Here is a 1066181-nt window from a genome sequence, read left to right as displayed (position 1 = left end):
AGCCTAAGGAGCTTGGGGCTTAGCTGGTTACAAAGCCATATATTATGCCACATATATTAAAGAGCAGCAACGCCTCCCGCAGTATTTACAGCCCACGCGTGGCAGTCCCGTCCGCCCTGTCCCCGTTCTGTCCAGCCCGAGGCGGTGGCCTAGATGCTTGATGGGCACTGTCAGCCTGATCTTTGGTGGTCTTCCCGCTGTTCTCAGCCACTGATTCCAGGTCCCAGGAGTCGACTTTGGCTCGAGGAAGTCAGGCGCCTTAGGTGGGGCAGTTGACACTCGCGCAGCGCCTTGCTCACCTCGGTGCGCGGCGGCGCGCGGGTTTGGGCGGGGAGGGGGCCGGGCCTCGGGAAGGACGCGCGCGGCGGAGTTTGACCCCGGCGACGTTCCGTACCGTCGCGGATTTTGGCGGCGGAAACATGGCGGTCGCGGCCGGGCCGGTAACGGAGAAAGTTTCCACAAACACTGGCCTGTATTAGCGCGTATGTCCTCGGGCCCTCGTTCCCTAAGGCGTGCCGCCTCCCTGTTTTCAGTTGCAGGCTGAAGCCTTGTCTGCCCTCCTCCTTTTTGGTTTGGTTTTGGAACTGATTCCGAGGTTTGGGAGAGCGCGTTGGTGGCGACGGCCGAGTCAGGTAGGGAGAAATGGGTGGACGGCAGGGCGGCGAGATCTAGGTACAGACACCGCCAGGGCTCCGCGTGGTGGACCCCAAGCTCCGCCCAGCCGGCCTCCCAGGGCCGGGGTAGGATACTTGCCCCTGGAGGAGTTGACAGTGGTGGTTGGAGATTGGAGGGTGTGGGACCGCCTCTCCGCATCTTGCAAGGGTTCCCCCTCACTGGGCGCCACGTTGTGGTCGCGTTCTCCCGAGGTAGAGAATGGTGGAGAGCAGCCAAGCTCCTTGTCGGACCTCCCACATCTCGCTAAAAGGAGGCCGAAAGGGAGAGAAATTGCTGTTGCTGCTCTAGTGCCCAGGAGTTTAATATTCGAGATACCGTTTTCCTCGTATGAGATGGCTCAAATAGTTATCAGTAACTCAGAACCGAAGCACTGAAATTCCCTGGCCCTGTTTTTTCAGTGTAGTTGTTTTAGCCTTGACACTTCTAGATGGGACAGAAAGTTTCTGAGTGAACGATAATGCAAGTGATACGGCATGCCTCAAGTCATTCCCTAGAGGTAGGACATGGAAAGAGAATTGGTTTGGAAGAATTTGGGTGAATTAAGTAAAGACTGGTGGAAAGCTGAAAGAGAAACCAAACATTTATGGACTGTCCCTTAGTACTACCAGTTATTAGTTGTGAGATATTAGCTAAGTTCTGTATTCTCTTTATGCATTAATAAGTGTCCAATGGCGACCATTGTTGTTAAATGTAGTTATTTCTGTATTAGTCTTTATTTTTCAACAAGCCTTTATTGAATACCTTCTTGATGCCGAATTTTTGCTAGTCACTGGGTGTACAGTATTGAAGACAAACCCTCAGAGACCTTTTAATCTAGTGGGAAAAGCAGACATGAAATAAGTGATGGTATGTAACAGAGAAAGTACGGGGGTCATGTAATGGGGAGGGGGCAAGGATAATCTCTTAAGAAAATGTTTTATATGAGACCTGAAGAGTTGGAGTAAGCCAGGTGTGAGCACTGGGGTGGGGCCAGGAGGAGGAAAAGGAGTGTACCTGGCTTGGGAATAGCATTTGTGCAGTTTGTAATTGAAAGGTCAGTAAGTTTGGAAAACAAAGTGTGAGAGGAAGAGTGATAACAGATAAGGCAGGAGAGTTATTCAGGCCCAACACGGAGAGCCTTATAAGGCATTGAAGGAGTTTTGACTTTATTGTTAAGGCTGATGGGACGCCATTGGAGCATTTTACATAGTGGAGTGCTACATTTTGGTTTTAAAAAGTACACTTCTTAGAGAGGGCAAGAGTGGATACAGGGAAATGTTCAACATGATGGTGGCCAAAATCGGGATGGTGACCCTGGGGACGAGAAGTAGAAACACTTAAAAACTGTTTAGGAAGAATAGTAGACAGGACTTGGTGAGGGTTAAATGTAGATGATGGTGGAGAGGAGGGTTAGAGTAGTATGTAAGATTTTATTAAATAATCAGACTCTGGCAGTGATTAGTTAACTTTTCCCATATGCATATTGAATCTTCTATGTTCCATTTTAGTCTACCTCTGGAATAATTGTCCATTGAATCATTAATGATGGCAAACCAATTGAAAAAGATTGTAATGTTTTTCTATTATTCTCTAACTCAGGCTGTCTTTTGAAGAAGATCAGAATGGGGAAAGACTTTTGTAAATTACCATTTAAAAACAATCTGCCATGTTGATTTTGGTCCATCAGAAGGTAACTGCATATATTGCATTATATGGATGCACTGTACTTGACTGATTTTTTACATGTTTACATTTACTTTGTTTCCAGGTATTTACCTCTGTTAACAGTGCAGAACAGAGCTGGTGCTTCAATTTCTATAGTAGATTGATATTTGTGTGCACTTAAGTAGAGAGATAATAATTGAAGACATAGAAATAAATGACATTGCTTAGAGAAAGTATGTAGTGAGAGAAAAGCCTAGGTTTGGGGTTGAACATTACAAAGGATGGATTGAGAATGAAGAGCCTTCAAGGAGACCGAGGAGGGGAAACCAATGAATTAAGAAAAAAAATCTGGAGACTTAGTCTTTGGATGCCCACGAAAAGGAATGGTTTGGAAAGAGAGAGAAGTCAACAATGTAAGTTTGTTTAAAGAATATGCAGGACACAGCCAGGCGCAGTGGCTTACGCCTGTAATCCCAGCACTTCGGGAGGCCAAGGCTGGCAGATCACCTGAGGTTGGGAGTTCGAGAGCAGCCTGACCAACATGGAGAAACCCTGTCTCTACTAAAAATGCAAAATTAGCCGGGTGTGGTGGCACATGCCTGTAATCCCAGCTACTTGGGAGGCTGAGGCAGGAGAATCTCTTTAACCTGGGAGGCCGAGGTTGCGGTGAGACGAGATCGCTCCATTGTATTCCAGCCTGGGCAACAAGAGTGAAACTCCGTCTCAAAAAAAAAAAAAAAAAAAAAAAAAGGCCAGGTGCAGTAGCTTGTGCCTGTAATCCCAGAACTTTGGATGGCGAGGCCGGTAGATCACCTGACGTCAGGAGTTTGAGACCAGCCTGGCCAATATGGTGAAACCCTATCTCTACTAAAAATACAAAAATTAACTGGGCATGGTGATGGGCACCTGTAATCCCAGCTACTCTGGAGGCTGAGGCAGGAGAATTGCTTGAACCCCATAGTCAGAGGTTACAGAAGAATCGCCTGAACCCGATAGCCGGAGGTTGCAGCAAGCCGAGATCCTGCCACTGCACTCTGGCCTGGACAACAGATCGAGACTCCGTTCCCCCATCTCCCCCCAACCCCCCCCCCCAAAAAAGAGTGTGCAGGATACTGAGTGAAAAGTACCCATTGGATTTAGGAATTTACAGGTCACTTCAGCACTTAGCAGAGCAGTTGTGTAGTGGGAAACACCATTTAGTGGTTTGAAAAGTGAGTGGGTAAGAAGTAAAGCAACTACCTCCCAGCTGTCAAAAGGACACAAGATTGAGTTTCATACAGGATATGGGGATTAGCAAGGATTGTTTTTGTTTTGTTTCTTAACTTTTTTGGTATTGTTTTTAAAAGAAACAGGTTTATAAATGTTTAAATACTAATAGATAAAAGTGAGAGTTTGCAGAGAGGAGAGAGTCTGATGTTCTGGAAGAGGCAGAAGGAAAGATGCACATTATGGCTGAAAGATTTAACCTTAGAGAAGCAACAGCCTTCTTTCCTTATATTTGGAGATATAAGTAGAGATGGGTTTGTGGACTTGGGAACTCAAGTGAACTCCCTTTTGATGACTCTCTAGGAGGCAGAATCATCTGGTGAGCATGCAATAGGAAGAAGTAGGGTATCAGAGATTTGAAGAGAGGAAGTAGGGTTTTGAGTAGTCACAAGAATGGAGAAGAATGTTGACCAGGGAAGGATGCTCCATGGATTTAGAGTGGTACTATTTAGCCTAGTGTGTGATTTTTTTTTCCCCCTGTCCAGCAGTGTTCAGTAATCTGAGCCCAGATTGTACCATCAGCTCTTTGAGGATAAATATTCTAATGTATTTGTTGAATTATTTTATAACACACAATAGTGATGTTTTTAAAAAACCTCAGTGCATTCCAGATTTTGTCAGTTTCTCACACTCAAGTTAAAAAGATAAACCAAAATATACCAAAGGAAGACATTTTCTTTAACATTATGTGGTACCTTAAGACATAAGTGAATACAAATTTAATTAAGGCAAATCAGTTGGAATACTTAAATAGACTTAGTTGTAAAAATAAAAAAAATAACGCCTGTTGAACATATAAAAGCAAAGTAAGTAATAATAGTTGGAACTTCCCAGGGACCCTAAGGTTGCTTTAGTAACATTCCTCTCCAGCCAAATGAGTACTAAGAGTTGATTCTAGGTTCTCATATTTCTCTTGAGCCTTTTAATGTACAGCTATTAAGAAAGTACAAATAAACTAATCATAAACTAGTATTTTTTGTTTGTTTGTTTGTTTTTTGGAGGCAGTCTCGCTTTACCCCCCAGGCTGGAATCCAGTGGCGTAATCTCAGCTCACTGCAACCTCCGCCTCCTGGGTTCAAGCGATTCTCCTGCCTCAGCCTCTCGAGTAGCTGGGATTACAGATGCCTGCCACCACACCCAGCTAATTTTTGTATTTTTAGTAGAGACGGGGTTCTGTCATGTTGGCCAGGCTGGTCTCTAACTCCTGACCTCAAGTGATCCGCCTGCCTCGGCCTCCCAAAGTTCTGGGATTACAGGAGAGAGCCACCATGCCTGGCCCTAGTTTCTTTTTAAGTATCTGATTGAGTTCCCTTTAGATAGAGTTACCATGAACCATTGATCAGTTCTTTTGAAACAGTATACTAGGAAATTTTGAAGAATTATAATAGATGATTAAATCATTTTTTGACTACTATCACTTTTTAGGTGTGACTTGTGAAAGCTTTAATTTCCTGGGTCCTCTAACAAATATTTGTAGTAACATTTGTTTAAATAGAATTGAAAAGTTCATCATTTACTTTATAATGACTATTAGGGTGAGCATTTCAGGTTTTCATTTTTGACTCAGAATTGATCAGGAATTGGTTTCTATAGAGATAGTGTTTAGTAATTTAATAGAGATAAAAGTACAGGGAGAATTATGGCTCAACTTTAGGGACTGAGTAACTTTAATTCTAGTGAGTTTATTAGTTAAACAATGTAAAGACCTTGTGTAACATTCTAGAGCTGCCTTGTAAAAAGATGTAGGGGATATTTGGCAGGTAGTAATGGTTGCTGTTACTACTAGTATATACAAGTGCTTTTCAAATTAGAGGTAACAATGAAGTCCTTCATTTGCTTTAAGAACTAAGTAGCTTTATGTTGTACCAAAACCTGCTACAATCTAAGCTAAAGCTAACATATCACATTTCCTTGTTGTTGAAAAACCAGATATTTAAACCAGAATGGATTAGGTGAATTCTTCACCATCTCTGGAAGAACAATTCTATTCATGCAATCATAGCATATGATGAGAAGAAGGCACAGCCATGTCTGTTTGGATAAACTGCCAAGTTTTAAGCCAGAAACAGTAATCATTAAGATATTGCAAATCAGGTTGTAAACTGGATTTCAGTTTTTAAACTGGATTTTTTCACTTTTTATATGCATCTTTATATAAAATAATGAGTAAATTATATAAAATTAACTCTGAAATATTTTCTTCTTCTTTTTAGATCACTATAAACAAAATTTCCACGAGAGAAAATGTTGAAATAGGAGTTGCGGATACACTGGATATACTGGATGAAATACAAGCGGTTAATTTTTGTAACGTGAGGGAAAAGCCCACATTGCTGGTTACATGTGTAAATCACTGCGTTACTGCTTTAGTCATTGTCTCTATTTAGCAATGACAAGACTGGAAGAAGTAAATAGAGAAGTGAACATGCATTCTTCAGTGCGGTATCTTGGCTATTTAGCCAGAATCAATTTATTGGTTGCTATATGCTTAGGTCTATACGTAAGATGGGAAAAAACAGCAAATTCCTTAATTTTGGTAATTTTTATTCTTGGTCTTTTTGTTCTTGGAATCGCCAGCATACTCTATTATTATTTTTCAATGGAAGCAGCAAGTTTAAGTCTTTCCAATCTTTGGTTTGGATTCTTGCTTGGCCTCCTATGTTTTCTTGATAATTCATCCTTTAAAAATGATGTAAAAGAAGAATCAACCAAATATTTGCTTCTGACATCCATAGTATTAAGGATATTGTGCTCTCTGGTGGAGAGAATTTCTGGTTACGTCCGTCATCGACCCACTTTACTAACCACAATTGAATTTCTGGAGCTTGTTGGATTTGCCATTGCCAGCACAACTATGTTGGTGGAGAAGTCTCTGAGTGTCATTTTGCTTGTTGTTGCTCTGGCTATGCTGATTATTGATCTGAGAATGAAATCTTTCTTAGCTATTCCAAACTTAGTTATTTTTGCAGTTTTGTTATTTTTTTCCTCATTGGAAACTCCCAAAAATCCGATTGCTTTTGCATGTTTTTTTATTTGCCTGATAACTGATCCTTTCCTTGACATTTATTTTAGTGGACTTTCAGTAACTGAAAGATGGAAACCCTTTTTGTACCGTGGAAGAATTTGCAGAAGACTTTCAGTCGTTTTTGCTGGAATGATTGAGCTTACATTTTTTATTCTTTCAGCATTTAAACTTAGAGACACTCATCTCTGGTATTTTGTAATACCTGGCTTTTCAATTTTTGGAATTTTCTGGATGATTTGTCATATTATTTTTCTTTTAACTCTTTGGGGTTTCCATACCAAATTAAATGACTGCCATAAAGTATATTTTACCCACAGGACAGATTACAATAGCCTTGATAGAATCATGGCATCCAAAGGGATGCGCCATTTTTGCTTGATTTCAGAGCAGTTGGTGTTTTTTAGTCTTCTTGCAACAGCGATTTTGGGAGCAGTTTCCTGGCAGGTAAGCTTATTGTTTGTCCATCAACCCCAATGACATGTAATAAAATGCTAACTTCAATAATTGAAATTAAAGTTGTAAGGTCAAGTTCCTGATTTCAAAAGGATATTCATATTTGCTCTTATTTAATTTTGTTCATGGAATTGAAGCACTGAATGTGTTTCAAAAGGATAATTTGTTTGATCTCTAGCAAAGAAGTACCAAAATGTTATGAACATTCAGCATTGAGATGCCTCCCACTTCCTGACTGTTCATTAGTGAAACACTCATCGATTAAAGAGTCTTAGAAAACTAACGTTTGGAAAGTATTTAAAGATAGTATTCTGATCCTTTCATTATACCTATGAGGAAACTGAAAGCCAAAGAAGACACATCCAGAGTCACTAGTACTGGCAGGAACAAGGTTACTTAATTTCTGTCTATTCCCTGGACTCCTCACTGTAACGTTTCTTTTATGTAGCCATTTCTCTGAAGATTTTATATAAAAGGTGTTAGATATATAACTACATATCAGTTGCTTAATTATAGATTAGAGGTTATCCTAAGAAAGAAAACATGGGTTTCACAGTAACTTTGCTGCCCAGAAATGTTTTCTAAAAGGATCTTGTAGACAAAGACATTTGTGCAGTTGGAGTTTGCATCTGCAGTATTACCAAACCCAGTCTTCCATTAATTGAGCATGTATTGACTATGCACTATATGCCAGGCACTGTAGTGGGTGCGGAAGATCTCAGGATGTCTGTCAAAGGTGGCATAGTCTCCAATGGGAGGAGAAGGAGGCTGGCATGTAAACAATTATGATTACAGTGTGATAAATACTATAATCTGTGTACATCAGGCTGGGATGTGGGGCATAAAGGAAAGTCAGCTCTGCTTGGTGCAGCTCTCTGTAACAATTTGTTGCTGCTGAGTGATTTCTAGAGGAAAGTCAGCGCTGCTTGGTGCAGGTCTCTGCTTTGTAACAGTTTGTTGCTGCTGAGTGATTTCTAGAAGTATGTTTTGAAGAGGGAGATGTGGCGACTTGCCTGGACATGGTGCTTTCTAGTCAGCTGGGCTAGGGCAGGGATCCTGGTGGGAGTCAACCAATGGGAGTCAACCAAATGAGGAAGACATCTTGGGTGTGGCCTGAGGATATTGTCCTTACTTTGCTCTACTTGCTAGTATTGGGTACTATCAGAATTATGATGATGATGTTTAACACTCAAGCATGAGTTTTCCTCCCTCTTCCTTGCCTCTCTTCTTGCTAGCTCCTTTCCCAGCCCTAAATACTTTTTCTTTTCCAAGTCAACCTCATTCATGCTGGATGCCATTCCAGGCTGTCAAATTCTGTTAACCAAAATATTCATATTTTCTTGGTCTCCAAACTTTTTCTTATCTAGTGGTCTTCAGATATGATGTGTACCACTGGAGGTACACAAAAACTTTCCAAGGAGTCTGTCAGCAGAGATAATTTTAAGAGCATCAGTTTCCTGATTTTCACCTTCGATTCTGCTCTTTTTCTAAAGTTGATCTATTTGAGAATCCCTCGATTTAGATGTAGGGTGATAGCATTGTGGTTTTAATTTATGTCTCTAATGATTAATGATGTTGAGCATCTTTTTATGTGTGTATTAGCCATTTACTTTGTTGTTTAAATCTTTTGCTCATTTTAAAGCTGGGTTATTTTTCTTGATTGAGTTTTAAGAGTTCCCTATATATTCTGGATACAAGCCCTTTGTCAGATAAATGATTTGGAAGTGTTTACTCCCAGTCTGATTTCCGTTTTTATTTTCTGAATGACACTTTTTGAAGAGTTTTCAAGAGTAAAAGTTTTTGATTTTACAGAATCCAATTTATCCACTTTTTCTTTTATGGGCTCTGCTTTTAGTAGCTTATCTAAGAAGTCTTTGCTCAACACTAGGTCACAGTTCTTTCAAAAGCATTATTGTTTTAACTGTTACATTTAGGTATATGATCCATTTTGAGTTATAGTATGAGGTAAGGATCTAAGGTTTTTTTTTTGTTTTGTTTTTTTAATATATAGATGTCTCATTGTTCCCAGCACCATTTGTTGGAAAGATTAACATTTCCCCTATTGAATTGCCTTGGTGCCTTTGTTTAAAATCAATTAAACATAAATGTAAGGTGGTATTTTTGAGTTCTTTTGTTATACTGACCTGTATGTCTCTCGTTATGTTAGTACTATGCCACCTGGTGAGATGTTTTCTAATTTCCTTTGAAATTTCTTCTTTGACTCATGGGTTATTTATAAGTTTGTTGTGTGATATCCTAATATTTGGAAGTTTCTCACATTTCTTTCTGTTGATTTCTAATTCCATGTGGCTGGAGAACATTGTATGATTTTAGTCTTTTAGGCCACTTGCTTTGTGGCATGGCATGTTTTATTCCATGTTCACTTGAAAATAATGAGTCTTCTATTGTTGGGTACAGTGTACTATAAATATCAGCTAGATTAAGTTGGTTGGTAGTGTTATTCATATATCTATAGCCTTGTTAATTTTCTGTCTAGTTCTGTAATAGAGATTAAAATCTCTATTATAGTTCCTGAATTGTCTACTTCCTTTTTCAATTCTTTTTTTTTTTTTGCTTCATGTATTTTGAAGCACTGTTCCTAGATGTAAATGCATCTTTGTTATATCTTCTTACCATATTAACTCTTGTAATTATGGTAAACAGCATAGTTGAGTAGTTAAAACAGAGATTGCAATGACCTGCAAAAGAAAATATTAACTATCTGCGCCCCCCCCCCTTTTTTTTTTGACACGGAGTTTCACTCTTGTCAGCAAGGCTGCAGTGCAAAGGCGCCATTTCTGCTCACTGCAACCTCCGCCTCCTGGATTCAAGTAATTCTCCTGTCTCAGCCTCTCAAGTAGTTGGGATTACAGGCATCCGCCACTAGGCCTGGCTAATTTTTGTATTTTTGGTAGAGACAGGGTTTCGCCATGTTGGCCAGGCTGGTCTCTAACTCCTGCCCTCTGGTAATCCACCTGCCTCGGCCTCCCAAAGTGCTGGGATTACAGGTATGACACCTGGCCCCCTATCTGGCCCTTTTAAGAAGAAGTTTGCCAACCTTCTTTCTAGACCAGTGTTTCTCAGTCCTCAGTATGCATGTGAATCATGTAGGGATCTTGTTAAAATTCTGAAGATTGGAATTCAGTAATTTTGGGGAAGAGCATGAGACTCTGTGTCTCTAAAAATCTTCAACGTGATGCAAACACTTCCAGTCACCAGCGTACTCATTTAGTGGCAATATATTCATTTAGCTATTCAACACCAGTATGAATCTACATGAGTTGTGTCTGCATTCCCCAATTGGTTGCTATTTGGAAACTGCTGCCCATGGCATAGGCATTATGCCTTAAAGGTAACAAAATTTTTTCAACTTAATTTAACCAATCCTCTGTAGAAAGATTTCAAACTCTGCTCTGCCCAGTGTTCTGTGAGATGTTAGTGAGTGTACTCTGAGAAAAAAATGTTCAAAGTACAGAAAGAAAAACATTTCCAAACTAACTTGACCGTGAAGTCCTTGCTCTACCCTCATTACTTACATTACACACCTCCCCACACCCATACCTTTTAACCTCTATGTGAAACATAATTTGGGAAGTATCTGCTGAATTTATACATGTTCCAGACCTCCTGAATTATGAAAGAACCAGAAAATTATGTAGAAAGGCAAATAATTAAGAGCTTTGTTAGGACATGACTGTTTTGGGGATAATAACATCATCATTTAATGCAAATAAATTCTGAGGGCTATCTCAGATTATTTAAATTGGATTTTAATTGATTTTTAAAATTGAACTATTTTTACTTATTTCCTAAATGATATAAAGTTTTTAATATAATCTAAAACCATTTGTCAGATTTCTGTGAGAGTAATACTAAGGTACTAAACCAATTTTTCTCACTGTCCCATTAAAATATCCTTCAATCTATTTTCACTAGAAAAACTGTGCCACTGATTAGGTGAGGGCAGACCCAATGTGCCAAGAAAAAAATGAGGAACTAAAGAAGGCTTTGAGTAGATCAGTTTGCCAGCTATGACAGAATCTATGAAAGTAGACATAGACTGAAATCAAGAAGACTAGCCAGGAGCAAGAGATAAGGACTTGGACTAAGGTGATAGGGAAAATGGCTATGATAAGGGTAAAACTGAGAGTATTATCAGAGGAAAAACTAGTAGATTTTGTTGAGAAGTAAATTTAAAGCGAATTTTATATTAGTTGATAAAATGTAAAGTTGAAAGTTCAGATGTGGTAGATAGTCAAAATGTTAAAAAGATGTTGAGAAACTGAAGAGAGCAGATAAGAATGTAGGATGAGAGAAGACATGATAATGGATCTCACTGAGGTAATGACCTAGTGGACATTTGGAATTTATCAAATACCTTATAGGTTTCTTTATCTTTTAAAATATATTTTTAGGGACTCAAATGTACTTTTGTTTTACTATTAGAGAAGTAAAAACATGCAGATTAACATGCCTTATGGAGCATAGTTGTAATTTAGATCATAATTCCAGAAAATGGGTTTAGCCATTTTTTTTTAAGGTTTTGCATATGAAAACTTTTGGGTTTTGTTTTACTTAGCTTAACATAAAAATTTTTTTATTAAGGAAAAATTTACATATAGAAACATTCACCTTTTTTAGTGTGTAATTCTGTGATTTTGACAAACACATATATTTGTGTGACCACCACTACCACAGTCAATGTGTAGAGCAGTTAAATCACCACCAAAATTCCCTCTTGCTTCCTTGTAGTCAGTCCTTCTCCCAACCCCCAGGTACTTGGCAACCTGATTTGTTTTCCGTTCCTAGAAATTTTCCTTTTCCAGAATGTCATATTCATAAAATCATTTAACATTGTAGTCTTTTGAGCCTGACTTTTGTTTTTGAGACAGGGTTTTGCTCTGTAGTGTGGGCTAGAGTACAGTGGCACAATCATGGCTCACTGCAGCCTCGACCTCCTGGGCTCAAGCAGTCCTCCCTGCCTTGGCCTTCCAAAGTGCTGGGATTATAGGTGTGAGCCACTGCACCTGGCCCTAAGTCTGACTTCTTATTTACATCATTTGAGATTCATCTGTGTTACTGTATGCCATCAGTAAGTTAGTTACTTTTATTGTGAGCAATATCCCATTGTATGGATGTTCCAGTTTATCCTTTACCCAGTTGAGAGACACTGAAATTATTTGCAGTTTTTTGGTAATTATGAATAAAGCTGCTATAAACCTTTGTAGACAAGGTTTTGTGTTAACATAAGCTTTTATTTTAGTGTGATGTGGAATTGCTGGGTCATGTGCAAAGAATCTGTTTTAACTTTATACTGCCATACATATGTATTTCTAATCTACAGAATAAGCTCGTGACATAAATTATCTATGTATATATTCCAGAAATCAAGACTGAAAAGGTTAATTAACTTATTCATGCACACATAGCAAGTGGCTGAGCTGGGATTGAACCAAAGTCTAACTCCGAAGCTTGGGTCCTTTCCACTATACCCTACTTCTTCTGCATAAAGAAGTCATTTGACTTTAAAATTATACAGTAGTCTTCATAATGTTCTTACATTTCCTGAACCAAGCAGTTTTGAAAGTTGCCTGTGGTTTCTTAAAGCTAGATTTCTCACAGTCTCTCCATTTATATATTGCTGCATTTATGTATTCTATTTCTTAGTTGGGCTTTACTTTCTTTAGGCTTCTATGTATGTTTTCCAAATCTGGTTTGCATAAGGTGACTCATAAAAAAATACTTCTAAACAAACAAGCCGTATATGTTTATGTAAATGTTACATTTTTAAAACGGCATTGCATAAAGACATTTTGTTCCTGTTACCTGAAAAATTTTAGGATATGAAACATTGAATACTTTGACCGTGACTTGAAAGTCCAGCTGAATAGAGATCTAATAACTAGTAACAACTTTTATTCAAAGGGCATTACTTACAGGTTGTTTATTGGTCTTCTTTTGTGCTGAGTTTGTATCTGCTCTGAAATATGAGCCATGTCTTAAAATTTGATAGTGAGCTGAGGATAATTTGGAGAAGCAAAGGAGAAAAAGTACTTATAGGCTTTAATCAATTGATCTTATTTGTTACTTGGAATTAAGGTGTAAGGAGTACTCCAAAGTCACAAATGACTTCTAGATTGAAGCTATAGAGTAAAGGTTTGCAGGCCAATAAAATTGAAGCTCTCTGAAAGTGGCAAGTGGATAAAACATCCTAAATTTATTTTGGCTTCCCCTGGACATATTTGCCATCTGTTCAGTTAAAATTATGAATTTTTGTATTGCCAAAATATTAACTTGTGTGTGATCTTAATAGAATATTTAATACTGTTTTTCTAAGCTTGCTTTTTCAAAATAACCTAATAGAATGATTTTTTTATTTATTTAATGATTTTTTCCTGATAAATTTGCTTTTTAAAAATGTATGACAGGGCCAGGCACGATGACTCATGTTTGTAATTCCAACAGTTTGGGAGGCCTAGGCGGAAGGAATGCTTGAACCTAAGAGTTTGAGACCAGCTTGGGCAACATAGGGAGACCTCGTCTCTACAAAAATGAAAAAATTAGCCAGGCATGGTAGTGCATTCGCCTGTGGTCCCAAGCTACTTGGGCGGCTGAGGTGGCAGGATCACATGAGCCTGAGAGGTCGAGGCTGCAGTGAATCGTGATCATGCCACTGCACTCTAGCCTGGATGACAGAGTGAGACCCTGTCAATCAGCATAAAATTCTCAGTTTCTAAGATTTTTTAATATAAAAAGCAAGTAGTAACAGATCATCTGTTATTTATGAATTGTGATCAATAAACCCCCGAATATCTACTTATTTAGTCCTACTGTATCAAATATCATCATCAGTGTTACATAACCAACATTAGGGTATTAAATAACATCAATATCAATTAACATTTTAATTGGAATTTTGAATTATTAGGCTTTTCATTTAAGTCATCTACAAATTGATTGGCAATTGAACTTTATCATTTGCTTAGTTTGCTGCTAAATGAAACCATTCAATACTTTTTCTAATAGTAAAAACATACTGAAGATGAGAAGCACTGGTTTAGAAAAAAATATGTAAATATATAAAATGTAATAGCCTGGAAAGCAATCATCAGAAAATTGGAACTGATTCCATTTGTAAGAACAGAAACATAAAATAAGTTACAAACTTATCAAACTTTTATTTTAAAATTACTGTAAACCTCAATGTAGGTTATAAAGGAAGACTTGAATGAATGGAAAAACACACCATACTTCCTGGGATGAAAAGACTCGATGCTGGGCCTTGCAGACATTTGTATACATAGAGGAAACTGTTTTCAAAGTTGAGCTGCACTTTTGGCCCCCTCAAGAGTGGCAAAAATAAAAGCCAAGCCCAGGGTCTCCAGAAGTGAGATCTCTGGTAAATTACCTCCCATTTTACGCTTACACAGTGAAAGAAGAGGGTGGAGCCATGTGTGTTATAGCCCTCTCATGAACTTGCATTCTGCCCTTGTGTCCTGTTGGTGGTTCAACCTGGGATTAAGTGGTCAAACCCGGATTAAGATATGTAGACTCGTGATGTCCGCAGCTCTCCGGAAGAAACAGTTGTCCCTAGGACAAAGTGTCATTATCTAGGCCTAAAATTAATAGTAATATAATTTTTATATCCAGCGTTCAGCTTATAAATTTAACCAGGTACACACACACACAGCACCAGGAGCAAGCAGCAGCAAAATCAACAGACAACAGAAAAAAATCTTTAGGTATTGGAATTATCAAACAGAAAACCATCATGCTAAGTTGCAAAAATAAAAGGAGAGATCAGGACATAATGGTAGTATACTGGAAACTTTAAAAAATGACAAGGCAGATTTTAAAAAGAACTAAATAGAAATTTTAGGATCAGGAAATAAATTATTTCCGTGTTACAAACATAACATTAGACGAAGCTGAAGTGAGCATTAGTGAACTGGAAGATACAGTTCAGAAGAAGCTCTACAAGAAGCAGCATGAAAGAGGAGAAGTATGGAAAATAGTGAACAGAAGGAAAGGATAAGACTCAGAGGATATGTTAAGAAGATCTCATATTTGTTTGATTAGAGTCCCAAAAATAGAGGGAAGAAATGAAAGCCAAAGGACATATGTGAAAGGATAAAAAATAGATCAACAGAACAGAAGAAGAGAGACCAAAAACAGATCCGTGAATACTTATGACAAAAGTGGCACTGTAATGTGGAGTGGTTGATGTTTTCAGTAATTGCTGCTTGGACAATTGAGTGTTTCTGTAGAAGAAAAAATTGGGCCATTATCATAAAATCAATTATATTTGGACTATAGATTTAAATGTGAAAGGCAAAACAATAAAGCCTTTAGAGGATAATGTTAAAATATCTTCTATTAATAATGGTTGGATAGAGGGATTTTTTTTAACAAGGCATAAAGTGACTATATTATAATTAAGAACTCTTGTTAAGCAAAAAACAGCATTAAGGTAGTCACAGAGTCACCAGCAAAAGACTTTCATTTAAACTATGTTCAGAACCAAACAAAGCTAAATCAATGAAGAAAAGGTCAGCGCCATAGAAAGGTGGGCAAAATATTTAACACTTCATCACAGATGATACCCACGTGGTGAAAGGTACTTAACTTCATTAATAATCAGAACTTGATATTCTAGTTTTGGTATAATGGAAAACTGTAAGCAATTTAAATACCAATAATAGGATCCACCAATTAAAGTTTTATACGTATTATAGGAATGCCATTTGGTCTTTACAAGTGACTTAAGAGTTATGTAAGCTTAGATTAAAATGTTCACAGATTAGGTATCCCATTTCGGTAAAAAAAATACACATGAATATGTATTTGTGAAAAATACATTGCATGAAGTCTGGGAATATTTCAGAGTAGTTATGCGTATAGATGATGGTATTTGGAATGATTTTAATCACATATCTTTTTTACTTATTTGTATTTTATAGTGTTTCTAAATGGAGCATGTACTGTGTTATTTATGTCATTGACAAAATAGGATGTACCAAAATAGGGCAGTATATTCATTTTTCTATTGCAGGAATAAATTTTTTAATTAAATTTTGATCAAATGAACCACCCCTTAGTGTTAAAAGCATGTGTTCTTGCACCTAGTCATATAGTATGTGCAGTAGCAATACAGAAAGAATGTGATAGTTTAATATTCTAAAGGTATGTTCAAGTGACTATCCATTTTCTTTTCACTTAAATGAGTCTTCATTTTTTCTGCTTTTTCATTGCGGTTAATACCTGATTGCCTTCTCCTTATTTCTTCTGCCTCTCTACTTTCCATTCTGCTTTTACAAGGCTTATATGTCCTTAAATTTTCTTCTGTTAAAATTTTGATTGCACATCTAGAGAGTTCAGTGCTTTATAAGGTAAACTATATCATATAAACGGAATTCGTTTTTATAGCTTTAGGGTCTTAAATTTCCTTAAGAATTTATACAGAAAGAATGTAGAAATAATGTACTAGTTTAATATTCTAAAGATATGTTCAAGTGACTGTCATCCATTTTCTTTTCACTAAAAATGAGTATTAATTTTTTCTGCTTTTTCATTGCAATTGATGCCTGATTGCCTCCTCCTTATTTTTTCTGCCTCTCTACTTCCCATTCTGCTTTTACAATGCTTATGTGTCCTTAATATTTTCTTCTGTTAAAATTTTGAATTTGTACATCTAGACAGTTCAGTGCTTTATAAGGTAAACTATACCATATAAACGGAATTAGTTTTTAAGCTTTAGGGTCTTAAATTTCCTTAAGAATTTATTTTCATAGTGTCACAGGGAAAAAATGAGCCCTTTCTAAAGTACCCTTTTTGATAAAGTAAATAAATCTGTTATTTGAAAAATGACATAGGCACATGGGTTTTAACAAGATATTTGTTATCTGGCATTTTCTCTGTCATATCGAAGAGTGGTTTTGGTATGTTTTTTTTTTTCTAGTTTGGATAGGATGTTATTTGACAAATCTTTTTTAAAAATGATGTGCTGTGTTTTGCCACAACTTCCAAAAAAATTGAGAGATAAATTAGGGATTTATTGCACTAGTTAGCTCATCCATGTATACTTGCCTGCTTTAACTGAATATTGTTTTTAGATCATTAATTTTTCCTTTTATCCTTTTTGAAAGTAGAAGCTAAAAAATGTGAATCAATGTGCATGTATGTAAATATATACACATATGTACGTGTACTGTGTAAACATGTTTTGGATTTCTTTTAGCCAACAAATGGAATTTTCTTGAGCATGTTTCTAATTGTTTTGCCATTGGAATCCATGGCTCATGGACTCTTCCATGAATTGGGTAACTGTTTAGGAGGAACATCTGTTGGATATGCTATTGTGATTCCCACCAACTTCTGCAGGTACAGTAATCTAGTATAGTTAGTGGTAACTATTCAGTTCATAACATTTTCTTAATATTTATATGAATAAAATACAGCTCCTTTTCAAAACCGTATTTTCAAAATATAACTTTTGCGTTTCTTCCAGATTTTTAACAAACTTTATTCCAAGTGATAATATCTTCAGAGTTCAATTGAAATATTTTGATAAATATGATAAGCTTATATTTTAGCTAGAAACCAGAAAATATTCATGTATAACTTTTCTGAGGGAAGATCTTACCCTAAAGGGAATATTTTGTTTAAGAAAGTGTCCTCTGGCCAGGCGCGGTGGCTCACATCTGTAATCCCAGCACTATAGGAGGCTGAGGTGGGCGGATCACCTGAGGTCAGGAGTTTGAGACTAGCCTGGCCAACATGGTGAAACCTCATCTCTACTAAAAATACAAAAATTAGCCGGGCGTGGTGGCAGGCACCTGTAATCCCAGTTACTCGGGAGACTGAGGCAGGAGAATCACTTGAACCTGGGAGGCGGAGGTTGCAGTGAGCTAAGATCGCACCATTGCACTCCAGCCTGGGGGACAAGAGCAAGACTTCGTCTCAAAAAAAAAAAAAAAGTCCGAAACAACATAGTGAAATATACTAAAATGTGCATTGGGCCTGAGAGGCTGGAGGTTTAGTTTTGTGTTACCTTCGGTACATTATAACTCTGAACCTTATTATCTGTCTTTACCTAAAGACATCATTCCTGTTCATCTGACAGGAATGGTATGAAGAACTTAAAAAAAAAAAAAAAAAAAAAAAAAGTGAATGTAAAAACACTCTGCACACTGAAAAGTGCCATACAAATACTGGGAATTCAGAGGATTGGCAGTGAAGTTTAATAAATGTTTATTGCAGTTTTATTCCAAAATAAATTTTACCCACAAAGGTGGTGACAGCTGTATAAATCTGTGAATGTGCTACATTTTGATTTTTATTTTATAGCTAAATACCTTTAAAATAGTTATTTGCCATAAATGAATTCTGATGACAGTTTTCATCACACTTTCCCTGAGGGAGGGGAGAGTTGAAGTAAAGTTTTTTTTCTAATTTCAAGTATTTAACATAAAAATCTCCAAATAGACTATTTGTAGGAAATATTTTCCTTCATGTTAAAGACTTAATCAAAAGTTGAAGGTTCAAGAACTGAGGGAAACAGATTTGGAAATGTCCCATAAAGTGAGAAATGACAACCTTGTAGAAAGAAAGAATGTGTGGAAATAGTAATATGCACAGATAGATACTTATTACATTGTAATTTTTTTAAATGTAGTGCTTACTCTTTTGTGACTGTAATTTTAAAAGTTAGTAGAATACTATTGATGATACATGAAGCAAAATCTAAGGTTTTCAAAAATCCTGACAGAAATCCCTTTTCTGGATAGGAATGATGGTTTTTTCTTTCTCAATATTAATGGTATTTTGCTAGTTATAAGACTTGCTTTATCTACTAGAGTACCGTTTTATATTTGTTCCAGGAGCAAATCTAAGTCTTCAACTAGTGTTCAGTATAAAGCAATGGACCTAAATTTTAATAACTTTTTAAATGCCTATTAATAATTTCTTCTATTTATGTACCTTAAGTTAATGAAATTTGAACACAATTTTTATAGACTATTTTTTAATACAGAAGTATATAATTAAAATATTGCTTTTATATTTTGTGTGTTATAATATTTTTAAACAATAGTTTTTTTAATAGTTCCCACCCAGATATTCTTGAAACAGTGTAATCCTGCTTTTAAAAAGCCTTGTCCAATATCTGTCATGCAAGAAAATATGAATAAGGAACAAAGAGTAGTACTATCTACATTTGGAGGTATTATCCCAGCTTTTAATTTGATTATTGTTTTAATGATAGTGAGTATTTAGAAACCAGGTTTTGATTTTCTAAGCTTAATTCTTAGTACTATAGGAATTTTAGAAAGGATGATATTTTTTAAAAAGCCTGCCTCTTAGCAGCAACTATATTGTAACTGATTCTTATATAATCAGTTATAAATGACAGATGAGAATGAATACTTCTTAAACACCAAAATAATTGTTTCTTCTCTACTTCAGTCCTGATGGTCAGCCAACACTGCTTCCCCCAGAACATGTACAGGAGTTAAATTTGAGGTCTACTGGCATGCTCAATGCTATCCAAAGATTTTTTGCATATCATATGATTGAGACCTATGGATGTGACTATTCCACAAGTGGACTGTCATTTGATACGCTGCATTCCAAACTGAAAGCTTTCCTCGAACTTCGGACTGTGGATGGACCCAGACATGATACGTATATTTTGTATTACAGTGGGCACACCCATGGTACAGGAGAGTGGGCTCTAGCAGGTAAACTCACCTTTGGCAGTTTCACTATTGTAAAGATACACATGTATATGTAGAAATCTGTACTTCACACACAGTCATTAAATTTCCAGGATTCTTAGTTTACTGAACTGTACATATGACTTTAATTTGTTTTTCTTTGCTCTAGCATCCCTGTTTAGCCATCTCTAATGATAAGATTCAGAAATATGTCTTGTAGTGATTAGAAGGAAAAAATGCTTTGAGACTTATAGTTTCCCTGAAAATATTTTCAGAATTGCTAAATATATTTTTCAGAAGCTGATAAACTTCGTTGACTAGTATTTTTAAGTTTTGAAATGTTATGGATGCAGATTTCAGTAGTCCTTCACATCTGTAGTTTTATGTTTATAAAGCTCACCAAAATTTTAAACAGCAGATCATGTAGTATGGTGGGAGTAGCATTTAGGTCAGGAGACCTTGGTTCTGGTCCTAATTTGCCACAACTGTGTTATTTTAGGCAAGTTAGTTAACTTCTGTTGGCTTCAGTTTTCTCGCCTGTAAAATAAGGCGGTAATTTTAAATGATCATTGAATTTTATTCTAAGGTACAAAATTCTGTAGGGATTGTTTTGCATTTGAAAAATCATAAAATAACTTTGGTTTACATGCATTATGGGAAATAGAAAACTTCTTAGTTATTGCCAAGAGAGAAATGAGATCTCTTTATATAATATATAAATTTGTCAGGCTTTCCAACTATTAATAGAGAGTAAGTCAAGGGCTTTGTTTTATGAATTGTTACTTGCTTAGGACTTATAACAGAGCCCAATACATAGTAGAGGATCCTTAAGTAGCTGATAGATGAAATCATTGAATAAATCATTAAAAAAGAAAGGTAATTTTCTTGTTTTAGATTAGAAATAGTTATTTTAATTACATGATTTTTTTTCCATAAAAGAGTGTAGATGTTTTAAAACCAAGAATATATAAATAATAAAATAGTCATGAATAAATTGGAAACATTCAGGATGAAGAAAAAGATAAATAGAATTAGTATGGAAGGACAGAGGCAGAGTTGCCAATATAAGAACTCCAGAAAGAAACAAACAAAAGGTTAAGGTAGAGATGATTTTAAACCAGTGTGATCTCACTAATTTCATGCCAGATTTATAACTGGAGTTTTTATCATAAAGAGTAATTTTTTTTGAAATTTTTCTTTTTTGCAAATAAATATTGAATAACTCAGTGGCCTTCTAGTAGAAAGACGAGCTAATATTTATTGGGCACATTTTAAGCATCAGCTTACTATACTTAGTACCTTACACACATTGTTAATCTTTATGTGAAATCCTTTGAGATGGATACCACCACTTCTGTTATCTTCATTTTTGAAAGGATGAAATGGAAATTGTAAGTTGTTATGCAACTTATGATTTAAGACCAGATCTGCCCGGTTCCTAAAGTGTATTTTTCCCCCCACTGTACCATGTTGCCTCCAAGGGTGAAAGCCGTGATGATAAAGAAATGGCATGTTCTGGTTAAATGGATATTTTTGTTAGCATGGGTCACCCATTTCAAAAAATTAGAATGTACAAGACTAAAATATGTACTGAACATTAAAACTACTTGAATATAGTTTATAAAATCATTTACTTGACCTATAACTTTTTAATTACAATGTAGAAAACATCTTTTTAACCTTTATGGCTACTTCAGTTTCAGGTAAAGTATAACATTCTGTGTGTTCCAACTCAGAGCACAAGAGAGAGCTTTAGTCAATTAAAATAGTCTTTACAGAAATAGAATTTTAGATCTAAAAGTAGGGATTACTGAAAACTTACTATAATCCTTATGATAATAAACTCTACCCAGATCAAATGGAAAAAACAGGGCTAATTTTTGGTGGCCATGCATATATCCCTAGTTATTTTAAAGTGTTAAGAATAATTTTAGAAGTAAGTTTTTTGTGTGTGTTGATATGAAAGATTTATTACTTAATGGAAACATTTTTCAAAAAGTTTGCAGTTTTCTTAAGTAATTTAAAATTCATTAAGTATTTCTTAAAGATAGCTATGGAAATCAATTCTAGATGTTCATTTACTAATTCTTATATCAACGTTTTATTTTTCTAAGAAAATAAAAACACTAAGATACACACATATATATGTATCAGGTTTTCTAAATTTTCATTCATCATTAAGTTAGGAATAATTTTTGAAGACTTTAAGAACTCTAAAATAGAGTCGTATTTTAGGTAAATGTTTAGCAGTTACATTCTAGAATGATGTCTTTATAATTTTTTTGAAGTATGTTACCAGTAAATTGACCATTACAGAATTCATCTGTTAGCTAAGATTTGTTCTTGTGTAACTTTGAGAGCTTATTATAAGAAGTTTAAAAAAATAGAGCGAGAAAGCATACTGATCTTCCTTCCCTGAGAAAGGTAGATTTTATCTTATAATTCAGCAACTACATACTGTCAAGCGTGGCCTGAGGCATCTGGCATACTTGTGGGTAGTCATGTTGAACCAGGCCCAGAAAAGCCTGCTTTTCAGTTAGTTCATGCCCTGACCTGCTTTAGACATAACCCTCAAGGGCTGATTCTGCCTCACAAATAATATTGAATATCTCTGCTCTGAGGAAAATGCTTTAATCTATTCCAAATTACATGACAAAGAGCTTTAAGCTCTGCTAATTTATTAATAGTTGGGGTTTTTTTTTGGTTTTTTGTTGTTGTTGTTGTTGTTTTTTCAGCTGACTTTGAAATAGGAAACATCACAACTGGATTTTAGTTGGGTTAGCAAGTTGGTAGCAGACCCAGTATTAATATCACTGTGGGAAAGAGAATCTATAGTTGCCCTTTATCCCATATGTACTTAGAATATGTAGTCTTCTTATATTTATGGAGTTTCATGATATGGAACCTAATATTTTTGCCTCTGCTTGAGGATAGAAAACAATCATGGTAATTACAAGAGAGACAGAAATAAGTGGGAAAAATGTACATAATTTATAAAAGTAGTTTATTACAAATAAACCTTTAAAAAGCAGTCTCAATTACTTGAAATGCATCAGATGGCTGTTATCTTAGATAGATGTAAGTACTTGAATCTGGGCCAAAAGCCAAATGTAGCATAGAACCTATTCATAGGAGAAAGCAGAGCAAAAGAAGAGAAATCATTTAGAAAGCTTTAATGCTGCTTTAAGTCTCTTGATATCTAAAGAGCATTTATATAAGAGAATTAGGGTAGAATATGCTAAAGAGTATTTATTGAAATAGTTGTGGATGGCATGTTGGGCAATGATGTTTTATGGCAGATGGAATTTATATAATAGTTCTTGTAATCTGTGTCATCCTCTGATCTCTAGAGAAATTTAATAGAGCTGGCAATAATGGAGAGTTAACGTTTGGCCATTTTTGAAAAAGTATCTTTTGGAGGTATCAGTGGAGTAGCACATTAGTAATATGTGGAGACCATGTACTGAAATACTGTCTCTGAGATAATATGTGTGAGTGTTAGAGCGATTAATAAAACAAGTTTATTTTCATGTTCTTAAGCTATTATGGGCTGATTAATAAAACATTAATCAATTACACATAAAGAATATGATAGAATTCCAATTCTAAAGGATTCTCTCTCTGGTGGTGTCCATTTTTAACGGTGAAACCAAGAGGACAGCTGATTTGGGGGAAATATGTATTCTGGAGTTAGGTTGTTGGATCTTGTGCTGACAGATTGTAAAAGTAACTTATGCTCAATGTAAAAATTTCAGAAAAGTATTTTAAAAACCACCTGAAAGTGAAACACCTAGCAATAGCTGCTGTTGTAATTTTTGTAGATGCCTTGTCGTGCTTTTTCTAATACATTTGCTCATCAATAAATTTTCTTTATAAATATTTTGTTATAAGATTTCCTCGTAAGGTTTTAGGACATAGTTTATTTCCATTTCCCAAATGGGAAAGAAGTCTTTTTTGTAATTTTTTGTCCCTGTGTCTGTTCTTTTCTTAGGATAGATTCGTAGAATTGGAATGATCATTATCAGTGTACCATTGAGGCAGGGCCAAATGAGGTGAGGGTGGCAGTTGCCTCAGGCACAAAACATAAGGGAATGCCAAAAAACTCAATAATCAAAATGAACATTTTAATGTAGTACACTTAAAAATCAAAATTAATGCAAAAAAGATCCACAGTGAACTAGATGTAAAACCTGTAGTCAGAAGTTTATTTACTTTAGAACTTTCTGGGTATATATTTTTTTAATCCCTTGTTCTTCAGCTATAAAACTGATTTAAATATAAATCTGTTCTTAAATTCATTCTTGTACAGGTAGGAATAGGGTTTATTTTCATTCAGTAGGTACCTGCATATGAGGAAGAGAAGGAAACAATGATACAGAATGGGGGCAAAACTTTTTCTGTAAAGGGCCAGATATTTTTGGCTATGTGGGTTTAGATCCCTGTTGCAGCTATTCAGCTCTGCTACTTTAGAGCAATAGCAGCCATAGACTATGTAAATGAATGAATATAGTTGTGTTCCAATAAACTGTTATTTATGAAAATAATTATATGAAACTTAAATTGCATACAATTTTTACTGTCACAAAATATTCTGATTTTCTTTCAACCATGTAAAAATATAAAATCAACTCTTAGCTTTCAGGCCATACAGAAAGAGGTGGTAGGCTGGATCTGGCCCATGCGTTGTAGTTGCTGCCCCTGGTATAGAATGTTAACTTTTCTGTATAGTTGTTTTCGCTAAATATAAAGTATTTTCTTAATTTATACTAGCAGATTCCTTTTTATGTGATTAATAAGGATTTTTTTTTTAACCTGAAGTTGAAAATCTGTTGTAAAAAATATCTTTTCAAAAGATACTTTGAAAGTGTAATTTAAATACTTTATTTTTTGCTTATTTAATTCTAAGAACTTAAGGAAAATACATGTAAGATGAGTATGTTCCCACTACGAGAAAATTATTAAGAGAGTTTTCTTAATGAGAGGCTGCAGAAATTATTGCTGCATTGAATTTTCTCTTGTTCACAGGTGGAGATACACTACGCCTTGACACACTTTTAGAATGGTGGAGAGAAAAGAACGGTTCCTTCTGTTCCCGGCTTATTATCGTATTAGACAGTGAAAATTCAACCCCTTGGGTGAAAGAAGTGAGGAAAATTAATGACCAGTATATTGCAGTGCAAGGAGCAGAGTTGGTAAAAACAGTAGATATTGAAGAAGCTGACCCGCCACAGCTAGGTGACTTTACAAAAGACTGGGTAGAATATAACTGCAACTCCAGTAATAACATCTGCTGGACTGAAAAGGGACGCACAGTGAAAGCAGTATACGGTGTGTCAAAACGGTGGAGTGACTACACTCTGCATTTGCCAACGGGAAGCGATGTGGCCAAGCACTGGATGTTACACTTTCCTCGTATTACATATCCCCTAGTGCATTTGGCAAATTGGTTATGCGGTCTGAACCTTTTTTGGATCTGCAAAACTTGTTTTAGGTGCTTGAAAAGATTAAAAATGAGTTGGTTTCTTCCTACTGTGCTGGACACAGGACAAGGCTTCAAACTTGTCAAATCTTAATTTGGACCCCAAAGCGGAATATTAATAAGCACTCATACTACGAATTATCACTAACTTGCCATTTTTTGTATGCTGTATTTTTATTTGTGGAAAATACCTTGCTACTTCTGTAGCTGCTCTCACTTTGTCTTTTCTTAAGTAATTATGGTATATGTAAGGTGTTGGGAAAAAACATTTTATAATGAAAGTATGTAGGGAGTCAAATGCTGACTGTAAATGCATAAGAGATGTTAAAAATAACACTGCACTTTCAGGAATGTTTGCTTATGGTCCTGATTAGTAAGAAAACAGTTGTCTATGCTCTGCAACGGCCAATGATGAATTACTAATGCCTTATTTTCTAGGCATATAATAGTTTAGAGAATGTAGACCAGATAAATTTGTTTACTATTTTAAGAAAACTACCAGTTTACTTACAGAAGATTCTTTTTTCTAAACAGTAGGTTTCATCCAAGACCATTTGAAGAACTGCAAACTCTTTCTCTTAGAAAACAAAGAGGGCTGCCTAAAATAAACACAAAATTTGCTTCTACTCCATCACATTCAGATGTCTTGGTTGTGACCTATTGCCAGTGTAGCAGAGAACCCAAGTTACATTTTAGATCAAAACATTGTTTATGTAGGTATTGTTAAAAGGCTAGCGCCTACAAATTTCCCTTTCATGCTTTGGTCAGGGGGCCCTGAAAACACTGGTAATATTAAGAGTCTTTCTCAGGGTAACTTAATGTTTTCTTAATGAACAATGTTTCCAGCTACAAATTCTTCCAATAAACTGTCTTCCTTTTTGAAAAGTACTCTCATAGAAGAAATTTAGCAATTTCTCATTTACTGACTCAATCTAAGTATTCAGAAAAGATTTTGATCCCTATTGAGTTAATGCTCTGCCATGAAAATTATTTTTCTGATCCTTGTTAGTGATAACATTTTTTTTCTACTGAAGGTCAAAGGATAGGAAACAAGTCATTTCTCTTCTTGTATACATGTAATGTATTATGTAAAAAAGTATTCATATTGGCAATTTTAGTTAGGCATAATAGTGTGGTTGTAATTTTTAAAACTTAGTGTTTGTCTGATTAAAGCAGGCACTGATCAGGGTTATCTCCTAAGAGGTAATTCACTTCTAATTCCTTTCCAATAATTATTACATTCTAAATTTTCGTCTATGAGAAATAACAAGAAGGGAATAGAATTAAATTGGAGAATAATCTTCATTGTTTAAATGGTTTGACTTCTCACCATTGAAGCCATTTTTTCTAGCCTCAGAAAGAGGAAATAATGCCTCCACCATTTTCTACCTGGTGACTTGAAAATTGAACTTTTCAGTTAGGAAGAAGAGTCGGGGAACTTGTATACCACTATCTATGCAGCATTGTTATAGTCTGATTATTTCTGTGTGTTGAGTATGATTTTCCTAATGCTCTAAATAAAATTTTGTTAAAAATTAATTTTTCATTTAATGTGCAAATATTGAATAGTATATTAAAAGTGGTAGTCATTAAAAATGCCCATGTTTTAGAGTTCACATTTGAAAGTTTCCAATATAGGTTAAGGATTTATATTAGCATTGTCCAAACAGTATAGTTTTTTTTATTGTTCTGTTCAGCAGTAGTGTAGTAGAAAAGCCAAATGTTAAAATTGTGAGCTTTTAGCTTAAAAAAAGTTAATGGTAAGTAAAATCTCCTTTTAGATTTCTCAGCTCTTTGTGAGCAAGTTAGCTTTAACTAAAGCATTATCTCTTCACTGTAACAAAGTCAAATACAAAAGTATATTCTGCATTCTTTATAAGGTAGTATTAAGGTGGTACTAAAAATTACATTCTAAAAACAGCTGACAGTTTGACAGTCACAAACCTAACTTTTTGATATGTATTTTCTGTGAAAGTAAAACCAAAAATGGTCTTTGGGCCAAGAATGTGACTTGAGCCAATTCGTTAACCAAAAATTTATAGAATATCCACTTTGATGAATTCTCCTACCCAAACAAACAAAAAACTATAAATGACTTTTGGGGATGGTACCACAAAGCTGACATTTTAAAAACAATAATGAAGGTTGTAGAAAACAAATATTACAAGAAGGATAAAGTGATTGGTTACTTTCACCTAAAGATTAAAAAATAGATCTGACAATTAATGAGACTAATTTGTCCATGGCTGTCAAGTTTAAGAAAGAGTTGCTTGGAGTGAAAGGAATTCTTTTAGGGCGAAACTTTACCATTCTATTAAAAAGAAAGAGGTAACTTGGAGATATTTTTCAACATAATTTTAATATTTGTTTCCTCGTGTGATACCTTGCTAAAACCACAAAACCACTAGCCTCTAAAAACATCTTTTAAAATTGTGTACACACTGTTGCAAAATAAATAAGGAGCCAAGTTCTTTCTCTCCCCATGACTTTTCAGTTATACTGTCATTTTATTCAAAAATGTTTAGTTTGTTCCTACCTAAACTCTTCCCTAGACTACTTGGGGTTATATTTCCATAGAATTCCATCTTGCTCTTAATAAATTCAAAATTCTTTGGAAAAGATGCATTTCAGAAGATTATTCTTATGACCAGTTATGCTTTAAAAAATTACATTCTTAATTAAAATGCACTTATATTTAATGCATTAGTGGGTAGATTTTCGTTGTGAGTAAAATGTTCATTAGAATCTATTTGTAACTGGATATTTTGTAATTTTGGACTTAAACATATTTACTCTTGGGTACTGCTTTTTTATATGTATTCAAATTTATAGCTTAGTCTCTTTTAAAGTAATACTCTACATTACTTTCCCACAGGTGATGATAGTTAATATAATGTATGCCAGAAGAAAATGATTTAATTTTAAGAATGTGATTAGATATATTTGACAGTAAATGCTCAAAGGAGTTAGATCTGTCAGTACTTTTGAATGTCTCCTGTATTGGAAACTATTAGACTGTCACCTCTTTTTAGGCAAAGGCTTACACGTGTTGGTATTTCTGGTACACAGTTACTGAGAAGAGTGCCTTGTCCATAATGAGAAGCATTTAATAAATATTTTGGGCTGAGTGCATAAATTTAGAATCCTAAGGAGAAATTGGAATAACTTGATTGTAAATTACTACATTTTCTTTAGTTTTACATAAATGGATATTATTTCAAGATCTTCATTAAGCAAGTAATTTAGTAAAAACTTACAGAATCCGTAAAAGGAAAGCAAATCTCAAATTTGTAGTTAATAAATGTTAAGATTAGGGAAGGAAAAACTGTTTCAGAACTGGTTTGAATGAAAACATAGCTGATGTTGCCAAAAAATGGCTTTTTGTGGGTTGAGTCCATTTCCATCATGACTCTAATACCATTAAGATTGAATCATTCATTTCCTCACTATTATATCTAGACAGATTGAAATTTATCACAAATGTAAATTATTAAAAGAAAAAGTCTGATGAACAAAGAAGGAATTTGGCTATGCATATCAGTGACAACTAAATTGTAAGGTCAGTAAAACAGGCCTATAAACGTAAGCAAGGTAAGGACAAGCTAGGGAAACTACAAGTATCTCCTTTTTTATATTGTCTTAACCTATTCACTAATTACAACACATAGAAACAATATAAAACAATGAAGTTTAAGCAGTAATTGTTTGAGAAACCATTCTGTTGATAATTTACATTTATGATTATTAGGAAATACTGTTTTTATTACTTAGACCGAAGTTGATTTGAAAACTGTGGGCTACCGTAAGGTTTTTTGTTTTGAAATATTCAATACCTAAAAGCCATTCTGATTTTTAAAATTGAAGTTGACTAGTCATCTTGTATAATGACCTCATATTTTATAAGTTTGAACTTAAAATAGTTAGAAGTAGACAATTTTAGTAAGCTTTTGTTTTTATTTGGGCTAGCCTAAAAGACATTGATTTATCTCAAAGATTTTTAGCAGCGTGCAAGGGATAAATGAGTACGGCATAGCTTCCTAGACAAGCAGTGTTCACTCAATGCAAAGTAAACTTTTCTAAGTTTAAAAATATTTTTATATTAAAACATACCAATGTATTGATAAACAAAACTTGCATTAATTTTTAATATAAACTATAGACTTCAAAGCAATTTTAATCTTGCAATGGGTCATTTGATTCATCCTCCTCATCCCCAAACACTTTGGACCTAATATTGCATGTTAATGACACTCTAAACAAGTTTGTTTTTTTTTTTAAAAAAACCTTTTTCTTTTGACTTGGAATACAAATAGCACAATTAATTTTCACTAAACAAATACTTTTGTTTATACATAGAATTTCAGATAGATGCCATTTTAATGGGATTTTATAATATTTCTAGATTCTTCAAAGTCCTTATACATAATTTGTTCTACACACTTGGGTACTGGTAAGGAAAATACAGGATACGGATTTTAATTTGTAATCCACATCCATGTGTATTGATACACGTTCTCTCCTATTTCTCTCCTACCTAATTAGAAGAGGTATTTTTTACAACACCTAACCTTTGGATTTCTCTCTTCCCTTCCTCATGAAACAACTTGAAATGACAATAGCTATTACTTATTGTTCGCTAGGTTCTAGCACTGTGGTAAGCACTTCTGTATATTGATTTCATTGAATCCTCCCACCCACATTTTGTGGTAGATATACTTTTATGAATGAGGAAACTGAGGCATAACTTTACCAGAATGACAAAGCTATGTCTAAGAAATTGGGTATCAAACTCAGCTTTACCCCTGAACTCCTTAAAAAAAAAAAAAAAACTGCTTTGTAATCCTATCAATTTGGTTTCTTCAGGGTCTCTACTGGCACTTTTCCATCAGAATACAGTATGAACATTCTCAAGGCCTTTTAGTAGTAAAGAAATCCTCCCACAATTTTATATCAGATCTTTATTTTTTGCTTACAGTGAGGTTATTTGAAAGTGAGTATTCTGTACTCAGTCTCCAATTTCTCAGCTTCCATTTTATCTTGTATCCATAGCAGTCTGGTTCCACTCGGCACTCCCCTGACAGTGTTCTTACTAAATCACCAGTGACCTCCATATTGCCAAATAAAGAGACATCTGATCTCTAGAGCATTTATTAACTACTTCCTTTATTTTCTTTGTTTGCTTGTTTGTTTTGGCTTCTGTAAATACTATTCTTGATTTTTTCTGCTGTTTTTCTGGACATTCCTTAGTGTGTTTTGCCAGGTCTTCTTTCTCTACCCTATATTTTGGGTTTTCTCATATTCCTTCTCTGCTCATTCCATCACCTGCTTTCAATAATCTCATTCACACCTGGGATTTCAGCTATAACACGTTCCACTGATTACTCTCAAACATCTGTCTCCAACATAGACATCTCTGGCACTCCAGGCACATGTATTCAGTCAAGTACTAAACATCTCATTTCACAGGTTCCTCAAACTCAAATTCAAATCAGGTAGAGCCTCATCCAAATTGCTTAGTTCCCTCTATTCATGTACATGTGGATGGTACCATTCATGCTTTATTACTCAAACAAAAATTTGGGCTTTATCCTTGACTCTCCCTCTTCCTCGTTACCCACATCCCATTAGTCTCCAAGTCTTACTAATTCCACCTCCTACCTAGTATTTTATATAACCATCCCCTCATCTCCATTTCTACTGCCTTTACCCTATAAAGGCCTTCACCATTTTTCCCACTAGTTATTGTTATAGCTTGTTAACTGTTTTTATTCTCCTGTCTCAAGTCTCATTTTGCTCCAATATAACTTCCATAGTTTTGCCAAAACAACCTGTCTATACTCCCTATAACTTTCACCATAAAGGATACATTCCTTGTGTTAGCATATCAGGCCTGCCTTGTGATTAGCCTGTTTCCAGAATCTCTAACTGTTCGTCATCTCAGTCACCTTCATGTCATTTAGAACTGTTTGTAAATCTCTGAAAATGTTATGTTTTGTTTTTTTTTTAAAACCAGTTCCACGTGGGTTCAAAATACATGCTGGTCTCAAAACGTGTTAGTCACAAGTGAAGCAAGGCTCAGCAGGGAGAATAGATCGTGCTGGTGGCATAAATCTGGCATGAAAAATGTTTTCCCATGTTATTTATGAGTCAGGTTTGCATCCAGGAGAGATACTCGAGAGTAGAGAATCATGGACAGTGACTAATAAATATAACAGCTTAACTGACTTTTTATGTCATTGGTCCCCACCACAACATGTTGGAGATGGGAGGATCATGGCAGGTAGAGGGGAGAGCCTTACAGCTGGTAAGGAGGTAGGTCTAGATTGCAAGGCGTGGTCCACATAACTGTGTAGCATCACTAAGTCTCTCTTCAATCCAAAGGCAGGAGCTTGCTTGCCACTCTAGTTTTGCCAAAACATAGGAAAATGCTTATTACCCAGGCAGTGCAAAATAGGATCGGAGCTGTGAAGTCCAGGGGTGAAGTAAGCAGCCCCCTTGCAAACCATGCACCATTTTGTTTTGTGATTTTTCTTTTTTTGACCCATTGTAGGTAGTGCTGTTTCAGCACAGCTGGCAATGGAGCTGCATGGCCAACATCTGTGAAACACTAAGAGCAGTCCCCACATGGCCTTCTGTCCTCAGTGAGGCTTATCAATTCAGAAAGAGTAGGGATTCTGGAGCTATGCTAGTTAATATGCAGGACTCGTCTCATTCCATGTTATCCAGTAACTGGTAGAATAGATATGCTGCTTCATTATGAATGATAGTTTCACAGTCAGGGGGCACCACTCCCACCCCCTGAACCTTTGAAGAACTCCATCCTCAGACCTTGGTCATTCCACACAAAGTCCTGAGAAATGACCCAAACTCCACAGTGAAGGGAACCATGACCTACTCATACCATCCCCTTCATGGGGTCGTCAGTCAGCTCTTTCCCAGCAGAGCCACCAGACCCAAAGCTCAGCCCTAGAGGCTCAGGAAAAAAAAAAAATTTTTTTTGAGACACCTCTTTGTATCTTCTGCCAGAGTTCAGACTGGAAATGCTGTGTGTTCTGTTGCCTCCTTGAATTTGGTGCCTAAGATATCTAGAATTTCTGAATGAGAGTGCTTTGCAGGGTACCATGCTTCCTGTTTTATTTGGAGAGGCAGGCTCAGTAGCTTCAGAAGAGTAAAACGTTCTATTTACACCAGACCAGAGCTCAGATCTCAGCTCTGAAAGATACGGGCTGAAACAGCTACCTTGAAGTCACTTTTCAGTCAGAGGATGACGTTCTGGCAGTCTGCTGCACTCAAGGGCCCATACTTATATTTAGAAGTGACTACTAAAGCTGTAGGTGCAGCCAAGGATGGGATGTGGAGTGAGGGTCTTGGCTGACCTATTGACCACAAATAGATGGTAAAGCTCAGCAGTAAAACCCTGAAAGACATCAAGATGTCTGGTTTGGTCGTAGTGTCAGAATTGGAGAAAAGCTAAAAACTCCAAGGAACTAAACTACTGTCACTGTCCAAAAAAAAAAAAAAAAAAAAGTAATAACCCTCTTTTTTTTTTTTTGACAAGTTTATTTCATCCAGTGTGGTAGAAAAGGCACAATTCCAGTGTATCATTTACAATCGAATGTTGTTAACCTGGCATTGTTCTTTGGAAGAACAACCCTCTTGTTAGGGTTAGGTAATTACTCTCTTCCCTTACTCCTGGACAGTGACAGGGGTCTGACATTGGGATATGGTGTCCCAGGAGCTTAGCTGGTCAAGTGTGTGGAACCCAAAGGAGCAAAGAGCCAAGACAGCCCCTTGGAGAGAGACATAAATTAAAACCAAGCAAAGTGTTAAATTGAGTATCACTCAGGATTTAGGTAAAATGAAATAATTCAGCCTTGGGACAACGGGACAAAAACCAGATGAAAGCAATAGGGATTTTGAGATGACAAAGGGTACAGAGAAGTCACAAGAGCAAGGGAGAAAAGCTGTGCACTTTTTTTGTTTCCTGAAGTAGAGTAGTGCAACTGGTCTGATAAATAATCAGGACTTATGAAAAATTTGGTAGGTATGGTTGTTCTGGCAGGTTGACTGAAAATTCAAACTGTTTCTTCTTTTTTTTCCCCCAGGATATGTTTTGAAGATACAGTCTCATTATAGTAATGAGAATGGACCATTTCCATGTAAAGGGCAAAGATTCCAGCCTTGTCAAAATTACAGCTACTCTTAACTCCTCTAGCTGGAGAAGGAAATAGGGACAGCTGCTTCTTTCCTTCTCTTCCTTCTTCAGCTTGCAGTCTTTGACCCCTCAAGGGTTGGAAGAGAGGTGGAGGGGAGGAAAGAGACATAAGGAAGGCAGAAGAGTTTGAACTTGACTAGGACCGTGGTAACCTGGCTCTGGCAGACTACATCTTCTGATATTTACAGTGGCATCCTGCACTGATACTCCTGATACTGGGGATCTCCCACCTGTATGCAGTTGCTTCTTTGCCTTACTCTTTCCATGGCTTTTAGGAATTCATTTGATACCCTAGCTTCTCTCTACTGAGGTCGGTTTACTGTTCCAGGTGGCCCCCATGGGTAGGACCTCTCATGGCCATATACTGGCATTCTATTCATGGCCCTCTGTGGTCTGTGGGAAACCCTTTCACAACCTTTGCCCTTGCAAGTCTGGGCACCCATGCAGATCTACAGCTGCCTCTTGAATTCATTTCTCAGCACCTGGCCAACACTCTTCTGGTTTCATGGGCAAGAATCAACACTGGTGCACTGGACCTACCAACTGCAGGGCCATGTACCAGTCTCTCTGAGGGCCCAATTAAATCCCTTTCCACTAGGATTTGAGGCAAGGGGTAGTCACCCCATTACCCCCTCCCAGTGGGGGTACTCACAGCATTATAACAACTCTCTTTAAGGAATCCTCTTTATGAACCTGCCTTTCATCTCCAGCTCCTGAACTTTTTATAACTCCTATGTGGGTGAGGGATTTCAGTCATATGAGTGGTTCTTGACCCTCTTCTTTGGCATTTTTCTTCTTTGTCTGACTTACCAGTCTGTCAGTTACCCTTTTTTGCTGAGAGTCTCTCACTCTGCTTAAACATCCTTTTCACCACCCATAACTATTTGAAATATAATGGGAAAAAGATTTCTTCTACCAACAGAAATAGAGAATGTAAGATTAATCAGAAATATTTGGATCCTATAAGAAAAGCATAACTGCACTAAAATATAGAGAAGATTACTAAATACAGAGACAGCATTTTTTTTAGGGAATGAATAAATACTATAAATATCTCAGTTCTTAACAGGGTAGTAAAATAAGTTTAATACAATCATAAGTAAAATGTCAACAGTAGTTACCTATAGTCCAAGTTTTTTGAGTTTGTTCCCCTGTTTTCTGAAATTATGACTATAAATTTGTTTAATCTTATACCCTTAAGAATAAAGTTAAATACATCAAGGGAATCAAGTCATACTGAAGGAATCATAATGAAATGTAACAGTCCCCTATTCCAACATTTCTGACCCAAGTCCCACTCCCAAGGGGAAACCAATATTATTTCTTATGGTAATCAACTTCATGTCTGTAAATAATGTGTTATTTTATAATTTATAATGCTGTCTTTTCCTAAATTTATCAACTTTAGATATTATTAATGGCCCACTATGATAGATGAGGGCTTATTTCACTTACACAGTTTACTCATCCTTCCAAATGGTTCTATAAAATTATTATATTTTAATATACTCAAAACTCTATTTCTTATTTCCTCAGTTGTGGACACTCTTTCTTGACTCCCCTCCTTTTGTGATGAGGGAATTAGCACTTCTGGTCTTTCCTCACCTTTTACTTCCCCTACTACCACCAACTTGTGACTTTAGTCTCTTTGGTAGAATAACCACAGTCACATCTCCTGCTTTATTTAATGGTTGATTCTAAGAACTAACAATTCCATTAGTATGACTTCATTATATTGTTCATAGCATAGCCAAATGTGCTGTGACTACATTTCCTCTTTTGTGTAACCTTTTTGACCTGAAGTTTCTGATTGTCTACCTCATCCCACCTGAAGTCCTAATTTTTCTTATTTTCTTCCTGAATCCCCCATTAAATTATATAATGCATGGAATCTTGTTTTCCCCAAATTCTTTCTCTTGGATCCCACTCTGCCTCTTCTAGTCAGTACCATTTATTCTCTAGAGCTTCTGCAAGGCTGCCATCCTAGGACTTCCCTTGATTATTTTCCTATGTTGGATCTAATATTTCCTGGACCCCACATCTTTCTCTTTCATTTGCTCATTTTGATTGGAACACTTCATGAATCAAATTCTAAAGAAATGATGCATGGAATGTAAATGTTCTTAGACCATGTTTGTCCCACAGAGTTATTATTCTGTTCTCTGTCCTTGCTGGTATGACTGGATAGAGAACTCTAGTCCATAGAAACTTACAGGCTTTGCCCCCTATTGCTCCATTTTACCGGTGGTCAATATTCTAGTCTTTTTTTTCTCTACAGAAGCTTTTATGATATCCTCTTAAAATAACTTCTCTTTACCTTGGTTCTGAAATTATAACTGTTTGGGGCATGGGCATATATTGTAATCATTCTTAGCATTCCATAGCAAGCCCTTTTCATTTGAAGATGTGTATCTTCCTAGAGCTCTGAGAATTATCTTCCATTATTTTCTCTTTTCTCTATTTTCTGTGTGCTCACTTTATTAATATCCTACTACTGGGATGTAGGACTTAATTTGTTTGTTTGTTTGTTTGTTTGTTTGTTTTTTGCTGCTGTTCTGTATTTTGGAAGATTTTCTTGGGTTTGCTTTCCAATACTTCTGAGTTTTTTTTTTCCTCCAGCAATCATACATTTAATTTCCAAAAACTCTTTCTCATTCTTTATAATTCCCTTTTCATGATATGGATTTAGCATCTAAAAATGCTAATTAGAGATTTTTTTAAAAGACTATTGTAGCATTTTTAATAGCAAAGTTTTTTTAAAGAAGCAAAATAAATGTTTACAGGAAAATGGATAAACACATTTATACATCCATTTAAATGAAAAAATTAGAACTATACTAATATAGATAAATCTCAAAAACATACTTTTTTAAAAGTTGTAGATACATTAAGCATGATACCATTTATATAAAATTTTAAAACTTGGAAAGCAATGCTATATGTTGATTTTGGATACATATATAATGAAAGTAATATTTTAAGAGAGTAAGGGTAATGTAATATTTTATAAAAATATACATGGAAATGACACCTAAATTCAAATTAATGGTAAGAAGTTAGAGATTTAGAAGACAGTGAAGAAGACCTTGAACTACCTTTTTTTTTTTTTTAATTATACTTTTAAGTCCTGGGATACACATGCAGAACATGCAGGTTTGTTACATAGGTATACGCATGCCTTGGTGGTTTGCTGCACCCATCAACCCATCATCTACATTAGGTATGTTTTCACTCATAAGTGGGAGTTGAACAATGAGAACATATGGACACAGGGAGGGGAACATCACACACTGGGGCCTGTCGGTGGGTGGGGAGCTAGGGGACGGATAGCATTAGGAGAGATTTTTTAAAGTTCTCTTTGGATTTCTGAATTTCCTTTGCTTCCTTTGGCATTTGTTGACATGCATGTTAGTTTCCCTCAGTTTCTCTTTTAAATTCCAGGCTTTTCTCAAATAGCTGGAGATCTTTGGCTACCTATTCATGTTTAAGGAGGGAGCAATAAAAAGGCTGGTGTATGTGCTGCCTAAGTGAATACTAAAAAGACTGATTTAAATCTCTTTGTCCATAGTGGAAGCTGTCAACCAGAGGGCTTCATATTAAGTGAAAGGATGGGAAGCCAGCTTTTATATTATGGGGATTTTCCACATGCCAGAAAAAGGCAGGCTTTACTCTCAAGTATAAATACCTACATGCCCTTTAGAGAACTGTTTGAGTTTTTTGCCTGGAGAGTAAAACACTTGGCTATAAGCACATGAGCATAGGGGAGAAGGGCATTTGGTCGATAGAAAGATCTTCAATTATTAATTGCACAAATATCAGCCCCACTTCTTAACTCCTTCCTCAGTTTACCAGCAATCTCTGAGGCCTCTCCCGAGTTGTGCTCCATGAGGCTAGATAGGACATTTCAGAACCAAATGGAAGTTTTAGGACTGATAAATATATCTTAAATTTTAAAGTAAATTACTGGATGTCACTCATTGTGTGTTAGGGGAGGAAGGGTATCTGGCATAGGATATCAGAGCATGTAGAAGGAGTCCACAAAAAGGAATGGTCTGACATGGGCTGAGGAGGGCATCTATACCAGCAATAGACATGGGATGATGATGAGAGATTGTCTACATTTATAAAGGCAGACTTGTCAAGTAAGATCATGGGGAGCAGGTTCTTCTGATAAAGAAAGAAATTGCAATATGGAAATGGAGAAAACTAGAATGATCCCTAGGGTGCTGGATTGAAAGATGAAGTATCAGGTATATATAGAAATGAATGCAGATATAAATATATGTAACCGTGTGTGTGTATTTTTTCACACATATTTGATAGATCTGTCTACTAAAAGGGCCTGAGACTACCAGTCCCCAATAGCAATGAACATACCTATATCTCAGATCTTGGCTTCTGAATATTATTCCCCACCGAAAGGAATAAGGGCTTCTTGGAGAAATAACTGATTACATCTGAATACTTTCGCTGAGGCAGCAGAAATACAAGGTAAACTTGGAAAATGTTAGTTCTAGAAAGGAAAAAGTGTTCAAAGAATGATAAGAAACAAATTGAAAAAAAACAGTAGTTTGAAACAACTCCCATTAGGCAGAGATGGGGAAATTGAGTATCAAAACAAATAATTCCAGTAATGGACTATAGCCCATTGAGTAATATTAGAAATAATGTACCTATACTGATAAATAAATGTATAAATGAAAACTTCAAAGAACAGAATATTTACATTAAAACAAGAAGAGGCATAAAAGAAGAGAAGAAAACAGAATACTAAAGAAATAACTGGTTTGATCCAATAGGAGGCAAGAAGAACAAATGAACAAAGAACGGATAGGATGAGCAGAAAACAAATAGCAAATGCTAGGTTTACATTAAAGCACATTGATAACTATATTAAATGAAATTACACTAATGGCTTTAATTAAAAATCAGATTATCAAACTAGAGTTTCTCAGTCTCAGCACTGTTGACATTTTGGAACAGATAATTCTTTGATGCAGAGGCTGTTCTGTGCATTGCAAAATGTTTAACAGTATCCTTGACCTCTACCCACTAGATACCAGTAGTACTACTCTCCTCCCCTTCACTTGTGATAACTAAAATTATTTCTAGGTATCCCCTTTATGATACCGTCAGATCTTGTGAGACTTACACAATATCACAAGAACAGCATGGAAAAGAGCTGCCCCCGTGATTCAATTACTTCCCACTGGGTCCCTCCCACAACACGTGGGAATTCAAGATGAGATGTGGATGGGGACACCAAACCATATCATGCCCCATGGTCGGGGGAAAGAAATCACCCCTGATTGAGAAACACTTGACTAGATAAAAACCCAAATCCAATAATATGTTGTTTAAAAGAAATACATGTTAAATACAAAGATATGAATAGTTTTAAATAAAAGGATTAAAAAAGATATTCCATGCAAATATTAAAAATGAAATCGCTACCAGGCATGGTAGCTCAGCTACTTGGGAGGCTGAGGTGGGAGGATCACTTGTGCTAAGGAGTTTGAGGTTGCAGAGAGCTATGTCTATGCTACTACACTCCAGCTTGGGTAACAGGAGAACCTGTCTCTCAAAAAAAATTTTTTTTATTAATTTTTAGCTGATGGGGCTATGTTAATGTCAGACAAGGTAGATTTGAAGACAAAGAACATTACCAGAGATAGGTAGATCCTTTTATCATCATGAACCATCTCTGTCAAAGGGAACTAAATGTGCGAGTACCTGATAATAGAACTTCAAAATACACCAAGAATATATAGACATAAAGGAAAAACATAGACAACTCCATTATCATATTTGACAATTTAAACACTGCTCTTTCAGTATTGCTAGAGCAACTAGATGCAAATCAGTAAGATAACAGACTACTTGAACAATGCTATCAACCAACCTGACCTAAATGATACCTTCACAATATTACACTCAACAATTGCAGACTATACATTTATTTCAGTCACCCAGAATATTCACCAAGAAAGAGCATATGCTGGGCCAACAAACAAGTCTTATTAAATTACAAGTGACTACAACCAAACAAAATATTATTTTCTGACCACAACAGAAATAAATTAAAAATCAGTAATGAAAAGATAGCTAGAAAAATCCACAAGTATTTTATAGTAACATACTTCCAATAAAAGTAGAATCTTTTTTTAGATCGAAGACGTTTTTGTGACCCATAGGATTTTCTTTGGGCCAAAGAATCACAAGGGAAACTTAAAAATATTTTCAAATGATGTCAAAGTTCTTCGAAATAATTCGATTTTAAAGTATCCCTGATTTGCTGGTACTTTAAGCAAGTAAATAAAGCAAGCACTGATGCAGGATTATTTTCATGCCAGTATGTAGAATATAGAAATTCATTTTTTCACTATAGGTACAAGTTCAATAATAACTGAAAAAAGTTTGTCAATTAATGTATATGTAAAGGCATATTTTACTGTTGTCTTTTTACTTTTTAAAATCTTTCACAATATCTAACATCAAAAGACACTGGTTTAATTGATGTTTTCAAATAGTCTTACCAAAAATAATGCTAGTGGAATGAAAATAATTGTGTGTGAAAAATTTTCCATCAGATGACGCCTTTGGAAAAAAAAAGTTTTTCAGAACTTTCAAATGCTTTAAAGATACTGATGCAAGATAAATTTGCAAATCAACTCAATATTTTTTGATTTTGAACAACTGTCAAGACTGAGGTACAGTATTTTTAATAGGTGTGACAGTTTTCTTTCAGATGATAAAAATTATAAATTTTATAAGATATTTTATCTTGTTTTATTCTTTAAACAATTTTTTTGACTTTTTGAATATCTACTTAATATTAAAATTTTTTTTTTCTCCTCTCGACTTTTATTTTATGTTCAGAGGGTACCTGTGCAGATTTGTTACTTGAGTAAGTTGTGTGTAGCTAGGGTTTGGTATCTAATGATTTCATCATCCAGGTAGTGAGCATAGTACCCAATAGGTAGTGTTTCAATCCTCACCTTCCTCCCGCCCTCTACCCTCAAGTAGATCCCAGTATCTGTTGTTCCTTTCTTTATGTCCATGTGTACTCAGTGTTTAGCTCACACTTATAAGTAAGAATATGCAATATTTGGTTTTCTGTTCCTGCATTAATTCACTTAGGGTAATAGTCTCCAGCTGCATCCATGTTGCTGTAAAGGACATGATTTTATTATTTTTATGGCCATGTAATATTGTATAGTGTACATGTACCACATTTTCTTTATCCAGTCCACCATTGATGGGCATCTAGTTAAGCTCCATGTCTTTGCTATTGTGAATGAGAAGTGCTGCAATGAACATACACATGCATGTGTCTTTATGGTAGAACAATTTATATTCCTTTGGTTATATACCCAGTAATGGGATTGCTGGGTCGAATGGTAGTTCTGTTTTAAGTTCTTAGAGAAATCTCCAAACTACTTTCTGCAGTGGCCGAACTAATTTATATTCCTACCAACAGTATGTAAGTGTTCTCTTCTATCCACAACCTTGCCGACATCTGTTACTTTTTGACTCTTTGGTAATAGCCATTGTGACTGGTGTGAGATGGTATTTCATTGTGGTTTGATTGGCATTTCTCTAATGATGAATAATGTTGAGCATTTTTTTCATATGCTTTTCAGCTGTGTGTATGTCTTCTTTTGAGAAGTGTCTGTTTATGTCTAAAGGCATATTTAAGATAACAATCAAATCATAAGATTTTGCTAAGTATCAATATATAGTCATGTATTGCTTAATAATGGGGATACATTCTGAGAAATGCATCATTAGGTGGTTTCCTTGTTGTGTGAATATCAGAGTGTGCTTACATAAATCTAGATGGTATAGCCTGCTAAACACCTAAGCTATATGTTGTAGCCACCATCATTGATGTGCTTCATCCTTGACCAAAATGTTGTTATGCTGCACACGACTGCATTAAAAACCTGAAGCCATTTTTCAAATCCAGGGACCCTGGTGTCCCCCTTATGGAGCATTATAGAGTCACAGAGGATAAAACCTCCAAAAGAGAATGAACTCAGAACTTTCCTCACATGAAACCATTCTCTCTACTTTTTGTCAGAGGATGATGTTTCAATTGAGTGTCTAATCTGACTCTAGAAAGTGATTTTCATCCTTGAATACAATAACTGAAGTTTCTTGCCTGACTGTGATCATTTACTGTGGAGATACAGCTTAGCTTATTCTGACACTTCAAAATTAGACATTTCTACCATAGGCTGGTTTTGACAACTTTGCCCTGGATAGGATAAAAGTCTTCCCATTATAGAACTTCATCAAAATCTGTGACTGCCTGTGAGTATTTCCTCAACACCTGTAGTTCTCACTCAATTATTTTTATCCGGCTTATGCAAATTGCTGCCTAGAATCCCAAACAGAACTCCTATGTAGTACACATATTCACTTAACCCTGGGATCATACTTGCTACAATAGATTCTAAAACCCATTCTCAAGCCCAACTAGCTTTGGATGGCCAAAGAAAGAGTTCATCAAAACCATTTAAATGATTTCCTTGCATCCTTGGGCAGTCACTTACCCCTTCATTTTTAACCTCACACTTACAAGAATGGAAGGCTAAAGAAGGTTATAAATGTCATGTTAACATTCAGTTATTCGGAACAGAGAATAAAGAAATTCAATGTTATTTCATAAAGAATTCAATGTTATTTGATAAGTCCAGAAATTGTTGTTTTGAGCGTAGTCAGTGTTGGGATTGCAGAAAATTATGATTATAACTAGTATTTTGCATATAAGGCATTGCCAACTAGGAATGAGCTTATAACTTTAGCTGGCATGTGAAAAGGAATAATTTTAGTGATGGATCCTAATCAGGATAAAAAATTGTTAAGTCTGTACCTAGACATTTCACAGTGAAATTGCAGGGAAAAAAAAGAAAAAAATCTAAAACAAATAGATTTTTTATTATTTATTTATTTGTTTGTTTGTTTGTTTTTTGAGCCACAGTCTCTTTCTGTTGCCCAGGCTGGAGTGCAGTGGCATGATCTCAGCTCACTGCAGCTTCCACCTCCCAGGCTGAAGTGATACTCTCACCTCAGCCTCCCAAGTAGCTGAGACTACAGGCATGAGCCACTACGCCCAACTAATTTTTGTATTTTTTGTAGAGATGGGGTTTCTCCATGTTGCCCAGGCTGGCAAATAGATTTTTAAAGTAACAGATTGTCTTCAAAGAGGCAAAATGTACCCTGTCAGCTCTGGCTTAGCAGCAACAAGAAAAATCAAGGGACAACAATTATATAACCAATATACTAAAAGAAAATAATAACTAACATAGAATTCTATGCCCAGCAAAAATATCCTTCAGGAATGAAAATGAATAAAGACATTGTCAGTCAAAAATTGAGAGAATTTGCTACCAGCAGTCTTCCAGGAAGGAAATAGGGACGTTGGGCATAAGAAAAAGACCAGCTATGCCGGCAAGGAAGAATATGAAAAAAAGCCATAAATCAGTAGATAAATCTAAATGAACTTTGACGATGTAAAATAATAACAGTAAAGTTTTGTGGAGTTTAAAATATAGAGAGATTCAAAATAAAGATCATATGTCCAACAATAGTATATTAGTTGTATTTTCCTACTAGAGGGTTAAGGTACTAATTAATTTGTCATTAATGTAAATTAATTTGACATTTAATTGACATTAAATGTCATTTAATTTGTCATTTGTAAAAAAAATTGCATAGTTTTCAGACTAACAGGAAAAAATAAAATTGAAAAATCAATCACTTCGTAAGAAGGCAAGAAGAGAGAGAAAACAAAACATAGAATAAGCAGGACAAATAGCACAGTAAGAAGGTTGATTTAAACCTGCATTTACCACTTCAAGACTTTTGAGGATGACATATAGGAGTTTATTAGTCCTTTCTCTCATTGCTATACAGAAATACCTGAGACTGAGTAATTTATAAAGAAAAGAGGTTTAATTGGCTCATGGTTTGGCAAGTTGTACAGGAAGCATGATGCTGACATCTGCTTGGCTGCTGGGGAGGCCTCAGGAAACTTACAATTATGGTGGACGGTAAAGTGGGAGCAGGCATGTCACATGGCCAGAGCAGGAGGAACAGTGAGAGGAGGGAGATGCCACATACTTTTAAACAACCAGATCTCAGGAGGACTCACTCACTATCATGAGGACAGTACCAAGCAGATGGTGCTAAATCATTCATGAGAAACTGCACCCATGATCCAGTCACCTCCCAACAGGCCCAGCCTCCAACACTGGGGATTACAATTCTACATGAGATTTGGTGGGGACACAGATCCAAACCACATCAGGGAGTATGATAGAAAAGAATGTACCTGATTTAGTTAATTCAATTTGCCCTGCCCTAAGAACTTTTTAGTAAGTTCCCATGCACAGAAGTTTTAAAATGGTTACTTCTTGGATACTTTAGGTACCAAAAGAGCACCAACAAGGCCTCCTGCATCCGTCAGATCTCTTAGTCCTCACGATGAACTTTGAGGACCTAGAATTGTGTATCCCTAATTTAGAGGTAAGGATTGCCTAAAGTTGCTCAGATAGTAAGTGACAAAAACAGGATTCAAAACCAGGTCTAACTCATCCCAACTCCAACACACATCCCACTATGAGACTTAGGCATTTAACAGCATAAAGTTTAGTCATGATGTTCAAATATATCCTGAGTTCTTAATTATTCAGAAGAAACAGATGGACATTTTGCAACAAACCAACCTTCTTTAAAAAAATCCCGAGATCTATTAAGTTACAAAATAGGCCTTCAAAACAAATGTACTAAACTTAGCCTGTAGTTCTGTACACAGCTACTCATATTCAGGAATTTATGGAGGTGTTACACATCTTATATTTTCCCCATATTGTGGCCCACACTACATATGCATCTCAGGTCCTGCTTGGATCTCCATTTAATTCTGCTAAGAACATGCATTCATTTCTTCTGAAATGATTTATAATAGAAGACAATATAATTACATTAGAAGACATTTTAATTTGCAAATTCATTTCCAGCTAAGATTTGTGGAAAATAAAATCTAATTTATGCGAAAGAATATCAAACCTGCTGATCAATTCTCTTTTAATGACTTCCCAGGAAGAAACTGATGTTGGCTATAATTCTTCACACAGCAGTTATCTTTCAACCATATTGCTTTTGAAAAGCACCAGTCTGTTTTTATGCTGCTTCAGAAATGAAGATTGCATTACCTATTTACCTCAAAATGAGAACTTTGCCCAAACTATAAAAAAGGGAGGTTTTGGTTGTTTTCTTTCCAGTCATTTATTTCCAGGTACATTCACTTTTATTTCCTTCACATTTTTACTATTTGAATCCTGATGCCTTCTATACTGACTTGTTAACTGTATTCTAATATACACATGAAGTGACTGTAGCTTGTTCCAAGATCATTACAAGAGAATAAGTTGGAGAAAGAAAATTCATTGCTAGAAAAGATAAATGGATGACATATTGGCCCCTAAACCCTGTTTCTAATGGAAAATCCCATGCAAGAGATGAAACGTTACTAGAAAACATGAACTGCTTCATTAACTTTATGCCCAACTTCTATCAGCGATTGATTTTTAACGCCTGTGTTCATCATTTATGAGCTCTTAGTATTCTTTACATACATTTTAAATTAAGCTTTATAAAATGAACTAGTTATACTGTGACTCTCACTGTATCATCTATATAAAGCATCTCAAAGAATAATTCACAGAGGAGAAACAGAAAGCTTATGAGCCTGTGGTTTGGTGATGCAAATTACTAAATGTCAAATGTGGCAGCTATAAATGCCACTCTATTTGAAATGACCTTAAAAATTGCCAACATATTGTGAAGTATACTTTTGGAAAAATCAAGATTACATTGCTTTCTTTGATTATATTTCAATGGTATCTTTCAGTCAAGGTTCCTAGCAATATAACAGTGAGGCCATCTGCATCACAATATATTTATTATTGATAGAAAGATATGAATTTGGAAATTGCTGCAAGTCAAAGCAAAGTAGATTAAAGTGAGCCAAGCACACTAGTTATCAAGGTGGCTTCTAGAAATAACAATTCCACAGACACAGTAAACAATCCATTGAGATTCGTAGAGTTGTCTGGAATAATTCTTTTAAATAGGAATTTAAAAAGCAAATGCAGACCGGGCGCGGTGGCTCACACCTGTAATCCCAGAACTTTGGGAGGCTGAGGTGGGCAGATCACGAGGTCAGGAGTTCGAGACCAGCCTGGCCAACATGGTGAAACCCCATCTCTACTAAAAATACAAAACTTAGCTGGGCATGATGGTGGGTGCCTGTAATCCCAGCTACTTGGGAGGCTCAGGCAGGAGAATCGCTTGAAATCAGAAGGCGAAGGTTGCAGTGAGCTGAGATCATGCCACTGTACTCCAACCTGGGGAACAAGAGGAAACTCCATCTGTGTAGAAAATGAAGCTTTAAAACAGGGTTTTATAAGCCTGCTTTTAACCAGTGATGGGGCAAAACTGTTAAATATAGCTTTGTTGTTACTGGAACTAAGTTAAAAATAAATTACCAGAAGCTAGGTTGATTTAAGAGATGTTTTTGAACTTACCACTAGAGGATAGCTAACATTGGCTAACATAGCCAACTTCTGTTGTAAGCCCTTGACATATGTTAACTCATTTAATCTTTTTCACAATCCTTTCAAGGAGGTACTATTATTCTTATTTTAGGAATGAGAAAATGAGGCAGAGAGGTAAAATGAGGTAAAAATAATTCACCCGAGATCATCATGTAGGAGAGGGAGGGGTCCACTCTGGGTGATCTGGCTCTGAAGCCTGATTCTAACCACTTATGGTAAGCTGTCTTCAATTGAGTGTTCGAATCAAGTGGTAATGTCCTTTCATTAAAGGCACAGAAGTATATTCAGAAGAATTCTAGTATATGTGGGAGGCCTTAAAGAATCTTCAAAATTAAACCAATCATTAGTGGGAATATCAAACTTTCACTGGATTCTTCCCACTCTAACAAAAAGATTAACCCTGTAATCTGCAAGCATTCAACCCCTGACATTTAAATTCTTACTAAATACTCTGTTATCTCATTTAATCCTCATAACAACCCTATAGACTAGAGTGGATTTTATTTTCTCCATTTAAATTAACACATGACATGGACTTTTACAAAATGAGGGTGGACACCACAAATATAAATTCTGAAAATGCCAAGGGATTTATATATTACTATATCCTTTTTATAGGTTTATGAAAAAATTTTGCCTAAAAAATCTGAAACCACAAATATCAACATATCTGGTTCTATAAGAATTGCAATGGGAAGCACTACTATAGAAGAACAAACTAACATAATAAGTTAACATAAGAGATATATAGTAGGGTAATGATACTTGGGTAATGTGGAAGTTGGGTTAGTTCATAGACTGTTTTTTATAGTTAAGGACATTTAAAATTGTAGAATTACAAACCTCAGCAACAGGAAAAAAAAAAAAAAAGGACCTCAGCTGGGCTGGTAACATTCACCTTTTTAGCTGTATTCTAGGAAAATTAGAAAGAAGAGCTCTCTCCCCAGAGAATTGCTCCAGGCTGTAGCAGCTCAGTTCCAAACAGGTTTCACTACCTCCTATGCCCACTTAGAGGGAGACTCCACAGGCTCTAATCTCTGTGTTCTCTGGCCATGCTTGAGTGCCTACCAGCCCTCTCCTAATTAAATTTTGTCAATGCTTCTATTCTAGTTCTCTATTCAATCTAATATTCCCTGTAGTGAATTCTGATCACACTGAGCTGCCTGCCTTGACAGGCCCTTTTAATACCCAGGTACCTGTGGTGTTTTTTTTTTTTTTTTTTTTTTTTTTGGTGGTGGTTGTTAGTGCTCTGGTTATCATTAAGATGTTATTTTATTATTTATATTATAACATAAAAAATAATCATAAACATGGAAAATATTTTTATTAAAGGATAATATCTCTCCTGGCATTGCAATTCTCCATCCACCTCCATGTTTATTTTTTCCATTGGTCTTCACCTGGTTTGAGGTGGGGAGCAGATATCAAAGTCACTTACGAAAAGCTTTTAAATAATTTCTAACCTCCTACTCCCCTTCTGCAAGATTATGTTTTGTTGAAAACAACCAGTTTTTAAAAACCAAGCATAACCTACATTTCCCTAATTCCTCAAAATTCTTAAACAAAAGTTTCAAAATCCTTAGGAATTTATAGACCTTTTTATTTTTCTAAAGCAGGGAGGAAGGCTTTATGTTTAAATGCACTTATATAACAAGCTTTCCTGGCCATGAGTAAAACATCCTGTTTTATGTTAAGCACCATCACATAACAAGATATAACCACGTATGTATTCGCAGCAATTTTAAAGTTTCTTTCATTTCTAAATTGAAAAAGATACTATTAAATTTAAAATCTCAGTTAAAGGAAAAAAGATAATTGAAGACCCCTTTGTATGTTAAGGAACCATAGATTATTCAATAGTATTCTCTGAAGGTTCTCAAAATAAAATGATTTCCATCCTGATTTTAATTTAAGGGTTTCTTAACTAGCACTTTAACTGTGTACTTCCTCTGTTGTTCTCTCTTCTTTATTTCCCAAGTGGATTTTTTTTTTTATTGTACTTTATATTCTAGGGTACATGTGCACAACGTGCAGGTTTGTTACATATGTATACATGTGCCATGTTGGTGTGCTGCACCCAGTAACTCGTCATTTACATTAGGTATATCTCCTAATGCTATCCCTGCCCCCTTCCCCCACCCCACAACAGGCCCCAGTGTGTGATGTTCCCTTTCCTGTGTCCAAGTGTTCTCATTGTTCAATTCCCACCTATGAGTGAGAACATGCGGTGTTTGGTTTTCTGTTCTTGCGATAGTTTGCTGAGAATGATGGTTTCCAGCTGCATCCATGTCCCTACAATGGACATGAACTCATCCTTTTTTATGGCTGCATAGTATTCCATGGCATTTATGTGCCACATTTTCTTAATCCAGTCTGTCATTGATGGACATTTAGGTTGGTTCCAAGCCTTTGCTATTGTGAATAGTGCCGCAATAAACGTACGTGTGCATGTGTCTTTATAGCAGCATGATTTATAATCCTTTGGGTATATACCCAGTAATGGGATGGCTGGATCATATGGTATTTCTAGTTTTAGATCCTTGAAGAGTCACCACACTGTCTTCCACAGTGGTTGAACTAGTTTACAGTCCCACCAACAGTGTAAAAGTGTTCCCATTTCTCTACACCCTCTCCAGCACCTGTTGTTTCCTGACTTTTTAATGATTGCCATTTTAACTGGTGTGAGATGGAATCTCATTGTGGTTTTGATTTGCATTTATCTGATGGCTAGTGATGATGAGCATTTTTCCATGTGTCTGTTGGCTGCATAAATGTCTTCTTTTGAGAAGTGTCTGTTCATGTCCTTTGCCCACTTTTTGATGGGGTTGTTTTTTCCTTGTAAATTTGTTTGAGTTATTTGTAGGTTCTGGATATTAGCCCTTTGTCAGATGAGTAGATTGCAAAAATTTTCTCCCATTCCATAGGTTGCCTGTTCACTCTGATGGTAGTTTCTTTTGCTGTGCAGAAGCTCTTTAGTTTGATTAAATCCCATTTGTCAACTTTGGCTTTTGTTGCCATTGCTTTTGGTGCTTTAGACATGAAGTCCTTGCCCATGCCTATGTCCTGAATGGTATTGCCTAGGTTTTCTGCTAGGGTTTCTATTGTTTTAGGTATAACATTTAAGTCTCTAATCTATCTGGAATTAATTTTTGTATAAGGTGTAAGGAAGGGATCCAGTTTCAGCTTTCTACTTATGGCTAGCCAGTTTTCCCAGCACCATTTATTAAATAGGGAATCCTTTCCCCATTTCTTGTTTTTGTCAGGTTTGTCAAAGATCAGATGGTTGTAGATGTGTGGTATTATTTCTGAGGGCTCTGTTCTGTTCCATTGGTCTATATCTCTGTGTTGGTACCAGTACCATGCTGTTTTGGTTACTGTAGCCTTGTAGTATAGTTTGAAGTCAGGTAGCATGATGCCTCCAGCTTTGTTCTTTTGGCTTAGTATTGTCTTGGCAATGCGGGCTCTTTTTTGGTTCCATATGAACTTTAAAGTAGTTTTTTCCAATTCTGTGAGGAAAGTCATTGGTAGCTTAATGAGGATGGCATTGAATCTATAAATTACCTTGGGCAGTATGGCCATTTTCATGATATTGATTCTTCCTATCCATGAGCATGGAATGTTCTTCCATTTGTTTGTGTCCTCTTTTATTTCATTGAGCAGTGGTTTGTAGCTCTCCTTGAAAGAGGTCCTCCACATCCCTAGTAAGTTGGATTCCTAGGTATTTTATTCTCTTTGAAGCAATTGTGAATGAGAGTTCACTCATGATTTGGCTCTCTGTCTGTTATTGGTGTATAAGAATGCTTGTGATTTTTGCACATTGATTTTGTATCCTTAGACTTTGCTGAAGTTGCTTATCAGCTTAAGGAGATTTTGGGCTGAGACAATGGGGTTTTCTAAATATACAATCATGTCATCTGCAAACAGGGACAATTTGACTTCCTCTTTTCCTAATTGAATACCCTTTATTTCTTTCTCTTGTCTGATTGCCCTGGCCAAAACTTCCGACACTATGTTGAATAGGAGTGGTGAGAGAGGGCATCCCCGTCTTGTGTGAATTTTCAAGGGGAATGCTTCCATTTTTTGCCCATTCAGTATTATATTGGCTGTGGGTTTATCATAAGTATCTGTTATTATTTTGAGATATGTTCCATCAATACTGAATTTATTGAGAGTTTTTAGCATGAAGGGCTGTTGAATTTTGTCAAAGGCCTTTTCTGCATCTATTGAGATAATCACGTGGTTTTTGTCTTTGGTTCTGTTTATATGCTGGATTACATTTATTGATTTGCATATATTGAACCAACCTTGCATCCCAGGGATGAAGCTTACTTGATCATGGTGGATAAGCTTTTTGATGTGCTGCTGGATTTGGTTTGCCAGTATTTTATTGAAGATTTTTGCATTGATGTCCATCAGGGATACTGGTCTAACATTCTCTTTTTTTGTTGTGTCTCTGTCAGACTTTGGTATCAGGATGATGTTGGCTTCATAAAATGAGTTAGGGAGGATTCCCTCTTTGTCTATTGATTGGAATAGTTTCAAAAGGAATGGTACCAGCTCCTCCTTGTACCTCTGGTAGAATTTGACTGTGAATCCATCTGGTCCCGGATTTCTTTTTGTTGGTAGGCTATTAATTATTGCCTCAATTTCAGAGCCTGTTATTGGTCTCTTCAGGGACTCAACTTCTTCCTGGTTTAGTCTTGGGAGGGTGTATGTGTCCAGGAATTTATCCATTTCTTCTGGGTTTTCTAGTTTATTTGCGTAGAGGTGTTTATAGTATTCTTTGATGGTAGTTTGTATTTCTGTGGGGTCGGTGGTAATATCCCCTTTATCATTTTTTATTGTGTCTATTTGATTCTTCTCTCTTTTCTCCCTTATTAGTCTTGCTAGCAGTCTACCAATTTTGTTGATCTTTTCAAAAAACCAGCTCCTGGATTCATTGATTTTTTGGAGGGTTTTTTGTGTCTCTATCTCCTTCAGTTCTGCTCTGATCTTAGTTATTTCTTGCCTTCTGCTAGCTTTTGAATGTGATCTTGTTTCTCTGGTTCTTTTAATTGTGATGTTAGGGTGTCAATTTTAAATCTTTCCTGCTTTCTCTTGTAGGCATTTAGTGCTATAAATTTCCCTCTAGACACTGCTTTACATGTGTCCCAGAGATTCTGGTATGTTGTGTCTTTGTTCTCATTGGTTTCAAAGGACATCTTTATTTCTGCCTTCATTTTGTTATATACCCAGTAGTCATTCAGGAGCAGGTTGTTCAGTTTGCATTTAGTTGAGCAGTTTTGATTGAGTTTCTTAATCCTGAATTCTAGTTTGATTGCACTGTGGTCTGAGAGACAGTTTGTTATAATTTCTGTTCTTTTACATTTGCTGAGGAGTGCTTTACTTCCAACTATGTGTTCAATTTTGGAATAAGTTGCTGAGAAGAATGTATATTCTGTTGATTTGGGATGGAGAGTTCTGTAGATGTCTATTAGGTCCAGTTGGTGCAGAGCTGAGTTCAATTCCTGGATATCCTTGTTAACTTTCTGTCTCATCGATCTGTCTAATGTTGACAGTGGGGTGTTAAAGCCTCCAATTATTATTGTGTGGGAGTCTCAGTCTCTTTGTAAGTCCCTAAGTACTTGCTTTATGAATCTGGGTGCTCCCTGTATTGGGTGCATATATATTTAGGATAGTTAGCTCTTCCTGTTGAATTGATCCCTTTACCATTATGTAGTGGCCTTCTTTGTCTCTTTTGATCTTTGTTGGTTTAAAGTCTGTTTTATCAGAGACTAGGATTGCAACCCCTGCCTTTTTTTGTTTTCCATTTGCTTGGTAGATCTTCCTCCATCCCTTTATTTTGAGCCTATGTGTGTCTCTGAACGTGAGATGGGTCTCCTAAAATACAGCAAACTGATGGGTCTTCACTCTTTATCCAATTTGCCAATCTGTGTCTTTTAATTGGAGCATTTAGTCCATTTACATTTAAGGTTAATATAGTTATGTGTGAATGTGATCCTGTCATTATGATGTTAGCTGGTTATTTTGCTCATTAGTTGATGCAGTTTCTTCCTGGCATCAATGGTCTTTACATTTTGGCATGTTTTTGCAGTGGCTGGTACCAGTTGTTCCTTTCCATGTTTAATGCTTCCTTCAGGAGCTCTTGTAGGGCAGGCCTGATGGTGACAAAATCTCTCAGTATTTGCTTGTCTGTAAAGGATTTTATTTCTCCTTCACTTATGAAACTTAGTTTGGTTGGATATGAAATTCTGGGTTGAAAATTCTTTTAAGAATGTTGAATATTGGCCCTCACTCTCTTCTGACTTGTAGAATTTCTGCCAGGTGATCTGCTGTTAGTCTGATGGGCTTCCCTTTGTGGGTAACACGACCTTTCTCTCTGGCTGCCCTTAAGATTTTTTCCTTCATTTCAACTTTGGTGAATCTGACAATTATGTGTCTTGGAGTTGCTCTTCTTGAGGAGTATCTTTGTGGCATTCTCTGTATTTCCTGAATTTGAATGTTGGCCTGCCTTGCTAGGTTAGGGAAGTTCTCCTGGGTAATATCCTGCAGAGTGTTTTCCAACTTGGTTCCATTCTCCCTGTCATTTTCAGGTACACCAATCAGACATAGATTTGGTCTTTTCACATAGTTCCATGTTTCTTGGAGGCTTTGTTCATTTCTTTTTACTCTTTTTTCTCTAAACTTCTCACTTCATTTCATTCATTTGATCTTTAATCACTGATACCCTTTCTTCCAGTTGATCGAGTTGGTTACTGAAGCTTGTGCATTTGTCATGTAGTTCTCATGTCATGTTTTTCAGCTCTATCAGGTCATTTAAGGACTTCTCTACATTGGTTATTCTAGTTAGCCATTCGTCTAACCTTTTTTCAAGGTTTTTAGCTTCTTTGCGATGGGTTCAAACTTCCTCCTTTAGCTCAGAAAAGTTTGATCATCTGAAGCCTTCTTCTCTCAACTCGTCAAAGTCATTCTCCATCCAGCTTGGTTCTGTTGCTGGCGAGGAGCTGCGTTCCTTAGGAGGGGGAGAGGAACTCTGATTTTTAGAATTTTCAGCTTTTCTGCACTGCTTTTTCCCCATCTTTGTGGTTTTATCTACCTTTGGTCTTTGATGAAGGTGATGTACAGATGGGGCTTTGGTGTGGATGTCCTTTCTGTTTGTTAGTTTTCCTTCTAATAGTCAGGACCCTCAGCTGCAGGTCTATTGGAGTTTGCTGGAGGTCCACTCCAGAGCCTGTTTGCCTGGGTATCAGCAGCAGAGGCGGCAGAAAAGTGAATACTGCTGAACACCAAATGTTGCTGCCTGATCATTCCTCTGGAAGCTTCGTCTCCAAGGGGTACCTGGCCGTGTAAGGTGTGAGGTGTCAGTCTGCCCCTGGTGGGGGATATATCCAAGTTAGGCTACTCAGGCGTCAGGGACCCACTTGAGCAGACAGTCTGTCCATTCTCAGATCTCAACCTCTGTGCTGGGAGAACCACTACTCTCTTCAAAGCTGTCAGATAGGGACATTTAAATCTGCAGAGGTTTCTGCTGCCTTTTGTTTGGCTATGCCCTGTCCCCACAGGTGGAGTCTACAGAGGCAGGCAGGCCTCCTTGAGCTGCGGTGGGCTCCACCCAGTTCGAGCTTCTAGGGCACTTTGTTTACCTACTTAAGCCTCAGCAATGGCAGGCGCCCCTCCCCCAGCCTTGCTGTTGCCTTGCAGTTAGATCTCAGACTGCTGTGCTAGCAATGAGGGAGGCTCTGTGGGCATGGGACCCTCCGAGCCACGTGCGGGATATAATCTCCTGGTGTGCCGTTTGCTAAGACTCTTGGTAAAGCGCAGTATTAGGGTGGGAGTGACCAGATTTTCCAGGTGTTGTGTGTCACGGTTTCCCTTGGCTAGGAAAGGGAATTCCCTTCCCCCTTGTGCTTCCCAGGTGAGGCGATGCCTCCCCCTGCTTTGGCTGTCACTCAGTGGGCTGCACCCACTGTCTGACGTGCCCCAGTGAGATGAACTTGGTATCTCAGTTGGAAATGCAGAAATCACCCATCTTCTGTGTCGCTCACGCTGGGAGCTGGAGGCTGGAGCTGTTTCTATTCAGTCATCTTGCAACCACCCCTGCCCCTAGTGGCTTTTTCATCCAGAAATTGGAAGGCACTACACCTTTAGGCTGGTAGCCTTCGGGTGAATGAAAAACAGAGTTCAGACTGAAGAAGTGTTGTGTGTGTCTGCTCAGACTATCTTTCTTCCATCATCTCCTGCTACTAATTCTTCACCAGTAAAATTGTACATTCCCATCCCTACCCCAAGCTTAGATAATTGGGGAATTGTTGGGAGTCTCTTACTAGTTGGCACAGCTGAGTTTTATTTATTTATAATTTATACTCCATGTATCTCCAACATATTTGAGGTGGTCAACAATAAAAGTATTATGTCCGTTATAGAAATTAAAAGTAATCTTTCCCCTCTTCCCAACTAATCCCTGTGTACACCCCCCTCCCCCCCCAACAATAATAGAAAGAAGCAAAAGTTAACTTTGATTCAGCCTTGGTTAAAGTGATAGGAAAGCATAAGTTACAATAATATTCAATTATTTCATGTCAAAACATTCTGATCATCTCAAGAACATAGGAAACAAAGATATTGGATAGGTGGGGAAAACACTTTATTTAGAATTAAATGAATGTGCTCGTTACTAAGTTTTTGTATCTCAGCACCAAACTTATCCATTCTGTGCTACATGACGCTGGAACTGAGACTTTACAAACTACATTCCAGCTGGCTCCCTCTTAAGTTCTGCCAATTATGGTGATGACAGGAGGTTGTTTAGAAGGAGAGCACAAGGTGGAGACAGGAAGAAAGAACTACTTGCTCTTGCTTGCTTCCTCTTCCTGGAAGCATCAGTCCTACAGTGCTTTTTTGCCCTAAAAAGGCAATTCCGCTCCCCAGTGCTGCCTCACCCTGAGAGGGTAAGTCCTTCCCATCACAACTCTTATAGAACCAGCCTTTTTGAACCTCATCAAAGACACAACAACTACCTGTCTAAAGACCCCTCTTCAGAGATCTGAGTTTCAGAGCTTCTTGTCTCCAAGCTTCCAAGTTTTAATACAGATTGAACATCCCTAATTCAACAACCTGAAATTTTAAATGCTCCAAAATCTGAAACTTTGAGGGCTGACATGATGCCACAGGTGGAAATTTTCACAGTTGACCTTGTGATGGGTCACATCCAAAATACAGTCAAAACTTTGTTTTATCCACAAAATTATTTAAAATCTTATATAAAATTATCTTCAGGCTATATATATGTGTATGTAACATAAGTGAATTCCATGTTTAGACTTGGGTGCCATCCCCAAGGTATCTCATTATGTATATGCAAATATTCCAAAATCTGAAGAAAGCTGAAATCAAACACTTCTGGTCCTAAGCATTTTGGATAAGAAATACTCAAACCTGTATGTGCAACCTCTTCCCTTTGTTCTTCCAGCTCTAGGGGTGGTATCTGCTCCTGCAGTTGCTTTATGTTTCCTTTTTGCCTTTTTAGCCACATAATTAACAACTTTATACCTAATTAACAATTTCTTATGTTATATTTTCAGTTAAATAAGTAGTGTGACGGCTGTATCCTAACAGGATCTTAATGACTACAATGGATAGAGGCCATTTCTCTTATTATCTTCACTTATGGGAAGCAGCATGCCTCCTAAGATAGGCACACTCTCTTCCAGAGCTATTAATACAAAGATCTTCCCATGATAGTCAATTTTTGTTAAAGTTTCCCTAACCACACTGGAAGCAAGAAAAAAATATTTTTTAAAGTTTCTTTTAACAAGGAGGCATGTAAGACATTTTATTCCCTTTTTTATTTTTGGCAAAATATGTTGATTGTAAAAATTATAATTTGCTCCTTTTTATGGTATAAATGAACTTTGTTAGACCTATGACTGCATGTATTATATGTGGGTCAGAAAAGCCAGATTCTAGGTCTAATTTTTCTGTTTGTTAGCTTGGTAAATAAAATGAAGATGGTGGTGCTAGGAGCTTAAAAACTACACACAATGGGAAGTCTGGATTATTTAATGATTTGCTATTGGAAAATTAAAAATAAATTTAAAAGAATGGTAGAAAGATTGCTAGTTCTATAAAGAGGGAGATCACTGGGAAGCTGGCATTATATTCTCAAATGAAATTTTAACTTTCAGCTCTCTGGCAAGCCAAGGAAATAATCATTGCTTTTATGTACAAGTAAAGAAGTGACTTCATCAAAATGGCTGACTAGAGATGCTTGATACTCATCCCTCCCACAAGAAAGGACCAAGGCAACGAATAAACAGCTAAGATTTTACTGGGATGTTGAAGGGAGAGTGCTGGTGTTCAGCAAGGGAGTAGAGATGCACCTGTGGTGATTCATCAGAAACCCAGGAGGACGGCATGGAGGTACCCAGTGTCTGGAACCATCTCCCCTGCTCAGATTCAATCTGCCTGGAGTTAGGAGGAACTTCCCATTTCAGGGCAAAAGGTAGGCAAAAGATCCCCACCAGTTGCCATTGCCACCACAAACACCCACAGTTCTTACTACAGGAGAATCACATGCTCCTTGCAAGCCCTGAGCCCAGTTTGGAGAACTGCCAGGAATTCATGCAGCTGCATTGCCCCAGTTTAGGGGCATGACGTGTGTACTTTCCACCCACCACTCGCCCTCTGCAAGACAAGCTGGTGCTGCACAGCATCATGAGAACAGAGCTGCCTCTGTAGTACACCTTGTTCTGATGGCCGGTAGCCACTGTTCCTCTCCAATACTGGGGCTTCATCTTAATTTCACCAAGCCTACACAGGTGGCTAAATGTCACAACTCCATCTGCACAAAGCTCAGGCCCAGGGTAGGCTGTGACTCAGGTCTTCCACAGCAAGGTAACCCACCCATCCCTGCTGCCACACTTCCAGCTGAATGAACACTCTGGCAGTCCCACACAGGGTGAACTCAACCTTGAGCCAGTCCAACCACTGCATGCCCCCTTCAAAGTAGGAGAGGCATCCAAGTCTCTGAACAGCTAATACACACATCAGGCTGGTGGAGCAACTACACACTTCTGCTCAGGACCTGAAAAATAGCCCTGTCCCTGTAGTGTCCTTCCACTCCCCAGCAGACATGCCCCTAGCCTGCCCAATGGCCCTGCACCTGCAATCAAGATCTGAGACACAGTCCCACAGTCTGGCTTCTGGTGGGCACACCCCTAGGCCAACCAAGCAGCTTTGAGCCCATGACCCAGACCTGAGAAACAGTCCCAAAAGGCTACCCTAAGCTAGCTGAGCTGCCTAACACCCGTGTCCCAAAATTGAAAACACTCCGGTAGGTCCCCCTTCCCCAGAGCAGACATACCCTTAGGCCATCTGAGCAGCCTGGCACCCATGTCTCAGGCCTGAAAACAATACTGTGGGTTGTCCCTGGTAGATAGATATACTCCCAAGCCAGCTGACCAGCTATGTGCCTACATTCTGGGCCTGAGAATGTAGGCCCAGAACAATCCCACAAATTGTAGGAACAATCCCACAAATCTACTCCTGGGAGGCATGCCACAAGGCCAGCCAAGCAAATGTGTACCCATGCTCCCAGCCAGAGTAACAACCTCATGACCCCAATGCCAGTGAGCCAGACCCCAGGGTGACTGAACCACCATGTGCACACACACTCCCACAACCTAAGAAACAGCCTGGAGAACCCACTCCCAGCATAGCCACACCACTACCATCAAAATCTTAGCCTAGGCCACTGAGACACTCATAAATGTTACTAGTGTGGATTACAGCTGGAAAAAAAAAAAAAAAACACAACTACATGGAGACTACACTAGAGTGTCCACCTGGAACCAAGGCCAACAACACTCCAAGGCCCATTCACACAAATAAGCCTTTCCCTATGAAACCTACTTAACAAAATTGGAAGAGGCAACTTTTCTACCAGATACATAGAAATCAATGTAGGAACGGAACATGTTGAACATGAAAAAGAAAGGAAACATGACACCTCTAAAGGAAAAAAATGTCTTCAGTAATAGTCCCCAATCATAAGGAAATCTGTCAAATGCCAGAAAAAGAATTCTAAATAATAATATTAAGGAAACTCAGTGAGATATAAGAGAATACAGATAGACAATTCAATGAAATCAGGAAAGTAATTATTTGAATGAGAAATCCAACAAAGAGAGATATCATTAAAAAAAGAGCCAAACAGAAATCCTAGAGCTAAAGAATTCAATGAATGAAATGACAAAATACAGTCGAGAGCTTCAACAACAAACTAGACCAAGCAGAAGAAATAATTTCTGAACTTGAAGACAGGTATTTTGAAATATCACAGGTGAACAAAAGAAAGAAGTAAAGAAAGAAAGAAAAGAAAAGAAAAAAGCTTTTTAAAAATGAAGAAAGCCCAGAAGTGCAAAGCGTGCACTCCTGGCTGGAGCTGCAGCAGTGGGGCAAGGGTCTTGCAGCTGGGCATGGGGCTACTCCACAAACACTATGTGCCCAAAGGCTAGGCCGCTTCAGAGCTGGAGTAGCGGCCCTGTGGCCAGGGTGGGTAGGCAGGGGCAGCCTCAGAGCCAAGACCCATGTGGAAGGGTCAGCACCAGCTGGTCCCTGGTAGACTCCACCTTCAATGTCAAGCTGCAGGGCTACGCTTGGACCTGTTTAGTGAGCACTAGGGTCTTTTTGGATGTCCTGAGCTCAGTGCTGCAGAAAGATTTCATATTGCACAATAAAAAGCCTTGAGGAAGACAGAATTGCTTGTGGAACATGCATGTTCCACCCTACCTGGACCCCAGATTGTGTGCATGTTTGATGAGCTCTCAGATTCCTTGTGCAGAGTGGCTGACTTGGTTGAACACAAATATGGAATTATGTCAAAGTTTGCAAAAATTACTATCTGATTTAAAAAAAAAAAACTCATGGATTCCCTTGATCCAGAAACCAGGCAAGTGGCTGAACTGTTTATGTTTGATTTTGAAATTAGTGGAATCCATCTAGACAAAGAAAAGTGTAAAAGAGCAGTAGACCTCAATGTTAAAATCTTGGATTTGAGTAGTCCACATCTTATGGCAAACAACTTTCCCAACAAGACTGAGAAGCATCTCTTACCAGAACACATTCACCATAACTGTTATCTGATGGGGATCATATCATAATTGGTGGTCTCCATGCAGAAGCATGAGGTGACTTGGTGTGAGAAGTTGCTTACAAAATTTTTCTTTATCCCAATACTGGTCAATTAAAATGTTTAGAAGAATTGCTCAGCAACAGAGATCTTCTGGAAAAGTTGGTAGGTATTCTGTGTTTTCCCACAGGGCTCTCCAAGGAACAATAGTTAAAAATTCAGAGACTGTCGTCCAGTTCCTTGAGAAATTCTCTGACCAACTTTCTGAAAGAACTCTGAAGGATTTTGAGATGATATGAGGGATGAAAATGAAACAGAATTCTCAAAATTCCAAAGTAATGCCTTGGGACCCCTGCTACCACAGTGATGTGATTCATGAACATAGGTATAATATTGAGCCTGGCTTACATTGCCTGTTTTTCTCCCTTGAAGCATGCATGGAAGGCCTGAATATTTGGCTTAACAAACTGTTGGGGATTTCCTTATATGCAGAATAGCCTGCAAAAGGAGAGGTATGTGTGAAGATGTCCAAAAACTGGCCGTCATTCATGAATCTGAAGAATTGCTGGGGGTGCATTTAACTTTGATTTTCTTCAGCAAGCAGACAAACCACATCAGGATTGCCATTTTACAATCCATGGATGCAGATTAAAGGAAGACAGAGACAATCAACTCCCAGTCATAGTTCTTATGCTGAATCTTCCTCATTCCTCAAGGAGTTCACCAACTTTGCTAACTCCTGGAATAAGGGAAAATCTTGTCCATGAAATGGGACATGCTATGCATTGAATGCTAGGATGTACTTGTTACCAACATGTCACCAGAACCAGGCTGTCCCACTGATTTTGCAGAGGTTCTATTCTATTCTAATGGAGTACTTTACAAATGATTATTGAGCAACCAGTTTGCCAGACATAATTAGAATGAGCTACTGCCAAAAAAATATGGTGTCTCAGCTTTGTGAATCTAAAAAGGTTTGTGCTGCAGCCAATATGAAACTTCAGGTCTTTTATGCCACTCTGGATCAAATCTACCAGGGAAAGCATCCCTTGAAGAGTTCAACCACAGACATTCTCAAGGAAACACAAGAGACATTCTATGGCTTACCGTATGTTCCAAATACTGCCTGGAAGCTGCGGATCAGCTACCTCGTGGGCTATGGTGCCAAATACTGCTCTTACGTCATGTCTAGGGCAGCATTTCCATGGTTTGGAAGGAATGTTTTCTACAAAATCCTTTTAACAGGGCCACTAGGGAGTGCTATTGCAGGGAGATGCTGGCCCACAGTGGAGGCAAGGAGCCCATGCTCATGGTTGAAGGTATGCTTCAGAAGTGCCCTTCTATTGATTACTTTGTAAGTGCCCTTGTTTCTGACTTGGATCTGGACTTTGAAACTTTAGTCATGGATTCCGAATCATGGAAACACCCTGAATCTCTTAAATTAAGGTCATATAGATATTGACTTTGTTATAAATGCTACAGGTGTGAAAGTTTGTTTCTGATTTCAGTGTTGACTTCTGTAATAACTTCTGAAAAACTTTAAACTCATAGAACTTGAGATAAATCATTTGTTCTAATTACATAGAAATGAAGAAAGCCTACAGATGTATGAGACACCATTAAGTGAATAAATATTCATATTATGGGTGTTCTACAAGGAGAAGAGAAGGGCAAAGGAAAGGAAAACATATTTAATAAAATCACAGCAGAAAACTTCTCAAGTCTTGGGAGATAGATGGTCATCCAGATCCAGAAAACTCAAAGAATCCCAATTAGATTTAACCCAAGCAGGTCCTCTCTGAAGCATGTTGTAATCAAATTGTCAAAAGTCAAAGACAATGAATTTTAAAAACAGCAGGAGAAAAGCATTAAGTCATATATAAAGGAATCTTCATTAGATTAACAGTGAACTTCCAGCAAAACGTTACAGGCCAGCAAAGAACAGGATGATAGATTCAAAGTTCTGGGGGAAAAAAAAAAAAATCTGTCAGCCGAGAATATTAAACCCAGCAAAGCTATACTTTAGAAGTGAAGGAGAAATAAAATCTTTCACAGATAAACAAAAATTAAGGAAATTTACCACTAGACCAGCCTTACAAGAAATGCCCAAGGGAGTCTTACATCTGGAAGTGAAAAAATGGTAACCACCATGATGAAAACATGAGAAACTATAAAACTCACTGGTAAAGCCAATACACAAAGGAGAAAAAGAAAGGAATAAGCCTTATCACTACAGAAAACCACCCAGCTGCAACAACAAACAATCAGGAAGTAAAGAACAAAGATACAAAACAAACCAGGTGTAAATATACAAAACAACCAGAAAAACATCAATAAATAACAGGAGTAAGTCCTCATCTATCAGTAATAACCTCCAAAGTAAATGGATTAAATTCCTCATTTAAAATATATAGACTGACTGACTGAATTAATAAAAACAAGACCCAATAATATGCTGCCCTCAAGTAATTCACTTCACTGTAAACACAGACTGAAAGTGAAATGATGGAAAAGATATTTTATGCAAACAGAAGCCAAAAGTGAACAGGAGTAGCAATACAAACAGACTTTAAATCAAAAGCTGTAAAGAGACAAACAAAGACATTATATAATAAAGGGATCACTTTGGAAAGAAAATGTAACAATTGTAAATATATATATACCCAACACCAGAGTACCTAGATATATAAAGCAAATATTCTATCTAAAGAGATAGACTGCAATACAATAATAGTCAGGGAGTTAATTCAACACCCTACTCTCAGCATTGGATAGATTACCAAAACAGAAAAATCAACAAAGAAACATCAAATTTAAATTATGCCATAAAACAAATGGACCTAGCATATATTTAGAGAACATTTCACCCAACAGCTGCAGAATATATATTCTTTTCATCAGCATATGGAACATTGCCCAGGATTGACCATATATAAAAACATGAAATAAGCCCCCAAAATATTTTTTAAAATAAAAATTATATCAAGTATTTTATCTGACCAAAATGGAATAAAACTAGACATCATTAACAAGAGGAATATTTGAAACTATACAAGTACAAGAAAATTAAACATGCTCCTGAATGACGAATAGATGAGGAAAATGTTAAGAATAAACTAAAAAAAAAAAAAAAAAAAAAAAAAGACGATAGAAACACAGCAAACCAAAACCTATAAGACACAGCAAAAACAGTATTAAGTAATGTTTATAGCAAGACATGCCTACATCAAAAAGCTAGAAAAGGCCAGGCACAGTTGCCCATATCTTCAATTCCAGCATTTTGAGAGGCTGAGACAGGAGGATCACTTTAGGCCAAGAGTACAAGACCATCCTGGACAATGTAAGACCCTGTCAATCTATCAATCAGTAGACTAAGACAAGAGGATTGCTTGAAACTAGGGGTACAAGACAAGCCTGGGCAACATAGTGAGAACACCATCTCTTCAAATAATTTAACAAATAAACTTAAAATGAACCCAAATCTAAAAAAACTAGAAAGATTTTAAATAAACAATCTAGTAATGCATCTCAAGGAAGTAGAAAAGCAAAAACAAACCACACCTAAAATTAGTATAAAGAGCAGAGCAGAAATAAATTAAGTTGAGACTACAAAACAAAAACCACAAAAAATATCAATGAAACAAAAAGCTTATTTTTTTCCATTTTTAATTGTTATTATGGAATTTTTCAAAAATAAAAATTGACAAACCATTAGCTAGACTAAGAAAAAAAAGAGAAACAAATAAATAAGAAATGAGAAAGATTTAACAGATACCACAGAAATACAAAGGACTATGAGGCTCCCATGAACAACTCTATGCCAGTAATTTTGAAAACCTAAAGAAAACAGATAAATTCCTGGACACATACAATTTACTGAAATTGAACCAAGAAGAAATAGAAAATCTAAACAGACCAATGACAAGTAATGAGGTTGAATCAGTAATAAAAAGTCTCCCAACAAAGAAAATCCCAGGACAAAATGGCTTCACAGCTGAATTCTACTGAACCTTTAAAAAAGTATACCAGTTCTCCTGAAACTATTCCAAAAAAATTGAAAGAGAGGGAATTCTTTCTAAATCATTCTATGAAGCCAGCATAACTCTGATAACAAAACCAGATAAAGACACAAATGAAAAAACTATGGGCCAATAACACAGACAGAAAAATCCTCAACAAAATACTAGGAAACCAAATCTACCAACATTGGGGTACAAGTTTCTCTTTGATATACTTATTTCCTGCCCCTTGGGTAAATATTCAGTAGTGGGATTGCAGGATTGTACAGCAGTTCTATTTTTAGTTTTCGAGAAATCTCCATACTGTTCTCCATAGTGGCTGTAGTATTTTACATTTCCACCAACAATGTATAAGAGTTCCCTGTCCTCTGTATCCCTGTTAGCATTTGGTTTTAGTCTTTTTGGTCATAGCCATACTAACTGGGGTGAGATGATACCACATTGTGGCTTTGATTTGCATTCCCCTGATGATTGGTGATATTGAACATTTTTTCATATAATTGTTGGCCATAAGTGTGTCTTCTTTTGAGAAATATCTGTTCAGATTATTTGCCCATTTTTGAATTTGATTTTTTTCTCTTGAGATTTTGAGTTCCTTGTTCATCCTAGATATTAATCCCCTGTCAGATTAATAGTTTGCAAGTACTTTCTCCCATCCTATAGGCTGTCTTTTAACTCTGTTGATTGATTCTTTTGCTGTGCAAAAGCTTTTTAGTATTATATAATCCCATTTATTTTTGCTTTTGGTTGGCTGTGCCTTTGAGGTCTTATTCATAAAATCTTTTCTCAGACCACAAAGATACGGAATCATCCTAAGTGCCCATCAATGAATGAATGAATAAAGAAAATGTGGTATAAGTACACAATGAAATACTATTCAGCCACAAAAAATAATGAGATCCTGTCATTTGCAGCAACATAGATAAAACTGGAGGACATTGTGTTAAGTGAAATAAGCCAGGCACAGAAAGTTAAACACTACATGTCCTCCATCCATTTGTGGAAGATGAAAAAAAAAACCACCTTGATCTCATAGAAGTAAAAAGTAGAACAGAGTATAATAGAGGATAGGAAAGGTAGAGGGAAATAAGGGATAGGGAGAGATTTGTTAAAGGATACAAAATTACAACTAGATAAGAGGAACAAATTCTAGTGTTCTATACCACTGTAGGATGACTATTGTTAACCATAATGTATTGTATAGTTTCAAACAGCTAGAAGGAGGATATTGAATATTCTCACCACCAAGAAATGATAAATGTTTGAGATGGATATGCTAATTGCTCTGATCACTACACATTATATATATCAAAACATTACTGTGTACCCCCATAAATATGTACAACTATTGTGTGAATTAAAAAAATTAAATTAAATTAAATTTCACCTTTTCTTCCAAAGATTAATCCATTAGTAATGGGAAGGCACAATTACCAAGGCTCAAGGGTTTTCAGGACTAATAGGAAACATAGGGCCAAGAGAACCAACTATAGGACAATTAAAGAACCAAGATTATGAAACAGGAAAGACTTGGATTTTGAGTTCAAAAAGAAGGTAGAAGTTATATCTTTAGGATTATCTTCACAGTGGAGAGCAGAAAAACATGCAAAGTGCTAGAATTAAAAAAAAAAAAAAAAACTGTCTGATGTTAGTAGGTTGAAGGTTAAAAAAAAAAAAAAACAACTGTCAATCAATAATTTTATACCCAGCAAAGTTTGAGAGATCATAGATCATAGATCTGCCTAACAGAAATACTAAAGAAACACTAAAGAAAGTCTTCCTACCGAGAGGAAATAACATAGGATGGTCACTTGAATCCACAGAATGAAATGAAATGGTAAATATGTGGATAAGTATAAAAAATGTATACATATTCTAATTTCTTCTTTTAATTGCTTTAAGAGACATAAGATTATATAAAGCAGTAATTACAATCCTATATTGTTGGGTTTATATTATAAATTGTTATAATATGACAATAACAGCACAAAGTTATATTAGAGCAAAGTTATATTTTACTGTAATTAAGTCTGTATTAACCTGATATAGACATTTATAAATTATGAGGTATATAGTAATCCTTAGCAGAATTGCCAAGAAAATAACTCAAGCATACTTAAGAATTTGCAAGAGGAAATAAAATTATACACTAAAAGTGTTTTTTTCACACCAAAGAAGGCCATAAAAGAGGAATAGATAGAAAAATACATGACATATCTAAAAAACAAACAACAAAATGGCAGTCACATATCCAATGAAATAATTACAGTAAGTGTGCTAACAGTCTAATTGAAAGGCAGAGATTTTCAGACCAGATTTAAATAGCAGTATTCAACTATATGCTATCAAAAGAGACAATACAGAATCCAAGACACAACTGGATGCAAATAAAAGGATACTAATGTAGTTGGAGTGGCTATATTAATATAAGATAAAATGACACTATCAGAAATAAAAAGGAACATTTAATGAGTCAATTTTATTAAAATAAAACAAATTTTAACTTATAATCACCAAAGAGCCTCATATCAGAAGAAGTTAAAACAAAATTTAAAGGTGAAAGAGACTATTTAAAACTATAATTAGAAACTTCAATACTTTTAATACTAGGTAGAACTAACAGACATAAAATCAAAAAGGATATAGAAGAATTGAACAACACTAAGTCCATTGAACCTAACTGGTATATAATATGGTAAGATGCATATAACTACCTACATTCCACCCAATAGAGAAATGAATGTTTATCTCAAGTACACATGGAACATTCTCCAGGATAGACCATATGGCAAGCCATAAAACAATCATTCAAAGTATGTTATTTGACCACAATGGAATTTAATGAACAACTAATAGAGATAAATTTGAGAAATCTCTAAATATTTAAAAATTAAATAACACAGTTATGAATAACCCATAAGGACTAAGAAGAAATCACAAGGTAAATTAGAAATTTTTTTGGCCTGAATGAAAACAAAAACACAACATTACAAAAGATATAAGTTGCAGCTAATGCAGTGCTCAAAATATATAGCTTTAGAAAAAAATATTTGAAAAAAGAGAATCTTGAATCAATAACCTAAGCTTCACCTTAAGAAGAACAGAGCAAATTCAACCAAAACAAACAGAAGAAATAAAAATGACTAAGGAAAAGTCCCCAACTCGTTCTAAGAGGTTATTTATATTTTGATACTAAAGCCAGATAAGGACTTCACTAGTAAAGAGAAAACAGACCAAAATAAACATGGACACAAAAATCCAGAAAAAATATTAGAAATTGAATCCAGCAACATATGAAAAGAATTATATACCATGAACAAGTGGGATTTATCCCAGGAATGCACACTTGGTTAACAAATGAAAATCAATTAATGCATATTCATAGATTAGATCCAAGAATGACATGATTATCTCAGATTTTTTTAGAAAAACTGTTTAACAAAGTCTAACATCAATTCATGATTAAAAACAAACTACAACTAGATGTATACTTCTCAGCCTCATAAAGGGAGTCTACAAAATGTTTTTGTTGTCTCCTATTTACCCCACTGGTGAGGGAGGCATTCTTGTCTTAGGATTCTAGGGATAACCAGACACACAATACCTGACACTGGACAGATAAGATCAACAGCAGTCACATATACTCACAGCTTAGGGGAGGAGGACACCACATGCCATGTGGGGCCACTTGGGGGTTGCACTGGGAAATTGAACATCAGGGGACTATGTGAGGCAGGCTTTGTAATATCAAGAGTGTCAGCTGACCCCCGTCTGTGGGAGTTCTGTGGTGTCTATGGGAGGATGTGATTGGCTTGTTTGAGTAATTCCATGGGCTGGCAGGGAACTGAAACCCACTACTCAGAGATAAGCAGGAACTGCACCTGATCTGTTTGACAAAGGGAATTAACTATGTGATCTTAGCCATGGCAACAGAGCAGAGTGGGGAACTTGCTGTTAGGCCATTTGAGGACCTCCCGATTTTACCAAACGTCAAGGCAGCATGTAATTCTGAGCCTTAATTTTAGGCTTTATACTACACAACAAACAGTAGAGAAGAAACTCATACAGCTAACATAATACTGGTGAAAGAATAGAAGCTTTGTTCCTGAAACTGGGAAAGAGGCAAAGATGTCCACTCTTGCCACTTCTATCAACATTGTACCAGAAGTTTAGCCATCACAATAAGGCAAGAAGAGAAATTAGTTATGCAGATTAGAAAGGAAGACATAAAACTGTTTTATTTGCAGATGACATGTAGAAAATCCTAAAGAATCTAAAAAAAGCTACTAAAACTAATAAATAGGGTTAGCAAGCTTTAAGGACATAATATGAATACATAAAAATCAATTGTATTTTTATATACTAGCAATTAGCAATCTGAAAACAAAATTAAGATAATTTTCCTCATAATAGCATTGCTAAAAGGAACTAAAGAAGACCTCAATAAATGGAAAGACATAATTTGTTCATAGACTGGAAGATTCAATATCATTAAGATGGTAATTCTTCCCAAACTTATCTAGAGTCAATGTCATCCTGATTAAAATCTCAGCAAGGTTTTTATAGAAATGAATATATCAGTCCTAAACTCCATATGAAAATACAAATAACCTAGAATAGCCAAAACAATTTTGAAGAACAAAAGTGGAGACCTTCCACTTTTTTATTTTTAAACTTACCATAAAGCTACAGTAATCAAAACAGTATAGTATTGGCATAAGAATAGACATATAGATCAATATAACAGAAGAGAGACTCTAGAAATAAATCTTTACATTTATGGTGAACTGAGTTTTGACAATGGTTTTGTCAAGCAATTCAATGGGGAAAAGAAAAATCTTTTACGCAAATAATTCTAAGACAATTGGCTATCCACATGCAAAAAAAAAAAAAAAAAATTGAACTTAGACTGTTATTTCACACTGTAAAGAAAAAAAAAATCAAAAATGGATTATAGACCTAAACGTCAGAGCTAAAACTGTAAGACTTCTAGAAAAACATGAAAAATCTCTGCGACATTGGGTTAGAAAAGGTTTCTTAAATATGACACTACAAGCGTGTTCAATTTAAATAAAAAGTTGGTAAATTAGACTTTCAAAATTAAAAACATTTGCTCCTTAAAAAGCATCATCAAGGAAACAGAATAAGCCATAGACTAAGAAAAAAAATTTGCAAATCCTCTATTTGATAAAGAGATTTTTTATATCCAGAATATGTAAATAACTCTTAAAACTCAATCATAAGAACACAAGTAACCCAATTTAAAAAATGGGCAATGGGCTTGATCAGACATTTCACTGTAAACATATATGAATGGCTAATAAGCATATGAAAAGATGCTCAATATCATTAGTCATTAGAGAAATGCAAATTAAAACCACAGTGAGATATCATTCCACACCCATCAAAATGGGCATAAAGAAAAAGACAATACTAAATGTTAGTAACTCTGAAGCACGTGAAGTTTCTGGCACCCTCATGCATTGGTCATGAGAGTGTAAAATGGTACAGTCACTTTGAGAAACATTTTGGCAATTACTTCAAAAGTTAAACATTAACTTATTATTAAGAAGTTAATATTATATTATCATAGTTAACTTACTATTAACTAGCAATTTCACTCCTAGAGACCTGACAAAGAAAATGAAAACATGTCCATATAAAGACCTGTACATGAGTATTCATAGTAGCCAAAATTGGAAACAATTCAAATATCTATCATAGTAGTAGTAGTATTCATAGTAGCCAAAATTGGAAACAATTCAAATATCTATCAGCTAGTGAATGGAAAACAAAGATACAGAATATTTTCATCCCAACAAGGATCCCTGTGTTGTCCTTTTATAACCACACTCAACTCTACCCCACTTCACCTACCATCTCCCACTCTCAACCCACGGCAACCACTAATCAGCTCTGTTTTTAATAATTTTGTCATTTCAGAAATCTTGTATGATGGAGTCATATAGTTTTCAGTCTTTCAGGATTGACTTTTTTTTCCCCACTCAGCATAATTTCCTGGAGTCTCATCCAAATTGTTGCCTGCATAATTATCCACTTTGTTTTATTACTGAGTAGCAATCCATGGTGTGATGGTTAATATTAAGTGTCAATTTGATTGGATTGAAGGATGCAAAGTATTGTTCCTGGGTATGTCTGTGAGGGTGTTGCCAAAGGAGATTAACATTTGAGTCAGTGGACTGGGAGAGGCCCACCCACCCTCAATGTGCGTGGGCACCATCTGATCAACTGCTAGAATAAAGCAGACTTGACGAGTCTTCTGGCCTTCATTCACTGCTGGATGCTTCCTGCCCTCTAACATGCCCCTAACTCCAAGTTCTTCAGCTTTCGGACTTTTGGACTTAAACCAGTGGTTTGCCAAGGTCTCTTAGGCCTTTGGCCACAGACTGAAGGCTGCACTGTTGGCTTCCCTATTTTTGAGGTTTTGGGCTTCCTTGCTCCCCAGCTTGCAGATGGCCTGTTGTGGGACTTTACCTTGTGATTGTGTGAGTCAATTCTCCTTAATAATAAACTTCCTTTCATATACATACATCCATTAGTTCTGCCCCTCTAGAGAACCCTAATACACATGGTACATACCACACATACCGATTTGTTAACCATGAACCCAGTGAAGAACATTTAGGTTGTTTCCAGTCTTTGGCAATTACAAATAAAGCTTCTATGAACATTTACGTATCTTATGTGAACCTAGGTTGTTATTTCTCTGGGATAAACACCCAAGAGTGCAACTGCTGGATTGTCTGGTAGCTACATGTTTACTTGAAGAAATTGCCAAACTGTTTTCCAGAGTGGCTGGGAATTATCTTTTAAAAAGTAGTTCTGTATATTGTTAACCATGACCAGACAAAAAATAAAAAGAAACACATCTTTATTCAAGGTCTTTTATAGGAATAAGAAACTGGAAGTCTATTCAGACTCCCTTATCATAGTTTAATTGTGAAAAAAGGTGATAGTACATTATGGTCAAAGCATCTTTGAAAAAAGCAATTTATTACTAAAAGCAACTTAAAATTTCACAGATAATTTCAGTGTTGACCTAGCAGCTCAACAACAGTAGTACTTCCGTCGTGCATTGATGCAATATTTGGCATTAAGCAGAGTCTGAATGTTTTACTCAACATTTTGGGATGAAAATACAGGAAACATATGCCATATATCCATATATATATATACACACACATAATATGTGTGTGTATATATATATGTGCACACACCCACTTATCTTGGTTTATTTTTATTCAAGAACAAGCCTCAGAAATACAGAGACATTTTTTCTTTCCCAAACAAAATAAACCCAGTCCTTCAAGGTTGAAAAATAAATATTTCAGAGGATTTTTGCATAATTTAGAAGGTTCCAAACCTTGAGACATAATATGTCCATTATGAAATCATTACTACACATTTTTTGGAGGGGGCTACTCTGTTCTCTTGAAATCTGAAGTCAACAGGAGTTCTGTGCAAAAGACATTCATGTTCTGCCTGTGCAGGGCACCATCCCCAACCTTAAAGCTTTTCAGTTCATTACCTATGTATGCATATGCATCCTAAACCAGATTTAAAAGTCATCACAAGAATCTACCTGCATACGCACTATGTAGGATTTTCTTTCTGTATGTACTAGTCACCTGGGTTTCTGCCCATTCCAGTTTAGCATTTCGTGCTACCCTCTATACAACTCTACTCAGCCACATCTGAATACCTGTCTATAGGGAAATCATAGATCCAAAGGCTTTCAGTGCAGGACAAATCACCAGAAATCCTACTTACAATCATGAGTGTCTGCTGGTTCATTTTATACAAACGAAAGTCACTTTTCATCTTTGATGACATTTCTACCATCACTGTTGCCAGGTTGGAGCTGCTACATCTCTTTGTTCCTGTCACTCGTATTAACATTCATGTAGCCCTTAATAATGACTTTTTATCTCGTTAGCATAATACTGGCTTACTTGAAGGAGTTATAACCTTTCCCAATATTGAACAACTATAACACATATTTATATTCAACTATAACACGTATTCATTGAGTGTCTACAGTTTTCATTGTGATATTCTACTATTTCATTGGATATTCTGTGGCAATGGAGATATAGTTCCCTCCCCAATGGTGAAAACAGGTATTAAGCAGATCATCACACAGTCATTAAGTAACATGGTAATTACTTAATTAACATGTTAGAAAGCATAAGAAAGAAGTGTGTGTGTGTGTGTGTGTGAGAGAGAGAGAGAGAGACAGTGTGTGTGGGCTGTGTGTGTATATGTATGTATGCAGGTATGGGGAAATGTATGCATAAAGGAACTCAGTATAACCTGGCAAAAAATTGCAGGCAAGAAAAAGATGTTCAAGCTGAGATCTGAAAATGATTTGGAGTTGGTTCAACGGAAGAAGTGTCACTAGATGAGAATAATTTTGGCATAGTTAAGAGCACACTGAATGTCACTGTGGCTGGAACTCAGAGTTAAGCAAAAGAGGAGAGCTGGGGAGGTAGGCAGGAGTGAGACTGTGCCAGGTCTAATAGGCTCTGAATGTTATTCAAGTTGCATTTGAAGAATTTTTAAGCAGGGTTTAACCTAGTCATAATCAGATTTGCATTTTTAAAGGATCACTCTTGAAGAATGAAATAAGTAATCATTTTGGCTTAGATTGGAGGAGAACATGGAGGGAGGCCAATTAGAAGCCTTTTATAGAAGTTCAGGAGAGAAATGATGGATTTCTTGTATTATTGTGTTGGGACCAAATAATAAGAAAAACCTTAGAGGTAAAGCTAAGAAGACGTGGTTTCCAGTCAGAGCAACTGAGTAAATAGGGCATATTTAAGGAATATGAATTCAGTTTGGGACATACTGAGTAGATACCTAGAATGTAAGTTCTCCAAGGACACTTTTTGCCTGTTTTGTTCACTGCTGCATCCTAGGGTCTTAGGAGATAATCAAGCAGAGATGTTGAATAAGCAGTGAATTTACATGGATTCATAGTTCAGAGGAGAGGTTTGGGCTTGAATTAAAAATGTAGAAGTCAGCTGTATACAGATGCTATCAGAAGTTGGGACAATGACTAGCTCCTCATGAGGCTGGAGAGGGGGAAAAGACAAGATCCAGGGCTAGTGCCCACCTCAGTTGTTAACAGCTCTCTGTAACACCAAATGTGATGGCCAAATCACTTAATCATCATTCTCGCCATTCTGTGGGAAACCCTGTGTAGTGCATGCTCTGAAAGGGTCTTGAAGGTGTTCAGGTCCCAGCATTTCCATTGCAGCATTCATTTTGGATCTGTGCTATTGGAATACTAAGCCTCTCATCCATACGGTATCATTTCTCTTTCCCAACTCTTTTATTCAAGGGAAATGGGTGGAAAGAAATTAGGAAAATTGGTTACAGCCTAAAATGCAACATGATGCTGAAATGTCAATGGAAGATACAGATTTAATGCTTTACCCTTTCCAGCTATCATATAAAGATCCAAGTTGGACAAATAGGATACATTTTTAGTCAGGAAGGCAGTTTTTTATGACTCTACTACTTTCTCTACCTCTTATTCCTTCTTTCAGTCCTTCTGGAAGAAGTTCTCCTATTTCTCACTTTTCTGAATGCACCCAGAGCAGAAAGAGATTTGTCAATCTCCTGTATACACTTATCAGTGAACTAAATTTATTGTGAAAAAAGAAAACATTGCCTTTACATATTGTGTTATCCTTTTTACATAAACCTGGATGTCACCAGAATCTTTGATATATTACTAATCTAAGGAGCTTTGAATCTATATATTTCACACTTAATTTCTCCTTAATAAAATGAGATCCTTTCATAGTATGACAGTTACTAAAAGTACAAATACACTGATGAAACCAAATCATCTATCTTTATAAGAATTAATTCCAAAATGTAACTTCCTTATCCTATCCATGTCTCAATTTCTCTTTCTAAAAAAATTTGCTTATTATAAAGTAAACTGTCCTAAGTGGCCAATACAAATTGTCACCAAAACTGAGTAATCAGGAGTCACTGAGAGTTAAGTTTAAAACAAAACAAAACCCATAGGTCCCTCTGTTTTGTGTGTCTACAATAAAGATTATTTCTCTCATAATTAAGCAAAAGCCTTTTCAAAAGATGGAAATCACAGATACATTCTGCTTAAGATCTTTTTCTCTGTACGTGACCCCCAAAACTCTAATTAATGAAGTTCATTGAATAAATATGACTATGATTATAACTCATTCTATATCATTAGTTGAATTGATTTTAAATTTTATCTACATACGATTAACATACTTGTTATGTGACTTTTATAAAGAACTGTTAACCCAATGAAAACATTGTTAACCCAGTGAAATGTACCAAGATCACTCTATAAAATGGGAATAATGATGCCTGCCTCATAAGACTGTGGTGAGAAATAAATGAATTAATGTTTGGAATGCTGTCAGAAGAGTCTCTGGCACAAAGCAAGCCAAATTCATTTTGGCTGCTGCTGCTGTTGTTGCTGCTTTTGCTGCTGACAAACATAATTCCTGCTTATCTGCATTAGCGATGATCAGAGTGGGGATCACGGTTATATTGGAATTACAATCATTATTGTTTTAAAAATATCATACATGGGCTATTCAGTAGGAATTCTGTATAGATCAAGAAATTTCTAAAGCACTAGAAGAGCCACTATTCAAAAGACTTTTTAAAGCGCATAATCAATTTTTCAGGCAAGCCAAAGATTCCCATAAGAAAGCACATTTCCCTTCTGCTATCACACTCTGCTAGCAGGTGTTCCAGTTTGCCTCTGTGACAACCTGCTTGAGAATTGGTTCCAGCCTAGACTGGAAGGAAGTATGCTACAAGAGCTGAGATGGCAAGAGACCTTAGCTGATAAACCTTCACAATCTGAAAATCATTTATTTACTTTTCTTATTATCAGCCACTCTTACCTTTCCTGACATGGTCACATGCTGCTTCTCCAGCTCCTTTCTCACGCTTATGATCCTCCATGCCTACTCAGATCTGTCCTCCTGACCCTTAGCCAATGTTTGTCCTGATTCTTCTCAGCAGTTCCCAGAACATCAGATGTGGCTCACCACTGGGATATATCTCAGGACCATTCTGGTCTCCTCTCGATTCCACACTCTTCACTTAAACCCTATGACAACTTGTTTGGGCCTGGCTTCCTGTCTCTCTGCAGGCCTGAAGCTGGCTGTTACCCTAGCATGACAGACAGTTAAGGAAACTGCTATGGACTCACAGGTCTCCATGTGTGTGGGAAGAGTTACCAATCCTTCTGAACTCCTTTCTTACCTTTTGTTCTGTACCTTCTTCCTCCTACCTGAACATTTTATAAGAAATCTAAGGAATGATAAATATGTTCGTGAGAAGATAGTTGTAAGTCATTGTTTCAAAGCTGTGTTATCCCCTACTCCTCTGCCACCTTCCCCCACCACCCATTATACAACCTTCAGCAAAAAAGTTGGGTTAGTTTCCTTCTGGGCTCCTGTGATAAGGTTGGGAGGGACCCACGTGTGGCCAGAGTGAACTAAACAAGCTTTTGCACTTGGGTTTTTCAGAAAAAAATCAAGAAGAAAATCTAGCTTGTGTGGCAAAGTCCCCTATATACATGCTAGTGCAACCACTTAAGAACATAGAAATACATAGATTGAAAGCTCATTAGCCAGGTTCTATGCCTCAGTACAGACACAAACCTGGACAAGTTAGAGCCATAGTCCCATGAGAGCTCTGTTCACTCCAAGGGCATAAGCCAAATTAAGGATTACCTATGCTTCTGAATCCAAATAGGCCTATAGCTGTTGACATTAAGGAGCAAGTGGAGGCCTTTTCCATTCTTCCATTGCCCTCTACCCTGCACAATTGCTGGAGCCCACTCAACTGGAGAGAACCTACCACAAATGTTCTAAAGTCTAATAAACATTGGAACACCACGCAGCAAAAAAGAATGATTGACTGATACACATAACAACACGAACAAATCCCCAAATAATTATGCAGAGTGGAAGAAGCCAGATGAAATTAGAGTACATACTGTATGACTCTACTTATATAAAATTCTAGAAAATGTGAACTAATCTATAGTAACAGAAAGCATATCAGCGGTTGCATGACCATGGGGAGGGGCTCACAAAAAGAAAAAGGAGGGAAGGATTACAAAATAGCATGAAGAAACTTTTTGTGGTGATGTGTATGTTTATTTTCTTGCCTTTGGTGCTGGTTTCACAGGTGTGCATGTGTCAAAACTCATTCAATAGCTCATTTTAAATATGTGCTATTTATTTAGGTTATATTGCAATAGAGCTATTTAAAGGTATGCTCCCAGGCTGGGCACGGTGGCTCACTCCTGTAATCGCAGCACTTAGGGAGGCCGAGGCAGGCAGATCACGAGGTCAGGAGATCAAGACTATCCTGGCCAACATGGTGAAACTCCGTCTCTACTAAAAATACAAAAAATTAGCCAGGCGTGGTGGCGGATGCCTGTAGTCCCAGCTACTCTGGAGGCTGAGGCAGAAGAATGGCATGAACCCGGGAGGTAGAGCTTGCAGTGAGCCAAGATTGTGCCACAGCACCCCAGCCAGGGTGACAGAGCCAGACTCTGTCTCAAAAACAAACAAACAAACAAACAAAAAAACTTCTTAATATAGTATATATGATTAAATTTTCTGACATTAAACCAACTCTGCATTCCCTAGAATAAATCTTACTTTGTCAGGATTTATTATTTTCTTGACTTGGTATTGGATTCTGCTTGCTAATTATTTTGCTCTTTTTGCATTCTAGATATTTTTTTACTTTTAACTTTCCTTTCTTTAAATAGTTGCCTATATTCAATGTTGGAAAGTTCCATTATCTGAATTCTATGTGTTCGAAATCTAATGTTTGTTGTGGTTGCTGACTTTCAGTCATCGTGGTTTGTTTTCTTGTGTTTGGTAACTTTTCAATTAGGAATTTGTATTTGTTTTAATCTAATGTGTGAGAATCCTAGGAGTTCAGTTAGGTGCTGCTTCTCCATGACCTATGTTTGCTTATGCCAGGCACCAGGAAATACTACCCACCTGAACTACTTTACTTTCTCCAGTTTGGGATTTTCCTGGCTCAGTGGACAGTATTAATGTAAACTCCACAATCACAAGTGATTGGATAAGATTTAAAATTCTCTAGAGACACATATTGTTATTTTTATTGTTGTTGTTGTTTTCCACCCAGTGCAGCAACCCAGACAATTTCCTCTTAGCTGCCTTTTGCTGCTTTGTCAGATTTTTTTCTAACTCATTATTTCATTGAAGTCATAGTTCCATCAATAGGCCCTGACATTATATTTGCATCCCAGGCTCTATTTCCTTGTCTTGGATAGGCACAAGGCCTGCCCTTTAATTTTCTTAGTGAGTATAAAACCCAAAGCTCTCGATTCTAGGTATCAGCATCTGCCCTAGGGTAGGCCAGGCTTCTACGTTCACTTGCAGCCCTGACTTCAGCCCAGTTTTAAATTTTGGCTCTTAGGAATTTACTTTCTTGCAAACGCAGCCATTTTTAAAAATATATTTGTTGTTCAGGATCTATGTGTGTTTCAGCAGGATGGCTTTTCAGAGTATTGGATCCACAATACCACAGTGAGAAGTAGATCCTCACTGTCCTAAGCATGAGACCTTTCTCTTCATTAAATTGGACTTCTGTGTAACACATAATCTGGTCAGAAAGCAATCAGTAGATGAGTGGAAAACTTATTCACATTTCTTAGGCCATGCCCTTGGGCTTTTTAAGGCCCTAAAGAAATTTATACATACTCTTTCCGGGATTTTCCAGACTGCTGTTGATTGGGGCCAGTGTGGATGGCAGACAAAAATATCAGATGTTGATAATGCTCTATCATGTTACCAAGAACAAAGAGATGTGAATTTCTTACTTCTATGATTCTTCCCAGTAGGCTCCGAATGAAGACCTCTTGCTCAGATAGCCACTGTCATTAGGATTTGCATGCTTTATTAACTACTCATTCACTGCATCATGACCAGTGGCCACAATCACTACACCACTGAAATGACGAACTCTGTCCCATAGGACCACTGAAGTCCAACCAGCTTTCCCACAGCAAACCATGGCCTCTGCTTTAGCACCAGGACCACTTCAATGCACTCTGAACTATCCCCATGAGGCTGAGCCAGATAAATCAAGTCAAGCTAAATAGTTCTAATCAACCTGTCACAGGGCATGCAGATGTGTGAGAAGCAACCTCGTTCAAATGTCAATCAAGGCTTGCATTTTCTAACAGCAGTTTAAAAAATAGAAAAAAGAAAAAAGAAAAAAAATTCCAAGCCAGAAAGACAACCAAGACCAGCCCCGGTGTTTGGGATGGTGCTCACTGGGTACCACTACAAGAGCCACATCTGTTCTTAGTTACTAAATCCTGATTTTTTTAAAGCTATTCCCAATTAGCTTTCCTTCTGTGTTTCCAGGTGAATCTAGTCGCAGATGGAACATTCCTACCTGGAAAAGGGAAGAGTAAAAACAAGTAGAGAGTGTATAATGCATGGTAAGTGACGATCACCTGACTGTGCCATTGCCAACCCTTTCTCGGTGCTTCTGACTTACTCTCCCCCCTCCTTTTCAGCCTCATCATCTAGTGGTTCTCAAATTGTTGTATGCAGCAAAATCAAAGGTGAACTTAAAATGTTAAATGTCCTGGTTCCATTTTCAAACTAGTGAGTGAGAAAGCAAGCACAGGCCTGGAGTGTAGCAGGTTCCTCAGGTGATCACACGGGTGCTCCCAGCATGTTACCTTGAGAAACAGAATGTACTTACACAAACCTAGATGGTATGGTCTACTACACACCTAGGCTTTATAGTATGGCTTATTGCTCCTAGGCTACAAAGCTGTACAGCATGTTACTGTACTGAATACTGTAGGCAACTGGAACACAACGCTAAGTATTTGTGTATCTAAACATAGAAAAGATACAGTGGGGCCTGGTGGCACATGCCTGTAAGCCCAGCTACTCAGGAGGCTGAGGCAGGAGAATCGCTTGAATCGGGAGGCGGAGGCTGCAGTGAGCCAAGATCACCCCATTGCACTCCAGCCTGGGCAACAAGAGCGAAACTCTGTCTCAAAAAAAAAAAAAAAAAAGATACAGTCAAAATATAGTATAAAAGATAAAAGATGGTACACCTGTATAGGGCATTTACCATGAATGGATCTTGCAGGACTGGAAATTGCTCTAGTAAGTGAGTGCTGAGTGAGTGTGAAAGACTGGGATCTAACTGTACACTGCTGTAGACTTTATAAACACTGTACACTTAGGTTGCACTGAATTTATTTATTTATTTATTTATTTATTTATTTTGAGACACAGTCTCCCGCTGTTGCCGAGGCTGGAGTGCAATGGCGCAATCTCGGCTCATTGCAAGCTCTGCCTCCTGGGTTCACTCCATCCTCCTGCCTCAGCCTCCAGAGTAGCTGGGACTATAGGCGCCCGCCACCACGCTCGGCTAATTTTTTTTTGTATTTTTAGTAGAGACGGGATTTCACCGTGTTAGCCAGGATGGTCTCGATCTCCTCACCTCGAGATCTGCCCGCCTTGGCCTCCCAAAGTGCTGGGATTACAGGCGTGAGCCACCGCGCCTGGCCAGGCTGCACTGAATTTATAAAAAATATTTTCTTTTTCAAAAACAAATTAACCTTAGCTTGCTAGAACTTTTTAGTTTATAAACTTAGGTTTTTTTTAAAAACTTTTTGACTCTTTTGTAATAATACTTAGCTTAAAACACAAACACATTATACAGCTATACAAAAACATTTCCTTTATATCCTTATTCTGTTAAGCTTTTCTTCTACTTAAAAATTTTTTCAAAATTTTAAAAGCCTTTTTGTTAAAAACTAAGACAAAAACACACACATTGTCCTAGGCCTACCCAGGATTAGGGTCATCAGTGTGCCTGTCTTCCACTTCCACATCTTGTCCCACTGGAAGGTCTTCGGGGATAATAACACATGGAGCTGTCATCTCCTGTGATAACAATGCCTTCTTCTGGATACTTCCTGAAGGACCTGCCTGAGGCTGTTTTACAGCTAACTTCAAAAAAAAAAAAAAAATAAGTAGTAGGAGTACACTCTGAAATAATAATTAAAACTACACTATACTAAATAGTAAGCCAGTAACATATTCATTATCATGATCAGGTATTACGTACTGTACATAATTTGTATGTGCTATGGTTTTATACAACTGATTAGTGCCATTGGTTTGTTTACACCAGTATCCTCACAAACATGCAAGGAATGCACTGTGCTGCCACTTTATGATGACTCCAGCGTCACCAGGCAATAGGAATTTTTCAGGTTCATTATAATCTTGTGGGACCACTTGGGTATATGAAGTCCATTGTTAACCCAAACATCGTTATGCAATGCATCACTGTACTTTCCTACTCCTAGTCCTCCTTCCCATGCCAGGTCCATAAAACTTCAGGAGTCCTTTGTTCAGGGTTCCTTCAGCACTGAGACAATTCATCTGACCCTCAACCAACATACTATTCCAAGGGGGAAAAACGGAACTGAAGGTGATTGGAGCTTTCTCCCATCTTAGCCTCTTATGAACACTATGACAGTAAGTGATGAAAGACCTTGCTATCACTTCTGTTTGGGCTTGTTGTTTTAATCAGCTACTGACACCTCAGGTCCTCCAGCTTAGTTGAGCTCCTGACTCTTAGAAGACACACTGAGCCCAAACCATTTATTTTTAGAAACTATGTGAGACAGTAAGCAAGCTGCAAAGCTTGGGAATAATTGTTACACAGAATTAGATAGCTAATACTATATCTTTTTCACTTATCTTCTTTTGTACATATGGACTTTCAATCATTTCAAAGTGTTTTTCATATCTATTATCTCCCCTCTTCCCACATATAACAATAGCTAAAACTTACAATATCTGAGTAAACTGCTCCAATAATTTATAACAATAAATTTATAAATATGAATTCATAAGAGTATAAAATAACAGTCCTTTTATTACCTCTGCTTACAGGTAAGGAGACTGAGATGCTAGATGTTAATAACTTGCTAAAAATTACACAAACACTAGGAAGTGGAGTGAGGATTCAAACCCTTGTTCCTACCACTACACAGGAAAATAGAGCCCAGAGCAGAGCAGCTATTTGCTTAAGGCCACACAGCTGGTTCGTACTGATTTCGGGTCACCTGACTCCCCATCCAGGATTCTGAGATAGCCTAGGATTTATGAACAAACTTCAAAACCATTTGCAACTGCCAACCAGAAAGAGTGAGTTGCCCGGAGACTTGGTGGCAGAAACCCTACTCGGGTGTCAAAGTCTGATGCACCCCCTGTGTCTTTATCTGGGTACCGGGGATAATAATCTGACTGGTTGTGGAGTCCTTACATTCTGATGATCTGGATCAAGGCTTTTTCTCGCATCTCGAATACACCAGACAAAAGTCATGCAAGCGTGAAAGGAATGATGGCGGGGCATAGGCACACACAAGTGGAATTCAGCAGAGATTGTTCCAAAGACACTGTTCTCTGTGAGCAGGTGTGTTCAGAGGAGTATGATGGAATTGTAATGAAACAGAGACATTCAGGGAGATGATTTGCTGGAATTAAGAGTTAATTCAGATTTATTAAACTGGAATTCATGATAATTCTGAGAAACACTGAGTTACAGGTACACATTATGGCATACAAGAAGCTGTATTTATTCATATTTACATGATACTATTGGAAGAAAGGATGTTTAACTATTTGAGAGAACAAAGACTTCAAATCCTTAAATTCTTTGGAACACTTAAAGTGCTATCTGTGGCTGGGCATAGTGGCTCATGCCTGCAATCCAAGCACTTTGGGAGGTGAGGCAGGTGGATCATCTGAGGTCAGGAGTTTGAGACCAGCCTGGCCAACATGGTGAAACCGCATCTCTACTAAAAATATAAAAATTAACCTGGCGTAGTGGCATGCGCCTGGAATCCCAGCTACTTGGGAGTCTGAGGCAGGAAATAGCTTGAACCCTGGAGATGGAGGTTGCAGTGAGCTGAGACTGCGCCACTGCACTCCAGCCTGGGCGACAGAGCAAGACTCCCTCTCAAAAAGAAAAAAAAAGAAAAAAAAAATCCTCTCTGTGGAATAAATTGGACAGGGCTCTAAAGGGGAGGTCAGTCATCAATGTCAGTGGCTCTCTGCAGAGCTTGCAGAAAATGCAGATTCTCTGGCTTTTCTCTCAGGTCAGATTCCTTAGACCATTTGCAGTCCACCAGGTGATTCTAATGCTACTGATCCATGCACAGTTGTTAGGGGATCTCTGCTGATGTGCTAATTACACAACCATGCATCTTATCTATTTATTAAAACGCCCCCTAAGGACTTCTAGTCCCACAGTAACTAGAATTTAGAAATGCTTTTAGAAGCACTTTGTGAAACTTGGAACTGCTAGTTGTTCACACTGGAAATTTATCATTTACTGATTTATCACCACTGCGATTATATTGGATTAGTAAAATTTCATTAGCAATTTGGCTTCACCTACTCCCCCACAGACCTTATCGCAAGACAGTGTACCTTGGCCCCACTTTAGGCTCTCAAAACAGTCCTTAATCAGTAAAATTTAAGAAACAAATGATTTCACAACTGTACCTCATGTCTGGATGTCCTGGAAATGGCCCCAGTTTCAGCAGCAGAATCTTTGTACTCTAGTCCCAGCATAAGGGTCTTTCCTGGTTCCTTTTCAGTTTCATCACTGATCTTTTTGTGTTGTGGAATCCCAATGGCTGAAATTCCACCAATGAGTCAGCAGTGGGCCTTCTGAGCTTCCTGAATTGACCTCTGACCTTTGTGTGCTACAAGATTCCCTGAATGGTTCACCTGTGCACTGATTAGCTCATATCATCCATTGAGAGAACTTCCTTAATTACCTGCTACAGTCGGCTGGGTCTAACTATTCTCCATGGGCTGCCCCCAGCCCAGTTCAAGCTCTAATAGAGATTTTGTTTCTTAAAGCCTTGAATATTCCCAAGCATTAAGGGTTTTCTGAAACAATCTCTCTGGCATATTTAAAATACATTAAATCTTTTTGTTTGTCACCACATAAAAATCACTTATCATAGAAAAAAATACCTCCAAACCAACTTAAAAACTAAAATGAGCTACTAAAATCAAAACCTTCACATTTTTAAAAGAACTTTAATTTTCTGATTTTTTTCAAGAGCTCTTTGTATTTTCTTCAAAGTCATGAATAATGGATGACATTTCTTTTTAAGTGTCTCATTATGTTTGCAGCATACAAATATAAAGTTTCTTAAAATGGCCTCCTGTCAAATACATATGATTTCTATTTGTCTACTGTTAATGTAATTGACTAAACACTCGATTCTACTGATTATGCTTTCCCTTGTAAACCACTTACTTTATAGGCATAAGCAGCTGTGTTTATGCTTCTGTGATTTTCTGGTTTCATTATGAAGTTTTCAGCATGCAATTCAAGAGCCATAGGCAGTCTAAGCACCCAGGCACCAGCTGGCAAGATCTTTACTGAAAAAGGCAATATTCTGTCAACACTTGTAAATGTCATATAGAAGAATACACGTATGCATATATAAAATCACTGCAGCCACAATAATTGTGAACATGAACAAGAAGAAAACATTAACTTTTCTGAAAATAAGTGATCAACAGTCAAAGACCTGAATTTAACCAAGAGCACAAGTGCTTCATCTCCTGCCCTTCTCTCAAACCAAGAACTTAAACAAGTTGGGAGTTTGGTATAAATATTCACAGGCAGTGGAGTTAAGAGAGCCAGGCAGAGAGAAGGGAAAGGGAGAAAGACTGATAGAGAAAGCAGCTATTAAGAGGATAAAGAGGAAATCTATGCAGTGACATAGCAAGAAAAGAAAAAGGAAGGAACTTGGGAGGAAACTGACCAAGGTATAGAATTAGAGAGTGGCAAAGAGGCTCAAAATTATCACCCAGGAGGTATTTGCTATCAGTGCCTCCATAACACTTTATTAAACAACAACTCCTCACATCCCCCTCCACCCATCCCCTGGTAACCACTATTCCATTGACTACTTCCATGCCTTTGACTAGTTCAGTGGATATAAAGTTATACAAGTGAGTAAGCTCCAGATATCTGCTATACAACATGGTGCCTACGGTTAACAATGGAGTATTGTGCACTTAAACATTTGTTGAGAGTAGATCTCACGTTAAGTGTTCTTACCACAAAACAACATAATGAAACTCACAAAGGGACACAAGGAAACTTTTAGAGGTGATGGGTGTGTTTATTAACTGAACTGTGGTGATGGTAACATAAGTACATACATATGCCCAAACTCACTAAATTGTGTATGTGAATTATGTACATCTCTATTTGTACATTTATTATACTTGAATAAAGCTGGAAAAATTAATTAGACATTATGCCTTAAAAACACACTTTATTACACAATAAGTTTAATTATTCTTTATTTAATTATTCATATTTATTTAATTATTCATAAAGAATAATGCTGGAGAAAAAGCTGGCTTGAAATCTGCGTCTAACATCGGTGTGGCCACACAGCACTTCCATGACCTCTTCAGGTTTCAGTTTCCTCATATGTTAAATAAGAATGAGTAGTACTTGGCCAGATATTGGTAAGGACAAAACAAGATAACAAGGCAGTATTAATAGAAAGGCAGAGTGAGTTTGAATCTCACCTTCTAGCTGAGTGACCGAAAGCAAGTTACTAAGCTGTCTATGCTTGGTTTCTTTTCTTCAGGGCAGGGATAATAAAAAATAGTGCCTATGTACATGTGCCTGCTATAAGGATTAACTGGCAAATAAATGTTTTAAAACATGAAGAACAGTGTCTTGGTACTTCATGATTACTCAATAAAATGTTGGCTCCTAGGAATGAGATTAGGTGCTCAAGGGATGGGACTGATGGTGACATCTCCTTCACAAGAGGGTGGACACCATTTTTGTTTTTCGTGTTTTTTTTAATCCTGCTGTCTTGCTGGTAAGTACTGTAAGCCCTTGGCAAAAGTGTATTGTGCCATCAGAAATGATACGAAGCTTTTCTCTCACACCTTTATTTGTTGTGTACATTCCTGTATTAACAACACTTACCTTTGCCTTGTGTAATGCTGATTAGATGGTTATGTAGGTTTTTGACTGCTCTTTTCTTTGAAAAATATTTTTAATTGCATAAGAAATGTATGAATACCTCCTCTTGGTTTTAAAAAATGTATATAAGGCTAAAATCAACTTCTAAGTTGAAACTCTATTCTAGATTCTTCCCCAAGGGCAACCATTACATTGATTTTGATGATTATTCATTCATGCCTTATGTTTTACATATATATGAATTTACATGTAACTAGGTCATTAGGGTTCTACCAGATAAAAAGATTCTTTTCATGTCCATGTGATCAGTAATGATTACCCCCCCTTTCATATCTGATATTAGTAATTTGCGTTTTCTCTTTTGTCCTTGGTTTCTGGCTAGAGGTTTATCGATTGTATTAATCTTTTCAAATAACCAGCTTTCGGTTTTGTTGATTTTCTCTATTGATTTCCTGGTTTCAGGTAATTTCTGCTCCTATTATTTTCTTCTGCTTGCTTTGTGTTTATATTGCTTTTCTTCTAGTTTCTTGAGGTGGAAGCTTATATGATTGATTATAGATTTTTCTTCTTGTCTGCTACATGCATTCGATGCTAAAACATTCCCTCTAAGCACTGTTTTTGCTGCATTCTACAAATCTCGACAAGTTGTATTTTCATTTTTATTCATTTCAAAACATTAACAAATTTCTCTTAAGACTTAAATCCACATTTTATTTAGAAATCTATTGTTCAATCTCCAAATATTTTGGAATTTTCTAGTGTTCTTTCTGTTATCGATTTCCACTTTATTTCATGGTGGTGTAAGAGGATATAGGAATGATTTCTATTACTTTAAATTTGTTTACCTGTTTTTATGGCCCAGAATTCGGTCTGCCTTGGTGACTGTTCCATGTGAACTTGGGAATAATGTATATCCTGCTACTGTTGAATGAAACAATCTATAAATGTCAATTAGATCCAGTTCATTGATGGCTCTGTTCAGTTCAATTACATCCTTAACTGCTTTTCTGCCTGCTGAATCTGTCCATTTCTGATAGAGCTTCCTTTGGTCGGTGTAATATGGTATATTTTTCTCCATCTCTTTACTTTTAAAATGAGCCTTTTAACTTAGACTGAGTTTTCTATAGACAACAATATTGTAGGGTCTTGTTTGTTCTGACAGTCTTTGTCTTTTAATCAGTATAGTTAGACCATTGAAATTTAAAGTGATTATTGATATAGTTGGATTAATATCAACCATATTTGTTAGTGTTTTCTATTTGTTACCCTGTTCTTTGTTTTTCTATATCCCTGCTCTTTTTCCTGCCATCTTTGGTTTTAATTGAGCAATTTATATGATTCCCTTTTCTCTCCTCTTATAGAATATCAGTAGTACTTCTTTCAAAAAATGTTTAAGTGGTTGCCCTAGAGTATGCAATATACATATACAGTTAATCCAAGTTCACTTTAAAATAACACTATACTGCTCCATGGGTAGTGCAGATACCTTATTACATAGTATTCCCAATTTCCCCCTCTTGTCCTAACACTACTATCATCTATTTCACTTACCCATAAGCTATAATTACCAAATACATTGTTGCTATTACTATTTTGAACAAACTGTTTTTATAGCAATTAAAAATTTGAAAAATAAAAGATTTTATATTACTTTCATTTATACCTTCTTTAACACTCGTCCTTTCTTGTCGATCCATGTTTCTGAATTATATCATTTTCCTTCTTTCTAAAACCCTTCTTTTAGGGTTTCTTGCAAGGTAAGTCTACTGGCAACAAATTCCCTCAATTTTTGTTAGTCTGAGAAAGTCTTCATTTCTCCTTCACTTTTGAGGGATAATTTTAATAGACACAGAATTGTAGGTTGGTAGGGGCTCCTCCTTCCACACCCACCATGCCAACACTTTAAAATTTCACCTCACTCTATTCTTGCTTGCATGGTTTCTGATGATAAGTCTGTGTAATTCTATTTTTTTTCCTCTATAGGTAAGGTGTTTTCCCCTCTGGCTTCTTTCAAGATTTTCTCTTTGTGTTTAATATTCTACAGTTTTTATCAGATACCTAAGTATAGTTTTGGTTTGGTTTGGTTTCTGATTTTGTGGGGTCAGGGGAGTTGGCATTTATCCTGCTTGGTATTCTCTGAGCTTCCTAGAGCTATGATTTGGTGACTGTTATTAATTTTAGAAAATTCTCAGCCTTAATTACCCCAACTATTTCTTCTACTCTTTTCTCTTTCTATTACTTTTGGCATTCTCATTACATATATATTACAATTTTTGTAATTACTAGATTATTGTTCTCAAATATACTATTCTTTATTTTCATTCTTTTTTTTTCTCCTTGATTTTCAGTTTGAAAAGTTTCTGTGAACACATCTTCAAGCTTTCTTTGATTGATTTTCTTTCTGTGATTGATATCCAGTCTATTGATGAACCCATCAATGGCATCTTTATTTCTTTCATACTGTTTTCTATTTATAGCATTTTCTTTTGATTCTTTCTTAGTGCTTCCATCGCTCTGCTTATACTACCTATCTATTCTTACATATTGTGTACTTTTTTATACTTTTTCCATTAGATCCCTGATATGGGCAGTTTCCCCCATGCTGTTCTCATGATAGTGAATGAGTTCTCATGAGATATGATGCTTTTATAAAGGGACCTTCCCCCTTCATTACTCACTCTTTTCTGATGCCAGGCTCTTCTTCCCAGAGTTCTCTACTTCATGGTCCTTACCTTGGAGTCTGCTCTACTCTCCAAGGTGCTTTACCAACCAAGAGGAAGAAAACTCCTCTGCCCCTGCAGTGTTATTGTTTGTACCCTCAGTATTTAAAGTGTCTTATTTCTAAATTTTCAAGTAGTCAGAATAGAGTCCAATCAATACATGCATGTATGTTTGACATAAATAACTTACTACTTCTGGCATTCGAGGGTGGTAACCAACTAAAGTCATTAACATAAGGCAAGTATAGGGGGACAGGTTACAAAGTAATGTGGAATATCTTCTGCCTAGAAAATAGGTAGGAAAATGTGTGAGTATTTGTTTAAGCATCTGTTTAAGAAACTTGATATCCTAGTCCCTTTGTTTTTTGTTTGTTTGTTTGTTTGTTTGAGACAGAGTCTCATTCTGTTGCCCAGGCTAGAGTGCAGGGGCACAATCTCCACTCACTGCAAACTTCACCTCCCGGGTTCAAGAGATTCTCCTGCCTCAGCCTCCCAAGTAGCTGGGATTACAGGTGTCCACCATCACACCCGGCTAATTTTTGTATTTTTAGTAGAGACGAGTTTTCACCACATTGGCCAGGCTGGTCTCTAACTTCTGACCTCAAGTGATCTTCCCGTCTCAGCCTCCTAAAGTGCTGGGGGCATGAGTCACTGCACCCAGCCCCTTTGTTTTATAAGTAAATTTTGCTTCTTCTTTAACATGAAAGAATTTTAGTTCTATATAAATTAGGTAGCCTCCTTAGAATAATGCAACTTTAAAATAAATCTAAAGGTTGTATTAACTGTGATCTTTTTGACCTTGGTATATGGTTTCCTAGAAAATAATTTTTTAAAAAGATCTATGTAGTCATTTAAATACTTAGCACTGATGGGTAAGATGAGAGTTTATCATCCAGTGGGTATAGTTAGACTTTCTTCCTGAAAACTATGATTCTCTTTTCAAAATAAATTTTTATCTTTAGTTGAACCAAGATGGAAAATTTCCTTATCTCTTCCAATCTCTAAGAAAGAAAAAGAATTATAAAAGTAATACATTATTACCAACACTAGAAAATTTAAAAAAAAGGATAAGAACATTTGAGAAATACCTAAAAAGTAAAAAGCAGGCAGGATCAGATTTCTGGGAAAATATAGGAAACGACAGCCCAAAATAAGCCCCAAACAGTAGATTGCTGCAGCTAGAGTGATAGTTTCAGAGAAACTTCAAGTTCAGGATCATAGGATACAAAGAATGAAAGGAAATCATGGGGCTAATTTTAGAGTGGTCAAATGGGTCTCTGCAGGTGGAACACTGACCCCTCCTCTGCCTCCTCTTGCTGAACAGTGTGTGTGTCCTAGCTGGGGAAGTCTGTGTGGATTTTTCTGTTTTGTTTTAGAAACAGGGTTTTGTTCTGTCACCCAGGCTGGAGTACAGTCGTACAATCAAAGCTCACTACAGCCTCGAACTCCTGGGCTCAAGCAGTTCTCCCGCTTTCGCCTCCCAAAGTGCTGGGATTACAGGCATGAGTCACCGCACCTGACCCTGTTTGTTTTTTTTGAAGTTGATGAGTGATATCTTCCTATAGACTGAAATACAACTATCCCTCCAGTATCAGTGAGACAAGGCCGTGCCCCAGTAAGTTTAATGTTTTACTGATAGTATTACTGCCTATCACCCCTCTAGGAAATGAGTCTCACACCCAAAGATCAATTGTTTCACGCCCTTTTCAGCATTATGTCTTGCCGTTCCCCCACAATGACCAGAGGCAACCTAAATAGAATAGCCAGATTGTCAGGCTGAAAGGTGTGAGGAGGTAGCACTATTCACATTCCTCTTGATTACATGTGAAGTTACTTTGGCTAGACTAACATGGCCTCCTCTGTGCCACACCGCCCACATACTTTCCCCATGACTTACCCAATTGACTTAGTGTCTGTTTAACAGGAATTCCTATTCGCTTCTTGTTAATAGTATTTCTACACACCTTTTAAAACAAAATGATATCAATAAACTAAAGTCAGACTCAGTCAAGTACAGCATAAAGATGTTAAGAATAGCAGAGTTAAGCAATAGTTGTTTTTTGTCTCCTTTGAAAATGAGTTTGCTCAGGGGACATACAAATCTAAATTATTTTCAGTTTCTCTAACCATATCCAAGGGGTGTATCAATCTGTCTATTCATTACTCTTTATATATATCTGGAGGATAATATTCTGCTTTATCCAGCAGGCAACTAATCTGAGTGAGACAATTTACAAGATTTGGGATTCACTAGTCAAGAAAACACTTAAATATCTCTGGTGACACAGAGCTTTGCTAGACCCCTGTCTGACCAAGTGGTCTTCGTGCTCTCCTAGGGTAACCTTGGGAGTCAAAAAGACATGATATGCTCATGCAAGACTATGTTTGTCTTTCCATGGGGTCCCCAGGTTTCCGAGGCTAAGCTCTTCCCAGGGTTCTCTACTTCACGGTCCTTACCTGGGAGTCTGCCCTACTCTCCAAGGTGCTTTACCAACCAAGAGGAAGAGAACTTCTGTGCCCCTGCAGTGTTGTTTGTACCCTTAGTATTTAAAGTGTCTTATTTCTAAATTTCCAAGTAGTCAGTGTCCAATCGATAAATGTATGTGTATGTTTAACAATAAATAACCTTCTGCTTCTGGCATTCAAGGGTGCTCACCAACTAAAGTCTTCAGCATAAGGCAAGTATAGGGGAACAGGCCACCAAAGTGAAGTAGTTATGCATATTAAACATTTGATTATATGTTCGGCAGGGAGCCATAAAGATCCTATTGCAGTCTGGTTACCAATCTCAATTGGAATGTGTCCATGGACCAGAGGACAAATTCCATTTAAGACAAACATAAGATAACACAACCAAGATCCATTTCTTTTCAGTTTCTCTAATTCTGATTTCCTGCCTTTGCAGTTCAGCAAATTCTTTTTATCTTATTCAAGAGCACCTTTTAAGATAATCACACAAATGATAAATGCACATAATCACCTCACCCAAGCCACCATATCAATGCATTTGTGCAGTGCAATCAATTCTCCAAATGCTTCCCCTATCTTTGCTTTCATTCCTTATCAAATGATCCTTTCAAAAAAATGTAGCCTGAGGAGAGTAAGGAGACTAAGTGGAGGAAAACTGTGAACCTCAAGAATTAGGTTCACAGGAAGAAAATTAAAAGGTAGATGGCTAGATTTTAGGGATTACATGTTAGGATTAAACAATGCCCCCTAAAATGCTTGATAATAATCTGGTACATTTGAAAGACTCTAATGATAATTTGGTAAGCTCAAAAGAATGGCTTTTTTTTAAATTAGCTTTCCAAAATCTATTTTTACTTCTTAACAACACACTCATTTTTTATTTTTTTTCCACAGTTTTTATTAAACAAACACTTCCAGAAAGTGGTTCTGCTCCGATGACTTCTCTAGAGACAGCTACACTGACTTCAGAGAGGGCACTTCTTCAGTTTGAAGGGACAATTCTGTGCTCTCCACCAGAGTGGCACCTGAGGTCATGACTGCTTATGCTCCTGCAGTGGTCACTGATGGTAGGAGCCATATTTTGATGTCTGAAGGGTGAAGGTGACTTTCACAAAAGGGTTTTGGTATTAGTCTGCTAGGGTTGTCATAACAAAGTGCCACAGCTTGGGTAGTTTAAGCAACAGAAATTTACTTCCTCCTATCTGTGAAGCTTAACACTCCAAGATTAAGGTGTTGGCAGGGTTGGTTTCTTCGGAAGGCTTCTCGCCTTGACGAGATGCTCATTTTTCCTTGTGTCTCCACATGTCATCACTCTGTGCGTGCCTGTGTCCTAATCTCTTCTTCTTCTAGGGACATCCTTAATGTTGTATTAGGGCCCACCAAAATGACTTCATTTACCCTAATTACCTCTTTAAAGGCCCCGTCTTCACAAACAGTCACATTCTGAGGTATTGAGGGTCAGAACTTTAACATGAATTTGAGGGGGATGCAATTCAGCTCTACTCCAAATTTCTTTGTGCCTTTATCCATCCAGTCTTCTTTCCTTTCTTTCTTTTCTCTGAGGTCCTTCCATCTGCCCAAAGCCAGTTCCTCTATGTTTGTGTTTGCTTCTACGGCCAGTCACGCCCTCCAAAATTCTTTTCATTTAATGACTCTTTCCCATCTCAAGTCTCTCCCTCTTTATTGATTGTTTCCCCTCAGCTCACCAAAACAAGCTTTGAGTTCCAATTTATTGTTTTGGAGATGGAGTCTTGGCCTGTTGCCGAGGCTGGAATGCACTGCCATGATTTCAGTTCACTGCAACTTCCACCTCCTGGATTCAACCAATTCTCCAGCCTCAGTGTCCCAAATAGCTGGGACTACAGGTGCATGCCGCCGTGCCCGGCTAATTTTTGTTTTTTTAGTAGAGATGGAGTTTTACCATGCTGGCCAGGCTGGTCTTAAACTCCTGACCTCAGATGATGCATCCTCATCAGCCTCCCAAAGTACTGGGATTACTGGCATAAGCCACTGCGCCCAGCCAAGTTCCAATATTTTTAAAGTAAAACAAAACACAAATTTCTTAACTTGTGTCTTGTCCCTCTTTTTCACTACTAAAGTTTTCAGAGACTGGCAATTAGAGAAAGAGATAGGGGTAGAAAGTTTATTCAAACCAGCCGGGTGTGGTGGCTCCATGCTTGTAATCCCAGCACTTTGGGATGCCAAGGCAAGCAGATCACCTGAGATCAGGAGTTCAAGACCACCCTGGCCAACATGGGGAAATCCCATCTCTACTAAAAATACAAATATTAGCCAGCTGTGGTGGTGCACACCTGTAATCTCAGCAACTTGGGAGGCTGAGGCAGGAGAGTCACTTGAACCCAGGAGGCGGAGGTTGTGGTGAGCCAAGATTGTGCCATTGCACTCCTGCCTGGGCGACAGAGTAAGACTCTATCTCAAAAAGAAAAAAGAGAAAGTTTATTCAAAGGAATAATAACAGAGAACTCCCCAAACCTAAAGAAAGATATCGATATCCAAGTACAAGAAGGTTATATGACATCAAGCAGATTTAACCCAAAACAGACTACCTCAAGTCATTTAATAATCAAACTCCCAAAGGTCTCTTGCATGTTAAAGCAGCAAGAGAAAAGAAACAAATAACACATAATGAAGCTCTTATATGCCTGGCAACAGACTTTTCAGTGGAAACTTTATAGGCCAGGAGAGAATAGCATGATGTATTTAAAGTGCTGAAGGAAAAAAACTTTACCCTAGAATAGTATATCTGATGAAAATATTCTTCAAACATGAAGATGAAATAAAGATTTTCCCAAACAAAAGCTGGGGGATTTCATCAATATCAGACCTGCCCTATAAGAAATCCTAATGCGAGTACCTCAATCAGAAGGAAAGGAACATTAATGAGCAATAACTAATCACCTGAAACTATGAAACTCACCAGTAATGGTAAGTACACAGAAAAACACAGAATATTATAACACTGTAACTGTAGTGTGTAAACTTATAAGTAGAAAAACTAAAAAATGAACCAATCAAAAATAATAACTACAACTTTTCAAGACATAGTACAATACGATATAAATAGAAAAAACAGTTAAAAAGCTGGGGGGTTGGGATGAAGCTCAGGATAGAGTTTTTATAAGTTTTCCTTTTACTTGTTTGTTTATGTGAACAGTGTTAAGCTGTTATCGGGTTTAAATAATTGATTATAAGATAGTATTTGCAAGCCTCATGATAACCTCAAACCAAAAAACATACAATAGATGCACAAAAAGTAAAAGCAAAAAACTAAATCATATCATCAGGAAAATCACCTTCACTAAAGCAAGACAGGAATGAAAGAAAGAAGACCACAATACAATCAGAAAACAAATAGAAAAATGCCAGGAGTAAGTTCTTATTTATCAATAATCACATTGAATTTAAATGAACTAAACTCTCCAATCAAAAGGCTAAATGGATAAAAAAATAAGACTCATCATCTGTTTTCTACAAGAAACACACTTTACCCATAAGAACAAACAGACTGAAAATAAAGGGATAGGAAAAGATATTCCACGCCAATGTAAACCAAAAAAGAGCAAGAGTAGCTATATACTTACATCAAACAAAATAGATTTTAAGACAAAAACTGTAAGAGACAGAGAAGGTCACTATAGAATGATAAAGGTGTCAATTAAGCAAGAGGACATAACAGTTTTAAATATATATGCACCCAACACTGGAGCACCCAGATATATAAAGCAAATATTATTAGAGCTAAAAAGAGATGCCCCAATACAATAATAGCTGGAGACTTCAACACCCCACTTTCAACCTTGAAAAGATCAACCAGACAGAAATTCAACAACGAAACATCAGAGAAAATCTGCAATATAGACCAAATGGATCTACTGGATACATACAGAGCATTTCATCCAAGAACTGCAGAATGCACATTCTTTTCCTCAGCACACGGATCATTCTCAGGGATAGACTATAAGTTAGATCAGAAAACAAGTCTTAAAACATTAAAAAAAAAAAACTGAAATAATATCAAGCATCTTCTCTGACCACAATGGAATAAAACTAGAACTCAATAACCAGAAGGCTTTTGGGAACTATACAAATACCTGGAAATTAAATAATATGCTCCAGAATAACCAGTGGGTTAATGAAGGAATTAAAAAGGAAATTGAAAAAATTCCTTTTCATTTATCATTTAAATGATAATGGCAATATAACATACCAAAATCTATGGGATACAGTAAAAGCTGTACTAAGAGGGAATTTTATAGCTATAAGGGCCTACATTAAAAAAGAGGAAGTCAAATTGTCCCTGTTTGCAGATGACATGATTGTATATTTAGAAAACCCCATTGTCTCAGCCCAAAATCTCCTTAAGCTGATCAGCAACTTCAGCAAAGTCTCAGGATACAAAATTAATGTGCAAAAATCACAAGCATTCTTATACACCAGTGACAGTCAAACAGAGAGCCAAATCAGGAATGAACTTCCATTCACAATTGCTTCAAAGAGAATAAAATACCTAGGAATCCAACTTACAAGGGATGTAAAGGACCTCTTCAAGGAGAACTACAAACCACTGCTCAGTGAAATCAAAGAGGACACAAACAAATGGAAGAACATACCATGCTCATGGATAGGAAGAATCAATATCGTGAAAATGGCCATACTGCCCAAGGTAATTTATAGATTCAATGCCATCCCCATCAAGCTACCAATGAGCTTCTTCACAGAATTGGAAAAAACTGCTTTAAAGTTCATATGGAACCAAAAAAGAGCCCGCATCTCCAAGACAATCCTAAGTCAAAAGAACAAAGCTGGAGGCATCACGCTACCTGACTTCAAACTATACTACAAGGCTACAGTAACCAAAACAGCATGGTACTGGTACCAAAACAGAGATATAGACCAATGGAACAGAACAGAGTCCTCAGAAATAATACCACACATCTACAGCCATCTGATCTTTGACAAACCTGAGAGAAACAAGAAATGGGGAAAGGATTCCCTATTTAATAAATGGTGCTGGGAAAACTGGCTAGCCATAAGTAGAAAGCTGAAACTGGATCCTTTCCTTACTCCTTATACGAAAATTAATTCAAGATGGATTAGAGACTTAAATGTTAGACCTAATACCATAAAAATCCTAGAGGAAAACCTAGGTAGTACCATTCAGGACATAGGCATTGGCAAAGACTTCATGTCTAAAACACCAAAAGCAACGGCAGCAAAAGCCAAAATTGACAAATGGGATCTCATCAAACTAAAGAGCTTCTGCACAGCAAAAGAAACTACCATCAGAGTGAGCAGGCAACCTACAGAATGGGAGAAAATTTTTGCAATCTACTCATCTGACAAAGGGCTAATATCCAGAACCTACAAAGAACTCAAACAAATTTACAAGAAAAAAACAAACAACCCCATCAAAAAGTGGGCAAAGGATATGAACAGACATTTCTCAAAAGAAGACATTCATACAGCCAACAGACACATGAAAAAATGCTCATCATCACTGGCCATCAGAGAAATGCAAATCAAAACCACAATGAGATACCATCTCACACCAGTTAGAATGGCGATCATTAAAAAGTCAGGAAACAACAGGTGCTGGAGAGGATGTGGAGAAATAGGAACACTTTTACACTGTTGGTGGGATTGTAACCTAGTTCAACCATTATGGAAAACAGTATGGCGATTCCTCAAGGATCTAGAACTAGATGTACCATATGACCCAGCCATCCCATTACTGGGTATATACCCAAAGGATTATAAATTATGCTGCTATAAGGACACATGCACACGTATGTTTATTGCAGCACTATTCACAATAGCAAAGACTTGGAATCAACCCAAATATCCATCAGTGACAGATTGGATTAAGAAAATGTGGCACATATACACCATGGAATACTATGCAGCCATAAAAAAGGATGAGTTTGTGTCCTTTGTAGGGACATGGATGCAGCTGGAAACCATCATTCTTAGCAAACTATCACAAGAACAGAAAACCAAACACCGCATGTTCTCACTCGTAGGTGGGAACTGAACAATGAGATCACTTGGACTCGGGAAGGGGAACATCACACACCGGGGCCTATCATGGGGAGGGGGGAGGGGGGAGGGATTGCATTGGGAGTTATACCTGATGTAAATGACGAGTTGATGGGTGCAGCACACCAACATGGCACAAGTATACATATGTAGCAAACCTGCACGTTGTGCACATGTACCCTACAACTTGAAGTTTAATAATAATAAATAAATTTAAAAAAAAAAAAAAAAAAAAAAACAACTTCAAATGAACACCTAATGATACATCTTAAAGAACAAGAAAAGCAAGAGCAAACCAAACCCAAAATTAGTACAAAAAAGAAATAATAAAGATCAGAGAAGAAATAAATGAAATTGAAATAAAAATCAACAGATCAATGAAACAAAAAGTTGTTTTGAAAAGTTTAACAAAATTTACAAACTTTTAGCCAAACTAATTAAGAAAAAAAGAGAGATGACACAAATAAATGAAATCAGAAATGAAAAATGAGACATTACAGCTGATACCACAAAAATTCAAAGAATCATTAGTGGGCACTATATACAACTCTATGCTAATAAATTGGAAAATCTAGAAGAAATGGGCAAATTCCTAGATACATACAACCCACGAAAAGTGAACCGAGAAGAAATCCAAAACCTGAACAGACTGATAACAAGTAATGTGACTGAAACCACAATAAAAAGTCTCCCAGTAAAGAAAAGCCCAGGACCTGATGGCTCCTCTGCTAAATTCTACCAAACATTTAATGGAGAATTAATACCAATTCTACTCAAACGATTCTGAAAAATGATTTTTCAGAAAAATAGAGGAGGAGAAATACTTCCAAACTCACTCTTGAAGGCCAATATTACCCTGATACTAAAACCAGACAAAAACACATCAAAAAATAGGCCAATATCTCTGAAGAATATTGATGCAAAAATCATCAGCAAAATGCCAGAAAACTGAATTCAACAATACATTAGAAAGATCATTCATCATGACCAAGAGGGATTTATCCCTGAGAAGCAAGCATGGTTCAACCTAGGCAAATTAATCAATGTGTTACATTATATTAACAGAATGAAGAATAAAAACCATATGATCATTTCAACTGATGCTGAAAAAACATATGATAAAATTCAACACTCCTTCATAATAAACCCCATCCCCCCCAAAAAAAAAAACGAGATAGAAGGAAAATACCTCAATGTAATAAACTATATACAACAGACCCACAGATAATATCATACTGAATAGGGAAAAGCTGAAAGTGTTTCCTCTTAGATCTGGAACACGACATGGATGGCCACTGTCACCACTATTATTTAACATAGTACTGGAAGTCCTAACTAGAGCACTCAGACAAGAGAGGCATCCAAGTTGGAAAGGAAGAAGTCAAATTATCCTTGTTTGCAGATAATATGATCTTATTTTTGAAAAAATCTAAAGACTCCACAAGAAAACGATTAGAACTGATATATTCAGTAAAATTGCAGAGTACAAAATCAACATACAAAAATTAGTAGCATTTGTATATGCCAACAGCGAACAATGTGAAAAAGAAAAAAAAAAGTAACCCCATTTGCAGTAGCCACACATAAAATTAAATACCTGGGAATTAATCAAAGAAGTGAAAGATCACTATGAAACACTGATGAAAAAAATTGAAGAGGATACCAGAAAATGGAAAAATATTTCATGTTAATGGATTGGAAGAAAGAATATTTCTAAAATGTCCATACTACCCAAAGCAATCTACAGATTCAATGCAATTACTATCAAAATACCAATGACATTCTTCACAGAAATGGAAAAAACAATCCTAAAATGTATATACAAAAGACCCACAGTAGCCAAAGCTATCCTCAGCAAAAAAAGACTGGAGGAATCATGTTACCTGATTTGAAATTATACTGCAGACCTATGGTAACCAAAATAGCATTGTACTGGCATAAAAACAGGCACATAGACCAATGGAACAGAATAGAGAACCCAGAAACAAATCCACAAACCTACAGTGAACTCATGTTTGAAAAGGTGCCAAGAACATACACTGGAGAAAAGACAGTTTCTTCAATAAATGGTGCTGGGAAAACTGGATATCCATATGCAGAAGAATGAAACTAGACTCCTATCTCTTGCCATATACAAATATCAATCAAAATGAATTAAAAACTTAAATCTAAGACCTCAAACTATGAAACTACTACAAGAAAACATTGGGGAAAATCTCCGGGACACTGGTCTGGGCAAATAATTATTGAGCAATACCCACAAGCACAGGCAACCAAAGCAAAAATGGACAAATGGGATTACATCAAGCTAGAAAGCTTCTGCACAGCAAAGGAAACAGTCAACAAAATGAGGAGACAACTCGCAGAATGCAAGAAATATTTGCAAACTACCCATCTGACAAGGATTTAATAACCAGAATATATAAGGAGCTCAAACAACTCTATAGGAAAAAATATTTAATAATCTGATCAAAACATGGGCAAAAAATTTGGATATTTCTCAAAAGAAGACATAAATGGCAAGCAGGCATATGGAAAGGTGCTCAACATCATTGATCACAAAGACATGCAAATCAAAACTACAATAAGATTTCATCTCACCCCAGTTAAAATGGATTTTATCTGAAAGAGAGGCAATAACAAACGCTGGATAGGATGTGAAGAAAAAGGAACCCTTGCAAAATGTCAGTGGGGATGTAAATTAGTACAATGACTATGGAGAACAGTTTGGAGGTTCCTCAAAAACTAAAAATTGAGCTATCATATGATCCAGCAATCCCACTGCTTGGTGTATATCCAAAAGAAAGGAAATCAGTATATCAAAGAGATATCTGCACTCCCATTTGTGTCAGCACTGTCTACAATAGCTAAGATTTGGAAGCAACCTAAGTGTCCATCAACAGATGAAAGGATAAAGAAAACATGGTACATATACAAAATGGAGTACTATTCAGCCATAAAAAAGAATGAGATCCGGTCATTTGCAACAACATGGATGAAACGGGATCATTAAGTGAATTAAACCAGGCACAGAAATACAAAAATTGCATGTTCTCAATTATCTGTGGGATCTAAAAATCAAAACAATTGAACTCATGGACATAGAGAATAGAAGAATGGTTACCAGAGGCTGGGAAAGGTAGTGGGGAGTATGGAGGGAAGGTGGGGATGGTTAATGGGTACAAAAAGCAGAATGAGTAAGATCTACTATTTGATAGCACAAGAGGATGACAATAGTCAATAATAACTTAATTGTACATTGTTAAGTAACTTTAAGAGTGTTATTGGATTGTTTTTAACTCGAAAGATAGATGTTTGAGGGTATAGATACCCCATTCTCCATGAATAAAAAATAACAACAAAAAATAAAGACCGGCACTGTTGACATTTTCCTGAAGCAGTTCCCTCTCTTTGCTCTAGCCCTGCCTGTTCTTGGCTCTCCTCTCACAGCTCAGCTCTTGACCTACTCTTCGTCCTGTAGCCTCTCAATTGGTGACCTTAACTGCTCCAATGGCTTCAATAAAAACCTCTGTTCAAATATTTACCAAATCAATATAATTTGCTTTGACCTAAGCTGCTGACCCACGTTATCAACTGCTCCCTAAGTAGCTCCACTTGGGTGCATGACTGGCACCATCCACACACCATGAGCAACACCAAATTAATCATTTCTCCCTAATACCCACATATTTTCAACAAACAAATTGGAATTTTTAAAAAGCAAGAGGGAAATAAAAAGGAAACCTACAGATTCAAATAGATTTAAGAGACATATCAGCCTTGTAGATTACATGTTGAACATGATTCAAACAAGCTGGAAAAAATTACAATACAATCAGGAAAATTTGAATGCTACATAGAATTATAGTTAAATTTGTTTAGGTGTGATAACGGTATTAAGTTATGGTTTTTAAAAGTCCATTTTTCTTGAGGCACATGCTAAAATATTTATGGATGAAAGATGTGATGTCTGAGAGTTTTATTTACAGTAATATGGCAGGAAAGTGAGGGTTATAAATGCAGTAAGACTAGACATGAAGCTGGTAGTGCCTACCTACAGGTTCATGCACACACTTATTTCTACTTTGACATTTAAAGTTTTCCATAATAAAAAGGCTGAAAACTTTTTTAAAAAGGTCAAAAAGTACAATTGAATTTAAAAATCTATGTCTTCTCATTCTAATTTTGGCCGATTCTTCTTTTTCATCTGTGTTATTTCACTATTCTTTGCCTTCTCCCTACAACCCCAAACACATAGGAACTGTGTTAAGCCCAGTTTGTTTTCCTTCTGAAGCATACTTGGTTTCCTTCCTCCTTTTTAAATTTTTTCTAATCATTCCCTAGGTGCACAGGACCTCATTCTCCTTCATCTGTGGTAACTTCCTGTCTTCTAACCCTGTCTTTCCTAAGAGAATAGTTTATTCTAACCAGAATAAATATATTGTAATCAGAATAAAATAACAGTGTAATTCCACTTGTATTTCCAGGCCACTCCTTAGAACAGACTTATTTTGAAAAAATAGAATGATCTGTGGCAGGACTAAATACCTAGAATGAAGCATGAAATGACTCTGGCTTTGGAGTGGTCGGGGAGAGAATGAGGAAAGAGGTTTGGGACTTCATTTGCCATTTCATTCCAAACTTGGGTTATATTTTTCTGATAATTGTTAACTAGGCAGAGACAACTGAGTGCACTGGTTAAGAGCCAGACAGCCTCTTAGTTCCATGCCTCAGTTCCCTCCAAAGTAAAATGAAAAAATAATTGTACTTATCCTAAGGGTTATCATGAGGACTGAATGAGCTAATATTTATAAAGTGTTTAAAATAGTGCCTGGCACATAGTAAATGCTATATAAAGTTGATGAACTATAACTTCTTTGACAAATTAGTAAATCCTTCCCTTAACAGACAAAAATTGCCACACCACATTGGTTTTTAGAATATTGTCTTTTAAACATAACCCTCAGGTTGTGAGGTTTTTCCTAGGTCTTCAAAGATGGGTGCATTCCCAGGATGTGCATTAAGATGATTTGGGGGGAGGGTGTGCAGAAGAAAAAACATCTCTTCACATTTTTGTTCTTAAAAATAATACATTAGGCTTTTTGTGTTAATTATTCAGAGAGACACTGGAGCCCCCATTCTTTCTACATGTGAGTCTGTCAAAATGGAGGACAATGTCTTAAAGGAAGAGTAAGTGTTCTATAACGTGGTTGGGGAGCAGGGTGTAATAGTGGTGTTTATCCTCACTTATTTAGCTTTCAGTGTGTTGAATATATTACAGTTATGTGTGCTAGACAAGGGAGTTTACAGATTATATTTTATAATTTTAATGAAACTTACCTTTACAAAAGTAATAAACAGCTTTAAAAGACTTCTGCAAAGAAAACAGGAAATAGGAAAAATGACAGTTCAAGATGGCCGAATAGGAACATCTCTGGTCTGTAGCTCCCAGCAAGATCAATGCAGAAGGTGGGTGATTCCTGCATTATCAACTGAGGTACCCGGCTCATCTCACTGGGACTGGTTAGACAGTGGGTGTAGCCCACGAAGGGCGAGCTGAAGCAGAGTAAGGCACTGCCTCACCCGGGAAGTGCCAGGGGTCAGGAAACTCCCTCCCCTACCCAAGGGAAGCTGTGAGAGACCCTGCCGTGAGGAATGGTGTGTTCTGGCCCAGATACTATACTTTTCCCATGGTCTTCACGACCCACAGACCAGGAGATTCCCTTTGGTGCCTACACCACCAGGGACCTGGGTTTCAAGCACAAAACTGGGTGGTGATTTCAGCAGACACCAAGCTAGCTGCAGGAGTTTTTTTCATACCCCAGTGGCACCTGAAATGCCAATGAGACAGAACCATTCACTCCCCTGGAAAGGGGGCTGAAGCCAGGGAGCCAAGTGGTTTAGCTCAGCAAATCCAACCCCATGGAGCCATGCAAGCTAAAATTCACTGGCTTGAAATTCTTGCTGCCAGGAGAGCAGTCTGAAGTTGACTTGGGACACTGGAGCTTGGTGGAGGAAGGGGCAAGCCATTACTGAGACTTGAGTAGGCAATTTTCCCCTCACAGTGTAAACAAAGCCGCAGGGAAGTTTGGACTGGGCGGATCCCACTGCAGCTCCGCAAAGTTGCTGTAGCCAGACTGCCTCTCTAGATTCCTCCTCTCTGGGAAGGGCATCTCTGAAAGAAAGGCAGAAGCCCCAGTCAGGAGCTTATAGATAAAACTCCCATCTCCCTGGGACAGAGCACCTGGAGGAAGGGGCAGTTGTGGGCACAGCTTCAGCACACTTACACATTCCTGCCTGCAGGCTCTGAAGAGAGCAGCAGATCTCCCAGCACAGCAATTGAGCTCTGCTAAGGAACAGACTGCCTCCTTAAGTGGGTCACTGACTCCTGTGCCTCCTGACAGGGAGACACCTCCCAGCAGGGGTCAACACACACTTCATACAGCAGAGCTCTGGCTGGCATCTGGCGGGTGCCCCTCTGGGACGAAGCTTCCAGAGGAAGGAATGGGCAGCAATCATTGCTGTTCTGCAGCCTCTGCTGGTGATAGCCAGGCAAACAGGGTCTGGAGTGGACCTCCGGCAAACTCCAGCCAAACTGCAGCAAAGGGGCCTGACTGTTAGAATGAAAACTAACAAACAGAAAGGAATAGCATCAGCATCAACAAAAGGACATCCTCACAGAAACCCCATCTGCAGGTCACCAACATCAAAGACCATGGATAAATCCACGAAGATGAGGAAAAACCAGTGCAAAAAGGATGAAAATTCCAAAAACCAGGAGACTTCTCCTCCAAAGGATCACAATTCCTCACCAGCAAGGGAACAAAACTGGGCAGAGAATGAGTTTGATGAATTGGCAGAAGCAGGCTTCAGAAGATGGGTAATAACAAACTCTTCTGAGCTAAAGGAGCATGTTCTAACCCAATGCAAGGAAGCTAAGAACCTTGAAAAAAGGTTAGAGAAATTGCTAACTAAAATAACCAGTTTAGAGAATATAAATGACCTGAGGGAGCTGAAAACAAAGCAGGAAAATTCATGAAGCATACACAAGTATCAATCACCGACTCGATCAAGCAGAAGAAAGGATATCAGAGATTGAAGATCAACTCAGTGAAATAAAGTGAAAGGACAAGATTAGAGAAAAAAGAAGGAAAAGAAACAAACAAAGCCTCCAAGAGATATGGGAGTATGTGAAAAGACAAAACCTACATTTGATTGGTGTACCTGAAAGTAATAGGAAGAATGGAACCAACTTACACTCTTCAGGATATTATCCAGGAGAATTTCCCCCACCTGGTGAGACAAGCCAACATTCAAATTCAGGAAACACAGAGACCACCACAAAGATACTTCTCGAGAAGAGGAACCCCAAAACACATAATCATCAGATTTACCAAAGTTGAAATAAATGAAAAAATGTCAAGGGCAGCCAGAGAGAAAGGTCGGGTTACTCACAAAGGTCCATCAGACTAACAGCGGATCTCTCAGCAGAAACCCTACAAGCTAGAAGACAGTGGGGGCCAATATTCAAAATTCTTAAAGAAAAGACTCTTCAACCCAGAATTTCATATCCAGCCAAACTAAGCTTCATAAGTGAAGGAGAAACAAAATCCTTTACAGATAAGCAAATGCTGAGAGATTTTGCCACCACCAGGCCTGCCTTACAAGAGCTCCTGAAGGAAGCACTAGATGTGAAAAGGAAAAGCCAGTACCAGTTGCTGCAAAAACATACCAAGTTGGAAAGCCCATCAACACTATGAAAAAACTGCATCAACTAATGGGCAAAATAACCAGCTAGCATCATAATGACAGGATCAAATGCACACATAACAATATTAACCTTAAATGTAAAGGGACTAAGTGGTCCAATTAAAAGACACAGACTGGCAAATTGGGTAAAGAGTCAAGACCCATCAGTGTGCTGTATACAGGAGGCCCATCTCATGTGCAAAGACACACAAGGGTCAAAATAAAGGGATAGAGGAATATTTACCAAGCAAATAGAAAGCAAAAAAAAAAAAAAAAAAAAAAAAAGCAAGGGGTGCAATCCTAGCCTCTAGGAAGACTAGGAAGTCAAGTTGTCTGTTTGCAGATGACATGACTGTATATTTAGAAAACCCCATCATCTCAGCCCCAAATCTCCTTAAGCGGATAAGCAACTTTAGCAAAGTCTCAAGATACAAAATCAACAGATTTTAAACCAACAAAGATCAAAAAAGGCAAAGAAGGGCATTACATAATGGTAAAGGGATCAATGCAACAAGAAGAGCTAACTATCAGGAATATATATGCACCCAATACAGCAGCACCCAGATTCATAAAGCAAGTTCTTAGAGACCTACAAAGAAACTTAGACTCTCACACAAGAATAGTGGGAGACTTTAACATCCCACTGTCAATATTAGATCAACAAGACAGAAAATTAACAAGGATATTCGGTACTTGAACAAAGCTCTAGACCAAGCAGACGTAATAGACATCTACAGAACTCTCCACCCCAAATCAACAGACTACACATTCTTCTCAGCACCACATCGCACTTATTCCAAAATTGTCCACATAATTGGAAGTAAAACACTCCTCAGCAAATGCAAAAGAATAGAAATCATAACAGTCTCTCAGACCACAGTGCAATCAAATTAGAACTCAGGATTAAGAAACTCACTCAGAACCACACAACTACATGGATACTGAACAACCTGCTCCTGAATGACTACTGGGTAAATAACAAAATTAAGGCAGAAATAAATGCCCACAAGAATAAGCAGGAAAGATCTAAAATCGACACCCTAATACCACAATTGAAAGAACGAGAGAAGCAAGAGCAAACAAATTCAAAAGCTAGCAGAAGACAAGAAATAACTAAGATCAGAGCAGAACTGAAAGAGATAGAGACATGAAAACCCCTTCAAAAAATCAGTGAATTCAGAAGCTGGTTTTTTGAAAAGATTAAGAAAGTGAATAGACCACTAGCCAGACTAATGAAGAAGAAAAAAGAGAAGAATCAAATGGACACAGTAAAAAATGACAAAGGGGAGAGCACCACTGATGCCACAGAAATACAAACTACCATCAGAGAATACTATAAATACTTCTATGCAAATAAACTAGAAAATCTAGAAGAAATGGATAAATTCCTGGACACATATATCCTCTGAACACTAAACCAGGAAAAAGTTGAATCCCTGAACAGACCAATAACAAGTTCTGACATTGAGGCAGTAATTAATAGCCTACCAACCCAAAAAAAGCCCAGGACCAGATGAATTCACAGCTGAATTCTACCAGAGGTACAAAGAGGAGCTGGTAATATTCCTTCTGAAACTATTCCAAACAATATAAAAAGAGGGTATCCTCCCTAACTCATTTTATGAGGCCAGCATCATCCTGATACCAAAACCTGCCAGAGACACAGCAACAAAAAAAGAAATTTCAGGCCAGTATCCCTGATAAACATCCACGAGAAAATCTTCAGTAAAATACTGGCAAACTGAATACAGCAGCACATCAAAAAGCTTAGCTACCACCATCAAGTCAGCTTCATCCCTGGGATGCAAGGCTGGCTCAACATGCACAAATCAATAAACGTAATCCATCACATAAACAGAACCAATGACAAAAACCACATGATTATCTCACTAGAGGCAGAAAAGTCCTTTGATAAAATTCAACACCCCTTCATGCTAAAAACTCTCAATAAACTAGGTATCAATGAAATGTAGGTCAAAATAATAAGAGCTATTTATGACAAACACACAGCTAATAACATACTGAATGGGCAACAGCAGGAAACATTCTCTTTGAAAACCCGCACAAGACAAGGTTGCCCTCTCTCACCACTCCTATTCAACATAGTATTGGAAGTTCCGGTCAGAGCAATCAGGCAAGAGAAAGAAATAAAGGGTATTCAAATAGGAAGCAAGGAAGTCAAATTGTCTACATGCAGATGACATGATTGTATATTTAGAAAACCCCATCATCTCAGCCCAAAATCTCCTTAACCTGATAAGCAACATCACCAAAGTCTCAGGATACAAAATCAATGTGCAAAAATCACAAGCATTCCTATACATCAGTAATAGAGAGAGAGCCAAATCATGAGTGAACTCCCATTCACAATTGTTACAAAGAGAATAAAATAGCTAGGAATACAAGTTACAAAGTGATGTGAAGGACCTCTTCAAGGTGAACTACAAACCACTACTAAAGGAAATAAGAGAGGACACAAACAAATGGAAAAACATTCCATGCTCATGGATAGGAAGAATCAATGTTGTGACATACTGCCCAAAGTAATTTATAGATTTAATGCTATTCCCATCAAGCTACCAATGACTTTCTTCATGGAATTAGAAAAAAACTACTCTAAATTTCATATGGAACCAGAAAAGAGCCTGTATAGCCAAGACAATCCTAAGTGAAAAGAACAAAACTGGAGGCATCACGCCACCTGACTTCAAACTATACTACAAGGCTACAGTAACCAAAACAGCATGGTATTGGTACCAAAACAGACACATAGACCAATGCAACAGAACAGAGGCCTAAGAAATAACCCCACACATCTACAACCATCTGAATTTTGACAAACCTGACAAAAACAAGAAATGGGGAAAGGATTCCCTATTTAATAAATGGTATCAGGAAAACTGGTTAGCCATATGCAGAAAACTGAAACTGGACCTCTTCCTTACACCTTATACAAAAGTTAACTCAAGATGAATTAAAGACTTAAACTTAAGTCCTAAAACCATAAAAACTATAGAAGAAAACCTAGGCAATACCATTTAGGACACAGGCATGGGCAAAGACTTCACGACTAAAACACTAAAAGCAATGGCAACAAAAACCAAAATTGACAAATGCAATCTAATTAAACTAAAGAGCTTCTACACAGCAGAAGAAACTATCATCAGAGTGGACAGGCAACCTACAGAATGGGAGAAAATTTTTGCAATCTATCCATCTGACGAAGGGCTAATATCCAGAATCACAAAGAACTTAAATGTACAAGAGAAAAAAAAACCATCAAAGAGTTGGTGAAGGATATGAACAGACACTTCACAAAAGAAAACATTTATGTGGCCAAGAAACATGAAAAAAAGCTCATCATCACTGGTCATTAGAGAAATGCAAATCAAAACCACAATGAGATACCATCTCACACCAGTTAGAATGGCATTCATTAAAAAGTCAGGAAACAACAGATGCTGAAGAGGATGTGGAGAAATAAGAACACTTTTACACTTTGGTGGGAATGTAAATTAAATTAGTTCAACCATTGTGGAAGACAGTGTGGCGATTCCTCAAGGATCTAGAACCAGAAATACAATTTGACCCATCAATCCCATTACTGAGTATATACCCAAAGGATTATAAATCATTTTACTATAGAGACACATGCACACATATGTTTATTGCAGCACTGTTCACAATAGCAAAGACTTGGAACCAACCCAAATGCCCATCAATGATATACTGGATAAAGAAAATGTGGCACACATACATCATGGAATACTATGAAGCCATAAAAAAGGATGAGTCGTTTGCAGGGACGTGGATGAAGCTGGAAACTATCATTCTCAGCAAACTAACACAGGAACAGAAAGTCAAACACTACATGCTCTCACTCATAAGTGGGACTTGAACAATGAGAACACATGGACACAGGGAGGGGAACATAACACACCAGGGCCTGTCGGGGGCTGTGGGGCTAGGGGTGGGACAGCGCTAGGAGAAATACCTAATGCATATGACAGGTTGATGGGTGCAGCAAACCACCATGTCACGTGTATACCTATGTAACAAACTGGCACCTTCTGCACATGTATTTCAGAACTTAAAGTATAATTACAAAAAACAAACAAACAACAACAACAACAAAACAGAAAAAAAAAGAAAACAATAAATAGGCCTGGCACAGTGGTTCACGCCTATAATTCCAGCACTTTGGGAGCCTGAGGCAGGTGGATCACCTGAGGTGACGAGTTCGAGACCAGCCTGACCAATATGGTGAAACCCCGTCTCTACTAAAAATACAAAAATTAGCCAAGCACGGTGGTGTGCGCCTGTAGTCCCAGCTACTCAAGAGGCTGAGACTGAAGAATTGCTTGAACCTGGTGCAGAGGGGTTGCAGTGAGCCAAGATCGTGCTACTGCACTCCAGCCTGGGCAACAGAGCAAGACTCCATCTTTAAAAAAAAGAAAAAAGAAAACAGGAAATAAAAGTAGAAATGATGATAATGCAAATACAGGCAAACAGTAAGAAAATGGCAAATCTGTTACTTTGACTCCTGGTAAAAGCTCTTGGCAGCTACTTTACAAGGTAAAAAGAATGACAATGACATTAGATCTGACAAACAGTATTATGGACTGAATTGTGTCCTTCTAAAATTCATACGTTGAAGTCCTAACTTCCAATGTGATGGTCTTTGGGAGGTAATTGGGTTCAGATGACATCATGAGGGCTAGGCCCTTATGATGGGATCGGTGCCCTTGTAAGAAGAGACTCAGAGAGCTAGCTTCTTCTATCTGTCAGAATTAAGTACTGATACATACTACAACATGGATGTATCTTGAAGACATTATGCTAAGTGCAAGAAGCTAGTAACATAAGCCCACATATGATACGATGCCATTTATATGAAATGATCAGAATAGGCAAATGTATACAGACAATGTACATAAGTAGTTGCTAGGGGCTATGGAAATGGGGGGATAAGAAAATGATAATTAAAGAGTATGGAGTTTCATTTCGAGGTGATGAAAATGCTCTAAAATAGACTGGATGACGGTTGTTCATGTTCCCATGAATATAAATAAAAACGACTGAAGTGTACACTTTGGGTGAATTATATACGATGTGAACTGTATCTCAATAGAGGTATTTAAAAAAAAAATAGTGGGAATTATGGTTCATGAATTTTGTTGCTGGTGGCACACGATCAGAAAAAGTTTGAGACTACTTATTAGATGTTCTTGATGGATGGGTATATTCCAGACATATCTTAATTCTTGACATCTGTATCACTCTTACAAGTTATAAAGTAGTCTCATCTGTAACTATCGTTGTTCATGATGCCACACAAGGTCTGGTAAAGAAGGATGAAACTATTTCTAATTTTAATATATAGAAAAAATAGGCTGGGCTCACGCCTGTAATCTTAGCACTTTGAGAGGCTGAGATGGGCAGATCACTTGAGGTCAGGAGTTCAAGACCAGTCTGGCCAATGTGGCAAAACTCCATCTCTACTAAAAATATAAAAATTAGCTGGGCGTGGTGGCACACACCTATAATCCCAGCTACTCGGGAGGCTGAGACAGGAGAATAGCTTGAACCCGGGAGGCAGAGACTACAGTGAGTAGAGATCATGCCACTGCACTCTAGCCTGGGTAACAGAATGAGGCTCTGCCTCAAAACCAAACAGAAACTAAAACAAACTCTTCAGATACAGTCTAAGCAATAAGACACCTACTAACCTGCGTTCTAATTTTCTTCACTAAATTCCAATGTTTTTGGCCAGGCATTTATACAGCCCAATAAGATAGACTTGCCAACCATCTAATTTATTTATGTTATATGAATTAATAGCTGGACTTTTTTCTTTTCTTTTCTTTTCTTTTGTCCTTTCCTTAAGCTGGATACATAATCTGTGGACAAGACTATCTTGGAGCAGGAGTTGGCAAACTTTTTCTGTGAACAGCCAAATAGTAAACATTTTATGCTTCGCAGAGATACCATCTCTGCCTCAACCACTCAGCTCTGGTGTCATAGCACAAAAGCCGCCATAAACAATCCATTAGTGAATGAGCGTGGCTGTGTTCCAATAACTTCAGTGTGAACTCCGAAAACTGAATTTCATATAACTTTCACACGAAAATTATTCAGGGTAACTTTTTTGTTTTTAATCATTTCAAAATATAAAAGCATTCTTATAAAGTGATCTTATAAAAACAAATGGCTGACTGAATCTGATCCGAGGCCTTAATTTGTCAACTCCTGTCTTTGACTATAACTGAAGAGAGAGATAACTAAGGAAAACTCCTAAAATAATTATTATCCTTTAAAAACTTATTTCTGACCAGTTGTGATGTCTCCCATCAGTAATCCCAGCAATTTGGAAAGCCGAGGCAGGCAGATCACTTGAGGCCAGGAGTTCCAGACCAGCCTGGTCAACATGGTGAGACCCCCGTCTCTATTAAAAAAAAAAAAAAAGATGAAAACTTTATCTCTTTTTCTTGAATATAGGGCTCCCAGTGAGATTGGTGAGGTGGTAAAAGCTCAGAAAATTACCAAAAGCTTTGCATTTGTGGCTTTTACACTTAAAATCTCTCAAATCTCATTATATACAATTAAAGTTAATTCTATCATTGACTGAGAACATAAATACAAACAAACAATCCCCTAAGCTGCTTAGTAATCTGCTTGGCAAGCTTGTAAATTAAAAATTGATTTTCATCCTCCTCGGCTGAGTGAATTTTATAGTCACTATAATCTTGAAAAATAGATGCTAGGGGAAAAAGATCATCCAGCCATTTCCGGGGACCAACAAAAACTTTCTTCCTTTCTTTCTTTTCTCTTTTGTCTCTCTCTCTCTGATTGGTCATTCATAACCTTATACTTCTGATCACCGCGTTAATTTCCAACACACAGGTTGTAGCTAAGTAACACAAAAATAACCAGTTGAAGAAAAGTGAAAAGGTCAACCTACTAAATTATCATCTTCCACATTTACATAATAGTTTTACTGAATTTTCAAAAATGAACCAGTCAGCATTGCTCTTATACTTCGTTGGGGCCCAAATTTTGTGTGTGTGTGTGTGTGTGTGTGTGTGTGTGTGTGTGTGTGTGTGTGTGTGTCTGCCTATACTTCCAGTGGTTTTGCTTCTAGTTGGAAAAATATATTCCCTGTTTCTATTTAGTCGTCATAAGTATTAATGGTTTGAAAACCAATATGCATTTTCTAATTAACATCTATCCCCAACTTTAAGTATACATGCCTAGATTGAAAGATATAATTCTGAAATATGCCTTTCTGTTAGCTTTACCACTGTGATTGTGTGAGGGACATCCAGAGACCACAACAACCTAGAAGAAAGACATTTTTATTTATTTTTTATTTTTATTATTTTTTTTTTCGACCACTTCGCCATAACTCAACACAGTGCAGTTCTTCTTTTTTTTTTTTTATTATACTTTAAGTTCTAGGGTACATGTACATAGCATGCAGGTTTGTTACATACGTATACTTGTGACATTTTTAATAAACCAAATGTAACTGTTTTCTTCCTTTCTTCAACTTTTTTTTTTTTTTTTTTTTTTGGTTAAGATACAAACTTAAATACCAATCACAATAGGAAAAACGTATTAAAACTAGAAGAAATTTGCATCTTCTCCAAGCACAATTTAATATAGCAACAAGAAAGCAAATTATATTGATAAATCACACTGGGTGGCAATTGTGTTATGAATCACGCCCTATTTGATTCTACTGTGGGACATATGTATTTGCATTCATTTCAGTGAAAATTCCTATGCCTCTTTTCCAGAGGTTTACTGAAGTGTATTTTTATTTTCCTGGTATCATCATCCTTTTCTATCTTTCCTCATTTCTTTCTCTAGGCTTTTTGGACAAATTTAGAATGTGTTGTAACCATGGTGAGTCAGGCATATAATCAACATAAAATGAGTTATCAGGATGATTTTTTAAAAATATTTTTGATAATCCCTTCAGTACATTGTGACATCTTTATGAAAATGGTTAATAAAATTTTAAAGCTAAATGACCCTTGGTGGGAAGAAACACAAAACGAAAGTTTGAGGGGTAGCATATGAATTAGACTCCAACATTTTTGGGATTCAGAAAAACTAACAGGGAATACTGAATTATGAATTTCTTCCCTAGGCAAATAAAGCTCTAACTTTAGGAATTTCTGCAAGAAAACCACAGCTTTGCATTATTTTCAGTCTGAAGCCAAAATATTCTTCTGAATGTTGGCTTTCAAGCTTATATAATATTTGTAAAGTCATCAGATACCAAGCTTAGGGATATTGTACACATTTAATGTAGATATATTTTAAGTCCTCCAACACTGGCGAAGATGCAAATGCACATACATTTCTTTATATCTTTTTTTCCTTCTTTTTTTTAACATCAACAAAGCAAAGGCAAACAAATGGACATACGTTTAAGAAGTTAACTGAAGGCCAGGCGCAGTGGCTCATGTCTGTAATCCCAGCACTTTGGGAGGCTGAGGCAGGTAGATCACAAGGTCAGGAGTTTGAGACCAGTCTGGCCAACATAGTGAAACCCCATCTCTACTAAAAATACAAAAAATTAGCTGGGCATGGTGGCGGGCACCTGAATCCCAGTTACTTGGGAGGCTGAGGCAGGAAAATCGCTGAACCCAGGAGGCAGAGGTTGCAGTGAGCCGAGATCATGCCACTACACTCCAGCCCAGTGCGAGACTCCGTATCAAAAAAAAAAAAAAAAAGACAGAGAGAAGATGTTAATTGAAACAGAATCTCTAACTGTTCTAGTGATTAAGGAAAAAAACCCAGTTTTTGAGATATGGCCATCTAATATGGAAGTGCTTGAATAATCATGTTCTATATATGTTTTCTCTCAACCCATGTATTCAAGACATTTATGATTGACAGCTCTGGTATACAGTTCAAAGCTCTAATAGTAACTCAAGAGAAAAATAACCATTTGATGATGGTCTAAAATCATGATCAAGAGTTCTCAAACTTTTTTAAAAAGCCGAAAATCCTAATTTTAAACAAAATCATATACAGAATTCCCAGGATAGAAAGTATATTTTTTAAAATAAGAGCTTATTTCATAAAACACACAAGCAAGTAAGATGGATTATCGAAATCAGAGGTAACCTATTGAGACTAAAATGCCAAATCAGGCCCACCACCTGGTTTTAGACAGCCCATGAGTTAAGAATGGCTGTTACGTTTTCAACTTGTTGAAAACTATTAGAAAAAGAATACTTCTTCTTCACATGAAAGGTATATAAAATTCAGATTTCAGTGTCCATATGTAAAGTTTTATCAAAACATAGCTATAGTCATCTGTTTACCTATTATCTATGGCTGCTTTTGCATAAGCCACAGGTCAAACTTGAATAGTTGTGACAAAGAGGTTATGCTTTACAAAGCAAAAATATTTATTATCAGTCCCTTTACAGAAACAACCTGCCAACTTCTGCTGTAAACTAGGACATTTTAGCTCACTTCCCAAAAACACGTTTTACAACAATTTACTTTCTTGTAACCTTTGGGTATTCTATTACTCTGCCAGATGCACACATCATGAGTATTAGTCATCATGTCTACTCAAAGGTAGATTCCATCAATGGTCAGTTGCATATGCGCTTGCCCAGCTCTGTGCTTGGCCCTGTGGTGAGTTCTGAATGAATATAAGTTGTAACCTCTATACTCAAGTAGCTTAAAATCTAGCTCAAGAGAAAACAACGTGATTTTCTGCATTGAATCAAATGTGAAACTCAACTAACAAGAGCAAATCAAAGTGAAAATTGGAGACAATGGAGACCAGTAAAGAAAATAATTTCAAATTGAGTACTGAAGATCCCTGTTCTTACACCATTCCGCCTTGTTGCTTGACCCTTCCCTTTCTCCCCTCTCCTCTCTCATTCCCAGTTCTCTCCATCTCCATCTCTAACGCAGAGGACTTGGCTATTTTTCTTCCTTGGATGCCGCAACCCATGCCTTCAAGGTTCCAGCTTTCACTCCAAGCGCACTTTATCAAGATTTGTTCCCTAAACAAACATGATTCTTTCCCTAAGAGAAACTTTTATGCCACCTGTTATGATAATGCTTAAAAAACAACAAAATGCATTTCAACTGAGCAGGGGAGGGGAGAAGATAAGCACCCTTGGTGAGAGAAACATAAGCAAAGGTTTGGAGACAGAGGCATGGGGCAGTGAAGTAACAAGCTAAAAAAGAGTGGAGTTTCAATACTAGAGGTTAAAAGAGTTAAAAGAAAGAAAGGTCAGAGAAGCAAGTACGATACAGCCAAAGGGTCAGGCAATGAAGGTAAAACCTAGAGACGAAATCAAGAACCAAAGTACATTTTTGAGCATAGGAATGTCCTGATGAAAGTGGCACTTACTGAATATGAATATTGAGGCTGGATTCAAGGGGACACACATAAGGCCAAGAAGTCAGATGGGAGGATATCATAATAATCTAAATGTAATATGGAAAGATCCTGGACTACAGTGAGAACAATAGGGATGAAGGGGAAAATGGCTATACAAATTTTCTAGAGGAAAAAATCTATGTGACATAGCTTTCAGGAATGATGGGAAGGAAAAAGAGAGGATTTTAAGGTTTAAGCCTGAATGTCTTGAAAAATGGTAGACATGTTATCAAACATATTACTACCTTTTAAATAAATGTGTAATGTCTTTCCTGTTTCCATAAAAAAATTTGATCTTATAGGAAAGGCACATAGTCATATACACAGGGAAATAAAGTTAAGACAGAGATCTAAGTTAATACAGAAAAAGGAAACTGAGGGTGATGTAATTCTCTAAGTATTAAATTTAGCTCTGACATTCCTTGTAGGTGACGCAGATAGCTTCACAGCTGTGTAACTTATCTATACTGTTTTCTCCAGAGACTATCACTTGCCTAACTGTAACTCCTGGAACAAATGACAACAATCTTTACTATGCGGGGTAATGTAATAGATACGGTTTTAGTAGGGGTTGCGTAAAGATGTAGAAGATGCTCTTTATATGTCTGATCCATTGATCAACACCTCAGAAAACCTGGGACAATGGTGTTAAGTCAGTTTTGTAAACACTTTTCTAAAATAAATGAGGCTGATATGGATCAGGTAGGGTGAGAATTGAGCCTGGTGTTTGGATTCCTAATAATTAATTGTCTAGAATTTTGTCCTATTAATTTTGAGTAGAGTTGCATATTAACAATAGAGAATATTTGATATTATTGTTAATATCCAATCTCCTTCTATGTCCTCTACAGTTCTTCCCAAAGCAACAGAAAATTCTAGTATTTCATGGAAATCCCTATCTCTCTGTCCTACATCATAAAGAAAATTAAGACAATGTGGCATTTATCGAAGGCTTATCATGTGCTAGCTTCTGCCCTAAATACCTCATAAATATGATGTCATTTAAAACTCTCACCAACCCTATGAGGTATGTAGTTATCTTCATTTACAAAAGAAGAAAGAGGCAAAGAATGATTTTTAAAAGTGCCCAAGGATGAAGGCTACATGTATGCCTGTGTAGATTGTGCACTGCACAAGTCCAGGGTGTGCCATTCTAAACCCTACATTATATGTACCCTACAGCTGCCTGCCAACGTTACAGAGCTTGCCTTGCCTTGCACTGTCAAGGTCACACAGCAATTAGTACAGCTAGCTGCAGACCTACTTTTTAACTTTTTTTTTTTTTATTTTTAGAGACAAGGTATTGCTCCATCACCCAGTCAAGTGCAGTGGCAGTGAGAGGTGACAATATGCCAGCAGCCCTTGCTCGCTCTAGGTACCTCCTCAGCCTCGCGTCCTCTCTGGCTGCGCTTGAGGAGCCCTTCAGCCCACCGCTGCACTGTGGGAGCCCGTCTCTGGGCTGGCTGAGGCCGGAGCCGGCTCCCTCTATTTGCAGGGAGATGTGGACGGACAGGTGTGAGCGGGGAGCAGGGCTGAGCATGGCGGGAAGCTGGCCAGCGGGAGTTCCGGGCGGGCGCAGGCTCCGCGGGCCCGCACTCCGAGCGGCTGGCCGCTGCCTCAGGCCCTAGGCAGTGAGGGGCTCAGCACCCGGGCCAGCAGCTCTGGAGGGTGTGCCGGGTACCCCAGCACTGCACACCCGCGGGCACCATGCTCAAATTCTGGCAGGGCCTCAGCTGCTTCCCCGCAGAGCAGGGCTCCGGACCTGCAGCCCGCCATGCCCAAGGACCCCCACCATCGTGGGCTCCCGCACGGCCCAAGCCTCCCTGACAGGCACCGTCCCTGCTCTGTGGACCAAGATCCCATCGACCACCCAAGGGCTGAGGAGTGCAGGTACGCAGCAGGGGAGCTCCGCCAGCTCGGAGAAGCAGGATCCACTAGGCAAAGCCAGCTGGGCTCCTGAGTCTGGTGGGGACTTGGAGAAATTTTATGTCTAGCTGGAGGATTGTAAATGCACCAATCAGCACTCTGTGTCTAGCTCGGGGATTGGAAACACACCAATTAGCACCCTGTCAAAATGGACCAATCAGTTCTCTGTAAAATGAACCAATCAGCTCTCTGTAAAACGGACCAATCAGCTCTCTGTAAAATGGACCAATCAGCAGGATGTGGGTGGGGCCAGATAAGGGAATAAAAGAGGCTACAGCAGTCGTAACCCACTTCTGTCCTTTTCCACGTTGTGGGAGCTTTGTTGTTTCGCTCCTTGCAGTAACTCTTGCTGCTGATTCTGGGTCTGCACTAACTTTATGAGTTGTAGTACTCACTGTGGAGGTCTGCAGCTTCACTCTTGAAGCCAGTGAGACCACAAACCCACCAGAAAGAAGAAACTCTGAACATGTCCGAACATCAGAAGGAACAAATTCCAGACACACCATCTTTAAAGAACTGTGACACTCATTGTGAGGATTTGTGGCTTCTTACTTGAAGTCAGTGAGACCAAGAACCCACAAATTACACATACAGCAGGATCGTAGGATCATAGCTCATTGTAGCCTCAAACTCCTAGGCTCAAGCAAGCCTTATGCCTCAAGCTTCCCAAGTAGCTGGGACTACAGGCACACACCTCTACATCCAGTTCTGGTACAAGGAACTACTTCGCTAAAACTAGGCTAATTTTTAAACTTTTTGTAGAGACAGGGTCCCACTATGTTGTTCAGGCTGATCTCAAACTTCTTGCCTGAAGAAATCCTCCTGCTTCAGCTTCCAAATTTTTGGAATTACAGGCATGGGCCATCACACCTGGCCCTTACTTTTAATTATGATACTAATCCAAGAGTATTCCCTCCATTGGGTACGAATAAGTGTTATCATACCTAATCCAAGACAATGCCGTCCATCAGGTACTAATTAGTATTATCATATTAATCCTTGACTATTCCCTTTCACATAATTCAAACCCCCATGGCGGGAATAGTCTTGGATTAGTACGATAATACTAACCCCTCCATTCCTCATTAGGAACGTTAGGAATACCAGTCCCTCAAAGTTCACCATAGGTAAGTTCCCAATTCTGGCAAGGTATTTTAGTATTATTTGGGGACCACTCATCATCGGTATTATACTTCATTTAAAAACAACCTTCAAATAACAAGGACTGTGACCAGCCCATCACTGGTAGACATTGAGAAAATGAGAGGGCATTCTTTAACCTAAAGCAGAACTCCATCAAGTAAAGTAGTTGCTTTCCTTGTATATTTATAAAATGATTTTTTTATGCTAGGAGGATGTTTGAGATCTCCTTTTATCTCTTAATGCCAAGATAGCAGAGAATAAAACTGTAGGAGAAGATAAAGAAGAGGCTTATTAATAACATGTACTCATAACAGTAAATATACATTATATTGCACTTGTTCTTGGCCGAAAGTTTTTTATTGATACTTAAAGTGAACAAACAAAAACAATACGACTGACTTCAGCTGCTTCTGCCTTCAAATACAAGCAGAAGAATAGGGAGTTTAATTTCTAGAAGAGGAAGATGCACTCTTTAAATAGAAATCAGCAACTGAGCTAAGGAAGCAAAGCCTCAGCAGTGTTAACATTCAAAATATCCACACAAGAGTTCTTTTAGGGTGGAGACACCAGGTAGATGGTCTTTTGTTCAGAAAAACAGTTTATTGCAATAAATGGGGTTTGTCAGCCACAGCATTATTGACATTCTGGGCTGGATAATTCCTTTTTTGGGGTGGGGGACTGACTTGTGCATTGTAGGGTGTTCAGGAATATTCCTGGCCTCTCCCCAATGTGACAGTCAAAAATATCTCCAGACATTATCAAATGTCCCTTGGGGGGCAAAAATGACCCCAGTTGAGGATGCCTGGGATGGACAAAGGTAATTCAGAAATAGATCAGGATCAGAGTTGGATTGGCCCCATGTGGTGTTTCCAAAAGTCTAGTCCTTGGACCAGCAGGATTGCCAGTATCTGGGGGCTGTTGGAAAAGCAGAATCTCAGGCCCCACACCACACCCACTGCTACAGTTTGCATGTTTGTCCCTGCCCCCAAAAGTCATGTTGAAACGTATTCCCCATTGTAATAGTATTAAGAGGATGGGAAATGCAACCATGGTATTTAAGAAGCAGAACATTTGGGAGGTAATCAGGATTAGATAAGGTCGTAAGAGTGGGGCATGAGTGGGTTTTATAAAAGAGAGCAAATCCTGAGCTAGCAACTCAGCCCCCTTACGATGTGATGCCCTGAGCCACCTCGGAGTCTGCAGAGAGTCCCCAGCAGCTAGACAGCCCTCACCAGATGTGTTACCACAACCTTGGATTTCCCAGCCCTCGGAACTGTAAGAAATAAATTCTTTTTCTTCATAAATCATCCATCTTAACAATTCAGTTAGAGCAACAGAAAACAGACTAAGACCCACTGAATCAGAATCTATATTATAATACAATCTCCAGGTGATCCATATGCATATTAAGTTTGAGAAGTACTGCTCTATCTGTATTAAAACACAGTCATTTCTGAAACCCTGTATGTATAGAGAGAGAGAGTTAGCGGGATTTCAGGAAGCTCAAAGAAGTGGAGAATGACAAAGGACTGCAGAAAGAGTGAAGGGAAGAGGAATATAGTAGTGGGCAGACATTTTCTTTTTTTTTTTTTTTTTTTTTTTGAGATGGAGTCTCACTGTGTCACCCAGGCTGGAGTGGAGTGGCACAGTCTCGGCTCACTGCAACCTCCACCTCCCAGGTTCAAGCGATTCTCCTGCCTCAGTCTCCCGAGTAGCTGGGATTACAGGTGCATGCTCCACACTTGGCTAATGTTTTATACTTTTTGGTAGAAACGGGGTTTCACCAGTAGGCAGAAATTTTCTAAGGCAGGTAGCTGAAGACCTCTGGAAAAATAATGCTTAATGTTCAATTAAATTGTGTGCTGTGCTGTGATGCAATCCCTACTGCACTTTCCATTTCTGCAAACCTAGATTACTACTCTGCTGCATACATGAGCCTATATTTACGACTTTGTGGGATTAAAGATAAATGGGCTATTCCATGTTTGTGTTGATGTGGGAGGCACACACAGGAGATCAGCTACAGGAGGCAAGACACAAAGGAGATCAGGAGTACAGTGGAAGCAGGAATTTAAAGCAAGAGATGACTAGGAGAAACATGGGCTCCAAAATCTCTAATGATATGGGAAGGGGCAAGGAGGAGGCTGGAGAATGGGAGATGCTGGCTCTCTATGTGGAATGGGAGCTACAGCTATTTTCATGTTAAAGGAAGAATGACTTGCCCTCTCCTTTCTTGTTAAAGGTAGAAAACCCCATACAGAAAGGGGAGCTTGGTACTGGTATCTGTAAGTTTGTATCGAACTCTCTATGTCCTACAGCTGGGTTATCAAACTTGGTTACTTACTGATTCTAAGGAAATGTGTATGTACTTCCAGAAATAAATCTTTTTTTTAGGCCCCTGTTTTCAATTAATCTGTATTTGTAACTAAGTAATCTATATACATAACTAAATTCTCCATATAATGAAATTCCAAACATGGATATTTTAGTAATGATCTTTCCATTAACCTCAATATAAACAAGGGAAGATGCAGAACAAATGACTGACGTATTTGTGCCATAGCCTTTCAATGAAATGGATGCCTTCGATGAATAATGAGATGATATTTGGAACAATAGCATGAAATAGTTTGAAAAAAATCTATTGGTGCAAACTTTAGCATGTCAATCAAAAGTACTAAAATATTCATTAATTATTGTGAACAATCTCCCCGCTGCCTCTCACTCTGCCCCAGGAATCAACTGTTTTAAACAATGTAAGTCAAATTTTATGTTGAAGAAATGTTTGTTTTATAAACAATTTCCTTTACTCCTATTTTTGAAAACAGTCTGACAGTTTCTTAAAAAGTTAAACATATACTTACCATATGATCCAGCCATCCCACTCCTAAGTATTTACCTAAGATAAATGAAAACATATGTCCATATAAAGACTTGTACATAAATATTCCCAGCATTTGTAACAAGCCCAAAATGAAAGAAAAAGCACATTTCCATCAATAGGTTAATAGATAAACAAATTGTAGACTATTCATCCAATGGAATACCACTCGCAATAAAAAAGGAGAGTACTATTTACACATATTGAGAACATGGATGAATCTCAAGTTAATTGTGCTGAAAGAATTCAGACAAAAAAAAAGAGCACACACTGTATTAGTCTATTTATATAAAATTCTAAAAAATGTGAACTAATCTATAGAAAGCAGATGAGTAGCTACCTGGAGAATAGAGGAGTAGGAAGAGAATTACAGAGGAGCCTTAGAAATATTTTAGGGGTGTATTAGTCCATTTTCAACTGATATCAAGAAGTGTGCCTGAGAGTTCTCATGAGATCTGATGGTTTTATAAGGGGCTCTTCCACATTTCCTCCCCAGCCATGGTGAACTGTGATTCAATTAAATCTCTTTCCTTTATAAATTATCCAGTTTACTGAGAGTTGGATACAAATGTACAGTTTACTGGGTAATTTATAAAGGAAAGAGTTTTAATTGACTCACAGTTCACCATGGCTGGGAAGGCCTCAGGAAACTTAACAATCATGGCAGAAGGCAAAGGGGAAGCAAGGCACCTTCTTCACAGGGCGACAGGAAGGAGTAGTGCTGAATGAAGGGGCAAGAGCTCCTTATAAAACCATCAGATGTCATGAGAACTCACTCACTATCGCAGGGACAGAATGGGGGAAACTGTTCCTATGATTCAATTACCTCCACCTGGTCTCTCCCTTGACACCTGGGGATTATGGGAATTATGGAGATTACAACTCAAGATGAGATTTGGGTGGGGACACAAAGCCTAACCATATCAGGAAGTAATGGGTATGCTATTATCTTGATTATGGTAATTGTTTCATGAGTGTACATGTATACCAAAGCTCATCAAATTGTATACTGTAAATATATGCCATTTATTATATATCAATTAACCCTCAATACAGCTGTAAGAAAAACATTAAATCAAACTGTTTTAAATGATAATCAGCCATAAATTAATTACAAAAAGAAACATATGTGCTAAATATATTTAATATTTTTAAAGCAAAATTGAGCTGCACTTTTCTACTTTCTGTGAATCTTTTCAATTAATCTTAATCAGCAGTGGAGCTTGTTTTACTTTTCTGTGGTACTGTCTGATGCTCATTGGGTAGAGTACGGCAATTTTGGCTATTAACATGCTTTCTGTGTCTTTTGTATTAACTAAACCTATTGTTCATGTTGCAACTGATATTTGTCTACTTAAATTTTTTATTGAAATAGGGCTTGGTATAGAAATCAATACCTATGGTTATAAGAAAAGAGATACATACCCTCACTTAACTATAGCATTTTGTTTGCCAAAAGAGCTGGTTGCATGCATACAGCACTCACTTGTATATCTGTTTATCAAATGAGATAAATCTGTGAGAGCACTTTGTAAACTGTAAGATACTAGAGAGGTAGAAATTGTTACTGCTACTGCTCCACTGTGATTAATTAGTTCGGATGGGGAATGGTGATTATTAATTCATTTGCTAAATACAACCAGGTAATTTAGAAGGCTCTAACTCCAAAGTCAACCAATGCATTAATAACAAAGTTAGCATAAAGCTGATATATGAGCAGATGAGGTATATTTGTAATAGAAACACATCCAAGATGGATGCAACCTGCACTACTTTTTTCTTCTGTAACAGGATTGTAATATTATTATATTATAATAATTGTAATAATACATAACAATTGTAATACAATCACATAATTGTAATATAATATATATTGTATTACAATTTTGTTAGCAAGGAAATAGTAGTGCTGGTTGCACCCATCTTGGATGTGTTCCTACAAAGAACACACATACACACACACACACACACACACACAAACAGGTATATGTGCATACACATTTGGCAACCTCAGGATTATTAAGATTATAAAGAAATAATAAAATTTTAGGTGCAAACTAGGGATTTTGTGTGTCAAATAAAACTCTAGTCAATAAGTGTCATCAACACTTAACATGAAATCAAATAACCCTTAGAAATAATAAACTCTCTCCCAATTTCCCACACATTAGAGAGTACTATCTTGAAACAAAGATACCCCATAATCTTCTGTTCTATGGAATCCTCTGTAGCTTCCTTTTTACCACTTATATTCTACCTTCTTTTCTGTTTTGTTCCCTAACCCCCTTTATTTAATTCTCTTTAGTCTGCTGTGCTCTTGAACTACAAATCAAAAGTTCAATTTTTTCTTCCTCATTCTCTTCCCAGGCTTTTTCTTTCCTGTGAGAATTGATGTCAATCAAATGCTTATAAAACTCCTTTCACATAATTTGTTTTCAGAGCAATGCCACAGTTAAAAGCTTGCTAGGATTTGCAATGCAGTTTTTCTTGCTCATCCCGAGCACATGACAGACACAAGGATTATTGAGTGTTTGTGTATTCTCCCTTACACATTCTAAAGGATTTAAAATGAAAAAATATTTTCATGTCTCTCAGCTGAGGCCTTAAAAGCCTATCTTTTATTTCTGATGCTGAAGAAGGTCTGGATTATCTCTCTTGGGCCTGTATTTCCATTCTCAAAGTATCATATAATGGATTTTTTAAAAGACGATCTTTAGATTACTAATTTAATTAGTAGAAGACTAGACACTAAAATTTATGAACTGTATGTATTGGTCAGGGTCCTCCAGAGAAATTGAACCAATGGGAGATAGTGCATATATATAGGACGGAATTTATTAAGTTGTTGTTCAGGCATTATGGAGTCTGAGAAGGTTCACAGTCTGCAATCTATAAGCTAGAGACCCAGGAAAGCTGGTGATGTAGTTCCAAGGTCTAAGAGCCTGAGAGCCAACAGTATAGATTCCAGTCTGGGTCTAAAGACTTGAGAGCCAGGAGCACCAACAGAGGAAGACTGATGTCCCAGATCAAGCAGTTCAGCAGAGTCAGTTTAACTTTCCTTGGCCTTTTTGTTCTATTCAGGCCCTCAATGGACTGGATGATGCCCACTCATACTGGGGAGGGTCATGTGCTTTACTCAGTCTGCCCATTCAAATGCTAATGTTTTCAAGAAACATCCTCAGAGGCACAAAAGGATGAGAAATAATGGTCAGCCAGCAGCCCATGACACTCATGACCCAATCAAGTTGACATGTAGAATTAACTATCACAATGTAATATGATGACGTAAGTGTTGGTTTGGATTTTGAATAACATGGATATTGAGATGAGACAAAGAGTAGAATAACTGAGTCATCTGGTAGCAACTAGTAAGAACCACAATACTCCTGTTAGCCTCACAAAAAAAAGGACACCCTCTCCCATTATGGGTTTGGGATAGCAGTATTCTCTTTGGCTAGCTGTGGACACTTATCTCTCTGCTGAGATAGTGACTAAAGAGGCCACAGCCTCTGACTGAAAGAAGTATAACCCAGGATCCTGGCACCCTTCAGGCTGTTTAGACTGTAGCATGGACCAAATACCACCCAGCTAGAGAGACTGCAGGATGCACCTCTTCCTGAGGAACACTCCCACTCCCTCCCAGGGCCATAGGAGGAAATAACAAGACATGTTTTTAATGTGAACATATGTAAGTATGACTGCTCTGTTATAAGGCACAACCTAATAGGAAAACATCCAAAGTCATAGCCCCTGGCCACCATCAATACAATCCACAAGCCAATCTAGATCCTTCTGATTTTCCTTCAAAATAATAATTTCATTAATGCCCATTACTGTAACCAGCCCAGGCTATGGTTTTGTCATGTGTAGATTAAGTAACTATCATATCTTGAAGGCCTGCCACATGACAGGCACTTCACATACATCATTATTCTCAGTCACATTGAACTTAATAATAAAGCTATTTTATGGATGAGGAATACAGTGGAAAGCTGTTTTTGTTTGGCTGACACACCTTCCTTTCCCACATCTTCTTTTGGGGCTCCTGCTCTGCCCCATTCCTGTGATGCCAATGACAATGCTTTCATTCCTGCTCCCAGATATATTTAGGTCACCCTCTGGCCACAGAGATGTCCCGGGGTGAGACAGCAACAACAATCAGTCACACAATAACAACAGCTTTGTGCTGGCAACTATTCCAAACACTTTAAATATTTTAAGTCATTTACTCCTTACAACAACCCTATGATGTAAGTCCTATTGTTTTTCCCATTTATCAGAAGAGGAGACAGAGGCACAGAGATTCAAGAAACTTGCCTAATGTTGTAAGTTAGCCTTTTCTCAAAACTTAAGGACTTCAGTTGGGTGCGGTGGCTCATGCCTGTAATCTCAGCACTTTGGTAGGCCGAGGCGGGTGGATCATGAGATCAGGAGTTCAAGACCATCCTGGCCAACATGGTGAAACCCCCGTCTCTACTAAAATTAGCTGGGCATGGTGGCGGGTACCTATAATCCCAGCTACTCGGGAGGCTGAGGCAGGAGAATCACTTGAACCAGGGAGTCAGAAGTTGCAGTGAGCCAAGATTGCACCACTGCACTCCAGCCTGACAACAGAGCGAGACTCCATCTCAAAAAATTAAAATTAAATTAAAATTAAATTTAAAAAAAAAAAACTTAAAGACTTCAATTGTGGAAAGAGTCTTTTTCTCTTTGGCAATGAAGAAGAGGTGAGCACAAAGTTATGAATAGTCACATCCCTTATCCCACTGTGAAACTTTCCCCAACTTCCTTAGAGAAGAAAAGATAATTCTGACAGGTTTCAAATCTCTAGTTCAATTTCTTGAGTTCCCGCAGCTGTCTGCGTTCATGTTTTCCCAAAGCTTGGTTGTTCAGCTTTGTGAGGCCAGTCCAGTAATTATGCAAGAAATTTCTTCTTTTGTTAAATCTAGATTGAGTTGGAATTCAATTACTTGCCAGCAAAAGATTCCTGATTTATACAAGAAGTAGGCTCAGAGAGGCTAGGTGATAAAGCTAGCAGTACTACCAGGCTTTTCTGATTGGAAAGGCGCTCTCTACTCCATTTGACCACATCTTCTCCTTGGAAGCTTCCTCAGCTGGCCTGTTATCACAGGATCTTGCCATTTCATTTCCTTCTGTTTATCACTGCACAATTAGCCTTTCTTTTCTTTTCTTTTCTTTTTTGAGACAGTCTCACTCTTGTCACCCATGCTAGAGTGCAACAGCACGATCTCGGCTCACTGCAACCTCTGCCTCCCAGGTTCAAGTGATTCTCCTGCCTCAGCCTCCCAAGTACTGGGATTACACGCAAGCACCACCATGCCCGGCTAATTTTGTATTTTTAGTAGAAATGGGGTTTCACCATGTTGGTCAGGCTGGTCTCAAGCTCCGGACCTCAGGTGATCCGTCCACCTTGGCCTCCCAAAGTGCTGGGATTACCGGTGCAGGCCACCGCACCCAGCCACCTTTCTCAAACATTGCTTTTCAGCACTCTTAAACGTATCCAAAAGTTTTCAATATTTTCTGATGCATCAAACCCAAACCTCTCTGCCTAGTTTTCAACACATTCCAAATCAGGCCTTATGTAAATTTGAAAACTTTTTCACCATCTTCCACCCAACAAGAACCTAGACCAATCAATGTCATTCACATTTCTGTGATTTCTTTACTCAAATCCTTTCAAATGACAAAAAGTGAACGCATTTAAGACTCAGTTCAGGAAATCCTGACTACCCTAATTATCATTAATTTCTTTAAAAGTATCAGAACTACTTTGAAAACTAATTTACAAGGGTAAGTGGAACCAGAATATTTATCTTCACATCTACACATATGATATGGTTTGGCTCTGAGTCCCCACCCAAATTTCATCTTGTAGCTCCCATAATTCCCATGTGTTGTGGGAGGGACCCAGTGGGAGATGACTAAATCATGGGAGTGGGTCTTTCCTGTGCCGTTCTCATGACAGTGAAGGAGTCTCACAAGATCTGATGGTTTTAAAAATGGGAATTTCCCTGCACAAGCCCTTTCTGCCTGCTGCCATCCACGTAAGATGTAACTTGTTCCTCCTTGCCTTCCACCATGATTGTGAGGCCTCACCAGCCATGTGGAACTATGAGTGCAATTAAACCTCTTTCTTTTGTAAATTGCCGAGTTTCAGGTATGTCTTTATCAGCAGTGTGAAAACAGACTAATACAATATACTTTCATTTCATTTGTTAACTTTTCATGAAAGTATTGCTAATCAGGAAATGTAAAATAAAAGTTTGTAGGAAAAAAATCATAGAATCGATTCCATCTTGAGTAATTGTGAAGCTTATTTCCTTTGAAACTTTCATCTTTTAGTTAAGTGGCTCTTGTTTTATTTTCTGTTTGGTGACAAACACATCAGAATTCAGATAAAAATCCATCTGCATGGGAAAAAACAAGGACTGTGATTTTCTCCAAACATATATCTCTTAACTGAGATATACTGTCTTTCCTGCAAGAAGTTCAAAGGTTTTCCCCTGTGTGAAATCTGCTGCTCCCCAGTGGTGGTCTTCAGGGAAGCTGGGCTTGCATTCCTCCCATTCCAAAGCAATTCACTCTTGAGTACACTCAGGAGTTCTGCAATTCCATTAAGTGGAAAGTCACAAAGCACACTGATGACAGGCAGAACTCTACCTCCTGTTGTTTCTAAAAATGCTATTTCTACTTTATTTTTCCTGAATCTTGGAAGATATGTTGTAATTTTTGGTTAAAGTAAAAACTGTTTGAGTCTTTGACTTCATATGGAACTTAAAGATTCTCCACTTTTATGGGTTAATGCTCCTACAAGCCTTGTTTGGCTTTTTCTCTAACTCTCACAATGTCCAAATGTGATTTATAAAAGGAAAATTAATAAATATCTAGAAGACAATAAAATAAATAGTCTCATGCCTTCAGGATGAGAAATGAATTTCTGCAACAGGACACAGAAAAAGTACTAACAATTAAAAAAAACTGCTGAGTTTGACTTTTTTAAAATCTAAAACTTGCGTTCATCATATGATACAGTTAAGACAGTTAAAAACACACACACACATACACACACACACACACACACACACACACAAAACAGCCACAGACTGGGAGGAGATATTTTACATATATATCAACAAATTAATAAGAAAAAAATAATCTGTTTTTAAAATAATGAACAAAAGCCTTGAACCAGCACCACACAAAATAGAAAATCCAAATAAACATCAGCTTTGTGAAAGGTAATGAATTTCATTAGTAATCAAGGAAATGCAAATAAAGATGCAATATCAGTAATCGCCTATTTAAATAGCTAAAATTCAAAACTTGAAATACCATATTTGAAGAACTTGATCACTAGAATACATCACTGATGGAAGCATAAATCGTTACCACCATTTGGAGAAACTTCTTGGCATTATCTACAAAAGTCAAGAATATTCATCCTATGACAAAACAATCCACTTGTGAATATACAATTTAATAGAAATATGTGCACAAAAGTGTTCATAGAAGCATTATTCATAATAGCTCAAACCTAGCTATAAATGCAAATATCCATCAGCAGTAAAAGAGATAAATTATGATATGTTCTATGGTGGGATACTCTACAAAAACTAAAACAAATAGCTACACCTAACAACATAGAAGAATTTCAAAAATATTGGGTGGAGGAAAAGCCGACACACACACACACACACACACACACACACACACACAAGTACTATGTGATTATATTTATAGGATGCTAAAAAATTAGGCAAAACTAAACCATTAAGTTAAGATAGTGGTTGCCTTTAAGAAAGAGAATACATTGAGCTGTGCAGTTACAATTTGTGCATTTTCTTCTACATGTATATTAAACTTTGATTTAAATATATTAAAAAAATTATTGACACTGGCAATTAGAAAATCATCAGATTTCTCAGAAGATTTTCAATAGACTAATTTCACTAAAGGGCTGATTTAAAGTTTTTATATAAAATGGAAGTGAAAAAAATGGAGGCAGTTGGTATCCAAACATTGAAAAAATTGAAGCAATCAGTATCAGCTCACCCAAATATAAATTATAATAAGCATATTTGTTTATGTGTACATTAAACTTGCTTGCTCCTCAATGTTTAATTTAGCTTTAGTGCAAATCTCCACACAGATGGCTCCTATTGTTTAAATTAACCATAGTAATCCATAAACTCAATAATGAACATCCATACTCTATCTACAGAATTGAGAAGCAGTTTCAGTTTTGTGATACAAATGGCTAATCTTGGATGACTTTGTTGGTTTTGACTTTGAATTAATGGTATGTCTGGCTTGAAAATTTGTTTTTAAAATAATAAATATTGAAAGGTGAGTTTTAATTATCAATGCACATACAGTTTATCTCCAGTTCTAATAGCAATAGAGCTTCAGTATTCATACTCTATTTTTCACATTCTAAGGGAGATGATCCAGCAATACCTACTGTAATTTAAAAATTAATATAAGTATAAGAAATATACTCCATTGTAAAAATTAAAACAGGTAAATAGCACAAAATAAACTTTTATTCAAGAAAGTAATGAATAACTTTGCTATGTTTCTAAGTCTGATTTTCTTATTAGAATAACTATTCAGTCTTCCATTTTGGAACTTGCTTACTTTCCCTTTATATAACAAAAAGCTATTCTCATTTAATTAAAATCTTTGCATTAAATAGGTGACCTTTCACTTCATAAGACTTGGCACTAAGTTTGATTCAGATTCCAAGTCTAAAGCACTCTCAGCTGAAGGCAAAGAAATATTTGTGAGCCTGAGTTTCAGAGAGAGGTTCTACACCACTCTACATTAAGGTTCTCTGCCTTAATCAGTTGGGAGGGATTACTGCAACTCTAACTCACAAATTTGTTGAAGAGTGTTAAGTCCCATGGTCATAAAGCCATCAAATAAATATTTTAAAATACTAATTATGGTTTAAAATTCACAGAGTCATAATTTCTGAAGGTATTCTCAAAGTGAAACTGAAGGTTGAATGTATTTTGAAATTTACCAAAAATGTAAACTTAACAAATAAACTTTTTCACTGCTGTAGGATTAAGATTACTGGGTTAACAAAATTATAAAAACCCTGGAAGACAACCTAGGCAACACAATTCAGGACATAGGAATTGGCAAAGACTTCATGATGAAGATACCAAAAGTAATAGCAACAAAAGCAAAAATTGACAAATGGAATCTAATTAAATGAAAGAGCTTCTACACAGCAAGAAAACTATCAACAGAGTGAACAGACAACCTACAGAATGCAAACTGCAAAAATTTGACAAAAGTCTAATATCCAGCATCTTTAAGAAACTTAACCAAATTTACAAGAAACAAACAACCCCATTAAAAAGTGGGCAAAGGGCATGAACAGACACTTTTCAAAAGAAGACATACATGTGGCCAACAGCCATATGAAAAAAAGTTTCAGCAAGGATTGCTGGCAAGATGAATAGGAACAGCTCTGGTCTGCAGCTCCCAGTGAGATCGATGCAGAAGGTGCGTGATTTCTGCATAAGTTACCCGGTTCATCTTATTGGTACTGGTTGGACAGTGGGTGCAGCCCAAGGAGGGTGAGCTGAAGCAGGGCGGGGTATCGCCTTACCCAGGAAGCACAAGGAGTCAGGGAACTCCCTCTCCCAGCCAAGGGAAGCCATTAGGAACTGTACCATGTACTCCGGCCCAGATACAGTGCTTCCCCCATGGTCTTCACAACCCACACACCAGGAGATTCCTTCCTGTGCCTACACCACCAGGGCCCTGGGTTTCCAGCACAAAACAGGGTGGCCATTTGGGCAGACACTGAGCTAGCCACAGAAGTTTTTTTTTCCTACCCCAGTGGTGCCCAGAACACCAGCAAAACAGAACCGTTCACTCCCCTGGAAAGGGGGCTGAAGCCAGGGAGCCAAGTGGTCTGGCTCATTGGGTCCCACCCCCACAGAGCCCAGCAGGCTAAGATCCACTGGCTTGAAACCCTCACTGCTAGTACAGCAGTCTGAGCTCAACCTGGGATGCTCAACCTTGGTGGAGGAAGGGGCATCCACCATTGCTGAGACTGGAGTAGGCAGTTTTACTCTCACAGTGTAAACAAAGCCGCCAGGAAGTTCAAAGTAGACTGAGTCCACCACAGCTCAGTAAGGCCACTGCAGCCAGACAGCCTCTTCAGAGTCCCTCATCTTTGAGCAGGGCATCTCTGAACAAAAGGCACCAACCCCAGTCAGGGGCTTATAGATAAAACCCCTGCCTCCCTGGGACAGAGCACGTCGGGGAAGGGGTGGTTGGGGCACAGATTCAGCAGTACTAAATGTTCCTGCTTGGCAGCTCTGGAGAGAGTAGCAGATCTCCCAGCACAGCATTCGAGCTCTGTAAGGGAGAGACTGCCTCCTCAAGTGGGTCCCTGACTCCTACGTATCCTGACTAGGAGACACCTCCTGGTAGGGGCTGACAGACACCTCATACAGGAGAGCTCTGGCTGGCATCTGGCGGGTGCCCCTCTGGGACAAAGCTTCCAGAGGAAAGAACAGCCAGCAATCTTTGCTGTTCTGCAGCCCCACTGGTGATACCCAAGCAAACAGGGTCTGGAGTGGACCTCCAGCAAACTCCAGCAGACCTGCAGCAGAGGCGCCTGACTATTAGAAGGAAAACTAACAAACAGAAAGGAATAGCATCAACATCAACAAAAAGGATGTCCACTCAGAGATGCCAGCTGAAGGTCACCAATGTCAAAGACCAAAAGTAGATAAATCCACAAAGATGGGGAGAAACCAGCACAAAAAGTCTGAAAATTTAAAAAAACAGAACACCTCTTATCCTCCAAAGGATCACAAGTCCACACCAGCAAGGGAACAAAACAGGATGGAGAATGAGTTTGACAAATTGACAGAAGTAGGCTTCAGAAGGTGGGTAATAACAAACTCCTCCGAGCTAAAGGAGAATGTTCTAATCCAATCCAAGGAAGCTAAGAACCTTGAAAAAAGGTTAGATGAATTGCTAACTAGAATAACCAGTTTAGAGAAGAACATAAATGACCTCATTGAGCTGAACTTCGTGAAGCATACGCAAGTATCAATAGCTGAATCTATCTTCCACTTGAATCTATCAAGTGGAAGAAAGACTATCAGAGGTTGAAGATCAACTCAATGAAATAAAGTGGAGACAAGATTAAAGATAAAAGAGTGCAAAGAAAGGAACAAAACCTCCAAGAAATATGGGACTATATGAAAAGACCAAACTACATTTGATTGGTGTACCTGTGTAGCAGGACAAGCCACAGACAAAACCCCTCAGACACCAAGTTAAAGCAGGAAGCAGTTAATTTGGCCGGGAGCATCGGCAAGACTCCTGTCTCAAGAGCTGAGCTCACTGAGTGAGCAATTCCTGTCCCTTTTAAGGGCTCACAACTCTAAGGGGGTGCGCGTGAGAGGGTCGTGATTGATTGAGCAAGCAAGGGGTACGTGACGGGGGGCTGCATGCCCGGGTAATTAGATCAGAACAAAACAGGACAGGGATTTTCACAGTGCTTTTCTATATAATGTCTGTAATCTACAGATAACATAACCGATTAGGTCAGGAGTCAATCTTTAACTACCAGGCCCAGGGTGTGGCGCCGGGATGTCTGCTTGTGGATTTCATTTCTGCCTTTCAGTTTTTACTTCTTCTTTCTTTGGAGGCAGAAATTGGAAATAAGACAATATGAGGGGTGGTCTCCACCCTTACTTGAAAGTGATGGGGAGAATGAAACAAGCTGGAAAACACTCTTCAGGATATTATCCAGGAGAACTTCCCCAACCTAGCAAGGCAGGCCAACATTCAAATTCAGGAAATACAGAGAACACCACAAAGATGCTCCTTGAGAAGAGCAACTCCAAGACACATAATTGCCAGATTCACCAAAGTTGAAATGAAGGAAACAATGTTAAGGGCAGCCAGAGAGAAAGGTCAGGTTACCCACAAAGGGAAGCCCAACAGACTAACAGCAGATCTCTCAGCAGAAACCCTATAAGCCAGAAGAGAGTGGGGGCCAATATTCAACATTCTTAAAGAAAATAATTTTCAACCCAAAATTTCATATCCAGCCAAACTAAGCTTCATAAGTGAAGGAGAAATAAAATCCTTTACAGATAAGCAAATGCTGAGAGATTTTTGTCACCACCAGACCTACCTTACAAGAGCTCCTGAAGGAAGCACTAAACATGCGAAAGGAACAACCAGTACCAGCCGCTGCAAAAACATAACAAATTGTAAAGACCATTGATGCTATGAAGAAACTGCCTCAACTAATGGGAAAGATAACCAGCTAGCATCATAATGACAGGATCAAACTCACACATAACAATACTAAGCTTAAAAGTAAACAAGCTAAATGCCCCAATTAAAGGACACAGAGGGAAATCTGGATAAAAAGTCAAGAAACATCAGTGTGCTGTATTCAGGAGACCCATCTCGTGTGCAAAGACACACATAGGTTCAAAATAAAGAGATGAAGGACGATTTATCAAGCAAATGGTAAGCAAAATAAAGCAGGGGTTGCAATCCTAGTATCTTGATAAAACAGACTTTAAACCAACAAAGATCAAAAGAGACAAAGAAGGCCATTACATAATGGTAAAGGGATCAATGCAACAGGAAGAACTAACTATCCTAAATATATATGCTAAATATCAATGCAGGAACACCCAGAATCACAAAGCAAGTTACTAGAGACCTACAAAGACACTTAGACTCCCACACAATAATAGTAGGAGACTTTAACACCCCACTGTCAATATTAGACAGATCACAGAGACAGAAAATTAACAAGGATATCCAGGAATTGAACTCAGCTAACCTAATAGACATCTATAAAACTCTCCACCCCAAATCAACAAAATATACATTCTTCTCAGCATCACATTGCACTTACTCTAAAATTGACCACATAATTGGAAGTAAAACACTCCTCAGCAAATGTAAAAGAACAGAAATGATAACAAACAGTCTCTCAGACCACAGCGCAATCAAATTAGAATGCAGGATTAAGAAACTTACTCAAAACTGTGCAACTACATGGAAACTGAACAACCTGCTCCTGAATGACTACTGGGTGCATAAAGAAATGAAAGCAGAAATAAAGATGTTCTTTGAAACCAATGAGAACAAATACACAACATACCAGAATTTCTGGGACACATTTAAAGCAGTGTGTAGAGGGCAATTTATAGCACTAAATGCCGACAAGAGAAAGCAGGAAAGATCTAAAATCGACACCCTAACATTACATTTAAAGGAACTAGAGAAGCAGGAGCAAACAAATTTAAAAGAAGGCAAGAAATAAGATCCAAGCAGAACTGAAGGAGATAAAGTCACAAAAAAACCTTCAAAAAGTCAGTGGATCCAGGAACTGGTTTTTTGAAAAGATCAACAAAATAAATAGACCACTAGCAAGACCAATAAAGCAGAAAAGAGAGAAGAATCAAATAGATGCAATAAAAATGATAAAGGGGATATTACCACCCATCCCACAGAAATACAAACTACCATCAGAGAATACTATAAACACCTCTATGCAAATATGCTAGAAAATCTAGAAGAAATGAATAATTTCCTGGACACATACACCCTCCCAAGACTAAACCAGGAAGAAGTTGAATCCCCAAATAGACCAAAAATAAGTTCTAAAATTGAGGCAGCAATTAATAACCTACCAACCAAAAAAAGTCCAGGACCAGATGGATTCACAGCCGAATTATACCAGAGGTACAAAGAGGAGCTGGTAATATTCCTTCTGAAACTATTCCAAACAATAGAAAAAGAGAGAATCCTCCATAACTCATTTTATGAGGCCAGCATCATCCTAATATCAAAACCTAGCAGAGACACTACAAAAAAAGAAAATTTCAGTCCAATATCCCTGATGAATATTGATGTGAAAATCCTCAATAAAATACTGGCAAACTGAATCCAGCAGTAGATCAAAAAGCTTACCCACCACCATCAAGTCACTTCATCCTGGAAATGCAAGGCTGTTTCAACACACGCAAATCAATAAACGTAATCCATCACATAAACTGAACCAATGACCAAAACCACGATTATCTCAATAGATGCAGAGAAGGCCTTCGACGAAACTCAACAGCCTTTCATGCTAAAAACTCTCAATAAACTACATATTGATGGAACATATCAAAATAACAAGAGCTATTTATGACAAACCCACAGCCAATATCATACTGAATGGGCAAAAACTGGGTGCATTCCCTTGGAAAACTGGCACAAGACGAGGATGCCCTCTCTCACCATTCTTATTCAACATAGTATTGGAAGTTCTGGCCAAGGCAATCAGGCAAGAGAAAGAAATAAAAGGTATTCAATTAGGAAAAGAGGAAGTCAAATTGTCCCTGTTTGCAGATGACATGATTTTCTATTTAGAAAACCCCATTGTCTCAGCCTAAAATCTCCCTAAGTTGATAAGCAACTTCAGCAAAGTCTCAGGATACAAAATCAATGTGCAAAAATCACAAACATTACTATACACCAATAACAGAGAGCCAAATAATGAGTGAACTCTCATTCACAATTGTTACAAAGAGAATAAAATACCCAGGAATATCATTTACGAGGGATGTGAAGGACCTCTTCAAGGACAGCTACAAACCACAGTTCAAGAAAACAAGAGAGGACACAAACAAATGGAAAAACATTCCAGGTTCATGGATAGGAAGAATCAGTATCTTGAAAATGGCCATATTGCACAATGTAATTTATAGATTCAATGCTATCCCCATCAAGCTACCATTGACTTTCTTCACAGAATTGGAAAATACTACTTTAGAGTTCATATGGAACCATAGAAAAGCTTGCATAGCCAAGACAATCCTAAGCAAAAAGAACAAAGCTGGAGGCATTATGCTACCTGACTTCAAACTATGCTACAAGGCTACAGTAACCAAAATAGCATGGTACTGGTACCAAAACAGATATATAGACCAATGGACCGGAACAGCGGGTTCAGAAATAATGCCACACATCAACAACTATCTGATCTTTGATAAACCTGACAAAAACAAGCAATAGGGAAATTGTTCCCTATTTAATAAATAATTAAATTTAATAAATGGTTGGGAAAACTGGCTAGCCATATGCAGGAAGCTGAAGATGGATCCCTTCCTTACACCTTATACAAAAATTAACTCAAGATGAATTAAAGACTTAAACGTAAGACCTAAGACCATAAAAACACTGGAAGAAAACCTAGGAAATACCATTCAGGATATAGGCATGGGCAAAGACTTCATGACTAAAACACCCAAAGCAATGGCAACAAAAGCCAAAATTGACAAATGGGATCTAATTATACTAAAGAGCTTCTCCACAGCAAAAGAAGCTAGCATCAAAGTGAACAGGCAACCTACAGAATGGGAGAAAATTTTTGCAATCTATCTGGTGACAAAGGGCTAATATCCATAATCTACAAAGAACTTAAACAAATTTACAAGAAAAAAACAACCCCATCAAAAAGTGGGCAAAGGATATGAACAGACACTTCTCAAAAGAAGACATTTATGCAGCCAACAAACATATGAAAAACAGTTCATCAACGCTGGTCATTAGAGAAATGCAAATCAAAACCACATCGAGATACCACCTCACACCAGTTAGAATGGTGATCATTAAAAAGTCAAGAAACAACAGATGCTGGAGAGGATGTGGAGAAATTGGCATGCTTTTACACTGCTGGTGGGACAGCAAATTAGTTTGACCATGGTAGAAGACAGTGTGGCAATTCCTCAAGGATTGAGAACTAGAAATACCATTTAACGCAGCAATCCCATTACTGAGTATATACCCAAAGGATTATAAGTCATTCTATAAATACACATGTACACGTATGTTTATTGCAGCACTGTTCACAATGGCAAAGACTTGGAACCAACCCAAATGCCCATCAATGATAGAAATATGGAAACTGGATAAAGAAAATGTGGCATATATATACCATGTAATGCTATGCAGCCATGAAAAAGGATGAGTTCATGTCCTTTGCAGGGACATGGATGAAGCTCTAAACTATCATTCTTAGTGAACTACCACAAGAACAGAAAACCAAACACCACATGTTCTCACTCATAAGTAGGAGTTGAACAATGAGAACACATGGACACAGGGAGGGGAACATCACACACCAGGGCCTGTCAGGGAGTGAGAGGCTAGTGGAGGCATTAGGCATTAGGAGAAATACCTAATGTAGATGACGGGTTGATGGGTGCAGCAAAACCCCATGGTATGTGTATACCTATGTAACAAACCTGCATGTTCTGTACATGTACCTCAGAACTTAAAGTATAATAAAAAAAAGAAAAAAGAAAAAATCTCAGCATCACTGAGCATTAAAGAAATGCAAACTAAAACCACAATGAGTTACCATCTTAGACCAGTGAGAATGGCTACTATTAAAAAGTCAAAAAATAACAGATGCTGGCGAGGTTGTGGAGAAAAGGGAATGCTTACACACTGTTGGTGGGAGTGTAAGTTAGTTCAACCATTGTGGAAGACACTGTGGTGATTCCTCAAAGATCTAAAAGTGGAATTACCATTCAACCCAGCAATCCCATTACTGGGTATATATCCAAAGGAATATAAACCATTCTGTCATAAAGACACATGGATGCATATGTTCAATGTAGCACTCTTCACAGTAGTGGAATTAGCAGCCTATTTGAATGGAAAATGGAATATAATGGAAGTGGAATGGAAAAGTGCTTTTTTTAAAAACAACAATGCAGAATTTTAATTTTCTATTGCAAAAATCTTGACATTAGAAAAACAATCTTGAAAATATATTAGCTTAAAGTAAGCATAGCAATTTTTCCTGGTTTAATAAATATTAGTGTTAACTTCTTCCTTGGTACAACTAGGTAAAACACATTTTAACAACTCTAGATTATACCATTTATGCTTACATCTTAGTATAAATGCATCGTAATTTGCACATACAACATTCATTTTTAAAGAGCAAGGTGAAAATAAAATACTAGCTAAAAAGCAGAAAAGACCGTTGTTAAATTTAATGAGAGTATTGCATTAGAATAGTTGGTGTGAATCTTTCATTTTAAGTGCATACTAAGGAGGCATTAAAAGATTTCTAACCACACAATATTAGACACTTAGGTTGCCAAATATTTATGGTTTTTTCTCTTTCTGAAGGCCAAAATTTTATGCAAAATTTTCATTTGCATTTCAGGCAAAATTTCAAAAACATTTTGCTTTTAAAAGACAATCAGCAATCTGTTCCTCCAATCTGCAGGGGAATAAATGTAAAGAGTTCTCTGAAATTCCATCTCCATTATCAATAATCACCAAATTCTGCAGAATATATTGGCTATAGTTTTCATGTTTGTCTCACAAACCTTATGTTGAAATTTGATCCCCAATGTTGGAAGTGAATCCCTTTGGAAAGATGTTTGGGTCACTGGGGGCAAATCCCTCAGGAATGACTCAGTGCCTTCCTCATCATAAGGAGTGAGTTTTCATTCTATTAGTTCCTGCAAAAGATGGTTGTTAAAAAGAACCTGGCACCACCCCACGCTTCTTGCTTCCTCTTGCCATGTGATCTCCAAACATGCTGGCTCTTGTTTCCCTTCTGTCATAAGTGGAAGTAGCCTGAAGCCCTCACCAGAAACACATGCTGGCACCATGCTTCTTGTACAGCCTTCAGAACCATGAGCCAAGTAACCTCTTTTCTTCTCTGTGGCCCAGGTTGGAGTGCAGTGGTGTAATCAAAGCTCTCTACAACCTCGAACTCTTGGGCTGACATTATCCTCCCATCTCAGCCTTCTGAGTAGCTAGGACTACAGGCATGTGCTACCATGCCTATTATTTTTTCTTTTTAATGGAGATGAGGTCTCTGGGAAAACTATGCTAAGACTTGACAACACCCTGAGAATCCACTTTCTATAAAGAGATTGTTTTCTCTGCTGAAATTAACTCTCTCAAATATGCTATAAGCAAATTAATAGGAAATATGTTCTGCCTGTTCTCGGTTATACACTAGGCAAATGCAAAGTGACTATGGGCCAAAAGTCTGTAATATGTCTGGCTTATTTCACTTAGCATATCTGCCAGGTCCATCCATATTGTTGTAAATGACAGAATTTCCCTTTTTTGGAAGGAACAAAGGTTGAAGAGTTTTTCCTTTGTAAGTGTGTGTGTGTGTGTGTGTGCATGCGTGTGTATACAAATTTTCTTTGTCTATTCATCAGTGGATACTTAGGTTGATTCCATGTCTTGGCTACTGTGGATAATGCTACAATGAACATAGAGATGCAGATATCTCTTCCAGATACTAATTATATTTCCTTCAGATATATATCCAGAGATGGGATTGCTCAATCAAATGAATGATAGGTTTGTTTTTAAATTTTTGAGGAAACTTCATACTGTTTTTTATAATGGCTGCACTAATTTACATTCCCACCAACAGTGTACAAGGGTTCCCATTTCACCACATCCTCATAAACATCTGTTATCCCTTGTACTTTTTATAATGGCCACTCTAACAGGTCTGAGACAATAGCTCATTGTGGTTTGATTTGCATTTCCCTGATCATTAGTAATGCTGAGCACCTTTTCATATACCTATTGACCTCATTTGTATATCTTCAGGTCTTTTTCCCATTTTAAAATCGTATTGTTTGTGTTTGCTATTATATTGTATGAATTCCTTTTGTATTTTAGATATTAGCCCTTTATCAGATATATGGTTTGCAAATATTTTCTCCCATTCCCTAGGGTACCTTTTCATTTAGTTGATTGTTTCCTTTATCAAACAGAAGCTGTTTGGTTTGATGTAGATCTACTTGTTTATGTTTTCTCTTGAGGTCTGTGCTTTTGGTGTCATATCCAAACAACTCATTGCTAAGACCAAGGACAGAGAATGTTTTCCCTACGTTTTCTTCTAGAAGTTTTTGGTTTGGGTTTGATATTTAAGTCTTTAATTCATTTCAAGTTAATTTTATTGTGTGATATAAGACAGAGGTCAAGTTCATTTCTTTTTGCATATAGATATCTAGTTTTCCCAACATCATTTATTGAAGAGATTATTCTTTCTGCATCGTATGTTCTTGACACCCTTGTAAAATATTAGTTGACTACGTATAGGCATGGGTTCATTTCTGGTCTTTCTATTCTGTTCCATTGGTCAGCGTTTCTCATTTTATGCCAGTACCATACCATTTTTATTACTAAAGCTTTGTAAAATAACTTAAAATTAGAATGTCTGATGCCTTCAATTTGCTCTTCTTTCTCAAGATTGTTTTGGCTTTGTAGTTTCATATGAGTTTTAGGATTGTTTTTTCTATTTCTGTGAAAAGTGGCATTGGAATTTTGATAGGGGTTCTTCCAAATCATGGCATATTTTTCCATTTATTAGTGTCTTCTTCAATTTCTATCATCAATATCACATAGTTTTCAATATACAGATCTTTCACCCCTTGGTTAAATTTATTCATAAGGATTTTGTTGTTTTTGATGTTACTGTAAATGACATAATTTGGTTTATTTTGTTTTTTTTTTTTCAGATACTGTGTAGACATGTAACTGATTTTTATTGACTTTGTACCCTGTAGCTTTACTAAATTTCTTATTTCTATAGTTTTCTTTGGTGGAGTCATTAGGGTTTTATATAGATAAGATCATATCATCTGCAATCAGAGGCAGTTTAACTTTTCCCTATCTGATTTGGTTGCCTTTTATTTCTTTTTCTTGCCTCTTGCAATGGCTAGGACTTTCAGTACTATGTTGAATAGAAGTAGCAAGAGTGGGTATCCTGACTTGCCCCTAATCTTAGAGAAAAATTTTCAGTTATTCAACATTGAGTATGATGTTAGCTGTGGGCCTGTTATATATGGTCTTTGCCATGTTTAGGTATATTGCTTCTATACCCAGTTTTTAAAGTTTTTACAACGAAAGGATGTTGAATTTTATCAAATGCTTTTTTTTTTTTTTTTTGCACCTACTGAAATGATCACATGATTTTTATCCTCCATTTTGTTAAAGTGGTGTATCATACTTATTGATTTAGTATATCACACCACCCTTACATGCCTGGAATAAATTCCATTTGATCATGGTAGATGCTCCTTTTAATGTATTGTTGAATTTTGCTAGTATTTTGTTTGCTAGTAATTGAGAATTTTTATATCTATTTTCATCAGGGATATTGGCCTCTGATTTCCTTTCCTTGTAGTATCCATATCTGGCTTTGGTGTTGGGGTAATGCTGCCCTCATTGAACAGGTTTGGAAGTGTTTCCTCTTCAATTTTTTGGAAGTTTGAAAAGAATTGGCATTAATTGCTCATTAAATATTTGGTGGAATCCACCAGTGATACCATTGGTCCTGTTCTCTTCTTTATTGGGTAGTTTTTAATTAACAATTGAATCTCCTTACTTTTTACTGGTGTGTTCAGATTTTTGTATTTCCTTATGAGTCAGTCTTGGTAGGTTGCATATTTCTAGAAAATTACCTATTTTCTCTAGGTTATCCAATTTGTTGATATATAATTGTTCATAGTAATCTCTTATGACCCTTTGTGGTTGGATGATATCAGTTGTAATGCCTTCTCTTTCATTCACAATTTGATTTGAATCCTCTCTTTATTTCTTGGTTATCTAGCTAAATTTGCTGATTTTGTTTGACTTTTCAAAACGCAAAGTCTTCATTTTGTTAATCTTTTATATTGTCTTTCTAATCTGTATTTTACATATTTTCGCTCTCATCTTTATTACTTTCTTTATTCTGCTAAGTTTCCAATTTCTTCTTCTTCTTCCTTGAGGTTTAAAGTTAGGTTATTGAGATCTTTCATTTTTCTTGATATAGGCATTTATTACTATATTAAGAACTGGTTTTGCTGCATCCCATAAGTTTTAGTATGTTGTGTTTCCATTTTATTTGTCTCAAGATATTTTTAAAATTTCCTTTTGGTTTCTTCTTTTTCCCATTGGTTGTTCAGAAATGTGTTGCATAATTTCCACATATTTGTGAGTTTTCCATTTTTCTCCTGTCATTGATTTCTAGTTTTATACCATTGTGGTCAGAAAAGATACTCGATATGATTGCAATCTTCTTAAAAATTTTTAAGACTTGTTTTAAGTCCTAACATTTGATCTTTATTCTGGAGAATATGTAATCTGCTGCTGTTGGATAGAATGTTCTATATTTGTCTGTTAGAGCCACTTGGTCTACGACATTGTTTAATTCCTCTGTTACCTTATTGATTTTCTGTCATTGTGGAAGGTGGGTATTGAAGTCCCCTACCACTATTGTATTGCTATCTATTTCTCCTCCCTCCAATTCTGTTCATATTTCCTTTACATATTTAGGTATTCCAATATTGGGTATATATATATTTACAATTGTTATATCCTCTTGATGATATGACCCCCTTGTCATTGTATAATGGCTTTCTTTGTCTCTTATCACCGTTCTTGACTTAAAGTCTATTTTGTCTGACATAAGTAGCCACCCCAACTTTCTTTAGATTACCATATGCATGGGATATTATTTTCCATTCCTTCACTTCCAGTTTATATATGTCTTTTTTTATTTTTTAATTTTTATTTGCCAAATTATTTCTCACCTGAGACCTAAGGGTGTCTTTAAGCTGAAAGTGAGTCTCCTATATGCAGCATAGTTGGATCTTGGTTTTTAAAATCCATTTGGCCTCTCTCTGTTTCTTGATCAGATAACTTAATCCGCTTATGTTTAATTATCAACAGGTAAGGACTTACTATTGCCATTTTGTTGTTTTCTGTTTTGGAGTTCCTCTCTTCCTTTCTTCTTCTTTTGCTGTTTTCTGTGTGATTTTATGACTTTTTGTAGTGGTATACTTGGATTCCTTTATCTTAATTTTTTGTGTATCAACTACAGATATTTCCTTTGTGGCTATCATGAGGCTTATTTAAAATATTCTATAGTTATAACATTTTATTTTAAGCTCATAATAAGTTCAATCACATCAAAAAAATTCTATACTTTTAATTCTCCCCACCAACTCACATTTAAGGTTATTAATGTTACAATTTACATCTGTTTAACATTGTGTATTCATTAACAAATTACTGCAGTTAAAGTTACTTTTAATATTTGTCTTTAAACTTTTACACCAGAGTTGAAAGTGATTTACATAACACTATTTCAATATTAGAAAATTCTAGAATTTAACTATATACACTTGCCCCTCACTGTTTGTGGGGGATTGATTCCAGAACTTTCTGTGGATACCAAAATTTGCAGATGCTCAAATCCCTGATGTAAAGTGGCATAATATTTGCATATAACCTATGCACATTTTCACATGTTAAATCATCTTTAATTTACCTATACCTAATAAAATGTAAATACTATATTAATAGTTTTTACACTGTATTGTTTAGGGAAGAATGACAAGAAAAATGTCTGTACATCTTCAGTACTGATGTGATTTTTTTTTCTAATATTTTAAATCTGTGGTTAGTTGACTTCACAGATGTGGAACCCAAAGATACAGAGGGCTGACTGGATTTACCTTTCCCAGTGAGTTTTATACATTCATATGTTTTTACATTGTTAATTATAATCATTTCATTTCAGATTGAAAAAATCCCTTAACTCCCTTTAGCATTTCTTGTAAGGCAGGTCTGATAGTAACAAACTCCCTTGGCTTTTGTTTGGGAAAGTCTTTATCTTTCCTTCATTTCTCAAGGACAACTTTGCTGGGTATAGCATTCTTGGCAGTTTTACTGCTTTCAGTGTTTTTAGTATATAACCCTACTCTCTCCTGGCCTGCAAGGTTTCTGATGAGTAATCCAGTGATAGTCTGATGGAGGCTCCCTCATATGTGATGTCACTTTTCTCTTGCTACTTTCAAAATTCTCTCTTTGTCTTTGAATTCTGCCAATTTACTTGCTATATACCTCTTTGAGATCAACCTATTTGAGAATTTTTGGGTCTAATGAATCTCGATGTCCATTTCTCTCCCCAAATTTGAGGAGTTTACAGTCATTATTTCTTTAAATAGACTTTTTCCCCATTCTCTCTCCCATTCAAGGACTCCCATTATATGTATATTGCTTTGCTTATAGTGTCCCATAAACCCTATAGGGTTTCTTTACTCTTTTTCATTTTTTTGATTTTTTTACTCCTCTGGATAATTTCAAATGATGTCTTCAAGTTCACTGATTCTTTTTTCTGCTTGCCTGAGTCTATCAGCTCTTTATTGAACTTTTTAGTTGAATAATTCCACTCTTTAGCTGTCTCTGTTGAACATTTCATTTTGTTCATGTGTTGTTTTCCTAATTTTGTTTAGTTGCCTATCTGTGTCTTCTTGTAGTTACAAACTTCTTTAATAGAGTTATTCTGAATTATTTGCCAGTCAGTTTATAGATACTTATTTCTTTAGAGTCAGTTATTGAAGCTTTATTTGTTTTCTTTGGTAATGTCATGTTCCTCTGATTCTTCATGATGCTTGTATCCTTACATTGGTATCTATGCATTTGACTAAGCTGTTCCCTCTTCCAGCCTTTACAGGTTTATTTCATCAGGAAAAGACCTTCATGAGTCCTCCCAGCCCAGAGTGGGATAGGCCATCTGGTAGTATCCATGGATAGATGAGGCTTGCTGAGAGAGTTTCTGGTTGGGCAGGGCCAGTGCCTGTGTTATGAGGTCAAGTGGGGGTTATTGGCTGGGGTCCTTGGACAGGTGAGTCTATTAGTTATGCTCTATGGCCAAGCAGGGCCACTGGCTGGACTCTGCAATTGGGCATGGCCATAGTCTGTGCCTCAAAGTTGGGCAACATAACTGGTTGTGTCCCTTGCCTAGGTAGGGCTGCTAACTGTGTTCCATGGATAGGAAGGGTCACTGGCCAGGCTTCTTTGTCAGGCAGGGCTATAGGCTGTGCTCTGCTAGTTGGTGTGGTTATAGTCTGGGCTCTGTGGCTAGGCCAGACTACTAACTGGCAATCTCAACTGGGCAGAACTCTGACCATCCTTGTTGGCCAGTTGGGGCAGCTGGCTTAGTTCTGTGGGTTGATAGAGCCAGTGGCTGGTCTCTCTGGTTAGTCAAGGCTGCTGGCAGGGATCTAGTGCCAGCACTAAGATTTGTCAGCTGGTAGCTATAAGCTCTGCCTCCCTGCTTTTGTACCTAGCCGACCCCTTGAGTTTTAGCCATGCCAGTTCCCCCAGTGTTCCTCATGAAGTGAGATATAAGTGGTCTTCCTGGGAAGCACTCTGAAATGCTAGAGAAGCTGACTACCTCAGGCTCCCTTTTTCTCACTGGAGAAACCACAAGCCCCAAGGGACCCTCTTGGAGTGACACTGTGCCAGGCTGTGAGAGGGACAACATGGCCAAAATGAAGCCACATATCTTACCCTTGTAATGTGACTTTTCTCAGTTTTTGTACTCCAAGGGAGTGCTTCAGCTTCACCTCCCCTGTCCCTTCTCCCCACTATCTCTTGGGTTCTGGGATTTTTCACAAAGGCATTCTTGTCTGTGGATGGTTGCTAATCAGTATTTCTGTGAAAGAAACTAAATTCAGTGACCTTCTATTTTGTCATCTTGTTAACCCAGACAAAATTCTGAAAAAACGATCACCCTCATCTTGGTAGGAACAATCTGGGGTGTGGGGCAATCTGTGAGAAAAACAAAGAACACCCTAAGAGGAGCCCATCTTCCCTACGATAGGTGGACAAAGACTCAGCCTGAGCTGAAAGAATCATAGAGATCACGCCCTTTAAATATTTCTACCAGCAGAAGAAAACTGAAAATTACATTTAGGGGGTGGGGCCAATATGGCCTACTAGAAGCCACGGCATTTGGAGGCTCCCATTGAATAAAATCATAGCAAGCCTGTGAATCCTTCACTGGCAACCAAGGTATCCAAGTTCTTTCATCAAAATTGACTACTTTGGGAGGCCCAGGGGGGAAATCACAAGGTCAAGAGATTGAGACTATCCTGGCCAACATGGTTAAACCCCTTCTCTACTAAAAACACAAAAAAGCTGGGGATGGTGGCACGCGCCTGTAGCCCCAGCTAGGGGACGCCTCCGTGCCTGACTCCCAGCTCAGGAGGCGGAGGCAGGGGAATCGCTTGAACCCTGCAGGCAGAGGTTGCAGTGAGCTAAGATCGCGCCACTGCACTCCAGCCTAGCAACAGACCGAGACTTCGTCTTAAAAAAAAAAAAAAAAAATTACCAGAAGGCTAGCATGACCCACAAAGAGAAGGAAGAGCAGTGGCAGTGTAGGCCACATGGGGCCGGGGAACCCACACCCCAAGGCCAAGGGAGGCGATGAGTGATCACGGTACCTAACCGGGGAAACTGTGCTTTTTCCACGGAACTATGCAACCCATGGATTGGAAGATCCCACTTGTGGACCCACGCTACCAGGACCTAGCGTCCCAAGCCCAGACATGCAGATTCCTACAGCCTCTCAGCTGGAATCTGCTTAAGCCTACCAAACTCCTGGGGGATGGGTGACCAGTACCGGCTGTGGTTGTCTGCTGTCTAAGCCTTTTGAGCACCTCCGGGGAGGGGCAGCAGCCAGCACTGGGACTCAAGACTGCCTAACACGCTAAGCTCCATGGGAGGGGAAAGGGCAGTACCCATTTCTATAGCTCCAGGCTGCACTTTTCCCCTGCTGGAGCCAGGGAGGCTGGACGGCTTGGTCCCAAGACTTGTCCCCACAGCCGAACACACCAGCTGTGGCAGTCTGTGGCCAGAGGGCCTCTTAAAGCCTAACCCTGACCCATCCTTCCTCAGTGGGTGGGGCTTCCCTGTAGGATCTCTAATCACTCCAGCCAGAGACGAGGGACAGAATTCAAATCTCCCCGGGCCTAAGCCACAGTCTCTGTGGACCAGCAGACTTAGCCTCTACTGTTAGTTCTGAGGAATCCAGGCAGCCCAGATGAGTGGGTTTCCCCTGAGAAAACACACCTTCTCCACCAACGGAAAAAGTGCTTCATTAAATGGGTCCTGCTCCCCGTGCCACCCAACTGGCTGAGACCCTCCAGCAGGGGTTGTCAGACACTCTATACAGGAGTGATCCTCCTAGTATCATGTTGGTGCCCCTCAAGGTCAGAGGTCCCAGAAGAAGGAGGAGGCATCCATCTTTGCTGCTCTCCAGCCTCCGTGAGTGACATCTTCAGGCACAGGAGCAAATCAGATGAAAAGGCCTGAAGTGAACCCCCAGCAAATTGCAGCAGCCCTACAAAAAAAGGACCAGACTGGTGAAAGAAAAACAAACAAGCAGAAACCAACAACAACAGCACCACCACCAACAACAACAAAAAGGCCCCCACAAAATCCCCATCCAAGGGTCATCAGCCTTAAAGACTGAAACTAGACAAACCCCCAAAGATGAGAAAGAATCAATGAATAAATGCTGAAAACCCAAAAGGCTGGACTGCTGCTTCTCCTCCAAATGATAGCAATGTCTCTCCATCAGGGCACAGAATTGGATAGGAGATCAGATGGATGAATTGATAGAAGTAGGCTTCTGAAGATGGGTAATAAACAAACTACGATGAGCTAAAGGAGCATGTTCTAACCCAGTGCAAAAAAGCTAAGAAACTGATAAAAGGTTAAAGGAATTGCTAACTAGAAAAACCAGTTTAGAGAGGAACAAAAGTGACCTGATGGAGCTGAAAAATACAGCACAAGAACTTCGTGAAGCATACACAAGCATCAACAACCAAATCAACCATGCAAAAGAAAGGATATCCGAGTTTGAAGACCACCTTGTTGAAATAAGACATGCAGACAAGAATAGAGAAAAAAAGAATGAAAAGGGATAAACAAAGCCTCCAAGAAACATGAGACTTCATAAAAAGACTGAGCCTACAATTGATTGGAGTACCAGAAAGAGACAGGGAGAATGGAAACAAGCTGCAAAACACACTTCAGGATATTATGCAGGAGAACTTCCCCAACCTAGCAAGACAGGCCAACATGCAAATTCAGGAAATACAGAGAACACCATTAAGATATTACATAAGAAGATAAACCCCAAGGCAAATAATCATCAGACTCTCCAAGGTTGAAATGAAGGAAAAGCTGTGAAAGGCAGCCGGAAAGAAAGGCCAGGTCACCTACAAATGGAAGTCCATCAGAATAACAGTGGACCTCTCAGCCGAAACCCTGCAAGCTAGAAGAGACTGGAGGCCAATATTCAACATTCTTAAAGAATTTTCAACACAAAATTCCATATCCAGCCAAACTAAACTTCATAAGAGAAAGAGAAATAAAATCCTTTACAGATAAGCAAACACTGAGGGATTTTATTACCAGCAGGCCTGCCCTGCAAGAGCTCCCAAAAGAAGTACTAAATATGGAAAGGAAAAACCAGTACTAGCCCTGCAAAAAACACACCAAAATATAAAGACCAATGTCACTATGAAAAAACTGTATCAACTAGTGTGCAAAATAACCAGCTAGCATCATGATGACAGGATCAAATTCAAACATAACAATACTAACCTCAAATCTATATGGGCTAAATGCCCCAATTAAAAGACACAGACTGGCAAATTGAATAAGGAGTCAAGACCCATCACTGTGCTTTATTCAAGAGACCCATCTTATGTGCAAAGACACACACAGGCTCAAAATAAAGGAATGGAGGAAAATTTACCAAGCAAATGGAAAGCCAAAAAAAAGCACAGGTTGCAACCCTAGTCTCTGACAAAACAGACTTTAAACCAACAACGATCAAAAAAGACAAAGAAGGGCATTACACAATGGTAAAGGGTAAAATTTGACACAAGGAGCTAACTATTCTAAATATATATGCACCCAATACAGGAGCACCCAGATTCATAAAACAAGTTCTAGACACCTATAAAGAGACTTAGACTCACATACAATAATTGTGGAAGACTTTAGCAACCCACTGTCAATATTAGACACATCAATGAGACAGAACATTAACAAGGATATTCAGAACTTGAACTCACCTCTGGATCAAGTGGGCCTATTAAACGTCTACAGAACTCTCTACCCCAAATCAACAGAATATACATTGTTCTCAATGCCACATGGCACTTATTCTAAAATTGACCACATAATTGGAAGTAAAACACTCCACTCCTCAGAAAATACAAAAGAACTGAAATCATAACAGTCTCTCAGACCACAGTGCAATCAAATTAGAATTCAGGATTAAGAAACTCACTCAAAACCACACAATTACAAGGAAATTGAACAACTTGCTTCTGAATGACTCCTGGATAAAAAATTAAATTAAGGCAGACATCAAGTTCTTTGAAACCAGTGAGAACAAAGAGACAACATACCAGAATTCCTGGGACACAGCTAAAGCAGTGTTAAGAGGGAAATTTATAGCAATAAATACCCATATCAGAAAGCTAGAAAGATCTCATATTGACCTCCTAACATCACAATTAAAAGAGCTAGAGAGGCAAGAGCAAACTAATCCAAAAGCTAGCAGGAGACAAGAAATAACTAAGATCAGAGAAGAATTGAAGGAGATAGAGATACAAAAACCCTTCAAAAAGTACCTTCATATTAAAAATTCTCAATAACTAGGGATTGATGGAACATATCTCAAAATAATACGAGCTATCTATGACAAACCCACAGCCAAAATCATATTGAATGGGCAAAATCATATTGAATGGGCATTCCCCTTGAAAACTGGTACAAGACAAGAATGCCCTCTCTCACCACTCCAATTCAACATAGTATTGAAAGTTCTGGCCAGGGCAAGCAGACAAGAGAAAGAAATAAGGGGCATTGAAATAGGAAGAGAGGAAGTCAAGTTGTCTCTCTTTGCAGATGACATGATTGTCTGTTTAGAAAATCCCATCATCTCAGTCCAAAAACTTCTTGAACTGATAAGAAACTTCAGCAAAGTTTCAGGATACAAAATCAATGTGCAAAAATCACAAGCATTCCTTTACACCAAACATAGGCAAGCGGAAAGCCAAATCATGAGTGAACTCCCATTCACAATCACTATAAAGAAAATAAAAGACCTAGGAGTGCAGCTAACAAGGCATATAAAGGACTTCTTCAAGGAGGACTACAAATTCAAGGAAATAAGAGAGGACACAAACAAATAGAAAAACATTCCATGCTCATGAATAGGAAGAACTCATGTCATGAAAATGGCCATACTGCCAAAAGTGATTTATAGATTCAGTGCTATTCCCATCAAACTACCACTGACATTCTCCACAGAATTAGAAAAAACTATTTTAAATTTCATATGGGACCAAAAAGGAGCCTGCATAGCCTAGACAATCCTAAGCAAAAAGAACAAAGTTGGAGGCATCACATTACCTGACTTCAAACTATACTACAAGGCTACAGTAACCAAAACAGCATGGTACTTGTACCAAAACAGACATACAGACTAATGGAGCAGAACAAAGACCTCAGAAATAACACCACACATCTACAACCATCTGATCTTCGACAAACCTGCCAAAAACAAGCCATGGGGAAAGGCTCTCCTATTCAGTAAATGGTGCTGAGAAAACTGGCTAGCTATATGCAGAAAACAGAAAATGGACCCCTTCTTTACATCTTATACAAAAATTAACTCAAGATGGATTAAACACTTAAATGTAAAACCCAAAACCATATAAACCCTCGAAGAAAATCTAGGCAATACCATTCAGGACATAGGCATGGGCAAAGACTTCATGACAAAAATAGGAGAAGCAATTGTGACAAAAGCCAAAATTGAGAAATGAGATCTAATCAAACTAAAGAGTTTCTGCACAACAAAAGAAACTATCATCAGGATGAACAGGCAACCTACAGAATGGAAGAAAATTTTTGCAATCTACCCATCTGACAAAGATCTAATACCCAGAATCTACAAGGAACTTGAACATATTTACAAGAAAAAAAAAAAAAAACCATCAAAAAGTGGGCAAAGCATATGAACAGACACTTCTCAAAAGAAGACATTTACAGAGCCAAGAAGCATAAAAAAATGCCCAACATTGCTGATCATCAGAGAAATCAAAATCAAAATCACAATGAGATACCATCTCATGCCAGTCAGAATGGTGATTATTAAAAAGTCAGGAAACAATAGATGCTGGGGAGGCTGTGGAGAAACAGGAATGCTTTTACACTGTTGGTGGGAATGTAAATTAGTTCAACCATTGTGGAAGACAGTAATGTGAATCCTCAAGGATCTAGAACCAGAAATACCATTTGATCCAGCAATCCCATTACTGGGTATATACCCAAAGGAATATAAATCATTCTACTATAAAGACACATGAACACATATGTTTATTGCAGCATTATTTACAATACCAAAACATGGAAGCAACCCAAATGGCCATTGATGATAGACTGGATAACAGAAACGTGGTACATATGCACCATGGAATACTGTGCAGCCATAAAAAGGAATGAGATCATGTCCTTTACAGGGACATGGATGAAGCTGGAAGCCATTATACTCAGCAGACTACCACAGAAATAGAAAACCGAACATCACATGTTCTTACTGATAAGTGGGAGTTGAACATTGAGAACACATGGACGCAGAGAGGGGAACAACACACATCAGGGCTTTTGGGGGTTGGGGGTTGAAGGGAAGGAACTTAGAGGACAGGTCAGTAGGTGCAGCAAACCACCATGACACATGTATACTTATGTAACAAATCTGTACGTTCTGCACATGTATCCCTTTTTTTTAGAAAAAATAAATTTTTAAAAATCCCACAAAAATTGCATTTACCTTTTCATGATCTTTATTCTCATTAAACTGCTCATTTACATCTGTAATAGACTTGATGATGGCCCCTCTTGATATTATAAGTACAAATTGAGAAGGATTTAGTCTGAGACCATAATTCAAATCATAAATGGCTCTTTTGGTTACTTTGCATGAATTCCACACAAGAGTTCTAACAACACACATCCTGGAAAACACAAAGGTCATCCAAAAAAACGTAGCTAATCTTCAAGCTTCAAAGAAATAGAATGAAATCAAACAGGGTTGTACTAATTGTACAGCCATGCAGGTTGTGCACTGGAAACCCAGAGGAGCCATTCACATGATTTAAACTTAGACATAACTTTAACCAATCAGTTCCCTGGATTTTAGTGTCCTCATCTGCAAAATGAGAAAGTTGGAACAGATATCTTCCAGGCTTCTCCAGCTATAGAACTACAATTATCTTCTCCGCACATTTACAACTATTACCATTAGCTCTGCTTTTCTTTTCAGTAAACTGCACATATCATTTGATGGAAAGTCATTAATAATATTAATGCCAAATTTTATCAGCCTATTTTTCTGAAAGTGAAGTTCTTTTTTATAAGGCAAATTTTATGGAGATGATGTGCAGAAGTGAGTCAGCCATAGAATAAGGTTGTTGGTTACAAACATTCTTTAACTTGCTTAAGTCTTTCTAAATTTCATTTTGTATCCCATGATACACAATTCCTACTGACTTAAGAACTAGTCAGAGAGATATACCATGGCACAGACATACATACAAATAGGGATAAGTAATTACAATATGTAAAAAACAGCAAACATAATAATAAAGGAAAAAAATTATAGTCGCACACCATTATTTGTCACTTATTTTGCAATTAAAATGTATCAAACCTACCAGGTTCAGATTGTCCAAAGAAACAGCTTTGTTAGCATCTCTTATTGCTTCTTTCATCTGTCATAAATCAATGCAAAGAATGTCTAGGGTAAGCATAGTTTTTCCATAGTTTTCCTTTACATTTTATTTCCAAGGGTAAACTAGGTAACAAATGCATATAATATTCTGATTAATATTCACCTATGTGGCATGTTCAGAGATAGTTGGAATTCACTTAAAAGGTACCATATATAAAGTGAGAAAAGGTTTTTAAAAATAAAAATGAGCTATTGGGGTGATCTAAAAGCAGTTGATAATAGTAAGAGACATTTCACCTCAAACTAGACAAGGAGAGTTGGCTTTGGACATAGCTTATATTGGAGATAAAGATCAGCAGATATAAAAGGGCAAAAGAAAATAGAAGATTAATCTGTAAAACTGGCTTTAATAATTTTTTTACTTCTTCAAAGTAATAGAAAATTAATAAGATACTTGATAAGCCTTTGACAAAGCTTGATAAGATAAAATATAATTCTCTCCCACTTGAACAATATTTTAACTGTTTGCATAGATTGTTTGGAGATGAAAGTGGAGATTATCAGGGGTTTTTGCTTCCTGCTATTGTATCAGTTATCTATTGCTGAGTAACAAATTACTACAGCACAAAGACCCTGACCCGGGCTAGATTCTCATCCGGAAGCTCAACTAGGGAAGGATACATTTCCCTGCTGATGTTATTGGAAGCATTCATTTTCTCTTTCTTGTAGCTACAAGGTCCATGAAGGCTTACTTGTTTAAAAATAAAAAGGCAGAGAGAGAGACAGTATGCTAGTAAGACAGACTAACATGGCATAATGAAATCATAGGAATCATATTCCATCATCTTTGTAATATTTTATTGGTTAGAATCAAGTCAGGTTCTGCCTGCACTCAAATGGAGGTGATTACCGCAGGGAGGCTCAGTTAGGGTGGAATCTGCCTCCCTACTTGTCAGTGGTTGTTGGCAGCATTCAGCTTCTTGTGGCTACAGCATGCATCGCAACTTACTTCCTCAAAACCAGCAAGAGGAGAGAGGGAGTGAGTCTGCTACCAACATTGAGTATTGTAGAATGTAGTATAATCATAGGAGTAATGTAGCATCACCCTTCCATATTCTGTTCGTTAGAATGCAGTCACTGTTTTTGCCCACACTTACAGAGACAGAATTACATGTGAACACCAGGAGGCAAAACCGTGGGGGTCACCTTGGATCTTTCACTCTTTCCCAAAAGTCACTAATCGCTTCTATTGGTCCCTCACATCCTGTCTTCGCACCAAATGAAAGTATTGGAAATCCCCCAAACATGGTACCCACTTTCACATCTCTGAGCCTTTGTACATTCTGTTTCTTCTAACTGAAATGTCATTTGGTCCACTTCTAGTTGTCAATGCATGTATGTGTTTGTTAAGTTTCTTAATATTCAAGAACAAAAGCCAGCCCTGCCCTCAACCCAGCTACCTGTCAAAATACTGGGTTCTACTTCTATCAATAATACAGATTCTATTTTAGGTTCTTTGCAGAGCATGTAAATTTGGCCTATCTGCAGCAAGAAAAGCTATCTATGGGAGGTTCCAGGAAATATGAAACAGGGTCTGTGTTCCTCCAATCATATTTAATTATAATTTTGACTTAATCTTTAGTTCCTGATCTTGAATGCAGTCCCTACCATGTTCCCAGTTTAGCTCTCTTCTTTCTAGTTTTAGTTAGAACTGCTTGTGAACATTCAGAGCCCTGCTTCCAGGTCAAGCCTGGGCCAGGTCTACAGACTCACTCCTTCCCAGCATTTCCCCAGCCAAAACTATCCACCTATGAAAACCAAAGAGTCGTTTTTTTGGAGTGTCACATTAACTTAATCTGCACCCTACACTACTGGATTAAATTATTTACTCACTCAATTAATGTATCTCGAGTCTTTACCCTCTGCAGATGTTTGATATACAGTGATAAACAAGACACGGTCTCTGTTCTGAATGACTCATAATGCAGTAAGGGAGACATATATGAGCAGATAATGTTTCTGTGTTTTTCATGTACTACAGAAAATATTTTCATACAAAGGCATGGAATCAAGCAAAGGCCTCCTGGAATTAAGGAAAGAAAACAATGGGCTGTGTCTAGGTATGAAGTGCATGAGGAAGAGGTGAAAAATAGAAATACAAGAGTTAAAAAGTGGGTGACCACTTACCAATATATTTTTTTAAAAGATCAACTTTTGGGGAAACAGCAGTCACAAGATCCTCAGAGTGCGATAAAGAGTGCTATAGTTAAGCGACCCAGATTTCTTGGCAAGGCTTGGAAGAGTTCGTCCCAAACATGAGAAGAAATTTACCTTTAAGCACTAGATGAATTCTAAGATTAGATCAGATTACAACAGCTAACTGTTGAAGTTTGGCATCATTCACTTAAAGTGTATAGGTGATTTTAAAAGCTTTACAAAGGATGTTTATGAGTAGTAATTAGAGATAAATTTTTTTAAATTATAGTTCTGAAGAAAAATTGATTGTATTTCCTATCATCTCCATTTACACACAAGGTAAATACATACGTAGCTTGCTAAGTCACGGTTTAAGACATCATCTTTTATTTGGAAAAAAATATATGGATTACAGAAGCAATGACTAAGAAGAAATACTCAGGCACCCTTCAATTTCCAAACACATGAAGATATGCTAAATTTTGCAAAACTCAGACCACAGTTTAAATCTGAAAGAGTAATGCAAAAAGTAAACAATCATTTTTATGTTAAAAGTGTACAAAAGGGCAATAAAGAAACTTTATTCAAATAAAATACTATATCGTTCATGAAGCGGTATGAAAACCATGGCTATGATAGAAAAGGAGTACGTTTTGGAGTATGACAAGGATTTTTTGAATCATAATGTCTGTACTTAATAGCTATGTGATTTTAGACAAGTTACTGAACCATTTTTTAGAAGTTTACTTATTTTTTTCTCCAATGTTTTTATTGTAGTAAAATATACAGAACAAAATTTAGTTTCCTAACCATTTTTAAGTATAGAGTTCAGTGGTATTAAATACATTGATAATGTTGTAACAAAAAGAAAAAAAGAAAAAGAAAATTGGACCTTATCCTGCAGACAGTAAAGAGCCACAAAAGATTTTTTAATATAAAAGCTTAAAACTATATATATTATTTTTTGGAGATGGAGTCTCCCTCTGTCACCCGCTGGAGTGCAGCGATGTGATCTCAACTCACTGCAACCTCCACCTCCCAGGTTCAAGTGATTCTCCTACCTCACCCTCCCGAGTAGCTGGGATTACAGGCTCACACCACCACATCCGGCTAATTTTTGTACTTTTAGTGGAGATGGCGTTTCACCATGTTGGCAAGGTTGGTTTTGAACTCCTGACCTCAAGTAATCTGCCCACCTCAGCCTCCCAAAGTGCTGGGATTACAGGTGTGAGCCACCGCACCCAGCCAAAAGCTAAATATTTTAAAATATTGTTTGACGAAGATAACTCTGGAAGAAGCTATCAAAAAGCTAATACAATATCTCAGGTGTAGAAATAGAGAGTCAACTCAAGAAGTATTTTAGAGTTTCAGATGATTAAAGCTGACAGTCTCTGAATAAAGAAGAGAGAGGAGTCTGGAATAACTTCGAGGTGTTTCTCTTAGGAAAATGCCTGGAATACAGAACCATGAATCAAGATGTTTCATGTTGAAAAAGAGATGCAGGCTTAAGAAGAAAAGTTCAGAAATGTGGAATCTTGTATAAGATTGGATATAGTTTGAGCTCAAGCTATTTGCATTATTCTCTGCTTAACCTACAGAAGTGGATATCTCCCCAAGTTAGGTTTTAGAAAATCTAGGAGGTGAACGATAGAAAGTGATTTCCATCTATTTTTCAAGGCATGAAAGCCTTAGATTTAAGTACATCTCTCTTGGCACACATAACATGGCTTTCTTAAGTGGTGAAAAATCAGTGACCTTTCTTATAAACATGCATTCTGTATTTGAACCTCTGGGTTGAATTGTCTCCCAGGCATATGAAGATGCTGTCTCAGTGCATTTTTTAAATCCCAGTGCTTTAGTCAGGCTGATTGTTTGTGAGTTGTGAATGTATAAAAACTTCTGAGTATAGGAAGCATTTGCCATTTCAAAATAATAACTCTTTGTTAACTACTGCTTATGTATAGTAACAGTAAAGTCTTTAGTGGCAACTTACTTTCATGGAGGAACAGGTTTGTTAACTTGAAAATTATCAGCCCAGTTCAAAGACAAACGATGCAACTTACCACACACTGCATGTGAATATGCCATTCTTGAAAATACTGGTGTATGAAAGAAAATTTCATATTTATAGCCAACATTACAGCCATTCTAGAATTAAGGAAATAGCAATAATACCCTATCAATTACATTTTCATTGTTAAATCATTATAACAACATTGAAGAATATATATGGAAAGTAAAAAAAAAAAAAGTCTGTAATCCCACTGTCTTTAAAATAACTTACAAACCTTTGAAATGTTTCCTTTCAGTCTTCTCTACATAATTGTATATAATGACAATAGCCTGCATTCTATTTCCTATGCTCATTTTCCACTTAAGATTCTAATTAAGGCATTTCTATGTCGCTGTGATTTTTATTATTATCATTTCCATCAGTTGCATGATTTTCTACCACAGAGATCCACCCTAATTTACCTAATATGATTTTATCAATTTGTTAGATTTTTTTCTTCCAGTATTTTTCCTGTTGTAGACAATATTGCAATGAACATCTTTCCCAAAAGGGTTTTCCCTTATTTTACCTTGCTTTTAAAAAACAAATTTCTATAAATTGACTTACTAATTATAATAGCATAAGCCTTTTCACGGCTCTTGGTTCATATTGCCAGATTGCTTTTCAAGAGGGTTGCGTCAATTTGTCTTCTCACCTGCAAGATATAAAAGTACTATTTTCATGGCATTTTCTAAATCATATCCTTTAATTAATTTGAATGGAAAAATAAGTTATTTTGTCTTAATTTACATTCTATGATTACTAGCAACCACAAACATTTTTACTGTTTCCTTAATAGTTCTATTTTTTATTCTTTGAAGAAATTGTATTTATGTGTTTGCCAATTATACTGGGATACTACTTTTTTCCTTCTAACTAAATGTGCTTTTTGTCTGTAATCTTTAGTTCTGATTATATATACTAAAATCTTTTTCTTTGTCTGCTATTTTCTTAATGGTATAATTTTTAAAGTTGTTTAATAATTAACTTCAACTGTTATATATAAAAATTATTCCCAACAAATCTAACAATATTTTTATGCCATCATGGTATTTGCAAAATTGCTTCTTTATTCTCAGTCACCACCCTTATTTGTCTTGACAGGACTCTACAAGATTACTCCCAGGACTTTTGCTATTCCTTTAGGGCTGACTTATGCCATCATTCCAAATGTGTTTCCCATAATTGCACTCAGTTCTTAAAAAGAATATGAAAACCCAAGTGGCTGTAAAAGGAGCTGTAACATTAGTTACACATTAATGTACATTAATTCATATCCTTAGAGATTATAATTTTTAAAACACATTCAATAGACACAAAATTATATTGAACAGCAAATATACTCTCAAAACACAAATACATCAAATAGAAATGTTTATAAAAATGAAAAATTAGCATTTATTTCAGGTTTACCCACCAGCGGATGTATTTTCAACGTCTGTCCATTTGTACAAGTGTGATCAATACCCAGAGGAAACAACACAACTGCCAGGCAAAATGAGAAAATCACAGATCCTAGAATCAGAAAACCTGAGTTCAAATCCAAGCATTGCCAATTGGCAGCAACTGAGTGAACTTAACCCCATTAAACCACATCTGTTTTCTCATCTATAAAGTATAATAATAGCTTCATCTATGTTCAGCACAGGGAGCTCTGCATATTTCATTCCACATTCTTGCATTGTCATTATAAGGCAGGAATTACGCTTCCATTTTACAAGGAGAGCTCCGCTGACCTCATTATTTAAACAATCATCTCCCCCTATACACCCCACTTCCTTTCCCTCATATTTGTTGAATAAGTAAATAAACTATAGTAACTGTTGCTAATCTAGGTTTCTAATATCATTTTTCTAAGCTGTTTATAATTTCTTAAAAGTTATTTTTATGGGCAAACATATTCTAAGTGATGACAGACCTGTTTATTTTTTCATTTGTTATTTAATTGGTAAATGAGAGAAACTTTGATCAGGAAAACTTTAGCAATATGCTTGAATTCCTCCACATGTTTAAAAAAATGCTATCTCTTTTAAGCTAGACTGTCAAATCTACTCTTATTTTACATTGAGATTAAACGTTAAAATGTTGAGATATCAGATTATGCATTCAGTACAATCTTGAGGCATCATGCTGAGTCTCTGGTGAAATACCCTAAGCTGGACATTAGTCCAGATCAGCATGAATCTACAGATTCATTCATTCATTGAAAAAGCCTTTAAATCCAATTTGTCCATTGTCTTGTAAAAATTTACCAAAATGGGCAACACATTTTGATCTTATGAAGTCAAGTGGGGGAAAGAGATGTAAGAGAAAAATTTTCTCATGTGGTCAAGTAGAAATGACAGCTTTGGAAAGAGAGAAAGCAAAGTCATTTTTCTAGCTCCCCCACTTATCAGCTGTGTGACTTTTAATAAAATATTTAGTCCCACTAAGCCTCAGTTTCCTTCCACATTTGTAAGTGGCAATAATATTATTTACCTTGTGAGGCTGTGAGAATTGAACATGATCGGCATGTCAAGTGTCCAACACAATTACTTACCTAATGGAGAATCTCAATAAATTAGCTCCTTCCCTCCATTCCTTTTACAACTAAGGTAGTGTGATGATTTCAGAGGGCTGGAGTTGAATCCTGTCTCCCACAAGACCTTGGGCACATTATATAAGTACTCTGAGTCCACTAAATGATCGGTAATTAGTTACTGGGGATAGTGCCAGGTTCCTAGATTTTTCACTAAGTGAGAGCATTTATGTGCAGTTCTTAGCATTCTGCCTGACACATACTAAGTGCTCAGAGAGAAAGTTTATTATTAGTAATAATAACAACTATGTAAGTAAAATGACATTGAAGAACAGTTGGAAGGGCTAATTTCTCCCTAAGCTGATTCTGTTAGACACAAATGTAATGGCAAAGAAAAAGTAAAATTCAGTTTTTATCAAGAGTCTCTTTCATTTACATATTTGAGAGTGCTGTCATAGCTTTAGGAAATGCAGAAGGCACTGTGGGTAGTGAGATTTGTACTTCCTTTACTTTCCCTATTTTCAGCAATGAGTACATATGATCTCTACAGTCAGAAAAGGGTTAAAAAAGAAAAGCAGAAAGTAGCAAAAAATATTCAGGAAAAAAATGGGTTGTGGTAATGCCTGATATAAACCAAGCAATGCATTGTGTTTTCTAGGCTGGTGTGTTTACATGATATATGTAGTCATGCACTGCCCTGGAATCATCCTACCACTTGTACATTTCTGAAAATTCTAAGCAATAGCTCCCAGGTTTACCTTTATTACAGAAGCAATCCTTGCAACACTGGTTAATTGCTGTATGGCTTTCTTGTGAAGATTCAGGTTTTGGAGAGGTACTGCTAGATGAAAATGAGTTGCATAGAGCTGAAAAATAAAAACAATTTCAAAGTATTTAAGCTTTTTTTGATTTGTTTTTTGGCTTTTAAGTAACAAGCTTTTGGCTAAAGTTTAAACTCTAAAACAGAAGTTTTTTCTACCACTTTAGTAAGGCCGCTGATGAAGTTGAGTAAGTTGCCTTATTTCCCCACGGCCATTAAGAATAGACCGGTCCAAAGACACAGACTCTGTGATCTATGAGCACATGATCCTATGATCACACTCTATATATGGGTCCTTGTATAGGACAGTCCAAACTCCCACTAGTCTAGGTGTTTAGTAGTTTGAAATGGCAGGCACATGTTTTTATCTTACAAAAGAATACAGCTCACAGTTCCCTCTAGAAATGATGACACTTCTATGGGTTCCTGGATACAGCAAAATTTTCGGTTGGTCAGCTTACTTTCCAAAATACATTAGAGCAAATCTTCTGCCCGATGAATAAAAAAGATGTGTCAGCAGCCAAAAAGACAGGCAGCATAGGTAGAAAATCACAGATGTAACTCCAGCAGCCTATGCTATGGTAATACGTTAAACTGCACAGAAATTACAAAATTACAAAAAACAATTAAAATCCCAACCACCATTATTTTCAGTATTTTTCAATGTTCCGAGTTATATGTCACAATTTTAAAGTCTTTCAAGAAAAAAGTATGTATTTTGTTCTGACACCACTGATCCTAACTATGCCCCATTACATTTAAAAGAGGCATCAAGGCACCTAAAGTGTGGGACCAAACAAATTGGACACAGCTCAGTTTTCTGATTCAACAGTTAAGGATTTTTAAAAACTTCTTTACTGGTCCAGGATATCCCTCCATGATGCAGTATTGGACCCGCAAGTCGAGATATATGAAAGTCAGAAGGGAGCGTAAGTCTTTTAGTTGAATGTTACCTGCTGTTTCAAAGCCACAGTGAGATACATGAGAGCTGGGACCTGGTTTCAGATCAGACCTCCAGGCTCATCTCAAGAGCCTTCAGTATTAGAAGTCACTCAACCACTCTGAAACTCAGTTTCCCCATAAATAAAATGAAATAAACCAGGATGAACTCTTGAGGCCCTTCTCATTTTTAACGTTCCGTGTTTCTCTGACTTTGCCAGTACCTAAGTTCTGGCCAGATTTCTGGGATTTGGCCCAGAAATATTTGGATAAGCAATAACAATAATTTATTCCTTCTATCTACCAAAAACAAATAAATAATAAAACACCAGACATGAAAAAAATTATAAACAAGACAAAATAGAGTGTAGTACTATCTCCTGTTATTTATACTTAACATTTGTAATAGTTTGTGGTGGAGGTTGTCAATAACCACCTTTTCTCCAGATTGATTTCTTCTTGCTCATCACCCTCCTCCATTTCTCTGAAGGACACAACCCTTTTTGTTTTATGTTCATCTTTTGTGAAAGTCTTTTCTAGCTGGGATTTCAGCCCTTCTCTCATTCTCCTCCTACCTTTATGATTGTCTCTCTGACCTGAGCGTCTCTTCTTTTTCCCCCATCTTAACTTCATATTTACCATAAAGTTCAGTCCCATATTTTCTGCTTTTCTTTCTGTGTATTCACTTGCTTGGAGAAATCACACTTTCTCATCTAATAGCCAACCTTTTCTATGCCAAAGATTCTCCAACTCACATCCACAGTGCAAGTTTCTTTCCTAACATATATCCAACTATTAACTATTATATAAATATTTACATATCCTGACATCACATCATTCTAACATGTCCAAAACAAATTCATCATTTCCTTTCCTTCTCTGTTTGCCAAGAAAAATCCAGGCTAAGTCCTATCTCCAGTTCTTTCATTTCATTAATAACACTGATCTTCTCTCAAGAAACTAGCCTCAAAATCTTTGGACATTTCTTTGGATTTTGCTGTGGTCAGGGAGAAATAAAATTGCTTAGGTTCAAATATAAGTTAGTCATCTACTAGCTTTGTGATCTGGGCAACTTATTCAACCTCTCTGTGTCTCAGTTACATTTGCAAACTTGAGGGTGATAATGATACCTACCTTATAGGTGCAAATTGTTAATATACTGTAAAGTGTTTAGCACAGTGTTTGTCATAAGCTAAGTGTTGAGTAAGTAATAGCTAACCAAGTAAGCAAAACAAAACAAAACAAAAAACAAACAAACAAAAAAAACACCAAGGATGGTTAACTTCAGGAAAAGCAATAAGGAAATATAATAATGATACACTATGTGTGGTTCATAATAATTGTGTCATGATAATATAAACACTGAATATGGACTTAACCGAAAGTTGTGAAATAGCAGGATAAAAAGAATGGAGGAGGGGAAGCATCTATGCAGTTGGGAGTGTGTGTGTGTGTGTGTGTGTGTGTGTGTGTGTGTGTGATAGTCTGTGTCTGAGAGAGATGATATAAGAATGCTAAATCATCATCTTCCAGGATAGAAAGCCAATACGTAATACCTATAACAAAAAAGCCAGGAAGTAGCAATAAACATAAATTATTGAGAAATATAGGGGTAAGTACTAAGAGAAAACTGACTAGAAGCAGGAATCAGGGTTAGGATGGGGTATATCTGAGGGCTACTCTTCTTTCCTTGAAACACTATGTTTATGTATTACTCAAATAAAAAGAAAAGTTTAAAAAGTAATTCATTATATCATGGAATGTGGGTTTAGAGGTCACATAAATCCTAGGAAAAATGCTGATGCATAAAAAACCTATTATTTCTACATTTTAATTTCCTACACTATAACTTATAGTCCATGCTAAATGTATAAACTGATTTTTAAAATGCTTAGAGAAATTTGTGATAAATGTATAGCCAAGGCCTAAGAAAGGTAGGAATGTCTGAGTGACAGCTTAGTCTGGGGGTTATCATGAAATGCAACCATGACCTCTGAAAAATATTATTTATCACTGTCAGGAACAGAAAATCAGGTTGCAAGACTAAATCTGACCCACAATTTAACAAGTAGGGTTTCTTCAAGTGTGAATATTTATTCAAATGGTGGTCAGGCCCAAGATGGGTTTCATAATATTATTTAAAATAACTTTGGCTAACAATCTCTTCCATTAAAGCATAACACTTGCCATTTTTTCTGCCTTATATCTCCATCAGGTATCGGTGCCACCAACATAATTGGAACAGTACTTATAAGAACAAATTATTTGCAAAGTAAATTACATTTCACTAATTAAAACTATAGCTTCAGCACAGTTTAAAAAAAATCTTCTAAATATGTGCTGCTTCATAAATGTAGGTGGGTTTGTTATTCTTTCCTAAAAAAGTGAAATCAATCGAAGTGATGATATTTTATAAGGGTAAAGAAATTCAAAACCTCCAATTAATAACTATTAGTAATTAATGGTTTAGAAGATGATTTGTTAAAATTACTTAAACCCAATTTGATGGTAGTAGGAGCAGAAGAGTCTTAACTTGAGAATGCCTCAGGGCTAATTTCTGCTTTAAGGCCTAGTTGGTTCGGTGAGCTTTTGAATATCAGTCATATATCAGAACTATGAAAATCCCACTCTGCTGTGGAGCTCAGAATGGGTGGGGTGGCTTTTGTGAATCACTAAGATGCTAAGGGAAGTGCTGGTTGGTTAAACAAAGGGTATCATCACAGAAGATACTCAGGACCAGCTCTCAAAGTGTACATTTAAGCACTTGTAGCTTTGCTTCTATATCTGTCATATATTTAAGAGGAAAAAATAAGTTAATCAAGGAACCATAGCATCCTCATATGTGAATACATAAAAATTACTTGAACCAAAAAAAAAAAAAAAAAAAAAAAGTGAGTGCTTTTACAATCAATGCTCTAGTGCCTCCACAAGAAAGCCAACAGGCTACGGCAGGACTGCTTTTCAGGCTCAGGTTTCCAGGCATGCTGACAAGCATGTTTCTGGAGATTGCCACGAAAGAAATTTGTTTTCTCAGATGTTTCCTGCCCCCAGTCTAAGAAATTAGGCTATGAAGTATCACAGTCAATTAAGAAATGTTTACATATTGCTGTATTGTCTAAAAGTCACATCATCTTGGTTCCTCATTCTTGCCCTTCTCAGTCAGCGAAACAGTATTAAAAGAACTTCAAATTTGCTTCTGTGATCCCCACATTAAAATCTGCATTTGTTCAACCATTGTGGAAAGCAGTGTGGTGATACCTTAAAGAACTAAAAACAGAACTACCATTTGACCCAGTAATCCCTTTATTGGGTATATGCCCAAAGGAATATAAATCATTCTACCATAAAGACACATGGATGTGTATGTTCACTGCAGCACAATTCACAATAGCAAAGACATGGAATCAACCTAAATGTCCAACAGCAGTAGACTGAATAAAGAAAATATGGTACATATATACCATAGAATGCTATGCAGCCATAAAAAAGAAATGAGATTAGGTCATTTGCAGAAGCATGGATGGAGCTGGAGGCCATTATCCTTAGCAAACTAACACAGAAACAGAAAACCAAATACCACATATTTTCACTCATAAGTCAGAGCTAAATAATGAGAACACATGGACAGAAAGAAAGGAACAACAGACACTGGGACCTACTTGAGAGTGGAGGTGGGAGGAGGGAGAGGTTCTGATATGGTTTGGCTCTGTGTCTCCGCCCAAATCTCACCTTAAATTGTAATAATCCCCACATGTCAAGGGCAGGACCAGGTAGAGATAATTGAATCATGAGGGCAGTTTCCCCCATACAATTCTTGTGATAGTGAGTGAGTTCTCATGAGATCTGATGGTTTTATAAGGGGCTTCCCCTTTCCTTTGGTTCTCATTTCTCTCATCTGCCACTATGTAAGATATACCTGTTTCGCCTTCCACCATGATTATAAGTTTCCTGAGGCCTCCCTAGCCATGCAGAACTGTGAGTCAATTAAACTTCTTTTCTTTGTAAGTTACCCAGTCTTGGGTATGTCTTCATAGCAGCATAAAAATGGACTAATACAAGTTCAGGAAAAATAACTGTTGGGTACTATGCTTAGTATCTGGGTGAGAAAATAACCTGTACACTAGACCCCCAGGTCACAAGTTCACATATATAACAAACCTGTATATGTACCCCTGAATGTAAAATAAAAGTTAAAATATTTTTAAAATTAGGATAAAATCTGCATTTGTTTAAAACTCAGGCTCAGCTCTAAGGCTATCAAGGTTTAAAAGAAAGAAATTCATTAACAAAGTGATGCATTCATACTTAATTCTCCAACTTTACTGCTCACTGTAATCAACTGGGGAGCTTTTAAAAATGCACATTGTGGGCCAGGCACAGTGACTCACGCCTGTTATCCCAGCACACTGGGAGGCCAAGGTGGGCAGATCACCTGAGGTCAGGAGTTTGAGACCAGTCTGGCGAACATGGCGAAACCCCGTCTCTACTAAAAAATACAAAAATTAACTGGGTGTGGTGGCATGTGTCTGTAATCCCAGCTACTCAGGAGGCTGAGGCTGGAGAATCACTTGAACCCAGGAGGTGGAGGTTGCAGTGAGCTAAGATCACGCCACTGCACTCCAGTCTGGGTGATCACAATATGCACATTGTGTGTCATACCTCCAGAGATTCTGAAGTACAGCCTGGGCATCTGAACTTGTGTTGAGGTGAGTCTAATGTGCAGCCCCTGATGAGAAGTGCTGCTCTGGAGAACCAGTGCTCTCAACACTACAGAGTTGACTTCATGTTCACCATCTTCATAAGACTGTGTGCTCTTTGAGCAGAGTGGACTGGTTTATTTTCTGTCTACTTCTTTGGTTTCTATTTTGTTCAATTCTTTGCAAAGGTGAGTCCAAGAGAATAATGCTGCACAAATGATTTAAGGAATGCTAATTAAATAACCCATCTATTTCTGATCCTGTACCAGTGGTTTTCCTGAGTTACAGACAAAAGAACTCTACCTTATATCCACGAGAAAATATTTCTTAGGATAATAACTGTTGATAAAACTCAATATGAAAATCATTATACATTTTGTGCTTTTCATTCCAGAAACTCAACTGCATTTTAAGGATCACCTTTTTACTACCCATAATAAGTTTCTTTGGAAAGAAAGTTAAAAATTACCAATTGAGCTAAAAGAATGGTGGGGTCAGATATCTGGTGTATTTCTACTTGGTTTAGAATGTCCAGCAGTTTAGTATGGTATTTAACAACCTAAAGGAAGACATTTAACAAATTACCTGGCTTGGTCGTATTAATTTCTAGAATTTGATAGTCACCCTTATAATTACCATGGCAGAGCCTTATTTTAAGAGCTATGGGAGGTCACTAAGTAACTTTAGTATAGGAATGACATTGTTTCCTTATAGGAACTTGGAAGCAGACCAGATAGAAAAACCTAAGTTCAATTTTGGGCTACTGAATTTGAAATGTCTTTGAGACACCCAAGTAGAAGTATCAATTTAGTTACTTGGCTGTGCCCTGAGAGGAGAGGTAAATTTGCAAGTCTTTATAGACAGAAAATAACTGACGTTATGGGCAAGATGAAGGAGCTTCAGGAAAAAAAAAGAGAATGAGAAGAGTGAGGAACTACAACATATATGGTCATATACGAGAGAATTTCAACTAAAAGGGAAAAAATATAACAAATATACCTTAATCTCTTCCATATTTCTAATGACTTCTTGTATAATACTAGCAGTGGAATTATACCGTTTGTAACATATGTAATACATGTAGATAGATATAGCTCATACGGCTTATCTATATCACTGCATCTCTTCTGCCTAGTTATTGAAAAGAACTGAGTTTTTTATAGTAAAGGTGACATCTTTACTAATAAAATTATATCATTTAAAGAACTGATCCCATGGCTACCACTGGAGCCTTTCAAAGTTCTTTGTTCCCAGACTTGCACTACCATTGCAGCCATGATGCTACATATGAGACCATGTGACTAAAAAAGGTGATTTTTTACTAATTAAATCTATTTAGATGGTGAAAAAAATTAAGAGCATTTAAAGTATCCTGATTCATATTGATGTGATTTTAGAAACTGGCACTAAATATGATCTTTGTCAATTTGATCAGTAAAACATTATCCCATTATCTCAGGCAACTATATGAAATAATTTATATTATGGAAGCATAAACGGTATTGCTACGTAAGTGAGACCAAGAGATTCTCAAATACAGATTTGTGTTTAAACTGAGACCATGCAGAAAATACAGTGAATTTATCCAGTAAACTCTCTGAATTAAGTTGACATCAAAGTATGGCTACTTGTTTTCAGAGAACAAAGATTTTCAAAGAGCAAAGATTCCAATAACTGTTTCCTTGGCTGTGTGGGGAGGTCCCAAGACTGCTTAGCTAATTAGTTCTGGTAGAGTCTCTCAGAAATCTTTCAGCTGGCAGGGACTTCCAGGATGCAGCTCAGGGAGATGGGAACTCGAAAATGGTGATTTTTTTTCATTTTTTGTTTGCTTTTTAAGCTGAGAATTTCAAATCCATTTTATTAATGTTCTTAACATTGCTTGTAATATAAGCAAGCATTGTCTAACATATATTTTGGTCAACCAATTAGTATAAATTCACAGGTAAATATATTGACATGCACTCTATTTTCTGGTTTGTTAACCCCAAGAATAAAGCATCACACTACTGAATGTATCACAATTAAGTTCAAAGCCTTTTGGCATCGCTGTCTTATCTTAATGTGGTTAGATCCAGATTCATTCCAACTGATGTCTTTCTAATAGTAATGCACATACTTTTCTTAAAAGAATTGCAGTCTCTCACAAAACATCTGTATTTCTAACTGAGTCCATTGGAGATATAAACTGAAAGCATATTTGTAAATAGGGACTGTGTTTTAAAATTGGCTCTTGTTTTGTAAATTATCTTCAATTCCTGTTATTTCCTGCTCCCTACTGTCAGAGGCATTTGAACCAGAGCAACTCCATCTCTAATAGGGGTTGAGTAAAATAAAGCTGAGACCTACTGGGCTGCATTCCCAGGAGGTTAGGTATTCTTAGTTACAGGATGAGACAGGAGGTCAGCAGGACTAGAATCACAAGATACGAGTCACAAAGACCCTGCTGGTAAAACATGATGCAGTAAAGAAGCCAGTCAAAACCCACCAAAATCAAGATGGTGACCTCTGGTCGTCCTCACTGCTTATTATACGCCAATTATATGGCATTAGCTAAAAGACACTCCCACCAGCGCCATGACAGTTTACAAATGCCATGGCAACGTTCAAGAGTTATCCTATCTAAAAAGGGGACAGACCCTCAGTTCTGGAAACAGCCCATCCCTTTACCTGAAAATTCGTGAATAATACACACCTTATTTAGATATAATAAAGAAATAACCATAAAAATAGCCAACCAGCAGCCCTCAGTGCTGCTATGACTATGAAGTAACCATTATTTTATTTACTTACTCTCTTAATAAACTTGCTTTCACTTTATGAATTCGTCCCAAATTCTTTCTTGAGTGAGATCCAAGAAGTAAGTGGAAAGGGGTCAGGATCGGGACCCCTTTCCGGTAACACTACCACTTCACTTAAAAGGCAACACATCTACTTCTATGGAAATTAAAGAACTCCCAATTTTCATTCAGTCAAGCTTGTTGATATTGCCTGCTGTAAGCCTGCCCCAGCATTTGTCTTGATAGGTTGCCTCAAGTTTGTATCTGGTTGCTTTCTTACGTGCTTGGATTTGAATCCCAGCATCACCCTTTACAACCTGCATGATCCCAAGAAGGTTATTCAACCTCTCAGGTGCCACAGTTTCTTCATCAGTACGCAGGTGATACTAATAGTTCCTATCTCACATAGGCAATTAAGCGAGCACTGCAAGTGTTATGATAATCATTTTGCCTGGTTGTTTCTGTTATTGCTGTTGTTACTGGTTTTCATTTATTTGCTTGGGTTCACATATCCATAAACACATGAATTAAAATTCAGTCCCCCCGCTTCCACACACACACAAATAGATAAGCCATAGAATCATCTCTCTTCCCCTCTTCTTCTCACCCTCCACTTCACCCTCCTTCCTCCCCTCTTCCCTCTCTCCATCTCCCTGGTGGAAGCAAGGAGAATGAATCTGAGAGCAAGCCTGAGACTGGGAGAATTGGAAAACTAGACCAACCAGCCCTAGGTATTTGTGAGGGGAGGGATTACTGAGTACAGAAACAGGAAATGCATTTATAGCATGAAAAGCATCAATACTACAGTCTACGTTTTTCATGCACCTTTGCACCTTTTAAAAAGCACATGACGTTGGGACCGGGAACTGGGGCTACAATTTCCAGATCTAAAGGTCAGGGAGGGCTTTGTGGGAACTGGGATGGCCTCCTGGGAGCTGGGTCTCCTCCGCGCGGATTACCTTAGTCCGGAAGTGCGTGCGCTCACTGACCAGAGCCACGAGCAGCACCGCCAAGGCCGCTCCCTGCAGCTGGCTGTGCCTGGACCGCTTCGTCATCTGCCTCGAGCCAGGCGACCTGCTGGACAAGGACATCTGACTTCCTGGGGTTAGGTCCCAAGACGAGGAGCGGGAAGCCGCCTACTCTGGGGTGGAAAGGATTGGGGTAGGGGGTAGGAGCGAGTCATTGTCATATCTCCCTCCTAGGCGTTTTCATCAGCATCACAAAGGGACCCAGCTACCTGGGGAGGGACGGGACCCAGGGAAAGTACAACGCCCTTCTAACTGGCCACCTCGACCCCAAAGGCAGAGCCTACTGCTGCCACCCTGAATTCTTAAACAGGCAAACAAAACCTCTTCCTCTATGCTCATCAGTACGAATATTTCCGTTGATAAACCTTACTGCTGCTCCTCCATCCTCTTAATAATAATAAAAGACAAACCATTGGTTTTGACTTATGTTTTTCCCGTGCATTCTCTTGTGTTCTCCTTGCTGGTGTTCCCGGCTGTGGGCCTTCAGGTCGAGGAGTCAGTTGAAGCCTTTCTTCCCTTCATTGCTCCTGCCCCCGGTGCTTCCAGACCCCTCCTTCAGTGCCGGAGCCCCACCCTTACATTGTGAACTTCTTCCAATGTCTCATCAGTTTCCAGCCAGAATCCTGACTGATCCTCCTATATTTGCCTTAAATTCTTTAGTTATGTAGTCTGAAATTCACCTACCAGCAATAAGCTTCCTATTTAAAATGCAGGCCGGGCGCGGTGGCTCACGCCTGTAATCCCAGCACTTTGGGAGGCGGAGGCCGGTGAATCACCTGAGGCCAGGAGTTCCAGACCAGCCTGGCCAAGATGGTGAGACCCAAGATGGTGTGGCCAAGATGGGCGACAAGAGTGAAACTCCATCTCAAAAAAAAAAAAAAAAGAAAGAAAGAAAAAATAATACAGATACTACTGCATGGGTAGGCGGTCTTTTCTACCAAAATTAGAATTGTTCCATCATCCCATATTTTCCTAAAAATTTAACACAGTGGTTTCAGAGGGAAGCTAGCATAGTGGAATCAGGGAACTGTGGAGGAAAGGTACTGGGCTGCAGGTATCATAGGCATCATAGAAGCCAGGAACAATGGAAAGGAGTCCCAGGCTTCAAGAATCACTCTCCTACCTTTTCCGGTCTGGTCTGGGTGGAGTGTATTTGGCTTGTAAAGCTGGACAAAGTATTCACTTTAGTAATGCAAGTGCTAAAATGTTACAATCAAATATTTTAATGAAAAATAAAAATTTTAAAGCTAATTAAGTCTTTACCAAAATCTCTTGCAAAACACTGAGGGAAAACTCCATTTGTAATAGACAGTAAAACCTGATAATCTCTTTTCACATCTGCCCTTGTCAGTGTATGTCACACTATAATTGTCACCCCAGATTCTTCCCTCCCCTACTTCACACTTCCCAAAATTTTCCCCTATGATCCAAACAGGACAGCTATTCTGGTTTCTCAAGCATGTATTCTCTCATCTGCTGGAACTAAGAAAATGTTGGTTCTTGTTGTAATTCATCCTAAGCGTGAAAAGTTCCTTGATAAACTTTTGTCCAAACTGTCAATAAATAAATGTGTCACTAGAGAATAAAAGGAGAGAGAAAAGAAAGCAGACTTTATTTTTTAATAAGACAAGGAAATTGATCATCCTGTCTTCCTAATTTGCTATTTCTTCATGGTTAGTCAGTCGCTTTGCAATTTTTCCAAGACGCAAGACACATAGTTCAATCTCCTTCCCATGAGAGCAGTGTCTAGTTGTATTCTGAGAATTACACAATGTTTGATTTTTACAGTCCATGATACTAATGACTTCATAAGCACCTTCAGTTCCTAAAAATAAACAGATAGATGAACAAAAACAAGGATATACTTACTTGCAAGAGACTTCAAATATAAAGCTTTGTGGGAAAATATTGATGAGAATGGCCCATGGTAGCAAAATAGTTATTAATCAGATTAAAAAATATATTTCAGAAGGGACTGACAGGCTCTGCAGGTACACCTCACTTGGTGCAGAAAACAGTTGACCTGCCTTTGGACTACATAAGTCCAGCATTATTGGACAATCCCAAGAGAGATCCCCGTGCTGGGCTTTCTAGAAGATCAGTACTGAACATCATGCATGCTGGATATTCTGCCATTGCCGGCAGGTGAGGGCCACTGGGGCGTAAATCTTAGGCACAATTTCTCAGGAGGCAACCCATACCACCCCATTCCTATCTGAAATCCACGTCAAGGGCTTCTACTACCTTCCACTTTCAGTGAGTGACTTCACCCAGGGCCATTTTGGAAAATAACATCATCACTCTTGCGAATTACTTTTTTCTAAGATGATTTTCCTCTACCTGAATCATCTTACTAATTATTTCACTTTTAAAAAACCTGTGCATTGTATGTAATTTGTAAGCTTCCTTATATGTTCAGGAACAAGAAAAAAATCGAAAGGTAGAGGGGAGAAGAGTAAGGAGGGTGAGAAGAGAGAAGAGAAAAAAGGAAGAAAAGAGAGTGAATATTTTCTGTGTTGCCTTTGTCCTCCACTAATACAGACACTTATCACCACCATGTCCAGAACAGGCACAAGAGAAAGAGAAAGGAGACAGGGAGAATTGCCCTTGAGGTAGTAATTTATTCATATAATTTCATTGTCATCCTTTTTTGGAAGGATCCCACAATGTTTATCATCAGCCATGAGCTTCTTCCTACTCTCATATCTCTACTGCATTATTTCCAGTTAGATGTCTCCCTGTCACTTCAAGGTAACAATTTCTAAAATCATTTTCACTGGCTTCATCTCAATCAGCTCCCTTTCCCTGCGTTCACATTTCTATTAATGGCACCACAACTTTCTAAATCCCTCACAAATTCATTCTGTGTCATCATTGGCTCCTCCTCCCTCTTCTCTCCTTTATACCATCAATGTTTTTCATCTTCCTTACATTATCTCTCCACCATTCGTTTCTTTTTTTTTTGTGAGACGAACTCTCGCTCTGTCACCCAGGCTAGAGTATAGTAGCATGATCTCAAGTCACTGCAACCTCCACCTCCTGGGTTCAAGCGATTCTCCTGCCTCAGCCTCCTGAGTAGCTGGAATTACAGGCACGTGCCACCACGACTGGCTAATTTTTGTATTTTTAGTAGAGACAGGGTTTCACCATGTTGGTCAGGCTGGTCTGGAACTCCTGACCTCATGATCCACCCACCTTGGCCTCCCAAAGTGTTGCAATTACAGGCATGAGCCACTGTGCCCAGTCCACCATTCCTTTCTTTTGATTCTTATCCATCAGGCCCTTATCATTTTATGGTTTTAAAGGTGAATGCCAATAATTTCACAGTTTTTCTCCAGGCTCATCCTGCTTGAGGATATTCTAAACTGAAAGAAGAAATTACTGAAGAAGATAAACTAAAAAAAAAAAGTGAAAATAGTAATAATGATAATAATATTAGTTAACATTTCTTAAGCACTTTCTATTTGCCAAGTATTTCCTAAAATCCCTTGACACGAATTACCACATTTAACGTTCACAGCAAACTCACTATTTGTACCTTGCTTCGATCAGGCAGAGAAAGATGAGAGTGGATATTCCATTTTCATGGTGTTCTGGGAGTTAGAGGATCTGTACTCAAGCTCTCAAAATCATTATTTAACAAATGAGAGGGCAGAGGATATAATCTCTAAATTCCCTTTCTTGGAAATAACCTAAGTCTATCCCAGCGTTGAGATGAGAAATTTGGCATGAAATAGAAAGGGAATCATGGAATTCTTCAAATTTGATTATATTTTTTAGACTAGAAGGAGAAACTAATTCATCCATTAAAAAAATTCATCCAACAAATGTTCATTGAGCAGTTACTAATTAACACTGGCAATAGATGGTGATTTATGCCATTTCATGCTGGCTTCTCATTCACTCAAATGTTTCCTATTACTAAAGCCTTACCTGAGGTAGACAGCAGGCCAAGGAAGAAAAGAGCAGAGAAAAGGTAATGAATCTTCATGGCAAGGTAGCTCTGAAACAACAAAGTGTCTTAAAAAGGTAAACCAATATAAATGGAGATAACTTTAGAATCAGAGCTCCTGTATTTAGAAACTTTCATAGGTGAGCAGGACTTTACATGTCTTAGTTTCTCTCAGATTTCTGGGGAGCCAACTTCCCACGAGCCTTGTATACCTCCTATTTGTTTAGATCCCATTATGACATGTGCAGCCCTTATTACACCTTCAAAACACTCCTGGCTTATCCATTTCCCTCCACAGTGTCTCAGTGACCCTCTATCAGGGCTTAACCTCTGGGCCTCTTATCCCTTAAAAGATGTCTAACTTGATGGTCCTGTTGGAAGTGATACCTCTTCACCTGACCCCATTTTCACTCCCTCCACACAGGACCAATGCTGGCCCTTATTCTTTGTACTCCTTTCTTGGACTGCTCATCATGTTCACCAAGATCAAGGCTGCCCTTGTTAATACTGACATAAGGTCAGGAGCTGACTTGAATCTTCACAGCCCTCAACTCAACATCCTCTCCTCCTGTTCTAAGTCTGGCAAACATTGTTGAAAATCATCCTGTGACTATGCTAATGTTTCACTTTTATCTACTGTCAACTGGTTCTGTCCCTTGTAGCTGCTCTCCTACTAAGTGTGATTTCCATGACGAAAGGGATTGTATCTTCTCTGATCCTGTGCCTAGCGCAATGTCTTAACATGGTACATTTTCATCAGAGTTTCTGGAACTGTTGAATTGCCTTTCTCCACACTTCTGGGTTTTTTTTGTTGTCACTCTTTTTGATTCCTCTCACCCTACAGTGGCTGTTTATATCAAGACTAACCCACCTCTCTCCTTTATTCGCACTATTACTTAAAACCTTCTCGAAAATATTGAGCCATCACTTTTATATTCCTTCATTTCACCTTCTATTTACATTAAAATATCTGTCTTTACCTTCATTCATTCCTATCTTTTCTTTCAGAAGAGATGACACTTCGGCCTTCAAAAAACTGTCATCTTCCCAGGCTCTCTCTCTCTGATTCTTTTCTACCATTTCCCTCCATCCCAAACTTCAGAATCTCATTTTTCTCTCCAAGTTCATAATCATTAATTCTCACTGTGGTTGGAGAAAGAGAAAAAGAAAAGTCAATAAACAAAATGGAAAACAACCCGGGACCCTGCTTCCCCTCTGGATTCAGTCCAATTTCATGCCCATGTTACACTGACAAGCACTCAGAGGGAATGGTTTATGTTGCATTTCATTGACCACTACCTATTCTCTCCCAACCTTCTGCCATCTAGATTCTGCTCCCTCATTCTATCAAACTTACCCTCAGGATTCAGCAGTGAATAAACAAACCAAGGAGTTCGTAGTTATGCCCATTGATTAAGATGTCGTCGTTACTTTTGATACTACTAAGCCTGAGCTTTTGTAACTCCAGCTTCTACCCTGATTTTCTCCTACCCTTTGTCTCAGTCTCCTTTTCAAACTCCTCCTCTTCCTGGAGAGGTTACCCCAGGCTTTGGTTTCAGAGCTGTGCTCTTCTGTTTTTACCTCTCCCTAGACATCTCCTATGCTGACTGCTAACGCTATCACCTTTGGTGTAAACTCCAAAATCTTGCTTGTACATCTCCAGGCCTAATCACTTTTCCCAGGCGTCTGTCCCTTGGTTCCATCTGTTTATATCCCATAATCTTTTCCAGATCCATAGGATTGAATTTACACTCAATGGAACCTCAACAACTGATATATCTTAGATCACAATTGCTTCAAACATTCCTGCAGACGATGGAGAAGTTAGGTTTAATGTTGGACATAGATGTCAAAGGCAACACTTAATACAACATTAGAATCTCTAATGCAGGAAATTAATAATGCAGCCTTTAAATTATGATTATGTTTTATCATAGATTCTCCTAAAAAGAATTTAAGACAGCTTATTTAATAGATACACACGAGGTTAAAATGATATTATAAAATTGGGATAAAAAATAAGATAAAATCACAGGTAAGCTATAGATGAACCACAAATTTTGGTTGCATTTGTTGCAATAAAAATAGGAATGGACACTTAATAGTTACAGAAGTCACAGAGACATAGCATTAAAAACATTTCCATTACTAAGAACAAATACAACTCTTTTTTTTTTTGGCATGGAGATTTGAGAGAAATTTCTCCCAAGAGTTCTCTTTGAAAAGTCAGTTAGTGATATGGGACAATATATTTGCTTATGTTTTATATAGCTACTTATTATTGCATTCATCAATGTAAACAGATGGCATAATGTCAAAAAAGCATTTCAATAAAAGGCTATGTGATGTTAAATAATATGGTCCATGTTTGCAACTCACTGAGTATTTGGGTCAATCGAGATTGAAATATGGAAAACATTTAGCCTTTCATAAGGAGCAAGTAAGAAATCTAAGGGGTGAAAAGGCTGGCCAGAGCTGGGGAGTCGAACCTGAACTAAGAATCCAGAAAGCAAGGAATCAGAAGTGAGAACACTCCGTAAGACTGAGGACTAAGGCATGGCCATCAGTTAGCCCTCAGGATATCAGTTCAGACAGCCTATTATCACAACAGAAATAAAACTTTACAACCTGGCCCAGTGGCTCACATCTGTAATCCCAGCACTTCGGGGAGGCCAAGGTGGATGGATCACCTGAGGTCAGGAGTTTGAGACCAGCCTGAACAACATGGAGAAACACTGTCTTTACTAAAAATACAAAAATTAGCCAGTTGTGGTGGCACATGCCTGTAATCCAAGCTACTTGGGAGGCTGAGGCAGGAGAATCGCTTGAACCTGGGAGGCAGACATTGCAGTGAGCCAAGATCGCGCCATTGCACTCCAGCCTGAGCAACAAGAGCAAGATTCCGTCTCAAAAAAAAAAAAAAAAAAAAAAAAGACAAAAAAAACTCTACAAGCAAAGGAGTCACAAAGTCCTCTTACCTCTCCACCATCACTTTCTCCAAGTGGACTCTACAGTAGCCACAGGACACCAATAACTACTGTCCTTATTAATTAGAGAACCTTCCTATCCTACCCTTGTACTTCCTGCTAAGGAAGGAGCCAATTCCAGGGCACAACCATTCTGCAGCCTTGGAAACAGGTAGTGGACTGTGGTGAAAAGTCTATTGGAAGTTCAATCAGAACTACGAATGGTGATTTGCCAGGCACGGTGGTTCACACTGTAATCCCAGCACTGTGGGAAGCAAAGGTGGGTGGATCTCTTCAACCCAGGAGGTCGAGACCAGCCTGGGAACACAGTGAAACCCCATTTCTACAAAATAAAAATTAAAAATTAGCTAGGGATTGTGACACATGCCTATGGTCCCAGCTACCCAGGAGGCTAAGGAGGGAGGATCACTTAAGCCCGGGAAGCAGAGGTTGCAGTAAGCCAAGAATGCATCACTGCACTCCAGCCTGGGTGACAGAGCTGACCCTGTCTTAAAAAAAACCCTAAAGAAAAACAACAAAAAAAGGAAGGATTAATGGTGATTATACCATTAGTGGGGAGGGAGGAATGAGGGCAGATACATGGGTAAGTACTGCCATTAGGATAGGGTTAGCAAGTAGATTTGTGTCTACTTTTTCAGAAAAACTACTCCATAAAGTACTCCATGCAGCCTGGAAGCAAACTATAAAGGGCAGCATGGCAGCTCCATGATCACCAGGCTTCTTTGTCTTGTTGCTCCACTGCACACAATACATGGATACCACCTCATGGTCCTCAATGACTACTCAAGCTCCAACTATCTGCTTGCATTCCAGTCATCAGGAAGCAAGATGTGTGAGGAAGGACACACTCCTTTTTAGGGAAGCTTCCTGAGTTGCACATGACACTTTAACTTATATATAATTTTGACATGGAGACATTGCAGAATGCTTTTATGAAAGATTCGATGCCATGATGCAGGCAAACCATCTGCCTTAGGACAACCTTGTAGAATGGGGTCTCCTGTGAAACACCATGTAAAGTGCCAATTTCAAGGCCTTATTGTAGTTTCAAATGCCTTAAATCAGAAGAAGAGACATCCCCCGTTTTAAAATTGACATTTCTCTCCTAAGTAAAAATTCATCAGAAAATTTTTATACTAAAAAGGAAATAAAAGTATGCTGCATTAAAATTCAGAACTGGGAACATCAAGCTATTAGATATTTTAGTTCTGTACTGTATTTAATTAAGATGGAGTACAACAGATGAGAGAGAGGGAAAAAAAAGAAATCTAAGAAAAGAGGTGGATGAACATTCAGTATTCATCCTACTCTAAGGAACAGAGTTAAGCAGATTCACGAGTATTACTTCGTTATCCCTACACACAGAAAATTCAACTATTTTTGAAATGATTTTTAGTGTCCTAATTTTAAACTAAAAAAGAAACAGCCTTTACAAAATGTATGGCCCCTAAATGAAAAGCAAATTTTAATAATATTAATCGCATTATCTAAGTGGTTTCCACTTGGGTACCATAACAAAATTCTGAATAAACTTAATAAAGAACTCTGGACAAACAAATGGCAAAGATGACAGTTGATTTGCAAACATGATGGCAACTGAAGTTCTGCCTACACTCTGTAGCAGTGTCTGAACTCTCATATCACCTTCCTTCACTCGCTTTTCTGCTTTTTCTAGTATTATCCCAAATAATGGATTTTTCCCCTAGACTCATCAATACGATGATAAATCTTAAACATATAATGCATTAAGCAAAAACAACATCGATTAGCAAAAGGATGTGAAGAGTATCATCCAATTACACAAAGTTTTAAGACCTTATAAAGTCTATATTGCTTGTGGGCATACGTATATGCTAAATATAAAAACATGATGAATACCTAATTTTTTTTTATTTTTTATTATTTTACTTTAAGTTCCAGGGTACATGTACATAACGTGAAGGTTGGTTACATATGTATACCTGTACCATGTTGGCGTGCTGCACCCATCAACTCGTCAGCACCCAGCAACTCGTCATTTACATCAGGTATAACTCCCAATGCAATCCCTCCCCCCTCCTCCCTCCCCATGATACGCCCCGGTGTGTGATGTTCCCCTTCCCGAGTCCAAGTGATCTCATTGTTCAGTTCCCACCTATGAGTGAGAACATGTGATGTTTGGTTTTCTGTTCTTGTGATAGTTTGCTGAGAATGATGGTTTCCAGCTGCTTCCATGTCCCTACAAAGGACACAAACCCATCCTTTTTTATGGCTGCATAGTATTCCACGGTGTATATGTGCCACATTTTCTTAATCCAGTCTGTCACTGATGGACATTTGGGTTGATTCCAAGTCTTTGCTGTTGTGAATAGTGCCGCAATAAACATACGTGTGCATGTGTCTTTATAGCAGCATGATTTATAATCCTTTGGGTATATACCCAGTAATGGGATGGCTGGGTCATATGGTACTTCTAGTTCTAGATCTTTGAAGAATCGCCATACTGTTTTCCATAATGGTTGAACTAGTTTACAATCCCACCAACAGTGTAAAAGTGTTCCTATTTCTCCACATCCTCTCCAGCACCTGTTGTTTCCTAACTTTTTAATGATTGCCATTCTAACTGGTGTGAGATGGTGTCTCATTGTGGTTTTGATTTGCATTTCTCTGATGGCCAGTGATGATGAGCATTTTCTCATGTGTCTGTTGGCTGTATGCATGTCTTCTTTTGAGAACTGTCTGTTCATATCCTTTGCCCACTTTTTGATGGTGTTGTTTGTTTTTTTTCTTGTAAATTTGTTTGAGTTCTTTGTAGGTTCTGGATATTAGCCCTTTGTCAGATGAGTAGATTGCAAAAATTTTCTCCCATTCTGTAGGTTGCCTGTTCACTCTGATGGTAGTTTCTTTTGCTGTGCAGAAGCTCTTTAGTTTAATTAGATCCCATTTGTCAATTTTGGCTTTTGTTGCCACTGCTTTTGGTGTTTTAGACATGAAGTCCTTGCCTATGCCTATGTCCTGGATGGTATTCCCTAGGTTTTCTTCTAGGGTTTTTATGGTATTAGGTCTAACATTTAAGTCTCTAATCCATCTTGAATTAATTTTCGTATAAGGAGTAAGGAAAGGACCCAGTTTCAGCTTTCTACTTATGGCTAGCCAATTTTCCCAGCACCATTTATTAAATATGGAATCCTTTCCCCATTTCTTGTTTTTCTCAGGTTTGTCAAAGATCAGATGGCTGTAGATGTGTGGTATTATTTCTGAGGACTCTGTTCTGTTCCATTGGTCTATATCTCTGTTTTGGTACCAGTACCATGCTGTTTTGGTTACTGTAGCCTTGTAGTATAGTTTGAAGTCAGGTAGCGTGATGCCTCCAGCTTTGTTCTTTTGACTTAGGATTGTCTTGGCAATGCGGGCTCTTTTTTGTTTCCATATGAACTTTAAAGCAGTTTTTTCCAATTCTGTGAAGAAACTCATTGGTAGCTTGATGGGGATGGCATTGAATCTATAAATTACCTTGGGCAGTGTGGCCATTTTCATGATATTGATTCTTCCTATCCATGAGCATGGTATGTTCTTCCATTTGTTTGTGTCCTCTTTTATTTCACTGAGCAGTGGTTTGTAGTTCTACTTGAAGAGGTCCTTGTAAGTTGGATTCCTAGATATTTTATTCCCTTTGAAGCAATTGTGAATGGAAGTTCATTCCTTATTTGGCTCTCTGTTTGTCTGTTACTGGTGTATAAGAATGCTTGTGATTTTTGCACATTAATTTTGTATTCTGAGACTTTGCTGAAGTTTCTTATCAGCTTAAGGAGATTTTGGGCTGAGATGATGGGGTTTTCTAAATATACAATCGTGTCATCTGCAAAGAGGGACAATTTGACTTCTTCTATTCTTAACTGAATACCCTTTATTTCTTTCTCTTGCCTGATTGCCCTAGCCAGAACTTCCAACACTATGTTGAATAGGAGTGGTGAGAGAGGGCATCCCTGTCTTGTGCCAGTTTTCAAAGGGAATGCTTCCAGTTTTTGCCCATTCAGTATGATATTGGCTGTGGGTTTGTCATAAATAGCTCTTATTATTTTGAGATACATTCCATCAATACCAAATGTATTGAGCATTTTTAGCATGAACGCCTGTTGAATTTTGTCAAAGGACTTTTCTGCATCTATTCAGATAATCATGTGGTATTTGTCTTTGGTCCTGTTTATATGCTGGATTACATTTATTGATTTGCGTATGTTGAACCAGCCTTGCATCCCAGGGATGAAGCCCACTTGATCATGGTGGATAAGCTTTTTGATGTGCTGCTGAATCTGGTTTGCCAGTATTTTATTGAGGATTTTTGCATCGATGTTCATCAGGGATATTGGTCTAAAATTCTCTTTTTTTGTTGTGTCTCTGCCAGGCTTTGGTATCAAGATGATGTTGGCCTCATAAAATGAGTTAGGGAGGATTCCCTCTTTATCTATTGATTGGAATAGTTTCAGAAGGAATGGTACCAGTTCCTCCTTGTACCTCTGGTAGAATTCAGCTGTGAATCTGTCTAGTCCTGGACTTTTTTTGGTTGGTAGGCTATTAATTATTGCCTCAATTTCAGAGCCTGCTATTGGTCTATTCAGGGATTCAACTTCTTCCTGGTTTAGTCTTGGGAGAGTGTAAGTGTCCAGGAAATTATCCGTTTCTTCTAGATTTTCTAGTTTATTTGCATAGAGGTGTTTATAGTATTCTCTGATGGTAGTTTGTATTTCTGTGGGGTCGGTGGTGATATCCCCTTTATCATTTTTTATTGCGTCTATTTGATTCTTCTCTCTTTTATTCTTTATTAGTCTTGCTAGTGGTCTGTCAATTTTGTTGATCTTTTCAAAAAACCAACTCCTGGATTCATTGATTTTTTGGAGGGTATTTTGTGTCTCTATCTCCTTCAGTTCCACTTTGATCTTAGTTATTTCTTGCCTTCTGCTAGCTTTTGAATGTGTTTGCTCTTGCTTCTCTAGTTCTTTTAATTGTGATGTTAGAGTGTCAATTTTAGATCTTTCCAGCTTCCTCTTGTGGGCATTTTGTGCTATAAATTTCCCTCTACACACTGGTATGTTGTATCTTTGTTCTTATTGGTTTCAAAGAACATCTTTATTTCTGCCTTCATTTTGTTATGTACCCAGTAGTCATTCAGGAGCAGGTTATTCAGTTTCCATGTAGTTGAGTGGTTTTGATTGAGTTTCTTAGTCTTGAGTTCTAGTTTGATTGCACTGTGGTCTGAAAGACAGTTTGTTATAATTTCTGTTCTTGTACATTTGCTGAGGAGTGCTTTGCTTCCAATTATGTGGTCACTTTTGGAATAAGTGTGATCTGGTGCTGAGTAGAATGTACATTCTGTTGATTTGGGATGGAGAGTTCTGTAGATGTCTATTAGGTCTGCTTGCTGCAGAGATGAGTTCAATTCCTGGATATCCTTGTTAACTTTCTGTCTCGTTGATCTGTCTAATGTTGACAGTGGGGTGTTGAAGTCACCCATTATTATTGTGTGGGAGTCTAAGTCTCTTTGTAAGTCTCTAAGGACTTACTTTATGAATCTGGGTGTTCCTGTATTGGGTGCATATATATTTAGGATAGTTAGCTCTTCCTGTTGAATTGATCCCTTTACCATTATGTAATAGTCTTCTTTGTCTCTTTTGATCTTGGATGGTTTAAAGTCTGTTTTATCAGAGACTAGTATTGCAACCCCTGCTTTTTTTTTGTTCTCCATTTGCTTGGTAGATCTTTCTCCATCCCTTTATTTTGAGCCTATGTATGTCTCTGCGTGTGAGATGGGTCTCCTGAATACAGCAGACTGATGGGTCTTGACTCTTTATCCAGTTTGCCAGTCTGTGTCTTTTAATTGGAGCATTTAGTCCATTTACATTTAAGGTTAATATTGTTATGTGTGAACTTGATCCTGCCATTATGATATTAACTGGTTATTTTGCTCGTTAGTTGATGCAGTTTCTTCCTAGCCTCAATGGTCTTTACATTTTGGCATGTTTTTGCAATGGCTGGTACCGGTTGTTCCTTTCCATGTTTAGTGCTTCCTTCAGGGTCCCTTGTAAGGCAGGCCTGGTGGTGACAAAATCTCTAAGCATTTGCTTGTCTATAAAGGATTTTATTTCTCCTTCACTTATGAAACTTAGTTTGGCTGGACATGAAATTCTGGGTTTAAAATTCTTTTCTTTAAGAATGTTGAATATTGGCCCCCACTCTCTTCTGGCTTGAAGAGTTTCTGCCGAGAGATCTGCTGTTAGTCTGATGGGCTTCCCTTTGTGGGTAACCCAACCTTTCTCTCTGGCTGCCCTTAAGATTTTTTCCTTCATTTCAACTTTGGTGAATCTGGCAATTATGTGTCTTGGAGTTGCTCTTCTCGAGGAGTATCTTTGTGGCATTCTCTGTATTTCCTGAATTTGAATGTTGGCCTGCCCTACTAGGTTGGGGAAGTTCTCCTGGATGATATCCTGAAGAGTGTTTTCCAACTTGGTTCCATTTTCCCCCTCACTTTCAGGCACCCCAATCAGACGTAGATTTGGTCTTTTTACATAATCCCATACTTCTTGCAGGCTTTGTTCATTTCTTTTTCTTCTTTTTTCTTTAGGTTTCTCTTCTCACTTCATTTCATTCATTTGATCCTCAATCACTGATACTCTTTCTTCCAGTTACTCAAGTCGGTTACTGAAGCTTGTGCATTTGTCACGTATTTCTCGTGTCATGGTTTTCATCTCTGTCAATTTGTTTATGACCTTCTCTGCATTAATTATTCTAGTTATCAATTCTTCCACTCTTTATTCAAGATTTTTAGTTTCTTTGTGCTGGGTACGTAATTCCTCTTTTAGCTCTGAGAAGTTTGATGGACTGGAGCTTTCTTCTCTCATCTCGTCAAAGTCATTCTCCGTCCAGCTTTGATCCGTTGCTGGTGATGAGCTGCGTTCCTTTGCAGGGGGCGATGTGCTGTTATTTTTTGAATTTCCAGCTTTTCTGCCCTGCTTTTTCCCCATCTTGGTGGTTTTATCTGCCTCTGGTCTTTGATGATGGTGACGTACTGATGGGGTTTTGGTGTGGGTGTCCTTCCTGTTTGTTAGTTTTCCTTCTAACAGTCAGGACCCTCAGCTGTAGGTCTGTTGGAGATTGCTTGAGGTCTACTCCAGACCCTGTTTGCCTGGGTATCAGCAGCAGAGGCTGCAGAAGATAGAATATTGCTGAACAGCAAGTGTACCTGTCTGATTCTTGCTTTGGAATCTTCCTCTCAGGGGTGTACTCCACCGTGTGAGGTGTGGGGTGTTGGTCTGCCCCTAGTGGGGGATGTCTCCCAGTTAGGCTACTCAGGAGTCAGGGACCCACTTGAGCAGGCAGTCTGTCTGTTCTCAGATCTCAACCTCTGTGTTAGGAGATCCACTGCTCTCTTCAAAGCTGTCAGACAGAGTCATTTGCGTCTGCAGAGGTTTCAGCTGCTTTTTTTTGTTTTTATTGTTGTTGTTTAGCTGTGCCCTCTCCCCAGAGGTGGAGTCTACAGAGACAGGCAGGACTCCTTGAGCTGCTGTGAGCTCCACCTAGTTCGAGCTTCCCAGCCGCTTTGTTTATCTACTTAAGCCTCAGCAATGGTGGGCACCCCTCCCCCAGCCTCACTGCTGCCTTGCCATGAGATCGCAGACTGCTGTGCTAGCAATGAGGGAGGCTCCATGGGCGTGGGACCCTCCTGGCCAGGTGTGGGATATAATCTCCCGGTCTGCCCGTTTGCTAAGATCCTTGGTAGAGCGCAGTATTGAGGTGGGAGTTACCCGATTTTCCAGGTGTTGTGTGTCTCAGTTCCCCTGGCTAGGAAAAGGGATTCCCTTCCCCCTTGCACTTCCCAGGTGAGGCGATGCCTCGCCCTGCTTCAGCTCTTGCTGGTTGGGCTGCAGCAGCTGACCAGCACCGACTGTCCCGCACTCCCTAGTGAGATGAACCCAGTACCTCAGTTGAAAATGCAGAAATCACCTGTCTTCTGTGTCACTCGCGCTGGGAGTTTGAGACTGGAGCTGTTCCTATTTGCCCATCTTGCTCCGCCCCTCGAATACCTAATTTTGAATAGTAGTTATCTCTAGTGAAGGATACACCAGAGACTTGATACCAAAAATATCTTATTTCTTAAATAAATGAAGCAAATTGGGCAAATTATTAGTACTCATCCAAGTTGTGTGTGGGGAATACAGATATATCCCTCTCTATATTTCTGTTTGTGTGATGTAATTTATAATTTTAAGTAAATAAATTAAAGTGAATAAAATATTCTAATCAAGAAGCTAGAGAAACAATAACAAAATAATTTCAGGGAAAGAAGAAAAAGGAATTATAAAGATTTAAAAGGATGAAACAGAAGTCGAGAGATTCCAAGATGGCCAAATAGGAAGAGCTCCACTCTGCAACTCCCAGTGTGAGCAACGCAGAAGACAGGTGATTTCTGTATTTCCAACTGAGTTACCAGGTTCATCTCACTAGGGCTTGTCAGACAGTGGATGCAGTCCATGGAGCAGGGGGGGACATGGTCTCACCCAGGAAGTACAAGGTGTCCAGGAATTCCCTTTCCTAGCCAAGGGAATCCATGAGAGACAGTACCTGGAAAATCGAGACACTCCCACCCTAATACTGTGCTTTTCCAATGGCCTTAACAAATGGCACACCAGGAGATTATATCCCATGCCTGGCTCAAAAGGTCCCATGACCAGGGAGCCTCACTCACTGCTAGCACAGCAGTCTGAGATCGAACAGCAAGGTGGCAGCAAGGCTGGCAGGGAGGGCAGGCGTCCGCCATTGCTGAGGCTTGAGTAGGTAAACAGAGCAGCCAGGAAGCTCGAACAGGGTGGAGCCCACCGCAGCTCAAGGAGGCCTGCCTGCCACTGTAGACTCCACCTCTGGGGACAGGGCATAGCTGAACAAAAGGCAGAAACTTCTGCAAACTTAAATGTCCCTGTCTGACAGTTTGAAGAGAGTAGTGGTTCTCCCAGCGTGGAGTTTGAGATCTGAGAACGGACAGACTGTCTCCTCAAGTGGGTCCCTGACCCCTGAGCAGCCTAAATGGGAGAAACCTCCCAGTAGGGACTGACTGACACCTCATACAGTTGGGTGCCCCTCTGAGACGAAGCTTCCAGAGGAAGGATCAGGCAGCAACATCTGCCATTCTGTAATATTTGCTGTTCTGCAGCCTCCACTGGTGATACCCAGGCAAGTATGGTTTGGAATGGACCTCCACAAACTCCAACAGACCTTCAGCTGAGGGTCCTGACTGTTATAAGGAAAACTAACAAACTGAAAAGACATCCACACCAAAACTCCATCTGTACATCACCATCATCAAAGGCCAAAGGTAGATAAAACCACAAAGATGGGGAGAAACCAGAGCAGAAAAGCTGAAAATTCTAAAAATCAGAGCACCTCTTCTCCTCCAAAGGAACACAGCTCCTCACCAGCAATGGAACAAAGCTGGACAGACAATGACTATGACAAGTTGAGAGGAGAAGGCTTCAGATGATCTGTAATAATAAACTTCTCTGAACTAAAGGAGGATGTTTGAACCCATCACAAAGAAGCTAAAAATCTTGAAAAAAGAGTAGATGAATGGCTAACTAGAATAAACAGTGTAGAGAAGACCATAAATGACCTGATGGAGCTGAAAACCATGGCACGAGAACTACGTGACGAATGAACAAGCTCTGGTAGCCGATTTGATCAAGTGGAAGAAAGGGTATCAGTGATTGAAGATGAAATGAACAAAATGAAGCAAGAAGAGAAGTTTAGAGAAAAAGGAGTAAAAAGAAAAGAAACAAAACCTCCAAGAAATATGGGACTATGTGAAAAGACCAAATCTACATCTGATTGGTGTAACTGAAAGTGACAGGGAGAATGGAACCAAGTTGGAAAACACTCCGCAGGATATTATCCAGGAGAACTTCCCCAACCTAGTGAGGCAGGCCAATACTCAGGAAATACAGAGAGTGCCACAAAGATATTCCTCGAGAACAGCAACTCGAAGACAAATAATTGTCAGATTCACCAAAGTTGAAATGAAGGAAAAAAATGTTAAGGGCAGTCAGAGAGAAAGGTCCAGTTACCCACAAAGGGAAGCCCATTAGACCAACAGCAGATCTCTCAGCAGAAACGCTCCAAGCCAGAAGAGAGTGAGGGCCAATATTCAACTCTCTTAAGGAAAATAATTTTCAACCAAGAATTTCATATCCAGTCAAACTAAGCTTCATAACTGAAGGAGAAATAAAATCCTTTACCAACAAAAATATGCTGAGAGATTTTGTCACCACCAGACCTGCCTTACAAGAGCTCCTGAAGGAAGCACTAAAAGGAACAACCAGTACCAGCCACTGCAAGAACATGCCAAATTGTAAAGATCATTGATGCTAGGAAGAAATTACATCAACTAACAAGCAAAATAACCAGCTAACATCATAATGACAGGATCAAATTCACACATAACAATACTAACCTTAAATGTAAATGAGCTAAATGCTCCAATTAAAAGACACAGACTGGCAAATTGGATAAAGAGTTAAGACCCATCAGTGTGCTGTATTCAAGAGACCCATCTCATGTGCAGAGACACATATAGGCTCAAAATAAAGGGATGGAGGAAGATCTATTAAGCAAATGGAGAACAAAACAAAGCAGGGGTTGCAATCTTAGTCTCTGATAAAACAGACTTTAAACCAACAAAGATCAAAAGAGACAAAGAAGGCCATTACATAATGGTAAAGGGATCAATTCAACAAGAAGAGCTAACTATTCTAAATATATATACACCCAATACAGGAGCACCCAGATTCATAAAGCAAATCCTAAGAGACCTACAAAGAGACTTAGACTCCCACACAATAATAATGGGAGATTTTAACACCCCACTGTCAACATTAGACAGATCAATGAGACAGAAAGTTAACAATGATATCCAGGAATTGAACTCAGCTCTGCATCAAACAGCCGTAATAGACATCTACAGAACTCTCCACCCTAAATCAACAGAATATACATTCTTCTCAGCACCACATCACACTTATTCCAAAATTGAACACATAGTTGGAAGTAAAGCACTCCTCAGCAAATGTAAAAGAATAAAAATTATAACAAACTGTCTCTCAGACCACAGTGCAATCAAACTAGAACTCAGGATTAAGAAACTCACTCAAAACCACTCAACTACATGGAAACTGAATAACTTGCTCCTGAATGACTACTGGGTACATAACAAAATGAAGGCAGAAATAAAGATGTTCTTTGAAACCAATGAGAACTAAGACACAATATACCAGAATCTCTGGGACACATTTAAAGCAGTGTGTCGAGGGAAATTTATAGCACTAAATGCCCACAAGAGAGAGCAGGAAAGATCTAAAATTGACACCCTAGCATCACAATTAAAAGAACTAGAGAAGCAAGAGCAAACACATTCAAAAGCTAGCAGAAGGCAAGAAATAACTAAGATCAGAGCAGAATTGAAGGAGGTAGAGACACAAAAATCCTTTCAAAAAATCAGTGAATCCAGGAGCTGTTATTTTTTTGAAAAGATCAACAAAATTGATAGACCGCTAACAAGACTAATAAAAAATAAAAGAGAGAAGAATCAAATAGACGCAATAAAAAATGATAAAGGGGATATCACCACCGACCCCACAGAAATACAAACTACCATCAGAGAATACTATAAACACCTCTATGCAAATAAACTAGAAAATCTAGAAGAAACGGATAATTTCCTGGACACTTACACTCTCCCAAGACTAAACCAGGAAGAAGTTGAATCCCTGAATAGACCAATAGCAGGCTCTGAAATTGAGGCAATAATTAATAGCCTACCAACCAAAAAAAGTCCAGGACTAGACAGATTCACAGCTGAATTCTACCAGAGGTACAAGGAGGAACTGGTACCATTCCTTCTGAAACTATTCCAATCAATAGAAAAAGAGGGAATCCTCCCTAACTCATTTTACGAGGCCAACATCATCCTGATATGAAAGCCTGGCAGAGACACAACAAAAAAAGAGAATTTTAGATCAATATCCCTGATAAACATCAATGTAAAAATCCTCAATAAAATACTGGCAAACCAGATTCAGCAGCACATCAAAAAGCTTATCCACCATGATCAAGTGGGCTTCATCCCTGGGATGCAAGGCTGGCAACATACGCAAATCAATAAATGTAATCCAGCATATAAACAGGACCAAAGACAAATACCACATGATTATCTGAATAGATGCAGAAAAGTCCTTTGACAAAATTCAACAGCCCTTCATGCTAAAAATGCTCAATACATTTGGTATTGATGGAACGTATCTCAAAATAATAAGAGCTATTTATGACAAACCCACAGCCAATATCATACTGAATGGGCAAAAACTGGAAGCATTCCCTTTGAAAACTGGCACAAGACAGGGATGCCCTCTCTCACCACTCCTATTCAACATAGTGTTGGAAGTTCTGGCTAGGGCAATCAGGCAAGAGAAAGAAATAAAGGGTATTCAGTTAAGAATAGAAGAAGTCAAATTGTCCCTCTTTGCAGATGACACGATTGTATATTTAGAAAACCCCATCGTCTCAGCCCAAAATCTCCTTAACCTGATAGGCAACTTCAGCAAAGTCTCAGGATACAAAATTAATGTGTAAAAATCACAAGCATTCTTATACACCAGTAACAGACAAACAGAGAGCCAAATAAGGAATGAACTTCCATTCACAATTGCTTCAAAGGGAATAAAATATCTAGGAATCCAACTTACAAGGACCTCTTCAAGTAGAACTACAAACCACTGCTCAGTGAAATAAAAGAGGACACAAACAAATGGAAGAACATACCATGCTCATGGATAGGAAGAATCAATATCATGAAAATGGCCACACTGCCCAAGGTAATTTATAGATTCAATGCCATCCCCATCAAGCTACCAATGAGTTTCTTCACAGAATTGGAAAAAACTGCTTTAAAGTTCATATGGAAACAAAAAAGAGCCCGCATTGCCAAGACAATCCTAAGTCAAAAGAACAAAGCTGGAGGCATCACGCTACCTGACTTCAAACTATACTACAAGGCTACAGTAACCAAAACAGCATGGTACTGGTACCAAAACAGAGATATAGACCAATGGAACAGAACAGAGTCCTCAGAAATAATACCACACATCTACAGCCATCTGATCTTTGACAAACCTGAGAAAAACAAGAAATGGGGAAAGGATTCCATATTTAATAAATGGTGCTGGGAAAATTGGCTAGCCATAAGTAGAAAGCTGAAACTGGGTCCTTTCCTTACTCCTTATACGAAAATTAATTCAAGATGGATTAGAGACTTAAATGTTAGACCTAATACCATAAAAACCCTAGAAGAAAACCTAGGGAATACCATCCAGGACATAGGCATAGGCAAGGACTTCATGTCTAAAACACCAAAAGCAGTGGCAACAAAAGCCAAAATTGACAAATGGGATCTAATTAAACTAAAGAGCTTCTGCACAGCAAAAGAAACTACCATCAGAGTGAACAGGCAACCTACAGAATGGGAGAAAATTTTTGCAATCTACTCATCTGACAAAGGGCTAATATCCAGAACCTACAAAGAACTCAAACAAATTTACAAGAAAAAAAACAAACAACACCATCAAAAAGTGGGCAAAGGATATGAACAGACAGTTCTCAAAAGAAGACATGCATACAGCCAACAGACACATGAGAAAATGCTCATCATCACTGGCCATCAGAGAAATGCAAATCAAAACCACAATGAGACACCATCTCACACCAGTTAGAATGGCAATCATTAAAAAGTTAGGAAACAACAGGTGCTGGAGAGGATGTGGAGAAATAGGAACACTTTTACACTGTTGGTGGGATTGTAAACTAGTTCAACCATTATGGAAAACAGTATGGCGATTCCTCAAGGATCTAGAACTAGAAGTACCATATGACCCAGCCATCCCATTACTGGGTATATAGCCAAAGGATTATAAATCATGCTGCTATAAAGACACAAGGACACGTGTTCATTGCAGCACTATTCACAATAGCAAAGACTTGGAATCAACCCAAATGTCCATCAGTGACAGACTGGATTAAGAAAATGTGGCACATATACACCATGGAATACTATGCAGCCATAAAAAAGGATGAGTTCGTGTCCTTTGTAGGGACATGGATGCAGCTGGAAACCATCATTCTCAGCAAAGTATCGCAAGAACAGAAAACCAAACACTGCAAGTTCTCACTCATAGGTGGGAATTGAACAATGAGATCACTTGGACTCTGGAAGGGGAACATCACACACCGGGGCCTATCATGGGGAGGGGGGAGGGGGGAGGGATTGCATTGGGAGTTATACCTGATGTAAATGACGAGTTGATGGATGCAGCACACCAACATGGCACAAGTATACATATGGAACAAACCTGCACGTTGTGCACATGTACCCTAGAGCTTAAAGTATAATAAAAAAAATAAAAATTAAAAAAATTAAAAACTGAAAAAAGAAATTCCTGCAGCTAGCTTGGTGTGTGCCCAAATGTCTGCCCTGTTTTGTGCTTGAAACCCATGACCCTGGTGGTATAGGTACCCAAGGCATCTCCTGGTCTGCAAGTTGGGAAGATCGTGGGAAAAGTGTGATATCTGGGCAGTAATACATCCTTCATAATGGCACAGTCCCTCACAGCTTCCCTTGGCTAGGGAGGGAGTTCCCCAATTCCTTGCATTACCCGAGTGAGGTGACGCCCCACCCTGCTTCAGCTTACCTTCTATGGGCTTCACCCACTGTCTAACCAGTCCCACTGAGATGAGGGTACCTCAGATGGAAATGCAGAAATCACCCACCTTCTGCGTTGATCTCACTGGGAGCTGCAGACCAGAGCCCTTCCTACTTAGTCACCTTGCCAGCCGCTCTTGATAAAAATTTTTAACAGTTTAGTATAGAACAAAAGTTGCTCAACATAATAAAAGCCATCTATGGAAAACCCACAACTAATATAATCAAAAAAAATAAAAAAAATAAAAAAAAGCTTTTACATTAAGATATGGTACAAAGATTCCCACTCTCATCACTTTTATTAAGCATAGTACTGGTAGTACTAGCAAGAGCAATCAGACAAAAAAACTAAATAAAAGGTATCAAAAGAAGAAAGGAAGAAGTAAAATTATCTCTATTTGCAGATGACATAATGTTATATGCAGAAACCCCAAAGATTGCATGCACACCCACAAATGGTTTCAACTAATAAATGAATTCAGTAAAGCTACATACAGGATACAAAGGCAATATTAAAAAATCAGTAACATTTCTATACAAAAATAATGATCTAGATGAAAAAGAAATCAAGAAAACCATCCCATTTATGATAGCATCAAAAAAATAAAATACCTAGGAATAAATTTAGTTGAGGAGGTGAAAGAGTTGTACACTAAAATAATATTAAACATTAATGAAGGAAATTAAACAAAACATCAATAAATGCTAAGATATATCACTTTCATGGATGGAAAGAATTAATATTCTTAAAATGTCCATACTACCCAAAGCAACATAGATATTTAACACAATCCCCATCAAAATTCCAATGGCATTCTTCATAGAAATTTTTTAAATCCTAAAATTTGTATAAAATCATAAAAAAATTCCAAATAGCCAAAGCAATACTGAGAAAGAAAAGCAAAGTTGAAGGCATCACATTTCTTGATTTTAAATTATATTACAAAGCTATAGTAATTAAAACAGCATAGTACTGGCATAAAAACAAAAACATAGACCAATGGAACATAATATAGAGTACAGAAATAAACTTAAACATATAATGTGCTATGGTTTGAGTGTGTTCCCCAAAAGTTTCTATGTAACAAGCCTCATCTTCAATGTAGCTGTATTGTGATGTGAGGCCTACTGGGAGGTATTTATTTGGATAATGAGAGCAGATCCCTCATGGATAGACTAATGCCATATTTCAGGAGTGAGTGATTTATCATTCTTACAGAAATGGATTTGTGCCTGAGAGAGTAGATTTTGCTTGTTTGTTTGGTTTTTGTTTTTTTTTTTTTTGAGAAAGGATCTCTCTCTCTGTCTCCCAGGCTGGAGTGCAATGGCACAATCTCGGTTCACTGCAAACTCCACTTCCTGGGTTCAAGTGGTTCTCCTGCCTCAGCCTCCCGGAGAGTAGGTTGTTATAAAGCAAGGTTGTCTGTAGTATTTGGCCTCTTTTGGCATGCCTGCTTCCCCTTCTGTTTCTCTACCATGTTATGATGTGGCACAAGGCCCTCAACAGAAGTCAAGCAGATGCTGGCACCATATTCTTGGACTTTCCAGCCACCAGAATTGTGAGCTAAATAAACCTCTTTTCTTTGTAAATTAACAAGTCTCAGGTATTCTGTTACAGGAAAACTAAATGAACTAAGATATATGGACAACTAATTTTTAACAAGGGCATCAAGAACACACTATGGGGAAAGAACGCTGTCTTCAATAAATTGTGGTGGGAAAACCAAATTAAACTGGACTCTTATCTTATACCATACTTAAAAATCTACTTGAAATGGATAAAAGACCTAAATGTAAGACCTGAAACCATAAAACTCCTAGAAGAAAACTTAGGGGGGAAGCTCCTTGACACTGACCTGGCAATAATTTTTTGATCATCACATAAAAGCTTAAGCTACAGTCCGGGCACGGTGGCTCAAGCCTGTAATCCCAGCACTTTGGGAGGCCAAGATGGGTGGATCACGAGGTCAGGAGATCAAGACCATCCTGGCTAACATGGTGAAACCCCATCTCTACTAAAAAATACAAAAAACTAGCCAGGCGAGGTGGCGGGTGCCTGTAGTCCCAGCTACTCAGGAGGCTAAGGCAGGAGAATGGCAGGAACCTGGGAGGCGGAATTTGCAGTGAGCTGAGATCCGGCCACTGCACTCCAGCGCGGGCGACAGAGCAAGACTCCATCTCAAAAAAAAAAAAAACTTAAGCTACAAAATCAAAAATAAGTAAATGGGACTACATCAAGCTAAAAAAACGTCTGCACAGTAAAGAAAACAATCAACAAAATGAAAAGGCAACATTTGGATTGGGAAAAAATAATTGTAAACCACATATTTGATAATGGTTTAATATCTAAAATTTACAAAGAACTCTTATAACTCAAGAGCAGAAAAACAAATAACCCAGTGAAAATATGGGTAAAAGATCTAAACAATTCTCCAAAGATGACATAAAAATGGCCAACAGGTTTATGAAAAGGTGCCTAGTATCACTAATTATACAGAAAACACACATTAAAACCACTGTGAAATATTACCTCACAGTCATAAGGATGGCTATTATCTAAAAGACAAGAGATAACAAATGTTGGCAAGGGTCTCGAGAAAAGTGACACTTAATACATTGTTGGTGGGAATGTGGATTGGTACAGCCATTATGGAAAACAACACAGAGGTTCCTAAAGAAATTAAAAATAGAACTATCATATGACCCAGCAACCCTTCTTCTGGATATATACCCAAAGGAGGTGACATCACCACCTTGTAAAGATATCTGCACTCCCATGTTCATTGTAGTATCATTCACAATAGCCAAGATGTAGAAACAATATAAATGTCCACTGATGAACAAATGGTTAAAGAAAATGTGGCATGTGTATATACACACACACACACACACACACACACACACACACAGTGGAATATTATTCAACCTTAAAAAGAAGGCGATTCTGCCATTTGCCACAACATGCATGGACGTAAAGGACAAAATGCTGAGTGAAATAAGCCAGATACAGAAAGAAAAATATTGTATGATCTCACTCACCTGTGGAATATGTTTTTAAGAAGAGTTCAAATACATAGAGCCAGACAATGAAAAATGGATTACCATGGGTCGGGGGAGTGGCAGGAAATGGGGAGATGTAGGACAAAGGATACAAAGCAGCAGATATGTAGAATGAAAAAGCCTAAAGAGCTAATAAACAACACGAGGATTAAAGTTAATAAAATTGTATTGCCTTAGGGATTTTTGTTAAATAAGTAGATTTTGGCTATTCTTGTCACAAAAAGCAACTGTGTGAGATGACAGATACGCTAATCTGCCTCACTATAGTAACCATTTTACTATCTATATGTATCCCCAGATTGTCTCTTGGATAAGTTTCCAGGGGGGATTAGTTCCAGGACCTCCATGGATACCAAAATCTGCAGATGCTCAAGACCCTGATATAAATGGTGTATTATTTGAATATAACCTAAGCACATCCTCCTATATACTTTAAATCATCCCTAGATTATTTGTAATACATAATACCATGTAAATACTATGTAAATAGTTGCTATGCTGTGTTGGTTTTAAATTATTTTTATTGTTGTATTGCTATTTATTATTATTATTTTTCAATTTTTTTTATCAGCGGTTGGTTGAATCTGCAGATGTGAAACTCGAGAACGCAAAGGGCGAACTGTATACTCAATAAAAAATTTTTTAAATACAGGTTTTAAGAACCAGCTTGGGCGTTATCACAGGGTTGAGGAAACAAGAGCGACCTAGAGAACAACTGAGGCCCCATACCACTGCCAAGGGTCTGAGTCACAAGTCAAAGATGTTACAGAACCCAAGAAGGTATGGGTTTCTTCTAGAAGTTAGAAGATGGAACTGGGATCAAAGTCAAACAAAATTGAGTTCTGTTTGATCAGCATCCAGAAGCAACACAGGAGTTGGCTGACCAACCCTAGATGCACGCAGTTTGCTAGCTTCCTCAACAATGGGGCCAATAAAAGTCTCGCCCTCTGAGATGGGTCACTCTCATGATACAGGGTTTAGGTTGCCTGGAAGGATTGGGAAGAAGGAAGGAGTTTGCAGAAGATCACTTTTAAAAGACCAGAGTTATAAATTGTTTAAATTATTAATCTAGAAGTTTATTAGTTTGAATTTTTTCCCAATGTCATGCACTGGGAAAAAATTGGGATATAAAAAATGATGAATGCTAATAATAACTCGAAGCCACTACTTTAAATCATTTTAAATGTCATAAGCAAGTTTTCAGAATTAGTAAGTCAGAAACGTATGCATGTTTCCATCAAGAGTTAAATACATAGTTTGGAGTGAAAATGAACAGCTATGAGATGTTTAATTACAAAAACATTTTTTGTGTGAGAGGATTCACTTTTCGTCTTGAAATGTAAAATCTGGCATTTTTATTTTTAGTCTACTTGGTGTCCTTATGTGACCAGTGAGTTTACGTGTAAAAACAGTTACCATGGTGGCCAGAGACCTCCCTTTCTACGCAGATGAAATGTGAGTAGCAATGTTTTAGACCCATTGTTTTCAACTATGTTGCTTTTAAATGTGTCTTCCCTCTAATATTACAGCATAAAGATGATCCACAATGCACTTAAACTCTTTCCTTTTAATATCAAGATGACTCAGCCACCCTGTCCTGTAAATAATAAGGTTGCAACATTTACAGATTACTCCTGTCAAATAAAAAGTAGTTAAAGTGAAAATTACCCAGTTCTGGCAGACATTCATGTGACCTAAAGTTTGGTTTTTTTCTTAGGATTTATAACCTCGACAGTTAATTTTGCAGGCCTCTTTTAAAGCCTGTCATTTAGCACAAATTGACATTTAAGCAGCTTTTTAAAGCTCTAGTATAAAAATGTTAACACCATCTGGGTTTTTTCCTATTAACATCACCTATTATTTATTATCATAGTCAGAGAAATCGTTAATTTCGATTTAATTCGTTAAAAAATCGTTAATTTTCCCCTTTTCAACATTTTCTTGGGAATTGGAGGCAGTGGAGAAGACAGGACATCCTCAAATTTATTTCCTTCTTTAAAAAGAAAAAAATAAACTACTTAGGTTAACATTAAAATCTTTTGTAAAAAAAAAAAAAGACAATGCAAAATGAAGACAAGCCACCACTGGTAGTTGTAATACATTTAACAAAGGGCTAGTATTCAGAGTATAGGGATGTTAATATATACAACTACAAATTATTAAGGAAAAGGTAAACCGCCAGTATGAAAATGGGAAGCGATATGAACTAGCAACTTGCAAAAGAGAGAGTTTGAATGGCCATATGAAAAAGATGCTGAATCTTTCCAGTAATTAGAAAAAATCAGATTAACACAATGAAACGCCATTTTATGCTCATCAGACCGGCAAAGATGTAAATGTCTAAGGGAGGAGGATAGTGCTTTGAATTAGTTTTGTGTGCTCAATATTTGCTGGGCCCTCACTTCCAGTCCAACAACCACAATACTGTCCAGCCAAATGGCTCCTGGGCTTGAGCTCTGGCCAGTCCTGGAGGGAAGAGATGAGCCCAAGGAGCACCCACGAACCCAAGGAGAAAGTCCTAGGAAGAATAGCAGACCAGTAGCTGAGACTTCTAGGGAAAAATTGGCTTGTAGAGAGAGATCTGTGGTCCCTGGGTAAGGACTGCTATTCTTTCTGTCCTCTGAGGAACTTCAGAGGAGTCATGCAGGTACCCAAATCTTCCCTGTCCTAAAAGATGGAAGAATAACACCCTTAGCTGGATTTGTTTTGTTTTGTTTTGTTTATGGCTTGTATTAATTTTATTTTTTTAACTCTAAGAGCATAGTGTTTGGCTGATCTGAAGGAATGCACATTTATTACAAAGGGCCACAGAGGAATATTGCAGGGGGACATCAGTCACATCACCATAGAACCCCATCCATTTGGAAAGAAAAATGGTAAGACCTGGGTTGACAAATAGTGGGAAAGTAGACAGGAGCTCACTACACATGGTTCATACTATCTGTAGTCATACACAAAACATCATCAAAACTGGGGGACATCTTCCATTACAAGATGAAGTCCGTGTATCCTCACTTCCCCAACTATGTTATTATTTAGGAGAGTAGGTGTCTTGAAATCCAAAATTGGTCATGCACACACACACACACACACATGTGTGTGTGCAAATATATATATATATATATATATTCAGAAGTTTTGGATAAGACCAGGCCATTACTTGTTCAATATCTCAAGCCCAGAAAAATGAGTTAACTCTTGAAGGAAACAACTTTAAACTGTATTGAATTCAGCTGCTTCAATTCAACAAGCCCTGATAGTTAAGACCAAGGATATCAGAGAGGTTTTTAATAGTGTCTGTCTATAATAAAGGAACAGTTCAGCAGGCAGATGAATACCATCTGGGAGCTGCTCAGCTAAGGAAACAATGAGATGCTGAATGGTACTTAGGACCTATTTGTGGTATTTAAAGAACACAGTCAAATTCATCTATTGAAAAACAGATGTGAAGAGAAAGTAGAGGCATTTGAGACATTTAAAATCATTTTTCTAAGTAATCCTTGCATTAAAGGAGAAGTTACATCTAAAATTACTCATAAAAATGAGCATCAGTGAGAGGACTGCATTTCCTGTCTATGGCATGGGGTCAAAGCAATACTCAGTAGAAATGCACAGCCTTAAGTGTATTTTTTGGAAAACAAAACAGACAGAAAATGATGTGTTAAGCTTTCAACTAATGATGATAATAAAAACAGAACAAAAATTATAAATGAATTTTAAAAGATAAAAACACAGATAGATTAAACACAGAGTAACCCCTCAAATGTAGACTGGATTAATTAAGATAAAGTTAGTTCTTTTTTTTTTTTAAATTATACTTTAAGTTCTAGGGTACATGTGCATAACGTGCAGGTTTGTTACATATGTATACTTGTGCCATGTTGGTGTGCTGCACCAATCAACTCGTCAGCACCCATCAACTCGTCATTTACATCAGGTATAACTCCCAATGCAATCCATCCCCCCTCTCCCCTCCCTGTGATAGGCCCCAGTGTGTGATGTTCCCCTTCCCGAGTCCAAGTGATCTCACTGTTCAGTTCCCACCTATGAATGAGAACATGCAGTGTTTGGTTTTCTGTTCTTGTGATAGTTTGCTGAGAATGATGGTTTCCAGCTGCACCCATGTCCCTACAAAGGACACGAACTCATCCTTTTTTATGGCTGCATAGTATTCCATGGTGTATATGTACCACATTTTCTTAATCTAGTCTGTCACTGATGGACATTTGGGTTGATTCCAAGTCTTTGCTATTGTGAATAGTGCTGCAATAAACATACGTGTGCATGTGTCTTTATAGCAGCATGATTTATAATCCTTTGGGTATATACCCAGTAATGGGATGGCTGGGTCATATGGTACTTCTAGTTCTAGATCCTTGAGGAATCGCCATATTGTTTTCCATAATGGTTGAACTAGTTTACAATCCCACCAACAGTGTAAAAGTGTTCTTATTTCTCCACATTCTCTCCAGCACCTGTTGTTTCCTAACTTTTTAATGATTGCCATTCTAACTGGTGTGAGATGGTATCTCATTGTGGTTTTGATTTGCATTTCTCTGATGGCCAGTGATGATGAGCATTTTTCCATGTGTCTGTTGGCTGTATGAATGTCTTCTTTTGAGAAGTGTCTGTTCATATCCTTTGCCCATTTTTTGATGGGGTTGTTTGTTTTTTTCTTGTAAATTTGTTTGAGTTCTTTGTAGGTTCTGGATATTAGTCCTTTGTCAGATGAGTAGATTGCAAAAATTTTCTCCCATTCTGTAGGTTGCCTGTTCACTCTGATGGTAGTTTCTTTTGCTGTGCAGAAGCTCTTTAGTTTAATTAGATCCCATTTGTCAATTTTGGCTTTTGTTGCCATTGCTTTTGGTGTTTTAGACATGAAGTCCTTGCCCATGCCTATGTCCTGAATGGTACTACCTAGGTTTTCTTCTAGGGTTTTTATGGTATTAGGTCTAACATTTTTTAAAAAGCCCAATAAAACTCAGAAGCCTCTGGCAATTCTCTCCAGAGAGAGAAAGAAAGAGAGAGAGAAGACCAGAAATAAGAATGCAAACATAGCCAAGGATGCAAATAATACTTGTGAAACCACGAAAGAATATATCTAATACTTATATCAAGAAATCTAAAATTTTAGAGGAAAGAAGTGTTAGGGATGCATAGATTATTAAAGGAATATTAGAGAAAATGTACAACTGAATAGCCAAATAGCCATAGAAAAGGATTGAAAACTTAATTTTAAAAAGCTACTCTACAAAAAAAGGCATCAGTCCCAGACCATTGTGTGAGTGAGTTCTACAACCTTTAAAGCAAAGATTTTTTTTTCAAGTTTTACTGAATTCATTTCAGGGAATTGAATTGATAAAAAATTTCCTTATTTTTTCAATAAAGTTAGCACAACACCAAATTGAACAAAGACTATCCAAAATAACCTTTTTCTAAATCTCACATATGATTATAAAAGGGAAAGTCTTCTTAAAAGATTACAAATCAAAAGTAGCAACGTATTACCACAATAATATATCATAACCAAGTAGAACTTTTTATAAGAATGAAAGGGTGATTAAATGATTAAATAAGAAATGTATTCTTTTTTTCAATGTATTCATTTAATTTCTTATATAAATAAACGAAACCAGAAAATCTATTTGATTCATGCAATAATAGGTGCTGAAAAGGGAGTTGATAAAATCCCAAACTACTCCTGAAATAAACTCAGTATATTAGTCCGGGTTCTCTGGAGCAACAGGACTAATAGGACAGATGTATATATGAAAGGGAGCTTATTAAGGGGTATTGACTTACATGATCACAAAGTGAAGTCCCACAATAGGCTACTGCAAGGTGAGGAGCCAGGAAGCCACGTCAAGTCCCCCAAACCTCAAAAGCTGGGAAGCCAACAGTGCAGTCTTCAATCTGTGGCTGAAGGCCCAAGAGCCCCCAGCAAACCACTGGTGTAAGTCCGAGAGTCCAAAAGCCGAAGAACTTGGAGTCTGACGTTTGAGGGCAGGAAGCATCCAGCACAGGAGAAAGATGAATGCCAGAAGACTCACCCAGTCTAGTCCTTCCACGATCCTCTGTCTGCTTTTATCCTAGCCACACTGGCAGCTGATTAGACGGTACCCACCCAGATTGAGGGTGACTCTGCCTCTTCCAGCCCACTGACTCAAATGTTAATCTTCTTTGGCAACATCCTCAGAGACACACCCAGAAACAATACTTTGCATCCTTCAATCTAAACAAGTTGACCCTAAATATTAACCATCACACTCAATAATCTAGGAATAGCATGAGAATTTTTGCACATTGATTTTATATCCTGTGATTTTGCTGAAGTTGCTTATCAGCTTAAGAAGCTTTTAGGCTGGGCTTAAGAAGTTCATCCATTGACATAATGGGATTTTCTAGATATAGAATCCTGTCATCTGCAAACAAAGATAGTTTGACTTCCTCTCTTCCTATTTCAATGCACTTTATTTCTTTTTCTTGCCGATTGCCCTGGTCAGAACTTTCAATACTATATTGAATAAGAATGGTGAGAAAGGGCATCCTTGTCTTGTGCTTCTAGAAGGGAAGTGCTTCTAGCTTTTGCCCATTCAGTCTAGTGATATTGGCTGTAGGTTTGTCATATATGGTTCTTATTATTTTAAGGTATGTTCCTTCAATACCTAGTTTATTGAGAGATTTTAACATGAAGGGATGTTGAATTTTATCAAAGGCCTTTTCTGCCTCTGTTGAGATAATCATGCGGTTTTTGTCTTTAGTTCTGTTTATGAGATGAATCATATTTATTGATTTGCATATGTTGAACCAACCTTACATCCTGGGATGAAGCCTACTTGATTGTGGTGGATAAGGTTTTGATGTGCTGCTGGATTCAGCTTGCCAGTATTTTGTTGAGGGTTTTTGCGTTGATATTCATCAAGGATATTGGCCTGAAGTTTTCTTTCTTATTGTATCTCTGCCACGTTTTGGTATCAGGATGATGCTGGCCCCATAGAATGAGTTAGAGAGGAGTCCCTCTTCAATTGTTTGGAATAGTTTCAGTAGGAATGGTACCAGCTCTTCTTTGAACCTCTGGTAGAATTCAGCTGTGCATCCATCTGGACCTGGGCATTTTTTGGTTGGTAGACAATTTATTACTGCCTCAATTTCAGAACTCATTATTAGTCTATTCAGGGATTCAATTTCTTCCTGGTTCAGTGTTGGGAGGGTGTATGTGTCCAGGAATTTATCCATTTCTTCTAGATTTTCTACTTTATTTGCCTGGAGGTGTTTATAGTATTATTCTCTGGTGGTTGTATTTCTGTGGGGTCAGTGGTGATATCCTTCTTATCATTTCTAATTGTGTTTATTTGAGTCTTCTCTCTTTTCTTCTTTATTAGTCTAGCAGTTTATCTATTTTCTTAATTTTTTCAAAAAACCAGCTCGTAGTTTCACTGATTTTTTGAAAGGATTTTTTTGTGGCTCCATCTGCTTCAGTTCAGTTCTGATCTTGGTTATTTCTTGTCTTCTGCTAGCTTCGAGGTTTGTTTGCTCTTGGTTCTCTAGTTCTTTTAGTTGAGATTTTAGGTTGTTAACTTGAGGTCTCTCTAGCTTTTTGATGTAGGCATTTAGTACTATAAGTTTTGCTCTTAACACTGCTTTAGCTGCATCCCAGAGATTCTGGTATGTTGTATATTTGTTCCCATTAGTTTCAAAGAACTTGATTTCTGCCTTAACTTCATTATTTACCCAAAAGTCATTCAGGAGAAGACTGTTCAATTTCCATGCAGTTGTGTGGTTTGGAGTAAATTTTTTTTGTTGTTGTTTGTTTTTTGTTTTTTGAGACAGAGTCTTGCTCTGTCACCAGGCTGGAGTGCAGTGGCATGATCTTGGCTCACTGCGATCTCCACCTCAAGTGATTCTCTGGCCTCAGCCTCCCAAGTAGCTGGGACTACAGGCACGCATCACCACACTCAGCTAGTTTTTGTATTTTTAGTAGAGACAGGGTTTCACCATGTTGGCCAGGATGGTCCCGATCTCTTTTCTTTTTTTTTTTTTTTTTTTGAGACAGAGTCTCGCTCTGTCGCCCAGGCTGGTGTGCAGTGGCACGATCTCAGCTCACTGCAAGCTCCATCTCCCGGGTTCACACCATTCTCCTGCCTCAGCCTCCTGAGTAGCTGGGACTACAGGCACCCACCACCACGCCTGGCTAATTTTTTTTGTATTTTTAGTAGAGACGGGGTTTCACCATGTTAGCCAGGATGGTCTTGATCTCCTGACCTCATGATCTGCCCACCTCAGCCTCCCAAAGTGCTGGTATTACAGGCATGAGCCACCATGCCCAGCCAGTCTCCATCTCTTGACCTTGTGCTCTGCCCACCTTGGCCTGCCAAAGTGCTGAAATTACAGGTGTGAGCCACTGCACCCGGCCTGGAGTCAATTTCTTAATCTTGAGTTCTAATTTGATTATGCTGTGGTCTGAGAGACTGCTTATTTTGATTTCAGTTATTTTGCATTTGCTGAGGAGTGTTTTACTTCCAATTACGTGATCAATTTTAGAGTAAGTGCCATGTGTCAATGAGAAAAATGTACATTCTGTTGTTTAGGGATGGAGCATTCTATAGATATCTATCAGGTCCACTTGACCCTGAGCTGAGTTCAGGTCCTGAATATCTTTGTTAATTTTCTGTCTCTATGATCTGTATATTATCAATGGGGTGTTAAAGTCTCCCACTGTTATTGTGTGGGAGTCTAAGTCTCTTGAAGGTCTCTAAGAACTCGCTTTACGAATCCAGGTGCTCCCGTACTGGGTGCATATATATTTAGGATACTTAGTTATTCTTGTTTAATTAAACTCTTTACCATTATGGAATGCCCTTATTTGTCTTTTTTGTGGTTTCAGGTCTGTTTTGTCAGAAACTAGAATTGTAACCCCTGCTTTTTTCTGTTTTCCTTTTGCTTGGTAAATTTTCCTCCATCCCTTTATTTTGAGCCTATTTGTGTCTTTGCATGTGAGATGGGTCCCTTGAACACCACACACCTATGGCTCTTGTCTCTAACCAGCTTGACATTCTGTGTCTTTTAAATGGGACATTTAACCCATTTACATTTAAGGTTAATATTGTTTTGTGTGAATTTGATCTTGTCATCATAATGCTAGCTGGTTATTTTGCAGACTTGTTTATGTGGTTGCTTCACAGTGTCACTGGACTGTGCACTTCAGAGTGTTTTTGTAGTGACTGGTAGCAGTTTTTCCTTTCCATATTTAGTGCTTCCTTCAGGAGCTCTTGCAAGGTAGGCCTAGAGGTGATGAATTCTCTTAGCATTTGCTTGTCTGAAAAGGATTTTATTTCTCCTTCACTTTTGAAGCTTAGTTTGGCTGGATATGAAATTCTGGGTTAGAAATTCTTTTCTTTAAGAATGTTGAATATTGGTCCTCAATCTCTTCTGGCTTGTAGGGTTTCCACTGAGAGGTACACTGTTAGTCTGATGCACTTCCTTTTGTAAGTGACCTGGCCTTTCTGTCTGGCTGCCCTTAAGATTTTTTCTTTCATTTTGACTTTGGCGAATGTGATGATTATGTGTCTTGGGGATGGTCTTCTCATGGAGTATCTTATTGGGGTTCTATGCATTTCCTGAATTTGAATGTTGGTCTGTCTTACTAGGTTGGGGAAGTTCTGCTGGATGATATCCTGCAGTATGTTTTCCAACTTGGTTCCATTCTCCCCGTCTCTTTCAGGTACCCTAATCAGTTTTAAATTTGGTCTCTTTACATAATCCCCTATTTCTCGGAGGTTTTGTTCATTCCTTTTTGTTCTCTTTTCTCTATTTTTGTCTGCCTGTCTTAATTCAGAAAATTAGTCTTCAAGCTCTGAGAGGTTTTGCTGTGCTTGGTCTATTCTGCTGTTAATACTTGTGATTGCACTGTGATGTTCTTGTGTGTTTTTCAGCTCCAATGGGTCAAATTCCTTTATAAACTGGCTATTTTGCCTGTCAGCTCCTGTATTACTGCAATTCTTAGCTTCTTTGTGTTGGGTTACAACATGCTTCGTTAGCTCAGTGATGTTTGTTATTTCCACATTCTGAAGCTTACTTCTGTCATTTCAGCAATCTCAGCCTCAGCACAGTTCTGAGCCCTTGTTGGAGAGGTGTTGTGGTCATTTGGAGGAAAAAGGGCACTCTGGCTTTTTGAGTTTTCAGCATTTTTGCATTGATTCTTTCTCATCTTTGTGGCCTTATCTATCTTTGATCTTTGAGGTTGCTGACCTTTGGATTGGGTTTTTTATGGGGTTTATGTTGCTGATGATGTTTTCTGTTTGTTTGTTTTTCTTTTAATAGTCTGGCCACTCTTCCATAGTACTGCTGTGCATTTCTGGGGTTGGCTCCAGACCCTAGTTACCTAGGCTTTTCCCGTACCTGGAGGTATCAGCAGGGAAGACTGTGAAACAGCAAAGATGGCAGCCTGCCCCTTCTTCTAGAAGCTTTGTCCCGGGTGGTTCTGACCTATTGCTGGCCCAAACATGTCTATAGCAGGTAGCTGGAGACCCCAGTTGAAAGGTCTCACCCAGTGAGCAGGAACAGGATCAGGGACCTGCTTAAAGAAGCAGTCTGGCTGCTTTTTGTTAGAGCAGCTATGCTATGCTGGGGATCCCTTCACCCCCAGTCAGTTTGGGCTTTCCAAGGCCCACAGGCTGGACCAGTTGAGAAACCCAAAAAGCCAAGGTGGGGCCTGCCCCACTCAGGCAGTCCATCCTAGGGAGCAATTATAGCTCTGTCAGCCCCATAGAACACAGGTGGGGGTGAACCAGAGGCCATGGCTGGGAGGACCTACCCTGCAAGGAGGAGTGGATCAGGGTCCTGCTTAAAAGAAGTAGTCTGGCCATGCCTCAACAAAATAACTGTGTCATAGTGAGGAACCGCTTCTGCCCCCTTGGCTTGGACTCTCCAAAGTCCACAGACTGGAATGAATGAATCGTACAACCAACCCAGGTGGCGGCCCTCCCCTCTGCTGGGCACTCCATCCCAGGGAGAGATCAGAGCTCTGTCCATAATACATGTGGGTGTGTGTGACTGGAGGGCCCAACTGGGAGGTCCTGCCCAGTCAGGAGGAATGGATAGGGGTCCCGCTTAAAGAAGCAGTCTGGCCACAATCTAACAAAGCTGCTGTGCTGCGCTGCCTGGGGGACTCTTCCCTGTCCAGACCATCTGGACTCTCCAAAGTCAGCAGGCCAGAATGGCTGAGCTGACTAAACAGCAGAGATGGTGCCCACCTCTCCCCCTGGGGACTCTGTCCCTTTTCAGGCAGGCTCCATCCTGTTGCTGGTGGCTGGCTGAAATTCCAAGCCAGTGGGTCTTATCTTGTGAGGTGTTGTGAAAGTGGAGCCTACAGGATGACGCCACTTAGTTCCCTGGATTCTGCCCTCTTCCTGGGGTATGTGTGGACCTCCCACCTTGATTTCATTGCAGACGCATTTGTTAGGGTTCCTGGGGCTGGAGTATGCAAAGCTCCTGGGTCTCCGTGCATGCCTGAGCAGCTGCTTGCCAAGACTCCACACAGCTCTGTGTGTTGGACCTGAGGCCCTGGTGATGTGGGCTCACAAGGGAATCTCCTGATCCTAGGGGTGCAAATATCCATGGGAGAAGTGGGGTTTCCCAAGCCTTGGAATAAACATCATAAGAAATGTGTCAGACCTATGAAAAAAAATCAAAACTTTATTAAAAATGTTTAAAGACTTGGTTAAGTGGAACATCACATTATGCACAGTATGTTTCTGGATGCACTATTTTTTTCCAGTTGTATAAGTGGGGCAAATTATTTAACCTATGTCTTCTTTCCCTTGTCTGTGAAATGAAAAGGAAAACAGTATGTATTTCATTGGGTTGTTATATGGATTAAATGAATTAACTTATGTAAAGTATAATGTCATTGTCTGCTATTATCACTAATAAAAATATATCAAAAATAAAAGTATATAGTTAACTTATGTAAAGTATAATGTCATTGTTTGTTGTTATTAGTAGTAAAAACAAGTCTTCTCAATTTATAATTTCAATGCAGTTTTAAATAAAATGCCAAAAATATTTTAATGGATCATGAAAAATTAACTCTTTAGTTCATCTGCAAATATAAATGTTTAAAATTACCTATGAAAATGTATGAGTATGACAGGAAACTTGCCCTGCATCTATTTGAAAGCATACTGTGAAAAACTTTGGTAAGTCAAACAGTGCAGTATTTATTAAAACAATAAACATCATTAATGAATAAAGAATACAATAAAATAAAAAGTCTAAGCAGATTCCTTTATCTGTATATGTGGGACTTGGTGTAAGATAAATGTAACATTTCAAATCCATGGAAAAAGAATTGACTATTTAAAGAATTTTGTTGGAACTAATAACTATCCATTATATCTTTATCCAACACCAAATACAAAGATAAACTCCAGATGTAGTCTCTACTTAAATGAAAAACCACAACTATAAAAGTATTAGAAGAAAATACAGGGAAATAAGTATATAACTTTAAGAGGGAGGCATTGCAAAGTATCTTAGTCAGAGTTCACTTGAAGATAACAGAAATTATTCTACCTGGCTTAAGCAGAAAACAATTTAACACAGAGAGCCTAATACTGAGAAAATTAACAGAAGGGATTGAAGGAGCATGATTTAAGTAGAACTTTCAGAAAAGATTTCCAAATATCACTTCAGATCTGGCTACCAAAATAAACATAACTCTTCTGTGATCAGAAAACTCCAACAGCAGGAAGCTGGGGAATCCACTAACACTAAGACCACTCTACCTTAGCCCTTCCATATTAGCCAGATGAATTCCCATCTACCGGATTTCTTGATAGCCATGAAAGTAAAGATAGGAACTGGGACTTCTACTACTGCTGCCTCTGAAAATCTAATGCACCTCCCACTTTGCTTGCCTGTGGAAATAGCTAGAATAGCAAAGGCATAGACATACTCTTCACTTCCACCTTCTAAATGTTGGCAGGCAGGGAATTGTCTGCTAGATATTAGTTTACACGAAAAATCCAAGCTTTGATGGATTTTGTGAAATTTAGTTTTTATACATTGTAGTCTTTCTACTTTCTAGCCTCTAGTATGAAGCAAAGCATACTACAAGCCGGCTGGAAATTTACCAAGGGAGTCAGTTTGCAATTCCTTGTACAATAAGAAAGAAAACTCAGAAGCTATAAAAGGGAAGGTTGATGAATGAACTACATAAAATTTAAACTTTGATATAGTAAAATGAGTCATAAAAAAGTAAAATAAAGCAAAACAATAACAATACACAAGCAATATCCTAGGGGAAAACGTTTACAATATATAGAGCAGATAAACATCAATGCTCATAATGTATAAAGATGACTGCATCACTAAGAAAAAAACACAATAGAAGGATGAACAGAGTATCAGAACAACCAATGAATAGAAAAAGAAATATACACAAATGATAAACACATGAAAGGATTCTGAACCTAACCAGTTAAGAGTGAAATGCATATTAACACAAGGCAATATGATTTTGATCAATCAGATTAGACAAAAAATATTTAGTTGCTGACATACAGTGTTGATGGAAGTATTCATTAGTATTATCTTCTGGACAGCCATTTGTCAAAATTTCTGATATATGACAAAATTTTAAATGTACATGCCATTTAACTGAACAATTTCACTTCTAGGAATCAGATATCCAGAAATCTACTTAGTAAGGCATCATTTGTGATAGTGAAAAATGGAGACAACCTAAATGCTTTCATCAAAAGGAAATAGTGTTAAATAACTTAGGTACCGCCATTCTATGAAAATAATAAGTAATCAGCTTTTGATATCTACGTCTATTCATTCCTGGAAATAGACACAAGATTTCAGTACAGGGACAGATCAATTGTTACTTATAGTAATCACATCGGTTCCCCCTTGGCTCCAATTCTTTCCCTTTCTGAGATGGTATTATGAAAGTCAGATAGATATCATCATATATAGAATAGGGTCTGTACTGTAGGTGTGAGGAACTTCATAAATATGAATCTGGGAGTTTATACAGAAGAGGACAGCTAGTCCCCAAATTTTGTCCTGAGAAAAGAAAGGAAACCTTTGCTGCTCAATCTAAACAAATTCTCCTAGGAGCAGAAGGGAAAGAATCCTAGGTTCTTATCATTTGGAATATAGGTAAGTATGTCCGGGGGGAAATTAAGAGAAGCATCTCTCAGTTTACCACCTTTAGAATGTCTCCATAGTTTGAGGAAGATAGGTTTATTACTCTTTGAATGGAAGCAGATGGCTCCGGGTCTAATACGCTTGCACACGAGCAGCAAAGAGATCTGAGGAGATGGGGACATGCTCAAACATGTCAGTTTCCTTTGCTCAGGAAGCCAACCAAGCAGAAACATGAAATACTGTCTTCCCGACAGTAAGTAGATGAATAAATGTAGATTTGTGATAGTATCACCCAGAGTAATAAAAATATAGAACATTCGATGAAAAGCCAAGAAATAGAACAATATAGTAAGTATAATCTTACATATGTGAAATTAGAAAGCCAAAGATTAACATGACTAGCTCTTGGGAAAGGGAATGGATGTAGTAGTTTTTAAAAAGTAATTTTCACTTTAGCTATTTACACTTATTATTTGATTTGGGGTAGAACTAGGGGTGATTTTTAAATTTTCTTCTTTATTTTTCAGATTTCTTATAAGAAATATATATATTTGTTTTATAATTTCAACTTTTTGATAGTCAAAAACATTTCATTCATCAAATGTTTCTTACACTTCAAGATAGCCATGAGATTAATAAATTGTGTCTGTTATCATTTACTATGTAATTAGGTTTCTCACTTATTCCAAAAGATAATTGGTACATCATTGTTGATGGAACGAGCTTCTCTTCTGGCATCTGTTTATCAATGTTTGTTTGTTTCACAATAACTTTTTAAAACCTCATCCACTTAGCAATATTTATCAAGCATCTATTACATACTTGGGATTATAAATAGCACTGAGGTTACAAAAAAATGCAGTTGGTCCTTCCTAAAAAGCTCACAATCTACGGAGAGTAAACATCCTGTGCTAAAACATATAATTCCCTGACAAGCAATGGCATAGGACATAAGCATGGTGTGCGCCATGCACAGGGAGGCTAAAGAGAAATAGGAATTATTTCACAAACAGCTGTCATTTGAAATAGTTCCTGAAGATACCACTCACATCACATGGCAGCTGCAGGGAATCAGAACATCAGGCAGTTATCAATCCACTAAAGAATATTAAGAAGCAGCTTAATCTCTATTTGTTATCTGATTTTAAAACCAAATGAGATAAGACAAGTTTCCAGCATATCAGAGAAAGTTAGTTCATGAGGAGCTAGAATATGCATGTGATTGAAATGGGTAGGGTCTCTCAAACAGTTATTAAGTTGGGGTAGCTGTCTAGGTATATAATATTCTTAACTCTTAAGTAGTAAGTCCTGTGTAACATAGATGTGTTTTTTGGGTTTTGTTTTTGTTTTTGTGACAGTCTCGCAATGTCGCCCAGGCTGGAGTGCAGTGGCAAAATCTCTGCTCACTGCAACCTCCGCAAAGTTCAAGCGATTCTCCTGCCTCAGCCTCCAGAGTAGCTGGGATTACAGGCACCCAGCACCACGCCCGGCTAATGTTTGTATTTATAGTAGAGATGGGGTTTTACCGTATTGGTCAGGCTGGTCTTGAACTCCTGACCTCAAGTGATCTGCCCACCTTGGCCTCCCAAAGTGCTGGGATTACAGGCATGAGCCACCATGCCCGGCCAGATGTTCTTGACAAAATTAAAATAGAGAATAACTTGGTGGTTAAATTTTAAAGTTTAAGTTCCTTTGGTTCAGGGAAAAGAACTGGGCTACTGCTGTGTCTACTCTTCATTACCCCAACAGAGACTCAAGTGAGGGGGACCCAGTGAGAGCAGAGGAGTCAGAAGAGAGTGAAGCTTAACTAAGTCAGTAAATCTCAAAATGTGCTCCTCAGACCAATAGCCTCAGCATCACCTGGGAATGGTTGGCAATGCAAATTCTCAATCCCCACTCCGGACCTACTAAATCAGAATCTCTCAGGGCGGGGCCCATCCATCTGTGTTTTACCAAGCGCTTCAGTAGTTCTGCTGCCCACTGCACACTCAAGTTTGAGAATCACTGCACTAAAGTAAGAGCTCATTCATAAACATGCCAACAGTTACTGGCTTTAATTTCACCAGCTACCTTCAACTTATGTATTAGTAAGAAGGAAATATGGCAGACAGGAGAATTTAAGCAAGAAAATTTTTTTGCTATTTTTCTCAAATAAATGTATGCAAATATTTAATAGAGGGTACACAAGTAAAAATACTCTTTTCATTTTAAATAAAATAGACCTGCAAGTGGTGGGATGAATGTTTCAGTCCTATTGCCTCTTGGGCATCAGAGAATCAATGGAAGCTGCAGCAGGACCAGTCTTCGCAATGATAAAGCAAACAATCCTGGACTTGTCCTGACTTGAGAAAACCAGGGTGACGCTCCTTGCCCAAACACATGTCCACCATCCACAGGCCACATGATCAAAATTCCATCATGAAGACATTTTTTTTCCTGCTTAAACTAAGCATTCTCTGAGTATCTACACTTACATATGCAAATCCCTCCCCCATTCCGCCACCCAAAGAACACCTTAAATTGTCACCAGTTTGATTCAACCACGGATTCATCAATCATAACCTCTTCTTCTGAAATGAGAAATCCGGAAAGGAGTACACAGCCAGGTATATGGGGAGCAGAATAATGTAGCTAAGTGAGGTGGGGACATCAGTCACTGGAAATAAATTTCAACTTCTTCACCCGCATAAGACCCTGGATTCTTTGGAGTGTAATTCTGGCCTAGCTTTAAATAAGCCCTCCACCCCTTCAATGCCTCAAATTTCCAGCTGTCTAAAGTCTCTCAAGTTTAGGGTTTTAAAAATACTTGGTGGTCTTTGAATGTTAAGTAGGTAAAGAGGGAAAAATAAAACCCCTAAATTTAGAGTGTGTGGGAGCTGGGCATTCTGGCTAACTTCACTCATGACTCCTATTACCAGTGCCAGTCTAAAGACCATCTAGAGTCCTGGGTGAAGTCAGGGAAGTCATTTGTCCAGCACTCAGATATGATCTCCTGGTGACAGCTTATTTTACCACAGTGAAGGAAAAGGCTGACTAAATTGTAGTCAAATATTAATGGATGCTCAAAGCTTTGAATTATTTTTGTAAAAATAGAGATACAAATAGTCTCAATTTTTATAGAGACTAAACTGTGGGGAGGATGCAAGTGTTATTTCCAGTGACATTCACTACCTATCTTGTTTATTTTAGATACTTAGCCTCCTCATATGAAATATTCTGATAAGACAGGAAGAAAGAGTTCCTTACATTTTATTACAGAACTGAGTTAAGTGGTTAATTAATAACTTGGAGCTTTAAACCACTTCCCCCACTGCCTAATGAAGAAAAAGATGTCTCAAGGTTTTCTTTCTATTCCTGGTAGCTGAGTTCTGAAGAGATAAGCAACCAAAACTGCTAACATCAATCACTCTTGGGGAGATAAATTGCCTGACCTTTTGGGGAGCCATTTACACTTGTATAACACCAAAACCCGCGGAGCTTGAAACTCCTATTGGAGGTTATTGTGCATATACAATCTTTAAGTATTTACTGTTGCCACTCCTTAAGAAAGAAAATAAACACAAAGAGTTATACTTTCCTGAACCTACATACTGCAGCAGGGAGAGATCAAAGGAAGCCCGTACCCCACCCCACCCTACTTCCCCCCCACCGCCCCCCTGCAGCCTTCTCAGTCCTAGCTCCATCCAGTACTCTATCTCATTGCTGATTCCCCACATCCACCCACATACCCAGAACTCCTATTCCTCAGAAAATGGCACTACCATCCACCTGTTGCTCAGGCCTAAACCATAGGAATCTATCTTCCTGAATTCTTCTCTTTCCCTCCCCAACCCACCACCAAATCAATCAGATCAGCCAAGTCCTGCCTTGTATGATCCATGTATGAATGACCAATACGTACATGTCATACCCAACCACTTCTTGCCACTTCTATGACAGCCTCTTTCCCACCACCAACATCTCTCATGGGGACCCTGACAGGAGCCTCTTACCTGGCCCCTTAGGAACTGAGTCATCTTTTAAGATGTAAATCAGATTTTGTGACTACTCTGCTTCAAACTCTCCAGCAACTTCTGAGGATAATTAGAATAAATTTCAAATTTTCTATCATGGTCTGTAAGGCCCTGACTGTCTCTTCATCCTCACTGTGTTGTACTTGACTGTAGTGGTTCAGTCAGGCTGTTGGGGAAAATTTTAGTTGTAGAGAATATACACAAACCCTTTTGGAAAGCCTGGGGTTTTTACATATAGTACTTGGCTGAAGGCAGCCTTGTCCCCTTAGTTATGTGGGGAATTAATCTAACTAGCTTGTTTACTCACATGGTCCTAAGATTAACCTTTGATCTACCTCAGGTGCTTAATTGCTTTCTACTCATGAAGTCTGCAATGTCAATTACCCTCTAATGATGTTGACTCAAGCCTTTGTCAATTAATCTTTACTGAATAAATGCGAGTCTCACTGGCTGGTCAGGCCACGGTCGGTGGCAACTGTTTATAGCACTCTTCTGGGAGTCTGTAAGTGGCCCGGATGCTCTGCCAGACTGGCAAAGCAGAATATCTGTGTCAGCGTAATTTATTCATACATCGTTGGGTCAGGGTCTGTGGGACAGACCCCCGCACTTGTTCACTCTGTGCAGACTCTCCGGCTTCACCTGTCTTTTGGGGTTTTTGGTCCCTCAAACCCACCCGGCTTATTACCTTCTTAGGACCCATTCCCAGAAAGCTAGTTCCCCAGGTCTTTGCACAGCAGGCATCTTCCAATCATTCAGGTCCCAGCTTACGTGTCACGTTCTTAGAGAAGAATTTCCTGAAATGCCTTTCAAACCCCATCTACTGTTGCTCCCCTGACTCAACCACGTTAGAACCTTATTCTTTTCATTTTTCTTTGGATCACTTATCATACATGAAATTCTCCTATTTTTTTTAAATATCTGTCACAGTAGCAAAGATATGGAATCAACCTAAGTGTCCATACACAGATGAATGAATAAAGAAAATGTGGTACAAATACAAAAAGGCTATTCAGCCTTTAAAAAGAAGTATGTCCTGTCATTTGCGACAACATGGATGAACCTGGAGAACATTACATTAAGTTAAATAAGCCAGCACAGAAAGACAAGCCCTATAAAATCTCACTTATATGTGCAATCTAAAAATGTCAAACTCATAGAAGCAGAGAGCAGAATGGTGGTTACCAGAGGCTGGGCCTGGGGATAGGGTATTGGGGAGATGTTGGCCAAAAGATACAAAAGTTCAGTCAGATAGGAGAAATAAGTTCAAGAGATTATTGTACAACATAGTGATTATAGTTAATAACAGTGTATTACATACTGGAAAATCATTAAGAAAGTAGATTTTAAATGTTCTCATCATAAGAAAATGATAAATATGTGAGTGAATGCATTAATTAGCTTAACTTAGCCATCCTACAGTACATACATTTTAAAATATGTTGTATATCATATATATATGCAATTTATATTTGTTTAATTAAAAATAAAATTTTTAAATATATATAAATAAATATCTGTCTATCTATACTTGACTGTAAATTCCATAAACTCAAGGATCTTGTTGCTACACACCCTAATTCCTAGAGCAGGGCAAAGCATAGAATGGTCCTTGATAGATACTTGTTGAATTATTGAATAAATTAGAAAATTATTCTGACTAAACTCATACTATAGAAGTTTCCATCATATATGTAATACTAAGTACAGTCAATTCAATAAGTATTTTTATGTGTCTACCAAGAGCCAGGCATTATTCTAGGCATTTCATTGGGTTGGCCTGTATTGTCCAAGTTATGTTGATAGGACGTGTTTTTGATCACCGATATGCATTTTAAATGTTCCCTGAAGAAAAAACTCACTTCAGGTATACAGTCTGTGCCACTCACAAGTCTCAGCCTGGGCGTTGCTACTGGGGCTCCCAAAGGCACTATTAGAAAGCAAAATCTTACCCTCACTTCTGGAAAAATAAATCACAGAGAGCTTTCTGAAGATGGGGAAATGGCATTTTCAGGTATCCAAGAGTAAAGAGTCAAGTCCTGGGTCTGCCACTCACAATGCAAGTAAACTTGGATGAGTTACCTTATCCCTCTGTGCCTCAGTTATGCGTCATTTAAAAAGAAGAATATTAACATTTTTCCTGCCTACATTATAGAGTTATAGCAACTAAGAACACTGAATACATGTCATCTAATATTATAAACATGTGCATGCTCACACACATACAGAATGGATAACAATCAAATAGTAAATAATATATGGATTATGCTTACCATTTATAATCAATTAATTTATGTTCAATGCAAATGATTACTCCTCACTAGAAGTAAGAATAGTTAGATCTTTCCAAATCCATTTGTTTAAAAGGGATTTCCCAAACACAGCTTCCCATTCATTTCCTTGGATCATGTTTTGAGATGTCCATAGGTAGTAGCTATTCTCCTTCCTAAAAAGAAACTAAACTCAAAACACAGACTACTTAGGGCTGCAGTGACATGTTCAGTGGCCCCCAATTCCCAAATTATTTCTTTCTGTATCCACTGATGGTGATAGGAGTCAGGGAGAAAAACTAATACACTGGATCCCAAGTGTGAGTGCAATATGCAGACAGGTCAGGAGAGTCCACTCTGATGGAACAGTCTATGTGGATAATTCTCAGGCCTCTCTGGAGGTAGGGTAGATATATACAACCTATGGACTTCTCAACCCCCATAGTTTTTCCAGCTACAGATTTGACAAGGGGAAGAAGAGAAAGTGACGTTTTAGAACTCTAACTCTAGTAACTGATATAGTTTGGATGTGTGTTCTCACCCAAATGTCACATTAAAATGTAACACCCAATGTTGAAAGTGGGACCTGGTGGGAGGTTATTGGATCATAGGGGAAGATTTCTCATGAATGGTTTAGCACCATCCCCCTTGGTACTGTTCTCTCAATAGTGAGTGAGTTCTCCTGAGATCTGGTTGTTTAAAAGTGTATAGCACCCTCCCTGTTGACTCTCCTGGTCCTGCTTTCGCCATGTAATGTGCCCACTCACTTTTTGCCTTCCATCATGATTGCAAGCTTCCTGAGGCCTCCCCAAAAGCAGATGCCAGGACTCTGCTTCCTGTACAACCTGCAGAAACATGAACCAATTAAACCTCATTTCTTATAAATTGCCCAGCCTCAGGTATTTCTTTATAGCAATGTGAGAATGGAGTAATAAAATTTTTGACAAATATTCCTAGGCAAAATTCAAATAATATTTTCTAAATGCTGTCTCTTTACTATCTCACCTTGGAGGATAAAGCTCATGCCACTTCATCTTTCCAACTCAAAGTCATTTGTATTTCATCAATTATTAGGTATCTATTTCATTCAGCTCTTACTTGGGGCTCCTTCTTAATTATTTCACAACTCTGGAATATAAACTATATAAGCATATGTGAACATCAACTTAAAAAGTAGGCCTTTCAACAATTTTTGCACATGGGCAAGGTTAAGCGTTGTACTATAAAGGTGCCTGAAATGTGTAAGGATAACAAGAATCTTTAAAGGAAAAAATTAAAGATAATTCTATTAAGTACCTATTAGATTTGCTTGAGAATACAATCTAGATATTAGGATGTACCCTTCTTTCTGTCTTAAATACCCAAGTCAATCTTCTTTAAACTCACTTGTTAGACCACACAGGGTTACACCATGAGAATGGCTTCTGAGTGACCAGAGCATATGAAGAGGTTCTTGGTGGAAGAATGAAGATTTTTGGTGTCTGCTGCTGATTGCAGCCATAGGCTGGTTCTGCAGGTTGTTTCATATCTATCCTCTGAGTTCTTCGGGGTCTGCATCCAAATTCCAGAGCCTGTATTGGGTGGCTATTAAGCTAAACATCTATCAGAATCCCAATCCCTACATGCAGAATTAAATATAATATACTATGTGTGGTTTCTTGTGTGTGTGTTTCTGAGGAAGAAGGACAATAGATTTTATTAGAAGTTAAAAACCACTTGATATGGTTTGGGTCTGTGTTCCCACTGCATGTTGAATTGTAATCCCCAGTATTGAGGAAGGGTCCTGGTGTGAGGTGATTGGATTATGGGGGCAGATTTCCCCCTTGCTTTTCTGGTAATAGTGAGTGAGTTCTCACGAGATCTGGTTGTTTGAAAGTGTGTAGCACTTCCTCCTTCCCTCTCTCTCTCTCTCTTTCCTGCCAGCCATGTGAATATGTGCCTGCTTCCCCTTTGCCTTTGCCTTCTGCCATGATTGTAAGTTTCCTAAGGCCTCCTCAGAAGCAGAAGCCTGTGCAGCCACAGAACCATGAGACAATTAAAAATGTTTTCTTTATAAGTTTCCCAGTTTCAGGTTGTTCCTTATAGCAATGCAAGAATGAACTAATATACCACTAATTTCCATTATCTGTGCTATCCTAGTTACTGAATTCTCTCTGGTTTAATCCATCACTTTGCTTTAACTCAGGCTTCAGGGTTCACCCATATTTAGAAGGACAACCTCTCTGGCGTGTCTGAACAGCTCATCTCATTCCAGCTCTTTAGTTTAGCCATCATCTCTGGGCACTTTCCTGTCTCACTCCCTTCCTGTGCCTCCCCTCTTCTTTGTACACATTGCTATAAGTATTTATCCTTGGTCCCACCCAATGTCAATATGCAAATCCCTATTTCAACTAAATGTGCTGATCTTTAACCCAGTTCTTATGACTCTACTTATTATAAAACTGTTTTCTCTCACTGATTTTAAGTATACTATCCTAAATGGATCATATTCACTTGCCACTCAATGCTATTGAAGAAAAAGAGAGAGAGAGTGTGTGTGTGTGTGTGTGTGTGTGTGTGTGTGTAATAAGAACTTTAAGTACTTCAATACAATACATTGTAGTTGGCTTGTAGAATTGATCAGAAAAGGACTTCTTTTTACTAAACGTTTGTGCTTTTAAACATAACATAAGCCAACCAGGAAGCAGGTTTTGTAACTGCAGTCACATTCTGTAAATGAATTCTTGACACTGGGCAACAGATTTAGGAAAATATGGTCCCTCAGGCATAGCAGGTAACTACTAGGAAAATTCTACTAAATTTCAGTATTGGAATAAGCATGTAGATGACCTGAAAAGGCCCTATCTGCAGAAACTAGCTATTTTGTTCCAAACTCAAGAGAAAGTGTACCTTTAAATTCAGTAAAGGTCATACATAGTTGTCTCTCATTTCTGGCCTATGTATAATACACCAGTGACATTCTATGTTGCCACAACGCATATTTTTCCCAAAGATAGAAGCCATATGATCAGATGACTAAAATGGAATATAAGTATATATATTCACAAATTATAATAATTATCTTATCGTTTTAAATAATGTCTTTGTTTTACGTAGAATTCTAAGATAGACCCCCAAGATTCCTATCCTCTAGTTATTCAACCAAATACTATCCAGTTGCTGCTGTAAAGAGATTTTGAAGATGTAAAGTTCCAAATTGGTTGACCTTAAGCTACAGAGAATCACATGAGCCCTCTAAAAGCAACATTTTCTCTGGCTGCTAGCAGAGGATGAAATCAGACAGACTTGAGCCTGAGAATAATTTGATGCACAATTGCTGACTCTTAAGACAGAAGGGGTCACATGCAAGGACCCAAGAGCAACTTCTAAAAGCTAAGAGAGACTCCCAGCGAACAGCCAGCAAGGAAACGGTGGCCTCAGTCTCACAATGGCAAGTAATTAAAGTCTACTAACAACCTGAATGAGCCCCCCAAGGCCAACACCTTGATTTCCACCTTTTGAGACCCTAAACAGTGAACTCAGTCAAGCCATGTCAAATTTCTGACCTACAGAACTGTTACTTGATAAATTCATGTTGTTCAAGCCACTAACTTTGTGGTAAATTGTTGCACAGCAATAGATAACTAATACACTATCCCGATGCGCCATGCTTCTTTTGTCTCTAATATTTTCATGCAGCTTTGTACAAAGATTCAAAATCTGACTCACAAAGGGAAACAGTGAGGCCACCAGGTGACCATCAGAAGAGCTCTTCTGAAGATCATTTGTTGGGTTATGATGATCTGTGTAGGAAAATGACTCACTCAACTTTAATAACAAGCCAAAATAGAAGAATCAGTAGAACCATCTAACTAAAATGACTAACAATCATTTTCTAAATGGAAATGCATATTAGGAAGTTTTAACATAGGTCTCTGATGAAGTTAAATGCTTATTTTTATAGTACAAGATTTTGCAATAAAAGCAAGTGATTATAAAAACAAAGAGACAGAACTACACTGGATGATTCTGTGAAAACCTAAGAGTGAATTCATACCTACGGGCATGCAAATTTGGTTTAACCACTGCTGCCTAGAACATCTCAACATTACTTGGCTGGGCTTACCTTTATCCGGATTTCTGCCTCCCTCTCAACAGAACAAATATAATTGGAGGATGAGAAAACTGGTAGTCCATGGGGACCACAGAGAAAGCATATTAATGAGAATTCCACTGGGAAAGCAGTACAAAGCTGTCTCTACTCATAGTCTGGAAATAGCATGATTCTCCAATTAAAAATTAATCAAGTGAATAAGACCCTGCAACACAAAACAGCGAAAGAAAATTAAACATCTCCCTAGGGGAAAGCCTACAAGTCATAAAAAATTAAAAAATAAAACTGAATATTTGCAAATATCATTTACAAAGTTAAGGTTGTTGATGACTCACTCCCATAGCAAGATCACAAGCCCCGTATGCACCAAAACCACCACCCGGGGGGATGGAGGGGGCAGATAACAAAACACAGACTCTGAGAACCCATCCCTCACGGAGGGTGCTGACTCAGAAGGCCTGGGATTCAGAAGGTCTGGTTTCAGTAATTAGGACTAGTAACTTGAAAGGATTCTGATGGGCATCTGATATGAGAAGCTCTAGTAGCAACCAGTTTCCTCACAATTGTCTAGCAAGTTAGGTGCTCTCTCAGTACAACACATTGCTTATTGTACTGCTTATTCAAGAGCTGAACTTGCATTTGTGAATTATTCAGACACTTTCCAGTTTTCTTATCCAGTTACAAATGAGATCATCCTAAGCAGAGCTAACCTTAGGATAAACACTGGTGAATAAAACTTTTCCTGTTGTTATTTCCTTCATTTACTAATGAATTCAACAGATAATGAGAAGCTATTATGTGCCAGGCACCAGACAAAGTCCTGAGGATTCAATGACAAGAAGTAAAAATAGCCCCTGCTCTCATGGCATTCACAACCTAGAGTCTTTAATAAGCAAATATTATAAAATATAATAAGTGGCAGGTTGAGAAAAATACGAGGAGAAAGTGTTCCTGGCAGTGGAACAGCTTGTGTAGAACCTAGAGTTAACAAGGAAGTTTAGTATGGTGGAGAGGAGTGCATCTGTCTGTGAGTGTATGTCTGTGTGTGCGAATGTGCACAAAGGTGTTGGGGAGAATAGTAAAAGATGAAATCAGAGAGGAAAGCAGGGGCCAAATTATGTCCCCGTAAAGGTAATCTCGCTGTGGCAAAGTGTGTTGGTAAACTTTCTCAGGGCTGTTATTCAAAGGGCTCTGACCATATCAAGACAAAAATAATAAGGCTGGCTACTATGACAAGGTGTGTTTTAAAGACATCAAGATTTTCTAACAGCTTAACACTTCTTGATACAGCAGTTCCCATGTAAATTCAGAAAAATATATGACTCTTTGTTTTCTCTCTTTTCCCATATAACATGAAAGAACCCATTTCTCTGGTCACTTTCAGGTGAGACTGGTACAGCAGATAGTGGTCCATAAAGACAGCTACTGTGTACCTCGGCATATTGCCAATATTGTCAGGCTTCCAACTCACAATATTTATAGACTTTAAAAGTCATGGTTCAGTGTTCACCCAGGGCAACAATCTCTTGTAAGTTTTACATATTCTTTTGTGGGGCAGCATCAGATAGAACCTCAACTTCCCATTAGATGGCTTACTCCAAATTTAATAAGCCAAGCTCATCCAGTTCAAGGTGGAGATTTTCCGGGCTGAAGGTCTGAGCTATAGTTCTAGAAATTAATAATTTAGTGTGGGAAAAAGAAATGGAAGAGATCATCCAAGATATACAATAAAAGGAAAGTTTGAAAGTGACAGAAATATTTGATTTGTCAATAAGGAAGTAACAGGTGACATTCAAGGGAAGGAGTAATGTCAATATCTAGACCAATAAAAGTTAATTAACCCCTGGTGAATTGAGGGATTATATAGATATCAGTCTTAGCCTGGACAGTGGATGTATTTCACTTGCTCTTCCAGAACAAATTTATTCTCCACCCTGCTCTTCTCTGCTCTGTGCCTAGGGACTGGCTTGTTGATGAATTGCATCGTGAGCTGTGTTGCCCTCTGGCTTACAGCTGAGTTCAGCCAATGGGAGGCACTAATAGATCAAAGTGAGGGAGAGGAGGTGAGACTAGGGTATCTTTTTCTCTGGCTATTGTTTGGCCCTTTTCTTCTACCAAAAGCCACAACCCCCATCAGATCAACTCTGCTATAGCCTCTCTCTCTCTCTGTCTGTGTGTGTGTGTGTGTGTGTGTGTGTGTGTGTGTGTGTGTCTTCCATCTCTTATATATGTATATATCAGTTCTACTTCCTTCTCTTGCTGCCTCAGATCTAGGAGGTAATGACTCCCTTCTGTTGCTAGCTTTATCATTCCTTACCGGTTACTTTTGACCTTGCCTACCCTACCTACATCTTTGTAAATGGTCCTTTCATTGAACTCTTTCTGTTACTCGGTTTAAGTGGGCCATTTATTTCCTGTCTGGATCCTAACTGATACAGCCTGCCACTGACTGCATGCTTCTTACATTAGCATTGGAGAGTTAGCCTGACTTTCAGAGGTAGTTAAGACAATAACAATTGTTACTAAAAGTTAGATAGAAACTACAGTTCACTAAATGTATTCAGATGTTATCTCACTTCTCATTCTTTATCCATCACAATTAAAATGCAGATCTCACCTGCTCTAATGGAATAATAATTATAGATGATAAATGTAAATATGGATATTTACTAATCGATCCAAGTCTAAATCATATTCTTAAGAATTCAAGGCTGGGCATGGTGGCTCAGGCATGTAATGCCAGCACTTTGGGAGGCCAAGGCAGGTGGATCATCTGAGGTCGGGAGTTCAAGACCAGCATGGCCAACATGGTGAAACCCCATCTCTACTAAAAATACAACATTAGCCAGGTGTGGTGGTGTATGCCTGTAATCCCAGCTATTTGGGAGGCTGAGGCAGGAGAATTGCTTGAACACAGGAGGTGGAGGTTGCAGTGAGCTGAGATCACACCACTGCACTCCAACCTGGGCAACAAGAGTGAAACTGTGTCTCAAAAATAAAAAAGAATTTAGGAACCCAAATTTTGTATAGTCTTAAAGCTGAATGAATTAGAACTTCATTATATGAATTGGCTCTATTTCCTTCATCTGGACTCCAGATTTTTCAATTTCACTGATACTTATTTTTGAAACTTCATTTCTGTTAGCAGACTTCTAAAGGCAGGAAAGGTGGGGTTTTGAGTCAGAAATTAGTTATGGTCAGGTAAATATTAAGACCATATTTTATAATGATAATTGAATCAATGAAGAGTAGAAATCTGCCAAACCAATTGTTTAGTGGCATATAGATAAATCAACCACCATAATGACTATTTTCCCTCTTTTTAACAACTTATTTCTTTTTTATGTAGACATAACACAAATATCCTTATTGTGTAAGTAAGCAAAACATATGGGAAAATATTTTTAAACTTTTGTAATTCTAAACAAAAAACAGCAAAGATAAAATATTTCTATAATAAACTTGATAACGAATTTCATAGGATACTCAATTCCCAAAATAAGTAACTCCATGATGAGTGTACACAAAATAGAGTTGATAAATATGTGAAAATATAAATACAAAATATCTGAGCAGTTTGTGCCTTTATATGGTAAGGATGTTGTTGAAGGCCCAGAAGAAAGATTTCTTTGTTAAAATTCAGGGAGTTTGGTGGTCTTCCCTTTAAGGTAAGAGAAGGTGGAACTGAAAAAGTTAGAATGCAACTTAGATTACTTCCGACACAGTGGGTTTCTTCCCTCATACCCAGAGAGCCAAAGGGCTTGAATCAGTGAATATCAAAAAGTGAAATATTCAGTGATTAAATGAGAAAATCCAGGTCTCCTTCTGGTATATGTGTATCAAACAAAAAAATTACCCCCAAATAAATCACACACAATAAAGATCCTATCTCCTTTTAGGAGAGAAACTCACCATTGGAAGATATATTTCAGATGTAAAATAATGAAATATATGACCTGCAGATATAACAGCATCAAAAGAACCTCAATTTCCCATTGAGTGGCTTGCCCCAAATTTAGGAAGCTCTTTCAATTCAACATAAAGCTTTCCTGACCAAACTCATTCAGTTTGAAATAAAGCTTTTCTGAACTGGAATGATACTTTGAGCTATAGTTCTAGAAAGAAATAATTTGAAGGTGGGAAAAGGAGGTGGAGAAGATCATTCAATATGTATAGTCCAATAGAAAGAAGGGAAAGTGTGAGGGTAAAAGAAACATTGTCAATAAGGAAGTAATAGGTAACATTCAAGGGTGTAGGTTTAGTAGTGGGGGAAGGCGTGTCCCAAACTATCCTAATGAGTGGACAGAAATAAAATGAAGATGGTAATCACAGTCTACAGAATGGAAAAATAAGTGGTTGAAAGAAGGAAAACAAGCATCATGTTTGATCTATATCAGCAGTCCCCAACCTTTTTAGCATCAGGGACCAGTTTCATGGAAAACAAAAATCCTTGAAATATTCTTTCAGGTATTTCATTTTTCATGGCCCTAGTTTGTATTGGGGGAAGGGGTGGGTGAAGGTTTGGGGATGAGACTGTCGCATTTCAGATCATCAGGCATGAGTTAGATTCTCATAAGGAGCATGCAACCTAGATCCTTCACATGCACACTTCGCAATAGGGCTCACGCTTCTGTGAGAATCTAAGACTCTAATGCTGCCACTGATCTGACAGGAGGTGGAGTTCCGGTAGTAATGCTTGCTCACCCATTGCTCAGCTCCTGCTGTGTGGCCCGGTTCCTAACAGGCCACGGACCAGTACCTTGCTGGAGCCATGGGTTGAGAACCCCTGATCTATATGGCACTTTAAACAACTGATTTGGCAGATTTCTACTTTTTTTTTTTCTTTTTCTTGAGACACAGTCTCTCCGGAGTACAGTGGCACAATCACAGCTCACTGAAGCCTCAACCTCCTGGGCCCAAGTAATCCTCCTGCCTCAGCCTCCAGAGTAACTGGGACTACAGACACATGCCACAATACCCATATATATGTGTGTGTGTGTGTGTGTGTGTGTGTGTGTGTGTGTGTGTAGTAGACATGGGGTTTCACCACGTTGGCCATGCTGGTCTTGAACTCCCGACCTCAGATGATCCACCTGCCTTGGCCTCCCAAAGTGCTGGCATTACAGGCCTGAGCCACCATGCCCAGCCTTGAATTCTTAAGAATATGATTTAGACTTGGATCTGGTAGTAAATATCCATATTTACATTTATCATCTATAATTATTATTCCATTAGAGCAGGTGAGATCTGCATTTTAATCATGATTGATAAAGAATATATAGATATATAATACATATTATATCTACATATTATATATAATCTATATATTATCTATATAATCTATATAATATATATTCTATATGTTATATGCATTATATAGATATTATTTAAAAAAGAGAAGAAATGGAATCAAACCCAATATAATAATATATTATATAGATTATATAGATATTATCTATATAACATATTATCTATATAATATATAGATATTACATATAATCTATATAATCTATAATATCTATATTATATATAATCTATATAATATCTATATAATCTATATAATAAATTATATATCTATATAATATCTATATAATCTATATAATATATTATGTATATATAATATCTATATAATCTATATATTATATATTATCTATATAATCTATATTACATATTATCTATATAATATCTATATAATCTATATAATCTATTATATATTATCTATATAATATCTATATAATCTATATAATATATTATATATTATCTATATATCTATATAATCTATATATTATATATTATCTATATAATATCTATATAATCTACATATATATTTTATATGTAGATAGATATATATAATATCTATATTATATATAATATCTATATTATATATATAGATATAGAGAGAGAGTTTCACCATTTCACCCAGGCTGGTTTCAAACTCCTGGGCTCAAGCCATCCTCCCACCACAGCCTCCCAAAGTGCTGGGATTACAAGTGTGAGCCATCATGCCCAGCCAATTTCTGCCCTTCATTGATTCAATTATTTTTAAATATGACCTTAGATATCTACCTGCTCATGATTAATTTCCAATCATTCAGAAAGTTTGCTTGTAAAAAGGAAAAATCCCTATTTTGTGCTCCTTTACACTTCTGGGACCTAATAGCTAATGCCTGGCAAACGGACTCTCAGACCTTGTCTATCCAGTCAGTACTAATTCAACCAATGATAGAAAGGGCTTAAGATCGGGGAAGGTTTTTTTCATGTGAGGGAGGAACTGTGTATGTTTGAAGGCAAAGAGAAGGAAGCCGGTAGAGAGAAGAAATTGATCATATTAAAAGAAAGACCTTGATTTAGAGGGAAACATGGGCAAAGGTCACCAGAGGCAATGGTCGAGGATGGCGGAAGAGCCTTCATAGGGCCTCTCCCCATTATTTCTAGAAATCCTTCTTCATTCCCATCAATCCCCTTTCCTCATTCCCATCAATCTTTCTTTCCCCTCAACTTTGCAGTCTTGTCATTTCTTCTATTTCCTCTCTCCCTCACTTCACTTCTCTCCCTCCTATGCAGCCACAATATACATGTGAAATATAAATAAATATTAACTTTTATAAAATTACGTTAAGTTTTATGACTGTTCTTAAGCTAAAATCAGGTGAATTGAATGTTCTATATTTACATCTAAAATGTTTTAACGTGGCTCTGGAATAAATATGTTTCCTTTGGTTAAAAGGCAATATTCTTAAATCTTCACCCCAATGTAGACTCTCGGAAAAAGAATTTTTTTTTGGTATTGAAGGGAGTCCTTTGTAGCAGAAAGTATTATGTTTTAATCTATAGCACAGGCTGCAGAGTCAAGCCGACCTGAGATAAATTACAAATCCACCTCTGGCTGGCTGGGGGACTTTGGCAAGTTTCCCCATCTCTGAAATAGTGCTATCATCTTCCTCTATAGAGTGGCTCTAAGTTTTAAAAGAGGGAATGAGGGGAGGGGCGGAGCAAGATGGCGGAATAGGAACAGCTCCAGTCTCCAACTCCCAGCGCGAGCGACACAGAAGACCGGCGATTTCTGCATTTTCAACTGAGCCTCTGCTGCTGATACCCAGGCAAACAGGGTCTGGAGTGGACCTCAAGCAATCTCCTACAGCTACAACCTACAGCTGAGGATCCTGACTGTTAGAAGGAAAGCTATCAAACAGGAAGGACACCTACACCAAAACCCCATCAGTATATCACCATCATCAAAGACCAGAGGCAGATAAAACCACAAAGATGGGGAAAAAGCAGGGCAGAAAAGCTGGAAATTCAAAAAATAAAAGCGCATCTCCCCCGGCAAAGGAGCGCAGCTCATCGCCAGCAACGGATCAAAGCTGGACGGAGAATGACTTCGACGAGATGAGAGAAGAAGGCTTCAGTCCATCAAATTTCTCAGAGCTAAAGGAGGAATTACGTACCCAGCGCAAAGAAACTAAAAATCTTGAAAAAAAAGTGGAAGAATTGATGGCTAGAGTAATTAATGCAGAGAAGCTCACAAACGAAATGAAAGAGACGAAAACCATGGCACAAGAAATACGTGACAAATGCACAAGCTTCAGTAACCGTCTCGATCAACTGGAAGAAAGAATGTCAGCGATGGAGGATCAAATGAATGAAATGAAGCGAGAAGAGAAACCAAAAGAAAAAAGAAGAAAAAGAAATGAACAAAGCCTGCAAGAAGTATGGGATTATGTAAAAAGACCAAATCTACGTCTGATTGGGGTGCCTGAAAGTGAGGGGGAAAATGGAACCAAGTTGGAAAACACTCTTCAGGATATCATCCAGGAGAACTTCCCCAACCTAGTAGGGCAGGCCAACATTCAAATCCAGGAAATACAGAGAACGCCACAAAGATACTCCTCGAGAAGAGCAACTCCAAGACACATAATTGCCAGATTCACCAAAGTTGAAATGAAGGAAAAAATCTTAAGGGCAGCCAGAGAGAAAGGTCGGGTTACCCACAAAGGGAAGCCCATCAGACTAACAGCAGATCTCTCGGCAGAAACTCTTCAAGCCAGAAGAGAGTGGGGGCCAATATTCAACATTCTTAAAGAAAAGAATTTTAAACCCAGAATTTTATATCCAGCCAAACTAAGTTTCATAAGTGAAGGAGAAATAAAATCCTTTACAGATAAGCAAATGCTTAGAGATTTTGTCACCACTAGGCCTGCCTTACAAGAGACCCTGAAGGAAGCACTAAACATGGAAAGGAACAACCGGTACCAGCCATTGCACAAACATGCCAAAATGTAAAGACCATCAAGGCTAGGAAGAAACTGCATCAACTAACGAGCAAAATAACCAGTTAATATCATAATGGCAGGATCAAGTTCACACATAACAATCTTAACCTTAAATGTAAATGGACTAAATGCTCCAATTAAAAGACACAGACTGGCAAACTGGATAAAGAGTCAAGACCCATCAGTCTGCTGTATTCAGGAGACCCATCTCACACGCAGAGACATACATAGGCTCAAAATAAAGGGATGGAGGAAGATTTACCAATCAAATGGAGAACACAAAAAAGCGGGGGTTGCAATACTAGTCTCTGATAAAACAGACTTTAAACCATCAAAGATCAAAAGAGACAAAGAAGGCCATTACATAATGGTAAAGGGATCAATTCAACAGGAAGAGCTAACTATCCTAAATATATATGCACCCAATACAGGAGCACCCAGATTCATAAAGCAAGTCCTTAGAGACTTACAAAGAGACTTAGACTCCCATACAATAATAATGGGAGACTTCAACACTCCACTGTCAACATTAGACAGATCAACGAGACAGAAAGTTAACAAGGATATCCAGGAATTGAACTCATCTCTGCAGCAAGCAGACCTAATAGACATCTATAGAACTCTCCACCCCAAATCAACAGAATATACATTCTTCTCAGCACCACATCGTACTTACTCCAAAATTGACCACGTAATTGGAAGTAAAGCACTCCTCAGCAAATGTACAAGAACAGAAATTATAACAAACTGTCTCTCAGACCACAGTGCAATCAAATTAGAACTCAGGACTAAGAAACTCAATCAAAACCGCTCAACTACATGGAAACTGAACAACCTGCTCCTGAATGACTACTGGGTACATAACGAAATGAAGGCAGAAATAAAGATGTTCTTTGAAACCAATGAGAACAAAGATACAACATACCAGAATCTCTGGGACACATTTAAAGCAGTGTGTAGAGGGAAATTTATAGCACTAAATGCCCACAAGAGAAAGCAGGAAAGATCTAAAATTGACACTCTAACATCGCAATTAAAAGAACTAGAGAAGCAAGAGCAAACACATTCGAAAGCTAGCAGAAGGCAAGAAATAACTAAGATCAGAGCAGAACTGAAGGAGATAGAGACACAAAAAACCCTCCAAAAAATCAATGAATCCAGGAGTTGGTTTTTTGAAAAGATCAACAAAATTGACAGACCACTAGCAAGACTAATAAAGAAGAAAAGAGAGAAGAATCAAATCGACGCAATTAAAAATGATAAAGGGGATATCACCACCGACCCCACAGAAATACAAACTACCATCAGAGAATACTATAAACACCTCTACGCAAATAAACTGGAAAATCTAGAAGAAATGGATAATTTCCTGGACACTTACACTCTTCCAAGACTAAACCAGGAAGAAGTTGAATCCCTGAATAGACCAATAGTAGGCTCTGAAATTGAGGCAATAATTAATAGCCTACCAACCAAAAAAAGTCCAGGACCAGATGGATTCACAGCTGAATTCTACCAGAGGTACAAGGAGGAGCTGGTACCATTCCTTCTGAAACTATTCCAATCAATAGAAAAAGAGGGAATCCTCCCTAACTCATTTTATGAGGCCAACATCATCCTGATACCAAAGCCTGGCAGAGACACAACAAAAAAAGAGAATTTTAGACCAATATCCCTGATGAACATCGATGCAAAAATCCTCAATAAAATACTGGCAAACCGGATTCAGCAGCACATCAAAAAGCTTATCCACCATGATCAAGTGGGCTTCATCCCTGGGATGCAAGGCTGGTTCAACATTCGCAAATCAATAAACATAATCCAGCATATAAACAGAACCAAAGACAAGAACCACATCATTATCTCAATAGATGCAGAAAAGGCTTTTGACAAAATTCAACAGCCCTTCATGCTAAAAACGCTCAATAAATTCGGTATTGATGGAACGTACCTCAAAATCATAAGAGCTATTTATGACAAACCCACAGCCAATATCATACTGAATGGGCAAAAACTGGAAAAATTCCCTTTGAAAACTGGCACAAGACAGGGATGCCCTCTCTCACCACTCCTATTCAACATAGTGTTGGAAGTTCTGGCTAGGGCAATCAGGCAAGAGAAAGAAATCAAGGGGATTCAGTTAGGAAAAGAAGAAGTCAAATTGTCCCTGTTTGCAGACGACATGATTGTATATTTAGAAAACCCCATTGTCTCAGCCCAAAATCTCCTTAAGCTGATCAGCAACTTCAGCAAAGTCTCAGGATACAAAATTAATGTGCAAAAATCGCAAGCATTCTTATACACCAGTGACAGTCAAACAGAGAGCCAAATCAGGAATGAACTTCCATTCACAATTGCTTCAAAGAGAATAAAATACCTAGGAATCCAACTTACAAGGGATGTAAAGGACCTCTTCAAGGAGAACTACAAACCACTGCTCAGTGAAATCAAAGAGGACACAAACAAATGGAAGAACATACCATGCTCATGGATAGGAAGAATCAATATCGTGAAAATGGCCATACTGCCCAAGGTAATTTATAGATTCAATGCCATCCCCATCAAGCTACCAATGAGCTTCTTCACAGAATTGGAAAAAACTGCTTTGAAGTTCATATGGAACCAAAAAAGAGCCCGCATCTCCAAGACAATCCTAAGTCAAAAGAACAAAGCTGGAGGCATCACGCTACCTGACTTCAAACTATACTACAAGGCTACAGTAACCAAAACAGCATGGTACTGGTACCAAAACAGAGATATAGACCAATGGAACAGAACAGAGTCCTCAGAAATAATACCACACATCTACAGCCATCTGATCTTTGACAAACCTGAGAGAAACAAGAAATGGGGAAAGGATTCCCTATTTAATAAATGGTGCTGGGAAAACTGGCTAGCCATAAGTAGAAAGCTGAAACTGGATCCTTTCCTTACTCCTTATACGAAAATTAATTCAAGATGGATTAGAGACTTAAATGTTAGACCTAATACCATAAAAATCCTAGAGGAAAACCTAGGTAGTACCATTCAGGACATAGGCATGGGCAAAGACTTCATGTCTAAAACACCAAAAGCAACGGCAGCAAAAGCCAAAATTGACAAATGGGATCTCATCAAACTAAAGAGCTTCTGCACAGCAAAAGAAACTACCATCAGAGTGAGCAGGCAACCTACAGAATGGGAGAAAATTTTTGCAATCTACTCATCTGACAAAGGGCTAATATCCAGAACCTACAAAGAACTCAAACAAATTTACAAGAAAAAAACAAACAACCCCATCCATAAGTGGGCAAAGGATATGAACAGACATTTCTCAAAAGAAGACATTCATACAGCCAACAGACACATGAAAAAATGCTCATCATCACTGGCCATCAGAGAAATGCAAATCAAAACCACAATGAGATACCATCTCACACCAGTTAGAATGGCGATCATTAAAAAGTCAGGAAACAACAGGTGCTGGAGAGGATGTGGAGAAATAGGAACACTTTTACACTGTTGGTGGGAGTGTAAACTAGTTCAACCATTATGGAAAACAGTATGGCGATTCCTCAAGGATCTAGAACTAGATGTACCATATGACCCAGCCATCCCATTACTGGGTATATACCCAAAGGATTATAAATTATGCTGCTATAAGGACACATGCACACGTATGTTTATTGCAGCACTATTCACAATAGCAAAGACTTGGAATCAACCCAAATGTCCATCAGTGACAGATTGGATTAAGAAAATGTGGCACATATACACCATGGAATACTATGCAGCCATAAAAAAGGATGAGTTTGTGTCCTTTGTAGGGACATGGATGCAGCTGGAAACCATCATTCTTAGCAAACTATCACAAGAACAGAAAACTAAACACCGCATGTTCTCACTCATAGGTGGGAACTGAACAATGAGATCACTTGGACTCGGGAAGGGGAACATCACACACCAGGGCCTATCATGGGGAGGGGGGAGGGGGGGAGGGGGGAGGGATTGCATTGGGAGTTATACCTGATGTAAATGACGAGTTGATGGGTGCAGCACACCAACATGGCACAAGTATACATATGTAGCAAACCTGCACGTTGTGCACATGTACCCTACAACTTGAAGTTTAATAATAATAAATAAATTAAAAAAATAAAATAAAATAAAATAAAATAAAATTAAATTAAATTAAAAAAAAAAAAATAATAAAAAAAAAAAAAAAAAAAAAAAAAAAAAAAAAAAGAGGGAATGAGGGAACTTTAGCCTAGTACCCTGCACAGAGTAAACACTCAATAAATAGCAACCATTGCCATTATTAGCTGCTATATCCTGAACTCCCTGAAAAACATCAATAAATTTTTTATTAAAGATAAATTAAACCAAGAAAACATTCTTTCAGACATTTAGTTTTTTATGGCCCTAGTTTGTGTTGATAAATTTACCATTACTTTTATTCTCGTTATTCTCATTTAGAATGAAAAAAAGAGAAGAAATGGAATCAAACCCAGTCTCCTGCTAATACACACAGTTAACTGCCAATTGCAGCCGGCTGCCCCCAAGATGTAGCAGGGCTGAGAAAGTGAAAGGTGTCTGTGTTGACGTGACAGCTCAAGTGATAAATAAGCGTATCACTTTTAATTTAACTTCCCAAGCACTCGAGCTGTCACTCAAGATCATTGTTATGCCAATTGTCTGGCATTAAATATTGTTATGATTTCTGACATCAAATCCATAATAGAACATTGTTTTAGAGTGACAGTTCAGTGGAAAATTCCCAGTAATTTCCCCCTGGCAATCTGGTCTGGTGAGGTTTAATTAAAACGGCCAAATTACAAGCTGCCTCAGAAGGTTTTATAATGAAATTGCTGGCTGGCCTTTAGTGATAATGGTGCTACAGAACATTGCTTATTGTCACATGAGCTTACTTGGATATGAAAGGATTGGTCATTGATTCAGTAATGGAAGCCAAGACTTTTTATTGCTGTCATTTCTGCTGCTTTTACTGGCAGTGAAAGTAGGAGATTTAAAGTTTCGTTTGTCCTCATAAATATGCCCAATCATGGAACAGCAAGGCAAAGGACTGGAACTTTAAAGGTCATCCACTTGAAAATCTATTGAAGGCTAGATAATGTAAAATCCTAAGGACATCAAATAATATTCCAAACACTAATAGAAAAAGACAGCTTGGTCTAGGCTCAAGCAAGTCATTTCAGAGCCCTCCTGTCCAGTTTGCCAGCTGCTCAGTCCCCAACTGCTTATATTACAGAAGAAGGAAAGAGGCCAGCCAGAGCTTCAGTTCTGTTATGAGTGAGGTTGTAAATGGGGCATCAGGCTTCTTGCTTCAGCAACCTTTTGTTTCTCAGGGACTGCTCTGAAATTTCAGAGCTGGAAAAGCCTATCTAAGATGATGATTACTCCTTTCATCCTAGTGACATTTACTCAACGTCTTGCTAATGTAACATATATTCTTCCATGCCTTGCTTTACTCTCTTTCACGCACCTTTACTGAAGTCTTTGGACGCTTCAATCTGCTTTTTCAAAATAGTCTCAATCTTCTCTTCTCTCTTAATCTACTCAAATTGGCTACCTAGACATCAACCAAATAGTCCAACACCACCCTTCTTCATTTCTGTAGTCATAATGCTAGTATGTTATTCATAGTTTTGAAACTACATATCTTGATAGATTAAATGAATACACAATCTCAGATTCAGGTCAGAGTGTGAAAAATAAGCACATAATCAGACTTTAAACTTTGTATTATAGTAAATGGATTTAATATAACTCCTTTGAAAATATATCTGAATACTTTTCCTCCCATTATATAATTCTTCTTACATTATATATTTACATTATATATAAAATATATAATTATATAATAAAAACTGTAATGTATAATGTACTATAATTCTTCTTACATTATATAATGTCCCTTAGACATTACTTCTCAGGAATGACATTGAGCACACATGGAGATAAACGCAGGAACCACAGATACTATGGACTAGTGGAGGGGGAAGGTATGGAAAGAGGTGTAGGTTGAAAAACTACCAATTGGGTACTATGCTCACTGCTTGGATGCAAAATACCCATGTAACAAACCTGCACATGTATCTAAAGTAAAAGTTGAATTTTAAAAATATATGTGTATGATATACTAGAAGTATGCCTGGCACCAAGCAAGTACCTTCTCAGGAATGTCTAAGATGGCATTATATCCTTCAATGTACTCTTTATTGGGAGCAAAGAGTAAATCTAAATCCTTAGAATTAAACTGAAAGAAAAATATATAGGCAAACTGTATTATCATACTTGCTTTAGAAAATGCAATCACGACAGTGAGAATTGTCATAGTGGAGTATAAAGAGAAAATTTAGTCTGAGAACCTTATCTACTGGCACCAAAACTTTTACTTGAAATCTAGTGAGAGTCACTCAATTATTTAAGCAATACATGTGAAAAGAGCTTTGATTGACAATGGACACTAAATTACTCTAAACCTTTTACTCATCAATAAAATAGTTGCCCATTTGTAGTTCCATCATCAAACTTTGTTCCAATTTCACTTTCTCTCATAGTCATAAACACATCATAGAGACAACTCTGCAACTGTATTTACCTAGGTTTGAACCCATCAACTTTTATTTACTGTGTGACTTTGGGCAAGTACCTTAACCTCCCTGAGCTTCAGATTCCTTATCCATAAAATTGGGATGGGTAAAAACAGCACTTACTACACAGAGCTCTTGTGAAGATGAAATGAGTTAATATGGGTGATATTACCAATCAGAAGGGCTATTATTAAAAAGTCAAAAAAACAACAGATACTGGTGAAGCTGCAGAGAAAAGGGAATGCTTATACATTGTTGGTGGAAATGTAAATTGGTTCAGCCACTGTGGAAAGCAGTTTGAAGATTTCTCAAATAATTTAACACAGAGTCACCATTCAACCCAAAATAGTTCAATATGTCAAAAAAGACACATGTGCTCATATTTTCATTGCCATGCTGTTTACAATAGGAAAAACATGGACTCAACCTAGGTATCCACCAATAGTGGATTGGGTAAAGAAAATGTGGAACATATACACCATGAAATACTACACAGCCATAAAAAAAGAATGAAATCATGTCCTTCACAGCAACACGGATGGAGCTGAAGGCCATAATTGTGAGCAAATTAATGCAAAAAGAGAAAACCAAGTACCTCATGTTCTCACTTATAAATGAGAGCTAAACACTGAGCACACATGGACATAAACATGGGAACAACAGACGCTGTAGACTCCTAGAGCGGGGAGATATGGAGGGAGGTGCGGGTGGAAAAACTACCTATTGGGTACTATGCTCACTGCCTGGAGGCAATATACCCATGTAACAAACCTGCACATGTATATAAAGTAAAAGTCGAATTTTAATAATATATGTGGGCGATGTACTAGAAGTATGCCTGGCACCAAGTAAGCACTCCATCAGGGCTGACTCTGCTACTCTAGGCTGTGAATGCCGCAAAAGCAGGAGCTTGGTCTTCACTGTGTCTGTCTGCATCTGCAGTTCTGGGACAGTACCAAGCACACAGTACATGCTCAATAAATATTTGCTAAATGAATGAACCAGAACATTCGAGTATAAAAATGAACCACAAAATCATTTTTCTTTATCACTTTTTTATTTTTCCATTTAGTATTAAATGCTTACTGTGTACATTTTCCAAAAACATTTCTGTTGATGAAATCCACATGAACAAAGAAAAGAAGTCATAGGAATATGGACTCTATCAACATTGGGAAATTCAACAAATTGTAAATTCTGCCAATATTAATTCTATAAGAAAATGTAGTCTTTAAGAATTGCCTGTGGCTCCAAGTTGCAGATGCAATTAATGCATATAAGAAGAAAAATGTATTTAAGGTTTTTATTCCTAATAACTAAAGCCTAAATGCATTTCTTCCTTATTCTTCCTTGAAATAAACTTGTAATAGATTATTTCTATTTTTCATAAGATTTTTGGATATAAAATCCAGTTGGTGCCCCATGATTTACTTCACTATTTGGTATTTCTGCAACTGTATGTAAGTAAGTAAGGACTGTTATGCTAATTGCTGATCAACTACAATTGGATCAGAAAATTCACACCAACATAAAGACAAATATTGCACGTCACATTTATATGTGGGATCTAAAAATCAAAGCAATTGAACTTACGGACATAGAGAGTAGAAGGATGGTTACCAGAGGCCAGGAAGGGTAATAGGAGGGTGGGGGTAAGGAAGGTGGGGATGGTTTATGGGTACCAAAAAAATAGTTAGAAAGAATGAATAAGACCTACTATTTGATAGCACAACACAGTGACTACAGTCTATAATAACTTAATTGTATATTTTTAATAACTTTAATATATTAAAACTGGATTGTTTGTAATTCAAAGGATCAATACTTGAGGCGATGGATACCCCATTCTCCATGATGTGCTTCACATTGCATGCCTGTATCAAAACATATCATGTTCCCCATAAATATATGCATTTGCTATGTACCCACAAAAGTTTATGCATACCAGTCAGAAAGCTCTCTAATTCTATACACTGTTAATTTAAATATGTTTTTAACTATGTACTTTGAGTTACAAAAAAAAAGACTTATAACCATGTTCCCCCAAACTACTACTATTTTCTATTCATCAAAAATAGGTCAATTATTTATTCTATTTTAGTCATCCACTGGAAAATACTTGCTGAGTGCCCACAATAAGCCAGGCCCCGTGCTAGGTATTGAGGATATAGACAGATATGGCCCCTGCTGTCACGGGATTTACAGTCTAGCTCATGTTACAGAGGTAGTTTCATCCTTGTATTTCAGATTTTATTTTTACTTACGATATTATATAAGTTTATTTATTTTCCATTGTTCTGAGAATAGAAAAATGAACTCTTATCTTAAAAAGTGTCTGACCTCAGCTGTTTCTACCAATACAGTTTTTTCAACCATCATTTAATTATTTCAAGTCACCTGAAATTATCACAAACCAAAGGAAATTACTAGTTTCAATAACTCACAAGCCTAAGTATCTGTGTTCAAATAGTCTCTGAGACTATAATTCCTGCCTATTTTGATATCCATGGATTGGAGAAGAAAGAAAAACCTAGTATTGGATTAAACGTAAGAAATTGATGCTGACTAGCAGGAGGGCAAGTCTGAGGCTCAGAGTATGCAGACCTGCAGTCACATCGCTGACGCTGGAGAGTGAAGCAGAGTTGCAGTTCTTTGAAATTGTTCATGAGTGAATAAATAAGAAAAAAAAAAAAAAATTCTTGAGTTCTTTAACAAATAATTCTTCATTAACATATTCATTGATATTATTCAAATATTACAAGTGTGGTTGTCCAAATGCTTGAAAATAGCTTTTTGGACTAGGGACTTCATTAGAATAAGCTATCAACTTCCCTTATTTATTATTTCCCTTTCCCTTATTTACAGCATTAATATCTATATCAAACACATTTTTTAATGCAAAGATAAACCCCTTCTGCAGGTCAGAATTATCACCAATTCCAATGAAGTCTGTTAATGAGGTGTTTGTTCTGTAGAGCACTATTCAAACCAGTAATGCACATTCCATGTAGTTTATAATGACTTTTTTTATTACGCAATCAAGAGTATTCACAGGAACAGCATACCCTTGTCTGTTTACCGTGTCTCTATTTGTTCACCGATTTATGAAGTGCAATACATTGCAAAGGCTCTCTTAGTAATTATGGAAAATTACTAAGGTTTCTCTGTATAGTATTTCTCATTATACTATAACAGGAGTTTACAGAGAACTCAATTATGTAAACTAAAGGTTAAAGTTTTTGTCCAAGTGATGATAAAAAGCTTGGGAAATCCAGTATAAATTTCAGTTAATTCAGAAAAAGAGAAATTCACCGTTCAATGGATCATGTAGATCAGTGATTGGTAATCTTTTGGGGCTCAAGGACTACTTTGAGAATTTAATGAAAGTTATTAATTTTCTCTCCAGATAACCTAGACCAGGTGAAGAACTTCTGGTGGAGGGGGAAAAAAGACGGTGATTTTTCACTTATCAAGCCATTATCATGCATCATTAGGTAGTCCCCAGTTGCCAATGCTTTCTCTGTCTCTGGGCTCAGCTGTTTCTACCAGCACAGTTATGTTAAAGGGTCTACCTGAACTGTAAGTTCATCATTATAACTTGAATATAGGTTTGGACCCCAGAAGCTTGCTTTACTCCTCCTCTCACCTGAAAGCTTCCACAATTTTAATGTTCAGAAAAGGAAAGCTCCTGAGATGCCTTATCACTAAGAAAAGTGTCCTGAGACTCTCTTGGCCTTTCTGGGTGGATACTCATATCTTTATTCTATCTTTCATCTTTTAAGTCTGCAGCTTCTCCATGGTCATCAGTTTTCCCCACACTGGTATGTCCCTAAATCTGGTCTCAGCACTCCACCCCACCTTCCCTTCCAAATGTTCCTCTTGCATTTTCTAACATTCCTAATCAATAAATTCCCCTGTATCTTTAATAGCTTCTCTGAACATTCCTTTCTCCTCTTGCCTTAAATATCTACTGAGAACATTGCTTCCTCTGCAACCTGCTCAAGTAGAGGCCAGTCACTGCAACCTCCCCACCCCACCCACACGCCCTACCCAGCATCTCACATACACATACACATGCACATACACATACACATGCACATACACATACACATACACATACACATACATGGTTAGAAGGTGAATTATCCTTCATGTTTCCCATTGCAACTTCAAAACATTCTTCTTCTTTCCTATAGAGCTTCCTGCTAAAGCTCTGAAACTCATACAGGCCAGCTATACCAGCTGCTCTACCTCCTCAATGCTACCATTTAATTTCTCAGTTACTCCCCTTCTTTCTTTGACAGGATTAGATCCTGGATTCTAGACCAGAGTCTTCCTTATCATCCCCCACTCTGTCATCATTTTTAGTGAGGACAACATCCACATGGTTGACCCATCACACACCCCAGTGTTTCAATTTCCTAGCCACCTCAATTTCAAGACTGTTTCTTTCACAGTCTCAGCCAGCCATTCCCATAACCACACTATGGGTCCTGTCATTATCACCTCCATAATCAGTTTCAAACATCCCATTTCTGGTCACCACCTTCTATTTCTTTGAGCTTGCTTATTCTATTAACCACTCACTCCACCGCTACACTTTTCCACCTAGACCACCATCTATCTGTTGCTGACATACACCCAACTCCTGTCTTCATTTACGTTTTTTTTTTTTCTTTTTTTGAGACAGAGTCTCATTCTGTCACCCAGGCTGGAGTGCAGTGGCACAATCTTGGCTCACTGCAACTTCTGCCTCCCAGGTTCAAGCAGCTCCCCGAGTACTTGGGATTACAGGAGTGTGCCACCATGCTCGGCTAATTTTTACTATTTCTAGTAGAGATGGGGTTTCACAATGTTGGCCAGGCTGGTCTTGAACTCCTGACCTCAGGCAATCTGCCCACCTCAACCTCCCAAAGTGCTGGGATTACAGGTGTGAGCCACTGTGTCTGGTCCACTTACCTCTTTTCCAACCTTAGATACTATGGTCCATCATTACTATCATTCCCAGGATGCTCTCTCCTTCCAGTGTACTATCCTAACAAAACCCTGGTTGAACCTGAATACTCACTTGTGTTTTGAATTATGCTAGGGAAAATAATCTTAAGCTCACTAATACAAATCTCTAATGGGCACACAATACTTCCTGGAACATCTATTATGTTTATCTAATAAGGTCACTTTCCCACTCCCTAAGACAATTATTTCCTACCTCTCCTTCTCCAAAAAACTTCCACACCCCATCTCCTTTTCATTCATACTTGATGACCTTGACTCATACTTCCTGAGAAAAGAGATGTCATTCAATGGAAATTCCCTCACCTTCTCACTTCCATATATAAAACCTGCTTGTGTCAATACCTGTTGTAATGGAAGAAGTATCCTTCCTCCTGTAAGAAGTTAATCTTCCCGCTAGGCTCAGATCTCATCATATCACTCTTTCGAATGAGGCAGGGTAACCCCTCACAAATGTTAATACTGATGCGGATGCCAAGAGCCTTATGAATCTTAAATGTCAGAAGAGATACTGCTCAGTCTAAACTGTAATCCAAATCTAATACACTTCCCTAAAGTATCATATCTGGCTCTTTTCACAGAACTACCCCAAGACACAATTCATATACACCAGCCATGTGGTAAATCTGGAGTCCTGGTAGTAATTACCTCACTTTCCCCCCAACAGACGAGGCACCCATCTTGTGTAGGAATGGACAACAAGCCAATATCTCCTGTATTCTGGGGGCTGCGGCAGCAGCCTTTCCTCCTTGGAAAGGTACAGAAAGATTTGGACCAATCTTTATAATATTCTATTCCTATTTTGTGGAGTGCTATGGTATGAATGTTTGTGTCCTCTCAAAATTCATATGTTGAAACTTAATCCTCAATGTGACAGTAGTAAGAGGTGGGGCCTTTGGGAAAAGATTAGGTCATAAGAATGGAGGTCTCATGAATGGGATTAGTGCTCTTGTAAAAGAGTCCCAAGAGACCTAGTTCATCCTTTCTACCATGTGAGAACACAATGAGAAGGTGCCATCTATGAAACAGGCCCTCACCAGACATGGAATCTGCTGGTGCTTTGATCTTGGACTTCCCAGCCTCCAGAAATGTGAGAAATTACTGTTGTTTATAAGATACCTGGTTTATGGTATTTTATTATAGCAGTCTGAACAGATTAATCATCTAGTTACTTCCTAAATTCTTCCAACATTTGTTAGAATCAAGATTTTTAGAGTCAATGAGGACATTAGAGATTATTTGTTCAACTCCCATTTCAAAGGTTCAGCAAAACAGAGTGATTAGGACAAATCACAGGTTAGATAGTAGCGAGGTAGTGAACACAATAGTGAACACAGTATGAATCATAATCTGTAAGACAGACGTGGTTTCCACTGGGCTATTTGAAATTGTGAGCTCCTTGTAGTACTAATACCCTAAAAGTACTATGATGTGAGCATCTGACAGAAAAGCTGAGAAACAGATTCATGGGTTCACCTTGTCAATTACATATAGATACTCAAAAGACATCCGCAATACCAGACTAGAAACCATTAATTAGTGTGTAAAAGTAACATTCCAGGAGGGTACCAACCCATTAGCTATTTTGTATATTACTTATCCAGAACAGTCACCTCTATCATGGCCTTATTGTAAAAGGATACTGAATTCTAAAGGACTCTGGATGTAGAAGCTGCCTTTACACAGTTGGAGATAGCCTCAGTCTCCTGGTGTTTAAGCAAACCCAGGGAATTTTAAAAATAAATCTCATTTCATAGTTCACCAACCAGCCACCAATTAAACAAACATATACCGAGTGCCTGCTATTGTCAGAAACTGTGTGAGATGCTGGGTTTACAGTGACAAATGTGATATAACTCCAGCTCTTAGGAACTCAGGATCTGGCAAGAATGCCCTAATGACACGGTCGTGTGGTACCGCCATCTTGGAAGGCTAGCACAAGTAATTTGCTATTAATAACAAAGTACTAAAGTTGATGAAATGTTTACTTTTTAAAATTTGCTATAAAAAACAGATTATTGTACTTATAACTTTGTAGTCACTTACTGTCATTGTGATACACATTATTTAGTAGGATTAAAGAGCTAGAGTTACAAATCATAAACTACAAATAATCCACATACTATCTTATCTTTGCTGCAGCTCACCATCTGGGTAAATCAATGGGGCTGTATCAGCAAATAAAAATTATCTATAACATGTCCCAGTAGGAAAAAGTTGACAAACGTGAGTCGAGGCCAATGGGAGAGGGAGACACACAGATAAACAATAATTACAAGATAGACTGTGAAGTGCTATAATAAGCACTTGGTATACGCGTAGGAAGCTGTCAGCATGCAAAGAGTATCTAATACAGTCTTAAGGGTAAAAGAGAAAACTATGCAGCGGGGAGAGGGTGGGGTTAGGGTCAGAGGAAGCCATACAAGATGTAGCTAATTTGGGATAAGACTGATCAAGGTGGGCAGAAACAGGAACTGAATTGGGACAGCTTAGGCAGATCACAGGCTGGGGACCTCGGTCTCATACATCTTAAAGCAAAGCAGAATTTGGAGTTTGAGTTCTCAAGTTAAACTGGAGAAACCTGGCAAGGCTCACAGTCCAGTACACAGGCTGCAGTCAACTTTCAGAGGTACAAGGACAACAGGGGCCATTCAGGCTGCACAGCACAGCCAAAAGCATGGTGGCATGGGTCAGAAGTCAATATTTGGGCTTAGCATTTGGAGAAATAATCTGGAAAGAGAGTCTCTGCAACCATTAGAATATGCAGGACCACAGCGCAGCAGGGGCGGGGTGTAAGTATGAGGCCAAGATAACCCTGTCTGACCTGTGCACTTGCCATAAGCTCTGATTTGGGTATGTGGAAGATAAGGGCTAGCAAGTGTGTACAGCTCCAGAATCAAGCAATTAGAAGATGTAGGATAAAAATAATACAGCAATATCTCCGCCACTGAAAAGTTGCCTAATAAAGGAGAAAGAAACAGGTAAGCACACAGGCTCTAGAGATGCTGTGACAGAGCTTGTACAGGTGTAGAAGAGTGCAAAAGAGGAAGTGGTTGATTCAGCCTGGCAAGAAAGCCCTCATGACACATTCATGTGGTTACATAAAGGTTTTGAAATGTAGGTGACTAGTGACTAGACTTGGAAGATGAGTAGGTGTGTCCGTGGTGGACCTCAGAAGAAAAGGGCCACTGGGAAAGACATTCTGAGCAAAGGGAAGCTGCAGCATGAGCAGGAGTCAATTGCACACATGGAGCAGTCTGGATCATCAGGGACAGTGTCTTAATCCATTTGTATTGCTATAGAAGAGTACCTGAGGCTGGGTTATTTACAAAGAAAAGAAGTATATTTGGCTTACCATTCTGCAGGCTGCAAAAGAAGCATGGCACCAGTATCTGCTCCTGGTAAGGCCTCAGGAAGCTTCCAATCATGGCAGAAGGCAAAAGGGGAGAAGATTTGTCACATGGCAAGAGAGGAGGAGGAGAAGGAGAGGGAGAGAGATTGAAAGAGAGAAGGAAAGTGCTATGTTCTTTTTAACAATCAAATCTCATGGGAACTAACAGAGCAAGAGCTCACTCATTACCTCAAAGATGGCACCAACCCATTCATAAGGGATCCGCTCTCATGATCCAAACACCCTCACCAGTCCCCACCTCTAACATTGGTGATCAAATTTCAACATAAGATTTGGAGGACACAAATATTCAAACTCTATCAGCATGTGGACAAAACATTGAGTCAGGATGCATTTCATAATCTGTGGAGTAGTGAGGAGAGATTTCTGAGCCTGAGACTCTGCACAGAGAGCAGGGTGGAGTAGGACTAGTTTAGATTTTATTGTGTAAGTCACTAAAGTTATTTTAAATTTTCATTTAACAGTTTTATTAAGATATAATTCACATACTTTATGATTCACCTATTTAAAGTGTACAATTCGGAGAGTAGTGGTTCTCCCAGCACAGAGTCTGAGATCTGAGGACGGACAGACTGCCTCCTCAGGTTTTTGAGCAGATAATAAATGCAGATTTAGTTTCAGAAGGATGACTCTGACATCAAGATGGGGAAAGAATTGAAATAAGTAGGACTAGAGGCATAAGAGTCTAATAAAGAGATTCTAGCAAAGTTAGTAATAATATACAATTGAAATTTGCCAGGAGAGTACATCTTAAATATTCCCACTGCTGAAAACAAAAACAAAAAAATTAACTATAGGAGATTAAAAGAGAGAGAGAATAAACCTGTGACATAGTCTATGTTTCTGTCAGTGGCTGCTTAGGAAATATTACAAGTAAAAGAGGCCCGTCACTCCAACTACTTTGTAATATCATGGTCTTGACTTCACATTATTTCCTCTAAAAGTTGATCATAATCTTAACAACCATCAGGCCACATTTTGAGACTCTTCCAAAGGAAGACACCTCTTCTACACCTACCAGGTTCTTTGCCTGTTCTTCCCACTTCCATCCACCCCAGTGATATTTCTGGATACAACTAGTGGCAATCCTGTTTTTAATGCATTAACAAGGAGTAGGCAATTAATTGGCTCTAGAAGGTGAGAAAGCAAGAGGAGTCTAATAACTCCTGGTTTCTGGCTGGGGTGGCTGGTAAATAGTAGTTCTTCTCACGAAGATGTATAAAGCAGACCAGGAAAGGGGAGTTAGGGGAAAAGGAAGTGTAGTTAGGAGAAAAGGAAGTATTCAGATTTAAGCACATTGACAGTGAAGACATCCAGGAAAAGAAGTTGGCAAGTAGCTGGATAGGAGTCCCCATTGTAGCACTTCAAATTGTCTACTTCAAGTGCTTAAACTACACACCTGCAGAAAAGCTTAATTATTTGCTCATTTAAATGTCTAGAACTTGCCATCCTCCTGCCCTTTGCTATAGTAAATAGAGTTTGAAATTAGGAAATTGGCCCCAATACTCAGTGAAAAGAAATTCGGAGGAAGTATCTCAGCAAATGATAAAGAATAGCTATGCATTTCCCCAATTCTCTTCTGTTCTTTGCTGGTGAGATACACCATGTTTACAAAATCTAAAACCAATCACCAACTTCCCCTGATACTTGAATTCATTTGTTCATTCAGTTATTCAACAGAAATGCATCAAGTATCAGGTACTACTCAGATGCTCAAGACTCAATTTATTAAACAATTGACATGGTTTCTGCCCATCTTATCCCCCGCCATGGAGGTGCCTCCATGATTTTTCTCATTCACAAGCTATTTTTCTGGAAAAGACAATCATCTAGCATCTGGGAGTTGCACTAGATAAGAAGATTTTATTTTATGCATCAAATAATTTTTAATAATTATTTAAACCACCTTGGAAAAACATTTTTAAATGGTTGGCAGTTCTCCTAGAATACTAAATTTCATGAACAACATGAAAAAAAATGGTTACAAAATTGTTTAAATCTCCAAAGAATACAATGTTAATTTTCTAAAGTAAGATAAGAGTTGAAAAATCCTAGTTTAAAAATGGAAACTCAGAATAAAATGTTAAATACAAAACTGTAAACACTGCAGCACTGTTTGCCTCTGGCTCAAAAAGCAAAAAAAAGCAGGGCATTGAGAGGGAGACACATTGATGTTTGCAAGGCTTTTATTTAATGGTGCAGTTTCAATGATGAAAATTACTAAAACCCTAGATGAGACTGTTTAATCAAAGAATAATAGTACTTTGCTAAATTCTTATTGAAGTTTAATTTACATACAAAATTCTCTCATTCTGAGCAAACAATTTGATAAGTTTTGACAAATGTATACAGCCATGTACTTCATCAACATAATAGATATAGAGCAGAGGTTAATAGAACTTTTGGTAATAATGGAAATATTCTGTATCTGGTTTGTCCAATGTGGTAGTCATGAACTACATTGGCTATAGAGCACTTGAAATGTGGCTTGGGGAATTAGGGTACTGAATTGTTAATTATTTCATTTTAACAGCACATAGCATTTTCTTTACCCCTAAAAGTTCCTGTTGCTATCATCTTGCAATGTTACTCTAGTGCCCTCTACTGACAAAACGTGGCGTTCCACTAGCTGGCCAATAAATATAGGACGCAACCTCACTATTACAAAGCAGGGAATAGAAGGGTAGATTTGAATAGATGACTGGTCCGATAGGTGTGCTTAATTTTGATGAATTTCAATTTATCAATTTTCTTTGTCCTTTTTGTCTTACCTTAGAAATCTTTGACTAAATGTTTTGTCTTAGATTTTCTTTTAGAAGTTTCATAGTTCAGCTCTTACATTTAGACCTATCATCCAACTTGTGTTAAATATTTTATATGGTGGCCAGGCATGGTGGCTCATGCCTGTAATCCCAGCACTTTGGGAGGCAAGGTGAGAGGATCACCTGGGCAACATAGGGAGACCCCATCTCTACAAAAAATACAAAAGTTAGCCAGGCATGGTGGCATACCCCTGTGGTCCTAGTTACTTAGGAGGTTGAAGCAGGAGGATCACTTGAGCCCAGGAGTTCAAAGCTTCAGTGAGCTTGATTGTGCTACTGCACTCCAGCCTGGGTGACAGAATGAGACCCTATCTCTAAAAAATAATAATACTAACAAATAAAAAAATTATATGGCTTGAGGTAATGATATTTTTCTATATGGATATCTAATAGCTTCAGCATTTGTTGAAATACATCTTTTCATTCCCCATTGAACTACAGTAGCACATTTGTCAAAAATCACTTGACCATATACATACAGGTCTATTTCTGAACTCCCTGGTTTATATGTCTATCCTTACACCAATTAAACTATTTTGATTATAGCAACTTTATAATAAATCTTGAAATCAGTTACTGTGAGTCTTCTAACTTTATTCTTTTTCAAAATTGTTTTGGCTCTTCTGGGTAGTATGCATTTTAATATAAACTTTAGAATCAGTTTGTTAATTTCTATTAAGGAAAATGCCTCCTGTGATATTTGAGATTTTATTAAATCTATAAATTAATGAGGTTAATTGACATTTTAATTCTATTGCATCTTCCAATTCATGAATTCAGCGTATCTTTCCACTTATTGTAATTTTATAAAATGTATCTAAGCAATGTTGTATAGTTTTCCTCAGTTGTTATTCTGGAATTAGACAAACTCACAATTCTTACCCTTTCTGGTTCAGAGGTTAAACTTTCGTTGTCTTTCATCTGCTTTTCAATACTTTCTAATATCTTTAAACAGTTTTTTTTAATTATTTAACAAGTTTTTATAATTATCTGCTTGGAATTTGTGAGATCACTTCACTCCTCCAAAAGCAAACTCCTTAAATATGTTGATAATAATGAAGTCTGAAGCATAGATTAGAGTTCTTCTTAGCTTTAAATTCTATCAACTTTCTAGTCACATCTGGTGCTTGCATTATGATATCTTCATTTTAGTCAGCTAAAGCCTGAAATAGAAGAACAAAATAGACAAAGCAAACTCATTTTCTATCAAGCTTCTTATATTTGTGAATTACACAGATCAGAACAGATTTACCAATCAGAAAACCTAAAGATGTGGTCATTCTCTTGAAATATTAGATTATAAAGCACATAAAAATCCTCATGGAAAGTGAAGTAGTGAGGAGAGTACAAGTAAATATTTCACAATATTATCAAAAGTGTTTTATTTCTCACTTCCAGTAATTCCTCCTACCATGCAACCATTGTCCCCAATTTTTCTGTTCAGAAAGCAGCAAGAGCAAGGGGGTCTCATATTCACTGCCATGTTCAGTTTTGTGTTGTTACAGCAGAAATGAAGTTGGAAAGAAATTAGTTAATACTAAGTATTTGAAGAACAAATTAGATTTGAATATTCTGGCAAAAACGATATCCTTATTTAACTTAATTATTCAATTTTATTTTTTAAATATTTTACTAGTTGATACATGTACATAGTACAGCATTCATAAAATACAATAAAGTCTATCATGAAAAAGTTTCCTTCACTCATTTCTCCCCACCAGCAAGTTTCTTCTCATGTTTTCTCCTGTAACTTTTATAGTTTTATTTTTTATATAAAAATACTTGAATCATCTGAAGGTATTTTTATGTAAAGTGTAAACTGTGGATCCACTTTGGTTTTGTTTCCAGGTGATTACTCAGTTGTACCAATACCATTTGCTAAATAATCTACATTTCCCTTTACTAATCTGAAATGTTGCTTTCATTATCTGGATATTGAGGACTTCAAAGCAATAAAATAATTTCAAACTACATACACCTCTATTTGCCTTTTTTAGATCACTACTTAATTTTACATTGTTTTTGGTATTAGGTAGTAAGCAAAGAGAAATTTTAACTTAGAAAAAATATTTTTATAAAATTTTCTAAATGATTCATCAGTTTCCTATGATTCGTATTTATAGAATACTTACTATATAACAAGCAAGTCACTGGGTAGGAAGGAAATGGAAGTGTTTATATATTTATTTATTTTTGAGGGTCTCACTCTCTCACCCAGGCTAGAGTATAGTAGTGCTGTCACAGCTCACTGCAGCTTCAACCTCCCAGGCTGAAACAATCTTCCCACCTCACCCTCCTGAGTAGGTGGGCCACAGGCATGCAACACTACACAATTGCTTGCTTAGCTGTAGGATTTTTTTGCAGAGACTGGGTTTTGCTAGTCTTGAACTAGCTGGTCTTGAACTCCTGGCCTCAAGCGATCCTCCTGCCTTGGCCTCCCAAAGTGCTGGGATTACAGGTGTGAGCCACTGTGCCTGGCTGAGTTGTTCATTTTGATAAAACCTTTGCTCAAAACCTATCCTATGATAGACTATCTGGAAACACAAACCTTCAAGAGGTTTATCTCTGGGGAAGTGACTTAATTTTTATGTCATACCCTTTTTTCACTTTTTGAATTTTATGTCCTATGTCTGTTACTTATTTTAAATGTGTTGATTCTAAAATCCTGTGGAGGGACCAAGATGACTGACTAGAAGTCTCTGAACCGCTGCTCCCACTAAGAAGAACGAAAACGGTGAGTGGATCTTGCACCTTCGGCTAAGGCATGCAGGTTCTCTCATTGGGACCAACTAGGCGGTTGGCATGACCCACAGAGAACGAGGAAAAGCAGAATGGAGCAGTGGCTCACCTGGGAGCTGCGCAGGGCAAAGGGAACTCCCAACCCAAGCCAAAGGGGGCGGTGAGTGATTGTGCTGCATGCTTTTTCCATGGATCTGTGCAATCTGGGAGCAGGAGATCCCCTCGTGAGCCCAAGCCACCAGGGCCTTGGGTCCCAAGCACAGAACTGTGCAGACACGAGGTAGCCGTTCAGGTCGCGGCCAGTGGCAGCACACTGGAGACTGCCTAAGACACCCAAGTTGGTGGGGTCGGGGGTGGGGACAGCCGCCATCACTGCAGCTCCAGTCGGCGGTTTTCCCTGCCGGTGCCAGGGAGACTGGATGATTTGGACTGGCAGGAATTCCCCACGGTAGGGTTGTGGCAGACCACGGCCAGACTGCTTTCTTAGGTGAGACCCGGGTCCATTTCTCCTCACCACACAGGGACTTCTTGTGGGAATTTCAGCAACTCCAGCCAGATGTTTACAGACAGAATGTTGATCTCCTAGGACCGAGCCCCTGCAGGGAGGAGTGGCCACAGTCCCCATGGTTCAGCGGACTTAGTCTTTCCTGCCTACTGACTCTGAAGAATGTGGGCAGCCCAGAAAAGGGGTGTTCCCCACAGTGCAGTGCATCCACTCCGCCAAGGGGCAGCCGGAGTGCTTTTTATTAAGCGGGTCCTGATTGTGTGTCTCCTGACTGCGTGAGACCCCCCAACAGGGGTCGCCAGACACCTTATAAAGGAGTGTTCCCACCAGCATCAGGTGGGTGCCTCTCTGGGATGGAACTCCCAGAAGAAGGAGCAGGCAGCCATCTTTGCTGTTCTGTAGCCTCCACTGGTGACACCTCCAGGTGTGGAGTGACCTAGGTGAATAGGGTCAGGAGTGGACCCCCAGGAAACCATAGCAGCTCTATGGAAGAGGGGACTGACTATTAAAAGAAAAATAAATAGAAAGCAACAACAACAAAATGAAAAAGATGCCACAAAAAAAAACCCATCCAAAGGTCAGTAGCCTCAAAGATCGAAGGTAGATAAGTTCACCAAGATGAGAAAGAATCAATGCAAAAATGCTGAAAACTCAGAAAGCCAGAGTACCTCTTCTCCTCCAAATGACTGCAATACCTCTCTAGCAAGGGGACAAGCTGGGCTGAGGCTGAGATGGATGAACTGACAGAAGTAGGCTTCAGAATGTGGGTAATAACAAACTTCAGTGAGCTGAAGAAGTATATTTTAACCCAATGCAAAGAAGCTAAGAACAATGATAAAACATTACAGGAGCTGTTAACCAGAATAACCAGTTTAGAGAGGAACATAAATGACCTGATGGAGCTGAAAAACACAAGACAAGAACTTCACAATGCAACCACAAGTATCAATAGCCACATAGACCAAGAAAAGAAAAGAATCTCAGAGCTTAAATACTATCTTGCTGAAATAACACAGGTAGACAAGATTAGAGAAAAAAGAATGAAAAGGAATGAACAAAACCTCTGAGAAATAGGTGATTATGTAAAGAGACCAAACCTACAACTGATTGGGGTACCTGAAAGAGATGAAAACCAAGTTAGAAAACCAAGTTAGAAAACATACTTTGGGATATCACCCAGGAGAATGTCCCCAACCTAGCAAGATGGGTGAACGTTCAAATTCAGGAAATCCAGAGAACCCCAGTAAGATACTCCGTGAGAAGATTATCCCCAACAAGCATAATCATCACATTCTGCAAAGTCAAAATGAAAGAAAAAATCTTAAGGGCAGCCAGACAGAAAGGCCAGGTCACCTAAAAAGGGAAGCCCATCAGACTAACAGTGGACCTCTCAGTGAAAACCTTACAAGCCAGAAGAGATTGGAGGGGTTAATATTAAACATTCTTACATGAAAGAATTTCTAACCCAGAATTTCATATCCAGCCAAACTAAACTTCATAAGTGAAGGAGAAATAAAATCCTTTTCAGACAAGCAAATGCTGAGAGAATTCATCACCACCAGGCCTGCCTTGCAAAAGCTTTTGAAGGAAGCACTAAATATGGAAAGGAAAAACTGCTACCAGCCACTACAAAAACACACTAAAGAACATAGACCAGTGACACTCTGAAGCAACCACATAAACAAGTCTGCAAAATAACCACCTAGCATCATGATTACAGGATCAAATTCATACATGACAATACTAACCTTAAATGTAAATGGGCTAAATGTCCCAATTAAAAGACACAGAATGTCAAGCTGGATAGAGTCAAGACCCATCAGTGTGATGTATTCAAGAGACCCATCTCACATGCAAAGACACACATAGGCTCAAAATAAGGGGATGGAGAAAAATTTACCAAGCAAATGTAAAACAGAAAAAAGCAGGGCTTGAAATCCTAGATTCTGACAAAACAGACTTTAAATCAACAAAGATCAAAAAAGACAAAGAAGGGCATTACATAATGGTAAAAGTTTCAACAAGAAGAGCTAACTATTCTAAATATATATGACCCCAATACTGGAGCATCCAGATTCATAAGGCAAGTTCTTAGAGACCTACAAAGAGACTTAGACCTCACACAATAACAGTGGGAGACTTTAATACCTCACTGTCAATATTAGACAGATTATAGAGACAGAAAATTAACAAAGATATTCAAGACTTGAATTCATCTCTGGATCAAGTGGACCTGATAGATATCTACAGAACTTTCCACCCAAAAACAACAGAATATACATTCTTTTCAGTGTCACATGGCACTCACTTATCTAAAATCAATCACATAAGATCACATAATTGGAAGTTAAATACTCCTCAGCAAACGCAAAAGAATTGAAATCATAACAGTGTCTCAGACACAGTGCAATTAAATTAGAACTCAAGGTTAAGAAACTCACTCAAAACCACACAACTACATGGAAATTGAATGTTCTTGAATGACTTTTGGGTAAATAAGTAAATTAATGCAGAAATCAAGAAGTTATTTGAAACAAATGAGAACAAAGAGACAATGTACCAAAATCTCTGGAACGCAGATAAAGCAGTGTTAAGAGGGAAATTGATAGCAATAAATGCCCACAAAAAAAGCTAGAAAGATCTCCAATTGACATTCTAGCATCACAACTAAAAGAACTAGAGGACCAAGAGCAAACAAATCCCAAAGCTAGCAGAAGACAAGAAATAACCAAGATCAGAGCTGAACTGAAGTAGTTACAGACATGAAAATCCCTTCCAAAAAATTAATAAATCTAGGAACTATTTTTTTGAAAAAATTTTAAAAATAGATAGACCACTAGCTAGACTAATGAAGAAAAGAGAGAAGAATCAAATAGATACAATAAAAAATTATAAAGGGGATATCACCACTGACCCCACAGAAATACAACCATCAGAGAATACTATAAACATCTCTTTGCACATAACCTAGAAAATCTAGAAGAGATGCCTTAATTTCTGGACACATATACCCTCCCAAAGCTTAACCAGAAAGAAGTCGAATACCTGAGTAGACAAATAACAAGCTCTGAAATTGAGGCAGTAATAAATAGCCTACAAAACAAAGAAAGTCTAAGACCAGATGGATTTACAGCTGAGTTCCACCAAAGGTAAAACTAGCTGGAACCATTCCTACTGAAACTATTCCAAACAATTAAAAAGGATGGACTCCTCTCTAACTTATTTTATGAGGTGAACATCATCCTGATACCAAAACCTTGCAAAGATAAAACAAGAAAACTTCAGGCCAATATCCCTGATCAACATCAATGCAAAAATCTTCAATAAAATACTAGCAAACTGAATCCAGCAGCAAATCAAAAACTTATCCACCACGATCAACTTGGCTTCATCCCTAGGATGCAAGGTTGATTCAACATATGCAAATCAATCAATGTAATTCACCACATAAACATAACTAAAGACAAAAACCACGTGATTGTCTCAATAGATGCAGAAATGACCTTCGATAAAATTCAGCATCCCTTCATGTTAAAAACTATCAATAAACTAGGTGTTGAAGGAACATACCTCAAAATAATAAGAGTCATTAATAACAAACCCACAGCCAATATCATACTGAATGGGCAAAAGCTGGAAGCATTCCCCTCAAAAACCAGCATAAGACAAGGATGCCCTCTCTCACCACTCAAGGATGCCCTCTCCCATCACTCCTATTCAACACAGTATTGGAAATTCTGGCCAGGGTAATCAGACAAGAGAAAGAAATAAAGCATATTCAAATAGGAAGAGAGAAAGTCAAACTATCTTTGTTTACAGATGACATGATCCTATATTTTAAAACCCCATTCTTCCAACCCAAAAGCTTCTTAGGCTGATAAGTAACTTCAGCAGAGTGTGATGATACAAAATAAATCAATGTGCAAAATCACAAGCATTTCTATACACCAACAACAGACAGGCAGAGAGCCAAATCATGAATGAACTCCCATTCACAATTTCTACAAAGAAAATAAAATACCTAGGGATACAGCTAACAAGGGACATGAAGGACCTCTTCAAGGAGAACTACAAACCACTGCTCAAGGAAATCAGAGAGAACACAAATGAAAAAGCATGCTATGGTCATGGAAAGGAAGAATCAATAATCAATATCGTGAAAATGGCCATACTGCCCAAAGTAATTTATAGATTGAATACTATTCCCATTAAACTACCATTGACATTTTTTACAGAATTAGAGAAAACTGTTTAAAAATTTATCTGGAACCAAAACAAGAGCTTCTATAGCCAAGACAATCCTAAGCAAATATAACAAAACTCTAGGCATCATGCTACCTGACTTCAAACTATACTACAAGGTTACAGTAACCAAAACAGCACAGTACTGGTACAAAAACAGATACATATACCAATGGAAGAGAATAGAGAACTCAGAAGTAAGACCGCATATCTACAACCATCTAATCTTCAACAAATCTGACAAAAACAAGCAATGGGAAAAGGATTCCCCATTTAATAAATGGTGGCAGGGAGAACTGGCTAGTTATATGCAGAAAAATGCAACCAGACCCCTTCTTTACACCTATACAAAAATTAACTCAAGATGGATTAAAGACTTACAGTAAAACCCAAAACTATAAAAACCCTAGAAGAAAATCTAGGCAATACCATTCAGGACATAAATATGGGCAAAGATTTCATGATGAAAATTTCAAAAGTGCAATAAAAGCAAAAATTGACAAATGGAATCTAATTAAACTAAGAGCTTCTGCACAGCAAAAAGAAACTATCATTGGAGTGAACAGACAACTTACAGAATGGGAGAAAATTTTTGCAATCTATCCTTCTGACAAAGGTCTAATATCCAGAATCTACAAGCATCCTAAACAAATTTACAAGAAAAAAAAAAAAAAAAAAAACATTAAAAACTGGGCAAAGGACATGAACAGACATTTCTTAAAAGACATCTATGTGGCCAAGAAATATATAAAAAAACAACATCACTGATCATTTGAGAAATGCAAATCAAACCCACAATGAGATACCATCTCATGTCATGCCAGTCATAATGGCGATTATTAAAAAGTCAAGAAACAACAGATGCTGGTGAAGCTGCACAGAGATAGGAATGCTTTCACACTGTTGGTGGGAATGTAAATTAGTTCAATCATTATGAAACACAGTGTGATGATTCCCCAGAATCCTAGAACCAGAAATACCCTTTGGTCCCATAATTCATTACAGGTATACACCCAAAGGGAATATAAATAATTCTATTATAAAGATACATGCACGTGTATGTTCACTGCAACATAATTCACAACAGCAAAGATGTGGAATCTACCCAAATGCCCATCAATGATAGATTGGATAAAGAAAATGTGGTACATATATGCCATGGAATACTATGCAGCCATAAAAAGGAACAAGATCTTGTCCTTTGCGGGGTCATGGATGGAACTGGAAACGATTATTCCAGCAAAGTAAAGCAGGAACAGAAAACCAAATATCACATGTTCTCACTTATAAATGGTAGCTGAACAATGAACATATAGACACAGGAAGGGGAACAACACACACTGGGACCTGTTGGAGGATCAGTGAGAGGGACAGCATCAGGAAAAATAGCTAATGCATACTGGGCTTAATACCTGGGTAACGGGTTGACAGGTGCAGCAAATCACCATGGCACATGTTTACCTATGTAACAAACCTGCACATCCTGAACATGTACCCCAGAACTTAAAACTATTTTTTAAAAAAAAGAGGGAAAAAAATCCAATGTGTTTCATAAATAATTTGTAACATTTAGTGGATTTTTATATCTCATTAAAAGTCATTCCACATTGTAGCAAGTTAATAAATTCTAACACACCTTCTTGTTTATTTGTCTTAATTTTTTTCAAAGAACAGAGCCTGCTGTTTGACTCAATTTGCCAACCAGCATAGATTATTGTTGGATGCAGAGGATCTTACGACCCTTCACTTGTTCTTAATTAACCACGAGAGCTCCACAGGGAGAATTCTAGTGTGTAGCATTCATCTGTACTTGAAAATCAGTCTATTTGTACTTAGCACTAGCTTCTCCAAAGCTCTCCCACGACTCTCCACTGAGTCCTACATCCCATGTTCATGCAGCATCTCAATCCCTATGTCGACAGAGATTAGAAGACCATTTTTCATCTAATTCCCTTGCCCCATAGCACTCACCTCTGTCAACAAGAGTGTAGCTGGGAGGAACTCAGCAAGGTGCTGAGGAAAGCTGGAATGAATCCTCTGTGAATATTAAATATACTGAAATGAAGTGCTGAGAGAACACCTGATTAGCTACTGTTTCAGTAGCTTAAAATGAATTAATTTTTTATCACATTCAGGTTCTAGGATAAACAAGAAGATGAGTGAAGCATTACACAAGACATTTGCTTTGTGGTTGTGTAAAGGAGTAGCCTAACACAAGGTGTAAATGCCAAAGGCTTACTCAGTCTGTGGTCAATCTCAGAGGTGTTTGGACCATGCTGCAGTGTGGGGAGAACTGAAAAATGGCAAGACCAGAGTAGAGAGATCATTTAGAAGACTGAATTAAAGCAGTAAGTGTGGGATAGAAATGACAAGAAAACGATTAAGGAGGAAGATCTAAAACATAATAACCAGGTAGAATCAGTAGGACCTGAGGACTGATCGGCAGTTTAGAGAAATTAAGAACAGGACCCTGCAGTCTGTGACTTCTGGCTCTATTATTAAGAATTTTGGTTTAGTAAGACTAACAGAAATAGCAACTGAATTATAATATTGGATTCGTAGTAATATTGAATTATTAGTAATATCTGTTGGAAATAGTGAGAGATAGGGATGATTCTCTGGTTCGGGATTACATGACTGGTAAGTAGAGTTACCTTTCTCTGGTAAACAGAGGAAATACAGAAAGAAGAACAGGTTTGGGTGGGAGGAGGGAAAATGAAAAAGATGCTGAGTTAGAGGAGCTTCGGAAGCTTGCTGTTAGAAACATGGCACAGGCAGATGCATAGGTGGAAACTGTAGGCAGGAGAGGAGTTGAAGTGTAGAGGTACAGAGCTGTGAATGGTCACATATGTTAGTAGTTGACAGTATCAGTAAATGAGAAAAGAGAACCAGGAAAAAATATGTAGAATGTAGGAAAGGGGAAATGGAGTGAGAGGGAAGACCAGAGGGCTTACAGGGAAACAAGGGCAGCAATAGTGACACAGAAGCAAGGGAGGGGAGAGTTCTAGAGAGAAGGATCTGATCAGACACTGCTTCCTCACCAGATCAACCCAAGCAAAGTTGTGTCCAGAAATGCATAAGATTTGAGAACTTCTCTAGGACCTCAGGCCCAAGTCTCAAAGAGGATCCCCTGGGGCACACCAGGAACCTCCCACTAGTCTTCCTGGAAACTGCCCTGATAGCAATGGCCAGAACAGAGCAGTCCCCTTCTGCATTCATATCTCGAATCAGCCAGAAGTTTCACGGCTCCTACAAAGCAGAGAGAAGAGTTTATCCCACTGTTCATCATGTGGCCCATGTCAGCTTCACAGCAGCTGGAAAAAATGTAAAACTCATGGAATCATGGAAGGGTGACAAAACAACCTGCCTACTAATAAGTTAGAGATGATAGTTATATGTTGGAACTGCAAAGTTCACACTCTCGGATTCGTCTATACCATAGTGGTAGAGTAGTAATGTCTTCTTTGTAAAAGCAATGTTCTAGATAAAGTTTACTATTTTAGAAAATAAGCATTTTATTTTAGCCATCTTTTAACATAAATCTCATCAAAATTTTTCTACATTCCCAATACATGGTATGCTGGATATAATATAGTCTTGCTTGCAAACACAAGATCATCATTATGATCATTATTTCTCACGGTAAATAATGGAAAGGATGAGAAGAAGTCACATTTATTGTTCACCTACTATGTGTCTGATATATAATACTTAACTTCCTTGAACCTATGAACTAGGCATTGTTATCTCCATTCTACAAATAAAGACACTAAGGCTTAGAAAGATTAACTTGTCCAAAATAAGATATATTTAGCCAAAATATGTATCCAGTTATGTCTGATTTCAAAACTTTTCTATTCCTCTTCCCACAACCCTCCCCCAATTTTACCCCAACTTTTGAAAGTTGTTTTTTATAATCATTTTTTGCTACAGGGGCCTTTAAAGACTGTTTACCTCTATACCAAACGGCCCAGTTTGCTGAGATTTTAAAAGACGATTTCTCTCCCTCCTCGCTTGCTACCAATGATCACTTTCAATATATCAGCTTTAGCAGTAACCCCTCCCTTCTCCTAATATGTTTTTTTCTAAAACCTAGGCAACTTGCCAGGGAAAACCAAATTGCCTATCTTATTAAATGAATAATGTAATACTTGAGAGAGAGATTCCTATCTCTTCTGTGAATACTGTTTTCGTCCTTTCTTAGAGACCTTTTAATACTGTCAGATTTATGGCTGTATTCAAGAAAGTTAAAGTTCACCAAGGTCTAAATATTAAATAAATTGCTCTCTGGATTTGCCCAACAAGTCTTCACCCAATCACTAAACCATATGTGGGCCATGGTGATTAGTCCAGAGGTGGGCAGGTACCTAAACCAAACAATCAGAACTTTTCCTGGGGATTTTTCTGGCTGGACTTAACACAAAAGAGACGCTCTTGTCACTGGAGCTATTACATTATGAGTGTAGAGCTTTTCACCACTTTATGGAACAGCCTACTGTTGTAGTGAGAATAACTACCACTCACAGAGAGAACAGAGACCAAAGACAGAGAGAAAAAGGATCTAGACAGCCTTTGTCTCTGGATCCAGTTATTCCTAGCTCTACAACCGCCACGGTCTTATAAGCATATAAATGCCCCTCCCTTTTATTTTTCTTAAGCTAGCTATACTTGTCTTTCTGTCACCTGTCACTGATAGATCCTTGACCAACAAATGTGGACATTAACCAAGAACAGTACTTCTCAACTTTGTCTGCAAATTACAGTCTTTAAAAAACTGGGGAGTTTTTCAAAGTCCCAATGCCCAGGCAGCATCCAAAACCAATTAAATCAGAATTTCTGAAGGTGGGAACCAGCCACAGGTATTTTTGTAAAGCTCCCCAGGGGAGTCCACTGTGCATCCAGGATAAAAATAACTGCTCTGGTTTTGATTTGCATTTCTCTGATGGCCAGTGATGATGAGCATTTTTTCATGTGTCTGTTGGCTGTATGAATGTCTTCTTTTGAGAAATGTCTGCTCATATCCTTTGCCCACTTTTTGATGGGGTTGTTTGTTTTTTTCTTGTAAATTTGTTTGAGCTCTTTGTAGGTTCTGGATATTAGCCCTTTGTCAGATGAGTAGATTGCAAAAATTTTCTCCCATTCTGTAGGTTGCCTGTTCACTCTGATGGTAGTTTCTTTTGCTGTGCAGAAGCTCTTTAGTTTAATGAGATCCCATTTGTCAATTTTGGCTTTTGCTGCTGTTGCTTTTGGTGTTTTAGACATGAAGTCTTTGCCCATGCCTATGTCCTGAATGGTACTACCTAGGTTTTCCTCTAGGATTTTTATGGTATTAGGTCTAACATTTAAGTCTCTAATCCATCTTGAATTAATTTTCGTATAAGGAGTAAGGAAAGGATCCAGTTTCAGCTTTCTACTTATGGCTAGCCAATTTTCCCAGCACCATTTATTAAATAGGGAATCCTTTCCCCATTTCTTGTTTCTCTCAGGTTTGTCAAAGATCAGATGGCTGTAGATGTGTGGTATTATTTCTGAGGACTCTGTTCTGTTCCATTGGTCTATATCTCTGTTTTGGTACCAGTACCATGCTGTTTTGGTTACTGTAGCCTTGTAGTATAGTTTGAAGTCAGGTAGCGTGATGCCTCCAGCTTTGTTCTTTTGACTTAGGATTGTCTTGGAGATGTGGGCTCTTTTTTGTTTCCATATGAACTTTAAAGCAGTTTTTTCCAATTCTGTGAAGAAACTCATTGGTAGCTTGATGGGGATGGCATTGAATCTATAAATTACCTTGGGCAGTATGGCCATTTTCATGATATTGATTCTTCCTATCCATGAGCGTGGTATGTTCTTCCATTTGTTTGTGTCCTCTTTTATTTCACTGAGCAGTGGTTTGTAGTTCTCCTTGAAGAGGTCCTTTACATCCCTAGTAAGTTGGATTCCTAGGTATTTGATTCTCTTTGAAGCAATTGTGAATGGAAGTTCATTCCTGATTTGGCTCTCTGTTTGTCTGTTACTGGTGTATAAGAATGCTTGTGATTTTTGCACATTAATTTTGTATCCTGAGACTCTCCTGAAGTTGCTTATCAGCTTAAGGAGATTTTGGGCTGAGACAATGGGGTTTTCTAAATATACAATCATGTCATCTGCAAACAGGGACAATTTGACTTCTTCTTTTCCTAACTGAATCCCCTTGATTTCTTTCTCTTGCCTAATTGCCCTAGCCAGAACTTCCAACACTATGTTGACTAGGAGTGGTGAGAGAGGGCATCCCTGTCTTGTGCCAGTTTTCAAAGGGAATTTTTCCAGTTTTTGCCCATTCAGTATGATATTGGCTGTGGGTTTGTCATAAATAGCTCTTATTATTTTGAGGTACGTTCCATCAATACCGAATTTATTGAGCGTTTTTAGCATGAAGGGCTGTTGAATTTTGTCAAAAGCCTTTTCTGCATCTATTGAGATAATGATGTGGTTTTTGTCTTTGGTTCTGTTTATATGCTGGATTATGTTTATTGATTTGCGAATGTTGAACCAGCCTTGCATCCCAGGGATGAAGCCCACTTGATCATGGTGGATAAGCTTTTTGATGTGTTGCTGAATCCGGTTTGCCAGTATTTTATTGAGGATTTAATGAGATACCATCTCACACCAGTTAGAATGGCGATCATTAAAAAGTCAGGAAACAACAGGTGCTGGAGAGGATGTGGAGAAATAGGAACACTTTTACACTGTTGGTGGGATTGTAACCTAGTTCAACCATTATGGAAAACAGTATGGCGATTCCTCAAGGATCTAGAACTAGATGTACCATATGACCCAGCCATCCCATTACTGGGTATATACCCAAAGGATTATAAATTATGCTGCTATAAAGACACATGCACACGTATGTTTATTGCAGCACTATTCACAATAGCAAAGACTTGGAATCAACCCAAATGTCCATCAGTGACAGATTGGATTAAGAAAATGTGGCACATATACACCATGGAATACTATGCAGCCATAAAAAACGATGAGTTTGTGTCCTTTGTAGAGACATGGATGCAGCTGGAAACCATCATTCTTAGCAAACTATCACAAGAACAGAAAACTAAACACCGCATGTTCTCACTCATAGGTGGGAACTGAACAATGAGATCACTTGGACTCGGGAAGGGGAACATCACACACCGGGGCCTATCATGGGGAGGGGGGAGGGGGGAGGGATTGCATTGGGAGTTATACCTGATGTAAATGACGAGTTGATGGGTGCAGCACACCAACATGGCACAAGTATACATATGTAACAAACCTGCACGTTATGCACATGTACCCTACAACTTAAAGTATAATAATAATAAATAAATTTAAAAAAAAAAAATAACTGCTCTGGAACAGTTTTCACTGTTCCATAAAAAGTGGCTTATCAAAAACCAGCAAGGAAGGATGAAACTTTGGAAACATTCTTATTAAAATAATGTTTTATTTTAAAAGAACAATTGCTACTATTCCTTGTGCCACTCAAGGTATATTGAAAATCATAACTGATGCAATAATACTAAAAATGTTGTATAAAGTTTAAATCTAGAAAGTGAACAAACAACACTGTCATCTTTGGGAGAAAATATGATTGTCCACATAGAAAATCCAATAAAATATGTAGACAAATCATTAGAATTACTATTAGAAAAGTGACTTGATACAAAATCAACACATGCACAAAGTGTCAATTGTCTCCAAATAAATATGTGCAATCAGTAGAAATGTCCCAGGACTTCTTACAGAACTTGGCCAGCTCATCCTCATGTTCACTTAGAAAAATAAGGGACCAATAACAGCCAAAACAACTTTGGAACTGTTTACAACAAGTAGGGCATATGCCTAGCAGATATAAAGTCTCTCTCTCTTTCTCTTCTTAATTATATTTTGTACACACACACACACACACACACACCACACACACATTCTTATACCATGCGTATCTACTTTGACTCCAGAGATTAAAGTAGTATGCTACCAATGCAGGAAAAAAAACTGATTAATAACAAAGAAGAGAAAGTCCAGAATCAGACCAACATATATCCAAAAAGTTGGTAAGTAACAGAGATAGAATAACAAATCAGTGAGGCAAAAAAATGAACTATTTAATAGATGGCACTTTGCATGGGGGAAAATTAGATTCCTATTTTCACAAAAGATAAATTACAGAAGAAGAATTAAAGACCTAAGCTTAAAGGCAAATTTCTAAACATTTTAGACCAAAAAAATGAAGAGTATTTTTATCACCTTAGGATAGGGAAGGGATTCGTAACAAAATTTAAAAGTACAAAATACAAAGAAACACACTAATAAATGTGACACTTAAATTTAAAACTTCTACTATATAACACAACACTATAAAAAGATATAAGCCACAAACTGGGGGGAAATATTTGTACTGTAGAAAGCCAACAAAGAATTAGTATCCAGGTTATGTAAAGAACTCCTATAAGTCAAGAAATCTAACAGAAAAATAGACAAAAATTGGTGGGAGTGGGCAAATTACAGATGAAACCCCCTCAACAAACAAATAAACATATGAAAACTATAAAGTGTGATATATTTTATACTCATCAAATTAACAAAAATTTAGTAACATGACAATCACAAATTTGGGGAAGGATATGGGCAAAGGGAAACTCTGAAAAACAAGTGTAAGCATATATTGCCACAACCTGTTAGAAATGTTTGAACTTGTCCTAAAATTCAACAATTCTGTCTGAATATATGCTAGGGATACTATAGCCCATATGGACTATGAGACATGTGCAAGTGTATTCACTGAAGCATCATTTGTAATAGCAAGAAAAGAAAGAAATGAAACCAAAAAAATCAACTTATGAATAAATTATGATATATTTATATTGAAACTATACAACTGTTAAAATGAACTAGAACTGCATGCATTCATATAGATAATACACAAAAGTATATTATTTATTCTTGTATTATAAAAATAGTCAACAAACTAGGAATAGAAGGAAGTTACCTCAATTTGATAAAAGGAATCTATGAAAAACCCACAACTAACCTCATACTCAGCAATACAGGAAAAGGAAACGCTTATCAGCAAGTGGAAGCGTGTATTGTCACAACCTTTTAGAATTCTTTGAACTTGTCCTAAGATTCAATAATTCTATTTACTTAATTATTAACTTGATGTTTTTCCCCTAAGATTAAGAACAAGACAGAAGTCCACACTCAACACTTCTCTTCAACATTGTACTGTAAGTTCTAGCCAGAGAAATTCGGTAAAAAAAAAAAAAAGGCATCTAGATTGGAATGAAGAAGTAAAACTATCTCTAATTACAGATGACATAATCTCGTATACAGAAAATTCTAAGGAATTTATTAAAATCAAGACTAATAAACAAGTTTGGCAAGATTGCAGATAAGAGATCAATATATAAAAATCTATTGTTTTTCCATATACTTGCAATAAACAACCAAAAATTAAATTAACATAATTCCATCTACAATCACATCAAAAATAATAAAACACTAAGGAGTAAATTTAATGAAGTACAAAGATTATAACCTGAAAACTACAAAAATTGTTTTAAAAAATTAAAGAAGATCAAAATAATTGGAAAAATCCTATGTTTATAGACTTAAAAACATTGTTAAAATGGCAATACTCCCAAATTAATCTACAGATTCAATACTTATAAGAATCTCAGCTGACTTCTTTGTAGAAATGGACAAGCTGACCATAAAATTCATAAGGAATTGCAAGGAACCCAGAATGACCAAAACAATCTCAAAAAAAAGAACAGAAGTAAGAAGACTCACGTGTCCTGATTTCAAATTTAATACAAAGAAATAATAATCAAGACAGCATGGTACTGGTACAAGGACAGACATATAGATCAGTAGGTTAGAATTGAGAGTCCAGAAATAAATCCATATATCCATGGCCAACTGATTTTAGGCAAGGGTGACAAGATCATTCAATAGGAGAAAAAAAAATAGCCTTTTCAACAAATGATGCTGGGACAACTGGATAGCCATATGCAAAAGAATGAAGTTGGACTCTTACCTCATACCATATAAAAAAATTAACTTAAAGTAGATCAAAGATGCACATAGAAAAGCTAAAACCAGGAAACTCAGAAGAAAACAGAGGTAAATTTTCATGACCTCCTTGGATTATGCAATGAATTCTTAAATGTAACACCAAAGCATGAGAAAGAAAAAAAAATAGTTAAACTGGACTTTATCAAAATTAAAAGTTTTTGTTCTACAAAGGATATCACAAAAGTGAAAAGACAGTCTACAGAATGGAAGAAAATATTTGCAACCTATATATCTAATGACACTTGTATCCAGAATATTTTAAAAACATTTAACAATTTAATAATAAGGCAAATAAACCAATTTAAAAATGAGCAAAAGAGCTGAATAGAAATTTCTTCAAGGTAGATATAAAAATGGCCAATAAACACAGAAAAGATGCCTAACACTATTAGTCATCAGGAAATGCAAATCAAAACCACAAGACACTGCTTCACACCCACAAGGACAGCTAGAATTAAAAAGTCAGATAAGTACAAGTGTTGACAAATGTGGAGAAATAAGTACCCTCATACATTACTCATGGGAATGTAAAATGGCACAGCCTCTTTGCATACAGTCTGGCAGTTCTTCAAATGATATTGGTATACAAAAGAATGGAAGCATGTCTACACAAAAACTTGTTCATGAATGTTTATAGCAACACTATTCATAATAGCCAAAGGTGGAAACAATCCCAATGTCCATCAACGAACAAATGGATAAACAAAATGTGGTATATCTACACAATGAAATATTATTTGTTCATGAAAAGGAGTGAAGTACTGATACATGCTACCACATGTATGAACCTTGAAAAATTACACCAAATGTGTGCTGAGTGAAAGAAGCCCATCACAAAAGACCACACATTACAGTACTCAGTTCCTATGAAATGCGCATAATAGGGAAATCTAAAAGACATCAAGCAGATTAGTGGTTACTTCCAACTAGGAAAGGAAGGGGTGGGGAGATAAGGTGGTGATAGCTAATGGGCACAAGTTTTCTTTTTTAGATAAAAATATTCACATTCAGTTGGGTGTGGTGGCTCACACCTGTAATCCCAGTACTTTGGGAGGCAGAGGCGGGAGGATCCCTTGAGCCCAGGAGTTGGAGACCAGCCTGGGCAATGTAGGGAGACTCCACCTCTACAAAAAATAAATAAAAATGTTAACCCACTGTGGTGCTGCATGCCTGTGGTCCCAGCTACTCATGAGGCTGAGTTAGGAGGATCACTTGAGCCCAGAAGGTCCAGGCTGCAGTGAGTCAAGATCGTGCCACGCGCTCCAGCTTGGGTGACAGAGCAAGACCCTGTCTGTCTGTCTGTCTGTCTGTCTCTCTCTCTCTCTCTCTACATATATATATATATACACACACACACATATTCATATACACACATATATACAATATATACACATATTCATATTTTTTTAATTGACCATGGAGATGGTTGCACATATCTGTGAATACACTAAAATTTTTTTAATTGTATACTTTCACTGGGTGAATAGTATGGTATGTGAATTATCAGTAACGGTAATGAAAAACTGCCATTTAAATAACTTGTAAGATGTTATTTGTGCCATAATTCCACTTATTTAGAAACACACAAAACAAATTTTTTTAATGTTTAAAGATAGAAATACAATATATGTCTTAAAATTAATTTGGACAGAAAACAAACATTTTAAAATAATGAGTTTCTAGCTTGAGAAAGATTTTTAAAGTGAGTAAATTGGGGAAGAGGCAAAGGGAGCTTCAACCACATCTGTAATGTTATATGAAAATATTAAAGCAAAAGCAAAATAATTCTGCAAAAGCATTGTGATATTCTCTAAAATTTTTAATAGATCTTTTTTGTTGGCTTTAGTTAGGGCCAATTGACATAAGCAGCAATTATACTAATTGCTAAGCCAATATTTGTCTCTTAAGCCAATATTTGTCTCAAGAGAAACCAAGTCTATGAGATCCCTCTACTTGGTATATTTTGAATAGAAATAAGGACCTGGGTCTAGAGTTAATGAGGACTTGCTGTACTTTACATCCTTTAACCTTTTTAGTCTCTTTTCCAAACTTTTTTCTCTTTCTACCCTATTTTTCTCAAGTGCTTTGACTGAAAATAGATGTAATATAACCTAACAAGTATCTGACTAATGCAAGGATTTTGTATATTATCTTCTTTTAATACAGTCTAAATTCTGACATTTTCCCCCCACAAATTACCTGGCTATAGGCTCAGTCTCAGTCTGTGTTGTTGTTGAGCCACAGATAATAACCATGGGTAACCAGCATGTAAAACATTCTGACTTAGCAACTGTAAGACAAAGAATTTGCTTTGCTAGATATCTTGGTTCCTCAACATGGGAGTAACAACTCTTCCAGAGTATATGAAATGCCTTTTTCAAACTAAGAGTTAAAATCCTCTCTAGATCTCCTATCACCTTAGACTAGTAATTTCAGCGCAAAGGTCTCCCAGATCTCCCATCTCCTCTCATTCCCTTTTCTCTCTTCCACTCCTCCACGTGCTGAACATGGTTCTCATGGTTGATTTATAAACTTTAGACTATGTGTAGCTATTGCCTTTCTGCCACAATAGGCAAGGATTCAGCACACACTATTATCCACCTTTCCTTCCTCTTGCCTCCTCATTTTTGATATTTACATAACTATTTTAATTCATCTATTGCTTATCTTTATAGTTTTAGTCATTAAACTATTTGAATGTATTCAACTCAATCTCGACTCTGGTTTGTAAAATGAGAATATTAACACTCTTACTTGCCCTCCATCTCACCTTCCCCTTCTACCTCCCGTCCATTGACAGCTGCCTCTTTGCTTTTCCCTTTTCAAAGTTGATACTATTTATAGTCTGTTCTGTATTCATAATTGTGTGTTCCATAATTTTTAAATGTCAGCTTCTCAACTCAAGTGATTTCCAAAGAAAGATATTATGACAGGGTTAATTTGCAAGTATTGTTTTGGCTTACAGGGAGATTTTAATGTAGTCATTTTGATGCAGCTTCATCAAAATGTAAAAATTCTCTATTGTTTAAAACAAGAAATAGAAATGTATGTGGTAGACTCTCCTAAGCCTTACCCCATCTCTGAACATAGGAGAGGATAGGAATGGGGTGAGGCTATTTATGATGCACAATGCTTGATCTTAAGAAAACAAATGCTTAATATGATTTGCACAGTAGGCCACCTCAAAAATGTCATGTACATTTTGTCTTCCCCTGTATTGTGAAGGCATATAATCAGAGGAAAATATTGGAAAACTCAATTATTTCCTAAGTTTGGGGCAGACTGGACGGCCAATCTAAATGAGAATAATTGCAAAACCTTACAAGAGAATATGTCTAACTATGCAAATGCCCCTATGGGGAGATGTAGTAAAATTACAAAGAACAATGCTTTATAAAAATAAAATCTTGTCTGAAATGCCAGTGCTAAATCTCTTCAATAAAATATAAGCTTAAGATAAAATACTAGAATTTCTCATTCATCTCTAGTCTTCTGAGAAGGCTGTAAAAGAATCATTGTTCTCTTTATACACATACCAGCCCACCCACAATTTAAGTGACTCCCCTGGAGCCATAATAAGGGTGCCAGTATGTTGCCACTAGAACCCAGTCTCATAAAGCTTGAAAATTGCTGTAAGACAAAAATCAGTCTTGGATCCTGTACCACAAATTTTAATTCTCAAAAATGTCAGAATACATATTCCTGTAGCAAAACTCCCAGTCTGCATTATGGTGAGGCTTCAGAGTGTTTGACAGTTCATTCAACTGTCCTCCCACAATGTTCAGCATTCTGTTAGATAAGTTAGATTTAGTTTCCCTTCATGAAAGGAGGGAAGTGGACGCTTCCTTGTGCAGACATCCATCTGCCTATGTCTTGGCAGAGTATTTTTGAAAGAGAGAAAAAGAGAAAAAAAGATGTTTAAAAAGGAGTGCAATAGTTGTAAAAAATATTGATTCAATTGAGATTGACTTTCAGATTAACATTTGAGGCTGTAAATTTGCTTAAGACCTCTCAAACAGAGTTGGCTGCTGCTTCTGCTTAATTTTAAAAACAAGAATTCCTGCCCAAATCTCAGGTGAATTAAGAGCACTCACGGTCAGTCAAGTCAGCATGGAAGCAAAAAATCAATCGAGTTTTAGATATCACGTCAAGCAAGAATTGCTTAGCAGAAAACCTCCACGACTGTCTGGATCTCACATTTAATACAGAACTCAAATGGGAGACCGAAGGGAGGGGTGGCATGGAAAGCTCCCGGAACTTCTACCCTGTTCAAGTAGCCCAGAAATTCACACACAAGAAATGGTGAGTTTCCCAATCAGAAAGGCAGAAACGGAAATAAAGAGGAAATTGTTTTGGGGAAAGAAACATTCTAGAGTGAGTTGCACTGACACTGAACTGTCACCAGGACACTGGGGTAAAAGAAGAAACATTCCAAACATGAGAATGTCATTCATTTTTGCTGGGCTATGTAGGGGAAGTTGACCAACTCCAGTGAGCTCTTAGACAGTAGACTGAGACAGTGAAGGAGAATCCTGTGGGTGGTCAGGGACCTTCAAAAGTACAGCTCTCTCTGCATCAGCTAAGACAGCTCAAAGAGTGAAGATCAATTGATCTGGGAGGTAAAAGTAATCCTGTAAGGGATCTCATTACGCTGTGACATATTAAAGTGAAGGACAAAGATACACAGCAGGCTCTGGTGTACGCACACCTAACACACATAAACCCTTCCCATATGAATGTGGACAAACCCAAGGGGTGCCCAAGGGACCCAGAAATTTCTCACACTATCCTGATGCCACAGCTCAGGATTTCTTTCCCCTCTCAAAGGCTGCTATGGGAATCTACCTTTCTTCCACTCTGAGTTAGATGAAATACTTAAGGTTCATTAAATAGACTTGTTCTCTAATATGTAAAAGTCTTGTTTCTATCCACCATGTTCATAGAGTAATCAGAAGCTCTTATGTGTAAATTAACCTGATATGATCTGAGGGAAAATGGAAGGTTAGGATGGAAGGAAAACATAGAGGGATGCCTTCTATTTCATCATCTATAAACCAGGAAAGATGCTCATTACACAGCTTATTACCACCTACAACTGGGGGGTGGGGGGCCATTCTGATCCCTCATCCTCTAGAAGTAATGTACAAAAATATTTTAGGAAATATTCCCTTTGTAAAATATCCACTATATAGGATTATTCTTTGCAAACTTCAGAAATGCCATGTGCAGCTGTGGACTAAATGGGCTCCAAAAGAGTTGTGCAACATAGTGGCCCTGAATACCTTGTACCCCAAGATTCATTTTTTACTCATATGGAAAATCTCTTCATTGCACATCTACTATGTGTCAGGCTTTTTTCTAGAGGCTGAGAATACAGCAACACAAATGGCAGAGTCCCTGCTTTTGAGGATTTTTACATTCAACAAACAAGTAAATGATACATATGTAACCTCAAGCAGCAATAAGTACTGTGAATAAAAATAAAGGTTAAGGAAATGGGCAGGGAGGAGAGCTGGTCAGCTGCTTTAGAGAAGATAATTAGGTAAGGCCTGTCCAAGTGCTAATAGTTGAGCAAAACCTGAGTGATGTGAAAGAACAAACCAAAAGAAAAGTGTAAGTTTTATTAGGGGTGTGATGGAAAGCCCTTGTAGGGCTTGGAGAAGGACAGTGAAATGACTGATGGTGTTTTATAGAGACCAGTCTAGTTGCTGTAAGAAAAATAGACTTTAGAGAATCAAGAGAGGGTACAGGGAGACCAGTTAGCAGGGAACACCAGTGAGAGATGACGATGGCTCAGGCAAATGCAACCAAATAAAGGTGATACATGATGAGAGTCAGCATATACTTTAAAAATCAAGTGTATGGCTGATGGATGGAATGGAAGGAAAAGATGAATCAAGGAAGTCTTTTAGGTATTTGGCCTAAGCAATTAGATGAAAGGATGTATCATGCACTATAGTAAGAAAGACTCCAGAGGAGCAAGTTTAGGGGAATGGAGAGCCAGAAGCTTTGTTTAGGATATTTTAAGTTTGAGATGCCCATTAGACATTCAAATAGCGATGTCATAGGCAGTTGTGATGCAAGCAAACCCCAAAATTAGGGCTCAGCTAGGATGGTTCTTGGCTTTACACCAGAAAGAATTTAAGAGTCAACAGATAAAGTGAAAGCAAAGCAAGTTTATTCGAGCAACAGGGTACAGGGAAATGGTACTCCATAGACGCAGAGCTGGCCCGTAGGCAGAGTAGCACATGTGGACTGCTGGTTAGCTATATTTATAGCCACTCCTTAATTATATGCTAAATAAGGGGCAGGCTATTCATGAACTTTCTAGAAAAGGAATGGGGAGCTCCTTGAACAGAGGGTTCCTCTCCCTTTGAAACCATATAAGGTAACTTCTGGGCATTGCCATGGTATTTGTAAATTATCATGGTGCTGGTGAGAGTATCTTTTAGCATGCTAATGCTTTATAATTAGTGTATAATGAAAAATAAGGGCAACTAGAGATTGTTTTTGTTGTCATCTTGGTTTTAGCTGGTTTCAGCCAGTTTCTTGAACTCCCTACCTAGTGATCTACCCACCTTGTCCTCCCAGAGTGCTAGGATTACAGGCGTGAGCCACCACACCCAGCCTCAGTTTCTTTACTGCATTCTGTTTAGATCAGCAGCCTCGTGACTGGGGTCATGACCAGTACCTGGAAAACAAGTCCTGCTGATCTCCCCTCTCAGTTGGATATGCAAATCCAGAGCTTAAATAGAAGTCAGAACTGACTGGAGATACTAATTTGGAGGTAATCAACCATGTGTAACATACCCCCTTCTACTTGACCAATAAAGCTTTGCATTCTATTTACTTTCCTGTTGAGGAAAGGTACCCAATGGAAGTTTAAAGATGTTCCACAAAGAATGGAGTTTACTAACAGTGAAAGATCCTCCAATACTTTCTTATGAGCACCATCCAGAGCTTGTTCCAACTGAGCTTGTTTAGTTGGAAGTTGTTCAAGTTCCTGATATATATGTAATTTTAGAAATGCATTTGGCACAAGGTATACATTATCAAAACATCCTGGTGCACACCATAAATATATACTATTTTTACTTGCCAATTAAAAATTTTTTAAAGAAATGCATTTGGGAAAATTGCCCTCTACTTACCTGCTTACAGTTACCATGTCTCCCACCTGGCCACACACACGGCTATGGCTAATCGGAGCTCTTGTTGGTACCGTGATTCCTCCTAAGAAAAATCAGCTAATTCTATTTGCCCTCCTTTCCATTTTCCTTTTAGTGGATTTATTAAAAGGACTCAGAGATCTTGCACAGAAACCAAGAATGGAGATGTAGCCAAAACCAAGAATGGAGATTCAGGAAAGACCTAGAACCAGAAATAGGAAAGTCATCAGGACTCTCTGTCCCTCCTTTCTGTTAAGTATCTGTGTCAGTCTTTTTCAAGACAGATGCACTCTCCCTATTTTGTGGTCTACATGGAGGAACATGGCCACCCACAGGCAAACCCAAGTTCACAAGCATAATAGACTATATCACTGGCTTTGATTCTTCTCAGCACCCATCACTCATCCCTTCAGTCCATATCCATGCCCTGTGCCATATAACTGCAGCTCCATCAAGGGGGAGAGTGCATTGGGATCAGTCGTTGACTTATTTGGCCAACAGAATGGGGCAGAAGCAAAAGTGCCACTTCCAAGCCTAGCTTCTATGAGATCCGTTACATTTCCACTGGTATCCTTGTACTTTGGGCATTGCCATAAGGATTTTCCAGCGTAGGCCACTAGTGCCAGCATGAGGATAAAAGGCACGTGGAATAGAGCTGCTCAGCTGGACCCAGACTAGATCAGCCAAATCCCTGGCAAGCACACATACATGAGTGTAAATAAATGACGATGGTCATGTGACCCTGAGATTTGTGGGTGTTTTGCAGCATTACTGCTCCCAGAGCTAAATGACATATGTTACACTGATAGTCACCCCCAGAGACTATCTTATCTCCATCTGAATTCCCAACTTCACTTTCTGAGGAAAGAGACTATAGTGGATTCAACTTGGATCAAGTGTCAACACCCACGGCTGGGGAAGGTATTCAAGGCTGTACATATAAACATGGCTATCGGTAGCCCATCCCTGTGGATCAAGAGAGAGTTCCCAAATGAAAGTGGAGATGTGGTGGTTATGGTGAGCTGAGCAGGCACCCAAAAGGAGCCAACTTCTACTTTATGTACGAAATGCTTCCTAGAGCAAGAACTGCCTTTAGGTAAAAATTGTTTACCATGACAAAAACTGTCTCCTGCAAGAAAATTCTGATCCCATAGGCAACTGAACTTTGAAGGGGAAAAAAAAGAAAAGAAAAACAGCCATATTCTTTAAAAAGGCAAGATAGAGAGCAAGGAGAAATGTTTAACTGCAATAAATCACAAACTTTGGGTATAATTTGATCAATGGTTTGCAAGGAAATCAAGGATGAGGTAAGTAATTTCTATTCCTTGGCACTCGCTCTTTTGTGAATCCATAAGCCTTGGCTGCTACCAGCCATTCCATGCAATTGGCCATCAGGCATAGATCTGAGCCTGGCAAAGGATAGAGACTAGTCTCTTAGTGAATAAAAAAGATCACAACCATTCAAATTTAATGAGTACAACATAGGTAATATTAGACCTTTACATAATCACAACCATTTCAAATTTAATGAGTGCAACATAGGTAATATTAGACCTTTACTTGAATGGTGAATTTAAAATCAGAGTTATTACACTGCAAAAAATGGATTTATTCAAGTCAAGTGATTCTGTCTCCTCTAATCACCCTTTGGGAAGATATAATGAGAACTTGTAGGTTTTGAACATTCAAATTGAAAAAATGTTTATAATAATGTACATAGTTTTGTTTGCATCTACTATTTAAATTTCTCTGATTACCAACCCATTTCTTAAAATGCTAATATGACGGTGGTGATTATATTTTTACTTTACATGTCACTTCCAGAGACGAAATAGCTGATTACATTTCTACCCACTTACAAATAGAAGCATCCATATATACATATATTTAAAATACCATTATTACTACACAGACCACACGTGAAATTTAAATGGAATAAGTACACATTGTAAATTATAGCCAAATGGACTATGAATACTTCTTTGTTTTTTGTTTGTTTGGTTGGTGTTGTTTTGTTTTGTTTTTGAGATGGAGTCTTGCTCTGTCGCCCAGGCTGGAGTTCAGTGGCACAATCTCAGCTCACTGCAACCTCCACCTCTGGGGTTCAAGTGATTCTCCTGCCACAACCTCCTGAGTAGCCAGGATTAAAGGCACACACTACCACAACCAGCTTTTTTTTATTATTATTTTTAGTAGATACAGAGCTTCACCATGTTGGCCAGTCTGGTCTCGAACTCCTGTCCTCAAATTATCCACCTGTCTCGACCTCCCAAAGTGCTGGGATTACAGGCATGAGCCACCGCACCCGGCCCTATGAACACTTCTTTGAACAACTGATATAATTCTGAAAGCATGATACTTGCCAAAAAATATGCTTACTGAAGGATTCTATTTGGAAGCAATTAATAATTAATAATAGTATCATAATGAGTGTATTTGTGGGGGTACATGGTGTCCTATCAAATACTTGCCAGGCAAGCAATAAAATTTTGAACAAATAATCTAATTTAAAGAGAAGGGTAAAAGAAAATTGAGATGAAATGAAAAGCTGTTCCAAATACTTTATAAGAAATCGTACTGGGACCAGAGTCATCTAGCAGCAGCTGCCACTCTGAATTTCGGTTTCCATGCAAAACTAGAAGAGCTAGTCTTCAGCTTGTGCTTTTTCCTAGGCAAAAATCCCTGAGGCAAGTAAATTCAAAGCACTGCGAACAACTCTAAAGGTGAGTTGGTCTTACTCTCTACCCTAGACCTACAAAATCTGATTACCCAAATGGATTAAGAATCTGTGTTTTTAATAGGCACCCCAGGTGATTCTGTTGTACAGTTAAATTTGGAAACCATTGCTCTGGAGAGAAAAACAGAAAGCTAATGCTGACACAATTGGTACATCTGTGATGGCACTGAAGCAGGCATTCAGAATTCTCAGGAAATGCCAAGTCAAGAATGGCCTTTTTGGCTCAATACCCCATCCTTTTGCCCCTCCCTCCCAGGAGCTAAGAATGTTCCTTTCCTTAAACATCACACTTAGGCAATGTGGTGCAGTCGGGGTGCGTGACTCCCGACAGTCTCTGCAGCCGCTGTGTGCCCTGAGAGCTGGGGGAAGGCTGGCACTGATGGAAACAGCATGACTGAGAGGTGGACAGGTGGAAAATGCTGCCCTGCAATGACACAATCCTTTGAAGCTCAGGCTGCAGTTTAAATCTTTCCTTAATATGAATAAGGTCAACTGATTTCCTTTCTTTAAACTACCTTTCTAGCATAGGATTTTAAAACTTTTTGTAACATCTCAAGTGAAAACTAGATCCATCCAATGATGTGAATGATTTGGAATTAAACTGGCATACAGTCCAAAATGAATCTCTAAATTATTTAATCTCTAAATTGTGTATTTATTGGGGACTGGACTACAAAGAGGAGTAACTGACCACAGGCATGGTTTATCTTTAAATGTATTTTAAATCTATATTTGTGCTATTTTACATCTGAAAAATTAAATGCCACATTTAATTCACAAACCCTTCCTTGTGTATTGATTTTTAAATTATATCACCATAACTGCACCATGTTGCCTAAGTGACATTATGCTACATGATAAACTGCTAATAACGAAGACCTAAAAAGAGGCTCCATCTGCACATCAGGTTCTGAAGAGCAATCAAGGTAGCACTTGTGCTAAACTGTGCTTAAGGTGCCATGACTCCCAATAGTGTCTGCAGCCCCTGTGTGCCCTGGGTACCGAGGAAAGGTTGGCATTGATAGAAATGGCAGAATTGAGGGGCGGACAGGTAGAAAGTCCTGCCCTTCCAATCATTAAAAAATCAGGAAACAACAGGTGCTGGAGAGGATGTGGAGAAATAGGAACACTTTTACACTGTTGGTGGGGCTGTAAACTAGTTCAACCATTGTGGAAAACAGTGTGGCGATTCCTCAAGGATCTAGAACTAGAAATACCATTTGACCCAGCCATCCCATTACTGGGTATATACCCAAAGGATTATAAATCATGCTGCTATAAAGACACAAGGACATATATGTTTATTGCAGCACTATTCACAATAGCAAAAACTTAGAATCAACCCAAATGTCCATCAGTGACAGAATAGATTAAGAAAATGTGGCACATATACACCATGGAATACTATGCAGCCATAAAAAAGGATGAGTTTGTGTCCTTTGTAGGGACATGGGTGCAGCTGGAAACCATCATTCTCAGCAAACTATCGAAAGAACAGAAAACCAAACACCGCATGTTCTCACTCATAGGTGGGAACTGAACAATGAGATCACTTGGACACAGGAAGGGGAACATCACACACCGGGGCCTGTTGTGGGGAACGGGGAGGAGGGACGGGGGAGGGCTAGCGTTAGGAGATACACCTAATGTAAATGACGAGTTAATGGGTGCAGCACACCAACATGGCACATGTATACATATGTAACAAACCTGCACGTTGTGTACATGTACCCTATGTTATTTAATATTAACTTAAAGTATAATATTTAAAAAAAAAAGAAAGAAAAAGGAAGTCCTGCCTTTCGATGACACGCTCCTCTGAAGCTCAGGTTGCAATTTGAATCTTTTTTTTAATGTGAATAAGGTCGATTGAGTTTAAGGAACCTATATTCAGGGATCTAATCATCTTTAGATTTGCAACATAGTTGGAAGGACAAAATCTACCTCTCTGACCTTTGCACACTGCTTTTGATGGTCACCAAAAACAATGCAGGCCATGGCAAAAAGAAGAGCCTACAGAGTAGTGGAAATAAGTAGACATATAACTTACATATAAACACACACATGTACATACACAAACACAAAAGTGTATGCCAACGTGGCAGGCAGGATGCAAAGGAAGCCAGAGGTTGGGTACACTGCAGGAAGAAAACAAGAAAGGCCAGTGGGGCAGAACTTACCCAGTTCTATTTGCAGGAAGAATAAGAAGCCACTTCTTAAAAGTATTCCTAAGAGAAAGGAGAATAAAGTTATACAAACTTGGTCCAAGAACACTAGGTCACTACGGGAAGGAAAAGGAGATTTAGGGACAGTTGTTTGCCTGAGTCACAGCAAAAAAGCCTGGAATACACGAAGTGAAAAATAAAAGATTTCTTTCACTAAATTTTCAGTCAGGTACAGAGCATGAAAAACAATACTCCTCTGTCCTGTGTAACAGAGTATGGAGTTAATCGTCACTTCTCACTTCTAGGGAATGTGGAGCTCACCAGAGCAGAGGGATACAGCAGCCTGGGCATGAAGTTGGACCTGCCTCCTACTGGAATTGGGGAGATGTGGAAGAGAATGACAGAGGGAGGAAGAGGGAGCAGTCTGGCAGAGAGTGCTAGCTCCTAAGCTCATGTGAGGCATCTATGGGGCTTTCTGAACCAGCTGGAGAAATCTGAGAGCCATCTCCATTTCCACAATTACAGACAGGAACAGAGGTAGAGAAATACCTTTTTTTCTTTCTTACATTATGACCTCATAGTAACCTCCATGAAGGCATGACCTGGGGAAATAGGGGTCATCCATTTTTTAAAGAATGTGGTGATATATCAAAGATGACTTACGTCTTGATCTAGCATGTGGTGTTACAGATGGATAAAAGGAGACACATTTATCTATGTATACATACACACATGCACATACATGCATACATGTATTATGGTTGCAATCATGTTTAAGTATAGACACATACACTCTTTATTAAAATACTGAGTTACTTCACATATATATTTTTGTCTCCCCATCATTTCCATGTCTGACCACTGCTACCATTATGTCATATTGCAACATTCCATACATACTTAAAACCAAAGGGTGGAGTTCCATCTTTAAAAACCAAATAGGCATTTTGGACAACACATTCTTGGCAATGGAACCTGGAAAACATTTATTAAACACAGTAGGGAAAGCTCTCCCTTTGCATTACAGATAGGACAACCAGATATCAACTGTTACAGAAATGAAATGAGATGAAAGTTTTTTAACAAATTGTTTAAACTCTTTTCTTAAAGTGACTTCCTTCACTGCCAGAGATCTTGAATAGCCTCCTGGTTAGTTATCTGGAAGCAATTCTTCACATAACTGATGAGCTTAGCTTCCACTTTAGGAAGAGAACTCCCTTGTTCTATACTTGCTTGCATTTTTGCTTTAATGTCTTCTACAGGACTAGGTCCTTTTGGTGTTTCAGGAGATTTTTTATTCCTGTTTTTTTTGTTTTGTTTTGTTTTTTGAGATGGAGTCTCACTCTGTCGCCCAGGCAGAGTGCAGTGGCGCAATCTTGGCTCACTGCAAGCTCCACCCCCTGGGTTCACGCCACTCTCCTGCCTCAGCCTCCCGAGTAGCTGGGACTACAGGCGCCTGCCACCACACCCGGCTAATTTTTTGTATTTTTTAATAGAGACGGGGTTTCACCATGTTATCCAGAATGGGCTCGATCTTCTGACCTCATGATCCATTCGCCTCAGCCTCCCAAAGTGCTGGGATTACAGGCGTGAGCCACCACGCCCGGTCTTGACCTTTTGATCTGAGTGTTAGTGATTTTAAGTCTTTTCCATTCTAGTTTTATTTTTGTGCATTTTTGGCTGGTATATCTTATATGGATTTTTTCACTGGAGCTTTTTCTTCAGTTTCCTCATCATCTTCATCATGATCATCATCGTCTTCGCAGCAGGATTTACTTTTTTCCATGAAACCCTGCTACCACCTGCAGGAGCAGATCACTTTCCAGATATACTTAAGAGTTTCACATCCTCCTCCTCCTCATCTTCTGACTCTGCGTCTTCCTCCACAGCTACTAAGTGCTGTCCACTAATATGCACTGGTCCTGAACCACACTTCAATTGTATTTCAAAGCCCCCAAGGGAAACTGTTGCCTGTACAGACATTTTCAAAGTTGCCAGTGTTACTTTAATTGGACTACCTTTGTAATTCATTGCTTCTGCTTCAACAATGTGCAATTCATATTTTGCACCAGCCCCTAAACTGATGGTTCTTAAAGATAACTGGAGCTCATTTTCATCATCATTCACCTTAAAGTGATCATCTTTGTTGGCCTTTGGTTCACAATTGAAAAGATAGTTCTGGGGCCTCAAGGGACTCATATCCCTGTTCATCGAATCCTCCATGGAGTGGCGGCATGCACTTAAGTGGGAGAGAAGGCAAACAGCGATAAATGACTACTGCTCCAGGGAACAGCCCTGCAGAACAGAATCACACCCAATACATACATTCTTATACACTTTTTTTTCTTTTTTTTTTTTTTGCAGAAATAACAACTATTGCTGATGGATTTGATGACAACCCAGATGGTGGGTGGTGATGCCATTTCCTGAGTAGGGAAAACTGGGAGAGGAATCAGAGTGGGTCGGAGGAATTATTAACAAGAGTTCAGTTCAGGACTCATTCAGTTTGAGATGAAAATGCTAAGTACGCAGTGGATGCAGTATGTGGGGTTCAGAGGAGAGACTGCAGGAGATGTCAAATGGAGCATCATCAGCATTTAAAGTCATGGCCCCAGATGAGCTCCCTATGAGGAGAGGGTAGATGGAAAACAGAAAGCAGCCTAGAACTGAGCCCATGGAACCCTAGTTTTGTGGCTGGACTGAGGAAGCAGAAGAATGAGGAAACTAAGCTTTATGTTGATTTAGTTGAATTTCATAGAATTGTGTCTCTCCAATTATAGTCCTCAGTTTACCCTAAGAGAAAGGGTTTTATGATCAAATTAAATGGGATATCTCTCATATACCGCTCCCTCTGGGAGTTTCAGAGGACCAGAGCAATACTTAACAATGATTCTGAGATGTCCTTAAAGGAAAAAGTTAAATTTTAAAAGAGCATTTCTTTAAGTCAAGGGTTCTTGGAATGCGATCCCCAAACCAGCGGTATGAGCGTCACCTGAGAACTTGTGAGGAATGTTCATCCTCAGCTCCCCGCAGACTTACAGAATCAGAAGCTCTAAAAGTGAGACCCTGCAATCTGTGTTATAATGACCTGCCACAGTGACTCTGATGTGTGATTCAAAGACCACAGTCCCAAACATTTGGCCATTTTTCTTTTGTTGACAAATAAGCGCTTTCCAAAATGTCCTAGTTGGAAAATATTGTTACTGCAAACCCCAGTTTTAAGATCTTCAGTTTAACAAACTTTAAAGTGCAGAATCAATATTAAGAATTAAGTTCACAGCTGGACACAGTGGCTCATACCTATAATCCTAGCACTTTGGAAGGCTGAGTTGGGTGGGTCACCTGAGGTCAGGAGGAGTTTGGAACCAGCCTGACCAACATGGTGAAACCCCCATCTCTACTAAAGACACAAAATTAGCGGGTGTGGTGGCCCACACCTGCAGTCCCAGCTACTTGGGAGGCTGAGGTGGGAAGATCACTTGAACCCAGGAGGCAGAGGTTGCAGTGAGCCAAGATTACACCACTGCACTCAAGCCTGGGCAAAAAAGCAAGACTCCATCTAAAAAACAAACAAAAGAAGAATTAAATTTACCATCTCACTTTTTATGTATTTGTTGCTAAATCATCATGCCCCAAAATATTTCTATCCATTAAAAAGTGGCTTTTTGCCAACAAACTACACTTGGTTATGTGCCAGTCTATGATATATTTTTAAATATGTTTTATTTTGTTGTTGTTGTTTTTGAGATGGAGCCTTGCTCTGTCACCCAGGCTGGAGTGCAGTGGCGTAATCTCGGCTAACTGCAACCTCTGCCTCCTGGGTTCCAGTGATTCTCATGCCTCAGCCTCTCCAGTAGTTGGAATTACAGGTTCTAATCACCATGCCCAGTTAATTTTTGTATTTTTTAGTAGAGACGGGATTTCACCATGTTGCCCAGGCTGGTCTTGAACTCCTGACCTCTAGTGATCCACTGGTCTCAGCTTCCCAAAGTGCTGGGATTACAGATGTGAGCCACCATGACCAGCTTCAAATACGTTTTTAAATTTTACAAATATAGTGATCTCTTTTGCCTTCCTAACCAGATCAAATTATCTACACCTGTACTATTTAATAAGCTAACCCCTGACTATATGTGGCTATTTACATTTAAATTGCCTAAAAAAAGTTAACGGTTTCTCAGTCACACTGTCCACATTTCAAGTGTTTGATAGCCACGTGTAGCTCACAGTTACCACATTAGCAGTGCATATCTAGAACATTCGGTGAACAGCACTGATTTAGATTATGAAGAGTTCCTCACTTTTGTTACCAATGAATCTCTCATAGCCAGCATTTTTTAGAAGAAAGCAATTGTGATATGTGAGTGTGAGCCTCATTTTTCTAGAGGACATCAGTCTTGATGGAGAAGATTAGGGAGGGGCAATGAAAAACTCAGCTAAGAAAATCAGTGGTCGGTCGCGTGTGGTGACTCACGGCTGTAATCCCAGCACTTTAGGAGGCTGAGGTGGGCAGATCACCTGAGGTCAGGAGTTTGAGACCAGCCTGCCAACATGGTAAAACCCCATCTCTACTCAAAATACAAAAACTAGCTGAGCGTGGTGGTGGGTGCCTGCAACCCCAGCTACTTGGGAGGGTGAGGCAGCAGAATCGCTTCAATCCAGGAAGTAGAGGTTGCAGTGAACCAAGATTGTGCCACTGCACTCCAGTGTGGGCGACAAAGCGAGATTCCATCTAAAAAAAAAAGGAAAAGAAAAGAAAGAAAATCAGTAGTCTGGAACTGGAACTTTAAGTTCAAATGTCTCCCTAATTTTTCTAGAGTCTTAGGTATCTCATGCTCCAACCCCATTGAAGATCCCTTCCTGTTGCCCTTGAAATTTGCTCCTCTCACCACATAACAGCCTGGTCCAGCCATCACCCCTTTACCACCACTGCTACTGCTGGTGTCAATTCTCACTGCCATTGTCATTCTCACCACATATTCTGGCCATTCAGCATCTTTGAAACCCCCTTTTCTGCACTTGGGCACTCCCACTTTATGAATCCATGCTTTCTTAAATTAGACGCCTTCCCCTTGCTAGTCTCCCTTGCAGTCTATGTAGAAGCCTTTGACCTAGGCTGCACCAGTCAGGTGCATCCATGGGAGATTTCAATTTGGGAGAAAGCAATACAATTAAAAGGCACCACCCAGGCACTACGTGATAGCATGCCGGTGAGGATGGCAGAGGGTGGCCACAGACACATTCTGCTTTCAGCGGGAGCAGCAGCAACAGTCTGGAGGTAGTGCCCCACGCTCAATGTCAGCAAGGCAAATCCCTGCCCTGGCTCAGCATGGCAGGAGGACCGCCACCAGAACAACCCACAGATGTGACTTGCATCTTATTCCTGGCTATAAAACATCCAAAGCCCCATTCTGTGGCTTCTTGGAAATTCTGTGAGCTATCTTTTAATATGTTCCTTTTCAGCTCAAATTAGCAAGAGTGGGTTCTGTTGCTTGTAAATAGCATCCATAGCAGAAATTCCTACCCAAGTTGGAACGAGTTCTCTTTATAGCATTTACCCACACACATTGATTATATGGCTTGTGTCAGACTCTCTGCCAGGGACTGGAGATACAAACATATAGGGGAATTTTTCTCAAGGGGCTTAAAATTCAGGCAAAGAAACAGATCAGGACACCAATAAGGACTTTAAAATACTGTTGGTGGTCGTGACAGAAATACAAATGTGGCATCGTGGAGACCCAAAGGACAGGAAGGAGGAAAGCAAACTGGGGAGGTCTTTAAGGAGAAGATGGCTCTTGAACTGAGTTGTCCAAGATAAACAGGTGTTTGACAGGCAGACAATAGGACAAAGGAAAGGAAAAAGCAAGCAACAGGGGGAGCAGGCTGCTTCAGTCTTCCTTGTTCTGGAAGCAATGGTCAAAGCGTATGGTCAGATGGGGACAGGTAGGAGTCCAGGCAGCAAACAACAAGGCCAGAGAAACCATGAAAACAATAGTGTCATTTGAGTGCCTACTGCTTACATTGTTCTAAACATTTTACATTGTATTAACTCATTCATGCCTCATTACAACACTAGGAAGTGGATGACTCTATCAGCCTTACATTATAAAATACTAAGGCAGGCTGGGTGTGGTGGCTCATACCTGTAATCCCAGCACTTTGGGAAACAGAGGCAGGTGGATCACCTGAGGCCAGGAGTTTGAGACCAGCTTGGCCAACATGGTGAAACCCCATCTCTACTAAAAATACAAAAATCAGCCAGGTGTGGTGGCGGGTGCCTGTAGTCCCAGCTACTCTGGGAGCTGAGGCAGGAGAATCTCTTGAACCCAGGAGGCAGAGGTTGCAATGAGCCGAGACTGTGCCACTGCACTCCAGTCTGGGCAACAGAGCGAGACTCCATCTCAGAAAACATAAAATAAAAAATAAAACACTAAGGCAGAAAGGAGACTTGCCCGGGTTACACACACCTAGGGGGCAGCAAGAAGCAAGGTTTTACCCCATGATACAGCTCTAGAGTCCATACTTTTAACCACCCATGCTATTATAGCCAGCTGGGAGCCTGTGCAGGGCATCTTTATATTCCATTCTAAGGAGCTTGGACTTGACCTTCAAGCAGTGCTAAAAGGTTTTTTTGTTTGTCTGTTTAACTTTTATTTTAAGTTCAGAAATACATGTGCGAGTTTGTTATATAAATTGTGTGCCACAGGGTTTTGGTGTGCAGATTATTTTGTCACCCAGCTAATAAGCATAGTACCCCACAGGCAGTTTTTCGATCCTCACCCTCTTCCCATCCTCCACCCTCAAACACGCCCTGGTATCTGTTGTTCCCTTGTTTATGTCCATGTGTACTCAATGTTTAGTTCCCACTTATAAGTAAGAACGTGTGGTAGTTGGTTTTCTGTTCCTGTGTTAGCTTGCTAAGGATAGTGGTCTCCAGCTCTATCCATGTTGCTGCAAAGGACATGATCCTGCTCTTTGGTATAGTTTCATAGTATTCCTTGGTGTATATGTACCACCTTTTCTGTGTCCAGTCTACCATTGATGGGCATTTAGGTTAATTCCTTGTCTTTGCTATTATGTATAGTACACTAAAAGCTTTTAAGCAGGTGAGTAGAATGATCAGACTTGTGTTTTAGGAAAAACAAGGTGTTTACAGAACAAGGCAGCCTGAGTATGGGTAGCTAAGCAAAAAGACCTGACTCCACTTCCCACAATGCACACACACACATCCCTCCTCCTAGAGCCTGCCACACAAACCAGGACAAAAAGGCAAGCTTTTGGGAAAGGGATTCAAAACCAAGGAAGAAACAGCAACTCTTAGCAGAATATCTCACAATAGACTTGGGGCACAACCATGGTTCCTGACTTAGCAGCTTTGTGACCCTAGGCAAATTATTAGGTTGGTGCAAAAGTAACTGTGATTTTTGCCATTGAAAGTAACGGCAAAAAAAACGCAATTTTGCACCAACCTAATACTTACTGATTGAAGCTTCATTTTTTTCTGTGAAAGTGGAAAAACAGAATAAAAATCCCTATTCCAAAACTCTGGGAGGAGGTCAGATGTTTGTTCAGAATTCAGATTTCTGGATGATAGAACAGTAACATGTTGTATATACCATGTATTATGTAACGCACCCAGCGAGCTCTGATGCACTCCTCTGTAATTAAATTCATTAACATTTCTGCAGCAAAACATACATATTCACAAGTGGGATAAATCAAAACTAGAAAAAGTCTCACATAAGTTCTAGTTAGGTTTTTTTGTCAAAAGATTTCAGGTCAGGCTCATTTCACATTCAAATGAATTATGAAAAGCTTGAGGCTTTCAAAGATTTTTGGGTTTCCAAATGTGAATAAGGGATTGTGCCCCTCTTTCTATACTACATTGCTTTAGAGCTGTTGTAAGAATTAGGTGAGATAATGCATATAAAGCACTTAGGTTCTGCTATCCCTCCCAACTGTCAACGAATGTGACCCAGGATCCTAGCTACAGAGCCCACGTGCCTCAACTCTGTGCCATTTCAAAAAGAGTTCAAACTGGAGCCATTTTCATCCCCTCTTTTCACTGTGGGTTCTAATCTTTACTGCCTGTGAGCCCTACCACCAATCATAATGCTTTCTCCCTCATTTTTCTTGGAAATTCTAGCAAGTTTTCATGTAGTCGGGCCCCTCATGAAGTCCCCAAGTTCCTAAGGTGAGTGCTATAAACCAGCCCACCCCATGCGTCTCAATGCACTGGCCTGTCTGCAGGACCATTCCTGGGAGGTGTGGAGCTGTGGCAAATCACACTGTGAAGGAACTTCCTTGCATCCATGATATTTTTGAAAGCAAAATGTTGTTAAAACCAGGAAAAGTGATCATTACATTTTACTAAATATGGGAAAGACATAGCAGGGGTATCACACAGAACTTCAGCCAGGCAATGGTCAGCAAGGAAACGTTTACTGACTGTGTTTCAGGCATGACGTTGCTAGGCCACCGGCCCCACCCTTAAGGACAGCAACATTTCTATCCCTTCTTCTCCAACCCTCCACTATACTCCTTTATCTCTATCAGAGCTTTGCTGAAATCAGTATCACTCATCCTCATCATCCTTCCATGAATACAGTGCTTTAAAACTTACTTAGGACTCACACACACATCACCTTGTTCCTGCCTCACAGCTGCATGGGTTGTTATGATTAAACCTGTTTCACAGGTGAAAAAACTGGAGCTTTTGGAGTCTGAAAGTTGTTACCCATGTCTTTATCTCTCTCTTCTATGGGACACTGCCTCCTCAGCAGGCAATTTTCATGAAATGCTGCTTGCTCCAGCAGAGACCCTGGAGACAAAAACATCAAGCAATCCTGAGTAATGCATATCACACCCACAGACAAAGCCATCAGTGCCATTCCATGTGTTTGACTGGACCAACTCAGGAGGCTTCCCTGGACTGGCCATTAGGCCTAGGGTGTAGAATGATCACAGTTCACCTGTCTGCAAAGAGAAGGAGAGCTCCTGAGTGTTGACATTTCCATCTTTGATTCTGCACCTGTCTGCAAAGAGAAGGAGAGCTCCTGAGTGTTGACATTTCCATCTTCATTACCAAGAACAGCACCTCCCACACCCTGACTAACCATCAGATTTACCCTGGGAAATGTTTTAAACTCATATTCCAGGCCAGTCCCCAGAGATGCTGAGACCATCAATCTTAGGTAAAGGCTGGGAATGTGTTCTTTCTTATGTGCCCCCAGATGACTCTGGTACAAAGGCAGTGTGGGGAACCACTGACCTAGAAAAATCAAGAGTCACATATTACAGACAAACCACTTTAAACATACCAGATCCTAATTTCTGGCCACTTAAAATGTTGTGGCCACACCAGGGACAGAAAGGAAATGGCTTGGGAATATTCATGTAAACAGCTGTAATAAATATTCACTTTGGATAACTTTTGTAAAAATGACATAGAGATGTTGTGAAGGAAGTATTTAAAAAATTAGGTGGAATGACAAATGAATATTGGGGATCAATAAGATGCTCTCAGGTAGATTTGTATGAGGGCTTGTTGCTCATTCTTCACCTTTCTCTTTTTCCCCACTGCCTTCCCTTACCATCCCCAAGTAGCAGCTTATTTCAGTTGCAGGATAACACTTCAGAAATCAAATGGAAACCGAAAAATTACTTCTCTGGTTAGCATCTGTTTGGCAATATGTTTACTGCCTCTATTCAGCCCTGAGCAACTGCCAGGAAAGCCAAAAAGAGGGCAAGAGCTCTATTCATCTAATTACTTCAGCAGAAGAAAAATGTGTTAATTAACTGACCTTAATAATTCATATATATCTGAACCAAGGGATCGTTAGACTTGCACACAGGGCCTGGCATCTGAATAAAGGATCACTGGAACGATCTCACGGGCAGCCTCATTTTGGAGAGCTGATCTATTTTTGTTTTCTCAAGAACAGATCTACCACCTCCAAAAATGATTGAAGAACTTTTCTGCAAATTACAGGTGTGCAGTAATACCTTGATTCCTCCAATTTCCTTGGCCCCTCAGGCGGATGCGAAATATTTTTAGAATCACAACAGCCTAACATATTAATTGGATTTTATTATGCTGGCTGCTGATTGGAACATTATACAGTAAAGGGGAATGTGACTGTGTGTGTCCTCTACAGACTTCCAAATAAGAATGAGGAGTGACAAGAATGAGGCTTGCTTTGCTGGGGAACTGACAGAATCATTCAAATCACAGTTCCCTCTCAAATATGCTACTGTGCAGAAACCAGCCCAGGAAGTAGTGGGACAGGCCTCAGCTTTTGAAGACAGTCTAAGGAAGAGAAAGGATGGTGATAATTTTATTCTCAAACATAGTGGGGCCCCTGGGCAGGTACACTGTTTACATTTGCCTTCCTGGGGTTTTGGCAGGGGGAGTGCAGGTCCATTTTAAATCCACAGATAGAAAGGCAAAAGTGAATCATGGTGCATTTGCAATGGAAACAAATCATTTTCCAAAAGCATTTATGAAACAATTACACAGGCATCGTAGATGGAAAAGCACGTAGATGGAGGCTGTGAGTCTATTTCACAGAGGACAAACAAAAAATGACAAAGAGTGGCAGGAGGTTCTCCAGAGGGTCAGCAAGACATGGCAGTGATGACAAAGACACAGCTGCCATGGCGGCCGGGCCAGAGCACCTGCCCCCTGGTAATGACTCCAGCCCCTCAGGCCAAGGCTGTCACTGCAGTGTGTGCACCACAGCTGAGCCCCAGAGCCAGCTGCAGAGCATGGGGATGCCTGTCCTTGCCAGAGGCCCCAGAGGAGGTGGGAACAGGCTAGGAGCACTGCCAACATAGGACCCCAGGTGTCCATGGGTTCCAGGGTGTTCCAGGTTGAATTATGTCCCTCCTCTCAAATTCATGTGTTGAAGTCCTAATCCCCAGTGCCTCAGAATGTGAATTTATTTGGAAATAGGGTCGTTGCAGTTAAAATTAGTTAATGAAGTCATCCTGGGGTTGGATATGCCCCTCATCCAAAATTTATCCATTTATAGAAAGAATGCCATGTGAAGAGGCAGACATACACTGGGAGAATGCCATGTGAAGGTTGGAGTTACTGCTACAAGCCAAGAAACTACCAAAAGCCAGGAGAGAGTCCTGGAATAGATCCTTCTCTAGCACCTTCACAGGGAGCGTGGCTCTGTTGACACCTGGATTTCAGACTTCCAACCTCCGCAACTGAGAAACAATAAGTTTCTGTTGTTCCAAGCCATCCAGTTTGTGGTACTTTGATACAGCAGCCCTATGAAACTAAAACACTGGGCCATCAAGCCTATTTATCCATCTATAAAATAGGGTTGCTTAAATAGCACTTGTTCATAGGATTGTTATGAGCATGAAATGAGACAATGCTGGTAATGTGGTTAGCTCTATCCTTGGCATATAAAGGGCATTCAATAAAAGTGAGTTAGCTACTGTTTAAGGGGCTACAGAATCAAATTAGCAAAATAGTGGCGACGGTGGACATCCATCTGTAATCTTTACCCTCCTAGGTTTTGTTTGTACATCCCATGAATTATGATACATATTTTCTATCACAATGGCTAAAATATTTATCTGCATGGCTGATTCACAAACACCGCAACTCTCAAATCCTTCTTTCCATATCACTGCTTCACTAAATCACTCCTGGCTTTCAAATCCTCCACCAGCCCCTCTCTCTGCACCTTCCTCACTCCCTGTATCTCCATCCATCTCCACCCACATCCTTTTCCTCTTTTCCCTTTCTGTTTGCTGTGCCCACCTCCAGCTATAAATCTTCTTTGCTCTCCAGCTGCTCTGCCTGGAGCAATCTCCCATTGTGGGCCCTCTCCTCCTTTCTTTAAGCCCCCTCTCTCATCCTACTGTCTGCTGAAAAAACCCATCCACATCCAATTATAGTGAATGAAAATGGGAGGCAGGTTCCCACTCATACCTAAACATCAACTACCTTCTAACCCTAACCCACTCACAACTGTTAAAAATAAACCTTTAAAAAACAGAATGAGTCATATTAATGCAACCTCTCATTGCACCACAAGGAACTGTGTCTCCACGCCCTGCACAGAAACGCTGCATGTGCATGGCAGGGAGGTGTGCATGGATGCCAGTTCAGGAGACAGAGCTGCCGGGGAGGTGGCCTGAGCCCCCTCACCTTCCCTGCCCTGCACTGGTGTCTACTAGACACCCCCAGGGACAGGCAGAAGTAGAGCACCCAATAATTCATCTGTAAACCCACAGAAAGAAAACCACGCCACACAGGCAGTCCCTTCCTCCCTCACTACTCTAATCACCATGAGTCAACCTTTTGGGATTTTCCTCCCACCAATTTTAGAAGCAGCAGCCAAGATATGAGTTGAATCAAGTATAGCAGTGCACAAGTTTGTGGTGAGAGGAGCTCTTCTACTCTTTACCAACATCTTGTTATCAACAAGTAGATAGTAGATGGTTCTCATGTTTGCCTCCCAGCACCTCCCAGTTTCTTTTGAGGAACTGTTTATTCCCTGTTCCATATGAGTCTCATGATGCAATTAAGCACAAACATACACACAGAAACAACTGACCCAGACTGGGTCAATCATCATACCTCATTGCCCTGACCACAGTGACTGCCCTAGGAATAGGCATGAGCTATGATGACCCATTGGAGCTCTTCTCTATGTAGGCAGAGAGTGAGAGAAGTGCCTTTCCCACTGGGGCTGGTTGCTAAACTGGAAGGATGTTTCCATGGGATTTTCATTAACTATCTTCCTCATTGCATTAGGAGACCTTGCCCGCAGGAAGAGGACAAGCCAAAGAGGGAGGGCAGAGGAGAGAGACTGACAGACGCCCACACAAAGCTATAGCAGCAGCATTGGAGCCTCAGGATCCAGCCAAGCTTAAACCATAGCCACCCCCCACGCACCCTCAGTTCCAGAGTTGCAGGAGTCTTATTTAGCCTGATTGGAATCAGAGTCCTGGTACTTACAACCAGAGCTGATATTTAGCTTATTTACATCCATATGGTGGTAATGATACAGAAGGGCTGGGCTCTCTGCTAAATCTCACCCTTAAGCCTTGAACCACACCCTAAGTGAAAACAGCTGACCCCGTTTTCATCAAAATGTTGCCTTTTTGACCTGCCCCACCCCTATCCTGTGTCCATAAAAGACTTCAGCTGGCAGAGCAATACAAGTCGCTGAGTGTCGAGAATACAAGTGTCTAAGCAGTGAGCAGAGAAGCAAGTGAGTGTCAGAGACTAAGACAGATGCAGCTAACCTCAGACAGCGTGGTTCTGGAAAGGGGCCCCGGCCGAAGATGCCAGGTTTCAGAGAACAATCACCTTCCCATTCCCTTTCCAGCCCCGCTTTCTGCTGACAGCCACCCACCGCTCAATAAAGGTTTCTGCATTCATCGCCTTTTAAACAGTTCACGTGACCTGATTCTTCCTGGACACCAGACGAGAACCTGGGTGCTGAGAGGGCAGGGGCTACCACCCTGACCTTCCACTGAGCTGGTTGGCACTTGGCCATCCGTAGATGGCAGAGCTGAAAGAGCACTGGTTGTAACACACTTGGATGTTGCTGCAGGGCCCGCACAGAGCCTGATCGTGCCAGAGAGGAGTGACCAACCAGTTTCAGTGTTCATTTGCTCCAGTTCTCACACTCACTTTCACACGCTCCCGCGTGGAGTGGCCAGCAGCAGGCTGAGTGAAACAAACCACTCCAGTGCCCACCTGCGAAGGGGGTCACACGATCTTTCCCGTCTCATTATCTGCGGTTTATGGTCAGCAGCCATTTTGACTGTTACTGGTTGTTTAATATTTTGATAATCACCACAGCTTTCAGCAAAAAAGTCCTGACCCATTGGAGTAGGTGGTTAGCAGTGCTACCCGGGCTGTGAGTGGGCAGCCTCCATTCCCTGCAGCCTATGGCTGCCTCTTTAGAATTTCTTCCTCCCCAAATCCCACCACAACAGGGGATGAGACCTGAAAACTCTCTTCCCATCCCTGAGATGTGAGGAGGAGAGCTGCAGGGGCAAAACTAAGCTTTTATTCCTTATCTTGACGTAGTCCCTGGCTAGAGACATCCCAAAAGACAGGACACAAGACTCCACAGGTATGTTCCATAAGGAGGAGATCAGAGCAAAGTCAAGGAAGATGAAAAATGACTGTTCAGAGAGCAAAAGGTCAGAGAAACAGTGGGTTCTCCTCCTCCTGGGAAGATGGCACTGCCCATAGGAGAATAAGTAGTTTTCCCTTTATAGGAAGACTGAGCTATGAGTGGGAGGCTGGTGAGCATTCCACATGCTATGTACTGAATTATGTCCCTGCAAAATTTACATATTGAAGCCCAAACCCCAATATGATGGTATTTAAAGATGAGGCCTTTGGGAGGTAATTAGGTTAGATGAAATCTTGACTGTGGAGCCCTCATGATGGGATTAGTGCCCTAATAAGAGGAGATACCAGAAAGTTCTCTCCCCCTGTCTCCCCTGCCCCTCCTCCCCTCTCTTTTTGTCTCCCCACCATGTGAGGACACAGTGAGAGGGTAGCCATCTACAGACCAGGAAAGGGGTCCCCACCAGAAACTCACCTCACTGGCATCTTGATCTTGGACTTCTGGCCTCCATAACTGTGAGAAAATAAGTTTCTGTTGTTTAAGCCACTCAGTCGATGGTATTTTGTCATGTTAACCCAAGCTAACTAAAGCATCATGAAACCAAGAACTTGGCTGAGTATATGGATTCTGAAAGCAATGGAGCAACCCAAAATGTTGAGAAAACAAGCCGAGAAGATGGTTCAGCCCTTCAGCCATGCAGGTGAGAGCAGGTGTACCCTCAGAATTTTGCTGAATGACCCCAGGCTGCCCTAGCTTTTGTCTACAATGATGTCCTGTTAATATTTAAGCTCAGTGTTTGCTGACTCCACAGCATCCTCCCAACCAGGCAGGAATTTCAGCCCCACAAAGATGCTCTACAAACCCTCAAGAGGAGTCCTCAAAAGCTACCCCACAGGTTCTCACAGATTGGTAGGAGCAGAGCAGCTGTCCCTACACACCTGCCTCCACGGCTCCACCTTCCCCATGGCTCCTGCATGGCCTCTCCACTGTCCTACTGATTTCACTCCCCAACGGGCCTCAGCAGTTCAGAAGCTGTTTATGTAAAGGACACAGGACAAGAGTGGCATCTCTGTGTTATGCTGAATTGTAGAGCCTCACCAGCCCCAAGGTGTGACAGGCCTTGGGCCTGGATTCGGGCCACTTACGCTGACTCAAAACCAACACAAAACTCTAAATCTTAGGAAGAAGAGATGGGAGTCCCATTCCATGGCTTCTTGTGCAAACTGATCCATCTTCTCCCCAGATTTTAAACACCAATGCCACCATTCACCATAGCAAAATATGGAATTAACCTAAGTGTCCATCAACGGATGACTGGATAAAGAAAATGTGGTACACATACACAGTGGAAAACGATTCAGCCATTTTTTAAAACAGAATGAAATCATGTCTCTTGCAGCAACATGGATGGAACCAGAGACCATTGTCTTAAGAAAAAAAAGTCAGATGCAGAAAGATATCACATTTTCTCACTCATAAGTGGGAGCTAAATAATGTGTACACATGGACATAGAGTGTGGAATAGTAAACACTGGAGACTTGGAAGGGTAGGGGGCTGGGCAGGGGTAGATGATGAGAAATTACTTAGTGAGTACATTAGGTAACATACGTATGTATGTCATTTGGGTGATGGATACCATAAAAGCTCTGACTTCACCTCTATACAATCTATGCATGTAATAAAATTGCACTTTGGCTCTTCCAAGTCAGACATAAAGTCCCCTTACCTCTTTGCCCAGAGCAGGCACTCTGATGCCTTATAGTAACACATTAAAAGGAACAACTCGACTACTCTAACTCTTCAATTAAAGATCTAGTCCCATGTGACTCTACTTACTAAGTATACAGCTGTCAGTTTCTCTCAAAAGCAAGCAAAAGGCTCAGGGAAAGTACCCCATCAGGGCACCTTGTTATACAAGTAAAGGCAAATAAATGCAGGAAGGGGAGTTGTCACTGACCCCCATGGGCCAGATATAGCCACATCTCTGTTCTAGTTCAGGCCTTGTGTCACAGACACACCATTACCAATTCAGTTACCATTCAGGTACTTCTCAGAAAAGACTTGAGGAAAGCCGGTGGTGCTTGGCAGAGCACAGAGTGTGGATGTTAACAGTGGCCAATTGCCTAAAAAGAGCATGCAAGAGAGAGACTGACTAGTGTAACATGGGGAAAAAACAGCCAATCCTGGGGAGGGAATTTGACCAAGCTGCCAGCCAAGATTAACAGCACAGTTCCTCATCACCCATCAGAGGGCTATGCTTGATTTCCCAATACCCCTTCTCAATATGTTTCTCCCTCCATATAAGACTCTTACAAGGGTATGGAAAGTTTCAAGAAACAGGACTTTTAGGGGGCTTGTCTCCTTTCCCCACTCCAGGAGACACTTGGCAAGCCCATGCCTACAAGGAAGGTAGACATTCAACAATGGGAGTAATTTGCCGTCTTTCAGGAGAATGAAATACTGGGTGCATTGTTTCCTCCAGGCCCCACCAAGAAGAGGGGAACAGAGGCCCCTTATCTCATGCCTCAGCCCATCATACTACCTCCCTGAGAGCTCATGCATGTTTGTTTTTCTGGCTTCTGGAACCTCTGCTTGGAGCTTGGCAGAGTTCCATTTGTATCCCTGGCTTTGGCTTTTAATTTACAGTTTTGCTGCCATCATCAGGAAGACTATGGGCAAAAGCAATGGCAGTTCACTGACTAGATAGACAAGAGGGCTCAGGGTCTTGGGAAATTTTGCTTGGTGGAGAGAAACACAGGATACAGAAGCATACCCTGGAGAGGCATCTTAGCTCTGTTAATACCCAAAGCATCTTTACAAAAATACATTAAAGGTAAGTTTAGACTAAAGTAAGGGCTATTACAAACAGAAAATTGTATGGGTCTGCTAGGAGAATGAACATTTGGAAGTTACTGAGAGAAGCCAGTCTGAGATATGTACTCTGTGGATACAGATAAAGACCTAATTGTCTGGCAGATACCACTGAGATAGAAGAAATTATAAATTGAAATAGGGGCAAAAATACCCTGAGTGACATCAACCTCAATGATGATATTGATTTTATTGCTTAGAAAATTAACATCGGCATGGTAAATAAGACTTTCTTATAGCACGAAGAAATGACCCCCACAGGGTGACACCCTTGTCACCTATGAAAGGTAGGTTTCCCAAAAGTGCCTGGTAGTGGGAGGTGGGCTGTTCAGAGGTTGTTTTCCTAATCCAAGACTTGCCAGGCAGGGTGAGTGGTGGTTCCTGGTGCCCTGCAAACTCCATCCACTCTCTCTTTTCAGGAACTTGTTTAACCCCGGCTGCCCCTCCTGCCTCTGCCACCGGCCTCACCACCTCCCATGCCACCTGTGCAGGTTTGCCTCCTCCACCACCACTGCCATTCTGAGAGCAGCAAACATTCGGGATAGTAGATCATCATCTCAAACTCAAAAACTAGATCTATGATCATCCTCCCATCTTCTTGTCCTCCTATCTTCCAACTCAGATCTACCTCTTGGCTTCGTTTCTGACAACAGCACCTCTGTTCTCTCAGTCACCCAGACTTTAAACCACCAAGTTACTTTTGACTTTTTCCTTCATTAGCCCTGCCCCTAAACCCACTGTGTAGGGGAGAATTAACCTTACCCAAGGGCTTTAAAATGGCTAATGAAAAGCATCCAGCACTCGCTTCCTCCACAAAGAACAATCAAAATAGCAAGTAGATAATCACACTGCAAATAGAACATCTAAAAGAACACTGAAATTCAACAGAGAAGTGACAGGAAATACCAGAGGCATAAAAGGAGAGGGAAGTGAGGTGGCCAGTTGGGAGCCCAGAAAGGCTTCCCAGTGCAGAGAAAGGGTAAGTGAGACATCCCCAGCAGTCCACATTCCCACCACGAACTCCAGCAATCTTTTTTTTTTTTTTTTTTTTTCTGAGACGGAGTCTCACTCTGTCACCCAGCCTAGAGTGCAGTGGCGCGATCTCGGCTCATTGCAAGCTCCGCCTCCCGGGTTTACGCCATTCTCCTGACTCAGCCTCCCCAGTAGCTGGGACTACAGGCGCTCGCCACCTCGCCCGGCTAGTTTTTCGTATTTTTTAGTAGAGACGGGGTTTCACCGTGCTAGCCAGGATGGTCTCGATCTCCTGACCTCGTGATCCACCCATCTCGGCCTCCCAAAGTGCTGGGATTACAGGCTTGAGCCACCGCGCCCGGCATATATGCAATCTTAACTACAGGAGAGCCCCTCAATTCTTGGGTCCCTGAGACTAGCATAGGACGCTCTCTAGAGGCCATATGGTAGCAGTGCTCCAGAAAGGGAGCCCACACTGAATTCTGCATGCCTGAGTGCTAAACAGCTGCAGCATGGTACCATTTTGAGAGGCCAGGCCCCATCAGACTGAATACTGCCAAATAGTCCCTGCATCTCCACATCCCTGCAGCCCCACTGACATCCCCTCATGTTGCCCAGGCTGCTCTCAAACTCTTGGCCTCAAGCAATCCTCCTGCCTCAGCCTCCCAAAGTGCTGGGATTGCAAGCGTGAGTCACCATGCCTGGTTAATTTATTTTTAAGTTAATCAATTAGCCATGTGTCCAGCCAAGACCACGTGGCAAGTGAAATATGTAATTCAAATTTGCTATTGGATCCTAAAACTCAATAGAAGTATGCAAATTAACACTGTGATATTAGAAAATCAGGAAAAGAAAATTTACCACAGTGAAATTTAATAAAGACAGAACTTGGCTGGGTCCATGCTGGCTGGTCGAGTTTATACTTTCTCATAATACCAGTTTCATATATGAGCTATCACATCAAGCAGGGATTCAAAACACAGATTGGAAACTTTAGACCCATATATTCAACTGCCCACTGGACATCTGCTGTTCCTCTCAGAGTTTGGTTAACCTCAGATTGGAATTTATCAACTTCCTCACCCACAAAGCCTGCTTTTCAGTATTCCCCCATCTCCGTGAACAGCACTCTCATCTACCCAGAGGCCCAAGCCAGAAAACTGAGAACCATGTGTGACTCCTCCTTCTCCCTCACCCACTTATCTAATTATCACTAAGCCCAGTTGAGCCTCTAAATATCTTCTCCATTCCCAGTCCTCCTGCTCCAAGAGGTCGTCACCATCTGACAACTGGCTTATACATTTCTGCTGGCTGATCTTCTGGCTTTCAACCTCCTGCCTGCTGATCTTACTGCCTCACCTCTTAGCCCTTCTAATTCTCCACGGTGCAGCCAGAGTGATTTTTTAAAAGCACAAGTATTTCTTTGTTATTCTCCCTTAAAGACTTTTAATAATTTCCCACTGTCCTGTGGGACCCGACTCCCACACACCATCAACACCTGCCTGTCCAGCCTGATCAGGCACCACTTCCTCCTCCTACTTGATGCCCCAATTATTCTGAACTTCATCCAGTTCCTCAAATTCACTACACTTTATTTCTTAACTCCACGTTCTTATTCTATTCCTTCTACCTCAAACACTGTTCCCTCCTCTTTGCCCAGCTAATTTCTGCACATTCATTACGTCTGCCGACTGTTCGATTCTTCTGGGAAATATTCTGTACATATTGGGTTTTCCAAAGATGGCCATATCAATATCTCTCATTCCACATGCTCTTTGGAACTCTGAGCTTCCCATGTAAGGAATCCAACCATTCCAAGGCTGTCATGTTGTGAGGAAATCCAGGTCTCATGAAGAGGTCATGTGTGGGTCCTGCCCAGGGGCCAGATATGCAAATGAAGACACCTCCCATGATAGCCCCCAGCCATTCAAGTCTTCCTGGATGAGGTCCCAGGTGGTATAGAACAGAAGAACTGCCCCACTATCCCCATCCCAAATTCCTGACCCACAAGCACTGTAAGTGTAATCAATTGGTGGTATTATGCCACTAAGCTCTGGGGAAATTTGTTGCCTAGCACTAGTAACTGATATACTTTCTCTTACCACCCAGCCCTGGATTATACTCCCTGCCTCTGGATTCCCAGAGCATCCTGTACTTTTCCCATCCTAAATTTCCACACTGAATTATCATTGCCGCCTTGCTCATCTCTACCCCACACTAGATATGAAGCCTGTAAAGGCAGAGACCACATTTACCTTATGTACCTATATATCCCCAGCACTCTGCGCAGGGCCTGGCACAAAATAGGCAATAAATAATAGTTGTCTAGCAAATTATCAGTAAGAGAGTGCCACAGGAGCATTAGAAGGGTTGCCAAAAGCATTGCCACAACAGGAGAAAGCAGCCCAGAACGTGCACCCTGTAGAATGGGTGTGTCATCTTCATGCAGGAAAGCACCCCGGGTCAGTGTGAGGGTTAACAAGAGCCTAAGCCCAGTTCCACTACAAAATCAGGTTTCCATTTGTGAAATTTTCATGAAAGGAAGACAAGCTGTGTACTGGAAGAAAGACCCAGATAGCAGAAAGGTTACAAGGTCAGGGCTATGGCTCTACATGGCAAATTACACTGTGAGTTTAGACACAAAGGGACTGAGAGAGAGAAACAACGTCTGGCCGACCTTTATCTAAGGCCTGAAATTAAATATTAATCATAGAGCCTGACCCAAATCTATTGAGGCTACAGCTGAATCCTCTTTTCAACAGAGGCCTTTGTGGAGCTCAAAGGATGTAGGGAAAAGGGCCAGGGTGTCACACAGGGGAATGATAAAAGGATCAGGAAGATTCATTTATTGGATAAGGAAAAATTAAAGGAGGTTAGCATAGGAGTCAAGGTTTTATTCAGAGAAACTAGATAGAAATGTAAACACTTTAATTCCATAGTCAAAGTAAAAACCTAAAGAACAAGGAATATTTTCTAATCTTGTTTCCTGGTTAGAACTACGGCAAATGAATTGAAGCATGTTTTATTATATGTAAAATAAGTGTTACTAGCAACACAATCATGTTTAAATCAAGAAGGAAGGCTGAGCATTGGAATAAAAATGTCCTTAGAAGCAACTAGAAATTCAATAAATTGTTTTGACAATAACGAGTACCTTTTGAGATTTTCCTCTCTTCAGTTCCAAGATTTTTTTTCCACAAAGGTACTAACATAAAAAAGAAGCTGTTAATTAAAAAAAAAAAAAATGGCGTCACACAGTGGCTCACACCTGTAATCCCAGCACTTTGGGAGGCCAAGGTAGGCGGATCATGAGGTCAAGAGATCGAGATCATCTGGCCAACATGGGGAAACTCCATCTCTACTAAAAGTACAAAAAGTAGCTGGGTGCAGTGGTGCATGCCTGTAGTCCCAGCTACTCGGGAGGCTGAGGCAGGAGAATTGCTTGAACCCAGGAGGCAGAGGTTGCAGTGAGCCGAGATCACGCCACTGCACTCCAGCCTGGAGACAGAACGAGACTCCATCTCAAAAAAAAAAAGATTCTGAGAAATGCAGACATGATGTACTTGCTAGAAGACATTCTATAAGCAGAGAGAACTGGGGTCTCACAGAGGTTTCAAACTGATTTTTTGAATCTGCAAAGCTTGTATATGATAAAAAAGAAATCCAACAAGTATAAAAGGATATAAAATACAAACTAAGTCTCTAAAAGTGTTCTTTTAATGCCCAGTTTTTTCCTGAAAATTAAAAATCCTTGAACTTATTTTGGGCCTACTTCAAGATACATTAGGAGTAAATTTCTGCATTTGTGCCAAGAAAAAAAATCTATTTGATCAATGTGTGGTGTTATTACAGTCACTTTCTATCTTAATTTTACTCTTCTTAAGTTACTTTTCCTCCTCTCAACATTTTGAGACATGACCATGGTAAAATCCTACCACCTAGTGGAAAAACTCTCCACTCTTTACTCTAAATCCACTTTAGAATTTAGACTACATTAGCTATTAGCCATTAACTACATATGTAGATCACTTTTTAAACTTACTTTTAAGAGAATGAGCTGTTCAAACATCTTTAATCAATGAAAAAAAATGTGTAAATTTCAGTACCAAAAACTTCAGCAATGTTACCATTTCCAGAAAGACAGTATACTTGAACTGCAGATCGTTATTAGGACTTTTTCCATTTTTATGTTCATTTAGTGTTGAGAACATTAAGATCTAGACACAAGTGGGTAACATCAGGCATAGTTTTAATTGTCCTGTTCATATTAAGCATGATAAATTCATATCCACACCTGTCTATGGCAGTCATTCAAACTGAGAAAAGATGTCTTTTCCAACAGGTCTGTGAAGCAAGTTCCATTCTTTTAGTAGATTTTGAGGTTGCAATTTTTTTTTTTTTTACAAGGAATAAACAACAATTCTGTTTCTTCATTAGATACAGATTTTCCAATGCTTTGTTTAGTTTGATTACCCCATCCTAGGCAATAGTCTTGAAGGCACAAAACTTGCTTTAGAAATTATGGACTGAGGCAGTAGAGAAGAGAAGAGAAAGAGAGGGAAGTCAGAAAGTCAAAAATTAAAATACATAAATAAACAGCTATGAGGAAGAATTTAATATCATATGCTATAGATCCATAATGTGTTTTTAATTTCTAGTCACTCAGAGGAACTATGGAAAACCACCATATTCACCCATAAAATATCCTTGACTGCCAAAAGCAGAATCCTGGGTTAAATATCTGACCCAATATGGGTGGATTTTCCTTTCTTAGGTCAAAAATTAAGACCAAAGAATAAGTTGATATGGAGTCAAAGAAAATAAAGAAATAGTCAAAAATCAATCAAGATTCAACTAAAGGTGAGTGCTAAAATAATTGGAAGTAAAAACTACACCTAGGAAACTGATACAAAATGGACATAGGAAAAGCTTGAAAAAGGAAATGCCAAGTATACTGGGTCAGAAGGCAACCATGAGAAAAGAGTGGGTCTAATTTAGAGCATAACAGTTGCTGGGGGGTTAGCGAACCATCCACTTATAAGCTGGGTCTCCTAAGATCAATGCAGCCTAAGCTCTGCCTTCACATCCATGGCTCCTAGATCACAATACTCCATTTTAAACACTTTATTTGCTGAGGAAAAAATGAAAATTGGAAAGCATCCAAAGAAAACTAAAATGACCATAGAAGGACAGATTTTAACAAAGACAATTTAAATGAGTTAAAGATGGAAAATCTGGTTAAAGGACAACAAATGCAAAGAAGAATGTAGGAATGAAAGAATATAGTGCACATTCAAATTTCTAACAGAAAGGATGAGAGCAGGCAGACAAAAGAACTAAACCCGGAGTGGTGGCACAGCCCAGTGGTGCAGTGGCTCACACCTGTAATCCCAGCACTTTAGGACGCTGAGGCAGGAGTATCACTTGAGCCCAGGAGTTCAAGACCAGCCTGGGCAACAAAAGCAAGACCCCATTCCTACAAAAAATTTTTTTAAAAAGATTAGCCGGGCATGGTGTCACACACCTGTAGTCTCAGCTACTTGGGAAATTGAGGCAGAAGGATAACTTGAGCCCAGGAGGTCAAGGTTGCAGTGAGCTATGATAGCACCATTTCACTCCAGCTTAGGTGACAGGTCGAGACTCTGTTTCAAAAAAACAAACAACAAGAAAAGAATTAAACCTGGAGAAACCATAATGTGAAGACGTTCAGGGTCTTGGGCAAAACAAACCAAAAAGACCAAGACAGTGTAAATTACAGGGAACATAGCAGAGCTTTATAAAGAAGTAAGGACTTACTGGCTGGGTATTTCTTTTTCTAAACTTTGTAAGTCAGGAATTGAGCTGAACACTGCAGAAAATGTCAGAAACACACAGACTTTCTTGTCTGCCAGTATTATTATAATCTGTAAACTAGAGCAGTTTCTTAGGTTGCCAACCTGTGCAGTTGCCAAGGACACTGTGCTTGGTTTAGTACTCTGCTACTGCCATCTTGAAATTATTAAGAATTTACAAACATGGGGCCTGCACTGCATTTTCAGTTTGCACTGGGCTCCACAAATCACATAGCTGATCCTGCACTAAATTCAGACTGTAAAGAATTCCACCACAGGCCAGGCACGGTAGTTCATGCCTGTAATCCTAGCACTTTGGGAGGCTGAGATGGGCAGATCACTTGAGGTTAGGAGTTCAAGACCAGCCTGGCCAATGTGGTGAAACCCTGTCTCTACTAAAAATACAAAAAATTAGCCAGGCGTGGTGGCAGGTGCCTATAATCCCAGCTACTGGGGAGGCTGAGGCAGAAGAATAGCTTGAACCCAGTAGACAGAGGTTCCAGTGAGCCGAGATTGCACCACTGCACTCCAGCCTAGGCAAAAGAAAAAAGAAGAAAAAAAAAAAAGAATTGCACCACTACCAGCAAAATGTCTCTTTTCTCCTACGTCTGAAAACAAAACAAAACGCACAAACAAAAACCAGACAAATTTGAGTAGAGAGTAAAGCAAAAAAAAGGACAATCTATTCACCTCCTTTTCCTGCAAGACCCCCTTTCTGTTTCACCTGCTGACTGAGCTCCCCCTCATCATCCTTCTCCAGGACAGCAGTTGCAAGGTCAAGGAGAGTGGACCTTGACTGGATGAGCTGCATCATCAGAGTTCACTAAGCAATGGATTCCTCCATAAAGATCACTACAAGTTAAGAAAAGCTTTCCCTGATCAACTTTCATCTCTAATCTTTCCAGGTTAAATCACTCTTCATGAAGAATCCACAATCCACCTTTGAGGAGTAAAGAGATGCATTTGCAAATAAGAGAAAGCCTAGGAAAATTAAAGGTTTCTTATCCCCAAGCAATTTTAATAAGGAGGAAACTGTAGGAAATACCTATGTATATAAATACATTCCTAAAAGCTACTGTTTCCTTATTCATTTATTCAAAAAGCCTTCTGTCTGCCAGACACTGCTAGGCACTAAGGTTTCAAGGATGAAAAAGGGAGACATGGTCTCTTCCCTCGTGGTGGTTACAGCCCAGTGGAAGGCTGTCTATAAACCAGGAGTACGCTAAGTGTTTCACAAACACGTGATCTCCTTTCAAACACTATAGAGTCAATGTTATCACCCTCATTTTCAGACAGGAAGGAACTGAGAGAGAGGTTAAGTTTCCTTCCCAGGCCACACAGCTTTTAAGAATCAGAACTAAGATTCTAATCCAGTTCACCTGACTCCAAAGTCCATCTGGTGCCTGAAAATATTGGGGTAGGACTCCTTGAGGAAGCAAAACCAAAAACATTTTAGAGGGTCTGTTTGAGAAGACTGGATACATACAGGAGGGATGTTGAAATGAAGGGATTAGAAAGAATATCCCAAACAGAAGGGACACTATGAACAAAGACATCGTGGAAATAGCATGCTATAAAAAACCTACAAAGCAGGATTTGAGAACTATTAAAGATTTTTGACTAGGGAGGGTATAGATTTACATTTTTAAGATTATTCTAATGGCCTTGTGGAATAGGACTTGAAAGAGACAAACCCAGAATCTACGAGACCAGTGGGAAGGCTGTTGTGATCATTTGGACAAAACGCCATTATGGGCTTAAGTAGAGCACAGACGGTATGGATAGGGAGGAAGAGATGGATTTGAGAAATATTTTACAAGTTGGAAAGGGACAAATTGACTAGATAGAACATGGTCCCGGGTTAGGAATAGGAAATTGAACTAAGGACAGAGGTCAGTTCTTTAAACAAGCAGTTTACCTCGATCTGAGTCTTGAGGAAAAGCTAAAAGTTAGGGTGAAGTTGTGGGCAGTTCTGTAGAGACATCCAAAGAAACTCTCCGGATGGCTCTGTTATTCTCTCTAAAGGTAGGGTGACCAACTGTCCCAGTCTGCATGGGGCCGAGGGCTTTCCTGGGATAGCAGTTAGCTTATTGTCTGCTCAAGGAGATGTCTGCTCTCCCCTGAACCATTCCAGCTCTTATTTTCTGGGTCATACATTTGGGCGCTTAACCATGTCTTCTTTCTTATTTTGCCATTGTGTGGTAACCTTGCTTCCCCATTAGAGATAAGATCCATGAGGGATGCACGTCTACATGATGAAAGCATCAGGAGCTTAATAAATTCCTAGTGCTTCACGGGAAGATTCTTCCCAGAGGAGGCCTGAAGATAAGGTTACCTTGTGCAGACCTTCCTAAAAGTGGGATCAGAGAGCTCCCTTCTGAGAAAAATTCCTCAAATCCAAAAGAAACATCAGCCCCTTGCTAGAGCCAGCAGAAGGTCTTGTCTGGGCCTCAGACCCTGCTTTCCCCCTTCTTTCTGCAAATAAAAACATTAGCCCCTCTCATAAATCCAGTGCTTACCAAGTGCTAGATATCATTTTGTTCAATTGTCAGAGCAAGTCTGTGAGATATTATTCCCATTTTATCGAGGAGCTGATCAAGGCCAGGAAAGGTAAATAACTTACCCAAAGTCACACAACTTGTGAGCAGCAGAGCCAGATTCAAAGGCAGGTCCTTCAATTCCAAAGTCCACAGTTTTCACCACTGTCTACGCGGCCCTCTTAGCCTGCTCATGGCCGTTTCCTCCAGTTGCAGCTTCCAGTTGTTCTAGGTCAGTTGCCACCATTTGCTCTCCCTCCAATATTCCACACATACTTTATCATCTCACTTGCCTTCTTTCTTTCAAATGGACCTCCTTCCCTTCAAGTACCCAACTGCCACCAGGTGTCCCTCCTCTCCTATTAGTGAACACCACTTTGCTCTAATTACAAATCAGAGGCAATGCAGGCAGCCTGTAAACTCCTCCTAGCTTAATTCATTTAAACAAATTCACGATAGTGAGCAATGTACTAACATGCTGGGGATGCCCAGACCAGAATCAAACAAAGGGTACAACACAAATACACAATTACAAGGCAAAATCTAAGAGGTTCGAATGAAGTTCTAGGCTCAAAAGAAGAGTGAATTGCATCAAGTTGGCGGGAAAACAATTCTAAAAGATTCGTTTGTGACTTCTATCAAGTAATATGGCAAGAACCTGGGTTTTCTAGCATCTCCACGGAATGTTTTCTTTAAAAGGTCCCAGACTGAATGTCAAAGGCTGCCTTATGTCTTTCATCAGTGTTTTTCTGAGTCTATAAAAAAAACTGTTTTTGAGCCTCTACATAAGTTTACAGCAATTCAGAAGCTGACCCTGACTTATGAATATTAAAGAAATTTGCTAGCTTTGGGAAGGGGACACAGAGTAGAGTTCTAATTTAGTCTGATTCTGGCAATATTGAAATCATTTTAGGGAATGACAAATTAGACATTTTTCGCAGTGGAGAAGCCATAATTGAATTATTAACTGGTTTTCAATTGTTTGGTCTGCTCCATTTGTTCATTAAACAATAAATGCTCTGTGGCAGCAGCACTCCACATCCAGAAAGAATGTTCCTAATGAAACAAGCCTGTTACAACTCATTTCTTTAGGGATTCATGCATGAAAAATGAATCAAATTTCAAAATTTAAAAGGGAACAGATGAGGCCAAGAAATGAAGAATTAGGATCATGACTCTCTACATTCAGGACTGCATTTTTCACAGATCAATCGTTCTTTATCCACTTGGGAAGACATGAAATATCTCATGCCTGCCTCCATCTGAGAAGACTTCAAACACTGCCGCCTTGCAGGTGGGCTCTGTATTTCATGTATGGCTGCTTTCTCTCTTCTTATCCACCTTCACATCCTACTCCCCACATTGCTAGCCAAAAAGCAAATGTCTACAGAAGAATTCCCAGTTATGTTAATGTTAATACTAATCTTGAAGGGAAAAAAAAAGGAGAAAACGAAGAAATGAAACAGAAGTAAATGCTTCCGTCAATTTCTTTCTGACCGATTATGTGACTTCTTTTGATTTCCCTGAAGTGGTGAGGGAAATTCAAGGGCAACACAAGTTTTGTCCAAATTGACTCTTTTGCAAAGACAGAAAACTCAGCTAAATTTAAGACAAATTTTATTCTTTGCCGTTTTAGGAGTTGCACTGTACTACATAACAGCCTATCACTGCTCACTTTAACATTTGGTTTTCTCCTCAGCTCCTGAGGAATAAATCAATCACTTGTCTCAGTTCACGGCACATGACTGTCATTGGTTCCAACTGATTATTGAATATTTTAATATTGGTTGATTACATTTTTAATCCCACTAAATCTGAAGAGTAGAGTTGTTTCTAAGTCACTTATACGGCTAGATCAAATAAGGGACATCTGACCATCCCCAGAAGGGAATGTCAATCTTCTCCTATCACAGGGTCTAGAAAATGTCTTCTGAAGAAGACTCAAGACTGGAAGTTCCCACTCAAAATGATGGGACTTGGTGGATCCTGATGTAATTGATGTGGGTGGGATCAGGCGGGGGTGAGTCTAATGTGTAGCCACTCCCTTAGGCAGAGACCCGAGCAGCACTACTTTTCTCAACCAGATCTTCCCAGGCTCTCTTGGGGCAGTATGTAGAGCAAGCCCCTTGCCTGGACTCTCCTCCGGTCCCTCACCCTTCAGGGTTCCCAGGAGCTTGCTCATACCTGCTATCAAAATAGCCCTCAACAGCCCCATACACTGGAACCTAAGCTCTGTGCAGTTGAGGAGGTCAAGACAAGTGGGACCGGAGGTACAGGAATGGGATGGAAATAAAGAGAAAATAAAAATGAGTGAGGGAGGAAGTGACACAGGCATGTTCTTCTGAACACATTTGGGGGTTCTTGGACAAGAGATTACTAGTGTTGCCTAAACATTGAAAATAATATCTACAGAATGGACCCCCTCTTTAATATACAATTTAAGTTCACTTAATTTTTTAGTAACTTATAAACAACACAGAGACTGAAGGGCTTTGTGTCAACTCCCTTATTCTCACCAACAGCAACACCCTCCCATGATACAGAAGAAAATGCTGAAAGTCAGGGGAATTCAGGAACACGATCAAGGCCACACTGTTACTCGTGCATAGAACCAGAATCAGAACCCAAGCTTACTCTGAATCCATTATCAGTCCAGCCACCCAAACTGAGCACCAGAATCATCACAGCAGCATTTCATAATAGGAATTTCTAGTCCCACCCCATGCCTGCTAAGTCAGAATAGCTGAGGTCACGGTCCAAGAATCAAGGTTTTTCCAGCCTCTCAAGTGATACTCGGATGGGCACACTGAGGAACGGCTATTTCTGATTAATGATTACAGATCATTACTGGTTGCCTGTACATGGCTTATTTGCACGACCAGATCGGAAGCCTCTTTGAAGGGACCATGCCTTCACCGCCTCTGAGACCCCTTGTAGTATCCAGCACAGGACAGCCCAGCACGGCCCCACTGCTGGGCACAGTGTACATGCCTAGTACCCATTTATTAAATGGATTTTTGTTCTGTGTTGTTTTTTCATTGCTTTTTAAAAAATCATTTTCATCCTCATAAAAAGTAGAATTACATTTCAGTAATGTTTTCCCCATGTGAAAAAAAAAAAATTACTGAGAAATCTTCATCTTCACCAAATAAGTGGCTGCACGAATTCCAATAAGAACATTTTTATTTTTCCTTAAAAGAAAATACACTGCCTGACCACAGTTCTAAGGCTGTCTCTTCTTTTCATAGCTTCCTGGGGGCAAACTCATTCACAGAGGGGATAGATTACCAGTCTTTTCTGATGATTGATCTCTTTTGCTTATCCTTCTCTCCTGAATATAAATAGGGTCATTATGTTAAGCTGGAATAAAATTATTTTTATGCCCTGACTCAAGGAGAACTTGTTTCCATTAATTTTTTTTCTAAGCAATAAAAATTTGTTATAAGATGATGGTTTGCACAATATATTCCAAGATACCTCAGTTAGTCCAAATGACGTGCGCACCAAGATTCTTCCCTTTTCCCCAGGCTATTTTTACCAAGAACAAAACAGTTGTTTTGTGTTATTTTCATATCTCCTTGTTGCTTTGTTCTTGCTTTGGGATTGGTGCTCATTGACAGAGTCCTGGCCAGATGACCCTGGTCTATTCCTGAGTGATAAGTACCCTGTATCCCTTAGGTTGCAGCTCAGTGGCCTTACTAGAAGCCAGGGCCACCTAGTTCCAGGTAGCTCCAAGACCCAACAGCCTCCATGTGTCACAGCAGTGTGTGGTATGCAGAGCTGGGCCAGGCCCACCTATAGGTGGTTACCAAGACAGAAGAATTTGTGGGGCTATAAGAAGATTCTTCCAGGGTCCTTATGGTAGAATACAAAGTACACAGCATTGGACCTAGAGTCAAAAGATAAGTGTGATCCTCCCATAATGCCTAGCAACATCAGGAAGGGCGTGCAGATAAAATCTGTTAGTAGAACAATCATCTCTGTCTCAGCCTTTTGTGAACACAGCCAAAGTCCAAAGAATAGTGCAAAACTCTGTTATCTTTTCCTATCAGGACATGTCTTGGTTCAGCTGTCCCTTCTATTCCTTTTGCTTCTCCTGGGCCTTACCTTTAGTGTCCCACTCCCTCCTCCCAGTGCACCCTGTGGGTCAAGCCCTTAGCCCAGGGCAGACAGACAGGTTCCTGGCTCCAGCGCGGGTAGGTGAATGTGGATCCTTATGTTCTTCAGACTAGATCATTTGGAAAACAACAAACCCTCCTGCTTATACTGATCACCTGTTATACTGTAACTTAACGAGTGATTTTGCTAAAAGACTCTCACACCATCATCCGTGGTCAGAAGAGATCAGGGTGGCTATCATCTTAAACCATGCCACAAAAACAATTTTTGGTCCTTAGTCTCACCAATAGAGGTTTAAATGTAGCCGATTATTTCCACTATGCCACACCTACTACTTTTAACAATATCATTATAATAACAAATAACATTTATTTAGTCCTTTATATTTTTAAGTCCTTTATATGTATAACCTTTTTAAAGCCTCATAATACTATGAAATCGATTATCTAATTATTCTATTTTACTGAAAACAAAAAATTAAGTTAATTTCCCCAAAGTCACAATAAGTGGTGGCACCAGGATTCAAACCAGGATGTTGGATCCCCAAACCCATGTTCTTAACTGCTGTATTTAACTACCATAAGATTATCTGTAGCCAGTCAATACTTTTTAAACACGTTCAGTGGACACTGTTAATTTGTGAATCCAATACCCAGTACCGGGAGTTGTGGTGACTGATGTCTTCCAGACTGTGAGGGTCGGAGGCGTCACCACACCTCTGTCTGTGTAATACAGGCAGGACAGTACAGATCAAAAAACATTGGCTCCAAAAAGAGGAATAAAATGAGTTATCTGACACTATTTTATGTTGTAAAAACCATAAATTTCTCGGACTAAAGGTTATCACTGAGGATGAAATATATCCACTGTTTAGACAGAAAAGGGAGAAAAGTATAATAACAGCATACAGAAAGGAAAGAAATAAGTGATTTTCTCAAAGAATTGTTGCATCAGATCATCAGTTTCTGAAACAACTTTACAACAAATCGTGATAACAATGATTTTTGCCATACTCTATCAATAGGTCAAAAAAGATTTTCTAGTAATTGCAAATTTCTCATTTTAACAATGTTCTGCATGATAGCTACCAATTTTAAGAAAAAGAGTATCAATACAAATGGTTTTTGAGTGCAAAACTGGATAAGCAAAATGTGTTGTGTTTATTTCATTAACTATTTAGTGTTATAAAGTGAATGTTTAATATCCTAGTAAACCCAAATGTTTTTGATCAACCCAAAATGATAAAATCATAATACATTCTTCATGACTGGTAGAATATTTTTATATTAAATAAAAGATTTTCTAAGACTCATATGCTTTTTAAACTCATTTATTTCACACTGTATCTTATGTCATATGCTGTGTGTCTTACTTTCGTTGCTGGAACTAATGCAGGTTCCAAATATTCTAACTACATAATTTCCTAGTGTAATTTAGCAAAGGCCACAAACCTACCAGATTTCTTCCAAATCAATCAGCAGGGTACCAAAGGGGATTTTTCATGAGAAACAAAGTAAACGAAGCTTATATAATTACATATAACTGTCCATCTCCTTTCTTTACCCTGCACTCTTATGGAAGCTCCTCTAGAGTAGAGTGATTTGCACAGAGTAGGAGCTTAATAAACATTAGTTGAATTAATTAGGCTTTCCCTTTCAACCTCCAACCCTACATAACCAGGTCCAATGCCATAACTACTGCTCATGTTTTCACCAGCAAACACTAGACAGCAACTAGCTCTGGGGCCCACCCATTGCTGTCCCTGGGGAAATAGAGTTAAATTCTAATCACCTGAGCAGAATCCATCTTATTGAAAAGAGTAATCACCTGGTTCCCTTCAACACATAAAACTCAATGAATTTCTCAGGCTTTCCCAGGCATCTGTAAAGGTGCATGAGATGTCATGAACTTCACTGACACAGTGAATTTGTTCTGGTAGCAAAGCTCCTTCGGTAAGAACCTGTATGTGCGTAGTCAAGTTCTCTTGCCTTCTGTTGATTCTCCTCCCTGCTAGCCGCCCACCCTTAACCCCATTAAAGATGAAGTGTCCTACCATAAAAGGGGGCTGAGACAAATTCACCCCTTTTTAGTTGCTATTCCCATACCCACTTGCCTTGGGGTTGATCCCATCTTGCTGCAGAAAGTGGGCCCCAGGGGTGGGTTCCCTGATCAGATCACCTGTTGCCTGAAGAAGTGCAGTTTCTCAGTTCCTAACCCTGTACACTCCCAGGAAAGTAAGAAGCTCAAGGTGTTAGCAGTTGCTCTCAGAAAATAATTTCTTTAGTTTTGTTCAGAGTCCAATTGGTTGAGTCGCTTTACAATCATATTGTTTATTCTCTTAAGATCATCTATGTCTTTTCCTTCAGCTGTTAGTCTTCTTGACACATCATCCATCTTGTTTCCAGTTTGAACTTCAAAACAGAAAACAGACCGTGTTACATTGGTTTCCACTGTGTTCCACTGAAATTCATCAGAGCCCCACACTGGTGCTCAGCTGATGCTGAAAGACACTCTTGGCAAATCCCCGTTCCCATATCCATGCATGCCAGAAGCCCAGGAGAGAAACCGGTGAAGACTGAAGTTTCCTAGCCAGTGAATTGTTTTTACAATCTCTTGGTGCCAGCCTAGGCTACCTTTGGCAACTTCACACCAATTATGGCTAAAAAAGACCTTGCTGTGAGCAACCACAGGAAACTGTCGGCATATTTGATTATCCTCCCAGACGTGATTGCTGTGCTGCTTCATTCTGAGACCCATTCTCAGAAAAAGGTTTTCACTCCTTATTTGAGAAATTACATTCTTTGGGTTCCAGCCTATTTTGACCTAAGTCTGCTTGTTCTGAATTACCGGCCCAAAATGATTGTGTAATCATTCCCCCTCAGACCACCCATTAGAATGGAAAAACAATATTTTCCAAATACACAAGATCTTTGGAAATAAGATACAGAATGGAACACTCTGAGGTTGCTTATCAGAGTTAAATTTTCTAAGATGGCTAGAGGAAAGATTTAAGATAATAAACTTAATGTATCCAACACAGAGCAATTGTCCAATAAAAAGATACTCTTCTTTATTCACCTGATCTTTCTGTTTCTCACTTAATATGACTTTGTCTTCAATAAAAAAAACACTCAAGGCAAATATAAAATATGCTATTCATACAAGTGGAACATAGTGATGTTGATAAAGTACATAGTCTTTGATGTCAAGTGGAGTGTCCTTGAGCCCCAATTTGCCACTTATTAGCAACATGACCTTGGCCACATTAATAGATCTCTCTAAACCTCAGTTTCAGCATTCATAAAACCAAAATAATAATGGAATTGGCCAGGTGTGGTGGCTCACACCTGTAATCCCAGCACTTTGAGAGGCCAAGGTGGGAGGATCACCTGAAGTCAGGAGTTCGAGACCAGCCTGGCCAACATGGTGGAACCCCATCTCTACTAAAAATACAAAAATTAGCTGGGCATGGTGGCTTACACCTGTAGTACCAGCTACTTGGGAGGCCGAGGCAGGAGAATCACTTGAACCTGGGAGGTGGCATTGCAGTGAGCTGAGATGACACCACTGCACTCCAGCCTGGGCAACAGAGTAAGATTTCATCTTATAATAATAATAATAATAATAATAATAATAATAATGGATTCTACACTACGGAGTTGTTACGAGGTTGTGAACAAAGAGGTATCAAGGGCTTAGCACAGTGTCTGGGACAGAGTAATGACTCAGTATATAGCATTTAGTATTATTTCCCTCAATCTTGCTACTTATCTCACAGAAAAAAAGAATTTGGCGGGTTGGGGAGATGTTTACATGTCTGTAGACATACCTAAAATTTCCTAACAGTTTAACTTGGTTATTACCCCCAGGCGGGTGTGGTAGAATGACATGCCCAGCATTAATTTATGTTGGAGTAACGGTTCAGAATACTAGCCCATGTGCTCTTTCTGGCATTGCTGGTTCAGTAGCCAAGCCTCCCCTAACTGATCATCAGATGCAAGTTTGCAACTATTGTAAAAATAGTTCACATGTTAGCTTCTAAATGCAAAAGGGCATCAGCCAGGTGCAAGAGAAGCAATTAAACATGACCCCGCCCTCCCAGTCCCTTTTTCTCCAGAGGCTAAAGACGTTCAAGCTGCAAAGAGGGAGGAGTCTTCAGGGGAGGAAATGGGATTGGAAGTAGTGAAAGGGTCATCATGAACTCTGCCCACCTGTCTCCTCTCATCATCATCACCACCTCTGCCTCCTCTAATCCTGAATGAGATTAAATTAGAGCCCTTCCAAAAGCTATAAAGCACTCAGGGGTGGAAGAAATGACAGTGCAGTACACCCAGGCAAAAACATATCAAAGATGACACCTTCCCTTAGGCTCCATCTACTCTTAAGTCATCTGGAAGAGAATTAAAATAATTCCAGATGAGAGGGGAAACTTGTGGGCTCCGTGGGAAGAGGCAATGCTCAGAACAGGGCGACAGCACCACAGGTGGACAGCACCCCTCCCACATCCAAGGCAGAGAGGGTGGCGGCGCTGGAGGCTTGAAGGATCCTTGACTGAGAAGCTGAGGTGGGGAAGTCTGAGTCACCACTCAAGGTCACAACATGCATGACCCAGGCCAGGAGCAGACAAAGCAGGTTATATTAGGAGCAGGTTGCCTGAACATGATCAAATTGGAAAGAAGCCACATTTATACATCTCCAACACTGTCTCTGGGGCCTTGTACAAGCCCTCAAGTGCTTCTCATTGATGTCTAGGATGATATGCAAGTGAGAAAACCTGGGAGCGAGTTCAGTTCAAAGCCTCAATGTGACTATGTGTTATAGATCTGAATTTAGTGGAGAAATCTGGGCATTGGATAAAGTAAAGGTAGAATCAACCAAAATAAGTTGCCTTCCATTGGGCAGCTAGAGTCTCCAAGTGAGAAATTAAAGTGCTATAGAATTATTCAACATACACATTCATGGACTTCTGGCACTGTGGGCTTCCGCAGTGGGTTTGTGCCCAAGGGACCCTGTCCTCAGCCAGCAGGGTTCACTCGAGGCATTCCTCCTTCTTTCAATGTAAGCATTGACCACCGGGAAGCATTGACTGGAGGGTGCAAACTCTGCAGGAGCAAAGTCAGCCAGCTATGAATAAATGCATACAAGCAATAAAAAAGAAACCTGTGGTGGTACTTACCTATTAGAAATATCACGAAAAAAACCAGTGCCAGGCTGACAATCAGCACAATTAGCAGCCCCACAAAAAACAGACTCCGGCTTCCATTTCCTGAGTTTGTGCCAAGGACTGGGATTTTGTCCTCTAGAGCTAATACGAAACAAACAAAAAACAAGGACAAAAACTGCTCAGCATACAACTTGTCAGCAGAACTGAACAGTACCCCACTGTTAGACCATGAGTAATGGATACACCCAGTTTCTCTCTGACAAGCCTAGAAAGTGACTTCTGTTTTAGGAATGTCTTTGGGCAGAGAGAAATCTGTGAATTATTTACCCTCTTCTCTATTGGTATTCAAGGAGTAAGCAGGGTTAAGCTATCGCCTTAGACCTGTTTGGAAAGTTCTTTGAAGACTGTCTTAACACTGAAATAGCAGAACATGAATTTTTGTGTGTGGGGGAAGGGAATATAGAAGTTAAAGTCTAAGAGTGATAGAAGTTCTATTACCCTTTCCCAAAGTAACCCAGGAGTAAAACAGAACTGGGTGTGGGACACCTATGCCGGGTGGAAGACTCAATTGAATGCTCTGGGATATCTCCCTGGAAACTTCTTTTATTATAGGAATAATCAGTTACGCCTACATCCATTTAAACAAAAATGGCCCTGACCTATTTTGGTTTCTTTTTTTTTTTTTTTTAATAAATTTTATTTATTTATTTATTTTTATTATACTTTAAGTTCTAGAGTACATGTGCACAACGTGCAGGTTTGTTACATATGTATACACGTGCCATGTTGGTGTGCTGCCCCCATTAACTCGTCATTTACATTAGGTATATCTCCTAATGCTATCCCTCCCGCCTCCCTCCCCACAATAGGACCCGGTGTGTGATGTTCCCCTTTCTGTGTCCAAGTGTTCTCATTGTTCTCTTAAAGCTGTCTTCTGGATGGATATGCTCTGGAAGCAAGGTTCAGTTGAACTGAGAATGCAGTTACATTTTATCAACAGCTTGGTTCACTCAAACCAAGAATTGTCTGCATTTAATCACCATTTTTGCAAGGTCTACTTGCCTAATAACACCCAGATTAAATTGAATAAGCAACACAGAAACCTGGGGTAGTGGAGATCATTGGATTACTTTTTGCATACTCTCCTACGTTGAATTGGTCCCACTCACTGTGCCACGTGATTATGGACAGATGGGTGGCTTATGTCCCATGCCTTGTAAGTACATCCTATGCCATACTCTTCAGTCACTTTTGCTTCCTAATCAAAGCAACAGTGTAGGCTGATACCCAAACTTCTAATTCTATTGAGACTGACTGCAATAAAAACAGTTGAAAATTTGAACTTATTAAAATGAAGAAAAAGGAGGAATTTAGAAAGGGTTTAGACAGGAAATGATAGATATAACATTGGGACAATAAGTTTAGAGTGTATATGAAACAAATGGCAAGTGAGCAATTAACACCGGTGTTTGAATGTCAGCGTTTAAGCTAGAAAAGATGGCGCTCAGAGTGATCTGATAGAGCTCATTTATAATATTTAGGAGGCAAGATACACGTTTAATATTTAGCAGATGTTATTTTGCATCCCCCACCCCCTTTTTCCAACCCTTAATTGCACAATTTGTAATTTGTAAGTAGAAAATGCTCTGGATTGCGCATTCTCTTGGCAAATCTGCTATAAAACAACACTCTTGTGGGAAGCGGTCCCCATCGGTAACCGAGCCATGGTCACTGGGAGAGGGATGAGCGAGCCTCCAGGAGTCCAGCTTTGCAGGCTCCACCCCTTTCCAGAGATCTGAGGCCCCAGGATCTCAGAATATTTGAAGTCAAGAGTTCAAATCTTGTGTTGGAGCCAAGAAAGCCCATAATCCTGTCAAGTGTTCAGAAAACAGAAGCAAAACTTCCCTAACAACAAATAACATTTCCAGTGCCAACCTCTTCCTAATGCCCACTCCGCCCCCACCACATCCACACATCCAGTCAGCAGTGGCTATTTTTAGGTAGCCTAGAAGCTAGGAGGGGCCGCTCTGCCTTCCCCAGCACACATACGGAACAGATGCTGCGATCCGGCTGGACAGAGGTTTAATTTGTTTAAGTCATTTATGGAATCCACCACATAAAGCTTTCCATCTTCCTGAATGCCACAAGAACCAGTGTCCTGGGAAGAATGAGTCATTGTCCCTGGAAGAAAACACTGACGTTAAAAACAAGAGGTTGGGCTTGTGAACTCAACTTCACAAGAAGCACAGCCATCAGGAAGCCATACGGGCCTATGAAGAACCACCCACAAATACTATTTTCAGCTAAGGGTCTAGAGAACTTGGCTTATCCAGAAAAAAAATATTTCCTTCTGTGGACCACTTTGTAATCGTTCTTTTTGCTTTGCTTGCCAGGAAGCTCACAGTCAAATGTGTGGCCCAATTTTAAGAATTGTACATCCGTGTACACCCTGCTTCTCTGCAAATGCTCTTTTCTCCTCCTCAGATTTCTCAGCTCTGCCTATACTTTCCCTGGATCTGTTTTTTGTTTTGTAACTGATTTTTAAATTTTTCTCTTTTATTACATTGTTCATATTCTGGTGAGATGCCTCAAATCCTTTGTGCAAGAAGACTAGGTACACAAAATTAAGCTAGTCAGCAGTGGCCATAAAACATTCTGAAGGAAGAGAATATTACCATGAACCATTCTAATTGCAGGAGGCTTTAATAGAAAATTGCAATTTTTATAGCCTTCCTCCATATGGCATATAAGTCCTTCCCTTCACACATTTCCTTTAGCCATAAGATGCTGACTGTGAGTCCCCAGGACAACAATCTTAGCAAACTTAGATGCTATAGAGAGAAATCCTGCTAGACTTCAGGACCTCCAAGATCTCTTCCACCTGGGTTTCCCTTAGACTGAGGTCACTTATGTAATAAATAGCTTGAGGTTTATTAAATATTAAAAGTAATATTCTCTAATGACAGCACAACTGCAAGCAACACTGAAAAGCCTGGTGAGTTTAAAAGGTTTATGTGGAGATGTATCTCTAGCAAAACAGAGAACTTGTGGCCATTTAATTATGTGAAAAGAAGGCTCTAGGAAGACAAATTTCAATTACTATAAAAGCTTTTCCTTTCATGGTTATCGAGTCTAATCATGATAGAGGACTTTTCGATCTAGAAATGGTGTTAGATGTGCTTTAGCCCCCATCCTTTCCGCAAATGAGGAAATGGAAGCTCGGCGAGGTAAATGCCCAGGATCACACATTTGCCTGGTAGCAGAGCTGGAATCAGGCCTTTTGTTCAGCGTTCACTGAGTCTTGCTTTGTGCTACTTTTCTTTTCTATATCCCTTCCTAATCCTGCCTCAAGACTCAGCTCAAACATCACTTCCCCTAAGAAGACAGAACAAACCTGTCTTTCCTTTTGCCTTTGTTGGATTCTTTACATTCTTCTATCAGAACATCTATAGTATTTTATTGCACTTATTTGCTTACATCTTTGATTTCCCCCGATAGACTGAAAACTCCTTAGAGTAGGGACCAATCCTATTCTTCAAATTCCCAGTGCCAGGTTTAGAAGTTGGCGACTTATGTTAAGATGGAACACCTGAAATGTTTATTTAGGATTTAAATCTCACCATTTTCAAAAGAATTGGAGGCAGTTAATAATAAGTACATGAACAGAAATAAGATTGAGGATAAAAATCCTCATGTAATGTCTATCTGGACTCTATAAAGTCAATGCGATAAAATATGGTGCCTGTGCATATTTGACAACACACTGTGTACTTCCTGTTATTGCAAAAATTTCTTTTAAAACTCAACTACAGAATGAAGAGAAATATAGAGTTGGGAGAAACCAAATTCAGAAAAAAAAAAAAAGTATACACCTAAAGAAGATATGGGGGAAAATGTATCAGACATTTACTGAGCAACTTAAACTATAGTCTAAAATATTAAACAAACAAACAAACAAACAAACAAAAACAGCAGTTTCCCAGTAATACCTAAAACTACTGGTACTTGTGAAAAATATGCTACCAGAACCCTAGCTAAGAAAGTGAGCTCAAAAAGTCGTGGACTAAAGTATTTTTTAGAGTTAAAGCTAAAAAAGTATGTTTCACTTATCCTGAAATTTTAATTAATAAAAACAAACAATTCCCTGAGTTTTCAGATAAGATACTACCGTAGCACTTTATTGATATTACTGAATTCCAAATATACTTCATAGAGCATTCCTATGACTTGATATGACAATTTTAAAAAATTAAAAAGCAGCAACAAACAGAGTAAAAGGGCCTTAGAATCTTATCCTTTTGCAGATAAATCCAAGGCCCCAAAATATTCACTCACGCCTAGTCACGGATTTTAAAACAATTCTTTTAGACGTGTTTTATATTTTATCATTTATTTATACTAATATTTGACGAAACAGTAATATTTGACCAGGAAAAAATGTTTTATGTGCCACATTACAGGACCATTGTTCCACACACAGCTTCTATTTTAGGTGTGGTAACTGAAGCATGGTTATTTTTGGATCTCTGACTTAATAGCCTTGAGCCTTAGCTTCCCCTTCAGGAATGTATCTGCTGTTGCTTAAGTTTCATACTGAGGCTTAATTAATGTTTACAAAATAGAGACCTAGCTAAAAAATCACAGCCACAAAAACTGACTTTAAGAGTAGAGCTAATAGGCCAGGCCTGGTGGCTCTCACCTGTAATCCCAGCACTTTGGGAGGCCGAGACGGGCGAATCACAAGGTCAGGAGATCAAGACCATCCTGGCTAACCCAGTGAAACCCTGTCTCTACTAAGAAATACAAAAACCTAGCCAGGCGAGGTGGCGGGTGCCTGTAGTCCCAGCTACTCGGGAGGCTGAGGCAGGAGAATGGCGTGAACCTGGGAGGTGGAGCTTGCAGTGAGCTGAGATCGCACCTCTGCACTCCAGCCTGGGCGACAGAGTGAGACTCTGTCTTAAAAAAAAAAAAAAAGTACAGCTAATAAAATCTCCAAATTACTGGCCTTGCTATCTACTCAAAAGGTGACTCCAAAAAAACTAAGACAGCAACCTAGTGAGCCATGATGTGCTCTGAAAGAAAATGTCTTCTTTAGAGTGAAGTCACAATGTAAATATATGCTATTCCAATTTTTTTTTAATGAACTGCAACATGCAAGTGGAAAAATAAAGAACTAGCACAGAAAACTGAGATGGGTGCTGTTCCAGGGCTCCAAGAGCCTGCAAATGACTTGCAAATGACTCATGAGTCTGCTAGTAAATGGATACAAGGTCACATGGGCCTAAAACCAGGCCCCACAGCTGTTTGACACCCAGTAGTTGCTATCTTTGGCATCTCCAAATGAGGGCATCTAGGAACAACCAGCAAACCTGGAGAAGCCAGTGTTACTAGCTATTCTTCATCACACTAATTTGACCCTCCTTTTCAACTCCAGTGTGCAAATTTCTTATTCACCAAGATTGGCTAAAGCAGAATCCCTTTAACAGAACCCTTTCTTATACCTTGACTGGAAACATGTAAGTAATTTAATTTTCCTCTGGTTTAGATCACTGCTAACAGTTGATTTTTTTGTCATTTAAGAATTATTTTGCTATTTACAAATAAATATTCTGACAAATAAAGATAATTGTCTATGAAAAATTGCCTTGTGCTTTAATTTTTTAACCACAGGTGCTTGGTATCAAACCATAGAAATAACTCACACCAGTATTGCTTGCCACAAAATCAGAATAGTTATAATAGGGCATAATTCAAAGCTAATAAGTAGTTTTATTGAATAAGTCATGGTAATTTGTTCTTTAATTTCATTTCCAAGTCAATGCCTCTTCATGTTCAGGAAGTAATTTTTAAAATCAAGTCTAAATCATTTCTATCAAAAATGAAAAACACAGCACATGCAACAAAAACTTCCCAGACTCAATAATACTAATTCAGTCTCAGTAGAGTAATAGCATGCAAGTTACTTACAAAAATGTGAGCTTTGACTGCTAGGTTACCAGAAAAACAAAACAAACAAACAAAAACTAATTGTTCAGAAGCAACCACAACAAAACGTTTCTACAAATTCTGTAGTTCTCTCTTTGCCTTTCTCCAGCATACAGGTGCTCCTATGAGGCCCATAAGCTCCAGTGTGAAACTGTTGGTCTATATTTAGTCTTAATTTAGCCAAGCAGTGTAAGATTCCAAATCCTGACTTTTTTCATAATGTCTAAGGTTTTTAGTAAACATATTACTAAAACTATGCTTTAAAAAGAAAACAACAAAAAAACACCATGTCCTGATTTAGTTGGTAACTGATGAGGTTTTTATTGGCTTGAAGTTACCGTCCTTATTTGGCTGAAGCAACTGTGTAAGCTGGCACCACCTTTCCAGCACTCCTGCCATGGTATGTTTCCATATATAAATATCCTGTAGCAGGCAGAATCTGCCACTATGATGACTGACTTGCAAACACTCCAGACAAACCAGAGAACTGCAATAAACAGGGACAGAATATGATTATGACATCATAACAAGGATGATGACAGGTCAGAGGCCTAGTGCTTCCAGTAGCTACAAAAAGCAATTGTGAGTGGGCGGTTTCATGGCTACAGACCCACCGCAGGTGAAGGAAGCACTCCATCTCATCAGCCGCTTTTCCTTTACAAAGGCTTTATTCTGTGAGTGTTTGCACATCTTCCTTTCTCAGGAATATCAGCCTTCCATTTATGTGGTTCCCTCACATACATGCCAAGGAGCTTCTGCCCTCTGCTGTACATAAAAGATGCTACAGTGATGAGGAGACCAACTATACCAGCAGGATACTAACAGTGAGGTTGTACACAGCTGTGCAATCCTTTATCATCCTCACTTCCATTGCCATGGCTTGATAGACATTATTCATCTTTGAAACATTTTTCATGTCAGTGAGAAAATGTGTTCCACAGAATTTTCTTTGAGTTGGAGTCTTGCTCTGTCACCCAGGCCAGAGTGCAGGGGCATGATCCCAGCTTACTGCAACCTCTGCCTCTGGATGCTCCTGCCTCAGCCTCCCGAGTAGCTGGAATTACAGGCATGTGCCACCATGCCCGGCTAATTTTTTTATTTTTAGTAGAGATGGGGTTTCACCGTGTTGGTCAGGCTAGTCTTGAACTCCTGACTTCAAGTGATCCACCCACCTCAGCCTCCCAAAGTGCTGGGATTACAAGCATGAGCCACCATGCCCAGTCCAAAATTTTCTTTACACCTATATCCCATATGGACCTCACTCGGCTTTGGGGGAAGAGGAATGTCATTTTATTTTCCCCCTTCACACTACCTAGTCTAAGAGGGAATGTCATTTTCTCAAGCCTCATCTGTACCCAAAGACCAATTCTTGGACGAAGACAATATAACTAGTAGCTTTTCTCAGAAACATATTATACGTTAAAAATCTATGTCATATTTTTCTGAATAATGAAAATGTTCATGTTAGCTCTTATCATGCTGATTTTAAGAAATCTCCCAACTACCTGATCTGCCTTAAACCATCTATCCTTCGAAGATATAATAGAAGTAACTGCCTCATTTTGGGGCATTTACTACTTTTCCTCTCTCCTGTAATCTTCTAACTTTGTGGAATATTAACCTCCCCTGAAGGGGGAAGAACATGGAGACTAAGGAATTTAACTGTTGAGGGATACACTGATTATAAGTGGCAGAGATGAGATGTAAACCCAAACCTCACATTCAAGTTTGAATTCAACTATACACCAGTGAGGGGGATAAGACTGCCTCTAGACCAGTTAGACTTCTGGAGAGCCACTTAAGAACAAAGCAAGACAACCTACTTCATTTTAACTATAATGTACCTGCAAGGCCACCTTTAAGAAGAGTTTTGGGGCCAAGCGTGGTGGCTCACGCCTATAATCCCAGAACTTTGGGAGGCTGAGACAGGCAGATTACCTGAGGTCGGGAGTTAAGAGACCAGCCTGACCAACATGGAGAAACCCTGTCTCTACTAAAAATACAAAATTAGCTGGGTTTGGTGGCACTTGCCTGTAATCCCAGCTACTCAGGAGGCTGAGGCAGGAGATTATACCATTGGACTCCAGCCTGGGCAACAAGAACGAAACTTCATCTCAAAAAAAAAAGTTTTGGGTCACAAAAAGAAATATTCTCACATGAAGTGTCTAATCTAGGGACATTCTCAAGCATTTGCTTTTCCTTTCATATATTACATCTCAGGTATCTAAATTCACTCCCAGGAAATTTAGTACCCATCAAAGAGGAGTCACAGACAATGAATACTTCAAAATGCTTGAGCCTCAAAATAATGAAAGTAGGCAAAATTAATCAAGAATCAAGCAATGAACAACTAGTCTATCACACAGCATTTTTCTACTTTCAAAAAAACACAAGCATTCTTACACACTGAACACCCAGCCACCCTTGTCTAGCAGTTACCACAAGTTTCATAAAGTCACCTGCATATAACCTCAACATGCAAATGAACACTCTATACCTTCTTCCTCCCAAAAGCCCAGTAAAAAAGCAGGAGTACAAATTACAAACCAGAAAAATTAAAATAGGAAGAAACAATACAGAAGAGCTCAACAAATGTATTGAACATGGTAAGAAGAGTGGTATCTGCCTTAGCAGGGCTATCACGGTGAGTAGCAGTGGGACTGACTCTGCAGAATTCAGGTAGGCCTAGGATTTAGAGGTAAGAGTGAAGCGTGGAGCTACACAGAGACAAGTAATTTAATGCTAGCCAAAAATAAAATGCAGTACAAATTGGAAAATTGTCTTAGAGAAATATCCCAGACAGAAAAAAAAAAAAATACAGCCCAAGATTCAATTTGGGAGCTCCACTATGTCATGGTGTTCCAGAACAAAGAAAATGAGGAAGGGGAGAGATCAAGAACTTAATATTTTCCAGGTTGCCAAACCCATCAAAGAACAGTATCATGCAATTTTAGAACACGAGAAACAGAGATTCTGAGAAAACAAAGAAACAAAAATAAAAACTGCATCAGATGTCTCAAGATTTTGCAAATTAGAATAGAGCAATACCTTCAAAATTCTGAATTTGATTACACTTGTCAAAATTTTCAAAAATTCTAAATTTGATTTTCCACCTAGAATTTCTTATACCATGCAAACCATCTTTCAGAAATATGAAGTCACTAAATAACTGATCTCTCACGCACTCATTCCCAGGTAACTACTGAAAGAAGTGTTCCATGTTAACAAAGAATTAAATTAAGACACGGGATCCAGAAAATGAGGGATCCAATTCAAGAGAAAGAAAAACAAATCCTCACGATAGTGCTGTCTCCGGAAAACTGCTGTACAACTGGATGAGAGAAATTAGTCTAGATTGAAACAAGTACAAAATCAAGAGAAGTTGTAACAAATTTATTTGGGACTGTTTGGGAAGAATCAATGATATGCATAAAAAGCCAAAAAATAAGACAATTAACTCCAAGACAAAATGTTGTATGAGAATGAAAATGTAAGCACACTAAACTAGTTCATGAGTGAACATACAAGTATGATCACAGTTATGCAAACAAGTACATGATCTAATCAAAATATTAGAAGGATGTGAGAGGATAAAAGAAATTTTCACCTGTCTTAATAGTAAGTGGACAAATGCCTAAAAAATAAATGGCTGTATCATCCTATTATTTAGAAAACTAAAACCAAAAACTGAAGGCTGAAAAATACGAGTCAGAAAAAACTGAAGGCTGAGTATCTCCCGGGATGGGACTGAGGAATGGGAAAGGATGGAGCAAGGGGCTTTCCGTATTAGCCTTGAAGTACCATTAAACTATGTTCAGGCTGGGTACAGTGGCTCATGCCTGTAATCCCAACACTTTGGGAGACCAAGACAGGTGGATCACTTGAGGTCAGGAGTTCCAGACCAGCCTGGCCAACATGGTGAAACCCCATCACGACTAAAAATATAAATTAGCCAGGTGTGGGGGAACACACCTGTAATCCCAGCAACTCAGGAGGCAGAGGTTACACTGAGCAAAGATTGCGCTACTGCACTCCAGCCTGGGCAACAGAGCGAGACTCTGTCTCAAAAACCTACAAAAACCTATGTTCATGTAACAGTTCGATAAAAATTCATTTTTATTTATAATTACATATACATAAATATATGCAATTGAATATTTAGAAGAAACTATACCATTTGCAATCTCTTTTCCATGGTTCTAACCTACTTGGAATATAACCAAGTGACAACATACAAACAAGTTCTAGATTCTAAACCTGTTTTCCACTGTACTGTAATTGGGGGATGGAACTCAGCAACAGTGACTCCATACGACAGCAAATGGTTTTCACCTAGAGGGAGCACCAGACTTCCAAGAGTTGTTGGATGTTGGAGAGGAACACTAGTTTGGAAAAAAGACCTTAAATGATTTTGATACTTCTCCCTAAAGTGTATATGCTTCCCTATTCCTCACTGTGACCTACACCAAGAGTATCAAAGAAACAACTCTACGGATTTGAAATGGCACGTTGCTTGCACTATGTATTTTAATCTAAAGTTTATTAAATGTGAATGTGCTGTCAAAACGCTTTTCACAAAATGAAAGAAATAAACCTCATGGGCAAACAAGCAGCAATATTCTTTTTACTGTTGTGCTTTTGAGACAAGGCCTCACTCTTGTCACCCGGGCTGGAGCGCAGTGGCACAATCGCGGCTTACTGCAGCTTTGACCTCCTGGGCTCAAGTTACCCTCTTGCCTCAGCACCCAGGTAGATAAAGAGTACAGGCACACACCACCACACTCATTTTTTTAAATTTCTAGTAGAGACAGGGTCTCGCTGTTGCCCAGGCTGGTCTCAAACTGGGCTCATGCCATCCTCCCGCCTCAGCCTCCGAGTGCTGACAGTCATGAGCCACTGCACGTTGCCAAGCAGTAATATTCTCGAAAGTCAGAAACCTTAATCCCAATTATGTATTGCTACATTCTTTTCATCTACTTTAATGTTTGCAAATATATACATAAAGTTTTGTCTCCCTGCCCACCTGGCCTAGTCATTTTGGACTCTGTACCTCAAAGCCATAAATAAAGTTTCTTCTATTAGAAGAGAAGCACTTTCAGTGTGAAAAAAAACTTTATTTCAAAGTAAAATGCACAAAGTCTCATACAGCAGATAAAATCAGTGTTACTGCTCTCAGACGTTAAGGTTAGCAACCTTTCTGGCATATGCTAATTCATCGTGAACTCCCAGTAGCTGAACTGAATGGCTTTTAAGTACAACTGTAAGGTCTCATGGCATAATTCCTTTTGTTGATGCCAATGACAGGATTTTAAAAGCTACATTCCATTAAAAATTAAAAATACAGCAGCTTTCCCAGGGAACTAGATCCCAAAATTGTATCCAGAACTCTTGTCTAAGATATTAAGTTAAATATCTTGTATGTATATATCATTATAGTAAATCAGTATTTTTGACAACCACAGTGTAAGAAATTAAACTTTGGCTAATAGTTTTCCCCATCATGAAATCAAAGTTTTTTGCTGTCTTCGTAAATAAATTATGACCAATTATGACATTACAAACACTTTATACATGTTTACTGATTTACAGAGAATATTTAATAATCAGAACGCAACAGTTTCAATACTGTACATTAAATTATAAGCAATATAACTCCTACTACAAAAGTTATCTAAGTTAATCCAAGATAAAAACCGTCTCTAGAGTTTAAATACATTGAAATAGAAAAAAAATAGAAATTAGAAAATAGTCTTCAAGTTCTGAAAATCTAGAAGAATTCTCCAACATCTGCTCTCTTATCTCGACATTTGCTTCTAGCTTTGGTTCGAGCTTTGAAGGCTGCAGAGTTATATAAATGCTGAAATGAAGAAAAGGAAAAATATGCATCAGTAAGACTTAAGATATTCTTATAAAACTGAAAAAGGGTAAAAGTCACAAAGAAAAGAAATGAACTAATTTGAACCTATAAACCTTTAAACGTTTTTATAAAATACACACAAAGAATGAAGGAGAAAAACAAAGAGTTAATGGGGGCCAGGTGAGGTGGCTCACACCTGTAATCCCAGCACTCTGGGAGGCCAAGGTGGGTGGATCACGAGATCAGGAGATCAAGACCATCCTGGCTAACATGGTGAATCCCCGTTTCTACTAAAAATACAAAAAATTAGCCGGGCGTGCCTGTAGTCCCAGCTACTCGGGAAACTGAGGCAGGAGAATCGTTTGAACCCGGGAGGCAAAGGTGGCAGTGAGCCGAGATCACACCACTGCACTCCAGCCTGGGAGACAGAACTAGAGTCCGTCTCAAAAAAAAAAAAAAAAAAGTTAATGGCTATTCCATATTCAGAAAAGCACTAATCAACTTGCAAAACGCCAAGAAAATAAGACAATTTCTTTTTTTTTTTTTTTTTTTTTTTGAGACGGAGTCTAGCTCTGTCGCCCAGGCTGGAGTGCAGTGGCCGGATCTCAGCTCACTGCAAGCTCCGCCTCCCGAGTTTACGCCATTCTCCTGCCTCAGCCTCCCGAGTAGCTGGGACTACAGGCACCCGCCACCTCGCCCGGCTAGTTTTTGAGCCACCAAGCCCGGCCGAAAATAAGACAATTTCAAAAAACAACAGTGAAAAAAGGACATCAACATTTAGCTTCATCCAAGAAAAGACAAATCATGACTAATGTGGAAAACAGTCCTACTTGGCTGTCAACTAAAACAACAAGGAAAAAAGTGACGAGGTGATGAGCTGCCATTTTAATACCAATTAAAGTTTTTAAATTATAAAACTTGAAGGTGTCAAATCTTTGTGTAACAACTACATGCCTTCATTCATTGCTAGAGACAATTTAAATATTGTCTCCAATATTAGAGTAACTTTGGAAGGTAATTTGGCAATACATTATGCAGGGGATTTCTTCAAAAAAAATTATTCAAAAGAGAAAAGTATGTAAAAATATTAATGTTTCTTACAAAACTTAAAATGCCATACAAGAAACAACTATGTTCTATAAAGTGTAACCAAACACTTCATACTCACCACAATGGCTATAATTAAAATAATTATTAGTGAGGATGTGGAGAAACTGGAACCTTTCTACACTGCTGATGGGAATGTAAACTGGTGCAGCAGCTATGGAAAAGAGTTTGGTGGTTTCTGAGAAAGTTAAATGTAAAACTATCATCTGACCCAGCACAATTCCACTCCTAGGTAATACCTCCCAAAATTGCAAACAGCCTTTCAAAAAAAAATTTTGTATGTGAATGTTGAGAGCAACACTTTTCACACAATGGCCAAAAGATGCAAACAGCCCAAATGTCCATCAACTGTTACAATGGATAAACAAAATGTGATATATATCCATACAATGGAATATTATTCTGCCACAAAAAAGAATAAAGCTCTCTGATTCACGCTACAACATGAACTTCCAAAGCATTATGATAAATGAAAAAAGTCAGACACAAAAGGTTGCATGCTATACAATTCCATTTATATGAAATCTCCAGAAAAAGTAAATCCACAGAGACAGAGAGCAGATTAGTGGTTGCCAGTGGCGGCAGGTAGCACAAGGGAAGTGACTGCTAATGAAGAGAGGGTTTTCTTTTGAGGTGATAATGTTTTGGAACTAGAGTTGCACATCATCATGAATGTAATAAGTACCACTGAACTGTATACTTTAAAATAGTCTGTTATGTGAATTTCATCTCAACACAAAATAATATACATAAATTAAGGATTTCTGAAATTTAGGCTCGTCGTGGTGGCTCATGCCTGTAATCCCAGCACTTTGGAAGGCCAAGGTGCGTGGATCACCTGAGGTCAGGAGTTCGAGACTAGCCTAGCCAATATGGCAAAATCCCATCTCTACTAAAAATACAAAAATTAGCTGGGTGTGGTAGTGCACACCTGTAATCCCAGCTATTCAGGAGGCTGAGGCAGGAGAATCGCTTGAACATAGGAGGCAGAGGTTGCAGTGAGCTGAGATTGCGACAAAGCAAGATTCTGTCTCAAAAAACAACAACAACAACAACAACAACAAGAAATGTTAAGTAAAAATGATACTAATTACTATTTAATGCTACAAACCCTCTTAAGTTTCCTCATTTGTAAAATGAGTCTGGTACTTCACTTAGTAGGCTATTATTTGATACAAAAGGACTATGTAAACCCTTATTCTTAAACATAAAAACTCCATAGAATAAAAAGAAACAAAATATGAACATCATTCCTATATTAAGATAGGATTATACGTAAAATATATACGTACATATTACATTTTAATGTGTTGTCAAAATATGTTTCATAAAATGAAAGAAATATATCTCACGGGCAAACAAGCTGCAATATTATTTTCTCCGTTTTCCTTTTGAGACAAGGTCTCACTCCTGTCACTCAGGCTGACATATATATATATGTGTGTGTGTACATATCCAAGTGTATTATGTGTGTATGTGTATATATATATATGCCCCCCCACTCTACATGCTTTCTATATCTTTAGTACAGCTGTTCTATATGAAACATCATGAAAAACTGAAACTCCCAAGTATAGGTAGACACAGCTAACTTGGTGAAACCAGACAGAATCAAAGTTTTGGCGCATTTAGTTTTATTAAAAATAAAAACAAAACCTACCCTTTCAAAACGAGAAATCTTCATCGTTTTAAGTGTTGCAGCATCAAGCATCACTGGGGGTCCAAGTTCAAATACATTTCGAAGGAATTCATTTGACTTATGTCAAAGAAAAAGGTGATACAGCTCAGTATTAAACGTTATAGCTCTTTTTCACCAGATAGAGTGACTGATTAACAGAAGTTATGTGGAACCTACAGATATAAACTTAGATCACTTATTTTCTGTTTCTTAATATGAGAGCAAATTGTTTTCAATGCCTTGAATCCGAGAAAGCTATGTCAAGCTGTTTGCTTTCATACAGACATCGGTAACAGTCCACCCAACTTTAACAATACAAAGAGAAAAAAAAGGAACAGCTTCAGATTTAAGTCTACTTTCAAAAATAAGTTTACTGTTTTCTAACACATGGAAGCACTCTGGATACCTAATTCATTTCAAGAGCCAATTAAGTGAGCTACATTCAAGACTGCTCCCTACTTTAAAAGCAAATACGCAAAAAGGATGATACTCACCTGTAAGTGGTACTGCATCCCTGATCCAAGAACCTCCTTAAAGGTGTCATAGGTGTGTTTTTTTACCCAGCAATCAATATACATGCGTTCAGGACCAAATTTAATGGTTTCTGTTGGAAAATCCCGTTCCTAACCAATGGAAGAGCCAAAATTACCACAGGCACTAAAATGGCCCAAAGGGATCTTATGTAAACACAATTTCTAAACAGTCATATACATGCTGAGATAAATTAACAATATGGCTTAAACTGATACTGTCATACCTGAGATGTAGACAAACTATTGCTATCCTGTATGTAAGGGTACAGAACTGGTCTAGTTTTGATAAACTTGAAGGCTCAACTGAGTTTCAATAACTATTAAGGCAAAAAACCACATTGTTGAGAACACCTTTAAATTTCAACATGTCTCAACAAACTTAAAAAAAAGGTCAGGTGTTTTTAATGGCCTAGGATGGGAGAGGGAAGAAAGTTGCAAACAGTCAGGAAAACACAATGGCACCACAAACAGGGGGTGGTGAAATGATGAGCAGCAGGGATCCAGGGAAGAAAGTGAGGGTAAATAGGGTTCTGACCAAGCAAAAAGGAAAGGTCCAGCAACCAGAGGGCTCCAAGAGGTTTCAGGCTAGGTTTATAAGAAAATAAGAGGTAACACTAGAATCTAAGATTTAGTAATGGAACAATTCTGTCAGAAGACCATTTCAAAGGTATAACCACGGGAGTGCAGCCCAAATGACACGGAAATAAGTTAGATGGATAAAGAAAAGTCAGCTGGAATAGTGGCAGAACTTGTTAAGAAGAAAACTGGTTACTTAATTCTTTGGTAAATCATGAATATGTCAGAGCAACCAAGAAGGAAGAAGCTGACTGCCACAGGGAGAGGAGAAAGGAGACGGAACTTGAAGGACAAAACCACTCCACCTGCCTTCCAGACATCTACCTCAGCCCCTTCTCACTCAGCAGACAAAGTATATAATGTAATAGAAAAGACCGTCAACTCTAGACAACAGAGACAGGCAATTTGCGGGCTTGTGATTTCATCAAGTAACTTAACCTTGTTGAGTCTGTTCCTTTGCCCGTAAAATGGGGCCATCTTTACCTACACTGCATGAGGGTTATTACAGGTGTAAAAGAGGACACACATGTGAGGCAAACACAGTGACCATCTGGTGGGTAACAGCAGCTCAAAAATAAATAAGTAACAGCAGAGTTATCTTATTTTAACCTTGTTTATTTCAGAAAACATTAAGGCACCAGGAAAGAACTATTTCCCACCAACCCTCTATAAAGTCATCAGCATCCTTACCTATTATCGTCTCTCTCGGTGGTAACAGATAGACTTCTGTCCCTCCACAATTCAAGGTTAATCCCAATCTTTTACATATATAGTCAATCTTCCATATCTGGTTGGTTCTGCATCATGGATTCAACCAACCATGGATTGAAAATATTCAGAAAAAAATTGCAACTACACTGAACATGTACAGACTATTCTTTCTTTTCACTATTCCCTAAACAATAAAGTACAACAACTATTTACATAGCACCTACATTGTATTAAGTATTATAAGTAATCTACAGATGATTTAAAGTATATGTGCATAGGTTATATGCAAATACTATGCCATTTTATATCAGGGACTTGAATACTCAAATTTTGGTATCTGAGGGGGATCCTGGCACCAATGCCTCATGGATACTAAGAAACAGACTACATTTTCAGATGCTCCTTTCTCCACTGGTTCCTTCTCCATAAATTGTCTCTATTATCTAGAACAAAACAAAACAACAAACCTTCCTGCAATCCACCACTACATTCCAACTATCAACTCTCTTTCCCTTCCCATTACAGCCAAGGTTTTTAAAATAGTCAAGGCATACCATCTTCACTTAATCACTTCTCACTTTTCAATGGCTTTTCCCTCATCAGTCCACTGAAGCTGCTCTTATAAAGGTCACCAAGCACCTAATTGACAGACCTAAGTGAAACTGGTTACTCTCTCACTTGACCTATCTGTATACAGGATTGAGCCATGCTCAAAGAGCACAGAACAGTGGGTTCAAATTTCAGCTCTGCTACTTAACTATTCTCTATTCCTTTGGTCCCCATTTCTCCTTTAAAAGGAGACAATTCTATTGCTTAAGAGGTGTAATGAAATGAAATAAGAAAACTATGGCAAAACACCTAAAATATTAAGTGCTCACTGATTTGAGGAATGCATGAGCCTCAAGAAAGGTTTTAAATGAAAAGAGATGGTGTGGCAGCCACTACGACACCTAAGATGTTTACATCTCCTTTGTGGCAGTTGAGCAACCTTCATTTAAAAGACCCACCTGAGAAGCTGGGTACTCCAGAAAAAGTTAGGTTCCAGTGAAAAGAAAAAGAGAAACAACCCTTAGCAAGGTCCTGAGGACAGGACTTTCTCAGGCAGGTGCATTGAAGCAGAGGCTGGAGGGACAAGGGAGATCCTGAGATGAAGAAAAGAAGGTGGGCAGGTAGATCACTATAGCACAGGAATGGCTTCCATTTAACAGTGTCTGAGGAATACGCAACAACGGGCTGTTAATACTGGTGTAGGCTGAAATGTCACTTGTGTCTTCCTCTGAATAATCAATACTGAGTGCTATGGCTGGCCCAGTTTGACGGCCAGTAGAGACCCTTACAATCTACTACTCAAAGGTGACGCATCAGGGCAGAAAACTTGAAATCAGGTCCATCCAGAAAATCTGGGACATGTCATCATATTTTTGAAGACTATAGTATCTCAAAAACAAACCTAAATATAAGAATAGTTTATAGTTACTTAAAGAAAATGGCTTACTTTAGAGATACTGCCACACTAATTATAAGACTAATTTTAATTCTTAATATGGATACTTGCTCTAGTTAGGTTTTTTGTTTTTTAGACTATAATATCCAGAGTAAATACAAAATACTACTATAAAGTGATAAGTCAGCATTAACCAAAGTATTTAAATGCCAAAGGATCTAATTTGTATCCTAGATTTTACTTTTCTAAAAATAGATTAAAATTAAGAAAGTAGGGTACATATAAGAATTCCCTGGAACATATTAAAACTGGATCTGGTGTGGGGTCTCACTATCTCCAGTTTAAATTCTCATTTTAAATTTTCATACACACATCAAGTAGAATGACATTTTGAAGATATTCTTAAAATAACTGCTACATCAGATAGCAATAATCTAAGAAACACACCCTTTAAATCCAAAAAATATTTACCTGGGTTACCAAAAACAATTATTAAAGTTTTCAGTTTTCTCCAGTGAGACTATCTTTTGTCCTATATTTCATTTTAGCCATGCATTCTAAACCAACTTATTTGCCATATAGATTGAAACAGGTTTGAGAATTATAGAAGAAATTCAAGCATCAGATAATGATTTTAAGTGGCCTTGTTAAAATGCTGGGTTTTGTTATTTCAGTTTTTAGCCTCCAGCTTTCCTAGAAAGATCATGAAGAGCTCTGGCACGGTGGCTCACACCTGTAATCCCAGCACTTCAGAAGGCTGAAGCGGGTGGATCACGAGGTCAGGAGTTCAAGACCCAGCCTGGTCAAGATGGTGAAACCCCGTGTCTACTAAAAATACAAAAAATTAGTCGGGCGTGGTGGTGGGCACCTGTAATCCCAGCTACTCAGAAGGCTGAGGCAAAGAATTACTTGAACCCGGGAGGCGGAGGTTGCAGTGAGCCGAGATCGTGCCACTGCACTCTAGCCTGGGCAACAGAGCGAGACTCCATCTCAAATAAATAAATAAACAAACAAATAAAAGACAATGAAGCTGGGTTGGAGTCTAAGGGGTAGGCAATAACTTACTAAATTCACAAAAAACACTGTACACTAAGAATGTATATGCTAAGCACCACTGTTTAAATAACAAATATACCAAGGTCAAATACATTTCTATCACTATGAGTCTCTTGATTTAAAAGAAAAAAACTAAAATAAAGTATCTTTATACACCAGCATTGATTTTCCTTTGAAAAAAACAAAAGTCTTCACTTATATTGTTAAACACCTGCTAGGCTGTAAAATATATTTTATATAATATTTTTATATATTTTAATAATATTTTTATATATTTTAATAAGATATTAAATACATAAAAATATTAAAAACATTTTTATATATTTTAATAATAAAATATATTTTATTTTCAAAGGTGAAATTCAATCAGCAAAATGGCCCAATTGTCAAGTTTAGTAGCCTGACACAATCCAATTCAAAATGAGAAGCTATTACAGCATTTAAGAAGCCTACCTCCACTGCCCTCAGGACATCTCTGAAAACTGACCGCTGCTTTCTCTTGTCCACTTTGGCCCGATGTTTATTTCCATCTGTTGCCAAGGCCCTAAGCACTTGCGTCAAGGACTCCATGTCTTCATAAAAAAAGTCCTGGTCAAGAAAAGCAATTTTGTTTCCTTTATTGTTTTTCTTTTCTGACCTCATATAGAGCTAACAAAGAACAGTCTACCTTTGGAAAATATCCAGTTGCATAGGGCAATGTAAATCTTCATGGTGTTTAGGGACTAGGCACACATAAACACATATTTTCATGAAATAATCGAACCCAGAAATGCTGACTATGAGATGATGTACTGCAGCAAAACAAATAACATTTCCCTTCCAAGTTCATGCATCCAACAAATACTTCTTGTGTTCCCACCATATATGAGACATTACTGGGATTTCGAAATTCAGTGAGAGACAGATATATCAATATAGCTTCCACCCTTGGCTTCCCAATCCCCAAACCAAACATTCACAGAATTCCAATTATTCTTATCCCAAAGGCATAAAGCTACTAGTAGTGCTTTTAAAGCACCTACTTTCTAATTTACTGCCATATTTCAAATAAGCAATAAAGCACATAATTCAGGTGATTAAATTATTTAAGGCAAGAACAAGTTTTAATCCCTTTCTGGGGCACAGCTGCAAAATGTATTGAAATTTGCTGTGACCTTAAGCAGATTACGGGCTTCTTTGTCACAGTTAACGTGGCTATGCATTTAAGAAGTCTCTCTTATTTGTGGTGTTTTTATTCCCTAACTCCATTTTACAACCACACTAAAAACTAAAAAATGAGTCAAACTTATTTAGCTGATCAAAACTAGAACAGACACTTCTTACTAAGAACCCAGGAGATGGGCAATCTCCAGTTCTAGTTTATTCATACATGTTTAACATTTATTGCATTAGAAGTTAAGAATCATTTAACTTATTCAATTAAAATAACAGCTCTTCTGGACCTTCTTGGTTTCTTTTAATGTCTAAAATGAAAAGGATTATTACACTGGTGAAAAATAAGCTCGAAATTAATGTGACAAATATTCTAGCTTTTAAGTACATAAATATCTTCTTGTCATATTTCCAATTACATATTCTTAACTATTCCAACAAATGTTTTCCTCTAATGTTCCAATCAACCTCCTGTATCTAAGTTAGAGACAATACTCATTAATAAGATGCAAAGTAGGTATTAAAATAGACCAAACTGTGTTTAAATTCCAAAGAATCAACTTGCATCATAACAAGATGGGAATAATTTTATTTATAAAAAACAAGTACATTTCAGGGACTAGCAGTCTCCTACTCATTTTATTGGCTACTTGTTCTTTTACAGTATTCTAAATATATATGTGTGTGTATATCTGTATATGTAAAGGGTTTTTTAATTTGTATAGAAGAATAAATCAAAATTTAAGAAAATTCTATACATTATTTTAATTTGTTCTAAGAAGTGAGAATCACTGCCAGTGATTATCAACTGGGGATGGTCTTACTTCCCACTGGACATTTGACTACGTCTGAGACATTTTTGGTTGTCACAACTAGGAGAGGGGGGTGCTATCGGCACCTAGTGGGGAGAGGCCAAGGATGCTGCAAAATATCTTTCAATGCACAAGACAGCCCCCACTCCTACAACAACAAAATATAATCCAGCCCAAAATATCAGTAGTGCATGCTGCAGCTGAAAAACTCCACCGTAATATAATCTTAGCAATGGATAAAACCCAATCAAGTTTAGTTTGTGAATCACCAAGTTCAATATCCTATTAAAACTTGAAGAATTAAATGCTAAGTATTTTAGAAAAAAGGCTCTAGAGAGTACTTGGGCATTAAAAAGAAAAAAAAAGGAAGGAAATAAAATGTAACATGTAACTAAGAACAGGCCATAAACAGCTTTCAAAAGCCTATTAATTGGAGTTTAGGATAATTATATAATAGAGCTGTACCACTCTGGGGCAAATAAAAAATGAGCTCCCAGAGAAATAAATAATCTTAATATACTCTTATCAATAATAAAAAGAAAATACCAGTCATTACTACACAACAGGGTCAAAAATCCTAGATTAGAATCTCAAATCTACTACTCTCCACACCAAGTTTTATAAATTATAAATCTATCTTATCATCTGAAAAAAAGATAATATCCACCCTCTCTAACAATGGTTGTAAGCATTAAAAAGACATAAAAATAAATTCCCCAATAAATTCTGAAGCATTAACTATTACATCAATATTCTAGATTTGGAGGCACATAGAACTCACATTTTAAAAAAAATCTGTGTAGCAATCACAACTATATGAGGCAGTTTAATATCATACGTAAGACACAGGTTTTGCAGTCCGAACATCTAGGTTTGAATCACAAGCATCCGCCGCATAGATCTACACAACCTGACAGAACTACATTAGCAATCTGTCTCAGGCTCCTCTTATGTAACAGTTATTACCACCCACATCTCATAGGTTTATTATAAGGAACTATTAGAAATATATAAAACACAGGAGATAAACATCCATTACGTTATAGATCTTACTGTTATAAATAGCCTGTTTGAATCTAACACAATATAAATACAACAAACTGGTCAGCTGAAGATAATTATTTCAAAGCAAAATAAGTTACCAATTAAATGGTTTCAAAAGTTGAATGGAATTAGGATGAAATGAAACCAAAGAAAATTTCTGGAAAAGTTTAGGCAGACAGGGTGAGATGCTTACGGTCACAAAAACTAATCATTCCCCAAACTATTATTTCTATACAGAAGTCACTGGAACACTCATTATAAACAAAATAAGCTGGGTCTTGGATAGCTAAGTATTAAGAAATAAAAATCATACAAAAGCCTAATATTAAAATAAAACTTGAGGCCAGACCGTGGCTCTGTATCTATAATCCCAAGACTTTGGAAGGAGGAGGGAGGATTGCTTGAGGCCAGAAGTCTGAGGCTGCAGTGAGGTATGATCCTGCCACTGCACTCCGGCCTGGACAACAGAGTGAGACCCTGTCTCTTTAAAAAGACTTATTTCAATTCCTACTCATCAAGGCAGAATATCTTTGTCAAGGTATGGAGATATTTTTACACAGGGTCAGTTATTATACAAACAAGGGCAAAAAACAAGAAGAATGCTAAGTTGCTGCTTCCAAAGTATAAAATCTAGGTGATTTCAGATTTTACTTCCCAGGAGTATATTTGGTCTTTTATTATCTTTTTTTCTCTCTATGATATAGCACTTCCCCTGTCCGCTCAGCTGGGGAATGGAATGGGTGAGACTTGGAAAAGGTCTAACTAGATTTTGTTAAATTTTCCCAAGTTGGGATTGCACCAGCAATGGCTCCCAAGATCTTAATTCTGCCCACCAAATAATGTCTCTTTTATATTAAGTTACTCTAGAGTTCCTAAAAGGTCACTAGCAGACTACTGCCAAACGCAATACTCAATTCAACCAACATTCCAAGTAACAGCTACCACTTATACTGTACCTATCATGTGTTCTCAACAACTCTATGAGGTTGTGACTAATAATTTCTCCATTTAATGATAAGGAGACTGAGGCATAGAGAAGTTGCCCAATATTATCCAACTAGTAAGAGAGAAAGAGATCTGAAGGTAGGCAGAACAGCTCCAGAGTCTACTATTATCTAATTGGTTATATGGCAAACATCCATTAACCTAGAACTCTCACAAAGGAGTAATAATCACTAATTTCAACTTTGAACAGTTTATTATTATTATTTAACTAACTCATTCATTAAAATCCAACCTAAAAGTTAGCTCTTCGAAACGTTTTTCTAAGTCTCTCAGGCAGAACTCGTCACATCACTAGATTTCAAAGTTAATAACATCAGAAAGTTAGCAAAAGGACTTGAATAATTCAAAACTCATTTGCTGTATGAACCCTATTTCAAATCTGTCCATGTTTTTCACTAACACCCTAGATTTCATTTTTGAACACCCTATAACTATCCCCCAACCAGCACCCACATATAAAAAGCTTATTTAAAAAAAAAAAAAAAAATGCAAATAAAAACACTAGGTTCTATTTTGTAACCCAGTTCATTTTTGCCCTTGGACAAAAATTCAAGTCAAATGAAGTACGTCTGGATGAGTTCTCCTGGTTATCTTGCGTAATTTATTAAGTTAGAGAAAAAATATGTGTGTGTATATATATATGTATGTGTCTATACATATAATGTTTATACAAAATTAAATTCAACACGTATAATTAAAACTGCATTATGACTTCATGTTAAAAATGCATTTCCAAGGAAAAAAACGAAAAGAAATTGCCATTTCTGGCCAGTAGAGGAATGTAAGTGTAAAAATTGGAACATCTGGTTTCCATGCCTTGAGGTTAAGAAGGTATTAACTAGCTCAGTAAAATTAAATTAATTGCTAAATTTGAGTCAAATTTCTCACATAAGGAGAATTATTAGCTACTGACAACATTAATTTACTTTCCATTCCTACCTACTGTAATCCCTCAAACAAAAGGAGTGTAGGGGAGGAGAGAGTCACTTCACACACAAAAATTTTAAGACTGTAAACGTTCTTCAATACAGGCCTAGAATGGAATGTGAATGACTATACACGGCAGAACTGTATTAATCCTGTTTGGGACTGTTCACTGTTAAATAACTTCTTTAAATGCAAAAAAGTTTCATTCTGAAAATATACTCTTTCTCCTTAAATTAAAAATCAGCTAGTAAGTAATTCAAGGTTGGCAATAATATCTACTATTTAGTTACCCATTTCCCATATGTTTAGTTTTCTTATTGGATCCTTCACAGATTCAGTGTGAAGGCAGTCAAACCAGCTCCTCATTTCTAAATATCAGCACAGTATCTGAATCACATATCTTAAGAATAAATTTTCCCTTCCAATGGTAAGATTTGAGGCATTCCTTTATCTTAGCAATCCTTAAAATAGAGATGACAAACTAGGGCTACCAAATGACCCAGTTTGCCCAAATTAAAGGATTTCCTGGAACATAAGATGGTAAGCACTAAACCAAAAACAAGTACAAAGCAAACTGGGTTGGCTGATCAAACTATCACAAACTCAAATCCCATTGAGAGCCAACCCATGGTAACTAACACCCGTGAGTGAACAAGTGAATGGGTAACTGCAAAGCACATGTCCCAGTCTAATGAGCAGTGTTTATTTCCATCTTTGGCTTAGAGAAGTTACTGAACCCCTCTCACCCCAAACCTATGATGACTTAGTATTTTATTCATTTGTTTGATATTAATTATGAAGTATCACATGCCTTCATTAGCTTGATATATCGGGTATCTGAGAAATCCAAGCAGTTTCATACAGTTTACACTAGAAAAAACTCTCTCCATGAGCATCCCTAAACTGCAGTTCTATAGACAGCAAAAATTAAGTATAACGAACCACAGTCAAACATTGCTCTACCAACCCCTACTGGTTTCCGCTCTCTAAAGTATTATACCACCACTGCCAAGAAGCAGGGAAATAAATCACTGGGTTCTCAAGCTGGCCATGTTCCAAAGTTATTGTCCAATTCTCAATTGCAAGGTAATGATGGAACAATGGGTCTTGTGACACAAGCTTTTTCCTCTGCCAGTTAGATACTTACACTCTCTATTCCTCTGGCCAATTCAAACAGAAGTGCCAAAGATTCACCAGCAGCTATTCTCATGTTTACATCATCACAAGAGAGGAGGCTTGGAAGCTTATGGAAATGCCTAAAAAACAGTTAGTCATTACTATGTGAATACAACCAATTATGTCCACTAAATGTTGCTTTTATAAAATATGAAACTAAAAATACATACATCTCAAGCTTTTTCTTCACTTCATTGATTGGGCATATGGTCAGCAGTAGTGTCCATGCAAGAAGCGAGCTGATATGAAGCACTGTATTAGGGGTGCTGCAAATAACAGTAGTGTCTTTCTCTTTGAGATAGGACTTAGTGAAGATATTTTCAAAACATTCCAGAGTTGAGTATAGTTCCTAATGCATAATAATATGAAGTAAGATAACCACCTTAAATTAGAAATAACCACAGATAAATTAGAAATAACCACAGATAACAGAATCAAAGGTTTTTTACTTACAGTAATGTCATCTGTGGCAATAAAACAGCAAACACCAAAGCAAGTTGCACACTAAAAAAATATATATATATAGACATTAATGATTTTATTTCTTATTAATTCTACATCTTCCTGCTTTTATAATTCAATGTGAAAATGTTCTCAGCAACATGATATATTAGGTCCCAAGCACTGTATATAAAAGAGGTGAGGAGAGAAAGAATATTGAGCTAAGATCAAAGGAAGCGCATTTCAGTTCAAGCTCTGCTACCAAATTCACAGCATGACTTTAACGAAGTGATTCTGTTCTTCTTCGGTCTTCTTTTATTGATCCATAAAATCAAAAGCATGCAAAAGAATTACATAATTTCTAAAACAATTGCAGCTCCATAATCTATGATTTAAATTATTGAATTATTTTTATGAGTCTATGTCAGTAAAGCAGTCTGAAAGGGTGAACTATCCCCTCGTTTCCTTTCTGTATGCTTTACAGGTACTTACTGGATCATTTCAAACTTCAACTGTAATTCAAAGATAGAAAGCTTAGACATATGAGATAAAGAAGCCTGCCTTCTCTATTAAAAAGTCTTTAAAATACATTACAATTCCACCGGTTTTTTAGCTGTTAAAACTATCTATATTCTTTTGTTCTTATGAAGACTCTACTATGAAAACTTCTAAAAGAAATCAGCTTCCAAGAAATAAGCACAAAGGAGCAGAAATTTCATAAAACGTAAATAACTGTCTTCAAACTTTCCACCTAATTAATTAATCCCATTAATTCAAATTTCACTTATTCTGGATTATGCTGAAAAGAGGCTGGGAATCATATAATTGCCTTTTGTTTGAGGAGGGGAAGGGCTAAACAAAAGTGAGTACACTATATGATTAGAAAGGTAAAGCTTATCGAATAAAACACTTAGAACACAACACTTACACAAGCCATCTACCTGCAACATAAACAGAAGCCTTCAATTCTCAGAAAATTTGTTTTAACAAATTAATCCATATAAAAACAGAATTTGTTATCTGAGATTTTATTATTCTACATTTTGTTACTAAAATTCCCTCATGTTGTTCTAAGTATTATTAAAGCTTTAAGTCTTTAAAGTCACCACTGGCATCAGGCCCAGGTTTCAGTCAGTTCTGTTCCGGTACTATGAGGATATCTATGATATTAATCTGCTTGGTGTCACTATTTTATTTTCATTATATCATCCTGGTAAAAACTGAACACTGTTAAAATTTAAAAGTAGCCGAAGCATTAAAGGAAATTTTCAATCCATAATCCCTTCTGCTAAGTAAGCAGCAGAAGCAAGGCTACATGGTTCCTTTTGATGACTCTAAGAAAAACAGCCAATTAAAAACTAGAACTGGCTGGGTGCAGTGGCTCACACCTATAATCTCAACACTTTTGAGAGACCAAGGCAGGAGGATCACTCGAGCCCAGGAGCTCAAGGCCAGCCTGGGCAATACAGCAAGACCCATCTCTACAAAAAATTAAAAGTGAGCCAGACAAGGTGGCACACGCCTCTAGTCCCAGCTGCTCAGGAGGCTGAGGCAGGAGGATAACCTGAGCCCAGCAGGTAGAGGCTGTAGTGAGCCATGATTGTGCTACTGTACTCCAACCTGGGTAGGAGAGTGAGACCCTGTCAAAAAAAAAAAAAAAACCCTAGGACTGCCTCAATTTAATATGGATTCCATCTGCTAAACAGGGAGACTAAGGTTTTTTAAAAATTCACAGCAACTCGGAAGTATGAAAAAGAAAATGCCTTTAAATGAACAAAAAACTCACATACAATCAAAATTAAGTGACTGCTCCAAAAATCTACTCAGCAGAGTGTCTTCTCTCATTCTAGTACGAAATTATACCCATAGTTCCACATGATTTAAAAGTTGCATATATTCCCCAAAAAGAAGAAAAGAAAAAGTTAAGTAGCAAAAGCTAATTAAATATTTCAGTATTACTAACTACTGGAGGGCACGGAGATTACCATGAAGTTGCCAAACTCCAATTTCTTTGCCTCCAGGGCAAACAACTAGACTATTCCCAGCTTCCATATGCCTGGTAAGCCAAGGAACTAGATGCAAAAGTGACATGCTCTGTCTGAGTCTGTCACCTAGCTACCCTGGCTGCCATATGGAGAGAACCTAGAGGTGGGTGGAGCTGCAATGGAGGCCTGGAGTTCCAGCCAATTTGCATTGGGTGGTGATGATAAGAAGAAGAAATACATTTTTACCAAGCTACTTAGACAAAGATTAATGTCACTTAAGTAATACTAATAAGGAAGCTGATTTGGATAATCAATATTAAAAGTATTACAATGTTTCAAGTTTAAACTGATTCACTTGTTTAAAAAAAGTTTAGGATCACATGTTACTTTTCCAAATCCACTAAGACCATATCAGATGTTTCTGTGACAAAGTAAAACATGTCCATATGATCATTTGTATCACTTATTGCCACACCAAAAACAAAATATAAAACCCCCAAAACCCAAAATCTAAAGTCAAGTGTTACAAGAGGTAAACATCCAACAATTAGAGAATGAAAGCTTTCTCAAACCCCAAAATTGGAAGACTACTTCGCAAGTCAGAATTTCAGAGTTTCCTATGTCTACCCAAATCCGTAAATATAGAATTAATTATTATTTTTTTTTAAGATACAGTGTCTGGCTTTGTCTCCTAGGCTACAGTTTAGTGGCATGATCATAGCTCACTGCTGCCTCAAACTCCTGGACTTACAAGATCCTCTCTCTTGCCTCAGCCTCCTGAGTAGCTGGTATGGTACTACAGGCGCACCATGTCTGGGTATCATGAATAGACAGATCTATAAATGTAAATATCTTATACTTACAGTTTGCCTAGCCTGGATACTAGCCGACCCATCACAAATGATTTTCTTTAGGATTGGTCCAAGAGTTTTCAAAATCTCTTCACTTTCAATGCCAGGGCCCAGCTGAATACAAAGAACAGATGCTAATGCTGCAGCTGCACGTTGCTCATCACTCTTACCTATAAAAGCAGCCAAGATGCAATCACAATAGTCTTTTCAGTAGACTCACTAAGACAGTAATTTCCCAAATTTGATCAATGACAAAATAGCATTTACCATTTTTGAAACCCCATGCTCCAGGCTTTGATGCAAGTTACAAACTTAGGCTAAAGAGCTCAAACTATAAAGACAGACAGACCTCAGTCAAATCCTAGATTCCACTTAGTAGCCAAATGATCAACGATTAATTACTCTTATTCTCTAGAGTTCCTCATCTGTAAAATGGAGATTAATATCTATCTTAAGGGAGTATTTTAACAGTTCAACTAAATGTGTTTCAAGCCAATTTCTGTCTTCAAACTCCTTAATGTACTCATATAAACAGTGCTCAAATTGCCCTTGAATTAATCTCCTAAGCATTTCAGATGTACACAGTCCATCAGGTAAACCTTCAGGGTTTCCCCACCAACATTTTTTTAAATAAATACAGGATTTAAAATAATTCTTTAAGACCATAAAAAATACATTTATTAACTTTTTTTTTTTTTTTTGAGACAGGGTCTCACTATCACCCAAGCTGGAATGTAGTGGTGCAAAAAATACATTTATATAAAGGTAAATATAAATTAACTCCTGAGAACTGTATATACCACAGGTGAGGTGTGGGGCAAATACTAAACTTAAACTATTACCTGATAAATTAAAAATGTAAAAAAATGCAAGCTAAAATGGAATTTTTAAAGGTCATCTAGTCCAACAACCATTATAGCATACAGTTTGAATGTAAAACACCTTTAATAGAGCCATTGTGTTATCTTTAAAAAGTTGGGTCTGCTATCAACTATACCAATAACAAGATATATAAGCTTAGATCCATCTCAGTTTTCCCAAGCCTTTCTTTATTCTATTCAATGGGAGAGGTGAATTTGATCATAGGTTTCACTTACAACGAAATTTTTTACTCTCAGGTAAAATGAGAAAAATAAGAACAAAAAGCTTAGTTCATTCAATTTTTTAAAAGTGCATTTCTACATTTTTGGTGCTAGAATATTTTGCTAATAAAATGATGATAGTGGAAGATAATTATTTTCATAATGTTCTTACTTGGCTAAGTTGGCAGACACCAAATCTTGTTTTGTTTTGTTTGTTATAATAGAAACCAAGCATTGCTTTGTTGCCCAGGTGGTCTCCAACTCCTGGCTTCCAGCGACCCTCCCACCTCCGTCTCCCAAAGTGCCAGAATTGCAGATGTGAACCACCATGCCTGGTCACAAGTCTTTTTAAATTTGGTGGTTCCTAAATCTGATAAGTCTGGTAACACTGGACTTTAAGGTCTGACAACATTATCTTTAAGATCTCTCTTTGGTCTTAAAAGTTCTATCGCTGTAACAATTTGAATTCCAGAATTTCTATTACAAAGTTCTAGAATTCAAGTATTCCAAGGGATATCCTGAAAATGATGTAATTTAAAGGTATAATCAATGTTTTATATAAGTGCAAGGGAAAATGAGCTAGATGTCTGACATACACTTTCAAGTTTTTCTGGTAAAACAAGAGAATTATCACCTCTACTGATACTAAAAAGGATGATGACAATCTACCCCAATCCTTCTTAGTTTCAAGCTTTTTTTTTTTTTTTTTTTTTTTTTACGTAAAACAAAAAGTTCTAACAAGTCTCATTTTGAACTATAACAAGATGGTGTACTCCTTGACTATTAGAAAATTTTAAGAGTGGACCAGTGTTCCAGTGCTATTACTGAATGTTACCGAAAAGAAGATAACACACTCCTTATTAGTTCTATGTCTGTGACTCAAAAATAAGGGCATTACCTTTTTTCAGGCAGCGTTCAATGCTATCAGTTAAAGTCATTCTTCTTTCCAGAATAAATTCATACAGCATTTTTGAAGCCAGTGCATTTTTAATACCTTCAAGAGCTGCTTGCCTTGTCTTCGCACTATTTAACACCCAATGTAAGAAAAAGAAGATCCAGTTGGAGTATACAATAAGTAACTTTTTAAAATCTTATTTCCTTCTAAACTTTATCTATGTATAGATTTTTTAAATCTAATTCTCATCAAGCTCTAACCATTTGTCAGTAATATAATTTAATTTCCATCTATGACTCACCTTATTACACAAAACACTTAAGGCCACTTTATATCATGGCATTTTTCTTAGTTTGATAGCCACAACTTTAAATGCCTACATAATATTTTATCGTTTCAATGTATGAGTATAGTTTCAATGTATTGTTTTCCTATATTACATATTTAAGTAAATTTACACTTTTTAAAAAACTATAAACGTCTAGAATTGCATCTTCAGGGCTTTTTAATTCTATTAAGGTCAGTTCTGAAGCTATAGTGAAGAAAAATAATCTAGCTTTGACATTTTTTCATATCATAACAACATTAGCAGACAAGCAGCTTAAAGCAAGGTTTCATTATCATTTCTAGTTGAAGATTAACTTTTAATTCAACAAATTCATTTATATTATAATCAAATACAGTTATGTATGTGCTGTTATGCTAGAACAATTACTAATCTGACTCAATCTAAATTCTAATGGCATGTTACCACACACATTAAAGTCCAATGGAACAAGAAACATGATCCAAAGTAAACAAATTAACCTTCTGGAAAAATAGATTGCTATTATCTGAGAGCTGTACAAATTATATATATATAAGGTAGCTGATTAGAATCACACAGAATAATCACTTCTCTTAGCTTTTGACTAAGATCAAGCGTAGAATCACACAGAATGGAGTTTCCAGTATTGCCTACCTCTTATCCAGGGTTAGGTCAATTAATCCTTTCAATTTGTACTCTAGGTCTTCTTGAGTTCCTTCCTCATCAAGGACTTCTGGTCCTAAGAAATAATATAAACCAGCCATTATAATGTAAAAGAAAAAAAGACAGGGAACAATAGTATACCTTAGCTACAAGAATTCCTCCACCTGAAACATTTTATCTAAAGTCGCAAATTTAAATTTAAAACTCATACCATCTTCAGCAAAACTGGAAGGATCACTATAACCACTGCAATGGCTCATTGTTTCAATTGATGCATCTTCATCACTAAAAGGTTGAACATTTCGATGCTGGCCACCTATTAGGTAAAAGAGGAAAGAGGTAAGTTATTTTATTGGCATATATCTAAATATTTAACTTTGGAATTTTTAAGTTTACTTAAGAGAAATCCAGTAATAAAACCACAGACTCATAAAAAGAGATAATTTTATCACAAGTGAACATATTTAAATATTCTTAAACTAAGTCAGTTCACCTAATACGTTATTTCAAAGCACCAATGATGTATCAACTATACGCATCAGTCCTCTAATAAGAGGCATTCTTTTTTTTTTTTCTGTCCCTGTCGCCCAGGCTGGAGTGCAGTGGCGCGATCTTGGTTCACTGCAACCTCCACCTCCCAGGTTGAGGCAATTCTCCTGCCCCCGCCTCCTAAGTAGCCGGGATTACAGGCGCACACCACCACGCCTGGCAAATTTTTTGTGTATTTTTAGTAGAGACAGGGTTTCACCATGTTGGTCAGGCTAGTCTCGAACTCCTGACCTCGTGAACCACCCACGTGATCCACCCACCTCGGCCTCCCAAAGTGCTGAGATTACAGGTGTGAGTCACTGCGCCCCCAGCTGAGGCACTCATTTTTTATGACACCAAAACTGACAGGAAGGTGGGCAGTGGCTCCCGCCTGCAATCCTAGCACTTGGGAGGCCTAGGAAAGTGGATCACCTGAGGTCAGGAATTTGAGACCTGCCTGGCCAACATGGTGAAAGCCCGTCTCTACTAAGAATACAAAAATTAGCCCGGCGTGGTGGTGCACGCCTATAGTCCCAGCATCTCGGGAGGCTGAGGCAGAAGAATCGCTTGAGCCCGGGAGGCAGACGCTGCAGTGAGCCGAGATGGTGCCACTGCACTCCAGCCTGGGCAACAGGCCAAGACCTTGTCTCAAAAAAAACTGATATGAAGATGAAAAAATTATTTCCAGACCATGATTTCAAATCATGAAGACAATGAAAACAGATCCAGAAATAGAGTGTTGTATCATAGATAATCATAAGAGTAAGACAAATACATTTTCCAATGAGAATGGCTGGGCTTAGCAAACATGAACTGGTGAATAGGTTTTTAGGTTACACATGTCTTATGTTAAGGGGAATTAAGGAGTTAAGACAGGGTAGTTTTAAAGACAACTTAAAGTGAGAGAAGAAAAAAAGGCTTAAAATAGAAGTTTTGGTATTTGATATAGTATAAAAGCCTATCAGATAAACTACCTTTAAGGGAAAGGTTCTATACAACGTGCAAGAGTTTAAAAGTACCAATGCTGGCCGGGCAAGGTGGCTCACACATACAATCCCAGCACTTTGGGAGGCTTAGGCTGGCAGATCACCTAAGGTCAGGAGTTCGAGACCAGCCTGGCCAACATGGCAAAACCCAGTCTCTACTAAAAATACAAAATTAGCTGGGCCTGGTGGCAGGCGCCTGTAATTCCAGCTACTTGGGAGGCTGAGGCAGGAGAATCGCTTGAATCCAGGCGGCACAGATTGCAGTGAGCCAAGATAGCACCATTGCACTCCCTGCCTGGGCGACAAGAGTGAAACTCTGTCTCAAAAAAAAAAACAAAAAAAAACAGTACCAATGCTGTTACTAAAAAAAATAAAATCTTTTTAAAAACTAGAATCTTTCTTTCAACTTCATTAACTTCAGGAATAAATACACAGTCGCTTAGGGATTTTGCATTAAATAAAAGGCCTGCCAAGTCATGCACTACAATCAGCACTGAGTTAAGTCCCAAATGCTGCCCTAAAAGTGACAGTGATCACCTGATTAACCTCTGAACCTAATTCCCTTTCAGTAAAATCAAAGTTCCTATGTTCAAACGTCACCACCCTAAGGGTTTTGTTTTTTTTTTAATGCTCCAAATTTAAGCCTGTTACTGTTGGGCTGGATTTTTTTTTTAAAGGAGTTGTCTTTTTTAAAAATCAAAACAGAGAATTTAGCAGATTTTTAAATTAACACAGCAAGCAAGTGGCCTTCAGATTTGCTTGCATAGTGCCAAAGTAGTAAAGCATAAAGATTAAGTAATGAAGCCAAAATCTCAAAATTTCTTCGAGTGCTTAGGACAGGAATAAACAAAGACCTATGACATCATACTCTATTTCTGGATCTATCTTCCTCGTGTTTATGACTGAAGTCATGGCAACACATGAGTGTCATCTGATTAATTTTATTAACATTTATTCACAAGTCAATTCACAGATTTTCTTTTTCATAGCCTATTTCTGAGAGTATTCCTCCTAGGCAACTCTTACTCTGGTCCCTTAACTCATCAGTATTAATGATTTCTAAGATTCGAGGGAAAGAAAAAAAATACACACATATATATATCAAGGAAAAAAACCCTGTATGAATGTCTGATATCTAGGTCAAACTCACCCACGTTGTGAGCCTAAGTACCGTGAAAGAGACGGCACTCTAGGTATATAATTATTTCTAGAGGGCTTACTAACAAGGTTTTGTTCCTTCTTGAAAACATTCTCTTTAAATTAAGTGCTATGACATACCTGTATAAAAGAAGTCAATTTTATTACCTTCCTAAAACTCTCCACTAACATAAAAAAGTTTAAGTCATTAAAGTAATAATGACAATTTGGTTATATAGTGGATACCTCATTTGAATCCCATTTCTTCTAGATGTCATTTAAAAATACCAATTAGGTAAGTGGCTTGCAAGTAAGCAAAAGTTTGCGTAATTTTCCATCTCTTCTACTCAACTATTATTTATTACTTGTTTATTAAACACGTAAAACATTCACACGGGACACCAAGTTAAAGTTTCAAAAAGTAAATCTCACCCCCATCCCTTTCCCCAGTTCCACCTCTGAGAGGCAACCACAGTTAACAAGTTCTAGCACATACTTCCAAAGATATTCAAAGCATGTATTGTGTTATAAATTAATCAAAGAATTATTTTCCATTTGTTTACATATGATAAAATTCAGTGGTGAAATGGATCTTTTCTACTAAAATAGTGAAAAGGTAGCAGCAAGAAAGTTGATGAAAGGTCACAAATGAGCCCTGAGGCAAAATTTAAAAGGCAATCCCCGCACAGCCACCAGAGGCCTGTATAGGTACTGTAAGCACAAAGAGAGAACGAGGCTTGCCCAGAAACTTTAGACGGGAATAAAGGTTTGTGCCTGATCTAGGCCATTACTAATATCATTACAACTTTCAAACTTTAGCTTTCAAACTTTTCCATTTCATCAACAAAAGGGAAAAGAATAAAATAAATATCTTCTAGAAAGAATTAAAATGTTTGATTCAGATGAGGAAAAGCTGAAACACAGTAGTAAGAAATATCCTCAGACCAGGCACTGTCCCAGCATCGTGGGAGGCTGAGGCAGGAGGATCCCTGGGGACGAGGGACTTGTGACCAGCCTGGCCAACACAGACCTTGTCTCTACAAAAAATGTAAAAAATAGCCAGGAATGGTGTCACACGCCCATAGTCCTAGCTACAGAAGGCTGAGGTGGGAGAATTGCTTGAGACCAGGAGTTAAGAGGTTGCAGTGAGCTATGATCACACCACACTGCACTCCAGTCTAGGCGACACAGACAGACTCCCTTTCCCTTAAAAAAAAAAAAAAAAAAAAAAGTATCCTCAATTCACATAGAGCAACCAGAGGCCACAATAAACTAATTACATATTTTACATCTTGATAAAAAATGAATTTCATCAACATGGAGAGCATTCAAAATAAAGAGGCACCTAAAAAAATGGAAAAGATTGCTGTTTTAAGAATCCCTCCCTATGGTCAAGTATTAAATGTTTAATACATGATCACTAGTTTTTGAGCTTTCTAAATGCCAGTTTCCAATAACCTTTAACAACATAACCCGCATATTTACTTTTCTTGCGAACAAAGGCATATCGTTCTGAGTGGCAGCCGTGGCAGAGTGACAACTGTGTTCAAAAATACCTAACAGCTAGTAGTTCCGGTGCGATAACGTCAGAGAATACTCCAATATTTAACTCCTGTTTAAATTTCTAAATAAAATATTACCAGGTTATTTAATACTCGATTTGAGTTTATTGGGGTCTCTCCTAGAAGGGCCTTCCAATTCCAATTGGAATCCTTTTTCTTAACCATATGATAAGTAGAAAACCATAAATTCAGTTAAGCACCTACCCATCCCACCCAGGAAAAACTTCGACTTCGTAGCGAGGGCACAATAACCTCAACTTTTAGCCAACTGCAACCTAAGCTCTCCAATACCCTGCCTCTCTGGGGCTCACAGCAGAGAACATATAGAATGTAGCACAAAGGAGAACGCGTTTCCTTCCCCCGTGAGCAGGAGGTCGCCTCGGGTGATCGCAGAGGTGCTATAGAGGTTCGGGGCTTCTGTAGGTGCCAGTTAGGGGCAGGAGCACAGCCTAGGCGGGAGAAAGAGGTCCCCCCGCCTCCGAGGCCTCCGCCTGGCCAGGTGGGCAGGCGGGACGGAAAACTTCCCCGACGCCTCTGCGTCACCCCGGGCCCACCGCGCAAGGCCCAGGCCGCGTGACGCAAGAGCTCGTCCAAACCCGCCGGACGTTTGGCATCCCAGGAGCTCCATACTGGAGCCGGGCCCTCAAAGGCGGCCAGTGACGGCATGGACCCAACTCCCTGTTCTTCCCCACCCGTGGTCAGGGAGAGATCGGGAGAGATCGCCGCAGAGAAAGGAACTCTGAGAATAGTTCCTTTCCCGCCCAGCTCCCGGTCAGCCCCAGTTCCCACACACTCTCAGGCCCATGGACCCATTCCTCCCCGCCCCCACAGCCGGTGCCCAAGAGTCCGGTTCGCACGCCAGATTAAATCGCGCGAGGAGCGGCGCCCAGGGCACGCTGGGAATTGTAGTTCAGTAGCCAAACCACGCACCCTGGAAACGCAAACGTGTAGAGCAGAGAAAGAACTACAACTCCCACAGTGCCCAAGAATGGGAGACTTGCCAGCCTGGCCGGCAACCGGGATGCCGGCGGCGGGGATACCCCTTACCTGCTGTCGCCGCCGTCGCTGCAGCTGCTCCTGAGCCGCCGCCGCCAGCACTGCCACCGCGGTGGGGAGTGTTCCGCTTCTTGTTCTTCGGCATCGTGGGACGCCCGGTGCCGCCTAGAGTCGGAGCTTAGCGAGGATCAGCCGATGGAGCTGCACTTTTTACTCGTGCGTCTGTGCGGCGGGCGGCTGAGAGGCGAGTCTTCGGCTAACAACAGAGGCGAGAAACGGCGGGGGTAAGAGTGGGCGGTGGCGGCAGCAGAAATCCCCGTGAAGAGCTGTGATCGGAAACGATACATGTTTCTCTCTAGCGCGGGAGCTAAGGCGGGGCAGGCGAGGCCTCGACGCCTTAAGTAGCAAGACCGCCGCCTGACGTCACCATGTGGGCGGGACTTGAGCGCTCCCCAACCAATCCCTGCACACCTCCCAGCTAGACTCCTCCTTCGGGCGGGGCGCGGATCCTGCCTACAAATCCCATGCAGCCAGTCTTCCGTCCGCGCCCATGGAGCCTGTCTTCGTGGCCTCACTGAATTCTGGGAAACGTAGTAAGGCTGGGGCCGTGGCCTCCTTCCAGCCCTCTCTTCCCTACGGGCTTTTCTGCCCACTTCCTTTTCTCCTGGTGACCCCACCCCTGCCTCCGCTCGGCCCCCGCCTTGGAACTGGGTGAGGTAGGCACCGGCGATGCGCAATGGGGGCGAGTACGCCCGATGACAGGAGTCGGCTTCCAGCTGGCAGCTATGCAATCACCTTTGCTTCTCTTTCTCCGGAGGCTGATGTTCTCCTTAACCTTTCCCCTACTTCCCTGCGGCACCTGCCAGGCACACAGCCCTACCTCTCCTGGGGAACATTTCCATGGTTTTAGTTTTAACTAGTCCCATGAACTAGTTAAGCCATCATCAGTACTGTACCTGTAATTGGACCGTGGTTCAGGGTTATGTGCCCCCCCCGCAGCCCCCCAAAAAAGGGATGCTTTCATCTACTTAGTTATGGAGTTCGTGTATATCTCAGATTCTAGACTAGGAATATATGGCAATTCAGCATTGTGGGTTTCTATACAAGAATGTGTCCTTTGACAATACTACCTGCCAGTTGAGAGGTCAATTGAGGATAAGAGTTTCTGAGAACTTCACAGCTGGTAAAACAAACATAAGTTACACATATCAATAATCGCAGTTTTGCTTTTTTTCTCAAGACTCTCCTAGATGTCTGACTTCCTTGTTAGGACATTTGTCAAGTATTTAGAGCCTGTTATTAGGTTCATATACTATGCTTATGACAGATCAAAGTCCCTGACTCACCTCAATGTAGGTGAGTCATCTGCCACTCCACCTCTCAGCTGAGCTATATTCTTCTATTTTCAATTGCCTGTAGCACATTTCCACCAGAATGTTCCACTTGTACCTCAACCCCACATCTCTGAAACAAATACTATATTTCCTTCTTCCTGTCTTCCCTTTGTTCACTGTACTATTTATTATCCTCCCATATGTTAAATTCCAAAACTCAAATTCACAGTCTTTTTTCTCTTTGATGCATCCCCCCCACACACACACACACACACACAAAGCAATTAGTTTTAAAATAACACTCTTAAATTCCTGTCCTATTCTGTGATCACATGTGACCTCAGTTCATGCCTGGGCATTTTGAGCGACCTCCCAGTCTTTTCTTCCATGTTTCATGCACAGTAATGCTGCCAGATTTATTTGTGTGTCCTCTGTTTTACTAATCCACCTGCTTTAATAGTTGCTCAGAAACATTCCATGGTTCCCATGACTAATTTTTAAATGCCAACCCTCTTAGCCTGGCCCTGACTCCGTTTCCAGCCTCATCTTTCACTGCTTCCTCATACAGTCCTTGTTCTTCAGCCAAACGGGATGCTTTTCATTTCCAATACACAGCTCTGTTCTCCTACCTCCATTTCCTCATTCATATTCTTTCCTCTTCTTGTAATGCCTTTCCTCCCATCTTCACCTTAAGAAATTTTATCTGCCTTTCAAGAGGTAGCTCATGCTGCCACCTTCCTGAAGCCTCCAGCCAGAATTGTTTCTTCCTCCTCACAACTCTTTGATACTCATCCTAATAATGCCTAATGGCACTTACTACCTCCCCACACGGCCTACTCAAAGATGCTAAAATGGGCAACATTTCAGGGTTGCTTTTACTTTGTTTAATCCTGAAGCAGCCAGTAAACTGCACAGAGCACAGAACCAGATGCAGAGGCAGGTTGCGGGGGAGGAAGCAGCTCGCACTGACTCCTTGTATCTAGAGGCACACTGCAACTCAGTGACAGGGCCTACAGGGAATGAGATGTCTCACAGAATTGTAGACTCAATAACTTTAATAACCCTAGGCTCTTCACCATCCAGAAACAACTTGTACTATACATAAGGCAACAGTTTTACCACTCTGGAGGCACATCACCTAGGCCTAATGTCCAGGTTCCAGCCCTGGAAATGTGTGCTTTGCATTTGGGGCTGGGGCTTTTTTTCCAAATCCTTTCACATCCACTTAGTTTTTCTTGGGCAGGCCTGGCCATGGCCCACCACATCATATACATACTTGTTTTACATTTATTTGTGAGCACGTGTCATCTCATGAAATTATCAGCTTTCTAAGAACAAAAATCTTTTTTTATTTTAATTTGTTTTTTTCTTTTTTCTTACTTTTCTTTCTTTCTTTTTTTTTTTTTTTTTTTAAATCTGTAGACCCAAGAACTTGGAAAAAATCTTGGTTTCATCATTTCTGTATCCCTCATGGCACAAAAAGAAGTGTTATATTTGAAATTGAAATTTTAGGCCGGGCGCGGTGGCTCAAGCCTGTAATCCCAGCACTTTGGGAGGCCGAGATGGGCGGATCACGAGGTCAGGAGATCGAAACCATCCTGGCTAACACGGTGAAACCCCGTCTCTACTAAAAACACAAAAAACTAGCCGGGCGAGGTGGCGGGCGCCTGTAGTCCCAGCTACTCGGGAGCCTGAGGCAGGAGAATGGCGTAAACCCGGGAGGCGGAGCTTGCAGTGAGCTGAGATCCGGCCACTGCACTCCAGCCCGGGCGACAGAGCAAGACTCCGTCTCAAAAAAAAAAAAAAAAAAAAAAAAAGAAATTTTAGTCAGTGTACATATAGTTAAATGAACATTTAAGAAATAATTGTTGACTAGATTTTTCTGGATCAAGGAAAGGCAGAAACTTATGTATCACTACATACATGCATTCTGGATCAAGGAAAGGGAGAAACTACTTATCACTACATACATGAAGTATAGCCTTCAGTATAATGAATTCTGAGAGATATTGTACTTTTGATAAAATTACCTTACTATAGTTTTACGTCTACAGTTTAGCTCCAGACCAATGCAAATATTACAAAGCTTTAGCCCAACTCCTCATGGGACAGTGGTCTTGAGCTCCACATACTGTTTTGCATCATGTTTAAAGAAATTAGAAGACTCCAAACATCAAGTCACTAAATGATTACAAATACCAGAAAGGAAGGGGAAGCATGAAAGGGAACAGGAAAAGGGACTTTCTCCAGATTTTGCCTTTTTCTTCAGGAAAGATCACGCTCCCTAGAAACTTCCACCTACATGTTGACCAGAACCGTGTCACAAGATGATCCCTAGCTGCAAGGAAGTTTAAAACACAAGTCTTTTTGGTTGGGCTCATTGGCAAACAAAATTGAGGTTCTGTTGTTAAGAATGAAGGGAAAACCATGGATATAAGGTAGACAAATAGCAATGTCTGCATCATATACCAGTAGGCAAAATTCTCTCATGCTCTAGTAAATAAATATCACATATTTGTTACCAACATGACATTATGTGCTACCTCAACATTTAAGTCATTGTAAAATATATTCTCCTCTTATAAAACAACTTAGTTTAATATTTCATCGAACAGAAATCACCATCAGGGTAAGTATACTCAAATATTGCAAAAATAAATTTTACATTAATCAGAATTTAGGGGCACACTCGAGAAAAGTTCTAAGTTCTCATAGAGTCTGTGTGTTGATGACTTTGATTCAAGAACAAGTAATAAAGATAAGATTCATATGCATACCTTCCTTGAAGGCATAAACATGAAAGGTTTTCTTTTAATGACTTTAGTCATGGCCTCCTTGGATTCTCTGCATGGCACTGAGCAGAAATAATGCCTCCCAGATCCTCCATGTAGGGCTTGTCAGAATCCATTTCTTGCCTATATCTCCCAAATCACTTCTCTCATCACCTAACACAGTCCCTTTCCTAATGCCATATCAAACTCTTACCAGGTCTCTGAGCTCACTACTCTCAAGCTTTCAGCCCTCACCTAGGTTTGGCACCTGCCTCTCTCCGTATTGCATCTCCTGCCCCTCTTTTTACCCACTGCACTTCAGCCACGCTGGTCTTTGCCAACTCAAAAACACAAAGTTCATTCTCTGCTTAAGATTTTTGCAACAGCTCTTCCCACTGCCTGAATGATCAACCCGAGCTTCCCACAGTTGCCATTCAGATCTGAGCTTAAATGACACCTACCTGAAGAGGCCTTCCTTCTCTCCCACTCTTCCACTCTCCATTCTAAGGTCACATCCTCACCCTACCCACCACCGGCACCTCCACCCTGCTTATATTCTCCCAAAGTACATCTCACTACTTAATATTTTTGTGGCCCAATCATTTTTGTCTCTCCTACTAGAATGTTAGAATTACAAGGAAGGAGATCCTGTCTGTTTTATTCACTGTTGTATCTTCAGTACTGGAACAGTACATGGCACTTAGATATTCAATTAGTATTTACTGAATGTTTATACCACTCCTGAGAAGAATAAGTGTAAGCAAAAGGCGGCGAAGCTGGCCGTCCTGAAATACTGTAAGGTGGATGAGAATGGCAAAATAAGTCACCTTCATCTAGAGTGCTCTTCAGATGAATGTCGTGCTGGAGTGTTTACGGCCAGCCACTTCGGCAGACATTATTGTGATAAATGTCTCACTTATTGCTTCAGCAAACCAGAAGACAGTTACTTGTATATGAGTTAATAAAAGACATGAACAAAACACATTTACTGAATGGATAAATGTATTAATAACTAAATGTCCCTCCTCTGCCTAGAACATCCTTCTCTACGATCTCCCCGTCATCCTTTCAGTGACTGATCCTGGGCCGCTAATCCTGGGCCCCCCAACTTGTCTGATTTAAATGTCTGTCTTTTTTGTTCTTGTGTGCCTTCTTTAGACTAGCGTTAATTATATGTATTGTAGTGTTTTCTTTTACTTCTTTTTTTTCAATATGTATTGTAGTTCTTGATTACTTGTCTGTTTTCCCCTCAGACACAAGCTACAAGCTACATGTGGCCAAAGCCCAGTATTGTCACTTCTGAAACACACATGTAGCACCTTTGTGCAAATTAGAAACAGAACACCAAGCCTGATGAGTGTTTATGGGCTGGAATCCAGTCACCAGTCTCCCTTCAGCAGGGAACAACCTATACATCTGTACATAGTGGCCCAGTAGACAATAACTGTGTATGTTTAATTGAATGAGGGAGTCAATTTCCTCTGTATTTTAGCAGTTTTCTTAAAAGCAAAGGAACTAATATGGGGAAAAGGATGAGGCCAACATTTATTGGAAGTCCACACTGCCACTGTTCTAGACTGTTTTCATACCTCTCATGTAATTCTTACAGCAATCCTACACAGAAAAGATTAGTTTTACCATTTTGTGGATGAAGAAATGAGCTCAGAGAGGTTTTGCGACTTCCCCAAGGTCGTACCATTGGTAAACAGTGAGTCTGTGATGAAAACCTAGGTCTAACTGATTCCAAGTTTGCCCCTGGCTTGCTTTGGCCATATGGGAACCTGACTGCTTGTTCCCAGGAGTCATGGGTTTTCTTGTTTGCTTTTTTATCATTTCAACTTTTATCTTAGATTCAGGATATACATATACAGGTTTGTTACATGGTTATATTGCATGATGCTGAGGTTTGGGATATGAATGATCCCGTCACCTAGGTAGTGAGCATAGTACCCAGTAGTTTTTCAACTCTTTCCCCCTCCATCCCTCCCGCCTCTGGTAGTCCCCAGTGTCACTGTTGCCATTTTAATGTCCAGAGTCATGGGTTTTATTTACAATCCTGCGAAAAAGGCCCGTTGAAGCTAAATCTTGCCTTCTTCCCCCTTTTCTTAGAGTCTCTTCACCCCTAGTATCAGTATACTGGGGACATTCAATTGTTGACTGCCTGGTGATTGTTTGCCAGTATAAGTTTTTTTCTGATATTTATAAAGCTTTAGCAGAACTTTATTATTAAATAGTAATGTTATTCCATCAAATAATTTTTTACATGGATTATCACTTGTTATGTTTTAGATTGCATTGTTTTCTTAATATGTTTGCAATTTTTGTTTTATTGCCAAGAATGGTGATAATACAGCATGCTAAATTTGAGATCCCTGTTTGCTAAGAAATGATACAGTGGGCAAATTTAGTTAGAACTCTTCAAGGCTGCGGATATATTTTGTTTGCTTTTTTCTTTTTGTTGTGTAGAAGACACTTCTATGTGGTTTTCAGTTTTGAAATTACATACACCCTCTCTAATGAAATTTCTGACAAAAGACAGTAAATGTTTAATTGTCTTCTAAAACGGGGATGTTGCTTATCTCACAATACTGCAGTATTATCAATAATAAAATATGAGACTGTGTTAGCAGGGTACTGTGAGCCATAAGTACTGTAATACACACAGCCAAACTAGGATAGTTATGACGCATTGTGTTGGAAGAACTTTTTATGGCAACAGCATAAGTAGGAATTATCTTTTTGTTGAACATAAAGATATCATTGGACTTTTCCATTTGGATATCCTGACTCTTCATACCAAACATAACTAAAATCAACTTGTTCTTTACCAAACCTCTCTACATTCTACAACCAGTTTTGTTTTTTTGTTTGTTTTTGTTTTTTTGTTGGGGAAGGTGTTCGTTTTGGGGGGGTTTTTTTTGAGACAGTTTTGCTCCTGTCGCCCAAGCTAGAGTACCATGGTGCGATCTCGGTTCACTGCAACCTCCACCTCCAGGTTCAAGCAATTCTCCTGCCAAAGCCTCCCGAGGGATTACAGGCATTCACCACCATGCCCAGCTAATTCATATATTTTTAGTAAAGACGGGGTTCACCATGTTGGCCAGGCTGGTCTCGAACTCCTGACCTCAAGTCATCCACCCACCTCAACTCCCAAAGTGCTGGGATTACAGGCATGAGCCGCCACACCCGGCCGTTTTCGGGGGGGCTTTTTTTGAGATGGGTCTCCCTCTGTCATCCAGGCTGGAGTACAGTGGTGCCATCACAGCTCACTGTAGCCTTGACCTCCTGGGCTCAAGCAATCCTCCCATCTCAGCCTCCTGAGTAGCTGGGATACAGACGCATGCCACCACACCCACCTAATTTACTTATTTATTTTTGTAGAAATGGGGTCTTGCTGTGTTGTGTTGCCTAGGCTGGTCTCGAACTCCTGTGCTCAAGCAGTCCTCCCACCTCAGCCTCCCAAAGTGCTGGGATTACGGGCATGAACCACCACACCCAGTCTACAACCAGTTCTTGTTCCCAGCTTTCTCTGTGTGGTAGTACTAATCTTACGGCCAACAACCAGAGAATCTTACGTAGTTGAAAATTTCTTAAGGGGTGACCTACTTCAGACTCCTGCCTCATCTAGGAAACCATTGACAACATGATTAAGATCCAAGGCTCTAACTCAGTATTACAGGGTTCAAATCCTGGCCATACTATTTGCAATGGATTCTTGAGCAAGTAACTTCACTCTTCCATGCCTTGGTTTCAATGTGGTTACTGATAGAACCTATTTCATGTGGCTGGAATGAGGAATACATGAAACAATACATGTAAAGCACTTAGCCCAGTACTCAGCACATAGTAAACAATTAATGTGAGCCATGAATATTAGTAAGCAGATATTTATCCATTTTTTCTTAAACTCTGCCAGTGCTAGAACTCACACAACTCTTCAGGGCAGCTCATTCCAACAGTGGATATTTGTCATTTTTTGAAAAGTCTCAGTTCCTTCAACAGACATTTCTCAGGTGTTCACTATATACCAAGCATGTTCTAGAGCATGAGAACAAAGAGATGACTGAAAACAGTGTTTGTCCTCAGAAAGTCCCTAATCTAGCAACAGAACTCAGTGCCAGGTGGCCTGTGACTGTCCGTCCCTCTCAGCCCATTTGGAGGTGACTCTTGCTTCTCTCATGACAGATCAGCTTTCACTACCCACCGCCAGGGACATGACCAAGGAGGTTCCTCCTCTGTACCCCTAAGCAGCGAGTCCATAGGCTCCCTAGAGAGTTCAGTCATCTCTTCTGGGGCAAGTCACCTAGCCGCAGTGAACTTCCATTTCCTTATCTCGAAATGGAAGTCAATAATCCCTGTCCTATTGATGTCACTGGATTGTCATAAAAATGACATCATTATGTAAAGGTCTTTGCAACCTCCCAAGTACTCTATAATATAACTCCTTATATTAAACCAAAGAAAGAAATGACTCTCCTAAAGATGGAATTTTAGACATCAGTAAGCAAGGGAAGATCTTTTGGTTGGGAGCTGATAAAGTGGTTAAGAGGAGAAATTTACTAAGCCCCAGATCAGACTTATAAGGACAAGACTAGACTGAGTCAACCACACCTCCAGCATTGCTCCTAAAAATCTTATTGGAGGCCATATATTGTGCTGGAGGATCACCAAGGTTTAGGTCCAGACAGACAGAACTAGAGTCAAAATGCCTTATCAACCACTTACTAGTTTGATGACTGTGTGCAAGTTCCTTAATCTAAGCTATATGAATGAGGAGTATATGAAACAGTACATGTTAGCCATTAATATTAGTAAGCAGATATTTATCAGTTTTTTTCTTAAACTCTGCGAGTGCTAGGAATCACACAACTCTTTAGAGCCACTAGTTCCAACACTGGATAGTCATCATTTTTGGAAAAGTCTCAGTTCCTTCAACAAACATTTCTCAGGTGTCCACTATATACCAAGCATGTTCTAGGGCATGAGAACAAAGGGATGCCTGAAAATAGAGTATTTGGCCTCATAAAGTTCCTAGTCTAGCACGGGAGCTCAGCATCATTTGTAAATCAGATTCTCTCTCCTTGGAATTCAGAATTAGAACTGAGAGACACTCGAAGAGTCTGGACTGTCTTCTGAGCAGAAAATAAAAAGTAGCTATTATCTGCCCACCACAGACATGAAAAACAAGAAAGACAGTTTGCAGAGAGGAGAGAATGAAACAGGAATATAGAGAGAAGCAGAGAAAGAAATGGATCTTCCCATCTCATCATAAGCTTCCACTTCCAGGTAAGCAGAACTGCCAGAGACTCAACTGAATTCCTGCCTTAGGCTTCCAGGGAACACCCTGAACTTTTGTTTTGTTTTGTTTTGGGTTTTCTGAGATGGTGTCTTGCCTTTCACCCAGACTGGAGTATAGTGGTGCCATCACAGCTCACTGCGGTCAGGTGACCCTCCCACCACAGCCTCCAAAGCCGCTGGGACTACAGGCGTGCACCACCATGACTGGCTAATTTTTGTTTTTGTTTTTGTTTTTTGAGACAGGATCTCACTCTATTGCCCAGGCTGGAGTGCAGTGGCACAGTCTTGGCTCACTGCAACCTCTGTCCCCCAGTTTTAAGCAATTCTCCTACCTCAGCCTCCCAAGTAGCTGGGATTACAGGCACGCACCACCATGCCCAGCTAATTTTTGTATTTTTCGTGGAGACAGGGTTTCACCATGTTGGCCAGGATGCTCTCAGACCTCTTGACCTCGTGATCCACCCACCTCGGCCTCCCGAAGTGTCGGGATTACAGGCGTGAGCCACCCCGCCTGGCCTAATTTTTGTATTTTTTGTAGAGTCGGGGTTTTGCCGTGTTTCCAAGGCTGGTCTGGAACTCCTGGACTCACACAGTCTGCCCACCTTGGCCTCCTAAAGTACTAGGATTACAGGGGTGAGCCATCGCACCCAGCCTGAACTTTAAAATAAACTGTTTCTTATGCTTAAGTTAGGTCCAGTCAGTTTTTATTTCTTGCAAGCTGGGATAGTTCACAGTTTCTCCTTAGCACTCCTCTGTTTTCTTGATTAGTGTCTCTTGGAGTTCCAGAAAACTGTCCAGGCATTTGCAAGTGGGACTTTAAAAGCCTATCTTTTACACTCAGATGAAAGGCAGTAGGAAGTAGGAACAGATTCTCCAACACTTTGGAGGCATGTTAGCACCTTTCTGAATTATGCAGGAGTGAACTGCCAAATTTCATTCATCATTACTGATAATTATTGTGAACCAATCCAGCCAAAAGAATTCTGAACAGACACTTTACAAACCTATGCCAAGTTAAATTGACCGTACCAGGCTTATCACATTGAAATATTTATTTAAAAAAAAAAAAAAAAAGAAATATTTATTTTAAATAGTCTTAAAATTATCATTATGTTAATTGTTTTATTAAAATCAAGAGAGAAAACTAACCATTTATCAAACTGCTGAGACTGCTAAAAGATTATATAAATAAGACACACTTAGTAAATATTTTCATTCCATTCAAGAAAGGCTTTTTTGGCCGAGTGCTATGGCTCATACCTGTAATACCAGCATTTTGGGAGGCCGAGGCAGACAGATCACTTGAGGTCAGGAGTTTGAGACTAGCGTAGCCAACACTGTGAAACCCCATCTCTACTAAAAATACAAAATGAGCTTGGTGTGGTGGTGAACGCCTGTAGTCCCAGCTACTCTGGAGGCTGAGGAAGGAGAATTGCTTGAACGCAGGAGGCAGAGGTTGCAGTGAGCCGAGACTGCACCACTGCACTCCAGCCTAAGCAACAGAGCAAGACTCCATCTCAAAAAAAAAAAAAGAAAGTCTTTTGAAATTAATTTATTGCAGACATCATTGATTTCCTGCCGCAGATCCATCTTACTCTCTTCGTTATTCTCAGAACCCCAATTTTGTTCAGATATTCAACCTCCTTCAAGTGGCCATGTGCTTCAGGGGAAGGCTAGACCTACCCCAGCTCCAGAGGTTGGGTCATAATTGATTCCTCTTATAAATGGTTTATTCTTGGGCACAGAACACAGCTCTAGCCAGTGAGGTGTAAGAGTTGAGGGCTTGAGGGAAAGATTTCGCCTTCCCAAGAGAAATACAAATGAACAGATGGTCTTGTCTTTTTCTGGGTGTTGTCATTTGTGACCATAAAGGCAAACAAAGCTAACACCAAGAATAGCAAAAGAGAAGGGTAAAAGAACATACATGAGGTTTTTGAGTCACCGAATTAACCAACAGGCACCACCTACCATCCCCTACCCCTAGACCACTTATGTGATCATAATAAATGCCTTTAATATTTAACACAATTTAAACTTGAGATTTCTGTGGCTTGGGGCTGAAAAGCATCTTAACTGGTACTGTTATATCTAACAATCTCTTTAAAACGATGGTACCATTTGGCAATTTCTAACAGTCTTATATGCATTCAGAAATAAGTAAAAATAATCGTGCAACTATCCCCCTACTTCCCTTAAAAGTCCCATATGTTCCAAGAAAGAAAATGTCTTTGAAATCTTCACTCTTGTCACCTGCTGTTTTGTACATACAATGCACCAACATAGGGCCCTGCCCACTTCATTCCGCCTCCACAGAATTCTGTCCAGGGACACTCTGTTAAAACTGTATTTGGAGAATTTCCTTCCTTCTATGCCCACTATTATTGTGTATGACTGCTTTTTTGGGCTTTTTTCACTCTCTTGTTCTTTCCCCATCTTTGGCTTCTGAATTAAGAGTTTTCATTTCCCTTAATGGTCCTTAATAGGGTTGTTTGTTACTGTTCTTGTTGTTGTTGTTGTTGTTGTTAATTGGCATCAGAAATTTTTTTGACGGAAACATCTTTCAACAGGAGGAATCCATTTTTCTGTCAATGTATCCCAGGTGGCTAACTTTCATTATGCTCAGGTTGATGATTCATGAATGGTAGTTTTCCTTCTAAACAAGCGTTGCCATGATGGGTGAGTAATGGTACGTTTGCTATATTCCAAAGACTGAGGGAATAAAACAGATTCCACCCACAGGATAATAGGGTTAATTTGACTTGACATATATAGATTGAAGGTTGTTTATTTGTTGGCTTGATTTCCATAGCCTAGTCTTTTTTGGCTAAGGAGGTATCTTCTAGTCCCAAGTTATTTCTATTCATACATCCATTCAAACAAATTTGCCTTTGTCTCCAGGTTCTGTTTCTTATGATAAATTTTTAGAAACTCCAGGCTGATCAAGAACCTCTCAAAATAGGAAGTGAACCAACAACATTTATACTTATAGCTCTTTATGTGCTTGAGGCAACATTCAGGAATATTCTTTCCCTACCCTTGTTCTCTCAAACTCTACCTCTTTACCTTAATCTACCTCTCTCCTCACCCTCTGTATTTTTCTCCTCAAAGATATGCACAGTGCTTCCGTGCCATTTTCACAGCCCTGTGCGCTAGAAAACCTGCCTACACGTTTGCTTTTAAATGAGGTAGTACACTTTGCCAGCTTCACTATTTTCTTTCTTGTGCTATTATTCCTTTTTTACCCAAAAATTTGGCCCCATTTTTTTTATGAAATCAGTAGTTATAATTTGACACTTAGAGAGATACAAGCAATTAAGTAATGTATTCTTTTGAAGTTCTTCAAAGATGACATTCAATAAAATCCCTACCTTTGATATTTATCCCAAACTCCAGAACCGCATATCCAATCACTGTCTTCTTCATTTTCTATCCCACAGACTGGTCAAATTTAACAAATGAAACATGTATCCACTCTACTACCCCACTCTTACCTGTTTCTTCTTTGGCATTGTGCGTCATGGTTAATGGCTCTACTATCCATCTTAATATGCAAACCAGAAACCTAACTTCATTCAGCATGCTAAACCATTTCACATCTAAAATATGTCTAGACCCTGTCCTTTCCTCTCCTTCCCACTGATATTACCAAGTATTACTTAGCCTCTTAGTTCACTGTCCCACCTCTAGTTTTGCCCTGCTCTAAGCTAACAGAATGATCTTCCTTATCCCATCCCTCATCCCATTACCATCTCCATGAAGACTTTCCAGCCCCCACTTTCATCCCTGCAGAATGGATTGCCTTATCTAGTGCAGCCCTAGTACTCTGGAGGGATTTCCATTATGGGGAAGTAGCATAGCCCTTAGTGGTTATAAGGTACATTTTCTGAAGACAGAACATTAGAATTTGAATCCTGGCTTTACCACTTACCAGCTGCAAGTTACCAAATCTCTGTTCCTCAATTTCCTCTTCTATAAAATAGCACTAATCAATAGTACTTCTTGGGGTCGATGGGAGAATTAAGTAAGATGATACATGCTGGCACTTAGCGCATGCCTGGCACATGGTATTGATATACACCCAATAAGTTATCATCATCATCATTATTATAGAAAATCTACGACTTTCACTGCACTAACTTGTTTATATTTTTCTTTACTAGGCTTTGAGTTCCTTGTACCTAATTCATCTTTGTAACCCAGCACCTAGCACTGGCCTGAAAAGTAGGAGACACTCCATACATATTTTTTGATTGAATCATCAGGTTACTGCTTGGCTTATAACTCCTCACTGGCTCCTGATTGCCTGCGGAATAAGATTCATACTTTTTTAGCTTGGGCAACATAGTGAGACTCCATCTCTACAAAAACATTACAAAATTAGCTGGGCATTAGCTGGGTCACACACCTGTTGTCCCAACTACTTGGGAGGCTGTGGTGAGAGGATTGTTTGGGCTCTAGAGGTTGAGAGAAACCCTGTCTCAAAACAAAACAAAACAAAACACTGTACTCTTTAGCCTGATTTATGCACCTATTCAGCTTAATCTTCTCCTATACTCTAAGCAAGATCGCTTGCAGTTGCCTGGACATTTCCTTCAATCAGGAACGTCTTTCCAAGCCCTTTCCCCAAACTTGGTGAACATTTTTTTAGATATAAGACCCTAATCAAGTATCTTTTCCTTTAAAATCATTCCTGACCCTTTCATAGGTGGCCGGCAAGTCTAGAAACATAGGCACATACATAATAAATGGTTTGTTGGTTTTATACTATAATACACAATGAAATAATATATTTGCATTGCCTGATTTCATGGCCACCCTGTAGCTAGAACTGATCCCTCCTCCTCCTTCACGCCATTAGCCCCTTTTATGAAACACTGATTAGCTGGGACAGAATATAGCACACAGAGGTTCTGCTTTATTCATCTTTGTATCTCAATCACCCAGCCCCATGATTGGCACAGACAGGCACTCAGCAAATATTTGTTGAATTAATAAAACGTAAGTAAATATTTATGGATTATCGTTGTATAGGCCAAGAAAAACTGCCACCCATTTAATCATTGATAGTGAATATCCCTAATCCCCCTACATTCATTTTCATCACTGCTGTTCTGGGTGTTCAATGAAGCAAAATACTTGGCATGTGCCTTGGTGACCTCATTTTGCATTTGTTGCATTCACCTTTCATTCATGGTTAAAACATGTTTCTTGAACAAATATTTTCATTTTTAAAAAAGGAAAATTTTAAGGAAAAGTATCTGCTTTAATCAGTCAACATTATTTGAAATTCTTTTTCTTTAAGAAGAAAAATATTCAGCCCGGCACGGTGGCTCATGCCTGTAATCGTAACACTTTGAGAGGCCAGGGTGGGCAGATACCTGAGGTCAGGAGTTCAAGACCAGCCTGGCCAACATGGTGAAACCCCGTCCCTACTAAAAATACAAAAATTAGCCAGACGTGGTGGCCTATGCCTGTAATCCCAGCTACTCGGGAGGCTGAGGCAAGAGAATCACTTGAAACCAGGAGGCAGAGGTTGCAGTGAGCTGAGATCATGCCATTGCACTCCAGTCTGGGCAACAGAGAAAGACTCCATCTCAAAAAACAAAAAACAAACAAGGTATCGATAGAGTAATAGGCATATAAAATATTTCAAAATTAATGATATAATGAAGTATGAATGTTGAATGTTCATTTTAGTAAGAGCCAATTAAAACATGACCAGATAAAAATATTTCTGTTAAGGCAACTTAAATTTATACTGGCTGTTGGAGCTCATGTATGTGGTTGCAGTCAGACCATGTGGTGTTTTCTATAAGCACGCGCGCGCGCACACACACACACACACCTGTAGCAGATTCCTCTGGCTCAGTTTTGGACTGGCAGAATCCAAGTCAGTCTCCTCTTAGCAAATTCTCCAGTGAAATAATATTCCTTAAAGATGACATTCAGCTAGAAAAATAAATGTTTAACATGACAGTTTCATGACATAGTCTGTGAAATTGAAGACAGCCCCTGGCTAATGATGATACCCACATTGTCAGATCCATGTTTTGCAGTCAAACACTCACTGATCTAATAAGGGAACCATTTAGAGGTTCTCTCTGCTTTAATAATGACTCATTGTCCTGGGAATCTTCACTCTCTATGAGAATAAGCCCTGGAGTGGCTCACAATTTGATGGTCACTATGACAACTCTGAAGCTTTCAGAGATGCTCTGGTTCTGTCGGCGGGTGGTTATGTGTTGATCTGATTTTGAAGGAGTGTTGCAGTAGAGAGGTAATACTGCCATCACTTATTGAAATCTAAAGTAAAATTATTGCCATCCAATAAAATATTACTCTGTTCACCATTAATCCAACCTATAAAAGGCATCTTGCAATATGAGCCATAATATTTAGTCATGGCACAATAGTATCCAGGCTAGGAGTGCCGGGTTGGCATTTGAAACCTCTCAGAAGAAGTTGTTAAATGATATAGAGTGATCAAAAAAATAATTGAACACTTCCAAAATATATTTGTCAGTAACCAGGTAATTCAGAATCATGTATGAGCCAAAGTGTGAGTGACCTTTTCAATGTCTATGGAAAGTGTTAGGTTGTGATCATGTTTATATTAATATTTGTATGTGTTCAATTCTTTTTTAATCTTTCTGTACAATAGTATGAGTGTGATATTAGTATATAATCTGAGATCCAAACACCCCACAAAATGGGATTTAGTTGGTCTTTGAAACCCCTGAAATTATGTGCAAAAATATTGTGTAGTTGAAAGTTAAAATTATTTAATTTTATCCCATATTATAATTTGTCTTTATGTAATAACATGGAATCGATAAAAATTTTCATTAACAAATTTTACGATGATGTAATTACTTAATTGCTAAGTTAATCTTAAATTTAATTTAGAGTTTAATAAACTTCTACAGTTTTTAAAGTACATAGTAGACATATTAAAAATATGTTATCATATTAAGTACAGTATATAACCTTGGCTGTTGTGGCACCATTATCATCATTCCTGCTGTGGTACCCAGGGCCATTCCTAGCACATAGAAAAATCTTTCTAATTCATACAGATTTTAAGAAGGCTCCTAAATGCCCTTCTTTTGGTGGGAATAAGTCAGTCCTGCAGTGAGAAGCATTGTTTAGTGTGTAGACTTGATTTCAAACTCTTTTCATGCTCTCAGCTTGGTACCTATGTTCAGTGCACAAAAAAAGCAACTATACACAGCAGCCCCACTGGGACCTCAATGAAAATGAGAATAGACTATGACTCTTCAATACTTTTACTAATTAAAATACCTTGAACAGAGAGCAAGACATGCTCATCAGTTAAAAAAATAAGACACTCAGCCAGGCACAGTAGCTCACACCTGTAATCCTAGCACTTTGGGAGGCCAAAGCAGGCTAATCACTTTGAGCTCAGGAGTTAAAGACCAGCCTGGGCAACATGGTGAAACCCTGTCTCTAAAAAAAGAAATACAAAAATTACCCGGGCATGGTGGCTCATGCCTGTGGTCCCAGCTACTCGGGAGGCTGAAGTGGGAGGATAGCTTGAGCTGGGAAGTGGATGTTGCAGTGAGCCAAGATCACACCACTGCACTCCAGCCTGGGTGGCCGAGCGACACTCTGTCTCAAAAAAAGAAACTATATTTAGTTATGAAACTGCTTTTACAAAAATTATAACTGAGAAAATTATGACAGCGAAAGATCTGACTCCTAACTGACTCCATCTTGCTTCTAACTTCCAAGCTGTCCTAGTTAATTCCTGGGGGTAGGCAGAACTAACTTTGGGAGGAACTTAGTTTATAGTTTAACTTTGAAACAAAGGACGATAACAGCCCTTTCCCAAAACAAACCCCCTTTCTGCCTGGGGACTAGATTGCCCTTGCAGGATTAACACATTAGCCACAAGATTAGAAATTATGGTTTAGAAGTATGCAGCTGGAGGCTGCAAGATTCTGAACCTCCCCAAATTGCTCCTGGAGATAACAACACTGCTATAAAACCTAAAAGCAGTGCTTGAGGCATTTTGCAGACCCTCAGTGGATCAGTACTCAGTGGATTAGCTGGCACCACCCAGATGGATAAACTGGCTCATCTGGTCTTCTGGCCCCACCCAGGAAATGATTCAGCACAAGAGGACAGCTTCGACTCCCTGTGATTTCATCTGTGACCCAACCAATCAGCACACCCCACTTTCCAACCCACTACCCACCAAATTGTCCTTAAAAACGCTGATGCCTGGGTTTCTGGGGAGACTGATTTGAGTAATAATAAAACTCCAGTCTCCTGTACGGCTGGCTCTGCATGAATTAAACTCTTTATTCCAATTCCCCTGTCTTGATAAATCGGCTCTGTCTGGGTGGCAGGCAAGGAGAACCCATTTGGAGGTTACAGTTGATTCTATGATCCACATGTTTTAACAGTTTAATATCTCTGAAATTGAAAGGTCTTACAGTGCCATATCCATTCTGACACTCAATAAATTATATATAATGAATATATTCATTGAGAAAAAAAGATTAAAGAAATGAAATAATCCTAACTTCTATTTATATTGTGTTTTCCTCAGAATAATAGGTCATTTCCTACTTGAAAGATGATACAGTATAGGTCTATCAGAGTATTTTCCCTTGTCCTCTGTTTTCAAAGACTCCTTAGACTAAAATAATCCTTCTTCAACCCCAAAGCAGTTTGCTTACACTCTTGTGACCTTATATTCTGCTTTGCACTGTAAGTGTATTTTACTTTTCTCACCTGCTAAACCATAAGCTCGTACAGTGCTTGGCCTTTGGACTTTTCTCTTCATTACACCATTGGCCAGCAGTGTGACCACATGGAAGCAGCACGGACTCTGACACCAGGGTGATGTGTGTCCAGATCTAAGCCCTGCTGTCTACTACCTTAGTGATCTTAGGTAAGTTATTTAATCTCTGAGAGTCCCATTTCCTCGTTTGTAAGATGGGAATAGTCATACTTAATCCATGGAATTGGTTCAAAGGTTTAAAAATGAGCCAAGTTGTAAAGGATTGGCACTTGGCAGGTTCTTTGTAACTGATTATCACTATTTTTCAGAGACAGCATAAATTTTGGAATCAGATTCAAATCCTGGCTTGGTCACTTGATATGTCTCTAACTACAAGTTACTTCTCTAAGTCTCAGCTCTAAGTGCCATGAAGGTCAAGATCTTGTCTGTGGTGTTTACTGTTGTCTCCTTAGTATCTAACACAGATCCTGACACATGGTTGTTGAATGAACCAATACATGAATGAAAAATGAAGATAATTTCTTACCACACTATTGTGAGAATTCTAAAAAATGTACACTCTCTACCACTTACAGTTAAAATGCCCACTACACAGTAGGCCACAATAACTGATTTTTGATGCTCAAAACAAATGAATATAAGAAAATAGGATACATAAAGTCCCTGGGCATTCATGCCTCTATATTTATCATGTAATTATAGGAGTAGGCAATAAGAGGACGTGGCTAAATGGCTGGCCTGATGACTAATATCTTCTAGTATTAAATTGTGTTCATACTGCCAACACAACACTATTAAAAGCAGCAAGAATCACTTGTTCGTTTAGTAAATATGTATCGAGCACATAGGATGTGGAGGATGCCAAAATGGATGAAATATTTATGAACAAGTACATCTATGTCAAGGACAGCATGTGGAGATGCTTGCTTTGTAAGAATTGAGGCCTCAGATGACTGGAGTTTCCGTATAAAGAAGATTCCAAAAAGATCATAATGAATAGACAGAATGCTTGGTAGCCCCTTTCTTTAATTCAAATACTACTTTCATAACGGTGACATTTCTGCTTCCACTCGTTTAGGCAGAAAGAGTAATCCCAATGGCCTTTGGTCATCAGTGTAGATAGTAGAGAAACAGATTATGGAGGTTAGGACAAGGGAGTTTCCTACTGCCCTGGATATTTCCCTCCCAGTATTGCAATAGGATGGGAAGGAGGATTGCATAGATGTGAGGAATACGTGGCGGGATGGTGAACTGCAGTTGTGAGTCTAAAGATAAATGATCATACCACACCTTATCCAGAACCTGGTTTCTAGGTGATTTCACCTAAAATATTCCAAACTGATACATGTCATGCTTATTCTGCAACATAGATAAGAGAGTAGACGCTGTAGGTAGTAGTAAAGTCCTATTTCTCAAGAGGAGAAAAAGTCCTGAACCATTATGCTGAATTATCAAATTTGAATTTTGTTACCACATATTTATATATTGAGACCAATCAATCTTAATTCAATATATATAATATGACATATAGTTAAAACAATAGTATATGTCTTAATATAATAATTTCTAGCCAAAAGAGCTAGACAGTAATCTCCTAGCCTAGCCTTAAGCTTCCTTAGCTCCCTTTGTGCCCTGTAAAGCACTAATGGTATAAGTAGCTTTCTGGACACAACAGGAAACACAGGATACTGGTAGTAACAGCAATACAGCTTGAAAAATAATAAGCAGAAAACGTTCTAGGATCAAGGACACATGAAGAAAAGAAGGTGAGAGGGAGGGGAGGAGAAGGATGAGGCAAGAAAGAAGAAGAAAGGAAAGAAATAATAAGTTCCATTCATCTCAAGGAGTAATTATGTAAAACCTTGAGCCAGAGGAGCTCTGAGGAATGGTCCTTCCACCCTCACTGGCCTTTGGGGAGCCTCTGTATCAATTAGCTGGGGAACATGGTGCTGACCTATATGAAATTGGACGCTGGGAGAATCTCCTACATCAGGCCCCAGGCTGTATGAGTACCCCAGGCCACTTCTGGTGGAGTAGCAAGCCGCAATAGGTGATCCTTCTGGCTCCCTAAAGGGAGGACTAAAGTCTGGTCCACCCACTTGGTCAACCCCAAAATGAACAGAGACAGAAAGGGGATGAAAAGTAGTTAGGAATGAACATGGGTGTGGAAGGGAAGCAGGGAATTAGTCCCATTCCTGGACATGGGCTCATGAAGGTTTATTTTGGGTAGGCCAGATGTGAAAGACTTCTCTATTTTCTAGTGTTACCAAGGCAACAAAAATCAGGGCTCATGTCATTTGTGATGAAAAGGAAGTTTAGACTTTTACCAGGTTCTCCTTTCTAGGTACTTCTGAAAATCCCCAAGGAATGCTCACCTGTTCCACACATCTGCCTTCGCTACTGCTTGTCCCCTCAGCTAGGAGCAAAGAGCTAGACTGCTGCTCCAGTGTTCAGCAGGCCACCCCTGGCCGTCTCAGAACCACCTTCCAGGTTGCTGCCAGGCTTCCCTGTCTGCTGTATTCCCGGCACCGACACACATCCATCCCTGAATCCCCAAAGTACCACAACAATCAGGAGGCTTGGGATAACAGAAGGGAATTATGATATAGAAAACAGCATTTTCCTAAAAAAGAATCGGGCTCCCAAATCCTTCACCTGCCTCAGGTTGCATCTTTTCTACGTTGCTGATTACAATTTTTTGCTATGCTTGGCTCCTAACTCCCTCTGTGGAATGATAGTGGGCAGCTCCAAGTCCTTTTATCCAAAAAAAGCCCTTGGGGCTCTGTAAGTGCTGTAAACCCCACCACACCTCTGATTTGTATCTGCCAACATGGAACAGATGTGGAGAGGATGAAGAAGTAGGAAGAAGCTGAGAAGAAGGGAGACGAGAAAGATCTGACTGAAACATCAGCACTATGCTCTATGGCTCAGAAGTGTCTTCTAATAGCAACATTCTATATTTTATTTATATAACAACTTTTCTCATGAGTTATCCTCTTATAAGAAAAACTGAAGGACTATCAATAGAAAACTTAACCAAGCTGCAATTTTTGTAACATGACGTTGCAGAGTATGTTCTTTTTTTAGGAAGATGCTAGGCCTGCCTTATCCCAAAAGAAAAAAGAACATGGTAAGACTGCCTTGTTTATTGAGATTACTAAAATATTAAATTGATATCATGAGTCCAATTTTAGTGTGTCTGAGTGAGAATCTGTTGAAGCAGACGGGACATTATGGGAAGAAATCTTAGAAAGTAAAAATTAGATTTTTCATACACAGAGTAGCAGCTGCTCAGATAGCAGGAAAATCCTTAGAAGCCATTTATCAGGCGGCAGTGCGGTGAACAACAACGAAGACAACTCTTCTTTCAGATGAGAGAATGGTCCAACACACCTCTGACTGCAGATGACAGCATGCTGTGTTCCAGATATTGGAACTATCAAATAACTGATGTTCAAGGGTTTATACTTCTTAATGAACATTCTAGACTGCAAATTGCCTTTGACTTAACGTGACCAAAAGCAGAATTCTAAAGTGTAATCACATGCTAGATGTGCCCAATGGCTATGATACAGAGTGATGTGTGCATATGCCAGTGGTCTCTGTAGGTACAAGACATGCCAAACACAACTGAATAGACAGGTCTGAGATTAGGCAAGTGCTTTACAGTAGAAAAAGCCACAATTGGGATAAAAACAATGCAAGAATATGGGTGATAAACAAGAAAGTACAATGGAGTAATTGCAACGAAGGCAACTCAATTGGTAGATAGGTCTAAGAACCAAAGAGTTCAGACATTTGTAAATGATTTCCCTGCTTTTGGACAGACAGGTCAAAGTTACTTTTCTGAACTATAAAGATATGTTGGGAGATGAATTTTAGAGGAAGTAAAAGGCCACCCCAAAGTAAAACTGTCAAGCTGATAAAGTCTGTTGTCATGATGACAATAGCTTTTGAGAAGAGGATTGACATGATGTCAACGTTTTGTTTTTAGGAAGATTAATCTACTGGTAATAAGATGACTTGAAAGGGGACAGGCAGGGTGGATTCAGGTTTTGTGTGTCTGAAGCTAATACCAGCTTTAAAAGGATAGAGGCTCTGTTTAAGGAAAATAATACAGATTCAAGTATACAAAGTTGCTAGGGCCCTTCCCAGAACCTTTGAATGGCTTCATGCAAGGAAGGGAATCTGAAGGTTAAGCTTCCTTTCCTTCAATATAAACCACCTCATAAGCAGATGATAACTAAGTCACTAACACTCTCACCCTCATCTTGCCAGCCACGCAAGTGAGAACCCCAGGAGTCATCTTTTATCCTTCATCTTATTTCCTCTTCAGTCACCAAGCCATGCCCATTTCATTTCCTAAATATTTCTCAAGTTCATTTATTTCTTCATTCTTAATGCCAGTACCTTAGATCTACCTGTTGCTGCCTCTTAACTACTCCATTGCAAATAGCTTTTCCAAACTGGTTCCCTGTTTCCACCCCGTTTACCTCCTAGAGACCTATCCTTCACCCAGCCACCCAGAATACTCTACCTGTGGGTAGATCTGATAATCTCACACTTCTGGTTAATACTCTTCATTAAAGCTTCATCAGGAGAAGGCCCAAGCCTCCATAGCATCATAAGCAAAGCCTGTGTGATCTCGAACCCCTTTGTCAGCTCAGCTCTTGACACCCTTGCTTTGCACTTCTCACATGTCAACACAATACTGCATTTCTGGCAAATGCCTTGAAAGTTTTTACATCTGGACTTTTGGTTCCTGACTGACCTCTTGGCTGAGAATTATCTCCCTTTTCCCTCATCCCTCCTCCTTCCAAACTCTCTTTACCGGGCTCACCTTTTCCTGGGGATCTTCATAGAGACCCACCCCTCTGCTCCAATCAGGCCGGTGAGGTGCCTTCCTCTGTAATGCCACATACAGTGCTCCGTCAAGGCACTCAGCACCCTGTGTTAAAAGGACCTGTTTATAGCTGCCTTTACCTCTCCTCTCCAGACTGGGATCTCCTTGGGAATAGGAGCCACATCTGATGCATTTTTGTATCCCCAGCACTTCGCAGAATGTGGGTCTCACTAGATATTTTTGAATGAGTGAACAAATTAATGATGAAATCAAGCACTACATGAGTTATTCTCTGTGATAGAGTATAGAAAAATAGATAGTTCTGGGGTATGTCTAAGCTTGTGAGTAGGAGAAAGAAAAGAAATCAATTAAACACAGGAGACAGAATAATTAGTAAAAGGGATCAATAGCTATTGTTTATGTTGTTTTTCTATTTATCATCAAGTTAAGTTTATACAATGAATGCATATTACTTTTTAAAAATGAAATAAAGGAGTTTATTAGGGTAATTTAATTGCTAAGCTACTGAGACAAAAGGACCACAAAATAGAATGATGAAAATGTAGTGTAAATGTAATTCTCTCACATGTAAAAGTCCAGTGGTTATCAGTTTAGGACTGGCAGAGGAGCATTGCTGTCCTCAACATGCTAGCCCTGCCACCTCAACAGCAACTGCTTCTACTATGGTTCGAATGAGTCCCCCAAAGTTCATGTGTTGGAAACTTAATCCCCAATGCAACAGGATTGTGGGGTGTGGCCTAATTGGAGGTGTTTAGGTCATGAGGGCTCTGCCCTAATAAATGGATTAATGTCATTATCTTGAGAGTCAGTTTGTTATGAAAGTAAATTCAACCCCCTCTTGCCTTCTCTTGCACACTCTTTTGCCTTGTGATGCCTTCTGTCATGTTTTGATTGCAAACCAAAAGTATCTGAGACAGGTCTCGTTCAATTTAGAAAGCTTATTTTGCCAAGGTTAAGGACACACCTGTGTCACAGCCTCAGGAGTTTCTGACAACATATGCCCTAAGTGATTGGGGTATAGCTTGGTTTTATACATTTTAGGGAGACATGAGACATAAATCAGTGCGTGTAAGATAATACATTGGTTCAGTCCAGAAAGGCGTGACAACTCAGAGCGGGGGCCTCCAGGTCATTGGTAAATTTAAAGGTTTTATGATTGGCAGTGGGTTGGAGGAGTTATTACCAATAGAAAGAAATGACTGGGTTACAATAAGAAGTTGTGGAGACTAAGGTTTTATCATGCAGATGATGCTTCCAGGTAGCAGGCTTCAGGGAGAATAGATTGTAAATAGATCGTAAATTCTTATCAGACTCAAAGAGTCTGTTCTATCAGTAATTACAAAAAGGATGAGGGCATAATGAGACATGTCTGGATCCCACTTCCCATCAAGGCCTGAACTAATTTTTCAGGTTAACTTTGGAATCCCCTTGGCCAAGAGGAGGGGTCCATTCAGATGGTTGGCAGGACTTATAATTGTATTTTTGGTTTACATGTGCAGCAAGAAGGCCCTCACAAGATGCGGCCCCTCATTCTTGGATTTACCAGTCTCTGGAACTATAAGCCAAATAAACTTCTCATGTTTATAAGTTACTACCCATTCTGTGCTATTCTGTTATAGCAGCACGAAACAGACTAAAATCTTCCAACCAGTGGTGAGAACAAAAGACGAGTGACAGGACAAGTAGTCAGCTTAAGGGAAGGCATAAGTTGCCCCCACTCCTGGCCAAGTGCCCATTCTCAACTGCAAGGGAGACTGGGGAATGTAGTTTCTAGCTAAGTCTCCACAGCTAAAATATGAGACAAGTTCATTTTTATTTTTATTTTTTTAAGGACAGGTTTCACCCTGTCACTCATGCTGGAGGGCAGTGGTGTAATCATAACTCACTGTAGCCTTGAACTCCAGGCTCAAGTGTCCTCCCACCTCAGTCTCCCAAGTAGCTGGGATTACAGGAGTGAACCACCATACCTGGCTGAAAGTTTTATGCATGAAAGGAAGGAGAGAGGAATACCAAAGACAAGTGGCCTGATGTAAAGTCTTTTGTTTCTACAAAATGAGAAAGAAAGAGAATATTTTAGCAAAAGCCAGATTTCATGGGATTAAGAGTTTTGGGGCAGCGAACAAATGAAGATGAAAAAGTTCAGATATTTATTCAGATTTAATAGTAAACAGAGAAAATAGGATGATGACAAGAAAAAACTAGAGTAATAGGTGGTGGTGGTTTTGTTTGTTTTGTTTTTCTTGAAGGTGTAGTGCCCGAGTGTATTAGTCAGGGTTCTCCAGAGAAACAGAACTAATAGGATATATGAAAGGGGATATATTAGGGGGATTTGACTCATATGATCACAGAGGTAGAGAAGTCCCACAACAGGCCGCCTGTCAGCTGGAGAACCAGAGAGCTGGTAGTGTGGCTCAGTCCAAATCCAGAACCCTCAAAACCAGGGAAGCCAACAGTGCAACCCTTAGTCCAAGGTCAAAGGTCCAACAGCCCCTGAGAAGCCTCTGATGCAAGTTGTAGAGTCCAAAAGCCAAAGAACCTAGAATTGGATGTCCAAGGGCAGGAGGAGAAAAGGTGTCCTGCTCCAGAAGGGAGAGAGAGAGAATCTCCCCTCCTTCTACCTGTTTGTGCTAGCTAGGACCCCAGCCCACATTGGATGGTGCCCACCTGCATTGAGGGCAGATCTTCCTCATTCAGTCCACTGACTCCCAAATCAATCATCTCTGGAAAACCTCACAAATAAACCCAGAAGCAATGCCTTACCAGCCATCTGCACATTCCTCCATTCAGTCAAGTTGGCATCTAAAATTCACCATCACACTGAGTATGTTTGAAGATGTCAGTGAAGAGAAAGATAAAAAACTGACATTTGGCTGGGCATGGTGCCACAGCTATAATCCCAGCTACTTGGGAGGCTGAGGCAGGAAGATTGCCTGAGCCCAGGAGTTTGAGGCTGCAGTGAGCTAAAATCATGCCAACACTGCACTCCGGCCTGGGCAACAGAGTGAGATGCTCTCTCAAAAAAACAAAACAAAACAAAACAAAACCTGACAATCACCCAAGTGCTGTAGAATACATATTCTTTTCATCAGTACATGGAGCATTCTCCAGAATCGACCACATCTTAGACCACAGGACAAATATCAGTACATTCAAAAAGGTAGAAGTCATATCTCATATCTTTTCTGACCACAAAGGAATAAAATGAGAAATCAATAAAACAAGAGGAACCTCAGAAAATACAGAAGGACATGAATATTAAACAACATGCTCGTGAACTACCAATGGGTCAATGAAGAAATTAAGAATTAAAAAAATTTTTTAAACAGGCCGGGCACGGTGGCTCAGGCCTGCAATCCCAGCACTTTAGGAGGCTGAGGTGGGTGGATCACCTGAGGTCAGGAGTTCGAGACCAGCCTGGCCAACATGGTGAAATCCCATCTCTGCTAAAAATACAAAAATTAGCTGGCGTGGTGGCAGGCGCTTGTAGTCCCAGCTACTTGGGAGGCTGAGGCAGGAGAATCACTTGTACCTGGGAAGTGGAGGTTGCAGTGAGCCAAGATCACACCATTGCACTCCAGCCTGGGCGACAAGAGCGAAACTCCGTCTCAAAAAAAAAAAAGAAAGAACAAAATACTATCATAATCTTTACCTTCCCTTCACCAGACACTCCCTACACAGCAAGCTGACTCTGCGCTGACTTAGAAGCTCCAGAGCACCAGATTACCTTAAGACAGCACAGTCAATTTACAATTTACAAAAGTATGCCTGCAACAGAACTCTCTCCACCTGGAGAGCATCTCCAGACAATGACCACTTTACAACCTAGCTCTGCCTGCAATGGTGCCAGCTGGACCGCGGGGTAGATAAGACACCATAAGTGAGTCAAGTAGACCCCCACCTGCTGGCTCCCTCCTCTGCATGCTGTTCATGCCAAGTCCCCCTTTAAAAGCCCCTGCTGTCTGCCCCCAAAGCAAAGCAGTATCGTTAAAGGGAAGAACCTGTATTTCTTCTCATAAGCTAAGCTTTGGAATAAATCACTTTCTTTATACCAGATCCGCTGTTGTTAATTGGATTCTGCAAGCAGCGAGCAACTGAACCTGCGTTTCAGTCACAGTATGGCAGATGCCTCGTCAGTCACACTGAATTCACACTTGTCCCCTGGTGGCTGGAAGAATCCAGATATACATGATAAATCCATGGAACACATACATGAAAAATGGAGTTAACAAAGCATGTCGATCTTGAAAAGATGTTAGGTGAGCAATCCTATAGGTGGGACCCTACGTGGCCACAAAGGGCCAGAGGTTTTAACTACTTTGATTTTCTATCAAGAGCTCATGCTTCCCTCCCTCTATCCTTCCCTCCTCATCACCTTCCCGACCCACTATTTGCTTTTAATTTTCTCCATGTTCTCCTGCATATGATCACCTTCTGGTTTTTGTTTAATCTCAAAGAGACATTTCTAATCTCTGCCAAGGTACCCACCACTTACCGGGTTAAGAGCATGGACTCTTAACTCAAAAGGCTTGAGTAGCATCTTAGTCTTTGAGCAGTGTAACATCTTTAAGCCTGCGTTTTCTCATATGCAAATGGAGATGATAATACCTACCTTGTGATCAGCTTCTGAGAATTAAATGGGAGGTCCGTATAAAGTTCTTCGCATAATGTTGGCACCTAGTGATCACCAATAAATGTTAACTTTATGTAACAGTGCTACCAGATAAAGCAGCTGACATCAGCCCAAAGCTTGACCAGTTCAGGCTATTGGCTCAAGTAAAATAATAAAGGAACATTAAATACTGGGATGAATTACACACATCCCTCTGGAACAGCCTTTAACTATGTAGACCTTGAATGAACCAGGAGCCAGAAGGAGTGCAGTCTGGTTTTAACAGCAGTCAGCCTTGGTAGGGCCTCCTGGGGCTGGCCTTCACAACAATAGGAAGTGCTGAGTCATCCTGCCCCCGGGGTAGGGTGGGGAAGCAGGCAGAAATCCTTCATGGCAGGCCTCCGAGCAAGCATTCCAGGGCCTACTCTGTCCACTCTGGTCTCCTGACCCATTTACAGCTGACCTTCTCTTTGTCACAACCCTATTTATTCTCCCATCTCTCGCCCACTGATCCAACTGGTTTTTTTTCCTTCTCTGGACTCAGACCTCCTGATTCCAGTTCTTGAGGTGCAGCCAAATGGTCAGGTGTTCTTATAAACACCTGAAAATTTTCTCCTTTGAATCAGGGGATGCCCTGAGCAGGAAAAGTACTAACTTTCTTGCTGGGAACATTGCTCCCGTTCTTCTTTTAAGAGTTAAATAAGAGGGAGGAAAAAGCAAGTAAAAGATCTGCACAAAGTGGAAACATAAAAATGAAGCTAAGGGGGAAAATTAGATGTGTTTTCTAGAAGATAGATGGAGCACAACTCTGTTATTAATTTCCTAATCTTGTCTGTGCAATCCAAGGGCATTGCCAGAGTTGTACAGATGGCTTGCCATCTATTCTGTTATAAATTTTCCCCATAATAAGTATCAATTTTGGTAACTAATTGACCCTAGCTTTCTGCTATAGGACTGTGAGATGAATGGTTTGTTCTGATTGTCAGGATGCAGAGCTCTGCAGCAGACTGCAGGTGTCATTAGTTACAGAGCTGGTCAACACAGAAAAGGAGCAACACAGGAAACACATTTCAACATCTTCGGTCACTGGGGAACCTGAATTGGCAAAAACACTTGCCCTTTGAAGCCTTGAATATACCATCCCCCACCCCATGTTTCCATCTAAGCCCCCCACTTCCTGTTTCCTCCCTTGTCAAATGTGGCGTTGTTAGAAGTCTCATGCAGGAGGACTGAGTGGTCATACTCAGTCCCCACTGATCCTCTTGCAACCTTGACCACAGCCCCTGCAAGCAATAGGAGGTGGGAGGGGCTGGGCAGCTCACAGAGCAGAAACCACCATCTCTGCATTTCCTTCCCCCTTAGGTACTAATCTCTGAGATTGCATTCTCCCAGCCAATGGTCACTTTCCACCCCTCAGGTGATGCAAACAATAGTCATCCCATTGTGGAGGCACCCACAACCTGACTATGAATCTTTCTCCACACTGATCCCTGAAAGTGGCTGTGGCGTGGCTGAGGTCCCTCCAGAAGTGCCTTTGAAGAGGATGCCTTCCCAGCAGACAATGAGGGCTGCTCTCTGGTTCACAGAGGGCACACTATTGACCCATTTCCTGATCTCGAGATTGTTCTTCTTGGCCAACATTATTCAAAGCTTGCCTTCTGTTCACCAGGTCCTGAAAGTTCCGACTTCAACATTTGTGCTGAAGATCAGGCCCCTAGTTTAAATTCTTACTCATATTTGTTTGCAGACTGATTTCTTGTTTTAGACCCTGGGTCTGTGTACTCATATTAATTCTTCTGGTTGCTAATGAAATGAACTGACATAACTTACTTTATTTAGTTAGATTTGTGTTCTTATTGAGAACCAGGACAGAATTGTGGAAGGATAATTGAGAATTTTTAAGCTACTAAGGGTTATTTAAGTTATTATTTTATTAATATTTCTGATGATAAACTTACTGCAAAGTCATTTTACAAGATATAAAAAGCTGGGGAAAATTTAAATCACCAAGATAAAAGCACAATAATCTCACCACCCAACGGCAATGATTATTCATTTTGATGTATTTCCTTCCAATCTTTTTCCCCTACAATTTTTAGTAGGAATAGTAGTTCTATTTTTGTTCATAGCTCATTCTTCATCAAAGAATGGACACTGTACAAGGGGTATAGCATACATATTTGCTAGTATTTCCAACAACTCAGAAAAATAGGTGTTGCTAAAATTGTGGAAACTGAGTCCCAGGATGATGAATTAATACATTGTTCAAGCTAGGATTTAATACACATTTGTTTTACTCCGGGGGCTAAATGCTTTAAGAAGTGAACTCTAAACCCAAGCCTTTTGGTGGATATTATGGAAACAATGAAATGCTAAGACAGGGCTGTGGAGAGGTTGATGCTATTCTTAGTGATAGTCAGATCTCTCCAGTTTATTGTTAAACCAGATCTACTGAAAGAAATTTCTTCATCTTTATGTAGCCATTTTTAAAAAGAGATTTATTTCTCCATGAATCCAAACTATCAAGGCCCATCATTGTAAGCTGACTAGAAAGGAATGGAGAAACTCCTCTGAAACATCCACAAAGCAGCCCAGTGGGAAGTACACTAAAAGGGAGAGGAGAGTAAATCTTTGGCAGTTTGGGCCACTTTCAACACAGCACGAGCCTGGGCAATATCATGGCTGCCGGAGACTGCCAGCTACAGATGAAGCCAGGACAGCAGGGTCCAGGGCTATTGCCCAGATATAAATAGAAGTCAGTGAAGACAGGCATGTAGTTGCAGTTCTGCTAAAAACATCTGGGCTCAGATAAAAACGTATATCAGGCAATTCCTTTGCTAGTCCTGTACTAGTTTTGGGGCATTAAAATAAGTACGCACGAAGAATGACTTCGCTTCCTTGCCCACAGGGTGTTTCATTCATTCAACAAATATTTATTGAACACCTACGGTGTGCCAGACATGTTCAGGCTATATGTATACATCCGTGAACAAAGCAGACAGAGATCCCTGCTGCGTGTAGCTGACTATTGAGTGGGAAAAGACAGACAATAGACAGTAAACACAACTGAAGCAAATTGTGCAAATTCCACAGCCTGCCGTGGTTGCAGTATAAAGAGCAAGCTTTACTGGGGAAGCTCACAAGTCCAGGATCAACAAGAAGAGGCACATGGTCTCTCCATCTGATGTTCATTTTAAGCTCATTTGTTTCCAACGTCTGTGTGTGCTCTCATTTTCCTTTTTAATTTAATTTTTTTAATTTGTAAAATGCCGACATTGCTCAATATATTTAGAGCAGTATCACCGCCTCTGCACAAGACATACAATTCTATATATGTGTTTTATCTATCTATTCATCCAGTCTTTTGTTCCTAATCTTGGTTTTTGTTTTTGTTTTTTTTTTGAGACAGGGTCTCACTCTGTTGCCTGCACTGGAGTGCAGTGGCACAATCAGGGCTTACTGCAACCTCAGCCCACTCAAATAGCTGGGACTACAGGCATGCACCACCATGCTGGGCTAATAGACAAGGCTTCACTATGTTGCCCAGGCTGGTCTCAAACTCCTGGACTCAAATAATCCACCCACCTCAGCCTCCCAAAATGTTGGGATTACAGACATGAGTCACTGCACCCAGCTGAGAACTTTTCTTTTTCATAGCTGTTTCGTTCTCTACTTTTGTGGATGCACCATAATTGATTTAACAAGACCCCTGTTGATGGATATTTGTTATTGTTTTTCTCTCTTTTTTTTTCTTTTCAATTTGTATGGGTACATAGTAGGTTTATGTATTTATGGGTTATGTGAGATATGTTGATACAGGCATATAAAGCCGAATAATCACTTCAGGATAAATGAAATGTTCATCACCTCAAGCGTTTCTTTGTGTTAGGAACATTCCAGTTATACTCTTTTAGTTATTTTTAAATGTACAATAAATTTTTGTTGACTAGTCACGCTGTTGAGCTATCAAATACTAGATCTTATTCATTCTAACTATATTTTTGTAACCATTAACCATCCTAATTTTCCTCCCCACCCCCACTACCCTTCCCAGCCACCAGTAACCATTATCCTATTTTTTATCATCATCAGTTCAATTGTTTTTGATTTTTAGCTCCCACAAATGAGTGAGAACATGTGAAATTTATCCTTCTATGCCTGGTTTATTCCATTCAACATAATATCCTCCATTTCCATCCAGTTGTTGCAAATGATAAGATCTCATTTTTTATGGCTGAATAGTACTTCACCGTGTATGTACCACATTTTTTTTTTTTTATTTTACTTTAAGTTTCAGAATACATGTGCAGAACATGCAGGTTTGTTACATAGGTATACATGTGCCGTGGTGGTTTGCTGTACCTATCAACCCGTCATCTAGGTTTTAAGCCCCACACGCATTAGGTATTTGTCCTAATGCTCTCCTTCCCCTTGCCCTCCACTCCACAACAGGCCCTGGTGTGTGTTGTTTCCCTCCCTGTGTCCATGTGTTCTCATTGTTCAATTTCCACTTATGAGTGAGAACATGTGGTGTTTGGTTTTCTGTTCCTGTGTTAGTTTGCTGAGGATAATGGCTTTCAACTTCATCCATGTCCCTGCAAAGGACATGATCTCATTGTTTTTTATGGCTGTATACCATAGTATACCATGGTATATGTGTACCACATTTTCTTTACCCAGTCTATCATTGATGGGCATTTGGGTTGGCTCCATGTCTTTGCTAGCATAAATAGTGTTGCAATAAACATACATGTGCATGTATCTTTATAGTAGAATGATTTATATTCTTTTGCATATGGGATTGCTGGGTCAAATGGTATTTCTGGTTCTAGATCCCTGAGGAATCGCCACACTGTCTTCCGCAATGGTTATACCAATCTACATTCCTACCAGTAGTATAAAAGCATTCCTATTTCTCCACAGCATCACCAGCATCTATTGTTTCTTGACTTTTTAATAACTGCCATTCTGACTAGCATGAGATGTGTCTCATTGTGGTTTTGATTTGTATTTTTCTAATGCTCAGTGATGATGAGCTTTTTTCCATATGTTTGTTGGCTGCATAAATGTCTTTTGAGAAGTGTCTATTCATATCCTTTCCTCACTTTTTGATGTGCTTGTCTTTTTCTTGTAAATTTGTTTAAGTTTCTTGTACATTCTGGATATTAGACCTTTGTCAAGTCGGTAGATTGAAACAATTTTCTCCCATTCTGTAGGTTATCTGTTCACTCTGATGATAGTTTCTGTTTGCAGAAGCTCTTTAGTTTAATTAGATCCCATTTATCAATTTTGGCTTTTGTTGCAATTGCTTTTGGTATTTTCATCATGAAATCTTTGCTCATGCTTATGTCCTGAATGGTATTGTCTAGGTTTTCTTCTAGAGTTTTTATGATTGTGGGTTTTACATTTAAGTCCTTAATCCATCTTGAGTTAATTTTTGTATGAGGTGTAAGGAAGGGGTCCAGTTTCAATTTTCGGCATATGGCTAGCCAGTTTTTCCAGCACTATGTATTAAATAGGAAATCCTTTCCCCATTGCTTGTTTTTGGCAGGTTTGTCACAGATCTGATGGTTGTAGATCTGTGGTGTTATTTCTGAGGTCTCAGTTCTGTTCCATTGGTCTATATGTCTCTTTTGGTACCAGTACCATGCTGTTTAGGTTACTGTAGCCTTGTAGTATAGTTTGAAGTTAGGTAGCATGATGCCTCCAGCTTTGTTCTTTTTGCTTAGGATTGTCTTGGCTATACAGGCTCTTTTTTGGTTCCATATGAAATTTAAAGTAGTTTTTTCTAGTTCTGTAAAGAAAGTCAAGGGTAGCTTGATGGGAATAGTATTGAATCCCAGTATTTTCTTTAGTAGTTTCATAGTTTGAGGTCTTAGATTTAAGTCTTTAATCCATTTTTATTTTATTTTTATCTATAGCAAGAGATAGGGGTCCAGTTTTATCCTTCTGCATATGGACATCCAGTTTTCCCAGCCCCATTTATTAAAGAGACTATCCTTTCCCCAGTGTATATTCTTGGCACCTTTGTCAAAAATGAGTTCACTGTTGAGTGTGTATTTATTTATTGGTTCTGTATTCTGCTCCATTGGTCTATGTGTCTGCTTTTATGCCAGTACCATGCTGTTTTGGTTACTATAGTTCCGCAGTGTAATTTCAAGTCATGTAATGTGATGCCTCCAGTTTTGTTCTTATTATTCAAGGTAGCTTGTGCTATTCTGTGTATTTTGTGGTTCCATATAAATTTTAGGTTTTTTTAAAAATTTCTGTGAATAATGTCAGTGTTATTTTTATAGGGATTGCATTGAATCTGTAGATTGCTTTGGGTAGAATGCACATTTTAATAATATTGATTCTTCTAATCTATTAACATGGAGATGGACATTTGGATTGTTTATAATCACTTGCTACTATACATAATGTCTCTCAATTAATAACTTTCTTCACATATCATTTTGAATTTGTAGAGATTCTTAAAATTAGAATCGCTCAATCAACAGGTTAATGCAAATGTAGTTTTATTAGTTAATTCCAAATTATTCCCCATAGGGCCTAAACCATAATGATGATAGTACCTATTTTTCCACAGCCCCACCAACAAAGTATATTAGCAACCTTTTTGAACTTGCCAAATAGATGAGCAGTAAGATTTTTAAATGCTTTTAATTTACTTTTTTCTTAATATAAGCTAGATTGAGTAGCTTTTCACATATTTTAGGGTCATTTTGTTTTTAAAATTTCTTTTGGCTTTAAATACCCAGTTCATTCCTTTTGTTTATAGTGCCACTTTTTAGGAGTTTTCCTGAATATTCTGCTTGTTAATTTTTCTTATGTAGTTTAGAATCAACTTCTCTCACTCCAGAAAAAAATAAATGGTACTTTTAATGTAATGACAATAAGTATATATATTAACCTGGGAGAACTGGCATCTTCATGATGCTTCATTGTCTAACCCAAGAATATGACATGTCTTTCTACTTTTGTGTTTCACAGGAGTGCTTTAAGGTTTTTCTCATATCTGCTTAGCACATTTCTTTATACTCATTTGGCAAAACCACAACAGGATGCAGCTGAACGTTGCTGGAGAAAAGCCCACGATCATGCTGACTGGTCTTACTTTAAAATTTACTACTGCTAACTGCAAGCAGTGCCTTCTTGCTGCTAGGCTGTCACACTGCCTTGTCCTTCCATCTCCAACTCCTTCAGACAATCATTCACACCTTCTCCCCCGACCCTTCTCCCATCCTCATTTAGCTGATTGTCTTGTTTTCTACCTCACTGACAAAACAAAACAATGCAAAACATCAGAAGAGAACTTCTGCCATTTCCCATATGATAATAACGCCAGCCACCCAAATTCAAATCTCTCCATATACCCTCTCTCTGCACAAAAAAAAGTACAGTTCAACAAAGAGAGCCAATAAATAAATAAATAAATAACATGTACCTTCAGAATAACTGGGAGACAAAATAATTGAAAAAGATTTCAATTTAGATGTGAATGGAGGAGACATTGAAGAGCAGGAGTTGCTCCAGAGCCTACCCTAGAACAACACCAGCCTTGTGAGTATTACACGGGAGAGAGGAGAGAACAGTGGGAGAACCTCAAGGATATCAGCTGGGGTTCACGCCTCCAGGAGAGGGGAGAACATAGGTCTCAGATCATGTGTTGTTTCACCCTCTTCTGCATGGCCCACTGGGGAAGGGCTGATTTTCCCCAAGCATGTGTGCTCTACTTTGGCCACTGCAGAGGGACTAGGGGATGCCTGGGAATGTCAGGGTTCCACCAGGCACCAGGGTCCCTTCAGCAGCCCATGAAGGTCTGGGAGAGGTGTAGGGGCCTAGTTTCCATGGCCGAGGGCTCTTTGGGATCCAGTTGATGGGGTTGAATGAAAGCCTAGAGAGATGACAGTCACACTGGGGAAACAAGATAAACAACAAGCAATTAATAAGCAAGACAGATTGTTACATCTCATGTTTACTCACTGGCATGATAATTTACTTAATTATGTAGTAGAGACAATTCAGGAATGCTATAAGATATAATAAGTTGCTAATCATAGGATGCAGGGAGTAAATACAAAAGATGCTTGGGAACAGACAAATGTTATAAAGTAGAGTCACCAGGTCATGGATATCTTGATGAGAAGCAGGGGATCTAAAGCTAGATTTTTATCTCTGGCATAAAAGTTGTTGAGGAGGCGTTTGCCAAATGGACCCAAAAACGAGAGGGATGGAGGATGTATATCTGTGACCCACAGGGTTTGTCTGATTGGCATGTTCTAAGAAAGGTCTCAGTTTAGCCAGCAGCGGGCAAGAAAACACAGAAACCATTCCAAGATTTATGACCTGAAGATTGTTTGGAATAGAAGGATTGTGTAGGTGTCTAAGCACAAACAAATCACGAAAACAATTACAAATCTGGTTCTTTTGAAATAACATTTTAAAACTACATATCTAAAGAAGAGATTAACTACTGTTGGTATTGCAATAGATTCATGCTCTTTTATAAAAAGTCAAAATTTTTTAAACAGTGCTTGCCTTTATTTATAGATCCGTAAGTGCTTGACAAAATATGGGAATCTCTTTGGAATATTTAACCTAATATTTAATATTTAACCTAATATTTGAGGATCCCAGATACACTGAAACATCTATTTGTAAACACACATAACAGTGATTTATTTTTTAAACCTCAGAAATAGGCTTTTTTAAAGAATGAGAGTCTATCATAAAGGTAGCATGTTATGACATTTGTTAAATAGATGAATTATTCAAAACAAACGTGTATGTAGTCTATCAAGTACGAAAGAGTGAGAGAGAAGCACCTGCGCTCTCCCATAGATACAGGGCAAATGCAGGGTTAGACGTCAGCAAAACCCAGAGGCCAGTGGCCATGTATCTGTTCCCTCTGATGTCCATCAGCTCCTCCTTTTATGCCATGCCCTACATCCCAACCTCCATTGCTAAAAGTATACCAACCATTCAAATAAAGTTTCAAGCCCACAGACTCCAGACCCAGGTAGAGAAACGGCAGCAGGCTTCTATAAGGCATTCTAAATGTGCTGTTCATACACTTAATCTGGGGTGACAAGAAGATAAAAAAATCCCCTGGACTGGAAGCCTGGAAACCTGGATTATTGACATTATCTGGTAAACTATTGAAACTCTCTGGTCCACAGTTTTTGGCTTTTCTTTTAAATATACAAAATAAAGATGTGAAGTTAGATGATCTCAAAGATTTCTACGAACTCATAGGTCCTAAAATTCTATTCATTTTATTCCCAGCTTGCAGTTCTCCATCTCAGCTAATGTGGGAACTGATAAGAGTGTAGGATGCTGGTCTCCACTCAAGAAAACACATAATTTAAGAAAGAAGTCTTGAAGACTCTAGGAATAAGCTTCACAAATAGAATTTCATACTGAAAGCAGATAATAAATTTATTTTATATACTAGATGAGAACGGCGATGTCCTTCAAACCACACATTTAAAGGCCAACGTCAGTTGTGAATACAGGCTGCTTTTACACATCCCCAGGCTTTACTGAACTATACTCCTTAGGGCTGTTAGGGCACTATACAGTCGAAGTGGCAGTCAAGAAGGCAGCAGTTAATAGAAGGTAGGATGGCCAAATTCTAATACTCTTCCAGGCAGCAGCGTGGAGAAGCATTACCTCCTACTCAGACTTATGACCATCCGTAGCAGCTGAAACACATTCAGCTCTAACTAACAGAACATTCAAGTGCAGAGGCTTAAACCTTAAGAAACAAGAAGCTCAGAGCTAGGCTCCTCCAGGTGTGGTCAGCTCTCAGGGGTCTCATCCACATAATTAACACCTCATGGTTACAAGATGCCTGCAGCCTCACATAACAGCTCCATAAAGCAGGAAGGGATGAGAGTGGGCAAATGTAACTTCCTTCTCATGCAACTCTTGCTTTATCAGGAGGAAATTCTTTCCCCCAGCACACTTGCTCTTATATTTCATGAGCCAGAACTAGGTCACAGGCCTTCTCCACGGCAAGGGCACAAGACTCCTTTTCCCGACTTAAATCAGTCCTGGGTTCATACCCTACGGCTGCAAAAGTGTATTTATTATTGTTACTATTGGGCCCAAGAAGAAAGAATCCTGCTTCTAAAAGTGAAATGGAGGAAGGATGCTTATTCAGTGGCCAATTAATCTTTTCTTTCAAATGATTTCACAAAAAGCCTAAGGACAGTGTTTCTCTGCTAGATTACAATAATGGCCAGATTTAAGCCCAACTGTGGCACTAAGAGATTGGAAATGAGAAACAGCTGTTGGTGAAGTAGATAATCAATGCTATTTTTGTCTCATTGAATTGAAGTCAACTAACCTGAGGTAGCTGGCATTCTTTGCACACCAGGTTTCATAGATTTCTCCAGTGCTTTTTCTGATCTTTTATGAGATAGGAATTCATGGGCTGGTAATTGATTCATTACCAACTCACTGCTGTGATTACAGGAGGGAAGAGCCTAATGATTTTCAGTGAACAAGATCCAGAGAATAAGACTCAATGTGAAATAGTTGAGTTGGGGGAAGCCGTAAATTATAATCCAGGACACATGATTTTCAACACTAAAATTAGGGAATCAAGCAAGCACATTGCTAAGACCCTTTCTTCAGTACTTTTCTATAGTCTAGGAATCTTTGGAACTGAGAGAAAATTAGCATTTAAGAGTAATTTATAATGACTTTAGTAGAGAATGGAGGTAATAAGGCCAAGGTGAAGGACATGAGTCTCGTTTAGACCAAATTTTGTTAAAATCAGACATCCATCACAGTCCCATCTAACCAGCAGTGGCATACTCTTGATCACATGAAATCTGAGAAAAAAAGTAAGACCATATCAGCAAAACTCCCAAATGGAGGGGAAAAAGCCAATTCTAATGTATGTACCAATGATAATATCTAAAAACCATACTGTCAGTATATATCTAAATAAATTAAATGAATTGATGTCTTTTTAACATTTAAATGTTTTCTCTCCTATTTTGCACATTTCCTTGCTTTGATGAAGTCCTAGAAGATTAAAGTGTACATTAATGCCACATCCCAAAAGAACCTCTGGCATTCAAGCTTTCAAGTGCTGCCAGTCTAGTCACACAGAACCATTGTTTGTGTCATTTTCTGTTCTAATGAAGAGCAAACACTGGCTTGTAAAGCTCTTTTTCATTATGGGAAACCAGAGAAGTCAATGGGGGAAACACACCATTGTGCTTTCCTTTTTATATCCATGCCATTGCAATACACACCCAAACTCCAAGTTAGGGCATTTGTCTATGATTGCCTGGATTTTTCTACTTGAACAAATCCAAGTTGGTTTTTGAATGTGTGAGCAACACCAACTTGCTTTTCCTGTTGTTTTCCTTTTTCTCGCTTCACTTCTTCTTCACTTCACTTAAACACCTTTGTCTTAGTCAATTGGGGCTACTATAGCAATATGCCATAGACTGGGTGACTTAAACAACAAACATTTATTTCTCACAGTTCTGGAAGCTGAGAAGTCCAAGATCAAGGTGCCAGCTGCTTGGGTTCTGGTAAGGGCCCTCTTTTGGCCTTACAGATGGCCGCCTTCTTGCGGCATCCTCATAGTAAAGAGAGAAAGAAGGCCCTGGTCTCTTCTTCCTCTTATAAAGGCACTAATCCCATTCATGAGGCTTCACCCTCATTACTTCCCAAGGGCCCCACCATCACATTGGTGGTTAGGGCTTCAAGATATGAATTTTGCAGGAGACATAAACTTTCAGTCTACAGCACCCACCAGAGGAGTTTTAACATAATTTAATTTCTACTTTTCCCCTCTATTGCTTCATTTATTGTATATGTCTTTTCCTTCTGTTGAAAGAAGAATCTATGTTGAGTAGGCTGCCAGATTATTCCGGAGAATTGATTGAAGATATTTCCTCGGGAAGATTTTCTTGGCAGACAGACAAAATGCATCCTGTATGTTTCTGCAGCAGCCCATAGAGTGCAGCACCGCACTACTCGGTCCCTCCCAGGACGAAACTCTATGAGTTGTCAAATTAATTTCTTCTTTCTAAAGTGCATAACACAGTTCATTCTGGGCTTCTATCTGTTCAAGAATTTAGAACCAGAACTTTAGACAAAGGGATTTTAATTGCATGCTGATAAAATGTCAAAACTATTGCATAAAGTAACTGTGCTTTTTTTTTTTTTTTTTTTGTACAATGCCTCAAGGATTATGAGAGAGATTTGCCCCTGTGAGTGAAATCCATTTTGTAACTCATCAGAAAATCTTTAACCTATGAGCTAATTCTTATAATCTCCTCTATAAGCCATTAGACTGTGTCTTTTCACCTTCTGGATTGCACAGTTATACAATAAGCTAAAATGAGTGGTCTGCAAATTTGGTTAACCCATTGCTAACTTTAAGTGGTGATTTTTACCTCCCTGTGAAAATCTGAATGATGAATAAGAACTGTTGCTTGTTTGGAGAAGTTGCTTATTTTACAGGACACAGCTGTTATGCCTCATGTTAAACTGTGAAGAGCTGCATCAGAAGGTCACCTTCCAGATCCGTCCTTCCCACTTTAAAAAGAAAATACCCAGAGAAGACAACAAGGATGTGGCTTGACTTTCAAGGCCATCCAGTGAGATAAAAGAGTTTCTCCAGGTGATGGTGGGAGTTTTCAATCAGTGCATACATATTACCATTGGTACCCAGAATAGTTGGGGGGTAGGGGGGCAACGCTGCTAGGTTTACAGAACAATTGCTAAGGCACCAGCAGGATACCAAGAAATACACAATCATCTTCCCAAAGACAAGTTTTTACTTCTATCACAGACGCAATCTCTGAGGCAGCGATTACTGAGAAGTAAAATACAAAAACACTAAGGCATTTTTCACTATCTCTAGTATTTAAGAAAAAGGGTCCCCAAATATTTCCATTTGAGATGATAAAGTGCTCTTCAGTCACTTAGCTTACTCTTCAGTTCAGATGACTCATCATTTTGATTTCAAACAGAGTTCATATATGTCTGTTTTTAAAAACTAGTTCAAAAAGTCTAAAGTTAAAAAACTAAACCAAATACTCATTATTCTCGTGTCAAATTACAAGACTCTTGGTGACTGGCTTTTTTTTTCACATGTAGCCTGGAGCCCTTGAAAACCTCTAACTGCCCTGTTAGGTTCTCCAGGATACACAGAAGTTGCCTCATTATTTTAGTTAATAGTGATTGCAAGTAAGCCCCCAAGTCATTTAACTATGTGCTTATTACTGCGTTGAAAGAACTCCAAGTTAGGTCCTCATGTAGGTAAAGGAGCTCCCTTCACATACGTGTGTTCCTAAACTTGTCAAAGATTATAGCAAAGCAATTTAAAGCTAAGGTAAGGGTAACTCTCAATACAAGATTAATTTGAAAATGCTTAAACAAGCTTTTTTATTGACGTCTAGCATACATACAGAAAAGTATAAAAATATTAAGAGTATAGTTCAATGAAGAAACACTATGAAGGAAATGGATCAAAGAAGACTTTACTGAAGGAGCTGTCAGCCTACAATGAAATGTTTTAGGGGGAAAAGGAGGCTGGTGAAGGGACTGCCTTGAGACCAAAGTAAGAAACTTGTCACATGTCCCCCAGAGTTTGAAGAACACAGAGATTGTTACCTAATTCTCACCCAAAAGGGTATGAACCGAGGGACTGTATGGAGCTGCCAGAGGAAGAACTGAGAACTGTGGCTGAGCCAGCAGCATTCCTTCCAATGGTGGAAAGGGTGTTTGCTTTCCATGGACCAAACTGACATCACAGAGGGCCAGAACCATCTTCAGAGGACCCTGCTCAAGAGGACCCTGCTCAAGAGGACGAGCGAGACCCCAGGTGAGGACTCTGGAATAGGACCGGAGGGGAAGTCATAAGAAATCAGACACAAGGACAGTACCTGGGTCAGAAAATAGTGTAATGAGAAGATCCTTGGCGGGTGGTGGCAGGGGGAGGGCTATCCTCAGAAATGCCCCAGGAGAGAAAAGAAAGCCTGGCATTTGGACATCCCTATAACAAGTGCATTTCTTTTTTGTTTGTTTGTTTTTAGAGACAGGGTCTTGCTCAGTCATCCAGACTGGAGTGCAGTGGCACAATCATGGCTCACTGTAACCTCAAACTCCTGGGTTCAAGTGATCTCCCACCTCAGCCTCCAGAGTAGCTAGGTCTACAGGCATACACTACCATGCTTGGCTAATTTTTTTTTTTTTCTTTTTCTTTTCTTTTTTTTTTTTTTTAAGCGACGAGGTCTTTCTATGTTGCCCAGGCTGATCTCAAATTCCTGGCCCCAAGTGATCCTCCTACTGTGGCCTCCCAAAGTGCTGGGATTACAGGTGTGAGCCAGCATGCCCAGCCCACAAAGGGCATTTGATCTCTGAGAGACAACTATAAACAGCATGAGCTAAATTAAAAGGCAGGAGCTTCTTGTCCTGCCATCCTCTTCCACAGTCAAATCCTAGAAGAGGCAGAGGCAGGGAGTGAGGAAGGGAAAAGTTAGACCCCTATGTCCCTCTCCACTGCTGCTCTGGGCAACTGCAGGTCAGACCCGCAAAGGGTAGGGGTGGGGATATGAGGTGAAGTTTTCATCTGAACTAGACTTTTAATACCTGAAAAACAAGACTGTTCTAATAACTGAAAGAGACCAGAAACAGAGGGCATGTGCCCAAGATGTCCACAGGGCAATAAAAGAAAATCCAACAGTCTGTTTGAGGGCAGCTCATTCCATAATGTTAGTTTGAACATCCACAGGCAATCATTGAAAAAAGCCTATTGGCCATCACAAAGTTGATCTGCCACTTAACGAATGTTTGGATTCTTAGGCAGAATTTGGGGTGAGATGGAGAAGCTTTTAATTAGTCAAAAGATAAGTGCAGTGTGACATCAAGTTCTTCCTGCAACTTCAAAGCAGGAAAGGTTAAAATGACAGCTTGGACATCTTAACCATCCTAAGAGTAGCCAGAAGTATTTGTTAAGTGTAGTCTAGGTTCCCTCTAGGAGCTTCTTAACTAGGAATCATCTGCTTCACAGGTTATCCCTTACCTACCTGGCCCTGTCTCACTACACCATATTTCACTCCAGGAGCCTCACTTTCAGAGGCATGTAGCCCAAGAGTAATATAAAAATTATAAACAGAAGGAGAATCAAAGCCTTGAGAAATGAGCCAGTGGAAGGAACCTGGGATGTTGAGGTCCATTTTGTGAGCTGTGCCCCTGTCTCAAGAAAGCAGTCATTGTGTGCCTTTAGGTGGCATGCCCAGGGACAGTGCGAATTTTGGCAAGTAGGTGTGTGTTTTGTCTTTGGAGCCTTTGTATGGAAATGACTCCTAGCTATCTTTCGGGAGACATTACCCTAAGCCTTAACAGGCTGTCATTCCAGCCTGGGAGCTCCCTCTCCTTTGAAATGTCCAGTGTCAACAAGTACATGATTGCTCAGACATCAAATTAGAACTCAAAGGTGAGCTAAGAAGCAGGCAAGAAATAGAATTGCATGTCCTAGGGCCTTGTTCTCCTAGGTCTGCCTTCAAGGAAGAAAAATGTTCAGAATTGGCATATGGGAGTGAATGGGAGGGATTGTGGCTTCCAATGCATAGTAAGGTTGGTCAGAGCCAGAGGAATGAATCTTGGTAAATCTAAACAGATCAAATAGAGTTTAACTTAATCATTTCAAGATTTTTTTTTTTTTAAGGTCCTGAATTCCCATATTTCAGTTGACATCACCAACTTGGAATTCTACAAAAATATGGGGGTTTCTGGTCCCAGGGCTTCTTGGCCTTTGCAGGGAGAATAGTCAACAGTACCAAAGCAAGGCCACTGGAGTCCCAGACAGAACCATTAGCTTTTTCTCATTAGCCATTCAGCCATCTTCAGGATGTCACAATTGAGACCTGTGGGGCACAATTATGAAATGTAGGAAAACAAGACTAAAATCTCTTTGGCAATGTTTTTGTGAAGTAATATCTTAAATCTCACATTCATCTAAGAACTTTGCCTCCCACTTCTTGTTCTTATTTTTCATAGCATCTGTAGCATTTCAAGAATAGGCATGAAAAATAAACTCCTTTTATGCCCTTTAGAAGAATCATTTCAAAGCCTGCTTGGTAGATATACAGCAGTGATTTAAAATGGAATATCCACCCTAACTAGTATTCTGTCTTTTGGTGCAGAGGTGATCCACCACCATTATTAGAGGATTTTTGAGCTGATTTATTTTTCACCGGTAGTGGTGATACATTTAGACTCATCCACTCAAGACTCCCATAATGAGCACATTTCTCAAGGCAGCCAGTTAAGCTTAGAAGTATAATCAAGCCCTGAAGAAGAGAAAATCCACATAAAGAAATAATAATTATTAATAATATTTATTGAATTATTGGTATGTGCCAGGACCTGTTCTAGTGGTTTATTTACATGCATAATTGCATTGAATCATCACAGTAGTTTAATGAGGTAGGAACTATATATCCCTCCTTGCTATGGATGAGGAACCAAAGGTACAGAGAGGTTACATGACTATTCCAAAGCCAAACAGCTTGTAAGTTTTGCCATCTGGAGGCTACCCAGCGGGGACTGTTATTTTTTATTTATCAGCACTGTGTTCCCAGTAAGAGTACTTTCTGGACACAATCGATTTGCTCAGATATGTGCAATTCTAAAATTTCCCCAAATGCCTACCCCTGCTGCCAAGCATTTAACCTTCTGAAAACAGTGTCACAGAGCCAGGTGGGTTAAGTTAATGAAAATCTTTAGAGTGAGTTTAAGTTTTGCAGTTAATATTTCTGAATGTGCACTATCCTGTTGGACATCTTCAAGTAATAGCTAAAACTGTGTCTTAAGAGCAGGTCAGTTGTGTGATTTTCCTCTTTTAGACCACTGAAAAATTTAAATGTGTCAATTATGGGCTGATTACAGTTCACTGTTCAGTTTCCTCTAAGTATGATGTGCTTTCCTACTTTATTACACGCACTCGTCCTTCATTGCTGGCTTCATTATTGGCAACATTTCTCCTCCCCCTGCCCACCTGAGACTTCATTCCTTCCCTTGACACCTTCCTCTGCTCATTTCACCCAACATGGGCCAGGGTACAGGGTCCTAACACTGTTTAAATCAATTTGGATAAAAATTGTAGGTTTGCCCTTTTTTTTTTTTTTTTTTTTTTTTTTTTGAGACAGGGTCTTGCTCTGCCACCCAACCTAGAGTGCAGTGGCACGAACAAGGCTCCCTACAGCCTCGACCTTCTGGGTTCAAGCAGTCCTCCCACCTCAGCCTCTGTAGTAGCTGGGACTATAAGTGTGCACCACCATGCCCAACTAATTTTTGTAATTGTTTGTAGAGACAGCTTCTCCCTACATTTCCCAGGCTGGTCTTGAACTCCTTAGCTCAAGTGATCCACCTGCCTTAGCCTCCTGAAGTGCTGGGATTACAGGCATGACCCACCATACTTGACCTACAAGTTATAATTTTGAATCAAGCTTATAAAAATCAGATTTCTGAAACAAGATGGGCATAAAAAGCAGGCTGTTGGGGTCAGGTTGCTATACCTTGGGCAGGGTGGTCCAGGTCTGAGAGAAACAGAAGCTCCACAGGCCTTAATATTTGTGGGGTTAGGGCCAGAGTAAAAATTATTCTTTATTCTTGTTTCAAGATATTTTATTAAAATTCAAATGAAAATACTAATTATAATGAATGATTATAAAAATGTTTATTGTGGTAAAAACATAATGTGAGATTTACATCTTAACCATTTTGAAGTGTACTTATACAGTAGTGTTAACTGTATGCATCTTGTTGTCCAACAGCTCCCTGGAACTTCTTCATCTTGCAAAACCAAAATTCTATATCCATTGAACAACAACTACCCTTTTCTCCCTCCTTCCAGCCCCCTGGCAACCACCATTCTACTTCCTATTTCTAACAGTCTGCCTACTTTAGATGCCTCATATCAGTGGAATCATGCAGTATTTGTCTTTTTGTGACTGGCTTATTTCATTTAGCATAATGTTCTCAAGGTTCATCTATGTTGTAGCATGATTATCCAAATTTTAAATCAAACTTATGAAATCAACTTGATGTTTTGATTTAGTTTTTTGAAAATATTTTGAAACCTCATTAAATATATTTATAAAAGTAAAGTTACTCACAATTTTTACAAGCCATGAAAGTGGGCCCCTCAGAGCCCCCTTCAAAGAGAAAAATGGCCATGAAGTGTGCAGCTATCTACAGTCTTGAGCTACAGAGACTTTAGGATTTACCTGAGTGTTCAAGCTGAGGCTACACTCTTCCCAGGAAGGTATTGGAGGCTGCAAGGCAGGGGTAAGAGAACCAAACCATTTCTGCTCAATACAGGACTCTTCTACTGGCAGTCTTTGTGCCTGAGCTCCCTGCGGGTTGGCCAACACTTTTTCAGAGATGTATTGCAGTCTGAGGGTCCTCCTACCCCAATTCCCCTCCTTCCCTCTCTCCATTCACAAGTGTCAGACACTTGTGGTCTGAAGGCTTCTCATGCCCACTCCTCTTCCCTCCTCCTTTTATCTTTCATGAGCATTTCCCAGATAAATTTCTTACAATTTTGACTCTGTCTTGCCATGTGCATTCTGGAAAACCCAAACTGGTACAATGTTCTAGCATTCTGTTTCCATTTAGTTGACAATGTGAAGAATTCATATTGCACTTTGCTCATGTTACAACAGGCCTGCATATCTACAGATTTTTTTAAGTAATAAATATTCCTTGGCCACCATATACAATTTTTGTGAATAATGTGCTCTGGAACCACAGATTGGAACATGAGGAAAAGTAAGAACATGGACACTTGGCTCTACTGAAAAATATGTTATTGTGCAATAATGTATTGCATTTAGGTTATCTGAGAGGAAGCATTCAACATATTAATTGATTTTATCTTCTCTTTTCTAAGCATTTTTGCTACACAAATTCTCACACCAAAGGTTCTTAAAAGTACAATTCTATATTTATTTTGGTTTCATCATAAAAAGTCCACTACCAGCCAAGATGGAGTAACAGAAACCATATTTATCCTCTCACCTTAAACAACTAGAAAAAAATGGACGAAATAAATGAAACTATTTTCCATACTGGAGAACAGGCAGCAGGGCCTTGCTCTCTGAGAGAAAAAAAACAAAAACTAAAAAGGGAGGCCTACAGTTGCACCAGTTTACTCACTGGAGGCAGTTTCTAGGCTGCAGTACAAAAAGGGGAAACCCAAACAGACCCCAAAAGTCTTGCTGGGTTGCAAAGCAGGTATTGTCCAAGGCAAGTAGAATTTTTAAGACAAATTACCAAAAAAGAGGGAGCTTCTGAAAGAGAACAAGCAAGCTCCAGAGATCTACAGAGGAGTGTGCTCAAGTATTTGGCTGAGTACTATTCTGTGTGTGTGAAAGGAAACTACCCAAGGCCAGCAAAGGAACCACTGGAAATGAGAAGGCCTAACGATTCCAAGAGCTCACCCAGGGCTGAGAATGGTTTGTGTTGCACAGGCCTGAGTGGAAAAGTCCTGCATGACATGGGCATTGGAGAGCGTCCTCAAAAATATGCCACTTTAGTTGGAGGGCTAAATTATCCTAGACTGAATACAGCTATGGACCTGCCCTAACAAAGACTGTAAGAAAGATTTGAAAGAATCCAACTGATTCCAAGTAACTGTGTGCCAGAAGAAAATGTAACACTATTTAAAGGAATACAGCAAAATCAGATCTTCAAAAATGTTCAATACCCAATCATAAATTATTAGCATGCAAAGAAGCAGGAAAATATTATCAATAACCAGAAGAAAAACTATCCATGAAGCAAAGAAAGAAAAAAGACTAAGAAATACACACAGCATCGGTGACTGTAAGCAATATTAGGGATTATAATGGGTGTAACTGGGGCTTATATTACACATGTTAGAAAAAGTGCGGGGATATTTGATGACATGATGATCAAATTTTTTCCGAATTTGATGAAAACTATAAACTCACAGAATCTCCACAAACCCCAAGCAAAACATGCATTCAGAAAACAATGCCAAGACAAATTATGGAACATTATGTACAGAGAACAAAGATAAGAATGACAGCGAACTTCTAATCAGAAATCATGTAAGCTGGAAGAGGCTGGAACAGTATCTTCAGAGTACTGACAGAATAAACTTTCAAGCTAGAATCATTTACCCAAAGAGAATATCAGATAATCAAAAGCTGAGAGAATTCATTGCCAGTGAATTTATAAAGGAAATATTAAGTGGAACTTTACAGGCATAAAGAAAATAATATTCATTGGTTTTATCAAAGCATATCTTCTATGAATTGATATAAACTCCTAGAGATTAAAGTCATACACACATATGTCTAACATTTTAGAAAGTATGTATAACACTTAGCCCAATTTTGCCAAATAAACAAAAAACTCAATTGTCACCTGTAAAATTTACTTTCTGTTCATTAGTTTAAAGAATTGGGAGAAGCAGAAATTAGTTTACTATTTAATTCACTGAAAGAGAGTTTACTAGATGAAATACATTGAACCTATGAAAATAGTATGTAGATTTTATAGGCTGAGTATCTGCAAGTAGATCATAAAGCCTGACCTGATATTAAGCATTTTCTAGGATATTATCACCAAATTTCTAAACTCACAGGGTCTCACTTTGTTAACAATCTGATATTAGCTGCTATGTAAAAACAAAATAATTTATTATAACCAAGACCATCTGCCAAATGATCATTTCCAAAATATAAAACTCCAATACCATTGTTGTAGGAAGTCTTTATAATAACCCCTAATGATCCTTGCTGCCTGATATTCATGCCCTTCTGTAATACCTCCTTTGAGTGTGGGCTCGATTTAATGGCTCACTTCTAATGAATAGAATATGGCAGAGGCCAGGCACAGTGGCTCAAGCCTGTAATCCCAGCACTTTGGGAGGCCGAGGCAGGTGGATTACCTGAGGTCAGGAGTTTGAGACCAGCCTGGCCAACATGGTGAAACCCCGTTTCTACTAAAAATACAAAAATTAGCCAGGCATGGTGGCATGTGCCTGTAATCATGGCTACTCAGAGGCTGAAGCAGGAGAATCGCTTGAAATCCGGAGGCAGAGGCTGCAGTGAGGCGAGATCATGCCACTGCACTCCAGCCTGGGTGACAGAGCAAGACTCTGTCTCAAAAAAATAAAAAATAAAAACAAATCAGCCAACCAATCAATAAAAAGAATATGGCAGAAATTATAATATCACTTTTGAGATTAAGTCATAAAAAAGACTGGCTTCTATTTGACTCCTCTCCCCTCCTTCTCCTCTCTCTCTTTCTCTCTCTGTGTCTTTTCCTCTCTTATCACTGGGTGTATGGAAAGTCAGCTGCCATGTCATGGGGCAGCCCTATGGAAAAACCCAACTGGCAAGAAATTGAGGGCTGCAAACAACCACATGAGTGATCTTCAGAGCAGACCCCATGTCACTACCAGTTGAGCTCTTAGATAAGACTACGGCCCCAGTTGATAGCTTGATTATAACCTTTGAGAGAGACCTTGAGCCAGAGGCACTCAACTGAGCTGTGCTTGGATTCCTGATTCATAGGAATTATTTTAAGCCTCTAAGGGTTAGGGTAATTTATTACACAGCAATACATAACCAATATAGCTATTATTCAGTAGTTTAAATACTTATTCATGAAGAAATATTGATGACCCTTTCCACATAATATAGGGGAAAATAATTCTACTTGCTACTTTGTGCACTATGTATTTTTATGGATCAGCCAACAGACCAACATGTGACAAGCTATTACATGGAGATTGAAAATCTGGCACCATGAGTTATTCAACCATTGTCTCCAATGAACGGTCTGACACAGAGTTAGATTTACCAGGAACCAAAGTAACACCTGCACTATCCAATTCTTGTTAACATTTTGTAATCTTGGAGAATTATTAGGTTGTTTGAAAAGTGTTCCAGACTATCATCTTTAATTGTGGATGCCAGGTTCAAGTTAAACAACTTTCTGCCCACACAAGTGGTAGAATTACATGATGACTTACTAATGCTCCCACTGAACAGAGCTGTACACAACCCTTTGACTATCTGGCTAAGATAGCTCTTTGAGGACTAATAACCTAGGGCTCCCTGGGACCTAATAATTATATCAGACTAATATATATATAAAAAACTCTAACATCTGTGCTGAAGCCATGAGACAAAGAAGATGGTGATGAAAATAACATTGGTAGACAGTTTAAAGTTTACAGTATTATACTATTTGTCATTCATAGTTTCGTTTCTCACCACAAATCTTGTGTGTGAGACATGATTACTATTATAAGCCCCTTTCACCATGCTACACACTACCTTGCACATAGGACAGAGTTTGATAACTCTAGAACAATTTGCCTCAGAGTGGTTGCTAACCTCCTAAACTGTGAAATGCCTGCATAAAAAGTAAATCGTTCCATCATAATGAGAAAAACCCTACTGTCCTGCTGCCTTCCCAACCTACCCTAGGCTGGAATTTGAGATTGTTTCTATTCAACATTGCTTAAGAAATTTTTTTTAGTTGCTTTACTCTGGCTTAATGAGCCACATTCTCTGAGCCAATGGCTACCTTTCCTACCAACGCCATAAACAAAATTGATCATATTTGTTAAGGGAAAAGGCAGTCCAATGATATGGTAATGAGTGCCGACTGTGGAATGTTCATCTCCTGCAGAAATTTACGGCCCCATTCACCACAGCATCATATGCCTCCTAGAGAAAGAAGCAGTAGGTAGTTTATTCCTGTCTGGAAATTGATGTGTAGCCAGGGGTAGCATGTGCACATTCACATCTGCCTAAAGCAGGATATAAAATGTGCCCATGAATCAAACATACTCTAGTATTTTTAAATCACAGAGAGTCCGGACTAGCTACAAGAGGCAGACTTTTATAGCTAGGCTGCACTTTGCTGAAATACTAGCCTTGATCTGTTGCTGCTCCATTCCTGGGACTAGATGGTCTTTATGGGTCCTTTTGGCTCTGATGTTGTAAGATTTGTGGATTAGCTAAGTTGGCTTAAAGAATCCTCCTGAACTGTGTTAGCCATGTATTGGATCTTTGATATCATCTGATATTTTTCACTCACTTTGGGTTAGGAGAGATAGTGTACATGGAAGAATATTACAGATTGACTATGACCAGCAAGGAGTCATCAAAATTAGTTGGGAGAAAAAAAGAAAATGTTTGTATGAGTAAGAAAACAGATTACAAAATAATGTGTTTGGGCAAAGACCACTAGTGGTGTCTCAGCTTCCATTCTCTCCTATTTCCTTTATATTAGAACTCCTGCTTTTGAGCTGGGTACACAACCATCTGAAACAAAACTGTATCTCAGTAGCTCACCAGCAGATACGGTTATATGTCTAAGTTCTGGCCAATGGAAAGTAAGCTAAAGTATTATGTGCAACATCTGGGGAGTGTCCTCCTGGCCAGAATTCAGACAAGATGCCTAGAGCACAAGTAGCCATCCTGAACCATGAGGTCATATGTTGAGGATGGCAGAGCAATAAGACAGAGGAGCCTCTATCCCTGCAACCGTGAAGTGTCATGACAGCCAGAACTGCCTCCAAACTTCATTTACCTGACAGAAAAATAAACTGCTCTCTTGTTTAAATCACTACTATTTTGGATTTTCTGTCACTCATAGAGGAATTAACCTTGCTAACAAACTAGAGATATGTGTATCCCATTTTAATAAATTATGTAGGTGTGTATGCTACATGTGTGTACATGTGTGCATGTGTGAGTATGTGTGTGTATGTTGACTCTCACTCAGCATCCATTCTCCCCTTTTAATATCATTCTAATTCCCTCGTAGGGAAATTGCCTGTCTCCCACTGTATGATGTCATTGTGGGATGGTCAATACACTTGCCTATCTTCTCTCCAGGTAATTCAAGAGGGTCTCTGGAGGTCCCTTTCATCAGGTCATTCTTCTCACTGCCCTGTTTCAGTGGGAGGTAAGTTAGAATTTCTTAGACCTTGGTCCTTAATCCTCTCCATTTCTTGGTTGTGCTCCCTCACAAAAGATTTATTATCCACACCAGCTTCTATGACATCTATAAACAGATGATTCTCAGAATACCTTCCCAGCCAGCCTGAGCTTCTCCTCTGAATTCTGTACCCATATATTCGTTAGTACCCTGGCAGAAATGGGTGATACATTCAGACTGAAACAACTAGAGTAAGTGGATGGGAAACAGGGACATGATAAAAGGTCATGCAGTATTCTGGAACAAGCAAGAGCACATCCAGAACCTGGAAAGAAAGAGAGGTGGAGAAGTCACCTGACAAGGGCTATGGCCTATGGTTCAGAGATGCAGCCAGCCCACAGCAACACTGCAGGGAGGAAGTCAGAGAGATAAACATCCTCCGCATTCCCTTTCCTTCTCTGATCTGCTGGCATCCCCCACTAAACCAACCCAGTACGAAGCTAGAGGCAAAGGGGGTTTGTTGATGCAGGTCAGCCTCCAAGGGCCCAGAGCAGGGTGGAGGAGGGTAGAGAGTAGGTCTGGAGAGGCAGACAGAGAACGTGCAGCACAACCCACCTATCCACTTGCCTACTAAAGATTTTGTGATGTCTCAAGGCACCTCAAATTCATTGTGCCCCACATCAAACCATTCATCTAACCCCTCCCTGGATTTAGCCAGCCTAGTCCTCTGTCATTGTTCCCAATCTTAGGAAATGGCACCATTACCAATTTAAGCAAGCCAGAAACTGGAAATTATTCCTGACCCCTCTCTTTCTCCACCCACTGTCAGTCTATAGCCAAGTTCAGCTAATTTTGTGTAACCTACCTCCAGCAAAACAAAACCGAACCCACTCTCACCAGGTACTTTGATCCTTAAGAAAAGCAGGGCAAGCAAGGCAAAAAGCTGGGGCAGGCTCACTGAGTGGTCCCTCCTATCTTCTGCAGCTGCCATATCCTTGTTTTTTATAAGCCCTATTCCTCAGCTTCTCTTCAATCCCAAGACCACACAACATAGCCTTCCTGTAAAGCCTCTTTTTGCTTAATATAGTTAGAGTTAGTTTCTACTGCTTGAACAAGAACCTTAATAAGTAAAGTAAAAGATTTAATTAGGAACCTAACTAAAAAAGTATTTTGCTCCTCAAATGTGTCATCCCTCTTCAGAACCTACAGGACATCTGAAACCATTCTCTATTTTTAAAATAACTTCTCTGAAAAGAAGTAATTAAAGATAATTCTGTTAATTAAAAATGGTAAAGTACCGCTATGTATAATTCAATCATTGCCATGTGCCCATATGTTAACAATGGGCATCCCTCTGAGGGGGAATTAGAGGTGATTTGTACTTTCCTCTTTGGGTCTCTGATCCCCATGTTTTCAACTGTGGATAACTGGGTTTTACAAAGTAAGTAAACATTATCTTAAAAGGTAAAGTGTAGTGTATCGATGCTGGAATAATAGTAAGGAAGCTTTGATACTGCATACTAAGGTAAATAGCAAGAGAGCAGCTATTATGGAATTGCCGGGCGCGGTGGCTCAAGCCTGTAATCCCAGCACTTTGGGAGGCCGAGACGGGCGGATCACGAGGTCAGGAGATCGAGACCATCCTGGCGAACACGGTGAAACCCCGTCTCTACTAAAAATACAAAAAACTAGCCGGGCGAGGTGGCGGGCGCCTGTAGTCCCAGCTACTCCGGAGGCTGAGGCAGGAGAATGGCGTAAACCCGGGAGGCGGAGCTTGCAGTGAGCTGAGATCCGGCCACTGCACTCCAGCCTGGGCGACAGAGCCAGACTCTGTCTCAAAAAAAAAAAAAAAAAAAAAAAAAAAAAGAACAAAACAGGCCGGGCGCGGTGGCTCAAGCCTGTAATCCCAGCACTTTGGGAAGCCAAGATGGGCGGATCACGAGGTCAGGAGATCGAAACCATCCTGGCTAACACGGTGAAACTCCGTCTCTACTAAAAAAATACAAAAAACTAGCCGGGCGAGGTGGCGGGCGCCTGTAGTCCCAGCTACTCGGGAGGCTGAGGCAGGAGAATGGCGTAAACCCAGGAGGCGGAGTTTGCAGTGAGCTGAGTTCTGGCCACTGCACTCCAGCCTGGGTGACAGAGCGAGACTCCGTCTCAAAAAAAAAAAAAAAAAACAAAAACCCAAAGATTTGGCTTTTGCATGGGTGTTCCCACTACACACACATACACACACACACACACAGGGTAGCTGAAGTCATCATTCAATAGACATTTAATCATTTATTGAATGGCTATTTATGTCTAGGCACCTTGCACGTCTTGGAGATACAAATGAGTGAAGCATGGCATTCATTCCTTTTTTTTTTTTTTTTTTTTTTTTTTTTTTAAGAGAGAGTCTTGCTCTGTCACCAAGCTGGAGTGCAGTGGCGCAATCTTGGCTCACTGCAACCTCTAACTCCCTGGTTCAAGTGATTCTCCTGCCTCAGCCTCCCAAGTAGCTGGGATTACGGGCATGCACTACCATGCCCAGCTACTTTTTGTATTTTTAGTAGAGATGGGGTTTCACCATGTTAGCCAGGATGGTCTCAATCTCCTGACCTCGAAATCTGCCTACCTCAGCCTCCCAAATGCTGGGATTACAGGTGTGAGCCACCATGCCCAGCCGGCATTCATTCTTGAAATGCTTAGAGTCTCGTGTAGGGTTTATCCAAAGCATGGCCTGTGGACCATCTACATCAGAGTCACCTGTGTTGACTGTTAAATGAAGATACCTAGGTTATTCCCCAGGGCTAGGAAAGAGAACACAATGCAGATGACAAACTTAATTTTTAATAAAATAAGGAATTAAACTGGGAAAAAGACAAGGAACTGGGATTCCAGTCAGTGTAAGACAAAAGCATTCAATAATATAATCCTACAGCTTCCCAACTTACTAGTTTGTAAATGATGTGTCATAATGACAATATTATAGACTTATACCATTATAAGAATATACATGCTAGAGTTAAAAGCTGAATGCTGGCAGTGTCCATAGCTTAAAGGAATAATTAACATATTTATTAATTACCCTCCTGCTAATCCTTCAAACAGGTTCATTATTTGATCAACAGATTGTACCTCCATTGTAAGTAATCTGTGCACAATAAGTGAAGCTGAATTTTTATGGTTATATCTGAATTAGGAATGGCTTACATTTCATACTAGGGAGCCACATTCAACTGACTCTATATTAATACTGCCTTTTGGTCATAAAACATCTAGAAAACTTACGTTTAAGCTTTTTAAAAAAAGTTGCAATGGAAATGTTAACAAATTATTTTAAAATTATAACTCCCTGTGCTGCTTTTACCCTGCTTTAATTGTACATAACTCATTCATCCATGCATCTATTTATTTATTTATTCATTCAGTCAGTCATTCATTCAAACATTCACATACAGAGCATGGCAGATAGGTATGAGAAACTATGGAGGTTCAAAGGTAATTAAGCTCATCTTGCAAAAAGTTTACAGATAAGACATGTGAAAGAACAGATGTGAGAGATAGCATGTCATAAATTAAATTAAAATTTAAACATGCAAAATACTAAGGGAGCCTGGAGGTGAGAGAGATGGCTGTCATTTGGGTTCACCAAGGCTGCCTTGCCACTAACAGCTCAGATAATGAGGGATGAGACAGGCTCGGCAGCAACTTGGATATGGGAGTGAGAGAATCAGGGATGCTTGGAATCTGGGTAGAGAATAGGTATAACGGGAAGATGGAAGTCAAGAAGAGGAACAGATTTTGAGAGAGGAAAGATGAATTCCATAAGGACTATGTATTCGTCCATTTTCACACTACTATAAAGAACTGCCCAAGACTGGGTAATTTACAGATAAAAGAGGTTTAATTGACTCACAGTTCTGCATGGTTGGTGAAGCCTCAGGAAACTTAGAATCGTGGCAGAAGGGGAAGCAGGCATATCTTACATGACAGCAGGCAAGAGAAAAGCGAGCATGTGAGAGCGCAGGAAAAATCGCCATTTATAAAACCATCCAATCTTGTGAAATTCACTCACTGTTATGAAAACAGCATGGGGGGAAACCGCCCTCATAATCCAGTCATTTCCCTCCCTCGACAGAGGGGATTACAGGTCCCTTCCTTGACACATGGGGATTACAATTTGAAATGGGATTTGGGTAGGGGAACAGAGCCATACCATATCAGGCTGAATCTGATATGCTACTACAGTGTTTATGGAAAAGTGACAGCAAGCCCAGAAATTAGGAAAACTAGTCCTGGGCTCTGGAGAGATCACAGGATTCAAGGCAAGGTGACATACAAGTCATACTCAAAGCTCTACTGCTAACTGGAAATGTGGCTTCAGTTGCATCATTTAGCCTCTTTGGTTCTCAGTTTCCCCTTCTACAAGGTGAAGATGCAGTGCTGAACCCAAGTCTCCCACAGTGTGGTCTGCAATATGATTTTAGGTGGTCCACATGGAAACTTTAAAAAATGTTTTGCCACTTGTATTTACGTTGATGTGTTTTAGAAAAAAAGATTGCCGAGGCCTGTCATAGTGGCTCACATCTAAAATCCCAGCACTTTGGGGGGCTGAGATGAGAGGATCACTTGAGGCCAGGGGTTTGAGATCAGCCTGGGTAACATAGCAAGACCCCACCTCTGCTAAAAATTTAAAAATTAGCTAGGTATGGTGGCTCATGTCTGTAGTTCCAGCTACTTGGAAGGCTGAGGCAGGAAGATTGCTTGAGCTCGGGAAGTCAAGGCTGCAGTGAGCCATGATTGTGCCACAGCACTCCAGCCTGGGCAATAGAGCAAGACTCTCTCTCTAAAAAAAATGATTGTCCAACAAACTCTTTGTTTTGCTGACACTATTTCTTTGGCTAAGTGAAGTGGGAAAGCATACTGATTTTTTAAAATAGTAAATAAATAATACATGCGGTAAACTGATAGGGTGGAAATGGTGAAGGTCATTTGCCAATGATAGGGTTGAGAAACCAAAGTTTAGGTTGTCAAGAGGGTACTTCATACTCAATAGTCCTAAGATCCTAGGTTTTATGGCATTGTCACAGGTAGAACAGGAATAGATAAGACCATCAAAGGGCCAGGCACGGTGGCTCACTCCTGTAATCCCAGCACTTTGGGAGGCCTAAGTGGGCGGATCACCTGAGGTCAAGAGTTCGAAACCAGTTTGGCCAACATGGCGAAACCCCCTGTCTACTAAAAATACAAAAATTAGCTGGGCATGCAGGCGCACACCTGTAATCTCAGCTACTCAGGAGGCTGAGGCAGGAGAATCGCTTGAACCCAGGAGGCAGAGGTTACAGTGAGCCGAGATCGCGCCACTGCGCTCCAGCCTAGGTAACAGGGCAAGACTCTATCTCAAAAAAAAAAAGACCATTAAAGGAAGATCATATGAGAAATGAAAGGGGCTTAGGGCAGAGCACTGAAGATTTTACATTAAGAAAGAAAGAAGGGAAGCAGGCAGGGGACCAACCAGTCCTGTCAGCAGCATTGGATGGAGCTGGGGGTAATGTGAGCAGAGAAGGAGGTGGCAAATTGGAGGGTCAAGGAGCTGCCACCTTGGCTCTTTGCTCTCAGAGGTGGGATGCTAGAAGCTTGTCCCATGTAGAGGGAGCTGAAGGTGGGGGAGATGGACCAACAGTTTCTCATTCTTCCTGAGGACTTCCACATGCCAAGCAGACATTCTCTGATGTTAGGATTCAGTAATCTGAGGGAAAGGGATGGGAATTGCATTATGCCATTCTTGCATTGCTATAAGGAAATAGCTGAGGCTGGATAATTTCCAAGAAAAGAGGTTTAATTGGCTCACAGTTCTGCAGGCTGTACAGGAAGCATAGCGCCAGCATCTCACAATCATGGCAGAAGATGAAGAGGGAGCAGGAGCAAGAGAGAGGTTAAGAGGTGCCACACACTTTTAAACAACCAGATCTCACAAGAACTCAGTCACTATTGCAAGAACAGCACGAAGGAGATGGCATTAAAGCATTCATGAGAAATCCATCCTCATGATCTAATCACCCTCCCACCAGCTGCCACCTCCAACATTGGGGATTATATTTCGACATGAGATTTGGGTGGGGACAAGTATCCAAACTATATCAGGGACATAACTGCACACAACAGAACAACAAACGAAATCGGTCACTGTATCTGCACCTAGTCTTTCAGGTATGGGTAATGCGTTCCAGCTGATGTTTCACTGGTGCCTGCAAAGTTCTAGATGCTGTTCAGGATACTGAGGATTTAGAAATAGTTTAAATGCGGTTACTACCCCAAGGAGCCTACAGCAAGGGGAGGAAAGCAAACAGGTTTATAAATAAATTATAATTCAGTGTGATGGGTCTAACTATAAAAGCATGTGTAAGGAACAGGAGTAATAAAGAGGAGAAAGTGAGGAACTCTGCTTGGATGAGAATAGAAGGATGGGTGGTCAGGAAGAACGCCCAGCCAGATGTACATGACCCCAAGTCATAAAGGAAATCTTACATTTTATATCACACACTCTGTTTAAGATTTATTCATTCAAACAATATTTAATATTCAAACAAGATTTATTCATTCAAACAAGATTTATTCATTCAAGCAATATTTACCGAATGCCTATTATGTGCTAGCCGCTATTCTAAAGCAGCCAACAAAACTGACAAAAATCCCTGCTCTTATGGAGCTTATAAGTTAGTGAGGGGAGACAGATAACAGGTAAATAGCTACACAGTATGTGAGGGTGGTAAAGGACGGAGGAGCTGGGCACGGTGGCTCACACATGTGACCCCAGCATTTTGGAAGGCCAAGGTGGGCGTATTCCTTGGGGCCAGGAGTTTGTGACCAGCCTGGGCAACATGGTGATACCTCGTCTATACAAAATTAAAAATAAAAGATAACCAGGCATGATGGCACGTGTCTGTGGACCCAGCTACTTGGGAGGTTGAGAGGAGGATCACTTGATCCCAGAAAGTTGAAGCTGCAGTGAGCTGTGATTGTGCCACCGCTCTCCAGCCTTGGCGACAGAGACAGACCCTGTCTCAGAAAAAAAAAAATTGCGATGAAGAAAAATAAGATTGGAAGAGAGAATCAGGAAGGCCTGAGGGAGAGTGATTGTTATTTTTTAAAAGATATTCAGGGGAAGCCTCACTAAAACAGAATATTTGAGCAAATCCCTGAAGGAGATGAGGAAGAAAGCCATGTGGGCATAGAATAGTGTTCCAGGACGAGGGAACAGCAAATGCAAAGGTTCTGAGGTAGAAGCATGGCTGCTGGTGCTGAGACAGCGCGGTTCCAAGGTAGACGCTTGCCCGGTGTTTCTGAAGCGGACGCGTACCCCGTGGTTCTGAGGCAGCCGCGTGCCCCGTATTTTTGAGGCGGACGCGTGCGCGGTGGTTCTGAGGCGGACGCGTGCCCGGTGGTTCTGAGGCGGACGCGTGCCCGGTGTTTCTGAGGCGGCCGCGTGCCCGGTGTTTCTGAGGCGGCCGCGTGCCCGGTGGTTCTGAGGCGGCCGCGTGCCCGGTGGTTCTGAGGCGGCCGCGTGCCCGGTGGTTCTGAGGGGGACGCGTGCCCGGTGGTTCTGAGGGGGACGCGTGCCCGGTGTTTCTGAGGCGGCCGCGTGCCCGGTGTTTCTGAGGCGGCCGCGTGCCCGGTGGTTCTGAGGCGGACGCGTGCCCGGTGTTTCTGAGGCAGCCGCGTACCCGGTGGCCCTGAGGCGGCCGCGTGCCCGGTGGCTCTGAGGCGGCCGCGTGCCCGGTGGCTCTGAGGCGGACGCGTGCCCGGTGGCTCTGAGGCAGCCGCGTGCCCGGTGTTTCTGAGGCGGACGCGTGCCCGGTGTTTCTGAGGCAGCCGCGTGCCCGGTGTTTCTGAGGCGGACGCGTGCCCGGTGTTTCTGAGGCGGACGCGTGCCCGGTGGCTCTGAGGCAGCCGCGTGCCCGGTGGCTCTGAGGCGGACGCGTGCCCGGTGTTTCTCAGGCGGACGCGTGCCCGGTGTTTCTCAGGCGGACGCGTGCCCGGTGTTTCTCAGGCGGACGCGTACGCGGTGGCTCTGAGGCAGCCGCGTGCCTGGTATATTGGGAGAACAGCACAGAACAAAGTGAGTAGGAGCATCGAGAGCAACAGGAAATGAATTAGAAAGTTAAATCAGCTAAGTTAAATAAGTAATGTTAGGTAAGTTAGAGAACCGGTTAGAACCAGTTCCAATTGAAGATAGTAAGAATGAGGAGCCTCTGAAATATCATTGGAGTGAATATATCCAGTGGGAGTGGGCTCTTTGAATCTGGAGTTTATTAAGCAGATCTCTCTTGAGCATGTGCTAGACATTGAAATAAGTGCTAAGGACATAGAGGTGACCCCAGACACAGTTATTCTTGTCTTCAGGGATCTCAAAATCAGACAAGTAAGCAAATACTGACAATACATACATAACTGCAATGATAAGGGTAGGTATGGTATGCTAGGGAGGGTGTCAAAGGGGCACTTAACACAGTTATCCAGAGTAGGGGGAATCAGGGAAGTTTTCCTACAGAAGTGACCTCTAAGCCAAGACTTGAAGTAGAAGCAGTTTGCTCCACAAAGGAGAAAATAGTCTGATTTCTTGACAAGTGTGAGAACCACTGTGCTCCCAAGCCATCTACACAGACCTAGGATAAGAAACAAGCCGATCATTTACATGGGGTTGCTGCTTTTCAAGCACTGTCCACGTATTATTTTATGAGGCCTTCACGACGATCCTGAGAAGTAAGCAGTGCAGGGTTATTATCATCATTTTACATGTGACCGAGTTGAGGTCCAGAGAGATGAAATGACTCCCCAAGGACCCAAGACCGGTACCTGCTGGAACCAGGGCCTGAATGTGGTTGATACATATGCAGCACTTACTTTGTGACTGGCAATATATTAAACACTTTATAAGCAGTAATCTATTTACTTATGACAAAAATCGTATGCCATCCCCATTTTACAGATGAGGAGACTGAGGCACAGAGAGGTTACACCTTGCCCAAGGCCACAAAGCTAGTAGGTGTTGAAGCCAGAATTCAAACTCAGTCATCTGGCATGAGAGCACTCGATCATACCCTCTATACCATATTGCCCATAGTTAGAAGAATTTCAGTCATTACTGAGACAAAGAGAGGTACACGTGTATAGGTGTGTATACGTGTGTGTATGTATATATGGGGTGGAGTGAGGTGGGACAGGTGTTCTTTCCTGGTAGTGCTGAATTACACCACTATCGCTATCATCTTATCTATATTGGGATGGCCAAATGGGCTTTATAAATGAAATATGTGTTCATTTTGTATAATCTTGTTTAACTAGGAGAAACTTCTCTTATGAAAGGAAGGGAGGGATGGCTTGGTTTCTATGACCTGGGAATTGTCTTGAGGTTCCTCTAGTTTTGTTGCCTCCTCCACTCATAAGCTTTCCAGATCCTGCAGAGTGTGTACAGAGAAGAGTCACATACCAGATGTCACAACGCAGGGATCTGACTGCTTCAGAAATACACTGGCAGTGAGACATCCCAATGAGGGCTCTTCCCTTTAAACCCGTTTCTTGAGGTGGGCTCTGAGGCTGCCATTCCTCAAAACATTTATGTAACTCATCCACTCAGAGGTGGACTCTATGACATGTAGAGAATGTTCATCCTTACAGCAAGGAACTGTGGGAATGTCTAAGGGACATTCATAGCCAAGTCTATTAATAAGGTTTTCATTCTTACCAACTTAATTGAAGTCTAATTTCTATACCATAAAATTTGCCCATTGTACATGTACAAATTAATGACTCTTATGAATGTATAGAGTTGTACAGCCATCATTGAAATCCAGTCTCAGGATGTTTCCATCACCACATAAAGCGCCCTGGAGTCCATTTACAGTTAATCCGCACTCCCATCCTCCGGCTTTAGGCAACCACTGATCCTATTCCATCTTTATAAATTTACCTTTTCTAGATATTTCGTATGAATGGGATCACACAATATGTGGCTTCTTCCACTTTGCATTATGTTTTCAAGGTGTTATAGTATGTATCAGTACTTTGTTTTATTTTATTGTTGAATAGTATTTCATAAGGTATGTACATTTTGTTTACCTATTCACCTGTTGATGGGCATTTAGGTTGTTCCTAGTTTTTGGCTATTATGAATAATGCTGCTATAAACATTCACATGCATGTCTCTATGTGGACATGTTTTCATTTCTGTAGAATACGAATTTTATTTTATTTTATTTATTTATTTATTTTTTTTGAGACTGAGTTTCACTCTTGTTGCCCAGGCTAGAGTGCAATGGCATGATCTCGGCTCACTGCAACCTCTGCCTCCTGGGTTCAAGCAATTCTCCTGCCTCAGCCTCCCGAATAGCTGGGATTACAGGCATGTGCCACCATGCCCAGCTAATTTTATATTTTTAGTAGAGATGGGGTTTCACTGTGTTGGTCAGTCTGGTCTTGAACTCCTGATCTCAGGTGATCCGCCTGCCTCGGCCTCCCAAAGTGCTGGGATTACAGGCATGAGCCACTGTGCCTGGCCAGAATAAGGATGTTTAAGTGTGCAATTCAGTGGCTTTTAGTATGGTCATAGAGTCATACAAACATCATTATTATCTAACTCTAGAATATTTTCATCATCCCCAAAAGAAACCCCATACCCATTAGCAACCACTCCTTTTTTTTCTCTTCCTTCCATCCCCTGGTAACCATGAGTCTACTTTCTGTTTTAATGGATTTGCCTTTTCTTGACATCTCATGTAAAAGGAGTCATGCCATGTGTGGCCTTTTGTGACTGAATTCTTTCACTTAGCATAATGTTTTTGAGATTCATCCATGTTGTAGCATGTGTCAGAATTTTTTTTTTTTTTTTTTTTTTGGTCGCCCAGGCTGGAGTGCAGTGGCGTGATCTCAGCTCACTGCAATCTCTGCCTCCCAGGTTCAAGTGATTCTCGTGCCTCAGCCTCCCAAGTAGCTGAGATTACAGGTGCAAACCACCACCATGCCCAGCTAATTTTTGTATTTTTAGTAGAGACGGGGTTTTGCCATGTTGACCAGGCGCGTCTGGAACTCCTGACCTCAAGTGACCCGTCTGCCTAGACTCCCAAAGTGCTGGGATGACCATGCCTGGCTTAGTATTTTACTCTTTTTTGTACCAGGTAACGAAGTATTTTATTCTTTTTTGTACCAAATAAAGTATGGATGTACCATACTTTTTTTTTTTATCAGTTCATCAGTTGATGGTCATTAAGTTGTTTTTACTTTGTGGCTATTATGAATAATGCTGTTATGAACATTTGTGCACACGTTTTTGTGTGGACATGTTTTGAATCCTCAGTTCTCTTGGGTATATATCTAGGAGCAGACTTGCTGGGTCATATGTGAACTCTAAGTTTAACTTTTTGAGGAACCGCTAAACTGTTTTCCAAAGTAGTGGTATCATGTTACATTCCCACAGGCAATGTATGAGGGTTCCAATTTTTCCACATTCTCAGCAATGCTTGTTATTATCTGTATTTTTTCTTAATAGCCATGCTAGTGGGGTGTTGAATAAGGTTTTGACCAAAGTTTTGGCAAAATTAAGTAAAACTAACACCACCATCAAGAACAAGAAAAAGAATGCCAGAGGTTAATAGCAATGTAAAAAAGGAGTTCTTGTGTGGCACATAATTTGACTATTAAAAATTCCCAAATAGTTGCTCTATAAGAGGCTGGAGAAACTGTAGCATTGTATATCTGAACATGGCTTTCAGTGGGACTATTTAAAGAGCAACACTAATCTCTCCCCACTTCTGTCTGATCATACAGAGACTTTGGAGATTCATAGGTGGCACATATGCAGACAAATTAGTAAGACCCCTTTGGAGGGCAATTTAGCAATAAAGTTTCAGAAGTGTTAGACCCAAAAATTTCAGCTCTCAGAATTTATCCTAAGAAATTTAGAATTTATCTCTGATTCTGATCAATCAGAATTTATCTCTAGAGACACTCAAAAATTATGCACAAGGATGTTTATTACAATATTATTTATAAAGACAGTTACCAAAGAGTTTAAATCCTTGAATCTTTACATCTTTATTCTTATCGATATTTTTCAAATGTTCTATGGTTGCTTTATATAATTAAAGCAATTCAGTGTAAGTGTTATTTCTTAAAAACTCTATTCCATCCTGAAGGTCTAGTTTAAAGATGCATCTTTCTTCATGCCTTCCTCAGTCATCTAGTGGTTCCTCTTCCTTGGCATTTCAGGTGCATCTAGGTCTGGGTCTAAAGCAAAAAACAAGAGAGGGATTGCTTGTAATGTCAGAGATCTGTCACTAAAAGTGACTTATTAACCAGTTTTCTAACTATTCAAGAAACTGATTGTATTTCTTTTGCATATTTAAGAGTTGTTTCTGAGATCATCAATAAGCGGGGAAAAAAATTCTTTTTCTAAATTAGGCTGTGAAGATTTGCTTTTAACCAGCTCAGAAAGGGTTAATCACACCTGGTATGCTTCCTAAGAGCATAAGATAGCAACATCCCTGAGTTGAGCCTCTGGAGTTTACTGCTGGTTTACTCCTGTAACTAAGGAGAGAAGCTATTAAATGCATACAGTGATCCATGGCAAAATCTCAGAAGACTCCTCTCCTCTGTAGTGAGCTAATCAAATAATAACAACCTTGTAGTAATAGTTATGCTCCAGCAGCCATGCAGCTTCCCAGAAACTGCTTATTCTGGGTGTATTATTAAACCTCAGAGCATTACGCATACTTCATGAGCAGTTTCACTAACAGGTTTTAATTGATAAGTTGGAACATTTGCCTCATACAGGGAGAAAATCTGTCAAAGGAAATTAAATGTGTGTATGTGTATACATATATACATACATATATATTTATTACTATAGAATTTGGCATCGTTTTATCATCAACACTAAATGCCTAGGAAGACAGAAAAGAGCCTCAGAGCATGCTTTTTTTTGGTCCAAATAAATAATAATGGATAATTTGGAAAGTGTTAATTATATTGAATTACAATTAGTAATATCTAAGTATGAGGTTGTTATGTGATATATTTCATTTACTGTTCAACCAACTGCTTTAATTATAACTTTGGTTACGTTTTCTGCACTAATAAAATAAAAATATCACCTGCTCTACTGGATTATACCAACAGGCACAATAATGTTAAGAAGCAATGAACCTTAGTAGAAATTCATAAAGAAAATTTACATATACCACAATGTAAGAATATTTTAGAAAATATTGTATCTATATATTTGAATGGACTTGTAATAGGCAAGTAATACTAGCAAACAAACATTCCTCTGCTTTATAAAAATAACAATAAAATGTCAATAGCAAAGCCATCACAAAAAAACTTTATGAGAGACAGAAAATCAGAGAGAGAAAGAGAAAGAAAGAAAAGAAAAAAAAAATCAGAAAGACAAAATTCCAGGTGTCAGGTCCTGGAACAAAATGATGTTAGAAATGTTCTCCTTCCCAGGTAGGTCTCATGGTTCATATCTATATTAATGTATATGAATCCATATTGCTATCTTTTTATTCTTTTTGATTAATAGTTGAAATTATTAAAGCTTTTTTTCTCTTAGCTATAAGCACAAACTGAGAAGTGTTAGTGAAATGTTAGTAAACCCATACCTTGGAATCTTATGTCAGGGAAATGGCCCATGGGGCTTGAGTCAGGTGACTCTGGTTAGGAAGGACAAAAGTGTTCCAAGGTCTTTTGTGGGCCAACTGTACTAATCGCACGTGTAGTATACCAGAGACTTTTGATTGATAAAGATGGCAAAGGACTGGGAGGCTTGCTAAGTGCACACACACAGAGAATGAAGATTTTTCAGAGGCCAGGGTTTTAAAAACAGGAAAAGGAGCCGTCCCCACTGAGTCCCTTACAATCATCCAGACACTGGATACTGGGTTTAACCAATCTTAAAACATGCTTTTTGAAGTCAAGAAGTAGAATCGCCAAAGAACAATGCCAGGTGCACCACGTGTTGCCAGCTTAGCTGACGGGTCCCTGTCAGAGGGCTTCCTGAGGGCAGCCAGGTCAGACCTGGCTCAGTAATTCATGCCTTCCTGCAACTGTGTCGAGAGATTGCTCTGCCAGGCCTGGGAGAATGACACAGAGAAGAGCATCTGCCATGGCCCCTGCCGTTTCTACTTAGACGACCCCCACCTCCACCCCCAGGTTGCAGAACAGCAGACCAGGAAAAATATCCTGCCCCCAGGTCTGGGCATAAAAAAGGGAGTGGGTGGCTAGTCTAGGTCTTTGAGTTTCAACCACTGCACCCCTAGTTAGGTAGACTTCTCTTTAAGATGCAGATGCTAAGATGACTCCATTCTGATGACTGTCTATATCAAGGCCTCCCACTCTCAGGGAAGTTGGGTGAGCTGTTCCTGTTGATGAAGCTTTGGGGCTCTCCTATGGGAGATACCAGTATTAGCATATGGGACTTGGTGCCTAGATTGGGGCTGACTTTGGGGTAGGTAGAACAGAGACTTCTTGAAGCTCTCATGTAGACTAATCCAAGTCTCCTGGAAGTGGTTGCTATGTCTCAACTTCTCCCTGGCCCAGTGTGACTGCCCCTCATGGTCCTTCACACTGGGGACTTCTCCATATTATACTTTCAGCTTCCTGGCCCAGGAGGGATCCTTAACAATCTGTTACCTCAAACAGATGTAAAACCCAGCAATATAGTGATACTAAAAAGACCTCAGAGACCAAATCCTGGTGAAAATAGCTCAGCCCATGTGAAGATCCCATGATTCTAAAAGATACAAAGAATTGACTCCTGAGCTATTAATGTCCACTGACTATTTACCCAACACTGATGAAGGTGTTGGGGATTCATCAGTGCATGAAAGAGATGAAAATCCCTGCTGGGGAGAAAAATAAAGTAGGGAAAAGGAGGACAGAAGGGGGATAGAGTGGATTGCAGTAACAAATAGGGTGGCCAGAGGTTTCACTGTAGAAGTGCTGCATTTGAGCAGACTTGAAAGAGGTGAGACTCTGAGTCATGTGATACTGAGAGGAAGAGCGTTCCAGGCAGAAGGGACAGTGAGTGCAAAGGCCCTCGGCTGGGAGCATGGCTGGCTTGGGCAAGGAGTGACAGGGAGGCTGATGTGTCAGAATCAGAGTGAGCAAGAGAGAGCGAGCCATGGAGAATGAGGTAAAGAGGAGAATCAAGTCATGTGGGGCCTCACAGGGCCTGAAAGGACTTTGACTTTTGCTCTGAGTGAAATGAGGACTCCTAGGAGCATTTTGAGCTGAAAAGAGAAAAGTCCTGACTTACATCCTGTTAGGAGTCCTGCCTGTGATGGCTCAGCTCACAGCACTCACCTGGTTGGCCTGATGATACCCACACTAAGTGTAGGTGAAGCCTCGGAGAAGGAAGAAAGAAAGTAGAAAGAGCAGCCAAGCAGGAGGAGCAGCAATGGGCACAGGAGTTGAAGGAGGTTGTGATTTGGAGCAGCAGGGGAAAACATGGAGTCCACATTTGCTGACAGTGGAGGAGTACTATTGAAGAAACAGTTTATGTGCAAGGTGTATAAGGAAAGTAAAATATACCTTTGGTAAAAGCATTATAAGGAGGCATAAGAATGTGGATTTTTACCTACATTAAAAGTTTTTTAAAAAATTTTGTTTTGAAAGTTTAAGCAAGTTTTAAAATATTAATTGCAAAGAAAATTCTGTGTGTAAACATATTAGATAAAGTTAAAAAGGTATCATCCAATTTTCCTGTGAACTGCACATTAAAGTAAAAATGCAACAGGTTTTTCTTAAAGCACCAACCTGCTCTTTAACAAAAATTATAAAATGTTAAAAAGTGTCTATAAAATCTTACCTTTTGGTCAAACATTAAAAATTAGATAAATATGTCTATAAGGTTTTATTAAAATTAAGTTTAACGTTAATAACACACTAATATAAAGATAAAATTTAGCTTATCTAGTATAAAAATCATACAAAAAGCATTGTTAAATGTAAAATGGTATTTGGCTTTCTTTGGTTTAAAAACTAATAAAAATAGGTGCTAAAAGAAACATTCATTTTACTAGAAGATCATAAAAGTTAAAAACTTAAAACAAATTTTGGCAATTAAGACAGCATACCAAGATGCAAATGCCTGGTTGAAATGGATCAAACATTCCATCTGCATGTTAAACAAAAGCAATTGTTATGCTCGTGCACATGGCAGGCCAGAGGCCCTGATTGTCCCCCTTCCACTAAGGTGGTCCTCCAGTCAACCAGGCATGGGCTGCATAGTAGCTCTTTTCCAGGATTCTACAGCCTGGAGTAATAAGTCTTGCCAAGCTCTCTCTGCTATATCCCAAAGTCCAGCACCCTGCAGGTCAACCGCCGAGGGCCATCCAGCCTCCGTATCCCAACGTATCCCATAAGTTCACTTAATGTCTCTCACGACAGGGAGGAAACTTAGCATTCCTTGTAGACCTGAAGGGATGTGATGAGCTTAAGAATTTTCAAGAGCTTATCAATCAGTCAGCCCTTATTCATCCCCAAGAGGATGTGTGGTGGTATTGTGGTGGACCTTTACTGGGCACTCTGCCAAATAACTGGAGTGGCACTTATACTTTAGTCCAATTGGCTATCCCTTTCACCCTGGCATTTCATCAACCAGAGGGAGGAAAAACAAGACATCGTAAAGCGAGAGAAGCCCCTTATAGGCCTTTCAACTCTCACATTCATTTAGACGCAATTGGAGTCCCATGAGGAATACCAGATCAATTTAAAGCTTGAAATCAAATAGCTACAGGATTTAAGTCAAGATTTTAGTGGGTGACAGTTAATAAAAATGTAAATTAGATAAACTACATCTATTACAACCAACAGCAGCAAGCTTTTCATGAATTAAAAGAAAAACTCAGGTTGGCTCCAGCCCTGGGGCTACCTGACCTGACAAGACTTTTTACACTCTATGTGTCAAAAAGAAAAAAAAAATGGCAGTTTTAACCCAGACTATAGGGTCTTGGCCAAGACCAGTGGCCTATCTCTCAAAACAACTAGATGGGGTTTCCAAAGGTTGGCCCCCAAGTCTAAGGGCCCTGGCAGCAACGTCCCTGTTAGCACAAGAAGCAGACAAGCTAACTCTTAGGCAAAACCTAAACATAAAGTCCCCCCATGCTGTGGTGACTTTAATAAATACCAAAGGACATCATTAGCTAATAAATACTAGACTAACTAGATACCAAAGCTTTCTCTGTGAAAATTCCCACATAACCATTGAAGTTTGCAGCACCCTAAACCCCGCCACCTTACTCCTGGTATCAGAGAGCCCAGTTAAACATAACTGTGTAGAGGTATTGGACTCAGTTTATTCTGGTGGGCCCAACCTCCGAGACCACCCTTAGACATCAGTAGACTGGGAGCTGTACGTGGATGGGAGCAGCCAAAGCATGAGGAAACTCATCGCAGGACTCATTTTCCTTAAAATTTGGACTTGTACGGTAAGGACTTCAACTGACCTTCCTCAGACTGAGGACTGTTCCCAGGATATACATCAGGTCACTGAGGTAGGACAAAAGATTGCTACAGTCCTATTATTTTATGGTTATTATAAGTGTACCAGGACTCTAAAAGAAACTTGTTTGTATAATGCTATTCTATCCAAGCTATGTAGCCCAGTCTCTAAATGTTATGTTTGTGAAAGAACTGTAATAGGAGATCAACGGTCATAAGAAACCTGAGAATTAGTGCCTACAGACCCAGTTCCTGATGAATTCCCGGCCCTAAAGAATCACCCTGATCATTTCTAGGTTCTAAAAGTCTCAATTATTGGACGATGTTGCATAGCTAGAAAAAGGAAAGAATTCACTCATTCTGTAGGATGACTTAGTTTCCTAGGACAAAAACTGCATAATAGTACCACAAAAACAGTTACATGGTGGAGTTCAAACCACACAGATAAAAATCCATTCAGTAAATTTCCAAAGTTACAGACCATTTAAGTCCACCCAGAATCCCACCAGGACTAGACGGCACCCACGAGGCTATACTGGATATGTGGACATAGAACCTACGCTAAGCTGCCTGACCAGTGGACAGGTAGTTGTATTATTGGCACTATTAAACCATCTTTCTTCCTACTGCCCATAAAAACAGGTGAGCTTCTGAGCTTCCCTGTGTATGCTTCCTGCAAAAAGAAAACATAGCTATAAAAAAACTGAAAAATAATGAATAGCCTCCTAAGAGAATTATACAATATTATAGGCCTGCTACTTAGGCCCAAGACGGCTCATGGGGATACCAGACCCCCATTTACATGCGCAACCGATCATACGGTTGCAAGCTGTTTTAGAAATCATCACTAATAAAACTGGTCAAGGCTTGACTGTTCTGAACAGCTCAGCAAGAAACTCAGATGAGGAATGCTATCTATCAAAATAGACTAGCTCTCAGCTACTTGCTAGCAGCTGAAGGAAGGGTTTGTGAAAAATTTAACCTTACTAATTGCTGTCTACACATAGATGATAAGGGGCAAGTAGTTGAAGACATAGTTAAAGATATAACAAAACTGGCACATGTGCCCTTGCAAGTGTGGCATGGATTTGATCCTAAAGCCATGTTTAGAAATTGGTTCCCAGCACTAGAAAGATTTAAAACTCTTATAATAGGAGTTATAATAGTAATAGGAAACTGCTTGCTGTTCCCTTGTTTGCAACCTGTACTTCTTCAAATGATAAAAAGCCTCATCGCTACCTTAGTTCACCAAAATGCTTCAGCACAAGTGTACTATATGAATCACTATCAATCTATTGCACAAGAAGATATAAATAGCGAAAATAAGAGTGAGAATTCCCACTAATAAAAAGTGAGAGTCTCAAAGGGGGGAAATGAGGGAAGAGAGAGACCCTCTCATATTGTTTTATATTGTTTTATACTCAGAAAAGGAAAGAGAAGTGAAACTAAAGGTAGGTAGCCTGGTACCTAGGAACCAGACCTGAAACCAGGCCTGGGCCTGCCTGACCTAAGCCTGATAGTTAAAATTTGACCCCTGACCTAGCAGCTGATGTTATCTGTAGATTCCAGACATTGTATGGAAGGACATTGTGAAACCTCCCGTTGTGTTCTGTTTCACTCTGACCACCGGTGCTTGCAGCCCGTCACGTATCCCCTGGCTTGCTTAATTGATAACGACCCTCTCACGTGGACCCCCTTAGAGTTGTGAGCCCTTAAAAGGAACAGAAGTTGAGCACCTGAAGAGCTTGGATTTTAAGACTCTAGCCTGGCGATGCTACCAGCTGATTAAAGCCACTCCCTTCACTATCTTGGTGTCCGAGGGGTTTTGTCCATAGCTCATCCTGCTACAATTTGAGGCCAGGAGTTCAAGAACAGCCTGGCCAACATGGTGAAACCCCGTCTCTACAGAAAATAAATAATAAAAGTTATAAATCAAGCCAACAAACAGTTAATTAAAATATGTTCTCTTCTCCTCTTTGAAAAACTTTCTTAATGACAAAATAGAAAAAAGATAAGTAAAATGTAAAATTTGGCAAAATATCAAACATGATAAAATTAAATTATTATTGTGCATGTCCGGGTGGTCCATTGATAGTCCAGAGATGTTGAGAAGAACAGTAAATAAAGACATTTAATTCACAGTGTATTTTATATTTTTTCCATATGTTATTTTTTCTTGTCTTCATTTCAATAAAATCACTAATTATGTAGTTATAAGCAAGATTTTCACATAATTTGACTCCTGTAGATAGTAATACCAAATTAGATGATATTTCTTGAGTAATTAAAGTTTTTAGGTGTTTTTCCTTAATTAGTTTGAATTTGAGGAAACTGCTCTGCTGAGGCAAAAACAACTGGACTTGTCCACAACTTTTCAAAGTAACATTTAAATTAGAAACAAACCATAAAATTTACATATCATGTTCAAACTTTATAATGGGGTCTTCACTGCAGAACTTATTACAAAATACTTTAGTTTCATCATATAGATCACTAGCACTCAATTGCCTTTCTCTCTGTCTCTCAAAGAAATATTTAGATCTATACAGCTTTTCTTAAATTTCAAAAATTTTGGGCTGGGCACAGTGGTTCACACTTGTAATTCCAGCACTTTGGGAGGCCAAGGTGGGTGGATCACTTGAGCTCAGGGGTTTGAGACCAACCTGGGCAATGTGGCAAAATGCTGTCTCCAAAAAATAAAATAAAAATGTCAGTGCTTATAAATTATAAAGCAAACTAGAAGTAGCATATGTACTTCAGTGTTCTACTCAAAGGACTCAAACTCTCCGAACTTGCCCAGGTCTTCATGAAGTATGAATACCATTGTCTTCTTTTAAATTGGGAGACTATGTAAATAAAAATAAAATAAATTATGAAAAAGTATCTGTAATACCTAAAAACCTATTATTACAAAGATTGATAATGTGGTTTTAGAAAAAAAAGGAACTCCGAAGTAAATTGACACAGGTGAGGATGTGGTCAGCATAATGCAGTCAGCAACAAACTAACTCTTCCTTCAAAATATCTCAAATCATAATAGAACTGAAGATGCAATAGCAAACAATTTCACGGAACTGCTAAGAGCACATAGGAAAACCCAAACCAGCCATCTAAGACAGATAGAGATGAATGCATATAGTTATACAATAAAACTTTCTCTAAAGAGAGTTACTAGGGGGAGAAAAATTTCAAGTCTCTGAAGAGAAGGTAATTAATCCAATTCTTTCAATGAACTTGAGTTTCTCCTTGCTACAATGTTTCTGGAATATTTATCTGGTTGTGACCTTGACAGTGTGGTCATCTATTTATAATATAGCAGCAAGGGTCTGATACAAAATTCTAATACCCTAAAAGTACATCATTAAAATGCTTTATATAGAGTAAGAATTTGAAATTCTGATTACTCACTAAAGGGATATATCTTAAAGTTAACTCAATAAGGGAAAGTGGTTACAAGGGAGAGAGAAAAAAGAAAGAAAACTGAAGGTCAACTGTAGAAAGAGGACTGGATGAAGTGAGCACTGAGTGGATTGACTTATCAAGGGAGACCTATGTTCTTCATAACCCCTATGCTCACCTCTCCTAGCATGTAAATCACATTATGTAACCATGGCCTTTTTATTTGACTGCCTCACCACTGTACTATAAGCTTAAGGATAAGATGATGACTATTGTGTTTTCCATTGTGTCTCCAGCAATTCCACAAGGTCTAATGTACAGTAGGTACTTACTGGTAGATGTTAACTGGATGAATAGATGGGTGGGTGGAAGGATAGAGAGGGATGGAGGAATGGAGGGGTGGGTGGATGGGTGGATGGGTAGACAAGTGGATAAACAGATGAACAGACAGACGGATGGATAGATGGGTGGACTATACCATACATCTGTGGTGTCAAGAAGCTGCGGATTCCTTGGCAACAATAATTAGGAGTTTCCTCATATCCATGGGAAGCTCAGCTATCAGTGTCACAGCCATAGCCACAAACATCTCTCAGATACCACTAATCAATTAGTGCTAGTTGGTTAATACTGATACAGTAGTTAAAGTGTGTGCTGTGAAAAAAATTCAGGGAGTAGTTTAATTAGAATTTTAGCTTTGACTGTTGATGGTGAAGCAGGAATGCTTTCTCCCTGAGTTACCCTGGGGAGGGGATTCTCCATTTCTGGTTTATAAGACCAGATTATTGAATTGTACTACAAGGACATTTTCATTTAAGAAGTTTATTTTCAATTAGGGTAGTGAGTGGTATAAGGGTGAGAATGGTAGAGAAGTACATGATAGATGCTGTCTGTCCAACGGCAATGAAAGGATATTTGACTGACTGCCCTCCAATTCATGTGAGTGTAAGCAGGTCAACCACTAGGATTCAGAATAGGCATTGACTTAATGACTTATTATGCTTTGTTGTTTAGACATGTGAAGTACTGGAATAATTGCTAGGATGAGAATGGAATATACAAGGGCCAGTATGTCTCCTAATTTGTTAGGGATAGATCCTAAGATTGCATATTCAAACAAAAAGTACCACTCTGGCTTAATGTGGAGTGGGGTATTGAGGGGGTTGGCTAAAGTGTAATTATCTGAGTTGCTCAGGAAGTCGAGCAAAAATAGTACTAGAATTATTAGAAGGAGGAGGAGAAAAATTAAACCTAGAACATCTTTGGTTGTATAGTGGAGCGGGGGAAGTGATTTTGTCAGGGTCTGATGAAACCCCTGAAGGGTTGTTAGATTCTGTTTCATGCAAGAATAAAAGGTGAACAGTTCCTAGAGCTGTAATGACGAAAGGTAAGATGAAATGGAAGGCAAAAAATCGTGTAAGGGTGGCTTTGTCAAATGAAAATTCGCCTCAGATTCATTGTACAAAGTCAGTTCCAATATATGGGATGGCTGATAGTAGATTTGTAATTACTGCAGCACCTCAGAATGATATTTGGCCTCATGGGAGCACGTAACCTATGAATGCTGTTGCTATAGTTGTGAATAGGAGAATAATGCCAATATTTCAGGTTTCTAGGAATAGAAATGACCTGTGGTATAACCCTCGGCCAACGTGTAAGAAGAGGCAGATGAAAAATACTGAAGTGCCATTAGCATGAAAATAGCGGACCATTCATCCGTAGTTTACATCTCAGCTGATATGAGTGACTGAAGAGAAGGCAGTGGAGGTGTCTGATGAATAGTGCATGGCCAAAAATAATCCTGTGATGATCTGGAGAATTAGGCAGGCACCAAGAAGTGAGCCGAAGTTTCATCATGTAGAAATGTTGGATGCTGTGGGAAAATCAATGACTGAATGGTTAATAATTTTTATTAGCGGGTGTCTTTTGCACGTATTGGTTATTAGTATTCTTATAGTTGAAGTACAACAATGGTTTTTCATATCATTAGTCATGGTTATAGTCCATGTAGGAATAATGGTACATGCTTATTTTTATTAAGTGTTCTCTTGGTTATAGAGTTCGTAGGTTTTTCTTCTAAACCTTCTCCTATTTATGGAAGCCTAGGGTTAATTATTAGTGGTGCTGTGGGTTGTGGTATTGTGTTGAATTTTGGTGGGGCTTTCGTGGGGTTAATAGTCTTTTTGATGTATTTGGGTGATATGATGGCTGTTTTAGGTTATACTGCGGCGATGGCTATTGAGGAATACCCTGAAACAGGAGGGTCAAGTATAGACGTTTGAGGGGCTTTATTATTAGGATTATTAATAGAGTTGATGTTGGTTTGGTGGATAGTTGAGTACAGTGGGGTGGTGATCACGATTGGTTTTAAAGTGTAGAGAGTTGGATAATTTTTGAGTAAATTCTTACTCTATATAAAGCATTTTAATGATGTACTTTTAGAGTATTAGAATTTTGTATCAGACCCTTGCTGCTATATTATAAATAGATGACCACACTGTCAAGGTTACAACCACATAAATATTCCAGAAACATTGTAGCAAGGAGAAACTCAAGTTTATTGAAATAGTTGGATTAATTACCTTCTCTTCAGAGACTTGAAATTTTTCTCCCCCTAGTAACTCTCTTTAGAGAAAGTTTTATTGTATAGCTGTAAGCATTCATCTCCATCTGTCTTAAATGGCTGGTTTGGGTTTTCCTATGTGCTCAAATAATATTATTATAAACTGATCCCTCCTTAATTCCCCAGCCCTTACGATTTTTACTCAAAGACTTTGAGGATAGGTAGAGAGTTGGATAATTTTTGAGGGTGAGGGGGTGGGGTTGTTGTGTGAGGATTCTGTGTGTGTGGCTGCCTTGTACAGTTATGGGTATTGATTAGTGGTAGTTGCTAGTTGGTCATTATTTGTTAGTATTTACATTGCAATTGAAATTACTTGGGGTAATAGATTAGATAATTAATAGTAGCATTAGAAGGGATGGGATAAAAAAAGAGAGAAAGTAGAGTTTAATTAGGCCTTTTTGAGTAGATACAGTAATGAAGGCTGAAACTTGGATTTGTGAGATGGTCTTTGGTATAGACTTTTCTAGTCAAATTAGGTCTAGTAGTAGAGAAGCCACATTTTGGTTTGTGAACAGGCTTGAGTTGGGGGTTGAACAGTGAATTGTGGCTGAATAAAAACCTAGTATATTGGAGAAGCTGAATGTCTGTAATGGGTACTTTAGTTTTAGGTTATTAGTTACGAGATTAAGTTCCATTGCTAGTAAGAGGCCTAAAGTGGGTACACCTAGGGCTTTGAGCTTTAAGTGGAGTGGTATAGTTGTTTGGGGGGAAGAAGCAGGAATAATACTGTTGGAGATGAGGAACCCAGCGAAGATACTGCTGAGTGTTAGGCGCTTAATTGAGTTAATTAGGAAGGGGTTATTTTTGTTAATAATAATCAGAGTTGTGAAGCGAGGTTATCCTATGAGAGCGAAGAAAATAATACAGGTACTACAGACAGCGGTAAAGGAGGTGACACTAAGAAAGGGCTCAGGTGTTGGTGTATGATGTATTTGTGGTTTTGATAATAAGGTCTTTAGAGTAAAAGCCTGTGAGGAAAGGCATACCTTTAAGTGCAAGGCTACCAATAATAAGGGAGGAGGAAGTGAAGGGTCAAGTGTTGAATAGTCCTGCTATTTTTTTGGATGTCTTGTTTGTTATTGAGGTTATGGCTGATGGAGCCTGAACATATAAATAATATAGCTTTAAAAATGGCATGGGTGCAGATGTGAGGGAATGCTAGATGTGGTTGATTCATGCCGATTGTGACTATTATAAGGCCCAGCTGACTTGAGGTGGAGAACGCTACGATTTTTTAAATATCATTTTGTGTCAGAGCGCAGATTGCTGTAAATAAGGGGGTAATGGCCCCTAGACATAATGTAAAGGTTTGGATTGATAGATTATTTTCTATTAAAGGATAGAAGCGGGTGAGCAGGAAAACTCCTGCTACAGCTATAGTGCTGTAGTGGAGTAGGGCTGAGCAAGCACAACAGCTTGCTCAATTCCCAGTGTTCACCTAAAAGGAATTCCAAATATTGGAAGAGAAATTTTAGAAGTCCAAATCTAAAAATAATAGAAAATATACCACTTTCTCATAACTAGCAACATTTTTCAGGGATAGTTCTGGTCAGGATCAATGTAATTTTGTAAATGAAATGTTTTATTATTTTAATAGTGTTATTGAGAAATAACTCACATGCCATATGATTCCCCCACTTAAAGTACACAATTCAATGGGTTTATAGTATATTCATAGAATTGTGCAACTATCACCACAATGAATTTTGGAACATTTTCATCACCCCAAAAAGAAATCTTATTAGCAGTTACTTCCCATTTGTCCAGATCCTGGAAACTACTAATCTGCTTTCTGTTTCTATAGATTCCCTATTCTGGACACTTCATATAAATAGAATCATATGACATTTGGTCTTTCTTCAATTAGTGTGTGATGTTTTCATTCATCCATATTGTAGTATGTATTAGCACTGCCTTTCTTTTTATTGCCAAATAATATTCTATTGTACAAATATATTACATATTGTTTATCCGTTCATCAATTGATGAACGTTTGGATTGTTTCCACTTTTTGGTTGTTATGAATAATGCTACTATAAACATTCATGCACAAGTTTTTGTGTGGACATATGTTTTCATTTCTGGTGGGTTATATATCTAAGAGTAGAATTGCTGGGTCATGTGGCAACTTTACGTTTAGTGTTTTGAAGTACTGCCAGACTATTTTCCAACGTGACTTTGCCATTTCACATTTCCATCAGCAAAGTTTGAAGGTTCCAACTGCTCTACATTTTCATTCACACTTGTTTTCCCCTGTTTTTTTGAACAGAAGGCAGTCTTGTAATATATGCAAAGTCTGACTACGAGGCCCTCCTATTTCCCTTTATTCTCTCTCCTTCCTAACCAGGTTTTATTTCAAGTATGCAATGCCCTCCCTGGGCAGTGTCCCTTCCCGCTCCCATATACTATTGTGGCCTAAATTCTAAACCACTGATCCCTCCTTAATTCCCCAGCCCTTATGATCTTTTACTCAAAGACTTTGAGGAGCATCACATTCAAGAAGCACAGGTAAGCAAGCCAAAACAATTTCAAAATAACTCAAGTTCTTTACATGATTTCTCAACACTGAGGAAAGGGTTGGGGTATACATGTAACAAAGTCCTCCCATTTTTCTAAACAAAAGAAAATGTTGGGTTTTAAAAACATTTTTTTCTCTTTTCTTTTTTCTCCATTTCTCCCTGTTCCCCACTTCCTATTTAGCCCTTTAGTAATACAATTATAATATTTTACCTCCCATTCACCAGACACTCTCTACAGGACAAGTTCATCTAACTATGTGCTTAGAAGTTCCAGAGTGGAGCTCTCACTCACCTGGAGGTTGCCTCAAGAGGTGACAGTCAATCTACAATGCAAAGTATGCCTGCTACGAAATTATTTCCTACTTGGAGAGTTTCAGCCACATTTACAACCTTGTTCTGCCCACAAGGACACCAGTGCTCACCAGCTTGATCACCTGGTAGATAAGGCACTAAAGCAAGTTTTGTGGACCCTCACCTGATGCTTCCTCTGCTGCTTGTCATTCATGCTACACCCTCTTTTAAAAGTGCCTGCTTTCCTCCGGGCGCGGTGGCTCAAGCCTGTAATCCCAGCACTTTGGGAGGCCGAGACGGGCGGATCACGAGGTCAGGAAATCAAGACCATACTGGCTAACACGGTGAAACCCCGTCTCTACTAAAAGAAAATACAAAAAACTAGTGGGCGAGGTGGCAGGCGCTTGTAGTCCCAGCTACTCGGGAGGCTGAGGCAGGAGAATGGCGTAAACCGAAGAGGCGGAGCTTGCAGTGAGCTGAGATCGGGAGGCGGAGCTTGCAGTGAGCTGAGATCCAGCTCACATTCCAGCCTGTGCGACAGAGCGAGACTTCATTTCAAAAAAAAAAAAAGTGCCTGCTTTCTGCTCCAAAAGCAAAGTGGTACCCTTAAGGCAGGAAGCCTGTACTTCTTCACCCTAAGCTAGCTTTGGAATAAAAACATCACTTTCTTTATACCAGACCTCACTCTTGTTAATTAGACTCTGCAAATAGCAAGCAACTGAACCTGTGTTTCAGTTACAGACACAAAGGTAGGTGGCCTAAATCCCTTTTAAAGAAGGACTGACTTCCCAGCTAGGGGTGGGTGAGATGGGGTGTGCAGTGAGCTACCTCAGAGGCCTCTTCCTTTCCAGAGCAGCCCACGTTCTATGATGAAGCCCACTGAAGGTGTGTAAGCACATTCATTCTGGCTTGGCACAGAACACTCCCTCTATAGCTCCCTGCCAAATTGGCCAAGGCTACTTTCAGCCTGTACTGCAGTTCAACTTCTTCCTTTGCCCAATCCTTGCCGTCTTCTTCCCTTCACAGGTGTTGATTCTTAATAAATACCTTGCACTTCAAACTCCATCTCAGCATTTGCTTCCACAGAATCCAAGCTATGTGAGTTGGTACCAGGAGTGGCCCAAGAAAACGGGCAATAAGATAAGGTTGTTGAGCAGTCATCAGTTGCCTCTGGGTGGCCATGAGGACTGGTAGCAGGAGGAACACACATAGCCCTGGAGCAAGGTGGCACTCCAGTTGTTAAAACTTTGTGAATTTGGAAGGTGTACTGATGGAAGGGAATGAACTAGCTGGAGTGATTTTGGGCATTTGAAGTGTATGGAGAAAAGAGCAGCTGCAAGGATAAGGGTATTGGATGGTGACTGCTAAGTGCCAGTGATGCTGTACAGAAACATAATGAACATTTAAGGGCTGGGTAATAAGCTTTTGGAAGCCAGGTGTGAAAGCCAGAGGGCCTCCGTAGATGCATACACAGAAGCTCTCATTTCCTCAAGAAGGGTGGAAAAGCCAAGGAATAAGTTCAGAAGGGTTGATTCTCCAGACTCCTCAGAACTTACTAAGCCCATTGACTACAGATGTTGCTCACCTACATTATGTGAAAAGAAAATATAATCTTGGGACCCCAAATTCACTGTGCCAAAGGGAAAGTTAAGCTTACAAACTGAATGACATAAAAACTGCTTTACTTTTGTTCCCAAATAGATAGCTGTAATTTCACATGCTTACTTTCTTTTATGTAAAATGTAGATCTACTAAGCACAAGACCAATGCATAATTGACTTTTCCCTCCACTTTTTCCTTTGCACATAAAATGTAGATTCACTGAGTGCTAATTAGAGCCTCAGAAGAATGTCACCACTTGCCTCGTTGCCTACCCACTTCCCTCCTTTTTTTCTTTCCTTCTTCCCCTCCTGCTCACTCTTTCCCCTTTAAATATTGAAGTCCTCAAAACCCTCTTTGGGAAAAGCACAGGAGACAGGATTCTACTGTGACTTGTGTCTCTTTTTCCTGGGCACATCCTAAACCTTGCCAAAATAAACCTCTAAATCAATTGAGTTGCCTCAGTCACTTTTTGGTTAACAATTATGAAAGTACCTTTCATCCTCCCACCCCAGAAGACAATTCAGAAGCCGCTCCCTCTTCTTCATATGATATTTACTCGGATAACTGCAATGGGAAAAGGGGAATATCTAGATATTTTGCAGACTGCTGGAAACAAAATCTGAGTAGACATTGATACCTAGAGACCTGAAGAATCACCATAATGCTCTTGTTACAGTGAAGGTATTTGGGAACTAGGTAATAAATACAATTTTAACCAAGCTCTGATTTAATGGTCTACTGTGTCTGTGAATCACCCTGTGATCAGTTCCGCTGTCACCAACTGTACAACTAAAATGGACATAATTGACAGTTGGTGCAACTCCCACATAGAGCTCTTGGTCTGTGAGGTAAGAGTAGGCTATTATAGCAGGAAAGACCAAGTAAAAGACTCTGGACCTCTCCTGCCCACCCCCCGACCCGCCACTCTAAAGTAGTGATATTGTGAGGAAAAGCAGAGATTAATGCCAATCTTAAGGATCAAAAAGATGTAGACACAGTGATTCCTAAAATATCTCCCTTTAATTTGCCAATCTAGACCCTGAGAAACCAAATTGATCTTGGGGGATTACTATAAATCCAGAGTCAGCAAGCTTTTTTCATAAAGGGCCAGATGGTAAATATCTTAAATTTTGCAAGTCATAGAGTTTCCTGTTGCAGCTATTAAATTCTGTTGTTGTAGCATTGTATTAGGGTTTTCTAGAGGGACAGAACTAATGGAATATACATATATATATAGGCCAGTCTCTCTTTTCACATTTTTCTGCTTGCTTATATTCTAGCTGTGCTGGCAGCTGATTAGATTGTGTCCACCCAGATTAAGGGTGGGTCTGCCTTTCCCAGCCCACTGACTCAAATATTAATCTCCTTTGGCAACACCCTCACAGACACACCCAGGATCAATACTTTGTATCCTTTGGGCAAGTTGGCACTCAGCATTAACCATCACAAGAATGAATAATTTGTAAATGTGGTTGTGTTTTTTGTTTTTGTTTTTGTTTTGAGACAGAGTTTCGCTCTTGTTGCCCAGGCTGGAATGCAATGGCACGGTCCTGGCTCACCGCAACCTCTACCTCATAGGTTCAAGCAATTCTCCTGCCTCAGCCTCCCAAGTAGCAGGGATTACAGGCATGCACCACCACACCCAGCTCATTTTGTATTTTTAGTAGAGACAGAGTTTCTCCATGTTGGTCAGGCTGGTCTGGAACTCCCAACCTCAGGTGATCCACCACCTCAGCCTCCTAAAGTGCTGGGATTACAGGCATGAGCCAGTGCCCCCATCCTGTGGCTGTGTTCTAATAAAATTTTGCTTACAAAAATGGGTAGAGGATTGGACTTGGCCTTCGGGCTTGAGTTTGCTGACTCCTGCTATAGACTACAACAAACACAACTAAGTAGTGTCACCAGTTATAGCCATCAGGCAATATATAGTACTACGGTTTGAATGTGTTTCCCAAATTTCATATGTTGGAAACTTAATCTTCAAATTCATATGTTGATTGGAGGTGGATCCTTTGGGAGATAATTAGGATTCAAGTTCATCGGGGTGGGGCCCTCATGATGGGCCTTCTAAGAAGAGGCAGAGAGGCCTGAGCTGGCATGCATACTCTTGCCCTCACTATGTGATGCCTTCAGTCATATTGTAACCCAGCAAGAAGGTCCTCACCAGATGCCAGTGCCATGTTCTTGGATTTCCCAGTCTCTAAAACCATAATAAATAAATTTATTTTATTTATAAATTACCCAGTCTTAGGTATTTAGTTATATCAACAGAAAATGGAGTAAAATATATGATATCTTTGCTAGATAAAGTATATGGTATTAGATATACAGCATGTGGTCACTGATTTGATGAATACATTCCTTTTTATCACAGTCAAGAAAGGGAATTAGAAATGATTCACGTTCACATTGGATGGGCGATACTACATATTTTTCAATTTTGTCCCAGAGCTATGTAAATGTCTTCCCTCTACCATGATGTACTATGAAGAGATCTGGTCTACTGTGCTCATGAACCACCCTGTGATTAGCTCCCGTCACCAACTGAACAACTCAGATGGACATAATTGGCAGTTGGCACTACTCCCACATAGAGCTCTTAGTCTTGTTCTGCGACATTCCACAGAACAAGATATTAACTTATTACATGAGGCATTATGTTGACAGGACCAAGTGAGCAAGAGGTGACTAGCATGCTGGGGGCTGGTAAGACATGGGTGGTGGGAGACAAACTCTTTGAGTGTACAGGAGTCAGCTGTATCCATTAAAATGTTATGGTCCAGTGGTCAGGGGCATGTGGGCCCCCCCTCCTAAGGAAAAGACAAATTACTGCATGTTTTACTTCTGACCACAAAGAAAGACACACTATGCCTAGTGGATCTCTTTGGGAACTGGAGGCATCATATTCTATGGCTAGAAATATTTCTACAGTCCATATACTGAAAGAGGTGAAAAGCTGCTGGATTTGAGAGCTGCAAAACAGGAAAGGGGTCTGCAGCAGGTCCAGGCTGCAATGCATGCAACCCTCATGCATGAGTGACATGAGTCAGCAGATCCCATGGTGTCACAAATATCAGTGATGGGAAAAGAGACTATGTGGAGTTTGTGGCAAGCCCCAGTGGAAGAATCACAATATAAATCCTGGGGTTCAGGAGCAAGGCCATGCCTTTTGAAAAACAACTTTCGGTATACTCCTAGGTCCTGGTACAGACAGAATGTCTGACCCTAGGATGGTAAGTGACCAAACTTCTAGAACTGCCAGTTGTCAGTTAGGTCCCGTCAGACTCACCATGTAATGATATTAGACTGACCCCGCAACAGTTCTTTACAAAATGAAAAAGTATATCCAAGAATGAGCATAAACAGGACCGGAAAGCACAAACAAGCAGCATGAGAGGGAAGACAGACCGCCATGGCACCCACCACTCATGTACAGCTTGCCTTCTTCAGCTCACACTTGTGGCTGCGTGTGTGATTCTGTACAACTAACTGAAGAAGAAAACCCAAACCCAAACTTGACTTATGGATGGGTCAGTACGTGCATGCATTTTGAAAACAGACAGCAGCTGCCCTTCAGCTCCACTCAGGGTGGCCTCGAAAGACAGTGGCAAAGGAAAATCCTCCCCATGGATGGAATTTTGGGTACATATGGTTATCCACTTTGTGTGGCAAGAGAAATGGCTCAAGGGTAGAATCTTTTTTTTTTTTTTTTTTTTTTTTTTTTTTTTTTTGAGACAGAGTCTCACTCTGTTACCCGGAGTGTAGTGGCGTGATCTCCGCCTCCTGGGTTCAAAAGATTCTCCTGCCTCAGCCTCCCGAGTAGCTGGGATTACAGGGCGCCTGCAACCACACCTGGCTAATTTTTGTATTTTTAGTAGAGACAGGGTTTTGCTGGCCAGGCTGGTCTCAAACTCCTGACCTTAAGTGATCCGCCCGCCTTGGCCTCCCAAAGTGCTGGGATTATAGGCGTGAACCACTGCACCTGGCCTGGTAGAATCTTTATGAATTTACAGATGGCATCAGATGGGCCAGCCAGCTGGTCAGAAGCCTGGACAGAAAATAATTAGAAAATCAGGGACAAAGAGGTTTAGGGGGAGCATGTGTTTAAACAAATGGGGACAAAGTGTGGAGGTGTATCAAATGTTACCATCCACCAGACAGTGTCCATTACAGAAGAGGCAATAACACCCAAGTAGAAAAAATGCCCAGGCTAGCCTCTGTCATCAGCTATCCCGATGCTGGTGCATGGATGAAGTGGCCACAGTGGCAAAGATGGAGACAATACCTGGGCAGCGCCATGGACTTTCCCTTACCAAGAGTGATCTGCTGCTGGCTTCCACTTTGAGTAGAAAGAGAAATGGCCTAAGGTTGACTATCACCATGGCCAAATGTCCATTAACAGAGACCAGCATGGAGCCCTTGACATGGTATAATTCCCTGAAGAGACCAACTGGCCAGTGTGGCAGCAAGGTGACTACACTGGGCCCCGTCAATCCTAGAAAAGCAGCCGTTCAGGAATATACACAATCTGGGCACAGATTTGAATTTCGTACCTGCAAGCCTCAGCCAACACTATTGTCTAGGGGCTTACAGTGTGCTTGACCCAATGGTATGAGAGCCTGCAAAACATCACATCAGACCATGGGACCCCCTGCAGAGCAAAGGAGAAGTAGGCTGGGCCCATGATCCTGGATTCACTGGTTGCAGCACATACCACACCTCCCAGAAGCTACCAGCCTGCAGGAGCATGGAAACAGCCCACAGAGGGCACAGCTGAAGCACCAGGGCCATGGCATTCCTCTGAAAGGATGGGGTGCCAATCTCTGGGATGCAGGGTATTCACCGAATGAAAGCCCATCGTGTGCTCTAAGAGAACGGACACATAGGATCAGAAGCAAGGGTGAATCAGGGGTGGGCCACCCACCATTCCTCTCGGCAACCCAGCCTCTGAGAGACTTTGTGTTTGTTTAGTTCTGGGCTCTGCAGGGTTAGAAAACCTGGCACTCAAAGGAGACACACTTTTTTGTCAGGGAACATAACAAGAGTCCCTTGAATTATGAACTATGGCTTGCACCTGGGCAGTTTGGACTCCTTGTGTCCAGGACCAGCAGGAAGAGAACTTACCATCTTGGCAGGAGTGATTGTGGCTGACCATTGGAAGGAGGCAGGCCTGCTGTTACACAATGGGAATGAGACAGGGAGATCTATGGGTGACTGTAAACTGTGACTGTAAACAGTCAAGTGTAGCAATGCTGGCCTGCAAAGGGTATGGTGACCAGGCGCTTAGGCCTCTTCAGGATAAAGGTCTGGGTTACAGCACTAGGTAAGCTCCTGAGTCCAGCAGGGGTGGTAGCTGAGGGTGAGGGGAATTTAGAAGAGAGAGTGAAGATGGAGTCAATGAATATTATTTACAGCCTGAGACCATCTGCAGCAGTACCTCCTTCTTCCACATTTCCTCTGAGGAATAGAAGCCCACAGAGCAATGGACAAATTGTGTCACAAATGGGCTGGGAAGTGTAAATCTGAGCCCTGGCTTGGGAGAATGTGGTAGTCAGAGACATGCCTACCTTCGTTTCACCCTTGAGAGTGCAGTGAGCAGACAGCCTTCGGCCATCAGGTTGTCAGTGTCTCTCTCAACTTTGCAGAGACCCCCTTGGCCAAGGTCACACTCTTCCTGGGGAGCCCACATCTGGAGATTGAGTAAGGCAGGAGTGGGCCTAGCCTGCTGGGCTCCCCGTTATCCTCCCACCGCTGTCTGTGAGTGGCCGACTGACTCTAGGGCCAGGGCGCCACACCAGACTGCAGTTCTTCCTTCTGTTTCCTCCCTCTCCCTCCCAGCCATCACTAACCAATCACTTGCAACCCAGACTCCACTGCAGTGTCGGCTTCTGAGGAACCCAAACTAAACAAGAAGTATATGAACCACAGCAATAATTCTTTGGAGTCCCTTTTTCTCCCCTCTCCCATCGACTTCCTTCCTAAACTTTAACTGCTCTAGTCTTCTCCTTTTAGGGATTCCTCAAAGTACTCTGACATTTTTCTCAGCCTGCGTTATTGAAAGTGAGTCCTCAGACTTCACACCCACCCAGCAGAGAACCAAAAGGCTCCATGACAGAGCCCTGCCCCCACCCCTTTTGTATTTCATCTTCCATATTCACTGCCAATCTCCTGGGAAGGGGAAGCTGTGGACGCTCATAAGTTAACTTTTGTTGCAGTCACACATGTCCTACAAGTGTAAATTATTGCCAAGGGCCTAATGAAGTATACCCCCCACAGGTATTTGCATATTGTTTTTAGAGACAAGGTCTCTCTGTTGCCCAGGCTAGAGTGTGATTATGGTTCATTGCAGCCTTGATCTCCCAGGCTCAAGCAATCCTCTTATCTCAGCCTCCTCAGTAGCTGGGATTACAGGTGTGCATCACCATGCTTGACTCATGTTTTATTTTTTGTAGAGACAAGTTCTTGCTATGTTGCCCAGGCTGGTCTTGAACTCTTAGACTCAATTAACCCTCCTGCCTCAGCCTCTGTATTTGCATTTTTTAAAAAGTTGTTAATCTAAAGAATGCATCTCTAGCAGACTTTTACACACAATAAAGTGATAACAAGGTTGCTCCTTCCCTCTATTATTCCAAACACTCCTGTTTCTTTGCCTGCCACTTGGCTTCCTCAAATACCAAAGAGCATTAAAACAACAAAAATCACAAATGACTGAGTCCTTGTTAAATGCTGGTCCTTGAGCTGGGCCTGTTACATTCCTCCAAACCTCTCACCAACTTCATTTTAGATAAACGGCGGAGGCTTGGAGAGCCTAAGTGGCTCCCCCGGGCACATGGCTCAGAAGTGGTAGAGTGAGAATATCCACTCAGCTGTTTTGACTCCAAGTGCCCAGCCCACTGGAAGACAAGGAAAGCCACTACCAGCTGGGCCCAGACGCAGGCTGCCATTAGCAACGGCTCAACAGCACACCGCAGAAATCATCACACACTTCATTGCTGAATAATGATCAAAGGTATTGTCCACCAGTTAGGGCCTGAAAAAATATGCTGGACAGCAAAGAAAACATTCAGGTGGGATGTTCTTGGATCAATAGGAGAATTTCCGAATTTTTAATTTTCTTACACAAGCTTTAAAGCAACAGTGAAGCCCTCTACATGTGTGAATGCTGTGAGCTAGAACAAGGGCTCTCCATCTGGGGATGGGGTTAAGGGGTGGTGGAGAGCTGCTATTTATTAAATGTTAGTGACTTTGGTTGTTTTAGATGTGTACTCAGGGGTAATGACAGGGATGATCCTAGAGAAGTGGCAGTTTGGTTCAGGGAATGAAAGCTGATGAAGGCAAAGCACCTAAGATCCACCTCCCCTCTAATGTAATATTGCCATTATTTGTGAATTCCAGTCCCTCTGGTGGTAGCAGTTTTAGGAAAATGTGGGAAGTGATATTTCACTTGTTCATACAACCATCTCAGCAAGTACACCTCCCTGGAATGTCCTCTGTGAAAGTGGTATAGATTTAAGGACAGGGTAGCATGGTTGTGACCCTGGGGATATTCAAAATATTCTAACCCTTATGGTCCACTGTAAATTCTGCAGTTCCCCAAAGAGGCCATGCAGAAGTGACTCCTGGAGGCAGGCAGCAGGAAGCTGCCGCCTTGTGGTGGCCAGGGGGGCAGGGGACAAATTTCCCTATAGTGTGACAACCCCTCCGTGCCCCTACCAGGAGTGCCAGTGTCTGCAACTGCTCTGGAAGCAGTGGTGAGGGTGCGAGGTGGAGGGAGGAGAGGGTACACAGAGGACAACCTCAGGTGTAGCAATGAGTGCAAATGACATTTTGGAGCTCTGCAACAGATGATTGTGATATGAATCTATCTGTGGTTTCTGTCATCAAAAGCACGCTAAATTCTTCCATGATTTACTGCCTCCATTCATAAAGGAAGGAAATGCTAAATTTCAGTTTGTTCATGAAAATAAAGCTGTCATTGTTTTCCTCTCATTCACAATCATAGACTCCTTGAATTCTAACCATGGACCCCTTTGGGGAGGGTGCAAGGACCTCAGGCTAAGAACCCCTAGTTGAGACTGCAGCATAGACCCAGCCACTTGTTTGTCACGTTGTTCTCTAAGACATCCAAGACTGGAGTTCACTGAAGTCCTGAGTTGTGTACACCAACAACTAATGTCTATTGTTTACCTAAATGCACATCATCTCACGTCTTCCTCGGAGGATAAGGGGGGCGCGCAAGTGTCCTGGTTTTCATCAGAGCCCAAATCATGGCCCAATTTCCGAGGAAAAAGGAAACTCTTCCTGTTGTGTAAATTCCCTGGGAATCTCAGGTTTCCCTAGCGACCACGGAATTGCATTGCAGACACTATGGATCCGGGCACTCAGCGAAGTGGCAGCTCCTTGTGGCAGTGTGTAAGTCTGGGAGCAGTCACCAACTCCCTTGGGCATGGCAGAACCGGAAGGGTGACTTTAATAGAATCCATCTGCTTTGGCATCGACCGCACATGCCAGGAAGAAGAATGGCTGGCATCTGCTCCTTGACTATGTTTGTAAGAGTTGTACATTCTTACAGGTCGCTTAATTTCTAATTATCTCCTGGTAGAGAGTAGGACTGAAACAGATTATTTTTCAGACGTGGACCTTTAAATAAAAATATGTAGAGATTTTGATGATGGCATGAGTGGAGTAAACTGGCACTAACACATTTGGAATATAAAGTGAAAATCAAATTTGGTCGTTACTATTTACTATATTTAAATTGCAGCTATTATTTCATGGAAGGAAAAAGTAAACAGTTTCCACCTGGGACATCAAATAATGTTGCTCTGAGCAAATGTCAACCAAGAATTTTGGCATCGTCACCAGTAAACACTCAAGACACTTTTCCTGGCTCTTGCTAAGTCCCTCTGAAACTCCAGAAGTAGTTGTAGCTGAAGGCAATGGAAAACACATGCCCAGGCCTTGACCTCTATGCTTCATTCCTTCAATGTTTCATTCCTTGACCTCAAGCTTGCTCTGAAATTATCTGGACAATATAGCTCCCATTTAGGCTGTTTATTTCACCGTTTCATTCTCTCGGCAGTGAGGTGTTGAAAATATTCCGAACAGTGTGGCATTCAAGAGTACAAACCCCACTGGGACTTCCATACTCTGTAGACACTGTATAAACATATTAACAATAGCACCTAGGAGCCCATAATTGGCTTTATGTGAGCTGTGGCTTTGCCTATAGACTTGTTGACCACCACTGTCTGTCCAGCAACTCCCAACAGTGGAACAAGGATAAGTTCCTTCATTTCTATTCAAAATCCTGCAAGATAAAACAGACCTGAGTCTTTGGGGGCTAATAAGATTTTGGAGCCTATTATTCCACACCTAATCCCTGCTTAAATCATGTTTCTCCTTAAACCTCATCAATACCCTTGCCAAACTCAAAGTCTATAAAAAAGGAGAGAAATGGACCTGAACTAACATGACATCAGCATGCAATATGCAGAGAAGTAGGCTGGGAGAGAAACTGGTAATTATGTTCAGGCTTAGTGATGATTAAGATGATAATGATGATGATAATAATAGCATATTTATTAAGTGCCTGGTATATGCTGGAAACTATATTATTTCTGGGCTCTCCATATTATCCCATTGGTTTATATGTCTGTCTTTATGCCAGCACTATGCTGCTTTGATTACTGTAGCTTTGTGATACACTTTGAAATCAGGAAGTATGAGATTTCCAACCTTGTTCTTCTTTTTCAAGATTGTTTTGGTGATTTGAGTCTCTTGAGAGTTCATATGAATTTTAAGATAGATTTTTCTATTTCTGCAAAAAAATGCTGTTGGGATTTTGATAGGGGTTATGTTGTGGAAACTATGTTATACACTTTGAAAGATATCCAATCTATTTCTTATGACAGCCTATGACATAGATACTATTATTTTTTTTCCAAAATACACATAAGAAAACTGAGGCACACAGATGTTAAGTAACTTGCCCAAGGGTACACAGTGAGCTAGAGAACTAGGTCTGCACCTAGGCAGACAGATTCCAAATACCATCTACTTAACAATGATCCTGCACAGGCTCCCGACTGATGATTTGAGAAACCTAAAAACTTTCTGCCCTTCTACTGTACAAGGGTGCATAAAGCAGATGCAGCTAGTTGTTCAACAATATCCATTCTCTCTTTAATAATGAAACTACTGAATTTGGGTTGGCCATATAACCACCCAGCTGGTGACCACATGTCCCAGCATACTCTGCAGTTAAGGATGGCTTTGTGATTAAGTTCTGTCCAGTGGAGTATGAGCAGAAGTGATTTGTGCAGTTACGTGATGTACACGTATAAAGAAACAGGCAGGCACTCCTGTGGCTCCTTCCCCATGTCCAGTGATTGGGTTGGAAGTCCTATGCAGTGATGGCCTGGCAGCCCTACTGCCACGAACTATCAAGACTGTGATGGAAAATACAGATAGACTCTTGGTTAAGTCATGTGTCCTTGGGCCGTTTTGTTACAGCAGCTTAGCCTAAAACTGATTCATTCTGTGGCAATTCTAATTCTATTAGAATTAGATTTTGGGGGAAGGTTCACTTGGAATTTTTCCATTGGGAATTCAGCATAATGAGGTTTTCAAACACTTATCCAAAAATAGAATATCACTTTGTGTATATACTATTCAATGCTTGCTGGTATTTGCTTTTTTAATTTTCTTAGTGATTTTTAGGTTATAATTTCCAATCTATTAATAGTATCTTTTTATAAAGACATTGGCGCTGAGTTGTGGAAATCAGGGCATGTGCTTTGAATTTCTCTCCCAGTAATAGTAATGAATGTTCTTTCTGTCTACATTTTTCTTTTACCTGTTCCCATGATCATCTGCTTTTGTTGGTGGGAGTGCCTGTCTGGAGCTGGGGATTTGACACCAGTATTGAGTACAGGGCCTGGCCAACTGGATTATCACAGCAGCAAGATCATGGTTGGGCTGGAAACACCACCTGCAACAGCTCTGACAAACTGCTACTTCTACATATTGGCATGGTTGATGTGCTTCACACAGAATGCATGCTAGGTCCATGAATAAAGCTCAGACTTTATTCATATTGGTGACATCAGAAACTCTCCCAGTGACTCTCACATGGCAGAAGTTGGAGAGATCGTTCCTCAAATTCATTGCCCAGGTGTAAAGTCACGTGATATTAGAGTCATCCTTAGGAAGAATATGTTTGGTGCAGTTCATGTGAATATAGACTTTTAAAAACTTTTTTATTAGGAAAATTTTCAAACATATTCATCAGTAGAGAGATAGGTGTGATGATATTCATGTCCACGAATATCTTCCTATAGATGAAACCAAGTTAAAAAGAACATCAAGAGCAGCTTTGAAGAGGAAAAGAATTTGAGAAAGGGCAGACAAAGGAGGGTGTGACACAAGAAAGGGGCTGTGCTCAGTCGAAGGCTCTTTGTAAGGTGGACGACGAGGGCCACCGCTTAGCTTGCCTGCAACATCCCTGATACTGCCCACAGGATTTAAGGATGAATTAATCATAATAAAAAATTAATATTTATTGAGCCTTTCCTATGTGCTGAGCACTGTTTTACAAACTTATGAGGTAGTCATTATTATTATGCTCATTTTACATATTAGAATATTAGGAGTTTGAACAGTTTAACTTTCTTAAAGTCCCATGGTTGGGGATCAGAGCCAACATTTGAACCCAGGACTTGTTGACTCAAGAGCCTGCACTCTTAACAACATACCTGTGTTTATTAAGTCTAGTCCGCAGACTTTTGGACTCAAAATTAATTGGGGCACTTGTTAAAAAGGCAGATTTCTCACCCTCACCCTAGACCACATGCATCAGAATACCATGGTGTAAAGTCTAGAAATATGCATTAAAATAAGTGTTTTTTTTAAAAGTCCATCAGAGTTTAAGAACCACTGCTCCATGATATTCTGGAGGTGTAGTCTCCATAAGAGGTACTCTGAACTCCCTTGATGAATATATAGACACCATTATTCTAATGGATTAGGTATACTATAAATATACACAAATAAAAATATTAAAGTATCCCCTGGGTGTGTGAACTCCACCCTACATTGGGAACACTGGTTTATAGTCAATACAGTATGAATTTGTTATTCTATTTTATCATGTCACAAATATCAGAAGTCATAAATTAGAATTAGTTCTCACACAGGAATTAAAAGTCAGGAAATCTCACATAAACATCAGGATTTCTGATTTCTTTGAAAACCAGATTTGGCCACCTGGGCCTGTGTTTCTGCTATAGCAACTGGCAGAGCTGCTTAGGGAAATGGGCTAGAGCTGAGCGGCCAGTCCCTTGCGGGGGGCACACACATATGCCTCTGGGGTCGCTGTAGTCCCTGCCTAGCTCACCTCATTCACTCGTATTAATTATGATGGTGGGCACTTCAGGCTTTGATGTCAGATCTATTGCCTAGACATGAGGATTTCTAATTCTAGCCTAACATGAAGTTTAGATAATCTTCATCTCGGCGTGTTGTGTGCTGCCAGGTCATTTTTACCCCCTCAACTTTGAAAGTTAATCATCTTAGTTGACTCATATACATTTGATGTTTTTGTAGGCTTCAAATGCTAAAAACAAAGTGATTTTACAGAGGCCAACCTGAGCACAAGCCCACGATTATTGTGTGCAGCATTGTGGTAGCTTGTTTTAATAACTTAACCTGGGTTGTTTCAGGAGCTGAGGATAATAATATACTATTGAAACAAAGAATTTCACTAACGAAGACATTTAAAAAACAAGATTAACATTGTCATTGGTTTCAAGGGAGATTTAAAAAAAACTATGTTGTCACTTTCCAAGGAAAGGAAGAGTGTGCAAAGATAAAGCTATCCTTGAAATTAATGAGCCAGACTTCTCTCCAGAGCTTAAGCCATTCCTTGATTGTAAGACAAAAATAACTATTTCATTAGTGTTTTTGAATTTCACTGGTAAAGGAGATACTAAGTTTCACCCTGAGGTTTGTGTTTATCCATTTGTTACTGGATTACCACTAAACTCCGCTGTGGCCTGCCTCTTCGTGGCACATCCAAAAAGAACACAGAGTTACCTACAGAAGCCTCAACAACAGATTTTTACTGAGGAACTTTTTTTCTTAGTCGCAATGAATTTTATTAGAACGAATAATCTCCTAAAAATAAACTAATATGGTTAAAATTTCACACTGAACAATTTATTAGAGATTTTATAAAAGATCAAATTGTTTTGATAAAATTTAGACCTACAAATATATGTCCAGAAAATCTGGATTTGATAGAAATAATGTTTACAATAGAAAATTTGCAATGGCAGAAGTTTTATAATGGATGCAATTTGGTAGATGTATTAAATCCTTCCTGTATAATATATATAAAATAAAATTACACTTTTTTTTGGAAAATAATGTTAGTAAAATAAAAATAAAAGTAAAAAGTATTAGAAACACATTTACTAGACAGGATAGGAAACTGATCAGGGAGTTAAACTGGCTTAATGGAACTCACTTCAGAAAATTTATTACATCTGCATTCATAAACATGGAGTCTAAGGAGACCATGACTGAAACACCCCTGTAGGATGGGTCAAGTCCACACTCTGGGAACAGAATGCCTCTGGTTCCCACTAGGAGGAAGTATCCTGAATCCATTAGAACTCAGGCACAGGTGTGGAGACTCCCTGGCTGAATCCACCCAGACTCCACCGCCTACCATTTGAGAGAGCCATGCCTGGGCACCGCCCACTTTTCTAGGTGTCCTTGCAATTCCCTTCAAAGTAGGTGACTCCTCAGCCCAGGTTCCTTTGTTTACACAACTTTCCCTGCCTAGCAGGTCTTCCCATGTTCTGATCCCTCCCCTTCCTTCAAGACTCAAGTTCTGTGACCCCTCATTGCCTCCCATGTGGCCTCCATTCCCTGCAACCCAGACCTTCCTCTCCTCATAAACTCCTCTGGCCAAAGTCACCCATGAACTCCTTGTAGCTCCTTTCAGCCAAGGGCAATCCCCGTAAAGAAACACAGCTGGTGGCCATTATCAGCCTATACCAGGCCAGCTAGGGAAAGAGTGCCTCATTCCTGAAGGAGGGAGCTGGGCAGTTTCCACCATTTGCCTCAAACTCAGCAGGACCAAAACCAAACTCATTTGGTCCTGACCATTCTTCATACAAATTTTTTCCTGATGGCCCTGCCTCAGTTGAAATTCTCATGACCTCCTGACCAGATTAATCTACCAACCTTCTTGTTAATCACCCTGGCCTTCCCCGGTTCCTCCTTCACACTATCACCAGTTAGCTAATTGTTTCTTTTCCCCCATGTGTGTATTTTTTTAAATTGTGGTAAAATATACATAGCGTAACATTTACATTCTGAATAGGCAAATGATCTGAACAGATATTTCTCAAAGAAGGCATACCAATGGTCAACAAATATATGAACAAAGCTCAACATGACATCATCAGAGAAATGCAAATCAAAACCACAGTGCTGTATCATCTCATCCCTGTTAGGATAGCTGTTACCAAAAAGACAACAAATAACAAACGCTGGCAAAGATGCAGAGAAAAGAGAACATGTACACATCGTTGGTAGGAATGTAAACTAGCACAGCCACGATGGGGAGCAGTATGGAATCTCCTCAAACAATGACAAATAAAACTACTATATGGGCCAGGTGCAGTGGTGGCCCATGCTTGTAATCTCAGCACTTTGGTCGCAATGAATTTTATTAGAACGAATAATCTCTTAAAAATAAACTAACGCAGGCGGATCACTTGAGGTCAGGAGTTCAAGACCAGCCTGGTCAACACGGTGAAACTCTATTTCTATTAAAAATACAAAAATTAGCCAGGTGTGGTGGCAGGCGCCTGTAATCTCAGCTACTGGGGAGGCTGAGGTAGGAGAATGGCTTGAACTCGGGAGGCAGAGGCTGCAGTGAGCTAAGATTGTGCCCCTGCACTCCAGCCTGGGCGACAGAGTGAGACTCCATCTCAAAAACACAAACAAACAAACAACTATATGATCCAGCAATTGCACTACTAAGAATTTATCCAAAGGGAAGGATATCAATCTACTGGAGAGACATCTGCACCCCCATGTTTACTGCAGCACTATTCAGAACAGCCGAGATATAGAATCGACCTAGGTGTCCAACAACAGATGAATGAAGAAAATGTGGTGTATATACTCAATGGAATACTATTCAGTCATAAAAAAGAATGAAATCCTGTTATTGTGGCAACATGGATGGCACTGGAGGACATTATGTTAAGGAAAATAAGCCAGGCATAGAAACTTAAACACCTAATGTTCTCACTCATATATGGAAGCAAAAAAAGTTGATCTTATAAAGTGTAGAACAGGCTGGGCTTTGTGGATCATGCCTGTAATCCCAGCACTTTGGGAAGCCAAGGCTGGTGGATCACCTGAGGTCAGGAGTTCAAGACCAGCCTGGCCAACATGGTGAAACTCCGTCTCTACTAAAAATACAAAAAATTAGCCAGGCGTGGTGGCGGGCAACTGTAATCCCAGCTACTCAGGAGGTTGAGGCAGGAAGATCACTGGAACCCAGGAGGTGGAGGCTGCAGTAAGCTGAGATTGTGCTACTCCACTCCAGCCTAGGTGACAGAGCGAGACAAAAACAAAACAAAACAAAACCCAAAAACCAAAACACAAGCAAACAAATAAAAAAGAAATAAAATATAGAACAGAGAACAGTAGTGGGTGGGAAGAGTATGGGAAAGGGAGGAATAAACAGGTTCGTTAAAGTATAATTACAGCTAGATAGGAATAAGTACTAGTGTTCTATACCACTGTAGGATGACTACAGGTAACAATAATTACAGTTTCAAATAGCTAGCATATTCAACATTCCCAACACAAAGAAATGATACATGTTTGAGACGATGGGTATGCTAATTACCCTGATCTGATCACTATACATTATATATATTGAAACATCACTATGTACCCCATGAATATGTAGAATTATTATTCATCAAATAAAAAATTAAATAATAAAACTTTTAAAACTTACCATTTTGATCAGTTTTGAATGTGTAACTCACTGGTACTTTTTTTTTTTTTAATTGAGACGGAGTCTTGCTCTGTTGCCCAGGCTGGAGTGCAGTGGCGTGATCTTGGCTCACTGCAAGCTCCTCCTCCCAGGTTCACGCCATTCTCCTGCCTCAGCCTCCCGAGTAGCTGGGACTACAGGCACCTGCCACCACGCCTGGCTAATTTTTTGTATTTTTGTAGTAGAGACGGTGTTTCACCGTGTTAGCCAGGATGGTCTCGATCTTCTGACCTCGTGATCTGCCCGCCTCGGCCTCCCAAAGTGCTGGGATTACAGGCATGAGCCACTGCGCCCGGCCAACTCACTGGTATTAATTGCATTCACAATGTTATGTATCCATCACTACAATCTATTTCCAGAATGTTTTCATTAGCCTAAACAGAAACTCTGTAACCATTAAGCATTAACTCCTCATTCCCCATCCCCCATCCCCCAGCCCCTGGTAATCATCTATTTTCTGCTTCCAGAGGATTGTTTTTAAGGAAGTCACCTGCACACCATGCCTTGTTCAACAAAATATCCTCAAAGTCCTCTTTGCCTCTCCCATGCTGAATGCTCTGCCCTCTCTCTGACCCCTTCAGTCTCTCTCCAGTCTCTTCACTGCCTTGCTGGTCTCTCTCACTCCCACCTTGTCCCCACGTATCACTCAGCACCAGCTTCCAGCACGCCACCTTCTAGATCCCACACAGCAAAGTGCAGTCTGGCTCCTTACCTGGCTTTTGATTCACAGGCAGCACCCTTCTGGGACTCTTGTGAATCAAATTCTCCCAACCCCACGAGATGGCCCCACAAATCTACTGTATAACAGAGGGGAGATGAAGAAGAGACCAAATGCAATATTTGCTTATGGCACCCAAGACTATTTCCAGCTGACAGCCTGACATTCCCCTGTCTTTTCTTTGGGCTTGCTAAATTTGAAACTGCATTGGCAGCAGACCCATTAGTTTAGACATATACAGTGGACTGGGTAAGTATGGGGCGGTAAGTTAAGCTGAGGCCTGGATGACATTACTGTAAAGAGGAGGGGCAAGAATATACGGAGAGAAAAACATGCATAAACACTGAGGCAGAGAAAAGTGCAGTCTCCTGTCCAAGGAGCGGAAGGAGGCCTGGTTGCCTGGGGAATAGTGGACACTCCAGAAGATGGCATGGGACAAAGTGGAAGATACATGGGTAATGTAGAGGCTGGGCATAGTGGTTCATGCCTGTAATCCCAGCACTTTGGGAGGCCGAGATGGGTGGATCACTTGAGGCCAGGAGTTCGAGACCAGCCTGGCCAACATGGCGAAATCCTGTCTGTACCAAAATTATAAAAATTAGCTTAGCATGGTTGCACATGCCTGTAATCCCAGCTGCTCAGGAGGCTGAGGTGGGAGAATCGCTTGAATCAGGGAGATGAAGGTTGCAGTGAGCCGAGATCGCGCCACTGTACTCCAGCCTGGGTAACACAGCGAGACTCTGTCTCAAAAAAAAAGAAAGTTTGAACTTCATTCCACGTTCTCCGGGAAGCCATTTGTATCAGTTGAGAAGCTTTTATTGCAAGTAATAGAAACTCCACTTAAAAAGTTCAAGTAATACAAGGGGAGTTTATAGCCTGACTAAATGAGAAGTCTAGAGGAGGATAGCTCTCAGGTGAGGGCTCTGGCTCCTTCCTCAGAAATTATCTTGATTTTGCTCTTCTCTAAAAGTTCTTGGGCTAGTTTCTCTCAATAGCACTTGATGGCTTTGGCAGCAACTAGGGTACATGTTTCTTTTTTCATAAGGAAAGGGAGTCTCAGTTTCTCTAAGTCATTTAACGGAAATCTTCAGCTTCTCCCAGAGTGGAGCAATGTGGACTGGCCACAGTGACCCAGGTTTGCTATGCACCTTTGTCTTGGGTTTAGTTACTGCCCGTCTCTAATCCAATAAGCCAGTCTGCAGGAAGGGTGAAGTTATTACTCTAGTCAGCACTCTCCTCCCCCTGGAGGTAGGGCTGGGGTCAATTCCAAATGGCATGGCTGTTACTTAATGAGGATAGAGTGGCTCCCCAAAGAACTGGAAAACTAGAAAGAAAGAAAGGAGAACTGATGCTGGGTAAGTAACCTAGAAGGTCCATTATACTATGGGAGGATTTTTTTTTTTTTGAGATGGAGTCTCGCTCTGTCTCCCAGGCTGGAGTGCAGTGGCATAATCTCAACTCACTGCAGCCTCCACCTCTGGGGTTCAAGTGATCCTCCCACCTCTGCCTCTCAAGTAGCTGGGATTACAAGTGTGCAAATTTTAGGATTTTTTAATAGAGACCAGGTTTCACCATGTTGACCAGGCTGGTCTCAAACTCCATGGGAGGACTTTTAAAAATCCACTCTAGCTGTTATGAAGGAATACACTGGAGGGTCCAGAGAGGAAGGAGGGAGGCCAGTTAGGAAACTGTTATAGTAGTTCGGGTAACAGACCATGGTGGCAGGGACTGAGATGTGTTTTGGAGATAGAATTGACAGCACTTGGTGACGGATCTGACGAGGGAGCAGGCAGTTTTGGCAGACTGTGAGGAGTCTCAAATGCTAGTCTTTGGAGTTTATCTTTTAGGCAATGATGGAGGTGTAGGAGTGGGTTGTTTTTTTGTGACAGTAAGAGATTAATAATGTTTGCTTTTTACTTTCACTTTCTTCCCCTCTAGAATTAAAAAGAATTTATGAACAATTTACTATAGCATATTCTTTTGCTGTTTTCCAAATGAATAAAACACCAGTAACTATGATCTTACTAGAGTTTGATTTCCTGCTCACCAAGTCAATTGACTGAGAATATCCTCAAAAATTTTGTTGCAGTCTAATTTTATAAGGCAAAAAGAGCATAGCTTCACTTAAATCTCAGAACATTGTGAAGTCAATATTAACTTTGCTGAATGTTTTCAGTTTGAATTTAACATGCAGACTGCTATCGTCAGGAATCGAACATGCTTTAGTCTTTCAGTATATCAATTATAAGGCATAAGAGTTCAACTGCAGCAGTTTAATCCTTTAACTACCCATCATCTAAAACATAGCGAGGGAGTTGAATTAAGCTTCAAGGATGTAGGGTGGCTATTTTTGCAGACAAAGCAAACAATATCTGAAATTTGATGCCCTTGATGGAAGTGGATGGAGTGTGTCAATTCTGCATATACATTCAGCAAAGTACTGACATTAAAACATTTATTCTTGTTCTGATTGCATGTTCTAATCCATCCTCTCAAAGAATTGCTTTTCCTCCATTCATTAAAAAAGCCCAGGACTTGGCTTTGTCTCATTGTAAATTCCCATGTATTGTATTGTTGGAAGTCACTTTGTTGTGCCTTTTTCTTTTGGCAGGTCCTCATCTCTCTGATCCTGTTTCCCATCCTCTCTTTAGCCTTGATGAAGATAAAATTCCTGGCTAGATACCTCGTAAGATTGTATTTTCATTGTCAAGTGAGATGACACATAGAAAAACTGTGAGGACCACTGAGCCTTACATAAAATGTTTTCTTCTGTGGTGACGCAACACCTAGAGTTGTAGCAGTTACTGTCGTGATCTGCCAGATCTTTTTTGCGTTACAGTTTCCTCAGTTTTTGTGTGAAGCCCTTCCCCCACCTTCAGAGGATGCTGAATCAATGTGTGAGGCAGGCTGGAAGTGCCAGGGAATTAATAATGCCCCTGGGAACAGCCCTCAACTCATGACCAATGGGAATGGGTGAATAGCCTAGCTTTTTTGCCCCTTGGTGGCGGGGGGACGGGCGGTGTTGCGGGGCAACAGTAAAAATAGTGTTCTGTGCAGTCTCCCAGAGGTCCTCAGTGAGGTTGAGCCCTAGTTCCCATACCAGCAACTTTTTCCTTAATGTACAGTTTCATGGTTTTTTTTTTTTTTTTTTTTTTTTCATTTTTCACACTCCTACTTCCTGAACTGGTATGTTCTGGGTTTACCTCTTAAAAAAATGACTTGCACTAAAATTCTTTCTCAAGGCTGTTTGTGGGACTCAACAAGTGAAGACCCTAGTACTGATGGGTTTTCAGAAAGTCTATGTCTAGCTAGCTCACAGTGATATCCAAGCCATCAGCTCTCTGGCTTCATTTGTCCAGCCTTAGTTCCATGTAAAACAAGTCTACTCTGCCTCCTGACTGGACTTAGTGTATTTAGTGGTAACTTTCCAAGAGGTGGTTTCATGGTAATCCTGGCCACATCCACCATTTGCTAAGAGGCTGTGTACCTTCCAGAAGAGCCAGCTGATAAACGGCCAAGCAGATGGAGATGAAATATCACCTTTATTGCTAATGAAGATGATATTGCAGAACATGGCTTACTGCTGTGGGCAAGTGAGCTTCTTAATACTGAGCCCCCAAATTAGGCACTTGTGTATATACATAGTCAGACAGTGTTGGACAATTCCAGCCTTCCAACTGCATGGGGAAGACCCTTCCATCTGATGTTTGTACAACGGTGGGGCAGAACAGGCTGTGTTCTCTCTGCAGACAGGCAAATCCCAAAGAAAGAATGGAGGAAGGGACCGAAGCACAGATGCCTAGTTCCTGTCCTTCAAATTTCTAGTCAGAAAATTCACTCCTTCTGTCTTGTAGAAGTGAAAGAGGGAGCAGAGAGAAACCAAGAATGTTATGTAATGGATTCTCTTTCTCATAGAAGCAAAATACTGTGGAAAATGAGCTTCCCCTTTTCCAACACTCCTCAGGTTTTTGTTCTCTTTGCTCACTGGGCTTACCCACTAAGCTAAGGCCAACCAAGAGTGTGACCATTTCCTTCGCAGGACATCTATCAGGACAGTGCTGCTCCCACCTTCAGGAGTGCATCTCCCACCGCCCCCACCTGAATGACAACTACTCTTTGTGTACTCTCCCAGGACTGGTGGTGAAGAATGTAGCTATTGCTCTCAGAAGGCAATTCACTGATGGAAGTAATTCCAGGGCCATGCTGAACCCCAGCTGAAAGTTCCCAATTTCATCTTCCATTCCTAATTATGTCTAAACATGTTCACAACAGTATATCAGAGGTTCTGCAAAGAGATAATACGGCAATGTAAAGTTGCTTCAATAAAAAACATTCCAGTAAAATATTGATGTTTCAAATTTAAAAACAATATTGACCATTGTGAATCTCTCAGAGAGAAATTAAAGTACAAAGATTGGATTCTCTTGTCCGAGTTAAAGTTAGAAGCCATTAGAGTCTAAAATTCATCCTTCCCAATTTCTGATTCTGCTCATTCTGAACCAGATTCTTGATGCTGGGATAGCACTGTGGTTTCTGCCAGCAGCCTGGACAGTGTCTCATTAGAATCGCTAGTGTGGCTTTCTTCCAGAATTGGAACTTGAAGTTAAACACCAAGTTTCTGGTATATCTCACTTTTAAAAGAGTATCATGAAAGCACTAACCGCCAACAAAATTAAACAAAAGAAAACGAATCAATTCCAAGATCTCCTGTAATGATGCTCCCAGAGTCCTGCATTTTCCATAACAGAGACTTAGCGGCATCCTGATTCTGGATTCCCCGGGATGTAGTGTTACCTGATCTCCTTGATCTCTGAACTTAAACCTGATTGGGGGGAATCCTCCTGAAGACGTTAACATGCTTTATCATTCCTGGAGGAAGAATCCACAGATATTTATCTCAGGGTGACATATGAGACATTTGCATTCTTGCCAAGTTGAGAAATAGGTCTGTTTTGACTCTTTCTTTCCCATTCTATATTTTCATTTTGAGCCCTTTCTCTTCAACATCCCCTGACCCAGGGAGTTTGTGCTCTAGATAATGATGGCATGGTTTCCACACTCTCCTGTGTGCTCACTTCCCAGTTCTTTGCCACAGTGGCTCCTGTTGTTGCCTTGGGCTTTGGAACTGCCTCGGCTTGTGAAGGCTGGCTTCTAAGAACAGTTTTCCCTTCATTCCTTCACTTGTTTCAGTTGGAAAACATCCTCAGCCTATTCCTGAACTAAAACTGCTCTTGATGTTTCTGCAGCTTGAATCCCTAGGCATACTGGTTGGAATAAGGCTCGGCTATGAATGATAGAAAACCTTAAATAACTGTGGGAAGGTAGAACTTTATTTCCTTCATATAAATGTGTATTTCAGCATTCCAGGGCTGTAGAGTCCTCCACAGTGTCAGGGATCCAGATTCTTTTGACATTGATGTCTCACCATGCATGACTTCGACCTCACTGTCCCATATGCAGATATCTATATCCTAGGCTACAGGAGGTAGGAAGGCATGAAAAGCAAAGCAGAGGGTGCTTATGGCCAGTATCTTAAGGAAGACTCCTGGAAGCTGTCATATGAGACCTCCTGCTTATATCGTGTTAGCTGCAATTTAGACATGAGTACCCTGAGCTGCAAAAGAAGTGCAATTCAGGATAACTGAACCTGGAAATGTAATTTTCATTTTAGGTAGCTTTATACCCAACCACACTTTATTTTATTGAAGAAAAGGAGGATGGATATTGTGGGCAACTGGACTAGACTAGTTGCACTGGGACCTGGTGAGGACAGACCTCTGCTGAGCCCTCAGCCTACAGCCATCCCTTGCTTTCACTCTGTCCAGGTTCCAGCAGTACTTCTGCTTTTTTGGCAGTAGTGGATGTGTCCTAGTGCTTGGTTTCTCTCTAGGCCTTTTAGGGAGAAATAGTTGAATTTGTTACAGTATAACTTACTTTTTACGTTGATCCCTTTCCTTCCCTAATGCAAATAGGTCTAATGTTGTAGTTTCTGATTTTTTTTTTTTTTTTTTAACTTTCTGTTTTTTCTGGGCCAGACATGTGCTTATGTAACATTTGGTTCTAGATTTATCTAATGTGGACTTCAGTTGTGATAGATAAGTCAGTAGGTTTTGGTCTGCCAAAAGCAACTATTGTCCAAAAAATCTTGGCCGCCCTCACCTTTCTGAGTTAGATAATCTTAACTGGCATGCATTTTCTGATTGGATTAACAGCTAATCTGAGTTTGGATTCCATTTATCACTGTCCTGCCTGGCTCTCTTCTGTTATCTTTCATCTTGTTGCCTTAATTCTGTCTTAATTCTAAAAATTTCTCAGGCATGTTTCCTTTGGGGCACAAGAAGCTCTTGTATTCCTAATTACAGTAACATCTGGAAATTCATCCAGTAATTCCTTGAACGTTTTGCTTTCATCTGATACTTCCTCTCAAACTGTCCTGACTTTCCCGGTACACTTGGTATCACTGTCCCAGTCTTTAAAGAGCAGTTCCCAGTGGTTTTTATCAAGGAGTCTCTATCTTAGAGCTACATAAAGAGTCCTTCGCCAACAGTGGCCTATATTCTTGCTCCATCTAGGAGTCAGTACAGTTTGCTGAGATTTTGCTTCTATTCTTGTTAGATTTCTTTGGGTCCCAGTTGCCATTTCTGTCCCCAAATAAACCTGAAAATGTTTAGCCACTTAAAAAAACAACTGCCAATATGAATTAAACCCTAAGTACAACATCTTTTCCTTTTTATGTGTTGGTCTGTTCTTCAATTTCATTTTTCCTTTTATATCTATTTGACTTGTTCTCTATCAACTTTTTCTCCAAAAAAGCTTTCTCCTTCCCAAGTTTAATTACTCTTAGTTTATTGTGTTCTCATTCTTCCATTGCTCCTGTCCTAACACTGAAGCATGCTCTAAAAACCTCTTCAGACATTCCTTGATGTCCTGAACAAGACCTGATTCCTAGAGACAGACTGTGGTAGGCACAGTCTAATTGCTTAGACTAATTGCCTCTTTAATCTTTGGTTTTAAAACATTTAACTTAATTGAATCTTTAACTTAGGCATTTTTCATTATAGTACAGGCTCCTATATCTTTGTTTGCTTAGTTTTCAATGAAAGCCTTCCATGGTATCTGCAGAGAGGGAGGGGTAGAAATCTAGAGGTGTGGTCAGAGTCTATGTAATTAACAAACACAGTTGAGTTAGGACCACATGGTGGGAGGAGGCTGGCTCTTGAGTCTCTGGACAGGCAATATGACTCCAAGATTAGTTTTGGGGCATTACCTACACAGACTAGCATTAATAATTGAAAACCAGAGCCTCAGACTCTAGCATTCCGTAGCACATGTGCTGCATAAAGAACACAGTGTAGGACTGGGTATGGTGGCTCACTTGAGGTCAGGAGTTTGAGACCAGCCTGGCCAACATGGTGAAACCCCATCTCTACTAAAAATACAAAAATTAGCCGGGCTTGGTGGCGGGTGCCTGCAGTCCCAGCTACTCAGAAGGCTGAGGCGGGAGAATTGCTTGAGCCCAGGAGGCGGAGGTTGCAGTGAGCCGAGACTGTGCCATTGCACTCCAGCCTGGGAGACAGAGCGAGACTCCATCTCGAAAATAAAATAACATTAAAATAAAAGCCCTCTGTAACGAAAGGTCAGAAAGGCCTTTAGGAGGGTGATTAGGCCATGAGGGCAGCCCTCACGGATGGGATTAATGACCTTACAAAAGGGTTTGCTATAATTTCAACGTTTTGATGTTCCCTCCAAAATTCCTGTTGAAACTTACTTCCTGCTGCAACAGTGTTAAGAAGTGGGGCCTTCAGAAGGGTGATCAGGCCATGAGGGCAGAGGCCTCATCACTGGGATTAATGACCTTACAAAAGGGCTGGAGGGAACTAGCTAGGCCCTTTTGTCCTTCCATCCTTTCGTCCTATGAGGACACAGCCTTTGTCCCCTCTGGAGGATGCAGTATTCAAGGTGCCATCTTGGAAGTAGAGACTGGGCTCTCGAATTGGACACTAAACTAAGATCATGGACCTCCCAGCCTCCAGAACTGTGAGAAAGAAAATCTAATTGTTTATAAATTACCCAGTCTCAGGTATTCTGTTATAGTAGCCGAAATGGACAGAGACAATGGATGATAATGCAACATGCTAAATAATATACAGAAGATACAATCATCCAAATCCAGAAAGCAAGACAAATAATCCAATTGCTTTAACAAATAAGTGGCATTTTTTAAAAAAAATTGTGAATCGTTATATATTAAAAGACCCTTAAGAACCATACCAACCAAATGCAGTGCATGGATCTCACTTGGAACCTGATTAAACAAACCAACTGAAAAAAGCCTTTTTTTTTTTTTTTTTTTTTTTTTTTTTTGAGATGGAGTCTTGCTCTGTCACCCAGGCTGGAGTGCAGTGGCGCAATCTCAACTCACTGCAACCTCCACGTCCCAGGTTCAAGCAATTCTCCTGCCTCAGCCTCCCGAGTAGCTGGGATTACAGATGCCCGCCACCACACCCATCTACTTTTTGTATTTTTAATAGAGACGGGGTGTCACCATGTTGGCCTCAAACTCCTGACCTCGTGGTCCGCCCACCTCAGCCTCCCAAAGTGCTGGGATTACAGGCGTGAGCCACCATGCCTGGCTGAAAAAAGACATTTTTAAAAACTTTTAATTTTGAAATAATTTCAGACTTTCAGAAAAGTTGCCATAGTACAAAGAATCTCCACACACTTTTACCTAGATTCCCTAAATGTTAACATCTTGCCATGTTCACTTCATTATTCTCTATATACCCATGTTAGTTTTTTGGGAATAAGTTGCAAACAAAATGCTCCTTTACCCCTAAATACTTCAGTGTGTATTAATATTTCCTGAAAACAAAGACATTCTCATCCCACAGTACAGTTATCAAAATCTGGAAATTAACAACAATACCGTAACATTTACTACAAATCTTATTCAAATTTTGCCAACTGTCCTGCTAATGTCTTTCGTAGGAAAAGAAAAACGTTTTTTGTCTTGGTCTAGCATCCAATCCAGGATCATGCTATGCTATCTTTAGTCACCTTTAATCTCAAATAGTTTTTCAATCTTTGTTTTTTATGATCTTAAGATTTTTAAGAGTAAAGGCCAATTATTTTGTAGAATGTACTTCAAACTTGGATTTTCTTTCTTTCTTTTTTTTTTTTTTTCCCTTTTTTTGAGACAGAGTCTCGGTCTGTTGCCCAGGCTGAACTGCAGTGGTGCAATCTCGGCTCACTGCAACTTTTGCCTCCTGGATACAAGCGATTCTTGTGCTTCAGCCTCTTGAGTAGCTGGGACTATAGGTGCATGCCACCATGCCTGGCTAATCTGTGTATTTTTGGTAGAGATGGGGTTTCGCCATGTTGGCCAGGCTGATCTTGAACTCCTGACCTCAGGTGATCCTCCGCGTTGGCCTCCCAAAGTGCTGGGATTACAGATATGAGCTACCATACCACTCAAACTTGGATTTGACTGTTTCTTCATTATATCCAAGTTATGCATTTTTGGTATAAATCTACACAAGTGATATTCTGCCCTCCTCAGTGCATCTTATCAGGAGGCACACAATATTTATCAGTAATGAAACTGATAATATTGTAAACACATATTTTGAGACAAGTGGGAAAAACTGAAAACACATGATATTAAGGTTAATTTTTTTTAGGTGTCATAATGGTATTGTGGTTATGTCTTTAAAAAATAGTATTTAAATGTTAGCGATGGACACATTGCAGGGAAAAGTGAAGTTAACTGGCTTGATGTCTATTTCTAGAGAATTTGGCCACCCTAGGCAGAAAGCGGTAATGATAATACAGTCAGCTCTTGATTGTTCTAATATAATGGCCAATTAGCATACTATCCAGGTCTTTGACCATTTCTTCTTTCTTCTGTGGCTTTTCTTTTGGTCATTACATTTACAGGTCACCCAACACAGTACAGAAAGGACATTCAAATTTTGTAACTTGTTGGATGAAGAAGGTCCTTGGGGAGGAGACTGAAACTACTGATAGAAAAATCAGGTTTATAAATAATACAAACTTTTCATTTCTTTGTAATTGGCATATCCTTCTGTAGATAATTATGAGTTTAATGAAATGAGCTCATTTAAGATGATCACACAATAAGACTTGATAGCCAAAATACAAAGTCTTCATCTTATTTTCCTACTTCATTTTTTTCATGTTCTTAATAAGTGCATTTTCCTACTTTATTTTTTGAAAAGAATATTAGTTTTTGAAAAGTTTATTTCACCAAGGACTAATCCTTTGCTGATGTTCAAATTTAAATTATTCTTTCATGTCTGTCTCATAGAAGAAAAACATGAAATATTGCTTCTGTGGTAGTTTCTTCTAGTTTTTCAAGCACTCTTGTAGTAGCAACTGGTTCAAAATACTGCTTTGTTTCAAGGCATACAGTTTAGATGTATCTTCACTGATGATGGGAACATTTTCATTTTGTTCCTGAGCTGTCAGGTCACTTTCACTGTCAGATAGTGTACACAGGAGAGTGTCATTTTCATAGGTTGGAAAATAATACCTGAAAACAACCACAGATACATAGTATTAAATTACCAAACTAATACATTGTTCAGGTGGCTGAATGTACACATTTACTATAATTTTGCCAGGTATCCTTGCCAACAATTTCATAGCATTTTGCAAAGGCTATATTGGAGACAAATTCTGATTGCTTTCACTTTGACTTTTACTGGCTGACATCAACCTTACCAAATCTACTATCTAGATTTGGTAAACCAAGATCGTGGACCTCCCAGCCTCCAGAGTTGCCTCTGGAGATGCCCGCTGGCCACTTAGCCTCTGCTTGATCATCTATCATGGTAAGAAACACACGATCTTCAAAGGCAGCTGACCCTAGTAGTGGGTGTCTCTAGTTGTTTGATGCACCTCCTATGAAGCTAAAAATGACATCTCTCTTATTTCTACTCAAAGGTCCTAGTTCTTCCTTATAAGTTAACAAACTTCAAATATAGTTATTTTTCAAACACAAATTCTTCAAATACTTGAGAATAATAAGCTCTCCCTTGTGTTTTGTTTTCCAGCCTAATCGTTCCTTCTTTCTAGGTAATCACAAAAGGAAACACTTACGGAATATAAAGTTTGTTATTCTGGTTTCTTCTCTGAATACACTTTGAAGTTACTTTTGGAATACTACAAATTTTAATTTATATAAGAAGGATTATAAGAACAGGATACCCTCACAAGTGTGGGATTTTCTGAAGGAGAAAAACTAGAACTTTCTGGTTAAAGTTCTGGGGGAACTGATTTATTCCCTAAGAACAGAAGGAGCTCCGGGCAGCTAGAACCCCACAGCCTCTCAGAGGAGCCCTTGACTGAGGTTATCCAGAATGACGTGAGAACCAGTGCAGAAGGTTCTTGGCAAAGGATACTTGGGAACCAGTCCAGAAGGTTCTGGCAAAGAATACTTGGGAATCCAACAACAGATGACCAAGTGCTTAATTTCTTCAAGTGCCAATATACAAAATATATACCAAAAGTCCTAGCAGTGTACAAACTCTGACACAGTAATTTCATTTCTAGTAGTTCAGCTTAATTCAATAATTAGATAAGTGGCTAAAATGTAGGCATATAGATATTTACTGTATCATAATAGAAAAAAGTAAGAAACAACCTAAGTATCTAACAGAACAGATTATATCCATACAATGGATATTTGGCAACCATTAGAAAGGATGCAACAGATAGATACTGGCTATAGAAAGATATTTACAATATTTTGTTAATAAAATATACCTTAAAAAATCTGTATCTACTTCATCTCTCTACGTATGTATCTATCTCCATATCACAAATACTGAAAAATACTTGGTTTCATTTGTAAGAGGGGGATTATTTTAAAAATAAGCATTTTGAAGATTTTTACATTTTCCCTACACTATACTGATGTATACTTTTTATAATAAACATGTATTCCTTTTTTTCTGTAAGTTTAAATAAATTAAATAAAGGGAGAAAATCAAAGGGAGTAAAGAAGTGCACATGTGGTTTTGCAGTACGTACTCCAGTTGATCCCACGTCTTTCTATCAGGGAGCAGCGAAGTGTGTTTAGTTTCTTCCATGTGAGTTCTTAAGTCTGCTTTGGATTTGAACTTCACATGGCAGCCATAACATCTACATTGGTGAACTTGCCTCCGAATAAAATTGACCAGTTTCACTTGCTGATAGAAATTTAATCCTGAAAATGACAATACAGAATCATTAGACAACTGTTCAGACCCATTTTTTGCACTGTTATAATTTCTTAAAGGAGCCACTTATTTTTATTAATCAACCTGAAGAAGTAGTACAATTATAAAGCATAATAGATACCAAATAATAACAGCCCATATTTACATAGGGCTTATGAGCTAGGCACTATTCTAATACTTTTCCGTGTATTAGTACATTTAATCTTCATAAAACCCTATCAGATAGGTAGTATCATACCTACATTACATATTAGGAAACTGCCCAGGGTCACATAGATAGCTGTCAGCTGCAAAGCCCATGTGCTTGACTACTAAGCTAATTATATATACAATATATATACACGTCTATAAGAGCAGCAAAGTAACACATCCAAGGACCCAGGAAAACAGTGACGGAGCTGAGATGTGAGAAGTAAGTTTTTTACTGTCTTAGATCTATTAGCAAGTCAGTACTTTATTTATGTCATAATGCCCCAAATCCTTCTATTGTTGTGATACTGAGAATGATACATTTGGGTACACCTACAACAAACAATCCTAGCTGTACTGCTAAGCAGTGCAGTAGGCATTTACCATACATTACTCACTCCTCATAACACTTTTCTGACCCGAGGCCCAATGTCAGATAGCCAGTAAATGCCAGAGCTGGAATCTGAACTCTAGTTTGACTTAAAAATCCATATTCTACTAGCCCCCTCCAATTTATGATATATTATTAACCACTAATTTATATTCCATTTGAAGCAGTCGTATTGTAGGAAAGAGGAAGAAGGAGTATATGAACCCAAAAACCATATTTGACTGTTATGGTTGAGCATCACTGCTTCACAGAGAGTTCTGTCAAGACCATATATAGAGAGACATGTTTTGGTGGTGCGCTCTCCAATCGTAGCTACTGAACATAGGCATAGTTTACAGGATGGTTTATAAAAAATGAAGCATCACAGAAAAAAACTTCTGAATCAAACTTACCAAGTTCTGACTTTATCTTGAGAAGATCAAATTCGTGTGCATCCTAAAAAAAGCAATGAATACATCTGTAAGCTAATGAATTATTTAATCTTTCAGGCTGAAGTTATAAACAACTTATTCACAGGAGTTTAGAAACTCAGTCTGAGTTTGGTGTCTTCTGCTTTTAAAGTCTTCTAAGTCTAACTACTTCCCTCCATACCCAACTTGTTTTTACAGCATAGTCCAAACAAGTCATGTCAATCAGTTAAACCATTGTAATTGGGCTGGGCATGGTGGCTCACACCTATAATCCCAGCAGTGTGGGAGACTGAGGCGGGAGGATCACCTGAGGTCAGGAGTTTGAGACCAGCCTGGCCAACATGGCAAAACCCTGTCTCTACCAAAAATACAAAAATTGGCTGGGCGTGGTGGTGGGTGCCTGTAATTCCAGCTACTCAGGAGGCTGAGGCACGAGAATTGCTCGAACCTAGCAGGCAGAGGTTGCAGTAAACTGAGATCACGACAATGCACACCAGCCTGGGTGACACAGCAAGACTCCATCTCAAACAACAATAACAACATTATAATTGCTCATAGCTTATATCTATAGTTTTTATAATTTACAATGTATCCGTTTTGTGGCCTTCTAAAAATGTAGAAGTCTATGTATGAATTCTGCAGTGTGATAAAAGTGTAAGTAAGATACGTTTCTATTGTACTGTGCATTTGGACTAGAATTATGGATATAGGCTCTTTGCCCCACGTAGGTAATTTTTACAAATTCTGCTTTTCATTTTACGCTGTCAAATACACTGTTTAAACCTGAAAGTTTCTCTTCACTCACGCCTTCCTATAAATCACACTTTCTTTTTATTTTTACAATGCAGACTTATTATTTGCTTGTTTGACACCTGCAATTGTCTGTGTAAATGTTTTAACCTACAATCTCACAGAGGATAAAGACCATTTAACTCTTTGGGATGGCATTTAGTGTAGCACCATATGCAGGATGATTAGGAACTGGTGATGTCATCACTGAGAGTGACCCAGCAGAGGTTAAGGACACCTGTCAAGGATGCCGAAAAGGTAATCCCTACACAGGATAGGCATACGAAGGCTGCCTTCAATACAAAGACATTAAGATATTATGAATTAAATCTAAACACAGGAAATTATACACACATACTAGTGGGAACCTTTATCAGAGAAACTATAATCAGGGTAAAAGGTTATGGTCTTTTGAGTGCTTTCTAGGTCCTTATTTTACTAAACTAAGATGTGAGAAGTAAGTTTTGGTGAACAGTATTTCTGAATAAGGGTGAGGTGAAAGTGGGTGAAAGCAGAGAATATGGTCCACTATTGGCAGAGGTGGCTGCAGGGAGGGGAGGGAGAGATACCAGAATCATCCAGTAATATTTTCCTATTATAATCACCCCTTTGCCCACAAGCTGTGATACTGTCATGAATCATTAGATGTTCCTCTTCCCTATCCGCCTTGTGCAGCTAAGGATCAGAGTGTAGGGTGTGTGTCCTCTCCAGGTATACGGGGGTGAAAAACGTTTAGAACTGCTAGCTCCAAGCTTCACTATAACATAAAAATGGCATCTAGAAGGGAAAGCCCACACTAGGAATGCTCCCTCATTTATTCTCTCCAAATGCTGGCACCTGAAGGAAGTGTAGGATCATGCCCTAGACCCTCTCTACCCACCCTCCTTTTTCCCATTCCTCCGGGGGCTTTGTAAATGACAATGTTCTCCCTTCTTGCTCTCCTATTCACCAGCACAAGCAGCGCTGTAAAAAAGACTCAGGACCTGTCCCACCTGCTGAGCCAGAATGATCTTGTAAGCATCTCAAAGGTAAGATGGCATCAGTGGTCTGAGAAATCTCACACTAACAAACAGCTCACTCAGGTCCAGTCAACTGTACTAACTAAATTGCGCTGAGCTCTAGTTCTCCCCGAGAGACCTGGCCTGTCTCTTGTGTTTGGAATAATGATTGAGAAACTAAAGTATAAGCAGATGAGGGTGCAACAACTACCAGCTTTCTCCTGTCAGAATGAAACAAAATTCAAATAAATACAGGTATCTTACCTCCATGTGGACATACAATTTCTCAATTGTTTCTGCTTGCTTTTCACAAAATAAGCAGACGGCAGAGGCAGGGTGTTCTTCCCAATCAGACCAGTCGCTGAATTAAAAAAGAAAAGAGAAAATACAGACATTCCCTTCATTAAGAGAGTATACTACACAGTGACTTGGTATTACTTTCTCCTTACTAAGAAACCCTGCCAATCTCTTTCAACTCTGACATTTTGGTAAAGACTGTCACATCATATTATGACTCTCTGATATAGCTTTTGAAATTCAAAGCAGCACCATGAAATTAATATAAATAGCGAACAGGTGCTGCTCCATTTTCTCCTATTTGCCATTCTTCTGAGTCTCTATCTCAGTCTAGAGTCAGAGGAATGTCATCCTGAGACAATGAGGTTTAATTTGCAAAGGAGACATTTCAGAAAATGTGATGCTCTCTCTCATTAACCACAACCACTGACTGCACACGCTGTGAGGTGTGATGCTGGGAATGTGTTTCTGCATGACAAATAGTGTATTTTACAAAGGCAAACCGTGTCTCTTTCACGAGGGAAATACTGATTATTTAAAACTGGGCAAGTGTTATATCTGGTGGTAGACAGTGAATTCGAAAAGGATACAAGATCCCTTTTACCACTTTTCCTGCTCCTTGCATTTACCTTTTTGAAATACTACCAACTTCTTATCATTCCCAAACCAGGAAAACTGCCAGGAGGGAAGAGTTGTGGAGATGAGGAACACCCATGCAAACTCAGATGAGAGAATTTCTCATGGCAAGCTCAGAAATGATCACTAATAAGACTCTCGAGATCAACCTAACCCAATTTGCACAGAAGCTTCCCGATTAGAAAACAGGAAACATTTTCCTTAACTCTCTCCATCCAGGAGGGAGTCACAAGTCTTGGCCCAGGTCATGACTTACTATTTATAACCTTTTGTGTCATTAAAACTTTAACATTCACCCATTAAACATTCCAACTAGTGTGTTTTAATGGGAAAGATGTTTTTATTTCAGTCTGGAAGACTCTCTGCCTGAATCTCTATGCATCAAGAAAATTCAGCAAATGGCAGCTCTCTACCTTTGGGCTTTACTTCACTCTTAAAATAATAATAATTTAAAATCCTGAGAGAGAAAAAAGGCCAAAAAGCTTTGACTGGAAAGAAGATGAAAAATAAGAAACCCTTTTAGGTTGAAAAGAACATTTCTCAAGCTTATAATTTCAAGCAAAGAAGCTGTGAATGTTTAAAGTTAGTTATCAATGGCCGGAACACAGAACAGGATTAACTTCAATGCAGCTACATTCTCTATTCCAATGACAGCAACACGGAAAGTTCAAAGATTGTATCACTTCAAGGTCTGAGCACCAACTGAGCAGGCAAAGCATTTTGGAATGTATTTTTCTCTGAATTATGTATTACTTGTGTGTTCAATCAATAGCTTTAATTTAGTTGGAATAACAGTGTCTTTAGGAATTTTTATGTGAAAGTTATTTTGAATTCAAGTTTCTGCCACATGACATGAAGGGATGCATGGCTCAGAGAAGGTATTTTTTCTTCTTAGGTTCCCTCTTCATAATTTAAACCAAACTAAAGCATTGTCTTCTTACTCCTGGAACACTGCAATTAACTAGCAGCAATAACAAGTCTTACTCTTCCTGATGGTCCAGCAACTCCCGATCGTCTTCCAACTGAACTTCTTCCCATGATTTTCCAAGTTCCTTTGTAGGAAGAACAGAGGGATGAGAGAGATTGGGGGAAAGAGAAGGGAGAGAGTATGCAGAACTTCAAAAAAACCCAAAACCAAAAAAATAAACAAACCACCCATGGTTAAATGGTTTTGAAACAGTACAAGTAGGATATACAGACGGTCCTCAATGATGGTTTGATTCAACACTTTTTTTGACTTAATGACAGTGCAAAAGCAATATGAAGTTGAAACCTTAATGTGATAATTTTTTAGAGAAGTAGTAATATCCTTTCAATCAAATTCTTTTCTCTTAAATTTGAACCAGTGTTTCTCAACCCTGAAAGTGTATTAGAATCTCTGGGATTCTAATGGCCTTTGTTCACTGTTACATTTCCAGAGCCTGGCATATAGTGGGTACTATTACTATAAACTATTTTTTGAGTTGAATTGGAAAGTAGAATTCAATTTGTTAGAACTAAAAAATAAAAAAATGCATTTGAGGTCAATTTAGATTATACCTCAAAAGATTTTTTTAAGGTGATTAAATGAGTGAGTTACTGTCTATAAAGAAATAGTACTAGGCATGAGTAGGTGCTCTAGTACCTACTAAAATCCCTTTTATCCCTTACCATCAGTGGAAAAGTTCCACTCTTTTGGGGCTATGTCTGGTAAGCCTAGTCATAGCACTAGTAAAACTTTATGGAGTGATGAGTAGGAATGATTTATTTTGGCCCAATCATTTCTTTTGTTCCCCTTGGGCCATTTCTTCCTCTCTTCTTGCCCCGTCTTCTTTCTATTCAGTCTTCCCATTGTGCCACGCAAAAGCAGACAGTGTCACAAAGAGAGAGGTAGGAACACTAATGGATATGTTTTCAAGCAGCTAAGCTATGGTTAGAATCAAGCCCACCTGACCTGCTACAAGCACAGATAGCTTTGTTGTTTAATATCCTTCTTTTGGAGAAACACAACCAAAATTCACTCAATTATGGAGTCTTTTCCCCCCAAATAAAGGTGTTCATCTAGCTAAAAACAAAGAACTCTGAGTGCCATTATGATTTAGGGGAAGAAAGAAAATCCATAATTTATCAACTTAATGAGAGGTTTTGAAGCTATCATTATCTATCAGCTAAATGATGCATACATTTACATATATAGAGATCTATCATAACGTCATTAGAGAGGGTTAATTTGGACTCTATAATGTGCTTCCCAGAGTCATCAGGAAGTGTCTGAATCTCATTACGGAACACCAAAAATGGCCTCAATACTACCAACAAGATGCTTATTAGAAAGTTGGGCAATGAATTAAATCTTTCATGCCTTACTTGGTTTTTCTGTACTTGGACTTAAGGTCATGGTTTTATTGATGCAAGGTATTACTAAAGTACGGGCCTTCTGTGATTTGATCATTCTGAATGATAAGGGCAAATGTTGCTTGTCAATGAGTATTTTGAGCCAAAAGTAACAAAAAATATCTTCCACTGTTAAACTTCTAAACTCAAAGCATTATTTTGCAACTTCCTCAGTGTTAGGTACAATATGTAGAGATTTATCTAGGCCATACAGCATTAACCATGTACTCCACCTGAGAGGAAAATGAATGTCCATGTTTACTAGTATATTAGGAAATAAGTAATTTGCACGTGACAGTGGCCCAGTTTCCTAGAGTGCTCTGCTTTGGTACAGTTAAAGATATGATTTATTATAGAAACAAGACCCAAAGCGAAAACAAGAACAAAAAACAAACCAAAAAAACCATGTAACTCTCTAATTAAGACACTATGCCTGCTAACGAATCATGTCAGGAAAGCAAAGAATGTAAGAAAAACGAAGTTTGGAAGGCATATCAGTAAAGATGTTCAGACACCCCCTCAAAGCCCTGCATCAGATGGCTCATGAACAATGAGAGGGTGGAAAAAAACATGGAAGAAAAAGATCCCCTTCACCCATCACACTTCTGCCCTAATACATAGTCACTTACGTGTGCTTACACAAAACTCCATCAGAAACAGAAAGCGTTTTAAGCGTAAATAATTTCACTAGGGAGAACTATAAAAAACTATGAAAAATCAGTTAAAAGCCTACTTTTGTTATAAGTGGTTTTGTATACTTTAAGAATAAAAAAAATTTAAATCAAAGAATGATAAAAATCATGGCAAAACCAATTCCCTTTAGAAAAACTCAGGGTTTGAAGCATGAGCATCATAGGAATATGCAGCTGAAGCCTTGATGTTAAGCAGTCTGTTGCCCTCTGAGGAAAGGTTATCTGAATGTGAAACTAACTGGCACCTTACCCCCAACCCATCCTCACTACCTGCTGAACTCTTTTGTTTGTGAGAAAAGAAAGCAAGAATTTGAAGTAGATAAGTCAGACTATGCAAACGACTTTTAATGTTTTTGCAAGTCTGTAATTATTCAGAAACTGATATGAATGATTAAGCACAGAAATTATCTCATCTAAGAAGGAAAACGGAACTTGTCAATTTGCTGAGCTCAGAAAGCCAAAAGCAGCTCCTCTGTCCACTGGCTCTCCTACTTCTGCTGCCTATCAGAGTGTATCTTGCCATGGATATCCTACATGCTCCCATCACTGTTGCGCTGGCCGTGTCTATGGCATTTGAAGTGGAGTGAGGAGCTCTGTGTGTGAATGACTCAATGACTGCATATATTTGCTATAGGAGAGGTCAAACGCTGACTTTCGATATACCATTACAAAGGGTTCAAACTAACGTGCTTACGTAGTGGTCTTCCATACCGACTCCTGAACTCTTTGAAAGTAGTGACTCAAATCAGCCTTTCTATCTACAATATTTTTTCTTTCTCTTCTAGCATCTGGTAGCTGGAAGGCACTCAAATGTATGTAGAATGTATGACATCAATAAAATAATGTATAAACAGTGATTACTAAGATAAACAATTCTATCTTTTGCCCACATTCATGTCAGCCCTTTCCCTCAGAGGGATAACAAGGGAATATATACATATTTTTTAAATAAAATATTGTCATTATTGTTTAAGTAAAATTTAGAATTTATTCTTCATATCGATTTATTATTCATATTCTTCGCGTTAAATATTATTCTTTAATGAGGTCTGGAATAATACTAAAATGATACTGAGAAGACATTGGCCTTTATTTTTCTCTACCTCTACTCTTAGTATTTGGGACAGTTTTTTATACACTTATTCTATATATTATTATACTTTTAATTTGTAACAGTATTCCTTCAACTATTCCTCGAATGTTACTGCGGCTGATACCTCTGGTGAGCACCCCTCTGGTTTAGCGCATGGGTATGTCTTTAGTGAAGCCGATAGGTTTCTTCCCTCCTTTTCAAAGGTGTTTACATCATTTCCACAATGCTAAGGCATCGTAACACATTTTAGGGTTTCTTTTTTTGTTGATCATTCTTAGAGTTTTTGGTTATTTACCTCAGCAAGAATTTCACATAGGAATAGGGAATAGAAAACAGGGAATAGGAACAGGAATCGGAATTGGGCTAGGAAGACTAAGATTGTGGAGCAGAGCCTTAAAGTGCTGATTAACGTCAGCTTTACTTTGACCTTGGCTCACTTCTTAGTTATTACAAAAGAGAATAGGCAAGGGTGGGTGAACAGATCATTATGAACTCATCACCATTACTTGGCCAAAATACCCAACCCAAAGCATCAGATGTAGGTACTAGTCTTGTCTCAATTGTAAAAATGAAGGAAACTGATGCCCGGGATAAGTAATTTGCCCTAGCCATGTGACCTCTGGAAAATTAGCCTCTCTGTGCCCAGTCACCTTACCTATAAGAGGCTTAGTGACAATACCTGTGTCATAAAAATGTGACTCGAATTAAATAATTCAATATAAATACCTAGGATAGTGCCTGCAAATTATAAGTACTCAAATAGCTGCTAGTTAAAAAAAGGACTTCTATCAATATGACTCTAAAGTTGTAATTTAATTGTCATTTTGTACATTGTTAAAGTCCTTACTTTCTCTTGAAATACTTCTCTAAATCTGTGGTCCACGCCACATCAAATCGTTGCCCTGTGTGAGCAGCACAATCTAGCACGCTCATCTAGAGATGGCTGGCCCTGGCAGATGATTTCAGTTTTGACAGCTACCCTACTTGATGCCCAGGAAATGAAGTATCATACTTTTCTAAAAGTGCTGGCAGAATAAGAGTGAGCAAATCCTTTGAAGTCTCCTCTAAAAGGTAAAAACCTCCAGCTATATAATGTTCTGCTAGTCTCAAGCTCTTCAACATTAGTTTTAAAAGAGCCCCAGAAGGAAGAACTATTAAATTGCTCCTATAGCTAGATGCAGTAGCTGAATATTTCTTAGAGCTAGCACTGAAGTCCACTCCCTATTAGACTGGGCTGGGTCCAGAAGCAGCATTTGCTCTAGGAAGTAATGACTGAGTGATTTCAAGAAAAGATGGAAGGGCTCAAAGGGTAGTTTGCCTTTAGCTGGTTGTAAAACATTTGTAGAAAACCATGGCAACCTCTTAGAGTCAATCTTCAAACACATGTTAAACTTGCTTCCCAAGGGGAATTTTAACACTACAAGGATTAGTTAGAACAGACAAAATTCCACCCTAAAGCAGAGATTTCCAGCATAATTCAGGATATGCTTGTTTCTATCCAATAGATAAAATGGCTGATTATATTCAATTAGCCTTTTGTGACCAGTGGGTTTGGGTTTTAATTCATTTACACTGAGAGAAAAAATAATTTCCATTTGCTTAAGAAAAATGCCCATTCAAAACAGAACTCTCCATTTTTCTTCCAGTTCCTCTGGAAAGTTACATAACCCCTTCTTTTATATGAGTAGTCATACACATTTGTCATATATAAAAAATATATAAAAATGTATGACAAATATATATATTTTAAAAATCAGTAGATTGAAGGCAGGCCCAGTAAGACTCCCCAGTCATTGCTGTCTATCAAAAATACCCTCCCATATTTACAAATGCCTCTCCCCCAACCCCTACAGTCTCCATTTGAATGCCTCTTCTTGAAATCTACAGAGGCCAGCAAACGGCATTGAGGTTTCTGGGGAAGGAGAGCTATCAATACATTTAAAATCCTTGGCATGGTAACCTGGTTAGTCTACCCCACAAGCCAACAAATAAAAATCCCATTTCATGGTAAAATGGTTTGGTTTCCTTGAAACTTCCCTTAAAAATAAACTGACTGAAGAGAATGATAAAGATACACACCTGTAGGGGTGAAAGGGAAAGAGCAAAGAGATTGTTTTTAAAGAATTATTTCGCATAGCACCTAACACATCCAGTACTCTACAGTTTCTTTTGAACAGAATACAGAAGTCTCTCTGGCCAGGTGTGATAGCTCACACCTATAATCCCAGCACTTTGGGAGGGCGAGGCAGGTGAATCACTTGAGGCCAGGAGTTTGAGACCAGCCTGGCCAACATGGAGAAACCCTGTCTCTACTAAAAATCCAGAAATTAGCCAGGTGCAGTGGTACGCACCTGCAATATCAGCTACTAGAGAGGCCAAGACAGAATTGATCCCAGGAGGCAGAGGTTGCAGTGAGCCAAGATCATGCCACTGCACTCCAGCCTGGCCGACAGAGCAAGACTCTGTCTCAAGAAAAAAAGAAAAAAAAAAAAGGAGTCTCCGGTCCCAAGTTAAAAGATATTACATAAATGGGGGATGGTATGTGGATATCCAAATACTGCATTTTTTTTTTTTTTTTGGTCAAGATGACTGTGAGTTCTAGAGACATGACATTTTTACTACATAAACACTGTCAAATAAAAGACAAATCAAATCCAATGTCTTGTACTCTAACCATTTTAAAGCTAATCACTACTTGAATGTTCCCCTCAATTACATTTTGACCTTTGCATTAATTGCTTATTCAAATATTAGTTGGTCCTCAGAAAGATTTTGTTTGCAGTACTGCAATCAAATTTTAAGTTATGAAAAGAAAGCCTTACCAAATAATTGATGACATAAAATCGGTCATATTCTCTGTTCTTAGGATTAATCTTACGATGCTGTTTTTTCCTCATGTGATCTTTAAGTGTATTTTTGTCCCTGAAGGTCTTCTCACAGTACAAGCACTGTAAACTACAAGAAATATACAAACACTGATAAACAAGTCTCTTGTATAGTTGCTGCAATAGTCCTTTATTATTATTATTATTATTATTTTTTTTTTTTTTTTGAGACGGAGTCGCCCAGGCTAGAGTGCAGTGGCCAGATCTCGGCTCACTGCAAGTTCCGCCTCCCGGGTTTACGCCATTCTCCTGCCTCAGCCCAAGTAGCTGGGACTACAGACGCCCGCCACCTCCCGAGTAGCTGGGACTACAGACGCCCGCCACCTCGCCCGGCTAGTTTTTTTGTATTTTTTAGTAGAGACGGGGTTTCATCGTGTTAGCCAGGATGGTCTCGATCTCCTGACCTCGTGATCCGCCCGTCTCGGCCTCCCAAAGTGCTGGGATTACAGGCTCAAGCCACCGCACTTTATTATTATTGAGTTTTGTATTTATTCATTTTAAGTCACACAGAATCTTCAAATGGGATATACCATCCTTGTCAGAGTCCCCCCTCACTTTATTCATTTGGCTTTGTAGAGTGTTTTTAGTTAGCTAAGCTGACCAACTTGGCTCTTTAGTTAAGACTGTGACAAAGATAGGTCATATCCAAAAATCATTTTGGTTCTTTACTAACTGAATTACCAAATTCTAAAGTAAGTATGTAGGTATGTTCTTCATATAATTATAATGACTTGCACTGACTGCACCCAGTATATATAATAATTACTGCATGGTTTGCGATATCCTGTGAGCTGATTTGCAGGGTTTAATTCCTTGCTGCAGTGCCAGCTAGCTGGGGGACTTGGTAAAGTTACTTGCCTTCTCTGTTGCCATTTTCTGATTTCTAAACTGAATACCAACATTTTAGAGATTTTGAAATAACAATTTCATATATATACTTATTGAGCACTCACTGTGCACTATGAACTGTGCTAGGTATTTATTCATGTACGTGAATAAGATAAATAATAGCTGTTACTACCATATAATTCTCATACCTTCTGCTCGAATATTTCCACCAACTGGGCATTCATTACCTAATGAAGCAGCAATTACCAGTTTTGAGCAGATTATTAACAAAATGTCTTTCTCATACTAAGCCTGACAGTTGATACAACATGTATTATAACTGCTATTCAGTAAAAAGTAGAGAGTTCTACTTTCTGGAGCCACACAGTGTCTAAGTATAAATATCTTTTACATGGGAAACTCTCAAATGATTGCAATCTGTTATTGTTTCAATTTTGAATTTGTTTTTATCTCTACTAAACATCTTTTCATCAATTTCTTATGCCAAAGAATATATTCCAGGGCATAATAATATTCTTTTGTAGTATATTCTGTTATGGTCGACAATTTATGGGGGATAAGCTGATTATAGATATTCATTATTGCTAATCTTGCTAGAAGGCACATGTGGTCTTATGTTATAAATAGTCATTTAATAAAAGGGTGAAGGGACTTGATTTAACATAGTGTTGACATCAGATTTTGAATTTAAAACTTTTTATAATTAATCTGGATTACTTGCTACCTCTTATTTATTTATTTATTTTTTTGAGACAGAGTTTTGCTCTTGTTGCCCAGGCTGGAGTGCAATGGCGCAATCTCTGCTCATCACAACCTCTGCCTCCCGGGTTCAAGCGATTCTCCTGCCTCAGCCTCCCGAATAGCTGGAATTACAGGCATGCAACACCATGCCTGGCTAATTCTGTATTTTTAGTAGAGACGGAGTTTCTCCATGTTGGTCAGGTTGGTCTCCAAATTCTGACCTCAGGTGATCCGCCCACCTTGGCCTCCCAACGTGCTGGGATTACAGTTGTGAGCTACCGTGCCTGGGTCTTATTTTATCTTTAATGTTGTTGCTCTCAATGCTGTGGGTTGAAGCACCACACTTGTTAGTATTTTATTTGAATAAAAAAAACTGGGTTCTCAGAGAAAAAATTTTGGGCTCTTTCCCTAGTAAAAAAAGTGGATACATTTTTGAAAGTCATTCTGGTGACCTAAAGAATTTTCTTCCCTATTTCAACAGGCTAAGCTCTGGATATAGTTGCCAGAATATAACCTTGAGGAAATGGAGTATTATATACAAATGTGAATGAAAACCAAAAGGGAGAAGAATACATACAGTACACTATGTTTCACACAAAATTAAACACCATTCCATAATTTGACAATATATTTACCTTACTAAATATGTAGACAAGTTACAGTGAAAACTAAAGGAATTACAATTCCAAAATTAAGAATAGTGGTTTCTGGGGAAATACTAATGAGGAAAGGCACACAGGGAGATTCAAAGGAATTAACAATGCTCTATTTCTTAGGTTAGACAGTGAGTGTATTCTTCATATCCTATATAGCATATGTTGTATGATATGTATACTGTCTGGTATATATGACATAGTATATTTGAAAAATTTAAAAAACGCCAAAGGGCAATATGATCTAGACAAAATAAGGACTGTTGCACAAAATGAGAACTCCTCCAACATGGGAAACTCCTGCTTCTTTAATTACTCTATTAAATTAATTTAAAAAAATTCACAACAGAGTCCAAGATTAAAAGAGCTTTAGGCAGTGTTCCATAAATCAGTACCTACTTGTCAAGCTTTTTCTGTAATGTACACAAAAATTCATTGCAGTTTACAATGTTGTCTGGCAATCCAATGTTGAAAGCATGTTCTCTGGCCATGTGGTTCAAAATAACAGATCTAGGAAGAAATTTGAGCAATTAGGATTATTCACAAATCATCTAAGAACACATTTGGGTTGGAATAGCATTCACATAATAAAAACACTAATTAGAAGTATAAGCAAGTGCTAAGCACAAACGTTTCAGCTACTAAAGAGTGACATTATAAAGTATGTGAGTGTACAGTCACATCAGTTCTGTAAACGGAAACCAGTTTGTTCCACTATCTGCTGCTTGGCTACACTCTATAGAAGAATCAGGTTCTGTCCTTTAAACCAGGGGTATTGGTCCATGGCCTGTTAGGAACCAGGCGGCACAGAAAGAGGTGGGAGGCGGGCAAGTGAGCATTATCACCTGCACTCTGCCTCCTGTCAGATCAGTGGTGGCATCAGATTCTCACAGGAGCGCGAAGTCTATTGTAAACTGTGCATGCGAGGGATCTAGGTTGTGCACTCGTTATGACAATGAGAATCTAATGCCTGATGATCTGAGATAAAACAGTTTCATTCTGAAACGGGTCCCTGGTGCCAAAAAGGTTGGGGATCACTGCTTTAACCTATTAAATTAACTGTGCTGCTTCTACTTTTCCAATTCATCATGGAGAAGAGTAAGAGGCAACTGCCTAACATAAATACAACCTGCTCTGACCTAAGATCACAGGCATTTAGCCAGTGGATCATTGGACAATGACCTGGAGCCCACAGTTAACAGGTCCAGTGTATCACTGGACAATGACCCGGAGCCCACAGTTAACAGGTCCAGTGTATCACTGGACAGTGACCTGGAGCCCACAGTTAACAGGTCTATTAAATGCAAGGGCTGTGAAAATCTGCAACATAATGACCAACCTCTTGATTAACGTACACAGAAAAGGACAAATGTAATTATGTAACTTTTACATAGCAAAAAAATATACGTGTATAATATATTCTACAGAGTTTTTCTCCCAACTTTAGTTCATAAAATAAAGGTGACTGTCTTGGAAAGCCTCATCAGTATAAGCACCACTGATAGACTATGCATAGTGAGATATTATATGGTTTTATCTAGATTATTTAGACACTTACATGGTCCCCCTCAAAAAAATGCTTTTAGTGTTTTTTTTTCCCCTCGAGAAAGTGAAATAAAGAAATAAAACAAACATTTCTATAAAAATGTTTGTTGACTTTTCTTTTTTTTTTTTACTATGTAAGGGATACATTTATTAGCCTTGTGGTTAGTATGCTCATTTGTCTCACTGCCTATTACTGATAACTTTGACTAAAACTACTTGTTGGGGTAGTTCACCGTGCCTTTTGGGCCCACAAAAGTTTTCCCAGGGGCAGCCCAGACAGAGCTACACCTTGCCAGGGGTTCCAGACCTGAGGCTCAGGCTGTGGAACAGTTCAGGTGAAAGCGGAGCTGGGAGCCCCTTGTAGGCAGTGTGGTAGGTGTGTGTGTGTTTTGGGGTGGGGAGAGGGTGTCAGGCAGAGGGTCGGAAAGGTCCCCCTATCCCCAAGGCCATGTTGGGGTAACGTACAGTGCCTCTGGATCCAGGCAGGTTCTCCTAGAGTGGCCAAGTCATAGTTAACATCTGCCTAGAACTTCCAGGATGAAGATCCAGAGTCTAGATTGTGCCTGGGTGCTGTCAGAAATAATATCTGACTCAAGGGGTATAGGTGGGTTGGGAGGTTTCCCTCAACCTCAGGTTATCTAGGATCAAAATGTCTTGCCATTAAGAGTCACACTGAATATACTCAGGGGAGCCTAATCCTGCTCTCAACCTCTCTAGGGCCCAAGAATCTGGCATCTAGAGTCTGAGTTACGAGATGAGAGGCCAGTGGTTGGCTCATGGGGTAAATGAGTTTGGAGGCTTGGCCAGTCTCAAAGGCTCTGTTCAGGTAAGCCACAGTGGCTTCTGGGATCTAAGAGGATTGGTTTAGTAAGGCTTTTGGTTGCAGCTGGCAGCTTGCTGGGAGGGATGTGGGTGGAACTGACTGACAGTCCTTAGAACTTGTTTCCAGGCTTAGCTAGGTCAGGCCTTCTTGACTTCAAAGTGTTCCCCCAACAGCAACCAAGCCTGTTAGGTCTACCCAGGGTTTTCAGACCTGACACCCAAGCCTTGGAATGGACCAAGATACAGTAGCTGGCTCAGGAGGTATAGGTGTACTAGGAAGGTCCCCATGATCCCAGGCTATGTTGCCCTACTGAGAACAAGCCTATGTGAGCCTAGGCTTGCTCTGAACTTTTTGGGGGTTTGCCAGCCAGGAATACAGACATTGAAAGTGAGGGAATGAGGGCTAACAAGCAGCTGTCTCAAAGCAGATAGGAGTGTTGGGAGGCTACCCTGGCCACATACTTAATTGCTACCATCCCTAATGCCTTCTGGATGCAGGACTGTTCTACCACAGTGGGCCAAAATTGAGCCAGGTTTACCAAGGGTTCTATGACTGACATCTAAGAGTTGGAAGGGGACTGAGTGAAGGCCAAGTCAGTGTTAGGAAGAGGGTTGGTGGGGTTAACAGTCTTCAATTGGTCCCATGCTCTGATCTGGTGGTCCTTGATGTCTTCTGGTTTTAGGGGAGGTTCCCCTAGGAGTGGCCTATCCTTAGCCAGGACTACCCAGGGTTCTAAGCCTGATATCCAGGCTCTGAAAGGGGGGCCAGGTACAGATGGAGCTGGCAGCAGGCTCAAGAAGGGGCTGGCTGTCCTCTCCAACACGTGGTTTATTTTACACGTCAGCTTGACCTGGTTGAAGGATGCCCAGATAGCTGGTAAAAACAGTATTTCTAGGTGTGTCTGTGAGGGTGTTTCTGGAAGAGATTAGCATTTGAATCAGCAGACTGAGTAAAGAAGATAGCCCATACCAATGAGGGGAGGCATCATCCAAGGCTTGGGGGCCCAGATAGTTGAGCTGGGAAATTCATCTTCTCCTGTTCCTAAATACTCAACTTCATGGTTCTAAGGCCTTTGGATTCAGACTGAATTTACCATCGGCTTTCTTGGATCTCCAACTCACAGATGGCGTATTGTGACACTTCTTGGACTCCATAATTGTGTGAGCCAATTCCCATAATAAGTCTCCTCTTACATATCTATATATACTATTGGTCTTGTTTCTCTGGAGAACCCTGACTAATACAAGTACTTAAGTGGTTTGCTAGCTAATTCAAAATTAGCTTGATTCAGCCTATTAGTCTGAGGTGAGAAGGGAGGGAAGGCTTCACCCTTCTAGCCACAGCTGCTGGTTGGTAAAGGGCCAAGAAAATCTTTGGGGATTTGGAATAGAGATGGCATCTTATGTGATCTGCTTCATATCAGATTTTGAAGTCCTTTATTCTTGATCAGCCAAGATGATTCCTCAAATTGCTGAATTATTTCTTTAATTTTTAAATTAATTCCTAATGTCAACTTGCTTTAATTTCTGGGAAATTAAATGTATAACAGTTTAAATTATTATTTTAACTCCTTTCTTTATAAGCTTAATTTTATTATTAATGACCTAACTGTACTTTGACAACCATTTTGTTTTTTACTTTCGGTGCAATATTCAATAAATTATATGAGATATTCAAAACTTTATTATAAACTACGGTTTGTGTTAGACAATTTTGCTTACCTGTAGGCTAATGTAAGTGTTCAAAGCATGCCTAAGGTAGGTTAGGTATATTAAATTTTTTTTGACTTATGACATTTTAAATGTACAATGACTTTATTGAGATGTAACCCCACTGTAAATCAAGGAGCACTGGTATTATTTTTTTTCACATTCCTAATGGTCCTCAAAAGCATGTAATAACTATAAATACATAATACCTTTTGGGCTGAAGTGAAGTTTTACTTAAAAAATTATTTCATGTACTTTTCCTTTTCAAATATTCTTTCCCTATACTTTAGGAATAAATATTTCCTTACATAGTGCTCTCTGATCTCATTTTTTTTTCCTGGTTTAATACTGTTTGTAATCAGTTTTCACTAAACTTATAAATGTGATTTGGGCAAACATGATTAAATTAAATAAATAGCTTTGAGAGAAGCACTTCTGGAACAGTGGGGCATGGACCTCCGAAAATCTGCTCCTCTATTAAAGCAACAGTAGCACTGGTGAAAATGGTCAAAATCAACTTTTTAAGGACTCTGGAATTAACAGGAGGCATGCAACAATCCAACGAACATTTATTTAAGAAACATGGCTCAACTGTGGTAAGAATGGTGAGCTTTGTGATGTTTTAATTTGCCCCATTCCATTCTCCTCCCCTTAGCTCCACAATAGCCTTGACAACAGCAGGCTCAGAGCCACTGGAGGGGACAGAATACAAGTGGGCCATTCTGAAAGAAATGTTACAAGGACTGTTACTATTCAGCCTATATGGCAGGTGATGGGAAAAGGCTCATTCACAGGGTTTGTCTTTATTTGACATGATTCAGCCTACCCATTGAAAAAATTCTCACCCCTAGGGCATTTGACAGAAACAATCAGTGACAATTTTGTAACATCACAGTTCCCTGAGGCAATACTAATTGCAGCAAACAATAGGCCAAAAAATTTGGAAGGAAAATCTGGGTAATGAGGTGTCTATAGAGGACTTTGAAAGTTGACATTTTCCTGGGGATCTAGAAGGCCATACACATGTGCCGGTCTATATATGCCCCAGAAAAACCTGTGAAGACCCTAATCTCTCATCTCTGGTTAACCTTGAAACTCTACACAAGCAAGAAGTGGAGGCTAAAGCAGAACTGTAAACTGATGAAGTGTTGAAGGTGTGTCCCAACCCACATACAAAGCCCCTTGACAAAGGGCAGAAGATAAAATGGTTCAAGGAATTTAACAAAATCTCTGTCTGATCATTAGCTGGACACTAAGCTAACTGTGCAGAGACTTCAGTGGCTACACGTTAGCAATAATATGCACTTTGGAGAATTAGTCCAAGAAAGTCACTAAACACACTAAAAGTAACAAAAACCTTGGTGGGGTGGAGGAGGAATCCAATTTCCAGAGTTGCCACATTATATTACTTAAATGTTGAGTTTTCAACAAAAAAATTACAAGACATGCAAAAAAAAATAAGAAACTTTGGTATATCTGCACGGGGGAAGAAAGTAGAAACAAAAATCACCCCTGAGAAAATCCAGATGTTGGACACAGTAGACAAAGACTTTAAGTTAACTAATACGAATATGTTCAAAAGAACTAAAGAAACCCCTGTCAAGGCCGGGCGCGGTGGCTCAAGCCTGTAATCCCAGCACTTTGGGAGGCCGAGACGGGCGGATCACGAGGTCAGGAGATCGAGACCATCCTGGCTAACATGGTGAAACCCCGTCTCTACTAAAAAATAAAAAAAAACTAGCCGGGCGAGGTGGCGGGCGCCTGTAGTCCCAGCTACTCGGGAGGCTGAGGCAGGAGAATGGCGTGAACCCGGGAGGCGGAGCTTGCAGTGAGCTGAGATCCGGCCACTGCACTCCAGGCTGGGCGACAGAGCGAGACTCCGCCTCAAAAAAAAAAAAAAAAAAAAAAAAAAAAAAAAAAAGAAACCCCTGTCAAAAGAATCAAACGAAATTATGAAAATGATATCTCACCAAACAGAATACCAATAAAAAGATATAAATTATTATGTATTTTATTTTGTGTTTTAAAAATGCTGCTCCATAGACACAGCAGAGATGTATCATACGCAGAGTGGCCAAGAGTAGCCAGAAAGTTTTTTTTAAAAGACAACCAATAGAAATTTTGGATTTGAAAAGTACAATAACTGAAATAAAAAATTGACTAGAGGGGCTCAAAAAACTTAAGCTGGAAGTAAGAATCAATGAATTTGAAGATTGGTCAAATGGGATTTTCCAGTCTTAGAAACAAAAGAAAAAAACAAAACAAAACAATACAGAGCTACAGAGATCTAGCTTACCGACATATGTATAATAGGATTTCCAAAAAGCGAGCGAAGAGAGACAGAGAAACAGAGAGACAGAGAGAAAGGGGGCAGAAACAACATTTAAATAAATAATGTCTGAAAAACTTTTCAAATTTGATGGAATACATTAATTTAAACATCTAAGAAACCCAATAAATTTCAAGTAGGACAAATCAAGAGAATTAATCCAAGAAAATCACTAAACACACAAACAGGAACACAAACTCTAGTGGGGCAGGGTAAGAATCTGATTGATGATCTCTGTAGCTGTTTATTTTTTGTTGTTGTTGTTCTTTTTTCCTTCTGTTCTGAAGATTGGAAAAATCTCAATTGAACAATCTTCAAATTCACTGATTCTTACCAAGAGATAAGAGATCCTTATCAACACATAAACTGTCAACAGGCAAAGACAGAGAGATCTTGAAAGATGCAAGAAAAAAGTCAACTCCTTACATACAGGCAGGCAGTCCTCAGTAAGTGATTTCTCACCAGAAATTATGGAAACTAGAAGGTAGTAGAATGTCATATTCAAAGTGCTAAAGGAAAAAGACTACCAATCAATAATTCTATATCCTGTGAAACTATTCCTCAAAAAAATATGGAAGAAAAAAAATGAAGGAGAAATCAAGACATTCCCAGATAAACAGAAACTGCAAGAATTCATTGCTAGCAAATCTCTCCAACAAGAAACTGAAGAAAGTTCTTTAGGTTAAAAGAAAGGGACATTAGACAATAACTTCAATCTACATAAAGAAATCAAGATCACCAATAAAGGTAATTATGTAAGTAAATATAAAATACAGTATAATTGCATTTTTAGGACCCTTTTTCTCATATCTGATATGAAAGATAACTGTATAAAGCAGTAATTAGCAAACATGTTCATGAGCTGATAATATATAAAGGTATAATTTGTATGACAACATTAGCACAAAGGAGTGAGGAGGAAACAAACTACATTGGAGCAAAGTTTTTGCATATTATTGAAATTAAAGTTGTTATTAATCTGAAACAGATTGTTTTCAATTGAAATGTTAGTTGCAATCCCCAGGGCAACCACTAAGAAAAAGAGTTCAAAATCCATGGTATAAGAAACAAGGGAACTAAAATCATACACTAGAAAATACCTATTCAACACAAAAGAAGGCAACAATAGAGGAGAATAATGAGAAGACCTAAAACATATTGAAAACCAATAGCAAAATGGTAGAAGTAAACGTGATCTTATTAATAATGACATTAAACACAAATGAATTAAGTACTACAATGAAAAGGTGAAGACTGGCAGAATGGATAAAAAATGATCCAACTGTATACTGTCTATAAGAGATATACTTTAGATTAAAAGACACAAACAGGTTAAAACAATAATGAAGGGTGTGGAGGAGAGGGGAAAAATTAGATGTATGGTAAGAAGAAAGTACTCATTACTCTATCCTTGTCTGTTATCCACCTCCTTCTTTCTATTTTTATGTCCCAATGCTGGGAGGACACAAATGTACGCCTGCAACACTGCTAATACAGTGTATAAGTGGAATCAGGTTGTGTCTTTCATCTTACAGGCTGAGCTTTTCATAAATAAAAAGAACTGATGAAGGAAAGGGGATTTTTATAAGAACTAGACACTATCTTTCTCACTGGTTATTTAAAAAATATATATACATTTACTTATGCCAGAACAATGGCATAAGTCAAGACTCCTGAGGAGCTCATGTAATTCCTATGTGACCCTACTCAATAGAGAATGCAGATAAGTTAGACTAGACGAACAGGGGGATTATATTAGGAACTAGAGACAACACTAATATTTAATATGTTCAAATACCAATATTGTAAGAATTTAATATCATATGGATAGATATTTCAAATCATATCCATATCCACATTCATCACTAGAACTTTATAGAAAACAAAAATATCATTGGTAGCTTCCCATATGCCAATACGAGAGATCTCTGACAATAATCACATGCCTCCTCACTAGGTCAATAATTACCTTAACATAAAATCAGAAATATCTTGTTAAAACATTGTCAGTAGTAATGTTTGGTAATTTTTCTGATGGTGGCATGGGTTTTCACTGGTACTTTTAAGCTAATTTTTAAGACTGGCCTTTATTGTTATACCCATAAAGTCCTTTGAAATAGAAGGAAAACGTTAGAAGTACAATCAGTGGCCGTGGCACAGATTTTTCTCTATGCTAACTGATCCGAGAATCAAACCTTTACCACTGGTGTTTTGAACATTAATGCCTCAACTAAACTCTTTCATAAATTCCAATAAGTAGCTACCTTCTCCTTTCCAAGGTTTTTCACATAACAATGTCAGTTACTGTGCTGGGCTATGTTTTCACTAAAGACTGCTTTCTTTCAAGTTAGCAGAGAATGATATTTTTCTGATTGTCCACTGTATGCTGAATCAGTGAAATCATCCTGAGTTCCTAGAGGTTACAACTTCATAACTTGTATTTAAGTGAATGTACATTTGTAAACATTACTGATGCATAATAATAAATGTGTCTGGTCTTTGTCGTTTGTTCCTAGCACAAAGTTTCTAGTAATTTTTCTAGTGATAGGAGTATATTTATTATTATGCGAATGAGGAGACTCCTGGTAGGACCCTACATAGCTTCCAGATGGGAAACGGTCACTATAAAGACCAACCATATGACTAGAGGGTTGGGACTTTGAGCCAGTCAGACCTCCAGAGAGGGGAGGGGGCTGCTGATGGAGTTCAATAATTTAATCAATCATACCTACATAATGAAGTTCTACATAAAAACTCGGGATACCAAAACTCAGAGTGGGTTGCTGGTTGGTGAATTCCTTAATGTGCTAGGACAGTGACAGGTCCTAATTCCTTGGGAAGAGGAATCAGAAACTCCTCATTCAGGACCCTCTCAAACCCCGCCCAATTTGTCTCTTCATTTGGCTGTTTCTCATCTGTATCCTTTATAGTAAAACTGTAATCATAAGTACAGTGCTTTCCTGAGTTCTGTAAGTAATTCTAGCAAATTATCAAACCCATGAAATTATCAGTGGGAACCTCTGACTTCATAACCAGTGGTCAAAACTTTGGGTAGCCTTGGGACCACACGAGTTTATGGCGGGTGTCTAATGTGAAGGCAGTCTTGTTTGAGCTTGTGCCCTTAAATATGTAAAACTTGATGCTAATCCCAGGTGATTAGTGCCAGAATGGAATTGTACTGCACCAGCTGGTTTTGGACCAGCTGGGATTGGTGATAGAATCACCAGTGCCACCACTTCTTTTTTATGTCTTTATTTTTAATAATCAAAAGTGAAAAGTTACCAGTGATTTAGAGGAAACGAGTTAGTATATGGAGGTGCATCTGCAGTAGTTTGCTGCATATGGTCTTGCCGGTCAGCCAATTTTAAAAGTCCTATAACATTAAACATAAATCTGCTTCTGTCATTTTAAGAATTTATACCCCTCTGCTGCTTAGAGCAACTACAGTCCATCTTTGATGTTGGGCATATTTTTAAAAAGTACTGCTTATAAACGAAAGGGTCCTGAGCCAACACATATAACTTAATTTATATAACCAACAGTTAAGGATGTTTTGATGGGTTTCCAGATTAAAAAACAGTAACATTTAAAGATGCATAATGGCAAACCTGTTTCCAAGGAATTCTTCATTGCAAAACATACAAATGCCATGAAAATTGGTATCATTTCGTTCTTGCTGCTGTTGTTCCAGAATTTCTTTCTGGAAAGTAGAAACAGATTTATGGTATTATCTTAATGCACAACTGGTTAATAAAAAATGTCAAAGTCTGGATGGGAGGAAACTGGGTTGCAAGCATAAAGGGAGTATATAAAAGTTGCCAACATTTCAAATTTCTCCATTCCTGTTTTTGCATTAAACTCCAAGTCTGTCCCATAAAATGCTTACAGAACACTCCACTTGAACAGCTATGTGGGAATTAAAATCAAGGTTTTACCACCTTTGCTACCCTGTCTTTTCCACTGTTTTCCCATCCCTATTCTCTTCCAAAACCAAAACTGTGGTGGGATCGTTGACTTGCTCTTTTTCCTAATTCTCAGTTTGATTTGTAATCAAATTCTGATCAATTTTTCACTTGAGCTATCTTCCATATAACTTTTCTCCACTATTCCCAAGGTCACTCCCCAGAGTTCAGTTTTTATTCAGTCGTTGTGGGTTACTATAAATAAAGTCTACTAAAGGGTCTACCTGATTTCAATCCCTTGTCTATCACATTCATCCTCTTTTTGCTGCTAGAATTTTTCTTAATATTTTCATGTATAATTAACTTGTTGCACCTCAACTCAAATAATTTAAAATATGCTCTGACAATATCTTGCTCTAATCAAGGTGGTTCCATATGTTATTTTTCCTGAGGTCATTTCCTTTTTCACTTTCACAAATCTTATCTGCTAATCAAGATCCTACTTGATTCCTGTTTCTATAATGCAACCATTTCTGGCCACAGTACAACAGTGCAGAGCTCAGGCTCTGAAACATGGAGCAGATTTGGATCTGAAATATGGCTCTCACATGTAATTGATATTTAACCTCTTTAATCCTCAGTTTTCTCTTTTCTCATTTTTTATTATACTTTAAGTTCTGGGATACATGTGCAGATCGTGCAGGTTTGTTACATAGGTGGTTTGCGGTACCCATCAACCCATCATCTGCATTAGGTATTTCTCCTAATGCTATCACTTCCATAGCCCCTCAACCCCTGATAGGCCTTGGTGTATGATGTTTCCCTCCCTGTGTCCATGTGTTCTCATTGTTCACCTCCTACTTATGAGTGAGAACATGTGGTGTTTGGTTTTCTGTTCCTGTGTTAGTTTGCTGAGAATGATGGTTTCCAGCTTCATCCATGTCCTTGCAAAGCACATGAACTCATCCTTTTTTATGGCTGCATAGTATTCCAGGGTGTATATGTGCCACATTTTCTTTATCCAGTCTATCATTGATGGGCATTTGGGTTGGTTCCAAGTCTTCGCTGTTGTGAATGGTGCTGCAATAAATATACGTGCGCATGTGTCTTTATAGTAGAATGATTTATAATCCTTTGGGTATATACCCAGTAATGGAATTGCTGGGTCAAATGGTATTTCTGGTTCTAGATCCTTGAGGAATTGCCACACTGTCTTCAACAATGGTTGATTTAATTTATACTTCCACCAATAGTCTAAAGGCATAAAAACCCTAGAAGACAACCTAGGCAATACCATTCAGGACATAGGCATGGGCAAAGACTTCATGACTAAAACACCAAAAGCAATGGCAACAAAAGCCAAAACTGACAAATGGGATCTAATTAACCTAAAGAGCTTCTGCAAGCAAAAGAAACCATTATCAGAACAAACAGGCAACATACAGAATGGGATAAAATTTTTGCAATCTAGCCATCTGACAAAGGGCCAATATCCAGAATCTACAAGGAACTTAAACAAATTTACAAGATAAAAACGAACAACCCCATCAAAAAGTGGGCAAAGGATATGAACAGACACTTCTCAAAAAAGGACATTTATACAGCCAAGAAATATATGAAAAAACCAAACAAACCCATCAAAAAGTGGGTGAAGGATATGAACAGACACTTCTTAAGACGATTTTTCCAGTGTTCCCCATTAATATTCTATTTCTACTAACTACATCTAGCCTTTCTACTCTAGTAAGATTTTCTTTCTGAACAATATTGTGTAGAACTGGTTTTTTACAACATGACAGCTGAAAGGGATCTCATGAAACTATCTACTGACTCCCTATAAGAGATGTTACGGGATTTGTTTAAAGCTACATAGCTACTTGGTGCCACATTTGGTGCTATTTTCATGATACCACATTTACTTTTTTCTCAGAAGGTACCCACTGTAGCATATGTAGATACAGTGCTTAGAACAAGGACCTTTTTATTTAGTGAACAAACAGCTTCAGAAGCCAGGAGACAGTCTGGAGAGGTAGGGCAGCATTAAAATCTTTCTTACAAAATACACACATGGAAGCCTCATTGAGATGAGTTCAATATAAATAAGCTGCTCAGCATTTGGGGCTTAGAACACTCTAAAGTAACAGAATAGATAATATATGCAAATATAATTATTCCTTATTTCTAGTTTAATTAGAAAAAGAGGAATTCTAGGATTTCTAGGTGACAGACATTTTAATTTCATATTTGAAGTTGGTTAAGTTTTACACAAGATAGTTTCTAAGATAATTCTCATGTTTTTTCTGCATTCCAAATTTAAGACACAATTGAACCTGTCTATATGACACAGGGTCTTTGCTGTGAACAATTACTACCATACTGTACTGTAATGTTAAAGCATTATATTTTCAGGATCACTTTACAATACTCTAAATTGTTATGCTCTTTTGGTTTAATTTTATTCTCTTTCTTTTATGGCCATCTATGTTTGTCTCCCTTTATTCACCGAAGCTTTTTCATCCCTGTTAGTGGGTCTACTTCTATACCCACCAACTGGCTCCGCCATCTACACTTCCTCGCCATTAACTATCCTCTGTTTAGACCTTCTGTTCTTCCTTTTGACCTAGAACAAAACTATAGGGACTCAGGGACTCCCAAAACTCAGCTAAGGAAAAACAGATAATCAAATTCTAACAATAAAATTAACTCAAATATGTTTGGTACCTAAGAAAAAGTAGCTTCCAATATCTTCCTCAGATGAGCTTCAGGGGAGTTATTTTCATCTGGTAGGGTTTATCTCTTATTATCAAGCTCTCTACAATTTGGATCTACTGAGCTTATCAGATACCAGATGGATGGATTTATAGGAAAGACTTTCCCTGTATATATATTTTAAAAGTATGTTTATACAACGCATGCCTAGAGGGATGGAAGACAAAATTGACTGTAAATGGATCTTTAAAAAATTAGTCTGGAAATATGTAATGACACTATCTGGAAATAAAACTAAAACTGGTAATCAATAAAATCTTTAGTAACACCTTAACGGAGCCTTGTTTTTCTATTGAATAAAATCTACAATATTTAGCATGGCATTCACAATACTCTGTACCTGATTCTAACCTAGGTTTTTTTGTTTTTGTTTTTTGAGACAGGGTCTCGCTCTGTCACCCAGGCTGGAGTGCAGTGGCACGATCATGGCTCACTGCAGCCTGGACTTCCTGGGCTCAAGTGATCTTCCCACCTCAGCATCCCGAATAGCTGGGACTGCAGGTGCACACAACTATGCCCGGTTAACTTTCTGTATTTTTTTTGTAGAGACAGGGTTTCTCCATCTTGCCCAGGCTAGTGTCGAACCCTATGGTCAAGTGATCCTCCTCCCTCAGCCTCCCAAAGTGCTGGGCTTTACAGGTGGGAGCCTCTGTGCCTGGCCTCTAACCTAGGTTTTTAAAAGTCTTCTCTCACATTTCTTCCCCATACAACCCTATATTATAGGGAAAAGCAAGAACACATGTCATTATTTACTTGTATATTATTCTCAGTAGCAGTTCTTAACTACCTACTATGATTTCTGAAGCCACTCAATGGCCTGGAGTAATTGTTCCCTCTTTTGCCCATCTTTGCCTATTCAAGGGTCAGTTCAAATGCTGTATCTTTGTGGTGAGTGGAAAGAACAACGGCCTGACACTTAGGAGTTCTGTAGTCTTGTCCGTTTTTGTGTCGAAGTAGTTCTTAATGTGGCCTTGGGCATACCACTTCTCTAGCACTCAGTTTCAGCTGATCTCTAAATTGCCTGTGAAACATTCTACAAACCATTAAAGTGACTTTCCCAGACCGTTTTTGTATTAGAAATGATACTTCCATTTTTTACCACAGTTTTAGAGCATTCAGTTGGCATCTACATTGCTTAGTCTTCAGGAAAACTGTGTCCCAACCATCTCTACACATAGAAAATGAGCTCCTCTATGCCATACGCACATAATTTCGTATAGTAGATTCTCAATAAATACATGATGACTACATTTATACCCGAGGTGCAAAAACATACACACTACAAATGTATGTGCTCTACTGAAAATCAAAATGACTTTCTCAAAGGAAAGGGGTTTATAACACACTTGATTATCCCTTACTGACATATGGTTGGCACTTACTATTTAGTTTTATAAGGTGAAATGAGGAGCTTCCCACAGCAACAATAAGTTGATAATTTGTTTAAACAGAGAATGGTCTACTACATATGTAAACTATTCCAAGAAATTTACCATTGATTATGATTTTTAAAAATCCTAAAGTTTTCTTTTAAACTTACAACAGACAATTTTTCCAAAATATATAGAGATACATAGAATTTTACTTGCTATAGGACTAGGGACTTGGGGATAGGTTTTTACTTTTAAAAAATCGTTTTTACTTTTAATACTATAACCACAACCTAGGCAACATAGAGAGACCCCCATCTTTACTAAAAATAAAACAATTGGCCAGGCATGGTGGTGCCTGCCTGTAGTCCAGCTATCCAGGAGGCTGAGGTGGGACGATCGCTTGAGCCCAGAAGCTTGAGGCTTCAGTGAGCTGTGATCACACCACTGCACTCCAGCCTGGGCAAGAGGCCTGGGCCCTGCCTGAAAAAAAAAAAAAAAAAATTTTTAAAACATACTTTTTAAGGGCACAAATACAGTTTGTTACTAACATGACATTTTGAGCAAAATAGAAGATGCAAGTCCTAGGGAAATGAACTAGAGTGATAATTATAAAGCCCAACAGCTAAGGAAAATGAAGTACATTGGTATAGAACACAATTACTTTTGTTTCATTTTTTAAAAAATATTAAGAATTGAAATAATGATCTCAAGGTTTTCCTCATTTCCACTCTAATAAAGTTTAGTCTACAAAGTGCTTTTGCCTTATAAATTTCTTAAAATAACACCGAAGATGATATATATACTTTTGACCATTTTTCACTTACACATAAAATGTGAAAATAAAAAGTATTTTAAACATGCAACTATTATGTCTGGAACAGTTTTAATTATTGCATTGTAATCAATTCAATAAATTAAGGAGAAGAAAGCTGTCCTTTTTTTTTTTTTTTTTTTTTGAGATGGAGTCTGGCGCTGTCGCCCAGGCTGGAGTGCAGTGGCGCGATCTCGGCTCACTGCAAGCTCCGCCTCCCGGGTTCACGCCATTCTCCTGCCTCAGCCTCCTGAGTAGCTGGGACTACAGGTGCCCGCCACCGCGCCCAGCTAATTTTTTGTATTTTTAGTAGAGATGGGGTTTCACCGTGGTCTCTGTTTAGGTGAAGGAGAAAGGACAAGATGGAGAAAGGTGAACAAGAAAGCATAATCCATGTTGCTTCCGGGTTCTTCCTCACCAACTTTCCCGCGTGCTGGAAAATGCAGCCCGCCCAGGGAAGATGCAGATCAACCGAGCGTGTGCCAGGTGATGTCAATCCCAAGAGATCGAAACTTACCCGGCCACGCCTATGGAGACGCCCCTATCACGCCCTTATCCCGCCCACTGCCCTCCCCCTTCCAGTACCAATGCATAAAAGTCCGTTGCCGGCAGAAGCCGGCGTGACTTCTTCCGCCCCCGCATTTGTGGACCGGAGAACATCACTGGAGAGCACAGGGGCAACTTCCCTGGCCCCCCACACCTGAGGGCCAGAGAACCTCGCCCAAGAGTGTGTGCATATTTGCAATAAAAGACTGCCACTTTCTTACGTACTTTGGCCTCATGTTTAATTACTTAGCTCTCCTAAATTAAGTTACATTAAATTAAATTAAACAAAACAGTCTTGATCTCCTGACCTTGTGATCCACCTGCCTCGGCCTCCCAAAGTGCTGGGATTACAGGCGTGAGCCACTGTGCCCGGCCTAGAAAGCTCTCCTTTATTTGTTGAAATTGGCTTTGCTGACATAGCTATGTCATGCCATTCTAAATGAATTAGTACACCAGGAAGCTAAATAAGACAGGTAGCTATCCCTAAACTTTGCTACTCTTCTATTTTTAAAAAATTTTATTATGAAAAATTTCACCAACACAGAAAAGTCAAATGAACAGTACAATTAACATTCCTATACTCAATATTTACATTCAGTAACTCTGAACATTTTGCCTGTTTCTTTCTCTCTCTTCACATGCACAGGTACATTTGTATGTTATATACTTTGTTTTGGCTGCACTATTTGAAAATAAGTTGCAGATACGACAATATTTACTCTTAAATACTTCAGCACGTCTCTCCTAAGAGTAAGGGCATTCGCCTATGTATAACCACAAAACCATTATCATCACAAGTAAGAAAATCAATAGTAATTTTAAAATAGCTGGAAGTATCCAAATACTTAGATTTCTTCAATTACCCCAAGACTGTCTTTTAATGTTTCTCCCTAACCTCTACTCAAGACCACCCTAGGTTCACACATTTCATTTGGTTTTTAGGTACTCTACCTCTAAATCTTAAATTACAAAATAATCCATCTGCCTAGGACTCAGGCTCTGATGCATAGAAATTTTTTTTTCCAAACTAATAGTCTTCCAAAGTATATGAACGACTCATAGGAAAACCTTGTTAATGTTACTATCGCTATGTAATCAACTCAAAATGTATTCTACCAGATAATAAGCTCACTGAAGGCAGAACTCTCTTACTCATCTTTGTAATCTCCCCTGTGCATTACAGACAGGGTGCACAATAACCGTTGAATGGAGTTGCTGTGTTTCCCATGGCTTCTATTTCTTCAAAACTTCGAGTGGTTAAAAGGAGTCTAGGTAGAAGACAGTCACATTATCACTATGCCCTAGCACCTTTAATCCTATTGCTGTTACCTTACTACGATGTGAGAAAACAAGACAGTTTTAAATTCTGTGCATCGTTCTTTTGTGGTAAACATACTGACAACTACTGATCAGGCAAAAAACTGAGTAGAAGCTACTTGCGCAATGAAGAAAAGATTTTTTTTTTTTTCTATTTCCTTCTCTCCTCCTTCCCTTCCTTCTTTTCTCCCTCTTTTTTTTTCTTTCCCTTACTTTTTCTTTCCTTCATAAAGCTTAGCATCAGAATTAGCTGTGGCATATGTTTGAAGTCACTTATGAATAAAAAAAAAATCAGGAGAGACTCCATAAAAAGCACCACAAAGATATGCAAATCGAAGATGTGCCCATCTACTTTGTGGTTTTATGTTTTCTAAAAAAAAAATTCATGCTGGGCTATATATCAGGTTTTCTTCAGTTAGGTTTATTCTGGGCTATATACTAGGAAAAGGGAGATGAAGAGCATGGTGCAGACGTTATATGTTTGAGCCTCTCAAAGCAGCTGATAAAAATCAGATAAAATTTTCATTACAAACATGCTTAGATAAAACCATAGTAGTAAGAATATAAGATCAACTTATGTGCTAGGCAAAAAGTCATAATAACAAGCTATATATGTTTTTCTAATTAGTGTAAAATGTCAAATGTGACAGCAAAGGGGTCAATGCCTAGTCTTTCATCTTTATTCATAAGCTAAAAGCAGAGAAAACATTAATAAAACAGCAGATATAGCAGATGGCACTCAACATAGTCATAGGGGATTGACACGTAGGTAGAAAATGAAAATGAGAGTTAGGTTGAAAATTATAAAAACCAGTCAATTTATGAAAGAACAATTTAAAAAATGTTTATTTAGGTAAGAATTTATACACAGCAAAGTAAAAAACCGATGCTTAAAGTGACAAATCCAATGGAAATAACCTGCATTAACACACGAAAGAAAAACCAAGACTGATGTTATCAGCTATGGCTATCAAAAACATTTTATGGATACTGACAAGTAATTGATTTACAATAGTTTCTTGGCTAAATGGATATATGAGTGGCTATGAGAGAAAAAGGCACACTCCTCAGGTTCCTTCCCAAACCAGCTTAAAGGCAGCAGCATGGCAGAACCAGCTAGACATTCTCAGTCTAGGAGTCCAGTGGCACCCCTCCAATACAGAACACAACAAATCTCCCCATGAAAACTATAGCAGTGGCCCAAAGGCTCCATGGCAAGGCAGCAGAATTTCCTATTTCTCCTGCTTTTTATTTTAAGAATAATGGATTAACTCTGAGGTATCTGGGATTATTTCACTTACACCTCCACTTTGTTTTAATAAATGTTTCAGGCTGCTACAGAACAATGTAGCATAGAAATGGGAAGAAAAGAAGAAAGAAAAAAATAGGGTGGGCACCTAAATTGCAAACAAAAAATAAAATACACACACACACAGACACACACACACATATACACACAACACACACACTCAAACCTAACCTAAAGGTAGGTCCTAATGTGGCTCTCAGCTTTGGCAGACAAGGGAAACACACCAGATAAAGGGTTTGTGTGGAGAATTTGGATGGCCTTTGTTGTCTGTTCCTAAGAGGTAACTTATTAATCCTTAGAATTTCCTGAGTGACTGGAGGGTCTGTGTTATTCATGGTGGGCCCTTTGACCACACCTGATAGTTTATATAAATGACATAACTCAGGATGGGAACTGGTCATGCCAGAAAGACCAACCATGTGATTAGTGGGTTGGGCTCTGAGCCACATAAGATCAGCCTCATCTCCTGGAAAGCGGGGGGAGCTGGAGATCTAGCTCAACCATGTGACCAATGATTTAATCAATTACACCTACTCAATGAAGCCACAATAAAAACTCTGGACACCAAAGCTCCAGTAAACTTTCTTGGTTGGGACTCTGGGTATTGTTATATACTGCTGTGCCAGGAGGACAATGCATTCCTAGGAATGATGGCAGCTTTGTATTTGGGAATCTCCCAGATCTCACCCTATGCGTTTCTCTGTTTGACTTGTTCTGATTTGTATCCTATTGCTATGACTGAACTGTAATCACAAGTATCTTGCTTTTCTGAGTTCTGTGAGTCATTATAGCAAACTACTAAACCTGAGAGAGTAGTGGGGATCTCTGCATTTGTAGCCAGATGGTCAGAAGTAAAAGTATCCTGAGAAACCCCCAATTTGTGGCTGGTGTTTGAAGTGAGGATAGTCTGTGGAGGGCTGTGCCCTTAACTTGTGAAGTCTGGCCTGTCTAGGTAACTGGTGTCAGAGTCATTGTGGGTACATAATAAGTATATGTATCATGGACAATATACTCAGGATTAATAGAAAAAACAACATAGGGCTGTTTCCAATATCAAGCCTAAAAAAAGCTAACTCTCACTACAAAGCACACCCTCAAACTCAGTGAAAACAGTACAGAGGGGTGGGGTATGGGTTGTCATGATACAGTACAGATACTTGTTGTCTCCTGACTGTGTAAGACCATATAGAGAAATTATGAAATTTCTCTATATAGTCTTAAACTATCAGTCTCCAGTCTTCCTCAATCATCCCTGAGCACAGTTTTTGTAAGTATTGGTTGGTTATAATCTTGAATCTGTCTTTCTTCCAGTCAGTATCTGGAATGTTGCTTTCATAGACTCTCACATGGATACAGAGGCACAGGCTTCAGGAGATCATCAGGAGGAGATATTTGCGTTGACTCTTATAAAAACTGCATAGTCAGTGATGGGGTTCAGAACATGCCACCCCAAAATATGGCACCTTGGAATAGCAGAAGCAGGAAGCTCACTTTTACCTCCTCCTTCCCCTTTCCCCCTAAAGTAGATCATAAAGCCTTCATTCAAAAGGTACCCTCTCTTATACCTGAGGGAAAGGAACATCCTTATCTCTGAAGACACAAGGATAAAGAGAAGAATCTGAACAAATAGGTTTTGCTAAGTCCTCTCCAGTTTCTTACCAGATCATATCCCCCTTGTCTAATCATACTTCCCCACAACGATCCACTTCTTCATCAAATTTAGCATAAAAATGCACAGATTTCCATTTTTTTGAGTCTTCATTTCCTTATGAAATTTAGTCAAATAAAACATACTAAATACATTTGTATGCTTTTCCTTTGTTAATCTGTCTTTCGTTTTACAGGTCTCAGCCATGAAACTAGAGGTGAGTGAGAGAAAACATCTTTCCTCTTCTACATCCTAAGCACAGACTAGAACTTGCATGAAGAGTCATTTAATTGTTACTCAAAAATCACTGAAGAGAACAGCCACACACTAGACCACAGTCCACTAATTCTCATCCACCCTCCTAACACCAACTATTGGCTTCCAAAGTTGTGCCTCATACATATCATGATCATAGGTTTTCAATTTTTTTTAAAGACACAGTCTTGCTCTGTTGTCCAGGCTGGAGTTACAGTGGTGCGATCTCGACTCACTGCAGCCTCCACGTCCTGGGTTCAAGTGGTTCTTGTGCTTCAGTCTCCCAAGTATCTGGGATTACAGGCATGTGCCATGACACCTGGCTAATTTTTTAATTTTTTTAGTGGAGAAGTGGTTTTGCTATGTTGGTCAGGCTGGTCTCGAACTCCTGGCCTCAAGTGATCCGCCCGCCTCACCTCCCAAAGTGCTGGGATTATAAGAGTGAGCCACCATATCCAGCCATGGTCACAATTTTTAACAGATTAAATTTTAAGTTAAGTGTTACCAGATGCCTAGCCCTTATTGGGTGGGTATCAGACAACTATCCAAAGAACATCTGGCAGTGAGTGACATAATTCGCTGGTGTATACTCCAAAGACAAACTTCTGGCAAAATGGATATGAAGATAACCAAATATAGCAATTTACTGATACAATAATTGATAGGTAAGTCAACACCAAGATTAAATACTAAGCCATATTAACAGGTTTTAGAATTTATGACAACTAGCTGACAGGGTCAATAGTCTCTTGAAGCTATACCTCATTTAGTAGACAAATACATATATATGTATTTGGACATATGTATACATACTAAATACATACGTATGTATGTATTTATCTTTTAGAACTCTATAAAAGGAAAAAGAAAGCATCTACCTCAGCGCCTAACCACTAAGATACTAATTAAAATCAAGCAGGGGGAGGAGGAGTTCAATTTCTGCTTAGGAAATAGATACAAGAGAACACCCTATCAATGAGAAAAAGCTGAATAATCAAAAAAATTCAATTGGGAGGCTGAGGCGGGTGGATCACTTGAGGTCAGGAGTTGGAGACCAGCCTGGCTAACATGGTGAAACCCCATCTCTATTAAAAATACAAAAGAATTAGCCAGGCGTGGTGGTGCGCGCCTGTAATCCCAGGTACTCGGTAGACTGAGGCAGGAGAATACCTTGAACCCAGGAGGCGGAGGTTGCAGTGAGCCGAGATCACGCCATCGCACTCTGGCCTGGCGACAGAGTGAGACTGTCTCAAAATAAATAAATAAATAAATAAATTCATAACTTATTTTGAGCCTGAAGAGCTGAAGTCACAAGGCAACTAGACAAACTAACTTCTAACAGACAGCCTCTCTGAAGAGAGACATGAACACATGAACTACTTCTTTCACCTTTGGCAGAGCATGGGAGGAAAAGGGAAGTAGGAAGACAAAAGCTTGTATTTTAAATAATTCTTAAAGGTAAAATCCCTGGGAGTCCTAGACACAAGGGGTCCAACTCCCTGCATGGGCTTCCCCCAAGTTCTCAGGAGAAAGACTAGGAATAGGGCAAAGAGACATGAACGGCTTTAGCCCTTTGATGGTGAACAGGCACACACCTCAGCTTGCTTCTGGGGACCATTCTTTAGCACACAAAGCAAAGGCTATAAGCTGCTGGGAGAAGGACCCAAAGTCTGCACTGCAAAGTAGATGTTGGCTACTGCTGGGGATGGGGTAAAAAATGTTGAGAAATAATATAATTATTCCTGAGTTTTTCTTCTCGACGGTATCTGAATGTGTATTAGCATTCTGAGGTATAAGAGCTGGATGTAGGACAGGCCTGAGAGAACCTAACCTGCAGTCTGTCAAGCAAGTTCTGCAACGCACTTTACTTAGAACATTCAAAAAAAAAGTTAAAGGCATTTATTTGGTGTTAAAATATTTAAATATTAAAAAATTAAATATTCAAAATACTTAAAATTTATGAAAATGAAGGTCTTTTCTTTTAAAAGACAGGGTAGGTCAGGTCTGGAAACAATCTGATAGAAAGGTGGCTGGAAAAGAAGGTAGATGAGGAGACCTACAGTACCACCCCTTGGTCATTGTGCTCCTCTGTCTAGGGACCAGTAAAGATCTAGAGTGCATTCCCTTTTTGCTTACATGCTGGGATTATAAAAGAGCCTCTCTAGAAAAGGGAAAAAAACATGAACATTGGCTGGGGGCAGTGGCTCACGCCTATAATCCCAGCACTTTGGGAGGCTGAGGCAGGCGGATCACCTGAGGTCAGGAGTTCAAGACCAGCCTGGCCAACATGGTGAAACCCTATCTCTACTAAAAATATAAAAATTAGCTGGGCGTGGTGGTGCATGCCTGTAACCCCTGTTACTCAGGAGGCTAAGGCAGGAGAATCACTTGAACTCAGAAGGCGGAGGCTGCAGTGAGCTGAAATCATGCCACTGCACTCCAGCCCAGGCAACAGAGTAAGACTCCATCTCAAAACAAAACAAAACACAAAACAAAAAAAAAACCATACATGAACGTGCAGAAATATCAAAGGAGAGAAAATCTTAAAGCGCAAGCAGTTCTAAAACAGTTTAGAATTTAGGATTAAAGTTTTCAGCCATTAATTAAAGTTCAGGATAGAAAATAAACAGTACATAGTCAACAAAATGGAAACTTGAAAGTAATAAAAGTTAAAATTCTCATTAATCAGATGCAGAAAAAGGTCTGTCCTATTGTTACAAAGGTGTCCAAAGTACTAGCTTTCTTTTGAAGTGACTTATTTACAATACCAGGACCCAGACTGCAGGTCAAATGGCAGAGGTCCCTAATACATACAGAATGCTGATGAGCCTCTTCTCTTGTAGAGTGTGAGCACTCAGAGTCTGTTAGTACAAGCACTGCAGACACTGGACAGGCATTCCTTTGAGGAACTGACATCAAGGCATGCAGAGTGGTATATCAGTCATCAGTAATTAAAAAGAGGGACCAGGCTGAAGCAGGAGAATGGCGTGAATCCAGGAGGCAGAGCTTGCAGTGAGCCGACATCGCGCCACTGCACTCCAGCCTGGGTGACAGAGCGAGACTCCATCTCAGAAGACAAAAAAAAAAAAAAAAAAAAAAAAAAAAAAAAAAAAAAAAAGGGACCAGAGATGCTTCTTTACTATCTAGTACCTATATTCCATCACAGTAAATACATATAAAATATAAAGCAAAGAAGGTTTTTTGGTTAAAACAGTTGACTTGGATACTTCAATCAGTTAAAACAAATTTTATTCAGTAAAAACTTCCTAAAGGCTGATTAAAAGTTTAGTATTACATTGTGCACTGTAGTCTATGACTTCTATTTGGTGATAATCTCAAATTCAGAATAGGTTTAAATCTTTCCTACCCCCAGGAAAGGAATTTCCAACAAATTAAACAATCAGTATAACTTTTCAGTATCCACTTTCCAAAACATTGTAGCTGATAGCTAAAGTTAATCCTCCACAGAAGGCAATTTTTCCTAAATCGTTTCAGCTATATAAATTACTCTGTATGTCTTTAGCTTTCCAAAGTACTTCCAAAGCATTCATTTGCCTGTAGTACCATTCCAGAGGCTCGTCTTCTCCAAAAACTCTTCCCTTCCCCTTCGAAAAAGCCATAAGCTTATTATTATTATTATTTTTCAGGAATGGAGTCTTGCTTTGTTGCCCAGGCTGGTCTCCTGAGTTCAAGTGATTCTCTCGCCTTGGCCTCCCAAAGTGCTGGGATTACAGGCATGAGTCACTGCATCCAGCTCCTGAGATTCTAGAGAAGAGCATTCCAAGCAGAGCAAACAGCAAGTGCAAAGGCCTTAAAGCTGGAAACAGCTTGGTGTGTTTGAGGAACACAGACATAGCCAGTGTAGCTGGAGTACAGTGAGCACAGGAGAAAGTGGGTGAGAGAGATGTGGGAGAGTGGCTCAGAGAGGCATGTGCCAGATCCTTTGAGATCTTGGTAAAGAGTCTGAATTTTTATTCTAAATAGATTTGAAAGTATTGGATAATTTTAATTACTAGTTACATGATGTGAATAAGTGAACACTGTCTAAGTTACTGAAAGAGTTTTCAAATTGTTTCAAACTGAGGCTGGCTAAAGACCGAATACCATCTCCTCTTGTTCTGTCTGCCATTTCTTATCTTTTCTGACAGTAAGATGGCATTTTCATTTTAATCCCACTCAGTATTATGGCGAAATTATTTTTTTCTGTCACATCCTTTATTCTATCTGATGTAACATTCAATATGAGGAAATTAAAAGTATAAAAAGTTCAGTAAATTTCCACTAACTAAAGGATTAAAAGACAAGTTTGGTTAATAAAGTAAAATGGAAACATGAATAAATTTTTTGTACAGATAATGATGTACAGCTTCAACAGCTTTCAGAATGCAGTCTGCCTACAACTGAGTTAAATATTTTGGAAGCCCTCACACCAAGGGTCAAATAAAAAGTTACTTTTTCCCACCCCCAAAATTCTTTTCTAAGTGTCAAAAGGGTCACTGAATAGCATTCGGAATGACTGATCTGTTTGCCAGAGTCTGATCACTTGAGCATTTGAATTTATGTTAGCAATATACTCAAATCATGTATTAAATAATACTTAATATACTTAAACACACACCTCTGCATGTAGAAGGCAGGGATAATTGTACTAAAACAAAAATTATTAATGGAAAAATACAGTTTCTTTAAAAATAATCAATAAAATCCACCTTTCTCAGCATTTTATGAGAGAGGATAGAAAGTTAACCTTGTGACATTAGAATCTTAATAAATAAACGAAGAAAAGCCATCCATATCAATGACTGAAATAAGACAGTGAAACATAAAAGATAGAAATTTCTTAACTGGAAGATGATATACACCCCCAAATCCATGAGATTTGATCTGACTAATATTTCACCTTCTTGAAAGATATCAGTACCTCCCACCATTTCTGAATCTGCAATGATAAAGACAACAGCCATCTGCTTGCTATACAGCATAGAAATATACTATTTTTCTCCTACTTTGAGTCTCTCTGAGATAGCTTTTGAAGAGTGTCTTCAAAACAGGACAGAACATCTACAAAAAATGAACTAGGAGATAAAAAAATGAGATGAATTTAATCATTCACATGGAATATATCATCACAATGAAAAAAGGTAGACATGCAAGATAAAATGAAAATGCAAGAGTTAAACACACAAAAAACTAGAAAAGCCAAATTCCTATTTGTATTAAAGGTATAAGAGAATTTAGCTTAGGTGGGAAGAGAAGGACTTCAAAAAATTCAATAGGTGGACATGGGAGATTACAAAATACCCATATTTTAGATGAAAAAGGAAAAAGAAAGCTATCAGCATGGCATGACTCAGTATAGTATTACCAGCCTGAGGAAGTACTTCCTGTATACTTTCCTGTATTTCCAAGGTCAGGTATAGTTTTAAAAGAAAATATAAGAAGCTTAGGCCCAAGGGAATAAGAAATTCCTACCTACTACTGAACTAAGATAACAGGAAATCAGATTTTCTTTAAAAAATTATTTACAATGAAAACAGAACATTATTATTTATTTGTCCTGTTCAGCCATTTTCATTAATTCTAACAAATGTCAATTTAGAAAATGTCACATTTGGCTGGACACAGTGGCTCACACCTGTAATCCCAGCACTTTGGGAGGCCAAGGTGGGTGGATCACCTGAGGTCAGGAGTTTGAGATGAGCCTGGTCAACATGGTAAAACCCCGTCTCTACTAAAAATATAAAAATTAGCTAGGTGTGGTGGCACACACTTGTGATCCCAGCTACTCCTCGGGAGGCTGAGGCATGAGAATTGCTTGAACCTGGGAGGTGGAGGGTGCAGTGAGCCAAGATTGTGCCACTGCACTCCAGCCTGGATGACAGAGTGACACTGTCAAAAAAAAACCCAAAAAAACCAAAAAAAACAAAGTCACATTTGCTTAAAGAAAGATCAAATGTGATAAAGTATCCTGGTGCAATTAGAAAGAGAATGGTGGTTGGGCTGGAAATTTAGGAGTTTGAGTTGTTTCCCTTTGTATTTCACACAGTGTATAACGATGGTTGTGTGCATGTCTCTTACTGTCCTTGACCTTGCATTTCCTGTTAAACAGGGGTAATATTTCCTGCCTGATCTCACTCAACCAGTATATATACAAAATGTCACGTAAATTTTAAGTCCTTTTGTTGAAGATGCTCAAAGTGGTAAACCTTAGCACTCAAAATAATATTGTTTCAGATTGTGATTACCATTTGTTTCCCAAAGAAAGCAGTCATCAATCTGAAGGTTAAACTTACTCAATGGTCATTGCAGCTAAACTGATCTCTGTTGCACTGTTAATAACAATGTTACATTCAATGGGAAATATCATCTTATATTTAAGAAAATGTTATTCTAGATGCAGTTTTAGAACTTGTATTGTGCCTGAAAGATAGGAATTATGCAAGAAAGGTATAAATATAAATTGATTTTTTTACTTTGAGTTTGTTGGCATACAGTAATTTGATCCTTTACTGAAAGTCTCTAAAATCTATATTTAAAAAAGTGGCATGAGGAAGAACAATCTTCTCAGTGGGAGATATGCAATTTCATCTTGTTGTGGCTTGATTGTGGGGAGAGGTGAGACACATGAAGTAGAATTAAAAACAGAAAAAACTGTTTCTCTTCTGAAGATAAATTTGTTATATACGTTAAAACTTTTATAAAAATGTGTAGTTGCCATGAATATCTCTGACATTTGAAATAGTGATTAAAAAAACACCTTCATACAGTTACCTTTCCCTTTTTCCCAATTTAGTTAAGTTACATCTTGCTACTAAGAGCTTATGAATACCACACATTTTCTCCTGTAGACAAAGGAAAAACTGAGGATTTTTTTATGTTGAAGTGCAAAGTGTAATGCAGTGATTATAGATGTCTGCCTTAGCTATATTGTATCCTTGTTAATCAGGGATATTTGACTATATGGCTTTATAGAAATACAAGCCAATACTTCAGGATTAAATTTCAGTTCATACTTAAGAGCAAGCCTCAGAGAAGATACAAAAGTTAACACAACAGTCTGAACTGCTAAGAGGCATCTTAGTAAGGAAGACAGATTTTAAAATAACTAACTATAATTGAAAAGCCAAATAAAATAGGGTGTTAATAGAATTAGAAGAGGTTATTAATTTTGACAGGTGGCATACGGGAAACTTTTGGAAAATGTGGCAGTTGAGCAATGCCTTGAGGGATATGTATCTACACAGGTGGGGGTTGCCATTCCTAGTTCATGAAGTAGAATCCTGAAAGTACCTAACATACTTGATAAATGTGAGAAAAGTAATTTATACTACAGTGTAAACTTCACAAGGGCAGGGACCATTGCCTGTTTTATTCACTGCTATATCAATAGTATTTATAAAATATCTGGTGCAAGATAAATATTTGTTGCATAAACGAATTAATTGGACACTGGACAATTTAGGGAAAACACACTGGAAATGCAGTTTGAGCCTAGAAAACTTAAAGAACATGAAGACAATAAAGAACAGTGCAGGTTTTTGAAGAAGAGAATAGGGCCAGACACAATGGATTGCTCTTGTAATTCCAGCACTTTGGGAGGCTGAGGCGGGAGGATCCCTTGAACCCAGGAGTTCGAGACCAACCTGGGCAATACAGTGAGATGTCATTGCTACAAAAGGATCACTTGACCCCAGGAAGCAGAGGTTGCAGTGAGCCACTGCACTCCAGCCTGGGTGACAGAGGGAGATCTTGTCAGAAAAAAAAAAAATAAAGTCATTTATGTTATTTATTAATATTAATAGATAATCAATTACTATTAATCAATTAATAGTAATATTAATTTTAATAATCATTTAATATTAACATTCTGGAGGCAGTGTCAATTGCCTGAAGAGGTGAGTCTATAGACAAGGTAAGTATGAGTATGGACGTGGGACTTGGGACTCAGCTGGACCTGGTAGGATTTGACAAATGACTTAGCTATAGGAGTGAGAAAAAAAAGAATCAATTAAATATGCTTCTAGAGATTTCCAAACTGAGTGACCAGGAGAATGGTGGTGTCATTATGTAATAAAAGGAGAACAGGCGAATAGCAAGTTTTGGGGGAGGAAAAAAATAAGTTCTGTTTTTAGGCATATCAAAGTGTGGACTGGAAATCCAAATGGAAAAGTTTCATATGAGGAAATATAGATTTGGGGTTCAGAAGTGAGCCAGGATGAAAGCTATGGATGAACTCAATTAATGAATATTTACTCTGACTGCCTGCTCTGCACCAGCACTAACATTTAAGCCACAGGCATAACAGTGGTAGCTACACGGATGTGCATGCCCTGAACTGGGGATAAGATCTTGGGAAACATATGTACGCATATTTAAGAGAAAAGAGGGAAAAGAACCACTGGATGAGACTAAGCTAGACTGATGAGAAATAAGAGAATAATGCACCAAGATCAAGGGAGAATTTTTAAAGGAAGCCAAAGGGAAGTAGGTGTACAAGCTATTGAAATCCTTGAGAATCTTCCTAATTCTGTAGTTCCCTTCAGAATATGGATGAAAATGTTCAAAGAAGTGTCAAGTAGGAATCAAGCTCTTCAAAAAGAAAACTGGGAACACATACAAATCTTGTAAATGTCAAGAAACCAGTGAAATCTCAAAGAAAGTGGAAAAAGAAATATGGTTCTAGCATAAAATCTGCTACTGTAACTTTCAGTGAATCATTTAAACTCTATATATCTCCAGCCACTCACACAGAAAACAGAATTTTGTTTGTTTGTTTAAAATGAGGTTTGGGGAAAAATAACAATATGAACTTAGGAGTATAGGGAGGACTAGGAAGGATGTTTACATATACGACACAGTTTCTGCCCTGAAGTTACAAAGTCATTTTGAACTAAGAGCAAACCATACAAACGTACTTAAACTATATGCCTTTTACTTAGAGTTCCACATGAAAGAATAAATATTGAAGAATAATACATATGCAAATCATCATTAATGCAAATCAAGTCAGCAAATGCCCTACTAATACTCTAGTTTGAGGGTTCTTCCTCGTGGACTTGAGTTGAGATCCTCAAGTTGAGATTCTCAAGATCCTCAATTCAAGGTCCTTGAGTTGAAATATTGAGCTGGGGTCACTCAAACACTGACTACATTATACATCCATTATCATAAAGCAGTTTGATTAGTTTAAATTACATGTTTTAGAAACTAGACTGAAATTCTCATTGATAAAAAATTGTTTGATAAAGTATAAGTAGTAGCAACATAAGGAAACAACCACCAAGCTGTGGTAGAGTGAGGGACTTCAAAACCCTCTGGCTGTGTAATCTTCCTAGGATGAGTTCTTGCACACTATGGGCCAAGGGCATAAACATCTTCAAGAGCTCCAACGCATGATGAGAAAGCGCCTCTCAGAAATGGTATACCAGTTTACATTCTTAAAAGCAGCTGAAAAAGTACTTGTCTCTTAACATTCTTGCCACCATTTATACTATTATTTTCAAATCCTGTTAACTTGACAGAATAAGAAAAAGTATACTGTTACTTTTGTTTCATTTAATGATTTAGACTTCTTTCTGGACATGCTTCTTACTGATTTGTAAAGTTCTTTCTATGTAAAAGAGATAGATCCTATAATCATTGCTAACACCCACAGAAGAATCACCCACACTGACCTCATGCTTCCATGCTATGTAGCATAAAACTGTGATGAACTGGCTGATGGCAAATTCAGCCTGTCTTCCTGCTGCTTGGCAAGCCTTTTTTACTTTTTGTTGATCCTCTAATCAGAATTCCAGTGGCGGGCTATTGTAAACTGCCTCTGCTTTCCCTAAACTTCAATCCAAGCCTGAATCCCCTCCCTACACAGACTTGTCAGACCATGAGCACCCAGGACAGAGAGATTCCCAGAGCCTAGAATAATAGTACCAGACACGTGAGGGGCCAAATAATTACTATGCTGGTATGGCATGGCTTAAAAGGCATGTATCTGGAACATTTGGTTTGAAACTCTAGCTCTGCACCTCATTCACTATGTGTTCCTGGGCAAATTAAGCTTCCTATGCCACATTTTACTCATAAATAGAATGGCATTTAATAGCCACCTCACAGGGTGCTATGAAGCAAGAACCAAATACAAGGCATGGCTTGTGGCTGATCATCAGTCATTGTTAGCTTACTTCCAATCCCCAAATTGGTCTGATCTTTCTCAGGGTTTGACAGCTTGAAATGGATTTATACACAGTTACATTTACTCTTTTCTTCATGCCACTGATGGGCAATGAGGGTACATTAATGGGTCTTTATTACTACAAAGTCAAGTTTCTGGCACTGAAGGATTTCCACAATTTAGCTCCATTTTACCTCTTCAAATTTATCTCATACTACTCCCCATAAAAAATGTTCCACCTAAGCCAGAGTAGACTTTTACTCGATTTTTCTGAATACACCTTGAACATTTAGATGCATATGTATCTTTCTTCCCTTCTCTACAACTCTCTTAACTATCCAAATCCTTCTCATTGTTAAGACACAGCATTATTACTATTATTTTTATTGGCTAATATTTGTTAAGTGCCTTCTGTGTGCCAGGTAGTGTTCTAAGTGTATTACATGTCACTTAATCTTCATAAGCCCGGCAAGATATTTTATCATTATCTCTACTACCAAGATAAGAATACATATTTATCTTTCTTCTCCAGACTGTACACTCTTGTATGATATGGACTATGCCTTGTACTCTTGTACTTCTTTGTACAGGCATCTACTTAAGCAGAAATTCAATGAACATGTATGGATTAATTGCCTTTTTATTCTTATTTTGTTTCTGTAAGCTGGCATAATGCTCACTTTTATTAAATGTATTGCTTTATCAAACTGTAAAGTAAAAAAGGTAACTTAAATGCAGTATATGTAGGTATTTTTAGAGACCTAAGTCCATCTACAGACATATGGTAAAGATTCTGCATGCTAAAGAACAAGAATGGCTGAAGTAGTAGGGTTTGAGTTCTTATAAATAAATCCTTGACGGCTTTTGATCATTCTTAAGGCCACAGTTAGCAACAGTGAGAAAATTCATGTAAATTGAAAATTATGAATAAGTGCACACAAATAACATTCATAAGACATGATAGTACATTTACCCTTGTTTTACATATTTCATAAGACACTGCTGTAAGGAGAGAAGAGAAACTCAGGAAGTCCTATTTCTTTACTGCTGTTGTTGTACAGGAAAAGCATAACTTTTCTTACATATAAATCAATATCCATCGGTATCACCTTCACATACCGGAAGAAAAAATCATTTGGGATGTCTACAAAATAAAACGTGCTTCCAGGGACTTTCTTAAATTATATGACTATGGTAAATAGTATTTATTTTTCTCCTAGATCTCTTGAGGATATAGCACAAATATTTAAATCATCTCTCTCTTATAACATATTTAGCCAAGCCCAAAGATACAAGAAAGATTTATGAGAAATCACTAAAGGAACAGCAAGTCAACCTCAAGTAATAGTCGAGATTAAATCACAAATGATGAGAACCCATGTGCTTTTAAACAAAATTAACAATTAAAAAAATTATTTTCTGATGAACTAATGAAAATAAAAATTTTTGGCTGGGCATGGTGGCTCACGCCTGTAATCCTAGCACTTTGGGAGGCCGAGGCAGGCGGATGACAAGGTCAGGAGATCGAGACCATCCTTGCTAACATGGTGAAACCCCGTTTCTACTGAAAATGCAAAAAATTAGCCGGGCGTGGTGGTGGATGCCTGTAGTCCCAGTTACTCGGGAGGCTGAGGCAGAAGAATGGCATGAGCCCACGAAGCAAAACTTGCAGTGAGCCGAGATCGCGCCACTGCACTTCAGCCTGGGCAACATAGTGAGATTCTGTCTCAAAAAAAATAAATAAAAAATAAATAAATAAAATAAAATAAAAATTTTCATGCTTGTATGTGCTATCATCTTTTTTAAAGGTTAAAGATGCTGAGGTTTTCAAATTAGCTTGCTTATGGTTAAGGCTGAAAATCAGAAAGGCTACTATGTAGATTAAACCACATGCTTAATTCATAAAGGGAAATTAAAAAAACGCTAGTGCATAGCACATTCCAGTGAAGGGGAGAAAAAAAGGTTAATCAATTCAACTCAATTTTAGCTGAGGGCATTTTTCCACGACTACTGAACCCTAGCATGTGTCAGGCAGCTAAAATTACACTAAAATGTGTAAGTTCTGTTGTTATTTTAGAGATAATCCAGGAAGCAAAACAAAGCCAAAAATTCTCTCTGCATTTTCAACATAAAATGCTTTAATTTTCAGTCAAGTGTATACTTTTTTCTGTTTTAAGACCTTTTTGTATTGTCTCCTCTTTTACCTATGTGTGAAGGTTTCCATAACAAAAAGTAAAAAAAAAAAAGAAGAAAAAAAAATATGATTTTATATGTATTTATATGTATTTTCAAGACACTATTCACCCTTTAAAAACAATTCTTACCAGTCTCTGCTTTTGAAGCTCTTCTCTAAAAATTCTGTCTTCTGGTAAAACGTCACATAACAAAAAATAATTCTCTTGTTCTTCTGTTGAGAGATCAGGAAAACAAATCAGAAAAAAGATATTTACCAATTTTTCCCAGAAGAACTTATTTCGTAAAAATTACAGATGTGTGTGTCTATTAGGATCTCTTTGGCAAAGAATTGTTTTAGTTTTATTCGAGTTAGGCAAAATAAACACATCAATTTAATTTTATCTATCATGAAAGTAAAAGCAATTCTAATATAAGACAGTAAGATTATTCCTTTGAATTTTTATACTGTAGGGAAAAGATGGTAGCCAGGATGCACACTTACCAAATGGAGCCGTGGAATTAATTCTTATCACACTACAAAAATCTGTGATAGGCTGTTCAGTGAACCTTTTCCTCCAATATAAAATGTACCTTAGAACAATACAAAATAAGGAATGATGAGAAGATTCAATACACTATTTGCTTTAGAATGACAGGAATCTATAAGCACATTCAATTATCCCAAAGCATCAAATCAAATGTTAACTTAAAACAGCTTTTCTAGCAGTTTTTTGTGAATACAAAGGCAGTGGAGCATTATAGAAGTATCAAATAAAGATTTAATAAAAAGGAATTACCATGTAAGGGCATGAAAACAACTAAACTTTACTATCCCCAAATTCAATAAACAGACATATAGGAAAGTTAAAATGAAATATTTTTAAGTGATAATGGATTTTTCTGAAATAGCATCTAAGTTTATATGTCTTTAAAATGCAATAATGATTAAATAGGCTATGACACACACTCTGCAATAAAGAGAAAACTGAGTGGTTATCTTATATATCCAAACAACAGAGGTCAGAAGAATAATGCAATAAAAAATCAGTCTAAAATCAATATCAATATAACATAAGATAGAAAACTTCCATATGTCCACACTGAGTCTGAAATGAGGCAAATTTAGACTTTGGAAAAATAGCCCAACTTACAATTTTTGTATCTAATGAGCAGAGTTAGAAGCAGCACACCAGCTAAATTAAAAACCAAAGCCTAACACCCAGACCTACATATGTGATGAAAGAGGGAGTAAGATGACAGGATTTAACAAGTGGTTCATCTTTCCATTTATCTAACAAGATTTATATTGGCAATTGCAGTCTCATTTATTGAATGGTACCAGGAAGAGAGTGTTATTTTCATAGAGAGAAAGGAAAAGAAAAGGTTGACTCTATAGCTCCCAATTTATCAGGTCACACAACTGAGGGATAAAACAAGTAATTTACACCAAAGAACCAAAAAAAAAAAAAAAAAAAAAAAAAGGAAATGGGACTTATTGAAATAGATGAAGAATATGGAAAGAGTAGAAATTTGGACATTTTAAACGGCTTGACGTAGCACATCTAGGAATGTTTTCGATATAGTAGGTCCACAGTAAATGTTTTAAAGAAGTAGAGAGTTTGAAGATTCCTGTGAAGTTCTCTAAGTAGTCCCCAATTCCCAGTATTTTGTCTCCTTTTTATTATTAATTTTTTTCTTAACATTAATTTTCCAATACCATGGTGCTCTATGGAAAGGGCATTTGTGTATTAGAAGTCTGTGCTAGAGAGCGGTCTGGGAGAAAGAGAGAAACATGACATGAGCTGATATCAAATAAAAATACACTGAACGAATATAGAATATGTAAGAAAAAGAAGTCAATGAATAGTGTATAAAAATAGAATCCCATGTTTACGTTTTTCTTCTCCTGTACAACCATACTGTTAACTTTGATGGGTAAAGGGTGAACCCTTTCCTTATAAAACAGTGCTAACTTTTATTCTAAGAGATCTTAAAATGGCAATCTTAAGCTCCCATTGAGCCTTAAACCACAAATACATAAATGATGTACCCTAATCTGTGGCTAACTCACTGGCTTCCATATTAGAAATATCAGAAGAAGGCAAGTGCATATTGGATCCATCACAGCAGATAAATAGAGAAAAAGTACCTACAAAAGGCTGGGACATTATTTCCTTAGCCATCCTGGGCCAGCTTCAACACCTTGTACTCCTCAGTCTCCTACGTGGCTACTCCTAGTCTCTATCTTTCCATTCCTTACTAGTTGCTTTCCCCACCACCCCCTGGTAGAGAGGAAAAAAGGGGAAAGAGAAGACAAGAGGAGGCTTAAGAGAATAAAAATGAAATTCCTAGTCCTTTTCTTATTCCTCCCTCAGCACATTTTCCATTACAAAGTGGTGACAGGGATGAAGGAACACAGTATAACCTGTATTAGAGATGCCAGGAAGAGAAGATGGATTATTCTTCTAAACTGAAATATAGACATCTATTTTCACAATTAATCAAATGTATACATGGCAGAACCAGGTGCTAAGATAACTATCTTCAAAAGATAAGAAGGCCAAGTTCCCTCTGGAGGTTCCTTATGGCTACTGCTTGAATACACCAAGGAGAGGATCGTCAGTCCTGGTTGCCACTCCATTGAGAACTATCTGGATGGTATCTTCTAGACAAAACGGAGAATAGTGGTCAGTCCTATATAATTAGTTTCATTTTGAGTCTAGAGCCTGTTGAAAGGCAGTGATAATTCCTTGAATACACAGACTACTTTACTTTGGAAAATGTTCACAGTCTTAGAAAAGTATCTGTGTAAACCATGTGGAACAGATGACCAGGTAAGAGCTTGGATCCTCATGAACAGACTGCTCTTTGAATTATTAAAGACTTTTTTTTTTTTGAGATAAGATCTGGCTCTATTGCCCAGGCTGGAGTGCAATAGAGTGATCTCAGCTCTCTGCAACCTCTGCCTCCTGGGATCAAGACATCCTCCCACCTCAGCCTCCCCAGTAGCTGGGACTATAGGCAGGCACCACGACACCCAACTAATTTTCCTTTTTGTAGAGATGGGGTTTTGCCATGTTGCCCAGGCGAGTCTTGAACTCATGAGCACAAGCAATCTGCCCGCCTTGGCCTCCCGAAGTGCTGGGATTACAGGTGAGAGACACCGTGCCTAGCCAATGACTTTCTTTTTTCTTAATGGACAATCAATACTGTTCCTTGCTTATGTGCACAGATCTTATGCTAGAAGCAGTTTTGCTTTTTAAATTAAGACAGTGGTCAAAGTGTCATAGTTGATGTATTAATTATCACCCCAGAGGCAATGGTGAATAGAGAAGCAAGGACTTTGAATTCAAAGGTATGAATCTGAATTTAAAGTTATTTAATCTTTCTGAAACTCAGTTTATTCATGTGCAAAATAAATTGTTGATAATTAAATAGAATAATGCATGTAAAGCACACTGTCCAAAATTCTGGGTGTTTAATATATGACAATTATTACTATAAGAAAAAGTAACATATTTAAATAAGACTAAGGTAGTGAAGAATTTATGTTTATCCCACTGAAATAATGAGACACACAACAAAAACAGTAACATTTTAGCAAACATTTGATGAAAAAGACAAAATAGTTATATTAATAGTGTCAGAAGGCACATATAGGTGGCTAACGTGGTAGAAGAGAAGAATGATGATAGTGACAATAATGACAATTATTAGCAGCTACTATTTAATGAGTCCTTACTTGCCCAAGGTCAATTAAAATGTTAGAATTGAGATGTGAACTTTGTCTCTCTGACTCCAAGGCCAAACTCAGTCTTCTACAACACAGCTCCTTTAGTGTCATGTCGGGACAAATCAGTACAAGAAATGCAGAAAAGGGAAGGCAGGGACAGGAAAGAGCCCCTACAATTAAAGTTGTAATAGAGACTTGAAGCATTTTTTCCCCTCAGAGACCAATGAGGTCACATAGAATGCTTTTTGACAAGGCAGAACCAGAAGTACAGAAATGAAGTCTGAAGAGAAAGAGAATGTTTTCCCTTTCCGAAAGGCATACTACTTAACAGCAGCCCTCAGACTGAACTGCTCCTAAATTGCTACCTAAGGGCTGAAAATTGACACCAGCTGTTTGGGGCTGTTTTGGAATTGCTTAACCAGGTAGGAAAGGGTGCAGAGAAGTTCCTCTACAGAGGTAACAGGAGCCTGATTCCAACAGTCAGTGGGTCTCAGTCTCCAAAAACTTCTATGTTTGAGTACTGTCTCTTTGATGTCTGAAGAGAAGAATCACATGGCATACTTATTTTCCATCAGAGTTTACTTCAAGGTGATATGCACAAGGGAGGAAATTACTGACATCAACTGACTTAAAATCACGGGGAGATTCTGTCTAGCAGAACCTCAGTTGCCCTCCTCAAATAGGAAGTGTTTCCCATGGGATAAAGCAGGTAATAGGTTAGTACAAGAGGAACAAAGTTGTCATTTGAGTGGTCTCTTCCTAACCAAAACTTGGGTGGACAACAACATCAGAAAAAAAAATCTGTTACAAAGTAAAATATAACCATAAACCACCATACAACTTAAACGTAAAATTAGGCATCATATCTTACTGTGGTATACTATAGACATCAACAACAACATATATTTTGACCTACGTCTAAATTTGAGTAAAGAAACATCCTAGTCATTAAACACATAATAGTGGTTTTTAAGCTTATAATTAAGAAGTGTCAATATATACGTTTCCTTTCGGATGGTATGGGCATTCAGATAAATTGTAATCAACTGAGTGATAGCATAAAGATAGCAGATCTTCAGTACATGCTTCTTGTGGCATTTTTTCCCACTCACTAGAACATATTGTTCAAATTTAAGAGATCACTTAGTACTTCTCTTCTGTATTTTTCCTACTTCTCTAGTTTACTGAAAGCTACAATTGCAGCTACTTAATATATAAAGGCCACTAAGAAATAACATGTGGTAGGAACTCTATTTGGATGAGTTATCAAAGTATTTCACACTTCATTAAAAATCCACAAAAATAATTACTAGGTCATCAGCAAATACTTTTTTTCTTCCAAAGGAACTTCAAATCATGTCTCATGGAATTGCCTCACAAAAAATTCTGTTGCAATATCTTGCCTGCCCAGCCCCACTGCAATTGGTATGGTTATTGACATAGGCAAAAAGGTTTGAAATATGGTTGTTAATTAAGTAGCAGTGAATGTGTGGAATTTAATATAAAAAAGGGTAAGAAATAAGAGGTTAACATTTATTTTCCAGAGCAATTTTATCTACTGAATAAAGCTAGCAAATAGCTCAGTATAAATAACTATGTTAAATGGACTCAATGGAAAGATTTTTATTTTTGTTTTTATTTCTTCTGCCCCAGGAAGTTTTATTGTTATTTTGTTTCATAAATAAACAAATATAGTATGAAAACTTATAGCTTACTTCTTGCAAACCACCAGGTAAGGCCATCTCTTATAACCACTTTTATTACTTATTGTACTCAGAAGTAACAATTCCTCTTGAGTTCTGAGTGAATGTGTTCACGCCAACTGAACCTCTCATGTTCCCTCCTCCCAACCCTATACCTTATATCTTGTCTTCTAAAATTAGAAACAAGTTACATGATATTGAGAAGATTCCAACTTAATTTTGATCATAACAATCAATACTTGGATTGTTTGGGAGAGGAATTTTTAGTTTCCTTAAGTAGTAGGAGGTTATTATCTAAAGAAGACTGGATATAGTCAAAGGTATTTAAAAGCAACAGAGTTTACTCAGATATATGCCTGATCAATTAGAATTAATCACATTTTTACTTGCTGAGAGTGCAAATTTTACTTAATTAGAAGGACAGCTGACAAGGAAAATCTAGGTATCCATATTTCAAATACATGTTAATGATACGCTTTAGAAAGTACTTATATCAGATATGCATTTTTTCTTTTTAATTAAAGCATCCATTTTACTGTACATCTGCATTTAAAGCATGAATAATCCCAACACTTAATTACTGACTCCTAAGTCCCAAGACCTAGTAAATAATTCAATTTTCCTGCCCACGTATGGATAATAGGACAATGACATTAGTAACAATGATACAAATAGACAGATTTATTAGTACAAATAGAGCTACTTAACTATGATACATATGCACAATGGAGAATACAAACTCTGATTCAGACATTCCTCACATACTTCAGTGGCAGAGGAGAAAGAAAAATCTTAAACTATTCAATTACCACTGGTAGTTAATAATATTCTTCTGCAATTCCTGAAGGAAAATTTGTGTTTATATGATAAAAGGGAATAAGAGAATAGTTTCATGGCCAGGCACGATGGCTCACACCTGTAATCCCAACACTTTGGGAGGGCGAGGTGGGTGGATTACTTGAGCCCAGGAGTTCTAGACCAGCCTGGGCAACATGGTGAAGCCATAAAAATTTAAAAACATAAAAAATTAGCCAGGGGTAGTGGTGCAGGCCTGTAGTCCCAGCTACTCAGGAGGCTGAGGTGGGAGGATTGTTTGAGCCAGGGAGGCGGAGGTTGTACTGAGCCAAGGTCGTGGCACTGCACTCCAGCCAGGACTCAAAAAGAAAAATAAAGATGTTGTATTAAAGAAAAGGTGACTAATAGAAGCCTTGGGAAAGAATAACCCATGTAGTATTTCTTTCAGTGGTTGAGTATGAATTAGAAGATCTCTACCCTAAGAAGTGTCTCAAATAAAATCAACAGATCTAACTACATATAACTGGGTTGCATATATAACAAAGCTCCCAGAATACTCCGAGAATGAAGACATACACACACATATATTTTAATTGAGAATAAAGAATAACAAATGATAATGAGGAGCAGAGAGTATGTCCTACGAAAGCATGTAAGGAATTAGTTTATTTTACCAGTTGGCAACATATATCATTCAATTAACTCTCCTCCTATCTCTGCTCCCTGATAAGGCAACACCAAAATGTATTCAAAAATAGTAGTGCTGAGTCAATATAAGGCAACATACACAGAAGGCACACAGTAAATATTCAGTATTGGTGCTAGGCAGCGGGAAGAACATAAGGACAAAGATGAAGGCTAGAGAACAGTTATCATTACCTCTGTGGGTATGCTGGCTATACCAACTTAAACCATCTTCCAAAAGTTTAGATTATGTAGAACCTTGAATGAAATTTTCTCAAGAACTACATTTTATAAATGATAATTAGGTTTTTAGATTAGCATGAATACAAACGGAAGACTCAAACAATAGTTGCGGAAAACTAAGATTTCAAATATACCTTTGGTAATAAAAATACAAATAAAATTTTGCATTTTATCTAATACTTATCAGGTACACATTATGTCTCAGGCACTAGCAGATGCTACACATACTCTTATTCTTCTTTTTCTTTCTTTCTTTTTTTTTTTTTAAGAAAGGCAGACTGCCACATGCAGCACCTCATTTGGATGTGTCTGGAATCTTGGAAGCTTGACTACCCTATGTTCTCCTACAAATGGACTTGAGAGTTTGTATGGAGGTTCCAGCAGGGAAGCGCAGCTACTCTTATACCTTGACCAAAGACTGGTCCTCTTCTAGCAGGGATGGTTGTCCTCTTTGAGAACACAGCTTTGAGAGACACGAACACGGAGTGGTGAGGGAGGAAGAGGACAGCCACTTAGTCAGCCAGATCAGTCAAATCAACCCTAGCAATTAATGGGGTGATAGATGTCGCAGCCAGATCGCCCTCACATTCCATACTTTGTTTTATGTAATATTCAATAACCGTGAGGGCTGGTGTTACCCTCATTTTATAGATGAAAAAACCAAAGCTTAAGAGTAGTTAGGCAGCTTGCAGGAAATCACAAGATTAGGAAGTGTGAAAGCGTGCACTCAACCCCAGGTTGCCTACTTTCATAGTCAGCTCTTAGTAATACAGCTTGCTGTTCTGCAAGACCTATCGTGAGAAAGAATTTGTTTGCTAGGAGTGTTTTATATGGCCTGGGAGAAACAGAGTTTAGATGCAGGGGTATTGAATGTCTGGGCTACTACAATGTTTTATGGGGAAATCAGGACAGAATACCTCAAAATGGGATGTTACCAGATACACCAAATGTAATGCTTTCAGTAACTGTATAGGAAAGGTATTTCTCTTGGACAACTACTTCCAGAAATTATAAATTGGGATAAAAGGAATCAACCTCATCACAACACTTAAACCGAGATTTGTTTGGGCAATATCCTTTCGGCTTGAAAGGATCCAAGGATCCCATTCCCAAACACTGCCTTTTCAGTGTCCTGTTGCCAAGTCTATTCTGGAATTACTGGAAGGACCCACTCAGAGAATGTCTATGGCCTAAAACATGAGACATAATCTGGGAGACATCAATAAGATCTACAATGTCATGGAATGCTGCAAAGGGGGTATTACCTACTCTTTGGAAAGTTCATCTCTTTAGAGAAAATAAATTAGTGGCCGGGCGCAGTGGCTCAAGCCTGTAATCCCAGCACTTTGGGAGGCCAAGATGGGTGGATCACGAGGTCAGGAGATCGAGACCATCCTGGCTAACACGGTGAAACCCGTCTCTACTAAAAAAAATACAAAAACAACCCCAGCTGGGCAAGGTGGCGGACGCCTGTAGTCCCAGCTACTTGGGAGGCTGAGGCAGGAGAATGGTGTAAACCCAGGAGGCAGAGCTTGCAGTGAGCCAAGATCCGGCCACTGCACTCCAGCTTGGGCGACACAGCGAGACTCCGTCTCAAAAAAAAAAAAAAAAAAAAAATTAGTATGTGACATTCTCAAACTTACAGACGCAAGAAAAATAATGCAAAGATTTTTTTAAAGTCTAAGAAGTTGGCTGGGCGCAGTGGCTCATGACTGTAATCCCAGCACTGTGGGAGGCTGAGGCGGGCAGATCACCTGAGCTCAAGAGTTCGAGACAGGCCTGGCTAACATGGTGAAACTCTATCTCTACTAAAAATACAAAAATTAGCTGGGCATGGTGGCAGGTGCCTGTAATCCCAGCTACTTGGGAGGCTGAGGCAAGAGAATCATTTAAACATGGGAGGCAGAGGTTGCAATGAGCTGAGATTGTGCCACTGCACTCTGGTCTGGCTGACAACAGCGAAACTGTCTCAAAAAACAAAAACAAAAACAAAAACAAAAAAGTCTCAGAAGTACAAAAGAGTTGTAACGTTCTTTTTTAAGTGTAAGGAGAAACCTGAAAATGAATATGAATTTTCATATTTGTATAGGAATTATTTTATATATAGATTATGCCACTCCTTTAATAAACAATACATTTAATTCTCTTTCTTAAGAGACAGGGTCTCATTCTGTCACCCAGGCTGGAGCGCAATGGTATAACCATAACTCCCTGCAGCCTCGAACTCCTGGGTGCAAGCAGCCCTCCTGCCTCAACCTCCCAAGTAGCTGGAACTACAGGTGCATGCCATTGAGCCTAGCTAATTAAAAAAGTTTTTTTTAGAGCTGGCATCTTGAACTCCTGGCCTCAGGTGATCCTTCCACCTTGGCCTCCCAAAGTACTAGGATTACAGACATGAGCCACCACACTTGGTCAAATTTAATTCTTTTAAGGAAAAAAACAGAACTTACCTTTGGAAATCAGCAACCAACTTGATATCAGCTATGACAATCTTATGCTCAATAATCATGTGCTTCAGAAGTTTGTCTTGTTCAGCCACAGGAAAATGTTCTTCACAGAAAATACAAGGCACAGATGGAGAACCTTCTAAAGTGGTGGTGCCACCTGGACTTTCTGGCAGGGAAAGCGGCTCCAGGATACAATCCTTACTGTCTGGAAGAGACCAAAAGAAAAAAAAAAGAAAGAAAAGCTGAAACCAACTCTTCATATGGATGATTTCCCACCTCCTGCATTAAAAACATCCTAAAGATATTTACATGTCTCCAAAAGGAAAAATACATAGTGCTAGAGAGTAGGATACTTTATTATTATTTTAAACAGCGTTTGCAGCCCAGAGGCAGGGAGTATTGCAAAGCAGCTCAAACTCCTCATTTGCTTGCTTGAATAGGGGAAACCCATTTGTCAGGGCAGCTGTTCAAGCCTTCTTCTTGGACACTGGCCAATGGCAGCAATTCCTGGGGTACTTGCAAGGGGGAAGGCTGCAACACTCTGGGTTAAGGTTGTAAGGCTCAATTGTGACCTACGGCTGAGAATCATCACACCAAGGGAAGTAAATGGTATACATTAAGGCTACAGATGATGCCAGGCCTGTCTTTTAAGCTGCTTCCCGTCGCACCTGCAAACTCTTTCCTGTTTCTTGATTATTTGTCGCAAAGAAGAACAAAGCTCTCACACTGGGTAGACACAGTATGTGCTGGGTGGCCCTCATGGCAATTTTCTGTGTTGATTTATGTTTATCATTTGCCTATTATACAAGTATGTATTCAGGCTTCTGTGAACATAGATGACTGCTCAATCACTAGACATATGTGATGTGGTAAACATTTTTCCTGTCTATATTATGCCTCTTCCTAACATCATCTACAGTATCTTTAAGAGCTGAAGTGTGTAAAGTCTATGTCTCTCATTTCAGGGCCTAAAACCGCAGCCAGTTGTGACAGTAGCCCCCTTTAGTCTGCCAGAGTGGACGTCTAGACCTGTCACCTTATATAGGCTATTTAGTAGTTAGTAATCAGGAAACTGGGGTACACAAACTAGGGTAAGGCCTCTGGCATTTGCAGAAGGGCAGGCAACCTTCAGAAAGAAAAGAACTTTCTTCAGAAGGAAAGACCCAAAAACTATGCCACAGACAAGTTTTCAGAATTAGGTTAATATTAGTTCTCCCATTAAAGTTTCCTACTCTTTTCTTTATTGTCTTTTTAAAGGCATTCTTAATTTATGAATTAATTGAATCAGTCACTGGTATACTGGTGACCATGGCTTAAGAATTATGTAAGTGCGGGGGCTCACACCTGTAATCCCAGCACTTTAGGAGGCTGAGGTGGGAGGATCAAGACGTCAGGAGTTCAAGACCAGCCTGGCCAACATGGTGAAACCCCATCTCTACTAAAAATACAAAAAATTAGCCGAGTTTGGTGGCGTGTGCCTGTAATCCCAGTTACTGGGGAGGCTGAGGCAGGAGAATTGCTTGAACCTGGGAGGTAAAGGCTGCAGTGAGCTGAGATGGCGCCATTGCACTCCAACCTGGGTGACAGGGCGAGACTCCATTAAAAAAAAAAGTTTCCTATTTTTCTTACTTTATCTTCTTTTTAAAGGCATTCTTAATTAATGAATTAATTGAATCAGTCACTGGTACACTGGTGACCATGGCTTAAGAATTATGTAAGTGTGGTGGCTCATGCCTATAATCCCAGCACTTTGGGAGGCAGAGGCGGGTGGATCATGAGGTCAAGAGATCAAGACCATCCTGGCCAGCATGGTGAAACCCCGTTTCTACTAAAAAAATACAAAAATAAGCTGGGTGTGGTGGTGCACACTTGTAGTCCCAGCTACTCAGGAGGCTGAGGCAGGAGAATCGCTTGAACCCAGGAGGTGGAGGTTTCAGTGAGCAGAGATTGCGCCACTGCACGTCAGCCTGGTGACACAGCAAGACTCTGTCTCAAAAAAAAAAAAAAAAAAAAAAAGGGTTACATAACCAATGTAAGAGGGCAGCATTCATTCATTAACTTAACAAAAATCAACTGACTATCTACTGGGATGCTCAATGTTGTATGATATGGTCATTGCCACCAAGGTTAAACTGCTCATAGTCTGTTTGAAGGTACAAGTAAAAAATATAAAGAGATGGAGACTGTACAGGGTTTACAGGAGCAGGGGTTGGGGGAGTCACTTAACTGAGCTGGAGAAGGAAGATGTCCCATAGAAGAGGGCTTCTAATACATCACTCAAACATCCTCTAGTTACATTAAAGTATGCTAAATCAAACTGTTTATCCTTGTTCACAAAATTAATATCAGAGAAGGTGAGAACACATAGGATATACATGACAGCAGGGAGACTATTTAAAATACATAAGCCCTTTAGAAGCACTATTAACAAAACTGGTGTTATCAATTACTATATTTATTAAATTAGGTAATGAAATCAAGGAGTTCTGGAATTTCTACAGTTCTTTAGTTGTAGGTTATATTTTTTAGTAGTAGGTTCACTTTCGTAGGAATTTAAACTCAAATGTGAAAAACAGAATGGGGGAAATAGAGATAAGTAATATACTTATGAAACTCTATGACAGTATTTTACATCCACTAGTATACAGCTACAAAAGGCAGCATATTCTAAATAAAGGTAATATTAGTAAATATTACCTGCCATGTAGGAAATAACAAGTACTATATCACATCCTTTCCACAAATTTAATTGAGATATATAGAAATTTATTGGTTTGACTGCTGAAAACAAGCCTATGGTATTTATAATCATCATCAACAGCATAACTAACATTTATCAGCTATTTGTTATTTGCAAATAACCTGCAAAGTGTGTTAGGACATTTTCCTAATTAATTCTAATTATCTTATTATCCAATCTTCCAGACGAGAGAATTAATATTTAGAAAACTTAACTAAGTTTTCAAAGTCAAAATGTTAGTCAGTAGCCTAAACTCAAACACTATGCTATTCTGCTCCCTGTACCAAATGGCATTTCTCCAACTCTGTTTCTTCTTTAGTATGTATGTTTGGTGCTGTGAATTTATATATATACATTTATAAGCTACTTTGTATTTATATGTATTCTGCCAATGTCCTCCAGTCTCCCTGATACCCCATAGTAATTCTTATACAAATCTCAATGGTCCACATTGTCCAAAAATCGCTAGAGTACAGTTCATCTCCATAATTTTCCTTATTTTTTCCCAAGGCTTTATTGCAATCTCTCTATTATTCTTCTGTGGTTCATCTGTTTTTCCCTTTTGTATGTCTAATGCTCAATTTCTCTTTTTTCAAATTATTCCTAAGAGAATGGACTTAAATATTCACACATACCAGAACCAAACTGCCTGTGGTTACTGCAAAGGTCTAGAAACAAAATCATGAATATGCAAATTTCATGCATGAGAAACTTGTGGTTTGGGAGGTATTAAGTTGTATTTCCCGGCTTGAGTTACTATGTAACAGAGTCTCACTCTGTTGCCCATGCTGGAGTGCAGGGGCACAATCTCAGCTCACTGCAACCTCCACCTCCCGGGTTCAAGCGATTCTCCTGCGTCAGCCTCCCAAGTAGCTGGGATTACAGGTTACTACGCCTGGCTAATTTTTGTATTTTCAGTAGAGACCAGGTTTCGCTGGCCTGGCTGGTCTCAAACTCCTGACCTTAAGTGAGCCTCCCACCTCGGTCTCCCAAAGTGCTGGGATTATAGGTGTGAGCCACTGCACCCAGCCAGAAAATAAGTTTTAATAGAACATTTTTAGATAAAAAGATTTTATAGTTTTCTGATTCCCAAATGATTTTTTGGCACCTTGCTCAAAATTATAACAGCATTGATCATACGGAGCAATTTGTTTATCTCTTCGTCTTCTTTGCCTCGCTTCAGGTTGTTAGCCCTTAGACTGCAAAGTAAGTTCTAGTTGACTTTATTTACCTGACATGTATACTGAATTAACCCGCTACCCCACTATGATTAACATAATCATTGTGTATTTATTTTGTGCCAGGCATTGTTAACAACGTCACATGTACGCTATTAACTCAACCCTCACAATAACTCTATGAAGGAGATTCCACTTCCACCCCTGTTTTACAGATGAAGGAACTGAGGGTGTGAGAGGTGAAATGACCTGCCTGCAGCTATCAAGTGATGAAGACAGAGTTTGAATCCAAGCAGTCTTGCTTACATGTCAGCACTCCTAACCAATACATAAGAGTTTAGATCTTTTCCTATAGGAAGTAAAGCCACTTATGTTCTAAACTGATACGAGAATGGACTGGAAAGAGGCAGATCTCAATCTAGGGAGACCAGTTGGGAACTACTGCAGTGTCTAAGCCTGAGGGCTTGTCTGAGGCAGCAACAATAGCAGTGGATAGAGGAGAGAAGAGGGATAGAGGTTAAATGTACAGTTCTTGATTACTGATTGACTACAGGGAGTGAAGGAGAAGCCTCCCATGTTCCTGGCTGGGGAGACAGCACAAAATGAAGTGCCAGTCACCAGTCAAGGAATACACGTACAGAAGCAGATTTTGTTTGTCTTATGGCAGGGAAGGATAATGAATTATATTTTAAATGTAGTCACTTGATCTGTTCAGAAGTTAGATATTCCTTTTATGTCTGAAGATAAGGGCAGCACAGACTGGTGTCTTATGTGATGCATTTGTACTGTTCTGTCTGCCAGGCCCCTCTCAGGTTCTCCTGTGGGCTTGGCCCACCCCATCTCTCCATGCCCAACAACAACAAATATCTTTGTTGTAATTAATTATTTACATGTATACCTCTATTATTATGCTAGTCTGTGAACTCCTTAAGGTCAAGGACTAAGTCTTACTTATTTTCATACAGCTGGTATAGAATACAGTGACCTGGCTGGGTGTGGTGGCTCATGCCTATAATCCCAGCACTTTAGGAGGCCGAGGCAGGCAGATCACGAGGTCAGGAGTTTGAGAGCATCCTGGCTAACATGGTGAAATCCCGTCTCTACTAAAAATACAAAAATTAGCAGGACATGGTGGTGCAAGCCTGTAATCCCAGCTACTCAGGAGGCTGAGGCAGGAGAACCCAGGAGGTGGAGGTTGCAGTGAGCCGACATCATGCCATTGCACTCCAGCCTGGGTGACAGAGCAAGACTCCGTCTTGAAAGAAAGAAAAAAATAATAATGAAATAAAAATAAATAAAAAAAGAATCCAGTGGCCTGGAATAGCTGAAATAGCTATCGAATGGCTGGTATTTGATAAATATTTGCTGAATGAAGACATGAACGAATAAATAACGGACCAAAGGTACTCAGTTTCTAGGAAAGTCCTGTTTCAGGGAACACCTGTGGCTGTCTTTTGGGGAACTTTCTCTGCCTGAGATTGAGGGTAGTTCGACTATATTTACAGCAGATGTTCAGTGCTACTGGCCTTGGTGTAACAGGCCCACTAGTAAATAACAAGCAATGATGTAAAAATTACACTGAATTCTAAGATAACAATAAATACTGCTGAGAGTAATAAAAGTATGTTACATTTAATTTGAAAATTTTGAATTCTTTTTTCACTCTTCATGTAAGTACACTCCCTAGTAAGCAAAGAACAAGTGGCATTTGGAATTCAGAGTAAGTAATACCACTCTACCAGGGGATGTTTATGTGAGATAGACCTGAATCCTGAATATATTTTAGCTTAGAGCAGTGGTTTCCAAATTTGAGTTTTATCACCTGGAGAGCTTTTTTAAAAATACTGACCTTCAAGACCTTACTGTAGACTTAGAAAATGTAATTTTTACCAAGGAGTAGTCCCTAGACCACTGCCTGGAAATCAGTGGTTCAGAGGATGATCACACAAGGATTGTGTGAATATCCTGATCATATAATAGTGTGGGTATTTTAAACCTAAGGAAAAGTCCATAAATTAGGTGACATGGCCTGGTTTCAAGGCTTATTTGATAGTCTATTCTGTCCAACAGAGAATCTCTAAATTACTAAGCAATGGACCAGCAAACATAATTCAGTAAGATTTGTCTGACAGATTACTTCCAGCTGTCACTGCAAGTGTCACATTTATATCTTACTCCATGTTAAAGACAATAGAGGCTGGGTGCAGTGGCTCACGCCTGTAATCCCAGCACTTTAGGAGGCTGAGGTGGGCAGATTACTTGAGGTCAGGAGTTCAAGACCAGCCCAGCCAACATGGTGAAACCTCATCTCCACTACAAACACAAAAAAATTAGCCGGGCATGGTGGTGGGTGCCTGCAGTCCCAGCTACTTGGGAAACTGAGGCAGGAGAATCGCTTGAACCCAGGGGGCAGAAGTTGCAGTGAGCCGAGACTATGTCACTGCACTCCAGTCTGGGTGACAGAGTGAGACTTGGTATCAAAAACAACAACAACAACAACAACAACAACAACAACAACAAAAACACAAAAGACAATAGATACAGAAATATATAATCCTCTGCCACAGGGACCTTGAACCCTAAAATACAAAAGGAAGTAAATCACATCTATCCCATCTCCTTTTAGCAAAGAGGCAAACATCTTGGAAATTCTGCTTTGGTCCCAGATCCACTTTGCACATGTGTTACACATTAACAACAAATTATCTGCTCTAGTTCTCACTTTGAACAGCAACTCTGTTCAAATGAACTGTAAAAAAACACCATTCCAAGGAAGTTGAATTTTTGAGGAGATTCTATGCTGATTATTAACATTTTTATTGATTCTGGGGAAGACCTTCAAAGTGTCAAATTATTATTCTAGGGAAGCGCTTCTCAAAGTTCTTCAGTGAGCACATAAATCACTTGGAGGTTTTGTTAAAATGCAGATCCTGATTCAGTAGGTGTAATGACCATGGAAATGCGCCATTCAAAGCTCCTGCTGCCACGAGCATAATTGACAAGAGGACCTCAGGTGTGGTGCCCTGAAATCCCATTTGCACTGAAGCTAAGCCTCCCACAGGGGAGCTGACCCTCAAAAAAGCATGCAGCTGACCCTCAAAAAACACGAATTTGAACTATGCACATCCACTTAGGAATTTATTTCAATAGAAGTTTATATCTAGTGTGCCCATCTCTCCTGCCTCCCCTTCCACCTTGTCCGTATCTTCAGCCTCAGCCACCCCTGAAACAGCACAACCAATCCATCCTCCTCCTCAGCCTACTCAATTGGAAGACAATGAGGATGAAGACTTTTATGATGATTGCACTTCCACTTCATGGGTAGTAAATATATTTTCTCTTCCTTATGTTTTAAAAAAAATTTCTTTTCTCTAGCTTATTTTATTGTTAGAAATATGGTATATATTCTATACGGTATATAGAAATACATACAAAATACATGTGAATTGACTGCTACATTCCAGTCAACAGTAGGCTCCAAGTAGTTACATTTTGAGGGAGTAAAAAGTTATATATAAGATTTTCAACTGGGCAGGGAGCTGGTGACTCTAATCCCCGAATTGTTCAAGGGTCAACTGTATATTAAAACCTACAACTCAATAGCAAAAAGCCCAAATAAACCAGATTAAAAAATAAGCAAAGGACTGGAATAGACATTTCTTCAAAGAAGACATATGAACATCCAACAGGTATATGAAAAGGTGCTAATAACCAGGGAAATGGAAATCAAAACCACAATGAGATATCATCTTGTAACTCCCAAGATGGCTATTATTAAAAAAAATCCAGAAAGTCACATGTGTTGGCAAGGATGTAGAGACACTGACAACCTTGTGTACTGTTGGTGGGAATGTAAAGTGATTCACCTTATGCTATCAAAACCAATTTGGAGGTTCTTCAAAAAATTAAAAATAGAACTATCATATGAGCCAGCCATCACACTTCTGGTTATTTATCTAAAAGAACTGAAAACAAGATCTCAAAGAAATATTTGTACTTTTATGTTCATTGAAGCATTACTCAGAATAGCCAAGAGGTAGAAACAATAGATGTATGTACAAAGAAAATATAGTATTTAAATACAATGAATAGTATTCAGCCTTAAAAAGGAATGAACCTTGAAGATATTGTAAGAGAAATAAGCAAGTCACAGAAGGAAAACGACCTACACGATTCTGCTTATATGAGGTATGTAGTCAAACTTACTGAAGTACAAAGTAGAATGGTGGTTGCCAGGGCTGGGGAGAGTGGCGAAAAGGGGAATTACTGTTTCATGAGTATGGAATTTCAGTAATGGAAGATGAAAAAGTTTTAGAGATCTGTTGTACAATAATGTATATATACTTAATAGTAGTGTACATTCAAAAATTTGTGAAGAGGATAGATTTCATGTTATGTATTTTTTTAACCATAATTTTAAAAAATGGAGAGGAGGAGAGAAAAGTCAGATGACTTTAGTCAAGGCTGGAGGAATCATGGTCCCATTACTTTCCATTAACCAACCCTGACCAAGCTATTTAACCTCTCTTAGCCTGTTTCCACAACATAAAATGAATTTATCAAAATGTCCACCTGATAGAGTGTTCCACCCAACAGAGTTGCTCTAAGTGTTAAACAAGGAAATCAATGTAAAGCACATGAGTGTCTGACACATGCTCAATTATAGGTTAGTTCCTATTACTAATCCTGGTAATAATAAGAATGGTTTTATGTTGGAGGATGAAGAGAGATGGGCATCATATGCACTGATATCTATTAGCAATTCCTATGGATTAATTCAAAATACACATTCTAGGGCCCCAACACAGATATAAAGAATTAAATCACATAAGAGTGAAGCCCAGGTTAGGTTGTGCACAAGTAATTGCGGTTTTTGCCATCACTTTCAATAAAACAGAATAAGCCTACTTCCCAACTATCTACTCTTAGGTCCTGACTATACTGTTGAAATTCTAAGGCTTTTGCATTCTGTTCATCACTTTGCCATTTCTGCAGAACATTAAATTAAGAGAAAAGGGAGAAAACACAAGGAAATTTTTGATAATAGACATAAAGGAAAGTGAGGGGATTTATATGGATAGCCTCAGTTTTCTAAGCATATGAGATAAGCTCCATCCATATTTAACCCAAGACAAGGGTTAAAAAAAGGGGGAAAGATTTGAAACTACCACTAAGGAGAATGCAAGTGAGACAAAAGATAAAAAACAAATGATCCTACAACAGTCCTGAAGGCCTAGCTAAGTTAGCCTGCTGTGTTACTTTTAGTCAAACATATGTTTTAGCAATAGATTTTTATTTGGTGCCTAAAAGAGACTGATTTTTTTTTACAATATTTATACTGGGTTTTCAAACTATGTAGTTCTATATAAACACACGCACATAAATAAATATAATGATAAGACAAATAGGCTATTTTAAAATCATCTAACCTGATGCTGCTCAACATAACTTTCTGCGATGAAGAAAATGCTCTATATCTACTCTGTCCAACAATGGTAGCTATTAAGCACATGCGGCAGTTCAGCATTTAAAACGTGAATAGTGAGACTCGGGAATTGAATTTTAATTTAGTTTTAATTTAAATTTAAATAGCCACATGTGGCTATTGACTAGTCTATTAGACAAGACAGATGGAATTTATGCAGATGTTCTTAACCTGAGGTCAGTGGGTACTTGATTCAGAGACTGGGGTTTCGGGAGTTCAGTGGGAAACTATATCAATACGGTGTGTAGTGAATATTTTCTGGGAAGAAGGTCTCTTGATTTAATATTAATGGATTCTTCACCGGGCGCAGTGTCTCAGGCCTGTAATCCCAGCACTTTGGAAGGCTGAGGTGGGCAGATCATGGGGTCAGGAGATCAAGACCATCCTGGCTAACATGTCTCTATTAAAAATACAAAAAATTAGCCAGGTATGGTGGCGGGCGCCTGTAGTCCCAGCTACTTGGGAGGCTGAGGCAGGAGAATGGCGTGAACCTGGGAGGTGGAGCTTTCAGTGAGCGGAGATCGCGCAACTGCACTCCAGCCTGGGAGACACGGTGAGACTCTGTCTCAAAAATAAAATAAAATAAATAAAATAAAAATTAATAGATTCTTAAAGGGTTCTGGGGACCCATAAAAATGGAAAAATCATGTATCCTGTTACTTATACTATATTTTTCTATCATTTGACCTACCATTTTTATTTATAATGTGTAAATGAATAGTGTCATTCAGTTGGGATTTCAAACAACAAAATAATTTACTAAAATAACCATCATTCTAGTTATTCTCATTTTGCAGTCAGAGCAGAAAGAGACAGCCTGAAGACAGAACAAGCAATAGTTATACACGGCATAATATGGAAACTACAGATAAATACTCTTGGTAAACGTAATTCTTAATATCTGGTTATCACAGTACCTGAAATCTCCACCATTAAAGTTAACCCTTTGGACTACTGTTTCTGGAAGTAACATGTTACCTTTATATAAACACAGCAATTTACTAATAATAATTGCTATAATTAATTTTCTATAATGTACTATAATTAATAGGAGTGGGTTCTAAAATTATGGGGTTATGTATTCTGGAAAGTCTCTAATAGGGCTAGATAATTGCATTCTGTCTACAACAAAAATTTATTTGAGAAAAGGCAACAAATTTTTCCACAGAGACTCAGGAAAAACAACTCTTTTGCTTCCCCCTCTGCTCAAATTTTTATTTTTACACTCTCATTCTACAAAGAAAACTCTGTTTTAGGTGTTAAACTTTGTAGCATCTTTTATCATCTGATAGTTTCTAGGGAAGCCCATTTGTTCAATTTATAAGCAAGCATAAGCAATAGCAAAGATGAGACAAGTAAGGGTTGAGTAAGAACATTTGGCAACTATCCTACTGTAATATTAAAGCTATTAACATGTCCAACCTTTCTAGAAATACCCAGACATTTCTTTCTTATACATTCCTAAGATATTATCTATCCATCCATCAGATTGCCCCACGATGGGCTGGTTATTTCCAAATCTATTCTTTTTGTCTAGAAAACTCTCAATGAGTTCAGGAGCTACTAAACAATGGACTCAGCAACAAACCATTTGGTAGACTTCAGGTGGACCTTTTGTAGAAATGGCTTCATTTCCCATCCATATTATGGGTGAACTGCAGGTTTAACAAGACAATACTGATGAAGCTCCTTTCCCTCTTATGTCAGCAAAGCACTGCAGATTCCAAGATTTTAACTGCTGCCCCATTTCCATGTGGCATTTCTTAGTTTCAAACTACCTAATGATGAAAATGTGGTCAAACTTCCTTTCTCAAGCAACTTTGGTTAAAAAGTGGGAAACTAGTGGTGCACTGGTTAAATTTCTTGGCTATAGATTATGTATGTTTCTGGTTTATACATGATACCTTCTTACCTTAATCAATTTCATAAAGAGGAATCAGTGATGTCTACATTAATAATGCAACAGTAACATTGATGTGGAAACAGCTTTTTGAAATATTATAAATTCATGATAGAAATAAATACTAGCAAAAGAAAATAAATGGATAAAAACAAATCCCTCTTTATTAATATAAATTATTGATGTATTTGTAGATTTAAATCAGACGAGATTTCTAGCGTTAAAAAATATGGTTTAAAACATATGGTTAAGTATATTCAGTTCTGTAGAAATACTTTCTATAACTCTACTGTTTAATGCCAATGAGATTTAGAATCTAAAAGGAAATGAAATGAAGGATGAAGGGCCATACTATATGTTATATGCTTACTTTACATACTCTTTCACATCAAAGACATTTCATTTTCACTACTGCTTTCACTCTGCACTACTGAAGACACTTCAGAGCATTCAAATTAAGACGACTATGAGTTCTTACTTTGATAGGACCAGGACTAGGGATGCTGGGGCTCTAAGTAGAATTCAAGGCTGGGTGTATATTGTGTTCTAAGAGGCGAATACTAAAGGAACTAAATTCTCCACATTATTTCCTTTCTAGCCGTAGAAGGAGCAGACATTAGGGATTTGGGAATATAAATGTAGAATGATTTTTCAACAGTAAAGGGGAAAATAAGCAAAAAAGACACTAAAATCCTAACCTTGGTTCTGGTAAATCGAATTAACCAGAATAACCTACTGCAAACAAGTTAGTGATCCGAACAGGAGGGCCAATGTAACAAAAGCCACTAACAAACAAAAGGCTTTTTGGCAAGACCAGGGAAACAAAGTGACTGGTGAGTGCTTTTATTTATTCAATTCTATAGAGGAAAAGATAGAAAAGAAGGGAAGGTAAACTCTGACACAGCTAGATTTGACTGGTTATTGGCCTGTGTTATACTTTCTAAATAAGTGATACCCAGTGGAAATTTCACAGTACATTAACAGAGGTTGGATTTAACCTAATTTAATTCATTTGATCTGACAGAGCATTACTTTGGAAATAGTAGTCTAGTTAATACTTTAATGAAATGAGTTGGCAACTAGAAAACTGTAAATCACCTATCTGATGCCCCCTATTATAATTAATGTTTTTAATAGAATCATACATTTCTGAGTTATGGGGCTAAGATTATCTCTATTTACAAAATTAAGTAGCTATGACACATTTTTATTTTACTGTTTGATGTCTTAATTCATTAACATGACCAATATTTTAATATAATAGTTTTGTTTTTACATAACAGGTAAAGAATGATTTTTTTTAGGTCTATAAAAGTTAATAAAGGCAGGGCACTGTGGCTCATGCCTCTAATCACAGCATGTTGAAAGGCTGATGCAGGAGGATCGCTTGAGCTGCTCAAGACCAGCTTGGGCAACATAGCAAGACCCAGTCTTTACCAAAAAATAGAAAATTATCTGGGCATGGTGGCACACACCTGTGGTCCCAGCTACTTGGGAGGCTGAGGTGAGAGGGTTGCTTGGGCCTGGGAGGTTGAGGCTTCAGTGATCTGTGATCGTGTCACCTCACTCCAGCCTGGGTGACAGAGCAAAACCCTATCTCAAAAAACAAAGGCAAAATGCAAATTAATAAAAAATAAACTTCTGAAAGTACCATATAACCAGTGATTTAAATTCTTATTTTTGAACATGTGAATTTCTCAAACTTTTCTAATGATATCTATATATATTTCTCGTACTACATATTAATATATATAATTGCTATAGAGCAAGACTCAATGATTTGAAAATGAAAACTAATAAATTGTCTTTTAGTTCTAGCATACGAGACAGAACCTTTCTTAAATTAGGCAAGTCTTAGCTGACACTCATTTTATCACAATTTTATGAACATATTTCCCTAGAAAGTAATTCTCCCTTCTAGTTCACTTTCAGGCAAAAGGCTGTGCTAGGTACTGAGGAGCAAGCAATTGAAGAACAAAAATAGAGCTACCCTACCCTCAAAGAACCCACATCTTTTTTTTTTTTTTTTGAGACGGAGTCTTGCTCTGTTGCCCAGGCTGGAGTGCAGAAGAACCCACATCTTTTCCATCAGAGAGGCTGGTCATGTTCACAGGCACACCTAACACAACTTTAGAATGTCAGGGAGCAAGATGGTCAAATAGAAAGCCTTGACTGGTAATCCTCCTGGCAGGAACACCAAATTGACAAACTATCCACACACAAAAAAATGCACCTTCATAAGAACCAAAAATCAGGTGAGCAATCACAGTACCTGGTTTTAACTTCATATCCCTGAAAGAGGCACTGAAGAAGGTAGGAAAGACAGTCTTGAATTGCTCATGTCACCCTTCCCCCATCCCCCAGCAGCGGCCATGTGGCCTGGAGAGAGAATCTGTATGTTTGGTGGAGGCAGAGTGCAGTGACTGCGGGACTTCGCATTGGAACTCAGTGTTGCCCTGTCAAAGCAGAAAGCAACACCAGGCAGAACTCGGCAGGTGCGCATGGAGGGAGCATTCAGACCACCCCTAGTCAGTGGGGAATCACCCATACCAGCGGTCACAACCTGAATTCCAGCAAGTCACGGGCTAAAGTGTGCTTGGGTCCCAAATAAATTTGAAAGGCACTAGGCCACAAGGACTGCAATTACCGGGCAAGTCTCTGTGCTGTGCTGGGCTCAGAGCCAGTGGATACAGGGTGCATGTGACCCAGTGAGACACCAGCTATGGTGTCTAAGGAAGTGCTTGTGCCACCCCTCCCCCGACCCCAGGTAGCACAGCTCGCAGCTCTGGAGACCCTCTCCTTCCACTTGAGAGGAGAGGGGACAGCAAAGAGGACTTTGCCTTGCAACTTAGATACAAGCTCATCCACAGTACTACAGGGAACCGGGCAGAGGCAGAGTCCTGAGGCCCCCATTCTAGGCCCCAGCTCCTGGACCACATTTCTAGACACACCCTGGGCCAGAATGGAATCCACTGCCCTGGAAGGAAGGACCTAGTCCTGGTAGAATTCAGTTGACTAAAGAGCCCCTGGGCCCTGAATACTTAGCACAGTACCCAGGCAATACTTGCTATGGGCCTTGGGTGAGACTCAGAGATGTGTGAGCTTCAGGTGTGACCCTGTACATTCCCAGCTGTGGTGGCTATAGGAAGACTCTTTCTGCTGAAGAAAAGGAGAGGGAAGAAGAGCAAAGGGGGATCTGGTCTTGTAGCCTAGGTACCACCTTAGCCACAGTGGGGGAGAGCACCAAGCAGACTCTAGGGTCCTTGATTCCAGGCCTTGGCTCTTGGACAACATTTCTGGACCTGCCTTGGAGCAGCAGGGATCCCACTGCCCTGAAGAGAGAGTCTTAGGCCGGGCAGCATTCACCACAAGCTGACTGAAGAGCCCTTGGGCCTTGAGTGAACACAGGTGGTAGCCAGGACAGTACTTGCCACAGGCCTGGGGTGGTGGTGGCCATGGGGAGAGATTTCTCTACTTTTGGAAAGGGAGTAGAGAGTGGGAAAGACATTGACTTGTGGCTTGGGTGCTAGCTCAGCCACAGTAGAATAGAGCACTAGGTAGATTCCTACAGTTTCTGACTCTAGGCCCTGGCTCCTGGATGGCACCTTTGGATCCACCCGAGGGTGAGGGGAATTCACCATCCTCAAACCCAGAAACAAATCCATACATCTATAGTGAGCTCATTTTTGACAAAGGTGTCAAGAACACACATTGGAAAAGGCCAGTTGTCTCTTCAATAAATGGTGCTGGGAAAATCATATATCTATATGCAGAAGAATAAAACTAGGCCCCTATCTCTTGCTACATACAAAAATAAAATTAAAATTGATTAAAGACTTAAATCTAAGACCTCAAACTATGAAACTACTGAAAGAAAAACATTGGGGAAACTCTCCAGGATGCTGGACTAAGTAAAGATTTCTTGAGTAAATACCTCGTAAGCACAGGTAGCCAAAGCAAAAATGAACAAATGGAATCACATAAAGTTCAAAAGCTTCTGTACAGCAAAGGAAACAATCAACAAAGTGAAGAAACAACTCACAGAATGAGAGGAAATGTTTGCAAACTCTCCGTCTGACAAGGGATTAATAACCAGAATATAATCAACTCAAACAACTCTATAAGAAAAAAAAAATCTAATGATCTAATTTTAAAATGGGCAAAAGACCTGAATAGGCTTTTCTCAAAAGAAGACATACAAATAGCAAACAGGCATATGAAAAGGTGCTCAACATCACTGATAATCAGAGAAATGCAAATGAAAACTACAATGAATATCATCTCACCCCAGTTAAAATGACTTTTATCTAAAAGACAGAAAATAACAGATCCTGGTGGAAATGTGGAGAAAAGGGAAACCTCATACACTGTTGGTGGCAACATAAATTAGTATAGCCACTATGGAAAACAGTATGAAGGTTTCTCAAAAAACTAAAAATAAGGCCGGGCATAGTGGCTCAAGCCTGTTATCCCAGCACTTCGGAAGGCCGAGGCGGGTGGATCACCTGAGGTCAGGAGTTTGAGACCAGCCTGGCCAACATGGTGAAATCCTGTCTCTACTAAAAATACAAAAATTAGCCAGATGTGGTGGTGTGTGCCTGTAATCCCAGGTACTCAGGAGGCTGGGGCAGGAAAATCGCTTGAACCCGGGAGGCAGAGGCTGCAGTGAACCAATATGGCACCATTGCACTCCAGCGTGGGCGTCTCAAAAAACAAACAAACAAACAAACAACAACTATAAATAGAACTACCATGTGATCCAGCAATCCCACTGCTAAGTATATACCCAAAAGAATGGAAATCAGTATATTGAAGAGATATCTGCACTCCTGTTTGTTGCAGCACTGTTCACGATAGTTAAAATTTGGAAGCCACCTAAGTGTCCATCAATGAAGGAATAAAGAAAATGTGGTATACACAGTAGAGTACTATTCTGCCATTAAAAAGTGAGATCTTGTCATCTGCAACAACATGGATGGAACTGGAGGTTATTATGTTAAATGAAATCAGCCAGGAACAGAATGACAAACTTTGCATCTTCTCACTTATTTGTGGGAGCTAAAAATTAAAACATTGAGCTCATGGAGATAGAAAATAGGATAGTTACCAGAGGCTGGCTAGTAGGGGGTAGGGAGAAGGGAGTATGGTCAATGGGTAAAATTATAGTTAAATTAAATAAATAAGATCTAGTATTTCATAATACAACAAAGTGACAATACTCTATAATAATGTATTGTACATTTAAAAATCACTAAAAGAGTAAAATTAGAATTTTTGTAAGACAAAGGATAAATTCTTGAGGTAATGGATATTCCATTTATCCTGATGTGATTATTATGCATTGTATATGTGTATCCAAATATCTCATGTATCCCATAAATACATAAATCTAGTATGTACCCACAAAAACTTTTAAAAAATAATCAAAAAAGAATGTCAGAAGCATCAGAGGAGAAAAAAGAACCAAGTATAATTTTAAGATAGCCCATATATAGCAAGTAAGATACTAAATCACTGGATTCATGTTCTCCATTTCCAGTTACATGCCTGCCTGCTAAGGCAGGTGGTTTGGCCTTACTTTCTTCAAGTTGATTGGCCCCATCAGGATTTGGGCTGCTTTCAAAAAATACAGCTATAAGCAGTCTTTTAAAGGTCCTGTGAAACACCTGAGATTCAGTCACGTTCAGGACACTTAAAAAATATAATTCTCCAATTTATTTGTCTACTGACAATTACTCTTATGTTCTTAGTGACATTAAGTATCATAAATCCCATCTCCACGATGCAACAGAATCCTCTACAAATATGTGACCACATCAGAAAAATCACTTGACTTCAAAGAGGAAGGATGAGGGAATAAAATGATGCTGGACAATAAAACAAGACACAACAGATTTTATTCTTAGCATTTCGATACAGTATTAAATAAATCCAAAAAGTGATAGAAATCTTGTATCTCTGAAAGAATAGGTGGTCTAGTTTACACAAATGGTATATGTTGCAAATTACTTGTAACAATTAACAATGAATTCTGCCAGCAGTCAATCTGATTAGAACTGGCTTCAATGGAATGTCTAAATGGAACTTTACTGAAAATGATATCCTAATGAATACCATTATTTTTATTTTCGGGCAACAATTTTCAATTCTAACAGTATGTATGAATGAGCTTGACACCTTTGAAAATATGCTGATTTTTTTACATAGAGATTTTAATGTAATTTCTTGATGGTGGCTGAGATACGTTTTGCATTTTATTTTATTTTTTACTACTCCCAGCTGCTTAGACAGAGATATGCTTTACGTGAAGGCACAAACCACCGTTCTAATGAAAACTTGATATGATCAATTTCATAACTTTGTAAGTTAGTATAAGAAGATAAACACTACGTGGAATAAGAGTTAAAAATGGTTTCTGACCATCATTCTTAGCAAACTAACACAAGAACAGAAAACCAAACACCGCATGTTCTCACTCATAGGTGGGAACTGAACAATGAGATCACTTGGACTCGGGAAGGGGAACATCACACACCGGGGCCTATCATGGGGGGGGGAGGGGGGAGGGATTGCACTGGGAGTTATACCTGATGTAAATGACGAGTTGATGGGTGCTGACGAGTTGATGGGTGCAGCACACCAACATGGCACAAGTATACATATGTAACAAACCTGCACGTTATGCACATGTACCCTAGAACTTAAAGTATAATAATAATAATAATCATAATCATAAAATGGTTTCTGTTTTTAGGAAAACATATTACCTACAGGTTTTGGAAGAAGAAATATTTTATGATAGATATTATATTTTGTAGACAGCTGATAAAAAAAGAAATGATATTTATGAAGTGTAATTAGACTACAGTCTGTATTAATATATGTTCCTTTGAGTCTGCTCATATATATTTCATAAATTGAAGAATAATGTCAGAATACAATAGAAGTTGTATTGGTTCATATGTATTTTTGCCAGCACAATAATGGTTTGAATCAATCAGGGTCAAGCTTTGTCATTATTTAAACTAAGCCTGAGCAATACATACAGATCTTTAACACAACTCCTGAAAATTCTAAGTCCTTCCTTCTAGCAAATAGGGACATTTTCAAGAAAGTCAAGAATGAGGATGAAGACCCCTCAAAGGCATTTCTTCCTGGGTTTTAAAAACACCTGACTGACAGAGGTCTATACCCAGGGTTAGAGATTTAATTTTGATGAAACTGACCTCAACTCGATGTAAGTGCCCCCAAGGACCTAAATTTTGAAGAAAGAAGCATGAATCCTAGAATTCAAGGATGCAAAGAATCAGCTGGACTATGATTGTGGATGCAAAGCCAGTGAAGAATTAACCATATTACTCTTTTTATTCGGATTACTTAACTGGACTGATTCTGGATGCAAATCCAGTGGAGATTTAACATGTTGCTATTTTTATTAGGATTGCTCTGGTTACAAAGTTCCATTGGTTTTGAATGATCTGTACCTAGCCCTCTCCTCCATATGATCTCTATTACTCTTATTGTGTGACTTTTGTAGAATGCAAAGTTTTTCAGCAACACAGATATGGTATTAGAGTAGAAGTACCTGAACATAACAAAGTATTTTTAGGGTAGAATAATACACTAGGACAGACAAAGGTATCTACTGACCAAGTCTGATAATACAGCTCAGCTTCTAGACTTTGATAAACCCTTGGTAAAGAGGGTGGGATTAGGGAACAAATGCATCCAACATATTGAAAAAGTGCTTCTGGTACAGTGTATCATGGCTTACAGCTAGGAAGGACCTAGAATCAAAAACCCACTTTAGAGATAAGCAAGCTATGACCCAAAACCTTTTTCTCTACCAAGCCATCCTCTTTAGTGAAGTGCTACAAGTCTTCGTGCATATGCCAATGTCCACTATGATAAATGACTGGCTATCTTAGCTGTTTCTGCCTCATGTTAACAACCAAGTCAACGATGAGGCTTTGTACCTCCCTGATGCAGTTCCAGTGTTTTTTCCTGCAAAACAATAAGAAAATAGTGTTTGGTTTACCAAAATATGCTTTGCAACTAATTGTACTAGAATAATTTATTTTCCCCCAAATCCAGACACATAAATGCCATACAGTGAGATAAACATATCAAATGGAGAAAGGTAATATAGTATCACTCAAGATTCTCAGTCTTGTGATTTGGGGTATTCACTCATGGAAAAAAAAAGACACTGATATCAAAGAGATGTAGTCTTTTATTTACAGCACATTGTAAAAAAAAAAAATCCATTGTATTTTAAAATTTAATTTGATAATACATCCTAGGAATAAGATCATGAACACATTCAAGGTCTTGCCATTCATTGTCCATATGGTTCTATATTAATGACTAACAAGAGGCAATTATATTTGAATACAGACAAATCAAGGTTTATCAGTCAGGTATTGTCATATTAATGCCAGATAACAAACTGTCCCAACACACAGAAGCTTAAAACAGCAAGTGGCTGTTTAGCTTACACTTCTGTGGGTTGACTTCATGGTGTAAAGATGTAGAGTCTTAAAAATGAGAAACTCCTCAAAAAATCTAGATTAAAACAAAATGCCCAACTGACTGTTTATCTCAAGTTATTAACTGGCAATCAATGAAACCAAACCAGATGTTTATACAAAACACATAAACCAGATAATCAGTAATCTTAATAAAACTGAGAGTAAACCAAAATAAGCAAGCCAAGGAACAATTATATGCATTGAAAAAACACCATGGTTTTGGTATATTTTACTTCGATCCGAAGGTAGATAGTTATCATGATTCTAAAATATTTTCTACTCTGTGCTTTTAATTTTAAATATGCAAAAAAAGTTTCAGGAACAATAATCTATACACTTTTTTTTGGTACTTTTTGTGTTATAAAATCATTCCAAATTTCTAGTGTTTACCAAATGATCCTATGTGGGATAATGATCTAGTGTTTACCAAATGATCTCGTATGCAAACAGAGAAAGACAAAAAGCAACACATTGTAAGTTCTTAAGGAAGATATAGATAATACTAATTAGGAATTCCAAGCTCCTGAGAAAAACTGTTCTTTACCTGATGGTAAGTCCTATTCAAACTAAACAAATTAAAAAAAAATTAAGCCCTATAGCTTTCCAGTTCAAAACCTGATTCAAAATACTCAGTCACTAAGCTGTGTTTTGTGTGCGTGTGTGTGTGTGTGTGTGTGTTTGCATGCACGTGCACGCAGGCATATGGTATATTTTCCCCCTAAATCTAAAATGAGTTTTTCTTTCCTGAAGGTCAACTCCGCTTCCTTTCCATTTTTGTACTTTCACACATGGTCACTTTGGACACTAGGTGAAAAGCTGTGTCTCACTGAGAGGTATTTTCCTTGACGGATTTGATTTATAGGAAAATTAAATTCACTTTCATGGCAAATTGTCATGAAGTACCTTTGACTTTCTAGAAAAGGCACACAAAATCATTCAGATTCATTTGAACGGGTCTTAACTGGGCCAGAGTTAACAAAAATGCATAGCTGTCTCTATAAAAGAAAAGGGTTAGTTCCTGATGCTTGAGAATTTCACTCGTCTGTGGGAGCATCCAGGCAAATCTTGGTGAAAGTCTCGGGTGGGGCAAGCTGCCACCCCTGCTATTTTGAAAGGTCAGTAGGCTCACATCACCTTTCTGGAAAAAGGAAATATCAATACTAGAGAAAACTTTCTTTCCCTCCACGCCTCTCAGCTCCGAAGCCTCAAACCTTCTACTATTTTCCTAGTCAGTCAATATTCCCTATCAGTGAAAGGCGCATTAACAAAAAGGAATGGATAAAATGGAAAAGAGAAGAAAATGAAGGACACTTTTAGAAGTAGGCAAGAGAAAGAGAAAAAAAGGCAGCAAAAGCTAATCACATGTTAGCAATTATTAAAGGGTTGTTCATTATCCTTTTTGTATTCCCACTTTATTCTCCAATCTTTTCTCATTCTTAATTCTGATTCTATACAGCCTAAAGCATTTAAGAAATAATACCTTTCAAATAGAATGTGATAATTTTCAGTAAGATAACTAAAGTTAAAACATATCAGGAAAATGTTTGATTGCTAAAACTGATAAAGATGAGATCGGCATCAGAAGATACTAGCTTTACCAAATCCCAGCAGTCCACTGAACACTGATTATTGATCATATATGATAGCCACTAAATAAAATACAGAAATGTAAAATAAGTTATTTCAGTTGTATAAAATAAGCTAAGGGAACAATAATTCTATTTAACATATCCAATATACTTAAGAATACATTAAGAGGCTATAGTAGTGGTGAGAGTCTTTCAGAGCAGAAAGATGCTTTGCTCTGAATCTCACTGCAAGCTGCCATTTCTGCTGCGTTCTAACCCAGTGATTCACAATTAGGGAGAGGATATTGTTATAATAATTTGGGAAGCATTGTTACCACCCCACCCACCTTCCTGTGAAAACCACTGGAATGAACAAAATCTTACTCCAAAAGGAATAAAGAACAGAAAGTTTATAAATACCAAAGAGATGATTCCTACAGTTATTAGAATATAAGTGTGTATTTTTTGATGCATTCAAGTATTATTTATGAACTTCAGGAATGATTTACTTAAAATTTAACATTTACGTGACACTGATAATTCTGTAAGAGAAGATCCAGAACTATAAATAGTCCGGGGATATTTCAAAACCAAAAAAACCACAACATTGCTGGCATTACTAGTTTTTGGTGAAGAAATTGTTTTAGTAGTACAAGAAAATTTCAAAGGTTTCAATAGGATTTTCTGTGCTCCACATACCTAAATTTTATAATTATTTTCAAAAGTCAGTTTGGTTGTTATGATATGCTGGTGAGGTCTTTGAGTATCCTATGTGAAATCTCAGAAGCTATTGCAGCTCTTACCCCACTATCAAAAAAAAAAAAAAAAAAAATTCTTCATTTCTTGGTTTTTGAATTTATGTTTAGTGATAATCCTGGACCAATGTTAGTAACCTGATGGCCAGATAGTAACTATATTGCAATCTTAAGAATTAAAAAGTAGGCTGGGCACTGTGGCTCTTGCCTGTAATCCCAGCACTTTGACAGGCTGAAGCAGATGGATTGTTTGAGGCCAGGAGTTCCAGACCAGCCTGGCCAACATGGCGAAACGCTGTCTCTAATAAAAATACAAAAATTAGCTGGGTGTGGTGGCCGGTGCCTGTAATCCTAGCTAGTAAGGAGGTTGAGGCAGCAGAATCGCTTCAACCCAGGAGATGGAGGCTGCAGTGAGCCGAGATTGTGCCACTACACTCCAGCCTGGATGACAGTGAATGAGACTCTGTCAAAAAAAAAAAAAAAAAAAAAAAAAAAAAAGAATTAAAAAGTAAATGTAAAAATGTTATTCATAGGAATCAGTTCCCTCTTTCTGCAGTAAGATCAAAATACTACTCACAGCTTCTATTTGTCCTTATCATTTAAAAGCACAGCAGAGCCAACAAAGTATCTGCCTCCAGTAGTTTCTTTCTGGACCCTTCTTTCCTACAGAGAGGCACCCAGTACTGTCCTCGGACTTTTACCATCCTCTCTCATTCAAAATGTAAAGGAACAGCTCTCAGTGAACTTCTGTACTTTTTGGTTGACCAATGTAATACTTTGATTAAAACTCTTACTAAATTATTTTGACTAACCTTTATAGTGTTTTGAAACAATTTTCTGAATAAAAAAACTGAACACATAGTCACTGTAAAACTTTCAAGTAAAGTGAAAAGGAAAAAATACCCAAAATCTCACCATTCAGAAATAACCACCATTAACATTAAGATGATGATTCTTCACATGCAGGCATACTTCACTTTATTGTGCTTTTTACAAATCGAAGGTTTGTGGCAACGCTGCACACAGCAAGTCTACTGATGCCATTTTTCCCCAACAGCACGTGCTCACTTTGTATCTCTCTGTCCAATTTTGGTGATTTAGGCAACATTTCCAACTTTTTCATATTATTATATCTGTTATGGTAATCTATGATCAGTGATATTTGATGTTACTAATTGTTATGTAATAGTTTTGGGGAGCCATTGCAGCCATATAAGATGGTGGGCTTTAAGATAAACGTGTGTTCTTACTGCTCCACTGACTGCCATTCTCCCCTTTCTCCTCCCCATTCCCTGAGACACAACAATATTCAAATTAGGGCAATGAATAATCCTACAATGGCCTTTAAGTGTTCAAGTGAAGAGTCGCAAGTCTCTCACTTTAAATCAAAAGCCAGAGATGATTAAGGTTAGTGGAAAAGGCATGTGGAAAGCCAAGACAGATTCAAAGCTAGGCCTTTTGTGTTAGCTGGCCAAGTTGGGAATGCAAAGGAAAAATTGTTGAAGGGGGCTGAAAGTGCTACTCCACTGAATGCACAAATGATAAAAAAGCAAATCAACTTATATGGAGAACGTTTTGATGAAGGGAGAAGTCAATAAACGCAACAAACTTCATTGTTGTCTTTTGTTAAGAAATTGCCACAGCCACCCCAACCTTTAGCAATCGCTACCCTGACCAGTCAGCAGACAAACACTGAGCAAACACAAGACCCTGCACCAGCAAAAAGATGACAATTCACTGAAGGCTCAGATGAGTTAGGCATTTTTGAGCAATTAAGTATCTTTTAATTAAGGTATATACATTATTTTTTGACATAATACCATTATTGCATACTTAATACGTGCAAACATAACTTTTATATGTACTAGGAAGCCAAAAAAAATCCATGTGACTCGCTTTATTGTGATATTGTCTTTATTGTGGTGACCTGAAACCAAACCCTTAATATCTCTGAGGTATACCTGTATATTTCAACATATATTTTTATTAAAATTCCAAAAAATACTTTCTTGATACATGTTTTTTTCTCCATTTAATATGCTACAAATAACTTTCCACACCACTGAATATCCTTCTATAAAATTACTTGCAAGAACCACAATATTCTAACATTGAAACATAACACAATTTGTTTAACCGATTCCCCAGGTTAGATGCTTAGGTTGCATACATTTCTTGTTACCATAAATAAAGTTGCAGTGAAAACACCTGTACCTAATTTTTTGCCATTTTTAAATAATTTGATTGAGATAAATTATTAGAATTAGAATTTCTAGGTCAAAGAGTATGGACATTTTAATGTGGATTACTTATATATTATGTTGTGGCCAAAGAAAGTTTGGGCCTTAGCATTTAGGAGGTATGATTAGTAGAGGGGACCAGATATCTTAATGGTTGACTCTGAACATAAACATAATTTCATTCTCTCATTCTGATACAAAGAGAGTCAGAAAGCACGGTCAACAATCTCTCCAGCCTCAAGAGCTCCTTATTTCCTTCTAGGGCAGAAGAGCCTGAATAGAGCTGTATTACAAGTGTGACCTATTCCTGGGTAGGGATGCAGTCTCTTCTCAAAAGCTTCTTTCAGCAAAGAGGCAGGTTAGGGCTGAGAGGAAACAATCTGGTTTACTAAGGGCTGTTTTTATTTTTTTATTTTTATTTGTGGAATAATTTGTTTAAAACACCTTTTCTTCCCTTGTCCAATCCTCTTAAGCTTAAAGACATTTCTGCAGTACTTTTTATTAGACAGTAACAAAGGGCAGTTCTCCTTTTAAAGTAACCTACAGTGATTATAAATAATTCCATAATACAAATTAAATTCCTGAGCTTGAGTAGCTGGTATAAATAAATAATCCACTGTTTTTGACAAGTGGTAAATGGGTCCGTAGGACCAACGATGTATCAAGGACTCCAGTGGTAGTTCTCAAAGTGTGGATCCCAAACCAGAGCATCAGCATCACCTGGGAACTCATTAGATAAGCAAATTACTGGGCCCTAGCCCTGGACCTAGTGAATCGGAAACCCTTTGATGGAGTCCAGAAATCTGCATTTAAAAATGCTGACCAGGTGAGTCTGATGCAGTTTAAGAACCAATGGTGTAGTGACCTGAGACAAGATCTTGAAAAACTCTTAAATTATTTCATAGGATTTGAAAGGTGCAAGACAGACAGATGTCAAAAATGTGACCAGAGGGGAAGACTGGTCAGGGGTAACTTGCTATATTATAACAATGTCTGGACTTTATAAAAAGTATTTCAGCTTTCCCCAAAGAGTGGTTAGGACCAGAATTACTCAGGGCAAGACCTAATTAATTGAATTCTAGGGGTAGGGCCCACAGCAGGATCCCAAGGTGGAGAAGTAAAATTTCTACGTCAAAGAGTATGGACATTTTACTTATATATTATGTTGTGGATTATGTTGTGGCTAAAGGAAGTTTGGGTATTAGCATTTAGGAGTTGCATTTTAGGCAAAAGTGTAGGCCAGGGCAATGGGTTTTGAATATTAGTGTACATAAGCCAATGAATATTAGTGTACATAATCCATTGGCTTATGCACACTAATATTCAAAACCCACACTGCCCTGGCCTACTCTTTTGCCTAGAAAAGGTCACTGTGGCTCCCAGGAGCTGGCACCCTCCTATCTAGTCAATGTCAACCTTTGCTTTGAAATTCCAAGATACATTTTATGTTTTCTAAGTTGCTGTTTTCATTTATATTGTTCAGTGTTTTAAACTGAAACCTATGTTTCTAGAGGTGAAGATTCTGACAGAGAATTTATCCTTTTGAACAGAGGTAGCTCTGAAGAGCAGGGCCTGAACTTTCACGAAGCCTGAGAACCCAAGACGCTGTAACACAAAAATGTGTATATGTATATATACATTTTTCAGGGGATAGTGTTCAGAGCTTTCAACAGGTTCTCACAGAGATATGTGATGCTCATAAAAGCTTAACAAAGCCAAACCCACAAAAAGCCCACTGGCATAGAAAGCAAATGATATCTACTTACAACTGAGACAAATACTGCAGAAAATGCTGACATTGCAGAGCTGTGTATTAACTACACACACAAATGCAAATGAACAGCATGTACTGTATAAATCTGAGGAGTGAGACAAATCTGAGAGGCCACGCTGCCCAGAGTGATGATCTGGAGCTCCAAAAGCTGGGGCCTTCATAGTTGAGAGGCTTTACTCTCTTTAAGGTCAGACCGATAAAGAAGAAGGCCTGTTTCTATTAGGTATTATGCTAGGATGTTTACATGTAATCTCTGATTTAATTATCAGGAATAGGCTTTACTCTCTTTAAGGTCAGACTGATAAAGAAGAAGGCCTGTTTCTATTAGGCATTATGTTAGGAAGTTTACATGTAGTCTCTGATTTAATTATCAGAAATGTCCTATGAGGAAGGTAGTTTTATTATTGTTAAGTAGTAAGAATCATAAACAGTTTTAAACTCATCCCAATGGGTCAGTGAGAATTTAATTCCATTACCACATTTCTGAATCATTAGCAACAGCCTAATTTAATGACTATACTGCCATAGCTAATGGGCCCCAATCCCCACACACCCTCCTGCTTCTGACAGTAGGCTGGTCCCTAACCTCTACTAGTCTCAAAACCCTCAACAAGATCAGCAGTCTGCTTTATTCAGAAAAACTGTGCCTCACAAGTACATATCTCCACTGTCCAACAGTAAATCCAGCTTTCTATTTCACATACTGAGTTAGTGGCCTTTCCTTGACAAAAAGGTTACACACAGGGTTACACAGTCAGTAAGAAATGGAGAGGACTGGAATCCACAAAGTCTGACTCCAGAGCCCAAGCTCATTGTAGCTCATAATACACTCCCTGAGCAAATATCTTAACATTTGGATTATGATGGAGAAACCTCGGTTTTCCCCTCCTCCTCTTGACAGCAGGAATGTTGTTAATGAAATACAACATATATTTTATTACTGCTCTGTACTATTTTTATTATTTTTTTATGGACACTGTGAGGGTCTAAGTCCCTATGAAGTTAGGCAGTATTATATATCAACTTTTATAACCAAAAGTATCCATATTTCTAATGGGAACAAATATAAAATATAAATTCTTAAATGCTATGCTTTGAAGAGTTTCTAAATAGGAAAAATGGTACATTTTTATACTATCAAGACAAAATACTTTTCTTAAAGATACACAGCCCTCTATATTGTTCATAAAATATCCTGAGAGGCAATCCTACAGAACAAGCTTTTTGTCATAAATTACCTTTATTTATATATTTAACTTATTAGCCTTTACTATATCAAAACAGAAAATAAATCATGTACTTTTTTCATAAACAAATAACTATGGCAAATAGACAAATAATCCCTACAAAAATTGAATCTAAAAATACTGTTTGCTATGGGAACTTAAAGTACCAAGTTCTTTTTGTAATGACAATATCCCATACAGTGCTCTCTTTCTGGCTTGCATGCTGAGATTTAATATAAAGCTGAAAATTCCTGGCTAGCAGCTTGGTCATTTTAAGATCCATTAATCTGGGCAAGCAGTCTACACACGTGGCTCAATAATCTTCTTTTTTTTCTATTGCTTTTTTAAATGTCTCAGTAATTTGCAAGACAGGGCATGAAGAAAGATGAAATCTATAGAGGCTACAAAACTAGAAGGGCAGATTGTAGGAAGGAGGAGAGCTATTAAATGCAGGCTGGCTGAGAGTAGTGTAAAGAACTCATTGTAGATAAATAGAAAGTAATGAGTTAGGGAACACCAATTTCTATAGAAAATGAGTACACCCTAGGTACTCATATGCTACAAGACACTGAACAGAAGAATCAATGCTTAGTAGAGGATAATACTCTAAACCTGTGGCAGAGTGCTTCAAAAACTAAACCATTCTGAAATGTTTAGTGCCTTGGTATAAGTCAAAAGATGCTATTTAAAAACCAAATAATAAACTTTATTTGGAACAAATGGTAGTTCAGGTCACTTTGCTTTAAAAATGTTTTCCATTATAGAATATTTAAGTGAAAGTGAGCTGAATGACATAAGAGCTTTGACTAGAGGCTTTGATATTCAAGAGGATTAAGCAAATGAGCAATGGTATCTTTTAATGGAGACAAGATTATGAATAAATTCATAAAAACAGATACACTCCTAAATGGATCATAAAGGTTAAAAAATTTAAGAATTTGGGGTGAAACGTTATGTGGCAGCATTTAGGGAAGAAGCATGAAAATAAATTAGGGAAGAAGTTAACACTAAAAAGGGAGTATTTTTTCCATCATCAATTCCAGAGTTATCATTCTTTCCTCCCAGAAAAAGCAAGAAATGATTGTCAATACAGGCTCAAATAAAATAATAGCTTTTCTTAATCTGAAAAACAAAAAACATAACCAGAAAGTAGACAGAACTAGGCATATGAAATGCCATCCATTGCATTTATGGGATGTAGCAAATTTATTTCTGAAATAAATAAGCTGAAAACCAAATTGTTGTATGTTTGATAAAACAGACTTTAGAAAAGGTAAAAGGATGGACAATCTTGAAGTATGTACTTTACTATTGAAACTTCATTCCCATCACTTATGCATCTGGTCGAAGCTGATGACACCAGATAACCGATAGAACAAGGGAAGCCAAGTAAGGAATTAAAAGAATCTAATGCAGAGAATGATAGAGATCTATAGAATTTATGAACTGACCAATGGCTGAAGTTTTTAGGGTGGCTGGGATCTTCCCAAGCTGTCTGAGCAAACCCATAAACAGAACCACTGAAGCAAGATCTAATAGAAATGAATTAAAGGTTAGGGGACCTATTGTCATGAGTTCTGATCTTTCTGACATACATTTCTGTGATTGGTTTTGAATGACATTAACAAATCTATCAAATCTTGAAATAACTGTAAAGACTAAAAGAAAAATGCCATAAATTTGTAAGAAGTGAACCTCAGATGAAAAACACAATCACTCAATGTTTTATTCATCTTGAAAGTCAGAAAAGGTAGCAGAAACACTAGAGTAGGCCCAACTATTTCTATCACTTGTGCTCTCCGCCTAGCCCACCTCCCACTCCTGATTTCATTCCCATTTTGCCCTAGATTTAGGAAATTAATACGTTCCTTACACTCTGAAATGGAATTTGAAAATTAAAGTTTAACTGGTAACTAAGGCTTATCCCTTCCTAGAAATAACACCCTATAAGAGCAAAACTGAGGGGTTTATTCAAGAATATACATTGATGTTACATAATGCTAGGAAAAAATTAGAAATGACTCAATACCCAACAATAATTAAATGAATTATAGAAATTAAGCAAGTTATTAAAATGTGTTTTGAGAGATGGAGTAGTATGGGAAAATACTCAGAACATATTGTTAAATGAAAAAATATAGAAAACCGTATTTATAGTATGATACCTATTTTTTAAAAATATGTGACATATTTTTAAACAAAAGGAACTACCAAACAAAGCAATGAAAGTTAAACTGGAGAGGGTAAAGGAATTACTTTTGTCTTCTTCCTCCTTTTAATCTTTCTGGTGCTGTAGAAGCATTTTTTTGAGACAGGGTCTCACTCCTATCACCGGGTGGAGTGCAGTGGTGTGATCACGGCTCACTGCAGCCTCAACTTCCTGGGCTCAGGAGATTCTCCCATCTCAGCCTCCTGAGTAGCTGGGACCACAGAAGCACACCACCATGCTGGCTAATTTTTGTATTTTTAGTAGAGACGGGGTTTTGCCATGTTGCCCAGGCTGGTCTTGAACTCCTGGACTCAAGCAATCCACCCACGCTGACCTCTCAAAGTGCTGAGATTACAGGCATGAGCCACTGCGCTGCCTGTAGCTTTTATACTCATATCTCAGGATGTTTACCTGATAGATGAACTCACCTACTTGGTAAATCTTCTAACAGTTTTTCTCTCCTAATGTATTTGTATGTCAGAGATTGCTTAATTCATGTATCTATTGATATAGTACCTGGGACACTGCACAAAATCCTTTTATTCCTTTCTAGAGGCTGAAAGTCCAAAATAAGGACTGTTCAGTTTGTATGAGCTGTTACTTTTGTGCATGCATTAATACATTTATAACTTTTCATCCTAATTTCTCTAATAAAGCCTTGAACATTAAAAATCTCTCCTAAAGCTGTCTTTTTCATTTTTTTTTTTTTTTTTTTAATGAAAGTCTTTTGGACACTGCAAACAAAACTACGAAAAGAAAACAGTTAATAAAATAAAGTCACTGGACGTGTCTCTGAAATTAAGAGTTCTTAAGTAACCTGTTTAGTGGTTAATTTAGAAAAGGCATCCTCTGTTAAAGTAATAAAAAGAAATCTTTGGGAAGTATCTGTAGCTTAGGTTCTTTTCTATAGATTTGGGGGTCATGGCATTCTTTACTACTATGTAATTTTTATTCCTAGATTTTACTCTTATGCTAATTAGAGTTAGGTGAGTGTTTTAAAGAGAAAACTGACTTTCCTTCTAATATTTGGAATATACTAGTAACAAAACCTCCATCTGTTAGTCTTTTATAATATACAACAGAGTAATAAATCTTGACTCAGTTTAATTCATGCAAAAATATAAAAATTCATTGTATTTTATTTTATTATATTTGGGGGTAATGAAACAAAATCAGAACATCTGCTGGCATGTTAAATATCTTTCTAATTAAATCCAGCACTGAATGAATCAATTCATTAGCAACAAGCCTGGTTTATTATCTCATTAATACAGATGGTTAATATCAGTAAGGGAAGAGAAGAGAACTTCAAAAAGTACAAAAACAATTGCAAAGTGACATGGGTATCAGGGAGAATACTATTTGAAGTAAAGTATTAATAATTTAGCTTTTCAAAGATTAAAATGAAATCAATTTGCTAACATGGAAAGGGGGACATTTATAAAGATAAGTTTTTTTTTTTTTTTAATGTCACCAAGGCAGATGATAGCATAAGGGTAAATACATAGACAAAAATGTTCATTGGAACCACAGAAAGAATTCTCTCGGTGCCAAAGTAATAAAGCATGTTAAGAACAACTTAGAAGTCTGTATATAAATGTTAAATAAGAAATTTTCCCCATAGATAAGATTATTTTAAACTTCCTATTTGTAGGCTTGCCCATCTTGACGAACAGCAATCACCCAATAAAAAAGTAAATTTTTAATTGCTTAAAATGAACATTAATACACAGGAAAAATGATTAAAACATTTCATTTATCCACAGGCCACTTATTTGGAGAACTTAATTCATAATAGCAGCACAGCGCTAGCAACAGGGGTGCAGATAGAATACAGCATGCCCAATTAAATTTGAATTCTACATAACCAAAGAAAACTTTTTTTTTTTTTAGCATAAGTACGTCCAAATACTATACGGCTTTGAGTACAAGTATATCCTCTGTAGTAGTTAAGACATATACAAGGTGTGTACTAAAAAAAAAGAAGCATTGTTTATTTGAAATTCAAACATAACTTGACATCATCCCTTATTATCATTTGCTTAATCTAGTAATCCTAACTAGGAAGAAAGCAAAAAAAAAAGCTTCTGTGTACTCAAATTAGATGCTAAAATTCATGCACTTACCTCACAGAAGGCTCACTCTCTCAGGACCTACAAACTGGCAACTCTCACGCCAAATTTACCTCACTGATATATTTTATTTGCTATGCAAAGTATTTTGATTTCAATTAGTTACCATCATTAAAATGAAAAAAGTAGACATAAAAAAGTGATTTCATATTCGGCTTAAAAATATTTGCCAGCCTGGGCAACATAGCAAGATCCTGTCTCTACAAAGAAGAAAAACATTAGCCAGGCCTGCAGCCCTAGCTACTTGGAAGGCTAAGGCGGGAGTTCGGGGTTGCTGTGACTTACAGCTGGGCCCCTACACTGCAGCCTGGGCAACAAAGCAAGACTCTGATTCTAAAAATAATAATAATAATAATAAATAAAGTAAAATAATAAAAATTAAAAATTTGAAAGTTGTGATAACACTGGGAGTGATTTTCCACTTTTCAATAATTGGATCTAAATGGCTGCCTCCTTAGAAAAGGTATGTTATTGTTTGCCATGACCCTTACCACTTCCTATTACTCTAACATCAAGCTGAAGGTAGTAGTAAATTTAAAGTGGTCACAATTAAAGTCTAATAACAACAGGTATTACTAATACCCAAAATCTGCTAATGAAGTCTAATACCTATTGCTTTTAGACATCATCTAATCTTACTTTCTATTTCACTTCCCTCATTTCTGTTACCTGGCAGGTCCCTTGTAGGCTCTGAGTTCATGACCTGACTTCTGCTATAAACATTCATTTTATACCCAGTTCTCTCTTGCACCCATTAAGATATGGAGAGAAGTTGAAATACTGTTAAAGTCTATTTCTCCTGACAGTTTTTAAGTTTGATGAAGGCAGGAAGCCTGTCTGTTTTGTTTATTCTTCTGGTTCTACCACCTAGCACAGTGCCCTGCACAAAGTAAATGGTGGGTAAATATTTGTTTCATTAATTGTCACCAGGTAAGGAGAAGCAATAACTATGGAAACAAAAACCAAAAATATAGAGCAATTCAGAAATATCTGGTGTGGCGTCAGCAAGAAATATTGTATGGATTATGTTGATAGTCATCAATACACAATGTTTGTATTCAGTGAAGTATGTAATCCCATTGAAAAATAACTACTTAGCATAATAATCTTCAGAAATCTGGTAAACTCCTTATACAAAACTTCATAATGTTTTCTGAGATGCTTTCAAATAAATTAAAAGTCATTATAATCCGTTCCCCATGGAACAAACCTAGAACTGTTTTGTATTTCCCAATTCTAGCCACATTTCCCCAGTGTGTTGAATTTTGGATGGGTATGAAAATGCAAAGAGAAGAAAGAAAAGAACAGATTTTCTATATGGTCTATTTCTAACAATTCTGAACGAAAATTATGGTACTAAACCTCCCAAGCATGCACAGAAACATTCTATCCCATCCCCTAGCTTTAAACTTTATTAATGTGGCCAGCACAGTGGTTTACCCCTATAATTCCAGCACTCTGGGAGGCTGAGGTGGGCATATCACCTGAGGTCAGGAGTTCGAGACCAGCCTGGCCAACATGGCGAAACCCCATCTCTATTAAAAATACAAAAATTAGCCAAGCATGGTGGTACACATCTGTAATCTCAGCTACTCGCTAGGCTGAGGCAAGGGAATCACTTGAACCTGGGAGGTGGAAGTGAGCCACTTAGAGAGCAAAAGTGAGCTAAGATGGTGCCACTGCACGCTAGTCTGGGTGACAGACTCTGTCTCAAAAAAACAAAAACAAAAACAAAACAAAAAACAAAACCCCAAAAAACTTAATTAATGGTCTTCCCTGGAGATGTCCTTAAATGGCTGACATTAGTCTTCCTCTTTCTAGGTCCCTGGTAGCTGGTAACTTTAAGGGATTTTTGTTATTTCTATGTATAAGACATTCAGGAAATAAATTTGGGACACGGAAATTGCTGAATTTCAAAATAACTGACAGCTGAAAGAAAAGGACTAAATATTTCAAATCAAAATTATTTAGGAAAATCCATGATTTACGTTTGCCATGCCTATTATATGTAGAAATCTCTTACACAACCATTCAAAAAATATTTATTGAAAACCTATGGTATGCTAAGCACCAAGCTAGGAGAGAGGACTAGAGAGGTGAAGACATAGGTTCTAGTCTCAAAGAATGGGTAGCAATACAAGCAATTATAATACATGAAATTTGTTATAAATAATGGTATGTACAAGGTCGAGGGAAAATCCAGGGTGAGGAAAGCACCTAAATCACAAGTCAATTATTTGAACCAAGACTTAGGGACAAGTACAAATACATAAAAGGAGCAAGCCTAGTGTGGAAGAGCAGGGCACTTCAAGGGGCATACGGAAGGAAGGCAGAGACAGCATATTCACAAAACTGAATGTTATTAGTATTGCGTGATTTGACTCCAATAAGGAAGGACTTGCAACAGCCCAGGTGAGATACAGTGAGGGTCTGAATTCGGGCAGTGATCCTCAAGAGGAAGCGGCACATGCCAGGTGCTTATTATATCAGGCTTACCTGGGTAATGGGAATTACTGTATTGCTACTGATTCCTTGGAATAACTGACATCTGGATTCCTGATCAAAGGATTCTTGCTTATCTTGATTTCTGAATCCTGTTTAGCTATTTACATTAAAGTCTGACAGGTGAGATTTCAGGTCTGGCCAGACCACCAACAATGTAACTTCTTCAGGCTCTGTTCCCACATCCTAGCATAGAGGTGGTCCAGCTTTTGTGATGAAAAGCAATTCTTATACTTAACTTTAAAGACTGTCTCAGAGACTTAAATTTCTGCCTGGATCTTCAACTTCTGGATCCTACCTGCCTCTTAAAACTTTATGTGATAAAGTTAATTTGTGTCTTTTTTGCAATTCTCTATTATATCAGCTTCCTATTTTTTGCTAAGTCATAGTTTCCAAAAAATCATTTTCTTACTGTATGCTTTTGATGTGTTTAAGCATAAAAAGAATTATTAACCACAAATAGAAAAAGCACTATTTAAAAGACTTCTTTCAAAAAGGTGAATACTTGTCAGCATCCACACAATTGAAATATATTAGCTTTCCATTTAAGAAACAAAAATAGAAGAAAAAATACACACTTTTATAGTTGGAGTCGTTACCTACTACTATGGAGTAAATGGCAATCACTTGTTTTTTTTTTTTTGTTTTTGTTTTGTTTCTTTGAGACAGGGTCTGGCTCTGTTAACCAGGCTGGAGTACAGCAGCGCGATCTCAGCTCATTGAAGCCTCAAACTCCCCTAGGCTCAAGCAATCCTCCCACCTCAGCCTTTGGAGCAGCTGGGACTACAAGCCCATGCCACTGTGCCCGGCTAATTTTCAAACATTTTTTGTACAGGCGAGTTCCCACTATGTTGCCCAGGCTGGTCTTGAACCCCTGGGCTCAAGCAATCTTCCCGCCTTGGCCTCCCAAAGTGCTGTGATTACAGCCATGAGCCACTGCACCTGACCTTAACTTGGCTTTTTCTTACACTTGTTAATAACAGATAAATAAGGATTAGGAAACACTTATTTTCATTAGCTAATCTGACATTCTGTAATGCCATATTTATTTTAACACAAATTGTTATTCAGCTAATATTTCATAGCATAAATAAATTTAAAGGCTATAAAAAACAAACAGCACATTAATTTCCAATCATGTCAACACAACCCCAGACACACAGACAAACTGGATGTGATGATGTTGCCTACTACAGCACTGCCTATCCTGTACACCAGTGGTTCCTGAATTGTATCACGCATTTGAATCACCTGGAGAGGACTTGTTTAAACAGAGTATTGGGCTCCATTCCCAGAGTTGCTGATTCAGTAGGTTAGGAGTATGGCATGTCAATTAGCATCTCTAACAAGTTCCCAGGTGATGCTGATGCTGCTGAGGAACCATATTCTGAGAACCATCGCTGTATACCAACATGTGATATGAATCTGGGGCAGATGATGGTGTCGCAAATGTGGTTTATTGCTTTCTAAAAAGCTTCTCTAAATTAAAGATTCAATGCTAGTTAGACAGTTTAGAAAGTTAAGTCTTGATCATGGGAGAGATTCCAAAATACTGATTTCTTTTAAGGAAAGAAAATAGTGTTTCATGGCTATTTTAACAGAGATGCTCTGTGGGAGAGCTTAAGATGTTGCAGTTTCATTAGCATTATCCAGTGTTGCTATGGGGACAAACTAGAGAGGAGTCATCAGTACACAAGTGAATGAAAAGAGGGGAATTGATGAATAATAATAATGATGATAAAAGAACTTTAGCATTTCTGAGGAAATAAAGCAAAGTCACATTGTACAATTTCTGGTATTTCTATAAATTAAGGTACAAATTCTCATTTAATAATAAGATATGATCGTATATAGATCTCTCCATCTTTAGAAGATGCATAATCTCCTTTCAATTCAGGGAAGAAAACAAAAACATTTTTTTGAAAGGATGAGAAGGACAAGTGGCAGAAATAACATTGTGGGATTTTATTATGTACAATAAGGCATGATGGCCCTGAGGCTGGGGGCTACATGGGAAGGATGAGCTATTTGCCCAACTGGATATGGGGGACAGAAGGCTCAAGTAGGTAAAAAAACATAGTTCAGGAGATGAGGAAGGGAGAAAGATAGGTGGATGGCCTGCTCTCAGTTTTTCAAATAATGAAATTAAGAAGAGTCAGAGAGAGAAAGAAATAACACGAGAGGTAGATTTAAACGAGCTGGGGAGCAAGCATCATTAGAAATTGCTTTTAGTGACACGTGGTTGTATGCATCGGTTTGCTTATGGTTTGGAATGATACTTGTATTAGAATTTTAGACTCAATTTTAGCAAAAGAAAATGTCTCCATGGAAGTTTCTCCACATTTTCATTTCAAATTTTAGCTCTTTGATTTTAGAAGAAAATCTAACAGCAAATTTCTTAAATTATTATATTTAGACAACAGAGGACCAAGATTTACCACACCTGATATTTGATGTTGAATGCCTAGCAATACAGTCTTCAAAATAACTCCCTTTTGAAGCCTTTTCCATTACAACCTCATCTTTGAAGATGTCAAAATCCTATTTACCTTTTCCCTGGGCATTCCTTGTTAAACATACCTGCTTATCAAATCCATTCACAAGACACTACTTATCAAACCATACTGCGATTTGCCTGTTTACAGGCCTGCTTCCTCTCTGTGACTTTCTCAAGGACAAAAGCCATGTTTTATTCATCGTTTTATCCCCACTAGGTGGCCCAGTTCCTAAGACACTACATCTAGGTTTTTAGGGAATACTCTTTTGTTTGTTTCTTTGTTTATTTACTCATTGACTATACAAAGTCTGAAATGCTGAGTATCTTTTGTTTCTTTTACTGGATCTCATGGTCAGGACTTTCACCATATGTTGTCACTGCACTTCAATACAAAGGTCTAATTACTCTTTCATCTGAGGAAGGTACTTCATTACTACGTATTTTCAGATAAGGAAACAGAAGCAGGGAGCTATCAAATGTTTAGTGTCGGGTACAAGGGTATCACTGGTAAAGAACATTGTAAGTCCCCAGATTCCAGGTTTGTTGATTCTACCCCATAGAATTCCTTTTCAGGAACTGGGCAAAGTTTTTTTTATCCTAGAGACATTATGGGCATATTATGTATAAAGTACCTTTTAGCCAGAAAAGAGTTTTACTTGTTTCTTTTGAAATTTTTCTTCTTTCTGTCTCAGTGACTCAAGAAAACCACAGCTCTACCCTTGTACTGGACGCAGAAAAAATATTATGCTATCCTGCTCCATTCATTCACTCTTTTAAGAATATGCTTAAAGAACAACGGGGCTCTATGGTGACAAAGGCACTTTATTCTCAGTTCAGTATTCCACTCAGCAGCCTTGTTTTCCTACTTCTTAATTGCAATAAGCTACCCTCTGGCATCTCAAATGTAGTTGTAATCCAAAGGAAATAAGCAAATCAGTGGAACGTTCATTAATTGTACACTTCTTAAATAACGTAGTAAGAAAAATATAAATAATGGGGCTTTGCTATACATGTAGTTCAGGAAAATGTACCAGTTCACATATTGTGCATCAGTGTAAAGAAGTTAGGCCAAAAGGCATAAATGGGATTGAGAAGTTATGGCACAAGACTGGGTCAGTCTCACAAAAAAACTGATAATTGAAGTGGCCTTCCTGAAAAATCTATCCTCCTTACTTGCTGCTGATGCATGAAATCATATCTTTATCAATCCATTTCTTTGGGTTATGTACAACCCTCTCTTATAAGCTGTCTTTAAAAATGAGATATTACTGAGAGAGGCAGTGCTTGTGTCACTTAAAATCTCAGTATGAATTTCATAGATCTACAAAATGAAACTTAAAAATGAATCAATCAACAGAATACATCCCCTTTGCTTGGCACTGCACTTCAATACAAAGGCCTAATCCCTCTTTCATCTGCAGAATTTAATACCTCATTACTACTTTTCAGATAAGGACACAGAAGAAGGGAGCTATCAAATATTTAGTGTCAGGTCCAAGGGTACCACTAGTAAAGAACATTGTAGGTCCCCAGATTCTAGGTTTGTTGATTCTACCCAGAATCCTTCCCCATTGGGGAAAAGAAAGATAACAAATTTCAAGGAGCTTCCAGTGTAATTTATGAGACAAAACATATACATACAAAACAAAAACGCAAGTAACAGTATTTCATTGACTGAGTAACAAATGACTTGGTATTATTATTAGAGAGCAACATTTCCCAAATACTTGTTTAAGTTATGGAACTCTCTTCCAAGTTATCTCATACAAAATCCCATTATATAAAATCTATATGAGCAGAAACATTTTGGTTAAAGAGGGTACAGGGAGGCTTCAGCGTGCCATCTGTGCCAACTGTCCTTCATCCCCAATGAGGCTCCTTGGATCTGAGGCATCTCTGGGATTAGAGTTAAAAATCATTAAAGTTAGCACATAAACATGCAGCAAACTGAAAAGAAAAAAATTCACTGCGGGTCTGACAAGTAGAGGAAAGCTCCAAGTGTGGATTCTTCCTCAAGTTGGTTTTTGAAGGCTAGGCAGGATTTATACAATTGGAAGAGAGGAAGAAAAAAGAAATGCAAAGAAAAAGGACCTGAGCAATATGAAGGTTAGTGAGAAACAAAGGTGGGTGGAAATTATAAGCTAGAAAAGTAGGCATAAAGGTTTATATTTGTTGAAAAAGAAAATAGGAGGCACTAGGTTTTAAAACTTGGGAATGATGTGATGCCTCTTCAAGGCAACTTAAAGAAGGGAGACTGGTAGAAGATGCAAAATGATTTGGATACAAATTAATGTTTATTGATGAGGGGGCACTCATTTTGCAACTCACACCAACATTCTTAGCAACACTTTCACCAATTGGGAGGGTTGGGGAGGAAGCTTTTCTATCTCTTTGTTCACCTCTCCCCACAGGAGGAGCAGGTTAAAAAATAAAACATTATCAGGGCAGGGTGCCTGAAAAACACTGCTCTCAACTCTGTCTCCTGTTTCCTTCTCTTTGACCACTTGTGCTCAAACACATTATCCAGTTCCCTCTTTTTCAGGACTCTCTCCGGCTTTCTACTATCAACTAAGTTTGCAAAGCTATTCTTATTTATTTATTTATTTATAGTATTATTATACTTTAAGTTCTAGGGTACATGTGCATAACGTGCAGGTTTGTTACATATGTATACCTATACAGCTATCTGGTTTAAGTATCTACTAAGCAGACCTCTCTCTTCCAATCCCCAAGGCATGAAAGAGATCAAATGGCTCATTTAACACAGTACAAAGTCACACCTACTAACACAGTTTAAGAGGGAACCCCTAATTTTGAGTATTAAAGCCAATATTTTATTACTCATTTTGTTCATTGGACCTATGTATTTATTGGTTAAAACACAAAAGGGAAAACATCAGTAATGAAGAGCCCTCCTGCCTCAGCCCATCCTAGCAACATAAAATTGCTTTAGACAGAAAACTGTGGAGACTCCAAGGCTTTAGCTGGAAGGACTCAAAGCAGCTCAGAACAGTTGAACCTCCGGTCTGTGAATGTTAGGGTGACAGTTTTTGGACCACAACTAGTATTATCCATGAGTGAGAAAAGAATGTGAAGTCCAGTCTAGACATGTAGAATTTGGAGTTAACAGTACAGGCTAGCGAACACACAAAAGAATCAGAAGGATGGAAGTAACGGGCAGAAACAAGAGCACAGATAACTTAGTAAGAAAAGATACATCAATCCAGATTGTGTTTTATAAGGCAAATTTCTTCCATGAAGAGAAGTTCCTGGAGAGAAAAAGTATGAAGGTGTCCCATGTACAAGATGGAAAAGAAGAGCTAAGAATTCAGGGAACATTAAATAGTCAACAAAAATGATGACCATCATTTTTGAATGTATAGTTAAATGTACCAAGATATATGACATTAAACCTAAAACAATCAGACTAGGAAATAGAATTTATGGAATGATCCCACTAAAAAAATGTATATATACACATATAAACATCATACATGTTTATACATATATACACAGAAAAGTCTGGAAGAATTAGATACTAAAAGATTAATAGTGATTATCTCTTGGTGGTAGATTTATAATTTTCTTCCCTTTTCCTTTATACTTTTTGTGTTATGTAATTTCATTTATTGATGTGTTATTAGAAATGTATTATTATAATTGGAAAAAATAAAGCTCTGTTTTTTTTTTTTTTGAGATGGGAGTCTTGCTCTGTCGCCCAGGCTGGCGTGCACTGGCATTATCTCGGTTCACTGCAAGCTCTGCCTCCTGGGTTCATGCCATTCTCCTGCCTCAGCCCCCCGAGCAGCTGGAACTACAGGCACAAGCTACCACGCCCGGCTAATTTTTTGTATTTTTTTAGTAGAGACGGGGTTTCACCGTGTTAGCCAGGATGGTCTCAATCTCCTGACCTCGTGATCTGCCTGCCTCGGCCTCCCAAAGTGCTGGGATTACGGGCATGAGCCACTGCACCGGGCCAAAGCTCTGTTTTTTAAATCTTTCCTATTTTAGCTGTTTTATGATTCTGCTTTCTCCCCCTTTGTTTTAGCACTTGTTCATTCTTCTGACCCTTAATTGAGCTTCCTGAGATTTTAATGCTTGTTTTTCTCTTTATGAAAAACAAAAATAAATAAAACCAACTAAATATAAGACCTGCCCCCCTCAACCCCACCCCCTAGTCAGAGCCACATCCACTCTCCTAGATGAGCCAGTCTATCTGCAGTTATGATCAACAGGCATATTCTAAGACCACCTGCATGTACTGCAGTCATCTTGGAAATATATTAAATTTTCTTATTTCCCTGACAACTTGAAGCACAGATTCTTGACTTCACACTTTCCATAAAATATAAATCATTACCCAACTCTCTAAGGTGGAAATTAAACTTCTACATTTACTTTCCTCTGTATTTGTCCATTGACACCTATTGAGTACCCAAAAAGTATAAGGCCTAATTTGAGGTTAAAGTCTTTTTTTCTTTTTGAGACAGTTTCACTCTGTCTGGAGTGCAATGGCATGGTCTTGGCTCACTACAACCTCCACCTCCTGGGTTCAAGTGACTCTCCTGCCTCAGCCCCCCAAGTAGCTGAGATTACAGGCGCCCACACCCACGCCTGGCTAATTTTTGTATTTTTAGTAGAGATGGGGTCTCACCACATTGGCCAGGCTGGTCTCAAACTCCAGACCTCGGGTGATCCACCTGCCTCCGCCTCCCAAAGTGGTAGGATTACAAGCATGAGCATCCGTGACTGGAAACATAAAATCTTACTATGTTACAATTTCAAAGACTCTCTAATTCTAAATTATAATAAATTAAAAAAACAGTCATGTAACATGATAGGTGCTCAAGGATTCAACATGTATCTCTTGGATTTGTCTGTCTTCTATTTCCACCTTCACATCTTCATTGCCTCACACCAATACTATTTCCAAAACGTTCTAGCTTATTATTCATTTCTGAGAATTCCAACACCCTAAGCTTGAATTCATCCTGCCTTTATGCTATGCTACTCTCAGACTAATCTTCCTAATACAATTTGCTCATGTCAATCTGCTATCTCAAAATTTTATAGCTGCACCGTATTTCATCATGTTTGAACTTTTCTGCACTGATTTTAATCTACCCTAGCTAATGTTGACCAAAAGGAAGAAACTGAGACAAAATGAATATAAGTAGAGAGCTCATTTGGGCCAAACTTGAAGACTGCGACCCAGGAGCACAGATTTAAGTTGTCCTGAATATACCCTCCACTTAGCGGCCATTACAAGTGGATTTTTAAAGGCAAAAAGGGGGACAGGGAGTGGACTGATACAAAGTTGTTTGTCAGGAATTCTCATTGGCTTATAAAAAAACATTGATTAGTGATTGGTTATACACTACTAAACTATAGGGTATGGTTTACAGGGTGCAGTGTGGCATTATTAGGTTAATTTGTAGGTACTTGTGGCAAGAGCAAGCAGTTTCAAGAGCTGAATACATAACTCAAAGTGGGTAGCAGGGCATGACTGCAGTCTCATTTAAATGTCTCTCTGGGGCCTAATAATTAAAAGGACTTGCATTCCTAAGATAAATATTCTTTTTCTTTCCTCACTAACCAAAACAGTTTGCTCTGCCTTTCTAATAGTCATTCATTAAATCAGTATTTATTCAGTGCTTACTATATGCCAAGCATTTGGATGGACACTGAAGGTACCAAGGAGAACAAGACAGAAAAGTCCTGCTTCCACATAAATCTGCTCCAGCCAGTGTCTTCACTGCCTGTGTCTTCCATACAAACTGATGCTCCACACTGACTCCAGACTCACCATGCTTCCTCCTCATTTGCAATGCCTTTCTTTACTATGCATCATCTAACCTCAAATGAGGTCCAAATCCTAGGTCCTCTAGAGCTGGCTCTCTTAGGTCCTCAAAGGCTTTTCTTCTCATCTTCCGTTTTACTTTTGGACTGTTCCCCTTAGTACTCAGTTATAATATCAAATTTTCTATTAAACTCTTTGAGGACAAAATTGCCATATAATTACTTTGGTTGGGTTTTGTTTTGTTTGTTTTTGAGACAGGGTCTTGCTCTTTCGCCGAGGCTGGAGTGCAGTGGCTTGATCACAGCTCACTGCAGCCTCGACCTCCTAGGCTCAAATGATTGCCCCACCTCAGCCTTCTGAGTAGCTGGGACTACAGGTGTGCACCACCATGCCTAGATAATTTTTTTTTTGTATCTTTTGTAGGGATGGAGTGTTGCCATGTTGCCAGGCTGGTCTCAAACTCCTGGGCTCAAGCAATCCTCCCACCTCAGCCTCCCAAAATGGTGAGATTACAGGCATAAGCCACTGTACCTGCCCTTACCTTTTATACCAATGTAGTCCCTGGACCATTATATTTTTGAGAACTACCTGTACATTCTTTAGTGACAGCATAAGGGGCAAAGAAGGAAAAGAGAAGACTTTCCCTTCCTTCAGTTGTGGAACCATGCTTATCAAAGGAAGAAGTTGTGTGTCCCAGTTTTGGATACTCTGACATTGGCTATTATAAGATGTCCAGTGATATGTGCTGAATTGTGTCTCCCTAAAAAGATAGGATGTCCCAACCCACTGTATTCAGAATATGTCCTTATTTGGAAACAAGGTCTTTACAGAGGTAATCAAGTAAAAATGAGGTCATTAGAGGTAATAATCCAGTATGACTGATATCCTTACAAAAAGGAAAAATTTGGACACAGAGACACACACATAAAGGAGAACACCATGTAAAGGTGACAGCAGAGGTTGGGATAATACACTATAAGGAATGCCAAAGGTTGCCAGCAAATCACCAGAAGGTAGAAGAGGGGCATTGAACTTATTCTCCCTCACAGCCGAGAAGAAACCAATCCTGCTGACACCTTGATCTCAGACTACCAGCCTCCAGAATTGTGAAGCTAGATCACAAAACTTTTGCATTTAAGGCACTCAGTTTCTGATAGTATGCTATGACAGCCCTAGAAAACGAACGTATCCACAACCACCAGGGAATGGAGCTTCTCCCTTGCAATGGCCTAGAAAGGACATGAGAAGAGGATCTAAGAGGTCACAATAATATAGAGCCATGGTAAGAGAGAAGGGTGGATGCAGCTTCAACTGGCATTCTCTGTCACCTGTACCCAGTTGCCCTGGCACTCAGAATCTATGGATTGATCCCAAAACAATGTATGTGCTGACTGCTGTCACTGTCTTAGGGTAGCGGTAAAGGAATAACTGAAAGGAAGAAATGATGACTTGAAGGTCCATGAGCCAAAATGTCCAGGAGAAGAGAAGTTACTAAGAAATCAGAAAGCCAAGCACAAGAAGTTTCTGAGGGGAAGGCTAGAAGAGTAGACATGAGAAAAAATATTATTTTGGACACTGTAAACCAACATTTATTCAAAAGATATATAATTTGATCTTTTCTGTACCACTAAAGTGGGTATTCAAAGTAGGAAAAAACCACAGGATTTGTGCTACTTTTCCTAGTTAACAGAAGGTGGAACACATTACATCTCATTTTTGAAAACTGTTCATAATTACTTGATGAATTTTTTCCTAATTATATAAATAACTGTATATTATGAGGCTTTAAAGTACTAAATTACAAAAAGTTATGTTTAATGCCTATATCAAGGTTATAAACAGAAAGTGTACGTTACTGCACGTCAACAAATCACATGATCATAAATTCTAATGTAAGTTAATAAAATCAGGCAATAGGTGACATAAACAGACGTCTTGAGGTATTGTAAAAGAAAGGTAATAGAGAAAACTATAGAAGTATATGATACTTAAAAGAAAAACTGGTTAGGGAAAATACATCTAACTTTTTTTTGCTCTTTTTATTTCTGTGTATATTTAAATTTATGTCTACTAACTTCTCTGCTTTAATTTTAAAGAAGTAAAAATCACTGATATCCAGAATATCAAGGTCTACTTTAGTGAACAGAAGTATATGCAATTTAAATTATAATAAAAAAAATTGTGCTTAAAACCTCAGTAGGTTACATAAGCAGAGAACCTAGAAGTGAGAACTGCTTATTATGAGAAACATGGGTAAAATATTTAGAAATATATTTCCATTAGGCTTAATAGCTCACTGTCATAGGAAGTACATCTTATTTGCACAGAAAGACTATTACAGTATACATATTTCTTACTTTAAAAAATATATTTAGTGAGTACAAGTGCAGTTTTGTTATGTGGATATATCTCACAGCAGTAAAGCTTTTAGTTACATTACCTGAATAGTGTACATTGTACTCATTAGGTAGTTCCTCATCCCACTCACCCACCTGAGTCTCCAATGTCCATTATTCCACTCTCTATGTCCATGTGTATATATTATTTAGCTCCCACTCATAAGTGAGAATGTGTGGTATTTGACTTTCTGTTTCTGAGTTATTTCAATTAAGATAATGGCCTCCAGTTCCATCCATGTTGTTGCAAAATAAATGACTGCATTCTTTTTTATGGCTGAGTAGTATTCCATGTATATAACACTATATTTTCTTTATCCAATCATCCATTGATGGACACGTAGGTTGATTTCAATGCTTTGCTATTCTAAACAGTATTGTGATAAACGTATGAATGCAGGTCTCTTTATACATGATTTCTTTTCCTTTGGGTAAATATCCAGTAGTGGGACTGCTGTATAAAATGATAGTTCTATTTTTAATTCTTTGACAAATGTTCAAATGTTCCCCATAATGGTTGTACTAATTTACACTCCCATTTTCTCTGCATTCTTACCAACACCTGTAATTTTTTGACTTTTTAATTATAGCCAGTCTGACTCATATAAAATGGTATTGCATTTTGGTTTTAATCTTCACATCTCTGATGGTTAGAGAACTTTTTTTTTTCATATGTTTTTTGGCCACTTGTATGTCTTCTTTTGAAAAATGTCTATGTCATTTGTTTGCTTTTTAAATGGCTTTTTTTTTCTTGTTTAGTTGTTTGAGTTCCTTGTGGATTCTGATATTAGTCCTTTGTCAGATACACTGTTTGCAAGTATTTTCTCCCATTCCATAGGTTGTCTGTTCATTCTGTTAATTATTTCTCTTGCTATACAGAAACTTTTTAGTTCAATCAAGTTCCACTTGTCTATCTTTGTTTTTGTTGCATTTGCTTTTGAGGTCTTAGTCATGAATTCTTTGCCTAGACCAATGTCCAAAAGATTTTTTCCTAGGTTTTCTTCTAGAATTTTTGTAGTTTCAGGTTCTTATATTTAAGTCTTTAATCCATACTGAGTTAATTTTTGCATATGGTGATAGATATGGGTCCAGTTTCAACTTATGGATATGGCTGTATAATTTTCCCAGCATTGTTACCATTGATCGAATAGGGTATCCTTTTGTAGTGTATATTTTTGTCAACTTTGTCAAAGATCAGTTGAATGTAGGTATGTGGCTTTATTTCTGCATTCTCTATTCTGTTCTATTGATCTATGTGTCTATTTTTATACCAGTAGCATTCTTTTTTGGTACTGGTATAAAAAAGAGTGGTACTTAGTGGCCTTGCATTATAATTTGAAATTAGGTAATGCGACGTTTCCAGCTTTGTCCTTTTTGCTTAGGATTGCTTTGGCTATTCAGGCTCTTTTGTGGTTCCATGTGAATTTTAAAATTCTTTTTTACAATTTTGTGAAAAATGACATTGATATTTTGATAGGAGCTGCACTGAATCTGTAGATTGCCTTGGGCAGTATGGCCAATTTAATGATACAGATTCTTTTAATTCATGAGCATGGGATGTTTTTCCATTCATGTGTGTCATCTACAATTTCTTTCATCAGTGTTTTGTAGTTTTCCTTGTAGAGATCTTTCACCTCCTTGGTTAAATATATTCCATATATTTTATTTTATTTTGTTTTTTGGTAGCTATTATAAATGGGGTTGACTTCTTGATTTGGTTCTCAGCTTGACTGTTATTGGTGTACAGAAATGCTACTAATTTTTGTATGTTACGTACATCCTGCAACTGTACTGAATTCATTTATAAAATCTAGGCATCTTTAGCACCTATCACAAGCAAGCAGAAATAATTTAACTTCCTCTCTTCCAATTTGGATGCCTTTTATTTCTTCTGATTCCTGATAGCTACAACTAGAACTTACAGTACTATGTTGAATAACAGTGGTGAAAGTGGGGATACTTGTTCTATTTCTTAGGGGGAATGCTGTTAATTTTTTCCTTTTCGATGTAACACTGGCTGTGGGTTTGTCATATACGGCATTTATTATTTTGAGGCATATTTCTTCTATGCCTAGTTTGTTGAAAGCTTTTATCATGAAGGATGCTGAATTGTACTGTATACTCTTTCAGCACCTATTGAGATTATCTTTTTTAAAATTTTAAATTTTTATGGGTAAACAATATATGTGTATATTTATGGGGTACATAAGATATTTTGATACATGCATATGGTACCTAAGAACCACATTAAGGGAAATAGGATATCCATTCACCTCAAGTATTTATAATTTCCATTACAAATATTCCAATTATACTATTTATTTTTTACATGTACAATAGATTTCTGTTGACTGTAGTTAACCTATTGTGCTATCAAACACTAGATCTTATTCACTCTATCTAACTATATTTTTGCACTCTTTAACGATCCTCACCTCTCTGCCACCACTACCCTTCTCAGTCTCTGGTAACCATCACTCTATTCTCTATCTTCATGAGTTTGCTTATTTTAATTTTTAATCTCCACAAATGAGTGAGAACATGTGGTTTGTCTTTCTGTGCTAGCTTATTTCACTTAACATAATGTCCTCCAATTCCATCCATGGTGTTGCAAATGACAGGATCTCATTCTTTTTATGGCTGAATTGTACTCCATTGTATGTATGTATCATACTTTCTCTAGCTAGTCTCTGTTGATGGACATTTAGATTGCTTCCAAATCTTGGCTATTGTCAACAGTGCTGCAACAAACCCAGAAGTGAAGATTATCTCTTTGATATACTGATTTCCTTTATTTTGGGTATATACCTAGGAGTAGGATTGCTGGATTGCATGTTTTTAGTTTTTTGAGCAACCTCCAAACCGTTTTCCATAGTGGTTGCACTAATGTATGTTCCCACAGTGTACGAGAGTTCCCCTTTCTCCACATCCTTGCCAGGATTTGTTATTGCTTGCCTTTTGCATAAAGGCCATTTTAACTGAGGTGAGATAATATCTTATTGTAGTTTTGATTTGCATTTCTCTGATGATCAGTTACATTGAGCACCTTTTCATATACCTGGTTCAGCATTTGTATGTCTTCCTCTGAGAAATGTCTCTTTAGGTCTTTTGATCATTTTTTAATGAGATTATTAGATTTTTTTTTTTTTCCCCAATAGAGTTGTTTTAACTCCTTGTATATTCTGGTTATCAATTCCTTTTCAGATGATAGTTTGCAAATACATTCTCCCATACTGTGGGTTTTCTCCTGACTTTGTTGATTGTTTCCTTCACTGTACAGAAGGTTTTTAATTTGACATGATCCCATCTGTCCATTTTTGCTTTGGTTGCCTGAGCTTTTGGGATATACTCAAGAAATCTTTGCCCAGACCAGTGCTCTAGATAGAGTTTCCCCAATGTTTTCTTCTAGAAGGTTTATAGTTTGAGGTCTTAGATTTAAGTCTTTAATTCATTTTGATTTGATTTTTGTTTATAGTAAGAGATGGGGTCTAGTTTCATGCTTCTGCATATGGACATCCAGTTTTCCCAGAATCATTTGTTGAAGAAACTGTCCTTTCTGCAATGTATGTTTTTGGCACCTTTGTCAAAAATGAGTTCACTGTAGATGTATGGATTTATTTCTGGGTTCTCTATTCTGTTCCATTCCATTTCTGGCTTCTCTATTCTGTTCTATTCTGTTTTTATGCCAGTACTATACTGTTTTGGCTACTATAGCTCAGTAGTATTAGTTCTTGTTTTCTTAAATTTTTTTTTGTAGGTACATAGTATGTGTATATATTTTTGGGGTACATACTTTGATACAGGCATACAATGTATAATAGTGACATCAGGGCAAATGGGATATTCAACACCTCAAGCATTTATCTCTTCTTTGTGTTTCAAACAATCCTATTACATCTTTTATTTTAAAATGTACAATTATTGTTGACTGTATCACTCAGTTGTGCTATCAAATACTACATCTTAGTCAATCTTACTATATTTTTGTATCCATTAACCACCCCTTTGCTGAGTAAAAGCTTTTTTAACTTGATGTAACATTGGAGTACAGAAATCTCTTCAATATCCTGTCATTTTGTTGTTTTCTGATTGTAGTCTTATTTGTAGTCTTCCCTTCCTTCTTTCCTCTCTTCTAGTCTTCCTGTTCATAAAGGTGATTTTCCCTGGTGGTACATTTTAATTTCTGGCTTTTCATTTTTCATTTATTTGTTGTAGGCTTTATGATTTGAGGTTATCATGAGGCTTGCAAATAACATCTTACAACCCATTATTTTAAACTGATAAGCTAACACTATGGTTCTATAACACACTAACAAAGAAGCGAAGAGAAAACCAATAAAACTCTACACTGTAACTTCTTCCCACTTTTAAACATTTTGTTGTTTCTATTTAGATCTTATTGTACTATCTATGTCTTAAAAGTGGTTATAGCACTTATTTTTGATTGGTTCATCTTTTAGTCCTTCTACTCAAAACACTCAAAATATGAGTAGTTTACATACCACAATTACGGTTTTATAATATTCTGTACTTGTCTGTGTACTTACTATTACTAATGACTTTTGCATCTTCAGATGATTTCTTATAGTTCATTAACATCCTTTTATTTCAGACTGAATAACTCCCTTTAGCATGTCTTGTAGGACAGATCTGGTGTTGACAAAATTCACTCAGCTTTTGCTTGTCGAATTCAGAATTCTCTGGATTAACAGGCAGAGTCTTTGTTCTCTTTTCTTACCTTTCCCCAAACAGAATCTCTCTCTCTATGCTGAGCTGTCTGGAACTCGGGGGAGGGGGTCACAAACACTCCTGTGGTCACCACCACTGGGACTGTGCTGAGTCAGACCTGAAACCAGCACAGTACTGGGTGTCACCGGAGGCCTGTGGCAACTATTGCCTGGCCACCACTGAGTTTTACTCAAGGCCCTAGGGCTCCTTAGTCAGCAGTAATAAATCCAGCTAGACTTGTGTTTTTCCCTTCAGGGCGAGGGGGTTTTCTTCTGGTCAAGGGTGGGTCTAGAAATACTGTCCAGGAGCTAGGGCTTGGAACTGGAAACTTTAGGAGTCTACTGGTGGTTTCCTTTCCTGTGGCTGAGCTGGTACCCAACTTGCAAGAGAAAGTTCTTTTTACTCTTCCCTCTCCTTTCCTCATGCAGGAGGAGTCTTCCTCTGTGGACACCATAGCTGGGAATGTGCTGGGTCACACCTGATGCCAGCACAGTACTAGGTCTCGCCCAAGGTTCACTGGTGAGTAGTGCCTGGCTATTGCTGATGTTTATTCAAGGGTTCTTTAGTCAGTAGGTGATTAATCCTGCCTAGACTAGGTTGTTCCCTTCAGACAGTGGGTTCCCTTCTGATCCAGTATGTGCCTAAAAACGTCATCCAGATGAGATTGGGAGCGGTCAGGGTTGTATGCACCAAAATCTCAGAAACCACCACTAAATAACTTATTCATGTAACCTAACACCACCCGCTCTCTAAAAATCTATTGAAATAAAAAAAAAAAATTAAGTAAAAAATGTCATCCAGGAGCCAGGGCCTGGAATGGGGGCTTTAGGACTCAGCATGATGCTTTATTTTACTGTGGCTGAGCTGTATCCAAATTGCAAGACAAAGTCTTCTTCACTCTCCCATTCTTCTCCCCTCAGACCAAGGAAGGAGTCCTCTGTGGGAGCTGCAAGCTGTGATGCCTAGGGTTGGGGGAGGGGTGACACAAACACCTCCCTGGCCACCACAGCTGGTGTCTCAGTGGGTTGCATGTACCTCAAGTTCACTGGCTCTAAGCCCAGCACAACACAAGGATTTGTCCAGGAATCACAGTCCTTGTGGCCTAGACCGTCTTTCTGATTTCTTTAGGACCTCAAAGCACTGTAGCCTTGCTGGTGGGGCTAGCTGGAACTCGGGTTCCAAAGGCTGGAATGGATGGTTCCCCCTGGCTACAGGATGGTCTGAATGTTCCTTCCATGGATGCTGGCTGAATTCTGCCCTGTGTTGCTTTCCGCTGTGACAGGGCAGCACAGAGCTCCAATGCAATGTCCCACGATTACTGCGCTCTCCCTCCCCCAAGCACTCTCTGTGCTAAGCTGCCACTGCTGAGAGATGGGGAGAGACAGATTAGACAATGCAAGATTGTCTTTCCTATTCTATTCAGTGCCTTTTTCGTTGATATGATGTTAAAACCAGGTACTGTGATTCACTCACCTAACTTCTGGTTCTTATGAAGGTGCTTTCTTGTGTGGATAGTTGTTCAATTTGGTGTTTGTATAGGTGGGGATGATTGCTGGAGGGTTCTATTCATCCATCTTCCTCAGCCTCTTCTGCAAAGTGGTATTATTTATTTTTGATATGTCGTTGGATTCTGTTTCATAGTATTTTGTTGAAGATTTCTGCATCTATGTTCATCAAAGATATTGGTCTATAGTTTTCTTTTTTTGTTGTGTCCTTGCCTGGTTTTGACATCAGGGTGTTACTGGCTTTGCAGAATACGTTAGGGAAGATTCCCTCCTCCTTGGTTTTTTGTAACAGTTTTGGTAAGCTAGGTACCAGTTCTTCTTTGTATATCTGGTGGAATTTAGCTGTGAAACCATCTGGTCCTGGGCTTTTTTTGTTGCTTTTAAGAGATTTTTATTACTGTTCTGGATTTCTGTTTTTTCCTGGTTCAATCTTGGGAGGTTGTATGTTTTTCATACTTTATCCATTTCCTCTAGGTTTTCTAGTTTGTGAACATAATGTTGTTTATAGTAGTCTCTGATGATCTTTTGTATTTCTGTGGTATCAGCTGTAATTTCTCTTGTTTCATTTCTGATTGTGTTTATTTGAATTTCTCTCTTCTTGGTTAGCCTATTGAGCAGTCTATGAATTTTGTTTATCTTTTTTAATAGAACTTTTTGTTTCATTGATTTTTTTTTTTTTTTGGTTTCAATTTATTTTAGTTCTGTACTGACTTGTTACTTCTTTTCTTCTGCTAGCTTTGGGTTTGGTTTATTCTTGTTTTTGTGGTTCCTTTACATGCAACATTAGGTTATTCATTTGTGATTTATCCTTTTGATGTGGGCATTTAATGCTATAAACTTTCTTCTTAGCACTGCTTTTGCTGTGTCCCAGAGGTTTTGGTATATTGTGTCTTCATGTTCATTTGTTTCAAAATTGTTTTAAATTTCCATCTTAATTTTGTCATACTGATCATTCAGGAACAGGTTGTTTAATTCCCATATATTTGTGTAGTTTTGAGAATTCCTTTTGGAATTGATTTCTGGTTTTATTCCACTCTGCTCAAAGAGGATACTTGATGTGATTTTGATTTTCAAAAATTTACTGAGACTTCTTTTGTAGCCCAACATATGGTCTACCTTGAAGAATGTTCTATACACTAATGAGAATAATGTATATTTTGTGGTTTTGAGGTTGAAAGCTCTGTAAAGGTTTCAACCTCTGCTAGGTCCATGTGGTCTAAAGTCCAATTTAAGCCCAGGGTTTCTTTGTTGATTTTCTGTCTGGATGATCTGTCTAGTGTTGTCAGTCGTGTGTTGAAATCCCTCACTTTACAGCATAAATGTTTCTAGAATCGCCTTTTGCGTTGTAATTTAAAAGATTAGATTGTGTTTAATTTCTAATATGGAAAGTAAACAGTGAAGGAGGACTTGTAGAATTTTATGAGTTACCAAAATTCAAGCCATTTGCCATAGCACTCACAATCATTCTAGCGTTCCACTTTAAAACTTACTGTGAATTGTACAACATGGGTGTTTCATTAATACTAACTAATGAGGACATTTTTCCTCTCCTATACTTACATGTTCAACTATAATAGGATGAAAGGAGGAATTATTGACCCAAATTTTTAGAAGCGATATTAGGGACTTAAGGTATCTAATTGATTCAACCTCTAAATATAAGAAAAAAACTAAAGTCTATAAATGTTCAGACTCTACCTGACCAGAGTAGTACCTAGGTCTAATGTAATCAAGGGATAGTATCCGAAAAATAATCCATTAAGAACAAATTTCAAGAGACTATTTACATTACATATGTGCTAAAACAAAGGGTTAGTGGTGCTATTTGTATTTCTTTTGATGTGCTGTGATTTTGGAAAAATCAGCAGGTAAGTCAAAGAAATCTTGAAAAAGGAGAACAAAGTTAAAGCTCTCACACCTGATTTCCAAACTTACTAAAACGCTACAGTATTTAAGATAGTGCGGTACTAGCATCAGAAAAGACCAATATAGATCAGTGGTAGAGAATTCAGAGTCCAGATATAAACCCTCACATATATGGTCAATTGATACAGTAGCTTTTTCAACAAATGGTGCTGAAACTGGATATCCATATGCAAAATAATAAAGCTGGATTACTTTCTTAAACCATACACAAAAATTAACTCTAAACTGATCACAAACCTACATGTAAGAGCAAAACTATAAAACTCTTGGGACAAAAATAGGGGTCAATATTAATGACCTTGGATTAGGCAGAGCTTTTTTGGTTAGGAAATGAAGAATACAAGTGATTAAAGAAAAAAAAAAAAGATGCATTTGATATAATTAAAATGAAGAACAAAAAAAAACTTTTGTACTTCAATGGACACCATCAAGAACATGGAAAGACAGCCCACAGAATGGGAGAAAATACCTGAAAATCATAGACTTATGATTTTCTATCTGGATAAGGGACTTATCCAGAATATATAAAGAACTCTTACAAACAATAAAAAAGATAAATAACCCAATTTAAAAATGGGTAAAGGATTTAAATAGACATTTTCCTTCAAAAGTTACATAAATAGGCAATAAGAACATGAAAAGATGCTTAATATCATTAGTTACTAGAGAAAGGCAATTCAATACTATAATAAGATACTACTTCATACCCACTTGGGTGGCTATAGTAAAAAACTAATAACAAGTGTTAGTGAAGATGTGGAGAATTAGAGCCTCAGACACTGCTGGTAGAAATGTAAAGTGGTACAGCTGTTTTATAACAGTTTGACAGTTCAAAATGTCAAACATAGTTAGTATGTGACAACAGGAATTCTACTCCTAGAGAAGTGAAAACATGTCCACCCAAAAACTTCCTTATTCCTCTATTTACCACAAAATAAATTTCAGGCCAACTAAAGACCTAAACAAAATATCAAAATATAAAAGTACATTAAAATAAAATAATGAAAAGTTTAAAAATAATATTGGAGCAAAAAATTTTTTTCTAACTATGACATAAAACACAGTAGTACACAAAAGATTGATCAATTTTGCAAAAAGAAGAAAATAAATTTCTGCAGGCAAAAAATAGATGGCTATTAATAACAACGTCAAACAATAATTAACAACAAACAGAATAAATTATTTCCTTACTATATAAGACAGTCCTTCAAATCAATGTTTACAACTTAATAGAAAATGGACAAAGGACATGGACAAATTGGTTATAAAAGAGAAAATACAAATGGCTCTTATATATAAGATGCTCAGCTTTCCTTACAACAAACATGAAAATTAGATATAAGTGGATATTAAGATGCAAATATATACTATGTAAAATAAATACAAGTAAAAAGTAAATACAAATTAAAATTATAATAATATTAATTTTATAATATAAACAATAGTCATGTAGGATTAATATGAATTTTATAATATAAACAATAGTCATGTAGGATATTATTTTTCTACCACTGGACAGACATACATGAAAAACTTTGTTAATATGCTGCATTCTTAAGGACAGGCATCTCTACAAATTGCTGGCAGTGTAAATTAGTACAGTTATGAATAACGAAAATTTGGCAACTGCTATGGTCTGAATGGTCCCCTTAAAATTCATATGTAGAAACATAATCACCAATGTGCTGACAATAGGATGTAGGACCTTTGGGAAGTATTTAGGTCATGAGGATGGAGCTTTCATGAATGTGACAGTGCTCTTTAAAAAGAGTCCCCACAGAGCTGCCTTGTCCCTTCTGCCATGTAAAGACACAGCTAGAATGAATTATGCCCTCATCAGACATCAAATTTGTTGGTACCTTGATCTTGGACTTACCAGCCCCCAGAACTGTGAGAAATAAATTCCTGTTGTTTACAAGCCACCCAGTTTACGGTATTTTGCTACATCAGCATAAATGGATAAAGACAGAAAACATTTGTCAAAATTTAAAAGGCACATATAATTTAACCCAGAAATTCTACTTTTAAGAAATACAAGGATGGTTACTGCAGCATTATTTCAAACTTCAAAAGGAAGCACAATAATGTGAATGCCTATTAATAATGAACTGGCTAAATAAAGCACGGTAAAGTAGAAAAAAAAATTTTAATCACAAGGCAGATTTTGAAAGATATTAAATACTTCAAACTACCAGTGAGGTGATTCTAAAAAATCCTTGTACTTAAATTACCTAAGTAACTGAAATAGAGGAAGGCAAGAGAGCAGTTAGCATAATTGAAAAAAAAAAAAAGTAGCCAGAAAAGCAATAAGAACTTTAATTTACACTTTCATATAACAGGCCTAGTACCAAAAAATTCCAAAAAATTTTGAAAAGAATACAACTAGAAAAGTTGTATTATAACAAGTTGTTCTCAATGTTCAATTAGGTTCTCAATTTTCAAATGAGAATATTGGAACCTGTGATTTAATATTTAGAGGTAAAGTCTCAGAATATTCTGTGCATAAAACTGTTAATCAAAATATAATAACCATGTAGTCAATTTGAAAACCAAAACCAACTACTCTAACCATTTTAAGTGCCTCTGCTTTGAAAAAAGAGCACTACCAATATTGCTGGTAAGGGAGTAATATCATTGTATAACGATAACATGCTAAGAGTAAATAGATCTAGGAGTTCCCATAACAGTGCTGCTGCTAGAAACTAGTTGTATGACCTGTGGCTTTTGCTTTATAAATCACTTGTATGCTAAAAGTAGTTGAGGTGATAAAATGAGATCAACCATGGAATGACGCTCCGAAAACTATGACTTGCTAACAATGTGGGTAGGACTGTGGAGGAAAGCCAATGTAGCACTGGCCCTGCAAGGACAGTATCTTGCAATGGTCAACAGGCAGAGAAGAATAAGATGGAACCAGAGATGACTTAGCTTCTGCACTGGACATATAGCAGGCAGATGTCTAATCTCATCCAAGTGCCAATCAGAAGTAACACTGACATTTACTGGGCATCTGAACATAAAACACAAGAGCAAAGTGCATCACAATCACAATTACAATCCCAATAGGATTGTGAAATCCCTATTTCTGAGCTGAAATCAGAAACTGATAATGAAAATGAAGCATTAACAAGATAAAACAAGAAAATTCTGGGTGGAAGTTTATCTTTTGGGTGGAGGAAAGGAGTCAGCAAGAACATTTCACAGAAAAGTTGAAGGTGAAATCTAAATGAAATCTTAAGGAATGAGCAGGAGTTGGTGAGGTAGGCAGGCAGGGAAGAGATTACTTTAGGCAGAGAGAATATACGAATTAGGGTTAGACTGGTCAGAAGATAATAAACATAAACTTTTTCAAAATATGCAGAGATAACGAGAGTAGATCATTCAGAAAACCTTAGGCTTTTAGAATTACTGGCCATCACTCTGAAGAGTACAAAGTACTCCACTGACCACAGATAAAACTTCAGCATAGTGAGATCAATGGGATAGGACCTGCACCACCATATTCTTGACTTAGACACTGCAAAAAACATTTGATACACAATTGGTCTAACGCAAAACTGATATTAAATTGCCATCCAAATATACAACTCAAGGGGATCTTGAGGAAAGTGCATCCCAGGGACCAGACTGTTTCAACCCTTGCTCATCCCTATCTTTTTATTTTATCTTTTTGAGACAAGTCTCGCTCGGTTGCCCAGGTTGGAGTGCAGTGGCGCGATCTCGGCTCACTGTAAACTCCATCTCCCGGGTTCACACCATTCTCCTGCCTCAGCCTCCCGAGTAGCTGGGACTACAGGCGCCTGCTACCAAGCCCGGCTAATTTTTTTGTATTTTTAGTAGAGACGGGGTTTCACCATGTTAGCCGGGATGGTCTCGATCTCCTGACCTTGTGATCTGCCCGCCTCGGCCTCCCAAAGTGCTGCGATTACAGGCGTGAGCCACCGCGCCCGGCCGCTCATTCCTTTCAATGCCTAGATTATCATCAACTGTAATATGTGTTATTGTTTGGGTATAGACATATGCTTGCACTTCCAGTAACCTCAGAGAAGTGTCCTCAATTCTTATTACTTCATTTGTAATCTAGCTTTCAAATTAATTCAAAGTAGGTATATCATCAACTTCGAACAGGTACTGGAGAGGACACAAACCGTATGAAGTGTTAATGTTCAAGTGATCTCAGACATATTACTTTATTATTATTCTTCAAATAGACACATCTTGTCCATTTCACAAGGTTTCTTTGGTTGTCTAGTTGGTACCTTGCTTTTTTTCCTTGCAATTCACTTTCTGTTTGTCTTCCCCTGAAACTGTAATCTCAATTAGATTGACTCCCAATCCCTATTTTAATTCCTTAGATCTCATTATCTACTTTTAAAATAATCTGTTCAGTCTTTCACATATGACACTTACGAGAGAAGGGCTTTGAGATAACTTTCAGTTAAGGGAATATGTATGTGTGTGTGTATATATATATTAGGGGCAGTTCCCAATACTGTTGCTGTTTTCGCCAAGGGAGGTAATTGGAGAAAATAAAAGATTTTAAATAGATACTTCTTTCCTCATGAAGTAGAAAATACTATTTTGTCTGTTTCTGAAATAACAGGCTAGATTTTTCACTGAAAATGACCTATTTCAAGTTAATATGCTTGCTAGTCAGAAAGAATACATAAACTGTAAACTGATCAGTGGAAAGATTCTTTGAATTAAGAAAGTTCTGTGGTTGTGTTGATAACAGTACTTAATGTAAAATAGTACTATGCTAGTACCCTCTCTTGTTTTCAGAAATAAAAGGGAGACATCATGTTAAAGAAAATTTAAAGAATGTCAGTAAAAGCACTCAGAGGCAATGGAGTATCTATTATAATAAAAAGTTATCAAAAAAAAAAAAAAAAGGGGGAAGATGGGGAGATGGAAGGAGCCAAAAAACAACCTGAAAAATTGCAACCCAGCATTAGGACCAGATGGCATTCATCAGAGACTTCAGAGATAACGGAGCTACTCATAAAACATGCAGTTTATCATGAAAAAGCACTCCAGTGGAAGACTAAGTATTACCAAAATTTTGATAAGGGTGACCTTGGATTTATCAGTTGCACAGAATAAAGAATTTGTAGTAGATATAAATGTAAGTTTTCAATAAGAGAAAAATTATAGTGACAAACCAGCATTTCCCCTTTCTGGTTTATCACACTAAACTTCACTCCAATTAACACATTGACATTTTAAGAGCTTCTTTTTAAAAAAATTTTACACACACACACACACCATATACAAATACACAAGTTTTTTTTTGAGACGGAGTCTCGCATTGTTGCCGGGCTGGAGTGCAATGGCACGATCTCAGCTCACTGCAACCTCCGACTCCAGGGTTCAAGTGATTCTCCTGCCTCAGCCTCCTGAGTCGCTGGGATTACAGGTGCTTGTCACCAGGCCTGGCTAATTTTTTGTATTTCAGTAGAGTTGGGGTTTCACTCTGCTGATCGGGCTGGTCTTGAACTCCTGACCTCGTGATCTGCCTGCCTTGGCCTCCCAAAGTGCTGGGATTACAGGTGTGAGCCACCGTGCCTGGTCACAAACACATGATTTTAAATACACAATCACTCCTCTATCCCAAATCCCAAATGAGGTGAGGTCTTGTTTAAAAATTCTTGTAAATTTTGTATAAAATCTGGAGCTTAATTAGGAATATCTGGTAAAAATAGGCATGGATCAAAACAAAAATACAGAATTGCAGGAGTATTAATATATGGCCATTTTTAATCATGGAAAAGCTATGAGCTGTAAAATTCCTTAGAAATAAGAAAAGCATGACTTTGGAAAATGTACTCTCATTTAGAAAATAAAGCAAATTTGAAAGTGCAGATTTCCACACAAAGTCAAGTGTGCACTCAACAAAGAGGTTTAATTACTTGATCTGTGACTCTTAGATGATTCTTCTAGTGTGAAAGTCACACTTCAGAAGTGGTTATAAGTAAGGGAGAAAAATAAAATCCTCAGTTATCTCTGTTCTCTGGTTGAGAAGCGGCAAGAGATTAGTAGGGCCAATTCTGGGAGACTTGCATGAGACATACTTTCATTTTGGGCTTTTTCCTTTAACATAAGGAAAATCATAGCTGATTTTTAGCTGGGCATTCAGTTTGGACTACACAAGGAACATGTCCAGTTAATAAGTCTCCTAACTATCCTGCCCTGCCTGTATATCCATTCTCACATTAGTACGGCCACAGGCTATTTCTAGAAGAGATGAGGTTTCACCATGTTGGCCAGGCTGGTCTCAAATTCCTGACTTCAGGTGATCTACCCACCTCGGCCTCCCAGAGTGCAGAGATTACAGGCGTGAGCCACTGCGCCTGGCCAGCCACAGGCTGTTTCTATACAGCAAATCTGATTCATATCACTTACCCACTTAAAGCACTCTCCTCATCACGTAGGAGAAAATCCAAGTTCTTTCGCATGGCCCACAAGGCCCTTTATAATGCAGTCCTTGCTCCCTTCTCTAGCCTTGTCTCCTACTCCATTGCTCCATTTTAGGTTTTGGTAAAAAGCAGGTAGGGCATCCCAAGCCCTTCCTCAAGCACCTCACTCTATCAAGAAGGCATACCCATCCTTGGCCATCTGGCAAAGACCACTGCCTAGGAATCATCTCTCTGTGAAGCCTACCCTAACCGCCCAGACAGGTTAATTACACAGAAATCTGGGATAAGTTAACTTGCTGCTTCAGTGTTGACTCTTTTACGGCACTTCCGCATTACTTTCCTCTACTAGACAAGTGGCTCCTTCAGGACAGGAACTTGTCTTGTTCTTTTTGGTGGCTTTAGGGCCTAGCACATAAGTAGTGCTTAGTAGATGTTTGCTGAGACTCAGAGCTTGAGAATATCAAAGGTGTCATTTTTTCTAGGGAAAATTGTCTGTGTGACAATTACTGGAGAGATTCTACTAAATGCTTTTGGAGAGCACTTGGCCTCCTGGAGAACAAAGACCCACATGGCCATATAAATAAGGGCTTAGCTGATTGGACAATTTCTTATAAGTTGGTTATGAGATGCAGTATTTTGTTTCATTTTATCTACCACTGCTTCTCTTTGGAGTCTGCAGCTTTAAGAAGAGTTTCTGAAATGTCCTTGTATGGCATCTGACTCTTCTTTGCAGTGTTGTATGCAAGCTGCTACTCTAGACTATGCTACTCTGTATCCATCTACCTGCCTGTTAGTATTTCCTGGTCCTCTGGTCTCTCTCACTTCTTCCATGAGGCCAACTATAATTACTTATTTCAAACAAATATGTTTTCTACCCCTTCCTCAGAGCTTAACCTAGTTACTGGTACTAGTTACTCTTCTCCAATTAGACTAGAAGCTCAAAGAATACACAACTATATCTTGTCCTTTTAAAACATTTCCCAAATTGACTTCTTTCCATGTCAATAACAAACACTCTATATTTAGATTAAATGGTATAAATACAAAAAGCATCCCTTCATGCAAGATGTTAATACAGCACTGCTTAATTTATATAACCCTTTAAATTTTGTAAAATAACCTCCTAAACACTTCATACCTCACCAAAACTCTGTGAGGTAAGATTATTTGTTTTAGTTGTGAGAAAATAGAAGTTCAGGGAGTGTGATTTATCTAAGGTCACACGATGAATATGTCAACCGGATTCTTTTGTCCACAAATTCAATGTTCTTTATACGCCACTATGCTCTCAATCTTTGAATAAGACAAATTTCAGGGGTTGTATGCACAAAGAATAAGTTTATAGTGATCTGTCAACTATATAAGCAAAAGAACTTAGCATATTCTATGTACAGTTTGATTACCTGAAACAATAAAAGGATAGTAAAAAAATAAGAGTGTTGGAAAAGCCCGGCATAAAAGACCATGCATATTTAATATGCTCCATTCAAAACGTCTGGGGCGACTTTCTAGGAGGAATTTAATATTTATGGGAATGACAAGGTCAATGCATAAGGCCTAATGTCCATAAAGTCAAGCAATGGACAGCATGTGCTCAACAGCTTAAAAAAAAAAAAAAAAAGGCCTCTCCTCTTCCAGAAAGAACATGCATTCACCTGTGCATATACCTGTTGGTCAAATGGAATAGAAGACTATATAGAAATATGGGTGATATATTCAATAGAAGTAGTTGGTTGAATGATAACTCACAAAACACGTTTACCTGGAACCTCAAAATGTGATTTTATTTGGAAATAGGGTCTTTGCAGATGTAAGTGAGGATCCTGCGAGCATCTTGAATTAGGGTGGGTCCTCAATCTAATTCCTTGTTAGAAACAGACAGGGGGAAGACAAAGAGATGCAGGAAAGGAGGCCATGTGAAGAATGAGGCAGAGACTGGAGTTATGCTGCCAGAAGGCAAGAACACTTGGTACCACCAGAAGCTGGAAGAGGAAAGGAAGGATTCTCCCCTAGAGCCTTCAAAGAGAGTGTAGCCCTGCTGACATCTTGATTTTGGACTTCTGGCCTTCAAAACTGTGAGATAATAAATTTCTTTTGTTTTAAGATGTGGTTCATGGTAATTTGTTACAGGCAATTCCAAGAAACAAATACAGTATACGACAGCCGAACTATTAGAATTAAAATTTCTCTACAAGCTGATAATGGGATTTCCCCAGATAACTAAATAGGATAATATGATTAAAGCTACAAAGACGTATGTAGCTAATTCAGCTACACAATAATATAACCATTCAGGAATGGCTTCACATTTAAAAAACTTAAGATTTGAAGTATGAATATGACTTTACCAGAAAGAGAAATTATATACATTTATAATGAGGCTTACAATATTTACAAAGTATAACTTAAAAAGAATATAACTGTTAAATTAAGTTTAGCCTAAAGCTGCCTCCTTACATAGGTTTGGTCAAGTTTTCTCCCTACATGGTGAACTGTAACCTAACTGGATGTGTAAATAGACAGTAACCTACTCTTGTGCCAGTCATGCAGTTTTGGCCAATCACAGGACAAAAACTGTTTAAATTGCATTTAGGCAAAGGCTGATAACCAATCCAGCTGTTTCTGTACCTCACTTCTATTTTCTGTCCATAAATCTCCTTTGACCATGAGGTAGTATGGTCAAAGATTTTTTTCTCAGAATCTGCTGTAATTCTGAGGAATGCCCAATTCAATTGTTCTTTGCTAAATTAAACTGTTAAATTTAATTTGTCTAAGGTTTTTCTTTTTACATAACTTAAAAAAACAAAAACACGTAGCCTGTAAGCATATGAAAATGTGTTCAAATGTCTGATGTATGAGTGAATTTCACAGCAGGATCAACTAATTTCATGCAAGGATCAACTAATGTTGACCAAGCGATAATTAATTTTGATAACTATCCATAAATAAGATGCATTCAAAGTCTGATGTACTAACGTATTGCCACAAGAGATATTAGCAAATGTAATTTCAGAAAAAAGTAACAAGCAAAGAGGGCAATGCAGCTGTGTCATTTAAACTCTGCTTGCCTAAATTGGTCTACTTTGAAACTACATTCAATGTATGTGAGAATCCTGAAGAAATGGAAATTTGCCAGTTGGCTCTGAATATTGCTAACAGGAGTGAATAACAATGGGTCCTATGAATCATTTTGAAGCTGTCTTAAAAGCTTTCACTAAAAAATTCCTCTATATCATACTAGTTTTGGATTTTACATCAAAGAGATACCTAGATTCATCATTTAATTAATAAACAGTAATTCAGAAACTGACATTTCTGACAATGATACCACACACAGACAATATAAAAAAATGCAACTAACCTACATTCTTCAAGTAAATGAAAGCTGATAGAGGAATGTGAATTAAATTTTTATAACCTTAAATAATGCATTAAAAAGCTATGGTTACCTGACTTAATAAGAAGCACAGGCTTGAGTACTCTGGAACAGTAGGTCAGAAAATGGTTACTTAGGAAACTTTTTTGTTGTTTTTTAATATTCAAATCCTAATTCAAATGTACTATCAAAGGAACACTAGAGAAACAAAGACACTCATTTGAAGAGTAAATGTTCTCATATTGTGCTAAAGTGGTAGGTTTTGTTTATATAAATATTAATTTCAATGATACATGGAACATTTTCAAAACAACTCTGCCTTCTTGTATATAATGGAGAAAATGCCCCTTAAAGGATGCTACCTCTCCCTGAGGCAGAAAAAATACCTGTTTCTTGTATTTATCCTGTGCTTTAGCATCCTATATTTATTTTCTTATTCCTGGGGCATAAATAGGAAACATATAAAGATGAATGACAGTGATTACTATTACAGACACAGGATGAACGATCTTTTCTGTAGATATTTACAGATGGAACTGTTTGGGATGGCAAAATTCTTAATAAATAAAGGGGAGGTAACTCTGATTAGCATTTCTCAAATTAAATTCCATGGAACTCTAGAAACCCATAAAATGTTAATAGATGCTATTTGAGAAAAAAGTAGTGATAGTCAACTATTTGGGAAGCAGGATTTAATATTTATCTCTTGGACAGTCACAAAAATTAGCACACTGAAGTACTAAAGTAAAACAGTCAGGTAACTTTAAAGCAGTATTTGCAAATTATTTGCTCAAAAAATTTTCTTCATGTAATAAGATATCATAATACTTTTCTCCCTTATAATTCTATGGAGTCCTGGAATACTGTCCCTAAAAACATAAATAGTATACTAAATTTACATTGGCCTTGCCTAATTCAATAGCACAGTGAAAAAAACAAGACAACATGAATTTCTATTAAAATATCTTAAAAGCATGAAATGAATTTCTTTTCAGTCCATTACCTAAAAGTCTTAGTTTGTCTTTAATTTTTAATTCATTTAGGCTCCATGAACATGTAAATATGTAAGGTTGGAGGTACTCTGGGATTCACACAAAGGAAAGAAAAACAGAATTGTGCCCTATTTGTAGACAACTATAACTACTGACATCTAAAAACATAAACGGGAAAATTATTAACATTATAATTTAATGTGTTCTATCAATAAACTGTAAGATATTTTGCAAGGAAAAATAATCAAGAACAGGGATCTTTCTCTGCAGCAAATCCCTTGTACTTTAGAGGTCATGAAAAATAAAGGGTATTATTACCTTATACTTGAGAATTATATTACAACTGGCTGATTATTCAGGATTAATGAGCTGAGGGTTAGAAGTTCAGTGGCCATATGGGCAACTGTAATGACTTGCCTGGCACTAAGCCCCTGCCAATACCACTAATCAGCATGGCAGAAGTCCCTAAGCCCACCATTGGTTCGGCTCTGTTCCAGTCTCAAGCCAATGGCTCTGCATCAACCCAGTTTTCTTGGCCTCATCTCTACCTGGTTCCAGGATGCTAGTCACTGGACACATGACTGACTTCTTGAAACCAAACCTCAACTTTAATTCCTTTTCCAGTAATTGAGCTCTTAATCTGTTGCCCTGATTCTATCACTTCTTGACTTGATGCCTCAACCAGAATCCATCTTCCTCTATATTTGTTGCTTTTTTTTTTTTTTGGAGACAGAGTCTCGCTCTATGGCCCAGGCTGGAGTGCAGTGGCCGGATCTCAGCTCACTGCAAGCTCCGCCTCCCGGATTTACACCATTCTCCTGCCTCAGCCTCCCGAGTAGCTGGGACTACAGGCGCCCGCCACCACGCCTGGCTAATTTTTTTTTTGTATTTTTAGTAGAGACGGGGTTTCACCATGTTAGCCAGGATGGTCTTGATCTCCTGACCTTGTGATCCGCCCGTCTCGGCCTCCCAAAGTGCTGGGATTACAGGCTTGAGCCACTGCGCCCGGCCTATTTGTTGCTTTTACAATTTTCTTTTTTAGAGACAGGGTCTAGCTGTGTTGCCCAAGATGGTCTTGAACTCCCGACCTCAAGCAATCATCCTGCCTCGGCCTCCCATAGTGTTGGGATTGCAGGTGTGAGCCATCACCGTACCCAGCCCTAATTTTTTTTCAGGACTTTTAATGACTTGAGTCCTCTCCCTAACATCCAGTTTACTTGTAGCTGTGTCCTTGCTACTGAACAAAGACTCATTGACCATATTTTAGTCATGTTCCTCTGAACCCTTTTCCTGACTAGGCCCTGTCCTTGCCAGACCTGCACAGTTCAGTTTTATCAAGAATCCTGCTAAATCAGTTTAGAGAGAATCCCCATCCTCAATATCTCACCACCCTCAATAGCTGACAAAATTCATCATCTCTCACCATCCCCCAGGTGATACCTGATTACCCTGGCCTGCCTTCAGCAAGAATCCCCCTTTATCCATGATGTTTCCTCTTAGTGATTTTCCATCTCCCAAACCCTCCAACCTATTTCTTGGGTATAAATTCCCACTTTTATAGGAATTGAGCCCAGTTCTATACTGAAGTGTCTTTTCCTCACAAGCTTGTCCAATCCCTGGCCCGTGGGCCACACATAGGGTCCAGGGTGGCTTTGAATGCAGTCCAACACAAATTTGTAAACTTTCTTAAAACAGTATGAGTTTTTTACAGTTTTTTAAAGCTCATTATCTATTGTAAATGTTAGTGTATTTTATGTGTGGTTCAAGACAATTCTTCCAATGTGGTCCAGGGAAGCCAAAAGATAGGACACCCCTGCTCTACTGTTAAAGAGTTCCTGAAGAAAATATTTTTTCTACCAGTTTACTGTCCAGCTCTAGTTTTTCTTTAATACTACCTGCTACCAGATCTCTCTACTTGTCTGTATTCTAATTGATGCCTGTCTAATCTCTATGGCGTACTCTGCCTGCAGTCATCTGGGCATTCTAAATGACGGTGCCCAAGCAGAACCCAACTTGTTAAAGTAGACAGAATCTTCACACACAACCCGCTCTGTCCCAGCACATTTTTCTAATCTCAGAAATTTCCTTACAGGACTCAGCTATCCTCTGACTTTATTAACAAGGGCAGAGCTCTTTCCTTTTGAATGTGACAAGGAAGACTGCAACCCTAATTGCTTCTGAAAGCCTTCCTATGACTACGGTTGTCCATAATACCTAGTTTAAAAAATTCTAACCTGAGAATTTTGGGTCAGCAAGACAGTGGAATAGGAGGTCCCCTGCTTGTATCCCTGTTGCTCTCAAAAAATTTTGCAGCCATGCCTGGACAAACGCGCCTTTGTGGGAGCCTTGGGATTTAGGCAGGAGTTTCTAAAACCCCAGTGGAGCCTAAAAACCTAGAAGGGTCGTTTTGAGAGGGCAAACCTACAACCAGGTGGCAGACTCATGAACTGTGATCTTGGCTCTGGACTTGGAAATGACTCTGTCTCCCTACGGGCTTGGCTACAGCCCCATTTGGATTTGGGCCTCTTCCAAAACTATCCACCAGGGAGTCTAGGAAAAGTCACACATACTAGTGTCTAAGGAGACAGATCTGTTGACCTCAGTCTCTGCTGTGGACCCTAAAAGGACCCTTTAATTTGGCTCCAGGCCCTCTCAGCTACAGTCCTAGATCAGTGTTCCTGGAACAAAGACATAGAGGGAGACACACCATTCTGAGTCCCCTGGGCCAACTTGCAAACCTCAGTCCAACAGCAGATCCTGAAATGGCCCCGAATCTCATCTTCAAGCCTCTCTCAGCTGTGGAATGAGAGCAGTGCTGCCTAGCCAGGGATCAGCTGGGAGACACGCTGCATTAGTCAGGGTTCTCTAGAGGGACAGAACTAATGAAATATATATATATATATGAGTTTATTAAGTATTAACTCACATGATCACAAGGTCCCACAATAGGCCATCGACAGGCTGAAGAGCAAGGAGAACCAGTTCGAGTTGCAAAACTGAACTTGGGAATCCAATGTTCGAGGGCAGGAAGCATCCAGCACGGCTTAAAGATGTAGGCTGGGAGGCTAGGCCAGTCTCTGTTTTCACATTTTTCTGCCTGTTTATATTCTAGCAGTGCTGGTAGCCGATCAGATGGTGCCCACCCAGATTAAGGGTGGGTCTGCCTATCCCAGCCCACTGTCTCAAATGTTAATCTCCTTTGGAAACACCCTCACAGACACACCCAGGATCAATACTTTGTATCCTTCAGTCCAATCAAGTTGACACTCAGTATTAACCATCACAGGAGCCTATTCACATGCCAATTGCAGGCTTGCAGTACTCAAGTCCCACAGCAACAACTAGAAAAATAATAGAAAGGATCAACGCAACTAAAAGTTGATTTCTGGAAAAGAGACACAAAATTGACAAACCCTTAACTAAGCTAACTAAGAAAAAAAGAGAGAAGCCTCAAATACATAAAATCATAAATGAAGGAGATATCACAACTGATACCACAGAAATACAAAGGATCGTGAGGGTACTATGAGCAATTATATAGCAGTAAATTGGATAACCCAGAAGAAATGGATAAATTTGTACACACATACAACCTAGCAAGACTGAATTATGAAGAAAGGGAAAATGTGAACAGCTCAATAACAGGTAAGGAGATCAATTCAGTAACAAAAACTTTCCCACGAAAGAAAAGCCCAAGACCTAACGATGTCACCGCTGAATTCTACCGGACATTAAAGATGAACTAACACCGATGCTTCTCAAACTCTTCCAAAACGCTGAAGAGGAGGAACCACTTCCAAACTCATTTTACAAGGTCTGCATCACCCTAATACCAAAGCCAGACAAGGACACTTCAAGAGAACAAAATACAGGGCAATATCCCTCATGGACAAAACACTCAACAAAATAGTTGCAAACTGAATTCAACAGCACACTGGAAAAATCATTCACCAGAATCAAGTGGAATTCATCTCAGGGATATAAAGATGGTTCAAAATACATGAATCTATAAATGTGATAAACCATGTTATTAGAATGAAGGACAAAAAAAAAAAAGACTATCTCCACAGATGTGGAGAAAGGATTTTAGCAAAATTCAACATCTCTTCATGATTAAAAGTATAGAAGGAATGTACCTCAACACAGTAAAGGCCATTTATCAGGAGTCCCCAACCAGTACTGGTTTATGGCCTGTTAGGAACTGGGCCACACAGCCGGAGGTGAGCTGCATGTGAGTGAAGCTGAGCTCCGCCTCCTGTCAGATTAGTGGTAGCATTAGACTCTCATAGGAGTGTGAACCCTATTGTGAACTATGCATGCAAGGGATCTAGGTTGCACAATCCTTATAAGAATCTAATGCCTGATGGTCTGTCACTGTCTCCCATCACCCCCAGATGGGACTGTCTAGTTGCAGGAAAACAAGCTTAGGGCTCACACTGATTCTTTATTATGGGAAGTATTAATAATAATAGAAATAAAGTACATAATAAATGTAATGTGCTTGAATCATCCCAAAACCCAGTCTGTGGAAAAATTGTCTTCCACGAAACCAGTCCCTGGTGCCAAGAAGGTTGGGGACCACTGCCATATATGATAATGCTACTGGGGGTCCTTCCTCCCAGAACTCCCAATATGGTGGCAGGCTGCTTCCAAGATGGTGGCAAGCCTCTTGTTCTCTGACCTAGGGTTCTTGGCCTCACAGATTCCAAGGAATGGAATCTTGGGGCATGTGGTGAGTTTATAGCTCTATTAGAAGCCATGGTCATGGAAGAGAACTGTGGAACCCAGCAACTAGTGTTCAGCTTGATTAGGATGAACGCAGGCACTTAGCCATGCAGGACAATGGCAAGCCTTTAGCCTGATCGGGAGTGGCAGTGGGTGCCTCAGGAGCACAGCAGACACCCTACTGGATCCGGAGGGGTGGAAGTCAGCGGCGGGTCTGCGATGGTGGGAAACAGCAGTACTGGACTGCGAGCGAAAGCTCAGCTTGAGCCATAACAAACACGGACCAGAAGAGTGTGCAGTTGCAAGATTTAATAGAGTAAAAACAGAGCTCCCATACAAAGGGAGGGGACCCAAAGAGGGTAGCTGTTGCTGGCTCCAATGCCTGGGTTTATATTCTGATAATTGTCCCTTCCCCTGTGCTCTCAGGCGATAGATGATTGGCTATTTCTTTATCTCCTGTTTTTGCCTAATTAGCATTTTAGTGAGCTCTCTTTACTACCTGATTGGTTAGGTGTGAGCTAAGCTGCAAGCCCCGTGTTTAAAGGTGGATGCGGTCACCTTCCCAGCTAGGCTTAGGGATTCTTAGTTGGCCTAGGAAATCCAGCTAGTCCTGTCTCTCAATAAGGCCTTGCTAACATACTCAGCAGTGAAAAGTTAAAAGCTCTTTCTCTAAAATAGGGAACAAGACAAGGATGCCCATGCTCACCACCTCTATTCACCACAGTATTGAAGCCCTAGCCAGAACAGTTAGACAAGAATAAGCCATCAAAATCAAATTTTAAATTTTTTTTGTTTACAAACAACATACTCTTATATACAGAAAACCCTAAAGACTCTACCAAAAAACTGTTAGAACTGATAACAGTAAAGTTGCAGGATACAAAATCAACAGGCAAAAATCATTAGCATTTCTATACACTAACATATGAATTGAAAAAGAAATACCATTACAATAGTGCCAAAAAAAAAAATTTAGGAATAATTAACCAAAGAGTTGTAAGATCTGTATAGTGAAAACTATAAAACATTGATGAGAGAAATTGAAGCGAAAACAAATAAATGGAAAGATATGCCATGCCTATGGATTAGAAGAATATTAAAATGTCCACAGTACCCAAAGTGATCTACAGGTTCAATGCAATCTCTAACAAAATTTCAATGACATTTTTCACAGAAACAGAATAAACAATCCTAAAATTCATATGGAACCACAGAAGACCAGGAATCACCAAAGCAATCTTGCGCAAAAAGAACAAAACTGGAGGCAACACTCTACCTGATCTCAAAATTTGCTACCAAACCGTAGTAATCTAAACAGCATAGCAGCTAGGTTTGGTGGGTTACACCTGTAATCTCAACACTTTGGGAGGTCAAGGCAGGAGGACTGCTTGAACCCAGGAGTTGGAGACCAGACTGGGCTAACATAGTGAGACCTCCCTCTACAAAAAATTTAAAAAATTAGCCGAGTGTGATGGTGCACACCTGGTAATCCCCGCTTCTCGGGAGGCTGAGGTGGGAGGATTGCTTGAGCCCAACAGATCAAGGCTGCAGTGAGCCGTGATTGTGCCACTGCACTCTAACCTGCGAGACAGAGCACTCTAGCCTGAACAACAGAGTGAGACTCTATCTCAAAATGAAAACAAAATCCAAAAACCCAGGTACTGGCATAAAAATAGACACACAGACCAATAAAACAGAACAGAGAACCCCGAAATTAATCTGTGCATTTATGGTCAACTGATCTTTGATAAGGGTGTCAAGAATACATAATGGGGGAAAGGACAATCTCTTCAATAAATGGTGTAAGGAAAACTGGATATCCACACAAAGAAGAATGAAATTGGACCCTTATTTCACCTCTTATCTAACAATCAACTCAAAGTAGATTAAAGGCTTAAACCTAAGACCTGAAACTGTAAAACTCCTAGAAGGAAAAACAGGGTAAAAGTTTCTTGACGTTAGTCTGGTCAAAGATTTTTTGTACATGACCCCAAAAGTACAAGCAACTAAAGGAAAAAGCTAACAGGTATATAAAGAAATATTCGACGTCACTAATCATTAGAGAAATGCAAATTAAAATCACAAAGAGATATCCCCCATTAGGATGACTATTACCAAAAAGACAAGAAATAAGCATTGGAGAGAGCGTGGAGAAAAGGCAACTCTGTACACTGTTGGTGGGAATGTAAAGTAATACAGTCATTATGGAAAACAGCATGGAGGTTCCTCAAAAAAGTAAACATAGAATTACCATATGATTCAATGAATCTAATTCTGGGCACATATCTGAAGGAAATGAAATCAGTGTGCCTATGAGATATCTGCACTCCCATGTTCATTGCAGCATTATTCACAATAGCCAAGACACAGAATCAAGCTAAGTGTCCATCAGTGGATGAACAGATAAAGAAAATGTGGTGCATATATATACACAATACAATATCATTCAGCCTTATAAGAGAAGGAAATCCTGCCATTTGTGATAACATGAATGAACCTGGAAAATGCGAAGTTAAATAAGACAGACAGAAAAAGATACATACTGGGCGATCTCATTTGTATGTGAAATCTAAAATGGTCACATTCATAGAAGCAGAGAGTACAATGAATGATGATAGGTACCAGGGGCTAGGGGGAGGCGCAGATTGGAGAGATGTTGGTTGAAAGATACAAAATTTCAGTCAGGAAAAAGTTCAGGAGATCTGCTGTACAACATGGTAACTATTATTAATAACACTGTACTGTATACTTGAAAATTGCTAGGAGCAGATCTTAAATGTTCTCACCACAAAAAAATGGTAAGTATGCAAGGTTAATTAGCTTATTTTAGCTGTTCCACGGTGTATATTGATACATATATTAAAACATCATGCTGTACGTAATACATACTTTTAGTTGTCAATTAAAAAATTCTAAAATACAAAACAAAAAACATGGGCAAGTTACTGAAGTCTAGTGTGGTTCTTCATTATTGCTTGCTTTGGCAAGGGCTCCTGACTTAACTTTCCCTCTCCAGTATATTGTTACCTGATTAAACTTAGATCTTGTCATTCCTTTTCTTCAAACTTTCAAGACCCAATAGGTTCATTTTGCCCACTGCCCAGAGTCGATTTATCAAGACAGCGGAACTGAAAGGGAGAAAGAGTTTAATTCATGCAGAGTCAGCTGTACAGGAGACCGGAGTTTTATTATTACTCAAATCAATCTCCCCAAATCTGGGGATCAGAATTTTTAAGGATAATTTGGTAGATAGGGAGTCGGAAAGTGGTAAGAGCTGATTGGTCAGGTCAGAGATGAAATCACAGGGAGTTGAACTTGTCTTCTTGTGCTAACTCAGTTTCTGGGTGGCGGCCACAAGACCGGATGAGCCAGTTTATTGATACGGTGGTGCCAGCTGACCCACTGAGTGCAGGGTCTGGAAAATATCTCAAGCACTAATCTTAGGTTTTACAATAGTGATGTTATCCTTAGGAACAATTGAGGAGGTTTAGAACCTTGTGGCCTCTAGCTGCATAACTCCTAAACCACAATTTTTAATCTGGTGGTTAGCTAGTCCTGCAAAATGCAGTCTACTTGCCAGGCAAGAAGGGGGTTTGTTTTGGGAAAGGGCTGTTATCATCGTTTCAAAGTTAAACTATAAACTAAGCTCCTCCCAAAGTTAGTTCAGCCCATATCCAGGAATGAACATGGGCAGCTTGGAGGTTAGAAGCAGCAAGACGGAGTCGGTTAGGTCAGACATCTCTCACTGCAATAATTTTGTTATAATTTTTGCAAAGGCAGTTTCAGTCTGCATAATCAAGTTCTAACATCTGAGACAGTATGATCTACTTTCAATTTACATTTCCAAACCTCTTTTCCATTGCTGCCATTTTTATTTTCTCTAGGCAAAATGAATTGACTTCATACTTCTTGTATATGCCCTTAGTTTTTCTATTGCTCCCTCCCGTTGTATAGGCCTGTAACTCTTTTTCCTTGTTTCTGCATGTCCAAATATTATTAAACTTCAAGGCCCAGTACCACCTGTTGAGAATAATCTCTTTTTTGCAAAACTCTGTCTATATCGCTCTAATGTTCCCCAGCACTTTCTGCCTTGTAATATGTACTTCTTATATCCTCCCTATTAGGTTATAAGATCCTTGATGGCAAGACCAATGTTATTCTCATCTTTGTATTCTACAGCATTCAGAATAAAGAAGTTTGCACATAGCAGATGCTGAATAAAATTTTTGAATGAATGAAGCCTCAGTTCTATCAATAGCTCTTTCAGATTTGCACTGTTCATTACAAATGCAAAGGAGAATGAGATAGGATGCATCCTAATAATCAATCTATATTGTCTCAGAGTAAAGGATCCAAGAAGACATCTACTGCAGTGGTTCTCAGCCAATTTTCTAACCTGATACACCTGATCAATAACACACACATGTGCAACTAATTCTTCAGGACATATCCAGATTTTTCATTTTCTTTTTACAGATGCTAGGATTGAATTATGTGGGCTCCCTAGCTATAAACCTACCTCCTCTTTCTTTTACTGATATGTGGAAGATGGAGTTGAAAGGATGCTAACATAATCTCATTCCCTCATTTACAAACCAGGAAATCTTAACCAGGAGTGCTAATGATTTCTCTAAAATCACAGTCAGTCAGAAGGAGAAGTGAGATTAAAATCCTAGCGCTTTATGAGGCTGAGGCGGGTGGATCACTGAGCTCAGAAATTCGAGACCAGCCTTGGCAACATGGTGAAACCCCATCTCTACAAAAAACACAAAAATTAGCCGAGCATGGTGGCACACACCTATAGTGTCAGCTACTCAGGAGGCTGAGGTGGGAGGATGGCTTGAGCCCGGGAGGCAGAGGTTGTAGTGAGCTGAGATCATGCCACTGTACTCCAGCCTGGGCAAAAGAGTGAGACCCTGTCTAAAAAACAAACAAACAAACAAAAAAACTAGTTATTTTGATTCCTTGTCCAGTGAGCTTTTTGCAAAACTGTACTATGACCACTGCTGCTGGAAAAATAGCTCAATGTCCCAGTACATTATAAGCATTACTTTCCTTCGTGAGTGGGTGCATATTTAAAAGGCATTCAAAAGTCATTCATAAACTGGCTTGAAAGAAATTCAAATAAGCCTGCAGACTCTCACCTTTCTTTCCTTCCCCTCCCCTCCTTCATTTGAGAAAATCAGTTGTATGGTGCCTTGGCAAAGACAGCTTGATTGATGTTATGTTACAGTTCAGCAACAGTTCCTGCTATTAATTGCTTTATAATGGTAATTACGATTAGCGGGTACAGGATATTTTCTTTTCTAATTGGCTATTACTGGTGAATAGAAGCTTATTACATAACAGAAGACTGTGTTAAATAAATAACCACAATTACAATTCTGAGGTCTTTACTAGTAAAAAAACCCACAAATCTCTCTATTTGGATAAAAGCACTAAAAAAAGTTTTTTAAAGGCAGAGCCTCTGTGATTACTTGGGGGGAGGGAAGAGTTCTTCTTTCAGTTAAGAAAAAACATGAAATGAGGACAGTATTAGAGAAACAAGGAGGCAAAACAAGAATTTCCTTTCTTTTAAAAATAAACACATGTAAAAGCTTTAGTGTGCTCAGTGCCTCTGGCAAGGTACGCATATCACAGATTCGAAAGTATCTACTTCTTCCCACAGTGCTATATGGAATTAGAAGGGACTCTCTGATTAGCTCTGGTGAGACAGGGATGCAGAGCCCACCAATTACACTGAGATGTCCACATGGATAAGGCTAGGGGTTCTTCATTTGTATCCCATATAGAACCCAGCAAGGGGCTGATTCACAGTTGCCAAACACCACCAAATGCCATCACAACATGACACTGTCCCAGAGGATGAGGTTAAAGGTATATTTAACAGTTCCTGTCCTTACAGAGTTTATATATTGTATAATGTGGGATTTGTCTTGATTCCAGCTTTAATATTCTTTGATTAGTTTGTAATTATTTTAAAGTTACATCCAAGCTTTTGTAGTAGTAGTAGTAGTAGTAGCAGCAGCAGCCATAACAGTAATAACAAGGTCCTATTACTTGCTCAAGGTCATACAGCTTTTAGCTGACAGCTCCTTTTGACTCCAGTTTATCCAAGTCTAAAGTTTGGACTTGTACCCGCTACTGCCTCTTGAGACAGACCTTTATCAGTAGCATTATTTGTTCCTATATTTTCACAGTGCCTCAAGATTAATAGAGCACTTTAATGTACACTGCCCTCACCAAACCTCCCAATAATATCAATATCATTTTTTTTTTCCTGATGAAACTGAGGCTCAGAGAGGTTAAAGGATTTTTCCCAAGTTCACATTGCTAAAAAGCTACAAATTCACATTCAGAATCCAGGTCTTCTGACTCTTATTCCAGTTTTTCCTTCTATACATTTTACTGATTCAATACTGTACACTGATTATTTTAAATATTCTACTCATGGAGAAAGCTTAATAGTATCCCACATTATCCTATAAAACTTTAAATATTTTACCACTTGTCAATTGTTGACTCCCTCTTTCCCATCCTCCTTTCACCCCATGAAGCAAACGTTTAAATCCTGTTTAGCTCTAGAAAACTTTACTTGGTTCCTACAGCCAAAGATATCATCCAACCCCAGCAGCCTATGTTGCAGATAAATGCCACTAGTCACAAAGATGATCAGTGAGATGTAAAGAAAAACAGAAGACTGATCAGTCAAATCTATCACCACTTCCGAAAAAAGCTGCCCTGCTCACCTTTGGGTCAAGTCGGTCAGTCTTGACTCAGCATGAGGTAGCAAGTCTTTAAGGTACTTGTTTCAGCATGAGGTAGCAAGTCTTTAAGGTACTGTCAATGAAATGCCAACTCATTCAGCGTCTGAGAAGTTTATCAAATAAGTCAAAACTGAACCCTAAGTTTGTGGCAAAATTCTCTAAGAAGAGCTAATACAAACATTTAAAGATGTAATCACTGGAGATAGCAGTTTATGCACACTGCTTGTTTCTATATACTCGTGATTTATATTTAGAAGTCAGTATGATTTCTATTATATGAATCTGATCGACATCCTCTTTACAGTTTTTCCAAATGGAAGTGTATGAGTGGGTATTGTAAAGGGCAGCACCATTATTTTGCATGAATGGGAAGGTCAAGGTCAACACAATAAGTGAATGTAATTCAGTATCTGACCCATCAAATCCCTCAATAATAACCTGCTCTTCAAGTGCAAAAGACATATTAAAATCACTTGTATCACTTCTGGCACATATGCCAAAGATGTGCCTATACCTATGACTGAAATAACAGTCTCAATTGAAGACCAGACTATTATATCATCTCACCTAATCATTTCCACATCCCAGCAATATAGCTACAGTATTACTCATTTTACAGAAGAGAAACTGAAGTTCAGATGTTTACCAGAATCTGATCCTAAGTTGGCTTGATTTTAAAATCTTTTCACTATTCCATACTGCCTTTCTAAAGTAACATTGGCTTTAGAGCATATTTATGTGTGAGAAAAGTCTGTTTCAGACCTCATTCAATGGAATTTAGTTACTATGAGACATCATGACAACTGTGCATAGAAGTCTTTTCTCAGTTATTGTGTGACCTTGGGCAAGCTACTCTTTTCATCAGTTTCCTCATTTGTAAATAAAAAGCATAATATGACTACCTAGGGGTTGCTGTGAAGATGAAATGAGACAATACCTATAAAAGCATTTGAAACAGTACCTGGCACAGTTAGGGCTCAAAAAAATGTTAGCTATCATATGCATCATTATTATTATAATATCCCTTTTAATAAGAGCTCTTCTTTAAATATCCTACAAGTTGGGTCCCATTGATTTGTCATAGGAAAATAAAAGAATGCTTTAAAGAAGGCCTCTTCAGAACCTTATACCAAATGTATTAGTCTGTTTTCATGCTGCTGATAAAGACATACCTGAGACTGGGCAATTTACAAAAGAAAGAGGTTTAATTGGACTTACAGCTTCACGTGGCTGGGGAAGCCTCACGATCATGACGGAATGCAAGGAAGAGCAAGTCATGTCTCACATGGATAGCAGCAAAGAGAGAGCTTGTACAGGAAAACTCTTCTTTTTAAAACCATCAGCTCTCATGAGACTTGTTCACTATCACAAGAACAGCACGGGAAAGACCTGCCTCTGTGATTCAATTATCTCCCACCGGGTCCCTCCCACAACACATAGGAATTCAAGATGAGATTTGGGTGGGGACACAGCCAAACCATATCACCAAACAAGACCTACAAGAGTAGTTTCTATAATTCTTATCTTCTCTGACATCCCTCAGCCTATACCTCACAAGGCAATCCCAGTATACAATGTTACTTGAGTTTCTTGATGACTTTGAGTGTCAGTGCATGTATGGGGGTGGGGAGCTGGGTGTGAGTAGAGTAGCACTGTATAGAAGTGAGAAAAGATACAGAAGATAATATAAAGGCTTGCAGAGCACATAGTTGTAATATTAGTATGTAGCACTGACAGACACTCTGACAACCCCCAAATTCCGGGAAAGCATTGACAGCATAAGCAGTTATCACCAACACATTCCTAAGCTTCCCCAGGGTTACTCCACAATTTAGATTGCTTCCTAAGTGAATGCAGTCTCAAAGAGCAGGCAGTTCTTGATAGGCATATTTTTATGATTAGGCATATCTTTATAATGAAAGTAACTAATACTTACTGAGGTCTGACTTTAAAACAGGAAATATGCTGGGCTTTCATAAATATATAAATATGAAATAATCACAATAACTGCAAGACAGGTATATATGGATATTTCCATAAATGTGGCAGCACATATAATAAACCTATTACACAGCTATTAAATGTCAGAATTGGAATTTAAATACAGTTTTGCCAAAATAATGTCTAGTCCTCTTTCCACTGTCATGTCAAATATATGAGACTGTACTTAATGGTTTATAGAAATAGAATGACAGCCTGTAGAAAATTGGTAACAGCCATATAGATAATGAAAGACAGAATTCAAGGTCCTTGTGGTAGGTCATTCAGTTACAGGCTTAAAGTTATAAAGGCCAGATCTAAAGTATTCTTTAAAAAAATGTAATTATTATTTAAACAACATTAAAACTTCATTTTAAAAAACTGAAAAACTATCCTTAAATGCGAACTATGATCACCTTGACAGAATATCATCTTCCTGATATTTTGCATTTTAGTTGGTATGCATACCTTTCACAAGCATAAAACATCTACTTAGTTTTTTATTCTATTTCAGTTCCTCTGCTTAAAATAGTTGCCAATCTAAATGCCTTGAATAAATTTCAAGCATATTCTAACATTAGACTGTTACACAATGTTTACCGTATGCAGCTTTGATAAACACTGGATGTACAAAAGTGAAATAAGACAAGTCTTGACCTCAAGAAGTTCACTGTCCACTGGGGTAGACAAAGTTGCCAAAAAATAACTACAGTGTGACATGGTAAGTGGATAATGGAGATATGGCAAAGGAAGCAGGGTGACTGAAGATGAGGCTAGACAAGTAAATTAGAATCTTAAATGCCACACAGAGAATTTGGACCTAATTATACATGTAGCAGAATTACACTGAAGCTTTAAAGTGGAGATACATGAATATATTTGTTTTACAATGTGGATTGAAGGAGGTAAAGTCAAGAGTCAGCGAGATCAACAGGAAGCTTTTGCAATCGTCCAGGCTAGAATGCCATTCTGGTCAAACATTTATTAAACATTAACAATAAGCCAAGAACAGAATCAGGCTGACAAACACACATACAACTGGTTCTCAAGAGCACTTTCTGGGGTATGGGAGATGCAGGTAGGTAATTCAGCAGTAATGGTGAGGGTTACTAATGGAATTAGAATAGTGGCTGTAGCAAAGAATAGAGGGAACAGGTTCAAAAGATACTTCAAGCACAGAAAAATAAGGCTTGCTAACTGATCAAATTCAGTACCTGAAGGTGAGTTAAGAATCAAGGATGCTTCCTAGGTTTCTAGCTTAGACTTGATGCCATTTATTAAAATAGGAAATACAAGAATGAGGAGTTTACATCACCTGCTACCCTTCCCCCTTTCTTCCAGAGACATCACACATGAGATAGTAAGTTCTCTAGAAGATAAACATTACCAAAATCATCAGATAATATGGTCTCCAGAACCCAAGCATTACCCAAATCATCAACTACTAAACATGCATTCGGAGGGAAAAAAGTTGACTTTGACAGAATATTACAATATGGAGATACAGATTAATACTGTCAGAAGATACAGCCTCAGTCACAAAAGCCTCCTAAATGTATTATTATTGAATTGTGCTATCTTGCTGACTTTTAACTAAAAACAGCAAAGGAAAAAATGCCAGTAACACCACGTGAGGGATGCTGAATCTATTTATTATCTGTTCTTAATTTTAGGAGACAAATTGAAACCCTGGTTACTCTTCAAATGTATGTAAAGCAGTGTCCTTTAACCCTTGACCTAGTCGGCTGGGCATGGTAGCTCACGCCTGTAATCCCAGCACTTTGGGAGGCCGAGGCAGGTGGATCACCTGCGGTTAGGAGTTCGAGACCAGCCTGGCCAACATGGCAAAACCCCGTCTCTACTAAAAATATAAAAACTAGCTGGGCATGGTGGCAACCGCCCGTAATCCCAGCTACTGGGGAGGCTGTGGCAGGGGAATCACTTGAACCAGGGAGGCGGACGTTGCAGTAAGCCAAGATCAGGCCACTCCACTCCAGCTTGGGTTACAGAGCAAGACTCTGTCTCGAAACAAAAAACAAAAAACAAAAACAAAAACAAGCACAAAAGAGACTTGACCTCGTCAATTTGGGGACCTTCTTGGAGAAGGATGGAGCCACAGAAATCTGGCAACACAGTGGTCTCAGTGAAAGTCTTGCACCTGCCTACACCCCACCCACTGACTCACTAGCAGAGATTTTGAGGAACTACAAGGATTTCTATAAAAAGTCTTCCTAGGCCTCACTGTCCCAGGGTATTAAACGCACAGACTAACATTTTAATCAGAGCAAGAGGAAAATCTCTTAAAAGAAGCAGTTTTCAAGAAGTCAAAAAGGTGAATGACTTTTTTTTTTTTTTTTTTTTTTTTTGAGACGGAGTCTCGCTCTGTCACCCAGGCTGGAGTACAGTGGCCGGATCTCAGCTCACTGCAAGCTCCGCCTCCCGAGTTCACGCGATTCTCCTGCCTCAGCCTCCCGAGTAGCTGGGACTACAGGCGCCCGCCACCTCGCCCTGCTAGTTTTTTGTATTTTTTTAGTAGAGACGGGGTTTCACCGTGTTAGCCAGGATGGTCTCGATCTCCTGACCTCGTGATCCGCCCGTATCGGCCTCCCAAAGTGCAGTTTTTAAAATAAGTTAGACTGTGAGATAAATTCACCGAAGAGTGTATCTTTTGATCTCAAACTCGTAACCCTCTGGAACTTTGAGAATCTAGGAAACCTTAATAGTTTGTTACCATCCGATAGCCCAATATATAACCAACCCAATAATAAACCATTAGGGTGTTAAACTCAATATTTAACCCAGGAGACTACCAAAGATTTGTTTGGTAGGGGTACTAAAATAATTTCAGAGTAGGGAATTCCACAGTTGGGAAGTGGGAAAAAACTGCACGTCATCTCTGTGCCGCTGAGGTAAATATTTAAGATGATATCAATTTAACTGTGAAAGCAAAAACAAATAAACCGAAAAACAAAGTCTCAACAGTCTGAGAACCATATTTAAGCCCCAAACCATGTTCATCAGAAAAAGACACCTTGTGCTAAATTACACACCAAGGCAAAAATGGGGTGGGGGGAATGGGGGAGGGATAGCCTAAGGGTAAAAGAGTCCTAAACACAATCCCCCTGCAGCTTTCAAAATTTGGTTTTTTATTCCCACAGTGGATCAGAGGACAACTTGAAAGTCAGGTACAGCCAAAGTTGTGATGATTTTCATAACCCTTTTCAAATGTTCTTTGAAGCCACGAGTGCGAATTATCTACCACTTTCCTTTTCTTTCTCTAAGGACCCAGAGACTGGGAAGATGTCTCAGGCTCCACATCCAAATCTGGAGAACACCCAGAGCAGTTAACTATCGACAGGGAGGTTGTGAGATACTTTCCCTTCAGAAGACACTTCAGTCACAAACTGGGCAAATGTGTAGAGTGGATAGCACTGACCACCAGTCTGCGACTGGAAAGTCTACGGAAGCTAAATAAAACACATCTGCAAGGTCAAACCAAGCAAACCGAGGCAGTGTACTGGTGAGGAAAAAGAGCTGCTAATCCCAAAGTTATAAACACATGCGTGCGAACCAGACCTAAACCAAACCCACTCAGCAGCTAGCGCAAAGCTGGGAGCTCCAAATTAGAAGACAAACGCTCAGGGAGCTTCCCCGGCGGAGGGGAAGGCCATTCCAAGGCATTTTCTCCGCCCTCCCCGGGCAGCCCCAACCAAGTAGCCGCCCCCGGCTCCACCCCATCCCGCTGGGCCACCACCCGTGGGGCCCGGTTGAACCCAGGCGGCCCAGAGCTAAAGGGCTCCTAGGGTCAGACCAGAGGTCCGTTGCACTCCCGGTCATAGAGAAAGGAAGACATATCAGCCGCGCCTCCGGTGCACCGTACTCACCCCCATAACCCACACCCCCGACTGTGCTGCAGCTCCCATCACGGTCTTCCTCCATTCGGACGACAGCCCCCTGGGTCTTGGAAGCAGCCATTACCCGGCAGAGAAGAAAAGGGAGGGCCGCAGGGCGGGGCAGAGGCGGGGTGGCACCAATAGAAACGCGACTGGAGGTGAACTCCCCGTCGACGCGGTGTTTTCGCCACACCTACGCCGCCCTCTGGGCCAATAGGACGTAACGAGTAAAACTGAATCCCCGCCTCGAACCGCAATTGCCGCTCCCACTTCCGGGATGGGGAGGCCCAGAACTACAATTCCCAGCGTGCCGCGGGGCCCCGGGACGGGAGGGCTGGACTAGGCGCTGGCGGGCGGGGGTGCGCCCGAGAGTGCCCCGGCGTGTTCGCTTAGTTCAGTGAATCAGAACAATGACTGCGCCGCCGGGTCCCCGGGAGCGCATCTGAGGACTGTGAGCAGCCGCCGCCGGGAGAGCTGCTGGCGGCGCAGTGTCAACGCTGGGCTCAGGAGCCTCCAGCGCAGATCCTGCCCAGCGCCCGCAGCCCGCGCGAAGCCCCCGGGCTCCGGCGCTGCAGCGCTGCTCGGGGACTGTGCATTGTTGTGAACCAGAGAAGGGGCGCGGGGATTACAAAGCCTGAAGACCCCGGAGCCCCTTTAGCCATGTGGATACCTACGGAGCACGAGAAATACGGCGTGGGTGAGTCTCCGCGGGGCGAACTTTTATTCTGCTCTGGCCCGAGCGAGTGCGCATTTCTCGTCCTTGCCCCCGCGCCCCTCTTGCTCCGCCCGGCTGAAAATGCCTAATCCTGGCATCGCGCAGCGGGTACGGGGCTTTGCCGAGCCAGCTCCAGGCAGAGGGCTGCGCACCAGGCTCTCGCCCCGCACCGCCTGCTCGGCGCGCCCCGCACAGATTCCCAGAGCGCCGGGACAGCTTGGGGGAGTGTGCGGCCGGCCCGCTCGCTTTGGGCTCTGCCTGCGGAGTTTGGAGTGGCGACTGGGCGTGTGTGTGTGTGTGTGTGTGTGTGTGTGTCTGTCTGTCTCTGTGTGTGTATGTGTGTGTCAAGTTGGAAGAGGAGGCGAACAGGGTTTCTCTCCTTCCTTACCCTTCTTCCCCAAAGCGACAGGGAGCTGCAACGGTTCCCCTGGGTGGAGAGGGAGACAACAACACTTGGGCAGAGAGAACACCCCCAAAACAGTAGGGAGGCGCAAACCCTTCCCTCTGGCTCAGATCGACATTCCCGGAGTGTGGAATGTGGCAGGGTCCTGGAGAGAGCCGCTCTGACAGGCTGAGCCCTCTCTGACCCTCCTCCCTCCCTGCGATCCCGGGTTTATGGGGTGTGTGTGTTGCGGGGCGGGGGCATTGGTAAATTTCAACATCTGCGCCGTTCGGTTCTTTGGTCTTTGGAGGAGAACGGGTATTTCAGCAGTGTTTTTACTTCTGGCCACCCTCTCGACCCTGGGTGAGCGCAGTGGGGGCGGTGTGGCGATACAGGGCTGCTGAGTGATAATGGGGAGGGGGATAGGAAAGCCTGGTTCTTGGGGGCAGGGAGATAGCTTTTAGGAAAGCATACCCTGACACTGGCGTTCGTAGAAAAAGGAACAGGATAGCGCTGGCTGTTCTGTGCAAAGGTGAACAACAAAGGACATTAATGTTGACTGATGAATACAGGAGTCTCCCTTCCTTTTCCTCCTCCCATTTCAGGCGGGTTACAGTTCCCGTTTTTGTTGTTTGATTTCAGCTGGGTCGCCCCTTGACAGTTACTCCTTTTAGGGTTGAGACTATTAAGAAGCCAGGCTCTCCGACAAGCCTGCAGCCGGCCAAATGCAATTATAACCTCCCAGAAGGTCTAACAGAGAGAAAGCATTATGGATTTTACTAACACTCTTTATTTCCTATAATGCCCTGTTCTGCCGACTGGTGTAGTTTGTGTGTGTGTGTGTGTGTGTGTGTTTTAAAATTGAGGACAGATCTAGTGATTTAGATGATGTGTAGGTATCTGTTTATGTTCTAAATTCATTTTCCTGCAATTTAAAGAATCTGGAAAGCCTTCCCAGGGAGTCGTAGTCCGAGGGGATTTTTGTTTTTTTTCCCAACTTTGCCTGGGGATAGGACTTTGGGGTCCATCGAAAGGACTGTAGGATTCACCAAAGTCATATCCACATTTCACATTAGCTTACATTCTGTATTGTGACTGATTAGCAAGACAATAGTTTGACCTGAACCCACCTTTGGGAAAGGTTTCCAGCTTTCCCTCCTTCAAAGTGTCAGGGGAGTCTTTGCCATCCTCTTTACTGGCAAGGAGTAGATGTTAGTGGTTATTATTTTCCTTTTCCTCACTCTCCTCTTTTTTGGGGAGGTAGATTAACCCTTGCTAGGAAAATGATATTCCCTTTGCTGGACTGGTGAGGGACCAGAGGGCATCGCCTTCTAAGCGGCTTTAACACTCAGTGCAGGAAGCTCAGATCCATCCAGGCAAAACTGTCCTGCTTGGAGTCGATCCCAGATGTTGCTCTCTTCCAAGTGTTAAATTATACAGATTATGGATGGGATTTATTTTCTTGATTTCTTCATGTGCCAGGTCACAGCTGGGGTGCTGGTATCGATTAGTTCCTCTCTTGCCTTTCTTTATAAGCTGTGGGCAGAGGCTTAAAAACCGCTCTGGGATTTCCTGGAATGGCAAACCGGATATTATCAGTCAAATGTTTTGGGCTGCAGCAGACACCTCGGTTTTGGGTGGTTGTGATTTGATTGCAGAGTAGGGGAGGCAGAAGGGTGTGCTCACAATTGAGAAAAAGAGGTTGAATGAGATGAAGGGCGAGAGCAGAGAGAGGGTCTTCTGCCCCAAATGACTGCTGTTGTTCTCAATATCACATGTGCCAGAATGTTAATTAACCTTTATTATTAATTTTTGAGCATTTGGATTGTGGAATGCTTAGCTGTTTTTTAGAATCCATCTGTTAGGCGTGTGTGTGTGTAGTGAAATTTTTGCTAGGATACTTATGTGTGGACTTTATTTTTCAACATGGAGAGCACTGTTTGTAGCTGCTTATATTGCAAGTTGTTTGTTTTTTTTCTTTTAACCTTAGTTAATGTTTGTGTTTTTCTCAGTAGTTCTTACAGATGTTAAAGAAAAGAGCTTATGGGCACAGATCTTTTGTTACCAGGTGTAGTAGTAATTCAGTTTCTTCATTCTTTGAAATAAATCAGTCTTTTGACAGAATATGTGAAGTTTTAGTATAAATTATATATTTCTGCAAAGGTACTTTTATATACTCTCATGTGTGAGATAATTATGTTTTTATATACTTATGATTAAATTTCAAGCAGCATACTGTAAACATGGGTAAAATTACTTAAATTGTATGTCTGTAATAAAATGTATTGGAGATGGAAATTCTTTTTCATATCTAATGTATGGGCCTGCCCCATTTAACGAATGATTAAATTCATTAAAACAATGAATACTCAGTCGTAAGTGTTTTGATTTTATGTAAAGGTATAGTGATGAAGTTATAGTTCTGAGGAACAGGGAACCTTGTCTTTTAGAAAACATATTAAGACGCACAGTGATAGGCAATTTCACCTTAGGAGATTCTAGTTAGCTCTTGATTCTGGGCTAGACACTGCTGCCAGCTGTGTAACCTTAGGTAAAATCTCTTAGCCTCTCTGGGTCCCAGCGTCTGGGGCAAGTGTTAACTAAAGCCTTTCCTGGTACTAATTTTGTAGAGCTCTTCCAACTAACTGTGTCTTTTGGTTAGAAAAACATCTTCATTGTGTTGAGACTGCTATGACAGAGACACTTTTGTTGTGACATATCTCACATGGTTTTTAAGTAAGATCAGAGGTAAGCAAACGCTACCTGGCAAGCTGCCAGAACTGAGCTGCTGGTTGCTCTCTTTCTCAATTTGTTTGATTCTCTCTCTAGCAGGAACTCCATGGGCAGTGACTGAAGCATTCTGCTTTTTGTTGTTGTTGTTTGTTTGTTTTTAAATATATTGTCCTTGACAAATAATAATTATATATTTTTTAAGTTTCCTTTTTTTTTTTTTTTATTTAGAGACATGGTCCTGCTCTGTTGCCCAGGCTGGAGTGCAGTGGCTATTCCTAGGCGCCATCATAGTGCACTATAGCCTATAGCCTCAAGCTCCTGGTTGATCACCTCAAACAATACTCGCACCTCAGCCTCCTGAGTGACTGGGATTACTGACATGCACCTTCTTACCCAGCTGTATATATTTATGGTGTACGGTGTGATATTTTCATATATGTTTACAGTTGGAGTGATTAAATCAGGCTAATTAACAAATTACACCTCATATAATTACCATTTTTTGTGGTGTAAAAAACATTTAAAATCCATTCTAGCACTTTTGAAGTATACAGTGCATTGTTATTTATTATATCTCCATTCTGTGGATATCACCTCACATCTGTTAGAATGACTGTATAAAAACAATGAAAGGTAACAAGTATTGGTGAGAGTGCGGAGAAAAGGGAACCCTTGTGCACTTGTTAGTGGGCTTGTAAATTAATACAGCTGTTATGTAAAACAGCATGGAGGACCTTCAACAAACTAAAAATAGAATTACCATATGATCCAGCAATTCCACTACTTGGTATATATCCACAGGAATTGAAATCAGTATGCTGAAGAAATATCTGCTATCCCATGTTCACTGAAGCAGTTCTCAAAATGTCTGGGATATGAAAGCAACCTAAGTGTGCGTCATCAGATGAATGGGTAAAGAGAACGTCGTATCTATACACAATGGAATATTATATAGTCTTGAAAAAGGGGGAAATCCTGTCATTTTCAGTAATGTGGAGGATATTAAGTGAAGTAAGTGTAAGTCTGGCACAGAAAGATAAATACTGCAAGATCTTGCTAACATATGGAATCTAAAGAAGTTTACTTCATAAATATAGAGATTAAAGTGATGGTTGCCAGAGTCTGGGGAAAGAGGGTGGTTGGGGAAAGTGGAGATGATGATCAAAGTGTACAAAGTTTCAGTGAGACTGGAGGAACATGCTTTAGTGATCTATTGCACAAAATGCTGACTAAAGCATTCTTGATTGCATACTCACTAATTTCCTCAGATTACCTCTACCTCCTGCATGCCCTCATCTGTTAGCGCACTCCCTATTCCTGCCCCCACCCTACCCCACCTTAAAGTGGTGGGAATTATTCATGGAGGAAGTTAAGACCTTTGCAGATATGTTTTTGCGTTCATTTGTCCAATAGGCTTTTATGCATAGATTCACAGGTGAGTCATGGCATCTTCCTGAGCTGAAGGCTGTACCTCTCAAACCTAGCCAGATGTTTTACATGTGTGAGCTTAGTTAAGCTTGACAGGAGAACATGGGCTGGATTGATCGGTGCAGAAAAATCCATGAACCTTTATAAGAAGCAAAACTCAGAACAAGCTGATCTGAAGTCACAAGTGTCATTTAAAAAATAAATTGCATGGTGTGAGTATCACTCAGTTATCAGATAAATTCCTATCTTCTATTTCTCTTGAAGGGGTTTTCAGACTCATCTGGGTAGGAATCATGTTCCTTTTTAAAGTCCGTTCTATGTTGGTGGAAGATGCACCTTTTCTTATTTATACAGAATTGTTAGTTGTCATTCACCTCAGAAGGGTGCTTAATGGTAGCATACGTGTGAGAGAGAGCATAATGAGGATGTGTTTCCATTACTCTTAGTTTTTTGCAGTTTCTTAGCTAAGAGTTTCTTAAAATGTTTTCTATTACTGATCCCATGAGGTACCTACATAGCACATAGAGCTAAATAATGATCTGCTGCTTGGGATTGTTTGTGACGTTTAGAGCCTGACACAGGATTCTAAACTTTAAGTGGGACTAGAAGAGGAATGATTTATACCTCCCAGTAAAATACCACTGAAGGGCCATGCAGACAGTGGATGGCAGCTCATGTTCTTGATCTGGCCTCCTATGGGAATGGCCTATAAAAATGTTCCCCTCTTTTGGTCATTCTCCTAAGTAACAGTTCTTCACAAGGCCCCTGAAGCCACATAGAGATGCTGCCCTTCTTCTATGGTCTTGTTGGTTTTGTGTGTGTGTGTGTGTGTGTGTGTGTGTGTGTTTAGAGGCTGTTATGGTAGATACCACAAGGGAGATCATAAAAATTTCAAGAAATTTAGGTTTTCCTATCTCTAGCTCTATTCCTTCCCAAAAGGAGATAACATTTTCTGAGTTATGTTTGATCCAATATGTCTAAGTTTCTATTATAGTGACTTCATGCTGTGAGTATATATGTCAGAGGAACATTAAACGCTAATGAAACCCTTCTAAAATGCTGCAACTGTAACATAGTAATACAATGTTTTACTTAAAAAGGGAAATTGTTTTATCTGAGTCTACCCTTTGAAGTTGAATAGTAATTTCTATTTAAGAGATGAGAAAACAGTTTCATAAAGGTTAAATGACTTACTCTAAATTAGTAGCTTTTAATCTTGTTTAATTAACTATTATCCATAAGAAATATAGTTAATTTCCTGACCTAGTATATATACAACTATCCCCCAGTACCACCCCACACACATATAATTGAAACAGCACTTGCTCATACTCTGTAATGTTCTATTCTTTTTCATGAAAACAAATACTGGTCACTAAATTGTCTTATTAATGGGTCCTGACCCACAGTTTGAAAAAAACTGCTTTAAATGCTAATTTGTGATACCAGAAGGACTGCAACTCAAATCTTACTGGGTTTCTGTAGAGTTCGTTTCATGACATTGGCAAGGAGTCAATAATGGTGGTTGTTGTTGTCTCTGATAGTGAGATATGGGTGTTTATTTTAACAAAGAATTTAATTATACTTTTTTCCTTCAATGTAAGTCAAAGTCTGTAATATTTCTTACTAAAGATGGAACAAATATTTAAAGCCATCACATACATTGCATATGTTTTCTCTTTTAGTACTTGTATGTCTTCCTACTAGGACCTTTTTGACAAGGATTGCATAACGACCAATAATTGACTTTTCTATATCATGTCCTTTGACAACACTCTCTGGTCACTATAACGGAAGAATAAAGATAATGGGTTTACTGAGGTACTTTGCCAGTTGTAGGATTACCACTCACTATTCTTTTGTACCATTTTTTATGTTGCTGATCATTATTAGAAAGACAAGGCCACTTGTAGAACTTGTTTTATTAAAAAACTGAACTGTATGCTTATTTGGCTACAGGCTGTAAGACAAAAAATAAGGAATTAAAGTTCCCCAAGTCTAGCTTCATTTAAGCAACTTAAACTTACTTAAGGAACAACTCTTGGACTCTCTGGCATTTAAAAAAATTGTGCCAAGATGACAATGGGTAACTACTAAGTAAATAAAAATCACCAAAAAAGTGGAATGCCTTTGGTAACGTAATTGCAGTAAAACTGATATGCAGTTCCCTGAGGAATGTATGGTAATCATGATCCTTTTGGAAACTTTTGTATAACTTTTATTGGAAACTGCAATATAAAATAGCATTTATGGAGCACTTGCTACATGTAAAGCACAGTTCTAAGGGTTTGTCTTATATTGTCATTTAATCCTCATGATACCTCATGAGGGAGGATTTAGTTATCACTCATATTTCACAGGAAATTGAGTCATAGAGGGATTGAGTAACTTGTTTAAGGTCACACTGTAAATGGTGGAGCTAGGATTGGAACCTAAGTTGTCTTGCCTAGAAACTGTTCTCTTAGCCATTATGCCACATTACCTAGTATAACAGTGGTTAGCAGAAGTTTGAATCAGTAATCCCATCCCTTAAAGTTTACATGACCAAAAAAATCAATAGCAACAAAACGCTTTATGCACAGAGTTGTCTCTTGCCATGTTGTCTGTGAAACAACTTACATGACCATGTAGTCATTAAATCAGTTTTGGTTGTGAGCACTTTGGAGCATCAGACAATCATGAAATGAAATATTTTCATAAATAACACTATTTCAAAAATATATTCCAGGTATCTAGTGTTAAATGACAAAAGAAGAGTATAGACTATGATTAGAGCTACATAAAATGTGTAGCATATAGAGAAAAGGCAGTCAATGCACAGATGAGAACAGTGTTTTTGTTAGAATATAGAGATTATCAGTAAATTCTTTTTTAAAAAAACTTTGTTTGGAAATAGCAGTATTGAATTTTAAATTACACATTGTTATTTATGAAGGAAGAGGTGGCATAAAAATGAGTAAAGAGAGGCATTGCAGTAACTGAGGTGAGAGATAAGTCCCTGAATCAGGTTAGCAGTCATTGTCATGGTGAAGTGTGGATAGATCTGAGAAATATTTAGGAAATGAAAGCAATATGGTTGGTCATCAGATATAACAGAGTTAAAGAAAGGAAGAAGTTTAGGATGTTGTCTTAGCTCAGGATACTGTAACAAATATATCATGGACTGGAAAGTTTAAACAAAAGAAATTTATTTCTCACAGTTCTGCAGGCTGGGAAGTCCAAGATCAAGGTGTTGACTGAGTCAGTTCCTGGTGAGGGCCTTCTTCCTGGTTTGCAGGTGGACATCTTCTTGCTGTATCTTCACATGGGTGGGGGAAGGGGGTCATGGGGAGGAAAGGAAGCAAGCTTTCTCTCGTCTCTTCATATAAGGGCACTAATCCCATCATGAAGTCTCCCCCTCATGGCCTAATTACCTCCCAAAGGCCCCCATCTCCAAATCACATTGAGGATTACAGTTTCAATATGTGAATTTTGCGGGGATATAAACGTGATTTATAGCAGATGTCTTCCTGTTTCTGGCTTGGGCACCTGGATGAATACAGGTGCCATTCAACAAAAGAGCCAATTTTTTTTTTTTTTTTCTGGGCAGGTCAGGCTTATGTAAGATGAAGACTTTTGTTTGGCCACCTTGAGTTTGAGATACCTGCAATTTTTGAGATATCTGCAAAACATTCAGGTGATGAGATCTAGTAGAAATTGAGTCTGCAGCAAAAAAGAGAAGTTCTGTGCTGAAGAGTGATTAGAGGTTATTTGGCTTATGAGTGAAGGCCGAAGTAATGGGTCTAAATGAGACTTTGCTAATTGCTTTGACTTTGATTCTGTATAGTCTGCCTGTTCAGTCTAAGTTTTAACATTACACACCCCAAATTTCAAAGAGCAGTCATCTCGAGGCATTTTATTAATATGGGTACAAAGGATTCTAAAGTAAGAAATATTAGCTGTCCATTTAGAGTTGGTAGTAAAGTATGTTTTATGGTCTTTTCTTGCTTCCCTCTAGGGCATTGCCTGGCTAAGGTGTTAGTTATTTCTATGTCTGTGACAGTTTTCTCCCAAATAAATATTTCATGCCAGATTGTGCACGTTTGTGAGATTTCTCAATAAGGATATTGAAAAACAGTGCACGAATAATATTTCAATGAACAAGATTTATACATCCCTGAAACAGCATTTAAGAACATGCACACATCTAAAAATGGAAAAAAATGCTTCAATATATAAAGCAATAGATTTGTACATGCAGGTTTTTTTTGTTGTTGATAGATATATAACACTTCTTAGGAACCACAAGCATTCTTAAAGTTATACTATGGTACTCCTGAAAAAGCAGTGATTTAAAGGAAGGAATTCTAGCTTTTGATGGCGCTAGGTTCCCTTCCCCTCATGTAGGCTCTCCTAACTAATCAGTGAAATAACAATAAATTCACAGAAAGAGGCAAACATTATTGATATTAAAAACTAAGTCTGACAGAAAGTCTGTTGGCAAAATTCACGTGAAATTTCCCTAAGGCAGGTGGAACTGGATGAAGAAAACCAAGGTTTTCTTGGTTTTCAGTGATACGGCGTGGTGATTATAGTTAATAATAATATATATTTGAAATTTGCTAAGAGAATGGATTTAAGTATTCTCACCACAGGAATAAAAGAAAGGGAACTGTGTGAGGTGCTAGATATGTTAATTTGATTGTAGTCATCATTTCACAATGTATGTATGTATATTTAAGGTGATGTAAACATCAGTTTGTACAACTTAAATATATACAATTTGTATTAGTTAACAATACCTCGATAAAGCTAGATTAAAAAAGAGAAAAAAAACCTGTTGGTGGCTTCTTTTGGCTTTCCCTTATTAAGCAGAGAGGCCTCAATGACTGGAAAGATGACAGGAAGACCCATTGCCCCTTCCCCACTCTCTGTCACCAGCTTAGAGACCAGGTCAATACATCCAACTTGGAAGACCCCATTTACTGCCAGAAGCATCTGTAATCCTTGTCTTTTCACCCCATGTTTTTACTTCCATTGAGAGATGACCGCTCTCAGAAATGAGCGGGACAGGAAGATTGGTAGGTGGGTGGAAAAGGGTCTATAGAAGATGCCACTTCACCATTGAGAAGTGTACTGTGGTCTTCGTAAGGACAGTGATTTCATAGGTGCCTTCAAAGTATTGCAATAACAAAGCTTACTGGATAGCGTAGTTTTTCTGGCAGGGTATTAGTGACAGAGAAAGAGGTAGGGGGATAAGAGATGACTTCATCTGAATTGCCCTAAAACCACAGTACATGGCATATAATAACTTACAACTGGGAACCTGGCTTGGAGCTGTACACATCAACTAGCCTTGAATGCAGATCTGAAAGTGGAATTGAACCCATACCTTTATTTTTAGCTCAGTCCTTAGCACTGTAGAGAGGTTCGAGATCCAGGTTGCCTTAATCAGTGATCACATTTGCATCTCTGTGGAGGAGGGAAAGCCACTAAATCTGGACAGGCATCTGTCACTTAGCAATGAACAAAAACATGGCTGTTTCTCAAGAAAACAGGAGAGTGAGGAAGAGGGGAGAGCATGACATTTACATGGGAGGCTTTTGGAAACCACTAACACGTGTTTTTGTTCTCCTCCCCCATTCGTGTCCCCTCTGAGTGTGCCAGAGAGAGAAGGTTGGTGGGAGGGTGGTTGGTGGGAACCCTTCTGGATATGAAATTTGAAAGTTTTCCTGGTTGAATTTGCTAAGAACTTATCTCCCAAGTTGTGAAACATTTTCCTAAACCAAGAAATTTGCTGTTTATTAGACTATCAATTGGACATTAACCAAAAATTTCTCCCTGAAGTCTTTAAGCAGAAATGTGGAGATTTGGTTCTATGTCTTATTTTTTTTTTTCTCCAAAATGGAATAATCTCATCTGTTGTTGGCAACCAGAAGTCGGCAGGTTTGGGAACATGGGAATGCATGTACATAAGGCAACTGAAAATAGCCCCAACCGAGATCCTGCATGAAACATTATTCACTATCCTGGAGAGAGGAGAGAACCTGTTCTCCATTCTCCTCTGGCAGCCAAAGTAGGTTGAGAAGCTTGTGAAGCTGCCTTGATAACAGGCTCAGGGGTTAGCCAGGGTCTCAAAGAAACAGGAAAACCCAAAACATCAGCAGGCAGTTCTATAAAGTATAAAGAGTGAAGAAACCTCTCAGGTTTTCTCCGGTAGTCTGGATGAAAGACATTAAGCATAAGATCTGAGGATTCCTAAAAAAATCACACACATAGTAAAGGTTTGCTCCAGTTTGTTTGCTAGTTTATTTTTTGAGATGGAGTCTTAGTCTGTCACCCAGGCTGGAGTGTAGTGGCACAATTTTGGCTCACTGCAACCTCTGCCTCCCAGGTTCAAGCGATTCTCCTGTCTCAGCCTCCTGAGTAGCTGGGATTATAGGCGCCCACCACTGTGCCCAGCAAAGTTTTGTATTTTTAGTAGAGATAGGGTTTCACCATGTTGACCAGGCTGGTCTCGAACTCCTGACCTCAGGTGATCTGCCCACCTCGGCCTCCCAAAGCACTGGAATTACAGGCGTGAGCCACTGCGCCCGGCCTCCAGTTTGCTTTTTCCGGAGAACTGTATTTGCATTAATTGTGTGTAAAATCTCCTTTAATACTCTCATCTTTAGTTATGGAAATTGATTCTGAAGACTAAATATTTATGTTCTTTGCCCCAGGTTGGGAGATAGCATATATATACTATGTAGAAGTTATTGTAATGAATTTTAAGATGGGAAAATACTTAGGACAGGTGAAGAATTGCCATACATATCACCTGTAATGTTCTTACAACCAATTGTTATAATTGAGGAGATGGCTTATTTTTAATTTCATACTTTCTAGTAATTTCTTAAATTAGCATGCATTTCTTTTATAATCAGAAAAGAATTATGTAAGTTCTTTTGTAAGCTGAACATTATTTCCTTTGTGGGGTTTCTTTTCAGGATTAGAGGTTGGACTGGTACAAGTTGCATCTGGACAGCCTGAATTTAGTTTGTCATTTATGTGCAGAAAGTACTCTTTCAAAATTTTAAAGTAGCTTTCCTTGTTACACCAGTTTGACTGCCTGTGATGTCACTGCTGTGTTCATTTTCCAGTAACCACAGTGAAGATGTGCTTTCATATAGCTGTGGGATATAAGTCTTTGAAAGAGAACTCTAATCGCTCTTTTAATTTGTTGAAACAGCTTCAAATGAATTCACCTAAGGTAAAAATTCTGTTCTCTCCATGAAATGTTTGCTTAGAAGACTGATGTTGGTGTCACTGCTCACTTTTCCTTTGTTCTATAAACTCTGCCCTGTTAGACTGTGGGCCCAGGGATAATTTATGCAGGACAGACCTTTCAACATAGAAAGTCAACAATTTGAAGAGGTTTTATTCAACAATTACAGAATAATAAAAATAATTGCTTATTTATGGGTGCTATAAACTGAATGTTTATATTCCTCCAAAATTCTTATGTTGAAGCCCTAAATCCCAATATGGATATATATGGAGTAAGGAGGTTACTAAGATTAAATGAGGTCATAAGGGTGGGTCCCTGATCTGATAGGATTTGTGTCTTTATAAGAAGAGATCCTAGAGAGCTCACTTGCTCTCTTCATAGGTAGCATGAGAAAGGGCCATGTGAGGGTGCAGCAAGAAGGTGGCAATCTGCAAGCCAGGAAGAGAGTCCTCACCAGGAGCTAGTCCTGCCAGACCTTGATTTGGGACTTCATCCTTCAGAACACCGAGCCTGTGGTACTTTGTATGGCAGCCCAAGCAGAAGGGTTAAAGACATTTTAGGCATTGTAGGAAGAGGGATGTAAAAAAACAGAAGCGGAATTCTCAATCTCAGTGTAATCAATGTAGTTAGTGTTGGCCCTCTCTGTGGTTTGGGATCTGACTCCCCAGGCCCACCTCTGTAGTCACAGACTTAATTGAGCTAGACTTTTTTTTTAAAAAGACTTTGGGAGGCCGAGGCGGGCGGATCACAAGGTCAGGAGAAGGAGACCATGGTGAAACCCCGTCTCTACTAAAAAAAAAAAAAAAAAAATTAGCCGGGCGCAGTGGCGGGCGCCTGTAGTCCTAGCTACTCGGGAGGCTGAGGTAGGAGAATGGCGTGAACCCGGGAGGCGGAGCTTGCAGTGAGCCGAGATTGCGCCACTGCACTCCAGCCTGGGCGACAGAGCGAGACTCCGTCTCAAAAAAAAAAAAAAAAAAAAAAAAAAAAAGACATAGTCTGTCTCTGTCGCTCAGGCTGGAATGCAGTGGTGTGATCATGGCTCACTGCAGCCTTGATCTCTCAGGCTGAAGTGATCCTCCTGCCTCAGCCTTCTGAGTAGCTGGGGACTATAGGCATGCACTATCACACCTGGCTATTATTATTTTCACTTTTTGTAGAGACAGGATCTCACTATTTTGCTCAGGCTGGTCTTGAACTCCTGGGCTCAAGTGATCCTCCTGCCTTGGCCTCTCAAAATGCTAGGATTACAAGTGTAGATGACTGCTCCCATTTGAGTTAGATTTTTTGATGGTAGATATCAACTAATAACTCCAGGTATACGTTTATTTGAATAATGGCATTTTTGCAAAGTTGCTCACATTGTCTTGAGTTGTCACATCACTTTGGGTGCCTTCAAAGCAAGCAAAAGAGGTACAGTCTTCAGATGCTTCATTTCTTTTTGCTACAGTTATTTATAAAAACCTAGGGTGACAGGTTTAGTCATGTAGGTTAGCATTTTTAAAAAGTAGATGGAAGTTTTATTATATGAAACTTTGGTTTGGGGCATTGGGTTAGGGGTACTTTGTTTTTGCAAGTCCTGGCTGTTGAATGTCAGGTCCCTGAAGAGAATGAAGCAATATTTGGTTCATTTTTTTTTTTCCTTTTCTACTACCCTTAAATATGTGTTTCCTGAGAGTAGCTAGTACATTCCTCTAAAGATTTACTTGTTGCATTTTTTTTCTTAGTGACAAGCATAAGGGCATATTTTATGACATGTTGGTAGAAAAACTTCTGTTGGATAATTATTTATGGGATATGCCTACGATGTATAAGGCAATGTGCTAGCTTGATAAGCATCCAGAGAGATATAGAACTGGATGACTGGACAAGGGAAGGAGCTAGAAATGTTTCATAGTTTTATCTCATTTACTTTGAACAACCACTTCTTCAAGATAGATGTTACCCTGATTTTTAAAAAAATACACAGTAAGGGAGTGCATAAAGTATCACAGATAAATCGGTATGAAAGTTAAGACAGATATTTCCCCTTCAAGCTTTAAAATGAAGATAAGAACTTGGGATGGTGATGATATTATTCACTTGTGCACCTGAAGAAACAGCCCTGAGGAGGAAAGGGTGTCTCATATCCTGGAAGACTCAGAACTTCTACAAAAGAATAGAAGTTGCATATTGAGATACTTCCCATAGGAGTGAGTCACCGGCTGCTAAGATCGCCCAAGATAAACAGTTGAGTGGAATCACATTTTAAATATCTGGAAAACCTTTTTCCTCTTCCTTCTGGGTAATTTCCGCCTCCTCTCCCTCCCCTCCCCCTTGTCCCCTCTTATTCCTGTCACCTGACCAATGTTAAGTATCTTGGAAAATGGTTTATCTTTTTGTGTGTGTGATTCTTTCTAAGACTGGGCAGAGGAAGAAAGATGGATTTAGGATTGATTCTTCTTCGAGAGAGATTTTGGGAAGGATAAATAGAAACTATAGTGTATAATTATATATATATATGCACACTATATATATACACACATACACACACTGTATATATACTATACTTATTTAAATTATACTATGTTTAAGTTATATACTATATAATATATAATATTAAAGTATACATATATAATTATATATATTATGTAAGTATATATAGTATGTAATATTATATAGTATATAAACATATCCATATTTAAATTACAGAAAAATAAGAGTGGACAGGCAGAGGAAAACCCGACTTTAAGATGAATGCTAACCAAGGGCTGAGCCTGTGTGATTGGCCCCGTGCACACACTCCAGCCTTACAGCAAACATAGAGAGGGCCAGTAATTTGTTGCAGGGGACCCACCTGTGAAGGGCTGAGATTCAGGCACTCATCTGTCTCAGCCTGAAGCATGTGGTCCCTTCATGGTATCAAACACCTTTGTACATAAGACCTAGGGCCAGAATCTGGAGGCACAACCCTAGGCTTTGGGGTTCTATGGACAGTGCTGAAGAAATTGCTCACTATACTTTACTTTTTAAATAAGATACTAGTGTTGATACCAGTATTGTGTGAAATAAGTCCCCGTGTTCTCTCTTTACTGTAGCATTAGTCTCTGGTAGTGATGGTCAGTCAGTGTGCTGACTGCTGGTGGGTGGGGGTATGGGGCACAGTGGTGACAGAGAGGCCACTAGGTGCCTCAGGAGATAGGGATGGGTGCTAAAGGGGTGGGGAGAAATAGGGAAATAAGAGCCAAGGACCAAACAGTGCTGAGTTACGTGAAGGGAATAAATGTGTGCGTCTTTGAGTGAGGATGGACCAGGAGCAGGGAGGAACCCTGGAGTGAAAATAAAATTCATGGCTGGTGTGATGGCTCACACTTGTCCAAGCTACTTGGGAGGCTGAGGCAGGAGGGTCACTTGAGCCCTGGAGTTTGAGGCTGCAGTGAGCTATGATTCCACCTGTGACTAGCTACTGCACTCTAGCCTGGGCAACATAGTGAGGCCCTGTCTCAAACAAATACACAAAACAAAACAAGAAACCTGCAGTAACAGGGATGCCTAGAAGGTAGGGGGCTAGAAAAAAGGGAGGATTCCCATTCATTGGAGGAGCAAGAGAAACCCTGAGCTCTGAGGCTTGTGATTCTGATATTGGAAGCCCTTGCTGTACTGGGACCTAGGGCTTCACATTCTGCTCCATCTGTGCTCAGAGAAGCCCTGTCCTGCCAGTCCAAGGAACTGGTATACTCCTTGGTATGCTGAATAGGTACGTCTTTGGTCTGAATTACTGCTGTAGTCTTCTGATCTTTCTCCTTTCTGCATTCTCCTTTCTCTAGTACATGCTTTGGACTTAAGCCACAAGTGACCTTTTTCATAAAGCAGATTTGTTGATGTAGTTCACTTGTAAAACCCAAAATCTTTAATTTTTTTTTTTTTTTTTTTGTCAGGGTAGAGTCCAAAGTCATTTTAGGGTACACAAGTTCCCTCCTAAATCGGCCCGTCTGCAATCTCATCCTGTGCTGGGCGGTTCTTTCTCTCATACTGTCCTCCATCCTACGGAACCACTGACTCCTCAGAGATGCCAGGCTACTTGAGGACTGTTGCCTCTGCACCTGCTGAAATGCTTCCTGGGCTGACCATCCACCTCCCGCTTCTTTACCTGAAAAACCTAACTGCAATGTCTCTTCTTTAAGAGTGTCTGTTTCTGACTCCTCCTGGTAGAGGACTGCTCTACCTCTGTTCCTGCTCTGTGTCCTGCAGCTGCCTCTCTTAGGGCCTTTGCTACTGCTGTTTTGAAACTGTCTGCCTTTGCTACAGTCTAGGGAAGCCCTTGAGGCCAGAGATGCTGTGTTGTTCAGCTTTGATTTCTCTAGAGGGTAACACAGAGCTAACCTGTAGTAAGTTCAGTAAGTGTTGAATCAATGAATGAATGGGTTCCTTGAATGAGGGAGAAAGCCCAAAGCTCAGTGTCTTGTAGTTATTTGTTACATTTATATACAATTTTTTAATACATTATACATTTTTATACAGGTTGTATAAATCAGGCTTTGTTGAGTAGATGAGGGTATCCTGACTGGGGCCTGGCAACCCCCTGACATCCCAAAGTATTGACACAGAGGAAAGCAAGTGTTTGTGAGGGAAGTGATAGAATTTATCAAAAGTATATGAAATTAGTTACATAAAATCTGAAACATACATTGTGGTTCTGTTTGTCCTGTGACCATGTAAAATTGCCGTTGAAAAAACAGAAAGCCGTGCATGGTGACTCATGCCTGTAATCCCAGCACTTTGGGAGGCTGAGGCAGGTGGATTGCTTGAGCCCAGGAGCCCAGGAGCCCAGGAGTTTGAGACCAGTCTGGGCAACATAGAGATGCTATCTCTAAAAAAATAAAAAAATAAAAAAATAAAAAAGAAAAAAAGAGAGAAAGAAAGAATGAAAGAAAGTAAAAACAAGAAGGCTAGGCTGCTATGTCATAAAGAAACCTACCGCCAACCACTGAACTTCGGTGTAGATAGGACTGTATTGTTTTGATTGTATCCTCTGTTCTTGGTATAACATTTGCTACATAATAAATTGTAACATATAATAAAAATATACATGTTGTTTGAGTCAGTGTGTGCAAGTGTAAATTTTTAATAGGGTATTTACACCTGAAGTCTCTACAACAGCATATGACTGCCAGACTATTTAAATGCCAGAAGATGCTCAGATACATCTGCCTGTCATATCTTCTGGCCACTATGTAATGGTCAGTTGTAGAAAATCTTGTGTCCGATACTGGATCTTAGACATTTTTACTGTTTCCTGTAAGTTTTGGGTGTTTTTCCAACCTTTTAGTGATTGCAATTTGTAACAAAAATTTCCTACCACTGTTTCTTTTTTTTTCTCTCCAGAATAAGAGTATCCTGAGATAGCAAGGCAAGCTGTTATCAAAAGACAGAAACAAAACTCCTACCAAATATGCAATTAGCCATTGCTGAGAAACAGCATTTTCACTCCACAGCATAACCAACACAAAATATAGAAATATATGGCATGCTGAAGAAATAGACTACAGTTGTTATTTATAGCTTCCCATTTTAAATTTTTGTTTTCATTAGAATAGGCTTATTCACTAGAACATTGTGTTGGCAGTGATCTGACACACACGTGTGTGGTATGCTCTGCGTATGGTGGCTGGATTTTGGGATGTCTCATCTGGGAAGCATGATACCCTCTTTCTCATTTACAGTGGTGTGACATGGGCTACCAGGAACCCTCATCATTGTTTTTACTGACTTGATACTGAGCAAATATAAATTCAGAAAGATAAAATAAGTTTAGTAGGATAAAATGCTTCTTTTATATGACGAGGCTGTCTGTAAGTGTTTATTTGAAGAACAACAACAACAAAACCCTTTACTGTGAAAACCAAGGTTTGAAAACCACTGACTTATGAGGCTGGAGTATTGCATGTAAATTCTGTTACAAGGTTTGAAGTTACTACCTAGATTTTCCTAATGAGCTGACATCTTTCTACTTTAAGTGGTGGTGGGGAAATCTTCTGGATTGAGGGGTATGAATTGTCAAGGAATTATTGCATGTAATAATTAGTGCCATGCAGCACTGTTTGCACCATTGATGTAATAAAGCTCTTCATATCTGAAAAACAGTTGATAATCATCATTCTGTAAAGTGCCTCGTTGAAAGGGTTAACTCCAGTTTATCTTATGAAAGAGGCCAGGATTCTAATTTTGGTTCTTTCACAACTGTATGAACTCAGGCAAAGCATTTATCTTCTTAGGGCCTCAGCTGTGAAAAGACAGTTGGATGAGGTGATTTCCAAGTTTCCTTGAAATTATAGAATTCATTGTAAGCTCGAGAGTCTCTTGGGCACTGTGACTAGATGTCAGTGGAACTGTCTGAAATATTCTCTGAAATGTTTTGGTTTGTGTTCAGGTAACTGAAGGTGAAGTGTATGAGATGTTTCCTGTTTGTGCTGGTCTCTTCTACCAGGCAGTTTTACTACATTTGCAGCATTATGTGTTATCTTGAAGCTCTTGGGCAATTCCCTGTAGTATCTGGTTCTGTGAATTTTGGTAAGTAATTGATAGCTATTGTATAAAACCACTCTGCTTTCCTAAGTCTTTCTGTCCTTAACAGGGAAGTGCCAGAGCTATTAAGTTATTTAAATAAATTAACTAAACCCTATATTTGATTTTTGAGTCACATGGTACCAATTCAAACAAAACATTGGTTAAAGGGGTCACATTTGGAAATAACTTATTTTTTCTGAAAGACTTCTTTCGTTTTTTAGTTGTGAAAAAAAGGGATGAAAATGTAATATTACACTTAGCTGTCAAATGGAAAATGATCATTTTAGATCTCATTTTACATCCAAATTATAGCACTCACTGACCATACTGTGCAAAATTGGTCAGATTCCATTGACTGGTTGCGTTTACTCCCCTAATTGGAAAAAATGACAACTATTAATCATTGTGACACAAGGCAGAATGTCATCATGGCATGGCATTCTTATTTTCCACCTGAGAAATGGTGGCTTCTGAGTGCAAAAGCAAACTCTCCTCTCCTACTTTTGCTTGCCACTTCTTTTTTGGTTTTGGTTATAGTTCTCTGGAGTAAATCAGACAAAGACTTGTAAAAAGTGGAGGATGCAGAGGCAGAGCAAGAAAGTGTTCCTTCAGTTTTATTCCCCAGAAACAGCTGTGAAAATGAAAATGGGACAGGGAGAGAAGAAAAACGTCATAAGAGAAGGAAATGTGGCTGTTGCACAGACAAAGACATTTGAAATTATTTACATGTAGACAATTGATGGAGATAATGTCTTCTTAGGCATAAGGACTTCAAAATGACTGAACTCTGAAGTTTTATTTTTTTTCCCTCCTAGATTAACTCAGAAGAGAAATATTTTCAGCAATTTGCCAGGATTTCCTATGATAATAATTTTCTAGTTATAGAAGTAATTATGGTTGTAACACATGAGTTATTTTGGTATTGAGCTTTGTAATTTCTTAGTGTTTTGGTATGCTTAAGATTTATTTGGGCGATTGCATTTTTTAAGGAGAATTGAGAAGAAAAAGGTAACTGATAAATGCCAGTCTATCTCATGCTTGGCTTTTGAAAATATTTCTGGTTTTTATTTTTCTCTCTAGATATCAATACTAATGGCTTTTAAAAAAAGAGAGAGAAACAAAAGTGTTTAATTAGTAGTTTATTCTTCCTCCCTGGACCATCTATTTTTAGTAGCCATGGCATATTTGCTGGGTGACTTTTGTTTGTCTAATAAATAAGCAGCTTCTTTTATATGTCCCTGAAATTTTGTTACCCTCCAAATAGAGTTCTTATAGTACTCTAAAGGAGAACTGACATGTTTTGTTTTAATGCTTCCCAGTAGGAAAATTATGTGGCATATCTGGTGAACATTAGGTCCAAATGCAGTGGTTTCTCTGTGGCTGTCTTAGTAAGGACAATGAGAAGATTCTTTAATTTCCATTTCTACCTCAGTACTAATGTTAATTTGATTTCAAATTGTTAATGCTACCATATTTTGTGATGATACAGACTACTATAAGCAGTACCTTGTTTTATAATAATAGTAAATCTTTATTGAACTCTTACTAGGTGTCAGGCCCTATGCCAAAGTCATACATGCATCGTTTCATTCTGTGCTCGTGACAACTACATGATGTGGATACTATTCTTATTCAGCTTTTTACTAGTGAGAAATTTAGGAACAGAAATGTTCTAGAACCTGTCCAGGATCACAAGGAAGTTGAGTTGTGGAACTCTGATTTGCTTTCAGATTCTGAAACCTGGTTTCTTAATCACTGTGTTATAGTGTCTTCCCAGTCATGTTTTCATTGCTCTTTGTTTTGTTTGGCGTGGTGGTAAAGCTCTTTGTTTTGTAAGGGGTGTCTGTTACCATAAAGCTAAGCAACTGACAAAATTCATAGAAAGTATTGAAGCACAGATTCCCTCTTCTGAGACCAAGTAACTCCACTGGGATGCAGGGGTGCAAGGTGGCTGTTAGTGCAGAGCCAGGTCTAAAGGTTGGGCAGCCTGTGATCTTGAAACCTCTGCTAGGTCTACTCCCAATGGAGATCCCCCAAGGATGTCCCAGTGAAGTTGCCCCCTGGCCTAGCCCAGCATCGTTGCAGGACTCATCAGAAGGTAGCGTGAGCTGAGACTCGGCCAAGCATGGTGTGCTTCCAGAAGGCTGGGGCTTCAGCCATCAGCCCTAAGTGTGCAGCTGTGATGGTCCTTCCACCAAAGTGACCCCTACCCTCAGCTGCAGCCAGTGATGGCAGGCACCTTCCCACCTGGCAGTAGTTGCCAGCTGATCCATAAAAGACTGGATTCCGCTTAGGAAAGGCGGTTTAGGACTGTGCATTCATTGATGTGGGAAGGAGCAGATAGCGAGAATGGAACACGTTAAGTAGAGACTTGCCTATCCTTTAGAGATGGACCTGTGGCAGTACAAGGGAGAGCTAATTATAACACCATTGTGTCACTCAAATGTTGTGGTCAGACTGTTGAAGGTGTCTTTTATTTCAAGTGAACTTTTCTTTCTTTCTTTTTTTTAACTGAGGGTGACCCACGTTCTGACTTCCTTTTGAAGTCATCAGGCCTCATAAACAAAATCAGACTTGAATGCTTAAGTCATCCCTTTCCTGTTTGTAGACTACTACCCTATTCCACTTTTTCCTGTTTGGATGCTTTCTTACTTGTTCTGTTTGATCCTTTTAACTCTTACGAGGTAGACAGAGAGGGTTGTTCCTGTATTCATGATGAGACAGTTAAGACACAGCAAATTAAGTGACCAGTGCTGTTTGTTTAAAGAACTTAGTTTATTCTTCGGTATACTTATTTTCCACATCTGCAGAACTATGACCATCCTCCACATGATTTATAGTCCATACCGAGTAGTGGATCAAACGAGCTCCTGCCAGGCAGTCACCAGCTTCTGATGAGAACAGCTGCATGCAGCCTGCACTTCAATGCTGCACTCCCAAGACCAGCTGTGGCCCCCACACTGCCATTGCTGTGTGTACCGGCTGCTCTGTGGTTCAGTATTATTGGTTTCCTATAGATTCCTTATTTTTTAAATAGCCCATGTCAGTTTCTTTCTTTTAAGTCTGGGAAGGGTCCTAAGCTTTAGTTTCCTGTTCTGTAAACAGGGATGATACTGTTTGCCTTGTTTATCTACCATGTAATTATTATGATCAAGTGAGATTATTTTTGTGAAGCCATGTAAACTATAAAGTGCTTTCCAAGCATAAGGAGTGACTGTGGATGACCTTGAGTTTCAGATGGAGGTCAGGAGCAGTTAAAATAATTGGTTGTGATACCATCCATAATATCTTCTCTCAACACCCTCTGCGAGCTCTAGTGGGGGGGTCAGCGGGCGGGGGGAAATTGTAGGAGTCACACAGGTGTTATTGCTAGAAACTCAAGCCCCCTGGGAAGGACTTAGCTCACACTTCTGGGAACCAGTGTCCAAGGCGTGTGACTATAGGAACAGAGACTCTCTGTCAGGAAGGAGTCACCAGCTGATTCCAAGGGCTGGGGTTTTTATGAGGAGAGTCAGTGCCATCCTGCTTGGAATCAGTCAAAAGGAGGTTAATCGCTTGTGCCTTTTGCTCCAAAAGGAAAAAAAAGAAAAATGAATGACAAGTTGCAGAATACACACTGTTAAACCTCAGATAAGTTAGTTAGCCAAAGGACTAGACTGCAATCCTCCTGGGTGAGGGCGGGGTGGAGACTACAGCTCTGCCCTGCGAAGAAGTTGCCCAAAGCAGCACCTACGAGAGGTGCCTGCAGATCATACAGAGGGGTGTGTTTGGGAAAACCTGGCCCTGCCCACTTGTATTACAAGTGATATTCACCTGTGTGGCTGTGTGTGTATGAGTTCCTCCTTTGTGCCAGGCACTGTGCTAGGTGCTAGGTCTACACTGGCGTGTAGGAGGGTTTTCAGCTCTCACAAAGCTGAGAAACTCACGCCTCTGTTAAATACAGGTCCGTGCATTAGGCATGTGCAGTGTGCTGTGGGCACAGAGATGAAGAGTGAGTTCCAAAGAACTCAAATCTGTGTAGAGAAGTCAGAGAAAGGGTCACTGATAATGGTCCTAGGAGAGGCAGGGTGGTGTGGTAAAGGTCTGCACAGAGGAAGGGGCCTTCAGAGCTGGGCAGGTGCATGCATCCTGGAGAAGGTGATACCTGAATTGAGTTGAGAAGGTACGGTAGCAATTAACTAAGTGAAAGAAATAGGAGAGGGCATTCCTGAATAAAGAAACAGCAAAAGCAAAGGCAAGGAAGCGTAAAGGCTTGCAGGACTGGCCGGGGAACCGCACATGGATTACTCCCATAAACATTGCCATTATCAAAACACTGCTACCTGTAGCTGATCCATCACCTCACTCCAAGTTAAATCAGTGGTTCTCAATCTGATTGAACTACCCAACCCTCACCCCCACTCCCAGGGTTGTTTGGAAATGTGTTGCTTTTGATAAATGAGTGACCGGACAGCCCTCCTGGCATTTGTTGGACAAGACCAGGTACGCTACATGGCTGTCAGAAGGAAGAACTGCCCTGTCCCACATGCCCATGTCATCCTTTTTGAGAAACCCAGGTTTAAATCCTGGCAGTCATAATTCTGTGAGGTGACAAGACAGTGAGTGTGTTTACTGTTTTCAGCTAAGGCATGAAAGCCAAGGTCACATGTTTTTAGGCTGTCAGTAAAGGCTGGAATGCTTTTCTTATCAATACCTTTTGTTTGAAATTTCTTTCGCCCTTTCGGTTTCCATGTTTTATTGATGTCCTGCTTTTCAAAATTCTAGGTAATGCCTTATGTTGATAGTATCTTTGTTGAGAGCTAACAATTCTCCTCCTCCTGTTCCCAAGTGGAGGACCTTCCATTAAGACGTAGTTATGGCCTTTCTTGCCCTTTCTCTCCTTCCCTTTTCACTCAATTGGCAATTGACTGGTGAATTTGCAAGATGAGACTGAGCTGGCCTTGCTCATTCCCTCCTTTCTATGGAGTTCTTCCCTCTGTAGAGAGGCTGCCCTCTGATTTGTAAGGTTAGTGGCAGTATGGGGGGCCTACATGTTTATGACCTAAACTTAGTCTAGGGGAGTGTAGCTGGGCCCTGTGTACAGTGATGCTGTTTGTGTCCTGCACGAAGGGAGCAAGTGGCAGCTGGAAGCCAGCCAGAATTCCACTGGGCCCAGCCAGCTGTGCTGGGGCCCAGATAGTTCCTTTTGCTCATTTGAACAAGTGCATTGTACAGTCCTGTGGCCACCCTGTTGCACAGCTCCAGAGGCCACTATTGTGTTCTCATTGTATTCTGTGTCTCGTGGTTTAGGTCTTGATAGTGAGCCACATGTCTGCACACATAGCCGTGTGCTTTCATGCAGAGTTTATTGGCCATAAAGCTGACTTCAGTTTGACCTGCTTCTTCTGTCTCTCCGGTGGGTGAAAGGGATGGTATTTATTCCTTTTTCTGGACCTGTAGTTTCCTTAGTGACAAGAGGCTTTGCTCCTTTGTAATCTCTTAGTTTTGTTTCTCTCACACACATACAGTTAATACATGCTTGTGATTAAAAGTTCACACAGTATAGACAAATGTAGCATATGAAACTGAGATCTTCCTTCACCTCCTTCTCCCACTCTTCTTCCTGAAATCGATCATTAGCCAATGCAATGCTAAGGCCCCTCTCAGATCCTTTCCTATTCTGTTGGTGTATGTAATTTTAAAAATGTGATCACATTACTTGTGTTCTGTAACTTGCTCTTTTTAAAAATATTACATCATGGAGAGATCATTCCATATAAGTACATTATAAATCTAGCTGTCTTTTAAAAATTAATTTGTTTCAAAATTTATTTGAAAAATGGTATATAAAAACAATAATAACTTAATAATAATAATAATAAGACTTAAATTTGACTCCTTCTGCATGCCAGGCACTATTCTAAGTCCTTTACAGGTGTCACAACAACTCTATGGGGTAGGCAGTGTTAATACCATTTTTCAGCTCAAGAAACTGAGGAATAAAGATCAGGTAACTTGTCTAAGATCATCCTGGACAAGTATGTAAAACTGGTATCTGAAGGCAGGTAGTGTGACTCTCGAATGCACAGTCTTAAATGTTATACTTGACAGCATTTGGTATCAAATTCAAAAGGTAAAAAAGGTTAGTGATATGGTGATTGTCGAGGTTCCTGGCCCTGTGCCCCAGTGCCTGGAGTTCTCACCCTAGAGGCAGATCCCTTTGGGTACAGGTTCTCAGGCTGTCCTGCGGACTTACTAGCACAGAATCCTCAGGAAGTTGTATATGCTTACTGAAAATGATTTTACTTTATTCTGTGAGATGCAAGTGCACGTACTGGTCAATCCATTTCAATCCTGTGATCCTGCTTCCTGTTACTCTTTCTTGTTAGGAGTTGCATACTATTCCACAGTGGGAATGTATCTTCTGGTTTTCAGTATCATGCTTTTTTTTTTTTTTTTTGAGACAGTGTCTTACTCTGTTGCCCAGGCTGGAGGGCAGTGACACAATTTTGGCTCACTGCAGTCTGGAACTCCTGGACTCAAGTAGCCCTCCTGCCTCAGCCTACAGGCACAAACCACTGTGCCTGGCTAATTTTTAAATTTGTTTGTAGAGATGGAGCCTCAATATATTTCCCAGGCTGGTCCTGAACTGCTGGCCTCAAGCTATCCTTCTGCCTTAGCCTCCCAAAGTGCTGGGATTGTAGGTGTGAACCGCTGGACCCAGCCCCAGTGTCATGCTATTCCAAACAATGCTACCTCAAAGTATTTTGCACTTATATTATATGTAAATATGTACAATCATATAATTACACATGGGTTCATATCTCTGTAGAATATAGTCTTCAGTGTGGAATTTCTGGGTCAAATGGGATGCACACTAAATATTTTTATAGATTATGGCAAATTATCTTCTCAAAAGGCTGTATCATTTTATATCCCCACCAACGTACTTGTTTCTTCTTTCTTGCCAACATTGGATATTATCTCTAATATTTTACAAGTCTGTAAAGTGATGTTAGTATACCAAATGAGCAAAATTAACAACATTTGAAGTTATTTTTAGCCTATCCAGTCTTGTGAATATTCACTTGCTCAAGAAGAAAAGTCATGTGTAAGCCATTCTGCAGCTACTACCTTCCGTTTTTACTAAGAAATGTCTTCCATACTTTTGCCTTAAAAATGCAACTATTGTGAGCCATTTTGATAAACTTCAGGAAAATGACTGCCATGTCACCAACATGGGCATGCTTCCTAGAGGGGCAGGCAGTTACGAATTGGGAGTCTACTTTTAGCCCTTTAATACCTAAAGCAGCCTGCTTTGCCAACCCCTGCCCCTAAGGTGGTGGAGCAGTGCACAGCCACAAAATGCTGTTGGCACTGTGGGGATCCCAGCTACTCAAAAGAAGGATGCCATCATTGGGACAGTGCCTCATTCAAACATACATATCTACAGGCAGGGAGCTCATGCTATCGTTATGGCACTGGCACAGCCCCTTAAGTGACTCTCAGGCTATGCTTTTATCATGGGCACCCTTCTCTGAGATGATTTTCTAAGGAGAAGCCAGTGCCTTTAAGTCCATGCCCACGGATTCCATTTCTGAGTACTTTGGCTCCAGAGGACCAACTCACACTTCCTTCCAAATTTGGAGAAGGAGGATCTCAGCCTAATCTCCCTGGCAGATGGCAGGTTGTGCTGTGTGGACCTGTCGGGGTAAAGGTTGTCTGCAGAAGTGAAGAGGATATTTTTACGTATAAAGGAGCACTGTGCTTCTGTTTTGCTGAAGTCTTTGGTCCTCTTATGCTTGTTGGGCTGTTTGGGAGAGCAAGGTTCTCCCGAGTCATTTTGCAGCTGCTGGGGGTTTCTGGGTTGAGAGGGGCTAGCTCCTTCTTTGTCTGGTTCTGCCTCTGCCCTACCGTGTGCTTAGTGAATACCATTTCTCTTTTATGGTCTGTTTTCTGAATGATGAACTATGCCTACATGGCACTGACAGCTGCACCATAGTTGACTTTGAAGCTATTAATTTTTAGTTTTTACTTTGGAATTTTGTTTTCCATTTACATTCTATTTTAGACTTTTGGACTTAGTAACCGGTGGAATAAGAAACGGGTGCTATGTGTGCACCCAGCCCCACTCCACCCCATTTTAAAACTAGATTGACAACTTGTCAGTTTATTGACAACATGTCAGAAGTTGGCATAATATGAAGATTCAAAATGGAAAAGTGCTTATGCTAAAGTGATATGAGCCTAAGTTTAATATTCATCATACCTCTGAGGAGTCTGTTTCACTGTGTATTTCTGATTTTGAGGGGTTTTAAATAAAGCTGTACTAATCTCCTACATCTTGACAGTATAACTACCATTTTTATTTCCATATTTCTAATTAAGCTGGGTTTTTCTAGGGTGTGAAAGAAAGGGTTTTGAGGTGACCTTATGTGTCAGAAAAATCACATAGTGATTCTAGAAAAACTTCCTTTTGAAGCAGCTGTGTTCTCCTTGAAGGGATTCTTTGAGCGCCAGGCATGTTTAATTCACTTCTGGGTTTTTGTGTGCATGTAGCTGGGTTTAAAAAAAAAAAACAAATCTTTTGTGCTGGATGCTTTGCTGAAACTCCTGTAACAAATAATGATATGTTAATATTGTATTTTTCTATAAGGCAATGCTACTAGAGAGTTCACTTAGAAGATTTTTTCCTGTGGTCACTTTTTTTCTTTTAAGGTACAGGCCCTGTTCCCCAGGCTGGGGTGCAGTGAATGATCACCACTCACTGCAGCCTCGACCTCCCAGGCACGAGTGATCCTCCCACCTCGGTTCCCAGAGTAGCTAGGATTACAGGCATGTGCCACCACACCAGGCAAATGTTTATTTTTTGTAGAGACAGAGGTCTCCTTCTGTTGCCCAGGCTGGTCTCGAGCTCCTGGTCTCAAGAGATCCTCCTGCCTCAGCCTCCCAAAGTGCTGAGATTATAGGTGTGAGCCAAGTGCATCCAGCCTCCATTTCTGTTTCTGTTAAATAAATAAGTATCTTAAGTAGCTTTTTGAGTTCATCACAACTTTTGAGGAATTGGCTAAGCTCAAACACAGTTTTTTAAAATGTTCATTCTGTGTCCCGTCATAGGTTCATTTTATATCTGAAGTTACTGTGTCTTTCAGGAAACCTTAGTAATAGATATTGTCCTGATTTCTCATGGCTTGGTTAGCCTATGAGGATATGCACAAAAGCTTCTGATTTGGCAGCCTGCATCATGTGCACATTTATTCTGTATCTGAGCTCATCTTCTCTGGTTCTGAATAGAGGATGAACGAGAGGAATGAAGGGAAGTATGATGAATGAGGCATAGAAAAAATATTTTTATTTTTTGGATCCCTTTTTTAAAAAATGTGCAAAACCAGTTATTTCCATGTGACTAGCTGCTATCGGAAACCGAAAAAATGTGCTTGTCATCACAGTTGAGGCAGCTTCTCTGGCGGATTGGAACTCAGGTTATGTTGGTGTGTGACTGGTTTTGAGGATGTGAGGAAACCATGTATTTTCAGTTCAGCCGTTTTCCTAGCACTGTTATTTCATGGTGGGTATTTCCTGGCTACATTGCAGGGGTGGGCAGATACAAAGGTATAGTATTTGACAAAGCAAGTCTTTTGAGCGGGTGTGGCTGGGAGAGAGAGGGGCTATTACCGATGATTTTTTTGATCTCTCATAGCTTCCCACCCCCTTTTAGCTCCCCACTCTTTTTTTCTCCTTAACTCTCTTATAGCAAAAACAGTTGATTCATTTAAAGTATAAAATTACTTGAGACCATTAAAAATTGAATAAGAAGAAAGGCATACTGTAAGCCTCACTTCAGAAGTACAAAATGAGTGATACAGCCAAAGTCCTTCTTAAATCTTGAAACAAGAACATGACAACTCTCTTAGTGCGTGCACTGCTGTCACAGGACATTGCATTTCACCTGTAATTGTGATGAAAGAAAATGAGACCAGGAGCAACCTTCAGAAAGGTCTCAGGGAATGAGAAAGTGATACTGATGTTAGTAAGCATTTTGGGATTCTTCTATATCTGGATGCTGGGGACTTAATACAGTTTGTTTATTGGACTGATTATGGTCCCACAGCCATGGTATTAGCATCAAGAAAGTCCCCGGGGATGGATATAGGTGTGTGGCCTGTGCTAAACAGATGAGAGCTGGTGGCCAGTCATGCCCACGAGATTTCCCATGGTGCCCATATAGCATGAAGAAGAACAGCCTTTCTGCAAAGCAGGTGTCCTTTCTTTTAAGCAAACCTAATGCTGTGTTGATAAAGATCTAGATTTCCTATAAAGGGTGACTCTTTTTTTTTTAACCTTATAAAAGGGCTTATTTCAGATTTCTCTTAAAAAATCAGTAGTCTCCTATAGCATTTGACATATCACCTATGAATTCACAGAAATTGGTTTGCAAATCCATAAAGATATTTTAACAACAGCTACCATTAAACGAACAGTTCTGTTTGCCAGGTATCAGGCTAAGTGCTTTTAAATGCATTTTTAGCTTCTCCACTCATCAAAATAGCCTTGGTAAGTAGGTGCTATCATTATCATCTATGTATTTCAGAAGAGCTATCTAAGATTCAGAAAGGTTACTTGCCTAAGATCACACAGTTATAGTAAGGGGTGATAGCAGACTTTGAGCCCAGGGCTATCTGATTCCTGCGAATTAACTCTTAACAAATACCTCAGCCTAGGCTGCTGTCTATAACAGCAGGGACAGGCACCACTCTGCAAGGATTATACAGATTTCCAGTGTCTTTCCCCAACTACTTGTTCTGGCTATATTTTGTGCTCTGGAGCTTGATTTTTGGAAGTGATGACTAGAATTAGAAGTTGGTTGGCAGGAGAATTATTTTCTTCCTACCCTCATTCTACCTCATTATCCTTGTAACCTAGGGAACTTATGTCACTAGAGGACACCATGGCCAAGATCTTGAAAATGGTATGTAAGACTGCTCACATGTCAGTGATCAACATCTGTGCAGTGATTTCATTAAAAACAAACAACACCACACCAAACTTGTTTTTATATTATGTGCAATTTCAACACTAAATACAGTACTTTCACAGCAAATGCAGTTGGTTGAAAGAAATAGGCACTCAAGAGACAGCTTACAGTAATGAGTCAGTTTCCATATTGTTACTGAGTAGGACTTGGTGTTAGTAGACTCTAGGGGGTAAAAATTAATGTAATTAAAATATAGTAATTGGCAGATTTGTGCAAACTACAGGTTTTTCTGTTTTGATCCGGAAGAAGCCAAATAAGGGCACTGTGCTTGTAGTTTTTTTCCAGTACATTTTTCTGTGCCAAGAAATGGGCCACTAAAAATTTTATATTGTTATTAATAATGAGAGGTCACACAGACAAGAGCTGCATTACTGTAGGAGGGAAGAACAAAGCTCCCAGTTCTATGTTGTCTTTGGAATCACAACCAAATAGAGCATTGTAAAGTCAAGTGGAGACCTGCAGACAGGTTCATGGACCCAGAGGCTTTCTAATGGGTACACATTGGATGAGGGTGATAATAAGAGGTATGGGTGGATTTAAGGAACTCTGTTTCCAGATCTGAACTTTCCTATGTTCTTTTTCTTTAGTGCCTGTTCTCTCCTTTCCCAATAGATCTTCTTTCACTCAGTAAGAGAAAGGTCAGTCTTCCACACACCCGTACTTAGTAGGGTGCTTTTTGGATTGTGGGGTAGAAAAACATCTGTGCTCCAAACAAAGGAATGATTGAAATAATGGTGTTGGTTGATGAGAATTAATGACTCTAATGACAGGATAACAAATACTTTTGCAATTCAGGTGGCATCCAATTCTTTATTTTCCACAAAATTGAGAAAGGACTTAATTGACTTGTCAGTTGATCATTAAAAATAATTTTGATGATAGATCACCCTGAGTTTTTTTGGCATTTGTCCCAGAATGAATTCAAACTATAAAGGAAAATTATTATAGCACACTTAAATTTCCGTGTAGTTATTTGTGTGAATAAGTTTTAATGTTAGCCTTTAGATTAAAAAAGGGGATGGGGGCAGATAGGAATAAAATTGATGCACATTTTAGCAGTATTCATCTGCAAATGCATAACTTAATTGGAAAAAGAATCTCATCTGTCTCATTAAGAGATAGATTTTAAAAACTAATTTTCTTAATCATTTATAAAGATGTAATATTTATGTTTTTATCAATTGTATACAATAAATAACAAATATAAATCAATCCAGCTGAAAAAAATATGAGAGTTGTATGGCCACAAAACCTTCTGAAAATTCACATTTATATACATATGTCAATTTCTAGTAAGTTAGGCTTATATATTATGTATACTTAATTTAGAGATATATGATAGGATGATTAATACAACCTTCAAACAGAAAAATATTTTACCTTAAGATAAAATTTTGTGAGGATAGTGAAATGGAAATACAAAGGCAGGGCAAATCAGGGAAAAATTTCTGTTACACAAGAGCTTTTTCAGGTTTTTTAAAACATGTATAGTGGTAGAGAGCAAACAGTTTGGTATTTTGATTCAGTGGATACATTTTAGAGACTCATGTTATAGTTTAATTTTCAAATGTCATAATAGGACACTTTGGATATCCTTTTTTACCATTTAAACTTCAGATTAAGAAATGATTAAGATGTCACATTAAAAATGTCCCAGGGGAAACACAGTGGCCATAATTAGTAAGCGTGCAAAAAAAAAAAAAAAACTAAATAAATAAAACAAAAACAAACAAGCTAAAAATCCACTTTTTAAAACATTGAGATAAAACATCATCTAGTGAAAATGAGAGATCAGTCATCTGGGAGTAGAGTAGAATATGGAAGTGAGAGCTCTAAAATCAGATAGTATTACAGGTTTCTGGAGCCATTTGGGGTCATAATGAAGGGGAGGGTTTTGGGAAGAACATCTTTCATTATCCTAGGGTGGTGATGAGAACTTTTAATTAAAATAGTAACAATAATACTTACTGTTATTATTTAAAATCCTGCCTTTATTCCTTGTAATCATGATTTCTTCCATATACATATATGGTGGTGTGTGTATGTGGGGTGTGTGTCCGTGTGTGTTTGTGTATGTGCATGTGTAATTACGATGTGATGATAAAGAGGAGGTTTTTGGTCCTTTTACTAGATAAAGGCAGAAAATCAGTAAGCTTGTGATTTTGTGCAAGATGACTCCACATACCTTTTCATGATAGAATGTCAGCAACTGACCCTTGAATTAAGTAGTGAGTTGGATGAACTTCTGAATGAATTAAAGCCCTTAAGAGAAAAAAGCTCAAGCTAGAAAAGGCAGAGTGTGTTTTGAGGATTGTATCAGTTTTTTTCAGACTGTGCATGTGAGAGAACGATTTCTGCTTTTGGATGATAGGAGCTACCTCGGGTTGTGTACTAACATCTGATGGGATACCACAGACTCTCACAGCCAGCTGAAGAGTTGAAGGTCCGCAGCTGGTCCAGGTGGAAGTCAGCAGAAGGAATGGTTCATACCTGGGTAGACCAGGACAGAACAGGACGCAGGTGGAGACTCAGGAGGGAATTGCTGCAGAAGTGGGGAGGTGGGGAAAGGCAATGAGGAAGAAAAACCCTGCATGGGAAGGCTGGTGTGGTCATCTCTGAGCGCTCCTTGTGGACTACCTGCCCGGGGCTGGTCCGCCTGTCCAGGTCCTGTCAGTGCCTCGCTGTTATCAGGCCACACAGGTCCTCTGCTTTCTCTCTTATGTATTTTGGTCACTGCGTTGTTGGACATAATGCTGCTTAGGTAGCCTTTCTTGCGGGCTATTTTCCACATGGAATTGCCAATGAAAATGTTTGGCTGTGGGGTTTTGCTGAGCTAGCACCTGTCCTTGGGCATTTCCAGGTTTTTCCTCAGCTGGCATAGCTGTGACTATGGCCTCCTGCAGGTCTTCATGCTGTTTTCAGTGTGTGTCCTCGTCTTTGGGAGCAGATGATTCCTAAATATTACCCAACTAATACCTACTTGGAAAGCCACACTAGATCCCAGTGGAACCCTTTTGAACTAGCTGCTGACTGCCTTTAAAAGAGCAGCGCAGGCCTCAAAGCCACTTCTGTTTGGCTCTGTTATTAATCTCTTTAGGAAATGATTCCTTAGGGAACCAGGGTAAGAGGGCCTGCTGCCTGTAAAACAGCTGCCTCGCCACTAAGTCTTTAGAAAGAGACAATGGAAAATAATTTAGTACAGCAAGGGCTATTGTCCGGAAGTGACATTTCCCTCCTTCCATTGAGTTGAAACAGTTGTGTTGAAACATGGAAAAATAATTATAAATTGGGGAGGGGTTGGGGAGTCATCCCTTTTGCTGTTTCTTCCTCATACAATGCACGAGGGAAATCATGCTTTTTAGTGGTTTGTTTTCTCTCTGGTGTTTGGATAGAATGTCTGTAAAGTCTGACGCTAAAGTAATAAGGCAAATGTATAGAATGTTAGAGGGATTACACTGGATTCTGGGTATCATTGGGTGGCTTTTGAGCTGTTGACATGCCAGATGTCTTTGATACCAGTGAAATGATAAATGTCTGTGTGAACAGACTGGTAGTCGTGAAGGGCTCACACGAGGTGATTAAGCTTATTTCTGGTTTGTTCAGATCTGAGACAGTATCCTGTGGGTTTTGGTCTAGTCACGGGGTCTTTCATTACATAAGGTTGTCATTTTTACCTGTGCATCTATATAGCAGAAAATAAGATTTAACACTTTTTGGTTGAAAATTTGGAAATAACAAAAAGTGTAAAGAAAAAGTATCAAAATCTATCTAGAACCCACTGCCAGAAATAACCTACTATTGTTCCCGGCTTTACGTTTTTTACTTATGTATTTGATATATCCTTACAGTAACAGGATTATATAATATTTACCATTTGGCATTATGGTTTTTCCACATAATGACATATTGCTCATGAATTTATTTCTACTGCAGAAGATAAATACTTGAAGATATGAATTACTGTAATTTTAATTAATTAGTGTCATCTGGTTCTGGAGGGAACAATTGCCCTCATTTTTACCTCTGTTTTTAATACTGGCAGTGAGTATCTAAAAGTCACTGGTTCTCTTGATATGAAGGAAGTGGAGATTACCTGGCTTATATCTGAAGTCAGATATTTTCTAATAGTTCACTTCCCATTAGAAGTAGAGAACAAGTCTTCTGAGAGATATGGCCCAAATTCCTTTCTCATGGGGAGATAAAATAGGACCCTACAAGAGAGGCTGGTGGCCACCAAGAAGAGATAAAGCTTCTGGCTTTCTTATTCGAGAAGTATTCTTATTTTTGTGGGCATTCCCTCTGGCCAAATAGTTATTAGCCTTCTAGGTACAGGATGTTTCCCCAAATTGCTATAAAGGATCCCAAAATGCACAGCACAGGGAACATAGTAGAATATTTGCTTTAAATTACATCTGGGCATTGTTATGGACTGAATTGTCTCTCCACCCCTAATTCATATAAATCCTAACCAAGCACTTCAGAATGTGACTAACAGCCCCTTTAAACAGGTGGTTAAGTTAAAATGAGGCCCTTAAGGTGGGCCCTAATCTATTCTGACTGGGTCTGTATAAGACGAGGAAATTGGACACACAGGGAGACACCAGGGATGCGTGTGCATAGAGGGAGGACCATGTGAGGACACAACAGGAGGACAGCCATCTGCAAGCCAAGGAGAGAAGCCTCAGAGGAAACCAGCCCTGCCAGCACCTTGATCTTGGATTTCCAGCCTCCAAAACTGTGAGAAAATAAATTTCTGTTGTGTAAGCCACCCAGTCTGGTATTTTGTTATGGCAGCCCTAGCAAACTAATAAGACAGCTAGAAGAATTGTTTGAAATATTTGGGAATATATTTTCCAGCTGTAATTAATAATGTGGAGAAAATGTCAATGTGGATATAAAGAAAACACTTTAGCAAACAGAGATGCAATAGGGGTGCAGGGTACCTGGGTGTATGCAGGTTTATAGTAAAGCTTTAGTTCCCATATCATGGGATTGGTTCACCATGTTCCATTACATTATTATGCTGTATAATGTACACCTATGTAACATTATGTGATTTTTCCATGGATCAAATGTTATATTAAAGATAAAGTGAGCTTCAAATCCCTGACAAGTAAAAAAAAGATAAAGGAAAAAAGTTAGATATAAAAAAGAAAAAAACCATTTTTTACATGGATTATATTTAATGAAATAAAATATGACATGGTCAGAATTCTTATTACAATTCATTTAAATATTGCTTTTCCTTTCAATAGCCATTCTATTCTGTGAAGCAGATTGTAATTGTATTCATTAGTTATTTCTTTATGGAAAATAGGTTAATTATTTTTCCATTTAAAAGGAAAATTAATATCAGAAGTGAGCCATTCAGCCTTGGCAATGAGATATGAAAATGTGGAAGCTTAAGCTATTGAAGCGTGATGCTGAAATATTTAAGCTTTGAAGAAGGGTTGGGACTGTTTGTGAAAGTTTTTCTAACATTTAGAATTGGAAATCTTTATTGTGTCCTGGAAAATAAGTTACGGATGTTTGGTGGAAGCAGGTCTGATCCATGTTCATGTTAGTTTAGCCTTCCTTTTGTGTGTGTGTATGTGTGTGTTGTGATTTGAGAGATTTTTCACATTGCTGAATTATATTTGAAATGCATGGCAGTGGTTATAAGGTCTGACTGGAATCATTGCGCTAAATTAACAATTTTTTTCCAGCATATATGGTACTACTTCTGAGTGTATACTAGCCTCTGAGGCAATAGCTAACCATATTTCTGTGTGTAGTATCTCAGTATCTTCATAATTGTTCATAGGCAGTCATTTTGGCTTTAAAATTTCTTAGATTGCTTAAGTACTATGTCAAGTTTTGTGGATACGTACAACTCTCCTTAGCATCCTAATTAAAAATATTTTTAAAGAAAATTTTAATAAAATATGTTAAATAATCCTTTCCCTCTTAGAGTATTCTGAATGTAGCTTGATCATTTGTGTAACTAATGAAGGTCATCATTATGAATGTAATTCTTGTTCTGCCTGTAATGATGTCTTTGGAGCTATTGAGATAAGTATGGTCTGCTCCTATAGTAAGTAACTGTAAATATATATACTTTTTCTGTTTTTTTAGACAGGGTCATCTGTCACCCAGACTGGAGTGCAGTGGGGTGATCATAGCTCACTGCAGCCTCACCCTCCTGATCTCAAGTGATCCTTCCATCTCAGCCGCCTGAGTAGCTGGGGTTATAGGCGTGTGCCACCATGCCTGTCTAATTTATTTTTATTTTTATTTTTATTTTTTGTAGAGATGGGGTCTTACCATATTGTCCAGGCTGATTTTGAACTCCTGGGCTCAAGCCATCTTTATGTCTTAGCCTCCCAAAGTGCTGGGATTACCGATGGTCACTGTGCCCGACCATATATGCTCTTTCAATATTTTTCTTGCCTTTTATTTTTTTCTCTCTTCTCTTTTGTCATAAGACCACCACTTATAATTTTGTTTGCTGCTTTTTGCAGCCTCATTCCTCTTTCAAATTTTGCTTTTACTCTGCTTGTGAGAATGGAGATAACAATTTAACTTACAGGGGTTGTGTAAAAATCAGGAACCTGAGAGGCCCAAGAAATTCTGTTTCGAGAAAAAGTGTTGGTGGAGTTTGTAGTAACTAGTTGAAGTTGCACAACTGTTCAGATGAATACAGCTTCTCTTGGGTGCCTGTTGTAGGCAAGCTCCACCCCAGTGGCAGGACTGCTTGGCTCCCCGAATTTGGACTGGTGAAGCACAAAGGTGATTTGTCACCTTCCTGCCTTATCAGCCATGACATTTAGATTTTGCAGTTAATAAAAATGTCTGCTTCTCTTAGCCTTGATATGTATGCTGGAATCGAGGCCAGAATTCTCACTAAAGGCTACACGAGAAAGGTGGAGCGGAACAAGAAGGGCTTGGATAGTGCACAGATGCATAATTGGGATTCATCTGCCAAATTCTTCATCCCTTAACTAGTGGCATGATGTTTCTCAGAAATTTCTTTGTGAGTCAACCACAGAATAATTTATAATTCCCCCACCCTCATAGAAAACGCTTCCTTTAAAAGATCAGATATTTGGGTCACAAAATTTTCAATTTAATCCCTCAAAGAATTAAGTGATTCTGTTCTGAGTGGCATTTTAATTTTTGTGTTTAAAGTTTCATTTTTCAAGCTGTATTGCCACCAGTTTTGCTTGGACAGGTATAGTTTTGGAGCAACGGCGTATTAGTCCATTCATGTACTACTACAAAGGAATACCTGAGACTGGGTAATTTATGAAGAAAAGAGGTTTAATGGACTCATGGTTCCACAGGCTGTACTAGAAGCATGGCTGGCGAGACCTCAGGAAGCTTTCAGTCATGGCAGAAGGTGAAGAGGAAGCAGACACATCTTACGTGGCTGGAACAGGAGAAAGAGAGTGAAGGGAAAGATGGACTTTAAACAACCAGATCTCATCAGAACTCACTATCATGAGAACAGCAAGGGGGAAATTCACCGCCATGATCTAATCACCTCTCACCAGGCCCCTCCTCCAACACTGGGGATTACAATTCCACGTGAGATTTGTGCAGGGACATAAATCCAAATTGTATCAAATGGTGATAATACACATATATGTGTATTTTCCTAAAAGGACCACCCAGGGTGCTGATACTGTTTGTTAAGTTGGCCATGCTTAAAATGTAATTTTTCATGGACTTCTGATCCAAACTGGGACAACAGATGTACCTGATTTTCCCCTTCAGTGATTGACAAATATAGCTGTAAGTAGAATTCAAAATTATTCTCTTCATCTGCCATGGTCAGCATTTACCTGGCCTAAGTCTTATATTACTAAGTTCTTATATTACTCCTTATATTACTTTATGTTTTTTGAGACAGAGTCTCACTCTGTCACTCAGGCTGGAGTGCAGTGACATGATCTTGGCATCTTGACTCACTGAAGCCTTGACCTCCCAGGTTCAAGTAATTCTCTTACCTCAGCTTCCTGGGTGGCTGGGACCCCAGGCATGGGCCACCATGCCTGACTACTTTTTAAATTTTTTGTAGAGATGGGGGTCTGCCTATGTGGCTCAGGCCAGTCTCGAACTCCTGGCTTCAAGCAATCCTCCCACTTTGGCATCCCAGAGTGCTGGGATTTACCACTATGCCTGGCTCGTTAACTATGGTTTTAAAGGAACTCTTTGTATGTGAGCTGGCAGGTTACCCAAAAGGAGTGACTTTGAGACTTTAATTTACATAGCTCCAAACAACATATCCAGGTGAAAGCACAGATGTCAGAATAGGTATGACAGATCTAAGAGCCAAAGCATTTCATTCTCATTCATTGTAGTCCAAATGAAAGACATTTGAATCATTCAGCATTTTGAAGAATTTTTAAAACACGCTTTTAGATTGTTTTACAACAAAATTAATAATGTAAAGGTAGTCTAAAACTTGATTAATACCTGATTTTTACTAGTTAAGTACCAGAGAGCCTTTATTTCAAACTGGGAAACTATTTTAAATACTTATATGCCAGAAATTGTGACATGTGGTAGATTCAATGATTCAAAAAAATGGATACAGTTTTCAAATTTTAATTTAGATGTAATTGTGATTATCACTGTATTTGTATATCGAAGTGAATACATTTTAAGTTGTAGACAATTGTTATTTAGAGTTATGAAGAATAAGAGGGAGCTGCTGGGAAGTTTGCTAGCATAGGAGAGTAAAAAGAAGCTTCAATTTTATAATGATAAAATCAAAAGTCTTAAAAAAAAAGTCTTAGAGATTATTTAGTATAATACTTTATTTTTTTCTGAAGAAACAATCAAGACATATACTGGTTAATTGAGTTACTTAAGTTTACTCAGGTTGGCTTGAATTAGCAATTAAGGAAATAGTACAAAGGCCCAAAGCATAAACTCTAAAGGATGATGATAAGAATGAGGGATGGGCAGTTTGATTATCAATATCTTAAAGTAAGTTCCTTGAATACATATGGAGCCGAGCAGTCCTGTCACTGGGGTGGAGCTTGCCTACAATAGGCACCCAAGAGAAGTTGTATTCATCTGAACAGTTGTGCAACTTCAACTAGTTACTACAAACTCCACCAACACTTTTTCTTGAAACATATGTATTCAAGGAACTTACTTTACACATCCTTACCAAATGTGAGTGATGTAAGTGTGTGTCTTTGCTACTCCTCCTTCTGCCATGAGCATTTTAAAGTAATAGACAGAATTCCTAATATTCTTCATGGCATTCACAGATTCTGTAATCAAGTGAGTATTTGCATGGCCTTTTCCTGTCTTCCACAAACTTTTGTTTGTGTGTGTGTGTGTGTGTGTGTAAAGGTGGGACTGACCACTATACAGCTGTGCATTGGGGAGTCACTAGTGACGTCAGCCAAGAATGAATTCAGGCCATCTGGCTACAGGCCAGAAGCTTTGCCAGCTTAGCTACTTGACCACCTGCTTCTGTTTTTCTGTTCCACTTGCAAATGGAGGGTGTTTGTTCTTTTCCTGGCATCAACATCAATTTAAAAAAATTCCTTGGAAGAAGTTGGAAAGGGGAGGCAAGAAGTTGATCGGTGTTATTAGTTTTGTTCCCTGAAGAATAGCATCTCTTAATTGAGATGCTGGGACATTGGTCCAGCCATAGGCCACTGGCTGAGAGGAATTTTCTCCACTAATGAATTCTTTTGTAGTTGAGAACTATTGGAGATGTGTCTGATGGCAACTTTGAAAATTACAAACCATTTATTTTACTTTTCCTTCACTATACAGCCCCAACAAATACACAGTGGGTTTCATCAAAGTAATGAAAATTTAAGCTGGGCACGGTAGTGTGCACCTGTATTCTGAGCTACTCCGAAGGCTGGGGTGGGAGGATCACTTGAACCCAGGAGTTCAAGTGCATCCTGGGCAACATGGCGAGACTCTGTCTCTTAAAAAAAAAGTACTCCAGCCTGGGCGACAGAGCGAGACTCCGTCTCAAAAAAAAAAAAAAAAAAAAAAAAAAAAAAGTAAAAAGAATTTAAAACAGATATAGTTATCAGAATTCTTCCATCACCCACTTTAACCATTTAACTGGTTTTCAGTGATACCACCATCATCAAGTAAAAACGTTAGGAATTTCTTTCAGCCCAACGAGATTAGGCTCTTTTTTTAAAAAAAAAAAAAGCTTTAATAATTCTAGCTGGGTTGTTACATCCAATTCTCTTGAGAGAATTGAGGTTTAAATTTAAAATAAAGACCGGGCTCATGCCTGTAATCCCAGCACTTTGGGAGGCTGAGACGGGCAGATCACGAGGTCAAGAGATCGAGACCATCCTGGCTAACACGGTGAAACCCCGTCTCTACTAAAAATACAAAACATTAGTTAGGTGTGGTGGCGGGCGCCTGTAGTCCCAGCTACTCAGGAGGCTGAGGCAGGAGAATGGTGTGAACCCGGGAGGCGGAGTTTGCAGTGAGCGGAGATCACACCACTGCACTCCAGCCTAGGTGATAGAGTGAGACTCCGTCTCAAAAAAAAAAAAAAAAAAAAAAAAAAAATTTAAAATCAATCTTCTGCAAACGATTAGATTTGAAATTCTCTGTAGGCTCTGAAGGTACTTCCTGTGACATGATACAGGCAAAGTAAATGTGTAAGTCTTCCAAAGCGATTACTTAGAATAACATACACACATACACAGAAAATAGTAATGAGAATAATAGAGGACAGGAGGAATCTTTTGGAGGTGGTGGATATGCTTATGGCATAGATTGTAGTGAGGGTTTCATGGGTGTATACTTACCTCCAAATTTACCAAGTTCTATACATTAAATATGTACAGCTTTTTTTTTTTTTTTTTTTTTTTTTTGTCAGTCATACCCCAAGAGCATGTTTTTTCTTTTTTTTTTAAAAAAAGAACAAAACACTTATTCTTGGCAATTTTTTCTTTATTCTTTAATGGCATAGTTCTAGGTTATTTCATACTTAAAATATGCCTTTTAGTTTCCCAAGAAACCTAGTTCAGATTGTATAGTGGACATTGATGTTTAAAAGCTCCTCACTTTCTTTGCCTCTTATAGATACGGCATTAAACAGAAGCAGCAGCAGTCAGCATGGGATTTTCCTCTTAGAAGATGAGAAAAGATGTGACAGAAATGGTTGGGGACGATGGCCTGATCCATCACTCCTCAGTAACAGCAGTGGTGCTTGTAGGATCGTGATAGTGCTAGAGGTACAGAAAGTGGCAGTTATTTGGAGGGGGTGAGGGATGCCAAAGGGGTCCCAAGGCTTGACACAGGATGGGAAACGTGGCGAGGATGTTTAAGCAGTAGGGCTCTTTGATTAACTTTGTGTTACTGAATGATTCCTAGGTGTTCTCATTTACCTTGATCTGCTCTAACAGAATTTATCCTTATGTTTTATTCAGTTTCTTAGCAAAAGTTAAGTACTTCTTGATTTTTTTCCCCTTACATTACTGTAAGAAATGTACTTGATATTTAAACATCAAGATTAAAGAAGGGAGTAGTAGTTATCATCTTGGAATTTGTAACCCAGGGAAATAAATATGTAAAACATGGAATCACCCTAAGTGTCCAAAGAGGTGGGATACACAACACACACACACTCACACACACACGTATACTATTCCACCATGAACAACAATAAAATCATATCATTTGCAGTAGCATGAATGGAGCTGGAGGTTATTATCTTAAGTGAAATAAGCCAGGCACAGAAAGACAGATACCGCATGTTCTCATATGTGGGAGTTTAGAAAATCTGATCACATGGACATAGAGCATGGAAAGATAGATAGGAGAGATTGGGAAGGATGAGTGGAAGGGAGAGGAAAGGATGAGTGGAAGGGAGAGGGGAGGATGAAGAGAAGTAGGTTAAAGGTTATAAACATGCACAAATATAGAAGAAATAAATTCAGTGTTTGATAGCAGAGTAGGGTGACTGTACTTCACAAAAATGTACTGTACTCTGGTAATGGACACCCTAAATACGCTGGCTTGATCACTACATGTAACAAAATTTCTCATATGCCCCATAAATTTGTACACATAAAAATAATTTTTAAAGAGATTAACTTTGTACACATGTAGTGGGCAATTTTTTCCTTCTAGTCATAGATTGAGGCCCAAACTTGATATTCTAAATAATATTAATATTAACTACGCAATTTCTGCTGATGCTAGTTCTTATAAAGATAACAAACTTTTACTCCTTAATGGGTAGTTCTATGTTTCACCAGGTTGTAATAACATGTCCATTACCAGTAAAAGACATTTTCCCAGTACTCTGTAGTGGAGCTCAAATGGAGCGTAGTTTATATTCTGGCTTTGCCACTTACTAGGTATTTAAGCCTTAGCTTCCTCATCTGTGTAATGAAATAACAGCACCTACTTCAGGATGGTCATGAAGATTCAATAAGTAAGGCATGCAATGCATTTAGCATGATGTCTGGCATACTGAATGCCCCAGAAAGGTTTTTAAAAATTATTGTGTATTGAGTGTAAAACAGGTTCTCTGACTAATTCTAAGATTGGTGAGATGACAGACTTTTCCTTCTGTTGAATTTTAGATAGAACACAAAGTCGTGTGTGTGTGTATAGAGTACATCAATGAAGCAGTACATACTTAGTATAGTTCCTGACACAGAGTAAGTAATCCAGATAGATCAGAGAATAACAGCTATGAGTATTATTATTAATTCAGTTTTCAAACATTTACAAAATGTGTACTTTATTACTATGGTTATGTGCAGACTTTGAGACAATTTTATATATGTATATATATTTAAAGAACACTAAGCTTGCTATATAACCAATAAAGATGTGCAGGGTGATACTAATATGATTAGAATACAAATGCCTTCAAGACAGGGTGTATTTTTTTTTTTTTTTTGAGAGATAGGGTCTTACTCTGTCACCCAAGCTGGAGTGCAGTGTATGATCATAGCTCACTACACCTTCAAACTTCTGGGCTCAAGCAATTCTCACACCTCAGCCTCCTAGAGGCATGAACCACCACACCCAGCTAATTAAAAAAATTTTTTTTGTAGTGATGGTGTCTCTCTATGTTGTCCAGGCTGGTTTTGAACTCCTGACCTCAAGCGGTGCTCCGTCTTGGCCTTCCAAAGTGTTGGCGATTATAGGCATGAGCCTCTGGGCCTGGCCAAGACTGGGTCTTTGTGTGTTTTGTTTACTGCTGTCTTCTCAGGGACTAAAATGTATGTGGTACATAATAAATGCTCAAAACACTGGAATGGAAGGATGGATGAATATGTACTAGACACATATCAATGTGTGTGCTTGCTTAGCCCCTTGCAGTTCTAACTAATCATGAATTTTTCCATGGCATAAAGGTTGACAGTATAACTTCTGTCACCAGACAGTTCAAATCTACTTACTGGCTATGGGTCTGGGGCAATTTACTTACCTCTCTAAGCCTTAGTTTCTTCATCTGCAAAATGGGGTAATAATTATTTCATTGATTTATTATGACTCTTAAATTAATGAATATTTGTAAATCACTGAGAAGAGTATCTGCTTTGCCTATACTATGCTCTATGTAATTGTTAAATAATAAATAATAAGTCAATAAATGCTAATTGTGCCAGGAATGTGCACACAACTGAAAGACAACCATTCATTTGCTGACACTGGCCTGATTTTGGCTTAGGTCATAAAGAGCTAGGCCAAATTTCTCTTTTAGGAAGTTATACCTGCAAAGTTGGAGATTAAGTCAGGTAGCTATGAGAAAGGAGATTTATAGCCCAGGGAAGAGGGTAGTCATTAAAGGATGCAGGCAACAAAGATGCCTTGTTGGCCAGGGCACTGATGAGAGTGGAGCATGTTGTGCACAGAGGAAGGGAGAAAACAGGGAGGGAACGGAGGAGGGTAGGATGCTGGGGTATGGGGGTTAGGCCATGTCAGAGTGGTTGCCCCAAACCCATTCTTTTTGTTGGTTTGTCTTATAAATCGAGTGAAACTCTGTCCTTGTAAGACAAAGGAAATGATGTGATTAGTCATTCCTAATAACTAGCTTGCCATATCTTAATTTATTCTTTTTTGGTAGATGGTTAATTGTTTAGGAAAAACCCACCTGTTGGTGTAGGATATGGCAGTAGAGGCAGTAGCAGCTACAAAGGAGGATAAGTTGACGTCTGGCCCCCCATACTTAGGCAGTGTTATGTTGCATACAGTATAATGAACAAAGAAATCTGTTACAAAGAAGTGTCTGCCTATTTAGTGGAAAGTCAAGTATCCTTGGATAATTCAATAGTGCTTGAGAACATTATATGTTAGGGTTTAAGTAGGTGACTAGATAGAAAAGATAAAATCGTGTTTACTGTGGCTTCATTTTTCAAGGTAGAGAAGGATGCAGTTCATTTTGAGAAGGTTTCCTTTAACATCAGGTAAAGTTTAGTCAGATGAGCTTTGGGCATTGTGTGAACCAGTATTCTTTTAGTTGAAAGTGATAAAAACCCTCCTCACAGTAGTCCAGGGGCAGAGGTTATGTGGAGTTTCTTAGGAGTCCGTTGCTTTTGCTCCACGTTTACACGGTTAGGATTTTGGATAAAAAAAGAGAGAGGGAAGTGTGGGTGGGGGGGTGGGGGAGGAGAGAGAGAGAGAAAGAGACAGACAGACACCCTCTTCCTCTCAACGTCTAAACACAAAATTAAGTGAAAGGGCACAGGTCTTGCTTGGGTCACATTCCTACTTCTGGATGTACCACTGTATCCAGGGGGATGATGAGAGATTGGTCCAGTCCAATCAGTCAGAGTCATGTGTTTCCTCTGAGGCAAAGGGGCTGGGGTACCATGGGTGACAGCCCAGCCCAGGCCCTGCAGAGTGGAGGAGGGGAGGCTCTGCAGGGGAGGAGTGCTGGCAGGCAGAGACAACACTTCCACTCCAGGCAAATGAATGGCAGAGTGTTTGTTATTCAGGAAACCACTCCTTCAGAGCTCTGCTCTCTTGATGCCAGATAAATGAGGTTTCACACTGTTTAGAATTACTTTCTTTGGGAACACGCAACATAAAACTTGTGACACATTTTTAAAAATTACATTATCATTTTTTAAATCATTTTTTTTGTACTTATACTGTCACACAAAGGGAACCTTTTTCACAAGCTTTTATACAAACACAGTAGTAACAGTGCACTCCCATTTTTATCCTCCAAATCTTAAGATCTTGGGAAGTTGAAACCAATCTGGATGGGGAGTAGTGAGTTCAGAATTCTCTGTAGTTAGGATGCTCAGGATGTAGGCTTTTTGTTATCCATTACTTATAGTCACAGTGGAAAAAATTACCTTGGCGTAAAGGTTCTCCAGTTTTGTTATGCCACATTAACCAAGATGTGTAAATGTCATAAGTGAACTATTGATATTGTTTAAGTGGTCCAGAGAGACTGTACCAGAGCTCAAGTCATCCCCAGGAGAGCTTAACCTACCTTCCTTCCATAAATAAAGCATCTCTGACATCACATAAATCAGCCCAACCTCTCTAGTCAGTACAGACTGCCTTTTTTCCCACCCTAAAAAACTTTGCTGCTTGATATTGGAATGTAGAAAGAATATGCTGCTTTTGTGTTACACAGGTTGATACAATGATAAAGACAGATCCCAGGATCAAAGCAAAATTCTCTGGTTACCCTTTCTAGTCTAATTAAAATTTTTGGAAAGTGTAGCTTTCTATTAGGTTTTTCATGCCAAACATGGAAGATCTATGTATCTTTCCTTCCAGTTACTATGTGCCTGGCCAGATTGTTTCATGCTGTTAGCATCCAGGTTGCTGGTACAGTGTATGAAATTTTCTTACATGGATTTTGCAATGGGCATACATCCTATTCAGTTTTTAAAACAAGTGCAGCAAGTTTTAAAGCAAGTCCACAGACTTTTTTTTCTCCACTTTTTCTTTTATATTGGACTTACATAGGTAGTAACAAATATGTTCAATGTTCTAGAAATATTTGTATATGGGGTCTATTTGAAGACTGACTAGCTGTCGCTAGGTAGACATAACAGGAAAGGAATCAGTAGGAAATTTGCCACTTACAAACCTTATCTGTGCATGTCTGCTTTAAAGGCTAACTTAATTATTAAAGTCCTGTGACTCACTTGAGTTGTTAAGTCTTTCTGCCCCCCTGCAAATAGTAGTTAAATGTCTATACTAGAGAACAAGCGGTACAGGGCCACAATGGTGCTCCTGATGGGGGACCTCGAGTCCTGCTTGATAGAGCTCAGAGTCGATGTTAGTCCGTGAAAATATTTGCTCAGTCTTCATTCTCAGGAAAAAGTGATGAAATGTAAACTGACGAATGCAATGATAGGATCTTTAATAGAGGCTATAGCCAAGTACAAGTAAGTCGTTTAGAAAGATAAGTGTATAGAAAGCTAAAGTTTGACAAATTAATTGTTGTTCCCTGCTGAAGGAACATTCTGTTTTCTTTCCTGCAGTGGCCACTGACCTCTGGCTGTGTCTATGGGGGTGTCTGCTTAAGGAGACAACCCAGGGCTATTCAGATTTCTGTGTAACCTCTGACTGCCATGTTCAGAGTCTTGCTGATTTACTGAATAGATTAAGATGCTTTCCAGAGATTGGGCCAGCTTGATAGGCTTTCTTTGTCTTAGTTGCTCCTCCCTCAGAGCTTGCCTCAAATCATCCTCTTCAGGGAAAATTTCCCCCAACAATCCCATGGAACCTGGCGTGGTCTGTACTGTCTTTGAATTCCTGTGGCATTCTAATACTATTAAGAGCTAGATATCATACTCTTCTCTTATTTGGTTCTCTGGCATTGTGTGAGTGTACATTTGCCTTCCCAATTAAATTATCCCACCAATTCAATTTGCAGAGTGTTTTCAAAAGAAATATTTTATCATCTCATTTGATATTCACAAAAGTCCTCTGAGAGAGGTACAGCAGGAGCCTCTGTCTACAGATGAGCTGAGTCACAGAGTTAGATATACATGGAGCCTTTGCTTCGACTGCATTGCGCTGAGATGGACAGAGGGGAATACAGGTTGAGTAGTGTTTTCTGAAACGTTTGAGATCAGAAGCGTTTCATATTTCAGATTTTTGTTTTGATTTTTAAATATTTGCATTATATTTACTGCTTGAGCATCCCAAATCTGTAAGCCTGAAATGCTCATTAGAGTGTCATGTTGGTGCTCCTGAAATTTTGGAATTGGGAGCATTTTGGATTTCAGGTTTTGGGATTTGGGATGTTCAACCTGTAATAAGTATAATACACAATGCTTGTTGTAGAAGTTTACATCCTGGCTACAGAGGGAAGGTGTATACAGTTACCCCAATTGAGACTTTATTTCGTGGAAATGTGGGAAAACAGAATTGTTATTGGGATAGGGAAAGCATCTGGGGTAGGAGGATCATATAAGTGCTAGATCCCAACAGATGGATAAGACTTGGACAGAATGTGACACATCCTTGTCAGGGAGACAACTGTTAGAGCAAAAGAAATATGGAAGTATGAACTGTGTTTTGACAGGAGGAAGTAGGGCCATTTGTCTGTAGTTGAGGAGTGTATTTAGAGAGTAGGAAAAACAGGTCAGAAACTCAGGATGGAATCAAATAATGGAGGACTTATGCCAGACCAGGTTGGGCTATGAATGCGTTAAAGGATGGGAGTGATGGTGATAAAGGTGATGGACACGCACCAGTGAGTGATGAGAATGGGAAGGGTTGAGGGACTGCTGCAGAGGCTACCTGATAGGGGCCCGAACAGGGATGATTAGGGTGGGAGGAAGAAGAGATGCAGATATGAGAAAGATTGTGAAAGGAAGAAAGGCAGCCCCCATCAAATAATGGGATGGTGGTAGGGTTTAGTAGAGTGGTAGAGACTTGAAAAGATGCTAGAATATCATTTTATGTGACGATAACATATTTCTAGAAGAGCATATTTGCAGTGATATATTGATAGGGAGGATACTGAAGGCATTTGGTTACATTCACAAGTATACATTGTGACCGACTCTCTGGCTTCTGTTACATCCTTCATAGCAACCAACACAAGCCACTTGGTAAACACTGCTGGCTTCAGTAATAGGGTTCTTTTACTTGGCTTGTAATAACTTAGATGAAGCTAGGCTGAACCTTACCTGCCGTGTAAACCTTAAACTGTGGTAATAGTAAAAGACAATGGGCAAGGAATACTTAAAATACTTATGGAAATAAATGGTTTTTAAGTACCGTCAGGAGCTTGAGAAACATCCATTTATAACCAAACAATTGAGAAGCTCATTAAAAATAGTTTTTAGCCATTTATTGCAAAGCTTCTGTAACTACTTTTTGAAATACCCTTTGAAATTTGCTAAGTATATTAAAAGTGATCGTTTCTTTGAAATTTTCAGTATTTGACACTGATAACATTAGTAAAAGAGAGACTTCTTATATATGAATAAAGAGGATTTCGCATTTTAACAGCATTGATTGCCCAAGTATTATTTTGAAAAGTAAATGCAATGCTATGTATATATAACTGGTATCTTGAAGATTATTTTATGAACCTTATCAATTCTTGTATTTGATCAAAATTCATTGTGTTTAGAAATTCCAAGGACTATTTTAAGAAGCACAACAAAAACCAAACAAAGGGCCGGGCGCGGTGGCTCACGCCTGTAATCCCAGCACTTTGGGAGGCCGAGGCGGGCGGATCACAAGGTCAGGAGATCGAGACCATGGTGAAACCCCGTCTCTACTAAAAAATAGAAAAAAATTAGCCGGGCGCAGTGGCGGGCGCCTGTAGTCCCAGCTACTCGGGAGGCTGAGGTAGGAGAATGGTGTGAACCCGGGAGGCGGAGCTTGCAGTGAGCCGAGATTGCGCCACTGCACTCCAGCCTGGGCGACAGAGCGAGACTCCGTCTCAAAAAAAAACAAAAAAAAAACCAAACAAAGGTATGACTTTTCCACACAGATTCAGTGCTAGATTTACTGTTGTGTCTATATTCCTACTTCATTTGTTCAAAAAGTATTTATTGAAAATGTCATACTATGTACAAGCAATAGGTACTAGGGATACAGAGATGAGTAAGACTGTGAGTAGTACCAAGTCCATATAGATTTCTAGCTAGAAACCTGGGCATCACCCTAGTAAATGGTTCCTAAATGTATTATTCCCAAGACCAGAAGCATCAGCACAATCTGAGAACATAGAGGTGCGGCTCAGCAATCTGTTCTTACAAGTTCTCCTAAGTGATTGTGGTACAAATTTAAAGGTTGAAAGCCACAGAATTTTAACATGGGCTTCCATGGAGATAACTGCATTTCAGTATTATTATAGTCAGTATTGTATTATATGCTGCATTTCAGTGTGTGTGTGTGTGTGTGTGTGTAGTTTCTATATATTTTATGCATTTAAAAACATTTTGAGGGAATGTATAGGCCTTACTAGACTCATCCTCTCTGCTATAGCTAAAGAGACCATCCTTGTGTGCTAATCATTTAAATCCTTAAAATCATTGTCATTGATCACACGGGATCAAGTCCAAATCCTTTAGGATGGCTTGCAAGGTGTTTTCATGGCCTGGCCCTTGTCTGCTTTTCCAAGATCTCCTCCTGTGCTTTTCAGCACATGCCCTGTGCTGTAGCCTTAGTGGAAGTCATGCCACACTTCCTTGATTATACCAGGACACCCAAATCTGTGCATGGACAGCTCTCTCCATCTGAAGTATCACTCTGTTTCTGCCTTTCCTGGTAAACTTCTGTTCATGCTTCTGGTCTGTAACCAGATGCTCATCAGCATCCCAGGGCAGAGTTAGGGTGCTCTAATCCCTGAACTGTCAGAGTTTCCCTTACATTATCTCCAAATAATTATTATAAAAATTATTTGACCACAAATTTCCTATGTTAAAAATCTTTGATAGTAAATGAAGATCTTACAAATGGATTACATAGGTATATAGTTGCTACAGAGTGGTGCTTTTTTTTTTTTTTTTTTTTTTTAACCCTTAAAATGTTCATACCTCTGGAGAGGAAGCCAATAGCTGGCATAGAATCTGGCCAACAGTGTACCATGTCCAGGGCAGGAAGGGGAAAATGACGTCTCCCATGGCCGCTACAAGGTGGGTATTGGATAAGCACTCTGTAATTACTCTCATTGCTTGGTTGCCAGGCTGTTGGAGGCCAAAACACATTTGAGGTTTTGTGGTTTGAGCTGTTATCCTCCCACAATACTGTGAGCTGCTCTCAAATGACGGGAAAGAAAGATGACTAGGGCTCAACCACAGTGAATAACTTAAAAAAAATTTGAGCCTCACCTCCCAATATAAAAGTCATACATACTCATAGAAATCTAGGAAGATAGGAAAAAGTATGAAGGAGAAAAATTACATGTTTCCCTGTCTGCTAATGGAGATAACATTAAAATAACTTTTTTTCATGTATGTTTTTAACTTTTAAAATCAAGCTATATATAATTTTACAATCTGATTTCCTTTTTATACTATAAACTTGTCTCATAAATTCTCAATACATATTTTAGTAGCTACATGATATTTTATTGAATTAATTTGTCTTTGCTTATATATTCCAATATGAAAGGTTAAGGTGGTTGTCCATTTTCTTTCTTTGTATATGAAAGTTAAGGTGGTTGTCCATTTTCTTTCTTTGTAAATAAAACTACCTTGAATACATAGTGAATAATTTGTGTGTGTGTGGTTTTTTATTAGTCTTTTAGCTAAGTATATAATTAAGTATGTCAGTAATTTCTCCTGAACTTCATCTATTTAACATTAATCAAATATTTATTGAGCACTAGAATGTAGAGAGTCTCCAGATCTGCTATTTGTGAATACTACATCATAGAAAGTAGCATTTGAACAATTTTATGTGGCTTTGGTCTCTGTTATAGAATGTCATGCTTGGTAAGATAAGAAAAGAGCAGACTTTAGCTTTCTGGTTCACTAACCAAGTGTTTAAACATGAATACAGTTTATAATTCTTCAATTCCATACCATTTTTAACAAATTATAATATAACCCCAATGTGATATTTTTCTTTTCATTACTTCTAAGAAATGCAAACATTTTTATAGATTGTTCATGAAATTACATCTCATAATTGGCTGTTAAGTTTCACGTATGTAGTTCTTTTAGACTGAGAAGGATGAAGGAGGACTGAAGAGAGAACTAATTTTTACAGTGTCTGTGTGCTGGACACAGTGTGAGAGAGGCCATCCTGAGAGTTTGGTGTTGAGATTCCCATTATAGAGATGAAGCAGCTGAGGCTCAGTAAAGTACAATTTCAAGGTTGAGTAGGTTGGGTAAGAGACTCTAGTGTGTCAGCCTCCAAAGCCCATGCTCTGTTACATCTAGGGGTCTCGAGGTCTGCGAGCCCTGTGAAAACAAACTGGGCTATGATTCCTGTGTGGAATGATGTCATATTTCTAGAATTTTGCTGTCCACATATGGCTCTTTATTTTTAAATTTAAACTAAGTGTAATAAAATTAAAAACTTATAGTTTCTCTACTGCACTATATACACTGTTCAGTGCTCGGTTGTCACATGTAGCGAGTGGCTGTAGCAAGTGGCTGTCACATTGGATCGTGCAGATGTAGAGCATCTCCATTATCACAGAAAGTTCTTTTGGATGATGACAGGCTGCCTCTGGAAAGGTCCTTAAATACTACTCTCCTTTACCTTCATTAGCAGAATCACTGACAAACTCAAATACTTCCCTGGGACTCTGACTCACATCTTTTGAACTCTGGGGTCCACACTGTCCACAGTCTGGGACTCCTGACTGAAGGAGGGGAGGAGAACTTGAATAACCCACTGGTTGGTGATTGCAGCAGAACCATATACTAGTTTATATGGAATATTACCCGAAAACATTTCTTTGAATATGACAGGCCTTGAGAAAAGTAGTGATTTCTGTTTCTTTACATGATGAATACTATGAACTATGTATTTCCAGGTGCAAGTTACTTTTTTCACATATTATTAATATTTACTCAACACCCATTTTTAATTCAGTTGTGGAAGGGTAAACCAAAATGGGGAGGAATTAGTGGGAATCAAAATTCAGGGTATACTCTGATGCATTTTGAACATATTAAACTAATCCTTAGTATTCTCCTCAGGAAATTTTAATGATACAGGGAATAGACTAAGGACTTCTTTTGGGGATACATAAAAGAGATTTTAACCTACTGTGTATATATTTGGTTATGGCTTTTAAAAGTAGTTGGGGAAAACAGGTCACTTTGATGGGTTAAACAGTGTCACATAAAAGAAAAAGCACTATGCTGCTGATCTCTAAAAAGCCATTTAACCTCTCTGAGCTTTATCAATTTTCTTGTCAGTTTCTTCATCAATAAATTAGAATAGTAACATCTTCCTTGCTTGTCAAAGTCAATAGAAACTCAATGAAATCATGAATATGGAAGTGTTTGGGAAACTACCAATGAGTCGTGTGCTCTGCGTATGTCAATGTGATGTTGTTTTGTTGATCCTCTCTTTTCTCTACCTGTTTTAAATCTGAAGAACAGCAAGGTATTGTGTCAGGCCAGAGCTCCTGAAGAATGCTCCCTGCTATTGCATGCCTATGACCTGGCTGAAGTTGCAGTGCAGGATCTTGTTCTTTCTAGAGGGGCAGTAGGAATGAGATTGACATGATGAAAAATACCTTCAGTAGGAGAAGTTCTTGATGCCATGGGCTGCATGAACTGTCTTCCCTTTGTCAACCCCAAGCCAGTGTTTCTGGGAGGTGAAAGAGTCTTTATCTCATGAAGGAAAACATATCAGTGTCTGTCTTGGTAGATCTGTAGCAGAGGACAGTTGTCTTGATATATTGTAGACTGTACTCTAGGTATCAGCTGCCATCCTGATTCTACAAGGGGGAAGGAAGTTGTCTAATACCTGTTAAGCGTGGAAGGACATTGTGACAAATGTAAAACATCACTGTAGAAGTTCACATTAATCTGTATTTCAGAAAGCAAGTGCCAAGAAAAAGGAGTCACACAGTGTCTAGCATGGAGTCGTGCTCTTAGTTGTGAAAGCGGCAGTCTCTTGTTCAGTGGTTATTATAATTCTCAGACCTATGCTTTCTTCAAGTATGTTGTTTAAAGGTGACTTATTCTTTTCACCTAAAAACGTATTTTTAAAAACCAACAGTACAGTAGCTTATGCCTGTAGTCCCAGTACTTTGAGAGGCCAAGGTGGGAGGATTGCTTGAGCCCAGGAGTTCCAGACCAGCCTGGGCAACATAGGGAGACCTTGTCTCTACAAAAAATAAAAAAATGGGCTGGGCATGGTGGCAAATGCTCGTGGTCCCAGCTACTCAGGAGACTGAAGTGGGAGGATCGCTTGAGCCTGGGAGGTCAAGATTGCAGTGAGCCCACATCAAGCCACTGTACTCTAGCCTGGGTAACAGAGTTAGACCCTGTCCAACGATAACAACAACAAAAATTGCTACATTATTGTTTGTACAAGAAGTTTGCCATTCTGTCGTAGTTGTCCATTTTTTATGATTGCTAGCTTTTAACTTAGAGGCTGATGTTGCTGAAATATTGCTACTTTCTATCCTCCGAAGTACCTGGTATGATGCCTTGCACACATTGCTTGCTTATTCAATAACTGGGCTTGGTAGAAATTGGAGGGTGATCCTTTTGTTTCGGTAGGACAATGTGTCCTTCATACACATCCCACATTCTATATTGGAATTGGCAATTAATTTTCTAGTTGGAATAATAATATAAATAATGGGTTGGTTCCCAGAATGGTCTACCAAATTAACCCATAATATGGCTTAGCTCATGAAGAAATATACATGATGGAGAAACAAACAACTGACTTAGAGCTAAATTTTACACAGTTAAAAACTTGATAAGCTGGGAACTACCTATCATTTTAAAAATATAATTTCAGATAATTATTATATTTGTCCAATTTTAAGTTATTTCTTACATCTCCAAGTATGAGCCTCCTCCCTTCATAGGAACATTAACCTTAAATCTAAAGTGTAGCAGCTGGTGGACATGGAACTAAATTTAATTTTGTCTACTTATATGTCAAAGTTGCGCCGACTATTAAAAACACTGAGATTTTAGTATTTTCCTTCCACTTAAATGTAGTTTTTAAATGGCTATTTAAAAATATTCAATGTGCATTTTAAATTACCATTTACAATGGTGTTCTTTGATTCATTTACACTAGTTTTTCTTTGTCATAAAGAGAATTACTTAAAAACTCAGCAAGTCAGTATATCATGGTGGTAACAAAGGCATAAGTCTAAGAATTTATTGTGCTACATTCTGCAAAGGTAAATACAATTTATTGTAAAATAATATTGAGATATGAGACTATGATATAATATTACTCATTTGCCATTCCAAACTTTGTCGTCTGTAATTTACTTTTGAAAGTGACATTGCCATTCTGTGTGACCACTGATCCTATTTGTTACATGTATTTGAAATGGTTAAACACAAAAATATGTTTAAATTTTTATTACATGATAGATTATACCTTTACTCTTACAGGCTCTTAGTTTGAAGAAATGTTCATTTTTTTTTTTCACATTTTACTACTTAAGATATGTTTGTTGGCTTAGTGTGTGGAAATTATAAATGTACTCTTAATAATCAAGACTTTAGACTGGATGCGGTGGCTCAAGCCTATAATCTCAGTGCTTTGGGAGGCTGAGGCAGGAGGATTACTTGAGACCAGGAGTTTGAGACCAGCGTCAGCAACATAGAGAGACCCCATCTCTACAAAAACAAACAAACAAACAAAAAATATCAAGAAATCCAGACTTTAGTATGTTTTGAATGGTGGATGAATTTGTTTTTGGGATTTAAAATCTATGGCAGAGACATTTTACTGCATATACCCTTTTTGTTCATTTTCAGTTGAATCAAGGAAATAGAAACCTTCTCAGTGCTGCCAGCTAAGAATTGCTGTGCACATTGCCTGCCTGTTGGACTCTGTGACTTGTACCCCATCGCACCACAGAGCTGTATCTTTAGGAGGCGTGCTGTGTGGCATGTGGGTCCAATTATCATCACCATGACTATTTCATTTGATGGGAAATCTGTAGTAAATCAAGAATATTAAGTCTGTTTGTTAATATTGAAGTCCTTAGCAGCCAGCTGTGCTGAAACTGTTTGTTGCTTATATTTATAGATGAGTTGAATGCTAATACTCTCTGTCATGGAATGGTCTTATTGTCCATTTTCTGAGCTCGTTACATAGTAAATGGAAGAATTATTTTTTCTTCAGCTTCTCTAAAATTAAAGTTGAGCATGTGCCTTTATATAAGTATTCTTTTATGAATAGAGCATTTGAGAAAACAGCATTCATTATTCATTTGTATGTCTTTTAATGAATTTTAGGTTTTTTTTCTCTCTATCTCAAATGCAACTAAGCATCAAGTTATTGCGTATTAGCTTCAGTGAGCTAGAATTACTGTGTGTGTGTGTGTGTGTGTGTTTAAATAGCAATTTGGTGCTCTAGTTAAAGATACATGGTTCCACATTCTGCTTTTGTGTGGCTGCTCTTCCTTTCCCTCATGCTGAATCTAAAACCAGACATAAGTTTTTTGGTTTTTTGGTCATCAGATTTCTGTAGGTGGTTGGGTCATTATTAATCTTCATGTTAATGTGTGCCTTTTTTTTTTTTTCCACATCTCTACTTCTTGCTGAACTTTCCTCATTATTGAAAAGAGACATTCATTTAAATAAAACAAAAACAACGGAGCTCTCTGAAAGAAAAGCATTCAGAGATCCACAATAGCAGAACTTCGTGTTTGCCAGATTTAACCTCAGTATCAAAATGCAATGGGGGAAAGATGTACCACTACAGCGTATGACTCAGAGATGCTTATGGGTGACAAGCTCTAGACCCAGTGGTATCCCTCTGAATTTCCACAGTGCCCGCCTTCACAGCGAACTAAAAATTAACTGGACTTTTTCTTACCCTAGCTGTGTGACAACTGAGGTGCCGTGGGTATGCCCCTGAGTCACTCTCCTTTTTACTGCTGCTACTATCTACCATATCTGGAGCATTCATTTTTTTAGTTAGGTGCTGTATCGAGTACCTAACATGCATGATTTTACTGGCTTCCTACAGACCTATGAGGTAGATGTTGTTACTGTTGCCATTCTATACATGAGGAAACTGAAGCCGCAAGAGGCTAATGTAGCTACTGAAGATTGGCCACCAACTCCCCGTTGGATGCCAAAGCCCCAGGCGTTAACCACTAAATTGCCCCAGCTGTAGGTATAAATCCTCCCCCTTGTAAAACTGCTTCAGAGCTGTGTATTACATCATATCTCCTAGGAACTGGCTCCAGGGTGTGATAAAAGTATACAGAATTAAGTTACTTCTCCTATCATGGAAAGTCACTTGTTTTATGTGTGTTGTGCTGAGTGGAGATAAGGAAACGCTGCTCACCTTCCACTTAATAACCAGAAAACTCATCCTTAGGAGATGCTTGTGGCTTAAACAAACAAACCTTCGCAAGTCTTTTAGCATCCCCAGTCTGGTTGGGGCCAAGTAGTATCTTGTAATTAAGCTATGGGGATTATGTTGCTCTTGCTGATGTTTCCAAGAATGTGGGTAGGAAATGGTGTCTGATGTATAGAAGTCCTGAGAAGGGACCATGGTCTCACATTGGGACTTTTTAAGTTTTGGGGAGGTTGAGGATGGTGTTTATTAAGTCACCTTGGTGCTTAGCTGTGAGGACTGCTGGAGTGGAGGGCTTGGAGCTGTATTAAAAACTGGAAGAAAAGGATGGCAATGGATGAGCTGAGCAGATGTTGAAGCCACCTGGGGGAAGATCTGTGAATGGGATTAGAATGCTGAACAGTCCAAACCTCAAGAGGTTTGCAAGGCAGACCAGGATTGACTTGCTTTTGAATAGGTGGACTTTGTCTCAGTGTTTGAAGGAAATAACTTGACACGGGACTACGTGTGAGGGTAAAGCAAGACAGGATGAGGTGATCTCCGAGTATGAGGGGCATAGACAGAATCGGCAGACTTAAAGAGCTTGGAGCGGGGTGTTGGCAGACAAGTGCTCATTCTTAACGGGTGTTTCATTGATTAACTTGAGGCTGTACCTGTAAATTACCTAGTCATTGGCTAATTTGTACCTTGATATTTCTGCCAACCATAATAAGACAATATACATTTACCACTGCAGTTGCATTAGACATTTTGGGAGATTTTTGATTAGAAAGGTAGAGTTAGGGTCTTAGAAGGAGAAATTTCTTAGGCAGAAAAGCATTTCAAAGCATGAGCTTGGAGTCAGACTTAAGTTCAGATTATATCCTAGGCTCTTACTAGTCTTGTTATTTTAGGAACATTCCTTCTCTAAGCCTATATTTTCTTTTCTAAAGTGGTGGACAGTAATAAGACTTTCCACAAAAGCACAAAGTGCTTTTGGAAGGATTCAATGAGACAATGTGTTGGAAGCAGCTGGTACCTTGCCTGGCCCACAGTAAATGTTCAGTAAATGTCAGCAGCTGTTGCCTTTCCCACATCCTCCCCATCCTTTAAGCATGTGGCAACTGAACCTGGCCCATAACCCTTTTCTAGGGGCTGCCTTTGGGGCATATTTCAGAGCATGAGGGCTTCTTCAGAAGCCTGTTGATAGGACAAGCATATCAGGTGTTTTGGCCTGGAAGCTCATTCCTGCTTCCTCTGCAAATATTTTTCATCCATTTTCCAGATGTACTGAATTCAGAAAAGAGACACTAGAAATAATATCTCCTGGTGAGAGATGAATTTTCTTTTATTATTCCTTTTATAGCTTATGTGAACTTGCATTCTCTTGTCCATGATAGGATGGTTGACCTTCTCTTCTTTGATAGTCTTCTTTTATTTTCCATAAAATAAGGATATGTTGTATGTTTTTAATAATGTTGTCTGCTCCTCCTTTTTTTAAACCTCTTTATAAGTCATTTCTTTCTTTTCTGCAGAGATTTTATGAAGACCTTGTATTCTCATACACAGAGGGGTTATCAGACCCATGTTGGCGTGGTAACAGCAAAGTTATCACGTGTGCCCAGAATCTTACTCTCAAAGGCCCAGTTGCTGAAAACGTGATTGTCCTGCATTTTTTTCTTCCCTAGAGCTGGCTTATATCAGCCTATGGGCTGTTTGCTTGAGCATAGAAATGGTGGTATATTCAAGTGGGAAGCTGAGAAACCATAATGACGAAGGGATGGCAGCGCCATCCTATTGCACAGCCTGGGAATGACCGCGCAGCTGCACCATCTTTTACGCCATAGGCGTTAATGAATCATAAGTCCCTCTTGAAAAATTTCCATGGAGAGTTTCTATGATGTATGTGCCAAAAAGAGATGTGTTAATAAAGCACTTATTAAAATGGTATTTTTTAAAAGTTCAAATACTAGGAACAGAGCAAGATGAAGCAGTAGAGCTTGCAGGAGGCAGCAGCATGCTCAGTGGCCAGAGACTTCACCTGAGTTCCAGAAAATCAGATTTCAGGGCTATCGGTGCATTATCATATCCACAAAACATTGGAGTTTACGTTACCTTTTTTGTCCAGTGGTTTGTGTGTTCCCTTGTCACTGAATTGGATTTGACATTCAATTTGAATTGACAGTGAACTTCGGGGTAGTTCTTTTCAGAAACCTGAATCATTTTAGGATCTGGGAAGCATAACTCTGGCAGGGGCTCTTAACCAAAAGGCCCATGGATAGAATTCTAGGGTCTCTGAATTTGGATGGGGGGAAAACCCCTTTATTTTCACTTTTCCCTAACTGAAATTTAGCATTTCCTTCAGTTATGAATATAGACAGCAAATTATGGTTGTATTTGAAATGTGAAATCGTGCTTGTGAAACATGCTACTGGCCCCTAGATTTTATGCTAGTAGTCCTATTATTCAGTGTTATTAATGGAGGACCACAAAACAACTCTATGAGAACTTGTTTTCTAAGTGTTAGATAACTGTATTTCATTTTAATTGTTTTTCATTGTAATTACATGATTTTTATGCCTTTAAAAACATTATTCTGACCAGGAGTCCATAAGCTTCACCAGCTTTCCAAAGGAGGTTGGCTCTATATTAGTCCTGGCTCTTCGCCATTCTTCTGACATCTCCCCCTGTCCCTCTGCCTGCACTCTGGAGACCCGAGATGTGGCTTTGAAAGGCCCAGCATCAATCACTGGAATCCCTATTATAATCTTGACTCCAGCAATGAAGATTCTGTGGCCATTTGTGTCTGTGCTTCACATGTCTTAAAGGAGGAGGCTTTCTTTAGCTTTCTGTCTTTCCAGGACAATGCTGTCTACACAGACTTCCAGTGGAAGATGTTGATTCAGTGACAATTTACTAGAAAGCTGGGTGCTGTGAAAGCAAGACACAGAAGGCAGATAACATCAAGCCGTGGGAGTGTGGAGGAGAGGGAGAGAGTGTGTGTGCTTGAGCAGGGGGGTGAGAGGAGGCCTGAGGGGAGAGCTGGTGGAGGCTGTGAAATGAGATGGGGAAGTAGAGAGTTGGGTGAAATAATGAGGAGATGGAGAAGTAATTAAATTGAGACTTTCAAGCCTCCTCCTGGTGGAGGCTTCTCTTTATCAAAAAAAATCTACGTTCGCTCCTGGGAATTGTTCCTGTGTAGTTAAGGATGGATTCTTCACTCGTGTCTTCAATTACTTGAATTCAGTATGGAGGTTTTGTGACTCAGAGCTTACCTCTCAGATAACCGCCTTATTTTTGTGATGGTTGTGGCCAGGTCTTCTGATGCAGTGTTTCTAGATTTTATACTGAACGCAGGAAAGTGGGCAAACTTTTCGATTATAGGAAATACCTTTGAGGGTATTTTGAGGTATTGAGCAAAGGGTGAAAACAATTTCACAATAAAATATTTTTAGGCAAAATATCTGATAACTGTAAGAATGTTGACTCTGTTAGGCCCAAAGAGAAATGTTACAGGTCAGGTGGATCCAGGATAGAGCTTAAGGTGGCAGACATGCACTAATATAAATGTCTGTGCTTAAAATGTAATTCTAAGAGACTAAAAAATTGTCTATTCTGGTACTAGTAGAACCTAGATTTGGATCTCCTTGAAAACCCCCAAAACATATCTTACTTGCCATTTAGAAAAGATAGTTTTAATGACTAATTAGACTTATGTGGGTTGTAGTCTCTAAAAACCCAATGATTTACTGTTTACCTCTGTATGTTTCTAAGGACAACACTGAATTCAGACTGAAGATAATCTAAATTAGGTACCAGACAATATCTATAAACATTATTATATAAGAACTCTGTTACCTTCAAATAATTTTAATATCTGGATTAATATGACAAAGTGTTGCCTAGTATGTATTACTAGGGGTCCTGCTTTAAAAACTAAATACATGATAGTTATATATCATTTGTAGGTAGATGTATTTATAAGGTGCTTTGGGATTTTTAAGAAAGTCTCTTCTCTTAAACATTTAAAACATCATTTTTATTTGCATTACTGGTTTCCCTAGCATATCCTTTCTTTAGAGAAAATAGCATCAAATTTTGGATACTGTTAAACTCATCTAAATTATTACAAATTCTTAATTTCAAACTTAATGAAGAAATTAGATGGGATGAAGGGATATTGAAGCCTCCTAGATCTCTGTTAATGTTCTTCCTCTGCCAAAGTTCTTTTTTTGAGACAAGATCTTACACTGTTGCCCAGGCAAAAGTGCAGTGGTGCCATCAGGGCTAACTGCCTCCTTAACCTCCCCAGGCTCAGATGATCCTCCTGCCTCAGCCTCCTGAGTATCTGGGACTCTAGGTGCACGCCATCACACCCAGCTAATTTGTATAGTTTTTGTAGAGATGAGGTTTTGCCACATTGCCTAGGCTGGTCTCAAACTCCTGGGCTCAAAGGATCTGCCTGCCTCAGCCTCCCAAAATGCTGGGATTACAGGCATGAGCCACTGCACCTGGCTTCAAAGTTCTTTCAGTTATACTGGTAACAAAGCAGCTTGTGGGGCTTTGAAATTCCTCTATTTTATTTAACACTTCTGAAATCACAGTGACCAGGAAGGAGGGGATCAAGTTTTGCCAGCTTGTTAAAGAAAGCCTTGGGAAGCTTCTTCTAGGATGACCATGCTGTGGGGACTTCTGTAGCTTTTGGTTGGAGACTTTGAAACTCCTCCCATGCCAACCTTAGAAAAAGGCTGATTTAATGAAGTCTTTCTGGCAAAGCATTTAAGACTCAGCTACTTTTCAAAGCTGAGTTCCTCTGTAAAGTCACCTCAGGTTCTTGCTACAAAAACCAATCTTTGTTCTAAGCGTTTGATGAGTACTGCCATGTTGTGATTTTAGATGTTGGATCCTTGGCTTTGTTGTGTGGACTTCCGACTTTGGGAGGTGTTTTATCCTGTTAGAATATTATCTCTTCCGGTGTATTTCTCTCATTTTCTATATCACAAAAAAACATTTAAGCACATTCTAATAAAGTATGCAGTTTAAGAGAAGTTAGATGACATTGAATAATAGATTGTCATAAATGTATTTTTACATACTTGCTCTCACACTCTCCTCGACCCACCCATTGCCCCATTTTTTTTTCTTCCAAGTAACTAAGTTCTGTGACTTGGATGCTGTGACGTGGACTTTAGAGGTGAAGTCAGATGACAAAAGAATTTCCATGCAAATCATGTTTTCAGAATCATCCCTCAAGTGCATGTATGTCTAGTGGAATGGAAGGCTTACTAGAGGGAGGATGAAATTTGGTGAGCGTTAAAGGAAATATAAAAATCCTGCTTAATGATCCTGTTAGGTTTTTATACAGATTAACTGTTATTACACAAGAAGTGGTATGTCCGTTTGGAATTTCTCATCCTCTGAATAGCCAGCTTTAGCACTATGAACTGGGAAGAATTCTGTTGTATCTCTGAATATATAATATTGCATTAGTGTGAGCCCCATGGCCCTTTTCCTAAACAACATATGCCTGCATGTGGCTCAGTTTTATGTGAGCGAAGCCAATCTTAGGCCTAGCATATGGGAGTTTATTAGTATGTGTATGTTCTTACGTTGTTTAAGAGAGATTTTAGGGTCTGGAGAACTGAGACATGGCAAGTTACAACAAAGCTTTGCTTAGGGATTTGGTTCAGGGATCTCACCCTAAGTCTGAACACTTATGCCTATAAAATATCCTCATTCCAGATCTTGAGGCAAATTGTCTTTGGTTCACATTTGCTTTTTGTTTCTGTGGTGCTTGCCTGATGCTTGCTAACCTCTCTAGCACCTGCTGCCTTTATACCTCCCTAAGGTGTCCAGTCCCTGCTTTGGAACCACCTGCAACTTTCCTCCTTTTTGCAACATATTAATAGATATTTTTTCATCATATAGGGAACTGCTTTTAGAGAAGCACCAGAAAATATCTGCCTAAGTGTAGTACTTTAAAAAATTTTAACAAGCAAGAGTGTTTCATAACCCAGTGGAACAAAAATCCCTAATGATGAAATCCAGGCATATTCTGGGATGGGATCCCTCTTAACACACCTCTCTGCTCACTTTGTGTCAGTAGTCCTGGTAGGACTGTGTTCCCAAGCATCCCAAGGAGAGTGTGCATACCGCAGTGTGCTTTAGTGATATGGTATTTTGGTGCAGAGCGTAGTTACAGGATACCTCTGATAGAAAGATGTTTGCAAAAACTACTAGGATATTTTCTCAGGCCTGCCAGAAATCTGGGTAGATGAGTGTTAGATTATTAGCTTTGGCATGGAGGTGCTGACCTGCAAAGCTCTGTTGCCGCTGCCCTGCGTCCTTGCTGACCTGGCATCCTGGAGAGACCCTGGTCCTCCTAGATCTGGTTGCAGTTGTGAGCTAGGTACCTAGTGCCATCTGTCTGGGCAAATGTAGGAAATGCCAAGTGGGCTGGCAATGTTTTGTGTGGCCTTTGGATCCTCACTCAGCCATATGGTGCTAAAATGTCACACTGTTGCTGAGTGTGGGCCATGATGGAGAAGGCTAGATAGAGAACACACACTTCAGATAAAGGAGCTGCTGAGTCTGTTTATTCCCCAGCAACTGGCTTATCACTTTGCTGCTTTAACCAACATTTACTGAATAGTGCTTAGTTCATAGTGGACTACTTATATTGTGTGAGGTGCCAAAAAAAGAAAAGAAAATACTCAGATGGTTCTTATTGGCAAGGATTATGTCTCCTGTGTCCATGTATCTTGTATGTAATACTGTTACTAGAGGAAGGTGAAATGAAGGGATTCCTCCAATAGAATTTAATGGGAGGAAACTACCTTAGAAATTGAAGAATGCCAAGGAAACTGAGTCCCCCAAAAGATTGTAGTGTCCTTAAATTGTGATTGCAGAGATATTACCAAGCCCCATACTCTTTCCACTTCAGCGTCTTTCTGCTATATTCTGGCAATTGCACTTGTTGATGGATTGACATAATGCCTTGAAAAGTTTACAATCCAAGTAGGAAGAGAAAACATAACAGGAACTTACAGATGATCCCAATCAAAACATCTGCAAGTGCTGAGTGATTGAGACCAAAGGGAATGTGTAAGTCTAAAGGGAGAAAGGAGGAGATGAGTGATGTGGTTCAGATGAGGTTAGCCCTGGCAGGCTTCCTAGAGGAGATGGGTTTGGCCCATGTAGCTCTTCTTAGTCCCACTCTCAGGAGACTTTACATAAACACATTTTTCTCCTGGCACAAGGCATCTGACTGGTTGGAAAGAACAGGAAGACGAAGAATAGATGCTTGAATTCCAAGAGGCCCTCCCATTCCTTATAGTTGCAGGGCCACAAGTTTTTAGATGTGCCCCCAAATGCATAGAATTAAACAAATATATCAGATACAATTTAAACCTAGGTTGAAGACAAGTCATTTCATATATTGGATAGAGAGTTGTAGCTTGAGAGACTTTTTCAATTTAAATTGCCTTTTCAATTTAAATAACGTTTGCTTGCCTTGGTTTATAAATATTCAAAGAATTGCTTTGATTTTAGTTAACCATACTTGACCATATATAAGCTCAGCTATTTGAGGCATTTTAAACAACCAGTTTCATATGGCAATTTTGTGGCCTTTCTGGAATGGAGGGCCCTGGAGCTAGCCTTTTCCTGTTTCCACTGCTGTGGAGATCTTGTCTGTGTCTGGGATTCAGCCCAAGGCATTGTGATCCTATGGTGAATTGCTTGGAGTGGCCCAGAGAAGATGTTCTTTTCCTTTTTTTTTTTAACCTTTTTGTTTTGAACTAATTTTAGAATTACAGAAAAGTTGCAAAAATCATAGAAAGAGTCCCCTTACCTAACTCACCCACTTCCCCCAGTGTAAGCATTTTATATAACTATAATAAAATTATTTTAGTCACCCCCACTTATCCACCCTTAGAGAAAGCCTCACACTTATTCATAAAAAGACATATATACAAAAGTGCTTTGTTTCCAGGTACAACCTAATGTCTAATAAAAACAAATAGATAAATATCCTATGCTATGCAATAGTAAAAATAAATAAATGTCAAATGCATAAAGGAAACAAGCAAGTTGCAGAAGAGTATATGCCTTATGTTTCCACCTACTTCAGGTTTAAAAGTGTACAAAGCAATACTAGATACTGTGTGTGCATGTGAAATAACAGTGTAAAAACTTACACATGGATGTGAATGATATACACAAAATTCAGGATCCTGGTTAGTTCTGTAGTGGTAAAGAATACATGTGAGCTTTCTATTGTATGTGTAACATTTACTTTTAAAAATTGAGTGTTAGGCACTCTGGGGATCATTATATTTTTTCTAAACCATTCAAGGACTAAAATGCTTAATTTAAAAAATAATAAATAATACTAATACAAAAGCTCAGCAAGGCCAATCATTAGAAATGCATTAGTGATGAGCTTTCCTGAGACAGTGTTGTACCTGCTGAGTTGAAAGGCAAAGGAGTAAGGCTTCAGTTGAATTCTTGGCTCTTCTACATGGGTTAGACATTCCACATGTCTTGAGTTTCCTGGGTCACTTTTTCTCTACCTATGAAATTTCCATGACTGCCTTTAAAAGCCTAACATACAAAAGTGAAAATTCAGAGCTACACAACTCTTCAATAATGATGCTAGAAAAGGTGTGCCATGTTGTTTGTGGCCCTGTACTCTGCCAGGGTTGACATCCCGCCAGCCCCACTTTCTAGGTATGTGACCTTGCCTGAGTTATTTATTCTTTCTATGCCACAGTTTCTTCATCTGCAGAAGGGGCTTAATAATAGTACCTACCTCATCGGGACAGTGTGAGGACCACATGAATTAATGCATGTAGAACGTATAGAGCCTGTTTCTCCCTCTCCCATCTGGCTCCCGGACTTATTGTATTTGCTCTTCATAGAGTTAAATTACTAGGTGCCTTAAATTTGAATTAGTTGCAAGTAGTTAAGAATTGCAATGAGTGAGGGGATGTTACATTTTAAAAGTGTGGATTTCTGGCCTCTCTTGATCAAATGGAGCATTTAATAGCACTGGCCTCAGTTGCAATCTGGCAACTCTGCTGTCCCTTGTAAGTGGAAGTGTCCCCAGTTCAGTGTAGTTTCCAAAACACTCTTGTGTCCTCTGGACAATGAGGCAGCCTGTTCATTGTCATTTATTGTCCAACAGACATTTGTACCAGTGACATTACCTGCCAGGCCCCCATTAACATTTAAGTTTGCAACCCTAATTTAAAGAGGTCGTAGTGATGCAAAGAGGTGATTGGATTATGCATCAATCCATGTTCTCCAGAGAAATAGAACCTGTGGGAGATTCTACATATGTATCTATTATATCATTTCTATATAAGGAAATCCTTGGGCAGGAGTTGATGTTGGAGTCTTGAGTCAGAATTTCTTCCTCAGGGAAACCTCAGTGTTTACTTTTAAGGCCTTTCAGCTGATTGGATGAGGCCCACTCACGGTATCAAGAATAATTTTGCCTTTACTTAAACTCAGCTGATTGTCAGTGGTAATCACATCTATGGAATACCTTCACAGCAATACCCCATTAGTGTTTGATTGAGTAATTGAGTACCATAGTCTAGGCAAGCTGACACATGAAGTGAACCATCACAGATTGCAAGTTTTTGAGTGGTCTTCTGATAACTGTGTGGCAACTGTACACTTTTCTGTTCCTTATGGTAGAGGATTGCCGTGGGATTGGGGATTGAGATTTTTCAAAGGGGTTGAATATAGAAAGCTCAGAGAACTTCTGAGATTTGCAGTTAAAGCTGCTGTGTCTGTGCCTCTGATTGGAGAGGCAAGATGTTGGTGATTGATGATGCAGGATGCTTCTCTGAGTAGAGGGTGACAGAGATGCTGGGTTTGGTAGTTCTGGGTGTGTCATTCTGGGTTGAGAATAGTCATGTGTAGACTCTGGATTTTGGAGGAAGACAGGGCATTTAGGAAGAAATTGTGTCTATTTTTATTTTACCAGCTGTAGAGCCTCATGCTAACCAGGTGTACAGGTGTGTGCTCTGCCTGCTCAAGGTCAGGTGTGAATGCAGGTTCTGAAAACATCTCCATCGTTAGGTATTAATGCGGGTTCTGAAAACATCTCTGCCATGGGGCTCTGTGCATTGGAAGGTTGCCAACAAGGCTTAAAAGGAATTCTCCCAAAGCTTTCCTTGATTCTTCGAGATTTGTGCAGAGCAGCTATAGAGAGGCTGAAAGGCAAGGAAAAAAATTCTTCCATGTATGTTTTTTTTTTTCTGCATTTAAAAAATGCATCAGGTAAGATTATTTTTTCTTATGTGTATTTTTTTTTAGTTTTTTTTTTTTTTTTTGTCAGAGGAAGCAGGAGATCTGAATAAAGCCTCAAGACTTCATTTCTGTATGTATTTTGAGAATTCACTATAACTTAACATGCTGAAATGTGTTTTGTTTCCATGAAAAACTGTAGACTGGCCAGAAGATCCAAAAATATTAATTTCAAGGAATGACCCCAAAACCCAACAGGTCAGCCTCCCAGTTTTAATCTCAGAAAGTATGTTTTTGTGTGGAACATAGTCAACTGCTAAAGACGGAATATATCATCAGCTGTGGGTGTGGTCTGGACATTGCTGCACTGGAGTGATGAACAGGGTCCTGCAGGTGGGCGGGGGGTTGGGGACTCCGACATCTCCACGTTTCAGAGTTCCCCATTCTAGGGAGAGCGTAGAGCCTTGTGTCAGTCGGTTTGTTATTGTGACCAGTCTTTTACATGAGTATCCTTGGTTTTTCATGGGATAATTCCAGCTACGTTTTTATTCTTGGACTAGATCACAAACTTTTGGGAAGGAAAAGCCATGAATCGAGACCTGGGACCTGTGTTGTTCCATCTTGGTTCTGTTGGTGCCTTAGCTTTGAGGCCTTAGGGGATGTATCTTTTTCCTCATCTTAACTGCAAGGAGATTGGGCTGGATGGTAACTAAAATTCTGGAGATATTGTATTTTCCTTTTTAAACTGCACCTTGGCAAAAATGTTTAGCTTGGTTGGAACTCCTCACAGTCCCTCGATTCTTCTACTTCTTCTTTAACTAATATCCACTCTTTATTCAGTGGAGGCCTGTAGTCTGTGGCATGCTAATATCTCAATTCTCCTGCCCTCTTCAAACCTCCTATTCTGCTCTTTCCCTTTTACTGTAAAGATAATGATTTTTTTCTGTCTCTTTAGTACATCATCATTGGTCCCTTTAGTTTTGTCACCTTGACTATATATATATGTTTTAGGAAAACTTTTAATTATCACTGTCAATCTGTAAAGCACTTACTATTTTGTCACCCCTGGCTACAGAAGTATCAGGCTGCCACTGAATTTGCTAATTTGATACTTTCCCTGTTCCCTCTCATTTTAGATTAGCTAAAATGAAATCCCATCCTCACATTTGTTAAGGTTAGACTTGGATATTGCCCTTTTCCTAAGCTCTGTTTTAGTCACACATTGTCCTTTATATTTTAAAAAATATACTGTTTATGAAATTGCTGCCTGATAGACCAGTGGGAGTGCCTTCTGTTGGGATTAGTGGTTACTGGATCTAGAACTCGTTTTTCCTTGTATTATATAGCAAACAGATTTGCTTTGGGAATTAATGTCTTTGTTCAAAAGGCTCAGCCCTTTTTGGGGGTATTTTTTGTGCTTGCTACTTGCAGTAGATTTTTGTTGATATAGTGGTAGCCAGTTAGTGGTAGCCAGGTAACTGCAAGTGGTATACCATTTGCAGTTGTTTCCTAGATCTGAGAGGCCCTGGTTCTTAATGTACACAAATTGGTTACAGGAGGATTTGCTGCTACTGTTGAAGCTACCAGTTTCTTATGTCTTTCCTGACTCTTGGTACCAGTTACTGCCTTAGTCTGCTCAGGCTACTATCACAAAATGCCACAGACTTGGGGGCTTAAAAAACAGACATTTATTTCCTACAGCTCTGGAGGTTGGAATTTCCAAGATCAATGTACCTGCACAGTTGATTCTTGCCTACCTGCAGAGGGGTTAGACCAACCTGCAGAGTTGAAATTCCAATGCAGATCCACTGCCTGGCTTGTAGACAGCCACCTTCTCACTGTGGCTTTTTCTTGGTGCTTGTGCATGGAGAGAGATCTTTCTCTGTCTTCCTTTTCTTATAAGAGCATTAATCTCATTAACAGGGCCCCACCCTCAGGTCCTAATATAAACCTCATTACCTACCAAAGAGGCCCCATCTCCAAACTGTCACACTGGGGGTTAGGATGTCAACATGGATTTTTGAGAGACACAGACATTTAGCTGATAACAGGAACAGAGAATGGTGGGGGAGTTGGGTATGGGCAGGCATGTCGTTAATAGCTCTGACTGCCTGGCGTTTGGGAACTGCCCTTGCCTTCTTCCTGTAGGCTGTTCTGTCATTTTGGTATTCATACTTGGTCTCAACATGTGTTGCCTGAATACATAAATTGTAAACATTTCTTCTGCAAATACTTTCTTGGCCATTCTTCTTCATCTGTATCTGAGAGACTGTAACCTAGGCTGTGTAAGTAGAGACAGCCTATCAAGAGTAAGGGCAGTAATTGTCCTCCCATACCATATGTATGCTGAACCAGTGAGAGCATATTGTGTCCATTTTCCAACAAAATACTTCTGTAGCCAGGTGTGACAACATAGTAAGTACTTTACAGATTAATAGTGATAATTAAGTTTTCCTAAAAACTATAGTCAAGGTGACACAACTAAGGTGACCAATGAAGATGAACTGAAAAGATAGTAAAATCATTGTCTTTACAGTAAAAGGGAAATAGCAGAATAGGAGGTTTGAAGGCAGCAGGAGAACTGACAAAACATATTTTAGGAGGGTATTGACAAATTGGAGTGAACCCAGAAGTAGACAAAAATTTTAATAAGTATGTCATATGGGAGATGATTGTAGAGAAGAAATTATTTAATCTAGAGGTGGATGATGATGATGATGGATTATGATCATGGCTAACATTTACTGAATGTTGGTTGTGTGCTAAGCACTGTGCGAAAGACTTTATGCATGTTATCCAATGTAATGCACACACAGAAAGCCTATGAAGCAGGTATTATTGTTAGCTCTATTTTACAGATGAGAAAACTAAAATTATAAAGACGTGTGAGTCAGGTCAAGGTCTCAGCTAGTAAATGCGAGACTGTTGCTGGGCTGAGGAGTGTCTGGCTGCAGAACCTTGGCTAGGTATCTCTACTTTTGAGGACGTTTGTCAAATATGGATAAGCTATTAGCCATTGAAGAGGGGTTAGGCCAACCTTATGTAAAATATTATCGTACTGTGTTTTATTGCATTTGAGATACCACTGGCTATAAAATGCATCATTATTTTATTTGCCTTTAAGAAAAATTGCTGCCTGTTAAAGCTATAATGCAGAATTGATGGTAAGCCTCCCTCTGATTTTATAGTTGTTAAAATGTGTAAAAAGCATGTCTTAGAATAGATGGAAAAATGTTGTTCTGTGTGTGATCTGGGACCAAAGGACCAAGCTGCAAGGGACATTTTAGCTCAAAGAAATGCTTTGCAACCTCTCAAGCTGTGGAGAAGCGTAACCTTCCCTGACAGAGGCCTTGACACATAGCAGGGGCTCGCTGTGAGGTTCCCTGTTGGGCAGGTGTTGAGACTGGCTGGAGGATCTCTCTGGGATGATGTAGAGGGATTTATTCAATGGAATAGAAGGTGAAATAAATTATCTTCTAGAATCCTTCCAAAACTTTTAATGAAATATAGCATACAGCCATCATATAAGCAATCATAAAAATTATTTAAATGTGGTTGGCAGTTATTTGTCCCAGTTATCCGTAGCAATATGTATGACCCAATACCCTTTCTTTCTTGCTGTCTTCTCTCTCTTCTCCTCTTTTGGCATTCTAAACATGGTTGGTAGTTTCCCATGTTTTCCTCAGGTAAAGTTCAGATTTTTTGGCTCAGTATTGGAGGCATTCTGCCTTCTCACCAACCAATCTTCACTGCCTTTTTGCCTCTCTCCCAAATTCTATAGCTGAATACCATTTTACTTTCCCATTGAAAATAAATGAGATATCATAAATAGAAGCTCCTAGCACAGGGCTGGCATACATATAGCCTTCTGGAAAATGTCAGCCCCCCCCCCCTTTTCATTTTTCAAATTATCCATCAGTCTCTGCTTTCAAAATCCTATTCATCCTTCAAGACCCAATTTAAATGTGGTCTGTTTCCAAAAAGCCCTGCCTGATCACATAAACTAGAGGTAATTTCTGCCCCTTCCTGACTCCTAGTGTGTTTTGTTTATGCCAGCCTGATAGTAGTTACAACATTTGACCTTGAACTCTAGTTATTTGTATCCAGTCTTTTGTCTTCCGCCTAAGTATAAATCCTGAGGGTGAACACAATTCTGTTTGCCACACCGTCCCCCAGTAAAGGGCTTGACACATAGGTGTTACACATGTGTGAGTGAGTGAGTGAATTATGGCATTTTGTAGCAGATTTATCTTCTCATTATTGCCCGGATTAAGGTAATAAAAATTATTTTGTGTTCCCTAAGTGCATTGTACTTGTCTGTGGGAGTGGGAATTCTGGCATGATGTTAGGTTGAGTGATTTACAAGCTACTCTGGGATTGCAAATGTGAAATCAACCACAGAGAGAAAAATCTACAAGATAATGGCTTTATGTGTGTTGCTAGTCCTTCATAGTTTCTATGTTTCGTTTGATATTAAAACATATTAGCTATAAAATGAAACAGGTTTCATTCTTTTCATTTTAAATATCTTCAGAGGTTTGAAATTTTACAAGCTATTGATTTGGGTTATAAGCCACACTGAAGCCAAAACTTCTGAGAGTGTATTTAATTTTCACTACATCTTTGGAAATTGGCCCAAATAATTCCCCTTTCAACCCATGGCACTGGTGTATGACACAAGAAAAATCTGATTAGCTCTTGATGCTTGCCAAATACTTGGTTTTCTCAGTTTGGCTAAAGATTTAGATTATCATTTGGGGCAGGTGGCCTGGAATTAGGAAGAATGTGAAAGGGAATCAATAAGGGTTGGTTTCTCTTATTATTTCCTGTTGGCCTTTCAGATATTCTACCAGGAAAGCAATAAAATTCAATTTTTTATCATTAAACTTTGGGGTAATTGTACTGGTTCAATTTTTTTTTTTTTTTTTTTGGTGAGAGAATATATTACAATTTTATGGAACCCTTGGAAAAAAGAAATAGAAAAAGCTATTGGTTACCTGTTTTTTTTTTCAAAGTTTTTGGTGTTTGAATTTCTATTCTAGATGGTATTTAATTCCTTGCACAGCAGTCTGCAGGCAGCTTAATCAAGGCGGCAGCATAGTCAAGTGGATGTGATACTGAATGCTTGGATTGATGGCTTTCTGTTGATTAAACGACATAGCTAATACGAATATATACGAATATATATATATATATATATAGCTAATACGAATTTGCTTTAGGGAATAAAATTTAATAAATAAGTTGGATTATAATTGGGTGTTGGAATAAATTTATCATGTCTTACGTAGTCTTTCCATTCAGAAAATAATTTTCTTCTTAAGTACCTACAGTGTGTATGCTACTGTATCAGGGAAGTATAATGAGAGGAATTATGAAGAGATAAATGCTTAGTTTTGACAAAAACGTAAAGAAGACTAAAAAGGTAAAGCTTAAATATATTAATGAAAAGCTATTTATTTCCATGGTTTTAACTATTTTTAAATGACTTAAAATTCAATCTATATTTATCAATAAGCTTTAATCATATTTACTTGAAAAATATACCAACTTTCAATTTAGTAATATAAAATAATTAATTTAAAGAGCCACAATCAGGATAATTATGTCTCAGTTAAAACACATTATGCCTTACTTAAGGCAAAATTAAACTGACTAAGGATTTAGAAATAGTAAATTATATAGAAAGGACTTTATTGATTAAACAAAAAATTGTGGGGTTTTTTTGGTATATATACAATATACGCACACATATACATGTTTTAATGGTGAAATAAATTTTATAGCAATCATGGATGAATACTGGTTAAGGAAATTACTGAAGTAAATGTGTTTTATTATGATGTATTACTTTTATTCTGAGAAATGGAATATGCCTCATTGAAGCACAGCATTTTCTTATTAAATAGGATAATGCTTTGTGGCACTTTGAAACCCACCTTGATATACTTACCATTTTAGAATCCACTTCCTTATTTTTCTGGTCTTAGATATTTTACTAAGTTGTTTGTTTGTTTGTTTGTTTATTTGAGATGGAGTCTCCCTCTGTCACCCTGGCTGGAGTGCAGTGGTGCGATCTCGGCTCACTGCAAGCTCTGCCTCCCATGTTCACTCCATTCTCCTGCCTCAGCCTCTGGAGTAGCTGGGACGACAGGCGCCCGCCAACACGGCCAGCTAATATTTTTGTATTTTTAGTAGAGACGGAGTTTCACCGTGTTAGCTAGGATGGTCTCGATCTCCTGACCTTGTGATTCTCCCGCCTCGGCCTCCCAAAGTGTTGGGATTACAGGCGTGAGCCACCGTGCCTGGCCATTAAGTTTGTATTTTCAGGGTTATTTAAATATATAAGTAAAAACAATTTTTATACCTTCCACAGTTTATTGGGTCAATCTGCCATATTGAAATCAGATGCTTGTGGAAGAGATTGAGATGTAAGGTTTTGATGGTTTGGGATAGGGAGTTTACCTCTCTCACAAGCTGTTGGTGTCACTGCTGGCTTTCCGTGCCTCAGAGAGGAAGTATTGCTATTGTGGTGAAAGCTCCACCCTGTTTATTAATCTGTCTTAACTCTATAAACTATGGACTCTGAGACTTAGTCTAATTACAATTGAAATGATTCTGAAGCATTGTAATGCAGTGAAGTAGTCAAAGTAATATGAACATTGCATTTACATTGTTCTGAATGTCAAATTGACATCATTCTGGCCTCCTACCATGGCACAAGTTTTACCAAATAATAGCTAATCTGACAACATGTGGTACACTCCAGTATTTTATTTTCCATTCTATTTCATTCTATCCCACTCAAGTCCATTCCAGTCTGTTAAAAAAAAAAAAAAATTATTTCACAAACCATTTTAGGAAGCCTTAATGTAAGATAACTCATGGTTTGAGAAACACTGGTTCACTTAATTAATAACCACCTGCCTTTTTACAGCACTCTTCCAAAGAAGCAGTCTTTGTCCTTTATAACCATACATCCAAACAGCCATTTTAATTTTTAAAGTTTTCTATTTATGTATTTATTTTTTGAGGCAGGGTCTCACTTTGGCACCCAGACTGGTGTTCCGTGGTGCCGTCTCGACTCCTTGACCTTGAACCTTGACCTCCCAGGTTCAAGCAATCTTCCTGCCTCAGCCCCAGAGTAGCGAGGACTACAGATGCACGCCACCATGCCCGGCTAATTTTTGTATTTTTAGGAGAGACGGGTGTCACCATGTTCCCCAGGCTAGTCTCAAACTCCTTAGCTCAAGTGACACACCTGCCTGGGCCTGCCAAAGTGCTGGGATTACAGGCATGAGCTACCATACCTGGGCCAAGCAGCCTTTTTATAGCATACTTTTCTCATTCAGGCAAAGAGGTTTAAAATCGAAGAGCCTAAATAAAAGATTAAGCAGGAAAGTGTGTTCATTTATATGAAAAATCTCATAACGAGAACATTTGTGGAGGGGAACAGTAAATTCTCTCTCAGTCAGCCCTGGACTCTATTTTGGTTTCTGTCTGGCTAGGAAAAACCATCTCTGCGAAATGCTTCTGCATTTGAAGGTCTCAGAAGCTCCTGCAGGCACCCACTTGGCCACTGTCAGTATAGCCTGTCACCTCTCCTTAAAACACTAGAGAGATGTGGTATGACCTGTATCCCTATTCTGGGATTTAGGTTGGAATGAAGACCTAGAAGTCTCAGAAGGGCTTCAATTAGAGAAGAGAAAGTTCTTCTAGAATTTAAAGGGAATTGGTCATCCTGGAATTTGAGATTCTAAATTTTAAGAGCCCTGAATACCAATCTCTGGATTCATCCATTTCACTTCTGTCCATTGTCAGTTCAAATTCAGGAGTGAAACTTAGAATTCCTGACAAAGAGTAAAGACTGGCTTGTAGGAGCCTCCTTGCATAATGAATCCTGCAGCGAAAGTGGGCCAAGTGCCCAAGGAGAAGTTTAAACCAGGAGTAAATTTCCTAAGGCCAGAGAATATTCTGTCCATCCTTTAATAACCTTTTTGCATGTGTCCCATGTTCCCTCCTACTTTGTAACCAAGGATATTGAATGGAGGTGAAATAGCAAGACCAAAGGCCTTTCCCCACCTCTCCCAGCCCCTTTTTCCTAGTAAAGCATTTGTTTAACTGCCTTACTTGTGTATATGCATGCCTGGTCTCTACAGCTTCCTCTTTTAAGGTCCTTTCAGGGCAGGTATGCAATCAATCTTTGTGTTGTTTCTAGATATCATCTCTGTGTTAATGTTGTTGATGCTATTTTTAACATTGCATCCTTTGTGTGAGCTGCCACAAGCCTGGGATGACCAAATGTCCTGTTTTTATCTCAGATTTTTCCTGGTTAAATTCCATTCTTTTGTTTGTGATACCTAGAAATCCTTTTGGGATGGCAAAAGGATTCGTTTCTGCTTCATTAACTGTGATGAACCTAAATTCAAGCAGAACTGTGCCTTTGAAACAGTGTGACTTAAACCTCTTCAGCAATCCCTGTAGTTAAGACTAAGCAACCACAGAGAAAATGTCCTCCGGCTCTAAAGTAGGGGGCCAGTTTACATGGATTTATGAGATCCTATCAAACTGAGAAGTAACCTTTGTGGGAGTCCACTGTTTTCCTAATGGTCTAAGGACTGCCAGCCTCCCACCCCATGCTCCTTTCATCCTTGCCTTCAGTGCAGATATTAATAAATCAGCTCAAAATGAGATTTTTGAAAGCTTTTAGGCTCACTATAATGATGCTTATATGAAGAGGTCCCTTTTTTCTTCTGTCTGACTTAGTCTTCTGCCTCCAGACCCTGCGTATTTTCCCTGTAGGACACTGGCGTCTTTCCACGGATAGAATTTAAAAGCCTCTCCTCCCCCCACAATACCAGTAGTTCAGTTTGAAACCATGAAGTGTGTTACAACCCCACTTATGCTTTTCCCTTCCTCTTTTTTTGTGTCATTAGTGTTCATGTCTGTCTCTCCTATTACATCTTTAAGGGCAGGGACTGTGCTATATGATTTTTTTTTTCTCTTTCTCATTAGCTGGCATGATTTTTGACTCATTATAGGCACCTAATAAATATGTTGTAACAAAAAAAGTGGATAAATAATGTATGTATCACATTTTAGTTGTTTCCTGCATTGTAGCATGCATGCATACATTCACTCTACCTTTGATTCATTTAGTCAAAAGACATTTATTGAGAGATATTGTCTTAGGAGCTGGGGATGCGAGGAGAAATAAGACATGGACACCCTTAAGGAGCTCACGGTTTATTGTATGTGAAAGTAGTTGGTTTCCTCTCTCCTTGTCCTATAAAACCAAGGGCAACTAAGTTTCACATACGGGTGAAGGATCTACCCTGGTGTTTTTGAGTTGGCATCCCTGCATCCTGGCTGAATTGCTTGCCTCCTTTTGTCCTTCCCAGGTACACAGGGAATCACATGGCTGCATATACTTGACACTGTAGTCATCATGGAGTGATTTATTAGTCATGGGCCACAGCACTTTTAAAACAATTTCAAGTGCTGAATGGAGAGCTGATCTCATCTCGTGGGCAGCATATATCTCATGCTGTGAGTTTTAGATTATTTCAAAGAACAGAAGACTCCTCAAAAACTACAAGAAGCAGGATCATATTTGTTAGTTTTAAGACATATTTATGGCATACGGCCGGCCATTTCTTTTATATCACGTAGGTTTTCACTATTATCAGCCTCTATTTCTATGCCAACTTGACATTGCGAGAAATGGCCCTATTTATTGTCTAAAATACTGGAAGTCAAATGGATTTATTTTTGGTAACTTTTACTGATGTAATGACTTGACATAAAATAAAGACTCTGTTCCAGAGACTGTGAATTACTGCCCATGTGAATTCAACTTTGAATGCCATTAATATTTTACTGCCACAGTGAACAAAGTTGTTAAATTTAAGTCAAGAATTATAGGTTCCTTTTGGTAGGACGCATCTGTATTTTTACTCAGCCTCTGTACATTTTATTTTTCCCCACATTTACTAACTGAAAACATGACCTATGTTTATTTTGAGAGTGTAGACCAGCATTGAGGAAGTACATACTCAGAGTGTATTTTTTCTGATTCAACCTGCTCTTGAGATTCCTTTATAATTTGTATATTATTTGGAGTAGTGATTTTGACATCCTTCATCACTAGCTTAATTTTACTTGCTTTACATAGAATCCCTTGCTTTGCTTAGATAGAAAAAACAACTGACAAAAGCGTCACATTATTATACTTATTGGGAGAACCATGACATCTTGTTTATATTAACTAGCAAAAGACATTCATGTGAGGAAGAGAAATATAATGTAGGCATCTTAAAATATAAAGAGAAGTGTTAAGAGACTCCCTGTCATTGGTGAGCATAGTGAGTGTCTGTCCTTAAGCTTTGAGAGTTACCACCTGTCAGATGGCACCAGGAACTTTTTGGACCTGGTACCCACTTCATTCCAGGCTCATATTGGCTCTCCCCGACGGGTACCTGCACTGTTACACAGCCCCTATCCTCATCCTGTAGTGCTCCGAGACTGGGATGCTGTCCAGGCCTGCAGCTTCCTGGATTGCTCTTTCCTTCCAGGTTGCCAGGTGACCTCTTACCCAACATTCAAACTCAGCTCAAATTTCCCTGAATGCGGGAAGCCTCCCCTGACCTTTCCAGGCAGAGTTAAAAGTGGCTGCACGTCTAGATGTGTTCAAGGCCCTGTTCATTTGGATAAGGAACCCCAAAGACTTGTCACTGGGGGAATGGCTTTACTGAAAGTCCAATATTATGGATATTTTAATACATTTGCTTCTTCATTTTATCCCATTATAAAAGGTGTGACAGAGGATTGCATTTTGAGTTAGGTGGCATGAGATCTAGTCTCTGTTCTGCTGCTAGGGTAAGTAAGTTGGGGGAAATCACAACCCCATAAAAGGAGGAACGTTGTCCTCCTCTGCTGTTTATAGGTTTCTACATATGAATGAGCTTCAAAGCTGCTTGGGATCTTTTGTTTTTTTCTTTTACTTACATTTGAAATAATTATAATTATAGACTCACAAGAGTCTACTTCTACTTCCACATGAAGAATTTTATGTACCCTTCACTCTGCTCCCCTAATGGTGACATCTTATACAGTTATATCAAAACCAGTTTATTAATATTGGTACATTGTTGTTAAGCTAGACTGTATGCCTTGTTCATTATAATCATTTTGTACACACACTAGTGTGTGTGTGTATGTGTGTGCGTGTATAGTTCATTGCAATTTTGTCTCATGTATGGTATGTGTAACCACCACAATAATCAGGATACAGAATTGTTCCATCAAACAAAAGATCTTCCCTTATGCTGCCCCTTTATAAGTGTGCCCATCCCTCCACTGTTCCCTGGCCACTGATAAATACTTGTGTGTTCTCCATCTCTTTAATTTTGTCATTTCAAGAATGTTATATAAATGGAATTATACTGTATATAACCTTTTGAGATAATGCCTTGGGATCCATTCAAGTTGTTATAAAGAGTTCACTCCGTTTATTGCTGAATTGTATCCCGTAGTGTGCACCAGAGCTTATTTAACCATTCATGCATTGAAGGACATTTGGGTTGTTTGCAATTTGGGACTATAAAAATAAAGCTGCTAAGAACATTCATATATAGATTTTTTGTGAGCACCTAAGTTTTTACTTCTCTGGGATAAATGCCCAAGAGTATAGCTATTAGGTTATATAAGTGCATGTTTAGTTTTATAAGCAACACCCAACCTGCTTTCCACAGTGACTATCTATTTTACATTTTTACCAGCAGTATATGAGAGGGATCAGTTTTTAAGGGGAGAGTAATTTAACACTGAGAAAGTCATCTGGTTACAGAACTTAGAATCTTTTAGGATTGGGGAAAGAGAGTACTGGAATCTACCCTTGCCAGAAGATATTAAGGGACTCTTTAAATTGTGTGTTTATGGTACCGTTTGTCTAACTGAATGTTGTTTTAAATAAATGAGGCATAAGCTTAGGCTGCCCTCCACCCTCACCCCCAGATGGAGTCTTGTTCTGTTGCCCAAGGTGGAGTGCAGTGGCGCAATCTCAACTCACTGCAACCTCTGCCTCCTGGGTTCAAGCAATTCTCCTGCCTCAAGCCTCCTGAGTAGCTGGAATTTTTAGTAGAGACGGGGTTTCACCCTGTTGGCCAGGCTGATCTCAAACTCCTGACCTTGTAATCCACTCATCTCGGCCTCCCAAAGTGCAGGGATTACAGGTGCTAGCCACTGCGCCCAGCCAAGCTTAGGCTTTCTTTACAAAGCATATATACTCATTGACGATGTCGTATTGGTATTTTTTTTGTTGTTGTTTCTAATGTTTTCATTAGCAGATATTCAGTGTGAGACTGCTGATACCAGACACTAAGAGCGGAACATGATCTAATATGAGGAACTGGCAGTCAGGGAGATAGTGTTTAACTTACCACTCTTACTCATTTTAGCTGCAGGTATTTTTATGAGCTTTGCCTTCATCTCTAATGTGGAGATGATAATACCCAATTCTCTGGACTGCTGTGAGGACTAAGTAGCATAAATAGCATGATTCCTGATTATGGTATGCACCCAGAGAGCCTCTGTTCTTGAAGATTTCAATGTTGTGTCATTTTGATTATTTTTTATGTTGATTAGAAATAGCTAATATTTTCACTCGTTTTGCAGAAGAGAGAAAATTCCATTGATGATTCTTCAATAATAAGAATAGTGAAGGCCAGGCACCGTGGCTCACGCCTGTGATCCCAGCATTTTGGGAGACCAAGGAGGGTGGATCACTTGAGCCCAGGAGTTTGAGATCAGCCTAGGCAATATGAGGAAGCCCCATCTCTACAAAAAATTAGTCATGCGTGGTGGTCATGCGTGGTGGTCATGCCTCAGGCACCTGGGAGGCTGAGGTGAGATAATCACCTGAGACAGGGAGGTCAAGGCTGCAATGAGCCATGATCACGCCACAGTACCCCAGTCTGGGTGACAAGTGAGACCCTGTCTCAAAAGAAAAAAAAAAAAAGCATAGTGATAATGAGCCTGCTATTTATTGAGAATATATTGAGTGCAGTGCTGTGCTTGGTAAGTGTGAATTACCTGTCTCACTTAAGCTTTTTAGCAAATCTATGACTAGATACTCTTACAATACCCATTTTTCAGATAAGGGAGACCAAGGCTTAGAGAGTTAAATAACTTAATGAAGGTCACATATCTTGTGAAGCTGAAGTTGTAACCCAGTCTGTCTGCCTCTAGTTTTAATCATGTACTTGTATCTATTCCTTAGTGTTGATTGCTTCTTCAAAGGCTGTTCTCTGCACGGTATAAATTATAACTGAAGTGACTTTATACTAAGCAACACCGGATACACTGCTGCATTCATTGGGAGACAGCCTGTAAGAAGTACAATTGAGCTTTGTCTATAGGTCAATGGAAGCAACCACACAAACAAAATGACCTTGCGTTTCAGAAAGAAAGACTCTGAATAATGTTGGTATTTTTTAAATAGCTGGTTTGGATTTTTGAGAGGCGAGACAATTACTCTAAATGACATGATAGAGGGGGTTTGGGATCATCCTGATGGGGCCGGTGGGGGGGAGCATTGTCTCTGAAAACATATGATTTTCCCCACACACTGTAATTTAATTCACAAAGATATTATAGAAAGTAGTGGATATTATAATTACCTGAGAGTAACCTGACTTATTTCTTTATTCATTCATATGTAATTTCAAATTTAGTGAAGCTGTGGGATTTTAGGCTTGTTGTTTTCACAGTGAGGCCTTGGTTAACTCAGTGCTTTAGCGCATGCTTGAGACTTAGGGCCCTGAAGCATTCTTATGAAAACATCTTTTTGATACATAGTAAACCAAACTCATGTTTACATGAATATCTCATCTAAGTCTGTTATTTATTTCTTAGCACATGAATAGATTCAAATACAGCCTATGTTTTGAGAGTTTAAGCAGGTTATTGTTAGGAAGGTGGTAAAAAAAAAACCCCAATTATATATGAAATGTATCAGTAAATGTATTGCCTTAGTGAACGTGGGTTCCTTCAGTGAAAAATAAGCTAAGTGGTTTTCTTAAAACACTATGGGCCAGGCACTGCGCTAGACAGTTGATAATGCATGATTTTATTTTATCCTTAAAATAGCCTTATGAAGCAGTTAATTATGTTATTCCCATTTTATAAAAGAGGAAATGATATTTCACGTCACATGGACAGTGAGTGGGTAGGCCTCTCTTCACTTATTACACTTCTGCTTCTAAGCTGTGTTCTTTCCTATCTTACACTGGAGGAAGGAGAAAAAGAGCTTGTGTTTGGTCCTTGGCTGGGTGGAATATCCTCAGTGTGGCTGTGAGGACATGGGGAGAATACTCTAATCAATTCATTTCTTTTTTAAATAGTGACAAAGGTATGTCCATGTTAACCGTTTCTCACTTATGCTTGATATATAAGAATGAGTTATGGAGAATGTTGCTTTATTATATCACTTAAAATGTTTGGTCAGGCGATGGTGACTCATGCCTTTAATCCCAGTACTTTTGAAGGACAAGTCAGGAGGATCGCTTGAGACCAGGAACTCAAGACCAGCCTGGATGTCAAAACAGGATCTCTTCTCTACAAAAATTAAAATAGTCAAGTGTGGTGATGGAATATTGTAGTCCCAGCTATTTGGGAGGCTGAGGTGGGAGGATCGCTTGAGGCTAAGAGTTCAAGGATATAGAGAATGATGGTCGCTCCACTGCATTCCAGCCTGGACAACAAAGCGAAACCCTATCTCTTAAAAAAAAAAAAAAAAAAAAAAAATTTATATTTCTTCATGATCAGAAAAACTAATACCCTATCCTCATGATACACTTCTGAACTTCTGGTTACAGCTAGTGCCAGGGCAGAGTAGTAGGCGTGCCATATAACTATAGACAGTCCCTCTGTTACTTCTAGTTAGATCCCTTTTATCTAGATAGATTCTGTCTATTAAGATTTAGGATATATTCTTTAGTTTTTAAAACAGATTTTTCTTCCTTATGATAACTGATTCTGGGAATAATGGAAAATAATTTGCCTGCCTTAAGTTGTAGCAGAAGAATGTGATAGAAGATAGTTCAAGGCTGTAATGGTTCCAGAATATACAATTTACCATGGGTATTACACAGGTTGGTAGTAGAAAATTTATTGAGCAAATAGTTGATACATTGGATAGACTCATTTAGAAAATTATTTCCTCTTTTATGCAGGGGCTAAGAGATTTCTTGACTTGATAGCTAAAATTCCAGATACTATTCTTTGCTTGAATGATTGAAATGACTGGTATAAACTGCGATCACTTAACTAGACTTTTATTTTGACTTTGAGTCAAAGATGTGTTCATGGTCCTTTTTATAAAGGCTATGAATCTTCATGTTACTTTTTTGTGATATATGTTAAATTTCTTATCCTTGTATTGGGGTTCAGAAACCCATATCTGCAAATATGGCACTTTGACATGCTGAACTGAAGAAACCTCAAGGTCCTCAGCCACCATCTCTCCCAAAGCATAAGATGAAGTTAAAGTTCTTTATCTGCCTAAAATCCAGACCCAACAAGGAGATCTTCTCCATCTTGTTAGACCAAGAATGTAACCACACCTGAATGGACCTTTTCACTAGATAATGTCTGATAATCCCTGCTCCCTGATCCATTTATTCTCCCTTGCAATCCCTTTAACGCAATTCCTCTTCTCTCCCTCCTATTTTGCCAGGAAAGCATAGAAGTTTCTGACTCTAGTTGGGGTTTTGCGGTTCTCCCTATGTATACATTAATAAAGTTTGTATGCCTTTGCCCTGAGTAATTCACTTCTGTGAGTTAATTTTTCAGCAGACCTTCAGAGGGGAAGTTTCCCTTGGCCTCTACACCTGCATATGAGAAAATGGGAAGTGATCTTGTTCTTGATTATGTAATTAGGGAAACATAGGCTTCAGTGTATAGTTGATAACTTAAAGATAGTTACTCATAAGATAAAAACAATGTTTCAGCTTTCCAAATACTAAAATTAATTAAAGCAGACAAAAAACTAGTCTTTATAACAACATAGAAGATAAAGTATATAGCACATAAGCATACAACAAAACGATGAAATAAAAACGACAAATTCAGATATGTCTGTCATCTCAATAAATGCACTTGGGCTAAACACTAGATGGTTAAAACTCAGATTGAGCTTTAAAAAATCCAACTAAATACTGTTTATAAGAAGCAGTCTTGGCTGGGCATGGTGGCTCTCGCCTATAGTCCCAGGACTTTAGGAGGCCATGGTGTGTGGAGTGCTTGAGGCCAGGAGTTGATGACCATCCTGGGCAACACAAGAAGACCCCATCTGTGTTATTAAAAATGAGGAGGAGGAGGAGGAGGATGAGGAGATGGAGGAAGAGGAGGAAGAGGACAATCTTAAAACATAATGACTCACCTCTAGAGTAGTCAGATTCATAGAAACAGAAAGTAGAATGGCGGTTGCTAGAGGCTGGGGGGACAGAGGAAAGAGGAGTTAATGGGTGTAGAGTTTCAGTTTTGTAATCTGGAGATCTCTTTCACAACAACATGAGTATATACTTAACACTGTTGAACTGTACACTTAAAATGACTAAGATGGTAAATTTTGTTTTGTTTTTTTACCACAATTTTATAAAAATACTAACCATAATGACCCACCAAAATTAAAAATAAAAAGACAGGATAAGATCTATCAGCAATGGCAAATGAGAATCAAGTATGACAAAATTAATATCAGAGAAAGCAGAATGTAAGGGAAAACTTAAATGTGGAATTTTTGCAGCATTTTTTTATAGTCAGAAGTAAATGTAAATCAAATACTTATAGAAGTAACTGGAGAAATTGATTTTAATATATAGAATTCTAAACTATATACTCTATAATTCAAAAAAAAGAGAGTATCATCTGTGTTTAGCAAGAGATCAGATATAATTTTGCACCAGGAAGGTCGTGACTTTGATAAGAGCAGTTTCAGTGCATGAGTGGGGTCAAAACCACTGGTCTGTCAAAGAAGAATAAAAGGAAACCAGAAAGGGACTCCATAGACCCTGAATATATCTGTATGTTGGTGTATGAGCCTTCCTGCCTAGAGTTATTTTCTCTGCTATCTGCAAATGAAATCTAATTTTTAAAAGTTAAAAGCATTCAATTTGTTGCTCTTCTCTCTCATATTAGAGTGGAGTGAAGATTTCCTGGACAAGGGTGATGAAATAATGTGGGTCAGAAGCCTAGAAGGCAAGGTTTCTGAAAGTTAAAGAAAATTGAACCTAATGCTAAGAGGTCAGTGATCAAGAGAACATAAAGTGGACAAAAGAGAGAAGGAATCTTGCCCCTGTGGATTTGTCTAAAGCTATGTTAAACATTTTGTTGATGGAGATGGACCTTTGGAAGAAGCACTAGGAGCCTGTGCTCAGCAGAACACATAGGGGGATGTGGGGAGTCTAATAACAGGATAGCATCCTGCTACTCTCCACAGAAGGAGCAAGACTTCTTAGAGATCAGACTCTTTATCCAGGGATACAGAAAATATCATATCTGGTAGACAAATACCATGAGACAGGAAGGGGACATGAGATTTGGAGTCAGGCTGACCAAGTTCAGATCCCATCCCTTCCATATATGAGATGATAGAGAGTTATTTAGTTTTGCAGTTTTATTATGACGATATATAAAAATACTAGCACTGTGTCCGGCATGTAGTAGGTACTCAGAAAATGACACCTGCTAGGTAATAAATGTCTCCTTTCTGCTAAGATGACTGAGAGCCTGGGGTGAATTCCCTTGATGCCAGTCTCCTGGGCTGAATCCTCTGTTCTCAAAAAATGAAAAATGTAAAGGTACTTCCCAATCCCCCTACAGTCAAATGGCTGCCATGACCTAACTTTGATAATTATGTATTTCAGGCCTTGGGATGTCTAAATGTTCCTCCAAATGTTGAATTATTCTAAAATTAGCAAAGATAATGTTGAAGAAACTCACAAGATCATGGAATCAGGCCTCTGAGGTCGTATTGTTCAGTAGATATATTGCTTATGAGCTTGGGAGGAGAGGTTTGCAATTTTATATAGTATAATGTAGTATTTGCTCTTGGTATCAACCTAAATTCATAAACAGATGTGTGTATATCTGTATTTATGTGTATTGAAGTCTGTATCATGAGGGTGAATCATTAGAAGTTGACCTGATATCAAACCAGGTTTATATAATTCAGATGTGTCCCCAAAATTTGTCCTCTTCTAGATATATTCATTTACTTTTAGTATGACTAGCAGGAACGTAGGGGTTTTAGTGTCTGATTTTGAGGATATAAACACAAAAAAAGTATTTTTTTCTTATTTGTCTAGATTACTAATCCAGACAGAATGCAAACCTCACCCAAAATTTGTGAAATTTGAGACCAGATTTCTTTTTCATGGCATTACAACATTACTTTAAAACAGCGCAACTAAACAGTTTTATCAAAAAATTACGACAAATGACACGTGGCCCAGTGGATGAAAAAAATTCTGCAGTTATTAATAGATGTTTTTACATTTCAGAGCTTTAGCTGTTATTTGTTTAGTAATGGTGGTGTTTGTGCATATAGGCTTTGAGGCAAGGCAACTAATTAGGAATTATCTGTAATAATTTAAGTAAAGCTTAAATTATTAAAAAGAGCAATCTAACCATTTATTGAGCACTAAATATACGCCAGGTACTGTGCTACCTGCCTTTGTATAATCCTTACAGCAACTCCATGAGAGGGGTTCCATTATTATCCCCATTTTATAGATAAGGGAAGTGAGACTCAGAAGAATCAGTGACTTCTCCAAGGCCATAGAAGGGTGGAGCTGGGATGTGAACCCAGGTTTCTGACTTCAGAACTCAGACTTAATAACCACCCAGTTCTGTTTCCTTATGAAGGGGCTGTATCTTCAATGTTCGTGTAGGGCACAGTTGCTTGGATTTGGCACACATGTTGCCATAGAACCTATATTTCAATCAGTGTTAGATGTTTGGGCCAATATTAATATGTTAGAGGTGTCTGAGTGCCAGCAGCACTGTAGATCTAAAGCCATGCTGAGATGGTGTTGGGCTTTTAACTTTGGATGGCCAGAACTAGTCTTTCCTCAGTGTTGTCTTGCCTTGGACGTATTTGCCCTTTCTTGTACCCATTCACCTACTGCCTGGACTGGTGGGGATCTACTGCCACAGCGGGGTGGGGGCAGAGGCTAAAAGCAGTGGGGTGGGGTGGAATGGGGCGGAGGCTTCTATCTGGCAAAGCTTCTGGGATTCTCCATGTATCCAATTCTTTGTCTTCTTCTGCTTTCCTCCCGCCCTGCTGTTTTCACTTCTTGTCTTGGAGAATGAGTCCTTCTGGATATCTCTTCTGCTGCTCTGGGTTCTTGATGGAATGACATAATGACTTGGCTGTTGTCTATGGGTCTTTTTACTGCCAACAATGATTGGAAACAGGGAGCTAAAGTGACTAGCTCCGGTCCCATCCCTGCCCCTTTTTTTCACATAGATACACAATTTCATTAGAAAAAGATGAAGATGCATATGAGCTATATGTAGGCCACTGAATATTCAGACTTATAGGGAAAGGTACATCTACATTTCAGGAAAAATGAAGAAGTTTTGAGTCTTCCGGGTGGTCATTGAAGAAACTGGGCTCTGACTCTGTATGTACAACAGATGGAGAGTTTGGGAGCATGGCAGGGGTGAGCTGGAGGACTGACAGTTTCTCGTGCTTCCTCTCCCCTTGCCAGACAGGCTTGTTTGCCAAACTGGCTTGTTTCATTCATGGATTGAGGACAGGCTTGGGACTGGGGTTGAAGGGGTTAGAAGAGAAGATGATCTTAGCATCTTGGTCTACATTACTGAAGGGAAAAAGGTAGGAAGGGGAGTTTGAAGTATGGAGAGAAGTCCCAGTGGCCTCTCAACGGTGAGGTACAGAAGGAAGGCTTTTTTGGCAATGGTTTCTATATAGTCATTGAGCATTAGTTACTCTGTATTTATATGAAGTGTGAATTTTATTTTGGTGGTATCTTTGGGTAGATTGAGAGGCCAAAATATTTATCTTGTTTTCAAATTACTCTGAAATCTCACTTCCTTACTTTATCATCATCTTGCCTATCTCTTCTTGAATGATTTTCATTTGAAGCAGTTCAATTAAATCTTGTTAAGTGTAACAATAAATTATTTAGTGATTCCTATAAATTCTCTAAAATGTAAGAAGGAGAAAATTGAATATAGCCCAAGTACGTGCCAGGGATTTTTAGAGAAATGATTTCTTCAATCTTGTCTCCTTGGTTCTGTTGTTATTCTTTTATAAATAAGAGGTCTCAAGGGGAGGAGAAAAAAATACAGAAGAAAAAAAATATATATTATAAACAAGAGGTCTGCCAGAAGATCAGAGATTTTTGTGGAAAATGGGGATGGTTCAATAAGCAGAATGAATTTCCTTACACAATAGCTCTGTATTTTGTGTAGAAAATCTTGCATGGATTTTCCTGGCTCTGGAGGAGGAGGCCATTCTTTCTTATGGTGATATGAGAAGAAAGGTTTTAAAGAGTTGAGTGGAGAGAGGCTTTTAGAAAGTGCAGTGATGTCTTTGGATGTCCAGGATTGACTCAAGGTAAAGGAAGAGGCATGTCATGAAGCTTGGTCTTAGACCTAAGCTTCTATTTGGAAATCAAAGCCATAAGTCAGTTCTGCCATAACATGAATGCTGCTCTCCTAAAAAATCACCATGCCGTACAATAACACAACAAAACCACAGTACGTATGAGGCAAACAGATACAACATTCAAAAACTTAATCAGCAATACATTTCAAAAAAAGAAAAGGTGGCCGGGCACAGTGGCTCATGCCTATAGTCCCAGCACTCTGGGAGGCCAAGGCAAGTGGATCACCTGAGGTCAGGGGTTCGAGACCAGCCCGGCTAACATGGTGAAAGCCCGTCTCTACTAAAAATACAAAAATTAGCCAGGCGTGGTGGCTGATGCCTTTAATCCCAGCTACTTGGGAGGCTGAGGTAGGAGAATCGCTTGAACCCGGGAGGTGGAGGTTGCAGTGAGCCAAGATCACATCATTGCACCCCAGCCTAGGCCACAATAGTGAGCAAAACTCCGTCTCAAAAAAAAAAAAAAAAAAAAAAGAAAAGAAAAGAAAGAAAAGGTAGGAACATGGTTGTACACATGTTAATGGTTATGAAATACACAAATACTATAATAAATATGACATTTTGATTTTAAAAAGACCTGAAGTTTATTTGTGAATGAAGGCTTTAGAGGGCTGCAGCTTGTGAGTTTTTGTGAAAAGCTGGGAGGAAAGCTATGGGACGCCCAGAAAGACTGTTAACACCAGGTATCAATGGGTGTGGCTTACAACACAGGCAGTGAACTCAGTGAACTGAGATGGTTGCTGGATGTTTTGAAGTGTGTGCACAGGTGTGTTTTGTTTGTTGCTGCATGGCTTGGTTCACCTGGGAGTCTTCAATTAGTATTTCTTTCTGAGGAAACACACTAAATAAACATGAAATGTGTGTTGTGCTCAAATTGTTCCCTTTTAAAATCAATTGCATTAGAACAAATTTGTATTTTCAAAACAAGCATTAGAGAGAAGCGACTCTACTGGCTGGGTACAGTGGCTCATGCCTGTAATCCCAGCACTTTGGGAGATGAGGTGGGAGGATCACTTGAGGCCAAGATTTCGAGAACAGCCTGGGCAACAACAGCCTACTCTACAAGAAAAGAAAACTGTACAATAAATTCTTTTGACTTTGTTTATTCTCTTTGATATTTGCAAAAATATAAATGCAAGTCCTTTAGAGTCTAAAGAATAGGCTCTTCACTCTTCATCACCTTAGTTGTGAATATGTTATAAACAGAATTGTAGCCAGAGCTCACCCTTACTGCAGTTAACAATGTGATGTTTGCAGTCACTTGCTAATCTTAGGTTTCCTCTTCTGGTTTTCCCACTTGTGACACGTATTATTTGTGGGGAAAATGGGGCAGAGATGGTGGGGCAAGCAGTTGCTTTTCTTTGATGTATGCTCATAAGGTGAGCAGTTTTTAGTAAAACTATGTATTCAAATGTCCATAAGGGATGAATGGATAAACAAGTTGTTTCTATATGATAGAATATTATTCAGCCATAAAAAGGAATGAAGTACTGATACATACTACAACTTGAATGAACCTTGAAAACATTATGCCAATTGAAATAAGCCAGATGCAAAGGGTCACACGTTATATGATTTCATATATGTGAAATATCCAGAATAGGTAAATCTGTAGAGACAGAAAGCAGGTTAGTGGTTGCTGGGGGCAGGGGAGGGGAGGGAGGGTGGAGGGTATGAGGAGGGACTGCTAATGGGTATGGAGTTTCCATTTGGGGGTGATGAAAAAGTTTTAGAACTAGATTATGGGGATGATTGCACATCCTTGTGAATGTACTTAGTGTCATGAGTTTTACACTATTTAAATGATTAAGATGGTAAATTTTCTGCGATGTGTATTTTACCACAATTAAAAAATAGGCTCAGCATGGTGGCTCATGCCTGTAATTCCGGCACTTTGGGAGGCCAAGGTGGGAAGATCAGTTGAGGCCAGGAGTTTGAGACCAACCTGGACAATATAGCTAGACCCTTTCTCTACAAAAAGTAAAGAATAATCTGGGCACTGTGACTTGTACCTGTAGTCCTGCTACTCAGGAGGCTGAGGCAGGAGGATCACTTGAGCCCAGGAGTGAGAGGCTGCAGTGACCTATGATCACGCCACTGCACTCCAGCCTGGGCAAAAGAGTGAGACTCTATTAATAGATAGATAAATAGATGGGTGGATGGATGGATGGGTGAATTGATAGATGGCATATGTTGGATCTCTGTCCTGGGCATGGCACCATGCTTAGCACTGCAGAAGGTGCAGTGAGGAGTGAGGCAAGGTGCTATCTCCAAGGAGTCTGAAGCATATTTGAAAGATGAGATAAACAGAACAATAGTTAGACTACAAGACAGAAATGAAATATGCCACGGAGGAGGTGAGAACAGTAGGCTGCAGGTGTCCAAAGCAGGAGTGCACCTGTTCTGGAAGAATCTAAATGATGTTCTTTCAGGAAGTAGCACATCAGATGGACTCACTGGGTCTCAACTGAGTGTCACCTAGACAGCACTGAAAAATATTTTTTCCTAGGCTAGGCCCTATTCAAATTAAGTAAAAAATCTCTAAAGGAAACAGCTTTGGAATATTTTTTTTTTCTGTGTATGTTTTTTAAAGATTGCCAGGTGATTCTTTTATGCAGCCATTGGTGCAAACCACAGGTTGAAACAACAGTTGGATATAGATAGGTGTATTCCGGGCAGAGGGAGTTTTAGGGGCAAATGTCCAGCTGGGAGAGCCGAAATTCTGCTTGACCAGATACTAGGGTAAGCCAGAGATAAAAATGTCTGCAGTGTTGATAGACTGGAGAGAGCGAGACCTGTTGAGAATGGGTTTTCATGGTCTATAGTAGGTGCTCTCAAGGTGGAGACAGGGGTCCCTGAGACCCTTCTGGAGAGTCTGTAAGGGCAAAATTATTTTCATTATAATTTAAAGATGTCTGCCTTTTTACTTTGGATTTGATGTTTGTGTCGATGGCGCAAAAGCAATGCTGGGAAATCTTCTGGTGCCTTAGTGTGAATCAAGACCCTGGCACCAAACTGTCTTGATTGTATTTTTTACCTCTTTTTGTTCTTGCAGAAAAAAATAGGAGTTTCACTTAAGAATGTCCTTGATGAAGCGATAAAAATCTCAGTCCCTCGGGTTCACATCTTTTTAATATTCTGTGGGACGAGATAGGAAGCACACATAAATTACTTCTGCTGTGTACTAGAGAATTCTGGTTGTCTTGAGGAAAAACACTTCCACAAATATCGGAGTGAAAACAAGTGAACTAGCCACTTTTTTTCATGGAACATCATTTTACTTAGTAGACTGATTGACACACAATAGTTATTCAGGCTTGGGTGTTTGACAGACATCTTTTGGAAATGAATAACGAGAGCCTGTCACTTCAAGGTAAACAGTTGACAACATTTATTGCCAATGATAAAATTTGAACTTTCAAGGAAAAATGCAAATTTTGGAAAACGTGTATCTGCCATTGTGAACATAACGGCATACCAACACTTTTAGACTTTTTACTTTTGTATTGTGTGATGAAATGCATCAACATTCGGATGGTCTGTATTACAGGTAAACCAACATTTTCCAGTGTTAGTGGTGGGGAATGACCGTGTCATGAAGGCTTGACCAGGATGGGGCAGCCTAAGGAGGCAGGATGGCTCATTGTTCATGTCTTCATTCAGGAACACAATGAAGTAGGCTGAGTTTCCTGGCCCCTGCATTGGGGATGGTTGGAAGAAAAGCTAAAAACCACAGCTTCTTCAAGCCCAGTGAACTTAAAAAACGGTAGTACTTTTAAAGAAACAAGGAATTCAAGGGAAGAGCTGTTTGTGGGGCTCGGGGTAAAGAAAAATGATGCTTTGCCAAAATTTGCTAAATTTATGTCAGGCTGGGTGCTGATATACATTTTTAAAAATCCAGGCCAAGCATGGTGGCTCATGCCTGTACTTCCAGCACTTTGGGAGGACAAGGCGGGAGGGTCACTAAGGTCAAAAGTTTGAGAACAGCCTAACAACATAGCAAGACTGTCTCTACAAAAAAAAAAAAAAAAAAAAAAAAATCAGCCCAAGTATGGTGGTCCACGCCTGAGGGACGAGGATTGTTTTGAGGCCAGGAGTTGGAGGCTGCAGTGAGCTATGATTGCACCCCTGTACTCCAGCCTGGGCAACAGAGCAAGACCCTATCTCTGAAATATATACATACATATTTTTTAATTTAAAAAAGTTCTTTTTAAAATTTTTAGAAAATAAGCTAAACATATTAAAACTTGTCTACTTTTATAGAGTAAGATACAAAGAAACAAATTTTCAAATATGATTTTTTTCTCTCCTTACCTGCCTTAATAATCATAATTTCCCTTTAAAAAAAATCTTTTATGGTCTACAATTTAGTCCTCTCTGGCCTACTGACCTTACTGTCAGAACCCCTGATCTTGTGCAGAGTTGCCCTCTCCTCCTCATCACAGCTGTTTTACCAGGGTCCTAATTCTTCTGTTGTTCCTACACACAACTTCTTCCTTGGTCTTAGATACCAGCATTTGTATTTGGGAACTCACGAACAGATCTCTTTGGCTTTTAAACTGCTAGAACTTGGCTAACACCCCGCTTTGCCTCAGGAATTTCCTAATAATGGCTCCTTTCACCATAGCCTCTGACCTAATTTGTTGTTGTTCTTTATTTGCATGCTCGTTTTTATTGAATATGCAGTAGTATAATTTCTCTTTCCTATTAGTAATCCACCCCTGCCTTCTAAAAACCCTAGTTGGGAAAAAATCTGTGGTTTCCTGAGTACACAGTCAGTTCTTTCACAACAACAGCCTGTCACATCCTTGAAGACAGTGCTGAGGTCAGGGATACAAGACGAGGTGGAAACTGGCATAGAATATGCAATTTTTCTGTATGGGCAAGTGGGAGAGGCTACTGAAAGGTACCTGAGGAGGAGTCAAGAGCCAATGAGATTCAGAGGCCTCTTGTGTGAGCCTGTTTTTCTTTGCTATAAAGAAATACCTGAGGCTGGGTAATTTATAAAGAAAAGAGACTTATTGGGCTCACAGTTCTGTAGACTGTATAAGAAGCATGGCTGCAGCATCTTTTTTTTTTTTTTTTTTTTTTGAGATGGAGTCTCCCTCTATTGCCCAGGCTGGAATACAGTGGCACAATCTCAGCTCACTGCAACCTTCGCCTTCTGGGTTCCAGTCATTCTCCTGCCTTAGCCTCCTGAGTAGCTCGGACTACAGGTGCCCACCACCACGCCCAGCTAGTTTTTTTGTATTTTTAGTAGAGATGGGGTTTCACCATACTGGCCAGGCTGGTCTTGAACTCCTGACCTTGTGATCTGCCCGCCTCAGCCTCCCAAAGTGTTGGGATTACAGGTGAGGGCCTCTTCTGTAATCCCAGCATCTTCTTCTGGTGAGGGCCTCAGGAAGCTTACAACCATGGCAGAAGGTGAAGAGGGAGCAGGTGTATCATAGGGTGAGAGAGGGAGCAAAAGAGATGCTATGTTCCTTTTATGAACCAGCTCTCATATGAACTCATTACAACAGTGAAGGCACCAAGCCATTCATGAAGGATCTGCCCCCATGACACAAGCCCAGCCGACTAGTCCACCTCCAACATTGGAGGTCACATTTCAACATGAGATTTGGAGGGGGACACACATCCAAATCATATCACCTCTCATGGGGAAGGCAAAGAGAAGGTAAGCTGGTGGCTAGAAACTAAAAACAAAGATTTGAGAGGAGAGAGATGCTGCAGGTGTTGGTACAGTTGTGTAGGTGTGAGCATCCTGGCACTTCCACTCACTTCCAGTTTACTGTGAGCAGAATTTTCTGGATGGGTGTGGAAAAGTCTTCATCCAAGTCGGGTCTGAGCAGAATCACAGAGGCCCTTGGAGATGGCCCATGTGGATTTTATGTAGCCTATTCAACTCTTTTTTACATGACTGAAGAAGTCTGTACTTATTTAAAGTATCTGACAATTCCAGGTTAGACCTGCAGGTCCTACTCCTCCCAGAACAGGGACCTCGCCCCTGGCCCTTATATGAGGAACTTGGTCCTGTGCAGGTCAGGACAGTATCTCATGAGTTCTGGAGAGCAAAAGTCAAAGGTGGAACTGAAGGTCAGGGAGTCATACATTTTCTGAATTAGAGCTCATAAACATTAAGGTGGTGAAATATGAAAAATAGAAATTACTGTCTATAATTAAAATTAAAAAATGGCAAGGTAACAAAAGACTTGTGAAAATGCCTAAACAGGTATAAGTTCAATATAGGGTAAATGACGTCAATATAAACTGGTGGTTTTCAACCAGTTTGTAAAATTGAAGTGTTTTTCTCAGCTTGATATAGATACACCTGAGACCAGGACTCCTGCCTGTGTCCTAAGTAGAAGAAGGCAGAAATAATGAGAACGGAGGCCCTTCCCTGCCCCCTCCACACACAAGGTGGGTCATACCCCTAGATCCTCATACCCACTGCTCAGACCTCAAGGCATCCCCGCCCCACTTGAGATGGCTTTTCTTCCCCAAAGTCCTCACAACCCCTCCTGGGTGTTGTGTGATCTACTTGAATGCTGTCAGGCACTAGCTGTTGAGCTTTTGCCAGGACCAAATGCCCCATATGTGATGAACTAAAAGGACCACTCTTCCTGTACCTCAATGACATCACCTGGGGTGGGTGCTTTTCAGAAATGACCACACCACTTTCTGATGTAGGTCACCTGCACACCTTACACTCCACTCAAGGGTGGACATCCAAGGGGCAATGACAGTTTGGGGATTTGTTAGAACTTGGGCAGGGATTCTTTTTGCTGAGGTACAGGTGCATTCTGAATGGGAAAGACGCAGGCAGGGAGTGAGGGTCCACACATTTCAGTGGGGAGGGGAGTTGCACCTGTGGGACAGCCTCCTCCTGCAGCCTGTGAGCCACCCCTCCAGCTGACCACCAGTCTCACTTCCCCGAGCAGTGGATACTGTGTCTATACCGGAAGTGTCTGAAGGAAGGTCCTCAGAGCAGCCCATGATGGGGTTGAGGAATCTTTAATCTGAAAGGCTACAATCCGGAAGTCCCTCCGGGCAGAGATGAGGTCTCCCCTGAAAGCAGGGCCACCACCTCTCTGGCTCAGAGATTCCTGGATGATTCCCCCATGCATGACACTTGCCAGATTTGTCCTTTATGTTGCCTCTGCCCGCTGATGAATGTGGCCTGAAGATCATGTTCATCATATGGCTCCTCCCTGAACAGGCCCCATGTCAGGGCACTGATGCAGGGGTAATAACATGTCAGTGCATTCTATCCTATTTAGTTTTTTGGCATACCTAGCCATGTCTTTGAAGACTACGGCTCTAAGATGGATGGGCAAGTAGTAGATCTATAAATATATCACCCTGGACTTAATCCACAGAGTGATGAATGTGAAGGGTTGTTTGCATGCCATTGCACAAACCTATATGAAATACTCATCTCCTTGGACTTTTAATCAAAATTGAATTCTGCAAGTGTTAGCAATGTTTTTAAGAACAGACTTTTTAGTATTTAAATTTTTTTACCTTTACTGGGAAGTTATCTGTTAGGATAATACAATTTAATAAAAGAAAACAATACTAGGAGACTTGGAAACTCGTATTCATATTTGGCAGTCCTTTGGCTTCTCTGGGAGGGCATCCACAAATGACTTTGCTTTTGGATACAATGCTGTGTTCAAAGATGATTTTACTGCAGCTTAAAAAAAGTGCTATATATAGAAATGGACTCTGGCTACTCGCAAATATGTAGCAGTTGTCCAATAACTACCTTCTCTTCAAACTTCTTAAAACTTGAGGACTTTCCTTTTCTGCAGGGGCACACTATCCCTGAAAATCAATACGTTCTTATTTTTAGTTCAGTAGTGTTACCTTGAGAGAGCAGGTGGCCCAGGAGTTTCTATCATGAAAGCAAGTTGCATTTATGTGAGAGGTGGATTGCCTGCTTTATAGAGCGTTTTCTTCAAAAGAACAGTCCTGCTTTTTCTACTTTAAGTTTCCCATATATTTTTTTCTTCTCTGTGACTTATTGGGGGGCCTGTGGAGGAATTGAGTTGGCCAGTGCTCTGCGTCCTCTGAAAACCTAACTGGAGGGGAGCACTGTAGTTAGCACTTGCCTTGGGTGGCACTTGGGAAAGAATCCACGGGTTATGTGTTTTTTTGCGGGGGCGAGGGTGGGGATATAATGGGAAGAGGGCAGTGCTGCAGTGCTCATGAGTACCCAGCATGCTGCTTCTGCCATAACAGGGAAACCCCAGCTGCTGGCCATGCCAACTGGTGTGGCACCATGTGGTTGGGGAGTTTTAGTCTTCCCCTAAGGGAAGAGAACATCTCTTATTGAGGTGAATCCATCAAGAGAGGCAAAGGTACGTTCCTCTTACATCCATCTTTTGAAATGGGGTTAGGAGAGGGGAAATTTTTCTCCATGGCTGCTCTCCTCCTCTCCCAGTAAAAAAAACTGGGCCAGATACTGGAAGAGATTGGTCACCTTTACATCCCTGGTCCCTGGCAGCGCTCAGAAATAAGGAGTCTGGCCAAAATCCCCTACATTCTACTTATACCCCTAAGAAGCAGGATTACAATATTCACTTTCAATGTCCATTTTCAAGGTTTCTTTAGCAATTGTTGGTTTTCCATTGGCATTGAAATGCAATCGTGTGGGTATTTTGACATTTGTCTTTGGTAAATAGAAAGGATGTAATTAAAGGTCAGATCTTGAAATGAGTTTTTAGTTTATTTTGTTATATGTGGAAACTTGCTGTGTTTGGTCAATGTTCCTTTAATGATCTAAGTTTTAAATACCTTTTTAATTAGCTAAGTTTCACTGGGGTCTGCAAATTAAAGGAGTATAAATAAATGTCTTATTGCCAGCAGGGTGACCCAACAGTATCCTCAGTGGTCTAATAAGAAGTAGTGTAATTAACGGTGTAAAATATTACACTCTCTTTGTTTATTCATCGAGGTAGAAATGTTAATTCAGAGGGAGAGTGAGTGTCTCCTTGACTTGTCCTACGGAGTTTAAAGTCAGAGCAGGCTAAAATGAGGGCTTTGTTTAGATCAGTCACTTTTTATTCTGTTCCTAGAAAGATATGTATCACTCTAGTATAGTGTTTTGTTTGACACCTAACAGATTATGTAAAGAATATAAATTTAGAACTCGGGTTACTATTTTTTATTAGAGAGTGTTATTTATTTTCGCAAGCTCTGTAGGGTTCAGGATAGCTTGCAGTGAAATAATATCTTCAACATATATTTAAACATGTAATTTCAGAAATGTTTGTATTATACTAATCTTAGGCTCTTATAATAAGTTTAAACTCAGAATTTGTGTGTGTGTTTTTCTTACAAAAAGGAAAACTAAGAAACTTTGGTAGCTCCATTGCCCTCTACAAGGCACTCTCCATATTCTGAAATAGTTATTGTTGTTGCACGTGGAGTCTGGGTAATTGATGATTTCTTTTTTATGGGCACTCCTACCTCTGCCAAATTTAGGATACATTCCTCAAGCTGACATTTCCAGCCCTTGGCTTGTGGATTTACTAGGCCCTGTCTTCCTTGGTCACAGGCAATCACCACATCACCAAAGTGAGCGACTGGCTGCTTTCCAGATGCTGTATGTAATTCTTCCTACCTGAGGATCTTGGTCATGCCTGGAGTAACTTTTTTCTGTTCTTCCCTGACCTTCACTCTTCAGAATTCTACGCATCCTTCAGGGCTCATCCCAGGTGCTTCATCCATGTCGTGTCTCCTGTTTCCTTCAATTGAATAAAGCATCACTTTTCTCTTATAGTGTACATTATTAGTTCCTTTATAGAGTGGTTGTGTTCATCCGCTGGAATTGCCATAACAAAGTACCACAGACTGGGTGGCTTAAACAACAGATATTTATTTTCTCATAGTTCTGGAGGTTGGAAGTCCAAGATAAAGGTGTCCATAGGTTTGGTTTCTTCTGAGATCTCTCATTTTGTCTTGCAGACAGCTGCTTTCTCTCTGTGTCCCCACATGACCTTTGCTCCGTGTGCCTGCCTCCCTGGTGTCTTTTCCTCTTCTTAGAAGGACACCAGTCAGACTGGATTAGGGCATGCCATCTATGTGACCTTGTTTAACCTTAGTTACCCCTTTAAAGACCCTATCTCCAAATACAGTCATATTCTAAGATACCAGGAGTTAGGACTTCAATATATGAAGTTTGTAGGAACACAAGCCAGCCCATAATAGTGGTTATTTGTATACATTACTTGTCTTCTCCTGTTTCCTTTCGCCCATTAGACTGTGAGGTATTTGAAGGCAGGGCCTTATACAGATGGGTTTATTAAGTCTTAATATAATGCCCATACATAATAAATAGTCTCTAAATATCTGAAGTTAATTTTAATTAAATCAACACCTCACAAATTTAGTGTAGTTATTAGACTTTTATGGAAATGATCTATAGCCACACATGCTACTTAAAAAATTACTTTATGAATTTGGCAAAATCTGCCAAGTCATTTATAAAACAAAACATGGCTACCCTTCTTTTTTTTCCCCTTCAGACTTAAGTGATACTCATTGTTCTTTTGCATACGTATCTTCTCTCATTCTTATAAACTCAATGTCAAGAAAAAGATCAGGGTGGAACTTAACATGTCCACCTCCTACATCCGCACAGGAATCTTCATTCTCTGCATTCAGCTGGCAAATGTTAAATAAAGCTTGGATGTAACAAGCCAATTCATTCAGCTCTCTGGGGCAGTAACATCAAAGGCGACATCAGGAAGCCGTGCTACTCAGAATTGGATGTTCCTAGGGAATACTTATGAAGTTAACATTGGCTAGGCTAGGAATGCAGTAACTACCATTTTGAAAACATACGAGGTTTAAAGCATTTCTGCCATCCATCGTGGTGTAGATTCCTGGATACTCTATCAAATACATGTCTAAATGTCTGCGCAGAATCTTTGCTGCGTGCTAGAAAGAAAGCCTTGTTTAGCTACAGCCGTATTAGAACCCCACCTCTGTGTGTATACGTATTGCTCAGAAAGGTCTGGTTAAATTCTCAGCTTTACTAACAAGGTGCTGCCCTGCTATCTGGTTGTCTGATTTTCCCTGTATTAAGAATTGTCCTCATCAGTGGCTTAGAATACAGTTGTTTGAGGTAGATTGGAGTATAAGCTCAACCTGTCTGACAAATAGCTTTTATTAGAAACCTGCCTAAGAGAAAGAATTTAGTGTCTGCCTAAAGGACTTGTGTTCATTTGTATCTGCAAGTACCAGGTTCTCATAAATTCCATTGTCACCTCCCCAGAGCTGTAGTTTGTTGAATGTTGTGCACTGTTCTCTTGCTTCAGGCCACAAAAGGAACAGCCAAACAGAATCTGTTGTGGTCCATTACCCCTTACATGCCTTCCCATCCCTTGATAGAAGATAAAGGCTCTGGCTGGGTGTGGTGGCTCATGCCTGTAATCCCAGCACTTTGGGAGACTGAGGAAGGAGGATTGCTTGAGTCCAGGAGTTCAAGACCAGTCTGAGCAACACAGTGAGATCCTGTCTCTATAAAGATTTTTTCAAAATTAGCCAGGCATTGTGGCTTATGCCTATAGTCCCAGCGACTTGGGAGGCTGGGGTGGGAGGATTGCTTGAGCCCAGGAGGTCCAGGCTGCAGTGAACTGTAATTGATAGTTGCGTCACTGCACTCCAGCCTAGGTGACAGACTCAGACTCTACCTCAAAAAAAAAAAAAAAAAAAAAGAGGAAGAGGAGGAAGAGGAAGTGGAAGAAGGAGAAGGAGGAGGAAGAAGGAAGAAGAAGGAAGAGGAAGAGGAAGAAGAAAGAAGAAAGAGGAAAAAGGAAAGAACAAAGAAGAAACCTCTTATAAGAATTTTTGTTTTTTTTAGATTTGTTGTCTTTAGGTCCTTGCTTCAAGGAAGCGTAAACCACATTTGAAATGTAGTTTATCGAAGTTAACTCATGTAGTTACAATGTTCACAGTTTGATTTCACTCTCATGATGATTTAAAAACTTCTTACATTTTGAAAAAAGACTTAAGAAGTTATAAAAACAGCACAGAGGGGTCTCATTACCCATTATCTTGTGGTGGCTACTATTTTTAAAAAACATACTTTTATTTTAAAAGGATTTTGGATTTTCACACCAGTTTTTAAGTTTGTTTCCCTAAACATATTCCTATGTTCTTTATTGTAATTTTCCATAACTTATTAAGAGAAAGATTGAAAATAAATAAAGACAGATAAATAAGAGAAAATAACTTAGGAATCTGTCCTCTATGAGTTAACCTAAACGTATTTCGGATTACTTTCCAAGGTGATGGTGACTGGGAGTTTTTCCACTTGGATACAAGAGCAGAAAAATGCACTCAATGTGATTTCTAACATGTTTCTGACAATGGCCAGCATCTTCCTGTTTTTTATGATCCCAGCAGCATATGAAGCTACTAGTCTTTAGAGGATAACCTAAAATGATGCTTTAATCCCTTTCTTGAGTCATAATAGTTACTCTTGAACGTATACCATCCCCTAGCATTACTGATCTCACCTTTGAGCTCATTTACTGCTTATTATTGAAATATCATTTAACATTGGGTTAATTATATACTACCTTATGTTTTTCCACCTATTTTTTATTCTCAAGAGCTGTGAGGTATTTGTTGTTGAAACCATTCACTCTATGGCATTCTCCCCACCCAGATTATAAACATTTTGAAACTTCTGCCTTATGCTTTTTATATTCTTTCTACATTCCTTAGCACAAATTTAAAACACGGTAGGTCATTTGGATATTTTTCTCCTAAAAAATTGTATTTTATACTTGTCCATTCAAATTATGCTCTCCAATACAGGAGATGAGGCGGGGTGGGAAGCCAGTTCCTTCTGAAAACTGATTCTCAGAACTTGGTAGCAGCCAAGGTTAATTTTGAGTTTTGGCGCTTCCCTTGCAATCAGAGAGCCAAGTTTCATAAGCCATGGCCTGCAATTTGCCTAAAGAGGCTGTAAAGGTTCTGAGTTGGGAGTTTTTTTTTCCCCGTTAGAGTGGAGGGCTGCACTCTAATGATTAGTTTGCTAATGGAGAGAGCATGGCTGGTTAATGAGGCATTCTATTGCGGTGATGTACTTAAAAGTAATTCAGTAATAATTGCTGTATGTTATGATTCATATTCCAGAACACACAGTAGCAATAACACATCTGTTGTGAAAGTACCATTATAAGATTGAGAATGCATTAACCTACCTAACCCTGTTCACTGCTGACCACTATGGTAAGAAAAAATTCAAAATGAATTTCTCTGCAGAAAGAGATCTTTCTGTGTGGCTGGGCAAACATTGGTCCTCAGCAGGGAGAATATAATTGAGAATGGGAGGTGGGAGCTTGGTTTTACTATCCCTGTTGGAATAAAGCTCTGGCTGGTAGGTGGTCCCCCAGAAGTTAAGCCTGTATCTTGTTCCTGAAAGGATATGCAGGACCAGGTTCCAGGTCTCAGAGAAGGGGAAAGATTATTGAGGATTATTCTCATTAAAGAACATTCATTAATTTATGTTTTTTTGTTTTTTTTTTTTTTCTTTTTTTATTGAGACATGGTTTCCCTCTGTCGCCCAGGCTGGAGTGCAATGGTATGATCTCAGCTCACTGCAACCATCGCCTCCCAGACTCAAGCAATTCTCATGCCTCAGCTTCCCAAGTAGCTGGGATTACAGGCATGTGCCACCATGCCTGGCTATTTTTTGTATTTTTAGTAAAGATGGGGTTTCACCCTGTTTGCCAGGCTGGTCTTGAACTCCTAGCCTCACGTGATTCATCCACCTTGGCCTCCCAAAGTGCTGGCATTACAGGCATGAGCGACTGTGCCCAGGCTGTTTATGATTTTTAAAATTCTATATAGATAATCTTTCACCAATCTATGCTTTCCCAAGATAGAACCTTTGATTTTAAGAGCTAAGATCAAATATACTGCAGCCTTGATTTCCCTACGTAAATAAAGCTTCTTCCCGAGGCCCATGAGATCACACTCTGTGGATTTCCCCCTGGCTCTCAGGAACATGGGGTTGAGCCTAGAAAGGAGGAAGGAGGTGCTGTGGAGTTGTGCTTAGCACTTCTCTGGGCTCCAGTTCTCATTCATTTTTCGGTACTTCCATGCCTACCGTCTTGTTAGAAAAATTATATCCTTTTCTTGCTTTCCATTTGTCTCCAAGTTTGGGGATTTTTATCTGAGAATTGAAAAAAAAAAACATAAAAATGAATTATGTGCTATTTTCCTATAACTTGATGAGAAAATGAGTAAACAGTGATTCATAAGTTTAAGAAATGGAACTGTTTCATGTGACTTGAGTTAATTTGTAGATATTTTAAGTGAATTCTGTAGTGTCAGGTAAACTCAGACATGTCAAACAGGTGACAAGTCAATATAACTAGAGACAGAGGTCTAGGCATCTGTGGGGTTCAAAAAGAAAACTCCTAAACATTTTTTAAACTTCTTATTTTACTCATAACTTTAAAATTTATTGGTGTAAACAGAATTTTTAAAGGGCTAGTCAACTGTGTAAATGGCAATTTTTGACACAAAGTGTTTAGAATGCTTAAAGTCATTTTTAAAAAGTGCTTGGCATATATTAACTCAGTTATTCCTTATGACACTCAATAAAGCAGGTACTTGTTGTGGTTCATTTGGGCTGCTGTAACAAAAATATCATAGACTGGGTGACTGAAACAACAAATATTTTCTCAGTGTTCTGGAGGCTGAGAAGTTCAAGATTAAGGCACCAGCAGATTCAGTGTCTGGTGAAGGCCTGTTCCCCAGTTCATGGATGGCACCTTCTCACTATGTCCTCACATGATGGAAAGGGCAAGGGAGCTCTCTGGGGTCAGTTTTATGAGCTCTGTTTTTTAAGGGCATTCATCTTATTCCTGGTGACTCTACTCTTACAGCCTAATCACCTCCCAAAGACCCCACCTCATAATACTATCTGATTGGAGGCTAGGATTTTAACATATGAATTTTGAGGTGACATAAATATTCAGTCCATCATGGCACCTTTCCCAAGGCCACACAACTAGAAAATGGCAGGGCTGAAATTTGAACCCTGGCATTTGGCTCTAGAGTTTTTCCTCTTACTGACTATTTCCATGGTATACCTACTTTAAGCATTCACAGTGTTTCTAACTTTCTTTACCCAGTTATCCAATTTCTTAGTCACTTACTCATTAATCTTTCATTTACTGAGACCCGCTATTAATTAGGTGTTGTTAATGGATATGTGTTCTGTCCTCAGAAACATCAGCCTGGAAGTGGGAGACAGATAGATCCATAAACAATCCCAGAGTGGTACAGAAGGAGTGCTATAGCAAGAACCGAGGGAGGTCGGGCGGATAGGGGAGAGATCCATTCTGCCGGGGAAAGCGGGCGTGTGAATCTTAGAAAAGGTCTCAGAACTGACCATCCTGGCTAACACGGTGAAACCCCGTCTCTACTAAAAAAATACGAAAAATTAGCCGGGCATGGTGGTGGGCGCCTGTAGTCCCAGCTACTTGGGAGGCTGAGGCAGGAGAATGGTGTGAACCTGGGAGGTGGAGCTTGCAGTGAGCAGAGATTGCACCGCTGTACTCCAGCCTGGGTGACAGAGCGAGACTCTGTCTCAAAAAAAAAAAAAAAAAAGAAAATGTCTCAGAACCTCAGCATTTAAATGATGGGTGGAGGATAAGGGCCGAGCAAAAAAAGACTATAAGAAAAGGTGGTCAGCGGGTATTGAAAGCAGAAAGTTCAAGAATGAACTACAGATCTATTTAAGGGTGAAAGGAAAAATGAGTCTATGTGCCAGCGTGAGAAAGATAAAACAGTTATGGTTGGAAAGTGAGGTAATGGAGTTTAAAAATACCAAGGGGGAGGGTTCTGAGGGGCTTCATTGTGTGGAAAATCATAACAACACTTAATATCAAATCCAACTGAGGGAATTGCTTCAGGAAACTGGCACTGGGTCATGACTTTTCTAGGTCTGATTGGTAGCCTTTGTAATGAGCTCTTTTATTGGTCTCATTTGTCTTTTGCCATAAAAGTACTTGATGCTGAGCAACCATGTGTACAAATCAAGCCTTTCTTCTTTATAGCTTATATTTTACCCCTCGGGGACCAGAGCTATGGAGTAGACCGGGTGACCATCATCTAGATTCAAAAGACATTTTGAGTGATATATTGTAGATGCCTTTCTTAACTAGCATGTGAAATATACAGTAAATCAGCATGACCTTACACTGGGATAATGGAGCTGAATTTATACCAAGGATCTGTCTGCCTGTGATAAAATTGCTTGTTAATTCTGGGTAGATGACATTTTTTTCTGATGGGTTGTTGACCATTATAATTTCCATCTTTAGAAGTGGTTTCCAAAGTGGAAATCTCACTCTATGTGTCCCCCCTGCACCCCTTCCTTCCATAACACACCCCAGATTCTGTTCCTAGGAGACTCTCACAATAGATGAATGGCTGTTTCCTATAAACTTCTCAGTGTTGGCTGTTCACTTGGTTATTTAAGTCTGAATTCAAAGCTCAGAGTTTGGAATATAACCCATTCTTTAAGAGTGGAGCTTATTTTAAATGCTTTCCTTAGCCCTGATATATTTTGGGTGATGTGTGTGTGTGTGTATCTGTATCTCTGTCTCTATACAGATATGTAACTTTCATTATTGATAATTTCTGACCTCATCTTTGCCTTTGGTAAATACTTGAGTGTCTAGTATGTTCCAGGCCTGAGGAATATGGGAGTGAATGTGGTTTGGTTCTTGAATTCACTGAGCTCTGAGTCTAATCAGGACGATAGAAGTGTACAACATGTCTAATGCGCTTTGATATATGCAATCCTGGATGTTGAGTGAAAGCTACTCGAAGTACGTAGCCATCTTTTGTTTTGTGGAAAGTCAGGAAAAGCTTTCTCGTAGATGTGGTGCTAAGAATGGGTCCCTTGGGCTGAACCTTAAGAAAGGAACAGCTCTCTAGCAGGCTCAGAGGGAAGGATGGGGTCTTTTCAGGCTTGGGTAAAAAACCGGAGCATCTGTGTCCACTTGTCTCTGCTGGATAATGAATTGGCTTTCGATAGCTGTTTCATCTTCTTCCCAAAGGGAATGGTAAATTTTATTAACTCAGCATCCAAATCCATATCTATTCCAGTGAATCTCATGGGAGTGCCAGAGATCTCAAAACAGTAATCTCAACAAATTTATCTTTGAGGAGAATTATGTGTAGTTATTTTTTAGAGTTACCTAATTTCATGAATGACTGTACGTAGTTTCTAATAATACCTCAACTATATCAAAATGTTACATGAAATGCTTCATGTATAGTATAATATTCCTATGCACAGTTGGAAGGAGGTATGATAGTTAGCATATGGAGGTTTGCAACACAGCTCATTTTTGTTGCCAGAATTTATTTTTGTTAAAATATTTCATGGGAAAAAAAAATATTTCATGGCGTCTAAAAATAAAGGTATGATTGTAAAATTATAATAAGCCGGAACATTAAGAGGATAAAATACTATTTGTGAGTTCTTGTTTTGCAAATATTTATCAGTGTTTAATTTGGTAATAAATCTACAAAAAACACAACCTGTTCATTGTTTTTAATTGGTTTTTAATTTATTATAGTCTACCTACAGTTATGTCATTAGTAATGTGTTATAGTGGGTTCAAATACTATCAAATATATTTATAAATATGAAGGAGGGGGTCGTTTTATCTTCTACATCATCTGTCTAGCTAGCTATCTAATTACATCTGTTATTTTTCTTGTATGCACATATTATGAGGTTCCTGGACCAACTTCATACTTGGCTTTTCTGAATGATGTGTATATAAGGTCAGTGAACCTATATGAAAATGTTTATTCATGAATTCAGTCAACCAACTTATCAATTTTAATGAATACTGACCATGTGCTATGATGGTTGCTGAGTTGCCAGCAGAACTGTTACCCTTCCTGACCTCATGGGACTTACAGTGAAGTACTGGGGACAGGCACTGAATGAGTAAACACAAGTAAACACATAATTATCAGTTGTGTTGGGGAACACAGTAAACTTTTTTTTCTGTTTAAGAGAATAAAGAACTACTGTAAGAGAGAGGCGTGTATGGTGGGTCGCATTATAGATACGGTTATCAGGTCTGGCCATTGCCAATACAGTGTTTCTTTGGTCTACATTTTGTTTGTTTGTTTGTTTTTTAATCCGAGACAGGTTCTTGCTCTATCATCCAGGCGGAAGTGCACTGGCATGAACTCAGCTCACTGCCACCTCTGCCTCCTGGGCTCCAGCAATTCTCTCACCTCAGCCTCCCAAGTATTTGGGACTACAGGCATGTGCCACCAAGCCCGGATAAATTTTTGTATTTTTTTGTAGAGACAGGGTTTCACTATGTTGCTCAGGCTGCTCTCAAACTCCTGGGCTCAAGCTGTCTGCCCACCTTGGCCTCCCAAAGTGCTGAGATTACAGGCCTGAGCCACCACACCTGGCCTCCTTGGACTACTATTAGTTGACCTTTCTGGGCCGCAAATGGAGTAATTAAGTATTCAGAATTTAAACTTCTTTTCTTTTGCGTTTTAGGTGTTGTAAAATGTCTCTTAGATTATATAAAACTCAGTATATGTTAATTTGGGTCTAGTATTTAAATTATGCTCATGAGATATAATTTACATATAAATATATAGGTATATACTCATGAGATATAATTTAGATATAAATTATGCTCAAAAGCATAAGTTAAATGCTAGACCCAAATTAACATATACTGAATTTTACATAATCTATATAATTATGTAAAATTACACATAATTTTACATAATCCAATTACATAATCACATAAGTATTTACATAATCTATATAATTACATAATTACATAAGTAATTATACAGATTATGTAATATTACATAATTACTTAATTTCCATAATCTTACATAATCTATAAAATCTATATATTATATAAAATAGTACCTATTCACTGCAAAAGGAAATTTTATATATATAATTTAACTATAAGATATATAATTTATAGACTGGGCGCTGTGGCTCGTGCCTGTAATCCCAACACTTTGGGAGGCCAAGGTGGGGGGCTCATGAGGTCGGGAGTTTGAGACCAGCCTGACCAACATGGTGAAACCCCATCTCTACTAAAAATACAAAAATGAATCGGGTGTGGTGGTGCATGCCTGTAATCCCAGCTACTCAGGAGGCAGAGGCAGGAGAATTGCTTGAACTCAGGAAGCAGAGGTTGCAGTGAACCAAGATCACACCACTGCACTCCAGCCTGGGCAACAGGGTGAGACTCCATCTAAAAAAAAAAAAAGATATAATTTATAAAAAATCGATATAATTTCTTTAGCAGCGAATAGTTTATTTCTAGAGAATTTGAGCAGAGGTATATGGATTATCCTTGCATTTTTAGTGCATATGACTTTTCATTTCAGTGTTTACTCACATTTATGCTGTTGCTGATAATTGTGTAGCATGGAAACACTTGAGACGTGGAGTGAGAGAGAAGGAAGGCATTTCTTGAAAGACTGTACTATTTGTATGTACCACTCTAAAGCTCTGGTTATATAACAAATCGTTAATGCTGAAACACACAGTGAAATCCGTTGAATTCTACCAAGGAATGTGGCTTTCTATGAAAAACTCTGGTGTCGTAAACTCTGTTAGGATTGGGATTTACTTTGACATTCTGGCATTCAGCATTATCTCTTGCATCTCAGGGTAGTAGTAGGAAATTCATTAATGAGTTATTTTCATAGGCCCAGGAATGACCAAGTTCTGTTCATGCATACACATGTGTGATCATTACAAACAATACTCATCAGAATAGCGAAAGTATATATGACTAAGCATGTTACTATAAAAATATTAGTCAAACATGTTTATTCTACAGAAGGCCAGTATCAGAGGCCCATGGAACAACCTGAATCTTTTTTTTTTTTTTTTTTTTTGAATCAGGATCTTGCTCCGTCACTCAGGCTGGAGTACAGCCTTGACCTCTGACCTCTGACCTCTCCTGCCTCTCAGCCTCTTGAGTAGCTGGTACCACAGGTGCATGCCATCGCACCCAGCTAACTTTAAAAAAACATTGTAGAGGTGAGATCTCACTATGTTGCACAGTCTGGTCTCAAACTCCTGGGCTCAAGTGGTCCTCCCACCATGGCCTCCTAAAGTGCTGGGATTACAGGCATGAGCCACCACACCCTGCCAACAGCCTGAATCTTTTTCATCCTTCTCCTAGAACGTTTTAAACTTCCATATGTTCAGACCTTCTCTGGGATTTGTAACCAATCTTTTCTTAGCCAAGAAAGTATAAACATCCTTAATTTGGTGGCTTGAGGCTGGGTACCAGTCCTCCTCTATCACTTCCTCTCTTCTGGGTGGGTACTTGAGTTCCATTAACTTCGTTTCTTCTCTTTTCCTGTGAACTGAAAGTTGGCTTTTTGTGGTAACCAGGCCCTGTGTTCCATTCCCAAGCTCTGCTTTGATGTGCTCCATCTGATACGCATTCTGTTTATTCTGTATTAAGGCCTTGCATTCTAGAGACAGAAATTCTGCCCCTGAGCCTTGCTGCTCAGCCTCTTTTATGCAGACAGCCTACTTCTCTGCTGCCGTTCTGTTCTGTGTTCCCCAGTACTGTGTCCTGTAACCCATTGCCAGAATGTCCAGTTGCCCTTTTCCATGCTGGCTTGGCTTGTAACATTCCTTAGCTTCTCACTGGGGCCTTTACTAACCAGCTACATTTTGGTCTTTGGGTCTTGGCAGCACCAAATCCCACTCATTCTGGAATGCCTCATTTCCATTTAACATAGTCCTAGCTCCTGGGTAGAATTCAAAGGCATTCGATTCTTCGTGTCTGATGAAATATTTATTGAGTACTAGCTGTGAATAAGGCAATACTTTGTGTTGTGACAAAGAAATAAGTGAAACTTGATCCTTACTTCCAGAACCACATACTTAAAAGACCAAAATAAAATCAGTACATGTTACGTCATGGATTAAAGAATGGCCTGAAAAGGCCTGGCACAGTGGTTTATGCCTGTAATCCCAGTACTTTGGGAGGCTAAGGTGGGAGAATTGCTTAAGCCTAGGAGTTGAAGACCAGCCCGTGCAACAAAGTGAAACCCAATATCTACCAAAAAATAAAAAAATAAAAAAATTAGACGAGCATGGTGGCATGTGCATGTTGTTCCAGATACACAGGTGGGAGTGTCGTTTGAGCCCAGGAGGTCAAGTTTACAGTGAACCATGTTCCTACCACTGCATTTCAACCTGAAGAACAGAACAAGACCTTGTCTAAAAAAAAAAGAATGCCCTAAAAATATCACACACATAATTTTATATAGTTGAGGAACTTTCTTCAAAAGATCCTATTTATTTATTTATTATTTTGAGACAAAGTTTCTTGCTCTTGTTGCCCAGACTGGAGCGCAATGGTGCGATCTCAGCACACCACAGCCTCCACCTCCCAGGTTCAAGCGATTCTCCTGCCTCAGCCTCCTGAGTAGCTGGGATTACAGGCATGTGCCACCATGCCTGCCTAATTTTTAGTAGAGGCTATTTTTAGTAGAGACAGGGTTTCTCCTTGTTGGTCAGGCTGGTCTCAAACTCCAGACCTCAGTAGATCCGCCTGCCTCAGCCTCCCAATGTGCTGGGATTGCAGGTGTGAGCCACTGCATCTGGCCTAAAAGACTTTATTATACCCTCCTTTTTTTTTTTTCTTTTTTTTTTTGGTACAAAGCACACTTAAATTCATGAAAATTGCTTATTCAATCTTCTTAAGGGAATTTACTGAAATGCTTTCATTTCATGGTTGTGTTTTAAAATTTCTTGCTTTTATTTTGTCCTACTCTGCATCAATGAACTTTATATAGGTATATCAAATTAGTATGCATGGATTGGAAAAGATACCATTTTTTGATACAGTTATTACTTCAACAATTAAGAGAAAGAAGACTTCTGTGAAATGTTTGCTGAATTCTCTGTTCGTAGGAATCATAGAGTCCAATAACTTTAAGAAATGTCATGGATCACTTAGTTACATATTCTCTCTCTTAATAGATTAGAGTTTTGAGGTTTGATTCCCTTTTGTGTCCTGTTCACCATTTCTCTTGATTTAAAACTAAATCTAAACTAAATATTTCTTACAGCAATTAAAATCCCTTACCCTCCCTAACTTCTTCCCTCTTAAGGCTTTTATTTTCCTTTATGTAACTTCAAGTCTTAGTTCCTCAGTGATCCAACATTGCCTTCTCCACTCAATTTCATTGCCTTTCTTTGACTCCTCCTTGCTCATAATCCATATGAAATAAAGAAGCCAAATGTCTGCCCTATACCATTGAAAGTCTGATCAATGGTAAGTAAGGTAGAAGGATTTTTTCAGGATTGCAAATTATCCTTTTGCTGTACAAAAGTTCACAATAAAAGTCCTGTATTAGGCTATTCTTATGTTGCTATAAAGAAATACCTGAGACTGGGTAGTTTGTAAAGAAGAGAGGTTTAATCAGCTCATGATTCTGCAGGGTACAGGAAGCATGGTGCTGGCATCTGCCTCTGGCCTCTGGCCTCAGGGAACTTCCAATCATGGTGGAAGATGAATGGAGGAGCAAGCATGTCGCATGATGAAAGCAGGAGCAAGGGGTGGGGGAGGTGCCGTACACTTTTAAACGACCACATCTATCATGAGAACAGCACCAAACCATGAGGGATCCACCCCCATGACCCATACAGCTCCCACCAGGCCCCAGCTCCAACACTGGGGAATTACAATTCAACTTGAGATTTGAGCCAGGACAAATATCCCAACTGTATTAACTCCCTAGTTTGGTCTTTGTAATATACTGTTAAGCTATGGTCAATTTCAAGTTTCAAAACTTTGTTGGTTGGTTGGTTTTGTAATTTTCAACCACATATGATTAAATTTTTTTTATCCCTAGGTATGCATCATATTTTAATAGGCAGTAGTCATTTTTTGAATTTCAAGTTTGCTACAACTAAGTTGGTGTAATTTGAAAAATATTCTTTTCCAGTTTGAGTACTGATAGCCACTAGAGATTCCCTGGATGTGAACTCAATCTTTGGAAGATGTTTTGACCTAAAACTATCTTGATTTGATATAACTATCATTTAGGAAGGAATGGGCTGGCTGAAATGCAGCTCTATTTCTCATAGTCCACTTTTTTCTATGTAGCTTATCACTGTGTCACAAAAGAAAATTCACTGTTGCTCATCCCTGAGCCCTGACCTGATACCATTGTAATTTTTTTTCCTCTGTGATGACTGTTAATTTAACCGATGACAGACCAATGTTATTGAAGTAAGGAGTGTTTTATTTTAGTGGGATGAAATGAATGCTAAATTTGTTTTTGAGTCAAAAATAGCATGATGTGCTTTTGAAGAAAACCTATTGTTATATATTTTAATGTAAGTATTTGCCAATCAGCTGCCATTATTTTAGTGTATTTTTATGCTTGCCCTGGGTAAGTCAAATGGCCTCGTAATATCTAAGCTCAATATGCTTTTCTAAGAAGTAGTCTAAATTTTCTGTGTTTAAATTTAAAAAATAAGCATTTTAGACAGTTTTGGTGCTTTTTCTGTTTTTTTTTTTTTTTTTTTTTTTTTTTTTTTTTTTCCTTATATGTCAGAGATTCATTAATTTTTTATAAGGGCCTAAAGTTGTGGTGGATCAATTTTTGGTCTCAATATCTCAATAGAATTTTTAAAAGGCAAACTTTATAAAACTGACTTTATATTAGATGGATGTAAGATGTTCTCTTCCTTAAAAACTAGAATCAAAATTGCTGGATTTTTTTTGCACTAGTTTTTGAAGTGATGTATTACAGTAATAAGAGTTTCCTTACAGAAAGGTCATTTTGCTTATGCAGCATTTCTCATTTAAAAGGAACAATACTTTTGCTGACTGTGAGCTTTACTTTGGGAGTGTTTTAAAACAGGGAAAGCAGCCTTGTTGCTTAGAATTGTTGGTCCACATGAAGCCACCAGTGGGGTGTTCATGACTGGACTCCAGTGTGCTGATATATTAATATAATTGTTTTCCCCCCTTTAAATGTGTGATGACTTTAAATGTGTCCCAATATTAGGTAGTGGATTATTTTCATGAAGAGTATAGTAATGATGATTTGTAGACTAGCTTAAATAATAATTTAAAACAGTTAATTGCCCAGAAAGAATTACTTAACAGAGTTAACAGGAGCAGAGATTTATGGGGAATGGGAGGTGGGGATGTGGGCATTTGAGAAAGAGCACATGTGCTAGGAGCCACTTCATGTTTATGTGTGATCAGGTGGTCATGAAGCAATTCCAGGGTAACATTGCGCCTACTTGTATTCTTCCAAGCAACAGTGTGACTATCTGCCTATTTAAGGATGCAGCAGCACACCTTAGCAATGTTTGGAGTCCTTTCTTTTCTGCATTCTGATATAATTATCTCCACGTGCCCCCAAATCTTCCATAATCATGCCCATATGAGAGCGACAAAAAAGATAAATCTGTTGATAAACTGAAGTTTGGTTTCTCTTGACACTTTCAGTTACTAGGCAGGTAAAGATTTCAGTATTCTGTTCCCACTTCTCCCAAATGCCCACTGAGAGAGCAAAACCTTTCTGACATCCTGAGGTGTGGGAGGGTGTAATTTACTGGTGCCCAGAGCCTGCTGTCTGTGCTTTTCATTCCGTCTTCTTAGGGAAGAAGGACAGTGCAGTTTCACAACTGGAATAGTGATTATGGCCTTTTGATCTATAGCTGCCTGTTGGGCATGTTAAAAACGAAAAGGAAGAGAAGTTTAATGCAAATCACAATCTCTTTGTGGCAGGGTCATCTTTGGCTGTTGCACACTGTAATAGCCTTTGGAGAAGCTGTTTTTCACTTGAGTTCTTTTAGACATTGCTTTGAAGAGACTTGATGCTTCAGGCCCAGAGTCCTCATGCGAGGCCAAGGTCAAGCAGGAACCCAGGTTCTTTCCATTCAGGTAGAGAGCCTGTCACGTCATTAGGTTGTTAGCAAGAGTTTTCTAATACTTGAGATCAAAAGTTTGCACACGTCAGCTCTGCAGGGAGCTGTTCTGCAGACATATAATTGAATTCTAACATCTTCATTTATTAGAAAGTATTGGTAAAAATATTTCACAGGATTGTTGAGGGGATCAAAAAATAAAATGTGAAAACCCCTAAAATAGGGCTTAGTGCGTGGTGGGAACTTGATAAATGCTCATTTATTTAGTGGCAGATGAAAGACCAGTGTGGCAAATGTACTGCGTGGTGGATAAACAAGAGGGACGATGTGAATATTAACAGTGTGACAGTCAGATAAGGAATGGTTCATGACAGTCCCTTGCATCTTCATTTGTCAAACAAAGTTACTCCACAGCCAGCCTGGGTGGGAGTGTGGGATATTGAGAACAGGGCTCAATATTGAGAAAGTGGTCCTGGGTTTGTTAACGCTGACACACAAAAGCCTCAGTAGTTTGCTTGCCAAGTGCTCACCTGCACATGTGTGGTTATCTGGTGAGATAGTGAGAGCATCACACCTGGTACAGGGTGCAGTGAAACTGACATGGTCAAATGGGGATAAAGAGAAGGCTGATTAGGTTGGCTTCTGATACTCAGAAACAAACACCAGGCTTATGAAATAGCCTGTATGGGTTTGATACTTTTCAGTTCTTGATGCCTTCAGAACGTGCAGGAAGGATTATGGGTGTAAATTGTGGATTCTCATTCATTTCAAATCTCAGGAGGACACAGTGTTAACTAGGGGCATCAGTGGATACAGCCTTCCTCTCTAGGCGAGGGAAATTCTGAGAAATACCCTTGTGAGTTGCCTCTGCTCTTTTCAGGGCTGGTATCTTAAGTTCTTTTCACACTGGGCCCTGCATCTGTTTCTGCATCCAGGTATAGTGCTGAGTCTGTGGGAAATTATAACCGTTCATCAATGTGATACGGTCTCTATTGGTAATGTCGCGGCACCAGGAGTACCTATTCTAGCAGGTAGCCTTGAATATTCTAAAAGCCTGTTTTCAGTTCAAGAGTATAGGTGTATTGTACATCTTTCTAGAATTCAGAGAGGCCTTAGGTGTGCAGGTAGGGCAAGGCTGGAAGTCTCCCAGAGTGAAGGAGGCCTAGGAATGCCCAGACATCTCTCCTCCTCTCTGCCTGACCTACCCCCAATCCAAGCTAATCTTTGCTGAGCATGATGTTCAGATCTCATGTATATCCTTTAATTCCCATGTTACCGCTCTTTCTTCTTTAGGGGAGAATTTGGGATATTTGCTGATGGTTGTATCTTAATTATGTCTGTGAATTAGTTGGTAGGAACATTGGAGTCAAGTCAATACTAAGTCTGTGAAGCAATGTGAGTGGCAAACTGGGGCCCTAGTACACAATCCCTGGGAGTCTTTCCCTTATTTTATAACAAAGACGAGAGACCTTCCTTTACCTTGGAGGGCTCTATTTGAACAGTACCTCTTCAGTCTAATGTCTGTGCCACCACTGATGATTCGTAAACAGACCTTTGTGGGTGTGCCTGAGGGTTAGGGTGTTTGGTGAATGTGAGCCCGGTAGAGTCAGGGGGGCTCTGCCTAGGAATCTGGAGACAGAAAATCTGGTGCTCCCCCTGCCACCTCTAGCTCTTTGGGCCAAATAACGTTATTAGCCTGAACTGCAATTGATTTACCCATAAAATGAAGAGTTAAATTAAAGGATCTCTAGTTCTGAAATTCTGTCTCAATTGTCACAATTTGCCCATCCATTCAGTGCATGTTTATTGTGATTCTTTGCTCCAGGCACTATGTTTATAGCTTACCTAGAATATAGTTTATAGAATCAAAATATGTTGTTTACTTCTTTGCATGAAAAATAATCTGTCTAATCTTTCAAAATGAACTTGTATAGTTAACCTTTTCAAAACCTAACCAATTTGCCCTTACTGCAATGTAGACAAGTGTTTTCAACTTCAAAGAGATCGTAGAGTCTCTTATTTTTCCAGATTATAAAATATGGTTACTTACATATGCAGATGACGAGATTATTTCAGAAATAGACAAGAAAGGTTGGTCTAAACACATATTTTTGGAATGTTAGAGGTGAATTGACTTTTTCTATTTAGCTTTCATACAGTTTTGACCTCGTGAAAATATGTTTATATCTCAATGATTATAGGATCATAATCCATAACTCTATATTGTACAAATGTCTAAATGCATAATTTCTTCCCCCCAATCTCAAAATATAATTAGAATCAATTTAGCTGACAGAGTTCAGGTTTTGATATCTTATTTTATATTTTAGTTTTTTATCTTTTTAGAACTTCTAATGATACCATATAATTTTCCTTTATAGCACTTACCGCCTATGATAATTATGCATTTATTTGTGTGATTGATTCATGCTCTCTCTACCTTGAGACTAGAAGCTAAAATAGAGGTTCCAGGGGCTTATCCTTGAAAGACTAACTCAGAATCTCCAGAAAGAGGATCTTAAGAATATTCTGTGGTTCTTCAGTTGACACCATAAACCCTGATTTGGAAATCTCAGGTAGCAAAAATTGATGCCAGCTTTCAAGATTTGGATTAGTTCAGTGAATGCATTTAACACTGTATTAATTAGTCAATTCTCACACTGCTATAAAGAAACACCTGAAACTGGTTAATTTATTTTTTTAAAAGAAGTTTAATTGGCTCCTGATTCTGCAGGCTGTACACGAAGTGTGGCTGGGAAGGCCTCAGGAAACTTCCATCATGGCGGAAGGGGAAGCAGGCACGACTTACATTGCTGGAGCAGGAGGAAGAGAGAGAAGGGGAAAGTGCTACATACTTTTAAACAACCAGATCGCATGAGAACCCACTCACTATCATGAGTAAGGAGGAATCCATCCCCATGATCCCGTCATCTCCCACTAGGAGATTACAATTCAACATGAGATGTGGGCAGGGACATGAATCTAACCCATATCAAACACCAAACCATAATTTAGTATTTGATCCATATGTCCTTTGGAAGGACTTCTGGATAGAAGTTAAAGCCATTAGTTTCAAGTTGTATATCCTTGAAAGCTCATTAAGTGAAAAACTGTAACTAATATATTTATAAAAATGGAAAAATGGATGGGTGATTTGTTGGTGATGGGTTTGTTTATTTCTTCTGGTAGAGAATGGGAAGTCGGTGTCAACAGGGCAAGGTACAATAAGTGGGTAAAGTTTTTTGTATTGATTATATATAGCAAAGGTGTTCTTAAATTAAAACCTAATTTGAAGCCCTAGAAAGGAGGAAAGGTAATGGATTTCTAGTTTCAGGCATCAACCTTCTGGAGCATCTCTGGCCAATAAAAATGAAATGCAGGTCACCACAGTAAAAAGAACTTTAAAAAGTAAAAAAGGGGAAAATAGGCAAAATTAATTTTGATGTTATATTTAACGGTATATCTAAAATATTGTCATTTCAATATGTAATCAGCATAAAAATTACTAATTAGGTATTTTGTATTCTTTTTTGGAACCGAGTCTTCAAAATCCAGTATGTCTTTTACATTGACAACATATAATAACAAGCGTTGACAATGTATTGAGCGCTTACTACCTGCCAGCTATTATTGTAAGCTCTTTAAATGCATTACTTATTTAACCCTTTCAGTCTCCCTATGAGGTGGTAGATACCAGTGTTATCTCCATTTTATACTTGAGGAAACTGAGGGACAAAGGGGTCAAGGAACCTTCCTAAGGGCACAGAGCAACTAAGTGGCAGAGCTAGGATACATTCTCAGCAGTGCAACTCTAGAATGTTTGATGTTAACCAGCAGACTCTCCTGCCTCAGTTAACACAACCCTGCCTGATAGGAAACTGAATGAGTGGAAACTTGCCAAGGGGATTCAAAGCTAGTAAGTGATTTAGCACATGTTTAAACCCTGTGCTCTTTCCCATAGTATTAATAGAAAAAAACAGGAGGTCATACAGGCTGCTTTGATCATGATTTTGTCACTACCGAATATGAAGACTTAGATATATACAGAAATTTTCACTTAGGAGTTTGGGTATTTCTATGTGTATGTATGTATGTGTGCAAATAAGTATTGTCTTACATGTTTTCCAAAAGAGGATAAGAAAATCCATTAATTATTTAGGAGATACATTTCCTGATCTATAAACATCTAACCTTTCAAAGAATTATAAGGGGGTATTTCAGTTGCCAAAATAACATTTTAAAAGGTTTTGTAATTCTGTTTATTATCTGGTGGTTTATCTAGCCATGGACTGAGTGTTTAAGCTTGAAGGAAGAGTGACTATGTATTGAAACTTCACTCTAAAACTGATCCTCCAGCCAAAAGTATGACTTGCCTGAAGATGTGATGTTATGCTTCTATGCTTTTGCCTGCAAACTCACCTAGTTGTGCTCCCTGTCTGCATGCGAGGTCTCATATGGGACCTTGTCCCACGATCCCACTGATCACCTGCTTGTCTACTGCCTTTCCAGCCTATTTATTTAAAAATCTCCCCATCACCACTGTTGGGTATGTACCTCTCACTAGAGACACCACTGTATTTCTGACTATTTCTATCATAGTTTTTATCATCTCGTGTTGAAGTAGTAATTACAAATCTCCCACCTGCATGCCACTCCATGGATCTCTTAGAGATGTCTGAACAGGGCTGTATTTCATTCACGATGTGTCTCCTTTGTCCCATAATTGACAAATGGTCCCAATACAATGTTAATATGATGGTCTAGGTCTCAGGAGTTAGGTCCCTATTTCTGAGTGGGGCTGGAGAGAAAGACTTAGGGAAAAGTGAGACTCTATTTAGGAAGTAACCCAAAATGAAGCTGTCTGACAATTTTGTCTCAGGGTACATAGTATTTTAGATAAGGATATCTTTTTTCCTTTTCTTCAAGGAAAAAAATTTAAAGCTGAAATCTCTCATTTTTTCCCTAGATATTTTATTATTTGTTTTTGACACTTTGTGCTTTAAGGGTACATTCCAGAGCTGCAGGATATTTTACTTTGTCATTATTGAATCTGAGGACTGTCATGTCTGTATAGGCGTCTTCAGTGAATTTGGGCATTTTTATGAGGATGTCTATTTGTGTGCAAATAAACATTTCCGTAAGTGTCTTTCAAAACAGAACAAATCTAAATCTAAAGATAATTTTCAAGTTTGTCCAGGGCATCCTTATGTTATATTGATTCCATAAAAACAGGGGAATGTATTACCAAGAAGTTGAAGAAGAGATGGCCTACATGAGGCACCTGAGTGTCAGAAGGGGTTATCAAGAAAGTAGACAGTTAATACGTAAGTCGGTCCTGATTGAATTAATTAATCAAGAACTACAGGTGTTGAAAAGAGAAATGAGTGCCTGGAGAAGGACATCATCTAAATTGGCATCTTGGAATGTTAAGAAAGGAAATAGCTCACCACAGCCCTAGTCCAGTGGGCTGCCCTGTCTGCACCACAAAATATAGAACTCTGAGACTCCTGAGGGTTAGCTCAGTTTTTCTGTCTTTTCTTCCTTCTTACCCAGAGTTCAGCATGCAAAGTTATTCATTAAAATCCTGTCTTTTTCTGATTTGTTTTTTCAGGAGTGGTGGGGGTGCTGGTAGTGACAGAATTTTCTGGTTGTCCTAGGTGCCTTTGCTTTTCTATCCTGGTGCTACTGACCGTGTAAACTTTGACAAAATTCCCTTCTAATCTTTGGTTACTGTTTAGTTCCCCTACATGTGCTTCAGAGTCAACATTTAGTGTGCTTGGGCAGAATGGCCTTGGCTCAGCATAAAACTCTGTCAGAATCGGTTAAATATGACTTCAGAGTTGGGTTTTATTGACATTTTACATGCCCGAGTTGATTTTGGAAATTACCTCTGTTACCACATCCTTACTTCTGATCCTAATGGGAAGCCAACATTTGCTAGATTTTTGGCAACCACTGCTCTAACAGGAGAGATCTGTGTCTCATACATGACTGTATTGCCACAGTTTTGAGTTTTGACAGTAAGGAGAAGGTAGGTACTCAATAAATATTTATTGAATTAATGAATTTTGATGTTCTCAGTTCTGATTTTGAAATGTTTTCTGTTTCATTGACTCTCATGTTAAGAAGACAGAACCTTTCCCAAACTTAGTAATTTAATATAAAAACTATAATTCTAAAGAATAAAGAGAAAAAACAGAGAAGAGACAGACACAGATGTTAACTGGCGCATGACTTATGGTCCCCATATTTAAATGGGCATTAACTATGGTGGGTTAGTTTTTCTGGATTTCCCTTTCTGCCTTATTTATTGTGGAAATTTGTACACAAAGATATACAAAGATAGTGTAGAATATATTCACGTATTTTTTGAACATCAAGAATTATCAACATTTTGCCAATCTTATCCATGTCTGACCTTTCTTTTTCCTGTAGTACATTTAAGCAAATCCTAAATATGGTGTTATATTACCTCAAAATACTCCAGTATACATTTCTGAGGATTTTTTTAACCAAATTGTCATGACATGTAACATAAGGAGTAATCATTTCAAGAATTAATATCCTATACAGCCAGCCCATATTACAATATTTCTGATGGTTTCAAGGATGTACTTGTTAGCGCTAGAGACTTGATTAGATTCTAGCCTGTTTATTTCCTTTTTTTTGGCAAAAATATCTCATAGCTGGGGCTGTGTCTTTTTTCCTACAAGAGAAGACACGTTGTCTGGCTGTCCCTCTTTCAGGGACACTGCTGAAGATACCTAGATCAGGAAGTTCAAATGCTATCAGCCTGATCCCATTTGAAAGTTCTCTATCAAGCTTTTCCTGATGGATTTAGCATCCGTTGATGATCACTGTCAAGATCCATTATTTATCTTAGGAATTAGACAAATCACAATTTTCTCATTGTGATTCTGTCATTTCTTGTACATTTATTGGGTGAAGTCTTCCATTAAGAATTTCTACCCATCTACTATTTGATTACCTTGAAATACACTTTTTATGGGAAAGACAAGATAAATGCTTGATACTTTCTCCTTATTTATAACTTTTTGGAATCATAAATTTGTGCCCTGGCAATCAGCAGTAAGGAATAATTGAAATTTTCCTATTAGTATCATTATGAACTCATGAGTTTTTATATATTAGATGTCTTTCAATCTAGTGCATTTTTTTCCTCTTAAATTGCCCTATCTTAGGTCACTTTGACCTCTGTTTCTTTCTGACACAGCCAAGTCAGTTTTTGATGGGCTATGGACTTAAAATCTCTAATCTTGTTTACTGGTTTATGAAAGGTATTTGAAATTGCTGTCTGAGCATCCTGACCCTTTGATTCAAGCAAGTATCGTGGGATTGAGGGGAAGCTATGAAGTTCTTTGCCAAATGTTACCATATTAAATCTCTTCATTTTGAGGAGAAAAGATTAGAAGATAGCTTTGTGAAATGATCTGCGTGGCAGTTTCTGATGTTGAAGTGAATATACTTGAACAATTTTCTCATAGAATGGGATATGGTAATATGGTAAGAGCACTGTTCTGAAGTCAGACAGCCTTCGCTCCAAATTCCTGCTTGACCATTTCCAAGCCATACAACTTGGCCCAGTAACTTACTTACATTCTGTATGTTTTAGTTTTTTCATTTTCTAAAGTACACATACATAGTAATAATACCTGCCTCTTAGAATAGCTGTGTGGTTAACTTGAAGTGATAATGGTGAAAACACCCAGCACAAAGCCGGTCACACGGGAAGTGCCTTGAAATGGTAGCAGAACAATGGTAACAAGTCATGTCCCTGTGATTTGGCATTAAATCTGGATATCTGTTACTTCGCTCTGTACAAACATGAAAGGAGATTTTCTAAGAAAACAAGGATTTTCTTTCATTTTCATTATGCAGGTCTTGAAATTTCCTGCATTGCTCTATTTGTGGGAACTGAAATAAACATTTTCTCAGACCGAGGATCATATGACTGTTTCTTATTGCTAGTCAGCAGCGTAAAACCTCAGATGAAAGTGTATTAACTCAGGGTCTGCTAGAACTGGTCAGCAAAGCTAAGCAGACTTTATTTAAAGAAAATGCTCATTCCCTTTTGCTGGACACACAACTTCTAAGATCCATGTATCATGCTGCTAAGTAGTGGCTTTGGGATGCCCTCCGTATAAATGAAATTTTCTAGTCAGCTGAAATTCAAACACTAAACATTAAGATATTTTAGTAGCTGCTGATATAAATTGTACTGAAATGTAACTGTTTTAAGCAGAAGCAATGTAAACATCTTTTCACTTTTTCTTTATGATTGCATCAGTCAGCTGTTGCTCCATAACAATCAATCCAACAACTCTGGCTTAAACTAATTTTCATTCATTCTCATTCTCTGTGATAGAGATTGGCTGGGCATGTTCTAGGCCAGGCCTGACTGCATGACTGTACTTCATATTGCAGGCCTGTCTGGGTTTAGATCCTCACTGTGCATTAAGCTTAGGTCTGTTCCACAAATGTTTATTTTGAGGGCCCAATCCGAAGGAAGCAAACCAGCGAAGCTGTTCATGTGGTCGTGGTAGGAACACAAGAGGGTTAGCCCAACTGTGCAAGCGCACTTCAGCTGTCAACTGGAATCACATCTGATTCCACTCCGTTGGTCAAAGTAAGTCAATCACTAAGCCTAACAGCAGAGCAGGGAAGTATACTTGTTCCATGAGGTGGTTAGGGAAAAGTGATTATTTGCCAAATACCAGTCTAATTTACCATACTAAACTAAGCCTTTGGTGTGATCCTCTAACAAGTTTCTATACTATATGTAGTTATTATTCATACCTTTAATATCCCTGTCATCAATTCCGACTTTTCATCTTGTTCATTCTGTGCCACAGAAAACCATGTCTTTTAAGAATCACGTTCAGGTAAAGATAAATTCTACATGAAGATTTTAAGGCCTTCTCGGGAGTGAAGCTTTGTTTTCATAGCTATTTTGGATGTTTGGTAGCCTTTTATTTTAGTTTTTTTTTTTTACCTTAATCATTTTGTTCCAAAAAGAATCAGAGATGTTGCCAGAAATTTGACTTTTGGGTGTATGTAAGGGGTTAAGCTCAATATGTAAAAGTAAAAACTTCTAGGAAACAGACATTAATTCATTATGTTGTAGTAACCGAGTCATACATTATACTATTAATTCTATATTTTGTATTCTAATCTTATATCTATAACCCACTCACAGAACAACCAGGGGAAAATTACCTAATCTCTAGGTACTTGTATGTAAAACCAATGGAGATGATAGATGTGAGAGTCTGAGGCAATTGTGGTGGTATTCACATATCAAATAAAATTCTTTTCAACTATGTTAAGATCATATTAATAAAAAATTCTACTGATTCCTAATTCATAATTAATCTGCCTAAACTACATTGAAATTTACCTTACCTTAGTGCAGTTGATGGAAAAAGGGATTATTTATAAAATTTATGTTGTGAACCCTCTGAAAAGAAGTACATTATTAGAATGAGAATATTTATTTGGGGCTACAATTGATGCTAATTATAATTAGTATTAACTGCAAGTATGCTTAATATATTCAAAAAATAGACCCAGTGGACTTTAAATTAACCATCTCCATAATACATTAAAAGTAATAAAGTGGTTTTTATTTAAACACATTCTAGAATAAATGATACTTCTTTAATTTAAAATTTATTTCTAGCTAAGTCACATGGGTAGGATTTTACCAAATTTAAAAAATTATATATTTTTCAGATACATGAATAGCACTACCAATCTCAGTCGCTTCTGATATAAAATGTCTCAGCAAGTACTGTGGCGATTAGTATTTTTCTCTCCTTTCTGTTTTTCTATATAGTAAACTATAAGCCTTAAATTATTAAGTGTAATGTAATCTGAGGAGTGAGTGAGTTCACTACTGTCCATAAATACCTCTACATCTCCTTTAGTGGAGGGTTTAATATTAACAACACATTCTCTGTAGGCTTTTCCAGTTTCTTACAGGAAGAAAAAAAGAATTTTGTAACAACAATTATGAAATTTATTCCATTTGCTGGGAAATCCCAGCCTGCCTAGGGGTTGCCAATCCTATTATCCCCTAGTAAAGGAGTAGGGAAGGTAGATTTTGTACCACAGCACCCACCGCCTCCCCCCCCCCCCGCCGCCTCCCCACCCCCCCGCCTCCTCCACCGTTTCTAGCCATTCTTCCTTTTTTTCTCTGGTTTTCCTGTGGAATTACCAACTTCCTACCTGGCTTGCTGCTAATTGTTCAGACCCACAAATGGGAGCATGGTGGTGACTGTGATTTCCTCTACTGACGTTATGATAATGTATGAAACTCTCAGGGTTAACTGTGTATTTGAGATTTCACTAAGCCTGATTGCATTAGCATAGATTTTCTCTCCAGTCATGACACAAGTTTTTAAAAAGTTTTCCATGACAGGCTCTATACTAAGAACTCTACGTGTATAATGTCATGTAAGTCCCACGACTCTCCATGGTAGGTGCTCTGATGACATCCATTCGTCACGTGAGTATTCTGAGGCTGGGAGAACCTTCAGTGACTTGCCCAATTTGTCACAGAGCTGGTAAGAGGCAGAGCAGGGTCCCAACCCAAGTCTGTCTCGGGACTCACGAGCACTAGGAGATCTTGCTCATTACTCTGTGATCCTCGTCTTTTGGTCTTCACATCTTATACTCTGATACCTTAGGTAGTTTTCCCTCTTATTCTTGAGCCCCAAGTCCAATTTACCATCTTTCTTTTTGACCCCTTCAAGAGTTCTTATTCTTGAGCCCCAAGTCCAATTTACCATCTTTCTTTTTGACCCCTTCAAGAGAACAGGTACAAATAAATTATTTAATTTAATCAGCATTTATTAAACATCAGCTGTGTGTGGAGTATTGACAGGCACTGGAACTACAAAGATTTGTTTATTTTCCTGTCTACAAAACATTTGAGATAACTGACAAAATACATAAAATAAGAAAGGGATAAAAATAAGTTGCAAGACCTTTAAGACATGATGACTTTCCTCCGGGGACCTTTCTAGAAGAATCCCACTTGAGAGTGGTTCTTCATGTTCTTGTTTTGTCTCCTTGACCTGCTCTGTGGGACATAATGAGTGTTCCCATCTGTACTTTCCATTTCAGGCTTCCCTCGAGGACTCTGTCCTCACCCTGAGTCTGGGATGAAAGCCATCCTGATTTGTGACTGTAATAATCAGCTTCTCCTAAAAAGTTTGTAGTGTTAGGGATATCTTCACATAGATTGTCTTGTTTCCATGTGAAATAGTGTCTTAGAGCCCTGAGAAGTAGCTGTCATGTGGAAATGGAGTCATGCTTGCCTGTATTCTGTGTGTCTCCTCCAAACCTCACTACTTCCTTGAATTGCCCACAGATTTGCATTCCTGTATGACTGCGGATTCCTTCTTCCTGTTTCGATTCTTCTTTCGTAGGCTTTTTGCACCACTACCCGCCTTCCTGTCTCAGTATTTTTGTTACTGGCTTATCCTTCTTGTCTTCTCATACGTCAGCCTCCTATCCATGGCCTGTGGGCTACTTGGCGGACCCTCTAGAAATGTACCTCAACAATTGTTCATGTACTTTAACAATTTCTTTTATATTGTTGAGCAGATGGAACGATTATTTAGGTCTCTTCTCATTCCTCATACCCCACAAATCTACACAAGTTGTTTAGTGACATAAGTATAAATATTATTGAAACATCAAATATCGTGCTGTCTCCATCCACTTGCTAGTTCACAGCATTCAGGTGACAGTGGCTGTTTTTGTAGAGCCTGAGGAAAATGACATAAGATGTTTTCTTTGACAGTAGTTGTCTCACGTATTTGGATATACCCATTGTGTAAGTATGCGCTGAACAGAGGAGCTATGTCATCCATGCCTAACAGAGGTGAAAACAAAAGTCTACCATAAGGTCTGTCTGCCTTTAGCCAAATGGGAAGTGATGTTTCTGCACATTGTCGCAAGTAATAGCCAGCCATAACCTTTTCTTGAGCAACTTAAGCTGGCACAGGAAATCTGAGACATGACTAAATGACGTGTCAGGAAAGAAGAATTTCTGAAATGTTGTTTAAACAAAAACTGGCAGATATGTAACATTTCTCTATCAATGCAAGAAAACATCCTACATGAAAAAGGAAGCTCAAAATTTTGTTTATATAAAAACTTTTTTTAATGACTTGAGTTTTGTTAACGTTTATCCTTTTACATAGGGTTGCTAAAGTTAGCAAATACATTACAGGATACCCAGTTAAGTTTTAATTTCAGGTAAACAACAAATAGATTTTTAGTATAAGTAGGTCCCATGAAATGTTTGTGACATATATATACTAAAAACTCATTCGTTAATCTAAAATTTATATTTAGCTGAGCATACTATATTTTGTCTGGCAACCCTCCTTTTAAGAAAAACTAAAAGTCCATATTTACCTAATAGGTAAATTAGAATATTGATTCTTTTTTGAATGAAAATAATGTATTTTTTAAATTGCTCTAACTGTAGTTCCTCTAATAGACACTAATTTAGGTATCTAAGGAACCATAGGAATTTAAAAGCTGACCTATCAGAAATAACTTCAGCTACATTAGATTAAAAATGAAGAGATGGAATCTGAAATAGGAAAGTAAGATTTATACGCATTATTCAGCCAAAATCTGTTTTTCTTTCATTTCTACCCATTGCTCCTAAGTCTGTCCTCTGGGGGGCTGTAGAAAATAATGAAGATGATGATGTTAATGATAATCAGCACTTGCTGTGACCAGTTATATGCATTATTCTATTGGATTTAATTTGTTTCATCTTTATAACAGCCATGTGAGGTAGGTGCTTTTCTGATTTCCATTTTACAAAATAAGAAACTAAAGCACAGGGAACCTAATTAGCTTAACCATAGCCACATCTCTCTGTCAACTTTTAAAGTACCAGAGCTTTCATAGTTTTAAAGTTCCCAATTCCTTCTACCGTTTCTTTTAGCATAAGGTCTCTAGACCCCTTTCTGTCGTCATTCAACTCTCAGCTTGCTGTGGTTTGTCAGTGCCCTGAAATATGTTATGGCCAAAATTTAAAAGTATACTTCATAGGTCATGTAATTTACAAGTAGCGTACAGCAGGATTTTTAATGGCCTTGGTACTAAAGTTGTATTTCAAGTAGTGACCCATGGATTACCTGAGTTTTGTTTCATTCTAGTTTTTGAATCGGGAAGGTACTTTTGCATAATGCGGTTGGCTCAGATTGACCTTTTAGGTAAAACTTCCAGGTTCTTATCTATATAAAATGCAGATAAGCAAAATCTCCCTCAGTTTCCCCATGCGCAGTTTGCTTTTTTAAACAGATATGCAGGAATTCACTTGTATTTGTATAACTTTTAGAAATTGTCTCATTTTGCCTTATTCATCCTGCCTGCTATCATATTATATATTTCTTTTTGTTTGTTTGTGTTTTGAGACAGAGTCTCAGTCCGTTGCCCAAGCTGGAGTGCAGTGGCACCATCTCAGCTCCCTGCAATCTTCGCCTCCTAGGTTAAAACGATGTTCTTGCCTCAGCTTCCTGAGTAGCCGGGATCACCGGCACACGCCACCATACCCGGCTAATTTTTTCTATTTTTAGTAGAGACGGAGTTTTGCCATGTTACCCAGACTGGTCTCGAACTCCTGGCCTCAAGTGATCCACCTGCCTCGGCCTCCCAAATTGCTGGGATTACAGGTGTGAGACACCGCACCCGGCTGTATTTTATATTTCTTTATAATATATCAGAAAGGCAGTACTGGTCTATGTTTGGAGCAGAGACCCAGACTCTGCAAGAGATATGTGTGTAAGTGAGTGAGCTCCCTCCTGTTTCTCATCTCCAGACGTTCCTATGCCTCTGCTTTCTTCCCGGTTGGCTTGAATAGACATCCAAGGGGGTGACATCAGTGTGTCTATATTGTTTGACCATTTCAGCTTTGGGGAAGAAGGTTGGAGCTGTGTTACAACATTTCTATCCGTTAAACTTGACAAACTCTTAAATCACCTTCCTTTGATATTCCACAGTGATCCTGCCTAGTTAAATAATTTTTTTCCTAAATCGTCTATGTGTCATGCCTGTAGCTGTAGCTTTGGTAAAGTTTGTTTCCAAAATAATAAGACTTATAATACCTTGTTCTTGGTAATCAAGAGAGTTAATAAAAGGGAAAAGTGTTTTCCTGGGGGAATTGTAAACCATTTGTATTTCATATAAAAAATGACAGCTTTAGTGGTCTTGGATGTAGCTGGGAGCAGAATGTATTGAGAGAAATGGGGTAGAGTATAGTGAGACAAAAGAGGCTTCTTTGTGTTTGTTTTCAAGGAAAGCTCAGATTTAGAGGTAAACTAATCAAGCATCTTCTAACATTTCAAAAAATAAGAGAGATAAAATCTTATTCATGCACCTGATCTAAAATTTTATGAAAAATTTGATGAATTTATGTATATTGAGTTGATTCATGTATCAGTATACCATTTAGTAGAGAACAATTTTCTATGTTTTTCATCATTATCAATAATTAGTACAATTAATATCTATGCTGATACATTTAATAAATATAATAGAATTTTACTCACTTAGGCTTGTATTTCTAATAAATACCAAACACAAAGTGATCAACACTTACTACTGTCTTTCTGGGACCGCTTTGATGTGTTTTAGCTATCTTTTATACATTAAATTTATTATATTTTTAGCAACCCTATTAACTGATAAATTTGCTGATTATAATTTTTATTAAAATGAATAACATTTTATAAAAACTTGAGAGCATTATTCAGAAAATTACAAGTGCTGTATTATCCAGTGCTTTCTAGCATCAACATTCAGCCTAGAACGTTGCCATGATACTGTATTTAAATAACCGGCATGTTAAAACACACACACACATATTAATAAATCATAGGTGCTCTTTGAAGGTAATCTATTACACACTATGGTTTAAAACATGGTTTTTTAATGCATGATACCACAACTCACTTTGGAATGCATATGAATGATTTATTACTGAAAGACTTTTTCTAAATACGTATTCCATCACTCTTAAGCGCACAGTAGAAATGATGTGTAATTTTCTGTTTTATAAATAATATATCTTTAAAAGACATGTTAGTTTCTATAAATATTTAAAATATTTTTGTAATATAAAAAGCATAAAATGAAAAATGTTCTAATTTGGGTTTCATTTTATATGATGTCTTTCCCATAGTAGTCAGTGTAAATACTATTCTATTTTTGTCTTTAGTGTTCAGAAGGAGCCCAGATATGTTGTGTTTTTTGCTAGTATGATATTCGGCTAACTTTTATAGCATTTTTCCTTTTTGGATAACTTAATTTACCATGTAATTGTCCATGCTGGAGTGGAGCAAAGATTTATCCAAAAGGTTACTTTTATTAGAAAAGTGTATTGCTTTAGGGTTTTCAACTTCTGACTATTGGCAGACAGTAACCTTACTTGCTGAATATCAGTTGTCATTCAATTACTCTTTCCCTGTCTCACTGGCTTTTCTCTCCCTGTTTCCCATTTTGACTTTCTACTGAATAAAATCAAACGTCTAAGTACTCTACTTACTGTATACACCTTGCCATTTACATGTAACAAGTCTCTTGCAGGAAAGAATGTTCAAATGATGCTATCTTTGTTTTATGCTATTGGAAAATATACGTGTCAACCTTTAAGAAATAGTATATTCAGTCAACTCCTGATTAAATGTAGTATTCTTTCCTGAAAAATAAAACCCAGTACTCTGTTTAGTTCTTACCTACATTATAGTCTGAAAATGAGACTTATGACAAATTGGTTGTAAGCTTAATTTCAATTTTAAGTGAAAAATGATTTCTTAAAAAAACTCATTTTGTTTCATAAAACCCTGAACACACTTTACGTAGAATTTAGTGCTCATTTGTAATCATAAAGGAATAATAATCAAACTTCCCAACAAGATGAGGTTTTGGGGAAACATGAATTAAACTGGCTACCTGGAGAATGTTCAAATATTGCGAAACATATTTTGAAAATATCAAGTGGGCCTTAGGGTGGAATTCCATAAATAATCAAAAAAGCCAGATGTCTTTGATCATGAAATAATTTGTGGAAGTGTGCCAAGGTGTTCTAAGCTTTCCTCATCTGTTTTTAAAATAATCAATTTAATGTGAAAATGGGTTCCAAAAAATTTAATACTTTTTGCCAAATTCAGTTTGTCTTTATTAACTGATTCCCCATGTTCTAAATTAATGAAGAATATGATTTTAAATATTTTAAGGACCCCCCCAATTCTTTTTCTTAGTCAACTCAAACCAGCAAACATTTATTGTGTGTTTACTATAAACATAGTGTTATACTTGTTTCAAGGGGATATAAAAATTAAAAAAAAAACTGTTTACCTTCAAATTACTGCAAACTATTCCAACAAAATAATTTCATGTAGTATTTTATAAATAAAGTTCTTTAAATGGCTACCTGAAAATATTTTTAGCATTAAAGTCAACAAATGTTTTAGGTGTTTTTCTTCACTGTAACAAATTCTAGGAGAATATAGAAAAAGTGTCAAATGTAGCTCTTCTTTTTAACAAAGTAATTTTTATAATCTAGCCTGAAAGACAAGATAAAATATCAGATAGTGTAAGGACATGAGTAAATGGTAATTGTATTACGATTTTAAGTGCTGTAAAAGCTCACAGAAAATGCAAATTAGTAGTCACTATATTATTTCAACACTTCTTTTGGTCTAGAAGAGCTAATTCCCATAATAGTAGTTATTGCTGTAGGTGTTTTTTTTGGTTTGTTTTTTTGTTTTTTAAAATAAGGATGAAGTTTAGCCCTACTTATGTTTGCACTATCAAAAGTTTCATTGTGACTATGCATGAATGGGGTAATGTGTTTATATCAAGGTTGAAGTACTTTGTAATGAAAATCTTTGGTTCAGAAATTAGTGTTGTCATATCAGTTTTTGAGATAGGCTCAAATTCTGTTGTTTGCTGCCAATGAGTATGGCCCAAAATTTGGGAGCTAGTTGTATTTAGCTGTACAGTATTCAGTGAGTTGTATCTGAATTTCCTGCTAAGTTATATAACTTTTCAGAGGAAAGTCTTGGTCTTAGTGTTACGGTCTCTAACTTATCGCGAAGTCCTCCCTCTAGATGATGACTCCTCTACAAACTGTCCTCTTCATTACCATCAGTGCTGCACCAGCCAAAGCAGGGAACTGCATGTGAGGCTCCCAATAGCTCTCTGTTGCCTGCAGAAAACATTTCTTAGCACCAGCAAAAAGTCCCTCCTCCAGTCTTGCCTCTTTTTCCCTGCAAAAATTATTTTCATGAGCAGCCTCTGCATTTTGTATGTTGTTGGTACTTTCTCCTGGGTGAATACCTTTTTAAAAGAAGTGCCTGGCTCAACTGTTAGGTCTTCAGTGTCTTTCCCTGACCCCACTGTTATATTTTTCCACAATCAGTGTTTCCACATTTAGTATAGCGTAGTACACAGATAGTGTGTCAGGAGAGACCAATCAGGGACAGAAACCACAACAGTTACTTGAACAGAGATATATCAATATAAAGAATTGTTAGCTAGGTAGAAAGGTGATACTTAGGAAACTGACAATACAGGAAGAGAACCCTAAGGGATCAAGTGTGTTTCAACTGCAAGAAAGAGATTGGGTTATTTGAACATAGAAACTTAGAGGAGGAGCCCTGTAGAGCTGAAATAGATTTCTGAAGAGAGAATGCTGCTCTACTAGTGCTGCTGTAGCTGACTTTAGAAGATGGTCCCTGTGGGTCTGGGATGCCGGTCTTTAAGGAGGGTTGGCCGGCCAGCTGGTGGTGAGATCTCTGGGTACAGGCTGGGGTCAGGATGAGGCTGATTTTACAAGTGAGAAAATTGGCCAACTGGATTGAAATGCTGCTAGAGAGAACTGCTTCTGCCCAGATGAAGTGTTGCCTGGTTAACACAGGAACCACAGACAGACAAGAGGCAAAATGGAAACATCCATAGACAGGAAGGAGTGTGTCCCTTCTCCCTTCTCAGCCTTGCAGTCCCCCACTGGTATCCCTGTGGCAGATCTAGGAGCCAGCAACTAGCAAAGCAGAAATGAGGTTTGCAGAATTGTTAGCCCAGCATCACAGAGGAGGATGAATTTGTAGCTGATAGATAATGGTTTAATAACTGACACAGAATAATAAATGCCTTCTTCCTATTGGGCTATGAGCCCCTTGATATAGGAATTGTGTCTTATTTATTTCCAATTCCCAAATATTTAAAATCTCAATCATTTTATAACTCATTTGACAGTGAAAAAAAATCTAACCTGTGGATGTAATATTCGCTCATGTTGCTGCAAAAATATTAATCCTGCCTGGATACTCACCCACATCTGCCTGGGAGGGTTTATAATACATGGTATTTAACCCAAATTATTTTGTAAAACCTGGAGAAATTCTTTTTTATTTTTAATGTGAAAGTCATTTATGTGAAAGTACCCGAACAGGCTTATTACATAGTAGTCAAAAGGCATGCTAAAACTCATTTTAGATACAACTATTTTTTCTCTTTTATTTTTATTGGACATGTAATCATTGTACATATTTATGGGATACAGAGTGACATTTTGATTCATGTTTAGAATGTATAATGATAAATCAGGATAATTAGCATACCCATTACCTCAAACATTTAAAATCTTCTAGTTTTCTGAAAATATATAATAAATTATAATTAACCACCTTCACCCTACAGTGCTACAGAACACTAGAGCTCATTCCTCCTATCTAGTTATAATTTTGTATCTGTTAACCAACTTCTCCCAAACCCCCCATCCCCCATCTCCTCCTCAGCCTCTGATACTTACAGCCCTACTCTCTACTTCCATGTGTTCAAAATTATTTTTAGCTCCCATAGATGAGTGAGATCATGTGGTGTTTATCTTTCTGTGCTTGACATATTTTGCTTAACATAATATCTTCCAGGCTTATCCATGTTGCTGTGAATGACAGGATTTCATACTTTCTTATGGCAGAATAATATTCCTTGTGTACATATACAAGGAAATATTATTCCACCATAAAAAAGTATGAAATCCTTTTTTACATTGCATTTTATTACATGTATAATACATGTATTATTTTACATTACATTATTGCAGAGAAAATACATTTTCTTCATTTGTTCATCTGTTGAGGGACATTAAGGTTTATTCCATATCATAGCTGTTGTGAATAATGTGACAGTAAACACGGGGATGCAGGTATCCCTTTGATATACTAATTTCCTTTCCACTGGGCAAATACCCAGTAGTGAGATTGTTACTGGCAGAGAATCTGTACGTGTCTGCAGCAACCTCAATTCTTGGCTCCTCAGAAGAAAGAACTTGACAGAGGGACATAGGCAAAGTGAGAGACCTAGGCAGGTTTTAGGACATAAGTGGAAGTTTATTAAAAAGTTTTCGAGTAGGAATGGAAGGAAGTAAATTATTCTTGGAAGAGGGCCAAGCAGGCGACCTGAGAGATCAAGGGCACTGTTTGACCTTTGACCTTGGGTTTTAGACATTCGCATGCTTCTGGGGGTGTTGCGATCCCTTCTTCCCTTGGGGTGGGCTGTCTGCATGCACGGTGGCCTGCCAGCGCGTGGGAGGCCTGCCACACGCCGCATGCGCAGTGTGATTACTGGAGTAATCACATGTACGCATGTTCACTTGAGGCATTCTTCCCTTACCAGTGTAAAGTTGTAAAGTTGCCAGAGGAAGATTGTGGTTTTTTTTTTTTTTTTTTTTTGAGACGAAATTTCACTCTTGTTGCCCGGGCTGGAGTGCAATGGCACAATCTCGGCTCACTGCAACCTCCGCCTCCCAGGTTCAAGCAATTCTCCTGCCTCAGCCTCCCTAGTAGCTGGGATTACAGGCATGTGCCACCACGCCCAGCTAATTTTGTATTTTTAGTAGAGAAGGGATTTCTCCATATTGGTCAGGCTGGTCTTGAACTCCTGACCTCAGGTGATCCACCCGCCTCGGCCTCCCAAAGTGCTGGGATTACAGGCATGAGCCACCGCGCCCGACGGAAGATTGTATACCAGTAAAGCTGCGCCATTTTACCTCTTAGTGTGCGTTTGTGAGACCACTTGCTCAGCTTCTGAGATCTTAGGAAGCTACTGATCACGTTTCAGTTGTTGCTGTCTATTGGAAGATGGCCACTTCCTGGAGCTGGCTACAACCAAATATTATTTTAGGGAGACAGTTTAACAACCTCCTGACCATCACCTGATGGTTGCCTGAAATTCCTGGTGGCAGGAGCCAGGTGAAGGGCTCTCCTGCCCTGCTCATGTCTGCCTCACTACCTACTGTAACAGGATTGCTGGATCATATGATAGCTCGAGTTTTAGTTTTTTTTGAGAAACCTCTGTACTGTTTTTCCTAGTGGCTGTACTACTTTACATTCCTACCAACAAAATAAAAGAATTCCCTTTTGTCTGCATCCTCAAAACCTGGAGAAATTCTAAATTACACAACACATCTGACCCCAACGTTGTCAGATAGGGGATTAAGGATCACAAGGTCTAACAAGGTCTAAGAAAATGTCTTGTGTAGTTTAGTAAAGATTCCATGAATTGATAATAGAGTGTTTACTAATTTGTTGTTGTGTTATTTTGCAAGCTGATAATCTGGTTATGAATAGATTTTTTTTTTTCACATGTGAGAATTTCTAAAGAGGTGATAAATCTATGAGCTCTTTCTAGTTACTGAGTACATGGAAATATCATGGTTTATTGGAGCTTTGGAAAAGGATATGGTAGCTCTTTTGATAGAGCCTCAGAGAAAGAAAACAGAAGATGTTTTGAATTGCTAGTGGCTATGGTGTTCAAACAGGTTATGACTCAAAAAATAATTTTCACATTGGTTTGCAGGAAGATGAGTTCAGCAAGATGAGGGATATTTTACTTCAATCTATGATAGTCAAGAAATTTCACTAAAATTGTAAACATATGGAGGAGGAATCTGGAGTTTCATTGGTTTAATCTTTTTAACTAGAAATATGAGATAATTCTTTACTCTTCCTTTGATAAGATTTTGGTGGTAACTTCCTAATAGATTTTTTTCTGTCAGTGTTACATATTGCTTTGGTACATTTTTCTAAAGCTACTGTACTTTTAGTTTTTCCTCTGCTGAGGCAAGGACATGCAAGTAAGAAGATTTTGGCAGGTAATTGTGAATAAAAATAAATTGAAAGGTTAGAAAATATTTTAAAGGATTATACTTGTATTTGAGAAGATTGAAGACTGCTCTGAATATGTAAATAATTTTACAATATGTATTGCATTCCTATTGGAATAGAATCATTCCAATTCAAGTAATAATGGAACTTTTTAACTTTTAATTTTTTATGTGTTTGCATTCACGTGGCAGAATACCAATTTACAGTTTAAATCAGTTAGGGTCTGTTAAACTTCAAACTATTAATATTAACCTTAATGATACTAAGGAATTCCTTTTGTTTCTCTTCGGTCAGCATTGATTGGGTCTTTCAACATGTTTAGTACACTCTGCCAGGTACTGTGGAATATACATGTGGGAAAAGTCTGAAAGATAAAAATGAAGGAGAAATTAAGTAATAGTTAAGAATAGTAGAAAATATCTGTGTCCGAGTTTTTACATTCATTGCCAGCATCAGATATCAACAAAGGTACAGGATATCTCAGTAGGAGAGCTCTGTTGTGGGCTGTGGCAAAGATAAAATCATATTATAAGCAATGCTAGTATTTTAAAAACAAAATGATTTTGTAGAACGAATTGGTTTTCTCCTACTGTCAGGTAACCCAAAGGCACTATTGATCTGGTTGCAAGGAATTCTGTATAGTCAACTGTCTTCTGCCAACCGCTTTACTTACAGCATTTGCCTGAAGCCTTTTGTTTTTGTTTTTGTTTTTCTTTTTGTTTTTGTTTTTGCTTTTTAGGTAGGAAGAGGTTGTAGCTGAATGGTTCACATCTCTTTGGTCACTGTCACTGCTTACCTCATACCCCTTCAACCCAGCCATATACATGACACCAACTGATTCTTACACGGTCACCTGAACAAACTCGTGAAGCTCCAGGGAACAGGAGGAGGAGGAGAAAGGCAGGGCCAGTGTGCCTAAGACTTTTCCTTTTCCCCTAGGTTTAGGCGATTTCTTTTTATGTTCGCTTCCTAACATGAGCTGTGTCTCATGACCTCAATTTACTTTTATTTTTAATTTTATAGTTTTTTTTAGTGGTTCATTTTAATTAAACTTTGTTACCAAAACAACCCATGGCTTCAAATACAGTTTTCAAATCTCCGTCTCTGGGCATGCCTTTTTCCTGGGCTTCAGGAATCTGAATATTTAACTACTCCTTAAATACCATCAGCTTGTTATTCCACAGGTTCTAAAATTCAGCGTGAATAAAATTTAACTCCTATTTCCCCCAGAAATGTTAGGTTGGTGCAGAAGTAACTGGTGCAAAAGTAAGTGCAGTTTTTGGCATTTTTTTTTTTTTAATGACAAAAACCGCAGTTACTTTTGCACTAACCTAGTATATCACTTCCCATAGTTACTCTCAGTGAATGGCATTATCATGCATGTGCTTGCTTAAGCCTGAAGTGCTGAAATCATAATATCCCTTCCTTCTTCCTCCCACCCCTGTATCTAAAGGGTTCCCATTGACTTCTAAGCACACATCCTAAATAGCCTTTTAATCAGTCATCCCCTATTTAACTGTTGTCTTTACATTCATTTGCCTTGAAGATTCCTGCCTGCTACTATAGCTGCTTTCTACCTAGCCTTATTGTCCTTTCACCTCATCTAATCCATCTTCCACACTGCCATTAAAATGAACTTGTTGAGCTGTGATTCATCCTTGACTGCTCCAAATCCTTCAATGGATCACCATCATCTTCTGGCTAAGAAAAAATATCCTGTCAAAAACTGACCAGCTTTTCTTTCTACCCTGATGTTCCACCTTGACTCAGTTTGTGTACTGTGTAACTCTCTTCCCGTGGCTGCACATGCCCTTTTGTTTCCATCCTTTGCTCTTCCCTCTTCCTTGCCTGTTTGACCATTTCTAGCTTGGTACTTTCTGTTTTAGGAAGCATTTTCTATTTTCCTTTATTTTTCTTGTTTCTTTTTTAATGCAATGGATCTGTTTCAATGGAGAGGCATTTACTATTTACTGTCACTGAATTGGGTACTCTTGATCTTTGCTCTGATATCAGTCCATGCTCTTGTCACCATATATCCACCACCACCACTAATTGTAACAGCAACAAGAACAAGGAAGCCAAGTTTTTAAGAGAAAGCTCTTGTGTGAGGCTGTTTGTACTGTATATGTATTATCTCATTGAGTCCTCAGAACAACCCTATGAGACAGGTGGGTACCATTGTCTTTGTCTTACAGGTAAGGAAATTCAGAACGAGAGAGTTTTAGTCAATTTTCTCTAAGTCTTCCAACAAGAGGTAGAAGTGAAATTCAAATAAGTTATTCTTACTGTAGAGTCCTATCTAGTAACAATGACATGATGCTACTTACCTCATCAGGTTGAGAGCCCCTTAAAGGCAAGAATTATGTCTTTCATGAATAGTTGCTTGAGTGAGTGCTTGAATGAGAAGATGACCAAAGGCGTGCGTGTTATAAAAACATTTAGCCTACAATGCCAACGATAACTCAGTGTTCTCAGAAGAAAAGTACTGAGCCGTTATCCGCCCAATGACAAAAGTTTGCTTGGTATACAAACTTGGTGTTACGTAGACAGCTTGGTGTACAAGCCATCATTTTCCGGCAGTACTAATGTCACGCAACAGATAATCATTTGGGTACTCAGAATAGCCAGTCTGTTATTCAGGATATGCAAGAGTGCATTTTAAATGTCAGGCACGTTTACTTCTTTGAGGGAGGCACATTTTATACAGGAATGAAAATTAGAGATAGAAGTTGGAAATTCTTCCTAATGATATCATTCATTAATATTTCTCTTTTTTGTTGTTTTTAAATGTTTCAGCTGGTTATTTTCATGTTAACTCATTAAAAAAGTTATTCTCTGGCGAGTCACTTGGGGACAATCAGAAGAGACAGAGATCCTACATCTGAGGGCTCTCTGAATCCTCAAGAAGTACCTTGGGACATTATTTCAATCAGGGTGTGAATACCCACTAAGGGCAGGGCCTACAAGAGGTGCTTGGGGATGCAAGATGAGTGAGACACCATGTCTGTCTCTAGAAAGATGAGTCTCGCTGCAGCCGATGGGAATGTCAGAGAAGATATTTTGCTCTTTAGGTTGCCTTATAGGCTTCTCATTGCCTAAGGCAGAGTAATAATAATAATTTGTATGCATTTGCAATGTGTCAGGAACTGTGCTAAGCACTCGATGTGGGTTCTTTTGTTTAATTCTCACCATAAGTTTATGAGGTAGATGTTATTACCTCTCTTACAGATGAGGAAACCGAGGTTTAGAGAGGGTAAATCACTTGCCCACATTCACATATGTAGAAGGGATGGAGCTGGAATTCACACCCAAAGCCAGTGTGCTCTTAATCATAGTACTATGCTACCTCCCTATGTGACCCAAAGCAATCTGGGGAAATATAACTGTCAGGGTCATTACAGGGTGCTCTGACATTGTTTTATCCTTTCAAGGAACCAACAGGGGATGCAAGTACTCTTACCATTTTACAGTTGAAGAAACTGACCCAAAAGGATTTTTCCTGGACCAACGTCATACTGCTGTTATGCTCGATTATGAGGACAACAGTGCAGTCTTCTTTGCAAACTCCTCAGTAGCAAGTAAACAAACAAGAACAGCAGATTATTTGTGAACAAAGCCATCTGGTGCTTATTATACATTTCTTCAATCCGTTTTTCTTTTCCCTTATTGTGTGAGAAATGCATACTTTTCTTGACTCTGTATATAATTACATACCTGCTTTGAGATGAACACTCTTAAGTGCAGTGATTAACGGACTGGAATTGGACATAGTTGCCCTGCAGTCTAAGTTTTTCAATATCTTTCACCAAAAATGCTAATAATTAAACTGCCAGTGGCAACAAACAGCCAAGGTTTGTCCTGATAGGTGTCTGCTGTAGTTGTCCACGGCAGTAATGTGGTAAGCATTGAAGTGTTTCCTGGAGATTTCAAGTGGTAGCCTTTGAAGGTGTGTTTTGTACATCTCTCCTGCCCTGGGGAGCTTTCCTGTTCCCCACAGGTACTGGAAGGAAGTCAAAGTTATAAGTTCTAGAAGAGCTGGCAGGAAACTCATCCCTGCCTGTTTTCTACAAGTAATGCTGCTTCCAAGCAGGCAACAGCACCAGTACTTTACTGTGACATTTACAGTATTCTTTCTTTTCTTTTTTAACCCTCCGTTTATCACCCAATGAGAATGTAAAAGACTTTATTTTCTCTCTAGTATATTTTTTACCCCTTTAAAACTTAGCTGAAGTCGTACCTTCTTAGGGATCACCACCCTGGCTGAATCATCCCTATCCTCCTCTCTCTTTCCTATCTCAGATTGCCTTTAATTGCCCTGGCCAACCATCCGGGAAGAAGCACTGCCTTAATGGCCTTTCTGACCAGTACCTCGATGTCAGGATGTTGATGGTTTGTTTGTCTGGTATCATGGCAGTATCCAGTTCAAATCTAGGTGTAGGAACCATTTTTTTTTTTCTTAAGTAAAGGTGTTTTGTTTGTTTGTTTGTTTGTTTTTCTGATAATAATTGTGTAACAGTTTTTTGGGTGTTTTTTGAGACAGGGTCTTGCTCTTTCTGGAGTACTGTGGCACGATCTCGGCTCACGGCAACCTCCGCCTCCCTGGCTGAAGCAGTCCTCCCATTATAGCCTTCTGAGTAGCTGAGACCACAGGTGCCTACCACTATGCTCAGTGGGTTTTGTTTTGTTTTGTTTGGTTTGGTTTGGGTTTTTTGGTGGAGATGGGGTTTTGCTATGTTGCCCAGGCTGGTCCCAAGCTCCTGGGCTAAAGCAATCCTCCTGCTTCAGCTTCCCAAAGTGCTGGGATTACAGGCATGAGCCACTGTGCCCAGCCCATTGTATAACAGTTTTAAATAAGATAAAAGGAAGAGACATGAAGTCATCTTTAAACTTGCCACTTGCAGATAACCAGTATATTAATTTGGGTTCTCCAGAGACACAGAGCCAATAGGAGATATATACATATATGTGTGTGTGTGTGTGTGTGTGTGTGTGTGTGTATAGAGAGAGAGATAGGTATATATATATGTAGCTAATATATAGCTATATGAGAGGGGATTTATTAGGGCAATTGGCTTATGCAAAAATGAAGACTGAGATGTGCCATGATAGGCCGTCGCTGGAAAACAAGGTAAGCCAGTAGAATGGCTTAGTCCAAGTCTGAAGGCCTCAGAACCAGGAAAGCTGAGGGTGTAACTGTCAGTCCTGAGGCTGAAGGCCCAAGAACCTGGACTTATGTCCAAGGACAGTAGAAGAAAAGTGTCCCTGCTCCAAAAGAGAGAGTGAGCAAAATTGTCTTTCTTCTGCCTTTTGTTCTATTTGGGCCCTTAGCCAGTTGGATGGGACCCACCCACAGTGAGTGAGGGTGCAGTCCACTGATTCAAATACTGTTATCTTCCTGAATCACCCTCACACACATGCCCCAAAATAACGCCTTATCAGCTATCTGGGTGTCCCTTAATCCAGTCAATACCTAAAATTAGCAGTCACGACCAGAGTTAACGTTTTTGGGCACTTGGGTATGAGTCAGTGTATGTTGGTTGTGTCCTTGGACAGAAGCTCCATTCTGGACACTTGATGTGATACCATGTGGTGATGCCATGGCCCTCCCTTACGTTTTTTGATCGTTGGACAGAAGCTCCATTTTGGATGTCGGATATTACGTCAAATGGTGATTGATGTCAGTGACTCCTCCTTAATAATTCCACCAACAGTGTTTGTCTTGTTGCATAACTTGTAACTTGAGGAAAAGAAACAGTCATGACACAAAAGTGTCATGGAGATGAACTAGTGTTGAAATGGAACTTGGAAGTCATCTATCCTTGTGGCTCCAAATCTAGCTGTGCATGAGAATATCTGGGGGACTTGTTAAACTGCTACCATCCTAGGCCAATTGAGCTAGAATAGTAAGGCTGGAACCTGAGAATAATAAATGCCCTCGGGAATTCCCATACTCAGCTGCGCACCATCTAGTAGGCTGGAATTGGAGAGCCAGTTCACTGATTTTTAAAATGTAGACATGGTACCTTCCCTCATGGAGTTGAAGTTCTACTAGGTAAGATAATGAAATAACAAGTAAATAAAAACAATAATTAAAATTGTGGTAAGTGGTTTGAAGGCAAGGCACTGAGGGAGAATAACTTTCGCTACGGTGGTCAGGTAGAGCTTCCCAGAGAGAGAAGCAGTCTCAGGACTAGTAGGCTGAGAAAGAGCCAATTGAAGGAAGTGTGGAAAAGAGGCTTCTGGCTGAGGAATGGCACTCCAAGACATGCTGGTGTGAGAAAAAGCTTGGCATGTGTCAGGGATGGAGGTAGCAGCGAGTCTGGAATGTGGCTAGAGAGGGGAGAATGCACAGTGATGTTCGAAGTTGTTTTAATTAGTTACTCAACAACCCCAGCTGGTAACTGGCAGAATGCAGGCTAGAACCTGCTTTGCTGATTGCGTGTCCAGTGAATGTCCTGTATGCTGCTGTATTGGTCTGCTCGGGCTAGCATAACAAAATACCGAAGACCGGGAGGCTGAAACAACAGAAACTTAATTTTTACAGTTCTAGAAGCTAGAAGTCCAAGATCAAAGTGCCAGCAGGTTCGGTTTCTCCAGAGGCCTCTCTGATGGGCTTACCGATGGCTGTCTTCTGTCTGTGTCTGACGTGGTTCTCCCTCTGGGCACATATGCTCCTGATGTCTGTTGTGTGTCCACATTTCCTCTTATAAGGACACTAGTCAGGTTGCATCATGGCCACCTTCATGCTCTCATTTTAACTTATCACTTGTTTAAAGGCCTCATCTCCAAACATAGTCACATTCCGAGGTATTGAGGTTAGGATTTCAACCTCTAAATCTTGAAGGGGCGCAGTTCAGCCCATAATAACTGCTGTCATGTAGTCGGCAAAATCTCCTATTTGTCCTAGGATCTAGTCTAACAAGACAAATGCCTGTTTCCCACTTGCTACTGAGACCAAGAGGGAAATCTGTATTACTTTCTTGGATTGAAATAACCCTAAACAAAACAGAGACTTAGCGTCCCTGCAAACTCTAATACAGATGGAGGAATGGTAAGTGGTGTGGAGCTGGTTTATAAAATTTTTGCTCCCCTGGCTGGGAACTTTAGCAGTTTCAAAACCTTTCCTTTCCAGAGAGTCCTGTGTCTGCCAAGGCCCTTTGATGCAGACGGTAGAACCCATCCTAGATGGCTTAAGTGGGATTTACTATGGGATATTGGTTGGTTTATAGACTCTTTGAAAGGATGAAGAAACATGCTCTGGGCTAAATTTCCATGAACATTTCCTAGAACCACCCCCACAGGATTAGTCTGACAAGAGAGCTGCTGCTGCCGCCAACCCCACATTGCTTCTGCTGTGATCCACAAAGCTGCTGCCATGTCTCACTCCAAAACCCCATACCCCTGCCAGCACTGGTGCCAGCAAAATGGGTGCCTTGAATCTGGCTTGGTTCCTTACATAGTTAATTTCCAAATCAAAACTCACGTCTGTTGAATGGAACCTGTTCTCACTAGGCTGCACTCTAGCTGCAAGGGAGACTTGGGAAGGAAAGACACACAATATGGAGAGGTCTCAGAGATAGCCCCTTCCCTTTAAAAAAGGAATAGAGAGAAAAGGACTTGGGGTACCCAAAAATATCAAATGACAGATGTCCTCTGCAACCTCCCTTTTCAAGATGTGCTCATATTTTACATGTCCCAATCCTACCCTGATAACGCTATAAAACATAAGCAGGCTTTGTATTCATTGTCTTTTATATCTTTGAGGGGTACAGATAGAAAAACCCTAAACTGGAAGATAAAATCTTGAGTCTCATCAATGAATTCCTTTTATTATGATTGTACACAGTCCCGACTTACAATTTTTCGACTTTATGATGCTGCAAAAGCGAACATGCGTTCAGTAGAAACTGTACTTAGATTTTGGAATTTTGACATTTTCCTGGGTTGGTGATATGTGGTACAATACTCCTACATGACCTATTACACACTTTATTATAAAATAGACTTTGTGGTAGCGGATTTTGCCCAACTATGGGCTTAATGTAAGTGTTCTGAGCACATTTAAGGTAGGCTAAGCTATGATGTTCAGTAGGTTAAGTGTATTAAATGCATTTGGACTTACAGTATTTTCAGTTTACAATGGGTTTATCAGGACTTAACCCCATCATAAAATGAGGAGCATCTGTATTGTATGTGGTAGAAGGATGATAGAAGGCCACGAATTACAGGCTGGTGTATAGCAAGTACAGACACAGCGTTTTTGATTCCCTATGCTTCTGTCTCTTGAACGGTAACTTTAATCTTCAGGACGGTCTTTTGCAGTTTGGTCAAAGAGGAAGCAAGATATTGGAGATGCCTTCACTTAGTGTGGTTTATTTTAAACTGGGAGATTCTGTGTGCTTTGTATCTTTTAGGAGGACTCTACCTTAATTTTCTGCTTATAACTTCTCTCTCTTTTTGGAAGGCAACTGTGTGTAGATACACACCCATGACTGAGTATTCATATGATGTAAAAGTAATGAAAGTGGCTGGGTGCGGTGGCTCATGCCTGTAATCCCAGCAGGCTGAGGTGGGTGGATCACGAGGTCGGGAGATCAAGACTAATCTGGCTAACACGGTGAAACTCCGTCTCTACTAAAAATACAAAAAATTAGCCACGCATGGTGGCACACGCCTGTAATCCCAGCTACTCAGGAGGCCGAGGCAGGAGAATCGCTTGAACCCGGGAGGTGGAGGTTGCAGTGAGCCGAGATCATGCCATTGCACTCCAACCTGGGTGACAGAGTGAGACACTGTCTCAAAAAAAAAGAAAAAAAAAAAAAGTAATGAAAGCTATTGTACTATCTGGAAGGGCACAGCAGAAATCATAGAATATGTGCTTCTGTTGATGCATACATTTGCAGACAGGATTGTTTTAAGTCGGCCCTTGGCTATCTATCACTCATCACTGTTTTTGGTACTGGAGATACAGCAGAGGTAAAGATGTATTAGCACATCTTGGTGGTCACTACAACATGTTCATCAAGAGATGCTATATAAGTCACTAGCTAAATATAAAAACATTGACAGCTGCCTTCACTTTGGAATATAAGATTTAAGAAATTAGCATTATTTTTACTGGAGAATGAACTGTCCCTTTGAATTGTCTTATTAATGTTCGGAGTACTTTTTCTCATTTCCATGACTTATATTCTCTTGTTTTGAAACCTACTTTGCTTTAGACAAAGTGAAAATCGCTGTGCTTTTCTTGAAGCTGTTTAGGTCTAAAATTTTTAAAAATATTGAGGTTGGTGGGAGGAAAAATGGTGGTCATAATTATAAGTATTATTAGGACATCCTATATCTTAGGAGTGTCCTACACATGGTAAGTATTAACTAGCTCACCAAATGAATAAATGAAGGAATGAATGAAAAAACATACTTTGGAGTCAGATCTGGATTTCCGTTTCTGCGCTGCTACTTGCTAGCTGGGTTATCGTCATCTCTTTACAGCTCAGTTTCCTCATCTGTGTACCACATAATTGTACCTACTGAGTAGTAGATAATTAAATAATGTTTGTAAAAAAAAGTGAGATAATGCTGGTCTGACTTCAGTTTAAGCACTCCATAAAATATTTCCATTACCACCACTGTTATCACTTTATTCCCAGTGAAGATTCCCATAACAAAGACACTGGGAATTTCTCCAGCAAAGGAACCTGTTGACATTTTTAAAACCATGTACATCTTTTGTGTGTGTGTGTGTGTAACATCGTTAACATCTTCCCAGAATATTTTTCCACAAAATAGAATTTGGCAAATGGTGCTATGAATCAGTTACATTTATAATTATTTTTAAAGGAAAAATTGGATGTGTTTAAGAGTTGTTTAATAATGTGGCCATAGAGAGCTTTTGAAGCATTTGCTGTATGTGCTGACTCTTGCTCCATATTAAATGGAAGGATGGAGCGTTAGAAAGCCAGTGACAGAAAGACATGTGTAGCAGGCCCAAGGCTGGTAAAGGAAGGCCTGCCTGGTTTGCGTCTTGCTCCTGGGCATCTGTCTTGAGCTACCTTGTGAACCAAAGCCTCGCACTCCAGGACAGTCTTCTTAATGTGGCTGTCATTCTTTCTGGCAGTGAATGTCTGTGTGGTTTAATTCTGTGACTACCCGGTCATGTGACCCACCTTTGCAATCCTCAAGGGTATGGGGCAGGGAAGCCGGGACAGGATGAGGCTGTTTGCAGTGGGGGGCAATAGTCACTTCTGTATGTGGGGTTATAGCCATGAATTCATCATGGCTATACATGGTAATTACTGGAAATGCTGATTTACACATCTGTGGTCCTCATCGCTTTAAGGGAAAGATCTCCATAGATGGAGAGAAGAGGGGGAGTAGTTTTTAACTCCATCATTTCCCTTATATATTTGAAAATATTCATGTGGAAAAAAAGGAATACAAAAGTAAAACAGTAGGACATGAGGGATTACCAGTTATCTCAAATACATGTCTGTTTTCTAATTTTTTATTGTGGTAAAATACACATAACATAAAATTTACCATCTGAACCTCTTTTAAGTATACATTTCAGTGGTATTAAATACATTCATAGTGTTTTGCAAACATCAGTCCCATTCATCTTCATAACTCTTTTCATCATGCAAAATTGAAACTTTGTACCCATTAAAAAAAACTCCGCATTCTCCCTAGCCCCAGTTCCTGGAAACGTCCATTCTATTTTCTATGTTTTTGACTACTCTGATTACCACATGTGAGTGGAATCATACAGTATTTGTCTTTTTGTGCCTGGCTTAATTTCACTTAGCAGAATGTTCTCAAGGTTCATCCATGTTGTAGCATATGTCAGAATTTCCTTCCTTTTTAAGCCTGATTATTATTCTAGTGTGTGTATGTACCGTATTTTGCTTATCCAGCCATCTGTTGATGGACACTTGGGTTGCATCTCCATTTTAACCATTGTGAAAAATGCTGCCATGAACATGAATGTGCCAATATTTCTTTGAGACCCGATTTTCAATTATTGTTGGTATATACCCAGAATAGAATTGCTGGATCATATGGCAATTCTATTTTTAACTTTTTGAGGAACCATTATACTATTTTTAGAGAACTTTGTACCATTTTACATTCCTACCAACAGTGTATAAGGGTTCCAATTTCTCCGTATCCTCACCAACATTTGTTAGTTTCTGGGGTTTTTTTGATAGAAGCCATTCTAATGGGTATTAGGTAGAGTCTCATTGTAGTTTTGATTTGCATTTCCGTTAATTGATGAACTCAAGCTGTTCTTTTCCTGTTAGATTTTGCTTTTGACCTTTAAATGGCTTAAAAATCAAAGATGAAAGCTTATCTGTTCTTTTTCTCTTCAAGGTGCTGGAAATGAAATTAGCTGGCTCTAGGAGCTGGCAGCCCTAACTGTAAAGTGTGTCCTATGAACCTGGTGTCAAGCTCTTGCAGTTCCAAAAATGAATATCATGATCCTTCGAGCTGCCACGTTGGATATGCTTTTAATCGTTTCCATTATACCAATGTTTTCTAAGGTTTTTTTCATATAAACTACTTTAAAATATTTTTATTGGCTCTTAAATGTATCATCTTTCTTCTTGTTCTGAGTTTGTATAGACTTTGAGAGCAGTAATTTTGAGTGATTATATTTGTATAGTTGGATATGCTATCTGAAAAGGAATGTCTCTTAAGTTTTAGACAAAGCTATTGGAAAATGTCTCTATAACTGCTTATCAGTCTCCACATTCCATGGCTTTTTTCTCCCCCTCTTTTGACATGTCCATGTTTTCCTAAAATCTTGAATCAATTTTTATATTAATAAAAAAATTATTGCATTAGTCAACTATCTCTGTTAAATTCACTGGAGAGACTTCTTTGAGGAGACAAGGTTGGATATCTAGATTTTTCTGATTTTATCATATCATGAGTTGGTGAAATATCACTTTTACTGTTAAATGAAAATGAAGGGAATTATAGGATGATTATTATCATACTTTGATTTGACAGGTGAAAGAGTATGTTTCTAAATTCTGCCATGATGATTTTATATTCATTTTATTTAAAAAATTTGGAAATGTGGGTGGGGTACGATAGGTCGTGCCTGTAATCCCAGCACTTTGGGAGGCTGAGGAGGGTGGATCACAAAGTCAGGAGTTCGAGACCAGCCTGGCCAGCATGGTGAAACCCCGTCTCTACTAAAAATACAAAAAATTGGCCAGGCATGGTGTTGTGCACCTGTAATTTCAGCTACTCGGGAGGCTGAGGCCGGAGAATTGCTTGAACTTGGGAGGTGGAAGTTGTAGTGAGCTGAGGTCGTGCCACTATACTCTGACCTGGGCGAAAAGAGTAAGACTATGTCTCAAAAAAAAAAAAAAGATAAAAATTCGAAATGCTAGAGTATAATTTTATGAATGTGAAATTATTACATGTGCTTCAAAGCATTATTGTAGCTTCATTTGCCTCTGAATTTCCCGAGTGGTTGTAACAAGGTTGTCTTCCTGAATCTCTGCAAATTTAAGTCAGCTTGCACTAGGAAGCCGCAGATGTCCTTAGAGTTGAGTTTAATCTTGACTCAAATCAGCTTCTCCTCCAGAGCTTTGACCTGTGACTTAGCAAGAGCTTTTCCCTCTTCTTTCTGCCTTCACTTCCCAGTTCCCAAAAGACCAGTTTTCAGGACAGTGTGATCCTTAAAGATATGGGAAGAGAGAGAGGAAGCAGGCTTTGATCTTTGCCATTGTATACCCATAGAACTCGCTCCCAGATTTTTTTTCCTTTTTCTCTCTCCTTTTCTTCTGTCTAGCTGACTTCATTGTCTTTCTGCTCATATTCTGTCTATGACCCTTGTAAGACAGCAAACAAACCCACAATCAAGGCTCTTGCCTGACTGAAGCCCTGAGAATTGGCTACATGAGGCCTTTGCTCAAGGGACTTAATATTTAATGTGTTCATGATTGGGTTAATAAAACAGGGAGCAGGTGACAAATTTAGTCTATGGAAGCCCCATGCAGAAGAGTGAGCATTTGAGAGGGCTGGAAAGACATATCAGAGATTCTCATCAAACAGGGTGGTTTAGATGAAAGGTCACAAATTAAATTTAATGTGAACTATGCGAATATAATTCATATTAAGAATATAATTTAAGCATATTACATCATGTCATCACTTCATATTGCTTTTGGAACCTTCTTGGAGTAGAAGAGCAATGTTTGCTGTTCCTTATAACAGAGGCTTTAATGATTTATTAAAAACAAATAATTACTAGGCTATGTACATTGTAAAAGTACATTTCCCGTGGTGTGGATAAAGAGAAAGGAATAAAAACAGGACAGAAGAGTGAAGCGAAGATAAGGTGCTTGTCACTGCTACTAGAATTCCCTCTCCAAAAAATTTTCTAAATATTTTCCAAACATTTTGACTTTATACCATTCATACAGTTTCTTCTATATTAGTGAAACTACTGGTAAAAAAAAAAAAAAAAAAAAAGCGTGTACTTCCAAAATACGTATTTTTATTTACAATTTATATTCATAAACTACAAATTCTTATTAAGCATAAAATAAAGCACTTACAAAAACAGATGTTTTAGTAGGATGAGATAAAGCTAAAATAAACTCTTTATCTTGATTAAACATGTTTCATTATTATTATTTTATGTATTTATTTTATAAAGACACAGGGTCTTGCTCTGTCGTCCAGGGTGGGGTGCCGTAATGTGATCATAGCTCACTGCAGCCTTGAACTCCTGGGTTTAAGCGATCTTCCCAGCTCAGCTTCCTGAGTAACTAGGACTACAGGCACATACCACCAAGCCCAACTAACTAGTTTTTAAATTTTTTTGCAAAGATAAGGTCTTGCTATGTTGCCAAGGCTTATTTATTTTTATTTATGTTTTGCGACAGGGTCTTGTTTTGTCACCCAAGCTGGAGTGCAGTGGTGCCATCATGGTCCACTACAGCCTTGAACTCTTGGACTCAGGTGATCCTCCCACCTCAACCTCCAAAGCAGCTGAAACTTACAGGCACCTGCCAAACGCCTAGCTAATTTTTTGTATTTTTGGTGGAGATGGGGTTTTGCTGTGTTGCTTAGGCTGGTCTGGAACTCCTGAGCTCAGTTGATTCACCTGCCTCAGCATCCTGAAGTCCCAAAGTGTTGGGATTCCAGGCTGAGCCACTGTGCCTGGCTTTTTTTTTTTTTTTTTTTTTTTTTTTTTTAAGAGATGGAGCCTTGTTCTGTTGCCCAAGCTGGTCTCAAACTCCTGGGCTGTAAGTGATCCTCCTGCCTCTGCCTCCTGAGCCACTGGGATTACAAGAGTGGCTACCTTGCCCAGAAAATATGCTTCATTATTTTTAACCTGAGCTTAATTCTTTGTGATACAGGGATTTTAAGTTTCCAAGTAAGTTATTATCTTTTGCCACATTTTTATTATAATTTATATACAATAAATTGCAACCATTTTAAAGTATGCAGTTTGATGAGTTTTCACCTAAGTAGCTTATTTTGATATTTTAATAGCTGATGTCTAATATACCATATATAGTTATGTTTAATAAAATATTAAAACTATATGTTAAAAAGTTTTCCTGATTATTTCAACCTTGTATATATAATTTGTTTTTGTCAGCTCTTTTTAAGATCTGATTAGATCTTCAGTTTTTACTTATATGGCTGACTAAAGTAAAACCACAGAAGTGTCCATTTTACCAGTTTTGGTTTGCACATGCTTATATTATTAGTGCTGTTTTAATCCATGTTTTCTTTCCGGGGATCTTTTTAAGCCATTTGTCCATTTTGTAAATGAGTTCAGTTAAACCAAGATAATCTTGTTTGTAAATCCACTTAGCCAGGCCCAGGTGCACTCCAGTCTTTCACAATATGCTGAAAGTGAAGAACTGAGTGTGAACACTTCCCTCAGGAGGAATTCCCCTCTTCCCTCTGAATGCCTCATGGTTCTATTACCCTGTCATGTAGGAAAGGTAGCCATGAAAATTCATATAATAAACATTAGGAGAGCTTACACATTTTTCGTTTAGTAGTTTTAACATATATATTATTATGTACTTAATGTCTATTACCTATTTTATGTAGTATATTTAGCATATTTAAAAGCATACGCTTATTTTTTACAGAGAAATTTTAATATGTTCTCCTGTGCCTCAGTGGCGTATCTTGTGGACCTAACTCTATCAACCATTGTCAGTTTGTTATTTACAATAAAGCCACATAACATCCCTTTTCCAAATAACTTCTTACAGAGAGGTAATTATGTAAAAATAAGCGGAGCTGCTTTTTTTGAAAGGCGGTTGCAGAGCTGAAGTCTACCTGGTCTCATCAGCTGCCCTATCCCGTTCCCACCTGCCACTCTCCTGCCTTCCTATCAAGGCTTGCAAAGCACAGTTGGATTCAAGATAGGAGGAAAAGTTTCCTCTGATAATCGTATTAGGTATCATTGTGCTTCTCCGTTGCTAGCCTTTTGTTTTTATCTTATGGATACAGATTCTTGACATTTCTTTCCTTATTTTCTTTAGGAAACTTTTTTTTTTTTGGAGACAGTGTCTCCCTCTCTCACTAAGGCTGGAGGAGTACAGGGGCGTGATCTCAGCTCACTGCAGTCTCTGCCTCCCAGCTTCAAGCGATTCTCCTGCCTTGGCCTTGTGAGTAGCTGCGTTTACAGGTGCCCGCCATTACACCCGGCTAATTTTTGTATTTTTAGTAGAGACAGGGTTTCACCACATTGGCCAGGCTGGTCTCAAACTCCTGGTCTCAAGTGATCTGCCTGCCTCAGCCTCCCAGAGTGCTGGGATTATAGGCGTGAGCCTCTGCGCCCGGCCCTAGGGAAGTTTAAAGCCAATTCTACCTCATCTTTTGCAGTACAACAGGTCCTCAAATAACGTTTCATTCATTATCGTTTGCTTATGATGATGAGGAGGGAAAAAAAGGTCGATTCTCAGCTGTGGGCACTCTTTGTGTGGCGTGAGCACATTCCCCACGTCTTCATGGGTTTTCTCCAGGTATTCCCGTTTCCTTTCATATCTCAATGATGTGCACGATAGGTTCATCGGCGTGTCTATAGGGTCTCCATCTGAGTGTGTGTGGGGAGCTGTGAGTGCACCCTGTGATGGGATGACTGTCCTGTCCGGGGGTTTCCCTGTGGAATAAATGGATAAATAATGATCTTCCTTGTTTTTATTAATGTACCTTAAATGTATGTATAGCTCACATTTATTTCCATGTTGAATATTAGAAGAGTTTTAGGTCGTTGTTTAGAAGTTTGGTGATGTTTTTGTGACCAGAAATATGCTGCAGGAACTTAACTTTTGCTTATGTCAGTTAGTCTTTGGGCAAACTGGTTTCATTATATGTTGTTTGACTGACTGAAAGTTGCAGTTTCTAAGACCTTATCGATGATGGTAAGGACTCACTCTATGTAGAAATACATGGACTGTAGAAATACTGTTTGTAGAAATTGAATAAATTTAGAATACAAGGCCTACTTTTGTCTTCACCTTATTTTCTTACCTTTATTTACTTTGCTTCCTATTTCTTTTTCTTTTTAAATGGAGCAAGTTTATTTTAACTTTCTATATTAAGTGTATCTTAAATTACTTTAATCCTTCTTGGAATAAGTACAAAGGGCTTTGAAAATACCGCCTATTTTATTGTTGCTCATAAATGAACCTTAAGATTTTTGGAAGAAAAGTTCTAAATAAATGTAAAATAAGTTAATTCCAAATTAAGTGAATGACTTTCGCTTAATTAAAAGGATTTGGGCGCATAGGTGAATAAATCCAACATTGCATGAAACATCTTTTTTTCTCCCTACAAGAACTGAAAAATACATTGTTGTATTTCATTATTTTGTAGATTTTTTTTTTTTTTTTTTTTTTTGGTCAGTAATTCCTAGTTCAGAGCCCGATTTAGAAAAGAACATTAGGGCTCTCTAAGTTGGAAGTAATTTAATATAGTCATGATTTTTGTGGTGTCTTTGGCTATAAGGTCAGTGTTTTAATGCTGAGATTACTTGGAGAGTAAACGTTCTTTTCTCTAGAAATTGGGGTCAGTTGTGGTAAAGATACATGGAGAGTTAGAAAGGTGTATAATGACAGGTCTCATCATTTTGAAATTGTAAAGCAGTATTAAATAACCTTTATCCAAGGAATATAAGGTTTTGTCATCCCAAACTCAATGCTGAGGAAGTCATTATTTTGTGACCCTGTTCTGAGGTGGAGGTATTTATTTCCTGTACCTCAGAGTTCCAAATATGTTACTTTGGTTTTTATTTTACTTTTATATTTTGTAGAGTTAGGGTCTCACTATGTTGCCCAGGCTGGTCTTGAACTCCTGGGCTGAAGTGATCCTCTTGCCTTGGCCTCTCAAAGTGCTGTGATTACCAGCGTGAGCCACTGCACGTAGTCCCTGATACATTCCTTTGTTATTTCGTCCCTGCTCTTCTCAGAGGAGTGCTTCATAAGAAATGCCCAGAGACTTTACACAGTGGGAATTCGAGAAGCTCAGAGGAGACCTCCTGGACATTTGTTGTTTGCCTCCTTAGCAACCTGTTGCTTCCAGGAACAGCTCCTATCTTCATTTGCCACTTTGCACTCTCCTCACCTGTGTGCTTAGGTAAGGTCCCAGCCTGTATGATTAGCTCATGGTGTAATTATGACAACGTTGCTGACAATGCTTTTTCTGTGGACATTTCTTCCACAAGTTCTGATAGACATAGCTGGTTTTGCAAGGTCTGGTAATCCATGCAGCCATCGAGTGGGAAAGCAAGCAAAATTTTAAATAAACTATAGAAATAAAATCTCATGTTTTATAAGTTGAGTATTGTCAAGTGTTTGGAAAGAGCCCTTTTAAAACTATGACTATGCTTTGCAACACTTTGTAATTAAGCTGGATGATACTTTGTTGAGGTTTTACAAGTTAGTGGTATTTGCCTTCATGTGAATGGACAGAGTCAGTTCTTGGCCTTCTGAGAAATAGGGGTCAAAGTGGGGAAGAAGTGAGTGGAATAATTTTTTTTCTTACAGAAAAAACCTTTTAAAGATATGTGTATGCACTGAGTCACAAAAATGACACAGGCAAGGCTGCTTTTCCTTTGCCCTGTGTTTGGTCTTGTGGCATGATGTGCTGCCGTGAAGTCTGATTGTGGTACCTTGCTTGTCCTTACCTTGAACTTCAAATTCTTGAACCTGATCTGAGGAGTAGGATATAAACAGCACCCCAAGGTCTTGCATGTGGCCAAATATTGTACTATAATTAGTAAGGATTATGGCCTGTCATTGCCTTTCCTGAATGATGGCTGGACAGTAAGAATCAGCACTTTATTAGCTCCAGGTTTTTAATGGTTAAGAGAACAGAGTCGTGTTATGTGTATGTTCTTTGAAAGAATAATTGGAATGAATAAACACTGGGCAAGACAAAATTTAGCATTTAACTGGTTTTCCACTTGGCTTTTTTTTAACTCTGGGGAGTTTGGTGAGTTAGAAACCAGAACTACAAACTGGAATCATATTGGTGTGTTCTGTCCATTGCTTTGAAAACAGACTGACTTTATATTTGATATATATTATTTCAACTTTCTTGGGCCTTAGTTTGTAAAGCTGTAAAATGAGAATGTTGAGAGGAAGAATTAAGAGTTTAATAATGATATTGGAGAGGAGTGTGAAATAAATGCAGAGACATTTCAAAGTGGGGTGGTGGGAGGGAGTGGATGTACAAGCCCAGCTGCTTTTATGTGAGGAAACAGCATTATTGCGGGTGGGTGAGTGGGAGGCAGCAAATCTTTTTGTATAATAGTTCAGGGATGGGTCTGGGGCATTACAACATAATGTAAAGATACAGATGGTAAATTGGTATGTTGGAAACAAGTCTGACCCAACATGGGCCTGGGGATCCTTCACTGAAATAACATATCTTTGTAATGAATTTCAAAGAAATACAGAATAGAAATCTGTAATACATTATACGCCTGAAGTCAGGGGAAAGAAGGAGAAACAGGAAAGAATATTCAATGAAACTCCAAAATTCTACCAAATGCAACACTACTTATATCTATAGAGTTTTCTATTAGAAGAGTATTGGGACTTGGAGGTTAAAAGGTAGATTAAAAATATGTATATATGTGTGTGTGTCTAGCTACATATATATGTATATATACACACACATACAGTCAACATTCTATATCCACTGTTTCCGCATTCGTGGATTCAACGAATCACAGATCAAAAATATTTTATAAAAATTGCATCAGTACTGAACATGTACAGTCCTTTTTCTTCTCATTATTCCCTAAACAATATAGAACAATAATTATTTACATAGCATTTAATTGTATTAGGTATAAGTAATCTAGAGATGATTTAAAGTATATGGGAGGATGTTCATAGGTTATATGCAAATACCATACCATTTTATATAAAGAACTACTTGAGCATTTGTGGATTTTGGTATCTGCAGGAGGTCCTGGAACCAATCCCCCACAGATACTGAGGGATGACTGTAAATAAATATGTATAGATATAAATCTATAAATATCGATAGATATCTGTCTAGTTATTTAGCTAGACTTCTTTAAGGTTTTAATTAAAATTAAGTCTTCCGAGAAACAAATTGGAATAGTCTTTGGAAGATTTAAGAGTATCTTTTCATGCCTTTTTAAAATGCCTGAATATTTTCTACAGCAATACGAAATCATCTCATGTAATAATATAGTATCATTTGAGCAGCTCCAAAGGTTCTTTCCTTCATGCTCCCAAGTTTTTATTGAAAATATATTTGCAGCCAAGAGCAAATTAATTTTTTTATTATTAGAAAATGTCATTCTTTTCTCTGATCTCCTGACCTATTAATGACTTCTCCAAAAATGATTGCAATCGTTTTTAGATATCTTACCTCAGAAATTAGCATCAAAAGTTGTTGAGCCTACTAATTCTTCCCCAACTGCGTTACTCTCCCTGGTTCTTCTTTTCAATAAAAGAAGTCATTTAAAAATAATCTGTAATTTAGTATCATTATAATTTTCCACCTAAAAAGCCTAACTAATGTATATGCAGAAACTTTAAGGCCTTTTGTAATCTGGTGCCACCAAACCTACCCTCCATCATATTAGTAAATCCCGCTGCTGAAATGTCCTACCTCATCCTTATCCTCTGAGAGAGTTTTAACCCTCCACCCCAGAGACTTCATTAATTCCTAATTAATGCATGAAACTTTTCTTGACAATGCCTAGCCACCAAGATTGTGCCATTCCATTTCCCCTTACTTTGTAAACTTTAAAAGTAACACAGGATTTTTTGGTGTTCCACTCATTTGTTCTAGGTGTAAGCACAGTATTGTATAGTACAGTAGTATTGTATAGTATTAACATATATGTGTGCCTATTACTGTCTTCTTTGTTTATTTTTAACTGTGAGCAATGGCCATGTTTTACTCTCAGAACCATGCACCCAATGGTCCATACTGCCAGGTCACCAGAGATTTTCACAATTCATTGATTTATCTATAATGCCATTATCAGAAATTATTAACTTTGAAATACTAAGCTAAACAAAAACAATACATAGATGTTCTAGCTTCAGAATTTGGATTTTAGTAATACTTAACAATTTCAATTTGTCTTGACAACACAAAAACTTATGCAGGCTTTCAAATCAGTAAAAAACCAGGATTGAAATTAGCAATTCTCCTAATGTAAAAGTTAACAGTGAAAGAGTTAAGTATACACTGGAAGCCAGAGCTTTCTCTCTTGCGCCCTTGCTGTCTCTCTCTCTCTCTCTCTGTCAGACTCTTCAATGAATTCCAACATTTGAATTTTGTCTAAAAAAGTATTATTGGTACTACTGTTATTTGTCATTTATATCAGTGACTACCTTTAATCTTTCTATCTAAATGATTGTTTACCAATGTGGAAGACTAATTGAAATTCAATACCTAAAAGTATTTCTGGGCTAGTATAATGTTATGTAATCTATGTGGATTAGACAGCATATTAACAAGGTTGTCGGACAAGTAAATACCATGTTTAGGATTGTGCTGATTTGTGTATAGTTCATTTAAAGTCAGGGAATCAACCCAGTGACCTTAACATTGGATAGCAAAAGAGCCTCCTCTATAGTCCAGGGAAACATTTCTCTCAGTTGGAGACCTCCCTTAAAACTTAAATACAAACAAGGCTGGTCCAAAGATGACCAGTATTTTAAAGTGTTTTAGGAGAGGTCTCTTTAAATTCTGGGGGAAAGTGCCGGATTTTATTTGTGCTGGTGAATGTCTCCTTTTAGAAGGAAAGCTAAAACAGACACAGTGACAAATAAAAGGAGAGGAAAATAACCAGTTTTGAGTGTTGCTCTGTATCAGACATCATGCTAGGTGTTGAGACAGTGCCTCTTAAATCCTTAAAATAGCTACCTAGTTTGAGTACACTTATCATATAGAAAAAGAAATGAAGCTCCAGAGGAGTATATCACGTGCCCTGGGTCACAAAATCAGTAGTGGTGAAGCTAATATTCAGATTTAAGTCACCAAGTCTCCAAACACTGAACCTTTCCGGCACATCTGACTTGATAGAGCTTCAGTTAGATGTATTTTTCAGCTCTGTTTTTAGGTACATAAATATTTAGGATTGTTAGGTCCTCTTGATGATTTGACTCCTTTATCATTGTTCAGTAATCTTTGTGCTAATATGTTATGCCCTGAAATCTACTTTGTCTGATGTTAATATTACTACTCCAGCTTTCTTTTGGCTAGTGTTAGCATGTTAACTTGTGCCTTTATATGTGAAGTGCTTTCCTTGTAGACAGCATGTAGTTGAGTCTTGCTTGTTTAATCCAATATGACAATCTCTGCCTTTTATTTGTGGTATTTAGACCCATTTGCATTTAATATGATCATTGGTGTCCTGAGATTTTAATCTGTCCTCTTGCTATATGTATTCTGTTTGTCTCATTTGTTTTTTGTACCTTTCTTCTTTTTCTGTCTTCTTTAATACTATTTGATTTTAACGATTATAATTTATTTCCTCTCTTCGCTTATCAACTGTAAGTCTCTTTTATTTATTTAATGATTACTTTAAGGTTTTAACATACATCTTTAACTTGTCACAGTTTACCTTCGAGTGATATTACACCATTTCACAGTAGTATAACAAGATTACAGTAATATACTTCCATTTCTCTCCTCCAAGCCTTTGTGGTACTGTCATACACTGTATTTATATAAGTTATAAACTCCAGAGTATATTACTATTTTTGTTAGAACAGTGACTCACTTTTAAAGTGACTTAAATAATAGCAAATTAAAAAAAATATATTTACCCATGTAATTACCACTTCTGGTGCTCTTTATTCCTTTGTGTACCTCCACATTTCCATCTACCTGAAGGGCTTCCTTCACTATGTCTTGTAGCGCAGTTCTGCTGGTAGTGAATTCTTTCAGCCTTTATATGTCCGAATAAGTTTTTATCTAACATTCATTTTTGAAAGGTATTTTGGGGGAGGTAGGGGAAGGTAGAGCATCAGAATAAGTAGCTAATGCGTGTGGGGCTTAATACCTAGGTGACGGGTTGATAGGTGCAGCAAACCACCATGGCACACACGTTTACCTGTGTAACAAACCTACATGTCCTGCACGTGTATCCCAGAACTTAAAATTTAAAAAAAAAAAAAGATATTTCTACTGGATGTAGAATTCTAGGTTGATGGGTTTTTTTTTCTTTTTCTTCCAGTGTTTAAAGATGTTTCTCTACTTTCTTGCAGAGATTGATTCTTGATTGTATTATTTATGAGAAAAAAAAATCTGTCATTCTTACCTTTCTTCCTCTGTACTTAATGTGCATTTTTCTTTTGTTTTTTTGCTTGTTTGTTTGTTTTGTTTTGTTTTTTTGAGATGGAGTCTTGCTCCATCCCCCATGCTGGAGTGCAATAGCTTGATCTTGGCTCATTGCAACCTCTGCCTCGTGGGGTCAAGCGATTCTCCTGTCTCAGCCTCCTGAGTAGCTGGGATTACAGGCACCTGCCACCACACTGATTTTTTTTTTTTTTTTTTTTTGTATTTTTAGTAGAGATGGGGTTTCACCATGTTGCCTAGGCTGGTCTCGAACTCCCAAGCTCAGGCAGTCCACCTGCCTCGGCCTCCCAAAGTGCTAGGATTACAGGGCATGGTGGCATGCACCTGCAGTCCTAGCTACTCAGATGGCTGAGACAGGAGGATGCCTTGAGCCCAGGGTCACCAGGCTACGGTGAGCTATAATCACGCCATTACCTTCCAGCCTGGGCAACCAAGTGAGCAAGACTCCGTCTCCAATAAATTAATTAATTTTCTCTGTGTTTTATTTTGGATAGTTGCTAATTTTATGTTTTCAACTTCATTAATCTTTTGTTCTTCAGTGTCTAATGTTAATCCCATTAGTCGTTTTGTTTGCTTTTTCCATATCACATGATAGTTTTTACAAAATCTCTAAAAATTTGATTTTGGTCTTTCTAATGTCTTTTAATGTCTCTATTAAATTTTTGAATGTATGGAATGCAATTATAATACTATTCCAATGTCTTTGTGTGCTAATTCTAACATCTGCATTAGTTTTGAGTCATTTTAGATTGATTTTTCTTCGTACAAAGGACGATATTTTCCTGCTTATTTGCACTTTTGTAGAATTTTTATTGTGTATCAGTGGATTTTACCAGTTTAAGTAGTGAATATTTTGAATATCTGTAAGTACTCTCAACCTTCCTTCTGGGGTTCTCTTAAGTTAACTTGATTCTCTTGGGTCTTGCTTTTAGGTTTTGTTAGTTGAGACAGAGTAGCATTTAGTCTAGAGCTACTTTTGCATTAAAACTGAGGCAAACTTTTCTCTTCCAAGTGTCCCACAAATTATGAGGTTTTCCAGTCTGACTAATGGGAACAGGCCCCATGTGAATTTCAGGTACTATTCCTTCTAATCCTTCAGAGTGATTCTTTCCCCAGAGTCATGTCGTTTCCTCGTATTTGTTCACTGGTTAATGTTTTCTGGAATACTTAAGGTAGAACCTTTGCAGATTTCTGTTATTCTTTCTCTTTGTAGCTTTTTCCTCTCTGCTGCTGTAAACTCTAAGCTGCCTTGGTCCCCTCAGACTCCCAACTCTTTTTCCCTCAGCTCAGGGAGTTGGATGGGCTCCATTTTGGTTCCTCCAGTGCTCCATGGCCTGAACCCTCTATCAAGGGAGTAAGCTGGGGCAATCATAGGGTTAACATCATATGTAGCCCCTCTCTCAAGGAACATGTTCTTCAGTGCCTGAAATCTGCTGTCTTGAAGAACCATTGTTTCATATATTATCCAGTTTGTTGTCATTATTGTTTTGAGACAGGGTCTCACTCTGTCACCCAGGCTGGAGTGCAGTGACAAGATCATGGCTCAGGTGATCCTCACACCTCAGCCTCCCAAGTAGCTTTTTTGTTCTTTCAGGCAGTGGGTTAAATCCGGTTTCTTTTATTCCATCTTGGTTGGAAGCAGAAGTATTAGGTAGAAATGTCCACTGAAGGGTTTTATTTTCTTCTCCAATTTGGCAGCATTTTTAGGAGACTATTTCTTTTTATCTTGGTTTTTACTTTTTTATTATTGACCTGTATCTTTTATCATAAGAATACAGTTGTCCTAAATCTAGTTTTTCAATTGTCTGAATTTTCTTAAATGATTCAAGGCAGAACAAATGAAGACTGCTATCTTTTGAGAATTCCAAAGTTGTATAGATAGTGGGTATACTTGTATAAATCTGGTTGATTATTGCCTTTCGTGTTGTATAGATTATAAGGTAGAATGGGCCAGGATTGCTTTTTTTCCCTGCCAGTGAAGTTCCCAGAATCCAATAATGCCAAGTATATCCAATAAAGAAACAAACAAACACAAATGATAAGGAGGTTTTGAGTTGACAAGCTTTTCTGTACAGTTGTTATTTAAGGGATAGGGTGTTGAACAATGATTTCTCTAAGCAGCAGTTCCATATGCCATGACTATATAAACTTACACATTATAACTAAAGGGAACTTGCATTCTTTCCACTCCATGAAAAACGTACTGTTATTTTCTTAACTTCACGTTATGAGGTGTGAATTTAACAAACTTTTTTGGGGGGTTTAGCAAATGACAATTGACATATATTCCCTCATTTTTTAAATGGTAGTATTTGCCATGGCTCTGCTTTTGATGACTGTTAGTCAACTGTTTCTCTCTTGAACAAAATGGTGTGCTCTCACCAGCCTATCACACATCAGACTTAGAGACATGGCATTTGAATTTATTCATTCCTTGTTATTTTAAGAATATCCTCAGAAGTTATTGGGCAATTACTGTCTTTCAGGCGAGTTTCAAGTGTGTATGATGAAAAGACTTGATCTTTGTTCTCAGCCAAGGAGCATTTAGTGACAAATAATCATTATAACACATTGTGATAAATTATTTGCTGAGTTGTTCATGTGTTTTACAAATGTTTACTGAGAATCTGCTGTGTGCCAGATATTAATACAGGGTGTGGGTTTATAGCAGTGAATAATTCCCTAGTCTCATAGAGCTAACATTTTAATGAAGAGAAAGATGATGATGTGGAGGGAGTGGAAGAGTGGAGAAAATGCTATGAAGATAAATTAGGGTAAGAAAATGGAGCTTGTCAGCGGAAGGGTGTTGCTTCTTTACAGTGGACAAACTTTTGTTGTAAGGTGACATTTGAGCCAAGACCTTAAAGAAATTGAGAGGACAAGTCACTCAGATATCTGGGGGAAAGTATTCTAAACAGGGGGCAGATACAAAAATAAGAAACGATGAGTGTGCCTGCTGTGACTGAAGAACCAGAAAGAGTCCAGAATGGCCAGTGGAATGAGCAAGGGGAGAATGGCAGGAGGTGAGCTCAGCAAGGCAGAGGTGAGGAGAAGTTGTGGCTGGACTGAGGAACCAGATCACCTGGGGCTTTATTGGCTGTGAAAAGGATGTGAGTTTTCATTCTGAGTGAGATTCTGAGTACAGGAGAGACTTTAAGGGCTTTGGGGTTAGGAAAAAAAAGTTTGGGGATAGTGCAAGAGAGTTGTATTTCACAAGGTGAGTCAAGAGAGTTGTATTTCACGAGGTGAGTAAGAACATGGTGGGATCAGGGGATTTGGGTAGGTTAATACCTACCCAAAGGTAGGTAGAGGAAGGAAGAATTTGATTTTAGACCTGTTTGAAGGACATGTTAGACACCAGTGGAGATGTCAAGTAGACACTTAGATTTATGAGTTTAGAGTAAGAGATGAATTTTGGGCTGAAGATAAAAATTTACTAAGACATAATTTAAGTAGAAAAACTTACATACCTTGATGAATACTAGATAAAAATATCTAAGATCATCCAATACAGATCATTTTTATGGAAATGGAGAACCTAAAGCCCAGAAAAGAAGAATGAGGTGCCCAAGGACACAGGTTTTTGGCAGAATTCGTGTCATTTGATTCCTTGTCTTCTACTATTTCCAGCCCAGCACGCAGTGTTTTATTCACGCTGATATAGTTCAGAAATGGGGGGAACCTTACCAGTACAAGAGCCAGGATAGTAAACAGCGGTATAAGGCAGAGTTTAAGAGCACTGACTCTGGAACAAACTTCCTAGGTTTATTCCTCATTCTCCCACATACCTACTGTATGACCTTGGTTAAATGATATAGCTTCTCTGTGCTTCAGTTTCCTTATCTGCAAAATGCAATTGATAACAATAGTACATACCCACAGAGTACTTGGGAACTTAATTGACAGGACATAAGTAAAGCATTTAAGACACTATGTTAAGTGCTATCCAAGAGAAGCTGCAGCTATGATTTATTGTTGTTATTAATAGTTATTATTCTAAGTCACTCATTGGGAGATCTTAAAAAAGTCTTTTCTTTAAACTTAGTTTCCCTAGCTCAAATGCAAAATAATAAAGTCTTCCAATTGCTTCCTCTTTAAGATTCTTATTTCAGAATGGAAGCCAAGAGCTTTCATTACAACTTCTTGGGGCCCAGAATTAGCTTATCTAGGGGGTATTTAGATACTACGGAGAAGTCATATTGAGATCAAATATTCTCAAATCCCCTTTATCCAGGGCTGCCTGTTCATTCCCTGACATTTGCATGTACTGGTGCTTGTAATTGGTTGGTAGCATGCTCTGCTCTATTGGAATAGTGTGTTCTTTTAACTGATTGTGTTCTGTGAGAATGGCTTAGCTGCCTTTTTCATTAACATTCATGATTCTGTGACACTTCGTTCTCTCCATTCATAGCTTTATGGATGTCTTTTTAATAGAGATTTAATCTTGCCTTTAACATTTTAGGCAATGTCTGGGTTATCTACACTGTAACATCTCATTGTTGTGTGCTTATGTTATTAATTCATCATTGTGTTCTAATCAAAACAAGTAAGCTCCTGTTTTTAACACCCCATTCTTTGTGGATAACAGTTGATTTGTGGCAGGTTCTAGATGAATTGAATATTATAATTTATGAGTGAAGTTGGTGAATTTTCCAGAGGGAATAATGAGATTATTGATTAAGTTTTTTTTGTTGTTTTTTGAAGGAGATTTACAAACAGTGTCAGTGAAGAAGTATGAAAGTCTCTCTTTATTTCACTGGTTGGTGTGTGGTTCTTTTCCTTTCCCTGCCTGTCTTAGTTCATTTTCTGTTGCTGTAACAGAGTACCTGAGACTGGGTAATTTATAAAAGGAGGAAGTTCATTTAGCTTGCAATTCTGGAGGCTGGGAAGTCCAAGATGGAGTGGCCGTATCAGGTGAGGGCCTCATGCGGTGTCATAATATGATGGAAAACACCACATGGTGGGACAACTTGCGGGCGGGGCGGTGCAAAAGAAACAAGCATGAGAGGCTGAACTTGCTTTATAACAACCCGCTTTCATGGTAACTAACTTACTCCCATGAGATTAACACACTCTCATGAGAAAGACATAAATCCCTCTTCATGATCAAATTACCTCTTCCAGGCCCCACCACCTCCCAACTGTGCCACGATGGCAATTACATTTCAACATGAGTTTCAGAGGGGACAAACCATATTCAAACCATAGCACTGCCTGACATGGTAAGTGTCAATCTTGAAGTAAATCAAGTGAGTTAACAGAAGCAAGTTATCCCAAGATGATTCGTCATGCAGATAGTAAGCAGTTGGACAGCAAAGATTTAATTTTGTATATATTATGCATATCAACTAAATACCATTTTTTCCCCTGACTTATTTGCTCTGTTTTTTGTTATTCATGGTGGCAGTCACAGAACTTCTACTCAGCACGTGTTGGTCTTCTAGCCTCTCCTCAGACTTTTATTAGCCTTTGCTGTCTTGGATGTGAATTTTGTTCAATATTGTTTGGTAGGTTCTTGATCCTTCCTCAATGTCTACTCTTTCACACTTTCAAGATGATCTTCCTGTCCTTAGGCAGATAAGACAGGAGCTTGGAGCAAAGTGTCTTCTTCTCCTGGTCACTGATTCCTCTGGACTACAATGATGTCTGTTCTAGTAGTGGAATAGGGTTCACTAAATGAGGAATAAACAGCCTCAGATATTAAAACTCTGTCACCTTGCAGATGACTATTATTTTCATTCCATCAAAGGACTGGATAACCTTTTTTTTTTTTTTTTTTTTAAGAAATGATTTGCTATGTTGCCCAGGCTGGAGTGCAGTGGCTGTTCACGAGTGGTAGTAGTACACTGTAGCCTTGAACTCCTTGCCTCCAGCAGTCTTCTTGCCTTAGCCTCTTGAGTAGCTAGGACTACACGTATGTGCCACCTCGCTCACCTATCAACTGGAGAATCTTTACATTGGCAGCTGTGTGCCCCCATATGCCCATAGGCTGACACTCATTCCAGTGGGGTACAGCTTAACTGTCCAGAAGTACGCTATTTTGTGCAAAAGGGGCAGGCTGGGTCCAAGCAAATATCTTCTCTTTGCCATAGAATCACAGAATTTTAGAGTTGTGGGGGGAATGGGGTCATGGAAATAATGTATATTTGGTCCTTCATTTTATTGATGAGAAGAGGAAACTCGTAAGTGGGAAGTATCTTTTCCAAACTGTAAGTTAATGGCAGGACAGAAACCACTTACTAAAAAGTCTTTTTCAATCCTGTGTTACCCCCATGGTGAAATGGAACAAGAAGCAGATAGGTAGGGTAGAAATGGTATTGGGTTTGGAATCTGAAGATGTGGATTTTATGCCCAAGTTTATTGTTACACAATAGTTATATGATTTGGCATAATTAACTTCCAGCATTTTTGAAATTGTTTTTTATCCATGGAATGGTGAGTTTGTCAAAGACCCCACCAACCTTCATCTGAAATTTGTTGTGTATTCATATACATTGAATTACAGCATATTGTTATACTTAAAATCTGTTAAAGGTCGTGATTTGATTAAAATGTTGGCTAATATGGAAATATACCATGACCCTATTTTCTTCTCTCCCCTATTTCCTTGAGGTCAGAGGAAATACATTTTTAACTTCATAATTGTATATTCTTATCTACTCTGACAGCTACACCTCAGGGTCTCACCTCTCCTGAAAAGAATTATAATAATTGGGCATTCTGTGACCTTCCTGTCACAATAGATGGGTATTTGAGACTCCAGAAGGATTTTTATTAGTAGTGTTCAACAGTATTTCCCTGTTAAACCCCAGAAAAATAGTTCATAAGACATCTCAACTCAGAGCTGCATCTGAGCCTGAGCTGGTATATGTTATCATTGTCTTACCAAAAAATTGCATTTGATCATTTGTCAAAAATGTAGGAAAAAAAAATTACTTCTAAATCCATCACCCAAAGATAACTACTTTAGACATTGCATATACTTAGAGTTGTTAGTCTTTTTAGACATTGCATATATTTTGACTTTTTAAATGCATGTTCATAAACATATACATATGTACAAATTTAATGCACAATGTAATTACACATTTTTTAATGGAGTAATACTACATGAACTATTTTAGAATCTGCTCCTTTCATTTAGTGATACTTTTTGTTTTTTGGTTCACTCTGCCTTAGCATCTACCTATTTATTGAAATGTGTATTGGGTCACTGTGCCTAATAATGTATCTATTTATTGAAATGTATTTGTGGGTTCGCTGTGCTTCGGCATCTTCTGTACTTACTGAAATGTGTGTGTTGGTTCACCGTGGCTCATCATCTACCTATTTTTTGAGCTGGGTGTGTTGGTTCACCATACCTCAGCATCTATGTATTTATTGAAATGTCTGTTTTGGTTCACTGTGCCTCCACAACTATCTATTGAAATGTCTATGTTGGTTCACTGTGCCTTGGCAAATACTACTTCTTGATCAATTTTTCATGTGGTTAAGTTTTCTTCTACAACATCCTTCTTAATGCCGTCTAGTATTTCTTCTGTGTGGAGCACAATGATTTATTTAATTAAGCCGTTATTATTGTACATTTTGAAACCAAAGTATAGTGTCTACATGTTGTAGAATTTCCCCTGTTTGTATCACTTAAATAAGAAGATGTTTCTCTTTAGAATTCTGATAAGTTAGAAGGTAAGATTTCATAATACAGAAACTAGAAATGTAATCTCTACTGCTTGAGAATCTTGTTGGAGAATTTCTATTTAATTGCTTTTTGTTGTTTAATATCAGTTTCATTAAATTTTCTCTAAAGCATTTTGACCTCGCTTAAAATTGGGTCAGTATACATATAGAGAGAGTCTATTTTCCCAGGTAGTAGGTTACATGCAAGGTAAGTCATAAGTCTGGACCCCAAACCACTTACATTTTATCAGTAAAAATAGCAGTATGATTAAGGCAATTACAATAGAATAAATGTGTTGTATGGTAGGGTCTGAAAACTTAAATGCTAACTGAGGCCAAGCACGAGTATGGAGGTCTGGGTGAAAGTTATAAGAATAATTGGAGACTATGTTCTCCATCTAAAGGGATCAGGTGTTATTTAACTCAAACTAAGTTATTAACATGGGAAATAAAGACCTGGAGTAACTAGGTTCCTTGATCTTTTTAGGAAAAGCTGAAACGGAATTTTTTTTTGAGAAAAACTCCTAATTCTTAAATGTTGGCAGCAGTTATAATTGCTTTTAAACATAGTTCTGTCCAAATAGGAGATGTCTGTGACTCTGCTCTAGCCCATATGCCTAGGTAAAGCTGGCTCTGGGGGCAAGTGGTCAGCAATTTGAGAGTCAGAAAATCCTTCAGAAAGATAAGGCTTTCCTGCATTCATCATTTTGAGGTTAGTTTAAGAATAGGTGTAATTTATTTAAAAAAACAAAAACTAAAACAAAAAAACAAGACTTCAAGTAGGCAATTACTTAAGGGAAAAAGAGGAAAAATGATAGTTTATAACTAGATTTATGCATCTTTAAGCACCGCCCCCCCCAAATGAAATCCTCTTTAAAACCTTCAGTATTCTACATATCACAGAAAGTGCTTGGTAATTCAATGTTATCAGCAGGAATTGTGGCAGGGTTCCTTCCACTGTAGGTAATCAGTAAACATCTTTTCATTGAAATAATAATGGAAGAGTTGGAGACAATTCTGACATCTGTTATACTTAAGTGAGGAATGCATTTGAAGTGTGTGTTGAAATATGGATGATAATTCTGGGGGATCTTGGAGATTCACTGAGCCGGAAACAATATAATATATCATGGTAAGAGAATGTTAATACTCATAGCTTCTCTGTTCTGCCTCCTCCAAGTGCCTTTCCTGTTATTCACTTTGTACTGTGAAAAAACTAGACTACCTCTCAGAAGCAAAGGAGCAGCATAAAGTGAACATGAACGCTTCCATGGGTAAATTTGCTGGTATGCACCATTTCCTAGGCCTAGAAGATAGCGACGTTCATCTAATATGTTGCCTTTTTTAAGAAGTTCCTGTTGAGTTGGAATAGACGTAATCTCGCTTGTAGCCATAAAATATTGCAGTTGGTAACTAAAGAACAAGGATTTAAATCAGCTCTAGCAGGCTCCAAAGGTTATGTTCTTTCCCTAGAACCAACCAGAGTTTGACTTCTTTGAGAATTCTCTAGCTTCTCCTAGCATTTTGTTTTTTTTTTACTTTGGTCACTTGGAGGAGAAATGTGACCCGCTGGTGTTGGTTGTCAAGACGCACACTTAATAACACTAAGGGGGTAGCCTGTCCTGGGTGCAGTTGAAGCTCCACAGCCAGTGGTGGCACAGGAGTGACAGTACTGTCACCTCCAGACTGTTCTTGACCTCACTTGGCATATTGATCTTCAGCCCTGATCCAATTATGTGGCAGGGTGACATTAGTATTTGTCATCACTCAGCTGCTTTCATTGCTCCTCCCTAAAAAGATTTTGAGGACTCAAAAGTCTCCAAAATAGAGATGACCTATTGATATGCCTGCTAATTAATTCTTTAAAAGCACTTTGACCTCAACTCCATATTTTTTCCTCTGTGCACATTTATGTGGCTTTATGGCTTCCCAGTGCCCCAAACAACAAATAATGGCTTTACATATTTTTTTAAAATGAGATGTACTCATTTTATAAAATGCAAGTAACATAGAAAAATGTAAAGAAGACAGTTACAAAGCACCTCCAAATCCTACTTGACAGATATAAAATGTTATGATTTGGGGAATATCAGCCTCTTCAAATATACAGATAAAAGGATGAATGAGTGGATAGGTAGACAGACATGAATACTTTTATAACAATGCTAACATGCTTTGCATGCTATTTTAAAGTTTAAAGCTTTACATTTAATAAAACAAAACTGGATAACCTTTTAACTTCTGATTAATTGCATCATAAAAAATTAGGAGGTTGGAGCCATAATGGTATTATAACCATTAGAATGGCTGAAATTAAAACTACTAAAAATACAAGGTTTATATGAGGATATGGAGCAACTGGAACTTTCATACAGTCCTGGTGGAAATGTAAAATGATATAGACCCTATGAGAGAATGTCTCTTATAAAATTAAATTTACCCCTATCTAATGATCTCGTAATTCTGCTGGTATTTATTCAAAAGAAATGAAAACCTATGTCGACAAAAAAGTGCAAGATTTGTCAGAACCCATCAAACTGTATACCTAAGATCCGTACCCTTTGTTATATATATCTCAACATAAAAAATTTAAAAGCAAATGAAATTTAGACATTTTAGGTATTACATATTGTCTCCCTGTTATGAAACCAGAGACGATTAACACACTTGTGCTTTCTCCCACCTCCCCTTATGTTGCTTGTGTTATTTTTTTCTTTTTTTCAGGTTTTACAGCATTCATCCTCTGATCTGCAATCATAATGCCCCAGTTGTTTAGTCTTAGTTCTATATTTAAATGGATTCGATGCTCACCATTAATCCTTTTGCCACAGTTTTTCCATGTCTGATTATTTATTTTTATTCATTTCTTGTTTATTCAAATTTTCATTGTCACGTCCTTTTTTTTGGTTTGTTTATTCTAAGGAAAGACTCATGGATGTGCTATTTCCTGAGTTTTTATGTGTTTACAGATGCCTGCCTTTTGTTTTTATGCTTGAATTGCAGATTAGCTGGATTTAATATTCTTGGGCCATACCTGTTTCCTTTTTTAAAGACATGTCTTCTGACACTGAATATTATTGTGAAGATATCTGTAGTCAGCTTTTTTTTCTTGTCTTTCTCCCTCTAGTAGATAACTTCCTTTTATATTTGATACTTGAAGTTTTTTTATTCTTTTAAGATCCCGGATCAAAGAACAATTTTTTCTTTCTTATGTTCAAAAACTTCTTCAAGTTATAGCTCGATTTTTTAAAAATTATGTTTAAATTTTTGCTGGTGTTGGAATGTCCTTTTGATCTGCACATTGACTTCTTCCTTTATTCTGGAGAGCTTTTTTTAAATGAGTGTTGTAATTTTCTGTAGTGACTGGTTTGGTTTTGTTTTTTAATATGAACACTTCTGTGTCCAGAACAACAATCATCTTTACATTTGTTTACCTCAGTTCTTCATGTATTACCTTCTCTCTCCTTCCTTTAATTTATTTGTCTTTCCTGCTGCACTCAGTGATTATCTCTCTACTCCATGCCATTAATTAGATTTTCACTTCCTCTGCCCCTTGCTATTTCTAATTTGTTTATTAACTGCATAATACTATTGTTCTGTTTTCCATGCATTTCCTGCTTTCTACAATCTTCCCTTTTGGTCTTTTGTTCTATCTTCTAGTCTTTGGGTCCTTGTTTTATAGAATTCATAGTTTTATGAAGTTTTTATGGAATGTGGCATATTCACCGGAAGTCTTCTTATGTTTCTGGGGTTATGTTTCTTATAGTCTTAGTTTACATATGTCTTTGCATGCTAGATATTTTTTAATTGTCCTTATTTCATCTCACTCATACATAGTGGAGGCCACTCTCCACATCATCTGTGTGCTTTGACCATGCAGAAGTGAGTTCATCTGATCCTAGTTCTACTTTTTCTGGGACTAATTTGTCTTCCAAATCCCCACCTACCATTTAAGGACTGGCTATTAGCTTTAATGCAGTGCTTTTAATCCAAGAGCATGACGGTAGGGAGAACTCAGCTGGAATGGAGTACACTTAGGGGTCCTGGGTCTGGGTTGACCATCTCCGTGTGTCCAGAACTTTCCCAGATGAAGCATGCAAAGTCCCACATCATGAGAAACTTCGTCAGTCCAGAGCATAAAAAGATGTCTGGTTACTCCATCTTTCTCCTTGTGTCTTGTTTGTTTGTTTTTGTTTTTGGTTTTGTTTTGTTTTTTTTGAGACTGAGTCATTTTTTCTGTCTCCCAGGCTGGTGTGCAGTGGCAAGATCTTGGCCCACTGCAACCTCTGCCTCCCGGGTTCAAGCAGTTCTCCTGCCTCAGCCTCTTGAGTAGCTGGGATTACAGGTGCATGCCACCACACCCAGCTAATTTTTGTGTTTTTAGTAGGGATGGGGTTTCACCATGATGCCCAGGCTGGTCTCAAACTCCTGGCCTCAAGCGATCCACCCGCCTTGGCCTGCCAAAGTGTGGGATTACAAGCAGGAGTCACCGCATCTGGCCAAAGTTTTTTGAATACCCTAGGCCCCTGCCCACTCCATGCAGCCATGCATGGTTCAGCTTGACTCCGACTCTGCTTAGTATCTTGGAATGTGATCAGGGTGCCTTGGTACATATGAGTCTAGTCTCAAGGATTGTTTCTTTCTTTATAACTTTCTATTCCAATTTAACTTCTCCAGTTTAGAGAATTTAAGTGAGAATGTTCAGGGTTTAGTCAGCTGATCCTATTTCCTCATTACCATGTGTGGGGCAGAGGACATGGGCCCGATTCTGAGCCATGCTAGAGTTTTATTCCTTTCTTCCACCTGCCACTTTTCAAAAAATAGCATATAGTTAGTGTCCTTTTCTTGCTTAGTTCCTTTAAAAATATATTTAAAATTTTTTATTAGCCATTTGAAGAAGCAGATTCAGGAATCGTATTTGATTCCACTATGGTTACCTGGTTCATTGTAAAACTGTGGTTATCTCAGTCAGTCAGAAGATTTAGCCTTGTATATTGTCTCTTTCTCCTTCCATCCTGCCCTCAAAATGCACACATGAACAGCTCTCTGTATTTCCCATATGAGTATGCAAGTGAAAACATTAGGTTTGAGAGAGCTGAGAGCAAAAACCCAATCAAAAGCCCAATAGATTCGCCCATGGATTGAAAATGTGCTCCTTTCTTGCAGGATTTGTAAGTTTAGATGCTATCATTTGAGAACTCTTATTTCTAGATATTGCTTCAGATTGAGCGCTATATTTCGCGTGGAAACATTAATGGTGATGTGGCTTTTATGCTGAGCTTACTAGTTCTCTTAAGACTTATTTCTTTAAGAATAAAGATTAGGATTCTTCAACAGGGATGTAGTGGCTCAGATTTCCAAGGACTGTGTTACTTGGGGCAATGAGTGTGAATGTTGGAAAACTAGTGCTGGCTCTCTCCATCCATGTCCTTAGCAGAACTGTTTTAGTAATTTTGTGACCGTGAAAGCTGGTCAAGCAGTCATAACCCATGAAGTCAAGAAAGGTAAGCACAGTCCTAACTGAAAAGGTCAGGAAAACAGTGATACAGCCTAAACGAGGGTAAGGTTTGAGTTTTGAATGAAAGTGAGAAATCATTGCAAATAAAATTCAGAAAGTAATTTAGGGCACACCTTGAAAAGTATTGCTGAATTCATTAGCAGGATATAGCATGTGCTATTAGAATAAAAGGCATTTACTGCTTCTCTCCCTGAAGAGGGATTTTTGCTTGGTTTTATTTTGCTTTTTGTAGTGCGGTTGGGAGTATTCAAAAATCCACATAAATTTGAAGTTTTATGCTTTTTCAGCTTTCTCTTCTTTAAGCCTCAAACAGTAGGTAATAGGAAGAAAAATGATTATTTTTATATTTGTTTTTGTTAGCCCATTTTTTTCTACTCTAGAACAATGAAGAAGTTTGGCCTATTTTTAGATTATGATGCATCTGTCTGCATATTATATTTCACTTGGAATTATTTGCTTTATATTGAACTTTTCAGAAATATGTGCAGTATATAAATTGGAAATTTTAAAATATACTGTATCTCTTACTAGATTGTTTGCTTATTCAGATTATTGCTAAAATAAATAGATATATTTAGTGATTGAAGTCAGAAGTTATTACAATGAGTTTTATTTTATTTACATTTGTTAGCTAAATTAATTAGCACTTTAATGCCTGTTTTCCCCTTTAGGAATGTTGTAAAAAGATAATTTTTTCTTTCCTCAGAGGTTAGAATGTCTTTTTTGTCATGGAAAGTGAAATATATTAGAGAAAATTATTCAGTGGATGCTTCAATGTTAATTCGAAGCTAGAATAAAAGGTAGTACATTTATTTTCACCTCTTTCCTATCCCTCCACCTTTTTAAGGCAAGTGTGGGGCTTTGGGGAAAATGAGCCAATAAAGATAAACAACAGAGAATCACAATGATATGGCTGGAAATAAAATCTGGCCTACTTTTCAGCAATTTCTTGCTCTTCTATATGGTGTTCACATTATGCATGGGAAACTGATTTCTACACATTGTTGTGTAGGGAGGAATTCACAATAAGACAGATCCTTCATTGGTTCCTTACAACAAATACCAAAATACAAAAAGGCCCTTTTTAAAAATAAAGCAAGCAGCCTGAGAAATGGAAGCCAAGGACAGCGTTTATGTGAACCATCATTATAGTGATATGTGAAAGGTTTTCCTAGAAATCTAATCCATTTATTTGTATAAATAGCTCCTTAATTTAATTTGAAGTTGATAGCCATGCACTTTGGATTTCCAATTTAAAATCAGCAGCACCTTGTACCTAATTAGTTATCAAACATTTTAGTTGAAGTTGGCACAGAACTTTTTGAGTTTCTGTGTCTGAGTAGATATTTTTGTATATTTTCTTCCTAAATATTTCATAATGTTAATGCAGTTGAGGTTGGGTCAGAATAACAAAATACTGACTTTTCCTCCAAGATGATGTACACGTTGTCACCCATCACATTTTTCTTGCTATCAAAATTTTCTAAGCTTGCTATGACCTACTTAAGGGTCTTATGACAAGATTAAAAATTCTGGGGAATTTTGTTCCGCAGACGGCAGTGGATTCAGCGCTTTTACTTGTATTTTCCAGCTTTGTTCCTATGGAGATAATGGCCAGTCTTGTCATGCAAACCCACTGCCTTCTTTTTTTGGTAGACATGCTTTTTGTTTTGACTCCCAGGAAGCAATACCATTTGAATTGTTTGTTGGACTTTGTAATGTACCGTGCCTGTATCTTTCAGTATTTCATCAGGAGACACTTTATTGACATGTTCACCTCACTGTAATTCTGGTTTGTCAGCATTTCTCTTATAAATCTGTATATTTCAGGGGTTCATTTAATAGTTTTAAGAATGTTCTAGAGTAAAGCAAGCACTTCTCCTGTGGCAATAAGATTAATTTGAAGAGGCTTGAAGTGATGAAATACACATAGCAAATTCACCTTGAAAAAAGCCAATTGATGAACTGCAGCTCAAGAGAGAGAAAAGAAAGAGTGGTGGGGAGTGAGGGAAGAGGCTCGAACTTGATTAAAGGTTAGGAATCAGTGCACCCAATGAAAGGTTATAAGAACTGGACCTGGTTTTCTTTCTGAGAAGTCTGCAGGAAGATATGATCAGTTTTTAATACTATAAAGCTTATATGAGGAAGGACAGATAAGAGGGAGGGAGGGGAGGAAGGAAAAAAGGAAAAGAAAACTGTGAAGATAAGAAAGTGGAATTAAGGTTTCCTAAAGAAACAACAACAAAAGTCTCTGGTGTCTCACCTTCACCAGGTGAGAGAGGGATGCTCAACTCCACTGAAACCCAGCAGACAAGACAGGGAGTGGAACGACTATGTGAAGGATGTCTCAGTTGGGTAGGCAATGCACTGGGCTGAAGGCCCTCCTTATTTGCTAGGTATCTGAACCAACCCCTCTGTCCACATCCTTGGATCCAGTGTCATCCTTTCTTGCTTTTTTGTGATTGCTAGTGTCTGCTTCTTTGACCTAGTAGTTAATAGGTAATGGTAGTATGATGCTTCTGCTATTTGTGTAATCTTCCTGCTGTTTTTCCCTCTGCGCTATTCTGACTGGTGGTACTATGTGAAGACGACCGACAGGCATAGTTTCACCATGGTACACTGCACATCACAAGAGAACATGGACCAGTGACTTCTGCCTTAAAAGGCATCATCCTTGTCCTACTTCGCACCTCTTCCTGAGTATTTGCCATAGATTGTGGCCAGTGCTTTTACAAATGACAGTTCCCCAAAATTCAAACTTGCTTTTAAAAAGTTCATGAACTGAGAAATCTGAGGAGCTGACTTTGACTATTGCTGCAGCACCTGTTGGGTCCACGAGTTCACTGTATCATCACAGCTCTCTTCATCCCTCTGTAAAGACTTCTTCTAGCAAGCTTTATCCATGTGGCTCTAGCCTTTCATCTATCTCAGAGCTCCCAAAAGTTGAAAGGTCTTTCTCACCATCTCAGAGCTATCTCAGAGCCTTTCATCTATCTCAGAGTCCCAAAAGTTGAAAGGTCTTTCTCACCATCTCTGGTTAAAGTTTGAAGGAAGAGTCTGTTAAGACTTTTCTCATTGCCCAAATGAGAGGGTGTAGAATGTGTGGGGCCTGTAACCCTCAAACTATAGGAAATAAATATATTAGAAAAGATGAAAGGCAAGGTGCACCAAGAGCATATGTTCACTACAGCCACCTTGCTCCTGTTTCATGATTTTTGTAGTTTCATTGTGGTTTAGAAATACTTGAAGGATGTTAACCCACTATTTAGCTGCATTAATGGAGGCGGCACTAACACAGCCAAGTGGGTTCTTCATAGTTGACTTTGAACAGGAATTTTGTTTGTACAGTTGAATGTGTGTCTCAGATTTGAGCACTTGCTGTTCAAATCCAATGTGAATGCCTATCCCACCCCTTTTCTCAGTCTTGAGGTGTGTTCTTCTTAGAAAAGATTCCTGTATGCTTGCTGTTACACTCCCAAATGCTAGTTTCGGATTAAAAGGTCATCTTTTCTGTAAGATCCTGATCCTCTGTATTGTTCAGTAGGAATCTGCAGCCAGCATTTCAGTTGGAGATGTGACATGCCAGTAGCGGAGTTCTTGATACCATGAAGTTTTTCCCGCAAATGGAATGGTTCTCCTATGGAACCGCTTTCTTCTATTAAGAAAGCAAATTCAAGTCATTTTGAATCAGAAAGTTACATTTGCAATGATTCAGACATTCAGATCTTTTTTGAAATATTATAGCTATTTAATTGTCATGAATATTCAGAAAAACAATGAATCATAATACTGTTTCATTTTAGCTGTATTTTTCACAAATAATTTATTTCTGTGATGCATCAGTAGTTTATACTTCTACTTCCAAGAATTAAGTGGCCTCAGATTGTTTCGAATTAGTATCTCCTTCTGTCGACACAGGCAAACAAACCACCTGGTGAGTGCAATTACTGTCTCCATTAACACTGCTGTCTGTTGGAACTAATGAATTTCCATGTAAGTTCAAGAGTGACTGCTGGCTGACATTTTAGATTATTCAACACAGTGACAAGTTCTGTCCTTTAAATTAGCATGGAAGTTCAAGGGTTACTAACAGTTCTCATCCAACCTCAATTTGACTTTGCAAAAGATGTTGCAAACATCAATTGTTGGTCTTGTGCTGCAAATGGATGGTAACATTTTATGAATTATTTTTTCCCCATTTTATTTTCCTCCCTTTGAGGCTGTTTAGGATTTTCATTTTTATAAAACAGTTTCATATCCAGAACCTACCTGAAAGAAGCAATTCTATGATGTATAATTTGAGAGGTTAAAAACATTCTTTCTTCTCTAGGGTTGCCAGGAGACTCAGATATGCTGGGGTGGGAAGAGTGGATGTGCAGTCTTCACATGGAAGGTTTAATTGAGATTTTGTTTTCTCGGAGTGGTCATCCAGCCTTTCTGTACTTGCACATTCACAATAATTAACTTATCAGGATGTGTTGGATCCAGTGGACCCCAGTGATGGAGCACAGAACCAAGGAATGAGTGGGCACATTTCAGAGCTGGGTGCCACCAACTAAGTGATGGATTTTTCAAGCACAGCTGGAAGGGGTCAGATACTGAGAAACAGAAGAAGAAAACCTCAAAATTGTACCTTACTTGCAAAATAATATTGCAAGACAAGCACTACTGGGTATCTGATTTATATTTGAGGTAGACAGTAGGAGAGTTCTAGCCACAGCATTAATTATTATGTTTAAATAATTAGAGAGTGGTCTAAAAAATAATCAGGACCATGCCAGCAGGTTTGAGCAGTGGGATGATTCAGTGAGAAATGCTTCTTGTCTAATGCTGAGAAAGAAAAGGACAAAGGGAACCCAGTGAGGCAATTAGAGACTTTTTATAGCAAGACTGATACATCAGCAACCTGTGCTCAGTTTTCAGTGCAGCTGACTGTATTAGAGAGCAGAGCACTGCTGTCTTGCTGTGTAGATGATGATGAGAAGTGTTCATTCATCTCTGAGTTTCCATTTTACTTGATCCAAGTTGTTGAGAAAGCTTTCCTTTGGAGTTGAAGTTTCTCGTATTTGATCATTCTTAAAGAGACTAGCCAGATCGTTTTAAGTTATTATCTGGCAATTACAATTCAGCCATTTCATTGGGCTGATAAACCTTTAGTGCTGAGATTATGCTAGTGAGATGATGTAGTTCTGTGTTTGCAACAGTGGGGTAGCGGTTTTCAAACAAACATTGATAAGTCCTTTTGATGCAACGTCTGATCTCCATTCTGCCAACAAAATACTTTTCCTTTAGGAATAGGAATATATATTCTCAGAGCAATATGTAAGGAAGATATAAGAAACCATTTCTTATCTTTGCTTTTACCTATTAGATTCTCAGCCCTCAGAGGGCTTGGATTTTGAACATATTAACATATTCCTTTGTTGGAGCCTTCTTCAGGTTAATCTTTTTAAAAAGTCGATTTACCACTTCTCATTGCCTTCTCATCCCTCTGGGACCTGTACTTCATGCTCTAGTGAGACTTAGCTACCAATAACTCCCTAGATGACTTGGTATTCCTTTCCTTTCTCTCTTGCTATCCTTTTCCTCATTTAAAACTCAAGTTCAGGGCGATCTTTGTCATGGAGCTTTATTGTCTCCCAGATGTATCGTTAATCCTCTTCTGTGTACTGCTCTGTACTCACCTTTAGCTCTGTCCTTCTCACATGGAATGGTAACTCACTGGTTTCATGGCTCTCTCCTTCACTAGAACTGTGAGTTCGGAGAAAAGATTATGATTTACCTGCCTTGTCTCAGCTTCTTTCTTGGTATTCAAATCAGTACTTAAGAAATGATGTTGAAGGAAATTGTGTTTGGAGAAGGATGTCAAATAAACATTTGAAAAATAAACCCAGTCCCTTTCTTTTTTCTATTTTTCTGAGCCTGTGCCTTGATGGCTCTGTACAATCAAAGCTCTTTGGTACAGCCCAGTTTCTTAGCAGGCGAGTCTTCCACTTATTTTAAGTTCATTAAATCTGCTTTGACCAAAATAACAAAAGCCAAACGTGCTAATATGTATCATTTGCCTATCAGTTTGGTGTAAACGATTTTTTTATTAGTTAATTGAAATTAACTAAAAACATGAGTAAAGGACTGGGCAAGGTGGTTCACGCCTGTAATCCTAGCACTTTGGGAGGCCGAGGCAGGTGGATCACCTGAGGCCAGGAGTTCGAGACCAGCCTGGCCAACATGGTGAAACCCTGTCTCTACTAAAAATACAAAAATTAACCGGGTGTGGTGGTGCACACCTGTAATCCCAGCTACTTGGGAGGCTGAGGCAGGAGAATCTCTTGAACCTGGGAGGCGGAGGTTTCAGTGAGCCTAGATCACACCACTGCACTCCAGCCTGGGCAACAAAGCGAGACTCTCTCAAAAACAAGAAAACAAAACAAAAAAAGGAGTAAGGAAAGGTAGCCTGTCTCTATACACAGTTCCTTTTTCTGGGCCTAGAGGCTTGAGACTTTAGAATTCTACAAGAGTCTCAGATTTCTCCAATGTATTTGTGAGGTTGAATTATGTTATTTTTTATCCTTTTTAATAGTTGTCCCAAATGATAAGGTACCATTGAGTAGCAAATGAGTTCATCTAAGCTCAATATGTCCTTACCTGGCCCAGCTGAGCAACATTTTCTGTTTACAGCAGAAGACCAACCTCCCATCTCCAGTCACTTTCAGTCATTTCCACTCTCTTTAATTTGAACTTTTGTTGCATTTCCAATGGAAGTTCAAAGTGCCCTTGAAGTGAGGTGACCAGGAGAGTAATAGGCAAGGGAATGGAAGTTGGAGAGGAGTGGAAAACTCTTTCTGTAAATGGTTCGATAGTATATGTCGTAGGCTTCGGGGGCCATATAATCTCTGTTCCAACCACACCACTCTGTCATTATAGTGCAAAATCAGGCATAGACAGTAGATCAATGAATGAATGTAGTTATCTTTCAATAAAACTTTGTGGACACTGAAATTTGAATTTTATATAATTTTTACATATCACAAAATATTACTCTTTTAAAATTTTATCTAAGGATTTACAAATATAAAAGCCTTTCTTGGCCCACAGGCCTTACAAAAATAGGTGGCAGACTGGATGTAGCTGGTAGGCTGTTATTTGTTGACCCTGTTGTAGGGCAGTGGTCCCCAACATTTTTGGCACCGGGGACCAGTTCTGTGGAAGACAATTTTTCTACAGACAAGGGTGGGTGGGGGGGATGTTTCAGGATGAACTGTTCCACCTCAGATCATCAGCCATTAGGGCATTCAATTCTCAAAAGGAGCTTGCAACCTAGATCCCTCGCATGTGCAGTTCACAGTAGGGTTTACACTCCTTTGAGAATCCAATGCCACTGCTAATCAGACAGGAGGCGGAGCTCAGACAGTAATGCTCACCCACTTGCTACTCACCTTCTGCTGTGCAGCTGGGTTCCTAACAGGCCAAGGAATGGTACTGGTCCATGGCCTGGGGGCTGGGGACCCCTGTTGTAGGGGACAGGTGTATGAGGCCCTTATTAAGCTCTCCTATGTGTTTGATGATATACTAGTGTTAGAGTTCTGGGAACTCAAAGTTTAGTGGAAGAGTCTGTTGCTTGTGCAGATAGAGAGGTGACTGCAATGAGAGGGGTTTGCATTGGGTATCATGGGAGTTCCAAGGTGGAGCCCAGGGGTTGGGGGAGTTAGCTGTATGCTTGTGTAGAAGTAGCCAGGGAAGGCTTTCTGGTGGAGGGGACACCCTCTTAGTTGAATCTAAAATGATCAAACAGTGAATGGGGATGTTCTCAGCAGAAGGAAACACATGAGCAACCTGGAGTTAGGAAGCAGCATTATGAGTGATAGGAGCTACAAGGATCTGGTGTTGCTGATAAAGAAAATAAAAGATAGTGAGAGATGAGGCCCCAATTAAGGCAGGCAGCTGGGCCAGGCCACAGAGGGTTAGCACTTGATTTCATTAGTCTTGAGGCTCCTTTGAAGGATTTTATGTGAGAGGAATATGATTGACTTCGTTTGGATAGGTCATACCGGCACCTGAATAGAGGAGGAATCAGAGGGGCTGAGGCAGGAGCTATCATTAGGGTGGCTGAAAAAGTAACTTATCACATTGATAGACTTGGCTGTCCTCTCCTTGGCCAGTCAGCAGTTTAAACTAAGACCAGAAGGGCAAGAAGTCTCATAGGTCTCCCTGCTAAAATAGCTCAGGTGCACAGTGAGTAGCTACTCTAACCCACGGTATAAATTGGAAGCTAGGTCTGTTGTATTCCTTGTCCTCATCCAGGGTGTCTTGGAGCTTGTGGTGATTTCCCTTGCATAGAGCCTAATTGGAAGCTCAGTGAGAGCTTAGAGAACTCAATGAAAATGAGGTAGAAAAGGCAGCTTTTAATTATTATTATTATTATCACTGAATCCCTAGCACCCAGCATGATGCTGGCGTATGGTGGATGCTGAGTGAATATTGAGGATTTGGCTTATGTCAGCATTTGGAAGACATCTGTACTATCATCAATGTCACTAAATACTTTAGGTTGGTCTTCAACATTTCTGTTGATTAGTGCTTTCTCAATGACCAGCTGTGTTATGCAAACTAAGTTTCTTAACTTGGAAATTTGGTTATTTTGTGAGTGTATTTAGTAGCATGAAATAATGAGAAAGAAATTGTCCTTTCCTGTGAAGTTCCGTAGCTTAGAATATAAAAGGTAAGACATTTAGTTCAGAAAGGTTTGTATTACTTTGTTAATTATACATTATGCATAACCAAGAATAGGCCTTGGTAGCATTGTTCATTAGAGCCCCAAATTTGAAAATAACCAATGTCTGTCAGTATACAATGAAGAAAGAAATTGTGTTATTTTGAGGAGAGGTATGACGTGATCTACCTTAAATTTTAGAAGAATCACTCTGGCTCTCAGTGGAGAATTGACTGAAGTCAAGGTTTCTGAAGCAGGAAGAGCTTTAGAAGGCTGTTGATTATCCAGGCTACCCATGATGGTAATTTGACTAGGTTGGCATTGGTGTAAGGGGCAAGAAATGGCCAGATATATACTTTACAAGTAGAGGAGAGTATTTGTTGATGGGTTGGGTAAAGGATGTAAGAGAAAGGAGGCAAGAAAGGAAGTAAAGGACTTTTGGCCTGAGCAGCCGGAAGAATGCCTTGACCATTTACTGGGATGGAGGGCTAACAATAGAACAGATTTTGGATTGTGAGTTGAGTAGGGTGGGACAGAGAGTTCAGGAGTTCGGTTTAATAGAGGTATTAAATAAGAAGTTGAATATACTAAGTATACTAATCTGGTGTTCAAGGGAAAAGCCCCAACTAGAAATATCAATTTGGGAGTCTCAGCGTTTAGATGATATTTAAAGCCTGAGATGATATTTAAAGGCTGAGACAGGCCCCGTGTGATGCTTGAATTATCCAGTATAATCTTTACATTTTTAAGGCAGATTGATGATTTTTAATAAGTCATTTTATGTGAAAATTGAAAGCATTGCATCCTTGTATCGCCTCAAAGATGCATACATAAATAGTCTTTCTTGAAAAACAAGTTGAGATGAAAAACAGAATTCACGTATACACAATAAACATTTTCTTGCCACGGAAAGCCATGAACAAAGCAGTTTAGGAAGGACACGCATTGAACAGCATTTATGACTGATAAGGAAAAGAGACATGTATCTGTACTGCGTCACTCAGTCTGCCGGCTGGCAGTAATGTGAAATATCAAAGTTTTATTTTTTTAAATGACATGAAAAGAGCTAGAATATAGATTAAAGAGTAAGTATGTTTTTGAAAATAATTTTTGTTGATTTCTAAAAGACATACAGTGAATTGATGAGGATTTTCTTTATCGATTTTCAAGTTGCAGAAATAATGCTGCACAAGGTATGCATCCCCTTTCCAGGGACGGAGCACAAAATGCCTGTTTGCCTGTTTCTCTTTCATTAGTATTCTAGTGGTTGGATTCCAAGGACAGAGTTTTTAAAAACAAACAAACAAACAAACAAACAAAAGTCCATCAATATTACTGATTTAAAAAATAGTAGAAAGGCTAATAACCTAAAACCTCTGGTCTCTGATCTGGAAGGCATGATGTCATCTAATGTTGTGCTTTCTTCCTGAGCTTTTGCTCCATGAGAAGCAAAGGATGTGTTTTTATGAGGGGGAGTGTAACTTTGCTCTGTCACCCTGTCTGGTTGCCTTGGATGTTCTTTACAACTTGAATAGGAGTAAACACCAAATCTTAAGGGTTTAAGAAACAGAGGCTTTTGCCAAAGCTCTCTGCATTAACTCAGCACCAAGTTCAGGTACATCTCACAGCTTCAATGCTTCTCCCTACACATGCTTCCCTCAGCTTTGTAGAGCAACTGTGGAAATCATTCATGAAGGAGATGTAGAACAGGCTTCTCAGCCAGACACAGTGCCTCACGCTTGTAATCCCAGCACTTTAGGAGGCCGAGGTGGGTGACTCATGTGGGTCAGGAGTTGAAGACCAGCCTAGCCAGCATGGTGAAATGCCATTCTCTACTAAAAATACAAAAATTAGCTGAGCGTGGTGGCGGGCACCTGTAATCCCAGCTACTCGGGAAACTGAGGCAGGAGAATCGCTGAAAAATTGCTTGAACCTTGGAGGTGGAAGTTGCAGTGAGCCAAGACCACACCACTGCACTCCAGCATGGGCAACAGAGTGAGACTCCATCTCAAAAATAAAAAAAGAAGAAAGGCTCCTCTTTGACTGAAGTGGTACTTGAATTTTGGGGGCAATTTGCAGGACTTTGGCTTCCTTAGCAGGACATTGCAGCTCAGGAACCAGAGTTTGGATGTTAAGAAAATAAGCATTTCATTAGAAGCATTTACTGTTGCTAACTACTTGCCAGGTGATTATAGGAGTAGTCAAAGAAATGGTCAACATTGACAGCTCACGTGCCTTTGCTGCCCAGGTATGCCCATCGCTGTGCTGAACACCATCCATGTTCTCCATAGGACTCATTCCATTCCCACAGAACGCTGGGAGGCAAATACTGTTACTACCCCAATTTTACAGTCTGAGGAAACTGAAGCACAGCACGGTTAATAGCTGGCTGGGGTCACATGGTTAATAAGTAGCAGGAATGGGATTTGAACCCACTTATGCAGAAGCCTGAGCCATGCTCCTCACCACTGCTCTGTGCCTGCTCCCCTCTCGAGGAGCAGTAATTACAGCTGGGACAGCCATCAGCTGGTCAGGGGCGGAACCCTCTCCCGTACCACCATCGAGCTTTGTGACCTTTGGCAAACTGCTTCTCTTGTCTGGGCCCAGCTTTCCTTGTCTGTAAAATACAGATAAGAATACCTACTGCAGAGAGTTGCTGTGAGGAGTGCTTGTACTGAGTTTGTGAATACTTCTGGCTCAGTACATAGAGTGGTACTGAGGTCTGCGGTAGATGTTTAGTAAACATTGAGTAAGTGATTATACTGTGCTAAACACATACCACACATCTCCTGGGGGGAACTGGATAGGGACAGAGGAGATTGCATGTGAAGGGGAAAAGGTAAACCTTTCTGTTCTAGGTATTTCTCACACTGTCCTGACACAGAATATAGTACCAAGTTAATGTCCCTGCTCATGGTTAGTGGCCTTTTGCAGTTTACAATTTTGATATTAATTGGAAGCATCAATAATCATATGCATGTGTTCTCAACATAGCATTTAGTATGCCCTTCACATGATATCGGGCTTTCTGGGGTTTGTACTGGGCCTATGCTGTAGTCTGTTAGTGGTGGAGATCAGCTGGCTTGTGTAAACTGGGAAAGCAGGGCGAAGAAACTCTGGAAGAACCCATAGACGGGGCCTTGATCCTTTTTGTGTATAGTTGTGTTTGACAGCTGTGAATGGTTTGGGAACCCTCTGAGGAAATATTAGACTAGAACTCCCCTTGCAATAAATAAATTAAAAGACATAAACTTGAAGGAAGCTGTTGAAAGATGGGGAAAATTAGCTTCAGAGGAGACATGAGAGAATTCATGGAAATGATGGGTCCTTTCTGGATGAAATACTGTGCTTCAGCTGGTGCTCAGATTCATGGGGTGGATCCGTCTGACTTGCCCATGGGAAGGCGTTAGACTTCCTCCTGCACTGTAAGTGGCCTCAGGAATTTTTATTCCACTTTATGTGTAGAGCTATGGATGAAATTCCAGTATCACTTCTTTTCTGAACTAGTCAAAGGATAAATAGGTATTGTTTTCTATTTACTTTCATTTGTATCTACCCCTTTTCTTCACCTAGGTGTAGGCCCTTTGAGAACAGATAGCTAGTCTCCTATATAGATGAAACATTTCGTATCTCTGGTATTTACCTCATCTATATAAAACACAGCTAAGAACTAACAAGTTTCTGAACTAGCAAAACAGATTTGCCAAAGTGTGCTAAAGCTCCTCATATTCATTGGTAGCATTTTATTGATTCTTTTTTTATGCTTAAATATAAAAGGCTGATTTCTGGAGCAAAATAGTTTAGAAGAGAAAAATCGTAATGGCTTTCTGCATCAGCTTTTGTCCTCTGTGTACTGTCTAGCGTTTGTCCCCCAGCAGGGCTGGACATGATAATGGGCCATCTCTCATCCTCACTTGGCCTCCACCTTCGTTCCAGCTGCTGTTGTTGACCCTCCAGAACTCTGGGGAGAAATGGGCAGGAAAATGAAGTACAAATACTTGGATAAGTATAGAGAAAATTTAAGGAGAAATTCCAAATGAAATTTGGATTAGATCATGTATTAGGATTAGATCATGTTTTACCAGAGTTTTGATGGTGACAGAACATGAAAGAAACATCTGAAGCCAGGCCATTGTGATTAGCAGTGACCACATCTTTTCATTATATTCTAGCTCCCTGAAAAGCCCACCTTTAGTTCACTTGTTAAATGTCCTTAATTTTTTTTTTCTTTTAGGGTACCAGTGACTCTTTGGCATAGAAAGCAAAGTCAGTTTTGACCTATCTTCTGTGCCACATGGTCTTGCAGTGCTCTCAGGTTTGAGTTTCTGAAGGTATGATCATTTAGTCAGAGACTAGTCTTCAAACATGATTGACATTTCCCCTTTTCCCAAAACAAATGTAAATTCTAAAATTGGCTTTTCACGAGGCCAGTCGGGATAAGCTACAGACTACATGAAGGGCATTAAGTGTTCAAACTGATATTTGTTTTGTTTTGTTTTATGCTTTAACAAGCAAAAGGACCTGCCACGGCTGGGGAATAGTGTGAAGGTGAACTTTTTTACCTGGGGGGTTCAAGATTGATGCACAGTGAGTAGCTTGATGTAAGTTACTTCTAGCAGGACCAAACTAGATTTTGGAAAACTGACAGAGTGATCTATTATTTCTACACATGTATGAGGATAAAAAAGGTTCAGTCTTGTGGCAAAGAAAGGAAAATAATAGCTCTTAACTCATCTGTTTTGAGGAGATCTTGGTTAGCCTGTCCTGTTTGCTTATTGTGTCAGAACTCAGGTGGGTGCTGAGCAGGTGGTGATTGAGAAACAGTCAGTACTTTTATATACCTGTCATACAGCTTCAAACACAATGTAGGGAAGGTTTTCTGCGTAATGCTGGGTATTTTTAATTCTGCAGCTCCAGTTGTAAATTGGGATTTTCTGCCATAATATGACTTAGTTCTAGACTTAACTCCTAGGTAAGCAAACAAACAAGTTGACTTTCCTGCTTGCCTGTGTTTTTAGGAAGAACTCACAGCAAAATGCAGAAATTTTTTTAAGACTTCATCCTTTAGTAGGCAAATCTGCTATTCTGGATTTATCAAAAAGTTTAAAAATTGAACATTTAGTATACTAAAAAGACCTTAAAACTCAGTTATTTAAAAAGTTTTCAAAAAGTATCTTAGTTTTTTAATTGTATTTCCTTTAGCTGTAAGAGGTAAAGATAGGAAAGATAGCAGGGATATTTATTTATTTATATTTGAATTTTACCAGAAGCTGATAAACTCAGAATTTTTAAGCATATTATTTTGGGGTCTTGATGGCCTGTGGTCAGTGTTTTGATGCATTCACTTAGAGTTAGAAATAGCTAAATTATTCATTTATATAGATTGCTTTTTAACTTCCAGAATTCACTAAAACTATATTCATATTAACCCATATTATTAATAGTGAAACTATTAGTAAATTGGCAATATAGTTATAAGATACAAATATGTGTTAGTAATAACAAATGGCTATTAGCAGAGGCTATAAAATAAGATAGTTCTTAATTACAGTCATTAGTAAAAGGAGAAAAAGTCATATCTTATATGTACTTTTCATGCAGGTATACCTTCTTCTAGACATACTTAGGAATTTGAGCTCTTGATTCTTCTTTTTGTTAATGGAAATTATCTATAAATTCCTGCACACCTAGGGAAGACTATGTCTCATCCTCAATTTAATTTTTGAATGTTGAGCATATTTTTGGAAGTTTTAGATTGTCTTCCAAAAAATAAAATTCTTTGAATTGTTTAAAATTCTTCTTTGAATCTTCTTATCTTTGGGCACTTGTTATTTCGCTTTGCATTGGCTGGATTGCAATGTTAAGGGTACCCAGTTTGTATGTGAGCACCAAGGGCATGCACATTGTCAGATTTAGTTCATGGACAGGCCAAGTCACCTCTGTTGATGGTCAGAAAAATAAAAACAAAAGCAAAATTATCATTTGAACCAAAGAACTGCAGTAGATGGATTGTTCCTAATTAACCTATTGTGAAATCAGTGACTGCTTTTGGCCCTAACACCAGACCTGTTGTTTGTTTTTGAAGATATTTTGGAGAATTTATCTCATTTGTTTGGCAAGTTTCATAGCAGAGAGCAAAGGAGAAATGTTTCTAAAGATTTTAACCCTAGCTAAGCATGGGGATTTTGATTTCCGTGAAAAAATGGGGGTGGGGGCAGGGGGGTGGTGGTGGTGTAGGGATTTTTTTTTTTTAAAGTTTCTTTTAAATAGTGTAGCTTTTTGCAAACAAAGACAACCCAGATTTCAATTATTGTAGACAGCATCTGAAATCAATAGTTAGCTGAAATTTACAGTGGGAAGAAAGGGGTGGAAAGCAACTGCTTCATTAGCTTATAAAATTGGAAGAGCAGAAGAACAGAGGGCATGATTCTCAGGGGAGCCTGGTGCCTTCTAAAAACCCTGAGGAAGAATTTAGAAGTTCATTTATAATTGATAAGTGCTGAGTTGGTAATGTTCATTTTTTTCCTGATTCCCCAATTTGGCTATTAGAGTTTCATGAATTATGCCTTAACTTGTCATTAAAATCTCTATGATAAACAAGCAGCATTTTTTCCCTTAATATCTTTTCATTTTAAAAATAGTCATTAAGAGGAAGCAGAAAGGCTTCATAGAGAATTTGTAAAGTGGAAATAACAGAGTTTTATTAGTTTCCTAGATAATGTAAGCCACATGAATACCAGGTTTACACGTACTGTACGTAGAATGGTGTGAGTGTTCCTATAAGGCCTTTCTAGTCCCAATACTGCGCAAGTCTGAAGAGTGGCTTACCTGGGCTCAACCCAGATCCCAGAGGACATGAGTGTTCATTCCCTCAACTCCCATTGGTCAGGTAGCTACTATGTTTTCCATAGGGGGTGGGATAGGGTGTGGTTGAGAGATTGGTGTTCTCAGTGCAGCTATATTCCCTTGGGGAAAAGAGAAATGATGGAAGAAAGCAAGGTGTGTTCATAATTATACAATCTCTCCTGGGGCCTGTGAACAGTATGGATGGATCACCAGGTTGTGGCAAAGTTGGGGTGAGGCTTTTCAGGAATCAAGGTTTTCTAGGAGGCCAGGAGGAGAAACACGGTATTGAGGAGGAGTCAGCTCATGTTCATTCTGTCTCTACGTTTGCCAAGACCGCTCTACCTCTCCCATGCTATACTGCCTCTACTATGTATAAATCCCTCCCATCACCCAATTTTCATTACGTGTGGAATTATTATTTCAGTTGTTTCATCGATTAAGTAGGCTGTTATGAGGTAGCTTCCGAATCTAGTTACTGATTCCAAATAGCCAACTTTATAACATTTCCAAAATGTAAATCCTTTGTAAAGATGCTCACTGTAGTTTGTAGCCAGTGTCTTATTTGAAGTAAGATTTTAATACTTAAAATCAGTTAAACATAGTTCTCATACAGTGTGCCACAGAATTAGTAACTTCTGATACTTCTGTGAATATCAGTAAGTCCTAAGACCTTAGTTAAAAATAAGTGTTATTATACAAAATGATTAGGAAGTCTAGATTCCTGCCAGAAAATGAAGCAAATATATATCATTTTACCCAGATTCCTTTATAAGTCACTGATAATTGCAGTGAAGATAGAGGGTTTGATTCAAACCTGAAGATGAGTACAGTTAATTGTAAGACCCATCCAGTTTTTCTTGAAAATGTTGGCTGAAATCGTTCAAAAGCTATCTTTTTCACCAAACATCCATATACAAATTATTTGGTTAAGGAAGTGATATCTAAAGAGATCATGCCATGTATGAAAATTGGACAAAAATGTTCATTTGTTTCCGTTTTCTGAAATAAATGAAATGTTTTTCATTTTCTGAAACACTTGAAATCACCTGATACACTGAGTAGTTGGTTCAAGGATGCCTATGGTAGTGGTATTAATTTTGTACTTTATATTAAAGAAATCAAGACTAAACTAAGTATATTGTATCCACTTCAACAAGAACCCATTACAGGTTTTGATTGCAGTTGAAATAATCCAGCTGTGTCTGAATAACCCTGTGAGAAAACATCATGATTAGAAATGGCTGAGGTTGCAAGGCAAAAATTATCAATGGATGTTATGAGGTATGATGAAAAACAGTATATTTACATAGTCTCAAAGTATCTTCCCTTAAGATACTTGTTACTTACAAAGGCAAACATAGTAACTGTACAGTGGAGAAACCTGGCAGACACTTAACCAAGTGATCAAGGTTAATATCAGCAGTAATAAAACCTATCACCATCATATACCTCCTAATGAGATACACCAAGCAGGGCACATCATCACTTCTGTGATATTCATGCCAAAAATGTATATTCTACATTTAATCTTCAGGAAACACACTAAAATTTAGAGATACTGTACAAAATAAATGGCCAATATCCTTAAAAGTAGCCAAAGTCATGAAAGACAAAGACTGAGAAACTGTCCAATATGGGAGGAGACTAAGAAAATGTAACAACTAAATGTAATGTGCAATCCTGGACAGGACAAAGATGACATTAGTTGGACAAGTGGTGAAATTTGCATATGAACTGTAGAACAGTTAAAAGTATATGCTATAGTTTAAATGTTTTTGTCTCTTCCAAAATTTATGTTGAAATGTAATCCTTTTAAAAATTCAGGTGTTGCCAAAAAGACAATATTAAGAGGTGGGACCTTAAGAAATGATTAGACTGGGAGGCCGGGCGCGGTGGCTCACGCCTGTAATCCCAGCACTTTGGGAGGCTGAGGCGGGTGGATCACGAGGTCAGGAGATGGAGACCATCCTGGTGAACACAGTGAAACCCCATCTCTACTAAAAAAAAAAAAAAAAAAAAAAAGAAAACAAAAAAAATTAGCTGGGCATGGTGGCGGGCGCCTGTAGTCCTAGCTACTCCAGAGGCTGAGGCAGGAGAATGGTGTGAGCCCGGGAGACGGAGCTTGCAGTGAGTGGACATCGTGCCACTGCACTCCAGCCGGGGTGACAGAGCGAGACTCCGTCTCAAAAAAAAAAAAAAAAAAAAAAAGATAGGACCATGAGGACTCCTCCCTTGTTAATGGGATTAAGGCCCTATTAAAAGAGGCTTCAGGCTTCAGGCTGTGTTTGGGTAGTTCACATGTTCTTCGTCCTTCCACCATGTGAAGACAAAGCAGGAAGGCTCTTACCACAATGCCAGTGCCTTGATCTTGGACGTGCTAGCTTCCAGAACTGTGAGAATTAAATTTCTTTATAAATTACTCAGCCTGTGATATTCTGTTACAGCAGCACAAAATGGACTAAGAGAGTATATTTATTCAACATTAACTTCCTGGTTTTGGTAAATGTACTTTATATATTTAAGATCTTCACATTTGCTGAAGCTTATTTAAGAATATATCTTTATACTATTTGTGTTACTTTCTTCTTTTCTTTCCTTCTGTTACCAGAAAGGGGTCCTGATCCAGACCCCAAGAGAGGGTTCTTGGATCTCAAGCAAGAAAGAATTCAGGGCAAGTCCACAAGGCAAAGTGAAAGCAAGTTAAGTTTATTGGAGAAGTAGGGATAAAAGAATGGCTACTCCATAGAGCAGCCCTGAGGGCTGCTAGTTGGCTATTTTTATGGTTATTTCCTGATTAGATGCTAAACAAAGAGTGGATTATTCATGAGTTACCAAGGAAAGGGATGGGCAATTCCCAGAACTGAGGGTTCCTCCCCTTCATACCATATAGGTATGCCAGATGTTGCCATAACATTTGTAAATTGTCCTGGTGCTGGTGGGAGTGTGTTTTAGCATGCTAATGCATTGTAACTAACGTATAATGAAGTGAGGAGGACCAGAGGTCAATTTCGTTGCCATCTTGGTTTTGGTGGGTTTCAGTTGGCTTCTTTAACGCATGCTATTTTATCAGCAATGTCCTAATGACCTGTATTTTAGTCCTGCCAACATCCTAACTCATCCTATGACTAAGAATGCCCAGCCTCCTGGGAATGCCACCCAGTAGGTCTCAGCCTTATTTTTCCCAGCCTCTGTTCAATATGGAGTCACTCTGGTTTGAATACCTCTGACACTTCTTTTTTCTTCCTTTCTTTTCTTCCTTTTCTCTTTCTTCCTTTCTTCTGAGACAGGATCTCTGTTTCTCAGGCTGGAGTGCAGTGGTGTGATCATAGCTCACTGCAACCTGGAACACCTGGGCTCAAGCGATCCTTCCACCTCAGCCTCTTGAATAGCCAGGACCACAGGCACATACCACCATGCCTGGCTTATTTTTGTAACTTCCTTATAAATCTGAAATTGATTCAAAATTAAATGTTAAAAAAAAGTCAATGGGCTTAATTTTTTCCCACATAAGAATAACAGAACTAACTATAAGTGTATCTGTTTGCTGTGTACATTTAAAAATCTTGGGCCGGGTGCGGTGGCTCATGCCTGTAATCCCAGCACTTTGGGAGGCTGAGGCGGGCGAATCACGAGGTCAGGAGATCGAGACCATGGTGAAACCCCATCTCTACTAAAAATACAAAAAACTAGCCGGGCAAGGTGGTGGGCGCCTGTAGTTCCAGCTACTCGGGAGGCTGAGGCAGGAGAATGGCGTGAACCCGGGAGGCGGAGCTTGCAGTGAGCCAAGATCGCGCCACTGCACTCCAACCTAGGCTACAGAGCGAGACTCCGTCCCCAAAAAAAAAAAAAAAATCTGGCAATATAAAACACAGAGGTGTAGAAGGGAGAACTAGCCTGAAAGTAGACCTCAGCACATGTGAGTAATGGTTTTGAGAATGCTTTTTGGTAGGAGAGTACATCAGTACTTTAAGATGGTGTGTGTGGGGCCTGGTTCTCTATCCTCCTGTTCACTTTTGTGGTATTTGCTAAACAATTAAGAGATCCTCATTTCTAGGTGCTCTGCTGGTTGGACTACTAGTCCCTTCCTTAAAGATATGTTTAGTTTTATTGAGGTAACAATATTCCTACCAATAGTAGAAATTGATAAAATTGATAAAAATTAATAAAATGGATTAAATGCACATAAAAGAAGTGCTAATTGAATGACCAAGTGACAAAATCCAAGCCCCTGAAGAGTTATCCATCTACACACTCTGAACCGTGTTTTGTAGCAACCAAAAAATGTGGGAAACTTGTTCTTTCTCATGACTTAGTAACTCAACACCAGTGCAAAGTGTTATCTTCACCATTGTATTCCTAGTGCCTAGCACAATACTGGCATATGGAGAATAACCATTAAATATTAATTTAATAAATGAGTCAACTGCACATCTTGGTGATTTCATCCCATTTATATATTCAACTGACACTTGTTGAGTACCCACTAGGTGTCATGCATTGTGCTGGGTATTGGGAACATAAAGGAGCCCCAAAAGTAGAGGTGCTGAGTGTAATCAGTGTTGGAGGGACGTAAATGGGATTGGTGTGGTGGAGTTAGGGTACAGGCTAAGCCTTCCTTGAGGATGGAGGGACGTAAAGTGGACTGGTGCGGTGGAGTTAGGGTACAGAGTAAGCCTTCCTTGAGGATGTCAGGCCTCTGAGCCGAAGCTCAGCAGTCATAACCCCTGTGACTTGCAAAAGCTTTATTGCTCATACAAAGCCTGTTTGATAGTCTCTTCACATGGACACGCGTGACAGAGGAGGATGTTTGCATTGTTTTGAAGAAGACCTGTCAAGGGGACAGGAGTAAGAGGCCCAGATGTCAAGTGGAGGGAAAAGCAATTGGAAAGGCATAGATAAGAGAGGTTCAGTGGGACTGTTGAGCAGGGAGTTGTAAAGGGCGAGATTGGAAAACTGTGTAGGAGCTAGATTTTGAAAGAACTTTGGACTTTGTTCCTCTGTTTCTCCGTTGAACTGTTCACTGGCTCCCCTATCTCCTTGAGAAATAGTTTTTGACTAGGTGTCAATGGCCAGAGCCAGTAAAAATTAGTATTTGTTCAAAATTGGAAATTGGCTTAGTCATCAGAGCAAAAGGGGAAGTAGTTGTAGGAATTTCGAGTTTGACTTCTTCTCAGTGTAAGGCAATTTGTAGGTAATAATCTAGCAGACCTCTTAAGAAGTCAACACTAGGAATGGGAGTCAAAATCCACATTGGGAAAAGGAATACCTATGAGGAAAAATCAGAAAAATAAATGCTTAGTTGTATGAGGAAGATGAGTGACGAGCTGATACAGGGCTGAATATTATACTGGAGAGAACATTATAGAAGAGGCTGCAAAAAGAAGCTGGGTGCTTTAAAGTGGAGTGTGTGGAGGCTGGGTCCCTGTCTTCCAATTCATTTTGTGATATTTGCTAACTTTTTTTGGTGACTTTCGTAATACTGGGCTGGCCTGCTGAGTCCCTCCAGTGCAGGGTGGAGACGGCACTGACATTTGGATGTACCACGTCAATTCTACTGTGTTACATGTTTTGTGACTTTGAGTATTAGTATTCAAAGAGAGAAATTAGAAAAAAAAAGGAACAGAGGGATATAACATGCTTTTTCTCTTCCCTTATAGAAAAAAGCTAAAAGTAACCAAAAGTCAGCAAACTTAATCCTGTATCTTAAATAATCTTAGTTCTTAATCTTAAGTAATATTATTTGAATATTAACCATCTCACATTGGAAAAAGGTGGCTTTTCATTTATTTTTACCAAATATTGGTAGAGGATTAAAATACAATTGCTTGGAAAATGATATTTTATTAAAACAGTTTTCCATTTGGATTGTGGGAAAACCACTTGCCTTCTGTAACTTCATTCTCCACTGGGACATGAAGATTGTATTGTAATTTTTTCCCGCCTGGTGCTATCTATTGTCCCTTGTACAAATAATACTATTGTGCAGAGTGAATGGTAAAAACTGCATCTGCCTCCCTTCCTAACTCTGCCTTAGCGTGTTTGGAAAATCCCTCTTAACCCCATTACTTTCCTTATCAGTCTCCTTGCCAAAGATGTTTTTTGTTGTTGTTGTTTTGCTGCTTTATCAGAAAAAGCAGTAGTATCAGCCTTTTTTCCTCTTGAGGTGCTTAAGCCTGAGTCTTTCTAAGTTTAACTTAATAACAATTTATAAGAAACTGTAACAACAGAACAGAGAAAGGGTTTTTTATTTACTATTATAAATGGAAGGCTTATTTTGGCTTTTGAATCTGTGGCAGATTCAGATCTAGCTTGCAAATTTCCAGTTAACAATTATGATGGAAAAAATGTTATTATTTCATATTTCCTTACACATCGAATTCTCATATATTTGTTTGATCCTTGTGACATCCTGTGAGGTAGGCCAGGCAGGGGAACTCATCCTGTGCTAGCAAATGGAAGGACCAAGGACCACATGGTTCATAAGTGGTGGAGATAAATCCCAAGTCTCCATCTAATTCACATTGTCGCCCTTTCCTAAGTGCTAGGAGGCTTTTGAAATAATTGTTTGGGCTTTCTCTCATCTCTTCTAGGATGCTCCTTTTGGCTGGCAGTTGGCCAAAATCATAACCTTTTTATCATATTACATTGTTTTTAAAAGTATGGATAGGTGGATGCAATAATTAGCTTAGATTTTTTTTTTTTTTTTTTTTTTTTTTTGACCTTCAGTTCTTCTTGTAGCCAGTTAGGAAAGAAAGAGGACCTTAGCATTTGTGACATGAAATCCATGGTGAAGAGCCTGTTTATGACCCTTTGGAGAATAAAATGGGTTCATTTATTGCCATAGTGACAATGTCTTCAAATCTGAATGTGGAAAAATTCCCTCCTGATGTTATTCTCTGCCTTGTTTGCCTCTCCGCCCCACCCCCCCCCGCCCCGTTTCTCTATCTCTAAAATGAGTATTGGAATGTCTGTCATAGAAGGTTAGAACTAACACATGAAAAACTTAGCAAAATCCTTAAGATAAAATAGTAATGCAATCATGTTATTTTTTCTTCTCCCTTAAAAAGAGGACTTTAAACAAATTGGGCCAGAAGTAAATTCTGAATGGGGAGTGCTTGAAAGCTTGTAAGAGGCTGAGCCCCTCGGGAAGCAGACCCTGAGATGGAGATTGGCTTGCAGGGTATTTAGCAGGAAGTCCTCTTGGGGTTCACCTCAGTGCAGTGGCGAGGAAGGAAGCAGAACTTGACAGAGGGAGGAGTTGATCTGTGATGCAGGCCTAGTGACAGTCTTAGTCACGTAAGTGGGAATGGCCCTGCAGAGCTGTACCAAGTTGTAGTGCCAAGGCCCAGCCTTCACTGGATGTGAGCCACCCTGAGAGGTAGCCTCGGCTTTGGGCAAAGCAGCTCTCTTCAGCTGAAGCCATCCCAGAAGGGTGCTAGGGTTTGAGGACTGTCTACCCTAGCACTCCCAGCCATAGGGAGTGTCACTGATTTCCAAAGAAGGATCTGGGAGGTGCATCACAGTACCTACCACCATGCTTTGCCTTGGCCTTGTGGTTCAAGGAGGATGACGTTCTGCAATCTCTGGGAGAGCTATCTTCTTAACAGTCAAAGGCAGCAATGTATTTTCAGGTGGTACCTTTTAATATCTCAGAAACAATTATGTACCTTTCATTCAATATGCTTCTGATATTTCAAAGTCACATAGGCCAGAAAGGAGTTGTGTGACATGTCTCAAAGGCTGACCGTGATAACTGGCATAAGAATGCAGTCCTGATTTTGAGTGTGCATATTTTTGTGCCTCTTAGGTGAGCCTGCAAGGTGTCTGAGGCCTGTGGGCACAACCTATTACCAGATGAAGGCAGATCTCAAACATGTGGCAGGTCTGAGGGCCAGAAGATGGAACACAGCATTTCTTTATTCTCCCCAGTGAGTTCATTTGAATCACAGAGCAGTATCCGGGAGATACCACTTCATCTCCACATAGTCCTACTGTGACACAGGTAGCCACCGGAGAGTTCCTTGCGGTTAGGAATAACCAGCTTGCTTCTAACTTCATCTTCTGGAGGGGAAAAAATAGAAGGGAATAAAGAAGAAAAACAGTTCTATGCTATACTTTCAAAATGATAGTACCAAAAGAAATCTCCAAATAACTTCTGTCTTTCCTCCAGCCCTGTCCCAGACAGCTAGAAAACAGGGAAGTACCTTGAAATAGACTGTTGCTTTGTTTTTTTCCACCATATTTTATCTTTCCCTACAGCGGGGTTTTATACATATGTAGAAGAGGTGACCCCTTTTCCTTTTCCATCATAGTTCACTATTTCATGAAGTAAGTACCTGAGAAAAATTTAGTTCTTCTTGGTCAGGCGTGGTGGCTCACAACTGTGATCCCAGCACTTTGGGAGGCCAAGGCAGGCAAGTTGCTTGAGCTCAGGAGTTTGAGACCAGCCTGAGCAATATGGCAAAACCCCATCTGTACAAAATATACAAACATTAGCCAGGCGTGGTTGCACACGCTTGTAGTCTGAGCTACTGGGGAGGCTGAAGTGGGAGGATGGCTTGAGCCTGGGAGGTGAAGGTTTCAGTGGGCCGAGATCATGCCACTGCACTCCAGCTTGGGCAATGGTAAGTCTCTGTCTCAAATAAATAAAAAAAATTTTTTTTTAAAGAATTTAGTTGTCCTTAATCCCTTTCCTTTTTTTCTGTTTCTTCCAAATCTTATCTAGGTTCTTCAGAAATTCTACCCCTTTATCTCTTTTCCATTTATGAGCCCCCCCAAATAATCCTCATCAAAGTTGATAAACCTTAGTGGATACTTCCATGCCATGCCAGAGCCGAATGTGAAATGAACATGGATGTAGGAGGGAACCAGTTTGAAATGTCCTCTGAAATCGTGACACAGAATTCCTTGAGAATGTCGACAACACCAATGCCTGCTCCATCACTGCCTTCTGACGGACACTGCTATGTTTTCAGCACCAGTGTTCAATATTTTACAAGCACTGATATAAAATTTTATATTTAGTTTCTGGTGCAGTCAGCTTATTTTTGCTGTGAAAAACAAGTTCCCTTTTGCCATGAAATAGGATTCTGTGGGCTAGCCTCAGAACTTGAGAAGAGTAGCTCTGTGTGTTCTGTGTTGTAAGCAGTTGGCTCATAAGTGACCTTTTAAACCACAACCTGTTCATGAGTTGGAGATCCTTTTAGCAGAAAGATGAAGCCAAAATCTGACCTGAAGAGAAAAGTTTTCCTTCCTTTGTATCACCAAAGACAAAGCATTTTCATGATTTCTTTCCTGCATTGTGTTCCATTCATCTTAGATGGTCAGCCTGTAAAGGGCAAGGGCAGCCTGTGCTGGGCTAGAATTGACCTTTGCCAAGTAGAATCATTTTGAATATTATTTTGACAGTGATGAGGAAGGGTATGTTATTGTCTGTGGTTTAGAGCTATGTAGTTGACTTATAATAATTCTTTTTTTGTTTGTTTGTTTTGGAGATGGAGCCTCACTCTGTTGCCCAGGCTGGAGTGCGGTGGCGCGATCTCAGCTCACTGCAACCTCCGCCTCCCATGTTCAATCAATTCTCCTGCCTCAGCCTCCCGAGTAGCTGGGATTACAGGTGTCCACCACCATGCCCAGATAATTTTTGTATTTTTAATAGAGAAGGGGTTTCGCCATGTTGGCAAGGCTGGTCTCGAACTCCTGACCTCAAGTGATCTGCCTGCCTCAGCCCCCCAAAGTGCTGGGATTACAGGCATAAGCCACTGTGCCTGGCCAATAATTCTTAATACTTTGTTTTGCTTTAAAATTTTAAAAGTCATGGACTCTTGTGATTTTCTTTTTATTCAGTTTAAAAGTTTTAAAATGTGCATTGGTTCTTGGCATGAGCAAATAGCATCGTTGAAACTAAGAAATGAGTCCCCATTTCACTGCATCATTTACCTTCTTTTTATCTTCCTCATAGAAAATTAGGAGTTGTGTTTGAGACTGTTTCTCACGGCTGTTTAATTCTTAATAAACTGTCAATAGGTACTGAACTGATGTCATTATATAAAGGAATGATGACACTGTTAGTAATAACAGTTAGTTGGTTAGGACATCTTTTTCAAAATGGTTATGGTATGAATTTAGTGTTTTCAGCTGACAGAAATTTTTTAAGGACTTACCTATAAACTGGGTTTATATACATATAAACTGAGTTTATTAATCCAAGTAAATTTTTCCATAGTAGCAAATGGGCAGAGATGAACACATCACCACAGCAGTAGTTTTTATATGCAGTTTAAAATTGTGCTTTCAGGGCCAGTATGACTAAAATAATAGAACTGAATATTTATATTCCCAGCTTTACCAAGGGTTCATTCTCTATGATTGTTTCCTGCAGCTACTAAGGATCAATTTATAAGAAACTGTTCAATTTATAAGAAAAACAAGAAAAGGAAATTGAGGGATCAAAATGCTGTGTAGGCATCTTTGGTAAACCTTGATATTATTTGGGGGAAAATGCCCTTGGGAAGTATATGATGAGTAAACTTTTGTATAAAGAGACAGCTACTTTATAATAACTGGTGACAATGCATTTTGAATTATAGACATGTTTCATGTAGAAACACTTGGAGAAATTTAAAGGGGTTTAGTTGAAAAGTTGTTTCCAAATGGAATTTGAAAATAGCAGATGCTTTAAGTGCATTTGACAGAATTGCACATTGAGGCTTCATTAATGCATACATGGTGTTTGGATGTCTGCTTTGCTAAACTGGTTTTCCTTAGTTTATGATACATTATATGCTACCACTGAGAAACATGAGCCAACCATATTTTCAAATTCTTCGCTCTTTACCTAGAACTGCCTTTCTCTTTCATAACCTGAAGCCTAAACATTTTTCCTGAGTGTAGTATCCATCCATCTATTCATTAGTACACAGCAAGGTGGAGTTACTTATCTAACTCAATGATTGAGAGTGACTTGCCATTTTAGAAGATAAAGATCAAAGTCATTCCTTGAACTATATCCTAAAAAATATTCCTCTCCAATATGATCTGCAGTTTAAAACTTATTCCTTAGATACTTTTAGTTATGAGAAGAGTCCCTGAGGTTGTCCAAATCCATTAAAACCTAGGCACCATTTCTCAGTGGCTTCATTCATTCATTCATTCATTCATTCATTCCGTGTGTTTGTACTCCATTCTTATACTCAGATGCTCATGCTGGCTCTTGAAAGATGAATGAGAAATAGTTTCTCTTCCCAAGTAGAAAGACACAGATAGACAAAGTGCTGTAATATTATGTGATGCCTTACTATATTTGAGGTGTGGTCAGAGTGTCCTGAGAACACAGATGAGGGAGTAATTGCATTCCACACGGACCCACAGATGACAAAAAGGAAGGAGTAATATCAGGAAATCTTCTAATGTCCTAACCTTGGAGCAAAGCCTTAAATTAAAGCTGCTTTGCATTTCCCAGTGTAGTAGTGAAGAAGGCAACCCCCTAAAAAGGGAATAACAGGTGTAAAAGCACTGAGGTCTGCCAGAAAAAGCTCGATGAGAATTTGAGTGTGGCTGAGCATAGGGCAGTGTGTGGAGAGTTGGGTTGGGTGTGAGCCTCGAAAAGTTGGAGAGCAGTTGATAAGGGCCTCATGAGCTGCTGAGAGCAGGCTGTCTCTTCTGCATTATCAGATGGCTGTTGCAGGTGGAGACAAGTGTCCACTTGATTACAGGCAGTGATTACACAGACTAGGCTGGTTTGGAGACAGTTCTTTGGTAAGTACTATACCATGTCACTGCTGAGCTGAAAGTCCTCTTGCAGACTCAGAATTTGAGACTGGCAGGGGAACCTCAGTTCATTTGTCTAGCTCCTTTGTTTTATAGAGGAACCATCTGAAGGCCAGTGAGATTAGGGAACGTCTTTGCTTACCTTTAATGTTTATTACGTATTGCATATTACATAGCTGAATAGTCAAATCAGAATTCACCCACATAGACTGTTTGGATAAGAAATGAGATAATACATAGTGATGGCTTAGACAAGCTGTCATCCCAGTTTTAAATAACTCCTATGAAAGAATGACTTTTCCCAGGTAATGCAGTTTTTGGTTCTTAGAATTTAAAGCACACTTTTAAAATAGTATTTCCAATAATAAAAGAACCCTACTGTTGAAGACCAGAGCATTTAATGGTAATGACCACACCTTTAAACCACACCCTCATTCACTCACCCTCATTCATTCACCCAGTGATTATTTACATCCAGCCACACCCTCATTCACTCACGCGGTGATGATTTACAGTGAGGATGTGGAGATTCTGAGAGGTTGATATCCTGACCCAGGTCACACAGGTAATAAGTGATGAGATTGGGGTTCAAATCCATGTGTCAAAATGCCAGGCTTGATGCTATTTTCCTACACTTGAGCATCTTGAGGATGGAACTTGGATCACACCAATGTTTAAGAGGAGGGCTAAGAAAGAAGGTCTGGAGAAGGCTGGCGGGTGTGACAGAAGCAGTAGAAGATTCAAGAGAGGAAAGACTCCTGGAAGGCAATATGAATGTGGCCACATTGAGGGGACTGGAGATCTTAGTAAAGCAATTTCAAAACACAGCTAAGGCTGGATTGCAGAGGCTGAGGAAGGTGAAGAAATGAAGTCTATTAGTGGTACTGCTGTGTTCAAGAAAGTGATGAGGAAAAAGAGCAGAGAGCCAGAAGTGAGGGAGGCAGCCCTGGGTGTCCGAGGGTGTTCCTGAGTGGTCGGAGCTGTGTGCAGAACTGTGTTGTGTACAGAACTGTGTTGGGAAGTCCATGCGCCAAGACTTCTAAGAGAAACATCAGTAGTGCAGAGTTTGGAAAGGCAATTCTGAGTGTACGTTTGTCTTGAAGTCTTTTAAATTGCAATCAATCTACTGTCAGTTCAGTTGCTGATCCCTTGTAAGAAGAGGTCTCTGAAAGTTAAATGAAGTCATCTGTCAAGATATATAGACCCTTGATTGTTTTGCCAGCAAAAAGCTGTTTGCACGTCGTTATGAGGCTATATGGTATTCGTGGCTGTAGTTAGAAAATGATATCATAAATTAGTGCTTGGCTAAATGTTCTTAATTGGTTTCTATCCATATCGTTACTTTATTCTGTCTCATGGACTTTGGGTTGTGTTTTCTGTCCTGTGTTTTGACCTCTACTGTTAATTTTGTTTTGAGATCATAAAAGGGCATGAGACTTCTTTTTTTTTTTTTTTTTTTTTTTTTGAGACGGAGTCTCTGCCGCCCAGGCTGGAGTGCAGTGGCCTGATCGCAGCTCACTGCAAGCTCCGCCTCCCGGGTTTATGCCATTCTCCTGCCTCAGCCTCCCAAGTAGCTGGGACTACAGGCGCCCGCCTCGTCGCCCAGCTAGTTTTTTGTATTTTTTAGTAGAGATGGGGTTTCACCGAATTAGCCAGGATGGTCTCGATCTCCTGACCTCGTGATCCGCCCGTCTTGGCCTCCCAAAGTGCTGGGATTACAGGCTTGAGCCACCGCGCCCGGCGAGACTTCTTTAAAAGCTCGTTACTTATTGGCATGTTTTCATTTTTGACAGATGAGTGTGTTCCTTTAGGTTTGTAAAATATACATTCCCAACAGTAGCAATAACTTATTTTGGGGATTGGAGTTATATCTAAATCTCACTCTGAAGCAAAATTATAAGTTTCCCTCCTAAAATTTTGGCCTTTTAAGAATCATTTTCTTTTGATGTGAATTGTGAGTTGATTTCAGTGTGCATAGTATTTCATAGGAGATGTCTTCTCTCTTTTTGTGTGTTGAAACGCATTTTCTTTATTTCTCCATCTTTTCTTCATTTCTGACTCAAGCTTTACTTACTATTCAGGGAAGAATCACTGAGCTTTATTCTCTCTATAATTCCTGGAGTTGCCAGAAAAGGACTAATCTATGCGTACTTTCTCTCTATGGGTACAACATCCTAGTCCTGTTCTGCCCTGCAAACTGTTTCAGAAACCAATTAATCTAAACCATTAATCTGTAATTAATTGTGATCCCCCTCCCCATTCCAAGTGGTATTGTGCAAGTGGGAATTGTGGTGGCTGTGTGTTTAGACCTGTAGGAGGGCCCAGTCATTACTAAATAAAGTGTCTCTGTTGATTACTGCACAAGAAGACTGCTTTTATGCACCACATACTATGCTAGGCTCTGGGCATGTAATGGTAAGCAAATTGATGCAGTCCCTTCTCTTGAGAAGTTTATAGTTTATGGAAAAGAAATCTACTCCAAACAATATAGCAGAAAGGTAAACCAAGCCTAATAATAAGCAGGAGATATATTCCTCATTTATTATTGAACATATATTTATTAACTACTATGGGCCGGGCATTTGGATGAGGAGTTAAGAAAGCAGTGAAACAAAGGGTCACAGTCCTTTAAGGAGCTCTCAGGCAATATCTTTGTTTGTATCTGTTATTAGGTGACAGCATTGATATATTTTATATTATTTTAATACATTTCATATATTTGAAATGCATGTTTATAACACTTAATCTGACCAAGAAGTTGGCAAAGTATATGAACTTAGTGATTTTCTTAGAAAGATACAAAATTAAAATATGACAGAGGGTTCCAGCTATCAAATTATACTTCCTATTTATATTCATTTTTCCTAGTCAATAATATTTAATAATAAGCTGTAATGGACATGGTTGTCTTCATATATTCTATATCATATTTTTACAGTTATTGCCAGTTTCCGAGGAACCGTTCCATATGGCCTGTCATTGGAAATTGGAGATACGGTTCAGATCCTGGAGAAGTGTGATGGTGAGTAGACTTACGAACAACCTCCTCAACATACGACTGTTTATAAAGTCTACAAATTCTGTCCATACCGCTGTTAATCTCTGGAACTTTTCCAATAGTCACAGCAAGTCATTTTTGACAAAATTGTTTCCTGCATTTTCAGTGTTTGGCTAATGGAAAGGCATCATTTCCTATTTTAAAGCTGATGATAATTTTTTTTTTTTTTTTTTTTTTTTTTTTGAGACACAGGCACGCTCCGTCGCCCAGGCTGGAGTGCGGTGGCGCAATCTCGGCTCACTGCAAGCTTCGCCTCCCGGGTTCACGCCATTCTCCTGCCTCAGCCTCCCAAGTTGCTGGGACTACAGGCACCGCCACCGCACCCGGCTAATTTTTTTGTATTTTTAGTAGAGACGGGGTTTCACCGTGTTAGCCAGGATGGTCTCGATCTGCTGACCTCGTGATCCGCCCGTCTCGGCCTCCCTAAGTGCTGGGATAACAGGCGTGAGCCACCGCGCCCGGCCCTGATGATAATATTATTTCTTTATAGTCATTAGATGCAAACAGAGAAAGCAGTTGAAGCTACCATATCTGTGGGAGTTCTTGACTCAGTGCCAAACTAGAAGATTTTTCTCAGAATCCTCAGGATCTAGTAGATCCCACAGGACAGGAAGAAGCAGAGGCCCAGAGCAGACATGGCTTACCTGAGGTTGAGTAGCCAGATGCTTCTGGAGGGCTCCTGCCCAGACCAACTCTGCTCCAGACCTATAGTTTTTTCCCCTCAAACTTGGAATAAAATTATTCAATGCACTTGATTAATATTAGTAGAATATATTGTCTGACCTTGTATGATTATTATTAATTTGTGTAGTAGGTAACTCATTTAAGATACCTAATAGTTCTCAAATGTTTCCATTCCTATTCCACGAAACATCCTTAAACACTAGTCCTTAAAAATATTTCTGATCAAATGACTGCTCTTTTTTTGTTTTGTTTTTGTTTTTTGTTTTTCTTTGAGACAGGATCTCCCTTTGTCACCCAGGTTGGAGTGCAGTGGTGTGATCATGGCTCACTGCAGCCTCAATCTCCTAGGCTCAACGGATCCTCCTGCCTCAGTCTCCCAAGTAGCTAGGACCACCGGGATACTCCATTATGCTTGGCTAATTTTTTTATTTTTTATTTTTTGTGGAGACGGAGTCTCACCATGTTGCCCATGCTGGTCTCCAACTCTTGGCCTCAAGTGATCCTTCCACCTTGGCCTTCCGAAGTGCTCAGATTGCAGGCATAAGCCACTGCACCTAGCTTTTCTTTTTCTTTTTTTCTTTTTCTTTTTGAGATGGAGTCTTTCTCTGTCACCCGGGCTGGAGTGCAATGGTACGATCTTGGCTCACTGCAATCTCTGCCTCCCGGTTTCAAGTGATGCTCCTGTCTCAGCCTCCTGAGTAGCTGGGATTACAGGCACATGCCATCACACTCAGCTAATTTTTGGAATTTTTAGTAGAGATGGGGTTTCACCATGTTGGCCAGGCTGTTCTCGAACTCCTGACCTCAGGTGATCCACCCGCCTTGGCCTCCCAAATTGCTGTGATTAGAGGTGTGAGCCACCGCGCCTGGCCACCTAGCTTTTCTTATTGACAAAATGACTACATTTTAGAGCCCCATTAGTATATCCCAGTATTACCTATGTTTTTCTTCTTACAAGGTTTTCCTTACTAGGAATTTATATTATGATGACATTTTATCATATCAAGGTTTATTATAGATTAAACTGTATTCCCCCAAACAGAACTACTACATTTAGTTAGAGCCTAGCATTAAATGGTGGTGATATTGGAATGTTTATTCTGTCTACTGTGATTGATACCTTAAAAGATATAATAAGGTTTTCTATGTTATTACCACATATATTTTGTCTGTTTCTACTTTGTATACAGATAAATATAAAATTTATTTCGAATTGCTGTATGAAACTGGGCTCCATATTTAATAGGAGGTATTTTGTAATCTAAAATTTTTTCTGTATAGTATAATTGGACAGAGACCTCTCTATGACATTTTTGCAATTCTCAAGAAGTTTTGGTTTTTGTTAGAATAATTATTTACAAATGGATGTATTTCTTGGATCTGTCTTTATGGCAGCTGATAAACCCTGAGATACAGAGATTCTGATTTTCAGTTCATTCTGCTCTCCTCAGACTGATTTTAAAACTGGTAAGGGATGATATTTTACAATATATCCTTTTAAGAAAATGTATTATGAGGAGGAAAAATGCTTAAATACAAAGCTCAAATATGTTTTGTATTAAAATTTTAACTAAAATTTAATTATTGAAAACATTCTATTAGGCATAATATTTACTACATAGTATAATAATTTTTTTTTTTTTTGCCATTAAGCAAAATGGTCTTTACACTTGAAAAAATACAATATATATGCTGATTTGTTTTAAACTATAAAAAGACATGTAAGGACAGTGCTGCAAAATTGATTCAGAATTGCTGGGAGCTTAAATCCAGCAGTCCTTGAGCCCGCTTATTGGCAAGGCATGCGACCTAAGACCCCCAAGATACCTGCAACCTTGGATAGTACTGAACCTTATACATTGTACGTTTTTTCCTTTACATGTGATAAAGTTTAATTTATAAACTAGGCACAGTTGACAATGACTAATGATAGAATAATTACAACAATATTCTGTTCACAGTTTCATGAATAGAAGATTCATTTTTACCTAGATTTTAGCAATCTCAGCGTATGGTTTTTTCCTTTCCTTATTAAATTCAAGAACTTTCACCTTTTCACTTAAAGCACTGTATGGCTTCTCTTTGGCACTTTCCAGTTGCCAGCATCACTACTTTTGTGCCTGGGAGCCGTGATTAAGTAAAATAAGGGTGACTTGAACACAAGGACTTTAAAACTGTGATCCTCAATCTGATAACTGAGAGGGCTAGTAAATAACTAATGGGTGGGTAGCATTGACAGTGTGGATATGCTGAACAAAAGGATGATTCATGTCCTGGGCGGAACTGAGCGGGCAGGCACGGGATTTCATCATGCTACTTAGAATGGCATGCAGTTTAAACCTTATGAATTGTTTATTTCTGGAATTTTCCATGTAGTATTTTTGCACCCTGGTTGACCATGAGTAACTGAAACCGTGGAAAGTGAAACCGCAGATAAGAAGGGCCTACTATAATAGTTATTCTACAGAATAAAAATTATGCTGAGCTTTTGGTCAGCCATTGTGCTGATGAAAATGTGCCAGTTAATTCTGGCAGTGAATGAGGGCTTTACTCTTCGTATGATATGAGACTGATCTTAACCCAAGATGGTGGGCTTAAGGATGTGCAATTCACATCATGTCTGTTGGCCAGGTACTCTTATTTGGTGGCAGAGTCTGGCCTTTGTAGTCAGGCAAGTAGAATTTGGAAATGTATGAAATCTTGTGCAGATTCTTGACTTTCCCTGTGACATAATGTGGCCTTTCGTAAAATGGGAAGAAGTGGTGCTCAGAGAGGTCAAGTAACTTGGCCAAGATTAAACAGATAGTAAGAAGCAAAGCCAGAATTGAAGCCCAGTGCTCTGATTTTAAAGCCTTTATTCACATTATGGGTATTTCTGTTGTTTATAAAAATTTTTGATACAGTTTTTTAAAAATGGTTTTATTAATAGAATTCTTATGTGTGCTCACTCGAGCTATTTTGTAGCCTAAGGCCAATACTTACCATATTTATCCATAGAATCTTTACATGTATGGTAAAATTTCATGGCAAAGAACAGATTGATTTGTCATTATCCTTAAAATATTACAATAGTTTATCAAAATATGACCATGATTATTTTTCCACAGGCTGGTACAGAGGATTTGCCTTAAAAAACCCAAATATCAAGGTAACAATTGTTATTTCTAACTATAATTATGAAATTTATTAAGAAATATAGTTATTTAAATTATTTCTTTATGCAATTGAAATTACAGTTGGGACTCAGTTGAAATGCCAAATGATAATGCAGATTTTCATAATTTTGGAAATTCCTTTGAACTTGGATTATAGTTAAGATATGCTACTCAAATGATAATACTATTTAGCTCTTGAAAATTGTACTGAGAAGACCTTAATAAGCTCATTATATGTAAACAAAATCTTTTTGAAGTAGTAGTTTCTCAGAGAGCTAAATTAAAATTCAGGCAGGGGAAATATATATTCCAAAAGAAATATTAAATAGCAGTATTTAATCTTTATGTTTTCCACAATATCATTTGCAAAATATTGGTTTGGAGAAACAAGTATACTTAGCGGCATGTTAAGAGTCCCTTTGGGTTTGGTGGGCTGAAGCGAGGAAAACAATATTATTAAAAAACCCATCTTTCTTACCATTTCAGGCAGAAAGTAAGATTCATTATCCTTGATACATTTCTATAAATCCTCAGGAATTATAGCAAGAAGTAATGTCATTTTTGTTTTATCTTTTATTTGTATAGTTTGTGATTTTGACCCTAATCCTTACTAATATCTGTATTTTTCTATCTTACTCTAATCTCCTCAGTCTTCACCTATATTTCCTACATTCTCTAATATTTTCACATATGTCATATTTATTTTTTTGGTTTAATTCTAGTTTCAGGATTGTAGATAAGAAATTGTATTTTCATTCTCAAAATACACTTTTGCCTTTTTCCTTAAATATGCCATTTTCTGGGTCATTCAACTGTGTTTAATTACTTCACATATTTTAGGTCATCCTAAAGGGGAACCGTAAGGGACAAAAGAGTATACAAATTTAATTTTTTCAATACTTTAGTCTTCATTTAACATTGTTTTTATATATCTATGAGGCACATGCAAATATAGCTTCAGTATTTAATGAATTCATTTAGACCATGTTTGAGAAGGAAACTTAGTACGATTTCTGTGTTATTTCTGTCACTTCTAATAAACCTCGTGTCTGACTTTCCCTGATTAGTTAGAATTACTCTATTTGTTGATCCCACCATATTGAAAAAAACAAGTGAGTTTTAAAAATCTGCATATATTTTTTTTACCACTATTGAATGGAAAGAATTTTGCTTATTAAATTTTATTTTATACTTGGATCCACAATGGTGATATGTATATATTCAAATGACATTTCTTTTCTTAAATATTTAATTGAGTTTGTCATTTAATTATGCATTAGAAATTCTTCAGAGGATAATTGCTGTTTAATGAACAATCAAATTGATGCTCATTTTTTTGTTGTTGTTTCTTTCAATTTCCCATTTAGAACAAAGAAACAATTTCTTTGCCCTATCATTTCCCTGCAATAAAAAGCTTCAAGCTAATATGGCTTCTTTTGTTTGGTTTCTGTTCCATCAGAATGGCAGTATGCTGATTAACTGCTGCTGAGTTGTCATCAAAAATCTTCCATAACACAGAATATACATATTATCTCTAGATTCACAATGATATTTTTTGTATGTATATTTTCAAGAGAAATATGAGTGTTTTGGGGAGAAAAAAGAACTACCACCAAAACAAAGAACCTTTCAAAACTATGCAATACATATTTTAAAAACTTAGTATATGATTTTTATGTAGAATTCATGAAATTTCCTTATTTTCTGTTTAATAAACAATATATTTTCTGAGCAAGATTAAATTTTTTTGATCATGTTTGTTTAGAATGTCTCTAAATTTGTAAAGTAGTTAATGGTAGAAAATGAAAGGATGGATCTTAAGCCACAGTAGATTTCATCCAAGAGAATGTGGTAGAGATGTTGCTATTCCCTATTCCTGATATTGTCATGGTTGTATGGCTGTGTCTTATACAAATGACTTGTGAAACCAACCCTGCCTTAACAGCCGGCATCGTAACCTTCATGTTTTCTTTTTCAGGGTATATTTCCTTCCAGCTACGTTCACTTGAAAAATGCCTGTGTGAAGAACAAAGGGTAAGAATGAGTTTTATTAGTAGTTGGAGGATTTTCACAGAACCTTTGCTTCTTTTGGAATTTGAAAGGCATAGTAATTGTCTTGAAAAATGAACTGTAGAAGACCATACCATTGTCTGTGTTCTTTGTTAAAGATATATTGCATTAAGACTGTTGGTGGAGAAAATTAAAGAACCCCATCTGTGCATGCTGGACAACAGGATCTGAGGGACTGGAGGTCTCTCAGTGTCCACAAATCAGGGAATCAGCCTACGCTTGAGCAGGAGTTGGTTCTTTTTGGTTTCTTGCTACTTAGGGAAGCATGTCAGTCAGACCCATTAAATGCTGTCATATTATCTCAAACCCCAGGAATTTCCTAGGTTCACCACTGATTACAAGATGCATAGTGTGTCTTTCTCTAAATGGGCATAATAACATATTCTTGTGTGACCACTTCACAAAGCCATTATTCTGTTTTAGAGAATGTCATTTATATGATACTTTGATTGAGCTCATTGATCACCTAGTATTTCTAATACATTAAAAAAATTTCTAGTCTATTTCTAAAAGGATGTGAAGTGGCAGTCACTTTAACATAATTCCTATAAGATATAGCAGAGTAAAACAGAAGAGCTTGCCTGTTTAAATAGTTAGCACGAGCAGATCATTCATTATAAGGGGCCAAGGATTTAGACACAAACATTTGGTGTCAGTGTCACAAGGGCTGTTCACATGATCATTGCATAATTTTCATCTTATGCCAAGAGAATACAGATTCAGCCGTAGAAATTATATTTTTTCTCAAATAGTGATAAATAGCAATTTGTTATTTGAATTCTTAAAGCATAGTAATGGTATTTTCCAACTCGAGTCTCATGACAAAAATTCCAAAGAGGCTATTCAAATAGGTGATTCTTAATTTCCCCCCCAATGAAAGTGTGGTATTAAATTTCAGTTCAGTGAAACAGCCTCTGCAGTGGCTACGAGTCTATGGTATAAATACTTTAAGAGTTCCCTACATGGGTAAAACTTAAAGAATCTCAGAGATCATTACTTTACATGTCTTATGTGTGTGAGCTGCTTTAAGCATGTTAGTAGTAGTAGTCAGTATCTATTATTGAATAATAATTTATTCAATTATTATTCAATAATCTATTATTATTCAATTATTTATTCAATTTATTCAATTATTATTCAATAACCTATTATTGAATAATAGATTAAAAGCATAATTCTAATTCTAATAGTTACCACTACTACTACTGATCTTTTAAGAAATGTGTGTCCTTCAGAAGTGTGCAGCTATAATGCACCAGAAGCATCAAGCCGAGTTGTTAGTCCTTTTGAAACTTTCCTACCAGGCTAGATGTGACACCATTCAGCCCTCCTCCAGTAAACCAGAGGATACTTCAGAATACACTCCAGCCATATGCTTACTCTTTATTCTGATCCTTCTGTGCTAGTGATCTGGGCTTGGCAAAGTGAAAACGCCATGGGCTACCCCTGTTCCTTAAAGTGTTCATTTAAACAAGCCTGTGCAACCAGTCCTCTTTGCTGCCTTTGTCCCAAGCCCAACCCTGACCTCCCTCAACTCTGCAGTGCAAAGGGCATCATATGCTCTGACCAAGGAAGAGAAAAGAGAGAATGCTATGCTAGCCAAGAGGATGTCAAGCATCTCTCCACTTAATCAAAGTCTATCCCTCAAAGTGAGTTGGGGTAGGATATGATTTTTAAATAAGTACCTCCTTTTTTAAAATCCTGGTTAGTAACTGGTGTATATCTGATCCCCTTCCATGAGCCCCAGGAAGTTTAAATGTGGGCAAAGGTACCTAAAAATTGGGTTGTGTAAGTTTAAGACTTTCTTATGGGGTCTCCACCTGACACCAGGTATGATGGACATTGTGCAGCGGAAGAGCAGAAAAGCCCAACATTAGTTTCTAAAAAAGAATTATTGGAATTGACTCAGACCCTAGGTCTTGGGCTGTTACTGGAAGAAAAACTATGGCCTGAAAACATCTGAGGGCATGTATTGCCAGATGATTGCTTTCCCAGAGAGGAACATCTTTGGGGTTTTGGTATTACCTGTCCTATTTTAAGTAGATTTACGGCCCACTAGGATGAAATAATGGAAAAGTCCATCCCAGAATAACTGAACAAAATATAATTTCAGAGGTAACTACTTACGACAGACTATTTGAACACTGATTTAGGTTTTGGAGTAATTAATAGAAAACAGTCACCTTGCCTAAAATGGCAATTTTATGCTTAAAAAATTAAATTTTGCTTGGACAACCCCCAATCAACTTCTCACAGACTGAATTGTGTGTCTTTTCTTTCTTGTGTCTTCAGATCAATGTAGGACTGATGGAGGTCAATTAAATTATAGTTTACGGACTGGGAGGCTACTTCTGTATTGTTTAATTCCTACTGAGGTCGTGTCACTTTTTGAATGTTTAGTAGGATGTCAAGTTTTCCTGGAAATTCAGTGTTTCCTCCTTGACCTTGTATAGGATCATTTTATAATCTCCATCTCCAAATTTTCATCATTTAAATTGCAACAGCTGCTTCAAAAGCAAAATAAATGTACTACCATTTAAAAATGTCATATGCAGGCTTAATAAAAGGTTCTGTATCTGTCACAGTTTATATATTACTGTTTACTTTTATTTCTAGTTTAAAATCCCAGTTTTACATTTTTAGCTGTGTTTAAGCTCTAGAAAGAAAGAAAATATTCATAGGGCAAGTATTTTAGCAGCACTGTGAAATGAGGAGATGAAACTCCGTTGGGAAAAGAATCAAGGCAAGATTTTAGTTTCCATATGTCTGACAAGAAGATTTTACAAAAGACAATTATACACACTTTGGACATAACATGAAAACGGAATCACAGAACAGTTATTAGCCTCATGCTGAGAAGTAATTTCCCCTTGATCATTAGACAACATGGTTCTGTGTCTAATATGTCATTACTTTCTATCTATTAGACGTTTTCTTGGAAAAAAAAAACTGAAATAAAGAAAATAGTCTCAATCAATATATCAGTTGCATTTTTTGGGAAGCAGTGGTAGCAATAGCCACTTAACCACTTTCACCTGCACACACACACACACACACACACACAGAAAGAATCTGAAAAAGGAAACTGGAGATGAAGATTATTATATGCCAAAGGTAGGATACAGAGGACAAATTAAATCTTCTCAGCCAGGCATGGTGGCTCATGCTGGTAATCCCAGCACTTTGGGGAGGCTGAGGCGGGTGGATCACAAGGTCAGGATATCGAGACCATCCTGGCTAACACGGTGAAACCCCATCTCTACTAAAAATACAAAAAGTTAGCCAGGCATGGTTGCAGGTGCCTGTAGTCCCAGCTACTCGAGAGGCCAAGGCAGGAGAATGGCATGAACCTGGGAGGCGGAGCTTGCAGTGAGCTGAGATCGCACCACTGCACTCCAGCCTGGGTGACAGAGAGAGACTCTGTCTCAAAAAAAAAAAAAAAAGAATCTTCTCTTTTATTTCCCCCATCTCCTCATGCATATTCTCAACTTCAGGACCACCATACATACCCTACTAGATATTGATATAAATTTTTTCCAAGGATAGTTTCTGACTTTTAGAGAAGAAATGAGAAGACTATGTTACTCTAATCAGAAAGAGGAATGTTTTGGAATGAATATTCAAATATCGGTGATGTCATAAGCCCTTAGGTTCTATGCTGTATGATACCATTACTTAGAGTACTAATCATTTTTCATGGTCCTAGTTTGCAAATAATAAAAATGAAGTGTTACTGAGATCAAGGGAGTGTTCAGTTGGTATGTTACTGTCTAGTTACTTATAACACCGAGTCAGTTTGGATGCCCACAGCCATCAATCATGTCCTGATGATTAAATGGTGTTCCTTTTACTCTCTTTGAGTCCTGTAGTCATAGGCCTTGGAAGGCAAAAGTCACCTCAGAGTTTATGTAGCCCAGTGACCTCATGTTACAGATGAAGGCTTTTGGCCTCAGGTTAAATGAGTTACTGCCTAGCCACGAGCTGGTACTGGAGTGGAACTCTTCTGATGTTGTTCCTTCTTCACCACGCTGCTCGAACTTGGTCTGTTGAAGTTCTTGGTCTGTTGAAGTGGCTGGTCATTCTGATATTGTCCTCCCGTAACCCATGTAGCATTCCTCACATTAACTTACAACCAGATTCTGGTTACTGTCTGCAGAATGAACAATAGCTAGGCAACTTTCTTTCCTAGTTATCTTTTAGAGTATTTAAAACAAAATTGTTGTCTATGGTATTTACATATATACTTTTTCTTTTTTAATTTCACAGACAATTTGAAATGGTTATTCCCACTGAAGACTCTGTTATCACAGAAATGACATCAACATTAAGAGACTGGGGAACCATGTGGAAACAACTCTATGTGGTTAAGTAGCTTTTTAATGACACGATTTTTCAGATAAAGAATTGTTTTAAGAAATACATGAACATGAGTAAGCATTAACTAATATAGCACCTTCTGGCAAGTCTCTAGGACTCCTTAGGGATATAGATATTAACAAGACAGTCTTGTTGCAATCTCTGTGTCCACTGAGCATGGGTTTTGTAAGTTATTTTTCAATACCACAGGAATATAAAAGATTATTTTTCTGGCATCTAACCAAATAGGATAGTTTACATGGACTATTGTTGAACCTCCTGAATATTTTTAATTTTCAGGGAAAAATAAAATTCAAGACAATTTTGATGGCAGTGGTATTTTATCAAATTCAAATTCTGTAAGTAATTCAAGTATACTGTAAATGACAGACTTCTTAGCTAGTATCAATGAGAATATTCTAAATATACTAGAGAAAACAATGTTTCTTGAGGGGAAAAAGGATCTGTGTTTTGGAGATATGTAGTATATATTTATTTACTTATTATAAGTAATCACATTGGGAACTTATATGGCAAATCCCATGGTAAGTACTCTTTGATGCAGTATCTTCTTTAATCCTTATTACCACTCAAAGAAATAATAATGATAATCACATCCAGCTTATAGATGAGAAGAATGAGGCACAGAGAGTGAAGTAAAGTAGTCACCCTAGATCAAGTAATGGGAAAGTGGCTGAGCTGGGGTTCTGGTGTGAATATGGTGCTCTCACTCTGAACCCCACTGTAACTGCGGAAGTCTGGGCGTGGTGAAATATTGGGGAAAACCCCATGCTATTTCTTCTTTTATTTTTAAAGAAATTTGTAGAATAGTTTAATCATTTGAAGGGATGAATTCAAAATACAAACATGTACTTATCCTGACAAAATGATTTAAAACAGCCTGTCAAAGAAAAAATCCAAATCAGTGAGGGACACTGGCAGAATGATAGTGTTTATTGTCTGTTTCATCTAAAATGCAATAGGGTATTTCATCGAGGCAAGAAAATCTTACAAAGTCACTAGCGAAAACCCTTTGATGCTGGACTTCTCTGATTAAACCCTCCTGGAGCTGGTAGCTTTAAGACTCACTATGAAAATCCACAAGACAACCTTAGATGAATTGGCAGAGCATAGGTTTTGTAAATACAAAGTCAAGATAACCAACCTCGAGGGCTCTGTGCTAGGGAAGTGCAAAGAAATGCAGATCTCCTTTTTAAATTTTCTTTTTTTTTTAATGTTGGAAAGAATTCAACATCTGATATTATTTCACTTAAAGTAACATTGTGCTTGGCACTAACATGGAAAAAGAAACTATTTGAAATGCTCAAACCACTGCATTCTAAATACCTGACTTAAGAGTTATAAAAATAATGACAGTGTGAGTGTTGTCAATAGCTGAACTAGAACACAAGCACTTTTCCTTTTATGTAGCTACTAGTGGGGACCAAACTTGAATTTCCTCTGGATTCTGCCTTATCTAGCTATTTTCACCTGTGTTCGAGGTTTCAAATATCTATTCTGGGGACAGACTTTGTTGGTTTGAAAATCTATATGTTGTAAACTCTACAGGTAACCTCCTCTCCTCCTAGTGTTCTGAGTAATTGGGAAAGAGATACTTACCTAAATGTTTCCCTGGACACTGGAATGGTAGTCCATTAGTAATTGGGAAAGAGATACTTATCTAAATGTTCCCTGGACACTGGAATGGTAGTTACATTAGAAACAAATATTAAGTTTAACTCAGAGGTATTAGATTTTTGACACTGGGAGTGAAGCTACCTTGGCCATGTCAGACCTTTGGTTTCTCTTTTCCTAACGTAAATGTTTTGTCACAAATGTTTTGGTTCAAGTTCCTCATGCTCAAGTGTGTTTAGGTTATTGCCCATCCTCTTTTCCAACAGTTTTAAGGCACCTAGCTTCTCTACTGGAAGATGTTTGATGAAGGCCATAATATTTTATAAATTGTTAGCAATTTATATGACAATGCTTAGCATAAAAGCACATGGTGAATGCTTGAAACATGCTAGTTGCTCTTTAAATAACATTGCTAAGGACCTAAATAATGGTCTTTAAGAATACCACTTAATAATCAGTAATGTAACCATAAAAAGTTTAGGAGAAATATAGCAGCCATCTTTTACTGAGTACTTTTGTGCAGGCCCTGAGCTGGACATTTTACGTCTCTCTTTCCTGGGGCTCTGCCAGGCATGTTTTATTCTTGAATCTTTTCAATGATAATTTACCTAGGGTCTCATGCTGAAGCCTGAATCTGAATCTAATTCTGTTGCTGCCAAAACCTATACTGTTTTCATTTTAAGGCAAATAAAAGCTCATCCCTTTCTAAAACACTAAAACACTCTCAATTAACTTTTTGCTGTATTTTTTATATATTTCCAGAATCTCTTGATATTATTTTATTCTAAGTGTTTAATATTATGCCCTACCTGTTTTCATTTAGCACTAAATCAAAAGCATTTTTCATATATCTGAATAGCCTTCATAATTATCCAATGTTTAAAGAATCATGATTTTATGACTAGATGTTCAGTTGTAGACCTTTTTCTTATACTAGTAGGGCAGGTTTGCTGGCCAGGCCTGCGGTATGTCAGCGTTCTTGCCACACCTGGGTTTTCTTTCCTCAATGGAGAACTGACCAACTGATTTTCAGCTTTATAAGGGATCCTGCAACCTTTTCATCTTAGTGTTCTTTTAAACTTAATACTAGAGATGACATCACAGAAAATCAAGTCCATCCTACCAAACAACTACAGGATGCCTTTCCCAAGAGAAGGCAGGTGACTTTCTCCCTGTGACAGTCAGTTCAGAAAGGTGCTATCTCTCTTCTTTGCTATATGAGATTTGACTTGTTTAATAACTTACTTATATAATTTTATTGACTTGGGTGGACTTTTCCTTCCTATATTGACTTCCTCAAGTGTTTCTTGATCTTCACTGCTTATTATTTTGTATCGCCTATAGACAACCTACCTCTTGAGATCCACAAAAATTAACATGTTTAAATCAAGCTCTTCATTCATGCATTCTCCAGCTGCTAGGGATACACAGGCAGACGGCCATTGTGATTGAGCACTTACAGCCACAGGGAGGACATGGACACTGAGCAGTTAATTACAAGAGTATTGTGTTACAGTGGCCTTGTAATGGCTTGTATGGGAGTGTATAATGTGAGTTAAGAGTGAGAAGCAATAGAAGAATGGGCTCAATAGAGTGCTTTCGGAGTTCAGAGAGAAACAAGATGATTTGTATTGAGCAGGATCAGGGATGGTATCCTGGAGAATGCTTTTTGTTCCTCTGGCTAATTCGTCTGACCTGCACATCACATGAACATTCTTCAAGACACCAAGTACTGAAAAAGCAAATAACACGTTACTACTTTTTAAAATAAAAAAATATGTGACGACTGAATGTCTTTACCCATCACCTAGAATAATTTGATATTTCTGGCAGTTTACAGCTGTAGAAGACTTTAGATGGATGATAACCTCAGTACTTTCATATCACTACTCATGAAGTCCACTCATAATCTTTGAAGAAAGTAAAAGCATAGCTACTGGTTAAGAAAGACAAAGGGTAAATACTTAGATAAGATTTACTCTGACTGGGCACGGTGGCTCATGCCTGTCATCCCAGCACTTTGGGAGGCCGAGGCAGGCAGATCACGAGGTCAGGAGTTTGTCCAGCCTGGCCAAACATGGTGAAATCCCGTGTCTACTAAAAATACAAACATTAGCCAAGCATGGTTGCGTGTGCCTGTAATCCCAGCTACTCAGGAGGCTGAGGCAGGAGAATCGCTTGAATCTGGGAGGCAAAGGTTGCAGTGAGCCGAGATCACGCCACTGCACTCCAGCCTGGGGGACAAGAGCGAGACTTCGTTTCAAAAAAAAAAAGATTTACTCTGTTGTCTCTGGGGTAACGGATATATATTTTGGTTTTGGGAAAGAAACAGTATTTGTAGAGGGTGCATTCTGGACCAAGCCCAAAACAATAACAGTACTCTAGTACTAGCAACAGCTAATACTTACGTATTTTTTTTCTGGGTCAGGCATCATTCTCAGAGTTTTAATAACTCATTAATCCTCACAACAACCCTGGGAAGTAGGTACTATAATACCTGTTTTACAGATGAAAAAACAAGCACAAAGATGTTAATGAATTGTCAAAGCTTTTTCAGCCAGTACATGGCAAAACTGAAATTCAGATTGAAGTTGTTTGGCTCTAAGTAAGTTGATGTTCTCTGCCACTGTGCTGTAGTGCTCTCTGCACAGTTGCCACCACTAATCCATAAAACAACCTTGCAGAAAGAATGTGCTGCCCATGTATAGATGACAGAATTGATACTTAAAGTCTGTAACACTAGTAAGTGACAAAACCAGGATTTTAACTTGTCTGCTTTCCAGTAAACCACAGAGCTTAAATTAATTTCACAGGAGATTATCTTGATTCTCCACGATTGTTTTAAAAGAAAGAAAGAAAGCATTACCTTTTTAAAAGTCTAAATACTGGCCCAATAATAGCACTACATGTCCATCAATGAATGAATTTGTGTGCCCAACTTCTGAAAGGGGATCCAATGAAGTATTGAAACCAATGTGCAAGAAATATAATTGGAAAACAACGTCTTCCATTTCATCAGCTTTAGTTGCATGCAGCCATGGCTCAGAGAAGGGAGAAAAGAATGTGAGCAAAAGTGATCAGGGAAGATTTCCTGATGGAGGTGGAAGTCAAGCCAAACCTTCTGGGATAGTAGCATTTGAGTAGTGTTTAAAAAATAAATAAAAGGAGCTCTTGAGAAGTAAAGTTGCATTTCTGGACATGAGAGCAGTGTTGTGAAACTTAGATGAAGCATATGGAGAAGGCAGCGAGTGTGTTTGAGGACAATGAGCGAACAGTTTGTCTATTAACAGACATCTGTCCAGAGTGGCAAGCCCATAGTGGAAGGGGCCCCTTCCCTTTCCTTTTTGGTTACCCCACAACTCAGTATGGAGACTGACTGCCAAATCTCCACGTGTTTGTATTTCTTAGCGAAATGAAGGCGATCTCTTCCACCGGCTGTGGCACATCATGAATGAAATCCTGGACCTGCGGCGGCAGGTGCTGGTGGGCCACCTCACCCACGACCGGATGAAGGACGTGAAGCGCCACATTACTGCCCGCCTTGACTGGGGCAATGAGTGAGTATTGAGCATCACAGGGCGGCCTCTAGTAGGTGAACACAATGGAAGTGACATAGGCCTGAGCCAGAACGTAGTAATGTCACTAGAAGCAATCCTATGGGCTTTTTCATGTTTCTTGTTTTTGGAGGCTTAGTGTGAACTGTCATTGATAGAGCCAAGAACCATTTCTTCTCAAGCTGGTGTAGGCAATGAAATGTCGTTTGTTGTCTAGTATCACATGTGGCCTGATGGTGTGGACACGCTCATGAAAAATGAAATGTTCACAGCAATGAATTAGATGTGGCTTCTGGCTAAAATGGATCCTATTCTCAAATAGGCTTTAGGTTTGGCATGTGGATTTGCTTTTAAAATATATCTCTTCCATATCATGATAATAGGCCACCAGTGTAATCGGGAGGGAGACACTGACACTAACAGCTTCTGTGAAAAGTCTTATGACAAATGCACTGGTGGGGCCTTTTATCGTTGCTGTGATTAGTCCTGTACATACATATTAGCTACTTTGAGGAGCTGCTTGAGAGAACTCAGCAAAAAGCTGTTCTTGACCAAGATTTATTTTTAAACAAAACCGTAAGTGACTAATTTAAAATACCAGCCATGTACTGAAATGGTAAATCTAATCACTGAAAGCTCTGACCAAGGCTGAGATTGTACTAAATGCGAATATTAACATAGAAGTGAGAAATTAGAATAAGCCACCTTTGACTGAGATCCTAGGGTTGCATGAGGTTTAGGTTTAAAGTGGTGACATGATTCCTTAATAACCCACAGGGCCATATCCTCCCTTCTTTTCCTCTCTCCAAATCCCCATTTGCTATTTGGACCTTCAAAGGATCTTAGGGCAACAGAAAAAAAAGGAAAGCAGACAGAAATGAAGAAAATGAGGGGAAGTGAACCACGGGTAAATTTGCCTCTTACTGAACGTGGAAAAACCAATTTGAAGCAGAATGCCACTTCCCATTACCATAGGAAATCACTTTGTCAGAAGCCAGGTTTGATTCTTCCCAAGATGTTGCACACTCTGAATGTGAATACCCAGACCTACTAACAGATTTTTAAACCTCCATCTCACTCAGAGGACTTCTGGTATTTTGTTGAATAGGATGTGCCGTTCATCTTTTTACAGACAATGAATAGAAGAGCTCAATTCATTTATCTCTAGAAGATTCATTCCTGTGAGAAATGAAACAGGTACAAATGTGGAGAGGCAACAAGAGCACAGGACTGGGAGCTCTGCTTTCTTAGGACCTGAAGCAAACTCTTTAACCCTCTTCATGTCAGTTCCTCATCTGTTGAAGGAGGAAGTTGAACTAGAAAAGGCGCAAGGCCCCTTTCAGCTCCAGGATGACATTTAAAACACATAGCACCTCCTAACAGATTAGACTTGCCAGCCATTTACAGGGAACTTCCCATCCTGCCATAGGAATGAATTTCACAGGAGATTATCTCGAATCTCCATGATTGTGATGTGAGGTGGAATGGGAGTGGGAGGGGTCCGTTGGAGCGAGACCTGTGCTGCCTAATGTTTATTTCTTTATTGTTTTGAAAAACCTTTGAGGATTCTCTGAATTATTTTGGGTCTTAGTCATTATGCTGGTCCTCATTTCAAGGACTAGTTTGTAAATAGGAAGAAAGTTGGAGGAAGTTAGCTTATCCAAAATAACATAGGAATGTAGATCAGGCAAGAAAATGATACTTCTTCAGTTTTATGAAAGAAAATGATGGCAGAATGAAAAGGGAAGGAAGGAAAAACATTAATTATGACTGAATCATGACTCAGTTTTTGACTTACGTAAGTTCTGGCTTGTACTTTGGGCAGTTCTGTGGCTAATTTATGATAAGTCGGTAAAACATTGATGCATGAAAATGAGCAGTATAATTTATTTAGATCATCTTCAACTTCATGAATTTTCTGAGCTGTGATTCTGTTTTCTTTGAAATTCTTTGACTGTTTATTTTAAAATAACTTACAGTACAGAGATTATGAATTTACCTTATTTCTTTAAGTATACATTTGTTTTCTTATTGAATAGTGCTCACGGAAAGCAAATTAAGATAATCTCTTGCCTATTAAACTAGATGAAATTGTCCGCAAAATAAGCTACCAGCACATAAATCTCTGGATGAACATCAATTAAGAATGTGTTCCATCTCACGTTGTATATCAAACTGTTGAAGAGTAGTGAAGAGAAGCCCTCTTGATGTGGGAAGCTTAGGAAGAAGAGATCATTAATCTCATTTCTGAACAGGGTCAGCAAAAGAATTGGTCTTGCCTGGGAACCTCAGACAGCACTAAAATAATGGTACATGTTTCTGTTGCCCATAGAGTCCTACAACACGATGTTCTTTGACTTTTCTGCTAAGATTATGTGAGAGGAGGCAATCAATTAATCCTTTCTTCTTGATGTCACAGAGTAGTTTAGTGACTGAGTTGATATAAAACATGATGCTCTCCCTGGGTGATCTCCTCTCATCCTCTCTCTCCCCTGCTTGCCTCATTTCTCCTTATTCTTTGTAAAGCACTTCTTTGATTTTTCTCTGTAGGCTAGGAAACCTCAAACCATGGGAAGATATACCTAGGAATAAACAAAACCAAATAGAAACAAATAAGATTCTTCATAACCAGGATGCCAGGAAGCCAACAGAAGCTGAACAATCAAGACTATGGGAGAAAAAGACTTGTAGATTACAGGTTTCTGAGGCTGCAGAATTTCTGCACTCATTCTGCAGCCATGTAGGTCACCTGTCTTCGCGTATCTTATCTTCCTCCTGCATGTGACTGATGTCTGAATTTCCACGTTCAAATTCTCAAGGAGGAAATCTTATTGATAGCCAATGTCTAATATTTCTGTTTGGGCTGAGCATTTTATACCAGCCTCTCATAAGCTGTTGGCCAGTCTTTGGGTTATTTGTCCTTAGGTCAGGTGCTTACCCATGGTCCAATCAGGTGCGGCTCAGGAAGGGAGATGGTCAAATAACTACCTTGTCTGCCACCACCACTCCCAGCAGAGAATGTGAGTGGAGCAGCTTCTGATAGAAGGAGCTATGAGTAAGACAGGTATCACACATGGTTATATGCCCTCTTTCCTTTGCTAAATGATCTTCATCAGCAATATTGGCCCAGTGTCAGATACACTGTAGTACAGTGGTTCTCTTTCAGAAGGGAATGGAGAATGGAGAATAGACCCTATCAGAATCCCTGGTGAGATATAGCAAGGGGGAACATGGACATTTTGAAAACAAATCACAGTGCTTGTTGTGAGTTAAAAATTCAACTAACATTAAATAATGGGTGTGTGAATTTTTCTCTAGGTTTCCCAAAGAGAAACATCATTTAGGAAAATTGAGAAACTGTTTTAGTATCTGCAAGACAGCTCCTACTGTCAAGGAGGTGACAGCTTTCTAATCTTCTCAAGAACAAATAGCCCTCAGGGTAGCTGGGGCAGTGCCTGGCTTGAAGTAGGTGCTGAATTAATAAATTTTACTTATGAAACCTTAATGAGATTTTTGGGGAGGGCATGGAAGAATTTCAGGTTTTTTTAAAATACAAAAGTAAGAAAGCTGTGGTTCTATAATTGGAAGTGTGATGCCAGAAGGCTTCCGTGTTAGAAAGAGTGGTGATGTGAAAGGGATTCAGAACAAGTGATCCTCAGAGAACTGAGCATGCGATCTTGGATGTAGCGGTTGAGGGGGCTCTGCTAGAGAAGAGGGTATCTTGGCCTTGATCAATAGGGCATTACACAGGCATTGTGTAGCCTTTGAGATGATTATGGAGGGTTAAGGAGATGAACAGAACTGTGTGGCATTGGTGTCAGCATTGTAATGTGGGTGCCCTGGAGGGGATTATGCTAGGAAGTTCGGTAAAGGGAAGCTAACCAGAATAGAATTAGACTCATGTTCCTCTGTTTATGGGAAGACATCACAAGTCAATTGCCACACTTGGTACCTCTGAGGCTGGATATAACCTTAGAATACTTCTCAGCACAGCAAGCCACATGTCAGCCACAATGAAATCTGACATAAGGGGTTAAACTATTCTGCCAGCCCAGGCCCAAAACTCATTCCCCATTTCCATTTCCTGCCTTTACTCGGTTTTTCCTAATGACTGACCTCAGAATTTGCTGTAAATAAGGACCATGCACAAGTTGCCAGAGATTCATATAAGAAATGTGTTGCTTCTGGGCACAACTAGATATACTGGTGCTAGGTCAAATTCTAAAGGCCAAATGTCCCTCCCTGTTGGGGTCCACATGTTTCCTAAACAAAGGAATGAACATACAAGACAACACAAGACAAGACAAACATGGCGGCCACCTCGAATGACGTGCTCTGCTTTATTTTATACAGTCGTTTGTGGAATGTTGCCAAGTCACAAGACACATTGTTGTTTTTCTGACCTTTCCCTGACTTTCTGGATTTTCAAGATGTTTACACATAAACAAGCCCCCAGGGTCTGCTGTTTGCAGCTGGCTCCTTTGTCCTCCCTGTTTACAGCGAAGGAACGCCCTGCTTCGTTTGCAAGAGCAGGACTTATCAGGAACGTCTCCTTTTCGAGCACGTAGTCCTCTATACCTCCCCTCAACTCCAATTTCTAGAACCACATGATGTCTAGCTCTAGTTTCCATTCACTCCAGTGTGGAAGGCCTTCTCTTGTGATAATTTGAAGGGTGCTGAAGGCTTCACACCATATGGTGCTGAGGCCCCCAGTGGCAGGAGCACTCCACTGAGAGTGCCAACCCATCCCTCCTGGATTTGCTTGTCTTTCTCACCTTCTGTGTTTCAAGTTTTGCCCAGTGTCCAGCCAAGTTATGTTGTCTACCCCAACTGTGGTAACAAGTCACACAAGGTAAAAACTATGGACGAGAGAAGCATGGTGGGTGATATACCTAATTTCCAAGTGATGTAGTAAAAAATAATTTTTTTTAACATATTTCATGGAGATAACTTTTCCCCAAAACTTTTGCAATTTGTTTTCTAGACAACTGGGACTGGACCTGGTGCCTAGGAAAGAGTATGCAATGGTGGATCCGGAAGACATCAGCATTACTGAGCTCTACCGATTGGTAGGTACAGGAAATCTTGGCTCCAGCCTCCCTGCTAATTTTCTGGTTTCCATGGCACTCCTCATACTTGCTTGATTTTGTAAGAACAGGATGTTCCAGGATTAATTTAGAGAGAGTAAAAAGACTTGAGAGCTGAGGTGACCATGCCCTCAGTACAGTACTGAGACACTTTACCTGTCTGACAATAACGTGGTACTCTCCTGTGGGCCCTCGACGCCCAGGCACCAGGAAGTCAATACAAAGACGTTTTCAGTTCTTTTGTAAATCTTTCTACTTTTTGCCTAGTCTAGTGAAATGTTTACAAGTCACGCATAGTTATCTGTTGTGTTTGAGGACCATGCTGTGACTAATGGTGTCTAGTCTTAGGTCAGCAGCATGTTAACCCTCCTCCTGCCCCCATTAGCTCTATATACGTGTGTGTGTGTGTGTGTGTGTGTGTGTGTGTGTGTGTGTACATACATAATAGCACTATATACACCAACTACTGAAACGGTCTCCTCCTTAGTCTTCAACTGCTGGACTTACACCCACCCTTCCCAGACTCCAATCCATTCCTAAGGACTGAAGCCCATGAATCATCCTAAAATATTTGATCATATTGCCCATCATGGTCTCACTTACGACTTGAGTTTTTTTTCTAGTTACATGGTAAGTTAAAGTCCTGTTTTTTTGCTTGGCATCCAGGTTTCCCAAATCTGGTCCAATCTGCCTCTGTTTAGCCTTGTATTCTTAAATAATTGTATGAAATGTACCTAATATCTTGATATTAGCTAAGTTCTGAAAATCCCAAGTCAGAGAAGAGGTGATTGGGATGGGCTTTCAAAGACCATCACCCTAAGCATAATTGTACTTTGATCTCATTACTGCTGCTTCTTACCATAAAGTTCCAAGAAGGACTGCCTATCGGAAATAGTAGACTCCTTTTTGGATGATCCTGCCTCTTTTGGCATATCTTTCTAAGCTTATTTTTCTGAGAATAATGAGATATTCTTAACCTGAAGATTATCCATATCTGAAAAATGTGGAGGAAAATTTCTAAGTCCACTGGGGATGTGTCTGATTTAAGAAGGCAGTTCTTAATATTGCTTTCAGATTTTTCCATGATCATCAAATTGATGTTCGGATTATCTGCACTTCATTGTGTCATTTGGAATCAATTCCATTTTTTAGAGGATATTCTTTATGGTATATTGAATTTCTTCAGAGTGGTGTTGTGTGCTGCTTGCCTTCATGACATCAGTGCTAAACAGAGTATCTGGCATGTAGTGAGAACATAGTTAGAGGTCAGTTAGTGGGAGGCGAAGAAGGAAAAATAAGAGCATTCCACGTTAAAGTCATCACTGCCTCTTAGCTTACATAACAAATATAATCTGTACAGTTTGTCCGTCATATCCTCTGATGTGGCGTCTTTATTTTTGTTCATTTATTTAACTTATTGAACATCATATTCTCTCACTTTTAAGAACATCTCTCACTTAATTTTTAAGTTCTTTTAGGGAATGCACTGTATATACCTCTATTATGTTCAAGATAGTCTTGTACAGTGCTTTTGCACTTCGTAGGCTCCCAGTCAATGCTTTGGAGATCATTATGGTATCATGAAAAGACTGTGGATTATTGGCTCTAAACAAGTACATTTGCAATCTATCTCTTTCTTTTACCAGTTATTTGGGTCTTGGATTTATTATTTAATCTCTCAAAGCCTCAGTTTATTCATCTACTAAATGGAGAAATAATTATTTTCATGTTTATTATGAAGATTAGATAAGAAAATATATGTAAAATGCTTTTCCTTGACAGATAATATTTGCACAACACGTAAGCATTTAGTCAGTTTTCATTCCTTTCTTTTCTTTATTTCATCTGCATTGGAGAGCCAACAGGGTAAAAATAATTGATGCTGGGCCGGGCGCGGTGGCTCAAGCCTGTAATCCCAGCACTTTGGGAAGCCGAGACGGGCGGATCACGAGGTCAGGAGATCGAAACCATCCTGGCTAACTCGGTGAAACCCCGTCTCTACTAAAAAATACAAAAAACTGGCCGGGCGAGGTGGCGGGCGCCTGTAGTCCCAGCTACTCGGGAGGCTGAGGCAGGAGAATGGCGAGAACCCGGGAGGCGGAGCTTGCAGTGAGCTGAGATCCGGCCACTGCACTCCAGCCTGGGCGACAGAGCGAGACTCTGTCTCAAAAAAAAAAAAAAAAAAAAAAATTAATCGATGCCTCATGTTAGGGTTAGATTTGGCTGTGTCATGAAAAAATAAAAAGTAGAAGCTAAAACAAGATGGAAATTTATTTCCTAAAGTATACAAGTTTAGAAACAGGAATTTCTGGGTTTGGTTGTGGTTTTATGGTGTGAAAAGAGATCTACAGCCTTATCTTTCTACACTGAACATGGCTTCCGTCACCAAGAACACCTCTAAGTGCAATATAGCTGCAAGAGTTGAAGCCATCATATTTGCATTCCAGGCAGTAGGTAGGAGACAGGTTTCTCTCAGTTGATTCAAATACTTTAATGAACCTTTCTGGAAGTTCCACACAACACTTGCATTTACATTTCATTGGCAGAGCTTAGGCACACCCCTGTATTTAGTTGAGTATGTCAGGTATTGGATAAATAACTGATGTCTGACCAAATATATTTTATTTTCCTGAGTTTGATTTTGTGCATATGTAATTTTGTCTCTGTTCTTTTCATGTAACATTACATGTGGGATGGCAAATCGATTTCACCTCTTTCAGCATTCCAGTTGATTGGTGGTGGCTGCCTAGAGTGCAGTGTTGATAAGATTCCAGGGTCTCATCTAGGGTCTCATTGATTAGCAATGTTGGCCTTTGGTGGGAAAGACAGCAGGGGATATTTTAGTGTGTTACAGCTGAGATCCTAGTTCAAAGCCTTCATTTTACAGATGAAGACAATAAAACGTGATTTGACATGAAAACTTATTTTCTCCTCAGTGCTGGTTGCACTTGACTATTTCCAAAACAAAGACAGTAGCCCAAGAACAACTCAAATAATTATCAGCTTCAGAAGAGTGTGTGCTTTTCTTTAAGACGTTTCTTTTTCTTCCTTTTTTTCCTCTTCAACTTTTATTTCAGGTTCTAGGGTACATGTGCGGGTTGTGCAGGTTTGTTACATAGGTAAATGTGTGCCATGGTGGTTTGCTACACAGATCAACCCGTCACCCAGGTATTAAGCCTAGTATCCATAAGGGAGTTTCTTTTTCAAGTTTCTGTTTTATCCTGGCCTAGCAATAATAAGATTCTCTGTAGCCCTGGTGTTTTTCTCTGTTCAACATGAAAGTGACTATTGATTTCACCAGGGAGGGTTGGGAGGCACCGTCACTAATCCCTTGTTGTTGTTTGGCAATTCATTGTCACTTTGGGTCGGTTAAATGGCCCAACACAGAGGACATTTGATTAATTGTTGCTGCTTTTCTTCTTTTACTTCTTCCTAGTCAGTGTCATGTTTGAAACACAAGTCTTTGCATCTTACCAAATTCGTATTGCATCATTAGAAAAAAAAAGTCTCACTTTAGGTTCTTGATAGCCCTGTTAGCAGATCTTTCTCACCTAATTGTGTTCATGTAAGCAGGAAAAGTGCTAAACCTCACAGTGTTAGCATATGTCCACTTAGATATTTTGGTTTAGTGCCAAAGGCAAGATTTCAATCCTTCTATAAATAAAGGGAACCTTATTAGCCAGCTTCTCTCCTATTTGTGCCTGCAGGTTTCTATCTTTTTGGAAACCTTTCTTGGTTTTGTAAGATCATGCATCTGCTTACTCTGCAATCCTTAGAAGGTTAGACTAGCAGATCTCAGATGGAACACAGTGGTTCTCACATGCAATTTCAACCCAAGGGGATATTTGGCATTGTCTGGAAACATTTTTGGTTGTCACAACAGGAGATGGGAAGGAGAGATACTATAGGCATCTGGTAGGTAGAGGCTAGGAAAAGCTGCTAGATGTCCTACAAAGCCCAGGACAGCCCCTATAACAAGGAAATATTCAGCCTAGTTGTCAATAGCCCTGAGTTTGATAAACCCTGATGTAGACAGTTCATTCAATAATTAATGCATTATTTGAAGATTAAAAATTTGAGTCAGTTAAATAAATCTTTAGGATGAATCTGTTTCTTCCCCTAATCAAAGAGATAGTTCAACTGTTAAGCACAGTTAGAGTAACTGGTAGGTGCGTTTGTAGCCACAAATTAACTCAAGCTCTTGAAGTGTGAACCTGACTTTTTGATTTTATTGTAATAATACTTTCACAGAATTTTTTTAGCAGTTTGCCAAAGTACTGAATTACCAAGAGAAAAGAAAGTAATCATAACCTACTAAGTCCAAATGGGTCCTAGACCTGAAAGAATAGTGGGGATGGGAAGAGGAGTATTTTCAGTGCTGGAGTGTGCCGGATGTGAGCGCCCATGTTAAATGTGCAAAGGGCAGAGTCAGGCAGGCTTATTACTAGCATGCATTCAAAGAGCAAAAGTTCCAAGGCCATCATTACTCGAAAGACGCAACAATACATTGTTTAGTTTGCTGTGATTTGCATCTGTCTGCACATGATCCGGATCAGTGATTCTCAACCCTCATTGCCCATTAGAATCACCTGGGGAGCTTTTAAAACTACTAGTCTCTGGATCCCCCCACCAGCCCCTAGAAATTCTAATTTAATTGTTCTGAGATAAGACCTGGGCATAAGTATTTTTTAAAAGCTCTCTTGGGGACTCTAAAGTGCAGCCAAGGTTGAGAACCACTGATCTAGATATATTGGATTCGTTGCACGAGTAAAGGAGCTAATTTTTTCTCCTTAATTCTTAGTGAATGTCATGATTGATGCAGGGAACTTTGCACTATTTGAGGTTAAGAGCGGGTATCTCCTTAAGGTCTATTCTTTTCATAAGGTTTTTACATCTGTTTCTGTAGCTCTGGCCTTTAGTAGTCATTGAGTTCTTCATAGTAGCTTGTGCTCTGTTACCCTTTTAAGTAAACATGTTTTTCTTTTAAGTAAATCAGTAAATACGGTAGCAATTCTGGCGGGCTGGAGGGGGGATGGGAATGCCTTGTGAGTTAGAGATGTATTTTTATGAACATATGATGCCACTTTTGCCACAGTTAAAAAAAAATTGTTAAAGCACAAAGTAGAGCAACCTTTATAGAAAACAAGCCAAAATCGTTCTTCTTTCCTACAGTTAGAATATTTTTCTTCAGGAACCTGTGTTTAGTAATTATAGCCCACACATGCCTTAATGCTTAGGCCTACTTTTAAAAATGACTTACTTACTCTCCACTTTTACGAAGAGATTCCCGGTGTACCTGTTGAGTATACAGTGATTATAGATGAATTTAGCTGAATTTTTTTCTACCCTTTGCTTCTCAAGTAGTTCAAAATAAAAGTTTTAACTTTTAAGCATGAAAAAATTCTAGTGATTTTATGTTGCATTAACACTTGTAAATTTACGTGACATTTTGGCTTCAAAATTTGGTCATTCAGTAGTTTTTGAACTCAAAGGCGTAAAAAGATGGCTAATGTAGACATGGGGTCATTTATCCTTCAACAAAGGCTGTGGCTCTGTTACAATGAAATTGAAATCCCTGAACTATTTTTTTAATTGTTAAAATGATCCAAAAGAGATAGTTTTTTTAAATTAGTCTGTGCTATGAAAGTGATAATCTTCCATGTTCTTAGCACCTGTTCTATTAATACACAAGCCTAGCCACATGTTTTTCCTGTACTCTTATCCTGAGTCAGTATTACTCAAGGTGTGGTCCAAGAAATGGCTGGACTGTGAACTGATGGTCCAACTATACAAATGACAAGTAAATGATTAGAAACCTTTATGGCATTTTGACATTGCCATGGCATTTTTATTGTATTTCATGAAAGAATGAGTCTGCAGCGAGTTACAGGGAGAAACAACCCGGTCCCTCACTGCAAGCAGTTTGAGAAGCTCTAACCTAGATAGGTAAATCCTGCACCCTCCTTAACTCTCAGCTAAAGTGCCATTTTCCCAGGAGGCCTGCCCAGTCTCATGTCAAATCCCCACTTTTATACTCTCATCATAATCTGGATCTTTAGGCCAGGCGCAGTAGCTCACACCTGTAATCCCAGCACTTGGGCAGGCTGAGGCAGGAGGATCGCTTGAGTCCAGGAGTTCAAGACCAGCCTGGGCAACATGGTGAAACCTTGTCTCTAAAAAAATATGAAAATTAGCTGGGTGTGGTAACACATGCCTATAGTCCCAGCTACTCTGGAGGCCGAGGCAGGAGGATCTCTTGAGCCTGGGAGGTAGAGGCTGCAGTGAGCTGAGATCATGCCATTGCAGTCCAGCCTAGGCAGCAGAAAAAGATACTGCCTCAATAATAATAGTAATAATCTGGGTCTTTGCTTCATTCATCACAGTTGCAGTTTTACATGTTTATGTGTGACAATTTTGTTCATGTCTGCTTCCCTTAGTAGATAGATGCTCTGTGAAGGTGTGAACTGCTTCTGTTTTTGCTTCTCATTGTGTTCCCAGGGCTTGGTACCTAGCAGATACTTGAATGTATGTTGGATGAATGATCTTCCCCATGTTATCCTCCTTCCTCGACTTGTGAATGATTCTTTTTCTCCGTCAACCTGTGGGAACTCACATCTTGTCTTGTTACCCAAGTTGAACCTGCACTGGCTATATTGAGGAAGGGACTCAAGGTGGACACAGATGCTATTCTTAGCTTTAGACACCTTACTGGCTTTCCTAGGTCTCTCCCTATAGCTCCACAGCAAGTTAGAAACTATGATTTGCCACAGCCTGTCTCAGACAACTACCATAACTTTACAATTTAGTATCACCTAAAAGAACTTTTAATTATGAATAATGAGAAGTTATAACTTAGATATAATTTAGTCTGTTTTTGAAAAAGATGACTAATAATTTGTTCTCATCTTGGGAGTTGATAAGGGAGCAAAAGAGTCCTCTGAACTTCCTGCTTCCTGAATCTACTCAGTGAGTTGTTATTTTCACATTAATGATTTTAAAAATTCTTCAAGCAAGGTTCCTTGATAATCTATAAATTTCATGGTTTCTTATTTTAGAAGTTGGAAGAAAATTTGGAATTTAACATCCAAAGTTAAATTGGATGTCTTCCGGACTATTTCTTTGTCTATAGTCCAAAAGACATAGAATGTATATTTTGCTGTGGATTTAGATACCAAATCCACAGCAAAATAAAAAGTATGGCATAGGGCATCACAGTCACCCCATAGCTAACTAGTTTGTTGGGTCCTATTATTTCCTTCAGTCCATTCTGATCATGTTTTTGTTGGGGGGCGTCATTCAGATGGAACATCGACATCGGAAGAAGGACACCCCGGTGCAGGCCAGCAGTCACCACCTCTTTGTCCAGATGAAGAGCCTCATGTGTTCCAACCTGGGAGAGGAGCTGGAGGTCATCTTCTCACTCTTTGATAGTAAAGAGAACCGGCCAATCAGGTACCTGCACATGGAGATAGGGTTTCAATGTCTTTATGTTAGAATGGTACATATTTGGCATATTTGTGCTTGGCAAGCTTTAAGATATATGATCTTGTATACTTTTTAATCTATCAGCCTCAATTTTCTCACCAGTAGAACTCTGAGTTTCTAAGCTCCCTGTTCTTTGGATGTTTCTGTGAGGGATGATGAATGCAACATTCTTTGAACAATTCAGAAGGGCTATAGAATCAGAATAATCGATATTAAATGGAAGTATGGCATGGATATCAAGTCTGTTATTTGTTTTAATTATTTTGTATTGGTAACATGAAGAAAATACAGATTCTCTGGAGAAGTTTGCTTATCACAGTCAGCATGCTGTATCTTTCAGGTTTTCAGTAAACCATTCTGTTATTCTTATCCTATCTGGATCAAATGATTTAAAGAGACAACTAAATACTTAGAAACCTTCCCATTAAAGTTTCAGAGCTGTGAGATGAAACCGATTTTCACATATTTCTTTTTCTTTCTCAGTTCTCTGAGTCTTACCTATTATAGTTCTCTTTTGGTTCTCTTTACTCTTTTAGTATTTAGGAAAAGACATATAGTGTATGTTTTGGTTGTTACTCGAAAGTCTCAACTCTTGTTAAAACTTTTTTGTCTAAAATTTTTAATATTTGTTTTAAAGTTAAGCACAAAACTTGCCATCTTTTAGATTAAAAATTTCACAGTTAAATTGAGAATTCGAATTGAATCACACAAATCACACATAATGACCCAACTGTACCATGCTTTAAAAAAAAACTTTTCAATAAACAGTCACAATTTTAGGCAATACCGAGTCTTATATATACACACTCGCATATGTATACACACACATATATATACACACATGTATATGCATTCACATATATATACACACGTGCACACGTGCACGTGCGTGTGCACACACACACATATAAGTGTGTGTGTGTATATATATATGTTTGTTTGTTTTTTTTTTTGAGGTGGAGTCTTGCTCTGTTGCCCAGGCTAGAGTGCAGTGGTGTGGTCTCAGCTCACTGCAACCTCTGCCTCCGGGGTTCAAGTGATTCTCCTGCCTCAGCCTCCCAAGTAGCTTGCCCAGCTAATTTTTGTATTTTTAGTGGAGACGGGTTTCACCATGTTGGCCAGGCTGGTCTTGAACTCCTGACCTCAGATGATCCACCCGCTTTGGCCTCCCAAAGTGCTGGGATTACAGGCGTGAGCCACTGTGCCTGGCCTATTATTTTATAAACAGAAAATAATCTTGGAGTAATTCTTTTCTGGTAAAGTAGTTTTCTTTTTCTAGGGAATATGTGTGAAGTTTATTTTTAATGCAGTTACAGTCATAAAACCTTTGTTGAATTAACTTATATCTTAGTCATTATCTACTAGTAAGTGTACTTTTTATTTCTTGACAGTAGACTATGACCATAGAATTTAGAAAGTGGTGTTTTTGTGCACCAGGGACAAAATTTATGAGGTGTGGAAATAACAGTGGTAATACAGTTTTAAAATCTACTTTCTACACTATTAGAGGAAATGAATCAGTGTGTTAAAAGAACTTTGCCTCTTTACAAATCAGCACTACTAAAAAGGGAAGTAAAAGGCATGAAAACCTGATCCAAGTTACACTTTAGAAATGTGGAAGATTATTTAGAGATACTTGTTTATATGTCGAAGTGTGTCTGGTTTATGGGTAGTTTAGTTTACAAAATCTTTATAACATTGTCTATGTAATATGTGATCTCTTTAATATGCTTTATAAACTATATGGAATGTAAAAGGAAGAACTGAAGTTATTCTTTTGCTCATTTCTGTTAAACTAAAGTTTTGTTTGTTTGTTTGTTTTTGTTTGAGACAGAGTCTTTCTCTGTCACCCAGGCTGGAGCTCAGTGGCACATTCTCGGCCCACTGCAACCTCCACCTCCTGGGTTCAAGTGATTCTTGTGCCTCAGCCTCCTGAGTATTTGAGATTACAGACATCCGCCACCACGCCCAGCTAATTTTTGTATTTTTAGTAGAGACAGGGTTTCACCATGTTGGCCGGGCTGGTCGTGAACTCCTGGCCTCAAGTGATTTCCCCGCCCCGGCCTCCCAAAGGGCTGGGATTATAGGCATGAGCCACTGTGCCTGGTCAGCTGTTAAGCTAAAGTTTTTGTGGAATATAAACTCCCCTTTGCCACTAATGCTCTAATTACATTATCATAGGATTGTAGTAATTTGGGATTAATATTAGCTTGTCTCTAAATATCATCTCATTATAAACATTTTCCAATTATCTCAAACATTCTAAGTAGGTATTGATCTTCAGAGTGCCCCTTATTTTATTCCTATATCCTTAGCAAAAGTAAGATAATAACCCGGGTACAGGGTCTGCCAAAATGGTTCAAGCCAGGAGCTGTGTAGTTTTTCTGGTCTGTAATGTGGCTGGGCTGCCATGCCTGCCTACTTCCCCTGGGTCTCTCCCTCTGCTTTTCCCTCTCTCACTTCTGCCTTCACCCTCCCCTTTTGTCACCCTCGTCCCCATCCCTTTTCCTCCTTCTCTCTCTCTACCCCTTCCACCACATAAACACACACACACACACACACACACACACACACACACACACTCCTTCAATATCCCACCTGATCTGTAATGATCCTAGGAGAAATCAAGTCAATCCCTTCCCACTGCTTCTCCTCACTGCATTTGGTTATCTATGGCTCTCACCTCTCAAACTCAGATCACCATGAAGGTAATTGGCCAAAGAATAAGAATCACAATATATACTTACTAGATGTTTGGAACAGCCTCAGATTTATCTTCTTGATGTTTCTGAGGCCTCAGGCCACACAGTGATTGTTTTCTTTTAGGAAGTGTTCAAAACCTTGTAATAAGTCAATTTAGTTCAAACTGCTGGGAACACAGGGCAGTTCACCGTCCCTGCATGAAGAGGCCTTAGGATGCACAGATCTGAAGACTGGGCTTGACTCTTGTCTCTGCAGTTGATGGTGACTCTGCAGCCCTGACCCTTTTACTTCCTTCTATTTTTTTTTTTTTTTTTTCATCTTGGAACTGCTAATAGTTCTTGCTGCCTTCATCCACCTGGCATAGGTAATGAGTATCAAATGTCTGCGTCTTCTCAGAAAAAAGTACTGTGAATGTGAGATGTGATTTTAAGGCATTGTTATATTTCTTCTTATTTGTGAGTGTTTTAAAATTTTGTATTTCTTTTAAACTCTTTATTTTAGAAAAATTTCCAACATACATAGAAGTAGACTATTGTAAGGAACCCTTATGTACCCTCCACCAGCTTCAACAACTATCAACAAAGTTTGATCTTGTTTTAACACATTCCTTTCCAATTTTCATCTTTACCCTAGATTATTTTGAAGCGAATTCCTGACCTCATAACATTTTCAAATGTAAAAAAGGGAACTCTAAAGGAATTATCATCTAACAAATTAATATTCCTTTAACATCATCAAATATTCATTTGCAATTGGATTCAAATTTCCCCTATTGACTCATAAATATTGTTTTACAAATTGTTCAAATTGAGATCCAAATAAAGTCCATATGTTGCAGATAAGTCTTATATGTAAATTTCAGCTCTAGCTCCCCTCTTCCTCTTAAATTCCTGGAACTTACTTGTCATTTGGTTTATTTCTTTTTGAGAGTGCAAATTCTAATTGCAAACATTGAAAATCAGTGGACAAAAGATAGTATAGTTAAGTGAATGCTTGTGTTATTAACTAGGAGGGTTAGTGCTATAATTTACAAAAAGTAAAATGCCAGAGGAAAAGAAGTCATTATATGAAAAAGACACTTGCACACTCATGTTTTTAACAGCACAATTTGCAATTGTATTAATATGGAACCAGCCCAAATTCGCATCAATGAATGAGTGGATAAAGAAAATGTGAGATATATATATATATCTCACATTTATATATATGCGCATATATATATATGCGCCATGGAATACTACTCAGCCATGTAAAGGAATGAAATAATGGCTTTCGCAGCAACCTGGATGGAATTGGAGACAATTATTCTAAGCGAAGAAACTCAGGAATGGAAAATCAAACATCATATGTTCTCACTCATAAGTTGGAGTTAAGCTATAAGGATGCAAAGGCATAGGAATGACACGATAGACTTTGTGAACTCTGGGGAAAGGGTGGGAGGGGGGTTAGGGATAAAAGACTACACATTGGGTACAGTGTACACTGCTCAGGTGAAGGGTGCACCAAAATCTCAGAAATCACCACTAAAGAACTTTTTCATGTAAAAAATTTAAAAAAATAAAAAACAGAAGGACAGAGAACTAGAGATGTGATAAAACATATAAATGTTAATGATAGAATCTAGGTAGTATGTATATATGTGTTCACTGGAAGTTTTTATATTTCTTTATATTTAAAAGTTTTCATAATGCTAAAAAACTTAAAAAAAAAAAAAGTAAATTGCAGTCTAAATGATCTTTGTGGCTTCAGTCTGGCCATTGATCACAGAACGTTACCTTGTCCAGGTACAGGTGGAGGGAACAACATGTGTAAAACCTGTAGAGGATGGATTAGGAAACAAGGTGTTTATTCCTCACATAAGACAGATAACTGATTAGTACTTTGAAAAAAAAAAATTCTCCTGTAAGAAGCAAACAGCCAGCATTTATTGAGCACTAACCATCTGCCATACTCTGTTCTAAGTGCTTTAAGTATATTATTAGCACCAATTTTATAGATGAGGAAGCCAAGGCACCAAGAGGCTAGAGAAGATGACCAAGCTTCTGTAAGTGGCAAAAGGCTGAGCAGAGCTGCAGACCCCGTGCTCTGGCCCAACACCTGCCCTCTAAACCACAACACCAGCAGTCGCATCAGAATCACTGCCTAAGCGCTTCAGTATTTGTCTGAAAGTTTCCGTAGTTGAACAGGATTTTATTGGCCAGAATTGGAGCTTTAGAGACTGAAAGTCTTAATAATAAATTGTTATGAATTCTTGATAATGGTAGTTCTGAAATTGATATAGGGCCTCAGAAATCGTCTATGCTATAGAAGTTGGGTTTTAAAATTGAGTCCTTCTCAGAATACTTTAAGAATAGCAAAGTGGCTCCTCTAGCTACCCATGATGTGGAAAGGAAAGAAGGCCAAGAAGAAGAAGGTGTCCCTGACCCCTGCTGTCTTGAAGAAGAGGAGGCCAAGAAAGTGATACATCCCCTGTTTGAGAAAAGGCCTAAGAATGTTGGCATTAGACAGGACATCCAGCCCAAAAGGCACCTCCCTGGCTTTGTGAAATGGTCCCGCTATATCAGGTCACTGTGGCAAAGAGCCATCCCCCATAAGTGGCTGAAAGTGCCTCCTGCAATTAACCAGTTCACTCAGGCCTTGGACCACCTAACAGCTACTCAGCTGCATAAGCTGGCCCACAAGTACAGACCAAAGACAAAGCAAGAGAAGAGGCTGTTGGCCCAGGCTGAGAAGAAAGCTGTGGCAAAGGGGATGTGCCCACTAAGAGACTACCTGTTCTTTGAGCAGGATTAACACTATCACCACCTTGGTGGAGAACAAGAAGGCTCAACTGATGGTGACTGCAGATGACATGGATCCCATTGAGCTGACTGTCTTCCTGCCTGCCCTGTGTCATAAAATGAGGGTCCCTAACTGCTATCAAGGGGAAGGCAAGACTGGAATGTCTAGTCCACAGGAAGACCTGCACCGCTGTTGCTTCCACACAGGTTAGCTCAGAAGACAAAGGAGCTTTAGCTAAGCCAGTGGAAGCTATCAAGATCAATTACAACGACAGATATGATGACATCTACCATCACTGGGGAGGCAACATCCTGGGTCTAAAATCTTTGGCTCACATTCCCAAGCTGGAAAAGGCAAAGGCTAAAGAACCCACCACTAAACTGGGCTAAATGTGCACTGTTGAGTTTTTTGTACATAAAAATAATAATTCTAAAAAAAAAAAAAAGCACAGTGGCATCAATTCTTATGCTAGTGATCAAAATCTTAGATTAAGTACTTAGATGTGTGCAATACAAAATGAGCCAGCATGTAAAAGTACTCCGTTTCTCATTCATTCAGTAGAATTATGAAGCACGTAGTATCTCCTCAGTACCAGCAAGAGTGCGTTTCCTGATAAGAACTTGTCATTGAAGCTGGACCATATTTAGAAAGCCCATTAATCTTGTCTCAAAACAATTACTGAATATCCCTGAAGGTGGCCCAGTATGTTAAGCCTGCAAAGTGTGTTTTGGACACCTCTCGCAGTGACTAAAGATTCAGGCCCATTCCAATGGCATCCTGCTCAAACACACATACTCCAGGCCTGTTTTCCAGTTTACCTTCCTCACTTGTTTATGTCACATCACCAGCCCAGAGTCTCCTGAAGGCACAGCCACGTTGGAGCAGCAAAAATCACATACTTTTATTTGAGATGTATACAGTCTTGACACAATTTCTCTCTATAAAAGATAATTACTAGTTTTATAAAATGAGTTTTCCAGATTTTTACATGAGCCAATTGTTCTTAGAGCATATTTATCTGGTTGAAAGTTTATGATTTCCCCAGCCCTCAAGGGTATTGCTGGGAAAGGGAGGGAATCATTTCTCTGCAAATCATCGGTAATTTTATTACATTCATTTAACACTCATGTAATGCTTATTATATTCCAGGCACCATTCTGAGCTCTTTAAGAAATATTAATTTAATTAGCCCTTGTAACACTCTATAAGGTAGATACTACTAATATCCATGTTTTTATAGATGGGGAAACTGAGGCACAGAGATTTTTTTTTTTTAAAATAACTTGCCCAAGGTCATACAGCTGATATGTGGTGGAGCTAGTATTCTAACATGGCAGTTTACGTAGGAATCTGTATTCTAAATCACTGCTCTTCACCCATACTCATCATGTACAATATCTGTAAGATTCTATATTTTTCATCAACCTATTTTTACTCACCATTGTGTAATAAGGGGTCTGTCGAGGGTTTGTGGTTTTAGGAAACTAGAGTAGGAGGGACTTGACCTTGTTAAGAATTGACAGGAAAGATCCAGTAATGAGGGAGAGGGGAAATCACTGATCGCCCAAGGTCCCTTAGGAGGCATCAGGAAACAGATTTGAGTTTGCAGGTGGGGAGATTAGCCATGGGTCAGAGAAAGGAAGAGACAAAAGAATGTAGACGTGCATAAACTGAGGTGTAGGATTGGGCATATGAGTTTTTGTTACATAAAAGCAAACTACTGAGCATTATTTGTTACTGTGTCTCCTTTAGCTTGCATTTAAAATTGGCTTCTGTACTACATGGTGATAGAGTCATGGTGTTTGTTCATGCTTTCCATAGGTTGTGCAGCTATGGATGTATACATTAATTCTTATCTCTGCTGTTTTGGCATATGTCAATTAATCTACAACAGACAGTAAATTTTATGGACCAGTGAAAACAACGCTGTTTACTGGTTGACTACCTCCCTTATAACTTTCATTACTTTGTTTACTGATGTACTCTAAGGCTTCATTAGTTAAAGTTGTAAATTTGTCTGGGGACTAATCTATTAATGTATTGCATTCTCATCAGAGAATATATTTAATAGGACCTGAGTGCCACCAGTTGGTACTCAGCTGGCATAGGGCTGCTCAGGCATGCGAGCTGCTGGCGTGGGCTTTTATTTGAGAAAATAGCAGCAGGGTAGTACTTCTGGAAAAAGTGTTATCCCGATGATTAAATACAAAAAGTCTTATCCTAGTAATTAAGTACAGATGAGGTTTACTGTCTGCTTGTGACTTATTCACATACTTTTCTGAAGCTAGGTATTTTTCCTAACATCACACCATTAAACTCTCCATTTTTCTTGAAATAGTTCCTTTCCATATAAATTTTATATTGCCTACAATTACCTTCTATTTCGTATATCATTCCATTCTGTCATTTAAGGAAAGGAAAGTAATGAATGCAATTGGTGAGGTATAGATTTTTTTTTAATATGGAAATACGGATTCATACTGAATTCTGAAATACATCTGGATATCTCTTCATCCCCAGGACACATAACTGTCTGTCATCTTGTGCTGGAGTCAGATGGCAAGAGTTCAAGTCCTGGCTTTGTCATTTAGTAGCTACATTAGCTTTGGCAAGTTAATTCATGTCTCTCAGGGCTGTTAACTTGTCTGATAAGTAGAGATAATAATAGTACTTTCCCTATGGGGTTATTGGAGGATTAAATGTAGTGTAATACTTTCCACCTGATAATTGGTCAGTAAATCTTAGTTATTAGAATGATTATTTTTAAAAAATAATACAGGAAATGTACTTAACCAGAAATAATATGTGTTGGTTGCTCTTGAAGCCTTAAAGAAATATGTTCCAAGGAACTGTTTATTTTTTTAGGTATATGGTACTATAATTATGTAATATTTAGAGACCTACTAGTAAACAGGTAAAATGGAGTCAGAGGTATAAGATTTGCTTTAAAATACTTCAACAGCAGAACAAAGAGAAAGAAAAAGCAAAAAGGAGAAAATGTAAGAAAGTATGTGGAGAAAGAAAGACAAAATTTCTTGGTTATGAATTCCCTGTGATAGGTATATGAGCTTGTGGTTGAACTTCTAGCATGTAGTATATATAGCTCATGAATTACCTGCTTAAAATTTATTAATGTTTTCTGTATGTAGGCCATAAAGCAATGAGAAAAGACATTTTTTTTCCAATCTCTTTAAAGAACATTGGATTGGTTTAGTCACTAGCCCTATAGATGATGGTCTGAATTCCATTCTGCCTAGAACAATATACTCGTTATATGAACCGACAGTTATGTTTTTCATAATGTATTTGACAAAACTTAAGAGGAATGTTTTCCTAATGGTCTAGGACATTGAGTGTTATATCATACATACATTATAATAATATTCCCCTTGAAGCATGAGCCTTGACTCAGACTTAAAATAGGCAGCTTTTGGAAGATTAATAAAGATTCCGTGAGAGAAAATACCTTGTATACTTAAATCCTTAAAGGATTTTTGCCTTACAGGCAAAATCAGTACCACTTTCCTAGAAATTCTGAATACATATAGGTTTATCCTCCCAAAGGTGAGGGAATTCCAGTTGTAAGAATGCACATCACCTCTACCCATTTGCTAGTTCATTCACTCACTATGAAAGTGTGGGAGGAGTAAGTGAAGTGTTGTATGCCAGCTGTACGAGGTCCTTTGAGCGTTTGTAGAGGTTCAAAGGTGAATCCTGAAGCAACGGCAGAAACGATCCAGACACAAGTGAAGGAATCTACTTTGAAAAAGAGGAAGGACGCTTCTTGTATTAATGTGAAAGATGAGGGAAGTGAAATGGGTGTAAAATGCTGAGATGGAATCAAGAGACTGGGTCTGTGGCCTTGATCTTTTTTAAGTAAAGGAGGAAACAAGACCAGCTGCCATTGGAGAGCAAAAGAGAGGACAGAGAGAGCTGAGGAATGCAAGTGAGTTGTAGGAGGAAGGCAAGCAGATGTGAAGCAAATGTGTGATAGGGATCCAGCAATCCAACCCCTGGGCATGCATCTAAAGAAATGAAACCAGTGTGTCCAAGAGATACCTGCACTTCCATGTTGACTGCAGCACTATTGACAATAGCCAAGATGTGGAGTCTACCTAAGTGTCCATCAACAGATGAATGGATAAAGAAAATGTGGTAGATATACACTTTGGAATACTATTCAGCCTTAAAAAGAAGGAAACTCTGTCATTTGGGACAGCATGGATGTACCTGGAAGACATTATGTTAAGTGAAATAAGCCAGGCACAGAGAGACAAAGAGTGCATGATCTCACTGACATGCAGAGTATAAAAAAATTGAACTCATAGTAGTGGAGAGAAGAAGGGGAATTACTAGGGGTCAGGGGAGGGAATTTTGGAAAAAGAGGATACAAAATTTCAGTTAGATAGAAGGAATAATCCAAGAGAGCTATTGTACGACATGGTGGTTATGTTTAATAGCAATGTATTATATACTTGCATATTGCTGAGGGAGTAGATTTTAAGTGTTTTCATCACCAAAACAAACAAACAAACAAAAAAATGTGAGGTAAATCATGTGTTTTACCTCACGGTAGGTTAGCTTGATTTAGCCATTCTACAATGTATACGTATTTAAAAACAACATGTTTTATTTAGAATTGATAAATATATACAATTTTTATTTATCAATTCTGGGTTTTCTTTTATTAAGATGGAGCCTCACTCTGTTGCCCAGGCTGGAGTACAGTGGCGTGATCTCGGCTCACTGCAACCTCTGCCTCCTCCTGGGTTCAAGCGATTCTCCTGCCTTAGCCTCCAAGTAGCTGGGACTACAGGCATGTGCGACCATGCCCGGGTAATTTTTTGTATTTTTAGTAGAGATGGGATTTCACTGTGTTAGCCAGGATGGTCTCGATCTTCTGACCTCGTGATCCTCCCACCTCGGCCTCCCAAAGTGCTAGGATAACAGGCGTGAGCCACTGCACCCAGGCCATTTATTTATCAATTCTAAATAAATAAATAAATGTTTAAAATATATAAATAATTAAGTGTGAAAAAGAAAAGTGTGATAGGGAGTGAGTGTGAGTAGGAATTGCTGAGTGCAGTGAGGGCTGCGCCAACGGGAGACAGCTGAAATTGCTGGTGCATACAGAATCTCAGGTTAGCTTTTGCTGGACGTGCTTAGCAAATAGGGATCAGAAGCAGGTGATAAGGTTGGAGACTGAAACATCATAGGTGGAAAAGAATGAGAAAATTGAGAATTTTGTGTCACAAGGAAAATCTAAGAAGTTACCATCATAGCTTCCAATGGGTGAGACTGATACAATCTAATAGCCTTTTCAATTTTAAAAGGAAATGAAAGAACTGTGCTTCTTTAGAAAAGACCGAGTTGCTAGGAAAGTTTTTCAAGAATTTACAGAAAGAACTGTTGGGGAGAATTGTTATTTGGCCCAGACTAGTAAAAAATGCTAATATTTTTGTGTATGTATGCTAGTACATAACACAGTTAAGACAGCAGATAGGGCTTTTTAATTCCCTGCACTGTGCTAGTATTTCTCATTTCATACATCATTGAAAACTTAGAGCATGATCACAGAAGTTCAGCATCTATATTGTTATATAAATTAGGAACATATATTGTTTTGAACATCAAAAATCATGGGCATAGATACCTTTTTGTAGTTTCGTGTCATAAAATCAGCTCAAAAATGTGACGGCTCCAAAGCAGAGCAAAGCAGAGCAATAATGTAGGGAAAATGTCTGAGTGGCCAGACGTGCAGGGAGTACAAGTTTGTTTGAGAACAAAAATAGATGGAGACGGCATTCAGAGACCCTCCTTGGATTGTGGCAATATCAACTATTCCATACAGCCCAGAGCATTTCCTGCCATGTCTAGACATGCTGGCACAGATTTCTCTGTGGGTGTCTGCTGCCTGTCAGTGACCCGCAGCGACCTTCCCTCGGGCCCCCTGTTGAAAGGCACTCCTGCTTTCCGCCCTCGCTCTTCTCCATCATTTGATTGTTCCAGCAGGTGCATGAAATGTGGGATTGTTGTCACTTCAGAGTTAATCAGGTTTGTGGTTTACTCCCCCTTTGGTCACACTTCTGTGTCACATTAAAAAAAAAAGAATCACAAATAATTGCTTTAGAGATGCTGTGATGTCAATAATGGGAGAGTTTTAAATATGAAATGAGCCAGGAGGATCTAAATTAATACAAAACAAGCAAAGAAATGCTTTATTCATACTGAGAGCACCCAGGGTAGAACTGATTTACTTTTTTCTCTGTAGCATTTTAAGAGCCATGCAATTCTAGTTGTTTTTGAAGTTGTAAATTACTGCATCGTTATAATGTGTTATTATAATAATAGGTGGCCAGAAATTCCAAGTTGCAGAAAACCAAAAACTCACAGAGTCAGTGAACTCAGAACTGACTTTCTCTTTCCCTTTCACTCTAAGCTCTGATTATTCAAGCTACTTGTCTCTTTTTACTTAAATAGTGCAGGATTTTAGAAGGTGACCAGAAGGTCCTTTTACCCCTATTCCTTTGTTTTAAAAGTGATGATTGATGTTCTTTTCACTAGGATTTGGATCATCTCTGTCTTTCTTCCTTTGCCCTATGTCTGCTACCCATAAGGTATTCAGAATTATTTAGCTTTCCTAAGTTCCCTACAGGATAAGCTATGGTCACACATAACAACCCACCTCACAAGGACTTCTTTGGTATTCATCGCCATTTGTGTTGTAAGATGGTTCAACGTTAACAAAGGAATTATTAATGATGCAGTTCTTGTCAGTTGCTTTTCCAAAGGTAAGACTTTGCCCACTCATCATCTAGATGTTCTCAGCACCTTGTAGAGTGCCTGACACAGGGTTGGGATTGATGCAGTTAGAGGAAGCTTACAAGTCTTACATTGTTGTTGAGGGAAAGCATTAAGAGATCATGCCATTATTATCTTAATTTTTGCTATCATCTTTCCACTGTGGTGAGGATGTGCTTATTAAGAAGAGAGAGTACTCAAAGTGTTGAGTGCGTCAAAAATGTTTATAGAGTCGTTTCATGTTACACTGTGCTAATAAGAACTGTGCTCTCAGCCCTGTCTCTGGGGAAACGTTATTTGCAAACACGGTCATGGTTAAAAAGTACATAAAAATTGTCAGATAAATGTATAGCATCTTCCCCCAAGTATTTCCATGTAGACATTTTGGACTACAAGTTAAACAGAGACTGCATCTTTTTTTTATTTCAGTTGAGCTTTATAAAGTTCACATTCTTCTTGTGGAATTGCTGATGTTCATTCGTTCATTCATTTATTTATTCAGCAAACAATTCTTGCTGTCCTTCTCAGGGTGAGACACTCATTTGGACATTGGGAACATATCATTGAATAAAACAGGAACAAAAAATTCCTACCTTCACACCATTTATTAATATGTTGTAAGACGATCTGACATTAACAAAGGAGTTATCAGTGATGCAGTCCTTGTTAATGCCTTCTCCAAAGATAAGACTTTGCCAGTAGGCAGAACTTATAGTCTACTGATGTTCAAAATATTCCAGGAAGTATTTTTTTCCAGGTTGTTTAGTTATATAGTATACCTCTAAGGATTTTACTTGAAATGAACTTTGAGATTTCTAAAGTCTTCTGAACTTAGAGTCATGGCTATCTTTCTTAAATCAACAGTCAATCAAAATCATTTCCTTAATTGACCAGTTTCTGTATCATCCCTTTGTATGCTACCCAATATGCAATTTTTATTTTACAAAAGTATTTCACATTTCTTAACAGTCAATCAAAATCATTTCCTTATTTCACCAGTTTCTGTATCATCCCTTTGTATGATATCCCATATGCAATTTTTATTTCACAAAAGTATTTCACATGTCTAAAGCAATGGTTCCTAACTTTTTCAGTACCAAAGATTTCTTTTTAAAAGTATATACGCCTGTAGTCCCAGCTACTTCGGAGGCTGAGGCAGGAGAATGGTGTAAACCCGGGAGGCGGAGCTTGCAGTGAGCTGAGATCCCGCCACTGCACTCCAGCCCGGGCAACAGAGCGAGACTCCGTCTCCAAAAAAAAAAAAAAAAAAAAAAAAAAAGATATAAACTATAGACTTCAACAGAAAATAATGTACCTGTTCTCATAAGCATTAACATTTTCCTATCAGTTAAGAAGCTCTGTAGCTCCCAGGTTAAAAAAGCACCTGATCTTCAAAAAATATAGTTGAATGAGTCATCTAATTAATAAATAGTATTTAATGATGCCTTAGATCATTTTCATTTTTTAAAGTTATAATGAATATAAAGAACCTATCAGTAAGCTGTTGTGTCCATCAGTAAAAGCTATTGGAAGGCAAATTTGATTTTGGCTTATAAACAAAAATGTATCTGAAACAGATCTCAAGTCAACTTAGTTTAATTTTGCCAAAGTTAAGGATATGCACCTAGGAAACAGGTCTGTGCCTCTCTCCGAAGATGAGAATATTGAGACTTCAATATTTAAAGGGGAAACGCAGGCTGGAGGGGAAAGAGAAAGGTGGTCACATTACTGAATCCACATGTTGCAAGAGAAAAGGAATAGGTAGGGGAATAGTCAATTATGTATTCATCTCATGCTCAGTAAATGAACACTTTACAGACAATAAGGTGAACATAGAGTAACTACCTGTGGAGATATTTAACCTGTTATCTGTAGCTCTCTGCTTAGGAGCAAAAGGAAAGGCAGCTTCTTGCATGACTCAGCTTTCAGCTTAATCTTTTTCCCTTTGGTAGAGTGAACTGGGGATCCCAAGTTCTTCTTTTCTCTTCACAGACGTAATTTCATGAAAAAAAGAAAACCTCTTTAAGATAATAAATGCATGAACGATTTATTATACTTACTGTTTTTACAGGGCTTGAATTACATGGATTTTTAGTATTTATTCTGGGTTTATTTATGACTTTTCTGCCTTTTTAAGAAACTGCATGCTTCAACTCAGAGTACTTATAAAGAGCCCAGGTTTACTTTAACATTTCTTATTATAGATACCTTCCTAACGAAAAGATGTTAGAAAGGTCAGAATAATTTCTGAATATAGATCAGAGTGATTCTTTTCTCATGAAATGTCAAAGATACAGTGTTTCCAATGATCGAATGATAGAAATTCCCAGAATGATAAGCAGAACGCATTCTGCCTACATGCAGGCTTTCTCGTTTCATGCTCCCTATTTCTGTTGACCAGATCCTATCTCTGCCTACTTTTGGTTACTTCTCTAAGGAACTCGTTTTTTAGTGAAATTCTTAATGAGTTCTCTAGAGAGAGAGTCAAGCAAGTATTTTTCTCAGTTTAGTTATACAATAGGCCTTTTTCTAAGGATTTTACTTGAAACAAACTTTGAGATATCTAAGGTCTCAAGTCTTCTGAACTTAAAGTCATGGCTGTTTTTCTTAAATCAACAGTCAATCAAAATCATTTCTTTACTTCACCAATTGCTTAATCTGGTAATAGTACAGAAGATGTGAAACAGCAGCTGATCTGAACATTATTTATAATTTTAAAGAGTATTATATTCCTTTTTTTATTGAATTTTACCTTCCTAAAAACTCTTCCCTATAATTTTACCTTTCCTAAAAACAAAGATATTTGTTTCAGATATCTTTATTTTTCTGCAAAGACAAATAGCATGAAGTGCTTTACAATCATCCTGACTAGTAAGAAAGAATTGGCTTGTTTTTCAAAATTGGCAATGGAATTGGCTATAGCTTAAAAATGTGTCTCCTGTTGTATCATTCAACTAAACCCAAATTCTTTATGTGCTAACAGAGTCATCACATCATTTGGTTGCATAGTCCTCAACACTCAATTATTTGTAAGGTGAATATGGGCTTGAGCATTAATATTTTTAAAAGAAAACATCATCTATCTCCTCTTTAGGTAAACTCTGGAAACAGTTGTATCAGAGGTCTTCCTCTTTCCATTGCCCTTTAATCAGAAGAGCTCATGACTCTAACTTTGCTTTAGTTTTAAAATTAGAAGGCACATTAATAATCTTATCTGGGAAGACTTGCTTGAGAAGTTGCTTTCATTTATTGCCAAGGAAAAACTCTGTCATTTGTGTTGTCATGTGGTTGGGAGGAAGAGAGGAAAACTCTGACCCTAAGATACCAGGCGTACATTGCCTGTTTTCTGTTATACATGACTATCATAAAACACAGTCAGCAATTCTGATTAATTAAGACTAAGGCTTTTGGGTAAAAACAGTGGTCCTTTAACATAGCCAGGCTTTAAACAAACAGGAAGCTTTTAGGTCCATCCTGACTCAGTCAATCAGGATCTCCAGGGTGGGGCCTGGGCTTTATACAGCTCTCAGGAGAATATTGTACACAATCAGGTTGGTGCAAGGGTCTTGTATCAGTTCGAACCCTGAGAGCGCCAACAAACAACACAAGGCAGAGTGGAGCAACACGCTGCATAAAGCGCCTGGGTGCAGACAGGCCGAGGCCTAAAATGGCGTCAGCCCCAAGTGTGGACAGAGCAGGGGTTTTATAGTCGTCTGTAAACAGGAAGTGTCCCAGTCTGACGTGACAGCTACGTAGTACCCGGACGGTCTCCCGCTCCATCTTTAGGGGGTATGTGGGTATGTGTCTTCTGACCAGCTCTCTTCCTGCTTCTGCTGTCTTGCTGACGCACGCTGCTGGGCCTTGCACCTTGGGACTGGGCCTGAGGAGGGAGGAGTTATTCATTCCCTTAAGCTTTCAGGCCTGGAGGAGAATCTTTCAGTTGGGAACCGCTGAATTAGAAGGTCCATGGGTCTCTTCTGTTTACCACTGATCATTCCCTGTACATAGGGCATCTATTCGCATGTCCTTCCTCTCTGCCATCATGAGCACCAAAGCTCCGTAGTCCAGCGGCCACGGCAGAGCTGCCAGCACACCTTCCAGCTGCTTCCCAAAGTATCTTGCCTGGACAGAGGTAGCACCGGTTTCTTGGGGGCATAAATACAGCAATTTATAGCGCAGCCTGAGCTTTTTTGAATTGTCCTTTGCTACTCATTCTGAGAGAGAGCACAGTAACAGCTCTCTTCACAATGTTAGGGAGGAAAGTAATTTTTTCTTTAACCCTCGTAAGTTCTTAGTTGGAATGGTCCTCTTTATCAGAAGACAAATTAAAAAGAGAAAAATAGAAGTTTACTAACATGTATTTTTCATACATTCATGAGGTATGTTAATACCTAGGGAATGAGAAATTCTCAAAGAGGTGGCTTTGAATTCCAGCTTATGTAGCATCTTCAAGAAAGAACAGTAAATTTTGGAGGAATGATAAGAGCAAAGAGGACTTGAAGTCCCTAGGGGAGGCAACTTCTAGGAAGGCAAATAACTGGCAGACAAAGGCTAGTTGGTAAAGAGTGTTGGTAGGGATACCTCTGGTGCCATCTCCAGGCCTGTAACGTTTAAAGTTGTCATCAGTGGTTAACCTTTGTTCTCCCTGGTAGAAGAAGGGGCAGGTCCATGACCATGCCACCCTGAATGTGCCTGATCTTGTTTGATCTCAGAAACTAAGCAAGGCCAGGCCTGTTAGTACTTAGATGGTATAAGAGAGGCAGGATTCTTTTTGTTTTTGTAAATCTATGCATTGCCTTTAGGCAATTAGAGAGAAGGCAGAGAGCTTTCCAGTACCTGCTTCTTAATTGCCTTTAGCTCAACAATTCTTATGCCAAAGAGGCATTTTTTGGGGTGCCATATTTTGGTCTCCCACAGCAGATTGTTGGATGTATCTTACACTGTTAGGCAATCAGAAAACATTTGACAGGGCCGGGCTTGGTGGCTCACGCCTGTAATCCTAGCACTTTGGGAGGCCGAGGCGGGCTGATCACGAGGTCAGGAGATCGAGACCATCCTGGCTAACACAGTGAAACCCCGTCTCTACTAAAAAGACAAAAAATTAACCGGGTATGGTGGCGGGTGCCTGTGGTCCCAGCTACTTGGGAGGCTGAGGCAGGTGAATGGCGTAAACCCAGGAGTCGGAGGTTGCAGTGAGCCGAGACTGCACCACTGCACTCCATCCTGGGCAACAGAGCCAGACTCCATCTGAAAAAAAAAAAAGAAAAGAAAACATTTGACAGAATGCAGGAGAAGCAGTGAAATAGAAACAATTCAGATCACCTTACATTTGTATTCTATTGCCTTTTAGGGAGAGGCTCTAGGGTCAGCACTGCACTGTGGAACCATCCTCTTAGCTCTTCTCATTATTTCTTCATCCATCTTACCACCCCTTAGCTTCTGGTGTGTCTCCCTTCACACCTACCCAGTGTAGAATGGGTATTAATTGTTATCCTCACACTCCTCACACAGCATAGTTAATTTTTTTTTCTTTTTTTTAGACAAGGTCTCATTCTGTTATCCCAGCTGGAGTGCGATCTCAGCTTATTGCAACCTCCACCTCCTGGGCTCAGGTGATCCTCCCATCTGAGTCCTCTGAGTACCTGGGATCACAGACATTCACCACCCCACCTGGCTAATTTTTTTTATTTTTTGTAGAGACAAGGTTTCACCATGTTGCCCAGGCTGATCTTGAACTCCGAGGCTCAAGTGATCTGCCCGTTTCTGCCTCCCAAAGTGTTGGGATTTCAGGCACGAGTCACTGTGCCCAGATTAGCATAGTTCAATTTAAGACAAATGACTGCTTTTTCAAATATGTTACATGGGTTTTTTGTTTTTTAAATTGGTTTATAGGAGTATAAAAAAAAAATGACAGTTGTTTTTCCAATTAGTTTAATAGAACATGACGGTCTAAATGTTTTCTCTTACTATTGTTCTTCTTGGAGACCGTAAATCTATTTCAATGATATTTAAATGTTGAAAATTAGTTTACAAGCGTTCTTTGTAATTTTTTTGTGGATTGATTAGCTTGCTAATCTTTCTCACAACATGTTTAACCGAAGATATTACCCAGTCATATATTTTTGGATAAAAGTACATGTTGTGTAACTTTTGTGTTCATTGAATCTCTAAACAGTTTTACTTCTTATGTGAGGTGAACTGTAAAAGTGATCAATATAAATCCATGCAGAAAAATATAACAATTTTTATGTGAATCTATAAAAATATATTTCATATAAAATATCAAAATTTTTGATATTGACCTTCCCAACTGAAGGGTTACTTCTACTGAGTGGCTTACAAGGAGGCACAGAGGACAGAAGCATCCTACTGAGAAATAGAAGAGAAGCCATCAGGACCTTCAGATCCCTACTGTGCCTCCTATATTATTTGCATGACCAGGAAGAACATTTCTACCACACTATGCTGTGAAACACACTCGTTATAATTAGGGGTCTTTTTGAATACATCAGAATATCAGTAGTTCATCTGAGCAGTTGGTCACAGGTATAATCTCTGTAAGCACAGATATGTTGTGGCTTTTTTTGTTGTTGTTTGACTTCATGCAGTTTTATTCGTGTGTTCATTTATTTGGTTGATTTGTTTTTGTTGTTGTTGTTGTTGTTTTGAGTTTTTTTCCCAGACAGGGACTTTGCTATCTTGCCCAGACTGGACTTGACCTCTAGGCTCAAATAATCCTCCTGCCTCAACCTCCTGAGTAGCTGGGACAATAGGAGTGTGACACTATGCTTGGCCATTTGTACTTATTATGTTTTAATTTTATTAAGAATATTCACACAAAAATCTCTTGGTTTGTGTGACATAGTTAGTCTTGCTCTTCTTTGTCCATTTCTTTCTCTTTTTTTGAGACAGGGTCTTACCCTGTCACCCCATGGGAGTGCAGTGGTGTGATCATGGCTTACTGCAGCCTCGACCTCCCAGGCTCAAGCAGTCTTCCCACCTCAGCCTTCTGAGTAGCTGGGACTATTCAGCTACTGAGTGCCTGGGACTATAGGCACGTGCCACATGCTTGGCTGATTTTTTTTTTTCTTTCTTTCTTTCTTTCTTTTTTTGGTAGAGATGGGGTCTCACTATGTTGCCCCAAGTTGGTTTTGAACTCTTGGGCTCAAGTGATCCTCCCAACTCAGTCTCCTAGAGTGTTGAGATTGTAGGTAGTGAGCCACCAGGTCATGCCTTCTTTGTCCATTTCTGAGGTGCTCTGTTCTTTCAAAGACAGGGTTGCATTGTAGTAAAAAGCCGAGACTCTCAATTCAGACTCTGGAATTTAATATCCTGGCCCCATCCTTGACTGACCACACAACTTTGGCCAACTTACTAATATCTCCCAGCCGCCACTTTGTCACTGGGGTGACAAATGGGCACGACAGTGGTTTCCACCTCCTACTGTGGTGAGAAGAGTTAAGAAGAGCTATGTAAGGCATAAGTCATAGGGTCTGGCACAGAGTACACATTAGCCTTTATGATTTTTCCCAGAGATGCTTATTTATTTTCTTATTTCATTATCCTGATTTCATCAAATGATTGTTGGAAGAAGAAAGGTTATAAATAATAAATAATTGTGATTTATTATTCTCTATTTCCAAAGAAAGAGTCATTTTTGATTTATAGTATCATGATTTATAATGACTCATACACAGAATTCAGGTGGACACTAAATTTCTCCTGCAGAGAGATTGCCTCTGGAAGATATCGGTATATGGGGAAGTCAAATAATGAGTTTTCTCTGCTGTTAATAGTATCAACTCTCACTTCTCAGTGTTTCTTGAAACGTTCTATTTGCTTATTCATTCTTTAAGAAGAGGAAGACAGTATTCTCATTTGAAAACGTATCAGTATAGTTTTTTTATTACTATATGTTGAATATAGTAAAGATATAAAATGTTCATGAGGACAGCATTAAATGGAATAATGTGGAATCTTGAGCTGCCATGAAGTTAATATGAGAATCTCAAGTCGGGTCGTGAGGCATCATGAATTGAAATACCTTTTTGCAGAGTTTCATACATTTCCCTACCATAAAGCAAAGGACATGATGGAAAGGTTGGTAGAGAATTAAAGCTTTCCAGTTATTTGAGCATTACTCTATTTTGTCCTAAAAGATTGTGTTTGGTTGGTCTTATCAGACATCTGGGAATACCAAATCATTCACTAGAAGTTGAAGATACAAAGGTTAGTACTCATGGGCCTGTATTCTAGTTGCTCACCATGTAATAGGAAAGAAACATATAAACCTCTCTTCCACTTAGGAAAAAGGTCTAAATGATGTATGTAATGGTGTTACGTATATCTTGGAAGGACATTTTTTAAGTTTACAAAAACTAATTTTGTCATCTGATCATACTTACCACAGAATTGCAATAGAACAGACTTAAAATAGACTGTCAAAAACATATTTCTGTGTGGCCACAAAAGTATGTGCAAAATATTTGGAGAATTTCAGAAGATGTGCCAGAATGCAATATTACTGGCCAGGCACGGTGGCTCATGCCTGTAATCCCAGCACTTTGAGAGACTGAGGCAGTCAGATCACCTGAGGTCAGGAGTTTGAGACCAACCTGGCCAACGTGGTGAAACCCCGTCACTACAAAAAATGTAAAAATTAGCCAGGCATGGTGGCATGTGTCTGTAGTCCCAGATACTCTGGAGGCCGAGGCAGGAGAATCGCTTGAACCTGGGAGGCAGAGGTTGCAGTGAGCTGAGATTGCGCCACTGTACTCCAGCCTGGGCAACAGAGCAAGACTCTGTCTCAAAAAAAAGAAAGGAAAAAAAAAAAGCAATATTATTGACTTGTTCAGTTTTTCTCTGGGCATTGAAGGCATACCTTCTGATATTCTCCAAACATTTCAGTGTGGGTGAGTAATTATAATCCAAAGATTCCAAAATATGTTATTATAGGTCTTTTTTTCTGTACAAAACCATTTGCTGAGTGATCAGTTGCTGTATCACTAAAGCAGAAGACAAATTGATTTGAGTTGGTATAACAATAGCATGTCATCAAATGAATAAAAAGGATTTTTTAATTGGCCATAGATGTTTTCCTTTTTTTTTTCTTTTTTCTTTTAAAAGAAGTCTTCCTTTTAAAAGAACTGCACATGACTTATTTCTCCATAGTACCCGTTTTCAATCTATTTTGATCTCCCCCTTAAGGCATGCTTAAGCTAAGGTATATGTCATTGGCTTAGTACATATTGATATTCTTTCTGAAACAGGATATGATATAGTATAATACTTGCATAATCAAGATTATGTCTAGACTGGTGAAATTAAAATAGTGACAGAGCAAAAAGGATCTCTTTCTGCAATAGAATACTTTAGGAAACATTGTTTTCCAGAATATTGATGAAATGTACAGATATAGAATTGGATTTTATATCAGTATTAAAGTTAAGGTTTTAATATTGAAAATGCCCTATTGATTTCTGTATTTTAATCTTATTGGTGTCCATCATTTTAGACTGACCAAGATAATGTGAAATTTGCTTTGAATGTTTCTGTAGAGATAATAATGAGGAGCTTCAAACCTAATTACATCTCAAAAAATATAAAGTAGAACATACTGTCCATGATATAGGAGAGGGGAAAATGCTTATATTGCTTATATTTTGTGCTAAAATGTAATCAATAAATACATTAGTAGGTAACTGATTCCTAAGAAACAGACTAAATACCATCCTTAAACCTTAGTAGTTTTGATTAAGTAAAGCTGAGTTCTTAAATCTTTTTGGAGTTTTGTTTGTTTAATAAAATAGTTTATTTCTCAAGTCTTTTTTTTTTTTTTTTTTTCTAAGCATGTTTCATTAAAGAAAACTACTGCCTGGGTGCAGTGGCTCAAACCTGTAATCCTAGCACTTTGGGAGGCCACCTGAGGTCAGGAGTTCAAGACCAGCCTGACTAACATGGTGAAACCCTATCTCTACTAAAAATGCAAAAATTAGCCAGGCGTGGTGGTGCACACCTGTAATCCCAGCTACTCAGGAAGCTGAGGCAGGAGAATCACCTGAACCAGGGAGGTGTAGTTGTAATGAGCTGAGATCGCACCACTGTACTCTATACTGGGTAACAAGAGTGAAACTCCTTCTCGGGAGAAAAAAAAAAAAGGAAAGAAAACTACCAGAGAACAATTTCAAACCAAAGACCTCTTTGAAACCTGCTAAATCAAGATTCTGACTTCTTTCATTCCTATTAGCCCAGGAAGGGTATGGAGAAAGTTACCTTGAACTCTTGGGACCAGACTTGACTACTGAGTGGGTGCCCCAGGCAAATGATGGCTTCTCCTTTATCTCAATATTCTAGAAACACTTACTCAATATTTCTCTAGAGAAGAAGAGGAAGTTACCTTATAGCATTCTAGTGGAGTGCTAAGATTTTGAATTAATACGTGGAATAGAATCCTTGCTCAGCCACATACCATCTCTGTGACCTTGAGTAAAATTACTTACTGTTTCTCAGTTTTCCCATCTGTAAAATGGTCATGATAATCGTACCTATTTCCTAAAGGCATAGTGAGGATAAAATGGGATAATTTATGTAAAGTCCTTGGCAGAGTACCTGTCAAATGGTAAATTCCCCAAAATATATTACCTGATAATAGCTTAAAGTATAATTCTTTTGTCCCAAGATGAATTCTTGCGCATTTCCTTTTCATTGATTTTAAATTTGAAGTAGTCCAGGCCTGGTAGCTTACACCTGTAATCCCAGCACTTTGGAAGGCCAAGGCGGGAGACTCATCTCAGGTCAGGAGCTTGAAACCAGCCTGGCCAACATAGTGAAACCCCATCTCTACTTTAAAAAAAAAAAAAAAAAAAAAAAAAAAATTAGCCAAGTGTGGTGGCACACAGCTGTAGTTCCAGCTATTCAGGAAGCTGAGACAGGAGAATCGCTTGAACCCGGGAGGCAGATGTTGCAGTGAGTCGAGATTGTGCCACTGTACTCTAGCCTGGGTGAAAGAGTGAGACTCTGTCCCCCCAGCCAAAAAAAAAAAAAAATTAAAATGATAAATTTGAAATAATAATGAATTTTATTTTACTGTGAAGAGAGCTTACAGTCATTTTCCTTGAATTACATTTTCACTGTATTTTCTTTTTGGTAAATGATAATTGGATAAGATTAATTTATCTCTGCACCCTCGTTTGTAGCTATCATTCCCAGCCTCTGGTTCGGAATAATATCGCATGTGAACTTTAGCTTCAATTGAGGATACTTACAGCAATTTTTATTCTCTTCATGCATGCCTTATTGGCCATCTGTTTTCGGGGGAAAAATATAGGTAATAAAAGTGAAAATGGCCCCATAGAAATATGTATTAGCTGCCCTTTCTCGTATGAGAAGTCAGAAATAGGCATAATATAAGTAAAAAGTGAGACAAGCCAGGTAGTTGATTCTATTAAACATATCTATCTAGACTTAGATCACCAAAGAGAATAAGTGTTCCAAAGCAGCCATAAATCCAAATTCATATGCTTCCTTAGAGATCTGTTTATGGTTCTCATATCTCCTCTTATATGTATTTGAATGACAGAACCATTATTTAAGGCAAAGATCGGGTGATAACATGTTCCAAGCCTTTTATTAATGTCCTGTTCTCCGTTTCTCTGCTTGTTCCCTAGACTGAAGCTACACTGACCAAAGCTACAGCATTTTACATTCTGTAGATGTTGGTTGTGTGCTCATTGCCTGAGGCATCCAACTATTTAATTCTGTCATTGGTACCAGGATATTGAAATTCAGTTAAAATTTGAAGCCCACAGTAGCTGGTAGATTAATTTTTTGTGGATTTATATTTGTTTTATTTTGTTGAACATAAATAGTGTCACACATTACCTTGGATCTAAATGGCATCCATGGCTAGGTGCAATGACTCACGCCTGTAATCCCAGCACACTGGGAGGCCAAGGCAGCCAGATCACCTGAGGCCAGGAGTTCGAGACCAGCCTGGCTAACATGGTGAAATGCTGTCTCTACTGAAAATACAGAAATTAGTCAGGCGTGGTGGCATGCACCCGTAATCCCAGATACTCAGGAGACTGAGGTGTGAGAATCTCTTGAATCCAGGAGGCAGAAGTTGCAGTGAGCTGAGATCGCACCACTGTCCTCCAGTCTGGGTGACAGAGCAAGACTCTGTCTCAAAATAATAAAAATAAATAAATAAATAAATAAATAAATGGCATCCATAAGTATTTATTGCTAGAATTCCTGGCTGATCAACAGCATTATTTATGTTTTCATTAAATCTAGGTGGCACTGTATTTTCTTTTTGGTTATATAGATGAGAGGTTTCTGTGTTGCCCAGGTTGGCCTCGAACACCTAGCCTCTCCTCCTTATGCATAAGGACAACAGGCCTGAGCCACCGCAGTTCCTGGTGGCACTGTATTTTCAAATGCAAGTTCAGTGGGGGTAGTTTGAGATCTTCTGTTCGTTTGTAGACCAAAGAAAATTTAAGTTTCATTTTTGAAATCTCTGCTTGTGTTATAGAGACTTATAAGACCATAAAATATGAAGCCTTCTAATAGATAGTTAGCACTCAGAATGTCTTTAATGCTAATTAAGTAATGTGACATAAAACATGAAAAAGAAATCTTAGTTACAAACACATGAAACATGTCATATTTTTCTCTTTTAGTGCATTTATTTCTGCTTTTTGGAATAATGATATTACTGATATAAAATTGTACTCAAGTCTTTCAAAAGTTAATGTCTGTTTGTATATAGGTGCTTTCTGCCTTTGCACTTGCTGTTTTGCCAGTTTCATCAGAAGTGAAGCAAGTATTTGTTGTCTTTGGAGCTCTCCTAATTTATATAAAAGCAACGTTGATGTTAAATGAACAACCTAATGTTTAGCTTACCTGTTGTGATGAAGAGTAGTTACAGAGGGATAAATCTTTAACTATTAAATAATTTTCAAATTGTTAAACGGTTTTTCTCTTGTAGTGAGAGATTTTTCTTGAGGCTGAATAGAAACGGGCTTCCCAAAGCCCCTGATAAACCGGAACGACATTGCTCCCTCTTTGTGGTGAGTGGATCTTGTTTCATTCATAAGGCAGATTCATCCAATTATGATTCATACTATTTAGGAGAAATAAATTACTATGAGAGAACACAGTGAATTTGTTTTTAAACTTTATGTAAATAACACACAGATTACATTAGTGCCCAGAATTCTGAATATCACCTTCCAGGATTACTTTAATTCCATTAGTGTATTACTGCTTCTGTTATACTATTACCAAAGTATAACCATGATTGCCGGGCATGGTGCCTCATGCCTATAATCTCAATACTTTGGGAGGCTGAGGCAGGTGGATTGTCTGAGGTCAGGAGTTCAGTATCAGCCTGGCCAACATGGTGAAACCCCATCTCTACTAAAAAATACAAAAATTAGCCAGGAGTGGCGGCGGGCACCTATAATCCCAGTTACTCAGGAGGCTGAAGCAGGAGAATCACTTGAACCTGGGAGGCAGAGGTTGCAGTGAGCCAATGTCGCACCACTGCACTTCAACCTGGGCAACAAGAGTGAAACTCCATCTCCAAAAACAAAAAACAAAACCAGTGATCACGCTCGGCAAGACACCTGGTATTTAATATGTGCTTAATAAATGTTTAAAGAATGAATGAGTGAGAGAGTGAATCAATAATGCTTTCTTCTTTAAAGTATTACTTGGTATCAATTGACCTAAGGTTGATTGTAATGATATTTTTAGAACAGAATTTAAATCACGTACTTCTGCTACAAACATTCCATTAAGAATGTCTGTGTTCATCTCTGTCTTTTTTATTTGTGAAAATAAAATGCTCTTCCCTTTAAGTGCAGCTCATGTCTTCCAAAATAACCAAACTTTGTTTGTTTGTAGGATTTGGGTAGCAGTGAGCTAAGAAAGGACATCTATATCACCGTGCACATTATCCGAATCGGTAGGTATAGCACTTGTCAGTGCAGTAGGGGCAAGGAACAGAGAGGAGAAATGCCGAGAGGTTTCTATGTTGTGATTTATTTGCTGTCTGAATTAGAAAGAAATCAAAGCCAGATTTGAATCCAAGAATCACAGAAGTTGTGAATTGTCCCCTGACCTTCCCAACCCCATGTATGACCTCCTCACCTACCATAAACAGATTCTGGTCTCTTTTAATATAAGTAATTAAGAAGTTTGTTGTGTTTCATTTTGTTCTGCTAGCCTTCCTAAACATATTTGATTCAAGAATGTTGCGTTTGTCTGTTAAAATTCTAAATTCTGTTAGCATAAAATGAATTTTTCAGAGCTGAGTTTCCTGTAAGTTAATGAAGGCTTTATAGAAATTGGCTCTACATAAATTTTCCAAAGTGCAGAATGCTTCAGAGCGTTATTCCAGAAGGTGCTTCAAAAAACAGGCTGTGAAATAGTGAATACTGAATGTTTTTTTAACTTGTATAATGTCATCAGCTTATTAAAGGGTCTGAGAAGTCCTAAAGGGAAAAATAAATATGCCTGTCTAACTTTGTTGACCCTAGTTTTCCTCAAATTTGATTTGACTATGAATGAAAACAGTTATATAATGTAGCACTTATTAACATCTTGCAGAACCCACTTTGATATTCTGTGATGAACTTGCTCAATGAAACCAGAATGTGTTCCCTCATTTTTACACATAAAATACCTCTAAAAGTAGGCATTTTATGGCAGAGGAGCTAGGTGAAATGAGGAATGGTGTAACCTACACAGTTTTTCCATTAAGTCTAACCAGTCATTATTGGGAATTTGTTCCCACTTCTTCACTAACTGTACTCTGTTACTAGCCTAGGAATACTTCTGTGAGATAGTAATATCTTGCCATGCAGTCCTGCAAGGTGATTTATTTTTATAGGCTTTGGTTTTATGTACATGATAACTATATTGTGCATTGAGTGAGACTATAAAAAACATGCTTTCATTCCAGCATCGATTTTCTGTATGTTTTTTCTCATAAAAATCTACTCTGAAAACCTGTTTTCACTTTATGCTATTTTTGTATTTGAAGGACAGTAGAAATAAAAAAGAGACACTTTGTTTGTTTTGTTTTGTTTTTTTCTTTTTATAAATGAGTCTATGAAAAAAATTGGAAAGAATCTTTGAAAAGGTTGGAAGTTAGAACCCATGCTGCTGTTTTCTTATGAGATAAAGACTGTCTGTTCTCAGGATGGCAGAGGTAGTTTGTTATTTAATCTGTGTTTGTTTAAATTCAAATGTAATACCAATGGTTAAAGTAAAATATGCTTTTATGTATCTTCATGTAAACATTACTAAAATTGTAATATAATATCTGACAGCAGTAAGAGAAAAAGTAAACCACTTTTGTCTTCAGAGCTTTCTCAAAGATATCTAGGGGTTTGGGGTGGTAAAAAAACATGCAGCAAAGTGAGTATGTGCCCTTCTGGCCCATGGACTTCACTCACTGTCTTATTGCCAAGGAAGCTGCCTCAGTGGTACTGCCCATCGCAGGGCAGCCTTTCAAATGCTTGGTGTTTGATTTGTAATTGCACTTTTTATTAACATTGTTATAGTCATTAAGTGATTAAAATGCATGTTGAATCAGAAATTACCTCTCTATCCTTGTCCTTAGTTTTGGGCAAATGAATACTTCTCTAGGATTATTGCAAAAAACACTTACCAGTTCAACATTTTGAGACCGAAGGAGAAGTGAGATTAAGGTAAAATACACTAAGATAGGTTAAAATTTAGTCTGCCAGCTCCCTTGATGGAGTGAAATTGGTGGCAGATTGTTGTCTATCAGAGTGTTAGAAATGCAAAATGCTTGTTCCTCAGTGGCACAAAGAAATAGCACTCAACCGTAAATTTAATTTTCTCAGTAAGGCAATTTTTACTTTCTGCAGAAAGGGTGCCTCTCACAGATGGAACAATGGCGAGAGCACACCTGTACAGGGGAGGGAAAGGAGTTCTTATTCCTGACTCAGGTAGCCCATACTGCTGTGTTGTTCCCCTATTTGCTAGGGTTGGACTGCACAGTCTAAGCTAGTTCCGATTAACTATGTTGAAAAGAGCAGGAGTACAAGCTGGAGTGTCGGGGTGAGTAGTTTGGCAGGAAGGAAGGTTAGGAACAGGTAACTAAAGGTGGCTTAGGTCAGAGCAGGTGATCAGGGGTGACTCAAGTCAAAGCAGGTGACTGGGTTGAGTCAGGACAGAGCAGGTGACCAGGGGAACAGATGTGAACTACTGATCAGAACGGGCAGGTAAGTTGTTTACTGAAAATAGAGGCAAGGTGGTGAAGAGAACCAGGAAGATAAACTTTAAAATGGAGAATCAAAGAATGAGAGAGCTGAACATACTGGCATACTGATTATTTGAAGAGAAACTTGGGGTTCACTATATTTAACAAGGGACACATAGTTCTTATAGAATGTCTCTGGTACCTATTTAGTAGGAAAAGGGCTTGTTGGCCCTCACTGGCTGCAGAAAGCAGGAGCAATATCACCTCACTTCTGGGAATTTAAGTCCAGCTCTTTAGATAGATGGAGAGGAAAAGAAAAAGAGAAATTAATAGTTTTTTATCTTCCTGCCCATGCCAGGAAGTTCCTTCAACCTCTATGCCTCCCTTTTGACTTTTGGCTGATTGCTCAGTATTTTTCCCTTCCCCCACTCCTGCTATCTTCCTTCCTACTTAGAGAATGTGCCTAGAAATCTGATAAGCTTTCCCAAAGCCCAATCAGAACTGTGAATTCTTATTAACTCTAGGGTTGGTGCCACTGATCTGGCACCAAATCATCTTTTCAGTATAGTAATTAGAATGGTGTCTAAAGCTGTGGCTTAACCTTAAACTTGCATGTTTGAAGACATGAGTCGGGTGGAGGTTTGGCAGATAAGCTTCCCAGTGGTCACAGGTGACAGAATCCTCATTGGAGAGTCTTAAGTAACCACTTAAGACTCTGTCTCTGTGAGAGCTACACTTCTCCCATCAACCTTATTCCCTTATTTTGACATTCCGTCTCTCCCCTACAATTTTTTTCTTTAGTGCAACTTTAGATGAAGGGGTTGTTTAAAAACAAACAAAAAAAGGATTGAAATGTGTGCATGCCCTTGTGTAAAGTGTAGGAGCTAGCAGAGTCATTAGGAATAATCTTGTTCGCAGTTTTTAAGTTTCTTTTTTACTAAGGAGCTTCTTTCTGATGTTAAATAACTTTGAAGGGCTCCACTCAGAAATCTTATCCCTTTGTCATCTTGCATTTACAAGGAAATGGTTAAGAAAAAAGCATGTTTTGGCTGGTTGTGGTGGCTCATGCCTGTAACACCAGCACTTTGGGAGGCTGATGTGGGTGAATCACTTGAGGACAGAAGTTCAAGACCAGTCTGACTAATATGGTGAAACTCTGTCTCTACTAAAAATACAAAAGTTAGTCAGGCATGGTGGCGCATGCCTGTAATCCCAGCTACTCAGGAGGCTGAGGCAGGAGAATTTCATGAACCCAGGAGATGGAGGTTGCAGTGAGCCAAGATCGCACCACTGAACTCCAACCTGGGTGACAAAGCATGACTCCATCTCAAATAAAAAAAAAAAAAGGCATGTTTTAAACCATGATATTGATAAAGACTGGCATACGTATTAATATTTCATCCTAATACATTCTGTAATATTCAAAATAGAGATAAAATGACATCTTTTTTTTTTCATTTAAAAAAGTGACCAAAGTTTTAAATTTGTTTAAATCAGTTGTGTAAGTAAAAGTAGGATTGGTTGATAATTAAATTCAAGTATGACATAAAGTGTTCAATTTTCAGGCAGCATTTATATTAAAATTATGTAGAGTGAAATTTGGCCATACATATGGCGTCAGGTCATGAAAACCTGATATTTTGAATTCTTACATTTTGCACATCTGAAAAGCAACTAGCTTATTTTGGCCATTTTTTAGTTTTGATTCTAACTGATAAAGTAAGAGGTTTTCGGGCTGTGTTTCCCTGAAAGTGACATCTTGCAGAGGTAGTTTTCCTTTACTATTGTCAAATGAAAGCCAAATTGGATATTATCATCCCATTTTTTTCCTACTTAACATTGGATTTTGGAATTGCTGGAGATATCTTGATGTGCTATAGGAGAATTTTGCTCAGATAGAAACAATTTATGGCTCTGTTGAAAAGCATCTAGGGACAAATTTGCAGATTTTTAAAGTCATTTTTTCCCACATTAACTTGTTATATTTCAACTTCAGTGTACTTTTTGCTTTTTGTCTTCAAAATAATCCACTGATAATTAAATACCAACAATAAATTAAAACAATATATTGATAAAATATTTTTAAACATGTAACAATTTAAACAAGTTAAAACTTTACAACAGTTAAAACCATTTTGGTGATAACTGAGTTCTGAACAGCCTGAGAGCTGAGGCAGGAACATGCGCATTTGATCACCTGTGCTGACTTGCCATACTTCAGACAACCTCAAACTACTCTAGTCACAGGTGAAATTTTTGAAATAGTTTTTTTGAATATGTAATTTGTTTAAAAATAGAAAATGGAAGAGTCACCGTTACTGCCTTCAGTGACATGAACTTCCTGGGATGCCTTCACGAATCTCAGGGGCCAGGGGATGGTTCCCAAACATGGGATCTGTTCTCATCTTTGTGTTTTATAGATGGCAACTGATGCCCAGAATTTCAGCTGCTTACCCAAAGTCACACAGCTAGGTGATTGGAGAGGAGAATCCAGAACTGAAGTAATATCTTCTGTTATGCCCAACCTGGGTGCTCTTTATTGCCCAGTTACATTTCATATGGCCTATCTTATAGCTGTATGTTTCTCTAGCTCAGATGCATCTAATCAAATGGCTCCATGGGTAATGCTTGCTCTTTAATTGAACAGGTCGAATGGGAGCAGGAGAAAAAAAGAATGCCTGTAGTGTCCAGTACCGACGACCCTTTGGCTGTGCAGTTCTCAGCATCGCTGACCTGCTAACAGGAGAGACAAAGGATGACCTCATTCTGAAAGTGTACATGTAAGAAACATGCACATGGTGGAGGTTGGGGTGGGTACAGGGGTGTGTGTGGGTCCTACTTGGGCAAATGCTACTTTACATGGGTAGAGAAGAACAATGGATGGTTTATGAGCCATTCCTCAAAAACCCAGTAATCTGTAGATTTGTTGCAAGTGAGCCCACAAGCCACAATTTGCCAGTCAGGAGAATTACTGAATCAAGAACCAATGAGTACAGACAGTTTACCAGTTAGGTAGACCATCTACTATGTGGGATACCACCTTTGAATTTATAAACCTAGCACATCTTTACCTTCAGACAGTCAGTGTTTTCTTGGAAAGTGAAAGTACTTTTTGAAGTAAATTAATTAGAATTGGGAAAGGGAAGCCCAGATGACTTCCATCCTACTCTAGGTGTTAGTTTGCTGGGCCTGCCATAACAAAGTACCACAAACCACGTGGCTTAACCCATTTATGCCTGAGGTTGCAATTTTTAAAAATTTTTGCAATCATACCATGGCAATGACCTTGAGCAGTAGGATATAAATAACTCCACATGCTTAGCGTTCTAATAATGGAATACTAGGCATAAATAGATTTTTTTTGTTTTTTTTGAGACCAAGTCTTGTTCTGTTGCCCGGGCTGGAGTACAGTGGTATGATCTCAGCTCACTGCAAGCTCTGCCTCCTGGGTTCATGCCATTCTCCTGCCCCAGCCTCCTGAATAGCTGGAACTACGGGTGCTCGCCACCACGCCTGGCTAATTTTTTGTATTTTTAGTAGAGACAAGGTTTCACCATGTTGGCCAGGATAGTCTCCATCACCTCGTGATCCGCCCGCCTCAGCCTTCCAAAGTGCTGGGATTACAGGCATGAGCTACCGCGTCTGGCCTATAAATAGATTTTAAACAGTAGAAATGTGTTGTCTTACAGTTCCCAGATCAAGGTATTAGTATAGTTGGCTCCTTCTGAAGGCTGTGAGGGCTAATCTGCTCTGTGCCTCTCTTCTGGCCTCTGGTGCTTTGCTGGCAGTCATTGGGGGTCCATGGCTTGTAGACGCATCACTCTGATCTCTGCCTTCATCTTCACATGGTGTTGATGGCTTTCTCTGGGTCCAATCCCCCACCCCACCCCTTCCCCCCCTTTTTTTTCTTTTTTCTTTTTTTTTTTGAGACAGAGTCTTTCTCTGTCACTCAGGCTGGAGTGTAGTGGAGCAATCTCGGCTCACTGCAACCTTTGCCTCCCAGGTTCAAGAGATTCTCTTGCCTCAGCCTCCTGAGTAGCTGGGTTTACAGGCGCATGCCACCATGCCCAACTACAAATTTCTCCTTTTTATAAAGATACAGTCATATTAGAGTGTGGTTCACCCTGATAACCTTCTTATATGAGTACCTCAGTAAAGACCCTCTTTCAAATAAGGTCATATTCTGAGGTACTGGGGGTTAGGACTTCAACATTACCTTTGTTGGGGGATACAGTTTAACCCATGGTTCTCTACTAAGAAAGTCACTTGATATATTCCAAATCCTAAGTTAAGCGATTTTTTTAAATGCACATGGGTTTTGGCCCACACCACCGTGCCACCTCCCCACAGGCTTGGACATTAAGACCTGATATACAGCAACATCTTCAGAGCAGACTCAATAGGATTTCCACACTCCTGGTTTGAGGACCACACCCTTGACTACCTCCATGAGTGAACTGGCTTTCGTATTCCGTTCTGGAGGTTGTGTTAATATACCTAATATGTGCCAGTAGATTTTTCATAGGTGATGGTAACACATGTGGCCCACTGCCTGTGGGACATACACTTAAAATTGCCTTTTTGACCTCTGCTGCAGGGTTTCATGGATTTTTCTACTCTCCATCCAATGGGACCTATGTAACACATTTAATAATTCTTTGACAAAGATTTATCTGTAGTCTGTGGTTTAGGACCGGAAACTTTCTTCATCCCTCTTAAAAAGTAAAATGCCTGTGATGGTGATGTTAAACTTGAAAACTTTTGGTGAAATTAGTGGGTGGTAAAAGTTGCTACTCTTTTTATCATGTAGCAACCCTCAATTTCAGTGGTTAAGCTTAAATCCATGATGCTCTTCTTTCCGTACTCAACTGGTGGTCATAAAATGTAATTTATTTGAAATACTAATGACTGTTAATAACCACCCTTTACTGTGTGCACAGTATGTGTGAGGAACTGTATTAAGCACTTAGTATGTGTCATATCCTTTTGTCCTCACAACAAACCCATGAAGCAGACAGCTGCTCCTAGCTCAGTTTTACACATAGGGGAACGAGAGTTAAATAACTTGCCCCATATTGCCTAGCTAATAAGGAAAGGAAGCAGATTTGAGGTCAGGACTGTCTTGCTCAAGCACCTGAACTCTCCAGTTAATAGTTTGTATTTTTCCAGGTGTTATTTCACACCATAGTCTAGTAAGGTGATGATGCTGCTGTTATGTGGCTTTTGGAGCAAACTGAAATTCCTCACAAACACACTCTCATCATTTCTTAAAGTAGTCTTTCCAGGTGTGAGTAGCAAGTATTGTATTTATCCTGCCACTGGGAAAACAGAGGGACGGACAGTCCCATCATCACCCTTGATTATGCAGCCAGCGGAACAAGACCCATGCATTCCAGCCCTGCCAATGGGAGACAGTCACACTCGTGAAGACAAATTGTTCTGCTGTTTGTGTGTGTGTGTGTGTGTGTGTGTTTTATTGTCTGCTTTTCCATAAGCATCAAATAAGGTTTTAGGTAATTTTTAATAGAAGATAAATTCCTGAAAAATGACCATTCAGCAAATGATGATGCTGTTTCAAGAGTAATACTAACCAGTCAAAACAGTCACTGTAGATTAGGAAGGACCTGTGAATTTAGTCAAACATGGGAAAGTGCCTGTTAGGAACAATTTGGGAGAAATTTCTATTTGTTAAGATGACTGAACCTCCAGCCTCTCTGGGACTCAAATAAAGAACAGTAGCAAATGCCTACCTGAGCCTGGAAGCTATTTTAGTCACGTACTTCAGAAGCTTTTTTTTTTTTTTTGAGTTTTGAGTTTTGTGGGTTAAAAGCATGAATTCTGGAATCACTTAACTATCTAATAGGAAGCAAGCCATCTTTCTTTCTTCCCCACTGGGCTGAAATAAGAAAACTGGAGGCAGAATGTGCTAAATGGCAATTTGGTGTCTTACAACTGGACAGGTGGGATGGTTTCATTCCATCTTAATTTTCCAGCCCTCTAAGATTCGGTGCTCATTTTGGTATCCCACTGTTAACTGGCTCAAAAATCACCTCCATCATGTTCATCCTGCAAAATCCTGTGGCGATAAAATAGATAAATATGAAAGCAAATAATTGTGAATTATCTGCCTCAGACTTGATCACTAGGAAACAGAACCTGTACTGTGGGAGATTTTGATTGATAGTGTACAGAATCTTGATATTCAGGCCTCTTGGGAGGACGCATTCATGGCTAATAAAGTAGTGAATTTACACATATGTTCAGATGAAGGAAGTTTTCCCCAGCCAATCTGGGAGAGTAGTGGCAGTAAGGATGGATAGCAGAACCACATGCTTATAAATCATGAGTTACCAGGCAGAGGGACATCCATCCAGCCAGCCAGCCAGCCAACCAGCCATCCATCCATTCATGCCACTGACAGTTTTTAAGTATCCACAGCATTCAAAGTACTAAAGGAAACTCTGATATCAGCCAGTCCTAGATCCAGTCCTCAAGAACCTTAACAGTCTCCCAGGTGAACTACACCATGTAAACAAAGATAACGTGACCTAATGAGTGATAAAAGCTAAGAGAAAGAGTTACAGATTGCTGTGAAAAGACGGAGAGATGCCCCTTGTGGAAGATCTGAAAGAGTAATTTTATTATTCTTTGGTAAATCCTGCCAGTCTTTTGCCAATACAAGCTGTGTTAATGTCAATTTCATTTTGCTTAATTTGCTGCATTTTGATGCTGGGCAAACCTGGTAATATTACAGTAGGCAGAGACTTGCTAATGAGAACTAATTTACTGAGCATTTATTATATGCCAGGAATTACCCTAAGCCCATATTTATTTAAAGTTCTAGTATATTATCCGTGTTTCATAGATGGGGAAATTAAGACAAGAGTAAATAAACTCATCTAAATAACATAGCTTGGTTAATAGTGAGAATTTGAATCTGGGGAGTTGAACTCAGTTGGGGCTGCCTTCCCCTGTATGAATTGTTCTCTGAGATTTCTGTCTGTTTTGGGACCACTTGTAATCTGTGAGTTGTTAATCCCAGCTGCTTCTGTCAGGAGGTAGGTGGTCAGGCATTACCAGATACGGGCATTCTTTCTCATCCTGGGACAACCATGCTGAAACTGACAGTCAGTTGCAGCAGGTTGATGGGGACTCCAAGGAAGTACATTATAGTGGTTATAATGAAAAGGGCAGGTGTACTATGAGGGTCACTGCTTGATTGCATGCATCATTAAAGCTTAACAGAGTGTTAATGTTTTCATAGGTGTAACACAGAGAGTGAGTGGTACCAAATCCATGAGAACATCATCAAAAAGCTGAATGCACGTTATAACTTGACTGGCTCCAATGCAGGTGAGTGTATGGGCTGGCTGACTTTCCCTACACTTTTCATTCCAAGCCCTTTTTTTTTATTTGTCTGTGTGGGAAGGAAATTATCAGCCCTTTGTTTTTCTCTCTGTTCACTCCCTAACTTTAAAAATGCTCAATGAACATTCCTATGCTATGATAGGCTTGTACTTATAACTCCCTATACAAAATGTATTCCATTCTTGTTGAAAAGAAAAAGATAATCTAAATTTACTCTTTGGTACCACGTCTTCATACCTCTAAGTCGTTACTGAAAGCTAAAAATCAGCCTGGCACGGTGGCTCACGCCTGTAATCCCAGCACTTTGGGAGGCCAAGATGAGCGGATCACCTGAGGTCAGGAGTTCAAGACCAGCCTTGCCAACATAGTGAAATCCCGTCTCTACTAAAAATACAAAATATTAGCCGGGCATGGTGGCAGATGCCTGTAATTCCAGCTACTCGGGAGGTAGAGGAAGGAGAATTGCTTCAACTGGGAGGCGGATGTTGCAGTGAGCCGATATCACGCCACTGCACTCCAGCCTGTGTGACAGAGTAAGACTCTGTCTCAAAAAAAAAAAAAAAAGCTAAAAATTGCATGACAAATTCGATGCTTGGATTTGTGACTATTCTGTGGAAATAAGTTTGATAAATAGCAATTTTTAGTGAGGTCCAATAAATACATGCTTTACAACTGGGCGCAGTGGTTCACGCCTATAATCCCAGCACTTTGGGAGACCGAGGCAGGCAGATCGTGAGGTCAGAAGATCAAGACCATCCTGGCTAACACAGTGAAACCTCGTCTCTACTAAAAAAAATACAAAAAATTAGCCGGGCATGGTGGTAGGCGCTTGTAGTTCCAGCTACTCGGGAGGCTGAGGCAGGAGAATGGCATGAACCCAGGAGGCGGAGCTTGCAGTGAGCCAAGGTTGCGCCACTGAATTCCAGCCCGGATGACAGAACAAGACACCGTCTCAAAAAAAAAGCAAAAAACAACACCACCAAAAAAAAACGTGCTTCGGTGCCTATGGCTGGCTTTGAGCTTCAACATTATTGACAAACATACAGGTTCACACATTGAAGTTGGCTACAAAGGAAAGTGATGCTAACTGCAGTGGCATGTGAAGAAAAATGTGTGTGTGCTTGTTCAGAGAGGAACTGAAATATTATATACCACTATAAGTCATATGAGGTACACAGTATTGTACTAGTAACATATAGTATATACTATATTATATAGCATATATAGATTGCATGGCATATATAATGACATCTTTAGGTTTGGTCAGTGACAAAAACTTTGGTGAATATTGTTTGTTCTTATCCACCGTTCAGACCCACATGGAAGCAAAACAAAGTATGCAGTCATGTGCTTTGATTGACATAAAGAAACTTCAAATTAAGTAAGCTGTTTCTTGAACTGAATGCGTTGTTTTTTAAGACTGATTTTTAAAAGCACCTTGAATATAGATATTTTTGTTGCAGTCCAAATCACCTGGCAATTAGGAGAACTGGAATTTAAATTCAGACCACTTTTTTTTTTCAGACCCTTGCACATCTTGCTAGACCAAACTGACCCGCAAAGAGAAAATCACTGTAGACAGAGCTTTGTCGTTCAGTTCAGTGAGAGCCATAAGTACCTCTAACTCATACATGTGGCAATGCTTCAGACTGTAATGAGTGGTGAGGTCAGTTTTCTCCTCCTTCTCCCAAGAGTTGGAGAGATAACTTGGGTTTTATTTGATGCAGGTAGCCCTTTGCTTTGGACAAAGTCCTGCATGTACCACTAAACAAACAAGACACTTGGAGTACTTAATATTGAGGGCAGAGTCTCTAATAGACTCACAGGAGACAGGAGAAATGAAATACAACATGGAACTACTATGTATGCTTGTCTTCTCTTTTCCCACAAAACAATTATAATTCTCGGCCGGGTGCAGTGGCTCATGTCTATAATCACAGCACTTTGGGAGGCCAAGGCGGGTGGATGGCAAGGTCAGGAGATTGAGATGATCCTGGCCAGCATGGTGAAACCCCCGTCTCCACTAAAAATACAGAAAATTAGCTGGGCGTGATGGCGCGTGCCTGTAATCCCAGCTACTCCGGAGACTGAAGCAGGAGAATCGCTTGAACCAGGGAGTTGGAGGTTGCAGTGAGCCAAGATCGCACCACTGCACTCCAGCCTGGCGACACAGAGAGACACCATCTAATATGTATATGTGTGATGATATTCACACACACACACACACACACACACACACACATATATACTTCTCCTGATTGTCTATGGATAAAATGGTTTAATTTCAATACACCCTCAGTAAGATGGTAGAGCTGCTGTTTTTTAAAGAACATATCTTGTGGAATTCGTTGGTAGACTTCCAGCCAAATCTAGTTCTACTCTAAACCTTTTGGTGTTTCTTGATACCAGTAACCATCATTTTGTCATTAAATTTACCCTAGACCTGTGCTGTCTAATTCAGGAGGCAGCAGCCATATGTTGCTATTGACAGTTAGATATGAACCTAGTATACCACTAGAATTGAGATATGCTGTAATTATAAAGAACATACCAGATTTTGAAGACTTGGCCCAATAAGAAGAATGTAAAATATCCCATCAGTAATTTTCATATTGATTGCATGTTGAAATGATAACATTTTGGATATATTGAGATAAATAAAATATGCTATTAATTTTTTTCTTTTTTTCTTTTTTGACATAGTTACTAGGGAAAGTTAAATTTCATTCATGATTCATATTATACTTCTGAGTCAGTGCTACTCCAGACTCTGTTTAAAGGCTAGCATTTTTTTAAGTTCTGTGGATCACAAACAAATCCATTATGCCCTGCTCCTTTCTTTCTGCCTATTAACTGTTAGTAGAAGAGTTGGTAACCGTTATGTATCTTGTTCTTTCTCCCTATGAGTCCTGTTAATTTGCGTGCATTTGCCCTCTATATGAATAAACAAATCCCAAACTAATCCTGACCTTCTGACTTTTCTCATGTTGTCCCTGAGCTTCCTACCATCATAGATGTGGTCTTGACCCACCACGATATGTTGAACTGTTGGCTACATGTCTTTCCCAACTCCTTTTCATCTCCCAGCCTTTCCCACTTCACATATGCCTCATGCAGAACAACATTCATCTGTTATTAGGTTGTTTGAATATATCATTGTCGAAACACTGAGGTGTGATACCCAATTGCCTCTTGAATCTTGGTGAAGTTCTCAATGATAGGCTTTGATTTATATCTCTAGATAGACCCTTACATAAGTGATCCTGTATCCTTAAGACCTGTGTTAGAGGTCAGGATTCCAGTTAAACCAAACCACAAATTTCCTTCTGCTTACAGACAGGAGTCATCTCTTAGAGAGTATAGTGTAGTATTGAAGAGCTGTTCCTCTGCAAGCAGGATATCCTAGGTTTGAATCCTCTAAGGGATATCGGGAAGATTAAAAGAAAATAATGTATGCAAAGCACTTACCATAGGACTTCATACATGGTAACGTGTTTAGTGTTAGCTATTATTGTTTACCCACTTTAAAGCCACTATCTGGAATATTCTATCCTTACCTCTTAAGTTGTCTGTTTTCATTGTTTCAAAATGGATCCTGATTTAATCTCCTTAATGAAGACTTTTAGAATAACACAATTGGATTATTGATATTTTGGATCATTGAACCAACCCCTTCTACACTTTGTTTCCTTCATCTCCTCTCTGCTGATTTGATTGCTAATATCTCTTCCTGGTTTCTTTTAACTTAATTATTGGCCTTCTGATTAACTTCAGGAAGGAAGGGAAGCACATTCTGTTTCCTTGGCCAGTTCCTCCGATGCTTAGATGTGTCCACATGTTCCATGTGCTTTGTCAACTTTACTAGCTCCTTATTCTTACTGGAATCCTGAGTGAAACCCTACCAGAAAGTGAGATCCAAACCACCCTTTCCCATGAGTCATACCTTTTCTATTTACAGCCTTTGTACTGAAATGAAAAGCTACATGTTGTAGCCTTTGCAAAGAATGAAAGAAACCATTGTACCATAAAGCCTTGTAAAAAGGGTTCCCCTTCCTTTGGCAAGATCCATTCCCATTTTGCAGCCTACCGTGATGCTCAGATTCCTAGGCAACCAAATGTATGCTCTTTATACCTGGCTTCTGCTACAAAGCCCTGTCTGCTCTCCTGTCTTGTGACCTCAGCCCTTCTCTACCCTTCTCTCTTAACCTTGAGGCCTAGCCAGGCCCACACAGCCTGCATCTATCTGCCTTCTATTTCTCTGGTCTCTCTCTCTCTGATCCCTTCTAGCCTCTCTCAAGCTGAGGCAAACCCAGCCCTAAGCCTTTTCACTCTAAAATTCTGCTCTAGAGAGTGGAAGCTCCTGAAGAAGCCTAAAAACTATTTTAAAGAAAAGCAAAACTTACACTCCTTCCCACCAAAGCTTCCACTCTTCAGTCTAGGTAGATCATTGTTCTGTATCCCCTTGATCTATACCCTTGGTTGAGGAATGAAGTTCTGTGGCCAGCAGATGGGGATTCCAGAGCTGTTCAGCTTCATTATTGAAGGGGAGGCACATTAATGGCTTACTTCAAGATAGTGGGAGAAGCAAGAGCACAAGAAATTGAAGAGGGAAATTAGGGTGCCTGATGTTTAAACTGTCACAGCAGTTAGATAATGTTGACTTCCGCTGTTTTCTTTCTGGGCCACAGAATTGTTGATTAAATGGAAGCCGTGCACTCAAATGTTTTCAAAAGAATTGAGTTCACTCTAAAAAGTACTGTTTTTCTCCACTTTCTCCTGCTATTCCTCAGTCATTGGCACTAAAAAAAAGAGAAAAAAACACAGCTTTGAAATTGGTTTTGGAAACAAATTCTGCCAGCTAATTTCCAGGCCCTTTATGCTTCATTGATGTCCTCCTAGCTATTGGAGTTGTAATCTTGTCTGGTTAATAAAGGGATTCATCTAGTTAACTGAGTTTTTTCCCCCTCTAACCTAAGACTTATGTTGCAAAGGTACATTAACCACTATCTTAGTTGAGTTTAGAAACTGGGAGAAAATTGCAAGTGATCCATTTAACTTTTTAAGATTTTTTTAAAAATTGAATTACTGTATCTCCATGGTTAGATTTAGTTAGGTTGAGTAGTTTGAAATCTCCAAAGTTGTGCTATTTTATGAATTTTAAATCCAAAGGCAATGTTGTGAGAATTTGAAATTCTAAAAATATTCATTAATGTGAGCCTGGTTTAGGTTTGTTGAGCAAATGGTTATTATAAATGTCACCTCTGATAGACAGCAGTTGAATTATAGGAATGTGAAATTGGACTGAGCCAATATGATTTACTGAGGCAAATTAAGTTCTACGTATTGAAACAGTGTGTAAAAATCAATGACAATGGTTCAGTATGTCCTAAGAGAAACTTCAAAGTCTTTTCATATTATCTATGTATTTTTGAAATATTTTCTATAGTTTGCACATATAGCTTACAATTAGAAGAAATTCTATTTGCTATTCAGGTAAGTTTCTAGAGTCTTTATTTTATCTTAGATGAGTGTACATGGTTGTATTCCTGCCAGCTATACTTTTTAACCCCCACAGAAAGTTAAAAGGAATTACCCAGATAAGGAGACCACAGTATATAGCGAGAGCAGTTTAACTCTATTCAGGAAATATATGGTGTTCTTTATTTGGCTGAGGTGAAAGGAGGCTTTTTGAGAGTGTTGGGTTGCATTTTTGGGTCCACACTTACCAATGTAGTCATTTTATTCAGTGTTACCAAGTTGGTATAATTCGTAAGAATTTGATCAGTGCACCTGATTTTTGAACATTGAATTTGCTTTCTAGTATCATTAAAACAAAAGTAGTACTTATTGGCACCACCTATTGGTTAGACATTTAATATGTGACCTTTTTGCTGACTTTTGGAATTTACTAATTATTTTACCATGATCTCTCTTTAAAGTTTTTTTTTTCAACTAATTTTATTTATAGAAAAAAAGTACAAAGAATTCATAATTTCCCAAAGGTTAACATTTTACTACATTTCGTTTGCATAATCTCCCTCCGTTTATATATGTATGTGTGTGCATATAGTCATATAACTCCACATTAATGAATTTGATATAATTCTTAAGGATTATATCAGAGCCTTGATTGTATATGTTTGTGTGTGTATATATGTACATATACACGTATATATGCATGTATACAGACATATGTACATATGTACACATATACACATCTATACACATATATATACACATTTCTTTTCCTGAACTGCCTGAGAACAAATTGAAGACATGATGCCTCTCTACCCATGCTTACTTCAGAACATAGCAACAGAACCACAGTACAATTATCTAAATCAGAATGTTAACATTGATTTAATACTATTATCTAATCTGCAAACCTTATTCAGATTTTGACAATTTTCTCCATGTCTTTTATAACAAAAGAAAATCCTAACCAGGTTTGGCGACTCCCACCTGTAATCCCAGTACTTTAGGAGGCCAAGGTCCGTGGATCACTTGAGGTCAGGAGTTCAAGACCAGCCTGACCAACCTGGTGAAAACCCATCTCTACTAAAAATACAAAAATTAGCTGGGTGTGGTGGCACGTGCCTGTAATCCCAGCTACTCGGGAGACTGAGGCAGGAGAATCCCTTGAACCTGGGAAACAGAGGTTACAGTGAGCCACGATCATGCCACTGTGCTCCAGCCTAGGTAACAGAGCAAGACTCCATCTAAAAATAAAAAAAATTAAAAAAAAGAGAAAGAAAGGAAATCCAGGCTATTTTACATGCAGTTGTCATATCTCTTGTTTCTGTCGATCTAAATTATGCTAATGACAGCAAAGAAAAATATAGTTTAAAATATGTTACTACATTACACTGTAAGATGTTTTTTAAAGTTCATCCAGTATTTAAAAAAAAAAAACTAAATCCAAATGATGTTAATGGAAGTAGTGATTAGAGCTTAATTTCATTTTCTAAATGAGCTATGTATGGCTAATTTAGGTAAAATCGCTAACAATACTGTTTGCAAGATTTGCTGCATAGGAAAAATATGGAAGTATTTCAATAAATTAAAATAATCAGATATTAAACTACAATCATAGATACTATTGTAGAGGAGGAAAAATATTTCCTCGTGTATCCTAGGTTCATGGATTAAGCCCGCACAACAAAAGACAGAATAACAAAAGAAAAGTATACACATTTATTTAAGTTCTATGTGACATGAGAGCCTTCATTAGGAAATGAACACCTGAAGAAACAGTTTAATCTTAGTTTTTTTAATAGTAGGTCTGATAAAGAACAGGGAGTTGTAGAGAAATATGAGGGAGACAAAAAGATACTATCTAATGGCAATAAACTGGGAGAAACTTAGGAAAGCCTGATTATTCAGATTCTTCTCTGCAACACTTTGTTTTCAGAGATAAGGATGTACTTTTCATCCAATATAGGGAGGGCACCTCTTATGACCTGCTCAGGGGAGAATGGCAGGGAAGGTCCCAGAGACCTTCCTGCACATGGTATCTCTCAAAATAGTATGCCAAGTTACCATGTTTTAGGGTAATGTGTCCTGAACCCCATCACCATGCTCTATATACATTTTTGAAATGGTTTTCAGCCCATGGATTCCTTTGTATTGGTATTGTGGAAATAAAATACAAATAGGTAATAATAGTTACAGTAAAAACAAACAAAGTCTGTTTAAAAAGCTAGACATAATCCTCAGTATATACTACTGGAATGTTGATACACTAAATCAGAATAAGAATGGAAACTTTAAATTGACAAATTCCCCTTAGTTAAAAAGGAAATGTTGAAATCCCTTTGAATGGTCTCATCACTCCTGCCAAATGTGGACCGCCCCTCTCCAGCTTTCATTGCTGGTCAGCAAATTTATTTTGTGGTTAAGACTCAATTAAAGTAAGTAATTTCACATGTCTTTAATGCCCTTTCATTTGACATACTGTGACATTATGTATTGCTTCGATCTTATGTTCTCTATAACTCTTAGCCATGAGCTAATCACTTATTTAGGGAAAACATAAAAGCCTTTCCCAAAACGTTGAAATTTAGAACTAGCAGATCTGCGAACCAGCAGTTATAATCAGAAGATTATTTGTTCATGCTTATCATACCTTTTACATGTTAGAAGGTAGTCATCCCAAGGGATAGTGTTACCCACTTCGAAGATCTCAGGAAGATGATCTTCAGACGGTGAGCCTATGGTCAGACCCTTTGAGTTATCTTCAGTGATGTCAAAATTATATTCTTTAAGAGTTAACATAGTTTAAAGAAGCAGTCAACAATAAGCATATTCACAAATTGAACAATACTGGCTAAAACTCGGAAACCAAGGTATGACTATTACGAAATAAAAAGTGTTTTCTTTCCTTCCTTCCTTCTTCCTTCCTTCCTTCTTTTCTTCTTTCTGTCTTTTTTTTTGGACGGAGTCTCGCTCTGTCACCAGGCTGGAGTGCAGTGGCGCGATCCCGGCTCACTGCAACCTCTGCCTCCCGGGTTCAAGTGATTCCTCTGCCTCAGCCTCCTGAATAGCTGGGACTACAGGCGCACGCCACCATGCCCGGCTAATTTATTATTATTATTGCTTTTTGTATTTTAGTAGAGATGGGGTTTTACCATATTGGCCAAGATAGTCTCAATCTCCTGACCTCATGATCTGCCCACCTCGGTCTCCCAGAGTCCTGGGATTACAGGCATGAGCCACTGTGCCTGGCCCTCTTTTTTCTTTCTTTTCATTTTAAATTGGCTTTGAAAGCGTATCTAAAAGAGGAGATACATCCCAAATTTAAGCAGTAGCAACATTAATAGCATAAGTATCTAGTGCTTCAAGATGACAGTGTTAAAGGACAGCTATAATTTGGGTACTTTGGTCCTACTGGGTAGAGGCTTTAAGTAGAAGCTAGGCCCCTTTCATCATGTAATTAACACATTGTTAAGCAGACCTCTGGTAGTGTTCACAGCTCCCATTTTCCCATCTGCATCTTGATTTTTCCATCTAACCTGGCTCATTGGTACACACCAGTCTCTTCCTAATATTCTGGCTTTTGTTCCATTAACTCATTATCCAGTAGTATTGTCTCACTTGATACCTCACACTTTCTAGAAATTTGACTTTCTTTCTTTCCTCTGCTTTGGAGACTTTCAGAGCCTGTCTCTGACCTCCCGGTGTAAATACCTCATCTTAATCAGTCAGAATTTTACTGCTTGGTGTAGCTAGGATGTGCCTCTGAAAAGTTTTCACTGGCTTTGAGTTGAACTCCAAATAGGATATATAGCTTCTAATGTATTTACTTAAAAATTCAATTATCTTATCTTATAGATATAACACATGACATTCTAATGCATAAAGCAAAGCTTAGATGATTAATTTTGTAAATCAAGCACATAGGAAGGAATAGATGTAAAAATTTGTGCTTTGATAATATTGAGGCCATAGGTATTTCAAAAATGAACAGGTTTTACTGAAAGTGATTTTTGAAAGAATCTAGCAATATCATCTTTAGGAAGTTTTGCTAATACCTCATGCTGTTAGTAATTTTGTAGTACAAGTTTAGAAATTCCACCAATTGTGTTTTGCTCTTAGCCCCCACCTCCCAAACACATACAAAGTATGCAAGTACTGTCAAGAAACAGTGTTTTGAGAGTTCACTACAGAATGGCAGTGTGAAGAGCTGTACCATCCTGTTCCAATAGAACAACCATTATTGATGAAAATCGTATTTTCTTTTAGATTTTAAATTAAATTATTTTTCTTATTTATTTGTTTTTAAAAATGAAATGGGGACTCACTATATTGGCCAGGTTGGTCTTGAACTGGCCTTAAGCAATCCTCCCACCTTGGCCTCCCAAAGGATTATAGGTATGAGCCACTGTGCCTGGTCAAAAATCGTATTTTAAAACAGTACTAATGTCTAGAAATCTTCCTAAGTGTAGACGACAAATAGTGAGTACCAACTCCTGATAAGAATCAAGAGAGTTGGTGAAACTTATGTCACATCTCATTTTCTCCTTCCTGCCTGCACCAGCTCAGCATGATGAAAATTCCACTCCATACACATGTAGCCAAGAAGATGGGATTCCCTCTCCCTTCACCTTCCAGGCAAGGTATACGGTATCTCACCAGGAGAGGGTAGGCTACTAGCATTTCGCATTTCTTCTGGTCCCAGTTGTATAGCCTAAAAAAAGTAAATGTGCAACCTACTCCATATCGTCGCGTCCACACCTGTGATGCATGGGATCCCTGTGAAAAAAACAACACCCACTAAAAATGAATTGTGATAAAATGATAACAGTTAGCAATCAATGAGGCAGAGTAAGCAAATGCAACAAATGAGAATCATGATCTTTTGAAATTTTAGGTAATAAACTATCAGGAAAAGAAGTAGCAAAAGAGATTCCTAATGAAAAAGAAAATATCATGAAAAAAATGAAATGAGATTTTTAAACCCGTACATCAAAAGAATATTGAGTATGTATATTCCAGCATTACTCAAGGCACTGGTAAATTCTAGTGGTTAAAGAGAAGTAAATAGAACTTCTAAAATTCTTTTTAAAAATGTTATTAAAATAAGAACTCAGTGGACTACTTAAATAGCAAACGAGCATAGTTGAAAAATGAATTAGTAAAGTTATAACTTAAAATATTAGCCTGAATGCTACCCAAGGGGTAAATGCAATGGAATAACCTGAATAAACATTTAAGAGCAGTAAAGGATTGAATGAAAAGACCAGCATACATCTAGGAGGAATTCCAGAAGGAACAAATAAAGTACGTGGATAAGCTGCAATATTTGAAAAGGTTGAGAATTTGTAGAGCTTTTGCAGACGATAAAATGTGCAGATGAAAGCAGAAAATATTATAAGTAGGATAAATAAAATTAAAGTTATATCTAGATAAATTAAGTAACTTTTGCAGAGGATAAAATACCCAGATAAAAGAAGCAAAAGTTATAAGCAGGATAAATAAAATTAAAGTCGTATCTAGATAAATTATGGTGAAACTGCAGAACACCAAAGACAAAATCAGAAACCGGGGAGAAAATACTGATTACCTAAAAAGAAATAATAGTCTTAACAGCAGTTACAGAGGTCAGAATATTATGGGATAATATGTTAAAACTGCTGGGAGCAAGTGGCCAACTTTGAATTCTTTACTTGCTGAACTGTTAAAGTCATTGCGTGGTATCCGTGGGAAACTGGTTCCAGGATCTCTGAGGATACCAAAATTTGCAAATGCTGAAGTCCCTTACATAAAATGGCATATACTATTTACATATAACCTATGCACATCCTCTCATATACTTTAAATTATCTCTAGCTTATGTATAATACCTAATACAATGTAAATGGTATCTAAATGATTGTTATACTGTATTGTTTTTTGTGGTTACTGTTGTTATATTGTTATTTTTTATTGATTAGGTTTTTCCAAATATTTTTGACACCCAGATGGTTGAATCCATAGATGCAGAGCCCCACAGAACAAAAGGCCTGCCATATTTAAAAGGGGGAGTAAAATAAAATTTCAAATAAAGACTTGGAGATTTTACATTCACATCCACTGAAACGACTAGTCAGAGTTCATCATTAGGAGTAAAGAACTGAACTCAGGCCGGGCGCAGTGGATCACGCCTGTAATCCCAGCACTTTGGGAGGCTGAGGCGGGTGGATCACGAGGTCAGGAGATCGAGACCATCCTGGCTAACATGGTGAAACCTCATCTCTACTGAAAATATAAAAATTAGCCGAGTGTGGTGGCGCGTGCCTGTAGTCCCAGCTACTTGGGAAGCTGAGGCAGGAGAATTGCTTGAACCTGGGAGACAGAGATTGCAGTGAGCCAAGATCGCGTCACTGCGCTCCAGCCTGGGAGACAGAATGAGACTCCATCTCAAAAAAAAAAAAAGAACTGAACCTAGAAGGAAAGAAATGTAAGAAGCAAGTGTGTACAAAGAGAACAGTAAATGTCAGGATAAATCTAGTTAAGCATTGACTGCAAACAGCAACAATTTAAAAACATATCATCATCAGAGTTTAAAAGATCGAAGTTCCCAGATTTGTTCCAGAAGAGAGTAGAGCTATTGATTAAATTTAGTCTTTAAGTCAATTACTTATGTTAAACATTTAAAGAATAGAAATAGTATATATAATTTCCAGAACTATAGAGACATGAATAAGGGAATAAGAAAACTCAATCCATTTAGAGGGTAGAAATGAAAAAGAAGGGGAAAAAAAAGCAAATAAAAATCATATTTGAAAAACAAAATAAGATAGCAGTGTAACCTCTCCTCCTGACTAAATTACATACTAAGTATCTTCTAAAGAATATTACAGAATTTGTCACTTGTTCAGAGCATTGACCTATTAGTATCTGAGGACAACACCGTAATCCCCATGTCATTAGGAATTTCACCACCTTCACATACGTCTAATTGTACGTATCGTCTATTTGTATTTCTCAGTTATGTCTTTGTCAGGTCTCCCATGTTAGAGGATTGTTCTCAATACACAGACATATTTGCCTTTGAAACCTTTATAGAACTTAATTACAATATTTGGATTTATCTGGTGGTAAATGGGCACAACTATTAAAAGGAATATTTTATTTGTATATGACACTAAGGGGACTTTGACCATTTTTTGATGAAATCTAATTTGTTGATACTCATGGTAGGGAGGAATGAGAACAGAAACAATGGTAGACATAATGATAGTGGCAGTGGCAGTTGTAGCAATAGCAGCTGACATTTTTGAGCGCTTCGTTTGTGCTAAGCATTACCTATTTTATGGAATTGGTATCATTATCTTTACTTTACAGATGTGGAAACCAAAGCACACAGAGGTTAAGACTGAGACAGGCACTTGCAACCATATGATATAATTCTTAAACTGCACACTTAATAACAACATGTATTTATCAAATATATTTATCACGGTTTTCCATTTTTGCATTGCTTACATTCATAGCTACATGTTATTTGGTTTATTCGTGGCAAAATGGCTCATGTATTCTAAAATTTCAGCTGCTACTTAAAAATCATGTTATGCTTCCCATTTTTAATGTAAAATTGCAGAATTTCATGAATTTAAAAGGAGCCAACTTGTAGAATAAATGAGTTTCGATTCTCATGAAATTAGAGCTTCCAAGCAATCAGCCACATTTGGCTTAAAAGATACCAAGCTTTTCTTTCGTCTACTACTACTCTGTAAGCTGAACTTAACCATGAATCATATGTTGTTTTGTGGCAGACTCCAGATTAATGATTATGCCTTTTGTTTAAAATTAAATGTTAAGTATTTATCACTGGGCTTGAACATCTAGGCTGATGTGAAAGTTCACTTTAATGATTATGTTTCTTCCAAGAAGGGGGACATTTCTCCCATAGCAATTTCGTTTTGGGCACTTATATTAAGGGCTATAAAAAGTGACTTAAAATACTATTTATATAAACAAAATTAGGTTAAATTTTATGAAATTAAATTGTATGAAATTAAAATTTTATGAAATTCAGATTCAATCTAATTTTACAGGTTGTCATAAATTCCAATAAAAAATTCCCTAAACTTTCCAATTCTTTCCATGATAATTTTTTCTTATTTTAATATTCCTATCATACCCATAATCCATTCTGTTTTATATTCTCTCTCTTTCTCTCTCTCTCTGTATATGTTTCTTATTTTCATTGTTAGATTATCAGTTCCTTGGGAGTAGGAACACTATTATATACATCCTTAAATCCCACTTTCCACCCTCCTCTCAAGCCGTAAGTTACTGCTGCTCAGAGTGTGCATTTTGAACAGGAATAAGGTAAAATGTACCGATAAAATTTAAGAAGTTGCCCCAACCCCAGAGATAGCAGATAAGGCCAGGACAGTGAAGTAGGATGACAAGAAAGAAAATGGAAAGAAAAATACCATTCTCCAAACAATGCCCTATGTCATAACCCGGAAAAGACAGGGCTAATCCTCAGGTAATTGGAATGTGTAAATATTTGTCTTTTTTGCCCCAGCTTTAATAAAATATAATTGACAATTAAAAATTGTACATATTTATGGCATACAATGTGATGTTTTCATATATGTATACACTGCTAAATGATTAAATCAAGCTAATTAGCGTATCACCCTCACCCTCATTTTAAAATGTTTTAAAATCCACTCAGCAATTTTTATGCATACAGTTTATTATTATTAACCATGTCACCATGCCATACAATAGCTCTCTAGAATGTCTTCATCTTGTCCAACTGAAACTTCATCTCCTGTGACCAAAATCTCCTGGTTTACTCTCCCCAACTCCCACATCCCCCACCCTCTCCAATCCCTGGCAACCATCATTCCACTCTCTGCTTCTATGAGTTCAACGTTTTTAGAAGGAATGTGTAAATATTTGCTGTGTCTCTCCTTTGTAGTGATGAGTAGTTTCTTAGTCTTCATTATGTTATTTCTTACTGTTCTGGCGGCTCATTTATCCAGCCTCTTGGTTGTGGTCATGATAATTAAGGACCACAGTAAAAATAGAATCTGGAGTTTCCTTGATTGGAAAATAAATGGAATTGCAATGGCTCTTTGTGGGCTGGTCCCTGTGGACTCACTCTCAGAATCATGTTTTTTCTTTGTGTTCCTACTCTTTGATGTTTCTTAGTCATATGTTGTGGTTTCTTTGTGGAAAGAGTTGATGATTTGGGCAGAGCCAGATACATTGTGGTCAAACGCTGTGTCCTGTTAACCTTTGTAATTCTTGATGTCTGTGAATTTTTCATTCTGGAGAAATTAGGGAACCTCCGAATGGCAGTAACTGCCCTCCCCCACAACCCCCATTATCATCACTTGGCTAGTCAAATGGCATAATTACATTGAGGGCTTTGATCTATATTGCTCTAAACCTTCAGGTTGAAAACTACCATATCTTTCAAACTTATAGGATACATCCAAGTCTGAAATGCCTCCTTTTCCTTTTCCCCATACTGTTTTGTCTATTGTCCTGTCATTTTCCCATTCCCTTCCCTTCTCCACTGACTCCTCTCTGTCGACTGTCTCCATTAAATGGGTCAGAACACTGATATATTTCTGTTTGTTATTACTCTCCCTCCGTCTATGTCTTTTCCAAAACATTTTTTTCTCCTTTTCCTGTCTTCTTTAATTTTCTTAAGGATTCACCTTCTCTCTGACCCAATGATTTTCTTTTCTCCTTGTCTTATCCTCTGTAAAGTACAGTATTCAACTTATTTATTTATTTATTTATTTATTTTTAAAGTCGCTGCTGGCTTCTATAGGGCAAAACAAGAATCTTGGTCAGTTTTCCTCTCTCCAGCTTCTATTGTGAATAGCATAATCTCTTTGTTTTTTTCATTACTCTTGAGTTCTTTTCTTCCTTTATGTGTACCACATAATGTTGCTAGTGCCTCTGATCAGATCTTTCACTGAGAAGCCCCAGTAAAATGATCTTCACTTGAAAAAATTACAGGATCTTAAGAATTTTGTTAAATTCATCTTATTCTGTACTGGAAAGCGTTGCTCATATAGTACATCAGGATTTGAACAGTGTTTCCCCAGCAGGAAGAACTGTTGTTATGTACTAGGTCTGGCAAACACTGATATTCTACAAATACCAGATCCTGGTGATGCTAATGATGATGGCAATGATGTGGGTGAGTATTTTGAAGGCAAAAGGACAGAAGTGGGAGAAGAACAGAGACATCCATGATTAGGTGGGGGTAGAGTGTGAGTCAGGAAGAAATAGCTGCTGGGACAGATGGATCATAACACATGTTCGTTTGTCTTCGTTCTTCTGCCTCTAGGTTTTAAACGGTTCCAGTAGTATCACATAAAGTGCCCAAAAGCTTCTCTGATGATAGTTTTCTCTGTCAAATCATCCAGATGGCTTATTCTCCCCTTCTTCATTTCCCTGGCCATGGAAAGACAGACGCTCTCCATTTTATTGTCATCAGTCACCTCACTCAGTGACTGGGATGGAGCTGGAGAGGGAGATAAAGGATTGTTAGGTTTAACTGGGATGCAGATTTGAAGTTCTGAGGATGTGCCAGACTTACAGCTCTTGGAGACATTCTGTTAGTGCACAAACTGGGAAGTATGAGGACACGATCATGTCGTCATGTCCCTGTCCTCCTTTTTAGCTCCGATTTGGGCCTCAGGAGAGGCTCCAGTTTCTCTCTGAGCCTAAAGCCTTTTTCTTTTTTCTTTCCTTCTTTTTTTATTTTTTGTTTATAAATTTTCCTGATATTTTAACCACTCTATTGAAAAACAAGCAAACCAACCAAAAAAGAAAAAACACTACTTTCATTGTTATTGTTTGTTTGCTCTATTATTGAAAGAGAGTAAAAGGGAAGATCTTCCTCTAGACATATGACAAATAAACTGGCACTGCACCCAGCCAGCAAATTCATCTTTAAATTGACTTCAGGTTAATGATGACTGAATGTTTTTAAAAATAAGTCAACTTTTACTGGTTTCATTTTCTATCACTAATGTAGTAAATATAGATGGGAGATATTTTTGTCCTCCTTATTTTTAAACATATAGGCCAGGTGCGGTGGCTCACACCTATAATCCCAGCACTTTGGGAGGACGAGGAGGGCAGATCACAAGGTCAAGAGTTCGAGATCATCTTGGTCAACATGGTGAAACCCCTTCTCTACTAAAAACACCAAAATTAGTTGGGCGTGGTGGTGTGTGCCTGTAGTCCCAGCTACTCAGTGGGCTGAGGCAGGAGAACCGCTTGAACCCGGGAGGTGGAGGTTGCAGTGAGCCGAGATCACGCCACCGTACTCCAGCCTGGTGACAGAGCATGACTCTGTCTCCAAAAAACCAAAACCAAAACAAAACAAAACATGGGGGAAAGGGTGGGAGGGGGGTGAGGGATAAAAGACTACAAATTGGGTTCAGAGTATACTACTCAGATGGTGGGTGCACCAAAATCTCACAAACCACCACTAGAGAACTTACTCATGTAACTAAATACCATCTGTTCCTCAATAGCCCATGGAAATAAAAAAGTAAAAAATATAATAATTTGGCTATCTTAAAAAATTAAAACATAGGAAGATAAATGAAGAAGGAAGGAAAAAGCTGAAAGAGAAGCGCTATCTTTGGAATATGCATACAGACATATTCACAATGATACGACATTAATTTTTTTGTACTTCTTGCCTGGAAATTGAAAAAATAATATGTGATAAAACGTGTTTTGCATCTTCTGTATATCCTGCTATGGTAATGTCACTATAATTGTGGTAAAAATAATAATTTTTTCTACTTTACTGACTAAATTCTCTTTTGTTTGTCGAAGTGTCCTGTATCCTGCTAAATTCTCCTCACTAGAAAATCATGTCATCATAAGTTTCTACTGTATATATTATTAATATAATCCTAGTTTCATTATAATCAGCTTTATTACTTCTGTTTGAAGAAAATCTCCATCAGTATTATTAAAATCCTTAAATTAATATGTCATCAGATTTATGTTTATGCTTTTGATATTTGATAAGCAACTATTCATAGACCTTATAGAGTTGTTTTTCTTTTTTAATCCTCCAATTTTGATGTCAGTATTTTTTAGGGCCAGGTGACCTTCATCTGTTGCTGGAATGAGTGTTGGTACAGGAACATGCTCCACCAAACTGGGGTTGGAGGAGAGGTTTGGGCTTTGGAAGCCAGCTTACCTCTTAGAGTTCTGCTCATTTTCTCCACTTGCTCTGAACCTCCTTATGAATGGGAAACTCAGATGTTGAAGTTGGAAAAGTGTTATTCAGATATGATTCATATAGATTCTGTTGATTTTGTCAGAATATTAACCCTTAGTTTAAAACCATGATACTCTAAATTTGGGCTTGTTGCAACACATCAGTTTCTCTTTATTCTATTTCTATTCTGGTTTTAACTCGGGTATCTCTCATTTGTTTTAGGTTTAGCAGTTTCCTTACAGCTATTGCACGGAGACATTGAACAAATCAGAAGAGAATATTCATCAGTATTTTCTCATGGAGTATCCATAACGAGGAAGCTGGGATTTTCAAATATTATTATGCCTGGTAGGTGACTTGGGACATACCAACATGATGAAATATGGGTATACTATCTGTTTTTGACTTTTGAGAAATTTTTCAAATTGCCAGCTTTGAAGCATTCACATGGGCCATGCTGATGAATGAAATGAGTTATGTGACTGTAAGTAAGCACATTTTTTTCTAAAATATCCTTCTCAATTTAATTTTAAAATTTTTCCCTTTATATAAATTTTCTGGTCAGTGATTTGAAACTCAAAAATATCTTTACATTCTGATTATTCTAAAGTGGTTAACTTGTGGGGGCCATGGCTACCTTTCATTATGACCAGGAGAAGAAGGAAAACGGAGATACTGTCCAGAAAATATTTTACTCCTTGATGGAAAACGTTGGTGAAGATGCTTAGAGGATATCCACAGTTTTGATAAAAACTTATTGAACACTAGTTAGCCATATGTAAATAAGCAGCCATATGCGAATATTATATGTACTTCTATACCTTTTCCAGATTTATCTGTGTGTATGATTTAGCTCTGTATTAGTGCCTCCAGAATTCCCCAAAAGCAGAAAAGATGTGGGTTAAGGAGATTTACAGTGTGAAATGAATGCCAAATTCATTGAAACTGATGCATTTGGGAGTGGGTCAGTCCTAATCTCTCCACGAAAATAAATTTTTAAAAGCACATCCCTTTACATGCTTATGGAAATTTAGGGTTTTCTGAATGTGTTAATCTATAACTTATGAATTAGATAAGAATAGTACATTTGCTGATGAGGAAGGATATATATTTAGCAAAAATTGATTTAGTCAGTCAGCAGGCATTGACTGAGCATCAATCAAAACTTTGTGCCAGGAGCCAAAAGTTAAAATGTGAGTTCATTCATTCTACAAATAAATATTTAGCAGTTTCTATGTACAAAGGCATTCTTCCAGATACTGGTGCTGTAATACTGAACACAACAGAAAAACTCATAGCAGTTACTTTGTAATAAGGAAAATTATAATAAATATGTAAGTAAAATATGTGTGTTCAAAGATGATGAATGCTAAGGTGAAAACCAGTGTAGGTAAAGGGCTAGGGAATGTCTTAGATGGTAGTGGGTGGAGAGATGGATATTTGAGTTAGGTAAAAAATTTAGGTGAGAAGGTAGTAGAGTAGAGACCTAAAAGAAATGAGGAAGCCATGCAGATAAGAGGATTCCAGGCAGAGCAACAATAAGGGCAGTAGTCCTGCAGCCATAGAGGTGTGGCTTGTTTGAGGAACTGCAAGAAGGCCAACTTGGTCAAAATACAGTACTGGGGATGGGAGTAGAGATTCGAAGAGGAAAGTTGTGTGGACCTTGTAGGTCACACTCAGAACTTTGGCTCTTATTCAGAACGAGGAAGGAAACAGCTAGAGGGTTTGGAACAGAGGTGTGACACTGCTTTACATTGCCACAGGATCACTGTGGTTGCTATATAGAGATTGTACCTGGAGGGAATGTGGGAGGGCAGCAGAGAAACAGGGAGACGGGTTTGGAGGCTGTTTGAGCTAATCCAGGTGAGTGGTGATCTTGTCCTCGAGCAAGATGTTAGCAGTAGAGATGGTGAGAGTAAGACCTGTTCATGCCTTGAGGGGGATTACAGTCCACAGGCAGAGACATGCTGTAACTGGAAAGGAGTTGGAGAACGTGGCCTGGAGAGCACAAAGGAGGTGTAGAATCTTATTGAAGGAGTCTTGTTAAAATTTCCTGGGGAGGTAACACTTGAGCAGGGTCTTCAATGCTAATGATTCTAGGCCCACATCCCCTCAGTCTTTTCTCCACTGCACTAATAGCAAGTACCTACTTTAATAGTGAAAGACTATGTGTCATAGCCAACATGGCTGTACCTCTGATGTTTCTTTGTTTGTTTGTTTGTTTATGTTTTCTTTTTTAGAGATGGGGTCTCACTCTGTTGTCCTGGTTGGTGTGCAGTGGCACAGTCATTGCTCACTGCAGTCTCAAACTCCTGGGCCCAAGTGATCCTCCCACCTCAACCTCCTGAGTAGCTAGGACTCCAAGCACATACCACCACACTTGGCTAATTAAGAAAAAAAAAATGTGTAAAGATGGGATCTCCCTTTGTTGCCCAGGCTGGTCTCCAATCCGTGGGCTCAAGTTATCCTCCTGCTTTGGCCTCCCAAAATGCTTGGATGATAGGCTTGAGCCACAGTGCCTGGCCTACCTCCAATGTTAAAAGGAAATTTCTGGCCTGACGCAATGGCTCATGTCTGTAACCCCAACACTTTGGGAGGCTGAGGTGGGTAGATCACCTGAGGTCAGGAGTTCAAGACCAGCCTGGCCAACATGGTGAAACCCCGTCTCTACTAAAAATACCAAAAATTAGCTGGGCATGTTGGCGCATGACTATAATTCCAGCTGCTCAGGAGGCTGAGGCAGGAGAATCACTTGAACCCGGGAGGTGAAGGTTGCAGTGAGCCAAGATCCTACCACTACACTTCTGCCTGGGCAACAAGAGTGAAACTCCATCTGAAAAAAAAAAAAAAGAAAAGGAAATTTCTATGATCTAAAAATTTTTAATTTCTAAAATTCTGTGAAAGTCACAATTTTATGAGAGAATAGCCTTTGAAAAACTTTTGAAGTTTAAAACCAAAAAATAAAAATAAAAAAGTTTAATTGTCATTTAGTAATGAACCACTAGAGTTCTAGAAATTTCACCCTGTCCCTAGGAACACAGGTATGACCAGCTGGGGTTATCTTCAAAAACCCTTGTTTCTGTCTATGCCTATCTATTTCTTTGTGTGTGTGTGGACCTCTTATTTTCTTTCTCTTTTCCTTTCTGTCTTGATTTTAATCTTTCTTTTTTTCTTTTTCTTTTTATCTTCTTTCCTCCCTCCTCCATCTTCTTTCCTTCTTCTCTTCCTCCCCCCTTCTGTTTCCTCCCTCCTCAGAATAGGACTAAGCTACATGGGTTACTGTGGCTTATATTTAAAAATTTTTTGACATATCCTCTTGTTTTTACAAATCAAGAAATGAGTTTTTTTGAGTCATGAATTTTATTATAAAAGGACCTCACTTGTGTTTGGTCTTCTGTAGAAACAAAGAACTTCTACCCTTTTGTCTACAGATAGAAGATGACGAATAGCATACTAAGTAGTAGTATTTCTTGGTGCTCCATACCCCACCCTCCACAACCAAGAAAAGAGAAAAACAATAGAAAGACCAAATAAAATAGTCTTAAATTGTTGACAGTATTTGTTTTAAATGAGGTCTTCTAAATCACCGTTTAAATCCCACGTGTAAGTGCAAGCAAAGGAAGTTGTATCTGACAAGGCATCTGGCATAGCTATGAGACCCGATAATGAGATTGCTATGAATAAAGACTTTAAATGACCAGTATCGCCCACTGCACCATTTTGTGATTGCTCTACTGAAATTCCTTTATGCAAGAAAGGCTGAGAGAACATCCTGTAAGTTTTCCTGAGATGACCTGACCTAGCTTAGGAACCCAGTCGGCCTGAGCATCTCATGGTACTGTAGTCGAAAATGACTGTTTATAGAACTGTTTACTTGGTGGCATGCCATTCTGTGGCTCTTACAACCATTCATGATTTCCTTCAGTTGCTATAAATAGCTGTTATTTCCTCTTCAACAACAACAAAAAAAATTCATCCCACTGGAAAGCAAATTGATGGACAAATCTAATATATAAAAAAAAAAAATTTAGAGCAGAATACAGCCAGCTGCTTGAAGAATTCCTCAGCTTGGTCTCTGAGCAGTATCATGGAGAAATGGAAAAATATAAATCAAGATGACACTTCACTGGCTGACTAATTGTCCAGGTTCTGCTGTGCTCACGCAGCTTTTGTGTGGCTTTAATGATGGACGTGAACTTTCTGTGGAATAAGGCTCGCTTCTGTCCCTTTCTGGTACCACTTTGTAATGCGAAGTCTATACTCTCCAGGAAAATTGTTCTTCCAGACATGTGTCTGTAGTGGAGGGGAGTACAAAAGAAGTTTTTTAAAAGCACTTCCTTCTCTTTGTTTTTTCCCTTTCTTCCTCTGGCTTTTTAATCTTCTATAATAGGAAAGGGAGAGATGTATGTATTTCCTTAAACAACTGAAAGCAACTTTAAAACTCAGTTGAATTTTTTACACTGGGAAACATGCAGTCATTGTTTTGTTTTCCTTTGTTAATTTCAGACTTGTCAATTCATTTTCACCAGTGGCTCTAATGAAAACTTGAGCTGAAATCTTCCATGAGAAAATGTATGTGAACAATATTTCTGATGCCAATGTTACGACGACAGTCTGCAAGCATAGTTTTTTTTCATTGTCTAGATGTGTCCTTCAGAGTTAATTTGCATCTTTAGCATTCTGATAGGGGTCAAAACAGGTGAGGCACATGATTATACCAACAGGACCAAGTTTATGCACACAGTCACTGCCTCTCTGCAGAATGAATTATCTGCGATCCTGACAAGGACAAGAACATACACAAAACTCTCTTCAATCACACAATGTAATCAGTGCCAGACTCTTTTTGAAATGAGAAAAACATAGGCACAGCAATTCTCCACTGGTCTTACTATTGTACAGACAGGTCTCCTAGTGTGAGGAGGTGACCTGCCCACGTGCTTCTGAGTCATCATGAAGTCCTCTGGACTATTCCTTGTTTAAGGGTCTGTCGTGCAGCACTTTATTTCTTAAGGTGTCAGACTTCCAACTGAGGAAAAACATTTTCTGTGAGACTCTGTCACTGCCACCTCCAAGCCAAATACCTCTGATTGAAGGAGTTCCACGGTCTGGGTGGGAGAGCAGCAAATTATTTAAATCAGTGCTTTCCAGTAGGAACATCATTTGAGCCATGAAGGTAATTTTAAATTTTTTAGTAGCCACTTTAAAAAAATGAGAATAAAAGAGGTGAAATTAATTTTAACCATATATGTTATTTAACCCAAAATATCCAAAATATTATCATTTTAATAGGTGATCCATATGAAAAACTACTGATGAGTTATTTTACACACTGTTTTCAACCTCAGTCTTTGAAAGCTGGCGAGTATCGTACATGTACAGCATGTCTCTTTTCAGCGAGTCACGTTTTAAGTGCTCTGTCTTCCCTGCACCCCAAATGTCCATTTTTTACTCTGTGATTCTTTCCAGACACAATTTTCTTTGCCTCCATCTTGATTTCATAACTTAAGCTTTCATGCCTATACCCTGTTTCTAGAGACTTGTTCCCATATATCACTTGGTTCAACTGTCATTCTTTGTTAGGGAACCCATCATTTATACATTTCAGTGCATTCACTTTTAGTAGGTCTGTGAAGCTCCTAACCCTAAAACGTTTTGTTTTGTTTTGTTTTTTTCTTTTTTCTTTTTTTTAAACAGGGTCTCCCTGTGTTACCCAGGCTGGAGTGTAGTAGTGCAATCACGGCTCACTGCAGTCTCAGCCTTCTGGGCTCAAGTGATCCTCCTGCCTCAGCCTCTTGAATAACTGGGACCACAGCAGGTGTGTCACCACACCCAGCTAATTTTTTATTATTTGGAGAAATGAGATCTCCCTGTGTTGCCCATGCTAGTCTTGAACTCCTGGGCTCAAGTGATTCTCCTGCCTCAGCTTCCCAAAGTGCTGCAATTACAGGCATGAGCCACCATGCCCATCCCCTAAAAAGATTTAAGTGAAAACATTGGAGTGATAGAGTTGAGATTTGGGGGCCAGTTTTAATAGTAATCTCAGGATTTATTTAAGTTTATTTTATAAGTGTTATTCAAACCAATCCTCCTTTTTCTTTATCCAGTCTATCATTGATGGGCATTTGGGTTGGTTCCAAGTCTTTGCTATTATAAATAGTGCTGCAATAAACAAATGTGTGCATGTGTCTTTATAGTTCAAATAAGTCAAATTTCTATTTGGTCAAAGTTGACTAAATAATGATTTACAGACTGGAGTAAGAAGAACGTTATAGAGATGTTTGTCTTATGTTTAAGAAAATAAACAATTTTTAAGGATATGAACCAGACACTTCTCAAAAGAAAACAGTTATGCCACCAAGAAACATATAAAAGAAAGCTCATTGTCACTGGTCATTAGAGAAATGCAAACCAAAACCACAATGAGATACATCTCACACCAGTTAGAATGGTGATTATTAATAAGTCAGGAAACAACAGATGCTGGTGAGGGTGTGGAGAAACAGGAACGCATTTACACTGTTGGAAGTGTAAATTAGTTCAACCATTGTGGAACACAGTGTGGCGATTCTTCAAGGATCTAGAACCAGAAATACCATTTGACCCAGCAATCCCATTACTGGGTATATACCCAAAGGATTATAAATCATTCTATTATAAAGATATATGCACACATTTGTTTATTGCAGCACTATTTATAATAGCAAAGACTTGGAACCAACTCAAATGCCCATCAATGATAGACTGGATAAAGAAAATGTGGCACATATACACCATGGAATACTGTGCAGCCATAAAGAAGAATGAGTTCATGTCCTTTGCAGGGACATGGATAAAGCTGGAAGCCATCATTCTCAGCAAACTAACACAGGAACACCACATGTTCTCACTCCTAAGTGGGAGATGGACAGTGAGAACACATGTACACAGGGAGGGGAACATCACACACTGGGGCCTGTGGGGGGTGGGGGGTAAGGGGAGGGAGAGCATTAGGACAAATACCTAATGCATGTGGGGCTTAAAACCTAGATGACAGGTTGGTAGGCACAGCAAACCACCATGGCACATGTATACCTGTGTATCAAACCTGCATGTTTGTACATGCATCCCAGAACTTAAAGCGAAATAAAAACAAAAGTATAAAAAATAAATAAAAATCACTTTGAGAAAAAAAGAAGTACGCAATTTCATTATTTTAAATATAAATTTTCTTTTTTTTTTTTCTGAATTTGAGATGGAGTCTCACTCTGTCGTCTGGGCTGGAGTGCAGTGGCACGATCTCGGCTCACTGCAAGCTCTGCCTTCCGGGTTCACACCATTCTCCTGCCTCAGCCTCCCTAATTGCTGGGACTACAGGTGCCTGCCACCATGCCTGGCTAATTTTTTATATTTTTAGTAGAGATAGGGTTTCACCGTGTTAGCCAGGGTGGTCTCGATCTCCTGACCTCGTGATCTACCCGTCTCAGCCTCCCAAAGTGCTGGGATTACAGGCGTGAGTCACTGCGCCTGGCCAATATAAATATTCCTTACTATGTACTGATAGAGAAATACACATCAAAAGATAGAATTGAAACAGCAGTAAGCCTTCTTTTGGAGAAGTAGATGTGCACTAGTAAGATTTGATCTTCCTTAAAAATATGTCCTAAATCTGGCTGGGCATGGTGGTGCACGTCTGTAATCCTAGCACTTTGGGAGACCACGGAGGATGGATTGCTTGACCTCAGTTGTTCAAGACCAGCCTGGACAACATAGGAAAACCCTGTCTTTACAAAGTCAGGCATGGTGGCGTGCGCCTGCAGTCCCAGCTACTCAGGAGGCTGAGGCGATAGAATTGTTTGAGCCCAGCAGGTTTGAGGCTGCAATGAGCTGAGATCATGCCATTGCACTCCAGCCTAGGAGAGAGTGAGACTCTGTAGCAAAATATACATTGATATATATATAATGTATCTGTATATATCCTAAACCTAACCAAAGCTTACCACCCTCCAGCCCTAGTCACTGGGCCCCCACACCACTTAGCTTAGGCGTGAACCCTGATTTGCGAGGAGATGGTGGTCTTTCAACCAATGAATGCCACAGTGACTGAAGAGAGAGGGAAGCTGAGACTCTAATGTGTCACCCTGAAGTTATATCCCAGCCCTAGATCAGACAGAGGGAGGGGCTGGTACCTCTCAAATTATGAAGCTTGCAGTCCCCACCACCCCAAGAGTATGGGACTTCCCACAATGGGCTGCCAGATCTCCACGCATTGTCCCAGAATGGGATGGCAACAGGGAGCCACATTTTCCCATGCTCTTGCCTCTGTGCAAAACTGTCTGGAGAGCCCATTGTGGTGCTGTATCATGTGCCCTTGCTTGCTTAATTGTCATAAGCAAAACATAAAAACCTACCTCCCAAAAGAGTTCAGTTTCTCATAGTACTCTTTTAAAAACAAAGCAAAACAAAAGTGAGAATGACAGACAGAAAAAAGAGAAAACCTGATGGGTTTTACTCAAGTGTATCTTGTGTGAGAAACTGGAAATATAATATTAGTTAATTTTTCAGCCTATCCATATGTTTGCCCTGTCTGTGCTCTGCTTCAGTCTCCAGTTACCTGTGAGTCCTCCCATTCCTTCCTCCTCCTCAAAGGTGTCATGAAGTGACAGAAACTTGGATATGGAAGACACATTGTGTTAGTTTCCTATAGGTGCTATAACAAGGTGGCTTCAAACAACATACATTTATTATGTTATAGTTCTGGAGGTCAGAGGATGGAGCTAGTCTCACTGAACTAAAATCAAAGTGTGATCAGGGCTGCATTTCTTCTGATGCCTCTAGGGGAGAATCCACTTCCTTGCCTTTTCCAGCTTGTGGAGGCTGCCTGCACTCCTTGGCTTAGATCTAAGTCATTCCAGCCTCTGTGTTCCTCATCATATCCCCTTCTCTAATTCTGACCCTTCCCCCTCCCTTTTTCAAGGACCCTGTGATTATATTGGACCCACCCTGTTAATCCAAGAAAATCCCCCTATCTCAAGATCATTAATTTAATCACATCTGCAAGGTAACATACTCATAGGTTCCAGGGATTGGGACCTAGGCATCTTTGGGGAGGGGGTATTAATCTGCCTTTCACACACATGAGGGGCCACCCAGCCATGTGTCTAGTGCATGCATTCCTCTTCATGGTTCCTAGTGGTCGTTTTCTGGCTTATGCTTGAATATTTGTATTGACCAAGAACACGTCATCACATTGTCCCTCAGAGTGACATGTTGGACCAGTTTCCCTTTCTGCATGGAACTTCGGCATTTTAAAATTCAGTTAATTTTATTGTCTACATCTTCCTTCTTGTGATGGGTTCTGAGTCCTTTCTTCATATTGTTTACGATCTGGATGATACTATTTGTGTCTGTCTCTGTCTTGTAAATATGGTCCCTAGAACTGTAATCAGTATTTAAAAACTGGTCTGACAAATGCGAAGCAACACAGGACTGCTCCCTTCCTTGCTCAAGTCACTTCTCCCGACAAAGGCTGAATTGCAGTGGCTTATTTGACGGCCATTCTCACGGCATGGAATTACAGGTTTTCAGAGGTAATGTGGGGTCACCGATAATACCTAGGGCACCTTTCTTCATCCCTACACTTTCATTTCCTCATCTGCAAAATGGAAATGATAGTGCCTTTTTTATAAAGTTGATACGATAATTGAATGAGATGTTCTACTTCTAGCATTTTGCAAAGTACCCAACACATAGTAGGTACTCAATAAAGTGTACTGCTGCTGCTGTTGCTACTAGGACTCTTACTACTGCCATCATCATTAACAATATCATCAATGATAATCTGAGTTCACAAAAAACCGAAGTCATTTACACATTTTCTTTTTTTTTTTTTTTTTAAACTAAAGGACAGGAAATTTTATTTGGTTCCATAACTCTTAACAAATATCCAGTGTGTGTGTGTATATGCAATACACACACACACATATACACACACACATATACACACATATGTGTGTGTATATATGTGTGTGTGTATATGTGTGTGTATATATGTGTGTGTGTGTGCGCGCACATATATATAGAAAAAATAAAGCTGCTGGGATGGTGTACAGTGCTTTACATGCTGTGGTGATCATGTACTATATGCCTTTATCCAAGGCACTCCTAAGACAGAAACAAGGATTACAGTTTTCAGCTACTGATGGAAACTCTTACCCATCTAGGTCAAGCTGTTAATGGACCCATTTGACTGCAGTCACTGAACTCTTGAGTTTGTTCCCACTTTTGTGACCTTATCTTTATCTTGTCTACAGTGGTATTTTGAAAGGCCTTCATATGTGTAAAGGCTCCCTAGCCAGCAGGCCTGCTAAAGAGAAAGAAAGTGTGGTGCACATCAAATTTTCAGAGTAATAAATTTGAGAGGTACAAAGTGTTAATAAACATTGTCAGGGAAATAGCTTTTCACATGGGTGTTATGACTCCTTTTTATACTGACTTGATGGTTTCTCTCTTAATTACCCAAGATGCTTTCTGAACACCATTTGGACTCATGAGTTTTCTCCAGAGTCAGCCTCAAATGTATTGATTTTAATTAGCACTTGTTTCAACTTGATCCTTCTGCATATTTTGGCAAAACGTGGCACCTTGCAGAATTGGAACATAAGCAAGCTGTAAAATTCCTGGGGAGAGGCACATGGAGAATGTCACCCAGGAGAAGTGTTCTTCGTGTCGTGTATTCTCTTTTCAAAGAAATCTGGTTTTAGTCTAAAAGATTTGCAAAAGATAATGGGGGTTACAGGGATAGTGACAGTTAAAGAACAGAAAATTAAAGCGTATGTATAAGGAGTTTGATTTTGTGAACGTGTTACTTTCAGGAGGTTCTTTTGTAAGGCATAGAAACAGCATAATATAACAAAGTAGTGTTGTCTCTCCTACCACCTCTCCTATTCCCACCTTTACCCTATTCTCATTTTAATAACAAAAACCTGAGACCCAGAGGTTTCTGATATCCTGTGTAGACTGATGTCACACACCGTAGCAGTAGCAGAGACTAGAACCTGTATCTCCTTATTCTGATTGTCCTGTGAACCTACTGCCGTTAGTGTATTTGAATTCAGAATCTCTTTTGTGAAGAAGAGGTAGGAGAATCCAGCTATGTTATGAGCTAAACAGGCCTTGGGGATTGGCCTGAGAAGCTAACGCCCTTTGGAACCTTACTCCTTTGTGAAACACACCGTAGCCTACTCAGGGCGCTCATCTTCTCGTGAGGCCTTCTCTAATTACCCTGTTGAAAATTTTAACTCTCCCTCCATCCCCATTCAATACTCTGTATCCTCCTCCTCACTTTTATCCACAGTGTCTGTTATCACTTAGCATGCTATATATTTTACTTATTTATTTATTTATTAAGGAGTTACCCCTACTAGAATCAAGACTCTGGGGAAATAATTTTTGCTGTATTCACTACTGAATCTTCCTGGCTTGTAATAATAGTATCTAGCACACAGGAGATGCTCAAGAAACATTCATTGAATAAATACAGTACATAAAAAAAGAATTTTGTGATGCTGGCAGTACAGCCCTCATTTTCCCTCCTTTGGGCCTAGCCTACAGACAGAGGGAAACAGGTTACCTTGCAAACCTCCCTTATCACCTCTTGCCTTTGCTGGAGTCTGAGGGTCCCTGTCCTTTTAGCAGATAACAGTGGAAAGCACCTTCCTGAGAAACACTGAATCTTTATTTTGCAGGACAGTTAATCCCTGTGTGGTTTGGACAAGCTAATTACTCATTATGAGAAATTCCTAAGGTAAAAACCCCTGTAGCTATACTTCCCATTAGTCAGTGTAGGTTTTACAGTCTATTTGTAAGCAGAGCTACTTGTGATGTGTCACTTACTCCAAGAAGCAAAAGAATTCTGCTGTTTTTAGCCAATATATTTTGCTCTAAAGTATCTTGATTTGAGTGTTGTTTTTTCACCTGCCAGATCTGTTCATGGAAACATTATTGTCAAGAATTTCCTCCCAAACGTCTTGTTAAACTAGCATGTGCAGGCCATTGTATGTACCAGCCCTATTTTTTGTTTGTTGAAGTCAGTTGATTCAGGGGACAAATTTTAGGGGTTTGCTGTTAATTCTATAATGGAATTGTTAAATAAATAACATTAAATGTAGCAGTACAGAATACATGTAGTAAAGTGAAATGGGTTATACAAAGTCTAATAAACATAAAATGTACTGGGCCATTCTCTAAAAATTAATAAAGGAAATAGTTAAAACAGAAAACTTTCAAAGCACACAAATACAATGTTTAAAGTGTTGAAATGTGTTGCTTTTCTCCTGGACTTTAAGTTCATTGCCTTCCCAAGTTGGTTTGTATAAGCTGTATAAGAGTACTAGAAATTCATAAGCCAGAGACCTCTGTATTGTTTCCACTAATGTATGTTTTATATACATTTTATATATACCCTTTGTAAAGAGTGACTAAGATGTAATTCTTTTTAGAACTTACTTAGTTTTTCTGTTTTATGGCCCACCTGTGTCCTTGTCAGCCTAGGTCATTTGCAAATGATGCCATCATAAAAAGTTGGTCTTTATGGAGGAAGATGATCAGGTACACTGATAATCTCCCATGGTCCATGGCATTGAGGAACTAGGGTACTTCCTTGTCCACACTTTGATGAAGAAGTTTTATAAAACTCCTCATTGTAGACATAGTTGTATGGTTATTTTTCTTTCTAGTGATTTGCTTTCTTATGGGGAAATTTTTTATTAGAAAACAGAGTATTCAAGGTCAGGAGATTGAGACCATCCTGGCTAACAATGTGAAACCCCATCTCTACTAAAAATACAAAATATTAGCCGGGCCTGGTGGTGGGCACCTGTGGTCCCAGCTACTCGGGAGGCTGAGGCAGGAGAATGACAGGAACCCGGGAGGCAGAGCTTGCAGTGAGCCAAGATTGCGCCACTGCACTCCAGCCTGGGCAACAGAGCGAGACCCCCCCTTTTTTTTTCCTCAAAAAAAGAAAAAAAGAGAAAAGAAAACAGTATTACTTTTGATTTTTTTCAAGTGTTTGAAATCTGTGTTAAGTAAAAGTAAATTTGACCTTGCCATCTCACTTCTTTATGCATTCATTATTTCCCCCTAGTTTAATTCTTATAAGAGAGGTAAAAGCATGCTGTTAGCACATTTGCCTAAGTTTGCTAGTTGGCATCAAATTTCTCTTTTTATATCTTGCAATAATAAGAAAGGGTTGAGATTTTTAAAAACTGAAGTTTTATAAATCACCAGTAGAGAAAAAATCGACAGTATATATGTACATAGGATGTGCCCATTTGAATATACGGCCTTTCTCACTTGTTTTATAGCTTGATGATATGAAATATTAAGCTGAGTTTGTCTGTATGACTGAATTATTCTACATCTGTGTTCATAAATTGCTAATCTGGATTCTTCCAGCAGTGAGATCATTTTGTCCATGAATTGTGGAAAAGATTTAAGTTGTAATTGTATCCTTTACAGTCCTATTATTTTACTACATTTAGGTATTTCTTCTACCCTAAATTGCTATGACTATAAAGTAATAAGACTGGTTTCTCTGAGCCACCCCTGCTAGGCTGTCATTTTACAATCACACCTCATAAATAAAATGAGGGAAATATTGAAAAATGGTGAGACCTGACAATACCTTACTGCTCGGTCCCAGTATTCACCTCCTAGATATACAATTACAGTATTGCTAATTCAGACTAGCAGAGGCTGGCTTTTATTCTTCTCAGATGTTGGCAGTGAGGGTGAGGACACTTTTATAAAATTATAAAAATGCAAATATATTTGTACTTTTATATGTATGTATAACCGTATATTGTATAAACTTTTCCTTGATATAGCACTTTATTATATTTCCTAATATATATAACATGGTTTTAATTTTCCTTTCCTTATAGGTGAAATGAGGAATGATTTATATATCACTATTGAAAGGGGAGAATTTGAGAAAGGAGGGAAGAGCGTGGCCAGAAATGTGGAAGTTACGATGTTCATTGTAGACAGCAGTGGCCAAACCCTGAAGGTATGTTAATACTTGATATTTCCAGGTCAAACAAGTCTGTGTAATTGCTTTCACTTAATCTTTAATGTGATCAGTTATTTTCTGATTTGCAATCAGTTAATTTCTGATTTGCATTATTTTCTATCTTATTTTTCTCCTTCATCCCTGTGTAGTTTTCTTTTTCCTTTTTTTAAATTCACTAAAATTCCTTTTAGAAAAGAGAGCAGAAAAACGCAGTCTTCATGCTGAAGACAAGCCAGGAAAAAAAAACAGCAACAACTTTGACAGTTTGCTTAATTAATTGTGTCAATAATTTTCTTATAGCAGCTGTTACTTAAAAGCAGCTTTTTTATTTCTTTTTCTTTTTTTGAGACAGAATCTTACTCTGTCACCAGACTGAAGTGCAGTAGTTCGATCTCCGCTCATTGCAACCTCCCCTTTCCAGGTTCAAGCAATTCTCGCACCTCAACCTTTCAAGTAACTGGGATTACAGGCATGTGCCACCATGCCCAGCTAATTTTTGTATTTTTAGTAGAGACAAGGTTTCACTGTGTTGGCCAGGCTGGTCTCTTCGCCTCAAGTGATCCTCTCGAGCATTGTCTTCCCCAAGTGCTGAGATAAATGCAGCATAGTTTTAAAACCATTTCATTATTTAATCCTATATATTTTCTTTCTGACCAAAATAGGCATGAAGACTAGGGTACTCCTTACTAATTGGGGTGAGAATAGCAGTTGTTTTTATGGAAGAAGTAGTTTTCATGAACCCCTTCTTCATGGAGAAATACAGCTGCCCATTTAAATAAGAAGATTGGTCCTGGGGCTTAGTGAGTCACCTACTGAGGCACAAAACAGGCTTTTGACTACTGCAGGTTGGGAACTTTGCCATGTAGTTGAACTCCAAGTGGGGCATGCAGTCGACCATCTCCCACGTATCACCCGGGTCTACCCTTGGCACAGTAAATCCTTGGAGACCAGCATCAGAATTAAATAGATACACCCTGCTAAACAGCAGCAGGTACAGAAACACACAGCAAAGGACCAGTGAGGTAATTTTCTATGAAGTGCTATTTGAGGGGCAGGCAGATAGAGCAAAGTGATTGCTCTGCCTTTTCAAAAGATCTTTAGATGAAGCTCTCTTTAACCTGTGTGTTCCCTTTGTTAGGATTTTATCTCCTTTGGCTCTGGGGAGCCACCAGCCAGTGAGTACCACTCCTTTGTGCTTTATCATAACAACAGCCCCAGGTGGTCTGAACTGCTGAAACTTCCCATTCCCGTGGATAAATTCCGGGGTGCACACATCCGCTTCGAGTTTCGGCATTGTTCCAGTAAGTATTTGATGGCATTGACTGCCTGTCTCTCTTGTGCTGGAGTATCCTGCTTACTGGGCTGTCATGAAGATGTGGGTTGATCTTAAATTGATTACTTTTGTAAAAATCAGTTTGTTCCATTCTAGAAAGATTAGCCAGAAAGGGGAGGAACAGCGTTAAAAACTAAACTGATTCTGGTCGGCTTAGGCAATCTTAACCATTCAGGTATCTCCAGGAGCTGATCCAGCTCTCACACAGATCGGGAAAACCCACTAGGACTTTTCATGGCATGTGAAGCCACTGGGAAAGCCTTTGGTCAGCTCAGGTGCATATCTGATTTGTGTGTATATGCATCACTGTACTCTTTTAGACAGTATTCAGATGAGAATCAAATAATGTCAGCTGGAAAAAGGCTTAGAAGTAACATGAAGTAATTGCCTCATTTTACAGATTTTTGTTTTTTTTTTTTTTTGAGACAAAGTCTCACTCTGTCGCCCAGGCTGGAATGCAGTGGCGCGATCTCAGCTGTCTGCAATCTCCGCTTCCCGGGCTCAAGCAATTCTCCTGTCTCAGCCTCCTGAGTAGCTGGGACTAAAGGTGCCTGCCACCACGCCTAGCTAATTTTTGTATTTTTATTAGAGATGGCGTTTCATCATATTGGTCAGGCTGGTCTCGAACTCCTGACCTCAGATGACCTGCCTGCTTCGGCCTCCCAAAGTACTGGGATTATAGGCATGAGCCCCCACACCCGGCCTCATTTTATAGATTTAAACAACCCAAGACATAGAACTGTTACAGGGTTTGTCCACATGGGCATTGCTATCCATAAAGTTATTGCTTCTCAGTGTTTCTATTTCAGTTTTTTTGCATTCATTACCACCCTCTCAAGCCCCATCTCTCTCCCCCAACTACCAGGAGTCCAGGAATCTTCTGATATTCCCTGTGCCCCTGAGGGTATCTTAGCACTGCCAGTGTACGTTGTAACCAGAGAAGGTTCTGGCGAATCTAGCTTTGGGAGCAGTACAACAAATGAGAGATACAGGAGAATCACATTTTTGAAGAAGCAGCAGGCTCCTTTCCAGTCTGGAAGGAATAGGGGCTTTGCCAAAAGATTTGTGGTGACTTCACCTCAGTGCTGTTGTAATTTACCCAAGGTTCGGGCAGAGAAGAAGGACTTTATCTGTTGCTGGAATTATGGCACATTTCAGAATTGACTCAAGGAGCTTCATAAATTATGCTTGTGTGAATGTTTCTGAATGCAGGAAGAGAGCTAGCAGGGTCTTAAAATTCTTCCAAATTCCAAGAAGAGTTTCCTGTAAAGGACTTGAAGTAGGAAAACATAAAGGACTTACAGTGGTGCCGTACTATTTCTTCCATCAATCTTTGTTATAAATTCTCCCTGGGGCCTAATATGAGGTTTGAGCTTTAAGGTAAGAAAAAGAGAAAACGGTGAAATAGTGGGGAAAGAGAGAAAGAGCATTTGGAGATAATTATTCTAATTCAGAACTTGGAAAGTAGAATAAAGGCTATTTTCAGTAAAATCTATTAGATCTCTACCTTCTTATCCCTGTACTTGAAAAATCACTCATAGGTTTTTGTTTCTTTTAATTTTCCTAATTAAAAGTCAGAAGAAACAGCCAAATGTAAAGAAGGAAAAAATCTTGATAATACCACAAACTATGAATAACCAATGCAATCATTTTATAAAGTGGGCTTCCAAATATTTATCTGCGTGTTCATATCTTTATTCAGAAACATCAGTTTTTCATGAAACAAATTAGTTATTGAACTCCCACTATATGCCAAGCGTTTTACTGGGTACTGGAGACACATCAGTGAGCACAAGAAAATAGCCCCTCTCACAGAGCTTTCATTCCAGAGAGGAAAGACAGATAATAGCTGAGAAACTAAGTACATAATACATCAGACAGCAAGTGATGAAGTGCAGTGAAGACTTAAATTGCAGTTAGGGAGTAGGAAGTGATGGTACTGTGTTGCTGTTTTACATAGGGCTGTCAGGAAAGACTTCTCTCATAAGGACATGTGTTGGCAACAAACTAAAAGAAGTGAAGGCCTGAGCCATTGAGACTATTCTTTCTGGGGAAAGAAGATTCCAGGCAGAGAGGACAGTCAGTACAAAAGGCTTGAGTTTGAAACATGCTTGGCATTTTCAACGAATAGTGAGGGGACCAGGAAGGTAGCAGTGGCACCAGATCTTGTATAGTCTTTTATTTCATGATGAGGACTGTGCATTTTATTTGAATTGAGAAGAACCACTAGAGGATTTGGAGCGAAGATAAGTCTGGCTACTTTATGGGATAATAGACTATAGGTAGTAAGGTTGGGAACAGAAAGACCATTTGGGAAGCTTTTTTTAGTCTTCCAAGTAAGAGATTTAAAGTGTTCTGCATTACGAGGGTAGTGGTTCAATTCTTTTTTACAGAATATTAACAGATCGGATATGAAAGAAGGAGAAAAGTCCAGAGTGACCCAAAGATGTCGGCCTGAGAATTAATGGTCATTTAATTAAGTGGGGAAGACAACAGGAAGAACCTGTTTGGGGAACAAAAATCAAACATTGCATTTTAGACATGTTAAATCAGAGATGTCTATTAGACACTCAAGATGTCAAGTGGGCAGTTGAGTGACCTCCAGGTTGGAAACTTGGGAATGAGAACATATTGTTCAGTGGTTGGTCTACTGAGCCAGCACTGGAGGTTGGGGAGGATCCCTGAACTCTAGCATTTGCTGATTTCCATGGTGTAGATACTCCCACCATGGCCAGTTTCAAGCTTCCAACATGACATCACTGAATGTAGAACTGGGGAGAAATGTGCACTTTCAGCTCTTATGGACCAGTATGATCCAGCTCCAGCACATCACTAATTTTGATGATTTCTAAAGTCCGAGACTGATTGGAGTTCCCAGGTAGTAAGTTTAGAGAGCAAAGGGGAGTCCAAGGATGGGTCTCTGGGGTACTCGCCATATTTAGAGCTAGGAGAATGAGAAGGAGGCATTATAAATGACAATAAGAAGGACTGTCTAGTAGGTTGAAGGCCAGTCCAGGAAGAATAGAATCCAGGAGCTAAATGAAGGCAGTTTTTCGAGAGAGGATTGATCACATGTGTCTGGTGCCAGTGGTAGATCAAATAAGATGAGGACAAATAATTTGATTGGCATCATGGAACTCGTTGAACCTGACAAGTTGTTTTAGTGAATCTGTGGTGATAAATGTGAGTTAAAGAATGAGATGGAGGGGAGGGGAAAGAGGGGGAGTAGTGGGTATAGACGAATCTTTTGAGAAGTTTTGCTATAAAGGATACAAGAGCTATGGTTGTGCACAGGAAGACTCAATGTCGTCAAGATGTCAGTTGTTCTTAAATGAACCTATGGATTCAAGTTCCTGTACTATCATTGCTGTGGATATCTCTTCCCAGAGATCTTTGGTGTGATTTTTGCTTGACTTTTTAAAAAACATGAATTCTTTTTCTAGTTTCTCTATGGGGTTGAAATTAATGATTTTAAAAGAAAGTCATTTGCTATAATCACATTTTCAGAGTGTCCTCATATTAGGGACCAGCACCAGCCAGACAAAATTACCATTTTCTGCATTAGGCTCTACTTCGCTGTGTTTAAATGCCTAGAGCAATTAAATGCTGTGTTGCTAAACATCTTGTCCAAACTTCAGGATCACCATACCTAACACCTCCAGCTCAGATCTCACTGCATCCGAAAGTTGAACTTTTCTGTTCAAGTATAATGTTCCACTCGTGAAAGAGTGACAATTCAGCCCTTAACAGGCTGCTGGCCCTGGAGAACTCTCTGGCCATCTAAGTACAATGGGAGAGTCAAGTTAACCAAACAAGGTTCTGTTAATGCTTTCTTCATTTTTGGAGGGGGGAAAAAAAAAACTGGAATGGTACTTAAGGGATCTACAACAAGTTATGTAACATCTATGACCTCAATTTCCCTATCTGTAAATAATTGCTAATGATCCTTGCCTTTTCTAGCTATTGTAATTCTTATTTAGGCATCTGAAAACCTCATCGCCTCATTTCCGGTTTCCACAGTAGTGAGCCCTTATTAAACTATAGGTTTAATATTCACATTGGCTTTCAACATGCCTAACTTATTCCAAGGAGGTAACTGCAACAGGACTTACTTTCCTTACATGTGTGGATATAGGGAAAGAAGTTATGTCATGGATGGGGGTAGAGCTTAGAGATTCCCTTTCGATGGTTAGTAATCAAAACAAAGCATTTCACTTTCATTCATTGACTTGTTCATTCATTTAACATATATTTGTTGAGCACCTACTATGTTCCTAGCACTCTTTGAAACAATAACATAAAACAGATAAGACCCCTGCCCTCAATGGGACCTAGGGGTAAAAAGAAGAAACAGGCAATCCACAAATTTTTAAAAAACAATTTCAGATAGTGACTCCCATAAAGAAAATTAGGCAAGAAATGTAAGTTGCAGATAAGGGGGCAGGAAGAGGGGATTAGAGGGTGACTGCTTTATAGAGATGGCCTATCAGAAAAGCTGTGCTCCATTGTGTAGTGGGAACTGTTGTGTATGGGTTATATTTCTCGATGATTATGCTTCTTGACAAACTATGTACCTGACATAGATACACTTAAATAAGCCAGTAATTTTGTTTTTTACAGCAAAGGAGAAAGGAGAGAAGAAGTTGTTTGGGTTTTCTTTTGTCCCTCTGATGCAAGAAGATGGTAGGACTCTTCCAGATGGCACTCATGAGCTCATCGTGCATAAGGTAACATCAGTCAGATGGTGGCGATGGGCAGTAAAAAATAGTGCTGAAATAACACCTCACTATCTTATCATTTTGAAAAGAGAAAAAAAAATGACTGAAAAGAATACTCTTGTAAGCTTGCTCTCAGGGAGAATATCTTTTTGAAAGTATTGTTTCTATATTCTGTCATATTCTAGAACATATTTTAGAGATGATTTATTTTTTCATCCTAATTTAGGGGTGGATATTTAGGTAAATCTGTGTATTGTTCTTAAAGTTCTTTCCATTGCTGTGGTAGGGTTAAGTGAACCTTACAAATAACTTTTTAAATACTACAGTATGCGCTTTCTTATCTAGGTCTGTATATCCCCAGAAGTAAATTTAGCAAGGTCAGCATTACTATTTTGTCTGCTGTTGTTACTAAGCAGGCAGAGAAGTGGCTGTATTTCATCATGACAACTTTAGCAGTTCTTGTAAATCAAGAATTGTCATAAAAAACATTTGGAACAAAGTGTATTATAGTAGGCAACAAAAAGAAAACTTACAAAGGAGGAACCTCTTGTAATTATCTGAGAATACTAGTAATAATGAACTGTAGGGTAAAAAATGTATTTTTAAGTGCATAGACAATTTTCTCCAAAATATTCCTCCTTTGCATTTCTCCATTTCTGTAACTGTGTAATAGCCAGGCCCTTATCAACTCTCACCTATGATAACTGGTCCTGCTGGGCTGGGTCTTGTCTTCCTCTAGCCCAGACATTAGGGTCACTCATCTAAGGAGCAGATCCAGACATGTCACTTCCCAGCTTAAGACCCATTCAAAAGCTTCTTGCTGAGAGAATAAATCCCAGGCATCTCAGGGCATGTCAACCTTCTACCTCCCTACTACCTCACTCCTTACCGGCCTCTTGATGCTGCAACCACATCCAGCACTTTCTAGTTCTTCACCCTCTGCTACTGGCTCTTTCTGCTCTTCCCTGCCCTTGTGGCTCCTGGAGTCAGCCTTCCCCTGCCTCTCCCTCTGAGTATCTTCTGCTCATTCCCAGAGACTCATCTGGGCCACAACCTCCCTCAGGAACTATCGCCTGGCCCATCTCATATTCGCACCTGGCCAGTTGCCCTTCCCTGAGCTCCCTGCTATCTGCACACATCTCTTACCATTGTTCTCATCACACTGTTCCAGAACTATCTGTTGATCCCTCAGCTTACCCCGTTAGATTTATGAGCCCCTTGAGAACAACAGCTATGTAGAGGGATTCTGGCCTGTGATAGATGTTCAGTGAAGATTATTGAATGAATAGGAGATTATAAGCAAAAACTTTCTTTGGATTGCTAGTCAAATGAGAGGCAATATATAACACACCTGGTATTTTCTTTCTTTCCTTTTTTTTTTTTTTTTTTTTTTTTTGAGATGGAGTCTTGTTCTGTCACCCAGGCTAGAGTGCAGTGGCAAGATCTCAGCTCACCGCAAGTTCCACCTCCCAGGTTCACACCATTCTCCTGCCTCAGCCTCCCGAGTAGCTGGGACAACAGGTGCCCGCCACCACGCCCGGCTAATTTTTGCATTTTTAGTAAAGACGGGGTTTCACCACGTTAGCCAGGATGGTCTCAATCTCCTGACCTCGTGATGGGCCCGCCTCGGCCTCCCAAAGTGCTGGGATTACAGGTGTGAGCCACCGCGCCCAGCCCACACCTGGTATTTTCTATTTTTATAGAATGTATATTTCAGTGTCTATTTCTTTAATCATTCATTTTCTATTATTTGTTCAACATGTTTATTGACCACAGACTACAGCCAGGTACTGTTCTAGGTGCTGGGAAAATAGTGGCAAACAAGACAGCCAAATCCTTCTGTTTCTGGCCTTTAAATTCTCTCTTCATAATGTAATCTAAAAGAGCTAACAAGCTAACAGTGTTAAAATAGAAAGAAACAAAAATATTTTAAAGCGTAGTAACCAGAAAAGCAAACAGAGGAACTACATATACTAGACTGCAGGGATGATCTATTTATCTCAGCTGTAGGTCTGAGGCTCCCCGCTAAGATATATAATATAACAGGCAATGTCTTGAGCTTCGATTTTCAAAAACGTAAATGGTACTTCATATAAATGTCTTTGTAACATTAAATCTTAGCTCAGAAAAGGCAAGGCTAAGATAATTAAGACTGGGCTCCCCATTTCCTAATGATATACAAAAGAATGAATCACTTCTACATAGCATATCCCGTTTGGACCCTCTCACCTATGGGTCTGCGGGTGTGTCTTTGGCAGTGCTAGGTTTCCAATCAAGTCCTGGTTGACTTCTCTTCATGAGCATGAACCATACCAAGATTCTCAGTTGCTGACTAGAGACGTGCATATGCCTAAAATGCCAGAGGACAGGTAGCAGAGCTCGTTTCTCCACGTGAACATTTAGGAGTCAAACAGGTATTAATTCCTAGACAGAGGCCTGTCCAGGTGCCTGTAGTCAGGGCCAAAACTTTTCTCAAAAATAGGACTTTGACTCAGTTGAAGCTCTTCCACAAAAATTGACTTGGTACTAAGAATCCTAATCCATAAAGGGGAATTTATTTGAGCATGAAAAATGTGTCCTCAACCACAAGAGAAACTCAGTATGGTATGTGTAGGCTGTCTAATTTGGGGCAGACCTACATTGTATGGATCCATCAGGAAGCATTCGCTCCACAGAAAAAACCCCAAGTAGCTGAGTTTTCTTATGAATAGGGTTATTTAGTATTTCTTATTTACAGAGTTATGAAATACTTGCCAAGTATAACAACTTTAATTTTTCTTTCTCATACTACTGAGCCAACAAGTTCAGTTTCAGCTTACGGCCACTTGTAATTTATGATTATGAAACCATATTACCGGCATAATACATAATCCTCCTTCTGCTACGAGAGGAAGGCACACAGTCTGCCGGTCACTGTGCCGCCTTGAATTCAGTATTTAAAAAGAAACGCGGAGAGAGAAGCGTGTTTCAAATTATGAGCTAAAAATATAGCCCATTTAATAAGTGGTGTTGAGATAAATAAAATAGGTATTAGGGGAAGCAGGGAAGAACTGGATTCCTACCTTCCTCTTATTGCGAAAACACATTCCAGATTGAATGTAAGAAATAAAACTGAGCCGGGCACAGCGGCTCATGCCTGTAATCCCAGCACTTTGGGAGGCCAAGGCTGGTGGACCTCCTGAAGTCAGGAATTCGAGACCAGCCTGGCCAACACGGTGAAACCCCGTCTCTACTAAAAATCAAAAAAGTTATCCTGGCATGGTGGTGGGCGCCTGTAATCCCAGCTAGTTGGGAGGCTAAGGCAGGAGAATCGCTTGAACGCAGGAGGTGGAGGTTGCAGTGAGCCCAGATAATGCCATTGCACTCCAGCCTGGGCAACAAGGGTAAAACTCAGTGTCAAATCAATCAATCAATCTGTATGAGCCTTAAAAATATGGGTGAGCATTTTTGTAATCTACAGGTGAGAAGGGCCTTTCTAAGGATGTCTCAAATGTTAGAAATCAATTTTAAAAATCAAGTAAATTTGGCTACATAAAATTTAAGATATTTATTGATAAAACAATCATAATCTAGGCTGAAAACACATTTCAAACTGAAATATAGTTGCAACGTAGCTTATAAAGGGTTTTTATAACCCCATAGGTAACCCTTGTAAAGGGTTACTATTCCTAATTGACCAAGAGTTATCACATATCAGTAGGAAAAGGAAAAGCTGATAAATGTTACAAACAGGCTATTTAAAAGTAATAAATGCAAATGTATAAAATAAGAGCATGAGTAAGTAAAGAAATCCGTTTAAGTTAAAAAATTCGAAACCTTTTTGCCTGTCAGACTGGCAGAGATTTTTAAAGCCCCGAATTGGAGAGCAAGGTTAAGGGAAAATAGTCTCATGCATTTACAGAAGAAATGTGAATAGTATTGTGTTTCTGGAGGGCAGTTTGGCAATACATAGATAAATTTTAAATGTATATATCCTTCGACTCAGCTGTCCCACACATCTTGGTATTTTTTGGGAGAAGATAATGAAAGATGAGCAAAGATGATTCAAGGATGATCATTGCAGATTGCTTAAAATATGGAAAACATGGAAGTAATTTAAATTGCCAGTAAAATAGATCTGATTAAATTTAGTTATATCCATGCAGTGAATGAAATACTATATATGTGGAAATAATGTTTACAGGATAATTTTATATGCATAGAAAAGTACTTATTGTTAATACTTTATATATGTATGTATTTAGTATAATACCATTTTTATAAAATTGTTTAAGGGCCGGGCGCGGTGGCTCAAGCCTGTAATCCCAGCACTTTGGGAGGCCGAGACAGGCGGATCACGAGGTCAGGAGATCGAGACCATCCTGGCTAACACGGTGAAACCCCGTCTCTACTAAAAAATACAAAAAACTAGCCGGGCGAGGTGGCGGGCGCCTGTAGTCCCAGCTACTCGGGAGGCTGAGGCAGGAGAATGGTGTGAACCCGGGAGGCGGAGCTTGTAGTGAGCCGAGATCCGGCCACTGCACTCCAGCCTGGGCGACAGAGCGAGACTCCGTCTCAAAAAAAAAAAAAAAAAAATTGTTTAACTATAGGTTCTTATGTATATATGTGCATACAGAGATGCTTGGAATGATATCCTTAAGTATTAATAATGACTCTTTATTTTCACATTGCTTAAATTTTTTGTTAGTGGAGAAGTGTTATTTTATAATATTAATAATTTTTTTTAATTTTGACCAAACAAAAATAGGAAGAGACAGAAATTTAAACTTAGTCTTGTTTTATACTATTTAATTCTGGACTTTTATGTAAGTAAAGACCATTCTTGTGTCATATAATCTTGACAGTAATGTTTATGGTAAGGTTTTTGAGGGAACATTAATTGTCTTGGATTTTTATAAACCATGTTCTGTGTCATTTATTGGCTGGTACTGCCCATGATATCAAAGTTAATGGGAGGTGAAAAAAATACCCTAAAAAATGTGTCTTTAAATCTGTCTTGGAGATATGATATAGAGAATAGCTCTGGTTTGTAGTAGAGTATTGGTTAAAACTTACTTGCTCTTCATGTAAAGTATTAGTTTAAAAGACTCAATCCTGCAGTGAGCTAAGAAGAAATCTGCTGTGTTGAAGGCTGTTAGTATCCTAATTTAGGCCTTAAATTTGTGAGATAGTTTCCCTTTGTAGCAATGGCTGGATTTCCGAATGTGTTCTAAGGAAACCGTTCTTACCGAGCTGTTTCAGTAAATACTTTGTCAAGGACCTGAACTCACCTTTTAGGGCAGGGTCTAAGGAATCCTAAGGGAAAAGGTCATTTTCAACGTCACTTGATTGATTACATATTTGGAGTGGTTTCCAATGGCAGTAAACTCTGAAATCTATACAAATCTGCATGTCATAACTCTAGGAGGATAAGTAAAATAACTTAGTCGTCATTAGAGATTTTGTCCTTCCAGAGGCCCCTTTATAACTCTCAAAACATCAGTTATATCTCCAAATGGCTGACAGATAAGTCTAAAACTTCTCTTTGGAATCGCTAGTTTGCTAATAACCGTATTTAATCTTAAGTTTTGGTATTTCATTCTGTTAGAATTATTGTCTTCCTTAACTTTGTAGGAATGTATTTGGCTAAGCTTGTTTCAGCTACCTGCTGGAAAACAAGTTAAGAAAAAAGAATTAAGCAAAAAGTTAAGGAAAGAGAATGAAGCAAAAAATAAAAAAGTAAAAAAGAATGAGCAGACGCAAATTTGTTTTCCAAAAGTCAAATCTCTTGAGGAGATTGATGTGAGAATCCAAAAAGAGGGGCCTAGGAAGACAAGTAACTATGTGCTCAAGTCCCCATTCATTCTGACTCACTCTAGTGGAGCAATTTTAGTCACTGGAAGTACATTCTGAAACACCCTCTGGTCCAGTAAGAAAATAGTAATAATACCGTCTGCCTTGGAGAAGTTGCGGTTTTGTAAATTCATCACTGTTGATTGTCAAGTACCACCATGACTGAAGTGGTCGGACTCAACCAAGCTAGAGTTTTGCTTAGTAAAGAATTGCTTAGTAAAGAATCTGCTTCTTGTAGTGGGATTTATTGGCTTCCTAATCCAAGGCATTCGAGAAGGAAAAGAGCCAGGTACAAAGTCAGCCAAATAGAAGGTGATGCTGTTTCCTGGTTGGAGAGGGATTAATTTAATATGATTACATAGACAGTAAAAGTCTATTGTGGAGTAACTTATTTCACCTTTGTTACCTAAAAATTTGTCCATAAACCCTTTGCGGCCGACATTTTTCTCTACAAGTTTTCAGGTTCTTATGCTATATCCTAGTCCCTAACTTGGTCCATAGTAGTCCCACAAATACACTTCACTGACCACCACCTTTGAGATGGACTTCTCAAATCCAGGTAGAAGCTACTGTTCTCTGCTTATCTCAAACTTCAGTGTAGCCTTTCCCTATAGTATGCTTGCATTCATAAGTAAAATGAAAAGATGAGGGGAATCTGAAAATTTAGATAGACTGACGGGATTGCAGTCTAGCCTGTTGCCCAGATTGCACATTCCCCACCAACTCTTCTAAAAGACACCCTGTAACCATAATCAGTAAATCTTAGACAAGCCAGAAACATATCTGTCCTCCCCAGGCTTGGCTGTAGAAGAATTGATCACTTGACTGATTATTTCATTCATTACACACTGTGAGAGAAATTAAAAAACACCTACAACGTTTGAAAATAAATAACCTGGTAAGTTTAGTATAAAAACTGAACAGTGGGGAGAAAAGGCTAAGCTATCTTAATAGGTAGCCTTGGTCGTAGCACTTAGGGGTATTTAAGCGACCTGCAGAAAGCCCCTTCAATGCTAACCAGTTCATACTGCTACATCTTCGACCCTCCCAAAATGTTCTTCCTTAAGTGAGACCTGACTTTCCTCTGCTGAGAGGGCTTCCTGTATAGCTGCTGGAGTAGAGAGCCCCTCTTCTTAAGCTGGGTGTCTAGTGTCTGGTGGTCAGCTGTCTCTAAATACCCTAACGCTTTCCAGAGATACTCTTTCTCCACCCTCTTGTGAAGAGCTTCCCTAGCCTTTATAAGGCTCATCCCATATAGGGTTAAATTTTCCATGTGTCCTGGTTACTGTCTTCCACCAACTTGTATTTTGAGGGCCAATGAGGAAGAGCGGGGAGGATGGAGTGGTGTGGTAAGTCGCTGATTAGTTTCCCACAATCAGCTTAGTTCCTAGTTCAGAGTCTTCTCCTTCTGGTTGACTGTCCAATTTCATGTCCTCTTGTTTTCTTGGCCACTTCAACTCTAGCCACTTCCATTTGCCTTCTACTTCACTATGGCCACACCATAGGCCTTATTGCCTCTCTACCCATCAGAATCTCCCATTGATTAGATAGATGGGTAGATGGGTGGATGAGTAGATGAAATCATCCAGAACCACTTCATATCAAAAATCATAAACTCCCAGTATTATGACCACAACCTTTAAACCTTCTGATTTTCTAACTATACCTACTTTTCAGTCTTTTTCTCCTCCAGTAGACCACTTGATTTTCTTCCCATTGTTATCTAAGGTATCTGTTAATGCTTAGTTCTACTGTGCCTGCATAGGAAATAAAAAATAGTCCTAGATCAATCTGGAAGCATTGCCCTCTCCTATCCCCAGCCCTAGAAGAAATTAAGGCTGGGGATAGGAGAGGACAATGCTGACAGATTGGGGCATTGCTAGAAGAAATTATACAGTTGCTGTAGGTTAGCATCTGCCTGGGTGTAGATGTGGGTCCATCAACATTGCAGGCAAACTAGTCCTCACAAGAGCTATTTACAAGAGCTTACCATTCTCTCTACCCCACCACTTCCCAGCTACTTAACAGAGAAAACAGATGCCATCAGACAGGAACTTCCTTAACTTCTTGTGCTGTCTCCTTGCCACCTGCAAACTTATCTGCATCCTTCCTTTCCTTCCGGCTTCTGGTCTCGGGGGATGGGGCAGAATTCCTTCGCTTCAAGACTAGTTCTTCCACTTACTTCCTTCAGGATCTCCCTCCCTCCTGACTCTTGTGAGACCCTGCCCCTCCCAATGTCCTGTCTCTTCCTCCTGCGTCTCTTCCGGCAGTATTCTTACAGATTATAAACATGCTCAAGCCTTATTTTTTTAAAATAATGTATTTTAAATAGCTACCATGTTTCTTCTTCCCTCCCGTGATGACATGCAGCCTGCGTGAAAAGTCTGTCTTCCCTCACTGCCTCTGCTTCATCATGTCCTCATTGCTTAACTGAAGTTTTTCCCCTTTAGGTCACTAGTGCCCAGCCAGGGGCTAAAGCTACTAGATGTTTAAAAAACCTTTCCATACTTGACTGCCCTGTAGCATAGAGCACAATTAATAATGCTTCTTTAAAATCCCACACTCCTTGGCCTGACAATGTGCTCCTGAGTTTCATCCTTCCCCTTCTTTGAGGACTCATTTCCCTTTATGGATACCTTAAATGTTGACGTTACCAGGGGTTTAGCCCTTGGCTGCCATGTGTGTCTTATACTCTCTAGATCCATCTCATCCCTTTGGGCAGGTAAGCTATGCTGTTAACTGCCAGATATGTTTTTCTAGTGCAAAACTTTTACCAGCCTACTGAACATCTTCAATTGGTCTTCCCAAAGACACCACACACTCAGCATGTCCAAAACTGAGCATTTTGTCTTGTCTCCATCCACTCCTGCCATGAAGACAAACCTTGTCACTGGCTTCTCTTGTCACACTTACCCACCATGTCTAAATAGTTGGTTGCGTGGCTGGTCAGTTCCACCTCCTCAATAATACTTTCATCCAAGGAATCTAAGCCAGAGGTGAGTATTAGAACCACCTGAGGTTTTTCTTATTTAAGAGATTTGGGGGTAATCCCAAGGCTTTTATGTATTGAAAAATTCCCTATTCCAGCCATACTTAACTATGTATAGTTGCCTCAATATGCCTGTACTTTTTTTAGTGGTTATTTTAAAGATATTTTAAATGTATAGAAGAGTTGCAAAAATAGTACAGGAAATTCCCATATAACCTTCATCCAACTTCTCCTTATGTTAACCTCTTATATAAGCTATGGCATATTTATCAAAACTAAGTTATTCTGGGCACAATACTGTTAACACAGAATTTATTTGGATTTCACAATAAGTTTTCCCACGAATGTCATTTTTTCTGTTCCAGGATTCATTCCAAGATCCCACATTGCATTGAATGGTCGTGTCCCCGTAGTTTCATATGTGTGTTTTTATTCCCCAGTGCCTTTAAGTGTATTGTTTCTTCCCTCCCTTGATTTTTCCTCCCTTGCCTGCTTGACTACCCTTTTTTCTTTACAACTGAAGTCAAATAGTCCTTTGACCTCAGATCAAAGACCATCCTTTTCGATAAGGTCTTCCTTCCCTTCCCCAGCAGAACTGGTGTCTAGTGGTCTTTATCCCAGTGTTGTAATCAGTATTAACAGATAAATGCGGAGATCAGACATGCAGTGCCCTCAAGGACAGAGACTGTGTTCATTTCCTTGTTATATTCTTAATGCCAAACTGAAAGGCTGACAAATATTAGGAATTAATAAATGTTTAATAATGACATAAAGGACGACTAGTCATTTTGAAAAAGTTCCTAAAAGAAAGGTATTTTCCTCCAAAAACTATTTAAATCTGGTTTTTATCAACTGGCAATAACAGAGTTTCAACTGGATTGTCTACCGTACTGTATTTTTAAAATGTAATTACCTACTTTTCACAAGTTACAGATCCCTTAATTTGACTAATTCCATGAACTCCTGTGCCAGTTTTTAAATTAGTAAATTGTAGATGTGGACCTCTCAATCATATGTCTTGCATAACTCAAATATCATACTTCTAGAACACTGTCCAGGACTGACCACTGACATTGTCTTTCACATATTTAAGACAGTAGTCAAAAACTAGCCTAGAACATAATGCAGTATTCATTGCTGTACCAAGTGATTTTTATTCTGAAAAAAGAAATAAACTGTGAGCCAAACTACATAATCCCAAAGAAGATGAGACTACTGCTGCTGCTGCAAAGCCTGCGTTTTAATAATTCTGTAAGAGTCTAAGGGAGCACATCTCTCTGGCCAGATCTGATTTCAGACTCCAAGTATAGTAAAGCAAAGATGGTTCTTATCTGTCTCCTCTCTAATTTGTAAATTATCTCCATGCCATTCTAAGATAACTTGCACAGATTCCAACATTGCAAATGCAGAGAACTATCCTTCACTATTACAGTGACATCCTTTTGTTTCCCCAGTCCAGTAGCAGCTTCAAGAAGCCGTGGTCACATTGCCTTGTTTCCCCTGGAAAAAAAAAAATGACTTCATTAATTCTTCCCTCATCCATCTGCCAGCATACATCTGCCATAACACTGGTAACACTTTAACTGTGCTTGTGTCTTCCACGAGAAAACGAGTTCTCTAGTAGAGAGGACACTGTCGTCTTACTCTCATATCCACATTGCCATGCTCCATGTCTTCACTGGGTTTGGTAGAAAAAATATTCTCTATGTGAAAGACTAAACTGTTGTTTTACAAGTATTCCTCAGAATGCAAATGATCCATATTTAACCACCCCATCCAGGTTAGGGGTATAGCTGGATTTTACCATGATAACAAAGCCATCTCTCAATTACACGCAGCACAAGAATCTCACATCAGCAGTTTGGTGCTGTTGAGCCTGTATTGCTCACGTTTTTAGGCATTCAAGCATCCAGCCACTATTCTGTTGCACTTAATATTTCCAGTTAAAGCACAGGCAGTGCCAAACCATACTTTTCCAGCCTCATTTCTATGAATTTTTGACTCTTAGCCTTTCACCTAACGGGAAGACTTTTTTCTCCAGTCCGTACTCTAGTTCAGAATCTTACCCACAGTAGACCCTTTTCCCGCCTGGGGAATTTACTGACTCCCTGGCTGCTTCTAGTATTAGGGAACTGGATAACCTTTTGGCTTAAACTCTCTGCGACAGCTATTTCTGCCTTACAAGGCTACCTGCTAGAACCTTATTTGTATTCTTCACTGCTCTTGAACACATTTCTTTCCTATCCCCTCTCATTGAATGAAAGAATGAATGATTTCTAGCTCATTTGTTGTGTTCCTAAGCCCCTATGTTATGCCCCATCTGCTTCCACCTGCCCTTCCTCCCTACCTTATCCAGGTTGTATGATCCCTTTTGCTCCCTGCATGGTTTGAAGACATAAAATAGCCATTTCATTGTAAGATTCATGAGCTTACTGCATTTGAAATTATTTCAGCTCCATATACCACTCTGAACCCTCTCTCAGGGTGTCTCCCACAAAGATACCTTTCTTTCGAAAAGCTAACCATTTTTTGGTCTTTCTTAGCGATACCTACCATGCAGTATTTTATCTATAAATCAGTAAACTTTGAATTCATTACTTGAATTCAAAACTTGGCTAAGACAACAGTAGAGGGAGGCAATGTTATATAGTAGTTGTGAATACAAATTTTGGTTCAAATTCTGACTCTGGTACTTTCTAATATTGTGACATTGGGCAAATCACATAAGCTCCTTAGTTTACAATATCTTGCCTCAAGGATTGTTATAAGAAGAGAGTATACACACAGTGCAGAGTAGTGCCTATCACACAGTAAGCACTTATAAAGGGTAGTTGCTTGGATTGCCTTAAAAATTTCCAGTGTTTGTATGATATATTAAGGGTGCATGCTGAAAACCTCAAGGAACAATGAAAGATATGCTATAATATTTTCTGTATATTAGCTTAAGTTTTTCAGAAATAGATTAAAACCTAACCCCATATCTAGTGTAATCCTACTGGATAAAAAAATCAGCTTTGAACCCCTGGTAAATATATAAAAGTGTTCATAGAGACCAAAGAGTGGTTACACGTTTTGCTTTACTGAATCGATGGGTGGGATTCTCTCCCGCTACCCCCATCTCTCCTACACACACCCCAGTGTTTTTGCTGAAAGCTCTTGAAATAACTTTTATGTCCAGACTATTGATCATACTTATATATTTTATACTTGAGCAAGGGAAGAAGCTATCAAGATGTCATAACTCAGACTCAGGTGCTGAGGTCTTGGCCCCTCCATCCTGGGGGAGAAGTGATAACCAAGGCTGGTGGAACTGACCTGACCACATCGCTTTTTCCTGGCCCATGGAAAAGCAGCCAAGTCTTCTACTCATAATACCCGCAAAGGATACAGCATAGCATCACACCTTCACTCACAGAAGGGGTCCATCCCATGGCAACCAGTTGAGCTACAAGGGATATCAAGCAGGAATTCCAAAAGGCTGCAGAAATGCTCCAGAGATGGCAGGCAGTTAGGGGGAGCAGAGTTAATAAGACATGTATTTACAGGGGCAGAATTTCTGTGAACAGATGGATCAAACTAGACCAGGGCAGACTCCAAATCCTGGGGAGGAGGCCTGAAAATAGCAGGACAGAGTGTCTGGGCTGGGTTTGGCATGAGACTTAGTCACACTAGGAAGTGGTGGTTAGACACATGGAACACAAATCAGGATAGAGATGAGAGATTGGAGGATGTTTCCAACACTGTAGACTAGATAGGGTGAATGTGGGGTGCTGCCCTCGTGCTTTGACTTGCCAGAGATGAGATTGAGGGGAGGGGGTCCGTGTTCTAGAGTTCCAGAACATTACTTTGCCTAAGCACTTTTTCTGAAAAAAGCATTTGAAGTATTCACTTCGTAAGTATTCTTTAAACCATATATGTATGTTTTAGGCATTCTTCCGTCTACATGAATTACTTTGCAGTAGTAAAAGAAACCATTTGGAGATGTAATATTAAAAGAATTATAGAGGCTGTTTATTGTGTTTATATTGGTGTTTCTGTTACTGGGCAGGTGTATTAGTAAGAACATCTTGTCATATTCTGATTGTTTCTCTAAACTTGTTAGAGAGGTCTTTCCTAAATATTATTATGAAAACTGTAGCCAGGCGCGGTGGCTCACGCCTGTAATCCCAGCACTTTGGGAGGCCGAGGCGGGCAGATCACCTGAAGTCAGGAGTTTGAGACCAGCCTCAACATGGAGAAACCCCGTCTCTACTAAAAATACAAAATTAGCTGGACACGGTGGTGCATACCTGTAATCCCAGCTACTCTGGAGGCTGAGGCAGGAGAATTGCTTGAACCCGGGAGGCAGAGGTGGCAGTGAGCTGAGATTGCACCATTGCCCTCCAGCCTGGGTGACAAGAGCAAAACTTTGTCTCAAAAAAAAAAGGTAAAAAAAAATTGTGAGTCACACAGAATAGTCTAGAATACTAAAGGGATTCGGTGCTTAAACTCCTACTTGAAAATATTCAAACAAATTCAAAAGAATAAAGTTAATATAAGTTTTCTAATGTATAATCAGAATCATCTAAGCTGTACCAGCTGTATATCTGTTACAATTTTTTCCTCCAAATTTTAATTTAAAATCACCTTTGTGGCCAGGCGCGGTGACTCAAGCCTGTAATCCCAGCACTTTAGGAGGCCAAGGCGGGTAGATCATGAGGTCAGGAGATCGAGACCATCCTGGCTAACATGGTGAAACCCTGTCTCTACTGAAAATACAAAAAATAAGCCAGGCCTGGTGGCGGGTGCCTGTAGTCCCAGCCACTCAGGAGGCTGAGTCAGGAGAGTGGCATGAACCCGAGACACGGAGCTTGCAGTGAGCCAAGATCGAACCACTGCACTGCAGCCTGGGCGACAGAGCAAGACTCCGTCTCAAAAAAAAATCACCTTTATTATTACAGCATTAAAATCAGTATACAGATAAACCAAAATAAAATAAAATGCCATATTCTCATTACCCAGGTGATGTTAACTATTAGCTCCTTAGTGTATATCATCCAGATATTCTGTGTGGATATTTACACCCAAATGATGTTATATAATACACTATACAATTTTTCTCATTTTTAATTTTTGTGGCTACATAGTAGGTGTATATATTTATGAGTATATGAGATATTTTGGTATAAGCATGCAATGCATAATAATCACATCATGGAAAATTGGGTATCCATCTCCTCAAGCATTTATCCCTTGTATTACAAACAATCTAATTATACTTTTTAGTTATTTTTAAATGTACAATTAAATTATTATTAACTATAGTCAACCTGTTCTATCAAATACTAGGTCTTACTCTTTCTGTCTTTTTTGTACCCATTAACCATCCCCACCTCGCTGTCACCTCCCACTACCCTTCCCAGCCTCTGGTAACCATTCCCTACTCTCCATCTCCATGAGTTCAATTGTTTTGGTTTTTAGATCCCACAAACAAAGTGAGAACATGCAGTGTTTGTCTTTTGGCGCCTCGCTTATTTCACCTAACATAATGACCTCCAGTTCCGTTCATGTTGTTGCAAATGACAGGATCTCATTCTTTTTTATGGCTGAATAGTACTCCATTGTCTTGATGTACCACGTTTTGTTTATCCATTAATCTGCTGATGGACACTTAGGTTGCTTCCAAGTCTTAGCTACTGTGAACAGTGCTACACAATAAACATGGAAGTGCAGATGTCTCTTTGATGTACTGATTTCCTTTCTTTTCAATAAATATCCAGCAGGGAGACTGCCAGATCACATGGTAGCTCTCTTTATAGTTGTTTGAGGAACCTCCACAAACTGTTCTCATAGTGGTTGTACTAATTGACGTTCCCATCAACAGTGTATGAGGATTCCCTTTTCTCCACATCCTCACCGGCATTTGTTATTGCCTGTCTTTTGGATAAAAGCCATTTTACCTGGGGTGAGATTAATTTTGATTTGCATTTCTCTGATGATCAATGATGTTGAGCACCTTTTTATATGCCTGTTTGCCATTTGTGTATTTCCTTTTGAGAAATGTCTATTCAAATATTTTGTCCATTTCTCAATTGGATTATTAGATTTTTCTCTAGAGAGTTGTTTAAGGTCTTTATATATTCTGTTATTAATCCCTCACCAAATGGGTAGTTTGCAAATATTTTCTCCCATTATGTGGGTTGTCTCTTCACTTTGTTGATTATTTTCTTTGCTATGTGGAAGCTTTTTGACTTGATGTGATCCCATGTATCCATTTTTGCCTTTGTTGCCTCTGCTCGTGGGGATGCTCAAGAAATTTTTGCCCAGACCACTGTCCTGGAGAGTTTCTCTGATGTTTTCTTATACTAGTTTCATAGTTTTAGGTCTTAGATTTAATTTTTAATCCATTTTGATTTGATTTTTGTATATAGTGAGAGATAGGAGCAAGTTTCATTTTTCTGCATATGGATATCCAGTTTTCCCAGCACTATTTATTGAAGAGACTCTTTTCCCCAGTGTATGTTCTTGGCACCTTTTTCGAAAATGAGTTCACTGGAGGTTTGTGGATTTGTTTCTGGGTTCTCTGTTCTGTTCCATTGGTCTTTGTGTCTGTTTTTATGTCAGTACCATGCTGTTTTGGTTACTATAGCTCTGTAGAAGAATTCGAAGTAACGTAATGTGATTCCTCCAGTTTTGTTTTTTTTTTGATTGGTTCTTGATTTAGTCTTTCTACTTAAGTAAAGAGTATTTTACACACCACAATTACGGTGTTATACTATTCTGTGTTTTTCTGTGTGTTTACTATTACCAGTGAGTTTTGTACCTTCAGATGATTTCTTCTTTCTCATTAGCATCCTTTTCTTTCGGATTGAAGAGCTTCCTTTAGCATTTCTTGTAGGACAAGTCTGGTGTTGATGAAATCCCTCAGCTTTTGTTAGTCTGAGAAGGTCTTTAGTTCTCCTTCATGCCTGAAGGGTATTTTTCCCCTGGATGTACTATTTTAGGGTAAAGGTTTTGTTTTGTTTTGTTTGTTTGTTTTTCTTTCCCCTTTAGCACTTTAAACGTGTCATGCCACACTCTCTGCCTGTAAGATTTCCACGGAATAGTCTGCTACCAGATGTATGGGAGCTCCATTGTATGTTATTTGTTTCTTTTCTCTTGCTGCTTTTAGGGTCCTTTCTTCATCCTTGACCTTTGGGAGTTTGATTATTAAATGCTTTAAGGTAGTCGTCTTTGGGTTAAATCTGCTTGGTGTTCTGTAACCTTCTTGTACTTGAATGTTGATATCTTTCTCTGGGTTTAGGAAGTTCTCTGTTATTATCCTTTCAAAGAAACTTTCCAGCACTGTCTCTTTCTCTACCTCCTCTTTAAGGCCAATAACTCTTAGATTTGCACTTTCGAGGCTATTTTCTAGATATTGTAGAAGTGCATCATTGTTTTCTATTCTTTTTTCTTTTGTCTCTTCTGACTCTGTATTTTCAAATAGCCTGTCTTCAAGCTTCCCAATTCTTTCTTCTGCTTTATCAATTCTGCTATTAAGAGACTCTGATGCGTTTGTCAACATGTCAATTGCATTTTTCAACTCTAGAATTTTTGCTTGATTCTTTTTAACTATTTCAATCTCTTTGTTAAATTTATCTCATAGAACTCTGAATTCCTTCTCTGTATTATCTTGAATTTCTTGGAGTTTCCTCAAAATAGCTTTTTTTGAATTATCTGTCTGAGCTTGTGGTGAATGCTGCCAGACCTGGGACTTACCCTGCTCCCCTCTCATCCAGGGCAGGTCCAGAAATGCTATCCAAGAGCCTAGGCCGGTACTGGGGGACCCCAAGAGCCTACTTGGTGCTCTACCCTACTGTGGCTGAGCTGGTACCTAAGGTACAAGGCTAAGTTCCCTTTGCTTTTCCCTCTGCTTCTCTCAAACAGAAGAAATATTTCACTGTAGTCATCACAGCTGGGAATGTGCTGGGTCACACCTGAAGCCAGGACATCTCAGAGCCCAAGCCCTGCAGTGTACTCCCTGGGTAACACTGTTGGTTATTTAGGGCCCAAGGGGTCTGTAGTTAGCAGGGGATGAATCCTGCCAGGATTGAGTCCTTCCCTTCAAGGAAGTCAGTTCCCTTTTGGCCCAGGATGGGTGTAGAAATGTCATCTAAGCCTGGAATGGGGGCCTCATGACTCTGCCTAGTTCCCTATCTTACTGTGGTTGACCTGGTAACCAAGATGCAAAACAAAGTCCTCTTGACTATTCACTCTTCTCTTCTTAAGCAGAAAGAAGTGGTCACTTTTGTTGCTGCACAGCCCAGGGTTGGGGGAGGGATGGTGCCAGATTTACTATTCCCTTACTCATCCGAGCAGGTGTCTCCCTCGGTCACATGCCACCCTCGTCCATGGACTGTAAGCCCAGACTACCACTAGGAGTTGTCTAGGAGTTTCTGTCCTTGTCTCCTAGACTGCATTTTGAGTTTACCTAGGACCCCAGAGCACTTCAGCCCATGGTAGCAAGGCTTGCCAAGAAACTCAAATTCCGGCTGCTGAGATGGTGATTCTCTTCTGGCTAGGGCTGGTTTCAGTGCTCCCTCCTTGCATGGGCACTGTCTGAGCTCAGAACAGCTTTATTTCCTACTCAGTGACAGGGCAGCAGTGAGTTCACTGCACTCTCCCAGCAACTTGCACAGATTCTTTCTCAGTGCTGCATATCTACTGCTGGGGGATGGGGGAGGGGTGGGAGATGGGGGAGGGCATCAGAGATTCAGAACGGTCTCTTCTGCCCTCCCCAAATCCTTTTTCAGGGATATGAAGTTAAAACCAGGTACTGTGATTGCTCACCTGATTTTTGGTTCTCGTGATAGTGCTTTGCTGTGTGCAAATAGTGTGTGAAAATTTGGTGTTCTGGGATTGGTGCAGGGGAACAAGCAGTGTAGGCTTCTATTCCATCATCTTGGTCTGCTTCATATTTATTTTTAATCTACCTATTTTCAGTTCATGAGTTTCCAATCACTACATTTTTTATCTCATGTGGAACTTAGTCAATGTACAGATTTTTAAAAAGTCCGACACATCAGCAGGTTTGTTCAAATCTAGGACCATATGTTGCATCTGGCTATCTATTTCTTAAGTGTTGTTTAATCTAGAACAATCCCTTTTTTGGCAACATTGACTTAAAGAGATAAGACCAGGCATCTTACAGAAAAACCCCATCTTTTGGATTCTCTGGTTTCTTCCCTGTAGTGTTGCTCAACATGTTGCTCTATCTCTTGTGTTTCCTGTGATGTGGAAGTTGAATCTAGATGTGATGGACTGGGGTTCAGCACCTTTGGTAAGAAAGCATTTTAGATGATGATAAGTGTCTTTGCATTGCCCTGCATTGGTGTAATGACAGCTCCGTTCCCCTACATGCAGTTATATTTGTCTTCTTGCCAGTAGGAAGTAATCTGTATGTTGCTACATTGGTATCATATGAACATCCGGTTCCTCCTCAACAATTCTGCAGGTTTTGTAGTAGGACAAGGCGCAGACAAAACCTCTTAGACACCAAGTTGTAGAAGGAAAGGCTTTATTCAGCTGGGAGCATCGACAAGCTACTGCCTTAAAATCCGAGCTCCCCGAGTGCACAGTTTCTGTCCCTTTTAAGGGCTCATAACACTTAAGATTTCACGTGAAAGCATCATGATTGATTTGAGCAAGCCGGGGGTATGTGACAGGGGCTGCATGCACTGGTGGTCAGAGAGAAACAGAACAGGACAGGGAGTTTCACAGCGTTCTTCTGTATAATGTCTAGAATCTATGAATAGCATCGGTTTCTAAGTTATGAGTTGATTTTTAACCACTGGGTTTAGGCCAGGCAGGCCCAGGCCTGGTTTTGGGCCTGGCGCCGGGCTGCCTGTCTTTGGTTTTACTTCCTTGTTTTTTTCTTAAAACAGGTACTGAGTATAAAACAATATAAAACAGTATGAGAGGGTCTCTCTCTTTCCTCAGTTTTAGCACTAAGCAATAATCCTTGACTAAAATAATTACAGTAGGGATATGAAATTATATTTTCTAAATCTGTAATTGCTTTTACATGTGTTAGCTGGCATTTACTATGAAAGTAGAGATTTCCCTCACATAGGAGGACTCTCAAATTATAATAACTGAAATATCCTTTCTTTTAATTGCCAGTTTTCAAAGTAAGGAATTGTTTTAACAGCTGCCTCAGATGAGATGGTGGAAGAATTTAAGCGTTTTTGAAAAAATGCTATGGTCACTGCAAATATGATTTATTGATCATTTTCAATGTATCAGGAGTGTGTTAAAGGCTTTATATAACCTAATTCTTATGACAACACAATGAGATTTTAGAGAAGATAACGGAAACTGTGTGGTTAAATAATTTGATTTGATATGGTCACTCACATGGGAAGTTACAGAGCTGGGATGCAAACTCAAATTAATCTTAGTCCAAAAATCCATGCTTAATTCTTTTAGACAGTTTTTTTGCATTTTATTTAAAAACCAAATTCTACTTGTAATGCTGTTTGGAATGTTTCCCAATTTATAAACACTAGTAATATAAATTATGCTTAATAATTCTTATAAGATCTCTTCCTCTTCCCTTATGTTTTTCTAATATTTTTAACAGTGTGAAGAAAACACAAACCTTCAGGATACTACCCGCTACCTCAAACTTCCCTTTTCCAAGGGCATTTTCCTTGGGAATAATAATCAAGCCATGAAGGCCACAAAGGAGTCTTTTTGTATTACATCCTTTCTCTGTTCCACAAAACTCACACAAAATGGTAATGTATAATATTTTATTTGAAAGCGCTAGTACCTAGTAATCATGTAAATTTTGGTAAGCATATTCAGTAAACACCAAAGTTATAGTTAAGAACTTTAGAAAAATTATGGATCCTTCTGTTTGTGATTTCGAATAAAATGGAAACAAATGTGACCCAGTGATCTGCTGAATGCATGTCATTTAAGAAGGACTTCAAAATTATCCCAGTATTGAAAAACAAGTACACAACTTTTCAAATAAACCCTCAACACCCAGCTGCTTTAAAAAAAAAAAAAAAAAAAGGACGAAAATACCAACACCTTAATCTCGTGTTTTATAGCTCCATAAACAGTGCTAATTGCAGGTTTTAGAATAAAGGCTGTTTTTTGTTTAATTAGATGCATATTGCTTTTCAGTTCTAGCATTACTTTTTATGTCAGTGATTGTTTAGCAAGTTATGATTAATAAAGCAAGCTCTTCTCCTTGGCAAATTGCTATGAAAACATGTTCTTTAATGAAGGAAGTAAATTAAACATTTTTGAGTTTTTTATGATTGCCATATAAGACTTCTGGCTAGCACCCTGAATGCTACATTAAATAAGTTATATTCATTATGTTGAGAAGAATCACTTTATAATGAGGTATTATGTTTCATAAAAACCTGTGCCTAAACATGTGTGCTGTTATTAGTTCTTTCTTAGTTCCTTCTTCTGTGTCAGAGAACAGCATTTGTAGAAGGAAACATTTCTTCTTTTAGATCATAGTCTCAGGAAAAAAGCAAAATGTAACATCAAAATTTTGACCACTTTTGAAACACCTCTCAATTTCAACATGCATTGCTACTATATTTGTATAGGACACCAAGTTAAGATTTGTTATACCAGGCTTTATCAGCTTTCAGTAGTTAATTATTTTATTTAAATAAAACTTCCATTGGTATAACTCAATAAATGATTATAAAGCATTTACGAAACCTCAGGTATTTTTTTTATGAGGCCAGTTTACCCCCATAGAAATTATGAAGATAATAAAATCAACCTTTTATTGAGATCCTTAAACAGAAATATTTATTTATGCTATGTGGATTAGTTGTGTGTGGGTAGTAGAGGTTGCATTCATGTTTAACTGAATTTCCCCAATAGAATATTTTGGGTTGTATTACTTATCTATTGCAGCTGTAACAGCTACCACAAACTTACTGCCTTAAAACAATAAAGATTTATTATTATTGCAGTTCTGGAGGTCAAATATCCAAAATCAGTTCCACTGGGCTAAAATCAAAGTGTCAGCAGGGCTGCATTCCCTTTGGAATGGAGAGAATCCATTTTCTTACCCTTCCTAGCTTTAGAGGCCACCTGCATTCCTTGGCCTATAGCCCCTTCCTCTAGCTGCAAAGCCAGAAGCATAGCATCCTCACATCTCTCTGACTCTGACCATCTTACATCTTTTAAGGATTCTTATGATTATATTGAGCTGGATAATCCAATATTTTAAGATCTTTAATCACATCTGTACAGTCTTCTTTTGCTGTGTGAGGGAAACATAGTCCCTCCTAATTCTTGGAACAGGTTCTTTTGAGGTCATTATTCTGCCTACCACACAGGTAAACCTAACAATAGATTCTCTTCCATCAAAATATTTGGTCCTACATACTGAATTTGTGCTAGTTGTAGCGTTTAGGATGTTAGACACAATTATGAAAATAAGGCAGAGAGAAACAAATCCTGAAAATTAGAAGTTGCTACTTTTTAAAAGTAGAGAACATTTTCAGGTAAATATGAGCAAAAAACAACTTATGAAATAATTATATTAAACATCTCACTATATGGAAAGTAGGATCGGAATTCCATGCAATGGTTGGCTCATTTTTGGAGATGGATAAGTGTTTCATTCATTATTAGTTTGGCTTTGATTAACCTTGTCAATGAGAAACAGCTCAAAAGGAGCCAGGAAATGAATGGCATGTTTCAAAAGTTGGGAAGGAGGAAGGAAGTTAGTTGGTCTTTCTGAAATTTACATGCTAAGCACACATCTCTGTGTCGAAGTAATTTAGTTCCAAATTGGAATTAAATTGCTATGTATTCATTTTTCTTGACTTGGAAAATATACAAATCTTGTTTCTACTACAATTCAGCATTTACTAAGTGATATGGTCTCTAGGAGCAGTTTCCTAGAGCAGATTTGCATTTCAGAATTCCCAAAGTGTGTCTGTCTGCACACACTTTGTGTTGTCCAACATGGACAGTGTACCAAGGCCAAAGGACTATGCTGGGCATCTGTGACTGCCAGAACAGGTAGAGATTTTATAGTTCGGAGGATTAGGGGTCATGGCATCCTCCTATTTTTATAGCTCTTGATAGGTTAGGTACATAATATACACCTAATAAATGCCTATTGAATGGAATGTAGAAATTGGTATTTTCTGTGATAGGTCGTAGCTCCTAATTTGCAGCTAACGTCCTCAGATGGCAAAAGCAAAAACCTAGGATACAGCAATTTTGCCTGAACTCTAAGTATTTTGCAACATACATGATTAATTACATCCAGATGTAATCATAGTCTCAGAAAAAAAGCAAACTGTAACATCAAAATTTTGACCACTTTTAAAGCACCTCTCAATTTTAACATACATTGCTACTATATTTATATAGGACACCAAGTTAAGATTTGTTATACCAGGCTTTATCAGCATTCAGTAGTTAATGAATGGGCTTTTCCACGTGCTCCATCATGAGCAGTGTAGAGATTCATCAGCCTTCTTGCAGAGAAGATGGGCAGGCTCATCCTGACTCATTTTCTGGACCCCTGTAATCTATTTTCCAGCCCTACTTAAATGGGCACTAGTCCTCATTCTCCACTGCTGCCACTTTGTAGCCAGCATAGCCACCTCCTTCCTCCCCACACTCCTCACATTGATCAGGGTCCTCATGGCCCCTCCAACTGCCTCACTTTAAAGGAAGGGAAAGAGAACACAAAGGAGGAGTGAGAGCTGGGATGGGGGTGGAGTGGGAAGTGAGGAGTGAATGGCAGGGGAAGTGCACGGCGGATTATGAAAGAGAAGATGCCAGGGAGGGGAGGCCTCCTGAAGTGAGATGCAGGAAGTAGGAAGTAGGTGGGAGGGAAGCAGCAAACTGGGGAGAACAATAGAGCTTTGCCTTTGTCACCCTGGGTCTCACTCTGTGGAAATATCTGATATGCCAAATATAACCAATCAGTTTTAAGGTTTCAATCATACCCCAGGGTGTCTGAATTACATCTGAATAGTCAACATTTTCAGGGTTTTTGGTTATGAAAACCTCATAAATCTCTTTTTCAAAGTTGGTATTTTTAAAATCCCTTTATTTTTCTCATTCTAACTCCTCCTCCTCCTCTTACCCGTGTTTGTTGCAGATAAACATTCCTGTTTGGTACTGAATTCCTTACTATTAATAGTAAATCTTTTGTGAGGTTTTTCTCTTGAATCTGGCTTTGGTGGAGCTTGCTTCTCTTTCTCCTTGAGATTCTTAATGCTTTTTCTCACTTCTGTTCTCTATATTCTCTTTTTCTTTCTCATCTTACCTACTTCCTTGGTTTTGGGGGGTTTGGAGTTTTTGTTCCCTCATTCATCTTTCTGTTTCTTAGAAAGTCCCTTTTGGGTTTCTGCTAAAACAAGTGATTTGAAGTGAATTTCCTGCTTCTCTGCCTGGAAATTCTGTCCTGGCTTCTCTCTCGGCCAGTCTAGTCTGGCAACTCCACTGAGCCCTGAGTCCAGCTCTACCAGGTCCCCCTGCCCTGTGCATGCCTGGCACACATGAACCTTCAGTTCTCACTGCATTTCTTGGCCTCCAGATGCCACATCTCCCTGCATGCTTTGTCGACTAATAACACATGAACACCATCTCCCGGAGCCTTTCTAACTTCTGCCCAAGAAAGATAAATTTATTCCCTCCCCAGGTGAAGAGGTTCTCAGGACCTGCTGAACTAAGGCCCGCATGTCCGTTTAGGAAAGGGTTAAAGGGCTGGGCCGTGTGCTTACCTGGACTCTGGGATGGAAGATGGCCCATGGAGTCCAGCAGCTGCTCTTCTCAGGTTGAGAGCTCCCTGGATGATCTGAGAAATCACTGGGCCTGTTATCATTCTTTTAGTCTGCAAGATTTTGGTCACGTTGCCAAGAAGACCTTTGTTGCTGGGTGGAGTTGGTTGCTAGGCAGAGTGCTATGTGCTGGGCACCCAAACAGGAATAAAGCAGGTTCCCAGCCCTCAAGAAACTCTCATCTTTCCAGGAGGAGGCAGAAAAATTAATCAACAAATATTTGTCACCTGCCTGCTCTGTTCTTGGTGCTGGGAATACAGTAGGGCCCAGGTTGGCATGGCTTTTTTCTCTTGGAGTTTACAGTCTAGGTGAGGCATAGACGAATACACCCACAACTGTAATGGTAAGGTAAGTGCTACTGTGATGTGGAAGCATGGAGAAGGGACAGTTAGCTCGAGATTTCAGGAAAGGCTTCCAAAATGAAGCAACATTCAACCTGAGGACTAAAAGAAGAGTAGGAGTTTGTTAAGTCAAGAGCAGTGGGGAGGAAACAGAATACAGTGTAATAAATGCCATCCTGGAGAGGGCTAGTCATAGTTTGTGGGCGCCCGCAACTTGAGTGGCTAGCAGAAGGGAGCCACATGTGTTAAGAATTTTACTTTTACCAGCAGAACGCTTTCATGTGAGGACCTGTTCCCTATTAAGGCAATTAATCCTCCTTTTCTGTTTTGAAAGGTGATATGCTTGATCTTTTGAAATGGAGAACCCACCCAGACAAGATCACTGGCTGTCTCTCTAAATTAAAAGAAATCGATGGCTCAGAGATAGTAAAGGTATATAGTGTTTCATTACTATTTTCCTTGCAGAGATTCATAGAATAAACATTTGGAGGAAAAAGACAGATATTATCTTATTTACTCGTTTACTACTTCTTTATCTAACAGTTTCTGCAGGATACACTGGATACCTTATTTGGAATTTTAGATGAAAATTCCCAAAAATATGGGTCTAAAGTGTTTGATTCTTTGGTAAGTTCAAATTCCCTTAATTATATTTTAACTGTTTTGTCTCTCAATCTTGACTTTCTTGAGGCTGGTTCAGAAACATGCACTTAATAATGTAAGAGTTCATTTTAAAAAGAAGCAAAAAAAAAAAAAAGAGAAAAACCTTGATTTGCATTTGGTTTTATAAAGCTCAATTTTCTTTTTTTAGGTTCACATAATAAATTTGCTGCAAGATAGCAAATTTCACCATTTTAAACCTGTAATGGACACTTATATTGAGAGTCATTTTGCTGGGGCACTTGCATACAGGTAAGGCCCTGTATCTTGTAATTAGTTTAGAAGTGGTTCCTTTCAAGCTTTTCTCAGCAGAAGAGGCGATATAGGAAAATTTAAAAGGGAGTGTAGGAAGAAATGGAGCACTACTGAAGTGTCTCTTGAGATCGTCTCTTCCTGCTAACACACCCTTTTTCAATGGCTAGAACTTATTTTGATTAAAAAGGGAAAGAAAACCTCCTGAATTCTATTCCTGAGCCCTATAATATAAAGTCTTTCCTTCTTGTCTCTGTTTCACTGGATAGTCTTTGGTCTAAAATGTCTGGCACTTTGGCTGTTAAGAGTCCCACTTCATCACTGTACTCCCTGATGATTATAAATGTTCATAAGAAAGAAATATAAATGGAAAACAACGTTTGCCTTCATACCTGCTGAAAGTCATTCATTCATTTATCTGTTAGGATTTACTGACTGCCAGCTGCTTGCCAGGCGCTGTACTTTATGCTGATGATGTGAAGACCTGGTCCCTGGCCTCAGGCAATTTAGTCATTGGGATCTACTCTTTGACAGGGGCTGCTATTTTAACTGCTCCTCCTTTTCTACCGGCTCAGGTGATGCTGAAAAGTTATGAATAATGTCATGCTTTAGCTAGTGGCTGCCTCTTCGCAAGGTAGTTGATAATTGCCAGAGGCCACAGCTTCTCTCTTTTAGTTTGACAAATAACACCTTCCCAGTCTGGCTCTGCTTAGATAGCCCGGGAGTGTACCCCATTGTCTGTCTCCCGGTCCAGTATGGTGCTTGCTGTTCTCCCATATTTCTACCTTATACCTTAAGCACCTATGGGCATGCACATGCCTGACTGTTCCCTGAGATGAGTTTAAAAAGCATGAAATCAGGTTGATATCCTTCCCCCATCTATGTAATATATAAAGGTTAGTAGGTTATCAGATAAGCATTTGATCCTGTTTACTTGGATATTCCCAGCCATGACATGTTAAGATCGACATCTCCAACATTGAAATGAATGAAGGTAATTTTGTTAGACTTAGACCATTCATCAGTGTGATTTTTTGCTGAGAGCGAAATGCAACCTCAGGAATAGTTTTGAAACATTGGCCCACTCAGCCTAACAATTTGGGCCCTAGTGTGAGGAGGTCACTGCTTCCAAGTTAAATTCTCTTTGGAAGCTAGAAAACAAGAGTATAATTTCTCACACTTCCGATTGGCCAGGAAAGCAGGATCTTAAAAAGACAAATAAGGCTTGTGGAATCCTTTCAGGCTGGGGATGATCAGAAACTCACTGGCATGTTATCTTAAAAAATAGCACTCCACCAACATCCACCTGCTGGCACATCCAAGTATTCTCCCCTGGCCTAGAGAAACATTGCTGGGTAAACTCTTTCCTAGAAACCAAGAACTGGCTGGGCACAGTGGTTCTTGCCTGTAATCCCAGCACTTTGGGAGGCCAAGGTGGGCAGATCATTTGAGGTCAGGGGTTCAAGACCAGCCTGGCCAACATGGTGAAACCTGGCCTCTACTAAAAATACAAAAATGAGCTGGGCATGGTGGTGCATACTTGAATCCTAGCTGCTTGGGAGGCTGAGGCAGAAGAATTGCTTGAACCCAGGTGGGAGGCAGAGGTTGCAGTGGGCCAAGCCACTGCGTACCGGCCTGGGTGACAGCGCAAGACTCTGTCTCAAAAAAAGAAAAAAAAAGAAACCAAGAACTGACCAAAGTTCAAGGTGGTAAGACTATAATCTTGAGAGTTGTACGCTGTTGTTTTTACATTTTTTCAAAACGGGGGAAAAAAAAATACCTTGGCCTTTCTAGAAATTCTCCTAAGGCACATATTGACATAAGCCATGTTCTTCTCACGGGTCAGAAAATTGGCTTGATAAATCCATGAGGTGTGCGTAGCAGTGGGGAAGCATTGTCTCCATCCCTCTTCCCCACCCCGTTTTGCCTGCAGCCTAATGATATTGCATCCAGCTGTTTATATATTCACTGGAAAAGAAATCCCAGCGAGCAGTTTTACAGTATTGACCATGGCAGTCATACTGCCAGGCACTTGGGTGGCGAGAGTCCTTTTCTCCAATATTCGTGTTCACCCATTTGGAGGCATTACCAGAAGCACAGGACTATGGAATATGTCCAGATTGAGTGTTGTTTCTCTCTTAAGCTTTGAAAAGGGGTGGCAGTGTTGATCTGCAGATTTAGTAAAATTATTGTACAGCAGATTGACAGGAAAATGTGAGAACTGTTGGGAAAAGAAGCCTCCTCATGATACAGCTAAGCGTTGGATTTGTTGGCATTTAATTGAAAATTAGACCAATTCTACATTCTGCACATTTTCCCCTGTATTTTAGAGATCTCATCAAAGTGCTCAAATGGTATGTGGACCGGATCACAGAAGCAGAGCGGCAAGAGCATATCCAGGAGGTGCTGAAGGTGATAACATGCTGTTGATAACAGATAGCAGAGTCTAACAAAGCTGTTGCATGCTGATGCTTAAACTAATTGGTTCTTCTACACAGACAGTAATGGGTGATGATATATTACTGACATTCCAATTCAAGGATCTTAATCAGTTTGTGGCTGCTTGAGAGCTGATGAAATTTGAAGGGGGCTTTGCCAGGCTAGTCTACTGGAAACTGTTCGGGGTTGAATCTTTGTTCCTCTGGGCTGTAGAGCACTTGAAGTCTAAGATGAGCAGGAGAGGGAGGGTTTATGAGAGAAGACTATATAGGGGCAGTTAAGCTTAGAAGTTCCTGGCTCTTGGCGGGCGCGGTGGCTCAAGCCTGTAATCCCAGCACTTTGGGAGGCCGAGACGGGCGGATCACGAGGTCAGGAGATCGAGACCATCCTGGCTAACACGGTGAAACCCCATCTCTACTAAAAAATACAAAAAACTAGCTGGGCGAAGTGGCGGGCGCCTGTAGTCCCAGCTGCTCGGGAGGTTGAGGCAGGAGAATGGCGTAAACCCGGGAGGCGGAGCTTGCAGTGAGCTGAGATCCGGCGGCTGCACTCCAGGCTGGGCGACAGAGCGAGACTCCGTCTCAAAAAAAAAAGAAGTTCCTGGCTCTTGCTTCCACCAACCTGACAGAGACCATCGGAGAACCATTTATGTTAAATTTTAAGAGCAAATAGGGTGGCTTAGCAGGGATTATAATGAGGAAACTTGAGGCTTTACTGGGTCTTGTGGTCTCTGGGTGCTATATGCTCCCTTGTCTGTGGAGATACTAATCCCTTACTTGCAAACATGTTGAAAAAGAGTGCAAATTCTTAAAGGAACTGTCCAGTTACAGGCCTGGTAGTCTTCTGATTCCTGTTGTTGAGGACCATCCTATCTGGTGTCAGTAGATTTAAGTAGACAATGTATACATTTTATGAAACAAGCATTTTGTGAATTATACATTTGTAATTTTGGGCTGATTGAAGGTAAAATGCTAAGTGGCAAGAATACTACTTGTCAAAACAAAATTATTTTTTCAAAAACAGTTATCTTTTTGTTGACTAAATTTAAAAAACATCTGAGGGTCAAAAACACTTAGTGTTCATCATACTCCAGAATGATAAAGTGTTTTTTTTTTTTTTTATTTTTTTGGACGGAGTTTTGCTCTTGTTGCCCAGGCTGGAGTGCAATGGCGCATTCTCAGCTCACCGCAACCTCTGCCTCCCAAGTTCAAGCAATTCTCCTGCCTCAGCCTCCCAAGTAGCTGGGATTACAGGCATGCACCACCATGCCTGGCCAGTTTTGTATTTTAGGTAGAGACGGAGTTTCTCCGTGTTGGTCAGGCTGGTCTCGAACTCCTGACCTCAGGTGATCCGCCCGCCTCGGCCTCCCAAAGTGCTGGGATTACAGGCATGAGCCACCACGCCCAGCTAAAGTGTTTTTAAATTTTCTATACGTTTCTCTCACTAAGCATCAGAGAAAAGTGGCTGTTCCCCGTAAAAGTAAATACTATTCAAAAAAGCCTCACAAGGCCTTGGTGTTTACATGAATAATTTGAAAGTTTAATGCCATACCATAGTTTTTATGCCGTGTCATTGTTAAATAAATACTCTTTGTCTCCTTTGAAGCTAACTTTTAAAAATTGTATTTTTAAGGCACAAGAATACATTTTTAAGTATATAGTTCAATCTCGAAGGCTCTTTTCCCTTGCCACTGGTGGGCAAAACGAAGAGGAATTCCGCTGCTGCATTCAGGAGCTTCTCATGTCAGTCCGTTTCTTTCTTTCACAAGAGAGCAAAGGGTCTGGAGCATTATCTCAGTCACAGGTAATTTCTTTTCATCTATGCTGAGTAGAAGAAAGCGATAAGTGCAGTTTATTTATTTTTACACAGCAGTGTAATCAAATGTTTTCTCCATCAGAAGTCAGTAGCTCCAGTTTATATTTGTAGCTTAACCAACTTTATGAGTAGACTTTTAAAATTCCCCTACCTTCGTGTACCAGCTGAGCAGAAGTGGGTTGCCTTTCCCTTCTCTCTCTGCATGGAGAGGCTATTGGTTTGCATCAGCTTCATTTCCAGTTACCAGAACACATACTGATGATTGGACATGCTGTCACCACCAGCCCTGGGGAAGGAATTTCACTAGAGCCAATCTCTTGCAGTTCTTTTCCCCAAACCTCTCACTGCATTTTAATCTGTCAACTTGAGAATCATTATATTGGACTCAGCTAAGCTGCATGTTGTTTTGTTTTATTGAACTTGACCCTAATCATCCTGGGAGTGATCTTATAAGACCAGTGCAGAGCTGCTGCTGCCAAACTCTATTACCGGAAATGGCCCCACATGTTTTTTTTAAGAACGGGATCCATCTACTTCCCAAATAGCATGGCCTTAAATATGTTCCATGAGGTAATTCTGAATATTTTCCCTATACTTTCTCGATTCTTCTTGTATACTTTTAATTCTGATGACTTGGTTAAAAACCTGTCAGAAGGAGAAGCAGCCTCTTACCATGCCCTAGAGGTTAGAGAAACTTGTAATCATTGAGAACTGGGACATAAAAAGGGAGATTGGGAGACAAAATTAGATCCTTAACAGTGTTATGATTTGGTACTATGTGATGTTCAGAAAGCAAAACACCAGGAATGCACCAGCCCTCCGATAATGTGCTGTATTTTTTCTGAATGTTTAGAGGTCTATTCTTGTTCCTCTCTTCTTTATAGAGGTGGACTCTTCTTCCATCTGGGCAAGGATATAACTCAGGCTCTTTTAAGTGTCATTTTGGCCTTTGCAGTCAAGAGTACAATCACTGCACTATGGGAACTTGCTAGAGACCTCAGTGTCAAGTTGCCCACTACTAGCTAAACCCTGATGACAGCACTTGATATTTAAGCAGGATAATCCAACAGGCTAACCGTGCATTCCTTTAGATCAGAGTTCTTAGAAGTTTACTATCTCTACAAAAGTAATTCAGAATTTGAGTTTTCACCCTGAGATTTTTTTTTTTTTTTTTTTTTTTTTTTTACCCTTTATCAGTTACAGAGATGAAACTTGCCTAATTCACACCTGAAAAATATTTTCTTACTCTTAAGAGTAACTATAAGGCATGGTTTCTTCTTAGGGATTCAGGAGACTTTTTTTTTTTTTAACCTTTGTTGTACCACTGGATCCTGGAGGTCACCCTAAGGTGGCTTGGGCCACGGGGGTACAGCAGAGTGGAGCAGCTCGCTTTCACCTCTTCCACACACTGACTCCCACTGCTCTTGATTCTCTGAGCTCTATCCCACAGCAAATTTTAGAAACAACTTTAGCACCTTCAAAGAATCATATTTGATATTTTTTGCTCTCAGCTTTTAATCAAGAGATAATATGTAAATGTGCCCATAAAGTTTCTGAACATCTTTGTAAACTCTGCTGAAGTCGTTCTCTGTTATTTTGTGCAAGAATCACTTAACCTGTATATTTTGATGTGGTAATTTATGTTTAGTTTGATGCTCAGAAAAAAATCCATATAAAATGATAAAATGGTTAGTTTTCTTTATTAAGCAATGAGAACTTTGCCTCTTTGTATTTGGGGAAGACAAGAAATGCCACACACCTCTGCCCATACCAGGTTCCCTTTTGATCCCATGTACTCTCTGCAGAGGCAGTGCCACTAATTCAGTGGATCCGATGTGTTAGTTTTCTGTATAACAAATGACCATAAGCTTAATGGCTTTCAACAGCACTCATTTATTAGCCCACGGTTCTATCAGTCAGAATTCCAGGCAGGCTTGCTTGGGTCCTTTCCCTAGGATCTCCTAAAGCCAAAATCAAAGTGTTGGCTTTCATGTGTTATCTAGAGGCCTGGAAATGAATTTACTTTCATGATCTTTTATGCTGTTGGCAGAAAATGTTTGTTTTCAGAAGACTAACGTCCCCGTTTCCTTGATGGCAGTCAGCCAGTGGGGGAAGGTGCTGTCAGCTGCCAGAGGCCACTTGCAGTCCTTGGCACACGGCTGCTCCATCCTCAAATCCGGCAACAGTATGTCAGATTCTCCTCATGCTTTGAATCTCTCTGACTACTTCTCCTGCTACCAGCCAGAGAAAACTGTTTTAGGGACTCATGTCGTTGGGTGAGACCCACCTGGACAAATCTCCATATTTGAAGGTCAACTGATGAGTAATCTTGATTACATCTGCAAAATCTCTTTTGCCATGTGACATTATGTAATCACAGGAACACCACTAGGGGACAGGGTCATGGGAGTCGTCTTAGAATCCTGCCTGCCACATTTACAGTCAAATAAAATTCGGCTGTGAATTGGTCCAAGCTTTACTATTAGGCTGCCTTAGAGGCAGAAACCTGGTTTCCTTGCTCCATTTTGCATTTTTTCCATGTGGGCTACAACTCAGGGCAAACCCTGTCTTCTAGAGGCCATCCCCACAGTCCTTTGGGTTGGATTGATGGGAAGCTACCCCACAGATGTATCCATCCTGGTCCTACTGGGTAGGTTCATTTAGTCCTCCTGTCCCAAATGCAACTTGCTAATGACACTGTTCTTGTTAGCCCTGTCCTGGAAGGACTAAGGACTAACCCAGCTAGTGCAACAGTGATTCTTAGCTTTCCATTTCATGGACACACACCCCCTACCACAAGATCCCTAAAAGAAGAAGAATGTCAGAAGGAATATGAGCCCAAACTCTGCTAGACGATTCCCAATAGTTATCTTTCCCTGTGTGTCCTGGCTACCAGGAAGGTCAAAATTGAATTGTACTTTTATTTTTACTTGCAGTAAAAACAATCAGCTTGCCCTGGCACAGCTGTCTTCCTGCTGTCATCACAAGATCCTTGTTCCTTTATCCTTTTTAATCATCCTATTATATGTGTATCTTACACTGTAGGCACATTCAGATACCTTTTTGAAGTCAAGATGTATAAATAAATAAATAATGGATAAATTAAGGGATACCTGAGGAAAATCAACTTAGTTGACTTTCAGTAATCAGAAAGCTGGGCTCATTTTATTTAACTTCATCGGTATGACTCAGCTCTCTGCAGGGTGACATGAAGGTTATATAAATACAGGCTGTAACAGAGAATACCAAGTTACTAACTTTAAATATATTCAAGTAAATCTATAATTTTTAAGAGCCAAGGGCCGTCACTGTTGACTTATAGCACCTGAAGTATTTTGATGGCTCTGGCATCAAAAACAGATCTTGGCTCTTCTAGATATTTTTGCTGCTGCTGTATAAATAAATAAATACTAAAATTCTTAAATTTGAGTTTGAGTCTGTGTTTGAATCATCAGCACATGAAGACACAACCTACTTTCTGATGGAGCCAGATCTTATTGGTACGCCAACTAGCACTTGAATCTTAGCATATTAGAAACACGTGCCTTCCCTGACAAGGTACAGTTGAAGCTAGTCGACTCTTCTTCCATTGCCCTCCTTTTGTGGAATTTTAAAAGGCTGACTTTGTTTGTTTTGATGTATAATCCTAGTCGAATTTTTTAAGTATGCCCTTTGAGATTTGATGTGAGCATCTTTTTTCCCCATAAGAAATGATTATTGGGTTTTTTATTTACATAAAAATGTTGTTCTTAGTCTGTACACACAGTTCTTGGTTTAAAATAGATCTTGAAGATCTTATAATGATCTTTTTGTTTTACAAGAGATGAAACTAAAGCCTAAATGATGAAACTAAAGGGTGCTCAAATAACTTTCCAAAGTCACAGAGTTGATTGGAAGCAAAGCTAACACTATATATAACTTAGGTCTTCTGATGCCCTGTCCTGTGTTTTTTCTTAAATCAGAAATGGAGTGCTTTGGAGGAATTAACGTGTTTGGTTTCTTAAACATGAATGAGATTTAAGTGAGCGTTTCAGAAAGCTTCTTCCAAAAGGAATGAATATAAGTGACTACAATCCAGGTCTTGGTTGAGCATTCTTTCTATTCAATCATGATGCACTTCACTTATTCTGTGAGGCTTTTGTCAATCTTTATGCTAATGTCAGTGATTTTCCAAAATTTCCCAGTTTTTGTTATGCTGCTCCTTTGTACATTTCAAAAACTGTCGTATTCTGCTGCACTTTTTAAAAATTTACCTTTTAGCTTTAGGTAACAGAAACATTTCATACTTGTATTCCTACCATTCAAAAATGCTTGCCACGGTCCTTAAACTGACTGACGCTTTGCAGCATATTTCTCATGGCATATCTGGGAGTTCATTTAAATTTCTTCTTCTTTTTAAGGCTGTGTTTCTGAGCTCTTTCCCCGCCGTGTACTCAGAACTGTTGAAGCTCTTTGATGTCCGGGAAGTGGCTAACTTGGTCCAGGACACTCTGGGCAGTCTGCCGACCATCCTGCACGTGGATGATTCCCTGCAGGCCATCAAACTGCAGTGCATTGGCAAAACCGTGGAAAGCCAGCTTTATACCAACCCAGGTAGGGTGCTGAGTCTCTTGGAGGAAATTTTGCCTCTAAAAAGCCATTTTGTGCATTGTAGCCATTGGTCAGCAGATACAATTAAAAACAAAAAACTTAAAGGCACTTTCTCAAAACCATTGTTTATTTGGGTGGTAAATGTATTTAGTAGTCAAATACAAAAGTATGGCAATTAAAACTTTATTTCTGGAAATAATGAAAACTAATGATTAAATTATTGTTTTTTGATGTTTGATGGGATTTAACACTTTCCTTCAGAGAGGCTTACAGGTACCTGATAGGATCCTTATTTGTCTCTTTTGTTTTTAAAAGGTTTTCATCAGTTTGAATTCTGAAGCTATATGAAACTTTGCATTGTTATTTTTTACTTTACCCCGAGAGCAAGTGGTCAGTTACTTAAATTGATTTTGTTGTAATAACTGTTAGTACGTTCCATGGCCTCTTGTTTTCTTCTGTATTTTTTTTCCCCGAAGAAATACCAGAGTGACTGCTAATCTCATTTTAAAGTTTATTTTAAGAAATTTAAATCAGCCTCCCAAGTAAAAAACTTATTAAAATAAATTCCATTAAGAATTATTTTCCCTGACAGGCATGGTGGCTCACACCTGTAATCCCAGCACTTTGGAAGGCCAAGGCGGGCAGATCACTTGAGGTCAGGAGTTCAAGACCAGCCTGGCCAACATGGTGAAACCCCACCTCTACCAAAAATACAAAAAAATTACCCAAGTGTGTTGGGAGGTGCCTGTAATCCCAGCTACTCGTGAGGCTGAGGCAGAAGAATTGCTTGAACCTGGGAGGCAGAGGTTGCAGTGAGCCGAGGTGGCGCCACTGTACTCCACCCAGGGCAACAGAGCAAGACCCTGTCTCAAAAAAGAAAAAAAGAATGATTTTCCCATATGAATGTGTGTGTATGTATAATTTTTTGAAATAGTTTTATGTAAACAATTTTTTACGTATTTTCTTGTAAAATATTTTGTATATACATTTAAGAATAGAGCATAATAATGGCAAATCATTAACAAATCTTAACATTACCATTTATTTGCTTTAGATGATTATTTTTTTTTTTTTGAGACAGAGTCTCGTTCTGTTGCCCAGCCTGGAGGGCAGTGGTGCGATCTCGGCTCACTGCAACCTCTGCCTCCCAGGTTGAAGTGTTTGTCCTGCCTCAGCCTCCTGAGTAGCTAGGATTACAGGCGTGCACCACCACACCCGGCTAATTTTTGTATTTTTAGTAGAGATGGAGTTTCACCATGTTGGTCAGGCTGGTCTCGAACTCCTGACCTTGTAATCTGCCCACCTCGGCCTCCCAAAGTGCTGGGATTACAGGCGTGAGCCACCGCACCTGGCCTTGCTTTAGATTTTTTATTAAGAATTCATCACAGATATACTCAAGGTCCTCCTGTCTAGGCTCCCACTTCCTTCATAGAAATTTCCACTATCAGAGATTATGGTTCCTATTTTCTATTCCTTTATTACATAGCTTTAAAAATATATTGTATGATTTTTTCTTCTTTACAAATTTTTAAATCATTTCATCTTTAAATGATAACACTACATTGTATGTCACTCTTTGGAGTGCTTTCTTTGATTAACATTATACTTATTGTTTGTTTGTTTTTTGAGACAGAGTCTTGCTCAACCACCCAGGCTGGAGTGCAGTGGCAGAATCTCGGCTCACTGTAACCACCGTCTCCCAGGTTCAGATGATTCTGCCGTCTCAGCCTCCTGAGTAGCTGGGATTACAGGCACCCACCATCATGCCTGGCTAATTTTGTATTTTAGTAGAGATGGGGTTTCACCGTGTTGGCCAGGCTGGTCTTGAACTCCTGACCTCAGCTGATCCACCCACCTCAGCCTCCCAAAGTGCTAGGATTACAGGCGTGAGCCACCGCACCCAGCCTAATATTATACTTTTATATTTTTCCATGCCACTAGATATAGCTCTACTTTGTTGTTTTTTACTGTTGTACAATATTCCACCATATGAACATACCACAGTTAATTTATTTTTTCTCCTGTTGAAGGACTTTTGAGATGTTTCTAATTATTTTTTCTGAAATAGCACTTCAAACAATGTAAAAGAGGGTTCAACCTTCCGATTTCTCCCAATGAAAACATTTCCTGGAGAAAAGATACTTCTTGTAGTGGTTTTCTGACTCTGCTGCTCAGAGCCCTAAGGGTTCTGTACAGTGACTCGGGAATCTCTCCGGGGTTGGGAACAGGGACTGTACAGGGGATGTAGGTCCCGATGGAGCACCCTACTGTAACTCAAGCACCAACCGTGCTTTCACCACACTAAGAAAAGTTCACTCCTATCTCAGAGGAATTGCTAATTTCTGCCATATTTCTCCCACAATGACCACATAATTCTTTGTTAAGTTAACGTCTTACACTAAGAGAGCAAGACAGTCATCAAAATTGTTTTCAAATGTAAGGAAAATATTATGGGGAGTTTGTGTTCATTGCCTCTGAGCAATGTAATCTGTCTTTGGACCCAGTTCCTTATTGGTTCCTGATGCTCTGTAGGCAATAGAGAAATCAGGACTGGAAAGATACACAGAGAAGAAGCTGCTGCGATACAGGATAAAGAATGTTGGGTCCCGTGGGAATTGATGAGAACGTGTACTATGGTAAGGGATGGAAGGACTCATGAGACCCAAGAAATGTTGACTCTGCAGGGTCTGTGTCAGTGCCCTGGAAGAGAGGCTCAGGGCCAGTGTGGGGAAGCTGGTAATTGTGGATATGGTGGCATGGAAGAGGAAGAGAAGAAGAAGAAACCCTGTCTGCTCATGTGTGGGAAGCTCGCCATGGAGGATGATTATGGAGAAGCAAAAGTGGCTCACGATCGACAGAATCCTTATCTCACGCAGATGTTGAACAGAGAAAAGGCTTCTGTCCCTGCTGCAACAGGATGTGGCTTGGCTTCGTGTTTCCTGACTCATTGAAGAGACTGTGATGTATAGATGGGCCAGGCAGAACACATCAAGAAGGAGCCCATCTTTATGGGGAAAACTAGGAAGTGTCCCTGAGAGCCTTTCAGGGCTCAGAGTATCTTCTGTTTAAATCACATGGGACTACACAATACTGCTAGGGAAACGTGGAAAGTGTTTCTAGTGACTTTGGCATTCTAAATCAGAAACTGTGGACTTAGGGGACTGATGGGCATATTTATGTTGTCTAGTTGAAAGAGGAGATGTGGGAAGGAAAAGAAGATGTGAAATGCAAACAGCAGGCTCCACAGACAGTGTCAGAGAACAGGACGTGATATCTTGGGTTGTGGTTAAGTGGAGAGTGTGATCCTGACAAGGGCCTTGGTATATCTCACAAAAATAGGCTGATTCTGTCTGACTGGAGGGGAAAGAAGAGGGACAATATAAAACTGTATAACTAAAGAACTATAATAAAAGAGTGCCCAATGGTCCACTCAAAATAAAAGGTAGAAGGGTTAAGCCTCACACTTCTGACCTTCCATTTAAAAAATTAACACACACATACACAATTTTTACAACAGCTAAGGGTTCTTTGGGGAGATGGGGAACTTGATATTGAATGGCCTAGGTTTTATCTTGTTTCCCAAGAGATAACTGTATCCAAATAACAAGGAATGGGTTAAAAAAATTATTTTATTATAAACACAAAACAATAGCATCACCAAAATATGGAAATAAGACTCATGTTAGATATAGTTATGGTGTAGTCATTTCTCATTGCTACTGTGACAATAATCGCAAACTTAGTGGCTTAAAGCAACACAAACTTGGCCAGGCACAATGGGTCACGCCTATAATCAGAGCACTTTGGAAGGCCTAGGCAGGAGGATCACCTGAGGTTGGGAGTTCGCGACCAGCCTGACCAACATGGAGAAACCCCTTCTCTACTAAAAATACAAAATTAGCCAGGTCTGGTGGCAAGTAATCCCAGCTACTCAGGAGGCTGAGGCAGGAGAATCGCTTGAACCCAGGAGGCAGAGGTTGCAGTGAGCCGAGATAGTGCCATTGCACTCCAGCCTGGGCAACAAGAGCAAAATTCCATCTCAAAAATAAATAAAATAAAATAAATAAATAAATAACACAAACTTCTTATCCTACTGGTCCATAGGGTGGAAGTCCAAGATTATTCTCAATGGGCCGAAATTAAGATATTACCAGCATCTCTACAAAAAATAAACAAAAAATAGTCAGGTGTGGTGGTGCATACCTGTGGTGCCAGCTACTCAGCAGGCTGAGGTGGGAGGATCATTTGAGCCCAGGGGGTTGAGAATATAGTGAGCCATGATCACACCACTGCACTCCCACTTGGCTGGCAGATGGAGACCCTGTCTCAAAAAAGGGGGAAGCAAAGAGTACAGTTGGCTCACATTTTAAGAAAATGAATTTCAAAACCTTTTCAGACCTTAGATGTTACAAGCCCATCGAGACAACTAGAAAGTTCTAAAAGTTGACATTTTATTAGAATCCTGTATTAGTCAGATTTCTCCAGAGAAACAGAACCAATAGGGTGTGTGTATATATACGTGAAGGAAGGAAGGAAGGAAGGGAGGGAAGGAAGGAAAGAAAGGGAAGGAAGGAGGATGGAGGGAAGGAAAGGAGTCATAAGGAAATGGTTTACGTGATTATAGAGGCTGAGAAATCTGCAGTCAGTAAGCTGGAGACCCATAAGAGCTGATGATATAGTTTCAATCTGAGACCAAAGGCCTGAGAAGCAGGAGAGACAATGGTATAAGTTACAGTTCAAGTCCAAGTCCGAATGCAAGAGAAGACCATTGTCCTAGCTTGAAGATCATCAGGAAGAGAAAGCATATTCTCCGTTACTCAGCCTTTTCTTCAATTCAGGCCTTCAACAGAGTGGACAAGGCTCACCACGTGGGGAGGACAGTTTGCTAAACTCTGTCCAGCAATTCCAGCATTATTCTCCTACAGGAACTTCCTCACAGACACACCCAGAAAAATGTTTAACCAACTATCTGGGCACCCCATGGCCCAGACAAGTTGATACGTTAAAATTAACCATCACAAATCCCAAGGAGAAAAAAGCAGAGGAGGCATGCAAAGTAACACACATGGCTGCAGAATAGTCATGGTTGAGCTTAGAGTAGAAATTAACACATAGAGAAGACAGAAAGAAGGACATTCGTGAATGTCAGCACCACAGAAAGGAATGGAATGTTGTCCTGGGAAGATTCGAGACAGGTTGTGTTAAGGGTCTCTGGGCAGCCACTGGACAGAGCGGGCAGGAGGACTGAATCACCCCCTTAGTCACACCCCCGGGGTCAGATTCTAGAACGTCTGACCAAACCTGAAGGACACAGATAACATTTGGAATCTGAATAGATTGGTATCTGATGTCTAAATAATCTGAGGTCCAGGTGGACTTATTTAAAGCATTAAAAATCAGCAACTCATTTTTCCCTTTCTCCCCCAAATTTTATTCTTCCTATTTGCTGAAGGCCATGAATAGAAGAGTCTAAATAGTTTTGGAGAAGACAGCTTTGGCAGTGACAAAAGGGTAGATTTGATGTGGAGGGATTGTTGGAGAAGAAGGGTGCATGGAGGGTAGCAGAGAGACATAGTTTAGGGCATGGTAGTGAGAGGTCAGGAACAGGGTCTCCCAGACTTTGCAAGGTCAAATTCTGCTAGAGCTGTGGGTTTTACATTCACTTTGCATTTGTCACCACTGCTTAGTACTTGATTTGTTTAGCAGATGTCTAGAGGTGATGCTGAGCCATTTTCTTGCTAAAAAATAACTATATATGTTTCTATTTTGGAAGAATTGAACAGTTTATCAGGCAAAAACCCAGCACAGATAATAGAAGTGAGTATAAAGACCTAAAGGCACTGATCATGTACTATTGGTGAGAAGATTGCTGGTATGACTTGCTTTTGCCTACAAACTAAAAAATAAGTGTTTTAGGGTAGGTATTTTTTAAAGTAATCAAGTATTTTTTTGTTTTGTTTTTGTTTTTTTTCTTTTTGGCAGAAACTCCCCAGTCCCATTAAGAATCTTGTGGATTTTATACAAAACTGCAATAAAAAATTAAGGGAAAGAAAGAGAAAGGTAGACTATTACTCTGTTTTTAAAATATACCTAAGAATTAATGCCCTCCCCAACACTTTAGGCCATAATATAAAGAAAGGATGTTTGATAGGTTTTTCTGTTAATTTGACAACTTCAGGAATAAAATCTTACTACAGTTGATGGGTGCCTAGTAGCTTTTGTTTCTTAGAACTGTAAAGTGCAGTTTAGTGTTGGGTTTTATTGCATTGCAAGTGATTAAATTTCTTTTATTCTTAAAAATGACATTTGTTTAGAACTTTTCTGCTAGCCAGGGCTTGCAAAATATAGAGTCCTTATAAAGAATAAAGTTGTGTAAATGAGGGCTTCTTTCTTCTCTAGAAGCAGAGTAATAATGCAGGACCACTGGAAAAAAATGTACAGACCTTAGTTTTTTTCATATGAAATTTGTGATGATGATCCAATATAAAAGTATATTTTCAAAAACTACCTGGGACCTCAAGAAAGCCTTTGGCTAAAAATCATTAGTGTTCTGTTCTTTCAGTCTCTATCCCTTTATCTCACCCCCCTTCTCCCCCCTTACCTGTATTCCCCTCTGGCTCCCTCTCCCAGGCTTTTCCAAAGGGAAAAGACTCAGGGGCGAATGCCTTTCCGGGTGTTCTTCACCATCAGGGAGCTCTGAAAGCACTTGCTCAAAGTGTAACAGTTTCCACAGGGTTTCAGGCTCTTTTCTTGGATTTTGTGAAAGATTTGCCCACATAATGATTTTGGGTTTTCTGTTTTTGTTGTTGTTGTTGTTAAAGTTTAAACAGCTATAACCATGTTTAAGTGGATGTTCTTAATGAAGAACCTAGAAAGATGTATCTTTGAAAGATAGTTTCTACGTCTGTCTCTAGACAGGGCAAAGATAAAATTAAGAGTTTTAGGTAACACCTCACCCTGCACATAGAACTTAAGATGAAAAATATGCCTCACTGAAATCATAGTTGCCCCTAGGTTTTCACTGTGGGTTTTGAAAACAAATGTAAACTCACATATTTTGGGAGTCACAAGACTCCCTTTCAACTTAGTTCTCTTACTATGTTTCTGAACTTTTCAATGCTGATTGACAGTATAGCAAGCACATTACTGAGGAAAGGGTGACACCTGTATTATTTCATTTCTTACACGTCACTCATCCACATTTGCACAGATTTCCAGAGGGATGGGGAGCGTGTGTGTCACAGGCAGCTGCCGTGGCTTGCAAGGTAGTGGGAATCGCTGTCTCCCAGTGCTCAGAGCAAGCACCAGCAGATGGAGTCATTGTAAACTAGACTGATAATGGGCCTCCTGCACTCTTCCTGTTTAAGCTCTGTTTAAACCTGAAGACAGAAATGCCAGGCTCTATTTCAGTAGCCTGTAATATCCAGTAGAACTCATGATGGAGTTCATTCATTCAACAAATATTTATTATGGGCAGACTCCACAGTATTATATTAGAAATATATTATGATGGAAATACTCTAACAAATTGAACCGATAGAGTCCCTGCCCGATGTCTGTTTACAGTAAAGCACAAAAGTAGATAGATGTCTTTTTACATAAAACAAGTAATTATGATAAAGTACAGCAACATTTGTGATGGGGCAAGTTTCCAGGATGCCATGTAGCAGGGAAATCTGAGCAAATCTTGGGGCTCATTCCACCTGCTTAGCCTCAGTTAGTGCCATCCATGTGCTGACCCAACTCTCACGTTTGTATTTCTAGGCCAGATCTCTCCTCAGGGCTCCAAACTTGAGTATCCAACTGTGCTCTTAACATCTCTGGTGGATATTTCGCAGGCTCCTTAAACTCAGCCTGTCTAAAATGGAAAGCTCAACTTTTTTCTCTCTGAGCTTACTCTTCCTCGGCTCAGTAGGTGGCAGCACCATCCACCTAGAAGCCTCAGAGTCATTCCTTCTCCCTTTTGCCCTTTGTCTCTGTCCATGGCCAAGACACCTCACGTGGGTCTGTAGCTTCTCCACACCCCCACTGCCTCCTCTCCTGTCCAGCCGCACTTGTTCTGAGTTGCCTCTGTCCTTTCTCTCCTTGTTTCCTGTATTTCCTTTCGCCTACCCATCTATTAGCCAAAGTTACCTTTAGAATCGTACCAGATGATGTCACTTCCAGCTCCTACTCACATCCCAGTTCTGTTTTATTGGGGGGCACGCTCCAGAATTGATCTTCCATGCCCCATGATGTGGCCCCGTCCACCTGTCTCATCCCATCTCCTTGCTACTTTTCTCTGGAATCCACTTTCTTCAGCTCCTGCCTAACAGAGTTAATTCCCACTTATCCTTCATGGTTTAGTCTCTTATTTTCTCAAGAAATCTTGCTGCCCCACCCACTCAATTATCACTTTTATAGTACACTTTGTTTTGCTTCTTGAATCACCTAGCACAGTTGTAATGAAATAGAGAATTGGGTATTTCATTGATTGATGTCTGTTTCCCTCCTCCACCCCAGAAGGGAAAACCCCAGAGGCCAGGGAGTTTATTTGCCTTGATCACAATAATATCTCCAGCTTCTCTAATAGTTCCTGGTGCAAAGAAGGTGCTTAATAGATGTTTCATAAACACTAGGTACCGACTGAGTCATGGGTTAGGGATCAGGATACAGTAGCAAAAGCTACCAAATAGCCGGGCGCGGTAGCTCACGCCTGTAATCCCAGCACTTTGGGAGGCCGAGGCAGGTGAATCACCTGAGGTCAGGAGTTTGAGACCAGACTGGCCAACATGGTGAAACCCTGTCTCTACTAATGTAGCAGGACAAGGTGCAGACAAAACCCTTCAGACACCAAGTTAAAGAAAGAAGGGCTTTGTTCGGCCGGGAGGATCAACAGGAGTCACATCTGAAAAACCAAGCTCCCAGAGTGAGCAATTCCTGTCGCTCTTAAGGGCTTACAGTTCTAAGCGGGTCTGCCTGAGAGGGTCATGGTCGATTGAGCAAGCAGGGGGTACGTGACTGGGGTCCGCATGCACCGGTAATTAGAATGGAACCGAACAGGACAGGGATTTTCACAGTGCTTTACCATACAGTGTCTGTTAATCTATAGATAACATAACTGATTAGGTCAGGAGTAGATCTTTAACTACCAGGCCCAGGGTGTGGCGCAGGCTGTCTGCCTGTGGATTTCATTTCTGCCTTTTAGTTTTTATTTCTTCTTTCTTTGGAGGCAGAAATTGGGCATAAGACAATATAAGGGGTGGTCTCCTCCCTTACTAAAAATACAAAAATTAGCCAGGCATGGTGGACCACAGCTGTAGCCCCAGCCAGTCCAGAGGCTGAGGCAGGAGAATCACTTGAACCTGAGAGGCGGAGGTTGCGGTGAGCGGAGATCATGCCACTGCACTCCAGCCTGGGCGACAGAGCAAGACTCCATCTAAAAACAAAACAAACAAACAAACAAAAATGCTACTGAATAAATGATGTGTATTTTAAAAAAATCTTATTGGAAAAGCAACTTTTGAGCTAAGGATGAGCATGAATATGACAATAAAACAGTGTGTGGCAGGGCAGCTATGTAAGGAGTCCCAGGCCAGGAGGTGGCACAACTACCAAAAGAAAGATGTACACAGTACATGTGTCTTGCTTTAGGAAAGATGCCTGAGGCGGAGGCATTTAGGGTGCAATTAAAGCCAGTGGGTGGGATCTGGGAGCTTAATACAGGGATCATCCGTAGCCTTCCACTGTTGCTTTCCTCTGTGATCCTGACATTGTCTTCATGAGAATGTAGCCCACTGAATCTGCAGTCCTTTCCTCTCTGAGTTCTTGTTGTCTGTATTCCAGTGTCTGAAAGGCTTGTTTGCAGGTTTTGTGACTGGCTGTGACTTTGGCAGTTCAATTCCTGGTGGCTTTGATCACAGAGGCCCATCCCAGCTCTGATGTCAGGCTTTCTGTAGCCAGCAGTTCTGCTACATGCAAAGCTGTGCTGCTCCGTGTCCTTCTGCCTCCCTTGTTTACAATCTCCCCCTACTGAGGCCGCCCCACAGCAGTGCCCATGTCCAGCCCATGCTAGAGCCCAGTTTGTGGAATGTGATGGCCAACCATTGTGTGTTGCCATGGGACTCAAAGACCTCGCTCTCATGCTGACTTCAAGGATCCCTGTCTAAAGTTTATTGATAGAGACCAAAGTGTGACTCCTCAAAATTAACCTAAAGGAGGAAATCTACCCCTATTTCTTAGCTTCCCTTTCTCCTTCCTAGTCCCATGTCCGATGGGGATTACTGATGGGAGCTGGCTGTATATCCACTCAAGTGTATAGCAAAAAAGTAAATGAGAATCATTCCTTATACACTCAAGGAGACATAAAACACCGTGAGCTTTATCTAAGATGTGGAATATGAGTGTATCGGCTCTTTCAAGGAGAGAATCTGCACGGCAGATTCTATTGTTAAATGCATGGAAAGTCAGTGAATGTTCAACTTGGGTTGGTTTATGGGGGGTCTTATTTAATGGGCCTGGTTGTTTTCTTTTAAAGGTAAGAATTAGCATATCAACCAGTCAGCTTGTTTGGCATTTACCCACCCATTCTATCAATTGCACTGGCTACCATTGCCCAGGTAATGGAGAAAAAGCGAATCTGCAAGCTAGATTGTTATGTATTTCTTTCTATACATGCCACACATGAATTATTTACTTACTTTTTTGCAGTCGACATTTTCTTAACAGTTGGCTGCAAATTGAATTTCTGGAAATCAAATCCCCCTAGCTGAAGGAACATATCAGATAAGCTTTATCTTCCTTTCTAATTAAACATTACTGGGCAGTGACTCCTGGCACTTAAATTCTCAGGGTTTTTTGTGTTTTTTGTTTTTTGTTTTCCTGGTTCTTTTTGTCAAGTAATTGATATGTGTAAATAAGTATTTAAGTTCCTTGGTGAGGCTTACTGTTTAACGAAGGCTTGCAATGAATTATTTTACAAGTTTGGATTTGAATATTCTGTATGTATTTGTTTTCTTAATGTATAGAATGCCGGTGCCTTATGTTGTCTATTTTGATGCTAAACCTGAGGCCAGACCTCAGGAAACCCAGTGGCAGGCACCAAAAGAAATAGGAGATTCTGGCTGAGTGTGGTGGCTCACGCCTGCGATCCTAGCACTTTGGGAGGCTGAGACGGGTGAATTGCCTGAGCTCGGGAGTTCAAGACTGGCCTGGGGAACATGGTGAAACCACGTCTCTACTAAAAATACAAAAAATTAGCTGGGCATGGCGGTGTGTGCCTGTAATCCCAGCTACTCAGGAGGCGGAGACAGGAAAATCACTGAAACCCAGGAGGCAGAAGTTGCAGTGAGCCGAGATTGTGCCATTGCACTCCAGCCTGGGCGACAGAGCGAGACTCTGTCTCCAAAAAAAAAAAAAGAGGAGGAGAAAGAAGCACTTTCCCAGTTATGGATGCTTTATTTGCACTCCTTATGATTTTTAGTAGCATACAGAATCACTTTTATCTATAGATAGAGGAAAAAAATTGAAAGAGGAAGAAAGGAGAATAACACTTACATAGCACTCATTGCATTCCAAGCACTGCTAGCTACTATGATCCGTAAAACAATTCCAGGAGGAGTTACCATTGCTGTCCTCGTTTTACAAATGAAAAGACTGAGGCTAGTCTTTCACAGAACTGGAATTCTAATCTAAGCAGTCTGATTCTTGGGTCCTCAAGTAGAAAGAAGGCAACAAATAGGGATCTTGAACAGGGTCAGTGGTGCAAGTCAAGTAGAATTTTTAATTTTGATCAAATGTAACTTATCACTTATCTTTGATAGTTTGAGGGTTTTGTACCTGTTTAAGAAATCTATGTCTAACTCAGGGTCACTAGGATTTTCTCCTATGTTTTCTTTCAGAACTTTTTTTTTTTTTTTTTTTTTTTGGAAACGAAGTCTCACTCTGTCTCCCAGGCTACAGTGCATTGGTGCAATCTTGGCTCACTGCAACCTCTACCTCCCGAGTTCAAGCGATTCTCCTGCCTCAGCCTCCCTAGTAGCTGAGACTACAGGTGCGTGCTGCCCTGCCCAGCTAATTTTTTGTATTTTTAGTAGAGACAAGGTATCATCATGTTAGCCAGGATGGTCTCAATCTCCTGACCTCGTGATCTACCCACCTCAGCCTCCCAAAGTGCTGGGATTATAGGCGTGAGCCACCATGTCCGGCTCTTTCAGAACTTTTATACTTTTAACCTTTGCATTTAGGTCTATATTCTATCCCAAGTTAAATTTTGTATTTGGGGTAAGGTAAGGATAGAGGTTTTTTTTCAATTTTTTAAACATCTGTGTATCCAATTGTTCTAGCACCATTTGTTGAAAAAACGTTTCTCCATTACCTCAGCATCTGTTAAAGAAAAAAAAATATTAATGACATTTGCTGAGGATGGTAAGTGTTGTGCACGTCCCTGTGAAGAGACCACCAAACAGGCTTTGTGTGAGCAATAAAACTTTTTAATCACCTGGGTGCAGGTGGACTGAGTCCAAAAAAGGAGTCAGCAAAGGGAGATGGGGTGGCGCAGTTTTATGGAATTTGGGTAGGTGATGGAAAATTACAGTTACAGGGGGTTGTTCTCTTGCGAGCAGGGTCGGGGGTCACAGGGTGCTCGCTAGGAAGCTCCTGAGATTAATTGTCCAGGTGAAGGAATGTCACAAGGTCAGTTGATCAGTTGGGGAGGGCAGGAACAAATCATAAAGGTGGAATGTCATCAGTTAAGGCAGGAACTGGCTATTTTCACTTCTTTTGTGGTTCTTCAGTTGCTTCAGGCCATCTGTATGCATATGTACAGGTCACAGGGGGTATGATGGCTTAGCTTGAGCTCAGAGGACAGTAAGGCAGGCTTTTTTCAAGGTGAGGGTCATAGTGATAGGTGTGGGGATAGCTACAAAGGGATTTTGCAATAGGGAGAGAGATTGGGCTAAATTTCTAATATAGTGTGGGTAAGTGGGAATTTATAGCCAAGGAACAGAGTTGGGGTGTATACACAGGAAATTATTAAGAGGAAGTATTAAAGATAAGGTGGGAGGTGGGGGCAGGGAGTGTGCAGATTCTGGTTAAACTGACCTAACAGGATTCTTGCTGAGGACAGGGCAAGGTGATCAGATATCACCTGAGGATGGTGGAGGATGAGGAACCCAATCGCATATCAAGGGTGTTATCAACTTTATATTAATATATTGTTGGAATTGATTTGCTAAAGTTTTGAAAAGGGTTTTTGTATCTGTAGTTACAGATACTGGGTGGCAGTTGACTTGCAGACAAGACAAGGCTGAAATGTGGGCATGGTGTGTATGGAGTTAGGGTAGAGACAAGGAGCAAACTAATTTATTCCACAGAACCTCAGAAGACTCAGGTAGGCTTCAGAAAGGATCAGGAATTGAAAATATCAGGTAGCTCTGAAGATGAAATTGATTAATTTTCGTATGCATTGCACCCTTCATCTTCAGAGAAACTGATTAGCCCAAGAGAAACTATCTCAGATACTGAACTCTGGGGACCCCTGCCCCAGCGGAACACCTATCTTCCCCATCCAACAGTGATGCCTCATTAGTTCACAAGCTTTCCTAGGCATACAGAGATTTTGTGATTTCCAGTTAGCATTTTAGTACCTTACTTGTAAAGATGAATGGACAAAGAACGATCATCAGATATTGGAGAAAAGCCCCTAATGTGAAAAGCAGGAGCCAAAATAAATAAAGAAAAAAAGTAATCCCAGCGCTTTGGGAGGCCGAAGCGGGTGGAGCATCTGAGGTCAGGAGTTCAGGACCAGCCTGGCCAACATGGTGAAACCCTGTCTCTACTAAAAATACAAAAACTAGCTGGGCGTGATGGCATGTGCATGTAGTCCCAGCTACTGGGGAGGTTGAGGCAGGAGAAATACTTGAACCCAGGAGGCAGATGTTGCAGTGAACCGAGATTGCGCCACAGCACTCCAGCCTGGGCAACAGAGTGAGACTCCGTCTCAAAAAAAAAAAAAAAAAAGGAAAAAGAAAAAAAAAAGTAACTAGGAAGAAAAATATAGTTTAGGGAGCAAAACTGTTACCAGAAGAAGGGTCTTGAGTGTGAGATGTCCAGGTTCTTGGCATTCTAAACAAAGAATTGGGCAAAACATGCAAAGTAACAAAGGAATGAAACACAGGAACCAAGCAGCAAAAACGGGAATTTATTAAAGCGAGAAATACTCCACAGAATGAGAGTCAGCCCGAGCAAGCAGCTCTAGGGCCCAGTTAGAAAGTTTTCTGGGTTTGAAGTGCTTCTTTCGAGGTCCCTTATCTGGATGAAGGATTTGGTCTATGGCTAATTAAAGGCTGAGGTGAATTGGCGCCCTGTGCAGATGAAGGGATGGTGTCTGCTTGGCCTGTGGTCAATCCAGGGCACTTTCCCTTTCCATCTGAGAGGTGGTGAAGGGGAGAGTTGCAGGGAGAGGAAACTTTGATATTTATTACCCAGACGTGGGGTGTGGGGGGTTTTTCCTTTTGGTTCAGCTTTTGGAAGTTTGCATTAATAGGCCTTAAGGTCCCTGCCCCCAAACTCAGGTGTTTTCTCTTTTTATCCAGCTTTGGGAAGTCAGCATAAATTGGCCTTAGATTCCCTGCCCCAGACCTTAGTGTTTTTCCTCAGTTCAGCTTTAGGAAGTCAGAACAAATTGGCCTTAGATTCCCTGCTTCCAGACCCTGTTTTCCTGCCTCAAAACAAATTTTGAAAAATCTCGGATTTCCTCAGGGAGAGAAGAGAATGCATCTATGAAACAAGAATGGGAAGCTCTGAAAAGAGAACATTCAGAGAAATAAATAGGAATGGCTGCATAATGAAAATACAAGACCTGGTGCTCAAAAGTTAAGAATTTCAAGGTGGCAGTAGCATCGCTTACACCAGGCATGGGGTCCTTTTGAGCACAGGGACCTGTGTGACTTCTCAGGTTACACAGCCACGACACTGGTCCTGGGAGGGAGAAAGCCCTTAGAAATAAAATAGCTGATAGCATAAATAATAAAACGGAATACATGATTTGGAAGATAAGGTATGGAAATTACCAGGAAGTTGAACAAAAAGAGGGGGAACATCCTAGAAAAGCAGAAGATAGCTCAAGAGATTCAGTGTAAATGTAGTTGAATTTACAGGCAAAGGATAGAAGAAAATAATCCTAGAAATAATTCAAGGCAAATTCCCAGAACTGAAGAACGCAAATTTATAGATTGAAAGGGTCAAGGCAAGTTACATAATTGTGAAATTTTGAATTACCAGGGATAATTTCCCAAAAGCTTTCAAAGAGAGAAAAACAAAACCAAGCAAAAATCCAGTCATGTACAAAGGTTTAGAAATCAGAACAGCAGCAAAACCATAATGTTAACTTAGCCAGAAATTGTGATATAACCATTTTGAGAGGCTTAGGGGAGAAAAGGCAGTGTATTAGTCCACTTTCGCTCTGCTGATAAAGACATAATCAAGACTGGGTAATTTATAAAGAAAAACTGGTTTAATGTACTCACAGTTCCATGTGGCTGAGAAGGCCTCACAATCATGGAGGAAGGGGAAAGGCACATCTTACATGGTGGCAGGTAAGCGAGAATGAAGCCAAGTGCAAAGGGAAACCCTTTAAAAAACCATCAGATCTCATGAGACATATTCACTACCACAAGGACAGTATAGGGGAAACCACCCGCATGATTCAATTCTCTCCCACCAGGTCCCTCCCACAGGGAATTATGGGAGCTACAGTTCAAGATGAAATTTAGGTGGGAACACAGCCAAACCATATCAGGGGGTTAAAAAAACAAAACTAAACTAAGTCCTCATCTACCATAGTGGGAAGTCAGTAGGTGGTCTATCTTAACAAAAATTCAGGAAACAGCAAGAGAAGCATGTGATTTAGAAATGTAAAGGTAAAACAAACAATTCTAAAAAGATAATCTATTTCACCTGAAAGTGTCAAAGGCCTCCTGAGTGTAGGAATTGTGCATTAGGGAAAGGAACTGATGTTTTTCAATATAAACCTTGTAGAACTAACACCTTTGTAACTACATGTGTTAATAATTTAACAACTAAAATTGAATTAAAAGTAGATAAGGATTTGCCCTAGGTATTGCGTGGGACTCCAACAGATGTGACACTAATGACTCTTCTCTCTTCAGATTCCCGATACATTCTTCTGCCTGTCGTGTTACATCACCTCCACATTCACTTGCAAGAACAGAAGGACCTGATCATGTGTGCACGTATCCTTAGCAACGTATTTTGTCTCATCAAGAAAAATAGCTCGGTAAGTAAATACAGGTCATAGTATATAGTTCCCATCAAATGACTTCTGGAAATAACTTGTAATAGTCTACAGAAACCGCACTAAAGAGGAAGCCTCTTAGACTCACTTTTATTTCCAGCTGGGCTGGACTTTTTGCTCGTCTTTGGAAGGCATTTTTTTAACCTTGTGGGATTCTGTAACCCCAAATAACCTGGGTTCCCCAAACTTGTATTTCAAGGAAGAACTGCATACTGAGTGAGAAAAATTAGAAATCTCAAAGCCTCCCACACGTGTCTTTAATCTTGATATGATGACTGCTCTGTGGCAAGAATAAATTACTTCTTGCAACATGAAGTCATTTTTGATCCATTCTGTGAAAGGCCATTTCATGATACTCAGAACTTGGCTATGGTCCTTGGGCTGAGTCCTCTGGAAATTGCAGAAGCAAAGGACAGCTCCAGGAGATTAGGGGTATCTTACAATATAACCATTACTTGGCCCCAACAGTGATCTCCAAATTGTTATGGATTTGGGGATTCCTATCAATGTGCTTGACTCTTGATGCAATGCAATTGCGTTAGGGAATGCACTGCAAAATGAGAAGAATCACATGCTTGCCTATAAATGGGACAACTCAGAGTATTTGTGTTCATGGCTCAGGGGTCTGGTGTGAAATCCACATATGGAGAATATCCTGTTCCACTTCTGCCAATATGCAACTGTTAAGTAACCATTTTGCTCATCGGTAACAGGTTTTATGGAGCAGAGTTTGGCAATGAGTGCCAAGAATCCTGTTTCTCTGCTTCCCTATTACCTTTAGGTTGCAGTTTCCCCAATTTGTCACTTACGATCAGCTTCTGAAGATCAGTGAGCTGGGATGGGAACTCAGTGGAGTTGTTGGAGATAGAGCCCCAGTAGCATGGGAACAGAGTTGGCATTTGAGAGAAAAAAGCTAGAAATTCTGCCTCTGGAAGTGTAATAAGAGGAACCTGCATGGAACAAAGCAGTTGACTTTTCCCCACCCCCATGATCCAGGCCCCAAAGGTGATCTGGAACTGGACAGAACAGTGGTGACAGAAGGCATGAGTTCAGTTTTAAACCCCACTCTATAAAATTCTACAAAGAATAACTATGCTATGCCTAGTTAGAATCTTTTTCCAAATTATAATTGCTGAGAGTAAAATGTTAAGTTAGATAGTTCACTGCACAAAACCAAAAACTGCAGAAGAGAAATAAAAAGAAATCACCTCCACAACTTCTGCTCTCTGTAAGACATTCAGAGCAGAAACCAAGTCATTGGAGGAAAAATCTTGGTAGTTTTCTTGCAAGAGTAAGAAAATTTATCGTGAGATCCTAGCCAAAAAACTCTTTCAAACTCGTAGTTTCTGAAAGTATTTTTTACAAAGAGTGATCTCCTTGGTTAGGAGCATTTGTACATAGAGTTTTGTTTTGTGCAGGTGGAATAAGAACCCAATTCCACATACAGTCAGTGCAGAGCAATTTGGGTTTCTCTTTCAAGTCCTGAGGCGTGGATACTATTAGCTTTGCATCAGAGAAGCAGTTTCCACATGGCCACGTGACCTTAGATCCACTCTGTAGCTACAGGTATTTGGGCCAAACACCATTTCCTAATATTTACTTACAAAAGACTTTACACATCATTTTTTATAGGAATAGCCATTTGTACTTAAAATAGAGTTTTGGAAAATGACTGATGTAACTCCAATGATGAGAAAAGTAAATATAAGCGCAGTCTGGAACCGATAAATTATAGACCAAGAACCAGGATGGACTTGCAGTGAAGATTCAGGCTTAGAGAGGCAAACTGACTTGCCTGAGATCACACACCCTTTTGGGAGCCTAGCTGGTGTTCTGGGTTAGACTGGTGTGTCTGGTGTGCATTCATGATATCACCCACCTTTTTACTTGTATCTCAGGTATCCATGGCACCACTGAGTTGTGTACTCTTGGGTAAGCTATTATCTTCTCTGTGCCTTTGTTTACTGTAAAAGGAGATCATTCACTTAGGTGAAATCCAGGTCTCTCAAGTTCTCTGACTCTTTGATTTCCCCTTTTCTGTTAGATTGAAGTGCATGTTAAACCCCAATTTCCTGAACACATTATTTTTTCTCTCTCTTAAGGAAAAATCTGTGCTGGAGGAAATAGATGTGATAGTGGCCAGCTTGCTGGATATTCTGCTGAGGACCATATTGGAGATCACCAGCCGACCTCAGCCGTCCAGCTCAGCAATGCGGTTCCAGTTCCAGGATGTCACTGTAAGATCATAGAGCAGATGGCACGTGGAACAGGGCCTGGTTATGCTTGTTAAAGCTTCAGTCACGTTGCAGGTGGCTTGATGTTATAATCTGGAAAATCTGACCTTAGGAGAGTAACCCATGAGCATTTCAAAATCATATGAGGTTACCTTAATTTTACAAGGAAACCAAGATATAAAGCATGTTTGTTAAAGGAACTTGGAATAAGCGGTTTTTAATGGCAGAAAGCCAGCTTTGATATTAGTCATACCGTGTCCGGTTTAAATTAATCCCAGATTTTATATCCCAAGTCAACTTGATAACTTTTTATTTTCTTATCATCCATCAAATTGCTTGAGGAAATGAGAAGAGTGAAACAGAATAATAGGAGTCAGGGGCCCTGAGTTTTCATTCTAGATTTTTCAATCTGACTAGTTATGATCATAATTTTCTCGGCCTCAGTTTCCTTAGCTAGGAAATGAGAAGGTTGAAATTGGCAATTTTATTTATTTATTTATTTTTTGGGACAGAGTCTTGCTGTGTCGCCCAGGCTAGAGTGCAGTGGCGCAATCTTGGCTCGCTACAACCTCCACCTCCCGGGTTCAAGCGATTCTCCCTGCCTCAGCCTTCTGAGTAGCTGGGATTACAGGTGCCCGCCACCATGCCCAGATAATTTTTGTATTTTTAGTAGAGACAATGTTTCACCATGTTGGTCAGGCTGGTCTCGAGCTCCTGACCTCAGATGATCCACCCGCCTCGGCCTCCTGAAGTGTTGGGATTACAGGCATGAACCACCATGCCTAGTCTGCAATTGGCAAATTTCAAGGTGCTTTGAAGTGCCACTATTTTGAGTCTAATATTATGTCTGTATTTTATATTCATGTAAAACATTAAGAAAAAATATTAAGAATATATCTAGCAGTTAAAAATGTGTATCTATTTATGTATCTACAGGAATACAAAATGGTATAGCTACCATGGAAAATAGTGGCTCTACTATATAGACTATAATATACAAGTTATGAACGGTGCACTTTCTCAATACTCTCATCAGCATTTGGGGTTGTCTCTTTTGGAGTGGAGAGCATTCTGATAGCTATGTAGTGGTATCTTATTGTGGTTTTAATTTTCACATCCCTAAGGGCTAATGATGCTGAGCATCTTTTCACATACTTATTTGCCATCTAAATATCCTCTTCAGTAAAATGTCTTTTCATGTCTTTTTGTCATTTTTTTAATTGGATTGTTTTTCCACTGTTGAGTTTTTATTTCTTTTTATAATATGTGGTTTGCAGGTATCTTCTCCTACCCTGTAACTTGTTTTTTCATCCTCTTAACAAGCTCTGCAAAGCAAAAATTTTTAATTTCGTATAAGTCCAGTTTATTAATTTCCTTTTATGGTTCAAGCTTTGACTCTTTTTGCCTAGCCCTGTGTCTTAAATGTTATCTCCTAGTTTCTTTCCTAAAAGTAGTGTAGTTTTATATTTTACGTGTAAGTCCACATTTTGTATGTGTCAGATAATTCTAACAGTCTGACATTGCAACGTGGACATCTATTATCTTTTTCATTCAATTTGAGATTTTCTTAGATCTTAATAGGATGTGTTATTTTCTCTTATGACCAAGACATTTCTATATTATAAGGTTTTGGATCTTACATAAACCTTCTGTTTTAGCTGGCTTTATGTGACACCACTGATCAGGGGAACAGTGAGTGCCTACATGTTATGGTGAGACAGAGATAGAAATCCAGCTTTGCCTCTTGGCTTCCGTTGACACCTGAGGCAAGAGGGCTTCTTGTTACTGCTGGTTGAGGTGGAAGTTCTGGCTCTGCATGTGGTCTCTATTGACAAAGTGGTGGGAGTGGCTTTGTTACTGCTGGGCCATAGTAGCCATCCTGACTCTCTACTAGGCCTCTGTGACACCACCTCAGTAGGGAGGGAAAAAATGTGACTTGTTACTGCCAGTTGTGGGTGGAAGTCCAGGTTGCTCCCGTTGTTTTCATGACCCATGGGTATGAAAGTACCTGCTCCCTATTTGACCTTCTCTGGCTCCACTCTAGGAGAGATGTTGGGGCACCTCACTACATCCTCATGAGGGTGAAAGTCTAGGCTCCTCACTCAGCGTTTGCAGTGAACGGGTGGCTGAGGCCAAAGTTTTCCGTGGTGTTCAGCTAGAATAGAGCAGTTGTGGCTAAAAGTATTGCCCTGCAGGGCTGCTCTTTCCTAGTCCTTTGGCTGGAGAAATAAGGTTTTATTGAGACTTTTTCTTTTGTCTGCCAACTGTTGGTCTTTCACAGTTGCTGGCCTCTTCAGCCGCGTGTTTGAAATATATGAGGCAAAAAAGAAAACCCAAAAATCTACACCATGCCCTTCCTCAGGTCCCAAGGTTCTTGGCTAGTCTGCCCTCTCTCCCGTCCTGTCAGAGTCTTTTTCTGTTTGTTTTATATTTGATATTCAGGTTTTCAGTTGTACTTAGCAGGAGGCATAGGGGAGAAGTGTCTCTATACTTTCAGCCTGGAAGAGGAAGGATGTCTCTTTCATTATGGTTTTGATGGTAGCATTTTAATTGTTTCCTGGCAATATAACTCTTACATAGTTCAAAAGTTATAATGGCACAGCAAACAAAATCATAGCAAATGCTGGACACGGTTGAAGATTGCCTGAGATCAAAAGCTAAAACATTTTTTAAACTGCTTTCTATTGACGTGCAGAGTGTACCAGGTTGTTGTGCATCACATCTCTATGGCATACATGTGGTCTTCAGGTCATGTGATGTAATAACCAATGCTAATTAGGAGACTTCAGGAAGTCAGTGAATGGGTGGAGGTGGGGTAGGGCAGGCAGAGTGATTGTCCCATGTACTAAATTATAAGAAAATCACATGAGGAGAATCCTTCCTGCCTGGCTCTGTGGTACCCCTTGCTATGTGAGAAACCAAACTCTCAAGGTGTGTGGGGTGAAATTTTCCATGAAACACACACATAAATTATTTGACATCTTTGCTTTTATGCTTTTATGCTTCTGTGCCATTGCACTGACTCTGATGTTGGTCAAGTTATTAATGTCTCTAAGCCTCTGTTTCTTTGTCTTTAAAACAGAGAAAATAGGCCGAGTGTGGTGTCTCACGTCTATAATCCCAGCACTTTGGGAGGCCAAGGCGGGCGTATTGCTTGAGACAGGGGTTCGAGACCAGCCTGGCCAACTTGTTGAAACCCCTACTAAAAATACAAAAAAATTAGCCAGGCATGTTGGTAGGTACCTGTAATTCCAGCTACTTGGGAGACTGAGGCACAAAAACGGCTTGAACCCAGGAGGTGGAGGTTGTAGTGAGCCAAGATCACACCACTGCGCTCCAGCCTGGGTGACAGAGCGAGACCGTGTCTCATAAATAAATAAGTAATCAGAGAAAGTAGTTGCACTTATCTCAAAGTTAGTGTGAGGATTCCTCAGATATGTAAAGGTGTTTAAACAGTATCTGGTCTGCTAACTCGATCAATGCTGGCCATTAGTCATTATGATAGCAGCAGCAGTCACAGTCATACCATGATTGTTGCAGACATGCTTGATGTATTGTTGTTGTTATAATAATTCTATGGCGAGAAATATGCCTTGGTCTTTCACAAAATCCATTCTCTGGAGACTGAAGATCTGTTGAATTTCTTTATCATTTTCTCACAGAGAACAGGCTTTCTGAATAGGGAGTCTTTACATGACAGTTCTACATTGAGCACCTTTTCATTCTGTGCAGACACATATGGAAAAGTGCCCATGACAGGTAGACACACTGTAAGTAAACACAGATCCCACAGTGTGCCATGATAAATTCTTCCAGTGTTCTGTAAGCACCATGATTGTTACCCTGCCTCCCAGCCACACCAGCGTGAGCACTGGCTTCTGCTGTATCATAGTTCCAGATAACAGAGGCCTTATTTTTACAATTTAAAAGGATTGTACTTTTTGTTTTCCCACCAACTGTTTTTTGAACTTTAAAATGCTTTCTCTAGCGAGAAAAAAAAAAAGCACCATTGTGATCAATTCCTTTCAACAGTCTAATTATAGGTAGAAGCAGATTTTATAAAGCAGTACAAATGACCACTTGCCTTGCATTCTCAACTGATGGAGCTCCAGAGTTCCTTACAATTATAAATGCTTACTTGTTCATAACTCTGTTAAGTACCATTTATGGAGCAAGTGATTCTTCTGGGCATAGGCCAGGTCGAAGACAGCTACTCTGATGTGTTCATCTAAAAATTTCATGTGTTGTCGGTTTGTGATTGGGGTATGGAAATGGGTCTGGGTTAATTCTATAAGAAATATGTGGAAAAAATAATGTATGTGTATAACAGCTTTCATGAAGACAGTTGTAGCCATCCAATACCCGTGCTATACAAAATCATTTATAGAAATTCTCATTATACTCAATCTATACATAAAATGGCCACTGAGGACTACAGAGTTTTCAAGGTGATTTCTATATAAGGAAGTATCACACTGCAGCTAAGTACATCTTGGCCACTGATGGCTTTTTATTTCTTTTTACCAAATTATGGACCTAGGATTTTCATATCAATACATTCTTAAAATATCTTAAAAACAAAGAAAATTACATTATGGATAAAATATACATTAGTAATTGGACGTCACCACTAAAAAACTTAGTCATGTAACCAAATACCACCTGTCCGCCAAAAACCTATGGAAATAAAAAAATAAAAAAATTAATTAAAATTTAAATTTAAAAAATAGAGCAAAAAATTACATTATGGATAAAATATACATGAGTAATTGGACATGTAGGCCTCCTAACAGAGTTGAATGTGGTTGGAGTTCCTAAACAGCATAAGTGAATAAATGACATTGTAGAGTAGATGTTGGGATTGACAATAATCATCCTAAGTGCCTCAGGGATTATATGTCATGATTATAAGTTATTGCAATGGGCTTAAGTCAGATATGACAAATGAAATCATAAATCTGGATTCAAACAGGTTGTTCCCCTATGTATATTGACTGTAAAGACTTAAGATGAAAGTCTATTCATTATTGCATACTATTTCTTATTACTAAATTTACAACAAATAATGTGTCATTTTTCCCACTTCAGCATATTTCACTATTCACAGGATTGTGTGTTGAAGTAAATGTCTTAGGAAAATTAATCTAGTAGCTGTATTGGAGACAATGTGAATATGATATGGAAAAACTAAGAGATGGAAAAGAGATGAATGGGTTTCTGCTAACTAGATTTGCATTTTTAAGTCAAGGCATATTAAGAGAAAGGTAAAAAAGTATGAACCTTAGTTATCAACTGATGGATTCTAGTGTACTTACTAATATTTTAATTATAACCAAAAAAATCAGGTGTATTTTCTCTATACAATCAAATAGTCTGAGCAGAAGAAGATGAGTCACTGAATACCGACTTCTAGAACCAGAGATACCTGGGTTCACATCCCAGTCTCACCCCAGTCTCACAATTCTCAAGCTGTGGAACCTGGGGTAAATTTCTGAACCTTAAGAGAGAATTATCTTTTCTTTAAAGTGAAGTTGATTGTGTCTCCCCAACAAGGCCCAAACAAGGAATGAACTCAATAGTATAGTCAAAGTATGGTAACTTACACATAGTGCCATTCCATAAATCACAGTGTTGTCACGTCTTTTTTATTTTATTGAGGTATAATTGACATAAAACAAATGACACCTGTTTGAAATATACAATTTTAGTTTTGACGTATGTGTATTCCTATGAACCATCACCACAATCAAGATAGCAAATATGTTCATCACTTTCAAAAGCTTCCTTGTGCCCCTCTCGATGGCCTCTCTTTTGCTTCTCCATGCCACCTCATCCCCAAGCAACTACTGACCTGCTTTTTATAGTAACTTATCTGTTACTGTACATAACTTTGCATTTTTTAGAATTTGATATGGATGGAATCATGTAGTACATAGTTATTATTATCAATCATATAATACATAGTTTTTTGTGGGGGGCGTTGGGTCAGGGAATCCTGTCTTCACACACAATATATATGAGTTTCATCCTTATTCTTTTGTATATCAATAGTTTATTCCTTCTTATTGCTGAACAGTATTCCATTGTATGGCTATACTGCAATTTGTTCATTCATTCACCTCTTGGTAGACATTTGAGTTGTTCCTAGGTTTGGCTGTTGTGTTTCATTTACCTGTTTTTCTGTTTTGACACCAATAACATACTATCTTGATTCTCATGTTTTATAATAAATCTTAAAGTCAGGAAGTGTAAGTCTTCCAACTTTACTTTTCTTTTTCAAAGTTGTTTTGACTATTTTAGATCCTTTTCACTTCCTTATGGATTTTAAAGTCAGATCAGCGTTTCAATTTCTAACCCCCAGAGCTATGCTAGGATAATTAGTGGGATTGCATTGAATCTATATATCGATTTGGGGATAATTGACTTTTTTTTTTTTTTGAGATGGAGTTTCACTCGTGTCACCCAGGCTGGAATGCAGTGGTGCAATCTCGGCTCACTGCAACCTCCACCTCCTGGGTTCAAGCAATTCTCCTGCCTCAGCCTCCCGAGTAGCTAGGATTACAGGCATGCACCACTCTGCCTGGCTAATTTTGTATTTTTAGTAGAGCTTGGGTTTCACCATGTTGGCCAGGTTGGTCTCAAACTCCTGACCTCAGGTGATTCACCCGCCTCAGCCTCCCAAAGGATTACAGGTGTGAGCCATCATGCCCAGCCAGAATTGACATCTTAACGATATTGCATTTCCCAATCCTAATATTAACATGTAATCTCTTCATTTTTTTAAAGTCTTAACTCCACCCCTCAGCGTTTTGCAACCTTCAGTGTGCACATTTTACACATTTTTTGTCGTATATATCAGTAATTATTTCATATTTTAATGATATTATTTTAAATTTCAATTTCAGATTGTTCATTTTTAGTGTGTAGAAGTAAAATTGATTCTTGTACATTGATCTTATATTCTGGAATGTAAACTCATTTAGTTCTAGTAGCTCTTTATCAATTTCATAGCTTTTTCTATATATATAGCTGTGCTTTCTGTGAAGAGAGACAGCTTTTTAAACATTCCTTTCAAAGCTGTATTCCTGACTGCCTTTTCTTGCCTTATTGCGCTGACTAAAACCTTCAGTACAATGTTGAATAGGGGTGGTGAATAAACTTTTGGAGGTTTGAAAAGTCTTTATTTTGTCTTTGCTTTTGGAAGATATTTTTATATTTTATATTTTCTTGGTTAATAGTTTTTGGGTTATTTTTTTTTTTCCTTTTAGTTCTCTGAAGCTGTTGCTCCATTGTCTTTCTGTTTGTATTCTTTCCAAGAGAAATCTTTTCTCATCTTTGTCTTTGTTCTTCTCTATGTAATGTGCCCTTTTTTTTCTGAATAGTGTTTTAAGATTTTCTCTACCACTGGCTATAAGCAATTTGATTATGATGTGCCTTTGTGTAATTTTCTTCTTGTTTCTTGTGCTTGAGGTTTGTAGAGATTCTTTGATATATAGGTTTATAATTTTCAAAGAGTTTGAAAATTTCTCATTTCTTCAATTATTTTTTCTGTCTCTTCCTTCTCTTTGAGATTACAGTTACATAGATACTCTACTACTTGAAGTTGTCCTACAGTTTGCTGATGCTTTTTTCTGTTTTTCTATCTATTTCAGTTTTTTCTGTCTATGCTTTGTTTTGGAGAATTTCTACTGCCCTCCCTTTCAAGTTCAATAATTTTTTCTTCTGCGGTGTCTAATCTGCCACTCGATCCATTCAGTGAATATTCATCCCACAAATTGTAGCCTTTATCTCTAGAAGTTTAATTTGGGCTCTTTTTATGTCTGCCATGTCTCTAAATTAATATATTCAGTCTTTCCTCTAGCATCTTGAATAATTAGAATACAGTAATATAACTATGTTAATGTTTTTGTCTGGTAATTCTATTATCTGTGTCATTTCTGGATCTGTTTCTATTGATATATTACTTTTTCTCCTCATTTACATCATTTTTTCCTTCTTCTTGACCCGCCTGGCAATTTTTCATTGCATGCCAGACATTGTGAATTTTACATTGTCGAGAGGTGGATTTTTTTAATTTCTAAAAAATATATTTGAGCTTTGGTATAGAATGAGGTTAAATTTATTGGAAACTGTTTGATCATTTTAGGTCTTGCTTTTGAAATTTGTGAGGTAGGACCAGAACAGCATTACTCTAGGAGTAATTTTTCCCAGTACTAAGGAAACACTCTTTTTGGTACTCTAACTGATGCCTTATTAATTGTGAGCTTTTTCCAGTCTGGCTGGTTTAAAAAAAAAAAAAAAAGGCACTGTTATTCCCAGTCCTATGTGTGAGCACCAGGCACTGTTCTCTCAATCCTTCCAGATCATTCTTTTCCTAGTGTTGGGTTGGGTTACTTCCTTGCACACATACACAAAAAGTAATGTTGCCTTTAAACTTTTTATTGCTTTTGTTAAATATCAAGGATTTCCATGTTCATTAACAAAGTGTATGTTGAGCTTGAAGGGTGTTTTTTCCACACTGGTTAGTTTCTTGAATATTTACCCTAAAAAATGTAACAGACAATTATTTGTCATACCCGTGTGTTGCAAATGATTATCTGCAAACAAAGATCTGGCCTGAGTACCTGGTTACCCTGACATGGTCTTTAAGTATTATACCTTCCTTCGTTCTCCCATGGCAGTGGGCGAGGATACATTGAACTTTCCTGACCCAACTGCCTCTGTTGAAAATTTCCACTTCTCAGGGGTTTTAGTCTCTGCTTATAAAGTCTGTAGTCATTTCCATGTAAAATCTAAGAAACCAGTTACCAATTAAATTGCACTTCTGTAAATATACAGTTAGTTACCAGTGATTGCCTCTCCTATTGTATTTGTTTTGTTTTAAATGTTATTACTCTGTTTAAAAGTAGATAAATTCTTTGCTGAGCAAAAAAGGTTGCATTGGAAATGCAAGCATTTTAAATTAGAAGTTCATTCAAAAATGCAAGTGATAGCAATTTTATGTAGGTCTTCAAATCTATGGATGCTATGTTTACTTTTTTATTGTTAATTTTTAAGAATTAGAATTTGTGGTTATAAATCACATAGAGCCCAAGCACAAAAAGAATGGCCAATTAAAAAAATTATTTTCAATCCTCCAAGACATCTGAATAACACTATTTTTTAAAAGGAGATTGAAATGAACATTATGCAAAGTATGGCTTTCATTATACCCTGTGAGTCAGCAGATCAACTCTCTGATGAGTTGGAGGAGGTCATATGAATTCAAAAATGGAGCATGAAGCTACAGGAAGGGCTTTGGAGGCAGAAAGATTGGGCATAACTCCCGCTCTGCTACTTTCTAGCGGAGTGATTTGGGGCAAGTCATTAAGCACATCAGAAACTACATTTTACCTTCTTCAAAAAGGTATTATACCCCCTACCTCATAGTGTTGATATGAAACTTAAATGATATAATTAGTGCAGACATTTTAAATGCTCAGTAAATGATCATCACCCTCAGTGCCTTACCTTCTTTAAATGTGTGAAGTTAGTTCCCAAGTGAAAAGCTTCCACCCAAGTTAAAAAAAAAAATCATCTCTAAAATTATAAATTTGTGAATACCAGGTAAATAAATGGTAATCATCATAGGGAGAAGTTTTGGCTGTGACATTTTGGGTAATTTAGATTAGGAAGACTTCACAGGGCAAGTTTGGATCATAGTGATTTCATTTTAACGTATTCTCTTTGAGGACAGTTCAGTGTAAGTTACTGATGTTCTTTTATGTCCTTACTAAAAGAAAAAAATATGTTTTTTTTTTTTTTTTTAAAAACTTAGGGGGAGTTTGTTGCTTGTCTCCTGTCCCTATTACGACAAATGACTGATAGACATTATCAACAGCTTCTTGATAGTTTCAATACGAAGGAAGAACTAAGGGTAAGTGACTTTTTAAAATTATTTTCTTTAACATATCTTTTTAGTTTCTCTTGTTTATCACTGTTCAGATAAATCCTAGACAATTGCTTTACCTGTTTCCATTAAGTTCTAAGCAGTTTTTTCTCAGTCTCATCCACAGATCTGCTCATCTGTATTTGCTTTTAAAGATTTCTGTTACTCAGGCAAAGCTATTAACTCTCATTTCAGAGAAGGATATAGGATGTGAAGTATCTGTCATCAAAGTTCAATAAACTAGAAGCAGAATAACAGAACTGAAGAGATAAAAACAAATAGACTAACTCCACGAACCTAGAAATATTGCCTTAATAGGAGATAAAGGAGAATATGTAAATATGTTCGCTCATTTCATCTCACTAAAACCATAATGAGAAGTTCTGACTACAACTTTTTGACTAGGGATACAGAGTTGTATTTGATATTCTGTATCAACTATAGTCTGATCAATATGCTGTGCTACTCTGACAAGCTGACATTAAATAGGAAATATGGATGCCAGGTTTATAAAAATCCAGTATTTACTGAGATTTGCGGAAATGTAATGCATTGGTTTCACGAGATGCTTGATTATTCTTAGAGGAATGATATGATCTGTCATCTTCCTTATTTACTTTTATTTCTCTTCCATCCCTTCAGTTTTCCAGACAACTTTAATATGGAAACCATCATATTGGAAGTGTTGCTTTTAAGCTGGGTGGTGGAGAATTATAGGACCAAAAGTACAGTTCTGCTATGACATTTGCTTGATTGGAAGCCTTCCCAGTGCCTTAGGGGAAGAAATTATTGATTTTTTAATATAGATAGTGCCTAGGGGTCGCTTGTCTTTGACTTTAACTGGAAAATAGTGTATGATCTCAGAAGAATCTTCTGGTTGTTACCTTAGAGAAGTTGACAAGCTGAGTCATCTACCACGAAGAATCATTTGTGGCAGATGTAATCCCTCAGCAGTCAGTCATTTGGCATACGGCATCATGTTTTTCATTCTTATATTCAATCTTTTTTCTTTTTTTTTTTTCTTTTTTTTTTTTTTTTTTTTTTGAGATGGGTTTTACTGTTACTCAGGCTGGAGTGCAGTGGTACAATCATGGCTCACCCCTGGGTTCAGACAATCCTCCTGCCTCCGCTTCCCAAGTAGCTGCGACTACAGGCACATGCCACCACACTTAGCTAATTTTTTAATTTTTTTGTAGAGGTGGAGTCTCACTATGTTGCCCAGGCTGGTCTCAAACTCCTGGCCTAAAGAAATCCTCCCATCTCAGCCTCCCAAAGTACTCGGATTACAGGCTTGAGCCACCATGCCTGGCCTTACATTCAATTTTGAGTTTAGAATTAAAAATGAATAAAAGGCCTTAGGACTTAACCACTCTGAGTACAGAAATCTGTAACATCAAAAGGAAGATGACTGTGCATTTATGCATTTATTAACTTTCATTAGAAATTGTATTCTTAACACAGTTAAAGAATCATTAGGTTTTACTTAAGAATTCTGTGACTTCATATTTGAAAATTTCCCGTAGGAAAAGCCTACATATTTTTATGGAGCCTGGGAATTAAAAAACAGCAGAGAAGCATCAACTGAAAGACGTGATTAATTATCCAGATGTTGAGTTTTATGCTTTGGTATTCATGTTAGCAGTAATAAAACAAATGGAAATAATGAATAAAATGTTTTATGTAGACTTTTCTCATTTCAGGCAGCCAATGCACCTCTTCAAAGGACAATTATATTCCCCTCTTCAAAATTATTGAGGCTGGCAGGGCACCGTGGCTCAGGCCTGTAATCTCAGCACTTTGGGAGGCCAAGGCGGGTAGATCACCTGAGATCAAGACCAGCTTGACCAACATAGCAAAATCCTATCTCCACTAAAAATACAAAAATTAGCTGGGCATGGTGGCACGTGCCTGTAGTCCCAGCTGTTTGGGAGGCTGAGGCGGGAGAATTGCTTGAACCCAGGAGGTGGAGGTGGCAGTGAGCCGAGATCACGCCAGTGCACTCCAGCCTGGGAAACAGAGTGAGACTCTGTCTCAAAAAAAATAAAAAATAATAAAAAATAAAAAAATAGCGAGGCCTTCTGACCAGGAGAATTATTTAATGATATTAATTACTTAATCTACCATTCAGGAAGTGGATATTGAGCAACTCAGGCATGGCAAGCACTGTGCACCATGTACTAGGGACATAACCAGGCACAAGATGTCTTGTCCCTGTAGGGGAGTAATCAGACCAATAATGGGCATTAGCACCCTAAGTGGTGAATGTGCAGGGTAAGCACGCGGTGCTGTAGAGCATGTGGGAGTTGCTGCCAACCCAGACTCGAGGTATCAGGAAACTTCCCAAGGGAGGTCTCAGCTGAGAACTGAGGTTAGTAGGAGTGTGCTAGATGTATATTTGGCTGGAACGTTCAAACATCTCTACTAAAATATCACCTGAATGCCCCGACTGACACAGCACACTCTCTACCCTACCTCTATAACACTTATTAGAATCTGGAATATTTTTGTTTATTTGTTTATGTGTATTTCCCACTGGGCCATGAGCTCCTTGATGTCTGAAGCTTTGTCTGGCTCACTGCTGTATCCTCAGATTCCAGATTCCAGCACATAGCAGGCATTCAAGAAATAGTTGTTGATTGTTTGATAGAATATAGAGTTTAAGGCTATATGAATGAGTGCAGACTTTGTTTTGAGGACATTTTGAAGCTTTTGAGAGTTTTAAGAAGGGAGAGACAAGATCACATTTGAGGGAAGAAAGACCTGTCTGGTTGCACTTTTGAAAATGCATTTGGCCAGACATGGTACCTTATGCCTGTAATCCCAGCACTTTGGGAGGCCAAAGCAGGAGGATCACTTGAGCCCAGGAGTTTGAGACCAGCCTAGGCAATATGGCAAGACACTGTGATTCTAAAAAGTTTTTATAAACTAGCTGGGTGTGGTGGCACACGCCTGTAGTCCCAGCTACTCAAGAGGGTGAGATGGGAGTATCGCTTCATCCATACTCCACCAGGAGGTGGAGGCTGCAGTGAGCTGTGATTGCACCACTGCTCTCCAACCTGGGCAATAGAAGGAGAACCTGTCTCAAAAAAAAAAAAAAAGGAAGAAAAAGAAAATAAAAGAAAGAAAGGGGATTCACTGAGGTCAAGATGAGAGGCAGAACTCTGTAAAAGATTTGAGGTAGTAACCTAAGCTAGAAATGACTGTGGCTTGAAATAGAGGTGATTGTGGAGATAGATTCTAGGGATATTTAGGAAGTTGAATTGGCAGGACTCGATGACTGATACTGTTAAAAAGGTGAAGGAGAGGGAGGAGTTGTAAATGACTCCTAGGCCTTTTGACAGTTGGCTGGATGTTGGTGTGGTGCCATTCACGGCATGAGGATCCCAGGAGGAGTTAAGTGTACAGGTTTGGGAGCAAAGGTAAATTCAGTTTCAGCCTGAGTGTGGCCACCCGAGGGACATTTAGATGGAGTTGTTTAGTAATTTGTGTCTGAAGTTCAAGAGAGAGAGAGATGGGTTGTGGGATGTAGATCTGGAAACTATCAGTCAATGAATAATAACTGACATCATAGGAGTAAATGTGAACATCCAAGGAGATTGTAGAGTTTGGCCAAAGGACCTACATAGAATCCTAAGCCTAAGGAGGGAGGCGTGATAAACAGCGCCTGCTCCTGCAAGGAGGTCAAGTACCGTCATGAAAGGTTCCCTAAATATTGTTGGTGAACCTGATGGACAGTTTCACTGATGAGGGTGAAAGCTAACTTGTCATGGATTGAAGAATAGAAAAAAAAAAAATTAGAAAACGATACGGTGGATTGTATGCAGTGTTTCAAGAAGAAGAGGGATAAGTTTGGATGTGTAGACTTTGTTTTGATGAATACTTATGATGGAGGAGACTTAAGCATGTGTAAATATATTCATGATTAGAGCTGGTGGAGAGGGAGAAGCTGAAAATCTAAGAAAGAGGTACTAACTTTCAGGGCGAGGTCTCTGAGAAGGCAGCAGGAAGGGACAGAATTATCCTTGACTGGGAATAAGATTCTTACACTTTTCCAGTGTAAGAATGGAAGAAATAACTGGAGTGAATGCAGGCTAGAGGACATATATTTAACTTACTGAAGACTGATTAGTCATCTTGGGTTTTTTTTGTTTTTTTGTTTTGTTCTGTTTTGTTTTTGAGAATGTGTCTTGCTCTGTTGCCCAGGCTGGAGTGCAGTGGTGCAATCTCGTCTCACTACAACCTCCGTCACCCAGGTTCAAGCAATTCCCCTGCCTCAGCTTCTCAAGTAGCTAGGACTACAGGCATGCATCACCATGCCTGGCTAATTTTTTGTATTTTAGTAGAGATGGGGTTTCACCATATTGGCCAGGATGGTCTCAATCTCCTGACCTTGTGATCTGCCTACCTCAGCCTCCCTAGTCATCTTGTTTTAATCTGCATTTTAAAAGTTCATATATCACCTTATAAAAGATATTAATAAATGTTTCCTGTGCTCAATTTTCTTTGAAACCAAATATTTCTAGTTATGTTCCTGAACCCTACATTGTAATATTTTCAAAGATAATAACACTTGTCCCTAGACCCTTATACAAAGTCCTTAGTGCCAATTTTACTTCAGAAATCAGAATTTTTATGATTTCATAAAGATAATATGGTACATATATAGCACCTCCAATAAAATCTAGAGTGATACAAAATGTTCACTCCATATGTGATAAATAAAGACTATAAATCATTCTGGTCAGGTTTTGCTGCCAAATGGATTATAAGAGCAAAAAATTTTAGAGTAATTTTGGGTTTTGATATTGTAGTAAAGGAAGTGAAGACCTCTAAGCAGAAGGCATTTTATATGCAATTTAGTACGTATCAGGCACTGTTCTAAGCAGTTGATTAATATTAACTCAGTTTAATCCTCAAAAGGACCCCGTGAAGTAGGCCCCCATTATTTTATTGCAGATACCAATTGTTGATTCAACAAACATTTATTGAGCATCTTGGTTAGACATTAGGGATATCAAGACTAATAAAAGCCTGTTATTAGGGCCATCTAAATCATTCTTATAAATAAGCATTATGTAAACTGCAGTGATATTGGCTAACAGTTACAGAACACCTCCTCACCTCCATCCCACAGCCATGAGCCAGATGTAGTGCTTACCCCACATTTCATCCTCTCCCTGCCTCCCCCACCGTGAGATTGACTGATGCTATTATTGTTAAGTAATTGGGAGAACTAGGAATTCTATTAACATCCTGAGCTCTTTGCTCAGGCAGCTAAACTCAGCTTTTCCCTAAACTTTAATAAACTTTCTTAAACCAAAATCTTTCCTATCGAATTATATAAAATTTCGATTGTCAGCTCTTTAAAAATAATAAGGCAGTTCTAGTCATAGAATGTAGATGTCTAAGAAAGGCCAGATTAATAGAAGGAGAGTTATTTGGGGTTTTGTATGTATATTTAGGTTAGAAAGTAAATAGCAGGTAAAGTACAGTTAATAGGGTGATATTTAATGGAAAATTATAAGTGATATTGAAATTAGACACCAAAAATTCCACATAACACTACTGTTTTAAAAAGTAATAAAGTGTAGTTACCCTCCTCTCAACCCCCAATGTATCCTAATCCCCAGAGGTAGCTGCTGTTAACACCTAAAGATATAACCTTGTAGACTATTTTGTATACTATATATATACATATATATATATACACACACACAAATTTTTTAATGGAATCATACTCTTTATATTGACCTATACTTTTTTTTACATGATAATATCTCATTATATAGCCCACTACCTTATTCTGCTGAATCTTGTTATATGAATGCTACATAATTTAATCATTTCTGATTTTTACCATTAGAATGGGTCTTGCAGTAAACATCTTGATACACCTCTTTCTATGGACTTGTACCCATATTGCTGTAGAATAAATTCCTAGAAGTATAATTGTTGGGTCATAGGATGTATGCATTTTATATTTTAATTGATACTTGACCAATTATATATAGAGATTTTCAAATGAATATTCATGTTGTTTTTTATTCCTGATGTTGCTTTTTCCTTTCTTTTTAACAATTCAAAGAAAGGTAAGGTTTGTCTTAGCATTTTCCAGTGGTTCTATAAATCAAAATGAATTTTAAAAGTATGTAGCTCTCAAGTATCTGCTAAGACTAATGGTCTTTCAACTCCATTCTTGCCTGAAGAGCCTGGATGCCTCCAGGGTTACTGCTGAAGTAGCTTCTGGCTTCCTGAGCAGTGTGCCACTTCTCCTCCTCGGTCCTCAGGTTCCTACTTGTGTGTGAGAGCATGAGTCACAGTGTCAGAACACAAGTATGTGGCAGCAAAGACCCGAGGGCTGGTACTCTGTATTGTTTTTTTCCTTCTCTAGAACATAATATTATTTTAAAATGAACAAAAGTCAACACCAGGTAGTGATTAAGATTTTTTTCCTCCTTCTGTCATCAGTAATGCTTTATTATACACCCACCTTGTACTGGAGGCTACAGTTTTGTCCATATCCTTGGCATTTCATGTATATACAGCAGTGAGACTCCTGTGCTTTGTTGATTATGACTTTTCATAGAACTGTGGGAATCTTGCTATAAGCACAAGATTATACATGAGCTGGAAGTACAACACGATTATAACTGCAATGTCTCCTATATACTGTCCCACTAGCTTTCAAAAATTATATCTGATCATATATATTGATTAAAGCCCCAATCCGGCTTTAAAACTCTGAGTACTTCCCATTCCTTACAGGACAAAGTCCAATCTCCTTATCATGTTGTTTCTATCCTCAGTTTACCTTCCAACCACATTATCCTCCACCCCCTTCTGAACACCTTTCAGTCACTCCAGCCACTTCAAACTACTGTTATATTCCTTTAAAACCAAATATATAATTTTTAATTCCTATGAATCATTTTTTTTTCTATCTGTAATGCCTATTCTACCCCCACCTCACTTCCATTGCCTAATGTGTACCCCTGTTAATCCCTTTTCTGATTCAGCTCACCCTACAAATCCCGCTCAGGTATCACCTTCTCAATGAAGCCTTCCCAGGATACAGTCCTCCCTCTCTGATAGCACGCAATAATGCACTCTCATTATTTGCCACTTCCTTGTGTTTTTGATGACTATGGGCCGTTGAGAGTCGAGACCATGTCTTGGTGTCCTAAGCACAGAACCTGGAACATTAAATCTTTGTTGAAGGAATGCATGGTCTTAATACTTCTGCCTGCTTCAAAAGATTTTCAATGTAATTATTTTGACTTATCTTTATTTGAAATATTGATTACAGAAAAATGGTTATATAGCTCTAAAAGATTGAAAATCATTTGGGAGTTATTTTGCATAAGATTCTTAAAGATTCCATTTTAAGAATATAAATTTCAATGTGATAATGATTATTAACACCCTTTAATTGAATTCAAACCTCACATCAAGGATATTACTCATTTGAAATTTGTGGCAAATTTTTTTAATGATATTTGACTATAGTCTGAGGGTCTGTCCTGTTCATTTTTCTTGAAGTAAGAAAAAAATGTCCTACTCTGTGTAGCAGCCTCACGATGCTTTGTTTTATGGATGTCTTAACTCATGTTTCATGAACTCAGGATTTGTCTCTCTGTGTCTTGCCAATTCTGTTTCACAAGACTAATTTTGGTCTTGTGCCTTTCTCTTTTTTAAAAAAAAATTTAGATTTAAAAAAAATTTTAGATTCAGGTGGTACATGTGCAGGTTGGTTAATGAATACTTTGCATGATGCTGAGGTTTGGGCCTCAGTTGAGTCCATCACCCAAATAGTGAACATAGTACCCAATAGGTAGTTTTTCAGCCCTTTTCTTTCTCCCTCCCTCCCTTCTTTTGCAGTCCCCCATGTCTATTCCCATTTTTATGTCAGTGTGTATCCAATGATTAGCTCTCACTTATAAGTGAGAACACGGTATTTGGTTTTTTGTTTCCATGTTAATTCACTTAGGATAATGGCCTCTAGCTATTTGTTGCAGCAAAGGACATGATTTTGTTCTTTTTTGTGACTGCATAGTATTCCATGGTGTAAATGTACCATATTTTTTAAGCCAATCCTGTCTTGTGTCTTTCTTTTTTTTTTTTTTTTGAGGCGGAGTCTTGCTCTGTCGCCCAGGCTGGAGTGCAGTGGCACTATCTCGGCTCACTGCAAGCTCCGCCTCCTGGGTTCATGCCATTCTCCTGCCTCAGCCTCCCGAGTAGCTGGGACTACAGGCGCCTGCCACCTCGCCCGGCTAGTTTTTTTGTATTTTTAGTAGAGACAGGGTTTCACCGTGTTAGCCAGGATGGTCTCGATCTCCTGACCTCATGATCCGCCCGTCTCGGCCTCCCAAAGTGCTGGGATTACAGGCTTGAGCCACCGCGCCCGGCCTCTTGTGTCTTTCTTAATATCATAGTATCATATGTAAGCACAAAACAGTTTTTATATGGTACAGTTAAAAAATCTAAAACACAAATTTGATCCTCTCAAACATCTGCATAAAACCCCTCAGTGTCTCTACAATGCCTGCAGGATAAATGTCCAAACTCCTTACTATGGAAATTTTTCTATCTTTTACTTATCCCTGTTTATCTTTAAGCCCTATGTCTTGCCACCGCCCCTTGTAGTCCAGGCAACCCTGTGCTCTCTCTTGCCTCTGAGGCTTACAGGTGTTGTTCCCTCTGTGTGGAATACCTGACCTTCACACTCTTCACATTTGCAAAGCATGCATGTATCTGTGTGGTTTTTAGATTAAGATTTATCTCTCCCACTAAACTGTGAACTCCATGAAAGCAAAGAGCACATTTAACACACTTACTATTGTGTGGCATGTTCCAGACACTCCATAAACACCTGCTGCGTGAATAAATAAAAGAATATCTCCTACCAGGTGTCCCCAGCATCTAACACAGTGCCTGGCACATAGTAAAGCACCCAATATTTATAAATCAGTACATGTTAGTGATCATTTCTAAAGTTATAACAACTGTTCCTACTTTGTTTTATATTTAAATATGGGAATTTTATTGTTTCGGAAGACTTTCACAAGAACTTTCTTACTTGAACCTCTCTCTTACTTGAACCTCTGCAGAAAAAAAGACTTCTATAAAGTGACACCTCCCTGTTTCTTTTTTATTTTGAACCCTGATTTCAAGAATTCCAATAATACAGTTTAACCATGTTAAATAATTTAATGTGGTTAAGTGACCCTGTTGTGCTGTATGATGTAAAACAGAAAAAGAAACTGCTCCCATTCTGCCAGGTTTTAAGTGGTAGCATATGAAACACTTACTTCTTTGTGCTGTCCAAGCAGGAATATTATAGGCATGGCAACGTTCTTTTTCAGATTATAAAAAGAATCAGTTACTTTGTTAAATGTACAAAATAACCTATTTAGTGAAATGACCAGAGTTGAAAAGTACTTGGAGAGGAAAGTCGAGGAAATACCACTGTATTTTGGGTGGGAGGGACGGAAATGTTAAAAGAATCTAGCGTTGAGGTCACATTGCTTTTGAATATTGGAACTGAGTTTGGAATAAACCCTGTTGCATGGCAGTAGACAGAGACTTGCTAAACTAAATTACATGTAAATACTAAAATGCAAGGTGTTTGTGTTATGACAACGTGATGTGATGAAACATTTGCCTACATTTTAGAAGTAAGAAAAATGTGGAGATGCCTTTTGAAAAACTAAGTGATCATACTGATTTTTTAAATCTCCTCTAACTACAAGAGACCTCAAAGCTCCCACATTTTACAAGTATGAGAACTCATTTCCAGAGAGGTTAAACAAATTGCCAAGGTTATTGAGCTAGTTAATTGCATAGCCAGGATTTAAAATCTCGGTTTTCTGATCCTCATTATTATGCTCTTTTATTTTTCTTACAAGGTTCTACTACTGAATGTGTTTGGTTTTATAAATATCAATGAATCTTGAATGGATACTGTAGAAAACTACTTGAGACACTGAAAAGTTTTCTTGGGGGAAATAAAGATTTATGTAAATTCACAGGCATTGGCAATGTCACATGCTGCCTCACCCTTTTATTGTGGGAGATAAATGGGTCTAGGAAAATGAGATAGCACAGAAACAGTTCATCTATCCCCAACTCCTCCACCTGCAATACTGTTTCCTTTGTCCCCAGCACTACAAAAGAAAACAAGTTGCTAGCTGGTAAGATAGATGTTTTGCCTCCTATAGCTAATCTTTTCAGCCAGTATTTTTCCTCCTTGCAACTGACAGCACAGTCCCCCACCCCACATACCACATACACACATACATACACACCACCACTACCACTAAGAGTGCTGCCTCCAGTTTCCAGTTCTCTTACAAATTTTGAGGCAAGAAGATAAAACTTCAGCATTTTATCATTTATTTATACTATTCCTAACTAGTTGTTGACCATAAAGCCAAAGAATCTCCACTTTCATGACTTTCATATCTATTTAAGCAAATGCACCAAGATAGGAAACGGAAGTGGGTATAACTCTTTCAAAGATAAATGCACAAGCCATTTTTGCAGGGATTATATATAATATATATACACACACACACACATATATATAAATGTGTGTCTAAGTAACTCAAAAGAATCAACTGAGAAACCATTAAAATAAGTTTCAGAAATGCATTAGAAAGGGCTTCTCACAGTTTTAGTAAGCTAATGACCTACTCTCCCAAGAGAGAGCTGGAATGTGAAGTGTTTCCCAAAAATTATCTGACCTACAGTGAAATACATTTGGGAAACTCTGCTTCCAGTGATTCTGGAGACATGGACTGGATTCGTCTAGCCATTTAAAGATGGATGACCTAGTGGGCATGTTTCCACATGGCGCTTACTACATATCAACATATGTGTGTTGATGCCAAAGAAGCTAAAATAAGTTGTTGTCAAAATATTTATGGGCTTGATTGAAGTTGTTAGCGTATATAAAAAGAAAATAAAGCTACCACATGGGTTTTAGTTTTTAGATTTTTTCTGTCTTCTGTTGACATGAGTGACAACCATAATCTTACATTCAAGCAGCTTACATGTTTAACTTAATGTGTCATTGTATTTGATAAATAAAACTCTGGTGTTTGGGGTTGCTTTTTATTTTTGAAGCAACACCATATCGTTACCTTCAATCAGATTGTTAGAGAAATGTATTTTTCTAGAATCACTTAGGTTACAAAATGCTCTTTAAGTTTTCTAGTTAATAAATTTAAATCAAAGCTAGATCGAGCTAATCCCTTTTTGAGTAGGGAAAGCTCATTTCATTCATTGTGTGTGGTACGTTATCTCCTTGATTCCACTTTAAGTATCATATGCTATAGCGCATTTGACCCTATCTCTTTTAATGTTTAAGGAAGTAATATTTCCATGTTTGATGATAGCTTCTTGTCAAGAGTGTTTTCAGGTGATCAATTTAAAGATAACATCTCAGTAAATACTACTACCATCTGGTATGGCATCTTTCTGAGGAATATATTGATAATCTCATAACTACTAAGCACTCCTCACTGGGCTTGACTTAGCACATATCCTCATTTGAATGTATTCTGCATAGCACACTCTGGAAAATTCACTCAAATTCTATAAACCTGCATACATTCCATTAATACTGCATCTCAAGAATGCCCTGTAAGAAAAATAGGTTTTTGTTTGACATGCTTTTTGATAAGCATAACTTTCTAAATTTTGACATCCACTTAAAGGAAAGCAGAGCTGAGCCAGGACTGTTCACTGCTCTCCTGCATTGAAAAGTTCTGATGTTTAAGACACTATAATGGAAGAACGGGAATGTATTTCCGTGTTAATCTTCTGTTACAAGTTTTCCACTTTATTTTCAAAACCCTAAATTGTTAGAACTTGTGGAGAGAAATAAAAACTCATTTTCACTGTGCCCAAGAAAGAAAAGAAAACATTTGGGTGGGTTTGAGTGCTGAGAATGGGAAGGTTTATGACTCCTTCCGTTGGGCAAACTATTAAACTATGGCTCTCTTCTCTATAATTGCTTTGGAAATGGTAACAGTACAACAGTACTGCCTGTGTATGTGCATATGTATGTTGACAGTTACAATAAACCAATAAAATGATCTGTTTTCTCCTTATCCAAGGATTTCCTGCTGCAGATATTTACTGTGTTCCGAATATTGATACGCCCAGAGATGTTTCCAAAGGACTGGACTGTTATGCGCTTGGTTGCTAACAAGTAAGGCATTTAAGTTGATGATAATTGCAGCTCAATGTATAGAGGAAGAAGAGAGTACAAAATAATATTTTTCATTTGATCTCAAATGTGAAGTGGTGGCTTTTTTTTTTTTTTTTTTTTGCCTCTGAATTAAGCCTTTTAAAAAAATATTACCACTTGTCTTGAACTACTGTTTCCTTTATATATATTACCATCATTCAAAAATCAAGCAACATAATAGCATATGCATTGAGAAGTTCTGTTCCCATTGACCCTCTACCCCTAGGCTGTATAACCACTTGTATTTGTTTCTTACATGTCCTCCTAGTGTTCCTTTATACAGAGACCAGCAGGTAATGTAATATACACACTGTTCTTTATAACACTCTTAGAAATCCTGGCAACCTTTCCAAATTAATAGATAGAAAACCTTTCATTCTTTTATGTATTTTCCTTTACAGCTGAATAATATTCCATTGAATGGCCATACCATAGTTTATTTAACCAATTCTCTGTTACTAGAAATTTGAATCATTTCTGATCTTTCTTAATTCATCTTAACAAAATACATACATTAAGCATCTGCCGTTTGCTCCACGCTGGGAATAAGACATGACCCTTGAGGTGGACACATGGAGATTGAAGTTCTTTCTATTCATCCAAGTGATATGGCCAATAGACAGCTGAAAATATTGCCCAGAGGAAACTTCAGAACAAAACATAGGCATTTGGGAGGTTATTGACATAAAGTTGATATCGGAATCTCTAGAAGATGATAAATTCAGTTTATATTAAGCATATCCAGCATGATCTGAGAGCAATACTAGAAGAGAGAGGAGCCAGGAAAGGATATTAGGGCAGTCGGAATAGCAGGAATTGATCCCGGAGAGTACGGTGTCATGGATTTATCTGCTCTCTCCACTTCCTGTCTCCATAGTCTCAGGATACAGAATGGAAAAGTGCTCTAGGAAACTGGCCTGGTCTTCACTTCCAAGCTTGTTATTTACCCTATTTCATTAGCATTCTCATTCTCACTCTCCAAGCCCACATTTGCCTGCTTCGCCTTCTTCCTCTTTTCTGAACGCCAACACCCTCATGCTCAGGATGAAGATTGGATTCGCTAAGCATCTATCCATAGGCCACGGTCGCCCTGTGTTTTCTCCAGATGGCAAGCTTTGATGGTGATGAGAGCTGCAGGAATATAGGATTCGATTTTGATTATATATGCTCAATATGGCTTCTGCTGCAGTATACATTTTTAGACTTGGAGGTGTTAGAATGATGTGTTAAAAACTTTGTGAAGTAACAAATAGTATAACAGCATATTATATTTTACATAAGTACAGAAGCAGCTTTTCCATTTTGAAGACTAATTGAGACTATTGAAATAGCTGTCTTTAGAATTTAACATATTTAGTTTGATATCTGTGAGTAGAATCAACTATCTATTCATATGGATGTCCGCATGCTACAGATTTAGGTGGGAGTTTTTGCTCATGCATCTGGCCTTATAACCAAAGAGCAAGCATTCTGGGTACCTGGGAAGGGCTGTGAGGAAATCCAAGGAGCCAGATGGGAAGCGGTCCAGGCTATGGACATCATCATCATGCAGCGTCAACATTTGGTCATTCTGCCTGACTCATGTGCAGAGGAATATTTTGGATTGAATTAAAATTTCAGTGGTAGAAATTCAAACTGAAAGTAACATTGACATTTTATTCCTTACATATACAATTTCTGCTTAAGCTTGCCTAAAATTGTGACAAGCGTGTGGCTTTTTGATATTAAATACCACCTCTCTCTGCCCCATCTTTACTCCAATTTTGAAGACTTTATGGTCACACAAGTGGATAGCAGTCTGAGAAGTATAGATTCTGCTTTTGAGTAAACACACAGTGTTCAGAATTTTCATTTACAGTGTTAACCAAATAGGAAGATGATTTTGTTAGAGATGAGCTCTGTGTAATACATTTAAACAGAAGATTATTCCCATAGCAAACCCAAGAAATGTGCTGTCACTCTTTGCTAAATGTGATGACTTCATTCCATTCCCACCCATGTGAGTGCTGGTAGGAGTATGGTGCTGCCTCTCCACTGGCAATGGCTGGTGGCTGCAAGTCCAGCCTCATTCATGGACAGGACTCCAGTGTCTAGAGAGACCACTGCCAAGTTGGAGCAGCCAGTCTGCTGCATGTTCTTGCTCTTGCCTCTTCTTTCCTCTCCTCTCCTCTTTTAATAGTCTAACCATTCTCCTCCATTCAAGTCATGAAAGCAGATGAGGTTTGCTTTGCTTCATAAATGCATCACAGTCCAAAAATTAGCCCTCTACTCTTTGTGCTTTGTGAAAAATATTAACCCATATAGTATTGGTAGAAAACTAGATTTCTGAAAGATGTTAAGGACATCTTAAATATGTTAAAGAGCATACACTAGGAAGAAAAGGTTTCCGCTTGGCTAAACCATGTTGAAGCACGTTGCAAGAGTTACATCTACGTCTCTGAAGTTGACCACGTTTTCTTCCATAGTTTCAACTTTCTTAGACAAACATTTGTTCAGGGCCTCTCAGCGTGGCATTTTAACCCAAACTCCCACTTTTATTAACCCAGTTGTGTGCTTAATGCATGTCAAATTGATAGCAGATGGCTGAGAAGTCACCATTGCCCTACCCTTGAACTCAATTGAATTGCTCATCCCTCAAAATGAATGTTCTTTTTTGTGTTGGTCTTTTCTTCCTGTGTTTTCAAGTAAATTAAATGCCTTTAACTTTCATCTGTAAGCTGTGTTGTTCCAAATCTTGTAGCTTGCCTGCTTCGTGTGAAGCTCTGCCAGAGTTTGTGACCAGACACCTGGTGATTTGTATGGTTCTTTGTTTTTTTCTACCTGCATGCCTAATATTGTATAACATAGCAAGTGTGCCCACTCACAATTCTGCAAGGGCAAGAAGCATTTCTTCTCTTTCTTGTTTGCTGCAGAGCTATCTCATGACCCCCTGTAAGTTCTTGGTAGATGTTTCTGATGAGAACAACTGCTCAACCTAATAAAGAAGGAACATAAGGAAGATGAAAATTAAGTACCAAAAATACAGGACACTTTGAAACAAGCTTCTCTCCACCCCCTTCCCATACACATTGTGAAATAAAGTACAAAAATAAAGTCACAGCTTTATACATATTTTCAAGAAGAAAAATCTTGTAACATACTTGCTTACTGAGGAAAGTAAAAACTCTCTCTCTCTTCAGTTGAAATTTCAGGTCTTTATTTTGGTTATCTTGTGTGTGTATTGGCCTCAAACATATCATACATTAACCAACTTGGGTTTCAAATGAGCTCTACATAGCCAAAAAGCGATTTGTTAAATCAAAGTTTCTTAGAGAGATTGTCCATTCATTTACTGACCCATTTATTCAGCCAGTATTCTCCAGTGCCTAATGTTTAAAATAAGTACTGTAAAGACAAAGAGCACAGGTCTATGAGGGTGTTATGAAATGAACATTGTTCTGGACTAGAACAGGAGGGGTCTTTCATGAAGGAGTGAAGCTTGAACTGAAAGCTAAGCAGGGGGTAACAAACAGCAAAGGAAGAATGATTCTATCAGTAGGAATATCATCTGCAAAGGCCCTGTGGTCAGAGTAAATGTGGCACACTCAAGGAACTGAAAGACTGTTAGTGTGGCTGAAATGTGGGGAGGGAAGGAACCAGTAAAGATGAGGTTGGCGGAGGAAGACAGAGCCCAGATATTGATATGTAGAGAGACCAAAGAGAAACCAGGGAGAACCAGTGAGGAGCTTACTGCAGCCATCCAGGTAAGAGATGTTGATGATGGCTCGGACAGTCGGATAGCAATGAAGGTAGTGAGAAGATTGGTTTGGGAAATAAGGATGATAAGACTTGCAAATGACTGGGTGTGGGTGGGAGAAAAGAAAAGTAATGGAAGATGTTCCTTAGATGCTTGGCCTAAGCAAAAGGATGAATTGTGATGCCATTCACCTAGGTGGAAAAAATGGAGAGAGGAGTAGCATTGGGGATGAGAGAATTGAAGAATTCCATGTTGAACATAAGTTTGAGGTGTACTAGATTTCCAAGTGGAGATGTAGAAGGGAAAGCTACACATGCTTGCATGGAGCTCAGGGATGACATTGGGGCTGGACATGTATGTTTGGGCTCCTCAGCATATGGTCAGGATTTGAAGCCTTGGAACTGAACAAGAGCACTGAGGAAGAAAGTACAGACTGAAAAGAGAGAGACAGGACTGAGTCCTGGGGCATGCCAGTCCTGGGGAAGTAGAGAGGTATCCAGTGAAGAAGACTGAAAAAGAGCAGCCTGTGATGTAAGATGAGAATCAGCGAAGTATAGTGTTCTGTGAAGAAAGCATTTCAAGAAGGAAGCGGTATCTAGAGCTGCTGCGAGGTTGGTGGTGATGTGGACAGACAACTGGTCCCGAGATTTGGAAATGCGGTGGATAGTGGTGACCATGACAAGTGTTGTTTCAGTGGAGTGGTAAAAAGGAAAACCTGATTAGAGTGAATTCAAGAGTGAATAGGAGTTGAGAAACTAAAACAGCAATTACAGGAAGAGTTTTGCTATCAAAGGGAGCAGAGAAACAGGGCTGTATCTGGAAGGAGATGCTAGGACTGGGATTCTTTTTAGAATATGGGATATTACAGCATGTTGATTTACTAATAGGAATGGCCCTGTTAGTAAAAGACAGAAATATTGGTGCTAAAGAAAACAGAGATAATTAAAAGAGCAATGTCCTTGGGCAAGGGATGGGATTGCATGCAAGGTTGCTACGTATGCCAGCCCAAGAACTATCTGCTACCTGTCCATGACAAGCTTGCACGTAAAAATAAATCATCAGTGTAAGCATGCAGTTTAATTAAACTGACATTTTTTTTTGTGGTAAGACTTTCTCAAGGAAGGAAGCTTCCCACACTTAGAGCAGCGTTGATCTAGTGCACACAAAGAAAGCTAGGAGCATTGACAGTTTATCCATAGTAACAGGAAGGAAGGCGGAATATGCGCTACTGACCCTGAAAAGTTGAGTGATAGAGTAGCTAATCTGCTGAGCATCCAATGACACAGCTACTATTGTTTTCTTTTTGGCTTGTTTAATTAAGTGTAGTTATCCTTAAAGGCTTTTACTGTTCAGGGAGAGAATAGATATTTATTTTTTATCAAAACTATATATTACTATGCTGAATGTGCCAAACTTGAATAGTTACAGCAAATAATGACAAAAGAATTGCTTGCACAATCCATCTCTTCCAGGTGAGTTGTGAGGAGTTGGCAGAGAGAATGAATACATGAAGGAAAGGCTTTCTTGGGGTTTAAGCCTAAAAGGTCAAAACAGAGGCTGTTGCCATATGAGTGGTTTTCTACCAGTACTGCCCAGTGAAGTGCTGGTAAAAAGAGTTTTCAGAGTCACTCCATGTAAATCCTTTTTATTCTTTTTGCTTCATCTGCACTGCATGCCCCATTGACTGAAAACAAAATCACTCCTTTTTCTGCTTCCCTGCTTTAGCTGATTCTGTGCCCTCCACTTAGATCAGCTTTGCCCCTGTCTAATTTCAGTCTGTTCAAAATAGCTTAAAAATAAAATAAAAGTTGTATAAGCTTCACATTTTAGAGTCATCTAATATGGCAAACAAGTATAACAAAGCATAGACTCAAATGTAATCATAAGGCCACAGTCATTTAACACACACTTACTAGTCTCCGCCCCTGTGGATGCCATGGCAAACAAGGCCAAATTCCCAGATACCATTGCTCTCTAAGGCCCAGCCCTTCCTTATCTTCTCTTCCGTGTGTAACACCAGTCCTCAAAATAAGAAGGATAACCACATGCCTCAGAATCACCTGGTTGGGCCTGGTTGCAAACCTCCCAAGCCATAGGTAGTGGTAAGACCCTGAAGTCTTAAGCATCCTTTGGGTGATTCTCATGCATGCTGAAGTTTGAGAACCACTAGTTTGGATGCATTCCCGCATTGGTTATCCAGGAATTTCATCTCCCCTAAATGTCTTTGTGTTGATTTTTCGCTGTCCCAATTAATCCACCAGGTTGTAGGGAAATTGTTGGACTCCAGGTTCAGATGTCCTTAGTTTTTCATTATATACACATCAATATTGTCGAGACCCAGTTTATCCACAGAGGTATTTCTCTCAGTCCATGTATGATTTTTGCGCTTGTGTTTGAGCAGATTATCAAATTGGAGTAATTAAAAAAAGATTATGGGAGATAAGCTTTCCTGGGTGAGAGTGAGAGGGAGGAATAGGGTTGCTTGAAGTTATTTCTTAAGCCCAAAATGACATGGGAACTGGAAAACCATAAAGCAGTAACTTTGATTTCCTGTACACCAGTTTCTCTTTTAGACGTAAGTTTTATCATGCTGTGCCTGTAGATTATGATTGTCAAAAGGATCCTAGTGCGTGCCTTGCTGTGGCAGTAATCAGTAATTTGGGCCACGCACAGTGGGGCCGAGGAGGGCAGATCACTTGAGGTCAGGAGTTCGAGACCAGCCTGGCTAACATGGCAAAACCCCATCTCAACTAAAAATAAAAAAATTAGCCTGGCGCAGTGGTGGGCACCTGTAATCCCAGCTACTTGGGATGCTGAGACAAGAGAATCGCTTGAACGTGGGAGGCAGAGGTTGCAGTGAGCACAGATCACACCACTGCATTCCAGCCTGGGTGAGGGAGAGACTCAGAAAGAAAGAGAAGAGAGAGAGAAAGAGAGACAGGAGGGGAAGGGAGGGGAGGGGAAGGGGGATGGGAAGGAAGGAAGGTAAATAAGGAATAAACCAGTAATTTGGCCATTTGTGGTAGCAGATTGAAAATCTTTTTTGACTATTGAGTTGGAACACTGAGATTTGCAATATCCCCATGTTCAAACACTGAGTCGTGAGTGAAAGAATGAAACCAGAGAAGCCACATGGTTTTGGATAAATTGAAACAGGTAAAGAATGATCCCTAAACACCACAGGTATCCACTAAAATGAAGGAGCAATAATGTATAAATGCCTCTGGCTGGCTTAGGGACCTGTGTGTTAGGAAATGGTCTCAGTGATGAGTTACCGTAGAAGGCTCTGGGAACTGCCTTGGTGGCTTGGGCTGAATGTTATAGGTAGGAAAGAAAAGCCTTTGAATAGTCATTTTAAGATCTTTCTAGCCCTGAGCAGTCATATTTTTGGAGGCCCTACTCCTCATCCTATCAAACACTAAGTGACCCACATGCCACATTGGATACAATTTTGCTGAAGAAAAAATTTTAAGTATTTTTTATATTTGCTTCTTAATTATTGGCTTATCAAGTAAAATCATTTAATTTTGATTGGCTGTAATTTCTCAGCATTTATGTATACTATGTTTAGGAATTGTAAAATTATGAAATCTATACTTTTAAAATTGCATAAATATTGGACAATTAATGAAAGTCATCGTGTCCCTTTCTGTGGGCATGTAATTATTCATTATTTTTACTTTTTATTTTGCAGTTTCAATTTGGTTGCGTAACATTCTTTCAGGTCTCAATGTTTTCGAAAGTCCCTGAAAGGCTCACAGGCCCTATGCCCTGTGCCTCTTTCTGCCTAATGGTAAGGCAGCCCTGATAAGAGGGTGAGGTGTTCAATCTAGAAATAAGAACTGCAGGCCCCATACGAATCGTCCTGACATTCGAGAAGTCAGGAGAATGCTAAAGCAGAATTTGTGGGAATATTTCTGACTCGGGCCACTCCAGAGCCTTGCTCTTCATTGAGTGGTTGCAAACCAAAAGCATTAGCATCTGCTGGAGCTTGTTAGAAATGCAAAATCTCCGGTCCTGCTCCAGGGTTGCTGGATCATCTGCACTTTAACTAGATCACCAGGTACCTGTTAACGTTTCAGAAGCACTGCTCTAAGGTAGAGCAGTGGTTCTCAGCTCTGGACCATAAGAATCACTTGGGAGTTTTGACGATCCTGATGTTCTGATTGTAGCCCAGACCAATCAGAAGTCTCTGACGATGTGACCCAGACATCGTATTTTAAAAGCTCCCAGGTGATTCTAGGGCCCAGGGCAGTTGGGAGCCACTGTTCCATAGTAAGGCCACGAGGTTCCATGTTGTTTACCAGAAAGTGTACTTCAAAAAGCCACAAATATTTTTTGTGTGTTTGGGATCCACCATGTAAATAACAATTTGGTAATCTTTGCCATGGAATAACTTCTCTCTCCCTTGGAAGATTGAGTTAGCTCCTTTCTGTGACATTTGGCCTGACAGTCCAAATTCCAGATATGTCACGTTTCACTAACACCAGAGGTACTGTGTCTAAACATCAGTCTAAGCTGAAACTGTGGGCCACAAGGTGATTTTTAATGTAAACCTCAGGTGTAGTGGGACTGTGTATATTTCTCCGTTGAACATCAAAGCAGAAAGTTTGTGCTTATAACCATATGTTAAGGATACAGATTTTTCTTTTTTTTTTTTTTTGAGATGAAGTCTCGCTCTGTTGCCCGGGCTGAGTGCAGTGGCGCGGTCTCAGCTCACTGCAAGCTCCACCTCCTGGGTTCACGCCATTCTTCTGCCTCAACCTCAGCTGGGACTATAGGTGCCCGCCATCATGCCCAGCTAATTTTTTTTGTATTTTTAGTAGAGACGGGGTTTCATCGTGTTAGCCAAGATGGTCTCGATCTCCTGACCTCATGATCCGCCCACCTCGGCCTCCCAGAGTGCTGGGATTACTGGCATGATCTACCGTGCCCGGCCCAGATTTTTCTTCTTTACACTTAGAAGTCCAATGATCTTGCTAGATGCTAGGCAAGAACAACTTCCTTGCCTGATAGCCTTTTATTTTCTGATGATTCAGCTTCAGTTTCATATAGTAAAACTTGAGTAAAATACTTTGGAACATTAATGATGTCTTCAATTATCATTGATTTTTCCAGTGTCTATGGGAAATTGGCACATTATACCATCATTTGCAGGTGATGTTTATCTTTGATATGACTTTGTCTGATGATACCTGCCATTTAGGGTACTGAAGAAACCATAAGACTTCTCAATCTCATAGGTTTTTCTTATACTTAAATTTAATAGTAAGATTCACTGAAAGGTGCGTATGCATGTATAAAATGCACACCCATGTAACAATGCCTGTTCATGGTAGAGCAGATTCCCATGAAATTGTGGTTTTGTTTCATTTTTGTTACCTTGAACTTCCACATTTAACCATCAACTTACCCTTGTTAATGTTTCCCTACCCCACAAGAAAACTATAATAGTGAGTTTCCCAGTAGATAACAATAATGAATATTTTTTTTTCAAAGTCTATATTTTTCTAATTAGTAAATATAATCTTTATTAGCAAGATAGCCAAGGTACGAAGTTGATCATGTATTTTGTTTTCTTTTGTTTTTTCATTTTACCTAGGTTGACATAAATACATCCTCCAATTCCAAATCCCATGAAGAGAACTGAGGCTTTATCATATCACACACTCATTGCACATGCATCTTAGAATTCTAAGGTCAAAGAAATTTTAAATATCAACAATTTATATATTGGTCCTCAGTTTATAGCAGCTCAGGGGGTGACTTATCTTGCTTTAGTATAATGTTGTATTAAACATTAAGTGAACCAATTGGAAATATATTCAACTTTAAATATTTATCTTCTGGTTATAAAAATTAGCAGATTTTGAACAAATTGCAGAGCTCTAGAACTAACCACCAAATCCTTCCTTTTAAAATCTCCCCAGTGAGCTACCTGTGGCTGTATTGGTCAGGCTTTTCCTGATTTCTCCGGCCCTGGAATGTCTGTAGCACTCTGTCGGTTTCGCACAGCTTAGTACTGGATTATAGACAATTTCACAGCCTGTAATTGTTTCTTCAGTGGCAGTCTTGTCGCCCTTAAAGAGGGAATCTGCTTTCCATAGCTCTCCCATGCCCTCTAATACCTTAAACAGGGGAGAACAGAGAGAAGGCTAATAAATACTCAATGTATTCTATTATTTTTTCCTATCCATTTTGTCTTTGGGCTCCATTTTTTCCTCTGTATTTTAAAAAGCATGACTTTCTTTTATGATAATCAAATATGGAATGTTGCCTATAATCCTAGCACTTGGGGAGGCCCAGACAGGAGAATAGCTTGAGGTCAGGAGTTCAAGACCAGCCTGGTCAACATAGTGAGACCCCGTCTCACAAAAACTGAAAAACCATTTGGCTGGACACAGCAGCAGGCACCTGTAGACCCAGCTACTTGGGAGGCTGAGGCAGGAGGATCACTTGAGCCCAGGAGTTCGAGGCTACAGTGAGCTGTGATCATGCCACTGCACTCCAGCCTGGGCAACAGAGCAAGACCCTGTCTCGAAAACAGAAAAATATGGAATGTTATGTTTGTAGTAAATCATTTTGTTTTGTTTGGAAATTAACAAAAAACATTACAAAACATCAAGGTAATAATATATTTCTGTCTGAGTCATATGAATTCTTAGATCTTTTGTGTATCAGTTTACAAAGGACCTGACTTCAGTGATAGATTCCTTCCCCTTTTTTTGACCCGTCATCTCTTTTTTGTTTCAAATATGAATTATTTAATATTGCTCCAGATGCTTACTGAAGGTTTTATTTTATCTTAGTAGCTTTTTATTCTTGTATACTAAATGATTTTCACTAATACGAAGTTTTCCCCTTGACATTTTTTTTTCTCACTAGTGTTATTATTACAACAGTTCTGTACCTCTCAGATGCACTTCGTAAGAACTTCTTAAATGAAAACTTTGATTATAAGGTAAGCATTCATTTAGATGACTCTCCTGCTCGGGCTAGAAGAATCACATTGTATTATAGGAAATTACCTAACATTCTCTTGGGCCATGTTAGTTTTAACTATGAGTAATATTAGAACAGTTTTCATTTTATTTGTGAACAAATGAAGGCTATAATAATGCTTATCGACCTGGGAAATCATAGCGCTTAAAAGGAGATAGTTTTTTATTGTAACTATACATTTTAATTCTTGCTCTTTTCTGTATGATCCCTGTTTATGACAAAGGAGACTTAGAACATAGTGTTTTTTACCTTTTAGAAATGGAGTTTATATGAAGAAAACATATACAAAGTAGACCCTTCAGTTTCTTATTCCTCTGTCTTCCCATTTTTTTAGAATGAATTAATGAAAAGAAAAAATGAAACATTGGTAAGGTTCTTTAAGGCAGAACCCTCTGTGTATCTGTGATATAATGTGATATGCCTGGGTGCCTACAAATTCTTGATACACTATTTTTCAAAGAGCAAATGATAAACAGCAAAGATGAGCAGTGCCTATCTTGGCTTTCTTCCTCAATGGTGGTTCTTTGTTTTGGGCATCTTTGTTCTTACTCTGTTCTTACATATTTCATATTAAACATTTTTATAAAATTTCCTTATTGGGTAATAAGAAAATACAAAAAAGCACAAATACAATAAAAAAGGAATTTTAATAGTTACATAATATTTGTCTACATCATAGCTTATAATATATCAAAATTTCATATTTCATTCTTATAAATTACTCATTTTATGTACATTCTTATAAAACTTGGCATATATCCCTAATTATTTCTTTGGTTCTTTTTTTGTTTCTGGTGTTTTTGTTTTTGTTTTTTGAGACAGAATCCTGCTCTGTTGCCCAGGCTGGAATGCAGTGGCGCGATCTCGGCTCACTGCCACCTCCACCTCCCAGGTTCAGGCGATTCTCTTGCCTCAGCCTGCAGAATAGCTGGGATTACAGGTGCACACCACTGTGCCCAGCTAATTTTTTTTTACTTTTAGTAGAGACGGGGTTTTGCCATGTTTGCCAGGCTGGCCTTGAACTCCTGACCTCAGGTAATCTGCCTGCCTCAGCCTCCCAAAGTGCTGGGATTACAGGCATGAGCCACCGCACCCGGCCCTTAATTATTTCTTTAGACAAATCTTTATTAGTGGAATTGTTGAGTGAAAGGTTGTACCAATTACATTTGATTGCCTCTTTTCCTGCAGCTACACCAACACCAGAAGAGATTTTTTTTCTGACAGATAAAGAAAAAATCCTGTTTGCTTTAATTTACATTTCTCACTAGTTATTACTTGTTGACTAGTTACTAGTTACTGATCAAATTTCATATTTTTCTGAATTGTTCTTGACTTTGTGTGTGTGTGTGTGTGTGTGTGTGTGTTTGTGTGTTTTAGAAAGAATCTCTCTCTGTCATCCAGGCTGGAGTGCAGTGGCGCAATCTTGGCTCACTGCAGCCTCCGCCTCCAAAGTCGAAGCAATTCTTTGGCCTCAACCCACCGGGTAGCTGGGACTACAGAAGCATACCACCAGGCCCGGCTACTTTTTGTATTTTTAGTGTAGGCAGGGTTTCACCATATTGGCCAGGCTGGTCTCGAGCTCCTGACCTTGTGATCCGCCCACCTTGGCCTCCCAAAGTGCTGGGATTACAGGCGTGAGCCACTCACTGCACCTGGCTTGTTCTTGACTTTTATTCATTATTTTACTTAGGGTTTCATTATATTCTTTTTTATTTGTAAGAGCTCTTTATATATAACAGATACTGATTCTGTGTCATATGTCTCCTGGTTTGTTATTTGTCTTTAATTTTATGTGGTGTCAGTGGAGAAGTATGTTCCTTCCATTATGTCCTTTGTTTTTTTTTTTTTTTTTTTTTTTGCTAAGTTTATTTCAGGGAACTTTATTCAGATCTCTTTCTGATTCTGTTTTTTGGTATAAGAAAACTTAAAAGATTTGCCTGGGCAGGGAATTTTTATATAATGTCTGAATTTAAAGCAATTAGCATATCTGAAGAAGTGTATGCATTTTTTACAAGTTCTACGCTAAAAGGAGTTCCAAAAATGAACTCACACAGGAATAAAGAAATCCATCTTATACCTCATCTTCTTGGAGATACTCAGACATATTACAAGAGAAGTCACATATCTACCTTTTAGCATATACCAAAAAGCTCATGAAACCTGGAATACAGCTTTGGAGCAATATACACCTAGATAATAATAGTACTTATTTATTTAGTTACTTCTTTGTTTTAGAAAATTTCAAGCATATGTACAAATAGAGAAAATAGTATAATGAACCCCCATGATGTACCCATATCCGGCTTCATCTATTATCAACTCATGGTCAGTCTTACTTCAACTATACCCTCAACCACTTTTGAAGCAAATCCAAAATACTATGTCACTTCACCTGTCAATATGCTTGTAACACCATAGTATTGAAATATCTTGTTCTTGTTTTAGATCTGGGATTCCTACTTTTACCTCGCAGTCATTTTTATAAACCAGTTGTGTCTGCAGTTGGAGATGTTCACACCTTCCAAGAAGAAAAAGGTGTTAGAAAAGTAAGTATCAATGTATAATCAGGTGAGAAATGTTACCTCTTAAAGAATATTTAGTTCAAATGATTCATAAATTAGAATGCCCATAACTGGAAATCACACAGTGAAGAACCAGTGACCAGGGGGTCAAGAAGCAATCTTTTCTTGACATCTTAATGTTTCAAACATGTTTACACATTGTTTTGACCTGGCTCTTTCAGGATTCAAAATGTCTATAGATGCAAAAAATTGTGAAACAGATCTGTTTTACTAAAAGGTTTACATGAGGATTTGACTTAGAGGCATCGTGACATATATATTAAACATCTTTAATTAAAAACTCCTTGCCTTTTAATTCGGAATGATAGATTGTATCCTAAAGACACACAAATACTCCTTTGTTCTGGAGGCATTGTATCAGGTTTGGTTTTTTGTTCTATTTCAGGTATGGTGACATGCGGGTAACAATGGGTTGTGAAATTTTCAGCATGTGGCAAAACCTAGGTAAGTGAGGAAAAGAGAAGCCACATCTACTGTACAGTTTCTCGCTGTACCTTGAAGTGTACAAATGAAGAAAGGCAATTTACCAGTGACACCATTTGAAACCCAATGTCTAAATCAATAAACATCTATAGAAAGTAATTGACACTTTGGCATTGAATAAGGTTACAACAAATTCTTTAAATTGGTCTCTAAGAAAAGTCACCTTACCTTTGTGTGTTTCATTATTAATTAATGATAAATTTTATAATCTAGCATTGCTCCAACATTACACATATTTCCAGCGATGAGGTAACCTTTCAGAATTTGGAACTGTAACAACTCAAAATTTCTAGAACTCTGAATTGAAGCTATGAATCATAATAAATTTAGGTTAAACTTCATGAAACGTTGACTTGAACGTCACTACTCTTAAAAACTTGAAAACATTGTCCTATATCATAAGGAGTATAGCCAAAGGATTTTAAAAGCATCTGCAGTTGCTAAGAAACTGTTGGATCCAATTTTGTTAATCTGCCATAGCAGATAGAGTATATTATCCCAGAAAATTGATGGCACAGATCTGGTCGCATAGAAAACAATAATATTTGGAAAACAAATTGTTTTAAAATTCATTGGCATAAGGTCTCTTTCTAGAGATTTGTAACTTATTTCATTTGGTATATTAACTATGCAAGTTTTTAGTATTCATTTACTATTACTGCATCTTAATGCTCCTCTTTTATTTATTAAAGAGATTGACCTATTTGAGTTGAATATGTAATGGCCTGAAAGTATCTTTTCTCTTGGGCTTATCCAAGCACAACTTGCAGATGGAAGGATTTATTTTCTGTACATGAAAATAGAACCATTATTGTTTTACTTCCACTCATGTTACAGGCTGATTTTTGAGCAGAATCATTACAGGGTGATTTTTTTTTAATAGGGTATGTTTATTCCTCAAATATACATAACAACTTGAGGGACTTTGGTATATATAATTAAGCCCAGTGTTCAATGCTTGCTGGTGATTTCAGGAAAAGGAAAAAAAAAAAAAAATGAAACCGGGAGCAATGACCCATGCCTGTAATCCCAGCACTTTGAGAGGCTGGAGCAGGCAGATCACTTGAGGTCAGGAGTTTGAGACTAGCCTGGCCAACATGGTGAAACACTGTCTTTAATAAAAATACAAAAATTAGCCAGGTGTGGTGGTGGGCACCTGTAATCTCAGCTACTTGGGAGGCTGAGGCAGGAGAATCACTTGAACCTGGGAGGTGGAGGTTGCAGTGAACCAAGACTGCACCACTGCACTCCAGCCTGGGCGACAGAGTGAGACTGACAAAAAAATAAAAGAGTTATCATCTTGAAAACAACCTTCAACTATGTAAGGCCAGCCAGAAGATATCATGGTCTGTCTTTAGTTGCAGCTCAAAAATAGTTTTCTTATTTGGAGACTGCTCTTCTTAGTCTTCAGATTTTTCAGGTTTCATTCATTCTTTGTGTCCTTATTGTTTCTAAAGAAGATCAAGGCCCTTGTAGTGTCTGTATTGCATTCGACATTAATTTAGCAACATGTTTTTGAAAGAATGCTGCATTGAATCTGTTTGAATGCACTTGTGGTTGTGTAAGCTCTTTTCTGGGCTCAAATTACGAGAGCAGGACAGATTCTGTTGAGTTACAAAAATGTTAAAAAACATGGCCAGTTCCTGTTCCAGATGCATCTCAGCATTGCCATCGACGGTTATTTCCACATAAACCTGTATCTAAACCATAATAGCTATGCATTTAGTCCCATGACCCTCAGGCTGCTAAGTAAAGCTGTCACATGTAATCTCCCTAAACGTGTCACTGTATACTTCATAAACTTTTATCCTCTATTTTGTCTTTCTTCTAAAATGAAACTATTTCTGCCTCTCTGGTTTTTATGTTAAATTACTTCTCTGTTTTTCTCAGAGATCTAGAGAATATGGAAAATTTCTGGAGCATATCAATCTCTATAATGCAGTATTTTGTTATAATGTAGCATCAGCATCCTTAGAAGCTTGTAAGAAATGCAAAATCTCTCACTCCACCTTAGACCTACTGAAACACAATCTCTGGAATTGGGGCACAGCAGTCTGTTTTAGCAAGTTCTCCAAGTGATTCTTACGTACTTAGCTAAAAACTGAAAAGCACTGCTTTAGTTTATCCTCTTTCTTTGTTGTTACAGCCCTAAAGACTTAGCTCTAGCACAATCTTAAGACTCTTTTAGAAAAGGCTCCTCCTTTATACTCAACTTACAGATTCCCAGCATGACATGGTTCAAGCGTAGGGTCAGTGTAAATTTTCATTTCATTCCTTGGTTACTGCATTATTTCCCAAGAGTTGTGTCTAGACTTTTAAAGACTTCCCAAATATTAGGTGAATTTTAAGGTTTGTTGCTGTTGTGCAATAGCTAGAATTGGAAAATATTCGGAAATGTTAAAGCCTCCCTTCCAACATATATTTTTATAAAATGAGGAGAAGAATAAGTATTCAGAGTGATATGTTGATACCTCTTATAGGCCTTAGATCAGCTTGTTACTTAGGAATATCAAAATACATTAGTTATCATTTGGTTTACTTATAAATATGTCATGTTGAGAATTTGAATACTGTAAGTGAATTTATTCAGGTAATTATAAACTTACCATGTTTTAATGTAACAGTCCAATAAATTCAATTTGACTAAGTTTATGAAGCACTGGATATATGCAAGTATTTTGGAGGACGTAAGAAAAAATGGTCCACACCTATTAAAATCTTAGTTTTAAAATCTTATATTTTAAAATTTTGTCCAGTTTAGTTGGAACTATGAGAAAGCTTGACAAAGACAACATCATCATGTTTTAGTAAAGCTAGTAAGCTTTTATGATTTCGTATATCAAGATCCTCAATATTTTTAATAGATACAAAATGCACTAACTTTTAGAAAATAAGATGAAGGGAGGAAATGCCCAAGGTCACTTAATGTACTTTTATCCACTTGAAACTATCTAGTTGGTCTAATTTAAAAGTACACATTTTACTGGATAATACTTTTAAATCAGATTTGGTCATTGATGTTTACCTCTGAAGTGTTGAAATTCTTCCATATGCTGGAAACATGTTGTTTTTTTCCATTCCACTGAGGATAGGGAGGGGAAAGACACATGTAATTCAGTGACTTGTCTGCTTTTAAACTTAAAGCTGTAGGATTTTAAAATCTGATCATTATATCCCTTAGCAACCTGTGAGCAATTTTTCAACCCTCTGAGACCTAGAACTGCTTACGTTTAGTGTTATTTTTAACCATAAATCATCTGACTAATAGACATTTAGTTGTGTGTGCTTGACATATTTTATAATTCTAAAATTATATAACAACTTATCTGTAGTATTAAATGTGCTTTTATAATGATTATTTACATAAAGACAGTTTAACCTTTGTTCTGAATAAGTAAACATTTGGATCCTTTAGTATATTTGTAGTTCACACAACTGGAGGAAGCGAGTTCTAACTTCTCTTCTGCTGTCCCCTCAGTCTTGGAGTTTTTGCAAGCAGAGCCATAAGCACCCATTTTTACATCTACCAGAATGAATCCATGGCTCTGTTAGTTTGTGCTTCAGCCCTAGTTCTATGAAGTCTGTTGGGAACATAGAAATAAAATCAAAAGGTTTTGTTGTCTAAAGACAACAAATAGTCTTCCACAGGTCAACGAGGCAGGGCTTCTCTTCTTCCCTTGTGAGACAGCAGTGGATCCTGGGGACAGAAAGGCTTTAAGCTCTTGCCAGGAACCTTAAGTCATGCTGCCTATCTCTAGTGCATACAGAGCACTGAACACATCATCCTGCTCATATATTTAATATTTAGTTTTAAAGTATTTTTTAATTGTGGTAAAATACACAAAATGTGTACATCTTGGCTGGGTGCAGTGGCTCACACCTGTAATCCCAGCATTTTGGGAGGCTGAGGTGGGTGGATCACGTGAGGTCAGGAGTTCGAGACCAGCCTGGCAAACATGGCAAAACCCCATCTCTGCTAAAAATATAAAAATATAAAAATTAGCCAGGTATGGTAGCATATACCTGTAATCCTAGCTACTCGGGAGGCTGAGGCAGGAGAATCGCTTGAATCTGGAAGGCAGAGGTTGCAGTGAGCCAGGATTGTGCCATTGCACTCCAGCATGGGGGACAGAGCAAGACTGTGTCGCAAAAAAATAAAAATAAATAAAAATAAATGTACATTCTAACTACACAGGGCACAGCTCAGTGATACTAAGTATATTCATACTTCAATGCAACCATCACCACCATCCATCTCTAGAACTCTTTTCATCTTGTAAAGCTGAAACTCTATACCCAATAAACAATAACTTCTCATTCCCCTGTCTCCCCAGCCCCTGGTACTAACATTCTACTTTCTGTCTATGAATTTAACTACTGTAGGTACTTCACATAAGTGGAATCATACAGAATTTATCTTTTTGTAACTGGCTTATTTTGCTTAACAGATTGTCCTCAAGATTCATTCATGTTGTAATGTATCAAAATTTTCCTTTCTAAGGCCGAATAATATTCTATTGTATGCATATACCACATTTGCTTTATTCATTCATTCCTCAGTGGACATTTGGGTTGCTTCTGCCTTTTGTCTATTGTGAATAGTGCTGCTATGAACATGGGCATATAAAATATCTCTAAGATCTGGCTTTAAGTTCTTTTGGGTATATAGCCAGAAGTGGAATTGCTGGATCATATGGTAATTCTATTGTTATTTTTTGAGGGACTGTTCTCCACAGCTGCTGTAACATTTTACATTCTCACCAACAGAGCACACACATTCTAGTTTCTCCATTTTCTCTCCAGCATTTGTTATTTCCTGGTTTTTTGACAGTAGTCATCCTCATGGGTATGAGGTGGTATCTCATTTGCAGTTTTGGTAAAATAATGTATTTTTGGAGCATCAAAGCCAGCTAGTGATAAGTAAACACCTTTTCTTAAATATGGTATTCCTCAGCATTTTCATTTTCTAAGTTGAAGGACTAAAAAATGTTCTATCAAGAGCCGTGGTGGAGGAAGGCATATATTTTCCCCCAAAACTTTACCCATCTCTACCCCTACTTGCAAGAACAGAGAAAAAGGTTAGTCTTTACTACTATGTTCCAGCATTGGCTTTTATCTTTCTTCAAGGTTAAGTTTTTCTTTCTATTTTTAGATGAACTAACATTCTTACTAAATATAAAGTGAGCTCTTTGTTCCACATTTGCAAACATAGCGTCTTGTAACTGCTGTAGAAAAAAAAAAAATCAATACTTACCTAGCAGGCTGTTCTGTGTGCTTAAATATAAAACTCCAACAGCCCAAGTAGCAGGTGCCCTAAATACTTCAAAATAAGACCATGTGGCCGACAATTAGAGATAGAGAAAGTATACTAAATCTATGGTTTAAAAAGAAGTCATTTAAATGAAGTTTATTTTGCTGTTGCTGTACATAGCTCAAAATTGCTTTGCTGGTTCTGCAGAAATTAAATTTTCTGTGGTTGGAGAGCCTGTTCAGGTTTGCAGATTCCCTGTTCTCAAAGTATGTTTTCAGCAAATAAGCTATTCTCATGCATTCCTGCACAGTGACTTAAATGTAGGTGTGGCTTCTCTGACCTTACTGTCAATGGAAAAATCAGGCTACAGAATGTAGTATATGGACTTTGAATTGTGATTGAAAGAAACCAGCTATACATGACATGTTTTAAGACCATCAGAGGAAATTTTAATATAGGCTGGGTTTTAAATTAATTTAAGGAATTATTATTTGTCTTTGTTAGGTGTGATAAAGGCATTCTGATTCTATATTTGTAAAATGTCCTATCTGTTAAAGATGCTTACTGATGTGTGTTCAAGTAGACTGATACAATGTCTCAGGCCTGCTTTAAAGTATTCTAGAAAAAGAAATAGTTGAGGTATTAGGTAAAATGGGAAGACAAGAGTCTTGATAATTATTGAAGCTAGGTGATGGATGTATGGAGTTTTATTTTTTTTAATTTTTTTTTTACTATTTTCTGTGATTTTGTGTGCATTTGAAATTTTTCATATTAAAAAAATTTAAAGAAGAAAACTTGTTTGTAAAATATCATAAGTGGAAGAGATATTTTTGATGAGATTCAAAAGTACTCAAGCAAGTGCATGCTAATATGGTCTTCATTAGAGAGGCCAAGGGATGCCAGGCTCCGGAAAGACTAAAGACCAAGATAGTAACATAGAAGCTCTGAATCTCATCTACCAACTCAGGCATGGGAGAACTATTTGGGCTGGCAGGAAATTCAGTTTCATTTTGTATTCCCTCTCTCTTCCATCCTTCTTTTTTCACACACACCCAAAAGCTGTACAAAGGTTTATTAGACAGAGTCAAGGCAGCAGAGAGAGCATAGCTGGGGCTTTGCTGGGGCGCAGCCTCTGTGACTGGGCTTTGAGTCCCAGCAGCCATCTCCTGGAGCAGGGTTGTGGAACAAATGCAAGACCTGTTAATCTCAGAATTTGTGAGCCTTTGCCCTAACAGAAATTTTCTTCCCCCTTTTTTCTTTCCCCCCACTCAATTTCCACAACATCTTGATAAGCTGTTTAGTGGGTTTAGGCTTTTTAAAATGACAATAAGAGTGATTGAGTTCAGGTTGCATGGGTTTTCTACCCTGACAAAAATAACTGAGGGAAGGAATTGCAAATGCTAGCTGCTAGTTACTGGCTGGAATTGTGTATGTTGATAGAATGAGGAAAATATAGGGAGAGCTATGAATTTATATTTCAGTGAGTTTGTCAGTCTTGAAAGTATTTATTCTGGCTGGGCACGGTGGCTCATGCCTGTAATCCCAGCACTTTGGGAGGCCAAGGCGGGCAGATCACAAGGTCAGGAGATCAAGACCATCTTGGCTAACATGGTGAAACCCCATCTCTACTAAAAATACAAAAAAAAATTAGCCAGGTGCGGTGGTGGGCGCCTGTAGTCCCAGATACTCAGGAAGCTGAGGCAGGAGAATGGCATGAAGCCAGGAGGCGGAGCTTGCAGTGAGCTGAGATCGCGCCACTACTCTCCAGCCTGGGCAAAAGAGTGAGACTCTGTCTCACAAAAAAAAAAAAAAAAAAAAAAAAAAGGATTCTATTGGGCAGTAAACATACAATTAGATTAATAAAAAAGTTTCTTTTGAGGTGTTCCTGCTCTGATGAAAACTAAGCAATCCTTTGGGAAAGGCAAAGGAATATCTAGGTCAAAAATAAAGGTAGGAATGCAAAAGGAGTTAGGAGCCACGTTTCTTCCTCACACGTAATGGATATGAGTAAGTAATTTAGAGATAGTGATGATATGGCTCTGATGAATGGAAAAACACCAGGGTTTTTGGTCTTGCACCGATTTCGATAAAAGGACACAAACACACGTGGAGTGGTTTTTTTTTTTTTTTTGAGACAGAGTCTCGCTCTGTCGCCCAGGCTGGAATGCAGTGGCCGGATCTCAGCTCACTGCAAGCTCCGCCTCCCGGGTTCACGCCATTCTCCTCCCTCAGCCTCCCGAGCAGCTGGGACTACGGGCGCCCGCCACCTCGCCCGGCTAGTTTTTTGTATTTTTTAGTGGAGACGGGGTTTCACCATGTTAGCCCATGTTGGGATGGTCTCGATCTCCTGACCTCGTGATCCGCCCGTTTCGGCCTCCCAAAGTGCTGGGATTACAGGCTTGAGCCACCGCGCCCGGCCACGTGGAGTGGTTTTAAGGAGCGAAAAGTTTAATAGGCAAGAAAGAAAACAGCTCCCTTGTACAGAGACGGGGCGGGGGGGCTTGAAACAAAGACTGCGTGAGCAGCAGAAAAATGGTCAGTTATATCAGAGGCTGGAAGAGGCGATGTTTGATTTGCATGGGCCCAGGGGATTGGTTTGACCAGGTGTGTCATTTACATAGCCCGCAAAAAACCTGGCCCTCCCACCTTAGTCCTTTAATATGCAAATGTGGGTCGCCATGATGTTCTGAACACGTGGTGTTATCCGGAGGTGGCCATGACACTTGGCACAGGTGGTGACAAGGAGAAAGCAGGAATCGCCATATTGGCCATGTCAGATGGACCTAGTTTTTGATCGCTGGTATTTGCATATTGGAGTTTGCCAGCCTGGCTCTTTAGCTGCCTTTTCCGTTAGAGAAGAAATGTTTTGGGCAGTTGCTTTTTATTGCAGGAAAATTTTCACTGAGAACCTTTACCCCTGCTATCTGCCTAAAAGTTATTTCTTAATAACTCCTGTGTTATTCCCCCTTTAAAGAGAAGTAAACCTAACTGCTGTTAGTGGATGTTGCATGACGATTCTTTCTGGCTACTTCCTGTTGAAAAGGGGTGCTGTGTGGGAGAACAGGAGTTAGGCCTTCTCCTGAGGTTGATTTAAGGGTTTTTGGAAGAATAGCGTGTCTATGTTTGGCTTTGTTTGCAGCACTGTTTGGAGTTTGGTTACCTTTAGGCAAAAAAAGATAAATTTTACAAGAAGATTTAAAATACAGGATTAGAATATGAGCATTAAGATTACCACCATTAGTGGGGGTCCTATAGACTGTAACTGACAGTAGAGTTTGACACCTGTTTGTTACACCAATGGATTGCAATACCGTTTTGCCTTTACTAGATGTGCTGTACATTACCAGAAACATTAATATAAAAGGAACATTTTTCTTGAGGAAAAGCATGTATTTCCCCCTTGACTTGCCGTTAGAGAGTAATTTTAGGCTTAGGCTATTTTTGTACCTTGCAATATGATTGGGAGAGATATGTTATTGGGTGGCTAAAATAATTTTAGCATTAATTTGACAATTTCTTTTCTTTATTAATTTTTTAATAACTTCCACAAACTCTACAACATACTTAAACTTTCTGACTTGTTCTAAACATCCTTCCTTCAAATAACCAGTTGTATTTTTTTTTAGGACAAGTATTTACCATAAAAATCTTTCCTTGCATAAAATCTTTTTTTAATAACCTTCTTTTCCTAGCTTAAAGTGTATTGTATTATCAACCTTTAGTAAAAAGCCCTATTAAACTTAGTGATAGTAAAACTTTTATACTTACTTTTTATCCCTAACTATTACTTTTGCTATAAGCAAAACAACCTTGAGTAAATCTTTCCTGCAATTATTAATCCTGTTGTAAGGATGATAATCAGGTAAAATATTACAGCAATTAGAATTTTTCAACCAGAATTCCACATTGTGGGTGACACAGTGTATAGTTTTAGTGCAGATAGTAGCAGGATGATAACAGTTCCCACAAGAGTGGCATAGTAAATAATTTCCATTTAAAATTCTTTACTTGCCAAGATATAATCTCCTTTGTAGATTTATAAAGTTACAAATGCAATCCCATGTATAATTAAAATTTATTTGCAAATATGAGTTAAAAGGAAGTTTTAATATTTGGTGGTGAACTTTGAGAGGAAAGGTTAGGTAGGAGTGGCATTAAGATGAATAGCCCTTACTTAGTTACTTATTTTTTTTTATGAGTTTTAGCTTAAGATTTTCTATTTCTTCACACTGATATTTAGGACGTTCCTCTGGGCTGTCAGGGGTTGCTCCCTTAGCTTTTTAGGCTTTGACTTGAGTGTGATGTATCCAGAAGTTGATTTCTGTAACTTTTATTGCCAAAGGGATTGAAAGAAGAACAGCGTAGGGCCCTTTCCAGCTTGGCTTATGGAAGGAGAGAGAGATGAGAGTTTTTGCTAATACTAAATGTCCTGGGTTGAATAAAGATGGCTCTATTTTCTGGGGTTGGGCTTCTGCTAGTTGTGTCAATTTTTGTTGGAAGTAATAGAGAGGTTACATGCTTAACCAATTTAGAGGTTTTCTGCCTGAAAACAATATCTGAGCACATTAATAAGTTTTATCCTTTCCCAAGTGAAAAGCTTGGTGAAGGATTTTAAGAACTTTCCATTGGCTGGAGGCTGGCAAATGGAATTTGCCATTATTTGACCATAGCAATTCTGAGGGCTGGAAAGTATGCCCTTGAGAAGTGGCCTATTTTATTTCTATAGGGAATACTGAAGTTTGATTTCTTTTATGGAGCCTTCCTAGATTAGAAGAGGTTTGAAGCATGTTGATGCCTTGAGGCTTCCTTGCCTTTGACCTAGCTGCCTGATTAGTCAATTTATTTCCTTTGGCTACTTCACTTGTTTCTTTTTGATGTCCCCTACAATGCATTCTTGCTATTTCTTGTGGAAGAAAAACTGAGGATAATAACCTATTGATTTTCTGGTGATATTTTATAGGAGACTCATTAGTGGTAAGAGGATATCTTTCCTTTCAAATGGCAACATGAGCATGGATAATTAGGAAAGCACACTTGGAGTTAGTATAAATGTTAGCTACCTTTCCTTTGCTTAATTCAAGTGCTCTTGTAAGAAAATATCAGCTTAGTGAATTGAGCACTGTGCCTGGGGAGAGACATTATTTAGAGTGACTCCTGCTTATCCTCCCTTATGTATTTCTTGTTTTACTGGCTGTTAGCTAAGAGTTTTCCCTAGAGGACAGTAATTCTGCCACATCATGTGGGGTATAAACAGTTAAATAATTTCCTAGGGTTAACTTGGAGGCTTTTTTGACTAGTAGAGCTATTATGACAATGGCTTGGAAGCATGTGTGTGTAATAGGTCCTCCTAACTGCAACTAAGATTGAGAAAAATATTGGATTAGAGTTTTTCCTGAGATACCCCTTATGGTCTTGCTATGGGAAGAGGGGAGGCCTGGTTTAGAGAGGAGAAAAGAAAGAGACTAGTTTTAATGTTTAGAAGGAGGTTTACTTTCCTTGCTTTAATTTTCAGAATTACTCAGAGCTCTCATGCTATAATGGCAGACTGAGCCTCTGGAGCCAGGGCTTGAGCCCTAGGATCCATCAGTCCTGCTGGACCATCTGTGAGACTGGTCCTGAACCCAGTGACCTCCACCTCTGGGGGCAGTTCTGTCTCCAGTGGTCTCCGCCACAGGCTGGACATGGTTGAGATGGCTTTTTCTTGCTGCCTGGGCATTCCTTTTTATAATGCCCTGGCCTGCCACACTAATAGCAGCTAGCAGATGCACTTTGGGGATCCTGGACTTTGCAAGCCTGCAAAGCTGCTGCTAGAGCCTTTGTCCTTCTCCTGAGCTTTTTCTTTTTCCTTTGGGCCTCCTCTTGGTCCCTTTTATAAAAGACCAAAGTAGCCACTGTTAGGAGGCTTTCTAAGGTGCTGTTTGGTCCCATAGCTTGCTTTTGTAGTTTCCTTTTAATATTGGCATCTTCCTGTGTAATAAACTTGTTTTTTAGAATGAGCCATCCCTTGACTGAATTGGGGTTAAGGAGTTGTATTCTGTTAATGCCTTTCTCAGCCTTTTCATAAAGGCTACAGGATTCTTATCTGTCTTGTGGTCTATTGTAGACAGTTTAGAGTAATTAAGAGGTTTGGCCCTGGTTTTCCACAGGCCTTCTAAAATGCTTATTAAAAAGTACTTTCTTTTTTTCATTTATTTCCTGAGTTGTTGGTATTTCAATCAGAAGTGTTTACTGGAACTGCTTCCCTCCCAATTGGGAATGGTGTTTCTACAATTTTTTTGCTTTCCTTGTTTGTTTTTTTCCCTTTTGTGGTATTATGGGAAATATGTTGCTCACCTCTGAAATTGAACTGCTTGCTTTTTAGCTACCGTTAGGTTCCGGTTTAGGAGCAGTATAATATCCTTCCTTGTGAGGTGAAATACTTGAGTTAAATTTTGGAAAACTTCTGTATACCTATTAGGGTCTTTGGAAAATCAGCCTAAGTTTTCCTTTATTTGCCTAAGGCTCTGTAATGAGAAGGGAACTTAAAGGGGCCCCAAATAAGGGGGATTTTTAGATGGTTCCCCTGGAAGTTGCTTTTTTAATTTTGGGGAACATTTTCCCTGGCCCTGCCTGATAAGATTGCTAAAAGAGCTGGGTTGCAAAGGTTTGGTAAAAATGCCATGTCCTTGTGCAAAAGAAAATGAGTTGCTTTTCTCTTTAAAGTTCTGAGGTTAAGGAAGTTCTGGTGTTTTAGAGTGCACTTTAGAGGGGTGTAAAGCTGAAGATAATTTATTACCCATTTAGAAAAAGAAGTGAGAATAAAAGCATTCCTTTCCGTATGACCCAGGGTGGAGGAGAAGATAGGGAGAATTCTCCGACTGTTTTCCCTTTCTGGTTTTTGGATCTTGGCACTGTGTTAAATCTGTTGCCCATGGTTGAAGGCATGGTCCTGCAAGTCATGGAACTGGATGAACTAAGTGATGGATGGGACTAACCACGCTTACCCATGCAACCTTAGCTTGTCCACCTTGTGTGATTCCCCTTTGACTTCTTATATTTGTGATTTGGCTGGCCTTCTAAAAAATGGATCTTGGAGAGACTTGTGTTGCCTTTGGGCAAGGCTTCTTTAACAAAGGAAATGTGCTAGATTGCCTGCTATTATGATCCATGCTAAAGCACTTACCTTTAAAAAAAATGGTTCCAGTTAATTTACGAACTTAAAATCCCCTACTAATTAAGTACCATTTTAATAGGAAACACTATAGGTGCCTTAAAAGAAAGTAGAAACCAAATGGCCGTCTTTTTGCTGATGGGAAAATATTGAGACTAACATTTGTCTACAGAAGATATCTTACTCCTAACTGCTGAAGGAAGAACTTTCCTGTTCACAGAAGTAGCAGTAGAAAAATGTAAAAAGGAAAAGTTGCAAAGCTTCAGTGTACTGCAGAGAACTAGCAACGTGTCATGCATTAGTGAGAAACAATTAAGTTACGTTTGTTGAAACCTTGAGAGAGAGGAAAGGACTACATGACTTTGGTGATGTAAAGGGACTTTCAGATGGGCACAGGTCTGAGGGTTGTGTTTGGAGCTGTATTTCTGGCTAGATGCCCAAAGCACTTTGATCACTTTAACTCATACTGACACTCAACCCAAGGTAAAATCAGCCCACCTTCTGTGATAGAGAGGCACTTTCTGATGGTGTAAGGTCTCTGGGGAGCACCCATTCCCAAGAATGGGGGACATCCCAGATGCCCCAGGGTGCAGCTAAAGGAGGGGGTGAGCATCTTGCCAGTGGAGATCATGAGGACCTCGGTCACCTAGGGCACTCAGGATACAGGCCAAAGGCAAGGATATCCAGTTCCTAGTGGAGGCAGATATCTGAGATGGCCTTGGGACAGCATCACAGACTGTGGTTGAGAAGCTGATACAAAGCCCTGTAGGTATCTTCAAGATAGAAGGTTGTTCAGACCAGTGGCCTCGGTCAAGGGTACCTTTTCCAAGAGGATGGAAATTCCAAGGGAATTCAGGCTTATGAAGGTCTTAGCACAGAGCTTCCCATCTCCTCCTTATCACCATATTGGTCTGCAGAGGGTAGGCAGGACCCTGTTCAGAGGGCCTTTGACAGAGGATACTGGTGCTTACATTCTAACTAGTATAGCAGAGCTCCGCTGATTACATGTGACAGTCAAAGATCAAAACACCAAATTCACGTTAAAGAAATACATTGTCTCTGGGAGCTAGGAAGTGCACAGGTGGATCTGGCTTCAGGCATGACCATTTTCAAGAGGACGCACATCAGAGCTGGCTGTTTCCCAGCTCTCCTTTGTTCTGTGTGTGGACTTTAACCTCTGTGTACTCTCAGGCTTTCTCCACTCCATGGGAAAATAGTTTCCATCAGCTTTGAGCCTATTTCTCTTTTCAAAGTTCCTTTTAGTCGCACAGAGCCACAGATTGTTCCTGCTGGGTGATGTGCCTATCATGAACCAGTCTCTGGGGCCAGGGATGAAGCTGGGTTTTGTTTGTTTGTTTAAAGAAGTCCTGATGTTTCTCAGCTGTACTTCATTCTGGGCTTCCATGATCCTCCTGCCTTAGCCTCCCGAGTAGCTGGGACTACCAGGAGTGCCACTGAACCCAGCTGAAGCTGGCTTTTTGGCAAGGCCCAGGTTATATGCCTACTCTTGAGGCTGGGGCAGTAGAGTGAGGACTCCCCAACCCCATCCCAACCACATGGAATGATGGATTAATGTGGGACAGATGACACATGTGATTGCACTCTCCCATCAGAAAAAGAAAAAAATCCCTCTTCATTTCCACGCCTCAAGTTCTTAATTGACTTTCTTGCATTTACTCTCAGACAACTTTAAGAGGAGAAATTGGCAATCCTTGCCAGCTCACCTTGTCTCTCTCTCTTTTTACTTTGTAATTCATTGTAATCAAGTTTTCACTTGCATTACTCTTCTGCCACATCTAAAGGCCTGTAGTGAGTCCCATCCCTAGGATAGTGATTAAGAATTCATTGTAGAGCCAGCTAGCTGGGTGACTTTGGGCAAGTTGCCTAACTTCCCAGGATTTTAGCTGCCTTCTCTGTATAAGTGGGAGGTTGATAGTTCCTACCAACTGGAGTTGTTGTAGGGAGCTAATGAAATTACACATGTAAAGCACCCAGAGCAGTGCCTGCCATAGGGAGTGCTTACAAGTACCAGATGTTATTAAGGAGTCACTGCATTTGACAACCTTGCCCCTCTTTGCTTCTGAAGGCCTTCTCTTCTCTATCATTTCCCATTGCCTCTTCCCCACTTCCCCTTCCCTAACCCGCACCATGTCTCTTCAGTCAGCTCCTCTCTTGTCCCAGCACATGTGTGCCCAGGGTGTCCTGTTCCAAAGTGTTCCTTTTATATTTTGCCACAGGTTTCCCCCATGTGATTTCATTCGCCCTGTTTATCACTGAGAGTTCTGAAATAGTACATCTCCAGTCCAGGCCTCTGTCCTGAGCCCCAGACCAGGCTCTTTGACAGCTGCTAGAGTATTCAGTGTTAGAAGTACCTCAAACATACCCCAAACTGAAGTCGTGATCTTGCCTTCCGTCTTAAGTTGGCTTCTGCTTCTATAAATTTGATATCATTTAATAGCAGTGTTTACTCTCACTCACACTCTTGCCCCTTTTCTGTATTACCATGGCTGCTGCTTTTGAACCAATCTTTGTCATATTTACTTAGATAACCTACTTGGCCTTACAGTATCTCTCTCCCTACTACAGCCCATCTTCCACACTCTCCCAGTTATTTTCATACAAAATAAAGCTCTAATCGGCCACCACCACCCACCGCTGAACTACCTAACTCCCTCTTCCACTTAGCTTAGCTTACAAACTAAGCCACCCTCTTTGCCAACACTTCCCTCACCCAACCCTGACCCCTGCCACACTGAACTTCTGAGCGTGGCACACCATGTCTGGCTAACTTTTTGTATTTTTTGTACAGATGAGGTTTCACCATGTTGCCCAGGCTGGTCTTGAACTCCTGGACTCAAGCAGTTCTCCTGTCTTGGCCTCCCAAAGTTCTGGGGCTACAGGCGTGAACCACTGTGCCCAACTCTTTGTTTTTTCTTGATACTAGATTTGTAGCTTAGCAATAGCCCAAATACCCATTGTGATTTAGCTGTTTACAAGTATTTCTCCTAATACAGTGTTTAACATACACTAGACATTCTTATTTCTTGAGTCACTGAATGAATAATGACTGAATGAGTTGATAAAATGGAAATACAGTAAACACATACAATATTATGATCTTGACATTCCCCAAACTTGCCAAACTGTCTATGAAATGAATAATTTGTTCCTTACCAAAACATGTACAAGAAAGAAGTAACCACTACTGCTTTGTCTCTTTTTGTGTTTATAGTAATTTCAGTACTTAAAAATTCAAATCATTTCTTTGACTGCTGTAATGCTTTGTTGAGGAAAATTGATGTGTAGAGACAGAAGATACCATGACCTCTCTGGCTTACAGACTGTAGGGAAGTTTTTCTAAATTCTCTTCTCTCACATTGGTAGCATGTGCAGTATTGCAGCATGGCCCTTCAAATCTAAAATATTCAGCTATGTGCAGTAAAAGGTACCCTTCTATGTCATCGAGAGAGGGAAGAAAGTTTTATCATGATAGAAATGCTCATACTCTGAGGATATATTAGAGAGTGAATACTTGAGGGTAGAATTAATCAAACAACTCTTCTTGATGCTGGATATTTTAGCCTAAAGGAAAAAATAATACATGGGTTTAGCTTTGAAATGTTTCGACAATTTCACTGATTGTCCAGAAGTCATTGTGTGCCCACTTTCTTCATGTGTTCATCTATTGCCAGTGTTACTTTCTGTGCCAAGATATGAGAAACTTGCTATTGACTTAGTCATGTTCTTGCTAATGTCCCATAGCACCGAAAATAAGGTGATTATGCAGAAGTGGGGGCCCACCTTCCAAAGACAGTGGAGGTTTCCCAAGGCACTTCCAATCCCAGAAAACAGTGAATTCACAAACATCCACATGTTTTCCCAGCTCTCCTCTCAGTCATCATTTTAGCTCCTCCCCAGATTCTTTCATATTCACGTTACTTAAAAAACCCAACTAAGCCAGGTGCAGTGGCTCACGCCTGTAAACCCAGCACTTTGGGAGGCCAAGGTGGGTGGATCACCTGAGGTCAGAAGTTGAAGACCAGCCTGGGCAATATGGTGAAACCCCACCTCTACTGAAAATACAAAAATTGCTGGGCGTGGTGGTGCATGCCTGTAACCCTAGCTACTCAGGAGGCTGAGGCAGGAGAATCACTTGAGCCCGGGAGGCGGAGGTTGCAGTGAGCTGAGATTGTGCCGTTGCACACCAGCCTGGGTGACAGAGCGAGACTCCGTCTCAACAACAACAACAACAAAAACCCTCTAAAGTCATTTATAGTATACCTATGCACTGTGAATCTGCAGTATCACTGGAAAATTACCCTCCTTCATGAAGTCAGCTATCTTTCTGCTCAGCCTCCCAATTTGTAAATTCTAAGTGGATGTTCCTAGTAGCATGTGCTTTTAGCCATGATGCTGAAGGTTAGCTCTTGAATGTATTTTTCATAGCATACAGTAGTCATATTATAGAACTAGAAACTTACGAGATTTAACAAAGATGATTAGCATAATAGACTTAACACTCACCAGCATAATAGACTTAACTTTCACCTGCTACATGAAACCATCTGTGTCCATACCATTCCCCACCTTCCTTTCCTCTGAATTATTAATACCATACCTTTTAGCACTTGGTAGAACACCATTGTGGGTTCACTATTGTTACATTTTAGTCTTTTCAGAAAATGTGCATATTCTTTTGGGGGGACCACTATTTAGATTTTTATGTAAGTTGTGTATTTATTATGTTAAGAAAAAACACAAGGGGCCCAGCCCGGTAGCTCATTGCCTATAATCCCAGCACTTTGGGAGGCCAAGGCAGGTAGATGGCTTGAGCCCAGGAATTCAAGGCAACGTTGTGAGACCCCATCTCTATTTTTTAAAAAAACAGGCCAAGCGTGGTGGCTCACGCCTGTAATCCTAGCACTTTGGGAGGCCAAGCTGGGCAGATCACCTGAGGTCAGGAATTTGAGACCAGCCTGGCCAACATAGTGAAACCCCATCTGTACTAAAATACAAAAATTAGCCATCCATGGTGGCGTGTGCCTATAATCCCAGCTACCCAGGAGGCTGAGACCAGAGACTTGCTTCAACCTGGGAAGTGGAGGTAGCAGTGAGCTGAGTTTGTGTCACTGTACTCCAGCCTGGGTGACAGAGCAAGACTCCATCTCAAAAAAAAAACACTCAAGAAGAATTATATCATACAGATAAGAACCACCTAACCACCTTTTTACATATACAAAAATCACCGATAATCTCACCATCCAGGGATAATGTCTGTGGTTAACATTAGGGATATAATACTCTAGACTAAGATATATATATATGTATATATATGTGTGTGTGTGTGCGCGCGCATGTGTGTGTATTTTTTTAACTAAAAATGTTCCTATACATACTGTATTGCACTTGCTTTTTGCTTTTTCACTTAATTATATTGAAAAACTTCACCTATGTTATCTTTCTTCAGCCTTATTTTAAATGATCACATAAAAATTTTAATGTATGCCTGTACAATAATGTACATAACCAATTCCTGATTATTTATATAATTTGTAATTGTATCTCATGGATTATTTTCTTTTATTTTCTTGCTTGAGGAGACAACTATGAATATATTTGTAGCAATAGTTTTAAACAAATTTTATGATATTAATTTCTGAAATCATATTAAGATTGAATATATTGAAACTCAAATATTTTTCTCACTCTAGGAGAGCACAAGCTTCATTTTATCCCTGCCCTGATTGGCCCCTTCCTAGAAGTGACCTTGATACCCCAGCCAGATCTTCGGAATGTCATGATTCCAATTTTTCATGATATGATGGACTGGGAGCAGAGGCGGAGTGGCAACTTTAAACAGGTAGGCAGAAGTGCTCCTCAGAAGAGTTGGAAGAGTTTCAACTCTCCTGAAGCATCTGTGAACTTACAGATTCAACTCCGAGTTGGGAAATGAACACTGGGCCAGCAGACCTAGATTCCAGCCTGGCCTATCCACTCCCAAGCCACACAGCCGTGGATACTTCTCAGATCCTGTGTTGTCCTGAGCCTCCAGTGAAGCCCTGAAAACCATTTGATTCCTTTTCAGCTGAAAAATTTTGTGATTTCCCAGATCTGTATTTAAGAACTTGCAGAGACTTTATTTGCACCCAGTTGGACACAGAGCAGAAGAATCGAGAGTTAATGATTAAACTCATTGAGCTCTCAGTGGTCTGCACATTGTATTTGGCGAATCGCTTAGCTTTGAGCATTTGATTCACAGTATGTTTTATTGCTCTTTGCTTGAAGCATTGAGAATTAATTTAAAGGAAAGAGCTGTGGAAATTCTTACAAAGGAAATTCCAAGGGAATGAGCTTGCCATTTCTCATTGACATAGGTTCTAACAGTTATGCTCCAATTTTGGGAAAACAGGCATTCTTATTACAAAAGCAGATCTCTTAAGGAATCCACTGCTTTTGCCCTGCCACGTCCTTCATTTTGGAGATAGTAGGCCTACTGTCTGTTCACACAGTCACGGCACAAACCTGTGTGCCCACAGGGTTTGGCACTTCCTCATGCTTCTCCGGAAGAAGCCTCCCTCAAATCTCAGGAATGATTGTCAACTGGTCAAGCAATCTGACTGCAGACATGGAACCTTCCTATTGCCAAAAGCATGGGTGTTTCGCCTGTATTGGTATACACATTTATTTACGAGAAAGCTGATAAATGAATGAAAGACTATTTAAAAATTGTACTTAGGAAAGAAAACTCCACTTTCCTTCCCCCCGTCTTTACCTCTTGATTGAAATTTGGTTTAAAGGAATAATAATCGGACTTAGTCTTTTGACAAAGTCAAGTATTCCTCCCAGTCCCTAAATGTTTTAACTGTCTCTGGCCATAGAGAAGTTTTTCATTTTCTGTCTCTTCCACCTCAGATAGATATAGATGAAGGAATATTTTTCCATTCCTGATATTCAAGTTCCAAAGGATTTACATCCTGGAAAATATAAATGTTTTGACTACAGTTTTCAGGAAATATGTCCTTTCTCTCTCGCTGCTTATTGCTGACTTAGACTATTGCTATGGATCTACCATCTGTACGTGGGTAAGGCAAGTTCTCAACTTCAGCAAAGATCTAGTGCAACCTCAAACTGTTTTGAGAAAGAAAATAGATGTAAAACACATCAAAGATTTAAATTAATGTATGTGGATATGTTAGTTTCCTGATGTCCTTATATATAGTGATGTTTAAAAAAAAGAAAAAAGAAACAGGACTTGCCAGTTTTTATAGCTCTTAAAAAAGAATTCAAACATTTAAACTGGGCTGCAAGCATTTGTGTTTGAATCAACAAATAGATAGATGTCTTTGGCAGCAATAAACGCTACCCAGCCGGGAGTGTGAAGTCAAGTAACTCTATCTAGATTAGTCCCTTAGAATTCCAAAGAGATGCCTGCTATTAGCCGTAGCCGATAATGTCACTTTCACAAAATTTACCATGGCTTTTTCCTTGGCATAAATAAATATGTTTTAACTTGCCTAGAAATCCTACTTGTGAAGGGGAGGAAAGAGAATAATATTTGGGTATGTTTCAGGTGGAAGCCAAGCTAATTGACAAACTGGATAGCCTGATGTCAGAAGGCAAAGGTGATGAAACATACCGCGAGCTCTTCAACAGTATGTGAGTAATATGTTTATCTGAAGTTGATTCTATTCTGGGGTTTTGGTGTCAGTACTGAGCCTCTCTGCACCACGGTAGCTGAGAGCTGCAAAGACAGCTTAGGTCTCACAGGAGTGCTTTGTCTTTGTGGAGTGTGAAATAAAGGATAATTGCCTAACTCTGGCAAATGGATCTTATTATGTTGATGATTAGGCATATCTTCCTATTTTAATCTCTGATTAGGACAGGTTGCATATGTTACATAACAAATCTCACTCTTTTCATGCCTGATAATTTTAAAACCATTGCTGCAAGATAATGATTTTAAGTGGGGTTATAAGTGGGAGAGGGCAGAAGGGGAGTGATTGTAATGTTTGTGTGCACTTCTTTCCAAAGCCAGATACTGATGCTGATTTGCTGTTGAAAAATTAACCTAGTTTGCATTTGTTCTTCAACACCTGATTTAATTCATTAATACTGATTATTCACTCAGCATTAATCGCTTCCTAAATGCGTTTTATTAGAATGTCTCAGAAGCAAATCACTTTTAGTAAATTCTGTATTTTGGATTTGTATGGAAGATAGAGAAATAATGGAATGCTGTGAAGAGGCTTTAAGGTTGCCCTACCCATAGAATCTGATCATAGCCACAGGATGAATTGCTTGTACCAAGTATTCATGCGTTGTGTTTAAATCGCCAGAAGATACAGTGAGAATGTTTTAGTGCTTTGGGATTTCACTTCTGGCACTTGTTTTCTCTACAGTTTCCTATGGATCTTAGTCATTTTCAAATCTAACATATGTGCTAAGTATTTCTTTTTGAAAGAAGAATTCGCTTATTGTGCTTGAAAAATTTTTGCAGTTCTTTCAGAAGTGCAAAATAATTCAGTAACACATTTTTCTATAACAAAATATATTTGTATTTGTATTTATGCCCAAGTATCACCCAAAACTAAGTATCAGTGTGTTAGTATTGATGGCCAGGTCCAAAACTTTGTAATTCATTTTATGATTGTGAATTTACAACAGTAGAAACATTAATATATAGGCTTGAAGAATATTATTAGTGACTAATAGGTTAGATAGATTTTAGCATGCCTGATTAAAAATTATCTTGAAGCTTTTAAGAAAATTACATTAAAAGGAAAAGCCAAGAAGGGTATAGAGATTTCCTGTGGTGGTAGTGAGTGATAAAATATATTCTTTGTACTGGATTCTGAGCAATATCATTTTTTTCTGATATGGTAATTAAACCAGAAGTTTTCATAATTATTCACTAAGACCTCATTCATTCTAGTGTACAAAGCTTCAGTCTTTTATGACAGCTTGGAGTTTAGCAAGAATTTTGATTAAAATCTCATGCAGTATAATAAATTGCTTTTGAAAACTGCTCTCATTTCAGTTACTAGTCCTTGGTTTGAACAAAGAACCAAAATGAGAAAGCACTCAGTGAAATGAATCTCTTGAGATTTGTGATTAATTATTTATAACAAATTCACAAGATTAATAAATACTCACATAGATTTTTAGTGCCTCTTATCTACTTTAATAAAGGCTTGATAGTATGCAATTTCAATTGCTTGTGTATAAATATGACTTTGAAATAGAAGATGTGCCTCGACATTAGAATCAAACCAATAATTAAAATATTAAGCCTCTATAATTAGGACTATTTTAAGGTGTCTGATTCATTCAATAAAGATTTTTATACTTTTGTTGATTTTTAGGATATTACTAGAAATACTACTATAAATAATTTCCTTTCATGCTTTTATGATCAGCATATTGGGAATAAATCAAATCTAAAGTGATACTTAAGTGTCATTACTACCTGAGCACAAGAAAGAAGATGCGAATATTACTTTATTTCAGGAAACAATAAATTGCTTTTTTGGCAACAGAAATCACAATGAATTAGTATAATCACAATGAGTCACTGCACACGATATGAATTAAGAACACATGCCGTTATATGGTACAAATTCTCATTTGTTCTGTGTAATTCACGTCTAAAACTTCTTAAAATTTGTTCTGAAACTGAAAAGCTGTAAGTAGTTCACTGCTTTCTAAGTTGTAGTGCTTGCCAAAATGGCCCGCTTGGAGTAAAACTTTAAATTTGTCTAGTACCTTCCTTCCTAAGAACTCAACTCATCTTTCCCTAAGCCCAAACATTATCTTCATTAATGCATACTACATCTTTTTGAAATAAGTTTCAAAAAGATACATTCATTTTGATAACACTGAAATTCTAGATTATAGACACCGACATGCAATATCCAGAAGAGAGTATCACAACTAAATTCTGCTTCCCCTGGCTCCACTTGATTCACTCATTCCACTGTATTTACTGGGCACTCCCCAGGGCTGGGCATGCAGCAGTGACTGTGCTGTAGGAGCACACAGTAGGTCTACCTACAGTCTTGGGGGTTCCAAAGGGACTTTCCAGAAGAAGTAACGTTCATCTCAGGTCTTTCTTAGTCTTTCACTCTGCCGTCTCCTATGTAGTTCTAAACAATTCAGTAAGACTCCACATTATTTCAAAGATTTTTAGTGATCACACATTTAATTACCATTTGGAGACAGAGAATTCACTATGTGACACCGTACCTTACATCTTTAACTCTTCTCTTTGGATTAAAAAGAGCATGTACAGACACAGTTGTTATGTATTAGAGTGATGACTTCTACATAACCCTGTTATGATACCAAGAGAGGGAGATTGAGGGTCAAATCCCCGACACACACACAAATTTCTTTCATAGAGGGAAAACCTGGTGAGCAGTGTCATCCCTGCAGGGCCATTATCTTGCTTCCCAGTGTTAGGAATTTCTATTGCACAGAAGAAAGAAGCCTTATCAATTAGCAATGAGAAACCCCCTTTCACTGTTATTAGGGCTCCCTATATGCTCAATGTGGGCACATGGGCGTTATCATAGAGCAAATGAAAATAGCCACTCTCACCCAGGTTACCTAGAAAGACTCTTGTCTTTTTGCTGATAGCCTCTCTTTCTCAGTTTGTATCAGGTAAACAGAAATGGCAAGCTTCCCGAGAGAAGGAACAAGGCTGGCTGAGCACACAGATGATCTGGGTTTTAGACTCAGTCCTAGCATTTGGTCTTGAGTTAGTCAAGGAAACAGGCTGTGCATAACTTTGCCTCTCCTTACAAGACGATTGTGTAGTTCTTACTGCATCAGAAGTCTGTGCAAATTAATGAAACTTATGCCCATAAAAGAAGTCTCCATGTATTTTTAGAATTATTACCTAACCTGAGTTCTTTGTTTTTCAGCCTCTAAAGTATGAGGTGTAGGCTGTCACGGGGAAATTTCTACATCATTCCACATTGCTTTTTGGCAGGCAGATTTTCATTTGAGTTCAATACAATTTGCACTTTAAGCCTGAAACAGGTGCTGCTCAGAGTTTTTAAAAGAAAGCACATTTTAAACAAACTAGGGGACCTTCCCCTGCAGGACTGGTCAGGGCAGATTCCATGCCTTCCATATGCAGTCTCCACCCTTGACCTAAGAAACAGTTTAGAATAAACCAGAAAAACAGGATGAGAGATGCATAGGAAACAGAGGAGGAGACAAGACAGAAGGCTGGGCACTAGGATGCCAATAGCAAGAGAAAGAGATGGGGGATGATGGAGAGAAAACTTGGAAGAGAACATAGCCACAGACAAGAGAAAGCTTTGACAAAACAGCTTTCTTCTTGAATGTTTATTTTTGAACTAAGTACATATATGATATGCTTAGATTGTACTTGTAAGAAATGTTTTCTCTCTTATTCCTGAAATTAAGATGAAAGACAAATAAGATTCCAGACAGAAATGACGATCATTAAATTTCGAGGGGTAGGGAAGTATCCACATATTGCCATGCTTATGTTCTTACTTTTATCTTTTGGGGAAAGTTCAATCATAAAGCCTTTGCCAAATACTGTGTTAATTTGCTGAGAAGTGGGAGTGAAAGTAACACAGATTCTAATTATCATGATTGTTATTACTTTGTGTTTACATAGTACCTCTGCTCCAAGGTGCTTAGGGTTAGGGGAAATGTAGGAGGAGAGATGTGGTTCGGTACTTGTCATCAGTCTGCTCTAACAACCACACAGAAAATCCTCTGTGATCAGTGACAAAATGAATGAAACCGTTGAGTGAGTGCACAGATAGTACAATATGTATTGAGTGGGCAAATGTTAAGTGAAAGGAAAAAACGCAAAACGTCATACCGTCTGTACAAGGATTTTCCTGTAGCAGTTGCATTGCAGTAAAATTGCTTGGATGAAGATGCATTCCACTGAGAGGTAGGAAAATATTTTTATGTGAATAAAGCAAGATCTTGCTTAAAAGTAAACTTGGAGGCACTCCTGTTTTTGCTTTTTGCAGTGTTATTTGATGTGGTAAGACGCAAGCCTCTGTTAGTGTAAGAGAGAAACTAGGAAAAAATGTCTTTGAGCTGTGAGATGCTTGTGTATTTTGAAAATATGATTATATGCATGTGTTTGTATTTTATGACTTGGATAATCTGAAAATCAATTTGCTTTGTCAATGCTTCCTGGATTAGAATTCCACTATTTGGTCCCTATCCTAGGTAAGACATTGTTTGCAAATTGTGCTACTTGTGAGATGTTGCAGTGGTTGCTAAGGCATTTAAGGTACTGATGAAAGTAAAGTGGTTGTCATGGTGACTGATAAAAATAAATGTTGAAAATGCCCCGGGTTCTTTCTTTTCCAGTCTACTAAAGAAAATTGAGCGGGAAACATGGCGGGAAAGTGGCGTTTCATTAATTGCTACTGTAACTCGTCTAATGGAGAGGTTGTTAGATTACAGGTAAGCCAAGTCGCATGTTTTTCTGAACTCCAGTTCATGCTAAACTCCAGTTAGAAAATCAAATAGAATGCAATCAACGTTCCACTCTTGTGGAACTCTTGTGAATCACTCAATTGATTATCAGACCATGGAACCTGGTGTACTAAGATAATGAACTTCTAACCAGCTGGTTCAGAGCCGTTAATTTGAGCTTTTGCTTCTTTTTTGTTGCTTTGTTTTGTTTTTTGATAGTTCTTTCAAAGTCTTGGTGAATTGAGAGGATTCTCAGAGTTCCTGAGAGTTCTCTCAAAAAAAAAAAAAAGGAATCTTTATTTTGGTATTTAAACTTAGCCCCTAGAACCGGTAGAACCAATCCATTTTCGGGTGAAAACAGTGTAATGGAGAATTGTACAGTCTTGCTATTCTCTTAAAAAGGGGACGTGGGTGGGATGAAACTTACACTGTCACCTTCCGTAGACCTATGTTTTTTATTTTTATATTATCTAAACTGTTAAAGTAGTTCATCCCACTTAAATACATGGTGGTTTGGTGTTATTTTAGGAATGAAACCCTCATTCTCGTTGTTAATGGCCAAGCTTACCAACCACTTCTCATTCCACTGTAGAAAGTGTACAATAACACACTTTCACTCTAACTTCCTGAGCCCATGTCCATTGAGAGGGAGCATAATCTTGACATGGCAATGCAATTCTTAACGGAAGCTGATGCTCAGGAGTCTCTGACTCCCCAGATTCCCCAGAGATTAGATTATCAGCCCTTGGAGCATGCAAATTGCCTCTGGTCTCTAAAAGTGGCTTCTTTTTTTTCTTTCTTTCTTTCTTTCTTTTTTTCCCCCAAAAAAGAACAAATTGTGTTTGCCCCTAGGAAGGAAGTTCTGAGTTCTGACTATTGCTTTTTGTTTTTAGGGACTGCATGAAAATGGGAGAGGTAGATGGCAAAAAGATTGGCTGCACAGTTAGCCTTCTGGTTAGTAAACTATTCCCCTTTTTTTCCTTTTCTCCTAATACTGGTATTTTTTTTCCCAGAAATACTATGTTTTGTTTGTGTTTAATCTGCAATGTGATGTTTCTTAGAAGAGTTATTTCTAAATTTACAAGTGTTTTTAAGAGAAGCATAGTGAGCTACAGGTTAAATTAAAGCCCAGGAAATCCTCAGTCCCCGACATTACAAAGTGCATCCCTGCATTCCCCACAGCCCTAAGAGGAGACCCCTGTGGGATCCCAGAGTGATGCTGTTTGGTTTCCTGGTTGTACTACTCCACCCTCCTAGAGTCTTGTTGCTGTCCTGGGAAAAAGCACTGTGTTCCCTGTCAGAGGTCTTTCTACTTTTGTGTAACAATTTCTTTCTGTTCTTCTTTTCCTTTCTCACAGAGTGATATGCAGTCCATATTTTCTTAAATATTAGTGATCTCTTCTTTTGTGAACTTATGACAGTTTTCTATTTAACACGCTAATTTTCACTCTAGCTTTTTTGCAAATTGAATTCATAATAGCACTTTTGTTAAGGTTTGCTTTATAACTAGGATGACCAAGCAGGACATTTTTGAGAGTAAAATTAAACATTCTGTAAGAATAACAGGCTAATCCAAAGCTGTCCTGGGCAAGCCAAAATTTATATAAAATGTCACATAACTGACTATTAAATAGAATGGTATTCTTACCACAGAGCAAAGGAGTAGCCCTACATTTAGACATTTATTTTTCATATTTTCGCATAAGTCAAATTAATGCTTTTGATAAGTTCCTTTAATCAGATCTGAAGTACAGGAAAATATGAAATACAGGAAAAGTCTAGTTCTGTATTTATGAATCTCATGATTTCTTTTTGTTTTATTTTGTAGAATAAAGGAATCCTTGCCGTCTATTACATTCTAAGTTCTGCACAGTCATCCTTATCCTTACTCTGATCATTTGAGTTCCTCACATACCGTATTGTTCTCTATTTGCTTGCACCTTGAAATTCTTTTTTGTCCCTACTTTGATTTTGCCTTTTCTTAGCTCATCAGTTTCTGTCTTTTTGTTTTGTTTTGTTTTGTTTTGTATTACTTTGTCTACTTCTGTCACAGTCCGTCTTCAAAGCTCAGGGCTTCTGCTTTCTTGTGACTGTCTTTTCATCTATTTTCCTCATTTTTTGCTGCACTGCTCCTCATCTCTGAGTCTATGATGGTATCCGTCTTTATCACACCCACTGCCTCCTCCACATTTTTAATCTAATTGTTACATCTCCACCTCCAATATTGGTTCCTAAAAATAGTGAAACCTAAGCATCCTCTATCAGGCCACATCTTGTTCACTTTCTTCCATAATGTTTTCATTAGACCCAACAGTAACCTGTAGGCCATCAGCCCAGGCTCACTGGGTCAGACCATTGACCTCTGCTCTCAATACTCATTTCTAACCTTGAACATAGTCATTCCCTCTCTTAAATTTCCTAGTTGATTCTCCAGTTTCTTTTTTTTTTTTTTTTGAGGCGGAGTCTTGCTCTGTCGCCCAGGCTGGGGTGCAGTGGCCAGATCTCGGCTCACTGCAAGCTCCGCCTCCCGGGTTCCCGCCATTCTCCTGCCTCAGCCTCCCGAGTAGCTGGGACTACAGGCGCCCACCACCTCGCCCGGCTAGTTTTTTGTATTTTTTTAGTAGAGACGGGGTTTCACTGTGTTAACCAGGATGGTCTCGATCTCCTGACCTCGTGATCCGCCCGTCTCGGCCTCCCAAAGTGCTGGGATTACAGGCTTGAGCCACCGCGCCCAGCTCTCCAGTTTCTTACCTGCTTTTGCCAGCCTCTCATCACAGTCAAGACCTTCAGCCTGAGTTTCTCTCACGTCTCTGCTTGTATGTCAGTGTTGGGAGAAAAGCTAAGTGCTTTAGGTCTTCTCTGTCTTCTTAACCCTGATTCTGCCTCAACTCCAGGCACAAAGTCTCATAAATAACCTCAAAGCCTTTACCTTTCCCCAAAGTAATGCTCTCCATTCTTCCATCTTCTTTCACAAGTACCTTCCATTTGGAGATGAACAAATAAATATAGACCTTATGTTCATTTCCACAATTGGTATAAAAGAAGAGATCACTTCCTTGGATGAAAGAATTAATGCTCTACCCTTAATGTATTTAGTCTCCCAGTAGGAATACACCTGAGATTTAACATAGTATAATCAGTGGCCACATTACTAACCACTTGGGACATTATCCTGATAGCTTTGCACTGACCAAGAATAGTCCTTCTAGAATATTTTAACACTTCGAAAGCTCTACTTATTTCAGACTAGCAGAAGAATACTTATTAAAGAACCAAAAATATCACTTTGAAGCTAATCGTTTTAGCCTCTACTCCATATGAAAAGTTCTTGATTTTTTCTAGTAGCAATGTGGTTCTCTTCAATTACTCACTTCCTCTTAGAGACTTCTCTTAACTTTTTGGAAAAGTCAATTCCAGATTGTCTTCAGGAGAGCTTTGGCATCCCTTACAAGATCGGAGTTAAATTGTTTTTTCTAAAAAAGTAATATTTGATATGACTAATACTAGGAAATGTAATTATTGTTTTGTTCTTTGTGTCACACACTTTGTCAGACATTTGAAATATTATCATCTGCTGACTAGAGATTTTTTTTTTTAAGATAACTATTTATTTAGAGTGATTGCTTGTTTTGTTCTCAAAGCTGCTTCTTACCAGAAAGCTATTAGAGCAAATCATCCTTTAATAATATAAAAACCTGCTGTGGAGTTGTTAGATTTGTGTTTATGGTACAACAATTCTTGCTAATTAAAATAATTTTGGTTATAATAAGAGAGATGTGAATAGCATTATTTACTGAACTTTTTAAAGAATGCCAAGATCTACAGGAGACAAGAGTAAAAGAAGGAGGATAATGGTATAAATTGAAAAAAAAAATTTATGTTGTATTTGACTTAATATCAATGTCTCAAAGTTGGAAGAGTCTTCAGATTGAAGAACGGACATCTGTTAGGTAATGGGCAGAAAGTACATTTGATAGCAGATCCTTAGGCTTCAAGCCCAAGTACCATTTCAACAGCCACATTTGCTAGGTTGGTCCATTATTACCAAAGCCCTGTCTAGCTAATCAACTTTAAAACGTTTTTAGAATTCCTGGTCTTTCCTCCTTAGAAAAGCCTGTCACTCCCTCAAGTCAACAGATTTATTCCCTCATCACTGATTTCCCCTTCTTCCACACACCAACTAGCATCAATTAAAACAGTAACAATAAGTAGTGATAGTAGTTCAAGTGTCTCCAGCAGAGATTTCGTAATGCACAATGATTTGTTCACTAAACGTGTCTTGTTTGGAGACTGACAACATTATGCTTTTACTAGAACCCAACTTCATTTATATTCACTTTTATGTTGACTAAGTTCAGTGAGGACTTATGTGCTTTATAATGTGGTGAAGAAGTAGCTTTGGATGCTTATGAGTATGCCTTTAAAATGCCAGCCTAGGCCAGGATCAGTGGTTCGTGCCTGTAATCCCAGCACTTTGGGAGACCGAGGCAGGTGAATCACTTGAGGTCAGGAGTTCAAGACCAGCCTGGGCATCATGGCAAAGCCCCATCTCTACTAAAAGTTCTTAGTTGGGTGTGGTGGTACACACTTGTAATCCCAGTTACTCAGGAGGCTGAGGCAGGAGAATCACTTGAACTCGGGAGGCGGAGGTTGCCGTGAGCTGAGATTGCACCACTGCACTCCAGCCTGGGTGACAGAGTGAGACTCCGTCTAAAAATAAAATAGACAACATAATGTGTCCAGGTAAGTAAAAGTTGAGTTTTTGTTAAAAACATTTTAGAAATGTTTCTTAAGATCTAAACACTTCTTAGGAAACAAAATATTTTCAGTAAGCATGTTTCTATAATAATAATTTGAAATAAAATCTCTTAGTCCCTTTATGTTTTGGACATAAACTAGAAACATTTGAAGTCCAACACGTAGGAAATGCAGAATAACATCTTAAAAATAAAGAGCCTTTTTATTTACCCTCCTTCACATTCTTTTACATTACTTTTACTCATCCTTACCTGTATGTCTTAGAGACTTTTTGCTTTTTTTTTTTTTTTTTTCTTTTTTGAGACGGAGTCTTGCTCTGTCACCAGGCTGCAGTGCAGTGGCATGATCTTGGCTCACTGCAGCCTCTGCCTCCTTGGTTCAAGCAATTCTTCTGCCTCAGCCTCCCAAGTAGCTGGGATTACAGGTGTGTGCCACCACACCCAGCTAATTTTTGTATTTTTAGTAGAGATGGGGTTTCACCATATTGGCCAGGATGGTCTCGATCTTTAGACCTCGTGATCCACCCACCTTGGCCTCCCAAAGTGCTGGGATTACAGGAATGAGCCACCATGCCAGCTGAGACTTTTTTCTTTAGAGCAAAATATCTTTGAAATTTAAAATGAAAGAAACTGTCCTTTGAATATAAATCAACAAAGTTAATAAATGGGTTAATCTGTTACATATTCTTAATATTTTTTAGTTGAACAGGCTGATTGTTCATTGACATTTAAACTAACAAAAAATCATAGAAAGTAAAGAAATAGGAATCAGGGATAATAACCTGACAATAACAAGATGGGGGCCGGGCGCAGTGGCTCAAGCTTGTAATCCCAGCACTTTGGGAGGCCGAGACAGGCAGATCACAAGGTCAGGAGATCGAGACCATCCTGGCTAACACGGTGAAACTCCGTCTCTACTAAAGAAAAATACAAAAAACTAGCCGGGTGTGGTGGCAGGCGTCTGTAATGCCAGCTACTCGGGAGGCTGAGGCAGGAGAATGGCATAAACCCAGGAGGCGGAGCTTGCAGTGAGCTGAGATCCGGCCACTGCGCTCCAACCTGGGTGACACAGCGAGACTCCGTCTCAAAACAATAAATAAATTTAAAAAATTAAAAAAAAAATAAGATACCAACTTATCCAGTAATTGCTAGGAACGACTGACACTGTCACTGAGCCACCTTACTTCATTTTTAGAGATATTCACATGGAAAAATGCATCAGTTCTCTTGGCTTCAGACATGGAACGTTAGCAGAGTAAAAGGCAGATAATTGTAGGCCAGACTGTTGAGGAACTATCCATACCTGTACTCTTATTTTACAGAACTTCTATAAGACTGAACTGAACAAGGAGGAGATGTATATACGCTACATTCACAAACTCTATGATCTGCATCTCAAAGCACAGAACTTTACAGGTAATTCTGTCTTTGCCTTAGATTGGGGAAGGGGGCTGGTGTATTAAGCATGATCATTCCTATGCTTTTCATAATTTGAGTGGAAGACTCAAGCATTTCTACTTTAAAATTAAAATTTATTTTTAGTTGAGTATATATTTCTGCAGATTCTATATGTATCATATACATGATACATATAGGCACACATGTAGGTTGTTTGACTATATCTCTGCATACTTTTTCAGAGGTTGCTCTTGGGATTACAAAATACATACATAACTTCTTGCAGTATGCTTATAGTTAAGATTTTAGCACTTCAAGTTTGTATTAGTCTGTTTTCACACTGCTGATAAAGACATACCTGAGACTGGGTAATTTATAAAGAAAAAGAGGTTTAATGGACTTACAGTTCCACGTGGCTGGGGAGGCCTCACAATCATGGTGGAAGGCAAAAGGCACATCTTACATGGCAGCAGACAAGAGAGTTTGTGTAGGGAAACTCCCCTTATAAAACCATCAGATCTCGTGAGACTTATTCACTATTATGAGAGCAGCATGGGAAAGACCATCCCCCATGATTCAATTACCTCCCACCTGGTCCCTCCCATGACACATGGGAATTGTGGGAGCTACAATTGAAGATGAGATTTGGGTGGGATGAGATTTGGGTGGGAACACAGCCAAACCATATCAAAGTTAAATATGAGAATTTTACAACTATGTAGGTCTCATTATCCTCCCCACTGTATGTTGTAGTTGTCATATGTATTACATCTACATACACTGAAAGTCCCGTCAGATGTCATAATTTTTGCCTTTCAATAGTCATACCTATTTTAACGAATTTAAGAGGATAAAAATACTTTATCCTATTTACTCAGATGTTTACCATTTCTGTTATTCTTTCTGCATTCATGAAGTTCCCAGGTTCCTTCTGTTATTATAATTTTTTGTTGAGCCTGAAGAGCTTGTTTTAGTATTTCTTTTAAAGCAGATCCAGTGGTGAAGAATCTTCTTGGTTTTCCTTCATCTAAGAATGTCTTTATTTCACCTTCATCCCTGAAGGATATGTTTGCTGGATACAGTATTGTAGGTGAACTGTTCTTTTGTTTCAGTACTTTAAAAATATAATTCCACTGTGTTCTAGCCTTAATGGTGTCTAACGAGAAATATGCAGTCATTTAAATTACTCACCTACGAGGCCGGACCTGGTGGCTCACGCCTGTAATCCCATCACTTTGGGAGGCCAAGGCAGGTGGATCACTTGAGCCCAGGAGTTATGGACCAGCCTAGAAAATGTGGCGAAACCCCCGTCTCCACCAAAAATACAAAAAATTAGCCAGGCATGGTGGTATACATCTGTAGTCCCAGCTATTCGGGAGGCTGAGATGGATCACTTGAGCCTGGGAGGCAGAGGCTGCAGTGAGCCAAAATCGCACCACTGCACTCCACCCTGGATGACAGAGCCAGACCCTGTCTCAAAAAATAATAAAAATAAATTACTCACCTACATGAAATTTGTAACTTTTTTCTGGTTATCTTCAGGACTTTATCTTTGGTTTTCAGTGGTTTGATTATTGTATGTATGGGCATGGTTTTCCTGTTTAGTTTAACTTGTTTGGGTTTGCTGAGTTTCTTGGATCTGTACATTTATTTCCTTTACCAAATTCGGGAAGTTCCCAAGTGTTATATCCTTAAATATATTTCTCTACCAGTTCTTCTCCTCATTTTGAGGACAGTAATGGCATTAATGTTGGGCCTTTTGATATTGTTCCATAGGTTCCTGGAACTCTGTTCCTTTTTGTTCAACTTTTCTTCTTCCTTTTTTTTCAGGTCACTAATGTCTATTGATTTAAGTCCACTGATTTTCTTCTGTCACTTCATTCAGCTATTGAGCCTTTCCAGTGAAATGTTTATTTTTGTTATCGCGTTATTCAGTTCTAAAATTTCCATGTAGTTATTTTCTTTTTACAACTTCAATTTCTTTGCAAAGAATGTCTATCTTTTTATTTATTCAAAAATGTTCACCTTTACTTCATGGAGCATGGTTATAATAACTACCTCATAGTCTTTGGCTATAATTCTAACATCTGCATCTAGTTGGGGTTGGCATCTTTTCATTGCTTTTGCCCTTTGAGAGTTGTTTAGTTTTTTAAAAGTCAGATAATTTTGGATTATATTCTAGACCTTTTGAATATTATGTTCTAGGACTCTGGATTCTGTTAAAATCTTTAGGAAGACATTAACTTTTTAAATTTTAACAGATAGAAGTCCTTGTTATATGGATCCATTGGTCTGTTCTACACTTGTGCACCTTGGAAATGAGTCTGACTTCATATACAGAATTTAGCATCCCTTTCTTGAGCTCCCTCCCCTCTGTGATCCTCCCCATTCTTCCTGTCTCCTAAGAACTTCCTTTCCTAGTACTCTGGCTATGTAGCCAAGGCTTGATCCTCTTCATGCCATGATGCTCTCTCTGCAATTGGTCTCTCTGTGGGCAAAGCAGTGAAAGAAAAGAGCTCATAGAAGGCACTACTGCCACTGCCACTGCACTCACTGCCACCCCTGCATTGTGCAGCTTTGTTTCTGAAACTCAGAGTGAGGCCAGAAATTTCTACAGAGCTTCACCCCACAGGGGACCTTCTACCCGGTACTCTGACTAAAGGAACTTTTCTTGGAGCTTTTTCTGTCTGTTCCCATTTGCAGTTCCAGGAAACAGGAAAGTCTAAGCCAGGAGATATGGAAGGCAAAAAATAAAAACAGAATTAACTGTGGTACGTCATTCTTTGAGTATTAGTTTTTTTCCTCAGTCCACCTGCTCTTACTTACTTTTCAGAGTCCTCCAATAGTTGTGTTATATAGTCTCTCCAGGCTGTTTAGTTGTAATCAGTGGGAGACAGAGGATGGAATGCATGTACTCCATCTTAAGCAGAACCCTTTAATTAGATTTGGGAACTACAAATCTTGGTCTTTTGCCACACTGTTCTTCCAAGGAACTCCTGTATCATGGTTCCTCCCCCAGCTTTAAAAGAGTAAGGGAATCCTTTCTGAAATGGTACTTGTGTTCCTAGAATTTACACATTCCTCTAGCTGAGGTTCCACTGTCTCAATTAGTAACATCACTGTTTACTCAGTCAGAAGACCCTGGTGTATCTTTGACTTTTCTAGCCTCCCTCAAATAATCATTCATGAAGTTCTGTTAATTCTGTTTCCTAGAAATCTCTCAAAACCATTTCCTTTTCACTGTTCCCATCTTCACTGCCTCAGTTAGACCTTCATCATTTCTCACCTGACTGCCTCTGGACTATCACCAGTTATTCTTTGGGACAGGAGTCAGCAAACTACAACCTACAGGCTAGCTACCTTATTTTGTAAGGGAAGTTTTGTAACAGCTCACCCATGCCCACTTGTTTATGTATTGTCTATTTCTGCTTTTGCGCCACAGTGGCAGAACTGAGTAGTGGAGACAAAGACCACAGCCTAAATTATTTACTGTCTGGCCCTTTAAGAAAAAGTTTGCCAACTCCTTCCCTAGATAGCACTCTCTTGTCAGTGTGTGTGTTCTACAAAATAAATTACAAATTCTTTATTCAAGGTCTGTTGTAATTGAACCAATGCCTGTCTATTCAGCCTCATCTTACTACTTGTACCACATACCCTCCTTTCATCCTTCAGGATCAGCTCCTTTGCCCTCTTTTCCATGCAGCCATCCCCCTCCTGAAGTTCTTTTTCTTCTCTTTCTCTCACCATCTCCATGCCCCACAATCCTCCCGTAGGCTGAGTGATTTTTCCCTTTTTCCCATCTCTTTTTTCCCACTGCATTTTTTCCAGATTTGTTTTGTTTTGTTTTGTTTTTGAGACAGAGTCTCATTCTGTCACCCAGGCTGGAGTAGAGTGGTGCGATCTCGGCTCACTGCCACTTTCGCCTCCCAGGTTCAAGCGATTCTCCTGCCTCAGACTCCTGAGCAGCTGAGATTACATGTGCCTGCCACCGTGCCTGGCTAAAGTTTTTTGTATTTTTAGTAGAGACATGTTGGCCAGGCTGATCTCGAACTCCTGGCCTCAGGTGATCCACCTGCCTCAGCCTCCAAAAGTGCTGGGATTATAGGTGTGAGCTACCATGCCCGGCCCCAGATTTCTATTAAAGTACATATCAAACTGCTTTTTTTAAATCAATAATTGCATATTATGTGATTATATATTATATATTGTGTATGTATATGCATGCATGTATATATGGATAATCTTCAGTTAAAGGGTCCTCTGAGTACAGTAATGATGTTTTCTTTTTTTGAGACAGAGTTTGACTCTGTTGCCCAGGCTGGAATGTAGTGGCACGATCTCGGCTCTCTGCAGCCTCTGCCTCCCAAGCCCAAGCAATCCTCCCACCTCAGCCTTCCAAGTAGTTGGGACCACAGGCACATGCCACTACAGCCAGCTAATTTTTTTTTTTTCAGTAGAGACAGGGTTTTGTCATATTGCCCAGGCTAGTCTCGAACTCCTGAGCTCAGAAGATCCACGCGCTTTGGCCTCCCAAAGTCCTGGGATTACAGGTGTGAGCCACCGCGCCTAGCCCACAGTGATGTTTTTCTTACTTTAGTCTTCTCAGTTCTTAGAATAGTGCCTAGCAATGTGAGATTTAAATAAATGCATCACAAATTAATGTACCCTTTAATTATTAAATATTAACACCTGATTAGCAGATTTTCTTTCTCAATATTGGTAATTCTCAATTCAAAAAGAAAAAAAAAGTAAACTTTTAAAAAATTTTAAAGTTCATTAAAAAAACGCAGAAGGGAAGTGAGGATAAGCTACTCCAGATATATAACAGATATATTTTGGTTCTCTGAAATAAAGTCCAAATTTGTCTGATTATATTTTAAAAACGGGTAAATCCCATTTGTTTACTGAACTTGCAGTCTTTATGTTCCCCAAAATCATAAGAAATCAGTTCTTTTCCCATGTAACATTTTATTCTTCTCTCTCATATCTTCATTTCTGTCCTTGGAGACAGTGAAATCGATGGGGAACTTTTCTGTCTTTCTAGGATTCTGTTTAAGTGACTTAACCCTTGTCCAGCCTTTTGTGACAGCATCTTCCATTCCTAGTTCATCTCTACTCTTCTCTCTCTCTTTTTTTTTTTTTTTTTTTTTGCATATTGGTGTCCTTGTAATACACTTCTCAAAATGGTAGAATGGGATTAATAAAAATTTACTACTGCTTCCTCTAGACACTTTTTTTCCTCAAATACATGTTGTCATTTTCCCCAATCAAATTCTGAAACAGGTGTAATTTGTCTTCACATCTTTTCCATGCCATCGCTTAGTCATTTGTCAGTTTCATCTGATTGCCTGCCAATGCCTTCTTTTCCCAGGCTTTCCCGGGGCACCTCACCCACACCTGGCATTCCACCCATCCCAGGACCTTACAAGGGCAAGCTGATTGGGAAAGCATTTGGGGACTGGAAACCTTCATTGCTGTTTTTGATTGGGGGAGGGGGATTGTTTTTGTTTTTGAGACAGAGTTTCACTCTTGTTGCCCAGGCTGGAGTGCAATAGCGCAATCTCAGCTCACTGCAGCCTCCACCTCCTGGGTTCAAGTGATTCTCCTGCCTCAGCCTCCCGAGTAGCTGGGATTACAGGCACCCACCACCATGCTAGCTAATTTTTTGTATTTTTAGTAGAGACAGGGTTTCACTATGTTGGCCAGGCTGGTCTCAAACTCCTGACCTCAGGTGATCCACCTGCCTCGGCCTCCCAAAATGCTGGGATTACAGGTGTGAACCACTGTGCCCGGCCTCTTTTTGTTTTTTAATTCTGCATAACATAAAATTTACCATCTTAACCATTGTTAACTGTACAGTTCAGTGATATTAAGTATAGTCACACTGTCGTGCTACCATTACCACTGTCCACCTCCAGAACTTTAACTTTGTTTGAGATGGGGGTCTCACTGTATCACTCACATTGGTCTTGAACTCACATAATCCTCATGACTCAGCCTCCCAAGTATCTGGGACTACAGGGGTGTGTCACCACACCTAGCTAATTTTAAAATAAATTTTTTTAGAGACGAGGACTCACTGTGTTGCCAAGGCTGATCTTGAACTCTTGGCCTCAGCCTCCTGGGTACCTGAGACTACAGGGGCAGAACTGTTCTCATCTTCCCAAACTAAAACTCTGTACCCATTAAACACTAACTCCCCATTCCTCTTACCCCTGGCCACTACTATTCTACTTTCTGTCTCTGTAAATTTGACTTTCATCACCCTTGAAGTCATCACTGCCTGTGGGTAGCTGTGGGAGGGACATCACTCAGTCTTCCTAATCCTTTGAAATGATCAGTTAGTCTCTGGGGTATTTTCTGAGTACTCACATGCTGGCAGATACACAAAAGAAATTTGAGTGACAAAGAAGCTAACTCCTGAGCCGGGTCATTGAGAGAAAGTAGGCGTTATTTCTGCTAAAGGGGAAAGAAAGTCTTGCAGGCGCAAGCTGTGAGGCCCTTAGGTGTGAATCGGAGAGGTATGTGAGAGGAAGCACAGCTTGTTTGGATGACAAGAGCAAAGAGCGTAGATGCGAGAACAAAAATACACATAGGGTTTCCTTAGATACTTAGCATTTATTATAATGATACATGGGGAATTAAACATCAGGAAATCATCTCAGGGATGTCAGAGAAAACTAGATGCCTATTAAAATAACAGCACTCTTCTGAGAATCTGGTTATTATAATTCTTGTGCAATCAGAGCAGTCTTCCATGGCTACCTATGTTATGGTGATTCAGCTCTGTGTCTGCATCCACCAGTTAACTGACACCCTTTAGTGGCTGCTTTCTCTGTCCATCTCACATTCAATCCCATAAAGAAAGAGACCAGCAAGAGTGCATGCAACAGAAGGCATCCCTGTCCCTGTCGGGCAGCCTTCTTGTGCCCAGCTGCCTCTGGACCACAGTGCATCTTGCTCATTCCTGGAAAGTGGATACTGGAGTCCGGGGGCTCCAACTATGAGGACTGGAGCCTCAGCAGCTACTGAAGCTTCTTAAAAGAGATGGAGGTGGGCTCTTTCATACCTGTACTACATGGAGAGCCAATGGGAAAATAGGGATAGAGAGACTGGTAAGAACCAGATCATGAGCAACCTTCTCTGTCACTGTAGGAGACCTAAATTTATTGTTTGAGCTACTGAGAGTCATTGACTGGTTTTTTTTTTTTTTTTTTTTTTTTTGAGACGGAGTCTGGCTCTGTCGCCCAGGGTGGAGTGCAGTGGCCGGATCTCAGCTCACTGCAAGCTCCGCCTCCCGGGTTTACGCCGTTCTCCTGCCTCAGCCTCCCGAGTAGCTGGGACTACAGGCGCCGCCACCACGCCCGGCTAGTTTTTTGTATTTTTTAGTAGAGACGGGGTTTCACCGTGTTAGCCAGGATGGTCTCGATCTCCTGACCTCGTGATCCGCCCGTCTCGGCCTCCCAAAGTGCTGGGATTACAGGCTTGAGCCACCGCGCCCGGCCCATTGACTGGTTTTAACCAGGGAAACAACATCATCATTTATTTGCACTGAAAGAAGTTCATATTGGTAACTGCAAACTGAGTGGAGGGGGATAAGAGACTGCTGGTGGATTAGGAAAGCTTTCACAATAATAATTGACCAGGAGATTGTATAAGCTCACCAAATGTAATTGAAGAGAAAAAAGACCAGAGCCTGTGATAGGGGCCCTGGCGCTTCTTATTGCAACTATCTTTTTTACATGGAGATGGCCACATCATACCATTATAACTTAGCATGTTACTTTAGGGCTTTATGTGTAGTTACCCTAAAGGCAAATAAATGAAGAAAAGGAATTACCATTGTTGATACCATCTTAAAAGCTATCATTATGTCTTTTGAGAAACCTATGAGGTGGAGTTAAATGGACTAATAACCTAAGTATTTGTCCATTTTATTCAATTTAGTAATTGAGTTGGCTATTACGACATTAGAGGAAAAATTATTATAGTCCTTTATCAGTGACAATTCTGGTCCCTATTCTTGATCCATTTGGCTATATTTACAGTTTAGGAAAAGGAGAGACCTGCAGAATGGCAAGTATTCTGTCAAATACAGTATCTGCCAGCTATACTTAAATTCATAAGTCACCTTTTCCACTTATGTGTATATGGAAAATCACCCCTTGTTTCTGCAGGAAATTCAACCATGTCAAGCACGTAGTGATATCAGTAGTCTTTGCAGAAGATTTGTGGGGCCATCTGGGGCGAGGTGGTCATGTCACACAGCCTGCAACAGTTCATTCTCTTACACACACAAGTACACCCATACACCGACACACTCCCCCACTCCTCATCCAGCACTTCCACCCTCTCCAATTCCTACCCTGTTGCTAGATTTTTTTCTTTCTTTTTCTTTTTCTTTTTCTTTTTTGTCTTCACTCAGCTCCTCTCTGGCTTCTTTGCCGCTTGTAAATTCTGCCTCCACTCTGACCCCCGCTCCTCACCAGTTTCAATTTTTCAGCCCTTTATTATTCCAAAGAATTTGCCATTTTTTGTTTCCTAAGCCTGCTCTTTGGAAGATGCTCATAGTCCCCAAGGAACTTACTAGTGAACTCTCCCAGCAAACAAAGGCCTGTCTCCCCACATCTTTGAACCAGCAACAGCAAGATATCCTTACACATTTTTATTATGCTGTAGCATACAGACATTTTAGGGAAAACTAAAACAAAAGGCAAAAACAGAAACAGAAATTACAGGGAAACAAAAGATGAAGTACAGATCTCTGATAAGTCCAAGTCCATCATCCAGGGGAAGTCCTCGTTCATTACCCTACTGCTGCATATATTCTGGACATTTTTCTGCTATATCACGAAGTTTAGAAAATAGTATTTTTTCCCCAGTTTGTCGGAAACTGGCCACATTTGAAGGAATGTGGCTTGGGGTCCTGTCTCAATCATTGCCTTCCCACGTGACTTGCAGAAGCTGCATATACTCTCCTCTTATATGATGAGCTACTGGAATGGTCTGATCGGCCCCTCAGGGAGTTCCTGACCTACCCCATGCAAACAGAATGGCAGCGCAAAGAGCACCTGCACCTCACCATCATCCAGAACTTTGACAGAGGCAAAGTAAGTGGCCCTGCCCCACCCGGGGTCCCTCCTGGGGTGGTGGTGTTGATGTCCCTTTCCCTTTCATTTCTAGTGTATGAATGCCCACCTCCTTGAGCAGGGATCCTCATATTTTAACGTATATTAGAAACACCCAAGAGCTTGTTAAAATGAGGATTCCTAGGCCCCACTCCTAGCCATGCTGATTCGTCTTGATTTTGAATCAGCCATTCTGATTCATGCCTTGTCTGGCACGAGGCTGGGGAATCTGTGATTTTAACAAGGACCCTAGGAGAGTCCAATGTGCATGACCTTTTCATTACACTTTGATAAACACGGATTTAGAGATTTTGATCGCCAGTAACATAGTCCATTCCTGGCTGCTTTAGCAAAATACCCTAGACTGGGTAGCTTATAAACAACAGAAATTTATTTCTCACAGTTCTGAAGGCTGAGAAGTTCAAGATCAAGGCCCTGGCAGATACAGTGTCTAGTGAGGGCCATCTTGCTGTGTCTTCACATGGTGAAAGGGACTGGCTAACTCTCTGGGGCCTCTTTTATAAGGGCACTAATACCAATCATGAGGGCTCCACCCTCATGACCTAATCACTTCCAAAGACCCCATTTCCTAATACCATCCCATGGGGGTTAGGATTTCAACATACGAATTTGTAAGAGACCCAAATGTGCAGACCATAGCACACAGGTATTATATTCTTTGAAAAACCATTATCACCCTTCACAGTCTCCCGAAATTGGCATGCATTCTGCCCCATTCTACTTTAAGGTAAAATATATGAAACTTAATTTGTTTAAAGAATTTTGTGGCATCCCATCATATACTTAAGAGATGCCTTGGGGTGTTGAAAAAACCTCACTGACCTCAAAGCAATTCAGTACTTCACCTCCCTCCACTTCCTCCCCCTCTTCAAGGGCTTGTAGTACTCTTTTAAAAAATTCATGAATCTGACCACCATTGTTTATTGGATTTGAACACTTGGATGCTTTGGTGGTACATGTCTTAGACTCAAATATATCTTCCAGATTGCGAAGGTTAAACAGAAAATTAAAATACAACCAATGGCTGTAATTCTTTTACAAAATATAATTGGGTACACGTAAAAATTTGATGCAAGGAAATTGCTTCTTTCACATCTTCCTTTATTATTTATCTAGCTACACTGACATATCATTACATGAATACCAAAAGAAATGTTTTTGTGCCCTCCTGCTGTAAAGTTTCCACCTGTGGGATAAGGTGGTACAAACTCTCTGGATTCATGTATTGGTCCATCCCCAGGAGTTTGTGCTAGATCAGGGGTTGCAAACTATGATCCACAGGTCACATGACTCACTGCCTGTTTCTGTACAGCCCCAAAGCTACAGATCTCTTTTACGTTTTTAAATGTTTGAAAGCAATCAAAGGAATCATAACATTTTGGGACATGTGAAAATGATATGAAATGCATGTTTTATTGGCCCTAAATTCTTATTGGAACACAGCCATGCTTAATTGTGTCTATGACTGCTTTGGTACTATAACAGCAGAATTGAGCAGTTGTGACAAAGACTATATGGTCCTCAAAGACTAAAGTGTTGACTTTCTGGCCCTTTGCAGAAAATATTTGCTGACACCTATACTAGATCAAAGAATTTTATGCATTTCTGCTGAGAGTAACCAGCTGGGTTAGACCTCTCACAATTTGCAAGCACAACTAAGCCAAGCAAGGAATCCAGGGTACCAGTCACAGATAATTGGGCCTTAGGGGTCAGTGGTAATTCTCTCCTCTGCACTGAGGGCCTGTTTATATCCATCTACTCGGCCATTGTAGAACTGTAGTTATTTCAAGATGATTCTGGAATGACAGCAAAAAATATTGTTCATGCACCATATATTAATGACTGTTGTGGTAGATTATCGTTTCCAGCATTCAAAGGATTTTTAATAATTTATATTTTAATTACATGGTGTTTTCAAGCTTAAAGTCTCAATGATATGATTAAAGGTATGTTATAAAGATTAAGGAGTGGCCAGGTGCGGTGGCTCACACCTGTAATCCCAGCACTTTGGGAGGCCAAGGTGGGTGGGTCATGGGGTCAGGAGATCAAGACCATTCTGGGCAACATGGTAAAACCCCATCTCTACTAAAAATACAAGAATTAGCTGGGTATGGTGGTGCCTGCCTGTAATCCCAGCTACTCGGGAGGCTGAGGCAGGAGAATCGCTTGAACCAGGGAGGCAGAGGTTGCAGTGAGCCGAGTTGAGCAACTCCAGCCTGGTGACAGAGCGAGACTCCGTCTCAAAAAAAAAAAAAAAAAGATTAAGGAGTAAGGCTTGGTGCTCTGAAAGCACTCATGTTCTGACTTTTGGGTAGAAGTAAGTGGATGTTGTCGGATGGTTCCATTGATCTCATTCATTTGTCCACAGTGTTGGGAGAATGGCATTATCTTGTGCCGAAAGATTGCAGAGCAGTATGAGAGTTACTATGACTACAGAAACCTGAGCAAGATGCGGGTAAGGTGCCTGACTGCATCCTGATCAGGCCATAGCCTCCCTTTGTGATTAGCTTTCCAGTGTGGTTCTATGAAATTAACTCTGTGGTCTTGCAGAAAGTTTTTTTAAGATAAATCCTCTGAAGCATACTTAGCTATGTATACAGAGAAATAGCAAATTGATTTGTGTAATGCTTTTATTTAATATAAAAAAGTGAGCGCTTGATCTGTTTTAAACACCATATATGAAATATATAGTCTAATCCAGGATTAACACTTTTAGTTTATTGTGGAAAATCTCCACCCTGTTTGAAGAGTTTCCACTTACACATGTTTCTGTAACGATATACCATTCTTAGTCCCATAATCTGCAAATCTGTGGGAATAGCTGACCTATTTCTAAATAATTTAGGGCCAAATTCTGTAGGCGTCACCTCTCTTTAGCTTCAGCAATGGGTTTTTATTTGCGGGACTTAGATCGAGATTTTAGCACTTAAGAGCTCACGGAGTTGAGTACTCTGTTTCTCTGAACCAAATGTTTCATTCCTGCTTTGCTCTGAGGTTCACATAAGTCCTCCTTGCCCTCCAAGTCCTTACTCTTGAGCAGCATGAACGTTTGTGTCATCTTGTAATACACAAGATCCTGCTGAGTGTGTCAGTTCCTCCGGGTTTCTACAGTAGGATCATCAGTTTTTATACATTAAAAAAAAGATTACAATATTGCCTTTTAATTTTGAGGTAGCCACTTAAGAGATAATACCATAAACCTGTAACAGTTCATAAAATCCCTTCTACCCCAACAAGGAATTTATTCAACTGGCAGGAACTGACTCTGTCCTTTTGGCACAGTATTTCATGTCAGCAGTTCATCGATACTTCTCCTAACATGAAAACGAAAGAGAAAAACCTTGTTTTAACTTCAGTCCATCATGTTGACTCTGGCAGGCACTGCAGTTTTATATAAAAACATTGATGTTCATCTCTTGGCATCCTGTTCCTGTGACGAGAAGCGAGGTGATGATGTTTACTTGTGAGAGCCCTTGGGTGCCATAGCCACTAAGATTTTTATAAACCCAAAGCATTACACTTCATGCCAACTGCTCTTTGGGGTGCTGTTACTAGAGGGGGGATAGAGGAGGAATCTTCAAGTGTAATATTAGTCTTTCTCTGGAAACCCTGGGGATGATAATGCCATGAATGGGAAACCATAAGCTTTATATGCTTCATAGTTTCAACATTGTCAGGCGCACTTAAGAGCTTTCAACCCAGACAGCACTTTGCACTATGGGTCTCCTTTGGTTTGGTTTGTTGTTTTATCCTTGCCCAACCTGTGCAAGACCGCACCTTCCAAATGTCCTGAATTACCATAGGCAGGTGGAGGCAAACCCACAGGTAAGTACATCTGGCACGAGAATTCTCTAGAAAGGTTTTGCCTCTAATAATTCACGTTAATTTCTACTTAATTGTGAAGAAAATATTTTTCTTGATAGACTACATGCGTAGAAATAATTTTTCTCTCGGGATAACATGTGATAATACACTTGATCCTTTAAAGCAGGAGTAAGCAAACTACAGCCTTTGGGCCTAGCAGAATTAAATAGTTGTGAAGAGACAATATGGCCTGCAAAATGTAAAACAGTCTCTGGACATTTATAGAGGAAATTTGCCAATCCCCAACTTAAAGCATCAAAAAGAAAGTCAGACCTTCTTTTCAGCAAACTCAATTAAAGTTCTCCTTTATATAAAAGAGAAATCTTATTCTATAACTTTGATAGAAACGAAAGATGAGATAAAATGCTTAGAACTTTTCTGTGCTTTCTAGATGATGGAAGCCTCTTTGTATGACAAAATTATGGACCAGCAACGTCTTGAACCAGAGTTCTTCAGAGTTGGATTTTATGGGAAAAAATTTCCATTTTTCTTAAGAGTAAGTAATATACTATTTAATTTGCTTTCATAGTTCTCATATAGATATCCCAATCAAGAAAACTAAGATGTTAGTGACATTTTATATGACAGGTAGTAATATGCATGAGACTTTCTTTAAACTTTTACTTTGCAGACATTATATTAATCTAGAATGCCTTGTTTTAAATAATTTCTGAGATAGCAATCAACCCCTTCCTAAATTTAGTATATTTTGTGAGCAATCTTTGATAATAATAGTTTCCCTTATATGATACCCACTATTTTAATTCAGTCTGCAATTCCTATCAAGTTAGTATTAGAAAAAAAAATGGTGGGGCACTGCAGGAGGCTTGGAGTTGCAGAGTATCGAAAGCAATGCAGTTTCACATCACGTGAAAACCCTACCTCCAGCACCATGTAAAGAGTGTTGTTTGGCCATTTTGATGAATTTGTAAAAAGATAAATGTCACCCAGCAAAGAGACCCAATTTATTGCTAGTATAAACTCCATTTCTACCAAGGGAAAACCTTTAGACATTCTAAAATACCTACAAGATAATAAAATATTCAACTCCATTCTTTTCATTTTTCACATTCTGCCAAGTAGTGTCTTCTATGCTTGAATATTTATTGAACACTTCAGTATATACACCTTCCTTGTATAAAAACATTGCTTAAAAGAACAAATGTAATTCCCAAGCAACTAAGGAAAGGTATCTGGGATAATTTTAAAATTGAATCAATTTGTTACAACTTTAGTTCTCAATATACAAATATTTTGATGTTTGTTTTTACCTAAATCTTGCCTGTCAGCACATATGACAGGATACTAGGATGGCTGTACTTGGAGAAGAAGAGAAAGATTTCACTTTATTGTTTGTTTAATAATCATTATCTGCCTTTCAGAATGAAAAAGACAGGTAGATCCCAAAATATCCAATACAGGTTCATTTTAGTATCACATGGAACAAATGTTTTCTTTAGTCAATTGAAATGACCATGCATTTGGGTGCTACACAGACATAATGTGCAATCTCCTTGTTGCATTAAAACACAGTATAGTGGGCGGTCACAAAGCTGACTCTGCAGGTGGGCCTGCCTAAAAGTGGAGGAAATCTTGATTCCTGATCAAAAACAGCAGTAAGTGGGCACAGTGGCACGCTGTAATCCCAAGAACTTGGGAGGCTGAGATAGGAATATCACTTGAACCTGGTTCCAGACCAGTCTGGACAACAGAGCGAGACTCCCAAAAAAATGAAAATTAAAAAATGGCAGAGTCAGAATACATGTTGAATTTAAAAGACTAAGTTTTGGAGGTGTAGCTGGTCCCAAGCTATTATGAGCAACCCCGCTAAGGACAGCAGATGGCCTGGATCCAGGTTCTGAGTGGAGCGGCACAGTCTAGAGCTATAGCCGCACAGAGGACTGGGGATTGCACAGCAGGGTCCAGATGTTTCTCTGCCTCAGGAGGTCATCTCCCTCTGTTGGCACAGACAGACATGACACTGTTGGCAGAGTCACATCTGAAAGATTATAATTAAAAGTATAAAGTTTAAAAAAACTAGAAGTAGTTTAAGAGTCATAATTTTAAAGAGAGTTTAGCAAATTGGAAAACTGCATTAGCTAATAGAATAAATTTTGTTAAAAAGTCAATTAGAATAAATCAATCTTCTATATCATCCTTCTTTTAAAAATAGCTTTCCTGGGTATAAATGGCATTTGCTTCAAAATGAAAGAGAAGGGTCCCCCTCTATTGGTTTCTAAAGGGCACTACACTCTTCAGAATCCCAGAGCCTGACCTTTTTTTTTAAGGAATCAGATTCTAGTCTGTTCTTGGATTTACAAGCAAACAAATATCAACATTAAAAACCTCCTTTTGGCCAGGCACAGTAGCTCACACCTGTAATCCCAGCACTTTGGGAGGCCAAGGCAAGAGAATTGCTTGAGGCCAGAAGTCTTGTTGTTTGATCAATTTCCAAGATAATTTTTAGAACTCAAATACATTTATACAATTTTATGATCTAAGTAGGGATTTTTCCCCTCATGGAAAACAGGTTACTTTTGGCTGGGCACAGTAGCTCACGCCTATAATCGCAGCACTTTGGGAGGCCAAGGCCAGAGGATCACTGGAACCCAGGAGTTCAAGACCAGCCTGAACAACATAGTGAAACCCTGTCTCTACTAAAAATAATAAAAAAGTAGTTTGGTGGTATGTGCCTGTGGTTCCAGCTTCTTGGGAGGCTGAGGCAGGAGGATTGCTTGAGCTCAGGAGTCAAAGCTTCAGTATGCTGTGATTGAGCCCGTGCACTCCAGCCTGGGTGACAGTGAGACCCTGTCTCCAAAAAAAATAAAAAGAAAAGAAAATGGGTTAAAGAATACTAACATAGAAGTTCTACTTCTATATACATGCTTAAGAAAATTGAAAATACATATTCACACAAATACCTGTACCTGAATCTTCATAGCAGCATTATTCATAATAGCCAAAACATAGAAACTGCCCAAATGTCTATTAACTGATGAATGGGTAAACAAAATACAGCATGTCTATGCAATGATACTTAGCAATAAAAAGAAAAGAAATACTTATATGTGCTACAAAATGGATGAACTTTAACAATACTATGTTAAGTAAAAGCTAGTCACAAAAGGCCAGCACATTGTATAATTCTATAACAGGCAAATCCATACAAACAGAAAGTCGTTTTGTGATTGGCTGGGGGAAGGGGAAAATAGGAAGTAACTGCCAATGAGTATAGGGTTTCTTTTTGATAATGATGAAAAGATTCTGAAATTAAATTTTGTTAATGTTTGCACAACTCTATAAATATACTAAAAACCACTGAATTGCACATTTTTAAAAAGTGGATTTTGTTTTATGTGAATTATATCTCAATAAAGCTATGTTTTTCTCAGAAAAAAAAATAGTACTGATAAGGAAGATGCTTTATTTCTTGGGAGTCGCAAATATCAGCCAAAATTTCATTTTATTTTAAAATGGCTTCTTAATAGCATTGAATGCCTGTATTCTTAGAGCAAATGCCCCGATTTTTACAAACTGTTATGTATAAGCATTGTTTTAAAATATATTTCATTTACTAGGATATTTGAATATTTATTTGGGGGCTCCTGTAATAGGCAGAGAGCGATGTATTGTCTTTTATTTTATCAAGCAAATTAATTATCTTTTGAGTCGAATTTTTAAAATACAGCATCAGATATTGTAACTTTTATCTAGAAAGTTTTAAATATAGAATTGTATGGGGTCCACAATTATAGGTAGAGTCTACCTTAACCTTGTGTTTTTCAAAAGATCATGATTTATTTAGGGGTTTGTGGGGAATCGAGGTAGTTTATCCAGCCCAGTTCCTGCTGCATTTCCTCTATCTGCCTGCAGCTGCCCTTTCCTTGCGGAAGAACTAAGCCTCTGCCCATGACTTGTTTCTTACTCCCTCACTGTGGCCTGGAGTTCCTCTTTATGGCATTTTACATAAGAACCTCATAGAGCTGAACAACATGGAAAACCTTGGGCCTCAGCTCCTCTAGGCCCCAAACTGATCTCCCCTTAACTTGACGATCTCCAGGGCCTGAGATCCTGCAAGCTTTCTTGGTCTTGGTAGCTCCTAGGTGTTTTTCTGGCATACACTAGGCCGTGTTCAGTGTAGAAAGAGCCCAGGGTTTGGACTCAGACCAGAATTTCAATCTAGTACACATGGACAAAGTATTTCAAGACATTAAGCTGTGGCCAGGCGTGGTGGCTCACGCCTGTAATCCCAGCACTTTGGAAGGCCAAGGCAGGCAGATCACCTGAGGCCAGGCGTTCAAGGCCAGCCTGGCCAACACAGTGAAACCCCATCTCTACTAAAAATACAAAAATTAGCTGGACATGGTAGTGCACACCTGTCATTCCAGCTACTCGGGAGGCTGAGGCAGAAGAATTGCTTGAAGTTGGGAGATGGAGGTTGCAGTAAGCCGAGATCATACCACTGCACTCCAGCTGGGGCAACAGAGTGAGACTCCATCTCAAAAAAAAAAAAAAAAAAGACTTTCAGCCCTGGTTCCCCAATTATAAAATGGTGTGGGGTAGGGGACAGTGACTACCTGTCAAGCTTGTAAGAGTTGAATGACACGTGCAGTGTGCTTCGTCAATGACTGCTCAATTACAACTTCATTACCATTAAAATGTCAGATCCATCATTATCTAATCAGATCATTCAGGTACTTTTGGGAAACCTTCCCATCTTTCTAGCTGTCTTAACCTACCTCAGAAATAACCTTCACCATTCTTACCTGAAGGAGAGCATCATGAATGGCAGAATACTCATACACACACACACACACACACAAAAAAAAAAAAAAAAACAAAAAGCAGACAACAAATTTACTTTTCCTCCACGTTGTGAAATTACTCATGTGAATTTGATATGTACTTTATAAAAATAATCTTTACACATGTGCTTATTAACATTTAGAGGGAATACAAGTGTTTTGTTTTTATACTTTGGTGCTCTGAGTATCAACCTCTTTGCGCCTCATGCAAGTGAACCAGAAAGAGTGAGGCATTCTATTGGGTCTTATGAAATGCAGTAGAGAGTGAATTCATGATCTTTATCTGCATTTTTAACAACTGGGCAAACTTTTCAGATTGTTCCAGCATATTTTTTGTTAGAGTATCTTGGTATGAGGCTTGTGGTCAGTTACTGCCAGTGTCATGTTTTTTGACTTTGTCTGTAATTCACTCCGTTATATAGCCCTAATTTCTTTTTTGCTTTCATCTCCAGAATAAGGAGTTTGTGTGTCGAGGGCATGACTACGAGAGGCTGGAAGCCTTCCAACAGAGAATGCTGAACGAGTTCCCCCACGCCATCGCCATGCAGCATGCCAACCAGCCCGATGAGACCATCTTCCAGGCAGAAGCTCAGTGTATCCGCACCTACAAGGGCTGGACTCAGGGAGATTGCACTGGCTCTTAGCTGCAGAGCATTTTCATGCAAGGTTGTTCAGCCAGCAGTCCCTTTTCAACAGCCACATCCTTACTGCTCCCTCTTTTCCATCATCTTAATTTTAGCTTAACTCCTTCTGAATAGAACTTAATTGTTCTATTTATTATCATGATGTCAGCTGAAAGAACTCTCTTGAAAGAATTTTTCCCTTTTAATTAAACCTCTTGAATAGCTCTACCCTGCCTTTAAAGCTCCTTTCTAGTGATTTCCTTTAGAATAAATTTCCTTTGACATATCCTGTGGAAACTGCTTAAGTTCAAGAAAATCATAGTATTATGCTTACTGGCACATATTATTTGCCCCTCCCCCCACCCTGATATTTTTATTCTAGAATGAGGAATGCACGAGAAAGAGCTACTCCAGTATCTTTTGGGGGCTTTTAGCTATGGCATCCTGAACAGCCTTTAATCATTGTTGTATAATTCATACTCTTATTGTCTAAACACAAACAACTGAGCTGAAATTATATAGGTATTAGAGACAAAGGCAGTTCACCCCAGCACTCTTTTCTGAACCCCTCTGCCTTTTCCTGAAACTGATGGTCTTAAAAAACACCTAAAACTTCCACTGACAATTGTGAATACCATTTCAAAGCAGAAACCAAAATGCAAGACATGCAAGAAAGTACATAGGAAAAATATTTTGCTATCTTTCTTTAAATAAGAAGAGAAGGAAGTAAATATACAAGTTAATATGATACCCCTTTAATGTAATTTTTAAAAATATAAACTATAAACACCCTGCATATGAATACAAGATTTGGGAGAGAAGTTATCACAGATGTCGGAAGGCTAGGGACACAGAAAATCACACAGCTAGGTGGAAGTCACTGTCAATGTTCTAGTTTCTGTCTTTGGTCATGGTTGCATAGGTATTTACATGTTGTTATAAGCAAACAATAAATTTAAATGGCTCATGCACAGACTAAGATGTATCTCATGAACAAGGATTAGGATTATCCTGAGTACCTAAGGCCCAAACCATTCGTATCTACGTACACACACACGTACACACAAAATTAGTGATATCTAAATTCAGAGGTCATGAAAATTTCAAGTCATGGAAATTTCAAGCTGATAATTCACCTACCTAGAACTAGTTCAAGACCTGTAGTTTGAGACGTGATTTGCTAGAACTGAGTTCTTGGCATCTTCTTGGTAATTTTTTAAATGACTTCAACTGAAATGGAAACAGAAGATTCTTACCCATCCTCTTCTCTCTGCCATGGTTCAGCCCAAGCCAGACTTCCATGGATTGCCAAGTCAGGTTCTCTCCTTGACTCGTTAATCCTAGATTTGCAGATATATGCTGTGACTCCCATTCCGGAGAGCCAGGAGGTCCTGCAGAGAGAGGGTGTTCCAGACAACATCAAAAGTTTCTATAAAGTGAATCACATCTGGAAATTCCGCTATGACCGACCATTTCACAAAGGCACAAAAGATAAAGAGAATGAATTCAAGGTACCATGCAATTCTTATTACATGCTAACTCCTCAGATAGACTGCGAGCCCCTTGGGGTGCAACCCTTGGTAAATATTTACTCAGAATAGTGTCAAGTGACAGAAACAGAAGGGACTATATAAATCATTTAGTCTTGTGGTTCTGCAGCTCCACGTGTATCAGAGTGACATGGAGTGCTCCCAAACCAAGCAGATTTCTGGTGCCCAGCTCAGGAATTCTGAACCAGTTGGTCTGGGAGGAGGTCCTAAAATCAGCTTTTTTGGAACAATTCTAATGCTGGTGGTTCTTAGACCAGTCTTTGAGAACTCCTGGCTGAAGTCAGTCCTCTCATTCATTTATGTTGAACCAATTGTGGGAACCTTGGGATGTTTATTTTCACATAAAGTTCAATGAATAAAGAATACGTAAGGAACAGAGAAAAGGAGTTCCTGAAGACAGAGAACAGTTGGGTAGACTAGCTGGTACGGTGGGTAAGTTATGTGCCATCTTTTTCTGCTTGTTCTTGGGAGAACAATGTGTAATCAGAACTTCTCAGGACTCCGAGTAAAAGCAAATCTTGTATTCTTTGCATGTGTTGAGCTCCCTGCTCTCAGTAGTTCCAACATACCTTCCTACTTCAGCACCCTCTCTGCCAGAAAGGGGCAAGATTTCTCATAGCCCCACTGCAGAAAAGGGGCAAGATTGTTCACTAGATAAATTAGAGTCTGCCCCTTTCTTTGCAAACAATGATATAGTGAGACCCCTCCAGTTTATTTCATACCTAAACGAAGAATGCAAAATTAGCTTATTTTTGAGTTAATTGGCTTAGCATTTTTCATCACAGATGTTCCCTACTTAAGCTAGGAAATGTGCTCCTAACATGATTGTTTCATGTTAACTCACTTGGTCAACTCTGCCTGTGTCTGTTCCCAGTACTCCCGAAAGTATTTCCAGGAATCATTCGCAACTGAGAGGAGATCAGAAGGGGAAGGTTTTGCAGAGTTACGACAGGATTGAATAAAGAGCAGTCCCTTGTGCCCGGAGATTTAATGGGCTAAATACCAAGGCAAGGAGCCCATTGGAAAACAACAATGGGATAGTACTAAAAAGATCCATGATCATTTTCTTGTTTTTTTCTGGAAACTTACATTTTTCTTTGTGCCTTCCAAAATCAATTAAAGATATAGCCAGTTGATGATATAGTTCTTCTTGCAGTTGCTTTTAGCTAAAACATAGTCAGAAATCCACTGAAATCAGGCAATTGACTTGTTCAAAGCCACCTTCTAATTACCGGTAGCCCCAGTCCTAGAACTCACATTTTGTGGCTCCTTCATTGTTTTTTCCACCATACTACATTTCCTTGTGGTTGTCACTTTAAATCTGTATCAGTAGTGCAGCAATCTCCCTAAAAAGCAATAATAATAAATCTGGCTCCTGATTCCTGTGCTTTATAGCCCTCAGAATCTGGCTCCAAACTGCCCCTCCAGAAGCCTCATCTCCACCACAACCTACTCACCCCTCCTCCCTCTCAGCCTCCGCGACACTCAGCTTCTTTCTTCCTCTCCCGCCAAGCCCTTTCGCAAGCTGCTTCTCCTGCCAGCACTGCTACCCCCACTCTCCTCCTGGCAAACTCCTACTCACTCCTCAGAATGCAGCTCACGCATCGCCCCCTCTGAGAACTGCTGTCCTCCTCCCCCAGGCTGGCGTGTGCGCCTGCATCCCCCTCTGTTGGCCCCCAGAGCCTTGAACATCCCTTTCTCTTCACTCTGAGCTCTTATTCATCTGCTTACCTCCCTGTCAGCACCAGAACACTGCGAGCTCTTGTCACAGGATCTCTGTCCTATTCATCTCAGCACAGCTTGGCTGGCCCAAAGAAACTCTTCCATTTTTTTTGTTGTGGTGGTGGTGGTTTGAGTAAATGGCACTATTTCAGGAATTTTGTAAAGTGTATTATCCTCTTGGGAATATACTTGGTTTAAGTAAGAAAGATGAGGCATAGATACTAAAACCTGGTTGACAAAAAAGAAACCTGTCATCAACAGCAGCTCGTACCAAAAGCGGCATGGTTTCACATGTCCTGGGGTTGCTGCTCCTGGCCAGAAGCAGCCCTGGCTCTAAAATACAGATTTGCCTCTATTAACAGCAGTTCAAACAAGCACAAGAAAATGTGGCACAGTAGATTCAGCAACAGAGGGGGAGTCAGAGGTCCTAGTGGGTGGGCTCTAGTGCTGGCTCTATTGGTAGCTTTTGAACAAGTCACATTGCTGCTTTAAGACTTAGTGTCTTCAAAAAAAATTTTTTTTTTTTTTTTTTTTCGCTCTGTCACCCAGGCTGGAGTGCGATGGCATGATCTCAGCTCACTGCAAGCTCTACCTCCCGGGTCACGCCATTCTCCTGCCTCAGCCTCCCGAGTAGCTGGGACTACAGGTGCCCGCCACCACTCCCAGCTAATTTTTTTGTATTTTTAGCAGAGACGAGGTTTCGCCATGTTAGCCAGGATGGTCTCAATCTCCTGACCCCATGATCTGCCCGCCTCGGCCTCCCAAAGTGCTGGGATTACAGGCATGAGCCACCGCTCCCAGCCACGTCCTCATCTTTAACACAGATCACGCTGTGTGGTTCCTAAAGCCTTTGCTTCCCTTAGGACTCTTATTCTAATCTTACATTAACTGGCTGATACATTGACTGGCTGACCCTTCTACATATGAATGGCTAGATGTTAAGGAATGAAGAGAGTTTGAATTAGAATTTTGGAGAAATAGCAAAGAAAATAACATATAGCCTATTTTTGCATTTTTAAGCTTGCTGTTTGAAGTAGGAGCTCATTTATTCCACATGGAAAAAAGCTTGATGATATACAGTGGAATTGTTAAAATCAGCTTCAGCAATATCTCACTGTGATAGTTTCATGAGTGCTTGAATGAAGACTAAAGAAAGGCTGATGGGAATAAGGAAAACCTGGTAACAGTGGGTGACAAACACTAGTCATGGAAGTAGCTAGAAAGAAGGGCAACTTGGGGGACTTAATGTGTTTTGTGTTTTGTAGAGTCTCTGGGTGGAGAGAACGTCATTATACTTGGTGCAGAGTTTGCCTGGCATTTCTCGCTGGTTTGAAGTGGAAAAACGTGAAGTGGTAAGGATCAGAGCTTATTCTTAAGCACTTTCTCATCACAGTTGTTCACGTAGAGTTGGTGCCATGTATTCGTTACTTCTCCTTTGACCCAGATTCTCTGGAAGCACTCATAGTAAAATAGTGAATGTTTATAGTATTGGCCGCTATTACCAAGCTGAGAAGGTAAACATTAATATTGTCCTAATGCATCCAGACGGAGGGATTCCTTGAAAACAACTCAATTTGCTACATGTAAAAAAAACTACTCAGGCCCTTGAGTTAGGAGACTTGGAATTCCAGCTCTCCTAATTGCTATAGCTGTGTGACCTTCAATGCTTACTGTGTCAGACCAGTGCTAATGCTACCTGCTTTCTCTTAATCATCATATCAAAGCTATGAGGTATATATTCTTATTCTGTTTTTGCAATGTTTGACAAGAGGTCAAAAGCCTTTGCCAGAGATCCCATAGCAAGATGTTGAAGAGAGAGTCCAACGCAGATATTTCTGATTCCAAAGCCAATTATATTAATCTCTTCTAGCTATGGTTTTCTTACAGGCTGAAGGAGGCTAATGTCAAGTCTCTGCCCAGTGCCCGATGCACAGTAGGTCCGTGTTGTTACAGTACCCAGTAGAAAGGATGGCAGCATATTAATCTCTCTGAGCAGTCCTGATCTACAGTGGGTGCCGCTACAGAACCTGGTAACCACAGCTCCCAAGAACCCTCAGGTTGTAAAATGTGACCCCAGCTCCAGTCCCCAGTTGTGGAGAGCAGGGAGAGCAGCAGCTGAAGGCAGCCACATCCAGGGTGGGACCCCACCCAGCTGTCTGTGCTGCTCTTCCAGCTGACAGCACCTGGGTGTCAGCCACAGCCTCGCAGTCTCACAGCCTTCCTTGCTACATCCATTATAGCCATTTATTAACTTTATTTCACTTAGTGGAAATGTTCATTTGTTTCACTGCAGAAATAATGTGTTTGTCATTCGTTTTTGAGCCTGGATCTCACCCTTTTGATCGCTGTAGTTCTCTGATAGGAAGTGTGCCAATTGTGCAAATATAATGTAATTCATACCTTATTTAGGTCACAAGCCTATTCCTTCAATCCAGTAGAAAGAACAGCTCCTGACCAAATTGTTTTTCAAGAATTGTTTGTCTTACCTGAAATGTCTCAGCATTGAAACTACTCTCAGCCTATCATGTTCAGTTAAGCTAAGGATTTGAAAATTAAAATTGAACTCTATTCAGCAGATTACATCAGTATAGTTGTATTCTTGTCCAGTCTCAGGTCCAGAGTCCCCAAAAACTGGCTGCTTACACGTTGTGCCCTGGTACCTTCCATGGAAGAGGAGAGACTGCTAAACGCAGTGCTCAAAAAGTCTTATTATGCTTCCCGCTGAATGGCATGAGTCCAACTTAGAGAAGTGTTTTTAGTCATCCATGCTGCATTAATGATTCAGAGAGCCTTTAGCTACTTACTACCCAGAGCATTAAATCCTGTGAAGTCTCACCAATGGTCCTAGCCCTTGGAAATGTCATACACACATACAATGCTAATAAAAAATAGCATGCTGATAATGATAAAAGGAGCATTACTAAACACAACCTTTCAAACATCAGCTGCCTACTTTATTAGAATATGTAATCTTATGTTCTGTCAAATGGAACAAATCAAACTCAACTGTTTTGTTCCCTGAACACAGCCCACTCTTAACAGCTTTTGTGTTTTTCTCTTGTTCTTGCTGCCTAGAATGTCCTCACTGTCGATTAAAGCTATTGGTTTCCTGGTTTAACTTCTAGTGTAGAAGGTCTTCAAGAACAGGGACAGGTAGTAGGTACTCAATACAAATATATCACGTTGAATTGAAATTCCTCATCTGCAGATGCCAATGTCTGAAAACCAAGAGATGCTTTCATTTGACTCCAAAGCTCATTTGCTAATAATACACCCAAGCTTTTCTAATGCAAGTCCATTTATTAACTGTATTTCACTTAGTGTGAAGGTTCATGTGTTTCACTGTAGAAATATTGTATTTCCTTTTTTGTTTGTTTTTGAGACTGGATCTTCCTCTGTCACCCAGGCTGGAGTGCAGTGGTACGATCATGGTTCACTGCAGCCTTGACCTCCCAGCCTCAAGTGATCCTCCCACTTCAGCCTCCCAAGTAGCTGGGACCACAAGCATGTGCCACCACAACTGGCTACTTTTCTGATTTGTTGTAGAGATGAGGTCTCACGATGTTGCTCAGGCTAGTCTCAAGCTCCTGGGCTCAAACAGTCCTCTGGCCTTTGTCTCCCAAAGTGCTGGGATTACAGGCATAAACCACCATGCCTGGCCTTATTAATGTAATGCATTTGATTAGAGGAACCTGCCCTAGATCCTGCTGGGGGTTATATAATATACCATATATGGCCCTATACTGCCTTTCTAAAATCTGAAAAGTTCTTAATTCTGAAACATATGGCACCAAAGGTTTCAGATGAAATTGGGGACCTTTATTTTCTAATTCATAGACCCCCTCAATAGGTTATCAACTTTTGTGAAGGTATCAATGCCTTTGAACTGTTGTTTCCTCTGTAGTTTATTTATTATTTTCAAAACCCAAAAAAGTGTTTTTGTCCTGATTTAAAAATAAGCTCATTTCAGCTGGGTGCCATGACTCACCTGTAATCCCAGCATTTTGGGAGGCTGAGACAGGTGGATCACCAGAGGTCAGGAGTTCAAGACCAGCCTAACCAACACAGTGAAACCCCATCTCTAGTAAAAATACAAAAAATTAGCTGGGCGTGGTGGCATGCACCTGTAGCCCAGCTACTTGGGAGGCTGAGGCAGGAGAATTGCTTGAACCCGGGAGGCAGAGGTTGCAGTGAGCTGAGATCACACCACTGCACTCCAGCCTGGGCAACAAGAGCGAAACTCTTGTCTCAAAAAAAAAAACAAAATTAAGTTCATTAAAAACTTTTAATCAAGACAAACATTTATAGTTTAGAATCCATAAATAATTTTTTTTAAATCCAACTAAAGATCACGATAATATTGTCATACCACATCCTGCCCATCAGAAAACAATGTGCCTGTTTCTAAATACTGTATACCCAGAAGCTAACCAGTCCTCAGCGGCCCACCGATAGTGCCACCTAGTGCCTGATTACTGCAGTAGCCTCCTGAAAGATTAGCTTTCCAACCCTTATCCCTGTAGTCTCTTTTGTACTTCGCAGCCAGTGACCTTTTAAAACTTAAGTTATAGCATACAAAAATAGAGAAAATATATAATGATATAATGAACCTGACTTACCCATCATTACTTCAACAGCCATCAAAAAGGCCAATTTTGTTTCATCTACATGTCTACCTGCTCCCTCTCAACTGGACTGTTTTTGAAGTAAATCTCAGATGTCATATCACTTCATCTACAAATATTTTAGTATTCATATTTATTTTTAAAAACCTGAAATATTGTCACATTAAAAATTAACAGTAATTCCTTCACCATAAAATGTACAGTGTTCATTCATACTTTACCAAATCTTTTATTCTGCATTTTAGACCAGCCTGGGCAATGTAGTAAGACGCCATCTCAACAAAAAATTTAAAAAATTAGCCAGCATGGTGGCATATGTCTGCAGTCCTAGCAACCTCCTACTCCAGAGGTTGAGGCCAAAAGATCACTGGAGCCCAGGAGTTTGAGGTTACATTGAACTATGATCATACCATTGTACTCTAGCCTCAGTGATAGTCTCAACCCTGTCTCTCTTTAAAGAAAAATTATATATTTTTAGGCTGGGCACGGCAGCTCATGCCTGTAATCCTAGCACTTTGGGAGGCCAGGGCAGGCAGATCACTTGAGGTCAGGAGTTCAAGACCAGCCTGGCCAACATGGCAAAACTTTGTCACTACAAAAAATACAAAAATTAGCTGGGCATGGTGGATCACACCGGTAATCCCAGCTACTCAGGAGGCTGAAGCAGGAGAATTGCTTGAACCCAGAAGGTGGAGGTTGCAGTGAGCCAAGACTGCGCCACTACACTGTAGCCTGGGCAACAGAACAAGTGAGACTGTCTCAAAACAAGAAAGAAAAATTTTATTTTTACTCTGTTATTCGAATCCAGTTTAAATAAAGGCCATGCATTGCAGTTGATTGAAATGTCTTCTAAGGCTCTTTCAAGCTATACGTTTCCCCTTGCATCACTTTCCTTATTTTTTTGTTGAAGAAACTAGGTTGTTTATCCTGAAATGTTTCCTTACTTGTGGATTCTGCAGACTGCATCCCAGTGAAGTCATTTAACATGTTTCTCTGTCGCCTGTATTCCTTGTAAATTGGTAGTTAGAACTAGAGACTTGATAAAATGTTTTGCTTTTATTTTCACAAGACTACTTCATACTTGGTGTTATGTGCTACTGGTTGTCGTGTGTGTGTGTGATGTTGGCAGCCACTGGTGATCATTGACCAGACCCGTGAATCTTTTATGGGTCACAAAATGGTGATATTTTATCATTTCATGTTTATTTACTCATTGGAATACTTCTGTAAACAGAAATGTCCTCTCACTAAATATTTGATTCCCCTGAGGTACAGTAAAGATAATGCTGTATTCTACAAAAGTGACCAGAGGGGTTTTTGTTTGGTTGGTTTTGTTTTTAGTATCATTAGTAACTTATGGATGTAAGCATATTTGTTTTGTTTTAATCCATTGCAGTTATTCTTATTAAATTTCAAAATGTTCCATCTTTGCCTGTTGGAAGCCTCATCAAAATGGCTCCTGAGTCTTTTTTCACAGTATCCAAGTAGTCTTTGTTACTGAGCTAACACACAGGATCTGACTGTCAAATTCCACACAGGACTCAGTGACCCCTCCCAGCATCAAGCTTTGCTAGTAATTTCAAGGCAGGCAGGATGCTCAGATAAAGCAGGGAGATTTCTGAGACATCACGCATGCCAGGTCCTTCTTCCCCACATCAGTAATAATTCAGAATTATAGGTGGAGTCCCTAAGTGAGGTTCACAAGGTTCCTCATTCAGAAGCACATTTAAATTATGAAGTGTCAATTATGAAACATTCCATTTTCTACTCCAGAGAGTTAGTTGTAAAGCTTCTCAGGGACATTCTGTAATCATGCCTCATGGATTCTGGTTTATTTACTTAAAGAAATCCTTTGACCGGGGACTTCCCTCTAGGGCATTCCGTAGATAACATCTCTTCCTCCTAGCAATTATTTTTAGTTTGTTTACTTGAAGGTTCAATTGACAAAGAGATAAGACATAGTCACCTGTCTTTTCTGTCCCCTAAGGACACTCCCCAGTAAAGAAAATGAAAGGATCACAGGCCAGATACTTTCATGTTTGCCTCCCAGATACTTGAAGGACTTCCTGGTAAGACAGGTGGTCTAGGATCACTTGAACGTCTCCTGCCCTAAACCTGAAAGCAGCTATTTCTCCAATGACTCTTTATTCATTTTGGTGGTAAACAGTATTTACAGATTGTAATCTGAGGGATGGAGGAAAGTAATTCTTGGTGAACACTCTATATCACATATCTTTGCACACTTCTTTGACCATCCCCTTAGATTTCCCTAGAAGTGAATTAATCAAAAGTATCCCCACTGTAACTATTGATTCATGGATCAGCAATGGGATATATCATTTACACCCTGTCTAGAGAGGATAACTAGTCTTAGGAATACTTATTTCCCCAGTATCTTCTTCAACACTAAGTGTTGTATATTTTAATCTTTCCAAAGAGACCAAAATTATACTGGGGTTGGATGTTTTGTTTCAGCATTTTTTGAATGCTAAGATATGTTTTCATATATTGATGTACTCTATTTTCTTGTGTGAATGCACCAATCATATCCTTTGTCTCTTCAGTATTTGGCAAATACTAACATTTTGTCTATCCTTCATGTTGGAAATATTTTCCAAGTCATTTGTATTTTGCCTATATTTATTATATCTTGTTTTATTTACTTTCTAGAAAATTTGATTTTTAATAGCATTTGAATTTACAAAGATGAAGATTGCTTTTTTCTTATAGCCAAAAGTACATAAAATCTATTGTAACCATTTTTAGGTGTGCAGTACAGTAGTGTTAACTATATATACATTGTTGTGCAACAGGTATCTAGAAGTTTTCCATGTTGGAAACCTCAAACTCTGTATTCACTCAACAGCAGTTCTCTTCTCCCCTTCCCCCTAGCCCCTGGGAACCACCATTCTACGTTCTAAGATGTTTTGCTTACTTTTTAACTTTCAGTTACTCAGAGCTCTCAGACTTCCTTTATGGTTTAACTTTTGTGTTCATAAAACAAAGATTTACTGTTACAAATAATCTGAAAGTGAATACCCATTTTCCACCATCCAGGTAAAGAAACAGAACATTGCCAGCCGTATCCTGCAGGCCTCCCATGCACCCCTTCTCAATTATAGCTCCATCTTCACCATAAAAAGTAGTCACTATCCTGACTTTTATGGTATCCATTCCCTTGCTTAGTTTATCACCTATTTGCCTCTCTAAACAAGTCAATTTAGTTTTACCTGGTTTTGAACTTTATATAACATACTACTTGTGTTCTATTGAGACATATTTGACTCAGTGTTATTTGTAATATTTGTCCATGTTATTGCATGTGACTGAAGTTTGTTTCATTGCTGTATGCTATTCCATTCCATGAACATATCACAATATGTTTATTCTCTTGTCAATGGACATACGGATTTTGGAGATTATGAACATTTTTGTATGTTTCCTGGTATACACATACAAAAACCTCCTACTCCACTTTTCCTTATATGCCTAGAATTTCTGAATCATAAGATATAGATATACACACACACACACATATATATCTTCACCTGTTTTTCCAAAGTGAAGGCACCAACTTGAACTTCCAGTAGCAGTAATCGAGAGTCCATTGCTCACAATCTCACTCTCATCTGCTGTTGTCATTTTTGTTTTTACTATTTCAGTGGGTGTTTAGTAGTATGTTATTGTAGTAGTATTTTTCACATCTTTGATCACAAATGAGACCCAACACCTTTTCATTATTTGTTTACTGGCCATTTGAATTTATTCCTTTGTAAGTCGCTGTTTAATTCATTTGCTCGTTTTTTATTTGGTTGTTTACCTTTTTCTTATTGGTTTTTAAGAGTCCTTATAAACCCTGAACATGTGCTTTTTGATGGTTACACATGTTACAAAATCTTCTATGTTCTTGCTTATCTTCCCTACTCTTTGTGTCTTTGATGAATGTTCAGTATTAATATTCTAGGATTTTTCAGTGTTGGTTTAAGATGATCTAAGTGACCTTTAAAAACTCTAATTTGTTTCCTTGCCTGCATGAACCAATATTTAAATATGCTTATTGTAATCCTGAATTACTTGATTGCTGAGAGCTTGGCAGACCTTCTCTTCAAGGAGAATGTCAATGGCAATAGCAATCCCAATGACATACATTTGAAGAGCACTTTTACCATTTTCACAATTAGGTCCTCCATACAGCCTGGAATTTTTAAGTCATTATGATTCTATTTGGCTCTTCAACAAATAGATCCTGCAGTATATATTATCTTGTTTTCTATAATTCCCAACTGTGTGCCATCCTGTGCCACCTTATGGTGCTGTTATATATACATATGAGGTTCATATGGCATATGTCCCATCTTCCCAACTGGGCTGAAAGCTCCTTGACATCAGAGAATCCATAAATGCATCTTTATATCTCCCATGGTGCTTTGTATCAAATAAGCATTGAGAAGGGTGATAATATTCAGGGCCTCTGAATATTTAACCCTTCAAAAGAAAAAAAACTGGTTTTAAAAGACATGAGATGCTTGGATATTATTTTAAGGATTAAATTGGTTGTTGCAGTGCTAATATAGAATTGGTGATTATCCAAACCACATTTCAATGAATAAGTATAATTACCTGCCCCTTTCCAAACCTTGCTAATGAACATCCCACTTGACTTCCACATTCTTGTCTATTCTACGGAATGGCCCCTGGTAGAGATATTGATGGAAGCCAAGGGGGAGCGCAGATAATTCAGAACATGGATAAACTACTTTGTCTTTCTTCTTGAATGTCACAAATTCAATATATATTTATGTTCATTTGCTTCTCAGGTAGAAATGAGTCCTCTGGAAAATGCAATTGAAGTGCTGGAAAATAAGAATCAGCAACTGAAGACTCTGATTAGTCAGTGTCAGACAAGACAGATGCAGAACATTAATCCCCTGACGATGTGCCTGAATGGAGTTATAGATGCTGCAGTTAATGGTGGTGTTTCCAGGTACCAAGAGGTAAGGATTAAGTATTGTTTCAGAGAAAGTTTTCAATTGTGAAACCCTTCTTAGGGTTTCATGAATCTTTTTTCAGACTGTGTACCCATATCAGCACGCAAACATAAGGCTGCAATTGACACAGAGTCCTTTGTTAAACAGAGCAAAACATACAGTCATTTGTAATTGCCCAGTAACTCCATTTTCCCAACATGTTATATTTTGATAATAAAAATGTGTGTGTGTCTTCATTCTTGCATGAATAAAAGTAGAAAGGATGTTAGGATTGTTTAATAAATATCCACCTAAAATAATTTCTCTAAGCAAAGAAGTTCATGGGCATAGAAAAGTCTGATCTGGGCTGTGCTCAGTGGCTCACACCTGTAATCCCAGCACTTTGGTTTGAGACCAGCTTGAGCAACATAGGAAGATCCTATCTCTATTTAAAAAAAAAAAAAGACAAGACCAATCTTGCTTAGATGATGCTTTAAGTGGACCTTCCATCTGCTCTCTTAAACAGAAAGATACAGTACCCTGGAAGGTAAGGCCACCATCTAGGTCACACTGAATCTTAAGGCAGTTTGTTTTAGGATACAGGCCACATAGCTTATTGATTTGGGTTTGTTCTTTATTTTACCAAGGGTACTTATTGTACAATCACTGATCTTCCTTTAACAATTCTTATGTTTCCATTCTGACCAACCACCTACGCTCGTAATCAGCCCATCTGTCCCAAAACGTGGTTTATAATGGTGTCATTTCCGTAGAGATGCCAGGTCTTTAAAAACAACTTGTCTTTGACTTGTCTTGTAACCACTGAAGTAGACTGATTCTCCTTTCCCTTACTAGGCATTCTTTGTCAAAGAATATATCTTAAGTCACCCTGAAGATGGGGAGAAAATTGCCCGATTAAGAGAGCTGATGCTTGAGCAGGTAAGGGAAGCAGAAGCCAATCCCCTTCTATTTTGCCTGGATATGTGCTCGCTTACCTAGAGCCCCCTCTGCATGGTTTCCTGCATCAGTGGTCTAACTGAAGCGGGCAAGCAAGGGTCACAGATTCCTGTAATATATCCCAACTTGCTAATTTCTACCTTTTCTTCCCACTGGGATGCAAAAATTAATTTAACAATGAGTAGACTATGGCAGCCAGTTACAGGTTGAGTATCTTTTATCCAAAATACTTGGGACCATAAGTGTTTCAGATTTTGGAATATTTGCATATACATAAGGAATATCTTGGGGGAGGGACCCAAGTCAAATAACAAAATTTATTATTTCATATACATCTGATACACATAGCCTGAAGGTCATTTTATATAATATTTTAATAATTTTGTGCATGAAGTTTCGACTACAACCCATTACATGAGGTTGGGTGTGGAATTTTCCACTTGTGGCATCATGTTGGCACTCAGAAGGCTTCAAATTTTGGAGCATTTCTGATTTTCAATTTTTGGATTAGGGATGTTCAACCTGTGAAACAAACAGCTTCATGTGGTGTCTTAAAACATTCTTTGAACATTCTCCTCCTAGAGACTTGCTGTAGGCTTGATGCCAACTCCAAATATGAGTGCATGAATGAATGAGATTGTTACATAAGCATTATAATAAGGAAGTGGGCAATCAATAGACCTTGCTTTAAAGCAGTGTCGTATTTTGCAAAGTAAACCTATAGATTACATGATACGGACAAAACTAGATACAACTCATCATTTTCTACCCCAGAGAAGCGTGGTTTATTTTATTTATTTGGAACCATCAAGTACAAATAACTGGAAGGAGTAATCTGTTGCCTACTGTGTCCCTGTTGACAGCTCTCAGCCTGAAAATGGTTTGAAAACCTCTGAGGTAGGAGACATGGTTGGAAGCCTGTGTTAAACAGGAAATAAAAACATTTGATTCCTGTGAAAAGTGGAATATGTGTGATGAAATGTGACAAAGGCATCTGTTTCTACTCAATAATGCCAAATAAATAAGTAAAGCATGGTCTTTGGATTAGAAAATGATGAGGTTGGGTCTGGTTTTCATCCATTTTTTATGCTCTGTAGGCTTAGTCCACAAAACCTAATACTGCAGGGAAAGAGGTGGCCATAGAAGACAGAGAAGAATTACTTGAAGCTGATCTGTAAGGAAATAAAGAATAAGTTCCCAATGTGACTCTGGGTGTTTGTAGATACTAGAAGTGAGCAGTTTAGGTCATCCAATACTTAGAATTATGCAATGACTTTAACCTTCATTGATTTTTAAAGATCTGTGTTTTACCTCTTATGAATGGTTCACTTCACCCCAGGACTGTATCTGCTGGATTCAGCCTGACTGAATTATTTCCCCAGAATTAAATGGTAGCTCAGGGTCAAGAAGACTCCCAAGAAAAATAAAACCCGGGAACCTTTATTTCTTCTATGTCCTGCTTGATTATGTTCCTGAAACCTTGTGGAAAGAGCCATGGCCTAGGAAATGTGAGATTTCTATTATAAGACAAGCAGTGCACATATGACTGTCAATGTGACCTTGGCCAAGTCTCATCATCTCTCTGGGGAGGTGGACTGGAGAGGGCACCATCCTTCTCTGGACCTCTGCAAAGTAGTTCAGATAAACTCTCTAGAGGACAGGGACATGCACCACCCCAATGCTTCTTCCAGGACAGCCTTACTCTGCCTCAGCTGCAGGAAATGTGGCTATCGACAGACATCTCCAGCTGTCAGGCCCTTCAGGGATTGCCTTGGCTGCAGAGAGCCACTTGGCCCAAGGTTGCTACCTTCTCATGGTGCACTTCCCAGACTGAGGAAGCAATAGAAAGCCTGGCCATTTGGGCCCAACACAGGACAACTCAAACAGACCATTAAAGGTCCAGAGGTTGAGGTAGGAGGATCATCTGACACCAGGAATTCAAGACTAGCCTGGGCAACATAGCAAGACCCCATCTCTACAAAAACCTAAAAACTAGCTGGGTGTGGTGGTGCATGTCTGTAGGCCCAGCTACTTGGGAGGCTGAGGTGGGAGGATCACCTTAGCCTAGGAGTTCAAGGTTGCAGTGAGCTATGATCACACCACTGCATTCCTTCCTGGGAAGCAGAGTGAGACTCTGTCTCTAAAAAGATTAAAATACAAATAAATTTTTAAAAACGTTCCAGAGGTCCCTTGGGTTTGGCAGCAGCTGACAGGACTGCTGTGCAGCCCAACTTCTTTTCTTGTCAAGTCCGGCTTCTGTCCCTCCCCCTGACAGGCATCAATCAATCCCAAGGTACACCCTTATAAACATTATGATCTCCATGCTGGAGTCTGCTTCCCAGCACACTTGCAACTCGCAACAATCTGTGAACAAAAGGGAAGTCACCTAACGCTAGTGTTTAAAATGGAGAAGACTGGGGGCCCCTATGTTTAGATTCACCTCCTACATCCCTTCCATGTCCTCATCACAGATGTGGCCTCTCCCTTTATGCCTCAGACACACTTCACTCCAACTGTGCCTTTCAAAGGCATCCTTGATATTTGTTATGCAAATGTGCTGGCAGTGGGCAGCATCCAGAGCCCTGTTCCTTAGGGAAGGTGCTGGATGCCCCAGTCCACCAGGGTCAGTCCTGTTTGACCTGAGCTTTCAACCTAAAATCTTCACAAGCTGCAAAGATTAAAAACAGCAACAATAACAACAAAACCTTGTAGTGATGTAGGATTCATTTTCCTCCCAGTCTGTGAAATTTGTCCTTTTGACCATGTTAGCATGGGGGGCATTTTTTAAATACAAAAGACAGCTGCTGCTCAAATCAAAGGAATCACACACTATTGATGGTTGAACAAAGAAAGGTTGAATGTTTACCTTCATCTCTTCGGATCCTCACAGCAGGAAAGTTTTTTAAGTAGGACCTGCTGTCTTGTTGAATTATAAGGGAATATGAATAATTTTTTTTTGTTTTTTTGTTTTTTGTTTTTTGTTTTTGAGACAGAGTCTAGCTCTGTCACCGAGGCTGGAGTGCAGTGGCGTGATCTTGACTCACTACAACCTCCACCTCCCGGATTCAAGCAGTTCTCCTGCCTCAGCTACCTGAGTAGTTGGGACTACAGGCACGTGCCACCACACCTGGCTAATTTTTGTATTTTTAGTAGAGACAGGGTTTCACTGTGTCAGCCAGGCTGGTCTTGAACTCCTGACCTTGTGATCAGCCCGCCTTGGCCTCTCAAAGTGCTGGGATTATAGGGGTGAGCCACGCGCCTGGCCAGAAATAATCTTTTTAAACAAAAAGAAGCATAGAAACTGTCATAGAATTCCTTTTCGTTTTTTTCATCCTCCCTGGCAGATTCTGAAAGTCTGTGGGAGGGATGGATGAGCACAGAGGAACCTGATGGGAGAGAGAAGGAAAATGTGGGGGAGAGGATGCCATGCAAAGAAGAGATCCTTAGGGGAGAACTGCTGGCCCTCTTAACGGAGCAGTGCCCGCCCCTATTCCTTCTCCACCCTGGGAAGAGAAGGAAGTGTCCAAAAGACACATAACTGTTACGAAGCATTGTAATTATAGATCTAAAATACGTGGGAAAGAAGCCTGGGGGAGTAGGAAAATTAAGTCTGAAATCAGAACCAAGTTCTAATCCCCATTTGTCTTTTATCCATGAAGGATTTTTCAGATCCTCAGTTTTTCTTCACCTGTAAAGTGACAACTGTTCCTACCTTGTCAGAGGCAGAGGATTAGCAGTAATGTAAGCAAAATGCATAGTAAAGTGTTCGGCCCATAGCAGGCACTTAGTGAGAGGTAGTCATTGATGTGAGGTTTTTTCCTTATATTGTTAATTAAGGCACAGATTCTGGAATTTGGTTTGGCCGTGCATGAGAAGTTTGTACCTCAAGATATGAGACCCCTTCACAAAAAGCTGGTCGACCAATTCTTCGTGATGAAGTCGAGCTTAGGGATACAGGTATGTACACTTAGGTGTCCATGGCGGGGCAGCCTGACCACTGCCGTTTGCTTGTTAAAGGGATGATGATATATCCAATAGTGACATCTTTTGGTTTTTCTACCAAACTGCACTGTTTTACCAGGGAGCCCTCAAATACAATTGCCTTGTCTGCTATTTGCGAGGCTTTCCTTTTGGGAAAACACAAATGTAAGCGAGGAAAAGCCAAATAATTCTGGAACTTGCTTTAATAGCTCCCTATGTAAAGATTTGATGACAATTAGGATGTGTGTCTAGTATGCTAACCTATCTCATAAGTAATTTTGCCCATATCATTACTGTAATGAGATATTTCCTTTACTACATCTTTAGGAGTTCTCTGCTTGTATGCAAGCCAGTCCTGTCCATTTTCCTAATGGAAGCCCTCGTGTGTGTAGAAACTCAGCACCTGCCTCTGTGAGCCCAGATGGTACCAGGGTAATTCCTAGACGCAGGTAAGTCATATTCCAAATTATCTTACAATTTGGCCTCACCCACAAGATGATCTGGAACGGTTCTCTCATTCTTTATAGCACAATTTGTCAAATGTGCTATTTCTTAATGAAATAACTAACCCACGAGGCAGCTGCAGACATCTGCCACTGGTGAAACAGCAACAGCATGAGAAATAAATAAACTCAAACATTTGATTATATTGAGGCAAACAGGAGAAAACAAAATGGGATATATTCCCCCCCTCTTTGGTTTCATAGCATTCTAGCACATGATAAAGTACAGTTTGGAGACTGAGTTAATGTCCTTTTTTTTCCCCCGAAACAGCCCATTAAGTTACCCAGCTGTCAACCGATATTCTTCCTCCTCACTGTCCTCACAAGCTTCTGCTGAAGTAAGCAATATTACAGGGCAATCAGAAAGCTCTGATGAAGTCTTTAACATGCAGGTACTTAATTAGCTTTTTGTCTGGTTGTGTTTATTCCTTTTCTGTCTCAGTCATGAGTGTTTCTGTTCATTCTGCTGTGCTGATGAACAGGCCACCAAGCAAGAACTTGGCTTAAGGACAAACCTTTAAACACTCTTCTTGCTTTATGGGTCTTTAGAGTCTACAAAGACATTTCTCTTAAAACTGCCCCATCGCTCTAAGACGACATCAGCAAGCGATGGAAAAGCCCAGGCACGCTGCACAGGGTTCAGCTCTGAGACCTGCCCCAAGTTCCTTCTGCAGTCCGGGACTCTCAAAGTGTGTCGCCACTCACTAGCTGCCTCTTAGCTTGCCTTTTTATTTATTTTTTTACAGGTCTGACTGTCACCCAGGCTGGAGTGCAGTGGTGCGATCTTGGCTCACTGCAACCTCTGCCTCCTGGGCTCAGGCAGTTCTCATGCCTCAGCCTCATGAGTAGCTGGGATTACAGGCGTGCACCACCATGCCCGGCTAATTTTTGTATTTTTAGTAGAGACGGGATTTCACCATGTTGGCCAGGATGGTCTCGAACTCCTGACCTTGAGTGATCCACCCACCTTGGCTTCCCAAAGTGCTGGGATTACAGGCGTGAGCTACTGCACCCAGCCCCTCTTAGCATTCCAAAATGGCCTTTTGTTCTTTAAGACGACATGATTTGTCTAGGTGCAGTGACTCATGCCTATAATCCCAACATTTTGGGAGGCTGAGGTGGACGAACTTGAGATCAGTTGAGATCTGGAATTCGAGACCATCCTGGCCAACATGGTGAAATCCCGTCTCTATTAAAAATACAAAATTAGCCGGGCATGGTGGCACACGCCTGTAATCCCAGCTACTCGGGAGACTGAGGCAGGAGAATTGCTTGAACCCAGGAGGAGGAGGTTGCAGTGAGCTGAGAGCACACCACTGCACTCCAGCCTGGGCAACAAAGTGAGACTCTGTCTCAAAGAAAAATAAAAAAATACATGATTTGAGGGTCTGTTTTAAAATTCTCTTTACTTATGTACATATCAGAAAGTTTCCAAAGTTTTTTTTTTTTTTAAACACAAGAAAAATGCAGTTTTTAGGAATTTTAGAGCCAGTATAACTCCTGCAACCATTTTATTTAAACACTACTAATATGGCATTTATGATAGTTCAGTAAGACTAAGCTGAAATTTTCCTCACCACTGTCTGAAAAAGGGGCATAACACATATTTCCCAATTCATGCTTTGAACATTTTTTTTTTTTTTTGAGACAGAGTCTTGCTGTGTTGCCCAGGCTGGAGTGCAGTGGCGCGATCTTGGCTCACTGTAAGCTCTGCCTTCTGGGTTCATGCCATTCTTCTGCCTCAGCCTCCCAAGTAGCTGGGACTACAGGTGCCTGCCACCATGCCCGGCTAATTTTGTTTTGTATTTTTAGTAGAGACGGGGTTTCACTGTATTGGCCAGGATGGTCTCTATCTCCTGACCTCATGATCTGCCCGCCTCGGCCTCCCAAAGTGCTGGGATTACAGGCGTGAGCCACCATGCCCGGTCGAACTTACTTTTACAGATAACGAGAAGGCACATTTTATGCCTTTTATAAGGCACATTTTATACCCACCTATTTTTGGGCCCTAGGCTGGAAGTCTGTCTACTTATACCTCAACCAAGGAATGCGCTGCTAACTGGTACAAAGTCACAGTGTGTAGCTGAATCTAACACGAAGGCATTCCTTTGGCAGGAGTCAAAATCTCAGACTTTTTATTAATTCATGCAGACTTCTTTGTCAATCTAAGTTATTAAGATTTTTCTATATTGTTAAATGGGCTTTTTTTTTGCTGATTTGAAAAAAAAGTTGATGATTTTGTTTCAAATATGTCAGTGTTGTGGGCAGCCTTTAATCAGGGTGTGATAATAGCTCCCTGTGTGTTTCCAGCCAAGTCCATCTACCTCAAGCTTGAGTTCTACTCACTCGGCTTCACCTAATGTGACAAGTTCTGCTCCATCGAGTGCCAGAGGTCAGTGCCAGAGTGTGGGGAAGACCAAGGGTGCCCAGAGAACATTTTAGTCCTGGGAACTATGGCCAGCTGCCACGCGTTCAGGCTCTCTTCTCCAAACAGGTGCAGCACCACTACCACGCTGATGATCCTCTCTCCTTCTCTTCCCAGCTTCTCCTTTGTTGTCTGACAAACACAAACATTCCCGAGAAAACTCTTGCCTGTCCCCAAGAGAGAGACCATGCAGTGCCATCTATCCAACACCCGTGGAGCCTTCGCAGGTATCCTTGTAGGGTAGAGGAACTAGAAAACAAGGACGATTCTGGAATTGCTTACATATCTCTGCAGAAACACAGGGTAGCTGCCGAAAGCAAGCAGCTGGGCATTGTCAGACCAATCCACCTGGTGAAGAGTGCACCTCTGTCTGCTGCCCATGGTTAGAAATTTCTGCCTGAGCCGTGTTTCTTTTTTTTCTTTCCTTTTTTTGAGACAGGATCTCACTGTGTCACCCAGGCTGGAATGCAGCGGCACAATCCTGGCTCACTGCAACCTCTGCCTCCCAGGTTCAAGCGATTCTCCTATCTCAGCCTCCCAAGTAGCTGGGATTACAGGCATACACCACCACGCCTGGCTAATTTTTGTACTTTTAGTAGAAACGGTGTTTTGCCATGTTGGCCAGGCTGGTCTCAAACTCCTGACCTCAGGTGATCCACCCGCCTCGGCCTCCCAAAGTGCTGTGATTACCATGCCTGGCCCTGAGCCATGTTTCTGATAGGGACACATGGTAGTTGCTTGGCAGTGAAGCTAAAACGGAAATGGGAAATTTACCCTCCTTGATCTATTTCATTGCTGCTGCTTAAACATTACGCAAAGTAGTTGGGTGAATAAAGTGCCTGTGTGTGTTTGCATGCCCTGTGTATGTAACAGAAGTCTGGGGGAATGTCTTAGACTAGGAAAATACCCTTGAAGAGAAGCATTCTCCTGCCCAGCAGTCTTTGCCTTTGCCTAGACCTATTTAAAAGAGCTGCAACGGATTCCTTTCTGGGTACCCATGAGTATAGGAGCAATTTGTTTGCCTTTGCCATTCTTGAATGCATGAGAAAAGAGTGGTTCAGTCATTGGCCTTTCCCTGTCAACTCCTCATGGGAGGAAGGGAGCATGGCCCTCAGCCCCTGCCTGAACTTGGTTTTGAAGTGATCCCTGTTTTTTTGAGAGCAGAGACTTGGGCTCAGCCCTTGGGCACTTCGAAAGCCTTGAAGGTTGGTTTCAAAGTTGAAGATTCATGGGTAGCCTCTGAGTTTTAAAGATTATTTGGGAATAATTTAGGAGCAGAGAAAAATAGTTATTTCTACGCCAGGTAATTTCTCTGTTTTTCTACACTGTCCTGGCAGAAGTCTGTAGCCACATCTGGAAGTGAATGAGCGCGAGTGGGATTTGGCTTGATTGGTTTGTCTTTGCTGATTGTGTGATCCTCCCAAAAGTCCCGGGGTACCACCTCTGCATAGCGCTGATGTCTTGCAGAAATTATATCTGAATGCATTTGGCTGGACTAGCTATTACCCTTTGTCACTCAATGATGCTGCAAGGGAATTTCTCAGTTTGTTCTGCTCCAGGAGAACTTGTTGCCAGCATGGGCAACTCTGAAAGCCTTCTCTGATTAGCCTCCCAAGTTTTCTGGTTTTAGCAAAATTGGAAGCAGTATATATGTTGCCAAAATTTCAATAGTGCGCATTGCTGTAGTACATCTACTTTTAAGGACTTGGTACTTTCTATTTAATATATTAGGTAAAACCATGTAAAACTGGCATTTTTATAAGTTAAAAATTGTAGACTATCAACTATTTCATTTTTTTTAACCTAATAAAGGATTTTTAACATGCAGGGGTTAAATTTCATTCGCAAGTGATTTTTTGAACTAATATTTCTCCTTTAATTCTTACTTCTGTTTTATATCACCACTGTAGCATTTGTATTTATAAAGAACTCCATACAGGCCAGGTGTGGTGGCTCATGCCTGTAATCACAGCACTTTGGGAGGCCAAGGTGGGAGGACTGCTTGAGCCCAGGCGTTCAAGACCAGCCTGGGCAATAATAGTGAGATTCCATCTCAAAAAAAAAAAAAGAACTTCATAGCACAACTGCTATTTACTATTTATTTTTTACCTTCCATTTTATTATGAACATTTACATTTACATTTAAAATGTAATACAAACTTTTCAAACACTCTCAAAACCTAAGGCTCTTCCCACCCCCTTTTACTTAAATCTAATTAAATTCTTTATTTCCTAGGCTCATCCTATCATATGAAAATTATTTTGAACCAAAAGTTTTAGTGAGGGGATAATCATCTCATTTTCTAAAAGGTTTCACCTGTCCGTATATCACATCATAAAAATCAACCCTTGTACCTTTGCAGAGGATGCTGTTTAATCATATTGGAGACGGGGCCTTGCCACGCAGTGACCCAAATCTCTCTGCACCTGAAAAAGGTAAGACCAGCCGCATGATCAGGCCTGGAATGTGTAAGGGCTTGTTTTATCCTCATGTTCTCCAGTCTTCTGTGTGTCTGTGTGGAAAGCAGTGCTCTAGCGCTTTAATGATCAGGACTGGTATGCTCTTTAGGGGATTAATGAAAGACAGTTATTCATGATCATTTATCAAAAGCTGTTTTCCTATAAGATTTTAACAGCAGAATCTGAGCAAGATAGGAACGCCTATGTTTAATGGTCTTTTGTTATCATCCAGTGAGTCACCCAGGCAATGCCTCCTCTTCCTGAAACAAAGTTGCCAATTAGGCTCCTTGTTCAGCACCGTGAAAATAGCTTCTCCCAGATCGATTCGGTGGTCCCATCCTTTGTCTCCCTTACAAAGCTCATTCAGCCAACTCATGTGTTGTTTGTTGTGACTCAGATACGGCTCTTGTACAATTAAATGCCATTTAAGAATTGCAATCCAGTGCATAATGGAGTGTGCCCTGCCTCAAGGTCACACAAAATGAGAACCAAACACATGGATAGCAGTAAATAGCCAATTAGGATCAGTCTGCAACACAGCAGAAGATGAAGAGCAGATTAAACACGATTTCCTCAGCTACAGGTCGGGGCTTGCAGCAAGTCACCCATTCACCTCTCTCAGGGTCAAGCCTCAAAAATAAGAGCAGTTCCCCAGACCAATGAATCAAGAGTCGTTAATGAAATATTCTGGGAAAGTGCCTTTTAATTGCCCTCATTAAGAAATAAACTGTATTGTCATTTGGGTACACCGATACATTAGAACTTTCCTTGGAAGATGGAAATTAGTGAAGTCTTAGGCAAAATTATTTTAAAACACAAATTTGGCTTTAATGTTACAAGTCACATGTTGATCTTTGTCGGAACTAAGGAATGTGGTATTTTTCTCACCCCTTCTACTAAAGAAAACCACAGGCTGGGCGGAGTGGCTCACGCCTGTAATCCCAGCACTTTGGGAGGCCGAGGCGGGTGGATCACGAGGTCAGGAGATCGAGACCATCCTGGCTAACATGGTGAAACCCTGTCTCTACTAAAAACACAAAAAATTAGCCGGGCGCGGTGGCGGCGCCTGTAGTCGCAGGAGGCTGAGGCAGCAGAATGGCGTGAACTCGGGAGGCGGAGCTTGCAGTGAGCCGAGATCGCGCCACTGCACTTCAGCCTGGGAGACAGCGAGACTCCGTCTCAAAAAAAAAAAAAAGAAAACCACAATGCAAATTTAAAAGAAGAGAGAAAAAGAATTTTAAGAGGGGTAACTCCATCCCATTAAATGAAAATGAGAGTGGTAAAATGTTAAAATTCTCAACATGCCCACCAGATGGCAGTGTCTGTACAGGGAGTGAGTCACTGGAACTCAGTTTTGATGTAAACCTCATTGCATAGAGGCTATTTACAACCAGCGTATCCTGCCCTTATTCCTGCCAGGATTGCTCCATATTCCTGCATTTTACCGAAGCACAGAGCAGACAAATTACAAAATAAGAATGATACTGTCAGTATTCCAAATCATTTTTTAAGGACATATTTCAGTGTAATTCATTGATTTCAGAAAGTTCTTTCCTCAAAGAGTTATCAATGAGATAATGTGGCATGGCTGTTCTTTCCCAAGAATTCTGCCAAATAGTTAAAATATTAGTATGTCATTATCTTCTCCATTTTGAGGTGTCACTTGTCCAGAAATGTCTACTAAAAACCAAGTTTTAAAATAGTCCAGTGACTACATCTTCCGTCTGTTATCCAGCATCTAAATACATGTGTAATTCTCAGCAAGTTTTACACCCCAGTGTAAAGATTTGTAGTTCCCTTTGACAGCACTAAGGGAAATGAAGAGACTTGCTAGCGCCCAGTTAAATGGTAACTATAACTGTTAGGCAGCCAATTAAATAAAGATTTAGTATTCAACAAGTTTCCTGTTTTGTTTTTCATCCAGTTAATTTTTTCATTCTGGATAATTCTGACTTTCTTCTAAGATCTCAAGCATTGGAAGGGCAAAGCTGGACCATGTGTTTTTAGCTGTGTTATTCCCTTCCAGCTGTGAACCCCACCCCTAGCAGCTGGAGCCTGGACAGTGGGAAGGAAGCCAAGAACATGTCGGATAGTGGGAAACTTATCTCTCCCCCTGTCCCTCCAAGACCCACACAGACTGGTGGGTATTTGAAGCATTTGAACAATCACTTTTATAAAATAACTTTTATTGACTACTCCAGCTTGTCCTGAATTCCTGAGAGAAAGGTAGGCATTTGATTTCTGGGATAAAAACCTTAGTAGCTGCGTAATTCCTTGACAATTGTCTCCCTCTTTCCTGAACTTCTATTACACGGGGTCAAACAATGGTCCGTTCCAAGTAAGCCTCTCAGATTTTATAAAGTGCTCTTTACCAAGCCACCATTCTCAAATTCGGGGAGGCACCCTAACCTTGGTAGGTCACTAGCATCTTCTCTAACCTTCACTTTGAACCACTTCATTCTTATCAACCTCTGCTAACTCAGCTTCTTTCTTCAGTCTTATTCAGGCTTGATGCCAAAGTTTCCAGTTGCCTCTAAATAGCTGTTGACTAATAGTTATGCTCCACAAGCTTATCAGAGTCATTCACTTTGCATCCACAGTTATCTGTTGCTTTGAGAGGTCTTTATGCAAGGACTATATTTCTCAAAGGGTTGATTCAGGGTACTGCCTCCGCTCAGGTGGTGGTTTAAGCAGCAAAATCTTGGCCAGGTGTGGTGGTTCATGCCTGTAATCCCAGCATTTTGGGAGATTAAGGTGGGTGGATCGCTTGAACTCACAAGTTCGAGACCAGCCTGGGCAGCATGGCGAAACCCCGTCTCTACAAAAAATACAAAATCAGCCAAGTGTGGTGGTACACACCTGCAGTCCCAGCTATTTGGGAGGATGGCTTGAACCCAGAAGACAGAGGTTGCAGTGATCCAAGATGGCACCACTGCACTTCAGCCCGGGCCATTGAGTCAAACCTTGTCTCAAAAAAATAAATAAATAAAAAAAGCAAATTCTCAGTTCTAACTTCACACCTACTGAATCAGAATCTAAGTTTTTCTGGGGTAAGACCCTAATATCTGTATTGTTATGAAACCTTTCAGTGATCTAGTGATCCTTCTGCTCACTAGATCTTAAGAACCACTGAAAATGGATCTTAAGCTTTGTAAATTTATAGCAATAACAGGCCTCCTTGCCTCCTGAACTTGCTTGGTGACCTACATGTGGGGCCATTTTTAAGAGGGGCCTGTCCTGTTTTACTAGCTTTGCTTATTCTGGATGGGAGAGTTTCTTCAGCACTTACCTATGTCTATGGTGGATTTGAAGTTTTACAAATACAACTAGCCTAAAAACAAGAACAAAAAATGACATGATTTCTTTCATAGATGTTTCTAGATTATTCTTGTTTCATCTGCTGTAGTCTAACATCTCATCCTTCTTTACCTGTTTTTAAGATAAACTGTGGGCCAGACAAGGTAGTTCACACCTGTAATCCCAGCACTTTGGGAGTCTGAGGCAGGCAGATCACTTGAGCCCAGGAGTTTTGAGACAAGCCTGTGCCACATGGCAAAACCTCATCTCTACAAGAAAAAGCAAAAATTAGCCAGGTGTGGTGGCACACACCTATAGTCCTAGCTACTTGGGAGGCTTAGGTGGGAGAATTGCCTGAGCCCAGGAAGCAGAGGTTGCAGTGAGCCAAGAGTGCACCACTGCACTCTAGCCTGGGCAACACAGTGAGACCCTGCAACAAAATACAATAAACTGTGTGCCACCCAATTCACTCTCTACTTGTCAAAGCCCAAAGTCAAGCCACCAATAATTTTTGAAAGGCATATGAGGTCTTCAAAGAAAACAAGAAATAACTTTAGGCTTATTGATCACCTGCATTAGTATATCAGTATGTGTGCAGAGGCCTAAAACTTATCTGCCAAATTATTTGTATCTCATTCACAATGTACATATATTCAGGCAGTCTCCAGTTTAAACCTGGTTGTGTCCCTAAAGTTGAGAACCTGCAAAACATTTTTTAAGGAATAATATTGATGGTCCTTAGGTTTCCAGGCCAGTTCAAACCTGAAGACAAGGATACTGATGGAACTATTTTAGGTTGCTGTGGGAAATCACCTTTCTAGAGAAATATTTCTGCAAATGTGCTGTGGTTGCAGGGGCCACCATGGTGGTGTCAGCAACTGCCTGAGTCAAGAGGAAGAGGGTCCCAGGGAACAATAAACTTTCTGCCACCATTAAGGCAGGAATATAGTTCCCCATCAGGATCAGCTTCTCCCTACAGACATGATTTTCTTCCATAATCATCACCCACAATCAACAGGATAGGAGAACTAATGCTGTTATTAGAATGTGACACACGCTGACAGCATGATCCAGCAAGAGAGAGGCTGCATACCAGCCGCGTGATCATGGAGCACTCTTCCTGACCCCTTAGGACCCAGAGCACACAGCTGACCTTACCCTTCCCAAGTTCACTGGCAGGGCTGCCATCCCTTCTGCACTGATTGCTCTCATGTTCTGTTCCTATGTCATCATCTGTGGTCACTGTTGTGGGGCTCTGTAACTGTCTTTCTTCCTTACAGCCTTTCAGTAGTTTTGTTACGAGTTACAAACCTCACTGTGACAGCTGGGAGAGTGGCAGCTAATCACAGAGCAACATGCCCAGAGTTCACCAAAACATCTCTGTGGAATTGAGAAATGTGGCTGACCCTCACCCTGTTGACTGTGTCACGGCCAGCCTTTACCATACAGGACTGTGCTTTAGAGAGCTGGATTTGCTACACAAGCGTGCACACAGGAGCAGTGCTGTCACACATGCTGTGTCCCACGAGTAGGACTCGAAAATCTAGAGAGAAAAAGCAAACAGTTCACTCTTCTTGGCCACGATGATGAAATCCATAGAGACCCACCACCAGGGGATAATGGGAAGACCTGAGTACAAGCATTAGGGGAAGAAATGGAAAACCATGCACCTCTTGTATGGCCATGGCCAAGGGTTTTCTACCTATTTGGAGAGTACTGGAGTTGTTGGGGGGAGCTGATTAAATATATTCCCATAGACCTGTTCCAGGCTGCTGGGGTGGCCATGGTGTTCTCATTGGTGCTTAGGCCAAAGACAACAGCTGTTCCCCAAGAACTGCTCCCTAGCACCTCACACCTAAAAGCACCTTATGAGATAGAGCAAGCAGTGCAGAAGCACCTAACTTTGGGGAAATGGAAAGGACATTGGATGAGTTTGGGAACCTGTCATTTGGTCAAAGCATCATATATGCCATGATAACTTTTCGCTGATGCTCCCATATCTTGGTGGTGCCGCCCTTTGTGAGAACCCATTCTAGATAGGCATCATTTAGCTTCTGCCCCATCCTCACCACCCCCTTTGCTTAGAAGGTCTTTATGCACTGGATCATCTGTCTGGGTTTGTAACACAGAGAGCATGTGCAGATAGTCAATCGTCTGGTTTTTCTTAATTGAAATGTTATCTCTCTCCCCATTGACAGCTTCACCAGCAAGACACACGACATCAGTATCCCCCTCACCTGCCGGGCGATCTCCATTGAAGGTAAAGGCCCGTCTTTCGACTGAGGCTAGAGACTGGCCCAGGTTTTTTTTTCTCTAAGACTCATCCCGGATATATCAAAAGGTGCTTTAATTTGCAGGGACAAGGCAAAGAACATGTCAAGCAGGGATAGGGGAAGCTGGGTAAGAAAAGAACACTGGACTTTCCCCTCTGGGTGCCTCCTCCATGAATGTAGCCATTTGTTTTTCGATGATTAGCCTCATTCCCCAAATGGTAGCAGTGAGAACTTGCAAACTGAAGTCAGTGCATATACTGAATTAGGAAAGGAATGTGGTCCTAATGTACCTCCTAGGAAATTTTCAGCCTGGCCTTTTAGTTTAAGGCACATCAAACACACACACACTTAGATTGAGAAACATCACTATTAAGATCTACTAAATATTCTCCATGTCTTTTTGCCTTTATCATCAGCCTCACCCATTTTATCAAAGCCAAACCTAACAGTCTCTTTTAATATTTCTATACCAAGTTTCTCATTTACATTAGAAATACATACTTGATCATGTAAAACAAGGCAGTAATATGGATTTTAAACATTTCTAGGGAACAAACTGGAAAGTTGTAAAGGTCAGACATTTGAATTGGTTTGCAGACATGGGCTATTTAACAACTTTAAACATAAAAAAAGTCCCTCATGAAGATAAAGAATAATATTTAGTCTCTATCCAAATTGAATCAGACTAGCTTCAAGGATTGTCAGTGCATGAGAGATTGGTGTTCAGAACTGCTGCACCAGAGGCAAATATGAAGTGTGTTGAAAGAATGATTTTGTACCTGAGTGACTCAGGATTTACACGCTCCGTGTCTTTTGTGTTGATAAGCTAGTTCTAGCTAATGTTCAAAAGAACAAATTAGCCTCTACAAATACATAGGGGCAGGTTGCGATCCAATGCATCTGTGGTGCTAACGATAGTTGCTGATAGAAATTGAGAAACTGGAAAACAATCCGCCTCCCTCCGCAAAATGGAGAAAATTGCAAAGAAGTGTGATTCCCTTGCATTGCCAAAATTTCTGATGTAGAAATTCGTGGGTAAGTGCAAGTGATTGGCTCATTTTGTTCTCATTCTGTAATGCAGCTGTTATTATGAAGTACCTGTGACAGCATTCACACTGGAAGCCATAGCCTGTCACCTCGATGTGATGGAAAGGAAAGCAATATGGCTTTTCCACACTTTTACATTTACTCTTACTCACACAGAGCTCCCACACGTTGCTATGGAATTATCATCTGTATTTTTCAACTTAATTTTTGTTGGATAGTAAGAAAATAAGTCTTAGAGATTAATTCTTAAACATTAAAAAGAACCCAAGGGCTAAAAATGTTTGAATAGCTATGAAATAAGTCTTAGTTAGCAAGCTGGTGTATGCTGTCTTTCAGCAGACCTGTATATATTTTTACTGGCCATATACAGTCCAAAGCCATGTCTTTATATGTAGGGTTTGAAGGAAAAGAACATAGATCGAACATTTGTGTTATATCTCCTGGGTTACATTAGGGGGCATACTGCTACCATGTTACTAGCTTTGCAGTGTGCTGCCCTAACTGATAGAGTTTAGTGGGGTTTTGGGAATTTTTTCCCCCGCCAGCCATTAAACTATGGGTCTAACCCTACAGCGAAGACTGAGCTGACCTGCCATATTTTGAATTTCAGGTCTAACTTTTGACAGAGGTAGCAGTGAATTGGGAACTCTTAATTGGCCTTAATTTTAGGCTCCTACTAAATGACAGGATGTATATCTACCGGCGTTATTTTGTTTACAAAGAGAGACCAAAGTAAAGTTAGCTTAAGATAGCATTTCTCAAAGTGTATGCCACAGAACATTAGTTTTCCAGGACATTATGTAATAAGCAGGGAAAAAAAGGTCTATAGTCAAGTAAGTTTGGAAAACACTGGGCTGAACAAAATTATTTGTATTCCTTTATTCTAAGACTTGAAAATGCGAATATGTTTTGAATATACACAAGGAGTATACGGTGTGCAGCATTTCCCAGCAGAACCCTCTTTTCATTCCCAGCAGAACCCTCTTTTCACAGAGCATCTCTCAGGACTCGTTTTCCTTGGGATACCAGTTGGGAAAGCAACAAACTCAGATGCCAAATGGAGCCAGACAGCTGACATAAATGAAGGAAGGAGGCTGGGCATAGTCCCCACATGGCATAGTGGGGACTGGCACAGTGAAAAGGGACAGCCCCTGCTCAGCTTTGAAAGATTCTCTCTATTAAGAGAATGTGTGCCATTGTGGCCAGAACTTCTAGCTCCTTATGAACTGCCAGAATTCTGGAGTTTCATGTGAAATGTGAAATGTTAAAAAATAACAACTAAATCAGGTTTTTTAAAAACCCTGCTGATGAAACAGCTCACGTCTCAGGTTACAGCCTGGGAGCTGCCAGTATGCCAGTTCAGCTCAGGAGTCTGGAGTGATGGCTGGAGAAATCAGGTGCAGGACCTTGGGTGCCTCTGCTCCTCCTCCTTAGCTCTCTGGGTTCTCTGAGCTGAGTGTGCTCAGTGGCCCTGGCTCCTGGCCTGCAGCATGCCCTGCTGAGCTGGGAAGGTGAATAGGGCCCCCAGAGGTTGTATGGTGGGTTTTGTGTTGGTTTTTTTTTTTTTTGGCCAGTTCCTCTCTTCCAAACTATAGGACTAATGTGTGCCTCCAAATTATCTTGGTGGGTACCTTTTTAAAATTATTTTTCGAGACAGAGTCTCATGTGCACTGGTGGATCACGGCTCACTGCAGCTTCAACCTCCCAAGGCTCAGGTCATCCTCCCAGAGGAACTGGGATTACAGGCATGAGCCACCACACCCAGCTAACTTTTTGGATTTTTTAGTAGAAATGGGGTTTTACCGTGTTTCCCAGGCTGGTCTCAAGCTCCTGGCCTCAAGTGATCCGTGCCTCGGCCTCCTAAAGTACTGGGATTACAGGCCTGAGTCACCACGCCTAGCTCATGTATCCTCTATCTGAAAATAAGGAGTAAACTGGGTGGTGAACTGAACTCAAGGACTGGTGGCCCTGGCAGATAAACGTCTGGTGTGCATTTTCAGTGCTACAAAGAACAACACTCAAATTTGAGTGTGAGTGTATTAGTCTGCTCGGGCTTCCCCCATAAAATACCAGAAACTGGGTGGCTTAGACACCGGCAATGTATTTTCTCAATTCTGGCAGCTAGAAGTCCAGGATCAAGGCGTGGCAGCCTTGGTTTCCCCGAAGCCTCCCTCCTGGGCTTGCAGACCGCTCTTCCTGCAAGGTCTTTGTGTGTCGCATTCTTGGCGTCTCCCTGTGTGTCCAAATGCCTCCTCTTATAAGGACACCAGTCAGCTTGGATTAGGATCCACCGTAATGACCTTTTACCTTAATCACCTCCTTAAAGGCTGCATCTCCTGATGCAGCTGGCTTTGAGGGTTCTGGGGGCCTCCGCATGGGGGCGCGCATTTCAGGGCATCTGCGTTCACGACTCAATACTGTGTCTCCCTCTCGTTTCCTTCTCCCCGGAGCAGGGCTCTGTGCAGTCTTTTACCCCCTCTCCGGTGGAGTACCACTCACCAGGACTCATCTCCAACTCCCCCGTCTTGTCGGGCAGCTACAGCAGTGGGATTTCTTCTCTCAGCCGGTGCAGCACGTCGGAAACCTCAGGCTTTGAAAATCAGGTGAACGAACAGTCAGTCCCCCTGCCGGTGCCAGTGCCGGTGCCTGTGCCTGTGCCTGTGCCGAGCTACGGCGGGGAGGAGCCGGTGCGCAAGGAGAGCAAGACCCCGCCCCCGTACAGCGTCTACGAGCGGACTCTGCGGCGCCCTGTCCCGCTACCTCACAGCCTCTCCATCCCCGTCACGCCCGAGCCGCCCGCGCTGCCCCCCAAGCCTCTGGCAGCGCGATCCAGCCACCTGGAGAATGGGGCCCGAAGGACTGACCCCGGCCCGCGGCCCAGGCCCCTGCCCCGCAAGGTCTCTCAGTTATAAGTCACTTTTCTATGTACCTGCGATGCATTCTTTGCCCGTTTACAAAATAAGAAGTATGATGAGAAGACATTTAGTGTAGGCACTTTAATAACTTACTCAGATCCTTCGATGAATGGAATTAAAACTTGCTTATTAATATCATGTTGCACAATATTAAAAGTTGCTGATCTAAAACGCCAGATGTTAAATGAAGTATGGCTGAATTTCATTAAAACGTTTCTCATTTGAAAGTGGTAAATAGTGATAAAGACTCCTTTTGTACCTTTTTATGTTCACTTTTTTTTATATAGTTTAATCTTAAAACCAATATGATATTGTCAGACAATACAATGTGTGACAATGTTGTATCCTTTTTACTGAATACTTGATACTTGGAGAAAGCTTATTAAGTCAGTGTACATCCTAACACAGTGGTCCTTATTTTAGAAGACTTCTGTAAATAAGGCAAGGTTTTTGGCTCTTTCCCTGAGCAGATTATCAGTGCAGATCATCAGAATTAAAGTTCAAGCAAGTGAGCAAGACAGTATACTTAAAGGGTTGCAAGGATTGGGACTGGAAATTGTTTTGTTCTTGAAACAAAATGCTTCTTTAAGGTTGCTTTTGCTGTTTGACTGCTGTCTACATTCTTAAAATGCTATTTCGCGAATTGGTTGCTAAATCCCTTACTACCCGGACACCATGGTATCTACTGTATTTCTTTTCAAGGTGCAATTTGCTTCAGAGTTCCAATCAGCTAGATTAAGCAAGAGACTCCAGAAGAAATGTTTACTTGAATTTTGCGCTTCCTTTCTTGTTTCCTATATAAAATTTGTCATTGAACAAGATCAAGTGCTGAAGTGTTAAAGAGGCACAAATGACTGTGCCCCATTAGCAAGAATTCAGGAATCAATACAGGACAGTATTAAATTAATAGCTTAAGTGAAGAAAAAAAAACTTAGTGAAAATGTATTAGCATGATTAAATGGCAAAAGGACTTATCAAAGGCAAGGGCATTAACTTTCAATCCTGCACAAAATAAAAAATTCCTCACGACTCTCCACTTTTACCAGTGGAGTTTGTCTTAGCTGACCTGTCGTCTTTCTGTTGAAGGAGGGTTGCTGTAGACTTCTCTAGCTTGAATATTGCAACATAGCATCTTAGATCTAGGTAGGGATGCTAATGCCACAGTTGTAGAAGTGTGAAAAAAGCACCTTGTCTGTAGTAATGTATTTTATATCTTTGTTTTTTCTTTTACTGACTGTTTATAACACTCAATTGACAATAGATATGAACTGTATTTTAAATCATACTGTTAAATATTTTCCCTCTTTTGTTGGGAAGCTCATTTTAGTTTAACCATGTTTATTTCGTTGGTAGCTTACCTGGAAGGCAGTGACCACTTTTTTATATTCTCTTAATGAAACCATTCAGCAGGTATATGCTGTTGAGGCTGGTTATAGAGGTTTTCTATAATAAATGTTCAAGTATTTTTGTATATAACTGGTTAATTTTAATAAGAGATACCATTATGTGTAAAAAAAAAAGTAAAAATAAAAGCAGACAGTTGTTGATGCAGTATGATTGTTATAATTATGCCAAATACTTTATGTATGGAAAAAGAATATTTGTACATATGTGCTTTTAACAATTCTGCCATATTGACTTTACAATTTTGAATGTCAGAAAAATTAATATATGTTAAATATTTATGTTTAGTGAAAGTGTTCATAATTGAGAAAAGGAACATATGCATTTTAGCTTTGTATCTTGCAAGTTTTGCAGTCAGAAATTTTTTCAACTAGCTTTTGCTTTTGATAACACTTTGTGTCTGTAACCACATTCATATATATACACATATATATGTGAAGCTCCATATTTCTGTTGCTTTAAAGAAGTAAAAACTTCCATAAATAAGATGACATGCATAAGATAACAAAGCTTCCTTGATTTCCTTTTCCTGTGTAATTTAATAGATTTGTTGACTAGTGCTTGGGCACAGTATAAATCAGTGTTATTTGCTCTTGGAGCCATTTTTTTAAAAAAAATGTTGGCAGTGAGCAGTTGAATTTATCTTGAATTTATCATGTGTGTGTATTTCTGAAGCAGCTACATAGCAGAACATTTTAAGAGATTCTGTTAGCCCACATGTTCATGTTGGTTGCTGCTGAATGGTAAATATTAAATAAAATTACCAGATTAATCTTAATATTTCTGTCTTTACTCCTATCATCAGCATGTCTTTACTTGGAATAGAAGCGACTCTTGATCTTATTATAGTGAGATTTCTAGCCTTCTGTTTTAGATAGATCCTGTTTGTGTTGTCGTGCCCAGATGCATTTCACACTCACTACAGCTCACTTATGCTGTAGGAAACAATCACTGTAAAGGTAACAAACAATATGGGTTAATATCCCATAGAGAAGGTAGCATTTACCTGGTTAGCTGACCATTCATTGGCCCTAACCAGAGCCAACTTAAGTCAAACCATCAAAATTTGTTTGCATCAGAAAACTTGACATAAAACAGATAATTCCAAGCATATAAGGGCATGGTTAAATGCTGCTTTTGACAGCTGTGGTAAAAATCTATCTGCATGCCAACTCTTCTCCCTGGTTTTCATAAAATAATAGAAAATATACATTCAATATACACTGAAAACCCCATTGACTATAAGATTTCTATTAATAAAACCTGGCTTTTAACTTGGTGAAATGTGTCAATATCGTATTAGGTTTAAGACATTTATGTAACTCAGTGCCAAGAAAACCATTGTCTACAGCTTCAGCCTCATTGAATACAAAAACCCATTTAAAGGTCATTGCCAGCTGGGTGCAGTGGCTCACGCCTGTAATCCCAGCACTTCGGGAGGCCGAGGCTGGTGGATCACTTTAAGTCAGGAGTTCAAGACCAGCCTGACCAACATGGTGAAACCCCATTTCTACTAAAAATACAAAAATTAGCTGGGTGTGGTGGCAGGTGCCTGTAATCCCAGCTACTCAGGAGGCTGAGGCAGGAGAATCACTTGAACCCAGGAGGCAGAGGTTGCAGTGAACTGAGATCACGCCACTGCACTCCAGCCTGGGTGACAGAGTGAAACTCTTGTCTCAAAAACACAAAAAATAAAGGCCATTGTCAGTGTCTTTCTGATTGTTTCTCAACATTATCTAAGTGACTTTGGAATATTTTGGGGTTATTTACATTACAACTGAGCCCATCAGTATTTGGACTCTACAAGCATAATTACAATAAGAAGAGCTCAGTTTCCTACATAAGTAGGTTTCTCCCTGGATTGTTACT

The 1066181-nt window shown here is 39.0% G+C and overlaps 6 protein-coding genes, 1 long non-coding RNA gene and 2 pseudogenes across 12 annotated transcripts; 3 read left to right on the top strand and 6 right to left on the bottom strand.

Annotated features, from left to right (window-relative positions):
* The first annotated feature begins 524 nt into the window (after positions 1–524).
* TMEM168 (transmembrane protein 168) lies at positions 525–26794 on the top strand. 2 transcript variants are annotated; one of them, XM_038004466.2, is made up of 7 exons: positions 525–632; positions 2254–2344; positions 5515–5679; positions 5799–7054; positions 17301–17443; positions 19526–19800; positions 24802–26794. In XM_038004466.2, the coding sequence occupies exons 4-7, from the start codon at positions 5927–5929 to the stop codon at positions 25347–25349; spliced, it is 2094 nt and encodes a 697-aa protein (XP_037860394.2). In that variant the 5' UTR covers positions 525–632; positions 2254–2344; positions 5515–5679; positions 5799–5926; the 3' UTR covers positions 25350–26794. The 2 variants fall into 2 exon arrangements, with proteins under 2 accessions (XP_037860394.2, XP_007980820.3); XM_007982629.3 differs by lacking the exon at positions 5515–5679.
* Positions 26795–58594: 31800 nt separating this feature from the next.
* On the top strand, positions 58595–60733 carry LOC103226753 (mitochondrial intermediate peptidase pseudogene; annotated as a pseudogene).
* A 109282-nt stretch (positions 60734–170015) lies between these two features.
* On the bottom strand, positions 170016–172577 carry LOC119626219 (uncharacterized). The gene is made up of 3 exons (XR_005242377.2): positions 172366–172577; positions 171612–171827; positions 170016–170257 (listed from the first exon to the last, which is right to left on the bottom strand). It is a non-coding gene; the product is annotated as an uncharacterized lncRNA (long non-coding RNA).
* Positions 172578–274597: 102020 nt separating this feature from the next.
* Positions 274598–275716, bottom strand: LOC103226752 (nucleophosmin-like; annotated as a pseudogene).
* Positions 275717–305301: 29585 nt separating this feature from the next.
* On the bottom strand, positions 305302–314309 carry LSMEM1 (leucine rich single-pass membrane protein 1). Of its 2 annotated transcripts, XM_007982624.3 has the most exons (3): positions 311158–314309; positions 309121–309249; positions 305302–306355 (listed from the first exon to the last, which is right to left on the bottom strand). In XM_007982624.3, exons 1-3 carry the CDS (start codon positions 311282–311284, stop codon positions 306225–306227), a joined length of 387 nt encoding a protein of 128 aa, XP_007980815.3. In that variant the 5' UTR covers positions 311285–314309; the 3' UTR covers positions 305302–306224. The 2 variants fall into 2 exon arrangements, with proteins under 2 accessions (XP_007980815.3, XP_072865387.1); XM_073009286.1 differs by lacking the exon at positions 305302–306355 and having other exon boundaries at positions 308033–309249.
* Positions 314310–320186: 5877 nt separating this feature from the next.
* On the bottom strand, positions 320187–345757 carry IFRD1 (interferon related developmental regulator 1). Its single transcript, XM_007982626.3, has 12 exons — positions 345656–345757; positions 340607–340711; positions 340387–340471; positions 339429–339553; positions 337461–337618; positions 334625–334675; positions 334342–334520; positions 334143–334251; positions 328509–328643; positions 324230–324358; positions 323718–323813; positions 320187–320950 (listed from the first exon to the last, which is right to left on the bottom strand). Exons 1-12 carry the CDS (start codon positions 345747–345749, stop codon positions 320861–320863), a joined length of 1356 nt encoding a protein of 451 aa, XP_007980817.2. The 5' UTR covers positions 345750–345757; the 3' UTR covers positions 320187–320860.
* Positions 345758–345792: 35 nt separating this feature from the next.
* LOC140709688 (uncharacterized) lies at positions 345793–345951 on the bottom strand. The gene has a single exon (XM_073009285.1). It carries the CDS (start codon positions 345949–345951, stop codon positions 345793–345795), a length of 159 nt encoding a protein of 52 aa, XP_072865386.1.
* Positions 345952–451099: 105148 nt separating this feature from the next.
* Positions 451100–590821, bottom strand: ZNF277 (zinc finger protein 277). Its single transcript, XM_007982621.3, has 12 exons — positions 590704–590821; positions 509475–509676; positions 500369–500457; positions 500016–500098; positions 477202–477293; positions 467587–467697; positions 464882–465014; positions 458886–458953; positions 457233–457329; positions 455164–455206; positions 454004–454178; positions 451100–452501 (listed from the first exon to the last, which is right to left on the bottom strand). The coding sequence occupies exons 1-12, from the start codon at positions 590792–590794 to the stop codon at positions 452315–452317; spliced, it is 1371 nt and encodes a 456-aa protein (XP_007980812.3). The 5' UTR covers positions 590795–590821; the 3' UTR covers positions 451100–452314.
* Positions 590822–591071: 250 nt separating this feature from the next.
* On the top strand, positions 591072–1065090 carry DOCK4 (dedicator of cytokinesis 4). 4 transcript variants are annotated; one of them, XM_073009284.1, is made up of 53 exons: positions 591072–591409; positions 790626–790709; positions 794537–794577; positions 796563–796618; positions 800921–801017; positions 806054–806202; positions 811184–811268; positions 818587–818738; positions 844045–844126; positions 844965–845025; positions 849941–850073; positions 854558–854646; positions 872594–872719; positions 886294–886418; positions 887560–887722; positions 892375–892481; positions 911894–912050; positions 916779–916876; positions 916988–917071; positions 917256–917356; positions 919687–919768; positions 921428–921598; positions 926011–926203; positions 942349–942476; positions 944597–944731; positions 954546–954644; positions 966776–966870; positions 977531–977606; positions 980093–980193; positions 980615–980673; positions 998825–998973; positions 1000684–1000769; positions 1005312–1005338; positions 1005483–1005578; positions 1006484–1006544; positions 1011670–1011763; positions 1020707–1020855; positions 1023263–1023349; positions 1025150–1025254; positions 1030016–1030157; positions 1031531–1031697; positions 1034724–1034810; positions 1042901–1043077; positions 1043906–1043989; positions 1047845–1047964; positions 1048316–1048437; positions 1048763–1048829; positions 1050802–1050883; positions 1051034–1051143; positions 1053280–1053352; positions 1055403–1055516; positions 1058872–1058933; positions 1062447–1065090. In XM_073009284.1, the coding sequence occupies exons 1-53, from the start codon at positions 591373–591375 to the stop codon at positions 1062903–1062905; spliced, it is 5886 nt and encodes a 1961-aa protein (XP_072865385.1). In that variant the 5' UTR covers positions 591072–591372; the 3' UTR covers positions 1062906–1065090. The 4 variants fall into 4 exon arrangements, with proteins under 4 accessions (XP_072865385.1, XP_007980808.3, XP_037860395.2 ...); XM_007982617.3 differs by having other exon boundaries at positions 1048763–1048883; XM_038004467.2 differs by lacking the exon at positions 1055403–1055516 and having other exon boundaries at positions 1048763–1048883.
* Positions 1065091–1066181: the final 1091 nt, after the last annotated feature.

Source organism: Chlorocebus sabaeus, chromosome 21 (assembly GCF_047675955.1).
Source record: "Chlorocebus sabaeus isolate Y175 chromosome 21, mChlSab1.0.hap1, whole genome shotgun sequence".
Taxonomy (NCBI): domain Eukaryota; kingdom Metazoa; phylum Chordata; class Mammalia; order Primates; family Cercopithecidae; genus Chlorocebus; species Chlorocebus sabaeus.
Note: the sequence above shows the minus strand (reverse complement) of the source record. Positions and strands in the feature narration are given on the sequence as shown.

Bases quoted from the DNA above. Each gene is read 5' to 3' on its own strand.
- TMEM168 (XM_007982629.3), top strand. From the start codon at position 5,927: ATGTGTAAATCACTGCGTTACTGCTTTAGTCATTGTCTCTATTTAGCA. The intron at 17,444-19,525 runs GTACAGTAATCT...TCTCTACTTCAG, and splicing joins ATTCCCACCAACTTCTGCAG to TCCTGATGGTCAGCCAACAC. The intron at 19,801-24,801 runs GTAAACTCACCT...TCTTGTTCACAG, and splicing joins AGGAGAGTGGGCTCTAGCAG to GTGGAGATACACTACGCCTT.
- DOCK4 (XM_007982617.3), top strand. From the start codon at position 591,373: ATGTGGATACCTACGGAGCACGAGAAATACGGCGTGG. The intron at 917,072-917,255 runs GTAAGTTCAAAT...TTCTTTTTTTAG, and splicing joins CTAAAGTGTTTGATTCTTTG to GTTCACATAATAAATTTGCT. The intron at 980,194-980,614 runs GTAAGTATCAAT...GTTCTATTTCAG, and splicing joins AAGAAAAAGGTGTTAGAAAA to GTATGGTGACATGCGGGTAA.
- LSMEM1 (XM_073009286.1), bottom strand. From the start codon at position 311,284: ATGACTCATTCTTCCCAGGACACTGGTTCTTGTGGCATTCAGGAAGAT. The intron at 309,250-311,157 runs GTATGTGTGCTG...GTTTCGTATTAG, and splicing joins CGGATCGCAGCATCTGTTCC to CTCTAGAGGACAAAATCCCA.
- ZNF277 (XM_007982621.3), bottom strand. From the start codon at position 590,794: ATGGCTGCTTCCAAGACCCAGGGGGCTGTCGTCCGAATGGAGGAAGAC. The intron at 458,954-464,881 runs GTAAGGCTTTCT...CTTCCTACAAAG, and splicing joins TTTATGTCATCAATTATTTG to GAACTTGGAAAATCATGGGA. The intron at 457,330-458,885 runs GTAAGACTTGTT...TTTTTAATTCAG, and splicing joins TTGCTGGACCATCAGGAAGA to CGACTGGTCTGATTGGGAAG.
- IFRD1 (XM_007982626.3), bottom strand. From the start codon at position 345,749: ATGCCGAAGAACAAGAAGCGGAACACTCCCCACCGCGGTGGCAGTGCT. The intron at 337,619-339,428 runs GTAATGCCCTTA...CTGCTTTTATAG, and splicing joins TGAACGCTGCCTGAAAAAAG to GTAAGAGTGATGAGCAACGT. The intron at 323,814-324,229 runs GTGAGTATCATC...CTTTGACATAAG, and splicing joins GGATGCAGTACCACTTACAG to TCAAATGAATTCCTTCGAAA.
- LOC140709688 (XM_073009285.1), bottom strand. From the start codon at position 345,951: ATGTATCGTTTCCGATCACAGCTCTTCACGGGGATTTCTGCTGCCGCC.